We start from the raw sequence: 1,153,433 nt of genomic DNA on the forward strand, positions 1-1,153,433 counted from the left end.
TGATCATAGTACTGAATGCCCGATTGGTATGTAGGCTGACCTCCCTACCACGGTCATTTTTGCCTGGTACTCCAGTTATCACTGTGTAGATCTACATTGTAGTTTGTTATTATTCTGTACTTCCGCACTTGCGCTTTGTTTACCGTTCTTTTGCACCTTGAGATTTGCATCTTTGCACCTGCATCTTACACCTTGCGCTTTAAGACCGAGCACTTGCGCACTTTGTTTATTGCACTTGTTGGTTTCTAAACCTGCTTTTTCTTCCCTCTGTGCCCTGATTAAACTAGTAGTGACCCACAAAATCACCCTTCGTACACAAGGTAAACCCGAAAACCGAAGGAGAATAGGCAAACGCGTGTGCGCCGAAATGAAACAACAGGCTCCTCCCAAGTCAAAAACTAAAGCCCAACCGACTATAGATAGGATGTTATAAAAAGGCAAGGCAATAGTAGCGGTGGTAACTGAAATAGAGTGGACAGAGAGACGATTATCACTAACCCCTAATCTGGAATTCCCTCCGGTAGATTTAGATACCTCGCAAATTTCAGGAACCCTCCCATTGGACACCTCCAGGGGCCAAATATCCATAGCTGAAGCCACTAATTTAGAGCAATCCAGGGTGGAACTATCCACACAGCCCGCCAACTCAAGTGAAAACAAAGGCAAGAAGGAAGAAGGTTATGGTAGAGAAGACAGACGATAGGAACACTGGGTTGGGAGGTATAGTAAGTAGCCTTGAAACAGTTATTGAACAGTCAGTTTGGGTCACAAAGTTAGTGGTGGATCTGCAAATCCAAGTAAGGGCATAGTAAAGGGCGAGCTTAAAATACTTATAGAAAGGGTTGACAATCTAACCTCGCTGCTCAATGACCGGACAAGTGATAGGGAGGCAGTTGTTGAGAACGCTGGACTCGACACTGGACCCAATGATCTGGCTGCTCCCAACTTCATCATCCCAACCTTTACACACAATGATCACCTGGCTATCCACGCACCAAACTTAGAGAGACAACAACCTACAGCCCCAAATAGAACTAACATAGATAGACAACCCCCCTAACCGAGAGCAGAGCAAACCCAACGCCTCCACACCAATATTCAATTAGGCAATGGCAGCCAAACAAGCAACGGGCGGGGGTAGTATCTAACTACAGCATAGAAGCTAACAAAGAAAATTCTCCCCTTCCAGTTATCAATCTCACACCCGCCTCAACCCCATACGTTCTTGTTCTCGCAGGTATCCCTGAGCTTGGAGCAGGCCAAAATGAACTACACCAAGATTTAAAAAACAAATGCATGTACTGTTAGCTAATCATAGACACTCCAGGTATGACAATGCAGGAGAAATCCTTACAACATATGGAGTTGTTTGGATAGGATAGAGACCCAAGGATAAGCAAGAAGACTGTATAGTGATACATTTTAGAAATCCTTGCGTTGTCCAAGGAATTTTAAGTAGAGATGATGGGAGACAGACGGGGGCTATCAGAGTTCTTCCACTGGGCTATTTTTACCCGCCAGAGACAATTCATCAAGATAGAAGCCAACTCAGGCGGGATTGGATACCAGAAAACCAAAGTTGCAACCCAGCCACTCTGGACCACCACTGGTCGAGACACCCAATCTAAAATATACCCACAGTAAATAGATTTTAGCAGTTTAGAAGGAGGGGGTTGACTCGAGACCCATGCCACAGGCCCGAGGTGCAGCTGGGTAAGTCCTAGGCAGTATTGGTTCAAACCAAAGGGAACGCATGGTTCTGCCCGGCACGAGGGGATGGAGAAACCTGTGGGAGCATGAGTGGCTCCCCAGGAAATAATCATGAGATGTATAATATGACCCTGAATAGCAACCATCCGCCACTATCAAATAGCGGGCCTGCCAAAAGAGCTGATTCTGGGTTCTGTGGAACTTTTCCCCCAATCACCCCTCTAGTTGCCACCAAAACCCATAACCTGGATCGTCCAAAGCTGCGAGTCCTTTCCTGGAACATAGCTGGCTTAAACTCTAAGATAGATACCCCTGAATGGGGTTACTTCATTGACCAACACAAGATATGTATGTTTCAGGAGACATGGGCAAAAGGAGACATCCAAAATGTGGGTTTTGCCAGCTTTAACATTCCTGCAGTATCAGGTGGAAAAGAGAGACCCTCGGGTGGACTGAGTACATGGGTGGGAGTTCACCTAGGCTGTTCAGCCAAACAGATAGGAACATCTTCAAACAGAATTCTGTGTGTCCTCCTTCACTTCTCGCCTATGACCACTATAGCCCTAATAAATGTGTACTCCCGACCAGTCAGCCAGGGACTGGAGTCAAAAACACTTGAGGAACTAATGTCCTTCCTAGCCCCACCTCAGATAAGATATGGTGATCATAGGAGGAGACTTTAATTGTCAGTTTGAGCCATTAGAAGGTATGCCCAAGGATAGTCCCTGTGAAGAAGACAAGTATTGGCCCATCCCGGAGACTGCCTGCCCATTAGTAAAAATCTGGTCTCCTCTGGTGATCCAGATGAATTGCCTTGCTTTAAAACACGCTATAAGGGCATGCAATGGAAGAACAAAGTCTGACACATCCATCAACTTTACTTTCATTAGAAATGGGAGAGGTTCTCCACTGGATTAAATTTTAATTGACTCAAAATCCTGGCATAGGGTATCCGACTTCAAGGTCATGACACAGCACGATAGCTACCATAACGCCCTTGTACAAGAAATACACAAGTTAAACCCTGCGAGTGCCACAGGGGCACACTCCCTAACTGACGACAGGCTGTCTCTCACAAACTTCAGGAAGAGGGTACGTCGGGCGTACATAATCCTGGCACAAGATAAGCTAGGTTTCCTGTATGAAGCCATTATTCCAGTCCTCCTGACTGCAATCAAATCTGTCCCCACTGAAGGCACCAGAATTCACCACCAGTTGGTTACCCTGAACAACACTAGGTTAATGTCAATTACGGGTGACTTCTTCTTTCCCACAAAGACCATCAGGCCAAACAGGAAACCCCCTTCACCCCTAGTACAATGGCCAATGCCAAAAGGCTAAAACAGCCTTGATTATATCCATCAAGGCCAATGATCGTCCTCTAATCAAAATACCTAGAGCGGCCTACAAGGCCAGTGTTATTGAAGCAAAAAAAGGGTGGGAAAGCGATTGGTGGGACACTTTGATAAGCTCCCTGGGTGCCCGTAACATGAGGACTTTTTGGAAGGTGGTCAATACCGGCAGCTCTGAGGCTAAATTACCTATAGAACCAAACCTAGAGGCAGACGTGTGGAGAGACCACTTCGCGTCACTGTACTCAAGGGCTGAGAAACTAGCCGACCTATCAGCTGAAGGCCACTCTCAACCGTTCAACTGCCCGATTGCTCCTACGATCAACCCCGGGACTCTTAAAGAGATAACGGGTGCCCTCTCCAAAAAAGCCCCAGGTAAAGTGCCAGGATTAGACAAAATCCCAGGGTACCTATTCCGTAGTGAACCCACTGTTTGGGCCATACCGCTGGGTTTTATTCAACGCCGTTTTACAAGGCATGAAGATTCCTGCCAGCTGGTCCGGAGCCGAAATAATCCTTGTATACAAAAAGGGCTCCCCGCTGCTACCCACAAATTGCAGGCCGATAAGCCTTATAGATATTAGCCAAAAAATCTATCTTTGAGCAGGTGCTGTTGCTTCGGTTGCAGAGTTGGATGGAGGAGCATGAGATACTTTGTCCTCTCTAGGCAGGATTCAGAGAAAAACACGCTGGACCAAATCTTCAGGCTGCAGATACTACACTGGAAGATCGTGTGATTGGAGGGTGGCAGCCTCTACTTAATATTCGTAGATCTGAAATCAGCGTTCGACCTGGTCCCAAGAGACAAGCTGTGGTCAGTCCTCCATGAGATGTGGGTTCTGCCATACCTGTGCCAAATCATGAAGCGGTTGCATGAGGGAAACTATACGCAAATCAGATTTGGCAAGAACGGAAAGCTCACTGCCCCCATCCCTGTAAGTGGAGGAGTTCGCCAGGTATGTGTTCTTGCCCCAACTCTTTTCAGCCTATTTATAAATGGGCTAGTTCATTTTTTACTTAGTGAGAATGATTTGGATGTCCCTAAGTTGGCATCACGTAAAATTCCAGCCATGATGTTTGCCGATGACACGCTATTATTGTCAAAATCACCTGTGGGGATACCGAGGGTACTAAATAGATTTGAGGCATTTTGTGTGTTGGTGCATTAGGATGGTATAATACATGCTGCACCCCTTAGGGACCCTCCTTAGTATCCATGACGTGGGTACCAGGGGTACCATTTATCAAGGACTTACAGGGGTGCTTAAGTCCTGGCTAACTAGGGTACAATTAATATGTCAGTTCAGGAGAAAGAACACTGGCACTGTCTGGAGCCTGGTCAGCAGGCCTCAGTGCACTGTCAGAGTCAGAAGCCAGCATCCAGTAGTTCAAATGGGGTCAAGAATTAGCAGGACATCTGCAAAGAAAAGTCCATTTTCCTACAATACTAAAATAAATGTAAAAATGTATATGTTCTGGCATATGAACAAAACCATCATTCCTAGTGCTATGAACTAGCGCCTAAATAAGTACCACAAAGTCTTTCTCCCTAGTTTGAAGAGCACAAAAAAGATTAAACATTATTTCAATATTTTTAAACATATATAAAGTAAAAAAGTATGCCATAATTAAAAAAAGCAAAACAACAGTTCCACTAAAGGAACTTTATTAAAAAAATATATATACAAGAAAACAAAAAACGAAATAAAAATGCAAGACGGTAGTCCGCCTATTGTGGGTTTGGTGCAGGGTCTGTCCTCCCAGTGAGCAAGGCAAGCACCTCTACTATGACATCACCGTTCTCAGTGGTGATGTCATCAGTGTGACCCACCTTTATTGTCACGAATGATGTCATGTGTGATGTCATAAGCTGTGCTAAGGGTGACGCTGAGTTGACATAGAATAACTTGATCGATACACAACTAGTTGACATAGAATAACTTGATAGATACATAACTATGTTGGAAGTGTCAGGAGATTTCCTAACAGGCCACTTGCTTGGGGCAAAGTCATTTATGCTTGCAGGAGATGTCAGCTGCTGACAGGCAATGCTGAATTAAACCTCTGTGCATCAAGGCTGTAGAGCAATTACACATCTCATCTAATGTCTTTGCTTTCCCTACAAATCCTCTGACTCATAGTGGTGAAGCCCACAACATGGTGACTGGTAGAATCTGCAAGGGGCAATGGTCCGGTTTATCGAGGGAGGCACTCTAGGATATCATTACCGCATTCGAGTCTCATACCTCCAAAACCGTATTTTGAGCATTTTTCTGTTTTCTTTAAAAATCGATCGCTCTGAAAGTACTTAAGTTATTTCAAAGATCTTTTGGTCTAAATTCATATAAAAATCAACTTTATTTTTATAAAATTGTCTCGGATTTCCTGTTGAGTGCGTGAACCATTCATTGAATGTGCGTGTACAACAAATGCTAACACTCCACTCTGATAAGCCTAAGCTCCTCGACCATACCAGCACAAATAGAGCCCTTGGAATTATTAAAGTAACCCCGGTAAACCACATGAGGGTCCTCCGGACTTTTTGCATAGTATGCCCTTACATTGGCGACACTACATAAAAAGCCAGCTTCCTACAAACATGTTGAGCATATCCACAACGTCAGGTATTCTTCCTCCTCTGCAGCTTGAAGTACTTCCGGTTGCATTGTTTACTCTTCGCCCTCTTCCCTTTGCTTCCTTTCCTTTCCTGCTTGGGAATATCCTTTTAAGTGCAGGGCGGGTAGGTGCTTGATCATTCCACATGTGCTAAATGACTGCATATCGGGATGAACAAACTGAATGCCAGTACTGTGCAATCAATGTAGTAAATAACAAAGAAATTGAGGTCCGAATCACTCAATTCAAAAACCACTTTTTCAGTCACAAGTTTCTTTGATCAAATCTGTTTATTTTTATTTTTATTTTTTCCTTTCATAATGTGGAAATTATAATGATCAAGCTTACACAAGATAACATTTTTTGAGTAGCTTTGAAATTGGACTCAACTTATGTGATTGACATTGGGGGGGTGGATGTAAGTGTTGGGGGCTTTTAAGAACGTGGGGGGTACTTAGTACAAACTAATCAAACACGAATTGACTAACACTTTCAGACAGACATTGGTGAACATATATTGACGACAGACAACCATGAATGGAAAAAGGAGGGAGAAGGGGAGTGATTAGAGGGAAAAAGAGTTTTTTTGGGTACAGGCCCTGCACTAGTTCTATTTTTAAATGCAGGTACAACCTAATACACTAGATGAAAAGATACACAACATTTTTATGATATTCATAAAAAATAGACCATCGAACAATTTTTTAATTGAAACACAATTTTGGGATCGATTAGTCTATACACTCAAGAATGACAAGGCCAAGGGTAACAGGGTCGACGCGTTTCGAATCCCTTTGTGGTTAAAAGGATTCTCTTCAGGACCACACACAAAAATCTGCAAAACATAAATTGAATAACATACTGTCAGTCGTAAAACTTGAACAACTCTCAACTCACATTCAAATCAGCATACACTCAGGTCATACCTGTGTTCTGTTTTGTAGTATTCTCCTTTATTGAGTGCTGAAAAAAGGGAGAAGTCAGGTCTGAGTAAAACGGTCTGAGTAAAAAAGAATCAGGCGGGGTCTTATTTGTCAGGGTGAGGTGTCCTATAAGTTGTACTCACTTGAATGAGGGTGATCAACTATTTAACAGAATCCTCATGTATTCAAATGTCGGAGAGCCAACAAATCCATTGCTTGTTTTTTGAAATTCAATGTCCGTGTCGTTTCTGAAAAAGAAGTGTTTTGGAGGTTACCAGACTTGTGATGTATATGTGTCTAAATAGAAAGATAAAATGACTGTGCACGGAGTCCTTGCAAGTTGCTGGCAATGTCTCCTTTGAGACGGTACTTTAGGCATCACATTTACAATTACAAATTGCCGCGGGTGCGTATTTGCCAGAGCCAAGCTGCTGTGGGCATCATTCTAAGACAGGCTGCTTGAAACGCGCCAAAGCGTTCGTGGTCTTTTAAACGAAAATCAATATCGTATTGTTGAATGCATAAATCGCGATTCGGATACGAAAGCTTGAAAACGGCTTGTGGGTGGACAGCAATGTTCTTACCTCGGTTAAACACCGGTATCTTCCACCATGGGTCGCTTCCGTGAATGTAAGCGATGGAAGTTAGTTCCGGGTTGGTCGCCATAAATTGGGTCTCTGTTCCGGGTTGGAAACTCGGTGGTCTTGGGAATTGTAGTTTTTAGGGGAATTGTAGTTTGTTTTTCCATATATCAGTGCCCGATTTGCCGTGTGAATTGAAACAGGATTATGACGGCACGCCATACACAATGAACTACAGTTGGGAGATAATATGAACCCCCGTTAGTGATTACAAAAAGGTGAGCTTCACCTAAAATTGGCCAAAGTGGATTGCATTTTCATTGCGAGTTTGATAGTGATGGGGATTGTACTACTTATTTCACAGCGGATATATTGGGAGTCTAGGGTGAAAATACTCCGAAAGTTGTGATCCTGAAAAAACCTTCATCAATGCGATTTTTAAAAAAATATCTGTAGGACAAAGAATCATAGATAAAAACAAGTTGGCATTTGTTTTGAGGATAAATCTGTTAATTCATATGAAGGCATCCATTTATTAAAAGATCGGACTCTTGATCATACATTATATAGTTCTGACATCTCATTCAGACCCCGAATGGTGGCATTAAATTTGAGAATCAGCATTGCTTCTCGCTGTCTCAGTTTGGCCTCTACATCTCCGCCTCTCCGGTCATGCTCGATCTTAGAAATGATTGTCCATCTTATATCGTTTTCCACGTGTGAATGGTCGATCCAGTGTTGAACAAGAGGAGCTGTCAGGACATTTTTCTTTATCCGGGATTTATGTTGCGACATCCTTTGCCCAGCTTCCTGGTTTGTCTTACCGATATACAATTTATTGCATGGGCAGAGTATTCCATAGACAATGTTGTACGTCTAACCCTAGAATTTCGATCCACATATCTAACATGTCAGAAGATCAAACATTCGCATATAGCGAAGATCACATAAAAAAACTTTTGAGCGACCCTCCTCTGTTTGGCTCAGCCACGCTTAGTAGCAGTGCTCAGAGCAATAACGAATCAGACAAACTCATCCGCTTGAAGAAATAGCAAATTCGAACTGATTTACATGGCCACTACTTACTCCAACATCTCAGGTCAGGCACTATACCATCAGGATTGATAGTAAAGAATATACCAGAATATACCAGTGATCTTTACTGAGGACAACATCTACAGAAAAGGCTTTAGTTTCATTGAAACTAAATGTAGCCGAGACCTGATGGTCTTGACTATTGAAACTGCGCAACGTTTATCAAAATTACAACTAGAAGAGATCGAGACATTGGAGGCTGAAATTAAATCTAATCCTTTGATTCAAGATTCTAAGAATTTACTTGAAAAAGTTGAAAAGGATATTCTTGAATTTAAAGATTACACTGTCCAACAAAAGGATAGTAATTTTGAAAGAGATAAACGTAACTTTACTTTTGAAAAAGCCTATCCATATCTCCAACAGGACTTCTACTCTCGCCCAGAAGCGCGACGCTTTCTACCGGATAACCAGGGTAGATCGCGTACCAAATATCTGACTTTCTCAGATACTTCATCATCAGGAGGAAGTGACTCAGATCAAGGCATGTCTCGTCCTCAATTTACACGAAGAGGAGGTTACCAAAATAACTTTCAACAACAGTACCAACAGAACTTCCAACAAGGTAACCAACAGCAACAACAACAATCTTTTTTAGCACAGGGCCAACAGAAAGCCAGAGGCAAAACGAGATTTCAACAACCTTGGGAGATGTCTACAAGGAGACAAAACTACAAAAACTAGAGAAATCTTCTATCTATATTCTCTCTAATAAACTCCTCACCTCAACGGAAATAAGTGTCTTGGAAAAAGGACTCACTTTCGTCCCGTCGAAACCAACTGACTTTGTCCGACTTAAACTTGAATTCATCGAATTTTGCAGAAAAATCAGATTGATCACTTTCTTTTCTGGGAAAGAAATCCTGCAACAAATAGAAACCACAGGATTAAGAAGGAAATCTAGCTTCTGTCCACCCACGCATAAAGTTCCTAAGGAAGTCATTTATTTTGAAATAACAGTTTTATCCGCCATGGCCGCACAAGAGAAGAAGGGCAGTGGCTTTGTAAAATCCAATCTGTCTAGACCTCAAAAACAAGCGCTAGTATCTATCAAAAATGATGAAAATATCATTGTGAAACAAGCCGATAAAGGCGGTGCTATTGTCATCTGGGGCACAAATGAATATGTAGCCGAAGCAACCAGGCAACTATCAGATTCAGAATGCTATCGTAAAATCAATGCAGATCCAACTATTGAACTCAAAAATGAACTATCTACTATCTTGACGAGAGGCTTAGAACAAGGAATCCTTGAAAAAATTAATTCGCCTATTTGTGTAATAAACACCAGCGAACACCACTATTTTATGTACTTCCCAAAGTACATAAAAATTAGCAAACACCTCCAGGAAGACCCATCATTTCTGGGTGTGACTCATTATTTGAACCTGTGTCTAAATTTATTGATTTTTTTCTAAAGCCCTTCATACCTGAAGTAAAATCTTTCCTCCAGGACACCACGGATTTTTTAAACAAGTTACATCAATTACCATTCCTTGAAAACCATGATCTTCTAGTCAGCATGGACATTGTCTCTTTATATACCCAAATCCCTCAAGACCAAGCATTGGAAGTGTTGGAACTCTATCTGAACAAACGGACACGTCCAACTAAAATACCAACGGAATTCATCTTGGAACTAGCCAGAATGGCACTGACAAAAAACTATTTCAGGTTTAAAGATGACTTCTACTTCTAAATAAAAGGAGTAGCCATGGGCTGTCCTTTTGCCCCGGAACTGGCAATTCTATTCATGTGTCAATACGAGGATAGATACATCCACAACAACAACCCGTTCCATCAATGGCTTGGTGGATGGGTCAGATTTATTGATGATGTTTTTTTCACATGGTCTGGAACTCCTGAACAGCTCTCGACATTCCACCAATGGCTCAATAACAGAATGAAAGATATCCAGTTCAGTCTTCAAACATCTAAGACTCGCCTGTCTTTTTTGGACGTTGAAGTATATTGTTCCAACGGACAGTTGGTAACGACTCTTTTTAAGAAGAAATCGGACCCAAACAAAGCACTGGACTACTCGAGTAACCATCCAAGGAGCCTGTAAATGTAATGTAAATGTAAATGTATAGGCATTTATATAGCGCACTACTTACCCGTAGGGTCCCAAGGCGCTTCGACCGCTGCGAAACCCTTCCTGGCTTCCCTGAGAGATGGTCCCTTAATGGGTATCTCCAGGGTGAGACCAGGCATCCCCGGCAGTCTGGTGGGGCCGTTAGTGAAGATGAGGCAAGCTAATGCCCAGAGTTGCCGAGTGTGATCGCTAATCAGAGTGGGCACCGAGACGAGAGAATTATCGAGTTGCTGACCCTGGTCCAGAAACCTGCCGCGCCGGGAATCGAACCCTGGTCCCGGGCCGTTCTCTGCTCTCGGGTCTGCCGCCTCTAACCAGTGAGCCACACTACTTCCTAAGCCTAAAACAGAACCTACCGGTAGGACAGTTCCTCCGTATTCGGAGGAACTGTACCTTCAAGGATGAATACATGAACCACGCGAATGCTCTAAAAGAAAGATTACTTGTGCGAGGCTATCCTGTGAGATTATTAAAACAGGCAATCAAACAAGCGTGGTGGACCCCACGCAAAGAACTTCTGCAAAAGAAAGAGAAAAAACAACAACAAGGCACAGTTTGCGTTTCTACTTATTGCCCATCGTCCAATTTCTTCAAAAAAATCATCCACCAAAATTGGCATCTATTAAAGGACCTTGATGTCCAATTTTCCGAAGTACCACTCTTCACATTCAAAAAGGATAAAAGTTTAGCCAATCAAATTGTTAGAGCAGCTGTACCTCGAACCAAAGCTCCGACATTACGGGACTATGTGAATCTTCCCCCCATAATTGGACATCGAAAATGCGGCACATGTTTATGCTGCACATCTACCATTGAAGGCAATCTGTTCCAACATGAAGGGATATCGTGGAAACATGACCAATTTACTAATTGCAAGACACGAAACATCGTCTATGGAATACTCTGCCCATGCAATAAATTGTATATCGGTAAGACAAACCAGGAAGCTAGGCAAAGGATGTCGCAACATAAATCCCGGATAAAGAAAAATGTCCTGACAGCTCCTCTTGTTCAACACTGGATCGACCATTCACACGTGGAAAACGATATAAGATGGACAATCATTTCTAAGATCGAGCATGACCCGAGAGGCGGAGTTGTAGAGGCCAAACTGAGACAGCGAGAAGCAATGCTGATTCTCAAATTTAATACCACCATTCGGGGTCTGAATGAGATGTCAGAACTATATAATGTATGATCAAGAGTCCGATCTTTTAATAAATGGATGCCTTCATATGAATTAACAGATTTATCCTCAAAACAAATGGCAACTTGTTTTTATCTATGATTCTTTGTCCTACAGATATTTTTTTTTAAATCGCATTGATGAAGGTTTTTTCAGCATCACAACTTTCGGAGTATTTTCACCCTCGACTCCCAATATATCTGCTGTGAAATAAGAAGTACAATCCCCATCACTATCAAACTCGCAATGAAAATGCAATCCACTTTGACCAACTTGTAATTTTAGGTGAAGCTCACCTTTTTGTAATCACTAACGGGGGTTCATATTATCTCCCAAATGTAGTTCATTGGGTATGGCGTGCCGTCATAATTCTGTTTCAATTCACACGGCAAATCGGGCACTGTTATATGGAAAAACAAACTACAATTCCCCTAAAAACTACAATTCCCAAGACCACCGAGTTTCCAACCAGGAACAGAGACCCAATTTATGGCGACCGACCCAGAACTAACTTCCATCGCTCACATTCACGGAAGCGACCCATGGTGGAAGATACAGGTGTTTAACCGAGGTAAGAACATTGCTGTCCGCCCACAAGCCGTTTTCAAGCTTTCGTATCCGAATCGCGATTTATGCATTCAACAATACGATATTGATTTTCGTTTAAAAGACCACGAACGCTTTAGCGCGTTTCAAGCAGCCTGTCTTAGAATGATGCCCACAGCAGCTTGGCTCTGGCAAATACGCACCCGCGGCAATTTGTAATTGTAAATGTGATGCCTAAAGTACCGTCTCAAAGGAGACATTGCCAGCAACTTGCAAGGACTCCGTGCTCAGTAATTTTATCTTTCTATTTAGACACATATACATCTCAAGTCTGGTAACCTCCAAAACACTTCTTTTTCAGAAAAGACACAGACATTGAATTTGAAAAAACAAGCAATGGATTTGTTGGCTCTCCGACATTTGAATACATGAGGATTCTGTTAAATAGTTGATCACCCTCATTCAAGTGAGTACAATTTATAGGACACCTCACCCTGACAAATAAGACCCCGCCTGATTCTTTTTTACTCAGACCGTTTTACTCAGACCTGACTTCTCCCTTTTTTCAGCACTCAATAAAGGAGAATACTACAAAACAGAACACAGGTATGACCTGAGTGTGTGCTGTTTTGAATGTGAGTTGAGAGTTGTTCAAGTTTTACGACTGACAGTATGTTATTCAATTTATGTTTTGCAGATTTTTGTGTGTGGTCCTGAAGAGAATCCTTTTAACCACAAAGGGATTCGAAACACGTCGACCCTGTTACCCTTGGCCTTGTCATTCTTGAGTGTATAGACTAATCGATCCCAAAATTGTGTTTCAATTAAAAAATTGTTCGATGGTCTATTTTTTATGAATATCATAAAAAAATTGTGTATCTTTTCATCTAGTGTATTAGGTTTTACCTGCATTTAAAAATAGAACTAGTGCAAGGCCTGTACCCAAAAAAACTCTTTTTCCCTCTAATCACTCCCCTTCTCCCTCCTTTTTTCCATTCATGGTTGTCTGTCGTCAATATATGTTCACCAATGTCTGTCTGAAAGTGTTAGTCAATTCGTGTTTGATTAGTTTGTACTAAGTACCTCCCACGTTCTTAAAAGCCCCCTTAACACTTATGTCCACCCCCCCAATGTCAATCACATAAGTTGAGTCCAATTTCAAAGCTACTCAAATTTTTTTATCTTGTGTAAGCTTGATCATTATAATTTCCACATTATGAAAGGAAAAAATAAAAATAAAAATAAACAGATTTGATCAAAGAAACTTGTGACTGAAAAAGTGGTTTTTGAATTGAGTGATTCGGACCTCAATTTCTTTGTTATTTACTAAATTGGTTGCACAGTACTGGCATTCAGTTTGTTCATTCTTATCTTGGCGCAGCCTTACTGTGCTTTTTGCCAAAACCCTTGTTGTTTTCTTGCTGCATTTCGGGATGGTCATGATACAGGAGCTGTTGCCCAAATTATCACCTTGCATGCTCATGGCGAGCTGAGCTCGTCATGACCGATGGAACGCTCGCATGCTGGGCTAATTCCCCTGCTGTGCGAGCGTTCCACAAAAACGGGTGTGGCATGACGAGCTCAGCTCGTCATGAGCACACTAGCACAGTGCCTCATGATGAGCTGATCTCGTCATGAGCATGGGGGCGCTGTGCGTGCCCCCCTCCCACCAGCACAGCAGGGGAATATGCCCCGCACGGAAGCGGTTAAAAGTCATCTTTCACTTTCTTCTCTCCTTTGGGGTGTGTGAAAAATGTCCACACTAAGTGCTCTTGTCCGTAATGATCTGGTCTAGCACCCAGTAAAGTTGTTTCCTCTTCTAAGACATAATCTTCTTGCTGTACCACAGCCAATGACAGCCCTTAATTCTTCTCTTTGCTGGCTGTATACAAAAAATTGTGCAGATTTTTTTACTAGAGCAGAAACTTGCCTCAGTCTTTGGCAGGTCCACTTGCTTTATGCGATTTTGGGGTTGTGGTGCTTTCTGCATGATTATCGCCTTTCTACTGTTGTCACATAATCCATCATTTACTGTATTATCTGCAGATTTTAACAACAACAAAATTTCGAGCATGAATGGATCAAAAGTTACTAAAAGGTTGCAACACGTGTTGCTGCGCATTGGAAGGCCCTTTGCGAAGATTGACTGGTCATTTTTCTCCTGCTTGTTGAAGTGTTTGGGTGTTAGACTGGCACTAATGAGCTGAACTATTTTCCCAGTTATTATTAACATGTGAAAAATGACAAAATAATGAGGTAATACTATCACAAAATGTGCTGCATTATGCCACATAATTTACTTTTTTTCTTGCCACATAATTAAGTAAACCCTGCCACATAATTTGGTCTTCCCCACCAAATGAATCGAGTGGAAATAGACCAAAAGCAACGGTGGACACTCCAAACTGCACCTCCCACACAGTTCCATAGGCAGGAATATGGTGCGCCCCTGTCTCAGTACCAGCCGTTGATTGGTACTGCTGCTGCTGCAACAGAAAACACGTAAATACACTAAATTTGGAATAGTGCACCCAACAGTTAAAAAGTCCATGATCCAAAATATCTTGAAGTTTTATTTTATTGAATTCCTTTATTCCATCAAAACAGCCAAACAACAGCCAACGCGTTTCGTTCACTAGACTGGAACGTTCTCAGGGCTTTTTGTGATAAATCTTAAGTATCAACCAATTATCACGTAAGTCATGGCCAGGTGAGGTAGGCTTCTCAAATTCCCAAGTAGTGGATTCTACCCCAATATAGACACCGGAATCTGTGCTGATCACCACCAATGTAGTGTCTGATTTTAGAAAAGGGCACAGATTCTGTAGTCTATATTGGGGTAGAATCCTCTCCTTCTGAATTTGGGAAGACTATCCCACCTGCGCATGACTTACGTGATAATTGGTCCGTTTGAATAGATCACTGCATGTAATTACTTACAAATTATCACAAAAAAGCACGGTGGAAGTTCGTCAGGGCTCGCTTTAGCATTGGTGGCGTCCACTGCGACAATGTTTGTTGGCATCCCCAATAACCACCTCCAACACGGATTCCCTGACTACCACCCTTTAACAGTGCCCCCCAAGTCTTCATAACCGCTCTCTCTCAGATGTATTTAATTAGTTTTATAGCACCATCGCCACTCATACCAGTGTACAGTGTCAGAGCACGTTTCATCACACACACTACACAGAGACAATCAATAATAGGTGTGTAAATCAGTGTATAGGAAATGTTACATAAAGCAGAGAACTACAAGGTGTAGGAGTCGGATTGGTGTCAGTACAACGCAGATTTTTACATCGCATTCCGTTACAACGGAATTTTTACAACGCAGGATCCATTACATCGGATGCCATTACAACGCACGGCATTACATAGCAGATGCTGTTACAGCGCATGGCATTACATCGTAAGTATAGGTAAGTATACCTTTTTTTAAAAAATGTAATTAAGTTAATTTAATTAATTTAATTAAATTAAATTAATTAAAATACATTTTAAAATAGCCATTAATTTTATTTAATAAAATAATATCTAATTAATAAATGTAATTGTAATAAAAAATGGGAATAATTTAATTTAATTAAAATAATGAAAATAATTTAATGTACATATTTTTATAAATGAAATTAAATTAAATTAATTGAAATAATTTAATTAATTTAATTAATTTAATTTAAAAATGTAATTAATGTAATAAAATTAATTTAATTTATTAAATATATTTTAATTAATTTAAAAATGGTAAATATAATTTAATTATCCCTAAACACAAACCTACCCCTGAACCCTACAATACCCCTGTACCCCAAAACCCAAACCCTGCCCTAAAACCTAAAAACACCCCTGTACCCCAAAACCCAAACCCTGCCCTAAAACCTAAAAACACCCTGTACCCCAAAACCCAAACCCTGCCCTAAAACCTAAAAACACCCCTGTACCCCAAAACCCAAACCCTACCCTAAAACCTAAAAACACCCCTGTACCCCAAAACCCAAACCCTGCCCTGAAACCTAAAAACACCCCTGTACCCCAAAACCCAAACCCTGCCCTAAAACCTAAAAACACCCCTGTACCCCAAAACCCAAACCCTGCCCTAAAACCTAAAAACACCCCTGTACCCCAAAACCCAAACCCTGCCCTAAAACCTAAAAACACCCCTGTAACCCAAAACTCAAACCCTACCCTAAAACCTAAAAACACCCCTGTACCCCAAAACCCAAACCCTGCCCTAAAACCTAAAAACACCCCTGTACCCCAAAACCCAAACCCTGCCCTAAAACCTAAAACACCCCTGTACCCCAAAACCCAAACCCTGCCCTAAAACCTAAAAACACCCCTGTCCCCCAAAACCCAAACCCTGCCCTAAAACCTAAAAACACCCCTGTACCCCAAAACCCAAACCCTGCCCTAAAACCTAAAAACACCCCTGTACCCCAAAACCCAAACCCTGCCCTAAAACCTAAAAACACCCCTGTACCCCAAAACCCAAACCCTGCCCTAAAACCTAAAAATACCCAAACACCCCAAAACATATACCTCAGTACCCCAAAACATATACTCCTATACTCATACTTATTTAAAAAATTACTTAAATTAATATATTTAATTTATATTATTTAAAAACATAAATAAATATTTTTATTTATAATTAATAATAATAAAATCAATTATATAATATTAAATAAAATTAAAAAAATTATATACTTACCAATACTTACGATGTAATGGTATGCGTTGTAATAGCATCTGCTATGTAATGCCATGCGTTGTAATGGCATCCGATGTAATGGATCCTGCGTTGTAATAGCTGCGTTGTAACAGCATTACGACGTAAAAGTTGCGTTGTAAGTGTTACATACCGTAGGAGTCACATGTCATCCATACCGGTAGGCAGGATAGTTTCAGAGTGCTTGGCATGTACATGCACAAACTAAGAATTTAAAACATAACACCATGGTTAGGGGTTCTCTTTAATAATCAGAATTGATTTATATCCAGATGAACCCTTTTCCAACATTAGCTCTACTCACAATGCTCTAATCTATACCTTGCAGTTTTTTATGCAGCTCTTTAATGACAGTTAATAGCTCGCTATTCCATGTTAGAATTATAACTTATGAACTGCAAGTAGCAAAGGATCTCTCAGACAAAAGCAGCAACCCACTGTCCTATTTACATTAAATGCACCTTGTGATATGAATGGGACACATTCTTTGCAGCAGGCATATTAACCCTGAGCACTGAGCAGGACACCCCTAAAACCTTCGGAGTCCATTCTCCCAGGTTGTAAGTGAATCAGCCATTACGATATGTAGAGTGGCCATGCATCATTATGCGATGGTTAATTCTGGCTGTAACGAACCCTGTCATGTTTGGTATCAAACATGTTGGAATCATACCTCCCACACTGTGAACAGTGTGGGAGGTATGATTCCATGTACTGTAAAACTCCTAAGAGAGGCCCTCAATGCTCCGGGTAACAGTCTTCCAGAACCGGACAGCAAGCTAGGGCTGCTGCTGACCAGAGATGCATTTCTGCCCTCCTGCTGCTGAGCCAAGCTCTAGTAGGGGAAGGTAGAACAGGTAGATATCCTGGCACAGGGAGGTGTGACCACCTCCCAGACAGATTTTAGTATATTGGGGCAGGCTGGTGGCGCTTGCCAGTGCTACTGAGACCGCTTGCAGGGCACATTTGGTGCCCTCCTTGCATAGTCCAGTTCAAACCAGCTCAGGGAGTCGTTGGCTCCTGCTCTGGTGCGAAACTGGGCAAAGGACATGGGAGTATCCTCCCCACAGTTCAACCCCTTCCCTAGGAGGGAACCTCGAATCGTCCCAATCCTTTCCTTACGGTATGTAAGGGCTTACTTGAGGGTGGGTCCCTGGATTCGTTGTGGGACAAGATTCATATCAAGACACCGCCTCATCTTCGGCTTTCTCGGCTCTCTGGACTTCGCTGGACCTTCCGAGACTGCAACTGGGAAGACTACTCCTGGTCCTGCTCTTGTCGCCCTGGTCGTCTGCTGCAACATCTGTGCCCATGCTCCATACAGGAACCTTCCAAGGTCTGTGGACATCCAAGACACCTGAAGACATCTCCCTTGAAGTTCTGGAGTCGTTCCCTGCATCTGCAGGCACCGCAATGAAGCGGACAGGTCTGCTGATTCTGGGCTCCCATGGACTCTGAAAGAAGGCTCAGCAACACAGGTGGTGGCTTTTTACATCCCTTGAGGCCTGCCCTGTCCTCTCACCAGGTTTGAGGCCAGTATCCCTCATAAGAGCCACAGGAACCAAACCCCTGTGCACCGTGACAACTTGCTGTTGCAAAGACTTGTTGGCTTCCTTCCTCCAAGATCTTCAGGCTCCAAGTAGCCCCAGCCTCAAGCATCTCCTTTGACCGAGATCTTCATCCTCACCACATCGCTTGCATTATGGGTCTGCATCTTTGGTAAGCTGCTCGAGGTCCTCTTGCGACCCCAGTGCCTCTGGCCTGTGGGACCTCTTGAGGATCTTCTTTGATTCCAGTGGGCTCCTCTGATTTATCAGGGCCTACTCTGACTCCCCTGTTTGTGGGGAGTCACTTGGACCTTGCTGGTCCTGACTCTGCACCTTGTTCTCTTTCCATGTTGTTTGCAGTGGCCAAGGTGTGTTGGTGCTCCTGACGGACCGCTCAACTCTCGACATCGGGCATGGTGTGGTATGCTTGTGAATGGCTCCTCATCTTCCACAACATCACCTGGCCTGCACAGCTGCAGCTCCAAGGTCACCGTCAGCTCTCCTGCAACACCAAACATCAGTGGGCACTCATCTGCCATACTCCTGTTCACTCCTGAGAGGCGTAGGCTCCGTCCCCTCCTCCTGAATCCACCTCTGGGTTCCACCGGACACTTTTACCTTCTCCAGCAGCGGCATCTTCCTGAAGTCCTCCATTGAGTTTGATGGCGGTTTCGGATGCCACTTCACACCTATGCACCTGGATTCCCTGGTGTAGGTATCCTGGTTCCTAGGGTATCCACGAGTGAGGTGGATCTCCAAGCTTCTGACTTCCATGGGGTTTCTTCAGGGTTCACTGGGATGGGTCCTTCTTCTTTAAAATTGCAACCGCGACTTACCCATAGACTTGAATTGAGCGTGCAGTCGTTTTCCCACTCTGCACGCGGCCTCCATGGGGGCCCTGGGTACTTACCTCAGGTGGTTCCTTGGGTCCCCAGCAGTTCTTCGTCTTCTGGGTCCAGTCTTCACTTGAGTCATGGTTTCCATGCCACTATTTTAGTATATGATTTGGTCTCCCCCTGGTGACAATTGTGTATTTGTGCTACTTACCTGTTTTCTTGGCAAAGTATTTTGTGCATTGTGTATATCTCGGGGTAGGAGACATTTGTTTGTGTTAGTGCATGTCTTATAATAAATACATATTTTTATGAATACACTGTGTGGTTCTTTTTCACGTAATCTATACCAATAGGATTACGCTCTGGTAAAACAAGCTGTCTTACACTCCTTCTGGGCGAACCCTGAAGGCTGCGTTCTACAGCTCCAACTTAGAGAGCCTTTTAAGGTTGTCTAAGACCACTAAAATAACCATAATTGTTGTCTGAATTAGTGCAGGGTGCACACTTACATAAGTGTGCAAGATATACTAAGCCAGCTTCTCACAGCTACCTTCCCATGAATCAAAACTTCCACTAGAAAAAACTCTGATCCATCTCCAGGAAGAACATTAATCACTGGAGTTATCTTGACATTTTTATTGTTGACTGAAAATAACTGCTGGCCAGGAACACAGCAGTAGGTGATTGTATATCACAATATACTTCAAACACGACCCCCTCCCCCCCAACCCAGTCAGTGCCCGGTGCGGTCACACCAGTCACACTGCCCTAAAGCTAGCCCTGGTTCAAGTCTATTGAACAAAACGCATTGCCTGTTGTTTGGCTGTTTTGATGGAATAAAGGAATTCAATAAAATGAAAATAAAACGTCAAGCTATTTTGGATCATGGACTTTTTAATGGTTGGGTGTACCATTCCAATTTGTGTGTGTTTTTATGATTCTAGTGGTCCTAGTCTTTGTGGAAAAAGTGAAAATGGCGTTGTCCAAAATGTGTGCCTCTTTATTATGCAGTATTATACATACTATGGGCTTGTATTTATCTAGTGTGAAGTGAAAAGCCAATCAGATGACCCCTCTCCCATGTTTTTTCATGACTTTTTCGGGGTTCATGGTTCCTCCACCACCCCTCCAATATGAACATTGCTACAGTGCTTGGAGTCATTTTCCAGGTCTGTGACTCCTGTGCGATCATAAAGGCGGAACATGCTTGCCGAGTAAAGAAAATCCAAAAATGAGTACCAGGAACTCCATATATTTTTGAAAATATGTACTTCTGTGAAAACATTTTGAGATATATTGTTTGAGAGGGTGCAACTTTAACACATCTTTGGTAGCACATTTCAATTTTTCCACTTTTTTAGCCTTCATGCGGTCACATTACCAGAACCGGAACTGCGGTTCCATGGAATGCAGCATCCATCCATACCTATTTTCCTGGAACCGTGGTACTTTACAGACCATTGAAGATCTTTGATTGGTTCCTGAGAATATATTGTTTCACATGCAATAGGATGAACAAAAGAAGGGAAATTCAAGGGAAACAAATGTAGAACTGGAAGATGTTCAGATGGAGGTTTCAAAGTCGCCACCAGAATCCAGTTTCTGGAAATTTTTCATCATTCCACTTGGAGAAAATTTCTAAACACGTGGCTTGGGTTTTGTGCAACAAGAAGTTTATCAGAGGGAGCCAATGAAAATACAGCTGCAGAGCAATCTCCATGGACAAGCACCTTGATGATTGGCATGAACCACAGTTCAATGATGAAAAAGGAGACGGGCCCGGAAGAGTCAACCCCATCTTCAGCAATGCAACCCACCATTGCTTATGGAGAGATGTTGCTGAAAGATATCCTACAGGAATAGCACAAACAGATTAATTCTTGCTTTGCCATTGTAGGCCTGCATTGTGTGCTGGGCCACAAGGTGATCTCCCGTGGAGAGCAACGTGCAGGAGCACAGATAAATTGAGTGTTTTTTCAACAGAGAACATATAAAAAAATATATACATTTATATTTAACCCTGTTCTTTTCCCATTGTTCAAATTGTATGTTTATTTTGTTTTCCACTAAAAAACTTTTCAAAAAAGGTCCTTTCTAGATTTGAAGGACGTGTATACTAGACTCATTGCAAAATAGCTTGAGAAAATAATTCACTTGGGTATCTGCATACGTGCCTTACCTCTGATTGGTCTGTTATGTGGGAGTCGTGTAAATGCATCTAAATGTTAGAATTGTATGGATTAAGCTAATGCAATGTAGACGAAGATTCAGATGCCTTTAGAACAGTTTCTCCTTCACCTGCTTTTAAAGCAGATGCTTTCCAGATGCCTTTACGGCTGAACACTTCTTTTCTGAAGTATTAGCAGCACCTTTCTCGACTTAGCATAGTAGGGTACTCCCTTATGGAAGAACTTACTTTACCTGACAATTCTTTTGAGACAACTTTATAACAGTTTGTCATTGCTTATATGAATGACTTTGAATTGCAATGGGCTATACATTGACTACTCCATTCATATATGGAGTATTGATTATTGATTGATGACTAATTTGATCATTTGAATTTGTAACTGCTAATCCTTAAGCCCTTTCTGGCATCCCTGTGAAGCCTGATGTGCTTCATATAATAGAAATGTATTGAAATTTGATGTTAGCCTCTGTCAGAATTAAAGATTCATCGGGGGGCCCCACGTTTGAGCCTCAGAATTTGCACAAAGCAAAGCGCTTTATCATTCTATATCTAGACAACATGCTAGTGTTGTCGCAAGTCAAGAGAAGACTTAAGTTTCAGATAAAGAGATACGATCATGTTACAAAGTTAGGGGTTTGTCATAAACCTGAAGTCTTTTTTAGTTTCCTTGCAGACAATTCAAATTGTTGGTTTACTTTCTACATCCACTCAGACCATCTTTCCAGCCTCACTTCATTACAGACCTCTTCAGTGTTTGAAAGTGCTGCATTTGAGAAAGGGTCTCCTATATTCAATGTTGGTTTCCCTATTAGAAAATGTAATGTAGCAGTTGGGTAGTTGGCTCTCTGAGATGGAGGCATGGAACAAAAGATCTATCTTTGGCCCAGTTCCCGATATCATATCAGAATCAGATGCCAGTAAGTTGGGATGGGGGGGGGGGGCATGGTGTGGGTAGGTCCTCACAGGAAGAAAGTGGTGGCCCAAATAAAATTCATGTTATATAAACTACTGCGCAATAGTTCTTTTGCCATCTACAGTTGTGTCCAGAAAAGTTTAAGTTGTTGCATACTTTTAAATATGGACAACACTTCCTCCACAGGTTTAGCAGACCTGACCAAGGAGTTTTGTCTTTACTATCTGGACTGAAATGTCATGTTGCTGGCAGATTATCTTCCAGGGTTAGCGTAGACTGAAGCAGATTAGGAGGTCTCCATCTTTGCAGGACAAGCGTGACAGGGGTCTTCACCTGTTAGTGTTTCATCAGATCAACCTTCTTTGGTGGACTTGTGTGCCACGGAACAGAATCGCAAACTTCAGCAGTTCTTCATTTGGAGATCGGGTCCAAAAGCAGACCTTCAAGGTTATGCTTTGCCACCTTTCACCATGATTTTAATAGCTCTCGTACAGATAAAAGAGAGAGTATCCATGATTCATTCTCTTGCTGACACCTCTTTGGGCAAGCCAGCTTTGCTAACCACAGTTGTTGGAGCCCTCTGCAGATTTTCCCAGACCATTTCCATTGTTCCCTCGCATCCTCTCTGATTCATTAGGCGAGGCATTGGGATTTTACATGGCCATCCTCACATGATGGTGTGGAAGATTTCATGGGATCTTGGAATGTCCCAGGCCTTTCGCAAGAAGCTTGGTCGATCATCAGAGACCCTTGGGCTCTGTTCAGTAAATATAGTTATGAATATGCATGGTCCGTCTGGGTTAACGGGTATGTGGAACAAGAAACTGATACCATATCTGCCCCTCCAATAATAGTTGTGATTTTTTTGTAAATCTTTTTACTGAGAGTGAAGCTTACAGAGGGCCTTATCTGAGCAAAAGAAGAGCCCATAGATACCAGTGACCTACTATGTAGGACAATATTCGACATAAAATTGCTCCTAGACCCCAGTATTCATCTTTATGGGACGTCAAGGTAGTTTTGGATTTTCTTTTACAAAGGCCTGATAGTAAAAATCTATCTTTAAAGAAATTATCTGTCAAACTTACAATGGTATAACGGGAGTAGGGATGCACACCGGTAATGTTCATAATGTTCTTTTCTCCATGTTCCAAAAACAAAGCGTGCTATTAGGCAAGGTGCCATGCCCAAACTGCACCACGTAATGACATAATGAATATGGGAGCGAAAATTCGCCCCAGCCTAATGCACAGTTGCGATCACCGGATAGGCTGTCATTCTTTTAAGCCAGTAAATCAAGTTATTACAATGTAATCCATCTTTTCAACAATTTGAATCTCGTTGTTTTTGGAGGTGGGTGTGTGTGACTGAGGGAACGGGGTGAATGAGGTGAGTTGTGGGTTGAATGTTGTTATGCAGGGGTTTCTGGTGGTTGTGGATAGAGAGTGCATTGATCAACGTGTGAGCCAAATTGCGAGTTTAGGGTTGACGTATGTCAAGTCAAGTCAAAAGAAGTCTGTATTCGATATTTCATCATAAAAGACATACTGCACAAATCATCATAAAAACAATTCAGACTATAAGTTCACCAATTAGAGTGGGTGCATTACCCTGCAGTACAAATACACGAAAACCGTTTAAAATGTGTAGAATAGTTTAAAACAATAAATTACTATATTTTAAGAACAGACTAAAAATAGCATTAAATCACAATAAGCAGGACTTCATTTACAGTAAAAGACCTGTATAAACAAAACATCTACAATACAAATTGTCATTCCTATGCACCTCAGGCCTGGACTCAATAAGGCGTATTATAGGGCAGTTTAAAAAAAATTAATCAGCCTTAACCGAAGGATTCAGGCCCATCCAATAAATTTTGCAACCCCTATTACCACCAGTAAGGAGGTGTCGGACCTTAAAATTCTGCTCGCACTCTTCGCTGAGCGTGTACCCAGCGACCTACAGACTGGGCGTAACCACTTATTTCTAGGGGCATGGTACAAAGGGCAGACAAAGAGGAAGTGGTCAACTGTTTCTTCCGACTCTGTACACAGTGGACAATGTCCATTACCACTGTTGGCCCAAGTCTTTGTTAGGCCCCTGAGAGGTAGTGTCCCTACTCTAAGCTGGTGAAATAGCTTACGATCTAGGGGCCTAGTAATGACATTCCAATAGTCTTCAAGGAGACAGACATCCTTCACCATCACAAAGGATGCCGTCAATGAGCCGTCTATCAGTGATGCATGTCTTTTAGAGACGGCCCATCCCCAATATAGAGATCTCTAAGCAGCTTTTTTCGGAGGAAAGGTAGCTGTGTCCGGGTTACACCAAAGTTCTCCCAACCCCATATCAAACAATGTGGTTCTTAAGTCTCTCAACCAGGCTATCCTGTGGGAGCCCTGAAGATCCCTAACTTCTAACAGTGCTTGCGTGTATAGAGAGAGTTCTGGCGTGGTCCACATACGCCGCCAAAACGCTAGAGGTCTATATCGCGCAACATCCTCGACTGGTTGGCACCCTAAATCATATAAAAGCGGAATGCGGGGTGTAAATTGAGGGAGGCCTATTACTGCCCTAAGGAATTTGTTCTGGGCCACTTTGAGGGGATCCAAGTTGCTATAACCCCAAAGCTCAGCGCCGTATAGCACCGCTGGGAAGATTTTAGAGCCATAGATCTTCATAAGTGGTGACATGGGTTTTGTTTGGAAACATTTATGTTCTTTAAGGAGGGCTCCACCTAATTGAGCATGCTTTAAAGCAAGAAGGTCTATCTGGGGGTTCCAGCTAAGATTGTCACTAAATGTGACACCAAGATATGTAAAGACCGACGTCTGTTCAAGGGTAGCCCCACCCATTGATACCCTGGCAGTAATTGGGCATTTCCTCCGTAAAACCATAAACTTGGTCTTAGACACGTTAACCTCTAGCTCATGTTCGCGGCAAAACAGTTCAAACCTAGACAGGGCAAACTGTAGTCCCTGTCTCGTTTTAGATAGTAGAAGCGTGTCGTCCGTGAACATGAGCAGGGGGATTTTCATACCAGCCAAGGAAGGAGCATCTTTAGGGTGGTTTGTAAAGTAGTTTAGGACCCCGTTATTGAATAAAGAAAATAGGGTAGGGGCCAAAACACACCCTTGTCTAACACCCTTGGCGACATCAAATCTATCAGTAACCTCACCAGGCTTGCCCCAGCGGACCTGTGAATACGTGTGGGCATGTAGGTTTACCAAGAGCCTCACTAATTCTACTGGCATGCCCAGTTTTATTAAACATTCCCATAGCTTGGCCCTGGGTACAAGGTCAAATGCAGACCTTAGATCCACAAAGGCTGCACATAGTTTGCCACCCCCAATAAGGACAACCTTCCAGTAAAGCAACACAAACCTGAATGCCTGGTCAAGGGTACCTACATGGGTTTGAAAACCCGCTTGTTATGGTGTTAGTATATCAGACTCAAGCATCCAGGGGCGTGGCTAAGGCGCCGATGTAGGTGGAAGCGGGACTCCGGAGCTCCTCCGCGCCCGCCTCGCACCACCACATATCCTGGGTCCCGACTCGGACCCCGAGCCCACAGCAGTGTCCAGGAGTATACCGAGGACGAGTAGGAGGAATACGGAGGTCTGGGGGCCCCTGGATGAGCCCCCGCTGAACGGCTGGCGGTGACTGAAGCACCCGGAGCTGCGAGCGCCCAAAATGGCGGCCGCCGTCCTGCTCTGACACGCCTGGCGCCGGAGCCCCGGGCAGAGCTGGGGAGCCCTGGAAAATAGCGGAGCTTGGGCGTTTACTGCTGGAGGCCTCTTGCGCCCAGCGGAGGTGAGAAGCAGCGGCGGGTGCCTCAGGACACGCGGGGCTAAAGGACGAGAGACGACCAGCCTGCCTGACCCTAAAATGGCGCCGCCTGAATGCCGCTCTCTGCCGTGAATGCCGCCCGGGGAGACCCTGGGACCTCGTGGGGTGCAGTGAACACCCTCCGGACGAGGAGATAGTCCGGTGGCCCCCCCCCTGCCTAGGGAAGTGCAGTGCCCACACAGCCGGCAGGCTAGCGCCGAGCGGACACGGATGTTGGGGTGAGTGAAGGCGGCAGTGCTGGCCACCCCTTGCTGAGAGGCCTGTGGGCGGGAAAAGGAGACTCAAGTGCCAGGGGCGCCCACACGCCAGGAACCACCCTGGGGTTGACGCTAGCGGGCGCGAACTCGGGCTGGCGCACCCCGGAGGGAGAGCCTTCATCCAGTGACCAGGTGGGGTGCACTGTTGGCCGGCAGCCCTGGTGGAGCGGCGCCTGCTCACTGCATTGCTCTGTGGTCCGGAGACCCGCCGGACGGGGGTCCAGAGGCGCGAAAGGAGCGAGACTTTGAGGCGGACCTGGCAAGGAGTGCAGGAGTATTCTGTACCGCTAACGACCGCCGCGGAGCCAAGTGAGGCTAGCTACCCAGCAGAATGGTGCGGGGGGGCAGGAAGGAGGGCTTTGAGGCCCTGAAGCTAGACGACCCGGGCCACCCCGTGGAAGAGGACCCGCTGGGACTTGGAGAGGGGAGCTCGACCCGCCCGCGAGATCCATCTCTGGGGGACATCATGCAGGCGATAATGGCGTCGCGGGAAGCCCTCGAGAAGCGCATGGATACCATCGGATCGGACCTGACCCTGCTAAAGGACGACCATAGGAAGCTAAAAGAGCGTGTGTCGACTGCAGAGGTAACCCTGAATAGCATGCCTGGGGAAGTGACTGAGTTAAAGGCATCACTGGCGGAGATGGCGCAGAGGGTTCGAGTGCTGGAGGTCAGAGCTGAGGACAGTGAAGGGCGCTCGCGACGCAACAACCTCCGCCTCGTAGGGGTCCCCGAAAAAGTGGAGGGGCAGGATGCGGTCTCCTACTTGGAGGGCTGGCTGCGTACTGAAGTGGCCCCAGAAGGACTTTCCCCGTTCTTTGCCATCGAGCGGGCGCACAGAGTCCCTGCGCGCCCCCCCAAGCCGGGGGGACCGCCGCGTCCGATTGTGCTGCGCCTCCTACACTTCAGGGACAGGGACCATATCCTGAGGAGGGTAAGAGACCTCCCGGACCTGAGGATCGACAATAGCAGGGTCATGGTCTTCCCGGACTTTACTAGGGAGGTGCAGAAACAGCGAACCTCCTTCCTGGCGGTCAAGCGAAAACTGAGATCACTGCAGATGCCCTACGCTATGCTGTTCCCGGCGCGGCTGCGGGTGATTGCTGGGGAGCGCACCCACTTTTTCCTAACGCCACAGGAGGCTTGGAGCTGGTTGGATGCTAGGGGGGAGCCGGACGCGGATCCCCTGCAGCGGACCCCACCCAGGAGGCGTTCCACGGAAACGACGCCGACACGTCGATCTAGTTCCCCATCGGGATGGCAGCGGGAGCGAGCCAAGGCGGTGCAGGCAGTGGCGGCCATCAGCCAGGGAGACGCCAGCCCTTCCAGTAGTGCATCGGAGCAGTCGAAGGTCAGCGCTCCCAGCTCTGGCTCCAGCAGCGGGCACGAACTATCGGAGATGGACCTGCCGGTGGTGACTCCCCAAACAGCAGATGGTATCCTTGGCTGATCTGGACCGAGGGACGCTGGCCGAATATGTAAGGTACTGGGAGTGCAAATGGGGGGCCGCTTCTGGACGCTATGCAGTGGGATGCGGATACTCCCCCGGGACCTATAACTGGTGCTGTGGGGGAAGGGGAGAGTCGGGAGACTTCTCCTGAGTATTGTTGGGGGAGGTGGGGTGGGGGCGGGGGGCTTCTGGCCTGTCTGGAGTAGGCGTTGCGGCCACTCCAGCCCTATTATGCAGTGATACACTTTTGATACTTTAGTTTGGATGGGGTTTCCATGGTGGTTGTCTGTCCTGGGGTGTGGGAGTTGGGGTAGTGCGCTTGCACAAGTTGGGGAGGATTGGGGGGGGGGAACTGGGCGTGCTGGGGGGGTCGCTGAGAGCGCAGATAGGATGCGAAGGGCTTTGCCATGGGATCCGACATAGGCTACAAATGTCTCACATGGAACGTACGGGGGATGCATTCGATGCATAGGCGACACAAGATACACTCCTACTTAATCAGACGGGGCATTCACATCGCCTTCCTTCAGGAAACGCATCTGTTAGCTAAGGAGGGGAAGGCGCTGCAGCGTCGCTGGAGGGGACAGGTCTTTCACACTGGCTATTCTGCTTACGCTAGGGGGGTGGCCATCTGGGTACGAGCGGGGGTGCCTTTTCAGTGCACACACCAGGTGATTGACCCGGAGGGGAGATACATAATGCTGCGAGGCAAACTGGATGGGAGGGACCTTAATCTGGGTTGTCTGTACGCCCCGAATGTGGACCAGCCTGCATTTCTCTCTCTACTCTCCAACAAGCTGGCCCCGTTTTTAGTGGAACCCTTGCTTTTGGGCGGCGACTTTAACAGCGTGACTGACACTGCCCTGGACAGATCACCCCCCCCCCCCCCCCCCCCTGCTGAATGCACCGGCTGGCAAACTTGCTCTTGCGCGTTCGACCTGGCAGCGCCAATGGGGACTGGTCGACTCCTGGAGGGCTAACCACCCATCGGACAGGGACTATTCATTCTTTTCCGCTCTCCATGAGCTGCACGTGCGAATAGATGCCTTCCTGTGTTCGCAGGACGTGCACGCGGAGGTGTGCCACAGTGAGTACCTTACGCGCTCGATCTCTGACCACAATCCGCTCCTCGTGCGGATGCGCTGGTCGCAAATCCGCCCGAGGATCCCGGCCTGGAAACTCCGCCCTGAGGTACTAGACGACCGGCTCTTCCGAGCTGCAATAGCCTTGGGCATCGAGGCGTACTTCCAGGTGAATGCGGGCACGGCGGGCTCAGCCGCGATAGAATGGGAAGTATTTAAATCTGTGATGCGAGGCCAGTGCATCGCAGCGTCGTCGGGGGTGCGGAAAACACTGCTGGAGGAAATCGCAAAGGAGGACGAGGCGCTGCGTGTGCTGGAGAGGGCGAGGCCTGAACGACCGGACACGCACGAGGCCCTGCTGGAGGCACGAGAGGCAGTGGCGGCGTCGGTAGAGCGCCTCCGGTGTTTTGACTACAAGGCCTACCTTACGCGGGCGCACTCTGAACGGGACAAGTCAGGGGCCCTTCTGGCATGGCTGGCCAATCCGGCGCGCCGGAGCTCGGTCATACTTGAGCTCCGCGACCACGCCGGGACGGAGCGATTTGACCAACAAGGGATCAACGCCCTGTTCTATGACTATTACACGGAGCTCTACCGAGCAGGGTCCTCCCATCGCTGGAGGACTTCCAGGCCTTTACGGAAGATCTTGACCTGCCGGTATTGGGGGAGGAGGACGAGAAACGGCTCGGAGGCAAGATCGAGGAGAGGGAGGTCCGTGTCGCCATCAAGAGCATGGCCAGAAACAAGACGCCGGGCACTGACGGATTCCCAACGGAATTTTATCTCACCTATGCGGATCTCCTCGCGCCTCGGCTGACGTGGCTATACAAAGAGTCAAGGCGGCTGGGCCGCCTTCCTGCGACCACGAGGGAGGCGTTGATCGTCCCCTTACTGAAGCCGGGCAAGCAACCATGGGATAGAACGGCATACCGCCCACTGTCCATGCTCAACCTAGACTACAAGATCTTGAGCAAGATCTTAGCGACACGCTTACTCCCCCACATGCCCATGCTGGTCCACGCTGACCAGTCAGGCTTCATCCCGACCCGCAACACGGCGCTTAATGTGCGGCGACTCCTACATGTACTGGAGGCTGACACCTATGACACCGAGGAGGCAGTGGTGTTTGCTGTAGATATGGAGAAGGCCTTTGACAGCCTGGAGTGGCCCTATCTCTTCCACGTTCTGCGCACGCTGGGCCTCGGCGAGGGCTTTGTAAACTGGACGAAGCTGCTCTACCAGGACGCGACGGCGAGGGTCAGGACTGGGAGAATTATTTCGGAGATGTGCCTGGTGGGCAGGGGCACCCGCCAAGGATGTCCTCTCTCCCCCCTGCTATTTGCCCTGGCTGTAGAGCCCCTTGCGGCGCGAGCCCGGCTGGGCCGGGCCTATCAGGGCCTCGACGTCTATGGACAGGTACACCACATTGCATTGTACGCGGATGATCTGCTGATGTTCCTGGCGGACTCGGCGGACTCCCTGCGTGGAGCTCAGAACCTCCTACACTCGCTGAGTAGAGTGTCGGGCCTCCGAGTGAACTGGACGAAGTCCCATCTGTTCCCAGCCCGCCATCGGTGCATATGCCCGCAAACCACGGAGGGCGTGACGTGGGAGGAGAGGAGCCTGCGTTATCTTGGCACCTCAATTTTCCACGACAGAGCGGATATCCTTGAGGGGAATATAGGGACGGCAATCAGGCACACCAAAGGTAACTTCGACTTTTGGGGCACGCTCCCGTTATCACTCATGGGGAGAGTGGCGCTACTCAAGATGGTGACTTTGCCGCGATTGCTTTATCTCTTCGGGACCCTCCCGATCTGGATCCCGGCGAGCTACTTTCGGCGGCTGCGATCGATGGTTATCGGCTTTCTGTGGGGGGTGGGCAGGTGCAGGGTGGCGCATACCACGCTTCTCCGACCTCGGGCGGATGGAGGACTGGCGGTGCCGGATTACGAGCGCTACTACCTGGTGGCGCAGCTGCAATGGCTGACACAGTGGGTGGCAAGAGCCAGAAAGGGGGAAGACGGCTCGGGGGAACCGGCAGGCCAAGTCCAGGTGTTGTCCCGGATTGTCCTGGGACTTCCGATGAGAAATTTCCACCTCACTCAAGAGTTTGCGACGGCCCGGAAATGCTGGAACAGGTATCGCCGACGGGGCGGTATTGCGGTTCCGTACGCACCTGAGATCCCACTTAAACTCTGCGGGGCACTCCCGCATGGAGGTTCGTGGCGCGGGCTGGATGTATGGGACCAGCGAGGGCTGTCATCCGTGGGCGACCTGTACGAGAACGGGGCACTGCTGCCGTTTGACCTACTGAGGGACCGCTTTGAGTTATCGGGTGGGGACTTCCTCCTTCACGCGGCACTGACGGCGGCGATCCGTAAGCACTGGAAGACGGGAATGCTAGAACCGCCGTTGTGTCTGGGCTGCCAGTACGTTGTAATGATGGCGGGGACGGTCAAGGCTGTCACGTGCCTGTATCGACGCATGGTCTCGGAATCGGTCACCCCACTGTTGGCCTTGAAGGCGAAATGGGAGGCTGACCTGGAGACGGATATCCCCGAAGAGGCGTGGAATGGCATACTCGAACGGGCCCGTAATGGGACGCGCAATGCCAGGTTCCAGCTGGTGCACTTCTATGTCCTACACAGGGCCTACTTGACCCCCGACAAACTACACAAATACTTCCCGACCCACCCGGCTTCCTGCCCGCGTTGCCCGGCAGATCTTGCCGACTTCCAACACATGTTCTGGTCTTGCCCTGAGCTGAGTTCCTTTTGGGGAGAGGTTCTGAGGGAGGTTACGGAGAGGGACCTGCACCTGACCATGGCACACTGCATCCTACATTGGTTCCCCCACACTTCAAAAAACAAGGCTACTAGCAAATTTCTAGATTTGGGGCTCCTCCTGGCGAAGCGGGCCATCACTTCTCAATGGAAGGCATCCGGGGGCCCCACGGTGGAGCGCTGGAAGACTGAGCTGCATAAATGGGCACGGTGTGAGGGTGAGCTTCGTCTGCAGGCAGCGCTCAGGGCGGGCAATGACATGGCGCTGGAGAGGGCCAGGGTGTGGGAGGGGCTGGTCCTGGACCTCACGCTCCTGGACATGGAAGAGGATGACACCCCGGTGCATAGCCCGGCTCCGGAAGAGCGCCCGCCTGATGCGGACATGGGTTAGGCCCCCTGTGCTGCTCCCTTAGTTACGTCCCAATGTGAAGACTTGCGCATAATTGCTGATAAATCCTGATGCTCTGTTTCGGATCTGATCTAGCGGGGAGGGTTGAGGGCTCGAATCGGTGGTACTCTAGCACGCCTGGGGGGGTGGGGGGTTCGGGAAAGAGCGGGGGCGGTTTTGGGAGCGTTCTGGGCGAAAGGGGGGGGGGGGGCAGTTGGGGTTGGGAGAGTTGAGGGAGGGGGCGGGGGGAGGACTGTCCAGCAGGGGGGGAGAGAGATCCTTGGGTCAACTGGCTGGGGGCCACAGGAGAAGGAGCGCGAGAACGGAAAAGCAGCACTGCCAATTCCCGAACACTTGGTTACTGTGCCTTAACACAGTATACCTTGGCGCGGATTGTCCCCTCATGATGTCGCCGCTCAACCTCCGGGATGTGAGCTGAATGGCTGTGTGACACGGATGTGGGGAAGTTGCGCATTCCTACAGTGATGGGGGAAATGGCTCGTATATACTGTCTGTATATATAACCTTGCTGCAATAAAAAGATACTTACAAAAAAAAATCAGACTCAAGCATCCAGGACTGGATGTGTCCCAGAACTATGTGTATGAGGGCATTTGGGCGTTGGAGTATGTGAGGGGTGAAAATGTATGGGGATACATAGGTGTGCAGGTTATCACAGAGCGTGACAGGTGTGTTGAGTAACATGGAAACACACAGCGAATGAATTGAAAGTCGAACGGTGACCCTGTTAATTTTGAGAGATGAGAGAGTGGGGCGCAGGTGTTGCGTTGTTAAAAGTAAGAATACAACAGGCAAAAGGTCAGGATTCTCTTTAGTTCTCAGCTGTTTGGTCTACGGATGTTTACCGTTTATGTACGAACCTCAAGGAAGAATGTCAAATTATTGTAATTATGCGAAAAATTGAAAGCATTTATATTAACGAGATTTAATGTGTAAATATGTCAATGGTAATACTGTTTTTTTTCTACTTGTTATTATAGTGTCCCCTGATGAAGGGCACCCAGCTGCCCGAAATGCATTGGGCTTGTTCTAAATAAACAACACTGCCTACAGACGAATTTGCTTCTCTCGTATTTTTGCTGGAGGTTCGGATGGCTCAGCACAAACATTAGAAACTTTGAAAATTGGCAAGCATCACTCCGCCTGCGGAGGGAGATACATTGTGGTGAAAAAGTTGAAGCACAGAGTTGAAAAGATGGATTACATTGTAATAACTTGATGTACAGGCTTAAAAGAATGACAGCCTATCGGGCGATCGCCACTGTGCATTTGGCTGGGGCGAATTTTTGCTCCAATATTCATTATAAACTTACAATGATGTCATGCTTGATTTTTTTTCAGGACAGTGTCTGATATCAATTCTTTTGATGTGAATAATACATCTTTTCCTCCACAGAGTGTGACCTTCAATATCACCAGGAAGATGGAAACATTTATCCTGCTTTTTTTGTTTGTGATTATGAAAGTGTTATATATCAGTCTCTATAATCTACCTTCAAAACTTATTATTTTAAACCAATTGCTCATGTTTTTTGATGCATGGTGAACAGGCGCGGCCCGTGCAGGTAAGAGTGGCGGGGCCGGGTTGAGGGGGGATTTCGATAGACGACGACGAGGGAAACGGGCTGCAACTGATGGTGAATACGCTTTGAACATGTCATAACTGAGTTCCCGGTCTGTTAAAGAATGTTAAATCTCTACAACTAACATGACAGGAGGTTTGAATTCTATTTAAGACACAGAGTAGAAGAAAATGCAGCATTGCCACTGCCTTAATTCCTTCTTTGTGTTTGAAATAGAATTCTGGTGTGTATATCCTGGGTGTGCATGCGTTTCACCAGGGATTTTCGTTGGACATCTGGGGACAGTTCAAAGGCTATTTATACTAGACTATATACACTGAAGTAATTATGTGATAGGGCACTCTATGATGTCATGTTATGGGAAGGGCTGGAAAGTCAACCTTTACGGAAGTATTGATCTGTCTTACTGCTATGTTGTTTTGTTTCATGAAGTATGTTCGATATATGTTGATATTGGTATTTGAGATACCGGCAAAGGAGAAAGTCATCATCATTGTGTCTGTGATTTTAATCCAAACTTCCTGTCACATTAGTGGGGGAAGTGTAACACTTATCTTCAATATTGGCCAACACATCTAAAAAGATTTTGCTTCTGATGTTTTTTTAAATGCCACTGCTAACGTAGAGAACCCAGTAAGTGGTGGCACTATGGTGCTAACATTGAAGACTGTGGAATTTGCTACTGCTCAATTAAATTACCACTACACCTTTTACCACCAACAAATTCAAATACCACAAACTAAAAAGTATTCCTGTGATAAGTACAACCCCACTGAAAAAATTAAAATGCCGCAAACACAGCTGATTATGAGACACTCTTCGCTGTCTTTTGACTGATGCAGTTTGCATTGTAGTGTAATATTTTTATCGCACTTTCTAACCCTGATAACGAAACTGCTAGCAGTATACAAGGACTAAAGAAAGAAGCTTTTCATACTTAAACTAATGCCAGATGCTGTGTCAATTTTGGGAAGGGGGGTAGCTGAGGAGCAGCAGCAGTCTCCCCTTTAGCAGTTCTAAAAAGTGATAGAGACCATCCTTAATTTGAGCTGGTGTTTGCCAGCGCTTGGCACTGCCACTTATGTCAGTTCACCGTATGGTTGCACTGCTAATCTATTTTTGAGTTAAGCGCATCCAAGTGCTTAATAATTCAATATACATTAAAATTGATAATGCCGGTCGTCCAGGCCATTGTTATAGCTTCGGGGGCCTAGAATAATCAAAATTATTACACTTGAGTAATTGAGTTGGTACTGACATTGGCAGCTCTGCCAGGACGATGGTTGGTACAAACCGCACTGGCCTTCTGAGAAGGGCCCTGGCACTAACTGTTTCTACAAATGAAGAATGGATGCAGGATTTACTCGTGCCACAAGCGAGCAACAGGGACACAAAATAATACTTGTACATAACATCTAGCTGCTAAAGGTTTGTTCATTGCAGAAACACACAAACCCCCCTTCCGCATCACTAAGGGTTCCAAAACGATTTTGTTCGCAGTCCAACAACGGTGAACCACATTTTGCTGAAAATGTACATTTAAGATATGCAGACACTAGAGGGCAGCATGAGACCAGTTTATAGGACAATAGACTCAAAGCTAGACCAGTTAGAGTTGACACACTATAAAATGTTCTGCCAGGAGTGAAACTTTATTTATGTACCGGAAATGTCCTAGGAGCGACATGTCTCGTGTAGCATTGGAGCCTGAAATCCAGGAGGCTTCGTGCGTCGAACGAAGGTTTTTTAAGGGACCCTTTGCGATATTGCGCGGGAACCAGTGAAACGTCGTCAAAGCAGGTGTTACTTGTAGTAAAGGAAGATCAGGAGTCCACTTGATAGGTTAAGATCCTTTATTCAGGTTCCTTCCAGGTTAGACAGATAGATTACTTTGTAATGTAGATAGATAGGAAAACCCCACCAGGAGCTCGCTGTTGGTAGCTCAGCCTCAGGTGACCAACTGCCACAACAGGGAATAGAGAGGTACAATCAACTAGAGAGGCACCCTGGCATTCTATGATGTCATAAGTATGTAGTATTGTCTAGCCAGAGAGGAACAGTGAAGATCATGTTTACTACATTACTCATACTAACAATTAAGACCTGGGTAAATCGGGCTAAAGCCCAGAGCAGCAGTGTTTCAGGAGCCCCCTACATAGGTTTTTTTGCAGTTTTTATATATAGCTCGAATATGAACCAAAGATACTGACTGGGTCGGGTCGCTTTACATCAGCACCAGTTGCTTTAAGTCATAAGAGAATGTCTTTTTAAATTGTTTTCATTTCTAACTCATGAGACGCACCCGACAGAACCATCCGCGTGTTTCAGGTGCAGATATGAGGATTTGACCAGGCTTCATGTGATACACACCTGCCCCATCTGGCTAAATTTTGGGAAGACATTTCCTTAGAAGACTTCACAGCAGAGGCGTGGAGAGCAACCACACGCCAACGAGGAGACGCCGGGAATTGAATGACCCCGAATCCGTCCCGCGACGGCAACGCTGAGGCGTGTCAAAAGACCTTCTCAGACTCCAACAGTATTGAAAGACTGCGGACATTTAGCCACATTGGCTAAAGAGAAACTTTGCCTCCTGAGATCCACCAGCACCCAAAGCTTGCTGAACTGATTCTTCCATACCCGGGTGTGACACGACGATCCCCTACACCTTTTTCCAAGCCCTGATGAAGACCTGCCTTAAAACGCACATCCTGTCAAGATTCCATCCAGGTCGAAACGCGTAGGCTCAACATGATTGCCAGGAGAAATATTAGCCATATGATCTAACGAGACACTTGGGACATATAGTGAGAGACGTATCTCACAACCAGGCATTTAATAACTTTGAAGATATGATTGTCCCTGGCACAATACAGGATAACTAAAGTTGCCCCTGAGGGACTAAGTAATAATATTCCCCCGGGACACCAGTACAATTTCCTTTAGATTTATGAAAAGTAGGACCCTGCAATTTCACTTGCAAATAGGATTTTGCTGTCACATTAATGTATCTGTTGTTTTTGTTAATTGTTGAATTTACTTTCTCACTTCAATTGTTTTTTCTCATGTTTGTGTAAACCATGAATGCACTTTATGTTAATGAGGAGATAATCCAAGCTGAGTTGTTCACACCCTATGTGTACCTGTTTTTGAACTTTTAAAATAACGTGCTAAGATAAATAGCGTTCATAGTCAATAAACAGGACTTGAACAAAAATTAACCGGTGTAATCTATGGTGTCAGAGGCCTTGTATATTTAATAATATTTCCTTAGAAGTGAGCACGAAATGACAGGTAAACGTAATCCCGGATGCCAGCGGTACTCGCTATGGCCTTGAGTCTCCACAGCTCCCATGCCCCATCTGGCTAAATTTTGGGAAGACATTTCCTTAGAAGTGAGCACGAAATGACAGGTAAACGTAATCCCGGATGCCAGCGGTACTCGCTATGGCCTTGAGTCTCCACAGCTCCCAATGCCAAGTGCCCAAATCACTTAGGGGCATATCAACAATAGACGGCGATGAATATCGCAAAGCGTGCTTAGCGCTTTTTTATTTATCGCCGTCTATCGCTGGAATTTATCGCCCGGTTAGCGCGTTATTAACAACGCGTTTCTCCAGGGCGATAAAATTCCAGCGATAGGGGGGAAATGGCAAAACATCGCTGGAAAACCAGCGTTGATCTCCTGAATACGGCGATAACCTTTCTGATACGACGCTGTAGTTGTATCACCATAATCCACCCCCATTGTAAAACATACATAACTCATGTTTTTTCAGACGTCTGGAAGCAGCGTTAAGGGCGAGTCAGCGCTGAAAAGAATATCGCTACGCCGGACGGGGCTGCGTTGTAAATATCGCGAAGCCCCTTTAGCGATATTTCACAATGCAGTTTCACGAGGCACGCCCCCCTTGCATCTCATTAGGAATGCGAGGTAATGTGGCAAGAAAGCGGGTGCTAATGCGAGGAAACACGCGCTAGCGTGCCCTTGTAGATAAAGCGATAATATTAGTGACCCGTTCAGCTTTGGGTGTGTGCTCAAGGGGCGGAGGTTTCAGGATAATTTTATTTTACTATTGATGGGTAGGTATTTAGTAAGTCGAGATAACAATCAATCAATCATTTGTAAAGCGCACTACATACCAAAGAGGATCTCAAGGCGCTGGGGGTGGGATGGGGGGGCGCTATATATCGAACAGCCAGGTCTTGAGGATCCTCTTGAAGGTCAGCAGGTCTTGGGTCTGTCGTAGGCTCAGTGCGAGGGTGTTCCATGTCTTGGCGGCGAGGTGGGAGAAGGATCTCCCACCGGTGGTTGTTCTTCGGATGCATGGGACGGTGGCGAGTGAGAGGTCAGCGTAGCGTAGCTGGAGGTTGGGGATGTAGAAGGAGAGACGTCTGTTGTGGTAGGCTGGGCCGGTCATGTGGAGTGCCTTGTGTGCGTAGGTGAGGAGCTTGAAGGATATCCTCTTGTTGAAGGGGAGCCAGTGCAGGTTTCTTAGGTGGGGGTGATGTGGCCGTGGCGTGGGACGTCGAGGATCAGTCGTGCCCAGGCGTTTTGGATGCGTTGTAGTGGTTTGATGAGCTTGGTCGGGGCTCCCGTGTAGAGGACATTTCCGTAGTGGAGTCTGCTGCTGACGAGGGCCTAGGTGACTGTCTTTCTTGTATCTGTCGGGATCCATCTGTAGATCTTGCAGAGCATGTGGGGGCTGTTGAAGCAGGAGGAGGAGACGGCTTTGACTTGCTTGGTCATTGAGAGCGTTGAGTCGAGGATGATTCCCAGGTTGCGTGCGTGGTCGGTGGGCGTCGGGCTGCCCCCAGTGCCGTCGGCCACCAGGAGTCATCCCAGGCTGAAGGGTTGGAGCCGAGGATGAGGACCTCCATCCTGTCCGAGTTCAGCTTCAGACGGCTGGTCTTCATCCACTCGGCGACAGCCTTCATTCCTTCGTGGAGGTTGGCTTTGGCGGTGATGGGTCCTTGGTGAGGGAGAGGATCAGCTGAGTGTCGTCGGCGTAGGAGATTATGTTGAGGTCGTGCTGTCGGGCTACGTGTGCGAGCGGGGGTACTCCGCAGATGATATCGAAGGCTTTGGAACGGAATGGTGGGGAGGCGGACGCTCTGGGTTCTGCCGGAGAGGAAGGAGGTGGTGCAATCCAGAGCCTTGTCTCGGATCCCTGCGGCGTGGAGGCATGTGTGTAGTGTGCGGTGGCAGACGGTGTCGAAGGCGGCAGAGAGGTCTAGAAGGATGAGTGCTGCGGTCTCGCCGTTGTCCAGCAGGGACCTTATGTCGTCGGTGGCAGCGATGAGGGCAGTCTCGGTGCTGTGGTTGCTGCGGAACCCTGACTGGGAAGGGTCCAGGATTCTGTTTTCTTCTAGGTATCGTGTTAGCTGTCTGTTGATGGTTTTCTCGATGACCTTGGCTGGGAAGGCGAGCAGAGAGATGGGCCTGAAGTTCTTGAGGTCTCTTGGGCCTGCCTTAGGTGTTTTGAGTAGGGGTTGATCGCGGCGTGTTTCCAGATCTCTGGGAAGGTCGCAGTCTCGAGTGAGAGATTGATGATGTTGCGCAGGTGGGGTGCGATGGAGCTGCTTGCTCTGTTGAAGACGTGGTGCAGGAATGGGTCCGACGGAGAGCGGGAGTGGATTGTGCGCATGGTCTTGATGGTGTCATCAATGCTCACGCTGGCCCAGGCTAGCAGGGGGTCGTGGTCGATGGTGTCCGGAGGGTCTGTTGTGTTGCTGTCTGTTGGGGTTATCTGGGTGTTGAAGCTGTCGTGGATGGCTGCTATCTTGCGGTGGAAGAAGGTGGCGAGGGAGTTGCACGGGGCTTGGGACGTCAGGATGTCGTTGATGTTGGAGCTGGGGTTGGAGAGTTCCTTCACGATGTTGAAGAGCTCCTTGCTATTGTGTGCGTTGTTGTCAAGGCGGTCTTTGAAGGAGGTCCTCTTGGACGCCCTGATGAGGTGATGGTGGTTGCGGATGGCGTCCTTGTGTGCTGCGTGGCTGCCCGGAGTTTGTTCACTGTGCCATTTCTTCTCTAGTTTCCGGCAGGCTTGCTTGGAGGCTAGAAGTTCTGGGGTGAACCAGCTGGCCTTCTTGCTGGTGTCTCTGTGGGGGGGTTTCTTCAGTAGGGCGAGGGTGTTGGTGCAGTCCTCGATCCAGCATGTGGGCAGTATCGTCGGTGTTGGAGGGTTTGGTGGGTGGGCTGAGAGCGAGGTTTGCGTGTAGCTGGTCTTCGGTGATTTTGCTCCAGCAGCGGCGGGGGATCTGTTGGGTGCGGTGGTGTGTGGTGGGTTTCTGGCAGGCGAAGTGGATGCAGCCATGGTCGGTCCAGAGAAGTTCAGTGGTGTGGCTGATGGAGATGTGCAGGCTTGAGGAGAAGACGGTGTTGACGGAGTGGGTGGGCGTTGTGACAAGTTACTTAAGCCCGAGGTTGGCGAGGTTATCGATCAGGGTTGGAGTTGTTGTCGTTGTTGTTCTCAAGGTGAAAGTTCAGGTCTCCGAGGAGGATGTAGTCGGTGGAGGTCAGGGCGTGCTGATCAAGTCGGCGATGGAGTCGCTGAACTGGGGACAGGGTCCGGGGGGTTGGCAGACGAAGGTGCCTCTGAGGGTGGAGTAAGGGTCTATGTTCTTCTGGAAATGCATGTGTTCGGCGGTGCTGAGCACGTCGTCGGTGCTAGTCGAGACCCTGATGCTGTTCTTGTGGACGATGGTGATTACTCCTCCGACTCCGTTGGTGCGGTCTCTGCGGGTGATCTTGTAGCCGTCTGGGATGGCTATGGCGATGGCGGGTGCGGAGGAGTCATTAAACCAGGTCTCTGTCAGGAAGGCGACATCCGTGCAGGTCCCAGAGCTTGAAGGCATACTTGCGTGCGGAGCGGGTGTTTAGTAGTATGCATCAGAGGTGGTTGGGGTCTTTCTTGGCGGTTGCTTCATCGGCTCTGAGGCTGGTGTAGCTGCAGTTCCGGCAGGTGAAGCGGCTGTGTGTGCGTTTCGGGGCGGCCTTGAAGCAGGTGTGGCTCCGTCCGGAGTGGAGAGCGTGCAGAGTGCTGGCATTGTAGTGGCGGTGGTCGTCGTGGCTGGTGCGGGGGCCAGGGGTTCTGGCGCTGGGCGCGGTCCAGGCACGGACGGGCGCAGACGGGCTTGCCGTAGGCGCGCCTTCGGCATGCCGGCAGCGCGAACGCACAGCGGCCGGCATATATTGGGAGGTGGGAGGGAGGAGCAGCTCGGAGGCGGGGACAGCGAATGGGCAGTGGGCAGTCAGGGTGGGCGGGGACGCAACGGTGAGGGACAACAAAGGTAACAGAAGGAAAAAGGGGCACAGAAACAAGGGAAATCGAGTGGCACAGAGGGCAGAAAAGCACAGAAAACAAGGGAAAAACGAGTGGCACAGATGGCAGAAGGACCCAAAAAAACGAGTGGAACAGGGGGCAGAAGGGCACAAAAACAAGTGGAACAGAAGGCAAAAGGGGCACAAAAAACAAGGGGAAAACGAGAGGCACAGAGGGCAGAAGGGCACAGAAATAACGAGTGGCACAGAGGCAAAATACAGAATACAGAAATACAGGGGCAGCTGAGAACAGAAGGCAGAGCGGGCAGATAGGCACGGGGGCAGCTGAGAACAGAAGGCAGAGCGGGCAGATAGGCACGGGGGCAGCGAGGGGAACAGAATGGAAAACCGGGCAGGGACACGGGGGCAGTGAAGGGTACAGAAGGAAAGACCGGGCAGAGAGAGCACGGGGACAGCGAGGGGAACAGAGGGAAGAAAAAGGGGCACGGATCACGTACAGTCAGCGGGGGAAGACAGACAACAGCAGTCACAGACACAACAATAAAAATACAGGCAATACAATAAAAGCAATAAAGTGGAGGATGAACAAACCTACCTACAGCCTACCACTGGCCACCATGGATGAGGCGCAGGTGGTTGCCTGAGGGTGGTGGAGGGCCTCGAACGTCCTCAGCAGCGGCAGCTGGGGCAGGGGCAGGGAGGCACAGGCGGTGCTGTGCGGAGGGGGAGCAACCTACCTGGTGGGGTCAAGTGCGTTAACAAATGTTTTTTTCCTTTTCTCATTCTTGTATATATATATATATATATATACACAGTGTCCCCAAGTAAGTTATAAAAGCTGCCACGGCCGCAACGGACCTCTAGTGCCACGGTGACGGCCCAGTTTGAAAATACAAACAAACTTAAATTACCAACAGTCGGTCCCGCGTTTGTAGGTGCTTAATTGTTGTTGGTCTGAACCAGCCTCCAGGGCCGTCAATCTTGTAGTGCGCAAGCGCTACCAATGACGGCCTTGGGGTGACATTTTGGCCAGTCCTCCCATTGAGAACGTAGCAGTGACGCGTCACGCGCTTCACCGCAACGCTCTTGTGAGGAGTCTGGCTGCTGCAGAAGTGATTAATTGAAGTTTGACCCAACCACCCCTCCTGCCATAGAGACCCCGGAGCGACGAGTGAGATAAGAGGAGAGCTGGAGTAGCAGGTTTATTTTATTTATTTTATTTATTTATGCGTTTTTATATAGCGCAACCTGTAGTTACAAGAGGCAAAAGTGACAATTGTGCATGTATCAAGAGCAAACAAAATACAAGAGATAGGAAACGGAGCATTACAGGAGGAAAAAGTGACATGTGTGCAGGTTACAAAAGCGTACCAAGTACAATTAGAGGTATAATACTGCAATATATGGAGGCTATTCAAACACAAGAACAATCGTTACTTAGGCAATGGTGGCACTGGTGCAAGTATTGAAAGCAAACAAAATGTTAGAGGTAGTAAACAGTGTGTTACAAGAGAAAAGTGACGTGTGCATGCTACAAAAGAGTACCAAACACAGGTACAAGGATACTACTGCAATGAATGGCAAACACTCCAACCACAAGAACACACTGGGAAGGCACTTCCATAGTCATGGAAAATAGAATTTTCAGTAAAGGGAGGTCTTCCTTCAGATGATAGAGAGGGCATGAATTAATTTGGGAGGTGTCTTTGGAGGAGGAGAACTTTGAGGTCGGTTTTGAAGGCCTGGGTGAAGGTTGTGGAATGGGAGGAGAACTCCAATGGTTCTGTACCCACAATTTCCAGACACCTGCTCTCGGTCGGGGCATCAGAAGTGGGCACCCCGTGAGTAAGGGAAGCAACAGCAAGACTTGGCTCCATTGCTGAGGAGGGCTGTCACTCACAGGCTCGGCAGCCCGTGTCTCTCTCGGCAGTGGCTCCCTTCCTGTGCCCTGGGTAGACTTGGGGGTAGGTTACAGGCTCAGCCCACAGGACAGGCGGCTCTCAGCTCCCCACCATTGGCTGCACCTCCAGCCTTTGGGCCACCAGAGTGGGATTTGTATCTGCTCTGTGTTGGCAAGGTGGAGCTGACTGACCACATGTGGTTTTTCTGAGTCCCCAGATAGATCATGCAGTCTGTGTGTTCTCTTTTGTACTGCCAGTCACCGGTGTAGCTTTGTATGTGCATGTAACTTACATGATCGAGGTAACGATTGTCTCCAGCGTTATCAAAATGGATGTTCAGATCTCCTAGGATCATAAAGTTGGATGAGGTACTGGACAGGGCTAAAGAGGTTTCCAGGAGGGAACTGCAGAACTGCCCCGCAGAGCCTGGAGGACGGTAGATAAGGATCCCAGAGAGTGAGTTACAGAGGGAGAATTGAATGGAAAAATGAACGTTTTCGCAGTCTAATATGGGGCTGCCGTGGAGGGGGCAGGAGAAGTGATCTTTATAAATTATTGATATCCCCCCTCCTTTTCCCTTTGATCGGTCAAGATGTTGAATAAGGAAGCCCGGTGGCAAAGCCTGAACGATATCTGGGTCCGAATCTGGAGAAAGCTAGGTTTCTGTTAAAAACAGAACCTCAAGCTGATGGGTTTCTAGGAGTATGAATATTTCAATAGCATGTTTAGGTAGGGACCTGCAATTCAACAGGGCCATTTTAATAACAGTGTCCCTAGCCTGGCAAGGCTTGTGAGTGGATACCGTGTACGAACAGTAAATGCAGTGACTGCGAGATTCCCCCATTGAGATAGAATGGGAGCAGGAAGGCAAGGTGGGCTGTCTCAATTGAAGCAAGAAGTCCCTGGAATAAAATGGAGACGCCAGAGGGTTGAGGGATAGAGTGCTGGGCCCTATGCTCGGACTAGCGTGGACGGGCGCAGACGGGCTTACCTCTGCCGCGCCAGCGGCGTGCCTGCTGCGCGCGCCCACTGTGCAGTCGGGACATGGCGCTTAAATACTGCTCCGCCTGCCGCCTAGCTCCAGCGTCGGGTGTGCCAGGGGGATCGTCAGGCCGTGTGTGTCCGCCCTCCACTCAAGCAGCGTCAGCTGTGGTGGACCGGGGTCGGAGCACACGAGCTTGAAGCCTGGGGGCAAGTGCCTAGTGCAAGACTTCGTGCAAAATAGGCAGCGTAAATTTTAAAAAGGTCAACAGTACAAGACAAGGTAATTTTTAAAAACAAACAAACAATTGCGGTTAGCAGCACTCACACTAGGCTGCGCGCTCTCTGTTTGCCGGCTAAATACTGCTCCGCCTGCCGCCTAGCCCCCTCTTCCCTCAATCAACAATGGTAATAAATAAAATACTATACTCTGCACATAGCTGATTACGCTTTGTGCATATTGTTTATTCCATTCTGTTATTCATGATCATTAGTCATAAAAGCTGGTATTTAAGCAAACCCACAGTACAGTTTTAATTCAAAGACCGACTGTGTGAAGCAGTGAAGATCAAAGTTACGAGGACTCTGAAGAAACTCCTCAGCTAGGGGAATAGTAGAGTCGATCTTTGCACTGAAGCAATACATGTCTGAATCTGGGATGATCACTACACTTGCATCAAATAACGTATTAGTAGGCCACATTAGTGGTCAGTGCCATGCCATGAAATATATATTGTGGTTGGAAATGTTTGATGTAAATTCGAGGACAACAGAAGTATGATCTGAAATTGCATAAAAGGTAACAGAGAATTGTAACAATTGTTTATACCAGTGCTTCCCAAACTTTCCAGAAGCAATACCCAATTTCTTAGAATAATTCAACTTTCATGACCCACCCAGCTTTAATGGGCATGAGGCGGGAGATTTTTTTTTAATAAAAAGCATTGTGTGGTAGCGCATTGTCATTTACAGACAGCACTTTTTCAACTGAAATGGCCACTACATTTGCAAAGAAACAATCTTAATGACAGAAGTATACGGCACACAAATGATAATGTGTGGAAATTATGCTTCAATGAATATTTACCATTTGTGCATCACCAAGTATAATGTCTTGATTTGTTTTGATACTATTAAAATATTTGTTTCTATTAAACTTCTGAATGACAATACAAATGTGCTTCATTTTTGCTTTCCTAAATGCTGAATGTGTACAGTTCATTTACAGTAATTTAAAGAGAAAGAGGTTTTCAGCTCTAGATCCCTCCAGCCCCTCAGTGACACCAAGCAGGACATTCAATGGGTTAAGAGGGACCTCCCAGCCTAGAACCTCAGTGAGTTCATATTTCAGATCTTATAACCACCATAATAGTTATGACACCAGAAATGTAACTGCACTCCATGACGTTCATCTCAGGTTAGACAGACACAATTAATAACAAATTGCATGTCATATACTAGGAGGTATGTCCTGCCAGTCCTGCCTCCACCCAGCCAATCACAACGCCAGTATTCAAAAGTTACATAAGCCCCTCCCACCTACCACCATGCCTGTTATCAACAAGACTCCGACACAAACACAGCGGGAGGGCGGGAGGGTACAGGACTGGGACGGGGAGGACCCCAATCGGGGTAATGAAGATTACCGGTAAGTAATAAGACATTACCCCCTCATGGGTCCTCCCCGTCCCAGTCCTAACAACGTGAGGAACTCACAAGCAGAGAACCAACAAAAAACGCAGGACACCAGGGATCCATGCAGAGTACAAATCAGTAAAGATCAATGAACAGCAACGTCCAAGACGCCAACAGAAAAACAGCCAGCAGAGGCATGCAAAACAAAAAGCCAAGAAGGTAGCACAAATACAAGACGGGACAGCGGGAGGCCGCCCAACAAATTCCCGGATAGAAAACTCCTGCCGCCCCAGCCCAGGAAGCAGGCACAGAACGTGTCTAACGACCCAGCACCAGAGACGGAGGAGGCAGACCCGAAGGACCGAAAAGGCAGGCAGACGCCAAACGCACCCACTGACCAACCCCAGAACCGGAAAACCGTATCCCCCAAGCCACACCTCCACAGGAGACAAACAGGGCAGGAGAAAATGGAAAAACACCAGGGAACGAAGGTGGGAAAAACTGGAGAGTCCAGCGAACCACCAAGGAAGGGGGAACAAGGGACCCCCCCAGCAGGTAAAACAGGAAAAACACCTCCAGCTGCCAAAGGAAACGGGAAGAACCCCCAGGCAGAAAGACCGGAACAAGCCACAAACCAACCCAATCCGACAGGAACTCCCAACAGGGAAAAGAAACGAGCAGAGCACCCAAAGCACCCAACCGACAAGCAGAGGTGATGGCCAGCAAAAAAGGCACAGTAGCTGACAACCAGAACAAGACAGCCACCAGCAAGAGCTCAAAAGGGGGCAACAGCAGACCCCCCCAAACAGCAGGCAAAAACCCAAGAAGGCACGAGTACAGGAGAGACCGGCCAACGAAGCCGAAAGCCTAGAAGAAACCGACTCTCCAAAGGGGCAAAACCACCAAGGAGGCTCCAGGACCCCGACAAGCACGAACCGCCGCCCACTGAGAAGACAAAGCGGAAGGGGCAAGGCCCTGTAAAAAAATAGTCCTGAGAAAATCCAACACAGAGGTAGGATCCCCCAGCACAGGAACGACCCAATGGGAAGAACACAAAGAGAAAAAAGAACCCCAAAGACGACCACAGCACCCAAGGGCCGAAGGCCGACGTGACAACGGGATGCCACGAGCCACCACAGAGGAACAGCCCAAAGACGCCAACCACAGCCGCACAAGAGCCAGGCCGTCAGAAGCAAGTGACATCAGGGCAAAAACCAGCTGTGGACCAAAAAGCGGAGCCGGAGTCAATGAAGTCCGGCCAAACCCGACCCCCGCCAGCAGCAGCAGGAGCAGAAATCAAAGACAGAGAGGCCAACGATACAGACACCTACACACACACCCTTACATCCCCAGACTATGCAGGAGGAGAAATAGGAGGGAAGGCACACAGAAAGCCCGAAGGCCAAGGAAATGTACAGGGGCCATGCAAATCCACACCAAATTGAACCAAACAAAGAAAATGCGCCGCTGAAGCAAGCACAGAGGGCACAAAACAGAGGACAGGAGGAAACGGCCCAAGCAGCGTCTACAAACGAAAACGCAGACAGTCCTGAACACAAACTCAAAGCCCACAGAGGAGACAAGGCCCAGAGAGAGCTGCGGGAGCCCGAACCACCAGAGGCACAAGACACACCAATGAGCCATAGTGTCGTGGGAACAACACATGGAAGCCAGCAGGAACAGAGACATGCAACTGGTCCCCCCAAGAAGGCCCAAGCAGCAAATAGCCACAGGAAGGCCAGCACAAATCAAAAAACTCGGCCGCCACCAAGGACCCCAACGTGGCACCCAACCCCAAGGACAGGCGTCCAAGGACAACAAGAGGAGAGAAGGGAGCTGAAAACGCACCCCAAACACCAGGTCGGGAGAGCAAAGCCACCAGGCCAAAGTAGGAACCAGAACAGGGGAGAGAGGAACCAGAGCCATGTAACCTGCACGGAAAAGGACCCAAAGAGCCAATCATATGAAACACCAAGGACAGGAGGAACAGGCAAACCCAAGGAACCACAGCTGTGGAGGCAGCCACCACCTCCTGGAACCGCAACCAACCCCAAAGGGCAGAAGGGTGACCCAGCAGGACCCACAAAAGAGCCAACAGGGAAGAGAACCGAGCCGGAGGGTGAAAACAACCCCCTGCAAAGTGACGAACAGGCCCGAGAAACTTTCTTGTGTCTCAGCCTCCGTTGAATCAGTAGGCTCGTTGGTCTAGGGGTATGATTCTCGCTTGGGGTGCGAGAGGTCCCGGGTTCAGATCCCGGACGAGCCCCCACTAAGTCAAGTGATATTCATGCTATTTGGTTGTTATAATTAGTGGTGATATTTCCTACTGATTCAACGGAGGCTGAGACACAAGAAAGTGCGCCATTCACGCGCAAGTCTTAAAGTGGCCATCCGATGAATGATCTCCCAATAGACATCGAAGCCCTAGCTGACGTCATCAAACAAGACACCATTACTTCTGCGCAGACGCAGTTTCTTTCAACATGGAGTTCAGTGATAGGTGTCAGGCCCAAAATATTTTACATGTAAGAATAGAAAAGAAACAGTTTGAGAACACGGAATAAATGAATGGACTGTATACCAATTATCTCTACTCTATTCTCATTACTTTATTTTTAACTATAGCGTTAATGTTAGGCAGAACGAACAGCTTAGCAAAAGCAGCAGTGCAAGCTTCTTCAATGTGAGGACATAGAGCAGCCTTCTTAGTACTAGTGCGCAGAAGCAAAGAATTCCCTCCAAAGCATAGATACGTCATGTCACGTGAGCGTGACAGACATATGCGCAATAGAAAACCCCACGTAGCAGCAGCCATCTTAATGTAAGCGGATTACAGTTAGTAAAACACATAAACAAGCTTCCCTCGGACACCCATTTGTGTCGTGTAATGCAATATTAATAAGACAAACATGTTGAATAATGTATTAACATTATGTTGAGAGGACTGAATACAAGCAAGTCGCAATATGTGCCAATCCTTGCTCCATCAATCCCCTCTTTGATGATATTTTATATCATCACCAATTAATGAATGCTAAAGATTGCTAAAATAACATGCAATTTAAAATCACATGTGGCCTTGACATCTGATAAAGGAAGTTGAATTAATCTGATTGTATTACTTTCTACATCACAAGTAGATAATGAGGGGTTCATGTTGCCAAGGGGTTGACAGTCAGAAGCAGATAGGTTTTCACTGCTTGTTGAAAGGGATGAGCCTCACTTGATGAGATGATTTCTTTGGTACAGAATCCCAAGCCAGCTGCTGTCTGCTCTTACAGCCTCATTTGTTCAGCCAATTCAGGGCCATGTATTGATGTAAACTCTGCATCCATGTCTCATTGAAGCCTGAAGATATAATGATACTAGTTTCATTTTCTTTAACAAGCCTGCTCAATATTAGGTCGATTTCTTATTTGGACAAACATAAATTGTGGAACGCTTACCAAAGAAATGTTGCCCTGAGTACCCGCAGTCCAGCAATAACATATTTGAGTGGGTTTTCCATGGGAACATAGTCTTCACTAATTATGAAATATTTGTCAGGTTAGAAATTGTGGAAGAATTTGGGTTTATATTACAATAATCATTTGATGACAGATATCAAACTCAACACTATATGGAAAGTATAAAATCTCTATTTTTTTATTCTGTATTACCTGAGGAATTAAGTGATGCAAGCCAGAGCTCCCTTGCCGTAACTGGCTGGCCTGTAGAATGAACTCAACTTGGAATCTGTCAGATTCTGAGCAATTTATTTCCAAAACATGTAGTTCCCTCCAGCGTCCCTCTCACCAGAACGTAGCCAAGGATTCTTCATCATTTGTTTTCCGCTGGTTCTCCTGAGAGTGGGAGTACCGGAAGGAAGTACCAGACATATATCATTGTATTATGGGGTTGGGGTACCCACAGGTGATAAACTGGGCGCAGTGCATTTGGGAAATTTGGAAAGCAACAGAAAAGGAAAGGCCATATATTGGTACCTTTATGCGGTTTCAGGCATCGCCCACAGGCCAAATAGTAACATACAACAAATATATATTTTAAACATCTACTAAACCTCAAATTTCTATTGCTGGGAGAAGAGAACATTCACCCTGATTGGCTGGCCACAAGAATGAGTTGAATGTGACATTTGTCAAATGTTTAGCAATTGGTTCAAAAGCAAGATAATTCCCTCCAAGCATCCTCATGCGGTAACACATCCCTACCAAAGCAAGACATACATATCTTTCCCTTGGGTCTCTTAATGGGTTTCTTAAAGATGAGGGTACCAGACATGTATTAGGTTTATGTTGGCCGTGGATTCCCATAGACAATAAACTGGGTTTATTGTCTGGTGTGTTTGGGAAATTTTTAAAGTGATAGTGAAATGATGGTTAATGGTAGGTCTCTTTTAGTGACAGATATTACCCCGGGGCAATATGGAAACCTGCTGCAACCATATATTTTTAAGATCTACACATTATAAGCTAGTGCTGCTTTCACCCCATGTTCCTCTAGCCGCTGTTTCCCCTGCGGCCCCTCCCCCCTGCCGGTTCCTGCCTCCCAGCTCCACGTCCCTCCCCCTTCCATATTTATGGCGGCCCCTGCACGGGTACAAAGGTAAGCCCGTCTGCTCCCGTCCACGACCAGTGCCAGGGACTCTGGCTCTCGACCCATCCACCGCTACGACACACCACCCTCCTCGCAGTCAACCCCGGACGAAACAACTGTCAGCAGGCCACGTCGAACACAACCCATGGCCAATTCTCCTGCCACAACTGTTGCCAATCCCTCACCACCGCCCCAGCCACCAACACCACCAACACCCTAAGGTGCATCCTCCTCAATGTGTGTTCCATGCACAGACACGCCATGGAGATCTGGAACCTCCTGGACTCACTCTCACCCGACGTCGCCCTCTTCACAGAAACCTGGACCAGCGCCTCCTCGGCCCCTGACATCGTCATCCCGGATGGATACAAGATCCAGAGGAAGGACCGCCCCAACCACCCGGTAGGAAGCCGCGCTATTGCACACAAAAACACCCTCCTACTCACTACCTACAGCAAAACCTTCCCCTCTGCCAAACACCTGCACTTCCAGGTCCAGACCAGACCCAACTCCACACTCCGCGGCACCTCGCCTACTGACACCCCAGCCCCCGGGCCCTCTTCGCCGACACTATCACCGACCACATCGCACCCCACTCCATCGCCACCTTTGACTACATACCCATTGGAGACCTGAACTCCCACTTCGATAACCCCAGTGACCGCAACTCTGCCATCCTCCGCGACAACCTCGCCAATATCGAACTAAAACAACTCATCACCACACCGATCCACAAGGCAGGACACACCCTTGACTCCATCTTCGCTGGAGGCAGCAGCATCCACTTCAGTCACACCACAAAACCCCCTTTGACCATCCACCACTGCGTATACTTCCTCGTCAACAAACCCAAGCAGCCCAAACTCGGTCTGCGCTCCCCACGAAGAAACTGGAGCAGAGTCACAAAGGAACAATTCAACTCTACCCTCAACCAAAACACCCCTACCACTGCAACCGACGCCAACCTCGCAGCCGGGGACTTTTGCATGTGGACCTCCAACTGCGCAGAAAATTTCGCCTGCTACGCCACCACGACAAACAGCGTCCCAGGAAAGCTGCCTGGTTCACAACCAACCCCCAAGAAGCCAGACGCACCTGCAGACGCCTAGAAAAGAACTGGAGAAACAGAAAGACACCTGAAAGCTACATTACCTATAACAACATCATGACGGAATACCATCAAGAAATCAGAACCACCAACAGAACCTTCATTCACAACAATCCATGCCAACTCCAGCAACCCCAAGGAACTCTTCAGCGTCATCCAAGAATTCACCAGGCCCCGCGAAGCAACGGACATCACCCCCTCCCAGGACATCTGCGACAAACTCGGATCCTACCTCCACTCCGAACCCATGGAAATCAACTGTGGAGTTCCACAGGGGTCATCGCTTTGCCCAATCCTCTTCAACATCTACCTGGCCCCCCTTGCCACCATTGTCCGACAGCACAGCCTCAACCTAGCGTTCTACGCCGCCGATAGCCAACTCATCCTCTCCCTCACCAAGGACCCCACCACCACCAGACACAACTTCTAGAAAGGAATGTAAGACGTTGCAGCCTGGATGAGCAACAGCTGCTTGAAGCTCAACTCGGAGAAGACAGAAGTCCTCATCCTCGGAACCATTCCATCGGCATAGAACAACTCCTGGTGGCCCAACGCTCTCAGCACCCCCACGGACCTCGCCAGAAACCTAGGCATCATACTCAACTCTTCTCTCTCCATGAACAGACAGGTCAACGCCGTCGCTTCCAGCTGCTTCAACACCCTCCACATCCTCCGCAAAACCTTCAAGTGGATCCCCCCGAGGCAAGGAAGACAGTCACCCATGCCCTCATCATCTGCAGGTTGGACTACGGAAACGCCCTCTACGCTGGCATAAACAAGTACCTACTCCACAAGCTCCAGATGATAAAGAACACCGCTGCCAGACTCGTCCTCGGCATCCCACGACACAACCACAACAGCCAACACCTACGGAAGCTCCACTGGCTCCCCATCAAGAAGAGTCACTTTCAAGATACTCATCCACACCTACAAATGCCTACATAACACCGGACCCCAATACCTCAAAGACAGAATCAACCTCCACGTACCCAAAAGAAACCTCCGATCCACTAAACTCTTCCTTGCCGAAACCCCACGCATCCGCAGAGCCAGAGCGGGGGCAAGATCCTTCTACATTACGGCCAAGGCCTGGAACGAGCTTCCGACCGACATCAGACGCGCCCCCTCCCTGACCACCTTCAGGAAGGCACTGATGACCTGGCTGTTCGGTTGAAAGAAACCTCTGATCCTACCCCTGCCCCTCCCCAGTGCCTTGATACCGCCACAGGTGAGTAGCACACTTTAAAACAAAACCTTGATTGATTACTTGATTGAATGATATAAGGTTTCTGCTGCTTCATGCTAGATTTATCTCACACTGACAGGACAGGACAATGCACTGAACAGGACATTTGTCAGATTTGTAGCACGCTTTCCCAAAACATGCTGATTCCCTCCACTCTCTCTCATACCAAAAGACATCCTTCTGAACATTGTAGTGCCCGGCATGAATCAGTTTTCTATTGTTTTCGGGTGTCTGCATGCGTTAAACTGCGTTCAGTGCATTTGGGAATTTTAGAAAGCAAATGAGTGAATGAAATGCTGATTTAAGGTACCTGTGTTTTTGTCACTGGTATAATCCTTGGGCAGTGTAGAGATCTATCGCAACAATACATTTTCAACATCTACACATCCGAAGGTTTATGTTGCTGGGTCTGAGACATCCCTCGCCCTAATTTCTTAGGTCCGAAAACTTTTTTACATGATATTTGTCAGACTTCCAGCAATTTTTCCAATTGTAATTTTCTTCAGTTGCCTTCAGTCAGTAAACTACTCCTGAAATTACCCTGAATCTGTTTTCTCTTGGATCCTCTGCATTTGAGGGTATCAGACATGTTTTCATTTTCAAAGATTTCGAGTAGGGATCTACACATTAGGTAACAGGAAATTATTTGTTAGGGGGATCTTCTATGGCTGGCGTCTACAAATTGAAACCATTTTAACTTCACACGGTCACAGTTCTGGGCTTTTTCCTGTCCATTGCAAGCATCCCACCCATACCTGCGAGGTCCTTTTTCTATTGGTAGAAGGGTGGCAACGCTAGGTAGTGGGAATTTTGCTATTCCCACAAATTCCAAAGCTTTCCATCTGAGTAATGTTAGTAAATTCTGTTTTTTTAACCAAAGTTTTACTTTTACATGGCATTCTGGGTAAGTAAAAAGTGGTGACATCCATAGAAGCCACACCTGCTCTGGCACTCATATTAGCTAAGCACACCATTAAAATGAGATGGAATCCTTCATCTGCCCCACCGTAGAAACATGGAATCAAAAGATTAATTATTGGGTGGATGCAGAGAGTGAGGCGCTCTTCATAGAGGAAAAGAGAGGGCTGCGTAAGCAATTGATAGAAGCACAATGATAGAAGCACAACTACTACATGCTCTGAAGGAACATGGAAAAGATGATGAATGGCCATCTTGACTCCTTTGGCAGCACAATTGGGTTCTACGTAACTTGCGGGTGGGTGGCATTCCTGGTTTCTTGATCTGGGCTGCTAACCCACTGGACCCACATCATGCCCTACACTGAGCTGTCCTCAATGAAAGGTTGAGCTACCCAAAACAGACCTAGATAATCATAGGGGGCAGGCCCAAAAACAAACTGCCACACCCCCTCCCGCAGAGGAGACCCCACAGACGCAGCAGACATAACGGATTTCCCTTGCATTAGAGTGCACACGTTAGAGATTGGTACTTCCGATACGGTACTGGTGTAGTTGGATTGAAGAACAGGATGTTCTCTGTAGGAATGATTGTACTGTGATGTCAATTTTTTTAATATTAGTTTAATTATTGTCAATTGTTTCTTAAGTTGGTGACTTTTTTGGGAATTAATATTCAAGATGATCTTGGTCCTATTTTCTTTCGTTATTTATTGTTTATAGCAAAACACAGAGAATGTGGCTGACCACGGTTAAGCACTTCAGTCTCTTGAGTTGGCTTGTCAGTAATGAGTTTGTGCACAAGACATCCGGAGCTAGCCACACGGAGGCTCCACTGTTGCGACAGATACCAAAATATTGAAGATAAGAATGATGCACCAAAAAAATAGAAGTCCAAAAATTCACAGTTATGTGAAAAAATCCTTTCTTGGTTCAATCTTTAAAAGGCCTCAGCTGACTTCTATTTTTTTGGTGCACCATCCTTATCTTCAATTTATTGTTTATAGATTTGTCTTATTATTATGAATGTGTCTGTATTGTCTTATTTAAATGGGTAAAATAAAATAATAATAGATAATCATAGGGAGAATGGTGCATAGCCATAAGAACCCGTCACAGCAAACTGTAATTTTTCAATTGATAGCATTCACCAATTAATAAATAGATTGTCTTATAGGAAAAAGCAAAGTTGAATAGTCTTTAGGGGGTAGTGTCCCAGGTTGGAGGGTTCTGCCACTTTGCTCTGGATATTACTAGTTTGGATCAGACGGAAAATGTGCTCATCTGGCTGGACTCTAAAATGAAGTTGGCATATTGTCTATTTCAAATTACTCAAAGGTATATTCTGCAGTTGTCTTACAAGATTGCACACTAACTCTTTGTATTGTTACATGAATAGGCACTATAGCTTGATAGATCTACTTTGTGAATTATATACATAGAAAATAATAATACGATTTTTTAAAAATCCATACACGAAGCACCAACCAGGACTTCAATAAATATCTAATTTTCATAAATGGCTGTGGTTGCCTTGTTTCCTAAGCGACAGGCATCCCAATGCCCAAATACCACAGCTAACCGCCTCCTAAACATTAAGCAAGGTCCAAGTTCCTTTCTTATGATCTTCAAAGCTGCCTTCTTGGGACTTTTGTGCTCTTAGCAATAGGGTCACCCATGCTGGAGGGGCAGGGGTAGGGGGTCCTGTTTTGATTTAAAGAAGTGTTGGCATGCACAATAGTAAAGCATTTGCTTATGATCTGAATTTCTCCCAATTTTTGGCTTCCTATTGTAAGTCCTCAAAAATTTGGAAACATTTTGAGAATCACCTTATGAGTAATTCATCATTCGGAATGCTACAGAGGTTTCCTATTCCTAAACTCAGAATCTCAGGTCCATATCAAGAAAGCATATTTTTCATTCACTCTTAATTTCCATTCCTAGGATTTTTCATTATCGAAGGATACCTTATTGGCTCGTAACATAAAAAAAATGTAAATCATGGCTCTGTTGCGAAGTCTGGGTATTTTGGGCTTTTCAACACAATACAAACACAACCCAGTCTATGCTATATTATTTTTGTGACTATGCCTTTTCTAAAACAAATTACATGCAAAAAGCCTTGTGATCCATTTCTTTTTTCCCCACTCACTGTTTTTTTGTTCAACAGTGTCTTTCTTCTGGAAATCCTTCGGAAAGCTAATCAAACGACCCCTTGCTGAATTTAGACGATGGGTGCAATCTATATTTTTCCCAGATGTCCCAAGGGTTTGCCACATTTCCTCAAGCCCCAGCATATTGCAGGTAGGATAAGAAAAGATCCAAACAGCATCTGGTTCCTTGCAGAGGTACAGACGCACAGTTCCATCTTCTTGAATTGTGTGAAGATGGTGCTGTGTATCTGTGCCAAAGAAAGCTGCTGTTTGGATTTTTTCTCAGCTGTTTGTCTGTGTCCCAGTAAATCCAAAACAATGTTTAGATTTTGCCTAAGAAAACATCCAAACAGCGGCTCTTACTCCTTACAAGGATTCTCATGGAGAGAGAAGCCTTGTGAGAGGAAGGAATTGCGTATCTTTGCCCCAGCAAAGAGCCCAACACTGGTTGAGTTTTCTTTGGTGAAACAAAAATCTGCCCAGCATCTGGCTCCATCCTGGGGCATAAACATACATGTTTGTACCCCAAAAACGAGCTAGCAAAAGACATACAAAACGAGCTAGACACTTTTTGTATTTTTTTATAGCTACAGAAAAAAATATCAAAGCCTGGCTTATTGCTGGGGTGCAAAACCTTGTCTCTGTCCTCACAATTTGAAATTCTTCTAATGCTAAGACAAAATCCAAATGGTGCCTGGCTGTTTTCGGGGCACAGGGACACAGTTCCTACCTTTCATAAAAATGTTCTTGAACAGAGAAGCTTTGTGACATGAAGGCTCTTGGTGAAATTGAATCAAAAGATTATAAGGGGCCAGGGTTGGAACTAGAAACAATCCAAGCACCCCCATTCATAATTCCCAACCCCTTGTTCAATTCTTCTGTTGGCGTGATGGGAAAATGGAGGAGAGGGAGGAGCTGGGCTGCTCCTACCACTACTTCCCTCCCCCCCAACAGAAAGAAAGTGTATCAAATCAGTAGACATGGCTATGGAGGAGCAGAGGCAGTGACAGCTATTTATGTGTATATATATATATCATGTGACCAAGGCCTCTGTGTAGGCCGAAACGTTATGCTGACGAGGTGTGATCAATAAGAAAAACTCACCTGCATCCTTGGTCTTCCGTTCCTTCTTTCTGTCGCGTTCCGGAGCTGAGGGACGTGTTGTTGGTTTGGAACAAGCAGGTATATATATATAGATATATATATATATATCAGGTGAACAAGGGCTCGTGAGCCCGAAACGCGTCATTGCTGATTTTACCTGAGAACCGAAAATAAAACATCTTCACCAGATCCTGTGGTCCGTCTCCTGCTTCGCCGGTCCGTGTGATTGGAAGTGGCTGTGGAGTTTTTTTCCGGATATATATATATACAAAACAGTATATTAGACTATTGCTCAGGCAGGGCAGTTGGTAGCTCAGAGCAAAAATGATATTCAAGAAGGAGAACTCACTTTTTATACCACTTCATAAACAAATTTATTTGCATCTAGCCAATACAGCATCAGTACAGTGCTAGGTGGCAGGCTGGCTTGGTGCAGTGTAGTGTGTAATACATTGGTAGCAGACAGGGTGAGGGCGTTGATATGTTTCAACTGTCCCAGAAGAGATGCAGCAGCCACTACCTCAATGACAGTTGCCAGAGAACAGGGGAGAGACACTTTGGAGTCATAACTTGTATTTGGACTAACAAAAGAGTGGTTCTGTCGGAGATAGAAGACATCTGTAATAGCGATTTGCACATATGTATCTCAATGACAAACTGTGTGGTGTACAACATATTTTGAATATATATTAATGATTAATGCTAACTTATTTAATTTGTTGCAGTTTGGTTCTGTAAGACCTCTCGGGACTGAAAGAGAGAGATGGGTGTATAGGATGAGATACAATGAAATTGCCTATTAAACCTGGAAGCCTTTGACGCAGAGTTTACGACAGTCTTCGACTAAGAGGGAGACGCTTCGCAGGTGAAAGGAACAACAACGAACAACTGTAGTAACTTAAGCAACTGTGGATAGTTGAGGGCCAAGTTGTACTCTAGGTTAAGTAAGGTTTTAACTGGAAGTGGCCAACAGCAGTAGACGTCCTGTCAGACATCAGCCCACCCATCAACCAACAACACCTGGGTTCGGTTTGAGTTTAGCTTGAGTCCATCCATTCACAGGTGTTTTTAATGCCTCATTAGAACCGTGTTGATGATGACCGGTCTCACCCAAATTAATAATTAGCTGGTTGCCGTGAGCATATATCACAAACCAAAACCTTCTGATTGGATAAATCTCACCAGATGCCCAATGTAGATGCTGAAGCGCTGAGATGAAAAGGCGGATCCCTGATGGAACCCACAGTCCAAGGAGATTGCGAAGCCAGAATTACTGATTGAAAGTAGATGGAGCAAAGGGATTTGTACCAGGAGTGCACTGAGCCGGGACTCCTGGTGGTTCCTATCTGCTCCAGTAGGATTCCAACATCAATGTGACTAATAGACTAAGGGCCATATGTATCAAGCTATTTAGCATTCGCAAAGGCCGAAATTCTGCGAATTTCGGCCTTTGCGAATGCTAAATACCTAAATGGTATGTATCAAACATTTTTGCATCAAAATAAGGAATCGCAAAATTTGCTATTCCTTATTTTGCGATTGCACTTAAGGAATCGCAAATATTGCGATTCCTTAAATGCAATGTATCAAAGAAAAAAAATGCAAAAAATGGCATTAAGGAATCGCAAATTACCACCAACTTCTAGTTGGTGGTAAGTTGCGAATTCTTTTATTTCTGCATTTTTCAAAAAAAACAAAGGTGCCATATGACGCCATACATGCCCTTAGGGAATGTATGTGCGCCATATGCCTCTAAATGTCTTTTTCAGGGGTGCAGCAGGGTGTTCTTGAGACACCCCTGCACCCTTGAAAAAATTCCTAATTTGCGATTAGCAAATTGCTAATCGCAAATTGCCCCTTCATTCCTATGGGCCTCCTGGCCCATAGAAATGAATGGGTAATTTGCGATTAGCAATTTGCTAATCGCAAATTAGGAATGGTAAGGAATCGCTATAAAAAAGCGATTTTGTACATACATACCGTTTTGCGAATTCCAAATAGCGATTCCTTAAAATTCGCTATTTGGAATTCGCAAAACGGTACTATGATACATATGGCCCTAGGATAAGTAAATGCATCGACACCATTGGCATCATTATCTATCTTAAAATTGTCCAAAACCGCTAGGAGAACCAACTCAGTGCTGGGGCCCGGGTGATGAAACCCGTCGGCGGAGGCTCTAGCATCAAGAAATTACACAGCTGTTTTACTCTGTGGCCCTCAACAACTGAATCTCCTTGTGCAAATCAATGTAGTCTATAATAAGTGGGTCCCCTAATTTCTGAGTGCAAGAGGTGCGTGGGTACATGAAAGACATAGTACAGTATTTTGGGGTCCTCCTGTATGAATGGAGCCCTGAGGATTGCAGGTTGATCATATTGTTTAATGGGAGTAAGAGCTGAATCGTCCTTTTTCCTCCGTGCCCCAATGTATTGCTCTGCCTCACTCCTCCTGCAGAAGCCCTTGCAAAGCTCAGTGTAAGTGTCTGCCGTGCAATCACATAAACTTAAATGCAGAATGGAGGACTCTTTGGACATCCTCCCGGGACCAAACCAGTTCCAAGAGAACAGCATGTGAACTGAGAGGTTCAATGACAGAAGAGAGAACTGTGTTATGCAAAATGTAAGGGACCCCCTTTAAAAATACATACAAGGTAAGGGAGAAGAGGAGAAATTAGGACACAACAAGAAAGTCTCCCTCTCGACCTATATTCCTTTTTCCCTTAATTTGACACAGATACAAAGCGTGAGCTCAAAAATCCATAATAACCAAATACTCTATAAAATATATTATTTTATTTCATTTCTTTTATCAAAAATGTTTTCATCATAATACTGTATTTAAAAGTTTTTTTAGCTATATATAAACAACTCAACACAAAATCTTTCAAATAATAATATAATCATATCTCAGTGGAAAATTCAATAAAACAATAAATAAAGAATATCCCCAGGTAGAGAAACACAAACCAAATTCACACACTTCCATTCATACCAAACTCTTACACTCCCAAAACAACCTCCACGCTAATTACATATATCTGGGGAGCTTAACTACAGAGTAACATTGTAGTTTAGGTGACCAAATACAACAGCTGCATATAGCAGGATCCAACAAGTTAGTGGTCGATGCATTTCGGTGGCTGCAGAGCGATGAAATGCCACCTTCCTCAGGACCTGCCAGATATAGAACCTTAAAAAAGCTGCTCAACCCGGGGAAAAAAAGACACAACTAGTGATGTAATTCCATTGTCATCTATTAAAGTAAACTTGGATGTTTCAATTATCCAGATATTCAGAATCCTGCAATGACTGAGGACAGTAATCTGCCACTTCTCATGAGGATTGCCACAATATAAAGCTTGACTCTCCTGAAACGACTGAAGACAATATAATGCCGCTTCTCGTGAAGATTGCCACAAAAACAAGCTCTGCTCTCCTTTCTGAAGGCGAAAATGCACCGGAAGTTCACTTCTCAAATTCGTATATGAAGGGCACCACAGTTCTCGAGCAATCGCAATACGACGTCACTTGTGGGACGCGAAATTGCTGTTCAAAACATCTTCTATATCTCCATGTACATATTGGGTCCTTTAACAATAAGGGTCCGCTATAATTGTATATATTACACCATCCATGCTAAATCCTGCTTCCAACACTCTAGGCCACAGCTTTCCAAACTGTGTGGCGCGACACATTACTGTGTCGTGCCCCATATGTAGGTGTGTCGCACGATGCAATGATCTGAAGTCTGCCGGCAATCGGCAGAGCCGGGCTGCAGGGGCTCTTAGAAGGGGTGAAACAACAACAAAGCCCTATTAACATGCCCAGGGTCTTTAAAGACATGTGAAGTGCTCGGGTGCGGCTGTGAGCGGTCCCGGGATGCCACACACAACGGGGGGATGAAGCCCTTTAGGATGCAGGAGTATCCACAGGTGGACAGCTCTGAAGCTGAATAGAATGAGGATTGCTCTGCTCTCTGGAGTTTCTTTGGCAGAGTGCTGTAGGTGATGTAATGCTTGTCCACTGGAACAATGATCTGTTATGCCTTCCCACCTTCTTCAATCAGCCACATTTTTTTGGGTGGAGCGCAGCCTTAAACTTCTGCGTAGAATATGAAAGGACACTACTTTTCGCCTTACAAATATATTTTAAATGCAAAGCAATATAGGAGAATTACCAGACCATTTAGTTAATCAGTGGCGACTGCAGTGAGTTTCCAACGAGCGTGCCTTTAACGGGGGTAATCCGTTGTGCCTGGTGTATTTTCAGCACCACAAGCCGTCGCGAATAAGCCCCACCTATTGTAAAAATAGTCCAATTGTACTTTTCCGAAAGTCACAAACGCTGAACAGCTCTTACCCTTGAAAATCGAGCATGCAGCATCATTAAACGAAGTTAATTGTATTTGTTTTCTCTTGTTCAAGGTGAAGGTGATATACAGCCATTTTTTTTGCTTAGCTCTCTCATTTTAAACAAATCCCCTGGTAAATTTAGCAAGGACATATGTCTTTAAGTTGTGTGGTACCTTTTCATCGCCCAAGCCTTTTGTCAAATTGACCAAAATGTAAAAATTACAGCATTCCAGAGATGGGTCTGTCTAATCTTATTACTCATTCATCAACATGCGGTCAGCAGCTGAATCAAGATTGAACAGTGCCAAAAAAGAGCAGCGAAAAGCTTTCTCCACCGCAGCGACGCTAGGCTTAGCATATTTTACCTGCTATTGTAGTTTCTTTTTGACAGGTGCAAATATTTTCTTAGCCTCCTGGATTACCAATATAAAATCTGGTTACATGGAGATGTTCAGATCTTGAGGCGTCAGTGCTCCATTTTCTCTGGTCATATTCAGGTGACAGTCCAGAAGTATTGGTTGTTGCTTTACCTTGGCACAGGAGTTTGTGCTAACATTCTGTGGACTTTTTCAGTAATGAAAATAACGGAGAAATTCCTTCCAAACAAGTTGAGTAGGTGAATTTCAACACGTTTCAACCTCCCACATATTGGTAGACTCTGGCAGCCCTAAAAGGGGAATATATTTCACCTGGAGCATAACGACCATAGGGAATATAGTAACCCGAGTACTAGGGTGTGGGGTGTGTGTGGGGAGTGGGGGGTGTGTGTGTGTGTTGGATGTGTGTACGTGGGGTGTGTGTGGGGTTGTGTGTGGGGGGGTTGTGTGTGCATGTGGGGTCTTTGTGTGTGTGGGTTGGTGTGTCTGTGGGGTGGTGTGTCTGTGGGGTGGTGTGTGTGGGGTTGTGTATTGGGCCCGAACCCACCATAGGTGGTTCGGGCTCGCTCGCTGCGCTTCCTCGCGTTACCGTGTCCCTGACATTTCTTTTTACAAAAAGGTGTGTCACCAACATGAAAAGTTTGGAAAGCTGTGCTCTAGGCAGTGAGCGTCATTCTGTATAATTTTCGAAGCTCTGATATGAATTGTAACCCGCATACACGTAGTCAACACGTCCTCCAGTCGGCCCGGACGAACATAGGTCGAAAGGGAGACTTTCTTCTAGAAGAGAGAACTGTGGCAAGAGGTATGGCCAGATCCAAACACCTACACACAAGTGATGGATTGCCTGCCCATCGCGCACATCCCACGGGAAATCTTACAGCAGCTCCTGGCTGGCCAGAGAATTGCCTGGGTCGAATATACATATCACAGTGGACTATATGGAATTCCTGTTATGGCCAAGGAAACCAGTGTCAGTACTGCCTTGATAATTAGTTGCCATTGAACTACAGCACCTACAGGAAAATTGACTTTCTCATTATTGATTGACTCTAAAATCTTGGAAAGCGCATCCTATTTGAGTGCTCGATTGGCCAAATGCTAATTAACACTGTTTCTGGATATTGACTGATCCCTTTGGCTTATTCAGAGTTTAACTTTTTTTTGGAAGAAGTATTAATCAGTTTGCAAAGACTGAGACCACGGGCAAGATAACAAAGTTGTCTTCCATTAAGTAGTAAGGAATATACTCCCAGACTAAGGAAAAGATTTTGGAACTGCTGCTATCTGAAAAAGAAAAGGAGATAGATTTCCAGATGTGTGGAACTAATATATCTTTATTACTTAAGCCTAGAATCTGAGTCCAGTTTCTCAGCCTACTGCAGTAAACATTGTTCAACGACAAGTTCAACCAGCTGCTAAGTCCGCTGCAGGAAGCATTGTTCAACGACAAGTTCAACCAGTTGCTTAGTCCGCTGCAAGAAGCATTGTTCAATGCAACAGCTGCTCAGCCTTAAAAAGACTATGACCAAGGGGCAGACTTACTAATATTTCACACAACACAATACAGCAAGGCAACTTAGGTCCTGCTCCTATTCACACCCTTTTAGAGATGTCCTTGGTTTGTTATGCTCCTTATTTCTTGTTTTATGTGGAGTAATAAAGTACTTTTTTTATGAACCAAAATACAGGCTGGACACTGATTTCTGGATGGCTGTTTTTTGTTTATACAATGCTGAGCTTCTAACCAGACTTCTCACTGAGTAGCCCTTAGAATGCTTGATTTTGCTTTTCTGAGAGTTCAAATGCTAAATGGGTGTTCTTAGTGATCAATTTTGGGTCCAATAATACGTTTAAGCTGCAGAACGCCAGAGGAAACAGCTATGATTCACACAAAGTCCAGTAACCCAGAGTGTTCCAGTGCTTCTGAAAAAGTGTCCACAGTTGGCGGCAAGTGTTGAAGATCACTAGATTCTATCCTCAATAAGTTGCTGTTAATAAGTCAATTATTTTGACACACAGCTTGCCTATAATGGAAGAAGGCCATTGGGAAGAAGAAAGCCGGGCAATCCCGTCTGTAGATGAATTGAACAGGATATGTTGTAGCAGGGGTTGTCAGGCTCCCAGGTCCAAGGATAGGGAGCTAATTATAGATTTCATGATGAACCAATGGGAGAGACAAGCTGTGAGAGAGAAAATAGGGTTCTGTTGCCGTATCCCCCACTTTTTGTCTTGCTCTTAATGCAAATTTGACTGTAAAGTCCTGGGCCCCTGCTGTCCAGGTTCCCAGTACCAGTGTTCTTTCCCTAAAACTATAGCACAACATAATTGGCCCTTCATCTCCCCTGTAAGTTTCTAGTAAATGGTACCGGGGTACCTAGGGCATTGGAACTGAAGAGGGTCCACTAGAGACCCCTCACCTAGGCAATGCAGACTAGACTGCCACCGTAGCCTGCATGACCTGGTGCGGACAATAACAACAAAGTCGACATGGAACACTGCTTGTGTGCCATGCCAACTAAATGTAAATGTATGTAAATGTATATGTAAATGTATAGGCATTTATATAGCGCACTACTTACCCGTAGGGTCCCAAGGCGCTTCGACCGCTGCGAAACCCTTCCTGGCTTCCCTGAGAGATGGTCCCTTAATGGGTATCTCCAGGGTGAGACCAGGCATCCCCGGCGGTCTGGTGGGGCCGTTAGTGAGGATGAGGCAAGCTAATGCCCAGAGTTGCCGAGTGTGATCGCTGATCAGGGTGGGCACCGAGGCGAGAGAATTATCGAGTCTGCTGACCCTGGTCCAGAAACCTGCCGCTCCGGGAATCGAAACTTTCTCTCGGGGGCCAAATTTACAGTGTGGTTTGTGGCCGAGGGCCGCACCGGTGGAGGCGGGGTCAGTGGGGGAGGGGCGGGGCTCGAGCAACAAAAAAAACTGGTACCATGAGGTTGATCACTGGTCCCTGCAGAGGACGCTTTCGTCCACTGAGCCACCAGACCCGACATACACACATCTCTCTCTCTCGTTCTTTCTCAGTCTCTCTCTCTCTCTCTCTGTCTCTCTCTCGCTCTGTCTCCCTCCCTCTCTCCCTCTTCCTCCCTCTCTCTACCTCTCTCTCCCTCTGTCTCTCTGTCTCCGCCTGTCTCACTCACTCTGACTGTCTCACTCCCTCACTCCCGCTCTTCCTCTGTCTCACTCACTCTGACTGTCTCACTCCCTCTGTCTCACTCACTCTGTCTCACTCTCTCTGTCTCCTCTCTGTTTCCCTCTCTCTGTTACCCTCTCCCTCTCGGTTTCCCTCTCCTCACTCTATTTCCCTCTCCTCACTCTATTTCCCTCTCCCTCTCTCTCCTTCCCTCTCTCTCCTTCCCTCCTCTCCTTCCCTCTGTCTCCCTCTGTCTCCTTCCCTCTCCCTCCTTCCCTCTGTCTCCCTCTCTCTCCTTCCCTCTCCCTCACTCTGAGGTCTCCCTCCCTCACTCTGTCTCCCTCTCTCGCTCTGTCTCCCTCTCTCGCTCTGTCTCCCTCTCTCGCTCTGTCTCCCTCTCTCGCTCTGTCTCCCTCTCTCGCTCTGTCTCCCTCCCTCGGTCGGTCTCCCTCCCTCGCTCTGCCTCTCTCCTTCGGTCTTCCTCCCTCGCTCTGCCCCCCTCCCTTGCTCTCCCTCTGTATGCCTCTGCCTCCCTCCCTCGCTATCCTCTGTCTGCCTCTGTCTCCCTCCCTTACTCTCCCTTGCTCTCTCTCACTCTCCCTCTGTCTCCCTACCTCGCTCTCCCTCTGTCTGCCTCTCCCTCGCTCTCCTTCGCTCTCCCTCTGGCTGGCTCTCCCTCGCTCTCCCTCCCTTGCTCTCCCTCTGTCTGCCTCTGTCTCCCTCCCTCGCTATTCATCACTCTCCCTCGCTCTCCCTCTGTCTGCCTCTCCCTCGCTCTCCCTCTGTCTGCCTCTCCCTCGCTCTAACTCTGTCTGCCTCTGTCTCCCTCCCTTGGCCTCTGTCTCCCTTCCTCGCGCTCCCTTGCGCTCTCTCTCTCTGTCTGCTTCTCCCTCGCTCTCCCTCTGTCTTGCTCTCCCTCGCTCTCCCTCAGGGAGGGAGATGTGTGTCTGTCCCAAGCCCCCCAACACTCACCCCAGTGTATGTCAGGGGAAAGGAGATGTGTATCTGTCCTAAGCCCCAGCCCAATGGTTTGGTGCCCAACCCATCAAACCTTAACTGAGACCCTTAATTAAAACTCATTAGCCCCATCTAGACTAAGGATCAAACTCAAATTCCTCTCCATATATAGACATTTTAATATAACATATCTTTGCTTTTGTCTTCCCTTAAAAACGTGTGCCATTTCTTGGAACACTTTTTCCTTTTTTAAATAGTGTTTCATTTTCCATTTTCTTCCAGATACAAAAGAATGAAAAACCCTTTTATGCCAACCTAATAACATGACGTGACTGACTCCGCCCGCCTCATTTGATTTCCAGATAGGACCTAAACTGAGAAAATAGTCTGTGCATGTCTATAACAAAAACAGTGCGGTTGAGTTGTAATTTATCAGTAAAAACCGAGAAGGTGTTAAAGGTGAGACAATAGATATAATGTTGCTGCATACATCTGCCTTTCTGCACTTTTAAAATGCAGTAACTGTTGCAGACCCCCCCAAGTAAGACACCGGAGTCGGAGCATTTGGAAATATGTCTTTATTCTTTGATTGCCAAACTCACTCTAACCTGTTCCCAGCTTCGTATTTCCCTTTCCGGTCCCCGCCCCTCACTGCTTGCCTGCCCTGTCCCTGGACAGAGGTCAGGCGTAACGACACGACATCTCCCCCTTTGTTAGCGAATAAATTTAGCGTCCACCATATCTATAGTTCCTCAATCAATCACACGGGTCTGCAGGCCACCCGTTGAAGCTATGAAGACACATATCCAGTTCCATGGTGTGACTTTCCCTCGCCTTGACAAAAGTCTCCTTGACTACAAAAGTGCATCTTTGAAATTGCGGAATGTCTCGTGTGGTCGTCTTGTTCCCAGATTCATGGTGGTTTCCGGTAGGCTTCTGGGTTATCCGCTCTTCCTCAGTCTCCGAGGCGATCATGATTTCCCCTTGTGAGGTGACAGGGAAGGGCTCAGCGTGATGGCGGCATTCTGTCTTCTTTTGTGGCTCTCGTTCGATTGACGCTTGGTTCCTTTCATGAGAGGATGTTGTTCTGGTTCTCTTTCGAGCGCCGGCATACAATTTTACTTCCTTTCGTCTTGTCCAGTCGAGGGCAGCACTGTCCTCTTGTTCAGCGTCATGCATACCAGAGGGTGATGCACCGTTTGGAGAAATCATTCTAGTTTGGTTCGGGGACTCATTTGCTGCTGCTGGTTGTCTCACCCACTCACACTCGCATTTGGGGCTGATGAACCCTTTGACTATCTGAGCACGTGCATGTTTCCCTCTTATTTGATGATGATTTGTCTCCGTTGGCACGTCAGGATTTCCTTGCGGGGTGACTGGATGGTCCTTTCCCATCCAGGGTGTAATGTCCTTTGTATCTGTTTTCATTCGGTAAGTCCTTTGAGTCAGTCTCGCTGACCCCATCAGGGGTGACGGTATACTTTTTTTGTCTTGACATACCTGCGACTGACATGGCAGGTTGTCTTGTGGGGTGATTGGGTGTTCATAGACAGCGACGTGAGATGGGTTGCTCTTATTTGGACGAATGTCCTTTGGTTCAATGGTGTGTTCGGGTGATTGATGCCAAGAATGTTGTCGGAACCATGACTCAGTCGACCCGAGGGATCGAGCAGATATGCTTTCTGAATCGGAGGAGTCTCTTGCTGATTTCCTTCGAGGACGTTCCTTTGGGTGTGTCTTGGATGGTGGATTTATGACACAGGTGGGCCGTGGCGGGCTGCTTCTAGAGTCGGAGTTCTCTTTAGGATATTTCTCCGGGTATCTTTCTCTAAGTGGCTTCGGTGCCATCTCACTGGGGAGGTTGTTTGACAACCAAATGTTTATTTCTTGTGTTTGATCCCAGGGTACTTCATCTCTGCCTCTCTCGTGTAATGGTAATGGCCTCTTTTCAGTTTCTTTGTTGTCTCGGATGTCGTGGATGTGTTTGTCTTCCCTTTTCCGGTATCTGAGTGAGTCAGTACGTCTTGTGCAGCTTGCTTCTTCCTCCCGCTTGTCTTGTGCGTTGACATCTGTGTTACGTGTGTGACCGTGTATCGATTTCCAGTGTTGGCGTGACTGGTCCAGTCCTCTATGGTTTGTCATTCTTGCATCTTTGTTGGGCAGGCTGTCATCTGGTCCATTGGTGCGGTATGTCCCACTTGACACGTCCTCTGCTTCAGAATCGTTTTCACCATATGTTGAATGACTCCTTGAGGTTGAATCACTCCTTGAGGTTGTGTCAGTGACGCTGTCGTAATCCTGGGTCATCTCAGTCTTTTGTGTTGACTCAGAGTATTTCATGTCACTTTGTCTCTTAGAGTATTTCATGTCACTTTGTCTCTCCCGTTGTCTTGAGAAACTGTCGCAATCCTGGGTCATCTCAGTCTGTTGTGTTGTTGACTCAGAGTATTTCATGTCACTTTGTCTCTCCCGCTGTCTGGTCTCTGGTCTGTCTTCATCCTCCCTGTTTCTGGGTTTGTTTGCTTCTTGGGTTTTATTTACAGACATGAGAGATATCTCTTTCCTGGTATCTTTGTGTCTTGCACTCGGGTGCACTTCTTTTGATAATTCTCTTGCTTTGACCCGCACTCCAACTTCGGCCTTCCTGACGATTTCCTCTAGCGACCACTGCCCTCGAAGAATCTTGCGCTTTGTGTTAGTATTTGAGCAGCCTTCAATTACCCTGAGTCTAATTGCTTCCTCATTTGAGAATGTGTTGAAATGGCAGCATTGTACCAGGCTTTTCAGCCTTGTGATGAAGTTTGGCAGAGATTCTCCTGGTTCCTGCTGGGCTGCATTGAAAACCATGCGTTCATGATCTACGTTTCCTTGTGTGTTGAAGTGAGTGCGTAGCGTCTCTTTGAGGTGTCTGTATGTCTCTGTGTCCTTTGCTGAGAACGTCCTGACTAGGCGTCGGCCTTCGTGACCCAACAGCTGACGTAGTAATAATAGACAGTTGCTATCTCTTTGCTCACCGGTTGTTTCGAGAAATGCATCTAGTGATTCTAGCCACCGGTTCCATCTGGGACCCAAACTCCGGCCACTGGACTGTGTCACTGGGGGTGGTATTCCAATGCAGGGTTTAGATTTACGTGCCTCCTTTTGCACTGACATGATGGGGGCAAGTCCTCGTACGCCACTGTCAGGTGTGTCCACCGGTTTCACCTTCCCTTTTCACTACCAACCTGGCTCGGTGTCCACCCTCAGCGTGACCAGCTCAGTAGATCTCAGTGAGTTCCATATGGCTGATATTCAGCTGCAGCATGCGCGGCTCGTGTCTCAGGGATTTCTGCTTTCTGTAATGTAGCGTGCTGGCTGCAAGTATTTTGTGTTTCCTCAGCGCCGGTACGTGGTGATGTCGCTATCTTGTTCTCGTATACCTTTATATGACTAGTGCAGGTTACCAGTCACTTAATTGACGAACGGAAGCTTCCTCGATTCTTGTTTATTTGTGTTTCCAGGTCATTCATTTTCTTGATTTCCTTTGATTTCAGTTGCTTACGTTCACGTGGTGTTGGAGGTTTACCTTGGGACTTGTACTTGCTCAGGCTTTGTTGCGTTTGACACTTTCATGGGCTGAGGCTTGTTGTATTCCCAATTGACGTTTGCTTGTGTGTGTGGCATTCAGGACTTGCGGTTGCCGGTGGTTGTTTACATGTGAAACTTGCATTTGCTGGTATTCGTTCACATTTGGAATTTGCATTTGATTGCGCTTGTTTCTATTTTCGATTTCACCCGTGCCGGTATTTGTTGTGTATCACTGTTGCTTTGGCTCGTGATTGTTGTCGGAATACCTTTGATTCATTGCATCCTTTGTTACTTGTGCTCATGTTTGTTTTAGTTCAAGTCTTGCATTTGCTAATGCTTGTTATGTTTGTCATCGCTTCGCACTTGTCAAAGTTTGTTTACTATGGCTCTTGCACTAGCCTGTGCTTACTATTCAACTCAGCCTGTGGAATACCTTTGATTCATTGCATCCTTTGTTACTTGTGCTCATGTTTGTTTTAGTTCAAGTCTTGCATTTGCTAATGCTTGTTATGTTTGTCATCGCTTCGCACTTGTCTCTTGCACTAGCCTGTGCTTACTATTCAGCTCAGCCTGTCTGACTTCGGGATGGCTGCTTAATGTACTTAGTAGGGGATGGGAGCAACTCTGCCTGACCCCAAGATGGCCGCCATTGTGAGAATCTCGTTTTCGAGATTTATGGGTCTCTTCCACTTTCAATTTCTCATTACCGGTGCTCACTCACCATACCGGCTGCCAGGCGGCGGGGCTCCCACGGAGGTCAGGGCCGCTGCACCTTTCTGCTGGATCAGGTAGGACTGGGGTGGGCTCCCAGCGTCCTTTGACTTCTCGCCGCGTTACTTTCCGCGGCCTTGCGCACCCTCACGCATCGGGGTTGAGCACTTGCAATGTTGGCGCGCGCAGCACCTACAGTCTCGCGCTTATCGGCGCTCCCAGGCAGGCACTCCTTCAGGTTCTCTGGGCTCCAGAGATGCGTGGCTGGGTCATCAGATCATCTGCTTTGCCTCCACTGTGGTCCTCGGTTCTGTGACACCTTTCATGCGAGCTCGCACGCTCTCGGCAGCTCCCGACTCGCAGAGTGCTTTTGTTTTCACGCTCTTCCGCGCGGTCGGGTGATCGGCTGCAGACTCGCCGGTTAACGGCCGTGCACGGACGGCTGGGGCTGCGTTAGATTGCGGTGGGTATACAGGAATCCCACCCTCGTCGCCAGTGTCGCAGACCCCCCCAAGTAAGACACCGGAGTCGGAGCATTTGGAAGTATGTCTTTATTCTTTGATTGCCAAGCTCACTCTAACCTGTTCCCAGCTTCGTATTTCCCTTTCCGGTCCCTGCCCCTCACTGCTTGCCTGCCCTGTCCCTGGACAGGGGTCAGGCGTAACGACACGACAGTAACCAGCCTAGTAGTCTTTCTTCATCGTTTAGCTGCACAAGTGTGGCTGACGCTGGCCCAGCCCTGTCGGCCTTACAGGGTCTCACTCGTCCAAAGCCCCCATTCCCTTACAGATGCAAGGCTGACCTGTGACTGGTTCTACCCTAGCTCCCCCTGACTTTTAAATGGCGCCATTTGGTAAGTTGGCAGAAGGGGATGAATTGTACCTCTTTAAGACCAGGTAGCCTTTCTTCCTCCCCCTGGTGCCGGTTTGCTCAAAAATACCAAATATATATGTTTTTAGATTCAGAAGCCAGACTATAGTTGGTATAGCTAGCATCAATCTCAACTAGATTTCCCCTTGTTTAAAGCACAAAGCCTACCCGATTTATACACACCTTTGTCTTCAAATCCTGCCTGTGTGTGCCTGGGCTGAGAAAGCTTCTGGGCACACACACACACAGCCGCACCCGGGCAATTAACAGGTCTTTAAAAGACCATTCCCGTGTTAATGAGGCTTTGTTCACCTCGGTGGCCCCTGCAGCTCCACGGAATCGCCCGGCCCGGCCCCCACAAAGCAGCAGTCTCTTGACTCGCGCTACCGCAGGGGTGTTTGCTGACACTATTAAAAGAAATATATATATTAAAACACGGATACGATGTTTGGACGGTCTGCGGGCCGCCAGCGAAGGCTTGCCGGGCCGTACAATGAGTACCGCTGGCCTAAGGTATAGGTAAGCCACCCCTCCACCAGGCGCTACAGCCCTAAGACAGAGTGCACTATACCTCAGGTGTGGGCATATCTGCATTAGCAGATATGCCCCTACAATATATAAGTCCATTCTTAGATATTGTAAGCGCCAGGGAATCCATAGAGAGTACATGAGCTTGAAACTCAACAACTCATGTTCCCCAGAACCATGATGGCTTCTCAGAACCCAGAAGTGTTTGGTACCAAACTACCCCTATCAATAAACCCACACTGATGCCAGTGTGGGATTTATTGAAACATATACTCAGAGGGCACCTCAGAGGTGCCCCCTGAAAACCTACCAACCCTGGTGTGGTCACAGACTGGCTTTAGGCTGCCTGCCACCACCAGACATGTTTCTGTACCCCTGGGCCGAGAGCCCCCGCTCTCTGGGACCAGAAACAAAAGACATCCTGGGCAGAGGTGTCACACCTCCTCCCCCAGGATGGGCCAGTGCTCGAGAGGGAAGCTTCAAAGGGCCTGCTGCCTATGTAATGCAACCCCCAGCCTCTGCTGCTAGCAGCAGATGGCAGCCCCTGGTTTAGACCTCCACTTTGGGTGGGGAAAAACTAGGAAGAATAGGAGGTGTGCCCACCGCTGCCAACTCCACCCCTAAGGTGAAGGAGGCGAGGTGAAGCACCTCTTTCAGTCCCTGCCATCTTGAAGATGGGGGACTCTTCCAATCAGGATTAGGACTATGCCCCCTCCCATAGGAAGGTGGCATAATTAAGGGTGTAGACAGCCCAGGTAAGGTGCCTATTGGCCCTACCTGTCATTCCCTTAAAACGCCCCTAAATCTAGGCTCCCTCATACCCTCAAACTAAATCTACGATGACCTAAGAGGCTCGGACACTGATGAGCAGCACTAGCATGAGAGAAGAAGGGCCAGTGACTGACTCTGCACTAGCCCCGCTGGGCCTGTCTGCTTCCTTTCGCCTCTCCTACAAAAAGACGACTCGTCCTGCAGTCCCAGCAACCTATAAAGCCCTGGGAGGACTGCAAAAGAAACCAGCTACAAAGAAAAAAGTACTCTGCCTGAGGAACCGCAAACTCACCTCCAGGTCCACCTCCGCACCTGACACCCACAGCCAAAGTCCAAGTGGCCCACCGACCCTACAAAGGTTCCCCCGCGCTTCTGAGCTTGAGTCCACAGTGGGTCAACCCCTGACGGACCCCACCTCGACACCTGCAGCCTTAATCTGAAGACACACCTGACCGTGACCTGCCCAGTAAGAAGATTTCTGACACTTAAGGACACTCCTCCACCCAAAGCCCCTGGGCCTTGGAGATCCTGACCGGCGGTGTCCCTACGTCCCCTAGCATCTTTACTTACCTACAAAGCTGTAGGTTTTCTTTATCTGGCCTCCTGGCTTGAGCCTACATTGTTTTTTCAACCTCAATCTCTTCCATTGAATTGCATTGGGCGCCCAACGCTGTGTTGGCACTCTGCACCCTGCTGCCCCTGTGCCGCTGAAATTGTAAGCTTGGTGCTGCCTTGTGGCCCCCCTTGTCCTAACCTTAACCCCAGGAGATCGAACCCTTACATAGCTTCACTCATCTGTGAGCAGCGCGTCTTCGAGGACCCCAGTCTCCATTGATCTGGCTCTGATCCCGAATCTGACCTCTGCACCCGGCCGCCTCTTTGCGGCTGGTGGTGCAGTTTTGGTGCCCACCTGAACCTTACCTGGTGTTGATCTAAAACCCAGACAACTGGAGCAGTAAGTTGTGTGCTTACCTGTAAAACCGCATTAGTGCTTTGCTCCATAAGCTAACATTGCAAAGGTTGAAAATTGCATTGTGTCCACCTTTCTAAAGTGAAAAGTATTTTTTCTTGAAAAACATACTTACCTTAGAACATATATCTTGGTCTTAAGATAATACTTGAACAAAGCGTATTTTTCTAAAATTGGTGTGGATCTCCTTTTTGAGGCGTGGGTCATTTATTGGCCATTGTGTGCACAACCAATGTCTTATACTCCTCTGTGTTAGGCCCAAGACTGCCTGCCCACACTACCACAAATAGAACACCTTGGGTTTGAATTGAGCCTTCAGAGATTCAATTGAGTCCAGAGATTCTGGGGGAATCTCTGGACTCTGTGCACAGTTTAACCACCTAGTGGTATACTATATACAGAGCCAGCTTCCCACAGCAGGACAAACAAAATCTTTCAGCCTGTGGCAGTTGTTGACTTGTATACCAAGAAATGGGCTTAGAAATTGAAAGCCTGTGGTGTATTGGGGAGAGGATGGGGCATTACGGCCAGAGGTATTGACTTTGGAACTGGGGACCCAAGTTAGGATCTCGCCGTCAGTCAACATCTTGGGATTCTGGGTAAATAACTTAATCTTCACATGCCTGAAAAATATGAATGTGATCCTGTGCAACGTAGCTGGTACTGATGTAAAGCGCACCAATATTTTTGCGTCCATTTTGCTCAAAATAAAACTGCAAAAAAAAGATATGTGCTCCTTGAAACAGTTTGCTATTCTCCTTATTGAGTAAACAATGCTGTGCACAATTCCCCTCCCCACCCAGTGTTTCTCATTTCAACTAGTTGAATACTAATTTAGTTGTAGTTTAGAAAAAGTGATTTACTTTTGTTTATTTTATGAATGTATCACTGCCATTCATAGGACAGATTTTGGCTGTTCAGCAGGATCCCTGACTCAATATTGTGGTATACAATATCTTTGACAAAAATATTGTGTAAAAGTAAGATTTACCACAATATTGTGCTCCTACACTTGCAACGGTAAGTACAAAAATATTGGGAACAAATATCTTTGACACTAATACAGTCCAAAAATACATAATTTTTAAACATATTTTATTATATAAATGTAATATATCTCTATGTAGGGGTATTTATAAAGCGCGTAGGTTACTCCAAGGAGTGTCCTGGCACTGCTGCCGAAAGAGCCTCAACGGGGAATAGAAGGGAGAGTACTATATTCCACTAACAATTAAAACTATATATAAATATATTCTTATATAAACATAAAAATACATATATATGTGTGTTTGTGATTATATAAAAATATGAATATAATATAACTTGATTAATAGAATATTTAATTTACAATATATTAATTTTTTATATTTTATCTGTAGTAATATGTAAATTTGTTTATATATATTCGTTTTACATTTAAAATAATAAAAAAATGAATTTAATGTAAATTAAATATTTTATGAATTATATTACACTGCATATGCATGAACGATTACATTTTAAATCCAAAAAACACATTTACAAAACATATTATAACCACTAAAAGGAATTTTAAACAAGTTAAAAATTAACATAAAATAAAAAATAAACCACTAAATACTATAAAATCAAGTGAACTAATATTATGAAAACTATTAAATGAATGAGTGAATGTATTGTACACTTGTATAGTGCATTGCCACTCACGAGGAGCATCCTGGCACTGTTCGTTTAGAGCTGATAATCCAGAATCACTGACTAGATGAGGGAGTGGCAGAGTGTATCGGGGCCAGAAAAAGCCAGGTCTTTAACTGCTTTTTAAAGAGGGCTTCAAATTCTATAAACTGAAAAGGCCAGGGGAGCTGATTCCATGTGTTAGACCACAGCATTGAAAAGGATTTGCCACCTCGGTTTTCAAGTCTGAATGATGGGGGCTTGAGAAGGCTCATATCGAGGACTTGTGGTTCTTGGGGTTATGTGATACAAGGACATGGCCGTCAAGTATATGGGACCGGTGGCTTTGAAAGCTCTGAAGACCAGTACGAGGATCTTAAAGAGAATTATTTTGTGTACTGGAAGCCAATGTAGAGGTTTCAGAGCTGTGGAAGCCCAACTACTTCTGGGGAGTTATAGCACGAGTCTGGCCACGCACCACGTGTTGCACCATCTGAAGTTTGTGGAGTATGTATTTTGAGGACCCTCCATAAAGACTATTGCAGTAATTCATTCTGGAAGTAGTGAGGACAAAAGCAACAGTTTTCCTGGCGGCTAATGGGAGGAAGTAAAAAAACATCCTTAAAGATTTGATTAAATTGAAAAAAGTCCCGGCCATAGTGAGAGCTTGTAGGCGGAAGGAGAGTGAGGTGTCCAATTTTACCCCAAGATTTCTTGCTACTTCCGCTGTGGTGAGCGGGAGTGGGGTACTGAGTTTGGCCACCACTGATATGATGAAAAGCAGTTGGACTTGCCAAATAGCAAGATCTCCGTTTTGTCTGTATTGTATTTTAGATGGTTCAGTTGAATCCACAAGACAACTTCGATCAAACAGTTTCAAAAGTTTAGTTCTGATCCAAAAAAACCTTTGTCCAATGAAAGAATAAGCTGGGTATTATCAGCATATGCTGTTGTAGCAATTCCAAAGGGTGCTATTAAGGAAATAAGAGGGTCCATATATATGTTGAATAATGCAGGGCTGAGAGATGAGCCCTCTGGAACTCCTGATGTTACTGGTCTTTCTGCAGATGAGATGGTCCTATAGAGACTATGTGTCTCATACCTGTTAGAAAGAATTTTATCTACGCCAGGGCTTTGTGGGAGATCCCAGAGCCCTTAAGAAGTTGGGAAGTATGTGGTGTGAGATGGTATCAAACTCGGCAGCGAGATCCAGTAGGATCAACACCACATTGTTTGCCGCGTCTAGGGTCCAGAGACTTCCACTAGTACTGATTCCGTAGAATGTATGGGGTGGAAACCCAACTGTTGAGGATGAAGTACATTAAAATTCTCGAGAAAGGAAGTTAATTGCCTGTTGACCAATTTTTCAGTGGTCATGGTGAGTGTCGGAAGCAGTGAGCTGGGGCGCAGATTGGACAAAGTGGCCGGATCCCCAAAGGATGGTTTTGCAGGGGTTTTACCACTGCTAGTTTCCAGTCTGAGTGAAGGTCAGTGGTAGATAATGAGGATATGAGGATTATATTGATAAATGGGTTTACTGTATCAACAGCCTTGTGAAGAATGGCTGGGGGAAGGGTCATTGGGGGAGCCTGATTTACAAGAGAGGATCGACTGCCACGATTGTGAAAGTGAAATTTCTTGAAAAGCTGTCAGGGTTGTGGTCCCTTCTTTTGAGGTGACATCTAGGGAGGTGTAGTCTTGGGGAAGCATTGTTGAATGTGCAGTATTTTATCTTCAAATAAAGAGGAGATCTGATCACAGAGGGTTTGAGAGGGGGGTTATCCCTAACAAGTGCCCTAGGTCGAAGGAAGGTTTGAAAATGTTATAGTTTTTGGATCATACTGGGCCTCTTTGATCTGAGCAGTAAAGTAAGCTCTTTTTGCTGCTTTGATCTGAACCTGATAAACTTTCTGCGACTTTTTAAAGTGCTGCAAGTCCTCAGAACTGTATGCCTCTCGCCACTTTTCGTTCCAGTTGTTTACAGCGCTATTGTGCTATGGTTTAGGAGAACCACGGAGCTGAAGGATGGGATCTGCAATTATTGGAAAATGTTGCAGGGGCCATCTCAATAACTGTATCTATCATCCGGTATTAAATGAACTGAGGTCTTCTGCTAAGATTCCTGTGAAGGTCGGAGTAGAGGAAGATAGATAGGGGGTTACGTTTGAGTCAATCATCAGCTTACCCATTTACATAAGTTATTGGGGCACTTAATTGTGGTGGTCTTGGGAGGCCCATATGAGTTAATTAGGGTTCTGAATTAACTTATGTTCTGACCAGTCCTGCTGGATAAGAATTTCTGCTACCAAACTGGGGTTGCTGGAACAGACCGCATCCAGGGTGTGACCTGCGATATGTGTAGGGAAGGTTACAAGTTGCTTAAGGCCAATGATACTTAGGGTGTCAAGGACATTGGATACACCAGGGTCCTTGCTGATCTCCAGATACAAATTGAAGTCTCCCAAGATGCTGAAGCTGGCATATTGGAGTAGAAAAGGTGCCAGCACTTCTCCCAAGGAGGCCAAGATATTGTATCCTGGGGCTGGTGTCCGGTAAATTATGGCACCCGCAAACGATTTGGTGGGGTTAATCTGAAAACACAAGCAAACCTTTCAAAGGTGCAGCATTGGAGTGAGTACATCCTGAGAATGTTTGCTCTAAGAATGAGCATTAATCAGCCCACCTGACAAAGACTTGGTGTTATGGCCGTGGGCATTTGTGGTGACAGGGGGGCGGTTTGACTGACAGATTAAACATGCCTTTGCACATGATGCAGGATAAATGACTCTTAATACGGGCTAGATTGGAGTGTAAGATTATTAAATATACCATTCCCACTCTAGTTTATGCAACTGTAGGGAAAGTGTTGGATTTCCTAGAGGGTTTGATTTACTATTCCTACTCCAGTTACCACAATAACAGGGAAAGTGTTCAACTTCGGAAGAGTTAGATTTACTATTCCTACTCCAGTGTGTAATTCCAAAGAAAGGGAGACCACAATTCTGGAAGCAAGTAAATAAAAGATTTATTTTAATACAACAAAATGATAATCTCTAGAGATTGAAGAGTGTCCGAGACCCACGGATTGCGTAGGTGTCGGTAGACTGTTCAACGTGTCCTTGGCATGCAGCATCTTTTATAGGATGTAGACCCTCCCCTCTGGTGCGGGGGGACCACAGAAATGTCAGTTGGTATGCAGGAATTTAGGTGTGTGCAGCAGGATTTCAGGTGTTGGGGCCAACGGAAAGTCCATGGAATGTGGAAGTTCAGGAGTGCAATGGACATTTTCCTGTTTGGAGGCAGCGTTCATGCCTTGCAGGTGAGGAGGGTTTCGTGACCTGGCCAGGTGTTAGGCCGTTGGCAGAGACAGACCAGTTAGGGACAGACCTGTTCTGTTGTCTATACAGGTTCCAGAGATAAATGCGTGGGTGCAGTAGAAACCGGCCCAGTGCATCAACACGGGGTCACGTATAGAAGACAATTTGTGAAAGGTCAAGAAAGGGTTTTGTGAGCAAGATGGAGTTCATACACAACAACATTAAGAAATACAGTTATTACAGTCCCTCCTCTTTCCGTGTGCAACATCATTAGTAAATGTCAATATTACAGAGTTCTTCAAATGTCTGATGATATAGTATTTTGTTGGTTTCAGCCTGATGTGTCATAGGGGTGGATCTGCAAATGGAACAGAAGTGCTGGGCCACAATGAATGCATAGACAGCAAAAGAAGACGGTACCCAAGGGGATCATGAGGAACACCAGTATCTTCCATCCCCAAGTGATTAGAATGTTCCAAAAACTAATTGTCCAGGTCCAAGGGGTCCCATTGTCTGGGTGTATTTTGGTGGGAATCCGGTGTAGTTTGGAGATTGCCTCGTAGACAGAGGGTAATGAATCAGGAATATAAACACAGCAGCTGGCCCTAATGATGCGACAGGCTCCTCCTTGATCTGCCAGGATGACGTCGAGCACCATACGATTCTGAAGGGAAACCATTCGTGTAGCATCAATCTCAGCTGTGTGTTGGGTCAGTATTCCTGCAGTGTTATTAGCAGTAGCTTCCAGGACCCTGGTGAGTCATCTGGTGTTGAAACTGTTGGACATGGGACCCCAAAAACGTAGAAGGCCTTTCAGGGCATCACCGAATTGCTGGTTGCTGGTGTCGGTCTGGTCTATATCTGGTACTCGTCTTCTCTGTCTGTGGTACAAGTTGTTCCTGTTGAATGTAGGTGGCATCAGGAATGTGATATAGCAGGTGCCACTCCAATCAGAAGGCAGCCAGGTGTAAGCTTTGTTTCCACATACAAAGTGTAGTCCTGACGGAAGACTGAGGTATGGGGTGAAGTTATTGTAGGTTATGGTAGTATTGCATAGACTGGTTCCTATAGCTATTTTTCCTTGACCTTGCAGACACAATGTACCAGGACGTGGTGTGACTGAGATGGCGACTTCTTTCTCTTGGGTGGGAAAGAAAGTGTAACCCCGGGTGTCCTGCATAGGGGTGGACATAATAGCACGCATTTGTGGTGGGTCAGAGACATTACAGATAGTATTGTTTTTTGCATGGAGAGTCCAAAGAAAGGGTTGGAATGTTGTAAGGTTGCCTTTGTCATAACGTGGTGGAAAAACGTTCGTCAAATTATACATCAGAGCACAAGTGTAGGTGGGAGTGGCAGGGAACACTAAGAATGAGATAGTGTGCTGGACGGCGCGAGGCAGGAGTCCGCAAACATAACAGTCTGTGGCATTGGAGACCTGATTAAATTGGTGTAGCATTTGAATAAATGTATTATTATGAAACTCCAAGTGTCTGTCGAGATGTGTGTACATGAGAATGTTCAGGTGGCGTTGGTGGAACTGTTGCTTGGGGTAGTATAGTATGTTTGGCGGGGCCATTTCTTCGAGGGTCCAGAATACTATACTGAACAGGACACAAATTGTAGTCAAGATAAACAATACTGCTGTCCGGTGCTACAAGTTCTCATTCTAGCTTTCTTCAGCCTTGGAGCTGGACTTGTTCTTTAGCTTAGCCTTGGACCGGAGATAGTATCCGTCTGTTCCTTTGTCACAAAGTTCCAATTCAGTGTCCGACTCAAGGTGTGGTGATGCTGATTTCTCGTGCCTTAAGACTTCTTTTTGGGCTTGTAGCTGTTTTTTGGTGACCGGGTCCATTTTCCTGCAGTGGGAAGCATGCACCCACGATTTTCTTCCTTCCACTCTGACGGCTGTCCTAGTGGCCAGGAGCACCTGCAGAGGCCCCTTCCAGCGTGGTTGTAGAGATTGTGTGCGGGTGAAGTTTTTCACCAGGACAAAGTCGCCAGGGAGGATGTGGTGGCCTGGACCCTGGGATCTGTCCTCAGTAGTGGCCCGCACCTGTTCATGAATTAAAGACAGGGTTTCAGTAAGTTCATACAAATTATCAGTCAATATCTCCTGCGGTAGTTGTGAAATGGACTTTGGAGAGGGTGCATTCCAAATTTTCATGGGCCTACCAAAAACTACCACGAATGGGGTAAGATGAGATTTGAAATGTGGGACTGATCTAATAGATAGTAGTGCCAATGGGAGAACATTGACCCAATTCAGTCCTGTTTCTGTTGTTATTTTAGCCAGTTTTTCTTTAAGTATCTGTGAAGCGACCCGGCTTTCTCCCCCCGCCCGGACTGGACCCTCCTAGAAACTTACCCCTACCGGGCGCAACCATTGCAAGTCCCTTCGAACAAACTCCTCTGCCTCCAAACAGTCCCGGAACAGTAACCGTGACAAGGAGACCCCGCCCCTCTCTGTATTGCAGAAGCCAATCAACGGACACCATCGACAGGAAGTACTTCCCGCCGACCCCGGAAGCACCGCCCCTGAGGCAGCGGCAGAACAAGTGAAAAACGGACACGAAGCCCAGAACGCCGTCGGAGCATCGTGGCAGGACACTCGGACTGGCGCAGGAGACGGAGAAGAGGAGAAACCCGAAGAAGATGTGTGGTCGGAGGATTGGTGGAGTCACTAAGGAGGTGGCTGAAGAGCGGCCGTAGCTCACTGGAGAGCTACGGCGGACCGTGTGAGTACTTGTAAACTCACCTCATGCTGCATGACATTTTTGTTTGACCCCAAGCTCTCCCAAGATGTTCTTAACTGTCTGTCCAATGAAATGGGACCCTCTGTCACTTTGCAATAATCTACAAAGGCCATATCTAGGCAAAAATTATTTCAATAAGACTTTAGCTGTAGTGATGGCAGTGTTATCCTTTGTGGGGTATGCCTCAACCCATTTGCTAAAGGCACAGGCTACCACCAATGCATATTTGTAGTTATTGACTCTGTTCAACTGTATGTAGTCCATCTGAAGGACTTAAATGGTGCAGTAGGCAGGGCGAATCCTGCCATTGGGACTTTAGTTCCCTGACCTATGTTGTGTCGGAGACATGTGAGGCACTGTTTGACAAACTGCTCTGCTGTTGGGCGGAGTCGGTGGTAATCCCATACTTCCTTGAGCATGGTACACATGGCCTGGGAACCAATATGTGTGGGTAAGTGAGTCATAGTGAGCAAGGGGATTACGTAAGCCTTCCATTTCAGCATATCTTGGGACCTCCAGCACCCCTCTTCATCTATCATCCCATCTGTTTCCCACTGGGCCCTTTCTTCAGCAGTGGCTGAACGCTGTATGTCAATTATCTGCTGTTTAGCGATGTGTCATTTCTCGGCTTGTGACTTGAGGACGTATTCTCGGGCTGGTACTTCCCCCAATGCTGTTTGTCTCGCTGTCTTGTCTGCTAAGGCATTTCCTTTCCCTACTTCATCTGTCACCCTTTTGTGAGCTGCACATTTGATTACTGCCAATTTGGTTGGTAAAGTGATTGCTTCTAAAAGGGCATTGATGAGTTCGCCATGCTGAATAGGGGTGCCATGGGAAGTAAGGAAACCTCGTTCTTCCCATAGCAGTTGAAAATTATGTACCACGCCAAAGGCATATTGACTGTCGGTATATATATTGACTGACATATTGGTACTAAGGATGCATGCTCATGTGAGGGCTGTTATTTCTGCTGCCTGTGCTGATTTCTGGAGAATTCTAGCTGTTTCTATCTGTAAGGGCTGTAGTGACTGCATAGGCAGCGGAAGTAGTACCGACCGGTATTTTTAGACAAGACCCATCCACCCATAAGTGGCCTTCTGCCTCAGGGAAAGCTGTATCTTTCAGATCCACCCGACTTTTTGTTTCAGCTTCAGTATGGAAAACGCAGTCATGGTGGGGTGGCTGTGTGAGGGGATCAGTAGTTGGTAAGGGTAAGAGTGTGGCTGGGTTAAGGGTGGTACAACGTTGTATTGTGATATGAGGGTTAAGAAATGTGAGTTCATATCCATGTAATCGGGCACTGGTGAGATGTTGTGTGTTGGTTTTGTTGAGCAATATGTCCACTGAGTGTGGGACAAAAACCGTCAGGGGGGGATCCCAAAACAATGCCCTCCGTTTGGCGCACTGCCACTGCAGTGGCCGCTACCGTGCGTAGACAGGTGGGAAAAGCAGAAGCAACAGGGTCCAGGACTGCGAAAAGTACGCACATGGTCGCTTGTGTGTGCCATGTGTCTGACAAAGGAGTGAAAGGCTGCATCCAGATTGTTTGTATACAAAAAGAAAATATTGTTTGTGGTAGTCCGGGGTACCTAGTACAGGAGCAGAGCACAGGGCCTGGCGTAGTGTTGTGAATGCTTCTGTGTGTTGGGTGGTCCAGGGGACGGGGTCAGATACATCTTTGGTGACTAGAGAAAGGAGTGGTTTAATGATGAGGGAGAAATTAGGGACCCATTTTTACAAAAGGAAGTCAGTCCTATGAGTGCTCTGACATCTCGTTGGGTCCCTCCTCAGACAATAAGTGACCCAAGTAGGTCACTTGTTGTTTACAATACTGTAGTTTGTCTTTAGAGACCTTGTGTCCCTTAGTAGCAAGAAACTGGAGTGTGATCATGGATGCTTTGCGGGCAAGTTGTGTTGTGTCTGCTGCTAAAAGAATGTCGTCAACGTATTGAATTAATGCTACTCCTTGTGGAAGCTGAATCTGATCCAGTTGTGTTTTTAAAGCCTGGACATAGATGCTGGGACTTTCAGTGTAGCCTTGAGGTGCTCTACAGAATCTATATGAGAAATTCAACAATGTAAATCCAAAGAGAAAACGGGAATCCTTGTGTATAGGAATAGAGAAAAATGCATTTTTAAGGTCTATAACTGTGAATACTCTAGCTGTTGGTGGGATCATGGTGAGAATGGTGGTAATGTCAGAAACTACAGGAAATTGAGGCTGCACTATTTTGTTAATAGCTCGAAGATCAATCACAAATCTATATATCTTTTGTCCTGTAGGGGAACGTTTATGAACTGGGAGAATAGGACTGTTACAGACATTTCCTGATACCTGTTCCACTACACCAGCGAGTATGAGGTCCTGAACAATGGTTTGGAGGGCGACCTCTCCCTCTTTAGATATTTTATACTGTGTAATCCTTGGCAGAGTTGCTCCTGGTTTTACAGTGATATGCACTGGAGGCATTTGGATAGACCCAATGTCTGTGTCAGAGGTCGCCCATAGACAGGGGGAAACAGTCGCTAAATCATCTTGTGTGTGTGATAATTGTAAAAGCTGGGCAGAGGCAGAAGGTGTAATGTTATCGTACAGTATTAGCCAAACGTTATTTGGTGAACACCGAATGGTAGCTCTATAGTGTTTCAACAGATCCAAGCCTAGCAAGTTCTCTGGGCATTGGGAAGAGTAAAAAGGTAGCTGAAGTCTGTTCACCCTGCATTGAGAATGGGGTTGGGTAGGACAGGGAATTGACAGAGGGCTGACCATCGAATCCAGTCGATGTAATGAGTTTGCCGGATGGAGGAGCCCTCAGGATCAGTGGTGTGGTTAGAGTGCTATGGGATGCTCCTGTGTCTATTAGAAAAGGTCCCGCTGAACCTGCAACTGATGCTGTAACATATGGTCCCTGTTGATCTACAGGTACTTCCACTGGTTCCTTCCCCCATCCTAGACTGTCCTATGCTGCCCAATACATGGATGACAATTCAGGATCATCCTCGGTATATTCCTGAAGGGTAGCTTGAAGTTCCTGCTGTCTTGGGCCTCTATCAAATCTATTCTCCCTGTAAAGTGGTGTAGCTCGCGTCGGGGTATTATGTGTTCTGGGTTGAGTTTTCCTCTAAGCGATGTTGGCTGCTAGAATCCTACAATCACCTTTCTAGTGTCCTGGTTTTTTATAATAAGCGCAGATGTCAGTAGGTTGAGGGCCTAGTCTGGGTAGTTGGCGTGGGATATCTGAGGTATATGTTCTGGGTTGGGGGTATAAGACAGTTGGTCTGGGCATATTGCTGTTTGTGCGACGCGTATCTATTTGACTAAGCAACACTTGTTCTTTTAATTTCTTCTTTTTGTTCTCTTTCTCATCCTCCTCTGTTTTATTCTGTGTCTCGTAATATTGAGCCATAGTCAGAATAGTGGCCGGAGTGGCCGCTGGCCAACTACTTTCACTGGATGTTAGTTTGTTCCCTACTGAAGGTAACAGACCCTTTACAAAGATTTGGATTAAGAGATGTCTGCCAGTTTCAGTAGTCACATCTTGACCACTGAAGTCAGCATATACTTTTCCCAGCCTTGTGAAATAGTCAGAGACTGATTCATCCTGGTTCTGTTTACAGGCAGCAAGTAATGTCCAGTCTATTTTCCTCTCAGGTGCCACTGTTTTCAATTTTGTCAACAATCTTTGGGGCAATTTTAAAATATTGTTGTGTGGTTTTTCGCCCGGTTTCCTATTTGTATATTTGAGTGCTAGTTCTTCCCAGGTTTCCCCAAGGGCTGTCTGGTCATCTGTGAACCGTAGGGGTTTCCACAGTTCGGCCGGATGTATAAGTCCAAAAAACTGCATTATGTCTTTTAAAGTCAGGGTATATGAACTTAGAACCTGTTGGACGCTTTCATAGAATCCTGTGGGATTCTTTCGGATATCAGGGATGTCCTTCCGTAGTTCCAACATTTCTGCTTTGGTCCAGGGGTGTATACAAAATTAAACAGCCATCTAGAACACGCATTGGGGTCATTAGGGTTAGTAACATTAAACCCATCACCCCGAAGTGGGACAAAGACGGGAGTTGCTTCTTTAACAGGCATTTGCTGTATTTTTTCAATAGGTTCTACCTCGTTGGAAAGACTTTCTTTATGTAAAGCTGTTTTAATCATTGTCAATAAGGTATTTCTTTCATCTTTTGTTGACCCACCACTTTCTACCGAACGATAGAGTTTGCGAAACGCTGTAGGTGTATCTACATATGTATCATCATTTTTAGCCATTAGGTGATAAGCCATCCTCTCTATTAGATAGTTTTTTCCTGCTACTTGGATCTGCTCATCGGTTGCACTGCGTATGTCTTCTGGGGTGGCACCTTTGTATATTAGCAGCTGGGCTCTGTGATTTATTTTTTTCCTGTTGTGGCCTCTTAATCGTGGGGGATGGTTTTGTCTATATTCACTAGTATCAGATTCATGACCTAGTACCAGGGATTCTGACTCAGAGTTTGAATCTGTAGTAGACGGGGCTCGCTTCTTTTGTTTTTTTATTTTTAATCTTACCACTGGTTCGGTAGTGGTAAGAGGCACGGAATCTGATTTGCTAACCGGGGGAATCGGGGCAGTTGCTTCAGATGCCTGAATAGGTTGATTTTGTGCTTTTGGGAGTACATTAGGAATGACGGACGGAGGCTGCAGCGGGGGCATTAACAATTGTGGTTGATAAGCAGGGGGTGTTTAGTTGGTAGTACCGGATATTGGCCTGTTCTATTTAACACATATTCTCTGTCATGTCTCTCTTTATTTTGCTCTATTTCCTTCCCTTTAAGGGCTGCTATGTCTGATTGGAGTGTTCTCTTTTTCTGGTTATTCTCTTTAGCCTGGGCCTTCCTAATTCTCTCATGTATTTCTTTCTTCCAAAGGCCGAAGGAATCGCACATACTTGCTCTGACCTTCCGCCGGTGAAGTTGTTCTTCTAGGTACGTTATTTGTGGAACTTCAAATGATCCAAACTCTGGCCATTGTAATTCTATATTTGATTTTGTGTATTTCCGCCACGATTTTGTGTAAATAATGCCGGAATTACCATACTTTATGTACATTTCCTTATTAGAAGTTCCTTCCGGAGGAGCCGGCTGACTGTCTTTGAGAGTACTTTGGCCATAGAAACAGCAACATAATTTCCTTAATCTGTTAGAGGCAGGCATGTCTAAGATATAGGTATTAACAAGAATATTCTCTTATGACTGCAGTTTGCTCAAAATTGAGAACACATTACCTGCCCTTTGGTGTTTGCAAAGACCGAATAATTTAATCTAGAATCAGAATAGCCAATGGCATGTCTAGTATGACTTTCAGAATAGAAAAAAAAATAAACATGTCGCTCAAGACGACCGTACCAGAATACTGATGTGTCCTGTTTCCAGCGGGTTCTCCTCTTTTTCCCAAAAAACAAATCAGGTGGATCAAAAAAGTATCCCCAGTCAGGACCAGGGCACTGTTGTAGAGGACACCGTTGAGGGAAGGAGATATTGGCGACGTCGGCTACGAGGACTTGAATCTGCTTTTCCTTAGGTGCGCTCCTAAGTTACCGATATTTCCCACCTCTCCGGGTCGTCAAGCCTGGGCCACCGAGTCTCTGAAAGGTCCCACGTTGATGCGCCAATTTTGTAATTCCAAAGAAAGGGAGACCACAATTCTGGAAGCAAGGAAACAAAAGATTTATTTTAATACAACAAAATGATAATCTCTAGAGATGGAAGAGTGTCCGAGACCCATGGATTGCGTAGGTGTCAGGAGACTGTTCAACGTGTCCTTGGCATGCAGCATCTTTTATAGGATGTAGACCCTCCCCTCTGGTGTGGGGGGACAACAGAAATGTCAGTTGGTATGCAGGAATTTAGGTCTGTGCAGCAGGATTTCAGGTGTTGGGGCCAACGGAAAGTCCATGGAATGTGGAAGTTCAGGAGTGCACTGGACATTTTCCTGTTTGGAGGCAGCTTTTATGCCTTGCCGGTGAGGAGGGTTTCGTGACCTGGCAAGGTGTTAGGCCGTTGGCAGAGACAGACCGGTTAGGGACAGACCTGTTCTGTTGTCTATACAGGTTCCAGAGATAAATGCGTGGGTCCAGTAGAAACCGGCCCAGGGCATCAACACGGGGTCACGTAGAAGACAATTTTGTGAAAGGTCAAGAAAGGGTTTTGTGAGCAAGATGGAGTTCATACACGGCAACATTAAGAAATACAGTTATTACAAGTCTTAGCAACAATAGGGAAAGCATTGGACTTCCAAGGGGTGAAATTTACTATCCTCACCCCAGTGCACACAGCAGTAGGGAAAGTATCAGATTATGGAGGGGTTACTTTTACAATCTGCACTCCATACATTGCGAAAATAGGGAGAGCATTTGATTTCGAAGTGGTCAAATTTACTATTAACAGTAGGGAAAGATTTGGACTTTGGAGGGGCAACATTTACTATTACCACTCCAGGATGTGCAACCGTAGGGAAAGTGTTGGAGTGAAATTTACTATTCTCACTCCAAACAGGGCAAAAGTAGGGAAAACATTGAATTTTGGACGAATAAAATTGATTATTCCCATTCCAGACATTGCGGCAGTAGGGAAAGCGGTTGATTTTGGAGGGGTCAAATTTACTATTCTCACTCCAGTCTGCGCAACATTAGGGAAAGCGTTGGATTTTGTAGGGGTAAAATGTACTAATCCCACTCCAGTATGTACAACCGTAGGGAAAGTGCTGGATTTCAGAGGAGTGAAATTTACTATTCTCAGTCCGAACAGGGCAAAAGTAGGGAAATCATTGGATTTTCGACGAGTAAAATTGATTATTCCCATTCTAAACACTGCAACAGTAGGGAAAGTGTTTGATTTTGGAGGGGTAAAACGTACCATTCCCACCCCAGTCAGTGCTACAGTAGGGAAAGCGTTGTATTTTGGAGGGGTGAAATTTACTATTTCCATTTCAGTCAGCACAACAGTAGAGAAAGTGTTAAACTCTGGATGGGTAAAATGTATCACTCTCACTCTAGCCTCTGCAACAGTAGGGAGAGTGTTAGATTTTGGAGGGGTGAAATTTACTAATCCCACACAAAATAGCGCATCAGTAGAGAAAGTGTTGCGCTGCAGAGGTTAATTTTACTCTTCCTACTGCAGTTTAAGCACAAGTAGGGAAATACTTCACTTCAAACATATTCATATATGAGTAACTCCATGAATGTTGAAAAAATATTGCACTCTAAATAAATAAAAAACAATTAACATAAAATATATATGTATTAAAAAACAAAAAAATTATATAATTGTTATTCACTAACAAAATTATTAATTAATACAGATTTGTTATTCAATTATTAATTAATTAACTTGACACCCTGTACACATTCCAGTTGAGCAGTCTGTACCTAAAAATGGCTATAAGGATAGCTATTCCATAACTTTTTTATTTTATTTATTGCCATTTTCAATCAAAAAGTCTCTGCACATGGTACAGGATTCAGTAATTTTCCTATTCATGCGATGGTCCAACAAACACATCTTTTTATATTGACATGTAGTAGATGTGTTTGCAAATTGCACAATGTGGTGAGAGCCATAAAGGAGCGTAAAATAATAGGGGGTAAGAACAGGATAGGATCCCAAACATTAAATCTCAAAGAGAAGTAGACAATTTTTCAGCACAACATAGAAAAAACCCAAAAATCAATAAGTTCTAAAACTGTTTGGCGCTGCCGAATGTAGCTAACAGGAACTATTGTACTGTATTGTAATTGCATTTACATAGCGCTTACTACCCCTGATGAGGCTTCGAAACGCTTTTTCTGTGAGTAGCACGCTACTCCAGAACCCATAGAGGATTAGTGGTGACGGTATGGTGACATATGAAAGTAATTTGTGTGGTGGATATGTTAGTCAGTTATTTGGACTGAGAAGGACAGTGGAGGGATATAGAAGAAGGAAAAGTGATGTGAATGGTATGAGCATGTCATAACATGAGAGATGTAGATTAACAAGTGCCTCTAGGGGAACAAAGGAGCAAAAGGAACCTTATGAACTTCTGCCCAGGGAAACGCCTGGTCATCCCTTGAGTTTGTGAAACATGTGCATGTGGGCAGTTAGGCCATCTAATGTGTCAAGCTAGTCAGTCATCTGGCTTTCGGAGTTGGGGTCTACATCCAGGGATATAACTATTCCATAACTTACATATTTAAAATATATTGAATTTTTTTTTTATAATTCAATGTTAATTCATTATACTTCCCACCCTACACCCTTACAAACCTAACATCCCACAACTAAAATGTAAGTAAAATACATTTCGTATTTTACATAATTAAATATCATTTAAATTATTAATTAACTATTATTAATAAATTGTTAATAAATTATTACTTAATTAACCTCCCACCCCACACCCTTCAAATCTAGCACCCCACAACTAAAACATAAGTAAAATAAATAAGTATTCCATAAATTACATAAATAAAAATCTATTAAATAATTAACAATTAATATTTAATTGCTAGTTATTATTTAACTTCGCAGCATATACCCCAACAATCCTCAGTCGACAAATAACATATAACGAAAATAATTCTGAATAACAATAGTAACACATTAAATTAATTTATCAACTAAAACGCATTCAAATCATTAAAAATATTTTTTAACTACTATATTAATGAAAACGATATTATTTACATTACGTACCTAAAAAACAATATGCCTGTCAACGATATTTGTGCATCACGATATTTTTTTGTCACTGCATTTGTTTTCTAATTTTTCTGTCTCCCGATGTTTTTAGAACGATATTTTGTCCACACACCGTTCAGTAGCACCAACATATTCTGTCATTATAATTAAAACATTATCACTACAGGTGCAAAGTAAGACCTGAATTTGGAAATAATTAGCCGGTCCTCGGATAAATTAGTTATGTGAAACCGAGCATCCCAAAGGTATAGGCATTTAGCAAATCTCACAAGCAGCGCGTGCCTCGTTATGTCAAACAGGAGCTGTACCTGGCCCACTTAAACGCGCTCAGACTTTTCCTTGTCGCCTTGTGTTGAGCTACTGCTCTTATTCTGCCATGACCACAGGAGGGGTGGGATGTCACATGACACACACCCCGCGAGACTCTCAGGGGCTGATTCACCGAACTAACTTAAGACAAAATCCTAAACTTACTACTTTTGGGGCCAGATGTAGGTCGCCAATTACCGGTCGGTAACGGCCGAATTCGGCCGTTACCGACCGGTAATTGGTGATTGAGATGTAGGGGCCATTATTTTACAGAATCTGTAAATTTACTGAATCAGTAAATTTACCGATTCTGTAAAATACCAAATCGGTAATTTACCGAATTCGGTAAATCAAGATGTAGGTGGCACTCCACAGAGTGCCACAGGCCCTTAAGAGTCGGTATTTTACCACCCAATCCTATTGGGTGGTAAAATACCGAATTCAGGTGTGCATGCACATCTGTGCATCTGTGTGTCACCTGTGCCATGTGACACACAGACAGCCCCCTTAGGGCATGTATGTGTGCCACAGTCCCCTATAAGTCTGTGTGGGGTCCTCCTTCAATTTGACAACACTGTGTGCCACATGGCACACAAGCCTGCACTTGGGGTGCTAGAGGGTGTCAAAGTGACACCACGTACACCCTTACTGCATTCGGTATTTACCGATTCAGTAAATACCGAATCGGTATTTCCCATTGATTCCTATGGGCTCCCCCATAGGAATCAATGGGAAATACCGATTCGGTATTTACCGAATCGGTAAATACCAAATCTTACAGATTCGGTAATTCAAAATAAGAAATGACCTACATCTCCCTCCTTCTAATTTACTGATTCATAAATACTGATTCGGTATGATTCGGTATTTATGAGTCGGTAAATTAGATTTACCTACATCTGGCCCTTGGTATTCACAGAAGGCATTTGGTAGTAGTAAAGTTATGATTTTGTCTTAAGTTTGACTTAAGACAAACTTAAGACAGACTTAAGACAAAATCCTAACTTTACTACTACTAAATGCCTTCTGTGAATACCAAAAGTGGTAAGTTTAGGATTTTGTCTTAAGTTAGTTCTGTGAATCGGGCCCTCAGTCATGGGAAGTGTGGTTTTTAGCAGCCCTCGCTCCTTTATATCAGCGTGGATGTAATCCTATTTAGCACTGTGATTCACCCTGAAGCAACTCCCCATTCTGCAGAGTGAATCTGTAAGCGATTCCCCTTAATAAATCACTGCGCTATCAATGTGCAGGTAGGTACAAGGTGAAATTATTGCAACATATACTTTTAATGCGTAATCAGTAAAGAATATGTATTAAAAAATATCATTAAGGCTGCTCACAATGCATTAAATAGGCAGGTGTTGTCAGGTACCGAGTTCCCGCACTTCCTTCTTTAGGAGGGAGAGTACCAGAAATTCAGATGCAACTGCCATTCTCATTGAAAAGGGGTTGAACAAGTGCAAACTTTGTGCCACATCAGCAGAGAGAAGACGGTGAGTGTTAGAGGGTGAAGGGAGCAAAGAAGGCAGTGTTTGCTCAGAGGGAGCAAGAGCAGAGATGTGATCCTGGCTCTAGGGCGTATGACCGGTGCAGCTGCACCTGATGCTGATCTCGGGGTCCTCGTGTATAGAAATAACACTGGTTTAAAAAAGCACATGATGCAGCGTTCCTTGTGTGTCTAGCAGTTTACAGGCAAGATAAAAAATGTCAAGATAACTCTGGTGATTAATGTTACTGCTGTAGAGAGATCTGAGTTTTGTCTAGTGGTAGTTTCCTTGTGCTAAAGTAGCCCAGAAGGTTAATATGCCTGCTGCAAAGAAAGTGTATCATGCAGATCACTGAACTGTATTTTATGCGTATCCCTCAGTAGGTCACTGCTTTTGTCACAGAGATACTTTTCTTACTTGTGGTTTAGTTACAGCCCTAATATAGCATAGTGAGCTATAAACTTTCTGCAAAGATCTGCATGCAAACTACATGGTATAGGTAACAATGTTATGCTTTCCCCAGAGTCTTCAATGTTTTAAATGTTGCTAAAAAGAGTTCAATTGGGTAATGATACATTCTTATTAGTAAACCCAACTAATGTGGTACATTTTACATCCTGAGTTTGTGCTTCTCCAGACCAATCACTCTTAAAATATACTGGCTACTAGTATCGATGACATGACTCCTACACCTTGTAATCCTTCGTGTCTTGTGTAGCATTTCCTATAGACTGATGTACGCATGCTCATTGGCTTTGCATAACGTGTGTGTGTGATGTAAAGTGCTCTGATGCCATGCACTGGCATGAATAGCACTATAAAAAAAATGAAATGCATGTGAGATAGGGGCTATGGCGAGATTAGGGGCATTGGTGGAGCATGGTAGTGAGGGAATTCATGGAGAAGGAGGTTTTTTTTGGGCGGGGGGTTACAAACAAAGACTGATGCATTGGGTACAACCTGTGCTAAACCAGGCCCTGGATGTGACAATGAACTAAACAGAACATCCAAACTTGAAAATTGAAAAAATTGCATGCATATCACAATTGGATAAGTCCACCATCAATTCTTCCAGTTAAAGCAAATTAGTTTACAAATCACAAGCACTGAGTCTTGTGTAGTGCTGTGTCTTTGCACTATACTACTATCAATCAATCAATCATATCATTTGTAAAGCGCACTACTCACCCGTGAGGGTCTCAAGGCGCTGGGGTGGGGAATGCTGCTGCTGCTCGAAAAGTCAGGTCTTGAGGAGTTTTCTGAAGGTCAGCAGGTCTTGGGTCTGCCGTAGGTGGATGGGGAGGGTGTTCCAGGTCTTTGCCGCGAGGTGGGAGAACGATCTGCCGCCTGAGGTCGCTCTTCGGAAGCGGGGGACTGTAGCTAGGGCGAGGTCGGCGGAGCAGAGCTGGCGGGTGGGGGTGTAGAAGCTGAGTCGTCTGTTGAGGTACGTTGGTCCGGTGTTGAGGAGTGCCTTGTGTGCGTGGGTGAGGAGCTTGAAGGTTATCCTCTTGTTGACCGGGAGCCAGTGCAGGTCTCTCAGGTGGGATGTGATATGGCTGCGGCGAGGGATGTCGAGGATCAGGCGCGCAGAGGCGTTCTGGATGCGTTGGAGCCATCTCATGAGTTTGGCCGAGGCTCCTGCATAGAGGGCGTTTCCATAGTCCAACCTACTGCTGACAAGGGCCTGGGTGCCTGTACTTCTTGTTTCAGTGGGGATCCACTTGTAGATCCTACGGAGAATGTGAAGGGTGTTGAAGCAGGAGGAGGAGACAAAGTTGACCTGTTTAGTCATGGAGAGGGTGGAATTGAGGATGACCCCTATGTTGCGTGCGTGGTCGGTGGGTGTTGGAGCAGTTCCCAGTGCGGTCGGCCACCAGGAGTTGTCCCAGGCCGAAGGGTTGGATCCGAGGATGAGGACCTCCGTCTTGTCCGAGTTCAGCTTCAGTCGACTGTTTCTCATCCCTTCAGCAACGTCCTTCATTCCTTCGTGAAGGTTTGTTTTGGTGGTGTGGGGGTCCTTGGTGAGGGAGAGTATCAGCTGGGTGTCATCGGCGTAGGAGAGGATGTTGAGGTCATGCCGATGGGCGACATGGGTGAGCGGTGCCATGTAGATGTTAAACAGAGTTGGGCTGAGGGATGGGCCCTGGGGTACGCCGCAGATGATCTTGGTGGCTTTGGAGCGGAAGGGAGGAAGGCGGCCGCTCTGTGTTCTGCCGGAGAGGAAGGAGGTGGTCCAGTCTCTTGGACCCCAGCGTTGTGGAGGCGTGTTCGTAATGTGTGGTGACAGACCGTGTCGAAGGCGGCTGACAGGTCCAGGAGGATGAGGGCCGCCATTTCTCCGTTGTCCAGCAGGGACTTGATGTCATCTGTGGCGTCGATGAGGGCAGTCTCGGTGCTGTGGTTGCTGCGGAACTCGGACTGGGAAGGGTCCAGGATGTTGTTCTCCTCGAGGTAGTGGGTCAGTTGTTCGTTGATGGTTCGTTGGCGGTCTTCTCGATGACCTTTGCCGGGAACGGGAGCAGGGAGATGGGCCGGAAGTTCTTGAGTTCCTTGGGGTCCGCCTTGGGTTTCTTGAGTAAGGCGTTGATTTCGGCGTGCTTCCAGCTCTCCGGGAAGGTTGCTGTCTCGAAGGAGGTGTTGATGACTTTCCGGAGATGGGGTGCGATGGATGTGCTGGCTTTGTTGAAGATGTGGTGTGGGCATGGATCTGACGGAGATCCAGAGTGGATGGTGTTCATGATTTTGATGGTGTCATCGTCGTTGATGTTGGTCCAGTAGAGCTGGCAGTTGGTGCGGATGGTGGTCGTGGGGGCGGAGGTCTCAGTAGTTGTTGGGGCGGTCGTGGCGTTGAAACTGTCGTGGATGTCTGTGATCTTGCGGTGGAAGAAGGTGGCCAGCGAGTCGCACAGGTCTTGCGAGGGTGAGACGTCGTTGGTGTTGGAGCTGGGGTTGGAGAGTTCCTTCACGATCTTGAAGAACTCTTTGCAGTTGTGAGCGTTATTGTCTAGGCGGTCTTTGAAGGAGGCCCTTTTGGCAGATCTGATGAGGTGATGGTGTCTGCAGGTGGCATTCTTGTGGGCGGCGTGGCTGTCCGGTGTTCGTTCACGGAGCCAGATCTTCTCCAGCTTTCGGCTGGTTTGCTTGGAGACCCGGAGGTCTTCAGTGAACCAGCTTGCTTTTTTGTTGGTATGAATGTTGGAGGGTTTCTTGATCGGGGCAAGGGTGTTGGCGCAGTCGTTGATCTACTGTCTGAGGTTGCGGGCGGCGGTGTCAGGGTGGTCGGCGGGTGGGCTCTGGGCGAGGGTGGTGGTTAGCTGGTCTTCGATGACTTTGCTCCAGCAGCGGTTAGGCATCTGTTGGGTTCGGTGGTGCATGGTGGGTTTCTTGAAGATGAAGTGGATGCAGCGGTGGTCGGTCCAGTGGAGTTCGGTGGTATGGTTGAAGGAGACGTGGGGGCTTGCGGAGAAGATGGGGTCAAGCCTGTGATTGGTGGAGTGGGTTGGTGTTGTGACGAGTTGGCTGAGTCCGAGGTTGGCTAGGTTGTCGATCAGGGTGGTGGAGTTGGTGTCGTCATTGTTCTCGAGGTGGAAGTTCAGGTCCCCGAGGAGGATGTAGTCCGTGGAGGCGAGGGCGTGTGTGCTGACGAAGTCGGCGATGGAGTTGCTGAACTGTGGTCGGGGTCCGGGTGGTCTGTAGATGAGAGTTCCTCTGAGGGTGGTGTTGGGGTCGGTGTGGATCTGGAAGTGCAGGTGTTCGGCGGTGCTGAGGGTGTCGTCGGTGTTGGTCGAGACTCTGAGAGTGTTCCTGTGGACGATGGCGATTCCTCCTCCCGCTCTGTTGGTACGGTCCTTGCGGGTGATCTTGTAGCCTTCCGGGATGACTATAGCTATGTCGGGTGACGAGGCGGGGTTCAGCCAGGTCTCCGTCAGGAAGGCGACGTCTGGAGAGGTTGGGTCGAGTAGGTCCCAGAGTTCAACGGCATGTTTTCGGGCGGAGCGGGTGTTGAGAAGGATGCATCTGAGGTGGTTGGGTTCTTTCCTGGTCGGCAGCATGGAGGGGCAGATGCTTGTGAAGCTGCAGTTCTGGCAGGTGAAAGCTCCGTGGGTGCGCTTCGGGCGGCCAGGAAGCAGGTGTGTGATCGTCCGGTGTTGAGTGCGTGGAGGGTTCTGGCATCGTAGCAGTGTTGGGCGTCGTGGCGTTCGTGGTGTCCAGGGGTCCTGGTGCTGGGCGCAGTCCAGGCACAGACGGGCTTGCCTTAGGTGCGCCAGTGGCACGCCAGCGGTGCGCCCGCTCACCGCAGCCACACAGCCGTGTAGTGGCCTCCATATGAGGGGATGTGGGAGGGAGGAGCAGCTGGGAGGCGAGAGCGGGGCGGCGAATGGGGTTGCAGGTGGGCGGGCCCGCAGGGACGCAGCGGTGGGAAAAATAGGCAGGGGCCGCGGGAGAACTGGGCACAGGAAGGAAAAACAAGTTTAGGCAAGAAAACAAGTACAGGCACGGAGGAATAAAAACAAGTCAGGGCAAGAAAGCAAGTTAGGCACAAGGGAATAAAAACAAGTCTGGGCAAGAAAGCAAGTACAGGCACCGAGGAATAAAAACAAGTCTGGACAAGAAAGCAAGTACAGGCACAGGGGAATAAAAACAGTTCTGGGCAAGAAAGCAAGTACAGGCACAGGGGAATAAAAACAAGTCTGGGCAAGAAAGCAAGTTAGGCACAGGGGAAAAATACAAGATTAGGCAAAAACAATGCAGGCAGAGCCGTGCAGCAGCGTGGGGAGCGACCTGCCTGCGAGCAGGGTCATAGGTCACCTGTATGAACCTTTGAACATCATGACATGGATATTAGGGCTCAGGTAGGGTTGCAGACAACATTAACTCTGCTTTATCAATGTGCTCTCTACACAATGGGAACTCAGGTCGCTGTTCGCCCGAGAGTGTTTTCATTGTCTCAGGTGACCCCCTTCCAATGCTTGACTCAAGAGTGTGAGAACCTCCTTATAGTGTACACAGCAGCTTCAACATATAGTAGTGAGCCATTAAAATATATTCTGAGCTAATGGCATTTTCAGGTGATCTGACACACCCAGTGACACCACTGATATAACATTTAAGATGTAGTTCAAGCACTCTAGGTGTGGCCACATTTTAATTAGTGGCACAGACCATCTCACCACATGACATCTCCTATTGAGCAGTGCATAGAAAATGTTGTGTGGTTTGGTGTTTTCAACAAAGTCAGTTACAAAGGACATATCCCATTTATTAATAAATCAACACATGCATTTTTGCCAAATAACTGCTGCCACACCTTTTCAAGGCAAAGCCCGCTAGACAGCACAACTGTCTAGTTGTGTAAGACTTATTGGGGATATGTCAATAGCTCACGTGCATTGCTTCCCATTGACTTTTGTTCTGTCACTCTTATTTTCTTGCTTTCTATTCTATGATTTTGTTTGTTTTAGCCTATCCATTTAGACATTGTCCCTTATGTGGAGCATAGAGTGTTTACCATCTCTCTGACTGGTTCTTGCTATGCTTGCACATGGGTATGCTTGTCTTGAACTTGTATTTTATTTAAGCCCTAAATGAAAGGGCATGCATTTGTCCCATTCGCTGTGTTTTTCCACCACATTTATCTTCATAGCATTATAAAAATTAGATTTTCCAAAACGTTGTCATTTGAGACACTCTTACTTATGCTTTCACTTTGGTACAGCTTTGCCCTTTGACCCATTCTAACGTTTGCTTCATCTTGTTATTTTGCTTCCACCTCCCTTCCACTTTGCTCTGACTCCTTTTGCTTCCCTCTCTGTGCTATGCGTGTTGCTTCCCGCTACCATGCACTTTGTGTTGCTTCCCCCATACGTAGTGGCTGCCACGGATTGGGGGTGGCGGGGCGGATGAGAGTAAAGATTAAAAAAAGAAAATGTACCTCCTAGTGTCTCTACGCGTCATCCCTCGTCGTCCTCATCCCTCCACTCCAGCCGGAAGAGGAAGCATCCAGGCTCCCCTGACAAATCAAAATGCTGCAATGCATCGTTGTGATTGGTGTGAGCAACATGGTTCGGCGCTCAGATGGGTAATGGGGGCCTGGACATGTTCTCCAATGTATTTATAATGTAACCTGCATGGAGAACATACAAAGTGCGCATGACTGTTTGCTGGCCCGAGAGGGCAGGTCAAACATTCATGCACACTTTACAGATTGCCTTCACTCCTTCCCCAGCTCTGAGAGCAGAGCAGCCCCACCCCGCAAAGAAGCAGGAACAAATAAAATTATAATAACATTCAGTTATTGTAATTTTATTTTTCCTTCATTTCTACTGATGAAAGTAGGGGGGCAACACTTCTCTGCTTCAGGGGAGGAGCCGCCACTGTCCCCCACGCACCCTCTGTGTTGCTTCTGCCCACCCTCTGTGATGCTTACACCTGCCATCCTGCTGCTTCCCCACCTTCTGTGATTCCGCTGTCCATGTTGGTCCCCCCACCTGGGTGCGATACCCCCACCCGCTTGCTTTACTTTTTTCTTTACAAACAAAAAATGCTTGTGTCATTTTTCAGGCAGGTGCATTCTTGGTGCATGCACCTGCAAAACGATGGAGCAGTCTTTTTTCCCTGTTTATTAGCCATGCTGCTCAGCATTAACAATGCTATGCAGCATGGCTAAAACTATTGTCAAAGTCAATAGGATCCATGGCAAGACAATTGGCTTTGCCAATGCTTGTTTTAAATGTGTCTGCAAGTCTTCTACAAATGGGCATTTCGCCCATCCATGTGGGACATGGATGTTGTTTGTGCAGACGTGTCTACGTGAGAGCAACGAGCCCATTGAAGTGTGTGTGGTGCACACAATGGCTTCCACTTTGTACTGTACTGTATTTTAACTATAATTGTAATTTACATGGCACTTACTACCCCTGATGAGTCGTTAAAGCACTTTATGTCAGGTAGCTCCCTACTTTAGAAACCCAAGGTTAGTGGTTAATCAAGGGGCTATTGTTTATTTTGGGTTATTGGGATTACTCTTGTGCTCTCAACGAAACAATTAAGTGCAGTGGTTAACAGTAGTTCATTGGTGGAGTGTATGTGAGTTCATACAGATGGCTGGTGGATAAGTTGAGCTAGAGGAAATATAGTATTATTTAATTGCAGTGCTATGAGTTACAAGGAGAGATTTTGATCTTGAAATGAGGTGTGAGTAGGTGTAATAGAAATTAAGGCAAACATGCATGTGGTGCAGAGTAGGGTGTGTGAAAGGAAGGAGAGAGCCATTGAAAGAAAAAGGAAAATCGACAATCGGAAGTTTTTAGTCTTCAGGTTTTAAGTCAAGGTCAGTTTTTCATGCCAGGTTTTTCGGAATATTGTGGAGGTTTTTTAAGATAGTGTGCAATCTGAGGATACAAAACTGTAGAAAGAAACAACATTATTTCCATGTGAGATAGTGTTAAATTAGATATTTTTCATAGGCACTAGAATGAGGCAAACAATCAATTCGCCCCTAGGCTTTTGCTAGACTACCATGTTAGCAAGAACAGCTGATCTGCTCAGGGGTTGGAAGTGTAATATAATGAATCGCTGTATATATAGGAAATTACAGAGAGCTTTAGGCTGCACTCAAAGGAAGCAGTAAGCTCATGATCATATCAATAGGAGATTATTTGTCAGATAATAATGCAGCATTGAAAAGGAGGATGTGCAGATGCTGGAGTGGGTGTTTTATGACATGTACCTTAATTTTCGGGTCAGAGAATTAATTAGGAAAGAATACCGTTGATTTAGCAAAGCACAGGCACACCTTCTCCAGACAGAGGAAGTTTATTGTCTGCATTCTTGTAGCTTAAGGGTGGAGACCATACACTGATGTGAGGGAGGATGGAGATAGGGCTGCCTTTAAAAATTCACTGAAGGTCTTGTTAAGAATGCTGATTTGGTATAGGTCTCGCAATGGTGTAAAAGAGAAGTGCTGGTGAGTGAACGAATATGGGCTAAAGGGGTTAGAAATTCCCTTAGTACGGTTGGCAAACTGCTAAGTCTTGATGTAAATTCTGTGTCTCTGCAAATGGAGATCATGGGAAAGGCCTTGAGGGAAGTAGGATATGAGGTATCTCGAGCCGAGGACCTAGCTTATCTGGCGTCGAAAAAGTTGGTTCAGTTTATGGCCCAGGCCTGGCAAAAAGATATACACTTCCCTTTTATGGATAGATTACCGAATATATGGCTGAGGAGAGAAGTTCTAAGACTAAGATCTGGATTGAACCCCTATTATTGCAATATTAGAGCAAAATCAGAGATGATAGATAGCACTGGAAACTGTAAGTGTATAGTGGGAACCTCGTGTGATATGATGCATATTTTATTAGACTGTTCAAAGCTCTTAGAACTTCGAAAGGAGATTTTATGTCCAATTTTTAAAAAATATGGTGTCCATAATAGTCTTGCTGCAAATATGCTCCTCACAGAAATGTTTTCTTTGGATATCGCTTGTGCTCTGGGGAGCTTTATGCAAAAAGTTAAATGAACTATGAACTGCGATTAGTCTAAGCCCTGTGCGATGAATTTTAATGAGTTATAGGTGTATATGGTTTTAAAGTTTTTATCTGACAATGAATTGTTTTTAGAATGTTTTATCTGTTTAAGGACAATGGTCCAAATAAACGTGATATTTTTTTCATTTGGTATAGGGTAGGTGAGAGAGGAGGGACTGCAGTTTCTAATTGTTCAAGGGAGGGAGGTTTCTAGTCAGGACCTGTCCTTTCGTGTCTATGATGACTGCTACAGGATAGCTGATGACGTCCAGATGCATGGATCTCACACTTCATTGTGCATGTTCTGTGGGTGCTCTAGATTCCAGATAGCCTCAGTGCTACCTACTGTGGAAGCATTACTTCACACAAATGCTGTGCTTGGAAAGGAACCTGAAAAGGGCGGGTGCAGCTTGCTGTCACTAAAGTGGCCCCCCCTTAGCACTCCCTTATTCATTCACTGTTTCAAAGGGAGTGACTTGCTTTTCCCTAGTCCTGGAGTACTGTTAATGACAAGCATGGTGTTAACATAGAGTAAGTGTCTAAATGGGACCCCCTGCTATTGGTACTTGATCCTAGGGCAGGGAAAATACATTTGAGAAAAAAGAACCCTAGGCAAATATTAGGCCATACCCTATATATAGACCTACATAAAGTAAGTTGACACTGCCATAGACTTAGTGTACTGCATGTTTAAGTTAAAAACTTCATTTATTTGATACAAATTCATACTAAAAAATGATTTGTGTCAGACATAAAAAATATGAGGCCTATAAGACAAATAAAACATATCAAAACAACATAGAAAAATATACAATGAACAAACAAATGTATAACAATTCATAAGAAGTGTTTCAAAGGTCAATACAAAAACCAGACGCATATAAAAGTTGGTTTTATATTGAAACATCGTGGCTCAGTGGTGGAAGTTTCTTATTTCCTATGCGCGTTTCGGCGTGTTAGGCGCCTTCTTCAGGACAGCCAAAAAGATTACCAAAATCCCAACATTTCTATACAGCAATCTCCGGAATTATAGAATGCGATCCCTATACGATCGTTGATTCTTCACTTTCATGTGCCTTGGGCTCAAGTGCCAGCAAATTATCGACCGGTGATCTCAACGATTTCATACTCAACAGAACATCTATAAGAAGCAAGTTCCTACCTTTTCAAGCTCTACACTTGTACAGTGTGAGCCACCTTTTTTCTAGTGGAGGTTATCTATTTACCTTACCTGCTTTGGCTCCAAACATTCATTTTGGTCCAATATATAGTATAGTTTGGGAATCTTTGTGGCTGTCCTGAAGAAGGCGCCTAACACACTGAAACACACATAGAAAATAGGAAACTTCCACCATTGAGCCACGATGTTTCAATATGAAACCTACTTTTATATACATGTCAGGTTTTTGTATTGATCTTTGAAATACTTCTTATTAATTGTTGTATATTTGTTTGTTCATTGTATATTTGTCTATGTTGATCTGTACAGTATGTTTTATTTGTCTTATAGGCCTCATGTTTTTATGTCTTACACAAATAATTTTTAGTATGAATTTCTATCAATAAAAGGACGTTTTTTACTTAAACATGCAGTACACTGAGTCTATGGCAGTATCAACTTACTTTATGTAGGTCTATACATAGTATATGACCTAATATTTGCCTAGGGTTGTTTTTTCTGAAATGTTACACAAAGTAAATCATTGACCTGACTCGGTTGTCCTGTCTTCAGTGATTCCCCCTTCACTACGATGCAAACGTTTGACCTGCAGGTTACAAGTTTGTCTCAGCGGCATGTGTATTAACCTGAGGTATCACACCTAATAATCAACAATGCTGGAATGAAGGCGTGGAAAAGCATGCTCCTCAGTCCATACCTCAGCGGAAATGCATATGTTGCCTTGTTGAAAAAACATTGCTCCCAGTTCTACTGGAACGTTTTACTGTGTAAAGAAGGAATGCACCGTGCAAGGTACATGGATTCCCTCATGTTTATTTGAATTTCCCCCTCCCTACTTATATATATGTGCAGTATTATTTTTTTCTTCCATAAGGATTTACACAGGACTGTTTTCACAAGACAAGGGTATGCTACTCCCAAAAAAATATAAACAACAAACCAAATAGACATAGGCAGATTGGCACAGCAACATTTCAACCCATAACTCTGTGTTGTACAGAAAGAAGGCTAGGGGAATACAAAGCAGGAGCATGCGAAAGTAGATAGTGGGTGGGGTGCAATAACTGCCCTGTGAAATGGCAGAGCAGGTATGAAAGGAAATGTCAGGAACTGCTGGCAAAAGAGGGTGAGAGACACTAGAATCCACCTGCCCCTTGTGATAGAAGAAAACAAGGTCAGAGAGAGGAGAAAAGGAGGTGGTGACAAGGCTGTTGGAGAGGGCAGTGTGGGTAGGTGGGGTGTATTTGGTCATTGGCTTCTTAAAAGTGAGGCAGGTGCATATAAGTGGCAACAAAAAGGTGCTGGGGCTGCTGTGGGGACAGGATCTCATAGAGATTTTCCCTACCACCAATATCATTCCAACACTGCCATAAGTAAACTCAGATGTCCGTTTTTAATGAACACTATATACTTAGCCAATACCGTGGTATGTAGAGCAACATTGCCATACACAGCAACATTTTAGAAGAGCAATGTGGGAGATTTAAAAAAAATCTGGAGAATGTATTGCCCGATTGACTACTGTTGATAGAGAGGCAATTGCAGGCTGGAGACATTTTTGGCTGAAATAATCTGGTGTCTCCTGCCTGAATCTGGTCTATCAGCATGTATTTCTGTCTATTAAACCATATGTAAGTGATGTTTTCATATAGCGCACATCCTAAATTGAATTTCTTCTAGATGATGCTAGGCCTGACACTTCTATGTAAATAATACAGACTGAAGAAACTTGATGTGCATATTAGCACACAATTCAGTCAAGTGGGGTAGCTTTGATTGCATCTTTTTTCAGGATACATATTGTGCTATTCAGGCATTGTATGAATATCTCCTTCTACACCCCTTTTATTTCTTGGCAGCCTTTGAGAGGAATCTGCAATGGGAGAAAAAATGCTAAAAGTTGAATGCAACTTTTGAAAGATTACTTCATGTGAAGTCATTGAGTCAGATGTCACATGTCGTTACTTGGAGCCATGTGATGTCATCAATTATGCTAATTGGTACTCACTCATAAGAATTTCGAAAAAGTGAATTCTGCTGCCCCAGCAACTCAAATTTCAGTTTATTACAACTTTCACAATTTGTGTGAAATGCTCAAAGAACAGACGAAAATGATTTTAATAAAAGAGATAATAAAGTGGTTCTCAGACCAACATCACCATAAGCTCAAACCTTAACTATTGAAGTACATAAAAAGCCTTTCAATTCTTCTTTGAAAACCTTACAACATATTTTTAGCGCCTTCTCTGTTTGTGCAAAGGTAGCTCATGCAAGATGAAAAATCAATAACATGGTCTGACCGGCAGCACCACAGCCACAGCTGGCAAATTGTGAAAAGCACTTAGGAACCATAGCTCTTGAATACACCTTTTTGGGAGTTAACCCGGCTAAGATGGCCGCCAGCGCGCAGCATCACAGTAGTATTGCTGATAGTCCCATTTCTATGTCTCTGCCTGCCTCAGCCGTCTCCCTGTGTGCCTGCCACGGCCCGGGAGGCTTGCAGCGAGCTCGGGGAGGAAGGGAGAAGAGTTGCTGCCCCGGGAGGTGTGCTGCAGACGTGGGAGAAAGAAGTGCTGGCCCCGCCGTATTTAGTTTGGGAAAGGCTGGTGCGACTTCCCAACGCTCTCCTCATCCTTGGTGTCTGCAGCACAGCAGTCCTTGTTTAACAAGAGGGAGCCCGCTTGGGCTGTATCGGGTGATTTATGTGAAGGAGTCCGGCGTTGGGGTCCGCCTCCTGGAGCCTGTGGGAGCCCAGAAAGTGGAGTTTTGTTGAACAGTCTGGAGTTTGGCTGCATTGGGCCGATGCTGTTAAGACTGGGGGATCTTGGCCCAGTGCTCTCTCTGTACTACTTGCAGCATCCGAGCCCAGCCGGCTACTGGAGCATCGTGCACAGGAGGCAGTGAGCATCACCCCTCCCTTCCCGTGTGATACAGGCTGCTGCGAAAACAGACCCGGTGACCAGAGGCAGCGCTCCACAGCTGCTTTATTGTGGTAAGCATCTTTCACCGACGTCTCATTCGTTGATTTGTGTCCCTAGTGTTTTTTTGTGGGCCCCATCTCCAGCTTTCACGAGACACTTCGAAATAAAGCAATAACACGAGTTTGAAGAGCAGACTGGAGTCAGACAACAGCCTATTGTGATTGGGCCCTACATCACCCTTTGGAAACTTTCTGCAGCCACTGGTCTACTTAGCTTATCTTCATTTATGAAGTTGTATATAGCGCTAGTCTGGGGGGGGGGGGGGGGTAATGAGAGCGCTTTACATACACAAAGGAAAAGAAGTTGTTGCACTACATAGTAGGACATGAGGAAGCATAAAATATATAAGCAAAAACATTACACTTAATTATACATTGATGGAGTGAAAAACGCAGGTGGTTGAAACATTCAGATGACCCCCCCCATCCTTGAAATGTGAGATGGGAGACCATTAGCTTAAACAAGGTACAGTTCTCCCCTAAATGTGGGAACGAGGGTAGAAGTGCCCTGGTCCTGATAGTTACAGTTTTATTATGGCGGGCCAACAAATACTGCTTTGTTGTTTTACAGCCCTCCTGTAGTGGTATTCTGTACTTTCTGGAACGTTAACGCTTGACTTGCTGTGACATCATATGTTATAATGTAATGTGTTGCTAGGTTGTGATGTAGAAAGTTGGGGGTTCCAGTTCAGTTATCAGTTGGTTCCGCTGTGGCTGGCTGGGGTCTCTGATAGCTATGACTTATTAAACCACATACCTTAATCCATGAGTCTCCGGAGTCTTCTTCAAGTAGAACTTAACATTGGCAACAAGCGGAGAAACTGACATTAATCTTTTAGGATATTTACTGTGGTTACTGGCTCCTAACCTGGTGAAGCCTCTCGGAGACCTCAATTCTGCAGGTGACTGATGCACAAGTTATTAGCATGAAACCTGTGCAATTACATAATTTGAGTGTTTACTGTTACCTGCATAATGCAAAATGTTACAGCACCCCTATTTTTATGTCTTCCGATGAACCTCCTATACAATGGCAAAAATGACGTAAAGTTTTTAGTCACTATGCAAAGGTATGTGGCACCTCCCTTAGTGCAGAACGTACAATGTCTTTTCTAATACACTGTCTTGGACAGGGAGGTCAAAAGGTATTTGAACATTTCCCCAGTTTATCTGTGACCGTGACGCTGCTAACTTAAATGAGTATGAAATCTGCCTAAAGAATCTTGACTTGCACTACCTTCCCAAAGTGTCCAGTTTTAGAACGTTATCATTTTGGGATGAGAATTGCCAAAACACACAAACACTTAAATGCATGTGTGGGTGTCATTAGGAAAGAGCCCTCTTTATCAAACTAAACTGAGCCGTCCGAGGTTAATTGGTTCAAGCTAAAAATCCCTGTAAGAAGTTTTAATGAAGCAATTTTTATTTAACAATGTTTAACAATGTGAAAACCTTCCTTGGTAAGGGCTTCTGATGTGGCAATCCAGGCCAAATTGCTAACAACAAAGATTGTTCTGCCTGGAAGGTTTGTGCAAAAATTGTGATAGTAAGGGTGACTTTTCCAAATGTAAAACAAAGATGATAGAAAAATAAGTAGAATACGAGTTTGAGGACGGTAATATTTAAGAAGTAAGCATTCTTCAAGTAAAAAAAAGTTTCTCAGAAAGTCCCTTGGAGGTGGTTTTAGTTAATAATAAACCTGTATGAACTTTGTTTGACTCAGGAACTAAGATGATACATATTCCCAAGAGCTTTTATGGTCAGCATCTTAAAGGACAGGTATAGTTGAGAAGACCTGACATAAAACCCAAGGGCTATGGCGTGACCCATAAAGTTACTTGGGTATTTTGGGGCACCGTTGAGTTAAAGGGCAGAATCATTCCTTGGAAAATGTATGTCTCCGTGAAGGGAAATTCTCTCATCAGTTGATTTCACCAGCGTGACTTGTATGTCTTTTTAGATACCAACAAAAATCCATTGGTGTGTATTAAGGAAATACCCACCTTCGGAGCTATCTCTGGGAGTGGAAGAGAGTGGTTGAAAGAATTTCCTGAGGTGTTTTCGGACAACCTGGGTTGTCTTAAAAATTATTTGCATTTGATAAAGTTGAAATCAGATGCAAAACCTAAGGTAGCTAAGGTAAGGAATGTTCCTTTGCTTATGAGGAATAACTTGATGGCTGAATTGGATAAGTTGGTTGACGATGGCATACTAGTGGAGGTGGATGCTACTGAGTGGCTCGCTCCGGTTGTTCTGGCCAGAAAAGCCAATGGTAAAGCCAGGCTTTGCATTGATTTGAGAGAGCTCAACTAGGCAGTGATTGTTGATCACTATTCCCTACCCTACATCAGTGAGATGTTGTGCTCTGTCAATGGTGTTAAGCATTTCTCTTCACTTGACCTGATGTCAGCCTGTCATCAGGTTCAGCTCCATCCTTCTTCCCAAGAATTTACTACTTTCATAACGCCCTTTGGTACCTTTACATTTTTGAATATGCCTTTTGGTAGGGTGACCAGACATCCTGGATTTGCCTGGACAGTCCCGGTTTTTGAAGGACTGTCCTGGCGTCCCTACACTTTGGTATAAAACAAAAAAAGGTCCCGGTTTTTATGGGTGGGTCGGGAGAACCTGCACATTAATCACCGTGTCGTGCAGGCTCACATTTCAACCGGTCCTCTCAGAAACCGGGAACAGGAGTTTACTTGTTTAGATTCTCCTAATGTGCTGCTTCGCCTCTTTCAAACTGCACAGCAGGATTTACCGAGGTATGAATCAGGGCTGCAGAGCCTGTACAACAAGACCGGGCCCACCAGCAGCCGAACCAGGTACGGACCACAGACGTAGAGAATCAATTCTTCTTTATTCAATGCAGATTAAAGTGCAAGTGCAGTGTCATTTGAAAGCAAGTGACCAGCCTGACGCGTTTCGACTGCCAAATGTCAGTCTTGATCAAATGACACGCTGGACCTGTCAGTGTGTATATATAGTGAATGTTTAAAAGCACATGATAACATTTCTCCAATTAGTTTAAAGACACAGTGCAAATATTAAAAGAGGCCCGTTGACTCGATCTTAATACATCAAAATTGAACACCTCATGTATACACATTTGTGATACATGGCTCATAAATAACAGCACAGTGCTCCTTTACTTGGTGTCAAGTTAAAAGATTGTCAATATATGGATTACAATTGATCCGCAACAAACTTGTAGCACAGTGCTGAAATATGAATTCTGTTGACTTAGGCAACCCATATAAACACATATATACAGCACTCATAAATAACAGCATAGTGCTCCTTTACTTGGTGTCAAGTTAAAAGATTGTCAATATATGGATTACAATTGATCCGCAACAAACTTGTAGCATAGTGCTGAAATATGAATTCTGTTGACTTAGGCAACCCATATAAACACATATATACAGCAAACCATATCTGGCCTCATCATATGTTTAGACTAGCACTCTAAAATTTCCTCTTCTACATCACTAAATGATAAATAAAAATGTGCAAAAATGTACATAAAAGTGCTACGGTGAAAGTGCAAAATTGCAAAATATAATATATATATATATATAGCAGCCTTTTCTTCTGACATCCCCTAAATCATTTCTTAGAAAAACTTTATTGTCAGGAGTGCAAGATATATATTCACATTAACATAAGCATTTCGCAGTCGTGTATCAAGTGTGTAACATTTAGGAGTAATGAGGAAAATACACCGTATTCCAACAAAGAGTATTCAGTACCTCGATTTTTGCATTAATCATCCAGGAGTAACTACTATATATCTAGTTTTTCTCATCTCTATTCCATACCCGTATGTTATCGTATGAGCAGCTTACTCTAGGTACATGTTTCATTTCCTAACAACTTCAATGTGTAGAAACATCAAAAACTATAAAACCCAACTAAAGTCATCACTTTGCAATGGATCATAGTTGTTCACAGTCAGTGGTTGGCCATTTCACACGTTCAGCACTATCTCCAAGGTAATATTACATCCCCGCATCTTCCCAGCACACCCCAGTTTACAAGACATGTACCCTTTCCGCCTAGTCCTCTTCCTCCTCCAATTCCGAATCCTCACCCTCCGGCAGGGGTTCACACGGTTCCCCCCTATATTTGTTCCATGGCAACCACACCTTATTCCATTTACGTGGGCAAGCCCGCAGCACATAGACTGCCCTCTCTTTTACCATTAGGAGGTCCATATTTCTGATCCATCCAGCCACTGTAGGTAGGTCCGGGGCACCCCATTTTTGTGCGATGTCCCTTTTAGCCACAGTCACAGCCAAGGTAACCCACAACTGTCCATACCTGTCCAGATCGTTAGGGTCCCAAATGTTCAGCAGGCACTTACGGGGCTCAGGCAGGACCGACACTTCAATGGCCTGGGAGACTGTGCGCATGATTTGCTTCCAAATGTCTCGGATTTGGGGGCAGTCCCATAGCGTGTGGAGCAGAGTACCCTCTTCCCCGCATCCCCTGAGGCAATATGGGTGTGGTGCCCTCTGTATTCTGTGGAGGAGTGTTCTGGTGTAATAGGTGCGGTGTAAAATCTTGAGTTGCACTAAACGGAACCTGGCCGATATGCCTACCTCCCGTGGTGATGCAAGTGCCTCGTTCCACTCTGTATCGTCCATCTCACCTAGTTCCCCCACCCACCTCTCTTTAAGCTTCCGTGTGGGTTCTGGTAGGTTGTTAATTAGTTTTTTATACGTGAGAGAGGTCGCTTTTTGTTCCATAAATTCTGTTAGTAGCCTGTCCTCTAGAGGTGACGAGTCAGGGAGTGTGGTTTCGGGTGGAATTGCTTGTAATAGAGCGTGTCTGATCTGCACATACCGAAATGTTTCATTGGGGCCTAAACCATATTGTTGTTGGAGTTGTGAGAATGCAATCACCGTGCCCTTGTCCCAGAGGTCTCCCACCACCGAGATCCCAATGTGGTCCCATTGCGTGAAACCCTTACACGACCTCAAGTTTCCCAGCGCTTTACTGTCCCACAGTGGCGTCAACCTGGTGATTTTCCCCTTCCAACCCAGAGGAGATTGTGCTGTGTGCCATAGTGTCGCCGTATGAAATGTTGGACCTAGTAGGGTCTTAACACGCGAGCGATTGTACAACACTGCGAGCATGTCTTCTGTTCCCAGTTGTGCCCAGTCGGCCTTATATGCGGGGTCCCCCCGAGGGATGTGGAGCCAGTGATTGATTATTTTAAGTTGGGATGCCCAATAATATAATTGGAGATTTGGTAGTGCAATCCCTCCTTCGTACCAGCCCTTCACCAGTTTTTCATGCGCTATTCGTGCTGGGCCATTGCTCCACAGCAAGCTGGATGTCAGTGCAGCGATTTGTTTGAAGTATCGTGGGTTCACCATACAAGGGGAGTTTTCAAGCACATAGAGAAACCTTGGGAGAGCCATCAATTTAAATAATGCCGCCCGTCCAAGGAGGGTTAACGGCAATGTAGCCCAGTATTTAACGTCTGCACGCAGGCGCGCAAGAGGTGGCTGCAAGTTCTTGGTATAGGACTCCGTAGCATCAGTAGTAATGAAAATTCCCAAATATTTAAAGGAGGTGGTAGTTACCTTTAGGGGGCAATCATCTTGTAGTATTGGGTCCGGGCCCTTGAGTACGTACAGTATGGATTTGGACCAATTCAGGGTATACCCCGACGCCCTGCCGTGTTCATCACACAGTGCCAGTAGGGCCGGGACCCCCTCGTTCGGATTGACCATGTAGATTAGCATATCGTCAGCATATAGCAAGACTTTATCCTCCCACCCAGGTGATGCCTCGGAACAGTGGCGTTGCTCTAAGCAGGATTGCTAATGGTTCTAACACCAATGCAAAGAGAAGGGGTGACAGCGGGCACCCTTGTCGAGTTCCGCGCCCCAATGGGAATGGAGGCGAAATATGGCCATTCGCAACCACTTGCGCGACCGGTGATGTGTATAGTAACCGCACCCACGCAAGATACTTTGGGCCGAAGCCCATTCGGGTCAGGACAGCGAATAAATATTCCCATTCTACCAAGTCGAATGCCATTTTGGCGTCTAGGGATAGTATCACAGCTGGGTCTGAGAGTCGATGCGCCCGTGCCAGCACCCCATGCACTCTCCGTAGGTTCAGTGCTGTACTCCTGTGAGGCATGAAACCCGATTGATCGGGATGTATCGGGGTATGCAGGTGCTGGGTCAGACGACTGGCCAGGAGTTTCGCCAAAATCTTCGCTTCAATGTTGAGCAAAGAAATGGGTCGATAGGAGGTGCATTCGGTGGGTGGTTTGTCTGGTTTCGGAATGGCCACTATCATGGCCGTGCGCTGATCGAGTGGGAGCATTGCCTTCTCTACGCTTTCAGTGTACATATCCAGCAGGGGTCCGGCCACTGTCGAGGCTGCCGTTTTATACCACTCTACAGGTATCCCGTTGGGCCCCAGCGCCTTGCCGGATTGCAATGCCTGTATCGCCAATTGGATCTCGTCCTTCGTCAAGTCCGTGTCAAGTTCCTGCTGTGCGTCTTGTGAAAGCACAGGGATAGTGATGTGTCTGAGCGAGGCCATTGCCTCCTGTTCTGTTACGAATCGTGCCGGGGGTGTATATTTCCCGAAAGTGGCGTGCTAGTGTGCGAACTATGTGTTCCGGGTGTGTCTGTAGCTGGCCCTCTCGATTGTATAGTCTTTGTATCCCTCTGTTACTGCCTCCCCGTTTGTCCAGCCATGCCAGCATCTTCCCAGCCTTATCCCCTACGTCATATATTCGGTGCGCTGTGTTCGTTAAATGACCTTTAGTGATCGTTGTGAGGTGTGCCTGGTATTGCTCTTGTCGTAGGTGTAACGTGTGAGTGGTGTCAGGGGTGGGGTCCGCCATGTGGGCAGTGTTCGCTGCGTGGAGTGCCAGTTCTAGGCGTATAAGTTCAGCTCTGGAGTCTCTCTTATGCCCAGTGATTGCCGCTATTGCTGCGCCGCGCAAGACCGTTTTGTATGCCTCCCAGAGCATCGAGGGTGAGGAGACCGTTCCTACATTTTCGTTAAAGTAGTGTGTTGTGGCCAGTTTGAGTTTCTTCCTAACTCCAGGGACCTGTAAATAATTAGGATATATTGGATAAATTCTGGCGCGCTTCCTTTCTCTGGTAGTAAGGTGGAGGGACACTGGGGAGTGATCAGAGATGCCCCTGGGTAGGATTTCCAGGTTCTCTATGGATCCCAGTCCCACCCCCAGAAAGAAGAAATAGTCAATACGTGAGAGGCTGTTATGTGTGGAGGAGTAATGCGTATACTGAGTTGCCGTGGGGTTCAGTTGACGCCACACATCCGTAAGGCCCAGTGCGCCCAGGAAACCAGGCAGCGCGGCTGCCCCTCTCGGGCGATCTCTCATGGGAAAAGTGTCTAGCAAGGGGTCTGCGATAGCATTAAAGTCCCCTCCAACAATTATATCACCCTCCGGGAGACCAATAAGAAATTGCCCAAGTGCCGGCAGTGCTGTAGAGTGTAGTGCGGGGGGGATGTATACGGAAACCACATTGAGGGTTTTCCCCTCCCATTGGCCAGAGAGCGCCGCAAAACGTCTCTGATCGTCCGTCTTGTGGCTATTAACCAGAAAGGATGAGTTTTTCTTAAGGAGTATCCCAGTGCCCCTGGAGCCCGTAGTGAACTCAGCGTGTACTGCCATGGTGTACCCGCGTCTATCAAGTGCCTTGCATGTAGACCCGGCCAAGTGTGTCTCTTGAAGCAAAACTAACTCAGGCCCATGGCGTTTGATAGTTTGCATCACCAAACCCCTTTTAATTTTATCCCCCAGCCCTCTGACGTTCCACGTAAGCAGTTTCAATGAGGGTACCGCTGTCATCGCAGGGGCGCCTTCAGGCGGTGCAACTTGTGCTTGTTGAGCCATCTGAATTCGTGACCAGCGGTGCTAAGGTGTAGCAGTATGATGTTGCCTTCAGGTACTGTTGTGTTTCGATGTGCCAGGTGTGGAAGGCCTGCAGTTTGACTGTGTTCCTTATAGAAGTAGTGATGACCAATAACAAGAACCGTAACTTTACAACTGTCCCCCCCCCCCCCCTCCCCCTCCCTGCTCCCCTGCTCCACGGACGAATTCCCGCCCGCAACCCCAACTTGGCAGAGTGCTTAGTCCCATCCCTATCTATCTTACTTGCTTGTGGGGTTGGTGAGTCCCCTACAGGCACCGGCCAATGCCCGCCCTACTCAGCTCCATCAGTCTCGAAGTCCCAAGCGGTCCAAGCGTGCCGTCTTGTACACAGCACATTCAATCAACCTCTGACCGGTTGGCCTGAGTCGAGAGGGTCCCTCTCAAGGTCAGAGTCTAGTCCTGCAGCTCCTTCTTCAGTCGTAGGGCTATTAGATTGGTGTTCCGTCGTCCTCCCGTTGCGTTGGTTCTGGCGGTCTCTGTGCGCGCGCTAGGGTTGACCCACCTGCCTCCACCCATCCCCGTGCCACTTCAGGTGTATCAAAGAACCACGTTTTTCCCTCGGCCACAATCTGCAATTTGGCGGGGAAAAGCATTGAGTAGGGCAAGCCCTTGTCACGTAGCGTCTTTTTCACTTCAGTGAAGGCCTTCCGGCGCCTGGTGACCTCAGCTGTATAGTCCGGAAAGAAGGCCAGAGTCGAGTTCAGAATCTTAACAGGCGGCGCGACCCTTGCTGCTTGCAAAATGGCGTCCCTGTCTCTAAAGTTAAATAGTCTAGCCAGCACTGGCCGTGGCGTCGCTCCCGGTTTGGCTGCACCTCCAGGGACCCGGTGCGCCCTTTCAACCGAGAAAAAGTTTGACAGGCCTTTAGGTTGCAGCTTGGTTCTGATAAGGTCCTCGACGTACAGGTCCATGGCACCCTTCCCCTCCGATTCCGGAAGGCCTAGGATGCGGACGTTGTTTCTTCGGGAACGTCCCTCCTAGTCGTCCAGCTTGTCCTGCTGTTGCTTAGTGACTTTTTCCATTCGCTCCATCGCCACCTGTAGGTCTGAAGTGTCTTCAATGAGCGATTTTGTTACCACCTCCACCTGGGACACCCTTTCCGACATCTTCTTAAAGTCTGCCCTTAGCAGATTAACTTCGGATGAAATAGTGCCCAATGTTGCCTGGACCTCCGTGAGGGTTTTCATAATGTCCTCTAGGGTTACTTTCCTTGCTCCGTCTGTGTCTGGAGTTGCCCCAGTGGAGTGGCGGCCGCCCCCCTGAGATTGTCCATGCTGACCAAATGCAAATTTATCAAGTTTTGCTTGCGCTGTCGCTCCTCTTGTGCCCTTGCCCGCCATGGCGCCATGCCTGTTGATGTAGATCTTGATCGGAACAACCTGAACCGCTAGTCAGAGTAACCCAGGATATCTCAGCCGGGGGGCCGTACCCTCCAGGAGGCCAGCGCCTTTGTCCCGGGGCCCACCACGTGCGCACTCCGTCCCTTCGTGGTTTTGTGTAGCGCGCCTATTTCCGAGCTGTATTGGTAGCGGTCTTCGGGCAGGGGGAGCCCCGCAGCCAGTGTCCGTAGCCCGCCGCGATCCTGAGCAGCAGCGTCAGGGCGGAATTTCTTAATCGTCCACGGTTCCACCCACAGCACCCCAGTATCTCTCGGCCGTAGGGTCGTACCTGCTAGGAGGCCGGTCTCAGTACTGTTGTCTTGTGGCCCACCACGTGTGCTCTCCGCTCCACTGCGGTCGTTGTAGCACGCCTAGCACCAGCGCTGTATTGCGTTGCCGGCGTTCTCTGGGCAGGGAGCACCCCGTATATAGCGTCAGATTCCCGCTGCGTTTCTGTGCCGCAGCGCCGGGGTGGATTCCCAAGGAGGCTGCAGCTCAGTCCAGCAGCACGGAGCGCGCAACAGACGCCCCCTCAGGACAGGTTCTGTGTGCCACGGGACAAGGAGCGGCGCCCCCCCCCGGTAGTCTTGTGCAAAGGTCCGTTGTACGGATCTGCGGGTGCGTTGCTGGGTCCCCGGCGCACTCGGGCTCACCTCGCAATGGGAGCGGTACTTCCAATCTTCATCTCATCCCCAAAATTGCGTCGCCGGTATTCAGGGACGTCCCCGCTTGCGGGGGTGTTCACTCCGTGTGTGGACGACAGGCGCAGCCGGTCCGGGGTGAAGAAGCCGATTTCGCTCCCTCAGGGGCTCACTCCAGTGTCACGGAGCGGCAAAGCACTTCTTTCTGTGGACTGCTGCAGGTGCCGGCTGGTGTCAGCGCGCCACAGCCGGGCAGGGTGCACTTCCGCCCGGGTCCGCCAGGCACGCCAGGCCGGTGCTGCCGGGCAGTTAGAGGCCCCAGCAGTCCGTCTTAGAACGGAGCACTTCCCGGCATCGGACGTTCACCGGGAGCGGATCAGTGAATGCCGCTTGCGTTCCGAAGCCGATGTCGCTCCTTCGAGCGGGCGATGTCACGGATATTAGTACGGATGTGTGCACAGGCCGTTATGCCTTGCGGAGCTCCCTCTTCAAGCTGCCGCCATGCTCGGCAGTTGGCCACGCCCCCCCCCTAAATCATTTCTTAGATTTAATTTCATAATCAGTTTTTATGGTTGCATATAATCTTGTCCCAATCTCCGGACTTAAGTTAGATGTATATAATGAAAAAAAAAGATATACGCATATTGTCCATCATGGCAACTCATAACATACATAGGAGCATCAACCTTATACATATCTGATCCCTATAATTTAATATACCAGATGTAGGGACATATCCTGATTCGCTAATGTCAACTTGGTATTGTATTGCAATGGAAACAATCGTCAAGAGTTCCGTTACGCCCAATAAAACCGAGGAAACCTCAGGTAAAATCGAAATTCCACCAGTTAAAAACCATTAACCTACCCGTTCACATTGGGTATACAAAAATACAGCATACATATAGCAGTTATTGATTTTAAAAATGTCTAATTTCATATAAATATTCATTATTAAGATAAAATGAAATCCTATTAAAAACTAGCAGTTTTGTGCTACCCACATACAGTGGGTGGCAAGTGCATTCTAAAATGTATATAGCATAATCTGTTCTGCAAGTATAATGTCCTTGGATTTTGACAGGTTCTGGACTAAAAGCAGTGACATATTCTGTTTTTTTCTCCAAATTTACATGTACGGCATGAACTGCATTTAAAGAACCCTGATCTTGGGGGGGGGGGGGGGGGGGGGGGTGTGGTGTGTGTGTGTGTGTGTGTGTGTGTGTGTGTGTGTGTGTGTGTACACACGCCTCTCCCATGATGATTTTCCGAAACAGGGTGTGGACCTAATCTTATATACAATACGCAAATGGGTGGTGTATGTTCCGGGTGGCAGTAATTGACTGGCAGATTGTTTTTCCAGGTTAGGTAGGCTCTGATAATTCACATAAAAGTTTGGAAGATAATGATTTCTTTGATAGTGAGGAATTTGATCAGGAAGCAAAGTTGTGTCTCATCACTGATCGCATCATACAAGAAGAGGAGTGGAGAAAGGCAACGGAAGGTGATTTAACTCTATAGATGGTCACACAGATGATTTGAGATGCTTGGTGTGGAAAGGACAATTGTGATTACAAAATTAAAGGATTTTGGCAACTTAAAGAAAAGTTGTCTGTAGTTGGTTGCCTATTGATGAGGGGAAGCAAACTGGTGACGCATGCGAATTAAGGGCAAACTTGGTTGAGAATACTCATGACAGCCACATGGGAATAGCCAAATTCAAGGAAAGAGTGGTGGAAGAGTTTCTTAAACCACAGGGTGTGAGACATAAGAAAACCGCACTCTATCATCCCGGAAGTAACAGTGTTGTGTACCGCTTCATAAAAGTGCTAAAAGAATGTCTGGAAAAGGCAGTTGTAAATGGCATCAACTGGGAGTGTGAATTTAGGAAAAAGGTCCGTGAGTATTATTTGACTATGCACTCGTCTACTGGGATTACTCCTTTTCAGAGGCAGGATTTCCATAATATGGTGAGTCCTGTGTGGGTAAATGAAAAGAGGTTGGTGGTTGATGATGGTTTGGGAATGGTAGGAGACTGGTGTGAAAGAGAAATGGAGAAAATGATGAAGAGGAAGTCTCTATATGATGATGCAAAGTGGTGAAGAGTACCTCTGTCCCGTTGGGTGATTGGGTAAAAGTGAAATCTCCCAGAAAGTGCAGTTGAATTTCCAGGTTCAGCCTTCCTTTGAAGGTTATCAAGGTGTTCAGAAAAGCAGTGAGGGCAAAATGACCATAAATTCAGGAATTTCAACAGAGTGGCTACATTTAATCCCTTGGATGATGCCCCAGTTACTGCAGGTTCTAGTGGTACAGTTAGACAACATGTAACCAAAAGACTGTTCAGGAGAGAGACCACAACGAAGCAAAAAAAAAAGGGCTCCTTTGCATTTCAAAGACAATGTTTAGTATGAGGTGGAAGTGCCTTTTCATTGTATTTATCCATTGCTTTCTTTTAATTTTACCTATATTTCCTGTTTTGTTACTGTGGGTTAACGCTTCTTTGGTTGTAAAGAGAAGGGAGATGTGTGGTGTTCTGTAATTCCTATAACTTTAATACGTAACTTGCTGTGGCTTCATATGTAAGAATGTAATGTGTTGCTAGGTTGTGATTTAGAAGGTTTGGCATTCCAGTCCAGTTACCAGTGGGTTTTGCTGTGGCTGGCGGGGGATGGGGGGATCTCTGATCTCTGTGATTTATTAAACCATTTACCTTAATCCATGAGCCTCCGGAGTCTTCTTCAAGTGGAACTTAACACCTACTCTGTTGTCCCCATCCTCTTATTGAAGTTAGGAAATTTTGTGTTGATGCTATGACCACCCAGCGTGATAGCATGCTGTTTCATGTCAAGAAGACCCTCAGTGATTACAGGAAGCCTTATTGTGCAGTGACACATTTGAATTTTAATGTCCTCAATTATGTCAGTCTTTCTGATATTTCATGAATAGTTTTTTGATCGCATTAAGCAGTAATCAAGTATAGAAACCTTATTTTGATGGAATGGAGTGGTCTCGTGCTGTAATGAGTCCTGCTGGCATATGATAAAGCCCTACGGTGATGTCAGAGCGCTCTGTTTTCATAACAGGGCATTTTATTGTGATAACAGGACGCCATATTGGGAGATGATTTTACTGTCAGAACGTCTGATTTTGATCCCACCTCCCCCCCCAAAAATCCCTCTTTGATGCGGGGAATTTTTTAATGAATTTTTTTATACTAGTGATATCTAAGTCGTATTGTGAAGTCAGAAAACCAAATTGTGATGTCTGTTTTGGTGTCTATTGTTATGGTCCCATAATTATTACAGCAAAGCGTATTTAAAAACTGTTAGCAAAACAGGCATTTGAGGTTAGCAGATTCAGAGTGTCTGGTGTTGTAGGGTGCTCCATATAAAGGAGCTGCAGGCCAGATATACTTGGGAACAGTCCAGGGTTCTCTGCTTCGTTTTTAGATAATTTAAGCCGCACTCTAAGCCTGAAAGGATATTGTCTTGATTTATACTAGGTGCTTCTTTGCATCTGGATAAAGCTATAGCTCTCTGATGAGCTCTAATTAGAGTGGTACACATGTCAGGGACGGCTTTTATTCATGCCAGGTTGGCCTCCTGTATGTATGTAATTTTTTACAATTATAATCCAAAACTGTAATACTGTGCCTGGAGTGGTTAAAAGTTTTTGTCATTTTTCAGCTGGATAACACTGCTAATCCAATGCTTAAAGACTTTGTTGTAAAAATGACAAAAGGCTTTGTCACTTTCTATGTTGACGTGGACGGCACTACTAGACACCAGGGAATTAAAAATATATATATATGTAGCCATCGAGGCTGCCCATCAAGGGCATGGCCCCGTCCCCAACCCAACAAGAATCCAAACAGTCTTTCTGCTTCTCCAGAAGGGATGATGAGGGTAATTATCACCCATCTGCCTCACCGGGGGAGGGGGGATGCAGAACAATGTGTCCTAGGCATCGGGCCATAGGAATTCTACATCCCTGCTGTCTAGAGCGAATACAGCTTTAAGATCACAAATAGAATTATGGGAAACTCGCAACCTCTCTGTTGCAGGTAAGGTAGCGCTTATTAAAATGGTGATGCTGCCTTGACTGCTATATTATTTCGCTAAACTTCCGATATATTTACCAGCGTCATTTTTTCGCCCGTGGAGGGGATAATGAGAGACCTCTTATGGAGCAATGTACGCTGTAGGGTGGCGCTTGCTAAATTATACTTACCCCAGACACAAGGTGAGCTGGCTTTGCCCAACATGGACCATTATTACTTGGCGTCCCAAATACAATGGGTGGCAGAACTACACTTCACTTTATTTTATTTTTAGGTCAAGCAGACCTACCTTCAATTGATGGTGTCAGCTTCAGACCTATTGTGACCCGTATTTAGGAATGAGGACACGAGTCAGACCCGCTCTTTTCTTAGTCAGTTTTGACCTCGGGAGCGCTCGTCTGAGCTTGCGCAGACTAACTCGCTTCCCTCGCAACGGCGCACACACACAGACACAGCCAGCCCCCACCCCTCTGCACGCACACACACACAGGCGCGCGCACACATACACACGCTGCCGCCTCCCACCCCCCTGCACACACACAGACACGCACGCATACACATGCCGCTGCCGCCTTCTACCCTCCCCCCCCCCCCCCCCCACACACACACACACACCGCCCCCCTTACAACTAAGGCTTACTCACCGCATCGCCGCCACTCCGTCCTGACTTCTGCAGCCACCGCGGGGCATCAACTCCGTGGGCGCGGGCTTCGCGGAAAACGGAAGTCCTGCCCCACAACAGGCGTGACGCTCCCGAACTTCCGTTTTCAGGATGCACACGCTCGCAGCTTATTAGACCCAGGGGCGGGTGTGCCTTGAGCGAGTGCAGGCGCTACTTTCTTCTCCGTTACTCTGCTGGTAGCTCCTGTCCACATGGAAAGCCCTCGGTCAGTCATAGCAATGGGAATGTCGAGGCGTGGCGCAATGAATGGGACGCACGGCATGAAGGACCGTAAGGCGCTTGCACGAAGCTCTCTTTGGACTGCGTGCGCACGGCTTCTGCACGTGAGCTCGACCAAAGAGCTGGGCGTGCCGTAGGGGAGAGAGGGTGGGGCGGCGGATGCTGTGGAGCTGTGGAGGCTCCTCAGCTGATATCACCGAGGCGGAGGCGCTGCGGGCCCGGCCTGTGGTCTGCACACCCTGGAGCCGGCGCACCATGAGCTGTCCCTCGGAGGCACCCCGCGCCCGGCGCGGAGACTACCCGGGAGAAGATAATGGAGGCAGGTGGAGGAGCAGCCACAACTTGATCATTACAGATAACAGAGGTGAGGCGACAGCCTCAGAATGATTGGGAGCCTAGTACAGGGGGCATCTGAGGGGGAACAGACAGTAAGTTGGACGTGCCCCAAAGTAGAGGACCATACACACGTTCTTTCTGAACCTTCGTGTCCGCTCGTTTCGGGGCTTTGTGCAGCGTTTGATATCTGCAATGTTTACAAATATTTAATGTTTATTAATGTTAGGGTGGCCTCAGCGCTGTCTCGTTCTGGGTCCTTCACGTATTGGTATTCCGACACATCTGCCCACTCCTTTACTGCACAACCATGGGTAGCCGCCTTCATCACAACGAATCTTTAATATTTAACAGCGTTTGCCCTCTGTCGCTTAAACTCTTGCCACCCCCACCACTGGACAGGCTCCGATCTCTCACGTCCTACTTTCAGCGCCCTCCGTGCATGTCCATCAAATGATAGGTCAGCTTCTTTCAACCTTTGCCCGATCCATCATAGGGCAGTTTATACCGCTAGTTATTTATAAGGCTTTATACAGCGCAGACTAGACCAGATGAGGGTATCGGAGCGCTTTACATAAGTTACATCAAAAGAAAAGTTTAGCGCTAGTCACATATAAATGAGTATCTAAGATGAGATCATGTAATTTGTAAGTTCTCGTTGAAGGTCAGGATTGTGTTAGTCATTCTCGTTTAGAGATCATCATGTATCTTGGTAGATGAGCAGCTTCTGGTTGGTATCAACTTGCCTCAGGGCTGTGATCAGGAGAGAGTTTTATTAATTAGAAATAGTTTGACTTCTTTTTTGAAGGAGGTGATGGGGGGGTTCATTCTGATTGCTTGGGGCAGGGCGTTCCATATCCTCGGTGCTAGGCCAGAGAAGGTGCATGTGTGGGTGTTCTTTTGTTTGTGGTTCAATAGCAGTGTGTTAATGTTTCTCAAAGTTCTGCTATTGCATTATAATTCAAGTTTATTGGCTAGATACTTTGGTGTATTGAGGTGCAGGGCTTTGTGCATTATGCACACAGTTTTTAGCTGTGCTCTTGCCTCATAAGGGAGCCAATTCAGTTCCTTTAGATCCGGGGTGATGTGGTTGTTCTTTCTGGAGCCAGTGACAAGTCTTGCACCCGCGTTGAGTGAGGCTCTTAGAGGAGCCAGACTGATCTTGGTAAGCCAGGTAAGGTTGTATTCCCATAGTCTATCTTGATTAGAACTATTGATTGAACAACTGTTTAGGTCGAGCTCCCGCTCTCAATGCGCACATGCGCATTGAGAGCGGGAGCTCGATATAAAGGGGCTTAAACAGATGTTTAACTAGCTGGCGATTTGGTGCTGTGCCCGTGAAATGCTCGTGCACAGCATCAAATCGCCAGCCATCTGCCATCTGTTCCCCAGCAGCTCCGCCCCACAAGCTTCCCCCAGCGTGCGCTCTGGCTCAGTCGAGCCGCACTCCTCCCACACCTCTCACACACAAGTGAAGCTTCACTTCAAAGGCCCCCGCATTTACATTTCACTCGTCTCTTGTATTCTCTCACTCGCACGCTCAACCACACACACATTTACTCTTAGCCTCCGTGGCACTCTCGTTCTCCCTTTTGCATGCACATTTTTTGCTCTCAGCTTTCATTACTCTCTCTGCTGTTCCCCTTCTTTTACTCTTTTTCTTTCAGTCACTCTTTCCGCAGCCTGTCTTCATGACTGTCTTCAACCCTGAAAATGTCCATGAAGTATAAAACATCTTAATGTAAATTGTCCGGCAAATTCCCACGCTTAAAATGTCTCTGTAAAGAGCAACAATTTGAAAGTAAAAACCTGAAAAGAGCATTTTTTCTAGGCGAGTTTCGCAAATGTTTGAACAGTAGCAAAAACATCTGCAGCTAAACCCTGCGTGTAATACGTTTGCTGTGTGGGGAGTGCACATTTTTTTAACACCACCAACAACGTTCTGCTTTAACTGCATTTGCACCCTAGCATAGTTTAGTTTTTCCAGCGCATTGCCTATATTTCCCACGGATGGTGTTAGTTGGTGCTGAAAATTGTCCAGTTTTCTTACATCTTTAAAACTGTTTAGAATGCTGTTGGCCTGTATTTTTGGCCTCACAACCAACAACTCAGAAATGTGAAAGTCCCAACTTTCACCTGAAGAACTCACATGGTGGTTTTGTCTACCTAAATCCTATTAATTGCAGTGCTTGCATCAATTGTGGCAACTTCGTGAGATAGAAAGTTTGCACACCCCTAGTTGTGTCCTGGCGGCTGTCGAATCAGCTAGCACCAAAGACTAGCTTACATTTTTTGGGGTTTCAAATGTTTACCATAGTTAAATGTACTAGGCGGATTTTTGCATACGGGTGGAAATACTTACAAATGTACATTTCTCCAGTGGTCGAACACTTCAGTTTTCACATGAAATGTGTTCTGAATAAATTAAATGTATGAACTCAAAACTTTTTCCCTGAGATGCTAAGTCTCATTGCCCAACCTTTTAAGGGCCTAACTTTGAGTTGGGGGAAATGTGTGACTACACCAGGTGGCTGAAATTAATGATTCCTGCCAGTGCCTCAGCACATATTTCTTCATATTAACAGTTAAAACCCACAGATGGATGGCTGCACAAAACGGGCTTCTGCAGCAATCGGTGCAAATGTGTTTGCATTGCTCATTCTGTGCAGATTTTGGTGCAAGCATTGCAGTGCACGAGTGCCATGGTACTATGTTGGTTGTTCAAGGGTAGATGGGTTCAGATCTTCGTTTCGGTCTGCCCTTTAGTTTTCACAACAAAGCAAAGACAACCCTGAAAATGTCCATGAAGTATTAAACATCTTAATGTAAATTGTCCGGCAAATTCCCACTGAACACCACCACATCCACCACCACCACCGCATCCACCACCACCACCGCATCCACCACCACCACCGCATCCACCACCACCGCATCCACCACCACCGCATCCACCACAACCACATCCAACGCATCCACCACCACATCCACCACCACATCCACATCCACCATCACCTCCACATCCACCATGACATCCACCACCACTGCATCCACCACCACCACTGCATCCACCACCACATCCACCGCATCCACCACCACATCCACCATCACCACCACATCCACCATCACCTCCACATCCACCGCCACATCCACCACACCCACCACCACCACATCCACCACACCCACCACCACCACATCCACCACACCCACCACCACCACATCCACCACACCCACCACCACTACCACATCCACCACACCCACATCCACCACACCCACATCCACCACACCCACCACACCACCACATCCAACACCACATCCAACACAACCACCACCGCATCCACCACCACATCCACCATCACCTCCACATCCACCATGACATCCACCACATGCACCACCACATCCACCACCGCATCCACCACCGCATCCACCACCACCACCGCATCCACCACCACATCCACCACCACATCCACCATCACCTCCACATCCACCATGACATCCACATCCACCACCACCACCGCATCCACCACCACATCCACCATCACCTCCACATCCATCATGACATCCACCGCCACATCCACCACCACCACATCTACCACATGCACCACCACCGCATCCACCACCGCATCCACCACCGCATCCACCACCGCATCCACCACCGCATCCACCACACCCACCACCACCACATCCACCACCAGGTGCAAATGCAATGTTCTTGGATTTTCGTCACAATAAAATACACTGAACATAATCTTCACAAAATTAAATTACAAACGTTTAAGCTATTGCCATTTATAAATTACAATACATTTTATTTAAGTATTAATTATTTACAAAATTAAAAGCCATTGTTATTTGCAATATCAATACATCTAAGTCACGTAAAGACAACACACATTGCATTACAAATGCTATAGGTGTCACATTTGCGAAAGTTAAAACTATTGACATTGTAACTGACAAAGCTATTACTTTTGCTATTTTCAAAACCAACACATAAATAAAAAAAGTGTCATTTACAATACCAATTGCTCAAACTTTCCTAATGCGAGACCTATTGCATTTCCAATGCTTGTTTTAGGTCGTTGTCGTTGAGGAAGGGTTTTAGTTTTCTGAGAATGCGCATGTGAAAGTTAGCTCCTCTGGTGGCTGTGCTTCTGTGTTCCCTTATGTTGATATTCTTATCCAGTATTATTCCCAGTAAACTTGTGGAATCGATAATGTGAGGTTTGCATTTGAGGGCTGTTAGGTGTTTCATCCAGTTTACTATGTCACCTTGTCCTTGTCGTGGGGAGATTAGGAGGAAGTCCGTTTTGAGCACAATGAGTTTGAGGTAGTTTTTTGTTAGCCAGATGTGGGTTTTTTCTAAAGCTGTGTTGAGTAGGCGGCTGTCATCCGGCGATTATATTTTTAGGTAAAGTTGGGTTTCATCCACGTACATGTGGTAGTGGATATTGCAGAGTTTCAGAATTTTGGTTAAGGGTTCCATGAATAGATTGAAGAGGGTAGGAAATAGGGCGGAACCTTACGGGAGTCCGAGGGTCACCGGTGTGTTTGAGGATAGCGATTGGTTAATCTTGATTCTTTGAGTTCGGTTGTCTTGGAAGGAGGCAAACCACTTCAGGACAGCTCCTGATAAACCCATTCTGTGTTCAAGTACGTCTAGGAGACGGATATGTTTGACCATATCAATGGCTGATGATAGGTCTTGGAGGATTAAGAGGCAGGATTCGTTTTGATCTAGTATTCTGAGAGCGTCATCGACGATGTAGGTCATGACCGTTTCTGTGATGTGATTTTGGCTGAAGCCTGATTGGAACTGGTCAATGAGGTGCAATTGGGCAATATGGTTGCATGGTTGGGAGTGGACGCACTTCTCCAGTAGTTTTGCTAGTGTAGGAATAGTGGATATTGGACGTTTGTTATCTGGAATTGTGTGGTCAGCAGTGGGTTTTTTAAGAATAGGGGTTACCTGTCCTTCTTTTAAGCAGTTTGGAAGGGTTCCCTGCGATAGAGATGCATTCACTATCTTTGTCCAGATGGGTATAAGAGCAGTTTTGATCTCGCTGAAGATGTTGGTTGGAAGCGGATCGCAGAAGTGGTTTGAGTGTTGTCATAAACTTGAGGATGTAATTTTTTTCAAATATTTTAAGTGATCCAGGATGCATTGTTTTTTAGGGTAGGATCATGCTGGATATGTGTTTGTGCCATTTCAACAGTCTGGAACACAATTCTGACGGCGCTTCAAGTAGCAATAACTCCGGACGACCCCCCCCCAGACATTCCTAATACCAACTAATCTAGCCTACACGTAGGTTGTAATGTGACCTGACAACAATGTGGTCTGGAACTCGCCACACTCATCACGCACACTCATCCAGCATGTAGTATTAGGATATTGAGGTTGACACATTTAAACTTGTGAGGACCTCGGGCGGCTTTACAAAACAACAGGTAACGGAGCACACGGTGTGGTGTGGTTGAAGATCTTTGCAGGAGAAGTTGCCAGAGGTTGGGGCTACTTGTAGCCCAATGTACTTGCTGCAGAATTGCCAACAATCATTTGCAAAAGTACGTGGTGCACAGGGGTTCGGGTATTGCGGCTCCGACGAGGGATTCTGATCTCAAACTGGGTGAGAAGGCAGCTCTGGCCTTGAGGGACGTAGAAATCCACCTCCTGTGTTGTTGAACCCTTCGGAATCCGTAGGAGCTCGGGATCAGCAGACAATGTGTTGCGGTGCCTGCAAATGCAGGGGAGTGACTCCTTCACTCCAAGGGAGATATCTTCTGGTGTCTTGGATGCTCCACAGGCCCTACAAGGATCCTGTATGGTGCACAGGCACAGATGAGGCAGCAGACTGAGAGGGAGACTAAGTCACGCCCAAACGAAGTCCAGAGTGCCCAGACGGTCGAAGTGCAGTGGTGTCAGTTCTGAATCTTGTCCACGACGAATCTAGGGACCTACACTCAGGTAAGCCCTTAAATACCCTAAGGAAAGGGTTTGGAAGATTCAGGGGACCCTCCCAGGGACAAGGGGGAGGTTACTCCCATGTCCTTTGACCAGTTCCGCACCAGAGGTTTGAACTGGTTTATGCACAGGGACACCAAATGTGCCCTTCATGCAGACTTTCAGGTGCTGGCAAGTGCACCCACCCAGCCCTAATATACTAAATCCTGTCTGGGAGGTGGTCATACCTCCCGGTGACAGGATGCCTGTTGTACTGCCTTCCCCTGCTAGAACTTGGCTCAGCAACAAGAGGGCAGAAATGTGTCTGGTTGGCAGCAACCATTTTGTGCTGTCCAGGACTAGAAGGCTGGTACCGGGAACACTGAGAGCCTAACAGAGGGCTCTCCCGGTGGGTGGAATCATACCTTCCACACCTGTAACAGTGTGGGGGTATGATTCCAACATGTTTGACACCAAACACGATAAAGTTCGTTGCAGCCGTTTTCGAGATGGTCATCGCGCGGTCACATTATGCCCCTCTTCATTAGTATATGGCTGCTTCACTGACAACCCGGGACAATGGACTCAATAGGCTGCATGGGTGTCCTGCTCATGCAGGGGCATCCTCTCACTTAGAACCAAGCACCCGTCCCTCAGAATTGTAAAGGCCTGCTATAGGGGGGACTTATAGGTTTTAAGTGCGGTGACCCTCAGATATAGTAAACCTATATCTTTCGTAAGTGGTGCATGCACCAACGTACACAGGCTGCAATGGCAGGCCTGTGGTTCTATTTTGAATGGTCTCTCATGGGTGAAATAGTACATGCTGCAGCCCGTGGGAGACCTATGGGGTACCTATCCCCTGGGTACATGGGTACCATATACTAGGACCTGACAAGGGTATTCCCATCCAATCTGGGGTGTACCTAAGTACATACACAAGAGTTTTAGTAGAAAGCAGGATCCCAGTAAGACTAGTCAAAAACAGCATCACATCTCTTTCTATCATGTTTGTGCTTGATTTTGTACAGCGCATCCCATGTTTGTCCCAACCTTTTTTGCCTCAATCCACTCTAATATAGTACTGGGGTCCGCAGCCTCCTTCCCAATCAGCTGGATAATTGCATTCACCCCTGAGAACCACCGCCTCATGAGCTCCCATTCTTAAGATCTGTGCCCCGCTCAACACTGTTCCACTCCAAATCGGTGTGGATTGCAATCCATATGTCTCCTAGGAAACTTGTCTTTTAATGCTTAAGGATTTAGTTTCCATGTGGAGACACAAGTGTGCACTTGGCCTCGCCATAAGTCGTCAACATGGGGAGGGGATCTTAAATTAATCTGGTCAGATATTGTGCCTCCTGAAGCCTATGTTGAAGCTGTTGTGATAACAGTAGGCAGCCTACTCCACTATAAGTGTTGTGTGAACCTTAGTGGCCTAAATATTCCCTTACAGTGGAGTGGAGGGCCTTCTATGTATATTTCAGACTAGCCTACGCTAATCATGATTTCTGCTACCTCAGTCACCATCCCCAGTTCAATGTACTACTTTAGGATGGGAGGCGGAAGTCTGTCTGGACTGCCGTCAAAAATGCAATTGAATTCCCTAGCCCGGATCACTGAACAGCAAGGAAAGGTGTCCCCAGCTCCAATATTGCACTAATATTGTTCCAGCTGTATCTACTGAGTTCATGTACATTTGTTTGCATAGCTTGGATTCTTGTGTGACTGTCCAGTATGTCTCTTGTAAGAGTGCAACATTTACCCTGTGTCTTTTAAGATAAGCGAGAACCCTATGCCTTTTTTTGAAGCCATTAAGGCCTTGTGCATTCCAATGTGAGTATTTAAAGATGCCCCCCATTTTTAGGTCGAACCTACTAGACTGCATGTGCTGTCAGTTGCGAGGCTCACTGTGGTTTACTAAGAACTTGGAGCCGGCACATTGCTTACCATTGGTTCGGTTTCCTTGTCATTCTGATTTGCCTGCTTCTTATTTGTGTCCCAACTTTTCAATCTTGTGTTTGTCCCTCAAGTGGAGCATTGCTTCTTTACAATCTTTGTAGGCTGGCCTTTTTTGCTTCCACTGTTTACTTTTTCAAGCACTAGGTTTTAGGTCGCACCTGTGATCGCGCATGGGCTCTTGCTTGTGGGAGATATTGTATACAGCAGGGGCTTGCAGCCTGCCCATTGCTTAATATTCGTTGGTTCCATTGTCACTCTTGTTTGCCACCTTCTGATTGCCCATCGCATGCTGGCTTCGCGTCCTGTATTTTTATCTGGATCACGGACCACATACTGATTGCTTCAGCTTGATTGCTGTGCTTCCGCTGATCGCTCTGTGATTTAGGTGATATTTTTTTTCTCAACTACCCTATTATCCTTGTTGAACCTTTTACCTTTTGTAGCTATGTTTTACTATGACACACACTTCAAAGAAGACTTTTTTTCTCCTTTGAAATGGATGTTTATTGTGACAACAGATGTTTTCAACTTTTATTGGGGCGAAAGATGTTATCGGCTTCCAAATGTACTTTCACTAAGACATGGACATGAGCGAAATTGCTTTCCTTATGTGATGAGATTTTTTGACGGATGTAATTTTTTTCTTTTTCATACATAGAGAGATTAAATGTTTTACTCCGAATCACAGGGGTGTTGGGTCGAGACCTAAGAAGCATTGGCAGAGCCAATGGGTCTTGCCTTTAAGTCTTATTGGCTCTGCCATTGTCTTTTCTTCATGCTCTACAGCATAGGTATTGCCGACTTGGGCAATGACATGTAGCATGCTGTATACCAGAATGACTGATGTGCAGCATGGCTAGTAATAATAATAAAAAAGACTATTATGCATCCAGTGCTAATGCACTTTAAAAAAGTGCATTAGCTCTGGCTGCGTGTCAGCGCTTTCTTAAATTAGTTTAAGCTGCACTGAAAAGCATCCGCGCTGCTGTACGGAATGGCTACAAACATAGGTGACCCCTATTGGCTTTGCCTATGCTTGTTTCTTTTGTATTAAGCCCTCTGAGAGTGTGTGTATTTATGAGCATTCTCCATCATGTACATCTCTACCCCTGCACTCTGTGTTGCTCTCTGTCGTCCAAGTGGTTCTCCCCACCCCATCCCTGTTGCTCTTGCCTGTGGGTAATTCTTTCCATTGCTTCCTCCATCCTTGCCCACTGTGTTGCTTTCCCCATCCCGGAGGACTTCCCCTGTGTTGCTTTTGCATCCCTTCTCTTGCTTCGTATCCCCTCTCTTGTGTTTCTGCAATGATTTATTTTGGAAAATGTTGCTTGCAGTTTTGTTGCTTCACAACTTCAGGGGTGTTCATGTTACGGTGCACCAAGTGTCTGCTAAGGCGTCACCGGTTCCTAACAAGGACCGGATGGGGTCTTGCCTACTCTATCATTCCATCACTTATCCAAGGACCTAACTGCGATCTGCTCCATCGTGTCTCCTAGGATCTCGTCTGCATCCCTTGCAGCTGTCCTACCTGCCTCCCAGAGGACCTCACTGGTCAGTGGGCGCTGCTCAGTGGCCTAACTGGGTATCCCTGTGGTCTGTCCAAGTGTCCTGCACTGTCTAATGGACTCAGGCAGGCTGTGACCACTGCCCCGCCTGCCTGTGGTCCATCTGAAGTCTTCCTCCTGCTCCAGCGCCACAGCCACCCATGTGTGCGCTGCACAAACATGTGAAGTACAAGCATTTGCAATGCAATAGGTCTCGCATTTACGTGAGTTTAAGCTATTGGCATTGTAAATGACAATGCCTTATATTTTATGCTTTAAAACCAAAACATAAATAAAAGGCATTGTCATTTACAATGCCAATAGCTCAAACTCACGTAAATGCGAGACCTATTGCATTGCAAATGCTTGTTAAGCTTTTTGCTGTTGTCTCCAAGCACATTTAACCCCTTAAGTGCTGCTGACGGCGAATGGTCGTCAGCAGCGCTTCCTCTCCAGTGCTGCGCACGACCATTGAACGTCCATTCAGCACTAGTTCTAATGGACAGCGCAGCACTGGGGAGAAATGTTTACACGCAGCTAAGGTGTTAAGCAGGTTCATGGTGGCATAAGCACTGTATTAGAACATCAAAGCAGATACACCTGCCTAAACCGTTTCTTTGCTCCAACATACTCGTAATTTTCTATAATAAGCCACTCCAAGTTTGACATCGTTTATTTTTCTCCAATTTATATTTGCTCCCAATTAATAGGTCACATTTTTTTGGTCTGGCATTATCCAAGACCTTTTATCATGTTACTAAAATCGTATGTGTTCGACTGCATAGAGGGAATCGGTCTGTTCTAATGTGACAGGAAAGTCTCCAATGTAAGGACACACCCAGTTCACCAGTTGAATATAGCCTGTCCAATACCTGGCTTGAGATAAGTTTCCATCAGCCCACCCATTTGGCGGAACTTCGTCATCTGGAAAGCAGAGAGAAAGGTTACATGTAGCTGATGTTACTCCAAGGCTTACATGCATGGGTACAGGGCCACATACTCTCTGAGCTTCTCAGCCATAGTAATTTGTCCAAGAGATATGGAAACTGGTTGAGTGCAGTGCAAACAAAAAGGTGTGTGAATTAAAAATGACTAAAAGGACAAAAAATATGTTTATTAGGGATTGTCCTAGTGTCATATGATAAAAACCGCCTGATAGAATGGAAAAATAAATCTATCTGATGGCAACGAGTGGTGTCAACATGTTTCAGCCGTATAGCTACCTTGCTCGGCTTTCTATAGGACCTAGTAAACGTAATATGCTACTGCAAAAAGAATATTGTAAATAGTGGTGAAAAATTATCTGATTAAATTATCAGTAGAAAGTAGATCCGTGGTATATTACCACCCTACCAGACATGTATCCCGTGTATATGTCGATGATAAACTAAATCTTCATTCCTAGAAGAAAGGGGTATATGCCAAAACCACAGCACAAGCTTATACTGATAAACATAACTGTAGTCCCAAGCATAGAGAAAAACAAGTCACTAAAGCGATAATACACTGTATCCGCTTTATCGCCCATTATATTCGGGCTTCTTTAAAAATTTAAACATTAGATGAGTACTCACCTAGCTTTATGTGGGAGTAAGCCTCACCTCACCCGGCGCACTGCTCTATTGATGGAAGAGAAAAAGAGGGACAAGGGGTGATCACATCCAACTCATGTACCTTTATAATATTTCTCTAATTGCAATAATAAAACCTAAGTCAACATAAATCAATAACCAAGTGATTCTAGCCTATGTGCAGAACAGCAGGCCAGCATTGACAGATATGAAAGTCCCACATATCTAAAATTGTATGTACAATATATATAACTCTTTGGGCTTTCAGTCAGCCCTCTTCGTTCATTGTGTCTGTTATTGTGACATTGTTGTTCCACACACTACAGTTCATAAGGGACAGTGAGTCAGCCCACTTCAGCCGTTGTACACCTTCACTGTGAGTGACTGCGTTCTTCCCGTCTAGAATAACCGCAAAGACACACAAATTAGCTCCCTTCAGAGCCAAGAGAACTATGGCAATGCTTCCTTCTTGTGACCAAAAAATAGCTTTTCTTTCAGCCTTCTTTTTTATTTTATTGCTGGGGCCCAGTAGCTTTCCCAACTATAGTTTTGCTAAAACATGCCAAAACAATTATTGATCAAGCGAAACGTGTTGGTAGCCAGCACTCGACTTATTGACTTTGTTTCCAGGTGGTTTTACGTGTTTTCTCACGTTTGCTTTCAGAAATCATTGAAATAGTAACCAATATGCCTGTGATTTTGCTGCAACGTTGCTAATTAACGACATCTTGGATATGCTTAACTGAGAGCAGAAAGCACTGATTTGTTTGTCTTGCAGTATTTGCCACCAAGTTTCCCCATGGCACGTTGCACACAATCAACCAGTCCTACCTTTTTAGGCAAAGCACCTGTCATCCTGTGGTGATTCCATACGTATTGTGTTAAACACTGCACTGCACATCTCTGAATACAGCATGCTGCAGGCTTACAGACTGCAGGTGTCGTTTGGAGTGGCTCGTTGTCCTGTCGACATGCATGGAAGGGACCCCAATCGGCTCCCGTCTGCCAGGTCCTATGCTACTCTGGGTCCGTCCTTGGCGTCCTCCGCAAGCAGGACCCATGTCTGTGCTTCTCTGACAGGTCCGAATGGGCATTTCGAAGAGTGCGGCCTTCCTGAAAGGTTTGGAGACCGGTTGGTTACCCATGCCGAAAGTAGTCTAAAGAAAAGGGACTATATTTATATCTATACTAATAATATAATAAAGAGAGAGCCCAAACATTTGAGGCGTAATCTCAGGAACCACAGCACCAATCATAACACCCAATACAGCGTTGGAAAGTGCTGTTGCTGCAGAAGGACATAGGCTATGCAAACGCCCACCATATACATTTAAAAGGTAAAAGAACTGTGCCAGCAAAGTTTTCCCTTGTAGGCGTGTTTGCGTTGTGCTGTGGGCGTGTGCTGGGGGCATGACAAAAGCTGGGGGCGTGTGGTATCTTCCGCCTTTCATGCCATGTCTCATATTGTGTGCTAATCCCACCCTGCTCCCTTTAAATACCCCTGCACCCCATAATCATAACCCACCCGTACTCCCTAAAATACCCCAACACCCTTAAACACTAACCGATCTTAACCCTATAAATATACTCTGTACCCCAAAACCCAAACCTATCCCTAAACCCTAAAAATACCCCGGTACCCCAATCCCACCCCGGAACCCTAAAAATACCACTGTACCCCAAAATGCAAACCTACCCCTGAACCCTAAAATACCCCTGTACCCCAAAACCCAAACGTAGCCCTGAACCCTAAAAATACCCCTGTACCCCAAAACCCAAACCTAGCCCTGAATCCCTTAAAATACCCCTATACCCCAAAACCCAAACCTAGCCCTGAACCCTAAAAATACCCCTATACCCCAAAACCCAAACCTAGCCCTGAACCCTAAAAATACCCCTGTACCCCAAAACCCATACCTATCCATAAACCCTAAAACTACCCCTGTACCCCATAACCCAAAACTATATCTGAACCCTTAAAATACCCAAACACCCCAAAACATATATCTCAGTACCCCAAAACATATACCCCTATACCCATACTTACCTTATCCAAACATTTAAAAAAAAAAAAAAACAAGCTTTTACCATTCATGCATTTACAACTAATTTCGTTGTAAATGTATGCATGGTAAAAGCATATAAAATGTAATGCCATGCGTTATAATGGCATTGCGGAGTCATGGTATTTCGTAATGAAAGTATGCGGAGTGTTGGTATGCGGAAAGAAAGTTGCGGAATAATGGGTGTTTACCCTCCCCGGTAAGTACATTGGTGGCACGGCGGCCCACATCTCCAGCAACATACTCATATTTTTTCACCACCCATTTGAAAAATGCACAGGTCTCATTGATGGCCAGCACCGACATACACTTTTAGACACACCTCCCGCCACAAGTTCTATCTAGAATTGCGAACTTTAGAGCTGGGGAGCTACGTTCAAATCTCGGCATCAGCTCAACCAACATCCTGTGATTCCAGGCAAATCGCTTTGTCTCCCCTTGCCTACCACAAATGAATGTGTTCTTCTGTAATGTAAATGGTGCTCATGCCATGTTGTCGAGTTTGCGCTATATAATAGCGCAAGGAAAAATAAAGTAGGGAAATTCAAGTTCACACACTACTGAACGCGCACTCTTAAGTGCCTCACGAGTGCACTGTGAATCGGAGCATTTCACAGGCCTGTCACAGATAAGAAATGCTATCAAAACGAGATCCTACAAAACAATATACTACTGGCCGGCAGCAATTCATACCCGGACAACGTCGGGATGGGCTGCTAGTTGAGGTATAAAGTACAATACAACGCAGGAGTGACATGTAAGATTTGTAGAATAAAAAAACAAAAACCTTGTGGCCACCCATGATTGAAGCTGAGTGCAAGAATGCTCTGCACACACCCCAATAGGAAGACGATTGTCAAACGATGGGGCCCTGGCTCTGTTGTGTTCTGTTCTTTATGTAGATCACAGGTTCTTACTGCTCAGGAGTGCAGCCCTTCATGTACAACCCACACTAGACTAGTGCGCTAACCCGACCTTTTTCATTCAAGTTGTTATCACGTTTCTGCAGCAGAGGGATCCGGCTCGACCACCCATGCATTAACTGTGCCTGTGCAGGAGCACAGTGACTGCCGGCAAAAAGCCAGAGTGTTTCAGCAGAGGAAAGATAACCCGCTTGAGCTCTGATGCAGAAGGAAAAGTTATCAGGCACTGCCAGGCTGCATACAGCCGCGGATGGTGAGAGCTCTGCAGGCGTCTTGCTGCTCCATGTCAACCCCTTAGCTCTTCAATTTAGATCTTCCCCACCGACTACCAGAGTTAACGAACCAGAGGGAAAAAGAATTGAACATCTTAGATTAATCTCATAGTGCACAGAAGCAGCTGTAGGGCACGTATTCGCGCTACATAGAACACTTAACAAACGATGCCTCCACGATTGCCACCCTTATTGGCAGCCTCATCAGAGGCCAGATTTTATATGAAGACGATTGGTGCACCCTGGGTCTTCATGTAAGAAAACCCGCCGCAGGTGGTTGTGTACTCTCACCTGACAGAAAGGACGAGGGCTGACATAATAACACAAGTATATTATCCCAACTCACACCGTTCGCAACAGCCACATACTCTAAAAAGAGCACAGAATCGAAAGCAGTGGTGCGTGTGCACCACAAAGGAGTGGGGGCGAGGGAGTACGGCAGCAAAGCAAACGTGCGCTTATTATAAACACATGTTTATAATTAAAACCAGATGCCGCTGCTGCGCGTAACAGAAACCAATAGGCAATGGGCGGTTACATTTCTAAAGGAAGCTGGGACACACACCAGCCTTTCACCAATTGCGTGCCTTCTTTTTTTAAAAAGACGCACACAAAAGCCAATTGCAGCCGCCGAAAACAAAAGCACACCACACGCACAAGCGTGTGGTCAGTTTTCAGAAGCCTCTACATGAAGTCTCGCAGAGCAGCACATGCGCGCTGCTACAGGCTGGACCTAAAAAAGGGCCCACTCCTCGCCTGCATGTGCACTGCATGCACTCAGGAAATGCGCTTCCTGCACTAAATGGATGTGCTCTGTATGGCTCAGTAAAGGCACACTTCATCCACTTATTTAGTGAGGATCACCGAACAAAAGCTACTCATGCAGTTAATGCCAAAGGTCACTCTCTGAGTACGCACTTCATGCACTCACTCGATACGCATGTGCACTGCCAAAGAGGGAAGTCATTGTAGTGCAGTGTACTGTCTGCAATTATCGGATGTGTATGTGCACTGTGCAAAGAGCAACTCCGTGCAATGCAAAGGATCTGTTTCCTGCCTCGCGTGAACTGCATAATGTAGTAACTGTGTGCAGTGTAAGGGTTCACCGCCTGCATCTGTATTGGTGTATGCACGGAATGTAGGCTGTGCCTGTGTTCACATGTACTCTGCCTAGATGTGCAGAGTAGAAAGTGTTGGTTCTGTCTGGTACAGAATTGTTTCTTGGTTTACTGAATAATAACAAATAGAAAACAGTGCTCAAACTTGTTAGTACTAATCAATTACTAAACGCTCTAAAATTAACAAAGATGTGTCTTCCCATGTACAATATGAGCTCGCCTAACTATTAGGCAAGGTAGGCCAGCGAACTCTTTTGTTTCCCTTACTCTTTCAAACCTTAACAACGATGGTCACATGCACCACGGTGCAAGAAATTACTTAAATTGAACTTTAAGTTGGTTAGTGTACTACATAATGTGCAGGAGGGTTTCATCTCCAACTGTGCTGCCCCTTTCAACATAAAGTCTCCAGGGCCTTACATAGGCTTAGGGACATAGCCACCCTGTGGGCGAGTGGTCATTATCAATCAATCACATTCACCTCATGTAGTCTATGTGTCCCCCTCTATCGTTTTTTAACACCTCTGGTTATTTATTTAATGTTCATTTACAAACAGACAATTGTAGTAATCAACTGTGGCACTCAAATACAGCAGTTTGGCATTATCCCGTGAAAGCATAGTGTTGCAAACACATAACCAATATGATGACCAAAAATATATCATATTAGCTAGAACATTTCAGTTGTCTATATCTCTCGAAATCCAAGTGCCCCATATCCTTTGGTGTTTGCTTGTGCACACTCTCCACTTAAAAATCCCTATCTTTGCATTACTGCAATAAGTCATGCCTTGAGACCAAGTTGTAAACGATGGCGGCTCAGGGCTCTCCAATATATGGTAATGCCTCATTTGGCCGCAAGAAAGCCTATGTCCACCAGGGTCCATGAAATTGGGTAAGTTTATTATATTGGCTAGGACATCGTGTACTCTCCTCCAGAAGAGATGGTGTCAGGACATAGCCTGATCAGATGGTAGAATGCTCCTTTGGAATCACTGCAGCATGTATATGTCGATCTATTGGTTCCCCTTTTCCTCATAGCCTATCAGGGCTTAGTATGTCTTGTGGAAATAATTGAACAGAATCACCCATAGGTTGGAGTAATAGTGAGTGACGGAGCCACCATCTTGGTCTTCCGCCACTTGTCATCTTTCAATCCCCCCCCCATCGCCTTTCCAAGCTGTCCCCACACCTTGGAGCGGGTCTGGTATATTAATTAGGAGAGCCCTGTAAAGTCTTGATATTCTTATACGGCCCAGTGAGCCAAGTACCAGTTCGGCCTCCATCGAGTTCTAGTTAGGCACCGCCTTTAGGTCACCTTTGTCTATATGTAGTGTGTGACAAATCTGAAAATATCTAAACCAAAATGTGACTTTTGTAACTGATGGTAAGTGTTCAAAGGACAGCATGTGGTCATAATCCCAAATATTTCCCAGTCTGGAGATCTCAATCGAGTTCCACGCATGGAAACCCTCTAGCTCGGACAACCAGCTTCAGCCTGGTTCCAGCCCAGAGAGACATCTGCACACCGAGTCTATCACACCATTTGATGTAGGACAGGCCTGGTCACCAGCAAAGAAGTGGTATCTTTGTGACCTGTGTAAGTGAATCAGGGCGTTGCGCCTACTTTTTCAAATGTGATCAACTCTTGTCTCAAAGGAGAGTCATGTTGGTTACAGAAAAGCCAGTTTCCAATTGGAACCATCTGTGCTGCCCAATAGTAAAGACTAAGGTGTGGGGCACAAAGGCCACCTTAGTACATTTGGAGGGGGCATTTGGTGTGAGATACCTTAGGGAGTTTGCTTTCCCAGAGAAATCTTGAGACCAATGTCTGGATATCTTGAAAGAAGGCATGTGGGAGGACATACAGCTAGTTCTGTAAAAATGGAGGAAGCGGTGTAGGATTAGTTACTCCCGTGATACGCTTTTAGCACTAGGCAATTCTTTCAACTGCAATGAAACCTCTTACTAGAAAGGCTTCCCTGGCCACCTAGAAGGCTTGTTTTCTTGGTTAAACTGTAAATGGGTGGGTTGGCCAGTGAAGGAGCCACCAGCTTACTTATCAATCAATAATACTGATTTAACTCTGAAATGCTTGCATTTTAATGCAAGGTCCCTAACTAAACACTGTTTAGAGATTTGAGACATTTTTTTCAGAGGCTAAGCCGGACCAAAACCTGGATTAAGGATTCTACTATACCTGAAATATCGCTGGCCATACCATTAGTCTGTAAGATTTTAAAGTGTTATAAAGATGGCTGCACTGGAGGAGGCATATCAATTATTATTTATGAAGATAATTTTACTTGCTCCACCTATCCTAGCTCCCCCAACAGAGTTTGAAATCTTAGATTTCCAGCTATTCTGCAAAGAACGAAACCTTCTTGGAGGTGCGCTCCTTTACAGACCTCCAGGCTAACAGCGCCAAATGAACATCAACCTCCTTGCACTGCTAACCCCACTAGGTATTAGGCACGATCAATACCTAGTCATGGGGGGTTTTAATTGACACTTTGAGAACACTGAAGACCCCTTTTCAGACAATTTGAGAATGACATGAAAATACTCCAACTCAAACAATGGATCACTGGTCCCACTCATAGATCTGACCATACTTAATTTGACCGCCTCTTTTCAAATATTGATGCCACAAAATTTCTGGACATTGCCCCTTTAACTTGGACTGACTATTTCCTTGTCACTTTCACCCTCATGCTACTAGATGATCAAAAAACACCTCCAGATACATCCGTAGCACTCAAAAAACTCTGGAGTCATATTAATGCTGAAAACTTTCTTCAAACCTTTTACTCCACCGCTTAACGACCAACTAAAATCTCTTGATGATTATGTTGAAAACCTTAATAAAGCCATCTTAGATTCTTTAGAAAGCTGCGCCCCCTCCGATAGTTCGTAAACGAGCTAGATGCTCGCTCTCAGGAAAAAAAAAATTGTATTCTAATGATCTTAGACTAGCAAAAAGGAAATGTAAAACTCTTGAACATGTCTGGAGGCGCTCAAAAAACGCAATAGACCGCCTAATCTATAAAGAGGAATTGAAAAAAAATCACAAAACATTAAGGAGAACCAAGAAGGATTACTTTATTAGGAGAATTGAAGAGAATAGCAGTTCTTCAAAAGAACTGTTTAAGATTTTAAAAGAGCTCGTCCAGCCAACATACCTCTCCCAAGCAATCACTCCCACAGAAGCACACTGTGAGGAAATCGGAAAGTTTTGTAACGACAACATTGAGAAGATCTATTCGTCATTTGACTCTCAACTTTCTCTAGACAAGCTCTCATGGAAACTATTAGGTTCACATCCGGAAGATGAAGCCCATTTGAGTTCTTTTGAAAGAATCACAGAGGCAAAACTAATGTCAGAGGTCAAGTCGAGATCCCCTCTTGACCCTTGCCCTCATTTAATGTATTCTTTAAAAAATACTATATTCCCTTTTTTGCCCTCATTTTTATCCAATCCTTGGCAGAGGCAACATACCCAGATACTTGGAAGCATGATTTAATATCACCCCTAGCCAAGAATATATGCTTCTTGCTTGCCAATTACCACCTTATATCTTTGATTCCATTCATGTCCAAGATACTGAAAAAATTCGTGAATGGACAATTAACTAACTTTTTAGAAAATAACATTCTGCTGTTCCCTTCACAAACGGGTTTTTGAGCCAAAAATAGTACCGAGTCCAACCTTTTGGCCATACTGGACGATATAATGTGCATAATCAGATATAAGAAGAGATCGTCTGCCACTTAAAACTGAGCTTTTGGGGAGAGTGGGGTGGCGTGTTTGTCAGTTGTACAAATGTTGTTTTCCCGTCAGTCAGGATGCTTTGCTGTATATTTGCTACAACGGCATCAAGCCGAGTACGGAATCCTGTGGCCGCGGAAGGTATAAAAGCATAATGCCAGCATAAAGGGCCAGTCTCAATTAAAAACTGTATATCTGTGCATCTCTCCTGATCCATTCCGCCTAAGGCGTGTACAGAGGTTTTAGGGTAATTTATATATTGCGGTACTGCAGCCGAATGAATTAACTATTTCTTTCAATAATTTAAATATGGCACATTTTGGTGAAGACTTCAATGTCAGATAATTAGTAATGTTATTTTATGTAGATCATTTTTTGTTAGAAATCCCATAGTTGAAAAGCCGCCAATAAGGATCATACTGCCTGATTACCTAACCACAAATTTCAAAATGTAATTTGCGAAATGTTCTCTCTTTTGGCACCACGACTGACAATAGCATATACTTTTTTGAACTTTTTTTATATACCCTATCCTTTAGCTCCTTGGAGTGGTGGCGCTGACTCCCGGTTTTCCAATGACTGCTGGTGCATCTACCGAGGGCTGGGGCGCTGTCTGTTATATTTCATGTACGCTGGATATTTTCATAACAAGGTAAATCATTTGTTGATGCTAAAATGTTTGCCAAAAAACACGACCCAGGGTAGTTCTTTTGATGTTAGTATTTGATGAGTTACTTCGAGTAACTGACTCAAACAAGGATCATTAGAACACTTACTCGTTTAACACATCTCATATGAGTGCATGCTTCAGGCCTGCCCTCCGGCTATACTGTGTTGTGATGATGTAAGAGCATAGATTTGCCTGCTTTACACTCTTGTATTAGTTCACATTGTTGTACTTTTGTATACTTTTCAGTGCTAAGTCTATGTTCGCTTACCTATTTGTTTTGTTTGTGCTTCTCATATGGCACGCGCGATCAACGGTCCTTCGTGTCACTCTTTATCTGACCCTGTAACCTCTTTAGCACACTTGGGGCCCGATTAGGAGTCTGGCAGCCTGAAGACCGCCAGACTCCTGTTGGCACGCGGGTGGCGGTCTTGTGACTGCCACATTACGGCCCTTGTGGTTATGCTGCCCTGGCACCGCCGACCCCACCAGGGAATCTCCATTTTGAGGCGGGGGTCCCAAAGTATTTGTATGATTGGCAGGGTCGCGCTGCCCTGCGAAGCATATAACAACTTCCATCACCGCCACTGATTTCATGGAATTCTTTCCTCCATGAAAACAGTGGCGGTGAGGAAAGAAAGGGGGCTGTGCCTCACACCTTGTAGATGTACACGGGGCAGAACATGTGCGCCCCCCTCCCACTTTCGAGTCCATGCTGTGCTGAAACTTCCTTTGACATTCCCAATGCGGTGCCTATTTTATATGCACTGCTGTGGTAATGACCAAGGAAATGCCCGCCAATGACAAAAAAAGCCATTATAGGGCGGCCGGTCCTCATGCGGGTTTGGCGGTGCGGCAGACCATCATACTTGTAATCTGGCCCTTTGAGAGTTATGGCCATACAAGAGGGCCTTCTCTTTGCCAACCTTGCTAGTCATATGAACTTTTCCCATATTTCCATTAAGACCAGTATTATATTTCCTCTCTCCAGACTTGCATAGCCCTGATTTACACGTCTCCTGATGTATGATGTCCACAGGGGTTCTGCTATGGTTTCTTCAAGGGAGTGTGACCTTTGCTTGAAGAAATGACTAGATTAAGACTGAGGTGTGATTACACCTTGACCTGTTAAGTAGGTAGCAGGACACGTCTTCAGGTAATTAAGATATATTTATTAAGTTAGACAGCAGAGCAATAAAACCCCACAGCTGACCAGACCAACTGCCAGGGCTGGAATCCTCCACACCACAGATAGAACACACAAAGGTACTATGGGAGATAGAGAAGAAAGGAACACTAAGAAAGGACTACAGAAACCAGGTAGTCATATTGATGCAAGTATAAATATACAACATGTTACAAGCTGTTCTCTGTTTAACAACAGTCGTCATGATGCTTTGACCACTTTCCTTGGTTTCTGCAAATAGCATGATCTCACAGATGGAGGACACAAGGTCTGTGGGATCACTTAGGTGTCCAAATAGGCTCCCAGCTCGCAGAGCAATTTGTAGACATAGATCTAAAAACCACTCTGGTGGACTATCGCACCACTTCATGGAATATGTAAAAGAGCAGCAGTCAGAGGGACCTTACGGAGTCAAGTCCTGGCTGCTGAGATCAGTATGCAACATGTACGTTACGAGTTTGAATCTGGACTAAGTCAATTCAGCCCTTCATCCTTCAGAGGGTGATATACACCCAAGTTGAGTAATAGTATTAGCTGGCCTTGAAAGCGATATGAAATGTCAAGAATGAGATAATGAGTGATATGAAGAAAAAATGTTGAATAGTGCGGACAATACATGGCCTCAACAGTGCCCAAAAACTGATAGCTGTAGCACTGAGCTCAGAGGAAGACATTGCATGCACGAGTGCAAGATTGACTGCTGTATCAAGGGACCTTCAAAGGAATGCCAAGCAAAGGAATACCACTTGTGATTCAATGCATGTGGGGGCAGGCAGGTGAGCAAATGGAAGGTGAGCGAAACATGTGCACTCCCTCTTCCAAATAAGAGTGAAAGCAGGTGGCAAAGAACCCTCTCCTCTCCCGGAGAATACATTTTAAACCAGCATTGGCAAAGTCTGGATTTTTGATTGGTGATGTGATGCTAGTAGTTGATTTTCTTTGCATGTTTTTCTCCCATATGTGTTGTTAAAAAGAAAATGATTAATGAAATGGTACATGGTATTTGTGTTGCCAAAAGGACCTCCAGCTATAACAATACGGAGGCTGAAAGTTGGGCTCTTTTAAGTCTTGAGAAAGGTTTTTCAAATATAATCCAGTAGCCAGTCTAGCAGAGAAGGGCATCTTCTTTATATACATCTTAGGCTCTGATGTATATATGTGTGGGCATATATATGTTTGGGCAGGACTTTCTCCTCCCATAAACTGAAACTAAAAACACAGACAACACACATGCACACCTCTTTCTACTCTCTCCCTACTGTGTCTCTGTTTTCTCTCTATTCTGTTTATCTCTCGTTGACTCTCTATCACCCTTCACTGTTGAGCATTCCAGACTCCGGCTCTACATTCCGGATTCCGGCTCTGCATTCCGGATTCCGGCTCTGCATTCCAGACACCAGTCTTCTCCCTGATTGACTCAGACTCATCCTTTTTAAACCTTCCTCAATACTTAATAAATAGATGACAGGATTTTGCAAGACCTATGTGGTGATGCTGGAAGGCTCTGGAGGAAGGATGGAGCCATTCCTGGGAGAAAAAGAGAGATGCTTCGAGATTGAGGAAGGCCACCAGGCCAGGAAATTGTGATTTGGGGCCACCTATTCTCAAATTCTTAGAATAGCCTCGGCCTGCACTGCTGGGCAGGAAGATCCCAATGAAGAGGGTAGATGGAGTATTGAAAGGCTCCCACTGACTTATTAAAGATTGTGCAGGATGCGTCACGAGCGGCACATATTTACTGAACATTTTAACCCCTTCGATGCGGATGACAAAGCCAGCTCGTCATGGGCGTTACCTGCGCTACGCGGATGACAAGCTGGCTTTGTCACGTTACCCGCGATTTTCAAATTTCAGCGCACAGCGGGAAAACCCGCTAGCGCACATGCGTGTAAAGAACAGTGGAGGCAGTTATTGTATTGAAAAAAGTTGAGCAGTGCATGAGGTGTGGTTCTTGAAGGAGAGGAAGAACTCTGCATACGATGGTCCTGGACGTGTACGGAGATTTTTAGTGCATTTCAGAGCCCATACCCGTGGTGACTGGCCAACTGGAGTTAAAGGTACTGTCGTCTGTTTAGGAAAATAGACCATTTTCTGGGCTCCTTGGATGTCTGCCAGTTCTCAGCAGTGTTGAATGCGAATTTCTTTCAATATCTTCCAGTTTAGAACACAGCTTTCCCTGCTCGAGAAGTCAGGACAGTATGATGTGAGCAGCAGGCATTTTTCTGCGCTTTAATGAGAGTGGAGCATCCGCATTGTGGATAGATGCTTAGAGCTCTTGGCCAGGTACAGGACGACAGGGCAGTCACTGTTGAGGTCTGTGATGTGTCATCACCCATCGGTCTGTGCGAGTTTGTGTTTGTTCACTGTTACTTGGCAGTGCTGACCAGGAAGCATGTCAGGCCATTGCATCATTTGCAGCACCTGATAAATTCCTGCCCTAGATCTTTTCAGTGCCTGTAAGAGGGCAAATATGCCAAATGCGAGGGAGGACGAGCAGGGGCAGGCACACCTAAGTGAACAAGAACTGCACTGAGCGAGTCCATGTGAATTTTAGTTACTGAAGACAGTAGGACACTCAATTTTCCTGAGACTGGATGCTGGCTGTGTGCACAATAGTGCAAGTGTAGAACTGTGCCATTGATTGAGCAATGAGTTGTCTAGAGGCAATGAAGCTGTTTGAAGAAAAGAAGAAATCTTAACCCAAGGGATATACCTGTTCTGGGTTGCTTGATATTGTTGTTCAGTTTATAAGCGAATGAAGAGTGCATAACTTTAGGTGTAAAGTGTATATTTTGCTTTGGATGCTAATTCATGTATTTGATAGTTACATGTATGGATTGGGTTAGGATACATAGTGTTAGTGTAGAGTTTCCTAGGGCATTTACGTGATTCATGGTAGATTGGTAATGCCGTACAGGACCGTCTGGATGGTGTGGAACCTGTAGGGTGATTGAACATGTCTGCGGCATGCTGTGTTGCAGGTTCTGTTGTATGTGTTAATAGTCTGCGGTCATGCTTGTTTGTGATTCGTACCTGTTTCAGATCTGTGTGGCAGTTTGGGAAGTAAGTCTGGTACTTCCTGCAGGATGGGGGTACCTAAGGAGGTAATGCACGAGTCCAGACTAGTGTGATTGATGCTAACTTGCTGATCTGTCAGGATTTTCATGAGTTCATTATGTTACATGTGATGTACTTATCGAGGTCGCATACAATATGTCCGACCTTTGTGCTTATGAATATTGCATAACGGTTCGGATTTGTTCTGTATGTATGGGGTTGTGTACAGGAGGAGATTTGTGTTGTTTTGTGTGTATGAAGAGTCCATGTAAGTGTTTGTTTTACCTTTGCAAATTAGTTGTATGTGGATTCTAGGTGGTGGTTTATAGGTGTGTTGCTGTAGTGGTGATAGCTTTGGTGCATAAGTTTGATCATGAATTTTGAATTTGAGGACTGAGAGTTCCATTTCCTGATGATTGACTGGTAGGGTTACGCGACTATATGTCCAGCAAGTATGAAGGTTGTATGGCATAATTTTGAGTGTGTATATATGTGGTGGTATGGCCTTCTGTCCTAGGAGGTTGCAGGGCTTGTGCCCCTTGGATCGTTGCACAGGGTTAGCCGCCTCGTTTTCATTGTGTGCTGTCTTATTCTTGCTGTTGCCTCTTACCGTCAGTTGTCTTACGGATTCCCATGACATCATCGTGGTGACTGAGGTTAATAAAAGGGTTTCCAGCACTTCTCATCCAGCTTGTGGCTTGGTTACTATCATGTGTTGTCAGGGTTGGGCAGCTTTGTCTAGCTGGGTTACTAACGTGGTGTGTGCCTACATGCTTATTTATTCACTGTCACTTTAATTCAGTATTTTCCAGCAGACCACTCTCATTCTTGAATGTGTTGTGGAATTTCAAAATGTAGCTCATTGTGAAGGAGGCATTGAAGATCCGCAGTCTCTAATAAAGGCTTCAACCTTAATTATGTATGTATGTAGATTCACTACACAATTTTGGTGATTATCTAGGCAGCAACTGGATAAGGAGAATAAAGACAATATAAAATATGCCACTTATTCAGGTTTGAAAATTTAGATCTTCTACAGGCACAGCAGAGCGGCCATGAAGTAGGGATTCCAGTAAATATCTTTGAAAAAGCAATTTGCGTGGACTGAGTAAGCATTAAGAGTTATCCTCCTTTTACTATTGAAGACGCCCATCAGCACTCGCCCAACCGTGCAACAGATGAGGAGTGCAAATACCTTCAGTGCAGCCGGCGCACTCCGCCCTTAGATGCATCAGTGGAATGTGACACTTCTCTAAGCGGCAAGGGAGTGCAGAGCAAGCCAGGATTGCACACAGAATCAAGACATAACCCTAGGCAGAGGCCAGTTTTCTGGTAGCTGCATGTCTGAAAATTGAATCAGCTAGTTGGGCGGCACTTACTATGTCATATTTAATTTGTTAGTATGGCAATTCATTGAATATAATGATGATATATGCCTGGATATGGAAATTGCATTATAAAGTGATTGGGAAAGCAGCTTAACTAGATTAAGGCCAGTATTGTAACTAGACATTAATTTCCCTGGGAAGAAGTTTACCGTATGCTCCTTAAATGAATTATTAACTCTAGAAGAAATTTGGCTGATTTGTACTCCATTGAATGGGCAAAGTTTTTATTTCCAGTGAAACAAAGTTATGTTTCCAAAGTACATTTTGTTGAGTTTATATTAATTTCAGGGATCAGTGGAGAAGACTGGCCTAAAGACTCGTCCAATATTTCTATTAGGAGAAGTGAGTACTTAGAGCTAGCCCATTCAGAGAATCTCATCGCCATAAATCCTCCCAGGGAATTTCTTGTCACAGCACGAGAACCACATTTACAGTGGTCAGAGTGGATAGAATACTTTCTTAACTACATAACTGCCATTGATGAAACCAACAATTTAACACCCTAAAGTAAAAGTATACTGTTTAATCCTTGGGGCCTGTGTGTGTAGGAGGAGAGGGGTTAGAGACAGGAATGTAGAAAATGGTTTATTGACTGATTCAGATGCTTATTTTACTTACAACGTGTGTATAGGTGTGACGAGGTGTATACATTTTTCCATAGAAATCAACAGAAGAATGAGACCGGCAAATATTATGTTACAGCTTTGAAAACAATAGCAGTGGAGTAGAGCACATTTGGAGTGTAAAACACAACATTCAACCCTGGCATACAAGACAAGTTGTGGCTAAGTAAAGACACTCGCAGTTAAGATATTGCAATTGATATGAAGGAGTTATCGGATCGATGCACTAAAGCCATGAAAATGGAAGTAACTAGTGGTGTAATTGCTAAGTTAAGCAATGAGTTACCAAAATTTGGGTTAAACAGTAGAAAGGGAAAGGAGATATAAAACAAAAATGTTACAGGCAAGGTACTGCTCATTGTTACTGGTGCAACCATTTCAGTCATTAAGTCTATAGCAAAAGCTGTCCTGCACATAAGCAGAAATGCAGTTTGGGTGGTAAGATGGGGCATTTATTTGCTCGTGTCTGCAGATGAAAGCAGTGTGGAGCAAGAATAGGATGCATAGCTGCTTTGGATGATGAATTGTTTATCGAGGATATGAACAATGGTGAGGCCTTGGACATGAAAGAAAGGGTTATCTTGAGTATTTTGAATAACAATTAAAAAAAAAATCCCACATGCTTTATAATGATTGGGAGAATACACATACAGCTAATTGCAGACTCCTGTTCACCCTATACCTTAGTGAACAAGAGTGTTTTGAAGACTACGTGCAAAAAAAGCACGCATCAAGTTTAAAGGAATTTGACATAAGCCCAGAAGGATATCTTGTGAAGAGTATATAGAGATGTTGTGATTCAGAAGATTAATTTTTATGTTCAAGAACAGGACAACGACAGGGAAACTCCAAGCAGCCAAGAAGGGTCCCTCTGTACTTGGTTGGCTAGACCAAAAGAACGTGCACATTGTTTGGGATCCTAACAACAATGAGCATGCTTTAATAGTGGATAGAGGGGAAGGAACCTAGAAAATCATGTTAAACAAGTATCCGTAATGAATCAGAAAATAGGCAAACTGCATGGGGTTCAGCAAAAGATGGTTCTCAGATAAGGTGCTGTACCAATTCTACATAAAGCCAAAATATACTCCAAGAGTAGGCAGTAGGTATGTAAAGAAATTAGTAGAGCCTGAAACTATTGTGCCCATAGCGTCCTTCTAATGGTTATCCCCCACCCTGTGATCACACCTGGGTTAAAGTAAAAATCAGCCCTGTGTAGACTTTTGAGACTCTAATAATAGCATTTTTGTGGGTAGATTTCCAGTTCCTAGGATCAACAAATACTTGCATTGGTGAGAGGCATCAAGTTGTTTCCAAAAGTAGATGCATCCGCAGCATATCTCCAAGCTCCTTTGCATGTGGATTGCAAAAATGCTGTTAAGATGCCAGTTTACTCTATGCCAGTTTACTCTACACCGCGCCACTTTACTCTACACCGCGCCACTTTACTCTACACCGCGCCACTTTACTCTACACCCCGCCACTCTACACCCCGCCGCTCTACACCCCGCCGCTCTACACCCCGCCGCTCTACACCCCGCCGCTCTACACCCCGCCGCTCTACACCCCGCCGCTCTACACCCCGCCGCTCTACACCCCGCCACTCTACACCCCGCCACTCTACACCCCGCCACTCTACACCCCGCCACTCTACACCCCGCCACTCTACACCCCGCCACTCTTCTCCCCGCCACTCTTCTCCCCGCCACTCTACTCCCCGCCACTACAGGATTGTAAAGTAGCATAGAGTGCATTCTATGCCAATGCATTCTACAATTCATCACTCCACTCTACGCCAGTGCACTCTGCAGCACTCTACGCCACTGCACTATATATCACTGCGCTATATGGCAATGTCCTCTACTCTGTACCACTGTACACCACTCTACTATGCACGGGTATATGCCAGTGCATTGCGTAACACTGCACTCTACACTTCACCACTCCATACTGCACCACTGCACTCTACTATGCAACACTCTCATCTACACCACTGTAATCTACGATGCTGCACTCTATGCCACTGCATTCTACAACGCTGCACTCTGTGCCACCACACTCTATGCCACTACACTCTGCCTCTATACTCTGTCGCATTGTATGCTAATGCATTCTACACCAATCCACTCTGCACTACTCCACAGTACACCACTCCAATACACAACACTCTCTGCCCCTCCACTCTACACCATTCCACTCTACAGCACTCCACACCACTTTCCTTTAAGCCATTAACTTTTTGCCATGCTGAAGCCATGCTGGTGTACAACATGGCTAAAATATGTCGGCAAAGCCAATAGCTCTCTCATTGGAGATACCTAATTGCTTTGCCAATGCTTGTTCTCACAAGCTATCCCAGCTCGGAAAGGGATCAAAATTAACCTACAAACTGGGTGTTCTCCCCTTTCAGCAGATCACATGTAGGATTTGAGTTATTTTGACACAAAACTTCCATTAGTGGATGGCACCTCCAGGAACCCTTCATTGGATTCCCACATCTTTTAGCATCTGATAGGCCTGATCTTCAGGACTGAGACTCCAGTAAGACCCACACTAGTCCTATGTTGGATGCATAGTTCCCCTATGGCCAGACCAGTATAATTTCTTGCTCCTGATCACACAACTCTCATGTCCTACAGCAAATACTTGAACTTGCCAGGCCTCCATGGCAAGGGCCCTGCTCTTTAGCAGTGGTGGTATCCGATCTGACTGGGGCCAGACCTGTAAAAATGGTTACTGCAGAGTAAGCACCCTCAGTAAGGCCTATGAACCTCCTCTAGGAGGGCACTCGGACACTTGCAGCTTTCTCAAGGCTGTCCAGCCATTAGTCAGACTCTGTAAACACAACACCCACCACTGGGGAATCTCACTTCATACTGGGCTTACGTCGTATTTACAGTTCCTGTGGCATTTGTGATTACTGCCTGCTTTGTGAATATGTTTTTTCCACTACAAAAATATGATTGGCCTCTTTAAGATCTCACACCCTCAACCCTTTGTGAATGTCGGGTTAATTGCTGCTGCACTGCTCTTGGACTTTAGAATGTGTAGAAAGGGGTCATTGTGTAGACCCCTCAACGTTTTCTCAAAGAAACTGTGTGGTGCATGCATTGAAATAAAATGTGTATGTCACTGGATACATTTTGCCAACGTGTTATTGCGGCCCTTTCATGTATTAACGATTTAGATAATTACTTTATGTAAAAAGTAGTTCCTAACGTTTTTATAAATACAGTCACTGACAGATTTTTATATTCGTACTCAACCCTTTGAAAGGCGGCCATGCTGTTTAAAAACACCCCAGCCCCAGCATAATGAAAGAAGCTGACTCACTTCTAGTGGCATTTCTATTTCTGTAGTCTTGTAAAAGCTCACAATCTTCCCATTCCAGGTGGGCACACATCCGCCCAGTAGTCTGTTTGCAGTTTGTAATAAGTGGTCTTCTGTTACGCCACCTCTTGGAAGGGCTGGCCTAGAGATAGCTGTCCCTTGCACTGTCAGTGATGCCACTTGACTTGATCACGGTGCATATCCGCTGACATGGAAGTGAACTTCCTTACCAAATACTTTCATTTGCCAGTGTATTTTTAGGTTTCGCTTGGCTGTAGCACTGCGAAGCAGTGCTCCGCCCAGGCGAAATCTTATGATCCTACAGTATGGGGCTTTGTCCCGCCTCTGTCTTCCATTGGCTAGCTCCATAAATGGAGGCTAGCCATTGGAAGAGATTGGCTGTCAATCACTATTTCCCCGTCGGAACGCGATTCGGGGGCATTTCCGTGTCTCTTTTAAGTCCCGCCCTCTCCTCTTCCCATTGGCTGGAGTTTTACCTTCCAGCCAATGGGAAGGGGAGAGCACAGGCCCTTTCCGTGTGTTCGTTATTTATTATTTTACTAGGATATATATCCCAAAGGATGCGGCGCTATTTGAACATAACAGCTGCCGCCTTTAGAAGTGGACTACTAGGATTGGTCAAAATCCAGCGTTCCTGAAAAAAATCGCCCCCCCTCCAACCCCGTGCATCAAAAAGGAATGTGACCATGAGTCATGTAAAACAGCAAAACAGACGTGGTAATTTTATGTACGAGAATGTGGCAATACTGAACGATTTACCCTGTACGTAGTTTGTTATGAAAAGGCATATTTAAGCAAATGTCTGTACTCTTAAAGTTAACCGGACTCTAGTAGATTGGCTAACCATTGAGTTCAGACTGTGGGAAAACGTGGAAGCTCTGTGCTTGTTAGCTGGACGAGGTCCCTCCCAAATATGGCCGCCATGTAAAGGAGGCTTCCTTAGGCCTCTCTCCATTATGAACATCCCGCCCTCGCTCTGCGTCCTCGGCAGCAGCAACGAACGTCCAACACTGGTTGTTGCTGTGGCGTTAGCAGGTGAGAGAAGAGGGTTGTAAGTTAATGCAAGCATGGGATGTATGTAGCGTCGGCCTGCTATTCGTTTGAGATCGTGTTGCTGACAAAGTGGTTCTGTTTGTGTCCAAAGAGCTGCTCTGCTCCTCCTTGGCAGCTGGATGCAAGAGACCCTACTGTTAGACACTCGGAGTTCTTAGAGGGTTGATAACAATAATAATATTTTTGAAGACCCCACACCTCCCCTGTTTAATATGGGAAGAGAACTCCATTGCTAGTTAACCCCACCCGCGTTATGGACAGCCGAGGATGCGGGTTTACTTCACTCCAGAAGTTAAAGTGATGCGAGCAAATGTGTTTATTTATGCGTTTTTATTTAGCGCGAATTTTACCCAAAGGTGTCAGTGCGCTTTACAATAGAATGTTACATAAGGACTTCAGAGTACATGAATCACATAAAAATAGAGTTGGTAGTGTGCAGATAAAACTCATTGTTATCCTCCTAACCTCAGTTTCTTGTCCCAAAAACCTTACATGAGAAGTGTATGCATCCATATTGAGAGCTAAGGTTTGATATTGTAATTGCATATATAGATATATCCCAAATGTACTTTGCAGCAACTCGGAGAGGGGGAGGTCACTGCTTATTGTACACAGCTAATCCTCTGTTACAATGGATAGTGCTCTGCAGTTTCAAGATTCTATGCGTGAATGGGTAAGGTAGCCAGTTTTGAGGTCTCACCTGACCGCGCACATGATCGTTGCTGCAAGGGATGTTGCTTACAGTAAAGGGCTTGGAGCCCGCCCATTGCTTATTATTTGTTTCCTTTTTTGTCAGTCTTATTTGCTGATTCCTAATTGCTCAGTGTGGATCTGGCATCACTTCCTTTTCAATGTGTGGAGCACAGATTGATTCATTTTAATTAGTTTCCGACCACTGCTTGTTATAACACTCCGTTCCCATTAAGCAGCAAAAATACTAATGCAGCATGCCTCCCTTTTATGCAGCATCCATATATAATAAAAAATTAAAATTACCCGTCACAATCTATAATTTCGGCAATTTAAACAAAGAATTGAATGGCAAGTTTTTGTTGCACTCTTTATTTAATTAGTATTTATAAAACGTGTATTTATTGGGTATATAAAACATATGTAATTCTCACAGCAGTACTCATTGTGTTAACCTTAGTTGGACAACAGGCTTATTCATCCTTTTGAAATTTAAGTTATTAATGTGGTCCACCACATAAGTATGAAAGGCTAGAGTTCACATAACCGGATTTGTACCTGTGACTGTAAGATGAAACACAGGCCCATATTGTCGAGGCATTACTCCACTAAGCCAGTACACTTTACGGTTGAGGGTTGTAAAAATATAACAATATGCTTTGTTGTCAAAAGTTCCATATTTGAGAATAATTTATACAAAAAACCCAATGTGAAATTTTTATATTTTCATTATACAACACAATAGCAGATTATATTGTTATTTACTTTCATATTTTTCCTTTTGTGCTCCTTATTACTTATTATTATTATCACGTAGCCCTCTTCCGTGCGGATGTTATTCGCATGAACAAAGGATCACGTGTGAACACAGCTGTGAGGCTGTAAGTGGAATCTGTTGTTTTTATTCTGACTTTACTTGAAACTATCCCCGGATGATTATTTTATTTTAAAAGTGCCTGCCGTTATAAGGAATACCATCAATGACCAGTAATTGTTTACGGTAATATGCTCACATTTTGTTCCGTAAGTATGCAACGTTTAAAGTGATAGAGCTCTTCGGTTCTATCATTTTAGCTCATCACTATCATTTCAGAAAGAACCTATCACTTGGGCATTTGTGACAGATTAAGTAAGCTATTGGCATTGTAAATGACAATGCCATTTATTTATCTGTTTTCAAAACCAACACATAAATACAAAATTTGTCATTTACAATGCCAATAGCTCTAACTTTTACAAAGGCGAATCCGTTGCATTGTAATGCTTGTTTTCTATTCTTTATCCATTTTCAATTTTCATTCAAATTTGTGTTTTTAAGCTGTATTTTCAGGCTACAGTTATTCAAAGCACAAGGTAGCGTTTCGTCGTGCCATTAACAGCTACATTTTCCTGTGTTGTGTATTAAATCTAAAATTGGTTTGTTTTCCTGTTCTGTGTACCCCTGTCTACTATAAAGCACCTGTGCTAATCTATTAAAATGATATGCACTTGTCTTCAATGACATATTTGTATTGCAAGCACCTAGCCTCCATTCATGGGCAGTGGCGTTTTTTTACTTTCGTCTATTTATTTTTCTGGTCTATTCTTGCCATTTAAAAAGGAAAGAAAGATAACGATAGCACCAGCTTGCCAAGGCTAGACCTATTGGATTTGCCATGCTTATTTATTTATTTTATTTTATTTTATCTTGACTTTTTTTCTGTCCCTTATAAACAAGACTATTGACAAAACCCTTCCATGCATCCCCCCCCCCCCGCCCCCCCCCCCCATTTTGGCTATTGTGTAAATCAATTGTAGATTATTAACATTGTATATTCTGTTCACAGTATTGCATTTTTTTATCGTCCACACCACCTGACATTATATACAATCCCACTTCTACACATTTCATCACTTTCTTGTAGGTCTTTCTCACCCCCTCTGCTCTTCTCTTTGCAGTTCTGCTCCTTCTGCCTTCCCCTATCACACTACTTCATTGTACCAGTCTGACAGTTTGGGTGGTCTGGATGCCTTCCACCTCATGGTTATGTTTCTTTTCGCCAGTATCATTGCCATATTCACAAACCTTCTCTCAGGGTTTCTCTTCTTCCCTTTGCGGCTTAAACCTAAGATACAACAGTCCAAGGACCTGGTGTTCTCTGTCGGTGCCACACGGTTGACCATTTCCTGCACAGTTGACCAATAGGTCAGTAGCCTAGGGCAGTCCCATAACATGTGTAATAAGCCTGCATTGGGAGAACAGCTGCAGGACAATCACCCGACGTCTCTGGCAACATTGTGTTAAATTTGTGTGGGTTTAAATACGCACGATGTATTATCATTAGCTGGATAAACTTAAATCTCGGGTTTCGGGAGACTCTACTCGCCAATGCTTATTTAAGAAAAGGATACGCGTGCACAGTAGTTCACAGGCAGCCAACACTTGCTCGGAGTAAAAACACCACATTGACCAGTTTACTGCATTTCACAATTCCACAGCACAGCGTTCGTCACTGCTCTTAACAATAAAAAGTCCCTGCTGCCAAGGTAGTGATCTGATGGATTCCAAGCAGCTCTGTTATTGAATAACTTTGGATGTGCATGGAAACTATTCAGATCAAAGAACAGTCTGTTTTAAATTTGCTTGAGATTCAATAATAATTTACTGGAGGAGCGATGCAGCCAATCTTCCCTACCACGCACATCTCTCCCTGGCCACTGCCAACATATTTTAATGTTGAAAATGCTGTTTGTTTTAAGTTTAAATTGCATCGCGTTATTTGTTAGCCTTTTAACATTTGTAGCTTGTTTAATGTAGTTTTTTTCCAATACTCCCATCCCAGTATTTCGGCGGACTTTTTTTTTAGATTGCATTGTACACAGCCGTGTGATGTCTTTGTAGCAACTTGTACTATTTTTATGTGCGTTTGCACTTCGTCTTTTTAGCTTTGGTTAGAACCGCTCTCTCTCACCTTAGTGATAAAAAGTGCTTTCAGTGGTACTCCAGAGAGGAGCTTTGGCCCCGCCCACATGTTGGTAGACAGTCGTGCATGCTTTGATTGGGTAAAAGTTGTATGCTTCCTCAGAAAAAAGTGCTTCCTGTCCATGCAGCTGTGGTTATTTTGTTTGTCCGTCCAGCTGCCTGAGCCTGGAGCAGTGTGTCTACATAGAGAAGTATCACTAACCTGCACAAGGTGTGATAGAACCAGGGGATGGGATAGGGTGATTAACAAAGACGTGGCTCAGTATCTAGGATAAGAAGATAATTTACGGTGTTTGTTTTTCCCTGCCAGCAGCACAGATAGGAGGAGGGCATTCAGGGGGACTGTATTGCTATTTTGCAGTCTCGGCACTCTCCCCTTCTCTTTCCATCGTTAATTTTTTACTTCGAAGTGAAGTTTTGCGTTTGAAAGTGGTATGTGATGCTCAGGGCTACAAGCATTTTTAAATACTTTAACACGACACTTTAAAGAGTTGGGTGTTTTCTTTTTAATTCCTGCAATGCCTTTATTGGATTTGAAGACTAGAATGCAGAGCAATTTCTCTCGCTGCAGTGTTGAGAAATGCATATGGTGTTTGGTACATGTACTAATGTTTATGAAATGTGTGCATTATAACCACAATCTCTTTGAAACTATCTACAAAACTATGGATAGCTGAATAGATTTCTGATATTGACATAATAGCTGCATTTGATGTTAAACCTTGTGAAAATGTTCTCTCTGATTGCACTTTTTCAAAGGTGCTCATTACTGCCCAGAGTATGTTCCTGGTGTCTGCTTACATCACATGCGGACAACAGTTTTAGTGTGTTTTTTTTAAAGACGGGCCTTGCATGCAAATGCAAAAAGACTGTCTACAAAGCATAGTTCAGGATCATCCTAAACCTCTCCAATGGAACTAGCAGATGGGTAAACTGCAGAAAATGAATAATGTTCTCTTTCCGGATGCCAGATAGATGGAATTTAAAAAAAATTACTCTTATTAAGGCTGTGAAATAAACATGCATTTTTGTTTACTATTGAGAGCATAACCAGTATCAGAAAATAGATACTATTTGGAGTGTGATGGTGCTAGATAGGCGTGAAGATGTTATTTGCCAGGCAGCTGTGCAGTGCTTAATTTGTGTCGGTGGTTGCCGGTGCTTAGTTGTCAACACCACACTTAGATCAAACAGCGCCACCATGTGGCAGACTGCCCTAATTTAGAGATCAGCGCAACAACATTTGTTTATTAATTCAATATACGTTAAAAATGTCTAAAACATGTGGCACAGGCCATTGATATCGCTACGGGGGCATCGAATAGTCTGAATTGTAACACTGCTAGGTGTGTGGTGGTTAGTAGGTGTGTTGGTACTGTTATTGGCAGCGCTGGTAGGAGCAGCAGTGATCTCCTGAGGGGTCCCTGGCACTTATTATTGTACAAATGAAGCACTGCAGCCGTGTAAAAGAGGATGGTATTTAATCACCTTCTGTGTGTGAGGAGCAGCGGGCTAGCTGGCAGTGTGTGGGTGTTAGCACTGAATTAGCAGATGCTGCTGCAAGATTGATGGCCCAAGGCTGAATTATGCATGAGTCTAAGCATTGTGATAGCTGGCACAGTTGCAGGATAGAGATACACTGGGCACACTGTGTACGTGTCCAAACACAGGACTCTGGAGCCCCACCAGAGCCACCACAGGGATTACGCACTGTGAAATAAAGCTGTTGCTGCAGACTTGAGGAGCATCAGCTGAGTTTCACTGGTGGATCTTTGTGTTGCAATAAGAGTGAGATACATTATCAAAGGTGTGGGTAGGCATGCGTCCAAGCACTGCAGTAGCAGCGGTGATGGCATTGTTTGACATCAACCTAAAACTAAGTTGATCTTAAAATTTATTGCCTAACCTGTTGCGTCCAATTCAAGGCGGGAGGGAGTGAGGCGGCTTGGGTGGCTTCTGAGAGCTCAAGTAAAAGATGTCCGGCTGTGTTACACATTCACTACATTCTGCAGCCTTTAAGGTCGAGATTGGGCAGCGCATGCGGTGCTGCGAGGCATGCATTATTGGAACATGGCTTTGAAGCCCCGCCCACTCCACCCATATTTTTACTTGCCTTGTGTCATTGTCCTTTGTAAACGCTAGCTTCTGAGTCGTTATTAGGCCTGTTAGTCCCTCCTTGGTAATGCCTTGTCTGCATTTGTTACCTTCCATGACGACTGGACCTTTTACTTGTCTTGTTACACAGTTTACTTTATCTTGGCTGGGAGCACTATTTTATTTAATGATTTGCCCCATACCACCCACTAAGTCGCAGCACACCGCCTGCTTTTTTAGATCGAGCCTAGAGTCAGCGTGCATGCGCTGCTCTAGGGGAGACTTGTTGCGGAGTATGTAATGGAAGCTCTGCCCACTCTTTGCCCATATTTGCCATTGGCTTGTGTCAGTGTCCTTCGTAAATACTGGTGTCTGATTTGAAACAGGCATGTTAGTCCTTCCTTAGTACCGCCTTGTCTCCATTTGTACCCTCCCATGGAGACGGGCCCTTTTACTTCGGATGTTACACAGTCCGTCTTCTTTAATCTCTGAGCACTATTTACTTTAATGAGTTTCTCCTGTAGGCACGACGTGCTCTGCTTACATTGAGCATGCCATGCGCGGACAATAGCGGCATAGGTCTCGCATTTAAAGACCTATTCCCTGGCAAATATCTTTTTTTCCTACCTGCAGCGCTCTCCCCCACCGCTTTTTATTCATTTATTTAACTAGCACGGCAAACCTCTGTTGGATTACTGGTAGCCATGCCTTTCGTTTCTTATTTGTAGAAAGGCATTCTGAGGGTGCCTGTTCCGTGCACTTCTCCCTCCTCTCACACTTGTTTATAAGATGCAGAGGAGCGCCTGAGACCTGGGGCACTATTTGACAAGTGAACTTTCTTTTAGGTGAGCAAAATTTAAGAGGGGAGTCGCCTATTATGTCACCTGCTCGGCCTGGGGACAATGTGGTCCCGGAGCAGGCGAGGTGCGAGCTCCCCGGCCTGCAGGTTTTGATCGGGTCCGGCCTGTCCGGAGGGTGCTGGCGGAGCTGCCAGACTCCTGTCGCCATGTAGCAATACGCATTTCCAATGCCATAGGTCCTGCATTTACGCGAGTTTGAGCTATTGCCTTTTATTTATGTTTTGGTTTTTAAAACATAAATAAAGGCATTGTTATTACAATGCCAATAGCTTAAACTTGCGTAAATGTGATTGCATTGAAAATGCTTGTTTTTATTTACTAATGGAGGTCTGCTTTAACAATAGCAGTCTTTCTTTCTTTATTTTAGCAGCTCCGTCCACTTTAAGTATAGCACCGCGCTTACTACATTTTATTTTTTACTTGCGCCCATGTGGCGCTTTCACATTCATGGAGGCCGCGCCCCTTTCTTTAGACAAGCCGCGTCTAAACAAATGTGCATGGCCGCTATTAAAGTGAAAGTGCGGCATGGGCGCTTTTAGAAAAAAAAATGTGTTTGTCAACTTGACAAACAGATGCTTTTTTTTGTCAAAGCGCCCCATTCCGTGGTTTCACTTTAATGATAGCTATGCCCCTTTCTTTAGACACAGCTTGTCTAAAGAAAGGGACGCAGCAACCATGAATGTGAAAGCGCCGCTGGGAGCTAGTAATTTGCAATGCAATAGGTCTTGCATTTGCCAGAGTTTAGGCTATTGCTTTGCCAATAGCTCAAACTTTCGTAAATGCGAGACCTATTGCACTGCAAATGCTTGTTTATTCACTTGTTTCGTTTTTGGACAGAAAACCTCAACTCGTACTAGGGTTTCAGAGAGTTTTCCCTAAGATAGAGCTACATTATCCTGGGAACTAGTGAGCCATATAAAATATGGTCGTTACGTCAAAAATGATGCTTAACATATGCAGGTAGGACGAAATTGATGTAAGTCTTTAAAATTCGATACGTTTCTAGATAAAGCATGCTAGCAACTAGACTAAAATACAAAATTTATTTGTAAAAATCCGCGTGAAACTGAAATCCCTGCAATCAGTCCTTTTCGCTTCTTTTACATTCCAGCCAGTATTCTAAAGTGGTCTGCCCACAGGAGCTGAGAAACAACCCTGTTCCAACACCAGATGTGCACTTTTGTTACAGCAAGAGTGATGCCATGTTGAATGGAAAAGGGTCTTAGATGGATTGCAACACATAAGCGGACCATTTGAAACACTTTCCTTCCGTGGGAGTTTGTGTGAGCAAGTTGTGTGAGCAAGAGTGCAAGGTGCACCCTACAATGCTAATCTGTATATAACAGTATTTATCAAAGCCGACATGGGCTGTGCAGGAAGGACTCTTTACACCCTGTGCTGTTTGAACTGATAAATGAGGGTCACACAGCATACACTGATGTTCCACAACGAGGCTTGGGAGTGTTACGTTGGCTTGAGGTCGCCTGTAGTGTAGACCTTTGATATGGAAGCCTCTGCCAGAGATGGCAAGTTAATTGGGGCTGGCCTATCTCTAGTGCAGGAGGCAGAGAACTCAAGCAGTAGTGAGTGTTATAAAAATGCAATTAAAATAAAATTCAGTGTACCTATGCAGCTCCTCAGAGAATTAAAGACAAAGCATTAACCTTTGATATAAAATAGGATAAAGAGATACCCATCGAGTGGCTAAACTGTGGAACCAGGTGAAAAATCGGTTAAACCCACTTACTGGGTCTCGGCGGCGGGGGAACCACCCAAGTCTTCCATACCTTCCATACTTAGTAAAACGAGACACAGGAGCCTTCGTCTGCAGGAGGAACCCAGATTTTTTCAATAGCCCGGGCTATGGAACAGAGTCCCAAGCTAGTCCGAGACAAGACAGAGGTGGCTGCTGCTTCACTCTGCAGCTTACAAGCCTTTTATACTTTTTCATCCCAGTCTTTTGGCTGTTAGTTCATTGTTTAATCAGGGCAGTGTTTGCAGTTGATAACCAGATCCAGACGATGTTTTTGTAGATGGTGACCTGGTCAAGGCTTGGTACACAAATCATTGTTCACTCAGCTTTGATCAAGGATCAGTCTTTCAGGTCATTGTTCAGTTGCCTTGATCAAAGCCTGGTCTTTCAAGTAATTGTTTATTCACCCTGATCAAGGGCCAGCAGTCAGACCATTGTCCAGATAACCTGATCACAGTGTCAAGGATGTTTACCAGGCTGGGAGCAGGAGATGGAAAACAAATCATCTACTCAGAGTGTCTCGTGGCTTTCAGTTGAACTGCAAAGAACAGGGGGGGGGGGGTGTGTGCGACAGTTCCTGGGCAGAAATGCAGGCTGCAAGATGGTTTTTGTCGTGTCAGTTAGAATTACCTCTGGCATCAGCAGAAATGACCAGGTGGGCCGTGTGGAAGTGTTTGACACGAGATGGCAATGAAAAAGCAATGGAGTCCCGGTACAAATGATGCCGATCAGAAGAACACTTTCCCTCAGACCCTCCTTTTGCCATTGAGTGGCAAATACTTTAAGAAATGTCAATGTTCATAAAGCCATCGGTTTCTTGTTGGAGCATCATCATCATATTGGTGTTGTGAATTTTAGAGGATGGAGGCTTGATGGTCTGGACACACATTGTACAGAGCACTGGCAGACACTGAAAGCACAACAGCAGGAGACAGACAGTTACTCCGAAGGCAAGGAAGATGAGGATCTTCCACACCCACTGGGAAAAGAGGCCCCAGATCCAGCCTGGGAGGGACCAGTTGCCTTCATCCAGATGAATTTCGAAAGAAAGGTGATGCAGACGTTGGATGGCATTGTACACTGTAGGTGCGTTGTCTGGGATGTACACACAGCAGCTGGAACCGATCAATTTACACACACCACCAAGATCAGCAAGGATGATGTCTAGGACCATTCTGTTCTGAAGCGTTATGAGGCGGTCCGCCTGTAGCTCTGCAGTGATGTTGGAGAGGGCACCAGCTGCTACTGTGATGGTGGCTTCAAGGACCCTGGTCAGTCCTCGTACAGTCCGACTGTTGGCCATGGGGCCCCAGAAAGGAAGAAAACCTTTAAAGAAGTCCCTGGTTTCCTGGCCTGCGGTATCCTCGGCTGATATGACGCCCCTACGTGAGCGGTGCATAGCGCCCTTCATTGGCCGGTGGTAACCTCCACGGGTGGAATAAGTTGGTGGAAGGAGGAAGGCCAGATAGCAGGTACCAGACCAGTTACGGAGGAGCCAAGTGTAGGCGGCAGTGCCACAGATGAAATAGGTATTGGGGGATGCCACCAGCTTCGCAGGAGATGTAGAGTTGAAAGTTTTTGTGATATCATACGTACTGGTACCAACTTTTTTATTCCCTAGGCCATGAATGCAGACACAGCCTTGCACATTTGACATTCACAGTGTCTCGTTCATCAGGCAGTATCTTTCTTCTGCTGAATCTGGAAAATGTTTGTCGATTAGTTGAGTTGAATACTACCATCTCACCGAGTTCATCTGGTGATAGTAGCGTTGTGGATGAGCTGGTCGGGCAAAAAGGAGCATGGACTTGCCAGACCTGTTCTGCCAGAAGTCATCCCAAAATGTTCCAAGGGCAGAATTGGCAGTAACATTGACAGTGTAGGCCTCCTGTATCAACATCCACCATGCAAGACAAGATCCAGAGATGAAAAAGTGGTAGGGAAAGAATGGGACAGGGTGTATCATGGAATGCGGCATCAGTCCACAAACCCAATAGTTGGAAGTGTTCAAGATCGGCTGGTGATGATGCAACAATTGGATGAAGGTGTTGTTGAAGAATTCTGCACAGCGGGGTAACTTGTGGGCTGGTAACGTGTAATACTGGTGTTCTGCAGGAGTCGGGGTAGGAGTTGGTGAGGTAACAGGATGGTAGATTAGTAACAGCCAAACAAGGATAGACAAGATGAGGGAGACAAACAGCCTAACCACGGTGACCATGAAGCATTTACTATGTTGGAGGCTGACATCTTGTTTCTGGATTCTGGTGTTTTGGACGGCGGCCATTGTGCTAAGCCAGGGACCTCTAGTGGCTGCCTGTGATTGGTAGTTGCTTCACTGGGCGCAGGTGCCAAGGGCCCTTATGGCTTACCTTAGTCTGACACACCAGCACTACTCTCAGCCGGGGAAGATCAGTCTTACAGCCTATATGTACTTGTCGAAGTCAAGGGCAAGCCTTCCCTCGGGGGCGCAAGTTGTATCGGTCGGAAGTAGGGACAGTATGGTCGGGAAACAATTGTTCTTGGTTTTGAGCAGAGTTAAGGGAGGGTTCCACCCTTCCTTTCAGTATGCTGTCGCTCTCTGCTTCCGTAGATGTAGAATGCAGTCTGGCATCGCTGAATGGGACAAACGTCGGGACTGTTTCTGTTTCTGAGTCTCCTAGTCCTTCCCTCACCTACTGATCATAGGGGAGAGGCAGAGGCAGAGGCACACGCCTGCAGTGCGATGAATGCACCCAATTCTTCCGACCTTCTACTTTCACAGCGGTGCGGGTGGCTAGGAACACCTGACTGGGTTGTGTCCAGCGGGGCTCGAGGCTCTTAGTCCGTTGAAAATTCTGGATCCGGACCAGTCACCAGGTTGGATAACATGTCCTGGGCCCTCGCTTTTGTCTGGTATGGCCTCATGCATCTGGTGATAACTAGTACGAAAGGTATTAGTCAGACTGTACAGATAATCAGTTAATACAGGGTATTCAACATCAGACAGTTTATTAGGCCGCAGGACACCCCATACATTGGCAGGTCTCCCGAACACAATCTCATGGGAAGATAGCTCTATCCTGGTGTGGGCCGTTGTTCTTGTGGACAGTAGGGCTAAGGGCAGAGCATCAACCCAAGTGACACCTGTCTCTGCTACTATTTTTGCCATTTTCGTTTTTAGGCTGCCATTGTACATGTTGGCCTTGGCCCTTCTGGCAGGTTCACCCCTGAACTTTTTTCTTTTTATTTGTGAATTGGTGGTAGTGATTTTTGGTTTCTGCACACTTTCACTGTGTCCCAGTGGAAAGTGTGTGCGCACTCCGAGTGCGTGGAGTAAGGTTGGCCTGCCCTCCCATAGGAATGCATGGGGAATGTCGGTGTCCCTGGTAGTTCCTGATGCGTGAGGTGTGCAGGCTCGAGTTTGGTTTGTGCGGACACGTGTGATTGAATGCTGCGCAATGATATGTGCGGCGTGAATGTGTCTAGTGTGGAAGTGCCGCTTCTAGACATGGGTGTACGTGTGCATTGAGTGTGCTGGCACGTGATTGGCTGGAGCTGACTGGTGAGCCTGGCTCCAGGAGTCTGGATGGGTCTGCCCGGTGTTGAGTGTGGAAATTAGCATGCTGATGGCTGGGGAGGAGTGCACCTAGGTCCTGAATAGGGCTTGGCTTTCCCCACTCAATGCTGGCTCCGCCCCCTGTGGTGCGACTAATGTCCCTAGCCCTGCCAGTGAATAGAGTGAGGGGCTGAGCACATCAAGAGTACTCACAAACCAGCTGCGACTGGTTTTTCCCCTCACCCTGAAGCCAGACAAAAGATTTTCTAGTATAAGAAGGGGCTGTGTCCCCTCAAAAGTTGTTCTGTTCCTGATCCTACTGAGGGGCCACTTGGGACTGCCTTCCTGCCTGGAGGGCCCAGTGAGCTGGCCCAGACTTGCCCCCCCACCTTGCTCTGCTGAGGGACCTTTTGCTGGACTTTTTGTTCCCTATAGCGCTTGGGAGCGCTCTACCATGTCCCTAGCGCCTGGAAGCGCTTTATCTTGCCCTAACGCTCAGAGCGGTTTATTTTTACTCTAGCGGCTACCCACGCCGCATATTGCCATGTCTTTTTGCCCTTGTGTGACCCCTGGCGGGTGCCCACCCCGCCAGGGACCGAGTGCTGATTTGTGCCTCTTCACGGGAGTCCACCCCGTGTTATTTCATCACTGAATCCCGGGAGCCTACCCCGGATATTGCCCAGAAGAAGTCACCACCGCCGGCCCGGGAGATTTCGGGCCGAGGGCTGCGCCCGCCCCGTTCATGCTGGGATTGGTCCCTGGGCCGCGAGGACTCCCGCATCGTCATACCTGGGCAGCGCAGGGATTGGATCAGCCTCAAGGGCTTCCCCGCGCGCACCCAGGAAGCCAGGCACAAGCCGAGGACATGGGCGAAGCCGGCAATCAGGCCGGAAAAGAGGAGACCGGCCGACTCCTTCCTCCGCTTCCCCCGGTCTGGGGAAGCCAAGCAGAGTCCCCACCCGGGAGAGCAAGGAGAGCTGCCGCAAGACGAAGGAGCCCATCGGAGACGCCGCCCCACTACTGACGATGAGTGCGGGCGTCTCGTCAGGGCTCACAGTGCAGAGCGGCCCCGAAAGGAGCGGGCCGCTCCCCCTCCTCGCCAGTCTATTTCAAGCCGCGAGGGCTCCGGGGGCCATTGTGTCACGAGTCCCCAGGACGGGACTCCAACGAGGGGGGCATTGTTGTTACAGAGCCCCGAGGCTCAAGGCGGCATTTTGGTGATTTGGAGCCCCGAGGCTCCTGGGGGCAATTGCGAGTTAGAGTCCCCCGAGCGGGACTCCAACGACGCTGCATTCCTTAACTATGAGCCCAGAGAGGCTCTTGGGGGAATTTTGTATTTAGAGCCCAAAGAGGCTCAGGGGCATTGCATTGGTCAGAGCCTGCGAGGCTCCAACGTTGGCCCCATCATTGTTTCCACAGCTGCCCAGCACGTAGTGGGCAGCTGCTCCGTTTAGGACCCTGACTTTGGGACACAGGGCATCCTAGCCCTAGAGAGGCCAGTTGGCCTAGGGACTGCCACAGGTGGTGGCTCATGTGAGTTGCGCAATTGTTTTCCTTCCCTACACCTCTGAATGTGTTGTGATGCATCATGTGTAATGTGCTTATACCCCTACAGGTATTGTGATACTTAGGTGGTTGTTCTGGCTAGTACAGGTGTTGCTAGTGAGGTCCTGGTTCCCTGCGTGACATTTTCCTAAGGTGGTTAGGGTTGCATACGTGGTACTTACCTGTTACCAGTAGTTACTGGTTGTGTGCTCTATTTTTATATTTTGTGCTACAGTGATCTATATTCTATGTGCTAGTTCTAAAAGTGTCTATTCCTGACAGTGGTCCATGTGGCCCTGTCTTGTACATATCCCCTGTAAATTCTGCCCGTGCCTGTTGGCACGTTGTAAAGTGTGTGTTTTTATCTAATGTGTTTTGGTGTAATACAAAGGCTATTTTTATATAACCTTGTGTGGAGTTTCCTTTGTGGTGGGCCTTGGGTCTTGTTACTGGGTGCACGCGCAAACACTTAACCTACATAGCCTCCAAGTTTAGCCTTGCTGCTGCGTCACGTTACCTAGAGGGTGAGCAGGGGTTATCTTGGCGTGTAACTCCCTTGCCCTGACTTAGGAATGGTGGTCTCTGACTGACTTTGGCGCGAGTCCTGGCCAGCCAGGGATCCCATTTCTAACAGTACACCTCCACTAGACCTGCTGACAGGGTGGGGGTGGTTAGCTGCATGTAATTTTTGTTTTATACCCAATGCTGTACAGACATATTCCATAATTTGGGCTGTAAAGTGTGTCCCATTGTCATTCCAGACCAAGCGGGGCAAACCGAATCGTAGGAGGTACTCCTTTAATAGTAATTTGGCGGTCGTGATAGCGGTGCAGCCTTTGACGGGGTGGGCCTCAACCCATCGGCTGAATGTACAGCCCACCACTAGGACATATTTCAAATTGTTACATCGGTCCATCTGGATGTAATCCATTTGGAGGACTTCAAAGGGGAAGGCAGGCGGAGAGAATCCTCCCTTAGGAGTAACTGTGCCTTTTCCTGGGTTATACATCAGGCAAATCATGCATGTTTTAACCAGTTTGTCAGCATATGCTGGTATCTTAGAGTTGTACCATGTAGGTTCCAACAGTTTACATAACCCTTTTGCACTGATGTGAGCAGGACCATGGGCCATTGTAACTACTGGTGGCACTTGACTGTCAGGTAACATCCATTGGCTTTCCATAGTCGTACGGACCCAACAACCATCAATTCCCTCCTTTGCTATTTGCTCCTTCCACACCCTTAGTTCCTCAGGAGTAGTATGGGACTGAATATCAATCACACTCTGTACTGTGTTTTCAACCATGCCCTCTTCTGCCACCCACCTAGCGGGACCTCCTACATACATTCCTTCCCTTTTTCTAAGAGCTGTTTGTTTGGCTTTCTGGTCAGCCAGGGCATTGCCTTTCCCAACATCATCTGTCACTTTCTTATGGGCCTTAGATTTTATAATGGCCACCTTTCTGCGGACCGTCAGGGAGTCTACCGGTCCGTAAATTAGGGGGCCATGTTGAATTTTGGTCCCATGGGAAGTAAGGAAATTCCTTTCTTTCCACAACCTCCCGAAGTTGTGGGCCACCCCGAAGGAATATTGGCTGTCAGTATAAATATTTACCGTCATCCCTTTGCTTAACTCACAAGCTCTAGTGAGGGCCCCTAATTCTGCTGCTTGAGGAGAGCACTGCGGAATCTGAGCTGTTTCTACTTCTCGCCCTAATGTCGTGAGAGCGTAGGCAGCTGAGGTGTTACCATCTGGCCCTCTGAGACATGATCTGTCTACATACAGTGTACCTGCTGGTTCTGCTATCCGGGTGTCCTGTAAGTCAACCCGTCCCTTTGTCTCCTCTTCTGTCCTTAATATGCAGTCATGTGGGTCTAAGTGGGCATCCTGAGTATCCAGTGGGAGTAATGTGGCGGGGTTTAGTACAGTGCATCTTTTGATGTTAATGTGGCTGGCAAAGAGTGTCAGTTCATATCCTGTGAGTCGTGCGCTAGTGAGGTACTGTGTCTTGGTGTTATTAAGGAGGGTATCTACAGAATGGGGGACCATCAGAATCGGGGGAGTTCACTGCGATCCCCACACTCTGACGAACAGCGAGGGCGGCCGCAGCGGTCGCCCGTAGTCATCCTGGGAGAGCCCTTGTGTAGGAAGGGGGAGGCTCTAGTTGGCGCAGTGGCGACACTAGCGACAAGCAGGGACTCTCTCTTCCTCGTCAGGGCTGAGGGTTACCTTCCAGACAACCTCTGCTTACCCTCTAGGTAGTGTGGCTTAAGCAGTCGTAGGCTAATCTTTGGGGCACATAGGGTTAAACACTTGCAATATTACACCGTCACAACCAACCCACCACACAATGAGACCAAACTGTATTTCGTTGAAAATATATCTCTTTATATAAATTTCAAGCAGGCTTGTGAATACAGTTATCGGACTTTCAAATAGCGATTTCAAGTTACTTAGTTCAAGTTGCCACAGTTCTTTCTAGCAATAAGAGTTCTTAGGGCCTTCCGGCCGGTTCAACAAAGTTCTTGTAGAGCGGGCGGCTTCCAGGGGAGCTGTCCCACGTCGCGTGGCCTTCCCGGGGTCGCTGTTCGTTGCGGCTCTCAGCCGAGCAGGTCACGGGTCATCCGGGGCAGCGGTGTTCTGTGGCGGCAGGGTCCTTTCCTCGTCGTTCGCTCCGACCCTGGAGGCGGCGGCTGTGCGGTGGCGGCAAGTGGCAGTACGGTCCCCAAGTGCAGGACGAACCCAGCCAAGTGCCGGTGCAGCTGTGCGCTCACAGCTGCGCTGTCGGGCAGGATACCGACCCAGAGGACTCTCACAGGGCGACTGTCCGTCTTTGCAAGTGGATTGGCTGCTCGTGGCGCAGCCAACTCGAGAGCTCGGACCGGACGGGTCCTCCTTCGCTTTGCTCTCGGGCTCCCGGTGCAGTTGCGGTCACGGTGTTCGGGCCAGCGGCGGCTGGACCTCACTTTGCTTTCGCTGTTGCTTTGGGCCCCGGTCACGGTGGTCAGGTGGATGTCGTTGCCTTGGAGGAGATTCCTCCGTCGGTACTGCAGGGATAGGCAGCACACACAGTCGCTTTCGTCAGGGTGTAGCGCCCACTGGTCCTGGGGCGCTGGTCAGGGGGCAAGTTCACAGCAAGCCCTTGGAGATCTCTCAGCAGAGTTTGGCACAAAGTCTTGTAAAGCAAAAGTCTTCTCGCAGTCTTTCCTTTCTCCTCTCCTTCGGCAGCAAGGCACCAGACACAGGCAAGAGACAGCACCCTTCCTTGTCCTTCACGGTCCTTCTCGTCGGGCAGAGTTCCTTCTGTAGCCCAAACTGGATCTAACTTTCAAGGAGCAGGGCTCCTTCTTTTATAGGGCATTTCTTTTGTTCTCGCAGGCCAGGGGGGCCTTTGCATAGCCACTTTCAGTCTTTGAGTACCCCGGTGGGTGTACTCCGGCTTCTGCTTTCAGTGTGAGGGGCAGGCGCATCAGACGCTCCACAGGAGGTGGAGCCAGCATTGTGCGGACAGGGGCCGCCAGAGTACCTTGTTGATGGGGGCTTCGCCCTTCCTGGGCCAGGTGTCGGCTGAGTCATCAGTCGCTCCCCAGGAGGGTGGAGCCGGCATTGTGGTGGTAGAGCACAGCAAGATCCAGAGTCAAGAGCCACTCCTACCTCCCACTAAGGTGTAATCTGCGCATTCACCACCTGTCATCCCCCCAGCCCTGTCACTCACACATCCCAGACAGTCAGATACACATACCAGCAGAGGCGGCTGAAATGGTTAGGCAAGCAAATGCTAACTTTCTAAAAGTAGCATTTGCAAACCCAGGATACTAAAATAAACTTGACTACAAGAAATATTTTATCATCCTGAGTTCAGGCATACTAAACACGACTCGCTACCATGCTCCTTGAGCCTGCTGGGATTATAGGGTGTAATAATTCCGGCAGCTCAGTCTGGCCTAATGGAGCAGGTACCCTTCAATAGTGAAATACGGTCTTGGTTGTAAGTCACTACCAGGACAGGCCACACACATCAGGGCTTGTCCTGCCTTACACCTACAACGCACCCTGCCCACAGGCCTACCATAGGGGTGACTAATATGTAGTCAAGGGAAGGTTCGGGGGCTGGCAAGTGGGTGCACTTGCCCAGCTAGCGTGACAGTACGAGACCGCACGCGGGTTCTGCGGTCGCAGTTCCCAGACACATCTTTACGGCTGCTTCGGTGGGTGGCGCAACCAGCGCTGCAGGCCCACCAGCAGTATCGGCATCTACAAGTCCCGGCACTCCTAGTGCACTTTACTAGGGACTGACAGTAAATCCAATGAACCAATCATGGATACCAATCGCATGTACAATTTACAGTAGGGAGCACTTGCACTGCGGCACGGGTCAGCCGTGGCGCAGTGCCCTGAGTATCGGAAAACCAGCAAAACATCGGAGGCACATCAGCAAAAAGTGGAAGGGAGACTCACGCCAAGGTGCCAGGTCTAACACCTTGCAACAGGATCTAAGGTGCCTGAAAAATAGGCACATGGCCGATGGTGACCTCCGAACATCTGGGTCAAGACAGCGCATGGACAGCCATCTGTCTCTTGTACAAAAAGAAAAAATTGTTTGTTATAATCAGGAGTACCGAGGACTGGAGCAGTACACAGTGCCCTCTTTAAATCTTGGAAGGCCTGCGCATGCTCTCTAGTCTTAGGAAAGGAACTGTCTGATATGTCTTTAGTGGTGAGGGCAAGAAGAGGTTTGACCATGGCCGAAAAATTGAAAATCCACTGTCTACAGTATGATGTTAGGCCTGTGAAGGCTCGCACCTGCTTTTGTGTTCGTGGGGCCGTCATAGCATTGTTAATGGTTACAAGATCAGCGGTGAGCTGCCTTCCCTCCTTCGAGAGGAAATTACCTAAATAGGTCACCTTCTCTTGACAAAACTGAAGCTTTTTCAAAGAGACTTTGTGATTATGGAGGGCAAGGTGGCGTAACAAACAGAGAGTAGCTTCTTTACATGCTGGGGCAGAATTTGCAGCAATGAGGAGGTCATCTACATATTGTAATAGTGTGGAATTATCAGGGAGTTCCAAGGAATCTAGTTGACTTTTTAGGGCTTGACTATAGATACTGGGGCTCTCAGTGATACCTGGAGGGGCGCAGCAGAATCTAAAGCTCCGCCCACCAAGGGAGAAACCAAAAAAATGTCTGCTGTCAGGATGTATAGGAATGCTGAAAAAAGCATTCTTCAGGTCTATGACAGAGAAGTGTGTTGCATCAGAAGGGGCCATCGTTAAGAGGGCTATAATGTCGGGGACAACAGGATATTGGGAGATTTTTGATTTGTTAAGGGCTCTCAGGTCAATCACAAATCTGTATATTTTAGGGGAGAGAGCATCTTTATTGTTTTTTTTAAGAACAGGAATAATGGGACTGTTCCAGATATTGCCACGTGTCTCCTCCGCTTTGCCCTTGTCCTGTAATTCAGATATTATTGTTAAAAGGGCCATTTCTCCTTCCGCGGGCAGTCGATACTGCCAGAGGCGGATGAGAAGTGCACCTGGCTGGATGCGTACCACATGAGGGGATATATCTTGAGACACCCTACATCAGTGTCTGATGATGGCCAGAGGGAGGAAGGTAAAGACTGCAACTCTGGTGGGAGGGGACCAGACAGATACATATAGGAAGCTGCGGTGGGGGAAATGGTTAGGGATACACCTTGGGGGCTATATGATATGGTCGCATACAGAGCTTTCAGTAAATCCATGCCTAACAGGTTTTCACTAGAACCTGTAGTAAGGACCAAGGGAGCGTCAACATGTGCAGGGCCAATATTGAGAGGGAGGGGTTCAGAGACAGGGCTGGTCACAGGTGTTGTGCAGAGTGAATCTTTCTGGATTCACTATGCTGTGCATTATTCCGCGGTCTAGTGGTTGGGTCCGGAATCATAGTCTTTTCTTTTTTTTTTGTAGCCCAGGTGGGCGTTGACGTCCCACCTTTTGGTGTCCTTCCGTGACGTTGGCACGCTTCCTGCGGATGCTCCCACCCTTGGGCGCCATCTTCAGATTCTTTTTTCCCGCCGTTGGGTCTGGATCGTTCCCGAGAGGCTCCAGAGTTTTGGACGGGAAAAGACACAGAAGAGTCGAATTTTGCAGGAAAAGACTGAGGAGACGACGAAGAAGAACATATATAAGCCGGGACGACGAAGAAGGAGAACTTTGAGAACTTCGCCGTCCAACGGAGAATGCGCATACAGGGGGCCCCCTGAGCACGGGAAATGGACAACACCCCTTTCAAATTCAGCCGTAACTGCCATCACAAGTACGCGCAGAAGGACCAGCACCCGATTTGCAACCTCTGCTCACTGGTCGACCACGAGAGCAAGGACTGCAACGCTTGCTCGGCCTTCACACCGAAGACTCTCCGCGTCAGAGAGCGACAGAGAAGGGCCAACTACACCATGCAGGGGAAGGGCCAACCACTGTCCCTTCGAGACCTGGGACTCTTCACCGACGAAGAAGACCACGTCGCCGGAGAAGACAGCAGGGACACTAAAAACAAAACTGGCACAACCAGCAAAGGGGCCACTCCTTTCGCGGGAGAGGAAACGGACGTGGCCAGAACAAAAGAGGAGGCCATCAAGCACCTCTAAGTGACGCGTCACACAGTATGTACCCACCCGCACAACGCCTCCCAGGGTGGAGCACACAAGGACCAACATAGGGTTACACTGACCAAATACCATTCCTGATTAAAAAGGTTGTGTCGTATCATCTTCATTATTTTGAGAGGTCTTGTATAAACAAAACTCACCTTGACTATGTATGCAACCATGGTGGAGCGTACAATACAGGTTCAGCTAAGCTTGGCTACACAGCACTTTAGAAACAGTGCATAGGGATTTACAAGCAGCCCGCTCTCTATACCAGCTGCTGGTGAAAACCCCTACCTACTTTCTTCTGGACATGGCCATTTTAAAGGAGATAGTGAACGAGGCGACAAGCGGAAGTAACACCATCCTAAACCATTCACATCTCTCTGGGACCAGCTGCTGTGGCGACTCCGTAGTGCCCCCATCTGGGCTCACTCACTAACTCCCAACCAGGCTCTTTCCTCCTGTCCTAGTTCAGAAGCAGTTCGTAGGGCAAGGTTCTTCACCATTGCCTCCCACCTCCAGCAGCACAGTGGCCACCATGACCGAGGCCAAAAGCAAGCAGCAGGCCAATGGTCATGAGGAAGAAGCAATCAATCACAAAAATTGGCTGGACACCCTTTTTTGATGTATGGGATCATTTTACTGGTATCACTGTAGTTATTATCAATGATACCACCTACTGCTACACTCCCTCCAGGTAAAACATACCAATTCCAAGAATTGGATGAGGTAGGCTTGCTCACGTAATATGACATGTTATATCATTTGCCACCATGTCCCACCCTAGTAAGGTGGGACTACCAGGGTGGACTCAACCTCAGGGGCGGGCTGACCTGAAGGAGTTCCTAGAAATTACGTATTTTTTCTGGATAAAATTAGGATCCGGTTCAAAGAGGAAAAAAGCCTTAGGATAAAGATGAGGAAGAAGCAAATTGGGTAAGAAGAACGTGGATGCTACGTCACCATCCGGTTTGGTGCCGCCTGTCTACTCGGATATAATGCGCAGTAAGCCTGTTAAAATGCGGGGTACCTTATAGTTCAGTTGCATTAGTTTGCAGCTCCGTAACTTTAGTCTAGACTAGAACAAAATAACTGTGATTCTTTGCATTTACAGCACCCTTCCAGTGCTACAAAAGTCTCCCCACCTGTGATGGCTCTCTCAAGAGCAAGAATTTAAGAAATACTTTCTCGCTAAACAATTTTTCCAAGGCTCCCTAAAATGATGAGGGCTCTTTTCAAAAGTAAGCTGGCTTTCCTGCATTCTCCTTCCTCTTTACTTCCTTATATAGCATAGCCACGATTTATTAGCACCTCTTCTCTGCGACATTGCCTCAGCAACTTTCCACTTGTCAATATCCATCATTGTAACAGCCAGAGAAACTCTTCACAAGGCCACTGAGGCCCCACAGTGAGGTAGCTTAGTGTTAGAATTGTGCAAAATGTGATAGAAACATGAAACTTTAAACATGGTTTAATAATAAGGTAAAAAATGAGTGATGATATAGACCTGAAAAATTGTATGGCTACTTTGCTCGTATAACGTCGTAAAAGAAAATTGCTGCCACTATTATTTGTATAGCTGATTAGCAAACCAGCAGACACAGGACCAGCTCCCAACATTGACATCTTAATGGTGGATCCACCTTTCTGGTCATTGATGTATATATACTGGAAACATACCTTGAAGTCCAGCAGAGTCTCTTATAACAACACCACAGACAATATACATGTAGCAGCCCTAGAGAAGGATTACTGGTATTCTATGCTAGGCAACTGTTTTATTGAAGTTTCCGAACAAGCTCCGAATAACAGTATATTCAGAAGCTACGGTAGTGTGTTCCCTTAATGGGTTGCATGTATTCCAGTGTCCAGGGACAGTGCGGTTTTAGAATACCATCCATACTAAAATTGCGCCTGCTAAAGCGCAAAAGTGAAAATGATCATTTTTCGGGACTTGTGCTGTAATTCGCTTTATGGAAGTGCCATCAATGGCAATAGCAGCCATTTTTGAGAAGCTCCAATCCTTTTGGTGTCAGTCTGCAGCAAGTTATGCTGTTCAACAAGAACCAAATAGGATTCCTACCCAGGTTTTATCCTTATTTAGTCTTCCTTATAGGGCCACTGGGCCGAATCTGTTAACATACTGGTCAAACTGAGAACGATAAAAATTATTCTGTTTTCAGCCAACATAAAAAAGTAAATATTTATCTCTTTTATCCATCTGTTTTCCTTCTCAATCGAAATAACTGACTGATATCCACCACTCGAACTACTTTCATATTTCACTATACTAATTCACCACTAATCCTTTATGGGTTCCGGAGTAGCGCTCTGCTTTTCAAAAAAGCGCTTCATCAACCCATCCGGGGCAACACGCGCTATATAAATGCAAACCTTTTTTTTCCATCTTTTATCCGTCCGCTATCCTTCTCAATCCAAATAACTGACTAACTAATATCCACCACTCTAATTACTTTCATATTTCACTATACTAATTCACCACTAATCCTACATGGGTTCCGGAGTAGCATGCTACTCGCCAAAAAAGCGCCTCAACAACCCATTAGGGGTAACAAGCGCTATATAAATGCAAACCTTTTTCCCTTTTCTACTCCTCCGCTATCCTTCTGAATCCAAATAACTGACTAACCTATCCACCACTCAAATTACTTTCATATTTCACTATACTAATTCAACACTAATCCTTTATGGGTTCCGGAGTAGCGTGCTACTCGCTGAAAACCACATTGACGCCTCATCAGGGGTAGTAAACGCTATATAAATGCAAATGCAATACAATACTTCCGAAGAGGCAGGCAGAGCTGGATGTTGGGTCACATGGGTCTGCTGGTAATCCTGGTGTCATTGGCCTCAAGTAAGGATGGCACTTGGTTACCCATGACACAGCCTTGAATCCCCCAGTCAACACTCCTGGTGAATTGGCAGCACCAGGCATTTAAGTCTTCATGTTCATACATCTGGACTAGTCCATTCACTGGAGCACCACAGGGGTAGCCTCAGCCCTTGCACTCTTGTACCACCAACAAACACTCCTACGGTGCCCCCGCCCCACCAGGCCTTCGCACCCTTGCCGAGATCATTGGGCATTTTATTAAACAAAGCTTTATGTTAAACTCATGTTCCTTAAGGGGAGAGGAGTAGCATGTTCTAAACACCACTTTGATTAAGACAAACGCTCGAAAGAGTATATTGACATTTGAGGGATGTGCTCAGAACTTGTGCAAGGATTTTAAGCACCACGGGAAAATTGCATTTTGCTTTCGAAGCGCTCCCTGCTAAACCCCCACCCCCCCATCCTCCCCCGGGTGGCTTTCATGTGATAAATAGAATTTTATGTGTGCAGTGTGTGTCAACCGCATGCTCGAATGCCTGTGTTCTTATGCTTTAGCACATTTCATCCAGACCGTTTCCTTTTGTTTGCCAAAGTTTGGAATTTTTAATCTACCAAACACAAGTGATTTAATCCGAATTTTCATGCATGAGAAAGTTAGGGAAGGTATTATTACAAACCTGATCCCTGCTTGAGTTTCTGAGGTAGGATGATGGATGTGAATTCCTTGCCTCGAGGCTCTAGTAATAGTGTGCACAAATTCAGATGAGTGATCGAGCTGCCCTGTTTCTTTCATTTTCAAAATATGATCCCAAGACTGTTTATTAACTCGAGACTGTCACATTCTTCACTGTCTGTGATCAAAAGTTAAATGAAAATGCCAGGGCTCAGCAGACTGAAGCTCATCTCCAAACCCCTGTCGGCCCCCAGGGAAGAGGCAACGGGCACTTGGCGTCCGTCTGCTTTGGATACTGTGAAGTAACACCCCCCTGTGGCATTCGCTGCATTCCAGCGCGAGCCTGGGCACTGCCCACGTCTGGCGCAGGGCGGCCATTCATTTGTCTCCATCTGCCTTCTGTGAAGTTGTCCAGGTCTGCCTGGGAGCCGAGGGCGGCAGGAAAAGGATCGACTGAGGTTCAAATCTAGCTCCCCCTGCCTGCCTGTGGGTTTGTGTGCACCTCCTATGCGGAGCTGAAGGGGCTTTGCTTGAGTTTGGTAGAGCGGCAGGTCAGAAGTTTACCCACATGTGAGTGCACAGTCCATCTCTGGTGTATGTCAATGCCTTTGTGGATTGAAGCACAACAGATTTATTTTCAACACACACTATTTATCTCCGTTAGGTTTCACAACACTGACTTTAATTACTTCCAAGAACTAGAACCAGATTCACAGAATTATTGGTGGGACTCTGGACAGGTGTTCTAGTTCTTAAATGTGTGAAAGAACTGTAGGTGGGACGCAATGAGATTGGCATCTATCTATCTATCTATCTATCTATCTATCTATCTATCTATCTATCTATCTATCTATCTATCTATCTATCTATCTATCTATCTATCTATCTATCTATCTATCTATCTATCTATCTATCTATCTATCTATCTATCTATCTATCTATCTATCTATCTATCTATCTATCTATCTATCTCCCTGGCCTCTTCCACATTCTGCCCAGACACTTCTCCCTCTACTCATTGACCCTTGTGCTCACACACTGCCCCCCCTTTGCTCACACGTCCATTCTGTTCTTATATTGCCCCCCTCTTCTTGCTCCGCCACTGTCCTTTCTGCTGATGCACTGTCCCCTTTGTCCACTCCCAGACTCCCTTGTCCCCAAACCCTTTCTGCTCACAAAATGTTACTTTTGCTCCCTGTCTCTACTACTCATGCAGTGCCCTTGGCTTCTTCTGGTCACACACTGCCCCTTTGCTCACAAACTAGACCAGCTGTCTCTATCCCTTTTGCTTACACACCGCCACTTCTGTTCCCTGGTGCACACTTGCTCGCACTATGGTCACACACTGCCCTTCTGCTCTCTGCCCCTTCTGCTTACATACTGTCCCTCTGCTTCCGCCTCTGCTCTGCCCGCACACTTCCTGTCTGTCTCTGTACATTCTGCTCGCAGTCTACCCACTTTGCTCATACTCTGCCCCATGTGCTGCCTGCCCCTTTCGCTCAAGCTGCCTCTTTTACTGCCACTTCAGCTCTCACTTCCCCATCTTCTCCATGTCCTAGCAGATCCTCCTACATCAGTACTACCCACTCCATGTCAGTACACACATAAACATACTGAACACATTCATGTGGTCTTCAGAAACGAAGGCAATCCGATTAAAGGTCTGTTCTTCAAAGGTGCTCGAACCTTGCAGCCTGCCCACTTTGCCAGGGTAGTTAGATCACTTCCCAGTGGTTATTGCTTTAGGCCTGTTTGATAAGGTGAGGAATCAGTAGAAATCAGTTTCATTCAGAAGAAAAGTTGCTTGTCCTCGGTAAGAGTATTTCTGGTGGATGCTGTCTCTAACCGATGCCCCATCTCCCTCCCTTCTCCCTTGATGAGTTACTGTCCTTGCTAATAAGACAAGATATGCAAATGCATCATCTGCTATGATTTGGCTCTGCTGTTTAGCTCTCTGTTAACTGGGCCGGGCTGGCTGTACCGGGCACCAGGCGTTTCCCAAATGGGCTGGAAGTTTGGGGGCCTGTTTTGGACTGGTGGGGGCCATTTTTTAGGTCTCGCCTGAGCCAGCGCATGTGCTGCTCGGCGAGAATTTTTGTAAACGGGCTTTTAAAAGTCCTACCAAAAGCTGTCTGGCCTAGAGTGTGCTGTTACGCGTACAATGACGAGCAGAGGCACCATATGGCTTTCCTCTCTCATCATGGTGCGCGCACACCATTCGCCAGCCTACTTTAACTTTTCCCATCGCTCGCACGCACCACTCGCATCCACTTTTTGCATGCGCTTCTTGTTTACCATTGAAAGCACTAACTCCTCCTAGCCATTAGCATCTGGTGTGTTAACATCCTTGCATGCCAAGTTAATGTCCCGATTCCTGCATGCCAGCACCTTTTTTTTTTTTTAAAGAAAAAAGCTCCATTCTGCGCCTCCCCACTTCCTGTGCATGCTAACTGCTCTACGTGCACTTCTCTGTCTGCTGCTTGCAAGCTTCTTCCTTATGTACCACCACCTCTCACTCTGAATGGCATCTTCTTTTGCTTGATATACTAAACTTCTATATTAGATTCTTGGTATTCGTTGCCATTGCATGGTAGCCTGTTTCTACTCCTGCCTCCCTGCATGCCAGTTTCTGTCCGTCTACCCCCACATTATGTGCAGATCACTGTTATGTGTCAGCCAGCCTGCGTGTGAAGCAGCATGTCAGGCAAATTCCATTTGTGTTAGACCAACTGGCGTTTCCCCTGCCGATCTTTAAGCTAAGGTGAAGTTACTGGATCATTGGCGCACATTACGTGGAAACTGTACCTCTTTTCCCTGTTGTACCTTTTCTTTTAAAACTGTAGGTACAGGAACCAACAAAAGCTCCTGCCCTGCGTGCACCAAATGTCTCCAGGTCTGCTGAGGAATTTCAGAGTTGAGCCCAATATCTTGGGTACTGCCCATGTTCTCTGCTGCTTAATATTGTTTAGCGAAAATATAAGATCAGGTTAAAGGATGTCTGGCTGACTGACCAGTATATTGCAAGTGGGTATAAATACAGTCGGAGTGGAATGCTTTTCCATTAATTTATCACCTCAAGTTGCACTTTAAATATACGCAAGCATGTGTAGGTAGATTTACAGACTATAGATTATTTTTGCAGATATGTACCATTGAAAGCTTGGGACCGTATGGCATTGTTTTGTTCTTCTGAAATAGTTTTCTTTCAGTGCGAGGAAGACACTTATGTTATTAAAGTATACCTTGAGTGCTCTGTCTTGCTTATACTTACATTTATATTCTGGAAAGCTGCTCAGGTGCATATGAAATTAGTACGGTTTGGTGGATCAGTTCATACAGTACAATATGCAATCTGTTTTGATGTCTTGCCCTATGAAAGACTGTATCGTAGATGATTTACCTAGCTTGTATCTGGAAATATTTTTTTTAATATATTGTCAGATTGGGTTAGCATGTGATATGTGTACTTTGCAACACTGTACACTAATATAGATCTCAGAGTGAAACTTAGTTTAGCGGAAAGCCGATCGTGCAAAGGAAGGAAGTACACAGTTCATTTCAAGATCAATCTTACGCTATGGCCATTTACCCTACCTCCCTTTGCACACCTCTGGGTTCCAGGATGACCCCAACATCTAGTTTGTTAGCTCAGTTCCCTTTACTGTTACTCCTGACTTATTGGCACCATAAGTTAGATGGCCTTTCCTTGCCATCCCATCTACCTGTGAGGAATAAATGCACGCGCTTCCAAGTGTACAACTTCCTTTAGTCTCAACTCTACGTTGTGGCCGGTCAGCATGGAAAAAGCAACTTTTTATGAGCTCAGCCAGCTTTAAAAGCGTTCCTTCTAAGCACTTCTGGTGAGCACTCACTCATCTTGCACTATCCTTCCGCCCCAGGTTCTCTTTGGTGAATAGCTCCCTACTCCGCATCAGCACAAAAGGACTGTACCCAGAGAGAGAAGGTGTCCATCTGTATGTCCACAACATTTTCTTCAACACTACCTCCCATCCCTTCTTATTTTCACAAGCTGTTTGGCTGGTGCCTTTCATTACCCGACTAAATCGCTCCACTGCCCCTTTCCCTGCTGGGTGATATACAGAAGGATGGACATGCTTCACCCCATTTCTTTTATAAAACAATTCTCCCACTCACTTTTTGACAGCTCTCTAATGGGTAACGGCATTTGGCCTAAACAATCAACAACTTTGTTCTGTACACCTGGCACATATTTGATAATTATAATCTTGTAACTGCATAGAAACCCTGCCAATTCTTGCAGACGCCTTCACAAACCCTTCTGTTGTAAGCAAATTTACCATTGTTTTGTGGTCCATTCTACATCAAACTCCGTACCCAAGTGCCTGAAAAGACTCCTTATCCTACACACAAGCTAGTGTCTCTCTCTCTCTCTCTCTCTCTCTCTTACAGAATGCGCCTCTTCTGTGGGTGTAATGCTTCTTGATGCTAACTCAATTACATACTCTTTCTCCACCCTTCCTCTGCATGCGCACTGCACCCAAACGATTTCCACTGGCATCCACAGTAAGAATGAGGCATAGTTCGGGAGCAAAACCCTGAATGGGTGCTGAACTACATATGTCATTCTTTGTTCTATCTACCTCTCTCTCGCTCTCTCTCGCTTCTCTCTCTCTCTCTCTCTCTCTCTCTCTCTCTCTCTCTCTCTCTCTCTCTCTCTCTCTCTCTCTCTCTCTCTCTCTCTCTACCTCTCTCTACCTCTCTCTACCTCTCTCTACCTCTCTCTACCTCTCTACCTCTACCTCTCTACCTCTACCTCTCTCCCTCTACGTCTCTCCCCACCTCTACCTCTCTCCACCTCTCTCCCTCTCTCTCTCTGCCTCTCTATCTCTGCCTCTCTCTATGCCTTTCTCTCTCTACCTCTACTTCTGTCTACCTCTCTCCCTCTACATTCCTACCTCTCTTTCCCTCTACCTCTCTCCCTCTACCTTTCTACCTCTCTACCTCTCTCTACCTCGTTACCTCTACCTCGTTACCTCTACCTCTCTACCTTGTTACCTCTACCTCTCCACCTCAGTCTACCTCAGTCTACCTCAGTCTACCTCAGTCTACCTCAGTCTACCTCAGTCTACCTCAGTCTACCTCAGTCTACCTCAGTCTACCTCAGTCTACCTCTCTTTACCTCTCTTTACCTCTCTTTACCTCTCTACCCCTCTCTTTACCTCTCTTTACCTCTCTACCCCTCTCTACCCCTCTCTACCCCTCTCTACCCCTCTCTCTCTCTACCTCTCTCTGCCTCTCTACCAGTTGAATACCGGGAAGCCCACACCATCAGTATTTCAAATCTGCGTGTGAAATGTGGGTAGGATGAGCCGTGCTACTCATAAAGGGATGTTCTTTTTGCATAATTTGTATTAAGTAGAATTGGGAAGCAGGAGAGCAGTCTCACAGTTGAAATAGGGATTCACATACACTGGCGACTGCTTTTGAATCAGCTTTAAAACCATCCAAAGGTGGCTGCAGCGTCTACATGGAGAAGTGTGGCTCAGGGGTTAGAGGCGGCAGACCTGGAAGCTGAGATCGGCCCTGGACCAGGGTTCAATTCCCTGCCTCGGCGGGTCTTGGGCTAAAAATTCCACAGACTCGATAATTCTCGCTCCGGTGCCTTCTCGACTCACGGGTTCACACTCTGCGACTCTGGGCAATAGCTTGCTTAATCTCCACAACGGCCCCTCGCGGCGGGATGCCTGGCTTTCACCTTGTGGATACCCTGCCGGGGTTATCTCACAGGGGAATACCAGGACGGGTTCCCTAAGCAAGCGCTTAGATACCGACCTCGGTCAGTGATTTGCGCTATATAAATACATGTACATTTACATTTACATGGGATGCGGTGGACTAAGTGGCAGCCGGAGCCTGATAGCGCTGTTTGTCCTTTTAAAACAAAAAAAACAAGCATTGGCATAGCCAATAGATCTCCCCTTTGGGACCTTATAAGTGTATAGTTTTCCAGTACAATATCGTCGGTGCAATAACATCAAGTGTTGCATGGCTAAACACTTATAAGGTCCCAAAGGCAAGACCTATTGGTGTTTAGCCATGCAACCGTTGCATAACTAAATACTTATAAGGTGCCAAAAGCGAGACCTATTGGCTATGCCAATGCTTGTTGTTACTTGGGGACGGTTATGCAGCAAACAAAATCCTCCCCGTGTAACATAAATACACGCAATAGCAGTGTTCTCGCCAGCCGTACTCCCCCCCCCCCCCCCGCCCCCACCCACACACACACAGGCCCGTCAGACTCTGAGCTTGAAAGTGACAAAGGTTTTGCCATTTTTACATCAAAAGCCACAAATGAGACCCTTTATTGCTCATGTCTTTAACCTTGCTGCTAGAGATGCACTCCTGCGGACAGCCCAGAGAGCAAAACATTTTCAATGTGGCTCTGCAAAAGACATGTTCTTCCCACAATACACACGTTCACAGAGGAGAAACAGAAACTGAAAATTATTCAAGCATAGTACGTGCTTCTATTCATGGCAAAATTAAAGGCCATATATAAAGATAAGACCTACTTTTTGGACAGGTCGGACAGCTTGGGTTTGGGTGAAATGAAGGCGAGCCCAGAAACGGAACCAGCTCCCAGCCGCGGGCTCATAGAAGAACACAGAGACAGAAGAATGGGAACCGCATAAACGCAGGTGCCAGAGAAACAGGAAAAGACCTTGATCAGAAGACCCTGAAGCTAGAAATCCAACGCTACATAAGTTATTTCGCTCACTCTCAGTGGAAGATGACGCAGCTGAAGCTTCTGAACTGGCCTGGTTGCACGCGTGAGTGTCCTTCGGCGTTGCACTGCATCTGTGCCCGAATACAAACTGTAAGCGATTGGGGTGCCAACCAAAGTCTCTTCCTTGGACCCAAGTTTGATCTACACTGGTTACCTTTTACCTTATTTCTGGTTTCACTTGTATTCCTTTACCTTTGGGAATTAGCAGTGGGAGACACATGCATCTTGGGGTGAAGCATATGGTGAGGGATCTGGTGGGTGTAGACTTATGTTTGGGAGTTTGTTGTAAGTTGAGGGACCACAGACAATCCACAGCACACAAATGCATTGGGCATAGGACACAAATCACATGGCGGGTCTCTGGTATAGGATAGACCGTGGGGGATATAAGGTCTTATTCTGGAGTGTTAGCTGCCGGACTAACCGCATTAAAAGGGCAGCAATCATACAATTCGGCAAAAGGCACTCCTTATGGATGCCAATTGTGTAGATACATTTGTCACAGGGTGTATCATGACGGTTTCACCTCTTGTTCCAGAGGGGCAGCCATCCTCCTTCAGACATCCTTCCCCAAGGTGCAGAGGCAGAAGTGGTCTGTTTCTCGGTGTATGTCCTCCCCGCTACTTCTTGAAAAACATCCTCTGGCAACATACCTCCCTCTTGTTGCATACAGTTTCAGGCAAGCTCATGATAGGAAGGAACTTCAATGAGAATATGGATGCACAATAAGACACATTGCACCCACGCAGATCACCTACACTGAGATCCCACAAGCTGTCTCAGTGAGTTTCCTCCCTAGGTTTGTAAGATGCCTGGTGCATCTGGCACAGGGGACATGTCCTTCGCTTACTTCTCCAGAGCACACAGCTCTCTCTCACGCATTGATAATGATATCCTCTGCACAACAAACAAACGAGATGTAGCAGGAGTGGCTAAACTGCCCAGAGGGATCTCGGATTGCTCTCCAGTTTTGCTCAGCTTCTACTATCCATCTGACCCACCGTAGGGCTTGTGGCGGGTAAGTGCCTGGTGGCTTGTAGATAACGACTTAACGTCAGCATTGAGATAGGATGCACCGGAATATTTTGTCCCCAAACTCTCATGGTGCAATCGGCGATCACCTTTTGGGGGGCATTTAAATTGGTGGTGTTGGGGGGGAGCAAGCCTATGGTAAAAGAAAGGGAAGAAAGAGGGGTGCTGACATTTTCGCCCTCGAGACACAACTGACACAGCTGGGGAACACAGACTGTTAAACAGAGAAGCCTTGTCTTCTTCAGGAGGTGGAGTTGGTTAAGTTGCAACTAAACTGCCACGTTACGGATACAGCTAACATTTATTCCACGGTTTCCATTACAAAAAAGTAATATGCAGGTCAAAGAGAACATGACTAATTGGTGCATTTTTTTGCAAACTGAGAAATGGCCTTCAAAAATAAATGTTGTTATATCATTAATTTGTAGTCGTCTGCATTGGAAAATGTGAACAAAGCACTAACCGTTGGAAGAAAGGGAATAGGGACACAAAAAAGGGTGGTTCAATCATAAATGTACACTGGCCTATAAAAGTTTAAAAAGAGCACTATCTAACACAGTCAGAAATCAGGAGGAAATAAAGACGCTAAGAAGGTCCTATAACTTAGCCCGCAAGGAAAGAAAATCTGAATTAAAACAAGCCTTATAGGACCAACTACATGAAAGTTCCTTGAACAAAAATAGTGAGGCATTTTGGAAAGTGGTGAGAACCCCGTTTCTTGTAGATAACAAAAATCAACCATCAGTAGAGGTGGCTATCGAGGAACCAGCATGTGTAAATCATTTCTAAAAAATCTTTGGGGAAAGTCCAGAAGTAGATCTGGCAGGGGGGAGCGATAGCAATACCCAACAGATAAATCCCCTTCCAATCCCATTAGTTTGTGCATTAACTGAGGTTATTGATGCAGTAAATCCAAGTAAAAGTGGGAAAGCCCCTGGCCCAGACCGGGTACCAGTGGACTTTTTTTAAATACAAATTAGATTTGTGGGCCCCAATTTTAAAAAGGGTATTCGACTCTGCTATGAAGTGTGGGTTGCCTAAATCTTGGACCCAATCTACTATGGTCCCTACCTTTAAGAAAGGTGAAAGACAGGACGTATCCTGTTATCGTCCAATCTCGCTCCTGGATTCGCTGGGGAAAGTCCTGGGCAGAGTGGTTCTCCAGCGTCTACAGGAGTGGGCCGAAGACGGTGAGATTCTTTCCGAATTCAGTTTGACTTTCGAGAGGGCTTTGGGACAACGGAGCAAGCCCTGAATTTGGCGTTAATGATGGGGAAATACGTCTCAGCAAAGCGGGGTAGGTTGTACATGGTCTATGTTGACCTGTCCCCAGCTTTTGACTGTGTTTCTCATTCGAAACTATGGTCTGTTCTCACCAAGATGGGTATAGATCCGGCCCTCGTAACCTTTCTGAGAGAGCTTTATTCAAACGCCTCTGCTAGAGTACGTTTTGGAGTGAATGGCGAACTATCTGATTCGTTTGCGGTGGAGCGTGGTGTCAGGCAGGGCTATGTCCTGGCTCCCTTTCTTTTTTCCCTCTATACAAATGGGCTTGAGGTGGAGATGTTGAGGGGGGGTCAGGACCTTCCCCGAGTAAGAAATCGACCGGTTCCCACTCTTTTATACGCGGACGATGCCGTGATACTGGCACGTACTCCGCGTGAACTGCAGAAGGCATTAGATAGGTATGCGAGGTTTATGGGCAGCCTGGACCTGCGTATAAACATAAAAAAGAAATACGTTATGGTGGCAGGAACAAGAAAAAAGGGGGGAAAAGGCATCTTCCTTGATAGCGAAAGGATTGAAGTGACTGCCCAATATCCATACCTTGGTATTATGATGGATGAAAAGATAAATTGGAAACCAGCCATAGAAGCCCGAAAGCACCAGTTGTTGCGAGCAATCGCTGCCCTTAAAAAATTTTCTCAGAAGTTAGGAAAGAGGCCCCCAGTAGAATTGCTCCGTATTTATAGAGCGAAGTTTCAATCTACCGCACTTTATGGGGCAGGACTGTGGGGACACAAAAACACTAATTCCCTACAGGTTGCAGAGAATACCTTTCTAAGATTTCTTTTGCCGGTCCCCAAACGTGTATCTACTTTTGCTTGCCATATGGAGCTAGGAATTTCACATATAGAGGACCTGGCAAAAATACCACCACTCCTGCTTTGGCGACGTATCTGGACCACGACAAAGAATTCTTTTTCTAAACAGATAGTGACAGACTGCATGTCACTGGATTATGCCGGAAAAATCGAGTGGCTAATGTATGTGAAGAATTTCCTCACTGATCTAGGGTTTGGTAAATATTTCTCTGCTCCGGAATTAATTGGTGAAATATCCAGAAAAGATTTTTAAAAAAGGGCATTGAGCCATGTAGAAGAGTTACGGATTTGTACTGAGGCAAGGAAACCCTCGGTCCAACACTCCATGGTGGTTATGACCACTTGAGTCGTATTTGACATATGTCCTGTCACAATTTGAGCGCTTTCTACTGACAAGATTTAGAATGAATATTTTCCACAGACTGGTGGCATTCCCGATGAAAAATAGCCGGGAAGATTGTTTAACAGCGTGCCCATGTGATGATACATCAGAACAAACCACCATGCACACCAATTTTTTTTGCAAATTTTATTCTGTACACCGTAAACTCTGGTTGATTCCACTGCTAAGTTTGCAATTTGTAGAATCAGAAATGGCTTGCAAATGTATTGCGACCTTTTTAAAATGTATTTTTAAGCATAGAGTAAATCTTTGACAAAGCCTCGTCGTACATGTTAGGAAAATCGAGATAAACCTAAAAACGCTTGATATGTTTAAACTTTTTTTTTAAGTCTTAATGTATTATAAATGTTAATGAGGGGTAAATCATCCTTTTTATAATGTAAAAGTAATAGTTGGCGGTTGTATATGATAAGATATGTATTGTTGAAACTCCTTTTATGGTTTTTTATGTACTTTGAAAACCGAATAAAGATTTACTTACTTACTAGTCGTCTGCACTAGGATACTTTCTTCTGATACCGCGCCTGCTGGCTAAAGATTAGTGTTCCATTGGTTCCTCTGCCTTCTCTACGACTTGTTCAGCTGGTTGTGCAACCTTTTTTTGTGGCCTTTCTTCAAGGCCTTCCAGGAATATGGCTACATCATCATCATCATCATCATCATCATAGATTGTAAATTCCATGTCTTTACCAACGATGCCAACGGAAACATTCTTTGTGGTCAGGTCCTGTTCTGCTGGGAGGGTTTCTCTTCAAACACGCAAACCATGCTTTACCAATTCATGCAGATTGCATTCAGCTAATTCCATCATGTGTCTCTCCAAATAAGTGTGAGTGGACTGGGAGCAAGCTCCTATAGACATGGCTTTGCAGTCAAAATAGTTAGAAGAGGGGCATGTTTGGAAAGTATGTGGTCCCATGTTGTCAAAACCAGCTATCAATCCCACATCAAATGGTCTTCTTCCATTGGTATTTGTATTTGTATTTTGCTTCTAATGATCGACACTAGACGAGATGCTGGTTAGAAATAAAGTGTGAATCCAGACACTCTTGGCGCATGAAGTTGCATAAGACCCTGTCATCTGCAGTCAGACACAGCAATCGAGATGCCAATGTGGTTGTTCGAATTGAGAATATTCTTCTGATGAGCGGCAAGTTCAGACTGTGCTCGCTTTAGGGCTACCAGAACAGCATGGGTTTTAGATTTCAGTCCTACAGTCGCAGAAATGGCATATTCGATTTGATGAATTTGGCCCTGATGGCCCAAGACAGTCACATTGTTGTCATACTGGTTGTGAAACATGCTGCCGATCACTCCTGTAGAGACCTGCCCTCTGGGGCCGGCCAAACATTCATGCGTATTTTGCATGTTCTCCATGCAGGCTGCATTGCAGCCTGCATGGAGAACATGCCCAGCCTCCCATTTCCTGGCTGAACACCGTGCTTTGCAGCGTTGTGATTGGTCAGGGGAGCCTGGTAGCTTGGTGCTTCCTTTGCAGAGAAGAAGCCAAGAAGAGTACAGAAGAGAGGCGGTGGCAGTAGGCCGGCCGGCAGGTAAGTGTTTTTTTTTTTAACCTCTCCCCCTGCCCCACTGCCGCTTCCCGGGAGCAGCCGGGCCTGCCCTTGTCTCAACTGCTGCTTATGGCACTGGTGTGCATGTTGGCCGGTTGTTGGAATCTCATGCTAGAACAGCAATGGGGCTGTCGTCCCTATGTGGGTGTGTGTGGTTGTGTGAACGGACTTCACAAAATATGTAGCACGAGAGCCAGAGGCCTAGCTCCTAGTTTGTTGTAGGAGTCCTGCAAACCACTTGCCTGCAACAGAATGTCAAACCATGTGATGTGATCTTCACAACAAATTCTTACATTTATTCCATTTAATGTGTTAAATATTTCACCGATTCCAGGCATGCTTGCGGTTTTAGTAGGGGGGATGTCCTTTTGAATCACACAAAGAAATCAACAGATTTGTTGCATATGAGGCGCATAACCACAGGTTTCCTTCTTACAGTACATTTCTCAGTGAAGCAAAGATTGACCATTTCCTGTGTGGTTCACAAAATGTCGTTCAGTGTAGCTCTTTGCATGTATGTTATTATCATTATAATGGTGCACGTGGCAGCTTCAAATCTTACATTTAATGTGAAACATGATTCTATTATTTTTCTCTACTGGAGAGCAGCAGGAATACTGAAGGAATATTTCGAGTTCCTGTAAGCACTAGGGCCATCAGCCATCAAAGATTCCGCATCTTTTGTCTCTTCTCTTGATTGACAGGCGAGCTGCCCTCGGTCATCCACGCTGTTAATGTGAGATCAATCATTGTAAATAATTGTCCGAAAAGACTATGGCCATGTGCAGCTCTGTGCAAATTTTTTCACCGCCTTTCATGTAAAAACAAAGAGCGCAAAAAATTATTTATTGCCAGCATTATTTTTTCTAAGGCTCTGTAATGTGGCTGTTGATGTGTTCTAGAACTAGTGCAACAACCAAGTCGATAGTACTTAGTTTGACCTAAAATTTTATCCCTCTGAGCTATCCTGCAAACTTCGAGCAAAGATGCAAGCTTGTTCACGTTTATTACGTGGAGGTACGTTCTCAACACTATAGGTTTTCGTGTATGAAGTCTCTCGGCAGTGCTTAATTTAAGCCCCTGGTTTCCGGTACTCGGCCGAGGTACTTAATTTTTAACACCAGCGCTTTTCACAGTCCGCCACAAGGTGGTGCTGTCTGACACATTTAGAAATAACTTCAAGAACAGTCCATTACTAATTCAATATACATTAAAAATAACTATTACCTTATGTCCAAGACATTCTTATAGCTTTCAAGGCCTGAAATAGTCTTAATTTTCACACTTGTAGGAGCTTGATGGCTACTAGTTGTGTTATTTCTTCCGTTGACAGCATAGCAAGGGCTATGTGTAGTGCAAGCTGCAGTGCCCTTCTGACGAAAGCCCTGGCACTCATTATTTTTTATTTTTGTACTAATTAAGCACTGCCTCTCGAGCATCAGCGAAGCATGCGGCGTTTTGATTGAGAATGAAGGCAAAAAGAGGCGAGGTTCTGGAAAACAGTAGCATGTGTACCAACTATTTACAAACGGCATTTTCTCTCATTTAGACGACCCATTAATTATTGTGTGCACAGTTGTTGCGGTTCAGATCCCTTCAGACGTGACAAGAAAGTGTTGAGTACATCGCTGTATCCCACGCTCACAGTTTGCCCTGCACCCAGGGGGCAAAGCGGGGAGACATTTGTTTTCTGTTAGGGATGAGGCACATTCCTGTGAGAAGGATCAGGCCGTTCCTGGCTGCTGGGCAGAAGGGCTTACAGCCTGTTTGACGTCTATTGTGCAACACTTGTCTTGCTTTCACTTTTTTTTAATTTGGACTTCGAAGAAAATTTGAAAAAGCTCACTTCCGTTCTGGATAGCCTTTGTACGATTAGGAAATACATTCCTGCCTCAAAAGGATACATTTTTCCTAGTATTTTAAGATATTCAGGGCAAAAGGCCAGTGGATGAAGGGATGTATGAAGGATTCCCACCGCTCTTCTTTCTGTTGAAAGATAGAAGTGATGGGCGGGCAGGATTTAGTTTCGACCCTTTCTCACATGAAAAATGTTCTCCACCCTGGTTCTGGCAGTACTCACCAAGTTTTCAGGGAAAGGCCAAGATCATTGATAATGTGGCTGACATAGTACAGATGATTTTTTTTGTGTTCGCACATATGAATAAAGCCTGGATTCCTGCTGTTTTCTCGATCTTGAGTGCCCTGGTAAGTTTAGTCGAATGGATCGTGGCTGCTGAACTGGGGGACCTTTGCTTTTACTTGAAGGAGTGAGGAAAGCTGCTCTATTATGTGGACAATAAGCTAAATATGCAGAAGTACATCAGCGTAGCAACTAAAGGAGCACATTTCCAATTGAACACCTAAAGAAGACTAGAACCCTTCATACCCGCAAATGACTTTAAACGGGCAGTCCAAGCTCTAGTAATCCACAGAGTGGAATATGGGAGTGCCGCTCTCTGTGGCCTTCCCAGATCAATGACAGCCCCTCTAAGAGCGACAATCAACGCAGCCGCCAGATTAATCACAGGCTCCAAAGGAAGGTGTCACATCTCCCCAGACCTGCGTGCCCATAACTGGCTACCCTTTGAAGCCAGAATATACTTGAAAATCGCCTGTATAACCTACAAGGCACTGCATCACGAAACCCCACGATACCTTGCGGAGAAATTAGTACACCGGCCCAGCATACCTCAACAGACGAGTCAGCTTCTACACCCCCACCCACCAGCTCTGATCCGCCGGCCTCGCCACAGTCCCCCGCATCTGAAGAACGACCGCCGGCAGCAGATCCTTCTCCCACCTCGCCGCCAAGACCTGGAACACCCTCCCCACCAACCTACGGCAGACCTAAGACCTACCGGCTTTTAGAAGACTCCTCAAGACCTTGCTCTTCGATCAGTAGCAGCACCCCCCCCCCCCCACCCCTGAGCCTTGAGACCCTAACAGGTATGTAGTGCGCTCTATAAGTGCCTTGATTGATTGATTGATTGATTGAATAACAGAACCACCAGGAGTTCTTATAACCTGCTACTGAAACCACAACGATTTTCCAAGAAGAAAACTCATAACCGCACCGTCTCAGGAATGGCCCCTAGGATTTGGAATGCTTTGCCCCAAAAACCAAGACCGAACCCTAACACAGCTTCAAAAAAGAAGTGAAATTGATTCTCTTGGTCAAATTCACTTGAACTATTGGATCCAGTCATGTAAATGTTTGTTATGCTATAATAGTCAACACTGTTGGACTAAAATGTATATTAGTATTTTGTAGGTATATATCTATTTACTATATTTGTTGTAAAGCGCTCTGATACCCGCAAGTGTCTTGTTCGCGCTGTATGAAACCTTCAAAATAAATACATTATTGCTCTACACATTTTCCTTTAAAAATCTGGTAACTGTGAGGTATGTGTGTTCAGTATAAGACACCAAAAGTTTCATTATCTCGGAATGGTTCCACAAAGCTACTTTTTGCCTTCTTCATGACACAAACTATATCATCTTTATGTTCACTGCATGGACCACTGAGGGACAGGCCTCTTGGAAGGCTGGGTATGTATTGACCTTTGGTGAAAAGCCTTTTTATTTTTGGAGTTTGGATTTAGAAAACCTGGTGTGCAGTCATGGTAATGAGATGCAATAAATAAGAATTTGAAAAGGTTGTGCTGGATTTTCCCCTAAGATGCAGGTATCTCCCCCATTGAACTACATGTGGGAGTGTTTTAGCTGCTCTGAAAAAGGTGAAGTATATCAAAAGGAGGCGTGGACGAAGAAGCATAGCTAAGAAATGTTTAGAAGGGAAGTGGTGTCTCTAGCTAAAAGCACGTCTTAATAGTGTGGCTTTGTGGAAGCCTAAGTATAATCAAAGGAAAAAGCCATCTGATCATGCAAAGAAATAAAGGTTTATTTTAACGTGGCACAGGAGCAATCTGACTGTCAACCAAATGTCCAAAAACAGAAGTTACTTGGAATATTTTATTGGCCTAAACTACAAAAGGCGTAACCAGGCATTTCATTAAATATCCACGAAATTATCAAGTACGTGATGCTTTCTCGAAAATTGTGGATTAGTACATCACATGTCCAGTAATCGTCAATCAAGATTTCGCTATATATAAATATATATCCAATCAGAAGAAGTGTATGATAAGCAAATACATAATGGCGACTCACGTGCCTCAACTGTACAGTTGGGTATTTCTAAAATTGTGAACTACAGAACCAATCCGCAATATGTCATCCATAAATGAAATATAGGACCAAATCATGCCCGCCACCCCATCACTGATGAAATGCATCCACACGGGATCCCCCGACGACCCCTGCCCACACCGAATATTCAGCCTCGGAAACAGCAAAATTAGCCCTCAGCTCACCACCATACTGAATCCTGTGATCAACACCAGCACCTTCCTAGAAGCATGGGAGCACGCAGAGATCAGATCCTGCTCAAGAAGCAGTCAGCAGACCCACCGACCTCCAGAACTACTGTCCCATCTCCCCCTACACTTTCCAGCAAAAGTCCTGGAAAAAGCCATAAACACTCAACTGACCAGCCACCTGGAAAAACAGAACCTACTTGATGTATCTCAATCGGACTTATGAGCCAATCACAGCATTAAAACAGACTTGATCGTAGCCACAGACGACCTACGAACACTACTCGACAGAGGCAAGACGACTGCCCTCATCCTCCAAGACCTCTCCCCAGCCTTAGACACTGTCTCCCACCACACTCTCATCCAAAGACTCTGCCAGATCAGAATCACAAACGACACACAATTGATGTACAGAATGCAGAAAAAATCAAAACATTCACCTCCAGTCAAGAGATCTGGGTTAAATCCATCATTCTTTTGCTCACCATGCTACCCCAGTTTAGATCTGGCCATTTGCAAATCAGTCTTGACCCTGTGCCTCGTGGGAACAGTCCTGCCTGAACTGCCAAGCCAGGTCATCCCTGGACCGGAAACAAGCATCCTAGGACCGGTTTCAGGGTTTCACATTTCTTCAGCCAGGATAGCTTGATTCCAGTGGCATAGTGAGCCTAGGACCCATGTCTGGGTCAGAACCACAGCAACACACTCAAGTGGAAAGTTATTCCTGCCAGGACGTACCCAGAAAGTTCAACCCCCCCCCCCATATTCACCTTGCCCTCCAAACACATCATCTGCGGAGTACCACATGGATGTTCCTTGAGCCCACCCTCTTCAACATCTACATGACTCCACTTGCAGACATCTTCAGAACACACCACATCAACGTAGTCTCCTATGCCAAAGATACCTAACTCATCCTCTCTCATTCAGCGAACCCACTCCGACGAAAGACAACTTACATGAATGCATGCGAAATGTCACAACATGGATGAGAGACAGCTGCCTCAAATTAATCGCTGACGAGACTGAAGTTCTGGTCTTCGGCAGAGACACCACCATCTGGAACGACTCCCGGTGGCCCTCTAAACTTAGACCCAGCCCCTACCCAAAGACCACGCATGCAACCTAGGTTTCATACCGGACAACAAACTCACATTGAAACGCCATATAAACACAGGCACCTCTGCCTGCTTCCACACTACCTGCCCACTCCGTAAGATTTTCAGATGGCTCCCCACTAGCACAACGAAAACAGTCACACAAGCCCTAATCACCAGCCAACTAGACTACGGCAACACACTCTATGCAGGCACCTCGACTGAACTCCAACAAAGACTCCAAACCATCCAGAACACAACGGCCAGACTCATCCTTGGCCTTCCCAAAAAGTCACACATTTCCACCCATCTGAAGGACCTCTACTGGCTCCCCATACAGAAGAGATGCCACTTCTAACTCCTCACCCACGTTTATAAGCCACTCCACAACATCAGCCCCACTACTTAAACCTCTGTCTGACCTTCCACCAACCCATGAGAAACTTCGCTCCGCACACCCGGACCGAAGGACACTCATTCTCTTATCTCACCGCCAGATTCTCAAACTCCCTCCCTCTCCCCTTACAACCTGCCCCATTGCTGACCACCTTCAGGAAGGTGCTTCAGAATTGGCTCTTAGACTAACACAGCTTACCAGCCCAGGGATACACCCACGTGCGATTGGTAGCGCTCTATAAGTACTGATTGGTTGATTGATCGAAATAACATTGTTTGCTGAGTTAGAATTCTTTTGAAAATCACAAGTGCTGTCTATTGAGCAAAGCTTGCATCATACTGGGTTTCAAGCTAGGTGACTGTAAAAAGAATAGTTCACAAAATGTAATGTATTTAATTTTTAAGGTCGCACTTTAACTGGGTTTCATAGAACTGAGTAAAACAAAATGGATTCCATGTACAATAGAAAAACACATTTCCACAGCTTGTACTTATTTCTGGTCAACGTCCTGTGAGGTAGTCATTTCCTCATGCGCAATCTGGTGGGCTTGTTCTTTAAGTCCTCTGGTTTCCTTCCCTAAGGCCTGGTGGCCATAGAATATCCTTCATGTGGTGGGGCTACTTGTCCTCCTGGTCTTGGCCTCTTTGGTCTTGGATTTCCTGTTCCTCCTGGTTTTCTGATTTCAGTTTTCCTTGGAGTCCTGGTTCTTGTGATCCTGGTTCTCATGATCCTAGTCCTTGTCTTATCCTCCTTGGTCTTGATCAACCGGTCATTAATCCTTTTGGTCTTCTTCTAATCTTCTTTGTGGTCATCTTCAGGTTCTCCTAGTCTCCTTTGTGGTTTTCCATTCCTAGTCCTTCTTGTTGTCACTCTGGTCCTCTTACTGGTCATCCTCCTACTTCTCCTAGTTGTGTTGGTTTATCTGGTCCACTGGGATTCTTGTTCTTGTATATATGGTCTTCATCTTGGTCTTCCTATTCTATGCCCTTGTTTTGGTCCGACCGTTTTTTTCCTTCCTATTGGTCCTGTTTCTAGTGTTCATGGTCCTTCTGGGGGTCCTGACCATCCGGCTTATCTAGAGCCTCCTCATCCTCCTTCAGGTTTTTTATCCAGTTACTTCTTTGTGCTTTTCTGTAAGGTTCTCCTCCTAATCCTTGATCAGTTTTGTCTTCCTCCTGGTCGTCTTGGAGGCCCTCATCCTCCATATTCTCCCAGTTATCATTGTTCTTCAAAGGGTTCTCATGTTCGCCTTGTTCCTACTGTTCATGGTCCGTCTACTCTTGATACTCCTAGTGATCCTGGTCCCCCTGGTGGTCTTGGCTCTGCCAGTTCTACTGCTTCAGATGACCTTCCTCATCCTCTTTGATCTCCTGGTCTTGCCTTTTACCCTCACTGTACTCTCAGTGGCCCTCCTCTGCCTCACAGGCTGCTCCTTCTACTCCTACTCCCATGGTCCTCACACTTCTGGTCCTTTTGGCCTTCCTGGTCTTTGCCCTCCCGTTTTCCCTCGTCTTCCTCCTGTTTCTTCTATTCATATTCCTAGTAATCATTCTCATGGTCTCTGTCCTCGTAGCGTTGGTCCTCTGGTAAGAGGATCGCATAATGATAGCTTCACTAGAACCCTAGCAGGTCTGGTTGTCTCCTAATCCCCAGCTTCCGACTTAAGAATCTGTCTGTTTTCATTAGGACTTGGTTTTCCATTCCTGGACTTTCCTTCCATCTTTGCAGAGAATACTAACCACCACTCTCCAGATTTGGGTATAGTTTTGCTGTATTTCTTGGTTTCAGACTAAATGTTTGATGTGCCAAGCTAAAAGATGCACTATAAGTTTCAACACAGAGACAAAGACTAGTCAGCAAATATGAAGACATATATTAAGTTAATTTGAAGCAACATTTCTAAGTCTATGTAGCCATTTGTTTTTTGCAGTTGCAATAAGTCTATTTTTCTAGTGGAATGATCTAACATTTCTAGGATGACGTCAGTGCTAGGCCGTTGCACAGAATACTTTTTTGTGAGCTAAGGTTGAAAAGGAAAGCTTTGGGCCTAGTCACTGCACACAGGGTAAAGTATAGTTGCTTGGCGCAAATTTTTGAAAAACTCACAATTATAAATGAAGCATTTCTAAATATCTTTCACTTCAAGATTAGTTATAATGTGATACATTTTTGTTTTATTTATTTATTTGTTCTAGAAAGGTGCATTCACACATTTTTGTGAGTCTATTCTAAAGTGAGCATTTCAATAGCGTTTAATCGTGTTCTAAAATGCAATTCTAACATAATAAAATATGTTGATTTCTAAATATGTGGCCATACGCCCTAAATTGTGCGTGTTCTGTAGCTGCCCTGCTCCTCGCAGTACACTAACATGTTACTGAAAAGTGAATTCAAGTCTTACAGGGTACTACAAATTAAAAATCTTCTAGTCATGAGTCTGAATGTACTATTGCTAATAGTTTATAATAACTCGGGTGAGGGGGACGTTAGCTCAGACCCCATGATCATTCAATCCATCTGCCTAAAATGTTACGTTTTTCCTCTACATTAGCTACGCCCAGGTAGGTGCAGGCTTCCTAGATATTGGATGTAGAGGTTGGGTGCGCCAATCCCACAGGAGATATTAGATCTTGTCCTTAAGAGGAATGTGGAGAGGGGGGGGGGCATTGCCATTGGATCCACTGCAAAGAGCCTTTCAGCTGGTAAGGTAGAAAGGTACACTATTTGCTGGTGTTCTTCACTTGCATTTTCATTAAACATATGCTTTCTGCCTGTATCTAGAGTTTTGAACTTTTGTCAACTTTGCTTAAGTTAATTTGGGTGATGGGTTAATTAAAGTTCGCAAATAAAATTTATTAAATTACAATTTTAAAAGCAAATATCCATGGTTAACTTTGTTTTGAGCAGCCATATAGCATGTATATAGGGCAGTGACTTGTGTCTGTAAGGAAAGTGAGTATAGCCACAGAGGGCTAACGATGCATTGGCTACGATACTACTTTGCTGCGCTTTCAGCCTCCTCCTTAAGACAGCGTGGTCGGGTTCACTGATCCTGTAGTCTAGGATAACAGTCTGTGTCTCCGTCTACAGCTGCTGGGTCATGGTTGTCAGGTAGGAGCGGATAGGTGTAATGCTGGTGAGTTGCTCTGGGGGACCTGTGGCTGTGTGCATCCAGTCTTGAATTGTATCCCCCCGTGACCGGGTGCAGTGATCTCGGAGCCAGAGGCACGTGGACGGCCGATCCGGTCAGGCCCAGGAGAGGCTGGCCGTCTGATGTTTGCGCCTCTGCCCTTTCCAGATTTCGGGGCGCCCTGGTCGACTGTTGTACCAGTCTCGTCCGGCCAGCAGCAGAGCTCTAATGACTTCCGCCTGAAGATGGGGTTGGGGAGCGCGAGAACTCTTTCACCTCATCAGTTGAAATGTTGTGCTTGATAACCATGTCGAGTTTTGGGCAAGTGAAAGCACGAATTTGATGAATTACTTACTGTTGTCATTGGGGCCTTGCTGCCCAGCTGTGCGCGAAATGTTTAATATTTTTCACGTGACGTACGCAAGTACGAGTCTAATCGCTTTCCGCTGTTGTCATGTTTGTCTCCGCGGACACCACGTTATATGCCGGGTCCGCTTCCACATTTCTGGAATCCACCGGGTCTGCTCGGCCCTCGGAGCTGGCAGCCTGCCCAAAAGCAACTGATACCGCCACTTAAAGAGCTTCCCAGCAAAGTTGCACATTAACTTAAAAATACTCGGAGATCAACCATTAAAATGTTTTCGTTTCGGTTGCACGACTAACACAACCCAGATGTCCGAGTGCGCTGGAGCGGGCCTAATGCTGCAGAGATCGAGCTTGAAAGCAAACGTCTGGATTCGTCCCCGGTTTCAAATCTGAGTGTTTGTAATGATGCACTTTTACAGAATGAAAAAAAAACGCAGGGCGCCAACTCCAAAGCCCTTTGTGGACGTTTGGAGATTGCAAATACCAAGTATTATGCCAGGAAAAACACATGTCGTCACCAGAAGCGCAATCTGATGGTCCCTGGCAGGCTGTGAACTGAGTGTCCTGTGCTGGCATCGGCGCGCGCGGGCCTGGCTTCGGTTTACGCACACGCGCTCAGTGTGGCACATGGCAGCACATTCAAAATGGCAGCTCCCGGGCCCCTTGGAATCCGACACCGTGTCTCCGTGTTGAGGGCGCGCGCCCCATTGACGCACGTCACTACTCATTTTCCACTTACATCATTGCACTGAGACTGCAGCATGGAGAAGCCGTGTGTGTTTACATTGCGTGCCCATATTACTGTGCTCATTTGAGTAGCAGCCCACCGACGCTGCCACGCGTGTAGTCGTAATGAATCGCAAGATTAACTACTATGTTCCACTTCGTGGGTGTCCAGCATAGGTCCACGAGGCGACGAAGAGGATTCGTGTTAGATTTTCAGGGTAATCATTGGCTTTGTAAATGAGTGACGATTCTATTCATTGCTTGTAAATTTGCCTTATGGGAAAATCCTGAATATCTGGAGTTGGCCTTCTTGGACTACAGGACACTCACTTTGTTTAGATTTTATGATTTACATCTTCGTAATTTATGTGCTTCCAAAAGAGTAATGATATTTTATGAACATTCGCGTAAAGGCGGTAGAGTTTTTAAAGGATTTACATTTTGACAGTCTGTATAAGTTTACACCGACCAGTAAGCTAGTTGATTTTTTTTTGGGGGGGCGAAAGACTAATTAGGTTGCATTTCTATTCTTGGTGCGTTCTACCTGTTAATCCATTTTACGAGGTGACCATGATCGAAAGGAGGGCTGCCTCCTTTTATGTGGCTAGTATAGTTAGCCATAAGGACCTCAAGACGTTGCAATGAGTACCCCAAAGGCAATCTGGCTTTCGACCACAAGGTGAACAGAGAGTTGCATCTCCGGGGCCCATCCTTTGCATGCAGGGTTGTGCCCATTTATCCTGGCTTGATGGCAGGATTGGCTGATTTATGAGAGGCAGATCAGTGCCTTGGGAACCTAGAATCCATTATCAGGTTGCACAGCAACAAGAACCTCAACCCACCCCAAATCCTGCAATATTCTTGTGGTACTGTTTTGTATCATACGTTCTAAAACCTGCTGCTTCATGACCAAGATGTCTGCAACAGCAGATTTCAGCATAAAGAAACATCTGCTCCCCACAGTCCATGCAACAAACCTGTGCGTTCTAACAGCAATGGCTAGAAATCCTGTACTTAGACCAGCATTCAGAATCAATCAATCAATCAAAGAATTTGTAAAGCGCACTACATACCCATGAGTGTCTCAAGGCGCTGGGAAGGGGGGCACGCCACTACTGATCGAAGCGCCAGGTCTTGAGAAGTCTTATGAAGGTCAGCAGGTCTTGGGTTTGTTGGAGGTTGGTTGGGAGGGTGTTCCAGGTTTTGGCGGCGAGGTGGGAGAAGGATCTGCCGCCGGCCGTCGTTTTCCGGATGCGTGGGACAGTGGCGAGGGCGAGACTGGCTGAGCGGAGGCTGCAGGTGGGGGTATAGAAGCGGAGTCGTTCGTTGAGGTATGATGGTCCGGCGTTGTGTAGGGCTTTGTGTGCGTGGATGAGGAGCTTGAAGGTTATCCTCTTGTTGATGGGGAGCCAGTGTAGGTTTCTCAGGTGGGGGGTGATGTGGCTGTGTCAGGGGGTGTCAAGGACCAGTCACGCCGAGGCGTTCTGGATGCGTTGCAGCCGTCTCAGGAGCTTGGTGGTTGTTCCTGCGTAGAGGGCGTTTCCGTAGTCCAGCCTGCTGGTGACGAGGGCCTGGGTGACGGTTTTTCTAGTTTCGGAGGGGATCCACTTGAAGATCCTGTGGAGCATTCGGAGGGTGTAGAAGCAGGATGAGGAGACTGCGTTGACCTGCTTGGTCATGGAGAGGGTGGAGTCGAGGATGACCCCTAGGTTGCATGCGTGGTCGGTGGGTGCTGTGGCTGTTCCCAGTGAGGTGGGCCACCAGGAGTCGTCCCAGGCTGAGGGGGTGGAACCGAGGATGAGGACATTTGTCTTGTCAGAGTTCAGCTTCAGCCTGCTGTCCTTCATCCTTTCTGCGACGGCCTTCATTCCCCTATGGAGGTTGGCTTTGGCGGTGAGAGGGTCTTCGGTGAGGGAGATGATCAGTTGGGTGTTGTCGGCGTAGGAGATGATGTTGAGGCTGTGCTGACGGGCGACGTTGGCAAGAGGGGCCATGTAGATATTGAACAGCGTTGGGCTGAGAGCGGATGCTTGCGGAACACCGCAGATGATCTTGGTTGTCTTGGAGCGGAAGGGTGGGAGGCAGACGCTCTGTGTTCTGCCGGAGAGGAAGGATGTTGTCCAGGCCAGGGCCTCCTGTTGGATTCCGGCGTCGTGGAGGCGCGCTGTTGAGGTGCGGTGGCAGACCGTGTCGAAGGCGGCTGAGAGGTCCAGGAGGATGAGGGCGGCTGTTTCTCCTTTGTCCATAAGGGTTCTGATGTAGTCCGTGGTGGCGATGAGGGCGGTTTCGGTGCTGTGATTGCTGCGGAAGCCTGACTGGGATGGGTCCAGAATGTTGTTGTCTTCGAGGTATCGGGTCAGTTGTCTGTTGACTATTTTCTCTATGACTTTCGCCGGGAACGGGAGCAGGGAGATGGGCCGGAAATTCTTGAGGTCCTTGGGGTCTGCCTTGGGTTTCTTCAATAAGGCGTTGATCTAGGCGTGCTTCCAGCTTTCCGGGAAGGTTGCTGTCTCGAAGGAGATGTTGATCGTCTTCTGGAGATGGGGGGCGCTGGCTGTGCTGGCTTTGTTGAAAATGTGATGTGGGCTTGGGTCAGATGGGGATCCGGAGTTGATGGAGTTCATGGTCTTGATGATGTCTTCGTCGCTGACGTTGGACCAGGCGATCAGGCGGCTGATGCGCATGGTGGTCGTAGGGTTGGTGGGCTCGGCGGTGGATGTGGGGGTCGTGGTGTTGAAGCTGTTGAGGATGTCGGCGATCCTGCGGTGGAAGAAATTGGCCTGTGAGTCGCACAGGTCTTGAGGGGAGGGGATGTCGTTAGTGTTGGAGCCGGGGTTGGAGAGTTCTTTCACGATGTTGAAGAGCTCTTTGCTGTTGTGTGCGTTGTTGTCTAGGCGGCCCTTGAAAGTGGTCTTCTTGGTGGTTCTGATGAGCTGGTGGTGTCTGCGGGTGGCGTTCTTGTGGGCTGTGTAGCTGTTTGGAGTTTGTTCGCAGAGCCAGTTCTTTTCCAGTTTTCGGCAGGTGCGCTTGGAGGCTTGGAGGTCTTTGGTGAACCATGTCGCTTCTTGCTGGAGTGGTTGGTGGCGGGGGTCCTGAGTGGAGCGAGGGTGTCGGCGCAGTCGTTGATCCATTGTTTGAGGTTGAAGGCGGCGGTGTCGGGGTCGGTGGGGTCAGGGAGGGTTTCAGGGCGAGGGTGGTGGTCAGTTGTTGTTCGGTTACCTTGCCCCAGCAGCTGTTCAGAAGCCTCCAGCATCCTGTCTCTGAATGTTTCCACCTTAAATGCTATGCTGCACCTGAAAGGGAAGAACAAAGTGATAGCACTGTTCGTCAAACGATATGAAAGGTAACATTTTAAAGCAAACAATGAGAAAAGAATCACCTGGTCAGTAACTCCAAATAGAGATAGCTTTGGACGATATACCTAAAGACAAAGAATGAAAAACCCAGGCAAAATAAGTGAAGTTATGTACAGGAACTTTTAAAAATATTTTTTATCTGCAGGCACAAAAACAAAGCTTGCTCTTTCACAGTAATATAGGTTGCACTCTTCTAACCCTAATCTGCAAAAAATAAACATGAAAGGCTGTATCCCCACTCCCACAGCTTGGTAAATTCATACTTTGATTTACTGGTTGGTGCTAGAGAAGGATCTACGGGTCCGGAGTCTGATATCCACATCTATGGTGTGACCACAGCCTACTGATACTGTGGTTTTATAAACCCCCTTGCTTCCTCTTTGGGTTGCTTCAGGGTGCTGTCCTTTTAGTAACAGGGTTCCCATGACAACAGGAAGCACAGGGAGTTTGAGTCCATTCATATTTATGTGATCCCAATTTGTTCCTCGCACCATCCTCCTGCTGGGTCAGTTAAAGGCTGGTCTGGGAGCTATTCGGCTCCTCCTAAACTGTAAAGTTCAATACCCTGGGTCCCTTGACGACCAGGGATTCACCGCTATGGAGCCACTGTCAAGCATCCATTGCTATGGGTCCACTGTTGACAGTGCACCACCCCAATGCACTAATGGGCTTGCTCTCGCCTCCGCGTGGCTCTCACTTGAGTCCTGGAGCTCAAACGCGTTGCTGATTGAATGATGAACTTCATATGTTGCGTCCTGCTTAATTTTGGTCTTGTTTAATGCTTTATTTTCAACAGAACAGGGACTTCTACTTTATGCCTCTAGTCAGTGTTTCTTACACCAAATGTCCAAAGAGGTCAGATTTGTCTATTTCTAAAACACTGTCTCAACAAACCCTTCATAAACGTGATGTTTTTTGCTCTTGTCCAGTAGGGCATCTGTTACGAAGTACATTTCTTTCGAAATCAATAACATGTTTGGCTTTTTCATCTGGGAAAATAAAATCAAAAACTTCTGTTTTCTTCAGTTGTGAGCTTCAAAGGGCGGTCGTTCCTGTTATCAGTTAGGATGAAAAACTCATCTTTTTCTTCTTAGCTTTGTTTTACAACAAAGCAACAGTGTTAGGAGGTATTTCACCAATAAGCTGCACAGACAAGAAAGACAGAAATAATATCTCTGCCACCCACATAGAGTTTGATAAAATTGCCTTCATGTGATCTGGTGAGAGTTTGACGTACTTTCTAATGCTAGGCGCCATTGCAATTTGGAAAATACTGCGTGGCGCAAATGTCTGTCGTCAGAAAAACGGACTCTCGCATAGGTAAGCCTTGTTAATGCCAAGCGAAGTGCTCCTGGTCCTTCTGTTTGTTAAGGGACAATTAATGAAATGAAATCAATTTGATTTATAATGTTTAGCTTGTTTTTCAAGTTTGTTTTCGAAATACATACCTTTATGTGTTCACTTGTAAAGAGAAATGAACCATGAACCTCAGTTTTGAGCGATGGGTTTATTAGGTACAGAAAACAACTAAAAGCAAATAAAGTTAATAGAAAAAAACCACAACTGTCCCTTGTATTCTCTGCTTCCACGAAGGGCATATGTATCATGATTGGGCGTCAGTGCTGTGGTCTTTCTGGTGTGCCAATGTGCAACCTTTCACCCCTGTGCTTGTGTACCTTGCTCAGGGAGCTATCGGGAGAGAGAGTTTGGGTTAACAGCAGTTATTCTCAACACACTGTTACAAACAACGTTAATCAACATATGAACGTTTCTGTAGTAGCATGGTCAATTTGAGACTACTGTGCACAGGATTTTCACTGCAGGGAATTTTGTGAGTCTTTGAATTTTGTGAATCTTTTGCAAGATGTCATAGGAGGATGTTCCCATTCTTAAAACTGGGTAGAACAAACTTTACCCGTTACTTATATAATTTGCTGTGTTTTTCATAAATATGTAGGTCCTTTGATGGATCAGGCCTTAGAACACAACTGAACGGCTCATCTTTAACATAAATGACTCGTAGCTTAACTGTGTGTGTGTCTGTGGCAAGAAGGGGCAGTTGTGCACCGCGTCAAAGGACACAGTGGCTCATGAAGTTCCCTTCTTAAGTTAATGGTAGCAACATAGAGGCCCTACTTTCGGGTCCTATACTTTGTTCTAAACAAAATGCCCCCGACCCTAGCTTGTTATGGAGAAGAGGCATCCATCAAGAGGTTAGTTCTTTCTGGACGTCCTATGGGATGTGGCTCTTTCACCAAAAACTCCCTTTTCACCGTTTATTAGTATCCTGACAGTCGCCCCCTTTGAGAATTCTGCAATGGTAGTTGAAGTTCTGTTATTTTTGGTTCATGGACGTTTCTGATGTTTGGATTAGGTGGGTGGCTTGGTGGGAGCTTGGACGCCAGAACAGCAAGTATGAATCCATCGTACCACAGCTGGTGTCCTAGCTTTTTTCCTAAAAAAATGTAATTTGTGCCATTTTATCTGTTGCTCTTTATGTACTGTCCTCTTTTATGCTTGCTTTGCAATTTCAATTCTTTAGTAGTTTACAAATGTTTAAATAGTACTGACTGCTCCTCTTCATGTGCACAAATAGCCAACCGGCCCAATCTTAATTAGAGAGATGACAATTTGTTGAGTGTGTCTTGATCTAGATTTGTAGGAAGAGGAAACAGATGTGTTTGTGATGGTTCTGAGAATGTGGAACTGCATGTCCCTCTAAATAGGAGACACTACATTACATCTCTGGTGAAATGTTGTGCTCTGTTAAAAACTTTCTACTTTAAGTGAGATGTGTTGAACTAATTTCACCTATTAAAGTATTTTGGTGCATCTTTAAAGGGCAAGAGAAAAATTAGTTAGTGGAGAGTGCTATGTAGGTGACTGAAACAAAATATATTTTTACGAGCCTAAGCCATACTTTGGTACCTCATCTCTGTAGGCTGACATACCTATCTTAATCTCTGCATTTGAGAGGTTGATCTGTTTTCTTATAAATGTGCTCTTTCTGCCCATGGTGATGTTTTAAATTTTCAAATGTACATAGGAAGGATAGTCGAGAATGCCCCCACCCACCTTATTATTTTAGACTCCTTGCACAGAGGCTTTAGTTTTGTTGCTGGTCAGTTTGGTATTCAAATTTACCGAGAATATCAATAGGTACTAATCTGTTAGATACATGTACCCTAGAGTAGTTGTCCTCTCAGTGAGAACCTGTTCTGACAATTGATCCACTGTTTTCCCAATGGGGACCTTCTTCCGGCCAACCTTCACAACTTCTCTTGAAGATCCCTCTGACCACCCTCTGTGATCATATCTTCTTTGACTAGTGAGTTTGGCTGCCGTCGCTAATACGTTTTCTGATGTATGGTCTGGATCCCAAGAACTTGACTGTATTCATCCTCTGGTGTTCACCTTCTAATGCACTTAACTAGTGCGCCTTTTGAATAGTCAGGTTTTATGGCATTGGTATTTATTCATGAGTACAGCTCATAACATTTACAGTCTCTGAAACATTTCTAAAATACGCCAAAATATGCCTTGGAGATCAGAGAAAAAAATGTGGGACGTACAACTGAGCTTATTCACATAATTTTACTCCATTGATAATGTCACTGTCAGCTGCCACCTATTATTTTTGAATGTGCTACAAATGCTGGCGTGGATTCGACTTCATTTGGCAATATAGAAAAGGTGTCTTTAAAGGGGAACTAACTTTGACCAACCTTAGTGTCGGTACAGTCGAATCCTTGGCAGACTAAATGTCATCATGCAAAGTATGCTGAAACAAGAACATGTCTAACAAACTATCGCTCCTCTTGGTTCAAACTAGGTTTATGTTGTGATAATATTTCAAAAGGTTATCAAGGTCCCAGCTCCAACATATATGGAAAACTGAGTAAGGGTGCAAGAGTAGTGGGCACATACTAAAATGATAAACCACACTATATTTTGCAAGGGTAAAATCTAAAGGATTGCTAAGTGTTGAAGAAATATATTTTCTCAAACAGATTTAAAATGCTGAAATTTCATAAAATAAAGATTTGATCAGTTTGTATAGCTCACATTTCTTTTCCCGTCAATAAGAGGATCACTTTCCGACTGCTTACCCACGCACACAAATCACTCTACGACATCGGACCAGATTGCCTCAACTCTCGACTGTCCTTCTACACCCCCTCCCGCCAACTACGTTCTTCCAGCCAAGCCTTCGCCACTGTACCTCGCATCAACAAGACCACCATGGGAGGCAGATCCTTTTCATACCTGGCTGCTAAAACATGGAACTCACTCCCCGCTTACCTTCGCCTCACCCAGAACCACCTAGCGTTCAGAAAGCAGCTTAAAACGTGGATATTTGACAAATAATCCTCCTCCCCTTCCTAAGCGCCTTGAAACCCTCTGGGTATGTAGTGCGCTATACAAATTTTATGACTTGACTGACTTGACTTGACTTTTCAACCTCTCCTTCTTCGGAAGTAGTGAATACATTCATCATGCATATGATTTATATTCAAAGAGGGGGTGCTTCAGGGTGAAATGAAAAAAAGAACAATGTGGTGTGATCCAGGCAAGCCTGCAACGTGTGGAGGGATCAATACAGTATGCGTTTAATAACGGGACCCGTCTTGGCCATAAATCAAAGCTTGTTTCAAACAACACAACATGCACACCAATCAAGTGTTTTTCTCGAACTTATCAAATTATTATTTTTGAAAAAAGGTAATTGCAAACATGGTACCTGATTTCTGGAGAAAAACAACAACTCATCTTTCCAAAGACACAATTGGACACAACAGTGTACGAAAATATCACAATATTAATTCAACACAGACATCAAAAACAATATTAACGGTCCAGAAGTTTTTTTTTAAATATATGAGCTAGGTACAACAAGTCCAAATTAATGCTCTGAACTTCAATATGTTTCCCCAATTATACTATGAGGATGTGTAAACAATTTTACATGGCCATTTCTGCTTATCTGATTAAAAACCCATAATATAGTTCATTTGAGGATTTCCAAATAAAATAGCCATCTTTTGACTCTATATGCGGAAAAGGCTCCTCATCATTCCTCCAGTTGCTGCCAATGTGATTGGACCTCTGGTAGTCATGAGAGGTACAAATGCTTTTTAGCAGCTTAATACCAATCATTGAATCTGGATGCACAGTAGACTGTCAAATGTCACTTTATGGCCCAGTGGGGCCCCGTTATTAAATGTATCAATGTAAAATGAGGCTGAACTAATAATAAGGCAATTGAGTTATACAAATGCAAAATAGACAGGCAATGCCCAAAATAATATTATTGATTCGCCTGTAGTTGCATTACTTATGAAATGTCTGGCCTTAGAAAAATAGCAAAACATTCAGTGGGTTATACAAAAACAGCTAACAGAAGTAAGATGCAGTTTTAAAGTGTTTTGAGGCGTTAATACAAAAGCAGTTGCTGAGTAGGGAGGTTTCTCAAAGAAATTGTGAAACGCTTATTAATTCAGTGGAGAAAACCAAAGTGGCCTATATCAAATCAAATCAAGCTTTATTCAGATCATACCAAAATGTCCACAAAAGCATACCATACAATACAATAAAATCCATTTATAATCAAAAAGAAAATATATCAAAATTATATATCAGAAGACACAACATCTTAACATGATTAAAATAAGCGCGATCATTATACAAATATGCTTACATTAATTCATAATTTTTATTTTTCCAAGTAAACAAGATTATTCCTTTGTTTCATTGCCAGCATTATATAACAAATTACTCCATTGCAGACTGGAATTTTTTCCAAATTTGGTAGATAATTAGAAGCTGTTTTATAGGAGAACAGGCTGTTAAACTTAAAAATTGGACGGAGATACATTTTCCTAATATCTGTATAAAAATTACAAAATAATAAAAAATGAAGGGTGCTTTGTTTGGATCTACTGTTACACGGACAGTTTGGAAGTTTGGAGCACCACTTGCCCCTTTTGGGGAAAGCAAATAGATAATGTAATGTGCTCAAGGTTAGGTTAGGTAGAATCTATGTTGTACGTTAGTTATAAAAACGAGGTATGGTTGTAAGCCCATAGCAATTGGTCCCTCATGATAAGAATTGACCGTTTTCTTAGAACTTGAAACCTCATCTCTTAGGGCTGCCCTCACACTCAAGAATCTCCTTTTTAATTCAACCTTACTAATACATTGTGCATCTTCTGGTTGAATATCATTCATAGTTGGATTGCATTCTTCTAGAAGACCGGTAATATAACTTATCCAGGGTATTTTCCGTCATTGGTTTTGGGACAAACAGTCTAAAATAATATCCCTCGTAAAGTGAGTTTCTTCCCTAGTCCAAACACGGTGCCACAAATTTAAAGCGGCCATACTAATCAAGTCGTGTATGTACGGGGTCCCAGTTTCTCTATGCAAGATGATTGAAGGGGTAGCAACAAGGACGGCTAGCAAGCATCTTAAAAAGTTGTTTTCAAGGATTTGTAATGATGAAGAACAATTGTTACTTACCTGTAACCAGGTGGTTCTCCAGTATTGGTGTCTTTCATAGATAGGTGCCGTCCTGTCGATGTAAAGTTTCAGGCATTGTTTAACGTCCAGTGAATGCAAACGTTGCTCCGGTGGAGACTGAAGATTAGGAAAGAAAGTCTTTAAGAAAACAGATTCATTGAGGTGAAAGTCTGTGGGCACCTTGGGCATGAAAGCCGGGTTGGTGCGAAGCACAACACAGTCCGATTTAAATTGGATGAAAGGAGGTCTAATGGTAAAGGCGTGAATATCGCTGACGCGACGTGAAGATGTTAAAGCAAGGAAAAGAGCCACCTTCCAAGTCAAAAACTTTAAATCTGCTTTGTGGATAGGCTTGAATGGCGCCTTCATCAATTGCGCCAAAACAATATTGAGATGCCAGGTATAAGGAGGACACCGAATGGGCGGGAACTTCCTGAACAGTCCATTGAAAAATTGACAAATGATTCTGGAGGAACAGAGGGAGGAGGAGCCATCCTGCCGGAAGCGAGAGATTGCCGCCAATAAAACCTTCAAAGTGGAGTGGGAAAGTCCTGATTGGGCCAGTTGTAGAAAGAACAGCAGTAACTGAGCCAGAGTGGAATGAACGGGATGGATGTTGGCAGCTGCGCACCAGTGACAGAATCTTTTCCACCTTAGCTTGTAGGTTTTTATTGTGGACGGAGCCCTGGCATTGGCAAGAATGTCACTACATGCTGGCGAAATGTTCAAATGGGCAAATTCAAAGTGCTCAGGTTCCAGGCCGCTAATTTGAGAGAGGAGGTGTCCGGATGACAGATCTGACCCTCGTCCATCTTGAGGAGATCCGCTTGAGGATGAAGGAGAATGGGTTTGCACTGTGAGAGAAGCAGCAGTTCCGAGAACCACGCTTGGCGAGTCCTTCTGAGAGCGATCAGGAGAATGTGGCACAGCTGTCTCTGCATCTTCCATAACACTTGAGGAACTAGTGGAATCGGCGGAAATACGTAGGCCATTAACTCGCACCAGTCCATCAAAAGGGCATTCTGGATGGGGAAGCCGGTTTGCAAAGGACGGGCATTTCCGGTGCACAGGGCTCTCAAAGAGATCCATGTGCGGATGACCCCAATGCCGAAAGATGAAGTCCAGAGTCGGCTGATGCAGCTCCCACTCGTGAGTCGAGGATGTGGACCTGCTGAGGGAATCCGCTGGGATGTTGGAGACGCCTGGTAGGTGAACTGCTGTCAGGGTAATGTAGTGCCCAATCCCAAATACTCTGTGCCAGACGAGACAAGAGAGGAGATTTGGTGCCGCCCTGCTTGTTCACATAAGTCATACTGGTGGTATTGTCGTTTTGGATGAGCACCGATTCTCCTTGAATCAGAAGATGGAATGATTTGAACGCCAGGAATATGGCCATTAACTCCAGCCTGTTGATGTTTCAGGAGTGTTGAGACAGAGTCCACTTGCCCTTTATGAACATCCCTTGAAGGTGTGCGCCCCGCCCCATCCTTCCAAGGAGGCGTTCGTCGTCAGAATGAGGTCCGGAGAGGTGGTGAGGAAAGAAGTCCCAGCGGCAACGTTGGGCGGTTGCGCCTACCACTGGAGAGCCGACCTCATCCGGGCGGTCACTGGGACCAGATCGTTGAAAGAGCCGGTGACCTGTCTGTCCAATTCTTCCTGAATGGGGCGACTCTTGAGCCGGCAATTTGGGATCAGAGAGATGCAGGAGGACGCCATCTCCAGAAATGACTTCAATAGACGAACTGAAACTGACTCTTTTGAACAGATAAGAGCCACCAAGTGTAGAATCCGCTGCTGACGCTCGTGCGATACGAAGGCCTTGGCTAGTGACGTATCCAGAGTGGCGCCTAGAAACGTTCTGCAAGGAGCTGGGTCGACCTGAGACTTCTCTGTGTTGATGGTAAGACCGAGGGAGCGAAATAAGGTCTGACAGAGTTGAGTGTCCTGGGACAGATGATGTTATGTTATGTTATGTTATTTTTACTTATACAGTGCACAGCTGCCCCAGCAAAGGGGCGTCCTGGCGCTTTGACAAGGCAAACACAACACTAAAGAAACTGAGAAGAATAGACCACAGAAAAAGAGCTAAACAAATAAAAAGGTCTTGATGGCCCGTCTGAACTGGAGAAGCTCATCGATGAGCCGGATCTGCATGGGGAGAGAGTTCCACCAACTTGCTGTCAGAACTAGAAAGGAGCGGCCACCAGCTATACTCAGTCTAAAGCGCGTGACCACTGCTAAATTCTGACCCAGGGATCTAAGGGTACGCGGAGGAGTGTATGGTGTAAGCAGATTCTCCAAGATTTGAGGAGACGTACCTTTGAGAATTTTAAACGCAAGGCAAAGGACCTTGAATTTAATACTCTGGTGCACAGGGAGCCAATGTAGGGAGCGCAAGGATTTAGACACCGAGCAGCGCCTTGGCAGGCCTATCACCACTCGGGCTGCAGCATTTTGGACTTTCTGTAACCGAGAGAGTTCTGCTTGATTGATCCCAGCCAGTAGAGAGCTGGCGTAGTCCAACCTAGACAACACTGATGCTTGAACCACCAGTTGTCTAGTGGATGCATCAAAGAATTTGAGGATTGGTCTAAGTCCTCTAATAATGCCATAGCAAGAAGCCGCCACCTTCTTGGCATGACAGACAAAACTGAGGGACGGATCGAGCCATGCCCCCAGATTTGTTATCTCTGATGCTGGGGAAGGAGTCATACCCAATTCAGAAGGCCACCACTTGTCACCCCACAATTCCACCTGCTTACCAACTACCATAATCTCAGTCTTCTTGGTGTTTAACTGGAGACAGTTGGAATTCATCCAGATAGCCATTGCCCGTAAACCGTCACAGAATCTGGGAGCCTCTATATCTGAGTCCCCACTCAGTGTGACCGCCAGCTGCGTGTCGTCTGTATATGAGACCATCGTCAGGCCCCACTGCTTGACGACCGCAGCCAGCGGTCTCACGTAAAGATTGAAAAGAGTGGGACTCAACGATGACCCTTGTGGGACCCCCAGATCTAGCGAATGATATTTCGATTTACCGGGCGGGATCGCCACCTGGAATGACCTATCAGCAAGAAAAGATCGAAACCAGCATAAGGCGGAGCCCGAGACACCCACTTCCTCAAGTCGCTGAAGCAAGATCCTGTGCGAGACCGTGTAGAACGCGGCACTAAGATCTAATAGCAGTAGTGCCGCCGTCCGACCCGCATCAAGCACAGAACGCAGATGTTCGACCATAGAAAGAAGGGCCGTCTCCGTGCTGTGGCCCGCACGGAACCCATTCTGAGTAGGGTCAAGAATGTTAGCCCTAGATAGATGGTCTGAAAGAATGGCGTTTACATGGGCCTCCGCAACTTTCGTGGCCCAAGGAAGTAAAGAGATGGGGCGATAGTTTTCAGGTTTAAGGGGGTCAAGGGTCGCCTTCTTTAAAATCGGTGTGACTACAGCCTGCTTCCATCTGACGGGAACTACCCAGGAGGAAAGAGACAGGTTAATCAAGGAAGGCACCGGAGTGCGGCAGAGTGGCGCCAGATTCTTAAGTTCGGCCGGTTTCAGCGGGTCTGCCGGGGATCCTGATTTGATTTTGAGGCTAAGAGAGTCAAAGGCCTCCATAGATAAGGGGGGCAAGGTGGTAAGACACTCACTGTCTTCCAAAGGAATGAGCTCCCTCTCTCCCTCCGCAAAGCCAACAGCCTCCTAGCTTTCAGGAAGGAGCTTAAGACCACGCTCTTCTCCGTGTAATCCTGAGACTGTAGCGTTTTTTAGCCTTTGTGTTTCTGGGTTTTCAGGCCTCTTTGTCAAAGCGCCGGAACACCCCCTGGGGTAGCCGTGCGCTCTAAAAGAATGGTGTAACATAACATAACAAAGTGCGGCTGACCCGCTCCAGGGTTGAAGAACCCATTGGAAAAGTTCGATAAATGGCTTGCACTTTCTCGCGGAAAAAGAAGGCCAGTCCCTCACAGTGGGAATCCGAACATATATATCGGCCGCAGATGCCCTCTTAGCCATCAGATCCTTTAGCACCTTAAAGATGAGTTTTGAAGGGTTCGAATTATTCTGAAACTCATGGGCATAAAAGGCTGCTCGTGTTTTACATACCGCCCTATGGTAGATTTTAATCTTAGCAAGATAGCAAGCCTTCAATTCAGGAGCGAACGATTTCCTCCATGATCTCTCGGCCTGTCTACAGGCTCTTTTGAGGGATGCTAAGGCACTATCATACCATTGGCTAGGCTCCTTCCGACGGCACTTTGACCAACCCAAGGGGATCAAAGAATCGAGGGCCCCAGAGATCCACTCACAGAAGGTGTCATATCCACAATCAACCTCAGTAAAAGGAGCTAGGGGAGCCTCCTCAAGCAGATGATAAAAGTCCTCCAGTCTTAGTTTGTTCCAATGTCGCTTGAGAACCAGTCTATCCTGAGGTATGAAAGGGGAATCAGACATAGGACATGATATTTTTACCAGCATATGGTCTGTCCAGACCAGCTGGGTAGAACCAAGAGCTCTAACTCCCTCTAAGTTCGTAAAAAAAGGGTCAAGAATGTGACCATCTCTGTGTGGGGGTGGCGATCAGCTGTGAGAGCTGTAAGGCCTCAAGATCGACCAGAAAGCTCCTAATAGAGGGCAAAGACCTACAATCAAGATGCAGGTTGAGGTCTCCGATGACATTGCATGATTGCAAGATTGCGACTTGATTAGAGAAACGTCCAGGTATGGAAAAATGTGCACTCCTTGTAGACGGAGGTAAGCCACCACTGGAGCCAAGACCTATGTCAAGACGCTAGGAGCGGAGCGCAGGCCGAAAGGCAGCACTCTGAACTGAAAGTCTCACCGCCCTACCCGGAAGCGCAAGTACTTCCGCTGCCGTGGAAGAATTGGCACCTGAAAATAAGCGCCCTGGAGGTCGTTGGTAGTCAGGAAGTCGTCCTTGGAGAGAAGACGTAGGAACTGCACGAGCGTGAGCATTTGGAAGGATTGGCGCTTTAGATATTTGTTCAGTGCCCGTAAATCGAGGATTGGACGCCAGTCGCCTGTCTTTTTGAGGATGAGGAAAAATCGGGAAAAGAATCCCATCCCTTTCTGAGACTTGGGAACCACTTTGATGGCACCTTTTTGGATCATGATGCGATTCTGTTGGAAAAGTTCTTTGAGGTGCGCTGGAGGCGGACCAGTCGGAGGAGTGTGAGGAGGAATCTTGACGAACTCCAGGGCATGGCCCCTTGATACAATGTTCAGCACCCTACAGTCTGAGGTGATTGAGGACCATTAAGAAAAGAACAGGGAGATTCGACCTCCAACTTTCAGCTGGGAAGGCAAGTCATTGTCTCTTGGAAGCGGAGCCTCTATAGGAAGACTTTCCTTGGTACGATCTGGAAGACTGCTGGCGAGAGGACTGTTGCGACTGTGAGGAGTACCGCTGATTTCCTTGACCGTATGAACGGTACTGATTGGATCCGCCGCGAAAAGAGGAAGAGGTGGTGCCGCGTCCGCGGGCACCACAAAAAGGCTGTTTGCGGAACCGTAAAGTGCCTAAGGAACGAGCTGTTTCTGTATCCTTATTTATCGTCGGCAATGCTTCATCGACGTGCTGATCGAAGAGCGATTCGCCGTCATACGGCATGTTCAGGATTTTTGCCTGAACCTCCTGGCAAAAAGAGGTAGAACGAAGCCAGCTCTGACGCCACAGAACAGCTGCCCATGCGAGCTGACGGAAGCCAGTGCAGACGATATCCATCGAGCAGTCAATGTTCTCTTTTGATGCTCTCTCCCCCTCCTGAAGAATTTTAGAGCCTCTGCTCTAGAGGACTCAGGAATGAGAGCAACAAAGGCAGACATGTCAGACCACATCTGGCGGTCGTAGCGTCCTATTATGGCCAGAGAATTTGCAGCCCTCACAGTAGTGGAAGCCATTTTCACCCAATGGCATCAAGGCGACGACCTTCGCGATCAGGAGGAGGCGTAATTGGAGAAGAGGGGTTTCTGGAACGGCGCTGGGCAGCCTGTGTGACCACGAAATCTGGTTTAGGCTGCGCAACCAGGCAAGCTGGAGAACCATGGGGCGCCTTCTACTTCTCCAAACAAGGTAACTGTGCAGGGATGGAATTTGGCGTTTGCATCAACTTGACACCCTCGTTCTAAATAAAATCGATGATGGGGACTGTCTGGACCGGTTTGAAAGGTTGACTTTTAAAGTCGTAAAGAAAACTTCGTCCTTTTGGACCATAGGACGTTTAAAGCGGAGCGCCGCTCTATCCATCAGCTGGTGAAAACTTGCAATGTCAACAGGAGGGGAATCTCCTGGAGACGCAGGAGGCGGAGACGGTGTTTGGATCTGGTAATCGTCCCAATCTGCCATATTGCCATCATTATCATAGTCATCCTGAACCTCGCCGTCCTCTCGCTCTGGACGAGAATCATCATCATCATCCTCATACACTGTAGCGTGGACCTGAATAGAGGTCACAACCGGAACAGATGGCGCTGCTGGTGGTGGCTGCGGAGAGCCATGGCGAGATTGCGGAAAACGCCTGTTGTAATCTTCCAACATATATTGGAGATTGGAAATGAGGGAAAGTTGTAGTTTCGCTGTAGGAACCTGAGTAGAAGCTTCCTCCCTCTTGTAAATACGAACCATCCTGATCATCCCCACATTCTTGACATTTTATGACAAGTTCAGAAGGGCTTCGTGCTGCCCGGAAGTGTTAGTCCTCGTCCTCCTCAGAACTCAGTGTTCGTCCTCGTCCTCCTCAGAACTAGAGTCCTGTGCAGAACCTGTGGCAAACAGGGGTGATGGAGGCTGTGTGTCACTTGGAATATTGAGCTGGTCCAAAGGCACCTGGCAACGTTGATGCAGAGGGTCAACAGTGGAAGAACCAGACCCAGATGAAGAAAGTGGTACCAAAGGCAAAGATGCGAAGGATGATGGCACCACAGTCGACGGGGTTGTTGTCGAAGTCGTCGGCGACAACAGTACAGACGCGACGGAGCTGCCGTAGACGGAGCCGCCGTCGACGGAGCCATTGTCGATGAAGCCGTCATCGATGAAGCCGCCATCGATGAAGCCGTCGTCGATGAAGCAGTCTTCGACGGACCACCGACGACGAGGAGGCACTCTTCACAACCTTTGTCGACGAAGATCCTGACAACGACGATAGACTATTCTTCGACGTCGAGGCGATAGGAATCGCCGACGAGACAGTTTTAAAACTGAGGCAAACCTTCGTCAATGCAGACGACGTCGACGAGCTAATAGCAGAAGTCGTCGTCACTGTCGTCGTCGACGAGCCCGAGACGGCAGATCTTGTCATCTGGACGATCGTCGACGCTCCCGTCGATGATTTTGCAAGTTTTTTGACAGAAACATGCTTTGAAGAAGCCGAAGACGCCTCTGAGTCAGATTTCGGGGGGCTTAGGCGTAGCAGGAGGAGGTAGAGACACCGCAGGAGCCTTCATGAGAGAAAGTTTCTTTTTCTTCAAGAAAGGGGAAGGCAGATCCTGCACACTGCTACGCTTAGAAGCGGTTTTAGAAGTACCGGACGCCAGGCTTTCTGTGTCAGAAAGAGCTGATTCCTTGTCTTTCAAACTTTGCAACCAAAGAAGGAGACAACCTCCCTATCTTTAAGGGTTTTTGTGGGAAAAGTCCTGTAGATTTTACATTTGCCTACCTCATGGTCAGGATAGAGGCAGTATATACACTTCTTGTGGCGGTCCTCTGAGTAGAGCCGCAACTTCCCACAAGAAGAACAAGGTCTGAACAAAGACTTCTTACTTGAAGACATAGTTGAAACACTGGAAAACCAGAAGAAAGTAGAAAACTGAGCAGAACTCAGGGAGACTCCCTTCACACGAAAATCTGAGGGCCTGAGCCTCTGAGGAGAAGGTTCTGGAGGGGTGCTTGCGCCTGATTGGCCGTAGTTTGGACTAACATAATGACATGGATATGTTATACAGGTTTTTTCTTTTCTCCATGTATTTCTATGTGGTTATGCTAACCAGGTACATATAAGTATTTCTGGTGTTGCAATTTATGTGATATGTTTTTATATACATACTTTATTGGGATTCTTTTTTTATTGCTATTTTATTTACTGTGGGACTCCCACTTCGACGATGGGGAATATTCAAGCATGTGAATCTATGAAAGACACCCTAATACTGGAGAAGTATCCGTCTGACCCCATAGGGCCCTCCCCCCCCATAACAACTCCCTGTAATACACTTGGCTCAGTATAATTTAAGAATCACCCGAACAGGGTTATTACCAATTTTGTGGGAGAATCTAAAAATAGCTTCCACTATTTTCACAAATTTCAGCTTGCATAGGGTTAAGTGTGTATTCCAATTACCCTTACTATTAAAAAGAATCCCTAAGTAAGATAATGTGAATGTTCTCTCTAATGTCCTGTTAATTAAATGTGATTTTGTTTTAATATTTCTTTTACCACAGGACATAACCAAAGTCTTACTCAGGTTAATTTTTAAATGTTTTGCTCTCATAAAACTTGTAAAATTATCCATCAGAGTCTGTAGGCCGTATGCCGTCCTAGAAATTAGGACAGCGTCATCGGCGTACAGTAATCTGGGTGTGGCCCGCTTACCAATCATTGGGACATCTACCCATGAATTCTGTAATAAAATATCAACACCATTTATATAAAGTGAAAACAAAAGGGGGGCAAGAGTACAGCCTTGTCTTATTCCGCAAGTAATTTTAAAGTGCTTCGTGCATTCCCTGTGTATTCCATAACGTGTCTTTGCGGATAGTTGAGCATAGATCTGAGATAAGAAACTAATAATGTCCTCCGGGGCACCCATCCCTCCCAGTGTCTCCCATAACTTTGAATGATTCACCAAGTTAAATGCGCTTGACAAATCTACAAAGCAAAGTTGGAGGGAGCCCTCCCTTGCAAAGGTATATTTTCCTATTATTAGTTCTAAGTTCAGGCACTGTTCAACTATCCCAACGCCACGTCAGAAGCCATACTGAGCTACAGATAGAATGTCCTTTTATTTACCCATTGCTCTAGCCTGGCCAACAACATTCGGCCCATGACTTAAGATGTTGAGTCAAGCAAAGATATTGGGCGATCGCAACTAGCACTACGTCTATCCCCCTTTTTAAAAATGGGGACTATCAAAATCTCCGTCCATGTGGCAGGTATCACCCCATCAATTGTTGCATTAAAAAATTTAAACATAACGGGTACCCAAAGATCCATGTTATATTTAAATACATCAATTGGGATTCCATTGGGGCCTGTCACTTACCTCTGGCGCTATTATTAAGGGCTGTTCTAATTTCATCTTGACTTATGCTCCCTACTTTGGTTTTATTTAAGGTTATGACAATGTTATCCTCATTGTTTAAAATACCCTGATTGGATTCATTAAAAATTGCCTCAAAATGGAGTAACTATTCCGCAGGGGTCACTACTGTGTCAATCTTTACTGATTGAACATCTTTGCAGAAGGGTTGATCCAAAGTTTTCCAAAAAAGAACTGAGTCTTTAAGGCCAGCGGGTTTAATCAAGTTCTCCCACGCATTCTCCCTAATCTCCGATTTTCTCTGGGTGAGGGCTTCTTTGTATGATTTCCGTAGTATACTAATCTCCTCCCTATTGAGCGGGATAGTTTTTTTTTTTTTTTTTTAATTTTATTTTTGTTGTTGCTGTCACATGGTACACAGTAACGGACAATAGGCCTTCAGTGCAGCGTCAACATTCAGCTGCCCATAATCAATAGAGCAACTTTTTATATTTTACCCCCCCAACTTCAACTTGCTACTTTTAGGGTTAAAATCCACGATTCATAACATTGGTCTATATCAACATAGGTGTGTCCAAATGCAACTATCAGGTCTTTGCTCAGATACACATTTCAGTATGCTCATCTACTTGTAGGTTCCCAGGGCCCTGTAACATGCACTGTCTCCACATTCCACTCCCCCCTCCCTCCCATCAATCTAGATCTTCGTCATCCCCTGAGCTGTCCCCATCCTCCTCTTCGGGCAGAGGCTCACAGATGTCTCCCCTATATGTGTTCCAGGGTGACCAAATCCCGTTCCATTTTCGAGGATTATGTCTCTGCTGATATACTGCCCGCTCAGTCACCATGAGCACATCCATATTTCTGCACCATTGCGCCAGTGTCGGTGTTTCCTGTGCCCCCCAGTTTTTCGCGATATCACGCTTTGCCAGCATTTGACCACCCACCTTTTCGCTTGTAGTGATAGATCTGTTGGGCCCCACACATTCAGGAGACAAACCCTAGGGTCCGGTGCAAATGGGTTCTGGAGGGTCTGACCAATCGTGCGTGTAACACGCCGCCAGTAGTCCTGTATATGTGGACATGTCCATATAGTGTGGTATAGTGTACCCTCCTCCCCGCAATTCCTCAGGCAATGTGGGTGGTCTGCTCTGTGTATTTTATACAGTGTCGTGCGGGTGTAGTAGACCCTGTGTAGTACTTTGAACTGGATCAGTCTGAATCGAGTGGAAATACCTGCCTCCCTGGGCGATGCCAGGGCTGCGTTCCAGTCTGCTTCATCTAGGTCCCCTATCTCGTCCTCCCAGTACTCCTTTAGCTTCCCCAGGGGGTCCGGCAGGTTATTCATGAGTTTGCGGTAAGTGAGGGAGGTTGCACCGGCCTCCATGTAGTCTGTAAGCAATCGGTCCTCTAACGGAGCCGACTCCGGAAGCGTCACACCAGTCTCCAACACCGACAGGAGTGCGTGCCTGATTTGTATGTATCTGTATGTTTCGGTCTCCGCAAGGCTGTATTGCTCCCTTAGGGTCGTGAAGGAGAGCACACCCTCTCTGGTCCATAGGTCGCCCACCGTGGAGATCCCAATGTTGTCCCATTGGTCGAACCCTTTGGAACTGCGCAGGTTACCGAGGGCCTTGGTGTCCCATAGTGGCGTGAGTCTGGTGATCACTCCCTCCCATCCCAACCGTCTCTGAGCTTTGTGCCATAAGGCTACAGTGTGTTTGGTAGGCCCCTCTAACTTTCTCACCATCCCTTTGTTATAGAGTGGGGCTAGCAGGGTGGACATGCCCAATTGGTGTCTATCTGCCATGAACGCCGGGCCGTCTTGCGCTGCGTGGATCCATTGGTTAATCACCTTAAGGTGAGCTGCCCAGTAATATAGTTCAAGGTTGGGGAGGGCTATTCCCCCACTATACCAGTCTCTGGTTAGTTTCAACTGTGCGACCCGGGCCGGTTTGTCTCCCCACAGAAGGCTGGACAATTGCGCCGAGACGTGGCGGAAGAACGATACGGGAACCATTGCCGGCGTGTTTTCCAGAACATAAAGGAAGCGAGGGAGCGCCAGCATCTTAAAGAGCGCCGCCCTACCTAGCAGTGTTAAGGGGAGATTTTTCCAAAGGCGCACGTCAGTCTTCAATTTGTCCAGCTGGGGCTTAAGATTCAGGTCAAGGAAGGTCGAGTGCTCCCTCGTAATCCGTATCCCTAGGTATTTAAAGGCGACGTGTTCTACAAGTAATTGGCAATCCTCAGGCAAGGCTGGAAGGTCGCCCTTTATCATATAGATAACGGATTTGGACCAATTGAGTTTATAGCCCGAGGCCGTACCGTGGCTTTCACATAGTGCCAGTAAGACCGGGATACTGTTCGTGAGGTCCATGAGGTAGACGAGCATGTCGTCGGCATATAGGGATATCCTATCCTCGCCTCCACCTTCCCATTGTATACCTTTCAGCAGCTGGGTGGTTCTGAGGATCGTGGCCAGGGGTTCTAGCACTAAGGCGAACAGTAGTGGCGAGAGTGGGCACCCCTGTCTCGTGCCCCTTGCCAACGGAAACTCCCTTGATATGTGTCCGTTTGCGGTTACTCTTGCCATGGGTTCGGTGTATAGCAGTCTGACCCACGATATGAACTTTGGGCCGATACCGATGTGTTCCAGTACCGCGAAGAGATAGCGCCACTCCACCATATCAAATGCCATTTTGGCCTCTAGCGACAGTACCGCTGCCGATTCCTCCAACTGCGGGGCTCGGGCTAATACCCCGTGTAGCCGTCGCAAGTTCAGTGCCGTACTCCGGTGTGGCATAAAGCCCGATTGGTCCGGGTGTATAAGGTGCGCCAGATGGGGCAGTAGCCTGGTGGCCAACAGTTTCGCCAGGATTTTACTCTCGGCGTTAAGGAGGGAGATCGGGCGGTAAGATTCGCACTCCTCAGGGGGTTTGCCGGGCTTAGGTATTGCGACTATTGTGGCCGTGCGCTGATCAGGAGGCAGTCGCCCCTGTTCCCGACACTCCTGAAACATATCGAGCAATGGCGCTAACAGTGTCTCGGACATGAGTTTGTACCATTCTATTGGCACACCATTGGGGCCCAGTGCTTTCCCGGGGTGTATTGCTGCTATGGCTGTCTGTATTTCTTCCTCCGTCAGATCGGAGTCAAGCTCGTCCCGTTGGTCTGGGGAGAGAGTGCGGGTCGGCACTCCCACAAGGGAGCTTTCTGCCATTTCCCGTGTGACCTCATAGTCAGGGGAGTATACGGAGTAGAAATGGTCTGCTAGGAGTTCCACTATGTGTGCCGGACTGGTTTGTACCTCACCCTTAGAGTCCCTCAATTGCAATATCGCCAGCTGGCCTCCCTGCGCCCTCTCCAACCACGCCAGGAGCTTCCCTGCCTTATCGCCTATGTCGTACACCCTGCTCGCCGTTGCGGACATATTGTCCCGCACTCTGCGGCGCAGAAAGTCGGTGTGACTCTGCTGGGCCAGTCGGAGTGCGTGCTGGGTGTCTCCAGTCGGGTTCCCCTCGTGTTCCTGTGTTGCCTTATCAAGTTGTTCCTCTAGGTCTGTCAGCTCCTGACGTTGTGTGTGCCTGTGCTGTGCGATCACCGAAATCGCCTGCCCGCGGAGGACTGTCTTGTAAGCCTCCCACAGAATAGTAGGTGACTCTACCGAACCCATGTTCTCTGCAAGGTAGGACCGTGTACTTTTCTTCAAGGCCTTGGCTACGCCCGGTTCTCTAAGGTAACCCGGGTAAATAGGGTAAACTCGTCTGCGGGTTCTTCCCTGACTGGACAGAGACAGTGTAAGCGGGGAGTGGTCAGAGATCCCTCTCGGCCTAATTTGGGAATCAGTGAAAGTGAGGAGACCCCCCCCAACGTCAGGAAGTAGTCTATCCGCGACAGGCTGTCGTGGACTGCCGAGTGGTATGTGTATTGCCGGACATCTGGGTGTAGCCGCCTCCATACATCCACTAAACCCTGTGCTTCCATGAAGTCATGCAACTTGGAGGGCCCTGGTGTTCGTGTGCGCGTCGGGTGGCGGTCTAGGGAGTCTTGTGCCACTGCATTGAAATCACCCCCCACGACAAGATCCCCTTCAGGAAGATCTAACAAGAATTTCCCTAGTTCCGGGAAAGCTATGGTGTGTAGTGCTGGCGGGATGTACACCGAGACCACATTCAGCGGTTTCCCCTCCCACTGTCCGTGTATCGCTGCAAAGCGCCCCTGTGTGTCTGTTGCAGTTGATTGGGCTATGAACCTGGACGAGCGATGAATTAATATCCCGGTGCCCCGGGACCCCTTTGTAAATCCAGAGTGAACCACCATGCTATATCCCTTCCTGTCTAGGGCCTTCGTAGCTGTGCCGGTGAGGTGCGTCTCTTGTAGTAGGACCAGGGCGGGGTTCAGCCTCTTTATACTTTGCAGGACCAGCCCACGTTTAATCTTGTCGCCTAGGCCCCTTACATTCCAGGACATGAGGTGTAGCGGGGACGTCTGCCCTACATTAGTGTCCTCCCTCATCCTGTTTGGGTGTACGGTCTGTGGATTTGCGCTCGTGGACGACCAGGAGGTCTGTGCAGTGACCCTGTGTGTTGCATTGTGACAATACCATCCTATACTCGTGTGCCCCATCGTAGCTACCCTGCCCCTGTGTAGAAACTAAAAACCAAAACCCCCTCCTACCCCCAACTCCCCCCCTCCCTGCCCCCCTGCTCAACGGACTCAGAACTGCCCGCCCCCCCAACTCAGCAGAGTGCCTGATCCCACCCCATAACATAGTACTTGCTCGCTGGGGTGAAGGTTTCTCCGTGGTCAGCGGCCCCCTTCTTCAGCTGCGGAGGCCCTTCCGCCCAGTGTCCAAGGCGGCGTTGCCTGCTTATATCATTTTCCGTTCAGCCGGACCATGGCTGTGACTTATTGATCCCCGTCTGCACTGTCCTCCTGACGGTCGGATAAAGGGGAATGTAGCTCTGCATCTTCGTCGTTGGCTTGTGAGCCCTGTCGGGAGCCAGCTGTACGGTGTTTGTTCTGTCTATTGGAGCGACGAGGGCCCGCCGCTCTCCATCCCTCCAGCCAATCCTGCGCCACCTCTGGGGAGTCAAAAAACCAAGTTTTGTTGTCCGCTACGACCCGAAGCTTGGCCGGGAAAAGCATTGAGTATGGGATTTCTCTGGCTCTGAGTTCTTTTTTGACCTCAAAAAAGGTTTGTCTCCTCCGTGCTACCTCGGCCGTGTAATCAGGAAAGAATGCCAGCGTCGCATTCTGGATCTTAATGGGGGGCGAGTTCCTTGCCGCTTGTAGGATGGCGTCCCGGTCCCTGAAATTGAAGAGCCTCGCTATGATCGGTCTGGGGTTAGCTCCTGTCTTGTGGCGTCCCCCCGGTACCCGGTGCGCCCTTTCCACTGTGAAAAATGCGGAGAGTCCTTTGGGCTTCAGGGTGTCTTTGATTAGACTCTCCACATATAGGTCCATCGCCCTCGTGTCTTCCGATTCTGGCACACCAATAATACGGATGTTGTTCCGCCTCGAGCGCCCTTCCTGGTCATCGAGCTTGTCGCGTAGTTCTTTGTTCTCCTTTGAGATGCGTTCCATACTAATCTGGAGTTCCGAGACGTCTTCGACCAGGGACTTGGTCACGACCTCCATATTGTTCACCTTTTCTGTCATTTTATGGAAGTCCGCCCTTATTAGTGTGATCTCGGCCGAGATCGACCCCACCGTGGCCTGTACTTGCGTGAGGGCCCGCATGACGTCATCAATGGTCGCTTTCTTGCCTCCGGTCACTTCGGTTGTCTTGCTCGCTTGTGCTTTGGCGTCCTGCGAGGGAGAGGTAGAGCCGGGTTTGTCATAGGCAAAGCGGTCCAGGCGTGATTGTGTCGCCCCGTTTTTAGGCCCCTTGCCAGCCATCTTGGTGTCGCCTAGGCCGGGCTATCTCCTTCAGACGGCTACCGGGGGTCGTCCCTGGGCCCACGCTGTGTTTAGGGGGGTAAGAGTGGCCCCTGTGAGGTGCACCGGCTCCTGCGTCCCGGGATGTTTGCAGATCTGAACGGGCCTCCGGTGTGCGGTGGCCGGCCGAGTCCCGGACTAATTAGCGGGGCGCGCAACCGACTGTCGCCGCCCTGGAGGAGTCCCTCTGTCCCCCTCCGGCACCGCGTGTACCGCCCCTGACTCGTGTCGGCCGGAGCTACGTGCTTGGGTCCCCTGATGGCGATGGGGGGCCCGAGTTGTTTCCAGACAGGTCCTACCGCTGTGAGGACGAGTGCCCTGCGCAGATGCTCAGCTGGTTTCTGGGCGGGGGTGTCCTCGGGTCCGTTCCGCCTTGTCAGGCACTCCGGTCGGCGAGGGGGAGCCGCAGTGCAGTCAATGAGGCAGCGCGGTTCCTTTGCCGCCAGACTCTGCGCTCCGGCCGCCGCTGCTTAAGATGGCGGTGTCAGGTCCCCACGTCGTCGCTCTGGGCGCCGGACTCCGTCCTCGCCGGGCGTCCCCCTCACCTCAGACAGGCCTCCCGTCAGGCAGATCGGCCCCCCGCAGTCCGGTGACGGAGGCTGGAAGGCTCGGTCTCCGTTCACCCCGTCGCTCTCTGTGGTGTTTCCGGTGGATTGCTGCCCGACACGGGCCACTTCCTGCCAGTACGCCGCTCACTGTGCCTCCCGGTCCGGATGTCGCATACAGGCCCGCTCGGGGCGCTGGCAATAACTGTGTTTCCCGACCTCGGATTGAGGTCCAGCTAATCCGAACTGTCGCCGCCTGGTCCTGGGCTTCGCTGCCCTCCCGCCTGGGAAGTTTTGTCAGCGGATAAATGTGCGGATTTAACTGGGAGCCGCTTCAATCACGGAGCTCTCCTTCTAGGCTGCCGCCATCGTCGGCTGCTAGCCACGCCCCCCGAGCGGGATAGTTTTTAATGCAGACTTTAATTCTCTATTTAATCTAGAGCATTGGTTGTCGAACCATCTTGGGGAATGTGATACAGTTGTCTTACAATTCCTTTGCAGATTATCGGAAATTACAGTAGAAATACCTAAGAAAGCCATAACTATATCCATACTGTTTGTAGATTCATCAAGACCGGTTCAAATATAATCATTCTTTTTTAATAGGATTCTGTTTGTAAAAACGTCTGGGTCCACGCCTGCCCATTTAATTGAAATCCCATTCTCCCCCTGTGTTTTTATATCCACTTCGTGGATGTCTAATTGGGATTGTTTTCTAATGGGGGTTCTCAAAGTTATTAACACAGGATGATGATCACTCAATAAACTTGGGGAGACAAAACATTCAGATATAAGGGGCCTAAGGTTTATTGAAGTAATGAAGTGGTCAATACATGAGGACGATCTTACTCCTTCAAAGGTGTAGATGTTACCTCTATACTCACGTCCACTCCCTTTTAAAACCTTCTCTGTAATTTCTAAATTATACTTGGACATGACAAAGTTTATATTTTCACCATAGTTATTATGTGGGAAATGTACAGGGGCACTACCTAGTTTCTCTTCATATCCACATTGAATTCCCGCTATGAGATTACATGGTTTTTAAGTTAAAGTCTCCCGCCCAAATTAGAGAGCATTCCTCATCTGCAATCTTCATAAAATCCGTCCGCTCTTTATCCAAAGATATAATGACCTTGTGTCTCGAAACATTAAAAATATTATTGCAAAAATGAATAACTATAATATCCTGTAATCCTTCTGCTGAAAAAAATAAAAACTGGAAATTTGGCACCTTTTGTGTAGGATTTTTTTAAGATCAGCCTAGAACAACAATGAGATAAGTACTGCTAAACCACCACCAGCCCTGCCTGCCTTTGATGGAATAGCATTTGTTGCAATCGTCTTGAACCCGTTTACGAAGAAATCATCTGTAATCTATGTCTCCTGTATTAAAACCATATCGCAGTGTTCAATACTGTTAAACCAGTTTACATCCCGCAATTCGTTCCTTGCCCCAGCTACATTCCATGTCATTATATATAGACATTCATACTGTGGTTGACTAGGACAATTTATCTCGGCTTCTGTAATAAGCCCTCTCTTACGTCCAACTATACTAGCCTCACTGAGTTCGATATTCTGACTCGAGCTCCTCCCTGTATCCTCTGATATGTCTAACTGGATGGACAAGTTAGTCACGGGAGACAGGGGAGATTGACTGATGAAGTTCTCCAACGGAGTGGGACTTAAAAGATGTAGTCAATCGCAACAGTCTAAACCAGACAATGGAGCAAATCTATTAACTAAATTTAGAAAAGGTGGTCTCTAGGTAAATCCCTGTAATGTTTTCTCGTTATTTGGTGCCCTAGGCGTCCGCCATCCATTCTGAATAAAGTGGGGTCTATAAAAGAACCCCAGTAACAAGAGACAAATTTTGCTGGAACAAAACTCTAAATTTATGCTCCCTAAACGGTTAAGCAAAAGTCCCACAACTCACTCATTATTACAGTTTGCAACTATACAGTCCCCTCTTCCTTCCTTCCTAGAGTGTCCAATCTAAGCACAACGTCTAGCCATGATCATCTGATTACAGATGTCCAAATCCCACACCTCGACATCCTTCAGGTGAGTGGAAAACCAATGCATGTTTTTCACCATCAGTTGATCAGTAGTTTCTATCTGACCTTCCTGTAAAATTGGGACGTTCCGCAGAACCACTACCAACGGAGCAGCAGCTGGGGGGAGGTGTAAGACCTGGGAGCCCTCTAAGGCTAAACTGCAATCCATTCCCCTAAGCATCTGTTGCAATTCTTGATGCAGAGGCCCCGATATCGAACTAGGTATTTTATCACCCCTAGACCTCGCACGTGATCCACATACCTTCCCTCCCTGAACACAAGAGCTGGCCTGGGTGGGTCTGCCAGAGTTAACCCCTGGGTCACCCACTTCATCACCCACATATACTATACCAACATCGTGATTACCCACAACATCCACATTCCTACCATGCGCCTTTGATGTAAAAGGTATTTGCCTTACTACGAGGGAATTGGAGGAAGGGGGTTTCCAGATACCACATTGCTAGATTTGTTAGATCTATTAGCCATTGCCCTTTTACTAGATGCTAATGAATCCTCCAGATTGCCAAAATTCTGCATAACCTTTGATTCAAAAACGGTTAGTCTTTCCTCTATTTTGGACAACCTATACAAAATTGGGGACAAAGACGATGTAATTAAAATTTCCAATCTAGACAACATAACATCGTTATTTTTTACAGAGGAATCGCCTCAAACATCTAATTCAAGTCACCGGATAAATTTGGCAGACTTGACTGTGGATCCACCGTTACTGGGGATAGCGGTGCTGCAGTTCCTCCGTTTTTATTTGTCCTTTTAATTTTTGCCGGTTTCTGTCTCTGTGGGCCTCCTCCCCGCTTCCTCTTTTGCGAAGGATCTGAAATTACAGCTGGGGGAATAATTTTACCATGGGGGGCAGATCTTGTGGCAATAAGTGGGGGTGGAGTACTTCGGATATTTTCAATGACCATCTCAACCGATTCGACAGTTGTTGCCAACGCGATTGGACCTCAGGTAGTCATGAGAGGTACAAATGCTTTTTAGCAGCTTAATACCAATCATTGAATCTGGATACACAGTAGACTGTCAAATGTCACTTTATGGCCAAGTGGGGCCCCGATATTAAATGTATCAATGTAAAATGAGGCTGAACTAATGTTAGCCAATTGATTTATACAAATGCAAAATAGACAGGCAATTCCAAATATAATGTTAATGATTCGCCTGTAGTTTCATTACAGGTGAAATGTCTGGCCTTAGAAAAATAGCAAAACATTCAATGGGTTATACACAAAACAGATAACAGAAGTAAGATGCAGTTTTAAAGTGTTTTGAGGCGTTAATACAGAAACCGTTGCTGAGTAGGGAGGTTTCTCAAAGAAATTGTGAAACATTTATTAATTCAGTAGAGAAAACCAAACTGGCCTATATCATGCTTGCTGGCTATAACGATTTATACAATTAAAAATATTCTGCATTTTTTAACCCAGTTTGCAGTGGTCTAATTTGGAAGTCTGAACTCTGAGAAGAGGCAAATACATTTTATTAGATCAGAATGTTTGGAAAATTACAGCCACAGGTATACAAGTAATGAGAGCCCTGAGCAGGGCTGAAAGGGTCGGGCAGTGGATGCCCCATCTAATGGTCAGCATCAACAGTTTAATCGAAAAATGCTCTAGAATTAAAAAATCCACGTTTATTGGGATATTGATGGCGAAAAGCTTAAGCGGAGAGAACATGAAAGGGGAAAAACCTCTGTTTTAATAGCCATGAAAAAAAAACAATCAAATGATTTAAAGTTGATGTAATCCATGATTGAAGATAGCGTGTCCTAAGAATTGGCTAGACTGATCAAGCCATTATCAAGGTTACGGGTGACTCTCACCTTAGAAAGGGAGTTTACATGGATGCTTATACGGTTGACTCGCTTCAAACTCTGCTTGGAAAAGATTTTATTTTCCAAAACGGACTTAAAACGGTATTTAGTTTTAATTTTTGAAGCTCGACTAAAGTAGCCAGTCCCAGACATCTCCGCCCTGCACTGGTTACAGCAAGTTGCAAAATATGTTGGGTGTCATTGCAGCCAAGACAGCCATCTTGTCTTTGTACTTGAAATAGTAATTTAATTGCGGAAGAGGAGTCCAAAATGCAAAGACTAAGTAGGAGTGCACAATCTGTTTTTTTTCTGGGTGGAAGAGGTCTTTTTGTCTAGGAGTTTGTTTGACTCCTTTTAAAGTGACATTGTCTTTGAAATTATTGAATATGCAAACTAGAGATCTCCTCACCTGGAATGTTTTAGAAACATTTTTACAGTTGTAGGTTGTTGGGGGTCTAAGCAGGCATTGTATTGAGAGTATTTTCTTTGCACCAATGGTTTGTGCTAAAAGATTACGTTAAAAAAGCAGCTTCCTAACCATTTAAAAAGAAATCGGTTGCAATAATGAGTTGTAGCCGTAAGTAAGGAGCAGGACGACACGACCTATTAAAAAAGCAAATGTACAGTTATACTGTACACGGTTTGAAATTTTCTTTGCTAAACCACAAGATCTTTAAAAAAATATATAGATACGTTATGATTGATAAAGAACCTCTATGATTTCCTCCAAGCTTTCACCCAATTCTAAATTATGATGTTGGGCAAATTCTTTGCAATGCGAACTTTGGAAAGGAGCCCCGTGGATATTAGTGTTGTAACAAACTGTGCAACATATGTGTTACACTCCGTTGTCCAGTGGAAGAGCGGCAAAGATTGATGTTTTATGCTGCTGTCACATTTTTCATCGCATGCTGTGACAACTATATTGCCTTGCTAGCCATATTTTAGCAGTAGAACTAATCTAGAACACCTGCGTCCTGCAGGCATTCACATTTCTTTCAGTAATGCAAGCAGTGACAGCTGCTTTCGTTTGTAAGACATATGGGGGAAAGTATTGGCCAAATATTGACTGTTGCGCAACACTACAAGCTGGGCTAATGCTTCATGTGAAGTATATAGTATATCAGTTGTCTGGAATGTGTTCACCTAAATTTGCTCCTGAGCGGAATTCGAGGACTTTGGGATGGGAATATACAAGCAAAAATATTCTCTTGACTCTTTAGGAGGGATGAATCTGAGTTTTTGGGACATATCTGCAAGTTCTAAGCGAACGTAGTTTGGGATGTATCTCCTGAGTTCTGCTATTTCTACATGCATGCCCAAGCTACACAACTCCTCGACCTCTCTGTAAAAGCAGTGCTCCGCGCTTGAGAATTATCCGACGAAGCCTACTGGTGCAGGTCAGACTAGTATCTTGTTTATAGCTGAGTGGTCATTTGTCCTGTTGCCATACAATACTTAATTTAGCCTTAAAATAAAAAAGACTAAACTTCTAGTCCTTTCCACTCCAACCCACATTGAGGAATATTGCCTCATGTAGCTCTCAGCTTTTAATTAGTCCCTCCTTTGTATCTGATGGCGCCTATATTAGTGCTGTAATACCTGCACACTTACTGTTCTTCTCCATTAACCCTTTCGATGCTCATGACGAGCTCAGCTCGTCATGATGCTCAGTTGAGCTGTGCTGATGACGAGCTGAGCTCGTCATGACGCCAGCAAAATGGCAATTTTCAGCACAGGGGGGGGGGACGCCTAGCAGCCAAGGTGTTAAGGAGACAAGCCATTTAGGAAAATAGAACTGTTAGAAAGGGTTGGTTTACTTGCCTTGAAGATAAGTTGTTTTTTTTGTAGTAATTTATGTACTTCTCTGCAAAGATTTCTGTAAACTGCCCAGGGCTTTAAGTGGGATGAGAAAACTGGGAGGGGTGTCTCAAAGGGGCGTGGCCAATGTAATATAAATGTAAAAACACGTAAGCGAAAAATATGTACTTAGCATAGTGTGCCGCCCCACTTGTATTATGCTATTTCTGTCATTGCATCCAAATATGATACAACAAGTAACATCACACCTACATAAAGTCACGGCTATTGGCTTTGTCAGTTGCATAAGATAAATAGGCAGCATCTATGACTTGTATATAATATTGAAAAGGCTTCTTCTTAAAGCCCTGGTGACTCCACAATGTTGCTGCTCCTGCGTTTCAAAAAGAGAAGGGGAATCCAGAAAGAAAATGACTCTCTTTAAAGGATTTCCCTTCTCCTACAACCTCACCTGGCATGACTTCATGCCGTAACTTTTACTCTAGTGAGAAGTGAGCAGTGTAAGCACGCGCACATGATGTGCCTACTGTGTTGAAACTGGTCTCTATCGGGCTCTGTTTTGTGCCCTGACACAGGCAGTCCGTTTTTTTCCGGACTGCAGTGACAGTAGTTTGCTGTCACTGCAGCCCAGAAAAAAGTGCCAGGGCACAAAACAGAGCCCGGTAGAGACCCGTTTCGAGGCCCTCTTTAAAAAAAAAAAACTGCCGGTGCTCAGACCCGGTGAGACCTGGTCCACTTAAAGCCATGAAACTGCCTCCTTCTGTAGGGAAGGCAGCAATGCTAATGCAGATAGCTGGTTTGTCCCACAAAGAGGTTCTACCACGATTAAGGGGACCATGAAGGACCCCGCTGCCCTGCTATAGTTTAACTGTGACCGTAGGTGTCTAGAAAGGCAGAGCCCTAGTTTTCACTCCTTCATTTCTTACTTAACCAGTGCTACAGAGTACTGTGAAATAACACTGGGGTATTTGGACTGTATACGTCAGGATCAGGGCTGCTGAAGTGAGGTGTTTCAGGGAAACTTCAAGAGTATCAAATATGCAATGCAGGTAGTTCACTTCACTAGTACAGATGTAACACATTTATGGTGCCACTCGTTCTAATGGAATTTGTTGACACTTGCGATAATTCTCGGTTGGAATTTAGGTAGCTCAACTTCCAGTCTTGATGCGTTCCAACTGAAAAGGCAGATTCCTTGATTGTCACCGTGCATGCAAGAACGTAAACTACATAAATGAGGCAATAAAGCTGTGATCCTGCAGGTGTCATTTGTGCTCTCCTTGGCCTCCACAAAGCCTGGCAGTTTGGGCTGCACTGTCTCTTACTTCGAAGCCAAGACTGAAGTTTGATTTGACCTCCTCTGTAATGCCAGAGAAAGCATCAAAATAGTGGTATGGACTGCTATCCAGAGTAAGCGGAACAGTTTTATACAAGTTTTTACTTCTCTCTAGTTGGCAGAGGTAAGTACCTTTGTCCAAATAGGGACCCTTACTTCTAGTAGGGGTAAGGGGGATACGCACTGTTGATAACCCCTGCTCACCCCCTTGGTAGCTGGGCACGAGCAGACAGGCTTATCCCCACGGCAATGTGTAAAGTATTTGTACCAACACGCACAGTAATATAGTGCTACACCACAACTTGGGCACTACACAAGTTGCTTTTAAAAATATAAATCACTTTATATAGATTAGGCAGATCAAAACGACATAAAAATCACATACACAATGAATTTCACCTTAGTGTGGCTGTGAGCCCTGGTTGCTAGCGTGGGGAAATTACTTGAGAAAAAATCAGGTGCCCCTCATCAAGGATTGCCCCGTTGTACTCAATTCCCTTCAGAAAATCACCCGTAGCAAATGCGCAAGAGTGCGCCAGTCACCAAAAGGACGCTGTCCTTTTATACTGCCCGCGCTGTCTTTCAAATCACTGCAAGAATGGTGTCCTTAAATCTTGCTCCCGCTGTTAGCACAGGATGTGCTACACTTGAAATCACTCCCTTTGTTTCATGTGCTGGCCGCCAGCAGCGTGTTAAAGGACAATTCCCCCTATGCCGGCTCCGGTCCAAGATCAGATACCTTTCAGATGCGGAGGGGGACTTTGCTGTCCGTGCAGGTCCCTGGTGTGGCAGCTTCTTTCTTGGCGGCGCTCCCTGGCTCCAGGCACAGCTTCGTCATCGTTGAGTAGTGCGGGGCCTGGTTGCTAGGTGACGCCTTGCTCTTCCTCCAGTTACGGCGTGGCTCCGTCCAGATGAGCGAGCCCCTTTGTTGCTAGGCGATACCCAGGGCTGAGTCCAATCTCAGCGTGGCTTTTCCCTGACGTCGGCAATGAATAGACACTGCTTGCGAGGTTTCCGGGCCGGCGGCTGTGATTTTTCTGCAAGCAGCGCTTCTTCGTACCGGGCCGGCGGCGGTGATCTCGGCCCCTTGTTTACGGCCTCGGGTAGTTCACTGGCACACACTCTCGAGCACCGAGACAGTTGTTCAGGAGGCACGGCAGACCTCCCGCAGAGCCCCGCTGTGTGCCGACAAGCACACCGAGTCAATCACATGCGGGCAGGCAGGGCAAAGTTCACAAGGCCACAGTCTGTGCGCAGCCACACGCACTCAGCGCTGATAAGGTAGTTTCTTCTGTAAACTTTTGTGTCCCTGAGTTGACAACAGGAGGCCTGCTCTTCTCAGGCCTTTGGAGACAGGTAGACTTCAGAGGGGGGGTAAAGCACATAGCACAGCTCCTCTTGAAGCTAGGGGGACACAGCACACAGCAGAGAGTCCCTTAGTCCTTCTCCTCAGTAATAACAGCAACTGCAGGTCAGCTTCAGCAAACTCAGCAATGGCAGCACTTTTCCTTAGTCTTCCTGGCTGTTCTTTTTGGCAGGGATTCCTTCTTGATCATAAAGTTTTTCCTAATCTAATTTTACAGGGGTCTGTCTCAGCTCTACTTTTATCACCCAAAAGTCTTTGTTCTTCATGTGTGAGGGGTCCTGGACCCAGTTCAAACCAGTTCCGGGTGCACTCTGCCAGTGCACATGTTCTTCCTTTGTGAGTGTGGGCCAGGGACATCAGCAGGAGGTGGAGCCAGCATTGTGGAAGGCAGACCCAGGTGCTACTCCTCCCACCACATTACATGCAGATAGGTCTATTCAGCCTATTTCTGACTCACCCAGGCTCCTGGAGCCACGCCGGCCCCTGTCACTCACAAACCAGATAGTCAATCCACAACCAGGCAGAGGCACACAGAAAGGCTGAACAAGAAAATAGCCACTTACTAAAAGTGATATTTCCAAACTTAGAATTTAAAAACCATCTTAACTAAAAGATGTTGTTAGAAATGGTGTAGCGTGGTGCAGAGCGGACGGGCCAAACTCCAGAGGAAATGTGCAAAACATCCACGCATTACACACAGGTGACAAACAAGGCACACTCCAAAAATAGACACTACACAGGGTTGTGTAAGAAGAACTTTTGTATTGTGTAAAACACAAGATAATAATCACTGTGATCTCTACACTGCACCAAGGCAATATTTGCAGGGGGATTATATACATGGCAGGGCCAATCGGGCCGCTGCAAGAACCATTGCAAAGGACAAAGAATAAATGTAAGTCCATCAGCCTCAATCCTGCAATAAAAACATCAGGGCGTGACATTAGGCATTAGGCCGGAACACCTGCAACGGAAACATCATGGCATCACCATAAGTATAAAAGCAGTAACCTCGGAGAGCAGGCGTAATGTAAAGCATCCTGTTGGGCCTCTCAATATGCATAAACAACACGAATAACCCCTGAGACAGGAAAGCTTTAAGGGGAAAACATTAGGCCTCCACCTGTGGGCATGAACATAGTAGGCATCAAGCATTAGGCATAAACCGAAAGGTCATCGCATTAGAAGGAGGCATGTAAATACATTAACATGCGGCATCTCAATAGCATCAACCACTAGGCAGGCAAACATTATTGCATGACAGTAGTATTCAGCATAAGACCCTGTAGGCATAATCTCCTGATATTAGGCAGGCTTGCCAGAAGACACGTTATGCAGAACCCCCCTACTGGGAGCGTTAGGAGAAACATTTGGCATCAATCCGAGCATAAGTGCATCCCACATAAAACATAGGCTCATCATGCATGAACATATTGCACTTTAGGGGGAGTTAACACCACCTTAGGCCTCAATTAGGGCGTAAATACCACATCCTGCATTAGGCAACCTCAGTGACGGAGACGCATTAATCATCGACATAGAGCATCCACATGGGCATAACAACAACAGTAGTGGCCCAACCTGGCATTCAAAAATAAAACTGCCCAACGTCGCCGCAGCTGCCCACTGTGACTTCAAGCCAGTACAGGGAACAGGGGAGCCCCTCCTCGGGGACTCAACGTGAAGTTAGGCCCCCCAAATGTTGCAAGTAGGAGCCCCTCTTCTGGGGCTCTCGAGTTGAAGAAAGGCCTTAACAGTGCAGTGCTGGGGCAATGAGGCCAGCACTACACAGGCCCCAACACTTCCCCACTTGAGCCTCAACACCGGGGCGGGCACCAGCAGTGTGCCCGACACATTCCCCTGAAACCACCACGTAGCGGAGCCCCACTCACTGGCAGTCCGGGGCCTCTGGCTGCAATCGGCACACCACTTCCGCTGCTTCTCTGGACGGGGGGACCTCGAGCAGGCGGGTGGGCTCCCGCTCCAAAGTACTAAAGTGGCTAAGCTCTCCTCTGGCTCCGGGCTTCCTGTTCGGCGCAACTCCTCTTCACCCGGGTCCTGCTCCTTGGGGCCCAGGACTCCTCAGACTGCATGCGGGGCTATCCCTTCCACCTGGGAGCCCTGCAAGTCACTTGCGGTGCTTCTCCCCTGGCAGAGGCGGGGTAGGCTCCCGCTCTCGGTTAACTCACCAGGATTTCCTTGGCTGCCTCCTCAGTTCTCCTCTTGCGGGTCCTCAGGCACCGATCCTGTTCCTCGAACGGACCCACATCTTGGACTTCCCTCGACTCTCGGGCCGACACGCGGGGCTCCCACCTGCACATGGGGCCCCGCCTTCCTTCCAGTGCCGGGCCAGTGCGGGGTAGGCTCCTGCTTGGCTGCTTGGTAGACACGGGGCTCCCTCGGCACCACGGGGAGCCCCTTTCCTCACTTTCGGCCGGCATCCCTGATGCGAGGCGGAGCTTTCCTCCGGCGCTCCCGCCAGCTCCAATCACAGTGTGACTCCCCTGACGTCACGGGAAAGCCCGCGTGGCGCTCCCGGGCTGGCGGCGTCGATTCCTGTCGGCAGTATGCGGGGTGGTCACCCGCTTATTAAATATGCACGAAGCGGGTAGGCACCCACGAAAAAGCTCTAAAACGCGGGGTAGGCTCCCGCGGCGCCTCAAAATAACACAGTTCTTCTTGGCCACACAGCGCTGCTGGATCTCCGCTTCATCTTCTTGGGGGAATTGGAGTAGGCGCTAGGAAGCGGCACAGGCTAGGCCCAATCACCATATAGCGCTGCAGACACTGGCTCCTACCTCTTCTCTTCGAAGGGGGTTGCAATACAGCGCTCACCAAGCGCTAGTCAGCAGGCAGGGAAGCACAGACCAGTCCAGTTTAGCACTCCTTTACTCTCCTGGGCAGCACAGACCCAGCGCTCTTCTTTTCCAGGCGCTAGGTGGCAGGGCAGCAGGCACTAGTGGGCAAGGTCAGCAGTCAGTGGGCACTCATTAGGACAGGGCTGTAGGTACTAGGATCCATCCTCCTCTGTAACGCGGCACTCCTCCTGATACAGCAGCCTTTACTCCGGCAGTGGGGCTCTCACTAGTCCTGTGGACAGCAGAGGGGTTACAGTTGGGCACAGGGGCCAGCATACAGGCCCATGTGGCGGTACCTCCTGGCAGTAGGCCCCCTCATATTCAGGTCCACGCTCTGACTAAGCACATGGTGGCACAGCCCCCCTATTTAAACGCCCCTCACCACACCTACCAGACAGTGCCAGAAGTTTCTAGAATGTTTTAAAGGAGTGGGAACCCAATATACCCTTGCAGGTATGGGCAATGAAGTTTTCAAAAAAGAAAAGGATTACCTACAAGGGATTTTGTTTGTCTGAGGATATAACAATTTTCGGTGACAATTTTTATCTCACCCTAAACAGTGGTGAAAAATAGAATAAATCAAAATGAAAATACAAGACGATCACAATTTATCTAATAAATCATACACGGGGCAACAAAGTATATTTCAAAAAGACATTCATATATTTAATATGTGTTTAAAAAATCATGAGGGAAAGCAACAAAACATAGTCTGTAAGGTGACGTCAGAAAACCTATACAAAAAACTATGTTGACACCTTCTCTATGTCATTGAAACACTGAATGTAATACAGAGATAGATGTTGTAGTCGACGTTTCGGTCAGTCAAAGGAATAAAACCATCAGACCATCTTCAGGACAGAGTGTTGACTCTAACTCCACATAGGTATACAGATGACCTGTAACCTGTTTTGATTTGACTGGTGTAATGGTATAGTGATTTTTGTTTGAAGACTAAAAATAAGAAACTGTCGCATATCATCAACCGGGATGTATAGGTCAAACCGTCAATTGGCGGCACCACTCTTTTTTATTTAAATTGCCGGTTTACTTGTGGCGATGGACCATATTTCAAGGCGACAGTTCTGAAAACAACCCGGAACAAAACCTCGTGTTGTTAGGTAACAATGTATCTCAGAGCGACAATTTGCATAAGTCTCTGTGCACGGCTGTAGTCCTGTCTTGACACAATATCGAAGACGTTTCTAGAAGCATCTGGGGAAACTGGTCCTGACTGGCTATGGGGGAGGAGTAGAGCACCTTGGGTGTCAGGTTTCCCTCCAAAAGCTGGCATGGCTGCGAAACAACAACTAGACTGGTAACCCACCTCAGTCAGGCGGCACAACACACAGCCATGGCATCCATTTTAAAAGTAGCATTTTACCAAGGTGCAGTCTTACAACGGGGGGAATTACAGGTGCGTACACCATTGCATCACATTTAACATTTGTATTTCACATTCCTCAAATGACATGTTGATTTCCAAAATAAAGCGAAAAAATTCAGGGGAAAGAAGGCCAAGTCCAACAGATGTGTTATTAAATTCTGAGTTCAGGGATACCAGATTTAATATGTCCATCTTGCTGCTATGGGAAGATAAGCAGGTCAACATGTTACACAGCATTCCCTATGTTATCCTATGGGCAAGATAGCCTTTCAATAGAGAAAAACTAAATTGGCAGTATTTCACTATCGGGACATGTTACCCACACTACGTGTCCTACCTTTCACATACACTGCACCCTACCCAGGGGGGTACCTTGGAACTACCATAGGGGTGTCTAATGTGTAGGAAAAGGGAAGGGTCAGGCCTGGCAGTGTGTACACTAGCCAGGACAACATTGCAGTTAACAAACTGTGCACAGGCACTGCAGTGGCAGGCCTGAGACACCATTTTAGGGCTACTCATATGGGTGGCACAATCAGTGCTGCAGGCCCACTAATAGCGCTTGAATCACCAGCCCTGGTACACTCAGTGCACTTTATTAGGGACCTACTGGTAAAACAAATATGCCAATCATGGATAACCAGTCACAATAATAATTTAACCAGGGAGCACTTGCACTTTGGCACTGATCAGCAGTGCAAAACCCACAGTTGATGCACAGAATGCAGAACAATGTCATACATTCACCCCAGTACAGAGATCTGGGCCTAAATCCATCATTTTTTTGCACTCCACACCACCCCAGTTCAGACATGGCCATGTGCAAATCAGCCTTGACCCTGTGCCTCATGGGAAGAGTCCAGCCCGAACTGCCAAGCCATGTCTTTCCTGGACTGGAATCAAGCTTCCTAGGACCGGTTTCTGGCTATCAGCCGTCTTCAGCCAGGATAGCTTGACTCCAGTGATGTGGAGAGCCTGGGACTCACGTCTGAGCATACCCGTCCCACTCGGGGTGACAAAAGCAAAAACAACAATATTGCACATGGCCATGTCTGAACTGGGGTGGTGTGGAGTGCAAAAAAACGATGGATTTAGGCCGAAACTCTGTACTGGGGTGAATGTATGACATTGTTCTGCATTCTGTCCATCAACTGTGGTTTTTGCATTTGCCAATTTAGTTTAAGTTTGCGAGTTTGAACGAAATCTCATTCAATATCTCGCTCCATCACAACAAACCCTCGAAATACATGCCTCCGTTTGCTGAAGCCAAGCTGCAGCTGTTTTTGCTAACAAGTCTCGTAGGCTGTTCTAAAACGTACTACAGGTCTCTTAAAAAACGTACTACAGGTCTCTACAGGCCTCTGTGTCCAACACAGGCTCGTCTCATAGGTGCCTAAAAAGATGCACGCTTTGGACATTTAAAATGGCTCCACTGGACTTACAAAGGTACCTACGTCTGTAAGAGCCTTCTGTTTAGTGTCCCGTGACCTAGTGACCGTATTTCCTTGCTTTTCAGCAGCACTTTCCTAAACCCTTTGGATGCTGCTGAATGTACATTTTGTTTCAGTGATTGTCTTGGCTCAGCAACTTCCTAGAAAGATGACTGCTGGCCACAAGCCCACCCCATGGACAGTGTTGCTGTTATGCGTTTCCTTGGAGGCCTAGGCAGCCGTTCTGAAAGCCAATTCGAATAAGTGCTTGCCTTCTTTCTATGAGCAGCAAGAATTGTAACTATGCAGCAGGGTTCAGTAGCTCTCTTTCAGAGAGGGCCTATTTCATTCTGCTCTTCTTTCTGCTCTTCATTTCTTTATTTGGAAAGTACTAGATGTGGCAGTTTTTCTCTGTTAATTTGAAGGAGTGACTCTCCAGCCCCTTGAAGTATTTATGCAAAAAGCCTTTTGAATTGCCTGACTACCAAGCATTTTAACCTGATTTTCATTATGAAGAGCTATAGTTAAAGTGATATTAACCTGTAAATTAGGCTCTGAGAGACTTTAATCTTTCTCATTTAGCTGGAGTGTTTCAGTGATGGAACCGAAATCCAAGGCATGCTGGGTTACCCCAATAGAACATCCGTCAAAGAAGCTATGTGTGTGCTGGGACTCGTTAATAGGGAAAACATGGCAATGATGAGATCACTGTGATGCAGTGGCAAGTGCCCTGCCCTTATGATCAGCTTTCTGCCAAAAAGTGTATACATCAGAGTTGGCACAGCTGGTGGAATGTTACCAGGTGTATTAAAAAGCAGAGGTATTGAAAGTGCATCAGAGCCTAATCCTAGGAAGTAAGTGGTTATACTTCCACAAAGGTACTAAAATGGTGTGGTTGAAGTAAATACAAGATATGATGATAAAAGTAATTAGAGTTGGTGGAGCTAATGTCGAGATAAAAAGGCATTAATAGAAGCCAAAAGTATTAGTTAAGAACCCACAATTGGAAGAGAAGTAGAATTGAATTGTAAGAGAGAAGGGATATGTTCACTTTGGTGATGAACACTGAGTTTTCCACAATGAAAGCCATTCCTGTATGGCAATAATATGAAAGGAAGAGTGGTAATGTAGGGCCATATGTAGGTGTGCTAGAACAAGTAAGATTAGTATGCCTAAGGCCGCGTTACCAAATTGGATACATCCTAGGGCACTTAAAAGAGAGGGGCATTAGCTAACTCCTCTGACTACCTTTTATTTAATTTCAGACACTTGGACATGTTTACCAGTTTGCCAACCCCAGGCCTCACTGCCAAGATTAAAACATAGGTATTCTTTTAAAAGGTAGAATGGGGCAATATGCATGAGCCAGAGTTACAGCCCCACAGCGGACCTTTTCTAATGGTCACCCAAATTAGGAACTCTCTAAGTAATAGGTGGCAAGGTATACTTGTAACTGGAGTTCCTACCGGTCAGAGAGGAAAGACTAGGAGTTCTGGTGCCTCGAATACCCAGAGAAAATGCTACACGTGTATTGCATTCAATAGAAATATTGCCTTCTTTCTGGAAGAACAGCCATGGCTCTTTTCAGGTAACACTAGGATCTGCAAAAGAATTGGTGTTACAATTTGCAAGGGAAAAAAATCAGAAGGTTTTTAGGATTAGAGGACTCATTATGCATCACCATTCACCATTAAGTACAACCTGCAGTAGGATATCGCGGGGTATACCGCATAGTATTGGTCACACCACACTAGTGTGCTCCAGACCTCTTGGGTTCTGAGACCCTTTCACGCCTTGGACATTGTTAGTCACACAGAGCATCATGTTTCCAAACTAAGATATTTTATATTGGAATAAATAGCTATTTAATCCTTTCAGTCACCTATTAACTTGGTCATTTTTTGTTGTCATAGCATATGTTGCCCATACAGGGGTTAACATGCCTGATAAACTCCAGTTTGGTCAAACTTATAGTTAATAAAAAAGTGGAACCAGCAAATGGGATTCAGGAGCCATAGAAGCTAAAGTGTTTCTTACATGACCAGAAAAGGCATCATAACAATCTTATAGACCAGTGTTTCCCAAACTCTGGTTCGCAAGCCAACATTTGGTGGTTCGCTAAAGTCTAAGTAAATACATATTTCTTTAAATTCAATGTTTGTTTTCAAATTTGCTGCACTTCAAAGACAGAGGTCAAATGTCAGGCTATGTGTTCTAACCAATTAGTGCTTATTTTATATGGGGATTTAGTGTTTCCGAACTTCTATCAAATTGCAGTCAGAGAAAGAAAAGTAATGTGAACTATGTGACAATCTTGCTAGGATACAGGGAATGTGAAAGGTAAGGCTGTAGTATGCAATTATTTTGTAACACAGATATTTTTTTAAATACCTGTAAATGAACTGTACACATTCAGCATTTAGGAAAGCAAAAATGAAGCACATTTTTATTGCCATTCCGAAGTTTAATATAAACAAAGATTTTAATAGTATCAAAACAAATCAAGACATTATACTTGGTGATGCACAAATGTTAAATATTCATTGAAGCATGGTTTCCACACATTATCATTTGTGTGCCGTATAGTTCCATCATTAAGATTGTTTCTTTGCAAATTTAGTGGCCATTTCAGTTGAAAAAGTGCTGTCTGTAAATGACACACAATGCTTTTTATTTAAAAAAATCTCCCGCCTCATGCCCATTAAAGCTGGGTGGGTCACGAAAGTTTAATTATTCTAAGAAATTGGGTATTGCTTCTAGAAAGTTTGGGAAGCACCTGGTAAACAATTGTTACAATTCTCTGTTACCTTAATGTAATTTCAGATCATACTTCTGTTGTCCTCGAATTTACATCAAACATTTCCAACCACAATATATATTTCATGGCATGGCACTGACCACCAATGTGGCCTACTAATACGTTATTTGATGCAAGTGTAGTGATCATCCCAGATTCAGACATGTATTGCTTCAGTGCAAAGATCGACTCTACTATTCCCATAGCTGAGGAGTTTCTTCAGGGTCCTCGTACCTTTGATCTTCACCGCTTCACACAGTCGGTCTTTGAATTAAAACTGTACTGTGGGTTTGCTTAAATACCAACTTTTATGACTAATGATCATGAATAACAGAATGGAATAAACAATATGGACAAAGCGTAATAAGCTATGTGCAGAGTATAGTATTCTATTTATTACCATTGTTGATTGAGGGAAGAGGGATCATAACTCAATCGACGCTGGGCCTCCTGTATCATGCCGGTTTGCTTCTCGCAGCCTTACTATGGAGATCATGATCGCAGAAGCGTACAGAGGATAGCATGCCAAGTTTGGACGGCTAGTTTGATGGTGAAGGGACTGGCTGGTCAAAAGTGAACAGTGAGAAAGGCCTCCCGAGCAGGATAGCCGCCGGTGGAGGCTGCGGGGCCTGCCATTAGTTTAAGGAAGTGGCTGGTGCGGCTTGCGGCTGTTGGCTCTCCTACTCGCCCCTGATGCTTTCTGTTACCATTCTCACCCCCTTCACCATTTTGCCTCATTTGCCCCTCGTTACCTCCTGGCCCCAGCGAGAGTGACTAGAGTGATTTTAATGTATTGTGTATTGCATTAGAGCTCCTTCTCCTTATATTGTCCTTGCAAGTTATGTTATGCTATATTGTCTCTTGTGACCCTGTAACATTGTTTTCTATGGGTTGTTATTCTATGCTGTAGTAACACATGTTTTGCCATGTAACCTTGTTTTACTTTTCTCATGTTTTAATATGTTCTTGAAACTGATGTAATTTGTTATCTCATTGGTCCTCATGTAAAGCTCTCTGATACCTCCGGGTCTAGCCAGCGCTATATAAAACTCTTCAAATAAATTTTAAAAAAGAGGCTGTTATTAGAGTTCTCCTATAATGAGATTGTAGCCATAATTTGCCACCGCACTTAGTGGCACTAAAGGGACAAGTGGATTTTTTTTTACAGGTCATTTAGATTCATGAAGCCTCCGGTCCTATGGACAAGTAGATATTTTTGTACATTTCACACCCCATGACAGCGAAGCCAGCCACTGGTTAGGTTTTAAGCACGTTGTTCGCTAACAATATGTCTCATAACAGACATTGCATCTGCTGTTTTAGGCGAGACCTAAATATGGTGTGTGACCAGAAGTAAAAGGCACATTCAAGTTTGGAGGCTACTTGCTTATTGATCTTCAAATAATTAGAGTAGCCTTGCATAAACAAAATGAAACCACTTGTGTAGTTTATATAGGCTACTTTAGGTAGGTGCGTTGATTTTTGCTTTGAGATGTGTGCAGTTATACCAAGGCTTGGAAATTGTACGGCCTGTCCATGGGATCCTACGCTCGTTCAGACTGAATGACTGCAACATCATTCTCAGTGGTGCTTCCACCGCTATTTTTTCCTAGAAAAGTGCTTGATTTTGACAGCTGCACCAATGCTCACCCACTCAAGGTGCTCTGCTAAGAAGAACCCAGCAAGGCTCTTTATATGTTTCTCATGCTTATATGTGAATTGGTGCATTACCTTAAACAAACTCTATACCACTATACTCTTGGTCAAACATTTCTCTCGCACATCGAACAATTCCTTATTTCTTCCTGTTTTTATTATCTCAGTTTAAGATTGTGGTTCATTGGATGACTCTTTCCCTGAACACCTTCAAAATAACCCTCAAGAACCACCACCTCCTACTGGAAGATGTCTCACCAGCTCTACAGTATGGCTATTAAGGAACACCAGTGCTGTCAGCATGAACATCAGCCGTTGTGTAATATTGTTCATCATTTTGCTAGCCTCTCAGTGGCCGACATGCCCCAACATCACGACTAATAAAATTATACTAATTGTAATGCATATTCACTAAATTAGTAACCCGTGCACAGCTTTTGTGTTTAATTGGTTGGAAATGTATTAAAATACATATTAAAAAAAGAACTACTCACTTCAACTTGAGTATGCCCCAGGAGTGGGTCGTAAGCACAAGTCAGTGTGAGTTGGCCGTGTGACAAGTGCCAAAGTACTGATGTAACGTAGATGCACCATGAGTGTGAGTTTTCATTCTTCATGGAAAGGTTGTGCAAAGAATGAGATCCACCTGCTATTCACAGCACTAACCAAGTTCAGGGATGATTATAGTGAATGGGTGGTCCTATTCTGCTGTTTCGTTATACCATGTTTTCCCAAATATCTAATGCTGATGCTGCCTAAATGACATCCACACATGTACTGTCTATATATCTTTAGCATTGAACTCACAGATGCAGGCCGTTGTCCTTTTTTTGTCTGTACATCCTGATGTCTGACTTTTCTTTTACATGTTTATTTCATGTCATCCTTCTCCTCCAGTCCCCAAGGTACCAGCAACTTTGGTATTTTCCACAGATGCATATCTCATTGTGCCAATATCTGCTGCATATTCGGCTCAGCTCAAAAAGTAATAGTTTATTTTAGTCTGCAGCCGAAGAACATTGCACATGAGAGGTCTGCAGGCACAATACATTCCAAGGAGACGGGAAATCCAATTCTGCCGTGGCTGCCCGCCAAGCCCGCACCGGTAGCAGCTGAGTGTTTCCTGTATTAAGATGCCTGTAGTTTATTTAGCGTGTAGATCCCAACAATCAACAAGTCTCTGCGGCCGCCCTGCGCCTGTCTGATCATTATTGCAGGCTTCCTGTTGTACTGTAATGTCTGACATTTTAATGAGCTGTGCAGCTACTGGCCCTGCTTTCATCTAGTGCCTCAGCGCCCTCCATTCCAAGAGCCATTCTGTCGTAATCTAGCTCGTTGTTTCTTAAGCCCTTTAGGAAGACGGAAATGCTCTCTTAAGATTGGTTTATAATTTCCTCTACTTGGAAGAAAGGGGACTGTTTCGTTAAATAATGAATTCTGTCCAGTAAGAGGTCTCTGGCGCAGGTTTGGGTTCAGTGGACTGTGGGGGAGAGGAAAGTATACATATATATATAAACTCCCTAAGGTCCGGAGTTTTCAGCTAAGAGGTGTGTGCTCATTGTTTTGCATTGACTTGCGTAGCTTTTTAAGTCTCGCCTACAGAAAGCTTTAGCTGTCGGACGATGCTCCTGTAAGCGCGCAAACAGAACAGAAACTTCTACAGAAAGGGGCTCGGGACAGCTCATTTGAACCATCATCTGCTGCGGTTTAGCTGGCTTTACATACAGGTCAACAGGGGTCTTGATAAGAATGCTATCATGCATGACACTTGAAGAATAAAAACATCATGGAAAGTAGTTCCACACAGGTACACTTCCATCAAGTGTGTTTTTTTTACCTAAGGGCCCCTTGTGCTTTCTATCTCCTCACTCCACCCCACTCATTTGTTTGTTGCTTTCTGCCCCTCCCTGCAGTGGTCATGATTTGATCGTTTTAAGGGTGCAGTAGTTGCAAAGTAATACTTGATTGCTCTCTTCTGTTTATCGTGCTCTTGCTCATTTAATTTCTAGTCTAATCCATAAAAAACCTTTACATGGCTGGTACCCCCACGCTCAGTGGAGCCTGGGAAAGAAATTCAGGGGTCAAGTCATGGCTGTTGATTCTCCTGCATGAGGGAGACTAAAGGGAATTACCACGCTTAGTCAAACATATGACAGTTATGTACAGTGGCAAGCCAGTAAGGGCAAGACAGATGTAGCTTGCACCAATAGATTCCTTATTTAATTCAGGAATAGAAAATGCATACGTTAATGCTATCGTCCTCAGTTTGATATCTATTATCAAATGGCCAGTGCACCATAAACGGTGATTCTGCCCCCGTTTTGTGTTCTGAGTAATATTCGATAATCCATTGTGCTGATTGCATTCCATAGCAAACTCACACATATTTGGTATTGCCAGACTCCAGGTATTCATGGCAACATTTCCTTGGTGAGTGTTCTGGGATTTATGTTTGTTCATTTGAGAAATGCAACAAAATACTAAGAAAATTCATTTAAAAAATAAAAATATCTCAGCAAGTCTTTCAAAAGTGGTGTTTATTTGCTGTATCATAATAGCCATTTAATGTGTTTCCTCCGCTCAATACTCCTGTCTAGAGCCAGACTGCCTGTAAAGGCCATGTTAGCAACAGTTACTGTTTTTTCTTAGAGGTAAGCTTACCTCAACATATATTAGGATCCTGTCCGTGTTCGTTTTGCCAAATTTGCCTCTTGATTAGTAATGTTAACCTAACTTTACATGGCAAATCAAACCATGATGGAACATGACTGTGCAGCTGACAAAAAATCTGAAAGTTTTGGATTGCTAAAAAGACAATCTGATATTCCCTAAATTTGGAAACGTTTGTACCTCCTTTTCATCTTCTCCAAGCTTTTTATTTAATCGACTTTTGTTACTCTAAAGAAAGAATTAGAAATGTTCACCGACCTTGCTAGAAAAAGGGAATGGCAAGGGAAGCAGCGATATGATTTTGACAGCAGATGCTTCTGCACCACTTTAATTTCTTCTTCTTCCCTCCTCCCCCATAGCTATATTTTTTTCTGACTTTTGTAGTTAAGTCCTGAATCTTTCTAAACATTTCTCTCAAAATGTTCTACCTTGGTTAAAGACCTGATGGACATGCCATCTTTTTAGTCAGTGTTGAATATTCCTTTATAAGGCCTGGTAATGCTAGAATCAAAATATCATGATTTGCTATAAAATAAAAATAAAAAGATGATAGCATAGTGGCGGAAAGAGAATTCTCCAAAGACATAGTCAATGTGAATTTAATTGCGACTTGCATCTTCCAATAGCCCTAATATAACAAGTAATCTATGCACCTACATTGAGCACCCTTGGCATGTGACGTAGCTCAAATGCTTCAATCAGGAGATGCACACATTGACCATTACCCACTGTCTCCATGACCACGATAATAAATATTGTACTTGGACTGCAACACAACCGCTTATTAATTGTTAACTTGTATTTAAGACCTTTTGTGTGTTCAAGAATCCATCTCCAATTGTCTCATAAATTTGCTAACAGTGCTCTGTGATGTGAAGAAGAGGTGCATATTCTCAAGTCAGCCTTTCTTTCTGAAACCTTGCTATAGCTGGAGAAATAGAGCATTGAATAAACCATGCCAGCCTGGTCATTGAAACCACTATCCATGGTTTTCACTTGAAATTAAAAAGCAATATAAGCTTGTATCAGGAAGGAATCGGCCTCCTGTTTTTCCCGTTGGCAGTTTGTTATTGCTTCATCTGTTGGAGAGGGTACCAGTAAGTAACCCAGCCCCCTCCCTCTTTGGAGAGATAAAAGAGAAGAAAGGGTTCTTTCCAGAAAGTATAGCATCCTAGAACTCTTTGTTGAAACGTTCAGATAGCCTGCCAGGACTCTCTCCCTTTCCTCATGGGAGGGCTTTGACAGTGTAGAAAGTTCTTCATTCTCTGTGTGTTCCCATTTCACTTTGTTTTCCTGTCTTTGTTTTGGCGCCGACAGACATTTTGAAAAGTCATTTCACTCTTCATAGTCGCTGCAGAATGAGTGGAGGATACATTTGCACAAAGCCTTTGAGGTTCTGCAGTGTCCCCTTGACTAGTCTTTGGGTGCAGGAAATGGTTATTGTCTGCACTCTTTTCACTGTGAGAAAATTGTCAATGAGCTTTTACTCGATTGTAACTACCGAAGAAGCTCCTTTCTTGGTCCTATTCTGGGGAGTTGGATATATGTACACCTTAGCAGCAGCTTACATGTGGTACCACCACAGCATATTACCATAAAACGCCCAGTGAACGAGCGATGCTCATTAAAATGTGAGCTCGCCGCTACCACATTGTTGACCTGATCACCATATTTCCAGGAAGGACTGACTGACTGGAATCTGACTATAGATATTAGCCAGAAGTTTTTATTTTGCATTTCCCTTGCTTGTTAATTTATTACACCACATTGCATCAGCCATGATGGAATCACTAGACCTAACTAAAAAGCCTGCATGTGTTTTGCAAGTTGTCGTCAGCGCTAAATGCTCATTTTATCTGTACCTCCTATAAAAGTGTTTTAGAATGACTTAATGGCCAAACCAAGAGGCTTTGATGTACTGTTCTGAATAGAGGTTTTCTAATGAAACAAAGATTGTTTGGTGGAACGCTTCAAAAGCCCTATGTAAGTCACAGTAAAAGGGAACTTGTTTGGTGGAGTAAACAAGCGGTGTGGAAGCTTTGTTCTCCTCCTTGCTGCAGAACAGAAGAAAATGTGGTTGAGAAAAGTAAGTACAAATCTCTTTGCAAACAGTGACTAGCATCTTAAACAAGCAGCACCCACTGCTCTCGCTCATATTTGCCATACCCCACCTGTCCTCCCATTGAGGGCTGTATTCAGCTTTCCCAACAGAAAGGAAGACAGCTTCTGAATGCGTCGTTTGAAGATAAACAGAACAAACAAACATTGGATTCCTATTTCTACCTCATTCCCAGATTCAACTTCAAACCGACCACTTCCTCTTGCAGACGTATTAAAGTGGCTTGAAAGAAACAGATAAAATCAAGTGGGTGCGAGTTAATTAAACGCTAGAAATCCCTTGAAATGAAACAAACATTATTTGGTACCCCCTTTAGAACTTATGCAGATCAAAAAGCCTGTTTTATTATACTTTTGATTACTGCAGGTCCAGTTACAATGCAGCACCCTGTGCAGGCATTCTTGTGCATACTGTACTGAATGCAGAAGTTGTTTGATGTCTGACACCCTCATGAATAAAATGAAAAAAAACTGAAACGAAACGCGGAATCTAGATGGTTAAATAGTTTGCAGATAGTACCAAAGTTTTTTTTTATTTTTTTATTTCACCATATTTTTATTGATTTTTTTTTAAGACCTATAGTCAACAACGCTTTGTCATTACAGGTCTGGCCTTAGACACCACCCTCAGTTACATGTCAGAGCCTTTAACCAGTTGTTATGTGTCTTGGCCCTCAAATCCGCTCTGGCTCAACTTTCAACAGTTCCCTCTTACTTTACACAAGGCTCGGTTACAGCCTGCTGGGGGTCCACCATTGAAGTACATGATGTTAGTAATGCTCACTGAGAACCACAGAGAAGCACTGTCATTCTGCCTGGGATTTCTAAAAGTGGACTTCAGCTGTTCAACATCCCTCCTGGATATTTGAGTGGACCAAGGAAACTTGGCAGATTACTGTACCATCTCCAACATGCTAAATCTCAGCAACGTCAAAGAAAGTGTGATTTCGGTGCAACTTCAGAAATATTTGGAACACTACCTTCTTCATGTTCAACATTCAAGTTTCAATCTGAAAGTAAACGGAACCCTCTGAAGCGGACGTTTGAGAAAAAAGAAAATGTTCCTTTAACAACCAGTTTCAGTTCTGTTAAGGACACACAGGTGAGGATTATGCACCCTTTATTTCTTAACCCAGCAGCCTTAACAGTGCAGCGTTAAATTGTCATGTATACAAACAAAACTTCCCTTTCCAGAAGCTCGAAAATAGGTCAGCAACATCAACTACCATGGCCAAGTCCAACATAAAATGTGCGTCTCCTCTTTGTCACTTGCTCTTTTCTTCATGTGACCAGCCACTGAACGTGTGATTGTCCTTATTTCGTCATACTTGTTTTTTGTCTGCACCTCTTGCAACAAAGAGAGAGCGGTCTCAAAACTGCACACAACCAAACTGAATATCAAAGCGATTAGTCAATGCGATTTCAAACAATGCAATCGAGAATTCAAAAGAAGTACTTACTTCCTATGAATCGACATTCTTCTAGAGGCAAGAACACCACTACATGGATAGAAGCCAGAAGATGTAATCCTCTTCATGTCCTAGTAGAACTGAAGCTTTCTATTTCGATATTGATGTAGCATTGGTGTGCTGAGCCTTTCTTTGTGTCAATAATTTGACTATTTTATTCTTATCTAATGTTACCCTGTGCTACCTGTCAAACCTCCCTGGTCCTCCCATGGATCTTGTTCTGTGCTGAAAGGGACTAGAATACTCGGAGGATACGCAATTATCGAATGAGGACCAGGAATAAGATAATTGTTACATATAATTCTATACTCCTATCTCCCAGGAAACCCACATTTATAAACAAGAAATTAAACTAGTCAAATGAAATTACACACAAGTAAATGAGTCGGAATTAACAATTTCCTGGTAAGGTTGCTGATGAATATCACAAAAATGAAACCGATAAATCTAAAGGGGGGCGTTGTGGGGGAGAGCAGGGGCCCATGTCTCTGCAATATAAGGTTATTACTGTAATTTCCTCTGATCCCTGTTCTTTAAAACTATTTCCTGGTAAGGTTGCCAATGGATGTCACTAAAAACGAAACAGATACATCGAGCTCATCTCTTCTTATCAGATCAGTACAATATCCTACGCTGACGATACGCAGCTTATCCTGGTACTCGACAGGGAGCTGGCCGGAGCTGAAGAAAACCTTAAAAAATGCCTGACTGCCACATTTGAGTGGATGAAGACCAACCATCTCAAATGCAACTCTGGGAAAACGGAAATCTTACCGTTTGTCCCCCAAAATCTGTTCTCCTCTAAGCAGTGGTGGCCTGAAGATGCCGAAGCTCCCCCAAATACCATCTCTTCTGCCCGTAACTTAGGTGTTAAGTTTGATTACTCATTGTCATTTAAGCAACAAGCAACTGGTGTGGCCAGCACATGCTTCTATATCATCAGAATGCTCCGGAATTTTTTTGACCTCCTCCCACTGTCAACAAGGAAAACGTTAGCGGTGGCACTTATCACCACAAGACTGGACTACTGCAACAGCCTGTATGCGGGAGCAATAAGTCCGTGCTCCACAGGCTGCAGATGGTCCAGCATGCCACCGCTCGCCTGGTTCTTGGTTGGCCCAGGAAATCATCCGCTTCAGCTGCACTTAACGCCCTTCACTAGCTTCCAATCCATAAACGCATCTTATTTAAAATTTTGGTTATCACTTTTAGAGCTTATCACTCACAAGGACCCAGGTATCTCTCTAAAAATTTCAAACACCACCTCCCCATTCGGAGTCTGAGATCCTCTAACCAGAATCTTTTAGTTGTCCCAAAATTCAGACTGGCCACCAAAAGTGGAAAATCCCTTGCTGTTCTGGGCTCTAGAGCATGGAATAAACTGCCACCTCCGCTCTGGCAAATTTAATCAGAATCCCTATTTAGGAAAGCCCTGAAGACCTGGGTTTTCACGCTTACCGATGCTGCCTGTAGAGCCTTAGTGTAAAGGATGTAAGTTCTTGGGAATTGCTTCAGCTAACCACCCTTTCCACTCTGGGTTGGTATTAAGCGCCAAGATGCTCCTTGGAGTGATAGAAAGGGCTATAGAAATACTTCTTTACATTACATTACATTACATTACATCTAATTATATTGTCACTTACAGAGAGGGACAAGTGTGTTTTTAAGCCAAGAATCTCTTAAACTCATTGCTTTGTGTTAGTTATTAAATATACATCTCTTACCATGGACATATCAGTGTGCTTAATGATGATTTGTACAGATGCACAAATCTGTTGTAGATGATATATATATATGAGGAACGTATGTGCTAGCATACAAGAGTACTTATGTTTGTATGGGGAGCACGAGCCCCTGGTGTCTAGAGGGTGGATTTCTGCTTGGGGATTGCTCTCCTGTGGCGATCTCCAGGCAGGTCCACTGGGGCGAGGTACTTTTGTTTTGGGGCAGTTTTGAAATCCTTGGTGTTCAGTGGGCTTTCTGCCTTCCCGGGGGCAGATTGGAGGTGAAAATCCCTATCCGCCACCCTCATCCCACACGGGGGGGGGGGGCAGAAAGTTTAAAGGGAGCGTGGTGGGGAAGAGCACAGACACTCCTGGAAGGGGTGCATCCCCTCCCCCAAACAAATACTGAATAAAAGCAGTGCCTGGTGTTTAGTGGACTTTCTGACAACCCCACCCTCCTCCAGTCCTGGCAGATTAGGGATAATCCTCCCCATCCGCCTGCCGCGGGAGGGGGAGCAGAAAGTCTGGCAGCACATTTGTTTTTTGGGGTGGGGGAAGGGCTATACCCATGATGGGCAGCTCCCACATTTATATTTTATTTTTATATTTCCCTGGTGTGGGGGTAGATGTGTGAGGGGATAATAACCTCCATCTGCCACTCTGGGCAGAAAGACTGACAGTATAGTTTTTTTGGTGGGGTGGATGTGTCATTGGCTTGTGTCATTGTCCTTTGTAAATGCTGGCTTCTGATTCCTTAATAGGCTTCTTAGTCCTTGGTACTGCCTTGTCTTCCTTCGTAACCTCCCATGAAGCCTGGTCCTTTTACTTGGTTGAAACACTGCAAGTCTTTTTTAGTGTGTACACACTATTTTCTCTAAATAGTTTGTCCTACTACAGGCACGACATGCTTTCCTGCAACATTCAGCGCACCATGCATACTTTTACTTTCTAAGCAGCCCAGGACAATGGCGGCCGCTTCTTCGAATAGGTCTCGTATTTACAAGAGTTTGAGCTATTGGCATTATATATGACTACGCCTTTTATTTATGTGTTAATTATCAAAACACATAAATGAAAGGCATTGACATTTACAATGTCAATAGCTTAAACTCTCATAAATGTGAGACCTATTGCGTTGCAAATGCTTGTTTATAAAGCTATTCTTAGCAGGAAAGATGCAAAGTTGAGCAGCTCAATGTTTGTTTGGCAGGTAAGTTATCCGATTGATTTTAAACTTTGAGGTTAGGTGTTTATACACGGAGGTCCTTTTGGCTTGGTGATTGAAGATGGAATTGGAGGGGAATCAGAGATGTTGAGGGTAAGGCGGATGGGTAAGATAATAACTTAAACAAGCGGTTAAAGATACTGTGGAAGGAGAGGTCTTCTGTCTCTGGACTCTAGTACCCAGTAAAGTGTCAGCCTCATTTCCTACCACCAAGAAAAAGTTGAGCGAATTCATATTTCATTGCCAATTGTGAAATCACTCTGAAAAGGTGTTTTTGTGAACGTTTCACTCTGTGGTCCAGCCTGCCCAGAACTTTGACTTAAATGCTTTATTACTTACCCCATGAGCTGTTGTATTCTTTTCACCTACAGTTCCAGTCATGGTAAGCAGCACTCCTGGTAGGGATTATGCCATCTAGATTAATCATAATCAATCCATTAACTTTTATTAGAGTTTGACTTTTGTGACACTGCATTCGTTTGACAAGACTGTTCATATATACAGCGATGGGCAATGTAGTGCTAATATCCTGTACACGCAGAACAAAGAATCTGCACCTGCCTAAGTGTTTCTGGGCTTTTGGAGACATAAGAAGGGCCAGTTAGTTATGACTCAAGGCATTGCTAGATAAACGGTGGACTAAGTCAAATGCTACTGCACACTGGCAAACAGGGCACTAGCCAACTCACTCTGCTGGAGCTGAATCAGCCACAGATGCCTTATTTGTGGTGCAGTTGCAACCAATGTTTGTTAGGCTCCTCTACATATACGCAGGACAATTGCCAAGGAGTCTGTTCTTCTATCAGGTGAACAGGCAGATAGACTTCATTACCATTATTCCTTGTTCACAGCAGCATGACCCCACTGCACAGAGTGGGGAGATATAGGGTACTCTGTTGTCTGGAATGGTGCGAGGCTGGTTAGGGATAATGCAGGCTTTGCTGCTGATGTACAGGTCCTTCACCATTAGTCACCATTGGGCAAACCAATGCTTCCTGGGTCGATTCTGGCCAGCCAGTCTTCAATCCCCTAGGTGCTTCACCCTTTCGGACGACTTCCATGAAGGCTTCAGTGAGCTGGGTTGTACCATTTGTTCTTTTCATTAAGAGCCTTGTACATTTCCTTACTCTGGGCAGAACTGCTACTTTTCTGAGCAGGTTTCAGCAGCAGGACTCTACCAGAGCATAGGCCTAGTACTGGCTTGTAGAAGATCTGCAACCAGATGGGTCTTATTCCAGGTAGATGACTCTAACGACTTGGAGGAGACTCTGCTCCAGCCCAATGTACTCATTAGAAATTGCACTCTTTGTCCTTCTTTGTAAGCACTTGTGTCAATGCATGACCAATCAAGATGAGCTACCTTTCAAATGTGAACACTGCCCCATTCAGAGTTGAATGCATCATCCCAGGCTGTTGCAGAGCAGCTAGTATCAAAATATTGTGTATCGCCTCTGACCAAGATCAGCCAGCTATAGCCCAAAGTATTTAGTGTTGCTAACCAGTGATATTTTGTTATTTGTCTAGATAGAACTGACAAAACTGGCCATAAAGTAGTAGTCCTGCACAAAGACTCAGTAAAATGCAAACAAGAATAGTTCTTGACTTGTCAAAGTGTATCAGTTGCACCCAAAAAACAAGCATTGGCAAAGCCTATAGGTGTTGCCTATGCGAGCGCTGTTGGCTTTGGTAATGTGTTTTAGCCATGTTGCACACCAGTGTGACTGCTGTTCAGCATCACTAAAAGTTAGTGATGTGGAGTGGTGTAGGGTAGATAAAGGGTAGAGTGAAATGGGGTAGATTAGAGTGGAATGTAGTGGGGTTGATACGCATAGAGAATGGTGGGGTAAATTGGTGTGGAGTGGGGCAGAATGAGCTGGATTGTAATGAGTTAGATTGGGGTTGAGTGGGGTCAACTGGAGTGGGGTGGGGTAGGGTGAAGTGGGGTTGTTTGGGGTAGCGTGAACCGGAGTTGTTTGGGTAGGGTAAAGTGGGGTTGATTGGGGTAGCGTGAACTGGAGTTGTTTGGGGTAGGGTGAAGTGGGGTTGATTGGGGTAGGATGAAGTGGGGTTGCTCGGAGTGAAGTAGATTGGGTGCATTAGATTAGGATAGATTGGCTTAGAGTGGAGTGGGTTAGATGGCCGGCTGGGTAGATTGGAGTGTGGTAGATTGGAGTAGAATGGAGTAGTGTGGGGTGGGCTGGAGTGGGGAAGTGGTGTGCATTGGGGTAGATTGGAGTGGAGTGGCTAGAGTGGAATTTAATGAAACTCCAGCTTTGAAGATGTATGAAATACTGAAACTGTGCTTCTCTGGAAATGCACTTAGTGGAACTCCAATCCAGCATTATGTGGGGTAGATTAAAGCGGAGTAACATGGGGTAGATTGGAGTTTAGTGTGGTGGGGTAGGATGGAGTGAGTAGACTGGAGTGGGGTAAATTAAAGAGGGTAGACTGGAGTGGGGTAGATTGGCGGGGTGAATTGGAGTGGGCAGACTGTAGTGGGGTAGATTGGTGGGATAAATTGGAGTGGGCTAGATTGACTTGGTGCACATTGGGGTGAAGTGGAGTAGAAGGAAGTTGGATAGATTGGGGTAGGTTGGAGTGGGGTAAGGTAGATTGGAGTGCGTAGATTGGGGTAAAGTTCAGTGGGGTAGATTGTGGTTGAGTGTGGTAGATTGGAGTGGAGTGGGGTAGACTGATGTGGGGTAGATTGGAGTGGGGTGGAGTAGATTGGAGTACAGCAGGTAGATTGAAGTGGCGTCTAGCTGGCTGGACCGGAACTTCATGAAACACCAGCTTTGAAGAAGAATGAAATACTTAAACTGTCCTTCTCGTAAAGTGCACTCCGTGGAACTCCAATCCAGCATGTTGTGTCTCTACTTTAAAAGGAAATTGAAATCACGTCATTGCCGCTCCTCTAGCACCTAAGAATGTAGTGCATCTCATGGTTGTGTTGAGGGGATGATTTATTAGGGACAGGAGGGGCCAGGGGGGCTCAGTGCACAGCTTTCAGAAGCCGCGCTGACGAGACCGTGAGTGAGAACTAAGGGGAATAGGGTGGCTTAAGGTGCACCGGGGCTGTCCTGGACCTCTTGCTCTAAAACAGGAAAAAACATACATATGAGCTTTTGGAGACTGAAGCTTGGGGCTGTACAATTTATTTGAAGACACAGCTTCTAGAAATAATCAGTGATAACATAAAAATCATATAGTACTTGGTCCTGTACCCAGCATTCTCTTGAAAGTCACATGGACCAGATTAATTTTACAACGTACAGTTTAACATTTGCTATGGCTAAGAGAGAGAGAGAGATTTTGCTTGGAGTGCACCTATGAGTACTGAGGCAGATTAAAAACGGTTGTGCTTGTTCACATAGATGAATACTCACATTTGCTCATAAGTGTAATCCTGCAAGATACATTAGAATGCAGAGTACATGTTATTTATCATTAGGTACACTCAAAATGCTATATCAGTGAGTTGTCCTAAGACCACAGTATAAATGCTTAAATGTAGAGAACAAGTTAAAAAGTACATATGCAGATATAAAATGACTTTATCTAAAAAGCAGTTTAAAACATAACATAAGTAAAATATTTACATGCACAAAAGTATGAACATTTGATCAAGGGCCCTTGGAGACAACTCTCGGTCTGAATACCTACAAACAGACGAGGAGTTGCCCGCTGATGTTCTTGCGGGGCTCCTTCTTATACTGTCTAAAACACGTGAGACGATAATTACGTCATCCCACGCCACCACGTATCACATACCCGTCCATTGTCCATTGTCATTTACTGGACTGCTCTCTACCTTTCCCACCCATAGGGTTAGGTATGGCCTTTTTCCTGTAATTGTGGTACATACTTCAGTCTAGACTGAGAACTGCCACTTGACTGGAAGTCCAATAATAAACTATCAATGGACGACAGAAATGTGTTAGTATTGCTTCGAGGGGTCCTATTCATGTGTCAATCAGTCAATCTGCGATACTATTTCGCCACCCTTAGCCTCAGTTTATCGGATATCTGGCTTGACGTAGCTGTGGTGGGAACTTCCCTTATTCCATTCATGGCTTAGGTGGGGGACGTGGGGTATGTTGCAAGATTTATAGAGGAACTTGACTTCTGCTGTTTGTGAGAAATATACAATGAGGTGGGGGCCTGGTAGGAGTGCTGAGCCTTGCAGACAGGAGCAGCTGGGTGAATCTTGGGTCAGACTTGCTTTCTGCTTCTGTTTAAGCTAAGAGAAAATGGCAGTGCCCAAGGCAATGTAACTGAGGCCTGTAACCTCTAAACAGCAGGGCCTACACAGGGGTTATGTTGTGCAGGTGACAGGTGTGTCCCTGGATAGCTGTGCAGGTAAAAATTCTTACTCCAACATTCCCCCCTCAAGTTCGAAATTTCGAACTTAATCAAACATCTTTAAACACCATTCGAACTGCATACTTAGCTGGAGATGGGGGAAGAGGCCAGGGCGAGTCGCAAAGAGGCTGTTCCTCTGAATCTTTGTCCTGCACTTTTCCTGAATCTGCATCTGTCTTCCCTAAGTTATCACACATTGTCTCATAGGGACGCATCAAGTCCCCCTGTGGTGAACGTGATGGGACTCTATGCACCTGGGCCTGATATTGACTAATTACAGGAATGTCTGGCAATGGGCGGGAGTCAGGAATGGTCAACTCCACTATGCTCATCATTGTCGTCTCTCCATCATCTCCCTTAGCCCTACGAATTCCAGTATATGAACCTGAGCCTGCATAATTCATCCCTATCATTTTAGAACTAAATTTCTTTACACAGTATATCAGTATCTGTGATCCAAAACACAACAATAACAGTACACAGAAAATTGGCATTAAAAATTTAAGCACTGCAGACAGCCATGAAGGCATCCAGTTCAAATTGAACCAGCCATTTAAGAGATCTGCTTCAGCACCTCCTTCCTCATGCATCTCTTTCCCCAAGTTGTCCAAATCCTCGATGGCCTTTGTGAGTGTTCCGTTGTCAGCGTCGTTCGCTAAAATGAACGTGCAGCAGGATTTTCCCACCTTGGCGCACACACCACCATTCATTGCTGTTAGCTGGTCTAGAACATATCTGTGCTCTAGAACCATAAGTCGTAGAGGTCGAAGTTCTTCTTTCACGGCGTTGAACCCATCCCGGGTGTTGTTGATAAGCTGCATTAGTTCATATCTGGTCACTTGCAGCCAGCGAGCATTGGCTTTAGTCTGGAATATGGGGATAACTCCCCCAAAGAAAAGTTCGGCATCATTGAAGAGTCTGTAATCCTGAGGTATTTTCTGAAAAGGGCCATCTGAGAAGTATTTCATTATTTCTCTCTTCCCATGATGAAGCAGGGTAACGTCATCTGCCATTGGGTGTGTGTGGATGTGGGAAATGTTCGCTGCAGGGACAACAAGATGTAGTTCATGCATTGTCACAATGGAACATAGTCCTTGCCAGTGGGGGGGCAGCTGCAGGTAGATGTGCTCACCGCATGCCCAGTAGATGTCCATGAGACTAGAGGTACCGTGCTGGAGGTCAAAATTAAACACTGTGTGACTGCAATTTGTGTTTCGGCCCACAGGCACTGTTCCGGTACCTAGGAAGCAAAGGAGAGGAGACTTAAGTTTGTATGCTCTTTTAGGTTTGTACTTTGTACCCTCATTGAGGGTATATCTTCTAGTTTCCTGTGCCCATATCTCAGCACATTCCCTCCCAATAGTCTCATTTGTATAATGCTTATGCTCCTGACCTTCAACCGGGCTACCTAAGGATGCTGCCTTGCATATTAAATCATGTGGCCCATTCCATCTGTTATTAAAATATATATTGGCCCTCAGGCGCAGAATGGGTCTCCACTGACAAGGGCATGCGTTATGGGTATGGTTAGTCTGTTGGTATTCGGGTGAGTGGCATTTTGATGGGGGTGTTGGGAAGGTGAAGTATCCTAATTTTCTAAGCTGATATTCCCAGACCTGTATCATATTAGCAGGTGCTCCCATTTCATGGTAAACTTCCATTCTTCTCTCAAATTCTACTGGGTCAGAAACAACAGTGAATGTAACATACTTGTTGTCCCAGTCTGAGACGTTTACAAATGCTGTATTAATTTTTGCTGACTGGAGCTGTATCTGACCATGTATGCGGCAAAGGAACAGGTGTAGGAGACATTTGGCAGTGGCCGGTGGAATCTCTTTGGGAATGAGCAATTTGTCTGCACCTACAGCATGTGGAATGTATGAGCACACAAAGCAGGAATCATTCGTGGCTTTCCTCCCCACCTCCCTCATGTCTCTGTACCACATATTATCTAACAATGCATTATGAGTACCATCATTCTGTACTGACATACCAGGGCGCTGGGAGAAAAAATCAGGCATAGAGTGTTGTTCGAATGTGTACACAACTGTGTCCTGGAGATCACTAACCCAGTTTGATATTTGTTCTGTGTCTTTCTCTTTACGTTGTGTGCGAGGGGTATATCTCCTTGGTGTTTTATTGCGACCCATTTTATACCTGACACTCCTTTTATGCTGACGGAAACGTCTAGGGACACCTTTCCCAGGGGCATTCACAGTGATATCAAGTACCCTGTCCCACTCGGTGTGGTCTACAGAGGGTGTGGAAGGTGTCGTGGGTACAGGGGTGGTGCAGCCATTGCTGGTGTATTCCTCATCTAGTATGTTACCAGGACTTGTTTTAGGCATGTGATATCCTACTGAGATGGTAGGCCTAACTTGACTTGATATAGCCTTCTCTCTCTCTGCTTGTAATGCAAGCCAATGTAATATAGCCATTGAAGCAACGAACATAACAAATAATATAAGAGTGACTGTACATATCTTTTTAACTGAAATCTTGGTAAGAGGCGTTGGTCTGTTACTGTCTCTTATTCCATAGACCCTCATTCGATTTCCATATTCACGGTCTTGGATCGTCATAGGAAATAAGATGCCCTCCTTCCTGTTGAAGTTCAAGTCTCTGTTGGTGCCGGGTGGATCCTCACGTGGTTCAAATGAACCCATGCTTTGCGTTCGGCAATTCGGACCGCAGTGGGTGAAGAGTCAATGACCAGGTATGGTCCCTCGTACTTAGGGTCTCTCCACTTCCGTACTTGCTTCTTTATGAAGATCTGTGTTCCAGGGCGGATAGGCAAAAGTTCATCGGAAATTGTGCCGTCCTTTTTCCTTGTCTTGGATGTCTGAATGGAAAGAAACCTAGCAGCACGGGTTAGGGCACACAAATAATCAAATAATTCAGCTTTCACAATCTCAGAAGACGTTTCATTGTCTACTTTAGGTCTGGTGGAAGGAACAACCATATTCATTGATCTGCCAGTGACAAGCTGGTGAGGTGTGAGGTGATGATCAGAGCTAGGGCTGTTCCTGAGTGCAAACAAAGCAATTGGGAGGCAATAGAGCCATTTCTTTTCAATAGTGGCACTTATCTTGCTGATCTTGGCTTTGAGCAATCCGTTGAGGCGCTCACAAATACCATTGCTCTGTGGGTGATAGGCTGAAGTAAGTTTATGTTTTAGTCCTAACATGGTGGCTATCGTCTCAAAGATGGAGTTTGAAAAATGGCCGCCATTGTCACTGCGGATAGATTCTGGTAATCCCCAGCGACATATGACCTCACGAAGTAGGAAGGTAGCTGCGGCCTTTGCGTCACAATGGACACAAGGTCCAGCCTCAATCCATCGTGAGAAGGGACATACTACCACGATGAGGTATCGGTAGTTGTTACATCTGTCAAGCATGTCCACATAGTCAATGTGGAGTTCCCTGAAGGGACCCTTAGGCCTTGGGATTGTTGAAGCAACTGTTTTCATAGCTGGGTTGGGTGAATACTGCTGACAGATAAGGCACTGATGGACAAAGAGTTGTATTTGCTCATGTGCATTGGGGATGAACCATTCTGCCTGCAGGTTAGAGGACATGATATCACGAGGGACATGTGTAGGAAGGTGCAGCTGGGTAAGTGCTATTTGCAAAAGAGCCCGTGGCATGACAGGCTTCCCTGTCATTGTCTGTCTGTAAATAAAATCTGAGGCGTCCTGTTGTACTCCCCTCTTCTTCCATAACTCTTTTTCTTCAGCTTGGGCACTTTCTTGTATCTCTCTGAGGTGCAACTGTGCAATGATGTCAAACTGCTGTGTGTCATCAATTGTATATGGAAGTGTTGGGTCGTGTGTATCTGGGAGTGGTGACTTACTGGTGTCCTCATCTGTGTTTTGCATATCTTCCTGCGCTATTGGGGGCGTATTTTTGGCAAGCAAGATGGGGGTGCAGTCAGTTTGTGTCGGGGATGGTTGTTGTGTACAACTTTGGCCTTTTGCTGCTGCTTTAGCAGCCCAATCTGCCATTGCATTTCCTCTGGAAACAAAATCTTGGCCGTTCGTGTGTGCTGCACATTTCACTACTGCTACTTCTGCTGGCAGTGTCAAGGAGTCAATTAGTTCTGCAAGTAACTGTTTGTGCATTACGGGCGTGCCATCTGTTTTAAGAAACCCGCGCCTTTTCCATCTCAATATGCTGGAATGCGTTGTTGTGGTGACATATGCTGAATCAGAGTACACAGTAATTCTTTCATTAGCTCCATGCTTCAAGGCTGCTATTAATGCCACCAACTCAGCTGCCTGGGCTGAGTAATGGGGTGGTAATGTTATCTGCTGTACAATGTCCAGAGTGTCTGAGGAGTTATTCTGTTGCGCTCTGACTACAGCTGCCCCTGTATGCCTGATCCCTGTCTCTTGATCAATCGTAGAAGAACCATCAACAAAGTAAATTACACTGTCTGGTAATGGGTCTTCCTTTGCTGTGCCTGACTCATCTGGGCAGTATGTGGCACAATCATGGGTGTCATCGTCAGCTGTCGCAATCGGATGTGCAAAGAACGTGGCTGGATTCACAGTGTGGCATTTTACAACCTTCAACGAAGGCAATGACAGTATGACTTCATATCCTGATACTCTCTGTGTGGTAAGAGTTGTTTTAGCTTTCTGTATTATTGCAAAGACAGCGTGCTCAGTGTACAGCGTCAGAGGGGAGCCCATGACTATGGGGGTGCTTTTCTCAACGGCGAATGCTGCTGTTGAAAGAGCCTGTTCACAAGGATAGTGGCCTTTCATCACTGAGTCTAATATGCCACTGAAGTATCCAATTGGTTTGGGACCCAAGGGGTATTTCTGGGTGAGGACTGCTGTCATGACCTGTCCATTACAATGTGTGAACAGATAGAATTCCTTTGTATAATCAGGAGATCCCAACACTGGTGCATTTGTAATCTCATCTTTTAATTTTACAAAGGCTGATGTCATTTCAGGTGTCCAGTCAATCTTGTTATGCCTGTCCTTAGCCATTTTGACAGCTTTCAAGAGTGGTCCAGTTATAGTAGCATAATCAAAGATCCACTGTCTGACATAGTTCACTAGTCCCAGGAACTTTTGCATGTCCTTAACTGTCTGTGGTTCTGGAGTATTCCTTATTGCTTCTACTCTTCCTGGTGTAACTCTTCTTCCTGATGCTGAAATCAGTTGACCTAAATACTGTACTTCTTCCTGACAGTATTGTAGTTTTTGCTTGTCTATTTTGTATCCTCTATGTGCTAATGTTGTAAGGAGAGCAATTGTATCTTTTCTGCACTCTTGCTCTGTCGCACTGCAGAGGAGTATGTCATCGACATATTGCAGCAAGGTGCTGTCACATTGGAAATTTGATAAGTCATCCTTGACAACTCTGTTAAACACACTGGGGGACTCACAATAGCCTTGAGGGAGCCTTTTGTACGAAAATTGCCTATGCCTGAATGAAAATGCGAATAGGTACTGGCTTTCAGGATGCAGTGGGACACTGAAAAAAGCATTTTTCAGGTCAATGACGGAAAAGTACTTTGCATTTTGTGGGATGTTAGTAAGGATCACTGAAGGGTCAGGGACGATGGGAAACTCAGGTATCACTATGCTGTTAATCGAGCGAAGATCATGTACTAGCCTCCATTGATTTGTTTGTTGCTTCCTCACAGGAAAAAGACAGGTGTTGCAAGGTGAGATACAAGGATATATCACACCTTGATCCAGTAATGCTTGAATTGTGGGGGCTATTCCTTCTTCGGCTTCTTTGGACAAAGGGTACTGGCGCACTCTGGGAAGAATGGCGTCAGGTTTCAGTGTCACTTTGAATGGTTCTGCTGATCGAATGAGCCCCACATCATTGGGACCTGTAGTCCAAAGGATGTTGGGCACCTGAGCTAGGTCTGAGTCACGTGCTTCATCAATTACTGTGGGTTGTGTTGGCGTTCTGATTTCAACTGTCACTGACACGGGGACTGGAATCTGGTATACAATGTCTTCTCTATCACCAAATAATTCCTGATCTGTAATGTCTCTTACCCGATGTCCAGGCTCAATAAAAATGACACAGGCCCATGACTGGCCATAGTCATCACATGCTATAAAGACACCATATGTTGGTGTCATGTTAAAACATTGTATTCCTAGGATCATATTTTTGTCTGGACCTGGCATGTCCTGTAATTGAGGACGGAAAAGAAATTCTTTGGGTAGCTGTACAGTGCGCCCCGCCATCTCTGGTGAGTTGGCAATGACCATTTGCACAGCTGTGGAGAATGCTAGTTCATCCACTGGGCGAGCTCTAATTTGGTCTCTCATGGAAGAGTCCACAGTGACAGCCATCATTCTTGCCAGTGATGTGCCAGGGATGGAGCAAGTCATTGTGCCTTTTTCATCAAAATGAATTGTCATGTTTAATTTGGCCATAAGATCACGGCCCAATAAATTTACGGGTGATTCTGTCGAGTAAAGCAGTCGTTGCTGAATGCTTTTGCCTCCTATTTTCATTGGTACTGGCTTGGTGAAAGGGACCCTTGTAATTGCCCCAGAGAAACCCTGTGTGTCTACACTTTGATTGGAAATAGGCAGTGCTCCCTCTGTTATACAGGAAAATGTTGCACCTGTGTCAATCAGAAATTTATACGTTTTGTTGTTTATCGTGACATACACAACTGGGTCCTCTCTAATATTTGTGAGGCACGACAACAAGGGACACACTAGGGTCTTCTGTGGGCTATCCTAGCTGGTGTACCTTCCAGCCTGATGTTGCTGGATTGTACCCTGCAGAACCGTATTGGCGGGCTGCAGTACTGTGGCTCACTGAGGTACAAGAACCTGTGTCTGTGGCACCATTTGGTACACAGGCCCCTGTTGTTGAACCAGTTGTGGCTGTATCTGTTGGACTGGTGTCTGTAATTGTACTTGCTGCAACATTGGCTGTTGCTGTCCTGCAGACGGGTAGGTGTACACTACGTTGGGCTGCAGTGGCTGTGTCTGCTGCTGAACGTATTGCACTGGTACCTGGACTTGCTGTGGTTGGCATTCCCTTATCATGTGTCCTGGTCGCTGACAGTGGTAGCACAGTGGGGGTCCTGGCTGCTGTGTGGGTCTTTGATAGCCCATCCCCCTACCTCTTCCTCGCATTCCTGATGACCTTGTTTGTTTATTATCATAATACTGTTGTTGCCTCTGATTGTTTCTTGGGTGCTGTGCCTGTGTCTGCTGGACTGCTGCCTGTGTGTCTCCTTGTAATGCGTTCTGGGCATTTTGTGGAAATTGGGTGACAGTAGTCATTTGACTCACTGGTGTGGCTACCATTATTGTGTCCACAGCCTCCTTTTTCTTTAATTTCTGTTGCACCAATTTAGCTGCCGCATTTTCAATTGCCACCTGCCTCTTCTTCTCCTGCTCTTGCTCCTTTTTACAGTAGTGAATGATATGGTGTTGTATTTCTGCCCATGGTTTGCATTCCATTGCTACTATTCCATCTAATTTTTCTTGCACAGCAGTTGGCAGTCCCTTCTTAATTGTATGGTAGAAGAACCTACAATTGCCTCCTGTTATATCCCATTTCTCTCCTAACTCCTGTTGCCACTTTTCCTTCATTCTAGTAATGTACTGTGCAGGATCTTCATTGCTTTGCATTGTCTGGGACATTAGGGACCCGATGTCTGGGATATCAGGGAACTTTCTACGCAGCTCACTCCACAGGGCAGACCTTATTGTATTGAAAGGATTGCCATCCAATTCCAAATTTGTGATGGAAAGTCTGTGGTCAATGCGTGTGAACATTTCCTCTGCATCCTCTCCAATCAGGGAAACAAGCAGACTTTTCACGTCTCCAGCAGCTAATGGCACCCCTGCAGTGTTTTTCTCAAAGGCTTGTATCCACTTCCCAGCACCCTCTGTGAGGGGCGGAAGTTGCTTTTTTAAATTGTCCTTGTCCATAAGGGACCAAGGGGTGTAGATGGGACGGTCCTCGATATTTTTATATAGCAGTGGCAGCTGGCGCAGCACCCCTCTTGGCCTTGTGCTGTCATACCTGCGTGCGTATTTCTGCCATATTCTCAAGCCTCTGCGCATGTAATTGTAATCCCAGTCTTCATGTCCCTCCCCCCTCAAGATACAGTCTTCAGCTGTTGCCATGTCCTCAGGGTGGAAAGACCCTTCTCGAGGCCACACCATCATTTGGGGATCTTTACTTTCTGTCCATTCTGCCAAGTCATCTGTGAATTTGTCGGCATAATAGTTACTCCCTTCTCCTAGCACCACTATCTCATATGGTGTCAGATCTTCAGGTGACACCCGTCCCGGCCTACTAACGGCCATCTTGTACAGTGCTCCAGATCTGGTGGTGCGCAGGCGTGCTTTACCTGTTACATCATATTCTTCTGGGATGTCGTCAGGTCTCCCATGGTTACCTAACACTGCGAGATTCTCTACCTCTGTCCTTCTTTGCCTGTACCTCCTTTCTGCCCGTTCAAGCACATTGGACAGTCCGAAGTTATCAATGTCTACCTCTCTGAGTTGGGCCCTGCGTGGTGCGGCTACAGGAGGTGATGCCTGACGCACAGGTGTCTGTGGCAGTGACCTCTGGGGGTTGTAGTTAGGGAATGCGCGAGGGGCTTGTGTTATGTTAGCTGCTGTGTTACTCTGTGGTGGGGCCTCACTCTGGGCCTCATTGTCTAATTGTATCCATGGCCTTTGCTGTGGCCTTGTTGTTAGGATCCCACCACTGTGTTGCCTTGCATCATTTGCACCTCTTGCCAATTCATTGAGTGTCGGTGGTTGTTGCTTTTCACTCAGCTGGCCCAACCCATCCATCAGTTCTGTCATTCTTTCATTTCTTCGATCATTTTGTAAGGGCCTCTGCTGATAAGTTAGTGCATTGTCAGTGGTATTTCCTAAGCAATGCTCGAGTGGCATGTCCCCAACTGTTCTGCCTGCTCCATGGTATAAATCCTGTTCTGTCCTCCACCTAACGATATCTCTTTCATTCATTATGCCAGGGATACGTTGTTCGCCATCCCTGTTCTCTTCAAGAAACTGTATCTGGCGCGCTTCCTGTCTGTTGGGACCAGTATTAAGGGGTCGCCACTCCTCTTGGAGTGTTTGTGCTTCGCTATTCTGCTGAATGGGGGTCAGAAACGGGCCATAATGTCTAATTCTGGCCTCAGATGTGCTGTGTTCCCTTCCAATGGACATCGGGGCTGGGCCGTGGGGTCTGGGGAGATGCATGTGAGAGCTGTGCTGTGAACCACCTGAGACCCTATCACTCTCTCCATCTTCATCTAGCTGGGGGCCTGGGGTACTGGATGCAGGAGTCATCTTTATAGTAAACTGTGCATCAATCTGTCCTGCAATCTGACCTGATGTTCCAGATGTGGCACCCTGCATCACTTGGGCTTGGGGTCTCAGTGTTTGGTGCATTTGCGCACTATCTTGTCTACTTCCTTGCAGACCATTTAAAAAGTCTGGGGAGAAGGCATCACGGTCTGGGACAGAGATATCTTCATAGCCTACGGCTGCCCTATCATTTGTAGTTTGTTCTAGGTCTGTTTTAAGAACCAGTTCGGGATAAATTCGAGATTCAGAGTAGGCAGGTGGGGGTGCTGTGGGTGTTTCGGGTGTTTGGGCTGTGGGTGCTTGGGCTGTGGGTTCTTGGGCTGTGGGTACTTCAGGTGTTCGGGTACTTGTGTCATTTTCCCTAAAGACAGCCCACATAGCGAGGGTGTCCTTACGCTTTTTGAGTCTATTACCAGAGTATTTACCTTCCAAGAAAGTTCTCGCATGGTCTAGCACTATCTTGTCAAAAGTCCCTTCTCTGGGCCAGGAATGTGGCGCATTTCGTGTAAGTTCATGCAATTCATTACAATGTTTTTTAATGCGCTTTTCCTGGTCTGTAAAGTTTTTTATCACGTGTTCCAGGGGCGTTGTCATTGTTACTCAGCGTGGGGTGGGAAAGTGATAAAAGGTGTACCTCCACTGGGGGCTAAAGTCAGAGTCACCGTCTGTAAATCTGTTGTGTCTATTCCCAGAGTAGATATTAGTGCCAATATAACTGTACCCACTAGGGGTGGGACCTGGGCTGAGGATACTGAAGGATCCTCAGTAATGGTAGTAACGCGCCCGTTCTCTAAATGTATTGTGATGTCAAATCTATTGTTTTGTGCGGGCTGTTTGTTCATATCCTAGAGTTATCTTGGGGGGCGGGCAAGTGGTGGCGGAGAAGTCTGACAACTGTGCTCACTGCTTACTATGCGGTTTTGTAAATATGCCCACAATAAGGGGCAATGTGTTGTGAAGGGGTGTCTCTGCAGTTGCTCAACAATGCTGGGTGAAGGCTGCTGCCCCAGCTGCACGTGCAACTCTTGGGCGTGTTGCTCACAGGCCAGGGGCAAGTCGGGAATGGACAGTCCCTGTAGGAGCAATGTGTAGAATTCGCAGTCTGATGAGGTACGGAAAACGTGTGGGTCTTCCTGTCTTCCCTGGCAGCTTGAGCTCAGGGACGATGAGGTCACCAAGGGAGGGACGGTGAGGTCAATAGTTCTGCAACCCACTAAACTCTCCACTGAATGACTTAATTCTATGGAGTTTTCCTCAACAGTATGTGGTACTGGTGGGGACACTTGTGACACTTGCAAGGGTATGTGTGGTGTCTCTACTAATGAAGTGGAATTCTGTGACACTTCACGTACGAGTTGACTATTGTCAACGAGGGGTGTGTGAGTCTGCACTGGGAGGCACAGTCGCGTCAAATGTAGTGTAGATGTAGATATTTTTATCTCTGTGCCTTGCGTGAGTGGGAGTCCCAGCAGTGTCCACGCCTTAGCTACCAAGGGGATCTGGCGTCTGTCAAGTTTAGTTATTGTTCGTGCGTCAGTGTTCTGTATTGCCACTATCTTATCGTCCAATATGTGCAGGACCACCTCAATCTGATTCTGCCCACCCTGGCTCATCTGTACTTCCTTTTGTTTATATGTATGTATATGTACTAGAAATAGGTTGACCTCCTGTCAGTTGTTTTCGGGGTCGGGCAGTTTACCACAAGCACAACGCTTCTATGATGACTGGATACCTTTTATACTCATGTATCCTATTCCTAGCGTGGAATGCAGTTAAAAAAAGAAAACATTTCTCATTTATTTTAAACGATCTGTAGTTTAAAAATAACGCAGAGCACTTCCCTGAGACTTCCCTCGTGAGCCTGCAGTGCTTGTAGAGGGAAGGGGAAATCCTGAATGCCAGATGCACACAGTTTAATAGCAGCAAGAAAAAAAGGAAAACAATAAATATGTATATATGTGACAACCGTGGGGCTCGAAATGCCGTAGCTTATAGACTCTCTTCAGTTAGTCAGTGGCAGATCAACATACATGGGAAACACAGAAATGCATTTACAATCTCCCTAGTTATTGAATCTCGCTAGAAGAACAGTTCTCAAGTGATGGTCACAAAATATACTAGCAGAAAGCAGAACCACATATATCCTTTTATGCCGTTGCAATGATAGCCTTTTTAGGTCTCGGGCCTAGTGTACACTGCGCAGCAGTGTCGCTCAGCCAGAGTCCTTTTCTCTGGGTTTTTGAAAATGGACCTGGAAATTCCACGGAGCTCGTGCATGTTTTTTCCTAGGTCATTTTCATTGGCCTTTGCATGCGTGTACTTTTAAAACAGAACACGCAATAGGCCATGGGCGGTCGCGTAGCTCCGCCTATGGCCTATTGGTGTCTGTTACTTGCACCAAAGGCCATGTGTCTTCAATAATGGAAGACATATGCTCGCAGTGGCGTGCGCGCGCACACCACTTGCGTTTTTTTTTTTTTACAATTCACGATCGATTTTACTGCTGAACACTGCGTTCACAACTCCGCTCGCAACGTGCCTTCAAAACACTAGAATGCTAACTGGCACATCGTGGTAGCTTGTAACTTTCAATCATGAACTTTATAAGTTTTTGTCTGACGAGCAAACTGGTGTAAGTATTGCTTGTAAGTGCCTTAATCCCTCAAATATGACCAGCCTTTCTTTTGCAGGGTAATACACGTTTCGCCTCACGTCTTAAAGTCATGTTCTCCAACCCAGCAGGCTACGCTTGTTCCGTGCCGCAGCGCCCGGTGGGGGCGCTCCGCCCTCCCGCCGGATGGAGGCAGGCTAACAACAGACAGCGTCACACACAGGCACCGGCGGCAGCAGCAGAAAGTGATCCTCGGCGCGGGCAGGCAGGGACGGCCGGGCAAGGGAGAGGCAAGCCTGACCCCAGTGTGAGCACAGGGCAGCGAGGCGGCCATCACAGCCAGGCCTCCGGGATGTGCGGGGAAGCACTGCCAGCCGTACCCGTTCCGGCACCCGGGCACTGGTCGGCTGGGACAGAGAGGCTGCTGCTGCTCCACCGTGACTGGCTGCAGTCACTGTCAATTGGGCTTTTGGTAGCTGCCTGTGTGCGGCTTCCTCTTATGTTTACATCTGGTTCCTCTGACTCGGTAGCGTGGACGTCAGTGATCCGGAAATTCTGCGAGCATGGAGAGCTTCAACCACGGTGAGTGTGGGCTACACTGATGCGTGTGTGTGTATGGGGGGCGCTAATTCCAGGCCATGCGGGCTTTACGCTGTGTTGCTCCTGGGCGCAGAAGTGGGGGCTTTTACTTTCGCACACATGGCTGCTGTGCAGGCGGAGGTATTGCTCTCTCCCAACTGAACAATTGCGCCAGTAAAAATTCATTTGAGCGTTTTGGTGGCGTTCACGCACACTCCATTCGATTTTCCTGACCCTTATTTATTTATTTATTTTTTATATTTGCGTTTTTATATATCGCGGACTTTACCCGAAGGTGTCAGAGCGCTTCATAACAGGAACAGTAATGATACATGAGGAGAAAATTACAAGTGAACAAATTACTAAAGCAAACGTTAAATTACATGAGGCAAAAGTGACAATTGTGAGCAAAGAAAATACAAGAGATAGCAAACGGTGCATGACCGTCGTGAAGAGTCCGGGAAACTGATGTCTGTCTATACGTTGAGCTAGTGGTCCATACAGTTTTGTTTTCCACGTATAAAGGATTCTGACGTTTTAGGTAGGAGAGAGCTTTGCAGTGTGGGACTAGTAGTTTCAGGTTTTAGCATTACAAAAAGGGCATATATGTCTCGCTAGACAATCTCCTGTTCTTTATGTTCTATTAGAACATTGGAATGTTGGGAGCTCCATTGCAGACAATGGAGTGCTCCTTGCTTCTACGGGCCAGTAAAGGCCCGCAGAGCAACATTCCAATGTTCTACAACCGCTTCAGCCTGACTTAGCTGTATTTGTTTCAAACTGTAATTTATATTCTAGAAGGGCCTGACCTATAGCATTGCAAATGCTTTTTTTACATTTCAGATCTGAATTTGATCTTCTAATATTTGGCTGCAAAAGTGACTTATGCACGCCTGTCAGTTACTCTGAAATGGCTAAAAAGACTGTGCAAGGCACTCACTTTGTGACTATGTGAATGTCTTAAAACGTTGCTTGCCTCAAAAAGTAGACCAGAGCCTTCACAAACGAAAAGTATTACACACAAAATTGCCTCTTGTACTAAGATAGTGATTCTTTAAGTGACACACTTGGATTTACATTGTTAAAAAATAACAATTCCTGCTTTTTCTTATAATTTAAAAAATAAAGTGTGTGATTATCAGGATCTGATTGTTTGTTTTGTTCTTGTGAGGGTTCTCTTGACTTCAGCTCTTGATCCTACTACCCTGATTGATTTCTAGGTCTCGGGCCTAGCGTACACTGCGTAGCGGTGTCGCACAGCCAGAGTCCTTTTCTCGGGGTGTTTGAAAATGGACCTGGAAATTTCATGTAGCTCGTGCGTACTATTTCCTAGGTCAATTTTCATTGGCCTTTGCGTGCATGTACTTTTAAAACAGAACACGCAATAGGTCATGGGCGGTCGCGTAGCTCCGCCCATGGCCTATTGGTGTCTGTTACTTCTAGTTGGTTAGGTTTGTGTTGCATTCGAAATGTTCATGTATGTATTATGTTAGACGGAGACCCGGAGGGTCAGCCGAGCACAGGGGAGAGGCATCCGGTGAGGGCCGTCTCCAGCGATCGTACAGACAAGTAACTTCCCCCCCCCCCCACAGATGGACACCACACCAGGATGAGTTCAACACACTTTATATACGAATCTTGAAGCAAGGTGATACGGTACAGTGGGGTCAGGACACGAGGGTCCTCTCAATTCTAGTCTCTGTAGGGGAGAGGGGTAGCGGGTCAGTCTTGGTACCGGTCCGGTACAGGTGCGGCAAGAAGGAAGCTCACAATCCTCGAGCTTGGGGATCCGCAAAGATGGGCCGCGGCAGCGCCAGCAGGCTTAGGTCGATGGTTCACAGCAAGGAGGGTCGCGGCAGCGCCAGCAGGCTAGGACGATGGTTCACAGCAATGAGAGCCGCGGCAGCGCCAGCAGGCTAGGACGATGGTTCACAACGAGGAGGGCCGCGGCAGCGCCAGCAGGCTACGAAGATGGTGCACGACGAGAAAGGCCGCGGCAGCGCCAGCAGGTCAAGACGATGGTTCACGTTGCAGAGGGCCGCGGCAGCGCCAGCAGGCTTCGGAGATGGTTCACAAGAAAGGGCCGCGGCAGCGCCAGCAGGCCTTCAAGGATGAGTTCCTCACGGTGTCTCTCGACTCCAAGATACAACTGCCTTCCTGCTCTGGAGCTGCCCTAGTTATAGGTCTGGTCTCCTTTGATGTCCGGACCCTCGCACTTGGAGGTCGGGAGGTCCGGTATGAGAGAGTCCAGACACCCAGCAGGGGGGTGGAGCCAGCGCCCGGGGAGGCCGGGGGCGATCGACACCTGGCGGAGGGGAGCCATTGACACTCCTTCTCCCATTGACCCGCCAAGTGGTCTCTTCACCCCCTGGGTGGATGGTGGTGCCTCGATGTCGGGGCCAGGCCCAGGGTTGGGGTCGAGCCGAGGCCACGCGGCCTTGTCAGGTAGTGTCCAAAGATGGCGGCTGGGCCGGGGCAGTGGTGCTGACGGGGGCCTGGGCCAGCCGGTACTGGGGTGTTCGGGGCTGAAGCTCCGTTGTGGACGGGTCGTGGGTTGCCCCAGCGGGTTGCCGGAATGGTTCTTGTCGGGGATACAGGGAGAGCAGGGGTTCGGTCCTCGCCATGCGGGGAGGGAGCGGGCCTTCCACGAGGCCTGTCCAACATATTGACTGGGTACATTTTGAATAGCAGAGTGGCAGACCTCTAGCTGTTGGCAGGGCCGGACTGGCTATTTATTCCTTTGGGCCTATCCCGGATGGCGGGGTAAATTGAAGGGCGGTTTCTGGCGGCCTATGGTTTCTACTGGTCTCTTTTTCACTTGCTACAGCTCATTGACACAAATGTGGGGTGAGCAGTGTGTGAGTGTGCAGTGTGTGGGTGTCCAGGGACAGCAGTATATGGGTGTCCAGGGACAGCAGTGTGTGTGTGTGCAGGGTGAGCAGTGTGTGGGTGTGCAGGGTGAACATTGTGTGAGTGTGCAGGGTGAGCAGTGTGTGAGTATGCAGGGTGAGCAGAGTGTGGGTGTCCAGGGCTAGCAGTGTGTAAGTGTACAGGGTGAGCAGTGTGTGGGTGTCCAGGGCTAGCAGTGTGTAAGTGTGCAGGGTGAGCAGTGTGCGAGTGTGTAGGGTGAGCAGTGTGTGACTGTGCAGGGTGAGCAGTGTGGGAGTGTGTAGGGTAAGCAGTGTGTGAGTGTGTAGGGTAAGCAGTGTGTGAGTGTGTAGGGTAAGCAGTGTGTGAGTGTGTAGGGCAAGCAGTGTGTGAGTGTGTAGGGCCAGCAGTGTGTGAGTGTGTAGGGCCAGCAGTGTGTGAGTGTGTAGGGCCAGCAGTGTGTGAGTGTGTAGGGCCAGCAGTGTGTGAGTGTGTAGGGCCAGCAGTGTGTGTGTGTGTGTGTGCAGGGTGAGCAGTGTGTGAGTGTGCAGGGTGAACATTGTGTGAGTGTGCAGGGTGAACATTGTGTGAGTGTGCAGGGTGAGTAGTGTGTGAGTGTGCAGTGTGTGAGCATGCAGGGTGAGCAGTGTGTGAGTATGCAGGGTGATCATTTTGTGAGTGTCCAGGGCTAGCAGTGTGTACGTGTGCAGGGTGAGCAGTGTGTGGGTGTCCAGGGCTAGCAGTGTGTGAGTGTGCAGGGTGAGCAGTGTGTGGGTGTCCAGGGCTAGCAGTGTGTAAGTGTGCAGGGTGAGCAGTGTGTGAATGTGCAGGGTGAACATTGTGTGAGTGTGCAGGGTGAACATTGTGTGAGTGTGCAGGGTGAACATTGTGTGAGTGTGCAGGGTGAGTAGTGTGTGAGTGTGCAGTGTGTGAGCATGCAGGGTGAGCAGTGTGTGAGTATGCAGGGTGATCATTTTGTGAGTGTCCAGGGCTAGCAGTGTGTACGTGTGCAGGGTGAGCAGTGTGTGGGTGTCCAGGGCTAGCAGTGTGTGAGTGTGCAGGGTGAGCAGTGTGTGGGTGTCCAGGGCTAGCAGTGTGTAAGTGTGCAGGGTGAGCAGTGTGTGAATGTGCAGGGTGAACATTGTGTGAGTGTGCAGGGTGAACATTGTGTGAGTGTGCAGGGTGAACATTGTGTGAGTGTGCAGGGTGAACATTGTGTGAGTGTGCAGGGTGAACATTGTGTGAGTGTGCAGGGTGAACATTGTGTGAGTGTGCAGGGTGAACATTGTGCGAGTGTGCAGGGTGAACATTGTGTGAGTGTGCAGGGTGAGCAGTGTGTGAGTATGCAGGGTCAGCAGCGTGTGACTGTGCAGGGTCAGCAGTGTGGGAGTGTGTTGGGTAAGCAGTGTGTAGGGCCAGCAGTGTGTGAGTGTGTAGGGCCAGCGGTGTGTGTGAGTGTGTAGGGCCAGCAGTGTGTGTGTGTGTGTAGGGCCAGCAGTGTGTGTGTGTGTGGCCGGGTGAACATTCTGTGAGTGTGCAGGGTGAACATTCTGTGAGTGTGCAGGGTGAACATTGTGTGAGTGTGCAGGGTGAGTAGTGTGTGAGTGTGCAGTGTGTGAGCATGCAGGGTGAGCAGTGTGTTAGTATGCAGGGTGAGCATTTTGTGGGTGTCCAGGGCTAGCAGTGTGTACGTGTGCAGGGTGAGCAGTGTGTGGGTGTCCAGGGCTAGCAGTGTGTGAGTGTGCAGGGTGAGCAGTGTGTGGGTGTCCAGGGCTAGCAGTGTGTGAGTGTGCAGGGTGAACATTGTGTGAGTGTGCAGGGTGAACATTGTGTGAGTGTGCAGGGTGAACATAGTGTGAGTGTGCAGGATGAACATAGTGTGAGTGTGCAGGGTGAACATAGTGTGAGTGTGCAGGGTGAACATAGTGTGAGTGTGCAGGGTGAACATTGTGTGAGTGTGCAGGGTGAACATTGTGTGGGTGTGCAGGGTGAACATTGTGTGAGTGTGCAGGGTGAACATTGTGTGAGTGTGCAGGGTGAGTAGTGTGTGAGTGTGCAGTGTGTGAGCATGCAGGGTGAGCAGTGTGTGAGTATGCAGGGTGAGCAGTGTGTGGCTGTCCAGAGCTAGCAGTGTGTAAGTGTGCATGGTGAGCAGAGTGTGGGTGTCCAGGGCTAGCAGTGTGTAAGTGTGCAGGGTGAGCAGTTTGTGCGTGTGTAGGGTGAGCAGTGTGTGTCTGCAGGGTGAGCAGTGTGTTAGTATGCAGGGTTAACAGTGTGTGAGCGTGCAGGGTCGGCAGTGTGTGAGCATGCAGGGTGAGCAGTGTGTGAGCGTGCTGGGTGAGCAAGCGTGTTAGTGTGCTGGGTGAGTAGTGTGTTAGTGTGCTGGGTGAGCAGTGTGTGAGTATGCAGGGTGAGCAGTGTGTGGGTGTCCAGGGCTAGTAGTGAGTGAGTGTCCAGGGCTAGCAGTGTGTGAGTGTGCAGGGTGAGCAGTGTGTGGGTGTCCAGGGCTAGCAGTGTGTGAGTGTGCAGGGTGAACATTGTGTGAGTGTGCAGGGTGAACATTGTGTGAGTGTGCAGGATGAACATTGTGTGAGTGTGCAGGGTGAACATTGTGTGAGTGTGCAGGGTGAACATTGTGTGAGTGTGCAGGGTGAACATTGTGTGAGTGTGCAGGGTGAGCAGTGTGTGAGTATGCAGGGTCAGCAGTGTGTGAGTATGCAGGGTCAGCAGTGTGTGAGTATGCAGGGTCAGCAGTGTGTGAGTATGCAGGGTCAGCAGTGTGTGAGTATGCAGGGGGAGCAGTGTGTGGGTATCCAGAGCTAGCAGTGTGTAAGTGTACATGGTGAGCAGAGTGTGGGTGTCCAGGGCTAGCAGTGTGCAAATGTGCAGGGTGAGCAGTTTGTGCGTGTGTAGGGTGAGCAGTGTGTGTCTGCAGGGTGAGCAGTGTGTTAGTATGCAGGGTTAACAGTGTGTGAGCGTGCAGGGTCGGCATTGTGTGAGCATGCAGGGTGAGCAGTGTGTGAGCGTGCAGGGTGAGCAGTGTGTGAGCGTGCCGGGTGAGCAGCGTGTTAGTGTGCTGGGTGCGTAGTGTGTTAGTGTGCTGGGTGAGCAGTGTGTGAGTGTTAGACGGACCGGGAGGGTCGGCCGAGAATAAGGGGAGAGGTCTCCGGGGAGAGCCGTCTCCAGCGATCGTACAGACGAGTAACTTCCCCCCCCCACAGATGTACACCACACAAGGATAATGTTTAACGTTCTTTATAAGGAATTCTTTAAGTACGGTGAAATGGTACAAGGAGGTCTGGACTCAGGGGTCCCCTCGGTTCTAGTCTCTTGATTGGGAAAAGGGTAGCGGGACAGTCTTGTTACCAATCTGGTAGATGAAATAGCTCACAATCCTCGAGCTCGGCGTGCTAGATGATCGGGCCGCGGCGGAGCCAGCAGGTCCCGGGATGGTTGAAGGTAGCGACGGTCCACGGCGGAGCCAGCAGGTCCCGATGAAGGTGGTGGTTACAAACGGTCCGCGGCCACGCCAGCAGGTCCCGACGACGATGAAGGTTTCAGAAGGTTGCGGCAGCGTTCAGCAGGCAGGACGATAATTCGCAAGGCAGGACTACGGCAGCGCCAGTAGTCCGTCAAGGATGAGTTCTTCACTGCGTCTCTCGACTCCAGGATACAACTGCCTTCCTGCTCTGGAGCTGCCCCAGTTATAGGTCTGGCCCCCTTTGATGTCCGGACCCTCGCACTTGGAGGTCGGGAGGTCCTGGATGAGGGAGTCCAGACACCCAGCAGGGGGGTGGAGCCAGTGCCCGGGGGAGCCGGGGGCGATCGGCACCTGGCGGGGGAGAGCCATCGACACCTCTTTCTCCCATTGACCTGCCAAGTAGTCCGCTCACCTCCTGGGTGGATGGTGGTGCCGGGATGTCGGGGCCTGGCCAGGCCCAGGGTTAGGGTCGATCGGAGGCCACGTGGCCTCGTGGTGCTGTGTCCAAGATGGCGCCCAAGCCGGGCGAGGGGGCCGGTAGTGATTCGGGTCCATGATGTGGAGATGTCCAGGGGCAGGGGTCCCATATGAGACGGGAAACGGGTGGTTGTTGCGTGTCACACCTGAAGAGCCGGGCTCGGGCCCGGTCGTGCGGGGAGGGAGCAAGCCCTTCACGTGGCCTGTCCAACAGTGAGTATGCAGGGTGAGCAGTGTGTGGGTGTCCAGGGCTAGTAGTGAGTGAGTGTGCAGGGTGAGCAGTGTGTGGGTGTCCAGGGCTAGCAGTGTGTAAGTGTGGAGGGTGAGCAGTATGTGAGCATGCGGGGTGAGCAGTGTGTGAGCATGCAAGGTGAGCAGTGGGTGAGCATGCAGGGTGAGCAGTGTGTGAGCATGCAGGGTGAGCAGTGTGTGAGCATGCAGGGTGAGCAGTGTGTTGGTGTCCAGGGCCAGCAGTGTGTGAGTGTGCAGGGTGTGAGCATGCAGGGTGAGCAGTGTGTGAGCGTGCAGGGTGAGCAGTGTGTGAGCGTGCAGGGTGAGCAGTGTGTGAGCATGCAGGGTGAGCATTGTGTTGGTGTCCAGGGTCAGCAGTGTGCGAGTGTGCAGGGTGAACATTGTGTGTGAGTGTGCAGGGTGAGCAGTGTGTGAGCATGCAGGGTGAACATGCAGGGTGAGCAGTGTGTGAGCATGCAGGGTGAGCAGTGAGTTGGTGTCCAGGGCCAGCAGTGTGTGAGTGTGCAGGGTGAACATTGTGTGTGAGTGTGCAGGGTGAACATTGTGTGTGAGTGTGCAGGGTGAGCAGTGTGTGAGCATGCAGGGTGAGCAGTGTGTTGGTGTCCAGGGCCAGCAGTGTGTGAGTGTGCAGGGTGAACATTGTGTGTGTGTGTGCAGGGTGAGCAGTGTGTGAGTATGCAGGGCCAGCAGTGTGTGAGTGTGCAGGGCCAGCAGTGTGTGAGTGTGCAGGGTGAACATTGTGTGTGAGTGTGTAGGGTGAGCAGTGTGTGTGTGTGCAGGGGGAGCAGTGTGTGAGTGTACATAACAAAACACAACAAAGCTTAGCATAGCATAACAAAACATAGCATAGCATAACAAAACATAGCAAAGCATAACCAAACACTACGAAACATAGCATAACAAAACATAGCACAACATAATACATAGCATAAAACACAACACAGCACAGCATAACAAAATGTAGCATAGCATAAAAAAACACAACCCAACATAGCATAACAAAATATAGCATAGCATAACATAGCAAAACACAGCAAAACATAGCATAACAAAACAAAAACACAGCATAGCATAACAAAACATAGCATAGCATAACAAAACACAACAAAGCATAGCATAGCATAACAAAACATAGCATAATAAAACATAGCATAACAAAACATAACAAAACATAGCATAGCATAACAAAGTACAGCATAACAAAACAAAACATAGCACAACATAATACATAGCATAGCATAAAATACAACAAAACATAGCATAGCAAAACAAAACATAGCATACACACACAACACCCACAACCACACCCACAACCACACAGCCACACACACACAACCACACTCACAACCACCAGCACACACACAACCACACGCACAACTACAACCACAACCACACACACAACTACAACCACACACACAACCACACACACAACCACACACACAACCACACACACAACCACACACACAACCACACACACAACCACACACACAACCACACACACAACCACACACACAACCACACACACAACCACACACACAACCACACACATACCACCACACATACTACTCACACACTACCACACACACAACCACACACACACAAACTAACAATTCCAATCCAACCCACATAATTCCACTACACACCACATGCATAAACTCCATAACACATGACTAAAAGAAATTGCCATTTACAATGCCATTAGCTCTAACTCAAATAAATCTGAGACATATTGCATTTCCAATGCTTGTTTGTATTGGTTTACCTCAAAATGGGCATGGGGACATTTTCGCAGAACCTTTTGATGTCCTCCCTCCTCGTCGAAATGTATTGACTATAATTTGTTTTGATTTGCTGAAACTGTTCCTGTGTAATGCACTCTGTCTCCTGTGTGTTTTAACCGCTATAAAATTACCGAACGATAAATAAAATGTCGGTCATAAAAATGTGATGAAATGCGCAGATAAGCGGCCCTTAACTTGTCTACACATCTAATAATGTCCGGGAGTGATTCAGCCGTCCACGTCATCGCCGGAGCAGGGTGTGGTACGAACTTAGTCAGTGGCAGTCCTGTCAAGTATCACGCATCAGACGTGACACTAACGCATTTCATTGTGGTAATCCGCATTACCGCACTGAAATGCATTGTCACGCATGATATGCTGTGTGTCGGCTGTCACAGAAAGCACTGAATAAAGCTTAAGAATATGTGGCTTGCCCGTGACTCGTTTTCGCTTGCTTGCGCTGCTCCAGCAGGCTTGAGGCTCCCAGCTCAACTAAGGCTGCTTGCAGCCTCACTCAGCTGTTACAATGTATCATGATAGTGATCCAATCCCGTGGATGTCAGCCTGACGTCGTCGCGGGGGACGTCACATTCTGATACTGGAGCGCGGGGCGTTTAAGAGAGCTAAAAAAAGGCGGCTGGCTAGTTTTCATGGCCGAAGGGAAGACCGCGCCATAATACCGTGGCGGGAGAGCTAATCACGGCTACCCGGAGAGCTACAATTAATCACGGCAGCCCGGAGCGCTACAGATATCATCGCACCTGGCTGGATGCTGTTCCTGCAGCAGCTCGCATATCCCTGGGCCGCAGTGTGTGCTCAGCTGCTATTTTACCCCTAGCTAATATTCAATATTTTAAGACTGGACGGCCCCGCCCGGGGCTCGTAGGAGTCAGGGCACTACAGCTGCCTGGATGGCTATCACTTGAGGCAGGCCTGGGGGCTAACTTGAATTACCACGGCCCGTAGCTCAGGCCTGAGCCTGCCTTCAGCCAGCTGTAGACCGGAGACAGCGGCTTGGAGGCCAACTTGACGGACTGTGGTGGCTACCGCCTGCCCCTTCAGCCAGCTGTAGACCAGAGTCTATAAAAAATAAGGTACATCTGTGTTATAGATATTTGTATGTATTTAAAGGCTTTTAAATATATATATATATATAGGGTTTTCTTCATTTAGAAAATAGAAACAAATTATAAAATCGCGTTCCCACGTGTGAAACAAATGAGGGTGAAAATAATATTAATGACTAAAACAATGAGGGTATAAAAATAATGCTATAAATATGCTGATTTCGGACTCCGAGTGTTATATCTTCGCTCCTCCGGTTATTTTTGTTGGTGTTATCGGTTCCCGGCCCTCCCTCCCCCCGCCAGTGCTTTCCTGTTCTCTGTTGTTCTAGCTGTCGGCGGTCCCGTTGCAGGCTCCAGGCTGCTCGGGTCGCTGCTCTGCCACCGCAGGAGCCACCTCCCTCCGACCGACCAGAACCTACCTGCAATTATGGAGCGCGCAAGTCCAGAATTAGTTTAAGAACAGGAGTTATAAGAGCCCGGAACCAATCTACTTCTTCTGAAGGTGTACAGTGGACTCTTGAGAAGGCATTTGACATGCATTCCTGGATGATAAGATAATTTTTTCTTAAGTTAATATTGTGATGTAAATAGTGAGATGTGCTGACTTCGAGCTTTGCAACGGAAAGGTTGGTGTTTTTTCATGAATAGAGGTACTGAGTACAGTGACTGTTTCTTAAATTCGTTTAAAGCAAGATCTGTATTATATTTTATTAGCTCTTCGGCTTTTGCATTCACAATCCTGAAGCACTGTTGCACTGAAAATCGTAACCTGCATTAGATTCATTTGGAAATATAACTTGAAAGGTAATTCTTACTAAATACATGCACAAGAACCTATTTAAAACAGTGCACATAATATGTTATCGCCCAGCATCAGTCCACAGACCTGCAGGTACCTAAACTCACTTTCTCTCGAGTGCTGCTCTCTTTGATTCTCTCTCCGTGATTGACGGTCATGCTGACAGCTCTTACCAGTTTATGTGCTATAGTACATGTATGATATGATTCCCTCGTCTTCATTGCTCAATTTTGTTTGTGATAAAGTGTCACTCATAGTTGTTGAAATGTCACTCATAATGACACTGAAATTATGAAAATGTCACACATGCCAATCTGTAACCTTGGCAGCTATGCAGTGGCTTTACAGGTCCAGTCAGGCCCGGACTGGCCGTTGAGGGCACCGGTTAATTCCCCGGTGGGCCGCATGGTTGGGGGCCGGTTTTGGGCCCCTGGGGCCGTTTTTGTTACAGGGCCGTTATGCTGCAAAAACGTCCCTGTAACAAAAACGGCCGAAAACCGGCCCTGTCACAGAGCGCGGTCGGACCTCTCCCCCCTCCCCTCTCCTCCCGGAGGTGGGGAGGGGGGCCGGCCGAGCACTTTGCCAGGGCCGGTTCTGGTTCCCATTCCGGCCCTGGGTCCAGTATTTTATAAGTAAGTAGTGGAGCCTGCTCAAGTCTGTATTACTTATGGAAGTATTATCTGTAAAATAAGTGTAACCCACCATCGTGGATGAATGTAAAACTGACTGCATAAATGATGATCTATCGGAGAGGTGTGGTGCAGGGCATCTGATCTCTGAGCACAGGGCTCACGGTTTGATCCCAGGCTCCGGCGGCAGTTCAGCTCAGCACCATGTGACTCTGGGCAATAGCTCACTTAATTTCCACAGCGGCCCCCAGCGCCTTGAGACCCGTAATGGTGAGTAGTTCGCGCTTTACAAATACGGATTTACATTTAATATTTGAGCTACATTTTCTTAAAGGGCTTTTTCCTGTGTCCCATTCCTCCTCCGCCCCTCCCATTCCCTCGCTCCACCCGACGGCCAGGCAAAGAGTCCCAACGTCACTGTTACGGATCGTTACGCTGATGTGCGTCGACGTGCTGGAAAGCCTGTGCCTTTGAGGGATGATCTTATTAACCGTATGGGTCATGGGGGCAATTTGAGGGAAAGCAGTAGGGGTGCTCAAGACCTTTAACCTCAAAGGTTAAACGTGTGAAATCCACAGCAGCCATTAAACAAATATTCCTTGAAGGTTTTGTAAAAACAGGAAATGGGTCTGTTTTTCCTTAAACAACTTTCCTCAGCCTTAATTGGTACCCCCACCCCTTCCCATGTAAGACGCTCATGGATTGGCGGGGTTCCAGGAATGGGGGAACTGATTTAATGCCTATTACGTTCCAGTGAATGGCACCTTCCTTGTGATATGCTCTTGTTTCTGTTGGCTGGTGGGTTTCTGCAAATTACTCAGCATTGGCAGCGCCTCACCACCAGGCAGTCAATTTCATAATTACATTTAAATGAGAGCAAGTCAGACTTTTCCTACACCTGCTTTGCATCGTGTTCATCATCGCTGAACTTGCTGTAGAAAATTGAAAATAACATCTGATTAGTACTAGAGTCAAAACATTTCCTTCAGAGACTTGGTTTGGCCTTTAAGGATATTTTAACATTTACTGATATTTTATCATTTAAAATGCTACAATCAAAATCTGCCCTCTTATCTTTTTGACTGTGGGGACTTTGCATACTAAGAGTGCTCTCTTGGCTAGTTTGGAAAGGGGGGCTGAGGTGGTCAAACTAGTACACTGCTCAGTTGAATGCCCGGTTACAGTGGCTACAGAAGTGGAATGTCTTCATACTATACCAAACTTCTGAACAAGTTCTATATTACTTTTCTAATCCTGTTCTTAAAGCTGCATTATATAGGGAGTTATTTTCATTCTTAGTATAGTAACTGGGACCAGAGGAACTATTCATGTGGCTCTGCTTTGTTACCAGGTCAGTATATAGTGTGTTTCATGTTTAAAATGGTAGATTGTCGGCTTATCACGCATGGTTTGACCTGCTTTCTTCAATACATGTATGAGCAAACCTTCACAAAAGTTCACTTACGAGCTGTGTGCAACATGTGGTTCCCAGGTGACTTGCATGCCAACAGCTGATTTTAAGAATAATTGCTGAGCCCTGCATACCCTCGGGCAGCACCCCAAGTAACCTGTTCCTTGTAATCTAGACTTTCTCATTTGATCTAAGTATTGCACCTCCCTTGAAAACAAACCAGGCTCCAGTTTTCTGGTCTTGACGCCTAAGCATACTCCTTAGTATCTCGGCGATGGCATTTACTGCCTTGAAGTTTTAAGGAAGAAACCTTTTGGACCAGATGTAGATCCTATGCCATTACATAAATAATGTGCCTGATTTTCCGACACTACCTGTGTGGGGTGATTGATATTCTGAGTTTGTATGAGAGCTTAATGCTGTGTGTTTGTATGAAGATTGAATGAATGGATGATACAACTTCTAAAGCACACGAATACCGGAGGCGTCTTGGCACTATATAGAGCAAAGAAGAGCAAACGAGAACCAAATAGTATTAGCGAGGATCATTGAATAAATAGCCAGGTTTTGAGACTCTTCCAAAAAACCCAGAGCGAAGGCGCTGTTTTCAGTTCAAGTGGCAAACAGTTCCAGTGAAGATCCGTAATTCTGGAAAAAACTCCCCCCACCAGATGGCGTGTTTGAAGGAAGCAACCTTCAAGAGACTAGCTGAAGATGAGCGCAAAGTCTACCTGGAATGTACCACACAAAGTTTTTCTTGAAGTAGGCTGGGGCTTTCCCGTAGATTACTTTATAGGCTAAGCAAAGAGCCTGAAAGGTAAGACGGTGGCAAACCGGAAGCCAATGCAGTTGACTAATGGAAGACCTGACTGAATGAAATTTAGGAATTTCAGATTAAATCGTGCGGCCGCATTTTGAATGGCCTGCAGTTTAAGTGAACCTTTTAGAAGTCTGATATAAAGACTATTAGAACAATCCAGTCATGATAGAACTAAGGAGCTAACCACCGCCTTCAGCAGATCACCCGGAAGAAATATTTCAATTTGATTTACAATTCTAAGCCAGTAGAAGGAGGAGGAAGTAATCTAGTTGACTTGTTCTTTGTATTTTAACTCCCTATCCAACAGCAACACCAAGTTTTTTTACTTTGGATATTGGCGTAGGTGCCGTACCCAAGTCAGGGGGCCACCAGTTAAGAGACCAGGTGGCTGGATTATTGCTGAACTGATTGACCTCTATTTTTGAAGAATTAAGCTTCAGGCAATTGCTGACCATCCATCTACTCACTGCACTCGTACAGTTGTTAACTGTACCACCAGAATAATTATCGCTTTTTGCCAGTGAGACCATTATTTGTGTGTCTTCGGCGTAAGACACCAAGGACAGGCCAAAGGATTTGATCAGAGAAGCAAGTGGTGTAACATAAAGTTTAAACAAGATAGGGGGCAGTGAAGACCCCTGAGGAATATGGCTCTGAAGTAAAAGCACCAAATAATACCACTTCTGAGCGTCCCGAAAGAAAGGATTTAAATAACACAGTGCTGAGTCACCAATCCCTAAATCCTGCAGGCGGTCAACCAGTATCTCATGGTTGGCCGGATCAAAAGCAGCTGAGAGATCCAGCAGAATCAGGACTGCATTACTCCTCCTGTCAAGTGATGATCTAATTTACTCTGTAGCTGTTAGCAGAGCAGTTTCAGTACTGTGATTTTCTCTGAAACCGAACTGAGTATCATCTAACAGATGATTAGCCTCAATGAACGAAGAGAGTTGGAGATTCATGATTTTTTCTGCTAGTTTAGCTGGATGGGGAAGTCGTTCAATGGGTCAGTTATTGTTGTGATCCAAAATGTTAAGAGTAGGTTTCTTTATGAGAAGAAGTACTGAAGCTGCTTTCCAGGTGGTGGGGGAATCCCAGTGTTGAACATGGTGGTGAAGATAACAGAAAGATGATGTGCTATGACCTCTGAGACCAGGTGAACAATCTTAGGGGAGCACGGGTCATCGGGAGATCCTGCTTTAATCTTTGGAATAAGTTCAGAAATCTGTGCCACTGAGGAGGTCATAAAGTGTCTGAAGCTAACTGACTTATGATTTGAATTTGTGGATATATTTAAAGAGCAGCTGCTGTTAAAATTGTTAAAGATATTCCTAACTTTTACCTGGAAGGTACAGGCTAGGGAGTTACAAAATTGTTGATTATTGATTGGCATGTCCAATCCCACATGAGTAGTCAGTTTTTTAATAGTAATTTATTTGAAAGTTGTAGTTGTTCTCGGTGTTGGGACGAGAATTTCTCCTGCATATTAGATAGACATGTTTATCTGCCGCGAGTGCCTGACTGAATATATCTGGTATCTTGTTTTTTATTTTTTTATTTCAGCCTTGATGTTGTACTAATCTAGCATGTGCGCAGTGGCCCAGGCCTGTCTAGTGATAGGAGTGAGGTACTGGACTTGCCTTGTGACCTTGAGGGGTGCACTATCATTGACAGACAGTGGTCTACAATTCCCGTCATAGGTTTAGCACTTAGAGGAATGTGGTGGCAGCCTACCATGTTTTTTTAATCCAAAGTTGTGACCTTACCTTTTTGTCGGTTACTGGAATGGAGGCCTACTAATGTGAAGTTCAGCTTTTGTGCACTTACCCGACTCATAGCATTAATCTTTTTTTGTATAGACTGCGTGGTACATGCGTGGTATGTGTGAGAGAACCAGAGTAAAGGAAGCTATTGGGATCCATTTTGGATATCTCTGGCCTGGCCTTTTACACAAGATGGAGGTGAGTTTGTTTTCCAGATAATGGAAGTGTATTACTGTAAAGTTTTTAAAACTTCTTGCGTGTGTGGTTATTACGAAGTATAGACAAAATTATAAATGTATATGGTATTGGTGTTCTGCCTGAAAACTTTAAACATAGCTCCTGATTAATTAAAAAATTACTGATAGAGCGCGCAGGTCACCCGATCCTTATTTACCAAATTATATACGTTACTGGGCCCGCCAGTAAATTTATCATAGATCAGGTAACCTTCACAGCGCTATCAATAATTCGGGGTTCTTACTTTCCATATATTTCACGTGTACCGGACTTACCAATCCTCGAGAAACAGGTACCTATGACCACGATGAATCAGGAGCTATGTTTAAAGTTTTCAGGCAGATAGCACCAATACCATATACATTTATAATTTTGTCTATACTTTGTAATACCCACAAACGCAAGAAGTTTTAAAAACCTTTATCTAGTATGCCATGAGAATAAAATTCACACAGATCAAAACATCTATGTAAATGTAAATGTATTGGCATTTATATAGCGCACTACTTACCCGTAGGGTCCCAAGGCGCTTCGACCGCTGCTAAACCCTTCCTGGCTTCCCTGAGAGATGGTCCCTTAATGGGTATCTCCAGGGTGAGACCAGGCATCCCCGGCGGTCTGGTGGGGCCGTTAGTGAAGATGAGGCAAGCTAATGCCCAGAGTTGCCGAGTGTGATCGCTGATCAGAGTGGGCACCGAGGCGAGAGAATTATCGAGTCCGCTGACCCTGGTCCAGAAACCTGCCGCGCCGGGAATCGAACCCTGGTCCCGGGCCGTCCTCTGCTCTCGGGTCTGCCGCCTCTAACCAGTGAGCCACACTACTTCACATGACCAAGATTAGAAAAATGGTATAACTATGAATCAATGTAAGGATCATCTAACATTTGAAAATATAAAGGCGAGGGAAAAGGGAACACGCTGGTTTAATCTATCAGGTTTGCATTTATGTTACTAAAGGATAGGTAAGAACAAGGGAACATACTACTAAATGCTAATATACTAAGGAATTTTTGGAAACAAGTGCTTCAGAATAAATGCAATTTCTATAGGAAGGGTAACAGTGGAACATACTAAATATGTAAACAATTCAGCGTTTAAGTAAGGGTAAGGGAAAAATAAGGAACATGCTAGTAAAATACTTTCATAAGAGTTCAAGTGTCAAAGGTAAATCACAGGCAAGATTTGCTTTATTAGGAAAAATAGGAAAGAAAGATTCAGATGGACGAACACCCACATATATTGTATATTTACCTAGGACAGAATGAGGACTAACCCTGGCCACGGGTCAGTTTTATTATTAAAAACCTTTATCTAGTATGCCATGAGAATAAAATTCACACAGATCAAAACATCTATGACCAAGATTAGAAAAATGGTATAACTATGAATCAATGTAAGGATCATCTGACATTCCTGAAGCTGTAGGGGAAGACCATGTTTCTCTACACATTCATGTAGGGTTTTTGCTGAGCCAAATGCTGCTGATTAGCCGTTCCATTTCTTACATTAAGGGAACCACGTTTTTCCTTTTTTTTCTTCCTTTAGGCACTTGAGGAGCACTGGATGAGAATGTGTGTGTATACTTGCTCTCCATATCTTGTGTTGCTTCCCCCCTGCACACTTATTTTTTACATTTATGGGACTGTCATCCGGCATTTTGAATCTATAAAAAAATAAATAGCGCACATACATTTGTCACCCATGCATTCCTACTGAATGATGTGGACTGCCAGCAGTTTCATAAGTCATATGTGCTCATGCGAGCATCATGTTATCCTCCTTATATGAGGGCAGAAGCTGCAGTGCATTGCCAAAGGCATTGTTAAAGCCAATATCTCATAAAGGCACGACCTATTGGCTTTGACAGTGTTTTTTTCCTCTCACAAGTACTCTCTGAGTTCTCAAGTCTGTTGATTCAAGCATAAGCACTTCATCCAGTCCAACTTTGCATTCTTGTGGTATTGTTTGTCTTATTGCAAGACATGGACCACTTGTGCCAGAATGTAAATAAAAACTTTGCATGGATAAGCTATTCTGGACTGAAATGTCGGAATAACAAAGTCGACTGATTTACCTTGTTAACTAAGCAGTAAACATTGTTGAGGTAGAATATTGACATGGTGCAACTCTTTGGAACTGTGTCCCTTTTTCTCTTAGGTCTGTATGGAACTTCATGGGATAGTTCCCTTAAGTCAACTGGGATGAAAAAAATAGACAAGACTAAGGGTGTTCTTGGAATAAAAGTATTCTTAGAGATGGAAGTAATCTTATTGAAGACTGTGAACCATAGGTGTAGTCTCGGTTGCGTCCTGGAATGTTGAATAATGTAGTAATCAATTAAATGGAATGAGCCTCCATGTGGGATTTAATTGTGATGATTTCATCAGAACTGTAGTCCACTCGATATTTTCCCATAGGAAGAATCCCGCGCTATTTTTGGTTTTCCTAGCTCTGTTCTTGATTTAAAATGTTGTGGGTACCAGCTCACCAGGATTCCATGGCTGTCTGAGAAACAGGTTTTTGTGATAAACCCAGTGAGGTTCAGATTCTTTAAGACTGAGTTCGGAGATAAGTGCCTGTTTATTGAAGCAGAAATATGTTGCCCTTCTTGATCATCTATGGTGGGCAGGTTGCAATTTTTTTATGACCTTGAAAGTGATGGCTGGGATTTTAGTAGCATCCAGCTAGGTCAATGAGGTCTTGCCAATAAAAGTTCTGAAGCTGAGTAATGGTGACCATTTTTAGCAGGGATGGGCATTTTGAACTGGATAGCATTTGGGGAATTGTCTCGTCGTTAGAAGGCTTTTGTAGCAAAGCAAACAATTCTGGTAAAGGGGATTTAGGTAGAAAGTTTATATGAGCACGCACACATGCACTCCCTTCCCCACACCCATGTGCTTTCACATATACATACTTACAGTACCACACATATGTATACATGTGTTGTAGAGACACACAAACACCCCCACCCCTCTGCATATCCAGTCGCATGTCCGCTCTCAATCGTATACACATTCTTGTCCAGTAAAGACTCTCAGGCAGGAATGCCAAGTCGGTGCCACTAATAAACTGTTTAGTGACCCCCACATCTCCTTGTGATGCAGTGCAGAGTACAGGTAGGGTGCTTCATGCCACTTGCTTCGTTGTGAGGAGGTGCTCACTAGAAATGGACACAATGCCATACCCTTTATTTGTGGGGACTGGAAGTGCTGACAAAGATGGGCTATAAGAACTTTCTGCACTGTTGCATGTGTTTTATCGGGGCATGAAGCGCATACTGAAAGGGATCCCTATTGAGTGCATAAGCCTCTGGATTCCAGATTGAGTATTTAAGTCATTGGCTACTCATTACACTGAACTATTTGTTCACATTATTCGTACTTTCCATAATATTGTTTGGCAATAGCTGTGTCTTATGCTTCATTGCTGATAAAGCATGGCACCTACTTGAGTGTTGAGTCCTGAAAGGGGTTAAGCGCATCTGCATCTGCGATTGTTGAACAGTTTTTAGAGGTGCCTACCTTTTATTTACAGTGGTACTTGATGTTTCACTGCTTGATCTAATCTTTTACTTCAAATGAGACTAAATGGTGATTGTTAATAATTGTGTATTTGCTTACGCACAGTTTGCTTTTATCCAGTTTGATGACAACTCCTAATAGGGTCGGGTGTGTATGGTTACCAGGGAATAGGGTCCGCGCCATCTGGGGACGAGCTGAGTATATGCTGCTTGTCGCATTAACAGCAATAGACCTTCAGCGTGGAGGGGCCCTATTGCATATCCAGAACGTGCATAATCGCTCCGCATTTAGTATTCACGCCCATTGGAATCTTTCCTTTATCTCTGAAACATAAGGAATACAGTGTAAGTGTCCATAAAATTAGAGTTGCCTCTTCCCTTCTAGCCAAGTGTATTCACCCACCTCGGTGTCTTAGATTTTCTGACATGAAGTAGTAATGCTCTCATTGAAATCTCCCCCATAGGATTCATTCCACTTTTTACCCTTGAGCTTGACGGCCCTACACAGGAACTCCGTGTTGGGGACCACTTGTTGTTAAAGAAGACCACCCCAGATACGCTAAGGGTCACCGTTGGTCCACAAATAGATGTAGTAGTGGACGTGTTTGTGCACTGACTTGCGGGATTTGCTACCTCCAAAAATCTCTTTTGTGGGAAGTCTCGGGGGCCAAACAATATCCTCTCAATGATGCCCTTTCTACGCATCCTGTCCAACTCGGTTTGGATAGCATCAGGTTCAGTGAAGAGGTATAACGCAGTTGTGTTAGTTTCGTATTGGGTCAAATTTACTACTACCCTGTTTGGTTCTGCCTTGCTGGGTTGGATCTTGGCCCTTACTTTGTGTAGATATAGGTGAAAATGCATTTTGCTTTCTCGGGGGCTACCTCTTGGTATAAGTACAGTCTGTCTGCACCTTCTGCATGCGGAATTAAAAAACAGACGTAACGGGGGGAGGAGCTTCGCGGAGAACCAAGATGGCCGCGTGAGCTCGGAGCTCCGAAGACCCTCCGATCCTCCGCATTGATCCTGCTATCTATCCTGTCCCACGACGGTGGGAATCAACGGCAAAGTCGATGCTGATGCGGCGCCTGGTCTCAGGCTGAAGATCCGAGCTTCCTGGACCGAGTTATGCCGTCGTGAAGTTGGCGGGCGCTGCCAACGTAATTGCCTGGCATTGTTGTGACTGAAAGAGGCCTGCCTCGAAGCACTCCGTGCGGACCCTCCACACTCGTCGGACCCGTTGGCCCGGGTGGTCTCCTTTGTAACTTTCCCTTTGACGGACTGGAGGCGCTTTGCGCTGTGTGTCTATCGCCGAGTGGAGGTGTTATTATTGACCCGCCCCCCTCTTGGACCATACTGTTCTCGCTACCCTAAAATGGCGGGCAGAGGGGATCCGGACAAAGGGAAACCTCTGAGGGTCAGCAGGAAACCTACCCAGTCCCAATCTACCATCCCGGAACGGTTTTCCCACTCTAGGGGATCGCCGGACACAACGGGCCATGCCAAAGACCCACGCCGAGATGGGTCCCCTGAAGATTCTGAATGCACTCTCCGGGACGTGATGGGAGCCATCGCTGGTGTGAAGGCTGAGATGCATAGCCAGCACGAAGCGCTGTCCAGCAAAGTGGATACACTTAAGATCGAACTTAATCTCATTAGAGCCGACCTCGGCAAAAACGAATGATAGAGTCAAGTCGCTCGATATTAAAACGTCGAGTCTGACTAACGACATGTCGGATGTGCAGGCCGAGGTACGGGACCTGAAGGCGGCTAATGGGGCGCTTGCTCGCCGGCTTGACGATTTCGAGGGACGGGCCCGGCGCCAGAACGTCCGCATTACGGGTGTGCCGGAGGGAGCCGAGGAAGGGTCAGTGGACTTGTTTGTGGAAGAATTGGTGGTTAAGAACTTGGCAACGGGAGGTTTGAGCAAGTTCTTTTCGGTTGAGAGGGCACACAGACTGCCGGGTGGCCAACCGAAGTCGGGTGCATCCCCGCGCCCCATCATTGCGAGACTTTTTAACTACCGGGACCGGGACGCCATTTTGCAGGCGTCGCGAAGCGGTGGTCCGCTGCGATTTCAGAATGCTGATGTTAACTTTTTCCCAGACTTTACCCAGGCTGTCCAGAAACGCCGGCAGAGTTTTATGGGGGTGAAGCGAAGGCTGAGAGAGATGGGGATGCGGTACTCGATGCTCTACCCTGCTAAACTACGCATCGAACATGGCGACCGGACACTGTTTTTCGATCTCTTGGATGCAGCAGGGGATTGGTTGGATACTTTGCCTCAACGTAGGACCGCTTCGGAGGACCAGTCGGAGGAGGCGGCAGGAGGTCCAGGTTCTCAGGAATAAACTGTCTGTATGAGACTTTCTATCTGGGAGGGTTGCTGCGGATGGCATCGAACTTGAACATTGATTCTTTTTCTTTTACTACTTCTGATTTTCTTAAGAAGGAGGGTAACGGGGGGGATAGGATGTCTCCTTTCTCCTCTGGGGGCTTCTTGTAGAGTAGTTTTTAGGGGCGACAGGCACACTGCTAGTTGGGGTGGCTTTTAGTCTAATGCAGGGGTGCAGGGTGGGGGGTAGTTGGGGTGTGTGCTCTCTTTTTGTTCTTTTCTACCTCTTTTCTTCATGGCTAAGGTACTATTGTGTTGCATGTATCGGTGTGCTGGCTGCATTCCGGGGGGGGATGGCTGGAGTGGGACATCTTTGATGATGGGTGGTAAATCTTTGAATGTATTGAGTTGGAACGTAAATGGGTTGGGGGACCGTATCAAACGTGGAGTTGTGATTCAAATGCTCAAACGTTGTGCTCCAGATGTTGTTCTCTTGCAGGAAACTCATCTTGTTGGCAATACATGTAAGGCTTTGAACAGGAGAGGGTTTAAAATGGTGGCCCACTCCGGGTTCTCTACGGGGTCCCGAGGGGTGGGTATCATGGTGCGCATGTCCCTTCCCCTGGAGGTGGAGTCTACGTTGGAGGATGGTAGGGGCCGCTATGTGGCCGTGGTGTGCAGGTGGGAGGGGCGTACTCTGGTATTGGTTTCGGTTTATGTCCCCCCGGGACTGCAGGCGGCCACCTTTCAAGACCTGAGTGGCGCCATTTTGGGCCTCCCGGAGGGGCTGCTGATACTGGGTGGGGACTTTAACTCTGTGGTTTCGGGCACTTTGGATCGTTTCCCGTCCAGAGATCTTCGTAGTGCACAATCATGGCTCCCGGATTTCATGAACACTATGGGCTTCGTTGATTGCTGGCGACTTCTGCATCCTGCTCAGCTACAGTACACCTTCCACTCCGGGGCTCACGGCAGTCTCTCTCGTATCGATTATATACTGACTCCATCGGCTCAAGCGCAGTCGGTCTCTAGTGCTCGTCTTATGGCCATGGGTATCTCGGACCATTCTCCGGTCTGGGTGTCTTTTGACTTCGGCATCGTGGTGGCGGCCAGGGTGGTGCCGATCAACCCCTGGTATTTTCGGAACCCTAAGACTCGTGACCTCCTTGCTAAGTCTATTGAGCTGTATTTTACTGAAAATACGGGTTCGGTGACTTCGGCCGTCTCTCTTGGGGAGGCCTTCAAGACTGTCCTTAGAGGAGAGGCCTTCTCCTTGATAGCCCAAGCTCGTCGACGACGGGATGAGGACTTGGTGCGGCTGGAGTCGGATATTGCGGACCTGAATTCCCAGTTAGCACTGGGGCCGACGCCGGAATTGCTCCATGCACTCTCCCTGAAGCAGTCGGAGTATGGCGCCACTGCTACCGACGCGGCCAAGGCGATGGGCAGGGAACAGCAAGGTAGGATTTACGATGCCGATGACAAGGCGGGTAAGCTTCTTGCCTGGTTGGACAAGAAGGAACTGGCTTCCCGAGTGGCGCATGAGATCCTGGGCGACGACGGCCTGGTCGTCACTGACCCTACTGCCATTGCCGTGGCGTTTGCGGACTAATTTGAGACGGTCTACACATCTGTCTCCGTGCTGTCCGAATCGGACTCGGCATCCTTTTTGGAGGAGATTGAGCTTCCTTGTCTGTCGGATGTTGAGCGCGAGGACATGGACCGCGGCATAACGGTGGACGAAGTGGTGTTGGCGATAAGGTCGCTGCGCTCCGGGAAGGCCCCGGGACCCAATGGTATCCCAGTGGAGCTGTACAAACTCAAGGCGGACACTGTCGCTGCACCCCTGAGGAATATGTTTCTGGCAGATCGGGACGCCGGTGAACTCCCGCTAGATCAACGTTTGGCCACCATTGTGGTCATCCACAAGGAGGGGAAGCCTCGAGACCTATGTAGGTCGTACCGTCCTATTTCCCTGCTAAATGCCGAGCCCAAAATCCTGGCGAAGTTACTAGCCAATCGGCTCGTGGGTGTGATTGCGGACCTGGTTCATCCTGACCAGTCTGGTTTCATCCCCCACCGGAACACGGCCCTTAACCTGCGCAGGCTTCACGCGGTCATGGCGCGAGCTCACATGCTCACTGAACCGACTGTGCTTGCCTCGCTTGACGCGACTATGGCTTTTGACTCGCTTGAGTGGAACTATCTTTGGGTGGTGCTTGCTAAATTCGGGTTTGGACCTGACTGCATTAGTTGGGTTCGGCTCCTTTACTCTTCCCCGATGGCCAACGTGACGGTGAACGGTCGTTTGTCAGCCTCCTTCGCTTTGCGAAGAGGTACTAGGCAGGGTTGCCCACTGTCGCCGCTCCTTTTTGCTTTGGCGCTTGAGCCGTTGGCCGCATGGATCTGCGCACATCCTGATATTGACGGTATCAAATGGTCGCCGGGCTTTGAGGATCGCGTCTCGCTTTATGCGGACGATATTCTTCTCTACCTCACCTCTCCCTGTCGGTCCTTGATTGTGGCATTTGACGTGCTGGGTACTTTTGGTGGTTACTCGGGCCTGGTCATCAATTGGTCTAAGTCCTACCTATACGTGCTGTGTGGGGACACTCCGCGTCTCCCTAGAGGCTGCGCTATACAGGTCTCGCAACAGGGATTCAAGTACCTGGGCATCTACATTTCACTGGATGCCCGTACACGGTATGTGAACAACTTGCTCCCCCCTCTGGCTCGCCTGCGGCGCGATGTGGAGGGTTGGAAGAGACTGCCACTGTCCCTGTTGGGCCGCGCGGCGTTGTTTAAAATGATGTCCCTGCCGAGGTTCCTTTATGCGCTCCAGAACACACAAGACCCAGTGCCGTCCAAGTACTTTGGGGAGATTGAGAGCTTGCAGCGCACCTTGCTGTGGGATGGTAGACCGCGGATCTCTATTGCTAAATTGACTATACCGTGGTACGACGGGGGCATTGCCTTGCCGGACATACGCCGCTATTATTGGGCGTCTCAGCTGGCGGCCATTAACCACGGCTTCTACGGACCGGCAGTCAACCCGGGTTACGCCATGGATCGCTGGCTCATGAATGACGGGATGTACTATAGGGCGCTGTATTCTAGATCTCTGGACCGGAAACTGACTGGACCCACTAAGACTGCGGTGCATTTGTGGAGGGCGGTGACCAAAACATTGGGCTGGCAGAATAGGCTCACCATGGCTACTCCCCTTTATGATTCCGACTTGCTGGGGAAACTGTGGCACTCCAAGGGGTTTGACCGGTGGGACCTTATTGGCATTTCCAAGGTTGCAGATATGCTATCAAGGGGGGAAATCAAATCATTCACGGCCCTACAGACCGAGTTCCAATTGGGAGACACGGAGCACTTTCGATACACACAGCTACGACACGCACTCTCATCTTCATTGCCTGTAGGAGAGAAGGTTCCGGAATCATCCCCGTTGGAGGACAGGGTGTTGGACGGCTATATGCCTGACAGTGCCATTTCCCTGACCTATAAAAAACTTATCAATGTGCGAATGGACCTATTGGTGAAACTGCGTGACCTCTGGGTGAATGACGGGATTGAGATGGATGACGAGGAATGGCAGTCAGCGGTCTCCTCCCCTAAGGAGGTGGCCATTTCTGCCAGATTGAGGCTGGTCCAGTTGAAAGTGCTCCACAGGATCCATGTCACGGGCCCCAGACTAATTCACATGGGACTCTCCCAGGATGGCCTTTGCAGGAGAGGGTGTGGCGCAACGGCCACCTTTATGAATATCATCTGGGAGTGTCACGTCATTGCTTCGTACTGGGAGCGTGTGCATGCGATAATGAGAGTTGTGACTGGAGTGACTCTGCATGCTGAAGCTCGGCGCTGCCTGTTGAACGTGTGGGGTCCGACTGACTACAATACGGCTCAGACCCGATGGGTCACCCTGGGGAATATGATAGCCAAGAGGGACATCGCCCAGAGGTGGGGTGCTCCGACCCCCCCCACTGTTAGTCTTTGGAAAACCAATATGGATTGGTGCATGCTCCGGGAGAAAACTGTTTATATGGCCCGGGGTAAGCCCAAGATGTGGGGATTGATCTGGAGTGCCTGGAACTCATACAGGGGAGACATCTGTGTACCCCCGGAGACGATTCAGCCGGAGGTCCGCCTCTCTCCGTAGCTCACCCCCCCCCCAAGTTCCACGTGTTTAATCCTGAATTTCTGCTCCCCATTCATATGATTGCTTCGTGTCCTGATACTTACAAGCTGTGTCGACCCCGCCTTTCCCCCGAGACATGTGCCTTACCATTTTTATGCTCCTTAGCCTGGCTGTTCTTCTTCTCTCTCTTTTTTCTTCCTTTTCCTCTCCTCTTTTTCTCTTTTTCTGGCTTTGCTGGTTTCTCTCGTTATCTTAGAATTCTTTCATATTATAAAATTAAACCTGACTACTCCTGTATTGCTGTTTTGTACATGTTTCCGACTTGGCTCATAATGCTGCCTGGCCTCCGGGATGTACGGCTGAATAGCGGTGTACTTTGTTTTGGTAAATAAAGGTTTTCAAAATTTTTTTTTTAAAAAAACAGACGTAACATGACCTGGGTGATATTTGGAAGCCCACAGAGGTCATGTGCTTGCACCATGTGTTGTGCACAAGGGCGCTGTGTAGTGCTTGTGGGATGCTAGTGTTCGGCTTAGTGTAATTGTAGGTTAGATGGGAGAGATCCCTAAGCAAGTGCTGTGCGAACCTTTGGGTAGACTCCATTTTACCCGGCTGTTCCTAGGCAGAGAAGAAGTGTGGTATCACCCATAGTAGACAGATTGTACATAACAGTGCAATCATACATAACTTTTCAATTGACATTGCAGATCTTGGTGTGGGTCCCCAAGGAGGCGTCTGAGGTCCTCCGGTGTCTGTGGTTTCCATTATGAATTAAAACAAAAAGCTTGCAGTGTTAGTTCAAAGTCTCGACTGTATGCTACTTGTCTGGGCTGGGGTGTTTGTTATGGCAGCTAGGTGGTGGTGACCTTAAAGGTTCTGTGGTTGACCTGTTTGAATAAGAACTTGGGTAATTTGTTTACTCTGAAATAGTACACGTGCGCCATAATCAATGGGTTTTGGAGTTCCTGTATTTTCCCCTAGAGGTGTGTCCTCCGCACTCCACTAGTCCTGATTTTAGTGAGGCACTGGAAGGTGGCCCCTGTCTGGTATCTAAAATTAGTGTGTGGGGGGAAGAGGGTGATTCTTGGTTATGCAGATAGAATAATCTCTTTTATGAGCCGTTGAGAACCTCCATTCACAACTGGATGGTTAAATTAATGCCAAATATATTCGTGGGGTGGTCCCATGTGAATAGGGATGGATATCGTCTTATTTTAGCAGGGGTTTAATGGGCGTCTTTAGCTTTCCAAGAATGTGTCTCGGGTGGTGTGTGCATGTAGGCGACGGTGGTGTGAGTTGCATCTTTCAGCCTACATGTGCGCAGGAGTATGTAATGAGGAGGATGTCGCAATTGAGTGTTGGTGGTTTGTAACATGCCCCAAGGTCACCTGTGTCTGTGTTCCTGGCATGTGGCGTGCCAGGTGACTCTCTGTTGTCGCACCAGGTTTCTCAACCCCTTCCTTTGCTCTGGAAACATCTTTTTGGGCTGGTTTTCTTTTGTTTTGGGCATTTCCCGAAGTCTTGCATGATCTACTGCCTCATTTGACATTCAGAGGAGGGGGTCGGAGATTACTCAGTGGCCCCCTTTACCCCTATCTACGCCATCTTGTGGTGTCCAAGGTCGGACCGACTGCTTTCCCTGGATCGTGCATTCAAGATTTGGAGCGTTTGTTAGTTGCTATGCTTGATATATGGGTGAGCACTTCCGGTGTCCTACCTTCATCTGGAGCTGCAGTGGACATAGGGGATCCCCGTTCCCAGGCACCCCCTCTCCCTCAGACCACACCTTGCTTCCTCTCAGCGCACTTTGGCCTGCTATCCTTAGCTTATGGCTAGGTTCTCCTAATGAACTGGTATGCCTTTTGCCACTATTTGGAAGGTTATGGCACGGTGGCCAGACTTAGGAAATCATAAAATCGGAAAAAACAGGTTAGAACATTCCAAAAACGTGAAAACCCCGGAACCTTGACCAAAAACTTTTGCCGAAGTCTGCCTGGTGATGATGAAGAACTGGGACTCCTTCAGCAATTCTGGATGCCTAGTCACTCTGCTGAACCCCCCATCTGGAGGCTTGGACTGGACATAATGTGGATGCCTCTCCGCTTATTGACTCTTCATGCATACGCTATTGATTTTGTAGCATTTATATCACCCCAGGCACAGGGTATCCTGGCTCCCACCACTGAGACAAGCATTGGTTTTTGAAACTGAAAAGGGGGCCTCCATTGAGGAGAGGCTTCTAGTTCTTTGGAGGCACTGTTGGGACTACACGCCATGAAGGAAACATTGGTCCGGGCCGAGTGCCCAAGAATGTGGACCCTTTGACTTGTTGATTGGAACCCTTCCCTATTGACTTTGGATGCGGGGACCTGGGTGGCTCCTTTTTTAAATACATTCTCTGGGTGCTGTCCCGCTCTCTTGTCAGACTGCTGTCCCCCTGGGGTGCGGCCAGCCAACCCCACCCGGGGGAATCCGCAGCAGAGTGAGGCCTTGGCTCCCAGAGGCAGCCTAGGTAACCTGACTAATCCACACTCCTGTGTGGTCACCATTGATGTAGAACTTTAGTGAGGTTACCTAGTCGACACAGCTCTCCGTCGCTGTGAATCTCTGGACGCAAGTAAGAATTTGAATTGTCTTAGTTGTCCTTCTTTTGGTTTGGTACAGTTTTTGGGGTAAGAGTAAGTGGGTGCCAGTTATTCCTACTTATGCTAGGGGTTTTTATCTTTCTGAACAGTTTAGCTCTGTAATTGTGTGAAGGTGATACCTCCCCATAGTTACCCCTCCCTGCCATGATGGTGACACTTGGCCCTGTTGGGCTGAATTTCCTGTCTGTGGTTGCTACTGCCACATGCTCGTCCAACTACCTGATCTCTAATGCGGGTGTGTGGCAGATGGCATACCTCCCTTCAGCTGAGTGTAGGGTGCATTCGGATTCCCCTGTGCTTGGTTTTGTGGATGGACATTCGTGGGGTTTTGAGGTAGCTGGCCCTGGCTCATCAATCTCTGCTCATGGTATGCATTTAACCTCCATCTGTCAGCCACGTGGCCCATCCTGTGGCAATAGTAGCTCTCCATAGGGTCTGGTTGCTGCCAACCTTCCTGGCCTCTATCTCCATAGCTGGGTTGGAACCCTCTGCGGTTTTGAAGTGGAGCTCCGCTTGGGACTGGTGACGTTTGCACTGTCGCGGCCAGCGTGGCCCCTCGAAGATGGTCTTTTTCAATTTGTGTTGGACCAATTTAGCTGTGTCTCTCTGAACTTGCCCCTTCTCGGTGACCGTCCCTGTGGGTCGCTGTATAGAGACTACGGGTGTCTGCACAACCGTTCCGCAAGCGGCCTTCTTCCCCCTACGGTTGGCGGGGGCATTTCCTTGTGACCGGTTTTTACCACCAGTATCTGCTGCACACTTTACTACCACTACGCATTCAGATAAGTAATGAGCAGCTCAAAGAGATCTTTAGGCATGGCAAGTGTACCATCTTTGCCACCTTCTGAGGCTCGGGGATACAGCGGTGGTGACATAGTTTGAGTTCCAGTAACTTGTGATCTGCAGCGTTTCCAAGGGTGAATGGCTTCTAACTGTCCCTGTGTGTCTTACTCCTGTTTCCTGATTTATCACCGGGGACCCATTGGACACGTGTGTAGCGCAGCCATAACTCTCTTCCCCCTCAAGTACTTCATTGGCTATAAAGGCTTTTGCCCTTTTAATAACCTCGAGTAAGGGATTGTGTGCATGACGCACCCACCGCCTAGTGAATTTGCAAAGGTCCAAGACTTTTTGCATGCTCTTTAAAAATACTTTAGTGAAGGCAGTCCGGTCGGTAGGGGAGGACCTCATTGGTCTACCTGTGCTGTGGGCGCGTTTTAATAACATGGGTCTCGGAGAAGGAACCCCAGGGGAAGAGCAGGCCATAGTCCCGTCGTCAGAGAACTGGATGGTAATGTTTAGTTTGGTTTGGCCATCAAATCTCATCCCAATAGATTAGTTGGGGGCGAGGGAGAGTATAATAGCTGTCCTCTTACGCACTCGCCTACCTCCTGTCCAGTTCGAGGGGTTACGTGATGGGTTTCCTTGTCACTTTACCCTAAAACCCTTACATAACTGTAGTGTCCTTTGATAAATGGACAACCCCTCCCCTAGTCATGACCTTCTTGCCCTGTGTCTGTTAGGAAGTTGTATGGAGTATCATTTACGAGTACCGTGACTATGGGTTCCTCTTCTGGTCGGTGCTTGAGTGACAGTATGAGGCGGGAATGGTTGTGTGCTTTTTCTTTCCAGTCCTGCTTTTCCTCCTCGACAAACTTGGCTGCCTCTGGCCCCACCCTCGTCCTCAGTTCCGGGGGGAGTGGAATTTCCTTAATTACCCCCACTTGCTGAATCGCTATATAGAACCACCACAAACCTTCTGACACTCGTGTAAGTCCCAGTGGGAGTGTGAGCTCGGTTTGCAGTTGAGGTCCTCTACGTTGTGCATGGTAGACGGGGTGTGTGCTTTTGGGGACCTTTCCAAGGGACTTGGGCTGCATCGGAACCGTCTGGGCTCACTGGCCTTTTGGTTCCTCGTGCTTGGGCCTACCTGTTCGTCTTTCGGTGTGGGTCCTATTGGCTCCTACTATTGGCTGGTTGGAATATCCAAATGCCGGGGGAGCTGGTGTGAGCATATCCATGCCTGCATATGGTGGGGGAGGCGCGGACTCCTTACTTGCTGTCTGTATTGTAGGGCTTTCTCTCTGGGCCTTTTCAAAGATGACCCATAGTTCTAGTAATGCCTCTCTTGTCTCTCTTTTGACATGTATATTTCGTTTTTATGTGTATTTTAGTATGTTCTATTACGTAACCTTAGACCTTCGTGTGCTTTTTTAGGACCAATCCCTCTTGACCATTTCACTGTTGCTGCGCCTATCTGTGATATTGATCTAAGGTTTCCTGTTTGTGCGTTTGTCTGCCCGCTACGTTCAACCCACTTGTGACTTATCAATTAGTGACCTAGGGCATAGGTCTGAGCGCTTGCCTGACTACATATTTGCAGGTCGGGCTTGATTGGGAGTTCACAACGTGGAAATTTGTGAATATAGACGCGATTACGTTCTCATAAATCGATGTATTGTTTTTCATATTAACATCGATTTTTTTCTCGGATTACCACTTGCTTTTTAATAAACTGAACCCAGTGTAACAGCACTTGTAACAATCCAACAAAGGAGTTACAATAGTCAAGCTTAGCCACTACAATGATCTCACTACTATTACCGATTTGTTTCGGCCAGAAAAGGCTTTTTCTGCCTTAACCGCGTGCGTACTAGCGCAATTCCGCTCCTGTGCTGAGTTTTTTAAAACCGCACTTTACGTGACGAGCTGGGCTTGTCATCAGCGTGCGAGGAGGCTACGCCATGACGAGCCCAGCTCGTCATGAGCGTGGAAGGGGTTAAAGGCTTAAGATGGAGATGGTATAACTAACCACCAAGTTAACTAAAGCTAGCAGAGACCTACTGGAGTCCATTAGGCCATTTTATTTTTACTTTTGAAACTCTAAGATTACATTATTGTGAATATGCATGGATAGATTGCAGTTCTAATGGGTAGACCGTATCAGAAGGGTGACACGTAGCAATAACTAATTATTAAGGTCAGTCAAGCAACGACTGGTTTAGATGAAAATGGGAAAAGTCAGAAGCAAGGATATGTGCCAGTTTATGAATAGGCTCATTAGAATAAGCTTGAAACCTAGCCACACAAATTTAAATCATGCAAAGAGCTAAAGTAGATTTTAAACCATGATTGACAGAGACTATAACTTCAGGGTTACTCAGCGTGTGAGTAGAGACGAGCCTCAAACCATCCTTCTGAGCTCTCACATCTCAAACAGCCGATCCAAGAGACTCTTGTGGTGGAAGGTGTGGGAGACGACAAAGACCCAGCAGAAACAGCATATCTCTTGCTGGTCAGTGCCCGTAGCAGTCCGTCTTGCACAGCCAGTAATGCTGTGTCTCCGCCTCTGTAGCTGAAAGATGCACTGATAGTCCCCAAAAATTCCACTTTGTTGGAAGTAGACTTGAAATTGCATGGTAGCATCTCTTTCAATACCTGTAAGCTTGAAATGAATTTTGCTTATTGATTCATAGTTAACGAGCTGGGTAAGAAGTCAAGAACATTCTTTGAGCAATGGCATACTCCAAGATTTCTTAGTAGATCTGGGGTGCTGGCCTGAATAAAGGTGCTCCTTCCCAACGTTTGACACACAAGACCAAGGAGTCCAACAGGCCCCTAAAAACGGAGTTAGGACGCATGTTTTTTTATTTAAAAGCTGTACTAGGCATTTCCTCTAAGGAATCCTATACAAATTTAGACTTTGATTTGGAATTGCAAGCCAATCTTACCTTAGAGCAGGGATACTCAAAGTACGGCCCTCCTGACCTTAAACTGCGGCCCCCTGATGAACAGCAGCACTGGGCTGCTGTATACTTGACGGAGCAGGAGGATTCAAAAATCTGTGAAACAAGCGGGCACACTTCATTTACACCTTCACCAAAGTAACGGGAGAGAAGAAAAGAAGGTGTCTTAGAGAACTTATCTTTAGTTTTAAAGACAATTTGCACTAAACAGGCAAAAACTTGATGAACTCTTTGCAAAATTCAAAAAAGTGTATTTTATTAACATGCATGAGTTTTTTTTATCCTAGTAGATCAGGTTATATCACTGCATTGAGAGGCATTTATTAGCAGTGATAGTTTTCAAACATGATCTTGGAAACATTCCATCCACCCCATTCTGAAAACAATCGACAAATTCAAAATCGGACCCAGCGAAAATCTAAATCGGCCTTTCTGATAACCTGTGGTATTTGGGCAATCACTATCCCTAATAACAACATGAAAATATTTTGGAATTATCTTTGACAAATGACATGTCTTTTGGTCAAGCAATAAATACAGTTCTCAAAACTCTAATTTACAGAGTTGCCTTAAACTCTAATTTACAGAGTTGCCTTAAACTTGCCTCCTGGCTCCCAGGCATAGCCTAGTTAAAGACTGAACTGAGATCCTCCTAGTTCTTCACTTCTGCCATTCACTTCATCATCTTTAATGATCACGTATTCCTATTGTGTTTGTTTTTTTCCTGTCCCTAAAGAACCTCCTTCTGTTACCTCGCCTCCTTTCATAGTGCTCTGAAGTTGCCGTTAGGTGGCAGGCAAGCGCTTTATAAAAATCCTAAGATAAAAGTAGTAAAAAAATATACCAATTCATGTCAGAGCACGGAAAAGTACTTACATTTCGTACACAATCCAAAGCATTAAAATAGTTATGCTTTGCTGAAGGAACGTGAACGTTAAGAGAGATGTTATATTTTTATTCTTGTTTGTTTATTACTCCAGCAGATTTCCATTCCCCGAATGAAGTGGAATGCCCTCTGTGTTCATGTGGCAAACGAAGCTCTAATTTGGTATTAAAAGAAAATAATTTGGAGGTAAGTGGTCTGTCTTTTTTTCTCTCCAAAAATGTTCAAAGTTCGATTCAAATGTGAAAGAAAACATGAAACATGACCTTACTTACTCATTGTGTCCTCTTTTGAGTATTTATTCTTACGATATCTGAATGATGCAGATAATATATTCTCCATATTGCATGCTGCTGATATCAAATAATTACTCTTCAAAGAGAATCTGTGGTATGAGAAGAGCATTCGTGAAGGCATGTGAAGTAACGAACACTCTAAACATCAAATTGTGAAGAACATATAAGACAGCCGGAAGTTAGAAGAAAGCATCGTTGGTGCTGTATGGCTGTTATTTTGCGTTTGTAGAGCCCCTCCTACCATTGTCATAGCATAGCAACACATTCTCTGCCTGTGTGCCCTTTTATGCAGTTTTTGAGAGCCCATCCATTGATGTTGAGGAACCATCGTTTGATAGTGTATGTTTTGCGGTTTAGTGTATTGAGCCAAGAGTTTTTTCTTTTAAGTTCTGAAATGGTTTGTGTAAGCAAGTGTAAAAGTAAAGATCCTTGTGGTGTTTTATGGGCATTGGTGTGGTGTGCTGAAAGACTTTTGTAGAGTTTTTCTCTTGATTTTGCATTGATTGGCAAATTCTAGGCCTGAGCCTTGTGTTTTCTATATATGCATCGCAATCCACGTCTCCTGAGTCAATGTTGTTCATATGACGATAGGATGCTAGTTTTAACTGCACGTTTCTAGAGAACATGCTGGTGTTTGCTTTACAGTGCCATTTTGCTGTATTTAGGCATAGAGATAAGACGTTCTGTCTGAGTTATGCCAATTTGTAGGTAAGATTTGAACGATAGTATGCGGTGGTAGTGTATCTGATAAAGCTCAAATAAGTTATGAGGAACATGTGGTGAAGCATCTCAATGTACTGAGTGATACTTTGTATGGTGAGTATGCATTGAGTGGTATGTCCACCCAGAAATAGTTATGATATTTCTTATGCTCTACAAATACGACAGCCAACACGTTTCACCCACATTAACTTTTTCTTTGTTCTTGTATTGTGTTTGCCTCATGGAAGTAACCAAACAAGATGTAACTTAATCACATTGGAGTCCTTTATTTCAGTGTCTATATGTTTAAGGATAGGCTTGGCTAGTTGACAGGAGCTATGTGTAGATGCTTGATAGTATGCCCATAAAATTAACTATTTCTTCAGGCGCAGTGGGCAAGTCTTTGCATGAAAATCCAATATTCGTTGTCGACATGGTCCTTCAATTCTGTTAAAGTGTAGTTAAATCCACAGTAGATTCCAGTGCATGTCAAAACTATGTCCACGCTTTCTGCTGCTCAAGAGTAGTCACAGCAAAATATAAATGTCATTGGTTCAAAGTATCAAACAATGAAGGATCTCAAAATTATCCACAGTTGAGCAAAGTTGTTTTGGAAAGCAAACAAAAGTATATTAAGAGCCAAACCAGTTAAATGGACGGCCACTAAAGCCTTGTATTAAGAGAGAGACCACAGAGGGGGCAATGAAACCTCCTGTGCCAGTACATTTTTGGTAGTCTCGTTGCTGTGATTCTTAGGTTCCTGTGGCCAGACCCAAGAAATCACTTTGAAGCTAGTTTCGCCTCGACTGCAGTATTATGCTGCTGCTTCTCAGTGATTATTTTTTTTGTTTGTTTGAGATCTATCCCCTTGGCCTCACAACAGAAGGGTTTGTGAGAATTGGATATTAGCAAGCCTGAAAGTAAGCTCTTAATGGCCAACCACTCATAGTCGACTCTGCGAAATCTCTAGGGGTAACGCTGGACAGCAACCGAAAGATGCAGAAACACATCAGCGCCTCAACAAAAAGAACTAACTTCCACCTAAGGACCCTGCGAAAACTTAAACCCTTCCTGCCCGTTTACGATTTCAAACAAGCAGTTCAAGCCCTTGTAATCCCCCGTGCGGAATATGGGGCAGTAACCTTATGCGGCGTCCCAAGGTCTTCGACAGCCCCTCTAAGAGCTACGATCAACTCAGCTGCGAGACTCATCACAGGTTCTAAGAGAAACTCCCATATATCCCCAGACTTGAAAGCCCTCAACTAGCTACCGTTTGAATCCAGAATCCATCTAAAAATCGCTTGTATGACGCACAAAGCCCCCTACCACAACGCCCCACACTTCCTAGCTCAGAAACTGGTGCTCTCTGCGGGCAGCAGAGATTCCAGGAGTGTCAAGACTCTTCTACAACCTCCACGTTTTGCCAAGAAAAAAACGTATAACCGGTCCTTTTCTGGTATGGTACCGAGGATATGGAACGCTTTGCCCAGTGTAACAAGAATGATCCCTTCCACTGCCTCCTTCAAAAGAGAAGTGAAAGCGATCTTTGTGGCTAATTTCACATGAACACTATGACTATTTTCCGTATTTTATTAGTTGATGTGTTCCTGCGCATCATATTCGTCCTTTTTTTTGCGCTAGCTTAGTACTGTTTTTCTTTTGATTATGCTCACACAGATCTCTGTATATTATATCCTGCATTCTACTTATGACTTGTAAAGCGCTCCGATACTCGCAAGAGTCTTGTTCACGCTATATTAAACCTTCAAAATAAAATAAATAAATAACCTGCTAGAAGGGGATGCTGCTACTTTAAAAAACATGTCTCTGCTTCTAATGGAGGTTAGGGTAATAACAGATTGGGAGGATAGCTGGTCTCATATGGAGCAGAATGCACAATGCTTATGCTGCAACATCTCTTGTTAATCTCGCTCATGATCAGAGACAGTAACATGCATGGTGAGCATGTGAAGTCCACTGGCAGACAAAATTGATTGTTCTGGCGGGTTGTTCTTATTCTTATGCATGTCACAAAGTGCAACATTTCCTTCTTCATATTCAATCTTGCTGGTCTCACCTCCCTCATCTCTGCTCTGGAGGCAGGCAGTGTATGAAACTGTGAAAGTAAGTTTGTTGTCCGCTACAAAAGTCACAATGATGCTGGACTCCATAAGACATCATATCTTTTTATTGTAACTATGTACAGGATAGCTGTAAGCTGAAGTAGGAGGATCTTGTATTTCCAGAAACTAATATGCTGCCCAAGTGTGTCTTGTAACTCAGTCATCATTAATCTGCCCAACCCTGGTTTTCATCTTCTGACCCTAGTTGCCTCTAGATCACATGCAGTGGAAATGGATTGGTGCACAAAGTGCAACTTGCACATCTCTCAGCATCACACTTCATTGTACCCTATCTGAACTGCTCATTCTCTTTAGCTATTCTGTTATCCTGTGACAGTAATGACTCTCTGAGGGAATTGGTTCTGACCATCGGGGTGAATTGGTTGTGCCTCAGATACAGAAGCACTTGTACAAGAGATTTTAGATTGCAGCGATACTCGGGGAGAATGGTCTGGATTTCAGGTAGACATGGGATCCTCCTGACAAGGAAGCATTATGATCAGAATTGTGTGTGCCACATATTCTTCCTCAGGCATTTGTGATGATGAAACACACCATGCATCACAGTTGAGAGCTCAGAAGTACAAACTGTTCAGTGTCATGGTGTTACCATTTTGTAAGCATCGACCCCTTCACATAAAGTATAAAGTACAGGTAAGGTTCAAATGAAAGGCCATCCTTGTGAGAGTCCTTGAAATTGGTTAGCAGAAAGTCCCCTAGACAAAGAGAGATGGCTTTGCATTTCTACTGTGATGTGCATATGCCTTCATACAAATGTTTTAGTCTCATTAACACTCAATATTTCCTCCTGGCCAGGATTGCAGCAGGCTGAGCTTGTGGAATGTGAATGCATAGTGTCCATCAGAACGACAAGTTAGCTAAGGACCTTACTGTGGTGCCGTGAGGCATAGCCCAGTAATTTCTCACAGTCTGACAGTAGTTCAGAACCAGCAGTTTTTTTACGTCTTCGCAATCTGTGTGGGGTAAGATTTTAACAACACCACCCATGCTGGATACAGGAAAAACGTAAGGAAATATAGGACGTTTGTCCATTACCACACGGAGATCCTGGCCTGAAGCAGTGGGTCCATAAAATGTGAAGTAACATAGTCCCTTTTTTCCTTCACTATTGACCTCTTCTGAAGAGGCTCAGGAGGACTGTCCTTTCTAAGGCTTTGACATTCTTGCCTGTCAACAATAATTTTCTCCACTATACATTTTCATGCAGCATCCTCCTGGGAGCTACAGTGTCCCAATATTGTATTGTAATTGTATTTATATATCGCTTACTACCCCTGATGAGCCATTAAAACGCTTTTCAGCTAGTAGCACGCTACTCCGGAACCCAAAAAGGATTAGTGGTGGATTACTATAGTGCCATTTGAGTTAATTTTAGCAGCAAACATATGATTCTGTTAGTTGGATTAAAAAGGGTAATGGGGGGATAGAAAAGGGAAGAGTAGCGAAAGTGTTTATTGTGAGATCATAGTAGTAAGATCACACAGCCGTTCCCTGGAGCGGTGGGTGCGCGAGGGCCTCCGGGACCTAAGACGCCACTTCGGCCAGTTGACATGAAAGATCTGAGGCCGGGCCCGAGGTCCTGCCTGTAGGTCAGGTGGTGCCACTACGGGTGGGGGGGGGGGAGGGGGAGTACTGGACACTCTTGGCAATCAGTGCTGGATCACGTGGAGGGACTTGTATGCTGGGTCCCACATGGGTCGTGGATGAGCGCATGAGGGGGATACAGGTGGTGCGTGTGAGGCCTTAACTTGGCTGGAGGCAACTGTCTAACTCGCAGCATCTGATCATAAGCAGTTGGAGTGAGTGACAGCACTGGCTGGGACGCACAAGCGGGTGTCCGCCTTTCTGGGTGCAAGGACATTATACATAGCAGGTCGGTGCTCCCATACGTGAGCGCCACGTGGTGCAGCGTGCGTACTGAGTACTGGTGGAGGGATGCCGGAGCTGGGGACCGGTGGACACACCAAGCTGTATACCTAGCAATTGGCATGGATCGCCTACCGAGGGATGCCCAGCAAATGAAGATGGACCAATTCACGGCTCAGAGTGTCCCCCCAAAGACTGCTGCAGTGCCTGGGATGTCGACGGGGGAGGTGTGACACAGCCCGAACCCACAGGTTCTCAGATCTTGGCTGCAAAGGTGCAGGCAAAGATAGATGTGGTCTCCCAGGATGTGGGACTGCTGAGGGCAGGTCTTTGTACTGTCGCAGAATGGTCACTGGCCACGGAACAAACAGTTATTGAGCTGCGGGAGGCGATCTCGGCCCTGAAGGGGACGCTAACTGAGCTCTCACAAAATACAATGTCCCTGGAGCGCCGAGTGGAGGATGCGGAAGGAATGTCCCGCAGATATAACCTGCGTTTTGTTGGTGTCCCGGAGAGGGCCGAGGGGAGGGAACCAGAACTCTTCCTCGAAAAATGGATCAGGGAGGCACTGGCTAATGCCGAGCTTTTCTCCGTCTTCATATTAGACCACGCACACCGGGTGCTCGTTGAACCCCGATTGCCACAGGTCCCGCCCAGGACCCTCATTCCCAGCATCCTAAATTATAGGGATAGGGACAGTATCCTTAGGGCAGCTCAATGAGAGGGGGATCCGGCATACGAGAGCCAGAAAATTTGCATCTTTCCGGATTACACCTGCATAGTTCTTGCCAATTTCTTCCATGAAAAGACTAGAACTATTGAGCTAGACATCCAATCAAAGTCCCCCCCCCCCCAACCTAGGGTACTAGATCCCAAATTTGGCGCTTTATCCGAAGCTCATTTTAATAACCCAAGGGAAGTCACAAAAAAGAATGCCTCTTGGCACACCTTCTCGCCAATCTCTCAACAAACTATCCACAACACTCTCCAAGCAATCAACCTCTCCAATCATTTCTCGGAGCCCTTGCCACCTGCCCTTTTCAAGATTTTAAAAACCTCTATACTACCATTAAGGTCTAAAATTGTAAACGCCTCCCTGAGTCAAGGTGTCATTCCGGACTGTCTTAAAATAGGACAGGTCACTTCTATACTAAAGAAGGCTGTCACCTCTCCATCTTATCCTAACAACTACAGTCCTATAACCAATATCCCCACCTTTGCTAAATTATTGGAGAAATGTGTTCAAATACAATTATGTAATCACATTGAGAACTTCAACCTCTTAGACAGTCACCAATCGGGCATCCGAAGTGGACACAGCACAGAATCTGCACTCACGCACACCATGGGTGATATACTAATCATGCTTGACCGAAATGAATCTTGCCTTTTGATACTGCTTGATCTGTCTTCCGCCTTCGATACGGTCAAGCACGATAACCTCCTGTCCCTATTGGAAAGAAGGATGGGCCTCCCTGGCACTGTGCTGCAATGGTTCTCCTCCTTTCTGAATAACGGACCTCAAAGATTCAAGATGAAGAATTCACTCTCGCAACCATCCATGGTCACTCTTGGTGTGCCTCAGGGATCTGCCCTCTCATTCATTCTCTTCAATCTGATAATGGAGCCTCTGGCGAATGCAATGAAATCTGCGAACATTCTATATCACCTCTATGCAGATGACACCTAGTTACACCTTAAAATCACCTCGCCAGATGCCTTCACTGCTCTTAACACTATGCTTCTGAACACGCAAAGCTGGCTCACTAGCAACCACCTGATGCTGAACACCAAAAAACAGAATTCATTCTCATCTCCCCTCCAAACCACACCCCAAAGATAGACCTCTGGTTAAAACACCTAACCTCCTCTGACTGTGTCTCCCTCATCATAGACTTGGCAAAATCCCTAGGTGTGACAAACATCTGAATATGCAGTCGCACATCTCTATTGCCACCAAGGGAGCTAATCACAAGATGAGTTTCTTAAGGAGACTCAAACCCTTCCTCCCTCAGGCTGATCTAAAAATTGCTGTACAAGCTGTAGTACTACCAAGACTAGACTACGGAAGCCCCTCCCTCTCTGGTCTCCCTAAATACAGACTTGCACCTCTGAGAGCAGCTCTGAATGCTGCGGCTAGACTGGTCTCAGGAACCAAAAGAAACAGTCACATCTAACCAACCTTGAAAGCAATGAACTAGTTGCCTTATGAAGCAAGAATACACCTTAAAGTGGCATGCATGACGCACAAAGCAATTCACAACAATACACCCAGTTACTTGGCGCTAAAGTTGGAAAACTCTGGAGGTTGTACACAACTACGAAGTGCGAGAACTTTACTTCTGAAACCCCAATCCTTCCGGAAGAAGAGAACCGGCTGCAGAGCTTTCTCAGGGATTGCACCAAAGATTTGGAACTCTCTACCACCACTAGTGTGTGGAATCAGCTCCTTTACTGTTTTCAAAAAGGAAGTAAAAAGTCTACTAATGAACAAATTCATGTACTAAGTTTAAGTATGGGTTGTATTTGAGTGTAAGACTTTTCATCACACCCCCTGTTGCTCTACAATGTTTGTAGATTAATGTTTAGCTGGATGTAGATCTGCTTGATCATATATACTTTTATATATCTACTTTTAATTGATCTAGGAATAGTATGTTTGTCTGATAGCACAATGTCCTAACGTTCAGTAACTTTCTAATGCACAACGTTCTGCAGATTCTATTGCTGGTTCTCTACTTTTTTATGTATATACTTTTCATTTATATTTCTATTATGACAAACTGGCAATTTTGTTTGTGTTGACTACCTCATCCATGGTTATTCTTCTATTATAAAGCGCTCTGATACCCTCGTGGGTCAAGTTCGCGCTATATGAAACTCTATAAATATATAGTTCAACAACAGAGGGCATCCTTCAACGGAGTCGAGCAAAAATTGTGAGCCATGAACCTTCAGTACACGCTTCTCTACCCAGCAAAGTTGAAAGTCCTGCATGCTGATCACGCTCATTTTTTTACAACAGCGGAGGAGGTGTGGGACAGGAAGGGTGCTGAGAGGGGGTCGAGTGGTGGTAAGATCCTCGGTGCACCCTCATGGTGGAACTGGCAGAGGCCGCGCTAGAAGACTTGGAAAAAGGTCCAGATCAACGCAGAGAGTGGTGGTGCAATGGGTGGGTCCTTGGAGCTGGAGGGGGCTGACTCAGGAGGCGAGGGCAGGAGATTCCCCAGGATAGACCTGGAGACCCAACAGGCTGAACAGGACACTGCCAGAGCTCTGGTCGAGGTGGTGACAGCCACAGGTTCGGACACAACCATGTGTGAGGTTGTTGTAGACACTCGCAGCAAACAGATCCTGCATAAACTCTTGAACTGAGGACACAATGGTAAACAGAGTAGCCCAGATAAGGGTATTGTTGGGACACAATTTGTGCCTTCATCCTCTTGAGGGTGCGTGGGTCTGAAATTTGGAGGGGTCACTTTCTTTCCCCTCGCCCCCCTTCTGTCTTTCCACTCTCCTTATGCTAGTGTGGGGTATCTGGATCGTCCATGCATATGGTGTGGGTGGACGTCATCTCTTGTCCCACCCCTTCTGTACCCTCTCTTCTTTCTCTTCCCCTCTCTCCCTACTCTGTATCTCTCCTACTCTCTAAATATTTTATCTCACGTTCTAAATACTTTCTCTCTGGGGTAAATATTGTCTGACTGGGGATGTGACCATCGAGGTGCTTGGCTATGAGTGACTGAGGTATGCATGGGAGTAATTGTCGATTGGGCTTGGGTGGGCTCGGCTGACGGACGCCCCGGTGGTCCGGGCGGGGCATAGCCCTTTTGTCCCAATAGTGGAGACAGCAGGAATGTTCATGGGTATTGGATGTGATAGTGCGAGTGGCTTGATGTCTGAGTATAGTGTGCATGTATTTTTGTTGTTGACATTCGCTTTTGTACTGGTGGGAACTGTGCTATGGGTACAAAGATGTATAATTGGGGTGGGAGTGTTATGTTTGGGGATCATATGGGGATGCACGTTAGTTTAAAACAGTGTCTACCGGGGCGATTGGGGGTTTCTGATGTTCTGGATAGGGGGGGTGTTTGGCAGCGATAGCGGCGGAAGGCAGGTCGGTAGCATACAGGTTGAGGCTGGTGGTTGCTGTTGGTCATGGGGACTATAGAACTATAACATGGAATGTGAGGGGGCTAAACTCATTTGTAAAGAATTATCGAGTGCAGAAATATTTACGGCGGCAGGGTACACAGGTGGCTGTTACAGGAGACTCACCTGCTGGACACTGAAATGCAAAAACTCCACAAAAGATGGAGGGGGACAACTGTTTGCATCTATGTTCTCTCCCTATGCTAGGGTGGTGGACATATGGAACGCTCCACACGTCCCGGTTAAGCTCCGCAGCTACAAAGCTGATCTAGTGGGTAGATACGTAATAGTGCATGGTGATATGGATGGTATGGAGGTGTGTTTGGTGAATGTTTATGCCCCAACCCTAGAATTTTTTTTTTTAACCGTTTTTATTGCAGGAAAAAGGTGCAGTTCACATATGTACAATGTTTCTTCCCCACGGGCACCGCCTCGCCCCCCCCTCCTTCAGTGTCAAAGTATACACAGCCATTAAGCCCACAACCCGGGGGTCGTGCGGCGTCAGTCAGTGGGTCGACCTGCTTGCCATCTTGCACATATGACTGCTGTTGTATTCGGAGTAGTCGAACCTGCTTTTAACATTTTCGCCCCGCACTCCTCCAATCACCCCAGACCCCCCCTCCCTTCCACCCAACTCCCCACCTACCCCAACTAACCCCTCCCCCCCCTGAGTGCTCGACCCTGCGCCTAAGCTCTGCCATGAAGTACATGTGTGTGTGCAATCAGGAGTGGCTATGTCGTGTTGGGAATGTGCAACTGGTTAGTGATGGGGTACTAAATTCACTCGACTCAGAGAGGCTGTCCTCTTCTTCTAGCGTGCTGTCCCTGAGAGCCTGCACTAGCATCTCCCATTCCATGGCCGCTTCCAGTGCCCTGGACCTGCACGTGCTTTCGCTCGCTGCCCACTTAAGCATTTCATTGGTCCACCTTCGTAGCGTTGGGCATCGTTTCGACTTACAGTTCCTCGTCAGTTCTCTTTTAGCTAAAATCAGACCCATATCCACAAACCTGCTCGAGATCCTGTTTTTGGGTGTATGTGGGAACCAGTGTAGCAAGCCCACAGCCTTGGAGATATGTAATTCCCTTTCGGTAACTGTATTCAAGGTCTCAAGAACCTCCCCCCAGTAGTCCCGCAAGTGTGTGCAATCCCAGAGCATATGGCCCAGGTCTGCCCCCACTGTGTTGCATCTGGGGCACGCCACATCTGCCACTCCAAAGTACTTTTCAATCCTCCTGGGTGTGATATAGGCCCTATGCAGTATATAGAAGTGAATCAGCTGAAAACTGGTTTTTCTTGTACTCTTTCTCGCCCGCCGCACTATCTGTGCCCATGTGGTATCCGGGATCTCAGTCCCCAGTTCCAGCTCCCAAGCCTCTTTCAGCGTGGTTAGGGGTTGCAACGTTTCGCGTGACATTCGCGAATAGAGGCATGTCACTGCTTTATACGTACCGGCCGCCATCATTGTATATTGACAAGCCATTGATGTCGGGGGGCTCTTGAGTCCCCTCCCCCCAGTGTGCTTGCATTGCGCGTGTTACAGCTGCATGCATTAAAAAGTCCCCCCTCGGGAGGTCGAAGCGGTCCTGCAGCGTTTGATAGGGGAACAGTTCCCTGTTCTCATATAGGTCCCCCAGTATCTGCAGTCCCGCCTCTTCCCATCCCTGTAGCCTCGACCAGTCGCCCCCCTGCGGGAGTGCCGTTATCATACCAAGGGGTATCTCAGGCGCATACATGCGTCGGACCCCAGCCCGTTTCTGCGCTCGGTTCCAGCAGAGTCTGTATGTCTGCTCTTCCAGCGACAGATCCCTAAGTAACAGCTTCTGTTGTAAAGTGATGAATGCCAGCACATGGCGGGGGGTGCCCGTTTCTCTGTCCTGCTCTGTTCCTCGGTACGCCCGCGCCACCTCCTGTGTGAAGGTCTGCAGCTGCTCCGCCAGATAATATAACTCAAAATCAGGGACCCCCAGGCCCCCCTCATCCTTCGGTCGGAGCAGTGTTGCTAAAGCGATTCTGCGCCTGCCCGTACCCCAGAGGAAGGAGATCAATAAAGATCTCAGCTGCCGGAAGATCGACCTGGGTATCCAGATAGGCAGCATGCGGAAGTAATAGAGGAGGCGCGGCAAGGCTATTATTTTCACCAGGGATATACGTCCCGTGACTGACAGCGGGAGAGTAGACCAGAAGGTCATATTACCACGTAGCGCCCGTATACAGCGACCCACGTTGCCCTCCAGCAGGTCCGTAGCCTTGTGGTATATATACACTCCCAGATACTTCAGGCAGTCCGGCGCCCAGGCAAGCTGCGTTCGGATAGTAGGTCCCGGTTCGCCGTGACGTAACAGGAACAGGCATGATTTAGGCCAATTCACCTGCAGCCCAGACAATCTGCCAAAGGCCACCAGGAGTCTCTACGCTCCCTCCAGTGCTTCCCTCGGGTTTTCCAGATATAACAGGAGGTCGTCTGCGTACAGTGAGATAAGTTGTGGATGTCCCCGATAAGTCAAGCCCGTGAAAGAAAGCCCCTTCCTGACTTCCGCCGAGAAAGTTCGATCGCTAAAGCGAACAGCAGGGGGGATAGGGAGCATCCCTGCCTGGTGCCTCGACTAACTGGGTACGGGTTCGACACAAGGGGACCCACCCGCACCCGTGCCACCGCCGAGGCGTATAAGACTCTCGTCCAACGTATGTACCCGTCCCCAACGCCGAAGTGTTGCATAACCTTGTATAGGTATTCCCACTCAAGGCTGGCGAATGCTTTTTCTATGTCGATCGACAGAACTACCGGCGTGTGCGTGGCAGGCCATGGTTCCCCCAGCAGGCGAATCAATCGACGTATGTTAGCAGTCGTGTTGCGGGCGGGAATAAAGCCAGACTGGTCACTGTGGACCAACATCGTCATGTGTTGCAGTAACCTGGTTGCCAAGATGGTGCTCAGGATTTTGTAGTCCACTGTCAGCATGGACAGTGGCCTGTAGGAAGCTGGGTGTTTGCTCTCTCTACCCTGCTTCAAAAGCGGAATCATGAGCGCCTCGCACATGGATGCAGGCAGCCCCCCCCCCCAAGCCTTAGCTTCGTTGTACACCGCCTGCAGCCGCGGGGCTAGTTGGTCAATATACTTGCTATAGAATTCAATAGGAAGCCCATCCAGGCCCGGAGTTTTGTTTCGGGCCATTTTTCACTGCGCTCCTTATCTCGCCCAGTTCTATGCCCCTGCCCAGAGCCTCCGCCTGTTCTGGTTCCAAGCGCGGCAGCTGCAGGCCCTCCAGGAAAGCAGTTATCTCAGTCTCCCACCCTTCGAGCGCGCTCTCATAGAGCGTCTCGTAGTACAAGCGGAAGCGCTCCAATATCTCCGCCTGTGTGTGGCGAACTAGGCCGTCCTCCCCTTCAATTGCTAAAATAGGGTGGCTCCGTCTTGTGGGGTTGGCCAACCAGGCTAGCAGCATCCCCGCCTTATCCCCCTCTGCGTGCGCCCTTGACAAGTAGGATTTATGGTCGAAACAGCGGAGCCGTTCCATCTCCACAGCCACCGCCTCCTTGGCAGCACTCACCGTCCCTTGTAACTCTGGGCGTTTGGGGCGCTCTTTCTCAGCGGCGCGCAAAGTTGTTTCTGCCCTCTCCAGATCGTCCAACAAAGATCTGCGAGCCCCTGTGTATTTCCCTATACAATGGCCCCTGACAACTGTCTTAAAGGCGTCCCACTCGTATGCTCTAAACGATGCCTTGCCCTCGTTCTCCTCGAAGTAGCACGTGATCCGGTCACCCAGCGCCTCTCTGAACACCAAGTCATCCAGTGTGTCCGGCCTCAGTTGCCACGTCGAGACCCGCGGTGTCTCAGTCATCCAATTGAGGGTCAACAGTAGGGGATTGTGGTCGGAGATCTTGCGTGCAAGGTATTCCGAGTTGGACACCGCCGGTAGCACCTGTGAGGAGCACAAGAAAGTGTCCAAGCGGACATGGAGGTCGTGCAGCCCAGAGTAGAAGGAATAATCTCTCGCCGTTGGGTGATGCACCTGCCAGGCGTCTTGGAGTTCCCAACTCTCCTGCCAATGCAACCTACGCTTCGCTATGCGGTGCATGGGAGACGTCCCTAGTGGAGGATGAGATCTATCCAGCTCCACATCAGTCAACGAGTTAAAATCCCCTCCCATTATGATGGGGCCAGCTAAGAACCCTGCCAGCGCACCCAAAAGTTTGGTGAAGAAGGACGCTGGTCAATGTTAGGCGCATACACACTGCACAGCGCTATGTCCTTGCCTTTCAGTTTCCCTTCCACTGCTACAAACCTGCCCTCCGGGTCTATGATGTGCTTATTGACTTGAAAAGGAGTCCCCGCCCGCACCCAAATCAGCACCCCCCTGGCGAATGCGGAATAAGTGGTGTGAAACAGTTGTCCCCTCCATCTCCTCTGTAGCGCTATACCCTCCTGCTTCGTAAGATGCGTCTCTTGCAGCAGCGCTATCTGCACCCCTCTCCGGACCAAATATGCATGTATTTTATGCCTCCGTGCCATCGTGTGCAGACCCCTCACATTCCAGGTTAGGCACTTCACATGTCCATTATTAGCCATAATCCCATGATGCACTGCAAAGTCCAGTAACGGTGTACAGCCTGGCACACAGGGTCACACTCACCCCCCCCAGTCCCAAGGAAACAGAGCCCCCTCCCCGCCCACCCCGTCTCGAGCGCCCCCAACTACTCTAAGCGCCCTCCCCCCAGAACAGGGCCCAGCCTAGCAAGTGCAGCTCCCTGCCAAACTTGTTGAGGACCTAGAGTCCTACCCCCTGCAACTCGACTATTCCGCAGTCGGCACTACGGTGGCCTTATGGGCCCGAAAGGCGTTGCTCGGCTCCGAAGGTGGTCAACCTAGTCCCATTCCCCCAACCCGTGATCCCCCCCATGCGAGTCCAGAGTTCCATCCCACTTTCAGTGTTTGTCGCCATCTGCCAGCTGAGGTACACCCCGGGCACCTTACCATCCCGGCGTGGGGCATCTCCAGAATCATTCGTCCATAAGGCCTCCCGACGTCTGTGGAGTGACGTCCGGGCCCTTAACACTGTTCAAGTCCGATTGTTCTGCTTCTGAGCAAGTAACTAGGCCCTCCGCCTCCGAGCTGTCGCACGATCTGGATCTCGCAGTTCCTGACAGTTCCATTACCGCTTGCAGCGCGGCCTTCATCTCGCCTTCAGTTTGCGAATCCGTCGTTTTTTTGGATCTCTGTCGACGCTTCCGGATTTTCTGCGATTTCCGAGTCGGCTGCTGGGTCCGTTCGTCCTCGGCTCTATACTTCGCACCATCGGTGCCGGCTTTGTACGTGTCCCACCAAGCCCAGGCGTCTGCCGAGTTATGGAAGAAGATCGCCTTGTCGTCCACCACCACCCTGAGTTTGGCCGGGAACAGAAGTGAATACGCCAGACCCTCCGCTCGAAGTTCTTTTTAGAGCCACAAGAAAGAGGCCCGCAGTTTCTGAGTTTCATACGTGTAATCTGGGAAAAGCGTCACCCTGCTGTTGTCTACCTGGAAAGGACCCACGTCCCTTGCTCTCTGTAGCAGCCAGTCCCGGTCCTTGTGATGCAGCAATTTTATCACTACCGGGCGGGGCAATTGGCCCGGTTTAGGAGGTCGAGCAGGGACCCTGTGCGCCCGTTCCAGCGTGAAGAAGGGTGAAAGGCCTTCCGGCGCCACCTCCGTCCTCAGCCATTGTTCAAGATATCCTACCATATCGTCCCCTTCTTTCTGTTCCGGAAGGCCCACCAAGCGCACGTTGCGCCTGCTACGATTTTCGGCATCCTCCGCCCTCCTCTCCAAGGCCTGAATGCGGTCGAGCTAGTCTCCCCTCCATAGATTTGTGCTTGGGCAGTATCTCCTTGAGGGTATGTTCTGCAGCTTTGACCCTGTCCTTCAGTTTATCATGGTCGGCTCGCAACAGCCCCAGGCCCGTCGCCACTTGGGCAATATCCTGCTGTAGCGCTTCCTTGGTGGCTTGAATGGCTTCCAAGGTGCAATTTTGCAGCTGCTGTAGGTCCGTCGGGGGTTGTGGCGGGCCTTCCGCCGCTCCCGAGCTCGCAGCCTCCTCCACTTTTCCCCTAGGTTTCCCCATTCCGTTCACTGGAGAAAATGAGGGGGGGGAGAAACCACAGATCCCTCTCTGTCCGGTCAGTGGAGGGCACCTTCAATGTCCGCTCGGCCGTGACTCTCCAGTGTCTAATATCGGCAGGGAGCGCCGCAACTCGATCAGCGTGGCACGTAGGCCCTTGCTCCGTCACCAACAGGATCAAGCCAGCTCTGACCCTAGGCCGCCGGACCCCTCAGGGAGAGTGAAACTCAGTTCGCCGGTGCCATCTCCGTTGGCTCCAGTCAATGAGTAGTCTTCCCGGAGTCACTCGGTCTTCCGAGCATTGATCATTCCCGCTGGTGTCGCTCCAGTGATCAGGCCCGCACCTTGACCCCTCCGTGGGGCGACAACTTGGGGTGGCGCTTCCCACTCTGCTGTCGTGGAGTCAGGGGTCCCTCTCAGGATGTTTCCTGATGCGTGCCCAGTAGGCCTCTGGGCCAGGTCGTTCTCGCCTCCCTGCTCTACTGCCAGGCGCTGAGCTCTCCACGGCCATCAGGTGCCAGGGCAGCCGCCATCTTGCGCACCTCAGCCTTTGTTCGTAGGAGATCCGGTCTACTCGAGCTACAGGACCAGCAAACTCCCCCGCTCACAGCGCGGTGGGAGAATCAAGCGAGCTCAGGCAACAACCCCTCCGTCTCAGGCCGTCCCCCAAAGGGGCGCTATGGGGACTCCGCCATCTGGGGTCTCGAGCGCCAGCTCCGGTCGCCATCTTGTTCCATCGGACCCTTGGCCCTTCTTCGTTCTTCTCTCGAGCCGATTAGCGCCGTGGGCACCTTGAGTCCGTCGCTTGGGGGTCCTTTGCTGTTCAGGTGTCCTTTAGTGATCGAATGAAGCATTTAAGGGTGGATTTCGTGCAGTTTTTCAGGATAAAAGCGGGGATCGGGAGCGGAGCTCCGGGCTCACGCCGCCAGTCCGCTCGGCATCCAAGCCACGCCCCCCTGCCCCAACCCTGGATGGCGCGGACTTCTTTAGTGAGCTGGAGAATCGGTTCCTGCCATTTATTGGGATTCCAGTGGTGTGGGTGGGCGACTTTAATGGCGTCCTAGATGGTGCATTGGACAGACACCCCTCCAAACACCACACTAAGCCGAATATGTCAGTGGCCCTGAGAGGGGTGATGGACAGGCTTCAGTGTGTGGACACGTGGCATGAAACTCACCCTGAAGAACAACAGTATACGTGTTACACACCGGCCAGTGCGGTATATAGCAGACTCGAAAGGTTTCTGGGGGAGACCTGGGATAGAATGGATTGCTTGACCCACAGGGAATACTGACAGCTGCTGCATAGGGAAGGGGATGGATCGAGTAGATTGCTTGCGTGGTTATTGAAATGTAACTCTCACCCCCGAAGATTCTTACACTGCATCACCCCAAGGGAGGCAAGCAAATATGCAGGTTGCTGTTAATGCAGTTTTATTCGCTCACCTGGTGGATACATACCACGGGAGCACGGGTTACGATAGCTCAGACGAGTGTGACTTCCTCCAAAGGGGTTCCACTGCTGCGGCTTTCGGGCGACAAGCAGGAGGAACTGGAGGTCATTCAGGAACCCCTAAGGGGGATGGCCAGATGCAAGGCACTGGCCCAGATGGTCTCCCAGTTGAATTTTGTCAGGCGTATGCCGATGTAATTGTTCGGCGTCTGTTGGATACGCTGCAGGAGGCTAAGCAGGCTGGAATCCTTCCCCACTCCATGCGTGAGGCGCAGATGGTCATACTCCCGAAACCTGACAGAGACCCCGAGGACCCCACCGCATACAGGCCCTTGTGCATGTTGGGGAGTGGATGCAAAATTACTGGCCAAAGTTCTGGCTCTAAGACTACGGAGAGTAGTGAACTTGTTAGTGCATGAGGACCAATGCGGGTTCATGCGTGGAAGAGGAACACACAGGAACTTAAGTAGACTATCACATGTCCTCCACTTGGTAGCAGACACGAACCTCAGGGCGGCAGTAGGATATTGAAAAAGCCTTTGATACTCTCCGGTGGGACAACCTCTGGGAGATACTGCAGAGAATGGGGTTTGGAAGCGAGTACATAGCCTGGGTAAAACTGCTATACCACAAACCGATGGCCAGAGTGAGGGCTGGGAGCCACGTGTTGAACACTATAGAGGTTGGTAGGGGCACACGACAGGGGTGCCATTATTCCCGCTGCTGTTCGCTCTGGCCATGGAGGCTTTGGCGGTACGCTTCCGCAGGGATATGGCTCCTTTGGGGTATAGAGGTAGACGGTCATGCTCATGTGGTCACCATGTATGCCAATGAGGCTCTTCTCTACCCGTGTGAGCCGGAAGGGGTGCTTCCAGCGGCACGGGAAATACTGAATTCATTTGGGTCTTCTTCTGGCCTCCGTATTAACTGCCAGAAAACAATCGCTGCATGGACGTGAGGGGCAGCTCACAATCTCCCCGTAGTTGCCATGGATTGGAAGTGCGATCGCTACCGTTACCTCGGAATGCAGATTGCCCATCGACCGAAGTCCCAGTATGATTTGAACATGGGGAGGGTCCTCGATGGACTGTGGGCGTCGATAATATTTTGGAACAAATGTTAAATATTCTTGTATAGCCCGCAACTCACCGTGAGGTCTCATGGTGCTAGCAGCAAAAGAAACAGTAGATCAGACAGCAATCCGAGACTAATAGGCTACTGAGGGAAAAGCCAGGTTTTAAGTTTTTTACAGAAACATTTGTGATCAATTGTAGATGAAATATGTTCGGGTAATTTATTCCATAACAAGGGGGCGAGATATGAGAATGCGCGACCTCCATTGCGTGAGGTTCGAAGACGGGGCTGAACAAGATCTGAATTAGAGCCCTTACCTTAATGATCTACCAGGTAGGTGCCATTTAAGTTTGTTATTTAGGTAGTATGGGCCTGCACCATACATTGTCTTGTGGACAAGACCTAGGATTTTAAATTGACATCTTTGTCGAATCGGGAGCCAATGGAGGGTTTAAAGATTAGGGGTGGATGGGCTCTCCGTGGAAGATTAAGGACCAGCCTAGCTGCAGTATTCTGGAGAATCTGGAGCTTGGAAAGCAGATCTTCATTTAGGACTTTAAGCAGGGCATTTCCATAATCTAAACGGCTAATGACGAGATCCTGCACCATCTGTTTCCTTGCTTCAATGGGTAGCCATTTGATAATCTTGCTGAGATTACGCAAGATCCCGTAACAGACCCCCAAAACCTGATTGACATGGAGTTTGATAGACAAGGAATTGTCAATGGTGATCCCCAGATTTCGTACTGATGGCTTGGAAGGGGACAAGTACCTAGTTCCGGGGGCCACAAATTAGGCGACCAGAATTCCTCGCCCTTCCAAACAAGATAATTTCTGATTTGCTGCTTTTTTAATTTTAGCTTGTTTGTACTATCCATTTGTTGATTTGGACTATACAGCTCCTAAAGCAAGATCGGGTGCCGACGTGGTCAGAGTCACAAGTGACCAACAATTGGGTATCGTCCGCATAGGACACGGTCTGAAAGCTGTGTGCTCTAATGATCCCAGCTAAGGGAGTTGGGTAAAGGTTAAACAACATAGGGCGGAGTATTGAACCCTGAGAAACCCCAACAGTTACAGGATACTTACAAGAGGTTATTGCATCAGCAACCACGGTGGGGAACCGGTCGGCCAGATAGCTCTGAAACTAGGCAAAGGCTTTCCCTCTGATACCCACCTCTCGCAGTCGATGTTTCAAAATGCTGTGGGAGATAGTATCGAAGGCGGCAGACAGATCTAAGAGAACCAGGACTGCCGATTCCTTTTTTTCCAGGGTAAGCCTTATGTTCTCCGTACTGTGGGAGGCCCGAAAGCCAGATTGTGAGGGGTCAAGTAGACCGCGTCTCTCCAGATGTACAGTTAGCCGTTTGTTGATAAGGTGGTCGAGCACCTTTCCAAAGTAAGGTAGGAGGGAGATAGGGCGATAGTTGGCCTGAAGGTTAGGGTCAGCTGAAGGTTTCTTAAGGATGAGCTTGATTTGAGCCTGTTTCCATCTCAGAGGGACCTTGGCTTGCTTTAGCGACATGTTAAAGATTTGAGTTAGGACATTGGCAATTAGAGGCATGAGCTTGGTACAGGCTCGAGGGGGGAAAGGATCAGCTGGGGAACCTGATTTAATCTTTGTCAGGCCTTCTAATACTTCGGAAATGATTATGGGTTCAAATTCCTTCAGCACAGGGACATTTGTTACTTCCAGAGATATGGCCGACATGGACAAGTCATTGACTGAATAATGAGGATCTGTGTCGTGATGGGGGAAAGAAGAGTAAATAGTTTTAATTTTATTGTCAAAGAAAAATGAAATGGAATCTACCCACTCTTGGGTGGGAGAAAACGAAGACTGTTCCACTGATGGAGAGGTGAATTCTTTTAGTATTTTGTAGAGTTCCTTGCTTGAGTATGCAGCATTATTTATTCGTTGGGTTAAGTTGGACTTTACCCTCCCTATAACTGACAAGTTACCACTGTCAGTTATAGGGAGGGTGGCGGTATCAAAAATTGTACTATTGCCTCTCTACCTCTACGTACTCCAGAACTCCTTCTGCAAAATTCCTAAGTCGACGTTGGACACACTGAACAGTCTCCTTACTTTTCTAGTCTGGGCTGGAAAGCAGAGCAAAGCCAAATTGGACACACTAAAGCCAGACACGGATGGGGCGGCCTAGGGTTGCCAGACTTAAGTCTCTACTATATGGCTGGCCTGCTGCAATACACCGCTCAATGGTGCATGGGGAAGCGCACGGTTGAGACAGACCTACTAGGAAGATGGAACGAGGGGACGCAACTGCAGCAGTTCCTGATGATGGGCTCTAGGGTCCCTAAAGCATGCCCACATACAATCCGGCGGGTTACGGAGGTCTGGGAAGCAGCAGTGACCTTGGTGGTCAGGAAGGCCCCATATGCTAGTGCACTACCTCTGCTTGGGTTGAAGGATTTTCAGAATATCCAAGAGGTCCTGGATCTCTCGAAGTGGTACGAGGGGGGTTGTGGGACAGCGGGAGATCTATACCAGAACGGCATGTCCATGACCTTTCAGGAAGCTCAGGACTGGTTTCTGGTGCCACCGCGGCAATTTTTGCAGTACGCCAAAATATCAGGCACTGTACGATGTGGACAACATTTCCTGATGAACCTGGAGAGTCCTGCACGTTGGTTACATTACTAGAACCAGGTTTTAGACTAGGGCCCATCTCCCGCATATATAAGGCATTAAAGGAGGACCAGGGGGTCGAATCTAGACATCAGGGTGAAATGGGACGGCTACCTGCCCGTCCCATTGACAGACGGTGAGTGGAGGAGAGCACTGGCACAGGTAGCAGAAGCTACAAGTAATGCACGTTTCAAGTTAATCCAATTCTATTACCTGCACCGTACATACCTGACCCCACAGCGGCGAGCGCGGTTCACCCCAGGGTTGTCTTCTGCCTGTCCGCGATGTGACACGGACCCTGCCACTTTCCTGCACATGGGCTGGAATTGTCCGCGCCTACAACGGTTCTGGCGCCAGGTGGTGCTGTCCCTTAGCACAGCAATGGCAGTGTGAATCGACACCTCCATAAAAACGCTGTATCCTGGGCGTGCTTCCGACGCCCAAAAAAGGGACTAGGGTGCGCTATAAGTTTGGCTATTCGGACTGGTCCCGGCTAAACGGCGGATAGCGATCCACGGTATACACCCAGCACCACCTAAGTGGAATAAATCGAGGGATAACCTGTGGGTGTAGCTGAGGAATGCCGCCTCAGAGCAGTATGGATCGATGAGAATGATGAGAGCGGTCTCTTGGAATGGGGACAAATGTTGGCTGAAGTGTCCACAGCAACGAATGAAGTGAGAATGAGAGCACACATAGTTCACCAAGCACTGGACCCACTCCCAACACCTGCCAATGCAACACCGGCACATGCGCCCTCTCACACCATGAACCATAAACAATTCACAAGTGCACTGCTAGTTTTTTCCTATATCAGAGGTACTTTTGCGTCCTGTCTGTCGCTGCCACGAGGTTGGAGGGAAGGGGGTGGGAGTTGGATAAGGGGGAATCTAGATTCCCTATTATGGTTATTGTTGTTCCTATGTTGTTTTAGGATGCAGGTCCTATCGTTAACAAAAATTGTACTGCGGCGAAAAATGAGAGTAACTCGACTCACGGGTAGTGAGATCGAGCAAAAAAATGGGATGTCCTATTCAAAGCATTGGTTGTATAATGGCTATAGATATTGAAAAAGTACATTCATGTCCTTGTTATGGATAAGCTAGAAGCAGTGATTAATAAGAACAAGTTAAAAAACCCAAAACATTATGACCCGCACGCCACATGGTCTGATGATCTGGGACCAACGCCTAAAATTTCGTAGACAGTAAGAAACCTCGAATTATCTTGGATTCCAAGCTATTGATGAATGCCCAAGTGGACAAACTAGGAAGATCAACATTTGTTACTATAAAAACTCTGTGACTGTGACTAATCTTCCCCCATTTGGGATTTCCACACAAGGTCCACGCTAACGTATCCCTTGTTTTGTCCAAATTCGATTATGCCAATAGCCTCTACCACGGATCACTGTTAACGGCCTTAAAAAGACTACAATGGATTCAGAACTCGGCTGCCAGAATACTCTTACATATAAAACCTCTAAACCATGTCTCCCCTGCCTTGAAAGCCCAACATTGGTTACAGGTTGCCAGAAGATTACGTTCAAGCTGCTTTGTATCACCCACACAGCAATAAATGGAATGGGAACGCAATTCATCCGGAATAAAATCACCTAACACAGTCAACAAATGAAACTCCGCTCTAGAGTGGCACCTCACCTCAAAATCCCAAGATATGAGGAAAAAACAATGGGTGGCACATCATTCTCTGTTCAAGCAGCCAAACTATGGAACTCTATACCCCCTAACATAAGATCCACGGATAACCACCTTATCTTCAAGAAACTATTCATGAATTGGCTCTTCCCCACATAACCACCACACGCAAACAGATAGCAATATACAGCATATCTCTCTTTATATAAGCATGTTTTTGTTCCATAGATATGTACCTATATATGTGTATTGCTTTGTATATAATTGTAGAATAATTGTTTTAAAAAATATATATTTATATATATACATATCAATATATATAGATATATGTATGTATATATTACTGTTAGTTACATTATTCTGTTTTAACATGTATATAAGTGACTGCATACATAAGTACATGTTTTTATCCTATCTACAATTGTTTCATTATTGATCTACAAAACAAATATATAAATAAATAAAAGTAATTTAAAGTACAACACTTGAAAGCTAGAGTTTATTTAATGCATCTTTAATCTACATATACTACCTTCCTGTATGCATCTATATACCTTCCTATACCTTCCATGTACTTATGGATCTATATCTTTATTACTTTTGGATCTGTATATTTATTACTTTTACTTATTTATTACTTTTCTTCTAATTCAGCATATCCAATGAACTACCTTATTTTTCACCCTATACCGCTCTCAATATATCCTCTACCTCAACTGACTCATCTCGAACCTCTTTCTACTACTATTTCCAAAGCACTACCCTATTTCTCACCCTATACCTCGATCAATATATCCACTATCCACTCTCTCATTCCTCCCAAACCCCATACCACTACTATGATCCCAAAATAATCCTTTTCGAGACTCTTTCCTTCTCCACCCCTCCTTGCATCATCTCATACCTCTTTTTACTATTCCGATCCCCCAAAACAAGCCTTTCTAAACCCTCCCTCTGACTTATCCCCCTCAAACTCCCTTTTACTCATCCCCAGCTGCCTCCTACTGCTATGAGCTCCAAAACAAACAAACAAAAAAATCTAAATCCTTTCCTCCTATCTGTCCACTATCCTTTTTAATCCAAATAACAGAGTAACATGTTCACCACTCAAATTAATTTCATTTTTCACTATGCCTATTCACCACTAATCCTTTATGGGTTCCGGAGCAGCTTGCTACTCGCCGAAAAAGCACTTCTACACCACATCAGGGGTAGCAAGTGTTCATACATATCCACCACTCAAATTACTTTCATATTTTCACTATACTAATTCACCACTAATCATTTATGGGTTGGTAAGCGCATATATAAATGCAATTACAATACAATAACTCCCGAACAGGTGAGACCCATTGGTTCTGCTAATGCTTGTTATAATTTAACTCTAGGGTTCTCTTGTATTACTGCAAGAGCATCTGCCATTTTTAATTTACTCTTGTCAATGTGTCATCTCGTTCGCCCGTGTGTGGAAAGTTATGGAGATGATTAAAAGTGTGCCTTCCAATTTTGAACCAGTCACCATGAACATTAACAAAAACAGTTCCTTGAGGTCCCAGTGATTGTCGGTTCCCTAATGTGTTTCAGGTATGTATGTTGCAGGTTCTTGTAGAGTTCATTGATGGCTGTGATGAAAGGTGGCTAGTTCTAGTGGCATGTACAATGTCGCTCCCGCTCATGGTATTAGGTATTGTATGCTTGGCAGCGAATCTCATGTTTTTTTCTGCACACGTTTTTTCAGTGACAAATTCTTTAGCAGAAAATGTTAGAAGTAGTCAGCCCCATTGTGTTCTTTCCTGGGGTTGCGAATTATTCTGAAGCAATAGGTTAGTAATCAATAAACTCTACCTCTCAATTCTGGATAACATTTTTGCCTTGAGTTTTCATAAAATAGAACTGTGGGCCTGATGGTTGCTAACTACAGTAAATGTCTTTCCATACATGCAGAAGTAGTAGAAATACTTACACAACCATACAACTGCCAAACATTCCTGTTCTGCTCTCAAGTAAGCAGACTCACGTTTGCCCAGGCTGCGGAATGCTGTGATTTTGGTTGGAGTTTCAAGTTTGTGATCTTGTTGAGTGAGGATGGCACCAAGCTCTACTGGGCTGGTCTCATCTGCAGTTTGTGTGTTGAGTAAAAGTGAGCCATGTTGCTGCCATTTGAAACTTTGGCTAAAATAACTACAACACTAACATAACTATTTGAACTCTGTTCCTCTCTTGGTAAGTGGCATACTGACAGATGCAAAGTTCTATACCTTGCACAATATGTGGCCATGTCAAGGAATGAGGTCAGTGCTGAAATGATATGTTAAGCTGGTACTGTTATGGTGGCATCCATATTATCATGCTTAGGCCTCCTTCTCTCCAAGTAAAAAATAGGTCCATAAAGCTTCGTAGCCCATCTGCCAAAACACTCGCTTGTCGTTCTTCAATGTCAGGTTGGTGTCCCCTGGGCCTGAAAGACGTTCACAAGTGCCTTGTCATATTCCTAATCTCCCAATGACCTAAATGTTGGTGCTTTAATTTACACATTAGGGAAAACCTTTGATAATCTTACTTATTTCAGGCAATCCCTCCGCTGCAGACATTATGCCAAATGTTGCAAAGGTGATAATGTATTTTGACGACCTTTCCATCACTAACTGATAATAACCCTTATTCATATCTTGGTTTGAAAGTACTTTAGTGCGAATTAAGTTAAGAATCATGTTCATGATTCTCGGCACCAAATGTCTTATCTTTTGAAGGGCTTGGTCGGATTGTTTTCATGCCCATGCAGGTGTGAATCAAGCCACTCAACTGGCCTTTTGGAACCGGGGCAAACTGTGAGCTCCAATGTGATGGCCCCACAACAGGGTGAATTACATTTTGTTGGATGCCTGATTGAGTCTCAGCCTCTGCTTACTTTGGTAGATTAGAGATCCTCTGAAGCGTGATGCCCAAAATTATTTCTTCATCAATATGAACACATTCTCAACGTTTGTTGGCTTTCACTGGCCCTCGAACAGCTTTGGAAACATATTCACTAAGTCTCTGCTTTCCAATGTCTTGATTCTTGCTTTTGGAGCAACTACAACATTTCAAGTTTCACTGCTTGCCAAAAACTCAACATATATCTGATGCCTGCAGAAGCTTCCCCCATATGCACGTCAGTCACCTCAGCACCTTTCATGAGAAGGAGTCCCACTTAAGCATCTTCTGCTGAGTAGGTGCATTTTTGAGCAACACACGTGAATCTTGACATCAGCTGGTTTGAACAAAATCAAAATCAGCATCTTGTATGACATTAATTGCACTGTGAATGGGATCCTAGTGCCATTGAGGTTAATATTATGCAGTTCTGTAACGTCATGAACCTCCTTGAGGGTTGGGCGAGCGATCAACACTGAAGAATGACACTCCGGTTTTCTTTGTTGGCCTTCTCTAGGATCATATGCTGTGACATGCAGGCACTGCCTCTGAATGTTACATGAGAAGAATGGGTGTTTAGTGTAGTTCTGAGTTTTCAACTTTTCTGACATTATCCTTTGCGTGCATTGCAGTCACTTGTGCGTTAAGGACAGTCCTCACAACGCAAGAGGCAGACTCCGCGGTGGTTGCACTCATTCCCCTCCGATCGCTTGAGACAAACTGTGTCTTCCCTTTATGCTCCCTTTTTTGAGATGCGCCCAATCATAGTGCTTGCAAAGTCTCACGATTTTTGCTGGCATGTCCGCTGAGTTCATTGCACGTGCCATGACAAGGTTATATGGTAGTTCACTGGTTCCTGTAACAGTTTGTTACAGATTCTGTGTTGTGGTCTGCACCAGTGCAGCAGGAAACATCTTATGTGCTTATTATCCTTGATACCCAGTAATGTGAATGCAAAAAAGGCATATTCTTCTGGGCTCATTGAGGATCCAAGCGCCTTCCAAGCAAGGTGACAGGACCAACCCTATGACATTGAACACTTGGAAGAACTGGGGATGCCCCATGCCTACTGCTGATGCTTACTGACACATGATCCATTTTGGGACTGGGACCTCCTACAAACCCATCAGTCAACTAAATCTTTCACATACACAGCCTTGGCTCTTGTTGAAATGACACTCACAGTGTACCAGCAAAATTGATGTGCTCATGAGTACTGTCACCTCCTTGATGTGAATATATCATCTAGGGCAAAGGTAACGCTGAAAATGACCTTCAGTAGCCAACTCTTCACTTGATAGAAACTGGGTGGAGAGGCAAACTGTTTGAGTGTCTGCTTTGTTGTTCAATATGAATGAATTTAACCAAGCCCCATCCCTCAGATTCCAACCTTTTCTCCTCCCAAGTACGTGTTCCGGAAAATGTGTGTGGGCCCAACCTGATGTCCCTCCCTGCAGTACTACAGGGGTCTTCCTGTGCAGCCTGATAGCAGATAGCATATCAATTTCTCAAGGCATACACAGCTGATCACATTGGAGCCATAGAAGTTGCATCTGTCCTGGCTGTATGTGGCTCTGCCCCTCTGCAGCGCTAGGTTTTCAGGCAGTAACACTAAACATTCTGAGACTTTTAATCCATACTTAAAATGGTTAGTGATGTTGCGGCTAGAGCCTCCAACCTTGGAACATGGGGATGCAGGTCTGAATCCTGGCTTTGATGCAACTTCCTGTGACTCCGGGCATATCCATTAATCTTTCTGTGCCCAAAAAAGGGAAAAACAGTGTAATGCAGTCTGGTTCTGTTGCAAAGCGTGATCATGCCTTAGGGTCATGCTCACACTGTGAAAAAAATACAAAAAACTAAATTGTCATATGATATGGTGACTTGGATATCTTCAGGTTGATACTGGAAGGAAACTAAATTAACCATGAAGTTGTGTTGGGTGGAGCTCTCCAGTTTAGATCGAATGCCTGTGCTTATTCTCTTGATAGGTTGTGCTGGTCGGTACATGTCCATAGCTTTTGAGCGTGCTAATCTTGGTAAAAGGATTATCATGGGGTATTCTGTCCCAGGGTCAGTGGTTAAAGTAATACTTTAGGGAACAGCAATGTCTTCACCTGTGTGTGCCAATTCTTGCTGGACAATTAGTTTTTGTGGCTTGTACAGGAAAGGCATAGCCTTCAAATTGATTTGTAAGGTGGCGTGAGGATCTGTGGTTTTAGCCTGTAGCACAGTATCTGGTTTTGTTTGTATTTGTTAAATGTAATTTGTAGGTATAGTGTCCTTTTACTTTGGAGGCTCTGTGGGCAATGCAGATGGCTTTGAGCACTGGACTTCTAGTTACAGGTAGCCAGTGAAGTGTTTGCAGGACTAGTGGTGTGCTCTCTGAAGTAAAAGAGGAGGAGGAGTCTTGTTGCAACGTTTTGGTTTAATTGAATTTTGCAGATTGTGAAGGGCAGCATGGGCGCCAAAGTATAAGGTATTGCCACAGTTGAACTTGAAGGTCACAAGCTCGAAAAAGCAATCGTTTTGGGTATCTGAGTTAATTGAAGATGTGTCATAATGTGTTAATTCTGTGGAAGGTGCTTCTTGAGATCTCACTGAAATGTGGCACTAGGGTCAAATCTAAGCCCATGTTTTTGTCCTAGGTTTCTAACTTCTCTTGAAATAGCTTGCAAGGCATATGGAAGCTGCTGTTTGTACTATTGCCCGCAGGTCATGATCTCTGACTTTGAAGTGTACAACAATTGGTGGTAAGTCTGCATTAAAGCATCTAAGGCACGGAAACTGTCACTGATCTCGACTCGTAGAGGTCTTCCGGGCCATCTATTTTTTTTAGAATGTTTTGCGTATCATCAGCATAGTTGTAAAATGTAAGGCTGAATAATATGATCAAGCTTGGAAAGGGTTAGATAGATGTTCTGTAGGAGAGGAGAGATAACTGACCCTTGAGAAATGCCTCACTGTTGGCCATCAGAGCCACATATGAAAGGTGGCATGAGAGCCAAGCTTTGTCTGACATTGGCAATTCATTTCCTTTCAGGTATTTTTGTATATTCTGTAATGACGGAGTCTGTGCCACAGCGTTTGGTGGTGAACAGTGTCAAACACTGCAGATACTTCCTGAAGCAGTAAGCCACTTTTGGGTTTAGGGCATCCTATGTAGACATGAAAGCTGACTTTGCCTCTACCTTTTCTCAGTGCAGATTGTTGATCAACATCAAGCTGTTCCTTAGTTAAACAGGTAAGTTGAGAAACAAAACTACTCTTTCGTATAGTTTACCTAGGAATGGGGCTGGTCTGTAGTTTGATTAATCAGATGGGTTTACATTCATCTTCTTAAAGAGTATTCTATTGAAAAAGGGTTTTTATCTTGGGTAGAAAAGATCCTAGGGCCAAGGACTTGTTAAGTAAGTTTCTAGTTATTTCCCCCACACCGGTTGCACAAAGGATATCTCTGAATATGTTTTGGGAGAGGGGAGGGGGGCTGGATCTGAAGCTGAGCCTGATAGACTGCTTTGATAATATTGTACATTTTGATGTTGTCCATCATTACAGTGGTACAGTCATGCTTAAGAGGAATGTTAACTTTTTTTTCTCATGGTATTTTTCTCTGTTTTCAATTTTTGAGATCATTTCCATTGAGTTTTTTGACACAGAAGGCTTGTGTCTCTTCGTTTGGCACTCCAGCTTGCTGAATTTTGCTAGAATCTCGTGGCGATCTTGATGGGCAGACTGCTTCAATTATGCATGTGGAATAGTGTTGTCTTGTTATGGTTCTAATGGTTGCTTTGTGTGCTCTTCTAGTGTTGCAGTAAGAGTATACTTTTCACCCCTTGCTTTCTTCCACTTGCCTTACAGGATGTTAAGTTGCAAATTATTTTTTCTGATCTTATTTATGCTTGTGCGCTTCGTCTTGGGATTGACTTTGGTAGTGGTCTTTATTGGTTCTGGTTTGCTAGATCCAGTTTTAGAGGGTGAGTGCGTCCTGAGGTCAGATATGGATTGGTATTTTTTCGCTGAGGGACGTATGTGTTGGAGGTTCCGTTTTTTCCAGGTTCTGTATGCGGATTTGTTGCTTATGGTAGTTGCTGTCTTAGGCTTGTTATAGGTTGGTATGTTGATCTTGAAGTTAATGATGTTTCCGTCCCTCCAGATGTCTGGGAAGTCGTCGCTCACCGAGGCTTGCCCTGTGGAGGTGAATATTACGTCCAGTGTGCCTGGAGGGCTTGTTGGTTGTTGAAGGTTTCAACATTGGGTATGCTGGTTGCTTGCGGTGCCATCTCTCAAACTGCTCCTGGTCGAGCCCCCAAAATAAAGCTGGCGATGTTTAGCAGGTTTTGGAGACGTGAAGCTTAAGGGGTCTGTTTTAAATTGTACATGGATGATGAACACATGCTTCACACCATATAAGTAAATGTTAGTAAAAGACTTCAGCTTCATACATTCCTTTAAATCGCTTTTTCTGTGGTCCTGCGCCATGAAAACAACAGGGATCGGAGAGCCGGAAATAACCTTGTGGTGAGACGGAGTTTTCGAGTAGGAGCTCCCTTTGATCAGCTACTATTGTAAAATGAATTCAGCACCTGGGGCAGCACGTAATTTTGGGACGTTATGAAAGCAGTCATGCCTAAGTATTTACAGACTTTGCCCTCAGCGCTTTGTCAGCCGAGTGCATGCCAAGACCTTTTCAGAAGGAAAGAAGCAGAGATGTTTGTTCTACCTTCGCTTGTCAAAACATGTTTGAAGAGCCAGAGAACACCTTGAAAACGTTTGTCTCGCCCTTAGAACTGGGAACAAGTGTGCATCTGCAGTGCATATTTTGTAGCTCGTGCTCAGGTTACCCTGGTGGATTCCTCTGCACACAGGTTTCCCCCAGTTATAATAAAGCGCATTTTGTCACACACATCAGTGGGGTAAGAAGCGATAGCTCGAATATCCTCGCTGGCTCTGATATACCCCAGTGTTTCTTTAAGTAATGGGATCTCCTGCATTGCACTGGGGCGTTTTAGTTTGTCTTGTGTATGGAGTGTACCCCGAGACAGCCGCGCGGTGGGGGCACCGCACTGCTGTGCACTGTTGCTTTTACTGCAATAAATCGCCTTAATTGTCATCCGATGGTGAGAGCTCGCCAGCTTCTTCCTCTGGCGCCATTTGGAACAGCTGCTCTGGAACATGAACAACCCTTATTTACCTCATAGTTCCCAGAAGTGCCACCTTGGTCCCTCAGTGCACACTGGACTTGAGGCCTCCCAGGCTCTCAATAGCACATGGGTGGAAGAGTAACAGGGGGTCTCATCCCAGTACCTGTGGGCCTCTGCTTCGGGGGTCTCACAGCAGGAACTGTGGGCCTCTGCTTCAAGGGGTCTCATTACAGGACCTGTGGGCCTCTGCTTCGGGAGTCTCATCGCAGGACCTGTGGGCCTCTGCTTCGGGGGTCTCGTTGCAGGACCCTCTGCTTCGAGGGTTCTCGTTGCAGGACCTGTGGGCCCCTGCTTCGGGGGGTCTCATCCCAGTACCTGTGGGCCTCTGCTTCGGGGGTCTCACAGCAGGACCTGTGGGCCTCTGCTTCAAGGGGTCTCATTGCAGGACCTGTGGGCCTCTGCTTCAAAGGGTCTCATTACAGAACCTGTGGGCCTCTGCTTCGGGGGTCTCGTTGCAGGACCCTCTGCTTCGAGGGCTCTCGTTGCAGGACCTGTGGGCCCCTGCTTCGGGGGGTCTCATTGCAGGACCTGTGGGCCCCTGCTTCGGGGGGTCTCATTGCAGGACCTGTGGGCCCCTGCTTCGGGGGGTCTCATCGCAGGACCTGTGGGCCTCTGCTTCTGGGGGTCTCATCGTAGGACCTGTGGGCCTCTGCTTCGGGGGGTCTCATCGCAGGACCTGTGGGCCTCTGCTTCTGGGGGTCTCATCGCAGGACCTGTGGGCCTCTGCTTCTGGGGGTCTCATCGCAGGACCTGTGGGCCTCTGCTTCTTGGGGTCTCATCGCAGGACCTGTGGGCTTCTGCTTCGGGAGTCTCGTCGCAGGACCTGTGGGCCTCTGCTTCGGGAGTCTCATTGCAGGACCTGTGGGCCTCTGCTTCAGAGCCTTGCTTGCTTGCATTGCCACTTTCCTATTGTTAGTCCTTTTCCTCTGAATTTGTCAGATTTATAAGATGTAATCTCGGTGCCTTCCAAACAAGAAGATGCTTTCATCTTCTCCGTTTTCATTAGAGATAACATTTTGCACTATCAATCAATCAGGGCAGTTGTAAGCGCGCTACTCACCTGTGAGGGTCTCATGGCGCTGGGCGGGGGAGGGAGGGGTGTTGCACCGCTCCCTATCAGTCGAAAAGCCAGGTCTTGAGTGTCTTCCTGAAGATGATCAGGGAGGGGGTGCTTCTGATGTTGAGCAGGAGTTCGTTCCAGGTGTTGGCTGCAATGTAGGAGAAGGTTCTTCCACCTGTTATTTCTCTGCGGAAGAACAGGGTTTTGGCGAGGTCGGTGGATCTGAGGTTTCTCTTAGGTACGTGGAAGGAGATCCTCTCATTGAGGTATTGGGGTACGGTGTTGTGGAGGCATTTGTAGGTGTGGGTGAGTATCTTGAAAGTGACTCTCTTCTCAACTGGGAGCCAGTGGGGGTTCTGTGGGTGTTGGGTGGTGAGTTCATGCCGAGGACGAGTCTGGCTGCGGTGTTCTGTATGGTCTGGGGCTTGCGGAGTAGAAACTTGTTGATCCCGGCATAAAGGGCGTTTCCGTAGTCCCTTCTGCTGGTTATGAGTGCGTGGGTGTCGGCCTTTTCTTGAAGCTTTGTATTGAGCAGCGTACACACTGCAAGTGCTGAAGAGGCGTGTAACACAAAACACTTACATTTACATACCCCACTACCCCTTTTCATAAGAGTACCTCTGGTTAATCCACAAAGGAAAAGTAGTGCTAGGCCCTCACCCTCACTCTGAGTTGTTGCGCCTTTCCATGTCAATCACTATTGAGTTACCATCTGTTTCCCCCCAAACCACAGTCTGTCGCTGAAAGGACTTTGCACACTTTAGATGGGCTGTTATGTACTGTGTAGATTGTCTCGTACCAGCAGGAAAACCAAGCAAACTCTGTGTTGCCTTTGCTCAGCCACACCTTGGCAACCCCATCTACAAAGCTCCCGTATTTGGATAGATTGTCTGGTGCATTTATTTATGTTATGCCAAAACTAAATATACATTCCACGGTACAGTTTGAGCACATTCGAAACACAAAAAAAAGCCACAATGGCTTTCCTAAGAAGCATACCATTAGCAGACATATGTAAAGCTGGTACTTGTTTTTCTATTCGCAGCTTTACCAAGCATTACTGTGGATATTCGAACTTGCCAGGGAGCACAGGCTGGACAAACAGTACTTTTAAAACCTTTTTTTTCCAGGCATCTTCTGCCTCTTCTTGCAGACCACCATTTTTGAGGTCAGGGTACTGCTTTTCACTCTATGCACAGCATGGGCTCCACAGTCCATGTTACGTATCTGTACCAAGCAGCTTGCAGCATGTTTTGTGGTAGATTCACACACATCTACCAAACAAATACTCATGCCATCCTCACAGAACATAGACCCAACCTCAAACACATCCGAGTAACCACTACACTCACAAACTATAAAACACACACTCGATCTCATGCTCATCAACAAATGCTCTGCAGGACTCGGTAGATCTAGTCATTGCAGCCCTCATCACATCACAACCTTAACACGCTTCCACATCACATCTGACCTGGTTCCATGAGTCCACCTGGCCCTGAACCACAAACAATCAAGTTAGATGTAATTCCATGAAGCCCCTTACATGCACGTACCACTCTCCAACTCCGTTTTCCACCTACCACATCAATTACATGCCCCCTGGACAGAATAAGGACTTCATAAATGAATTATTGTTTCTCCATCTGACACTCACACCACCCTTGGTGACCTCATCCTCACAGACAACTCAAGCGCACAACAAACAAGACACCCTACTCAGTGCAGTGTCACCCAACCAACATGCTGAAAATAGGCCACATCCTCAACCTCTTTTTTAGGTCGAGCCTTTACCATTCCGCAGGAATGGGAAATGGGGAGAATTCAAGTCGGCTATTTTCTCTTCAAACCAAAGGGCTTTCAGCCCGCGGTTTTCATGCAGTGCCCGTCAACATGCACGCGCATCGCATGCAAGCCCAGCCCAGTCCTCCCCTCATTCACGCCCACCCACCAGGCTCTCCCGCCCCCATCAGGCTTCTCTCCCAATCCGCATGCAAGCCCAGCCCAGTCCTCCCCTCATTCACGCCCACCCACCAGGCTCTCCCGCCCCCATCAGGCTTCTCTCCCAATCCGCATGCAAGCCCAGCCCAGTCCTCCCCTCATTCACGCCCACCCACCAGGCTCTCCCGCCCCCATCAGGCTTCTCTCCCAATCCGCCTGCCTCCCCTCGCGCATTCACGCCTCCCACCAGGCTTTCCCGCCCCCATCCGGCGTTTCATTTTTTTGTTTCTGGTGCACGTCTCGTTTCTCCTGTCCGAGTGCTCGCACCGCTTCCACCGCCTGGCTGGCTGCTCGCTGGCTCCCTCTCCCTCCATTCATGGTTTTTCATGCATGGCAAAAATCAATCGTGTTTATCAACATCGTGAAAGGCGTCTGCTTTCGTTTTGCACGCGCGCCCTTTTCTCGCGTGCACCTGGGTCAGAAAAGGACGCCATGCTTCTTCTGTCGATTGCTTTGGAGGGGTGGGCTGTGCGCTGCAGCCCCCCACCCCCTTGTTTTGCAGCGCACATGCCGCCATTTGCAGCAAACGGTTCGGGTTGGCCCGACAGATGGTCGTGTCCGTTGTGGTGGTGGTTCAGTCCCCATGTTCCGTTTTCTACTCCCATGTTGGGATCTATAGACGAGCATTTTCTGTACGCATCTGCAGAATACGCGACTGAGGTCCACGAAAATGCTAGGAAGTGCCACGCTGTATCTCAGCGCTCAGCGTTGGTATCTCCTTTTCAAAAGGAACAAGGCAACGCGGGCAGAATATTCAAGTAGAATTTCAGCCTCTCGTTAGTTGTGCTTTTATCGTTTGGCTCTCTGTGGCCGCTTCTTAGTCGTCTGGAGCAGAAATGCCAGTCTGTGTCCCAATTAGGTCCTGGGTCCTCCCCCTCACCCTCACTCACTCACCCTCACTCACCCTCACTCACCCTCACTCACCCTCAACCCCTCACTCACCCTCACTCACCCTCACTCACCCTCACTCACCCTCACTCGCCCTCACTCGCCCTCACTCACCCTCACTCACCCTCACTCATCCTCACTCACCCTCAACCCCTCACCCTCGCCCACCCTCAACCCCTCACCCTAACTCACACTCACTCCTCACTCACCCTCACTCATCCTCACTCACCCTCAACGCCTCACCCACCCTCAACACCTCACCCAAACTCACACTCACCCTCACTCACCCTCACGCTCACTCACTCTCACTCACCCTCAACCCCTCAATCACCCTCAACACCTCACTCATCCTCAACACCTCACTCACCCTCAACACCTCACTCACCCTCAACTCCACAGTCACCCTCACACGCACTCACCCTCAACTCCTCACCCTCACACTCACACACTCACACCCCCTCACTCACACTCACACACACTCAATGACAATAACTCACACTCAGACTCACACACCCTCACGCTCACACACCCTCACCATCACCCCCATCACCCTCACACCCCCTCACTCACACTCACTCACACTCAATGACAATACCTCACACTCACCCTCACTCACACTCAACGCCTCCACCTCAACTCCTCACCCGCACTCACCCTCAACACCTCAATCACCCTCAACACCTCACCCTCAACACCTCACCATCACTCACCCTCAACACCTCACTCACCCTCAACACCTCACTCACCCTCAACTCCTCACTCACCCTCAACACCTCACTCACCCTCACTCTCACTCATCCTTACTCACCCTCAACACCTCACCCTCATCTACGCAACGCCACTCATCTACTAAAAGACACTCAACTACGCAACGCCACTCAACTACGCAATGCCACTCAACTATGCAACGCCACTCAACTATGCAACGCCACTCAACTATGCAACGCCACTCAACTATGCAACGCCACTCAACTATGCAACGCCACTCAACTATGCAACGCCACTCAACTATGCAACGACACTCAACTATGCAACGACACTCAACTACGCAACGCCACTCACACATGCAACACCACTCACACATGCAACGCCACTAAACAACGCAACACCACTCAACTACGCAACGACACTCAACTACGCAACGACACTCAACTACGCAACGACACTCACACATGCAACGCCACTCACACATGCAACGCCACTCACACATGCAACACCACTCACACATGCAACGCCACTAAACAACGCAACACCACTCAACTATGCAACGCCACTCAACTACGCACACATGCAACGCCACTGCCACATGCAACGCCACTCACACTGCCAACGCCACTCACACTGCCAACGCCACTCACACAGGCAACGCCACTCACACAGGCAACACAAATCACACAGCCAACGCCTCACACACAGGCAACGCCTCTCACACACGCAATGCCACTCACACACGCAACGCCACTCACACACGCAACGCCACTCACACACGCAACGCCACTCACACACGCAACGCCACACACGCAACGCCACTCACACACGCAACGCCACTCACACACACAACGCCACTCACACACGAACAACACTCACGTTGCCAATAGATCGCGCAGTACGACAGGTGGAACTATTACAATGGCAAATAACAATGCCTTTCACTGTTGTTATCATTTAGAATACATAAAGGGCTTTGTCATTTACACAACCAATAGCTCAAACTTTCCTACTGCGAGACCTATTGGCAACGCCAGTGCTTGTTTCGACATTGACAACCATCTAGTGGATGAACTAATACTACTAGACTAGATCGACAACTGCACCATCCTTATCATCCTGCTTAGGTTCAGCAACAACAGGAAAGTCAACCCAAAAGAAAACCACAATCTTTCAGATCCATGAAAGACTTCTCCATTGGCAACCTAAAGTTTGAACTCCTCTCCTGCCCTGCCAACTATGCATCTGATGTTAACACCCTTCTATCCGACTCCAGTACATTTCTGGAAAAGGATGGGATATTTACGCACCAACTAAAACTCAAATCCTTGAGTGTTCTGGTACTCCAAAAACCTTTCTAATAACACATGCTCCATTCAAAGACAGTAAGGAAAATGGAAGAAAAGCAAAGTGGCAAACCCTCATCCTACTGACTCCTCTCCATATAGCTTGCATTCAGAGTGCATCATTCAGTGGGTGGGAATCCTATTATAAATGAGTGAATCCCGCAATTCATTGTAGTTACTCCAACAACGTAGAGATTATACTCATTGCAAGACACACAAACAAGTCTGACAAGGGTTTCGCTGATGTTGTGTGCGCTATAAAAAACCTTCAAAATAAATAAATAAATTAACCAGATTCCCTACAATTATCAGTATATCGTTATATACAAAATGCGAATGACGCAGTGCTCTTGTGAGTGTGTAAATGTATGCTCACCTGGCCTCCGTACTGACCCTGCACTCCCCGCTCCCCCTTGCCCAAGTCATGTTCGTTGTCCCAGAAGGATCCCTGCTCCTCAGTCTGTGTGCTGATTTGCACAAACAGATCTTTTCCTGGCTCTCTCTCGACAGTGCAGGCTGGGCTTTAGGTGGGCTGGGTTTCTCAATCAGGCCTGGTAGTTATTCACAGTGGACATTGCAAAGGGATCCTATTGAGCCCTATATTCATCTCCTTAACTTTACTGACATAAAAAAATAGATCCCATTTCTTACAAGGAGTGTAAAACCTGTTAGGCTAATCCATCAGCGATTTAATTCCTGCTTATATTTCGCATATTTTACTGAATCTTGCCTTCTCTAAAAGTGTCCGCTATTTCCAGGATGTTATGTTTTTGTACTTCTTTGCGTGTAGCCTATTACTCTTGTATTGTGCATATTTTGAACTTACCTGCCTCCAGGTGTTTATAACGGACCACGATGGAGAGCTCTGGGGGTGAGGCTGAAGGCAGTGTGGGTTTCTCACAGTGACTGACAGTGGGTCAGAAAGGTGTTCGGAATACATGGTCATCCGATCCTTGGCCTCTCTCCATAGTTAGCAGAGCAATGGCCATATATTCCAGCTGAAATTGTGATGGTTTGAAAATGCAGAGCTTACAGGCTGCATTGGGAGTTTGGGGTGTTAAAATGAAAGAGATGAGGAAGTGCATTCAAGAGACCATGAGCAGGGGGGAGGAGCTACGCTCACAAACAAGATGGCTGCTTAGGGTCCCGGCTCCGTCGACCTCTGTCCCCCGCCAGATGATCCTGATGAAAATCCTGATTTCGCGCCCGACCTCAAGGTGTTCGAACTTATGTATGCTCCGATGGTGCTATCCCGGAAACTTAATTCGCTGATTTGACTAAGTTATGTCGAGTTGAAGTTTGAGGCCTAGTTCAGCTGGAGAGCCGGGGTCTCGAGTTTTGGTCTGGCCGGGCTACAGTTGAACAACATCGGCCGCCAGCCCCGACCAGGGTCTGGTCTACAGCGGTGGAAGTATTGTAAGCCCAATTTCAACAGCAATCACTTTGGAATGTTCAACTTTGGTGAGAGGAGTGCAGCGGCAATACTGAGGCTGTGGGCGGAGGTCCTCGTCCGGTGGACCCGGATTGGCCCCCGCCGGGGCTCGGTGGTCGGGGTCTCCGCCTGCGGCAGCGGGGTACTGTTTGCAGCCGTAGGAAGTGTGCGGCCACCCTCTAAAGCCGTCCGCACCGCCATTGCCCGCTCCCCCCGGAGAGCCAGGGGTCTCTGGAGGGTACGTAAATGTTCGTATCTGTGAGTGGAGTGATGAACCGGACGGGACGTGGACGTGCATCATTGCACATCAATACTTGAGTAAACTATTTCCCTGTGGCCAGATTGATAAACCTTCCCAAGGCTGACAATGCCTCAGTTGGCTTGCCTTAGGGATGGTGTGGGGGAAAGCGTGGCCAGAGGGATGGCGTGTGAAGATGTTTTCATCACGTGGGCCTTCCCTTATTATCAGGTAGCTAGTCTTAGGAGCCATTGAGCCGGTGAGGGCTGCAGCGAACAATATCTTCAGCAGTGGCGGGTGGTAATTAAAGCATAAGGGAATGGGCCACACATACACACTCACACATTCTCACACACACTCACCCATTCACATCACACACTCACATATACACATTCATACATACACAGGCATGCATCAAATGTTAAATAAAATCATAACGTTTACCTTCTGCAGCGTTTCTGGAGGGAAGCCTCAGGTTCCAGAAGGGTTGGGACTGCCGCCTTCTCTCATTGGCCGACCTTGAGTCAGCCAGTGAGAGGAGACAGTAGTCCCTCACTCATCACGGAGTGGGATGGGGTCGGTGAGACTGCTGACTCCACCCCATCCCATCCTACCACACTGAATTACTGAAGATCAGCAATGGCCTGTCTGTGACAAGGTCCTTGATAGACAGTTGGCCCTGGGCCTTAAAACTGAAACGCTCATGTCCGAGGTTATCAGTGATGCTCCCCTTCGTCTTGAGGGGAAGGTTCTCAAGGCGCTTTGCCAAACTGAAGGGGTCATACACAGGAGCTATGTCAGACCGGCAAGTTTGTCTCAGGCAACCATGTGCTTGCATTTTAGCACATGTCTAACTCCTGGTTGCCTGACCTAAAAATAAAGAGTGTCTCTCGGGCTAATCTTTGCTCAGCCTGACAGAAGATTTGTTGGCCAAAAGGTGGGGGGACGTGGCCCATCCGCCCTTAAGGACAGGCCATTGCTGACCTTCAGTAATTACGTTACTGCTAGCTTCAGTTACTTTTAAGAGCGGGTAAGAACTGCTCTGTTATTGAGGAAAGAACCGACCATGCGGTCATTGCCTTCCTTCACCTGCAAGAACGCTTCAGGCACACCAGTGTCATCTTAAAGATTTTGGGACCCAGGGCAAAACATATTTTGAGGGCCCCTGTAAAGATCAAATTTGAATTGTATTATCAATTTCCTGCTAACAATATTATGTTATATATTAAACTTTAACAGGATCACAAAATACAGCATAAAAATTTCCTACCTGGGACCCCTAAAATCCTTAAGATGACAGAGGGTCGTGAGCCAGAGGTAGTGGTAAATAGAGATTTAGAGCAGACAGAGGTCAAGTAGTGAGAAAGTTCACATTTCTAAGGGGCCCCCTTGGAAGGTGGGGATACTGGGCAATCGCCCACTTTGCCCTTGCCTTAAACTGTCTGTGATGCACACATCGAAGTGTGAACAAGCAGCAAGGGCTCCAGTGTTCAATGCCTTCGTTATTTCCCTCCTTGTGTTAGCATCTCTGAAAACTGTTATTTTTCTATTTTTGAAACAAACTGTTATAAGTTGAAACCTGTGTAATATTCGGTGTTCGTTTTCTTTCTTGAATTATCACTTGTTGGCCGAACTGGACGTCCAGAGGTGGACTAGAGCACTGGGAAAACAGGCTGAGTTTTCTGCTTTGGCTTTTCTCCATTGCTTAGAAATATGAGAATGTAATTGCATTTTTTTGGTTTAACTTTATTTTGATGTTTGATTTAAAGACTGTTGATGATCCTTGCGTTGTTGCATGCTGGCGTTCATTTGGCGTGTGTATGAATAAAAAATAGTTTAGGAGTGCTTGTGTTAACTTTTTAGGTCTCGTAGAGAGACCTATTACTGTGAAACTAAAAAGTTTAACTAAAGCGGATTTCGACGAGTGCATGAGTTCTCGTGACCGCGCTTTTATCCGAGCCGCCTGCCTCCGAGAGCTTTAAATTAAAGCCATCTGTTGCTTCCCCAGCGCACTCGGCCTCACTTCTCCTCCCCCCAATTAACACACACTTCTAGCACGGCCACGAGGCCGTGCTTCAAAGGGATTCGCTCCCCCGCCCCTAAAAGCTTCTGTCCGCAATGTTCTTTCATTCACATTTTGTTGGGTCTGTGCCTTAAACCGGACTGCGTGCTGTATTTTCTTTAATCAACATGACGCACATCTGCTGGGTGCTACCATGGAGCCTGCCGTGCCCATCACTAACCTCTAAGTAACACATCTGGTGAAGCTTGCCTTCCCGCTGCCTGTATTTCACAGCACCTCCTAAGAGGTTGCGGGGAAGAAATGCTGTGTAACATGCTGGCCGCTTCAGCAGTCTTGTGCCATATTTGTTTTAATCAACACAGCGCCCACTTATCTGCTGGGTGCTACCATCGAGCCTGCCGTGCCCATCACTAACCTCTAACTAACAATTCAGTGGCATGCTTTATGCTCTGTTCGTGTTTTTTTAGCTTGGCGCCCCTTCTCTGTCATGACTCCCCCCCCCCCCCCACCACCAACCTGTGGTTGCTGCGCTTCCTCTACTTTTCTCCCCTTCCTCGGCAGAGCGTGTGCGAGCCTTATTTTTAAAAGGAAATTGTATGGTTTTGTTTTTACAGTTACGGAGTGTGTGTGTGTTTACAGGGCAGTGGGTAGCCCCTGACACAGTCTATGCTGAGGGTCCCACTTCTCTGGTGGTAGGACAGCATTGGTAGCGCAGGAGACTCACCCTGGCAGGCTCCATAAGTGCTGCAGCGGCTGCGCTGACACGGCCTCCTTCCTGGCTACCTGCTGGGTTGGGGCTTTGCTCTCTCTGGCTGTAGCTACCATGAAGCCTGCTGCGCCCATTACTCAGCTCTAAGTAACACTTCAGTAACTAATTGGTGCCAATCATTTGTCGCTATTGCCTCCCCTCACGTTCTCCATGTTCCTATTACTTTCTACTGCCCCTCTCAATTTTGCTTTAATATTAATCCCCACCCAATCCCATATTGCTATGAAGCAGCGCATGTGGCACTGGTTTCAGGAAAGTGCAAATCAATTCTATTAAACAATATTCAGCTATAGTTGTTCCCTTACAGAAGGACACATTCATTTTTGTAGCCTCATGAGATAACGTGATTTGCACAGAATCTCAGGGCGTTGAGCCAACGCCAAGACCTGAATGTGGTTCCCCAATTACAATTTCGGCAGAGTGGGCAGCTCTGGGGTTGCCACACTCTGTCCCCCAATGGAATGTGCCTTCCTCGGCTGCCACATGTGAAGTATTTCAAGTGCGGAATGGAGGGTTTGGTAGCGAGGTGCTGAATTTTCCCTTCTCCCTCAGCCTAATCCTGTCCAGCCTCCACCCCCCTTTGTGTCCAGCAGCTGCTTGGTTATTCACTTCACACGTCTATTGTCCCCTCCAGCTCCTCCAGGCAGCGAAGGCCTCTTCCTTACCATTTGCTCCTGCCTCCCCGCCCACTGCTTCACACTTCATGGCCGCCAGGCCGTGACTTGCATTTCTGCCCAGTCATCTGTTCCCCAGCTCCAGCACCTCCCCTGCATTGTAAATGCTTGTTCACACCTGCAAGCTGTCTGTTTAGATACATGTTGGCCAGCAAATCTTGCTCAGATAGCTGTAAAGCCAGCAGGTTTAGTTTGGCATAGTGGAATTGTATCTGAATTCATAAATGGTAGTGTTTCCTGCCATGCGTGTTCTCGCGGAATACATTTTTTTTTTGTGTTGAAATTTTTTATTAGAAATTTGAGGATAAAAGTACAGATGCAAATAATGATACAAAGTAGAATCTTTGGTAAGTAAAAAATAGTACAGATGAAGAAAAGTAATACACTAAATATAATAAATATGAGAATATAAAAATAATGTATATTCCATAATCCTAAATGCAATGATAACGAAAAGATTATAAAATAAGTACAAGACAGAAGAAGAATGAAGGAAAGGAAAAAAGAATGGAAAAAAGAAAATAATAAGAGAAGAAATAAGAGAAAAAATACAAGAAATAGACAAAAATCCCATAGCAACACAACACAAAGGTACATAAAAAGAGGGAAGGAAAGAAAATATAAAGCTGCGCAATACAAAAGGAAGAGTTCAAGAGAATAGGATTAAGAAGGAGGAACAATCAAAGGAGAAGGAGGAGTAAGACCAGGATCCTCATGCACAGTGGCTTCCAGGAAAGGAGACCATACCTGGAGAAAAATGGAAGCTTGATCCTGCAAATTATAAATGGTACGTTCATGTAGAGCTGTTTGCATCATCACCACCAACCACTCTTCTTGTGAAGGAGGGAGAGGAGATTTCCAGTGCCTTAGTATGCAGATTTTTGCTGTGGCCAGAGCGGTATGGAGAAGACGAGTTTGTGGTCTAGAAAGATTCAGAAGGCCACGAAAATCATGAAAGATCCTATTCAGAGAGGTAAGGGGTAGAGGGAGTGACATAGTGGGGGCCAACGTCTTCCACACAAAAAGCCAAAAAGGTGTCGTATAAGGGCATTCACAAACAATATGCGTAATATCACTACCAGAGGCTGAACACCTCCAACACAAATTATGTGATATTAACTTAGCATGGTGCAACTGGACTGGAGACCAGTGCCATTCGTGTAGAATTTTGAAAACACAAAATTTAAGACGGGCTTCACGAACTCCCTTATGCAACCCTTCCAATATTTGATCCCATTGAGTATTGGAATATGCAACCGAGAGGCGGGACTGCCATTTCAACTGGAGAGCTTGTGAGAGAGTGTGAAAATAGAGGATGCAAGAAAGTTTTATAAAGACCAGAAGTCACACCTTTAAGATTCCCCCACAACTGTAGATAAGACAAAAGAGGAGATACAGATAGCAAGTCAGGCGGGGGACCCAAATGTTTCGTGAGAGCTTGTTGGAGCTGGGTGTATTTGTAAGATTGAGTGGATGGTAGATGGAATTCCTCACATAGTTGAGAAAAAGATTTAAGAGTATCATTGCGAAACAACTGATCTACTGTCTGAATACCAGCTTCCTGCCAAATAGGCCAGGACAGAATGCGACCTCCAACCCGAACGGCAGAATTACTCCATAAAGGAGCTGTAATATGGATGCGTGAGTTAGATTTAAGTATACGATGACTCCTCTGCCAAGATTTGGACATTACAGATAGGATAGGGTTTTTGGGATCAGAAGAACTAACCCCTTTACCATAGAGAAGGGACAAAGCTAGCAAGTGTCGTTCAAGAGGGACCCATTGAGGTATATCTTTGGATTTGGGTAGGAAAAAGACAAGTTGCGAAAGATGAAGAGCAAGTGAGTAATGCTCGATAGAAGGGAGGCCCAATCCACCTTGCAGCTGATGAGATTTTAATTTTGCAAAGGCAAGACGCGGTTTAGCCGTGCCCCAGACAAAAAGTTTAATTTTGGAGTCAATGGATCTCAGAGTGGTTAAGGGGATGTGAAAAGGAAACATACCCAAGACATAAAGGAAGCGAGGAAGAGTAACCATCTTGACCGCCTGAACTCGCCCCCACAAGGACAAACTGAGAGCCTTCCACTTATCAAAGTCTCTTTGCATTTGCACGATTAAAGGAGTCAAATTGTCCGTGACTATATTATCCAATCCTCTGTTTATTAGAATTCCTAAGTACTTAAGCCGGGATTGTTGCCAATGAAAAGGGAAACCAGAAATTACATCCTTTGTTGTACCAATAGTCATGGGTAATGCTTCACTCTTATCCCAATTTATCTTGTAACCAGAAATAGAAGAAAAATCATTAATGATGCGGAGGAGAGCAGGAAGGGAACGGGGAAGATCAGTGAGCGAACGGAGAACATCATCTGCATATAAATAAATTTTTGAGTGACCAATTGGAAGGGGAACACCTATTACCTCAGTGGATTGTCGTATCGCAGCAGCTAAGGGTTCTATTGCGAGAAGAAAAAGAAGAGGGGAAAGTGGGCAACCTTGACGAGTACCTCGTCTGATTGGGAATGGAGTGGATAGGAAACCGCCGCAATTGACCTGAGCTGAGGGGTCATCGTAAAGCAGCCGCACTTTATCTATAAACTGAGCACCTAACCCAAACCTTTGCATGACAGAAAAAAGGTATTCCCACTCAATACGATCAAATGCTTTTTCAGCATCTAGAGAAAGAAGTAACGCATTGTCAGTAAGATGTTTAGCTGACCACAAAGTATGAGACAGAGTACGTTAATGGTTACGAGATGACCTACCCGGAACAAAACCTACCTGCGAATTATGGATTAAAGAAGGTAGGACTTTACGAAGGCGTGAAGCAAGAATGCTGGCAAGTATCTTAACATCAGAATTTAAAAGAGATATGGGCCCATAACTACTGCACAACAAAGGATCTTTGCCAGGTTTCGGTAAGACAGCTATGATGGCCGTGTTGAAAATAGGACCAAGAGAAGATTCCTCTACTGCCTCCCCAAATGCCGCATGTAAAGTGTCGATCATATTCTGGCCGATCCATTAAAAAAATTCAGGAGGAAAACCATAGTCTCCCGGAGCTTTATGATACGGCAATGCCGCTATCGCTGAAGATATTTCATCCTCTGTAATAACACCCTCCAGTAGTGCTCTACCCTCATCGGAGAGTTTTGGGAGATGGACTGTATCTAAAAAATTAGACATCGCAAGTGTATCTATATGAGTGGTTGGAGAGTAAAGAGAGCTGTAGAATGAAGCAAATTCATCAACAATCTCTTGTGGTCGAGTGAGCACGTTACCATTACTTGATTTAGTAGCTGGGATAGCCATATTGGCCTCCCTCTGTCTCAATTGCGCAGCCAATAGCCGACCAGCCTTTTCCCCCTGTTCATAATGACGTCCTTTCATTCTTTGTAAAGCGTATTCAGCTTTAGAAATTAAGAGACTATTAAGGGACATTCGTGCCTTCTCCAGAGATTTCCGAATCTGGAGGGTTGGATTTAAAATATATGATTGAGAAAGTTGGCGAATGTCCTCTTCCAAGGCAATCTGTTTATCTGCATTTTCCTTATTGCGAAAAGCAGCGTCCCGCATGAGTTGACCTCTAAGCGTTGCCTTGGCCGCCGCCCAAACCATTCTCTTAGAAGGGACTGATGCATCATTGAGGATAAGATAATCTTGGAGTTGTGATTGCAAAAGGAGCTTACCCGCTGGCGTTTTATACTTAGCTATATTCAGACGCCATGGTTTACGTCCTGGTTTGGAAATACCCAAGTCAAGAGATAGGAGAACAGGGGAATGATCGGAGATGGCTGCTTCCAGGATCTGGACTGTGTAACCAATTGGACTGCCCGTTGTGAAAGAAGAAAATAATCGAGACGTGAGAATGTACCATGCGAAGGAGAGAAAAACGTATATTCTTTGTCCTGAGGATGACTCAATCTCCAATGATCAACTAGACCAATATCAGCAAGAATGTCCCGGAAAATGGCTCGATCTGGAGCATTAACAGTGTCAAAACAACCTGTTCTGTCCAGAGCCGGATCTGGCGCCAGATTCAAGTCTCCTCCAATAAGAAACTGGGAGGCATCGATTTCCGTGAAAAGACGGTTCAGTTTGGAGCCTAATGGGGCATAAATGGAACCAAGACAGATGAAAGAGTTTCCAATCTTCAACTTGGCAAATATATACCGACCTTCTGGATCAGACCTCGTGTTGAGAATTGTGAAGGGAAGCGACTTACGAAGAAGTATGGCTACCTCACACTTACGAACAGGGTTAGGGTTGGTGGGATCATGTTTGGAGACACTACTATGAATCACCTTACCGACCCAATCTCTGCTGAGTTTACTAGATTCAATGTCATCTAAGTGCGTTTCCTACAATAAAGCAACGTCCACATGTTTAGATCGTAAGTATGTTAGTACTTTTGTACGCTTAATATAATGAGTGAGACCATTAACATTCCAGGAAATCACTGACAACGAATCAGAAGAGGACATGGTAGGGGAGGTCAAGAGGTAAAAAGAAAAGAAAGGAAGCAAGTGGACAAAGATTAGAGAAGAAAAATGTTGCACTGGGAAGTAATAGACAAAGTGAGTCGAGAAAAGGGAAAAAAAGAAAAGAAAGAAAGGAAGAGAAGAGGAAAAGAAAATACAGAAGTAGGTTAAAGAGGCAAAGTAAGTATCCAAGATAAACAAATCAGGAAAAAACCAACAAAAGAAAAAAAAACACAAAAAAAACCAATAGAATAGAAAAAAGAAAAGAGAACCTAGGCTGTTATCTGCGGGTCTGGGCGCACTGAAAGCAGCGCCAAGGGGTAATCTGACCCCTCCGAGGTAAGAAAACTGGGGATCTAGAGAGCAAAGGATAACATGGAATATACGAGACCAAATAGAGCAAAGTTACATCATCAAAAACGTGTGAAAACTTTAAGTATCATCATAAAAACCAGCCAATGAATAAAGAGAATGGTTAAATGCACAATATAAATATCATGCAGTCAATAATAACTTCGAGAAGATAAGAAAAGAAGACTAAAGGAAGCGAAGGAAGTGAAGGAGTCCCCATAGCAAACAGTAAAAAGAGAAGAAATAAGGTATAGAATGGAAACATGAGAAATAATGTATGAAACAGAACAAAGTAAAGAATGCCATAGGAAGAGAGAAAGAAAGAATTAGTGTAGGAAAGAAGGAAAGCACTTATGGGGAAACATGAGAGCAAGATTAGAGACAAGATATATATATAAGTGAATAAGACAATATAATAAAAGTGTATCATGTCAAAACCCAAAGTATCTGATAAAACAGATGAACAATGCGTATCTAATCACAATAACCAGAACATGGAAAAAGGGCATAAATGGGGAATATGTCCCATGTGTAATAAGTAATGCATATACAATATATAATGAGCGAGACCTACAGTGCATAAATACTTCAATTTGTTGGAAACTCACAGTAGAACAATAAGATAAATATCACAAAATAAAACAATGCGCATATTACATAATACTATATATCCACTGGTGAAGAAGTAATCAGTTAAAGCATCAGATAAGAGGAATTAACCTAATCCAAAAAAGAGCAAAAATACAATAAAGCAAAAATATCAGTCAGCATCTAATAATATCGAATAGAAAGAACAGTAGAACATGAAGCAACATAGAAAAACACGAAGTAGTGCCATGCATTAAAGTCGCAATAAGCGAAATAAGTAGCGAAAACATGATAAACAACAAACACTGCTATAGGTCTTCAATCAGCATCAGAAGGCGTCTTAAGAGGCGATCTGGACTTGTTTCTTTGCTGCGTGTTAGTAAGAGAGGATACAGAGTGTAGAGCTGATTCCCTGTCCTCTTGAGAGCGAGGCAGGCGAGTAGGATCTCCTCCGCGTTGTCTAGATTCAGGGGAGGTATACAAATGAGACGTTGACATATTCGCAGATGGAGACTTGGACTGAGAAGGGTGGAAATCTGAAGAAGACTGGGTTTCCATATCATCGGACTTGATAGCGTCCAGAAACTGTTGTAGAAGTGCAGGATCATAAAAGTCTCTGGATATTCCATTCCTGGTAATTCGAAAATGTGCAGGTTCAAATAAGCCATACTTGATGTCCAATTGACGTAGTTGTGGTCGCATGGAAAAACGCCTTCCGCCGTTCATTCGTTTCTTTAGAGAAGTCTGCAGCCATATGGATGGTATGACCTTGAAATATAAAGGGGCCACGTGTACGGGCCAGTGATAAAATCTGTCTGGTTTGTTCATGCCGAAGAAAACAAGCAATGATTGGTCTGGGCCTGACAGAGGGTCCAGAACGTGGTGGACCCAGTCGATGAGCACGTTGAAGTTCAAGAGGAGGAGTGAAAGAAATACCAGTCAAAGTAGAGAGAGTATTACAAAGAAAGGACTTCATATATTGTTTTTCAATGGTTTCTGGAAAACCAAAAAAAAGGGATGTTGTCTCTGCGACTGCGATCTTCCAAATCAACGATCTTACTGTGAAGAAAGAGGAGGTCCTGATCCGAACCCTGAACAGAGTCCAGCCGGCCCTCCATTGCCATTATTTTGGAGTCAATGACGTCAATCCGTGTGTGAAAAGTAGTGAGTTCTGCCCTAATAGACTTAGTTTCCGTAGTCAATGAACTCATGGCAACGGAATACATTTTTAAATATGAATGGTTTCATTTCATCCTTTATTATGCAGAATCCAGTCTACCAGATGAGTCGTTCTTGGATACATGTTCCTGAAAACGCCACTTTGACAACAGGATTGTAAAAGAAAGAAGGAAACGTGGTGTGGTGTTTCAGTACTTTTTGATAAAACAATGAACTTCGACCCTGCCACTTAAGAGCTCCGCACGTTGCTTACTCCCGTGAAGCAGCTTGTATCCCCCCCCCCCCTTACCTCCCCCCCCCCCACCCACTCACTTAGGAAGAACACTTGACACTTCTGCCCCTGCTTAGTGATGTAGGTTTTACTAGGAATACATTTCCCATGTGATTTTTACCAGCACATACTTTTCTAGGACAGTCTGTTAGAAGAGCTGCTTTGATGCTTTTTCTAATTATGTTCTTTGATTCAGTGACTTGCCTTCAGGACTATTAAACTGTAAAGGAATGTGGCCATTGACAGAAGATGCCATACAGATTCATCTCAGTCATAATAGCAGTAGTCACGTGTTCCTGTATAGTCCATTTCATATGAAGCAGCCATACTGCTCATGCTCCCTCCCAGAAGAAAACCGAGATCGAGGCTTGCTTTGATCTCTCTCCCCTACATCAACCGCTAGTGAAAGTCAGTGTTTTTGTAATTAATCATGGCATCATAATAACTACATGAGCCCAATGTCTTCTTGCCACAACTATATAACCAGACTGATAAGACTGGTAATGATTCTTGCTGCCTTTATTTGGGAAAAAATGTGATCATCCTCAGCCTTTCTTTGTAATACTTTGGATTGATGTTACAGTTTAAATCGCTTTATTGGCATTTTCATATGAAGATGGCAACAGGTAGAGCGCAGCACTGCTGAGTCCCGGCCTCGGTCTCATCTCGGACCCCGACCATCGCCGGAGACTTGACCTCCGGCGCACTCACCCGCCTGTCACCTCTGTGTCAGAGCGCACTCTGCTGTCACCGTCCCTGCACTCTCGTCTCAGTGTCAGACCTCTCTCACTCTCGTCTCAGTGTGTGTCAGACCTCCCCCCTTACTCTCCTCTCTCATCTCAGTGTCAAACCTCTCTCCCCTCTCACTCTCCGCTCTCTCTTCCCTCTCTCTGCTCTCTCTCCCCTCTCACTCTCCACTCTCTCTCCCCTCTCACTCTCCACTCTCTCTCCCTCCCCTCTCACTCTCCACTCTCTCCTCCCCTCTCTCTCCTCTCTCACTCTCTGCTCTCTCCCCTCTCACTCTCCACTCTCTCTTCCCTGTCTAGGCTGCTCTCTGACTGTCTCCAGTGGCCTCTGTCTGTCTCTGGTCACCCCTCCTCACCATCACACACCCTCACATCCACTCACCCTCACCCCTCACCCTCACTCACTCCTTCATCCTTACACACCCTCACCCTCACACCCTCACCCCCCTCACAACCCTCTCACCCTCACACACCCTCACACACACAACCACTCACCTCACACATACACACACTCACCTCACACACCCACTCACCCTGACACACCCCCTCACTCTCACACCCCCTCACTCTCACACCCCCTCACCCTCACACCCCCTCACTCTCACACCCCCTCACCCTCACCCTCACTCCCCCTCACCCACACACACACCCTCATCCTCACCCCCTTCACCCTCACACACCCCCTCAACCTCACACACCCCTCACCCTCACACCCTTCACCCTCACACACCCACTCACCCTCACACCCCCTCACTCACCCTCACCCTCACACCCCCTCACCCTCACACCCCCTCACCCTCACACCCCCTCACTCTCACACCTCCTCACCCTCACACCCTCACACATCCTCACTCTCACACCCCCTCACCCTCACACCCTCACCCTCACACCCCCTCACCCTCACTCACCCTCACACCCCCTCACCCTCACTCACCCTCACACCCCCTCACCCACCCTCACACCCCCTCACCCTCACTCACCCTCACACCCCTCTTACCCTCACTCACCCTCACACCCTTCTTACCCTCACACACTTGCACACCCTCACCCTCACCCTCTCCCTCACACACCCTCACCAGCACAGTATAACAAAACATAGCATAGCATAACAAAACACAGCGTAGCATAGCATAACAAAAAAGCATAGGATAGCAAAACATAGCATAGCATAACAAAACAAAACAAAGCATAGGATAGCAAAACATAACAAAACAAAATATAGCAAAACAAAGCATAGCATAGCATAACAAAACACAACAAAACATACCATAGTATAACAAAGCATAGCATAACAAAACAAAATATAGCATAACATACAAAGCATAGCAAATCAAAACATAGCATAGTATAACAAAACATAGCACAGCATAACAAAACACAACAAAACATAGAACACAACATAACATAAGATAACAATACATAGCATAGCATAACAAAACACAGCATTGTATAGCATAACAAAACAAAGCGTAGCATAACAAAACAAAGCATAGCATAGCATAACAAAACACAGCATAGCAAAACAAAGCATAGCATAATAAAACACAACAAAAAAAGCATAGCATAACAAAACACAGCATAGCATAGCATAACAAAACAAAACATAGGATAGCAAAACAAAACACAGCATACAGCATCACTCAGCACCTCCACAGCATCACTCAGGGGCAGCACAACCTCACTATTTGCTACCACAGCATCACTGAACGCCACAGCACCACTCGTTCGCCAGCACATCACTCAGTGCCACCACAGCATAAATCTGTGCAACCATTCAACAACTGGTTCAAATATGTTCTGTTAATGTTTCAAACTTTATTACAAATGTAACAAAAAAAATTTAATATTTCACTTATGTTCTTGGATTTTCGTCACAATAAAATACACTGAACATAATCCTCACAAAAGTTATTTACAAACTTTTAAGCTATTGCCATTATAAATTACAATAACTTTTATTTAAGTATTCATTATTAAAAAATAATAAAAGCCATTGTTATTTGTAATAGCAATACATGTAAGTCACGTAAATACAACACATATTGCTTTACAAATGCTATAGGTGTCACATTTGCGAACGTTATAACTATTGGCATTGTAAATGACAAAACTATTAATTTAGCTATTTTCAAAAACAAAACATAAATAAAAAAATTGCCATTTACAATACCAATAGCTCAAACTTTCCTAATGTGAGACCTATTGCATTGCAAATGCTTGATTTGTGATTTTGGTGTAGAGAAGTTTTATGACCACTTGGCTAAAACTACTGGACTTCAGACAGTGCTTAGCTGGAAGTAGCTGGATTCGTGGCATCCCCACTCTGGCATGGGAAGCTGCCATTGCTCGGCACCCTATTGTTGATGACATGTTCTGGTTGTGGTAACTGGGGCAGTGGCTTGGATGCCAGCTGGAGAGGCCTGCGTTTATACCATGCAGATGGCTGGTTTGGGTCCTGGCATGTCTGCCTTTCTGTGGTTAATGCAGGGAGGCTGACATTAAGATTAAGCACACCTATTGTATAGTGTGTGTGCACTGTATGAATTCTCATCATTTTAATGTGTTTTCCTTGTAGAGTGGGACCGCTCTGTTGGCGACCAGTACTTGCTAAGGAGTGGTCGTTCGTCATGAGACTGGTTACCTGTTTCTGGGCTGACTGGTGTGTTGCAATCACCCCACCTTTCCAGGGCATAAGAAAATGGCTTTGAAAGTGGCTCGTCTGAAGTAGATTTCTCATTGCCACAACACACGTTTCACTTGTGGACTTTTGGAAGCAAGCACCGATGCTATCTGTGTTATTTGTACCTGCTTTCGGTGTGCTGCACTCTGGTGCTATCTGTATTACACCTGCTTTCTGTGTGCTTTGCACTGATGCTGTCTGTATTACACCTGCTTTGTGTGTGCTCAGCACCGATGGTGTCTGTTATACCTGCTTTGTGTGTGCTACACGCTGGTGCTATCTGTATAATACCTGCTTTCTGTGTGCTGTGCACTGATGATATCGGTATTATACCTACTTTCTGTGTGCTCAGCACTAATGGTATTTGTATTATACCTGCTTTCTGTGCGCTGAGCACTGATACTGTCTGTATTGCATCTGCTTTCTGTGTGCTGTGCGCTGATGATATCTGTATTATACCTGCTTTGTGTGTGCTATCTGTATTATACCTGCTTTCTCTGTGCTTTGCACTGATGCGGTCTTTATTACACCTACTTTCTGTGTGCTGAGCACGGATACTGTCTGTATTATACCTGCTTTCTGTGTACTGCAGCACGCTGGTGATATCTGTATTACACCTGCTTTCTTTGTGCTTTGCACTGATGCTGTCTGTACTATACCTTTTTTCAGTGTGCTGAGCACTGATGCTGTCTGTATTATACCTGCTTTGTGTGTGCTGTGCACTGATGATATCTGTATCATACCTGATTTTTGTGTGCTGCACGCTGGTGCTATTTTTATTATACCTGATTTCTGTGTGCTGAGCACTGATGATATCTGTATTATACCTGCTTTGTGTGTGCTGAGCACTGATGATATCTGTATTATACCTGCTGTGTGTGTGCTGAGCACTGATGATATCTGTATTATACCTGCTTTGTGTGTGCTGCACGCTGGTGATATCTGTATTAAACCTGCTTTCTTTGTGCTTTGCACTGATGCTGTCTGTACTATACCTTCTTTCTGTGTGCTGAGCACTGATGCTGTCTGTATTGCACCTGCTTTCTGTGTGCTGTGTACTGATGATATCTGTATCATACCTGATTTCTGTGTGCTGCACGCTGGTGCTATTTGTATTATACCTGATTTCTGTGTGCTGCACGCTGGTGCTATTTGTATTATACCTGATTTCTGTGCGCTGCACACAGGAGCAATGAATTCCTCGCCATCGGCTTTTTGTACAATTCACTCTCCAAGCCCGTCGAGGTGCTGTAAATAGAGAGATCCAGGAACGGGAGTCTGTCTTTACTCATTTCCATCGTGAAACGTAGATAGTTATTCTTGCTGTTCAGCCATTCGTGAAATTGTACAGCCGATTCATTAGTCCCTCTCCACACCATCAGAATGTCATCGATATATCTTTTCCACCAAATAATGGATGGAAAGAAGGGATTGGTGGGATGTAAAACTGTCGACTGTTCGAATTGGTGGACATAAAGATTCGCCAGCGAAGGGGCAAAAATACTGCCCATGCTGGTCCCAGAGACTTGATGGTATATCTGGTCCTCGTACATAAAAAAGTTCTCCTTCATGGCTATAGTTGCTAAAGCCATAATGAACGATACAGGAGTGATGGAGTTCAGTTCCGATTCCCCCAGGATGGACCTGATGGTATCTAGGGTCGCATCCTGGGGGTTTTGAAGAGTAGAGGACTACGGTTGAATCCTCAATTTAGACCCCTAAGTTTGTTGTTGCTATTTGTATTATACCTGATTTCTGTGCGCTGCACACTGGTGTTATCTCTATTACATCTGCTTTATCTGTGCAGCACTGATGCTGTCTGTATTACACCTGCTTTCTGTGTGCTGTGCACTGATGATAACTGTATTATACCTGCTTTCTGTGTGCTGAGCACTGATCCTGTCTGTATTACACCTGCTTTGTGTGTGCTGCATGCTGGTGCTATCTGTATTATACCTGCTTTCTCTGTGCTTTGCACTGATGCTGTCTTTACTATACCTTCTTTCTGTGTGCTGAGCACTGATGCTGTCTGTATTACGAAATAATCAATTGTGGGAATGGACACTGGTATCTACAATAACCATTGGTTATTCTTTGACAACCCTCACACCTGCTTTCTGTGTGCTGTGCACTGATGATATCTGTATTATACCTGCGTTGTGTGTGCTGCACGCTGGTGCTATTTGTATTATACCTGATTTCTGTGTGCTGCACACTGGTGCTATCTGTATTAAATCTACTTTCTCTGTGCTGTGCACTGATGCTGTCTGTATTACATCTGCTTTCTGTTTGCTCATACTGTGATGCTGTCTGTATTACACCTGCTTTCTGTGTGCTTTGCACTGATGCAGTCTGTATTATACCTGCTTTTAGTGTGCTCACACACTGATGCTATCTGTATTACACCTGCTTCCTGTGTGCTGCACGCTGCTGCTATCTGTATTACACCTGCTTCCTGTGTGCTGCACACTGGTGCTATCTGTATTACGCAAACACAAGGAGATGATGGACGGAGCACTGAAACTTTTCAGACGCTCACCCCCAGTCACAGATCTGGGTTGATTCCATCATCATTCTGTAGCTCACTTAGCCACCTCAGTTCAGACCCAGGTATATGCAATTCAGTCTTGACCCTGTGCCTCATGGGAACAGTCCAGCCCGAACTGCCAAGTCAGGTCTTCCCTGGGCTGGAAACAAGCATCCTGGGACCGGTTTCGGGCTTGCAGCCCTCATTAGCCAGGCTAACTTGTATCCAGTGGCAAAGTGAGTAAGAGCTCCACGTCTGGGCATACCCTGCCAACTTAGGGAGAACAAAGCAAACACAAGGAGATGATGGACGGAGCACTGAAACTTTTCAAACACTCACCCCTCAGTCACAGATCTGGGCTGAATCCATCATCATTCTTGAGCTCACTTCGCCACCTCAGTTCAGACCCAGCTATATGCAAATCATTCTTGACTCTGTGCCTCATGGGAACAGTCCAGCCCGAACTTCCAAGCCAAGTCTTCCCTGAACCAGAAACAAGCATCCAGGGACCTGTTTCTGGGTAACACACTTCATCAGCCAGGCTAGCTTAAATCCAGTTGCAAAGTGAGCAAGGGACCCGCGTTGGGCATACACCTGCTTTCTGTGTGGAGCATGCTGGTGCTATCTGTATTACACCTGCTTTCTGTGTGCTGTGCACCGTTGCCATCTGTATTATAACTGCTTTCTGTGTGCTATGCATTGATGTCCTCGTTATTACACCTGCTTTCTATGTGCTGTGCACTGATGCTACCTGTATTACACCTTTTTAGGTCTCGTAGAGAGACCTATTGCCGTCAAACTAAAACCAGGCTGATTTTGCCGAGTGCATGTGTGTCCGTGCAAGCACTTTCCAGTTGCTTCGCGAGCCGCCTGCCTGCTTCACACATTAAAGCCATCAGCCTCCCTCCTCCCCCCTAATTGATTTCACTTTCACGGCCGCGAGGCCATGAGCTACTTCAAAGGGATCTGCTCCCCACCCCCCCCCGCCGCTTGCATTTCCCGTGCTTGTTTCCCCTTTCGGCTGCTTTGATGTTCTCAGTTAGCCATGCACTCTCAGCCTCTTCTCTGCCTTTTACCTCCATATTTCTTTCTTGTCTCTCATCCCTCCCACCCTCTCCCCGTTCCCTCTCCTTTGACCTTTCTCATTCCCACTTCAATTCTTTATCTTCCTCTCATTCGCTCTCTTTCCTTCTGTGTTTACATTCTCCAGTTCCCCTCACTGTGCTTGATTGTTTGTGTGCTGTATATCTCACTGCCTTATTTTGCGCCCATGTTTCTCTCCCTCTTTCCCTGATTCCTGTGTGTGCCTTCTCTCCTTTCTGTAGCCCATTACTTCTATCATGGTTTTGCTATGGGTTGTGTTACGTTGACAGCGTTTGTTTAGCATCCTCTTCTTGTGATTTGTATTCTTAGCACTTCCTTGGTCTTGCGCCCTTTTCACTAAGTTACGGCATTACCGTTGATGGGTTATGAACAGTTGCTTGGGTCGTAGAGATTGGATGAATTCCTAGTTTTCTAGTGGTTCATAATGGTCCATGTGAGTTGTGAAATCCATCCAATGGCGTTCCTTATTTTGTAGTGCGCTGTGTGTTTGTCTGGCTGTGCTGAAGACGTTTCCTCTCAGCAGAGTGGTTGGGTGTCCATCACCGGTCTGTATAGATGCATCACTTGGGGGAAAAGTTGTAGTGCAGTGATGTGCACGCGTGATGTGCACGCGTGTGGTGTGCTTGGGGTCACCTGTAACTTTATCAAAAGGCTTTCAAGATGTATGTCGATGTGGTGAGGGGAGAGTGCAGCTGCATTGGCCGTGCTGTGACAACTGGAGGGCTCTGGTGATGTGTGCACAAGAGTGGGCCTTACGTCCACCGATCTTTTCACCAAAGGGCTCGATGGTTCTCTGTCTCTCTCTGACTCTCTCCGTCTCTCTCTGACTCTCTCTCGCCCACATTCCCATACACACACATTCACTCTATCGCACCCGACATCTGTCACGTTGCTCTCTGACTCTTGCTGTCCCTCTCACCCGTCTCCTTATCCTGTGTCTCTTTCCATCTGCCTGTCACTCCTCTAACAATCACACCATCTCCCTGTCTCTGTGCTCCTTGTCCCCTTCTTCCTCCACCTTTCGCGCTCTCTCTTTCTTTTTTTTCGATCACCTCCATTCTCTCTCTACCCCGCTGTATTGCCCCTCTTTTCCCCCTCCCCATCTCACCCTCCTCATTACAACCCACCACCCCACATGGGAGTTTCTCCCTCTTTGCTTTTATTCATCCACATTTTCGTCCGTGCATGGTTCTATCCCCCTTTTCAGTTATTGTATCTTTCCTTGTCGGTCAGTGTCTCTCTCGGCCTCTCTCCTCCTCTCCATCTGTTCATCTGCCTGATTGTGTACTCATTCTTGCCATCTCTCTCTCCTGCATGCATCTGTATGTGCACTGCTGTCACACCCCCTCGCTCCTCCTGTGTGTCTGTCTCTCACTATCTCTGCACCTCCTCTCTCTGCTCTTCTTCTCCCCTGTGTCGTTGCGTCACTTCAGCACATCTCTCTGCCTGTTTACTGCTTCATCTCTTCATAGCTCTTTCTCTGTCTTTACATGTCTCTGTTTCATGTGCGTGTGTGTGTTTTGTCTCTGTCCTTTTCTTCTCCCTCTGTGTTTGTTGGTCCATTCCCGATTTCCAGTCTGGCTGTTGCTGTCTCTCTTCAGTTACTGTGCCTTCCTTCACCTCACCCTTTGGTCTCTCTGTCCCACATATGTCTGTGTTGTCTTGTATGCATTTATGTACCTCGTTCGACTTCCTCTGAGTGTCTCTGTCCTACTTCTGATAGACCAGCCATCCTTCTCATATATTTCTGTCTTTGTAAATTAATTCCTCTCTAACCCTCTCGCAAACATAACTATGTGTGTGCATCTCTCTCACAAATATGTGTGTGAAATGCTGCCTGCATTCCTCTAATTTATTTGTGTGTGTGTGTGCATATCTCTTATGTTGTGGGTGTACGCAATGAAGGGAAATTCAACCCCCGCCGAGACATGGTTCCAACTACAGTCTTCGTTATTGTTTTAATAACTGCATATTCATTAATGATTTTCTAAAATCTGCATTTGGCTTCCTGAAGAACAGGTGGGACAACGTGGGACACAAAGGTATTCTTCTCCATCCTCTCCTGAAAGTTAAACACCCAAAACTAACTAGCTAGGTTTTATGCAGGCCTACGGCACACAGCTCACTGGGTTGATGTGCTGGCTGTAGAGATCTGTATGTCAGTGTAGATCACGTATAGGACAACTCGGCAAATTTGTGCACTCGCAACAGGTGTGTGCGCTTGTGTGTAATCCACAGGTTACAGGTTACAAAACCAATAATAGCTCAGTGAGTTTGCGCACCTGCTGCACGTTGTGTGTTTGTGATAGTAATTATAGCTCATTTAGTTTGGCGCACCTTCTAAAAACATAACATTTGTTTCTTTCTGTACATGTGCTATTGGTTCTTTTTCACTTTTATATTATCAGATGTATTAATGCTTATTAATAGCTCCATCAACAAATGCTAAATTGACTGCCTTATCAGAATTCGAACATGTAGGCAAAAGGTCATCCACTGATCCCGTCAAGTCATGGAATTCATTCAGAAGTGAGCGAACCGTTAATGTTAATCTTATAGCGCCTGATATGGTGCACCAACACTAAGGCGTTTATATCACCTTTTTGCAGCGTGAATCTTTCTGGATTCACTATGCTGTGCATATTCCACAATCTGGTGGTGGGGTCCGGAATCGTAGTCTTTTTTCTCTCTTTTTTTTTTTCGTAGCCCAGGTGGGCGTTGACGTCCCACCTTCTGGTGTACCTTCGGGGACGTCTAAATCGTTTTTGGCCACTATAGGTGTGGCAGGGTATACTCAGACATGAGTCCCTTTCTCACTGCTCCATCAGGATTCAAGCAAGCCGGGCCGAAGAAGGCTGAAATGCCAGAAACCGGTCCCCGGTAGCTTGTCTCCTTTCTGGTGAAGAATTGGCTTGGTAGTTTAGTCTGCCCTGTTCCCATGATGCACTGGGCCAGGGACAGACTGATTTGCATATAGCCAGGTTCTGAGCTGGGATGGGGCAGTGAGATAAATAACGGTGATGGATCAAGCCCTGATCTTTGGACTGGGTAAGAGTGGTCTGTTTAACTCAGACACTCTGTTCATCACCACCCCCTTTTCTAAATCCTTCGGGGACGTCGGCATGCTTCCGGCGGAAGCTACCACCCTTGGGCGCCATCTTCGGATTCTTTTTTTCTGTCTCTTTTGTCTTTTCTGCTTGTAGTGAATCCATGGCTATGTAAGTTAATCCTCTTTTTTTTTTTTTTTTGTAACGTAATTCTTTTCACGTATCTTGAAAGCTTCCGTTTTCTTTCCTTTTCTATGCATTTCCACGTTCTTTTCCAGCCTCATCTTTCTGGCGGAGGCGGGTGGGTTCGCTAGTGAATCCAGAAAGATCTTCAAGCTGCAGTATACTTGTCTATAGCTATGTATTGACCTGTCGGCCTATTTCATGGAAATCAATATGTGAATGTTGAGAAGGATGCAGCTGTGAGAGCTCACTGGGAAGATTCATATTAGCATAAAATTCATTTGTCTACAGATTGATTGCTGTGCAGTGGGAATATGAAAACGTAGTGTTCATTGCAGTACATGGTATGCTTTTAATGGAGCGACTGATGAACAGAGTCAACCCTGCTTCGAAGACTGGTTGTGTGTCGTTTACTTCCTCTTCTTGTGTATCTCCCTCCACTGAAGGCTGTCCTCTTTACGTGCGTCTTTCCAGTGCGTCTTTCCAATGCTTACTTTTCAGGCAGTCTTTTTTTGGGGGGGTTAAGTACTCCATGAGTGCATATACCTTCCTCGCCTCTCCTTCAAGTACTTCTCTTCGCATCTCCACTGTGATCCAAGTTGCTCTTATGTGTGTGCTTCTCTCTTAACCAGGGCCGTCTTAACATCATTATAGGCCCCCAGGCAAAGTAGGGCACTGGGCCCTGCCTAAACAACCACACTCACAGGAATTAAAATGTTTAATGCAAAATGAGTGCATGGTGCCCTTATGCTCACCAGCCCCCCGGCCAACTGCCCAGGGTGCCCATGCGTTAAGATGGCACTGTCTCCACCCCTTCGGTTTTGTGCTTGTCCTTGTGTGTCTTTTCTATCCCCTACATTGCTTTCTTGCCGGTTTGCTTCTCCCCATTCCACGGTGTGCTCTCTCTTTTGTCCATGTGCGTGTTCACCCACAATCAATGTTGCTCCCTCACTCTATCTATCTATCGCCCTCCCTCCCTCTATCTGTCTATCGCCCTCCCTCTATCTGTCTATCGCCGTCCCTCTATCTATCGCCCTCACTCTACCGCCCTCACTCTACCGCCCTCACCCTACCACTCTACCGCCCTCTCTCACTCTACCGCCCTCACTCACTCTACCGCCCTCACTCACTCTACCGCCCTCACTCACTCTACCGCCCTCACTCACTCTACCGCCCTCTCTCACTCTACCGCCCTCTCTCACTCTACCGCACTCACTCACTCTACCGCCCTCACTCACTCTGCCGCCCTGACTCACTCTGCCGCCCTGACTCACTCTACCGCCCTGACTCACTCTACCACCCTGACTCACTCTACCACCCTGACTCACTCTACCGCCCTGACTCACTCTACCGCCCTGACTCACTCTACCGCCCTGACTCACTCTACCGCCCTGACTCACTCTACCGCCCTGACTCACTCTACCGCCCTGACTCACTCTACCGCCCTGACTCACTCTACCGCCCTGACTCACTCTACCGCCCTGACTCACTCTACCGCCCTGACTCGCTCTACCACTCTACCGCCCTCACTCTACCTCTCTCACTCACTCTACCGCCCTGACTCTCTACCGCCCTGACTCTCTCTACCGCCCTGACTCTCTCTACCGCCCTGACTCTCTCTACCGCCCTGACTCGCTCTACCGCCCTGACTCGCTCTACCGCCCTGACTCGCTCTACCGCCCTGACTCGCTCTACCGCCCTGACTCGCTCTACCGCCCTGACTCGCTCTACCGCCCTGACTCGCTCTACCGCCCTGACTCGCTCTACCGCCCTGACTCGCTCTACCGCCCTGACTCGCTCTACCACTCTACCGCCCTCACTCTACCTCTCTCACTCACTCTACCGCCCTGACTCTCTACCGCCCTGACTCTCTCTACCGCCCTGACTCTCTCTACCGCCCTGACTCTCTCTACCGCCCTGACTCTCTCTACCGCCCTGACTCGCTCTACCGCCCTGACTCGCTCTACCGCCCTGACTCGCTCTACCGCCCTGACTCGCTCTACCGCCCTGACTCGCTCTACCGCCCTGACTCGCTCTACCGCCCTGACTCGCTCTACCGCCCTGACTCGCTCTACCGCCCTACCGCCCTCACTCACTCTACCGCCCTGACTCACTCTACCGCCCTCACTCACTCTACCGCCCTCACTCACTCTACCGCCCTCACTCACTCTACCGCCCTCACTCACTCTACCGCCCTCACTCGATCTATCGCCCTCACTCTATCGCCTTCCCTCTATCTATCTATCGCCCTCACTCTATCGCCTTCCCTCTATCTATCTATCGCCCTCACTCTATCGCCTTCCCTCTATCTATCTATCGCCCTCACTCTATCGCCTTCCCTCTATCTATCGATCGCCCTCACCCTATCGCCCTCCCTCTATCTATCGCCCTCCCTCCCTCTATCTATCGCCCTCCCTCCCTCTATCTATCGCCCTCCCTCCCTCTATCTATCGCCCTCACTCTATCGCCCTCCCTCCCTCTATCGCCCTCCCTCCCTCTATCTATCGCCCTCACTCTATTGCCTTCCCTTCCTCTATATATTGGCCTCCTTCTCTTCCACCCACATCCTTTTCAAACTCCCTGTTCTCTTCTCTTCTCCTGTGCTGATCTGCTGTTCTCTTCCATCCGCCTCCTTCTCTAACTCCCTGTTCTCTTCTCTTCTGCTAATCTGCTGCTCTCTTCCATCTCACCTCCTTCTCTAACTCACTGTTCTCTTCTGCTAATCTGCTGCTCTCTTCCATCTCACCTCCTTCTCTAACTCACTGTTCTCTTCTCTTCTTCTGTGCTGATCTGTTGCTCTCTTTCACCTCACCTCCTTCTCTAACTCCCTGTTTTCTTCTCTTCTCCTGTGCTGATCTGCTGCTCTCTTCCACCCCACCTCCTTCTTTAACTCCCTGTTCTCTTCTGCTGTGCTGATCTGTTCCTCTCTTCCACCCACCTCCTTCTCTAACTCCATGTTCTCTTCTCTTCTCTTCTCCTGTGCTGATCTGCTGCTCTCTTCCACCCTGCTTCCTTTCTAACTCCCTGTTTTCTTCTCCTGCGCTAATCTGCTGTTCTCTTCCACTCACCTCTTTCTCTAACTCCCTGTTCTCTTCTCCTGTGCTGGTCTGCTGCTCTCTTCCACCCGCCTCCTTCTTTAACTCCATGTTCTCTTCTGCTGTGCTGTTATGCTGCTCTCTTCCACCCACCTTCTTCTCCAACTCCCTGTTCACTTCTCTTCCCCCGAGCTGATCTGCTGCTCTCTTCACCCGCCTTCTTCTCTAGCTCCCTGTTCTCTTCTCCTGTGCTGATCTGCTGCTCTCTTCCACCCGCCTCCTTCTTTAACTCCCTGTTCTCTTTTGCTGTGCTGCTCTGCTGCTCTCTTCCACGCTGCCTCCTTCTTTAACTCCCTGTTCTCTTCTCCTGTGCTAATCTGCTGCTCTCTTCCACCCGCCTCCTTCTTTAACTCCCTGTTCTCTTTTGCTGTGCTGATCTGCTGCTCTCATCCACCCCACCTCCTTCTTTAACTCCCTGGTCTCTTCCCTTCTCTTGTGCTGAACTGCTGTTCTCTTCCAACCGCCTCCTTCTTTAACTCCCTGTTATCTTCTCCTGTGCTGATCTGCTGCTCTCGTCCACCCCAACTCTTTCTTTAACTCCCTGTTCACTTCTCTTCTCCTGTGCTGATCTGCTGTTCTCTTTCACCCTGCCTCCTTCTCTAACTCCCTGTTCTCTTCTCCTGTGCTAATATGTTGTTCTCTTCCACCCGCTTCCATCCTTAACTCCCTGTTCTCTTCACCTGTGCTGATCTGCAGTTGTCTTCCTCCCGCCTCATTGTCTAACTCCCTGTTCTCTTCTCCTGTGATGATGTTTCTGCTATCTTCCATCCACCTCCTTCTCTAACTCCCTGTTCTCTTCTCCTGTGCTGATCTGCTGTTCTCTTCCACCCCACCTCCTTCTTTAACTCCCTGTTCTCTTCTCCTGCGCTAATCTGCTGTTCTCTTCCATCCGCCTCTTTCTCTTACTCCCTGTTCTCTTCTCCTGCGCCGATCTGCTGCTCTCTTCCACCCGCCTTCTTCTTTAACTCCCTGTTCTCTTCTCCTGTGATGATCTTTCTGCTATCTTCCATCCACCTCCTTCTCTAACTCCCTGTTCTCTTCTCCTGTGCTGATCTGCTGCTCTCTTCCACCCCACCTCATTCTCTAACTCCCTGTTCTCTTCTCCTTTGATGATCTTTCTGCTATCTTCCATCCACCTCCTTCTCTAACTCCCTGTTCTCTTCTCCTGCGCCGATCTGCTGCTCTCTTCCACCCCGCCTCCTTCTTTAACTCCATGTTCTTTTCTCGTGTGCTGATCTGCTGCTCTCTTCCACCCGCCTCCTTCTTTAACTCGTCTCTTCTCCTGTGCTGATCTGCTGCTCTCTTCCACCCCACCACCTTCTTTAACTCCCTGTTCTCATCTCTTATCCTGTGCTGATCTGCCTCTCTCTTCCACCGCCTCCTTCTTTAACTCCCTGTTCTGTTCTCCCATGCTGATCTGCTGCTCTCTTCCACGCCGCCCCCTTCTCCAACTCCCTGTTCTCTTCTCCTGTGCTGATGTGCTGCTCTCTTACACATACATCCTTCTGTAACCGCACACACACAACTACACACACACAACCACACACACACAACCACACACATACAACCACAATCACACAACCACACACATACAACCACACAAATACAACCACACACATACAACCACACACATACAACCACACACATACAACCACACACACACAACCACACACACACAACCACACACACAACCACACACACAACCACACACACAACCACACACACACACACACACACACACACACACACACACACAAACACACACACACACACACACACAAACACAAACACACACACACACACAAACACACACAGACACAACCACAGACACAACCACAGACACACACACACACACACACACACAACCACACACACACACACACACACACACACACAACCACACACACAACCACACACTCAACCACACACTCAACCACAAACACACACACACACACACACACACAACCACACCCAACCACACACACAACCACACCCAACCACACACACAACCACACATATACAACCACATACAACCTCACACACACACAACCATACACACATCCAACCACACATCCAACCACACATCCAACCACACATCCAACCACACATCCAACCACACATCCAACCACACACCCAACCACACACCCAACCACACACCCAACCACACACCCAACCAAACACCCAACCACACACCCAACCACACACCCAACCACACACCCAACCACACACCCAACCACACACCCAACCACACACCCACAACCACACACCCAACCACACACACCCAACCACACACACACAACCACACACACAACCACACACACACAACCACACACATCTATCTATCGCCCTCACTCTATCTATCTATTGCCCTCACTCTATCGATCTATTGCCCTCACTCTATCTATCTATTGCCCTCACTCTATCTATCTATTGCCCTCACTCTATCTATCTATTGCCCTCACTCTATCTATTGCCCTCACTCTATCTATCGCCCTCACTCTATCTATCGCCCTCACTCTATCTATCGCCCTCACTCTATCTATCGCCCTCACTCTATCTATCGCCCTCACTCTATCTATCGCCCTCGCTCTATCTATCTATCGCCCTCGCTCTATCTATCTATCGCCCTCGCTCTATCTATCTATCGCCCTCTATCTATCTATCGCCCTCACTCTATCTATCTATTGCCCTCACTCTATCTATCTATTGCCCTCACTCTATCTATCTATTGCCCTCACTCTATCTATGGCACCACCACAGCATCACTATGCGCTACCACAGCATCACTGAATGCCACAACATCACACCACAACATCACTCAGCGCCACCACAGTATCAATCTGTGAAACCATTCAGCAACTGGTTCAAATATGTTCTCTCAATGTTTCAAGCTTTATTACAAATGTCACAAAAAGATGTTAATATTTCACTTCTGTTCTTGGATTTTCGTCACAATAAAATACACTGAACATAATCTTCACAAAAGTTATTGACAAAAGTTTAAGCTATTGCCATTATAAATTACAATAACTTTTATTTAAGTATTAATTATTTTAAAAAATTAAAAGCCATTGTTATTTGTAATATCAATACATCTAAGTCACGTAAATATAAAACATGTTGCATTACAAATGCTATAGGTGTCACATTTGCAAAAGATAAAAGTATTGGCATTGTAAATGACAAAGCTATTCATTTCGCTACTTTCAAAACCAACACATAAATAAAAAATGTGTCATTTACAAGACCAATAGCTCAAACTTTCCTAATGCGAGACCTATTGCATTGCAAATGCTTGTTCTCTGTGCTCCGCACTGATGCTATCTGTACTACACCTGCTTTCTGTGTGCTCACACGCTAAGGCTAACTGTATAACACCTGCTTTCTGTGTGCTCACACGCTGATGCCGTCTGTATTATACCTGCTTTCTGTGTGCTGTTGCTATCTGTATTATACCTGCTTTCTCTGTGCTGTGCACTGGTGCTATCTCTATTATACCTGCTTTCTCTGTGCTATGGACTGGTGCTATATGTATTATACCTGCTATCTGTGGGCTTCGCACCGGTGCTATCTGTATTACACTTGCTTTCTCTGTGCTGTGCACTGGTGATATCTGTATTATACCTGCTTTCTGAGTGCTGCACACCACTGCTTTCTGTATTAAACCTGCTTTCTCTGTGCTGTGCACCAGTGCTATCTGTATTATACCAGCTGTCTCGGTGCTGCACACTGGTGCCTTCTGTACTGATGCTGTTGCCGCCTATCTTTTCCATATTCTTTGTTATGGGACATTGCACTGCTGCTTTGACCCGTCTTGTGCCTGATCTTTGTGATTAGGAACCTTGCACTAGGTCTGTCCAGTAACCAGGCCTCCAACTACTCTGATTTTGTAGTTCAGCCTTCCAAGTTGATCAAACGAGTCCCTTTTAACTTAATAATTGCAGCACCTGCTGTTTACAGCGCATCGAGGGAGCAGAAGTGCGGTATGAAGCAGTGTGCAAACAAAAGTTCACTTTATTGTGTTTAGGGGCGCCAAAGCGATTACCATTGCCTATGCTGGCACAACACTTGTATAAAGGAAAACAAATGCACATGATTTATGTGAAATGAGAGGGTGGCTTCCTTTTGATGTTCATAAAATGGTTCAGAATGGTTAGGTCTCGCCTGCGTTGCAGCGCATGCGCTGCTCGCCTTGGCGAGATCTATTGTCGTTGATTTTGTGTTGGGCTTCTTTGGAAGTGGGGTTGATGTCCGCCCTGTCTCCCTTAGGCCCCGCCCACCCTGACTGGATATTTTGCTTGCGCTCATGGGAAAACACTCTCGGCGTTGTGTGCATTTTTGGGACAAATAAACAGTGGTGCGATCTTTTATCAGCGATGTTTTATAACACAGCACTCGTTTTTTAGAAAAGGCAGTCTCGGCGTTGTTTCAATCAGGAAATACGGCACTTATGGCGTCGCTGCACTTAGTGCCTTTTTTGGCTCCACAGTAGTTCTATGTTTTATAATGCAGCACTCATGGCGTGTTTTCAAAATTAAGTTTTACATTGGTAGTGCTATGGTTTAAATCCGGCACTCGCGGCGTTGTTGCAATCAGGAAATACAGCACTCATGGCACCTAATGGGGTGGCGGCTTTGAAACATGACTAAAACCCATATCAGACTCAGGATCATAGAACCTCTCTCACATCCTCCGCTCACCTCTATCCTTTCTTTCCTTTCTTTCTTTCTTTCTATCAACCTTTTGCCTAATTTCCCAGCAAGTCTATGTAAGAGGGGTTTACCTAAAACAGATATCTTACCGTAATAGTACATGTAACCACTGTAATCATTGTATACAGTCTATTTTGGCTTACCCCGTGACAAGAATGCTATTGTATTTGTTTGTATAAAAATCAAATAAAATACTTTGAAATAAATGAAAAAAATACTTTCGAAACAGCAGGGCGTTTTTTTTGTTTATTTGCTTGCTGCTGTTTGGCTTTTGTGTAGTGTCTTTATTGGTATCCTGCTTACAGCTCCCTCTGTGATCTACATCACTATATATAAGCTGCTCTTTCTTTATTTAAGCTAATTCTAATTCCATGTTGGGGCAGGGCTGTATACAAAATCCTCGTCCTCTCTTAAACCACTGCTACATAAATGTGTAATAAAAAATAAATAATTAAAACACAACAATTGTGCAGGAGATATTTATGCAACACTCATTCCTACAATGCTCAAAAACATATACTACACTACATACTAATTTACACAAGCACATCCCTACTTCTTACAACACAACACTATCTGCAACTGATACTATAACACAACTACCAATCCATATTATTGCTACACTAGCTAATGCTACAAATACTATTATACTACAACAACTATTCATTGCAATAATCAACCCTACATACACTGCTACATACAGTTACTGCCACCAACACTAATTGCACTGAAGGTATAATACACATACTTACTCCACACATACATGTAAATCTTTAGCTGGCAAATACATTCAGTACACATCAAACAAGCAAATTCAGCAAAATATAAAACTATGCCAAAAAACTCTAACTCTAACTGATGCGAGACTTGTTGCATTGCAAATGCTTGTTTTTTGAATGAGACACTGGCAGAGGTTAAAAGTCACCAGCTCTGGAGCGAACTTTATGTCCACAGGCCTGCTTTTTGAGAGAGCTTTTGTGCGTGTAAACGAATCTATGAACCAGTATTAGTCGCTCTGCACTTAATTCACACATGTGTATTGACATGGAGCTAATGCTATTGAAAGGAAATCATTACTATGTGTTAAGGTGAGTTTTCTGGGTTAGACTAACCAGACCTCAGTTAGGCCTCAACGCCATCTTGTTCAAAATGGATGCCATATCATGTTTATTCTCAGTGGCGGCTGGTGACATTTGAAAGTAGTGGGCCGTAAAAGTTCAGAATGAGTGTCACCAATTTTGTATTGTGTCTCTATCAATAAGCTGGTGTCTGATGCACACTGAAGCAGCTTTACGCTTGCCCGACCTGCTATCCCACTCATAACTGCCCCCGTGGGTCACGCTGCTTGAGGGTTGGACCACAACAGGCACGGGTCTCTGGGGGGAGGAAGGCTGGCGCAAAGCTGAAAACCCCCAACCTTCCCATGCTCAGTCCACCTGGCATCTCGCTTTACAGATGGCGAGGGTGGAGCTAATGAAGACGTGGTTGGGGGCCACCCCAGGACAAGTTTCTTATCGCGGGAGAAAAAAGATGAGGCCGAGCCCCCCGTGCCACGGTCCCCGGGTGTCTCACATATGTAGAAGTTGAGCGTGGAGTTGTACAAGACGTCCATCTTGGGGGCCTTGGGGCGCAGGGAGCGGCTCGCTGGCTCCTCGGCGGGCACCTGGGGGAGCAGGAAGAGGCGCGGCCGGGATTAATAATTCACAGGCCGCCGTGTCCATTGCGCCGGTCCCCCACCGGGGTCCACGCGAGGGTGGACTTTGTACACGCCATGTGGAGGCCGGGGAAGCCAGTGTGGAGTCACGGCATGCGTACACTCTGTGTAACGCACAGGAACACCCAGTGTGAGGACCAGCTGCACAGCACTTGATACATGTACCGGGTACACGGAGCATGTATCAGAGCACTTTACATGCGACGTCGACGATAAATATATGTTGTAAGCTTTGGCATTTTTAAAGCGCAACCGCTGCTGAATAGTACAGGCTGATGATTGTCTTCGAGGCACGGATATATTGAGTTGAGAACAGTAAATATATACGTATCAATACATATTTATCCACACTATTGTGGTAGCTCTATATTTTTGAGGTCGATATCCCGACGCACATCCTTTCTGTGAGGCGCGCCTTATGCAGAACGAAGGGTGCACCTTCTGTTAACTTGTCACCTGTGCTAAATCCACCCAGATCTACACAATAATGACTCGTATTAGTGCAATAAAAAAAATGCATCACGTGCCAACGGTGGCATCTTCGGACCCTAACCTCACTTCCTGTGTTAAATGCTAAGAACACGGACACAGGCGGAATCTATCCCTAGATATGCAATAACACTGTACCCAGCCGATTGCACCCCGTCAGATCCGCCCTGGACCTCACCTTCCCCGACTCTCCCCGCGCTGCCGCTGCACAGCACTTGATGATACATGTACCGGGTACACGGAGTAAGAGCACTTTACATGCGACGTCGACGATAAATAATAAAATAGAATAAAAGAAACTTACCTTGGCTTCAGTTCCCGCTTTTCTCCCGAGACTGCAGACTCCCGACTCCCGCCGTCCTGGTTTTTTAATTCCTCTGACGTCTGGTCTGGGCTCTCGTCAACAGGATTAGGAAGGCTGCAGGCAGCCTCCCTCCCCTCCACCGCAGCCAGCACTGTGATTGGTTCGGCCGGCTGCCCCAACCACGTCATTTCTCTCTGTATGCTGGAGCATACAGAGAGACAGGGAGAGTGGGAGGTGTTACTCGAGGGCATGGGGGAGCGGCTTGCCCACTGTTCTTAATACTGTCTGTTTGGCAGCCTCTCAGGCTGCCCAAACAGACAGTATTAACAACAGTGAGCAAGCCGCTCCCCCCTGCCCTCGAGTAACACCACCCACTCTAACTTCTGCTTTCTCGCCGTGCGAGAAGGCAGAAACAAATGGTAGGTATTACGGTAACAACTACCATTTGTTTCTGCCTTCTCGCACGGCGAGAAAGCAGTAAGGCGGCGCCACACGCCCCCATGGACGAGCCGCCACTGTTTATGCTGTGTTTTTCTTGACTGACTACTTGCTGCAAGATGTGCAATATCCATGACTTTCCTGCCTACCGGCTGTATTGCATTCATTTATAATGGTTCACTGTTTATGTAACTAGTTTGTTCTAACACTGCCAGACAATATTAGGTTAGATGGGGCCAATCTGTACTTGCGTAGTGTCTAAGGAAGAAGCAAGCCTTCTCTCCTGGGACACTGCTCATGAAGGAAATGTTGATGTCTGCAAAGATTAATCAGAAAAATCTAAAGGCTACTTGGCAGCCAGTTTGTTTTAATTGATCGAATCTGGAATTTGTCCTTTTAATGGACAGCTATAAAAAAAGATTTGCACTAGGTTCAGTCAGTGTATTACTAAAAACATGACTTGTGAAAGCACTGTAAATATTTTAACAATCTTTATGCAACAGCCCATTTATACAGTGCGCAATCTTTGTTAAACTTTGTGTAATACATTTTTAAATTAAGGACTTACATATAGACAGTGCTTTCTGTCACGGGCTTTGACCTCTTAGCACTATAAATGAATGTCACTATTTCCCCAGTACACAAACCACAATTCAAATCATTGACCATCTGGTTACACCCACAGACATCTGAACTGATCGCATTAACGAACTGAGCTTTCCTACCAGTAAAATGCATTTCCCACCAAAACATTTGTTACATTTATTTTTCGTTTAAAGTGTGTACATTTTATTGTATATGTAGTTAACTGTAGGAAAAGGGCTATTAAACTGTTATAGAATATTTTCTTTTTAGTTGTGTGACTGACCCCTCCTTCACTCACTGACCCGGCCCTCAGACCTCATTGTGCTCAGGGTGACAGTTCCCAAACTTTTCTTTATACACTTTGACTGCTGCTGGGAACCCATTGCCTCATAGACTTTGAGGTCAGCACCGTCCTGATGCACTCAATATTTGGGCGCTCCACTGTAATGCATATTTCTTAAGGCCCTGTGCGCCCACCTACTGAAGGAATAGATTAACAGGAAATCAATCCTTTCAGGTCTTGATGTAGATCGTTGGTAACCAAAATGCTGACTGCTATGACAGTACCCCCACTCAGCTTTGCCAATTGGTGGAACTGGTATCCAAACAAATATGGCAAAGTAACGTACTCTAGTAAAAACGAAAATGAACTCGACAGTTAAGTTTAAAAATGTAAAATATTTCAGTACGTGTGCTCTGTTCATTGAATTTTCTACTGATCAGCTTAGGTTGGGATTGTTTTATTACACTACGTTAACCTAAAACATCAAATGGCATTGGCCTAGTTAAGAAAATTGGGTGCCTTGTTATGGCATCTAACATAATAGTACATGAAATTTGGGGATCCAGTGAATCAGCTGCCATTTTAAGGTTGATGGGCATATGACTAGAATCCACATTTATCTCTATTTTAGGCAATATGTTTTTTTTTAAATCTTTTTATTGATGACGGGGCAAAATTTCAAGCGGGTACAAGTTGAAGCATGATAAACATCTCAAGTCTCTTCTCACATTGACATAAGCATGACCACATTACATTCAATACAGTAAGTTTGGTAGCAAGTTATGAGCAACCATTTCCCACCCACCTCCCTCAGTCAAAAGCCGTATCAGACACGGTCCGAGGCGGAGTACAGATATTCCCTCTATATGTGTTCCAGGCTCCCCATGCTCTCTCCTGCTTTTTGAGGCAACCGCGGCGTACATACGCCGCCTTCTCTGCCACCATGGCCCCCTCGATGTCTTTGCACCAGTCGTGGAGTGTTGGAGAGGATTGTGACCCCCGGAATTGCGCTATATTTCGTTTGGCGAAGATCATCCCAAGAGTCGCCCAGTCCTGTGATGCGTGATTGAGATCAGTGGGCTCCCAAATGTTTAGGAGACATCTCTTGGGCTCTGGTAGAACTAAGATTCCACCCACTTAAGTAATAGTTTGCAGAACTGCTGCCCAGTAGGGCACTATTTGTGGGCACTTCCATATTGTGTGGTCAAACGTACCCTCTGCCCCACAGTTCCGGAGACAAAGCGAATTCTCGGTCCCCCCTATTCTGTGTAGGGTCACTCTGGTATAGTACGTATGATGTAGTATTTTCAGTTGCACCAGTCTTAGTCTGGAGGATATCGCTACTTTGCGCGGTGATGAGAGCGCCTCCAGCAGGTCTGTACCATCTAATTCCCCAAGTTCAATGGACCATTTTTCATGGAGGGGCGTCCTAGTATCTGGTAAATTGTTAGTGAGTTTGCGGTAGGTGAGGGAAGTGGCCTTCTTATCTATGTAATCTATCAATAACCTATCCTCCAGGGGGAGGCCTCCGGAAGCATGGTGCCAGCTGGTATAGCTACCCTGAGTGCATGCCTGATCTGTTTGTATCTAAATATTTCAGAGGGCGCCAGTTCATACTGTTCTTGGAGGTGGGCGAAGGTAGCCACCTCAAGGCAATATGTTTTAGTAGACGTGGAAACCAAAAACATATTTGAGTTGTTATTTTGTTGAAAGTGAAAGTATGAGATATTTGTCTACTCTTTAATTAAAAAGTGTAATAAAAAAGAAACATAAAATAGCTGAAGACCCTAATTTTCTGAGAACACGTTCATTAGATATTGACTCCTGCTTGAGTGCTGACTGCCAAGCAAGCATATTCTGCACAAGTTCTCAGTGATTCATCATTGCTGCTAAACTGTCTAGTAAAATGTCTTCTTGGCAGACTACATGTTGTACACTGAACCTCACATTTACTTGGTTAAATCTTCTCACAAGTTCCAATTTTATCTTTTTAATCCACCAACTTCAGCTCGAATAACTCTGGTTTATTGTAATAAAGTGAGTCCTTTAGCTGCCGTCTAACACAGCAAATTGAGTAAAGTTGATTTAAAAGAAAAAAAAGCCACTCCATATTGCAACATTCAGAGCAACACTGACATGGCGTAGGGCTTCAGTATAAATATTGGACGTTTTAGTACCTTTGTTTATGGGGAAGCTTTCTGAAGTATGCTAGATAATGTGAGGGATGAGTAGGAAAAAAAAAAAAAATTGAAGATATGACATTTTACCATTGGTTTCCAGCTGTTGTGTGTGCACATTACTACATTTATCCAAGTTATTCCTGTTACTGAAGCAGTTTCACCTCTTTAGGTAGGCTTGTGCTGCATCTCCAGGCACACCAACTCCCAGAATTATTCTGCCACGGTTGTCTATTGAGTTTGACCTGCCTGAATTCTGAGTCCCTGGTCGTAGTTGGGAGTGCAGGAATCCCTTAAGTTGTCTCAGTCTCTTCAGCTTGGGGGAAAGGCAGCCCTATCTTGCAAAGTTGGCGTAGCTGCGTGAGTTGGGTATGGCTGAGCTGACCCAACAGATCCTTGAAAACTTCTTGCTGCACCTACCAGTAAATCATGACTACATCATCGAAGGCTGATGCATGATTTTACCACAACATGAATAGCAGCTTGTGCCAGCCATGAGTAGCCTGACCGCTGGAGTGTAACCAGTTCCTCTATCCCAGTGGTGAGGCTACTGTGGTTCCCCCACACTAGATAGGGATAATGTAGATGCTATTAGTGGAAATTCTGTTAGGGGCGGATGTGATAGTAGACTGGGGAGGCTGAGTGCAGCACAAGACCCTGGCGTACGCTTGGAGGAGATAAGTGGGGCATGACTTTGGAAAAGCTTTATTCACACAGAACTGCAGTGCTGAATTTATGCTGAGCAGGAGTGTCTGGAGGAGAAGATCTAAGGAGAAGGTCCTCCCTCTGAGCTGCAAGCAGGCCTCCCAGCGACATACTGGCTGGGAGTATTGCATTCAGCTGCCCCATTGGGCCTACGCTCTGTGGGCAGCCCCTTGAGCTCTCCACACCAATCAATCAATCAATCAATCAAAGACATTTATAGAGCGCACTACCTACCCGTAGGGTCTCAAGGCGCTTGGGGGGGGGGGGGGTGCCGTTACTGCTCGAACAGCCAGGTCTTGAGCTTCTTCATGAAGGAGAGGTGGTCTTGGGTCAGGCGCAGGTCGGCCGGGAGGGAGTTCCAGGTCTTGGCGGCCAGGTAGGAGAAGGACCTTCCTCCTGTAGTGGCTCTACGGATGCGTGGGACGGCGGCGAGGGCGTGGCTGGCAGATCGGAGGTGGCGTTTGGGAGCGTAGAAGTTGATTCGGTTGTTGAGGTAGCTCGGGCCTTGATCGTGTAGGGCTTTGTGTGCGTGGGTGAGGAGCCGGAAGGTGATTCTTTTGTTGACTGGGAGCCAGTGCAGGTCTCTCAGGTGACCGGAGATGTGGCTGTTCCGTGGGATGTCGAGGATGAGTCTGGCTGAGGCGTTCTGGATCCGCTGGAGTCTCTTCTGGATCTTGGCGGTGGTTCCGGCGTAGAGTGCGTTGCCGTAGTCCAGTTGGCTGGTGACTAGGGCCTGGGTGACGGTCTTCCTGGTCTCCGTGGGGATCCACCAGAAGATCTTCCGAAGCATGCGCAGGATGTTGAAGCACGACGAGGAGACGGCGTTGACTTGCCTGGTCATGGAGAGGGAGGAGTCCAGGATGAAGCCCAGGTTGCGTGCGTGGTTCGTCGGTTTGGGTGCGGTGCCCAGGGCGGGGGGCCACCAGGAGTCGTCCCAGGCGGAGGGCGAGGAGCCCAGGATGAGGACCTCCGTCTTGTCTGAGTTCAGTTTCAGGCGGCTCGTCGTCATCCACCCGGCTACCTCTTTCATCCCTTCGTGCAGGTTGGCTCTGGCGGCGGCGGGGTCGTTGGTCAGGGAGAGGATCAGCTGGGTGTCGTCGGCATAGGAGATTATGTTGAGGTTGTGTTGGCGTGCGATGGCCGCGAGGGGGCTCATGTAGACGTTGAAGAGTGTAGGGCTCAGCGAGGATCCTTGAGGGACGCCGCAGATGACTTCGGTGGCCTCTGACTTGTACGGTGGTAGACGGACTCTCTGTGTTCTTCCGTCGAGGAAGGAGACGATCCATTCCAGTGCCTTCTCCTGGATTCCGGCGTTGCTGAGGCGCTGCACTAGGGTGCGGTGGCAGACCGTGTCGAAAGCCGCGGAGAGGTCTAGGAGGATGAGGGCCGCTGTTTCTCCGTTGTCCATCAGGGCTCGGATGTCGTCGGTGGCGGCGATGAGGGCGGTCTCGGTGCTGTGGTTGGCACGGAATCCGGACTGCGATGGGTCGAGGGATCCATTTGTCTCGAGGAAGGCGGCCAGCTGTTTGTTGACGGTCTTCTCGATGACTTTGGCTGGAAACGGGAGTAGAGAGATGGGGCGGTAATTCTTGAGTTCGGTGGGGTCTGCTGTAGGTTTCTTGAGTAGAGCGCTGAGTTCGGCGTGCTTCCAGCTCTCTGGGAAGGTGGCGGTGTCGAGCGAGGTGTTGATAATGTCCCGCAGGTGGGGTGCGATGACAGCGTCGGCTTTGTTGAAGACGTGGTGAGGGCAGGGGTCGGTCGGAGATCCGGAGTGGACGGAGTTCATCGTGCGGACGGTGTCTTCGGTGTTGACTGGAGTCCAGGCGCGGAGGGTGGTGGTGGGTGGCGTTGCTGCGGTCGTGGCGTGCGTTGGTTGAGTGCTGAAGCTGTTGTGTATGTCTGCGATCTTGTTGTGGAAGTAGGAGGCGAGGGAGTTGCAGAGGTCTTGCGATGGGGTGATGTCGTTGTTTCCGGCGTTGGGGTTAGAGAGCTCTTTCACGATGTTGAAGAGTTCCTTGCAGTTGTGTGCGTTGTTGTCCAGTCGGTTCTTGAAAGCCGTTTTCTTGGCGGTGCGGATCAGTTGGTGGTGTTTCCGGGTGGCGAGCTTGAGGGTGGTCCTGTTGTCCGGTGTGGGCTCCTTTCTCCAGGCTTTCTCGAGGGCTCGGCAGTTCTTCTTGGAGCTCTTGAGTTCGTCGGTGAACCATGGGGCTCTCTTACTGCCGGGTTGGCTGGGCGGGATCCTCAGAGGGGTGAGTTCGTCTGCGCATTTGCTGATCCACTTCGAGAGGTTGTCGGCGGCCTGGCTGGGGTTCGCTGAGCTGGCCGGAGGGTGCTGGCTCAGGGAAGCGGCGAGCTGGTCGGCTGTGATCTTGTTCCAGCTCCTTCGGGCGACCTGTTGCTGGTGGTGGTGGGTCGTCGTTCTTCTGAAGGTGAAGTGGATGCATCTGTGGTCCGTCCAGTGGAGTTCTGTGGCGTGGCTGAAGGCGATGTCTTTGCTGGATGAGAAGATGGCGTCGAGTGTGTGTCCGGCGAGGTGGGTGGGGGTGGACACCAGCTGCTTGAGTCCAAGGTTGGCGAGGTTGTCGAGCAGGGTGCTGGTGTTGCAGTCGTTGTTGTTCTCCAGGTGGAAGTTGAAGTCCCCCAGGAGGATGTAGTCAGCGGAGGGGAGGGCATGCGGGCTGACGAAGTCGGCGATGTCCTCGCTGAATTGTGTGCGTGGTCCTGGGGGTCGGTAGATCAGGGTGCCTCTGAGGGTGGTCTTCGGGTCGGTGTGGATCTGGAAATGCAGGTGTTCGGCGGAGGGTGGGGTGTTGTCGGTGCTGGTCGTGATGCGGATGGTGTTCCTGTGGATGATGGCGATGCCTCCTCCCACCTGGTTGGCGTTGCGGTCCCTCCGGGTGATCTTGTAGCCTTCTGGGATGGCGATGGCGATGTCGGGCGCTGAGGAGGCGTTCATCCAGGTCTCCGTGATGAAGGCAACGTCAGGGGCTGTGGCGTCTAGGAGGTTCCAGAGTTCGATGGCGTGTCTGTGGACGTGTCTGTGGAATGTATAGCTACCTGAAAACGCTTGATGAATCTTAGGCTCAGCGAAATAGAAAAGCTGCCATTTGGAGAGGCAGTATCGAAGAAGGTGGCGCCCGTGGGCAAATCCAAGCTTTGTTTTTTCCTGACTTGAGTGCTCGAAAGAGAACTGCTTGATGGCAAAATTGCCATGAATGTACGCAAACTCGTGGGTTAATTTTATTTCTTTGTTAGTTTCAGAGTTGAATGCTTCAGAGTTGAATGCCTGGGAAAGACCTACATCTTCTCACAGGAAGAGTTGGCCTGGACTTTCCTAAATAATTTGCATTTAGAGGTGCAAGGATTTTACCATGTTCAGATGTGTTTTGTGTTGGCTAGCCTGGTGTTCGGGGTGGGATTAAATCTGGGATGGAGGTTGTGGCAGGGGGTACTCTGGGAAAGACGTGCGTCGGGGAGCTAGTATTTTTTATTTCTGGATAGTCCTTCCTTTTTTTTCTTTCTCTTTTAGTGGTCTCACCACTTTTTCATTTTAATCCTAAGGGTCCTTAGGGAGTTACAGTATACTATGCTGTTGAGTTTCAAAGTGTAGGGTGCTGATATTTGTTCTATTAATTTTGCTGTGTATGCTGCCCAAATGCATTATCTAACACTGGAGCTGCAAGTGGTTTTTGTTCTTTTGTTAGCTAATCGCCATAGCTGTATTTTCTCAACAAAAAGAATAAAACCTAAAATCTTAATAATGTATGCACGTCTCAAAGGGATATCTTAAAAAATATAAGCTAAAGCACTGACCATATTCCACCAAAAATGTCCTAGTGGTTAAGTCTATACTGCATTAAGATTTTAAGACCAAGATTAAAACAATCCAATCAATCTGCTTCTGAAGCTAAAATCCCCTGTTAAACCCTTCAACTTCATAAACCCACTAAACACCTAGCTTCGTTATATTCCTTTTACTGGCCTGAACCTACAACATATCCTCAGAGCCGCTGAGAAAATAGACTGGAACAACACCTTCGCCCCTGACATCAGAGAGGGACCAAAGTCATCTGGCATTCGTTACTTATAAACCACCTAGTCTGAATCAGCAAAGCCACGCTCTGAACCAAATCTATTTCATGTGGAGATTTTAAGGGTACTGCTGTTTCACTGCTACTGTTCACAATGCTTATGCAACGTTTAGTTACAATTTCAAATGTGCTCTGATGACACTCAAAATTACACTTGACTCAAGCTAACAAGACCATTATGATGATCTGACTTGGTCTTAGTCATGTACACATGTGATGGATACATCTGAAAGAGACTATTCGTTATAGATTCCTTAACTTAGAATTACCCCCAAGCGTCTGACTGGATCCAGAGATTTTTTCTTTAGCAGAACCCTTGCGCGTCGGTAGGTGGCGTTGGTCGACTCCGCATCTGTCGTTGGCGTCGTGGTTGCCGGAATGACGTTGCGGTGTCTACTTAGAAGCTGCCCCTGCGCGCCAACATCAGTTCTTTATTTTTCTGCGGCAGCCAGTTCGGATCCGGAGAGAGCGGTACCTTTAGTCATTTTTTGACTAGTGATTTTTTTTCAACTTTTGTCGACCTCTTTTTCGAGTCATTCGACTCCTGGTGCACATAGGGATGTCCCATCTTTGGACTGGCTTCATGCCTTGTGACTCTTGTCACAAGTTGATGTCAGTCACGGACCTGCACAGTGTGTGCCTTTGGTGCCTGGAGCGCGACCACGACCGGAAGTCGTGCTCCGACTGTCGAGCCACGAACCCAAAGTCTTTGCGGGAACCGTCCCGAAAGCTTCTGGAGGCCCGGCAGTCATCTCTGCGCCGCTCGAGATCCCGGTCAGGAGGAAGGTCAAGGGACCGGTTGCAGAGTCCCCACCATCACTCCTCAACGAAGTGTTCGTCTTTGGGTAAGTCGAAGCACAAGAAGAAGGCAAAGAAGCACCGTCACTCTTTGCCTTCTCCCCGTCCGTCGGCCGACGCGACACGGGATGCTGAAGGCAGTCCTCCATCGGCTCCGCCCGCAGAGCCTACTGGGATGGCTTAGAGCTTCCCTCCCTTCCCGGGAGCCAGAGCATTCCCTGCCTAGCTTTGTGCATGTCACAAAGCTCTCCACTCCATCTTTGGGCAGCCTGACTCCGCCGGTGCACCTTAGGGCCCGTGTACTCGGCTGGGGGCTCTAGGCCTTAGATGCTGGCGGCTCTGTCCCCGACAGTGCAGGGCCCCCAGGGATCCAGGCCTGGATCCGGATTGGTGCTGGTCAGCCTTACTACACCACCTCCGGCACCGATACCTCTGACGATGCCTCCGCCACTTCTGACGCCAGTTGTCCCCAGCCGGCGTCGACCCCAGCCTCCCCCTCCCCCTCGACTTGGACGCGGAGCCGGACCCGCGTCGACCGGTACATTTGTATCACTGTTCTGCCCTGGCATTCCCTATCGCCCTGAGTGGCAGCCAGAGGAAGGTGAAGAGGACTGGGTGGGGTCTGTTGACCCTTTGGCAGACCAGCTTGAGGAGCTGGACTGGAGAGAGGAGTTGAGTGAAGCCAATGGTCTGGATACCTCCCCAGACCTTGGCATGCTTTCTCCCCCTACTTTGGCCATGGAGGAGGGAGCCTCCTATGCTGTGGTGAAGCGTAGGGCGGCTGAGGCCTTGGGCCTTGAGCCTCCTACGGTGGCAGTCACAATGAATCTCCTGACTGAAGTGCTTCAGCTGGCAGCTGCCTCTTTGGAGTCCCTGCTGCCATTCAATGAGGCCCTCATAGACATCCTTCTAGGCACTTGGTCCTATCCTGTGGATAGGATGATTGCCCGAGGCCAGCCCCGGCTGACCCCATTCTCCTCTCCCAACGCCCTGTCCCCGAGAGCTTGGTTGTCCGCAGCTAAACGTCCAAAGGCGCATTCCCTTCTGCTCCCCCAGATAGGGAATCCAAGAAGCTGGACCATCTTGGGAAGAAGATGTTTTCTTCCACCCGCTTAGGACTGCGGTCGGTGAACATGGCATGTCTCTTGGGCCATTACACCCACTCTGTGTGGGATGCAGTTGCGCAGCTGCTGCCACAGTGTCTGGAGGAGTCCCGGATAAACTCTCCCATGCAGTTGCAGAGGGGAGAGTTGTAGCAAAGTTCACCATCCGATGTGGGCTGGACACTGCTGACTCTCCAGGTTGAACAATGTCTACGTCAGTAGCCCAAAGACGCTACACCTGGCTGAGAACTACTGGCTTTTCTGGGGATGTCCAATCAACTCTTTTGGACATGCCCTTTGATGGCCATCGCCTGTTTGGCGACAAGGCGGACAGTGCCCTCATGTGCTTCAAGGAATCTAGAGCTACGGCCAGATCCTTGGGCCTGGCTGCTGCCTCTCGTCCTGTGCAGTCTGACTTTCGCCCCTTTCGTGGCTACAGAAGGGGTGCCCCACCACGTTCCACCCAGGGCTACAGGCTACTGCAAGCTGCCGGGGACGTGGACGGAACACCGTGAGTCTGGGTGCCACAGGGCGGGCCAGTCCACCAGTGGCCCCTCTGCAGCAGCCTCTAAGCCTTCCTAGTCCAGCCTTTCAAGGTCACCAGTTGCCCATGGGCGGCAGGATCTGCCATCACCTCCCACACTGGCACAACATCACGTCAGACAGGTGGGTTTTGCAGATACTCCTAAGGTGCTATTCCCTCCCCTTCGAGACTACCCCTCCCTTCATGCCACCTACACTCCATTGCATGTCGGAGGATCACTTGGCCCTTCTCCTGCAGGAAGTTACACCTTTCTTGGCCAAGGGAGTTATCAAGCGAGTCCCTGTCCCAGAAGTAGGTCGTGGTTGTTACTCCCGCTACTTCCTGGTGCCCAAGAAGGACAAAGGCCTGGGTCCTCGCTTGGATCTCAGGGACGTCAAATGCTTCCTCCAGAAGGAGAAGTTCAAAATGTTGACATTAACTCAGGTCCTGTCTGCCCTCGACCATGGACACTGGATGTAGCGTTGGACTTGCAGGGCGCTTACTTCCACATTCCCGTCCTGCCAGCCCACAGGCGTTACTTACGTTTCACGATAGGCCACGAGAATTTTCAGTTTACTGTGCTCCCCTTTGGCCTTACCAGTGCCCCTCTGAAGTTCATGAAAGAGATGGCGGTGGTTGCAGCTCATCTGCGCAGATCAGGGATTCCAGTCTTCCCCTATCTCGACGACTGGCTGTTAAAGGCGGGCTCCTACATTTGCTGGGGTTCACTATCAACGTGCCGAAGTCACACCTGATTCCCTCTCAGAAGCTTTTCATCAGAGCAGTTCTGGATACAGCGCAGTTTCGGGCTTATCCTCCCGAGCTGCGAGTCCGGGATATTCTGGCTATGATACCGATGTTTCAGCCTCTATCCAGGGTTTTGGTGAGATTGACCTTGAGGCAGCTGGGCCTCATGGCCTCCTGCATCCTGCTTGTGGACCATGCCAGGTAGCATATGCGGGCTCGGCAGTGGGACCTGAAGTTTCAGTGGGCGCAGCATCAGGGAAATCTTTCCAATGTCGTCCAGATCTCGGAGGGCACTGCACACGAATTGCAATGGTGGCTAACTAACCAGGATTGGGTCAACGGCAGATCCCTCTCCCTTCCCCAACCAGACTTCACGGTGGTGACAGATATGTCACTTCTGGGATGGGGCAGCCACATGGGAGAGGTGGAGATCAGAAGCCTCTGGTCTCCCGCACAGTCCGGTCTCCACATCAACCTTCTGGAGCTTTGGGCAATTCGTCTTGCACTGAAAGCATTCCTTTCTTCTGTCAAGGGAAGAGTAGTGCAGGTATTCACGGACAACACCACCGCCATGTGGTACTGCAACAAACAGGGTGGGGTGGGGTTGTGGACCCTATGTCAAGAGGCCCTTCGCCTCCAGACATGGCTGGAACATCAGGGACTGTCAATGGTGGTTCAACACCCGGCAGGTTAACTGAACTCTAAGGCGGACAAACTCAGCCGCCGGTGCATGATGGATCACCAATAGCGTCTTCACTCAGAGGTGGTGAAAGGTCTCTTTCAGCAGTGGTGGAGAGCCTTGGTTAGATCTGTTCGCCACCGAAGAGAATGCGCAATGTCAGCAGTTCTATGCGTTGGAATTTCCAAGGTGGCACTTGCCCTTCGTCTCTTTTCGTCACAAGTAGAATTGCGTCTTTTATACGCCTTTCCGTCTATACCACTTCTGCCCAGAGTGCTGAAGAAAATCAAGCGTGACCGGGCCTAAGTCATTCTTGTGGCTCCGGATTGGGCATGAAGAGCCTGGTATCCTGAGCTCTTGAACATGCCCATCGATCCTCGGATCAGACTGCCTCTTCGGGAGGATCTTCTGTTGCAGCAACAGGGGACGGTCCTTCACCCAAACCTGTCCAGCCTCCACCTCCTTTCATGGTGATTGAGCGGCGACAGTTGACCGCTTTTGTCCTTCCTCCCGAAATCTGTAATGTCATCTTGGCCGCCAGACGTCACTCCACAAAAATGGTATAAGTCTGTAGATGGAACACATTTGTGGCATGGTGCACAGCAAAGGCTGTGGATCCCCTCTATGCCCCTCTTTTAGAGGTTCTCCTCTTCATTCTTTCTTTGGCCCAGCAGGGCTCTGCTCTGGGCACCCTTAAAGGCCATCTTTTGGCCATTTCGGCCTTTCTACGCCTTCCTGATCAGTCTTCTCTTTTCAAGTCCCTTATTGTAAATAGATTTCTTAAGGGCATTACTCACCTCTTTCCTCATATTCCTTTGGTAATGCCCCAGTGGGACTTGAATCTGGTCTTAACTTAGTTATGTGTGCTCCTTTTGAGCCACTACATAATTATCCTTTCAGACTCTTGACCTTAAAGACTAATTTTCTGATTGCCATCACCTCTGCTTGCAGGCTCTTTCTTCTAACCCACCTTTCTTTACTGTTCATCCGGACAAGGTTGTCCTTCGAACTAGACCTTCTTTTCTTTCCAAAGTGGTTACCTCTTTCCACATTGGACAGATCATCACTTTGCCCACCATCTTCACGCCCCCGCACCCTTCCAAGGAGGAAGAGAGACTCCACTGTCTGGTTCCAAAATGTGCATTATCCTTTTATTTAGATCGCACAAAACGACTAAGGGTGGACGATCAACTCTTTGTTGGCTATGTGGGCGCCAAGAACGGTTGGGCTGTGCAAAGACACCATTTCTCGATGGGTCGTCCTTTGCATTAAGGTCTGTTACTCCTTGGCGATAAAGGAGCCTCCGATAGGAATGCGCACCCATTCCACCAGGATGACGGCAGCCACTACTACTTTGGGACGTGGGGTCCCCCTCGGTGACATCTGCCAGGCAGCCACGTGAGCCGCCCTGCACACGTTCACAAAACATTACAGCCCGGGTGGCCGGGTCCGGAAATACGGCTTCTTTGGCCGTTCAGTTCTCCAGGGTTTTCTGTTGTGAACTTGGTTCTCTGGCCCACCTCCAGGGTTGGTATTGCTTGGGTATCTATTCTAAGGTAAGGAATCAATAACTAATAGTCTCTTTCAGATGAACAAGTTACTTACCTTCGGTAACGATATATCTGTAAGAGACATATAATAGATATAGATTCCTTACTTCCCCACCTATTCTCCCCGTTCTGCGAACTGACTTCTAGAGTAAGAGACTCCCTTTCAGGGCCCTAGTTTTGTGCACCAGTGGTCAGTGTCTTTCATGGGTCTGCGCTTCTGTCGTGCAATGTTGTGTAAAGAACTGACATCAGTGTGGAGTGGCGGCATCTAAGTAGACACTGCGACATCATTCTGGCGACCATGATGCCAACGGTGTACGCGGAGTGGACCGACGCCACCTACTGACGCGCAGGGGTACTGCTAAAAGACAAAAAAAAATCTGGATCCAGTCTGACGCCTGGGGGTAATTCTAAGGTAAGCAATCTATAACTAATATATGTCTCGTACAGATATATCGTTACCGAAGGTAAGTAACTTGTTCTTCTATGTGAAGATTTCACATGACTTCTCTATCCTAGGTGCCAGACTGGATTTGGAAACTTTCAGTAGCGCTTCCACTAAGGAAGGGGGTGCTATCTCCATGCCGGCACTGGAAATTACACCAAACTGATATCACTGTAGCCGAAAAGCAACCCCTCACAGTCCATGGCTCCCTGATGTCAGTCCATTTGTGTCTGCATTGTTTGACCTGCTTCCAGAACTCGCTCTCTTGTTTGAAAGTTTTGTTCTAAAAATGTTTAGTTCATTCCACGTGTTTCATGTTTAAACCCTGAAGAGATTGCGACCACCATTTGTCAATTATGTTCCCTCATGACATTTGTTTGTGGTGCCTAGGTTAAGAGCATGACACGAGGCAGTGTGACTCCTGTCTCAGTATGCATCTAAAGGCACTAGGGTAGAGTGAGGCCAATCTTTTTAATGGCCATACCTGGGAAGAGCCGTCCTGGCCAAGGTGTCAGTCTCCTTCTTTAGGGTCATCCAGTAAGTAGTGCCACAAGTGTAAGAAGAAGAAAGACCCTCATTCTTCTTTCAAGGGTAAGTCCCCGACACATACGGATTCCTAGTCTGACCTGGAGTTGGTGATCATGCAACCTCCAGAGGACATGGTGCAGACCGTGCAATTAGCCCAAGTGGCACCACCAGAGCCTCTACTTAGCCCTCAACGGCCTTTCCTGTGTCATCCTATTGCCCTTGCCCGTCAGGCCAACCCAGAGCTCCTGGCTTCAGCTGCAGATCATGGCTTTTTTTCTCTCATCAATGTTTGACATGTTCAGACAGGCATCAGCCCCCTCTGGATCAACTCAGGGTCCCATGAGACCCTTTGGGACCCTGTGTATAGTTCCAAATGGAAATCCCAGTTCCTAATAGAGGAGCAACAAATATGGAAACAGTATAGGAAAAACCATGTATGGCATGTTTGGGTCAATCTAATCCTATTGACAGTTCGGACATTGCGCAACATGACACAGATGACACTAACAAGGCTGCTAACCTCCTAGCTCCCCTCTCCACTGATATGGCTGACTAGCGAGTTTACCTTGCAACCCAGAAGACCTGAGACATTCAAGCTATGAATCCAATGTTTCAGGAATAGGGTTGGATGACAGACTAATGGCTCTATACCTGCTAGCTTCTTTCATCTCCATATCATAAATGCATGCTAGCACATGAGGACTCTCCAGTGGGTTCAGCACGGGATGGGGTCGAACAGTCGGACATGGTAGTAATCTACATCAACACTGCAGAAGATTTGACTTGGTGGTCGGTGAACAAGGACCTGTCCCAAAGGGATGTCCTTCTCCCCTCCACCAGCCATGGCCATAGTAGTGATAAGTGTGTCAACCCTCGGATGGTGTGCTTATGTGGAAGAGCTGCAGATCAGAGAAAGAGCAGTTATTCCACAGCACCCTGCATGAGCTGAAGAAAATTGGCCTGCTCCTCAACTCCTCCCTGCCCTCACTTTATGGTCAGTCTGTCCAGATCTTAACGGACTATATGATTGCAACGTGGTATGTCCGCAAGCAAGGAGAAATAGGGCCTCCCCTTCCCTGACAGGTTACATAGAGGAACTGGTTTGGTCACAAGAGCAAGGGATTTGGCTAGCTGCCAATCACCAGACTGGCTCTGTGAATATCAGGCCTGACAGCCTGAATCAGTGTGCTCTTGCCCACCATGAGTGGCTTCCCTATCCATAGGAGGTTTGACATCTTTGCCTTGTGGAGCACCTCTCAGGTGGATCTCTTTGCCACACGCACCAATCCAATGCCAGTTGGCACCAGTTCTGTGTCCTCCAGTTATCTGTTGCAGGGAGCCTTGCTTTACACATTTTATTTTATGTGGAACTTTCTTATTCATTGCTCATTTCCTTCATACCCTTCTTTCTTCTGATGTTGAGGAATATTCATTAGAACCAGGCCCAAGGCATTCTTATTGCCCCAGACTGGCCAAGAAATGTGTTATACACACCTTCTAAACCTCTCCCTGTGTCCCGCCTCTTGGAGTGGACCTCCTCTCAGTCAGAGAGGCAGGTTCTACATCCCGAGCACCAGAGCCTCCACCTTCATCCCTGGACATTGTTTAGGAATATCTAATATCGTTTCAGCTGCCACCAGAAGTCATTTTGTCTGTGCATCGCCCTTCGATTAAGTGGGTCTACTCTGAAGGTGGTATAGATTTGTTGCTGGTGTGCTGAAAACAACGCAGATCCCTTGAAGACTTGCTTTTCAGTTGTTCTCTGTTTTGCACTCTTGTTGGCTCAGCAGGTGGGCACAGTCACAAGATAAATTGTAGGCTTGTCGGAGTCTCTCTGCCTTCCAGATGAACCTTCCCTCTTTCAATCTCCTGTTATAACAAGATTTTTGAAGGGCCTAACTAACTTGTTCCCTCCTTCCCTGTTGACGGTGTTACGGTGGAATATGAACTCATTGTTAACATTCCCACTTTGAATATTTTCATAGTTGCCAGTTAATGATTTTGACATTTAATTCTGTTTTTCATGTAGCACATGCGTCCGCAAGACATGTCAGTGAGTTGCAAGGAACCATCCCTAATTCAAAAGTTCTTTTCCCATACAAGCTGTTGCTTTGGACCAGATCTGCCTCCTCCCCTAGAGTGGTGCCCCTCTAGGACAATCTATTACTGTGCTGTCCTTTTTCACCCTGCCACATCCTACCAAGAAAAAGGAGAGGTTACTCAGGCTGGACCTAGAATGGCGGTTAGCTATTAGATCGACTGCGCTAAGGAGATCAAGTCTCATGACAGCAGAAAGGGTAAGGTGGTGGTAAGGCGGTCCGGAGGAGGACATTATCCCCCTTGATTCTTTTATTCATCAAGATGACTTTGCTAAAAAAATAATCCCCCTGAACAATTCATGCCGATTGCACCGGGGCAAAAACTTCTCTGTCAGTCTTGGCCAGGGGTGTCCGTGTACTCACCAAATATTATTGTTTGTATTCAGAAATTAGAAAGAACATTCATTTTGCATGTTCACTACTGCAGGAATTTTTCATATAATCATTCCTTCAAACCTGCTGGCTTGAATGCAGCAGAGGTACTGCTTTGTGAGGAATCTGCAAGTAGAAATATCTATCAAAACAAAAAACGTACCTTCAGTAACGATCTTAGTGGTGGATACCTTACCTACCCCCACTTCCCTGTTCTGAAGGTTGGTTATAGACAGAATTTGTTAACAAAATTCCCAATGTGGTTGTTACACTGTACCATCTCAATTTTTTTAAATAATCTTTTTATTAATTTTTGCTCTAATTTGAATTCTTTGTACAGTGTACACATCAAGCAGAGTACATAAGAACAATTGTTACTTACCTGTAAACAGGTGGTTCTCCAGTATTGGTGTCTTTCATAGATTCACATGCTTGAATATTCCCCGTCGTCAAAGTGGGAGTCCCACGGTACATAAAAATAGCAATAATGCTAATATATATATGTAATAACATAATACATAATAAAAATAGAGATAATACACACTGAAAACCTCAACAATGGTTCCTACATAGGAATGCATTATAGAGAGAAAAACTCATATGTAACATATCAGTGTCATTATGTTAGTCCAAACTGCAGCCAATCAGGCTCAAGCACCCTCTAGACCTTCTCCTCAGAAGCTCAAGCCCTCAGATTTTCGTAGCACAAGTAATAAGAGCGTATGAGGAGAAAGAGCCTCTGAGGGGAGGAGGGAAGGTCGCATGTGAATCTATGAAAGACACCAATACTGGAGAACCACCTGTTTACAGGTAAGTAACAATTGTTCTTCTCCAGTATTAGGGGTGTCTCTCATAGTTTCACATGCTTGAATAGAATAGATAGCAGTAACCTCCTAAGAAGCTGAGATTGCAATACATTCTCAAAAACTTGAAAACAATAACATATAGCTTAAAAGCATATAGCAATCTCGGAAAGAAATGGAGGAGGGAACAGAGGCTCACCTTATTTGAAAAGATGACGAAGCACTGCTTGCCCCACTGCGGTATCCGCTTAGTTGATGGCTTCCAAACAGTAATGTCTGGTAAAGGTGTGCCTGCTGGACCATGTCGCCGCTCGACAAATCTGGTGTAGAGGCACCCCAGCAAACAAAGCGGTGGATGATGCCATCGCTCTCGTTGAATGTGCCTTCACTGGACGTGGTAAAGGCTTGCCAGCTTGCTGGTGACAAAAGGATATGGCTGCTGAAAGCCATCTTGCAACTGTCTGTTTTGTCACTGAATGACCCTTCCGCATCCGTCCATATGCTACAAACAGTTGATCGGATTTACGGAAATGGGTGGTCCTTGAAATGTAAAATTTTAGGCATTGTTTGATGTCTAAAGAATGTAGACGTTGTTCTGCCGGAGATTTTGGATCCGGGAAAAAAGTCTTTAAGAAGACAGGTTCGTTCAAATGGAAATCAGTAGGTACTTTCGGCAAAAAAGGGGGATTGGTACGAAGTGACACTCCATCTGGCTTAAATTGCAACTACGGAGGCTTGATCGTGAAAGCGTGCAGATCACTTACACAACGAGAAGATGTTAGAGCCAAAAGTAATGCCACCTTCCAGGTAAGATACTTGATGTCTGCTCTGTGGATCGGTTCAAAAGGAGGTTTCATAAGTTGTGACAATACCACGTTGAGGTGCCATGCCGGAGAAGGGCGCCTAATTGGAGGAAACTTCCTGAAGAGACCTTTAAAGAACTGTCGGATGATTCTGGATGAACAGAGAGACGTTGAGCCATCGTGCCGAAAACGTGAAATAGCTGCTAGAAAAACTCTCAAGGTGGCATGAGAGAGACCCGACTGAGCGAGGCTCAGAAAGAAAGGCAAGAGCTGCTCCGGAGTTGAATTGATAGGGTGGATATTGGATACAGCGCACCAATGACAGAATCGCTTCCATTTCAGCTTATATGTCTTGATTGTTGATGGAGCTAGAATATCTCTGCATTCTTGGGGCATATTTAAGTTCGCAAATTCAACGTATTCAGGTTCCATGCTGATAATTGAAGCGTGGATGGGTCTGGATGGCAAATTTGACCATCGTCAGGAGGTCTGGATGTGGATGCAGATGAATAGGTGTGCATTGTGATAGCAGAAGCAGTTCTGAGAACCATGCCTGTCTGGGCCAACAAGGGGCGATCAGTATCAAGTGGCAGGGTTGCCTGCGCATCTTCCATAACGTCCTCGGCACCAATGGGATCGGTGGAAAAGCATAAGCAAACAGTCCGCTCCAATCCATGAGCAGGGCATTTCCGCTGGACTCTGGATGGGGTTGCCAGCTTGCGAAAGATTGGCACTTCCGATTCACTGGGGTTGCAAAGAGGTCTATCATGGGACGACCCCAACGACGAAACACCAGGTCCAGAGTTGGCTGATGTATCTCCCACTCGTGAGTGGATGATGCGGACCTGCTCAGGGAATCCGCAAGGATGTTGGATACCCCCGGCAGATGGACTGCCGTCAAAGAAATTTGGTGACGAAGAGCCCAATCCCAAATCTTTTGAGCCAGACGAGACAGTGGCTGAGATCTTGTGCCGCCCTGTTTGTTCATGTAGTGCATGCTGGTGGTGTTGTCTGTCTGAACCAGCACCGACTCCCCCTGCACTACGGGCAAGAACGATTTGAGCGCTAGGAAGATTGCCATCAACTCCAGCCGATTGATATGCCAGGTTCGTTGTGTTGCCGTCCATTTGCCTTTGATGGAAAGGTCCAGGAGATGAGCGCCCCAACCCTCCATGGACGCATCTGTAGTCCGCGTCAGATCCGGAGACTGGGCTGGAAACGAACTCCCTTCGTCCAGATTGGCTGGTTGTTCCCACCAGAGCAAACTGTTCTTCATGCGGGACGTTACCGTCACCTGGTCGTTGAACGACCCCGACACTTGACGCCATTGCAGGTCCAATTCCTCCTGTATAGGACGAGTGCGTAACCTGCAATTTGGGATCAGTGCGATACAAGATGATGCCATCCCCAGAAACGATTTTAACGTTCGCACAGAAACTGACTGCTTTGATCTGATGAGTGAGACCAGACGAATTATCTTCTGATGGCGTTCGGGGGAGATGAAGGCTTTTGACAGGTTTGTGTCTAGAATCGCTCCCAGGAAGTTTCTCTTTTGCAGCGGTGTAAAGTGTGACTTCTCCAAATTGATGGTCAACCCTAGTGCCTTGAACATTTGCTGGCATAGACGTGTGTCGTGAGCCAGCTGTTGAGGAGATTGGGATTTTAGAAGACAATCGTCCAGATAAGGAAAAATCTGAACTCCCTGAAGACGCAGATGAGCCATGACCGGAGCCAGAACCTTCGTGAAGACACGAGGTGCTGATCGTAGGCCAAAAGGTAGGACTCTGAACTGATAGTGAACGCGACCCACCTTGACCTCAAGTATTGCCGATGTCGATGGATTATAGGCACATGAAAATAGGCGTCTTGCAGGTCTATTGTTGTTAGGAAATCTCCGCTGCAGAGAAGCCGTAAGACTTCCGATAGCGTTAGCATGCGGAAAGATTGTTGTTTGAGGAACACATTGAGAGCTCTCAAATCCATAATGGGCCGCCACTCCCCCGTCTTTTTGAGAATGAGGAAAAACCTTGAGTAGAAACCTTTTCCTCGCTGAGATACAGGTACCCCTTCGACTGCACCCTTTTTTATCAGAAGATGAACTTGATGTTGTAGTTCCTCGCGATGAGGAGGTGGCGGGCCTGAGGGTGGAGAATGTGGAGGAATCTCTGTGAACTCCAAGGCATGACCCTTGTGTACAATGTCCAAAACCCATTGGTCCGATGTTATCAGAGACCGCTGGGAACAAAACTGCGAGATTCGACCTCCAACTCTCTGCGGAACTGGAAAGTCATTGACGTTTGTTGTTGTTGGAGCCCCTATAGTTAGATTTTCCTCTATAGGGCTTGGACTGCTGTTGACGAGGAGATTGCTGGTTGACGTAACGCTGGTTCCCTTGATTGTACTGGCGGTACTGGGACTGCCCTCCTCGAGAGGTGCCTCGTCCACGCGCACCACGAAAAAGCTGCTTCTTGAATTGCAAGGAACCAAGCGACTTTCCCGTATCGGTATCTTTCTTTATCGATTCCAACGCCTCATCGATGTGAGAGCCGAAGAGAGACTCTCCGTCATACGGCATGTCGAGTATCTTCAACTGGATCTCTTGCCGGAACAAAGTGGATTTTAGCCAACCCTGGCGCCGGAGGGCCGCAGCACTGGCAAGGATACGGAAAGCAGTACCCGCAACGTCCACAGCACAGTCACTTATTTCTTTTGATGCCCTCTTGCCATATTGAAGGATCTGATGTGCTTCCGCTCTGGATGTCTCCGGAATTAACGAGACCAGCGCAGAAATGTCTGACCACATTTGTCGGTCGAAACTACCTAAAATGGCCAAAGCATTAGCGGCACGGACTGAAGTAGATGCCATGGACGAAAACTTCTTCCTAATCGCATCCAAACGTCGACCCTCTCTATCAGGAGGAGAAGTGATAGGAGTTGCAGGGTTACGCGCCTGTCGTTACGCTGCCTGGGTCACCACGGAATCTGGCTTAGGATGCGAGAGCAAGCAAGCGGGCGAGCCAGTCGGGGCCTTGAATTTCTTCTCCAAACGAGGGAGTTGAGCAGGTAAGGAGTTAGGAGCCTGCATGATCTTCATTCCCTCCTTCCACACAAAGTCGATAATTGGTATGGTGTGGACCTGTTTATAAGGCTGGTTTTTAAAGTCATAGAGAAAGCAGTCTTCCTCTCGCTGCACTCTTGGCAATTTGAAACGGTCTGCCGCCTTATCCATCAAATTATGGAAGCTAGCGATGTCAACCGGAGGTGAATCACCGGAATCGCCCTGTTGTGGAGAGGGCGTTTGTATTGATAGTCATCGAATTGGTCATCATCCGTATCCTGGGGAACTTCTCCTTCCTCTCTTTCCGGCTCTGACTCATCATACACATCTTGAGAATTAGTGGGGATAGCCGGACGTGGCCCTTCTGGAGGCGCAGTCTGCTTTGGAGGAAGCTGCTGAGGTTGAGTAGGCTCTGTGGTCTCTGCGGTGGTATGGCCCGGGGTACCTTGAGGCGTAGGAGGAAATCTCCTATTGTAATCATCCAACATATGTTGGAGGTTGGAAAACAGCGATACCGGAAAAGTCGCCATAGGAACTTGCACATATTTTTCCTCCTGTTGGTCCTCAACCTCCTCCTCGTCATCTTCAGAACTAGTGTCCTGACACTTGATAATCAAATCTGATGGACTGTGAGCATCACCAAAAACATTGACGTCTGCAATGGATTCCGTTTCATGGTCAGTAACCAACAATGGTGTGGGTGGCTGAAGAGTAGGAGGTGGCAACTCGAGTGCAGAGTCCTGGATATTGCCCAAAGAAGACTCTGTAACGACTGTAGGAGTTGAAGTATCCAAAGGCAATAAGTGGCGAAAGACATGGATCCTGAAGTGGATGCTGCGTCTTCTTGCTGTTGTCCAGAAGGTAACGGCAAAGCTGTCGTCGACTCAGCCGCCGACGTAGATGTTTTCACTGGAGCAGCCGTCGACGATGATGATTTAGACACCGCTGTCGGAGACGGTGATTTTTTGGATGTATTCGTCGACGACGAGTGTTTTGGCATAGCCGTCGACGGAGTCTTCGTCGACGGGAGCTTCGTCGACGAATCCTTGGATGTTAACTTCGTCGTCGACGAAGCCTTCGTCGACGGGATATTAGTCGTCGACGAGCTGGTCGACGGTGCTTTCAGCGTCGACGGGATCTTCGACGTCGACGGGACATGTGACGTCGACGATGACTTCCTCGTCGACGGAAGCTTCTTCGTCGACGATATAATCGGAATCGTCTACGAGACTGAGGAAATTGAAGCTTTCGTAGTCGTGAAAGCCGCCGCCGAAACCCTCGACGACGACGAAGCAGACGTCGTCGTCATAGTGATCGTTGACGAAGCCACAGCAGCCAATCTCGTCGATGGAATGGTCGTCGACGAGCCTGTCGACGACCGCGGTGTCAGAAGTGTAACAACACTTATAGAGGCTGGAAAAGACGCCTGAGAGCCAGGTCTCGTGGGTGTAGTCACAGAAGTGACAGTAGCAGTAGGTTTCACTGGGGCTACTGTTAAGGCCAGCTTTTTCTTCTTCAAGAAAGGAGAAGGCAACTCCTGAACACTGCCACGCTTTGAAGGGGCAGTAGAAGGACCTGACTTGAAACTCTCCGCATCCGACAAGACAGCTTCTTTGTCCTGAAGGCGCTTCAACCACAAAAGAAGACAACCTTCCCTGTCCCTGAGTGTCTTAGCAGGAAAGTTCTACAGAACTTGCAGTCAGCCACCTTCTGTTCAGGATAAAGACAGTAAATACATTTTTGGTGGGGGTCCTTCTCAAACAGACCCAGTTTCCCACAGGAAGAGCAAGGCCTAAACAAAGACTTCTTACTTGACATCCTGAGAACAACTGAAGTAGAAGACAAGAATGGAGAAAACTGAGCAGAGCTCAGGGAGACTCCCTTCACACGACGTGCGGTAGAAAATCTGAGGGATTGAGCTTCTGAGGAGAAGGTTCTAGAGGGTGCTTGAGCCTTGATTGGCTGCAGTTTGGACTAACATAATGACACTGATATGTTACATATGAGTTTTTCTCTCTATAATGCATTCCTATGTAGGAACCATTGTTGAGGTTTTCAGTGTGTATTATCTCTATTTTTACTATATATTATGTTATTACATATATATATATATATTCGCATTATTGCTATTTTTATGTACCGTGGGACTCCCACTTCGACGACGGGGAATATTCAAGCATGTGAATCTATGAAAGACACCCCTAATACTGGAGAACAGTATGATCTCAAGAATGTCAGCGTCATTTTGGGTGGAGACATCATGCAAAGGAGAGACCTAAACCCCCAGTGCGTGGAGCCTAGTAGTGCCTGATTTCTCCCCCCTTCCTGCTTCTACCCCTGGCAGTTTCAGTAACCTTGATAGTTATGTCAAATATATTTTCTCCCATTTCTGCAGGCAACCCTTGCTGACCGTTTTCCAATCTGTAATCTGGGGGTTGTCACTGCGCCCCATGTTTGCCCGATATAACATTTAGCCACCCCTACGCCAACCACCATCCAGAGTTTCTGATCTCTAGGCCACGTCATCTCATCTTCGATGTTTAATTGTAGCTATTTCGGATCTTGGAGAACCTCCAAAGCGTGTACCCCGGCCATGATGTGCATCTCTCCTGCCCAGTAGTGCTGGATGATCTAGCAGTCTCATAGTATGTTTAAACAGGTGTCTACCTGCCTGCAGCCCCTCAAAGCATAGAATCACTGCTTCCCATCCTGTGTAAATGCACTCTAAAATATTATGATCTATGTCAGATCTGCAATTGTACCAATCTAAAGCGGGCCCGTATCTGCACCTCCCTTGGGCTCTGCCAGCCTCCTTATCTTCTTCTGTTTCCCGATGTCCCTTTCCCAGGCTTCTCGTAAAGATTTCAAGGGGTCTGCAGAGTTATTCATTATCTTTTTTTAAATCAGTGAAATGGCCTTGTCGGTCAGCAGGTCCAGGAGGAGACGGCCCTCCAACTGCGCCGCCTTAGGTAATTGCTCCCCATCCAATATGTGACACCTAAGGGCGTGCTCTAAATTGCTCAGTCGCCGCTATCTAATATTCCTGTTGAAGGACCTCAAACGTCCACAGCGTTTGTCCACTCCATAATTCGCCCAGATGTTTTATGACGATCAGGGCTCATCGTGAAAAACCTCCCAGGCTTCCCACCTCCTTAAGTAGGTCACTATCCCAAAGAGGAGTCTGGTTTGTTAGTTTGTCATCCCAACCTAGTTACCGCAAGGCCTCTTGCCACACCCTCACCACTGTCTGGGTATGGGTTGGCATGTCACTCTCCAGCCTTTGTCTGTAGAGAGTTGCTTGATAGCCCCTGGCCCACATTGCCTCTCTGTCAACCTGGTGTGCTGGTTTGGGTCAGTCTGGAAAAACCCAGTCATTCACTGCAACTAGTTGTGTGGCCCAATAGTATTTAAATATGTTGAGGACTGCCAGCCCTCCGTAATAGACAATCCCCTGCAGTTTGTGAAGAGCTATCCGGGATCTACCCCTACTCAAAGAAACAGTCGTACCTAATGATCAAAGTTTTAAAAACAAATCCAGAGGGACCCTTTAAGGTTTATTTTAGAGAGCGTATAAGAGGCAGGGTCATCATTTTGTATCGGGCAGCTCTGCCCATCAAAGAAAGACTGAGAGTTTTCCCGCGCCCAACATTTTGGCAAAGCCTGTTCAGTTTAGGAGACCGATTGCTGTAAAGGAATTCCCCAGGATCCCGGGTAATATAAATACTGAGGTATTGAAAGCCCTCCAGCGCCAGCAGCATCGTACAGTGCGTGGGAAGTCACAGGACATCACGCTCCAGAGGGTGAATCGAGAATTAGTCCCAGTTGATGTGGTATACAGAATGGTACCTAAAGATTTGGAAAATCTGCAGTATTTGGTCTATGGACAGAACTGGCTGGCTGGCATATAAGAGTATGTATTAAGCGTGTAAAGATATCTGCTGGTCCCATTCCCACCTACTTTCTCAAATGTATGATGTTCTCCTTTTGATAGTTGCGTCGAAGGGCACAAATGGACGGGGAACTGACATTATGGTGCTGTGTGGAACATATGGCAGCCATGGCATCGTATCTGGCACCAACATAGAATAGGTGTGCAATGCCAATGTCCACGAGCTTTTGAATGTTTCTAGATTCATTCTGACACCTGGGATATTCAAGAGGTACAGAATCTGTAAGCAGTAACCACCAGATAGATTGTTGCCGAAGCAAAGTAACTTTTCATTTGGGTGATCGAAAACCTTATATGCATGAGCAGTTCTGTTGGATTATAGGAAACCCTGACAGATTCATATGCAATATTTGCCTGGTCAGTTGAACTAAGAACACCCCCAACACCACTACGATCAATAAAACAAACTGAGGCCCTGAGCTATTTTTCAGTTAAAAAATGATAGTAGCAGCTAAGAATACTAAGGATCTTCCCTCTTCTGCATTTGAATCACACATTTGAATTTGCAGGGGCCCTGGTCGTCCTGCAACATGATTATTGCTATATAGTCTGTCTACGTGGATACCCCAAGAAAGGCACAACATAAAACTGAAATGAATACAAAACCAATTGGAAAGGTTTTATTGATCTGAGCAAACATGACCATATTGTGGTAAGCTGAACAGGTCCACGTTGAGTAGATGGGAAAATGTCAAGGAAATGGACCAGAAGTTTAATGTTTTTTTAAGCATATTCAGTTGGAGGGTCTCAATAGCTCCCAAATTCCCTACTCACACTTCTTATATTCCTGGCACTTGGTGGTCTCTACACTTATAATTTCTGTACTGCGTACTTGCTCTGACAGATTTTTAACATTTGTATTTGACACTTTTTGTGTGAAAAGATCTAAACAACTGAAAAATTAATAAGAGGTAAAGTTAAAAAACAAAGTACGCCACCCCTTAAAACCTTCATTGGCTCCTGATGGATTAAAGGTAGCATCCATAATTCTTTTTACTATCTTAAAATCGTATCGGGGAGAAGGTCCCAGATATTTTCATAATATTACCCTCACTACTTTCCCAGTAGTGGGTTCCAAATTACAAGTAAAATAAAAGTGGCTGGGAAAACATCAATGCTTAGAGGGCTCAACTTTAGGACTTGTCGAATCCTTATTTAAGAGATAAGCCCACAGTAGCATCATGCAAAAAAGCAGTGAACATTGACCTCTTCAAGAGACTTTTAGCTCATGATTAGACTGTTGTGGACCTACCACTGACTTTAATGCGAACATTTGAGTGCCTATATTAGCACTACCATTCTCTCTTGCTGATTTAACAGTTGCACTAGTATCTTCTCTTATAGCGCTGTGGCAATACTCTTAGTCTGATGCATCTCATTAGTATATATGCCTCTTGCCACACCCTCACCACTGTCTGGGTATGGGTTGGCATGTCACTCTCCAGCCTTTGTCTGTAGAGAGTTGCTTGATAGCCCCTGGCCCACATTGCCTCTCTGTCAACCTGGTGTGCTGGTTTGGGTCAGTCTGGAAAAACCCAGTCATTCACTGCAACTAGTTGTGTGGCCCAATAGTATTTAAATATGTTGAGGACTGCCAGCCCTCCGTAATAGACAATCCCCTGCAGTTTGTGAAGAGCTATCCGGGATCTACCCCTACTCAAAGAAACAGTCGTACCTAATGATCAAAGTTTTAAAAACAAATCCAGAGGGACCCTTTAAGGTTTATTTTAGAGAGCGTATAAGAGGCAGGGTCATCATTTTGTATCGGGCAGCTCTGCCCATCAAAGAAAGACTGAGAGTTTTCCCGCGCCCAACATTTTGGCAAAGCCTGTTCAGTTTAGGAGACCGATTGCTGTAAAGGAATTCCCCAGGATCCCGGGTAATATAAATACTGAGGTATTGAAAGCCCTCCAGCGCCAGCAGCATCGTACAGTGCGTGGGAAGTCACAGGACATCACGCTCCAGAGGGTGAATCGAGAATTAGTCCCAGTTGATGTGGTATACAGAATGGTACCTAAAGATTTGGAAAATCTGCAGTATTTGGTCTATGGACAGAACTGGCTGGCTGGCATATAAGAGTATGTATTAAGCGTGTAAAGATATCTGCTGGTCCCATTCCCACCTACTTTCTCAAATGTATGATGTTCTCCTTTTGATAGTTGCGTCGAAGGGCACAAATGGACGGGGAACTGACATTATGGTGCTGTGTGGAACATATGGCAGCCATGGCATCGTATCTGGCACCAACATAGAATAGGTGTGCAATGCCAATGTCCACGAGCTTTTGAATGTTTCTAGATTCATTCTGACACCTGGGATATTCAAGAGGTACAGAATCTGTAAGCAGTAACCACCAGATAGATTGTTGCCGAAGCAAAGTAACTTTTCATTTGGGTGATCGAAAACCTTATATGCATGAGCAGTTCTGTTGGATTATAGGAAACCCTGACAGATTCATATGCAATATTTGCCTGGTCAGTTGAACTAAGAACACCCCCAACACCACTACGATCAATAAAACAAACTGAGGCCCTGAGCTATTTTTCAGTTAAAAAATGATAGTAGCAGCTAAGAATACTAAGGATCTTCCCTCTTCTGCATTTGAATCACACATTTGAATTTGCAGGGGCCCTGGTCGTCCTGCAACATGATTATTGCTATATAGTCTGTCTACGTGGATACCCCAAGAAAGGCACAACATAAAACTGAAATGAATACAAAACCAATTGGAAAGGTTTTATTGATCTGAGCAAACATGACCATATTGTGGTAAGCTGAACAGGTCCACGTTGAGTAGATGGGAAAATGTCAAGGAAATGGACCAGAAGTTTAATGTTTTTTTAAGCATATTCAGTTGGAGGGTCTCAATAGCTCCCAAATTCCCTACTCACACTTCTTATATTCCTGGCACTTGGTGGTCTCTACACTTATAATTTCTGTACTGCGTACTTGCTCTGACAGATTTTTAACATTTGTATTTGACACTTTTTGTGTGAAAAGATCTAAACAACTGAAAAATTAATAAGAGGTAAAGTTAAAAAACAAAGTACGCCACCCCTTAAAACCTTCATTGGCTCCTGATGGATTAAAGGTAGCATCCATAATTCTTTTTACTATCTTAAAATCGTATCGGGGAGAAGGTCCCAGATATTTTCATAATATTACCCTCACTACTTTCCCAGTAGTGGGTTCCAAATTACAAGTAAAATAAAAGTGGCTGGGAAAACATCAATGCTTAGAGGGCTCAACTTTAGGACTTGTCGAATCCTTATTTAAGAGATAAGCCCACAGTAGCATCATGCAAAAAAGCAGTGAACATTGACCTCTTCAAGAGACTTTTAGCTCATGATTAGACTGTTGTGGACCTACCACTGACTTTAATGCGAACATTTGAGTGCCTATATTAGCACTACCATTCTCTCTTGCTGATTTAACAGTTGCACTAGTATCTTCTCTTATAGCGCTGTGGCAATACTCTTAGTCTGATGCATCTCATTAGTATATATTTACCTGGTATTTGTACAGAGCAAACTCGCTCAAATGTCAGCAGAAGGTATTGAAGCATTGAAGGCAGAGATACAATCAGACAGTGAATTTAGGCAAGAATGCAGACTGTTTGGGAGCTATAGGGGGTGTGGCTTCGGCGCAGATTGTGATGGTCGCAATTCTTTGAGGCTCTGTGGCTCCCTAGGCTTCCGCCTGTAAACAATCTGATTGATAAAATGCAACCCATGTTGGAGAAGAACAAATAAACGTCGAAGGATGCAAGGAAGTCGACATCGGAAAGAAATCATGCCGAGAGGGTAAAATGTGCCCGGACCAGGAATCAAGGCCTAGGTGAGAGCCTGGACCCCGGGCTAAATTTGCGGCTGTGCCTGGCTGAGGGCATAAGTCAAACTGTTGTGGGTCACGAAAGACCCGAAAACAAAAAGGCAGCAGCCTCCGACCGCGAAAACAAGACATTGAATAATAAGCCCCGGGTCCCCGAGCGACGACCGAAACACCAAAAACAGAAGAGTGATGCAGGCGGACCTAGGGAGGCTGCAGCGCAGAGTACGAAAGGCAGCACCAAGGGAGAACGCAGTCGGAACTGCAGACCGACCAGCAGCCCCCGGTGAGTAAGTGAGGAGACATCGGACCGGGCAATAGTGAGCTCAGCTAGTGAATATAGAACACCGGAAGGCACCAGCGCGGGGGAGACCAAAGCGACCAGGCTGAATATTCAAAATGGCGCCAGCATAGAAAAAGCGCTGGTGGCCGAAACCAGAGAAGAAGAACCCGGGGCAAGGGTATTGATTACAGCGTGAGGGAGCAGGTGGGCAGGAACCACACTCACATATTGATCACCACACAAAGGAACTGAACATCTGAAAAGTAACGGCAGCCACTGAAGTATACAGAGAAGAGGGCATACACTGCGGAAGATAGCAAGAAGGCAGCGAAGGAGGGTCAGGGCACATACCGCGTAGCGGCTAAGAAGAGGAAGAGGGGTGTTCTTAATAGTCCTAGTGTCATTGGAGGCAAGCCAATCGAATACCGTCACCAAGGGTGAGCCTAGAGATGGTCCTCGCAAAGGGGGCAAGACAAGCTAAGGTTGAGCAACAAGAAAAGGGCATACAAGGGAACACCGAAACAAACCCAGTTGAATTGACCAGAACGGAGGTGCCAGATTAAGTAACAAGCAGACAGCGCAAAAGCATAGGAAGTTGAAAGTAGTGTTGACGAGTGGGCAGAGAGTGCAAGATACAAGAAGGAGATCACAAGCTCAGGAGGGTGAAACACCCGTTTGGACCCCAGCGGGTCACCAACTAACTAGCCAAAATGTCGGGGGCAAAGGTAAACCCTCCAGACCAAACTGGACAAGTTTACGATGCAGAAACGGTCTGAATTGGACACTCTCGGCAAGGGAGGAGAGGAAGTAGAACTGGGACTGAACAGCGGACAACCGTCACTGAAGGACATCATGGAGGCCATAGTGGGAGTTTACATCCTTGGAAAACAGAATGGATACGATAACGAAGGAGATGACGCTGCTGAGGGCAGACATGCATTATATAAGTGCTGAAGTCAAAAGCTTGAAAGTGATCACCACAGAATTAAGCAGAGAGTCTAAGCAGATGAAACACGAAATCAAGGAACTCCAAGTTGCCAGTAAGAAAATGGAGAGACTATTGGACGGTTATGAAGGCCGTTCATGAAGAAATAATGTCAGGATACTTGGGGTCCCCGAGAAGGCGAAAGGGCCTTTTTGTAGGAACTTTAATTTGCGACTATTTGAAACTAAAGACCTTGTCATCCTTTTTCACAGTCGAAAGAGCGCACAGGGTTCCAGGGGGTAGGCTAAAACTAAGTTCCCCTCCTAGGCCCCTGCTGGCTAGACTCCTAAATTTCCGGGACCGAGACAGTATATTACAAACTGCCCGCACGACCCCACTGATAAAATACAAAAACAGCGAAATCACCTTTTACCCGGACTTCACGTCGCTGTGCAGAAACAAAGTAGAACTTTTCTGGAGATTAAGAAGCAACTAAGAGATAAAGGGCTCAGATACTAAATGCTGTTTCCAGCGAAGCTCCCCGTCAAAGCAGAGGGAAGGGCCTGGTTCTTTGATGTGCCAGAAACAGTGGCAGAGTGGCAGGAGGGATGGAGGCCGGCAAGAGAGCACAATCCCTGAAAAGGAAAAGAACACCTCTCACATTCTAAAACTACACAGCAAGGAGGACGGCATGATCCTTCGACAAAGTAGATGGAAGGGAATGGCGCACATGGATAAAAGACTGTCGGACTGGGTGTCCCCGCTGGACTGAGTTGAGCAGAGAACGATAAGTGCCTCCAGTGAAACTTAATATTGACAGATAGGGACATGAGGATGTATTGAACAGAGGGGCGGGAGCGGGGGAGTCAGGAGTTGGCTCCCCTAAAAGCATTACCTTTAGTTAGCTATATATGGGACGACAGGGACTCTGCATAGTTGGGGTCATGGGCAGTTCAGAGACCAGAGTGCAGGGGAGCAGGCAGGGGGTAAAGGGGGGTTTGAAATTGTAGCTTTGTTATGCTGTTACAGATTCACACTCAACGGAATAGACATGATGGGGACATTGGGAGGGGGTATAAGATCAGTGGGATTACTGATCACAATCAGCCCCTTGGTTGGACCTTCAAGACTCTAGATGAAGGATGGGATGCCAGATTTGGCCATGACTGATGAGCTAAAGCATAGGCATATCAGGTGATAAAAGTGTCAAACTCCTGTCGTGGAATGTGAACGGATTAAGAGACAAACTCAAAAGAGGAATTGTATTGCAATTCATTAAAAGTCACGCCCCCTGAGGGGATACTCCTCCAGGAAATGCACTTAATAGGGAATATGTGCAAGGCGCTGGCTAGATGGGGCTATTAACTGGTGGTACACCCAGGGTTTACTACGGGCTCGCAAGGAGTGGGTATCATGAAGAAACTGCTTTTCCAATGACAATAGAACAAACATACACTGACAGGTAGATATACAGCAGCATCTGGAATGTGGGAGGGCGAAACACTGACTATAGTATCAATGTGCTCACCACCAGACCTGCAAGAGGCTGCATTAAGAGATCTAGGGAAAATAATGCTAGCATTCCCAATGGGGAAACTGGTTATAGGGGGAGATTTTAATTCTGTGATGTCAGGAAGATTAGACCGACATCCTACCGAGACTTAGTGCCATTGCAGATGATACTCCCGCACGTCCTAGCCGCAATGCGGCTAGTAGATGCATGGAGAGCTCGTCATTTCATAGAGACCCAGTTCTCATTTCACTCAGGGGCCCGTAATAGTCTCTCTCGCATTGATTATATCCTGACCCCGGCAGACCAGGTGCGAAACGTTAAGGAAAATCAACACTCAGCGAGGGGCATTTCAGACCACTTCCCAGTATGGGTACAAGTGGAGATTGAAAAAGGAAGCAGGACCAGAATAGCACCAATAAACACCTGGCACCTCTGAAATCCGAAGATCAAGCAGAAGATCACTCAGGAAATAGACTATTTAAAGAAAATGAGGGCTCAGTAGAATCGGCTCAGATCCTCTTGGAGGCCTTCAAAACAGTAATACGAGGACATGCAGTGTCACAGATAGCTGGAGTTAAAAAAGAAGAAAATGCAGGATTAATTAGAATAGAAGAAGAGATACTAAAATTAGAGGGTGAACTTACTACAACAGAAGAGCGAGACAGGGCACAGATTCTCAACTTAAAAAAAGAAGAGTATTGGAGTGAGGAAAGGGACATGGCAAAAACATTAAATAGACCTATATATATAGAATATACGAGCAAGGAGATATAGCTGGGAAACTGTTGGCCTGGCTGGACAGGAGGGAACTAGCGAGCCGGCTAGCCATAGAACTACTAGGGGAATTGGGGGGGGAAAGCAAACGGATACGCAAGAAATAGCTGATGAATTCTGCAAACACTATAAGCGAATATATGCGTCTAAGTCCTCTAGGAAGGAAAGATAAGTGAAGGCGTTGCTCTCTGAAATGCACCTACCAAAGATAGCGAAAGTAGAGAGAACTCAGCTAGATAATGACCACACGCAGGAAGAAATAGCATAGGTCATACTAACTCTTCAACCCGGGAAAGCAATGGGCCCAAACGGCCTCCTGATAGAACTCTACAAATTAATGCCTGATAGAATAGCCCCCCCATCGTCAGAAAATGTATGAGGAAAGCCTTCAGAAAGGATGCCTCCCACAAGAAAAGAGGATAGAGACTTTGGTAGAGATACACAAAGACGGTAAACCCAAAAATCAATGCTCGTCCTACCACCCTATATCATTGTTGAATGCAGTGGCCAAACTGCTGGCCACCCAGCTGGTCCGGGTTATTTCAGGACTGGTCCACCCTGACCAGTCGGGCTTTATGCCATTAAGAAGTACATCATTGAACCTGCGTCGTTTGCATGGGGTCGTGGGACGGATAGACACCATAAGGGAAGAGGCGATGGCCGCGTCCTTGGACGCTGCCAATGTGTTTGATACCATGGAATGGACATACCTCTTTGACGTCCTAGAAAAACTCGGGTGTGGTCCAAAATTTATCAGCTGGATAAGACTCCTTTATACTGACCCTCTTTCACAAGTAGTGGTTAATAATAAAATGTCAGCCATCTTCACTCTTCAAAGAGGGATGCGGCACGGTTGCCTCCTTTCCCCACTTTTATTCATGTTAACGCTAGGGCCCCTTACCTACTGGATCCACAAAAACCCTATAATTAGGGTATTACGATGGACGGAGGAATCTGAAGACGTATGTCACTCTACGCAGATGATATTTTGTTATACCTGGCCTCGCCAGAGAGATCTTTCCACAGGGTACTGAATATATTTACTAATTTTGGTGCCTACTCTGGCTACAATATGAACTGGTCAAAATCGCTTATATTTGTATTATACCGAAACCCACCTGCCCTACCCAAGGACTGTAAGGTGGCGATAGCCACAGATGGATTCAAATATCATGGACTGTTTATCATGAAAGATCCCAAATTGTACTATACGTCCAATCTGCTCCCGACGCTACAGTGGCTAAGACAGGATGTGGAGCATTGGAAGACTCTTCCGTTGTCAATACTAGGCAGAGCGGCGCTCTTCAAGATGATGTTGTTGCCTTGTTTCTTTTTTTTTTAAAGATCTTTTTATTGGATAAACAAAACAATACAAAAGTAAACAAATAACAGATCGGGTGATCTCACACAGTCTGCAACACAGGGGTCATTATGGCAGGGTACAGAATCTCAAGCAACAATACACAATGCTAGAATCAGGGGGATTCTTGTGCTTCCAGTCCCGGATTTGGCAGTGGTGGTTCACAAATCTCACCTCAATGGGTATTCCATGCTCCCCACACCTTCCCGCACTTCTTCGGGCATCCTCTAGCTACAAACACAGACCTCTCCCTGAACATGCACCAGTCAAGGTCCTCCTCCCATTTAGTTACTCGGGCGGTTGACCCGCACCCCAAAGCTGGGCAATGTTCCGCTTGGCCACCATGTAAGCCAGGGTGAGCCACTGCTTCTGATATACATTCAGATCCGTGGGCTCCCACACATTCAACAAACTCCTTCGGGCTTCCGGTAGCAACTCCGTCCCCAGAACATCTCTTAATACATCGTGAATCTTTGTCCAGAAAGGCTGTATCACCACACAATGCCACAGAATATGAATGACGGCGATGTAATTTTTTTAAAAACTTGTTAAAAATAACCAGTAGGATTTTAAAGTCTGTCTTTCAGTAGAAGCCGATGCCCACAGCATTGTTGGTTCATTTAAAAAAATCTCTGTGGGTATCAAACATTTATTGACCAAAGCCCCTCGTAACCCATCTAAGGGATCCTATGGCTGGTTTAATGGGAACTGTACTGAAAAAGCCCTCCACTCTAGCCCAAAATCCAAAGAAGAGATCCAGCTAGCTAGATGTGTTTATCGGAGAGTCCCAAATAGTAGGAAAAGGGAATTAAAAACTCAGGCGTGGTCTGATCTTCGCGCAGCAGCTGACCGGAATGACAATATTGCCTTCTGGAAGGCCGTTAACGCTCCGTTCCTCCTAGACCACCAGGGTGCACAAATTGATCAAGCTATTACAGTTCAAAGCTGGGTCAAACACTTTGAAGGCCTCTACAACAGAGCTGAACCCTCTAGACCGTCTTCCGATAATCGGAGGGCACTCCTGCCAGATACAGATAGTACCTCCTTCCCATTGGGCATTTCATTTTGCTTGGATGAGGTGAGTAAGGCAATCCGAGAAAGCCCGGCAGGGAAGGCCCCAGGGCCGGACTGTGTTCCTGTGGACGTTTTCAAAAGCGTTCCAGATCTTTGGGCACCTCTACTGACCCGCGTGCTCAATTCCGCAAACAACATTGGGTTTATCCCTACCTGGGCGGAAGCAATAGTAGTCCCGATTTATAAAAAGGGCGATTGGAATGATCCTGCCTGCTATCGGCCAATTTCATTACTTGATGGCTTAATGAAGCTCGCAGGCAGGATCATTCTTAACCGCATGCAGGAGTGGTTGGAGGAACATGAAATTGTGTCCGACCTGCAATATGGGTTCAGGACAGGTAAAGGGACCATCGAGCAGGGACTTAATCTGGCTATAATTACAGTCAAGTACATCCATGCGAAAAGGAGAAACCTGTTTGTTACTTATGTGGATCTAAGTTCCGCATTAGATTGTGTTGACCATGGAATGCTTTCAACCAAATACTTAATTTCATCAAGGAAATGTACCATGGGGCTGGTGCCTGTGTGAGATTTGGTAGAAAGGGCGAGTGCTCCGATATGTTTAAAATCCATGTAGGAGTTAGACAGGGGTGCATTCTTGCCCCCCCTGCTCTTTACGCTCTATATAAACAAGGTTAACACAATTTTGAGCGAGGTTTATCATGACTATCCCACAGCAAATGGAACTCCCATCCCCATACTGCTCTACGCGGACGATGCAGCGATCATGTCCCAGACGAGGGTAGGCCTACAAAAGGCGGTGTCCAAATTCTCGGACTACATGAAAAGTAAGGGCCTACACGTGAATGTTTCTAAAACCTATACAATGCCGTGTGGACCTAAGACCCGAAGATTACCTTGTCCAATAACCTTGGATGGTAGAGCGGTCGAACTCACTGACAGATTCTGTTACCTTGGAGTTCACTTTGAGAGGAAGGGTTCTTGGCAACCTGCTGTGGCTGCTCGGGCTCTAGCTTTCACAAAAGCCACCGGAGCTCTGGTGAACTTTGCTAAGAGATTGGGTGGGAGGCCAGTTAAAGAACTACTCCAGATTTTTAAGGCTAAATGCATTTCTACAGGGACATATGGGGCTGGGCTCTGGGGGATTGAGCAGGTGGAAACCATCCAACGCGTTGAGAATCGTTTCTTACACTATCTACTGGCAACCCCCAGGAGCACGGCAACATATGTGATACACATGGAAGTAGCTATGCCATATGTCACTGATATTATCAAGCTATTACCAGTATTGCTATGGCACAATGTATGGGTAAATCAAGAGACCCCTCTGAATAGAAAGATCTTATTGGACTGCCTAGCGATGGAGCCACTAATATTAAATGGCTCTCATATGTTAAAGCCTTGCTGGAAGAAACTGGTCTCCCAATTTTTTACTAACCCAGAAAGCATGGTAAACATCTCAAGGTCTGCCCTTAAAAAACACCTATTAGCTACCCGGCCCGCCTGCGTGTGGTCTTCCAGTCCCGGACTCAATTCTTTAATACTCTGGAAGAAGTCTTTGCCTGGACAGACGAGACGGTCCGGATCAGAGTACATACCCCACCGGGTCGAGGCTCAGATTCATCATCCACGGCGGGGCCCCCGAGGACCCCCCGGCGATCGCGGAGCAGGAGCAACTGGAGGTCACGTACCAAGAAGAATCCTCCTCCCAATGATGGTGCGGCGGAGGCGTCCGAAACTAAAGACTCTCAGAATCCGGATGCATGAGACCCAAAGACACTTGGCAGACTCGAGACACAAGTCCTTGGGAGTGGTCGGAGGCCGGCGCTCTTCTCTTGGGCGATGAAAACTCTTGCAATCTATCGACTATAACTCCTGAGGCATAAGTAATTGGGTAGCCATGGGACGTGGGTTGGGGGACGAAAAAGGGAGGGCGGTCATAACCCCTCAGTTTAGAGGAGTTTGTTCAGTTGGGGGTGAGTTGGGATTGTGTGGGTAGTTCATGGGGATCCATTGGGATAGTGGGTCTCTGACCTGTTGGGGGCCGGAGATAATCTATACTGCGACAGGTACTTCAATGTTACTGAGGTATGGGGTGGGGGGTGGTGGGGAAGTTGAAAGGGTGACTGGGAACAGGGTGGGGGTTGGGGGGTTTGTTGGGTGTGAGTTGAAGGGGGTAGGAGAGGGTGGGATGCGTTAATCTGCACAGTGTTCTTTCGAGTCCTATTGGGGCAAGATGTGTGTGTGTGGCCTCAGACACTCGGACTGTTCATTTTTCTGCCCATGAATGGCGGTTGACACTCTCGAATCAGGCCTACAGAGGGCGTCGATGCGTGTTGTGAGTTGGAATGTACGGGGGATGCTGGACAGGATAAAGAGAGGGGCAGTTTTGCGGCAGGGGACGACAGACAAAGCTGATGTGTTGCTGTTGCAGGAGACTCACCTTATGGGCACCAAGACCCGCAGTCTACAGCGCTATGGATTTCAGCAGGTTTATCATGCTGGGTTTGTGAGGGGATCTCGAGGGGTGGCTATCTTGGTGCACCGTAGGTTGTCCTATACTCATGAGACTCAGTGGGTCGACGCACAGGGCTGATGTGTTTATCCGGGGCGAGATAGGCACTGAGCCGGTAGTCTTCGGGAGTGTATACGCCCCACCTCCGCTGCAAGGTGCCCTTATAGAAAAGTTGTTTGGTGTGTGGACCGAGATACTAGATGTTATGGCGGTGGTGGGCGGGGACTGGAATGATGTGATGAATGCACGGATGGATCGACACAGGCTGGGGGGTGAGGTGCCATCGGACACACCTACTAAAGTGAATGGCATGGTGAGAGGGATGGGATGGGTAGATGCATGGCGACACCAACACACCCAACACCGTGAATACACATATGTCTCAGCAGTACATATGTCCTTCTCCAGAATTGATTACTTATTTGTCCCCCATGCCTGGGTTGGGAGGGTGGATTCCACGTCCATACTGCCACGCGGTCTGTCGGATCACTCCCAGATTGTGCTTGACTTACTTCTCGATAGGAGACGGCAGCCGTTCAGATGGCGCCTCTCCACGTGGCACATGAGGGAGGCTATTGCTCACTACTGGAGTGATAATGATAACTCTCACACGGAGGACATGACCCTCTGGGAGGCTCTGAAGCCCATGCTTCCCGGGGTGGACATTGCTTGGTGTGCGGCTGCCCGCAAGACACGTAGGGAGGATATAGTGAGGGCTGCGGACCGAGTTAGTGACCAAGAAAAAAGATGCCACACTGGCGGGAGTGAGGAAGATGTGGTACAACTACTACTGACGCAGCAGTTGTATGCCTCCTTACTGTTAGATGAAGCTAGACAACTGTGGCTAGCGACGCAGAGTAGGATCTACCAGTGGGGCGACAAATCCAGCTCGATGCTATATAGGCTCTGCCAGAGCACTTTTCACGCACAGTCCCTACCAAATCTTCGGGATGAGGCGGGAACGCCCATGACTGCCCCGACGCACCTAGCAGCCAGCTTTGCACGGTATTATGAGGCCCTAGAGCTTCTCTCGGCAGACAACATTGACAAATTCCTAGCTGACCTCCCGCCACGATCAATCTCGGATGAAGGGCGGGCTCGCCTTGAACTCCCTTTGTCGGCGGAGGAGCTGGATACAGCCCTCGGAGAATTAAATGTGGGTAAGGCCCCCGGACCCAATGGGTTCCCTTGCAAATTTTTTAAGAAATTTCACCTCCAACTAGATACATACTATGGCAGGGCGCTAGAGGCAGCCAGAGAATGTGGCCGACTCCCGAGGGACTGGCGACACGTTGAAATAGTGGTCTTCTGCAAACCAGGGAGGCCCCCTGACCAACCCGAGTCCTATAGGCCAATATCGTTATTGAATACCGAAGCGAAAATATTGGCGAAAGCGCTGGCCAATCGCCTTCTCCCTTACATTACTGATCTTGTCCACCTGGACCAGGCCGGGTTTATGCCCCATAGAGCAACAAGGCACAGTATTAGACGCGCGCAGGTGCCAGTGGAGGCGGCCCGAGCGGCAGGGATTCCGGCGGCCCTTCTACTGGCCGACATAGATAGGGCCTTCGACTCCGTGAGTTGAGTCTACCTTCGTGCACTTCTGTCCCGCCTAAATCTTGGGCCCTACTTTTTGTCATATCTGCAGCTATTATACACGGATTTAACGGCGTCGGTGAGAGTGGCTGGGGCAGTGTCCGACCCCTTCTCCATAGGTCGGGGCACCAGGCAGGGATGCCCCCTATCGCCATATCTATTTGACCTGGCTATGGAACCGTTGGCGGCGTGGGTCCGAGTGTACGCACAGATGCAGGGCATTAAGTGGTAAGAGGGACCCTCTGATAGGATTGCACTCTATGCGGATGATGTCTTATTTTTCCTCACAGATCTGAACAGATCCGGGCCGCGGGTCCTCGACATCATGTGGATATTTGGAGAGGTGTCGGGCCTTCGCTTGAACCTGCGAAAGTCAGTGCTGTGGGTAATGGGGGAGCGTCGTGGCCTGGGGTCCTGGGCGGCGGCATTGCAGGAAGCGACGGGAGGCATTAAATATTTGGGAGTGTTCCTGACGGACTTGCGTGGGATCTCCTGGACGCGCAATGTTGTGCCCGTTTGGGAGCGTATCCGCTCAGACATGACTACATGGTCCCGCATGCCCCTGAATGTGTACGGCCTATCTGCCATATTTAAAATGGTCGCCCTCCCGCATCTTTTATACCAACTACAAAACCACCCGTATCCCATTTCACCGCAGTGGTTCAAGCAAGTGAATTCGACACTCAGTCAATTTCTTTGGGCCGGGGGAGTAGCGAGAGTAGCGCTCTGCACATGTTTCCTTTCCACGTATTGTGGGGGTCTAGCAACGTCAGACATCCTGTCCTATTATCAAGCTTCTCACCTATTGATACTGAATGAGTGGTGGTATGGGGACCGGGGTGATCCGGCCTATGCCCTGGAGAGGTACCTGATGGACCCTGACACGTTCATATATGGCGCGGGGCACTCCGCCGCATGGGGTGGTGGAATAGGCTAACGAGGGCTACTGCCGGCATTGACGTCCCTACAGGGGTTCCGTGGCTGGTACGCGATTGGCATTTCGGCCATAGGCCACGTTGTCAAGGGCATGACCCTTAAGTCGTTCCCGGAGATACGGGAGGAGTATGACATGCCCCAGACCCAGTTCTTTAGATATTTGCAATTCCGCCATGCTATCACACCCACCCTGAAAGGCCTGGACTCCTTGCCTGAGTTTAGCCCCCTGGAGGCTAAGGTATTTATGGAGGAATTGGAAAATAAAAAGATATCCACTATCTACCAAACACTAGTTACACACTGTTCATCTTCCCTAGACACTCCGCGGGCTAAATGGGAGACTGATCTGGGTGCATTTGAAGAGGAAGACTGGAGAGAGGCGCGACCCCGCCTCCCACTGACTGCATAGCCTGGCCCCCACCCTCAGAAGCGCTGTGACCGTCCTGATGCTCTCAGAAGCGGTCGCTCTCCACGCTCCCTGCTCCAGTGGTATCGTTGGCTGCACTCGCTGCTTTGCTCTGTGCTACTCGTGTCTGCTAGCTGCTGCTTGTCATAGCGCTGGACTGCTAGAAGCATCCTTTGAGTGTTTTTTAATTATTAATCGCGCTTTCCAGACTTTAGCACTGTTATGATTTATATGCGCAAGCCCAGTTGTTGTGTTTGCTAGCTGCTGCTTGTCATAGCGCTGGACTGCTAGAAGCATTATCGAGTGTTTTTTTAATTAATATTACCGATTTCCAGACTTAAGCACTGTTTAGATTCATATGTGCAGGCCCAGTTGTAACGCTCGCTGTGTAGCTTTGACCCTAATTAGCATCGTTTGTACATCGATATCTGTAGCGCTTACTTCTCAGAGTGTTTAAAATCATCAATTACTCGGTGTGCCCCATCCTGTTCCCAGTTTCACTTTTGCTGCCATTTTGTTGTTGTTGTGCCTCGGAGCCCGTCCTCTCCGCCTGATCCCGCTTCCCAGCTGATCCTCCCTCGCCCCTCCCCCCCACCACTGTCCGCATATGACAGATGCTTTTGCGCGCAGTGGTCGCGCCCCATGTGCGCCGAAGATGCGCCAAAGGTAAGCCCGTCTACGCCCGTCCGGACCTGGACCGTGCCCAGCGCCAGACCCCCTGGCCCCCGCAAACCCCTCCCCTCCCGCATAACGTATGACGCCGGTACCCTCTTTGCCCTCAACCCCGGTTGCACACCTCAATGCTGCAAAGCTACCCCCGGACTCACCCATGGACCATTCGCCTGCCACTCCTGCAAGTTCACTTGCATCAGGACCCACACCAAACCCACTTCCCCCCAAAACATCTCCGACTCTAACCACCTGAAGTGCATCCTGCTGAACACCCGCTCGGTCCACAGACACGCCACTGAACTCTGGGACTTACTCGACACTACATCGCCGGACGTCGCCTTCCTCACAGAAACCTGGATGAACGCCTCATCAGCGCCCGACATCGCCATAGCCATCCCAGACGCTTACAAGATCATCCGAAAAGACCGCACCAACCAAACAGGAGGAGGCATCGCCATCGTCCATAAGAACACCATCCAAATTACGACCAGCTTAGACGATAACCTCGCGACCGCCGAACACCTTCACTTCCAGATCCACACCGACCCCAGGACCACACTTAGAGGCACCCTCATCTACAGACCACCAGGAACCCGCACACAATTCAGCGAAGACATCACTGACTTCATCAGACCACATGCCCTCACATCTGAGAATTACATTCTACTGGGAGGCCTCAACTTCCACCTGGAAAAGAAAAACAACAGCAACACCACCACCCTTCTGGACAACATGGCAAATCTCGGACTCAAACAACTTGACACCCTCACCCACTTAGCCGGACACACACTCGACCCTATCTTCACCTCCAGCAAACACATCTCCTTCGATGACGCCACAGCTCTCCCTTGGACGGACCACAGCTGCGTTCACTTCAACTACAAAAAGTCCACGACCCACAACCTATTCCTCGAAGAAACTGGAATAAAATTACCACTGACCAACTCTTCACATCGCTTAACCAAAACCTTCCTGCCATATCATTGGACCCAAACCAAGCTGCCACCAAACTCACACAATGGATCACCCACAGCGCTGACGAATTAGCACCCCTGAAAAACCACCAGATCAAACAAGGTAGCAAAAAGGCCCCCTGGTTCAACGATGACCTTAAAAAATCCAAAAAGTTATGTTGTACCGTCGAGAAAACCTGGAGAAAAGACCCAACCACTGACAACCTGACCACCTTCAAGAACGCCACCCGCAAACACCACCAATTGATCCGATCCACCAAAAAATCAGCATTCAAGGATCGACTCGACAACAACACCCACAACAGCAAAGAACTATTCAACATCGTCAAAGAATTTACCAACCCCACCGCCGGCACCAACGACATCACTCCCTCCCAAGACCTCTGCGACTCCTTATCCTCTTTCTTCCACAACAAAATCGCCGACATACATAACAGCTTTGAAAACCAGTCTGAAGAACAGACCACTTCACCCACCCCGACCCAAAACAGCACTCTCACAACCTTTGCACCTGGAACCCAATCACTACTGAAGACACCATCCGCCTGATGAACTCCATCCACTCAGGTTCACCAACCGACCCATGTCCCCACCACATCTTCAACAAAGCAGAATCCATCATCGCACCACATCTCCGCGATGTCATCAACTGTTCCCTCAACTCCGCTACCTTCCCGGAAAGCTGGAAACACGCCGAACTCAGCGCCCTTCTGAAGAAACCCACAGCAGACCCCTCTGAACTTAAGAACTACCGCCCCATCTCACTCCTCCCATTCCCTGCTAAAGTCATTGAGAAAGCCGTCAACAGTCAGCTCGCCGCCTTCCTCGAATCCAACAAATCCCTCGACCCCTCACAGTCCGGCTTCCGAGCCAAACACAGCACCGAAACCGCCCTCATCGCTGCTACAGACGACATCCGAACGCTACTGGACAACGGAGAAACAGTTGCCCTCATCCTACATGACCTCTTCACCGCCTTCGACACAGTCTGTCATAGCACCCTCATACAACGCCTCAGCAACGTCGGAATACAAGGAAAAGCTTTGGACTGGATCATCTCGTTCCTCGCCGGAAGAACCCATCTCACTCCTCCCATTCCCTGCTAAAGTCATTGAGAAAGCCGTCAACAGTCAGCTTGCCGCCTTCCTCAAATCCAACAAATCCCTCGACCCCCCACAGTCCGGCTTCCGAGCCAAACACAGCACCGAAACCGCCCTCATTGCTGCTACAGACGACATCCAAACGCTACTGGACAACGGAGAAACAGTTGCCCTCATTCTACTTGACCTCTCCGCCGCCTTCGACACAGTCTGTCATAACACCCTCATACAACGCCTCAGCAACGTCGGAATACAAGGAAAAGCTTTGGACTGGATCATCTCGTTCCTCGCCGGAAGAACCCAGAGAGTCCGCCTCCCCCCATTTAAATCAGAGGCCACCGAAGTCATCTGCGGCGTACCACAAGGATCATCACTGTCCCTCTTCAACGTTTACATGAGACCCCTTCGCATCCATCGCGCGACAACACAACCTCAACATCATCTCCTACGCAGACGACACCCAGCTGATCCTCTCCCTCACCAAAGACCCAAACACCGCCAAAACCAATCTACACGAAGGAATGAAAGAAGTAGCCGAATGGATGAAAAACAGCGGTTTAAAACTAAACTCGGACAAAACAGAAGTCCTCATCTTAGGATCATCCCCCTCTGCCTGGGACAACTCATGGTGGCCACCGGCCCTGGGTACAGCACCCATACCTACAGATCACGCATGTAACCTAGGCTTCATCCTGGACTCCTCCCTCTCGATGACCAGACAAGTTAAGCCGTCTCATCTTCATGCTTCAACATCCTACGCATGCTCAAAAAAATCTTCAGTTGGATCCCCACCGAAATAAGAAAGACAGTCACCCATGCACTGGTCACTAGCCGACTGGATTATGGAAATACCCTTTACGCCGGAACCACAGCCAAACTACAGAAAAAACTTCAACGCATCCAAAACGCCTCAGCCAGACTCATACTGGACATCCCCCGTCAAGCTCACATTTCCGGGCACCTGAAAGACCTCCACTGGCTCCCCGTCAACAAGAGAATATCGTTCCGTCTCTTCACCCACGCACACAAAGCCCTCTACGACCTAGGACCCGAATGCCTCAACACACGACTGTCCTTCTACACACCCGCCCGACAACTACGATCATCCAATCAAGCCCTCGCCGCAATCCCGCGCATCCATAGATCCACCATGGGAGGAAGATCCTTCTCCTACTTAGCGGCCAAAACTTGGAATTCTCTCCCCACTCACCTCCGCCTTACACAGAACCACCTCTCCTTCAGAAAACAGCTAAAAACCTGGCTTTTCGATAAGTAATGCACCCACCCTCCCTCAAGCGCCTTGAGACCCTCTGGGTGAGTAGTGCGCTATACAAATACTTGAACTTGAACTTGAGGCTCCAAGAGGAGCGGCCATTGCGGTACGCATGCGATTCATTCAGTTCAAATCCCTACATAGGGTCTATTATACCAGGGAATGACTGTGGAGGGCGGGCATGATTGCATCCCCTGATTGTTTGAGATGTGGCAGAGAGGTGGGCTCCTTTCTACATACAGTATGGTCGTGTGACGGACTACGAAGGTTTTGGTCGGGAGTGTGGGATTGCCTGTCTGAGGTGTTGGGCTGGGAACTCCTCCGCACCCCACAATTGGGTCTCCTCCATATACTGGAACAAGTGGGGGGAAATATCTATAAACGGCATTTGCTGTTGTTGGGCCTCACTGTGGCCAAGCGAGACGTGGCCCGAGCCTGGAAAGACCGAAGGGCCCCTCTAGTGGGAGTGTGGAAAAAGGGACTAGACTTCTATATGGGACTGGAGCGCCTGATTTTCGAAGCCAGGGGCTGTCCCCGTAAACATTAGAAGATTTGGAAGAGATGGGCAGATTATAGAGGACTGTGGCTGGAACCGCCAACACATGATGAACCTGAGGAAAGATATGTGGACACTGAACCCGGGTGATGAGGAGTACACACTGAATGTTTCTTGACATGCTTTTTGTTTATGGACTACCTAGTCGCTGTGCAGGGGGCGGGAGGGGGGCTTCGGCTGGGGGGAATGGGGGGGAGAGGAGAGGAGAGAAGAGGAGAGGGGAGGGGTGGACGTAGGATAGCTATTTTCATGTAAACGGTTGTTTGAATTGCCTACAATGTGATTATTACTTTAATGCTCACAGCTTCTCCGGTTCCCGGGGCGCTGTGCTTCTCATGCAACTTTTCAACAACACAATAAAATCTTGCTCTGAAAAAAAAAAAAAAAAACACATTAGGAAACTTGGAAAGCAAAAGATGGCGGGAAGAGAGGCACAAGAAGACGGTCATGGCTCACGATTTGGTCACTCCTAACAAGGGCGTTCAGTTGTACCTCCTGATAGAACAACCCCCCTTCTCTCATATGCTTCTGACTCGTTTTAGGCTGGAAACCTTTTATAGGTTAATAACCTTCCCACAGTGTAATGACTGGTATAAAGTAAAGCGACTTTGCCCTTGTGACAACGTCTCCTACCAGTCTAATATTCACTGTACTTTCTTTTGTACCTTTTATAGTGTTCCGAGGCAAAAAATCTTGAAACCTCTACTTGTATTCTGGGGTTTGAGGTCATGTAGTGGGGCTTACGACAAACTAAGATCACTAGATAATGAACGTACCATCTTTGTTGTATCCTCCCTACTGAGAGCTGTTATCAGGTACAGAAACACGATGCAAGCCTAAAACGGTGCCCGAAAATGTTTTATTCTGTGGGCTTTTACTGGCTCAATCTAAATCATTTTATATGGTCATGATAACAAATCATGAAACTTCTTGTTTTTAATTCTTGTACCTTAATGATGAAATGACAATGTAGCATTTTAATTAACTTTAAAACTGTAAAATTTTAACTGTGACTTTTTATCTGTATCCTTTTATGAACTTTTTTTTACAATTCGAATAAATTGAATGAGGGTGCCAGATTCTCTACACTCACCACTCCCTCCTTGACCAATTCGTAGCAGTCGAGGCCCGGTGATATATGACCTATGCAGTATCTTCAGTTGCACTAGTCAAAGCCTCAACCTTGGGAGAGGAAACTGCAGCCACCCAATCTTCATCGTCTAATTCCAACCCATCCATATTCTACTGATCTCTGATTCTCCCCAATGGGTCCTCCATGTTATTGATAAGCTTCCTATATATCAGAGAGATAGTCTTTTCTGGAATATGTCCGTCGAGCACCCGATCCTCAAGGGGCTACGACTCAGGGAGTGCCAAGTCTTTAGGGACATGCGTGGCGAGGGCGTGCCGAACCTGCAAATATCGGAAATATTCGTTCTTGTGCAAACTATATATGTTTTGTAGCGAATCAAACATATGCACCGCGCACTTCCCCCAAACATCTTTCACATGAGTGATGCCAATCGTGTCCCACTTATCAAATCCCTTAGTTTTCCAACAGTGGAGTGGCCAATGTAAGCTTACCTTCCCACCCCAGACACCTATTGGCCACATGTCACACCTGCACCGCATGTGCGGTCGGGCCCGTTATTGCTCTGTATGCCAAGCCGGGAAAGTTTGCACTATCAATCATACCACCCGGTGCCTGACCTTGGTCCATAGCATTTCCCGGGTCTCCGGGCGTTCCGTAAACAATGTGATTCACAGCAGCCAATTGGGAGTCCCAATAATACTTCCTTAGGTCAGGAAGACCGATCCCTCCATCATACCATGGGAGAGTCTACTTGACGAACGTGATTCGGGGTTTGCCTTGTTTCTTGATGTTCTTCACAATTCACCAGACCCGGTTCTCTCGTTCTATTTTGCAGAGGTGGAAAGCGGTCAGAGCGTTGCTTTGGGGAAGTAGGCCACTGCAAATATCATTCTCAAAATTAGTAAAAGGCTGGTATGATGGGGGAATTGGATTACCCAACATTAAAAAGTACTATTGGGCGGCGCAACTAGCCGCTATCAACCATGTCGTGTCGATTTCCGAATGATCTGGGATTTGCTATGGACAGGCGGCTCCTATCTGGGAGTAACCACACCCGTCCACTCTATTCGAAGCCCATGAAATTGCATCTGACAGGTCCCACGAAGCACTCGATTCAGGTGTGGCACACAGCACATAAGAGTATGGGTTGGGCGAAGGAAATAACACTGGCCACCCCACTGTGAGATACGGAACAACTAGGCTCTCTCTGGAGGACGAGGGGTTTCGATGAATGGGATACCATTGGGATAACAAAAGTGGGCGACCTTTAAAAAAAAAAAAAGGGAGAGGTAGTGCCCTTTATGATGCTTCAACACGAATACGAAATGGCAGATCCTGAGAGATTCCGGTAGACACAGCTACGACATGCCTTGCCGACAGTGATCCAGAGGGAGGATACCCCTCCTGAAGCCTCGCCTCTCAAGGATAGACTTCTTGATGGGTATATGCCCAAAAAAGCAATCTCTCTGACTTACTCAAAATTGAACAACCACTCACCAGATCCACTACCGCAGCTCTGTGAAAAATGGGAGAGTGGCTTGTTGGAGCGGGAGGAGGAGGACTGGCTAGAATTACTGGCATCACCAAAAGAGGTTGCAATTTCATCTAAACTAAAACTGGTGCAGTTGAAAATATTGCATCGAATTATGTCACTGGGCCAACGTTGGTCAAGATGGGGTATAGGGAAGACCCTGTTTGCCAAAGGCATTGCGGCCAGGAAGTCACGTTCTTACATACCATTTGGGACTGCCCACACATTGGTAGGTATTGGATGGATGTAGTTATATGCATATGGGAGGTGCTGGGGGAGTGACTTGTACCCGAAGCCAAAAGATGTCTGCTAAACATTTGGGAATCAACGGATTTGGGTAGTAAAGAGAGAACATGGGTATTTCTGGGTCAGATGTTCGCCAAACGAACCGTAGCGAGAAAGTGGGGGGCAAGAGAACCTTTGACAGTGATGAACTGGAAGCAAGACATGGATTGATGCATGTTTAGTGAGAAAACAGTATGTGTCCAGGCGGTGCCCGAGGAAGTGGATGCATATATGGGGCAAATGGAACGAATATAGAGGGGATAAATGTGTGCCGCCTAGCTTACCATCGCAATTGTCCCAAGATGAATCGGAAACGTGAAATGCAGGAGTGTCCTAACCAAAGGGAACCTATTGAGATTAGCTCATGTGTCCCACATCATTATTAATATGATTCAAAGAATGTACTACGAGATATCTGTACTGTTTATGGTTTACAATGAAAAGATTTTTTTTTAAATGTAGACTGTTTATTGTAATGCATTGTTATTTAAAGAGGCGTGTCAGCTCTTTCATTAATTGTTGTAGATCCTGTGTTAGCAGGTAAAGAGGGCCTGTTAAGTAAATAAATGTACAAAATGTGTGGCTGTAGATACACATGCTCTGCGTATTCCTGAAATCTAGGGTTGGGCCGGATGTGTGCAAGTTGTTTTTGTTCAAAGAACTCTTTTAAGTCAAGAGGTACTGTAACTCCACCTCTTGCTTGCAATGCATATGGTCATCGGCTCCAATGTTTGATAGTTTTCTTTCCACCGCCACGTTTGCACGTGTGCTCCCGTGCTCTGAATTGACTCAGCCGCTGTATTCTTTTCGTTCTTCGCGTATTCTCTTCCTGAGTCGGTATTGTACTTGATCGTGTTTCAACTTCTCGAAGATCTGGTTGATGCCCACACTCTCGTCAGGTTGGTTCTCCGGTCAACTCCAGCCCTCGGTGTGATCTCGCCGGTCAGGGCCTCTTTCTTTTCCTCTCAGGTACGTTCTTGCATGCCTCTCTTATGATGGAATGGATGCATTTTCAATATTACCCTCTATGTCATGTGAAATAACCGTGGGCCAACTTCCACCAGGTCTGCAATCTTTGCCTCTCACCCGAGCGTGAAAGGTCTTTGCGATGCGTGCTGTTCCTTTCGGTTTCAAAGACTTTTAAAGACCACTGGGCCTGTCAGCTAAAGGTGTCATGCAGGAGCAGCGAAGATACCCCAGACCTTTTGAACACCCAGGACTTCGACGAAGAGCATCATCCGGAGCATCATCTAGAGCATTCAGCCGTGGATGAGGAGGCTTTCTCCCCAAATGAAATTTCCGGCTACGAGCTTGAGATGGTAAACCCCCCACCAGCTCAACAGGTCGTGAATACAGCTCCTGCTCTCCCTCAACACTGATCCGAGCTTCCACCCCACAAGGTGGATTCAGCTGCTCTGGATCCACAGAGGCATGCTTCTTGGCCTCTTCTGCCTTCAGGTCATGGTCAGCACCAACTGTCTACTTCAGACACTATGCCCAGCTCCAGTGCCAAAGAAAATAATGAAGTCGATGTCCTCAGTGCCTCACGCTCCCAGCTCAGTGCCAACCTGACCGCCGAAGGCTTCGAAACCCCAGTCGGCACAGATGCTGGAGCTGAAACATTCGGTGCTGACCGGGAAATCATCCTTCGAACCTGTTGAATCTGTCCCCCAGAAATTGAAGGATGAACTCAATAAACACCAGAGGCAGATTGTTATTCACCCCAAATCCTCATGCAACTTCTGCCACCAGGCACTCTGTTTTCAAATAGGCTGCTTTGCTTTGAGGAAGCCCTGGAACCCCCTCCACAACCAAAGCAGTCGAAGAATCTAAACAAAGGCACCAGTTCTCTTCCTGACCAGTGCTGCCGCAGCTCTTCTCCAGCCCACCCAGACATCTGCCAACACCACCCTGACATCCCTCTCTGCCTCACCCACATTTGTACATACCACAGGGGTTGCCACACTCTGATATAGGTGATCATGGCAGGGGGGCACATACAACATGCCCACACAAGGAGACCCATGGGATACTAAAGACATGGATCCACCAAGGGATACAGATCCAGACCTTTACCCTGCCTGTCCCTCCCCACCAGATGACACCACAGCGTACTATAAAGTATTGGGTAGGACTGCTGCTTACCATGATGGGTAAATGCATAAGGACCCTGTCAAAGAAGATTTTCTCCTTGGAACTCTCGCTTCTGCCCATTGCTCTATACAGTACCTACCAATGCTAAAAGGGATGCTCAAGCCAGTTAAGACTTGTTATCACACCATGATGGATACAAAATTCAAAGCTTCCTCCTTAGATCCTATCTACATTAGGGGTCAACTCCCTCTGAATCTCTGGTGGGGCATACTGCTCACAAGCTGGCAAACACAGGGCACCAGCAACTCCCCTCCACCAAACAAAGAGAGCAAACTAGTAGATGCTGCTTACAAGTGTGTCACAGCGCAGTCTGCCAGTCAGTGGTGTATTGCCAACTCCAGTCTGCTCTCCAGGTATGGGCTGGTCCACTGGGATGGAGGAGCTCCTCCAACATCTCCCAGAGGAGCACAATAAAAGAGTATGTGAATAGGTGTCGGATGGAAAACTAATCTCTGACCTCACTATTAGATTTATTTATTTATTTGAAGTTTTATATAGCGCTGGCTAGACCCGGGGGTATCAGAGCGCTTTACATGAGGACCAATGAGATAACAAGTTACAAGTTACATCAGTGTCAAGAGCATATTAAAACATGGGAAAAGAAAAACAAGGTTACATGGCAAAACATGTGTTACTATAGCATAGAATAACAACCCATAGAAAACAATGTTACACTGTACATTATGATACGCTGTGCTGATACAGCTGCTTGGGGCATCAACTCTAGCATCCTCATTTGCCGACATGACTGGCTCTGTGTCTCTGGCTTTCAGTTGGACGTTCAACAGCATTTCCTCAACCTGCATTTTGACTAGGAACATCTTTTTGGGCCCCAGATTGATGAAATGCTGGAAAAAACAAAAAAGACATAGATATTTTAGTAACCTCCCCGCTAATACCTGAGGTGGAGGTTTTGGTGCTGATGTGCTGTGGCATTTTTTAATTGTTCTGACTTCTTTTAAAATAATCGTATCCTGCGCTGACTGCTAGCGCTTCTTAAAGCTTTTTCCTTGTGTGTTGCACTGTCTGATGTCGCGCTGATTGTTAGCGCCTAAACAGCTGATTGTGAGCGCCGGTGGCATTTGGCAACTAGTGCTGCATGGACTTGCTATTGCGCTGATTGCAAGCACATTTACTATCTTCCATGCTGTGTTATAATACCTGACTGTGCACTCCTCTCTTTATCCTTTTATTTTTCTACACCTGAGGCGGAAAGCCGGGTGTATTCTTGCTCTCTGCCTTTCCTTCCCGAATTCTGTTTTCTCCGCTTTACTGGGTGGCAACGATTCAGAAAAGGGGGTGGTGATGGACAGAGTATCTGAATTAAACAGAACACTCTTACCCAGTCAACAGATCAGGGCTTGATCCATCACCATTTTTTTAGCTCACTGCACCATCCCAGCTCAGAACCTGGCTACATGCAAATTAGTCTGTCCCTGGCCCAGTGCATCATGGGAACAGGGCAGACCAAACTACCAAGCCAATTCTTATACTGGGAAGGAAACAAGCTTCCGGGGACCGGTTTCTGGCATTACAGCCGTCTTCGGCCCGGCTTGCTTGAATCCTGATGGTGCAATGAGCAAGGGACTCACATCTGAGTATACCCTTCGACGCTTATGGTGGACAAAACGATTCAGAAAAGGGGGTGGTGATGGACAGAGTATCTGAATTAAACAGAACACTCATACCCAGTCAACAGATCAGGGCTTGATCCATGACCGTTTTTTAGCTCACTGCACCATCCCAGCTCAGAACCTGGCTACATGCAAATTAGTCTGTCCCTGGCCCAGTGCATCATGGGAACAGGGCAGACCAAACTAACAAGCCAATTCTTATACTGGGAAGGAAACAAGCTTCCGGGGACCGGTTTCTGGCATTACAGCCGTCTTCGGCCCGGCTTGCTTGAATCCTGATGGTTCAATGAGCAAGGGACTCACATCTGAGTATACCCTTCCACGCTTATGGTGGACAAAACGATTCAGAAAAGGGGGTGGTGATGGACATCGCGGGGGATTCTCTTCCTCTTCCCCATACCCGCACGGCTGACGAGGTGCCGCAGGGTATCTTGGGACTCGTAGGCTGCCTACTTTGATAGCGGCCATCTTGGGAGGAGTCTGGCAGCTGGTCGGCGGACCAGCGGTGCGGTCTTCATCACTCCGCCTGCTCTTCTATAAAATGGCGCCGAAGGAGCGCCTAAGGTAAGCCCGTCTGCGCCAGTCAGCGTCCCGGAGGCGGACGGGTGCGGGCGGGGCCACTACCTTTTCCAGGCTTTCCCTTGATTTTAGTCAGTTTGCGCACTTATACCCCCGCGGAGCTCATCTCCTTAAGGGGTGATGTGGGCAACTACAGTAGTATTTTCCCAGGCAGACAGGCCTTTAAAAAGTGCTGCCCTGGTTGTGGTTGGCGTATGGCTAGTTCCGATATAGCACCTTCTTGTAATCTGCCCACCTATAATCCTTGCTTACTCCTTAACACCAGATCCCTAAGGAGGCACTCACTGGACATCTATAACCTCCTGACAGAGTCAATCCTCTGTGTCTCTTTCTTACGGAGACCTGGCTGGGAGAAAGCTCTGGCCCAGACATAGCGACAGCCATTCCTTCTAACTATGTCATCTTTAGGAAAGATAGGCCAATGGGAAGGGGTGGATGTATAGCCTTGGTGGTGGACAAGCGCTTTTCTTTTGCCATCATTCCCACCAATAACATTCTGGGTTGTGAGTCCTTGGGGTTTACCCTGTCCCTGTCCCCTCACCAAGCATGTGTCGGGTTACTAATTTATAGACCACCGGGACCCGTAGGCACTTTCTTTGAGGAGCTTCAGGCCGCGGTCTCATCACTTTGTTTAAAATCGGATCATTGTTTGCTGCTGGGGGATTTCAATATTCACATGGATTCTTGCAGTGACGTCGATGTCATTAATATTTTTGATATTACAGCTCCTTTAGGGCTATTACCTTATGTCACTGCCCCCACGCATAATAAGGGCCATATCCTGGACCAAGTGTTCTTGACCATGTCAGTCGGTATGTCCCCCCCGGTACCGGTACTAAGGTCTGACCATCATTTGATCAATTTTCAGATGCACTCGATGTATAAAACCTTTTCTAGACCTTCTGAACACTCCCGGCAGACGGGTTGAGCCTTTCATCGAGTGTCTCCAGACATGTTGGCGCATGCACTCTCATCCCATCCTTGCCAGCTGTCAGGGAGCTCAGAGGTGGATCTGGACCTCCTGCATCTTTGGCTGGTCGATTTGAAGAGTTAGCTCCAGAGACTGTCTCCTGTAAAGCATGCAAGCGGGCTTCCGCCCCGTGGTTTACTGCTTCCCTAGCTGAGATGCGGCGAAGATGCAAGAAAGCTGAAAGGGCCTGGCGTCGCCATTACGATCTTACCGAAAAAATTGAATATAGAGAATCCATTAGATTTTATCACAGTAACATCATATCAGAGAAAAAGGCCTATTTTGCTAGGAGAATTGAGGATGCGGCAAATACTAGCAAAGAAATTTTCCGCATAGTAAAAGAATTCATCTTACCCACCCCTGTCCTGCCCACACATTCTCATACTGAACCGTGGGTATGTCAACTTGAAAACTATTTTGCTACTAAAATTAAGTCGATTCAAGACGCTTTCCCCCTCAATAGCGAGGTGATTTCACCGGAGACCTGTGTCTCTTTGCTTACATCTTCGGTTCTTGGCGGTCCCACTCTTTCTGATTTTCCTCCCCTGTCTCTCTCTTCCTCACTGGACCTTCTCACTCAATTAAAATCTGGTTCCCCTCATGATCCCTGTCCCACAAAATGTCTCGGAAAAATAGCTCCTGCTATCAACTCCCTGGTAAACCCGGTGCTTAATCTCTTGCTAAGCACTGGAGTGGTTCCCCGGGCCTGGAAGCATGGCCTGATCCTGCCGCTTGTGAAGAAGCCTAATCTGGACCTGCTGGTTCATGCCAACTACAGGCCCATCTCCCTCCTCCCGGCACTGGCTAAGGTGGTGGAGAAGCACGTCCATCTCTCTCTCTCTCCAACTACCTAGAACATAATAACATCTTACATGACACCCAGTCGTGCTTCCGTGCCAACATGAGCACGGAGACCGCGCTGTTAGAAGTCACCGATGCCATAAGAGAGGTATTAGACGCAGGAGGTAAGGCCATGCTTGTAATGTTGGACTTGTCGGCGGCCTTCGACACCGTTCCCCCCACGGCGGTCTCCTTTTAAGACTCAGAGAGATCGGGTTACAGGGAGCGGTGTTCAGCTGGTTTGAGTCATTTCTGGAAGACCGCCGTCAAACGGTCTGGGCTCCGCCGATATGCCGCCACAGGAGGTGGGGGTACCTCAGGGCTCCATCTTAAGCCTCACCCTCACCTAACATCTATATGGCCCCTTTGACCTCACTGGCGGAGTCGTTTGGTGCCCAGATCATGTCCTGTGCTGATGACACCCAGCTCCTCTTTACTTGCAAGAAGGGTTCCGATTTTGATGGCCTGCGGATCAGAGGCTGTCTGGGTGCGGTTTTCGAATGGTTTAAACATCAAAGCATCAAATGTAACTCCGATAAATCGGAGTTGCTTTTTTTCGGATGCCCACCCGATCCCAGATGGCAGTCTTGGTGGCCCCTAGACATGTATCCCCCGGCGGCTGCGTCCTCCAAGGCCAAGAATCTTGGAGTACAGATCGACGATGGCCTTACTCTGAAGCCCCAGATTCTTGGACTCGCAGGGAAGTGTTTCGGCATCTTGAAAATGCTGAGAAAATTCCTTCCGATCCTCTCCATTGAGCATAGGAAAACTACTGTGCAGGCCCTGATAGGTTCCCGTCTGGATTACGCAAACGTTACCTACCTGGGCCTGCCAGAGTATCTTCTTTCGCGCCTTCAGATAGTGCAGAACTCTGCTGCAAGAGCTATCTATGGTCTCCATCGGAGAACCAGTGCGTCTGAGCTTCTTAAACGACTGCACTGCCTACTTATTAGAAAACTGATTGCTTTTAAGGCGCTCACGCTCGCTTTCAAAGCGCTCCATCTCTCGGGTGCGAAATATATTAGGAAACGTCTGGCTTTCTATTTGCCTACTAGGACACTGAGATCGCCCTCCCTGGCCGTGGCATCTGTTCCATCTATCAGACGGGCGAGAATTGGAGGTCGCTCTTTTCTTCACCTGGCACCTCAACTCTGGAATTCCTTGCCTGTCTCTTTGAGGAAAAACAGCAAATTACTAGCCTTCAGGAAGGAGCTGAAGTCTTGGCTGTTTGCTCAATAACTCTTTTGTCCGTTCATCTGCCCCGGACCTCTGCATCGGGTATGTTAAAGCGCCGGGACACTCCTCGGAGTAGCTGAGCGCTATATAAATCCGATTTTACCATTAACAGATGGTGAATGCCATGGGCGCCCTGCATACGCCTACCCCTCATGAGTCCTTTACCCCCTCACCATATCGTGGATTCTGCAAGACAAGACCACCTCCCCAGAAGCATGCACGTTTCCAGTGCCAGCCAGCACAGCTAACCTTCACACACAAGAGGTTACTTTAGGGGTGCTGTTAGAACTGGCTATTTCTGGTAGGCTAAGGCTGACGCCAAAGCCAGGCAGAAACCACCATTCTAGTCAGGGCAAGGAAGTCACACGCCAAGATAACCTCTGCTCATCCCCTTGGTAGCTTGGCTCAAGCAGTAAGGCTAAACTCGGAGGCAATGTGTAAAGCATTTGCGCCAGCGCACAGCAGCAACAACATCCTAGGCACACCACAAAAGAGACTCCACACAAGGTTATTATAAAAATAGCTTTTGTATTGTAAAAACATATCAGATAAAATCACACATATACATTGTGCCAACTGTCACGGGCAATATTCACAGGGATTATGTACACCAGACAGGGCCACATGGGCGCCTGTCTGAATCAGATATAGTACTTCTAGATAAAATGTAGAATATAAAATCACTTCTAGAATAAAGAATAAATGTAACATAAAATAATAATCAAAGATAACAACCAGTAACCACTGGTAACAGGAACCAGGACCTTACTAGGACCACCTGTACTAAGAAAGAAGAACCACCTAAGTATCACACAGCATTTAGGGGTCTAAGAAAGAATACATTACTCATGATGCAATAAACCTACATTCAGAGGAGTAGAAAAGGCAACCACCTAAGTATCACTCAGCATTTAGGGGTCTAGGAAAAGAACACATTACCCATGATGCAATAACCTACATTCAGAGGAGTAATAAAGAGAAACACATGATGCCTAAAACATTCAGAGGTGTTAAGAATAAAGCACATGATGCAATAAAATTACATTCAGGGGTGCAGCGCAAGAAGACACATGATGACTAAACATTCAGAGGTGCAGCGCAAGAAGACACATGATGACTAAACATTCAGCGGTGCCAGAACAACACAATAGCGCAAAAACACACAGTAGGCAATCACTATTAAAAACATAGGAATCACGTTGCGCATAACTTACATAGGCCACCACCTGTGGCAGTCCCTAGGCCAACTGGCCTTGTTGGGGCTCAGATGCCCTGTGTCCAATGTCGGGGCGCGCTGCCATGCAGCGCCAGTCACAGAGTACAAAAAGCCTAAACGTGGCAGCTGCCCACAAAGTGTTGGGCAACTGTGTACTAACAAGCTGTGGCAGGGCTCTCAGTAGCCCCTAGAACAATCTGCGCCACCTGAGCCACACAGGCTCTGTCACTAACACTGTGGCCAAACGTTGGAGCCCTCAGGCTCTGCAGACAATGCCCCCTCGAGCCTTCTCATGGTTCTGGACAACGTTGGGGCGACGCACTGCCAACCGGGGCCGCCCTGACTCTGTGCCTTTGCAACAAAAGGGCCCTTGAGCCTTGCGGGGCTCGTAAATCAAAAGAAATGGCCCCCTCGAGCTTCTCTGGGCTCATACACGTTGGGGCGACCCACTGCCAACCGGGGCCGCCCTTGAAGCCCTCGTGGCTTCACTCGCGTTGGGGCGACCCACTGCCAACCGGGGCCGCCCTTGAAGCCCTCGTGGCTTCCCACATCGGGCGCGAGCTCGCGCTACTGCGGGGGGGAGGGGTGGACACCGACAATGTGTCCCGGCGCCCCTCCCCTGCTCTGCCCCACTCACCGGTCGCTCTCCTTCTCTCGTGGCAGGGCTCCCTCGACACACGGGAGCCCTGTTCACCGCCCATCTTCTTCCTCGCGCCACGCTTCCTCCAGGGCTCCCTCAGCATTGGGAGCCCTGCACCGACGCCACCAGCCGCCATCTCCTGGGCGCCTTCTCACCCGGCAGCTTCTCTTCTCCCCGGGCCCGGTGGTGATCACTTCTCGGCACCCGGGCTGCGGGGGCGGGACTTCCGGTCGGCCGCGCTGGGATTGGCCGGCCGGCCAGGTACTTCCGGGTCGCCGCGGGCAGCGCGGCGGCCCTCGCTAGACAGGCAGGCGGGCAATAAAAATATCGGCGTGGGCAGCCGAAGAGTAATAAAGTTAGGAGTAAGCGAGGTGGGCACTCGCCAGTGAATAATCAAATAAGCGGGGTGGCACCCGCCAATCCTCACGCAAAATGCGTGCAACGAAAACGCTCGAAATGCAGCCAGGAGCGCTCTCAAGCGCTAGGATCACAGCACAGTGCTCCCAGGCGCCAAAGGTCCCCAGAGCAGACTCCTTACAGCAAGAAGGGTCCACAGAAAGCTCAAGAAGTCCAGCAAAAGTCCTTAAAGATGCAGCCAGGCAGGGGGACAGCCAGGAAGAGTCCCCCAGCAGTCCATCAGATGTCCAGGAGCTGGGCAGGGCCCAGGGATTCCCCTGAGCCCTAGCAGCAGCATGCCCCTGGCAGATTCAAGTTAGAAACAAGAACCTTTTGGAAGGGGACACAGCCCCTTCTTATACAGTGAAAAGTCTTTGAAGCCTTTGAAGTCTCAGTGTGAGAACCAGCTGGACTGGTTTAGAGGGAAGTCCCCTTCAGTATCAGGGACAGAGGTGGCAGTCGCCCAGCGGGAGGTGGAGCCAGCTTTGTAGTTAGGCAGTGTTTAGCCCTTCACTATCAGGTGCCATCTCCTCCCACTTCCCTGGCAGCAGATGCTGCCTTTCATCCATGGGCTGACTCAAGACAACCTCCCGGGCTCTCCAGCCCCTGTCATCCTCAAACCAGACAGTCAATCCACAAGCAGGCCCAGGCACTCTGGGCCAGGCTCACCAGCCAATCACACGCTAGCACCAACTTACACAAATATGCCAACTTCCAAAAGTAGTACTTCTAGACTAGACACAGTCATGCCGCATACATCATTTTGCAGCATTCACTCTCACGAGTTCATACATACCAAACTCGCCCCTGCACTCCCCATACATCAGGAACTACCATGGGCATACATATTCCCCATTCATTCCTATGGGAGGGCAGGTCACTCACCACACATACAGAGAGCTCAAGCACTTAACACTGTACCACAGTGAAAAAGTGCGCAGAGGCCTAAAATCACCAACACCAGGTTCCATAAACAGGCTAGGAAAAAGCAAAAAGTCTAGGGGTGAACCTGCCCAACGGGCCGGGTCCAACAGGTGCCTACCATGTCAACAGTACCAAGAGTTTTGGCTAGCTCCCCCAAAGGAGCTGCCTAAGCCAAGCAATGACTTGCCACTCGCCACCCCAAGGAGCTGCCTCAGCCAAGCAATAACTTACCACAAACCCACCACCGTGCAACACGTCACCTCAGACCAGTGGGTATTAGACCGCAGTCAACATGTGCACACTCAAGCCACTATAGACCTTATTCACAATGTGAGCTATATCATCAACGCTGTAAAGTCCCGTTTCAAAACCCTTCAAATTCAACCCCATCTGGTAACCATCCTCAATGCAGAGGTCTGCAAAGCCTAGCCCAATCTGGCATGAGTCCAGTCCATCCATGCATTGCTGTCTTTTTTCAGCCAAATCAACAGGTCACAGTTCGGCATTCCTGTGCCTCCTAGGCATGATGGTCTCCTGCGTCGCCATAGTACCTCACGCAAGATTGCACATGTGCCCACTGCAAGAATGCTTGTCACATCAATGGTCTCAGGTGGATGGTCATTGGGAAGATCTATTGTTGGTCAGCCACCGCACTCACCGATCTCTGCAGTGGTGGGACACCAACAGTTTTTTTGCAGTGGCAGTCTTTTCTCGACCCAATTCTGCATGTTACCATTACAACAGGGTGAGAGGGCAGGGGGGCGCATCTCCAAACCTGTCTGTCCAAGATCAGTGGGATCCTCTTCTCAGAGACCTCCTCATCAACTATCTGGAGTTGCAAGCTGTCTGTTCTACTCATGCTGATGGGCAATATGACAGCCATGTACTACATACAGTAGCAGGGAGTTACTCATTTTCCCTATCTTTCTCACCTAGCTCGGTCCATGTGGTGCTGGGCTCTCCACCACAGGATCCACCTGCTAGCGGAGTACCTCCCAGAAGTGAAGAACAACTTTCCTGACCTCCACAGCAGGATGCGGCAACAAGTCCATGACTGGGAACTCCACCCAGGTGTCCTCCTCTAGTTACTTCCAATGTTGGGGGTCTCAGGGCGTGGACCTCTTTGACACACCAGAAAACGCAAAATGCTCAAACTTTTCCTCTAGATTCCCACACCCAGAGTCCGTGATGAATGTACTGTGGATGAAGTAGTCAAGGATATTTGCCTATTCTTTTCCACCTCTCCCCCCTCCTTCCGTTTGTGGTTCAGAGGCTGTGGCAGACCTCCCTCACTCACATCCTGATGACTTCTTGTGGGCCAGACAAACCTGGCTCATCACTCTCATTGAGCTTTCGGAGGTTCCGTACAAGAGGCTTCCCAACAGGTGGACCTTCTTACACAGAACCATGAAGAAATCAGGCACCCTGATCCCGGAAGTCTCGAACTTGCTATCTGGCTCCTGAGTTCTTACAGTTTGGGTACCTCAATTCGACTCCTAAATGCATGAATATCCCTAAAGAGGCACGTAGGCTCACCCCTGGTGCCTGCTATGCTGACAAATGGAAAAGGTTTGCCTGCTACCGCCTTTCAAACCAGATTGAACCATTAGCAGCCAGAATTCATAACATTGTCTTATTTACTACATCTTCAAGCATGTGGACTAGCCTTCATCTCCATTCAGCTACACTTGTCTGCTGTTGCTGCTTGAGTCCAAAATAGGCAACAAGCCTCTCTCTTTTAGATTTCAATCATTAAAGCTTTTATTGAGGAACTCAAGTCATTCCTCCTAGGTGCCCCTGGCGTGAAATATCAACATTGTCCAAACAATACTTATGGGTCAGTCATATCTATTACAATTTCTCTATTGGAAACTAACTTTCCTGGTTAATTAATGCGTGTCAGTAAGCTCCAGGCTTGAAATTTGCAAGAGCCTTTCTTCAGGTTCATAGAGTTAGGATTGTCCTTGGCTCTAATCCTAAATTTCTCCATAAGGTGGTCGCTCCTTTCCACATTAACCAGTCTATAGAACTCCCATTTTTCTTTCCTCGACCTGACTCATTTGCAGAAAGGGCTCTTCATACATTAGATGTCAAACAAGCCTTCATTTACTATGTGAACAGAACAAATCCTTTTTGGAAACCTCAAACAACTGTTTGTTGCTTTTTCTGAATCGTAAAAAGGGGAAGGCCTGCTCCTACTAGGGCCCACTCCACTAGGAAGAAAGGGGCATCTATGGCCTTTCTCTGGAACACCCCTATAGTGGACATTTGGAAAGCAATTACTTGGTCTACAGTACATACTTTCACTAAGCACTACTGTGTAGACGTATTAGCCCCTCAACAAGCCAGTGTTGGTTAGGCTGTACTCTGTACCCTTTTACATTTCTCTGTAACATCCACAGGCTAGCCACAACTTAGAAGAGGACTGCTTCACAGCCTATGCACAACATGTGGATCTACAGCCACACATACCTTGAGCAGAAAATGTTACCATGTAGGCATCTGTTCGTGACATGTAATTTTGTGGAGTCACATGTGCTCACCCTCATCCTCTGGCTGTTGCAGTTATCATTCCTTATTAGTTCTCTTGCATGGTCATATCTCTCTCTCCTGTATCGCTTTGCTACAGCCTCATCCTTACCTGCTGTGCAGAAAACAATGGAGCCTATAACCATGCTCATTGCAAGCAAGAGGTGGAGTCACAGTACCTCGTCACTCGAGAGAAATTCTTCAAACAAAAACAACTTGCATGTATTCGTGCCCTACACTAGATAACAGTAGAATGCACAGCATGTGAATCTACAGCACTACGTGCCACTATAAGATGCTTACTGGTATAGTAGTATGAAGATGCTTTTGGGAAGCGACGGGTGGGATTATTCTGTTTAAAATACTGTAGTTCTTCTCATTTATTGACTTTCAGATTGATGCCCCACCCCCAAGAATGCAGCCTCCCAGAAGGGAAACGCTTAGTGTCTGTCAGAACCCATTTATTGGCAGTAGAGGGAATCGTTGGGCAATACAGGTTCCAAGTTAGCTAATTTGTCTAATGTTCCTTCCATCGTAAAACAAGCATTAGAAATGCAATAGGTCTCGCAGCATTAGAGTTAGTGCTTTTAGAATTGTTTATGGGTTTTTTTGTAAATCTTTAGCATGAGGTTGAGGGTGAGTGAGGGTGAGTGAGGGTGAGGGGTTGAGGGTGAGTGAGGGTGAGGCTGAGGGGTTGAGGGTGAGGCTGAGGGGTTGAGGGTGAGGGTGAGTGAGGGGTTGAGGGTGAGTGAGGGGTTGAGGGTGAGTGAGGGTGAGGGGTTGAGGGTGAGTGAGGGTGAGGGTGAGTGAGGGTGAGGGTGAGTGAGGGTGAGTGAGGGTGAGGGTGAGTGAGGGTGAGTGAGGGTGAGTGAGGGTGAGTGAGGGTGGGTGAGTGAGGGTGAGGGTGAGTGTGAGGGTGAGTGGGGGTGAGTGTGGGTGAGTGTGGGTGAGGGATTGAGGGTGAGGGGTTGAGGGTGAGGGGTTGAGGGTGAGTGAGGGTGAGGGGTTGAGGGTGAGTGAGGGTGAGGGAGGGTGAGGGTGAGGGGTTGAGGGTGAGTGGGGGTGAGTGAGGGTGAGGGGTTGAGGGTGAGTGAGGGTGAAGGTGAGTGAGGGTGAGTGTGAGTGAGGGTGAGTGAGTGAGGGTGAGTGTGGGTGAGGGTGAGTGAGTGAGGGTGAGTGTGGGTGAGTGTGAGTGAGTGAGGGTGAGGGGTTGAGGGTGAGGGGTTGAGGGTGAGGGGTTGAGGGTGAGGGGTTGAGGGTGAGGGGTTGAGGGTGAGGGGGTGAGGGTGAGGGGGTGAGGGGTTGAGGGTGAGGGGTTGAGGGTGAGGGGTTGAGGGTGAGGGATTGAGGGTGAGGGATTGAGGGTGAGGGGTTGAGGGTGAGGGGTTGAGGGTGAGGGGTTGAGGGTGAGGGGTTGAGGGTGAGGGGTTGAGGGTGGGTGAGGGGGTGAGGGTGAGTGAGGGTGAGGGTGAGTGAGGGTGAGGGTGAGTGAGGGTGAGGGTGAGTGAGGGTGAGGGTGAGTGAGGGTGAGGGGTTGAGGGTGAGGGGTTGAGGGTGAGGGGTTGAGGGTGAGGGGTTGAGGGTGAGGGGTTGAGGGTGAGGGGTTGAGGGTGAGTGGGGGTGAGTGAGGGTGAGGGGTTGAGGGTGAGTGAGGGTGAGGGGTTGAGGGTGAGTGAGGATGAGGGGTTGAGGGTGGGTGAGGGTGAGTGAGGGTGAGTGAGGATGAGGGGTTGAGGGTGGGTGAGGGTGAGTGAGGGTGAGTGAGGGTGAGTGAGGGTGAGTGAGGGTGAGTGAGGGTGAGGGTGAGTGAGGGTGAGTGAAGGTGGGTGAGGGTGAGGGGTTGAGGGTGATTGAGGGTGAGGCGTTGAGGGTGAGTGAGGGTGAGGGGTTGAGGGTGAGTGAGGGTGAGGGGTTGGTGTCCAATGTGGGAAAACAAAAGTCTCTATTCTATAATGTAGAAAGTGCAGGGCGCCTTTAAAGACTCCCTGGTATCTAAATAGCAGAGAATCGAGGATGAAATGAGGAAGTTTACCGTAAATATTAGTCGTAAGTCCTGAATAAGCAATCACCCAAAGGTACAGACAGATTGCAGGAAAACGATAAAATAGCAGCTATACACAGTGAGGCTTAAGAATCGGGACCTGAGGGGCACCAGGGGTCAATGCGAAATCCGGACCTAGAGGGAGAAAAATACGGGCAAATCTGAAGACGATAAACAAAGCAATGTGAAACAAAGTATTCTGACCGGTAAAGGAGCAATGACACACATAAGAGAACTATCGAAAAAAGGCAATCAGGCTCAATAACAAAGGAGTCCGAAGGAGGCATCCCAAAAAGCATGGTGTGTATATGGGTACACACACAAAATATATTTACCATGTTAATTCAGTGTACCGGAAATATAAACAGCGTAACTATCGGGAGTCGGAAGCTTATGATTCAGGACATCATGTAGTAATGGGTAGCCTGAAAAAAAGCAAAGAACGTATTGCTAGTAGGCGAATCAGGCCAGAGATAATAAAGTGATAGACTCGAACCCCCACAGTGGGTGCTTACCTCACACAAAGCGGATGTCCAGCCCGATCGGAAAGCCAGCCGCTACGCCCCTCGAACGTGCAGGCCGGAAACGGTAGAGGCGAGGTCTGGAGCAGGGTTTAAATACAAAACGCCTTGCGTACAAGTGTGTACACCTGGTAATAACGATTCACCGGAATGCTAGAACGTAAACCAGCACGTTCTAGAGAGGAAAGATGGCGGCCGTAGATCATAAATCACAGGTAAAGCTGGGGAGGGGAGTGGAAAAAGGGGAGCCGACGGAAGGAAGAGAGGGGAGGGGGAGGAGAAATGCGACACGGCGGGAGGGGGCGGAGCGGGGAGCCGGTCGACAAAGTTGAATACCAGGAAGTGGTGTGTCACGAGGGGTGTGATGTGGTAGCAAGGGGCCAAGATGGGAGAGAGGGTGAGTACAAGACGGAGGGGAGGGGGAGGAGAAATGCGACACGGCGGGAGGGGGCGGAGCGGGTAAACAAACACGGACGTGCACGCGCCCGTGACTTTTAAGGTCAATGCGCATGCGCATAAGCTTAATGCGCATGCGCATTGACCTTAAAAGTCACGGGCACTGCAAGGAATCGCCACGATTCCTTGCAAGTTAGATAAAGAGTCGATGAGCCCCTATAGTCTCGCTTGCTCGATGCGCATGCGCATCGACAGGCGAGACCTAAAAACTGATAAGGCGAAGCTTTAATTTTCTTGGATTTCCTTATTGCTTTCAAGTCTTTATTGCTTTGGTACTTTCACGTCTGGGTTATGCTGATTGCCTTTACTTTGGGACAGCATGAATAACTCCTGTCTAGGTTTAGTGATCATAATTTACCTGCTAGTATACCTGCCCATTTTGAACCATGTGACTGTATCACCTCAGTGCTGTACACTCTGTACTGGCTTCCTGTAACCAGAAATGACTCATTCAAGTTTTTCTACATTGTCCATCAAACCCTACATGACTTTGGAGTGAGTTTTTTCCAAAGAAGCCTTCTTTTACACCAGTGTGTACATAGCCTTTGCTTTAGGAGCCAGAAGGAAACCGCATAAGCCAGCAAATCTCTTCTCTTGGGCTTAAAGTTTATTTTTATTTTTGATGAAGTATGCAAACACCCAGTAATGAGGAGAACAAGATAGCTGAGGAATGCTGAGGAATACTAAGCCTGAGGTCAGAAGAAAAGTCAAGTTTTGAGGCTATTCCTGAAGACAGGAAGCTCAGAAGTATTCTTGAGTGCGGTTGTCATACTGTTCCAAAGTTTGGCTGACGTCAAGGAAAAAACTTGGCCTCCTAGCATAAGCTTTTTTTTTTTAATTGGCGGTATTGTGACTAGCCAGGCCTAAGATTATCTGAGGGAGCAGACTGGGGCATACTTTGTGAATATAGTCTTCGTTCGATGGGCCCAGTCATTATTAGCAAATGTGAAAAGCATAGGTCTTTGAGCTGGCATTGTTTGGCTACAGCGAACCAATGCAGAGCTCTCAGGTGAAGTAAGATGAATGTGCACGGAGGGAGATCAATAACCTCCCTGGCAGCAGAGTTCTGAAGTGAACGATGCAGAAGAAAATCTTGAACGCATGGAGACATTGAATTACTGATGTCGAGGTGAGATGTGACCAATGCAGGGCGATGGTTTTACGCCTATGAAGTGTAAGAGGAATTATTTTCCTTATTACACGCAGCAAATTAAAGCAGGAATCTGCTAATCAGGATATTTGTTTTTACAAAAGACCGATTCCTGTCAGAGATAAATCTCAGATTATCGGCCTCAGAGGTGGGGCTGTTTGGAGTACACATATTGACCTGGCAGCAAGCAGAAAACCAGGTGCATGTCTGTCTGCCGCAAAGAAGTATCTCCAACTTGGAGCTGTTTAATATTAGACACTTGTCAGTAATCCAGCAAGCGACATTACTCAGGCATTCCTGAATTTAGCACAAGTGATGAGTTGGGGCATCAGAGATGGACACAATCATCTGCATATTATCAGTGTATGAAATGAACTGAAACCCAAAAGAATGAATTACTAAGGCAAGAGGAGTGATGCTGATATTCATTAAGTTACGGCTCAAAGATGAGACCTGGTGCACCCCGAAAGTATGGGAGCAAGACGGAAATTTATATGGAAGCAAATTATAGATTGAGCTGTGTTGCTCAGGAAATCCCCAAACCCACTGAGAGTGTAATTGCAGATGCCAGCCTGATAAATCCTTTTAATGGGGTGAGAGTCTCACCGTGAGATAGTATCGAATGCTGACGGCAAGCCCAGGCGGATGAGGGCAGCTGATTGTCTCTTGTCGAGAGCTTCCGGCTGGGAGCATAGCAGAGCTTGTGGAGAGAGTACAAAGAGTAGTGTGAGTGGAGGCTGGTGATTTTTTTGTTTCGCCTGCCAGCACTGGCACTGTGCTTGTGAAATCTCATGTGAATAAAATAAAATATCTTAAAATAGGCTTACACCCTGTTCATTACTTACCATTAGTTGGCTTATTTGTCACTCTCATTTCTGTGCTTTGTTTTTTTTTACGAATATCTATAGGTTTCAGGTCTCCTCTCATTTAAAAAAAAATATCTTTATGGCATTTTTATCACTTCCTCAATATAAACAAATCAAGCATAGATCTATATTGCACTTACATACAAAATCAATATCGCTGTATCATTACATATATGGTTCTAGATGTTACCACAAGGTAAGTACAGTGCAATTTACCTCTGTTTCGCAAAAGGTAACGTGCATTAGCAGTTTGGTGTGGGTATATAACTCCCACGTATACCGTCACCTCCAATCGAGGGGCAGGACAGGTCTATCATATATATCTTCTCCTTACAGTAATTAGTCAAATGTGGACATGTCTATTAGCACAATTACGTTTAACTTGCTTGCAATACAATAGTTGAATAACAGTAGATAATAAAGCACGGGTGATAGGAAATGAGCAACATCTGACTGTAAGATATCTTCATTTTTTAACATCGGAATCATAACTAATAAACTTAAAACAAATTTAAAAGTAAAGGAGATATCAAGTACACAAAGGAACATGTATCTAGTGCATTGTGTGCCTTTGAGTAAGGTCATGCCGAGAGTCGTGCACTTTTTAACAGATTTGGGTTGCTTTACCTGGTCAATTTGTGATTGTGCGGATGCCAAGGTGTCATACGTCTACGGTTGCGTCCATGTAGTGATATGAAGGAATGTGGGGTCATTGCCTAACCTAACAGTCATGTCCAAGAGTGTCTTGTGTACACGGCCTATGCGCGCCACCCAGACAGCACTTCAGGCATTATTTCCTACTCGCTGTACGGGGAGGGGGGGCACACAACGCCACACTAGTTTGTAAGAGAGCCTTCAGAATGTCATCCCAGGCCTGTGCGATGAGAAAGCCGTTTCTTCCCTATGAAGAATGGTGCTCTCCGCCTGTGCCCAATTTTCTAGGGATTTTAGCCAGTGTGGTGTCTCCGGAGGGTCTTTTTGTTCCCATTTCTTAGTTATTAATCGTTTCGCAGTGATGAAACCTAATTCACAAAATCTAGAGCTTACTTTGCTAGCTTTTGTACGCCTGTGAAAAACCCCAGGATGCAAACCTCCCAGGTGTGTGGCACTTCCTCCATGTTGGTGCTGCTGGTGAGAGTTGTCGTTATTGTGTGCCAATAGGAGTGAAGTAGGGGGCAGGACCTCAGCTTGTTGTAGGTCAGCGTCTAATAGATGGCATCTTGGGCAAGTAAAGGTAGCGATGTTAAAGCATTTATTAATCTTGTCCGGCAAGAGATACGCTCTGTGCAATATATACGATTGTATGAGTTTGAAATGTGAATTACTTGGTATGTGTGTGGCACTTGCCAGGACACCCTCCCAGTCCCTATCTGTCCAGGGTTGTCCTCTGTCCTCAGCCCATCTCGCCCAAAGTTTCTGTGGTGGCTTTAACACATGCGTTAGTAGGGCCTGCACTAGCCAATGGATCACATGTGTTCCCTCCCCCATCACATGCAGATACTGCAACAACTGGTGTGTTTGCGGCTCTATTACCAAATCCCCCCTATGTTAGTGTCAATGTCCGCATGATTGCGCATGTAGGAGGAACTGACCCACTGGCAAGCCAGTGTCTGCTGTCCGGGTTGCAAAAGATAACAAGGCACCATCCGTGTACAGATCCCCCAGTTTCTTCTCTCCTGCCTCAGTCCAGGGCGTCAGCGCTACGTCCGTTACAAAGTCCCTGCCACGAGGCGTACCAACCAGAGGCAGTATTGGGGCATAGGGAATAGTGTCTTTTGTCAGTTGGAGGCATCTTCGGTAGCATCTATGGGTTAACTCAATATGTAGCTGTGTCGGGAGGGGAAGTTTCGCCAGAGGGTGAAATAAGCCGTAGATTTGTGTTTGTGACCACAAATGAGACTCAGTGGCGGTATCTTCCAGGTTGTTTCCACTTAGCCACTTTGCGACCCACTGTAGCTGCACAGCTAAGTAATACAATTCTAGGTGAGGAACTGCCAAACCCCAACATTCCGGTGGTGCATACAATTTCTGCAGCCCTATTCTGGGCCTCCCCGTATTCCATATTAGACCTCTGATTAACCCTTCCAGCTCCAGAAACAGTTGCACCGGGACATATACCGGAAGATTTGCAAAATAATACAATAGCCTGGGTAATACTATCATCTTAGTTAGGGTGACGCGACTCATCACGTTAAGGGGCAGTATCTTCCAAAATTGTATCTGCGCCTGTATGGAGGAGATGGCACGCACCAAGTTGCCCTCCAGTATATCCGCAGGGGATCTATAGATGTATATGCCCAGATATCTAAACATTGTCGGGTACCAGGCAAACGTCGTACCATTTATCGTTATATCAGTCGCGTTCACATACTCGCAGAAAGAATAAGTGCCCGATTTGGCCCAATTTACCTTAAGGCCTGAGATTTCCTCAAACCTACGGAATATGTCGGATATAGCTGGCGGTATATCATGTAAGTCTCTCATGTACAGCAACAGGTCATCAGCATATAGTGGAGACCATATTCCAGGGGTATGCCCCAGTCTGCTCCACGTTCTCGCAGCTGAGCCGCCAGCGCTCCATGGCAAGGGAAAAAAGCAATGGGACAAAGGGCATCCCTGTCTAGTTCCACGTCTGACTCTGATTGCAACAGACATGAGCTTACCTGTGTGGGCCCGAACCATAGGTGGCTGGTACAATAGCTGCACCATTTGTAAGTACCCGTCCCCCAGCTCGTATTTACGCAGCACTGCTGCGAGATAGGGCCACACCACTTTGAAGCTAGTTTCGCCTCTACTGCAGTATAATGCTACTGCTTCTCAGTGATTAACTTTTTTTTTTTGTTTGTTTGAGATCTATCCCCTTGGCCTTAGAACAGAAGGGTTCGGCTTTGTGAGAATTGGATATTAGCAAGCCTGAAAGTAAGCTCTTAATGGCAAAACACTCATAGTGGACTCTGCGAAATCTCTAGGGGTAACGCTGGACAACAACCTAAAGATGCAGAAACACATCAGCGCCTCAACAAAAGGAACCAACTTCCACCTAAGGACCCTGCGAAAACTGAAACCCTTCTTGCCCTCTTACGATTTCAAACAAGCAGTTCAAGCCCTTGTAATCCCCCACGTGGAATATGGGGCAATAACCTTATGCGGCCTCCCAAGGTCTTCGACAGCCCCTCTAAGAGCCACGATCAACTCAGCTGCGAGACTCTTCACAGGTTCTAAGAGAAACTCCCATATATCCCCAGACTTGAGAGCACTCAACAAGCTATCATTTGAAGCCAGAATCCATCAAAAAATCGCTTGTATGACGCACAAGGCCCTCTACCACAATGCCCCACATTACCTAGCTCAGAAACTGGTGCTCTCTGCGGGCAGCAAAGCCTCCAGGAGTGCCAAGACTCTTCTCCTACAACCTCCACGTTTTGCCAAGAAAAAAACATATAACCGGTCCTTTTCCGGTATGGCACCGAGGATATGGAACGCTTTGCCCAGTGAAACAAGAATGATCCCTTCCACTGCCTCCTTCAAAAGAGAAGTGAAAGCGATCCTCATGGCTAAATTCACGTGAACACTGACTATTTTCCGTATTTTATTAGTTGGTGCGTTCCTGCGCATCATATTCGTCCTTTTTTGTGCGCTAGCTTAGTACTGTTTTCTTTTGATTATTCTCCATAACATACTCACACAGATCTCTGTATATTATATCCTGAATTCTACTTATGACTTGTAAAGCGATCTGATACTCGCAAGAGTCTTGTTCGCGCTATATAAAACCTTCAAAATAAATAAATAAAAATAAAATAAATAGTGCTCTACAAAGGAGTCGTGTATGTCTCTCTGGGTATGAACCGTGTCGCCATGTGTGTTTTGTATAGACGTTACAGGTGTGGTAACCATGTCCTGTCTTATTAGCCACAACAACAGCTTGCCAGGCTTGTCTCCCATATGGTGGGTGCGCGCCGAATGTGTTGCATAATTCAAATTGCGGAGTCGGTCAAGTAATCTGAAATGCTCCCCCCTATTTCGCGCCATTATTCCATCATCACTTCCTACAGCCTCTCCCTCCCTCTGGAGCAGGTCATTTTCAAGACATGTAATTTCAGTCTCTAGCTGTATACCCATACCCGCCTGCATAAAGACATTCACCTCTAACCACTACTTTAAACGCATCACATTCTACTTGGGGTGTTGGGGTGTCGTGGCGGTGCCAGTATTCTCTTCAAAGTAATATGTTATATGTGTGGCAAGCAGGCTCTGGTAGGGTGCATCTAGTAATATGTCTGACTGCATCCGCCAGGTTGGGATCGGCGGCCAGGGGCGCTCCCACAATACCTCCAATATGTGCGGGTTAAGATCTGAATGTGTCCTGCCTAAATAATAGACAGTGGACACATGTGGAAGTAGTTCCTCCGAAAGCATGTACCGGTCTAATCGTACATGCAAACCGTGTGCACCGGAATAGTAAGAATACACCCCGTCATGGGGGTTACGGTGTCTCCAGATATCCCTGAGTCGCCACTGCCCCGCCAGGTTAGTCAGCGCCTTCATGGCATTATGTGTAGTTGTGCCCGGAAGGGGTGAAAGGATCGGTCTAGTGTGGCGTCTAGTACGCTATTGTAATTTCCCCCCAGAAGCATAGGTATCTCATGCCACAGCGCTAGGACGCATGACATATCATCAAAAAAGTTTGCCTGGTCAGTGTTGTGGGCATTCAGTGACGCAATCACAAAGTGCCTGCCATCCAGCGTACCCCTCACCACCACGTATCTGCCATCTGCGTCTGTCTGCGCTTGTGTAATTTTAAATGGAATCCCAGACTACACTCTAATCAGCGCACCTCGTGCATATGCTGAATACCACGTGGCGTATAATTGACCTCGCCAGCGGCGGTGTAAGCGTTGATTTCTGATATGGCCAAATGCGTCTCTTGCAAGAGAGATATTTGTATGCGATGTCTCTTGAGGTATGAGTATATCTGATACGTGACTGTGTGTTCATGTCCTGCACATTCCGTGTACCAATTTTAACTGCTGACATATATTCTAAAGTACACAAACCTACCATGTGTCCCTAGCAGTGGAGAAGCGTGGCTCAGTGGTTAGAGGCGGCAGACCCGGAAGCTGAGATCGGCCGTGGACCAGGGTTCGATTCCCCGCCTCGGCGGGTCTCGGGCTCAAAAATTCCACGGAGTCGACAATTCTCGCTCCGGTGCCTACTTGACTCACGCTCTGCGACTCTGGGCAATAGCTTGCTTAATCTCCACTACGGCCCCTCGTGGCGGGATGCCTGGCTTTCGCCTTGTGGATACCCGGCCGGGATATCTCACAGGGGAATACCAGGACGGGTTCCCTAAGCAAGCGCCTTGGGACCCCTGGGTTAAAGTGCGCTATATAAATCGAAACACATTTACATTTACATTTAGCAACCCATCGGATTCACACAGTATATATGACCTTGCAGTGCACAACTTCCCCCATATGATAACTCGCAGCATTTTTTGTCGGGTGAGAAAGGTGTACAATAAAGGATATCTTATAACAAACCAATACAATGACATAAACATAAAAAATTCCAAAAGGGCGATGATGCAACCAGCAATCGTCCAAACCCTCAACAGAGGCAACAGTCAAAACGACCTGGGAGGGTGCGCTGCGTATTCTGCACAGGTGATTAACAATATATGTGTCTCATATACCAGAGGCTCCCTGTCTACAGGCATGGTGCAATGTAATGTGAGCAAACTGTGCGCCCCATCCCGGGGGTCCCCGCTAGGCCAACAGTTCACACTGATGTCCATGCAGTTGTGACAAAGCATGAGAGCAAACCCTTCCCTCCCTTCCAATAACATGATTGAACTGCGGCCTCCGCATATATACACATCAGTAACGACTGGATACTTCTACATATATATCACAATACCTCGGTTTGTAGTTCAATCAAGGATAAAGTCTCGCAACGTTCATATGATGGTATCAGCTGTCGAGTCCTGCGAGTTTTGCAGACCATACTCCTGCTCATCATCCCTGGACAGGTCGCGTTGGCTCGAATTTGATGCGTCCTCAGGTCCCAAAGAACAGCTGATCTCCGCCACCGCCTGCAGGTCATCCTGTTGGCCACTGAAAATCAAGTCCGTGTGTGGTCCCAGCAGAGGCGAGGGCAGCGTCCGGGCTCCCGTCGATCTTCTCTCCCGGCGGCGGTGAAAGGGGCCCTTCAATTTTGGCAAGGTGACTGACACAGAGGCTTCTCGAGGTCCCGCAGCGGTGAAGGTGTCCAGCCAATCCTCTGCCTCCCACGGTGTAGCGAAGAAATGCATTTTGTTGCTCGCCACTACCCGCAAGCGCGCCGGGAACAGCAGAGAATATTTCAGGCTGTGTTGTCGAAGACACTTCTTCACTGCCATAAAGGAGTGTCTCTGCCTCTGCACCTGGATTGTATAGTCCGGATAGAACATTATTTTATGATTGTCTATCTGGATGTCTTGCAGTTTCCTGTAGGATGGAGTCACAATCTCGGTAGTTGAGAAGTCGAAGGAGCATGGGCAGAGGGTTTGACCCCTGGGGGGTTGAGGGGGGTCTTGCAGGGACTCTGTGTGTGCGCACTATGACAAAGTGAGGCGTGAGGGTTCCCTCCGGTAGGAGGCCTTTGAGTCAATTCTCCATGTGTAGCACGGGCTCCCTTCCTTCCCATCGTTCCGGCACTCCCACTATGCGTACGTTGTTTCTTTGCGCCCGCCCTTCAGCGTCCTCCGCCCTATCCTCCAAAAACTCCACCCGGTTCAGCAAGTCTTGTACATGCTTGTCTGTCTGGATCACCTGCGGTTTGATGTAAGCAAGTGCGGTTTCCAGAACAGTAGTGCGGTCTGTTAGCTTACGGTGATCTGCATGCAGATCAGTTAGGTCAATCGCCACCTTATCGATCTTAGATTCCAGAGAAGTGCGAGTCTGATTGATGTTTTCTTGCAGCCGTTCCATCGCGGCAAGCACTGCATCTAATTTATTTTCCATTTGATCTGCGGTTCCGTGCTTTGCCATCTGTCCGTTTTAAGCTTAGGAGGTAGCTGTGGGGTCTGTGTCTCTCCTGTCCCAGTCTGCGCCTGGGTACCACCCGACATGGGTCAACTGTGTCGCACTCCTGCGCCGCTCCATGTATTACATGATTTTAAAGCAACGTCTCCTGGGTGTGTGCTTCACGGCAGAGCTCACCCCGATTGTAGGAAATTGTGAGCGTGTAGCTGCAACTGACTCACCGTCCAAGTTCGTAGTGGCAGGGCATCACCACTTCTCCCAGATGTACACGCCTCAGCCCAGGCGCCAACCGCAGGTCGCAGCCTTTTTTTACTTACTTGTAGTGGTGGATTTGTTGCATGTCCCAGGAAGGGACAGGTATGGTGTGCGCCTCTGGCGTGATGTTACGCAAGTACCAGCTAGGCTTCCCCTCGGTTGCCGTCCGGGCGTCTCGCGTGGAAACTTGTGGGTGCAGCTCAGCAGTGCGGAGTCGTCTCCGCGTCTATAGTCCATTGATCACGAGGGCAGCAGTGGGTGCCTTTGCGACGGCGCAGATTCCAAAACGCTGTGTGCCAGTCACCCCCACGGACCCCTGCAGCGGCAGCATGGTAGGCCCGCAAGCGCCGTTGTCCCCAGATATTAGGTGGGGCAGGTGCAAGCCGTCATCACTAACCATCACACAGTTCTCACATTGGTCTCAGCAGGTCTCCTTACTGTACACAGCCCCACAAGTGGTCCGATACACCTGCGCCTTGATTCACAGTCCCCTAATTGGTGTCTTCGAGGGCACAGCCGGTGTCAAAACAGCTCCACTTATTACAGCAGGTAGCCTTACAGTGGGGGCACACTTCTTGGATTTGAGTTATGGGGTTGAGTGTGCTGATTACAGTCCGGGCAGTCCTTTCGACCACCACTATCCTCCACTCCCAGCATTAGGTGCTGATCCGCCCAGGAGATTCCTGCAGTGACCACCTACTAGCAAACCCGTGGGGGCCCCATCCATGGCGCAGCTCACCAAACATGCAAAGCGCTCAGGACAGCAGCAGGGCAGACGGCCTATAGTTCTCCTCTGTCTGTGGGGCCCCCCGCAGTAGAGCAGGCGCCAAGGCAGTGTCAATAATATAATTGTGATCCCTTCAATCGCTCCGCCTCGCACTCCTTATGGAAGCACAGCCAATGTGGCGTGCTGCAAAATGCACAGGTTCAGTATGGTCTCCAGGCCTTCCACATCGCTCGTCGGTAGCTCTGTTTTCCACAGGGGGGCATATAATCTCTGGTGCTCCTAGGCAGCAGGAGCACGCAAAGCACCACCACGCCGTGAGGGCAACGGCCGTGTAAGCAGTCCGGGTGGCTCCTCCACACACTGCGCGTTCTCGCCAGATACAGCTGCCAGCAGATGTCCCAGGAGCCGCGTCAGATGACGGTAGGCGCGGGACACAGCAGGAGGTCCGGTCAGCCGTGCCCCTCACCCGCAATCACTCCGTCAGGCGGCAGCAGTGCAAACGGTCATGGCTCACAGGCATCCGTTCATTCCGCCTGCACCATTTCCTGCAGCCCTGTGGGTGGAGCTAATCCCCGGACTTACCCGAGTCCTGCCTGCCCAGGGGATTGCGCCTCAGCCTGCTCTCCATGGCGGTGTCTGCGGGGCAGGTCCTGATTCAGGTAAAAACACCAGCGAGGGTCTGGGCCACTTTTCCGCTGTTATTGCGCCCGACAGAAGCCCCTGAGGGACACTTCATGAGGAGCACAGGGCCTGCTTGGGTGAGCCTCCGGCGGAGCTCCATTCTGGCACATCCTGCTCCATCTTGCCGTAGCCACGCCCCCTTCAGGTCTCCTCTCATGCGTTTGTATTTTTTTGGAACATGGACCAAGTACCTCTTCCTTACAAGGTCTTCATTGACTTCGTTTGTGGCTTGAGCTACTTTTTTCTTTATATACATCTTTTTGCTACAGTATGTTTTTTTGTTTATTTATATTCCCCTCTGTTTTTAACAAACCTCCCACCCTCTGTTGCTTTTAAATCTCCCTTGTTTCAACCACCACCCCCTCCCCCGCTCTGTTGTTTCACCCACCCCCTACTCAGTTTGAGCCACCTCAACTATCCTACATGTTGTTTTTAACCCCCCCCTTTGTTGCTTTTAAACCCATCATTGTTTTTAAACCCCCTCTGTTTTTAAAATCAACCCACACATGCTCTCTGCCATTGTTGGGATGGCACTTGTACTCTGAGTGTCTGGCAAGCAAATGCCACTGCTGCTAAACATGCATGTGTAGCTAAGAGGTTTAGAATAGCATTTTTTAGGTCGAGGACCTAAAGGCTGCACTTGCGCAGTCTCCGGTCGGAGATTTAATGATTTGGAGTATGGGGGCTTGAACCCGCCTCTCTCCTCCTCTGGCTGGCTTCCTAAATGGAGGCCAGCCATTGGAGGAGACAGGCGTCACTCCAATAAAGCCCTGTCTCTTTCGGATTCGGGGCGTGTTTTTGGCGTTCTTTCCACCTGTGACGTCATCTGTCACTCAGAATGCCAAAACACGCCCCCGATTCCAAAAATTTCGGAAGCTTGCAGCTGCCATTTTTTTTATGCCGTTTTTCTTTTTTTCTCTCACTTTGTGGACACGTTACCTGCCATCTAATGGAAACAGAAGTGAAATATGAGGAGCTTTTGGAAACTTTAACATGCTTATTACCCTCGAGGTATGCAGCTCTCAGCTAACTCTGAGAGCGCGCGGGCATGTGCCAGGGGGCAGGAACCTTCTCTTGTTTACTAAGCACTTCAGGAATGGATGGGAGTGATTTTAGCGAGGAGGCGGGAAGTTGTGATACTTTATTGGATTTGCCGTGAACTCCTCGTGAAACAGTGATTCGGGAGTTATCGAACCTGCGTGAATGTAACCTGATCTTTACGCGGCATTGGGCGCTTACTGCTCTTTCCTGGTGCTCTTATGCTCGCGAGTAGTTGGCGCTCCCTCCCACCTCCAGTTTTTCTCCAGTGAAACTAAGTTCGGGATCTGTGCGATGGGCTGAGGTAAAAATAGCCCCGAGACAGGCCGCCAGGCGACACTTCATCTTCTATCAACAACACCCAGGCGGGGGAGTGTGCGCGGCGCGCGCACTAGTCAGCATTCGAAAGGAGAAAGGCGGAGCGCAGATTAAAAGGGAGTGATTTTAGCCGTGAAAACAGAGAGACCATGGAGCGCTGGGTTTCCCTCCTCGGGTGGACGCCCCCTCCCTCCTGTACCCTCTTCCCCCCCCCCCCTCCTCCTTGCTGCCCAACTCTCACTTTTCACTGGCCGCGTGTCCCTGTTCCTACCCTGCAGACTCCTCCCGGGTGTGTCCCGCCTCTGCTGTGTTTTTTTTATTCTTCCCTGTACCTTTCGTCTGCCTGTCTATTCCCTCCGCCCCTTGCCTGTCACCTCCCTCTCTGCCTGCCCTGTCAGATCCCCTGCCCATGTTCCTCGTTACTCACCTACAATCTCCTGCGCCCTCTCTCCTAACCCCTACTACGTATATTCCACCCAGACAGGCAAAGGCTTCCTCCGCGACGAGCCAGGTGTCTGAAAAGTTTCAGCCCTTTGGAAGGATGCCCGCTCTGACCTCAACAATGTCCCAGGTGTGGGTGTCATGTTTTGGAGAGCGTCACATCTGCGTTGGAGACAACTTTCGCGGCGCACATGACTGAAAGTATTGTGTTCTGCTCACGAGCGTCAAATCCAGTGTACTTTTAAAATAGCGAATTTTATAGAGGCGATGATGCGGTTTATTCCTGACAGAATGGTTTGGTGGGTTAATGCGCCTGCTGCATCTTCTCAGGACATCGGCATACAGTATGGCTAGGGCTTTAAGTTGGCCGGGTCCTGCTGGTCCTCAGCACCGGCAGTTCTTAAAAGCAGGTGCTGAGACGGGTTCCTATCAGGCCCTTCCTTTTTGCCATCACCCTCAGGATGAAAAAGAAATTCTTAACTGCAGCAGTGTCACTCCTCATCCTCTGGCTGGGCTCTGATCGGCTGGGCTGGGAGCTGAGAGGAGGAGCTACCTGATAGCATGCAGGAGCAGTTGTGAAAGCAGCCACTAGCACCTTAGTGGAAGGCAGGGGCAGCCGAAGCAGCCGCCCAAGGCTGGGAGATAACAGACGAGCGTGCCTGCGGCTTTCCGAGGGACATTCCGTTCTGCCACAGTTCTTTCAGAGTGCTGCTACCTCTGGGGTGTACGGATCCCTGCGAGGTCCCCTCCTACATAGGAACGGCCCCTCCTGTTCTCTACTATGTGGCACGACTGTGAGCATGGCGTGATGGCTTGAGGGAAAGAAACCGTGGTCCAGGGACCCAGCCGAGCCTTTGGGAAAAAGTTGAATATTTAGTTGCTGCTCTGCCTGTCACTGCACGTTCTCTTAAAGATGACCGCAGCATGACCGCAGCATGACACCAGGAGTGCTAACCTGGGGGGGGGGACAACGCTGCCTCCAAGACGTGGAAATGTGGACTCAGCTCACTGGTCCTTATACTAGCGCCAAGAAGCACACACTACTTGGGTTGACCGGCGCCACACCAAAGTGCGCTCTAATGAGGTAAGGAATATCTTTAGCTGTCATTTCCCGCAAGTAATGATCTACAGTTGCATATAGTAACAAGTATAAATAGCTATTAAACCATGTGGAGGATTAGAGCAATGACGAGTTGGTTGATTCCACATGCGTATATTCAACAGAGAACTTGTCTGCATTAAGCATTTATAATTCTAGTTTTTAAGGCAACGGACATGGTTCTTGCTTCAGGACGCCCTCTAGCGGCTGCAGTCTAGATCTTTTACTATATGCCGCTACTACCTTCACACGTAACATGACCAGCGGCTATAAACAAGAACGTGGAAATGATGACTCCATATTTCTAATACGCAGAGAGTTGGGGGTGATCAAGAGCGCAGATGAGAGAGTAACTCCATGGATAAGAGATGTACTTCAGTACTCCCTAAAGAGAGCAGGTAACGTGAGAGCGAGCCATGCTCTTCACGTGTAGCGTCCAGGGTCGGACCGGAACAGTAAATAGGCCCGGACATCAAAGTAAATGTGGCCCACGTTACAGAATCAGATAGCTAAAGATTGGCCCACATAGGTTTGAACCTGTGAAGTCACGCTCTGTAGGTATTTTACAACGTATGGTAGACTGTCAGCATTTGTGCTTGCTACAGGCAACGTTTGCGGTAATATCAGGCAAATCTACAGTAAAAAAAAAAATCGCCAAACTACAACACAGAACAGGCCTACAAACAGTCAAACAACCGACCCACACACACACTGATCTGTCAGACCACCCCATCTGGCATTGCATGATTTCCCCATGGGTTAGTCCGACCCTGTAGTGGGCCAGGGCTGTGGCAACTTTATTAGCAAAATATTGATGTTGTTGCAAAGCAAGGATTGTACTTAACAGACAGTCACATAGGACCCTGTTAATGCCATATCCATTATATGCTTGTATGTTGGTTGTACGTGTTGTTTTCAATACGACTGCTCTGTTAATAATATATCTGTTTTATCCCTGTATTGTGTTTGTTTCTGTTGTTTCCAAGAGGATTATAAAGGCAGCAAGCAAACAGACTCCATTGTCTTGTAGGGGTCGACGTGATTAAAAGAAAAGTCACCCAATGTCTCTCTAATCTGCATAGAATAGGGCTCTGTGTGTGTGTGGGGCTCTGTGTGTGTGTATGTGGGGCTCTGTGTGTGTGTGTGTGTGGGACTTGCTGTGTGTGTGTGAAGGGCTGTGTGTGTGTGTGTGGGGCTCTGTGAGTGGGGCTCTGTGAGTGGGGCTCTGTGTGTGGGGCTCTGTGTGTGGGGCTCTGTGTGTGGGGCTCTCTGTGTTTTGGGGGGGGCTGTCTGTGTGTGTGGCTCTGTGTGTGGGGGGCTCTGTGTGTGTGTGTAGGGCTCTATGTGTGTGTTTGGGCCTCTGTGTGTGTGTGTGTGGGGGGGGCTCTGCGTGTGTGTGGGGGGGGGGCTCTGCGTGTGTGTGGGGGGGGCTCTGCGTGTGTGTGGGGAGCTCTGCGTGTGTGTGGGGAGCTCTTTGTGTGTGTGTGTGTGTGTGTGTGGTTCTGTGTAAGTGGCTCTGCCTATGTGGCTCTGTGTCCGCGAATACTTTCTACTACTCAATAATGCTCACCTATTGCCATTGTAAATGACAATACCATTTATTTATGTTTTTTAAAAAAAAAATGAATTAAAAAAATGTCATGAGCAATGCCAATAGCTCTACCTTTAATAATGCCGAGACCATTGCATTGTAAATGCTTGTTCTTTTTTTGGTTGCGCTCCTTCATTGTTTTTTTTACCCTAGCCAGGCCCTCTTTTGCTTTTAGTCCACCCTCCTGCTTTCCATTGTTTCAACCACTGCCTCCCTCCTTCCACTCTTCGTTGTTTCACCCACCCACTCTTTCAGCCACCTCCCCAGCCCTCCCCGTTGTTGTGATGGCACTCGTGCTCTGAGTGCTTTACCAAAGATATTCCACTGCCTTTGAACTTGCGACCGTAGCAAAGCGGTTTTGAGCGCTAAGAGAAGGGTGTGATTGGATAGTGTCTTAAGAGCAAACATTTCTGATTGGTGGTCTGAGATCTGCTTCTGTCATATCACTGTGTTTTTTTAATATGTATTGATTTGAAGTCTTTAGACAATACAACCTCCTCCCGCCTGTGCTTCACCGTTTTGTAAACCCCCCTCCCCCTCGCCAGTGTTTCACCAGCCCCCCTCTGGCCTACTCCCGCACTCCCTTATGTTTCCCACCCTCCTCCCTTAAGTTGCTTGACCTCCCCCCTCAAGTTATTTGACCTCCCTCCAAGTTCCTTATGTTTCCCACCCTCCTCCCTTCAGTTGCTTGACCTCCCCCCTCAAGTTATTTGACCTCCCTCAAAGCCCCCTGCGCTGTTTTTAGACATATTGCATAACAGTGTAGGCTGCTGTGCAACATAGCTTAAAGGAATATGATGCGGTAAATGCTGGATGAGTCATAGTGCCTTTTTTAAAGAACTTTAAGCCATATTGCACAACAGCTTGCGCTGCTTTACAAAACGTTAAAAAACATTTTGGAAGCTAATAGATTTTCATAGGCAAAACTTATTGGCTTTGCCAATGCTTGTTGAAACTAGAGGCTCCAACTCCTTTTCTAGCTGACAGTTGAACTGTGCATGCGCTTAATGCACTGCAGGAACCGAGCTGCTGCTCGTTTTTAATATTGCCTCGTTTTTCATTTATTTTTATTCCTCATTTATTATCCCCTGTTTTTAATAGCGCTCGCTGCACCTGGCCCTTACTTGCATTTAACTTGGGACACCCACCGCTGTTTGGCGGGTCCGCTTCCCGGCGCAGGCCCGTTTTCAGCGCCATCTTGGATGGGGATGGCTTAACACTAACGCTGATTGGCTGGTATCGCGCTCTAGTCGCCAGGAGGACGCTAGGCGGATACTTAAGAGAGGTAAACCCTCTGCTCTCTCTTTCTAGCTGACAGTTGAACTGTGCATGCGCTTAATGCACTGCAGGAACCGAGCTGCTGCTCGTTTTTAATATTGCCTCGTTTTTCATTTATTTTTATTCCTCATTTATTATCCCCTGTTTTTAATAGCGCTCGCTGCACCTGGCCCTTACTTGCATTTAACTTGGGACACCCACCGCTGTTTGGCGGGTCCGCTTCCCGGCGCAGGCCCGTTTTCAGCGCCATCTTGGATGGGGATGGCTTAACACTAACGCTGATTGGCTGGTATCGCGCTCTAGTCGCCAGGAGGACGCTAGGCGGATACTTAAGAGAGTCATGCAGACGCGCAGCGGATACGCGCTGCGGGGACGCCAGACTGACGCCGGAGTTACGCCAGAGTTCAGCCCGTCTGCGCCCGTCCGCGCTGAGGACGGGCTGGACCCTGGGCTCTCCGTCGCTCATTCTCCCCCTCCACCAGAGAATCTCTACAATACCCTTTGCTCTCTGAGACCTCGTGCACTTTGCTGCCATCACCGGCTCAGACCTGAAGTTCTGAGCCGGGCTCGTTTTTGTCCCTCGTGCAACAGCTCTTTTACTTGTCCTAGTCAATCCTCTATTCGTACCACCCCTCCTCAGTCCACCAGCCATATTTCTCAACCCAAACAGGGTTTTTTGGTCAATGCTCGTTCTCTGATTAAACATGGGATCGAATTTCATGACTTCGTTAGCTTGAGAAATCCAGATTGGGTTTTTGTTACAGAAACTTGGGCTTCTGAGTCCGCTGGTCATGATCTTCTCCTGGCTATACCTGAAGGTTACTCCTTTCTAAGGTTAGACAGAGAACGTTGTAGAGGAGGTGGAATAGCCATTCTTTTTAAATCTACTCTCTCCTGCACAATAAAACCTTTATCAGTCTCCACAGATCCTTTCGAAGCACTCTATTTTTGTATTACGCATACTCCGGTGAGCTCTTTCTCCGGCATACTGCTTTATAGACCCCCCGGGTCCAGAGTTAATTTTTGCCCAGAACTTTTTAGAATTTTAGAACCTTATTTTGGTAGGCCTCATTTTACCATTTTGGGTGACATTAATTTCCATTTAGAGGATTCTGCATCAAAAGATACCTCCTCCCTGCTTAATTCCTTGGAGGCTTGTGATCTTGTCCAACTTGTTCTCCACCCGACCCATCAGGCGGGGCACATCCTTGATGGGATCTTCTCCAACGATTCCAGACTTGAAGTCGGTTTACCGGTACCAATTACATGGTCAGATCACCTAGCAGTCCCGCTTTCTCTAGACATTCCTTGTCCTGATGTCACGGCTGACACTGGTAAAAAACAATCTAAAAGGAGCTTCAAAAATTTTACTAAGGAAGCACTTGCACCTTTTTTCTGCAACATCAGTATTTCAACTAACCAGAAGGTTGATGACTCGGCTCAAGATTTAACTGATGTCATTATCAAAGCTGCTGATGAGCTAGCCCCCCCTTCCCTGAAATTTGCAGCTAGACAGAAGCCATCTGCCCCTTGGTTTTCTGCCGATTTGAGGCTGCTCAGACAACAATGTAGACAGAAGGAACGTGGCTGGCGTAAATCTTGGGATTTAAAAGATAGAGAAGGTTACAAGAGTCTACTACGGGAGTATAGAAAGCGAATCATCAAGGAAAAACAGGACTATTTTTCCAACTTAACCTGTTCGTTAACATCCTCCAAAGAGCTTTTTAAAATTGTAGACTCCCTTTGCTCTCTTCAGGTTCCTGATCCAGTCGTTGCTTCCCAGGAGCTATGTGATGATATATCGAACTTTTTCTATAAAAAGATAGACGATATTTACATAGCCCTAAAGGCGCAGAGGAACTTACTCAGCTCGGAGGATTCCGTGCAAATCACACGATTGGAAGCTTGGAATGTAGACTCCCCTCCATCCCTTGAACACTTCCCGGCTCTTACGCTAGAAGATCTCAGTTGCTTGTTGGATAAAACTAAATCTTCATCCCCTCTTGACCCTCTGCCCCTCAAGGTACTTAAAAACTGCAGAGAGATAATTCTTCCCTCTATGCTTGAGGTAATGAATGGAGCGTTGGAACAGGGCATTTTTCCATCACTCTGGAAGAGAGCCATTGTAAAGCCGCTTCTGAAAAAGACCACTTTAGACCCTGGAGTGCTGAAAAATTTTAGACCCATCTCTCTGCTGCCAGCCCCTGCTAAGATGTTGGAGACCCACTTGAATCTCCATCTTTCGAACTTCCTCGACGCCTCTGGCTTCCTGGATGGGTCCCAACATGGCTTTAGAAAGCTACATAGCACGGAGTCTGCCTTGACAAAAGTCATGGATAACATCCGCAGAAAAGTAGATTTGGGCCTTACCACCGTACTGGTGCTGCTTGATCTTTCAGCAGCTTTCGACACCCTGTCTCCCTTGACTTTAACATCTAGGTTAAGGGAGGCAGGGGTAGTCGGACCAGCGCTCAGTCTCCTGAGCTCCTTTCTACAACATCGAGAGCAGCGTGTCATGCTAGGTGAATACCTCTCCCCTGCCAAGTCTTTGCAGTGTGGGGTGCCACAGGGGTCGGCATTGAGTCCGACCCTGTTCAACATCTATGTGGCCCCCCTTGCAAGACTTGTAAGATCTCAGGGGATGGAGGTAGTGTCGTATGCTGACGACACGCAGATTATGGTATCCCTGACCCACTCTGTCAGTGAAACTGCTTCTAACTTCAGGGCCTGCATGCAACTTGTTGCAGAGTGGATGGTCTCCAACTCCCTGAAGTTGAACGGGGACAAGACAGAGGTCCTGGTCTTTGGCAAGGACCAGGACATATGGTCAGATGACTGGTGGCCTCCCTCTCTAGGTAGCTGCCCCATACCTACCAAATCTGCTAGAAACCTAGGGGTCATCTTTGACACCCAGCTCTCCATGGAGCTACAGGTGAATAGAACGGTGGCGACCTGTTGGGGTGTCATCAAGACCCTGAAAAGGATTGTGCACTATCTGTCCCCACAGGCGCGGAAACAGGTGGTGATTGCCCTTGTTGGCTCAAGGCTCGATTACTGTAACGCAGTGTACGCCGGGGCCAACAAGGGCTTGCTCCAGCGTCTACAGGTCATACAGAACGCGGCAGCGCGGTTTGCTCTCGCTTTGCCCTGGTTATCTTCTATGACCCTAGCGAGGAAGAACCTCCACTGGCTCCCCATCCCGTCAAGGATCATTTTCAAACTCCTTTGCCTTACCTATAAGGCTCTAACTGCAGGCTCGGCTGATGCCCTTGGTTCATTACTTACCAGATATGTTCCGAGTAGATGTTTACGATCCAGCGAGCAACACCAACTGGTAATCCCCAGAGCCAAGAAGGCTAGATGGGGGTCCAAAGCTTTTTCCATATTGGCACCTCTTACGTGGAACTCACTCCCCCTCGAAATCAAACGACTTCCTTCCCTTGACCTCTTTAGGAAGTCATTGAAAACCTGGCTCTTTATTAAGGCATACCAGTAGGTTCTGTTTCTGTCTGCTATCAGCTTTATATTTTGGTTTAGGCGCCTTGACGCCCACTGGGCATAGCTGCGCGTTATAAATAATATTTCATTCATTCATTCAACTGTGATGGGTAAGCATCAGAGGTTGAGTCTGATTTAGTGGCCCAAAGAGCCTGAATAACCTCCTCCTGAGTGAGCGTATTAAAGTTGGAGAGAGCAATACTTTTAGTGGACTGAGAGTGCAAGATCTTGGCCTGTTTGGCCTGGATGGAATGTTGAGGAAGAAAGTTGGACTGGGTGGAGGCAATTTTTTGATGGAAGAAGTTTCGAAGTTCCAGACAAAGCTCTCGGGAGGCCTTGAGCTTATTGTCAGAGACAGATGGATGAATTAGCTCACTAGCAATCTTAAAGATCTCACACGAAGCACACAGAGCTGCCTAAATATTATTACCATAAAAGGAATCCTGAGTAATGCACATCAGATGGTGACATTTTTGATGGCTGCTTTGTAGGTGGATTTGACTTGGAGGTCAAAAGCAACCCGACAACCATATTTGAGTTTTTGCACTCTTTTTCTTTTTTTTTTTAGTGCGCAACTCTTTGGAGTACCAGGGTCCTGAAGGCCAGGTTCTGTGGTTAACAATCATTTAAGGCGGGGCAAGGTTAGTGAGAGTGGTGTTAAGCCGCTGATTGAAGGAGCATCCACCAATATAACATGAGTGATTAGAGTGAGGGTAAAGCTCTGTAGAATAGGAGAGAGATTGCTGGAGTGGATCTCTTCCCATGGCCCGGTGTCTTAGGCTCAGACTTTTCCTTAGATACGAGGGGTATGGATACTAAGAAAGGAACAGCAGAATGATGCACATAGAGGAGAGAGGGAGGAATATCAATTCTGATCTGGTGAGTATTAGAAAAAATCGAATCATGAAGATCCCGTCCATCTGAATAGGGGCCCTTAGAAAATAAATGTTGGTCAAAGGACTCGCTGGAATCACAGAAGGAGCTCATCTCCATGTTGACCGTGGTGTTCAGGCGAATATTCAGGTCTAACAAAATGAAAGATGTAGATTTAAAGATCAAGGAAAGCAGCAAGATCAATAGCTCCTGTTCAAAGGTCCCCTTGGGGCCATTCGGGTGGTATACGAAAGCTCCAGAAAGAGTGAGTGAAAACAGCATAAGGGCAGATTAGAAAGAGTGGTACATGCGATGGAATTGCAGACTGTAATAGCGAGGCCTCTGCTTCGCTTACTTTCGCAAATCTGTCCTATGAATCAGTAGCTTACTGGGATGGCAGACATAAAATCAAGGGCGGATGCATCATGAAATCACGTTTCGGTAAGGAACAATGTGCCTATGTGTGAGGAAGAAACAAAGCTTCTAATATCTGTGTAGTGTTTGGGAAGGAACTGACAATGGTAAAAGATGCAAGAAAAGGACCCTATAGGTTATTAGATACCAAAGTGATGGGACACAACTTATCTCTGGGCCAGAACTGAAGCACTTCCGCCCTTGAGTAGGAAATTTGCTCAGCCTGGGGTCCTGCTGAGCAGCATGTGTGGCACAGACAGGTACTCCTTTGGCATGACGGCTGCACAGTCACACGCTGGATATTTAAGAAGACCACTTGTATGGAGATGGGGGCATGGCCTGAAATGCGCTGAACCGCAGTGTTGAAGCAATAGGAAAAACAAATCTTTACTGAAGCACAGCTGCTTCTGTAATTAAAATAATCCTGATGAACTATCAAGCCATAAAAAGGTTTCTTGTCCAAAAGGTAAAAATGTAGAACTCTATCACAGCCAAAACTTGGGAATATTAAGGTCTAACTTCCCTTCTGCGGGAGGGATAAAGACATGTTTTATTCCAATCAGATAACTTTTATCATTACTGTGATTCACTCTAACTTTTGGAAATGGCTAACTGCCCAGTCTGTGACACAATCTTACATGGATGTATTTTAAGGGTCGCAGCTTCAAACCCCTGGCACAGTCTTTGCTACCCCCTGAACTCATAGGTGGCAAATTTAGTGCCAAGAACACATGGGCGGCTTGCCAGAATGGTCATCCGGGCTCTCCCCTCTTATTTTCTGCCCATTATTTTATTACACTAATAGTGAATATTACTCTATTGTCACTGTTAGTGTAGTAAACAATGGAGAATAGCTAGCGGGGACTTGGCTTTAACTGGCAGCTGAGTTAAGTAAAACATGCTTATGACGCACAAAGCCCTCTACCACAATGCCCCACACTACCTAGCTCAGAAACTGGTGCTCTCTGCGGGCAGCAGAGCCTCCAGGAGTGCCAAGACTCTTCTCCTACAACCTCAACGTTTTGCCAAGAAAAAAACGTATAACCGGTCCTTTTCCAGTATAGCACCAAGGATATGGACCGCTTTGCCCAGTGAAACAAGAATGATGCCTTCCACTGCCTCCTTCAAAAGAGAAGTGAAAGCGATCCTCATGGCTAAATTCACGTGAACACTATGACTATTTTCCGTATTTTATTAGTTGATGTGTTCCTGCGCATCATATTCGTCCTTTTTTTTGCGCAAGCTTAGTACTGTTTTTCTTTTGATTATGCTCACACAGATCTCTGTATATTATATCCTGCATTCTACTTATGACTTGTAAAGCGCTCTGATACTCGCAAGAGTCTTGTTCGCGCTATTTAAAACCTATAAAATAAAATAAATGTATATTGTCTGAGTGCTTGCAGCTGAGAAGGTGTTCATGTGGAAGAGCCTGTGTATATGTGTGAGTTTGTGTAAGCATATGTGGGTGAGCAGAAGTGTGTGTGTCTGGAACAGCTAGTGGGTAAGATTGGTAATGAATCAGATCGAGTGAGTAAGAGTGACTGCAAATGAGTATGAATGTGTAAGAATGAGTGTGAGGGAGTGTCAGTGGATGAAAGTGAGAATGGGTAACAGTGAGTATGAAATGAGTTAGTGTTTGAGATTAAATGGGAACAAGTAAAGCGGAGTGTAAATAAGTCTGAACAAGTATGAGCAAATGTGAATGAGTATGAATGATGACTGAGTGAATGAGAATAAGTGAGTGAGAATGATGGAGTAAGAGTAAGATTGAGTACAAGGGAGTGAGAATGAATGAATTAGTGTGAGTGAATGTAAGTGAGCCCTGGCATACTGAAGGTAATTCTGGTCTTATAGAAGGACACATGGTAAAATACTGGCTCTGGAATTTGAAGGCTATACTTATCATGACAAGCACCTATGACAAAATGCTGACCTTGACGTTCTGTGTTAATTTTTAACATAAGCGTCACTACTGGTACATTGACTTCATTAATGACAAAATTCCAGCGCTAACATATTGTATGCATTTTGGGGAAAAATTAGGACACCGTTGTCATATGGGACACTGATGACAAAATGCTGTCCCTGACACACTTGCAGGTAATTTTTGTCATATGGGGTACCCTTAGTACATTTTGAAAAAAATGAGGTCTGCTCACAGTGAGAGTCTGGTTTCTTTAATTTGGCACACCATGAAAGGGCTTGAATATTTAATAGGTGCTCTTTCAGATCCTATGTCTCGTGTAAAAATTGTGCTTTAAAATGTGCCATTTTACAACATTTACTCAGGGGGAGAACTCCCACTCTATGAATCCACCTCATAGAGATCTGGCTCACTCGCTTCGTTCACTACAATGCAGGGCACGTATTACACCCCAACAATTTCAAGGACCGGATCTGCATCATAATATATGCACTCCCTAAAATGGACGGTTGTCTGTGTTGTTAAATTAATTATGCAGTTTTTATGGATCTTCAGCAATGCCAGTTATTGTGATATCCGGTCATTTAACATGATTTTCCGGGATAATTCAGTGTCAAGTATTCATATGATGCCACTTCTTGTGATGTCATTGAGGTCAAAGGGTGTGTGTCACTTAGCTACCCCTTGCATTTTGGTGAATTCATGTCCATGCCATCTTGCAACTAACATCTTAGCTGTGCCGTGAATGCAGCACAGCTCTTGTCCACATGTACAACACATGCACATACACATATCCCCTATCTCCACGCTCTGCGGACCTTGATTTTGCGTCAAATTCCCTTCTTTGCCTTCTTCCTTTAGTCTTTCCTTTCAAGTTAATATTTCCTGGAGCACATCTCTCGTCCTCACACATCACCTAACACTTCCGATGTGTGTCGCACCTGCCAAATTTCTTACTATCTATAAATGCATGCCCTTGCATACTGCGAGTTTAAGTTGGCAGTGCTTTGGGACCATATTTTTCTCAAAAGCGACTGTATCTAGGACATACTTCATAAATGACTGTACCTAGGACTTTCTTGATAATAGCCGACTCGGTCAAGGTGGCAGTGTCATCCTTAGTATTGGCTACATTACAGTATTACAGTGTACTTTGTGTGTCATTGTATTTTGTGCAAACCATTTTCAATAAGTATACAAGCTGCTACTAACACTGTACGCCTGATAAATTATAATCAGTCAATGTGTTGTTAATTTAAAAACATACCAATCTGTGAAGCAAGACCTCCCCATCATTTTCTGAACACATGTAGCTGTTGCCATCTGCTTTTATGTCTTCTCGGCAAACCACCAAAGCCACACTTCCTAATGTATCCTGCTGCATCTGCAGACAAAGTCCTCTTGTCGATGCTGCCAAATTGTTAAAATTGAAACCAAGATAAAGAGTAAACAGACATAACAAGAGATCCATTGATCTTAAAGACATGGAAGGAGGGAAGGCTTGCAAATGTGCACTTGTTACGATTAAATTGACTCCATTATTTTGTACATTGTCGGCTTTATTGCAAGTATTTGCGATGGGTAATCCCTTCTAAACAATGTCAATGTTGTTTCCTTTTCAGAGCTTTGTCCATAACGTTGTCTGAGAGAGAAGACTATCTCAAATTTTCTGAACTTCAAATGCCGCTTCTACGACTTTCTCACAGCCCCAACCGTGCCTTCCGAGATCCTTTGTCTATATGGTAGGTTCTTTTATGCTGGTCATAAGTACCTCTTCACCTTCAGCCACAGAATGGTTTTCGCTACATAACCAAGTCTGAATCAGTTCTGTACCAAGTAAATTGATATCTTGGTGTATCCTTCAAGACATTCTCCCAAATATTTGCCTGGGGATATGGCCTTGTATATTGTCATTGAGAAGGGAGGAATCTGGTCTCCAGTGAACATGCTTTTTTCATACTATTCTTCCAGGTTGGGGTTTCACCACTAATTTGTGTGTGCTCTTAGATGTGGAGATTGGTAGAAAGGCATCAGGAATGATTTTTGCAGGGCTATACATTGTATAAGCTATCTGAGACTCCAGGCCCAGAAAAATGAATGCATGCCTTAGAACATCGATATGGTAACTAGGAAAAGACCGACCGTAGACCTTTTAATGGTCAGAGCTGTGATTTGATAAGTCCCAAACTACTCAGTGCCCCAAGTCACATGTACCCCATTCAAGCAATTAACAAAACTTGTCATCTTAATATTTGAAGAGGCATATATAAAATGTTGAGGGATTGGATAGGACGGGAATAAGTGTGACTTCCCCTCAATGCAAAATGATGCTTCTAAGAAGTCATGACATAGAGTAACGTTGCAGCTATGTACTTTGCAGCATCTGTCAGTACCCCCTCCCCTCTCTGAAGGTGGCCATTATTTATTCATTTCGATTCAATAAGCTTTATTCGGTTCAGATAAAACAACCATAAAAGCACAATAAAAATACAATTATTAAAATTCGGTTACAGCACGTCAAATAAAAGGAATACAGTCATGGTTAATAATACAGCTTAAAACAACATACTTTTCCTTGCATAAATTGATCTCAGAATAAATGTTGCAGTGTAAAAACAAACATCAGGCTCTCGCATTGTAAACAACAAACTCACGGCAGCTTCCGTAGTCAAAGTGCAGTATTTTTTTGAACAGGGGTTTCAAGAAAACAATACGGAGGTTCAGATACAAATCACATATGAGGAGAAAGTGCAAAGTGCTTTGTTTTGTACGTCCGTCACAGGGACAAGGGGAGACAGGATGCGGTTTTACTCAAGGGAATGCTACCAGGTGGTGAACAAGGCCTAGTCTCATTCTTGTAAGAACAAAACGGTGCGAGGATCTGGTTACCTGGCTCAAATAGGTTTGGAAACCCTCAGAGTCTAGATAAGAGTAATAAAACTGGCAAGTTGTTTGCTGCCCTACGTTTCTCATGCGCGCCTTCTTTCTATGCCACTGAAACGTATTCATCATTTCTACTTTGTGCAGGGCAACACTTTATTAGGGTTATCCAGGATACTTGATTTAAATAAATCCTTAAAGGTATGTGCTATATAATTAAGCCAGGGGATCTTAAGACAGTTATCTAGTCGGAGACAAGACAATCTTTAATAATCATTCTGTTAAATAAAGTCTCTTCCTTCAACCATATTGATCTCCAGATCATTAACGGTCTGAGCGCAATTAAGTCCGTCAAATAATCAATCCCCACTTCACTGTGGATTAGTTCGGTAGACGCCGAGGTAGGTAGACAGAGCAGCTTTTTAAGAAACATAATTTACTCTTTTTGCAATTCACCATTAAAATACCCCCATACCATATAGTGCAATAGAGGTACATCTAGATTGGTAGATATGCGTTATATCTTTAATTCGACGGTCCCCTAATTTCAATGCAAACCTAAAAACCCCATGTACACTTTTTGACATCTTGGCCCGGACGTTCGTCATCTCTTGCGACCATTTACCATCACCAGAGAAAGTTATCCCTAGATAACAGAACTTGTCCACAGTTTGTATTTTGTGCCCCTCTATAAAAAAGGATTTAGTTCTCCCTGGCCTCGGACCACAGACCATAGTGTAAGTTTTTGTCTTATTGATCTGCAACTTCCTACCCTTGATAAAATCAGCAAACATATCTATTAGCCGCTGTAGGCCTACTGGCGTTCTGGATAAAAGTACAGCATCGTCTGCGTAAAGCAGAACGGGCACGTCCTGGCCCTCCGCCTGAGGTGCATCCGACTTTACAAGTTTAAGTGCTGCGTCAACTTCATTTATAAAAAGTGTAAAAAGCAATGGTGCGAGGACGCAGCCTTGTCGGATGCCACATTTAACATTGAATTTAGGGGTACACTCGCCCCTTTGGCCATACCGTACTGATGTTAGTAATTTTTCATAAAGCCTTGCCAAGAAGTAAATAATGGATTCTGGGGCTCCAAGATCAAGTAAAATCGGCCAAAGTATGGCATGATCCACTAGATCAAATGCGCTGCTGAGGTCAGCGAAACATAGGTAGAGGGACCCTTGCTTAGCACATGTATATTTTCAGACTAACAATTCTAAATGAATGAACTGTTCAAGGGTTCCCGCCCTTTCCTAAAACCATATTGGGTCTGTGTTAAAATCCCATTGTCCTCAGCCCACTCCACGAGCCTGACCAGTAGAACCCTACTCATAACTTTAATTGATGAATCTAAGAGAGAGATTGGCCGGTAGTTTTTGGCTTCAGATTTATTCCCCTTCTTATATATGGGGATAATGATAGATTCGCCCCAGGTAGGGGGAGCGCCCTCTGTTACAGCAGCATTAAAAACTCTATTTAGTATGGGTCACCAAAGAGCAGGTATGGCTTTATAAACATCTACTGGAACTCCGTCCGGGCCAGGGGCTTTCCCTCCCTTACTGATGTTAATTCCTTGTTCTACCTCAGCTAGTGTAATATTTAGAGGCATAATCGGCCAGATACTTGGGTTAATAAAATCCTTTGTAGTTATATCACCTGGGTTAAAAATGCTAGAAAAGTGTACCATCCCATGCCTCGCTACTAACATGGGATATCAATTCAGGGACTACCTCATCTTTCAAAAAAGGAGAATTGACTGTTTCTCAGAACAACTGGCTATTTGATGTATTTGCAGCCAGAGCTAGTTTGTCCCAGGCCCCCTGTTGGAGCTCTCTCCTCTTCTGTTTTAATTTTAATTTATAATCCACTCTTAAATTTTTTACAAGTGCCATATCCCTGTTGCTGCAAGACAGTGCTTGTTTTAATTGGTTCAATGAGAGGGTACAAGCGTGATTGAACCAACCTCTGTTCTGAGTGAGTTTCTTATTTGATGTCTTAGTCAAAATAGTATCAATAATTCCATTAATTTTGCAAAAGTCCGTTAAAATCTGTGCTGGTTCAGTATTAACATCCATGTTCTCAAATATCTCAGTATTACATTCAGAGACAATATTTTTTAGTAACTTATCTGGGTTGACACCTTTCCATTTATTCTGGTTCCATTTGGTCTACACGGGGCAATATTGCCCACTATAGTTTGTATTGCTGGGGATCTATTGACCCACACAGCTAATGGCATGATAATGCAGTTGTTGTCACTAAGTAGTAATTCTTCAATCCATGGAGTGGTGCAAAAGGGGACAATATTTGCGTAAACCAATACATGATCGATTATAGTGTTTGCATTTCTATCTGTGAAGGTTGGGATCAGTTTCCCAAACCCGTCTCTTGCACACTGCATTATATCCAGGTCAAGTTTAGCCAGAACGGTGTTTAATGTATCTCCATAGGGGTTATGTGGGAAGTGCACACAATCGTCGCCTATATCATTCCTGAACCCACAAACCTTGGTCATAGATAAAGGGCATGTTGGCGTATTAAAATCTCCGACCCATTTTATATGAAAGTCGACATCTTCTTCGGTGCTCAATTTACCAATTACAGTCTCCAATTCTGTGACTAATTTATAGCGTGTACAATCAAACAAATTATTATAGAAGTTAATAACCAAAACAACCCAGGCATTTCTTTTGGTGTAGCCAAAGTACCTGTGAATGACACCCAACATTTAAAAACTTTTTAACTTCTAACGGCAGATTGTTTGACATAAGTATTAACAGCCCGCCCTTTGCTCTACCGGCTATCGAGTGCAATGCAGGTAAATCGTAGGAAACGAACCCCTCGAAGTTGACATGATCTGTACACCAAGTTTCCTGGAGACGTATAATATCATTATTACAGAGAAAGTCCGTCCAGCCTAACATATCCCTTTTTTTTGCCAGTCCGGCTATATTCCAAGAGGCTATAGTGAACCCGTTAGCTATGGGCCTAACTATATTATCAACTAGCGAGGCATATGCGAGGCTGAAGGACTCGGCAAGAGAGACTATACAGGAATAATTGAGAGCCAGGCTGGATCACTGCAGGAAGGTCAGCACCTGCGCCAAATCAAACGGTGAGGCGCTTTGATGTACCCAGAGGAAATGAGTGGTTTTGTGTAACTGACTGGTCGCAAGTGGGATAGCTGTAGGGATTATTTGTTATTGTGCTTTTTGTAGTCACACCCTGTTTGTGATTTGTATGGGAAGTGCAGCCACCATTTTGCGAGTCTGTTTAGAGGCTTTGTTGGTGCTAGACTCTGGCTCTGGTCTATGGGAGCAGTAAGGAAATAGAGAAAATACTATAATTCCCTTAACTCAGCAGAGGTATAATAGTGCACAGAGGACTACAACAAGGAGAAGGGGTCCTAAAAACAGTCAAAGGACTAAGATACTCTAAACTGGTTCCATAAACAGAGACATAGGACTACACAGCAGTTTAATACTACATGGTAGCCATCTTGGAAGGGGCAAAACCTCTACAAAAAAAAATGTAATCTGTTTTTATCATACTAGGGAAGCTGAAAAGTGTGGCTCAACTCTGACTACTAGTTGATTAAAAGGAAACCTCTTATTCGAGAGTTAGTGTCACTTTTTACAGCTACGTATAGGATAGCTTGATCCTAACACCTGTAGTCCTCCACAATGCCAGGTCAACCCCTAAAACCGGAAGGTACAAACTCATACTAGATAATTTACCCTCCCACTATCTCTAAAAATGCCTCCAAAACCTTCAAACACAACCTTCTCAGATCTAACCCTGAAGAACAAGTTACTTACCTTCGGTAACGCTTTTTCTGGTAGATACTATATCTGCCTGTGGATTCCTCACCTTGTGAATATCCCCCTTGCGCCAGCAACATTCGGAAATTCTTTTTCGTAGCCTCGCGCCGACGTGGGTTGGACGTCACAGAGACACGGCTCCGCTCGCGACTCCGCTGACGTCACCGACGCCTATAATAGGCCCACGCCGGCGTGATGACATCAGTTCCGCCTTTTTTCCGTGCCATCGAGGCACACGGACGGACCAATGACAGTAGATATATACACAGTATACACAGTATACAATAGTCAAGGCAAAACACACAGTGCAAAGTAAATGCAGGAAAGCAAATGAAACATTTCCTTGACATCAAAATAAATATACATTACAGTACAATAACTCTGGCATAGAAGAGTGGACAACGGGGAGGCGGGTGGGTCAGTGAGGAATCCACAGGCTGATATAGTATCTACCAGAAAAAGCGTTACCGAAGGTAAGTAACTTGTTCTTCTGATAGATACATCTGCCGTGTGGATTCCTCACCTTGTGAATAGAGTCCCACAGCAGTCCCCACTCCCGGAGGAGGGTGTCCACTCTTCTAAACCAGGAAATCCTGAAGGACAGAGCGCCCAAAGTGGCCGTCCCTCCTGACTTCGGTATCCAAGCAGTAATGCTTCGCGAAAGTGTGGAGGGAAGACCAGGTTGCCGCCCTACAAATGTCCTCCACAGGAACACCTCTAGCTAAAGCAGAGGATGTCGACCTAGCTCTAGTGGAATGAGCCCTAATACCCTCTGGAGGTTCCTTACCGGCCAAAGAGTAGCAGATCTTTATACACAGAACGATCCATCTTGATAAAGTTCTTTAATGGACCGCTCTTCCCTTCTTGCAGCCAGCAAAGCCAATGAAGAGTTGATCATCCAAGCGACAGTCTTTAGTTCTGTCCAAATAAAAAGACACCGCCCTCTTAGGGTCCAGACGGTGCAACCTCTCCTCTTCCTTGGAAGGGTGCGGGGGAGGATAAAAGGTAGGGAGGGTAATGGATTGACCAAGATGGAAAGGAGTCACCACCTTAGGAAGAAAAGCAGCCCTGGTCCTTAGAACCATCCGATCAGCATATATGGTCAGGAACGGGGGCTTGGAACTTAGAGCTTGAAGCTCACTCACCCTCCTTGCCGAGGTAATAGCAACTAGGAAAACTGCCTTAAAGGTTAAAAGCCTCATAGGGCATTTATGAAGAGGCTCAAAGGGAGAGCCCATCAGAAAAGTCAGAACAAGATTCAAGTCCCACTGAGGTACAATAAAAGGAGTAGGAGGAAACTTGTTTACACGACCCTTCAAAAACCTCAAGACTACAGGAGACTTAAAAAGAGAGGGCTGATCAGGCAAACAAATAAATGCCGACAGCGCCGAAAGATAGCCCTTAACTGTGGCAACTGCCAGCCCCTGTTGCGCCAAAGAAAGAGCAAACCGGAGCACATCTGATAAGCGGGCTCTTAACGGGTCAATATCATTCTCACCACACCAAATAACAAACCTAGACCATCTATAAGAATAGACAGTCTTAGTGGAGTCACGTCTGGCAGACAAAATGACATCCACCACATCAGGTGTGAGAGAATAGGAAATCAGGTTCAATCTCCAGGCATGAAGGTGCAATGTCTGGAGGTGGGGGTGTAGAACCTGCCCCTCCATCTGAGAGAGGAGGTCTGCCCTGAGAGGGAGACGGAGCGGCGGGTGAGAGGAGAGGTGGAGTAGATCTGTATACCACACCCTTCTTGGCCAATCCGGGGCGACCAATATAACTTGGGCCCGGTCTTGGCGAATTTTCCTCAGAACCCGAGGAATCATGGGTATGGGAGGAAACGCGTAAAGGAGTTGATTTCCCCAACTCAACTGAAACGCGTCCCCCAAGGCTCCTTGCATCGGATACTGTATACTGCAGAATGACTGGCAGTGAGCATTCTCGCGAGTGGCAAACAGGTCCACCCGAGGAGTCCCCCACGTCCGAAAGACGTGACGAACCACCTCCGGATGAAGCCTCCACTCGTGGTCGGCAGAGAACTGCCGGCTGAGACTGTCTGCACGCACGTTCAGAACCCCGGCCAGATGATTTGCCATCAGAAAAATCTGGTGGTCCTGAACCCAGGACCAGAGACGCAGAGCCTCTCTGCAGAGACACTGCGACCCCACTCCTCCCTGCTTGTTGATGTACCACATCGCGGTCGTCTTGTCCGTCAGGACTTGGATCGACTGACCGCGAAGGGAAGGGAGGAAGGCCTTGAGCGCCAAACGTATCGCCCGCAACTCTAGAAGGTTGATGTGAAGCAACCTTTCCTCTGGAGACCAAAGACCCTTGACCTCCAGATCCCCCAGATGAGCACCCCACCCTAGAGTGGATGCATCCGTTATCACCGTGGCCACCTATGGAGGTAGATGGAAAGGCTTCCCTTGCGACAGGTTGCCTTCCACGCTCCACCAAGACAGATCCGCTGCAGTTTCTCTGGAGATCTTCACCGACTCCCCGAGATCTCCGTTGTGCTGATACCACTGCTGCGGAGACACCACTGGAGTGCCCTCATGTGCCAGCGTGCATGGTTGACCAGGAGAATGCAAGAAGCCATCAGACCGAGCAGGCGAAGGACCTTCAGGACTGGAACGACCGCTCCAGGGAAAAACAAAGGAATCATTTCCTGTATGTCGCGAATCCTTTGAGGTGGAGGGAATGCACGACAAACAGTAGTGTCCAGTACGGCACCTATGAACAGGTTGCGCTGGGAGGGCACCAGGTGAGACTTGGGTACATTTATCGAAAAACCCAACCTGAACAACAACTGAGTTGTCTCTTGCAGATGATGGAGCACCTTCTCTGACGACTCCGCCTTGATGAGCCAGTCGTCCAAATAAGGGAACACAGGTATCCCCGACCTCCTGAGATGAGCTGCCACCACCGCCATCACCTTGGTGAAGACTCGAGGCGCAGTAGTAAGACCAAACGGAAGGACCGCAAACTGGTAGTGCTGCGACCCAACCGTGAAACGGAGATACTTCCTGTGCGACTTCAGGATGGGTATATGGAAATATGCGTCCTGCAAGTCGAGCAACACCATCCAGTCTCCTTCCATCAACGCTTGAAGAACCTGAACAAGGGTGAGCATCTTGAATTTCTCCTGCTTCAGATAGAGATTCAAGATCCTGAGATCCAGGATTGGACGAAGCCTGCCATCCTTTTTGGGGATCAGGAAATACCGGGAGTAGCATCCCTGACCCCTTTCCTGCTCTGGGACCACCTCTATCTCACCCTTTCGTAACAGAGTTAGAACCTCCTCCTGCAGAAGAGACAGATGTTCCTCGGAGCAAAAACCTTGACAAGGAGGGTAAACAGGGGGAAATTCCCGAAAGGGAAGGGCATACCCATTTTCTACAAGATTGAGAACCCAAAGATCTGTCGTAACCGATTCCCAATCCTGTAGAAAATGGGTAAGCCGACCCCCAACCGGACCCACATGATCCTGTATGGCGGATCTAGGGCTGCTTTTCTGCGGCAGGGGGGTTGGAAGAGGTGGAGGAAGAGGAGGGGTGACGTCCACGAGGACGCGCTCTTTGCTTTCCCCTGTACGATCTGTACACTGAATTCTGCTGCTGCTGCTGTTGCTGCTGCTGCTGTTGGCCTTGCCGGAAATTCCGAAAGGAGCGACCAAAGCCCCTGAACCTTCTGCTGGAAGAAGCGCCCCTGATCTGGAGGCCCAAAGACTTCGCTGTTGCTCTGCAATCCTTGAATCTCTCAAGAGCCGCATCCGCCTTCTTCCCAAAGAGACCTGAGCCATCAAAAGGAAGATCAAGCAGAGTCGCCTGAACATCAGCCGAAAAGTCCGATGACTTCAACCAGGCTGACCTCCTAGTGGCAACAGCGGTGCCCATAATACGAGCCACAGAGTCAGCAGTGTCCAGACCACTTTGAATTACCTGGCGGGCTGCCGCCTGAGTGTCAGAAATCACCTCCTCAAAATCCTTCCGGTTGGCGTCAGGAATTTTTGGAGCCAGTATACGCAAGGAGTCCATTAAAGCATGCACATACCTTCCCATTAGACATGTGGCATTAGTTGACTTCAAGGCCATACTAGCCGATGAAAAGGTCTTTTTTGCCACCTGGTCCTGTTTCTTTGCTTCCTTCTCACAAGGAACCTGAACAAAGGCACTAAGACTCTTCTTTGAACAGGCAGCCTGAATGACCAGGCTCTCTGGCGAAGGATGTGAAGACAGAAAAGCCGGGTCCTCAGGAGCGGCCCTGTACCTCCTCGCAACACTCTTTGAAACCGGAGGAGCCGACAAAGGTTTCTTCCACACTTCCATAATAGGATCAGTCAAGGCATCATTGAATGGAAGTAAAGGCTCAACCACAGAATTCGGCGAATGCAAGACTTCTGTGAGGATATTAGACTTGAACTCCACTGTAGGCAGAGTCAATTGAAGAAGCGCAGCAGCCTTCCTCATAATCAGATGGTAAGGCTGGATATCCTTAGAGGGAGCACCTGAGCCTGAGGGCAACTCCCACTCTGGAGAGAAATCAAGGGTCCCTGAATCCGCCAATTCCTCAAAACAGCTGTCCTCTAGTTCACCTTCTTCAACATCAGACTGTGAGTCCATGTATCTCTGCTCCTCCAAAAGGCGTTGTGCTTCCCTTCTTGACCTCTCCTTTACACGCCTCGCAGCCGGATCCACCTGCGGCTTCGACGGATTCGGGGCCGGCGCCGGTATCGAATCCGACGGCACAGAAGAATGCCCTCGAGGATGATCAGGAGCAGGCGACGCCGGAATCGGCGTCGACGACTTAGGCGGAGCCGGGAACTGCCAATGCGGTGTCGGAGCCGGCATGTAAGGCATAGCCGGAGGATAGGAGTGAGGAACTCCCAGGCTGAATGCCAACGGACCCATGGGACCCGAAGGTGCACCAGAGGGGTACCACGCCCTTGAGAAGACACCATACATTGCGTTAAGAAACGCTGAAGGGTCCTGGCCTGGAGCAGGAAAGGGCGGCTGAAAACCATCAGGCCGGTCCTGAGGAGGGATCGAATTCGGCTCTTCGACAAGCGCAGAATCCACATCCTCCCGGGCCTCTTCCTCTTCTCGGGCCGGGGACGGCGCCGGAGACGGATTCGGAACCGGTGAAGCATTCGGAGCCGGAGATGGAGACCGCCCACGCGACTCAGATGGCGAGGCCTCAACCTTCATGCTCAGAGACTTCGAGGGTAACCACCTTCGAACATACCTTCTTCGGTGACCTCGACCTCGAGCCCGACTCCTTACCAGACCGACGTCGGGACTCATGTCTCCTCTTCTTGTGCTTCTTCTTCGATTTCGAAACATGATCCGACGCCGACTTCGAAGACGACCTCTCTCGAGAAGCAGATCTCGACCTCGCCCTGGACTTCGACCTCGCCCTTCGAGAACGAGACCTCAACGACTTCTCCTTTCCAGCCTTCACCTTAGCAACCAGAAGTTTGGCTTCTCTCTCCCTCAGGGCCTCCGGATTCATCTTCCGACATGAAGAACAATCCTCCACATCATGGTCGGAACTTAAACACCAGATGCAGTCTTCATGGGGGTCGGTAATGGACATCATTTTACCGCACTCCCTGCAGGGCTTGAAGCCAGTCTTCTTGGATGACATCTTCGAAGAGACAGGATACAGAGAAGCAGAATTAAGTAACAAAACGGCAACAATGTACCAGTAGGCTACAGAGATTCCCGATAACCGTTAGCGTCGACGACGCAGAAAAAAGGGAACTGATGTCATCACACCGGCGTGGGCCTATTATAGGCGTCGGTGACGTCAGCGGAGTCGCGAGCGGAGCCGTGTCTCTGTGACGTCCAATCCACGTCGGCGCGAGGCTACGAAAAAGAATTTCCGAATGTTGCTGGCGCAAGGGGGATATTCACAAGGTGAGGAATCCACACGGCAGATGTATCTATCAGAAACACTGATACTTGACCCTTCCTTTAACCAAAAAAATGGCACGTTTATAAACGACTTTATATTCTTTTCTACGAAAACAGCCAGATGGAGGGGCGCAATAAATAACCTACTGAAAATTCAAGAAACAAAAAACATTCCCTATGGAACGAAGTTGGTCATTACCCCGTCTAGGAAATGTAGGGCTACTCTAAATATTACGGGTTATAAAAATGGCACGTTTCTCATCCAAGCTGCCAATAAAGATCTGGAACTCTTTGACGAAATTTTCTTAACACTAAAAAACTACGTCCTCAGCAGCACCACTCTAAAAAGAATCCAGCCTAACACCAAGCCCCAAGCTAGCACTGTGCCACCTGTGAACATACCGACTATGGCCACAGTTGAAATTGACAGAGAGATGGGATCTAATCACCCAATCCAAACTACAGCGACAGTCTGCTACAATTCTAGCGATGAAACTCAAATTCCTCTTCAGGAAAACAGTAACTCACAGGTTAATACCAATGGTAGCGCCCTTGCGCTTGTCAGCAGAAACACCAACATGGATGAAAATCAAATGTTACTGCAGATAATCAGGAATTCACAGTCTAATGCTAATGCCCTCACGTCGATCAGCAGTAACACCAATACCGAACCGCAATAAGTTCGTCAGGATGACAACTTCTTGAACGTTAAGGACTCTGAAGCTGACATGGCGATAGAATCACAACAGACTGATCTCGCTGTGACGCTTAAAATCTTGCCCCCCAATGTAGTACATAGTCTTTGTCATGGTGCCAACCGAGAAGTAGACAGGGACAATAACTCTCAACTAGAAACAATGCCCCCGACTCTTGAATTGAGCTCCCAGCCTATCTCGAACACTGATACCGACCCACCAGTGGGAACTGTCAACATGATGGAAGCCAGCGAAAATGGAGCACTGGGGAACCTCAAAGGAAAGCGAGGAACTATCCCTATACTTAATAGAATATGCTCAGATCCTACGGGGATAACCAAAGTTAAACTCCCTAAAGAGACACTCTGCTCTTAACCAACTAGCACCCCTGATAGTTTAGATTCGGTTAGGATCAGAATCCATCCATCAAATAATGATCTTTTAAACATCAACGCGCAATCTTGTAAAACTTACAAAGCCATGCTCACAGCCATTAAGGATATAAGAAAATCTGCTGTGCTTATCTGAAAAATGGCTGGCAAAAATGGAGGTTTTTCAATCTTCCCCCCCTGAAATGCATGTTAAACATAGCTCCACCTCATTGGCATTATCGAATAGAATTTACCGCCCTCGCACGCAACTCAACTATCTGTCTGATAGTATTGTATTGTATTGTCATTTATATAGCGCGGTTGCTGCCCGATGGGCGTCCAAGCGCTGAAGCATAAGACAGAGCTGAGTCTAACGGAAGGAATTTAGAGTACGGTGGACCTCGCAAACAGGTAGGTTTTCAATTGTTTGCGGAAGGAGAGTAGGTTTGAGTTAGTCCGGAGCTGTAAGGGGAGTGAGTTCCACATCTTAGAGGCGTTTAAGGAGAACATCCTACCTCCGGACCTAGCTCTCCTTACTCTGGGTACTACGGCCAGGAAGGCCTCCGTAGATCTGAGGTTTCTCTTAGGGTGGTATTGCGTGACTAGTTTGTCAATGATAACTGGGCCCGATTTCCAGAAGGCCCGGTGGGCAATACATAGTGCCTTAAATGCCACTCTCTGTCTCACTGGAAGCCAGTGTAGGCTGTTCAATGCGGGTTTAGCCGACTGAGTCCGTGGGATCTGTAACAGGGTGCGGGCTGCACAGTTCTGCACCACCTGTAGCTTTCGCAGGGTCATCTCTGGAGCTCCAACATACAGGGCGTTGTTCGAGTCTAACCGAGACTGAATCAGGCCCTGTATTGCCACTTGTTTGGCTTCCATAGGTAGAAGGGGGAGAACTTTCCTTAGTGTTCTTAGTAGGCCAAAACATGTGGCGGAAAGTTTGGTGGCCTGAGTGGAGAAGGAGAGGTTTTTGTCAAGCCAGACTCCTAGACTTTTTACGCTGTCCTTGGGAGTTGGAGGGGTGCCTAGGCACGGAGGCCAAAGGGGGGTGAGAGATACTGGAGATACTGAGCCCAGGAGCATGAGCTCAGTCTTGTCTTCGTTAAGTTTTAAGGAGGAGCATGTCATCCACTCCTTGACGTCCTCAAGGCATTTCATCAGACCTGCTGAAGTGTGTCTGGTACCCTCTTGAGCCAGTGAGACCAGTAGCTGGGTATCGTCGGCATACGAAACAATTTTTATTCCGTATGGTTCGACAATCCCAGCCAGTGGTCTCATATATACGTTGAACAGCGCAGGGCTCAGTGAGGAGCCCTGCGGCACCCCACAGTTCAGGGATTTACTGGCTGATACTGTGTCCCCGTCAAAGATCTGGAAAGATCTGTTGTTGAGGAATGAGTTAAACCACCTTAGAGCATCGCCTGTGACGCCGATGTTGCATAGACGGTTCAGCAAGGTGGCATAGCTGACCGTTTCAAAGGCCGCACTTAGATCAAGGAGGATCACTGCCACTGGTCCTCCCTGATCTAGTATCCTTCGTGACTCTTCGGTGATCGCAAGCAGGGCAGTTTCAGTGCCGTGCTTGGGCCTAAATCCTGTCTGGGTTGGGTCCAGGAGCAAGTTATTTTCCAGGAATTGTACTAGCTGGGTATTTATGTACTTCTCCAGCACCTTACTTACCCAGGGAAGTAATGAGATTGGGCGGTAGCTGTAGTGGTCTTCTGGGTTGAGAGTGGTTTTTTTTAGTAGTGCCCGAACCATAGCTCTCTTCCATCCAGTGGGTACTGTACACGAGGAGATGGAGGAGTTGAGTAGGTCCAGTACCACAGGGAGGATGGCTTGGCTAGCCTGGAGCAGTATCTCCGGAGGGGCAGGGTCGCGGGGGGAGCCGGATTTAACTTGCTGTGCCAGTTTATGAAGGGTGTCCAGGTCTAGTGGAGGGAAGCGTTCCAGAGTAGGCTGGTCTGGGGGGGGGGGGGAAGTGGTCTGAGGAGAATGATTGGGTGTTCCTGAGTTGTTGGCTGCTATCGGGAAAGAAGAGTATATTTGAGAGACTTTGTTATGAAAAAAGTCTGCTAGCTCGTTACATTGTTCCAGCGTTTTTGTCAAGGGGGGGGCAGTGTTCACTTTGATGCAGTTTTTTACTAAGTGGAAAATCTCCTTAGGTTTTGAGTTAGCTGCCATAATTTTGTCTGCGAAGTAAGAGGCCTGTGCCATCCTGACCCCGTTTCTATAGGCTTTGATTGCCTCTTTATATTGGGATTTTTTGTCAGGGTGAAAATCAAGTCGCCAAGCTCTCCCTTTTTTTCTGCAGAGGCGTTTTTGGTCTCTCAAGGTGTCTGAGAACCAAGGTGCGGTTTTGTGTAGCCTCTTTGGTATGGATTTCCGTAGAGGGAGGATAGTGTCTAGTGAGTCCCTGACCCAACTCTCATAGTTTTCATTTGCTTGGTTGGGGTCTATGCAGGATGGTGGGCAAGAGCGCTCAAGGTTGGTTACCCAAGGCTCTATAGGGAGTTTTTTCCAGTTACGCTTGGTTACGGGTTGGGGGGGTGGGTAGGGAGGACTTGTCGGTGAGCCAGGTAAGTGGGACTAGGAAGTGGGCCGACCAAGGAAGACGGAAGGTTGCCCCACTATTAGCTCAGTGCAATTACTAAATATTGGGTCTAGGAGATTACCCTTTTCATGGGTGGTGGCTGTGACCAGCTGGGTCAACTGTAGGGCTGCAAGATCGTCTATCAATTCCCTGGCGGTGAGATCTGTGGGGGAGTTAAAATGGAAATTAAGATCTCCTAGAACCGTGTAGTTGGCGGAAGTTAAAATTCGGTTGGCTATGATATCTGGTAGGGATTTTTGAAACAGCTTGGCTGGTTCTGGGGGCCGGTAAATCAGAGTACCAGAGAAGGAAATGTTTGCAGTGAAATTTATGCTGAATGCTAGACTTTGCACTCAGGAATAGCTTCGGTAGTGGTGCGGCAGCAGTGCTTGTCTTTTAGGATGATAGCCAGGCCTCCAGCTCTTCCCTTAGTCCGGTCTAGTCTGTGGATTTGGAACCCGGGGGGTAGGGCAGAGACTATATCTGGCTCTGAGTGAGACGTGAGCCATGTCTCCGTCAGGAAGATGGCGTCTGGGTTGTACTCCTCTAATAATAAAGAAGGGTAAAGGTGCCTTCAAGGGACTTTGTTCAATCTACGTTTGTTGGTTGAAATTAATATGAGAAGGACCAATTTATCGTCCTTACAGTGAATTAATCAAAATTAATCAAATCGTGTTATCAACATAAAACATATAAACAAAGACACAGGGTGTATACGAAAGAAGTATTTTTATCAAATAAATCATTAAGAAAAATCAGCTTCATATACAGACAATTAAACAAATAAGATTTTAGGACTGTGGGTACACATAAAAATAAATTACTAAGTGACTCAACAGAACCTAAAAAACACCTATCCCAAAACACATTGAGTAAAACAAAGCAAGGGATGAAGCGTACATTACATTGACTTAATCATTCTAACGGAAACATGACTTTCTGACTCGTCGACGCCCTGCCTAGACCTACTTGTCCCCCCGAACTACCAGATACTGACACAGGACAGAATTATCAGAAAGGGTGGTGGCATTGCTTGTATACATAAATCTGACATTTCCATCACAAAAATACAGGCTGAGCCTTTAGAATCTTTTATTTTTATTTTTATTTATTGAGAGTTCAAATAAAACAATATAGGAAACAAGACACAATTGAAATCCAATTAATACAGTACGAGGCAAAATAATATTAGAAACATCTACACAAATTATCATTTTAACACTTAAGTTATAAAGTGCAAAGTTCGTGAAAAAGCAATCAATCAGGCTGACAGTGATACTCAAAAGATTTTGTTAGAATTAAAACAGTAGGTACCATTTCAATACAATAAGCGTCTTCTCAGTTAATATTTCGTAGCTAGGTTGTAAAGTGCAACGTGCGGAGTTAAGACAGTCTTAATAGACAAATAAATATTTTCAGGGTAGTATAGGTCGGGTTGAGTGATAACAGGGAAGCTAAGAATCAAACACACTCCAATATTTGTCATATTTTTTGAGAGCCCCTGATCTTAAAGCATATTTTCTTGCCCTACCCTGGATTCGAAGCAATTTTGCCTTCCATGCCTGAAAGGATGGCACAAGGTCTGTTTTCCAGGACTGTAGTATAAGGGATTTAGCTATTAAAGAAGCTATAAAAAGGGACTCCTCATGTGGGGTGTGGCTGGGGGAGCAACCTAAGATGGGGATTAGGTCGTCAAATACTATATTGGTTTTAAGCACAATTGAGAGATATTTTTCTATTTCCTTCCAAAATACCTGGATTTTTGAATACTCCAGACAATGTGTTTCCAAGTGCCTTTTTCTTCACACCGGAAGCATTTATCGGCTACTTGGGGGAAAATATTATGTAAAAAGGACGGGGTTCTATATATTAACCATTTATTGTAAAATTGCATATGTTTAAAATTTGCTCCTCGAAAAATGGTTTTGCTGAATTTATTTATTTTATCCCATACCTGTTGGTTGATTGTAATATCTTCCCTCTTTTTCCATCTCTCAATAATCTTGCTGGAAAAGTCCTGGTCTTTACTTTCTTTTAATATTTTAATCCAGATACTCATTTTATTTGTATTTTGTTATTAAGGGTAGTAGAAATATTTTCTTTATTAAATAAATTTCCTATATCGAGTTCTCTAAGTTTTTGATTTATCATGATGAATGACCAGTTCAGAGGTAAGTGCGAGTGGATTAACTGGCTGGAAATTTCATCCCAAGATTTCCACCTATTTCCCAACAGGAAGTCTTCAATTTTCTCGAAGCCATTCTCCTTTCAAAGAGTTAATGTATTTTTGTCCATGCAACCAACATCTCCCAAACTAAAATTTATTAAATTCGTCTTATTACTTAAATTAGGTAAGTCATAAAATTAAAAAAACTGAGTTTTCAACTTAAAAATCCACTGTAGGGATTTATATCGTACTTTCTTTGGATCTTTCGTGATTCTAACCTGGTCGGAAATTTTTAATTCCAACAACATCCTTTTCATAAAGAAATTATCTGCCTCATGAGAATCTAGAAAGAAAAATCTGTAACTATAATGTGCAAAAGACGCAAAATAATATTCTCTGATATTTGGAAGGGACAGCCCTCCTTGTGTGGATGGTAAATATAAAGTGCTCAGTGCAAATCTGCGGGATTTTTTTGCCCATAAGAAAGAGGAGATCAAAGCTTCTACTTTTTTAAAATAAGAGGCCTGAATTGTGCAGGGAATTGCACTAAAAAGGAAATTTAAAAGGGGTAATACCGACATTCGAATTAGCGATGCCCGTCCCATAAGAGACAACGGTAGTAAATTCCAGCGATCTAAAAGTGAGCCTACCTTTTTTAATAGAGGTAAAAAATTAAGTGAAAAAAGGTCATCTAGACTATCCGATATAAATATTCCAAGATATCTCTTTGGATCCGTATTGTATGTCCGCCTGAATTCTGGTGCTAAAGTGTCTACAGTGCAGTTAGCTAAAATAATTTCTCTTTTGTTTACATTAATTTTATAACCCCTTAGCTTTTGAAAGTCAGAGAAGATTTTTAAAATCTTCTGTTGACTTGAGGGTTTGGAGTCTATGAAAAGGGCGATATCATCCACATATAATTTTATATTTGTCATTCCTAATACTGGGGCTGTATCGGTCTTAATATTCCTGATGGCGATCGCCAGAGGTTCAATAAATAGTGCGAATAAAATTGGCGACAAGGGACATCCTTGTCGCATGCCTCTAGTAACCTGACAGAACCCAATATTAGTATTATTGACGATAATCTGTGCCCTAGAATTCATATACAGTTGTCGTAAAAGAGAAATGAAAACATTCGGGAAATTAAAACTACGTAGAATTGCAAACAGGCAGTCCCAAAACACTAGATCGAAGGCTTTCTCCGCATCTAAAAAACAAATTTGAGCCTTCGCCTTATTAGTTTTAAAATAATCTAGTGCCCCCAATAAAAATGTGGTGTTGGAATGGAGATGCCTGCCTGCTATAAAACCACACTGATCGTGGGCTACCAGTAATCCTACTATTTTGTTTAATCGGTTTGCTAAAAGTTTTGTAAAAATTTTATAATCTGTATTCAGGAGGCTAATCGATCGGTATGAATTTATATTTTCCTTGTCCTTTCCTTTTTTAAAATACTAACCACCACCGCTGTATGAAAAGAATCCGGTGGGGGACTTCCTTGCAGTAAATAATTAACTAATATCAAAAGTTCTTTACGCAAAGTTCCCCCAAATGTTTTTAAAAATTCAATAGGAAGGCTATCCTCACCATTGGCCTTGCCATTGGGGAAGGACTCTATCACTTCATCTAGTTCTAGTAGTGTGAAATCCTGTATGAGATAGTTCTTACCCTCAGCATCTATTTTAGGTATTTCAAGTAGCTGTAGGAATTCCATGATAGGGTCAGGTGTAGCCCCCTCAGTCGCTTGATATATCCCTTGTAATGTTTAAGAAACAGCTCACCGATGGAAGTGGTGGTCTTAGCTTGTATTTTAGTGATGGGGTCTATTAACTGGTCTATTCTATTACGGACCTGCTTTTCTTTAGTTTGCCAGGCCAGGAGCTTTCCTGTATACTCACTCTCCTCGTATATCTTTTGTGCATAAAGGTTACTATTTATCTCGCCTAGATCATAATAAAAATCCTTCATCTTGCGCTTCGCCTCGGAGAGTTTATGCCCAGAGATCGTAGATCTGACCCTATAGTGCTCTTGGGTTGCCTGAGAGAGTTCAGTTTGGAGTTTGGTTTTCTCCCCCCTTCTTGCCTTCTGCTTGGGAATTTCTTTAGATGTAATTATTCCACGTAGAGTGGCTTTAAATGCATCCCAGATTATATTTAATGGGGCTGTACCTCTATTCTGTGTGAAAAACTGCTCTATCTTTTCATCAATATCTGTGCACCATTGTTGATCAAGGAGGTTAAGTTTATTAAAAAAACATCTTCTTGGAGGTCTTGCTTCGTAATTCCCCAAGTTGACCTCCATGCAAAGAGCTGCATGGTCTGAAAAAGCGTTAGGTAGATGGGCGTAGTTGTACAGCTCTAGATCGTGGGATGATAAAAAAAATCTAGCCTTGATGCAGAATTATATTTTGCTGAGTGGCATGTGTAATCACGCTTAATAGGATTTAAAATTCGCCAATGATCAATAACATCAAGGTCTGTTTTACAACTTTGGACAGCCAAGACAACTTGGGGTTTGTTCTGTCGGCGGTCTTTCTTGGAAGAGTCCAATCGAGGGTTTTGTAATAGATTAAAATCTCCCCCCCAAATTATTGGCCCAGAGAGACCAGTTATTGCCTGCTTTACCTGTAGAATTGGTAGAGGGTCGTTCAAAATTGGTCCATAAATTGTGGCAAGAATGACATTAACATGGTTTAATTTACCATGTACAACTGCCCATCTACCTCTGGGGTCTATGAACGTCCCTTCAAGGAAAAAACCTACATGTCTCCCTATTAATATGGAAACACCTCTCTGAGCCGTCCCGGCATAAGCAGATATATTATAGCCCGCCCAGCCTTTAGAATCTTGTGAATATCTAGCATGTCCTTTAGAGCAGCAAATAACCAGAACTGTAAACTCCATGCATTATACCGCCCCCTGGGTACTAAGACCAAATTCATAGACCAACTGATAGAAATCATTACTACTAACTTTAATCTGCAGACGAGCGATATATTCTTAGGAGACTTCAACATGCATTGGGAAGATGACTATGACAATCAAATCACCCAGTTAAAATCCTTCCTGGATAGCCAATCCTTAGTCCAAGGATGTCACCTCCCCACCCACAATAAAGGATCTATACTTGATTGGATCTTAGCTAAAGACAAATCTATTGAGAACATTGTAATCACACCTTGCGACTGGTCGGATCACCACATAATTACCTTCGAAATTCCATTCAGAAAATCTAAATCATCCTCACAAGCTATCAAACACAAAAAGTGGACACTAGAGGAATTAATATGGAAATCTTAGCGTCTTGCTGCAATATTGATCTGCAGCCACCCATGAGCATTGTTGACGTCAACGACCTCAAGATACATTACAACAAAAAAATGTCCAGCATCATAGATGACATAGCCCCTCTAAAACTGAAAAGGTTCTCAGACAAAGACAAAAATCCATGGTTCAATGGTGCCCTAAATGAAGAAAGACGGTCACTGAGATTAGCGGAACGTGAATGGCGTCAACACCCCTCCTCTCCACATCTAACCTTACTGAGAAAATCCAGGAAAGCGTATAATAAAAGCATTATTAAATCAAAAAAAGAATTCTTCAGGAAAGAACTGGATAACGCAGTAAATAGACCAAGGAAACTCTTCGATCTACTTAAAGATCAATCAAACAAGGCGGCCAAAATGGCTCCAGTCATTTCCAAAACTAACTTAAACAGCGAAGACTTTTCGATCTTCTTTACAAACAAAGCCAACTCTTTGGAGAGGAAACTAAAAAAGGCTGCGGATTACATTGAAATGGAGAAGGGCCAGGGAGATAAGGTGCTGGATGATCTACAATCCGCTGAACTCAAAAACAATGCCAGATGGTCAGATTTTACACAGGTTAGTGAATTATACATTTCAAAGATCATGGCGACCTCGAAACCTAACAATCATTACAACGATCCCCTACCGGCAAAATGCTGGTCTTCCATAAATCACCTGCTAATCCCGGCTTGGGCTAAGATCATTAATGCCTCGTTGTCACTAGGTCAAATACCGGCCTGCTTAAAAACAGGACAAGTCATCCCGCTACTAAAAAAACGTCTGAGAACCCCTTAGATGCGAACAATTTTAGACCGGTAACCAATATTCCCATGTTGGCCAAAATTATGGAAAAATGTGTCCAACAACAATTGAGCCTACACATCTATGACTTCAAGCTTCTAAACGATTGCCAATCCGGTTTCCGTCCAAACCACAGTACAGAAACTGCACATAGTAGATGACGCTTTACTGTCTCTTGATCATAATGAAACATGCCTACTAATCTTACTGGACTTGTCATCAGCTTTCGCCACGGTGAACCATGCCTATATACTCGATCGACTTAAAAACAGGATGGGATTTGGGGGTACAGTGCTATCCTGGTTCAGCTCCTTTCTGGAGAATAGATCACAAAAATTCACTGTCAACCAGACCCTTTCAAGCGCAAACGACAATACTATACGAGTTCCACAAGGTTCAACGCTATCTCCATCACTCTTTAATCTATACGTAGAACCTCTTACGGAAATACTTCGAAAAGCTAACATTGCTTTTCATATGTATGCTGATGACACTCAGCTATACATTAAGATTGCCTCGACTGATGCTATAAAGACAATGAACCTAGCTTTAACCCCTTCCATGCTCATGACGAGCTCAGCTTGTCATGCAGTACACTGGTTGGGTGCTTATGACGAGCTGAGCTCGTCATGAACAATGGAAATCTGAAAAGAGCAGCACTAAGGGGGATTTGCTGCAGCAGTCAAGGTGTTAACAAGAACACTTCAATGGCTAACCAAAAACCACCTAAAACTAAATGCTCAAAAAACTGAATTCCTTCTGATTACCCCTAAAAAAAGCAAAACATTGATGGCAGGATGGTCCAACCTTGTCACTGCACTAAAGTGCACTCCGAAGATTGTGGAGTCAATCTCTGGGTATCATTCTGGACAAAAACCTTAATATGTCTGCACATATCAACACAATGGCAAAAAACGCCAGATTTCACTTGAGTTACTTACGAAAACTAAAACCTTTTTTAAATAAAGCAGACCTCAAGAGAGCAGTTCAATCATTGGTCATCTCAAGGATTGAATATGGTTGCACAACCTTAGCTGGACTCCCTAAGATCTCAACAGCCCCGTTGAAAGAATGTCTTAATGCAGCCACAAGACTCATAACGGGATCCAAAAAAGTCGACCATATCTCCCCCACTTGAAAGCTCTCAACTGGCTTCCTTTCGAAGCACAAATTCAGTTCAAACTGGCATGCATCACCAACAAAGCAATACACAACAATACTCCAGTCTACCTCGCCCAGAAACTTACGCTGTCGGGAGGGTCACGTTCCTCCAGGAGCAAGGCTGATCTACTACTGAAACCTGCGCGCTTCCATAAGAAAAGAACGTATGACCGAGCATTCTCAGGGTCCGCACTGAGAATTTGGAACGCCCTCCCCCCCGACTTGAGAAGAATTCTACCCATCGCAAAATTCAACAAGCATTTACAATGCAATAGAAGTTTGAGTTATTGGCATTGTGTATGACAATGCCATTAGTTATAACTTTTGCAAATGTGACACTGTTAGACCTGTCTCTGCCCTTTGGGTAGTCCCTCCTAATTAATTATTTATTTTGTCCCCTTTTTGCCCCTCAAACCTTTTTATCTTTTTATGTCCACTGGATTCTTGTGGTATTGACCTAGGGGTTAGATGCTCTTTTGAGTATAACAATCTTTCTGAATACTCCCTCGGGAGACACCACACTTGCCGCTGTTTAGTTTAAACTGTAAAGTGAATGTTTAGAACTTTTAAATTGGGAAAATAAGTATTTCACTCAGTAAAAGGGAACTGTTGTGTTGGTGCAAAGGAATTGTTAGAAATACTTGTACAGCAACTAAACTGTCAGAAGAGATACCTAAAAGAGAACAGTTATTTTTATAAAACAGCCCATATTTTCCTAAGAACATTGGTGTACTGTCGTTTTTGAATGGATGGATGCTGAGTTACTGTGAGGGTGTGACGCAAACTTAACCTTGAGGCTTTTGGAATAGACCTTCCTGCTCTGGGTCAGGCTACCCTATGTGACTTGGAGACCCCAGGTCCAACATAATTGGTGTCCAGCGGTGGGATGAGAACTGTGTTTGCGTCCACTCTACAGTAACCTAGTGTACTCCATAGGCTACACCTGGAGTTTTCTCCTGGTGGACTTCCCAATTACTTCTTTTGCTTTTTCTAAATTTACTCCTGGTGGTGGGTGGAGGTAGCTTCAAATTGCCCCTTTTGAACCAATTCTTCCCGAGTTGTTGTCCCTACGTCTCTCTTAAGCAAAATGGAATTTGCTCTGGAGGAACTGGAAACCTATTCTGCAACCCAGCTTAGAGACTTTTGCCAGAAGATGGGAGTGTTTATTAAGCGTGGTGCCAAGAAGGGGGAACTCCAGACCAGTTTGAGGGCTTGGGTGGCAGCACATGGAGAGGGAAAGGAGGAGGAAGAGGGGACGGACCCGGACACAGTCATAGGGGTAGAGGGATTGTTCCATCCGGAGATGGAAAACCTACTCCCAGGACCTTCTCAACGGGGGCAGCAGTATCTCCGGAAGAAGCTTAACCGAAGCTGAACTAGCTGACAGGAGGGAAAAAAGACAGCTAAAGTGGGAGTTTGCCAGGTTGGAACAGGAGAGGGAGGAACAGAGGATGGCTCACGTGTTGAAACTAAGGGAGCTAGAACTCAAGGCCCTACAGATAGAACCCTCCAATTCTCCAAATGGTGGCAGCGAAACAAAAGAACTGACCAGGGAATCCAGACCCTACCTACCTAAAGATATAGTTGCCAGCTACAGCCCAGTGGATGACATTGCCAAGTGGCTGGCTGCCTATGAGGTCTCCTTAAGAGCCCATGGGATCCAGGAAAAACACTGGGGGGGTGGTTTATACAAATACATGCCTCCTACTGGACGGGACACATTATTGGCCCTGGAACAGGAAGAGCAGACCCACTACCCCACCATGAAAGTGGTGCTAATTAAGAAGTTTGGGCTGACCCCAGAGAAGTATCTGCAAAAGTTCAGGGGAAGTCACAAATTAGGCACCCAAAATTGGGTGGATTTCCTGGATTATACAAGGAAGGCACTAGAGAGTTGGATACAAGGCAGCGAGGTGAAGACTATGAGGGATTATATGACCTTATTCTCCAAGAGCACCTACTCGAGAAATGTTTTCCCGAGCTGCGTCAACACCTGGTGGACAGCAAGCTGACCAACCCCCGGAAGCTTGCGGAGGAGGCGGACATCTGGGCAAGTACCCGGGTGTCCTCAAAGGGGACAGGAGGGGATTCCCAACGGGCCGGACAGGGCGCCCCCCAGAAGAAGGAGGGGGGAGATAAAAAGCGGGAGTTCTCAAAAGGTCCCCAGAACAGTTTCCAGGGAAAGGGAACAGGATTCACCCCTAAGGCTAACCCGCCCAGGAACCCTCATCCTGGCCAAAGCCAGCAGGCAAGGGTTGCCCACTGCTTTGAGTGTGGTGGTGGTGGACAGTATAAGGGAGATGTCAAGTGTCCAAAGAGACCAACCCCTCCCACCTGAGGAAAAGCCCCGGGAGTAGCTAGTGTAGTGCTCGGGAGGAGTTGCCCTAAGGGGGGTGAGTGGGCGGGTGTCACCTTAGTGTCCCTGGGAGATCAGGAGATGGTTCCTAAGATCCAGGTGCCCCCAAATACTACCAAGTATAGGCAATGGATCACCATCAATGGCCAAAGAGGGGAGGCTCTGAGAGACACAGGAGCCAGTATGACTATGGTAAGGAGTCAACTGGTGTCTCCAGAGCAGGTGATTCCACATGTACTCCACCCTGCCACGATGGCTGACGGCAGATTGGGCCACTACCCTGTGGCCGAGGTTCCCTTTAAGTGGGAAGGGGTTGCAGGTTCACTTCGAGTTGCCGTAAGCCCTGCCGTGCCAGTCGATTGTCTGCTGGGAAATGACATGGAGCACAATGCTTGGAGGGAGGTGGAATACCGGACTCATTTGGAGATGCTGGGTACACCTGACTGGGCCTGTGCAAGCACAAGGTCTGCGACTGCCCAAAGAGGGAGGCTCGCCTGGGCTGGAGCCTGGAACAATGGCCCAGCCCGCTGCCAAAAAGGGAAAGACCCGAAGACAGGAGAAGCCTGCTTCGGCTTCCACGCCCCATGAGACAGATCGGCCACCTGCGGTGGTGGGCCAGGAGTCCGTGGAGGGGGAAGTAGTCTCCCTGGAGGACTTACCTATCCCTGCCGAGTGGCATGTGGAGGGAGGGCCTACCAGGGAGGAGTTTTGTAAGGGCCAGAAGGAGTGCCCTACCCTTGAAGTTCTGAGGCGACAGGCCGAAGCCCAGGCAGCAGGGAACGTTGCAGGACACTACCACATTTACTGGGAGGACGGACTCCTCTACAGTGAACCCAAGGTACCTTTGCCTGGCTCATCACGGGCCTTGGTAGTCCCTCAACGATACTGAGCCTTTCTTCTAGAATTGGCTCATGAGATTCCCTTGGCAGGACACTTAGGTCAGGACAAGACCTTTGCCCGGCTTGTCCCCCACTTTTACTGGCCTCAGATGAAAGTGGCATCTGACGCCTACTGTCGGACGTGTGTATCCTGTCAAGCCAGTGGTAAGACAGGGGTGAAGCTGAAAGCTCCCCTGGAACCACTTCCTGTCGTTAGCACCCCCTTTGAAGGGGTGGGCATCGACATTGTGGGGCCATTGGATCCACCAACTACAGCTGGTCACAGGTTTATCCTGGTTCTGGTGGATCACGCCACGCGGTACCCAGAGGCAATTCCTCTGAGGACTGTCACTGCACCTGTTGTGGCTAGGGCCCTGATGGGGATCTTTACCCGAGTGGGTTTCCCCAAGGAGGTTGTGTCCGACAGGGGGACCAACTTCATGTCAGCATATATGCGGGCAATGTGGAAGGAGTGTGGAGTGACCTATCGGTTCACCACTCCATACCACCCCCAGTCCAATGGACTGGTAGAAAGGTTCAACAAGACCTTGAAAGGCATGATAAGAAGTCTGCCTGAGAGCCTGCGGAGGAAATGGGACGTCCTCCTACCCTGTTTGCTATTCTCCTACAGGGAAGTGCCGCAGAAGGGAGTGGGCTTTAGCCCCTTCGAGCTTTTGTATGGGCACCCTGTTTGTGGACCTCTCAGCCTGGTGAAGGATGGATGTGAAAAGTCTCCCAGAAAGCCTCCCCAGGATGTGGTGAGCTACATGCTGGCCTTCCGGAGCCAAATGGCAAAGTTGTGGAAGCAAGCTTCTGACAACTTGAAAGCCAGTCAAGCAGTAATGAAAGAGTGGTATGACCACAACGCTCACCCGGTGGAGTTGGAGCCTGGCCAGAAAGTGTGGGTGATGGAACCTGGAGAGTTAAGCGCTCTCCAGGATTGCTGGACAGGCCCCTTTGAGGTGTTAGAGAAGAAGGGTAAGGCCACCTACCTGGTGGATCTTAAGACCCCTCGACAGCCCCTACGGGTGCTGCATGCTAATCGCCTCAAACCCCACCATGAGAGGCCCGAGGTCATCTTGATGATGGTGACTGATGGAGGAGAGGAAGTCCTTCCCGAGCCCTCAGATCCGCGACCTCCCACCTGACATCTGTACCCCGTATCAGAAGAGCCAGATGTGGAGGCCGCTTGCTTGCCTACAACCTAGCCAGGATCTGGAATTGTCTTCCCCTTGCAATTAGGTCAGAATCCAACCTGCTTACTTTTCGAAAACTTTTAAAGACTTGGCTCTTCAATAAATCCTTCACTTAACCTGTTCCTCTGCCTCCTGCACTCCCACCCCTATAGCACAACCCTTCAGTCTGTTAACAGCGCTGGGACGCCTTCGGGTAGCCATCGCGCTGTATAAATCCTCATTCCATTCCAGGAAGCGGAAAGCGAACCTCTCCCTGACCTTTTTTTGTCTCAGGAAAAGGACGGGTCGTGGAGGGAGTGATTCTCTCCCCATCCCTAACTCCTGAGCAGTGGGAGGACTGCCGCCAGATATTGGAGCAGTACTCTTCATTGTTCTCCCTTGTCCCTGGAAGGACCCACCTGTGTACCCATGATGTGGACACAGGAGACAGCCCACCAGTGAAGTCAAAGACCTACCGGCTGTCAGACAAGGTGAAGGCCAGCATCCACGGTGAGGTTACCAAGATGCTGGAGCTAGGAGTCATTGAACCTTCCAGTAGCCCCTGGTCCAGTCCGGTGGTTTTAGTACCAAAAGCTGCCCCACCGGGCACCACTCCAGAACTGAGGTTCTGTGAGGATTACCGGGGACTGAACTCAGTGACCAAGACTGATGCTCATCCGATCCCTAGGGCGGATGAATTGATTGACCGGCTGGGAGCTGCCCAATATCTGAGTACCTTTGACCTTACTTCAGGGTACTGGCAGATCTCCCTGACAGATGGAGCCAAGGAAAGGTCAGCTTTCTCCACGCCTGAGGGACACTACCAGTTCTGTGTGATGCCCTTTGGACTCAAGAACGCCCCTGCCACTTTTCAGCGGCTGGTGAACCAGGTCCTCTCTGGAATGGAGGCTTTCTCCGCTGCTTACCTGGATGACATTGCCATCTTCAGCAGCAGTTGAGAGGACCATTTGCGTCACTTGCAAGCTGTTCTCCAGGCCCTGAAACAGGCTGGCTTGACAATCAAGGCCAGTAAATGTCAGATTGGGCAGGGGTCGGTTGTGTACCTAGGCCACTTGGTGGGTAGGGGAACAGTGCAGCCCCTCCAGGCAAAGATTGAGGCAATCATGGCCTGGGAACCCCCCAAGACCCAGACTGAGGTCCGAGCTTTCCTGGGCCTCACAGGTTACTACCATTGCTTTGTGAAGGGGTATGGCACTATTGTAGCGCCCCTCACAGAGCTCACATCCAAGAAACAACCTCGACGGGTAGTCTGGACAGAGGCTTGTCAGCAAGCCTTTGTGAAATTGAAACAGGCAATGTGTGCAGCACCGGTCCTGAGGGCCCCAGACTTCTCCAAGGAGTTCATTGTCCAGACAGACGCATCAGAGCATGGCATTGGGGCAGTGTTATCGCAACTCAATGAAGAGGGTCTGGATCAGCCAGTAGCCTTCCTGTCCAGGAGACTGCTTCCCTGGGAACAGAAGTGGAGTGCAATTGAGCGGGAAGCTTTTGCGGTGGTATGGGCTCTGAAGAAGTTGCGGCCATACCTGTTTGGCTCGCACTTCCTGGTTCAGACTGACCATCGACCTCTTCGTTGGCTGATGCAAATGAAGGGGGAACATCCCAAGTTGTTGAGATGGCCCATCTCCCTACAGGGAATGGACTTCCAGGTGGAACATCGGCCTGGAGTGGACCACGCCAATGCAGACGGTCTCTCTAGGTATTTCCGCCTTAGTGATGAGGACTCCCAAGGGGTTGGGTAGCTCTCCCCACTTTCAGCTGGGGGGAGACGCGTGTTAGACCTGTCTGCCCTTTGGGTAGTCCCTCCTAATTAATTATTTATTTTGTCCCCTTTTTGCCCCTCAAACCTTTTTATCTTTTAATGTCCACTGGATTTTTGTGGTATTGACCTAGGGGTTAGATGCTCTTTTGCCCTCATAGTCCTTTTTCCTGAGGCCTAGGTGCCTTTTCTGACTAAAAAGTATGGGACACACAAAATGGTTGCCATTAACTGCCATAACGGTCACCTCAGGACAGGACCCATAGGTTAGAATAGGGATCTTCCAGAACCTTCTGGTCCCTTCTGGACCTTTTGAGGCCAGCCTATAAAAGGTCAGCTGCAGAGCAGCCATTTTGTCTTACAGAGAGAGTCAGCTGGAGTACAGGCTGTAGTATAAGGCGGGGGTAGGATACCCAGAGGGTTGACCTCCCAGTGTAGGGTTGCTTCCTTACTGCTTCACCACCCCTCTCTCCTTGTAGCTACTGACCTGGCCCTGCCACGTTGGATTCCTGATGACCCTGGACACAAGCCCTCCCAAAAACCTGGAAAATCGACCTCCAGCCTGGGGAAGGGAATGGGAGTGAACTTGGGGGACTGAACTGAGAGATCGTTCTGCCCTGTGGTCCAGTGGGTAAGCTTTTTAGAAACCTTGAGGGCATTACCCCGAAAGAAGAGAATCAATGCTGTGGATTTGAACCCTCCCTTCCCTCCTTGTTCTCCTCTTGTTTATGGCCATACGTGCTCCACGCTCTCCCCTTTTCACCCCCTCTCACCTGATCTAGAAACTGCCAAAACGGGAATAGAATTCCTCACGAGTGAGATCAGCAGGGAACTAGAGTGCCTGGTGGAGGAGACGGGGCAGTGTCTTCCGGTGGCGTGGCTGTGAGGAGAGAGTCGCTGCGGAATTGCGCAGGCTCAGGGAGGAGAACGTTAGACCCTGTGAAGGAGGGGCGCATCTGAGAGAACCGGGCCTCCGCGGGATCGCGCAGGTTCCGTGAGGAGAACGCTAGTCCCAGGGTAGGGGCGGAGCGGCGACAGGAGGATTGCCGCGACCGAGCAGGCTCGGTGGAAAGAACACTGGTCGCTGGCGCTTGTGCAGTGGTGCCGCTTTCCCGGAGGTCAGCAGAGGCGGCGCACTGTGAGGAGAAGTGAGAGGCGCGGCCGCCGCTTCCCTTCAGGCCGCGTAGCTTTTCCCGAGTGCCAACTCCGTGAGCAAGTGGAACGACCTGTGGGAGAGGCACAGCGGGGAGTGAACCGAGGCCTGGTGGTACTGCTGGCTTTACCCTGCTACACAGGACTTTGGCAATAGATGCCCAGCGTTTGTAGTAAGGAGCGATCTGGGGGAAAACGAGTGGACCGGGACCTCCCCACAGAGGGTCCCGTAGGTTAGACTCTTCCTCTCTTTCTTGACTGGAAGTATCGAGGTGGCAGGACAGGGAGAATTGAGCTTCAGAAAGTCAGTGATTCCTTTATAAGTGGGGAGAAAGGCCTCTGAGTTTATTTAAAGGCCATTACTGTCTGTGAGATTGCTTAACCCTTTCATTACAGAGGTGGGGGAGAAAGCTTTCTGCAAATTCGATGTGGTAAATCTCTGATGTCCTTTAGCGAAGCAGGTTGTGTAACTTATTTTCCTTCCATCTGAAATGACACAGTGAAACCTAGTACCTTTGTAAAGGACAGCTTCCTTTTCGTATTGTGCCAATATCATTTTATTAAAGTTATCAACGGTGCTAAACCTATATAACATTCTAGCTGAAAAGTCAAAGAGCTTTTGAGTATAACAATCTTTCTGAATACTCCCTCGGGAGACACCACACTTGCCGCTGTTTAGTTTAAACTGTAAAGTGAATGTTTAGAACTTTTTAAATTGGGAAAATAAGTATTTCACTCAGTAAAAGGGAACTGTTGTGTTGATGCAAAGGAATTGTTAGAAATACTTGTACAGCAACTAAACTGTCAGAAGAGATACCTAAAAGAGAACAGAGTTATTTTTATAAAACAGCCCATATTTTCCTAAGAACATGGTGTAGTGTCGTTTTTGAATGGATGGATGCTGAGTTACTGTGAGGGTGTGACGCAAACTTAACCTTGAGGCTTTTGGAATAGACCTTCCTGCTCTGGGTCAGGCTACCCTATGTGACTTGGAGACCCCAGGTCCAACAGACACCTATAGCATTTGTAATGCAATATGAGTTGTATTTACGTGACTTAGATGTATTGATATTACAAATAACAATGGCTTTTCATTTTTTTAATAGTTAATACTTAAATAAAAGTTACTGTAATTGAGTCGGTGGAAGGGTGAAGTGGGTCGTATCCCCGAGTGATGTGGTGGTGTCCCGAGTAATGTGGTGGTGTCCCCGAGTGGTGCCCCGAGTGATGTGGTGGTGTCCCCGAGTGACGAGTGGTGCCCTGGAGTGATGTGGTGGTGACCCCGAGTGATGTGGTGGTGACCCTGAGTGATGTGGTGGTGTCCCTGAGTGATGTGGTGGTGTCCCTGAGTGATGTGGTGGTGTCCCTGAGTGATGTGGTGGTGTCCCCGAGTGATAGTGGTGGCGTCCCCGAGTGAAGTGGTGACGTCCCCGAGTGAAGTGGTGACGTCCCCGAGTGAAGTGGTGACGTCCCCGAGTGAAGTGGTGACGTCCCCGAGTGAAGTGGTGACGTCCCCGAGTGAAGTGGTGACGTCCCCGAGTGAAGTGGTGACGTCCCCGAGTGAAGTGGTGACGTCCCAGAGTGAAGTGGTGACGTCCCTGAGTGAAGTGGTGACGTCCCCGAGTGAAGTGGTGGCGTCCCCGAGTGATGTGGTGGCGTCCCCAGAGGGATGTGGTGGTGTCCCTGAGTGATGTGGTGGTGTCCCTGAGTGATGTGGTGGTGTCCCTGAGTGATGTGGTGGTGCCCCTGAGTGATGTGGTGGTGCCCCTGAGTGATGTGGTGGTGCCCCTGAGTGATGTGGTGGTGACCCTGAGTGATGTGGTGGTGACCCTGAGTGATGTGGTGGTGACCCCGAGTGATGTGGTGGTGACCCCGAGTGATGTGGTGGTGACCCCGAGTGATGTGGTGGTGTCCCCGAGTGATGTGGTGGTGTCCCCGAGTGATGTGGTGGTGTCCCCAGAGTGATGTGGTGGTGGTCCTGAGTGATGTGGTGGTGTTCCTGAGTGATGTGGTGGGGATCCTGAGTGATGTGGTGGTGTTCCTGAGTGATGTGGTGGTGTTCCTGAGTGATGTGGTGGTGTTCCTGAGTGATGTGGTGGTGTTCCCGAGTGATGTGGTGGTGCCCCCTGAGTGATGTGGTGGTGTTCCCGAGTGATGTGGTGGTGCCCCCTGAGTGATGTGGTGGTGCCCCCTGAGTGATGTGGTGGTGCCCCCTGAGTGATGTGGTGGTGCCCCCTGAGTGATGTGGTGGTGCCCCCTGAGTGATGTGGTGGTGCCCCCTGAGTGATGTGACTGTGCCCCTGAGTGATGTGACTGTGCCCCTGAGTGATGTGACATTGCCCCTGAATGATGTGACGTTGCCCGAGTGATGTGACTTTGCCCCTGAATGATGTGACGTTGCCCCTGAATGATGTGACGTTACCCCTGAGTGATGTGACTTTGCCCCTAAGAGATGTGACTGTGCCCCTGAGTGATGTGACTGTGCCCCTGAGTGATGTGACTGTGCCCCTGAGTGATGTGACATTGCCCCTGAATGATGTGACATTGCCCCTGAATGATGTGACTTTGCCCCTGAATGATGTGACTTTGCCCCTGAGTGATGTGACTGTGCCCCTGAGTGATGTGACTGTGCCCCTGAGTGATGTGACTGTGCCCCTGAGTGATGTGACATTGCCCCTGAATGATGTGACGTTGCCCGAGTGATGTGACTTAGCCCCTGAATGATGTGACTTTGCCCCTGAATGATGTGACGTTGCCCCTGAGTGATGTGACGTTGCCCCTGAGAGATGTGGCGGTGCCCCTGAGAAATGTGGCAGTGCCCCTGAGAGATGTGGCGGTGCCCCTGAGAGATGTGGCGGTGCCCCTGAGTGAGCCCCAGGCACTCAAATTATATGAAAAGGGAGTTTATGGCTAGAGTACAAAAATAAATGGCACATGCCTCAGTGATCACCTGATGAACACACTGCCCGCGTGTCAGCCGACTACAGAGAACCTCCGGAATAAAGACTGTCCGTTATCAATTAGTAAGACCCCTTGTACAGCCTGAACACTCTAACTACATTGTATGGCATGTTGAAAAGCGTCCTCACTAGGATCTGCAAATAAAGTCTGTAAAGCTCTTAAACCTCTTACAGAACCTTAATCTGCGCCCATAAAGTTTGACACCTTCTGCGATGTTGTCCCTTTTGCCATTATAAATCCTCCAGAGCTGGCTGCCGTTTTATAGTCCTGATGCCCTCTCTTCAAACAGACTGCAATTCAAGAGACCTGGTGTTATCTTCTCACGTTGCTATTGTTGGCTCCTTATCACATGGATTAGTTGTTTCCCTTTAAACAGCTGATGGGAGCTCCTGTCCTAGTTGCTTTTAAGACAGTTCTTCAAATACACACGCTGCTCATGCAGATTTCCTGTTCATACTGTTGCGTCGGCAGCGCGCATTTAGAAAATTACAAACCTGCATCTTGTAATCCTGCACCTTTCCTAACACACACCCTTCTTATTCATGGAGGTTAAACTGCACAAGTTCATGGTTCTGTCCTCTCTTCTCCCATCCCTTAAAACGGTAGGTATTTTACACATACATCTCTTTTGAGGGGTGTATCTGAGTTAAAGGTAGACAAAATGCTCTCACCTGCTTTGGCCCCTCTGCACAGACCAGACAGGAACCTCAGCCCACTCATGTGGCTGGCCACTGCAGAACTGCAGTTGCGGCCGCGGTGCGGCATGCAGTAACTCTGCACATGCGCCATCCCCGCCTCCCACCTCACCAATACAACAAACTGCCTGCCCAGCGCCACAGACTTTAAGCTTTAACGTGACATTGGACAATGAAACGAAACGACTATGCTCGTGGTGGCCATGTTTGAAAAGGTTCAGACCTGTAAATGTCCTACATACGGACACACAAAAAAACTATTAAAGATCATAAAAACATACAAATGATAGTTAAAGTGGTACTTCTATGTATTATTGTACCGTTCTCTCTTACAAATGCTTAATTTAATATGTTCGTACCATTCGGGAGGTCGAAATACGTGTATTCTCCATCCTCTGTTTCTATTCGACATAGCTCTTAGCGAGAGGAAGCTGTGCATGACTGTTAAGGTTAAACATTATTTTTTTTTTTTTTAAACCTTTATTTTAGCATTCAGTAAAAATACAAGCATGGGCCTACAACCACGGGGGCCGGCCGCTAGACAATTCAAAAGTCGTTAATATCACAATACGATACAGCTCATCAGTCGACAACCCAAAGGTCCGGCAGCGATTCAAAGTAAAGCTTGTATTGGAATGCATAGTCAAAGTTTAGGATAACAGAGGTTTCATTTTGTACTATACAAGAGAGGATCAGGTGCCATACAATCCAACAGAAGAAGCAGGGGGCAGGGTAAAAACAGGATATATATGTAATGACCACTATAATGGAAATTTGGTGCCAGAGCATCTAGGTCTATACAAAGAACATACAATATGCATTTCCATGTTGCGCCAATACTCAAGGCCTGCCCACCCACAAATCAAGATATCATGAAAGCGAAAGAACTAAGTACAAGCATACAATAAGAATCCAAATGATTCGTAGTTATACTGACCCTACAAAGAGAAAAAGAAAGAAGAAAGGCCATAGAAAATAAAAAAGCAAAATAAAAAAAAAACTTCCGCCCCCCTCCCTGCACCCCTGCAAATGGCTACAGCCTAAACCCACTAGCAGCGTGCCTGTCGCCCCTAACAACTAAAACCCCAAAGGTAGGAAAAAGAAGAGTGAAGGAGGGCCTATCCATGTGAGCTCCCAGCCCCTATAGACCCCCGCCTGAAACAGCCACCCCCTATCAGCAAAAGATAACCTCATGACAGCAATGTAGAGAAATTAGAAGGTAACGCGAGTCACCGCCCAGCCTCGTAGAGCAAACAGTTGCAGGTCCAACACTTGTAAAAGCCATGCCAACCCATCCCGATCCAGCCGAACTTAACCTTGGCCCTTATGAACAAAAGCACGAACAACCCCTTCCAGCGAGACCCAGAGGCAGACAAAGGAGCAATAAAGAAGAGAGGAGTCAGCAAAAATCAGCCCATGGCTACCAGCAGGAAATGAGTCCTCAAGGACCGTAGATGCAGACGAACTCTCCCTCCGAGATGAACAGTCCCAATGTGTCCTGACCAGGAGTCGTAGCGTCGCCAGGAAAGGAGAAGATGACCACAAAAGAGATGGAAAGTCACAGACAAAAGTCTCCGGAAGGGGAACGCCTGACGATATCTCCAAAGCAGGCAATAATGAAAAGTTCAGCAATACCATACCATCCTCGGGAACACTGTCCACCAGGGCACCATCCGATGATTCCATTACTCATTTCTTCACGGGGTCCTCGCACGAAGTCAAAATGGCCGCGTTTTGAATGGCTGTAGAATCCTGTTTCAACAATAAGGCCGGGCCCGGTTCCACCAGGAGAATTTCAGATAGGCGCGAATCCAACCTGCTCAGCAAAGTATCCACATGTGAGCGGAATGCCCAAAGTTCTGTCAGTATTAGCCGCAGAGATGGTTCATGCACCGTTCGATCCATAGTATCGTATTCGGTATCGATCACTATCACCTCCCCGGGTGATTCCGGCACCCACGGGGGGGATAGACAGGATCTCGAACGTGCAATTGCGAAGGGTGACAAGTCTTTGTTCACAACCACGGTCAACCCAGTTAAGGCCGCAGGCCAGTGACCCCGAACCACCGAACCCCGGCGGGAGCAAACCGGGGCTGCGGGGCGGGGGCCCGCAGCCAGCAGCACGCAGTCTCACTTCTCCGTCGATACTGAGCAATGAAGACGATCGCCACCAAATCCGGGCTGAAACAAAGCCTCCACTCCGGTCGACCGGGCCCAGCCTGAGTCTCCTGGCCGACGTTGTTGCACTACAGCCCGGCTGTGAAAGTACTCCAGGCCCCGGCTTCACCGCTGGAGCAGGCCGCAAACTTACACTCGATGTAACTCCGTCAAACAAGATGATAAAAGGTTCCGGATTTCACCATCAGAGTGCGGGATTGTTCATGCACACAGAGGATAGGCGTTAAATCAGGATAACAAGCAGGATATTGCGGCGGGGTACGAGGGTCGACTGAGCCGGGAGCCTAAGCAGCCATCTTGCTTGCTGACGTAGCTCCTCCCCTCGTTAAACATTATTTTGACTCTATCCAAAGGCGCAATGACACCTAATACACGTTCTGCACGTAAAACAAGTTGTACTCAATACTTTGAGAGTGTTTTTCTTAGCAAGTACAACAAGAGGGGGGCAGCGAAGAATTACGACGCGCGCCTTGGGATTGGGTCTCGCGCGTGAGTTGTCAACGTTACAAGCTCACGCGCGCGACCAAATCCGAAGGCGCACGTCGGAATCCGACGCTGCCATAGACAATGCTGTGCGCGGGGCCAGCTCCTGTCTCCCCTCGTTGTCGGCTGAGCCGACAGCTATAGTGCTCTCAGCGAGAGCGCGCTTTCACGCGCTTTTCGCAGCGAGCCCTAAAAAAGAAGCAAAATCGTTCTATATGAGGACATTTCTCCCTTAATTCCTTAAGGAATTTATTTATTTCATCCTGCCTGGTGGGCACAATTTTCATACTACCAGATTCACTGTACAATGTTGGTCTTTTATACCCGTTTTTATCTCATTGTTTTAAAAAAAAATGTCTAAGACTTTATGGTAATCTATCAGTGAACTTTTTAGCCCTTTGGAATTGCAATTACTGCAAACACCTATGTCTAGTAATATGTAAAGTTATGATTGTTGTTTAAATGCTATTGTAAAGCGCTCTGACACCCTTTGCTGGGTCATGTTCGCGCTATAGAAAATGTACACTAAAAATAAAATAAATAAATAAAATAAATATATGCTGACCAACCCCAGCCTCATCAATTATGGGGATCATAACCTGGGGAGCGGGATCTTCTTCTAGAGGTTGACCTATATTTCCCTCAGGGATCACCACTTGCTCTTCAATTAAATCACTTTTTACAGTTATATATGTGGCCCCCAGTGCACTTGGCACCTGTTCTGCTGACACCTGTCCTGCTGGCCTCTCTGCCCATTGTTGACCAGTACCCCTAGGGCCCGCCTTTCCTATGGTATGGCGGGCAAAACATTGTCAATCGTTTTCCTCAAGCGTACTGAGTGATTGATATCTATTATATGTGAGAAGGGCAAAGTGCAAATGAGGTGGCATTGCCCAATTGGCTCTACGATATTCCTGATCTACTCCCGTAGATAGTAATTGTTTTAAATGGCTGTAGAAAAAAACAAGCGGGACTAGTAAAGTACTAGAATCATTATCTAGTAGAGCTGCAGCTCTGTCCAAGGAAATCATGGCATAGTGTGGGTTCTTAAAATTAATTATAACAGTCACCCTTTGTTGATTTCCTTAGAGGGCCATTCCAGTTAACTCTTCTAGTCTTAAGGATCTTGTCTGCATGATTAACAGGATAGCCACAATTTCGATTCAGGCAGGGCACCATTTTATTTTTAAGGGATGCATGTGTTTCCATTTGACACGGACAAAGAGGGTGGACATTCACCAATGCTGCCACATACGGAGAGCATTCCAGGGGTAAATTAATTGATCTATTGCTTCTTCCCTCCTCTGGTTCTTTCTCTGACCAATTTTTGGGAACCTGTATAGTCTCCTTATTTCCAGTTCCTTCACTTCTTGCACAGCAGGGATAGTTACTCCTAGTCAATTGCTTTCTTTGGCCTAAGGGGGCTGTATTAACTCCTGTGTCATGTACACTCGAATTGGTACTTGTCACTAGTCCTCCCATTCCTCGTAGTATCAGATGCAACACCTAAAACTGATAGTGTTCCTATATTTTGGGCTGCTTGTGGTCCTTCCTGCTGCCTATTTGTATTTTCTTTCGGTGGCTCATTGGGGTGATTAAATACCCCGTTAAGTCTAACAATTTTTCCATTTAATTTATCTATTTTGTCATGGAGTGGTTTGAAATATGTTTCTAGTTTAAGAGTTAGGGCAGCTATAATATAATTGACCTGCACATCACACAGATGCTCCACAGTGGAGTTAGAGGATGGGACTTTTCCACCTTTATTAATTGTTCCTTGTTTTTGCTGGGTTTTTCTACAACTCCTTTTCCTTTTTGGAGTAGGTGACCCATTGGTTGACGGTAAACAAGGAACTTCTAGGAGTTCAGGGGAATCCAGGACAAGATCTGGGCTTACAGAGTTCATAGTAGGGACAATGTCTTGGTCTTTGCTTGCATTTGACTCTACTAGCGAACCTGTTGCATTTACAGGACCAGATACAATACCTAATCCTAGCGAAAGGCGGCGTTCTGCCCTATTTATTTCGACACTGATGGAGCTGACCGCCTTCACGAGATGAGAATCAATGGTGAACCCTGGGGGCTCAACTACTGTTTTATTTCCTTTTTGAAGTTAACGTTTCGACATATTGATAATGTCGTGTTTATTAATGATAAGATGTAACAGCAACCAGAGAACCACCAGTGGCCAAATGCTAACCTTATAGTTTGCTAGGTGATGTTATGCAAGGTACCTGTTATACAGAATATATAAAATGCTACTAATATCAGTGATAGCGTATAGGGAAAATGAACACAAATACCCCTATACCAAAAAATTGATGTAGATGTTACAGTAGCCAGCACCGTACTGATATGAATGTTAAATATTCATCCTATACAGTCATACTTTTGAATCCAGTTAAAATTATATAAAACAGTACAATAATGAGATATAATAACAAGCATATATATCCTTATCACTTTATAGATCCTACATATATCTTAGAATATTAAAAGCTTATTGATCACCTAAATTTCAGAATATAACAAATTAATATCACAGCCACTGAAACTCTAGGGTAACATGTGTAAATGACAAGGTTGCATAGTAATTGGAAGTAAATTATGCAATTATGATCGTATCCGGCTACTCACAGTTTCTATAGTAGTCCCCAGTGGTTGAATTGCAAAACCAAGGGGTATGGCCCAGCCCAGCCTCACACAGTCTCGGACGGGCTCAGACGGGCCGCCCTTGGCCCGGGCTTCGCCTGGCGCACGTCCGCGCGCTTTCCGCGAAGTTTTCAAACAGCCGGTGGTGGGAGGGGCTGATAACAGTCAGCTGGCATGGCCCCGTGGACTCCTGGACCTTCGAGTCCCTGTTCACGGCAAAAACGCCCCACAAAGCTCCAAGTACGAAGCATCACCCGCGAAGCGGGTGGCACGAGGAGTTTTCAAACAGCTGGTGGTGCGAGGGGCTGATGACAGTCAGCTGGCGTGGCCACGTGGACTCCTGAACCTTTTGTGCCCTCATGCACGAAATTGGGGGCAGGACATCCTTAAGCCAAATAAAAGTGCACGTGACGGCTCCCCATCTGACTCTGGTAAGAGGAACTTTGCCTTCCAGCTTATAGTGCGCTCATGTGATTTGCAAAGCTCAGCACTTCTAGGCGGTGGAAAGTGCAGCGTAGTGCTTTCATCACAGAAATGTTAAGATACAATACAAGGTGTCCGGGGCAAAGGGGGGTATTTACTCGCTTCCCCCGAAGGCAGGTATGACAGCTTCCCTCTTTCTTCCCTGCAGGGTCGGTCATTGCGCGGACAGTGGGGTCGAGGAGACGCTTGCCGCTCGTCTCTAACTCCACTCATTTCACTTTTTTATAAAGTACAATACTACGTAAGAGACTCTCCAGTCCGCTTTACATAAGCAACAATAGGTAAAGTTTTGGATCTCCAATGTTGCAGTGACGAAAATCACTTTACAATAAAATGTGTGACAAAGAACAGTACATTACAACTTCCATTATACTCAACATTGAAGTAAGCATGGAAGTCCTTTTAGAGGGAAGAACTAGGAAAGAAACCAGTGTGGTGCAGGTATGGTGTAAAGAGCCAGTGCTTGGGGCCAAGTAAAATAGAGTAGGTGAATAGTGGGGAACAGGATGAAATGTAGGTAGGGAAAGAGGATTACATGTCAAGATAAAGTTTAAAAATTTAGATTTTTAGTTTATTGTGAAATTGAAGGTGGCCTTCAAGCGACTGTGGTCTTAGGATAGGGTGTTCCAGAAAGAAGGAGCTGAACCAAAGAAGGCCTGGGTGGCTTCTGAGTGGAATTTAAACCACTTGGTTTCAAGTCTGATGATCTCCTTACTCCTGAGGATTTTCGGTCTTTTGCTGCCCACCCCTCCCCCTTCAGATTTTTACAGTACCTGTCAAGCAGGCTGCTTTTTGCACGTGAATAGATTTGAATGTCATACAGATAAGTTTGGATTTAATAAAAATGTAAGTCACAATAAATAGGCATGATGTGATTGAATTTCTTAACTTTTGAAGACTTATTGAACGTCTTTAGGTTGGAGCAAGCAGTGCTTAATTTGAGCCTGTGGTATCCGGTGCTCTGCACTGGCACTTGTTTGTCAACATCGACACTTATAACAGTTGCCACATAGTGGTGCTATTTGTAAAATTTTGAGATGAGCAGAACAATAGTTCTCCAGTATTAGGGGTGTCTTTCATAGATTCACATGCTTGAATATTCCCCGTCGTCGAAGTGGGAGTCCCACGGTACATAAATAGCAGTAATATATATGCATGTATACATGAGAAATATCATAAATAAAAAATACATACATATAATGCAATAGAAATGTAAACTTGAAAAAGTACCATAGAACAGAATAGGCCCATTGAAAAGCCCAAGGGAGAATTCACTTTAGTAACATATTAGAGTCATTATGTGTTGGTCCACATTCCAGCCAATCAGGCTGTAGCCTCCTCTAGAACCTTCTCCTCAGTAGCCCAAGTCATCAGATTTTCTACCGCACGTCATGTGAAGGGAGTCTCCCTGAGCTCTGCTCAGTTTTTTCCAGTTTCTACCTATTTTCTTCAGAAATGTCTTCTTCAAAGAAAACTTTGTTCAAGGCTTGTCCATCCTGTGGAAAATTGCGCCTTTTTCATGAGGATCCACACAGTAAGTGTATTTACTGTCTTTATCCGGACCACATTGCTTCTACCTGCAGGCTCTGTCTCACTTTTCCCCCTAAGACATTGAGGGACAGAGAGGCTCGTCTCCTTCTGTGGCTACAGAAGTTGAAAACATCTGAGAATGTGGTTTCCGATGCTGAGAGTATGTCATCTGGTTTTTCAAGATCCTCTCAGAAGCGTGGGTCTGAGACTGAAGTTCCCTCTCCTTTTCTTAAAAAGAGTAAAAAGTTGGGATCTTTCAAGGATGTCTCCTCACAAGACTTGCTTCAGGGCGCGCCTACGGGACCTGGCTCTGTGGCGTCTCGGCCCAAGACTATGCCCTCCTCTTCAAAAACGGGCATTGGCTCGTCAACGCGTCCGTCGATGTCTTCAGCGTCTACGAAGTCCGTTTTGGCAATTTCGACGTCGACGACTACTTCTTCCATGTCGACCAGCTCTGCAACGACGACGACCATCTCGTCGACGAGCAGCCAAGAGGTGAGACCCATCTCGTCCATTATTATGATCTCGTCGATCAAACCGTCGACGAAGAAATCATCGTCGACACGCCCAGCGTCGACGGTTCCTCCGTCGACGAAGAGCAAGCCATCGTCGTCGACGCCTGTTCCGACGGCTGGATCTTCCTCGTCGACGACTATCCCGTCGACGATTACATCTCCGTCGACAGCGAACCCCCCGTCGACGGCTGCTCCGTTGACGGCTACTATCTCGTCGTCGACGACCAAAAAATCATCGTCGACCAAGACTAAACTGTTACTTCCTACGCCGGATTCTGCGGCGACAACGAAAAAACAACCAGGAGGTGCTAAGGCTTTAGAACTTTCGTCGACGGGCTCGTTGACGACGCACCAACCCCTACAGACTACTACCACCTTCAAAGTGGTTACTGCCTCGTCTCTCAAGACTTTACCACTTATACAGTTAAGTCCAATTAGGAGTGGATCTCAGCCTCCGGAAAAATTGTTCCAGTCTGGAGAAGAGGAATCTGGAAATGATTCTGAAATGGATCAAATTTATCAACCAGCATCCAGTCCTTCAGAGTTACACATTAAGTGTCAGGACTACAGTGACGAGGATGAGGATGCGGATAATACCGTCGAAGATGGGAATGTACTTTTTCCAATAGATAGATCACAACAACCAACTTACGAACAGTTTACGCAAATTCCTCTGTCTATGGTGAAAAACCTGCAACATATGCTGGATGACTACAATCGTAGGTTTCCACCATCGTTGCCTCCTTCCCCAGCACCTCAAGTACAGCGGTCTCAGCCTCCAGCTCCTCGCCCTCCGTCTCCAGTACCTTGACCACAGTCTCCAGCACCTAGGCTTCAAGCTCAGGCGCCTGTTGCACCTACGTCTCCTTTGGGTGCTGCTCATGATACAGATAATGAGACTCAAACTCCTCATAACACTGGGGATAATGACACTGATGATGAAATGCAGGAATGGGACAATTATAGGGCACAGACACCCTCTACTCCACCGGCATCACCAAGAACTTCGCCACCAGTGGATATCGCGAGTTTCCATAACCTTATGGTTCGCGCAGCGAAGAGGTTCCACTTAACTTTAGAGGCACAACAAACGGAATGCTTTTTGTATGATTTTAAGGACTTACCGCAACGGCAAACTCATACTATCCCTATCATAGACCACATATGGGAAGAGGGTCTAAAGTTAATGGAACGTCCTAATTCCATTCCGGCCGTTCTTCCTAGATTGGACAAAAAATATAAAGCGCCACCTACTTCTCCGGCCTGCTTGGTTTCACAACCTAAGGCAGATTCAGTTATCACTCAGGCGGCACAAAAAAGGTCTCGAAATCCAGCCATACCCCTGACATCCCCGCCTGATCAGGATGGCCGTAAATTGGACTCAATTGGAAAGAAATTTACCACAATGGCAGCGACAACGGTGAGAGCTTCCAACGCCTTAGCCATTCTAGGTCGCTACGACCGTCAAATGTGGTCCGAGATCGCTGGTCTAATCCCTCAAATGCCCGACTCCATCCGGGATGAAGCGCAGGCCATCATTCTCGAGGGAGAAAAGATTTCAGCGGAAATAATCGACTGTGCCGTCGATATATCCTCTACTGGTTTCCGACAACTGGCGGGTGCTGCAGTCTTGCGCCGTCAAGTCTGGCTGAAGTCAACAACCTTCCGTCCGGAAGTTCAATCCAGAGTGTTAGATTTACCCTACGATGGTGAGTCTCTGTTCGGTAAGCACGTTGATGATGCTTTGGAACTTATAAAAAAGGACACAGATACAGCAAAGTCCTTAACAACTCTTCAATATCGGAAGAGGCCATTTCGTGGGGCACGCGGTAGAGGAGGAGGAACCTCTACTTTTCGCGGCACAGGCCAATATCGAGGATACACTTACAACGACAACAGACAAAGAGGATCCTATCAGTCCCAAAATCGTTCATCCACCTCCAGACCTTACCAACGTAAGTCCAACTACAGAGGTGGTGCGAACACCAACAAACAAGCATTTGCAATGCACTAGGTCTCGCATTTACGCAAGTTTGAGCTATTGGCATTGTAAATGACAATGCCTTTTATTTCGGTTTTGGGTTTTAACACCTAAATAAAAGACATTGTCATTTACAATGCCAATAGCTTCAACTCGCATAAATGAGAGACCTATTGCATTGCAAATGCTTGTTTCATCCCAGCTACTTGGCGATGCCCTGCATGGGAATTCCTACCTGGAGAATGACAATGCTGTCCTGAACTGCCCATTCCTTCCTGACTTCAGTGACCTTTCATGGTCTCCACTTTTACCCTTACTATATCAGTACCACAGAATCAGTACTTTGAGGTTATTTTTTGCCCAAATATTCTTCTGGGGGACAGTTCCATGGATTTACAACACAGTCAGTAAATCAAGGCCATTATACTACAAGTCCTTGCTCATAGGCAGGACCACTGGAATAACGCAATTTTGTGGCTTTTGCGTTTTCGGAGTATTTACATATTTTCCACACTTGCCGCATGATTCAGATCTTCTGTATCAGTTGCAAACATTGATTCTAGCTCAGATGGATCAAATGAGGCTTTCAAAAGCATCAGCAGTGGTCCCCCGGAGGGCAGACACTTTTCAAAGGTGAACTGTCACCAGTTCATGACGGCTGTATTCAGGTTTTAGAGTGCTGCTGACCTGGGTCTCAGGATCTACAACGGCTCGGCTGACCTGGTTCTCTGGCTCTACAGCAGCTCTGCTGGACTGGTTCTCAGGCTCTAGAGCAGCTCTGCTGACCTGGTTCTCTGACTCTACAGCAGCTCTGCTGACCTAGTTCTCAGGCTCTAGAGCACCTCTCTTGATGTGGTTTTCTGGCTCTACAGCAGCTCTGCTGACCTGGTTCTTTGGCTCTAGAGCGGCTCTGCTGGAACAAACCTAATACTTGCCACTGGTTTCGGTGAGGAATTATCCCTATAACTCAGGGCAACGGCTTCCTAGAGGGAGCTCAGGAGGGAGGCTTTATTGTCAACCTTTCATCAGAGTTATTCCCTTCTATGAACCTGTTTCCTCCATTAGCTCCCCGGCTTGCAGTATTAGGCTTGTATATACCAAAAAGTGGGAGAGTGGTCATCCACACCAAAGGGACAGGACACAATACTGATACCAAGTCAAAGAAAATTCCCTTTGGTACACCTCAATAGCATACAACGGTACTCAAACCTCAATCACACCTCACTCATATATGAACTGTTGAAAATGCCAAAGAGTAGCATATCAATGTTTTATTCACCAAGTGAATGCATAAAAAAGCTCTATTTTATATCTAGCAAGATATATTAAACTAACATATAAACAACAAAAAAAATGGCACAAAATATTAAGAATTACTTGTTAAACGCATCAAGAGGATGACTGTTTCACAGTTCAACATTAAAAACAATCAACATTAAATTCACAATTAAAAACATATCATATATATGTGAACATTTCATATAAAAGCATCACAAGAAAAACATGACAAATGAATACAAAATGACCAGAGGCAACACGTTTCGGTGGAAGTAACTGGTCCAAACCACCTTCTTCAGGCTGTCTTATAAAAATGTGTCCAAGGATCCTAACATCGTTATGTAAGAATGTGGATTCAATGACAGGAGACTTCACTCTTTATCTCCTCCTGCTAGTACCAACCAGACCTTTTGGTAGTAGATTTGTTACCAATACAGGAATCTCACACGTTAATACTGAACAGTTTGAACACTTGGTGGTCACAAAAATAATCCTACTCAAGTATCCTTCCAGGGGGAATGTTCAATTTTAATATGTAAAGTGGGTAAAAGACACCACCACGGGTTGTCCTTAGTTGTTGTTATTTGAAGCCACAATATTCTTCATGTACTAAAAAGGCAGCCAGGCACCTCTTCCCTTCAGTTTTCCACTATATCTTAGTACTGAGAAATGGGAATCGGGTTATAAAAATCTCCAAAAATATGTGCACGTAGCATCACCTTTTCCAAATGCGGGTTACACTTGATAAAAGATACAAAACCTGAGTGGCTTGACTCACAGGGCATTGGCAAACAAAAGGGTTGCTTGTATTAAAAAAGGCTACTCAAGAATAGCCAGAAACAAGCAGTTTGGTGAACTATAAATCAAGGTGCGTGCGCATACACACTCTAATTGTAGGATGCAGAACACACAAGATGACTACTTTTAAGTTTGCCTTAGGGGACTTGATTTGCCTCTGTACTAAGCTTGGTTTTAGGACTAAAACACTGGCTATACTATGAGTTTGGTTCAGGCAAAGGGGGCATAGCTGTGCTTAGCATAGTGTCTCTTGTCTTTGAACTATTTTGGACCCTTCAAAGTGAATCTACTTTATACCCTCGGCCAACTATTCTCACTGCAGCATCCCAACAAAGAGAAAGAACCCCAAGGATGGTGGAGAAGCCCTGCCACGCAGGGTTAAGAGCTCCGATACCCCAGCTACACCACAACAAAAACCATAATCACGGAGTGTCTTTGCTCATTGAGACCCATACGACAGGGTCTATGTGCCATCTCCTTCATCATAAGAGGCCTCAATCACTAAAATGGACTCTGTGATCAAATCAGTGTGGAGATTTCTGCGTGTTGAGAATACTGGCACTATGCATGGACAACCTCACAAATGGATTTAACAGATCATGGGTGGGAGGGGGGTGGGAGGGGGGGAGGGGTTACCTAATGCCACCACCTACACGAAATGGTGCTGAGGCATGTACTGTCCGTGTAGCCTGTGGGTCAAGCTGCAGAACTAGGTGTTCCTGTCACAACCAGTTATTTAAGAGGAATTTTCCAGGAGCTCCCAACATCAAGGTAATGATATCAAGATGCCCCACATTAACACATATGTGCCTGGTCATCAACTATTTTCTCAAGCTGCAATTGATGCTGAGCTCTGCATCCACTTCCACAAAAATACATCACATGAGTTCACAGGGAGGCACAAAAAGAACCCCTGAAAACCGATGCAAGTACCCCCCATTCCTACAATTTTTTCAAAAAAAATGATAATGGCTGCGGTATGGAGTTTATAGAATGCCTCCCGTCCGACAAGTTTAAAGAGAATGTTTTGTGAAAGGATTCTCGCCAAAAAAAGTAACTTAATTCGAAGGATGGATCACAGTTTCAATATTTCCCGCTTAAACATGAAGTTATCTGCAGTTCGCAATTTCGAATCCCAGAAAGTCTGGCTCGGAATTCCATCTTTCTGAGATATTTAATTTCAGCACTATTAAAGTGGATAATAGTAATTCTGATTGTTCACACAGCTTTAGAGCACAAGTGCACTATAAAACGCCAATTAAAAACAAAGTGTTAATTTAAATAATCTTTTGTTGCCTCTGACACTACGTCAGTGGCAAGAAGAGATTATTTAACAACGTCGAAGACATAGCGAGCATGCTCCAGACTCCACTGGTTTACGGTTCTTTTTTTAAACAAATACCCCAGCAAAAGTCACCCACATGGATCTCGGACACCACCACCGCCCTTGTGAATACCTGATCCTGTTTCCGTGTGAAAAAAGGTCACCGCTGGATTTTTAAGACTCACAGTTTGCTGTTTCTATGTAAAAACTGATGCGCACTGCTGCTCGACACCCGAAGTCCGCCCTACTGTCTGATCAACACATCCGGCAGGCATCTGAAATCCCAGACCGATGCCCGCTGGCCCTCACGGGGTACTGCAGAGGGACATCTACGGCCCTGTGTAACAAGCCTTTGGCTGCGCACCAATGACACGTGCTCTGCTTGTGTTATTTGTACAATGGTATAAACCAGCCTGACTGTCAGTTCTGTCTCAGGGCTGCGCAGGGAGGAATGCGGGCGAGCGGCATTCCACCCGCAGCGCCTACCCACCCACTCACTACCCATACACGCCATGGCGGCAGCGCCTAGAAGGACAGACTCAAGGGATTAAAGAACCCTGACCGACCCGACCATGTCCCAGGCTAGAGACAGGGCGGCTGTGCCAGCCTCCATCTGTACCGCAGACCCTATGTCCGTGACAGACGCGCCACTGTCCACAGGGAGCCGGGCGAGCGAGAAACTGGGAGACACACACTGATCTTAGCGGGTCCGATGCCAGTTTAACAGCCGTTAGGCTGGCATCAGATGCCAACCGTCCCGCCTCAGATCAACTTCTGAACGTGGCACTTACCTCTAGTATTCCAGTGGAGGTCAGTATTGTCAGTTCAGAAGTGAAAACAAGCCCGGAACACCACAACAGCAGCGCAAGTGACTGGCCGTTGTGTTGCCATGCAGTGGTCTGGGGCACTTCCGCTGTGCAGCCAATTTGCATTCACTACACGAGCTTGGTGTCAAGACCAGTCTCCTCCCGCAGCGCTGCCTGCCTGGAGTCTTGAATCTCCGCTAGCAGCCCCACAAACACAACGACGATATAACTGTTCAGTGCCATATTCACTTACCAAGGTTTCCAATGTGCCTGGGTGTTTCATTGTGAATATCAGAGGCAGGAGGTTGTGCTTTACAAAGTGGACATTGGATGTTTAGGGGAGAAGTCTGTCTGCTATAGGAGGACTGTTATGTTCATTTTGAAAGGGGCTGTCGGGAGCAATCATGCTCTTTCGGACCACTGGGCTTTACTATAAGTGCGGGAGGGTGCATGTGATAATGTTAGCAATGAGTATTCCGTAATGCTTGTTTCCTCAGAATGCGAACTTCACGGCGCTGTAAAGAGCCGGGACCCTTGTTGCACGGTGTGGGCTCTGGAGGTTTGGCGTCCGAATGGGCGAGGATGAGTCCCTAGGTGGCACAAGAGTAGAGTGCCCACTGGAAGTCAGCGCGTGGCACCTGGAGGGACTGCCAGGGCAGAGAGCTGGTTGGTGGCAGACTAGTCTGGCACGACAGAGCCCATAAAGTATCCCCTCTTTAAACCCTTGCGTACTGCATGCTACAACCGTGCCCTCGCCCACAAAACCACCAGACACACTAGGGCAAAAGGTAAGATTTACCGGGATCCCTCTCCTGCCCACTCCCAAGACACGACCTCAGCCTCTTTCTGACCTCCCCCTGCAGGCACAGACCCATCAAGCGGATCCTCACGCGTTCTATCAATCCCATGTTTCAAATTAATTACTCTGCAGGGGTGCACAGAGTGAAGCTGCATCAAAATCTCACTTCCCATCGATGCTGGTATAGTAGTTTGGGATGGTTGTATAGCGCAACATGTCAAGCACTGGCAGAGGATGCGGCGCTTATAAACGTAAATCGATACGCCCAGGATCACACAGTGCTGTCCAATTGCGGAGCCAGGATTAGAGCCCGGTCCTACGGTGGTAGGCTAATAGCAAGCAGCACACCTCCCGCCACATTCAAAGTGCAGCTAGTGCAGTTAAAACAAAAACAGAGTCCGCAAAAATGACTAAACAATGATCAGGTGTCTTCTCTTCTGCTTTTCTCCCAGCCCTGGCGCGGGACTCCGATTTAATGAACTATTCTTTACTCAAAGCTCGGCAATTGTCAGGCCGTGAGTTATTCCTTGGAAAAAAAACTTGTAGTTCACTCTTGCTGGCCCAAGCAGAAAACTAGTCGTTGTCTGATTTCTTCCTGCGTACTCCAGCATTAATCATCAACACAGAAGAAGGACCAGTGGTGCGCACGCACCAGAGGAGCGGGGGTAAGGGAGCACGAAGACGCCGAGACGAGGTAGGGGATGTGTGTGTAAGCGCCGGGGGGGTTCTCTGTGTATGTGTGTATGTATGTGTATGTGTGCGCGTGCGTGGGGGTCTGTATGGGTGTTGTATGTGTGTTGTGCATGTGTTGTGAAAAGCCTGCCGGAATCGGAGCGCGTGTTGACGCGCGTGACCCTATCCCGGCAGGCTGCTGCTGCGTGCGCGTGACAGTCTGTTGTCCTCTCCCTTTCAGTCCTTGAAAGCCGGAATGATAACAATAGTCTCGCTCTGCGACAGCAGGCCTTTGGCCTGCGATTCGCAGGGCGAGACCTAAAAACAGTGAGATGACGGTGCATCTTGGAGGTCGAATCTCGAAATTCTTCTGCAATTGGTCGCACATTACCAACGACCAATGGGTCTTGGACGTTGTTTCAAAAGGACACACCCTGGAATTCACGAAATTTCCCCCCGCTCGCCCGCCTTCGGGCCCACCTTCTCCCCATTTCAAGGAACTGTTGGCCCAGGTGCAGCTTATGATCTGGAAAGGAGCCATAGAATTGGTACCGCAATGTCAACACGGCAGGGGGTTTTACTCCCGTTTCTTTCTAGTGAAGAAAAAAATCAGGAGAGTGGCGCCCCATCTTAGATTTGAGAGCTCTAAACAAGTTCATCGCATCAAAGACTTTTCAGATGCTTACCCTGCTTCAAATCTTGAATTTCCTCATTCCAGGAGAGTACTTTTCAACAATAGACCTTCAAGATGCATATTTCCATGTGCCTATTCATCCCAGGCACAGGAAATACCTTCGTTTTACAGTCGGCCAATTTCATTATCAATTCAAGGTCCTTCCATTCGGCCTTCGATCGGCACCGAGGGTATTAACCAAGATCCTGGCCCCGGTGGCCGCTTACCTGCGCTTACAGGGCATCCAGTTTTATCCGTATCTGGACGACTGCCTGATAAAGGCCAGGACTTTCCAACTAACGCAAGAGCACACACAAGTCTGCATATCCCTGTTCGAAACGTTAGGCTTCTCCATCAATTGCCTAAAGTCACACTTTCACCCTTCTCAACAGCGAGATTTTCTAGGAGCCTCGCTCGATTCTCGGCTAGGGCAAGTGTTCGTTTCACAGGAACGTCAGAGCCGAATGTTACAGAAAGTTCAGTTCCTGCAGTCAAGGCAGTACGTTTCTGTCCGGATGTACAAATCATTCCTCGGCATGGCTTCCTCGTGCATTCAACTGATTCCCAACTGCAGACTGCACATGAGAGTCCTTCAAGAAGAACTAGTCAGCCAGTGGAAGCAGGTATCGGGGTTGTTCGAAGACAAAATCCATTGAACGCCCCGCATTCAAAGAGCTTTGGAGTGGTGGGCTCATCCTCCAAACATAGCAACAGGTCGCTCATTCAAGGACGAACCACCAACACTTACACTGACGACAGATGCTTCCCTGGAAGGTTGGGGGGCTCATCTCGACGGGATGTCCGTGAAGGGAAAGTGGACGGCGTCTCAGCGCACTTGGCACATAAATCGCTTGGAACTACTGGCGATTTTCTTGGCCTTGAAGTCCTTTCAGAGAGTAGTGCAGGGACAGGCATTGCTGGTGAGGACGGACAATACCACCAGCATGCACTACATCAACAAACAGGGCGGCACAAGATCTCTCGTGCTGTCACAACTGGCGCAGGAAATATGGGATTGGGCTCTCCAACATCAAATAAATCTCCAAGCTGTCCATGTCCCAGGTGTGGCCAATGTGCTGGCGGACTCGCTCAGCAGAGCCCTCTCGGACAACCACGAATGGGAACTCAACCAACCAACGTTGGATTACATCTTCCGACAGTGGGGCCGACCACAGTTGGATCTCTTTGCAACTGTTCTCAACAGGAAGTGTCAACGGTTTGCGAGCCGGCATCCACACAAGGAGTCGAGCGGGAATGCCTTTTCAATAGACTGGTCGAACGACTTCAGCTATGCATTCCCTCCACTGCCGCTCATTCCTCGTCTGTTACACAGAATGAGATTCCAACCATGTCGGATAATCCTGATTGCACCCAAATGGCCGAGATGTCCTTGGTTCTCAGATCTTCTTCTGTTCTCTCTGACACACCCGATACAGTTGCATCCTCTGCCACATCTTCTCACAATGCAACAAGGTCAAATATGTCATCCGGATCCAGCATACCTCCAACTTCATGCCTGGAACCTGAGTACAATGAATTTGCACACATGAATATCGACAAAGATTGTAGGGCAGTGCTAGCAAGTGCTCGAGCCCAGTCTACCATCAAAACTTACCAGTTGAAGTGGAAGCGTTTCTGTGCTTGGTGCTCCACTAGATCACTAAATCCCATGTGTGCTCAGCCAGAACAAATCTTGCCATTCTTTTTGTCGCTAGCAAAATCAGGACTATCACACTCCACTCTAAAGGTTTTTCTAGCTGCTATCTCTCGTTTTCGCCATGATGGCGTAACATCTTTGTACTCCTCCAGGATAATAAGACAGTTCTTCAAGGGCCTTTTTCGGATGTTCCCACCAATCCGTCGGCCCCCACCTTCATGGCGACTCAACCTAGTTTTGTCTCAGCTGCTTTTGCCTCCATTCGAGCCCATCCATTCTTCCTATCTAAAATTCCTCACTTGGAAAGTGGCTCTGTTGCTTGCTCTGACCTCTTCCAGGCGCGTCAGCGACATTCAAGCCTTTACTATACAGCCACCGTTTCTACAATTTTCCAACGAGGCTGTTACCTTGAGAACAAATCCCAGTTTTATTCCTAAGGTTCCCAGTGACTTCCATCTCAATGAACCTATTGTCCTTAAGACTTTCTTCCATGCACCTCAATCTGCAGCGGAGCGCTCTTTGCACACTCTGGATGTGAAACGCTGCCTTAAATTTTACATGCAACGCACAGCTACATTTAGAAAGACTGATCAATTGTTTGTAGCATATGGCCCAGTGTGCAAAGGACAACCTGTAACTAAACAGACTATCACCAGATGGATATCGTCTGCCATATCCTACTGTCATCAACGGGCTGGCAAGCACCTTCCTGCTCCGGCTCGAGCTCATTCCACGAGAGCTGTGTCGACTTCTGCTGCCCTCTTTGCGGGGGTACCTCTGAGACACATCTGCAGAGCTGCTACTTGGTCTAGCAGCCATACTTTTACGAAGCACTACTGCCTGCAATCAACAGATGCCGCGGATGCGGCAGTTGGTCAAGCGGTGCTGCAGAATCTTTTCCGATAAAGGTGAGCCTCTGTTGCTACCCGCCTCCAGTCATAAAGGTTTTGTCATGTTTTGGTTTTTTATTGCTTATTAAGTGATATTTTTCGCCAAGACTTAATTTGTATATTCCTTTATGACTAATGTATGATTTACTGCTTTCTATTCTTATTCAAGCATGTGAATCTATGAAAGACACCCCTAATACTGGAGAAGAACAAAAGTTACTTACCTGTAAACTGTGGTTCTCCAGTATTGGTGTCTTTCATAGATTCATATGCGACCCTCCCATCCTCCCCTCAGAGGCTCTCTTCTCCTCAAGCATTTATACTTACTTGTGCTACGAAAATCTGAGGACTTGGGCTTCTGAGGAGAAGGTTCTAGAGGAGGCTACAGCCTGATTGGCTGGAATGTGGACCAACACATAATGACTCTAATATGTTACTAAAGTGAATTCTCCCTTGGGCTTTTCAATGGGCCTATTCTGTTCTATGGTACTTTTTCAAGATTACATTTCTATTGCATTATATGTATGTATTTTTTATTTATGATATTTCTCATGTATACATGCATATATATTACTGCTATTTATGTACCGTGGGACTCCCACTTCGACGACGGGGAATATTCAAGCATGTGAATCTATGAAAGACACCAATACTGGAGAACCACAGTTTACAGGTAAGTAACTTTTGTTCTTCTTTATTAATTCAATGTACACTAAATCCAACTAACTCAAGCCACCCAAGCCATTTTTATTGCTTTGGAGGCGTCAAATAGTATGAATTGTCACACTTGTGGTGGTTTGAAGTTGTGCAGGTACTGTCATTGTAGCGCTGGCACGGCCAATGGGTATTGAAAGCTGCAGTGGTCACCCGACTAAGGCCCTAGGACATACATTTTCAAAACTAAGAACTGGAAGCAAATGTATTAAGGAAAGGATAGTTTCTCTTGCTGATTTATTTGTTTAATGAGATGACATGGAGAAGTGGGGGTCTAGGCAGATGCTCAGAGATGTCAGGGGCAAGAGGTAGGGAGAGGTAAGCAAAAGGTCTTAAGTGAAGCCATCTCAGTCAGCAAGGCGATTTGAGGTTTCTCTGTGCCATGACAGAATGTTTTGATCCCTCAGGCTGGTCTGAAAATAGAACCACTGCAGTGGTTACTTTAGAGTCTGTTGAACCAAAATCATGAGCAGTTTGAGGATCATATCTACCTCACTCCTTTATTTGTAAGATCTCTACTCTTTAGGACTTTTACCTGCAATCTGTTGAAAGGGTAATCTTTTGGTTGGATAATCTGTCGAAAGAGTAAGGCCTCTTAGACCTCACTTAACAAGGATTATGGATCTCTGAGAGTTTGCTGTGCTCATGTAGGAAACATTATGTTCAGTTCGTTTGGATCTACGAAGGAACCTGTTTGTAATGCTATGTTAGCATAGCTAATAATGTGAGCTTGCAATGTCGCATGAACTACATGCAGCTTGACGAATTACATCTTGCCACCAATGATTTACCAGCAGAGGTGTATGATTCTCTTTTATCTGCTTTTTGGACTTCTGTGGCAATGGTGCAGATTCTTTATTTGCTTCTCATTGAACTGTAAAAGGCCTCAGTGCTGGCACAGTAAACAGACATTTCCTTCTCTGATAGCATTATTGTTCTCTCTGGACTAATACTGTTTTTTTCAATTTGCTGATTGTTGCTAGATTTTTTAGAGGTTTGCAAGAAAGGAACCCCCAATTTTATTCTATGTTCCTTAGAGGGATTCAATCTAGTCCTGCCTTTGATGGAGCAGCTCTTCGGATCGCTGCAATCTTGTCCCTTGAAATGCTTTTCTTCTTGCCATACCTTTGAGTGCCATTCAAGCTCTTTCAACTTCTCCCACGTTACCATTTTCCAAGTACAAAGTAGTTATCAAGGTGACTTCATAGTTTTCTTTAAAGGGGTTGACGGAATTTCATGTTTCAAAGATTATTTCCATGCCTTTCTTTCCGCCTATTCATTTTTCAAAATGGAAGGAAAGACTTCACAAGCTAACCCTTAAGAGGAGGCTTAGTCATTACACACGCAGGACGCAAACCTTTAGGGAGGGTGATGACCTTTTTGTGAGATTTGAAGAGTCCTATTTTGTTTATGTAACCAAACTGCATAATATTTTGAGGTGATGTTCCCTTACTGTCAATAGTTGTTAAGAGCTGTTGGAAAGGCCATAGTGGTAGGATTTCTATCCCACTAGAGCAATGGTTACTACTTAGGCTGTCTTGCAGAAGAGCCGATTCAGACTATTTGCAATTCAGCCACCTCATATTTTGATTGATTCTTTGGCAAAGATTACTGCACTGTCTCAGAGGATCAATCCAAGTCACAATTTGGCAGTGCAGTACTCTAATCACTTCTCCTGTACGATTTTGCAATTCAAATCCTCAGCACAACTCCTTCAGTGATGCTTGGGGAAAAGTTCATTTACAGACTGCGACTAGGTAACCATGAGAAACATTGCTTATCCTTTCTGATGGACATAATCGCATCTATTCATTCCTCACCCCTCGAAGGAGAGACTACCTCTGGTTTGACCCAAAAGTGCAGTGAGTTGTTACCTCACTCACTCAAAGAGGCAAGGTGGACTATCAGCTCTATGTGGGGTTGTCTGGGATGAAGAAAGGTAAGGCAGTGCAGAGGGGACTTTCTCCAGGTGTAAAGTCCTCTGCATAACGATTTGCTATTCACTGGCCAAGAAGCAGACTTCAGCTGGACTGAGAGCCCATTTCAGTCGGACATTTCAGTCGGACTGATGCAGCTACCACTGTGTTGGCATGCAGAGTGCCTGCCCTGGATATTTGTCAGGCCGCAATGTGAGTTTCAGTGCACACGAAAATGAAGCACTATTACCTTGACAGGCAGGAAATGGAAGGGTATTTTGGCTGCTCGATCCTGTAGCACTTTTTGGACTGAACCTGTGCTTAATTTGTGCAGGTAGTTCCTAGTGGGGGGACATTGGCCCTCATTTTGGGGACTGTCACTTACTTATAATAATCAGACATTTACCAAATGCAACGGAGGGGAAAAACACACAAAGGGGAAAGACTGTAAAACCGTCCCAGAGGGGGAGAAAGCAGGAGCTTGCATGAGTGTGATGAAGGGACATGGAGTGTCTTGCAGGGATTAAAGACGTTTGAGTTGGATCCAAGGCTACACAGTCTTGATATTCAGCACACTGACATTTAATGGCGCGGGCCACAGGCTTCTGAGCAGAGATTTGGACACCGGCTCAATATCTGTTCCAAAGTAAGCAGTGGTATGAGCCATTCCACAAACCCACCACATGGAGAGGTACTACTTTGATATCTGTTGTAAAGGTGAAAAATCTGCAGTTAGAAATTTACATCAGAAAAGCAAGTTACACTCTTTTTGGTGAATACTCTAACTGCAAATTTTATATTTTTTGATTGTTTTTCCAACGTTTACAAATTTCCATCGTATTCATTTATAGACTCCTTCTCGAAATAGGTGCCCAGGATGTTTGCATTGCTCTATTTTGAGCAATGAGGACTGGCTGCTGATTAACCAGTTTGCTAACTGGATCCCAGGATTCGTGTCATAAGTAAACAGCTGGCCTGCTGCCTGAGAAGAACAATGTAAACCTGCACATGGATATCTTTTACTTCACGTGTCCTGTATGACTAGCTGCTTCTCTGAGGTTATATTTTAAGCTGTGCTCAATCGTGCTGAGCTACTTCATTCTGAGACTCATCTTTCAAACTTGCTGAGCTGTCTGGCAGCTCAAATGTATTTGGGATGGAACACATTCTCCCATTTCTAGTTATAAAGATATCTGTCCTCCCTAACGGTAAAGGAAGGGAAATAGCCTTTTTCATCTTTACCACGCATCCTTAACATTGACATATATCTACATATATATATATGTACACCCTCCCCCCACCCCCAGGTTAAAATGTGTTATAGTTGTGTGATAAAACATCTGGGTTTTTTTTGTGTTTTTTAAAAATGAATTCACTGAAAAGATTCAAATTTGTCAGTGACAACATTAACGCCGGCAGCAATAACTGTAACTTAACTGTAACTTAAACTCCCACCATAACGTGGAAAAGATGAATGAAAATATAAGCAAGCACTCAAAATGTATCATTCAATGATTTTTGCAAGCAAATCTGTCTATTTCCCAGAGGAAATTGAATTAGCTGAAGACTCCACCAAGACTCCACCAAGGAACTGTTTAGAACGGTTAAAGCCTTTTCAAATACATCTCAAAACAAGCCGACCAACGTTAGTCAACTCTTTTGTAATGAGCTGGCAAAGACTTTTCATTCGAAAGTACTCCATGTTTTCTCCACTTCTACCACTAACGTTCTCAAATTATCTAACTGGCAAAAGCTCCACCCAGAAACCATCACTGAATGTTGTTTTCCTAACTTCTAACCTAAGATAAATGAAAATATAAGCAAGCACTCAAAATGTATCATTCAATGATTTTTGCAAGCAAATCTGTCTATTTCGCAGAGGAAATTGAATTAGCTGAAGACTCCACCAAGCAACTGTTTAGAACGGCTAAAGCCTTTTCAAATACATCTCAAAACAAACCGACCAACGTTAGTCAACTCTTTTGTAATGAGCTGGCAAAGACTTTTCAATCGAAAGTACTCCATGTTTTCTCCACTTCTACCACTAACGTTCTCAAATTATCTAACTGGCAAAATCTCCACCCAGAAACCATCACTGAATGTTGTTTTCCTAACTTCTAACCCAAGAACAAGTTAGGACCCTCCTTGCTAACACAAATCAGGGTCTCTGGAAGATCCATGTCCACCTAAAGTGCTACATCTTTCTACATACATAATCTCTAGACATCTCACAATCTTTTTTAATGAAATCATACACACAGGTACTTTCCCCAAACTTTGGAAGAGTAGCAATACTCTCCTCATAAAGAAGGCAAATCTCCCAGCATCAGATTTCTCAAACTACTGTCCCATAGCACGACTACCTTTGCCAGCCAAAATACTAGACAAACTTCTTAATCAGCAATTATCCGCCTTCATAAAGGAAAACAACCTATTAGACGACTCACAATTTGGATTCCGGAGCCAACACAGCACCAAATCGTCTCTTAACATTGCTGCAGAAAGCATCAGATCTATAGTAAACAGAGGAGAAAACGCGGCACTGATACAGTTGGATCTCTCCGAGGCATTTAACACTGTCAATCATGGCATTCTGCTAAAGCGCCTTTTTGAGATTGGCATTAGGGATAAAGACCTCTCCCTATTATCATCATTCTTAGCGGATAGAGAACAATCTCATCCACCATTTGGAATTTTTCCTGCGGAGTTCCTCAAGGGGCATCAATGAGCCCTACTTTATTTAATCTTCATATTGCCTCTTTGGTAAAACTCATCAAGATCTTTCATTTCTCTATTGTCTCCTACGCAGACGACATGCAAATCGTGTCAGTCACAGGAAATCCTGCACACACGTCCACACAATTCCACCTCTGTATGGAAAAGATCGGAATCTGGATGGCAGGTAACTGCTTGAGATTAAACTCTGGCAAGACCGAGATATTACTCTTTGAAGAAAATATTGATTTCTGGTCCCCGGCATGGTGACCACCAGATATGGGCTCTATTCCATCCTCCATGGAAAAGGTTAAGAATCTGAGTGGCATCTTTAACAAAAAACTTACTTTAGAAAACTGCACCTTTAATTTTCTTTCTTTTTAAAACTTTGAGAGAAATCCTACCTTATATTCCCCCTAATTTACAAAAATCGGTCACGTCTGTTTTACTTCTGACCAAACTAGATTATTGTAATAGTCCATATATTGGCCTGCAACAAAAAATGCTATTCAAACTCCAGACCCTTTAAAATTCCGCAGCCCGCATCTTTTTCAACCTCCCCAAATTTCAACTGGCCTCCGTAGCACTGAAAAACGTACACTGGCTGCCTATGAAAAAATAATTATTTCCAACGCCTTAAGCACTGCCTTTAAGGCACTTCACAATACTAGTCCAATGGCTCTTAGACAGTATTTCTGCTGGAACATACCTTCTAGATCATTACACTCTTTGGAGCAATGAATGGCGAAGTGCCCAAGTTCAAACTGGCTCGATTCAGTGGCAAAAGTATTCCGACCTGTACAATTCCCAGTCAATTTTAACCTTTAGGAAAACACTGAAAACATGGCTCTTCTAACATCAAGGGGTCACACCTGTACCTAGCCCACCTTCCTGATCTTCCCTTGCAGCGCCAAGGCAACTTTGGGTACACAAGCACTATAAAAAACTCCATAACATGTATGTATGTATGTATGTGTGTTCTTATATAGCGCTCGACTTACCCTAGGGCATCTCGGCGCTTGCATTGGGAACCCGTCCTGGCTTTTTCCCTGTGAGATAACCCGTACTGGGTATCCCCAAGGTGAAAGCCAGGCATCCCGCCGCGGGGGGGCTGTTGTGGAGATTAAGCAAGCTATTGCCCAGAGTTGCAGAGTGTGAGCCCGTGATTCGAGCAGGCACCGAAGCGAGAATTATCGAGTCCGTGGGCAATTGGGCTCAGGACCCTGCCGCGTCGGGAATTGAACCCTGGTCCCGGGTCTGACCTCTGCTTCAGGGTATGCCTCCTCTAACCAGTGAGCCACACTTCTCCATAACATAACCTAACCATTAACTGCTTATGACCTCAGATATGACATCACTCATGACATGTTCTAAGACATCATTTATAACACCACTGATGACATCTCAAATGACCTAATTGATGACATCACTGATAACATCACAGATTATTTTTTTGTAAACAGATTTTATTGGTTTTGTCCAATCTACCTTATGTAATTGTCATTATTCGCTCAGGCTGGAGAAACATGTGTTTGATCTTCACATGTACAAAGCTAAACATTACAATAATACAGTCACAAGACCAAGTCAAAATAAGAACTGTTTCTCCCCTCCCCCCTTTGAGTCAGTAGTGTCTCTTCAGAGAAAGCCACGTTCCTAAATGTAGTGAATGTTGGTTCCAAAACAAATGGCCTACTACGGCCAGCTTTTATCTGTATCAAACCCCTGACACTCACCAAACCTACATTGAGAAATGAAGGTGATATATCAGTAGAGAACTAGGTACTGTAAACTGTGTTGACTCTATGCAGAGAGTTCATTCTTTACCACAGTTTGCAAACATTGAAACTCTCATAAGAAATACACCACAGGGTATTAGAAGGAATCTACTAAGAACACTGTACACTCTATGCAACAGTTGTAAAATAAAAAAACACTATTTGCTAGGTAACTTCTGAAGGTGCTAAAGATCATACTACCTACAGCCTTCATACTGTGGTGAAAACTATACAGGTAGCCCACCTTTCGAAGTAAGACAAGAACATGTACATAGATCAGTACCTGGTGCACACAGTCTTCTATGTTAAGTAGAAAATGTCATGCCAACGCAATTCTCTCTAGTAAGTAAAGGCTGCTTACATAGTTGGTATCATAGCATTTTTCTCCTGTTGGAAACTTTATCTACAGAACCAAAAACTTGTGTGGAACTTATTGCAACCCCGGGAATCCAATCCCCTAGGGCTCTGCACAATAAAAGGTGGGTGTCCTGGTGCCCATGCAGGGCTCCCATCATAGTCTTTTTGGGGGCCGCATGGGGAGCCCCAAGGACCTCTCGGCACCAGCCTGCATACAGCATTAGTAGCTGCTCCCAGTGGGCGAGAGCAATATTTTGACCTGTTTGCTTGCAGGGAGACAGATCAAAAGTCTGCTCCCAGCAGGTGGGGGCATGTTTTAACCTTTCGCCCGCTAGGAATGGACTTGGTGTTAGCTCCCTCTTGGCAGGAGTTTTCAAAATGCTCCCAACAAGCGAGAGCAAACACATGTTTCCTTGCCCGCACCGCTACAGGCAGGGAGGAAACCTCTATGTCTAACGAGATCTAGGCATTTTTCGCAGTTTTACCCTTTTTCTTGCCCCTGTGGGGTGGGGTGGTCCCTCTGTATCCTCTCAATGGAGCCTAGGGGAGGCGTGGGGTCGGCATTCAAGGTGCAAAATAAGTGTATGATTTATTGCAAGTCTCCAATCATCATGCAGGAGTGCAAAGAAAAAAAAAGGTGCATAAAGCGGCGACATGTGTATAAGCATATTTTTGTATATTACAAAATTAAAGGGTTAAAGGGGTAACTTTAGAATTATGGGGTGGCTATACATGAAGGCTGATTTTAGGGTGTTGGGCTGGGTAGAGATAATTGGAGGTAAGTGTAATTTTAGCGTTTAGGGGTGGATAGAGGTAAAGGAATGTGTGAGCATGTTTAGGGTTAAGGGTTGGGTAGAGGCAAATGGTAGTAGAGATTCTAAGGGTTTGCCGGAAGGAAGATGTAAAGGAAGGTTAGGAGTAAAAACAAAATGGGGGGGGGGGGTTGAGTGGTAACCCGCCCACCCCCAAATAAAAAATATCACATAAATGCGTGGTAAAGACCCACAATGTAATGCATTGCGCACCGGTAAAGGTCAACGTATTACGCCAATCAACCACAGAGGAGGCATTAGCAATCCATTACTTGAGTTTTCACTGTCAGTCGGGTAAATATTTTACTAGACAAAAAATTAACAGTGTAGCAGTGATAGATTTAGATTTGTCTAATTAACTTGGCCTGTCGGTATTTAATTAAGAGCAATACACGTTTATTCACTTTGACAATACATTTTCTAAAGATCGGTTTACTGAAGTATGTTACAAACCATTTAAGTTCAAGGCCCCCTCTATGAACACCGAAAACAACTGTATACTTGCCTTTTTTTTATGAAATCTTGTCCTCAATCTGTCATTTTATGTCACACTGTATAATTGTAAAATACAGATTTTCAATATTTTTTTATTTAAAAAAAAGTACAAATTATTCATTGCGTTAGAACATAGCTGATTCGAAATTGGAGTGAAGCATAGTGCTACATACATTTAATTCAACCATGTTTCAGATGGTGATTGGCAGCAAGTTTAAAAGCATTAGCACTTACATTTGTGTTTTTAGTAAAACCTTTGTATTCAGTATTGTATGCCATTCACTTCAAGGACTCGTGCCAGAGCCAAGTGTAAGGTCACCAAATTGACTTCTCGGGTACAATTTACAACAAGCATTTCCAATGCAATAGGTCTCGCATTAGGAAAGTTTGAGCTATTGGTATTGTAAATGACAAATATTTTATTCATGTGTTGGTTTTGAAAATAGCTAAATTAATAGCTTTGTCATTTACAATGCCAATAGTTTTAACTTTCGCAAATGTGACACCTATAGCATTTGTAATGCAATATGTGTTGCATTTACGTGACTTAGATGTATTGCTATTACAAATAACAATGGCTTTTCATTTTTTTAATAATTAATACTTAAATAAAAGTTATTGTAATTTATAATGGCAATAGTTTTAACTTTTGTAAATAACTTTTGTGAATATTATGTTCAGTGTATTTTATTGTGACGAAAATCCAAGAATAGAAGTGAAATATTAACATCTTTTTGTGACAATTTGTAATAAAGCTTGAAACATTGAGAGAACATATTTGAACCAGTTTTGTTGAATGGTTGCACAGATTGATGCTGTGGTGGCGCTGAGTGATGATGTGATGGCGAGTGATGCTATGGCGTTCAGTGATGCTGTGGTAGCTCATAGTGATTCTGTGGTGGTGCTGAGGGATGCTGTGGTAATGCGATAGATAGAGTGAGGGTGATAGAGGGAGGGCGATAGATAGAGGGATGGGGATAGATAGATAGAGGGAGGGCGATAGATAGATAGAGTGAGGCTGATAGATAGAGGGAGGGCGATAGATATAGGGATGGGGATAGATAGAGGGAGGGCGAGAAACTGACTTATTAGGAATAGGTATTTTTGCACAAGCCATTGAGACGGGTTGCTTAAATACTATAAGAATTAAAGGCTACGTTAATTCTGCCAAGCTTCAAACCTTTGATCTCGAAGTGAGATACGGATGTTTGCAGCAGGCACGAAACTGACTGAGCTACCTTTAAAGTGCTGTAAAACCATAGTTGGAAAATTACGCAGAGCCACAGACTGGTAAATAGGCAGGCAAATCAAGCCAAGATATGAGGCAGCTGCATTAATTCAGACTTTCTGGTATAACTGCCGCTTTAAATATGTATTTATGTATCATCTGGTAAGTAATACAAAAGGAGAAAACCTCCCACTTTAGAATGCAGCAGAAAATATAAATTTTCCACTCACCTATACAGTTTTATGAATATCTAGTATTATTTCTTCAAATTATCCTGCCTTTATAGCCAGACTGAATCCGAGTCCCAGTTTGAGCTTCCTGAACATGGCAGGCTTCGCGACCCCGCGGAATCGCTGCAGTCAGCGGCAGAGCCCCGTGCCCCCACCTCTCTCTCCGACAGCCAAGGATGAGGAAAATCATGAGGATAATAAACCCAAAAGCCAGCGGAGATTAAAAAGGGAGATAACGGGGCAAGGGGGCTGCATGGACCGGGACGTTTAGGGCAAGCAGCTAGCTGGCTACCTACGAGGACATCACTCAAAACTGGCCCACAGGGTCACCAGAAGAGACTGCAGTCCCTGCCTCCGTACATTCTTCATGGAACATATCAATAGGTCTGAACACACGCTCAGGAGCATTGTATGCACTCCTGTGAATAGCCTAATGTAGCCACGGATTGGTGGCAGCCAGGACACCTGCTCTTGCTGCGCCCACGTCGACTGTTGGGGGGGGGGCGTCACTCACCACGCAACTGCCCTAGCTGACCAGACCCGAGGAACCTCTACTCACTGTAGCGCTTCCAAAACCTACGCACACCTGCCGCCCAGGAGAACACATCCCCACCCCCTGGAGGAACTCCGGCTCAGTGTGCAACTGCAAGAGCTAGGAACCGCTAGCCTCCAATCACACCTGCATCGGACGCCCAGGAGCACACATCCTCACTGCACGGAGTACGCTGTGCTACCTCACTGGCCACGGGGATGCTAATATACACTGGCTGCCCTGGAGGGCAAGGGCTCATCTGCCACGCACCTTCATCGGATTCCTTTTAGCTGCAACACATACTCCACGTGCACCAGCACAGGCCCTCATCGGCGGAAGGGATCCTACTCCAGCTCACCGCACAGGGACGACGGGACTCAGATGCTTTAACTGACCTACTGCATTCTCACCTGCACTGGCTGCCAGTGGAAATGGGCCCAGGTGGATTGTAACGGACTGCACTCGCACGCACATGCTTAGGAGGACGGCTGTGGATCACACTCCAAGCGCACCTGCATCAGACGCCCAGGGGGCTACACACCCGCCCCCACAGACTTCAGTGAATCATACGCCCCTTCACCTGGGACGCCCCAGACTTGGTCTGCTTTAACATTACTTCATGCGCACCTGCATTATTGGCCCACGAGAACGGGCCCTTGTCACCCGCAGAGCCCCCTACTCCACGCCCACCCGCATTGGACGCCCCTCGTTAAGGCAGTAGTCAATCGCATCATCTTCACAACTGCACCCGCTACTCGCCAAGGGCTCACAGGCTATCAGGCATGCCCCTCCATCGCGGACAGACACGGAAGACAGCGAAACCGAAAGCAGCCTGGGCTGAGAGTGAGAGGGCGGGGGCTGCCCACGCATGCGCGCTCTTTGTTATGGAGAAGGAAGTGCGGCAGCTGAAGTCCCGGTGCCAGGAGGGGGCCGGGTGAAGACCAGCGCTGTGGATCTCCCATGCCGAGACTGACCCACTGGCTGACGAGAGAGACAGGGACACGGAACACGCTGAAAGAGCCCGGTGAGTGGAGGGTTGTGGGGATGTGTACGAGTGTGTCTGTGTGGCGTGTTGTGTGCGCATGAGCCCGTGAGTGGTGGGGGGGTGCATGCGTGGCTGTGTGTGTGCGCGCGTAAGCCCGTGGGGGGGGTGCGTGTGTGTGTGTGTGTGTGTGTGCGTGCGTGTGCTTGTATGTGTCTGTGTGTGTGCCTGCGTGTTTAGGTCGGAATCTTAGGCAGGGGATGTGCACGGACTCCGGCCTGGACGTGCGCGTCCACAGACACCAATCGCCGCGAGTGCCCGACCCCTGTCTCAGATTCCCAGGAGATGGGCGACATTAGTTGTCGAGCTGGACAATGCGTCGCATTGTTCTCCAGCTCGACCTAAAAAGGCCCCTTCTGACTGACTCGGATGAAAATCCTGACATGGACAGGAATTTTGTATCTGGTACTGAAACACATGTGGTGAAATGCATGTTTTAAGATCAAGCTGCAAGGTCTTGAGGAAGACTCCAACAGGCATCTCCGCTGACTTTGCTGCCCTAAATGGCACAGCATGCGAATCCTCTGTACTCTACCTTGCCTGAAAGGCATTCAGGCTAGGTCATGAATAAGGTCTTGTAGGGGTACCTCTGACTAAATCAGGGGCAGAACCTCAATGATTTCTTTGTGTTGAGAAACCTGGTGGATAGCTCTCAAGTCATCAGTGGAACCCCAGGGTAAAGTACAACGGGCACCTCAGGTCTTTAAGACATGGCAAAGCAAAACATGTGACTGTCACTGCACACTTTATTCTGCTAAGATGGGAAAGGGGTTCCACAACAGCAAAAATATCGTGAAAAACTGAAAACCCAACTAGAGGTACAAAGACCACCACTAGTGACCTCCTGGAGTCAGTCACAGAGGGTCTGGAAATCGGTGGTGGGAGGCGCAGATACTGCTTTTTATAACCTAGTTTGTGCTGTGCAGAAAGTAGCTAGATGATATTGTGTTCCAGCTATGCTATTGTGAAAGTGGTGCGCTTTCTACTTAGCGGGCGTTTTTAAGTGTACGCCACCTGTTGAATCCTGTATCTACCGTTTTAACAATTTCTACGTGTTGCTACAGAATTATTTTAAAAGTACTCTTTGATCTACTTTCTTTTAACTGTTCTAGCCATTCTGATGCACTTTATTGCTTGTTTTGCACTGGGAGCTGTGTCCTAGCTTGGGGGAGCGGGGCTGGGATTTTGATCCAAGTATCACGAAGTGAAGAATATTAATTTTAGTTGGCACTCTAGTCTTTTCAGGACCACAGGCATGGTTGGCCTCATAAGGAGCCGATGACGCGACCGCGCAGCGGCGCGCTTTCTACTTAGCGAGCGTTTTTAAGTGTACGCCACCTGTTGAATCCTGTATCTACTGTTTTAACTATTTCTACGTGTTGCTACAGAATTCTTTTAAACATACTCTTTGATCTACTTTCTTTTAACTGTTCTAGCCACTCTGATGCACTTTATTGCTAGTTTTGCACTGGAAGCTGTGTTATAGCTCCGGGGGGGGATTGATCCGTGTATCAGGAAGTGAGGAATATTAATTTTAATTGGCGCTCTAGTCTTTTCAGGACCACGCGCACGGTCAGCCTCACAAGGAGCTGATGACCCGTCCGCACAGAGGGGACGCCGCTGGCGCGCCTAAGGCAAGCCCGCCTGCATCTGGCCGGGGCCAGGGGCCAGAGCCCCTGTTAAATTAATTACAGATAAGTGTGTCTATAGCGCCGAACAACTCAAGCACTACAGAACGACGCTCAGAGGTAAGTGCGTCCACTCTATGCTTCCTGATAGCCCCATTAGTCAGTGTCCTAGTTGCTCTATCAAGCACCTCTCTGCCTGTGAAGCCCCTATAACTCTCCCTAGCAAGAAGGCTCTTAATATGCTTTTGCTCAACTGCCGCTTCCTCCCTAAGCACGCCTTAGAGATTCATCTTCTTTTAGAAGTAGAAAATCCGGATGTGTTATTTGTAACCAAGACCTGGTGAATAAGGATGGTGACCCTTCTATTGTCCAAGCGCTCCCATCTGGCTATGTCAATCAGAGGCGGAATCGGAGGTCGGGACGCGGAGGTGGAATTGCTATAATTCATAAAACTGATTTTAAGTGTCGCGTTACCTATGATCCCTTACCTGATTGTGAAAGCATGTTATTTATAATCAGTATTTCCCATGTAAGCACTTTTTCAGGGATTTTAGTGTATCGTCCCCCAGGCCTTCTAGGCCTTTTTGGTCAGGATTTTCCTAACATTGTAGCCAATTTGGCCAGCGCTCTCTCCAATTTCACACTAATGGGATATTTTAATTTACATTTTGATGTGACACTACCCGCATCCACCTTATATTTGGTTGATGGACTGTGGACGTTCCAATTGAACCAAAAAGTGAGTGGTCCCACCCACTCTAAAGATCATTTACTGGACCCCATATTTTCTAATATCCTGAATATTCTGGTTATTGACTCCATTCTAATACCTTGGTCAGATCATCTTCTTATCCCTTTCTCGTGGGTTTCACAGTATATCACTATTCCAGCTGTAAAGACTAAAAAACATAATCTCGCCTGATCGTTTTTCCTTTGAAATCCTGGGCAACTATCCTTGAAGATAACACACCCATATTGGGCCCTAACCCCGTCAGGGCGAATTATATTCTTAATAATTGGTTCAAATCATCACTCAATTCTATCCTCCCCCAAAAATCTATTTATAAAAAAGGTAGGAATCAATAAAAACACCTGGTACTCCCCTAAGCTCCGGGAGCTCAAACAATCTTGTAAGAGATTGGAAAGGAGCTGGAGAAAGGATTACCTTGTCTCCAAAAAAACTGAATCTAGAGCAGCAATAAAACTCTATAAAACCGAAATAAAGGACGCCCAAACTCGATACTACCAAGGTAGAATTACATCTGCTGCAAACTCCCCCGTGAAATTTTGTATACAAGATGATACAATGTCAAAGCTGATGCCCCTAACCTGTGGGGTACCTCAGGGATCGTCACTAAGCCCCACCCTATTCAATATCTTTTTGGCCCTTTGGCCGAAATAGTATTGCCATTTGGGGTACAAATAGTTACTTATACTGACGATACCCAGTCGGTTGTTTCCATCAATCAGCATGATAGCTCTGCACCAGGTCTAGCCTCATGTCTTGGAGCGGTATCCAAATTGATGGACAACTCATATTTAAAACTCAATGGGGCAAATACTTAGTTAATGCTCCTGGGCAACTTATCCCCCTGAATAGAGATCATCTCTGGCCCAGCTGTCTGGGTCCAGCTCCTATCCCCATAGAACATATTAAGAGTCTGGGTGTGTGGTTGGACCGCAACCTAGACCTTAAAGAACAGGCACGAAAGGTCGCAGCCAGTTGATATGGAATGCTGAGGTTGATCGGAAAGATCTTCCCCTTGCTACCTTTTGTCACCAAAAGGCTGTTGGTTCAAGCACTAATTCTGTCGCGGCTTGACTATTCCAACGGTCTATATCTTGGAGCTCCACCTCCCACGATCAGAAGACTGCAGACTGTACAGAACTGTACATCCCGCCTGCTGCTGAACATTCCCAGGCGTATGTTGGCCAAACCTGCTCTCGCCACCCTCCACTGGCTCCCTATTAAAGAACGATTTCAATTTAAGGCCTTGTGCATCGCTCATAAACACTCCTATGATGCGTTCTTTCATCCAGCTCTACCGCCCAAACAGAGACCTGAGATCTGAAAATAAGCAACTGGTCACAGTCTCGCAAAGTAGAAGAGTTCGAAGTGGGGGCCGCCTCTTCTCTTCTTATAACGTGGCAAAGCTATGGAACCTTCTTCCTTCATACATACGTTTAGAGTCTGATTATCTGATCTTTCGAAAGACAGTGAAAACCTATCTCTTCCCTTGAATTCTGCCACGTGCTAAGCTAAGCTGCCGCTATCGCTGGGATACCAACCGGTAACCACACGCTTTATAAATGCTACTTTCATTTCATTAATTTCATTTCATTCATAAGGTCTTGAGGATTTAGGGACAGCAGCACCAAGAACTAACCAACTCCAAAGTGAAAGTATTGTGCTATATGCAAAATGAACACGTTGAAAACTGCCTTCAGATTCCTTTCCTTTTGAATATCCCCAGGTAGCAGGCTGGATCAGAAAATGTTGAGATTTTCTATGCCAGTAGGCGGCACTGGCTCCATCGCAGCACTGGATTAGACCCAGGTGTAACGTAATAGCACTGGAGCCATATAGTGCCACCCTGGCGCCCTGACATAAGTTTCCTTTTTTTCCTCATGCTTCAATGTGGTTCTGTCGCTGCTCACCATGATTTTTCAGTTACCAGCTAAAAAAAATTCTTCAAAATTCTTCTTCTGTGCAGTGCTTCGGATGTCTCACCTTAAGAAATCAGGCCTTCCTGCTACTGTAATAGTCTGGTGTTGATGTAGGTGCTTCTCCTGACCTATGCCCATGGTGCTCGGAGTTAAAGCACGACGTGAAGTTGGGCAAGAATGCCCTTATGCACACCAAGGTAATCAAGGAGTAGGAGGGAAACTCTTTGTGGTGCATATTGTATTGTATTGTAATTGCATTTATATAGCGCTTACTACCCCAGACGAGGCGTAGAAGCGCTTTTTCGGCGAGTAGCACACCACTGAACCCATAAAGGATTCGTTTTAAATTAGTATAGTGAAATATGAAAGAAATTTGAGTGGTGAATTGTTGTAAATAAAGTTAGCGTAGTCCTTGTAAGTACTTTATTCTAGTAAGATGGTGAGTTAAGAAGAAAATAGGAAAACCCCACCAGGAGCAGCCTCCTGGTGGGGTTCGGGCCCCGGTGTGTGGCCCGAACCTGTGCCCCCGATCAACTTCGCACTAACAAATGACTCCCAGACTCAGTATGTGTTGCAAAGCAACACAAGAAAGAGTGAGAATCCCCAGAGTGGCACGCACACTTCAAACCAGGATGCGATCCTAATAGCAGTCATTTAATTAGGTTTTGCTTGTGCCGCATGTTGCTTGCTGCGCGCTGCTCTCTCTCCATGGGGCCAGACAACACAGCAATCACCGATATCCCCTCAGGCAGAACAAAAAAACTGTTGACATAGGTGTCTTTCCCGATAAATAAAACACTCGTTCATGTAAACTCCTCTAGGGTGTCAAGCTCACCAGGGATATCGATATTCCCACAAAAACTGCTCAAATTCCTCTCATGTGCCAGAGGGTCTCCAATTCAGACCGCTTGACTCAAAAGTGTTTTTAAACACAGGGTTCACAATTGGGTGAACTCGTAGCTTCACGTAACTGGTGTGAAATACTACTTTAAAGGTCAAAATCTCTCATTACATAACGCCAGTAATCTTTTTAACTTGAGCTTGATCTGGCACTTTTAGTTTTAGGGTGACCGATTACGGGGTCACTGGTGAGGTCTTGTAGTGCCAGTTAGGTGAAACACATGCTGTAAAATGTAGAAAGTCTTTTACCTTGTTTTGCACAGTCCACTGTTTCAATTCTGTTCTCTTTTCCAAGTAGTTTCTCAAGTAAATTCAGCTTCTTTTAGGAGGTAAAGGTAGGTTCAAAGCGTCGCCAAAATGTAAATAAAGTTAGCGTAGTCCTTGTAGTTCCTTGTCAGTACTTTATTCAAGTAAGATGGTAAGTTAAGAAGAAGATAAGAAAACCCCACCAGGAGCAGCCTCCTGCCGCTCAACCCTTCATCCAACTGACAGTCTTACACAATCAACATTCTAACAGGCTCTCACACCAAACATTCTAGGCTGAGCAGCAGGAATAAGTACAACATGAATACATTATTTAGTTATTTGGATAGTGAAGGGTAGTGGAGGAATAGAAGTGGGGGAAAAGGTTTGCATTTATATAGTGCTTGTGCTTGCTACTCCTGCTGAGGTGTTGAAGTGCTTTTTCAGTGAGTAGCACCCTGCTCTGGAACCCATAAAGGATGAGTAGTGAATTAGTGAAGTGAAATATGAAATTTGAGAAGTGGACATGTTAGTCTGTTATTTTGATTGAAAAGGATAGTGGAGTGATAGAAGAGTGAAGGATTTAGAGTTTTTTTTGTTTTGTACACTGGACGAGCATCTAGCTTGACGGTGGTCATGGTTGAGATCAAATTCACGCACTTCTCCATCTTCCAAGTCATCAACATAGAGGAGAAAGAAGTACAAAAAGAAGAGAAGGTTTGAGTCAGCACCTCAAAGTTACGCTCATAGAGTAGGTAACCTTGTTAATCTCCACCTCAAGCAGAGTCATCTTCAGAGCCACAGTTAGTGGACTGCATTTCACTTGAGGAGCCTCCTCTGGCAGCGCCGCTGCCTCACCCCGGGCCTACCAAATGTGTGCCCCAACTCCTTCGCCAACCCCTGTGCCAATTTATCTCCCATCACTGGCCCTTGTGCTACTCCCTGTCACATCTTGTATTGTTGCCTTCCGGAGTTTTCGGAGCAGGGCATCAACCCAGCACAGCTCCTACACGCAATTTTCAGTAACTGAGCGGTCTCCTTTGGTGTGCCTGTGGGCCCCATGGAACCTTTTGGGGCTCTCATTAGGTACCAGGTACCATTCGACCCAGATGTCTACTTGAGTACACTGCACTGGTGCTACCCTTATTCCAAGCCCTTTGCTAGTGGTTACTCCACCAGCACTTTTCCGCCGCCACCAGCACCTGAGCAGTGTACTCCGCCAGAAACAGCCCGTGGAAAAAAGGCCATTCTGATGAGCTACAAGAAGGAAGCCCAAAGACTTGGGTAAGAGGCAGGTGCTAGGAAAAATCCCAGCCTGGGCCTACATTGCACCTACGCTATAACTATGTACACTATGACAACATCTTTGAGTCAGACCATTTCCAGATACTGAAGTTAATTTCCCACAACATTGATGACAGCAGTGAGGCTGCGAATTGGCTGCCTCCTGCACCCTTTGACACAGCAGGTTTCTTGGCGCTACAAGATTCCAGTGGCCTTAATACGTCCCTGGAAATGGAGATAGTGTCCTTCTGGGATGGAACCTGCTGAATGAGTCCCCTTACGGAGCTGCCTCTGCCTGCAAAAGAACATTCTCACTGAACTACTGCAACTCGCATCAGCGGCATTGGAGCCACTTCTTCCTTTAACCAAGGCCCTGCTTGACCCCCACCAAAGGGGGCTGGGATAAACCAACTCCTGCCCCAACCAGGAAAAGGCTAATACCCCACCGGCCCAAATGGCTACAGTGGACCCTACCTTCCTTTCATCACATTCCTTGCCAGAACTCCTTCTGCACCAAGCAGAATCCTGGAGCCTTTCTCATTTCTATCTCAGATTGGTAGTCTAAGAAATTGGAAGCAGGGAGGGAAAAGGTATTGTCGGCAGGTAGAATGAACATACGAACCATGAATGCAAAGTGATGCTGGCTAGATAGACCCACATGTTGTGAGGAATGGTAAGTTTGGTGGAGCAAAGCTTACCAGATCATCTGAAGGAACAGTGCACAGAGGTGGTGAGAGATGGCCAGAATGCCTCTAGGGAAATCATGGTAGACCTGGAGGCATTGACTTGAGCCATGGACATGTCCATAGCCATAAGAAGGCACATTTGGCTGAAGTCTACTGGCTTTTCCTAAGATATGCAGGAGAGCCTAATGAACATGCCATTTAATGGTCCTTGGCCACTTGGTGTCAAAGCGGAATCAGTTTTGGAGAGGTTCAAAGTGGGCAGGGCAATAGCCTGATACTTGGGTTTGGCATCTGTAGCTCAGAACTACCGGCTAAGAAAGTTTTGGGGCTTTTAAAACGTTTTTATCTTTTCACATTATCAACCCTCCCAGCCCAATAAACGTTCAAACCAACTCCTGCAGCCATACAAGGGCAGCGGCAAAGGGAAATGTCAGGTAGACTCAGCATCGCTCCTCCTCTTATTAGTACTGCCCCACACCACCTGGAACGCCACTTTACTTTCCTCTTAAGGGAACACACAGATTAGATGGAATGTATCAGCCTTTCTGCAGGCCTGAAAAGCCATAACAATGGACCAATGGGTCTGAAAATTATAAGAAGGGGATATCTCCTACCCTCCCAAAAGCCCTTCCCCATAGCCGCCCTCCTCATTTACGTCAGTTGAGACATCACCTTCAGATTCTGCAGCAGGATGTAGCAGCCCTGTTACTTAAAGGAGCAGTGGGGTTAGTACCAGAGCAGAAAGCTGGGCAGGGATGCTAATCCTGGAACGTCTGGTTCCCTAGAATGACAGTAGCCTGTTTCCGATCCTAGACCTTTGTCTTTTGAAATGTTACCTTTACAATGAGAAGTTTAAGATGCCGACCTTGGCTCAGGTCCTTTTGATGCTGGAAGCAGAAGACTGAATGGTGTCCCGCTACCTGCAGGATCTATATTTTCCATACCAATCCTGCAGTCGCTCAGGATGTTCTTTGACTTTGGTGCGGAAGTTTGGGAGGGATGTGGGGAAAACATTCTCCCAGGTTAACTGTATTTGTGGACCGTAAAACTCTTGTGTACTTTACCCCTGTTTACCAGGGGTAAAGTGACTGATCTCCTCCTTTCATCATGATGACATTGGTATACTGCTTATTGGCATAGTTAACTTGCCTTTAGTCCCTAGTATATGTTACAAAGTGTACCCAGGGCCTGAAAGTTAAATGCCTCTATTGGACTGTAGCACCTATTGTGCTATCAACTACAGTGCCAGTACCAACATGGTGTCAGGCTTGCCCTTGTAGAAGTGTAAAAAAACTGCAATTCGACCTGTCAAAATAAACACTTATGGCAGGTTAAAAATATCCTTTTAAATAGTAATAAGTAGCCCCTATATAGTCCTTGTATCCCACAAGACAGGGTGCATTGTATTTAAAAGTAGGACATGTTGAAATGTAATGTTAACATGTCCTTAAAGTGACTAGCATCCAAAAGCTATTCTCACTGTGGGCGGCCTAGCTATTCTATGTTGAAAACTAGAGTACAGATTAAAATGCCAATACGGTATCTCAGGAGTGGGGATTGCTAAAACAAATAAATTAACATCCATTTTTAATTGTTTTTAAAAATACATTTTAGAAGTTACTTTTCCCCTGCATGAAGATGCTGGGGGCTAATTTGCATTTGCCTTCCAACTTCTCCCATCCAGGGATTAGCATTTGAATAAGTGGGGAAAAAGGTGTGTAATGCCGTCCCCTAGCTACACAATAGGTCAATGTGATTGACAGGTCAACCTGAATGGACAGGGATGACTCCTTTAAGCTCAGCAGAAGGGTGGGGGTTAGGAGAATTCCATTAGACATTACAGTGTCAAATCCTGATGGAGTGTAAAATCGAGCTTGAGAGGTATCACTAGGTTTACAAAGGGTGCAGGAAACCGGATGACAAAACAATTCTTGTGTATTCACTGTCTGGTTGCTCAAAAAATCCTGCTTTTGTCCTACCACTCTTAAGTCTCTGGTGCCCAGGAGTCATCCCACCCACTAGCTCATGCCAAGCATGAATGTAGCATCTCCAGGCAGCTAGTTCAGAACACTTAATTTGTTTCTACCTAGACAAGCTGGTCCTGAGAATATAAAGGCTTTACCTTCCAAAGGTAGTTAGCATGTTATGTATAAGGCAGCCCACTGTCCTTCCCAGGTTTTCTCCTCCGTTGCCTTGTGCCAGAGAGAAGGATAGGCTACAAGATTGTAGAGTGGTCAGATATTATGTCAACAGGCTTAGGGCTTTGATCAATAAACAACTTTTTGTCAGATATGTAGGCAACAAGTATGGCAACACAGTCCAAACGAGGACCCTGCCCCATTTGGTTGGACTTTGCATTAAAATCATTTATGCTCTTCTTAAAAAGGAACCGTCTAAAGGAATCTGAGATCATGTTATGTTATGTTATGTTATGTCATTTGACTACAGCGAATGTATCTTCTTTGGCATTAGGAACTGGTGTTAAAAAATGCTGTGTGGCAACATGGACTTCACTTCACACATTCCCCAAACAGTTTTTCTTGGACTATGAAGTGAGAAGGGATGACCATTTTGCTTACTGGTCTGACCTTTCTTTCAGAGCCACCACCTGGGAGGGGTATTGATGTGGTAGCTATTCAAAAGGTGAGAAATCTGCGCGTAAAAGTATCAGACAAAAACAATTACTTACCTTAAGTAACTATGTTTGTGGTGGATACCTGCAGATTCCGCCTACCTTCCTATTCTGAGGAATGGTTGCAGTCATCTGGAAAATAAAGTTCCCATTTAGTTTGTTGCACTGCGAATCCTCATTCAAATAAATGCTGGCCTCGTCTCTACCTCTAAGGGACCGAACATAATTGACGAGAAGTTGACATCAGGGCACTGGGGTGAGCGTTAAATGGCTCCTGTGAAGTCATGTCTGGGTGGTAAACAATGGAGAGACAGAGCTGACACCACCTACAGGTGCAAGAGAGGTATTACAACATTTCCGGACCGAGTCTAGCGCTTGTGGATATCCAAAAGGTGCAGAAAGATTGTTGCTATCAGCGAGTACATTTTTCTTTACAATTGATCCCCTCATACTTTATTATAATAAACTATAGCTGACTCACATTGGTCCTGCAGTACGGTTGGGCCAATGAAAGAAGGATACGCAGCAGACAGAAAATGTGCTGTAGGATAGGTATGTTACTTATTTCTCTCCTTCCGACCATGAACGTCACCGTCTGTTTACCCTCCAACTGTGATGACTGAGTTTGCCTGCATGCGCCATCACAGCCGGAAGATAAGAAAGACTGTGTCAGAGTCCGGGACTGGGAGGGTATGTGAACTGCCAGACCTCATTTGGCAGCTTTTTAAGCCTACCTCTGCCTCCACCCCACCACCCCACTCCCTTTCTCACCCTGCCCAACACTGCGTGGAAAGTGCCTACTGCATCTGATAAGAACTATAGTAGAGGGCTGCATAGATCTGAAAGTCCCCCCATAAACCATGTATTAATAGCTAAGACATTGAAATCTGCATTCTCCTTGACTCTAGGCACCCCCCTTTGCAGCTTCCGCCTTATGTGAGGTGCATTGCATGGTAAATGCTCAGATCAAGCTTGGAAGCAATCCGTGGACCGTCCGCCCAGCACCAGCCCACAGACCAGGCCTGGTCCTCACTACACAGGGCCAGACTAGTCTGTACCACAGAACTGTCTGCTTGCCTCATGCTGCCAGCATAAATTACAGCATTATTTACTGGTTCCGAAGCACATAAATTATTACTGCCTGTGGCAAAATAAATCTGGAATTTTTCCTTTTTAGTGCAAATGTTGTTTGCTTAATGCCACAAAATCTTGGCAGTCTAGGCCACAATACCCGGAGGTTCTGATTAGTCCTTTGAACCACTGTCCTCTAGTGATTGAACTGCTGACGTAGAAGACTGCTTAATTGTGATCAGGAAAAACAGCAAAAAGCATTCTGCTTTCTGACACACTATACAGTGAGTTGCATATGGACACAATTTTAGATTTTTCGGTGTATCAGAAGTTTTCCATTCTGCTACTTCGGTAAATATTTGGACGGTGATACCACCTTTAAAGGCTGGTTGTAGAGAAGACACTAAGGTTCTACCTGAATTGCTAGTGCTCTGATACTACCACTTGTGATTGCTCCTAAAAGCTGTATTTGTTGGTCTGTTAATTATTGTACACACACGCACATTATATAGCCCCCCACAACCACCCCCTCCAATCTGTCCCAAATCTAGTTTAGTCCAGTCATAGTATAACATCTCTGACCCGAATGTAGGGGTATTCTAGTTTGAGCATCTTGAACCAAGATCCAGAATTGGGTTATGGAACTGTAAGGTTATTGTCTTATTCAGGTTCAAGAAAGTAAAAGGGGCTGAATTTTTGTACTTACATTCTTACTTCCGCTACCACTGCTCCATATTTGGGATCTACGGTAGATGTATGGCGAAGGGATTTTGCTAAGGTAATTGGTGGTTGTGTTGCGGGACCTGGTCTAGTCATAGGAAGGGGAGCTCAAGCATCCGAAAGCCCAAATTGCATTTTAATTTGTGCTCTAAAACTTTCTTGAACTAAGGATGCCCAATAAATATGTGTGAAGTGAGGCTTTAGGACCAACAATACAACGATCACTGCAACATTATTTTTGAGATCATCATTACTGTATGAATGTTAACCCTGTTCAGAAAAGTTGGATGAACCTAAATGTGATTGATACTTTCTGGTGGAAGTGGGACAATGTCAAGTTTATTTTGGGCATGTATTGTTTTTGTTATCAGTAATTGACCCTTACATATAGTATTTTTAAGTGCAAAGCTAGCCAAAAGGCAGTGGAGCACTGTACACTTTCAAAGAGTATATAGCACAGTCTGCCATTAGAATGGTTTCTTAGAAATTTTCTGTAGTCATGAGTATGACTTTCAAAAAGTTTTAATCTAAGGCTGAAATATGATTAGGTTTTATGGAGCCGAGTTGCATATTTTTTGATTGGTGGACGAGACCAGAGAGCTGGTCCAAATTGCTTCCTTTCCCAGGAAATGTATCAGTAGACTATATTGGTAATGATACCTGGTGCTGCTAGGTGCTTTATAGCCATTTAACTGAATATCCAGGAAGTTTGGGGCTTATATGTTTGGAGTTCTATCTCAGTATATGACGATATAGAATATGCCCCTTCACTCCGCATACCATTATCCCGCATGCTGTCACAACGCGGTCGTAACAACGACAGCGTTGTGACAAAGCATACCATTACTCGGCAAGTCATTACAACGACTTACTATGTGAATTTACTATTCCAACTCCAGTCTGTGCGGACTTTAGGGAAGGTGTTGGATTTTAAATCCAACATCTTCTCCCCCCTCAGCAAGTCGTTGTAACGACTTGCGGAGTAATGGTATGCGTTATCCGTTGGGACAGCATGCGGGTTCACGGATTCGGGGTGAAGGTGCTTTACCGACTATAGAAGATAGTATCTTTTCTATACAGTGTTGTTGCGGACACATTGGGGCTCTGAATAGAAATGATCAAATAATTGCAGCTAGAATCCTCTTCCATGGTATGGATAGGTACTACTCTAACAGCTCTTGTATGGAAATGTTACTTGTGTCCATCTCTCTGTTCTGCATGCACTGATACACTTGCTTCTCTATATTGGATATGGAATGCTTGTTAACAAAACTTCTCAGTGATCTGTCTTGATTCTTCCCTTAAATAATGGCTCTTCTGTGGTGGCGACTGGTTCGCCTTGAAGTGTAGCTCTGGTGCTAGGTTTCTTTATTTGATTATTTGTGTGCTGACTTTAAATTCAACAGTCTGTATATTTCTAATTATAAATATAACTGTTAGTTACAGCTCATGATCATGTTCTTTAAGTGCCTCAACTGTCTTTTTGTTGTGAAATTCAGAGGTTTCAAACTGGTCTTAAACTATTTTTCAGCTCGATGTAATCCTAATTTTTTAACCCTTGTTGCAATGTAAAGTGCCCTTTTAGCGACTAGACAGGGTGTGCAATATACCTGTCAAGGAAACTGAAAGCCTCAGACGCCAACAGAGATTCAAGAAACCCTCAATTGCTTCACCACAAGCGATTAATGGAACCTTACTTCTCTGGCAGCGCCACAAGAATCTGAAACGTACTCCCGCCGAGCCTCCGCCGGACCACGTCACATCACCTTTAAACAAGACCTCAAAGCTCTTCTCTTTGGCCGGCGCCAGGCCAGGCCTAAAACTCATCTCCCTCCTCGCACTCTCGCCCGATGCATACCGACCAGCGCTTGCTTGCCTTGGGCACTGTTTCTTCCTCTTTTAATGGCTGGTCGCTATAGGCCGCATCACTCTAAAGGCCAGATCGTCCGACTTTGAAACTGGACAACCAGGTTGGAGTCCAGGCGGTAGACTCAAGCAGGACTGGCTTTAGGGCACTGTGACTGGGGCTGCCACACTGGGCACTGACCTGTGGAGGGGTGGCGCTGACCTCATGGAATGCTGTGTTTAGCAATATCTTATGATTGGAGAGATGAGGGGCACTTTTGCCTGGTGGCAGTGAGAGAATTTGAGGAGGCAGTCATGGGTTGTGGGGGCATCAAAAGTGATTGTTGCACTGGGCGCCACCAGCACTAAAGCCAGCCCTGAGCTCAAGCATCCTGTGATTCTGGGCAAATCACTTTATCTCCCATGCCTGAAAAATAAATGTGTCCGTCTGTAATGCAACTGGTGTTCATGCAAAGCTCTCGGATACCGTACGGTCGAGTTCGCGCAATTTATTATTTTTTTTTGTGGCAGATTTATATAACGCGAACTCGAATTGAAGGTATTGGAGTGCTTCACATGAGCACCAGTTACGTTGCACAAGGACACATTCATGTTTTTATTTTTTTGCTAGGCACGGGGAGATTAAGTGATTTGCCCACAATCACAGAATGTGGAGTCGACCCCGAGGCTCGAACCTTTGTTTCCCAGCTCCAAAGTCGACAGTCTAGCCGTGAGACCACATCCTCTCACCAATATATATAAAACTATATAAAACTGCACAACCCCCCCCCCCCAACCCCCCCCCCCCCCCCCCCAGACCTCCCACCCCTCAAAACTGGCCTTTGCTTTCAAAGGCCGCAGTGATTTGCATGCCCTGCCTTGTAACTCGCTCTGTCCAAAACAAACGTGCCGAGAGCCTGAACTTTCAGTTTAGCAGATACAAACAGTTTTGTCACACCACCTTGTCAACAGAGCAGTCGATCCATGCCCCCCCCCCTCCCTCCCACGGCGTGAGAATGTGCCGACGCTATCAGGGGCCGGCACCATCGTCTGCACTACAAAGGGAACGCCTTGCTCGTCAGTAATCTGCAAAAGGTCAATATTTAGCAGCCTACATCTCAGCACTAGGCTGAGGAAATGAAAGTTTGGTGGGATCTCGTGCTGAGAGACGCGCGGCTTTGTGTAGGCAAGAAAGGAGTTGATGTTCACTGATGTCATGTTAGATAATGTTAGATTTGCCTTTCATGCATCTGAAACAAATTCTCACTCTAAAGCCTAATGGCAAATTAGCAGTTGTGCTCTTAAGTGCCACAATGTTTCGTTTCTTCGTTTGCTGTTGTGTCTTAACTTCTTTTTCTTTGACATCTTCTGTTAAATTGCTTCTTTTGTGTGATACTCATTTCGTCAACTATTTTTTGCATCCTCCTTAGCTGAGAGGTGGGTGGGTATTGATGCCTTAATTTTTAACATAAGAAAAGCAATTTAAACACGACTCCATCGGTGAAGAAATTCTTCTGTTATGGGTATTCTTCATAGTAGTTTATTATTTAGAGTTTTCAACCAGCTCCGGAAATTATATGCAAAAGGAAGCGTTGTTTTGTGTTTCTAATTATGATTCCATCCCGGAAATCAGATTGCCACACCCAGTGCAGAAATAGTCCACAAGCCTGTACAATTTTGTTTGTAAAAGTCTCCAGAGCATAGCCAAATAAACACCTTTACCAGGAGAAAAAAGGCAACAGAGTCCGCTACCTCGAAACCATTGCCACAGAGAAATACTAATTCTGGTGTAACATTGGGAGAAAGGGGGCACCAGCATCCACGTAAATCATTCGCTGGGGGTAGCTACTACAAAGGATGCCATCATAGGGCATGGAGTGTGGGAGACCCATCCCAATGTGTTCTCTTGGCTCCATGATACCAGATAGGCTTATGTTCTCTCTTCTGGCCCTTGGGCAGAATTGTGAGCCCCTTGAAATTCCTTATTCTTCTTCCTGATACATATCTACCGTTTTCTTATCTCCCCCGCTGTCCCCAGATGACCCTTACCCACCTGTCAGGTGAAAGCTTGTGCCTTGGAGCTGTGTCTCTTAATACTTTCAATGCCTGTCTCCAAGGAGTTCTGCCTGTGGAGTTTGAAACGTCTTTCGGATTTGAAATGTTGAGTTTTTCCTGCACTTAGGACTTTTGAATTTAGGTTCCTCGAGAAGGTATTTATTACTTTTCGATATTGGCAAACAACTCTGCGTCAGACCTTAATCAAGGACATGGAAGAGAAGCTGCTCGGGGTGGTCACACAGGTCTTGGTGAATGAAGGGAGTACATGACTTGGTGTTACTTGATCTTGTAGCTGAAATAATGAACCATTCTACACTGCTTTCAAAGTTATCAGAGATTCCCACACAAGGATGTGGAATTTCTATCACACGACTCCCTGGATGCATCGTTTGGTTAAGGACAACAAGTTTTCGTGTTTGTTTTCCTCTTGACCCATCCCTGTGCAGCACAAACCCTTCGACCACTAATGTATAGCTCTGTGAAAGGATTGTCTCCAACAGAGGCAAAATGTATCCCTTTACAGAAGTTGTTTGTACTTGCATGTATGATTCACTACTGTAAATGTCTTTACAATTTGGCAGAGCTGTGAGCTCAGCTTACTTCACTGCCAGTGGCTCTAGTGTTGCAAAATATAGCATTTTAAGGCTACTTGCGATGCTCCCAGAATGCTTCCTAATTATGTGCAAATACATCAAGAAGACTGGTGTTTTTTTGCTTTCAAAATACAATGTACACAGGAACATTTTACACCTTGGAAAAAAAAAGTTTTGCTAAACTATGATGCAATTTTTGATACAATTTCTCTGAGTCTTGTTCTCAGTAAAACGTGTTTGAAACGTGTAAATACTTGGGAAAAAATCAATATTAAAGAATCAGTATAAAAACGATCTTGGGTAGCATTGTGTACAACACCATGAAAATAAACTAGGGGGCCGATTTTTAAATAAAATCACAAAAGAGCACACACAGGTATGTTTTTGCAGAGGTGCAGATTTACGACTTTCAGTTCAAAAGCTTACAGATGTATGCCTGAAAACCATACTCTTAGCAAACTTTTATGAATTTAATTTACGCCTGAGCAAATATACATATGTATAGTTGCTCATGCAAAGATCTGCTGAGTGACTGTATATACTATTTCCCTCAACCCCATTTTACCCTCTCAGGAAAACATTTAACACCTCTCCTTGTCTGAAATAAATTTACAGCCTTTTCCAGTGTGAGACAAAATTGGATTAGAGTTGGTTGAATACCTGTACGTATGAATCTTGGTGGGTGTACAGAGATTCTCTGTCCATTCCAGCCCTGGAAATACAGTATAAAAAAAAATATATATATATCACGTAATAAAAGCAAACACAAGAAGATAATGGACGGAGTGCTGAAACCTTTCAGACATTCACCCCCCAGTCACAGATCTGGGTTAAATCCATCATCGTTCTTTTGCTCACCATGCCACCCCAGTTTAGACCCAGCCATATGCAAATCAGTCTTGACCATGTGCCTCATGGGAACAGTCCAGACCGAACTGCTAAGCCAGGTCTTCCCTGGACCGGAAACAAGCATACTGGGACCGGTTTCTGGGTAACACCCTTCATCAATCAGGCTAGCTGGAATCCAGTGGCAAAGTGAGCAAGGGACCCATGTCTGGGCATACTCTGCCAACTTAGGGCAAATAAAGCAAACACAAGGAGATGATGGACGGAGTGCTGAAACTTTTCAGACACTCACCAAGTGAGGTGAGTTTTCAGCGCTCCGTCCATCATCTCCTTGTGTTTGCTATCTCTTACGTGATTTCATAAATGATGTCATAGAACATGTCATGAGTGATGTAATATGAGAGGTCAAGTCCAAAACCTTAATGTTGTGACTAACATACCCATCTAATTATAACGTCACTTTAACCTTTGGTTTTTGAGTGAATTTCTAAAAATTTTATTTTTTAAACAAAAACAGATATTTTTATCCCACCTAACTATAACATTACTTTAACCTTTGTTTTTATATATAAATATATATATTTGCTCAAACCACCTTTGCCTGTGCGCTCACGGGCGGGTGCCGTTTTGTCGCGGGGATGTACCCCCGTTTTCACATAGCAGCTCTGTTGCCCCGTCTATTTAAACAAGGGAAGGCACTCGTGGGGGTTAGTTCTTAAAATGTATTATGAACTCTGCAGAATCAGAAACAGGCGCGTTTCGACAGTTATCCTTCTCAATGTCATCAGGCGCGCACAATACTTATGATGAAAATACATAAACATAATTAAAGGACTTCTGAATGCATACCATAATACAAATTGTCGCCATCTTGGCGTGGTATGTGTCTTGCCTTACCACAGGGTAAAACATTATTTAGTTGTGTAATACAAGCATCAAATTTCAAAACATCTTCGCATGTTATCAATATAATTCATTATGCGTATTTTGGCATAGTACACAAACGAGCAGTTGTGCTTGTACCTTCACATTAGATGTGTCATAGCACCCTGAATGGGCTCACATAAATGATTAGTGCATATGTGGCAGTTAGTTGTGTGTGAAACATAGCCTCATACTATCTGCATCGAGATGTCGAATAATATCATACATACTTCCTAGAAAATGTAAGATTCCATGTTAATCGATGCTGTTATCTTGCCCTGTATGGGCCCCTTACTGCCCGTAGGTGTGAATTCTAATAGGAATGCATCTTTGAAAATTATATAAAGAATGTTTATGTGTGTCCTTTACAATATAAGGTGAAAGATTAAGAAAATGGAGAATGAAAGCCAAATAAAATCAAGAGAATCTGTCAGTCCATGAAGGTGCAGTTCTTTGCCCAAACACATTATGGCCAATATATTAATCCCCCAGGTGAACTGATAATTCCTCACTTCTTTTCATGCCTTACTGGGCCTTAGTTTGTAAGTCAATTATGTAGCAGGATTCCAGCCTTCTAAGTTTTAGGGATCTATCCCCTGCCCTAGAGTTGTTGGGTACATAATCTACGCAGAAGAACCTTAGTAGATCTCTATTGCTTTGGTTTTTTATACTGAAATGTCTAGCCACTGGGTATGTTGCATCCTCTTTGGCAATAGCTCACATGTGCTCTAAGATGTGTAGGGTGAATGGTGCTTCCGTTATACTTTAACCCACATGGGCACTGTAAACAGTACACTGTATATGGTGTGCTGCAAGTCATAAACCTCTTTGAGTCTGGGTTCTTTTAGTCCTGGAACTATGTAAGATAGTGTTCTGTTGCTGCTTTGGCATGCCTTGCACTTCCCACATGGAAAGAAGTCGGTGACCTGGCTTTTCTAAAAATCAACAGTGGGCTCGAAGGTATGTCTGAACCTATGACTGGGTCAGTTTTTAAAGTGCACCAATGTTTACATAGAATGTTCCTTAATTCATTAGTATTTTCTGAAAAGGTTGTAATCAATCTGAACTTTCGTGTTTCTCTCTTTTCCCTTGATGTTTCCTTTAATAATTCTTTAGGGATGGAATTAGCTTTTTTTAGGGCTTGTTCCAATACTTGTTTTATTGTAGCCACATAAGTTGAACCTGGCTCTGCTCTCTTGAGCTGCTCTCTGGAAATCAACATCTCTTGTATTGGGTCTTTTTATTCTCAAAAGTTCGCCGTAAGGAATACTAGTGAAAAGCTTGTGTGGATGACTGCTGGTGGCGTGCAATATTGAGTTCCCAGCAGTAGGTTTTCTATACAACGAGGTACATAATTTCCTTTCAGACACAAAGCCTTTCAGATCTAAGAAATTCACTGATGTAGAGCTTACTTCACCAGTGAATTTCAGGTTTACATTGTTTGTGTTTAGAACCTCAATATATGCCATTGACTGAGGACCCCTTCCAAATTATGAAGAGGTCATCGATGTATCGGAGCCATGCCATTACATTGGATGTCCAATGCTCATTGGCATCCAACCAGGCCACCTGCTCCTCCCACCAGCCCACGAATAAATATATGTAGCGCCTGATGACATTGAGAAAGGCGACTGCCCAAACGCATATATAAATATATATATATATATATATATATATATGTGTGTGTGTGTGTGCTAAAGGATGTTTCCCCTCGCTGTGATTGTTTTTAGGTTTCGCCTGGCGTCCGCTGCGCAGCAGCGTTCGCGCAGGCGAAATCTTATGTTAGAACAGTATGTGGCTTTGTCCCGCCTCTCTCTTCCATTGGCTAGCTCCATAAATGGTGGCTAGCCATTGGAAGAGAGATCTGTCCGTCATTGTCCGAGGCGATTCGTGGGCGTTCCGGTGATTTTTTTTCCCTCTCAGCCCCTTGTAGAACGTGATTGCGGCAGTGGGCGGATGCTTTTTTTTTCTGCAAGGCGTGTTTTTGTCATTCCTCCGAAGATGGCGGCCGGGCAGTAGTTTTCATGGCGTGGTCCGCTTGTTTTCAGAGGTAATCAATGCTACATCCCTTGTCTATTAGTAATCTATGAGAATCCACGTAACGCAAGCCAGAACTAAAAACCATTTGTTGTAAATGGGTTACACGTGTACATTTCCGCGTTGCGCTGTAGGTCTGCTGGGGGTTTTTGCCTGACTCGGTGTTTGCTGCTCTGCCGGGAGCTGGGGGTGTATCTCGGAAGCGGTCACGAGGTGGCGGGGGCATTACTCATGCAGTCTCCCACGGACGGGCGCAGTGTGTGCCAAGTCACTGCCCCTCCTCCCCGCAGAAGTGAGGAGAGGCGGCGGCCGTCCTGCTCTCGCACCGCAGTCTCCTCGGCCTCCTCCCTCGCCCACCTCTGTGCCCCCACCCCCACTTTCCGTCACCCCCTCTCGCTTCTGCCCAGCCCTGCTTCAGTGGCCTGGCGTTGGCATCTCTGTCTCGAGTAGTCAGCGCTCCACACGTGAGACGCACTTCATCTAGAAATCCCCCCAGAAGCGGGACACCCCCACCACCCCCGCCTGCGTGGCTCCCGCCTTCACTCTCAAGAACAGGCAGAGGAATCCCCCGCTGCACTCCCGCTTACACTACGGCACGGATGCATGTCTTTTCTTTGACTGATAGATTTTTCGGCAGTGCTTGTGGACTGGTGTGAGCTCGGCGGTGGGGGCCACCCTGAGTGAGGCATTTCAGACTGTACGCGACTCGGGGGCCCCCAAGAGCGCAGTTGCGCCCCCCTGCTTCCCGGGTGCATTATAGTAAATAAATGCAGTAGGGATGGTAGTCACACGAATGCCTCTTCCTGACCCTGTCTGCGCGTGCCTCTTTCTCCTGGTATCCTTCACGTTGTGTTTTCACTGTAAGCCCGTCCTTTTCGGATTGAGGGGCGTGTTTTTGTTAGTTTCTTTAAAAACACACGCCCCCCAGTCTGAAAAGGACGGGGCTACAGCGAAAACACAACGTCATGGCGAGTGCTTGCTCCGTTCCTCTCCAGCTTCACACTATGATGTCAGATCAGCCCTCTGGCACTATCTGATTCCCCCACAGGCCTGCCCGACCCGGTCTCACTTGGGGGCATAGTGTTCCTAGTGTAGGAAAAGCATACCTCTCTTGAGGCTTCGATGACCCCGTGTCCGAGAGATGCACCTCTCTAGCATAAGAGCATTCCAGATGTGAGGGTGGCATCCCGTCACAAGGAACTAACCCACCTCACATGAGGGTGGAGGCACTCTGAGGCATAAAAGCAGCAGAGGCCTGATTGTGAACTACGTGTTCCAAGGGCACCCTGACTTCACAGGAGGTGAACTACGTGTTCCAAGGGCACCCTGACTTCACAGGAGGTATCGGCAAACACAGCCTCGTTAGCCCTGATTTCACCTGGGCCAGTGTCTCCTTGGTATAGATTCTTTACTAATAATATCCCTGATTTCAACTGGGCCAGTTGCTCCTTGGTATAGGTTCATTACTAATCGGGTGCTTGGCTTTTTTTTGCGCAAACTGGACCCAAAGGTATTGGAGCGCTTTACATGAGTACCAGTTACGTTACACAAGTACAAATTTACTTTTGGTAGGCACATGGAGATTAAGTGATGTGCCCAAAACAACAGGATGTTGATACAACTCTGAGGCTCGAACGTGGTTCTCCAGCTCCCAAGTTGGCAGCTCTGACCGTTAGGTCACATCCTCCCAGTCAGTGCTTCAAAAGCAGTGAATGCAAGCTCGCACTACTTCAGAAAGCAATTCCATCACAAAGGAAGTCCTCCTACCAAACTCTTCGGTTCACAGGAGGAGCTGGTTAAGAAATATCAGAGTGCCATTCCTCTACTTTGGAAGCCACAAGTCTACTTTACTGAAATTTGCTGTTACTGCACCTATTATCTCCTCAAATGGTTACAGTAATATGTGCTTTGTGGGGCTCGCAGTGTGTGTGGGGGGGGGGTCCCAGTGTGTGGGGGGGCTCGGTGTGGGTGTGTGGGAGGGGGCGCTTGCAGTGTGAGGGGGGCTCGCAGTGTGTGGGGGGGCTGTGTGTGTGGGGGGTTCTGTGTGGGTGTGTGGGGGGGGGCTCTGTGGGTGTGTGGGGGGGCTCTGTGTGGGTGTGTGGGGGGGGCTCTGTGTGGTTGTGTGTGGGGGGGGCTCTGTGTGTGTGGGGGGCTCTCTGTGGGTGTGGGTGTGTGGCATTTGCAAGAGATTAAGCTATTGGCATTGTAAATGACAATGCCATTTATTTATCTGTTTTTAAAACCAACACATAAATAAAAATGTTGTCATTTACAATGCCAATAGCTCTAACTTTTGCAATGGCGAAACCGTTGCATTGTAAATGCTTGTTAAAATGGCAGGCAGTGGTGACAAGGGGTCGCGACTTCAGGCACACTGGCAGTCTTATGCAGGGAGGCAGGCTAATGCATTCAAGGGCCCTAAAAGTGTCAACCCTGTCCAGGGTGGCGGCCCTTTGCACTGCCAAGGACTTGTGTGTGCAGCTGTCTCCCTGGGTGTGTCATGAGCTCTCCGAGACTCCTATCCTCTGGGGCGCTTCCCCTCACAGCTTGTGTCGAAGACCCGCTCCCTGAGGAGCAGGCTCCACTGAGCCTCAACATGATGCGACAAGGTGCTGCTGGGTTTCATGAAACGGAAATGCTGGTAGCTCCCAAGAATGTAGACGCTTTTGGGTCCCAGAAATGGATATATTTTGGTACACAGATCTGTGGGGATGGAGCTACTTCTAATGTTTGGCGCCCCTGTAGGCTGTCTGACCATATAATGCAGAGCATGTTATACAGTTTTCTCTGTCTGCTGTTGACGTTCTCCTTCTCTTGCTCACTCCACCAGCCTCCATCCCCCTCTGACCTGGCTCACAATCCATCTAAATATTTTCAGAGGAAAGGGCCTAGAGAATTATGAGCAGTTGGCATAGGATGTTGACATTTATTTTGCCAGTGGTTCTGTTACAAAATAATCTAGGGAGGCAGGAGTTACACCCCTCCTAAAGTTACCGCAATGTTCAGAAATGTGCTGATAATTATGCTGATACTGATTAACCGATTTTTGACTATTAAATAGCTAGTGCAAGGAAAACCCAAACCAAGCACTAATGCGCTTATTAGTTGCTTTTTATTTTCAGTATTCAAAAAGATTTTTCTTTTTTTTAAAAAACATGTAGGGGATATACATACAAGAAATGCAACACAAATGAATGTTAACTACATACTGTTACTTTCAGTCATAACCCATTCAAATGTGCAACCACACAATCACAAATACTCATACTCCACTCAAACACTCACCACACTTACAAACAACACAAAGTCCTAAGACAGCCAATCTTAGTTTTTAACGAAAGGCCGTACCACTACACAAACAAAGTACTGTTAAGGAAATTAAAAGGATGTGCACTAGTTTTTCAAAAATACAACAGTTTTGTACAGTGCACCCACAGTCTTAGTCAAAATACATGATCAATTGTTTGATAGTGGAAAAAACAGAATGGTCTACGCATTTCAAACCCCACACACTTGGGGGGGGGGGGGGGGTTTCTCATCAGGACCAGAAACCCCAATTTATGCTGCTATGCCACCGCCGTGGACTTTCTAGACTCTTGTATACTGATGTGAATTTCCTCAGAAGCACCTATTACTGTAACCATTTGAGGAGATAATAGGTACAGTAACAGCAAATTTCAGTAAAGTAGACTTGTGGCTTCCAAAAGTAGAGGAATGGCACTCTGATATTTCTTAACCAGCTCCTCCTGTGAACTGAAGAGTTTGGTAGAAGGACTTCGTTTGTGATGGAATTCCCTTCTGAAGTAGTGTGAGCTTGCATTCACTGCTTTTGAAGCACTGACTGGGAGGATGTGACCTAACGGTAGAGCTGCCAACTTTGGTTTAGTGGACTCAGCCTTACTGATTAGAGTCAGGCACTGTTTTGTTACATAAAGATAATTATGCTGTTCATTTTTGGTTCTTGAAATGTTTTACAGCATATCCAAAGCCTCGGGGACTATGCTGCCTTCTGAAGTTGATTAAACTAGTACCATCATGTTATTATTCCCAACCCTTGGAAGCTACAGAAGTATACCATTGAGCTCTATTTTAAAACAAATTGTTGTCAATAGTGCAGTAGGTGCATTTGCGCCGGTGCTGAGAGAACCCTAAGGCTTGATGCAATCCAGTTAATGCTGTTTTAGTTCTAAAATTAAGGGATAATGTGCCCCGTTCCCTTGATTTCATTTGAAGCTGGAACAGCCTTGCCTCGCTACTCATTGTTGTGTTTTGACCCTTGAGTTCCTTAAAGCGCAGAGCAATCTTGCTGCGCTACTCATGGTTAGGTTTGAATGCTTACAGACTTTCTCTTAGGCGTCCTGATTGCAAGAAGGCCGAAGCAGGATGACTCTGAGTGTGCAATCGGCCCATCCTCCAAATCTAGATCTGTCTATCCCACTTACTTTTTCCTCGTGTAGAGGCTAGACCAAGGGTGCACCAGGCTTGGCAGTCACTCTACTTATCACCTAGGTACTAGCCCTGGCTTCTACTAAGCCTGTCAGTGTGTCCTCACTCCCGAGGATACTCTTCATAGGTGCCCCCAGCCTGTAAACCCCACCTGTCTTTCTGTGCGTGCTGCTCTTGGGAAAACCGCATGCCTGTTGATGCCGCACATCGTCCCGTAGTATCAGACTTTCACTGTTCTATAGTGCTGGGACAGAACCAGTCACATGCAGGCAAGCAACTCTAGCTTGAAACCCATCTGTTCGTTTGCCATGCCTCGTGAACTAAATAATGCCTGTAGGTAGTTGATTGACCTTTATCGATGTTAAAAAAAGACGAAAGCCATGCAGGTGTTGGTGGGCTGCATTGAAATAGGGAAGGTAACAGCAGATTAAAGAAGAAAGACAGAGGAGACCCACAAACCAAGGGCACGGAACACCGTTTTAAACTGTAAAATAAAATCTCCCCTTGAGAGGTCAATGATCCACACTCATAACTACTTCACTAATTGCTCAATCAACCATCAAACTTACAGCTCAACTCAACTTTCAGTCAAAACCAGTACTACTTGAGTATTAGAAATGCACAGAGCTTTAATGACGTGTTTGCCAACAAAGAGTCTTCTTTGCCGTTCAAACATATAAAATATATGTCAACATTGAATTAGTGATCCTATTGACATAAACAGGTTTAAGACTTTGTATCAGTTAAAGAACATAAAAATCTTTCCCTACAATACGGCACAAAGAATATAGAAAGATAAACAAGCATTGGAAATTCAATAGGTCTCGCAATAGAAAAGTTTGAGTTTTTGGTGTTGAAAATGTAAACATTTTTTAATTTTTGTTTGTTTTTCAAAATATAAAAGTATTAATTTTGTTATTAGAAATGGCAATAGTTATAAAATTAGCAAATGTTACATCTATAGCATTAGTAATGGTACATGTTTAGTTTTCCCCTGTAAGTAAGCGTTGCCTAATCTGTTCCATTCTGTTCCTAAAGTCAGTGTCCCTCGCATAGAATTGAGCCAAACGACTTTGTCTACTTTGCAAGTTCACTGCCGAGCCGGCTTATCATGTTGAAGGCACAAGAGAACAAATGTTTGGAGTCTAATTTACTAAGCGAGAGTGGCAGTTCCCAGTTCAGAATCTTAAATCATGCCGGCTACAATGCTGCAATTTTACATCAAAGCTCATACGTTACATTTTCATAACCAGAAATGCAGTACCCAGAATAGATGAAACAGATATTGCACCGCGGCTTGTTTCTGACCACTCCTGCATTTCACTCACTCTGTCAAATGTCAAACCAACAACTCGCCAATCAATGTGGCGCCTTAATGATGCCATTTTGAATGACGAGAAACACAGAGAAACTATAGAAGGCACCCTAAAAGACTACTTAATAATTAATAAAAAAGGTGACACCTCAGACTTAACTAGATGGGAAGCACTGAAAGCCGCAATAAGAGGGTTGATCATAAAGATATCATCAGCAATGAACAATGATCATAATGCCGCCCTCTTAACCCTGGAAAAAGATATATCTGTGCTACAACGCGAATACCTGCACAACAGAAACCCCAAATTACTATCTGAATTATCCAATCGAAAATATACCTATAACAAACTAGTGAGTGAAAGAGCGGGAGTCTGGCTAGACAAGAGGAAACGCTTTAGAATTTGTGACTCTAATAAGACGGGGAAGGGTTTAGCAGCCTACCTTAAATTTAAAATTCAAAAGAACGCGATAGACTCACTAATGGATGACCAAGGCAACCCCACTTCGGACCCCAATAAAATTGCAAATTTATTCAAAGACTTCTACGAGAAGCTGTATGCTAAAAACAAAAAGGTAAATAAGGAAAAGGTGGTGGACTTCCTCGCCAAGTGCACACTTCCAAAACTTACCCCATCAGAACAAGAGCCCATAAACGAACCGATATCTGAAGCTGAGGTTACAAATGCGATCAAGTCCCTTAAGAGTGGGAAGGCTCCTGGCCCCGATGGGTTCACGGCAAAATTCTATAAATCCTTCTCGCACACGCTTACAGAACCACTTCTGAACACACTTAGTGAGATTAGTGATACGGGCGAGGTAAAGGGAACGATGGCTGAAGCGGTGATAGCCGTGATACCTAAAGAAGGGAAGGATTCCAAATTGGCAAAGAACTACAGACCCATTTTACTGATAAACCTAGACTGTAAGCTATATGCATCAATCCTTGCAAAACGCATTCAAAGAGTCCTGCCCTCCCTAATCCATCCCTCACAAGCGGGTTTTTTGAAAAATAGATTGTCTAGTGACAACACCAGAATCCTAAGCCATGACATAGAAAAGGCTAAGCTCCTCCCCACGCCAACTGTGGCGATAACACTCGACGCAGAGAAAGCGTTTGACAAGGTGGACTGGTCATACCTGGAAGCGGTATTACAGAAATTCGACCTGGGCCCACTTTTTACTAAAATGATAATGTCATTATATACCTGTCCCACCGCTAGAGTGAGGGCTGGTGGAGCCTTCTCGTCACCTTTCAAACTAGAACAAGGAACCAGACAAGGCTGCCCCCTGTCCCCATCCCTATTCCTCCTGGCAATCGAACCCTTTCTGTACCGTATCCGAGAAAATCATAACATACAGGGAATCCCATTCAATGAATGTGTTATAAAACTCACGGCATACGCAGATGATGTTTTAGTACTTAGTGAACAGGCTGACAAAGCTGTACCCGCGTTAATTTCCACGATTGAAGAGTTCTCCGGTGTATCAGGGTACTCCCTGAATAAGGACAAAACTGAGGTAAAATTACTAAATAATTTGGGTGATAGTACCATCTTGGGTGACTCTGGGCTCACTTGGCAGCCTAAGACCTTCAAATACCTTGGGCTGGAATTCGAGAAGGACCTGATTATGACGCTGAAAATCAATGAGGACATACTCTTCAAAAAAGTAAGTAAACTCCTAGAAGGGTGGTCCCCGAAATTCCTCTCGTGGTAGGGTAGGGCAGAAACGTTAAAGATGATGATCACCCCCTTGATCAATTATATGGCAAGCATGCTCCCAATGACCTTCACGGAGGACTTTCTGAAAAAAATAACCAAATTAATTAGTAATTTCCTATGGAAAGACAAAAAACCGAGAATCTCTATGAAAAAACTGCAGCTACCCAAGCAAAAAGGTGGACTAGGACTGCCAAACTTTCTGAATTACCAAACGGCCTTTTTATGTAAACAAGGAATCTCCTGGTTCCATGAAACTCCCGGCTACACGCCGCTATGGGTAAACATAGAGAAAGCTATCTTTGGTAATGAAATGAAATGAAATGAAATGAAATGAATGAGACTTATATAGCGCACGACTTACCCTGGGGCATCTCAGCGCTTGCTTAGGGAACCCGTCCTGGTATTCCCCTGTGAGATAACCCTGGCAGGGTATCCACAAGGTGAAAGCCAGGCATCCCACCGCGAGGGGCCGTTGTGGAGATTAAGCAAGCTATTGCCCAGAGTCGCAGAGTGTGAACCCGTGAGTCGAGGAGGCACCGGAGCGAGAATTAACGAGTCCATGGAATTTTTGAGCCCAAGACCCGCCGAGGCGGGGAATTGAACCCTGGTCCAGGGCCGAACTCAGGCTCCAGGTCTGCCGCCTCTAACCCCTGAGCCACACTTCTCTGATAGAGGGGTAAGGCCCCTCTATCAGCAATTTTAACCATGGACCTGTCCCACCTCATACACTCCAAATACATCATGCTTAATACAAAAAGGGCTCTTCTCAGACTTGACCGAACACATAAATCTGGCCTACAGTTAGGAAAGTTGACGTCCTCATCTCTATGATGTAACCCACTCATTAAGGTTAATGGCTCGTCCCCTCTTTGGAAGCATTGGTCAGACAAAGGACTCAATGTTATCTCAGATCTCTACGACAACCATGTGCCGCTGCCCTTCTCTTCAATTCAGTCTAAACACTCCCTTGAACCAATTGACTTCTATGTTTCCTTAAAATAAAGTCAGCTATATCTACACGCACATTCATACACGCAACGCCGTGGTTAGAAAAGATGCTCCCTCTCCTGCAATCTTCAGGTCATTTTGTATCTAAAGTCTACAAGCTGCTCACGCCGAACTTGAGTAAAACACTAAGACGTAACGAAATTAAATGGGAATCAGAGCCTAATGACACCGGTATAATTATTGACTGGGATAAGATACACGCCTCAGCCCTCACACACAAAATATCACCAATCCTCTCGCAGGCCAAGTACATGATACTCAATAAGGTGTTCTGGACTCCCCAGAAATTGTTTAAACTGAAACTGAGAGACTCCCCCACTTGTTGGAATTGCTCCCTGGCGGATGGAGATCTTCCGCACATGCTGTTTCACTGTACCTTGTTGAAGAAATACTGGTCTGATGTATTCGACTATATTGAGCGCATATTTCACATCAAACCTGAGAGGGAATTTATTTACATTATTCTGGGGGCCATCGACCCATTGGTTGTTAAAGACCACGACCGACAACTCCTGGACTTGTTCCTCACCTTGGCCTGTAAGGTCGTCCTCTGCCACTGGAAGACTGCTTCTGAGGTCTCTTTCAATGCCTGGAGGGAGTGGTTGGCTTGTATTAGAGGGGTGGATAATCCGGCCCTAAACTCATCCCCATGGCGCGCTACAAGCAAGAGACTCTGGTCTTCACTGGACGCGACCTCTCTCTTTCAAACCACCATGAGGTCCCTTCAATTATGTATGCGCATCATATTGCGATAGGCAGCCCTGGCACACGCATTGTTTGTTGAACCCATTCTGGTTGCATAACTAGGCTCGTAAGCTTTATAGGCGCTTAAGCATAACGTCGACATGAGGCCTCTATAGTTTATAGAATTGATTATCAATCTAAGCCCACAATGTTATCATAAACACGCTGTTTTGTATTATTGCTTTGCTGAAGCTCGGCAATGTTTCCCATGACCAAACATTTGACACTTTACTTATAGACCCATATCTTATTTTTCATATTTCATATTTCATATTTTCTTATGTTCTTTTCACTCACTGATTACCGTAATGTAACCACATGACTGTATCGTATCAAAGCCTGTACATTTGCTTTCTGTTTTATTGAATAAAAATGATTTGAACAAAAAAAAAAAAAGCTCATACGTGAGCTGGCTATTTTCAGAAAGAGAATGCCAGGGAAGCATTGTGTATTGGAAACTCACTGCATGCCCCCATACAAATGACGGAATGCTACAATGTTTAAAAGCTCATACGCGAGCAGATTGTTCAAACAACCCATGGAAGCATTTGTGTTTTCTAACTCGCTGAAATGTGCACACTCCTAGCTCTGACTGAAGAAAAGTAAAAAAGAAAATCCTCGTTTTGTTTATTTGACAGATCCAAATAAGTGTCCGTGAAAATGTCACTGATGTGATGTAATTATCTATGTACCATAGGTGTGCACCCACCTGTAGGCCTGAAAAGCGGTTAATGCAGCGTTGAACATTAACGCCCAAAATGAATACTCCCACGACATGTCGGTGAAAATACAGCGGTAGAGGTATAGAGGTAAACGCAGGTAAACGCAGTAGAACTGCTGTTTACCCGAGTAAAAAAACAGTAGACACATTCTCCAGTGTATATGTTAAAAGAGGCAGTTATTGTGTTAGAGTGAGGACTAGGTGGCCGCTCCTCGCGCGCAAACTAACTACAAGTCGACACAGGAAGGACACTCGTGCCGCTGGTTGCAGGTGCACTTGTAAGACGACGTGTTTGGTTGCTCATTAATAAATTTCATTTTAAAACATAAAAATGATTTCTTCCGGCACAGGTTTACCACCAATGACCAAAAAAACGTGGAGAAGATTTAGAACAGCGTGAACCACATCATTTACCTGTAATGCCTTGAAAGACTTCCAACTGCTCTTGAACCAGTGTGTGGATTATAGGCTGCATTTGCACAAGATCACGCGTGTGAGCTATGAGGTGCGGTGTTGTGCAAGTCAAGCCCGCTACAGCACCCCGTTTTTCAGCGTTGGCAAGTTGACAGTGCACCTGCATTTAGTGCAAAATACTGGAATGAATGAAAACACGTCTAAAGCGCATAGCTAGCACATGAGTGTCCATTCCCAGAACACCAGAAGCGCGTGAGCACAACTTAAGTTCCATGCTACCTTATGCAACCCAGGAAAAGGGTAACACTTGTCCACCATGTGGGTACTAAAAGGCAGCAAGGACGGGGCTGCAGCGGGAGTTGCTAACCACTCGGCGTCGGTGCCACTGCACCTGCTGCACTAGTGATAGCAACAACACTCGCTGCTGGGCTTCAAAGGGAAGGATTGTGATTCGGGTATGAGAAACGAGCAGTAACTTCAAACACAGATGCTGGCCAAGAACCCTCGGAATCGGTCCTTTCATACGCGAACTGAGAATTTGGCATTTTTAGCGCACTTGCAGTCTTATTAAGAAGCAATAATTGAGCTGGTGCCCCATCCTGTGACTGTGATTAAAAAGGGGACCGGGACATAAAACGGGTGTGCTCTTTTAAGGCCAAAGCAGGTGTATTAAGGGTCTCTTCTACGTCAGCGAGATGATTAATTTTACTTGCAGGCACAAGTGCGTGGGATGTTAGGACACAATGACAGAGCAGAGGAAACTGCAGTATGTTCACCTTATATCGTTTTTTTTTTTATTCCAGTTCCTAAAAACGGTATACTTAAAAAGGGGATCGGGTAAAAGATTGTAAGAAAAAGGTAAACGGTGAGATGCTGAAAGATAGGAGGGCCAGAAGAAAATGAGAACGGGAGACAATAATAATAGAAGAAAAAGTAAATCAGCGGATAGATAATAGAAACGGATGATAATCAAAAATATACATATTAAAAGGATAATGAGAGAGTAACATGGCTAACAGAAAACTCGGGGAAAATCGCTTAATGAATAAGGAGAACAGAAAGGGAAAGACTGGAAGAAATGTGTTGAAAACAAAAAAAATAGGTAAAGTAGGGTATAAGAAACCACGGACATGTCAAAGACATACCAGCAAGAGCAGGGAGGGTGGGAGGAGGGTGTAGGAGTCCATGAAGAAGTAAAAAAAAACGAGACACGGCCTCCCGGCCGTGAAAGTGAAAGTACGGCCGGACGACCGTAAATAATTAGGGGAGGAGAAATCCTTTGAAGAGCTGCTGGGGAGACATGGCCTGGCGGCCGTGAAACGGAAAGGTAAGGAAAAATGGCTGAGTCAGAGTGCACGCTTTGATGCAGCAGGGGGCGGAGCGGAGCGGGAAGAGCTGCTGGCGGCACCAAGCTGGGCAACAGATGGCTGGCGATTTGGAGAGGGTGTGTTAAAGGAAACTGTAGCTCTGACTCAGAAATACCTCATTCCACCCCAACGCACCTATTACAATGACTATGAACCAGCACCGCCGGTGAGCGTGGGCGCGCTGCAAAAATCACATGAAACATGCCTAAGAAAAAGATATACTAAACGCAGTGTTTTAACAGTTATCCTTTAAATCCAAAGTGGTCAAATGAGGGACCATAGACCTTTCATTCGATGGGTTGTTACTACACTAGAAGCCAGAAAGGTGGGCGGGCGTTGCATTGCCATTTTTTTAGCCGCAATTTACAGTACCGATCTGCCAAATTTAGAGCGGTCTGTAAAGTGCCAAAATCCGTTCAACAGCTGGCCAAAGTCCCACTCAAAGAGAAGCCTGGCTAAAACAGTAAAAGTACTTCCGCTACTTAATTTGAATTTTGTAACCATAATATAGTAGGAGAAAATCTATATTTTCAAAAGATACCCTTTCTAACAAAATACGTGACACTGCCTGGTGTTCGCTGCTGGCACAAACGTCCTCCTCCCAGCCCCCATGTTCCGGCCCACTACTGTACTCTCCCAGCCTTGGGCTCTGTCTCCATGGAATTCGTTGGTGGGGGGAGGGCTAGGAATTAGGATTCTCAGCTTGTTGGGTTTAAAGACCCTTGGTGGTGGGGATGAGCATGCATCCTTCAAATAACAAGCAGTGGGGAAGGAAGAGGCAGACGATAAAAGGAGCAAATGGCAGATGAGCGCGAGTGCTGCTCGAGTGTTGTTAAAAGGTGCGTTCCTCACAAGGCGCCTTTGTGCACTTACTCCTCGCGCTAAAGACATGCACCCAGGCAAACTTCGGCACTACGGTGGGTCGCACGCATACATACGTGTGCATTTGTAGTGGATTAATTAAATAACAGAACAAAAGAAAAGCACCTGAAATGTAAGCATCAATAACATGATTACTTTATGGCACTCCAATCGGGCCAGCAGAGCAAGAATAAGACACTGATACATGCAAAGCATGCTGCGTTAATATGCGGAAACAAACAAAAGTGGGCAGCCTCCATATTCTTGCTTAAGTAAAGCATGTGAAATGTAAGCAGGAACAACATGGTTACCTTAACACTTTCCGACCGGGCCAGTACTGCAAGAATCCGATGCTGATACATGTAAACCTAAAACGCGGCGTACCGCGCTGATATGCCGAACCAAACAAAAGTGGGCCACTGCCATATTCATGCAAGGACAGGGTATATGCCGAACCAAACAAAAAAGGGCCACTGCCATATTCTTGCAAGGACGGGGTGGAGGTGGGGCAATAATGAGGCCAGCATTGTAGTGTGTCTGTAGCCCTCTGGGTCCGCGTGGACTGCTTAAGGTAAAGCATGTGAAATGTAAGCAGGAACAACATGTTTACCATAACACTTTCCGACCGGGTCAGCAGTGCAAGAATCCGATGCCGATACATGTAAACATAAAATGCGGTGTGCCGCGCTGATATGCAGAACCAAACAAAAGTGTGCAGCTGCCATATTCATGCAAGGACAGGGTAAGGGATTGGGCGATAATGAGCTAAGAATTGTAGCATGTCTGAAGCCCTCAGTTGCCGCACGGACTGCTGTGTTAACAAGAGAAACAAGAGGAAGAGGACGAGAGAGTAAACAAGTAGGGGAAAAAAGTAAAAAAAACAGGAGACCCGGCCTGGCGGCCGTGAAACTGAAAGGGGAGGAGAAATGGCTGAGTCAGAGCGCACGCTTTGATGCAGCAGGGGGCAGAGCGGAGCGGGAAGAGCTGCTGGCGGCACCAAGCTGGGGAACAGATGGCTGGCGATTTGATGCTGTGCACGTGCATTTTAACTCATTGCGCTTGCGCATTGACCTAAAAGCGCACGTGCACTGCATCAAATCGCCACTTTGGTTAAACTCTGGATAAGCCCCTATATATCTCGCCAGCTCGCATGCGCAAGCGCATCGGCAGGCGAGACCTAAAAACTCAAAAAATATGAGCGAAACAAGTAAGATAACATACATAAGACTATTCAAATTATATTAATTTCTTATGGTGTTTTAAGTAAGATACATGATGTTTTAGAATAATAATAATCATCTATTTGATTGCATTGGACAGCTTTAGTACACAGCATACATTGGCGCATTTCGGTGGAATGTGTAAATTGTTGCCATCTTCTTCAGGACTAAACATAAAATACTGCTTCCCACAATTATTCAGATTAGAAATCGTTAGAAACCTATATAAAGAATAACAATAATTATTACAATGATCTATAATCACAACAAGGTTTCAAAACCATTTGTATGTACTGGCGCTTGTGGCCTGGATTGCATGTCCTCGTGGAGGTGCCGGGCTCGGCGGCGGCCTGGGGTGTCTATGGCCTGTTAAGCTACCTTGCCCGATTGATAGCTGCATCCTGGGCGATCATCAGCCTTCCCGCTACATTCCCGCCCTATGCCGTCATGAGAGGTAGCTGCCTGATCTACAGTGTGAGAGGTGAGGGGGTCGGCTGCAACCTGGACCGTGGTGTTGCTGCTGCCCGTTGTGCCGCTTAACCTTCGGGACTGCTGCTGTTTGTGCGGACATCGGGATTAATGCTGCCCGACCCGGTACCTGCCCGGAACATTACCACATTGCCTGCAGCAGATGGGAGGAGGGGATTTGCGGCGTTCTGGAGCGCGGAGCTCCAGTTGACTTATTGTTGCCTGAACCTGTGGTTATGGTCACGCTCTGTGACTTTCGTGCTTCAGCTGCTTCGAGTGTCCGCCCTAGCCATTGCCGCCTTGCCTACAGTTTGTGTCGCGTGCTTGGTACAGCTTGATCGGCTAGGGTGAAGATGCTCCAGGTGCAGAGAAAGTGGGGAACCTCGTACACCGATGGCGACAGCAGAATCAATCCCGATCAGGCAGTGCCTGACCTTAAAATGGCAGCGGTCAGGCACCTGCATTGCAGCCTTGTGAAGGGGGCCTGGCTAAAGGCTTTTGCTCATTGAGGTGTGGCAAAGCCATTAGACCCTTTTACAGGGAGTGCCTTTCTCCACCTGCTTGTTTCCCTTAAATGGCCCCCAAAACTATGCCCTTGTCCAAAGCACTCCTATTCCCCTCGTTGGGGATGGATCCAGCATCTATGATGCCCTGGAGTGTCAGAGACCCCTCTGTGAGAGTCCGCAGTGATAAGGGTGTCACACATAGTGGAGGACTGAGACTGATCCCCTTACCACTGGGAGCCGTCGCCGACCCTGTCGGATGTCGGACACTGTGCTCCTGCTGGGTTTCCTACCACTCCCCCACCTTTTTCCTCCTTCATTCCTCAGAGTGTGCCTCTGACCAAAGCACTCCTCTCCCCTTGTTCGGGAGGGATCCATGCCTTGGAGTCTCAGCGAACCCGCTGAGAGAGTCCACCTTGAAAATGGGAATCACACAAAACTGAGGACTAAGAATGATCACTGTCCCAACCAGCCGGACGTCAGACACAGTTACTTCCCCGTCTCCATGCTATGTCCCCTACCCCCTCCACCTCTGCTTCCCTCCTTCATTCTTTGGCTACCCCCCTTTTCCCTTCCTCTCTGCCCTGAATTCCTCTCCACCTGCCTGCTTTGTCTATCCTTATGCTAAGCTGAGCTTAATTCTTCCTCCCCTCTCCCTTTTACACCACCCTCTTACCCCTCTACATGCCATTAACCTAAGAATGTAACTTGTAACTGTTGTACCTTTCTGTAACAATGTGTAATTTGTAACCTATGTATCTCTCCTCATGTAAAGTGCTCTGAGACCTTCGGGTCGAGCTAGCGCTATATAAAACTCTAGTAACTAAATAAAATAAATAATATCTATGTTTAGCCACATGGGCATGATCTTAGAGTAAAAAGCAGCTGCTGTTCAGCCATCCTCATATACCGGTCTTCTATGTGCGCATTAAATCATTGTAAAGCCACATGGGCACAATATTCGAATAAAAACCGCTGCCTTTCGGCCATACGAATATGACGGTCTTCTGTATGCGCATTATGTCGTTGTATAGCCAAATAGGCACAATGTTGGTTGGGTCTCTCACAGGAGCCTCTCATGAGGGCTGTTACAATGACAATGCAGCCCAGTTTGTGTTAAACCACAGATAATGCCTTCCTGCTAAGGCGGAATTGATGCATTGTAAACTAAGTCCCTACCATTCCTGACACCACCTATTTATATGGGCGTAGCAAATAACATACCAGTCAGAAAAGCGCTCCTCAATTAGTCTTACCTTCCTGCTCAATGCCGCATGGATCCTAATGTGTGTTCTGTGAGCAAATGATCCCTCATCTCACTAAGGTGCTTAAATACTTGTTCATAAGTTCATCTGGGTCATATGGAAAACCCACTAGGCTAGAACCGTACATATCTCCTGTTTAAGCGCCATGTTGGACTATATTGTAACCAGCATAGTTCCTCCATAACATTTAAAACTATGGGTAAAATACTATTACTGTAAGTACTGCAAGTTGCTTACAAAGGACAATTATAAACTGCAGAAGAAATGTGCATGTGATGTCACCTGCCTATGACGAGCATGCAAGAACATTATTACAATCGTCATAATAAATCCCAATATTGCTGTTTGGATAAAACAGAATTCAATTGTCCCTCGAGGAATTATTTGTTCTTAGTGTAATGAATTATATCAATGTCACAACCGTGATCAATATTTGACTTTTTTAGCAGGAAATAGTCACTCAATATCAATGACCATTTATATCAAAAACAGTTTTATTGTTCTTGTATCAAAATATTTTTCATATATTTTCTTTTAACCAGGCAACATACACAAAACTGAAAAGATATACTTGATTCGCAGTCGTGTAGAAACACCATTCGCTAGGATCATGGATTTACAAAATACCACAATATGTGTCATAAATTCACAGTAATACATATATTTATATACATCTGTTATGTTATGTTATGTTACATACATTTGTAATGCGCACTGCTGCCCCAGCTAAGGGGCGTCCAGGCGCATGGCAGGTAAAAATGCAACACCACAGGAAACAGAACAGAAGGGAGAAAAGTGAATTTATTAAAACAAAACGGTTTTCAAGGCTTTACGAAAGACCAGCAGATCATCTAACAGTCGCAACTCTACAGGAAGGGAGTTCCAGAGCTCGGCTGCTCTGACCCGGAAGGAACGGCCACCAACCCGACACAGCCTGTATCGGGGAACCACAGTAAGTGCATGACCCAAGGATCTCAGGGGCCGAGTAGGCACATACCATGACAGAAGGTCCGCAAGAATGGGGGGACCTACTCCCCTCAAAATCTTGAACGCCATACACAGCACTTTAAACTGAATTCTGGCCTTGATAGGCAACCAGTGCAGTGATCTCAGAGTGCTGGAGGCAGAGCAAGTACGGGGAAGGCCAACAATGGCTCTCGCCCCAGCGTTCTGGACGCGTTGGAGGCGGGTAACCTCAGCCACGTTGGACCCTACCAGAAGAGAGCTGGCATAGTCCAGGCGGGATAACACTGTAGCCTGGACTATCAGCTGCCTGGTGCGATGGTCAAAGAACTTCAAAACCGGGCGAAGCGACCGTATGATACCAAAGCAACAGGCCGCAATTTTCTTCGTATGGCCAACGTAGCTGAGGGAAGGATCCATCCATACTCCTAAGTTCTTTAATTCCGTGACCGGGAGGGGGGCCGGCCCCAGCTCCGTAGGCCACCATCTGTCCCCCCAAAGCTCCGATCTCTTGCCTACGATCATGATCTCTGTTTTCTTAGCGTTGAGCTGGAGACAGTTGTTCTTCATCCAGCTCGCCACCGCCCTAAGTCCGCTCTGAAACCTGGGGGCATCCCGGTCCGCATCCCCGCTGATCGTAACCGCTAGCTGAGTGTCGTCAGCATATGAGACCATAGTCATGCCCCATTGCTTGACGACCTCAGCCAGCGGTCTCACGTAGATATTAAACAACGTGGGACTCAGCGAGGATCCTTGCGGCACCCCCTGTTTCAAAGGATGGAATTGGGACTGGAACGGTGGGACAGCAACGCTAAAGAAACGATCGTCTAGAAAAGACCGGAACCACTGGAGGGCAGGTCCACCCAGCCCAATCTCCTCCAGGCGATGCAACAGGATAGGATGCGAGACAGTATCAAACGCAGCGCTCAAGTCCAATAAGACGAGCGCTGCTGTCTGGCCCGCATCCATCACCGTGCGAAGGTGTTCAGCCATGGAGAGGAGGGCGGTCTCCGTGCTGTGTCCAGCACGGAACCCATTCTGGGTGGGATCCAAGATGTTAGCATGGATAAGGTGAGCCGAAAGAACTTTGTTGACATGGGCCTCCAACACTTTGGTCGGCCACGGGAGTAAGGAGATGGGCCGATAGTTTTCAGGCTTATCTGGATCCAGAGACGGCTTCTTCAAAATGGGAGAGACCACTGCCCGCTTCCAGCTAGCAGGTACCGTGCCTGATTCCAAAGAGATGTTAATCAGGGAGTGAACCACGGCCCGTCCCACAAACGACGGCTCCCTAAAGAGAGTCGCAGTAAGTGGATCAGCGGGGGACCCTGATTTGACCTGCAGAGCCAGGAGGTCAAACCCCTCAGATGTCAGCGGGGGCAGCACGTGCAGGGTGGAATCACCATAGATGTTGATCGGGGGCTCAACTGGAGGCTCTGTACAAGGGAACGTCCGATAGATGTTTTGGACCTTTTCCAAAAAGAAACAAGCAAGAGCCTCACAGTGAGTGGTGGAGCCAGTCGTAGTAGTACAGGCACGCTTTGCCAGGAGATCCTTCATCACTTTAAAGATGGTTTTAGAGGGGTTAGAGCTGTTGCCGAATTCAGTAGCATAGTAAGCTGCCCGAGCTTGGCAAACAGCCCGATGGTAAACTTTGACGGAGGCGAGATAAATAGCCTTTTTCCCGGTATCGTACGCCTTCCGCCAAGCCCTCTCTGCACGCCTACAACTACCCTTGAGTGAACGTAGGGCGCCATCGTACCACGGGCTGGAGTCCCTGGAGCTGACTTTACAAGCGGTAAGTGGAATAAGGGTGTCAAGCGCCTTGGAAATCCAGGAGCAGAACTTCTCGTAACCTGAGTCCACCAGCAGCGGAAGATCTAAAGGCTCCTCGGCGAGGGCACGGTGTAAGTCCTCCAGCCGTAGTTTACTCCATTGCCGCCTAATGACCAGCTTTGCCGGGGGAACAACAATCATTCCCGGCAAAGGGGTACAGATGGAAACCAAAGAGTGGTCCGTCCAGTCAAGAGGTGTGACGGCGGAGACAGCAGCGTCTGCCAAATTAGTGAAAAAAGGATCTAAGGTATGGCCGCCTGTATGAGTAGGCTGTCGGACCAATTGCACCAGTTGAAGGGCCTCCAGGTCAGCGAGAATACCGCTAACCGAGGGGGAGGTGAGGTTCTCAAAGTGTAAGTTGAGGTCTCCCAAGATCGAAAAATTGGGGCAGCCTACTGCCAAGGAGCTAACCATGTCGGGGAGGGCCGCTCTAAACGCCACATCACTCCCAGGGGGGCGATAAACCACCATCCCCGAGAGTGTGAAATGTGGGGTGACCGAGATTTTAAACACCGCACTTTCACATCCCGCAATGGTCAGACCAGACCAACTACCAGTAAGGCCAGGTCGCAAGGCCAACGCAATACCCCCTCCCCTGGTAGATCGATTAAGGGTAAAAACCGAAAAATCAGAGGGAAAAGCCAAGTTGATAATGGCCACATCGTCATCCTTCAACCACGTCTCGGTGATGGCTACGATGTCCGGGGCCTCTTCCTGTATCAGGTCAAACACGGCCTGATAATGCAGCACCAGAGACCTGGCGTTCAGGCTGAAGATGCGAAGGGAGTGCTCGGCGAGGTTTCTACTAAGGGAAACCGCAGGATTTTCGTGTGAGCTCAGGGTAGGGGGATCCAAAGACCACCTTCCACACGCACAGTGAAAGGGGCCCGCTAGTGGGTGTATTGGGGGAAGGGTACAACTCACAATTGAACGTCCTATACCCCGCAGAGTGTCGCCAGAGTACACCAGCATGGTAACGAGAGCCGAGACCAACTCTCCAGGACCCCAACTGCCCGCAACGCCCAGCGCGTCCAAGCGCGGACGGGCGCAGACGGGCAGGACTCAGGCACGACTCCGGCATGCGACGGCGTCTTAATTGAATCATATAAGCAAAAATGATGATGCAGTGTCGACGTTTCGGTCCTTTTACGGTCTAAATGATCCTTAGAACCATCATCAGGACGATGTAGTTGCTCATGTATATATCTAATAAGAAACAAACTCGACTTTAGTGATTTTCCTGCATACTATGTTCATGTTGCTTCGCACAGCTGGACAACAAATAAACCACAACCAATCAGTGAGAGAGACAAATCTAATATTCCACACCAAAGACCCAGTGAAAACAATTAAGTGTAGAGTTTAAAAAGATTTAGTGAATGTCAAATGGACTGGATGTAGCAAGTGTTCACCTTATTAAGAACAGCCAAAACGTAAACGATAAAGCCGGGAACTACTACCACGGCTAAACTCCAAGGATATAAATCTGTAATACAATGTATATAAAAGGCAGATCAATATGCTGATCATAAAGACAACCTGTGCATATCTCAACCTCCTAATTCCAGACGGTACTTACTTCCATGAATCACAACAACACTAATGACCTGTTTGGGACAAAAGAAACGGACCTTATTAGTACCCAAATACCTATGCCAACGAGCGTAACAAAAACGCAGTCACCGTGTATAGACACCTCATAGTGTTTAAAAGAGATGTACTCACTGCGTATGACTACAGGTAGGCGTTTTACCTAAATGAAGAAGTGAAAAGTCACTAATCAGTCCGGTCGCCTAGTGTACACGCATCATAATTTCCTAGCGTTTTAAATAAACTTACTTTTATGGTCGGCTAGGTGCGTCCTAATAGATCACTCCATACGCTCAGCTCGCTCGAGTCCGAGTGATTCAAATCACGGCGCCGCCATATTTCAAAGGATGTTTCATCCTGTGTTGCATGACGTCAAACGGGTGTAAACTGTGGTGGCCATTTTGTAGTGGATAAAAATCCATTATGTTCAACCGCATGTTAGTTATAAAAGACTTCTAAATCTCCTAAGGGGTCTGCACGTTATTTATTATCATCATGTGCAGCCGAAGGGAATTGTATATCGCTGAAAAACTTACTCATAGGCATCGTTTGGAAGTATTTAAACTACAGAAGTGAACATCAAAGATGGAGACAACCCATAGCGCTGTCGTTAACCATACAAACAGGGTTGGATACAAAAGTTAAAAGCATGAAGGTTTTTTAAAATTATATCCATATCAGACAACCAACACTTCTGTCTAATTCTCAGGGGTGCTTATATGTTTTGTGCTAAACTAACACAGCGGAAAGGCCCTCGCTCATTGTAGGGTTGCCAAAGTATGCCATTCAATTAGGGAATTCAGTCCCTTCTCCACTGTTCTGCACGTCCAGATAAATTTGTTCTCCCTCTGTGTGAGCACACGATCTACATTGGTACATCGCCTATTACCTTTCACAACATCTATAACAAACCACTTCATTTGTGTAGGAGAGTGTGAAAAAGCTTGATAATGTTCGACCAATGGTGCAGTCTGTACATTACATCGAATCCGAGATTGGTGCTGTAGAATTCGTTTTTTTACTGCTTGGGTCGTTTTACCAATGTAGGTTAAATCACACGGGCATTGTACACAGTAGATGACATTTTTCGTTAAACAATTAGAATGGTCACGCAGCACAATTTCTTTACCATTAAGATTACATGTCTTCACAGTCATAGTGGTGGCACAAGCAATACAATTTCCACATGCAAAATGGCCCACCACAGGTGGCAATCTCCATAAATTCTGTATTGTAGTGGGCGTAGGGTCTTTATATGCTTTTACCAAACAATCTCGTAAATTCCTTCCTCTTTTGAACGAAAAACGAGGTATTGGTAGAAGTGGCTCCACTTTTTTTATCAAATGCCAATTGTGTTTGATTATTTTTACTATGGCATTTGACTCAGTGCCAAATGTGGTTACACATGTGATAGGTTGTAAAACCTGTGACTCACCACTCTCACCTCTTTCTTTATGCAGTAATGACTCTCTGTCATAAAACCATGCGCGTTTCATAGCATTTTTTGTTAGCCTATATGGATAGGATCTTGTGACAAGTTTTGTCATCAGTATTTTTGCCTCTCTAAAATAATCCTCCCTCCTGGTACAATTCTGTCGTAACCTCAGGAATTGACCAAAAGGGAGGTTATCACGCAGGTTTCTGGGGTGATAGCTGTTATACTTCAGTAATGTATTCCGAGCTGTCGACTTCGTGTAGAGACTCATTGAAAGACGACCTGATACATCTGTAATTCTTAAATCTAGAAAACTGATTGAATGAGAATCACTCTCCAGTGTGAATTGTAGATGTTCGTTCTGTTCATTCAACCAAGTGTGAAAATTATTTAACTCAGTTTGTGAACCTTCCCATACAACACATACGTATGTGTTGTATGGGAAGGTTCACAAACTGAGTATTACAACACATATACGTATGTGTTGTATGGGAAGGTTCACAAACTGAGTTAAATAATTTTCACACTTGGTTGAATGAACAGAAAGAACATCTACAATTCACACTGGAGAGTGATTCTCATTCAATCAGTTTTCTAGATTTAAGAATTACAGATGTATCAGGTCGTGTTTCAATGAGTCTCTACACGAAGTCGACAGCTCGGAATACATTACTGAAGTATAACAGCTATCACCCCAGAAACCTGCGTGATAACCTCCCTTTTGGTCAATTCCTGAGGTTACGACAGAATTGTACCAGGAGGGAGGATTATTTTAGAGAGGCAAAAATACTGATGACAAAACTTGTCACAAGATCCTATCCATATAGGCTAACAAAAAATGCTATGAAACGCGCATGGTTTTATGACAGAGAGTCATTACTGCATAAAGAAAGAGGTGACAGTGGTGAGTCACAGGTTTTACAACCTAACACATGTGTAACCACATTTGGCACCGAGTCAAATGCCATAGTAAAAATAATCAAACACAATTGGCATTTGATAAAAAAAGTGGAGCCACTTCTACCAATACCTCGTTTTGCGTTCAAAAGAGGAAGGAATTTACAAGATTGTTTGGTAAAAGCATATAAAGACCCTACGCCCACTACAATACAGAATTTATGGAGATTGCCACCTGTTGTGGGCCATTTTGCATGTGGAAATTGTATTGCTTGTGCCACCACTATGACTGTAAAGACATGTAATCTTAATGGTAAAGAAATTGTGCTGCGTGACCATTCTAATTGTTTAACGAAAAATGTCATCTACTGTGTACAATGCCCGTGTGATTTAACCTACATTGGTAAAACGACCCAAGCAGTAAAAAAACGAATTCTACAGCACCAATCTCGGATTCGATGTAATGTACAGACTGCACCATTGGTCGAACATTATCAAGCTTTTTCACACTCTCCTACACAAATGAAGTGGTTTGTTATAGATGTTGTGAAAGGTAATAGGCGATGTACCAATGTAGATCGTGTGCTCACACAGAGGGAGAACAAATTTATCTGGACGTGCAGAACAGTGGAGAAGGGACTGAATTCCCTAATTGAATGGCATACTTTGGCAACCCTACAATGAGCGAGGGCCTTTCCGCTGTGTTAGTTTAGCACAAAACATATAAGCACCCCTGAGAATTAGACAGAAGTGTTGGTTGTCTGATATGGATATAATTTTAAAAAACCTTCATGCTTTTAACTTTTGTATCCAACCCTGTTTGTATGGTTAACGACAGCGCTATGGGTTGTCTCCATCTTTGATGTTCACTTCTGTAGTTTAAATACTTCCAAACGATGCCTATGAGTAAGTTTTTCAGCGATATACAATTCCCTTCGGCTGCACATGATGATAATAAATAACGTGCAGACCCCTTAAAAGATTTAGAAGTCTTTTGTAACTAACATGCGGTTGAACATAATGGATTTTTATCCACTACAAAATGGCCGCCACAGTTTACACCTGTTTGACGTCATGCAACACAGGATGAAACATCCTTTGAAATATGGCGCCGCCGTGATTTGAATCACTCGGACTCGAGCGAGCTGAGCGTATGGAGTGATCTATTAGGACGCACCTAGCCGACCATAAAAGTAAGTTTATTTAAAACGCTAGGAAATTATGATGCGTGTACACTAGGCGACCGGACTGATTAGTGACTTTTCACTTCTTCATTTAGGTAAAACGCCTACCTGTAGTCATACGCAGTGAGTACATCTCTTTTAAACACTATGAGGTGTCTATACACGGTGACTGCGTTTTTGTTACGCTCGTTGGCATAGGTATTTGGGTACTAATAAGGTCCGTTTCTTTTGTCCCAAACAGGTCATTAGTGTTGTTGTGATTCATGGAAGTAAGTACCGTCTGGAATTAGGAGGTTGAGATATGCACAGGTTGTCTTTATGATCAGCATATTGATCTGCCTTTTATATACATTGTATTACAGATTTATATCCTTGGAGTTTAGCCGTGGTAGTTGTTCCTGGCTTTATCGCTTACGTTTTGGCTGTTCTTAATAAGGTGAACACTTGCTACATCCAGTCCATTTGACATTCACTAAATCTTTTTAAACTCTACACTTAATTGTTTTCACTGGGTCTTTGGTGTGGAATATTAGATTTGTCTCTCTCACTGATTGGTTGTGGTTTATTTGTTGTCCAGCTGTGTGAAGCAACATGAACATAGTATGCAGGAAAATCACTAAAGTCGAGTTTGTTTCTTATTAGATATATACATGAGCAACTACATCGTCCTGATGATGGTTCTAAGGATCATTTAGACCGTAAAAGGACCGAAACGTCGACACTGCATCACCATTTTTGCTTATATGATTCAATTAAGATGCATATAAATATATGTATTACTGTGATTTTATGACACATATTGTGGTATTTTGTAAATCCATGATCCTAGCGAATGGTGTTTCTACACGACTGCGAATCAAGTATATCTTTTCAGTTTTGTGTATGTTGCCTGGTTAAAAGAAAATATATGAAAAATATTTTGATACAAGAACAATAAAACTGTTTTTGATATAAATGGTCATTGATATTGAGTGACTATTTCCTGCTAAAAAAGTCAAATATTGATCACGGTTGTGACATTGATATAATTCATTACACTAAGAACGAATAATTCCTCGAGGGACAATTGAATTCTGTTATTGAATATACCCAGTCCCGAGGGGACTATTGGGTGGCTCTCTATTATTTACTTTGGATAAAACGGCGCCATCTTGGACCACGTAGGGTATATTGCCAGTATTATTGGGAATTGGCCCATCAAATTTCCCATGCGCCAGTCAAAAAAACAAATCTTTATGCCACTCTCCATATGCAACAGCGGTACACCACACAATAAACCATGAGGTTCTCATCTAGAGTATTCAGCTTAAAGGAAATAGATAGGCCATGTATGAAACATACTACTACGCTAGGAGTTGTCTCCAAGCACTGGCTACTGGAAATTGTTGCCTGGCGTAAAGAAGCTAGGAACAGCAAATTGTAAGTTTAACTTTTAATTAGACAACATGACATGAGTAATGATATGTGAGGTCATAAGCAGTGCACGGCAGGGGTGCAAGTTATAGCTGGCTCAGTAAACTGTAACTTGGTGAGTCTCAGTGTTTTCTGAGTATTTTTTTGTTTTGTAAACATCTGTGTTATCTTATTTCATCACCTAAATATAACATCACTTTAACCGTTGCTTTTTTCAGTAAATTTCGATTTTTTTTTTATTTGTATAACTTGAATTAAGATCTTATTGCCAAACCTAATTATAACATCGCTTTAAACCTTTGTTATTTTTCCAATGAAGTTCTGTTTTTTTCCCTTATCATATTCAACCCACCCCTCCAGTGTGCACAGGCTGACCGACCCCTGCTTCACACAGATGCCAGCCTTATGCAGTGTGGGGTTGAGCCCACTTTTGTTTTTGTTTTACTTTTTATTTAAAAAAAATTCAGGGACTGGGTACCCATGTTATCTTCCACTTGAGCTTTATCCCCAAGGTGCCGGGTTACCATGCAAGCTTCTCTACCCCAAGCCTATTTTTAAAACTTTTTCAGGACCCAGTGAACTACGTAGAAGAGTTAGGAATGGCAACTTTTAAGTTTCACTTTAAATTTGACAACATTTCACGAGTGATGTAATTTGTGAGGTTACAAGCTGTGCTTGGTGGGGGTGTAATTTATAGTTGGCTAAACTATAACTGCCATATTTCAGTGGTTTGGGGTTTTTCTTAAACCTTAGTTCTTACCTCATTTCAACACCTACCTATAACGTCACTTTAACTTTGTTTTTTTCTGTAAATTTCTAGTTTTTCTTTTAAACGTAAGTTACGGTCTTAGCGCTGAGTATAAATATAACTATAACGTGATTTAATCTTTTGTGAATTTCTGAGCTTTTACAAAAAATCATTTTTAATTGGGCCAGTGCCCAACTCTACATAGGCAGCAAACCCCACTACACACAGTTTGTCTGCCAAAATGTTACTATTAAAAAATTAGGGACCTGGTAAGCGATAGAGAAGATGTTCAGGGCTAGGAAACAGATATGGAAAGGTGATGCTGTATATATGCAACTATTAAAGAGAACAAGGGTCCTAAGGAAAATTCGATTGAATAAACAATAAAATTATAGACCACAATCAGTACTATAATCAAGTTTCCTACACCCAGCCATGTGAGGAAATATTTAATTTAAGATCAAAGAGAATTCAGTTGACCTGGGGGAGGTCACATACAAACATTTAGATAGGGCACAGTCCTGTACCTATCCCAAAGTCAGAAAACATATAGTGAGAAAAGTAAACAAGTCAAGAAAGGAGTTTTTACAGGCAAAAAACTTTTGAGCCAACTGTCGCTTGCAAATTATTACACAGTTTCAGCAAGTTTCGACATACAGTGTCTACAGAACAATATACAAATGAATTTCCTGCAAAACTGTTTAAGCGTCAACGTTTCGATCCCCTGGCTCCTAATGAACCGGGATCATCATCAGGACTATTTTAATCATTGCCTGTTTTCATTACGAACGCCTGTGGGAGTAAAGGGGGGAAAAAAATAAGAGAACAACATAAGGCATCCATCCTCCTAGAATAATAGAAACTTTTACAGTAGCGCGGTCCATATGCACAGCTACATGGCAACTGGTGATTGAAACAGGTGACCCTTGTTCGCGGTTACGTGGCGTGTGCGTGGCACATTCATGCAAGTGGGGGCCACCTGGTGAGCCGCAGCCCGATGCGAATGAAGGCCAAACCACGAATTGAAGGGCAATTCATTACTGTCACTGTGAGTGGGCGGGTGTTTTAAGTTATGAAGGCCAAGGTGGTCTAACCATACCTTGTGCCATTGAAATCCCGGACTATTGGCCAGTACGGGCATCAAGACAGTGGTGACAGTGATGGTGGGTTAAAAAGTACTGGACGGCGCAGCGAGTGTTCAGGTGCCAGGATGCTAAGTTAGCCGAGCTGGTTTGACCACGATGAACATATAAACGACGCGGCGAACAATAAGGTGAATCAAGTTGTAAATTAATGGCTAATAAACGGCGCAGTGAGTGGACAGGTGACAAGATAATACAGCTCTCCTTGGTGGTGTAAACAGGATGCATAGATGGCCGACGCAATGTTTAGACCGCGATACTGGTGGAAAAAGTGATAAAGTACAAAAGGATTACAAATTACTCCATGAAACCACGGCGCAGTGTTTGGATCGGTGCTGACCTGCCGAGTCAGTGGCCTCCACGGACGTTTCATCGGCCTTCATTATATATGCATGATACTTAGTGCTTGTTTTTATGTAATCTCACCCATAGCAACGATCACGTGCTATACTGCCGGGCAAACCACCTCCGGAAGTTTACCATCTCAGCACCGATCCCAACACTGCGCCGTGCTTTCATGGAGTAATCTGTAATCCTTTTGTACTTTATCACTTTTTCCACCAGTATCGCGGTCTAAACATTGCGTCGGCCATCTATGCATCCTGTTTACACCACCAAGGGGAGCTGTATTATCTTGTCACCTGCCCACTCACTGCGCCGTTTATTAGCCATTAATTTACAACTCGATTCACCTTATTGTTCGCCCCGTCGTTTATATGTTCATCGTGGTCAAACCAGCTCGGTTAACTTAGCATCCTGGCACCTGCACACTCGCTGCGCCGTCCAGTACTTTTTAACCCACCACCACTGTCGCCACTGTCTTGATCCCCGTACTGGCCAATAGTCCGGGATTTCAATGGCACCAAGGTATGGTTAGACCACCTTGGCCTTCATAACTTAAAACACCCGCCCACTCACAGTGACGGTAATGAATTGCCCTTCAATTCGTGGTTTGGCCTTCATTCGCATCGGGATGCGGCTCACCAGGTGGCCCCCACTTGCATGAATGTGCCACGCACACGCCACGTAACCGTGAACCAGGGTCACCTGTTTTAATCACCTGTTGCCATGTAGCTGTGCATATGGACCTCGCTACTGTAAAAGTTTCTATTATTCTAGGCAGATGCCTAATGTTGTTCTCTTATTTCCCCCCCCCCCCCCCCCTTTACTCCCACAGGCGTTCGTAATGAAAACAGGCAATGATTAATATAGTCCTGATGATCCCGGTTCATTAGGAGCCAGGGGATCGAAACGTTGACGCTTAAACAGTTTTGCAGGAAATTCATTTGTATATTGTTCTGTAGACACTGTCCGTCGAAACTTGCTGAAACTGTGTGATAATTTGCAAGCGACAGTTGGCTCCAAAGTTTTTTGCCTGTAAAAACTCCTTTCTTGACTTGTTTACTTTTCTCACTATATGTTTTCTGATTTTGGGATAGGTACAGGACTGTGCCCTATCTAAATGTTTGTATGTAACCTCCCCCAGGTCAACTGAATTCTCTTTGATCTTAAATTAAATATTTCCTCACCCGGCTGGGTGTAGGAAATTTGATTATAGTACTGATTGTGGTCTATAATTTTATTGTTTATTCAATCGAATTTTCCTTAGGACCCTTGTTCTCTTTAATAGTTGATTACCCGTGGTCCAAGGTATCTATTGGGTTCCCTTGTTTACATGAAAAAGCTGTATATATATAGCAAGATGGCGTCAGCGGGAGCAGTCGCTGAATGAGCCCTCTCCCACCCCTGGAAGCTGAGCGTGAGAGCCTAGGGAGAATCAAGGGAGAATGAAGTGATTTGACCTGCTGCTCCTTTCAACTGGCAGGCTAATTCATGGATGATCGTGATCTTGCTGGAGAATATTAACGGGAGCTAAATAAGAATAATATACCTCGGGCATTAAGAGTCAGCAGCAGCAGATATGGTGCGAAGCCGAGTTTGAAGCCGAGAAACATGGAAAAACTGGAGACTGGAAACACACTACTTTTTTGATCTGAAGACTCGACCGGCAGCGTCAATTAACTAGCATTGACACTGAGCAATTGAGGCCTCTTTGCTAGAGGTTTGTGAATCCTTTTTTTTTTTGCTCGAGAGGCTGTTACTTTTCACCTGATATTTGACATCTGGTTAAATTGGAACGACGTGGCTATCAACAATTCACTGGCAGCTTATGAAAAAAAAAGAGATTAAGGATTTTCAACAGCTGCTTTTGTTGCATCAGCGTCTTCTCTTGCCCTGCTCCCTCCTCCTTGTTCCCTGTCCCTACTGTAATTGCTAACTAGCTGCTTGATTACCGGCTCGATTGCACAGACTCTGAAGTTGAAAGGTGAGGAGCGGGCACAGGGTGGCAGTAGCGTTCAAGGAATTCAAGAATTTTTGGAATGATTACAGACGAGTTAGGAGCGAAAATGACTCTGTGATAGCACAAGTTTACAGCTACTCCTTAAGGTACTGTTCGTACGAGAGGGAGGGTGTGCTTCTGTTAGGTGACGTGAGTTAGGCAGAGTTAATATACTTAAGGGAAACTCAGAGGAGAATACCAAAATACAAGTAACAAAGCCCTTGACAAGAAATACAGGGCGCTACAACAACAAAAAGATTTACCTTTGTCTTTTGTTTCTCCATCTGGAGCAGCTCCGCTTTGCTTTGCTGGCCGGAAAAGGGTCTGATCCCTGACCCGGTTTCATCTACCAATCACTTGGTCGGAAGCCGACAGTGGCTATTTATACCTAGGAAGCAAGGGGAAAAGGAGGCCCTGCTCTTAAAGTCACACACCCACAATAGCGAATAATGCGAGAAGAGCTTCGATGGAAATTTCAGGGGCAGCATTATAGGCACTTAGACAGTGTTTCACGAAAGAGGCTGTGTGGGAGAAAGACTAAATTCGACCTATTATGTAATTTATTGTGTGGTAACAAAATCATAGAGGTTGTAGTGACAGCAGCTATAGCTATAGCTGCCCAGGAACTTGCCAAGGGCCCACAAAGTAATAGGCAACGCCCGCAATGCCCACAAATAAAATGGAATAGTCGAAAATCTGAAGATGGTGAAAGTAGATCTGACCTTCAGTGGCCTTTGTGTCCTTTGTGTCAACTCAACTGCCAAGTAAAGGGATGTGATCGTAGGGGTATTTCAAACACCCCAAAACTGAGAAACTCAGGGCAGGAAGCAATCTCTACATACTCTACCCAGATAAAGCCAGCAGATCAAAGCGACGAAACCAGGAATATTGAGGGGACTATAAAGCACGAAGAGATAGGTAAGATGAGCAAGATGGACACAGAAAAGATGGAGAATATCCAAGAGCGCGTTCAGAAGGAGATATGTGAACTACTTGATCAAAGCTCGGTCAATGATCTAACTGTGCTTCAATTAAATACCCCGGGTGTACAATGGAATGAGGAGCTTGAACCTAATAAACATAATGATTCTAACGAGAAAGTACAAGATGCAGACAGCGACCATACCCTGAAGACATTGCCACAAAGACGAGAAACTAGAGGGACCAAAGCAAAAGATGTAAAAAATAAGGAACGAGAACAAGATGGAGGGAAAGAGAGAGCCAAAGGCAATGAGAAAGAGAAACAGAAGGGGAAGGAGGACGACAGAGGTAATAGAAGGGGTCTAGAAAAAGATAAAGAAGAAGGCAAGGACAAGGACAAGGACAAGGACAAAGACAAAGCTAAAAGCATCAACTATAGAGAACAACATGGAGCTAATGAAAAATTAAAAAAGGAAAAAAAAAGTGACAGACAGGCAGCAAAAGGCAATGGCGGAGAATCAGATAAAATGAAGGAAAAAACTAAAGAGAAACACAAGGAGAAGGAGAAAGACCATGAAGATACTGAAGAGATGGAATTAATGTTAAAGAAAGCTAAACGCTTGCAGACTATCAAAGAATTAAAAGCAAATGCAAAGATGACGGGAGAACCAACTGCATTGCAGCCTAGTATATTAAATATCTTCAGTCCAGTGCCCAAAATTGGGGCAAATAAGGGGTTGAGTCATGCGGTAATAACCCAGGCGTCAGCAAAACCGGACAGGGAAAGCGAAAGACTCAATTTAGCGACCAATGGACAAGTAAATCTAAATCCCCTACCTGATAAGCTACTTTTGCTAGGAAATGATACAAACTCTGAGGAGTCTGATGTAGACATGTATGAGACTGGGATTTCGACTGCTAGCGAGACGAGTGGTGTCAAAAAAAGTCGAGACCAAGAAACATCGTCCCAGGAAAATCCAGGTCACTCTGGAACAAGGAAAGAGAGTGATCCTGGACAAGGAAGCACACCCAGGAAAAAACTGGAGAAAAGAAGAATAAGGAATAAAAGACTAAATAGATCTACCTACGATGAAACCACCGATCAAGGAAGTAATACAGAATTGACTAATCCTCGGAAAAACTTAAAACCTGAAAAACCAAGAAAAGCAACGGTGAATCAGGAAAGTGGGGAGGAATCTATTGTGGACATCTCTGAATACGATGAGGCAGAAGAAGCAACGGATCCATCTCTGAAAGATATATTGACTTCAATAAAGAAACTCCACAAAGATGTTAAAACAGACACACAAAAGAACCACCTCGCTATTCAAAAGCTCCAAGGGGCAGTGAATAAAGTGGGCAGCACCTGTCTGGCGATTTCTGAAAGGATGATATCAGTAGAGACACGAACTGACCATCTGGAAAAAGATGTCACGTATCTGCAAAAGCAAGAAAAAAGACAAGAAGGCATTATACAGGACTTGATGATAAAGGCGGAGGAACAGGAAAATAGAGCCAGGCGGAATAATCTGCGATTCCTGGGGCTCCCAGAAGGTGTTGAAGACAACGACCCAAGAGGGTACATTATTAAACTTCTTAAATCATCTATGCCCGAATTGCAAACCTGGGAACTAGAGAGAGAAGTTCAAAGAGCCCATCGTTTTCCTCTTACTCAGTCTTAAAAAAAAAGGAATCAATCTAAATTTCCAAGGGCAATGCTGGTGTTTTTTGGAAATTTTTTACTTCGGGACTCCATATATGATTTAGCTCGCCCCACAAGTAAGAAAGAGTACAATGGTAGTACATATTTTGTTAGACCAGATTTTGCCCACGCGACCGTGGAAAGGAGATGGAGGCTGAGACAGCTATTTAACCCTTTTGAACAGATTGGTGCTAAAGTGTATTTACAAAACCCGGCAAGACTGAAAATAATATTCAGAGGCTCAACTCGGGTCTTCACTAGTGAAATACAGGCTGAAAACTATCTTAAAGAAATTTCTGAGACTGTGAAAAAATAGACCGAAGATACGAGCAAGAACTCATTTCTTTCCTATGTGAAACAAAAAATAAGTGTCATATTAAGAATCTCTCGCTGGTGAAAAAATAACGGGAGAACAATAATAAGTGCTATTCACATATGAAATAATATACAAAAAACTTTACTAGAGGAGCAAAAGAAAAGAACCCTTGATTGTAAAAACCTTTTTTGTATGGAAATGATACAGTCACGCAAGGTTGGGGGGAGGGCACTGAGGTGCACTGACCAACGAGCGCCCACACCTGGTTCCGGCTGGACCCAGGATGCTTCAAGGGGAGGAAAGGGGAGGGGGGGGTGGGGGGGCCTTTGGGGGAGTAAAGGGGGGGAAAAATCATCATCAGATAAGGAAAGGTGTCATAATAAAGGGGGAGAAAGGAAGGGGGGAAAGGAAAAAAAGAAAAAAGAAAAATGATACGCATAGTCACAATTAATGTATGTGGATTAAACGATGCAAGAAAAAGAAGGGAATTGAAAGAATATTTTAAAACACTGCAAGCTGATTTAATTTGTGTTCAGGAGACACATATAGAGATTTCTCAGAAAACTTTACTGGAACAATTGGGGTATAAAGTACTGACATGTACGACTCAGGGTACGAGAACACGGGGGGTTGCAATATTAGCTCGGGGAAATGGAACTGCAGTAAAAAAACAACAGGTAGATAGACACGGGCGGTGGGTCTTAACGGAGTGCCAAATTCAAAGTTTTAATTTTACTTTATGTTCTATTTATGCACCAACAGAGGACGACCCAGAAACTCTAATCCATATAAATTCTCAACTATCCAACTGGCCTCTCCCCATTATACTATGTGGCGATTTAAATATAAATGGCCTTAATGGGTTGTGGAAAGATGATCCTGCAAGGTTTACTGGTAAAAAGAAAAAAACTCATAGAGCTCTGATTCAACTCATGCAGGACAATGGGTTGATCGATATTTGGGAACATACAAATGGAGGGGGAGGCAGCACATACTATTCTGCCCCCCATAAAACTTTAGCTCGGTTAGATTACTTCATGATCTCCCCCTCGTTGATACCGATGGTGAAAGTTAAAAAAATGCCCAGATTGATGTCGGATCATAATCCGCTCTCTTTAGAGATCTCTATACCAAATTTTCAGAAAAATATAACTAGCTGGACTTTTGAGAGAGAATTGTTACAGGATACAAATTATATTACCTACATGGAAACTTGGTTAAAAGAATTCCTGGAAAACAATAGAGGTACAGCGTCACCCCAAATAGTATGGGATGCTATGAAGGCAGGTATTAGGGGAGAAACGCTAAGCTACTCTCTTAGACGGAATAAGCAGGAAAAAGAAGATCTTGAGAAGAAGATAAGCTTAGTAGCAAAGTTAGAGGAAGAATTGATAAGAAATATAAGAGAGAAAGAGGAGGTGACAAAAGTAATGCAAAAATTAGCAATGGCTAAAGCTAGAGTGGGGGAAGCATATGCCGCAAAATCAGCTGGTAAATATCTAGCAAGGAGGGAAGAGCAACATGAATACAGCGAACAGGTAGGACGAATCCTAGCGATCAGAACTCGGCAGGCGGCTACTCAGGGGCAGATAACAGAAATGACTACGGAGGCAGGGGTGATAGTGAAAACACCCAAAGAAATCTGCTCTGTATTCCAGAAGTTTTATAAAAAATTATATAGTCAGGATAATGGGGAAGCAGATACAGCAGAAATTGAGCAATATTTAGAGTCTGCCTCACTAGATAAGCTAACAAAAGAGGACAACGAATCCCTTGAGAATAACTTTACCTCAGAAGAAGTACAAAGGGCCTTTAAAGATCTTCCGTCAGGGAAAGCAGTTGGACCTGATTTAATACCCCTAGAGTTTTACAAGAAGTTCTTTCTGATCTTAGAAGCAGACATTAATAGACTTATGGTTCTTATACAAAACGGTGCTGCCCCTCCGGGGTCTTGGGGAGAAGCTTCAATGGTGGTGTTTCTGAAAAAGAATAAAAGCTCTACGGATCCTGGGTCATACAGACCAATCAGCTTAATGAATAGTGATTGTAAAGCCTATTCTAAAATGTTGTCAAATAGGCTGAGCTTGATAATTGGGAAGATAGTTTCACCATGGCAGCATGGGTTTATACCGGGGAGGAGTACCGCCGATCATATTAGAAGGGTGTTTGCGCTGCTGGATGGTACAACTGCCTCACGAGACCCTATGTCTTTAATATTGCTGGACGCCGAAAAGGCTTTTGATAGGGTCTCGTGGGGTTTCCTGTGGGCAACAATGATTAAGTGCAATTTCGGGAAAAAATGCATAGGAGCATTAAAAGCCCTTTATAAAAATCCGAGTATCAGACTGAGAGTAGGGGGAGAACTGAGCGAGGTAATAAAAATCGAACGTGGGACCAGGCAAGGATGCCCATGTTCCCCTCTACTCTTCGCCTGTTATATTGATTCATTTATTAGATATATAGAAAAAAATAAAAATATCAACCCAATTATGCTGAATGGATACGAGACCAAAATATTGGGATACGCGGACGATTTAGCAATCACATCATCAACACCAGTAATAGCAATTAGAGAGATCGAGGATGAAGCTAAAAAATATGGTCTTCTATCAGGGTATAAATTGAACCAAGGGAAAACGCAAATAGTTGTTAATCAATTTGTTAATATTCAGGACGAAAGAGTTATAGAGTCTGCGGTTTATTTGGGCGTTAATATAACATCCGACTTATCGAAGGTTGTGGAGAAAAATCTGACCCCTGTAATTAAAAAGGCAAAATTAGACCTAGACAGGATGGACAATTTACATTTAACGATTATAGGTCGCTGTAATGTTATAAAAATGCTGTTCCTGCCCAAAATTTTATATTTATTCCGCACGATTCCTTTATTGTTTACTAATAAGTGGTTTAAAGAAATAGAGGGGATTTGTAATCGCTTTATATGGGCAAAGGGCAGAACCCGAAGATCCATTAAGATGTTGGCACTATCTAAAGAACGGGGGGGGCCTTGCAGCACCGGACTTTAAGACATATTATTTTGCTTCAGTCCTTCAGTATTGTAAAGGACTTCTCGGAGGAAATACGAAAGATATCTGGAGGGGTAATGCTGGCATTCCGGATATATATGAACTGCTGGTTTTGGATTCTAATAAGGGACTCCTTACTTTCAGGGAGTTAAACTATTATAAAAGAACGAAGTTCAAGGTGTTGGGTGCGGCTATCTCAGCTTGGTCAATTATCCGGAAGAAAATTAAATTAGGGCGAATGAATTTTTATACTCCTTTATATATGAATGAACTTCTCCCAGATGTATTCCATGATCAAGTGATGAGGCGGTGGGATAATCTTGGGGTCAGCATAATTGGAGACATCACAGATCAATCAGGGTTAATAACATTTGAAAGGGCGCAACAGCTATACAATTTGGATCAGAGAGACTTTTTCAAATACTTACAGATAAGGTCAGTCCTGCAGAGAAAACAAGCAGGCAATTGTAAATTTATTAGGGTAGACCTGATGGAATTTGTTCGAGATGAGGATGGATGCACAATCTCTCAACTATATGGTGCATTATGCCAGTATAATGAGGATGACAGAGGAAAGGTATTTGATAAATGGAGAAATAAATTAAATCTATCAGGAAATGAGGCTGAAAAATCGCTCAGGTTAGGAAACACTACTTTAAAGGTTGCAAATCTGCAGGCACAATATTTTAAGACTCTATATGAATTATATTATACACCGCATAGAATAGCCAGTTGGGGGGGCACGAGTGGGATCTTCTGCCCAAGATGTCAGAGTATGGAGGCTGACACAATACATATGTTTGCAGCTTGTCCTAAACTAGATCCCCTTAAAGAAGCTATGGAGGAATTCTTTAAAGAGGAATTGAAAATCTCGATTAAATTAACTAATGAGATTATGGTTCTTGGGGTGGCAAAGGAGGGGCAGGAGGTACCCCATCAAGAATTTTTATTTATTGCAATGACGCTGATCCGGCTTTGTATTGCAACGGTATGGAAAGACTCTAATCCTCCTTCGTTTCAACAATGGCTTTCAAAATTATTAGCTATTTATACTCTAGAGAAAGCTTTATATGAAAAAAAAGGCGCGAAGGCAAAGCAGCTTGGGAAGCGGATATGGGCCCCAGTTGAAAAATGGAAAATTAAATTAGACGGTTAACTAAAAAGAGGGATAGACTCATGCTTATTCTTACAAGATTATAGTCGGTGGGGTCAAAAACTGCTTAGCACTCTTTGTAATTTTTCATTTTTTTTCTCTTTTTTTTGTTGTTTTTTTGTTTTTGCTTTCGTTTAAACTTTGCCTTTTAAGAATATGTTGTACAATTCGTTTGATTCTTTAAGTGACAAAGCACTAATTGAATGACTTCTGTTATAACTGATATATATGTTAAAATAATCAATTGTTTACACTTTGTTTTTCTGATGATGAAATAAAAAAAAAAAAAAAAAAAAGAAAAAGCTGTATATATGCAGACATCTATCTCTAACTGTTTCTAGCCCCTAAAACATAATGGGTCAAATTACTAGAAATCCATACCTCATCTCAAATTGTTATATCCGCTGGTTTCATACCTACATTAACACCTCACTGCTCATTTATTTCTGCCTGCTCCTCATGAAATACTTTAAATTCCACAACTCCTATTTCCAAAAAACTGGCATTCAGGACTACCTCATTTTTGTCTTGAAAATAAAATGTTATCACTCTAGTTGTTTGAGTACTCTCTGGTGAAGTGCAGTTTCACTAGGGAGTTAACTGACAGACTGCTGCTGGTGTTAGAAGCACATTTCACTCTGTATGTCAGAATGTTGAGAAATCATAGAAAATGTGTCCTGATTTTAGCTTTCTAGAGCACGAGCCATAATTTATATGGCAAAAAAATACCCCTCATGTTGTTCCTTTATTGCAGTATCCGTCGTAGGAAATGCTTTCAGTTTTGCATCTTTTATTCCAACAAGTTTGTTCTGAGTGACATCAAATAGACCACATGAGCAAAATGAACATTACTCTGGTGGCAATAGCGCCAGAGTTGTTATGGTTAGTTCACAGGTTCCACAAGAAAGGCATTTTTGATTTCTTAATGTATATTTAGTTATAAGTACAGTTGGAGCTCCTCTTCCTCCCCCAAAAAAAACCACTGCAAAAAAACTCTCTCTCACTTAAATTGTTCGTAGTGTCTTATTTGTTGCAGTTACTTAACATCCTCACTTTATAAAATGTACAGCCCTCGTTGCTTGCAGGTGGGATTTTTTATTTATTTAATGCGATTTTATATAGTGCGAACATTACCCGAAGGTGTCAGAGGTGATTGGTTCTAGCGCCATAAGCAATGAGCAGCAACCGTCCAACAGTTGCTGCAATTGGCACAAATCAAATTTTAAAAGTTGGGCCTAGCACTTTTATTTTATTTAAATAAATGTCATAGTGCCCTTAAGATTCTAAGGTTGTTGGATGGCATACGCTGTTTTCTTTGTGATTAGGATCTAGCAAATGACCCAGTAGGCTTTTAGAAATGCATCCCTTGAATTTGTAACCATTCAAGTTATGAGGGGGGGCAGTGACATTGTATTTTCTGTTGTCAATGATAGATTGACTGACACATGGAATGCTACAGGCTGGTGTTACATGAGGGTGGAGCCCAAACACCTGAATGATACATTACCACATTTGATATCTGAGATGAGTGCTTGCACCTTAGCATGGAAATTTGTAGGTTTTCAACTTCATCTGAGCAGTTGAAAGCTGCAAAGATTGTTGGTGAAGATTGGGTTGTGACAGATCCACGTTTCGGTTGACAGTATTTCTTTGGAGAATAAAACATTAATGTACATTAGTGGTGGTGACTGATCGTGGGCTAAAAACTTTATATGACCAGGTTGCCAAAATTTGTTTTTATTAGAGAACAAAGCCCGAGATGAATTATGTGTATCCATTGTTTCTTTCAGTATGATTTTGATGTGGCCTTCAGGGAGATTCTCAAAAATGGGCCTTACTAGGCTTTCAACGGTCACACTGCATCACAGTGGTCTGCTCTGAGTTTGGTTGATTGGTCAAACCATGGCATCTTCTGAGAAGAAAATATATAAACCTTCTAGAGCCATATGTGCTCTGCCTAGCACAGATTATCCTTCTTCCATATGGTCATCAAACATATTTCTTCTTCTATGGTTGTTGGCTAAGAAGATATTTGGATCACATGTCCCTTGGCAATCTTCTGGATGAGAACATGCGCTGGCGGCAGACTCAACAAACGCTATTGTCCTGCATCATGGAGAATTCTCTCTTCTGTGGTGTGCTTCATCATTTTTATATTATGTTGGTTTTATGAAGCACCGTGAGGACACAAGGGTATGTTCCAGAGATTTGTTGTACTTTCTTCCTTGTATTCTAGGTGGGTAACCGGGAGATAAGCTTCCAAGTTGTCACTGACACAAATGTTTTAAAGTTGTATTTCCCTCACTGTAATGATTGTTTTAGTTCATTACTTGCTTGGCGTCAAAATCACATTCTGCAATTTAACCCTTTCGATGCTGATGACGAGCTCAGCTCGTCATCACCCACGGGTGTCGTGTGCTGATGACGAGCTGAGCTCGTCATGGAAACAGCAAAATGGTAATTCCCAGCACAGGAGGGGGAAAACGCCTAGCAGCCAAGGTGTTAACCACAAGTCCGGCACTTTGCGTACCGTATTTGCTCATTATTCATTTTAGAGTCAACCTTTAGGCCTGAGAGCATACTGCTTGTAATTGTAAAGAATGGGTATAGTGCATTAAACCAAGAGGCATCAAACGCTAAGCTAGATAAGAACTGAGTTGGGGAAAGGAAGGGAAGAGAAAACTAAACAACCATGCTGATTTGATGGAGGGCTATTTCAAGAATAACCACGTTTTAAGCTGCCTACGGAAGATCAGGTACGAGTTTAAACTCCTAATATTTTCCGGGAGGGAGTTTCTCAGCCTGGCGGCTGCCACTGTGGCCATTCGCCCCTCCCACCTTACTTTCCTATGCCCAGGGACTGTCACCTCGCTACGACCAGCCTATCTCAGAGGTCTACTGGGGACATACCAATTAAATGCAGTCCTCAGATAGCTCGATCCCTGACAATGGAGAGGCTTGTGAACCAAGCAAAAGACTTTGACTTACACCCGCTGTCCTGGTGCCCTGACTACAAACCGCTCATCGCGGATGTCTATGGGCCCAAAATTTCCAGTGCTGCATCGAATTGCCATGTACCACTGGAGACATCTAATGAGTAGAGAAAGAAGCAAATCGTCTCTTCTCTTGTAGGGAATTTCCATGTATAATCATAAGCACTTAGTCCCGCCCACGTGCTGGGGCTCCAAAGCATTTCATTGGATATATCGTCTTAAGTGCATATTTTTCGCCTTTCCTAAGGAAGGCCTGCAAAGACACATAGGAGCTAAAACAACAATAATGCAGCCTACATAAATAGGCTACACTGGCCCTATCTTCGTCTTGTAGTGAAAAAAGAGTGCCAGTATACAACATTTTGTACCATTTTTGTGGTGTTTGACCCACAGAAAACTCCCTTTCACAAAACTCCTTTTTTCATGATCGAGATGAGAGGAGAGAAAGCCCCATAGGCTTCCATTATATGTCTAAAAATTAGAAGCTGTGCCTTCAAGAATCCAGAGACCACCAGTATCCCATCATGCACAGCCAGTGGCAGTTACTTCAGTTCCTTTTTCCGGCTCCTGCTATTAGGACCCTGGAGCATTGAGCTCTACCAAATTTGTTTTTTTTCTTCCAAAATTACTTTAGAATTCAACTACTGAGTGTTTAACTCGACGTCTTTGGTCTTTCTCTTCCTTTTTCTGTCTTTTATTTACAGGAATTTTAACAGTTTTCACTCAAAAATGCCATCTTTTTTGATAAGTGTCCAGACTGTGGTAGGAAGAAGGCCAAAACTGATCCTCACAGAGTGTGCATTATTTTCCTGTCTGCTATTAATTTACCTGAATCCTGTTCCATCTGTAAAACCGTGTCCAGGTGCACCCTGCATGACAGGGAGAAGATTTGACTTAAAGGAGCAGAAGAGCGGAGATAACAACAAGCCCAGTCATCAGGTGGAACTTCAGGATGAGGAGAGGGTCAATCCTCTACCAGCCCCCCAGCCTCTGGGGGGCTCCCCAGCAAATGAAGTGCCGGTCCTGGTCGACGTCGAAGACTACGACGTCGAGAGGAGCTACAGCACCAACCTGTTCGCTGTCGCCTCAGGGTCAAAACGACATAGACGTTTGACATCGAGAAGAAGATCTTCGATGGCTGGGGCTAAGCCAATGGTGAAAACGCCTCGTTCTGCTTCGAAAAGCCCACCACAGACGGTAACACCTAGGAGGTTGCCGCTGAGAACCTTGTCGCACCACTCGACGTAGACACATCACCGTTGTCATCACCGTCGATAGACGTCGAAACATATCTGTCGATAGATGTCGAAACATCACCGTCGATAGACGTCGAAACATCACCGTCGATAGACGTCGAAACATCACCATCGATCATGGACGCAGTCGACTTCAAGAACTCAACGATCAACTTCGAGACGACGCCGAAGGTCGCAGTCGACGAGTAGGTCGACTTCAAGGGGGGCAGGTGTGTCTTCTTCTGAATCAATGGCGCCTTCCTCAAGACTCCAGAAGACTTTAAGAAAGAGAAGTCTAATCTACTCTTCCGATTCGGAATATTCCCGAACATACTCTCCATCTAGGATCATATCACCAACTTGGTCTCCTCATCGACAAGATGAGCACCCAAGATTAACTCTGCTGCCTCCTCCTCCACCTCTTTACTTCCTCCACCTACACCACGAAGGCCAAGGTCGAGGTCTCACACAAGGGATTGTTCTCGTAGCCATAGACGTTCCTCTACTTGGTCCCATTGTCTTCATCAAGGTGGAATATCTCGGTCCAAGACACACAAGGGACACTTCCTCTTGGAGTACAGAGAGATATTCTCCTACGTTATCTGACTATCCTCCTCCAAGGATTTCACCAATTGATGACATCTCTACGTTTGAGGAAGTTTTGGTGCGAGGGGCTTCCAAATTGGACATACCAATGTCCACCCCGGCCCCATCAACTTCTGTGATATTTGAAACTCTTCAATAGAGACATGCATCTCGTCCTTTGCTTCCTCTGGTGCCGGGCTTCTTAGAACCGGCATTGGAGCTTTTTCTAACACCCTCTTCAGTTAAGCCAGATCCATCCAGGCTACAAAAGAAGTATCCTGCAGAGCAGGACCCTACAGTCCTACGGGCGGACCCTGCTCCGGGTTCGGTCATTGTGGAGGCAGCGAAAAAACAACACACTACAACTCCAACATCTACAGTTCCACCTGATAAAGAGACCCGTAAGATAGATTCAGTGGGAAGGAAGGTGTGCAACACAGCAGCCACTTCCATGAAAGCTGCTAGTGCCACAGCCCTGCTTGGTAGGTATGACCGGGCACTGTGGGAGTCTCTCCAACAGTTTGCTGATCACCGGCCTAGGGATAAAAGACAGGACTTAAATGAAGTTTTAATAGAGGGTATCATGACCTCTAATCAAGTATTCTAGCTGCACATGGATACTTCCACGGCCTGGCACTTAGGCAGTATTCATGGCTTTGCTTGACTTCATTCAAACCTGAAGCGTAGTAGCGCATACTGAATCTCCCGTTTTCAGGTACAACACTTTTCGGGTCTCATGCAGATGAGGAGATGGGCCGAATGAAAGCGGAGATGGAAACACTAAAGGCTGTCTGCCTTGAAAGACCCAAAGAGCAACGTAAATCTTCTCGCCCTTTCTCCCACCGATATTCTACACAGAGGTTTCAAACCCCTCGGCGGTATCAAAGCCAACAGTCAAGTACTCCACAATCGTACCAACGATCTTACCAGCCTTGTTCCAATTACAATTGGAAGTTAACATTCTCTTACATAAACAGACGGTGGAACCCGTTCCTCCTTTACAAAGAGGCAAAGGACTATAATCAAGATTCTTTCTTGTCAAAAAGAAAGACCAGAAAAAGTTCAGACCCATTCTCGATCGAAGGAAGGCCAACAAGTGGATTCGGAGAGAGAGATTCCGGATGTTAGCATTACACCAGATCTACCGTCGGCTACATAGATGGAATTGGTTATGTGCAATCGACTTGAAAGACGCATACTTCCACATTCCCATCATAAGGAAGCAATCCAAGTTCTTGAGGTTTGCAGTGGGGACAACCACTACCAATACTGTGTCCTTCCGTTCGGCCTGAAGTCAGCACCCAGGACCTTCTCTAAGTGCATGGCGGTGGTAGCTGCCCATCTGAGGAAACACAAGGTGTTAGTCTACCCCGATCTAAACAATTGACTAATCAAGTCATCTACATATCAGGAGGCTCAGCTTCACTTCCAGTGGACCTCCAACCTTCTCCGTCGATTGAGTTTTCATGTCAACCAAACAAAGTCCACCTCGACTTCTGTACAGTGCCTACAATATCTGGGAGCTTCCATCAATACTCGTACGGCAAACGTGTGTCCTTCAGAGAAGAGATGCTTATCGATCCTTTAGAAGGCTCAAGATCTCATGATGTCGTGTAGTTCCTATTTCCCTGATGCGTTCTGCGCATTGGAATAACATACACTATAGGCTTAGCATAGGACTGAGGTCAGTATGCACCTATCGCGTATATTAAACTTAATTACTGTGTACCAGCTAGCTCAGAGGCCACTAGAAACTTCTTGACAACAAGAAGGGAATAGCTTCTGGCAACCACATAACTTAAAACCCTGATCCCTCAGGATCGTGGAAACGATATAATGCTCATTCAGTCACTCATCTCAGAGAAGTACATAGAAACAGTCGGTGTGTTTACCATAACATTTATTGCACAGTTGTTATTCTAGTACTGATATATATGTGCTGCGACAACTGTTGGACAGTAGCAGAGAAATATAGCCAGCAGTGCAGTTAAATAAAAACGCATTGTATAGTTCTACTATTTTACAATAGTAATGAACACATACATGAAATACAGAATGCATTAAGATAAAGCCTATACCTCTACGATGCCTAACTAGATGTACCTAAGTGTACCTAGCATGTGTGTAGGTCTTAGAGAGCCAAGAATCCCCCTAGGATTTAGTCTAACCCCATTACCTTAGTGGGACTTTATCCTGATCTCGAGCAGGACCTTCCAGGATGGGTGGATGGACGTCTGCCAGTTGGAGCTGTGCCACGACGCAGGTTGCAGAGTCTCAGGTCAGAGTGTCGGCATGGAAGTCTTGGTCTTCTCTGGTTTGCTTGGGCAAAGGGAGGTATATTTATACCTGATAGGTGCCTTGGAATGTTGGTATTGACGTAAAGTCGGTCAGAGGAAGACGTCAGGAATGAACCCTTAGGGAATAGTAGTTCATGCATATTTAATGAGTTCTTGGTGAAATCAATAATCCTGTGCTAGGGAAAATCCCAAGAGCTTAAGGGGTCTGTTTCTAAGAATTTGTTGTGACATAGGTTAGTCACTGTTGGACATGGAGATTACGTATTTAGGATGGACCGTCTTCTGCACCAAGAGCACACGTCAGGTAAGGGACAGCCTCTGTTGCTCGTTATTGTGAAGGGAGGGCTAATGTAGGTGAAAGGGCATTTAGTGGGTGAAAGGGCCTGCCTGTCTTTGCGGCACGAAGGATTTGTGGCTCTGAAACAGTGCACCTATGTTAGGGCCTCAATCCAGCACATAACAATGACAGTGCCTCACCCGACTTTGAGGAAGGTCTCCTCTCTTCTGGGCTCAGCGGCATCTTGCATATTCCTCACCCCGAATGCCCGTCTCTACATGAGACCCCTGCAGGAATGTCTGGAAGACCAATTGGACCAGCGAACAGGAGATTGGAAGGACCAGATTCAACTGTCTCAACGCACCCTCCGGTCTATCAAATGATGGTGTTCGCCCACCAATCTCCTACGAGGGTTTCCTTTTCACAAGGAGATACTTATTCAAACCATAGTCACAGATGCCTCTCTCCTGGGATGGGAGCCCATACAGATCATCTTCAAATTCAGGGCAAATGGTCACATAAGGAATCCACTTACCACATCAATCTGCTAGAACTACAAGCAGTTCATATGTCTCTGAAAGCTTTTCAGCCATCATTCCGTGCCAGCTCCCTGCTTGTCTAGACAGACAATACAACAACAATGTTCTACCACAACAAGCAGGGAGGCTCGAGATATAGACCATTATTTCGGGAATCCCAAACGATCTGGAAGTGGCTTCTAGCCAGAAACCTGACCATTACAGCAACTCACCTCCCAGGTGTTCAAAATGCTCAGGCCAACTCTCTCAGCAGGCTCTTTCAGGAAAATCACGAGTGGGTCTTAAACGATGATGTGGTCCAAGATATATTCGGAAAATGGGGTATTCAGGAGGTCGATTTGTTGCCATCGCAGAAAACAGCAATTAACAAAGCTTCGCGTAGAGATTCTACCAACCGGGAACCCTGGAGAATGCCTTATGGATCAACTGGTCAGGCAGATTTCTCTACGCCTTTTCTCCAGTTTCCTTGATCCTGGCAGTCCTCATTAAGCTCAGTCACGGGCCAAAATGATACTCATAGCCCCGGAGTGGCCATGTCAGTGGTGGTTCACAGACCTCCTACACCGGTTTTTTTGTCCACATCTCAATCTTCCATGCAAATCGGACCTACTCACAAAATCGGAGGATAGATGGTGCACCCTAACCTCTCCTCTTTGAATTTGGCAGCATGGCCCCTGAGATAGTGCAGTATGGACACTTGAACTTAACTCAGAACTGCATGGACATTCTTAAGGAAGCTAAGCGGCCATCCACACATTCTGCTTATGCTCATAAATGGAAGAGATTCTGTACTTGGTGCTCATCGAAGAATGAGGATCCTACCTCTTGCCAGGAACAATCTGGCCTTCAATTTTCTTCCATTAAGGTTCACTTGGCAGTCCTCACTGACTACAGGAAATGCCCTTCACAAACTTCCTTATTCAGAACTCCTGTCATCTACGATTTCTTATAGGGTTTGAAGTAGATCCCCCCCCCCCCCCCCCCCCCCCATTAAAAGTCCTTCTCCTCCTTGGGGAGCTTAATGTGGTCCTCTGAAATAGTTGTTGCAAACAGATATTAGAAACTGTTCAGTTCAAGTAAGAATGCAGAAAAATTCTATCTTTTCTCTTTTATCTAAGGAGTGCAAAAAATAAACATGTCCTCTCTGCTTGTCATTTGCAAACTAGAAAATAGAGCAAAATAAAATAAAGCAATGTTCAGTTGTCTTTGCTAAACAGGTTCTTCAATTATGCTCCGTGACCTGTCCTGCCTTTCACCTCAGCTGCTGGCTGTGGCAGCAGGCATTTTAACATCAGAACTCAACGGTAATAACTTTTATAATGGTTGAGTTCTGGCGTATTTTCTTTATAATTATCGACGGGTACGTCACATGCCGCCGAATATAAAGAAATTAGAGTCTGCCATTTATACAGGGATTACAGAATCACATGTTTTAGAACTTCTTTCTCTTGTAAGATACTGAGTTTTCCATTCAGTGAAACTTTGAAAGGAGGCTACATGAGGTAATCTTCTCCCTATCCATAGAGGTTTCTAATCGGTCAGTCTGCCATCCCATCTAATTGAATGTAGTGATTCTTTCTATAGGTGGGTATCAATTTATCAATTGAGTGACCAAGGCAAGGCCCATTGGGTGATCAGTAATGAGAGGTGAACGGTCCACCATGAGCCACTTTAAGTTATGGTAAGCTGCATCTGATTGCACGCTAAACAGACAGTTGTTTATAACTAGATGGCAATAAGCATGAAAGTAAAAGATTATATGCAGCATGCCAAGCCCACCATCCTGTGTAGATTTGCAGCACTTGGCATTGGAAAATCATGGTGCTCCACTCTTTCATGGAAAACATCAAACCAAACCATTGTGAGTGGTAAAATAAAAGGTGGAAGGAAGGTGGTGCGAGTAGCTCTGGAGCGTATATAATAGTTTTGTTAGGGAAACCAATTTGCAATAATAGTGCACCCAGGGATAATGGAATTGCGAACCAGCATTCCTTAAACTTTACAAAGAAAATTGTTTAGAGAGATGATATTCCCCGACCAACACCGATTAGCTGAACTTGCTATGCTGATGCTTGAATAAGTAAAATCCTCAGATTTCACCCTGAGTTTAGGGTCCCATACGAAGATCTATAGGGTGCCACAGAATCTGAGAATGATTGATTTGGATAAATTGACTTGTGGTCCTTAAATCAAGCTAAAGTTATTTGAACATGCCAGGACTTGATTCAGAAGGGTAACCCAAGAATATAAGCAGATAGTCGGCATATAATGCAACTCAGTCCTCGACCCTTGCCTCCTATTGATAACCTTGGATTTCCTCATCCTCTCCGTACTGGGGCTAGATACTCAAAAGCAAATAATAACAAGAAGAGGAGAGAGCTGTGGCTGGTGCTTCTCTTGATGGGAAATGGGGAAGATAAAGTACTGTGCATTTGTACCTCAGCAGTTGGTTATGTGTAAGGAATACCAAACATATTACAAGAATCAAAACCCATCCTTATGAGCACTGTAAAGATATGTTCCCAGTTTACTAATCAAAAGCATTCTCAAAATCAATTAGCAGAAGTACCAGTAACCCTGTCCGACAAGATGAGGGTGCAAGTGCATTTTGGAGACACATGTTATGGTGAGTGAAGGGACCTAACATGAACCCACCCTAATCTAAACAGAGGATTGAACACCTGAGAGAAGGAGCTTTGTGATGATCTTGACCTCAAAATTAGTTAAGGATCTAGGCCTATAGGAGGCACATTGATTTGTTGGTTTACCTTGTTTTAGGACAACTGCCGCCCTCAGATAGAAGGGTAACTTCAACTCTTGCATAATCTCCCCTGAGGCGGAAGCCGGGGGTTCTCCACACTATCCCTCCATCACTGTATGTATGTAATACTTGCTGGTAAAACTTGCTTTTAAAAACTGTAAATATCTTGAACTTTATTTTTATTTACCAAGCATATTCGATTCTCGCGTGCGAGATTCACGTCGCAAGAGGCTCCCCACACTTGATTTCCCTTTCACGGCGCAGCCGAGTAAGGTGCTGACGCCGTGACTCGGACGATTACAGCCGCCATATTACGGGGTGGAAAGGGTTGCGGTCTAGCTGCTGGACGCCTCCCACCCTCCCTGGATACTTAAGGGACCAACTTTGCTAACGCGACAACTCTTTAATAATCTCCCCTGAGGCGGAAGCCGGGGGTTCTCCACACTATCCCTCCATCACTGTATGTATGTAATACTTGCTGGTAAAACTTGCTTTTAAAAACTGTAAATATCTTAAACTTTATTTTTATTTACCAAGCATATTCGACTCTCGCGTGCGAGATTCACGTCGCACAGAGGTTCCCCACACTCTATTTCCCTTTCACGGTGCAGCTGAGTAAGGTGCAGATGCCGTGACTCGGACGTTTACAGCCGCCATATTACAGGGAGGAAAGGGTTGCGGTCCAGCTGCTGGACGCCTCACGCCCTCCTCTACCTTGTATAAAGGGACCATGTTTTCCCATCCGCGCAGCGGGCGGGCGCAGCCGGCGCGCCAAAGGAAAGCCCGTATGCGCCCGTCCGCGCCGGGACCAGGGCCGTAACCCCTGGTTCAAATAGTACTGCCCCTATTCTTCAATACACGAATACCATGTTGCATAAACTGTGTTTACCATATGCCAGTAATTGCTGCAGGTTTGACCCGGCCCTTTCCCCACTGTCGTCCTCGTACTCTTGCGCCTACTGTAAGGCCGTTATTCCTTTGGTGAACAAAACACCCATTTACAGGAACAATAAAAGCCCAAAGACCATGTCGATTGCACTCACTAATGTCCGCTCACTTGGAAAACACAGACAAGATATAGCCGACCTGGTAAAGGATAGAAACATAGATATTCTGTTTCTGACCGAGACTTGGATGGACAATACATCAGACCCAGACCGTGGTCCCTAGTGGCTTTAAGGTCTATAGACAAGACCGGCAGCGCAAAAAAGGGGGCGGGATTGCTATTATTGCCCGTGACATTTACGCCGTCAGGACTTCTCAGATCTCCTCATCCACCTGCGAAGCCATGCAATTTGCTATTAAAATTTCCCCCTCTGACAATTTCAGAGGAATACTTATATATAGACCACCTGGAGCACAGTCAGAATTCCTCCCAGATCTTAGTATCATCTTAGAACCCTTAGTTATCGAAAAGTCCCTAGCGGTACTGGGCGATTTTAATTTCCATTTGGAGAAATCAGAAGATAGGGATACCTTCACTCTTCTATCTGGCATGAACACCTTAGGGCTTCCTCAATTGGTTAATTCCCCTACGCACGACGGCGGTCACACTCTGGATGGCATTTTTTCTAACCTTGAGGGTTTTTCATATAACGGATAGCCTGCCACTCATATGGTCGGACCATCATGCTATTCTGGGCACTATAACCGTCAACGAAGCCACAACAGCTAACATACCCATGTCCATTCGCAAATCTTTCAAAGCTTGGAAAGATATAGACAGTTCTATCTTAAAAGCTCGCCTCTCCAATTCTCAGCCTATACTATCCACTGACCCCAATACAGCCACCAAGCAATTTCAGGATTGGCTGGGTCTTGCCACTAACTCACTTGTACCCCTTAAACAGGCAACAAGAAACAGATTGATTCCCTCTGCTCCTTGGTTTACCGATGAGCTAAGGGATCAGGAACAACTCTGTAGGAACAGGGAGAGGCATTGGCGAAAGTCGTATAACGAAGAAAGCAAAATCCGTTATAAAGAGATGCTCGCCAAATAAAGTCATGATCACCGAGGCCAAGAGGAAGTATTTCAGCGAATGTATAGAGCAAGCCAAGAACTCTACAAAACAGCTTTACGACACTACCAAGCATTTAGCTGGATACTCCCCTGATTTAAATCCTCCCCCTTCTCAATCCCTCTGTGACGCACTGGGTACCTTCTTCTTTACTAAGGTTAACGATATCTACACTACATTCTCCACCAAAAATAACATTAACAACTTTTCAACAACTACTTACTCCACACCTCCTGTTTTCTTATTTACACAGTTTAAAGACATCAGAGAGCTTCAAACAGCGGATATCATCTCCTCGATCAAAACCGAATCAGCCTTAGATCCATGCCCTTTTAAAATTCTTCCTCCAGTAATGGATATCTTATTACCTGCCTTCACTCAAATCTGTAACCACATGTTTAGATCTGGGATTTATCCGGAAATCTTGAAAAAAAAAATCCTCAAACCACTCCTAAAAAAGCCACATCTTGATAAGGCTGACCTGAAAAATTACCGACCGATAGCCAGTCTTCCATTCCTGGCAAAAGTAGCAGAAAAAGCGATGAATTCACAGCTATCCAAATTCATCGAGGAACACCACTTATTGGATAATACCCAATTTGGGTTCCGTAAGTTTCATGGCACCGAAACCGCCTTGATCAAAGCGGCGGATGACATCAGAGTCATCCGAGATCAGGGTGGAACAGCAGTGTTGGTGCTACTTGACTTATCTGCAGCCTTCGACACGTTCGGCCATTCTATCTTGGTCGACTGTGTTGAAAAAATGGGCATCCAACAGGGAGCTAAAGATCTACTGGCCACCTTTCTTTCAGGCAGGACTCAGGCTGTCACTTTGGGATCCATCCAATTGACTAATCTGTCTCTGCCATGTGGGGTACCTCAAGGCTCATCGCTGAGTCCGACACTTTTTAATATCTATGTGTCGGACCTAGCTAATATTATTCGAGCACATGGGATGAGCCTTACCTCATATGCAGATGATACACAGTTAGTCTTGTCCATTAAAAACAACGGACATAAGATGGCCGAAAGTTTCAAAGAATATATGTTGGCAATTGGAGACTGGATGGCCTCCAATTGTTTAAAGCTCAATTCTGATAAGACGGAGGTGGTCATTTTTGGACAACTCACACCAAGCTGGGTCCCCGATTGGTGACCCGCATCCTTTGGAACTGTGTCTAAGCCCACCTCCAAGGTAAGGAATCTGGGAGTTGTTTTTGATGACCAACTCAACTTTGTCGCCCATGCCAACCAAGTAGCTTCCTCTGTGTTTCATAAACTACACTTAATAAGGAAAATAACCCCTTTCCTACCTGAAATTGCCGTGAAAACTTTGGTAAGCTCCCTAGTGCTGTCCACTCTGGACTATTGTAATGGTCTTTTCGCCAATGCCCAGATTAGGGTGTTTGATAAAATGCAAACAATACAAAACGTGGCAGCAGGACTACTTGCCAGAATTCCCAAATATATGTCTGCCACAGACACCATCAGAAAACTTCACTAGCTTCCAATTAGAAGCAGGGTCAAGTTTAAGACGCTCTGTATTGTATATAAAGCTCTGTATGGACAAAGACCTCAGTTCCTCAAAGATCAACTGGTCCTCTACTGTCCCCCTAGGGTACTGCGATCCTCTACTCTCAATGACTTACTTAGTGGTGCCTCGTACCAAGACGGCCTCCTAGGGAGACCGTCTGGTCGTGGCCTCGGCCCCAAAACTATGGAATACCCTACCTCAGTCAATTCGATCCTGCACCACTCTTTGGTCCTTTCGTAAACAGCTAAAAACCTGGCTGTTTAACCAGTAATTTTCCTTCTTTTGATCATACATACCCAGTGGAGAATCTGATGCAGATGTTGCAGCGCCGAGACGCCTACGGGCATTTGTTCGCGCTTTATCAAATTTCATAAATAAATAAATAAGATCTGGTATTCAGCCATACCCAATCACACAGAAACTGAACCACCCTAGAAGTTAGGAATTTGATGGGCAAACTGTTTGGTCCAGAGGTTTTATGTGGATGCAAGTTGGAAGATGGCATGACCAATCACCCCAATAGAGCTCAGCTGATCAATGCGATCAGATTCTGTGGTTGGACAGGGAGGTTAGGGGAAGGTCTTTGAGAACATACTATAGATCGGTATGATTATGCATGGTTTGCTGATTCAAAGCAAACAAAAATGAAGGCAGACTCTTCAGCTTACCTCATACAGGCTGACAGGAGAGCCCTGTTTTGGGAGAGAATCTCTCCCACATGATGGGTAGGGCCCTCACATTGACCTGGCCAGTGGAAGAGCCTACTTGCCTTATATTAGCAGTTATAAATAAAGATGAGGCTGAAAACCATGGGTGCTTGGCCTCATGTGCCAAATACTGTTGTAACGAGATCAAAACCCCCTCAAGATAAATTAGTGTTCCTGGTCACCAGTTCGTCTAAACCTATGTTCTGATTTAAGAAGACACATCTCGAAGGCTGCAGTAGCCTCCTTCTTTTTTTTTCATAACACATTGCTCTTTCATTGACTACTGGTATCTGATAGAGACTGTTAGTTGTAGATTCCTTAGCTTAGAATTTCCCCCATGCATTAGTCTGGATCCAGAGATTTTTCTTCAGCAGTACCCCTGTGTGTTGTTAGGTGGCATCAGTCGGCTCTGTGTCCGTCGTTGGCATCGTGGGCGCTGGGATCACGTTGCGGGACCTACATGGACATCGCCCATGCGGGCTGACGTCGGTTCTTTCTTTTTCCCTGCCAGTTTAAGTGCGGATCCGGAGAGGGCTACCCCTTAGCTGTTTTTTGGCTAGTCTTTTTCGACTTTTGTCAACATATTTTTTGAGTTCTTGAACTCCTGGTGCCTCAAGGGATGTCCCAATGTTGGACCGGCTTCAAGCCTTGTGGCTTCTGTCAACCTGCGATGTCCGTGACTGATCCTCACTTGGTGTGCCTTTGGTGTCTGGGGTGCGACCGCAACCTGAAGTTGTTCTCCGAGTGCCGGGCCATGAACCTGAAGGCTTTGCTGGAGCGGTCTTGAAAGCTGCTGGTGGCCCTGCGCTCGGCTGCGTGTCACTCTCGTTCTTGTTCCAGGGCAAGGTCTCGAACGGTCGTGGAGCCCACACTCCTTGCACTCTAAGTCGTCAGAGAGCTCTTCAGATAAGTGCAGAAAACACAAAAAATCGTCGAGGAAGCAAAAGCGTTCTTCAAGTTCTTCTCGTTGGTCGACCGACTTTAGGAAGGATACCGAGCGTTGTCACTTGAAGGCTACATCTCCACGCCTCCCTGCCTTTAAGGGACTGGAGCGTCTCCTGCCCAAATTCAGGAGTTTTATGAGGCCCTGTACCTCGTCTTTGGGCAGTCCTGCTCCGGCCCATGAGTTCCTGTGGATCCAGGCATGGATCTGGATTGACTCAATTCGCTCACTCTGCCTTCCCCAACGTCGATCACGCCGCTGACGCTCCCGCACTATCAATGTGCCGAAGTCACACCTGACTCCCTCTCAGACGCTCCCTTTCATCGGGGCGGTTCTGAACACAGTGCAGTTTCGGGCCTATCCTTCCGAGCAGCGAGTCCGGGATATCGGGCTGTGATATCAATCTTTCAGCCTCTATCCCGGATTTTGGTGAGAATGACTCTGAGACTGCTGGTCCTCATGGCCTGCTGCATCCTGCTGGTGGATCATGCCAGATGGTATATGCGGGCTCTTCACTGAGAACTGAAGTTCCAGTGGGTGCAGCATCAGGGGAATGTTTCCCACTATGTCTAGATCTCTGAGGGAACTGCGCACCAATGGCAGTGGTGGCTAACATACCAAGTTTTTTTGAGAGGCAGATCCCTCTCCCTTTCTCAACCAGATCTAACGGTGGTGACAGATGCTTCACTTCTGGGATGGGACGACCACCTGGGCTGGGTGGAGATAAGAGGCGTCTGTTCTCTGGCGGAGTTTGATCTCCATATCAACCTTTTGGAGCTCCTGGCGATCAGATTGGCACTGAACGCATTCCTTCCCTCTCTCAAGGGGCAAGTGGTGCAGGGGTTCACCCACAACACCACCGCCATGTGGTACTGCAACAAACATTGCCGGGTGGGGTTGTGGACCATTTGTGAAGAGGCTCTCCGCCTCTGGACATGGCAGAACATCAGGACATAACCCTGGTGGTTCAACACCAGGGGGCTCCCTGAACACCAGGGCGGATGAATGCAGCCGTCGGTGCCTAGTCGATCACGGAATGGCGTCTCCATCCGGAGGTGACAAATGGTCTATTTCAGCAGTGGAGAGAGCCTTGGTTAGATCTATTCGCCACCGAAGAGAACGTGCAATATCAGCAATATTGCGCCTGGAGTTTGCAAGGCTCCCTCGACCTGTGACACTTTTCATCACTAGTGGAGCTTCGGCCTCCTTTCTTCCTGTACCACTTCTGCACAGAGTGCTCAAGAAGATCAAGCATGACCAAGTCATTCTTGTAGCTCTGGTTTGTGCACGAAGAGTCGGGTACCTGACCTTCTGAGCATGGTCATTGATCCTCTAATCAGACTTCCCCTTCGGGAGGATCTTCTGTCGCAGCAACAGGGGAGAGTCTTCCACCCGAACCTGTCCAGTCTCCACCTCCCTGCGTGGAGATTGAGCGGCAGCAGTTGACCGCTCTTGACCTTCCACCTGAAGTCTGTGAAATTATCTTGCCAGCAAGCGTCTCTTCACTAAAATGGTATATGCCTGTAGGTGGAACAAATTTCTGGCATGGTGCACAGCAAAGGCAGTTGACACCCTTTCTGCTTATCTTTCTGAGGTCCTTTTGTACATTCTTTCTTTGGCCCGGCAGGGATCTGCCTTGGTCACTTTTAAAGGCTATCCTGCAGCTATCTCTGCTTTTCTTCAGCTACCACATCAGCCTTCTTTATTCAAATCTATTATTAACAGATTATTTAAGAGCCTTTCTCATTCTCATCTGTTCCCTTAATGTCCTTTTGTAATGCCTCAATAGGACTTAAATCTGGTTCTCACTTTTCTTATGTTTGCTCCCTTCGAGCCTCTTCATAACTGTCCCCTCAGGTTGCTGACTCTCAAAACTGCCTTTCTTGTTGCCATCACTTCTGCTCGCAGGGTGAGCGAGCTGCAGGCTTTATCTTCTAAGCCCCCTTTTCTATATGTGTAGCTGGATAAAGTGGTGCTTTGTACCAAACCTTCATTCCTTCCTAAGGTCGTCATGCCTTTACATGTGGGAATCTATCGCTCTGCCCATCTTTTACCCACCCCCGCATCCCTTCAAGAAGGAGGAGAGACTCCACCGTCTGGACCCAAAACATGCATTGTCTTTTTATCTTGATCGCACAAAAGACTTCCGGATGGATGATCAAACTTTTGTTGGCTATGTAGGTGCCAAGAAAGGTCGGGTTGTTCAAAACTAGACTGTTAGACCTGTCAGCCTTAGGGTGGTCTTTCCCTTTTTTACCTCTTTTGCCTCATTTTTCCCACCTTCTTTTTTTGTTGGCCTTAGGTCTCTGGGCACCTTCCCATTGCTAATCAATGCTAAGGTGCAGGTGCTCTTCCCCCAACAAGGCTGCCACTGACCCCTGCTACTGCAGTGTGGTCTTTTTAGATGCACTCTAGTAGCCAGGAGCTGGCTGGAACCTCTAAACATTGTTGCAATACCAGCTTGCTTGCCTGCCCATAGCTAGAGTGAGGAAGCTCCTGGAACCTTCCAGAATAGTGGAGTGGTCACCAACTGCCCACTGCCAACTGCCAACTGCCACTATAAAGGAAAAGGGAGGGAAACTTTCTAGTCAGTTGGGGCATCACTGACCTGGGGGACCCTACGCAGGAGACTTAGGCGGTAGGGCCTAGTCAGGAACCTATACCACTGGGGGTGACAGGTTTTAAGCTGAGTAAGGACCACTGAACTAGCCAACTGATCTGGCCCTGCGGGAGGGGAACCAAGGGACCACCTGAAGGGACCTGCTGAGGAAAGCCTTCAACTCACACCCCCCCCCCCACTCCTCCAGAAACCAGAACTTAACCTCAGAAGGGCGCTGGACTCAACTGGCGTCGAAAAGACCCCCTTTCTGTGCCCCCAAGGACTACTGGGGATTAACCAGGTATTGGGCCTTGCCACCTCTGCGCCCCACGTATTAACCTGTGCCCCCAGAGCTGTCCTTCCTGAAGTGATAACCTGCCTGCTAAGCGCTGCAACCCCCCCCTGAGCGCTGTAACCTGCCAAGAACTGCTGTCATTGCTCCTGACGCGCCGGTGTCGAGTGAGCGCGGTGACCCCCTGAGGCGCTAAAGGTGCTACGCGCCATTCTGCCCCATTGCGCTTCGCCCAGAGAGAGAAGCAGCACTGAACGGCCCCCAAAGCGCTGAGGTAAAGAAGTGCGGTAGCGGGGCGAAACTCACCGCCGAGGCCCGGCGGTGTTTGCATCATCCCCGCTGTGTCTGGAGGCCGGTCCTCACGACCGCGGCCCCAGAGCCCTCTTCGCGAGATCCTTGCGCCTCATCGCCTCACCCCGGCGGCCCTCAGAGCCAGGGGAGAGCCGCCCCAGGCCTCAGTAGGCCGAAGAAGCCCGACACCAGCCTCACGTGACGGGGCGCGTCGTGGACTCCCCCCCGCCGCGCCCTCATTGGCCCGTTGGGACGCGCCCTTGCAAATGTTTTGCATGACCGGTCCCCCGGCCTCTGACGACAGCCCAAGGCCCGGGGACGATTTCATCGCGGCGCGGGGGCTCCTCAGGAGTCGCGAGCCTCCCCGATCCGTCACCACACCGGGCCAAGTGAGACCCCGGTGGAGCGCAGCCCTCCTCTGCCTGCCCAGATCACCGCAAGGAGCCCTGGGAAGGCCCGAAGACTACAGGTAAAGCCCCGGGGGAGGGCGGAGAATCCACAAACGCGGGACCTCCCAGGAGCGAGGGGGAGGCCTGTGACCGCCCAACCCCCTGGAGAACTTGAGACTGGCCCCGTTGGCCCTAATTGACCCTGAAAACATCGCAACTGGGCCGGATCCGGCAATCCTCCTTTCACAACCATTGGGGAGAACTAGTTGCTTCCACTCACCCTAGGCCAGCCCAGAGGTTAGGTATATGGGCTGAGGGATTGTTTATTGTTGCTTGATGCAGGGTTTAACTTGGCTTGATGAAAAACATTACCTACGCTCAATGAAATGTTTACCTTCATTTGATGACCTGCTAATTCCTGCAGCTAGGGAATGTCATTGCTGAGTAATGAAACGTTAATCCTTGGATGAAATGTTTATTCCTGCATAAGGAAAGGTTGACTAGATGCCAGCAGGAGTATAAGGAAATGTTTTATTCCTGCGAAACGAAATTCAGGTGCATGTAGCCTTAACGAAATCCTTGCAGATGCTCACTGGAAGATTTTACCAACGCTCCATGAAATGTTTATGTCCAGTCTAAAGGCAGTATTTTCTGATGGGCCTACAGTTATTCATTATTTAATATTTATTTATTTATGTATTTATGGCCAAGTACTGAAAAATATGTGTTGTAAGGAAAGGTAATTAGTTACTACTACTGTGATTTTTGATTGCCATTGATTTTGATCTTAGATAAAACTTATTTATTTGAATGAAACCCACTGGTGTGGTCTCAGTCTCTGCGTGCACTTATTGTCTCAGTGGATGCGTGTGTTGTGCAGTCACTTAACACCTAAGCTTCGGGTGCCTGCCGGCTCGGTCCCCCGAGGATCTGAAGCCCTAGTCCTTCACATCTGTCAGGCAGCAACCTGGGCAACCTTGCACATGTATACCAGACACTACTGCCTGGACAGACAAGTCAGGAGTGACAGGTACTTTGCCTAATCGGTCCTCAGGGATTGTCTCGTATGACCTTGGTTCGCCAGTCCTCCTCCTGGGATGGTATTGCTGGGGTATCTATTCTAAGGTAAGGAATCTACTACTAACAGTCTATCAGATGAGCAAGTTACTTAAATTTGATAACGATGTATCTGGTAAAGACATATGTTAGTTGTAGATTCCTTACTACCCCATCCATCCTCCCCCGCTCTGCGAACTGATTTCTAGGGATAAGGATGCCCCTAAAGGGCCCTAGTTTTGACGCACCAGTGGGGAGTGTCTTTCATGGCTCTGCGCTTCTGGTGTGAAAAGTCGTGTTAAGAACCAACGTCTGCGTGCATGGGCGTTCATCTATGTAGACTCCCACAATACCGACGACTGACCCGGAGATGACCAACCCCACCTAACGACGCACAAGGCACTGCTGAAGAAAAATCTTCGGATCCAGACTGACACCTGGGGGAAATTCTAAGGTAAGTAATCTACAACTAACATATGTCTCTACCAGATACATAGTTACCAATGGTAAGTAACTTGCTCTTTATGCTCTCAATAGGGCGACCTGAAAATGTGCATTAGCCTAGAAGTGAGAATCTGTTTCTTCACGGATAGAGGAAGCAAAGGCTTCATCTGTAAACCATCTTTCAGATTGCGCTAATCTTGTGACCTGGACATAATCGAAGCAATTTTTTTCCATTGTCATTGTCCCCACCTGTGACCACATATGCTGTAATATGAAGATCACTAGTAGAAGGGGAAAGGAGACTGGGATTAGAAGAAAAGATACCTAGGATTCCACAATCTGGCTTGTTATTTCTGGGGTCACGAAGGCCTTCAGGTTTTAGTGAATCTCCACAAGATAAAGAACTTTTGTAAGTAACTTGTAATTGTAATACTAAATGTAACTATAATTGTGAATCGATGTACCATAGCAATACCTTTGTCTAACCAACTCTCGATAGTTCGATAGGTAACTAGGTATTAATAAAAGCTAAATATCTTGCAATATACTTTTATACTCAACTTCTCGCTATAGTTAGAGTAACAGTCTCAAGCTGTGTTACTCTATGCTCTTTTAGCAAATATAAGTAGTTTCTAATTGACTTGGAGAAATTAAACATCCGAAACACCATCAACATCACAAGGATCCCTACTCTTATCAATATATGTATATGTATATATGTGTGTATATATATATATGTATTTGAACCTCACTGAAGACCTTTATACATGTCTGCATTAGAATGGTTTATAACCTAGTTAGTGATCGGGTAACAAAATACTGAGGAAAACACATGAGATTTTACATATTGTATATAAATGAATTTATAATGTTTTTTGTATTGTCATATAATGAAAAATGTATTTTGGTATATTTTAGTATATTTATGGTTTTAAGATCTGAAAACTGTTTATAAATGTATATTTCACAGTATTATAGCCCGAGCTGATAACCAAAGTAGATTGTATGCAATAATAAGGGTCTGTAAAAATTAATAACTTTCGAACGTGACATGAAGGTCATAACCATATCCCTGTGTAATGAATTGAAATACTAAGGCTCAGAACACTCCATCATAAATGATAAAACCTTGATCAAATCAAGCCCATTAGTAAATAATAGCAAGGGAAGCTCAAAGATAAAATAATTAAATGTATTGTATAATAAGAGAGTAAGGGGACAATGTGAGCAGTAACAGAACTGAAGAAATGAAAGGATTTGAAATAAGCTCAGTCCTACTCTGACAAACTATAAATTTATTAAATATTTATTAGCACACAAAAGCACTTTACACGTATTGGGGAATGGGGTTAATTCACAGGGGAAGACCATAAATTTAACATTTGTGCAATACTTACAACTAAGGGATTTATCCCACAATTTTGAAAATGTGTAAATGAGTTGTAAATATGATCAGGGATTTAACCCAAGATTGTTTATCACAAATGTGCATATTTTTATTTTAAAGGCGGAACTAAGTACTGGCAAAGTTCTTATGTACTAGTTATTTCGAACCTGGATGTATAGGTACGATGTGCCTGTAACAAAGAGTCTTTCCTTTATATTCATGTTTAAGATTAGACCAATCACGAAACAGCACTGTGCACTTTAAAAACTCACGTAAAATGTGGTTACGCTGTCATGTGATCAAGGCTTTGTGCCGAAACGTTATGGCGACAGCTGAATAAAATCTAACCAGCATCTGAAATTCTGGTCCGTGTCTGTGTCCACAGCGTGATCGTTGTGAGAGCGATTGCGGGAGGAGACGGAGGTTGTTATATATATATATATATATATATATATATATATACACATACACACACACACACACACACACACATCGGAGAAACTGCAAGTCCCAAGAAGCCTTTAATATCAAGGCCCACTAGAGGGCGATATATGGCAAATCAGACACTTGTTCTTACCGTATATGCCCATTTGTAAGCCCATGATCAAGGAGAGAAGAGCCTCAGAAACGCGTTGGGCTGGTGTGTTGAAATACCTGGCTGGTTTGCCCAATAAAGCATCCTACTCGTAGAAGAAATCGCCTGATGCTGGGTGCATTTTCATTTGTGGACGTTTTTGGATGAATATATATGTGTATATGTATATATATGTGTCTATATATGTGATCAAGACCTTTTTTAGGTCGAAACCCAGAGATTTATGAATTGAATAAACCCCAATTATAATTTGGATCGTTGGCTTGTGCGTTCTTGACATGAGAGCGCGCAAAAATTGGAAACTTTGGCAGATATTAATTGCCGGTCTACTCCGCCGGTCTGCGCGCCACTCCCTCCAAGGGCAGTGATTTCCGGAAGATATATTAGAAGTCTAATAGCTGATATACAACATCATTCATATATACTTGTGCAGTGTCCTCTAAGGATTCCCTTGTGTTCCTGCACAGGAACTCTTAACAAAATAGACAATGCCAGTATTAAGAGTGCAGCTAATTAAATCCCAGTCTTTACAGTTCATAATAAATGTGCAAGAAATGGCTCAAATGTTTTTTCAATTGCACACAACTTCAGGATACTTCTTTGTAATCCACAATGTATATTGTACAATAGTTTAGGAAACAAGAGGGCTTGATATTGAAATCCAAAATCTATGTATTATAGGCAGTAGAACAACAGCACAGGTGTTATTGCATGTAGTCAGCAAGTACAGCGCTCAACCTCTCTATGTCCTTACTGCATACATAATAAATCCTGTACAAAAAGGAGGTGATTAAGTAGTCAGGAAAAGTTTGGGTGTAATCTTCAAGAAGTTGATATTGAAGTGTTTTCTTGAGAACCTTGTCCCATGTAAAATATAGTCCTTCAAACATCCAATAAAGTAGGAGCCATGAAATTGTGTTTCCATCCAAAGTTTTATTTTATTGAATCATTCAGTAATACTCCAACATCAGCCCAGCCAACGCGTTTTGTCCCCAAAATGGGCCTTCATCTGGGTTTTATACAGTTCATTTGGATGAATCAACGTTAAAAGTATATATCATGCTGTGGTCAAGTTTCCTGTTCCTGAGTGGGCCCTCTCGTGTCAATGTATGATTGGATATACCATGGGTGATCAAGTCCACCTTCGTGACAAGGAGAGTATCTGATATGGGTATGAAGAGAAAGTCAAGTCTCAAAAAGGATTTGTGAGCGCATGAGATAAAGATATAGGCTTTAGATGAGGGATAGAGCATGTGCCATGTGTCCATGAGACCAGTGGAGTTAGAAAAGTCCTGCAGTTGGGTTCACCCCACTCAAACTGAACCTATTAGAGTATTTATTAAGGTCCCAGCGTATGCCGCTGCTACCAAGAGACTGCCTTGCGGAGCTTCAAGTTATACTTGGCAAAGGACGGAAAGAAAGGATATGGTCCCCTAGGCCCTATTGCGGATTTCTCAACTAAGCTGGTTGAACTTATAGTGCTGCTTGTTATAGCTACTAAAAACTTTCTCCTACTTGGAGATTTTAATGTACACAGTGAGTGCGCAGACAATGTGTAAGCAGTGGCTTTCCTTGCCGACCTCGCAGCTTTAGATATAACCCAGATCAATGATGGTCCCACTTATATAGCCGGCCACACTCTGGATATCATTCTCACAAATTCATCCCGCATTACTTGTGAATCTCCTCGACCAGTTAGCTGGTCAGATCACGCCTTCATTGATTTTAGGATTTGGGGACCCAGAGGCCAGGAAAAGGCGGGCTCTAATTCTAATTACTCATTCAGACAATGGCATAAAATCACCCCTAAAGCTTTTTCAGCAGTCTTTCCTGCACCATGGGATTGGGAACATGAAAAGGTAAAGGAGGGGTTAGCTTGCTTTAATGCTCTAGCAAAAGCTGCAATTGACCAACTTGCATCTCTGAAAACATCTATGGGTAAGTCCAGACAGGTTCAAGCAGCTTGGTTTACTGCTGAATTATGCATAGAGAAAGGACACTGCAAAAATCTTGAAAGGCGGTGGAGACGGTCCCACGATACTAGAGATAAAGAAAAATATAGGACTCTCCTCGCCCAATACCATAAAAACATCAAAATTGCCTGGAAGACTCATCGCTCTGCAGTTAACCAAGGCAGGGAGCGCCCCAAAGGTACTATAGCAGATCCTTAAAACCTTCACGAACCCTAAAGCGCGTGATCTGGAACAACTCCCCTCCCAAGCCTTATGTGACACTATTGGGGAATACTTTGAGCAGAAAATAGAGGTTATCTGTGACCAGATCCTTACAGCTGGTAACAAGAGTTCTGCCCCAACATATGAACACCTCCCTGATATAAAGTGGACACCTTTGATGAGTCACTCCCCCCCCACCCCCCCGACTTGTGAAGAGGTGGAAACCTTATTATATACTGTTAGATCAGGCTCCCCTCTAGATGCTGTACCAGTCAAAATATCGGTGAGCCTCACAAAACAACTGTCTGCTCCTATCCGCTCCCTTTTGAATGCATCATTAAAGGAAAGCCATTTACCTTCTGAATCGAAGGCAGCACAGGTCATCCCACTACGCAAAAACACCAAGGCCTCTATGAAAGATTTATCAAATTTGTGACCTATATCCCTCCCACCGCTCCTGAGCAAAATGCTGGAAAAACATACCAACAAGCATTTATCAGCTCATGTCGAAGCGTCAGATTGCCTGGATGTGTCACAATCAGGCTTTAGACTGTAATATAGTACAGAGACAGCCCTAGTGGCAGTCACGGACAATATCAGGCTAGCAGTAGGATAGAGGCCAATCCACTCTACTGGTGCTATTAGATCACTCGGCGGCGTTCAACACTGTCATCCACCAAATTCTGCTCAGGGGATTAGAGGAATCCGGGATAGAAGGAGAGGCCCTGCAGTGGATGACCAGCTTCCTCTCTGACCGCTCCCAGACAGTTAATCTGGGTCCTTACAGGTCTAAGTCCAAGGAAGTCCCGCAGGGATCCTGTCTAAGCCCTACCTTATTTAACAACTATATCGCTCCCTTGGCCAATCTTATGAGGACATATGGATTTGTACCAATATCCTACGCGGATGACACCCAGCTTACCTTCTCCTTTGATAAATACTCCACAATAGCCCAGACCACCTTCTCAACCGGCATGCTAGCAATATCTCAGTGGGTGTGTACTAACTATCTCCAAGTAAATGCCGGGAAAACAGACATGATGCTTTTTGGAGAGGCCACCCTGCTGTGGACACCAGAGTGGTGGCCTGGGGAGTTGGGTGCCCCTCCCACCTCGAAGGCATCGGTAAAGAATCTAGGGGTGCGCATTGAGCAGAGTTTAAACATGAAGGAGCAGGTGTCTCAAACGGTAGGTTCATGCTTTCATGTATTAAGTCTGCTGAGATGAGTATTTCTGTTTCTCCCAGACCACACACGGAAGACTCTCATTCAGACATTAGTCCCGAGTCCTTTGACTACTGCAATGCTTTACTGATATCGGCCAATGAGGCCTTGTTAGACCGCTTGCAGGTAGTTCAAAACACAGCAGCGCGTTTGGTACTGAATGCCCCTTATAGATCTCTGTCGAACCTGCTATTGCGGCAGTTACACTGGCTTCCGGTGCGCAAGCTAATGAAATTCAAGGTTTGCTGCATCATCCATAAGGCAGTGCATGGCAACAGGCCAACATATCTGGCGGAGAAGTTTAGTCAATACACTTCCTCTTAGAGACCTGCGATCCAGCTCTAAATCCCCTCTTAAAGTCCCTCGTACTAACAAGGCCAGGACCGGGGGGTGCCTTTTCTTTCCTTGCCCCACTGAACTGGAATTCGCTCCTGCTTACACTGGGGCAGTGTACGGATCATTTCCATTTTAGAATGTCCTTGAAAACATTCCTGTTCTAGACGTTTCATACAGTATCAGCACTCTCTTATTCGTCCACAAGCGCAGAGATACCCCTGCGAGGGTGATTCAGGCGCTATATAAATAAGTAAAATAAATGGTCATAGTAGCAAGGGGGTCAGGGCAGCAGAGCACATATGTTCTGACATGTAATGGTATGGCCCTCTAGGGATCCAGAGTCCATGAGATATCACAAGTGCATAATTCAGCTAGAGGTGTTACAGTCCTCTTTGACAAGTGAGTCACCCCATTTGACTTGTTTCACGTGCAGAACAAGCATTTGTAATGCAATAGGTCTCGTATTTGTGAGGGTTTCAGCTATTGGTATTGTAAACGGCAATACCTTTCATTTGTGTTGGATTTTTTAAACAGATAAATTAAAGGCATTGTTTACAATGCTAATAGCTTAAACTCTCACAAATTTGAGACCTATTAAGCAAGGTGTAACGTATTTGCTCCCCGTGTGCCTGCAGACTGCGATGTTGTCACGACCATGGACAGTATTGAACATCTTAATTATAGCAGTGCATGATTATAGTTTTCTTTTCTCATAACTTTCACAATGCATGCAGCCTTCAAATACCAAGCAGTGTCGGGGGGGTGCGGGGGCAGCTGCCCCACTGGTATGCAGAGTTGTACATTGACAGATTAATACAGGAATACAAGTACCACAGAGCAAAGTTTACAATCTGACCTTGTAAGCGGCAGTATGTGCACAAAAATGGTGCAAAATCATGTGTTCATTAATGCTGGTTAGCTCTTATGTCTTTTTTGGCCCCACAGTCCTACAGCGCGGGGACACGCCGGGATGGCGCAGCCATAGCGCTCTACAAACTTCTTTATTATTACCCCTCTCTCTCACATGCTGCAATGCCAAATATCTGTCTGAAGAGGACTGAGTCAATGGGTGAGGTTCCTGAGGGGCTGCAGAATTGCTCTATGCCCAGATGTCTTTTAGAATTACATGACATTCCTTTTTAAATTCACATTCCTTACCTGGGACATCAGGCCAGTGGGTAGTGCCCAGGAAATTGTCTGATTTTCTAAATTGTCTTTCTTCAAAATCTTTCTACAGAAAATTAATTTAAATCAAGTACATCTAGGTAGCCAGAGCAGTCTTGTCCTGGTTAGTGGTAAACTAGATTGGGACGAGGTTCTTGAGATGTCAGGAATCCTTTGCATGTATGGCCAGGAATATAGGGAGATTTAAGTGTCTATGATGTGGGTTTAGTTAGCTCATCCCACTTATTCACCAGTGGTACAAGATACTAGAATGCTGCATGATTGTTTACCGAGAATAGGAGACTTTTGGAGACTGTGCTGTCCATGTGAGACTAGATGTTTTTGGCATGCTGCACCTGCACACCCTAATTGAGTGAGCAGGCTAAACTTTGGGGTGGTTGATCATAGTCCCCTATTGATTGTAATTCGATGAGGGAAAACCAGAACGGCTATCCCTACTTGGAAATTACAGGCTAGTGATTTCCATGATCCAGTCGTTAGAAGGTCGCTCAAGGCCAATACCTTTCTGCACTCTTTGTGACGGTCTCCTTTTCTTGTGTCTCCGGGTCTGTTTCATGTGGACTGTCACCCACCCTATATCCCCAATTGATCCCTCAATCCACAATCTGTCTCATTAGCCTGAAGAAAGTTTTTAGGTCGAGCCTAGAAGTGAATGCGCTGCTCTGCAAGGCATGCTGTATCGTGGCGGGGCGCTTAGGCCTCACCCACCAATTGCCATTTGTACCAGTTTGTCTGCGTTTCTGAATTCCTCTTGTCTTATTGGTAAAAGGTGGCTCTTTGGCCTGCCTTCAGGTGTGTTTCACTGCCCCTTGTATGTGTCCCCTTACATTCTCATAAATTTTTTGTGTGGCTCTGTTTTTTGCATAGAATTTGCCCTGTGCCGTGAATGCAGCTTCAACATGGCTACGCTATATATTTCACGCCTAATTGGTAACGGCTGGTTGGTCAGTACCCGGCAGGCATTGGAGGCGTGTCGGGGGAACAGGGCAGCTTTAGTAGCGCACACTGGCTGACTTCGGTTCCGCTGCTGTCTTCAGCAGAAGCTTGGCCCATCTCCCCTCACACACCGGCCTCCTCCTCTGCTCTGCTGTGATTACTGGGAGCAGCTTGTTTAGGTCGAGCTGGAGAAAGCAATGCGAAGCATTGCGTCCAGCGAAGTATCTAATGTTGTCCGCTTCCTGGGAATCTGAGACAGGGGTCGGGCATGCGTGGCGATTGGTGTCTGTGGACGCGCACGTCCAGGCCGGCGCCGTGCACATCTCCTGCCTCACATTCCCTGAAGTGCGCAAACACACACACACACGCAGGCAGGCACACACACACACACGCGGAGGGAGGGTGGAGTCTGCGTCTATGGAACTGGGAAGCGCTGCAGGGAAAGCGCTGTACATAATAAGATCACCACTGCTGGCCCGAGGTTCTTATAGTGTGTGAACTTACCCCCCAACTTCACCGCCGTGTGAGAGTGCATCAAGATCGCCATTAGAAGCACCGTCACCGGCCCGGGAACCTCGGGAGGCCGTTACCTGCTCCACCTACGTCACCTCCGTGCCGCGCTGTGGTTGGCTCAAAGTTTCAGTGATTCCTGCCGCGTCATCAGAGGGCTGTGCCGGGATTGGCTACAGCTCTCCAGGACTTCAGTGACATCACCTGTGTGCCGCGCTCCCATTGGCTTTACCCAATCACATAGGGCTTGCTCTTGCCGCCACGGTCTTAGAACTTCGTAGCCCTGCAGACAACAGGCGTTAGGGCTGGATAGTACTTAGCTCATCTGTCTCAGAAGGATGAAAGTCTAATAAAGCCCCGGCTCCATTGGATCCGGTCACCTGTTGAGATCTTGCCTTTGCTGACATCAGACCAGGCGTGGATGCAACACCTGAGCAAAGATGTATGCGAGCGCTGCATTAGCCCACCGAGCTACCTGCCCGGTTTGTATTGATGCGTGCCTTGTGCATTCCTCGCGTACTTCTGGTCCCCAAGATACTCACTTGCTCCTTTGTTGCTGTCATAGACTTGTTGATTGATTTATGTGTTCCAGTTTGAGGCGGGGCCGCACCTCCCCGTCGCAGACTGGAGTGTGAGGGACAACTGTAAGGCCAGAGGGACCCCCGCTGCGACAAGGGACACTCAGGGCTGGGGACACCGCAGCCGCTTGTTGGAAAGGTGGCAGCCCGCGGCAGCAGGGGGGGCGGACCCCACCGGAGCGGAGGTAAGGCCGGTGCCCCTACATGCCCTCTGCTGCCCTGAAGCTCAGCTCTCCAGTCCACTCACCGGCAGTGAACTGTGTGCCAGTCACCCCAAGCCTCTAGTCTAGGAGCTTTCTCGAGCTACATCCGGCTAGATTCCTGTCGAACAACCTAGCAAAGTCTGTGCGAGGATTTTATTATAGTGTATGTACCACAGTATTTACTTGCTGAAGATGCCAGTGAGAGCTGTGCGTCCTTTGCACCCAGGGCATTAAGTGGGACGAAAAAACGAGGGGGGGGGGGGTTGAAAGGTGGGTGACGCTCTGAGTGCAGCTCCTGCTATTGCGATTGATGCTGGATGCTACACGGTGTGTCTGAGTCGCAGGGGCCGTCACGTGTCATTCTTATTGCTCTCAGCCTCTCTGCCTGGGATTAATGCATCGCACATGCGTTCTACACTTTAAGTGCTGTTTCAATGCACTCTGCTTGTTAAAATGTCTTTCCTCTTTATAATGAGTAGGGTGTAGGCTCCATAGTGCACTGCGAGGGGCTACTATTCTCCGTAGAACACCAGGGTGTCTCAGTTAGGGCTGCGGTGCCAATTTGGTTTCAGTTCGGCTCCAGGGCCCCACACACTGGATCTTGATGTTTGTGCAAGATTTCCTTCTTCGTTAGCGGCGTCCGAATATTCTCACCTTTTCCGATGGCCGATTATGCGATTTATTGACTTGTGTGGACTGCCATTCCTCTTTTATTCAATGATGTTGTGCCACTAGGTGTGGAACCGGAGAACTACACTGCCACCTTCTCCTAGTAACCCTCACACCATCACACCCTCTCACCCTCACACACCCCCTCACCCTCACACACCCTCCCTCACCCTCGCACACCCTCCCTCACTCAGCCTCACACTCTCACCCACCCTCACCCACCCTCACCCTCCCTCACCCACCCTCACCCCCTCATCCTCACTCACCCTCACAACCCCCTCACCCCCCTCTCACCCCCTCATCCTCACTCACCCTCACAACCCCCTCACCCCCCTCTCACCCACCCTCACACAGCCATCCCCCCACCCTCACACATCTTCAAACCCTCACAAACTCACCCTCACACCATCAAACCCTCACTCACCCTCAAACCTCCTCTCCCACACACCCTCACTCACCCTCTCACCCCCTCACCCACCCTCTCACCCCCTCACTCACCCTCTCACCCCCCCACACACCCCCACACCCTCACACACACCCTTACCCTCACACACCCCCTCACACTCACCCTCACACACCCCCTCACACACCCCCTCACACACCCCCTCACACACCCCCTCACACTCACCCTCACACACCCTCTCACCCACCCTCACACACCCTCTCACCCACCCTCTCACTCTCACCCCCCTCACTCACCCTCACACCCCCACACCCTCACCCACCCTCACACCCCCTCACCCCGCATCACTTGTTCGCCACCACAGCTTCAATCTGTGCAACCATTCAACAACTAGTTCAAATATGTTCTCTCAATTTTTCAAGCTTTATTACAAATGTAACAATATTTCACTTCTGTTATAGGATTTTTGTCACAATAAAAGACACTGAACATAATCTTCACAAGTTATTTACAAAAGTTTAAGCTATTGCCATTATAAATTACAATACCTTTTATTTAAGTATTAATTTAAAAAAAAAAAGCCATTGTTATTTGTAATATCAATACATGTAAGTCACGTAAATACAACACATATTGCATTACAAGTGCTATATTTTTTTTTTTTTTGCATTACAAGTGCTATATGTGTCACATTTGCGAAAGTTATAACTATTGGCATTGTAAATGACAAAGCTATTAATTTCGCTATTTTCAAAAACAAAACATAACTAAAAAATGTGTCATTTACAATACCAATAGCTCAAACTATTCTAATGCGAGACCTATTGCATTGCAAATGCTTGTCATAGATAATGATTCTGTGAGAAGGCCGTGTATCGGAAGAAAGGTACCTATGCAGTAATCTGGTTAGAATGTTAATGCAGGGTGCAATGGCCTATTGAGACCAGTTTTAGGTCTTGCCTACTAGACAGCATATGAACTATTGTGGACTTGGAAGAACATGCAGGGGGGCTTGGAGCCTGTTCGTTGATAACCATTTGTTGGTTCTCCTGTCACTCTCATTGGTCTGTTTCTTATTCATGTCCAAGCTTACCAATCCTGTGCTTGCCGCTTCCATTGAGCATAGCTTCTTACCATCGCTTTTGATTGACTGGTTTCCAAACTTCCACTGCTTGCTTTGCAAGCACTGCTTTTTTTTTCTTTTTTGTGTTAAGCACTCCATGGGAGTGCATGTTTTTTCCAGCTGCCTCCCTTATGTACTTCTTCCCCCTGCATTCAGTGGTGCTCTCTGCGCCTGTGCGCTTCTCCCCCCTAGTAAATTCTGTACCCTCGAGAACCGTAAAATGTATTTCCACCTTCAGATCGATGGCTGATCACTGTTCGGATAAATACATTCTTTGATGTCCACCATCCACTAAAAACCTTGCACAGACTATACAGGAAGATGTAAAAAAAATATATATTTATGCTATAACTCATCTAACACCTCTGTTTAGAACACGAGATATTCTGAGACTGTCCCAGAACATACCTTTAAATGAAAAAGAGTAAAATTCAGTTGTTCTGCACCGTAACTCTATGGAATGATGGATTGAGCAATATTTGAAAGAGATTGTAGTTGCACAGCGGTTGTTGTCAAATACCTTTGAAAAAAGTGAACATAATAATCCACAATAATTCGGCGAACAGGTGGAGAACTTGCCGTTGGACATAGTTATTACACCAAGTGTGCTTGTTGCACATACTCCGCTACTTGTGGGAACAATATTCGGATCCACGAGCCACGGATGAATACTCTTAAAAGCAGTTTTTTCTTCGCGGGCACAGCATCGATTGAGTGTGAAATCCGAGGTTCCTGGAGAATTTTGACATCTCCGTCCAAGGTTGGCGCTGAAAATCCGGCTCCCTGACGGATCTGGAGGCCGGAGAAGTTCCCAGGCCCCGTCTGTTTGCCGAGGGACGGGGAGCGGTGTGACTCCTCGCCGCAGAAGCTCGGGCAGCGCCTCAAAGGAGAGCAGTCTAGGGAAGAAATGTTAGATTTGTGCTCAAATAGTCTCTTGCCTCTTGCGCCTCCAGCCTGCATCGGGCCTTTCAGCACAGTCCAGATCAAATATAACCTCCTGTGCGCGCTGGACCAGCGCCCCTTTGCCCAAAATAGTCGGAGGGCTTTTGAGAATGAGAAAGTAGTCTAAGCAAGAGCGGTGGGGTGCACGCCATACAAAACCGGAAAGTGCTTTCATGAGCCATTACTGAAAGATTTGAACAGTACTTCTGCAAATCCCTTGCAAAAACAGAGAAGTGCATCGGGTTATGCGCTCTTAACACTCCCTGTCTGCCCCCTACAGCCTCCCCAGACCTGATCTAAGCAGCAAGTGCCCTGTGAAGTATGAACTGTTCTATCAGTCAAGTGTGTTTGCCAGGTCCCCAGTTAACTGTGCATGTGAAACTTTAATCATACCTGTATTTACCAGCTTTTGAGAGTGCCAGATCTAGATGTATAAGGAAAAAGGCATCAGTAGCTTAACCTCCTACCTAGGTAAGGATTTCTTTATTAACCAGGCACAAATACTATGGCAAAGGCAGATTTTGTTTCGTAAAGGTATCCTTTCACCCTTAAAATCACGAAGTACCTCCTCTTTCAAACTTCTCTCTCCAGTGTGCAGTGTTTGTACATAGGGAGCACAGAGGCAGACAACAAAGCCTTTATGGGTCTTCTAAAACGGAGGTGGTTTAGTCCACTAAAACGTTCCACATCATTACTTTTGCACAGAGATTCTCTGATATCTGCAGGAACCTTCAGTCACCTGCTCTTTCCATTTTCAAATGTTGAATCTGCAGTTGCAGAGCCTTAATAAGGAAATGATTGATTGGGCAAAATGTTCACAAAGGCTCTAAAGCGTATCTCACCATGGGCTTGTGACCGGACGCTAAACTGAGCGCTCTTGCAAAGTTTGGCATCTGTGGGGATCCTGGGATTTCTGGCTGTCGTCGGAGATGTGAAACCGGGTCCAGTGCCAATCAGCCTAGGGCTGGAGTTCCTTAATGGAGACTCCAGTATGGTGAGAAAGTTCTCAGATTTGCTAGGATTCAGTTTTAAAAACCATTTGCTGTCCAGTAACAAACCACAGCCAGTCATGCGGTCTCATCATGTGCATCCAGTCCCGCTAGCTTCACATTCCAAGAGTGTTGAGTCATCTGCACATGGAATCAACCGAACCTTGAAAGAATAACATACATTTTCTTAATTCTAGAGAGGGCAACAAGACAAGTGTTGCCTGGTGATTCCAGAAGCTTTTGGGACTGCTGCCATTCTTAGGGTTGTCACCCCCAGCCAGACTCCTCAAGACAAGCTACTGGATCACGAGTAAGAGAAAATCCCAGTTCGGCCTTACATGGTCATAACTTTCTGGCATTGGTCACATATTTCTGACCTTTGAATGGGATGTGGTGGAACAAGTCAGATCCGTCCATGAACACAGACTTTCTAGAACTCAAAATATTCCTTCTACTATGGGCAGGTTTCTAGGATACTATAGTAGACCGGGTGTGGGAGTATCTGCATACTTTTCCTCTGACCCCGAAACTGGTGGCATTACGGAAGATCAGAGAAGGCCTGGGATGCTTGGTCATTTTAATGGCACTTTCTTGGCTTGGTCAAGTCTAGTTCCCAGAGCTGCTCTCTCTCTCTTTAGATGAAACACACACACACACCTTTACAGAGAAGAGACCCCCATCTGTGGAGGGAGGGAGAGTCCTTTACCACTCGCTACCATTGCTCTTTTTAAGTGCATAGCTTGTGAAAAGCTAACCTTTGCACACCTCTCGACAGAGATTTTTAGGATTCTATAAGCTGCTAGGATGTCTTCCACCTGAACGAAGTACAAAGCTTATGCCTGAGGTTCTGCCACTTGGCACTAGTGACGTATATATGAAGCTGCTCATCTAATGTCATGCTATTTTTCACATAGGCTGGCTGATGTAGGGCCAGGTGGTCACCTGCAAGACTTAACTAGTAGCCATTGAGGCATGCATTAACAGACCTAGATAGTATTTCTTTATTCCCATCATGTTTTTCAAAAGACATCTGACGGTCCTAATGCTTTTGTGGGCTCTTCTGTGGAGTTCAATGACATTCTGGAACCTCATTCTGGTGAGGCTAGGTTGCTGAAAAAAGGTGTGAGCTGATAAGTTTGATGTGACATTCAGCTTTTTTTCCAAGGAAGACTTCCTTCTGGGTGACTATCATCAACTGTGGCATACGTGAGCTACATACAGTTTATACAGTCTTTCACAGAGATGGGGTGGTTCTCAGAACTCAGCTTTCCCAAGTGAAGAGATTATGATGACGATATTCTTTCCAAACCCCCAAGCATGACTCGGGAAACATTGCACAGTCTGAAAATTAAGCATGCCTTATGTTTCTCTCTTGACTGGAACCAGCACCATGCCTTCATCAGGCAAGTCTTTTATGACCTTTGGAAGCACCAGCATTGGCCGAATAGCTGCCAAGGTCGCCACTGCAAGACATAACGTCATGAGTTGTCTTTTGTTACATATTACATTGAGTCAAACATCAATCCACAGTTTTGGCACACTTCACAAGGACTAAGAAGGCGTTAGCGGCTCTTTCCATGCACATGCATGTCAGAGATGTTCTGGACAAATATGTGACCTATCCTACATGATTTCTGACCTAACTACTCTTTTCAGACTTCTTGGTCAATAAAGCTAGCGGCCCGGAAATTCTCAACCTGTTTGTCTACAACTATTAGCATAATGCTGCCTTTCTCCTCCTTCCAACTCCGGAATCTCCTTTCTGCAGAATCTACCAAAAAGTTGAAAATAGGAAAGAGACAGGATGTACACTTGGGATATAAAGTCATCTTTAGGGTGGCAGTTACTATTAGTGCATAGTTTCTTTCCCATTATCAATGGCATTTGCCATTTCAGTCGGACAGCAGCCAAGATACAATGCACCTGGTTCTTTTTTTTGAGACCGAGTACTGATATGGAAGCTCATACATCGTGTATTCAGCATTTATTAATCTCTGTTGGACTGCACTTGTGTGCACAGCTCTATTTTTCTAACTGCAGATGTATTTTCTGAACTTGCCTCTAGGTTTCAGGATACTCCTTAATAATAGAAAAAAACCTACAGACTAAGGCTCTGATGACAGGTGGGTGTGATGGTGGGGAAGGTATTACAAGATATGCAGTGAATATATCATGCGCCACAGTTTTATCAGGATGAACTTCAGCAGCTTAAGCCTCCTTACATTTATTAGGGGAAAACATGCAGTGTACTCCAGTACAAGCCGAATTCATTGGGGAAAGCAACCATTGTGCACATACTTACTCATTTTCCAGAGGACAACTTGTAATAGGTTTTTTTTTTAACACATTTGGTATAATCTGCGGGCTGCAGTATCAGCACTTACTGGATACGATTTATTACTCACTCTTTTCCATCCCCCTTGCAATCGGGGTCTAAAAGTAGCGAAGTCACCGTATAGGTAACTTTTTCCTTTTGTGGGATCTTTGTTCATGTTGAAATGCCTTTTTGTGTCTGACCATTAGCATTTTTCTCAATGACATTCTAACCCCTGCTCAAGGAGTGTAGTTAACTTATAAGGCAATCAATAAAAACATTTATTTTTTATTTTTTCAATTTTCAAAAGACTATTCGGTTTTAAAATAAAAACCATAAAAGTTATACAGCACCACTAAAAATATAAAAACATACAATTCATGGTATAAATTATAATAAACACTCCAATAAAAGGCTGTAAGTGATTGACCATACAAATTGACAGCTAGTAAATAAGAGGTTGCCTACTGGTGGAGTTATTAATTTTCCATACAGTTTCTAGATCTCAGCGAAGATTTCAAGAAGCCTACTACAAATGACTGCAAGAGAATAGCATGCAATTGGCTTTGTGGTAGCAATTATATCAGGTGTGGGAATAATTTTGGCTTGATATAGGGCATACAATAACTAATGGTCAAGTTATATTTTGGGGCAAGAGTCACCATAACGTGCTTTTGCAGTCACTGTTTTCTTTGGGTAAATTAAGATTAGCAGCAGCAAGTCAGGTGGGGTTCTTTAGGATAATAGATGAATGGGGTTATCAAACTTGGTATAGGACAAAGGACATTAAATGTTAACAATACATCTGGTGAATTTGTTGTTGAATTTCCATTTGGGGAGCTGAAACGAACTTCAGGTATTATATCACTGATAAAAATTACGTTTACGGCCCACACTGTAGGGAAAGCTCTAGGATCTTGGCACCGTAGTTCCCTGACCACTAACATAATAATTGGTCCACCCACCCTATTTAACTACTTGCCTTTAACTGCTCCATCTTCTCCATGGTCAAACTTTTCTGACCGAGTAAGGAGCATCAGAGAGTTGGTTTTTTGTACGCCCAGATACTTTAGATGGGCAGACAGATAGCCGTTTTTCAGTACCCGCCATCGCCAGGAAAAACTACCATCCACTAAATGGCATCCCTCAAACCTTTAGTCAGGAATCCCATGCTGAAAGGACCTTAAATAATTTCTAAAGGTAGGCTTGTCTTCATCCTTCCTCACTTTTGTATCTGGGTCACCACCCTCCAGTCACAGGAATGAAGACAATACATTTCCACTGTCTGGGGAAGCTGTATCCACTGCCCATCTTGCACCAAATCTAAATCTGGGGCAATTCAATTATGGAACCCAGAGGTCCCAGCAACATAGTTACATCATGAGCAGTAGCGCTCTCATGTAAGTGCCACACATACACAATGTACGCACACACAATAGATGTCAGCGCAATGATCTGGGTGTCGCATTAAAACAAAACTTATACCCGAATGGGGTCAGTAGGCTGCACTCCTCTCTGACACAGAAAAAAGGTCTGTTCAGGACAAGTTACATAATTCTGTATGTACTTGTGGCGTGCCCCGCCAGGTCACAGAACCAGCTCTTGACCTTGGCATTGCCAGGGACAGACCTAGACTGGAGCGTACACGCTAGACTACAGTGGGCCGGTAAAAAGTCAGGATACCAGTTTCGCATGTGGCTATGTCACTTGGGTAGGGGTGCATGCTCGTATTCTATGTCGGGGAGGTTCCAGTCCCAATACATACACTGCTAAGCCTCTTACATCAATTGCTGTATATTGTTTGCTTTGTGGACATCCCCCGTTTGACATTGTTTCCATAGGTAGACTTAAGTGAATTCATGTTTTCTGCTGGGCATCACTGTTTAAAATAAGTACAACAACCTGGGTGTTAGAGTAAAACCCGGGTGCTGCATCGAAAGATGTCAAAACAAGAAATACTCTCTTTTTGTCAACACTGATCCCTTTTTTCTGGATCTGTTTTGATTGGTTTTTTTTTAAATCAATTCATTAATATATGTTCATATTTTGATAGCTATGTTCATGCTTTTCTAAAAGTTCACACCTCATTCGTTTGTTTTTGAAGGTGTATGATACATTAATTTCTTAAACGTTTCTGGATATGGGCGCTCATTTCTCATTGGCGTCTGCAGTAATTTTTTCAGGGGAGGGGGCATAAGTAAAATGAATTAAAAGCCCCCCCCCCCCCCCCGCCCACCGTTTGTTGACGCCCTAATTGGCGCTCACGTTTTTTGCAGAGGATATGACCAGAATATATAAAATTTTTATCTGTAATGTTTCCAAACAAAACTTGCCAACTTTGAGAAACCCCTTTTCTCTTGAGCTCATGCCTGCCTGCATTTATGGAACCTGTTCCGTAGTGCTGCTGATTTTCCGGCTTAATTATGTGGTGACACAGCATACCCTTCGTATTTGGGTTGGCTCACTTACATGGTGTTGCCAGTCAGTAAAATGGCTGCGAAGCCAGATGCCAGGCGTGCAGGGGGGCTGCTGCTGGAAGGCTCTGTTTGTATTTCAATGTCTTAGCAGGTGCAACATTGGCAAAATACTTTGAATAATGTCTCAAATGAGTAGGGCAAAACGAAGGAATAACAGATGCCTGGACTTTAATGAAAGCTATTTATTTTCCCAGCTGCTGTGTTTTTACAAAGGAGCATGAGACTCCCTCCGAGCTTCATGTGCACTAATTAAAAATCATGTTTATGTACAGCAGCATTGCTGGTATAAACCATTTTTCCAACAGCTTACTCAACATTTAGGCCAAACCAAAACAGTGACACTCGCTTTCCTCCAGAGGTGTTTTTAATTCTGAAAAAAGTTATATTTTCACTGTTTCCCGCCATATGTTGTGCACCTACAGTTCTTGGTCCTGTCTGTAAGTGAATCCCAGGTCTTTGTTGGGGGTACTTCAGAGATAGCTGAATTAAACGGGTATGGCAGGCACTGGCACGTTTTTGACTTGGGTATGGTACTATCCCCACGTTTAGCCTTTTTTTTTTTATCCTAATATCTTCCTCGTCCGAAACCAGCACTGGAAGAGGCACACATTCTGTGACTAGGGGTGTATTGTGGTCTCTGCAGCAGTCCAGGTTGTCACTTCTTGTTACAAGAACTTTTTATGACTTTTGTAACGGGGAGGACCCGGGTCCGCCAGGCTTACCTGTCTCACCTCTTTCTAACCAGCACACAGGGGCCTGGAGAAACACGGATATCCTCGGCGACACAGAACCAGAAGAGAGTGGTGAGCCCTGTTTCTTTAATTGGGCGGAGTTGGAACAGGACAACGTCACCTAGCACGCCCCCTCATCCCAGGTAAAGGCAGCCCCAGAAAGCACACAGGTGTGTGTTACACCCGGAGGCGACGGAGGTGAGAGCGACGGAAGGCGAGGCGGAGAAGAGGAAGAGTGCAGAGTAGAGCGGAGATTGGAGACGAAGGCGGAGGAGAGGCGGGAGCTGAGGAGAGGAGACGAAAGCGGAGCAGAGTCAGGAGGCGGAGTGGAGACCGGAGGAGAGAGAACATCGGAGGACGGAGGCGGAGAGGAGACCGGAGGAGAGAGAACATCGGAGGACGGAGGCGGAGAGGAGACCGGAGGAGAGAGAACATCGGAGGACGGAGGCGGAGAGGAGACCGGAGGAGTGAGACCATCGGAGGAAGGAGGTGACGGTCGGAGAAGGGGACGGAGAGAGGAGCGCTGAAGTCGGAAGGTCCAGAGGAGAAGAACCCAACAAGCCAGGAGGCCAACCGGAAGGCGCTTCGCCCAGCCACACTTCAAGGGAAGTGTGGCTACCAGAGGTACGATCAAGGCTTTCGGGTTGGGCGGGTTTTAAGTGGGCTAAACCCCCATAAAGGCTTCTTGTACGCATCCCGTGGACTACCCATCCCTCACTACCCCGGCACTGTGGACCATAGTTGACTATTTGTGCACGTGTGTTCCCTCACACCCTTCCCGGTGCTGTTTGGCAGGACAGCAATCTAAAACGATACTATCTTTTCTTCCCTTCACGGAAGAGACGCAGCGACATCGTGGAGGAAGAGGCCCGGACCACAAGTCCCAGAAGACACCGGGACGAACGACGGACAGCTATAGAGAAACGCCAGCATAGACAGTCTGAGGATTCGGAAAGCCCCCTGCCCACCGGAAAAGGACATTTAAGCTAATAAAACCTGCGTTACCCAAAGTACCTGTGTCAGTAAGTCTATTCGAGGGGAACGTAACTTCGCATACACCGACCCCAGCTAGTAGGGGCAAACCCCAAGCGCCACAACTTTCTTCCAACTTGACAAAATGAGCACTGGGTGCTGATTGTAAAGAAGAAAAACAAAACAGTGTGTAGGTGGATACCTCTACCTTCTTCCCAAATTTAGCTAACTGGAGAGAGCAAGTGAAAACTGCAATTCACTGCATAGCGCAAATGAAAAGTGCCCATGCTTCGGTTTTTTGTGGCTGTTCAAGCTGCCACAGCCAAACCGGTTGCAATATCTGCTTTCCACCCTAATCGAGGATTAGGAATATATTTTTTCAACGGGGTAAAGCGCAGAACCCCATGTCCGTAGCATGTGTAGCTGTAGATGCTCTTTGTACTCCTGCCACCTAGTGTGGAGCTGCCCACTCATACACTGTCCGCAATCAGCTTATAATAAGGTCTGATTGAGTGACCGTGATGGGGCCTTGCGGTGAAAACTAGCAAATGACCCCCGATGAAAGTACAGTTGGTGTAGTCCTCATCACAGAGTGCCATAAGTAATGCTGGCGTGCTCCCTCTGTATGATGTGGGGAGTATTATCGTGGGATCACCTTCAGGGCTCCAGGGGAAGGGGAAGCTTTACACTGGAAAATTGTATCCACAGCGTGCATCTGGCTGAAGTTGGAAGTTTCCAAACCACTGATAACAGAACCACCAGTATAGCTTCCACGCAGGGCGCCATGTACAGGCTGACATATTCTTTTGCTACTGAGTAGGACGTAATGGCAGAGTGCTGTGATTGATTATTCTGATGTAAATTAGTGTCCCATTCGTTGCAAAGGTGCACAAGCTAGGAGGCAGAATGATACACTTAACAACCAATCACATGAGATAAGACAAACATGCTCCTCTGGGCTGGGCCAAGATGTTATTAACAAGATCTCATGCTAGTGGCTGAGGGGCCGACCCAGATAACCCATCGGCGGATGGGGGCTGATCCAAACCACAATCTATGTACATTTGAACCATTAGGTATTTCAAACAGCAGCACTGTCAACTGAGACCTAAAAAGAGCAATACTTTGTTTTACTGACACTTTAATCTGCGAGTTCCTGATGCTTTGTGGGCGAGATGAAGTATCATCATCTATTGATTGGCAATGATACCCATTTTCTGGATCTTTCCAACCCTATTTAAAAACCTCTGTACAAGGAAGGGAGAGACTTTGCGAAGCACTAGGTTAGTGAGGACCACAAGAATGGATGGACCTCCTGTCTGAAGTGGTTTGACATTTTGGACTTGTACCGACTTGGACTAAGTGGATCTGTCTCTATGGGGTCAGTCTCACTGGCTGCCCCGCTCCTTCTGCGAACAGTAGAGTGTTGGGCTTGCTGGGGGACACTGAAGGAGAGGGTATACCTGGAAGTTCTGTGGGCTGGTCCTGTAGATGGACGATCCCTAAAGGTGGACTTCATGGTCCTGCTAGATACAAAAGTGGAAAGAATGCCATGGAGCCTGAGGAGTGCCTGCAGAGAGCGTAACCTGCCGTGAAGTCTGCGGGACGTTGCTGAAGAAGACCAGAGGTCAAGCAGAAGTACCAGGAGCCCAGACAGAGAAACAGGCTCAGCGTTTGAGGGGCAGATGGGCGGGAGGGGAGTAACTGGGCTCCCTCACATCACAGGGAGAGCAGAGGCAAAATCGGCTCTAGGAAGTTTTCAAGATTTTAGAGGCCATAAATCAACATTCCTAGAGCCCGCCACCATGAGCAAAAACATAGAAAATCCAATCCAGGTAAAGCAACATATCGGAGAAGGTAGCAAATAACTTTCTCCTCCATTTTGCTTAAATACCCCAGAAGGCCCCCTGTGGTGATGGGCTCACCAATCCCGTTGCTGTCTTTGTGGATCACTGTGGAGCGGCTCGGGACCTGCACTCCTTTACTCTTGCTAATGGGACCAGTGCCCATGGGGTCAATGACAACCTGAGAGCCTATCGCTCTCCTCATCCTCAGATTGCCCCCAGAAAACCAGTGCCAAAATGGTACTGTGGTTTGCTGCATTCTCCTTCGCCTGTAGCTCATGGGCATGGCAAGGAGCGTGGGTGCATGGTGATTCTATGCCTACCCCGCTCCTGTGTCCTGGGAAAGCGGTGCACAGAGAAATGCAGCTGTGAGGAGAAGGAAAGACTACTGGCTCCCATGTAGACACAGGAATTAGTGGTGGCCTGGCAGAGAGCTGGCTCGCCAGGTCGCACAAGCTGAGCTCCGGCTCAGGCCATGGAGTTCTTTGATCCCTTGTACCCCACTGAAGGGACTTTGGTACCTGGATTTCAAAAATAGGCATTGCTCCAAAAAGTGCATTTCATTTAAAAAAATAATTCTGAGCGGACTATATGAAAGAGATCCTGAGGCCAAAAGAGCACCCCAGAAACGTCTCGGTGCGCCGAGAAATTAGTATATTTTGGTTATGGAGTGCCCCAAGAAGGGCAAGGGCAATACCAGCCTGTTCGATTGCCTCTGGGAACTGCCTGAAGAGCGATACGGGAGTCCCCCCTTAGTAATTTAGGATGTCGCCCAAAGTCTTCCATTTACCCAGAGGAGTGACGTGGTGAGGCTTACTTTTAGAAAGTAGTTTCTGAGATGGGTCTTGGTTTTATGGCTGTGGAGTGCATTGGGCTTTTTTTATGATGTGCAGCAGCTGTAAAGATAGAAGAAAGACTTGTTCAAACTGCACATTAATGAACATGGAATGCTTTGTTGGCAATAATAGTAGTAGCACTAAATCATTCCACATATTGTTTAATGTTATCAGACGATTGTGCTTTCTTGAAATGTTTTACTATTCTTTGCTTTGGGTTTTGACCGTATAATTCTGCTTTCTACTGTTCTGACACCCAGACAAAGCTAGTAGGCCTGACTTGCACACACTAAATTGCGTTAAGCACATTGATAGTGTGATAGCTTTTTACATTTTGGAGGACAAATTATTACTGAATACTTATGATTTTTATGATAAGAATACAGTCGTAAACTATGAAGGATTAATGTTGCCCTTGAAACCAGTTTCATTAAGTTCTTAGTGTGTTCATTATTATAGTTTAGGTATGGCATATTTTTTTATTGCAGATACACTATTTAATTGATATGGATGCGGTTTTGGTGTTTTGCTCATCTTGCTCCTGCTCATTACCCCAGCCAATCAACATCCCACTACACATCTCTCCTCTCCCCACAGTCTTTGCAGAGCACAGGACACTGTGACACACCTGGTAATTTTCTTAGCGGGCATATATTGTGAATGAATCTTTCTTTGTGGACTGAATGCATCAAACTGAAGGATAATTTAGCTGGAAGTTACGATTGTAGGCTGGATACCTTACATTAGTGCATGAGTCTGCTTGAAAACGTTTTATATTCTGTTGTACAATTCCAGAGTGCGCTGTTGCTGTGAAAGCTTATGGACTTTCTTTTGTTTCCTAAGAAATGGGTTAGGGCTATGTTGTTGCTTTTGACGATCTATAATTTGATTTTCTCAATATTCACTAGTCATGCCATGCTGACTTTGCAGTTCTTGCTTGTTACCTATTCAAAAATGTGCATAAACCCCTGGTTTTGGGGGTGGGACAGAGACTTTTTATTTTCCTCACTGGACTCAGTCAGTTTATTGAAAGGTTTTCTTTAACATCTATTAGCTAGTGATACAGTACATTCCACTTAGGTTTTTTTTTTTGCCTATTGTCACTTAGAAATTGGAATTATTCTGACCATGTACTCTGGATCTGAGCCTTCATGGCATTTTGCATATCTCTGTAATGCCCTTTTTGAGATTTGCAATAAAACCCTTTTAATTTTTCCTATGGTATAGAATTCAGTTAATGAGTGGTCCCAGTCGCTATTGTTACTACTCTTCTAATTCGAGGGACCTGATGTCAAGGAGGTTGGTGACTCCTATAGCAAGAACAAGGGTGAAGGAGCTGAGCCGCTAGTTACATTTTGGGGTGATCAAAATATTGGGGCCCAGTAAGATATTGGGGTTTGGCTCCCACAAAAGGGTATTGTTATTTTAGAGCAGAATGCTTACTAATGTGCAGGCCATGAGCGGTGCATCCAATGGTTCTGTTAGGGACACAATTACATTGAAAAATGTACTGAATACATACAAAAAAACAATATATCCAATGGAGGATATATCAGAAACGGACACTGACCACAATGGAAGAAAAGGTAAATTTTTAGTATTCAACCTTAAGATAGATTCAATTAAAAAATGGCTTAGACAAGCTGTCCAAAAACAACCAAACCATGGGGCACATGCATCAACCTATTTAGGAAGTGCAAACGGTGCGAATCGGTAAATTCGGCCGTTTGCACTTCCTAAATACGTTTTTGGGATGCATGAAACATTTTTTCAAAATTCGTTTTTTTTTGCATTTCCTAAAAATGCGAATGCATTAAAGGAATCGCATTAGTGCGATTCCTTAAATGCAATGCATCATTTTTTTTTAAAAGTGAGAATTTTGAAATAGGAAGTGCAAATTAACACGAGGTTGACCCTCGTGTTAATTTGCGAAATTGTTTCAAAAAGCACAAAAATGCATTTTGAAAAGTGTCATGTTACAGACACACATGTCCTTAAGACATGTGTGTGTGAAACATGCACTTTAAAATACATTTCAGGGGTGCAGGGAGGGGGTCCTTTGGACCCCCCTCTGCACCTTTGCAATGCATCAACAAATTGCGATTTCCTAAAAAAAAATGCAAAACGGCATTGATTCCCATGGGCCTCTAGGCCCATAGGAATCAATGTAATGCCATTCCTTAGTGCGATTCGCAATTAAGGAATCACAAATTCCGAAATATAAGAAATCCTAAAAAAAATTTGGATTTCTTGATGCATAGGATTTTGCAATTCCTAAATAGTGATTCCTTAATTTTCGCTATTTAGGAAATGCAAATTCCTTCAATGATGCATGTGCCCCCATGAACTAAAGATACATAAAGTGAGTGAGTTGTGACTGGTGACTGAGTGTTCTAAATGGTTAAACAAATATACAGTGAATTATAAATATAGACAAAACAATACATCAAAAATATCCACTGTAAATCACAATAGTCTCAGGATAAGAAATTATTTCTTTAGTTCGTTGGGACTCTGTGCAGACGGATATATAGACAGAACGTCGACGTTTCGACCCTATGTAGGATGCACTGATTATGTGCATCAAAGGTGGGTTTCATCAGGACTGGAATATACTAGGACAGCTTATGAATGTAAATGAGACATGGTCAGGGCCTCGTGTGTGTCAGTGTTAAATTAAAGGAGGTATGAATGCCCTTGGTTCGCTCACCTCGATCAACGTAGGTGTCATTCGTCCGTTTTTAGACTTGAGGAGGAGATTGTCAGCCGACAACCTCAAGCGGCGTGATTTGCGCAGTCTTTCTAAAAACAATAATACGGTAAAACTCAGGCCTCAACTACATTGGGGTGATGGATCTAGCTGTTGTGTACAGGACCAAGCATACCTTGTTTCTTTGTTTCTATCTCCAACACCAGCCGGCGGGGAGATCTTGGGGGGCGAAGCCGCCTTGGCGATCGCCTAAGGGAGTAAGGGATCAAGTCTCAGTGCAACAAGCCTTTTTACAAAGCAGTATGACTGTCAAAGTGGCGCATCAGATGTGATGGGTGTTTAGTTTAAAATGGCTATTGTGAATCTAATGTCATGCGGAGCAAATTATACGTTGTGGTCTTTAGATGGCTACAAGGGGGTGCAGTGTCTATTATTACGAGTGGTGAGCTAGGGGCATGCATGGCAAGAATCTGCGTGTGCGTCGTTCATATAGTCACGAGCCGGATATATGTTGGCTTTCGGTGGTATGGTGCGCCACAGTGATTGTTTCAAGGAAACACAGACTTTGAGCATTATGTGCCGCGTGTCTTGCGAAAATAAACTGCTCGTATGCAGGAAGGTATATCTATACTAAGGGCGCGTGAATGATTCGGAAACATCGCGCAGTGCCACATATGCGAGGACGGTACTATACCAAACTCGGTATATCGTGAACTATAAGACATAGTCCATCAGTGCTGCGTGTCTTAAAGGATTAAAGCGAGTGAATGTTTCAGTTCTTAAATTAAACATAAATGAAATATAACATAGAGCCACATATGCGAGGGCAGTGCTATCCCCAACGAGGTGTATCGTGAATTATAGGACTCAGTCAGGGTGGAGGTTAAGGGCGGGGGCTGTGTACTTACTCGAGTGGCAGCCCGGGACGTCTGATTCAGTCTGTTCGATTTCTGGAATTTACGATCCCGGCTCTCATGCGGGCCCTATTTGACATGGGCTGGATGGCATGCGTGTCAGACGTGCATGTTGAAGGATTCTTCTATTAAGCTGCCTACAAGTACTCGAAGCGGTACATAGGATGACTGCGCGAGTGATTAGAATAGGGAAAACCATCCTGTTTTTCTAAAATATGGGTATATTCTTTTGACTAAGTTGTGCGAGCGCAGCTACTCTATTATGAAGTTGGAATAAATCCCAGTATCCGTTACAGCGCAGGCACCCGCGCTTGTTTTGAATACAGCTCCTGGGTGGGCCAGGTACTATAGGCATTTACATTTTTTTTTTTTTTTTAAAGAAGGGTGGCGCTCAAGGCCATTGAGCCCCGGGGGTCCACTACCTCCCCAGGGCTAAATAACATCCACAAGTAAGTTCCTCTCATCTGAGGCCCCACCCCCTATCTAGACTCTGAAAAGGGCTTCCTGGTGCACTTCTGGATGGGGGATGAGGTCCCCTTGGCTGCTGAGGGTCGTTGGGGGCTAAGAACCCCAATTGGTGCCACAGGTAAGTCCCCCACTATGGGATTGCTGAGACCTCATCGTAGGCCCCACCCCCTTTCTCAACCACCCTGCAAAGTGGCCTCCTGGTGTACTACTCGTTGGGGGAAGAAGTCCCCTTGGCTGCTGAGGGTCGTTGGGGGCCAAGAATCCATATTGTTGCCACAATTGCTTGGACCTCTTTGGAGGCACCAAACACTCTTGAAAAGTGCCTCCTGGCGCACTGCTGGTTGGGGGATGTAGTCTAGGGGTGAGCGCTGGGGTAAACTCTGCTCCACCGAGGGTTGGCGGTGTTTTTGCCAAAATCCACGATCTAAATGGAGTGCGGAGTGGCAAATATCCACAAACTCATCCGGCAGAGCAGAGTTTACCACCCACCCGTTTTAGAGACTCAAAACTCTCACTCACAGACTCACTCGGACTCTCATATACCCACTTACAGCCTCACTCATGGTCTTTCACACCCACTTACAAACCTACTCAGACACTCGTACACCCACTGAGACACTCATGCACTCACTCACACACTTGGTGTCAAAGGTTAGTGGTTACAGTTAGCAAATTAAATTAATAAAACCTTACTAATTCACTTAAAAGAAACAAAGGTTAGAGTTGTTATAGTTAGAAAATAGAATTTTTAAAAATGTAGAAATTCAATGGAAAAACAAAGATTACAGGGAAGTATTAGTTGGGCTCAGATTTCACTTGTACAAAACCAGTCAGCAGCTATAAATACCAGCATTTGTAAAGCGCATAGCTAACTACGGAGAGGTGTCCCGGCGCTGGGGGGCATCGGGAAGATTAATTGCGCTATTGCCCAGAGTCACAAGGTGCTGGGCTAACCTGCCACCAGCGCCGGGAATCGAACCATGACCCCCCCGTGTTACAGAGTCAGCCGCCCTGACCGCTGCACTACACCTCTTCCCTATAGTTACCTGAGCTCTTACTTAAACCACCGCAATGCACTGCTAATGACCTCACATAATACATCACTCATGACATGGTCCGTGACATTACTGATAACATCTCAAATGACATCACTGATTACATCATCAACAGAACCACTCACACCTCAATACAACCTCTCATACATCCTCTCACATACCCTCACAACCACTCACATACCCATTCATAGACCCATACAAGTACTCACACAACTACTCACTTATTCATAGAGCCATTCACACACCTATCCACTCATAGAGCCTGATCATACAACCACTCACCGAACCATACAGCCACTCACCCATACAGCTACTGACACACCCAGTTATTAACCTTTACATCCACTCACACTCCCACTCACTCATAGTAGAGTGTGTCCTCCTTTGGATTTCACTTCCTACACTCATACAACCGCTCACACTCACTCACACATCCATACAATCACTCAAATGGCCACTCACTCACCTATACAGCCAATCCCACACACTCACTCTTCCATACAGCCACTCACACCCCAACTCACTTAACCCAACAGCCAATCAATTATACTCACTCACTCATACAGCCAGACATGCACCCACCCACACACCCATAGTAACAGACACACCCACCCTCTCACCCATACAACCACTTACACACCCACCCTTACAGCCACTCACACACCCACCCCTTCCGCCACTCACTCACCAGTACAGTCACTCATGCAGCCCCTTGCGTCACCCACACAGCTACTCAGACACCCACTCACACACCTGTACAGTCACTCAGACATCCACTCACACACACATACACAGTCACGCAGCGACTCACTTAAACTATTTTTAAAAAGGAACCACTCAGTAGTACAGACAGTATACTAATTTAACTTGTTTGGTACCTTAGTATAAAGTTTTACACAGACCTTACGAAAACACTTACAATCATTGGGTGCTGTCATTCCGTAAAAATTGAGTACCATTAAATTGTTTTAAATGAATACCTGTGATTTTCATCGCTGTAGAGAGAGCGCTATTAAACAACTAATTAATAAAAGTACCCTTTATCATTGTGTTCTAGGCAGCAAATTGTGTTTGTTTTCTTGATATAAATAGAGGCCTGTTTGAAAGTGCACCCAATGATGTTATGACCTGGCATGTTTATTTCAAAGTGCATGGAATTGTGTTTTGACTCGCTGCCGTATTACGAGTGCGTCTGTCCTTTGGATCCGGGCAGGGCTGAGTAAACCTAGTTTAAATTAGGTTAATTTGTGTTGGTTGTACAGCAGCATCCCCCCTCCACACACACACACACAAAGCTAGTATATCTTGTCCCTCTTTTCGGGGTCAATGAGCATGTTTAAAAATACCCCGGCACGTCCATTTGGGGCTCCCCCACAGCTATCTGAATCTCCTGCCTTGAAAGTGAGCTTTGGGCCCCGGGGCTGCGCGCATAGCCGGCGTGACATCGAGCCGGGCCTGCCCGCCGTGCCTTGTAAAACCTGGAATGCGCGACGCCCTATCTGCGGCCTGCGGCCTTTGAAGCCGCTTCTGGCCGTGTGTGTCTCGGCCCCCGCTCCCAAAAAAAAGTCAACAGTTGGTTTATGGGATCCGCCGTGGCCACACCCCGCGTGCACCGACCTTACACTCTTCATACTGACCTTACACTCCGCCGGCCCGTGAAATCCCACCTCTGGGAAGCCTCGGCTTCCATGAAAGTTCTCCAAAAAGGAACCTGTTTGGGCGGCAGCAACTGGGTGAGGGGAATCGCGTTGCATATAAAGATCCCCGGGTTTTTTGATTCCCCTTGAGTCCCTCGCCATTAGAGGCGCGTGCTTCCAGGTGACAGTTTGCGCGCTCACACGTCCTGCGATGACGTCCCTTCGTCGGTGCGTGAGGCCGTTGGCTGCTTTAGGAATGCGTGCGTTTCTGTGGAGTGGCGCGCGGCAGCAGGTCAGTGCCTGCCGCGGGTAGGTCACCCCGGCGCTATACTGTTCTGAAAGGCTTCTGTTTCAGGGCGCTGCAGGATTTCCAGGTATTATCGTGGCATTGGGTCGAGCCTGGCCTCATTCCGTTGGTTAGCCGTTGCACTGGAGTCAAGGATGTGCCCCCCCCCCACCTCCCTAGAGGGTACAATCAGGGTTTTAAGTGGGCCGGCTCTCGCGCAGCACGGACAGTTCCATAAAGAAGGCGCTGAGATGGGTCCTTATCGGGCTCCCAATATTTCCCCTCACCCTCAGGATGACAACATTTGAATCTCAACTCTGCAACCGTATTTCCCTTAACTGCCTTTGATGTAACTTCACAGAGACTCGACATGGGAATCCCACAGTCTCACCATTTCAGAACTAAAGCATTTTCAATGTGGTATACTACGATGCCATGTTTGTGGCTTATTTATGTTATGCAACTAACCACCTTTGCCAAAGCCAATAGTACCGGCTTGATGTAAGTGTTATGTTACTTGCTGCATTTTATATCTGGGCGTAATGACAGAAGTAGCAAAATGCCAGGCGGGTGGCACACTAAGATAAGCATAGATTTTCAGTTTATGTGCTTTTAAGCCACGCCCTTGATTGCATTTGTCACTCCCCTTTGAGAGACCCCCTAGTTTTTTCATCCCACTTAAAGCCCTGGGTACCGTACAGTATAACTCAGAAGAGGGCGTTCGGGAGGAGAAACGTAAGTGCCACTGATGCCCATCAGTACATCAAGCCTGACCTACTTCTCAAATATGGGGGAAGCCTGGCCCCTGCCAGAAGTGGGAGCCTGTTTGTGCTTTTGTTGTCGAAACAAACAGGCTTTGAGGAATCTGCAGATGCCTGCTGGTGAGAATCGTATGTGTCAAGCATTTCATGCCCACAGGCCCCGCCCCCTCCCATTGAGTTAGTAGGCCACAAGTTTAAACAGAAAAAAACGGCAAAAAAATGCACATCTTTATGCATTCTCCAGTGAAGCTAATGCAAAATGATAGGGCTCCTTTTACGAGGCATGTTTGTGTTCCAGTAATATTCTGTTTCCCAAACTCCAATAATGGCCCCACGGTTCTACGACTCCCACTGTGCTTTCCACAGGCGGCCTCATGTCCGTTCCCAGAATTCCTATAATGTTTCACACCAGAACCTAATATCCATTTGACCTCCTGCATGGAGTGACGTCAAGTTCCACTGCAATAAGAGCGGCGGCAAATGTTCAAGTACCCTGTGCATTTCTTCTCTGCGATCAGCTTTTACAAGGATGGCCATATTTTAAGAGCAGCTGTCGCCTTACTTTTGTAAGTGGGGTTATGTCTCTGTTAGGGACTAGGCAGCTGCTCTCTCCATAACATTTTTGCATGAAGCTCAACCCATGCCAGTTCTAGTACTCGTTCTTGAACACTGTTTCACTCTAGAGACAACCCAAATGCTGATAAGTGCTTTGGGATTTTTCGTAACAGGATGTATTTTGAAGGGGGAGACAGAAAAGACAAGGATTAAAAAAAATGGGCAGTTTCAGCTGGCTCAGATACGATAGTACCTATATTTAGATATTGCTTTCTTTGTGTTCCTGGGAGGGCTAACCATTCTCCTGAATGTGTGTGGGGGAATATCATCGGAGGCCTCCTTTTCACACTCCGAGGTTCAGAGAGTTAGACCTCTGAGGCACACTACAAACTCCACAACCTTTTTCTACAAACCGAGCCTGTGCGCAGCCAACCATTGAACGTTCTTAGATACCTAGACAATGGAACAGCCCCTCTTCCATGTGTTACCCATTTGCCTTCAAAGGCGTCTTCTACTTTGAAGCTCACCTTTTGGGCCAACGCCTGTGTGGCTTCTTGCAGGAGGGAGGTAAAACCCAGGGGTGGCTCCTCTGCAATGGCGGAGGAGCATTGCCCCACTGGTTCAGAGCCAGCAGCTGAGAAAAAAAACCTATATTTTATCATCATTTTATTTTAAACATGGCTGAGCCAGCATGTTTAGGGAGGGGCAGGGTCAGGCCATGGGAGGTGGAGGAGGACCGGTTGGAGCACTTCTAAGTGCACATGTGTGTTTGGCCGGTTGGCTGGACAAACACACATGTGCACTTGGGTTTCTTGTATTGAACAGCAGTGTTGGAGAATCAACACAGACTCCTTGTGCCTGAGTGGGACGTCAACCCAGCCCACTGAGGCCAATCCCCGTGCTGCTCTCATAGCATGGTCTGCTGGGACCAGGAAGAACAACACTGAGGTGGAAGGCGGCCAGCAGCTTCAGGCAAATCTTCCTTTTTTCCCCAAAAATATAAAATCGCCCCACACTCCACCTCCCGCGTAATTGAGAGGTTCATTTACAAATGCACTTAGTAGACAGAATCGGGATTGACTAGGATGTATTGAATAACCTTTCTGAGAGGACCGGTAACAAAATATTTTTTGCCACGTTGACTTGGGGAATCATTCACTGTCAAGGAAAACCCCAAATTTTTTTATTTTGTTAACTGGTGTAATCTATGGATATAGAGGCTTTGTACTCTAACATACCCCAATCTGGAGCTATTACAGCAGTCTCTTGGTTCATTGATACCTTTGAGATAGACTCCTCAAAAACATTTATTTTGGACTGTCTCAACATAGTGTTATCTGAAAATACCTTTGATTTTAATGGCTCATTATATCAGCAGACAAAAGGCGTCTGCATGGGGGCTTCCTGTGCCCCGACGGTGGCCAATATATATATGGCCGAATATGAGTCAAAATTCATCTACAATGACATCGCCCCTTTTAGTGAGTCCGTCTCATCATGGTCTCGCTTCATAGATGACGTTTTCTTCATCTGGACTTCAGAAACAGAAGCTCTCTCAACTTTTGTATCATGGCTAAACTTATGTGACCAGAACATCCACTTTACTGCAACATCCAGCCAAACTAAAGTAGAATTCCTAGACAACATAATAAGCAAGGACCTCAGTTTAAATGTAGATTTGTATGTTAAACCAACAGCCCGTAACACACTTCTACATTACACAAGTTACCACCCGAAGACTCAAAAATCCAGCATCCCTTTTGGCCAGTTCCTACGAGTTCGCAGGAACTGTTCCACAGTAGCAGACTTTGACAAAAGAGCTGAAGATATGAAAACCAAATTCATATCCCGAGGCTACCCAAAACGCCTAGTTCGTGATTCTTACAAAAGAGCCAGGTTCTTTGATAGGCAACATCTGCTAACACTGCAAGTAAAAGAATCAAATTCTAAAATGGTATTTGTAACAAGGCATTCAACCATGAATGCCAAACTTCAACAAATAGTCCATGCAAATTGGCATATTCTGAATGCCACAAAACCTAAGGAACAACAGCTACCCAAACCAGTATTTGCCTACAGGAAGAATAAAAATCTCAAAGACCTAGTCGTGCGGTCAAGAATGCAAACAAAGACCACTGATCTAGCACAAAGATCCCTGACTGAAATGACCCCGGTTATAGGCAATTACAAATGCCTTTCCTGCACTGCATGCGATTTTGCTATTGAAACTAAAAAGTGGTCCATACAATCCAAAACTCTGACGAATTGTAAAACCACTAATGTGGTATACCTACTGTTATGCCCATGCAACCTAGGGTATGTAGGCGAAACCGCGTGGATGATGTCCACACGACTGTCCGAACATAGGTCCGCTATTCGAACAGGGAAAATCCAAGCACCACTAGTCAAACACTATGTGGAAGCTAAGCACAATTCCATTGAAATTCGTTGGCATATTCTTGAGAATATCCGAAAAACATCAGGCACACTAAGTACCCAGGTACGTAAATGCTAAGAAGTCTATTGGATTTTCACTTTGAATACCTATGCTACAGGACTGAATAACGAAATACCTTGGGAGCAGGTTTTAAAATATAACTATGGCTAACTAACACATGCATCACTATTAAGCCATCTCCCCATTATGGTAGTGAAACTCTGCACTAAAACTGAAACATACTGATTGTACACCTAAACACCCTGGGAGCAGGTCTCAAGATCTTAAAAATCTTAAAATATAAAATATAACTATGGCTTATCACCATATGTCCCTCCATTAATCCATGGTTCCAATATAGCCGTGAGTACCCTCGCCGAAAGTCACATATTCTGACATCTTTCCTTATTATTCCCATTCTAGCTACACAGCTTAAACGCCTCGATTATCAAATACATAGCACTAGATTCCATAAAATATCACCCCCAATACTTTTCTGGCATCGCATATACTAGATTAAAGTCAAACACCGACGTACCAACCTTGACCAGCAGACACATTATAAGATTCCAGCTATGATTGTTTTAACTATGTAACTAGCGTATCTTACATAATGAAAGGGTAACATCCTCTTGCAATTTACCGCCTTCTTATACATCTTAAGATGGCTGCCAGACATGCCCATATTATCCAGTGATACTTCAAGGAGACTATGAGACTTCCGGGTCATAGCATATTCATGTCCGGTTCAATGCCCTTCCAAAACGCGTGCGAGTCCAAAACTTAAATAGAGCTCTCGTCCACTGGCATATCTAGCCACATCCGACATCCGGTCGAGGTACCGGAGAACCTGAACCCCCCATCGTAGGACGCCACTATCCTTTCCATCAGGTAATTACTTACCCCCGCCAGACTAGACAAATACTGCAGGGCTTTGTAATAATTCTCCGTTCTAAACCGCGCTCTCACACTTCTCTACACCTCCGTTTAATTCTTGCAGAGACGCTTTGCTCCCGCTGACTACCCGCAGTGAGGATTGCCAACTACTGGCCCTTTAAGAAATCAGGTAATTCCATATATTAAGGGGCATGGGAGCTACATGATATCAGTTTCCGACATCTCCAAAGACTCAGTACCATCCGTCCTCATTTGCATCATACCTTTATTGCCCCCTCCGTAGTTTTTAAACAAGATGTCCAGCATTCGCTGATACCTTCCGGATCACTCTCGGTTGTCTGCTATCACCACTTTACCAAGGTACTTCGGATTCTTTTCATCATTCTAATATGGACAAACATATTAAGCCACCATCCATACCCCTGACCATCATCCATCCCCCCCCCGCCACCTCTTTTCCCTCCCCCCATTAACTACGAGATGTTTTCCTTCTTACTCACTGTGAATAACAACTTCCCATTGTCTTACCTGTCTCGTATCCTTTATAGTTTTCAACACCAGCGACAACCACAAGGTAGCATTGCATTAATCTCTTCATGATCAACAACTCTATAGCAGGTACCAAATTACCTATTCATGTCATTTCTCCCCAAAAAAAAAAAAATTCTACCAGCATTGCAGTTACTTACCTCTTACCCTTGTTATGTTTCCCCTATAGCGAAGAATTAACTCCTGCTATCTCAAATTGTGTTTCATCATTGATCCTAGCTCAACCCCAAGTGTGCATCTAGAGTCCAACCCCTGTATTGCAGCGACCACTCTGGTAAGAAACCATCCGAGTAGGCTAATAACGCTAACTACCTTCCTTCTATACACCACCCACCTCATTTCTTGTCACTTCTCCCCTCACCCTCCGATCCTCATTCTTCCCTCTCTTAACACTACACTACCAGCTTAACTAACTTTTAGTGATCTCTTTCCCTTTTGCACCCCTTTCCTAGCTGCTATCCCATGTTCCTTTAACCTCTTAACCTACAGATCAGATATTGACTAGTTGGAGTATCCACACACAGCTACCAAGCAGCATATACTCCGGATTTTCTATAAATCACTGTCTCAGGAAATAGGAGCCTTTTTGCTAGCCTTCCAACTAACCATAGATTAGAGAAAATGGTAACAATCATCAATTGATATTCATGCATCATTTGTTTATGCTAGTGTATGTAACTGTGTGTATATGTATATAGTAAGACTTTTCCTCCCCTTGTTTTTAACTATAGTTTTGTAAATAATAAACCTAAAGCACTGAATGCACTTGTAACTTTATTAGTAGGACGTTGCACTGACACTGATATGGATTTTTTTTATGTATTTTGTATTTGTATAGGTACATTTGGAATATACATCATGGCTTCCTGATGAAGGCTAATAGCCGAAACGCGCGTAGCAATTACAATTTACTTTTAGCCATGTTTTCAGATTAATATTTAGCTATTTTGTATTTTTGTATCTCTTTGATTTACTTATGAATTGTATAATTATATTGAAATGTACTGTGACCCAGAAAAAAATTATAAAGTGCACAGCATGAGATTCCTAGTTGGACCTAAACTAATGAATGTTAAAAAGTCTTATTCTCAACAATATTATTAAATAAAGTATCTTTTTCTACTATGTACATTGTTAATCCATAGTCAGTAATTTTTGTCGTCAGTTTATGTCCATTTGAAATCTATGTTCCTAATTTCCTGTTTTTTTAAATAACTGGTGTAATCTGCAGGTCAAGGAATACTCAATGTGTTCTAGCTTTTGGAAGGTTTTCCAATCCATCTTTTGGCCCAAGGAGCATTCTCCCCAGCTAGTGAGTGTCATAGTTAGGCAGTGGCTGGCAGTACCCCACCGTTCTGCCTGAGGCCTCATCAGGCCTTCGCTTCCGGACTGTGTGAACCATGGAAAACAACTTCAGGCCTTGGTGCGACTAGCCAGTACGGACTAGATGATGTTGTGGAACCCTGGGAGAGAGTGGTTTGTGCCCTACAGAGGGGGTGTGGTCCGATTCTAGTTTATTTATTTTGTCTGCTCTTCTCTTGACTTCCAGAGATTGTAGCACGTGGGCGCTGCTCCCAATAAATGTGTGGCCTAACCAGCAAGTTATCTAGTTGCTTTAGACGTGCCCCTATTGGCCTACTTAAGAATAGCATAATCTTTTCTTTTTTCTATCCCCACTTTTGGTCCTATGAAGGAGTGGACTAGTTAGATGCGGTAGTAGCACTCTAATATGCCTTTTTGATTTTGAATATTGCAATTCATAGTTATTTGTAGATTACTAACTAACATACTTTCCCAGGTGTGGGCTGTGGTGTTTGCACCGTCCTTTTAGGGTGGGAGGATAGGGCACTCACTACTAGACTCTTTGACAGCGACTATTAGACTATTGCAGTCGGGCGACGGTGGGGTGGGTGGGGGCTGGATAGACACATAGATAGTCACAGAGAGAGAGAGAAGGGTATATAAATACATAAAAATACAGGTTGGATGTATAGATACATACCCTGCATCACCTCCCCCCATTTCTAAAGAGCTACTAAAATCGTGACGCTTCTCTTGGTTCATATGCTCTTATATTCCTGCTTCTAATCTGACACAATTTGAAAGCCTGACCACGTCTTCTATCCTGGACTAGTTACCTAATATTAGGGCGACCAAGCATCCCGTGTTTGCCGGTACAGTCCCGGCTTTTCAACAGCTGTCCTGGCAGATATTGGTAAACTTGGCTAATGTCCCGGTTTTTTTAAGAGGGTAAACTGAAAACAATGAGAGGCACTTTTTTTAGGTGTTCCAAAGCAGGGCTAGTTAGCTGTTATGAGTAAGCAATTTAATTAGGAGGTTGGATGCTGGTTTTAAAAATTACATTTTCTTTTCTTAGTGCCTCTTCTGTGTTTCTATGCTGATGAGCGCTGTCATTCTTTGCCACTTTGTTGATGAAGTGGGGTGCGGGCCGCCCTGCATGTCATCACGGAGGGGTGACAAAATGGCAAAAATGTGTTTTTAACACATATTTTTGCCATTTTCCGCACTGGGTACCACCTGACCTTGCTACACACACCACTGTGTTGATGTAAAATTGTAGTCCTTACTCTGGTTTTGCGAAATGTCTTGCTTTTTGGGTCGGACGATCTGGTCATCCTACCCATTATTCTTGGGAGTTGGGGGCTTTTCATTTTTACTTAGAAGATCCTGTTGAAATCGGTTGTTAGTATCTTTTTAACCCTCTTTCTGAAATGTCTGTATGCTCTAGTCCTGGTTATTTAGCAGGGCACACACCCTGGGCCTTGTTCAGTCTCTAAATAATAAAGTATTTTCCTTCAGGGTGAACCTATGTTCTGATCACTCCCTGAACCATTCCCTGTGGCAAGCTCACACACCATTCTCTTATCAGTATAATTGTGGGCAGATGAATAAAGTCACTTTTGACTGCTTTGAAGCCGCTCTTGCTATCTCCCTTTCTATTTCTGTCCCTCTTACCAGTTACAATACTTTTCCCCCCTGGATTAAATCAGCAGATCAGATTGCAACCTAAAACGTCGCTAAGTCTACATTTTAACCAAAGAGCCTCTTTGGTTTTCCACTCGGTTACAGGAACTTAAAAGAAGAGCTAGATCAGCAGAACACAAAGGGCATCTAATTGTAGCCCTGAAATGAAAAGTCTATTAAAATGCCAGCCGGCAGATTATAAAATGGCCATCAGAAAAGTTAAAAAAACTTTTATATGATTGAATTCTCTCTCTACATAATAAACACAATTATTTTTTAAACGGTGGAACGTACGAATTGTCTGCTCTATCACCCATTATTAAATCATCAAAGTCTTTATGTGATGAACTCTTGCAATTCTTACTAGACGAGGATTATCAGATAATTTCCAAAGTACAAGCTGAACATTCATTACTTATCCTATCACTTTCTGGAGATGTTCCCAGTGGCTTTGCCTAGTTCGCTTTTCAGTCAGTCTTGTGCTTCAGAAATGTAGTTCTAAATGTATATCAGGCTTGCCTGCTGATCCTCTGCCCTTGGCCATGCTACAGGTGTTTGCCCATCTCTTCCAAAAGTTCAAGTTCAAGTTCAGAGATTTGTATAGCGCACTACTCACCCAGAGGGTCTCAAGGCGCTTGATGGGGGGTGGGTGCTTTACTTATCGAATAACCAGGTTTTTAGCTGCTTTCTGAAGGAGAGGTGGTTCTGTGTAAGGCGGAGGTGGGTGGGGAGAGAATTCCAGGTTTTGGCTGCTAAGTAGGAGAAGGATCTTCCCCCCCATAGTGGATCTGTGGATGCGCAGTATTGCGGCGAGGGCTTGATTGGATGAACGTAATAGGCGGGTGGGGGTGTAGAAGGATAGTCGTGTGTTGAGGCATTCGGGTCCTAGGTCGTAGAGGGCCTTGTGTGCGTGGGTGAGGAGATGGAACATTATTCTCTTGTTGACGGGGAGCCAGTGGAGGTCTTTCAGGTGACCGGAAATGTGAGCTTGACGGGGGATGTCTAGTATGAGTCTGGCTGAGGCGTTTTGGATGCATTGGAGTTTTTTCTGTAGTTTGGCTGTGGTTCAGGCGTAGAGGGTATTTCCGTAATCCAGTCGGCTTGTGACCAGTGTGTGAGTGACTGTCTTTCTTGTTTCGGTGGGAATCCAACTGAAGATTTTTTTGAGCATACGTAGGATGTTGAAGCATGAAGATGAGGCGGCGTTGACTTGTCTGGTCTTCGAGAGGGAGGAGTCCAGGATGAAGCCCAGGTTGCGTGCGTGATCTGTAGGTATGGGTGCTGTACCCAGGGTCGGTGGCCACCATGAGTCGTCCCAGGCAGAGGGGGATGGTCCTAGGATGAGGAATTCAGTTTTAAACGGCTGTTCTTCATCCATTCGGCTACTTCTTTCATTCCTTCATGTAGATTTTTTTTGGCGGTGTTCGGGTCTTTGGTAAGGGAGAGGATCAGCTGGGTATCGTCTGCGTAGGAGATGATGTTGAGGTTGTGTTGTCGCGCGATGGATGCGAGGGGACTCATGTAAATGTTGAAGAGGGTGGGACTGAGTGATGATCCTTGTGGTACGCCACAGATGACTTCGGTGGCCTTTGATTTGAATGGGGGGAGGCGGACTCTCTGGGTTCTTCCAGCGAGAAATGAGATGATCCAGTTCAAGGCTTTTCCTTGTATTCCAGCGATGCTGAGGCGTTGTATGAGGGTGTTATGACAGACAGGGTCGAAGGCGGCGGAGAGGTCAAGTAGGATGAGGGCGGCTGTTTATCCGTTGTCCAGAAGTGTTCGGATGTCGTCTGTAGCTGCGATGAGGGCGGTTTCGGTGCTGTGTTTGAATCGGAAGCCGGACTGTGAGGGGTCGAGGGATTTGTTGCATTCAAGGAAGGCGGCGAGCTGATTGTTGACGGCTTTCTCGATGACTTTGGCAGGGAATGGGAGGAGCGAGATGGGGCGGTAGTTCTTAAGTTCAGAGGGGTCCGCTGTGGGTTTCTTCAGAAGGGCGCTGAGTTCGTCGTGTTTCCAGATTTCCGGGAAGGTAGCGGAGTTGAAGGAACAGTTGATGACATCGCGGAGATTGGGGGCGATGATGGAGTCTGCTTTGTTGAAGATGTGGTGGGGGCATGGGTCGGTTGGCGATCCTGAGTGGATGGAGTTCATCAGGCGGATGGTGTCTTCAGTAGTGATTAGGTTCCATGTGCAGAGGTTGTTAGAGTTCTGTTTGGGTTCGGGGGTGGGTGGAGGTGACTGGTCATCTGATTGTTTTTCAAAGCTGTTATGTATGTCGGCGATTTTGTTGTGGAAGAATGAGGATAATGAGTCGCAGAGGTGTTGGGAGGGAGTGATGCCGTTGGTGCCGGCGGTGGGGTTGGTAAAGTCTTTTACGATGTTGAATAGTTCCTTGCTGTTTTGGGCGTTGTTGTCAAGTCGATCTTTGAGTGCTGATTTCTTGGTGATATTGCCAGTGTATCTCTGTAGTCTGGCTTATTCCTCACTAAACTGAGGGAAGAGCACCTTAAATTATTTCCCCCCAAAACTAATTTGAACCCAAAGTCCTTGCTGGTTATAGGCCAGTCACGCTGTTGCTAGTGGTAGCGAAACTAATGAAACAGCATGTGGTAAGCCAACTTCACTCTTCCTCCCCCCCCCCCAAAAAAAGTTGTCAGAATCTCTTGCAGTTGGAGACATTGATGCCCTTCACTGGGCAGCCCATGAGTTGTCTGTGACATTTGACACCGAGGTACACAATTACATGGTCCTGACGAATGCCCAGTAATATCCATACACCTAAAGGGCAGAAACATGTTGACCCCGTTGTAATTTAAAAGGGGAAAACACCCAACACATTAGTTGGTATATTTCCCTGCACATACGTTTTAACCAATACCCAGCTAAACACGGAATAACGTTTTTTGTTTGGTAAAGCTGTTTGGTATTTCTTAAACCCACTTTTTCATACACTTTGTCACAAAAAATCCCGCTCCGCAGTAACCTGGCGTTGCAGCACACCAGGGAGGCATTCGGCTTCTCCTGGTGGGCCCGATGATGAAGCATGTCACCACCCAGGGTGGTGAGTGAGGACTTCCAAGAAATCCCTGGGAAATTCCTATTCAGGTTGATTTGACTTTTCTTCTCTGTGCTGGACACTACTACCCCTGTGTGGGCACTCTTCTGTTGATTGTAACTACGACCCGGGGGACCGAGAGTGCCCCTTCCCTCTCTCTCTAGTTGTTGTTATTGACATTTGACATTATTCACTGTGGTCTCCTCCTAAATTGAGTAAAAGAATGGGCATATGTAATTGCATTTATATAGTGCTCACTACCCCTGTTGAGGCATTGAAGTGCATTCCGCCAGGTAGCAAGCTGCTCTGGAACCCAAGGTTAGTGGTTAATCCAGTGTCATTGGTTATAAGGATTAGTCTTGTGTGTTCAAGCAAACCATTCCACGCATTCACTCCAGTTTCTTTGTGGTAGATTAAATTAATAGACATTAGGCTTGATCACTGGGGGGGTTATGATAGTTCATATAGATGGTTGATGGGGTTCAGGGTCCGAATGGGAAGGTGGGCAGTCTGGCATTGGCCGATGGGACGGCCCCTAAATGTCACCTGCAAGACGTTTTTTTAAGCCCTGTGTCACCCGGCCCGCAGTGCCTTGAAATCTTTGGCAGCCCCCAGCCTGGCCGCTCTATTGTAAGGCAGGCTGACTATCAGGGCAGGGACTTGCGACACTAGGCCTGCTGTTGCGGACTTCAGCTTAGCCCCTGGGGGGCTGCACACACAACCAAATGCAGTGCTCCTTTTCCCCTGCTGGGCTGTTAAACAGAGGCGGGGTGGGATAAGTAAAGGAGCCTTGCAGGGTGTTCAGTGGGCTCCCTGGGGGGCAGTTGTTCCTCTGGCTGTAGGGTCATTTTAACTTCACCCCCTTAGGTTCGACCCAGCACAAAATCACTGTCTTTCCCCTGGCCCCTCCCCCACTGGTCCATCACAGCACATTCAGGCCTTGGTGGACGGGGAGGGAAATAGTATTCAGGGGCTTTGCTGGGGGCCAGGTGTCATCTCAGCCCCAGTGTCTTTCAGCGCTGATTGTAAGGTGTTGTGTGTGTCTGGGAGGGAGGGGGGGCATGGGTGTTTGCATAGGCCTAGTTGTGAGGGTACCTTGACCAGACCTGTCCACTCTGGAACTATGTTGGAATCCCGGCTTTAGCTCAACATTGTCCTGAGGCTGAAAAATACAAATGAATATGATCTCCTCTAGCACAGCTGGTGCTCCTTGAACTAGATCCAAATCCCTTGGGACCAGTTCAAACTATATAAAACTACAAAAAACATATATATATATTTTTTTAAATGACTGACCATTGTTCATGTTTTCTAATGTTGCAAATACCAGCGCATGATAATTAACCCGTTCCGTGCTCCCGTCGGGCACGCCCTTCTGGGTGCTGCGAACGACCGTTGGCTGTCGCAGCCCCGCCCACCCTTCAGAACGCCCGCACTGCGCCGAAATAACAGCTGCAGTAAACGGGTTAAAGACAAATCTTTATATAGAATAAAAACCTTATTTTTTTTAACATGGCTTTTCTGCCTTTGTTAATTTGACGATCAGTCATTGGTGCTTAACGCAGCTTTATAAATAAACATAAAGTGCATTTGCCTTAAGTTTACTGCTTAAAATTACAAATCATTTCTATAAACATGTGCCCAATGAGACTAATCAGTTGGCGTTTAATGAAAAGGCACGATCTGGGAATGTGAGCCACTTTTTTAGGGCTAAATTGTGATCCCAATCTGACCCTGGTGGGGTTAATAGATGTGCTACCGGAGATTAGGTATTGTTAGGTTGCAGGAGCATGACTTTCAAGGAACGAGAGCGGAAATTGGGAGATTTTTGTTAAATGTCTTCTTTTCTTACAGACTGGAAGCAGTCTGTCACTCTCGGCCATTTCACCTCTCATGCCACCATTATTACGTGTGTGGTTTCCTTACCTGTTCATTATTAATGTCCAGCCACTAGCCTGTTTTATTTGATCTACAGGTCTGCAGTTTTACATCTGCGCTCGGGGCACCCAGTTTATCTGGCATCTAGTATTTCGAACCAGATGTAATGGCTTTTGTAGGTCAGTGACTGGATATGCAAAAATTGTATAAGGATTAACCCAGGCAAAACTGAGTTTTTTAATAACAGGTGGGTATACAAACACTTAGTCGCCACAGCTTTGGCCCGGACACCTTGCCTGGCTACTCTTCCTAATGCTAAATGTCTGGGTGTCAGTTAACTTGAAGTGTAAGATGGACGCCCAAGTTGCGGCTATGGCTTCTTCCTGCACATTTCTGTTCTCCCCTGAGACCGCGTATGCGCTGCTGCTTGCAAGACTTTTTGTTACATAACAGAGGACTTAGAACCTGCCCATTGCTTACCATTGTTTGGCTTTATTGTCTCTTGTTAGCTTGCTTATCATTTGTTAAAGTGTGCGTCCTTCATGTCCTCTTCTTGGGTTTGACTCTCCCCTGGTGAATGGCCAAAGTATCCGTGTCCTTCCACTGTTAGCTTTTTGGGAGCTACTTTATGCATTTTGTGGACGTTATGTAAGAGTGCATGTGTTTGAGAACTCTCTGCATTTCTTTCACCACCCCTTGTCCATGTTGTTAATCCCTTCCCAATGACAGTTTGTGGCCAGTTCCCTCCCGTTATCTGTGTTCTTGCTAGCTCTTTCCGCTGTTGTATTGTTACTTGCCACCACTCGCAGTCCGTGTTGTTGCATGCCCCTGCCCGCTGTCGTTGTTTTCTCCCGCTGTCCGTGCTGCTGTACTACATGGCTAAAACAAAGTCAGTAGCTTTTGTAGGTCAGACCATTGTGTTATTGGTGCTTATTTTTATGTACAGAAACCTCTTTCTATTCAGCCTGTATTGACTCCTGTAAAGCCATTTAGCTAGTAAATAACAAATCTGCCCTAGCCACATCCCTGCGGCGGCTATTCCGCCGCAGCGCTAAACGGGCGGGGCGGCCGCACGGCAGCCGCATGCTGGTGACAGAACCGCTCCGTCACCAGCCGCGGTTGCGCTGTGCTCGTGAAGGAGCGGTTCCGTCATGGCCCCGTCCGCCTAATAGAACACGCCGCGCAGGCGCGAAATCAGCGCCGCACAGGTGCGGCGGCCGGGCCATGACGGAACCGCTCCGTCATCAGCACAGCGCACCCGCAGCTGATGACGGAGCGGTTCTGTCATCAGCATCGAACCGGCTAAACAGACTTCCATGCCTCCCAAATCAGGATGCCAGTTTTTCCACTCCTTGCTTTGCATAGGCTTCATTCACCACCTCTGAACCCATACCCTGGCTATGTTTTAATGCCAGCATTATGTCTTGTGTACTATACACAGCGCCACTGGAATTACGCGATTGTGCTGCTGCTGCTTTTTTTGCTTAGATAGAGATTTGCCACACAATCCATCATCTGCTGCATAATCTTAAGATTTTACCCAAAAAAAAGTTGTTTTGTAGCTCAAATGGTTCAAAGGTTACTAAAAACACAGCAGCACTTGTTGCTGCAAGGTGGTAGGTCCTTTGAAAAGGTTCACTGGCAATCTTTCTGTTGCTTATTGCTATGTTTGGGTGTTGAACTGTTACGAATGAGGTGGAACCAAAGCCCAGACAGTGTCAACAACCATTAAAATGTCTAAATAATTTAGTGACATCACAAAATGTGCTGCATTATGCCGCATAATTTACTTTCCCATGCCGCATAATGTGGGCATCTCCTGCCGCATCATTCCAGTGGCCCAGAGTCTACACCTCACACCCTGCCACGCTGACGTTGTCTGCCTTTCCCCTGATTTCTCTCGGACTTTCCCCGTCTCCCTACTCTGCGGTGCCCATGATTTCTTGGAGGAGCTGCAAGTGCTGCTGTGATCGCTCTGCTTTATGCGAGCTGGAAAACGTCATCTCAGATGCTGTGAGTAGCCTGGGCCCTAGAACTGCGGCGTTATGGTACGCTTGGCCTTGACGGCTCCTACTGATGCGTGTCTGTTTTACTAACGTGTCAAGAGCTGACACGTTCGTTTATCTTCTACCAGAACAGTCATATTCACACCCAAGAATTAGTTAACGCACGTGGCCAGAAAGCTGTTTGAAAAGCACATTTTTGAAGGGCAGAGATGGTGATTTACCTTTCGCAAACTGGGAGGAGGGTGATTCAAATTAAGCGCTCATAATGTGACGATCCCAGTCATTAGCGCTGTTTTCATTGACGTGACAGCGGCGCGGACCAGTGCGGCCACGCGCAGGTCCCGGACCGTCCTTTCATGTTCCTGCTGGCTTAGTGCTCGCCCGAGATCAAAGCCGCTGATAAGTGCACGCAGCATCCACTGACAGGCTTCCTGCGGGAGCAGGAAAGGGCTGGGAGGGACATGTCACCTTAATATCCTGGCGGCCTGACCTCGCGCTCGCGCCCGCCGAGGACCTCAGCCCCAGCTGTTGCCGCCGAGGGCCCGGCCCCCGTGGTGCGCGCTGGAGGCGTGGCCTCGGGACTCCGCCCCGCTAGCGCGCGCTCACTGGAGCCCGGGCGCCCGGCGCGCGCTGTCACTCCAGACCTGCCACTGAAGCGCTGCCGGCCGCTCCCGGGCACAACTTGTTGCCGCGTCTGTGCATCGGGCAGGAGGGCGCCGGGGCAGCTGCGCGTCCACCGCTACGGCCGGGATCCGCTCTGAAGGTATGGCGCCCCCGTGTCTGTCCGATGGTGTGCTTCTGCTTCTCCGCCTATCACAGCAAGCTTCAACCACGCAACCCTCTTTTTATGTAAACAATTTGTTCTGATGCAGAAAATGCTCACGCCGATCCGAAAACACGTTTTTGGGGATGTTTCTTTTAGTTTTGATTTTTGTAAAGCAGCCGAGCGCGGTGCATTTAACGCCGTTGTTGAATGAGGTCCATGCTTTTTATTTTACAGTATCTGATGACTTGGATCCTGAGACGAGAATGGGATTTATTATTGGGGTGTATTTTCATGCAGGGCCTAAGTCAGGCACAATCGATTTTAAGGACTACGACGTTGTTTGTGCTGTGTTTTCCTTCTTGTATTTTGCGTTCGGTGCCTTAGATCCATACAGTGCGGAATCAACTGTTGCGTGTCTTATTCTGCACTCTTTCTGCCTGCAGTAATTGTCAGTGTCGACTTTTTTCCAGCGTTGCCATCTTGACCCTACTCGGTCAGAATTGCATTTGGACCTGCGATTGCGCAATGTGAAATTGCCCTGTAAGTCCATGTTTTGCCTAGCAGTGTACTTTTGTTTAAAGATGAGTTTGCATGTTATAGAGACTGCGTGTGACTCTCCTGATGGATGGCCGACATAAACTGCCAGTCACTCCTATAAAATGAGTGCAGCTCCTGTGATGTGTGATTTGTCACACCCTAGATGGTTTTCTCACCCCTTGGATACATATGCGCATTTTGAAACCGTCTGCATTTGTGTTACCAACAGGCTCCGCAGACGGAAAACTAATGAAGAGGTGCGAGAGTTTGGCCAAGTGGTTGGGATGCCCGGGTTTCAGCAGCATTGTGTCGCGAGCTCACAGGCATGTTGGAAAACAAACACACTTGGGGTGGAATTCGTTAAGTACATGTGCTTACTTCCCAGGCAGCGGTTTGTCTCTGGCCTCAGAATGTCATGTTACATGTGTTTGTTTGCATAATCCGGAGGTAGCAGCTGTGCCTTCTTCCGAGGCAGGCTGCCTCCCGGGTTCTAATTCTACCCTGTGCATAAAACGAGCAGTTTTAATGCCAGGTTGTATCCTCGCCAGGCTTAGTGCGCGTGCACCACAAACCCCGACGTCTGCCCATGATGCCTTACTTGCACCCCTCGTTTGTGGTGGCCTCCTGTGTGGGGGATGAGGGAGGGTCGGTTTACATACTCGTGGCAGCATCTAATAGCTGTTATTTTTCCACCACACGTACTTTCTCTACGTGCCACAGGCTTATAAAGCTGCACGTGGGCCGCTATGTGGTTTAGATTTTTTTGTGTGTTGCTGCAGTGTAACTTGGAAGTGAGACCAGAGCCGTGCTTAAGGGGTTAAAAACCTCAGTATGGTACTGTGCCCGACACTAGACTTATTGAGGCTGCTACATATGTGCTAACGAGCAAAAACTCCTTACAGGGGGCAGGCTTAGTTGGCGGCAGCAAAAACTGTGGTCACACAGAGACTTTTTTTAGCTGCGTTAAAACAGATGCTGCTCGAGTTTCGTATGTGTTTTTTTCAAGCCCAAGTATTTCCTTTTATATTGTTCATCATATTCCTTTTTTCTCTCTAATTTCGTCTTTGGGCGTTCCTCCGTGCACATTAATGATTTTAGTTTTCGACTTGCTTGTGTAGCTACTTGGAACATACAGCGCTCCGAAGTCCAAATATAGTGCCTGTGTGCTGCACGCTGCTCCGAAGCAGCCCCCTAATCCTGCCGCCTGTACCCTGCTACCTCATAGAGAGGCGTCTACGGGTCTTAAAAGCACGGAAGACGTGGCCGCAGGCATAGAGAAGCGCACAGGTATACACAGGCGCCGTAGCAGGGGGTATTATGTCCGTTCGGTCCGGTGAAGGTACCCAGTGCCGGAGTGTCCGGGGCCCTCCCGGTGGTATGGACAGACAGAATGCATCTACCTGCAGACCGTCTACAGCGCCCGTTCCTGGCGCACAATACACCCACCGCCTCGGAAATGACGAGGTTTCTTTTCTACGCGTTTTTTTGGGACATGGCATCTTGGTCCGGAGCCTGTCGGCGGCAGTTCGTTCAACTGTAAACACGGGCGCGGAGCACTACCCTTTCCGGGTACTTCGGCGTGCTTCGTGTGCTCTGTCCTTGTGGTGTGCACGCCCGAGTGTGCTGTGCAGCGTGCATGCACGCTCTCCCTCCCGGACACCCGCAGGGGTAGTAAAGGCCATCGGTAGGCAGAGCTTAGAATTCGTGCACATACATGGATTAGGGAGGTCTTTGTAGCGGGCCATGAGGTGGGGTTCGCAGGTGTGTAGAGACGCCCTCGGGAGGCGGCGATCAGTTTGAGTCAGTCATTCTGCAACGAAGGTTGGGAAAGACCTGCCTGATGCCGAAGGGAGTGCCATTCTTTGGGTCAAACCCTGGCAAGGAGTGGGTATCTATGGATGCTGGTGGTTTCCAAGCAGAGCTTGTTGGCGTTGCCAAGGTGGCTTCATTTTTTCTTTACTTTGTATTTCTGTAGTCGGGTGTGTTTGAAATTTGAAAGCACATCCTGCTGAACTCTGTTGGACATGTACGTTCTTTAAATGTAATCTTTAAGTGTTGCTCTTGGGCCTTTGCTAATGCAGGAAGAATACCTCTTTCCCCGCATCCATAAGGCTATGTTCTGGTTTTTACACCACTGTCCCCTTCCTGTACCTACAAGAAGTCCTGCTTCTTCTTCCTCACGCCCTCATTTCCCACACTGGCGGCCTTTGGCTATTAGGTCTGGTGTTCACTGCCAGCAATTTGACTTTGTCCATTCTTGTTTGGTATTGTCATGAGTTTTGCAAAACATTATTGTTGGGAAAGCTGTTGGGCCCTGTCAGTCTAAAAGGAAAACAGGCTAAAGGCAATAATATATTTTTCCGGTCTCAAAAAGCATTCAACCAAAAGATCTTTTTTCGGTTAAAAACCATAAAAGAAGACATACAATTCATAATAACAATTTCATTAAAATCGCAATTAGGAATTTGCATATGTTAAAATCTCCATAAGTCATCATAAGTAACAGTACTCTGTAAAGACAACTTGACATTAAACCATGTGCAAATGTCCAAAAAGCAACTGCAGCTGTCACCGTCCTATTTCAGCAAAGATCTCTCAATAATGTACAGAATTTACAGGAGCAGCTGACACTAGCTGCACGAACACTCACTTTTTAACTTAACTTGTATTGTGTGCATAATGCAACTCCCAGTATGCACCACCAAATCTGAAGTAACCCATATATAATCGAACATAGGAAAATACAGAACGGGACAACTTGATTTTTATGTGCCGCCACTACAGTTACTTTCCCACACATTTACGCAATCTTACTGCAGCTGTCATAAATCTGATCTTTCCTTTTTTCGGCACCAGGCCATAAAAATACATAGGAACACATGATGAATTCAGTCGATACAAAACTTGGATAATTAGGCGAAAAAGATCAGCCTGAGCAACAATGTACACACAATGTGTGCAAGTCAAACTACAGTGGAACCAGGATCACTGGACTTCAGATGGTAGGTCATACTGGGAGCTGCATTATACACCCAATACAAGTCATGTTCCGTAATGAGACTGTTCAATCTGCTAGTGTTAGCTGCTTCTGTAAATCATCTATATCATTGAGATGTCCTTGCTACAGTCTCAAAAAGCAGCCATTGTGAAAGTAGTCCCTGGCACCGAAGAGAAATACTTTGTGTTTTCATGAACTCCTTGTGAAAAGGCCATCCCTCACAGTGAAGTTAGCCGATGGCTGAATTGGGCTGACCTATTATCCCATGGTGTTTGCAGTAGTGTGAGGAAGAAAAACTCGAATGATACAACAGACCTAATGGAAGAAGCGGGCTGGCTGGAAGTCCCTATTGGGAACAATATTATGCATCTCATTTTTGTAAAATCAAAAGCTCTTTTGACAAATGTAGAAGTGGTGTGTTGGGTATCAACCCCCTGCTACGGTACCTTGGGGTACATCTGGTCCAGACAGTATCCCGTGGTTGACCCTACTGATCAACACTGACCAAAATCTGCCAGGAACTGAGCGTCTCAATGTGAGCCTGAATTTACAGGCCGGGCGCACTTGCATCTGGAAACAAGACGTCACAGCAAATTACGCTGTGTGATCCAGCTGCCAGGGCAGGAAATGAAATCATACCTTCTCCAGCGTGGGGCCGGCTGGCACGGTACCCTTCAAGCTGTCAGTTTTCATACTGGGGAGAAGGCTGGCACTGTTAGCCCAAAAATACTTCTCAAATGTGTACGTTTGTACAGGATTAATGGAACCCAGGCCCTTCCTGGCTTGACTTTCCAGCCTCCTCCCCTCATAAAAAAGAAAGCTTTGTATTGTCAAAATGGAAAATACAGGAAAAGCAGACGTTTGGTCAGTCGTGGGACAGCTCCCTCCCTTTTTATTAATCTGTAAAATATATATTTCTGAATGCTTGAACACGCTTTTGATTGCATCAAATTATAGCCGGCACGAGAGGTTTTCTTGAAGGTGTGCTAATATTCACTGAAATCTAGTGGTGTGCAAAGATTTTAGTAAGAAGGGAACTGCCATTTGGATGTCAATTACTGGCCAGCCCACGCAGTTTCTGCTTTCCGTACATTTATGTCCTAGTATAGGTTTTTCCTCACAAACTGGGAATATTTCCTGCGGGTGCCGCTGGACGCTGAAACGGGCATGCCATTTTCCGGCAAGTAACCCTTTACACTGCTTTTCCCCTCTACTTTGAGACTGAATAAATGTTGGTGATATTTTTTGGCGAGTTCCAACGGCGCAGACGCCCTGATTTTAACAAGACAAACATGCAGGAAACAGAACTACATATAAGTTCTGCGAGAATTACCGGCGGTTAGTGAGAGGAGAGCTTCGCACACCCATCCCTACACAAAAGAGCAACAGAGGAATTTCTCAGCTGGAGGGAACCCTCTTCCTCGAGTACCAGGGTCACTCTCACCCCTCCCCCCCCTTCTACCTGGTTCTTCATAATTACCTACAGGCGCACCTTACTCCTCCCCTCGAACTGGAAATAGAACCACCAAGAAACCACAAGTGACAGCACGTTAAAGAATCCTCCTGGCTGTAAATCCAGTACAACTTCCGGTCTGCAAACCCAAGCATCCTCACACAGTCATTTCAGAGTTCTTTTTACTTGTTATTGTTGATGCAGGAGTCTCCACCTAGATTCTGCCTTCCTTGCTTGGAATGCCCTCTTAGGGTGCTTCACGTGACGTGGGCTGGGTGGAAATTGTACCTATAAAAACACACCAGCAGTTTTGAAGCGGTTTTTTATAAAATTGTGTGCGTTTTTGTTTGTTTAACATTTAGGTTCCTGCATACGTTTTGAACATTGTCGCAACCAGGCTATTTCCTGTGAACAAATATCCATGCCTCCAGGATTCATGCAGCTGACCGGGCTTTGTAGCAGAAATGTCCGAGCCCCGCTGGAGGCAGTTTCTGTCCCCGTGTCTCATCGCCTTGTTGACTTGGAGAGGTTTTGCATTAGAATGCAACCTGCTGGACTTCCTGTGCCCTAATGGGATCCGCACTTTGGGCCCAATTCACACCGAAGCGGCCACTTAGAGCGCTGGGAGGTGGGAAACATTTGCTAAAAAGATTAGCCCATGTTGCTTAACAAAGGGAGAAATGTTTCCGCCAGAGAAAATGTTCTCACCCATAGCTGGCGTCTGTGTTAGCATGCGTAGTGTGCCCCGTTACCAGGTCCCCGCTCTAAAAGTGAAAATAAAGCGCTTTAAAGTGAGAACAATCGCCCTAAGCTGGCGCGCTTGGCTCCACTTTCGCCCCTTGGGTTTCACCGTTGCCAGATGTATTTACTCTGCTGAAGGACATTTCGACTTTTCCCCACTGTTCACACGAAGTTCACAGAAAGAGGCGGGGCCTCGTGAGACATTGGCTCTTGTGGGAGCCAATGTCAAACGCCCCGAGGCAGATTTTTTTTGTGGGAGACAGAAACTGCTTGTAAATACATACATTTGCGAGAGATCAGTGTCTGTCAGGTCTGTAGGCAGAATACGTTTACATTTCTCCAAGATCCTCTTATGTGAGGTGGACGTAATGCAGCACAAATGCACATATTCCACAGTGCTATGGTGACTGTAGCTTCTTAAAGCGCTTTTCCTGCCCTTAGGTGAATTGTGGCTGACGCACTTAGGAAGGATGCGTACATGTCCTATATATATTATTTGGCGATATACTTTAGGGACAGTAAAGCTTGTTTGCAGTCTAAAGCCTGGGTCCATGGTGTTCCAAAGAGGTGTGTGTTGACAGAACCTGCTGTCTTGATCCATATCGAGAAAGGTGTCGCTGTGCGGGGCACCTGGTGCCGGAGTCCGCCTGGTTTTATTGATCTGCAAGTAGATCCACTTGATAGGCTCCTCTTCCATGGGCCAGTGGGTTTCTTGCTCCAAGGGATCCTGCCTATGAGAGGTGTTCCCATCTGCAAGTGTTTACCTCTTTCTTGTATTCCTAGTAGTTCACTTGGTCCTTGAGTGGTTGGTCAGTGCACCTTGTCCAACGCTATTTAATCTTCATGTGCCCTCCTCCTTTTGTTATGAAGGCTTGTTTTGATTTTAAATGATTTTCTTCACCTTAAGTCCTTTGCATGGGGGTTAGTGAAGTGCTAAGAACTGTAATATATAACTATATTTGTAATTTAGAAGTTTAATGCACCATGGTTCAATGAAGAGCCTTGTGTGCTTGGCCCAGTTTTCTGAGGTTGGGTGCCATGTTCTGTATCCTCTGGAACTTCGAAATGTACTTATTAGAAAAACAGTTTAGATGGGTTTGCTTTAATGTATATGAAGAAAGGTTAGGACCCTATCCATGCCCTTAAGGTGATTTTAGATAATAAAGGGACTTTTAAGAGATTTCAATTGAAACTGCTGCTTTTTTTTTTTAACTAAATTGACTTGAATATCAGAATGAGAGCTATTCTATTTGCGATGGCCTCTGGGGAAGAAGGTCTGTCAGTATGCTAGCTGAAGTCAAGTGAACAGTCTCTGGATCGAAGTTCACACAACCTGTGTTAAAATTAACACATAGCGTGCATTCAGTGTGCAGAAGTTCTCTCAAGTAGTAGATTAACTAGAAAGTCTTCAAAAGTTGACAGCGCTTTTTAAGTATAAAAGAAACTTCTGTAGCAACAATAAATCTTTGAATCGTGAATGAAAACTGTAACAAAGATCTTAAAGGAATTACTCCTGAGGTTTCCTTCAGACTGATGAGTGCCATCACCCAGCAGCGGTAAGCGTTGGTGAGCAGTGGTAGTGAGAGAGGATGTGGCTTTGGAATTAGTGATGCAGCTCATACTCGTAGCAGTAACTGGATCATGGATATTAAGCGCATCACTGGATCCATGTGGTTGAGTTGTAAATCATTGGCAGCGCTTGTCTGTGTGTTCTGTAGGATTGCATTATAATATTTTGGCAATGGTTTGTAGTGTTTTTGATGGTACTATTTTTCATTTGTGTATTCTATGGAATGATCCTCCAGTTGTCATTTATTTAGCTAGTTGTGGGGTTCATGAGTCTTAGTAGTTGGGTGGAAGTCTTCTCTTAATATAAGTAGATGTTGAAGTTGAGCTGTTGAGTAGAACATTTAACATGATTAAATTTACGCTTCAAGAGTTAGCTAGATGTAACATGAAAGAGCACTGCTGATACTAATCAATCAATCAATCAATCAAAGCATTTATATAGCGCACTACTCACCCAGAGGGTCTCAAGGCGCTAGGGGAGGGGGGTCTGCTACTGCTCGAACAGCCAGGTCTTGAGTTGCTTCCTGAAGGCGAGGTGGTCCTGGGCCAGGCGGAGGTGGGTCGGGAGGGAGTTCCAAGTCTTGGCGGCGAGGTAGGAGAAGGACCGTCCCCCTGTGGTGGCTCTTCGGATGCGGGGGACGGAGGCGAGGGTGAGGCCGGTCGATCGAAGCTGGCGTTTGGGAGCGTAGAAGTTGAGGCGGCTGTTGAGGTATCCTGGGCCTTGGTTGTGTAGGGCTTTGTATGCGTGGGTGAGGAGACGGAAGGTGATTCTCTTGTTGACCGGGAGCCAGTGCAGGTCTCTCCGGTGTCCGGAGATGTGGCTGCGACGGGGGATGTCCAGGATGAGTCGTGCTGAGGCGTTCTGGATCCGCTGGAGTCTCTTCTGGAGTTTGGCAGTGGTTCCGGCGTAGAGGGAGTTGCCGTAGTCCAGACGGCTGGTGACGAGGGCCTACATGCTCTTGCTTCTGTTGACTGAGCTGCACGGTTTACCAAATTTTGACTCAATTGTTGAGTGCCCCTGTATATCTGCCCTGACCTGTTTGCGTTCTACATTAGCTGGTATGCAGCTTTTCCAACTGACCTTTTTCTCTTACCTAGTACTGGATGCGTCCATGGCAGCACGCATCCTCCCATTATCAAAGACCCCAAGGTAAAAGAGGCCAACAGCTGTGCAGCTATATCCTGCGGGCCTGTTTGGATATCAGACTGCACAGTGCTTTGAAACCTGCTTGGGTGAAGTCTGCACTATAGAATACCATACATGAATAAAAACGAGGCATACTTGTAAACAGTGGATCTTAAGCTGTATCGACAATAATGGTGCAGTGCTTGCACACCTCAGTGGGCCATTACAAAGGGAGACCCAGTGGCTCTCGCAATTATTGCTATCCCTAGCACTGGAGATACTGCTCTGCCCTCCCAATCACCCTCTTTGTATGTCAAACTGGGTCCAGTATGGGAAACTGCATGTGAAAATGTTAATGTTCCTTCCATGGTAGAATCACAATGGCAATCCTGTAACAGCTTAGATCATGTTGTTGAAGCAGACTTCTTATCACTATGCCTGTTCCATTGTTGCTGCTGTACCATCTAACCCAGGACCACACTCCGTCCCTGCTACTACCCAGGACATGGCCCTCACAGGCTGTTCCTGCTGAACTCTCACCAAAGCCACCAGGTCCTGACTTTTATCAGGTGAGCTGAAGCATTCTGAAGGTTGAGCCTGTTTGCGTCCATTGACCACCACTTTTGTGTATGACTTGAAACATAGTGTCCTGCAGAGATCGAGGAAGGTAGCAGCCCTAGCACAACCCCTGCCGTCTCCTACGGTTCCTTGAACCTACCTCTTCATCTGCGGTCACCCACTACATCGGACCCCTGCTTGTTTTTTCTGACCCATGCTGCTTCCGAGCTGTCTCAAAGTGCTGCAATGTGTTTGTATCTATGTGTGTTTTTTCTGTCTGAAGTTTGTGGTAAACATGTTATCAGCACTCCCAATGGGGTCCCAGTGTAATGCCCCCTACTGCCCTCGGCATCTTCACATAGTGATGATGGACTGTATTGTCATGTTTATTTGCACAGTCTTGAGGTGTGTATTTGTGCGTACAAAGTACATTGTGATTTGGAGATCAGTCTACAAACCAGGTTAATTTCTCCATTTACCTGAACCATGTATTTCACGGGAAGGAGGAGAACTTCCTTTGTTCGAAATAAAGACCTTTGTTTTGGGCAGAACAGAAATCAAGGCTTCCAGCCTAGGAGTGCCACCGCCCACAGTATTGAAAATACGGAACTAGAGTGGCATTTTTGATGCAGATCTGCCATTTATGCAAGAACTAAAGCATTGGTCCAGGTACTCAACCTGCAACTCTTACTCAAAAAAATCTTCCTGCTCATCCAACTAGGCCCTGTGGGGAGTTGACAAGAGCCCCGACAATAGCAAAACTAGACTCTTTCAATATAAAATAATTGTTCCGGGTCAAGACGCTAAGCACTCAAACTAATTTCTCTGCCTGCATGACCAAAGCCACCAGATAGATAAAAAACATCTGCATCAAGCTCAACGCACACAAGATGTAAGTTGTTATCTTTGGCAAAGAAACTTCGCTCTGGGAGTTCACCTGGTAGGCTTCTGAACTTGGACCAACACCTGTCCCGGCAGTCCACATAAAGAACCTCTAAATGGTAATCAACAACCAATTCACCATGACCAGCCAGGTGAATGCAGTCTCAGGTCTCCTGCTTCCAAACGCTCAAGAAGATTTTCAAATAACTTCCCACCAACACTCGATGTTCTCTATGCTGGAATCTCCGATCAACTCTTCAGAAGACTTCAGACCATAGTAAACTCTGCAGCCAGGCTCACCCTCAACCCCCACACCTCGCTCTCACATCTCCCTGCTCCTCAAAGAGCAGCACCGACTCCTAATCCACAAACAAGCACTCTTCAAACTCCTCCCGTACAAATACAAAGCTTTATTGGCCCCAGGTACCTTAACCACATAAACATCTGCAATCTACCAGCCACCTCCGTTCAGCGACACTCTGATTTGCGCACACACAGAACCAGATCCTGTGGTCGGGACTTCTATTATCTTGCTCATAAAGCCTGGAACGACCTGCCCCTGCAAACTAGAACCTCCTCCCTTGATATTTGAATTCTGAAAGGAACTGAAGACCTGGCTCTTTGCTGAGCTCCGACCCTGGCTCAGCCCCTACAGTTCCTGCTTCAGCACCAGGATAGTCTTCTGGGTGAGTTGTAAGCAATCCCTTCCTTTCCCAATAACCTAAAGTCTGCATTTAAAGGCTCTAAAACCATGGAGCCAGACTATGCTCAACATGAAGGGAGGAACCCCTATAAAGTCTACCTTGAAAGTTCTGCACTGGCTCTCAGTAGGAGGATTCATGATTTATAGAGTTTTATATAGCGCGAACTTGACCCACTAGGGTATCAGTGCTTTCCAATAGAAGAATAACAATGGATGAGGTAGACAACACAAACAAAATTGCCAGTTTGTCATAATAGAAATATAAATGAAAAGTATATACATAAAAAAGGTAGAGGACCCGCAATAGAATCTGCAGAACGTTGTCCATTAGACAGTTACTGAACGTTAGGACATTGTGCTATCAGACAAACATACTGTTCCTAGATTGATTAAAAGTAGATATATAAAAGTATATATGATCAAGCAGGTCTACACCCGCTAAACATTAATCTGCAAACAATTGTAGAGCAACAGCGGTTGTGATGAAAAGTCTTACACTCAAATACAACCCATACTTAAACTTAGGACATGAATTTGTTCATTAGTACACTTTTGACTTCCTTTTTGAAAACAGTAAAGGAGCTGATTCCACACACTAGTGGTGGTAGAGAGTTCCAAATCTTTGGTGCAATCCCTGAGAAAGCTCTGTAGCCGGTTCTCTTCTTCCGGATGGATTGGGGTTTCAGAAGTAAAGTGCTCGCACTTCGTAGTTGTGTGCAACCTCCAGATTTTTCCAACTTTAGTGCCAAGTAACTGGGTGTATTGTTGTGAATTGCTTTGTGAGTCATGCATGCCACTTTAAGGTGTATTCTTGCTTCATAAGGCAACTAGTTCAGTGCTTTCAAGGTTGGTGAGATGTGACTTTTTCTTTTGGTTCCTGATACCAGTCTAGCCACAGCATTCAGAGCTGCTCTCAGAGGTGCAAGCCTGTGTTTAGAGAGACCAGCGAGGGAGGTGCTTCTGTAGTCTAGTCTTGGTAGTACTAGAGCGCCTACAGCAATTTTTAGATCAGCCTGAGGAAGGAAGGGTTTGAGTCTCCTTAATATACTCATCTTGTGATTAGCTCCCTTGGTGGCAATATAGATGTGCGACTGCATATTCAGATGTTTGTAACACCTAGGGATCTTGCAGAGTCCATGATGAGGGAGACACAGTCGAAGGAGGTTAGGCGTTTTAACCAGAGGTCTATCTTTGGGGTGTGGTTTGGAGGTGTGATGAGAATGAATTCTGTTTTTTGGGTGTTCAGCATCAGGTGGTTGCTAGTGAGCCAGCTTTGCGTGTTCAGAAGCGTAGTGTTAAGAGCAGTGAAGTCATCTGGTGAGGAGATTTTAAGGTGTAACTACGTATCATCTGCATAGAGGGGATATAGAATGTTCGCAGATTTCATTGCATTTGTAGAAAGCACTGTCTAGGGACGCAATGCCTCCTGGTGCTAAGTGCCAAACTAGTACCAAAACAACACCCCCTACACGCCTTGTGGTCTGCAGCTGCACATCTAATGTACCTAAAAAGCTTACACCTGGATAAAACACCAAGGGACCCTGGCAGTTCAGACCTTCGATTTTGGAACACACTGAGCTCAAGTCACTAGGCCTAGTCGAACTGCAGGCATTCCAGGAAGACTTGAAATTTGGACTGGTAAAACTTGCTTTCATCAGAACCTCCTGTTCGAGAGTGCTGTGTTTAATATTAGATTTGGCACTAAACTGCCCTACATTCCTACTATGCTACCCCTAATAGGATTCGGGACTAGCTAAAAGGTGACACGCTGCGCTCTTTAAAACCACACCATAAATACATAACTAAAGCTTACGCTACAAGATTTTAAGGTTACAGAACCCGAACATTCGCAAGTTTATGTACTTAAGCAGTCACTTGTGGTGGATATTTATGTTGGACTGGAGCAAGGGGTGGGCAGGAGCCAGTTTCCTCTTTACCACAGCCAGCAAATTGTGAAACTTTTATTTACAAATACGTCTACAAGTGTTGGCAAAAAAATATTTTTATTTTTTATTTTTATGGGCAGCTAATTGATTATTCTTTTTATTTAATATGATGTAGTTTCTGTTGACAGAATGTGACTATTCGGACAACACGTTTCTGTATTAAGTCAACCACTATTTGCCTTCTAAATGTAGTAAACGTAGGTGATACGATGCACTAGCCAATTTATATGTCCTTATGAAGGTTTTAATAGAAAAACACGCTTCTAGAGTCTCCCTTCAGCTTTGATAGTCTTCTTCAGGGATGTGGCATTCCAATCTCCCAACGCACTAGACATTTTGTTTGAGGTCAGGGCTAACAGGTCTGTCATGTTTATATTGTCCTCTAGAATTAGGCCCAACTTCCCACAGAACAAACCCTTTGGCTGCCAATTTACAGTACCACAGTATGCGTCTGTGAAAGAGGTTTGTTAGCCATTAAGCCAAGACTTGTCTGTATGCACAAGTTGCTCAAATTTGTGTACATGATCCTGTAATGCAAAAGCCTTTACAATTAGGGCATCTGTTCTAAGGAAATTCTGTGAGTTCACCTCATGTTTAAAAATTTGAGACTACTTAGAATGCTCCCAGATTATTTGCAAATACACGAAGCTTGGAAGCAAGATTGGTGTTTGTTTTCTTTCAAAGTAAAATGTGTACAATAAATATACACCATTAAAAAAAGCTTTTTATAAATTACTGTGCAGTTTTAAAATCCATTTTGAGTCCTGAGTTGAGTAAAATGTTTTTTATGCAAAATAATGCTTGTAAAATAAATTAATAATGGGGAATCCATGTAAAACCATCAGAGCAATATTATGAGCACAGTGAAAATACTTTAGGGGCAAAAGTGCACCCATAGGTATATGTTATTGCATAGGTACAGATTTACACTTTTGTATGGTAAAAAAGAGTTTACAGACTTAGGCATGTACATTTGCCCATGTGAAAAGCTGCTGAGTGATTGTAAATTCTTTAACTACACCCCTTTTTTCTACCAAGGATTTTTTTTTACTCCTGCTCTTGTCTGAAGTACATTTCAAACCTTTTATAGTGTGGGATCAGATTGGAAAGAAGTTGTTGAATACTTGTAAGTTTGTGGGAGTGCAGAGCCTCGCAGTGTATTCTAAACTTGGGTGTACTGCTTCTCACCCTTTACATTAGTTTTCAGAAAGATAGGAAATTTAGCAACATGCTAAAATCCAAGCCCTAATAGAATATGAGCCCTGGCACATTCGAAAAAATTGTTGTCAGAGCTCTTATAAATTGAGAACGCCACCATAACTTGACACCTCGCTGTATAGCACCAAAAGGCAGTCTTAAATTTTTGAACAGGACCAGTAGGTTTCCTAAGCACCCTGTCCCTTGTACAAGTAGATAGTTCATAAAATTCCACACCCCTGACTCCTTCGATACGAAGAAAGAACAGTTAAGAATCCTTTATAACTGCCCTCTTCCTGGGGAAGTGGGGCTTTCATTTTCACTATAGAATGTTCTTGACCATGGCCATTGTTGGTTAGTTATAAGTCAGTCTAAAGGTTTTAAGGTAATTCATGTGCTTTTCTACAACTTGCATCTGAAATTGAGATAGCGCATTGACTGCTGACAAGAGCGTGTATTGTTAATGCATGGAGTTCTTAAGGTTGGTTAGCTGGGATTCATTAATGCATTTTATCTCACTTATTAACCTAGCTTTCGGTGCTGCTAACCAATATTAGCATATTAGCATATTGGTATGTTGCTAACCATTTTAAGAAATAGTTTGGCAGGTGGTAAATAAAAACTGTCTAGGCCTTGCTTATGTTCTATAATTCAAATGTTTCTTTTTCTGTTTCTCCATGCTTAATTACAAGAGTTCTGAGTCAGTGGATAAACTGTTCTAATACCTATATATCTGTTCTGGCTCATTGATTGTTAAATGTCCTCTCTACTTCTGTATGCCCTCACTCATGCCGCATACTGATAACTAAGGCAAGGTCCAGTTGATGGCTGCTATGTCTCTCCACAGCAGCCTGTAATGCTTTATTAGGACGGTTTCTAACATAACCTTTGTTTATAAATGTTCCACTGACAATTGCTAAATTTGTGTTCCCAACTGATGAAAAACTGATGTTTCTTTCTCTTAGAACCAACCCCGGCTGTCTGATAACTTGGAGCATGGCCGCAAGTGAGTGTGTGGTCCTTGGCAATGGCAGCATCCCATCCAATGGCACCGGCCTCTCCTTCCCAGCCACCGGCGACGGAGAAGCAGCGGTCCACCCACTCACCGCCAAGGACGCACCAAGGGCAAAAGTGAGTCCAAATGGACGCCTGCAACTTAATGGCACAATAAAGCCATCCTCCCTGCCTCTAGACAACCAAAGAACTGCCACCATGAGCTCCCCGTGCTTCCACCATTGTCCTCACCATCATTCCTTAAGCAGCCATAATAGTCCGCAAGATTGTCATTCATTGGCTGGCAGCATGGCTCCCTCTCCTATGACTTCCTGTTGCCTACAGACACACACCGAGTACACAGCAGCATCCGTTTGCCAGAATCATTCCCCCATGTACCAGACTGCCTGCTGTTTTCAGCACCCCCCCTCATTTTGTCTTCATCATCAGTGGCCTGACCATTTTCAGCATCAGCCTGTGCAGCAGCACCTTGCCAATATACGGTGAGTCAACTGCATTGCGGATTTGTTGACCCGACTGAACAAAAATCTGCGGGGGGCATGTTCTGTAGAGTTGCGTAATATCTGTAAGTGAAGAAGACGTCACTTTAACTCAAAGTAGTTTTGCTGACTTGATAGGAGCGGCTTAACTGCAGAGCAACGCTCATTGCTTGATGTAATTGTATATTTTTGCATGATTCGAACATGGGCTTTGTTTGTTCTTATGTTTTTCCATCTTCAAGCTAAATTGCATAATTCAATTGTATCCCAGTACTTTTCCCATCTCCCCTTAATTCCGGCCATGGCTGCTGTCCTATCCCGAACTGTTTCTGAAGGCGTGGGTGTTTTACATTAGGATTGCAGCTAATAACAAACCACGTGTTTTATGGAGTTTGCTAATGTGTATTAAGTGGGAAGTATCTGGGTTCCAGCAGCTATTTTTATACTAGAAACTCATTCTGCCTAATAGTGGCATGCCATCTCTAGGTTACTACATTCACCCTGTGCTTTGCTGTCCAAAGCAACCACCTTCTTGGGGAAGGCAGATTGAAGGGAGCAGCAGCAGATTGACAGTTGCGCTGCCCCGCCCACCCTCCACCCATCATGTCACACCCACCAGCGCAGCAGGCCTAGCCCATAATTCATTTGGCCCAATATTTTTCCGCCCTAGGAGTCTTTAGTCAATGTTCAAAGGTTGAACAGCTAGAACTTCCATTCCTGGTCTCCAGACTGAGCGGATGCAGAGAGACGCTCTGCAAGCTGCTTAGAAGTGTCCTAGACATCAACCAAGATCTTAAAGCAGTGTTGTACGAACAGCTTAGACCTCCATTTCTGGTCACCCGAGTGAGCGGCCTTCAGCGAAAGCAGAGATGCACTACGCGCGTCACTTCAATGCTTCCAAGAGATAAACCAAGATTTGAAAGCAATTTACTTTCTGATGCTCTCCACATAACCAGACCTCTGGATGTATTGACTCTAATAACGGCCTTTTCTTTAACCCCTTAAGTGCTGCCTCGGTGCATTGGCCGACGGCAGCACTACCTCCCCAGTGCTGCGCACGACCATTGAACGTCCATTCAGCACTAGTTCTAATGGACAGCGCAGCACTGGGGAGGAATGTTTAATAGCAGCTATGAGGTTAACACTCAGTGGAAACAAAATGATTTTTTTGGCCTTAACCAAAGGGGTTGTTATCCATCTTGGTGATACTGACTTTGTTAACTTTAGTCGTCCAAAACATTGAGTTAAAACCTTCCAAGAATTCAAGTTCGTATCTTGCAAGTTCCATGGAGGGGATTACTGTAAACCCATATCCTGGAGAGTTTACAACAAAAGCATTAACACCCTAGGCTATCTTGCTGTGAGCTCCACATCACGTGCGCTCATCTGCAACAATAACATCATCCAGCACAAGTACTTCAGGTGATATGACCCCGTGACCAAATATTCTAGCTCTCAGCAGCAAGTGCCTTAACCACCTCTTCTGCCACTTTTATATAGTTGATGAATGCAGAAAGGCGCCCGTAGTAAGTGCCTTATTTCCGAATGTTACTGTAAAATGTGCTCCATCTGTTACCAATAAGCCACAATATTTTACTCGGGGCTTCATTTGTGAAAAAGTAAGTGCTGGAGACCTTGCTAGGAGGCCACTGCAGCTTGTACCACCCATTGCCCTGCCAATGATAGTACCAGCATAACTACTAAGCATCTCACTTTTCCAAGTGTGTCAATTCAGTCTATTTTAGGCCACCAAAGCTATTTCAATGGCTTTAGAGGCAGGTATTAATCAATTTTAAGGTATATTGCATTAACAAACAACTGTTGTTATGCTTATCTCTAAATTAGACGAGCAGCACCACCATGTCTCAAACTACCTTAAGTGCCAGTGTTGACAATTAAGTGCTGGTGCCAAGCACTGGAACCCACTGGCTCAAAATAAGCACTGCTTTTACTCTCTCATGCACATTGAAAGGAGCGTTTGCATAAATATTGCATAGGAAATGATAGACCATAGGCTGACTGTCATTAGCTGGGATGTACGTTGTTACAACGCATGCTTTTACCATGTATGCTGTTACAACGCAAGTTTTACAACGCAAGCCATCACAACGCATTGCTTTGGGGGGTGCTGGATAGTGAATAGTTTAATTTACTATTCCAACTCCAGTCCCCGTGGATAGTAGAGAAGGTGTTGGATAGTAAATTAAACTATTACTAATCCTAGAGCGCCCCCCAGTGCAATGCGTTGTAATGGTTTTCGTTGTAAAACCTGCGTTGTAAAAGCACTGTGTGGTAAAAGTTGCGTGGTAAAGGATGTTTCCCCATTAGCTGTGTTCCTTGTGACTCCACCCCTTATGCCTTAGTGCTTCCTGACTGCTACACCCTTGCTCCACGGGTTGTGGGTTGCCAGCATAAATTTTTTGCATTTACATTACTTCATTGTTCATCTAATATTTTGGAGGTGAATTTATTCTAGCTGGTCTCTTCTTTTTTTTTTATTGGCACTGCCCTGTTGCTCATCCAGTGTACTGCTTGTGAAACAAATCTGTTCATGGGGCGCGCAGACGTTGTAAAGTCAGTCAGACTGACAATTGTCATTGTTTTCCACTGGCTTGCTATTTTAGTGTCATGAAGTCATCTGTAAAATATCTGTATGCCTGTTCATTTTTGGAGGACTAACTTAAAAAGAACATTTGAATAATTTCCATTGTTTAAAGGTCAGCTCCTGAGGGATTATGCTATATTTGCCAAAAAATCGTTTTTCTTCTACAGTAATGGGCCATTTTCAGATGTAAACAAGTCTAAACTGCGCTACACGTCCTGCCACCAGACTATGCTCTCTTTCTGCCTTGAGCTGCACGTGCATGGTTTTAGAGGTAGTTGGGACTTCATGAACCTAATTCTGGAATTGCAATTTTGTAGCACATACTATGCCTGACGAGGCCTTGAAGCACAGACTACAAACCTGCTACCTTTCCTATCACTCACTGCCTTTATTCTTGTCTTTTACCGTGTACGGCACTCCGCTGCCTACATTCACGCTATAGAAATACCAATTAATACTTTGTGGCAAGTAGCATGGTTATTCCAGCATTATTGATTTTTTGGGTATAATAAATGAATGGGAGTTAGGTGTGATCAATAGTGAAGGCACATGTGAGGAGACTTGATAGGTTAGAGAAGATTTATTATTGTTGAGTTTCAGAGATGGCCTCAAAGAAGTTGTGATCTATGAAGTGAGGTGGGTATTTTGTAGAAATACAATAATAGAGAGTAAGGCAGACAGTAATACCATTTAAAGTAGGTTATGCTCAGGGAGAGAAGGTATGCAGAAGATCAAAGATACAGATAGGGTCATTTGGTAGAAAAGAAAATGTTTTTATGTCGAGCACAATTTTTCGTGCAGGGTTTTAGAAATTGGATATTTTGAAATAGCTTGCAAATTAAGGATGTACAACTGTATAAAGAAACATTCTTTGCATGTGTGACAGCGTCTTGCAAGTTTTATGTAGTGCTTACACCCCATGGGGCACTGAAGCGCTTATCCACACTCCTAGCACATTTCACTTTTCGGGGGAGGGGGGTGTTTGGAAGTAAACAATGTTTACAATGTGCCTGAACATGTATTTAAGAAGGTTTAGTTTTCACGTGTGTTGCATTGTGAATGACCTTGCATGACTGACGTGTTGGGTTCATTGTCCATCTTCTATCCCGTAATTGCAGTCCAAGAAGGCGTGCATCCAGCTCTCTCCTCCTTGGCAGAATCTATTTCTCAGATGTATGTTAACTAGAGATCTGTAGAATTTCAGTTCCGCCAAACAATTTGTGCAAGGTTTACACTTTTGAAACTTAATGGTGATACATTTGCGGACATTATATTATTTCGTATGCAAAAAGTCTTATGAGAATTTTCCTGCTAAAACGTGTTTTTTTTGTTGGAGAATTCTCCCACAAAAACACCTACTATAGAAGTATTCTCTTGCTAATAGGTGGAACTGTGGATTTTTTTTTATTCTTCCAAAACAAACTTTTTGTGGCTAGTTTTACCCATTATTGTTTTACCCTTTTGAATGTTCTAGAAGTTTGCAACGTTATAACATAATAATAAATAATGAATTGGGCAAAGCGAGGTTTGTTAAACCTTGCTCAGCCACAGTCTTTTGCTATAAGGAGCAAAGAATTGAAATATGCAGTTTCATAGAGGGTCACAAGAGTTACTTAAGTGCATTTTTTGGCATAAGCTTGTTTTCAGGCTATTTGCATGTCATTCTCCATCATTTATTAAAAAAAAAATAACTATGATGTCTGTGTTCCTGCATGTGTGCCCAAGCAGCTATGCTTCAGAAATTGTGAGGCAGTAATTGCATCCAGAGAACATGTTGTAACAGCTAATGGAAGCATTTACCTGCCCGTTTAAATGAAGTAACACAAATGAAAGCTGTTGGAATTGCAATTTTGAGGCCTTTCTTTTGTTGAAATGAATACGCATTTTCCAACTGAGGCCTAAGTGACATATCCTGTGTGGTTCTGGCCAAATTTGACTTCACGTGTGTGGTACTGACAATTCACGCTTGATAAAACCATGCATGACAGCACTATCGATGAAGGCCTCCCCAAAAGCGCGTTCTTTCCGAAGATACCCTATCCTGTTTTACGAGGGCGACACAGTTTATCTCCATAGCCATTTAAAACCAGTTTCCCGTGTTTTCCCCAAAAGTTCACATCCCTCATTTTACCTGTCCTCTATCCTCCAGTTCAAAACCACCCTCAACCCACTCCCTACACTTTTCTTACAGCTGCAACATGTTTTTTTTATGAAGGAGGTGGATGCCTCGGTATTGCCCTCACCTTGATCATCCAGACACGTATGAAAGTCAAAGGGGCACAGGCAGTGAGCACAGAACATCTCCCTTCTGAAAGCTCATCCGTATCCACAGAGGTTCTCCAGACCGGCTTCAGGCTTTTCAATCATTTTTTGTGAGTAATCAAAAGCTCATGAGCCTCATTTTGTTTTCCCTTAAAGATTACCCCCGTACAGTTTGGAAGACTTTCAGAGTTTGTATTTACAGCATTTGTAGAGCGTGTTAGACCAAAGGCCATCAAATCGCTATGCAAGGGAGAGAACTGAGAGGGCGGTGACTTCTCAGACCAGCAAGATCAGCACAAACCCCTCCACCCCAATAAAGGAGGGCTAATCCGCAAAAAGCCAAGTTTTAAATTGCTTACGGAACATCAGGTGCGAACTAAGGCTCCTGATCTGTTCAGGAAGGAAATTCCAAATCCTGGCAGCTGCCACAGTAAAGCCACGTCTCCCCACCACCTAGCTTTCTTACGCTGAGAAACCACCACCACCTTATTTCGTCCAGCAGATCTCATAGCTCTTTTAGGGACATACCAATTCAGGGCCTCCATGAGCTAACGCGACCCCTGAGATTGGCGAGCTTTGTGTCAAGCAGAGCTTTAAATGACACATGCTTCTTTACTGACAGCCCATTGAAGGGATCTCAGTTCTTTTCCCACCAAGGAGAATTTGGATATTCCCAGGACCTGGCGTGCAGCAGCATTGTGGATGATTTGGCGCTTCTTTACAGTATTGGTTTACATTTAAATGTGGGGCCTTACAGTAGTCTAAGCGGGAGGTGATCAGTGCAATCAATGACCACTGACACCCTGAGCTCTTGAGGAAGAAAAGGCAATATTGTTTTCAAGATCCCAATCATCCAAAAGCAGGAACTTCACCATTCTATTAACCTGGGTCTCGAAAGACAAGGTGTTATCAAAATCACGGCCAGGGTTTTGGCCGCCACCACGGGGGTGGCTAAGATTCCACATGTTTCAGGCCATTAGCGATTTGTCCAGATTGAGAGTTGTGTGAATCCTTTGTTTATTTTCGGTTTACAATTTTTTACCTCCTTTCACTCCAATTATATTATGTTGATCATTGTGGTCTTTTATACATTGCTTCAAAATATATACTGGGGGGCCATAATTGAGTTGGAAAAGCGAAATCAATCACTCCTATAAACCCTTAACTGTGGCCTTACAAATACTTATACACCATAGCGTTTTGTCTGAAAAGAATAGGGTGTCTCGTGTATGGTTTTCCTGAAAGGTGTACAAGTTAAGAAAGGCCTATGGCGAATGGGAGGAGCTGAATTTATGAGGAAGCCCAGACGTGGAGTGGAGGCCGCCTGTAAATGGCAGCCTGACCAGCGGGGGCCACCTTTGATCCTGGGAGCTTCTCAACAAAGTTTAGAGTTCTGGATGGAAGGTGCGGTAGATGGGGCCTTGTTGGTTGGGCCCAACCATCTTTTATCAGGTGGAGGCTAGGGGTCAGGCAGCATCTTTTGCCATCAGCCCACAGGCGCCTCCCTGCTTAACTGACGCCAGCTGCCTTGCTTTTTCCCTTCCATCCCGCCCATTGGGAGCTATGGGGGTGGGTGCTGTATTATTTGTCAGTATAATGGCTAAGTTCCAGTTGCTTATTTCTTTTTGCTTTCTTATTTAGTAAGTGTGAGCTCCTAGTTGGCAGTGGATTTTTCAGGTCATCTTCGCATCTCACAACAAAAATAATTTCACATTGTCTAGTTTTGCTTGGGCCTCAAAGGGTGTAGTAGGGAATCCTACTTAAATATTGCAAGGTTGAGGATGTACGCTTCTGCTGCTCTTTCTGTCCTCTGGCGTGCCATGGTTTAGGGCTGTTTGGGGTGGTGATAGAGGCAGTCTGCACCAGGGGAACACGTGTTGGCTGGTTGTCCAGTGATCTCTTTATGAGGTGCCAGGGTGACCTCTAGGCATGGCTATTTTAGATTTATATCTGAGTGCATTTATCCCCTTTTATTGGGCGCAGAGGAATCCAAATTTGAAGAGCCATCACATCACAGGCGAGGGCTCTGATTCTTCATTGCAAAGAGAACCAGGAGAGGAATCGGACCATGAGCTCACAAAAGATTGTGCACCAGGATGGTTGGGACTGCTGGGATTTGATCTGTTTGGGGACCAATAAAGATGTCAAGAATTTCTTCCTTATTGCTTGAATACTTTTCAGTTCTTTCTTTGATTCATAAATATGGCCTGAGATGTTTATCTCCAACTGAAGACCTTTTCTCTCGGGTCAGTTTTGCACTGGTTGGTATGCTGCGTGCGGCCCCTCACCGTGTTCCTGTGGTCCCCTCCTTAATGTGGGTTTATTTGCATGGTTAAGTGTTGTCATCGCATCATAGCAGTGATGTATCAAGTGTCCTAAACAAGAATGGTGCTTTCCTGCACGCATCTTGTTTTTGTCTGTCAGATTCCTTCTGACAGTGGTGAGTTTTTTGGATACTGATGCAGTAGCCTCATTACTCCACATTCATTTTGAATTTTTTTAGTCGCTGTCCAGGTTGTCTTATTGATGTATGACGCTTTGTCACAGTTGAGGTTGTATCACAAGGTCAGCTCAGTGATGGGCCGCGGGTAGCGGTCAATTGAGTTTGCAGAATTGTCAGCATGTTTCCTCAGAGAGTCTCGTCTTTGTCTATCTAGTACCTTCTGATAGTGTTGAGTTTTGGGTGCCTGCCGCGGCGATTATGCCATCAGACAGTGAAAGGGATTTGGTTGCTTGCCGAGGCGATTATGCCGTCAGGCAGCGGTGAGTTTTGCGTACCTGACAGGGGTTTGCCTTCAGGCAGTGATGAGTTTTGGATGCTGTGCTGCTGTTTCAGTTTCACAAGGTTAGTGCTTTGATGGGCCGTGGGTAGTGGTCAAATGGGTTCCAGAGATGTTGGCAAGTTTGCTGATCAGTGGGTTTTCATTTTGATCCAGTCCTTTGTAGAAATTCCTGTTGAGTTTAAGATGGTCGTCCAACATCTCAACGCCCAGGACTCTGTGGAGGTCCCCATTCTTGTGAAGTTAGAAGCCCCTGCTGCAATACTTAAGGCCTTGCTCTGTACTTTCTGCAAGTCTTGTCGATACCTCGGATGGCAGCCACTCCAAACTGGTGATGCATACGTCATTGTTGGTCGTATTATTGCGTTGATTGCTCGCACCTTGCTCTGTATGGGCATCGACTTGGTCTTCAGTACTGGGTACAATGCAGCCAGTTTGGTTGCTGCTTTCTGGCAGGTTTTCTCAACGTGGTTTCTCCAGCTGAGTTTGGAGTCCAGAGTCACCCCTACGTAGGAGCTGCTTGTTTCCCATTTGATCTCATCCCCATTGAGGAGGATCTGTGTGTGTTTCCTGTTTAGCTTTCTGGTGAAAAGTGTTGCTGTGGTTTTGCTTGTGTTCAGGGTGATCTGCCAGTCGCTGTACCATTCAGAGAGTCTGCAGAGTGATGCCTCGAGGTTCTTAGCCACTTCTATTTCGCTGAAGGATTGGGAGATGACTGCAACATCATCAGCGTAAAGAGCAAGATCAGTCTTTTTTAAGTCCGTGGGGATATCATTGGTAAATATATTAAAGAGAAAAGGTCCAAGGATTGATCCCTGAGGTACTCCAGCGAGGATGGGCGTGTTGTTGAGCATTCCTCCCGTACCGCCACGTGGAAGATCCACTCTAACAAGTAGCTAGACAGCAGCTTAACCAGGTAGCTTGGAGGGTGCTTTCCTAGCAGTGTGTCTCCTCCTTAGACCAAGATTGACAGGTTGATTGTCCTATCACATTACAGCTCTCCCAGGATGACTTATTTCACTTTGCAGTTATGTGATAGAATGAACAAATCCTGCTATAAAACCTTACGGAGCCTATGCCACAGTAGGCTTTACAAGTCTTGCAGTGTGTTGTTAATGCGGTCCTAATCCCGTTGTGGGCTGCTGTAGTTGTGTGATGGCGCTTACGTGTGCTGTCTTAAAACAAATCTGGAGGTGCGTGTGAACTCCATTTTACAGTGTTATGTGATTGATGCTGCAGTGGGCCCGTGGTTAGAGTTCTAAGGCTGTGGCACATGACGTCTCGTGAAAGGAGCACTGGATCTTAGCGTGAGAGGTCTAAGCTGTTACCGGGGATGCATCTGTCCTCCAGGAGAGAGCCCTGCCCTAGACTGGAGATCACTACACTCTTCATGTATCTGATTAGAAAAAAAAAATGTTTAAATACCCTACTACTTCTGCCTTTCAGAGTGGAACCTACTGCTTCAATATCCTTCCTAGGCCGAGGAGGGTATGCTTGTGGCTCAATTCACTTCTTTTCTGTTTCAAAACTAAAGGCTGTATGTGCATTTTGGTTCAATTAGCTAAGTAACAGGCACAGGAGGGAGCATGAAAAAACACCGAATAGAGTTATTGTGTAGCACATTGCAGGCAATATTACATGACGCGTAGGATCATGGCCAGATCATTCTTGGAGGAGATCCTCTGTAATCCGAGTGCATGAGTGACACGAGAACACATTACAATAGTGTTTGAGAAATGAGAAGGTATAAAGCAGTGGATGGTCCTCTGCGCTTGGTGAGGAACCACCATTGCAACTGTTTAGAGAATTCAAGTAATAATGTCATCAATGTTTGTAGGTCTAATGTACGTTGGTTGTTGAGAGGTAACCCAGTAGAGGCATGCTCCTATATGCAAGCAAACTCAAGTGATGCTTTTAATTGTAAACGGTAATTATGTAGCGCATACTACACCTAACTAGGTGTTGAAGTGTGGTCAGAAGCATGGTACATCGGAACATAAGATTAACAGTTGTGCACCACTCTAGCATGCGCAGTGCTATATGATTTGCAATGTTATAAGTGTTATGAGCACTATGATTTCAGATGGTTTAAGTCCTGTAATATGAAAGTGTAGAAGCAGTGCATAGAGAAGGCTCAAGTTATAGATAATTTAGTGTGGCTACTGAGTTCACTACACTGTGTAACGAGATGAGCAAGTTATAATAATTCAAAGGTGATGCGTAAGTTAGACATTTAAGGTAGAACTATAACTTTAGAATTTCTAATTTTTGTGTAGTTTAATTGTGGTTTATATTCGAAATAATAACGTTTTCATAACTATAACTGAGGTTTAACCTTTGGTTTTTTTCTCCATTGAATCTCAATTAAAAAAAAATGTTTTAAATCCTAGAGTCCAGTGTTGAGTGCAGTATCTTTAAATGGAATGTCGTACTGTGGAGGAGAGTGTTGTACAGTGTTGTGGAGTGGAGTGGCGCAGCGCACAGTGGTGTGAAGTGGCATGAAAAGGCTTGTCGTAGAGTATACTGGCGTGGGGTACAGTAGAGTTGCGTAGAGGGATGTAAACTGTTAGAGTGGACTGGAGTGTCGTAGAGTGTCAAACTGTCATAGAGTGGAGTGCCACAGAGTGGATTAGAGTGTTGTGGAGTAGCATAGAGTAGAATGCAGTTCCATGTGACAGAATGTAGTGGTATAGTGTTGTACAGTTGAGAGGCATAGTGTAGAGTGGAGTAGTGCATCATGGAGTAGAGTGTCATACGGAGGCACATAGTAAAGTAGAGTGCCATATGCTCTCATTGACTGGAGTCTAGCATGCCACGGAGGAGCGTAGACTGGAGTGGTGTATAGTCAAGTAGCGTTTCATAGATGGAGTGCTGTGCAATGGAATAGCATAGAGTTGGGTGGCATGGAGTACAGTGGAGGGACGTGTTCTAGAGTACAGTAGCGTGTGGTACAGTGGAGTGGCGTAGAGTGGAGCAGTGTGTGCGGTAAAGTCTCTTCAAGAGTGGAAGGTCTTAGAGTGGATTGGTATGGAGCGGCGTGTCGTGGAGGGGAATGGCGTGTCGTAGAGCCTAGTTTAAACAGACGTAGTGTGGGAACAGCTGTAGATGAAGTTTGGCAGGAATGTAGATTTTGACGTGGAAAATAATTGTAGCAGGTCTAACATGTTTAATTCGAGTTAAAGTTATAAGGCACAAAACACATGGGGGCAGATTTATTGAAATGTCATGTAACGCAGCAACACACCTTGCTGTGTTGTGTGACTGGGCGAGGTCAGGAATGTGCCATATCTATCCAACTATGGTGCATTCCTGCTCTCTCTGATCGCTGGCGCCAACATAGACACCTTTGTGCCATGGTGCAAGGGTACCAGTGCGGCAGGCAGGATTGATTTTGTGCTGGAAGGACATTTTCCTGCACAAAAACAATACTTGGAGGCTTTTTTCTCTTTTCAACTTTCCAAGTGTCCTACAGAATCACTAAGTTAAAATCCCTTATGACTTAAAAAATAGCATATTTACCTTCCTATGAATACCCATATGTGCATCGAACCAGTAATATTTACATGGTCAGATGTGCACATTTATCTTGTGGTGAAATATACACTTTTTTCATGGCATTACTCAAAGTTTGGTAGCAGGCATAAGCTTATATATATATATATATATATATATACCTAAATGTACATAGAAGCAGCAGTTAAGACATTATCTTATATACACATGTATCTTGTTGTGTAATATAAATGTTTTCTCTTATGTAACTGTACCTGCTTATAACAGAAAGCAGAGTTCAATGACCAATGTATAACAGCAGCTTCATCTCTGTGCCGTGGTACACTGTGTGGTGAGTATAGTTGTCAAGTGGGGAAGAGCCAGCTCTTGACTAATCATCTCAAGTTAAGATGGTTGTCAGTAGATCTTATGCTGTGGGTAGTAGATTCCATAGTTTGACTGCATAAACAGAAAAAGATGTTCAACACGTTTTTTTCTTGTATGTAGGAATGTTGATGCGAGGAGCCATTCTCAAGCATAGTTTCCTTTGCTTGTATTTGTTGATTTTCTTCCTGGTGAAGAGTGGTCCTTTGTGTGTGATACAAAGTTTCTTGAAGGTGGCTCTTCTGGTAACCATTGTAGGGCCGTAAAGGCAGGGGAGATGTGTGCTTGTGGCTTTGTATGTGGGAGTTGTCTAGCAGCAGCATTCTGAATTCTCTGTAATCTTCTCATAGTTGACAAACGGTGAGCCGTGGTACAGACAACTAGCGCAATCTAGTTTTAGTAGGACAAGAGAGGTGGCCTGCACCTTGTCAGGGAATCCTAGGAGCAAACAGATGGATTGCAGTGTTTTCATTGTGAGAAAGCTTGATATGGCAACCATATCAATTTGTGCATTCATTGGCATCTTGGCATCCATGGTAATCTCAAGATTTCTAACCTCTTTAGATATTTTTGGTGGTGGTCCTAGATCATCACTCCAGGCGTAGAATGGGTCAAAGGTTTTCCAGTTGCCACAAGTGAGTATTTTGGTGTCATTCATTTTGAGGTGGCTTCATGTCCTCTATTGGTCAATGGCCCGGGGCATCTGGTCAGATATTGTGGGGAAGACGCCTTGCGGCATGAATAGAGAATGTATTATGCTAAGCCATTCTTAGAGTGGCTTGTGGGAGGATAGTTATCACAAGGGGATAGAAAGACGGGTCTTGCACAATGGCAGCTTCCGTTGTGCAGGACTGGTGAGTGAACATTCCGTTTATCAACAATAGAAATAGGCAAGGTAAGGGCAGCACTTTAGCTCTACCAGACCAAAAAAATGTTCACCAGTAAACTGAGTAGAACCACTGTATCACAGTTTTGGGGTCGGAAGCAACAGTTTCTTTACAAGGAACGTGACTGGCTGAGATTTTTGTACTCTTTGTAAGTAGTCCCCTGCTTTTACAAATAGCAGCAGCATATCACTGATCCACAGTTGGCACATTGTGAGCAGAGAAACATTGCGACACTCACACACAGTGTTACATTTTAGACCTGCTTATGTTTTTAGGTCGATCCTAGAGACAGCACACGCATGCGCTACGAGGCATGTTGTATTGGAGTACGCATTTGAAGCTCTGCACTCTCTCCGCCCATATTTTTCATTGGCTTGTGTCATTGCCCTTTGTAAATGCTGGATTCTGATTCGTAAATAGGCTTGTTAGTCCCTCCTTAGCAGCACCTTGTCTTCATTTGTAACCTCTCATGGCGACTGGCTCTTTTACTTGGCTTGTTACACTGTGTGCGTTATAAGTAGGTGTGCACTATTTCGTTTATTGCTGACTAATGGGGACAATGGCGACTGCTTTTTGTTGTATGTGCAGCGCCCACGCACAGGACAATTGCAGCCACTTTCGTATTGAGCACTATGCCACTCTAACTTTAAATTTGCCTGCCCCTAACTCCACAGTACAATGGCTGCACTTTTTTTTGTAATTACTTTTAAGAAGAACGTAGCATTCGCTTCAGGAACACTGCACTTTCTTTTACCTTTCTGTTTAATTTTTTTATAAATAAACTTGCATGCTGAGTGCGGCGCTCGCTTCAGAGACACCGCGCTCAGTTTCATTAAAAAAAACTTTACTAGTGAGTGTGGAGCTTGCTTTAGGGACACTGCGCTCTGCAATACAATAGGTTTCGCTTTGGGCGAAGTTTGACCTATTGGTATTGTAAATGACAATGCCTTTTAATATTATAAAAAGGCATTGCCATTTACAATGCTAGTAGTTCAAAATCTCGCAATTGTGAGACCTATTGCTTTGTCATTAGAATAGACCTCAAATTCTAGGAGGTCTCACTCGGGCACACCTGAAGAGGCCCCACTCCACTTTGATGTGGTGGTCCACGCATTCAGCTCCATGTACTGCAACAAATTAAGAGGTACTTTCTAGCCCTGGGTGTATTCTAATGCAGGTTGTCAAGCTCACCTCGATTACTTCTACGTGCATATCCACCCCTATGGTGTTGGATCGTACGGCAGCCAGTACGTTTAACGTGCAGAATATTTACTTAGGACTTGCAGAAATGCATGTCACGGTCCAACAATGAAGAGAAAAGCAAGGAAAAGCAAAGTTCTCTCAGTATGGAACTTAGAATTCTGACCTATAGATAGATGAACTTATAACACACCACTGCCACTCACAAAGCACTGTTAGGCTTCATTGAAGCCCTGTTTGAAAAGTTTGGTTTTCAGAGTTCCCTGAATTGGAGGTAAGACTCTTACTGACGGCATCCTGGCAGTCTGATCAACTACACGGATGGCACAGTGCAAAGAATAAGGAAGAGTAGGATAATTGCCCTTTTTGGTCATTTAAATACGCTTAATCATATGTTTACTCTTCATTAATAGCACCCTGCTCCAATTCTCCACCCCTTTCTTCCTTCCAAATGTCCGACTTAGTTTTCTCTCTACTTATAGACCAGAATTGGTATATGGGGAAAAACTTGACTATACAGGATAACGCGCAAGGAACCTGTATTAACATGTGGTGTTTTTTTAAATTTTTGAATTAAACCTGTTTCGGTCGTGCCTACTTTTGGTGGCTGCTTCCACTTGTTAGCTATGTGAAGGACCATGTATGCTAAGAACACCACAGTCACTATGAGGTGTATTCCTGCCTCTAAAGGTCGAGCTGTTTGGAACCTTTAGTCACTTCTTGATCCCTTGAGGAGATGAAACCCGCTCCTAAAATTAGTGGGGAGCTGCTACTCACGGACCTCTTACTTAAGTCTTTCTCAGGCACACAGGAGTGACATATGTTGCGCTGTTGCACTGCACTGATCCAACAGGTGATGAGGGCTCAGTCTGGTCTCCTTGCAGAATATCTTTCTATCACTAGAATTAGCTAGGGGGCGGAAACTTTTCTACCATTTTCAAAGGATTTCGCACCTTGAGACCTGCAAACAGAGTAGTTTGTGCATCAAGGGTTAGCAGTGGGGAAGAAGAGATTTGTTTTAATATTGCTATAGGTGAGGGGATTTCTGTTTTAACATTGCTTTAGCTGAGGTCTCCCTTCTTAAATTAAGATCAGGGCGTTCTGGATTCTCCATAGCCTTGGGTCACAAAATCATCTCTCTGCTCTTTAAAGAAGTCCTCTTAATTCATCTGTGTTTTTGTTAGACAAGGGCGGGAGTGCTATGTCCTTGAACCCCAGGATATTAGTCCTATTACCCAAGATGCTGAGTGCACTGCAAGTCCCCTCCACAATTTTTTTTCCAGTTAAAAATTGTAAAATGAGTTTGTGGTCCTGTAATCCCGGCAGACGGCCGCTGCGAATGTTTGGAAGCTCTTTGGCTGTGGCTGGCAGTTCATTATTAACGAGTAGTAAGTAATTCACTGTTTGTGTAACCTGTTTACTAATGGTTTTTCCATCTGCCTACATCTGGGAAAGTCCTCAGTGGAGGGGGCCGTTGTCCCGCGCAGAGAGCCAACGCTTGTCAATTGAAAGTAAATGGCCCGGCCCTCTGGCAGGGCTAGAATCGGGCTCTCAGGCCTTTGATTTATTGTTGGGCCTGATTAAAACATACGGTGCTCTGTGCTAGCTGCGCTCCACACATTCACACAGCCCGGGCTTCTAAAATGCTGCAGTGCATCGAACCGCCTCGCTAAAATGGCCACCTTGAAAGAGATACGAATTGCAGCCTGTAAAAGTTGCGAACTGAAAAGGAAAATCTTTAGCTGCCTTTTATCTTTTTCGGCAGTGTACTCTTAGCCACTTGGCAGGCGTTTCTGAAGCAGTTACAAATAAGAAGCTCTTGTTTAAGAAAAGCCAGAGAAATGTGAACTTGGTTGCCAAGTCCTGAGCCTTCTAAATTAGACGTTGTTCTGGAATAGCTCTGTCCCCTTCCAGGAAGCGGGTAATTATCTGCTGCTTTCTCAAAAGGTTGCATGCAATTTTGAATGGAAAAAAAGCTATGAAAATTCACTTTTTGAGAGGATCTTGTCTACTGCTGTCTGGTAAATGCTCATTACGAAACCGAGTTGGTTTATCTTTTTAAATTATGGAGATTAAACAATATCTCTAAATAGCACGGAGGAATGTTTCTCAATATTTGTTATATTTTGTAATGCTGCTGGACAGCATGGCTAGAATAAAAAAATAAGTGATGATGCGGCTGCAGCTTAATTTTATATACAGTACACACACCCAAGCATCAAATATGTATGTGCACACTACCAAAGGACACTTAAAAAAATGCTAATCCAAGATGAATCAGTAAATTAAGGGGGGATAAAAAAGCAATGCATCGCGCAAAAGCATTAAAAAAATAAAATTATGTATGAGTGAGGGGCGAAGCAGCAAGGATGAGGCAACATGAGCGAAAGAGCGTCTTGGAGCGGAGGGGGTTAGAAGCAGAAGGGCGAGAGCAGCACAACTGCGGGTGAGGGTAAGAAAAGTACATGAAGGGAGAATAGCACACGAGGGAGACAGTGGGAAAACAATATATACTCCCATGAAGTACTTAAAAAGAAAAACGTTGTTCCCTAAAAGCTATCAGTGGAAGCACAGAAACCAGCTAACCAAAAAGATGGCTAAAGAGGCCATCCTTTATAGGTTGAAAAAAGCTGCCAAATGTAAAGCAGCCAAATGAGTGACACGAAAGCCAACCAGTGAAACAATCGGCGGGCTTGAAGTACTTGTATGTTATTTGAAAGCCTGCTTAATGTCTTGCGCAAACAGAGCTCGCGCTCCCTGGTAGGACCTAAAAAACTGTGACTTTCATTGATTTCACACCGGCCTTTAACCCTGTGCTGAGACAGATTAGTCAACAAATTGGCAAGCCTAGGTTCAGCCAAGTAAGCCCTCATAAAACGCTAAAGGCTAAATCAACATTCATTTGCAATACAATTGGTCTCGCATTAGGAAAGTGCGAGCTATTGGTATTGTAAATGAAACATTTTTTTAATGTGTTGGCTTTGAAAATATAAAAATGAATAGCTTTGTTATTCACAAAGCCAATAGCTTACACTTTCCTAATGCGAGTCCTATTGGCTATGGCAATGCTTATTGGTAGCAAGCAAGGACAGTGCTGTTGTGGTGCTGAGTGATGATGTGGTGGTGTCCCAGAGTGATGTGGTGGTGTCCCAGAGTGCTGTGGTGGTGTCCCAGAGTGCTGTGGTGGTGTCCCAGAGTGCTGTGGTGGTGTCCCAGAGTGCTGTGGTGGTGTCCCAGAGTGCTGTGGTGGTGTCCCAGAGTGCTGTGGTGGTGTCCCAGAGTGCTGTGGTGGTGTCCCAGAGTGCTGTGGTAGTGTCCCCGAGTGGTGTGGTGGTGGCCCCGAGTGGTGTGGTGGTGTCCCGGGGAGTGGTGTGGTGGTGTCCCGGGGAGTGATGTGGTGGTGTCCCGGGGAGTGATGTGGTGGTGTCCCGGGGAGTGATGTGGTGGTGTCCCGGGGAGTGATGTGGTGGTGTCCCGGAGTGAAATGGTGGTGTCCCGGAGTGAAATGGTGGTGTCCCGGAGTGATGTGGTGGTGTCCCGGAGTGATGTGGTGGTGCCCCCGAGTGTTGTGGTGGTGCCCCCGAGTGTTGTGGTGGTGCCCCCGAGTGTTGTGGTGGTGCCCCCGAGTGTTGTGGTGGTGCCCCCGAGTGTTGTGGTGGTGCCCCCGAGTGTTGTGGTGGTGCCCCCGAGTGATGTGGTGATGTCCCTGAGTGATGTAACAACCTCAAAGCCCACGAGACCGGAAACAGAACTGTAGCCTCAGAGAAGGTGATGAAAGGCGCGTGCTGGGAGGAAAGCATGGCCCCCCTCATACCCCGGCTCGGTGGTGAGGCTCGTGTCCACCTGCACGCAGGCAGGTAACAGCCCGAGGTGTTGAGAGAGGGCTGAAGTGTGACTGTCTCACCTGTGTCTCGGCGGAAACATCTCTGCCAGCTGTGCCCAGCTGTCGGCGGTGCCCAGCTGCCCCTGCACAGGCCTCACTTCTAATGGCAAGAATTACTAGTGTCAGGAAGGAGTGTTAATGTGGGCCCCAGGGAAGGGGCCAGGGCAGGCAGGCCTCTGTGGCCCCTGGGGAGGTGGGGGGGGCAATGAGAGAGCCGGAGGAGAGATGTCCAGGAGAGACCTTAAAAGAGAACGCCAGGAGCACAGGTGGAGAAACCTAGGGGCAGGGAGAGAAGAGGAGGGGAGGGGGTGTGCGGTGAGAGGAAGGGGAGAGCGGATAACTCGGGAGAAAGAAGATATACAGAGGTAAGGGAGAGGGAGAAGAAGGGGACAGAAAACGGAGGAAAGAAAAGGGAGAAAGAGCAGTGAGACGGGAAAAAATTGAGTCAGGGAAGAGGAGGAGAAAAGGGGAATCGAGAGAGAAAGAAGAGATGGCGAGTCAGAGTGAAGGGGAGGGATATAAGGGGGAGAGGGTGAGACAAATGGAAGACAGACTGCAGCAAAAAAGACGGCCAAGAAGAGAGAGGTTCAGCTATGGAGGCCGTGGCATCCCGGGAGGTATTATAAGTTTGAGTATTTAATAAAAAAGCGAGTGAGGGAAGGGGCGAGTGAAGCAAGGAAGAGAAGAGAGTGAGAAGTGGGGGAAAAAGGGACAGCGGAAAGAGAGGCAGAGCAAAGAGGAAAACCAGAAAGCAAGGGGGGATATTTAGGGAAGACAGAAAGAGAGCGATTGGAGGGACAGTAGTCTCAGAGGGTAGAGAGACACAACAATGAACAAGTAAATAAAGGCTCACGAGAGCGAGGCCAGCAAGTTCGGGAGCGCATTGCTTTGAAGTTTGATGGGGGGGCGGGGGAGCGGCTTCCTTTGAAGTCTAATGCCGAGGCTCAGACAAATGGTGGTATGCGAGCGGCTTCCTTTCAAGTCTGGTGGGGGAGCAAATGGTGAGCGCACGCCCGGCGCACATGCACTGGCCATAATCCGCATTCCAAAGTCCTCTTGTTAGGCTTTCCTGAAGCCCCTACATAATTCTCGCCGAAGCAATGCGCAAGCACATTGGCTCAGTGAGACCTAAAAAGGGCTCTTGAGCAGTCGGTTCTCGATGCTGGTGGAGTCAAACACTGTACTATTATTGCTATATATGAACAACATCTACCAGAAAGTTATAAAAGCTTACCAAGATCTGCCATCCAATGGCAGTTTCTAGATACCAGCTTTAATTTATGCTATGCAGACTACTCCTTTTGTCTGCATCCTAAAAGGACTGGGGCCCAGCTAACTGCTATGGAAAAAATATTACAAGAAAGATGGCCTGAAGATAAATGGGCAAATATTGTGCATTTTAATGTATTGATAAGTTGTACATACACTGTAAGCTTCATGGGACAAAAAAACATGAAAAAGATAAAAGACTAAAACAAGAAATATTGTGATTTAAACGGGTATGATTTCAGGATTTTAAGAAACCTTAGTAGATCTGGAACATTACGAATGGTGTCAGGTTTGTTGCTACAGTCCTTTACTGCCATCACTAAAAAAAAGGTCTTCAAAAATGGTTGTTTTGGTTCTGGGAACAAGGAGCTCACTCCTCTGGAGCCTCCAAGACCTTGAAGATACATAGGACTGTGACTTGACTTTAAAAAAAAAATAGTCGGTCCAGTGCCTTTTGACATCCTATGTACAAACGTAAATAACGTGAAGAAAACTGTTGCCCTAATTGGTAGCCAACGCAGACTGCAGAATGCTAGAGAAATAAGTTCTGTAAGTGGAATGCTTGAAAGTAAGTGGACATCAGTGTTCTGGACTATTTGAGATGTCTAAGCCGCTTATCTAGAAGGACCAAAAAGCAGGCGTTTCCATAGTTCAACCATGAAAGAATTATTGCATTAAACTACTGATATATGGAAGATCTTGTAAATGAAAGTCAACAAGTACTTTAACAGTTTAAGATGTCAAACAATTGGCAGCTAGCTTTGCCACTCGAAAGTCCATCTTAAGTTCCATGTCCATTATTATGCCCAAATTGCAATCAGATTCTGAGGGTGGCGGACATGTACCCATCCACTGAATCAGTCCAGAAGGTTGGCTGTAGTGTGGTCAGTGAGTGTTTAATGATTAAGTATTCCATCTTAGAGGCATTAAGCTTTAAGTCTTCCCTGCCATCCACTGCTGAATGGTAGAGAGAATAAGGGTCCACGCTGGGATCGAATTCGATGTATTTGGAGTTGTATCCCAAGTCTGATGAAGATCAAAAATGATCTGCATATCACCCTCCTACATGTTAAAGTTGACTACATTGTCTTTAAGCAGTTTTGCTAATGGTGCCACATGCATGTTGTACAAAAGAAGGGGTACAATGCAGCCCTGATGGACATGGTATTTAATGGTTTTGGTCTTAGACTGAAGGTCACAGACTGGGTCACGTTTGCCAAGGATGAATTTAACCATTTTAATGATTGATGATCACTACCTAACCCTTCAAGGCGAGATACTGTTGACCATATCCTTTTGCTATCAAATGCGGCAAACAGATCTGAATGGACAAGGAATGCAGCCTCTCCCCGATTTACCTTCCGCCTAAGTTTATCCAGCACTGAAACTGTTACCATCTCTGTGCTGGCATACGTTCTAAAACCTGCTTGCTGAGAATGGAGGATAGCTTGCGATCCAGGAAAGGGTAAAATAGTTTAAAAACCAAATTGTACAAAAAGTTTGAGGAAGAATTGGAGTTCGAATAAAGTTTTCAGAGTTGGAGATAGAAACGTTGAGGTAGTCAACACCGCCACATACCTGGGACTGAATAGAACGAACACCCTAAGGTGGGCCACACACATACAAAAGGAAATGGAAAAATCAGAGGCCTCATTACATAGCATTCTTAGGCGTGCCCGCTCACACAGTAATAATTATTATTATTGATTTGTTTTGCAACACATTGAGAAAGTGATGCCAGCCAATGTCGGAAGCCAAATTGCTTACGGAACAGAATTTTTGTGGCAAGTTAATACCGCACCATAATGGGCATCTACGGAAGAAAAAAATTAGAAGACACTATTTTTTACCAGCAGACTTTTTCAATATTTCCTTGGAATTGGAGATCCGATGCAGCTCCATCCTAAATAGATGTCGAAAGTCGCCATCAAAATACGAGCTGAATTGGACAGTGCATTGAAGGCACTTATCTCCCTGCATCCCAAATCTAAGTATGTCCTGTCTTTGGAGAATCGAATTCGATGTAAAATAATCTATACAATATAAAAAGATTATTTCTAAAACTTCCTTTTTAATCAAAGCTGAGCATTAAACACTCTGTATCCAGCAGGACAGTCCGACCTCGTTGATATCTCTCAGCATGGTCCTACTCCTCTAATGAAATTAACTACAAAGGAGAGGAGACTATGGGAAATGACCAGAAGCAGAGCTCTGCCTCTGAGGACCCAGCGAAAGACAATGAATCGAGTGGCCTTCGTCGGCGGCCAGACCGAGGACCCGCCTCCTTTTTTGCTGAAATGTTCATTAAGAAGCAATCAAAGTAAACACAACTGAACACATCCTAACTAAAGACAGCTAGAAACTGATACGACCTCCATATTCCATTTACTCAGTGACATTCCTGAAACAACAGTGACACTTAGGGGGTGATACCTAGTCAAACTGGGCCATGAGAGATAAGACTCCAGAAGACAGGCATCAGACATGAAATAATCCGCAACAAAAAGGAAAAGGAATTGGTAGAATGGTATAATGAATCCTTTTCTGTTTTTTTTTTCTCTTTTTATTTGTTTATGTTGGTGTTTTGTGTAAAAGGCATTTCTGCCAAAAACACCGGTTAATTAAATGTAAACTCTTAATTGTGAGTCCATTCACATATTACTCATACTTTGCCTCAATTATTGGTGTATCCTGATTTCTGCAAATACTGGGCAGTGTGTGTATCATTCTTACATAGCAGGAGTTGAGGGAAAGGTTTTGCATACCAGTATTTGGGGGTGAGGAGGAGGGGGAAGTATCTTCAGTTGTATAAACATATTAAAAATGTTATTACAAAAATAATTTTATATTATCACATGCTTTAAGAGGATAGCCCAGACGCATACGAGACAGACATTTGAGGTGCGTGCCTAAAGCACACTGTTGAAAGGGATAAAAGGCAGCTGATATTTTAAAGTTCATCCCTATTTAGCCCTATTTACGTGCTACAGTGCATCCTAATGTGTAGGATGGCGTTGTCCTTACCGCAATCGAAAATCATTCAACCCTTCCCTAAGCATACTGTTTTTGTAAGGAGGATGATATTACATCGTTATATAAAAACATGTTTGGTGCAGTTATACAGACCTTAACGAAACACATTGACCCTATTGTTTCAATATAATTTATTGCCGAAAATCTACCTCGTGACAGACATCCTCTTAAAAGATTTGTGACTCCCATCAAAAGCAAGTTTATGTTCAAGCAAATAATTGGATTGCCGGATCAGAATCCCCCATCTTGACATAGTAAATCCAGAAATAAGGCTCCATGGTACCATCTCATTATATTTGTTTAATATGACTCATCGAATGAAGACCAAGACATCTTCAATACTGGCTCTATAAGGCAAAAAACGTACCTCATTGTAAAATCTTACAGAAGTGTTAAACAAACCTTTGACTCTTCTTTGATAACTAACTTGTGTTTGGTGGCACTCCCTGCCTCATGTTCCTTCTCACCCTGTTTGTCCCTGCTGAGGCTCGGAAACTTGTCGCAGGAGTATTCCTCAGTAGTGGAGTCATGTCTCCTGTGGTAGAAGTGTTGGGAATGCAGGGCTAAACAAGGTGCCTTCTTTGCTTCTGGTGGAACCTTTAAGTCTCACCCTACATGTAACTGGAACTGCGCATATTAAAGTCCAGCCGATTTTAGTCTCCACCATCTGCCATGCTCTCCACCGTTCCTCAGCTTACTGTCTAAAAGAGATGGTGGATTATCAAAGAGGTGTGTCGGTGCCAGAACCTTTTATGGCTTTTTATAAACCTGTCCATCAGTTTTTTAGATCCGCAGGATCTTACCTTGCACGCAGACTTTGATCTTCAGAGGCCCCACTCCAGCCTAAATAGTATGAAGGTGAACAATAGATGACCAGAAATTCTTGTGATTGTTCTTTCATAATCAGACTGGTGGTTTCAGATGCTTCCCTACTAAGGAAGAATGAACACCTTCCCAAGCAATGATAAAATACGTGTTGCATGAGTGTAATGTGCAGTGCAAGGTACATCTTCTTGAATACATATATTCCTGTAGCCACCCTAACAACTAGTGCTCTTGAACCAGCCAAGGAAGGAGAGGCTTACCTTGCCAGGAGCGAGAGCGGAAAAGACATTTCACACAGGAGTTCTCCCTGGGCTAAGCACCGCCAGTTCACCAGCACCGCCAGCCGCGTCGCCGCACCGGGACTACGGTTCCCGTGAGCCTTTGCGGTGGCGCGTTCCCTGACGCGGTATACGCGTCAGGAGGGGCTTCAAAAGAAGCGAGCCCTCGGCGGAGCGGGGGTCCTAACCAGCCAAGGAAGGAGAGGCTTACCTTGCCAGGAGCGAGAGCGGAAAAGACATTTCACACAGGAGTTCTCCCTGGGCTAAGCACCGCCAGTTCACCAGCACCGCCAGCCGCGTCGCCGCACCGGGACTACGGTTCCCGTGAGCCTTTGCGGCGGCGCGTTCCCTGACGCGGTATACGCGTCAGGAGGGGCTTCAAAAGAAGCGAGCCCTCGGCGGAGCGGGGGGTCCTAACCAGCCAAGGAAGGAGAGGCTTACCTTGCCAGGAGCGAGAGCGGAAAAGACATTTCACACAGGAGTTCTCCCTGGGCTAAGCACCGCCAGTTCACCAGCACCGCCAGCCGCGTCGCCGCACCGGGACTACGGTTCCTGTGAGCCTTTGCGGCGGCGCGTTCCCTGACGCGGTATACGCGTCAGGAGGGGCTTCAAAAGAAGCGAGCCCTTCGCGTCGCGGGACGCCAGCGGGACGCCCGGGGCGAAGCCCGGGCAAAGGGCGGGCCCTCTGTGGCCCTCAGAGGCCCGAGAAGGCCAGGCGAGGCCACCCCCCTGACGTCCATTGTCTGGTATTAGTAAGGATTTATTCTAGGCTGCCTATAACTCACTGCCCAGTTGTCATTTGCCCGGTGCCCCTGACCTCTACCCTGTGATATTGCTCACCCACCTTAACTTCTCGATACAGGCAGTAGGCAACATGGGGAGGAAGAAATTGGCACCCGTTGCTACTGAGCCACTCAATACTATGTACTCCTATGTCGTACAAAAGGTCAGTAAGATCAATAATGAGAGGAGGCAATCTTTAGGCCTGAGCCAATCCCCAGTCTTGCCCTCAGAAAGCCCGTCTTCAAGTGCATCATCCATAGTGACGTCGGTTACACCGCTAGAGATTCCCCCAATAAATAGATCAGATCATATCCTACAAGACCAGGGTAGCGACGAAGAAGATCCCGACGTCTTGGTAAATTTGTCTACTAATATTGACTCTGATTCCAACCATCAGTTAATTACAGTGGAAGAAGCATTATCTCCGGAGCAGCCCGCACCAAGGGCTGTGAGAGCCTGTAGAAAATCTCACTCAAAGCGAGGGGGGAAACAACAAGGTAAGAAAAAGTTGGCTACACCACCACCAAGACGTGAAGTGCAATATGTTAAGCTTGACGTTGAAGCAGAGTCAAGACGTATCATTGATGACGATTTATTTAATCGGATACAAGAAATGATTGATATTAAAATCAGGACAATCATTAAGCCCCTGATTGGGAAATTGGACAAATTAACATCGGAGGTTAAAAAGGCGGGCGTAGTACATAATAAGTTGGTTGATGAGGTGGAGAATTTATCCTCCCTTGTAACAAAATTGGTGACTGGAGATGCGGAGGTCATACCCACTGAGAACGCATCACAGTCCACCCTACCAGAGCAGCTACTACCATCATCTTCACTACCGGCACCTAGTCAGGAAGCAGCAGTAGGAGTTTTTTTGTCCTCCACAACTGGCGATACAAGAGGATCAAAACATGAGGATGTCTCAGCCCAATTCATATTGGAAGCCTCCCCAGTAGTGCTCGTACTTGCAAATGTTCCTGTCTTACCGCAAGATAAAACAGAATCTAAACAGGACTTGAAAGATAAAGCGCTACATTGGCTCACCACTAATATGCATATGGCACATCAAGGGTTGGATAGTTTAGCAAGGGACATTGTTATGACCAGGAGGATATCTTGGATCGGGACTAAGCCTAAAAAATTTAAGGGGGACTGCGTGATTATAAACTTTGCTAATGCGGATGTCCTCCCAAACATTTTGACCAATATCTTTCCACCCCAACGGCGTAGTGGTTCCATAATCCCCCTCACCCTAAAATTTTTCTTTAGCGAGGTCCAGCTTGCCACCTTCTCTAATACCCCTAGAGCCAAGAGAGTGAACCATGCTAATAGCTGGGAAGGGGGTACTAGACCGCGACATCCTAACGACCGTTTCTGGCCCATGTCTAACTTTGAGCCTGGAAGATTTAATTACCCACAAGAATTAATTTCAGGCCTGCCATGCCATTTGACCCAGCCATTAATGGATGGGGACCTGGCTTTCCGGGTCTAGACTTTGTTGGCCGGAGCAACAGGTTCATACCACGGATGAGAAATGAACAGTTCCTGTTACGCCCAAATACGCCACAACCTATGTGGAATACCTCAGTTATTGGACAAGGTCAGGTAGCTACTCCCTTTGATTGGGGATGTGGAATGGGGAACAGGTATGGCCCTTTATCCGACCTAAACAACTGTGATTGACTTAAATCTGGAATTGCCCTAGAAAGCGAGTCTAGAAACATGCCTCTATTAAGTAGTGGCCAACGCTTTATCGGTGAAGACCCTAGCAAGCCCACTTTTAACGAAGCATCAGAGAGAAATGAGTTGCGAGAGTGCGACCACCCCCGGCCACCTCATCAGGGGGTGGCCCATGAAAAGCAGATCTTGAACACCGTCCTAATACCGAGCCTTTCTGAAGTGGTATTAAATGAGGGGGTCATATCCTCACGCATAGCTGAAAGGTGTTTGGTGGGGGTAAAAGAGCATAGGATACCAACTGACTCCTGTAAAATTATAAGCTGGAACATTGCAGGTTCAAATGCAAAACGACAGGATAACGCCTGTTTGAGCTTTATCTCTAATTACCATATAATCGCTTTGCAAGAAACGTGGGATACATCTGACAACTTTTGGTGGGATGGATTCACTAGTTTCACCAAACCTGCCGTCCCCAGTCGCATGGGTAGAGCCAAAGGTGGCCTGGTAATTGTTTTCCTTAGACTTGAAGGGAAGCTATAGGCAGATTAATACGGACTCCGTCAACATCCTAATGGTTGAAAGGGTGATTAATAATAATAGTAGGACCATTTATGTTAACTTTTATAATTCTGGGAACAGCGAACATAGAGGTAGTAATGTAGCTAACCTAGACAGTATTTTAAATACAGTGTCTCAGAATATCAAGTTTGCTTATGAGTTTATTTTATTAGGCGATTTTAATATTCATTTATGTAATTTAGCCTGTAAGGGAAGTAGTGACAATGTCAATGAGGACGACGAGGAGGCCCCACTGGGACCCCACTTTGAATATTCCATAGAGGGGTACGAGTTAGAAGAATTTCTTGCTAATCATGATTTGTATGAACCTGACAGGGGCCTGAGGGCGCCGACCTTTACTGGCACCCATCACGGATCAGTGATAGACTACATTTTCGTCTCACAAGGCATCCTAATCCGGACTATGGATTATCGAACAGTCATAACACCTTATAGCGATCACAACCCTGTACTACTTGAAGTGGCCTGGGGAGGCCAGATGGGAGCATCACCAATAGTGCTAAAACCGGTACATCCCTTGAGGCCCCACGACCAAGATAGACGATTGAAATGGGCTAAAGTTATCCCGGAAAATTTTTATGAAAAAAACTTCCCTAAAATAAAAGATAAGGTGGACATTTGTCAAAAAACCGGTGCCCAAGGTAAAGAAGTAATAGCGGCGTATGAGGCAATTTGTAGCCAGGTGGCTAAGGACCTTCTAGCCAAACCAAAAAAGGGATTCCCTGGATCTAAGCGCTGGTTTGATTCTGCATGTTCAAAAGCCCACAGAGCATTGATGGCAGCCTTAAAAATCTCCCCTAGGGTCGGAGAAGACATTGTCAGACTAAGGAAAAATTATAAGGCAGCCATGAAGAATCGCAAGGATATTATCAAACGCGAATCATGGGAAAATCTCCTCTCAGCGGCAGTGTTGAAGGACAGTAGGAGATTCTGGGAGATTATAAAACAGCCTTTATTTTCCGATGACAAAAATGTTCCCATGGACTGCGTGATTACTGATGAAAAATGGCTGAATCATTTTAAAAATGTCTATGAGGGTGAGGACGAAGGATTTAAAAATGCCTTATTGCCTGTGGTAGCTACACACCCTATTGTCTTTAACCCCGAAGAAGTGGAAAAAGCATTACTGGCTACAACAAGACACAAGGCACCTGGTCCTGACGGTGTCCCTGCTGACTTCTTTATGTATTCACCTAAATTGTGGGCGGAGGTTTTGTCAAAAGTGTTTAATGCAGCCAACGATAATCAAGCCCCTAGTTCCTGGGCCACATCCACCATTGTCCCCATTTATAAAAACAAAGGCCAGCGGGACGATCCCGCCTCCTATAGGCCTATATCTCTTTTGGACTCAACCATAAAAATCTTAGGTAGAGTACTTTTGGTCAGACTTAGGGAGAATGTTGAGAGCTGTGGTGGGCTGTCTGAATTACAATATGGATTCAGAGAAAGAAAAGGGACCATCGAACAATGCATAAATCTGCACCTATTGATCTCTAAATATACAGTGGCTAAGGAGAGTTCCGTGTTTCTTGCATTCATGGACCTCTCCTCGGCCTTCGATCTGGTGAATAGGACGAAATTGTGGCTGATATTGTTAGAGATGGGTATCGATGAGTCGCTGGTTGTGTTCATGGCCTCCCTGCATCAGGAGCTTTTTGCAGCTGTCCGAGTTACAAATGATGGTAGACGCACCCCTTTGTTTAAATCCTTAAAGGGGGTGCGGCAAGGCTGCATTTTAGCCCCTTTACTATTTACCATTTATATCAATGGGTTGGGCGGTCATCTGCGGGGTCAGGTAGCCGACGTTCCGCATGCAGGTGGTGTTAAAATACCGGCACTCCTGTATGCGGACGACGCAGTGTTGATAGCCCGTACTGGTGTAGGCCTACAGCATCTCCTGGACGCCTTTGGTTCTTTTATGGAGAGCCTGGACCTCAAGGTTAACGCCTCTAAATCACACACGATGGTGATGGGACGTGAGTGTAACAAAAAAAAACATAAAACATTTTTTTGTAGGGGAGTTCCCGTCACCAATGTAACCACATTTCCCTATTTGGGGGTAACGTTTGACCAGAAAGGAACTTGGGGCCCTCAGATAAGAGTAAAAAGGTTGGCAGTAATAAGGTCGTCTTCAGCAGTATTGGGCTTTGCTGGTAAGTTAGGGGCCAGGCCCATGGAAGCCCTTTTGAAAATCTATACGAGTAAACCGGTGGCCATAGCGTCTTATGGTGCCCCTTTGTGGGGGTACGTAAATCTTGATCCAATTCAGAGAGCAGAGAACAGATTTATCAGATCTCTGCTCTCAGTTTCACAATCAACCCCAACGTATTCCATCCACAAAGAGGTGGGCTTGCCCTATCTGTCTGATACCCTGAGCCTTGCACCGCTGACTTTGTGGTTGAAAATGTGGACGAATGAAGATCTCCCTTTGAACCACACAATTCTGCGCAACGTCTTATCCCTGGACAAACAAAATAGTATCCCATGGTTGGCCTATATAGCAAAAATATTTACAGATCTAGGTCGCCCGGAACTCTTTTTATCCCCGGAAAAAATTAGGGGACAGGATATAGTTATCATCAAAAAGTTATTCAGGGATAGGCAGAATGCACGGCGGGAGGAATACGAATTGCTGAAACCAGCCGTAAGGGCCCATAGCCTTCTGGTTAGCTCATCCTCACTCGCCCCTTACCTGAGCTTTGTCACATTTCCCTATCACAGGTTTTTATTAACAAAGTTTAGATTTAATTGCTACATTTTTACTTGGGTTCTTTTAAGAGCTGGCAGAAGCCTGAGTTGGCCCCACCGTGCAGCTGCGATAATTTTTCGGTGCAGGACACTTTGCACTTTGTCATGTTTTGTAGTTTGTATCACGAGCAGAGAAAGAAATATTTGCTTCCTATCCTGAAAGAAGCAGGCTTCTTTCAGGATAGGAAGCAGCTTAGCTCTTTTTACAACTTTTACCTAATCTACGTATTACTTTTTGCATGGCAAATTTTTTGGTAGCTGCCGCAAGGGCAAAATCTGTTGGCCAAATTTCACCTTAAAATTAGTGGCTTTTTATTATGTATTTTTGGCATGAAATGTAAAGCTTTTTTTAACCATGTATATAACCTTTTTTAAATGTTTAGTTGGTTCTTCTCTTGGATAATGTAGATAGAAGTATTGTATGTATTGTAATTGTTTTTATTTGTTTGTTCTTTGTATGACTTGCAAAAAGTCGAATAAAGATATTCTGACTGACTTGACTGACTGACTGACTGACTAGTGCTCTTGAATGACACCATGTCTTCATTGAAGCACGGCTTGTTTCTACAGCAACCCAACTTTCTCATGCATTGTGGTTATTTGTGAAAGGGTTGTTTTGACCTAAGTGTCGCCTTGGTTACAAGGCTGGTGCAATATGGGTATGATCATAGTACTGACAGTTCAGCCTGGATATTGAGCATGCCTGGTGTGTGTGTGCTGTGAGAATGTTTCCCATTGGCTCTGATGCCAGAGTGGAGTGCTCTGCGTGGTGACTGTGAAAGCAAGTCCTACGCACACGCTATGGTATTGTACGAAAGTTCGATTGTCTACTGATGAAAGGATGATGGCAAATTGTCTTTTAGGATGTTCTCCTTGTTTTAATTCAATGAAACAACACAGGGTCCAGCCAACACGTGTTTCGTCCTAAGGGTAGTAACCCTAGACTTCTTCAGGGCTGTCGAGTCAAAACAATGTCTCAGACCTATAAGCCAGTGATAATTCCAACCCGGCAGGTCATAAGGAAATCCAGAGTTTCTCTTCTGATATAAAAGTTTTGGGATCCTTATTATAAAAGCTCTCAGCTAACTAGATATGAGCCAATGTGGTCGATGTTCTATTAAGGCAAGCAACGGTACAAAAGGCCGGAATATGCCTTGTAAGTCTTAAAGCGAGTACGCTGTTGAATTCATCCAAGCACTCTCCCTGAAACGCGTTCGGAACCGGATGGTGACTGACCAGGAAGGTTGTCAATGGAGTGATGGAATTGTTAGCTGTTGGTGTGGGAACCTGAAAGAGTGAAGGTGGTCAGTTAGTGAGAATGGACCAGACGCAGCCAGTAGATGTTAAGTGATGGTTACACTTAAGCAGAGAAGATTGTGCAGCACTCGAGAAGACCAGCTTCAGGGTAGCTTCTGTCTGTTTCATCTCAGAGCAGACAATACAATGGCATAAACTCAATAGTCCACACTTTTTTCTGAGGGTCCCAACTTGCTATTGAGAGGGGTCCCAAGCACTGCCATTGAGAGAAGGATGTGTTACTTGATTTAGGACTGATTAAAGGCAGACCCCAAAATAACAGTCCTTTTGATGACCTTGAGGACTCGCCTGCCTCACGCTCTAATGTAGCCGTAGAGTGAGTCTCTTCCATGGTCAAATGAGGTTGTTTGCAACGTAGTGCATGCTCAGTTTGAGAGAAAGAAATACAAATATGTGTGAATTCTTGAAGTCATACTCTTTTGTGGGTCAATCATGGTGCCCTGGAGTATGAGGATGTGTTCTTTCGCATGTACTGAAATCCTTGCAAGGAGCTTTACAATCTGCAGACGTTCTCCTTTTCTCACCATGTTGGGGGTACTTTGGCCACAGACTCCTGTATCTTGGTGTTCTCTAGCATCAATCAGCCTTAAGAACCGGTGACTCAAAGGTGCTGGTTTCTTCGGCCATTATACAGAGAAAAGGTCCCTGTGACTGACACAATCTTAGCTGCAGCCTATCGAAAACATGTTTTCAAATCCTCACTTTCTGTTATGTTGTTCACAGACTAACATAACATAGCACATGTATTTGTAAAGCGCACGTTCACCCAGAAGGGTATCTTGGCCCTGAATAACAGATGCTTATTGTTACGTAACTCCATGGTACTCATTTTATGAGTTGACCCACTGGGATTTGAACCTGTGACCATGAGGTCAAACACGGGCCCCTACAGTGAATGAATTAGTCCAATAGGCATTCAGAAAAGCCTGCCTGTTTCTTAAGTTTTCCTTTTGAGGTGGTTTTGATTAATCTGTGATAACCATATAGCAAGCTTTTTGAGGGCGCCTATCTTTCACCACTGTTCTACTGCAGAAAATGCCAGGTTTTTTGTATTATCTCTGTCGATTATCTCCAGAGAAAGCAGTACTGAAAGCGCAGCAAGTAATTATACGCTGGTGTCAAATCCAATTTGAATCCTGCAAGCACAGAACAAACCCTGCCTTAATTTGAATCCCGCCTGCTGTTCCAGTGCCTCGGTCCTGCCAGGTATTCGAGGCCTGTCCATTTGGACAGCGCTCATTCGGAACAGAAACCTTCTGTTTAGCGTGCGCCTGGTTTACTCGGAGGCTTTCCAGAGTTTCTTTCGTGGCGCTCTGCACCACATCTGACGAAGGAAAGATAACACGAGCAGAGCCGTGCCGCCCCCGCCCCCGCCCCCGCTGCAGGCCCGCGGCCTCCTTTAAACAACCTCTGGAGCTGCCAGGCCTGTCTGTGGAACATACCACTCCTGTGGAACGTGCCCCTCTGCCATTTCTGTGGAACATCCCACTTCTGTGTGCAGGCATTTGTGTACATCCGTGCCCTCTCCCTGATGCATTTTACATAGGAAGGTTGGCCAGTTGGAATGCCCTCAATATTTGGAGGGAGAAATCTTTGATGTGGCCCTTTTCAAACCTGCACCTTTCAGATTGATTCTTACAACTTTTGCATTGACCATATGTAATATCCACATTAAGGTAAAAACTGTAGCCATATAGAAACTAAAATGCAGACCTTCTCAGTCGTAGTAGTAGAAAGCTTTATTCGATGTTTCAAGAAAATGACGAAAGCATACACAATAAAAAAAAACAGTACAAATGAAGAAATATAAAAAGGTCTAAAACACAGCCACTACAATTTACAATAGGCATGTTGCAAACACCTTCTCATTGTTTAGGCAGTCTAATGATGGTTTAAGTAATTACCAGCACTTTGGGACCGTGTAACATATGTATTACACGAATATGCAACATAATTAGCTTTGTCCCTTGAGGGTCTGTCGTGGAGTAAGGTTTGGATGCCTGTGGTACTGTCCAACCTTGGAATCCCTGACCCGCAGCTGACTGTACTCTATAAGTATGCCCCATCCTCTGTAACAACCCAAGCAAGACTTGAACAAGCAGTTTGATCAGGTTATGGCATGCTCACTTACGAAGGTTGATAGCTTTCTGCCAATTCCTACCAGTGTCCTTACATCATAAACATTTGCTGGGCAAAATAGTAATGGTCAGAATTCTAGACAGTCAGTGGTTAGACATATTGCAAGCATTCTCCCTTCACGGTTTGTGCGTTTGATACACCCACATGCATCAGGATGGTATGGTGGCCCAGTGTGATGATATATTGTCACCATAGAGTGGTCCCTATGGAGCACCCGTTAGGGGCATCTTGTATATGCTATACTGTTTGAATTGATTTATATATTTCTAAATGAGATATGTATAAATAAATGCACTAAACGCATAATTAGAACATACACATTTCAGAGGTTTTCTTCTATCCCTAGTATAACACTATTGCTGTGAGAGTCAAGGGATAAACTTCCCCCAGAGGGACCACTCTATTATTGCATAACTGTCCAGCCTAGGTCCCCGGGCTACCGGGTTGCTCCCTTTTTTTTGGATGTATATTGTCACCAAGCATGTACAGGTATACAACTTGAAAGGACCACCATTTCATTATTTTTGTATTTACTGTTGCAAGGCGGGGGGTCCTTACCTTGCAGCCATACATTTAAAGCCAAAAATAATTTAAACCTGCACAAAATCACAGTTGAAAGAAGGAGCACCGTGACGTGATCAGTGTTGGCAGTCTTCATTGAGAGCGTGGTTTACAAAAATTAAGGGAAGACTTTTTTAGACTGGCCTAAACGGGGACTCTGTCATTGTAAAACTTCAAGGATATATCCGCAGCGGAGTTCATGCATTCCATTATACATACTAGCTTTCTATTCATGCAACCACTAATCTATTCCCTCTCGCACAATCTCGAAAAAGTTTCCAAATACAACCCCAAAGTTGTGCAGATGTTTGGTGGCTGTCATCTGATAAATTGTATCCCCAGGGAGTCCTCTCCTTGGGCCATTGTTTGTTAATTTATGGTCCCAGGACAGATATTGTTTCCTGTTCTTTAAAAGTAGACTCACGTCCTCATTCAGCTGCCTTCCTTATGGTGAATCAAAAAAATAAAAGATTTCCTATTTATGTGCCGGCCACAGTACTGAGTCCGCTGTGATTAAAGCAAGGCAACAGAGGAAATCAGAGAAGTACTGGATCTCGGAGGCAGAGCGGCTATGGTCCTATTGGACTTATCCGCTGCCTTCGATGCGGTACATCATGGGATTCTGATGGACCGGCTGAAGAAATGTGGGGTACATGGGAAAACATGGGATATCTTGAAATCTTTCTTAACCAATAGAGAGCAGTGCGTGGCAATGGGTGACTATGTATCAAAACCGTTTGTGTTGCCCTGCGGTGTCCTGCAGGGCTCTTCCCTAAGCCCCACTCTGTTTAATATATACGTTACCTCGCTGGCTCCTATTGTCAGGTCATTTGGTTTTGATTTAACATCCTATGCAGATGACACACAAATTGTGGTGTCTCTGCTACCTGGAAAGGAAGAAGGAATAGCCATGCAATTTCAGGAATGTATGTTGGCAGTAGGCAGATGGATGGCTGATAACTGCCTTAAATTAAATACAGCAAAAACTGAAGTCATTATATTTGGCGCAAAGGAGGACTTCTGGAGTCCTTGCTGGTGGCCGGAGGAGATGGCTTCCCCGCCCCTACCGGTTGCCAAGTTGAAGAATCTGGGTGTCTTAATTGACGATCATCTTACCGTTAGGCCCCAGGTCAACGCCGTAGCATCATCAGTATATTTTAAACTTAAAATGATTCGGATGATCCTCCCTTTCCTTCTGGAGAGCAGTAAAAAAACGGTTATTACTCCATTAGTGCTGTCCCGCCTAGACTATTGCAACAGCCTGCTTCTGAATGCCCAACAAGGGCTGCTTAATAAATTGCAGGTGTTGCAAAATGCAGCAGCTAGACTTTTGACTGGCATACCGAAGTATGCCTCCATCTCATCAGAAATCACAAAATTACACTGGCTGCCAGTGCGGAAGCAGATTTCTTTTAAGGCCTTGTGTTTGGTCTTTAAGGCCTTACAAGGCCTGGGGCCTGCTTGCCTGAAGGAGTACTTTCAATGGTACACTCCTCCCAGACATCTAAGATCATCTGGGCTGCGGTTGGTTAAAGTCCCTCGTATAAAGAAAGCTTGCTGGGGAGGTAGGAGCTTTGTGTTGGGGGCAACAAAGGCATGGAATGCCCTGCTCCTCCCCTTGAGGAATATGACCGATTTGATGGCTTTCAGGAGAGGCATTAAAACATGGTTGTTTACACAATAATTTCTAGTCTGGCCTGAATCTTTAAGAGTATTCATCTAGCGCCAGGACACCTTCGGGTAACGGCGCGCTGTATAAATGCCAAAAATAAATAAATGTATGCTTTCCCTGCCTTTCCATCTGCTCAGTCTTTCCTCCTTATGTCGATTTGTGTTTTGATTGCTCCATCTGGTTGTCTTATGTGCCCAGAGTTCAGACCTGAATATTTCTAGTCTCTCACACCATTGCCTGTCCTCCTGTTCTATTTGGTTTGTTTGCATTCTTTTTTTTGTACCAATGATCTTTCTTTCCCATAAGATTTCCCTGACTTTCAATTCACTGTTAATGTATATGAACATATACCGTATTTTCCGGCGTATAGGACGACCCGGCGTATAAGACGACCCCCTACTTTTCATGATGAAATGTAGGTTTCGTCCTATACTCGCCGTATAAGACGACCCCCACTTCCGCCGGCTGGAACCTTCTGAAGTCCCCTTTCCATGTTCATGAACTCAGTAGATGACGTGCGCTAGTGACGCTCCTCTGCTTCCGATGAACGTGAGGATTATGGCGCCGGATCAGCGCATATACCGCTGTGTCTCTAGGCTCAAGACGCAGGAAGAAAATAACGAAATGCCCCGTGAGACCCTCTCCCAGCACTACGGGACTGTAAGTAACTTTGCGCTATTTTGAAATCATGTGCAATTTTTGATTACGGTACGTAATGTAGCGGTAAACGTGTACTTCTCTTCATGTACGTGTCATTGCCGGTCCTATTGTGAAGCGGGCAGACACCTTCGGATAAAGTCCTCATACGGCACAGAGAGTGTGAACGCGCGAGTAAGGGCCCAGGTCATATTGGAGGGTTCGTGGGGGCAAATTCATAGTCGGTAGAGCGTTGCTTGCACTCTGAAAATTTGGTATCCGGCGTATAAGACGACCCCCGACTTTTGAAAACATTTTAAGGGGTTAAAAAGTCGTCTTATACGCCGGAAAATACGGTATGTATATTTACTTTCTTTATTTTTCATGATGCTATCCAAAAGGCAGACACAAAATGTAAATTAGAAAAACCTGAATCAGTCCATATACAAACGGTTTACAGTTCCACAGTTTCTGATGCAAAGTCTAAATACATTTGTATAGAATGTGTTTCACTTTCAGAGGTGAGAATTAGTCTACTAGTTGGATGGCCACTGTAATTCTGCGGCATTGTAATTTTCTATATAATTATCAATTTCCCACATAATCCATCATCTACTGCGTAGCCAGCAGAACACGTTTCTAGTTCAAACGAATCAAAAGTTACAAAAAAGGCTACAATACATGTTGCTGCAGAGTGGAAGGTGCCTCGCAAAGATTGACTTGATTATCTGTTGCTTATTGCTTTATTTGGATGTTAGACTGGTACTAATGAGTTGAAACCTTTGCCCAGACAGTGTTAATGCATGTAAAATGGAAGAAATTGAGGAATACTATCACAATATTTGCCTTTGACACACTTTGCCACTCCCCTGCCACATAATTTGCCACATAATTTGCCACTCCCCTGCCGCGTAATTTGCCACTCCCCTGCCGCGTAATTTGCCACTCCCCTGCCGCGTAATTTGCCACTCCCCTGCCGCATAATTTGCCACTCCCCTGCCGCGTAATTTGCCACTCCCCTGCCACATAATTTGCCACTCCCCTGCCACATAATTTGCCACTCCCCTGCCACATAATTTGCCACTCCCCTGCCACATAATTTGCCACTCCCCTGCCACATAATTTGCCACTCCCCTGCCACATAATTCGCCACTCCCCTGCCACATAATTCACCACTCCCCTGCCACATAATTCGCCACTCCCCTGCCACCTAATCCCAGTTGCCCTGACTGTCTTCCACTTGGATAAAACATTTTTTTTCTGGTGTCATTTTGGTGTGTGGAAAGATGTGACTTTAGTGTATTCTTTTTTTGGTTGGACAAACGTCTCATTTTTGGCCTTAATTTTCTTTTCCTTTCGCAGTTGGGTGTTAATGGTAGTTAGCCTTGTTCATGGATCCCACTTTTCGGCTGAAAACATTCTTTCTGCCTCGTGCACGCGAGCCTCCTTTGTAGTTATTCACCTGGCGAGGATGATAGGGCTGGGCTGCAGGTGTCATGCCTCTGTACATAATCTATTTCTTTGAAAGCCATTGTTCCATTCTGTGCCAGTGAAACTGGTCCAGCTCCGGAACAGATGTGCTTAGCCCGCAGGTGCGTGTATAATGATCTTTGTCTAGCATCAAACAGTATGTCTGAGATCACAAGAAGCGGCTCAGTTACAAGCCCAGCGCTGTTACGTTGAATGCATGACATACAGGTTATGGCAGTATTCCCAAAGCACCTTTGGCGATTTCACCCCTGTATTTGTATCCGAATAGGAACCCAGAAGAAATATGTGAGAAGTTTTGCTGTTGGGCGTGTGCTAGGTGATTGAATAAAGTATGTCACTACGTGTAGGTGCTTGGAGACTACTTGAATACCTACTTCTCCCTCTTGGTTTCAGAAACATGGGACACTAGTTTAGTGCTGATCCTAAAACATTCCCTCACTATTTTGATAATCGCTGTGAATTCACTGCTGTGATTTGCAGTGCCACTTGATGAATGATCAGCCATGCCTAATTTACAGATAGACGGCTTAGTGAGTAGAGGCTGAGGAGCTGTAAGATCCCCAGGTCAAGGTCAGAATCATGGCCTTACCAGGACTATTCACCTTAAACATAAGACCGTGATAACTACGACACGTGTTTCGGCAGAACCTTACACTACCTTAGTGGGTGCGAGATGGCATTTCAGGAGGTGCAACAGAGGGAAAGTATGTACCGTATGCATAATAGCTCCTTCGACGCTCATGACGAGCTCAGCTCGTCATGAACAATGGGAATAAACGAGTGCCAGCACAGGAGGAAAATAACACTAGCATCGATGGTGATAGGAATAGGGTGAGACTTTTGTAGGGGGGGGGGGAGGGCAAACATTCATCAAACATTTCCAAGGGTACAGGCATTGAGAAGGTTGGGAATCCTTGGAGAAGACTTGGGTGTTTCTTCACTTCCATTTTTTCAACTTTCTCCTTGCATATTCTTTTGCTCATTCTACTTTGTACTTGTATACAGTCACGTTTTACTGTTGCCATGGTTGCACAAATCCTGCTTTTAAGGTTGCCGCTCAGGAGTGACTAAATGCATAATGCTAGCTTCCTGTCTTGCCACAAAATGACATTCTCACAGCCCATCTATTCATTGGCCTCTCCTTATGAACTGAACTTTTCATGTCTGCTGTGTTGTAGTATCATATCCTGCCTGTCATCTTGTCTCCTTTCCCACCACTCCGTTTGCAGGTCGTGTTTTTCTATGTAGAATCAATATATCCGAATAGTTACCAACACAAATGAACATGAATGTATGCTGGGATCCCTATGTCCCACCCCAGAAACAAATTATTGGTTTCTGATCTACTTTCACATCCCACAAAATCCTGTAAAATTGTTCCTTTTCCTGGACCCTCAGTTTTCAACACCATGCATCTAGTTTGTCCCTGTGGGGCATCTGTAGTAAAAGCCACTTGGAGAGTCATTATACCTCCCCCCCCCAAAAAATAAAACTTCCTCTTTTCAGGCAGTATGTCAGATTCACAAGCCAATATTTCCAAAAGTCTCGGCCTCCCTGTGATCACTACTTAACTAAAGCCCCTGCCTTAAGTAGCATCTCCCATATTTACACCTGTAGCTGAGCTGGAGCAGATCAGATAAGCGGTGATTCGGAGATTGCAAAACACGTAGAGTTTAAAGGGAGTTGTATGAAACAACTGCCTGTCTTTTACATGCCATTTATTCAATTAAAAAAAGCAATGCATGAGGCGTTGTTTGTTTTTTTGTGTGGCTAAAAGGTGACTTAAAATCCGTCTGTTTGTATGCTCTGTAGTACATGGACAGTTGCCAGTGCCCCCTCTTTTCCTGCTTTTCATCCCATCTAACCCCACAGCTTAATTATTTTAAATGACCAGTTCTTGAAAGGATGTCCAAAATGGCTGCAGCTGTGCCTGGAAGACTGCTGGAGGCTCCTGGTCTTTTGACCTTTTCATTACAAGTGTCAAAGGAGATGTGTGATTGACAATGCTTTTCCCATGCCCTGCTCCTCGCCTTGGGATGAGAGTGGCAGACTAGAAGTGGCCCAACCCCTTGAACGGAGCTCTTTGGGAGAGATAATTACTAGATACGTCGAAGGAAGCCGAATGCCCCTGGGCACCTTACCTTTTTGGCCTACCTACGGCACTGAAAAGGTATTGTTGACTGTGCCTGGCTTCCTCGCAAAGAGCCTGTCTCTGTTATTTCTCCCCACACTTGACAACCTTCATTCAAAGCTGGAAGTGTTCAGTATGAATGACGTGTTTAGGCCCCAACTGGTTTTGGCTGAGCTGTCGTTTTGTTTACTTTTGATGTTGACTGAACAGAGGCCCGTTTACATCCTGCCTCATAGCCTGCCCTAATTTAGATCACTGTCACATGCTTGAAAATTATTACATTACACGTTGTATATAGTACTTATATATTCTTGCAATTCTTAGCCTCTTAGGACTTTTGGGGTCTCGGTGTAAAACTATCATCCGTGAGTTGAAGCTTGAGGCAGGAACAACATAATGGGTCTGGCGTTAGCCAGCACCGTTTGCTTTTACTGAAGTGATATATAGAAAGTACTTGCATATAGAGGCTTCGAGCGAGCCATCTGCCTTTATTCATTGGTTTTATGTTGTCATGTGTTTTTCTCTGCCCATTACAGCATATGGCTCCTTCAGCCATTGCTAACTTCAGCGTGAGTGATGGCTTCTACTATTTCAAAAGGAGGACGTGCGCACACCAAGTAGTTCCCTTAATACCAGACAGAGGCTACTGTGGCAATGTGTGCTTTTTGTGACAAAAGCATATTTTTGCTTTAGGAAATATGTTTTAGCTTTATTTATTAAAAAAACTAAAAGTGTTACAAAATCCGTCCTAAAACGGACAACGCCAGACCTATTGGCTTTGCATTTGCTTGTTTCTAGATATTTGTTTTTAGATATTTACCCCCGAAGTTGACTTTCATTTTGTTCTTTGTAAAACGCAATCACATTCAAATGCAAGACGTCTCTGTACGTGAGCAAGAACTTTCATCAGATGTAGAGGTGGAATAAGAAGCAAAGAATGTTTAATTTTGTCGCAAATCTAATGAAATTATGGAAATGCATTCAATGATACATTTTGCCAAAAAAAGTGCCAGCAGATTTAAATTTGCGCTGTTGCTTTGTTCTCCGATAATACAAGTAAATGACAAAGAAATGTGATTTCCTTTTTTCTGCGAACCAGTGTGAGCACACACAATGTTTGTGCTTTATAGTGGGGATTGTTTGAAGTCCTACAGCCGTGGTAGCTGATGGGCAGACTCTAAAGACGGAGATTACCTCCAGGCACAGCAGTCACTCGTGTTCCCAGTGATACCTGCGCCTGGGTCAAAGGTTATCAACATTTGACATCCCTTGGTAACTATCCAGCCAGGCTTTGTCTTGCATTTTTATGTGTTGGAAAGGATCGGTATTTGAAGCATTTCTTTCCTCCCCTGCGGCTGCTTCCTTGTGTTGCATCCGCGGGCAGCGATCCGTATCTACACATCCAGACTCCCAGATGAGCCATCTGTCGGCCCCAGCCCTGAGTGTCGGGGCTGCGGGCCGCACCAGAAGAAGCTGCAGCGCCGAGGCGTGCGTCCCAGCATCATTTGTTATTGCCAGGGCCGCTGCAATTATGCGGCAGGGGAGGGCCAAATTATGTGGCAGGAAAAGCAAATGATGTGGCATAATGGGACATATTTTGTGATAGTATTACTTCATTATTAAGACATTTTCAAACTTGTTAACATTGTCTGGGTATTGGTTGCACCCCATTAGTACCAGTTTAAAACTCAAATATAGCAATAAGCGACAAAGATGTAACTAGTCGACCTTTTCAAAGATTCTGAAACGGAGGCGCCCCTTGTTCAGGGATCAGTGGTGGATACATGAAGGTGATGCTCTACAGTCTACACAATACTTCTGTTTCCGGTGTTCACTTATGTGACTGAGGTTGAACAGCTCCCGCCGCGAGAGAGTTTTGTCTGCTGAACGGAGGAGAATATTAGTGCAGAGCAATGTGGGATCAGTGGTGGATGGATCTGCGCAGCCGGGGTCTACAAAGAAGACTTTGAGTCTGATCAGTGGTTGTTTCTCGTCCCAGTTAAGACTATTCCAAGGTCGGGGTTTATGGATTGGGGACCTGGCAGACCTATCTGCAACTATCATGAAACGGAGGCGCACCTTGTTCAAAGCGTGTTGGGACCTGTTTCCCTGCTATTGCTCTTAATGTAGCAGCCAACATGGGAGGTGTTGAAGTCCTTAACTGCTCTCACGCCTGCTACTTTTCCAGCACGGTTTTGGTTAATACTTCAGTTGGCCACATAGCTACTTTGTGGACTGTAGAGCTACACACAGGCATCCAGTCAAACGCCGTTTTCAAATGAGATCGCGACAACGGCCTGCTAAACCGAGACACCGGATTGCAGTGCTCTTTATACAAATGCTTTCTTACCCAGGTACTAACTTGAGTTGATATAGCTTAGAGTTCATCATTGGAGTGGGACAGAAATTCTGTCCGAACATCGGGGGCATGATCGAACCCCTTATCGCAAGCTAGTCTCGGGTCCGAATGACCTTTTGAAAGCATGTTAGAAATATTTTAGTAAACAAATTAATACATATTTTAGCTATATTATTTAGTAGCAATTGAGAAGCTTTCAGTAATCAGATTGAGTAGCAATTATGTAGTGTTATTTTAGTTCTACTAAGTGTAGAACATTAAGCAGGGTAGATCAGTAGAAGGTGAGGTTTTGGTGGAACTTAGCCCAGTATGTGACGTCAGTATATAGCTGTGCCGGTGGGTGTCGTTCTAGAGAGATTCCTACTTCCGAGCCTGATAATGTTAGGTTTAGTTAATGTAGTAATAAGTAGCAGGTCTTGCATAAAGGATATACGTGTGGATAAGCAAACCCTTACTATGAAAGCAGCTACAACAACAAGGATACCATCTTGAGAAGGTACTGATGATTGGTTCGTTGAATAAGTGAAGCCATTATGGCGCTCTGCGCATCACTCGCGTTAAGAGAGCAGGTTTATAGAAGAGCAGTTGGCTGTTTGGATGGGCAGCGTTTGAAGGCAGTGCCTACTGTATCTAGAGTGCGAGCAGAGCTGGAGTTTATCACTTGGGAGAAGGCTCCGGGCTGTGGTCAGTAGACCCTTGGTATGTGTGTGGCCCTACATGAGTAAGACTAGTTGTTTATCTTGCAGTTTAAAAAAAATGATACATTAAAGTCTGCCTTTTAAACTCTGGAAGGCCACCAGTGCATAGGATTCTTGTAATTTCTATTGTTTTTATTGTTTAATGTGCACTCTTTCCTGGAGTGCTTGCAGAGGTGCAAGCAAAGGTTCAGGGTTTAACAACATGATGATCCTCGCTTTTTTTCTGGCTAATGATGCCTGTATTTAATAATAGAGGTATTTCTCAGCATATTGTGGGCAAGCATCCGTTCATGCTCACACTTGCCCAACCACGGATGCATTCTCACATTCACCCACACAGACTGGACAGTCCATGCAGGTACACTTCAACTTATTAATGAACGCCAGATCCAGTGGCCATGTCAGTGCTTGTTTTTGGATGTGTTTACATGTCCGCTGTATGTGTGGACTTGGGAGTATGGAAGAGGCACTTGGTAAGAAATACAGCCCTCTGTTCCCGAGGAGTTCTTGACAACAGCCTACCTGAGCTCATGTGTTTAAGGGGTGGTCAGGAGAGGTATGGACAAACACCTGGACCCGTATACAGATAGGGCGCACTTTCCATTTTTCCGCAACGGCGCACCTTAAAACAGGTGCGCCTGGTGCAAACATGGAAAGTGCACCCTATCAAGAAGAATGCGCTGCTCACAGGGCAGCCACAAACTCGCACTGCCCCCAGGGCAGCGCATTCAAGAGCAATACAAAGCAGCTGTTTTGAAGCGGATTAGAGATTCCCTTGCAGGTGGATGCAGTGAGTAACTTCACCCCTCTAAAAGGGGATGTCTGGCCCCTTTGAACCCTATAGAGGGCTGCATATAGGAGATGCTCTGAAAATGTGTTGCCTTTTTGTGGCACACTTTCATTGCGCCTTCCAAAGGCATGTTTGACTCTACGTTCACGTCAGTAATACAGTATAGCCGCTAGGCAAATACCCTCATTTGCATGGGGGCCCTGTAATGATAGCACTGGTGCTATATGTGCACCAGCACTATCTTTATTACGGAAGGGACCGCAGAAGCATTTACAGCCCTTTCTGTAATACTAAAGGGCCACAGGGGTGCGTAAAGTGGGCACAAACACCTGTTGTGCCTCCGGGGCACTTGTGTAATGTGAGTGTCAGAGGAACGATGGGCTCCATGGTTTGCGGATTATCTCCCTTTGGCCAGTCAGAAGAATCAGAAACCAACGATAGGGAATAGACTGCTTTCAACAGTGCATGGTTTGTAGTAAACTACGGCACATAGCAGGATTGGGGCTCTGTCTGCGATCTACCGTGGAAATGTTGAACGCGCTGGAAGAAAGTGAAAATTGCAGCATACATTTACTAACAAAGGAAGAATAAAGATATTTGACTCGGCCAGTGTCCTATGTGGTTCCAGAATCATTTGCTTCAAAGGATTCTGCATCTGCCCAGCCGAGTGGTTTAACAAATGTGTGGTCCTTGGTGCCATGCAAAGCATGTCCATGCATTGCAATGTTAAATGCACAGACATGTAAAATTACATGCCGGAATCTTTATAATTACTATTTTCAATCGTTTTTCCAGTAGCTGCGATTTCACTTGTGAAATAGTCCAATTATAGATTCTGTAGCTTGTAGCCTTTCCCTAAAACGGCGCAGTGAGAAGCAGGTTGTACAGTTTCCCTGCCTTGTGAGACCGTCAACAAGCAGCTGGCCGCCTTCCTCGAGACGAATGGATCCCTCGACCCCTCACAGTCTGACTTCCGAGCCAACCACAGCACCGAGACCGTCCTCATCGCTGCCACCGATGACATCCGAGCCCTGATGGACAACGGAGAAACAGCGGCCCTCATCCTCCTAGACCTCTCCGCGGCATTCAACACTGTCTGCCACCGCACCCTAGTGCAGCGCCTCAGCAACGTCGGAATCCAGGAGAAGGCACTGGAATGGATCATCTCCTTCCTCGACGGAAGAACACAGAGAGTCCGTCTACCACCGTACAAGTCAGAGGCCACCGAAGTCATCTGCGGCGTCCCTCAAGGATCCTCGCTGAGCCCCACCCTCTTCAACGTCTACATGAGCCCCCTCGCGGCCATCGCACGCCAACACAACCTCAACATCATCTCCTACGCTGACGACACCCAGCTGATCCTCTCCCTGACCAACGACCCCGCCGCCGCCAGAGCCAACCTTCACGAAGGGATGAAAGACGTAGCCGAGTGGATGACGACCAGCCGCCTGAAACTGAACTCAGACAAGACGGAAGTCCTCATCCTGGGTTCCTCGCCCTCCGCCTGGGACGACTCCTGGTGGCCCCCCGCCCTGGGCAACGCACCCAAACCGACAGACCACGCACGCAACCTGGGCTTCATCTTGGACTCCTTCCTCACCATGACCAAACAAGTCAACGCCGTCTCCTCGTCATACTTCAACATCCTGCGCATGCTACGGAAGATCTTCCGGTGGATCCCCACCGAGACCAGGAAGACGGTCACCCAGGCCCTCATCACCAGCTGACTGGACTACGGCAACGCCCTCTACGCCGGAACCACCGCCAAGCTCCAGAAGAGACTCCAGCGGATCCAGAACGCCTCAGCCAGACTCATCCTCGACATCCCACGACACAGCCACATCTCCGGACATCTGAGAGACCTGCATTGGCTCCCCGTCAACAAAAGAATCACCTTCCGCCTCCTCACCCACGCCCACAAAGCCCTACACGATCAAGGCCCGAGCTACCTCAACAACCGCATCAACTTCCATGCTCCCAAACGACATCTCCGATCAGCCAGCCACGCCCTCGCCGCCGTCCCCCGCATCCGAAGAACGACAACAGGAGGAAGGTCCTTCTCCTACCTGGCCGCCAAGACCTGGAACTCCCTCCCTCCCGACCTGCGCCTGACCCAAGACCACCTCCCCCCCGCCCCCGCCCCCCCCCCAGCGCCTTGAGACCCTCCGGGTAAGTAGTGCGCTCTATAAATGTCTGTGATTGATTGATTGATTGACCCACATTGGTAGGGTGGCGGCTTCTAATTGAAATCTTTGTTAGCCTTAAATGATGTTTCTTGAAAGCGATTTAGTTTTGCGCTTCCTTTTCATTGGTGTAGTTGCTGGCCTGGGCCTGTTGCTCCAGTGGCAGCGTCGTGCCTGAGTTTGGAGCCGCGGGAGATCCGCGGAGTGAGTCACCCAGGTGTTAGCACCTCTGCTGGGACCTACGATCCGTGCACACCCAGGGGTATCCTGCAGGCACGCAGGGGATGCTTGAGTGCAGTCGATGACACAAAGCAACGTTTTATCACCACTTAAAGCAAACTCTATCAGCAGAAGAGGCTGCCTCCCCAGGGCACAGCGGAGGAGTGTTCGAGGTAAATGCGTCCTAACCCTGAGAGCTGATCATCCAGTGAATGCGGTAACATGTTAGTGTAACGAGGCAGTCAGTGGGCAGGAATTATGAGGTGCACAGGTATAGTGGACTGCGCGAGGCTGAGGAAACGGGGAATGGTTTCATTGGTGATCTTAGGGGCTAGGGATGCTGTTCCGCCGGCACAGAGTTTCCGTGCTTTTCCAATTGAGATTCTGTGCGTGTGTTAAAATGTATGTTAATATATTCGTTTTTGTGTGAATTCTGAGTATCTTTCATATTGTGTACGAAAGGGTGGAAAGGTGCATGCTGGTCTCACAACTTACTTACTGTACTTAAGTCGTGAGATAGTGCTGCTCTCTTGACATTCTCGCCATATTTAGCAACAGATAATCAATAAGTCTTTTTATGGGATGTCTAAAGTGCTCCCCAAAAGAGTGCTGTATGCGCCAGGAGTTTACAGTGGGGTGTCTGATGAGGCAGCAGGATGAGCGTGAAGGGCCAATGACACGTTACAAGAGATGCAGCCTGGGTTATAAGTAGCTCATGTAAAGCCGAGGCTCTATCTAAGGTGACACCACTGTGAGCGACCCAACCACCCCAGGGCTGGGAGGGATGTCAAGCGGCAGCCCCTCGGCTGCTCGGGTGGATTCTGTTGGGCAGCAGGGACTTCTCCTTTCTTGGTCTTGGATGTACTCCAAAAGAGCGCCTTCCACACCAAGGCTAATGCATTGACTCCATGTCCTGAATGTAGATACAACAGGATTCCCAGCAGAACTTCTGCTCCCAGTGACTCCTAGGAGTGGAATTCTGAGGCGTATTCGAACTATATATGTTCTGATCATACGCTATAGCTCCTTCTCTAGTGCCCATCCTTGTGTGCTTTCTTATGGGTTGATCCCTCCTGCTGCTCTGGATTGAATCCTGTTGAATGCTCCTCTTCTGTCCCGAGTGGACCCGCATACTATGGCTGGTGGTCTTATGCCTGTTGCAGTGGGTTTGTTGTTACCACCACAGAATGTACTTTTCATAATAGAAACCATGATTGGATGTATAATTTCTCCTTCCTATGGGGTCGCGCTTATTGTTACTAGCTGTGAAAGCCTTTAACTCATACTGGAGGGGGTGTATACTTACAGTATACTTTGCGTTCATCACTGCCTTCCTGGGAGGGATTTCTTGGTTACTCCTGTGATTGTCGTGTAACGACTGTGCCTCACCTGATTTATGCTTGTCCCCTCAAACCATTTACTGGCCAAATGCAGATATTTTAACAACTATTCATGACACATGTTTTATATTGTTCGCATGTTCACCATTGTAATGATTTTTAATAATCAAACAATAAAGTTTCTACCTGCCATTTACTGGCTGGCTGTAAAACACTCATTGCCCCAGGTTACTCACTCCTATTCATGAATAGCTCATTAGACTCTTCACTCACTCATCACCGCAGTCTACATAATGCTTAGTCCTATAGATTGCACCTGTCAACCTGCTGGTGTGCCACAGGTCACATGCTTTAATTGAGATTAGATTCCATCTGCTAAGGTAATAACCATATACCCTTGGACCTTTTCCTGTGCTCCGTACTCTGTGTGGTTGAACCATATGATGCAGGCTGCTCCAAGATGGTAAGTAGCAACATGCTTGATGACATTTATTGTCTCAATTGTCTACTATTTCAAGGAATTTCCACAGCAACACGCTTGTTGCAACATATTTTGAGTCTCTGCTGCAAATATGAAGCACCAGAATATTTGCCATATTGGTCACACTACACCTACAAACCCCCTTCCATCAGTACACTAGTGTTCTTAGTATGCTTAATTGTACTATCTCTTGCTCACGCTTTACCGCTGATAGAAGACAAGTAGCATGCAGCGATTAAAATGAGCCCATGCTGGTCCTCATGCTTGACATTGAAACACTACCCATATAGGCCACAACATAGACCTATTATTTTCCACAAACATGCATTTCCACAGAGTAGTGGGGTATGGAAAACGGTATAAATGCAACTACAGTACAGTACAATAATGAGGCCGTCGGAAGATGATGGCAGAGGGAAGCATTCCTAGTTGGGTGGGTGGAGTGTGGTTAAAACTGTGATGCTTTTAGTTACTAAATCAGGAGTGGGGAATAACAGAAATGTAGTTGGATCGTAGGAGAGGTGGAGAAGAGGAGATTGCAGGTCTGAGGAAGGTAGTTGGGGTAGAGAATAACTTCTAGGCCAGAAACAAGTTGGTTATACTGTGACATGGTGTTGATAAATGAGAGAAGTCCTCGGCTATTTCCAATGGAGCATACATAACCATATAAAATTATCTTTTTACTATCCTAGGAGTCTACATCAGCAACTATTATATTGAATGTATAATATAGAATGTATAATAGTGAATAAAATAAAGAATGTCATTTGTTTTGCAATTATTTTGTGCTTCTGGGCCCCGATTTTAATTATTCCCACAGTTAAGAAGTGTATTTCCCTAGAATTAACAGCAGTTGCAATATACCATCCCTTAAATGCGTTCCATGTGGCTCCACGCCCTGTTAATGCATGCCCTACCAATGGAAGGGGAATAGAAGGCTTCACCCCTCCCTCCAGATCTCACAGCATGCAATAGTGGTTTACATTTATTCAAGTGGTTCATTCTGGGAATTGTAATTTCATTTGATTAACTTTTATCATTCTGTCATGGAAGGACATGGAGATCCTCCCTTAATTGGCTCGTATGCTACCCCGAAGCACTTTTATTTTCATTATTCTGTGAAGAAGAATGAGGATCAGGTCAGGCCAGTGTCTCTTCAAGGACTGTGGGTCGCAAGAGAGCATTGAGGAATCATGCCAGAAGGCTAATCTTTATCACTAAGTAATCTGCTTCTCTCTCTCTCTCAATATAGTGTCATGGTTTACTATTCTCTCCATTTTTTTTAAATAAACAGCAATTTAATTGTATTTTATTGCTGACAAAGCATATAACGAAGCATACAACGAAGCAATAGCACTTTCATGAACAATAAAACCTCTATTATGCAATACTTTTCAATTTACAGTAGAAGTCATTGGACAGATAATGGTAATGAATTGAATATGAGGACAGTGATTACATTATCGAGTCAAAGACATCCTGTTACAGTATTTGTTCTCCCCTTATTTTCTGATGTTTCTGAAAGCAAAGCTTCCATCTGGTGAGGTTTGCTCTCTATTCCACTCTAGAATTTAGGGAAATGGTCCTGCATGGCCTCTCTGAATTGCAATACAATAAAGACCTGCCCACACTTAATAATATATTAATATCCAAGTCTCGCCAATATAGTCAGGAGAGCTATCTAGAGATTAAGTGCACGAGATTTGCCTAGCTAATGCTCGTCGGAGGACCGCTCAGAAGATCTATGTGCCCCTCAGCAGCTCCTCTATGGGGGCGTTTGGGCACCGCCCCCCTGCTTTCTCGCCGTGCGAGAAAGCAGAAACAAATGGTAGTTATTGCCGTAATAACTACCATTTATTTCTGCCTTCTCGCACGGCGAGAAAGCAGAAGTTCCTGGTTGGGGTGGGCGGTGTTACTCGAGGGCAGGGGGGAGTGGCTTGCCCACTGTTGTTAATACTACTGTCTGTTTGGGCAGCCTGAGGCCACCCAAACAGACAGTATTAACAACAGTGGGCAAGCCACTCCCCCCTGCCCTCGAGTAACACCGCCCACTCTCCCTGTTCTCTCTGTATGCTGCAGCATACAGAGAGAAAATGACGCGAGGGGGGCAGCGGCCGCACCAATCGGCAACGTTGCGGCGAAGGGGAGGGAGGCTGCCTGCAGCCTCCCTGATGACGTGCACAGTGCTGCAGGAATTGAAAAACAGGACGTCGGGAGTCTCGGGAGGTAAGTTTACTTATATATTTGTTTCCATTAAACCCCTTCCGCCTCCCCCCTCATCCCCTCCGGTCGTCGCAACCCCATTTCCACCCCCCACCCCCCTGTAATGCCGGCCGCGACTGAAACAAAATGAGAGCTTGAATGACGGATATGACGCTACTGTTGGCACTGTTTCATTGGGTGTGCTTGCACAATCAAGCTGTGAGTAAAAGACCGCTTTAATGTTAAGCCTTTAAAACTATCCACCTGGCTTTCCATGCTACAGACAGACCTAAGGCCTCACATATATATTAATTAACCTGACCCCCACCCCCTCCCCAGACCCTTAAGATCTCTTGCGCTGGCTCTTGAAGTCACCCACCCGCTTTCTGACTTACATGGGGGCGTAGCTGCCACACGCTCCCTTTCTGGCTCAGTGGTCCCCCTTTATTAAATGTGCTGTGGTTCCTAGATCTCCTCAGTCCTCCGTCTAATTTCAGATTTGAATATTTATTGTTCTAGAAACGTTTTTAAACGTGCAAGTACTTGCTAAGGTGTCCTGGGACAGTGCTGGACATGGCTAGCAGCGAGAGAAGGGTGATTTGAACGAAAGCCAGGCTGTCGCTGCCTTTATTTTCAATTTTTTCTTTATTTTAGAAGTTCTGCTTAGGAGGACGTTTTAATTGATCTAATATGTAACGTTAGGATGTTAGGGGATTGTAACAACTTTGTTGGCTTTATTTTCGGTAACTTACAATTCCCCGTTCCTTTACACATTAACAGCTAGATTAATCAAAGTCCCGTTTTGCGAGTCAGTAATAGCGATTATTAAGGAATCGCTATTACAGACTCGCAAAACTGGATTCATGTAGGAATCGCAATAGAAATTGCGATTCCCACTGATTCCTTATTTGTGATTAGCTAATTGCTAATCGCAAATAAGGAATGACTCCCCATTCATTCCTATGGGGAGTCATTCCTTATTTGCGATTAGCAATTAGCTAATCGCAAATAAGGAAGCGATTTCAAGGGTGCAAGGGGTGTCCAAAGAACACCCTGTAGCACCCCTGATATGTAATCTACATTGGTGTTGCGCATCCACATGTCTGAAAGACGTGTGTGTGTGTAACATGCAACTTGGAAAAATGCATTTAAATGCATTTTTCTAAGTTTTCGCTGTTTACCACGAGGTTTGACCTCGCGGTAAATAGCGGCCCAAAATTGCGATTTCGCAATTTTAAAATGGTTCATGAATTGCATTTGAGGAATCTCAAATAGAGATTCCTTAAATGCAATTCCTGGCAAATGTGCTAATTCTTTAATAGCGAATTTTGCATTTGGGATGATGCAAAAATTGCACTCGCAAAGGGCCAGATTCTCAGGATCTGGCCCTTTGCGAGCGCAGTTAAGCTTGATGAATCTGGCCGATAGTCGTCTGTTTTCCGACACTCACGCATGTCATCAGAATTGAAGTTCCTTGCATAAACTTTCGTTCGGTTTATTTCAACTCAGTGCTCTTCGAGTTGTTTTTTTCTACAAGACAACACAACCATGGACGGGTGGATGAATGGATGAGTGCTTGAGCAATTGGATGATGGACGGACGGGCGTACGAAAGGACGGACAGACGCAGCGGCAAACGAGTAGATGGATGGATGATGACAGGCAGACCCGCGAATAGACAGATATATGGATATTTGTGTACTGTATGTATGCCTATTAACAGAGAAGTACCTGGACACACAATATCATCCGTCCTCACGTGCAGTCTGTGCAAATGACCGCACCTCCTGCCTGTTTAATTTCAAATAAGTACACACCGATCGTCAGATGCCCATTGGCGTAACTGAGCTGTGACACTGAGGTCGGGAGGGTAGGGGGTGACGCACTGGAATGCCATAAAGTGAAATATTGGTCTCCCGTAATTACTTTACTATGTTTGGTGGTAAGACCCAGTAGGTGACTCGTAGGCGGCAGTGGAAGAATATTGCTTTTAATTCTTGTGTCAGTCGAGATGTCTAAAGGGGCTATAAATGTATAATCCCCTTGAAGGGTAAATCGCTTTTGGCTTGGTAGAAGTTCTTACAGGCCGTTATCACTTTACCTTCACATATTTCAACTGCCATGTCGCCAGGGGTAGCACTTTGGTAAGCTTAAGCCCCATTTCTTTTGAGTCAGTGCAGTACGATAATAATGTTACGCTGCACCACTTTCAAATGTCACCAGCCACCACTGCCCTCAGCCCCAATATTTTACTCATGTCTTAATAATCTTTAACATAATCCCAGACAAGTCCCAGTAAAATAGGAAGATACAAATAAAAGTCTTCCTTGGCAGAGAGATTTTTCAACATTGCCTATCCAAATTGAATCTGCACTCCAGAGTGGGTATCCGAGACACTAGGGCGTTCGTGCTGGAAGTGTGAAATTATGGTCAGATAGCAACTCTTCATATTATATGTACAATATAAACACTTTTCAAGAATTCACTTCAATAATTCAGCTGCCATATCCCACACAGAACCAGTCGCTAGCCATGACCACTTTAGGGCTGATATTGCAGGACCAATTAAAACATTTATTGGCACAGTTAGCCAGCCAATATTAACAATAGTCGTCTTGAGCTCTTTCTGTAACCTTGGCTACAGATAAACTAAATGTGAAAACATTTCTGGGTTACTTTGATTTCTACATTCATGGTTTACAAGACGTTAGTGAAATAACGCTTTGGAATGTTGTGTTATAATGTTTATGATTTGACAAGTTTTAAGACTCCAAATGGTGAACTGGTATGTTCTGATAAACTGGCAAACTCCAAGATCATGTGGCTCTTTTATTCTGCTCGTTAATTTAATGCCTAAAAGATAGATATTATTCTTCATTACTATGTACTTAGTCTGCTGGGTAAACCAGGTCCAAATCAACCAAAAGGCATGACAAGACTCCAGGCAATGAGCACTTGGCTCTCCTAAGCTGATTGGAGTATCAGTTGACACTTTCAGTGAAAGTGATAACCAATCTATGACTCCGACCACGGGGAGTTAGACTGAAGAACCCCTTCTTAGATTTGAGGCAGTTAAGTCAATCCATGCCTTCCCCTCTCCGCAAGTGTTCAAAACAGTGCTGAATGGATGCATTTTGTAACATGAATACAAATAAATATTCTCATATTTTGCTGTACATGTTCACTTCATACCGCGCCAAGACGTCTTTGGGCATTGGCTGCATGTTACAAAGCTTAATTACATTACATACCCTTCTAGCCCACTCGTAGAGGTATAGCTTTAATGCAGTGTCTAACCATCTAATGTAAAGAAATCCATACAGCTGTTACTTAAACTAAGCTGTCGCTCGCCTCACCCTCACTGTTCTGTGTGCACGGTCACCATTCCTCTATGAACATTTTCTGATTGAAATGTTATTGCACTTAATAAATACATAATTTTAAAAACACCCTATTAAGCAAAACATTGCACTGACCTTATTTTGGAATAAACTGATGACATTTCATTGCTGCTTCTGTGCATCCAGGTTAGCTTTCTGTCACCCCTGAATGGTGCCTATATAAGTTATTGTTTGTTGGCCCCTGATCCAAATAAATGGTGTTTCTACCTTGTTCTAGGTCTGTCCAAAGATGGTTTGTATCTGCTTGTGAAACTGCTTTTATTTACACACACTCTGTAACACTTAATGCTTAACACCTTGGCTGCTAGGCGTTTTCCCCCCGTGTGCTGGAAAATGCTTTAGTACTGGATTCATGACGAGCTCAGCTCGTCATCAGCACAGCTCAACTGTGCATCATGACTCGTCATCACCACCTCTGGATGAGGGACAACATCTGTGAGCCGCCAGAAAAGATCTAGGAATATTTTTTGCGAAGCTAGAAGGGCCTTGGCTTGTGAGCAGTGCTTCTGGTAGTTCTTTTCAAATGTCGCTGAATAGAGCTTGACTGTAGACTCGCATGTCAACACTGAGCCTTCTATTCCTTTGAAAGAATACTATGACATAAGGAGCTTGTCAGTAAATCTTTTAGCTATTAACTAGCAAAAAAACAGCCTATGCATCCTGTGGTTGGTGACCAAAGAACTGATGGCTTTAAAACAATCACTTCGAGCGATAGAATGCCATTGAGAAAAGACTATGACTCCTAGTGAAAGCGTAATGGAATAAATCCAACCACACACACAAACTAGCAAATAGGAAGCAAAATCGTCAGTATATTTTTAACCGTAATTTATTTCTAAGATAACATCTCTTATAAATGTATTTCAAAGCACACAAACGCCATATTTATAACAATATACAACAACCTAGTTCAGATCCCAAACACCCAACAGCATTGGGGTTCCTTATGGGCTTCCACCCTGGGCGTAGTACTGAACTGGCTATTTTGTCAGCCTTAGACGGCCTTCGCTACTTTGCTAATTCTTCCATCTCTGTGGCTTTGATTATATTACACTTCTCAGTGGTTTTTGACACCATCGGTCATCAGACTCCTTATTATAGATCAGGCTTCTCTAACGATTAGCTTATGTGCTACTGGTAGCTATCCAGCTTGAGCAGCTCGCCTGCCTGCAGCCAAGCCTACTAAAGAAGCTTTTGCTTGGTTTAATTCATATTTGTTTCCCTAAATTGAAAAGCATGTATTTGACACAGAAATGTGTATTTTCTCAGAACTGGTAGGCGGGGTTGCTCCATGTAAGCCGGCAAGTAGCGAAAGAATTTACCTCTCAAGACATGAGAACGCCGAGCTAAGGCAGCTAAAAAACAATATCAACAGGGTACTGTGCAGTCTCCGTCTACACGGCCCAGTTGATAACGTCCAGTCCGAATTAAGGCGGCTTAAGGCACACAGAAAAAAAATCTGGCTTGCTAAAAAAGAAAGTGCTGAATCAACATTGGCAAAACTGACATATGACGCAAAAAACAACGACAGCGCTAGGTTTTGGCAGACTGTCAGAATCTTAGAGAACCCATCAGCTCCAGGAATTAACTCGCATATAACAGAGGATATTTGGGCAAAGCACCTACAGAGCCACTTTAATACAGAAGTCAGCGAAATAGCAGAAGACTCATTGGTGTGCCAAAGCGACCAACAGCATTCCAGATTCAAAGGATCGGATCTTCCCATCTTCTTTTCAACCAAGCAGCTCGCGGATAGAATTCTGAAAAGTCGGTAAGACGGAGCTCCTAGGCCCAACGGTCTTCTGCCAATTCTATATAAGCAGGACCGAACTACTGGGTTGAAGCACTATTACCCCTCTATAACAACATCCTGGAGCTTGTGAGAATCCCCGACTCCTGGAAAGGGTCAATCATTTCACCGATCCACAAAAAGGGCAGTATGACTGACTCAAAAAACTAGAGGCTCATTGCTTTAATAGATATTGAAGCCAAATTCTACGCAGGGCTTTTATTAAATGAACTTACGGTCTGGGCTCAGGAAAAAGCCCTAATTCCCATCAACCAAACCGGCTTTCAGGAAGGCCTGGGGACCACAGCAAACATTCTCGCTCTTTCTCTCCTGATATACGCTCCCAAAAACATCAAGCTAATTTTGCTCCACTCTGAAACGTGAATTCAAATCAAAGTTGGAGCGGGAGACACCTTGTCTAGGAGAATACCAACCACCAAGGGGCTGAAGCAGGATTGCGTACTGGCCCAACCCTGTTCAACCTTTCCATCTCAGACCTCACCACCGAGCTAGAGATGTGCAACCATCATGCCCCGAACCAGGGGGGCCCTAACCCTATCCAACCTCCTGTACGCAGACGACCTGCTTCTAATCAGCCGTACTCCAGTCGGCCTCCAGCATTTGATAAATACCACCAGTAACTCCGCCGACAAGAACGGGCTGAGTATAAATCTGGAAAAATCCAAAGTTATGGTAATAAATAAACGGACCAACAAACGCCATCCACGATGGACAATGGGGGACCGGCTGCTGGAGACAGCAAAGGAGTACAAGTATCTGGGAGTAATATTTGAGAGAAACGTCTTGTTCACCAAACAGAAAGCAACCATCAAAGGCAGAGGGATCGCACTGGCAGTTGCATTAAAAAACATCAAGCAAAAAATAACTGGCCCTAGTCTTCCACTATTAGAAGTGCTTCGAGCGGGACTTCTACCTTCGATCACTTATGGCAGTGAACCAAAGAGAGGAAGAGACGAGGTTACCTTGGAGAATGTGGTTGCCAAGGTGTTAAGAATAATATTCAATCTTCCGCAATTCACTTCACCAGCCCAAATAAGGCGTCTGATAGAGCACCACTTTTTATCGTTTGTAGGGTGGATAGAAATAACTCTGTGGTGATCTCGGAAAAAGTTAGTAACCGTGGGGCCTCGGGGGGGGGGGGTAGCTGGGATTTGAAAGGAGTTGGGGCCAGGAAGAGAAATAAGAATTTTGTTGATTTTCGACGAGAAGAACTCAGCAAGCTGGTTGCATCTATTTCCTGATAAGTCGGGTGCGGGTGGGGGGTCAGGAGTTTTTGTGAGTAGGCGTACGATGCGGTATGTTACTTTCACCGAATTGGCAGCTGCTGATATTTTTTCCTCAAAGAAGGCAGCCTGTGTTTTTTTTATGCTGTTTTTATATTGCCTGATGGCGGCCCTGTATTCGTTATTGCCTTCCGTTGTCCAGTTTCTTCGCCACAGGCGCTCGAGTTTTTTGCAAGTCTTCCTGAGATTGCGTAGTTCTTGGGTGAACCATGGGGATTTGGCAGATTTCTTCCTGCTGGGGAGGGATTTGATAGGCAGGGTAGCGTCGAGGGAATGGTTGAGCCACTCGTGTATTTGGACATCTGCTCTGGAGGGGTCTGGGTCCAGTGCTGGTGTGGTGGATGTGAGTACTTGAGTCCAGAAGTTAATGGCCAGATTTTTCCACGGGCGGGAGGGTGCTTGGGGGGGAGGTCTCTCCGGTGGCTCATCCGAGAGTTTCAGCTTAAAGGGGACTAAGAAGTGGTCTGACCACCGGACAGGGATGGGGGGGTTTACTACCAATCTTGTAAGGTTGGTGAATATGGGGTCCAACAGATGGCCCTTGTTATGGGTGGGTTGGTTGTTTTGTAGTTGAAGACTTATAGAGTCGAGGTCTGCTTTAAGGTCTGTGGCAGTTTTGTTAGAGAGGTCATCAAAGTGAAAATTCAAGTCTCCCAAGACCGTGAAGTTCGGCGTTAGGCAAATGAGGGAGGAGATGGAGTCCATTAGGGAGTCACAGAAACGTCGTTGCGGTCCTGGTGGATGATAAACTAGTGTCCCTGATATGGTAGTCGAGGGGGGCCGATGGATAGAGAAGAGTACGTTTTCACAGTCCAAAATGGGGCTTTCTTTGAACTGACAGGACAGGTAGTCTTGATATATAATCGCTATCCCACCTCCGGTCTATTCTGATGTTTTATAAGGTAGCCAGGTGGGAGCGATTGGATGATATCTGGGTCGGAATCTGAGGTGAGCCAAGTTTCTGTGAGGAAGAGTACCTCAATTTCAGAGTCCTGCAGGAGTAGGTTGATTTCTATCTGGTGCTTCGGGAGAGATCTGCAATTGAGCAGGGCCATACCTAGGCAGGGTGTTTTTGAGGGGAAGTGAGGGTTGAACCTAAAGGTACATTTAGGACAACGGGAGTGTCCTTCCTCTAAGGCAATCGTCCCACAGCGGGAGGTGGCTGCGAGGTCCCTTAACCTATGCAAAGTTTCCTGGGTGTATCTTATGGGTAATGGAGGGGGTGAGGCAGGGGATATGGGCTCTGGGCTCGGTCTGGCGCGGAAGGGCGCAGACGGGCTTGCCCTAGGCGCTCCCGCTGCGCTCGTCCGCTGTGCTTCCGGCCGAGGCACATTATATAAGCGGTTGCTGAGGGGGAGGTCAGGGGGCGTGGCCTAAAAAGGGGCGTGGGCTGAGTCCTCGCGCTGGTAGCGTCTGTGACAAATAGAAAGTTTTTTTTAAATCGCTATATGCTCTCCCGGCTTCCGCCTCAGGAGTGTGGTCAATGGACTATCTGGCGCTTGTATTCAGCGTTTTGTAGTCGTCGCAAGGGAGCGTGGCATAAAAAGGGGCGTGGCCTGAGTCCTCGCGCTGGTAGCGTCTGAAGGATTATTCAGTTAGAGGCCAGCCGGCAGCGTTAGGATCCGCTACCTGTGCTGACTAAGCTGCTCGATTGCCCTGCAGCGTGGTGAGTTGTGAATTTAAAAGCTAGCACACAAGAATTAGTGACAAATAGATAGTTTTTTAAAAATCGCTATATGCTCTCCCGGCTTCCGCCTCAGGAGTGTGGTCAATGGCTGCATACATCAGACGACTAGGAATACATGTGTACCCCATACCTAGACGACTGGGTAGTAAGGGCAAACTCATACAAAACCTGCAAACTTATGCAACAAGTAATAGAGATACTAAACATGCTAGGATTCCCGATTCACTTTTAGAAGTCATCCCTGGAACCAGAACCACGAAAAGTGGTCTTGGGGTCAAATAGATTCAATTCAAGGGAAGTTTGTTCCCGGCGAGAATAGAAGAGCAGCACTGCTGAAGGAAACATAGCTATACTAGAAGGGGCAAGCTCTGACAGTGGGGGAAGCTGCTAGGAATTATGGCTTCGTGCATCCATTTTGTACCACACACAGGAAGTACAACGGTCCCAAAGCAACAGGGAGTTGGAAAGATCTAGTGGTTGTCATTCAGAGGATATTGGAAGCAATAGAATGATGGAACAGAGCAAACATAACTCAAGGAAGACAATTTGCACAACCATCTCCAACTGTAACCATAACACATGCCTCCCATATGGGATGGGGAGCACACATGAACAACCTCAAAATAAGGGGAGTGTTGAAAGAGCCCGATGCAATACAGCAAATCAACATCCTGGAATTAAAGACCGTGTCCCTAGCCTTAAACGCCTTTCAGAAAGAGCTCTTTGGGAAAACGGTACTGAGGCAGACAAACAACACAACCACCATGTTCAAAATAAACAGGGTGGAACATAATCAATACCACTCTTAACATTATCTTAGCAATTGTGGATTTGGGCAATTCCAGGGAAAATGAACATAATATCAATGTGTCTACCGGGAAAAGACAATGTTTAGGCAGACAGACTAAGTAGGTAAGCTTCATGGTCTCACGAATGGGAACTGAATCAGCCGGAACTCGATACGATTTTTCAGAAATGGGGAACTCCAGAGTTTGATCTCTTTGCAACACCCCAGAGCGCAAAATGCCAACTCTTTGCCTCCAAATAACACTGCCAACACTCCATAGAGAATGCACTATGGATAAATTGGTCAGGGATATTAGCATAGGCTTTTGTCCCAATACCACTGCTTCACAAGGTGATCAGGAAATGCAGAACCAGCAGCGTGACGTTGATACTAATTGCTCCACAATGGGAAGACAACCTGGTTCCTAGAAATAATAGAGATATCGCAGAAAAGAATAAACAAATTGCCAAAAAGACTAGATTTGTTAACAAGCAAGAAATAAGGGTGCTTCACCCAGAACCAGAGTGCTTAAGCCTGGCAGCATGGCTCCTGACGATTTAGAGTTTAGACACCTAAAGTTGCCGGAAAACACAAAGCAATCCTAAGAGAGGCAAGAAGGCCTGCCACTAAAAAAATGTATATGGCAAAATGGAAATGATACTTAATATGGTGCCTTAAGGAAGGGCTACTCAAAAAGAACACAAAGGATAAAACTGTGCTAGAGTACTTAACCCCTTCGATGCTTGTGACAGAACTATTCCATCATCAGTCACGGTTGAGCTGTGCTGATGACGGAATGGTTCCGTTACGACCGCACCCTGTTCTGGAATGTCCAGCACAGGGGGGGAATAGGCGCCGCACGGAAGCGGTTAACACATTTACTGGATTGTAAGCTAACCTATGCATCACTGAAGGCTCACATAGCAGCAATAGTAGCATATACAAGGGGCCACGTAGGAAGAAGCTTTTTCTCTTCACCAGTGGTCGAGGTTCTTAGAGGGAGCAAAAAGAATCGCACCCCCAAAGAAGGTACCTGCACAAACTTGGAATTTAAATGTGGTGCTCTCTCAACTAATGAAGGCACCATTTGAACCATTACAAAAACCTACACTACAAAGGCTCACAGTAAACACAGCCTTTTTGGTAGCGATAACATCACTACATAGAGTTAGTGAGTTACAGGCACTAAAGTTACAGGACCTTATTTCCAAATACATAAGGACAGAATGGTCATGAAAACGTATCCACAGTTCATGCCGAAGGTGACAGCTCCGTTCCATATAAATCAAACCATACAAATAACAAGTTTCTTCCAAAAACCAAAGACACAAGCAGAAAGAACATTACACACCCTAGATGCCAGAAGGGCAGTATTATATTGACAGAACAAAGGAGTACAGGAAAACAAAACTCTTTGTTTCATTTGCAAACAGTTTTCAAGGGAGACCAGTGACCTAGTACACAATTGGAAGATGGATAGCACTGAGAATACAATTGTGCCACAAAAATGCAAGAGAAACGTAACAAAGGGCTTCAGGGGCACATTCTGCAAGGAAGAAAGCAGCAGTTATCACCTTTCTAGTAAACACACCACTTTTAGACATTTGCATGGCAGCAACATGGTCTTCAGTGCACAAAACACTACTGTGTGGCTATTCAAATGAACAAGGAAGCTCAAGTAGGACAAAAGGTCTTACAACATCTATTCTCAAATCAGCACACATCTTCAACCCAGTCGTCACTGTAGTAACAAACGGCTACAAAATCAATGCACAGCATGTGAATCCAGAAAAGGTTCACGCTGCAAAACGTATATTTTCCAACCTGTTGGTGCAGTTTTGCAGCTTGAAGAATATTCTGGATTCACAAGCAACTCCACCCTTCTCCACCAATGAAGATGAGAGTAGGACAAAGTTCAACAATTCTGTACCAGACTACTAGATGGCGGAATAATGCACAGCATGTGAATCCAGAAAATTCTTCAAGCTGCAAAACTACACCGGTAGGTAAGAAACTATATGTTTTAATCTTATCTTTATCATTAAGGAAGTCTCCTTATTGAACTTAAACGAGAAAAAGTACAGGTAGCAGCTAATGTTGGGCTAATCTTTAGGGTTTAAACGTACTCAGAATGCACCAGGATTGGATCTTTTATAGATTGACATGCTATTAAAATACTCCCTCGTGTTAAGCTGGGAATGGATAAAGAAAAAAAAAGGAACCTGTTATGTCATTTAGCAAAGCCCCGTAAATGGGCCTTTTTTAGGTCTCGGCTAGTAACGCGCTGAATGCGCGTTCACGCCAGAGAACTATAGTCGGCGTCTCAGCAGTCTGAGAACGCCGAAGTGGGACAAGACCTGGCCGCTCGCAGCGTTCCCCCTAGGATAACTTTGTGCACGCGTCCAGGTCTTGTCTCCACAGCATTGCATGGTAGACCGGATCGCGTCGCGCGCCTCTCTGGAATGCAGGGGGAGTCTGCAGAGGGGCGCACGGCACTGTTCACAAGGCGCGCGGCGCTCATAAACAAGCTGGCTGCCTCTTCTCTCACCCGCCCTCCCACCTTCAGCCTCTCCCTCTTCAGTTGTTAACTCCTCCTTGTTTTCGTAGCTTTGAAAACACGCCCTCATGGTATCACGTTAACCCCTCTCCGCCAATGCAGTGTTTTCTGAATTTCACATTTTGCATGATCCAGAAATGCTGCCAATAATCTGCTTGCAATGTGAAATTATTCACAACAGCACTTAATTCTAATTTCACAACCAGCCAATGTTTCTATTTTAGGACATTGCAAAACATATATCCCCGGATAACTAACAAGCCCACCTGCCAAGTACTTACACGAAGCGTCCGTCTCCTTGGTCTCACCAAACTGCTAGCGGCCGCCTGTACTCTCTTGGGGATAAAAACATTCTCTACCAATGGAGCGAGGCGCAGCAACTCCATGCAGCGCTTTGGGGTGGCGAAGCCATCCGCTGATGTCAGAGGCCTACGGCAGTAGCGGTTCAGAGCAGCAGCTGGAGGTGCCACGGCCGGTACAGGGCAGGAGCGGAGCTCCCATCAGCACTTTCCCCGGGGGCTGGGATCCCGGGGCCCGTTGGTGGCAGCGGAGGAAGGTGCACATCTGGCCGCACCAGCATAGCCAGCTTGGGTACTGCCAGATAGGTCCGCTGAGTGAAGACCGGGTCTGCACAAAACGCTCTGGGGTGAAGCAGGGCTTGAACCGGGAACTAGAGCTTCCTCATTGTGCAGTGCATTCTGGGCATAGCAGGGGCAAGTGGTGCTTCTAGTTCCTCGCTGCTCTGTGCACCCGGGGTGATGCAGGGATGGATGTCCTGAGCTCATCGGTACCGTGCAGTGCTTTCAGGTGGAGCAGGGGGCGGTCACCTGGATCTTGTTTGCTGTTCATCGTGAAGTTCTGCGCTAATGCTGGGAGCTGCAGCCGCTGCCTCCGAGTGCAGGGCTCTCGGATTGAGGCACAGTGCTTTTTCCTCTGCATTGAGTGTGCAGGGTTGATAATTGAATGCCAGTGCCTTCCTGCTGAGCTGTGCCAGGGCTGCCAGTTGGATATAGTGCCAGGGACATCACATGCCCTGAGTTTCGTTGCCTCTAGGAATCCTCTCATTGTGCATCACGAACAGCGCATGGGTGATATGGGCATGGGTGATATGCGCAGAGTGCCGCCTACTATGCATAGTGTAGGGCACCAGGACTTCCTGGGCTGCCATGCGATGGATAGGAAAAGGGCCCTGCTGCACCTGCGCTGTGTGCCATGGCTGCCCTGCGCCCTATCGGCGCCGCGCTCTCCCAAGGTAGTTTGAGCTATTGGCATTGCTAAATAATGCAACACCAATAGCTTTTGTTGCAGTTTGTGTTGCAATATTTAGCAATGCCAATAGCTCAAACTTAATTACCCGAGACCTATTGCATTGCAAATGCTTGTTTTTTAAGAGTCTGTTATGCTCACTTTTTCCAATAGCTCCTTTCCTCTCAATGATCCATCCCGCTTAGTGTTTTTATTACTTCATAAGGTAATACATAGAGTGTTCGCCCATGACTCTTCCTTTTTTCATCCGCTTTATCTGGTCTAGTTGATTTTCTTGACTGCATCTTTGAGGCTGGAGATTCACCGTGCCAGGTAGTGTGCTTTTTTTCATTTTCAAATGGACGTAGGAGAAAGGTTTTTCTTTTGTTTAATAATAAAGCTTGTGGCCGGTGTGGTGAGAGGTACATCTTTGAGGACGACACTTGCACACACTTTGAAGTGGACGATTATCCAGCAACATGTACTGGAATCGAATCTGCATATGTATGCCTACTGGCGCCAAAAGGATTCTGGTAGGCGAAAAATTGAGCCGACCTCCCATTCATGACCAGAGCCCTGCAAGCAAAGCAAGAACTAGTCGAATTGAAGTGATATGATCTGGTGGGTGGTACAACTGAAAAGTGTTTCAGGCTCCTCCTGGACATCTGTAGTTCCTTTAGTGCATGTCCTAGTGCTCTCTGGTGTCAGTGTCCCCGAGTGTACTGGTGCCGCTGCTACTGAGATCTCAGGGTATTAATTCACAATCCTATCACAAGTGTGAATGCACTTAAGATTCAGGTACTTAGCTGTTGCCTTTCGCCTCCTATCAGCACTGGTTTGAGGAACACTTCCGGGTCAGCACCCCAGATGAAAGGAAGCTGTTGTGTGGTGGCGCAGTGATTCCTCGTAGTGCAACGTCTTGTAGCGGACGTGGGCGCGCGCACAGGCCCTCAGGTACATTATGGGAGGTTTTAAGCAGTGTTGTCTTCAGGTGCTAGAGGACAGTAAGTTTAAGGGCATTTGTTTCTTATTTAAAAATACTATTAAGCAGAATCCAATTTAAAAAAGGCAAGGAACCATATTTTACTTTGAAAACATCGAGCAGTATAATCATTTACCTTGTGGCGCTGATCCAATCCTGTTATTATCCCTTCAGTTTTTAGTTCCATTGTATGTCCTCCGCTGGCGCCAGTTCAGCAACACACTTTCACCATCATATCATGAACTATTTTAAAGTTGAAACAACCCACATGTAAAACAAATGTTGTGTGGTTTGGATAAGCCTCCACGACTCTAAGGATACTGTGTACTTTTGGTTGCATTTGAAATATTTCCATTTCCTCGATTTATTGCTGAGAATAAAACATAGAAGCTTGTATTATATGTTGGGAGGATATGTTTACTTGTGCAGCTTGATTCAGCAGATGGACTGTTGGAACACTGCTTGTTAGATTTACGTCCTCCTCCTCCTCCCTTTCATTCCCTTTAAGAACCGTACAATCGGGTGTTCTTGTTTATTTTCGCTTCCAATCTTTTGGTGTCAAGTGAGGCGTGATTCTACATTGAACTTGAATACTTTTTTCACTGTCCCAATGCACGGTGCATTCCAAGTTTCAGGCACATGCAGGCTCCACATAGTTACTGGTTTGGTGGTTTTCAATGAGTTTTCTTGTTTGTAGTAGGATATTTCACCATGTTAGTTGCCTTTCTTCTGTTTCAGGTCCTTTACCTTATGTGATCTCTCAATGCTGTCACTGATTTCTACCTGTCTGATGCTTAGGGGCCTGTATTTTAGGGTTTTGTGAATGTACTGCAGTGTTGTGGCAATGGAATGTCTCAGTTGCATCCATCTAGATATGTCTGCTGCTTTGGGTTTTCTGAGTTAGCCGAGAGTGCTGAGGCATCCCTGAGGATAACAGTGGAGCACAGAACGGCAGACGTTGTTATGTTATGTTATAGGGGGATTTCTATAGCGCTCGGCTACTCCGAGGAGTGTCCCGGCGCTTAGGATTCTCATCGGCAAGGGAATAGAGCGAGAGAAAGGCACCTACTGATCAAAAAGCAAAGTTTTAAGATTTTTCCTAAAAGCCAGCAAATTGCCGTTGGTTCTGAGTGAAAGCGGAAGAGCGTTCCATAACTGCAGTGCGAGGCGTTTAAAAGAGCGTCCACCGCGCCGGGCACGTCGAATCGCTGGAACAATGGCCAGGGCCTGAGTAGAAGATCTGAGTGATCTGGAAGGAAGATAAAATGACATCCGTTTCTGGAGATACCTGGCGCCCATGCCATGCAATGCTTTGAAAGCCATTGTTAGCGTTTTGAACACAATACGCTTTCGAATAGGGAGCCAGTGAAGGGTTTTGAGCAGGTCACTGGCGCTGGCTCTCCTATTAAGGCCGAAGATGGCACGAGCAGCAGAGTTCTGGATGACATGTAAGCAAGCCAGGAGGAACTCGGGCAGGCCCAGATACAACACGTTAGAATAGTCGAGACGCGAACCTATCAGGGCCTGAACTGTTACTCTTCTATGGTCCATAGACAGAAGGGGCAGAAATTTCCTAATCATCTTTAGGATGGCAAAACATTTACCCGCCAATCCTAGGACCTGGGTTTTAAGCGAGAGGCAGTTGTCAATCTGTATTCCCAGGTTTTTAGCGGCCTCAGAGTCGCTTACGGGGGAAACATGGCAGCAGGCCACCAGTCTTTCCACCTGGGGTCCGAGGGGCCTCCAAAAAAGAGCATTTCCGACTTGTCGGAGTTGCATTTAAGGCTGTTCTGGCCAAATCAGTTAAAAACCCCCTCAAGGCAACTCCTGATATTCATACCATCAAAGTCGGAGTCTCTGTCGCACGTGAACAGAAGTTGCGTGTCGTCAGCGTACGACACGATCTGAGCCCCGTGAGCCTCTGCCAGTGCCGCCAAAGGGGTCATATAGATGTTAAAGAGAGTTGGGCTCAAAATAGAGCCCTGAGGGACTCCCACCTCCAATGGCGGCATGGTAGCAGAGAATGGAGGAGCCCAGATCGTTTGTCGGTTGGCTAGAAAGGACTTAAAACAGCTGAACACCGGCCCCCGTAGACCTATCTCCCAGAGTCTGGCCAGGAGACGGTCATGAGGGACGGTGTCAAAAGCCGCCGAGAGATCAAGCATTACCAACATGGCTTTCCCTCCCTGGTCCAGTGTTTCCTTGATGGCCTCGGTGACTTTCAGCAGAGCGGTTTCAGTGCTCAAATTGGAGCGGAAGCCGGACTACGACTGGTGGAGAATGTCATGTGTCTCGAGAAAATTAGCGAGGGTGTGATGGACATGCTTCTCCACAACTTTTGCCAGTGCTGGAAGGAGGGAAATAGGTCTGTAATTTGCGTGGATCTTTGGATCTAAGTTGGCTTTTTTTAGGAGAGTCAGAATTAGGGCCTGTTTCCACGGCTGAGGAACCGCCCCTGTTCTGAGGGAGAGGTTCAGGAGCGGATTAATTAGAGGGTTAAGCACAGGAGCCAACTGAGCGAGGAATTTAGCGGGACAGGGGTCTAATGGGGAGCCTGATTTTAATTTGGAAAGCAATTCCAGGGAGGTTTGGGGAGAGAGCGCTGGAAAGTCCCAAAGAGCGGGACCTACAGGATTCAGGGGCAAGAAGGGCACGGGCTTTTCCTGAGCTCCGACCACAATGACTGCAGTAAAGGAAGCCTGGATGGTCTTTATTTTATTGGCAAAAAAGTTGGCAAGCTCGGTGATCCAGAGCTCAGAGTGCAGCGTCCTGGGAGTACACCAGGAAGGAGAGATGAAATCCTTTACTACCCTGAAAATTTCTTTGCAGGAGTTGGTGGCTGCATCTATTCTTACCGCCAGATAAGATTTTTTCCCTGCATTAATGGCGTCATTGTATTCTCTGAGCTCCTTGTTGGCTTCTTTAGAACTGGAATCCTAGTGCCTGCGCCAAGCTCTTTCGGCTTTTTTGCATTGTCGTTGCATCGCAGCAAGCGAAGAGGAAAACCAAGGGGCGGAAGCTGTCGTGGAATTGGTCCGATTGGCCCGGGGAGGAGCCAATTCAGTGAATCGTTGAAAAATGTTAATATTTCACTTCTGTTCTTGGATTTTCGTCACAATAAAATACACTGAACATAATCTTCACAAAAGTTATTTACAAAAGTTTAAGCTATTGCCATTATAAATTTCAAGAACTTTTATTCAAGTATTAGTTATTAAAAAATTAAAAGCCATTGTTATTTGTAATATCAATACATCAAAGTCACGTAAATACAACACATATTGCATTACAAATGCTATAGGTGTCACATTTGCGAAAGTTATAACTATTGGCATTGTAATGACAAAGCTATTAATTTCGCTATTTTCAAAACCAACACATAAATAAAAATATTGTCATTTACAATACCAATAGCTCAAACTTTCCTAATGCGAAACCTTTTGCATTGCAAATGCTTGTTTGTTGGGCCAGTTCCTGTTTCCAAAGCCACCACTTCCTGCTGAATTCTTACTTGTAAAGGTCGCTAAACTTTAGTCAAATCATTTTTTTTAATTCTGCTCATCCGGTGGCAGCTTTGAGCTTCCAGATTTTATAGCTGTCATGGAACCAAAGGTCACTCTGACATTAATTGGATTGAGTTTGATGTCTGTCCAGCAAGAGCGATGCATGAGTCTTAGAAATGAGTTGAGTGGGGTTAATACCAATAGTTGTCGTGACATAATAAAACTGTGGTTTTTTTTTTTTAGAATACCAAAGCCCTCACGTGTAATCCTAAAGTATGATGTAGGTTTCTTCTGATCCTCCTTGAAGTTTCTCTTGCAACTGTCTAAACCTAACTCTCTAGGGAGCCCACTGCGTACTGATTCCCATTGCACAGCAAAGGTGGTCTGGTCTTGTGCATTTGCCTAGTCTGCTTGTCTTTTCTTGACACAAAATTACTTCTTGATTGCCGTTGCTGGCACCCACTGGGTGTGATCTCTCAGTGGCCATTGTTGTGTCCTTCCTTATCCCAGGCCTGTGGTGAAAGAGAGGGGGTGCAGGTGCTGCTGTTCAGACACATGGGTACTGCTACCTTGAAGTGTTCACTGTTTCTTCAGGCATCAGTGTGAACAGTTGCACAAGGGATGCTCCAGCAAATCCGAGAAGGAATTTCATGCCCAAACGGCATAGGTGAGATAGATGCAAGGATAATACATGTGAGACAGAGCACCCCAGCAAATATGAAAGTGCCTGCCTTGAGATAAAGGGCATGAGTGTGGCACTCACTGTGACCCAACCGCCCCTTTTGGTCTCTCCAAGCAAGAAGTTAATCTTTAGCGTGGCGGACACACGGCAAATGGTGTGTGCTGCCTCTTATAACTGAAAGCATTCCAAATGGCCACCGTTTAAGTTTTTACATAGTCCATGGACCAGACGTTGGGCACCCTATTCCCCCAAATTAAAATATTCAGATGACACTTACTCATGGATGTACATTTTTTTATATTGCAGTACTTGTAAAATTTTAAATTATGTACTGAAAACACAATATCATAATTTAAAGGTAAAATAGAGATTTCACCAAAAACAGAGCAGGAAACCACCTCATAATATCTGTTGGGAGGGTATTGTCAACTTCATGGTCTTTGGTTGTGTACATCTGCCCTGAGTGCCTGAATGTATGTGAAACTGGTATTCTGGCTTTTATTTTGCCCCTGGCTTCACACTAAACTAGGTTGTGCCCAGAGGCCTAGGCCTGACCCCGGTAATGGGCAGTCTAGAACCTTTTCTGTACCCTGAGGGGGCACACAAAGTGCGTCCTCAGAGAGGCCATTGTATTACTGTCCATCCCCTGGGTGTGTCACTTATAGTGGTGATGGCTGCTTATTATGTACTTTTGATCTAATATTTGACCAGACCTTTTTCTCTGTTAAGGAGAGGTTAGCCTACTGCTTCTTTCGTTTAAAGTATTGCTGATACAAGGAGCCCAGAACCAGGTCTTGGCGTCCAAAATGTGTGTATGTGCAGTGATTCTGTAGCGCGTGTGGTTGTAGACCTCTGCATTGTATAAGTTGTTGTACTAGGGCTGTTGGAATCTTATACGCTCTTGGTCTGGCATTGCACAAGAAGGTGTACGAGGACAGCTTCCCCCAGAGAGTGGAAGTCTGTAGACTGCATTCCTGTAGCTGGTGGGTGGAGACCCAGGCGCTGAAGTGAGGGAGGATGGAGACCGGGAGGCCTGTGGAAGTTCAATGAAGGCCTTGTTAGCAACGGGCTGCTGGTTAATTCTTCCTGATCACTGTTAATTGGTAGATGGTAGGGATGAGGCAGTTTATTTGATTTGAGGAAGTTTCTAGGCAGGACGGCTCCTGTGTCTGTCCCTGATTCCTGTTTCAGGAAGGCTGATGAAAGCCCCGTCGGAGATCTCACACTTCTTTGTGTCCTGTTTTGGATACTAATGCTTGTAGTCTGTCTCAATGCCACCTGCTCTAAGAGCCATCTTGATTCACAAAGGCTACATAGAGTAGTCTGAGTGCAAATGAGATTTGAAAGAAAACCAACTCAAATCTGTTCTGAAAGCTTAGTGGGTTCAAATCTCTTCTCTGGAAAATGTTTAGAAATGTGGGATCCAAACATCCCAATTTATTGCAGTCCCAAGTTCTTTTTGAGCAAGGAAGGGAGTGTTCCACAGGGTTGTTAAAGAGCTGCAGTGCTGGGGCTGGTTTCTGCCTGGCAGACAGTCTGAGGTGAGGGGACATCACCTGAAGTCTGTACTTTCAGCTGGAGAAGCTAAGGCTCTGCTTGAAGTACCTAGAAGTCTACCTGACGGTTTTAGGGCTGCCCGTGCTCGCCTCTGCTGTTTGCACTTTATATTGATATTTTTTTAAACAAACTGAATCAGACAGAAGATATAACACAGGTGCACTGGTAACGTATGAACTATAGAGCCCTTGCCTACACTGATGATATTGTAGTGGTGACAACAGATATTCAGAAGGCATTGCCAAAAATCGAAGACCTAGCGTCTTATTTCGGCTCTTTTTCTGGCTATAAGCTGAATATTTCTAAGACGCAAATATTATACATCGGACAGAACCTGCCGACCCAAATCAAAACTGTGTCAGAAACTACATACCTGGGCATTATAATCACATCTCCGGTTTCGGCCATTCCTGAATTAAATTTAAATACAGTGTTAAAGAAAGCAAACTCATTGCTTGAGCGAATAGATCATCTTCATCTTTCTTTAGTGGGTAGAGCGAATGTCCTTAAAATGCTGATACTCCCCAAGTTTTTATATATGTTCCGGGCTATCCCTCTCTAATTCCCTTCTAGCTGCTTCAAACAATTGGAGAGGATGTCAGCTAGGTTTTTGTGGGGCTATAAACGCCAGAGAAGAGCTTATAAAAGAATGCTCTTGCCAAAGGATAGGGGAGGGTGGGGTATACCGCATTTTTTTTTATTATCATTTGGCATCGGTTATACAGTTTATTTCTCCACTGGTAATTGGTGAAAAGGCACGAATACCATTGAGTCACTCTCCATCAATATACGAGTTCGCATTGGGGGAAGAGTGTCGGGGATGTCTGATCAGGATCGTAGAGCCTAGCTATTTAAAAAAAAAAAGCAAATTTAAGACAGTGCACGCAGCTTTTGCAGTTTGGAGAATAATAAAGCGCCAATAAGGTATTCTCAAGATTTCACTGTATACACCTCTTTTAGCATCTGGTACCCTCCCATCAATATTTCAAGACTCAGTTATGAATAGGTGGCGTAATTGCGGAATTCAGTATGTGGGCGATCTATGGCAAAATGATCATCTGATCTCCTTTAGTGAATTGCAATATAAGTTTCATGTACCAGCAAATGATTTCTTCAAATATCTACAGATTCATAGCTTTTTCAACTCTTGGTACACAAATGCGGCTTCATTTACGGAGAATCTCGATTATCGATAGTATATTTAGTAAAAAACCGATTGGACATTCTGATAAATTGATGCTTTCCTCTTGTCCAGATGATATTGAAATAATTCCAAATAAACGGGCTGTAAAGTTGGCAAAGGACACAATTTATATTGAGGAATCAATTGCTTTAGCAAATAGAATTTTGATTACTGGTAGATCACGCTCTCAACATTATATGGCTTTATTTGACCTATGTTACACGCCTTCTAAGATCTCGAAATGGGGGACAACCGTGGGTACCTCCTGTAGTAGGTGTGGGGAATATGCAGCAGGTTGTCCACATTTATCTAAATTTTTGTCATCAATTCAAAACTTTTTGGCAGTTTTGTTTGACTCGACTGTTATTTTGACAGATGAATTCATTTTGATAGGAGTAAACTCGGATACTTCATCAGAAGAGAAGAAATATTTAGTATTTATTTTCATGGCATTAATTCGGGCTTGTATCACGCAAGACTGGATTAGCCCAGACCCCCCACCCCCCATCTTTCTAAACATGGAGAGCCCGTCTTTTTGCCACAATATTGAAATTGCTATATATAGAACAAAGGGTCATAAAAAAGAACCTTAGGTATGAAGATCTGGGCTCCGGTAACGCAATGGATTCAAGGGGTGCTGGACTAATTTATTATTGGAATGATGTGAGCTCAATTTTGTCTCTTTTGTTAATTTTGCTATGTTACGCCTGCTATATTCTTTTGTTTTTTTCTAGTGATCTAATACAAGGAATGAATTTATCTTCTGAAATTTTTGTTAAACTGTTTTGATTGGTTCTAAACTATTTCTCTTCTTATGGCCAATTTATTTTTTAACTGCTATGTTCTGTTATACTTGCATAAAATTATGGGTAAAAAAAAGTCTCAATGAAGATATTAAAAAAAAAAAGTCTACCTGACGGTTTAGAGGAGGAGGAAGTGTCCCTGACGCTGCAGGAGGAAAAGCCCGGCAACTTACAGGCTAGAGGTGAGCTCAGAGAAAGCGGTCTTGTCCATTGAGGGAAGCCTTTGTCACTAAGGCCTCCCTCCAGCACCTCCACCCTCCTCTGTTCGCTTTGTCCTGTTTCCTTGTGAACTGCAACAGACTATACCATAACAAGTATCTTATGTGGACTGGTTGTTTGTTGTGGTCTTAAGTATCTCATGCTGTGAGTGGAGGCAGTGTCTCCATTAATAGAGTAAGCCCTGAACTGCTCAGAGACGGCAACTGCCAAAAAGGCCCCTCTATAAGGGATTCTGCTTGGAGGTCCTCACTGCCCAGAGGAACACTGGCGGCAGCCAGCCTGGAGGGCTGCCACCAAAAAAATAGTGCTACTACAACCATCTGCCTCCACGATCGTCCTCGAGAAGTTCATCGCGAGTGAGGCTGCTTGCGCCACCCCCTTAGGAGGTGAACCGCTGCCACGAGGGGTGGAGCCCAGAACATACCTGTTGCATGGCCTGAACTGCTACAATAATCAGCAGGTAAAACATGGGGCTTATCCTGCACCTTGGACAAGAGACTATCTGTGCAGACGAGTTTGCTGTGCATGCTAAGACTATTCCACAGGTATAAAGAAGTTTTGAACTGAGTTGCACATTGGCCCTCAGAGAATATTTGAGCCATCTGCTCCTGCATCAGCCCTTAGTGTGTGGGGGCTGGAGCTAAAGGATCTCGGCCATAGTGGGGGGAATACCAGAAAGAGAGTTCTGCGCCTCACTCTTTTACACAACCTAGTTTCAACCCTGTATATCATTTCCATTGAACTGCGTTGTATATAATCCTGCTGTCTGCCTATTGGTTGGCTGTTGAGTTCTGTGCTCTTTCACCTCCTCCCTGAGAAGCCTGTCATTAATCACCATTGCCAACATGGCAATCCACCACAGAAAGGGATACACTTGGCGCAGTTTGCAGAGCCACAGTAGAACGGACCCCAGGATACAAGTGGTAGCCCTCCTTCGCCTGCACTGTTGGGGGCCAGTGTCTCCTGTCTGCCCTCTGCCCCCCTGGACGGGGTTTAACTATATTGAAGACCAGGACTGCATTAAGAGTGCCTGTGCTCAAGTGTGCAGTCTGTCTGCAAGCGCTCGTCTGGGGGACGATCCGGGCACCTGTCCAGTCCCAAACGCACTGGCCCATCCCCAACCCCCGCCTGTCACTTGGGCCATAGAGGTCAGCTTCAAAGAGTCCTGGACAGACCCCCAGCTGCGCTCCTGCCCCCTACACCAGCATGGTAATAATCATAACAATTATAAATTACTGTGTTCAAAACCTGCAAAGCTAACCAATCTACCCCTTAAAGTAACCAAACAATGGGGACAGGAGGGGGCAAAGGACACAATACTGTTCTGTTTCTAGGTAGAGGTAAAATCACACACCTTACTAGCTGGCTAAACTAAGACTGGGTGGGTGGTAAGCGCTTGCTTACAGTGGGATTCTGACGGGCAGAGAAGGATAAGCGCGAACGTGGAGACGTATAGACCCTCTTTTACATTGTGATGGAATTGGCACAAATACATCGAAATAAACCACGACACTCCAGATGAGACCTTCAGCATCAGACGCTTTATTAACAAAAGGACATTTAGACTTTGGGACAGGCCGTGCCAGAGATGGCCTCCAACAGAAAGAGCAGTAATGGAGTTGGCTACAGTACCCCAGAAAATACCTTCAGAGCCGGGCACAATACTCCGGATGTAAACAGTACTCCTGATGTAAAGAATACTCCTGATGTAACCTTCAGATTAGGACCCAGTATGCCAGAGGCAGCCTTCACCGTAGGAGCATTAATGGAGTTGGATACAGTACCCCAGAAGATACCGTCAGAGCCGGACACAATCCTCCTGATGTAAACAATCCTCCTGATGTAACCTTCAGATTTGGACACCGCTTTCCAGATTCGGCCTATAATCTATAATCCATGCTGCTTCAGTGAGACAATGACATTTAGACCTAGTATTCCAGTGTTAGCCTAGGTGAGGTCTTTTTGGAGCTGTGGACTGTTGTAATGCAGTTTACCGTTCTGTTATCTATTGGATCGTTTTTTCTCCCTCAGCACCAGAACTTTCCGTTTACTTTCACGCGGCCTTGTCATTTCGTTTATGCTCTTAGAGGTCACCCCTTTGGTACCTCGAAAATATACTTGGACAACGGAAGCTTGCACCTGTGAGTTTGCTGACCCCCCCCCCCCCCCCCCCCCGAACAGACTGCTTTGAAGAAGGGGTTCCGTCCCACTGCCTGTGTAAGAATGACATGTATTGCGCTTGTGTGTATGCATGTACATGTGTGCAGGACCTGTTCTTTGCGCCGGGGAAGCTTGGACTTCCAGGCGAATGCTTTTCCTCGGTAGTGTATGGCACTGAAGCTCGCCTTTCTCCGTGACGTGTTCACGTCGGGCTTAAGGAGCAAAAAATCAAGGCGCTGTAGAACAGCCCTCCACGAGCGTCGGCCTTAATGTTTTCCATACAATTAAAGCAGAATAAATCTTACTGTCCACGGGGTGTAAGCCGGTAAATGTTTAACCATCACTGCTCCAATAAATCACCCCCACCTTTAGGCTTTGAAGTGCTGAATGTTTTAGCAGCCTCAGACATGGAATGTCCCTGCGCGCTCCCGTCGAGCGGGCTGGTGTGACTAATGCATGTGCATTCGAGCCGTAATGCTGAAATTACAGCCCGCCAAGGGGGAAATTGATGAGTATTTTCCTTGTAACCGCTCCTTGAAAGTTAAGTGGCACAGCAGGTAAATACTGTTTTGCAGTAAAGACCCGCGAACTAAAGGCAGGCGAGGCCGGGCTCACGTGGAGGGAGCCCGGGAAGACCCGGCTGGCTTCGATGCGCTTCACGAGGGGCAGAACGAACGGATTTTTGGGAGCCGTTTTCAGGGGGATAGCGTTGCCCATTAGGCGGAATAAAGAAGTCCTCGTTATAACAGCTGCGCGGTGTTGGTTACAGCGTCGGCATTCCTTTGGTAGGCCCGCATTTGTGTGCATGCTTTTTGAAGCACAACATTTAATGATAGCAGGTGTGACCTTTCACCCCTCCCAACTGGAGAACCTTATTGTCAGAAAGCCCGTCTCCAAATATGTAAGCAGAACACGACAATTATGTGCTGTTATGTCTCGGAGCGGAGTGCAGCTTATGCGGGGTAGGTGGGGGCAGGGGGCGCACACCTATGATTGTGGTGCCTTTGCTTGGGGGGGATCAGAGTTTAGCGATATAGATTGACAGCCGTGAATAACCGTGCTATTAGGCCTCAAGGAACGGCACAGGGAAAGTGGAGTGATTTCTGGCGTCACCAGAGCTTAAAGACCAGCAGCACTGCGTTAAATGTGAGCATTATTGCGAATACATCTTTTGGAACAGATAAAACGTCTGCAAGTGCAGGACTGGGCCCCGGTTTGCACTGGTTTGTTAGTTTGGGTCCTTGTGCCACTTACTGTACAAGAGTCAACAAAGCCTACTGTCGCCTTTTATGATGAGGCATAGAGGAGTTGTTTTTGTCAGCATTTGTTTCCAAACTTGCAACATGGCCGGTAGAGGTAAGCAAGCATGCACGCAATTAGGAATGTTTTTTCTTGAGTTTATGATAGACATTCCAAGATGGCTGCCCGTTAATGCGTATTCATTCTTAGGCACCCATCTTGGATTGTTTTTCTTGAAAGCATTCCAAGATGGCCACTCATGCATGTGCATGCTTACTGAAGCACTGGTTAGCATTTTGGATTTTTTGTAACTCTAATTTACTATTGTAAGACGGTCACCGTTCATTTCGGAATTGTAAATTAAAAAATGAAGCTTGCATGGATTGTCGCACAAACTGAAAGAAGACTGGTAGCACTGTGCAGCTAAACAACGATAGGTACACAGTTCCCCAAAGAAGGCTAAAAAGTGAGGGATGGGGATGGACCACGAAGTGGGTGAAGGCACAATTAAGGGGGGAGGAGGGATCCTCCCTTTCGGAACTAAAACCCTCACACACCCAGCAAGCTAGGTGTCATGCTTCATCATATGGGTTTGCTCTTCGTCGGGTCGGTGGTGCAATACTCGACGGGCACCCAGAGAGGGGCTCTTTGCCGGAGATCTTTTGTTCCTGCCGTAAGGTGCCGTGAGTGTGAAGGCACCAGGACAAAGGTGTAGATGTGGATGGGTGGTGGATTAAAAAAGGTCAGATAGTCCACTAGGTGAGTTTAATAATGTGGTAATCTACCTTATTAAAAATCGTGAAGAGAGGCTGCTCGCTGGTACAATGATCCAGGTGAGCAATGCTCTACTCTGTGTTACTGGTCAACGTTTTTCATGCTAGGTGTTCAATAGGATACAGTGCAATTCATAAGGACCTTAAAAGTAGCTATCTACACTCTATGGTAAGGGGAAGGTATTCTTTTTTTTTTTTCAATTCAAAAAATCTTTATTTCGATCGTTGAGATCATAAAAGATATGCAAGTATACAACATTAAATCATTAAAAAGATTTTAAAATGGATTCAGAAATTTTAAAATTCGAGAAATCAAAGTTCATGGTTACACAATACATTTTTAGATTAGATTAAGAACTTATGGATCGTGTCGCGTTGGAGTCCCTTATAATTCTTGCACGTGATCTCCACATTGCCGTCAAGAATTTCGCCATTACGAACACAGTTTGGGCTGCAAGGTCAGTTTTGAGCACTCTATAGGCTGGGGCGTAAGTCCGAAAGCCCAAGTTCCTTAAATAGGGGACCAGCCAATAGCTCCTGATTTTGCTATAAGCTTTGCAAAACAAGACCACATGTAGGTCACTTTCCAGCTTGTAATTGCACGCAGGACAATTGCTTGAGTCTAGATTACCGTTCCAGGCTTTAGTGAAGGACCTCAAAGGGAGAGAGCCGTATCTCCACTGCAGGAAGATCTTCCTTACGTGCACTGGGGACATAGCGTCTAAGACATATTCAGGTCTGTAAGAGTCGTTTACTTTGGTAAAACTGTCAGTTAGAGAGCCTTCCCAGATTAGACTCAAAGATCTTTGTAGCATGAAGCTATAGAACAATTTGGAGACTTCTTTCCTCGGGAGCCTTGCGGACATTAGTTCTGGATTGCACCATAGCTCTGGAACTTCAAGGGTCGTACACATGTCCCTGATATACTTGAGCCATGAAATTTTAGACACTTGGATTAATCTAAGGAGCTCCTGTAGTTCGCTTCTGTAATGGCCCAAATCCTGGCTGCTCCACAACCGCCTCCAATAAGTCAGAGGTTTGATGCTCAGTTCTTCGGTCATTGGGCGGAAAGCCAAGTCCATTCTCAAGGGGAGTAAGGGGGTACTCAGAGGAAGGGCCGCCAATTGTCTCATAAAATTGTTCTCTGCGACCTGTATAGACTGTAGCGGTGTATGTCCCCATAGCTCAGCCCCATAGGTGATGCCTCCTCGTGCTTGGGCTTTATAGATGTTTATTGCAGGTGCCAGTGGACGAAGGGAGGATTTTTTTGCAATTCTTGTGATAGCACCAGCCCTCTGGATTAGTTTTGTGGTTGCCTTTGTTTTGTGTGGCAACCAGGTTAAATTTTGACTGAGGGTTATGCCTAGGTACTCGATCACTTGAACTCTCTCTAGGGGTGTAGATCCCAGGCGGGGATTTGGGCTATTTTTGGGCTTTTGGCTGAGGATCATGAATTTAGTCTTCGAGGGGTTTATTTCTAATCCCCTTTCATTACAAAACTCCGTCCAGAATCCTCTGTAGCCCCATAGGTGTTTTTGACAACAGCAGGGTGTCGTCTGCGAACATAATCGCTGGCACCCTGCTGCTGTTCAATTGCGGGGCATCAATGTTAGGGATTCTACACAGGTGTTCTATCACCCCGTTCGTGAATAGACAGAACAGGGTCGGCGCCAACACACAGCCCTGCCTTACCCCACGTTGGACAGGAAACCTATCTGTCAGCCTACCGCCCTTTCCATATCTTACACAGGCGTAATTGTCTGTGTGTAGCCTGATAAGAATCTGGAGAATATCTCCAGGGACGCCCATGTCCCCCAGTACCACCCACAACTTGGCCCGAGGGACCAAGTTGAAGGCGGCACAGAGGTCCACGAAGACAGCATACAGTGACCCCCCCCCCCCCCCCCCCCTTCTAGAAGTGCTGTCTTCCAGTATAAGATATTTAGTCTAAGTATTTGATCCACGGTTGACACTCCCTTCCTAAAGCCTGCCTGGAGAGGGCTTAAAATATCAGTTTCGTCCATCCAGCGTTGGAGCCTATCCAGGATTAGTCTTCCAAACAACTTTTGGGTTACATCAATGAGGCTGATTGGGCGATAGTTGGTGGGGAGCAGGGGCGGCCCCTTTTTATATATCGGGACCACCTCTGCTCCCAGCCAAGTATCCGGAATTTTCATTCCCCCCAGCACTGCATTGAATAAAACCATCAAGTAGGGTGCCCAAATCCCAGGTTCTTGCCTAAAAAGATCACCCGGCACCCCATCCAATCCCGGGGCCTTTCTGGAAGCAAGACCCGTTATAGCCACCTTAACATCTTTTAGAGTTAAAGGGGGAGATGTGTATGTGGTGAGGCTATTGGATGTTGGTGTTACTAACTCATCATGTACAGGGGCATATAGTTGTTGAAAATGATCCTGCCAAACATTGGCCGCTATGTTGGGTTCTATTGCAGAGGGGAGATCCCCGCTCCCATGGTTGATTATTCTCCAGAATCTACGGGAGTCTCTTTTAGCTAGGGACTCCGATAGATTCTCCCAGTGCTGTAAGTCCCACTCTATTCTAGCGTTAGCTATGAGTGATTTGTACGCACTTCTTTTAGAGCGGATCTCCTCCCTAGCACCTCCTTCTTTTATGGTGAATAGGAGGTCTCGTTTTGCCAGGCGACAGGTACTGTTATACCAGGTGCTCTTGGTTTGTCCCTGTGCTCTAGGTCGGCCTGTGCTAAAAAAGATCAGCTTCGAGCTTCTTAATTAAATGAGCATGTACTTGCGCTATGTCCTCACTTCTGTCTGTTGGAGAATCTGGATTCCACAGGTCAAAAGCCTCTTCAAGGATGGGAATAATCCCAGCATAGAGAGAGGCAAGCTTTTCCCCACTGGAGGCAAGTTTTTCCCATTTTATCCGCCTCCTGTTATTCTCCAATAGATGTCCTCCTTTCAAGTTCTCCTCGCCTGTCACAGTCACCCAAGGGATGGTATACTCTAGTTCCAGGGCGTTGTGGTGACTATCTTGCCTGGGTATTATTTTAAAATCCACCACCCTTTTCCATGCCTGCAATTGTACCAGGAAGTAATCTGTTCTGGATTGCCTCCCTGCTTTGTTAAATGTACATTTGGACGGGATGTCGGACCTAGTGCGGCCGTTACAGGCTCTCAAACCATAGGTAAGGTTTAGAGTGTTTATCTGTACGGCAAGGGGTGTCCATACTCTGGGAGGGGGTGCTTCAGTCTGAGGAACCTGCCAACTTGAATCCTCCTCTAGGGAGGGTCCATCAAGTAGTCCAGGTAGTGGCTCAAAGTGTGAATTGAAGTCCCCCCCTATTAGGTAAGACATATCCGCAGGGATGGTATCCAGAAGGGTTGACAGAGTTTCTATAGTTTTGGAGGTGGACGCTATTTTGGCCGGCCTGGAATAGATGTTTATAACCAAAAGTTTAATAGGACCCGGCCATTCAAGTAAGACTGCCAGTATATCTACCGAGTCTACTGGATATCTTGAAGTTCGGCATCCTAAATCCAAAGCCACCCAGATTGCTAAGCCTCCGGAGGGTCTGCCTTTCCCACTCCAGACAGCTGGGATAGAATATGTCTGGAAGCCCCCAAAGGAAGTCTCTTCTCTTGTCCAGGTCTCTTGGAAGAGACAGACGCTTGTTGGTTGCGTTAGATCGGCCCATGTGTCCGAGTATATTTTGTTAGTTAGGCCAGCCACATTCCAGGAAAGAATTTTTAAGGTTTGTGGGGTATTTTGGGTGTCAAATTGTTTGGCCGTGGGTCTTATGTTTTCAAGCTGAGGGGCACTATCCATTTGCCCCTCATCCAGTGGTGGGCCATCTAGGCCAATTTCCCTTTTATGTAGCGCCTGTGACAGGTCTAGAGACCCAGTAGTGGATTTCTCCTGCCTACAGGTCGGGGGTGCATAGTAACCACTTTCATACCCTGCAGGTTGCGCTTGGGCCCCTTTTATGGAGGCCAATTGTCAGTCCACCATTTCTAGACACTCATAATGATTAAACAGTGGTAGAAATGGTGGCTGATAAAATCTCGGGGGCCATGGTTCCTCTCTATCAAATCCACCCCTTCCCATCCCTCTTCTCTGAACAGTTTCCCATCCCTGGGAATCGCCATATGTGTTTGGGCGGAAGGGGGGTATTCGTGATTGGTTGAAGGGAATTCTCCTCCTTCCCGGGTTGCCCTCCCAGTTATCATGCGAGTTCTGATAATGTCCTCTGCTCTGGGCATTTGTTGCATGGTCATTAGGTGGATAGAAGAACGAGAGGGGGACAGGATGAATAGTGCTCCCTTCATCTTCCAGAGCTCGACTGCATATGAAAGAGACAGTTCTTGGTTCTCTAAAACTCACCAATAGACAATCGCCACTGATTGTTTTGGGTCTCTTGCCTACCCACGAGACTCTTCTTACCATGCGAATATCGCTGGTCATGCCTCTGGGGAGGGGTCTATGTGTTGAGAGCCAATTAATGACTTTATTTTTCAGAGACTCCCCTGTTTCATACGAGTCTGATTTTAATTCGGGTACCCCAATTAAGATAACAGTATATGGAGCCACCTCAGGTGGAAGATTGACTGTGACTGTTCTTGGTGGTTTTGCCTTTGAATGATTCGAATCGCGTGTATCTTGGTTGGTGATCAAGGGGGGTATAGGGGAACTCATATGTTGTGAATTCAACTGCACGTTATCATTAATTAAAGTTGATCGCTGCTGCGTGATGGGGAGTTGTTTGGTGAGGCCAGAAGTAGCTGGCGTTGCTGAGTTGGGTTTTGATTTTGGTGGTTGATTACTGTGTGATTTGATATTTTTGTCACCCGCTGTATTTGTTATCACTACCTCTTTAGCTTTTACGGGTTTTGAAGAAACCGAGTTACAGTTATGTTTTGGTTCAATGTTGGGTAGCGTGGGGCGGGAAGCCCCCAGTTTCCAACAGTCCATAATCTGTAGGGCGGTTTTCTCGATTTTGATTAATCTCGCCTCCATTTTCATCAGGCGTGCTTCTAGAGGGCTTATAATCGACTTCAAAAGGTGGCCTATGTCAGCTAATGATATGTCCTCTTCTGCTATCTCAGGATTGTGTTCCATGTTGGGAGGTGGCTGGTCAGTGAGGGTATCACTGGGCAGTTGCTGGGAGGGATCAATTGCTATCACCGCTGTCACCGGTGGGGTTCCTTCCTGGTTAGTATGGTCAGAGCTAGCTGTGTTGTGTGTTTTCCCTGTTTTTTCCCTTTGCTTTTTTTGGTCTTCCTTTCCTTAGTGCTCTTTTTCACCGCTATCCTTTTTTGAATAGCACCCTCCCTTATCCCCCGATTGGCACTAGGTGACCCTACTAAATTTGGGGTATCAATTGTTGTGGCCAATTCTTCCCTAAGTAAGATGGGGCATTGGATGGTTAAATCAGTATCATCCCCCGTATTTGTTAGGTTAGGTGGTTGGGTGATTTGGGTTAGAGGCAGTGGGAGAAGACTCATGTCGTCTTAATCACTAATTGTTCCCTCAGAGAGATCTATACTAGTAGGTCGTTGAACCCCACCACAGGCACCCAGTTGTGAGCTATCTATGACCCGCCGATCTTCAGGCGTTTTTGCCATCGCTATTACACCCATCGATGACCTCCTGACCCACTCTATTTCCTGCGAGATTCGTCTTTCTAGAAGGGTGATATCGTCTATCAAGAGGGAACCTGCTTTCAAAAAATAGTTGTCTATTTTGCCTTGGTTTGGGGTAGTTGTTGTGGGGCCATTGGCTAACAGGTTGGCTTTGCTCCTGGTCTCCATTTTGCTCATAGTGGGCAATATGGCTCAGGGGCGACTGAATAGAGGGCGGTGATATGAGTTTTGCCAAGAGATGGGTCTAGGCGGTAATACCTGATGTAAATAGGGTGGCCCAGTCCAGTCTCTAACGTTCTCGAACGGCCTCAAACGGCCCGCTCTTTGCCCGGTCTTAGCCCCGGCCTTAGTCCCGCGCGCGTCCCGCGTGCACGTTCACGAATACGTGTATGTAGGAGAGTTGGGGGCGGGAAGAGACTCCAGGAGCGCTCAGGTGTTAAAGCGCTAGGCACCCTGGTTCTCGCAGTCCCGGCCCCGGCAGCATCCACGTGGGTTCCAAGGTCCTTGTGGTTCAGGATACGGCACTCAGTGGATTCAAGGGTTGGCAGAGTTCAGCAAAGTTCAGCAAGGTTATCCCGCAGGCTGCGAGCGGCCCCCGCGGAGCGGGGGCCGCGAGCCTTAAGTAGCTGGCAAGAGGCGGAGAGCTGGGGGCGGGAAGAGACTCCAGGAGCGCTCGGGTGTTAAAGCGCTAGGCACCCTGGTTGTCGCAGTCCCGGCCCCGGCTGCATCCACGTGGGTTCCAAGGTCCTTGTGGTTCAGGATACGGCACTCAGTGGATTCAAGGGTTGGCAGAGTTCAGCAAGGTTATCCCGCAGGCTGAGAGCGGCACCCGCGGAGCGGGGGCCGCGAGCCTTAAGTAGCTGGCAAGAGGCGGAGAGCTGGGGGCGGGAAGAGACTCCAGGAGCGCTCAGGTGTTAAAGCGCTAGGCACCCTGGTTCTCGCAGTCCCGGCCCCGGCAGCATCCACGTGGGTTCCAAGGTCCTTGTGGTTCAGGATACGGCACTCAGTGGATTCAAGGGTTGGCAGAGTTCAGCAAGGTTATCCCGCAGGCTGCGAGCGGCACACCTCACAGGATTTTTGGAGCCGGACAGAGTGTCCCGCCACTTGTAGTGAAGCCTGCACAGGGACTACAAAAAGGACAACAAGAAGGTAGCAGTGAGTAATGTCATTAGCCTGGTCCAACTAGTCATGGTTCATCTGGCTAGAGCAAGCCAGTGCTTGAATTAGATATAAAACTAGCGAAGGCCAAGGGAGGTGGGGGTAGGGGATGGTGTATTAAAAACAACATAGACATTGACTGATTCTAGTAATAACGCGATTAATAGTGGAAAATAGTATGGTTGTGAAATAAGGTATAATAGTTTCACCCTACTAATGTGAAGCGTGGGCTTCAACGGTCTTCTCTTGTAAAAAGCACCTCAAATGTAGGTACCCTATGTAAGGGAGGCAAAGTAAAGGTAAAAATTGGAACATAATGTAGAAGCCAACCGCTCTCAATAATGGCAAGACTTCCCATGAGTGGGCGATTTGGTCAGGAGTGTTTGAATAGCCCAAACTGTCTGCCATCTCCTTAATAGGATGATCAGCCTATCAACCAATGGGCCGGTTACCGTGGCTCATGATGCCAGCACGGTGCACCAGGGGACTTGTGGAGCAGGACAGTGCTCGCAAATACCCATGGGCCCCCAGTGACCCCCGCGCAAACAAACACGCCCCGGAGCACACCGGGCATTGTGGTTGAAAATGCCAAGAAGCCTCACCGAGTAGGAAGCCGGTCTAGTGTTGGTTACCCAAAAGCACCCCCACCCAGTGGCACATAGAATGGTGACTTACCCACCTGGGAGTCCTTCTGTACCTGGGTGAGACACTAACATCCCCTTCTTTGACCTGAGGATTTGGCTCACTTACACGGGCTTGAACACCAATCTTCATAGGAAGGCAACAGACAGGAACAGTCTCCTCCTCTATGACAGCCACCCCCCCAAATCGCTTAGGGATAACCTCCCTTTTGGACAGTTCCTCCACATTAGGGGTAAATACTCTACCATGTCTGACTACAAAGTAGAAGCCCAACAACTCCAACATAAGCTTCTGGAAAGAGATTACCCTTCTAGGCAAATCTGGCACTGCTACAAGAGGGCAATGAATAACCCCAGAGAGGTGTTACTGCATACCACTGTCAAGGAACCCACTGACGTACTCACCTGTGTCACTTCATTCATAAAAAACTCAGCCTTCATTAAGAAGACAATCTATAAACTTGAGGGGATAGTGAACTCAGGGGATTTGGCTATCCCACGCCCTAAGTTCGCTTTCAGACGTACCCCCAACTTGAAGGACACCCTGGTACACACAAGACCTAGAAGGAAGGAACCAGGTTCCCAACAAACACTCTGGGATATGCCACCTGTTACCGGCCACTACCCATGTGGGGGGTGCGCTGTGTGCAACCAGACCAGTGCATGTAAAGAAATTAGACTGAGACTTTTATATGGCATCTCAAACGACTCACGAACTGCAATACTCCTAGGTGCATTAACCTCCTCACATGTCCATGCAACAAGAGATACGTTGGGATGACGATGAGACAAATCACATTACGTATCACTGAACATAAGAGTAACGTGAGATGCCTAAAGACCCACACTAAGCTATACACCCACTGCAAGGATTTGCACCACAGCGCAGACAGCCCGGAATGGACGGTGCTTGAGGCACACCCCTATATCACACACCAGGCCCTATTCAGAATTGAACAAAGGTGGGTGCACCGTTTGGCGACTAACACAGACTGTCTTAATGACAGCATTCCATGGGTAGCCTTAGCGAAAACATCTTGATTTAGGCATGCATTAACATCCATTAGTTACCAGACATCATAACTAGGATCTGCCTTATATTAGATTCACTGTATAGCTGTAGACTTAGACTCACTCTGCAGTGATACCTGGGCATCTTATAAGTAGTTGCAGGTATCATGTGATAAACACTATTCACCCTGTGCGGGCTACGACACGCCCACGCCACTTAGCCAACACACCTACGGTCACCACTATTGAGAGTGGACTGCCCACCCCGTGCGAGCTAACAGGGCTTGGTTTTCTTCGACCCACAGGGTGTGAACATTCACTAGCAATAGGGGTGTATGTATAGAAAATAAATTGTACATGCCCCCCCCCTTACCTCCCCCTTGACCATACTGTCGATGGTCTCCCTCCTTATCGAATTCAGACTTGCCAGTAATTCCTGACACACTGTTGTGGCCGTTTTTTCAACTCTAAAATACGGGTTAATACCTCAAGCCCGTTAGGAAATGACTACCGTCTTCCGCTAATCAGCCCTTTACCCTTCGTGGTAGCGGGCGGTCATTGTTGTGTGTGGTTTATAACCACCTTTACACATTCCAATATGGCCACGGCTTAGTACCTAGCTACTATACTGCACTGGCAGGTACGGCCACTCTGCGCTGCCTGTGACGCATACGTGGCACACTCCCCCTCCCCCTGCACGTGATCGGGACCAACAAGGAAGCACGGATGAATAAAAACACAGAGGAATCACTGGGATCCCGCTCCGACTTCTCTTTCGCAGCGTGCGGGTAGGTTTGGAGAGTGCGTCCTCCAGTGGACAGGTGAGTGCTGGGTGGGGGCATTTGGATGTAGTATTATTGTTCTATAGGTTACCCGTACCTGACCATGGCCACCCGACCATTCTATGTGCCACTGGGTGTGGGTGCTTTTGGATGACCAACACTAGACCGGCTTCCTACTCTGTGAAGCTTCTTGGCATTTTCAACCACAGTGCCCGGTGTGCTGCGGGGGCGTGTTTGTTAGCGTGGGGGTCACTGGGAGCCCATGGGTATTAGCGAGCACTGTCCTGCTCCACAAGTCCTCTGGTGCACCGCGCTGGCATCATGAGCCACGGTAACCGGACCATTGGTTGATAGTCTGATGATCCTATTAAGGAGATGGCACACAGTTTGGGCTATTCAAACACTCCCGACCAGATGGCCCACTCATGGGAAGTCTTGCGATCATTGAGAGCAGTTGGCTTCTACATTATGTTCCAATTTTTACCTTTACTTTGCCTCCCTTACACAGGGTACCTACATTTGAGGTGCTTTTTCAAGACAAGACCGTTGAAGCCCACGCTTCACATTAGTAGGGTGAGACTATTATACCTTAATTCTCAACCATACTATTTTCCACTATTAATCGCGTTATTACTAGAATCAGTCAATGTCTATGTTGTTTTTAATACACCATCCCCTACCCCCACCTCCCTTGACCTTGGCTAGTTTTATATCTAATTAAAGCACAGACTTGCTCTAGCCAGATGAACTATGACTAGTTGGACCAGGCTGATGACATTACTCACTGCTACCTTCTTGTTGTCCATTTTGTCATCCCTGTGCAGGCTTCACTACAAGTGGCGGGACTCTCTGTCCGCCTCCAAAAATCCCCTTACCACAGAGTGTAGATAGCTACTTATTAGGTCCTTATGAATTGCACTGTATCCTATTGAACACCTAGCATGAAACACGTTGATCAGTAACACAGAGTAGAGCTTTGCTCCCCTGGATCATTGTACCCGCGAGCAGCCTCTCTTCACAATTTTTAATAAGGTAGATTACCACATTATTAAACTCACCCAGTGGACTATCTGACCTTTTTTAATCCACCATCCATCCACATCTACACCTTTGTCCTAGGGCCCTCACACCCACGGCACCATACGGCAGGAACAAAAGATCTCCGGCAAAGAGCCCTTCTATGGGTGCCCGTCGGGTATTGCACCACCGACCCGACGAGGAGCAAACCCATATGATGAAGCATGACACCTAGCTTGCTGGGTGTGTGAGGGTTTTAGTTCCGAAAGGGAGGACCCCCTTCTCCCTTTAATTGTGCCTTCACCCTCTTCGTGGTTCATCCCCTTCCCTCACTTTTTAGCCTTCTTTCCTTCTTTGGGGAACTGCGTACCTATCGCAGTGGCGGCTGGTGACATTTGAAAGTGGTGGGGCGGAAAGTGGTAATCACACTGCACCGTAGCACCTCAGGACCTCACACTCTGCTGCCTGCTGTCTCCAGGCCTCTGGGCTCAAGCCCTCAAACCCAAGACCTCAGGCCCACTCATCCTGTAACACAGACCCCCACACTCTCTCTGTAGCCCTCTCACCCCGGACCTCAGACCCTCCCACCCTCGGACCTCAGTCAGCCCCTCTCACCCTCTCAGACCTTAGACCCTCACACCCTGGCTGCAGCCCTCTCACCCCCGGACCTCAGACCTTCACACTCTCGGACCTCAGCCCCTCTCCGACCTTAAACCCTCAGGCTCACACCCTGCAGGCAGCCCTCTCACCCCCGGACCTCAGACCCTCACACTCTCGGACCTCAGCCCCTCCCACCCTCTCGGGCCTTAGACACTCACACTCTGCAGCGCTCTCACCCTGGACCCCAGCCCCTCTCACCCAAGACATCGGGCTCTCACACTCTGCAGCCCTCTAACCCCCGGACATCAGGCCTTCAAGTTCTCACCCTCGGACCTCAGGCAGGCCCACGGACCCTGCCGTGCTTGGCTGAGTGAGAAGCGATCACGGTGGCGCGTCCGACTTTGTGTTAAGACCAGTCACGGCACTGACATTGCTGACAGCATAGTAAAGGCACTAAGGCAGGCATGTTTGATCTTTACAAAAGGTAACTACAAACAGTAAGGAAGGACTGGACCATTCACATATTGTTCCTATTAAAGTGGCAGAGGCTCAATGGTTGCAGAGTTATTGTCACATACAATGCATAAAGACAGTGCATCTTCTCGCCATTCTTATCATGCAGTTAAGTCTTTAGTAGTTACATGACTTCCCAAATTTCATTTCAGCACTGTCTTAATTTAGCGTCTTTTATTCATTTCACAATACTCGAGACGGACCACAGTAGCCACAACGACGATTTGTTCTTATATTATCAGATCCCAGACCTTACCCGTTTCATCTTTGGTTTACTGTTTCATTCCATCAGTGTCTCTTCAAAGCCATTAAAGAATTCTTTTCCACACATGGCAAAGACATTTGGTTTCAGTTGATGTCACGGAGATGTTGCCCACATTCCCAACATACTTGTCACATAATTCGTTCGTAACTTGCCTTTCTTCCATGTCCTTCAAATCGCACGTCGTGCTAGGGTAAAATACCCCTACTACAAACCCTGGCCGGTCCATTAAGTTTTTAAAAATAGAGGCGGCCCTTACAATCATACTCTGTCCGTGTCCTGTTGTTCTTATTTTCATATCAGAACCCTAGGTCTGGATCTATATATCCATTGTGTCTGTCCTGCAACCAAACCCAGCTACATCCACCTCTCGGGCTGGTACAAATCATCGGATACGGGTCCCATAGTACACTCATAGCAGTCATGGACAGGCAGTTGCTATGAATGCCGTCAGCTGGTACCTGCAGATTAAGGACGACCGACGAGAATACATTTTATGCAAGAAATTCACAATTGCACCCAAGCATTCCAGTGTTAATAGCAAATAAATTTGCTTTCAGTCGCTAAAATGGAGAAGCTCTGATAGTAATTTGAGGCAGTGGGAAACAGTACTACCCACTATGCGCATTCTGCCCCCAGTGCATCATCGCCGGCGCCGCCAGTTAAACGCAGACAGTAACTCTGTACATGTAAGCATAGTAAAATATGCGATAACATAAACCAACCAATGGTAATAACGCACCACCTGATGATTGCGGGGATGTTACCACATCGAGGTATTACCAATGTGGTAATACCTCGATGTGGTAACATCCCCGCAATCATCAGGTGGTGGAATGAGTTTACTGACGACGCCCTCTAAGAGCGGTATTGAAGCATGATTCTTAACTAATGCAACGAGGTGCAGTAAAACATTCAGAGTCCAATCAGGGCTTTTACCTGAAAAGAAAAATAACTTTAATCATTCACTACTACATTATGTTAGCGCACGTGTACATAAACAGTATCACAATCACGTACAATAGGCCTAAAAATACCATTTGCCATAATGTAGGACAACAAACAATACTCACCCCACCCCACAGACCTAAAAAGTTCTTTGTTGTGGAGCAAGGAGTAAACAAGAATGCCAGGAATACTTCCAGACTGTTTATTCTGAGAGCCTCTAAGCCTGCAGGCAGGGAGAACGCGTAAAGCTATACTGCAGGCTTTCTAACTTGGCATCTCAGAACTGGCGCAAGGGCATTGTCTGGCATACACTCGAACCGGAGTGGGTGGTAGCGTAGCAGGCAGGCGCAGAGGCGCGGGAGCCATCCTGTGGGTATTTATTTGAAGAACACAAGTTTTTTGCACTTGTGGCGCCTCCGAGCCTGTGGGTCAAATGCGACTCTCACTCTTCATTCTGGTCACAAGACAGTCCCACCCCACAGTTCACACCAGTTTTCAGCCTTCTAGTAGAGTTCTCAGTACAGAGAGTTCTGGACTGGTATGCGGTCATCAGATTCAGCAGGGTAGGTTAAGTTTAAATTAGGGTCACACAGGCCGAGTGCAGCCGACTACTCACCTGCGGCAAGTTACAGTAAGTAACACTAACGCATTTCATTCACATTATGCTAACTGTAGCAGCAGCCTACAGGCAAAAGCGCGGGGGGCGTCTGTAACATGCAGGTACAGGTGAAACAGTACTCGTGAAACAGTGGTGTGGTGTGCGCTGCTACTGTCTGTGCTGTGCACAGTAAAAGACTTACGTCGTAGACGGTGGACGAGGTGCCGTGTCACGGTGGTCGTGAGGTCCGGTCCGGGTCCGTAGGGGCACACTGGGCACACACACTCTCAGTCTCTCACTACTCTGTAACCAGGCCAGGGCAGGACGACGACGACGGACGGACTCCTTGTGAGTTGTGAGTGACTCTAGATTAGAAGACACACTCTCTCTGACGATGACGAGTCTACTTCTACTTTCACTTAGTAGACTTGTTGTTAGTTTCGTATTCTGGTTGTTGTTTTGGTGCGCCACGCGTGGTAATGGCCAATCACCTCTACTTTGCTGGATAATAGCCACAGGTGATTGGCCATGCAGTGCGGGCCGCAGCAGAGCAGCCAACACCCACGCCGCGAGGTACCATCCTGCTGCAGCAGCCAATCCTGGCGCAGCGTTAAGAGCGCCACAGCGCCAGGATTGGTTTACGAGCAGACTGCTATTTGCCCCTAATGAGACCGGGGCCCGGGTCCCATGCCTGTCTAGTCTCTGAGTGATATGGGGGGTGGGGGGTGGATGGACCACAGTACGCATGCGCAGGTCAGTCAAAATATCGAGGCCTCCTGGATTTCACTTGCGCGGTGTGTACAGTTACTGTAGTACACACTGCGCATGTGAAACCCACGAGTCCTCAATATTTTGACTGGCCCGCGCGCAGTTACTGCCAGTGCCAACGCAATTCTGCTTGCGCCGCCCCCCGCACGGCCCACTCCCTTATGCGCTGCCCGATTCTGTCGGGCTTCTCCCGGCCGGGGACGGTAGCACGCTGCTCAGATTAATCCCGTTCTGAGAACGTTCTGACTTAGTTTTTAAATTATGCATGTTGTTGTTGTTGGCAGGTGCGTCCATGGCTAGTGGGGCAACGCCCCAACGCCCCCAATGGACGCACCGCCACTGACCTATCGTTGTTTAACTGTATCTGGGCATGTGCGCTGGACCTTGTTAAAAATAGCCCTAATCGTCCCTCTTTGTTTTTTAGCACTGTGCAGCTGCCAGACCCTTGCAAAATGAATTAGAAAAATGTTCTTTAACTTTTTTTCATACATATGTAAAACAGGAGTGTGTGGTGAGGAGAGCAGTGGATGAGAGGGCCAAATGAGCAACCTGGTGGCATTGTCGCGGCTGCCGGGCCGTGATATAAACACTGTTAACAAAACAATAATGAAAAAATAAATGATGTGAGGTGGGTTAACAATGGGCGGGTGGGAGGTCATGGTAAACAGGAAAAGAGCTTAAAAAAAGCCATGTGCTCCATGGGGAATTACAAGAAAAATGGAAAACGTGGTATCCTCATTGCAGCAGAAGGGTACAACACATCTAATCAAAAGGATGGTTAAGCAGATAATCCCCAGGGTCGGGATAAAAACAAAAAAACAGGGTGACCTGGTACCTATCTTTTGTGACCGAATCTTTCCTTAGACGGGAGTGGTCCCTAGCACTAAAATGCCTTCTCACAGGGTCACACATGATTGAAAAGAGTACAAAGTGTACTACAAGAGACGCACAAAGTGTATTTTAATGCTGTCTTAATAGCTGAAAAAGCTTGCTTTACAAATCAGTAAATACAAGGCTGTGACGAGGACTGGGGACTGCAGCAGAGATAGGAGGCTGAAATAGGTGTGGGTAGCTGTGATATAATCACAGGTACTGGTTACCCCAGCCCCTTGCGTGAATATTAATTAGTCTTCACCCTATTTTATGTTGTGTTGTGGAGACTGTGATAGGACAGGGAACTAGTACATGAATGTCCCATGTTGATGATCAAGGGTCTGTGCCCGGACAGATTGACATACTAAACACGGACTGGGCAAATTACTCCCATTAAGATGTATTGTTTGTAGCTGCATCATTTTGATGTTTTGTAATTTTGCCCGGGGTCCACCCATGAGGTCCAGTGTTAGACGCATCTGTTGTTTAGGGTGTAGGAATCTAGTAGGTTTAGTATACATTCCCAAGGACCTACAAAGAGCAACACAGCTCCATCAGCAACCAACTCTTTGCGTTGTGTGTGGAAAGCAAAAGGCTGACCGCTATCTTCCAGAGACACCGCTGTTCCCCTTTGGTGGTTCTATCAATCGCACTCTTTTACAAGAGCGAGAATAAAGAAGCAGCACAGGAATGGAGATTACCAGTCAACAATGACAACATAACCTACTTACTGCACATAATTGAAGTCCGAATGAACCATAAAGGCACATCCTTCAAAAAATAATTCAAACTGTTTTTAATGAACAAAATTGCAGTTCACCAACCAGGGTCTGCACTCGCCCCTACGTACTGATGTTGAACTCACTCCTTCTCCTGTCCAGACAGCATTTATGTTTCTTGGTTGTCTTGTTTTCTATTTACATTTATGTTTCTAGGTTATCCTGCTTTCTACTTGTTGTAACATTTGTAAATCGCTCTGATACCCTTCCAGGGTCTAGTTTGCGCTATATAAAACATCATAAATAAATAAATTGGTGCCCACATGCTTTATAGAATTGGCAATGTTGCCGCTTCAGAGGTTCTCCATTTACAGTGCGGCGCTCTTAACCCAACATCAACTCACTGAATAATCCATTTACTTTGAACATGCAAAGCCTAGGGTTACCATGTACTTCACTTTCTCTACTGTCCTAGCCCTCCGAAGGCTAGACAGCACCTATTCTAAGGTTAAAATCGCTATATATAATAATTCATACCTCCTCCCCCGCAGTTCAGGCTCTTCGAGATGCACAACCAGGTCTTATAACTTTTGTCAAGTTGATTGAACCATCTGTTGATTGTAGCCCTGTGTTAAACTCATGAATACTAAATATTTTGACCAGTGCCATTGGTTTCAACATGACGAAGTATATTTTCATTGTTAGCTGGTATCCAAAGAAGACTGTAATGCTGCTAAGAGAAAGTGTTTTGGTATAAAGGAACCAATGGCGCTCTGCAAAGTATACGGAGGTCAAATGGACATAGAACCAGGCGCGGTTCGTCCATGGGGCGTGGGGGCATAGCCCCCCCCCCCTGCCCGAAGTCGCCCGCAGCTCCCTCGGCGTCAATCATGTCCATGAATCAACATGACGTCAGACCGCCCTGCCCTTTCAGAGTCTGAATGGGTGGGCGGTCTTGCGTCATGTTGATTGATTGACATTATTGTACAGGCGGCAACACAAGTGCGCATGCATGGGGACGGAGGGTGAATTTTTACCCGTGCCCACGCATGCGCACTTGTGTTTTTTGCGACGTTGCGCATGCCCATTAGGAGCCCTAATGGGCGTGCTACGGGCGAGAAGGTACCTGTGCCCCTGGCGCCAGGATTGGCCAGGGGCGCTGTGAGCCTGTGACGTGTGGGGAGCAGAGCCCAGAGGTGGCGCGGACCGGGACCTGCAGCAAGGTAAGAGTGTGTGTTTTTCTTTTATTTTAAAGTCTTTGGTGGGAGCGTTCGTGTTTGCGTGAATGTTTGGTGGAGAGTGTTGTGAATTGATGTGTTTGTGTGTATGCGTGTAGGAATACATTTCTTTGAGTGTTGTGTATGGGGGGGTTTGGGGGGTCACCGCCGGCCTGAGTGACCTGGGGCCCGCACTCGCAAATCAGTTTGCGCCTCACCACTTGAAAATTTCACCAGCCGCCCCTGCATAGAACTAATTACTATGGTGCTGACAGGAAAGGGGCGACCCTACTAACACCTTACTTAGTGTTTGGAACACCAACCGCATATGACAGTTGCAACAGACCTGTGCACACATAAAATCAAAACAGAGTATGTTTGTATTCTGCACATAAACAAAATAATCGCTGTGAGTTCTTTTAATAATTGTTGGCACAAAGAACGGCCAACCAACACATGTTTCGTCAGAGAAACAGTGAACTCCGACTCTTCAGGGCCAAGTCGTAATAGAAGGTATGTGCAATCCCTGTACCAGTGATAATTCCAACCGGGTCGGGGTCAAGGATAATGAGGAGAGGGTCACAAGTAATTTACAGGCCAAGTGTACCAACCTGATCATAGATGTGTATTGACGAAACACGTGTTGGCTGGCTGTTCTTTGTGCCAACAAGTATTAAGAGAAGCAAGAAAACTCACAGCGATTATTTTGTTTATGTGCAGAATACAAACATACTCTGTTTTGATTTTATGTGTGCACAGGTCTGTTGCAACGAAGAAGACTGTGTTCAAGCATAGTAAGCAGAAGATTTTCTGAGGTTCCTTGAATGTTCGAAGGCCCCATCTTTTCATTTACAATGAGAGAGCGAGAGAAGAGGAATCCTAGTTGCGTTCTCCCAAATATAATCACAAACACAAAAGCCTAGCTGCCTTTTTGTGCTTGTGAAGCCCCCACCTTTCATTGCCTGATATCTCTCCATAATGAAGCGTACCGCTCTGCAGGTCTTCGGAAAAAGACCAAAAGCAACCTATTCCAAAAACGTTGGCCACTGCAAGCCTTTACTTCTATGTCCCATTCCAAGCATTCTTTTTTTTTTTTTTTTTTGGCACATAAATGTAAATGGCACCAGTGGGCCTAGGCAACATGTGGAAATTTAATAAACAGGGTCATCTCAATACTGTCACGTACAGCCACTTTGCTACCACTGCTGCTTCTGATGTGATGCATTGAATGCTAGCAACTCACAGTTTAAAGATCTAAATTAGCAAGAACGCTAAGTGGCGGTGACAAATGCATATCTTTCATTATAGTATTTGTACCTTAGCTAACTTCGACTTTTGTTTTGTCTTTTAGGCCAGTAAAACCATTCAAGCTGCCAAAAAGGTAAGTGTGCCAGTCTCCTCGAAGTGTTAAACAAATGTCATAAAGTAGAAGCACATTGCAACCCCATCCCCGGGATATCATTTTAGGCTGAGATAAGTGCAGTAAGACTGCAATCTAAAAATATAGCTTCATGATTAATACAGTCTGCGAAGCACTCCTGCTTTTCCCGAGACAACTTCAGAAGTGTCTAAACTGGGCTTCAGATACGATTTTGATTTGAGTAATTTACTCCACAATTATGAATGTTGTTAGATTGTTATGATTAAGAAAGCACAAATCTGCAGCAGCGGCTGCCATTGAGCTGTGGAGCATTGTGATGCGAAAGCAAAGCAGAATTCCATGTATGTCTTACTCCCTAGTTGTATTTTTTGTTTTAGAATTTTGGCAGTGTTGGCCTGATAAAAAATAAAAAAAATGATGGCTACTACACAGTGGATCAGCAGTCGTGACTGTACTTCAAACAGCTGTTACTTCCAGAGCCGAATGGCTTCTCTGTTAGATTATTTGTATTACTTATCAGATACTTTACAGAATCTGTTTAGAAGATCAACAAAATAACGTTAGGGGATATAAACATACCTTTTTTGTATATCACAGGTAATTTTTTTTGTAGTGGGATTATTTTTTATTAAATGTTTTCTAAATTGGGGTGGAGTGGCACTCGCCGGTGCCCGCTTATTCCCCATTCTTTTTTGTTGTTGCTATATTGGTATACGTTGCAGGTCAGCCGCCATTTATTACCTCTTCCTCTTTTTTTGCCTTTTAATACAACCTCATAACAGTTCATTTTGAGAAATGCTGTTTTGGTTTTTAACTGCCAAAATAATGGTGTAGGCTGGGAATATCGAATCCTAAATATAGACGTGACAGCATATTGTTAATACAATATCGAGGGCCAAAATATCGAAAGGTACGTTTCTATGCATTTTGTATACCTAACTCCACATCTACGTACCTTGGTGATGTGTATGTACATATCTCTAGATATGTATTCACACAAAAAAACAATGGTTAATGTAACTTCGTAGTTAAGTGTATGTGTCTTAGACCACATTAAAGTTTTGAACTAAACAAGCACCCCCATAATGCACTGCTTATGACCTCACATGTGACATCACTCATGACATGTTAAATGACATCACTGATGACATGTCAAATTACATTATTGATGACAACCAGTCGCATTGCTCGCTCTCGTGGGAGTCTGACTCCTGCAGGAGGGAGAGGGCGAAAGCGAAATAAAGCTCAGTTGGCCAGTCAGGATGCTCTATTTTTAAATTGGCTCGCAAGACTCTTGCGGACCCAACCATACAAATATACAATTACTTTCAACCTTAATTTCTCAGAAACTACTGAACCGATTTACACCAAATCACAGAAAACACAATCCGCGGTCCAAGAGCTAGCTTCCTGCCATATTTGGTGTAGTGCTGTATAGCAGTGTTTGCTGTAGCCTTCTATAAAAAAGTCTATGGGAAATTCATGTGGATTATGTGTTTTTGGACCCCTCTTTTTTCGGTCTCCGCTTGACCGCTCAGCCCAAATCTTTTCAGGAAGGAGCTGAGGTGGATGAACTTCTTGTTTGGAAAGTTTTGTGAAGATTTGTCAAACGGGCCCAAAGTTATTAGCAAACCAAGAAATGCAATAGAAAAAGCAGGCCTAACTAGAACTTCCAGTGGTGACTGCCACTAGGTTATTGTAGGACGCTAGTTCTCTATATAGTGCAATAAAATGAAGTTCACTTTGTAGGGAGTCCTGTGAGAAACAGATTGGTATACAGAGGAAAAAGAAGATATTTTTAGTTATGATGTTTTATATAGCGCAAACTAGACCCTGGAAGGCAGGTCCCAGCACACTACAGTCAGTTTAATCAAAAACAGGCAAAAAGTGGGGGAGTACTGCAACAAGAACCCATTTCCCCCAAATTATATGTAAATTCTTTTCAAGGTACGTCTGTGGATTTTAGAATTGTAAATTCTTTCCTCTCCTGTGCACTTACTTTTTAATGTGTGTCCCTCAGTATTGTGGTAACAATATTCTGCCCCGTCAATACTTAGGTTTCGATATTCCCTAATATAATCCATAATAATGTTTTAGATGTAGAAATAAAAAGCAGAAAGTAAACCGGATTAGAGAAGTGGCTGGAAAGCTTTTACTTTCTGAATTTTATTTTTTGTATTTGCACAGCATCTCTAATTTTCACATCTTCTCTTCTGTTTGGGTGCACTTTGGGAAGCTTAATTTCCAAAAATGGAGAGGGAAGACCCAATAGCAATCCAACAGTGTCCATTTATTTCCAGTTTTACTCTGCGTTAGTGTCAAGTAGCCTGGACCCACAGCGATCCTAACAGTAGTATGTACTAAATAGCACAGACATTTTTAGACCATAAAGAGTACCTCAAGCATGCCACACCAAAACTCTACTGAACTCCACACATCAGCTCTTTATAATGCAGCTGGGCTGAAGGAAAACGCCCTACCGTCAACCACCAAACAGAAGTAACCACCCACCTGGAAGTTCATTGCAGTAATGTATTTCTCTTTTGCCATGCTGTATTTTTCCAAAGATATCTTAAGTGCATTCATCAACTGTTTCTTCTGAGAATGAGAATCTGCAATGCATTAGGCCATTGCCGGAGATTTCGTCCCTAATGTGACAGTATTCACAGTACGGCAGACTGTTTTCCATAGAACGAATGTCAACTTGAACCTTTGTGGGTGCAGGGATAGTTTTATTGGACGTAAATCAGTAATGCTAACTGCAGTTTACTTGCTTTCTTATATGATTGAGTTTCTTTTCAGACTGCGGCTAACAAAATATGCTAGACATGTAAAGTGAAGTGTTTCAGAATCCTATTTCGGTGTTTTTGTGACATGGCTCTGAAAAGTGTCTTTTCTTCTCATTGTAGTTACTCTGCCCTGATAGCGGATTGGCCGGTGGTAGTTTTGGGCATGTGCACTGTGTTAATAGTGATCTGTGCACTGGTTGGAATTTTAGTGCCAGATCTTCCAGACTTCTCTGACCCATTGCTGGTGAGTTAACATTCTTGTTACTTTCAAGAGCATTGCAAAATTTCCTATTTTGTGCCGCTAAAATCCGAAAAATCTTGTGACAACACAAAATGGTTTTCTGGCTAAAGATATTGGTAGAATATGGTGATAGAGCACAGAAAATGCATTATTAGCAGAACTTGTTAGTCAATTGGTTTCTCGTGGCTTTTATGACATTAGATCGCAAATAGTTGCCCTTTGATAGAACTGGCCACATCACTCTAGTCATGAACCAGAGAATACAATTGTGGTAGCATAGTTAAACAATAAACCTAACCTAGTGAATGATTAATGGTCATCATTATTATCCTTATACTTATTTAGAGAATATTTAAGTCAACAGCAACAATATACCTAAAACTTGCAAATGTGTACATGCGACACAAACAAGAGACTTAGTTTTAAAGTTGGTCAAGACTATTACTTAGTAAAACCTCACCAAGCATGTTCACAAGCATCCTTTTTCCCCATACTTTGATGACTGGTTGACTTGGAAAATCTGAGGCACAGTTTACTAATTCAGTTCAGGCAACCATTACCTCTTCCTCAACTTGAGTTTCACAGGTAATACCGAAGTCTGTTTAGGTATCATCGAGGCAAAACAAGTTCTTTGTGCAATAATAAACACCAGGACAGGAGATGGGGAATGTTCTTTTCTTGGTAAAGCGGCCTTCAAGAGGATGATACCTCATCCAGACAAAGAAGAGAGGCAGCTTATTTCAGGGCATGAAATTATGAAATGGTCATATTTAAAGAGCATTGCACCCTCTGCTCAAAAAGTGGTTTGCAGGCAAGCACAAGAAGTCTAACTTTAATTCCCAGCTCACAAAAAGATTTTTCTCTGAACGGTCATAGACACTGAAAGAGGTGCTGCTTCCCAACTCTTTGTAAACACATCCGTGTTGGGACCTGAAGTAGTTTCTATAACTGTTTAAAATTTTGAGCTTTGAGTGCCAGCATGGCATATACATAATGCTTTTATCCCTACATGTATGTTTCCTTGTCCAAAAACGGTCGGCCAGCACAATGCTCATGCTTGAGAATGTATACCTGTTTTTTTTGTTAGCGTATTTTCACAGCATTGCACTGATGTACTGAGCCATAAATGTCATAATGAATGCCAAAACCAATAAACAAATTTAAACAAAAATAGTATGTTTCCTTGTCACTTCTCTTCTGTTTCACAAAAGGAGCTAATTCGTGTGTATTTTCTGACTAATGATGGAAGTTTCAGCAGAGTGTGTTGATAATAGGATAAAGCCTACAGAGGTAAACACAACAGTTATCATTATACCATTGCTGGGTTTAGGAGCACTATCAAAGTGTGTGCGTGTGTATATATATTTAACTGGTAAATTGATTAAAGAAAAGTTTATTCTGCTCTTAAATCCTGGTTCATTTCCTGCCTCATTGTGTGGCTTAAGCAGAATCTCATGGCCATATTTTGCAATGCTCCAGGGGGAAGACTTAAGAGCATAGTAACAGCAAAATGAGCTAAACCCACATCCGTTGCCAGGTATATGCCTCTGGCATGGACATGGAATATGGCATTGTTACCTTACCCCTTCTATAGCGTGTCCTGATACAACCGAGAGTTAAACTCCATACGGGATGTAGCGTGGGTGATACGTGCCTTTAGCCATTTGGAAATGGTGGTCTTTGCTGCTCGGCCAGCAGCATTGCTCTCAAGGGTCAAAATAAGCTGTTCTGAAAATAAGAAGTCCTGTTTGGTACAAATAAAAGTACACCGTGTGTTTCATGCCCAAGTTAGGAAAGGCCAAGGAGGCATGGGAGGACCCGGAAAAGGTCAGTAGAATAGTACTTCATTTAGGTAGATATCTGACAAAACATTCAGAACTAAACAAGAGTGAGGCAGAAGAAACCACCCAGCCACTGTGCAATTTCATGGTTCATTGCACGGTGGCTAGGGCGTGAAGCACATCTTTGCACCAGGCCTTTGTTATGGCCATTAAGAAGGCATTAGACCACCGGAGCAGCTAAAGACTCCACGATGAGTTTGGCTTGAAAGTTTTATGTACCAACCTGGTAGACACAAATTAAGGTCCCAAATGTGTCTGAATGGCATTCCAGAGGGACATAAATGCATTAGGCCCATTTTTTGATGGCTCGTTGGTCATGGAGAATAATTTCTATGACCTATTCGGGTGGGCCACTTTGGCTGCAAGGTGTTTGCAATCCTGTTTCTGACAATTACATCCTCAACTGAACATGTAGGTGGTATGATCTTCACCAATTCCCAGTGACAGAACCTTAGTCGTGAGAGACAGCCAGTTTGGAAGATCTTTTTCCTGACCATCTCTAGACACTTTACCTCCATGTCCATGATAGAGAATATTACTTTACCAATCTGACCACTACAGACTGACCTGGGTATTCCTGGACACAAAGGCTAGACCAGTGATTTGTAAATCACTTGCTCAGAGTATGGTGCGTTTCTCTTTTTCTAATGACTACTCGATGCTTTAATGTTAGGTTGCGTAGGGGGATTGGGGAACACCATTGCAATCACCTAAGCTTAAGCGCCTTCATTCTCCGATGGTGGTGCCCATCACAGTGGACAGTGTCTCAAACACCCTGGCCATTATGGGAGCAGGTTCTCTTCGTTACCAGTACCTGTTTCTCAGTGATTGTCCATCTCTCTGTCCTCTTCTGGTCCACCAGTGTTGGGACCAGCAGTTGCGGCTGGGACAAAGATTGGGCATGTACCTGGAATGGAGTCAGATGAGTCAAAGAGTCAGTTGCTGAGGACAGTGGGGAAGACGAGCTGTAATGGAATGCGCAGTACCATCACCAAGGTTTTGAGAAGAGCGTCTGCTAGAGTCTCTCTCTTTCAACTTCTGCACTCCGGGCATCCAGGGTGGAGTCTAAGGAAAGAATGGAGGACAACTTGGAGGCAAATCCAGTGGCTTCATCTACAGGCGACAATGTGGGCATCATCTTCTCCAGCTGCTACTGGTATGAATTGAAGGAATTCAAATTGTGCACCACGGAGTTCCAAAACACTGAGTGTTTTCAAAAGAAGGGAGGAAGGCGATCACTTGATCAACGGGCACCGTTTACCACTCAAGGGAGTGGAAGGTCCAGTCACAGTGTGTGCCCGTATCAACGGTTACAACAAGGGGGTTCCTGGACTGTTCCTAAGCGTGACTGAGGGAAAGACTAGCTGGCGTGACCAAAGGTGTAAATGTGACACCCAAGGGCATCCATTGTGTTGGATGGATTTGCCTCACACACCCCGAAGGATGTCATGCTTCATCATCGGCGGTTGCTCCTCGTCGGGGAGGCGGTGCAATCCCCGACGGGCTCACGCATCTACTCGAGCTCGGCGGAGAAGGGTAGGTCAAACAGCCAGGGCGCAAGAGATCAGAGTCTTGACTTTATGACTCATCCTTAATGCCTCATCCCGCCGACCCCTCATGTGGCAGTTAGTTCTTGACAAATAGGCATAGGACAACTCTCACAGAGGTAATACACACACAAACCCACACATGACACCAGCATGTGGTTAATCACCTTTTATAGGTCCTGATGAATCGCGGGCAACTATTACCCACTGCGAGAAACATGTCGACCGTTTGCACCACTAGCCCTATCTAGGTTCACCTGAACTTACTCGTTGACTCCTAGTGAGCTAGCCCCTTGTTTTTAACTGCAGCTAGGGACCCCCAGAATAAAGTTCATTCCGGTACCCTTAGCTACATTTTAATATCCCTTTCTCACTATCACATACCACCTTGCCCACACACCCACACCTCACCATAAGGCAGTTGGAAAAAGATCTCCGCCAAAGAGCCCCTCTTTGAGGTGAGCCCGCCGGGGATTGCACCGCCTCCCCGACGAGGAGCAACCGCCGATGATGAAGCATGACATCCTTCGGGGTGTGTGAGGCAAATCCATCCAACACAATGGATGCCCTTGGGTGTCACATTTACACCTTTGGTCACGCCAGCTAGTCTTTCCCTCAGTCACGCTTAGGAACAGTCCAGGAACCCCCTTGTTGTAACCGAAAACACTGAGTGTGCAATGTGTCCCAGAGAGATAGATGGCTAATGCCGAGTTGCCTCCTAAGACCTTAAGTGATGTGTCCGATATACCAGTGCAAAGTTCCCTTCCTCAAGGAAATGGGCCAGCAGAACTGTTGGTGGCCACATTGCCCCTGGTTTTGTGGGAGACCTCCCAGGAGGATATGAGTGGGACATCCAGTTGCTCGCTTTGACGAGGCTTGCACCTCCCAGTGTTCCTTTCGTGCATCCTGTTCCCTGAAATGAACTCTTTAAATGTATCTGATGCAGTAGGGCAGACCCTGCCTACCTTTTTTTAGGTCTCTAGGTCGGGCCTAGCGTACACTGCGTAAGCAGTGGGCGTAGCGCAAAGTCCTTTTCTCAGGGCTTTTCAAAATGAACCTAGGAATTCCACGCTGCTCGTGCATGTTATTTCCTAGGTGCATTCCTATTGGCCTTTGCGTGCATGTGCTTTAGAAACAGAACACGCAATAGGCCATAGGCGGTCGCGTAGCTCCGCCTATGGCCTATTGGTGTCTGTCACGCGCACCAGAAGGCCATATATCTTCAATTATCTCTGCTGTCACAGCGGAGATAATTGAAGACATATGCTGACAGTGGCGGGCGCGCGTGCACCACTCACAGGCGTTTTTTTGTTTGTTTGTTTGTTTTTGTTTTTTTAACAATAGCGATCGCTTTCAGTGCTGCTTGTGTTTCATGTTACCATCTGCTTTCTTATTCATTGTTTCCACCAGATGGCACTCTATACTCGTTTTAACACTTGCACCTGAAACGGTTTCATTGTAAAAGCAGTTAGTCAACAAACCATTTTTATCTTGAATACACATCACCTGAATGATCGTTTGAAGGAAGCGCTCAATGAGAAATAAGTTGATGTGTAGTACCTCAGTGATTTAAACTTTGTAATTGCTTTCAATGAGACACATTCTAGAAGAGACGGAAAATAGTATTGCGAACAACACTGCGTTCAAGTATAAATCTATATGGGCTTGTGACGGGGTACCCACTTGACAACCAATGACCTATTATTCAACGCCTCGTCGGGGTTAATAAAGGCTATATTTAAGTACTATATACATATATCCCCAGAAGGAAACAATCATCTGAGGGGTTCGCGTTGAAGTGAAAGCGGTAATTATTTGGAATACGCTCTGACCAAGTTAAAATATGTGTGTGATTTTCGGAATGAGTGCTGAAAGTGAAATTGTGTATAATGAACAGCGTCCAATTTGAACTCTGCATTTGCTTTTGAAGAGCACCCTATTAAAATTGAACGAAATATAGACTTGAATTGTTTGTAGCCATCTTTCGAGCGATTCTTCTGGAAAGAAGAGCAAACAATATTATTTGTAAAACACATAGTGGGAGTGAAACGCTGTGCCTACTTTTAGGGGGCACCTGTTGGAAAGGAAACACAACATTATAATTGCAAATATACCCTATCCGAAAGAAAGAGCTCTGTGTGCGCTGCATTTAGATGCAGCCGGAGAGCTGTGGGGCTCAAGCGGGAGTTCTGCACCATGCACTAAACTGTTTTCGGGAATGTTAATACGAATATAATAGGGCATACGTTATCTTGTATGTTAGATTAGCAAACGCACAAGACATACCAAAAGACATGCCTACAAAGACCAGTTAGAATAAAACACAATATAAGTCCATAATACAGACCATATACTCACATGGACGCATTATCCGAGAAGCCTCGAAGTGAAGACCAAACATTAGGTCGCTGGGCGCTCTGAACCATTTAATTTTAATCAAAATATGGACACGGAGTATTCTTGCAAGGTGTGCACCCGCAGTGCATGCCGTGTTCACTCACACTCGAGCAGTGTGCACGCGGGACACGCGACAGCACCTGGGAGCCCTTGGACAGGTAGGAGCAATGTGGCGCAGGTGACCCACCCGAGGCTGGGCAGAGCTGTGCCGCATTATCACCAGCTCTACCCCCTTTACCCTACAGCAAGAGCTGCAATGGGCTGAGAGCCTGACGCCGAGATGGTTGCTGTGCCAGGAATGTCCCGGCTGAGAGTCGGGGTCTTAGGTGCCTTCGTGGTCGCATGGGCTCAGGGGTCCAAGTGGGTGGGATCGGAGGGCCACGACCTGCCCATATATTTTTAATTTATGAGAAAACGTTCCATAACTTTTTACTCTCATCCCTATTAGTCTTGGCTCTCCTGTGTTCCTCTATTCTAAATTTTAAAACCCGCTTTGTACTTCCTATGTAAATTTTGGAACATTCACAATGGAGTGCATACTTCACGCCAGGTGACTGCAGAGTGAGAGTGACTGCAGAGTGCTTTCGAGAGTCTCTTCTGGAAAGAAGAGCGAACATTATTATTTGTAAAACACATAGTGGGAGTGAAACGCTGTGCCTACTTTCAGGGGGCACCTGTTGGAAAGGAAACAAAACATTATAATTGCAAATATACCCTGTCCGAAAGAAAGAGCTCCGTGTGCGCTGCATTAAGATGCACCTGGAGAGCTGTGGGTCTGAAGCGGGAGTTCTGCACCATGCACTAAACTGTTTTCGGGGATGTTAATACGAATATAATAGGGCATACATTATCTTGTATGTTAGATTAGCAAACGCACAAGACATGCCTATAAAGACCAGTTAGAATAAAACACAATACAAATCCATAATACAGACGATATACTCACATGGACGCATTATCTGAGCAGCCTCGAAGTCAAGACCAAATATTAGGTCGCTGGGCGATCTGAACCGTTTAATTTTAATCAAAATATGGACACTGAGTATTCTTGCAAGGTGTGCACCCGCAGTACAGGCCGTGTTCACTCACACTCGAACAGTGTGCACTCGCGACACGCGACAGCACCCGGGAGCCCTTGGACAGGTAGGAGCACTGTGGCTCAGGTGACCCGCCCGAGGCTGGGCAGAGCTGTGCCGCATTATTACCGACTCTACCCCCTTTACCCTACAGCGAGAGCTGCAATGGGCTAAGAGCCTGACGCCGAGATGGTTGCTGTGCCAGGAATGTCCCCGGTGTGAGTGGGGGTCTTAGGGGCCTTTGTGGTCACATGGGCTCAGGGGTCGAAGTGGGTGGGATCAGAGGGCCACGACCTGCCCATATATTTTTAATTTATGAGAAAATGTTCCATTACTTTTACTCTCATCCCTATTAGTCTTGGCTCTCTTGTGTTCCTGTATTCTAACTTTTAAGACCCGCTTTGTACTATCTATGTACATTTTGGAACATCCACAATGGAGTGCATACTTCACGCCAGGTGACTGAAGAGTGAGATTGACTGCAGAGTGAGATTGACTGCAGAGTGAGATTGACTGCAGAGTGAGATTGACTGCAGAGTGAGATTGACTGCAGAGTGAGATTGACTGCAGAGTGAGATTGACTGCAGAGTGAGATTGACTGCAGAGTGAGATTGACTGCAGAGTGAGATTGACTGCAGAGTGAGATTGACTGCAGAGTGAGATTGACTGCAGAGTGAGATTGACTGCAGAGTGAGATTGACTGCAGAGTGAGATTGACTGCAGAGTGAGATTGACTGCAGAGTGAGATTGACTGCAGAGTGAGATTGACTGCAGAGTGAGATTGACTGCAGAGTGAGCGTGACTGCAGAGTGAGCGTGACTGCAGAGTGAGCGTGACTGCAGAGTGAGCGTGACTGCAGAGTGAGCGTGACTGCAGCGTGAGCGTGACTGCAAGGTGATTGCAGCGCGAGTGTTCCAGAGAGAGCAGGGTATGCTTGTGCGCTTACACAGTGCACTGACACACAGGAGCTAAAACAAAGAACAGCGGAACACGTGTCTTGGGAGCTTCATTGAGACAGCCGGCCCTCTGTGAGGGGAGCAGCAAGGAGGGGACGCCCTAACCAATCAAGCGCAACTACTCACAACCTACTGTACGATTACAACACAGGCCAAAGGGCAGAGCTAGGTTTTTTGCATTACGTAGGGTGAGCAGTGTGTAATTGTGTAGGGTGAGCAGTGTGTGTGTGTGCAGGGTGAACAGTGTGTGTGTGCAGGGTGAACAGTGTGTGCGAGTGTGCAGGGTGAACAGTGTGTGTGAGTGAGCAGGGTGAACAGTGTGTGTGAGTGTGCAGTGTGAACAGTGTGTGTGAGTGTGCAGGGTGAACAGTGTGTGTGTGTGCAGGGTGAACAGTGTGTGTGAGTGTGCTGGGTGAACAGTGTGTGTGAGTGTGCAGGGTGAACAGTGTGTGTGAGTGTGCAGGGTGAACAGTGTGTGTGAGTGTGCAGGGTGAACAGTGTGTGTGAGTGTGCAGGGTGAGCGTGAGTGTGCAGGGTGAACAGTGTGTGTGTGTGTGTGAGTGTGCAGGGTGAGCAGTGTGTGAGTGTGCAGGGTGAGCAGTGTGTGTGTGCAGGGTGAGCAGTGTGTGAGTGTGCAGGGTGAACAAAGTGTGTGAGTGTGCAGGGTGAACAAAGTGTGAGTGTGCAGGGTGAACAAAGTGTGAGTGTGCAGGGTGAACATTGTGTGAGTGTAGGGTGAGCAGTGTGTGTATGTGTAGGGGCAGTGTGTGAGTGTACAGGGTACGAACTACGTCCACCACACATAAGACCACACACACTAGACCACACACACTAGACCACACACACAAGACCACACACACAAGACCACACACACAAGACCACACACACAAGACCACACACACAAGACCACACACACAAGACCACACACACAAGACCACACACACAAGACCACACACACAAGACCACACACACAAGACCACACACACAAGACCACACACACAAGACCACACACACAAGACCACACACACAAGACCACACACATAAGACCACACACATAAGACCACACACACCACACACATAAGACCACACACATAAGACCACACACTCGCCACCACACACTCGCCACCACACACTCGCCACCACACACTCGCCACCACACACTCGCCACCCATCAGTGCACGCTTTCACTGGGCACAAACACCACCAGCCATCAGTACAGGCTTCCACCAGGCACGCAACACCAGACGTCGGTGCACACTTTAACCAGACGCACACACCAGCCATCAGTGCGCACTTTCACCAGGCACACACAACACCAGCCGTCCGTGCACGCTTTTACCAGGCACACACAACACCAGCCAGCAGTGCACGCTTCTACCAAGCGCACACACCACCAGCCATCAGTGCACAATTTCTACAGGCACACACACCACCAGCCATCAGTGCACATATCAATTGTTAACACATCCACAATTAACTATTGTAGCAATCGCAGTATGGTGCACTTTACTTTTAAACATTTTCATCTAAAGAGCAGCATGCCACCATTGCTACAATTTCAATCCAACCCACATAATTCTACTACACACCACATGCATACACTCCATAACACATGGCTAAAAGACATTGCCCTTTACAATGCCATTAGCTCTAACTCAAATAAATCCGAGACCTATTGCATTTCCAATGCTTGTTTTCCTAATAGGTGCTCTCCTCGGCAGCTTCCGTCCTAGCGCAAAAATGACGCATACCGCTTTGGGCAGAGCGGGTTTGAGGAGGTTTGTTTATTCTAGATGGGGAGTGCAATAGAGACCACCCACAGATGGAAGGGCTTTTCTCCCCATCACATGTCACTAGAGACTTCGAACCGGGGTCCGTGCTCAGGATGGGAGGAACAGGGGTGGGAGCACACCGCTTCACCTCCCAGCAAGGTTCGCCCCTGGCATTGTGGTAAATGCAGGGGTCGGTGCCCAGGATGGGAGGAACAGGGGTGGGAGCACACCGCTTCACCTCCCAGCAAGGTTCGCCCCTGGCATTGTGGTAAATGCAGTTTCAGTTACTTGCTTGCTTCAAGAGTGTTCCAAGTGTTTCGCCACAGTTAGCGCAGATACTGCTGATCTCTAGACATGTGTTTCTAGTTCTTTAACCATCATCAGTAGAGATTACAGTCTTTCAAAAATGGTGTTTGCTGAGTAGGCTGCCAACATCTTTCTCAGGCCAGGTACCTCTCACAGGCATGCAGGTGCTTCACCCACGGGCTTGTCAGCTCAATGACTCACTGGCTCAGGATGGGAGATGGCCTCGGTGTAGCAAGCGGCTAGCACTTCACCCAGGAGGAGACCCTTCAGTGCACTGAAACCTGGGTCTTCTGCACCTAGATAAGTAGCTGGATTTCATTGAAGCATGCAGCAGACTCTCCATAGTAGGAGGTCTTGTTCTTGAAGGATCCCCCTCTCCTGGTTGCTTCATGTCCTTCACCAAGACTGTGATAGAGGTATCTAACTTGGAAAAAAAAAACCATCCCTGCGCATGCATAGGCGGATGTTTCTGAAATCAAGTTTTAGAAAAATATTCACAGATAGCCAACTTTGTATTCACAATTGTGTGCATGCACACACAGTGGCGGTCACCTGTGAATGTGTTGGAAGGCTACTCACAAAGATTAGGGCTTACGAGTATTGTGTGCGTGGGATGTAGTGCTCTGCAGTTGGTGGGGAGTGCCTTGGAGCTTCCAGCAAAGTTTCAAACAAAAAAAGAAATGTTATAATGTTTTTGTAAAAGCGCGTAACGGCCACAAGTCCTGACACTGAAGGGGACTACTTTCTGTTGGTGCTGACTTTGTGCTTCAGCAGAAGGCTGTCACTCGCACAGAAAGGAACCAATGGCTGAAGTGGGCTTTATGCGGTCAGGGACTGTAACATGTGAATGACAGTACAGCAGACCAATGGAGAAATAGGGCTGCCTGAAAACCCCTCTGAATAAGTATTCTTAGGGCAATCAAGGTCTTTACTAATGCCAGACCTGAAATCCATTAAAAAAGTGTAATAATTTACTGATTGAATAAGATAGCGGAAAGACTGAAAGACTAGGTACATCACTTATGGATCCTCTAATATGCAGAATCTGAATTCTAATATAGGCATTTCTTGATGATATTACATATACAATCTTATTATTCTTAATGAAATAAACAGCCATTACCTTCAGTGAGAGAACAGTGGTTCGTGGTTGCCTTTATGGCAAATAATCCTTTGTACAAAAGTGGCAGAGCTGCACCTCAGAGCTTTGGTCACACTTCCACTACACATTACTGTATTGATGTTAATACAAGAAAAGATTTACAGGTGGACAAGTGGTGCTCAGAACTGCTTTGTTCTCTGGCCTGCCTCCACACTAGGATTGTAATTGCTATTATGTGCCAACCACTGGATAGCAGAAATATGCACAGCATGTGAACCTGTGCAGTCTCGAGCTATACGATGTTTTAATAAGAGTAATTTCTTTGAGCGGTCACGGTGGAGTCCAGCAAGACTGTTCCATATTCAATCTGCTACCACAGCCTCAGTACTCAAGACACCATGGTACATTGAGTAAAAACTGAGTACATTGAGTAACATCTGGGGGATTTTGAAAGTTATTGAACTCCGTGTACTTTGTTTCAGAACCACACTATTTTTTTCTTCTGAGAAAAAGTGGTACTCCATTTGTTCTGGATTTTGACTAGCTTTGAGGCGTGAATCTTTCTGGATTCACTATGCTGTGCATTATCCCGTCATCTAGTGGTTGGGTCCGGAATCATAGTATTTCTTCTTTTATTTTTTCCAGTGGGCGTCAACATGCCACCAATTGGTGTCCTTTGTGACGTCAACGCGCTTCAAGCGGAAGCGCACACCTTTGGTCGCCATCTTCAGATTCTTTTTTCCCCCTTTGGGTCTGGATCATCACCAAAGAGTTTCAGAAACTTTGAAGAAAGAATCAACGAAAATCAGCAAAAACCAGTGAAGGTTGTCGACTTCAGCACACCACCTGCAGGCCGGACAACTGGGACGATGAAGTGGAGAGGAAACACCAAAAACATTGAAGTCCAACGGAGAATGCGCACTCAGGGGGCCCCCTGAGCGTGGAGATGGACAAAATTCCATTCAAATTCTGCAACAATTCCCACCACAAATACGCGCAGAAGGACCAACACCCAGTTTACAACCTCTGCCTCCCGCTAGACCATTGAAGCGAAGACTGCAACGCTTGCTCGGTTATTTACATCTCAACTACAAATTCTCTTCCCTTATCTTCTTTCCCTGGCACTGAGACTTTCATGACAATCAAACGGGTGTGTGGATCTTCAAAGTCATCCTCTGAGGTTCTGTTTATTCCTAGGGGGTATGATCACTTTGGACATATGTCCATTACAAAGCCAGCCCTAATCATCTTCCGCTCAGGATTGTGTCCTGAATTTTCAATAACTTGGACATCCAGCCAAGCTTCGGAGCAGATAGGGGTGTAAATCTGTTGTGCTAGTGACTACTCCACTGGAGAGCAAATACAGTCTCAAAAGTTCTCATTTTGTAATAATTGTATGGCAGCTGGGCAGACTTACTCCTTAATTTTACAAGCACAATCAACCTGAGTCATTCCCCAACTTGGCTACTAGACCTTCCGTCTTGTTCCTAATACTGAACCTAAATATCAGTCTTTCCAGTGTCCACCTTGTCGTTTCATAATAATAATGCTATCTAGGTTTTTTTGCATAGTAATTTTTACTATAATTTGGCGGACTGACAGTTCTAAAGTTGCTGGTTGTGAGTGGCTGCTCAAATGTGTGGAATACTATATTGGTTTCCTACACCTTTGACATGGGAGAAGTTTTAAAACTTACCATATGAACACACTCAATACTTATCACTATGACTAAAATGCTATTGACTCTGAAATTAAATAAGTGACTCACTATTTATTTATTTTTTTGTAGGGTTTTGAACCAAGGGGGACAGCAATAGGCCAGAGATTGGTCACATGGAACAATATGGTGAAAAACACTGGCTACCAGGCCACATTAGCAAATTATCCCTTTAAGTATGCTGATGAACAAGCAAAGAGGTAGGAAGTGTTAACAATGAAAAGTTATTTATTTGAATTTTATATTTTTAAGTACAGTACAAAGGTTTATGTAACAATTTGTGATGATTCATTTCTTCTTAATTAGTATTTTAGCTCCTGCTTTTTCATTTGTCATATGATTGGAGTGGTAACATTTTGTTGAGTCCCATAATCAAGTTGTTGTATTCGCCAAATTTCTTGCACAAAAACTCACCTTGTTTGGTCTTGTCACAGTCCTAACTGCAAGAGGGCGAGTCCTTCCGGGCAAGACAGGTAGAGCTATTGCCCAACCTACACTATGTACATTTTAGATGTATTCTCCTGTAAAGTCTGGGCTTAGTATTCTCTTTCCATTTATGACCCTTGGCTCCTCTCCATTTCTGTTCATAAATCCCCATATTCCTATCTCCGACTAGAGCCAGGCTTCCCTGATCTTACTTACCATTTTATGTTTTATGTGCTGTCCTTTTCATTCATTTTTGTCTGCACAGTAGTGGCCAGCCATTATAGTGAGGCCCCTTCTGACAGCTCTCTCTTGTGAGCTATAGCATCAAGCAATACTTGCAGTAGTGAGATGTCCTCTTGCTGCTTTATGTTCCTTCGTTAATGAGCTTTATTAGCAAGCCTCTAGGTCCCCCTGGAGCGCCTCTGGGCCCCAAGGAACCATGAGGAACTCCAACTGGAACTTTGCTTGCGTCTCCACCCTTGGTGCCAGCTGGAACCGTTGCAGGCACAAAATTGGCTTCGGAACTGACATCTGTTTCGGTACCACAACCTTTTCCAGATCTTGGAGCATCAACGTCGGGCATTAAAGTGTGACTGATAGTGCTGTCTGATTGAGAGCTGACTCCACTTCGACTGAGGCCGCACCACGATTATACTGCAGCTTTCCGACAACTGATCCAACTCTGATAATTTACCACCGCCGCAAGTAAGGGCACAAACTCTGATAATGACCATTATGATGAAGGGGATACATTTGCTCAAGCATATAGGGAGGATAACTGGTATGGGCTACTAGATGCCAGTAGACTGGATACTTTTCAGGTCTCGGATCTGGCCTTTCCACCTAAGCCGGCTTCTGAACAAAGCTCATCGTTGCAATGGTGATTCGAAGGACGGCTGATGTTCTTGACCTCCCGTTACTTAATATAGAGGTGAAAAACCATGTTCTCACTAAGGTCCTCCAACCTTGACAAACTATTACTGAGCCTCTTCTGTCTCACAATGAGACCCTCTCTGACACGATTCTTGGGACATGGGCATAGCCATGTTCCAAGTGGTAAATAGGAAAGTTACAAGGTGCCTGCCTTGCCCCGAGCGACTTCACCTTTCTAACGCAGCCTGGCCTCTCTAACGCAAAATGTTTAAAAAAACGGAAAGCCTGTTGGTGCAAGCATCCATAAGCAGGGTAAACCCCTAAAACATCCTCACCACCCCTCTGGATCAGGAGAGTCCAAACACCTCAAACTTTTGCAAACGTATGTTGTTCTTCACTAGCCTGGCATTGTGGTCCGTCAACTCAAGCTGCCTATTGGGCTGCGAGTCTTATGCCCTTTCGGATTCCGTCGCTCAGGTACTGCCTGCTTTACGAGAGGACTTGTGTCCCTCTATTACACAAGAAATTCGCATTGGCCACGGTATAGCAAAATTCACGATTTGCTGTGGATTGGACAACTGTGTTGGGCAACTGACACCACTTTGACACTTGCGAATCATGTGGATAAAGTCTTCAGAATTCTCCAGAGATGTCCAATCTTCCTTAATGGACACGCCCTTCAGTGGCTCTCGTTGCTGGTGTGAGAAGGCAGACTCAGGCCAAGAGCTCTTTAAAGTCGGCAGTATCGCAGCATGCTCCTTGGCCCTACCTGCTCTAACACATCAGCTTTGCCAGCAGTTTGGCCTGTTCTGTGGCTATGGTAGAAACTTTCAGTATTATCAGCACAGGAGACCAGACAGCCTTGTCATAGCCGAGGCCATGGTACCCAAAATCCTACCCCCACACCCCAACATGCAAAATCTCTTTAGTGTGCCCTTACATGTGCACACCCATCCTGTCAGAGCCAGGATTGAACATTTTCTCCCAGGGTCCGAGCCATCACTTCAGACAAGTGGGTCCCTCAAGTTGTCCAGCAGACATACACCCTTCTCTTTCTTTGAATACCATTGCACCTTCCATCATCTTCAGAGCAGTTGACGGAGGACCATCTGTCCCTCTTGCAGCAGGAAGTGTAGGCCCTTTTGGCGAAAGGGGCTGTTGAGATGGCTTATTCGGGCTCTGCAGTGGAACCTGAAGTCCTAGTGGCTACAGCATTGGGGGTTCTTCCTGATCACGCACAGATTTCGGAGGAGACCGCAAACAACCTGCAGTGGTCAGCAGCAGACCCCTCTCCTTACCTCACCTAGAGTTAACCGTGGCGACCGATGCATCTCTTCTGGGTTCGGGAGGCCACCTGGGAGAGGTGGAGATCATAGTTACTGGTCTCCAGAGGTCCACGTACATTGCTTGTGTGGCATTCCTATGCAAATGAGGAGCTAAATAGCACTATATTCTGCTTAAGCTTGGGGCTGTGATACGGAGTCCTTATTTGGTGCACACAAACGCCTCCAAACCTTTTCAATGCCCCTCCCTCTGTTTCTGCTACTAAATTATAGTACTGACCTTATGTCATTGATCTAGAGAACAAGATTTAGGTGTTAGTTTCTAAGTTTAGATTTTATTTCTCAGTTCTCTTTCAGTTTCTAGCTTTGATCACGGTGTACAGACCTAAAATTCTGTCCTCCGAGTTCTCGTATTCCAGCACCAATTGTGCAGATTTGGAGGTCAACTCCACATACCATTTAGGTGCAGGTGTCTAGACCAGAGACTTTAAGTAACTTCTGCCAACTATCGCTCCGATTTTCAGCTTTTCGCTACTGTGGTACCTAGTAGCGGGATATGAACCTGCCTTTCATAATTGTTATTATGAAGAAATGAATCATACATGGCCATTTCCCTACTTAGGTTCACACTCTCAGAAGTTTCTTTATTGCGCTCTTAGGTATGGAATCTGCTTTTCATGGTTAGCAAATCTTTACTGCCAGGTTTAAATTCTATTAGGACATTGGAATGTTGAGCGCTCCATTAAAGACCGTGGAGAGCTCTGGGCTTCTAATGGCTGTGGAAGCCTGGAGCATCCACATTCCAGTGTTTGTTCACAGCAACAGCTGGAGCGGGCCCTTAATGGTCGGTAGAGCCTGCTACGGCGGACTCTAAGGCTATAGCGGTTTTTAACTTAATCTCTGTCCTTCCGCTCAAGTTGCTTTTGCTGCAGAGCTACATATTTAAACGTGCTGCATCTGTCAAAGTGGGTCTGCTCTCTTGCCATTCACTCCACCATTTTGTGATTCACTCTACCATGTTGTGCTTTAACCTTCATGACTGACTTTCTCTCTGTATCACGAACACTCTGGAGCTCTAATTTTGACCTGTTACATTCCTGCACAGACACTCTGTTCATGCTTTGGCCTGCCTCAAACTGACCAGGCCATGCATTAATCAGTCCGACAGGGGGTTTCCCAGATGTTTATCGTCCTCATTCTGCACACTACAACCTGCAGGCGTCCTTCAACAGGCCTACCAGACTTATCTCTGTTTGCTGTGTAATCATACCTCTCACCTGTGCCCTGCAGTAGTCAAAACAACAAATACTTATGGACTCAATTGTAGAAACATGATTTTTGCCTACACCCTACGGGCCCTCACCGTTAACTGTGCTAATCAGATTAACCTTTGTTTAGCATGTAATCAGGCTATGCCCTGCAGTAACAATTAATCAGAGTGACCTCTGTGTACTATGTAATTATAATGTTTTGCCCATACCCTGCGAAAACCCCCAAAGGCTACTCACCTGCTGATTCTCCAGATTGACTATTTGTTTAGGAATGCAATAAAAGATTATTGATACAACTCCCTTACATGCCTGGGGCAGGATAAAGAGAATATAACATGTGAAGTAAGACCATTCTGCAGACTGCCTCCTCGAACAGCTATGGGTGTCTGTTGTGGATGCCTCTATCTCATGAGATTGTAATAAATATCCTTTCTCTCTGGCTCCAGCGTTGGTCTCAGTTTGTATTCCGGACCCACGTGGAATATAGGGTGACCCTGACACCTTTGTTGGTCTGACAAAAGACCCACAAATCCACAATTGCCGTCCAAACATGGGGCCGATCAGAGACGCGGTTGCCCGGTCGTGGGGTCCGACAAGGAAGTTGAACGGACGGTGGTGGGCCGGCCTACGCGGAAAAGACCCTCGTCTTCGTAGCCACCACCCGACCTTCACTACATCCGAAAAGACCCCCACAAGTGGCTCCGGTCCTGACTCGGGCCCTCAATAGACTTGGACAATCTTTGCAGTAAAGAGACCTCCTGGAGAACGAGACAAAGGATTCTGGTAGGGTCACTGATTTGCGACACCTCTTTGTTTGTACTTGGTTTTGGTTGTCTGGTTTGTTTAATTTCACTCTTTGCAAAGATTGAATATAAAACGGGTAATGTGGACTTTTTGTCCGACCTTTGAAGTTTGTAGAAATATAATTTAAGATAACATAGAAACGCATGCCCGTACTTGGTAAATCTGCTTGATAAGGTTGTTGACACCTCTTTTTGGTATTTAGGTTATCCAGACTTGGTATTTCGATATTTGCAAATAACGAAAGTTAAGCGGGTAAAGTGGCCAATTTGTCCAATTTTCTGAAATTTGTAGAGACGTTCTTTAAGAAACTTGAAAAACATATTCAAGCATAAGTGGGAAGATTTAACGACAAAGGATAGGGATAGAAAACCAGGTGAAAGGCCTGCAGAAGCTATTTTAGAGCTGCCAGGTAAAATAGTAAAAAGATTGAAGGCCACAATTCCAGCTAGTAAGGTAGATTGGACAGCTATCACTGCTTGTGAACAAAAATCTGAGGAAACTACATCTGACTACTTCTCCCCTCTCAGCCAGTGTTTATTGACTATAGTGGACAGGACACAATGACTGAGACAGGTCGACACTTACTAGTTCAGACTTTTGTTAAAGGATTGTTGCCACCCATCTCCACAAAGTTACAGAGTAGCGAAAGCACTTGGCCTGCTGCAACACCCACACAGATCTTGACTATGGCCCAATATTATGAACGTCTGCAGAATAAGATAGAGGAGGAAAAAAATAAGAAAAGAAAAGAACTCGATGAAAAAGTAATGCTCTCCCAAGTAAGCATTAGAGAGGGAGGAAACGGTAGAGGTCCACAGTATAATTATATGCCCGCACCTACTGGAACACACCCACCCCCACGTCATCTGTCCCAGGACATATTTGTGCGTATTGTAAGGAAACAGGCCACTGGCGCGCAGATTGTCCTCTTTTACAGCTAAATACAATGGGTCGGGGAAGGGGATTGAGTAGAGGTAAAGGAAGAGACCCACCCTCCAACGGACAACGCTCCAATGTCTTCGATAACAATAGGCAGGCTTTTGCACACAATTTTTCTGGTGGCCACTTCCCCGACAATGAATTTGCATGAGACAGCCAGGGACAGGGAAAGGACCCAGTGGAACTTCCAGTTGATCAATCAGGCCCCTATGTCACAGCTTCAGTGGTTGGAGCTCAGGGAAAATTCTTGGTCGACACAGGGGCCTCTAGAAGTGCCCTCTTACATAAACTGATTCCTAGGGCGCCCCTGTCTGGCTTATCGGTCACATATGAAGCATTTGACGGCGTGCCCTCCACCAACCCCCTTTCTACTGAGGTGCCCCTGGACATACAGTGATGGCCTCTTTTCTGCTTTCCCCAAACTGCCCAGACAATTTGATGGGCATTGATCTCTTAAAGCATTTCAGAGCCACCATTCGCTGTTCTCCTCAGAATGCCAAAGTCATACTGTTTGATAATGATTGCCCACTTGGTTATGAATCCCACCTTTATTGTCTCACTGATTCCGAACAGCAGGATTTGTCCCAGCTACCTGACACCCTGTGGGCCATCACGGACACCGACATGGGGGAGATTGTGATGGATCCTGTCCGCATAACAGTAAAACAGAATGCACCTCTTCCCGCCTCCCTCAGTATAAAATTTCTGCAGACGGCGAAAAGGCTCTCAGACTATAGTACAGGATATGATTGCAGCTGGGGTAGTTGAGGAAGTTAAGTCTAACATTTGTAATAGTCCAATCCTTCCAGTTTTGAAACGTACGTCCACCTCTGAGAAAATATACCGTTTTGTCATTGACCTCCGCGCAATCAACAAAATAGTGGTCCCACAATATCCTGTGGTCTCTGACATAACAACTATATTGACAATGATCCCCTCAACTGCTACCACCTTTACAGTTATTAACCTCAAAAATGCCTTCTTCTCCATACCAATACATCCTGATTCACACTATCTTTTTGGTTTCACCATAAAAAAGAGATCGTACAGATTCTGTGGTTTCCTAAAGGGTATACTGAAAGCTCTAGTATCTACAGCCAGGCCCTTAAACAACAGCTTGACCAGATACAGTTACCACCCGGCGCTGTTCTCATCCATCCACTCCCGCCCTGGCTCGCACTGCCTCTCTTATTACACTACGCTTTTTGGCATCACAGGGCCATAAGGTATCAAAGAATAAGCTACAGTATTGTAGACAGCAGGTGACCTACCTCGGCCATCTGCTGTCTGAGGGACGTACTCTCACACCTGACCGCATCCAAACAATACTACACCTTTCCTCTCCAACCACCCAAAGAGATGTTCGTGTACTAATTGGACTCACTTCCTTTTGTCGCCAATGGATACCAAATTTTTCCCTCATAGTTAAGCCACTTCTTGCTTTGCTTACAAAAGATACTCCCACACCTCTTCCTTGGACACATGAACATGACCAAGCCTTTCAAGACTTACGCCACGCTCTTTGCTCTGCACCAGTATTGGGCACACCTGACTACTCTAAACCCTTCTGCCTCTACACCTAAAGGCACACCCTATCCTAAATCCTTTTTGTACCTCTTGGCAAAGTTGCCAGTGGTAGTATGCTCAAAAAATAGTGAGCATATGTTGAAAGAAGCAAAAAACTGCCGTGCCAGTTCTAGCCGAGCAGCGGAAGGTAGAAGTAGGTTATTGGCCTCACTCCTCACCGGTAAACTAATATGTCGTACCGCGAGATGAGCCTACCCCCTGCCCGCCGAAGCATTTGAAAGCACTAGAATAAGTTTTTTTGCTTCTTTCAACATATGCTCACTATTTTTTTAGCGTACTACCACTGGCAACTTTGCCAAGAGGTACAAAAAGGATTTAGGATAGGGTGTGCCTTTTATGGGGCCCACACCGTCCATCTCCTTGTTCATGGTCCTGACGAATACCGGGTATTAACCCACATGGTAGAAACATGCTGACCAACTCACCATTACACATATAGAGATACTTAGGTCGTAACTCCCCTTCCAGTATCTCACTCTCTGTTTTTAACATTGTCCAGTTGCTTTTAAATAAAACTCATTTTTTCAAGTTAAACCAGGACAATTTTTAACATTTATTTTTCTGCACCTACATTCACAACCTGCTCCACTGTACTACAGGTGTCGAAGCACACTCTGGTGACGCTAAGCCACCAGGGTGGACCCCGATGATGAAGCATGTCACCACTAGCTGGTGAGTGAGGGGTTTCTTACAAAAGCATGAATCATTCCTTTTTATCATTCTAAGAAACAACCCCCTCCTTTTGGAAAACCTTCAGCTTAACCTTTGGTGGTCTGCCAAAAGACCCCCAAATCCACACATCATATAACTAGCTGTTTACAGCACCTGAACGTCCTACTGTTTGTCTCATGTTTGAGAAATAGTGAGCAGATGCAGGTCTGCTCTGTATGGGGTATCTTTTGGACCAGTTACGTCTGGAATGTTTGCCCCATATACAGAGAAAGGATAACAATAGTCCAATGTAGACATTGAAAGTATTTGGTGTTCAGAGTGGCACCAACTGGGGCCCCGTCAAATTCTTCTTCCTTCTCCCTCAGGGTGCACTGACCTAAGAATTCATTCCTGTCTGGGTTTTTTTCTTGAGTTTTATATAGCGCGAACTTGACCCAAAGGTATCTGAGCACTTTTAAATAAGCACTAGTCGCGTTACATAAGAGCACATTCATTTGTCTTGGGCATGGGGAGATTAAGTGATTTGCCCATAATCACAGGATGTTGAGTGTTGTTGCCGAGACACGAACCCAGTTCTCCAGATTTGGGGTCGACCGCTCTAGCCGTTAGGCTACATCCTCTCCCCTAGTTGTTAAACGTAAACAAACCCTGAGCAACTTAAATTCCTACTTTGATATTTTCTTTACAGGTATTGTGTTTGACACTCACCTGAATATGCTGAGAGTTTGTCTAGAGGTTGGTAGCAGGAAGCATTTTAATTAAGAAGCCCAGGAATTCAAAACTGTGTTGCATGGGTGAAGACAAAGCATTCCCACGAGCAGAAGAGAGTGGGTAGTTTGTATTGCCTCGTGGTAGTCCAGCATGTCCATAATGTGATTGGAATATTTATTTAGCCTACAAACAAGTGCATTCTGGTGCCTACTTCTAACTGCAGATTACTCACATATCTCTAGCACTCTCTTTGAGAGTTTAGAAACAGTTTGAAGACCAACACAGTTGGATGCTTAGTTTCAAATCCATGTTGAAAGAAGCATAAAGAAAGAAACCCGACAGCGCACAGGGATGGCACTTGCATGGCTCTGCTCCATTACTTTCAGGGCGGTGCAGTCACCAAGAAGAGACACAACAATGCCTACAAACATTAAGGTAAACAACAAGAGAGAAATGCCAATGCTGATACTTAATTTCAAAAATAGGGTTGATTAACAATGTAAAGACCACAATTCAATACTTTTATGTGCTAATGAATAGCTATTTATTCTGAAATATTTTGATTGTACACAATTTTATAATTAATGCTGCAGTTCAAAACAATATAGTATAACACCTATATGTCAGGACCCACAAGTGAGGTAAAACCTCATACATACCCTCACTCATAATTCGTCTTGGTGTTTATTTGTTTTGCATCTTGAATTCCGTCTTTACACTTCAATCTTGATTACTATGCCTTCAATTTTTTGATTCAATTGCATTGTTTATAGTGTATTGCTTAGAATATTAGGAACGTTTTTTGATCCCTGTAGCAGACCTAGTACTTCACCAACGTGCAATTCTTCTCCAGATTGGGTGGCGTACATTGCGTGAGTGTTTGAATCAAAGCTGTTTGATTGTGATATATATTTGAAGAATTATGAGTGAGGGTATGTATGAGGTTTTATCTCACTTCTGTGTCCTGACTTATATTGGTGTTATACTATATTGTTTTGAACTGCAGCATTAATTATAAAATTGTGTACAATCAAAATATTTCAGAATAAATAGCTATTCATTAGCACATAAATGTAGTGAATTGTGGTCTTTACATTGTTAATCAACCCTGTTTTTGAAATTAAGTATCAGCATTGGCATTTCTCTCTTGTTTAGTTTATTAGGCTCAGCCTTACTGATTAGAGCCAGCCCAAATTGTTATTAGTACTAACATTAAGGAGCACTGATAAAAAAACTCTCTATCCAGTCTGGCTTCTGAGCATAATCGAAAGATGTAGAAATTGCAGTTAGCGTATCTACTAGAGCGTGGTTACCGAAGATACGCTTCTGGCTCAATAGTCCCCCAAACACACACCATGTTGTATGAGAAGGTAAACAGATAAAATACTGTGTGAAATCATGTGTAGCTTTACCTGAGTAGACTCCGCCTCATATCCATCAGTTGTTTATTAAGCGTGTATGTTTTGAAGTTTAATAATAAAGACATGGGTTATGTACACCTGCAAATTTAAGTAATTAGTGGTGATTAAAAGATTGCATATTTTTATTAGACCTGTGTTTCTCTTTACTGTTTGCAAGTGCTTTTCATGGTTTGTCATTGTATATGAGTTCAGTTTGTACTTGCTCCCACACAGGGATTTACTAAGACAAACCAGACGCAAAACACTTAAGCAATCTTTATAAAAGCAATCTAACAGTACCATTAAACCGCTAACGTAATTGCTGAATATAATGATTATATAATGTTTCTTCAATTTTAGTCACCAAGATGACAGATGGTCAGATGACCGAGAGAAGAGGCAAGCAGACTGGAACTTCCATAAAGATAGCTTCTTCTGTGATGTCCCCAGTAAGTTTAGCAGACACTACTTATTTGTTTCACAACCCCCGCCTATGAGGTATTACCATATAAGTGGAGATTGCAGTCATTGACTCAGGGCTGGACTGACAATGCCGGGCACCGGGCAATCCCCCGGTAGGCTGCCAGGGGTGGGGGCCGGTTTTTAGGCCGAGGGCCGGTTTTGTTGCTGGATGGGGCGGGAGCGATTTTTTGTACTGCACTGTCACTGCTCATTGCTGCGCTGGCTGCAGGCAGTAATGAGCATTCATTATAAGACCTGCTGCTGCGGGCCAGCCGGCACAGCATTTACGTGACATGGTGGGGTCATGTGAATGCAACCAACAATGTATCCATTACTCTCGCTGACGACGCTGAGTGAGCGGGAGTTGGTACCTCGTCGATCATGGGCACCAGAGGTCACTGGACATTGAAATAAGTCGCACAGAGGCAGGATCAGCTAAACATTACGATAGGATCCATCTGACGGCCTCTGGTGCATGCTGCAGTCAGTAAACCTGTATTTTTTAGGGTTGTCTTCTGTACTTTAGTCCATTTTCCATCCAGATTAATTCTGCTGTTAACCACCTGCTCTGACCAGATAACAATTATCAAGTGGGAGGCCCGGGAGGGGAGGGGGAGAGGGGTCAAGTCTGTGGCCCACGTGACGGAGCATTCTGTGCTCACTGTGACGTAGGAGAGGGTGAAGCCGGGGCTGCCTACAGTCTGAGGCCCCGGACCGCGTGATTTAACTTTTTGGATTTTCATCAGGTCTGGGTCTCCTTTTCCCGCACCCAGGACATCTGAGAACTGGAAAACCTGGCCAGTTATGATAAGACAGAGTGATAATGCTCCTTGGAATATCTGTCCGTCAGACTTCTAATCAGGGCCTTACTATAGCTTTATAGCCCGCCGTAGAGGGCTATACCGGCTATTAAAGGCCCTCTCCAGCGTTAAAGGCCCCGAGCCGAAGGCAAGGGCCTTTAACAAGGGAGAGGGACTTTAATAGCCGGTATAGCCCATCTACGAAGGGCTATATGGCTATTAGAACATTCTGTGACTAGAGGACAGAATGTTCTAACAAAAAAAACAAAGCCTTTTGGGAGCGCGAGGGGATTGGAATCCCCTCAGGCTCCCTGAACACTTTGTTCACAGCCAGAGCTGTGAACAAAGAAACATTGGAATGTTGGAGCTCCCGGCTTATACCAGCCATTATAAGCCCAGAGCACTCCATTGTTTTCAATGGAGCTCCCAACATTCCAATGTTCTAATATTAATGTAAGCAAGGTCACAGCAGCAGGAGCAGTGGCACCGGGATTCAGGCGTGTGAGGAGGCTACTGCCTCCTGGTTATGACTGCATCCGTCTGCCTTGCCATGGACTGAAAAATGCACCAGGCTAGTTGGATTTCCTACCATTGTTTATTTATTTATTTATTTTGAAAGTTTTATATAGCGCGAACAAGATCTTCGCAGATATCAGAGCGCTTTATAGAGGAGGGGAGCATATATACACAGATACATCAATAGTGTTAAAAGTACAGTGTAGTGATATCATAAACAATCAAGTAAGTCAATTTCAAAGTCATACAAAAATGCAAAGGGTTCGAACAAGTAGTACAGATCAGTATCGAGTCTTTGAAGTTGATCCCCAGTAGTGGTTCAAGTGTATTTAGCCATGAGGATCGCTTCTACTTCTTTCTTGAAAAGTATGGTAGAGGGGATGAGCCTGGTTTCAGGGGGGAGTGAGTTCCAAATCCTGGGAGCCATTCCTGAGAAAGAGCGTTTATAGGTTTTTTCCTTGCGGAATCTTTTAGGTTTTAGCAAAAGATTGTTTGTGCCTCTAGTGTTTCTGGAGCCTCCAGAAATCGTCAGCTTCTGAGCGAGGTATCTAGGTGAGCTCAGGTGGACAGCCTTGTGCGTCAAACAAGCGATTTTCAGGTGTATTCTGGCTTCAAAAGGCAGCCAGTTCAGGGATTTGAAGTCAGGGGAAATGTGTGAGTGTTTTTTTGATCCAGTGATAAGTCTCGCTGCGGCATTTAAAGAGGCTCTTATGGGTGCCGTAGTAGCTAGGGGGAGACCGCAGAGGGCGGTGCTGCCGTATTCTATTCGAGGTATGACTAGTGATTGTACCGCAGTTTGGAAGTCTTTGGCTGGAAGGAAGGGTTTAAGTTTCCTAAGGGTGTTGATTTGGTAGTTCGCTCCCGTAGTTGCTTTGTTGATGTGTTCCTGCATGCTGAGATTGGTGTCAAGTGTTATGCCCAAAGATTTTGCTGAGTCCACGATGGTGGGTTGAACATTGAGTGCCGTTAGGTGTTTAAGCCACATTTGTGCGGTAGTGATCTTCGCGGGAGGTGAGATCAGAAGGAACTCTGTTTTAAGGGCATTGAGTTTGAGATGATTAGCGGCCAGCCAGGATTGGGTGCTTCTGATCGTTGAGTTCAAGAGCGTGATGTCTTTGGGTGATTGTAGTTTGAGATAAAGTTGGGTGTCATCAGCATACATGTGGAAGTGTACATTGGATTCTTGGAGCAAGGTGGTGAGAGGTTCCATAACTAGGTTGAACAAAGTTGGGGATAGGGAGGATCCTTGTGGTACGCCTAGCGATACAGGTCTTGGCGCGGACATAAAGTTGTTGCTCTTGAATTTCTGCAACCTGTAATGCAGAAAGGACGTGAACCATTTGAGCACAGTTCCAGATAGGCCCATTCTTGTATTTAATAGTTCGAGTAAATTCTCATGTTTGACGGTGTCAAATGCGGAGGAGAGATCAAGGAGGATGAGGAGGCAGGTATCGTTATGATCTAAGATTTGAAGGGCATTGTCAATTATGTGAGTCCAATTTAAAAAAAAACGAACTTCATGACTAGGGATGTGAACTTAAGAGCGGAAACAGCTTTTTGGCGCACTCAAATACCTCTTTGTTACACAAAAAGTTTTTGAGCCAGACCCTGAATGAAAAGATATGTAATTCACCTCTTCATTTCAAGGAAAGAGTTTAAACACAGAACAAAGCTAAACTGGATTATTTTTCATATATCATTATTTAGTATGAGGTATTGACATTTAGAATATTTCTGTAATGTCATACCCCACACTATAGAAGAGAATAGTCCTGCAGGACAGCTGGAGTAATGTGACATAAGCTTTCCTAATGCACTGTGATGCAGATGTGGCGGCCACTTTGTCGAGTGGCAACATGGCATTCTAAGCCAATGATCGTTTGGAAGCATTCTTGTCGATTTCAACTAATGACATTTGAATATCAACTATTCATTAATTATCAGTTTTTGACAACCTTATAATGGCACTTTTTGCCATGACACACAAAAGGAAGGGCGATGCCTTCAGAAAGTAAGAAGAAAAATAGTGACCAGAAGAGCAGGAGAATGATGGCGGACAAAGTCCCCCTATATGAGCGAATCAAAGAGACAGTGGATAATGCCTCATGAGAGTATGAACAATGCTGTGAGGGTTGTCGCTAGACAATAAACGTCAACGACAAAGAACAAAATAGTCACCTCAAACTGCTGGTAAGCTATCTCAGAATCCAGCACCATGGGATTTTGTAAGGGGACATTTAAAGCCTACTTGCCACATGCATAGTAAAGGGTCATATTTCCCTCTGCATTCTGGGACTTGTAGTCCCGATGTCAGACTAGGATAAATGCTAATACAAGTACCAGCATGCACAGGAATGCCTTGGACCTGGAAGGGCCCTCACACACCCACGCTCCTCAGTGGCCCTTGAAGAGGATTCTCATTACACATGGTTTTTTAGTAATAACATCTTTTAGGCATGTGCTTACTGGCCAGTGCCTAAATAGTTGTCTTGCACAGTTTCATAATGAAACATTTCAGTTTAGAATTGGGTGGATTGGGTCAGCTGGAGTTGGTATTGTGCAGGGCTGGGACAGTAGGTGGTGCTGTGAAATTGGGGTCGGTCAGCAGGAGGTGTATTGTGCAGGGCTGGGACAGTAGGTGGTGCTGTGGAATTGGGGTCGGTCAGCAGGAGGTGTATTGTGCAGGGCTCGGACAGTAAGTGGTGTGTGGAATTGGAGTCGGTCAGTGGGAGGTGGTATTGTGCAGGGCTGGGACAGTAGGTGGTGCTGTGGAATTGGGGTCGGTCAGCAGGAGGTGTATTGTGCAGGGCTCGGACAGTAAGTGGTGTGTGGAATTGGAGTCGGTCAGTGGGAGGTGGTATTGTGCAGGGCTGGGACAGTAGGTGGTGCTGTGGAATTGGGGTCGGTCAGTGGGAGGTTGTATTGTGCAGGGCTGGGATCAACAAGTAACTTGCACAAAAGGGAGAGTTTTTACTAGTGATCAAAATGGAAATATAAATCGTAGGTACTCCTCGTCTCAGACTGCCTGTTTGCTGCTGAGATGTGCTGGTACTCTTCCATTAAAAGAATTGAGGGCAGTGCTGAGAAGTGCCTGTACTATTCCTTCATAATTAAAGTGCAGGTAGCGAGTACCTGATAGTCCCTGCACAATTTAGGCACTCTTGTTTAGGTCTAGCTACAGAAAAAGTCCTGGCGCCTTTAGCACATGTAAAATGTTTTTTAGATACATATTGTTCATACTGACTGCTGAGACTAGGTTAGATAAGTCCCTGTTGGCCTCAGATTCCTCCAAATTAAAAACTGGTTTCATCTGCTTTATTACATGAAAAAGGCAATTTGTTTGGCTCTTAGGGCTCAGTGCACTTTACCACCACTAACCAGTGCTAAAGTGCTTGCGCTCTTTCCTTTCAAACATGGTAAAATTGGCTTACACCGAATTGACAATTTTAATTTACTTATAAGTCCCTAGAAATGTGGTTCTACGTGTACCCAGGTACTGTACATTAAATGCTGCTGGTGGGCCTGCAACACTTATTGTGCCACCCACTTAAGTAGGCTATTTAAAGATGTGTCATGTCAAGGCCAGGGCCTTTGTGTTAATTTTTCATGCTTTCTGGCCAGGGTGCCATTTGAGACATTTCCATGCCTTCTGTCAGCCTGGGTGCTAATGTGTGATGTTTCCAGGCTTTCTGGCCTGGGTGCGTAATTATGTATGCTATTTCCATAGTTTCTGGCCTCAAGACCTGGAGCTGGAGACTCATTTGTGACATTTCCATGCTTACTAATCCTGGGTGCTTATGTGTGACATTTGCATGCTTACTGGCCTGGTGGTGTGACCAGTCCTGGGTCAGTGCCTAGTTGCGACATTTCCCAGTATTCTGGCCTCAGTCAGTGGCCTGTGCGCTCATGTGTGACTACATGAGTGACTATTTACTATGCTTTAAAAGTTAATACAATCTAATATGTAATGAAACATGCTTTGTTTTGGCTTTTCTGTCTCTCAAATTTTCTTTGGGGGGGGGGGCAAGTTCAACCCCCTAAACTCCCCCTAGTAGTAGTCTAACTTTTACTTTGTTCTCTCTGATTCACTACTTGTGTCTATTTTGGTGTTCTCTGAAAGAATGTCTATGGGTACATATGACTGGGTGGGTAACCTGGTGCTCTTTGAGGTCAGCATCTACTAGTTACTGTGCCTTGGAAGTTGATACAATTGAATATATAATGAAAAATGTGCTGTAAAATTCACCATTTTGGTCTGTCGTTTTCCAAAATGTTCTGGGGGGGAGGGAGAAACCCCCCACCCTCCCTAGTAGGAGTCAGGCTCGCTACATGCCGGACAGGGACTGGTCAGCAGAAATTTGCCAGGGCTGCTTTCAGTTCCCAGTCCGGCCCTGCATTGACTCCCTATTTGTACTTTTTATACTTTCTCCAGAATCCCCTAGTCTGCTTCCTGGCATGTCGGTGGTTTCCTTGTGATACTTCCCAGCCCTAGCCCTTTCAGGCACACTATGCAGCAACATGTGTACCAAGGAGCTCTTTCATTGCCTATCTAGTTGCAACTATTGCTCATCAGCATTGAACTTAGGAAATGTATAATACAACTACAAATGACACTGTTGGGGCATATCTTGCCTTCCCATTTGCTCACCTAAAATGTTACCTTGATATTATTGCTTACCGGCTAGTGTCCTTTGTGTATGCCCCCTGCCTTTTGGACATCTTTCACTGTTATTGGTTCTCTAACTTATACCTGGAAAGATATCCATGCATCAACTAATTAGTATTTTTAGCACACAATCCCTAAACATTTTTCCTACTTATGCTCGTGTTTTTCATTTTTATTGTCAATCTTTTCATATCCCAAATCTCTCCTTCCACATACCTTTTTCCATTTTTTTGGCTCTCTTATTGTGCATATAATTTTCATAATTGAGAATTTTAGTAGCCGATCTTTAATCAGTCTCCAGTTTCTGCATTCCTGCTTGTGTGTTGTGGAACTGAGCCCAGCATCCCAAATGGAGCCATGCCAGTGATGTGTTCGGTGTTAACACAACCTTCCACCGGAAGCAGGATGGTTGGCTGTTGGGATCTTAAAAAAGTATCCTTGGTACATGTCAGATAGGATTTGTTTTGGAAATGAACGTGGCCAATTGAAATAAGAGGAGAGCTTTCGGAAAAGAAACTGTTTCAAATGGAAACAGGAGAATTCCACTAATACAAGCTAGCCAGTTCTCATACTTGATGTTGTGTTTGTTCCTAAGCTTACTTCTGTAGAAGTTTTAGACTTACAGAGACAGTTTGGTTTTACAACATTGACATTGACATCCTAGTACAAAAACCCTTTGCTTATATAGCATCTCATTATGTGCTTTACAAATGCATACAATTCAGTTCAGCCGACTTTTATTAAAGAAAAATACTTAAAGAAGTCGATTAGCAAATGGTTTACATTTAAAAAAGCATGTTTAAATTGTAAATTAAAAATCCGAATTAATATAAAAATGATTTGTGAAACTCTGATTGAAAAGTGTTCTTACGATGGTAGAAAATTCATCAGAAAGGCACATTTTCCATCCTTTTAACCGTATGGCTATGAGCGGGACTCTTGAGTATTTCATGTAGAGCCACTATTGGAGAGGTACTTAAGTATGTATCCGTTGCCTCTAGCATTTGTTACGCGATGGATTCCCTTTCCAGAAACGCCCATAAATGTACTTGTGTGAAATGCCCAGAGTAAGAGCAGTACTGGGTGGGAAATGGGAGGACTGACACACCATGTGGGTGTAAGACACACCATATGAAGAGAAAAAAGATTTTGCTAAACACAATTGTACATGTTTGGACACAGGATTTTGGACTTTCAGTTTCTCTTTTAGAATTCTGTGTGAATTTTGTAAAATTTGGAAAAGTTTTCCAAATGAAGTAAGTTCTACAAGAGTGTATGTTTACATCTTTAAACCTTGTGTGCGTAAATCACACCCAGAGTCCAAACCAGGGCACTGGCCATTAAATGCATTGAGGATACTTCAATGGACTTATTTCTTAACTTAATTTACATAAACTGCTTTAAATAGCGTCTTCCTTATGCGAGTTAAATGACTCTTTGACTAAAGTGTACTAGCATATAGAGTAATTTAAAAATAAAAAAAATACAGATTTTAAGCCTTTTATAAAACAAACTACTTTAATACATTTCTTTTAATTCGTCCTCTAATTCCCCAGGTTTTTTTCGAAATGACCATAACTTGTAGTTACTATTTTAAACAACCAAGTATTGCTATGATATGTGTTACACAAACACGTAAATAGACTATTGTTCTTAAATTATTTTTTTTACTTTTCCTCAACGTTGCAAAAGTTAATGAGACAAGAAATAAATATACATTTTCCTGGTTCCAGCTTGTTTCAACATTACTGTTCTAGAGTTCATTTGATGTGGTTCCGTTTATTTCATTGTATTAGTGGAATTTATGGAGAGTTTCGGGAAATTTCTTTAACTCGTGGTTCTTAGAAAGTCTCCAAAGCTGAGATGTGTTACTTATTAAAATAATTGGGGTTTTGCCATAAATAGCGGAAGTTCATTTGTCAGTTTCTCAAAAAACACTGCCTCATATGAGATTTATGAACATTCATTTCTTTTACTCCTGTCCCTAGGTGACCACTATTCACGTGTGGTGTTTACATCTGCACATGGGGAGAATTTGTGGACTCTGCAAGCAATCAAATCGATGTGCAATATAGATAATTTAAGGGTAAGTATGCTTATTAAAGCATCCGCTAAAAGAAAGGTTTGCTGGTGATTTCTGAGGCAGTTGTGTGAAAAGAAATGGAAAACCTTTCATTAAATGTATTTTTAAACGTCTGCTCTGGCTGTCCTACAGGTAAAGTCTGGTGGGACTGAAAGGACACAAAATTGTGTCTTCAGCTAAAAGGCACTACTGAAGCAGAGATAACTTGTCTGAATTAGGAGGAATGGGTTTAACAGCTTTTGAAGGGTCTTGTTCTCAATCCCCCCCCCCCCTGCTTGCACTTGCTAAGACCATTTTTTGTTAGTGTACATCTGACTGTACAAGAACACTTCCCCAAACTAAAGCTGACAGAAGTGTTGATTGCATCTTTTGAGCAGTGATTATGGAAGGTTCAATTTGCATTCCTTAGTCTCAAAGATGGAAATATTAATTGACTTCCTGTAATCTTCAGAGTCAAATACAAGTTAGCTATCGTGACATGCAAGGATTTGAAGGGGTACAGAACCGCTGTATTTGCAAACTGCCTTCAGCTCTCAGAGGGTTAAAAGGAACTGCTGAAGATCTGTTTCATCTTATTTTGGGAAACTGCGATTATTCAATGCAGTTTGTTGTTTACTGGCATTTTTCTCCAGCTGTAATTACCGTTTATGACCTAAAGGAAGCGATTTATGTAATAACACGTGCATCTTTTGTCCTTCATTTTGAGGCCAGATTGTTATCCTTTATTTTTGGGCTTAAATGTATGGATATATTCGAATGAACTAGTGTGCTATCCGTTTCTCATTTCAGTAGCCTAAAGAATAAAGCTAAAGTAAACCTTATTACAAACACATTTTTAAAAACAAAGCTCTATGATAATCCTAATATGTAAAACATAATCATCGTAATGTACCAACATCTACATTTAGTCAGCAGATCCATAAGTGTAACATCCTACAACTAAGGGAAAGTCACATTTTCTTAAACTCTACCCAGAAAAAATAGCAAGATGTCGAACATAATCACTTTCCATGACATTCTTTTTCTCTAGGAGACCTGGGCAAAGGAGTCAATCGCTATTAGTTGTGACATGAATTACTTGATTTCCACAACCAGTCTGTAAATGTGATAGAGCACCACGTGTATTGGTTTATTTCATCTAACCTAAACTTAAATACAATTAAAGTTGCTGAAAATTGTTTTTCAAGCGGTGATGGGGGAATGTAGCTAATCTACACTTTTACCATTATGCTAAATATTTGACCCAATTCAACAAGTAGTGCCCTTAAATATCTAGACATGTTTATTGAGAAAGAATCTACAAAGAGTTACTTCTCCATTTGCTCGTGTGATTATATGAAATTAATTATTAGAGGCTTACTTGGAGTTCTTTTGGCTGTCATGGCTCTGCAACCCCATCCCCATATATGCACTGCCCAACCCTCCCTCTACCTAATAATGTGTTGCAGTTAGTGATAACCGTTTCACTGTTCTTGGCTGTGCTTTACTTGCCAAATAATTCATGTATGTGGCCATGAAATGATAGAAGTGTTCTTCCTTTGGCACCTACCAGCTAGTGTAGCAGGCTTCATGCATCACTTGAAGTTGTACAAAAATGATGTTTGGAAATGCTTGAATCGATCTGTTTTTACCACTTATGTGCCATACAGCCAGAGTCGGCCATAAACAAGGCCGTCGCAGTACTGCCACAAAAGGGACAGCCCACCCTACACTTCCGGGCTATGTCTTGACAGAAATTCAACAGACTGCCTCGCCACTGAGGTGCACTGTAAGGTCCTGTCACGGTGCCAGGGCCCTAGGACTAGATGAGACTCCGAACAACCAAGCCTCCCACCGGTAAGGTTCATGATGCCAAGCCTTCATCCCACAATTCCATATGTGTGTGGCTACATTTTGCTCGTAGCAATGAGAGGAAATAGAGACTCTTGCAAAATAGCAACAGTTTGTTGCACCCTCAGACCCCAGCAGCGAATGCAACCTTTATCGAGAGACACATTGAGTAATAGCTGCCTGTGTAGAGGACTCACGCACTGCTGCTCGCCCTTCTCTAAACAAACCTGCAAGTGAGACTGGTACCTCTGGTTGGCTGCACAGAGGTGGTGCACAAGAGCAAACTGGAAATTGGCAATTCCTCGTGGAAACAAGGAATCTGTGGAGAAATGTTGGGTTTGAAAAGCACAAACGTGCAAGGTATCATCATAAACAACATACGTGACCCATTCCGCTGCAAACATAAAAGAAGTCCCTTCCTTGTGAACTTAATCCCCAGAAGGCTGCGCCGGCGAGGGCTGCAGCAGGTTCACATTTGAGCTTGGCAGCTGCTCTTGTCCATGCTTTGAAGGTGAATTCTGCTATTCCAGCTAATGAGCTGCAGATGTGCAAAGGCTGCTAAATTTGGTTTACAAACATTAACAGTCGGAAGTCCGGTTCTTGTGAAATGCAAGGGAGTTCTGAGATTTGACATCTGTGGACATGGGCACGCGCTTTTGGAAAACGTAAGGACTTGATCCCATATAGATCAGCGCATTATCACGTTCAGCGTTCATTTGCATAGTTTCTGAATACGTCCTGAGATGTTTGTTTACATTTCATATGTTTCCCTTCAAGCATATTTTTTATTTCAGTCCTTTTATAATCTTTAATCCATGTAGGTGTGTGAATTGCCTACTTCGCTGCCATGAAAGTGCTTCACCCTTCATTTTTCGCTTCAAATAAAACAGCCATTTTTTATGGTTTGATAGGCTTCTGTTCAACATCTAACAGTGTATCCTCTCTCCGCAGCTGCTATTTCAGTTGTGAATTTTAGATGGTGCTTGCTAGCTTCAGAACTCTGCACTTCTTTTCTGCTTGCAAAAGTGACAGGTCCATAAATTACAACAATTTACATAAAAATTGTAAAAGTCTGCCACCAGAAGCATGACTTTTAATTCAGATAATGTACAGTTGGAATATAAGCTGTCGTTAAGCTTGCATCTGTATTTAAGGTAGTTACCTCCTCATAGATTGTTCTTGTTCATCATAGTAAACGAGTTGATGAAGCTGTTGCCTGGTGACTTGGATCGATCAGTTCTGGGCTGGTAAAGTAGCCTTAAGAGGTTCAAAGTTGATTGCTGCTGCCATTTTGATATATTTGATGTGGACCTAACTGTGGAAAGCCCAATTTAGTTCACTGTAATGGAAGTTTTGTGGGTGGGATAGCCTCTTCCCGCCCAGCCATATAGTCTGGAATCAGCAGCATCCAAGGCAGAAAGGAAAGATTACTTGGAACAAGATGAGATATGGGGTCTATGATGCCTGTATACCTTTTTCCACAAATCTTAAAGAAGAAATTACACATAAATTGCACAACCTGCGTCGAGTAGCAACCCTTTAGCTCCAATACATAGCGGGAGCTGGGACTTCCTCTGAACAAATGGGACTTTTTAAAAGTTTCAAGAAATAAGGCCCAGCAGAGGTCTTGGGAAGGCAAACCCAGGACCCTAATTAGAATCCTGTGCTTACATGCTTGGACGTTTCTATTCCAGGCTTATGGGCACACTTTGACCCAGTGGCAAGATCACCACCCCCTCCACCCCACACGAGCCATGCTAGTTTCCCTTCACATTCTATTTGCCATTAGGTGGTGTGCAATAAGCAGCAATAATGAATGAAGTTTGAATAGAAAACAATAATGGTAAACTATTTGGCAATGCTTTATTGGGCTATCTGGGCCGTCCAGAGAGAAGGAGCATGTGGATGATGTGTTTCGTATCCATAGAAGAGTGGTTAGCCGGAAGTTCATTTTTGCAGTCTGTGGTTATCCACACTCCTTTCTGATGATCATTTCCAGTCTTTATAGCCTTTGTCAGATTCACAGTGACCTGCTCAGCTCAAAGACCCAACTTTTAGAAGTTTATTTTACTTATCTGAGGGTATTTGTAGGGTATGCTTGTTACCTAGGCCTTGAGGTTGACCGGTCATATCAAGAAGTTGTTCGTTGAGCGTCTGTAATGCAAATGTTCTTTTAAGAGCCATGTTTTCAGTGTCTACAAAGCATTTGGTTCTTAAGCTGAAGGCAACAACAGTTTTTCAATATAGATCGCGTAGGCTTCTCTCAGGCGCATGTCGATATTCAGTGGCATATTTTGGCCCATTCTTGTGTTGCGGGCTGTAGACTTGGATCGAAACTTACATCTTGTGTTTTGGACACTGGAAACTGATGTAATCCCAGCACCATTGACTTTAGCCGGTCGCATCTTCCCACTCGTTAGGCAAGCATTGTTCTCACTCTTGAAGATACCCGCATGTCTTCTATACTGAATGATCTGCAAACAAATCGGCGCAGATACATTTGCTAGATTACACTAATATACTTGAAGGAAAGTGAAACAGTTAAATTACATTTGCTAAAATGCAGATCAAGACATTACTAGTGATAGAGCACGCAAGTCACCCAACTATATGTCTCCCAGACGGGCTTTAGGGCCAACAACAGTACCGAGACAACTCTCTTGGCAGTGCTGTATGACATCAGAATACAGGGGGATCAGGGGAAAACGGTCGCCCTGATATTATTAGATCTTTCAACGGCATTTGATACCGTACCCCACAACCTCCTAATAGAAACCCTAGCCGCAAAAGGAATACGGGCAAAAGCATTAGGTTGGCTTGAATCCTTTCTGTCGGATAGAACTCAATCTGTACGTTTGGGCAACTTTTCGTATACTCCTGGAACATCAAATACGGGGTCCCACAAGGGGCCTCGTCAAGTCCGACATTATTCAATGTATATGTATCATCCCTGGCAGCCATAGGGAAAAAGTGGGGTATCCATATCTGCTCTTACGCGGATGATACCCAACCTAACATAACCTAGATAGGAACGAACTTAAAAATTACCGACCGATCGCCAACCTACCTATCTTGGCTAAAATTGTTGAGAAGGCCCTAAATAATCAACTATCAGCCTTTATAGAAACCCATAATCTACTGGATGACTCCCAGTTTGGTTTCCGCCTAAATCATGGGACAGAGACGGCCCTGATCAAGGCTACTGAGGATATCAGAACCATTCGCGACGCGGGTGGTACAGCAGTCTTGATACTGCTGGACTTATCAGCGGCATTCGACACGGTCGATCATGCCATCTTGATCGACCGTGTCGAAGCATTGGGGATTAGACACAGGGCTAGGACTCTCCTGGCTTCCTTCCTTGCCGAGAGAACTCAGGTAGTCGCCATAGGGCCTTTTCAGTCCACCACACTGTCCTTGCCGTGCGGTGTATCTCAAGGCTCATCCCTGAGTCCGACACTCTTTAACATATATGTGTCGGACCTTGCCAAAACCATTCGTGCCCATGGGATGAGCCTTACATCTTACGCCGACGACACTCAGTTGGTTTTGGCCATCAAAAATGACGGCCAAAAAATTGCCGATAACTTCAATCTGGGCATGCAGGCCATAGGGAACTGGATGGCATCCAACTGTCTCAAATTGAACTCGGATAAGTCCGAGGTGCTCTTCTTTGGAAGCTTAACCCCAGAATGGTCCTCTCGCTGGTGGCCACAGTCTATGGGTCCTCCCCCCATCCCTGTCAGCAAAGTGAGGAATCTAGGTGTCATGTTTGACGATCGTCTCACGTTTTTCCCCCATGCAAATCAGATTGCCTCCTGCTTTTTATAAGCTATGAATCATTAAAAAAATTCTCCCCTTCCTTCCTGTCTCTGCTGGTAAAACCCTGATCACGTCCTTGGTCCTGTCCACATTGGACTATTGTAATGCCCTATTTCTGAATTCCCAAGAAAAAGTTCTCAATAAGCTGCAAACCATCCAAAATGCGGCTGCCAGACTGCTGGGTGATATCCCCAAGTTTCAATCAGTCTCAGGAACCATCAGAGAACTTCACTGGCTTTCCATCAGGAACAGATCTAAATTTAAAGCTTTGTGTATTGTTTATAAGGCGTTGCATAACCAGGGACCAGCCTTTCTTACTCAACAACTTGTCCCCTATCGGCCTACCAGATCCCTGAGGTCTGCTGACCTCCTCCAGCTGGAAATACCCCGTACCAAACTGGTTTCATGGGGCGACAGAAGATTTCTCGTTTCAGCACCCAAGCTCTGGAACACTTTGCCACTATCTATAAAGAGCAGCCCCTCTCTGTGGTCTTTCCGAAAGCATCTTAAAACGTGGCTATTTGATCAATAATTACATCCTTCTCTAAGGGAGATTCAGCAAATACTTAGCGCCAAGATGCCCACAGGCCTTTGCTGCGCTTAACAAGTGTTTAAATAAATAAATAAAGGTAGCCCTAGACTGAGAGGAGGACCCGAAAAATAGGCTGCTCAACTGCCTTACCAAACTATCGAACTGGATGTATAGTCATTGTCTAAAACTAAATGCCGACAAATCAGAAATCCTCCTGTTCGGTGGATCGCAACATCTATGAGGTGTCTAACCGCTATCCAAGGGATGTGTTCATGATATTGGGAGACTTCAACCATAAATTGAACCCCAAAATAATGGACTCCTGGCTGAAGGACTTGTTAGATGCATATAAAATAAAGCGGGCGCAATTTCCCTGCTGCGATACTTTAACTAAAGATGATGAGCTTGGGCAACTGTTGAGGGCCATGGGATTTGTATGCTCCAACGGTAGAAAGAAAGCGGACAGGCCTGCGAAGCGTACTTTTTAGGTAGAGCAACAATTGTGCCCCATAGATTACATATTCACACAGGCCTGGCATTTCCATCTTATCAAACAGTTTGAAATTCTGGGGGTGGAGGGTAGTGACCACTATCCACTGCAGGTAGAACTCCAGGTAAATAGCCCCCCGCAAAGACAAAAAGTGCTATTAGTAGATGTAGAATACCCCAAGCGACTAACAACACGAATCACCGATGAACATATACAGAAACTAAGCGCATATCAGTTAACTGTGAATTTGGGTAACCTAGTACCAGAAGAGAGCATAGCCTGGTACGAGGGTATAATAAAGCAACTGGTGGAATGACTCCGGATTAAATTAAAGTGCGGTAATCACAAATTAGTAAATAATGCGACATTACACCCTAATAATACCAAACATTGGTTTGATGCTGAATGCCGGAAACTAAAGGCCGGTATTAAGAAACAAGAAAGATGCCTCAGAGGTAACTATAGCGAGGAAGTGGTATTAGAACTTAGGAAATCAAAGATAAAATATAAGACACTTATCGGAGATAAAAAAAGGAGTTTTAAGGACAAATGTTGGGAGAACTTACTCAAGGTAATTGAAGATAAAAATGTGAAAGGCTTTTGGTGGTTAATACAGGATTGTACGGGAAAAGTACAAGGGACCATGCAGTGCTCAGTGCCAGAGGACAAGTGGCTGATCTACCTAGAGGAAATTTATGGTAAGTGGCCAACGAGGGAGGGAACCATGGCCAATGTTTGGCCAGGAATAAGTGAACAATTAAAAATCCACTTTCCCCCAGACCAAATTAGAGACATAATAACTAGGCTAAACCTAACACGGGCAGCTGGCCCTGATAACTTGCCAGCTGTCATAATAAAAACAAACATAGAATGGTGGGCTGAGTTCTTTTCAAATATGTTTCTAGGGATCCTAAATACTGGTGAATTCCCTGCAAATTGGAAAGGGGCTATTGTTAGGCCAATACATAAAAAAGGAGATGCAAACTCCCCTAAAAATTACTGCTTAATAAACCTTCTGGATATAGGCGAAAAGGTCTTTTCCAAGGTAATTCTAGGGCTACTAAAGGAGTGGGTGGAAGACAAACAGATAATACCTCCAGAGCAGGGGGGGGTTTAAAGAAGGCCACTCAACGATTGACCATTGTTTTGCTCTTTGGTCCATTGCACAGAAGTCAATTGATCAGTGGGGTAATTTATTCTGCTGTTTCGTTGATTTCCGTGCAGCCTTTGATCTTGTGGACAGGGAGCAGCTGTGGTCAACACTAGTAGGGTATGAACTACAGGTTGACCTGCTGGTCCTCATCCAAGCTCTGCATACAGAAAACTGGGCACAGATAATATTGGACACGGATGGAGGACTGACTGGGAGAATCCCAATTGGGAACGGTTTAAGGCAGGGGTGCGTCCTAGCCCCCCTGCTGTTCGCCCTGTTTTTAGCTAACCTACCCCAAGTATTAAGAGTTGTCAGAGGGGCGAACCCGAAATTGGGAGGAAACCACATATTGTGCCTCCTTTATGCCGATGACCTAGTGATTATGGACTAGACGGAGATAGGCCTCCAGAGAAAACTAAATAGGTTTAAAGAATACTGCACAAGTAAAAAATGAGTGGTAAACATGGACAAGACTAAAATTGTATGTTTTGGGAGAAGGAAAGCGAAGTTCTCGTGGTATCTTGGCACAGTCTTGCTTGAGAGGGTGACCGACTACAGATATTTGGGAATGTGGTTCTCAGGTATTTGAAATGGCACGCACACCTGCAAGCACTAAAAATAAGGGCATTGGCGTCAGTTAAAGGCCTAAAAAGATGTAATAATACCTATGGTGAAAGGTCAGATAGGCCGGTCTTAAAAGCCTATCAAGCAATCGTTCCCCCACAATTTCTGTATGGAGCCGAGGTTCTCTATCTTAGTGGCAAGACCTCCTGGGATAGAGAGGAGGGAAATATATTAAAAAGCTTATTTGCGCTGCCTAAATCATCTATGGTGCAGGCAGCACGATTGGAGCTGGGAATCACCTCCTGGGCTATAACTGCTTGTATAAGCCTTGTACGCTTCTGGCAGAGGTTGGGAGCAAGGGAACTTACTAAAATCTCTCAATGGTCTAAGGAGGAAATTGCCATTAGTGAGCTACCCTGGGCAAAAGAGGTGAGAGCTTTAATAAGCAAGGCTTATGGGGTGCTTGAGTTGAAGGTATGCTTGCCGCAAGACCCCATAATATTTGGAAAAAAAGAATTAAAGATTCAAGGGGTCAATATGTCCCGTAGCTATGATCGGGACTACCTTGCACAAAAATCCTCGGTAGCACACATGAAAGTGGCTTGGGAGAGCAACCAACACTTCCCCTATGTGGATCGGCTACCCAGCTATAGTCTGAGGCGGGAAGTCTTGAAAATGCGAATTGGTATAAACCCAGGTTATGCGAATAACGGGGTTCGAGACCTAATGATAGGATGTAATGGGAAATGCACTTGCACTTTAGGAACTACCTGTGATATTTTACATATTTTATTAGATTGTATGAGATTTTTAGACTTTCGAAAGGAGTTTTTATGTCCGATTTTTAAAAAAATATAAGATTACGCACAGAATGCAAGCTGCCACTCTTTTTGTGGAAATGGAGAACTTGGATATAGCCTGTGCGTTGGGGAAATATATGAATTAAAGTCAAGGTGTTCCTCAAATGCTCAGAAGAGCACGTATAGTGCAGCCCCTTACCACTGAATAAAGGTAGAGATGCTAAGGTATAAAAGTAGTATGAGCTACATGCTGGAGGAGTTATGTTTAGGTAGGTTTTAAGCGATTTTAATAAAATAAAGGTTATAATACTCTGTTTTAAAAGGAACAAGAGAAGTCAAACTACACGTATCTTGAGGTGTAATTGTTGTTTTATACTGTCATGTTATGCTGCTGTTCTTTCTCTTTTTTTACAGAATGTGGTAAATGTACTTTTACGTTTTAACAAACCAAATAAAGTTTTGTTTGACTGACTGACAACATCTATGGGACAACACCTGGTGGCCCGAGGCCCTGGGCACACCTCCCAATCCAACACTGACTGCAAGGAACCTAGGAGTCCTCCTTGATAATACCCTGTCCATACAAAACCACGTGTCAACAATCTGCGGCAAAGCTTTGCCTTGTTAAAGATGTTAAAAAGAGTTTTACCATGGATCCCTACTGAATGTAGAAAGATTCTAGTCCAATCACTGCTGATAAGCAGGCTGGACTATGGGAATTCCCTATTTGTAGGCATGGCAGACTTACCTATTTAAAAAACTGCAACTAGTTCAGAATGCTGCATCAAAAGCAATCTGCAACAGGAAAAAGTATGACCCAGCCAAGAGCTGTCTGAGAGACCTACATTGGCTTCCAATGAGGCAAAGAGCCTCTTTCAAAATGTTATGCATATTACATAGGGCACTACATAACACCGGCCCCAACATACTAAAAAACAGGATCAAGTTCTATGCACCCAACCGGAATCTTCGCTCTCAATTCACAGCAAGAACGGCCACCACTCTAGTAAAGAGAGCCCGGATAGGAGGGCGGGCTTTCTCCCATCTGGCCGCAAACAGCTGGAACGATCTGCCCACTGATCTTAGACTCACGGATTGCCACTTCACTTTCAGAAAAAAACTGACAACCATACTTTTTCCAAAACCCGATTAATTCCTTTTGACTCATGTACTAGCCCACCGTCAACTCTAGCAATCCCAGCGTCGTGATATCCTATCTAGGATGAATGTTGCGCTTTAGAAGTATTTCAACATTTAACATTTACCAATACTCACCTGGCTCCATAATTCAATTTCACATTTACTTAATCAGGTAACCCACACTCTACTACCAGTTTATTTTATTCCACTAATTCCTATACCATTGATTTACCAATCCTTGTCACTGGTACCTTAGACCACATGTATCCGAGAGTTATGTAAAGAAAGGCAATCAATCAAAATTACCAGAACATTTGCACTCTTATATTAACCACAGACTCAGGGTAGGTTCAAACTCTTTATCTAATCTTCATCAAAAGTCATGAGCCATAGATTAAAAGCGATTAAACTGTCAATAACCAAGATTAGGAACAGTGTATAACTATGCAAAAAATAAATTATGCCAACCATTTAGCAAACTCAAAATAAGGGAAAGGTAAAACAAGGAACATACTATTTCAGGAAACAGACTTGCGCAACTTGACTAAAGGAGGGTAAAGAAAAGGAACATACTAAAACCAAGAACTTTCGCAATTATTAACAGTTTGTAAAAGAGAACGAAATATGCAATATCGAAACTCTATTTTAGCACATAAATATAGGGAAGGCCAAGATTTGGAACACACTATAAATTCAGATAATCAAGCTTAACTCCTTATAGGGAGGGTAAAGAAAGGAACAATTATGCAATACATTTAGCATTTAATTAAAAGGCGGGTAAGAAAGTGGAACACGCTAATAAACAGCAAAAACACGAATTTATCATTTACCAAGGGAAGGGTAAGAAAAAGAACATATGCAATCAAAAGTTTAACGAACACGAGTTAAAGAGAGAAAAACATATGTAATGACGAACCCACACAGATTTATATTTACCTAGAATGGTGTGAAGACCAACCCTGGCCACGGGTCAGTTGGAAAGGATAGGAGAAACCCCAATGACTTCAGTGCCAGTAGGCGAGCAGGTGCAGATCAGGAAAAATCAGGACCGGATAACCCCAGGATTTAGATCAGGACTGGACCACCAAAGGTTAAGACCAGCACCCGCAGTTTCGGTTGCAACGCCTGCGCTACTCCCTCTCTGCAAGGAATCAGCCAAAACTCCGATTGGGTTACAGCTTTTACCAGCAAAGTGCTTCATCAGCACTTTTACTTCCCAGAACCGCGATTGGGTTCTCGAACCTCCCAACAGAGTGCTCTGCAGCCCTCTGCTCTTAGTCACCTATTAAGTGCGTTGGGTCAGTGACAGGTCAGCTATTCGGACAAGTTGGACAATTTCTCTAACTAAACCTACGCTAGTTATACTGTTTTCCAGGTCGGTGTACCACCCCCCAATGTTGCAGGTGTAAGGATCCCCAATTTCGATTGGACAAAGGAGGAGGACAGGTCTTCACACCACCTAAAGTTTAGACTTTTGCCGTCTCCTTATTCAAATTTATGTCCACGCCCATCAAATTCAGGTTCTCATGCAGATTTCTTCTTCCTAACAATGGATGTTTTATTGACTATTACAATGTATACGCTTTAGAGTTCATTGGGGCAGTTTCTCAGGATCATCTTCTAGTCAGTCAGCTCCTTGGCAATAGTCCCAATTCACTGCTCAGGAGACTTGCGATTCTCGCGTAGTCGCAGTTTCAGCAAAGATGGAGTACAGTGTTACGAGACAGGCCAGTTTTCAAAGTGTAACATGAAATGGAAAAGAAACAGTTTTAGAACACAGAATAAATGAATACACTGTATACCATGAATTTCTACACTATACCCATTACTTTATAATAAACTATAGCATTAGAATTAGGCAGAACGAACAGCTTAGCAAAAGCAGCAGTGCAAGCCTCTCGCATGTGAGAACACAGAACCGCCATATTAACACTAGTGCGCAGATGCGACAGACTTCCCTCCAAAACTGCGAGTACATCATGTCACGTGGGTATGACTGACGCGTGCGCAGTAGAAATTCCCGAGTAGCGGCAGCCATCTTAGATGCAAGCGTATTAGGATTAGGATACACATAAGCAAGCTTCACTCGGATACCCAATATCGAGGGAGAAAAGGTAAATTAATAAGGCAAACCTGTTGATTACATAGTTAGGGTTATTCGAGGTTCATGATTACAAGCAAGTCGCTTCTCGTGCGAATCCTTGCTCTATCACTAGGAAAGACCACACCTACTGAACCTTTGTGATGACACATTTGAGACCTGAAAAAAGAGGCTGGTGTTACCCCAATTGGAGTAGATTGTCTCCTGAAGCCTTATGGCCGCACCACGGAAAGGTGTTCTCTTGCAGAGTAACAGCAAGCTAATTTCCAGACACAGATTTGCTATATTCATTTCACAATCTTAAAGAAAATGTAAGTGCAAACACAACAATGCCGGGCAAGTCATCACTTCTGCCTGCCCTCACTTAAGGCACAGACTTGAGAAATGAGAACCAACGAAAGCTGATTTGAATGCGTGCAGGCAGCCTCTGTGCCATTAATTGTATTTACATACTATGCATTGAAATAGTCCTATTTTGCAGACATGGGTGTTTGGACAATGGAGCTTATGTCTGCATCTGAACAAAGGTGGCTCATGGATTTCCTAGACTCTCTGGCCTAGAATCAGATAATCCCTACATGATCATAGACATTTGATCAAGAATTAGAGGATATATTTAGGTTATGAGCGGTTTTGTTGTGAGAAAGTTCCTGTTGTCGCAGGAGTTCTTTATGTGGCATATGGTCTGTGGAACCTGTTCCTGCTGCTGTGCCTTGTAATCAAGGTCCCAATCGCAGCCCAGCGTTATCGACATACATGTAGAATCAATGAGATTTCCAGCTGTGGAAATCCATGGCTTTTTAGCTCATGGGGTGGAGGCACTTTCCGCAAGATCTTCCAAAATACAGTTGTATAGGAAATTCTCAACCCTTCCCAAAGATGTTTCCTACAGCCACGTCATGTCTTGCAGGTGCCATTTTTCCTTTGTTCTGTGGTTTTGAAAGTAGGTGGCCAGTCTAGTGGCACCAGATGGAACAGGAATCTGAATGATGTCTAATGAATAAGTCTTTCGTAATAGATTGTAAATGCATGCTAGAATGGGCCCCTACATCAGTATATTCTCTGTGATTATCGATGAACCATAGGACTTTGCTCGTCCATTTACATGTTTCCTTCTGCTACATTCTCAATAATGCAGTTAGAAATCGTTCTGCCAAGCCCTTGGATTGGTGTTGGGCAGTCTCTGGAACAGAAGCTCCTATTTTGTTGATTTTAGGCAACAAACTTCTGAAAGTCAATACAGCTTCCAGCCTTGTTATTGACAGATAGAAAAGGCTAATATTCCCAGGGCACAGCTGCTGTAATGGCCTCTGGGGGTTTGATTGCTGCCTGTTCCGTTTTGCATGTTATAAACACATGTTAAGTAGTTTTCGCTGTGTAAAGACCTGTTTTTGCTTTCTCTTACTCGGGTATCTGTTCATCAAATGTGGTCTTCTGTCTATTCCAACTCTTCTTTATCTCACGTTCTTTCTTCCCATGTAGAAGTTATTCCGAGAACCAGCGCCTGCTGGCTCTTTTTAGAAATATTATTTGTTCTCGAAGGGGCTGTTGACCAAGGGTCTAGTGTGTGGGGTGTGATGAGCACAGGATGTAATCCTGCATGGGGAGAGAAGATTCCTCCTCAGATTTCAGTGAAACGGTTTGGTTTAGGGCACATAGGTTTACATGTATGGCTTACTGTTTTGTCCCCTGAGAGTATTCATTATTAAATGAGCTGACTGAGTACAGTGGGTAAATCACTCCTAAGGGAGTATTCCCAAGTTTATGTCCGCTTCACAGATTTCACCCAAAACTGTTGAGTTGTGTTCTGTTGAATTCGGTTAAATTACTTATTTCGCTTTTTGTGATAACAAACGTATAAAAAAATATAGAAAACCATCAAAATGTTAAACAGGGGTGTGTTATAGTAACATGTATTATGTTGTTATAGCTTTAGTTCAGACATGTTACCCTGTCTGTTCCAGCAGTGACGGCACATTCCTGCCTGCACCCACGTTTGTAAACAATTGTGAATTTAAAGGACTATCAGTTAAAATTAAATATAGCATTATATTCATATAGAGATAGAGGGATCTATATAGAGATGTAGTCTATAATCAGAAAGCTCGCACCATGAGCTCCGCCTCTTTTAAAGCCCTTGTGGTTTGCTTTACAGGCTCATGCTCGGCCTGAAGAGCAGGGCTATCAGAAAACCCATCTAGACACAGGATAGTGTTCAATATGTGTTCTTTATTCAGGCTGCGTTTAACGGAGAGCTCGGCCTGCTGCCGTCGTTCCCTTTGAGAAGGAAGTCAGGCCTGCAAAGCAGTTCCACACCCTCCGTAGAATGAGTGCAAGTCCACAATCCAGAGAAGGAGGCGGGAGTTATGAGGAGGCGTCGGAGTTTCATATTCATGGCTGTGTGCTCTGGGCTGACTAGGACAAGCTGGCTTGGAGTGTCTCTGAGCCGCAGAGGCTCGGAGCAGTGCTCCAGGAATGCTTCTGGAGAATGTCACCAGCCCTCCATCTGCCAGGCCGACATCTGTTTAATGCAGTTTCCTTTTCTGATGGGCGTTCGAGGGTCCCAAATGGGTTTACTGTACAAATCTACTCTGACAGGCTCGCAGGCAGCAAATGCTGCTGCCTTTCCATGGCGTCTGAAGGGTTTTTGTGGAAGTTGGGTCGACGCGCCGATCGGGTTCTTCCCTGCTGGCAGCAGTCGCCTCTCTGTGGTGGCACTTGGCGCCTCTGCCATCGGTAGCCCCCTGCTGCCACCTGAGCGCCGAGGATCACCGCCCCCAGCACCTGGAGGGGTCGCCGTGATGTCCTGCCGCAGGACGAGCCCCGGCGTCGGGGCTCCCCCTGGGTGCTTGTGTGCAGCGTTCCTCTGGAAACAATCAGATGTGAATCATCCCCATCTCTGTGGCCAGCCGGGTCATTATTATTTAGAAATACGTTCCCAAATTGATAGAATCCATATGCACGCTTTTATTTTTAACATACTGTCTCCAAGCCCGCCCTGGCCTCTTAAACAGGAATTGTTGACAGCGGAAGCGCCAGGCTCCTCGAGGCCGCGTCATTAGAGCCCTCATTAGTTTCTCAGGCCGGTGCCCTGGTGGGAAGGGATGTTTAAAGGCTAGCTTGCAGTCACTCACGCGATAAAGAGTCGAGCTCCTCGGACACTGCAAGCTGTCTGGTTGCAAAATATTTGTGAGCTTACCACGCACCTATAGGTGCTTGCAGCCCGCCCATGGCCTTCCATTGGCTGGCTTTGCCGCTCATTTGAGTGGCTCTTCTTTCAGGACTCTGTCAACCTTGTCTCTCCTTCTCTCCTCGTCTTTGTGTTTCTTTCCTCTTTCATGGCCTCTCCCCGCCCCCCACACTCCTATGATGCCGTCTCTTTTGTGCCCCTACCCACTTCTTATTGCTTCCCCATCTCACTCGTCCTTTATCCTTCCCCTCCCACCACCACAATTGCTGTTCTGTTTTTTGAATATGTATTTTTTTGCAGGACCATGCAGTAAATACTACCAGTCCTCCACACAGGCACTTTCACACACTTACATTTTTTTTATTGACCAATTTATGTGGCACCCCAAATTTAGATCGGTCAATACACGATTAAATGGTTCTTGCCTCCTTCTCTGGAGGCGTGCATGGGTGGTGACGCATGTGTGCCTTCCAAATGACGCAACTGCTGCTTCATCATTACACTTTTTTTTGCTGATACTACACAGCAGACAAGCGTCTGGCCGGACACCGTTGACAGTCAAGGTCCGGCTCAAAGTCCCACTGTTCTCCTCTGTGTAGTCTAAAGAGAAGAGGAGGAAGCTCAAGAAGAAGAGGAGCAGGAAAGATGCCTCGCCTCAAAGTCTGTACTTATCACAAGTCAAGTTTATTCATGTTTAGACAAATGAAAATGAAATGAAAGAAGTATTTCTAGAGCGCACTGCGGCCAAGCGGCTTCCTGGCGCTAAGGAACACATCCAAATCAGCCAAGGGGTCCGGGGGAAGTTAGTCGGGAAAAGCCTGAAGAAAGAAGAAAGTTTTTAGAGCTTTGCGAAAGTGTGAGAAGATGGGAATGGAGCGAATGGAGAGGGGGAGAGTGTTCCAAATCTGGGGAGCCCGCACCGAGAAGCGGGTGCCGCCGGTGCGGGATTTGCGGAAGCGGGGGACGTGAAGAAGAGAAAGGGAAGACGAACGAAGAGAGCGACAAGGGGCATGAGAAGAGATTAAAGAATTAATGAAGAGAGGAGCGGAGCGGGCATGCGCCCGAAAAGCCAAGCAGGCAAGTTTGAACTGGGATCTAAAGTGAACGGGGAGCCAGTGGAGGGATTTAAGGGCGGGAGTGATGTGGGAAAACTTAGGAAGACGGAAAACAAGACGGGCAGCCTGGTTCTGGATGGCCTGGAGCCGGCGGATTTCGTAGGCCGGGATGCCTACGTACAGGCCATTACCATAATCCAGGCGGGATGTGATGAGGGCAGAAATGATTGCTTTGAGGGCATCAACAGAAAAAAACCGGGAAATTTTTCGAATAAGACGGAGGGAAAGAAAGGAGGAGGAAACGACGGAACTGATGTGCGCATGCATAGAAAGATCATTGCTGATCTTAATACCCAAGGTCCGGACAGTGGGGACTGGGGAGGGGGGAGGACCGAAGGAAAGGGGCCAATGAGCAGAGGACCAGGGATTAGAGGGGCCACCAGTGAGAACAAGCTCTGTCTTGTCAGGGTTGAGCTTCAAATGATTGAAGCTCATCCATTGGGAGATAAAGACAAGAGTAGAGCTGAACTTGGGGAGAGAGTGAGTAGGAGAAGATAGATCAAAGACGAGCTGGAGGTCATCTGCGTAGTTATACACAGAGACCCCCAGACCGAGAAGAGAAGAAATAAGGGGGCGGATGTAAAGATTAAAAAGAAGAGGGGAAAGGGAGGAACCTTGGGGAACCCCACAAGTGACCGGGAGAGGGGGTGCAGCAAAATCAGAGAGGTGAACTGCCTGTGATCTGCCCTGAAGAAAGGACGCGATCCAGGAGAGGGCAGTGCCCTGAATGCCCGCTGCGCTGACACGGTCGAGAAGAATGGCGTGGTCGACCGTATCAAACGCAGCGGACAGATCCAGCAGGACTAGGGCCTGGGGGAGATTGCTGTCGGCCTTCCCCTTCAGTTCATCCAGGACCGCGAGGACCACACTCTCGGTAGAGTGGCCTGGTCGGAAGCCAGCCTGGTGAGAGGCCAGGATGTTATTTTCCTCGATGAAATTGGAGAGACAAGATGTTACGTAGCTCTCAAGAATCTTCCCAAGGTAGGGAAGAAGGGAGATCGGCCTAAAGTTCGATGGGAGGGAGGGGTCCAGGCCAGCTTTCTTCAGGATAGGAAGCACAATGGCAGTTTTGAAGAAGAGGGGGACAGAACCCAGAGCCAAGGAAGAGTTAAGAAGGGTTAAAGGAGGGGTGGGGCAGCAGGTGTATAGGGTTCTGAGGATCCGTGCAGGTGCACAATCCGCCGGAGAGCCGGACTTGACCTTTACAAGAAGGTCACGGAAGAGCTCAGGTGAAATGGGTGTAAAATGATCCAGAACAGAGGATAAAGAGAGGACATGATCCGGTAAGTTGAGTTGAGATACAGTCGGAATGTTAGCCTTGATAGTGATTATTTTATTGATAAAATAATCATTCAGGGAATGACAGAGGGACTGAGAAGGAGCGGGGGACAGACTAGCACGGTCGGAGGTGGCGAGACTGCGCACCAGTGAAAATATCTCGCGTGATTTGTTAGCCGCGAGAGCTACACGCTCCGAAAAGTATTTGGATTTGGCCGCTAAGATGGCCAGTTTATAAGTATTTAAGAGGGCCTTGTAAGTGAGGCGGAGGGTGGGGCAATAGTTACGGCGCCAGCGACGCTCAGAACGCCTGAGGTCTAATTTCAGGGATCTGAGGTCGCTGGAAAACCACTTGTGAGCGTCGTGGGGGCGAGCAGATCGGATCTTTTTGAGTGGAGCAGCCCGATCGCAGGCCGAGGAAAGCCAGATGTTAATAGCATCCGCCTGATTCTCCACAGAGAGGTCGGTCAGGGTGGGAGCCGATGAGGACAGAGAGGAAGAGAGATCGTTAAGATCAATCTTGTTCCAACTCCGGGCCCAGATGTTTTTGGGCAAGGGGGCTTTCTCGGATTGGCCTAGGTCGATAGAAAAGGAGATCAAAAAATGATCAGACCAAACGCAGGGGGAGATCGAATTAAGCGAGGGATTGCAACGCAAGGACCAGATCTGGTCCAGGGTATGGCCATGGGTGTGAGTGGGGGCCGAGACATGAGGGAGGAAATTAAGACAACGAAGGGTGGCAGAGAAGTCTTTAGAAAAGGAGTCCTCCCTCGGGTCACCCGGCCAAAAATTGAAGTCCCCGAGTAGGAGTAGCGAGGAGTTATTTACAGCCAAAGTGGCCAGGAGGTCCTGCAGGGTAGACACAAATGATGGCATGTTTTGCGGGGGGCGATACAGAAGGATCACCGTGAGGGGAACAGGAAGCTTAAGCGAGCGGGCCACCAGGAAGTCAACACCAGGGATGCTAGGATGCGGGAGGAGCTGGAATTGCAAGGAGCGGCGGACTATCATAGCCACTCCACCACCAGTTTTGCCATCAGGGCGGTCAGCGCGGAGAGCATAATAGGTGCTAGGGAGAATAGCCAGAAGGTCAGGGAGGGAATCCGAGGAGAGCCAGGTCTCAGTAAGAAAAAGGAAGTCCGGGGAGTCAGTGACCAAAAGGTTAAAGAGAGCGGTTTGATTTTTTATAGCAGAGCGAGTGTTGAGAAGAAAAGCAGAGGCAGCGGGGAAACCAGGGGAAGCGCGAACAAGGGGAGGTGAGGAAGAGATTAAGGGAGGGGAAATGGGCAAAACTGGGCTAGTGGGGGAGGGGACATGAATACCGTGCAAAGATAAATGTTTGACTGTGGAAGGAGAGAGAGGGGTAGTAGCGGAAAAGGAGGAAAGTTGGACAGAAGAATACATCAGAGGAGGGGCAGAGTCTGTGGCCCCTGGTCCCGGCCCGTCGCGGACGGGCGCAGACGGGCTTGCCTTAGGCGCGCCTTCGGCGCGCAAACGGCGCGCCCGCTGCGCCCGTCCGCTGCGCGAACGGTGGAGGCACATGATTAATAGTGAGGTTTAGGGGGCGTGGCCAAAAGTGGGCGTGGCCGGGGGAGCGTCCGCTGAAGGCGGCAGGCGATAGGAAGTGATGCCGCGGCAGCGTCAAGCTCGGCTGCGCGGGAGGGAGGGACGAGGGCAAGGTCCCTGAGGCAGGTAAGCAAAATGTGGATTAAAAAGCGCGATCAAGCGCTGCAAAGTGAGAGTGGAGGGAGTTAAAAACAAAAATGAGGCTACGAGCTCCCGCGGAAGGCAAGGGAGTGATCCTGTTGAGGGTGAGCTCTTAATCAGCTCCTAAAAAAGCGTCCCAAGGGGGCGTGGCCAGGAAGTGGGCGTGGCCGCGATCAAGCGCTGCAAGGTGGGAGTGCAAGGAATTAAAAACCAAATGAGGCTACGTACTCCCGCGGAAGGCAAGGGAGTGATCCTATTAAAGGCGAGCTTGTAATCAGCTCCTAAAAAGCGTCCCAGGGGGGCGTGGCCAAAAGTGGGCGTGGCCGGGGGAGCGTCCGCTGAAGGCGGCAGGCGATAGGAAGTGATGCCGCGGCAGCGTCAAGCTCGGCTGCGCGGGAGGGAGGGACGAGGGCAAGGTCCCTGAGGCAGGTAAGCAAAATGTGGATTAAAAAGCGCGGTCAAGGTCTTTAAAACATAAATTCATGACATTTTAAAATTCAGAGCAATTTTAAATATTTTCCGTCATCTCAACAGTCTGAGCCTCCAGGGGAGTTGTCTTCCATGCCTGAACTGGTGGATATCACTCCACCCTAGCCATCTCTGCCAGCAGTGCTGCAGCTTTGTGCACCGCCCATCCTGGCTCCTCGGCGGAGCCAGCCTTGAGACCGTTATAGCCCTGGCGCCTATTCTGGCTTACCTGGAATGTTTGGCACATGATGCTGATCCATCATAGTTCCCTCATGCCATTACGTTTCTCTGGAATGCAGTAGATCCCTCTAGTGTCACTATCGAATAATACGTACTCACGTTAACTTCGCTAGAGCGCCTATTGAACCCCTATACTTGAAACCCTCCCTTTTGATCTCAGATCCCTCTAGTGTGTCTGAATGCCCCATTATTCAATTTGGGACTCCATTTGGAAAACCGCTGGCAGTGTCGCCTTTGCACCATTGGACTCCAAAGGCCTTTCTCAAGGAATACCCGCTGATGCCTGCTGAAGCTACACCAGCGCCAAGGCCCATGTAGTCCTTCAGCCACTGATGCCATCTTTGTTGCCGCCACCACCCTAGGAACAGGCTCCAAAAATCAATGCCATTCCGATGAGATCAAAGAGGGTGGCACAAAGATTGGCTGAGGGGAGCCAATACAGGGAGAAATCCAAGTGTTGATCAACATCACATCAACTACTGGCAGACATTTGATATCTTTGAGTCAAATTCTAACCCTGTTCAGATGCTTGATATTGGACAACAGTAAGGGAGCTTACTCCTACCACAAGGATATAGTGGACTGTTTGGAATTGCAGAAAGTCAGCGGTCTTGATACCTTCCTGGAGACCGAGATGGAGTGTCCCTCAGGGCCGGCTCCTCCTCGGGTAGTCTACTCCCAGGCATCTCTGATGGTACAGACTGGTTCCATGAGACTGCCTTATTGTTGACACTTCCCTCCCTAAAAATCTTGGCAATGCAGGCTTCCTCCTTCAGCTAGCAGAATCCTGGGACTTTTCTAACCACTTCCTCAGACAGATCACCCTACAATTTGGAGGGGCAGGTGAAGTGTGTTCTGTGGAAAGTTTAACTCTGTCCTTCATGAATGCCACATTTTTTCTAGCTGGGTACAGGCACACAATGTGGGAATTGACAAACATGGTGGCACCAAGTCAACAGATCATCAAATGGGGCACATTGTAAAAGAGATAGCCAGGTTGCCTCCATGCAAATTATTAGTGCAGGCTGGACTGAGTAGACTGTTTCAGCGCCATAGGCTAACCTGTAGCCCCAACGAGTCATGCATGGCTGAGGTCCACTGGCTATTCTGGAAACATACAGACCGGTCAAATGGATATTCCATCTGATTGCTCTTGCCTATTTTGTCCCTAAGCTTACTCAGCCCATGAGATGTTAAAGGTGAATAGCACAACCACCCAAGGCTGCAGACAATACTGGATGTTTCGGGATTGTTCTCAAGGCTTCCTCTTTTGCAAACGCTGGCCCTCCAAGTGCTGAGAAATGGGCAGACAGGCCCAGCAACTTTCCTCTTCCTCCCACATACCACCTGTAAAGCTGCTTTTGTTCCTTGATTCCTCAGGTGATGAGGTTATTAAGTCAGGACCAGGCCCAAGTCATTCTTCTCTTCACTGGCTGGTAAAGGGGTGGTATCAGTGACGTAACGAAACCTAAGGGGGCCCCCTTGAAAATTTCACAAAGGGGCCCTCCATGCCCTGGACCAAGTCAGTAGCTTTAAGGACAGGGACCTCACTGCCTGTGCACTGTCTAGGAGGGGCACCCGGGGGCCCTCCGCACCATGGGTGCTGTGGGGGCTCTTGTTACACCAATAGCTACACACCAATGATTTAAGTGGCTTGTGGGAAAGGTGATGGTGTTACCATGTATTACATGGAATAAAGTAAGCTGCCTTAAATGATAATGATATCTTAACACTATGGCTGCTAAGGCAATTCCCCTCCTGTGCTGGAAATTGTCATTTTGCTGGTGTCATGACGAGCTCAGCTCGTCATGAGCACAGCTCCAGGCTACCTCATGACGAGCTGAGCTCGTCATGAGCATGGAAGGGGTTAAGTCACCTTCGGCCTCGTTCTGCTATTTCATGTGTACTCACAAACTTTCGGTCGGGCCAAAATTACAGTGCGGTTGTGGCTGAGGGCCGCACCAGTAGGTGTGGCGGGCAGGGTAGAGTATAAAAAATCAAACCTGTTTCAAAACATTAGACAATGCTGATTTTCAAAAGAAGATGTAACTACAAAGAGCGCTTTTTGATAATACATTTTTATTAGCAGACAATAGCAATCTTAAGAGGCATTGCATAGCTTCATGCACACTTTATCCCCGATTCCATCATAGTCTCTCTCTCTCTATCAGTCACTCTCTCTCTCTAAGTCAGTGTCTCTTTCTGTCAGTCATTCAGCCTCTTTTTCTCTCTCGCTCAGTCTCTCTATCTCTCTGTTACTCAATCTCTGTCAGTATTTCTCTGTCTCTCTGTCAGTCTTACTCTCTCTCTAACTGTCAGTCTCTCTATCTGTCAGTCTCTCTATCTGTCAGCCTCTCTGTCAGTCTTAGTATCTCTCTCTCTCTCTGTCAGTCAGTCTCTCTCTCTCTCTTTCTCTCAGTCTCTTTCTTTCTCTGCCAGTCAGTCTCTCTCAGTCTCTCTCTCTGTCAGTCTCTCTCTCTCTCTCTGTCAGTCTCTCTCTCTGTCAGTCTCTCTCTCTCTCTCTCTCTCTGTCAGTCTCTCTCTCTTTCTCTCAGTCTCTTTCTTTCTCTGCCAGTCAGTCTCTCCTAGTCAGTCTCTCTGTCAGTCAGTCTCTCTCTGTCAGCCTCTCTCTGTCAGTCAGTCAGTCTTTCTCTCTCAATCAGTCAGTTTCTCTCTGTGAGTCTCTCGCTCTCTGTCAGTCTCTCACTCTGTCAGTGAGTCTCTCTCAGTCAATCTCTCTCTGTCAGTCAGTCTCTCTGTCTTAGTCTCCCTCTCTGTGTGTCAGGCTCTCTCTCTTTCAGTCCGTCTCTCTCTCTTTCAGTCCGTCTCTCTCTCTCCGTCAGTCAGTCTCTCTCCCGGTCAGTCAGTCTCTCTCCCGGTCGGTCAGTCTCTCTCCCGGTCGGTCAGTCTCTCTCCCGGTCGGTCAGTCTCTCTCCCGGTCGGTCAGTCTCTCCCGGTCGGTCAGTCTCTCTCCCGGTCGGTCAGTCTCTCTCCCGGTCGGTCAGTCTCTCTCCCGGTCGGTCAGTCTCTCTCCTGGTCGGTCAGTCTCTCTCCTGGTCGGTCAGTCTCTCTCCTGGTCGGTCAGTCTCTCTCCTGGTCGGTCAGTCTCTCTCCTGGTCGGTCAGTCTCTCTCCTGGTCGGGCAGTCTCTCTCCTGGTCGGGCAGTCTCTCTCCTGGTCGGGCAGTCTCTCTCCTGGTCGGGCAGTCTCGGTCAGTCTCTCTCTCCTGGTCGGTCAGTTTCTCTCTCCGTCAGTCAGTTTCTCTCTCCGTCAGTCAGTTTCTCTCTCCGTCAGTCAGTTTCTCTCTCCGTCAGTCAGTCTCTCTCTCCGTCAGTCAGTCTCTCTCTCTCCGTCAGTCAGTCTCTCTCTCTGTCAGTCAGTCTCTCTCTCTGTCAGTCAGTCTCTCTCTGTCAGTCAGTCTCTCTCTCCGTCAGTCAGTCAGTCTCTCTCTCCCAGTCAGTCAGTCTCTCTCCCAGTCAGTCAGTCTCTCTCCCAGTCAGTCAGTCTCTCTCCCAGTCAGTCAGTCTCTCTCCCAGTCAGTCAGTCTCTCTCCCAGTCAGTCAGTCTCTCTCTCTGTCAGTCTCTCTCTCTCTCTCTCTCTCTCTGTCAGTCTCTCTCTCTCTGTCAGTCTCTCTCTCTCTGTCAGTCTCTCTCTCTCTGTCAGTCTCTCTCTCTCTGTCAGTTAGTGTCTCTCTCTGTCTGTGTCAGTCAGTCAGTTTCTCACTGTCAGTCTCTCTCTGTCTCTCTCTCTCTCGCTCAGTCAGTCTCTCTTAGTCTCTCTACCAGAGTCAGCCAGTCTCTCTCTGTCAGCCAGTCTCTCTCTGTCAGCCAGTCTCTCTCTGTCAGCCAGTCTCTCTCTGTCAGCCAGTCTCTCTCTGTCAGCCAGTCTCTCTCTGTCAGCCAGTCTCTCTCTGTCAGCCAGTCTCTCTCTGTCAGCCAGTCTCTCTCTGTCAGCCAGTCTCTCTCTGTCAGCCAGTCTCTCTCTGTCAGCCAGTCTCTCTCTGTCAGCCAGTCTCTCTCTGTCAGCCAGTCTCTCTCTGTCAGCCAGTCTCTCTCTGTCAGCCAGTCTCTCTCTGTCACCAATGTCTCTCTCTGTCACCAATGTCTCTCTCTGTCACCAATGTCTCTCTCTGTCACCAATGTCTCTCTCTGTCACCAATGTCTCTCTCTGTCACCAATGTCTCTCTCTGTCACCAAGTCTCTCTCTGTCAGCCAGTCTCTCTCTGTCAGCCAGTCTCTCTCTGTCAGTCAGTCTCTCTCTGTCAGTCAGTCAGTCTCTCTCTGTCAGTCAGTCTTTCTCTGTCAGTCAGTCTTTCTCTGTCAGTCAGTCTTTCTCTGTCAGTCAGTCTTTCTCTGTCAGTCAGGCTCTCTCTGTCAGTCAGGCTCTCTCTGTCAGTCAGGCTCTCTCTGTCAGTCAGGCTCTCTCTGTCAGCCAGGCTCTCTCTGTCAGTCTGGCTCTCTCTGTCAGCCAGGCTCTCTCTGTCAGTCTGGCTCTCTCTGTCAGTCTGGCTCTCTCTGTCAGTCTGGCTCTCTCTGTCAGTCTGGCTCTCTCTGTCAGTCTGGCTCTCTCTGGCAGTCTCTCTCTCTCTCTCTCTGGCAGTCTCTCTCTCTCTCTCTGGCAGTCTCTCTCTCTCTCTGTCTGGCAGTCTCTCTCTCTCTCTCTCTCTGTCTGGCAGTCTCTCTCTCTCTCTCTCTGTCTGGCAGTCTCTCTCTCTCTCTCTGTCTGGCAGTCTCTCTCTCTGTCAGTTAGTCTCTGTTAGTCAGTCTCTGTCTCTCTCTGTCAGTCTCAGTCAGTCAGTATCTCAGTCTCTGTCAGTCTGTCAGTCAGCATCTCAGTCTCTGTCACACTCTCTCTCTACTCTCTCCACTCTGTCTTCTCTCTCTCTCTATTCTCTCTACTCTCTCTCTCTTTCTCCACTCTCTCTCTCTCCACTCTCTCTCTCGCCACACTCTCTCTCTCTCCACACTCTGTCTCTCTCCACACTCTGTCTCCACTCTCACTCTCTCTCCACTGTCTCTCTCTTTCTCCAATTTCTCTCTGGATGTCATGGGTACATTACTTGCACGGTCTGTGGGCCGCTAAGGAAGACCTGCCGGGCCGCTGGCGGCTCGCGAGCCGTACTTTGAGTACCACGGCGCTATATGGTCATGAACTCCTCAGTGAGTTGCAATATCCTTATAATGTATGGCAGGGGCTACTTTATCTTATAAAGTACAGCCACCAGTTTAACTATGGACTAATGTATGCACCCCTACAATTTGCTTCTAAGGACACTACAGATAGTTCCACTAGTGATATTCTAGACAATGCAAACAATTAAAAACGCATAGAGAAAATAGTGCTGATGTCTGATAGTCCACGCAGGCATGGGTAATTGCTGATTTGGGTAGTACATTTAAAATACTTGTAATTGAATTACCTTTTCAATTTACCTGCTTGGATTGAAATATATTACACAACCAGTGCTTTATTTGAGCCCGTGGTGTCCGGTGCTCAACATTGGATCCTAATTTGTTTCGTCGCTCTGTACCGCCACTTACTTGTTAACACCACACTTAGAACAGTCTGCCACATGGTGGTGCTGCTCATCTAATTTAGAAAATGAGAAGAACAAAAGTTGTTTATCAATACAATATCATTAAAAATAACTAATATCTGCCGCCATAGTCATTCCTTTAGCTTTGGGGACCTTGAATAATCTGAACTGTAGCACTTGCTGGCGAGAGAGATGGCTATTAGTTGTTTTGGCAGCGATGACAGGAGCCATGGTTGCTGCAAGCTGCAGTGGGCTCCTGGTCAGTGTCCTGGCACTTAATATTTTACAAATTACGCACTGCGCACAAAAACTCCTCCTGGGTTCAGAGGACACCATGCCCACATTTAACTATTTAAAAAAATGCCATCCCTGTCCCCTAACATCAGACCATTAACAAAACAAGATGCCTGTGCAAGGCACAACTGTGCTTATCATTGTGAAAAACAAGGCTGGTGTTGTAGGAGATTGGGGGAGGGGGAGGGGCGCTCACCTGCCACAATCACTCATTTGCAATCACCCCTCCACATCCTACACCACTCATTTAACATTCCAGCTATATTTTGTCCCTCCATTGCCCCTAAGTAGAGTCCTGGTTATGTTTCTGCAGTTGCACACATCCTCTTCCTATGGTTGCCACCTAACTGGTTTTATATGGGCATGACCTGTATTTTAATGTTCCAACCAGTACAATAATTAGAAAAATCAGATTGGTATTTTTTCCCCTTATTAGTTCATAGTTTAAACAGGCAATGTAAGAAGAATACACTGTGTGCTCTACAGCTGCCCCGGTGACCCCTGACTGACAGACAGAAAGAAATGAGGCCATATTCAAATAAATAACAATCATTTTTTTATAAAGTTCTATTTCAGAACCATATTGGGGCCTCTTTGGAATGTTAAATGGTGAACAGGTGGCTATATATGTCTGGTGCAAATAAAGGTAGCACCTTATCTCTGCCCTAATAAGGTCTGTGCAGCCTCTTCCCCTCTCAGACAAGCAGTGGAAGATGCTTTCTGTGAGGGGGAGTGGAAGGGGGGGATCTGCTCTTATAAGGGGCCTGGCAGGCTCGGAGTGAAAGGGAAACATAAGTTGTTATTTTGTTTCTCTTCACTTCTGAGTCAGCCCGTGTCAGTGCAGAGCAGCTCAATGCAGGCTGCAAACTTCATCTGCATTACAGGAGACACTATGTCTGACACACCCTGGATGAACAAACTGAGGGGGCCCCCATTCATATATAGAAGAGTGGGGGCCCCTGGCACTGTGTCTGTTCTCTTCCAGGGGATCCTCATCAGTAGTCATAAGCACTGAATATTCCCGCCCATGTGCGGGACCCCGGAAACAATATAAAAATATATATGTAAAAAACACATATCTCGCTCCACATATATGTATGTACATATATTATTTTTCTCACACCAACGCAGCTCCATAACTGAGGGTAAAACAATGTAAACATATATACATGCACTGCAATTATTTAGGAAGCAAAAGGAAAGAAAACACATTAGGTCAAATAACCTTTGAACTTTGTGTTTTAATGAGTAAACCACTCATAAATCCTGAAAATTGCTTGTAAATAGACATTGTTAGCCCTCAGGCTGCATTGTAAAAACAATAGCATAGAAAATGAAACCATTTTCAACAAAAACTGGCACCATGCCTTTAAAGGCAGCCATGACCCCAGGCTTCCCATCATGCCTCAGGGGTGACAGTTAGGTCAGTTGTTCTTTCCGGCTCCTTCAGTCAGGACCCTGGTGAAACAGCTCCTTTCTTTTTGACTTTCTGTCAAAAAATATTCCAAGTAATCCACAAATTTTGCTTTCACTCGACGTCTTTTAGACATAGGGTGTTACTGAAACCTTTTTTAGGCTTAAAAAAGGTGATTTTTCTGTCAAAGATGCCTTCTCTCTTTGACAAATGTCCTTCGTGTGGAAGGAAGATGGCCAAGACTGACACTCATTCAGTGTGTATCCTGTGCCTACCAGAATCTCATTCCTCTAAAACCTGTGAACACTGCCAGGTTTTAACTTCCAGGACTCTTAAAGAACGTGAGAGAATTCGAGTTTATGGGCTTTCTGAGAGAGGAAGATCTCCCAAGAAGCATAAAAGTCGGAAGGCGCGGTCGACGTCGAGAGAAGCCCCGACTGGTTCACATTCGACGTCGGGATCGGCGTTGGAGAAGCAGTCGACGGCGACGAAGAAGATGTCTTCAGCGTCTACATCTAAGGTACCTCCGCTACAGACAGCGTCGAGGGATAGGTCACCGTCGAAGCAGAAGAGCTCGACGGCGAGCCACCTGACGTCGAAGCAGCATCGTCATGCTATGACGTCGAGGCATTCTCCGTCGACGCAGTGCCATCGGCGTTCGGCGTCAAGACATCCTCCGTCGACGACTAGCCATGGTCGTTCGGCGTCGAGGGAGCCTCTGTCGACACATCATCGGTCGACGTCGAAGCAGCCAACGTCGACGCCTGGTCAAGAGCGTTCGACGTCGAAGCGGCATTCAGACTCGAGGCACGCCCAGTCGCCGACAAAACAACGGCGATCGGCGTCAAAACAGCCTCCGTCGACGTCGAGCAGACAACCTTCGACGGCGAGATGCTCCACGTCAAAGGACAGTCATCGCCACCCGAGGTCGACGTTGGAGAAATCGCGGTCGACGTAGAGGGAGCGTTTATCTGCTCGGCGTCGATACGACCACCGTTGATGGATCAGCAAAAATCCAGGGAACGGAGCGCTTCGCAGCCAGAGAACATCTCTCCTGCAGGATCAAAGGAGAGGTCACCTTTGAAACAGGTGATTCAGGACAAGGAAAGTGACTCATTGGGCCAGGCTCCCGTCCTAGGACCGCAGTTGGGTTCTCCAGGTTCAGCATCGGCTGCGGAGGTGGAACAATCTCCAGTGCAGGATCCTCCTGCCAAGAGAAGGAGGATTGCAGAAGAGAGATCTCGGTCGGGGTCTTCCTCTAGATCTCTAGTGAGTCTTTCCTCATCTTCCTCATCATCTCGGAGTGGCAGATACTCGGATGGACAAAGCTGCGCATCGGATAGGGAAAGGTCCAAATCCCCTGCAAGATCGCAACAGGATCAAACGGATCAACCTCCACGGTCACGTTCACCAGTGAAGGATCCCATCCACAAATCTCCTACAATTCATCTTTCCCCAAGGTGGAATAAACCTCTTCACCACTGGGCAAAGGACAAGGAGACGGCAGATCGGCTAAGACGGTATCGAGACCAACCTCTCCCCCGCAAGGAACGGTCTCGTTCTAGGCACTCAAGTAAGAGAAAATCTCGTCACAGAGAGCGATCTCGGTCTAGAACGCGTTCAAGTAGAAAATCTAGGTCCAGGAGGACCCGTAGCTCTTCAAGTTCTTCGAGAACCCGATCTCACAGAGCGTACTCTCGACCCTAACAAGCAGTCCACGCTCGAGGATATCTCCAACGGAAGATATTTTCTCGTTCCAAGATATCTTAGGCAGGGGAGCCCTGAAGCTGGGAGTGCCTATGACAGCTCTGCAGATCAAGACGACTGTCATATTTGAAACCCTGCAACACAGAACGGCACCCAAACCTTTGTTGCCGTTGGTCCCGGGTATAATGGAACCAGTAAATGAAGTCTTCCTCACTTCGGCAACGGTGAAGTCCGTTCCAGCGAGGATTCTCAAGAAGTATCGTCCTCCGGAGGAGGATCCTCTGTTCCTCAAAGCTGATCCCCCGCCAGATTCAGTAATCATTGCGACGGCTAGAAAATCCAATGTGGTAGCTTCCTCATCCACGGTACCTCCGGATATTGATAGCAAGGTGCAAGACTCATGGGGGAGAAGAGTTTGTAACACCTCAGCTTCTTTCCTCAAAGTCTCCAATGCGGAAGCGCTGCTCGGCAGGTATGATAGAGCTCTGTGGGACTCACTTCAGAGGTTTTCTGCAAAACTTCCTCAGGAAGATAGAAAGGACTTTGAGGAGGTTCTGATGGAGGGCGGTCAAGTCTCCAATCAGATTATAGGAGCGGCGGCAGATGGGGCAACGCTGGCTGTGCATGGCTATGTGCATGGAATCACAGCGAGGAGATCCTCATGGTTACTCCTCACAGCATTGAAACCAGAGGCTCAAGCCAGAATCCTAAACCTTCCTTTTTCAGGCATGTCTCTTTTTGGAGCGAGTGCTGATGAGGAGATGCAACGGATGAAGACCGAGTTAGACACCCTCAAAGCCGTGGGGCTTGAGAAGAAAAAGGAATTCCGGAGGAAGTTCCGTTCGAACAACAAGGGTTCTTCGAAGCAGAGGGTTCAAACCCCTCAATGGCAGAAAGGCCAGAGCCAGCAGGGCCAACAAAAGTCACAATACAAAGGCAAGGGCAATTCCAAAGGAAATGGAAATCAGCGCCAAGGCAACAACTTCAATAAATCTCAGCAGAAGCAATGAGTCTTCACTTCCCCCAGCGCCGTTACCCACTCCAGTGGGGGGAAGCATTGCGCATCACAGGACAGAGTGGCAGGCCATTACAAAAGATCAATGGGTGTTGTCTACGCTGCAGAATGGGTACTGTCTTCGTTTCCATCGTCTACCTCCACCCGTTCCCCCAATGTCAACATCAAGCCACCAGCTACAAAGGTTAAAGAAAGAAGTAGCGACACTCCTCGAAAAAGAAGCCATCGAGAGAGTTCCGGTGGCCCAAAGGGGGAAAGGGGTGTGCTCGAGGTATTTTCTGGTCAGAAAAAAGGGCCAAAAGGAGGAATACAGGCCCATTCTGGACTTGAGAACACTCAATCTGCATGTACGAAAAGAAAAGTTTCGCATGTTGGCGCTTCACCAAATATATCCACATCTCAGGAAGGGGGATTGGATGTGTTCGATGGACCTTCAAGATGCGTACTTCCATATACCAATACGGCCTGATCACAGGAGATTCCTTCGATTCCGGGTGGGGACCTCCCACTACCAGTTCAAAGTCCTTCCATTTGGGTTGAAGTCGGCCCCCAGGGTGTTCACGAAGTGCGTCGCAGTGGTGGCGGCAGCTCTACGCCGCAGGGGAGTCTTCGTATACCCATACTTAGACGATTGGCTGTTAAAAGGTCCAACTCCGGGAAATGTACGGAATCAATTCCAGACATGCATAGAACTTTGTCAGCGTCTAGGCCTGCATGTCAACTACAGCAAGTCTGTCTCTCAGCCCACTCAGAAGATCCACTTCCTAGGAGCTCTGCTAGACTCCGAAGTAGGAAAAGTGTTTCCTTCGGAGGAGAGACAGTTTTCGATAGCGCTCAAGTGCCAGCAAATTCTTCACCACAGGTCTCAGAAAGTGCGGAAGATAGCCTCACTCTTAGGGTCGATGGCTTCCTGCATCTTCCTAGTACCGAACGCCAGACTTCAGATGCGTCCTCTTCGGCAGGATCTGGAGGACAAATGGGACCAACACTCAGATCAATGGGACGATCAGATCACTTTGTCGGAGGTAGCTCAATCTTCCCTCCAGTGGTGGACAAAGAGACAGAACATGCAGGTGGGAGTTCTCCTCCATCAACCTCCTCCTACACAAACGATCATCACAGACGCATCGTTGCAAGGATGGGGGGCGCACATGGGTCCTCTACAAGTACAGGGTCTGTGGTCTTCCAAAGAAAGCACTTATCACATCAACTTGCTGGAATTGAGAGCGGTCCACCTGGCTCTCAAAGCGTTCCTTCCCTCGCTTCAGGAGGAAATGGTTCTAGTACAGACGGACAACACCACCACGATGTACTATTTGAACAGCAGGGAGGAACACGCTCAAGGACGCTGTCTCTGGAAGCTCAGCGCATCTGGCATTGGCTTCTGGCTCGCAAGTTGTCTGTTCAGGCAGTCCACCTCCCAGGAGAGCAGAACGTGAGGGCGGACGCACTAAGTCGGCACTTCGAAGACAAAGAAGACTGGGTTCTCAACGACAAAGTGCTAGAAGACATTTTCCAGTCATGGGGTCGTCCTTCCATAGATCTCTTCACGGACGACGTAAACAGCAAATGCCCAAGCTTCGCCTCCAGGTTCTATCGACCAGGAACAAGAGGGAATGCTCTTTTAATCGACTGGTCAGGGCAGTTTGTGTACGCCTTTCCACACCTTCCGCTGATCCCGAAGGTGGTGAGCAAGCTGAACCACTCGTGCACAACAATGATCCTGATTGCCCCCGACTGGCCAAGGCAATGGTGGTACACGGACCTACTTCACCTGTCAGTGTCTCCTCACAAGAGGCTTCCATGCAGGCAGGACCTGTTATCGAAGATGAACGGGAGGATTCACCATCCCAACCTTCCGTCACTGAACTTGGCAGCATGGCTCCTGAGGTCATTCAGTACGGCCATCGAGGACTGCCACAGGACTGCATGTCCATTCTGAGAGAAGCACGACATCCTTCCACAAGACATTCTTATGCATGCAAGTGGAAGAGGTTCTATATGTGGTGCATGCAGAATGGTCATAATCCGGTAAAGAGTCAGGAAGAAGCAGTTCTTCCATACTTGTTGTACCTGACTAAGGCAGGTTTGAAGTTTAACTCCATTAAGGTGCATTTAGCCGCTATAACAGCTTATAGGCGATCACCTTCACAGACTTCTTTTTTTCAGCTTCCAGCAGTAAAAGATTTCCTGCAAGGTCTGAAAAAGGTGTACCCTCCTGTACGGCCTCCTTCTCCGCCCTGGGAGCTGAACCTAGTACTATCAAAATTGATGGGCCCACCTTTTGATCCCATTCATAAAGCTACTTTACAGCATATTTCCTGGAAAGCGGCACCCGTAGGGTGAGCGAAATTCCGGCCCTCTGTACTAAAGAACTGTACACAGTGTTTCATTTAAACAGAGTGGTGCTCAGAACGCACCCTTCTTTCCTGCCGAAAGTGGTATCAGATTTTCATGTCAATCAGTCTATCTCTTTACCCACTTTCTTTCCTAATCCCTCTACTCCAGCTGAGAGGGTGTTACACTCTTTGGACCTGAAAAGGGTTTTAAAGTTCTATCTGGACAGGTCCAAGTCTATTCGACATTCTGATCAATTGTTTGTTAACTACGGATCGATCAGAACTGGTCATGCAGCGTCGAAACGTTCCATTTCCAGGTGGATCGTTTCGTGTATTAAGCTTGCTTACCAATTGGCGCAGAAGCCTCTGGGGGGTACTCCTAAGGCGCATTCCACTAGAGGTAGAGCAGCCACGGCAGCTTACCTGCATGATGTGCCCATGTCTGAGATTTGTAAAGCGGCGACCTGGAGGTCTGTCCATACATTTACCAGACATTACGGTCTAGATTCTGACACGAGAGCAGATACCCTGGTGGGCCAGGCCTCCCTGAGGAATCTGTTTAACAGCTGAGGATTTGGCTGTTATGATTTGGTTGGGTCATGTACTTCTCATTTACCTGCAGGTGGTTGATGGGCTTGCTATTCTATTCAGTGCTTATGACTATTGATGAGGATCCCCTGGAAGAGAAGGATAAGTTACTTACCTGTAATCCTAGTTCTCTTCCAGGGGTATCCTCATCAAAGTCATAAGCAACCCACCCGCCTCCCCAGGTAAATGAGATCTGGTACTATTTCAATCTTGTCGTTGAGCCCTGTCTTCAGGGTTATGCAAAGAACAACTGACCTAACTGTCACCCCTGAGGCATGATGGGAAGCCTGGGGTCATGGCTGCCTTAAAGACACGGTGCCAGTTTTTGTTGAAAATGGTTTCATTTTCTATGCTATTGTTTTTACAATGCAGCCTGAGGGCTAACAATGTCTATTTACAAGCAATTTTCAGAATTTATGAGTGGTTTACTCATTAAAACACAAAGTTCAAAGGTTATTTGACCTAATGTGTTTTCTTTCCTTTTGCTTCCTAAATAATTGCAGTGCATGTATATGTGTTTACATTGTTTTACCCTCAGTTATGGAGCTGCATTGGTGTGAGAAAAATAATATATGTACATACATATATGTGGAGCGAGATATGTGTTTTTTACATATATATTTTTATATTGTTTCCGGGGTCCCGCACATGATCGAGAATATTCAGTGCTTATGACTTTGATGAGGATACCCCTGGAAGAGAACCAGGATTACAGGTAAGTAACTTATCCTTACACCACTGGGTGGTATGCAACAGCTCCCTGTGTCTTTTGCTTCAACTGAGTCTCAGAGCGGACTCCTCTCCAAGTCCAGTGTAGGTTCTGCACCCCAACTTACACCTGAGGTTCTTTCACCTGCTGTGATGATGTTATCCTTTCAACTTTCTGCCCCTCCACGAAGTTGGTATACACCTGGATGGTGATACCACTTTCTTGCCTGGTGTGCAAACGAGAACATAGATTCCTTGAAGGCATACCTCTCAAATGTTTTGCAGTTTTAGTTTTTTTTTTTTAACCCAGCAAGGTTCTACAGTGGGCACAGTAAAAAGTTATAATTCAGGCCTTTCAGTATTACTTTGCCTTTTTGATCAACCATCCTTGTTTAGGTCCGATATTGTTTTAAGATTTTTGATGGAGCTTACATATATGTTTCCCCCAAAAACCTCTGCGCATGCCTTAGTGAGACCTAAATTTGGTCTCGACATTCATGAGACCGCGTTTGAATACTTACACAGTTGCCAATTGAGGCTGTTGACTCTTAAAACTGGATTTTGGTGGCAATCACTTCAGCGCAGTGAGTCAGCGAGCTGCAAGCGCTGTGTGTTTATCTACTCTTCACCCATTTCTGCCAGGGCAAACTGATTCTGAGGACTAATGCGGCTTTGCCACCAAAGGTGGTGACCACACTGAGTATGGGGCAGGCATTTACTCTTCCAAAACCGTTTTCCCTCTCTCCTATCTCACCGAAGAAGAGGAGAGGTTACATCCGCTTGATCTGCTTAGGGTGGTCAGTGATTACATAGACCATTCAAAAGAGACCAGATTGGACATCCAGCTCTTTGTACAATATGCTTCAGCAACATGGGCAAGGCGGTCTATAAGAGGACCATTTCACTGTGGACTGTCCTCTGCATTAACATTTATTATGCTTTTGTTAAGTCAATCCTTTTCTTGATTTTGATTTGTATATAATAAGTTTATGTGCAAAATGAATTGGATCTCCCAAACGCTGTGCACACCAGCATTTGGATTTTCATTTTGGTTTGAGTTCTAGGCCTGGCCTTTGGCCAATCCCTGTGACCAATCGCAGGGGTTGGGCAGTCTGCACCTTGTTTGCTGTAAGACATGACTGTAGGGTGGGCCCCGCTTCCAACCCCTGTACAGAATGTGTTGATAGTAAAGTCAATTGTAAATAAACAACTTAGAAATGAATTGAAAAATCACAGTTAACAGTAGTAAGTAATGAGTCAAACCAATTCTTTTCAAAATTTAACGCTCGATCCATAGATATTGCAATGAAGTTAATTACGCGCTTGGAAAATTCAGATACCTGCTTTGCTGTTGCTATGTATATAATGAAATGTATTGATGCTAGGAAATCTATTATTGTTTGAGTTGGAAATCAGTACATAGTTAAATATATGAACTATGCATTAATCCTGTTGGAATATCTTTCCTTTTAATAGTCATAATATTTATATTTCTATATAGTTGACTGTTTTTAATATTTCTATCAAAACGCATCTAGGCCTTATACCCCCGAATTATATCTAGCACTTTTGCACTTTATAGACTCATTTATTGCACACGTAACCTAAGCAATTTGTGGGGAGGGATTCGGCTTGTATATAAGTATCATACGTAAGTGAAATGTATTGGCTACCCTGTGTACAATTGTTTTATAATTTTTTGTCAGCCATAATATGTTGTTGTGATTAATAATTATGTAACTTGCTGTTTTGTGTTTGTGCTTACATGGATTGTTATGGCAACCCGAATAAAAGCTTTTAAATGAATGAATGAATGAATGAATGAATGAGTCAAGAGTGTAAGGGAATAGCATGAAGGGATGAAAGTTTGAAAAGCAAGAGCCATCTTGTGACTTGATAATTGCCAAATGATATCCTAGTCAAGAAGAGCAAGAGGGAAAAAAAGACAATGCAGTATTGTACCATGCCTTTGAGATTAAAGTGTAATGTAATAAGTTTATGTTGAAACAGAAAATCAATAAGAACACTGGGTTATGATTCTGACTCAAACGTGCAGAAACACTGAAATTCTCTAGTTGTATTTAGCAATGCACGCTAAAACTCATGCCACCTGCCTTGCTGAATACATCGCTTTCACAACAGGCCAGGAACAAAAGACTGACCACTAAAGCAAAATATGGTGTGTGTTGTAATTTCTGGCGTGTACTAGTGGCCATAACTGGCGAAATTTTCTGGTGCTGCACGTTGAGCAAAAACAGCAACTCTGTTTTTAGCGGAGGGTTTTCCAGTGAATTAGTAACTGTGTTTAGTTTTCTTTGCGCTCTTTACGATCTTGTATAGGAGTTTTTACTTATGCATTCCCAGTTTTTTATCTGCGGCAGTATTTATTTTCACTCTTTAGGTTCATTTTCTAGATCCTTCACTGATATCTGCCTCTTATTGAAGGTGGGATCTCAGTAAAAGGAATTCCCTTAAATTCTCCTAAAAAGAGTCGTCTTGGATTTCTTTATTGACATCCTCTTCAGGTTCACTGTTAACACTTCATTCCTGTCTCGACAACTGATGTTATACTATTGCTTGCTTCTGCGTTAGATCTCACATTCGATAAGAATTCTGATTTTTTTTTTGCATACATGAAAACATAAGCAAGCAACTTTATAAATCTCTCTCAGCCCTTCTGAACTTTGATATTCGTGATCCCATCTAGTACCTCGTATTCTTTTATCCTTCCTCCAATTTAAGTTTGCTAATTTATGCAATAACTTCAGTGATAATTACGCATATTGGTCTGATGTTCTGCTTATTCGGTTAACATTAACATAACATATCTTTGTGTTTCCTTAAATTCTCTCTCCCAGCTTTCCACTAATACTCTCAAATCTTTTACTATAACGAATATCTCGATTCAGGCAACTACCGATCACCTTTTTAGTGTGCTTTATGTAGTCAAATGCACAGTGACAACTGGAGTTGCTTTCATGGCAGGGAATCACCACCATTACTGGGACGTGCAGAACCACAAAATACGTTATGAGTTTAAATAATCCTCCATAACTGCCTTCAGCCCACATAGATTAACTGTGTGATGATCCCTGAGAAGGTGGCCTGAACATACGAGCTGTGACTTCCATCGTAATGTGAAGGTTTTTTCTTCATTCTTAGGGTAGCCTCGTTGTTGAGGAGCTTCATGTCCTTCATATTTTGAACCTGCGCTGGAACATTCATTGTTGATTCTTTACTACCCTCATACCCTGTTTATCAAAGTTGACCAAGTGACTCTCCCTTACTTTGGTGCCTGTTGGTACCAAATACATTAAGAATGGGATTGAGTCCAAGTGGATAATTTCCTCACCCTTCCTGCTTTAATGTTTAATCCTTAGTATCACATTCACCCAAAACTGCTTATTTTGTGGTGCACTGGGTAACTAGTGAAGAAACTTTATTAGCTGCTACTATTTCTAGGTCTTTGGCCGTGCAAAGAAGCCTGGCTTAGTTTTACCTTATAGAAATGAAGGAGATTTCGGTCTTTCAAAACTATACAAGGTATTTGGGGGGAAAGCTTGAAGTGTGAGGAAAGAGATTCACATGCAACTCGAGCTTTTGTTTTCTGCCCATGCGATGATCAGCAGGCACATTCCATGATCTACTATCCAAAGTCAGATCTGGATCTCCCATGGACCACTACCCCCCACATGTCCTAAAAGCTGCTTTCACCGCCTTTCCGGACCCTGTTCTCGCCCTCCTGAACAACTCCTTATCCCAGGGCAATGTCCCTAGAACCTTCAAAGAGGCAATAGTGGTCCCCCTCTTAAATTTGGCCCAGATCTCTGTACTGGGGTGAATGTAAGACATTGTTCTGCATTCTGTCCATCAACTGTGTTTTTTACAATTTTCACCTCGAGTGTGCTGGGTATACTCAGACGTGAGTCCCAGGCTCTCCACATCACTGGAGTCAAGGTATCCAGGCTGAAGAAGGCTGATAGCCAGAAACCGGTCCTTGGATGCTTGATTCCGGTCTGGGAAAGACATGGCTTGGTAGTTCGGGCTGGACTGTTCCCTTGAGGCTCAGGGTCAAGGCTAATTTGCATATAGCCATTGTCTGACCTAGGGTGGTGTGGAGTGCAAAAAAACGATGGATTTAGGCCCAGATCTCTATCTTGGGGTGAATGTAAGACATTGTTCTGCACTCTGTCCATCAACTGTGTTTTTTGCAATTTTCACCCCGAGTGGGCTGGGTATGCTCAGACGTGAGTCCCAGGCTCTCCACATCACTGGAGTCAAGCTATCCAGGCTGAAGAAGGCTGATAGCCAGAAACCGGTCCTTGGATGCTTGATTCCGGTCTAGTAAAGACATGGCTTGATAGTTCAGGCTGGACTGTTCCCATGAGGCATAGGGTCACGGCTGATTTGCATATAGCCATTGTCTGACCTAGGGTGGTGTGGAGTGCAAAAAAAACGATGAATTTAGGCCCAGATCTCTGTACTGGGGTGAATGTAAGACATTGTTCTGCATTCTGTCCATCAACTGTGTTTTTTGCAACCCCCTCTTAAAGAAACCTGGGGCTGACCCCCAGACGATGTCAAACTACCACCCCATCTCCTTGCTCCAGTTCCTAGCTAATGTGCTGGAAGCCTATGTGGCGAAATGCCTGTCCAAGTTTATGGAAAAAACAAATGTTCTCGACCCACACCAAGCTGGATGCCGTCCAGCTCACTCCACGGGCACTGTGATAATATCGGTACTGCACTCCCTACGGGAAAAGGCTGATAGAGGCACTCCCCAGGCCCTGGTACTGTTAGACCTTTCGGCCGCCTTCGACACGGTCGACCATGGTATATTGGAGGATCATGGTATATTGGAGGACCATGTCAAAGAGGCAGGCCTCCAGGGCCCAGCCCTTAGCTGGATCAACTCCTTCCTGAAAAACGACTCCCAGGCAGTATTGGCCAGATCATGGCCCCCAAATTAATAACTATGTGCAGGGTCTCACAGGGATCTTCGCTCTCCCCGCACCTGTTTAACCTTTATCTGTTCCCTCTGATCAGGCTTCTGAAGGAAAGGAAAGTGGTCGCCTTCAATTATGCTGATGACCTTCAATTATTGTTTACAATAGACAACCCTCCCCCCCCCCCCCCCCCCCCCCCCTCCAGTCAATATCTGGCTTCTATGCAATTCATTCGGCACTGGATGGACCACAACCACCTAAAACTAAATCCAGGCAAGACTGAACTAGTCCTGACAGGTGGCGGCCGCAACCAGTGGGGCCCACACTATTGGCCAAACGAACTAGGACCCCCTATTCCTGCCTCCTCAGTAAAAAGCCTTGGGGTAACTACAAACAATAGCCTTTCCCTAAAAACTCATGTAGGCTCTGTGATCTCCACCTGTTTTTTTCAGCTGTATAAAATCAGAAACATAAGCAGACTACTTACCCAAGCAGCATTGATTCAGGTCTTGATAGCTATGGTACTATCCTGTCTAGACTACGCCAACGCAATCTATTTTGGTATACCACTCTGCCTTACAAAACGGTTACAGATGGTACAGAACAAAGCGGATTGATCAACAAGCAACCCAGGTGCCCCCCCCCCCCCCCCTCCTCCTAAGGAAGCTGCACTGGCTTCCTATTCCCCAACACTGCACATAAGAAATGGCTGCCTGATGTTCAAGTCCCTGAATGGCTGGAGCCCTAAATTCATAGACCGCCTCATATCACGTTACACTCCCTCCCATAATCTCCACTCGGCTCATCTCCATCTCTTGACTGTCCCGACCTTCAAACTGAAGCTCCAAGTGGGTTGTAAGTTTGCAACTCTGGCCCCCAAAATGTAAAATTCCATCCCCCTGGAAATCAGGTCAAGCACTGATCTACTGAGATTCAGAAAATCCCTCAAACCATGGCTGTACATACAGACCTACAAATAAACTGTTCCGGTTCGGCACTACCTAGTATGAGCGCCATGAAACCAATCTGTGTACGAGCGCTTTATAAAACCCTTTTAACATGAACATTGTGCTGATGTCACGCAGAATGAAAGGGAAAGCAGTTCGCCATAGATCCAACCCTTAAAATAGCAACAGTCTTTCTGTACCCAGGGGTACAACTGTCCCAATCAACCCCTATTTCCCTCGTGGGCATGCAGTGTGTTGGAGAGCTCACGGGGCCCTCCATCTTTCTAGCTTGGGAAAGAAAGGGGGGGGGTAAGAGTGAGGTTTTTAGCCCCAATAGATGGCAGACATAGCTTTAAAAAAAAAAAAATAGAAAAATTGTTGGCGGCCAACCCATCCTGAAGTTGGGGCTTAATATTCTGCCTTCCCTCCCCGCCCCAAGGTCCAAGAGTTGAAGTATTGCAGCCATTCCATGGCAAAGTAGAGGAAATGTGGATTCATATGGGTATAATTTTGGGCAGTCTATCCCCTCTGCCAGCCTATAAGTCAAACTACTCTCGAAGAAATCCCAATTTCCACTTACTTTCTATGATAGATGGCTGCATTATTTGAGCTGTGGTATGGCCAACAGCAATGGAATCCTACCAACTCTGGGATTAAATGAAACGTATATACTGTGGGGAATACAGGGTGGTGTTGCTTCCATAGATCCCAGCATATCTTATTATCCAGTTTCTGGAACACTATTAGCAATCTACATGACCATATGCTGAATTTCAAGTGTTGTCTACTTTTCAGAAATGTATAGAATGTCTTGTTCACCCATGATTATCACTTCTGTTATCACAAACTTCATGAAGGTATGATTATCACTTCTGTTATCACAAACTTCATGGAGGTAGAGATGACAAAAAAAATATGAAAGGTCAACTACCAGATAGAAAGTTGAAAAAAATTGGCGTAAAAATTATTTTACTTCTAGGTTTGTATCTTCGAGCTTAGAAAAGGTGATCTTAGCATACAGTTTGTTGATGTCAACGTTCAGGAAAAAAATACACTCTTTCCACAGTACCTCACAAAGTTGTTTAAAAAAAATCCCCCATTTTTCAACATTTTAAAAATGTTATTGCTCCCCAAGGGAACTAAAACACACCTGGTACTTTTAGTATCCCAGCATGTGCAACAAAAGGAGGCAAATTCCGCCCGGATATCTTTTGTGGGGGTATAAAGTTATGAAGGCTTAAGCTCAAACTAACCCAAACTTAAAAAAAAAAAGGCTCCAGATTGAAAGAAAAACCTCAGCACCTGAGAGTTTTTATGTAAACATTTCTTTATTAGGTTTTTGTGTTATGTGTAACAACCGTAACAGTAAGGCATCGAATCTCCACAAATATCTGCATTCATTTTAACAATCACAGTTTGTAAGTATAAGTTCAAAAACCCCTATGAGTCTACCCACTTACACAATCCCATTACAAATGCAAAGCGAGACAAATTGTTGGAGTTTTGGTCGTCGACCAAGATCGGTGTCCTATGCATGACTAAGGTGTTAAGTAGATTATAGTATTCAGAAAGTGTTTATACACTCACTCACACTCTCGCAATCACACACACTCACACTCTCACAGGCTAGGAAAGTTCCTTATTTGTACCACAAATTGGAAGATTGGTAAATTACTACACATTGAGATGTACCACTCTGCTGGTAGTAAATCTGTCATAAGAGGAAATGTATTATCAATAATTCACTACACAGAAATATAAAGTTCAAATGGGGAGATAGTTAACATAGAAATGAGACCAGCTCTGTGATGGTTCTAATAAATGCCAAAGTCCTAATTCGCTCTTGCTGCTTTGACCCGCTATGCTACATGTGACCACAAATCAAGTTAGTTGTACACCTTTCGTGGTAGGTAGCCTTGTTATACATGAAATTATGTTGAGTTTGTTGAAATGTGTTTCACCAACTATATTGTTAGTGGCTGCTGTCTTTTCCGCTAGATCTAGAATAATGTCATACCGCAGATCAAAGTGCATTATTGCAACTATCTGGTAATCTAGACCAATAGTATTTCTACTTTAATAGGGCACGTCTAAGGTGGGTCCCTATGCTTCTTAAATCTTCATGTCTTATGCATAAATCAATGTTATGATCTTTGCCCAATCCTTTGTCTGGTAGATATGTTTTTCACAAACAATATTGGGCACTGAGATCGGAAAATCAATATGTGCTTAACATTCAGGGTCGGACTGGCTGTAGCGGGCATCAGGCCTTTCCCAGGGAGGCTGAAAGATTAGGGGCGATTTTTCAGCAGAGGAGGACGTTTTTGTTAATGGGGGATGGTTTTTGCAGTGGTGCCCCTATATCTGCCTCCATTAACAAAAGTAGAAGGGGGGGCTGGTCCGTCAAAATTGCCAGGGCTGCTCTAGGTTCCCATTCCGGCCCAGTTAACATCCCAGGATTCAAGCAAACTCTGCTGGGAGGTCGAGCCTCTTCCATTTCAGAGCCAAAGCTTTGGAATGAGATGTCTCTGCAACTGAAGAAGTAACCCCTTCTTTAAAGGTTTATAAAATGACTGAAGATCTGATGGTTTGGCATGATGTGTAAACAAATAGTGATGAACAGTACCTGCAACAATGTTCTTGTATCCGAGTTACTGTCCTCAGTCTTGAAAAGCCTCAGGATGGAACAAAACATGTGTTGGCTGAAAAAAGGCGGGACTGCTTGTCTTCTAACTAATATTTTCACCGCATGAATAAATATATAGTAACCTATTCCCTAGGTTTAACTGTATGCTTTTTCTGTCATGACTTCCAGTAAATTCAAGAATTGTATTTTAAGTATGTTTGTGACAATTAATTTGTCTTTGTTTATTTGGTTGTTTTATCTCATTCCTGTAAACTTTGAACCCACTGGGAAAGAGTGCCTTACCCAGAACAGATGCACACATAAACCATACTTAAATTTCAGTCTTGCAATAGCCCACGGCAATAAAGTGGTTGAGCAGGGGTTGAGGGCCCTTTATATATGCACTCTCTGGTTTCCCATACAGTCATTGTCATTTGAAGGGTTTAATACATTTTATTTTTGGGTATGTTTTACTATTCAGGGCTACTCAGTGCCAGGATACCTTCGAGTTTTTTCCAGCACGTCACAGATACCAATTACATAAATAAAAAGCACCATGGGCCTTATTTTAGATATATCTCCCTTTTCCTGTTTGCGCCATGACGCACCATTAAGTAGGTGCACTGGGTGCAAAAGGAAAAGCACGCCCTATCATGTAGAATGCGCTGCAAACTTCTGCTACCGCCAGGGCAGCGCATTCAAGAGAAATACGGACAAACTATTTGAAAGCTGCTACATGTTTCTCTGTGCAGGCGGCAACCTACCTACACTTTAACAGGGATTTGAGATCCCCTTGCAGGTGGGTGCTGTGAGGGGCTGCACCCGCCTGCAAGGGGATCTGCGGCCCTTATGTAATACAAACGTGCCCCGTGGACGCACAAAGCAGGAGCATATGCCTGTTGCGACCCTGAGGCATGTTCTGTAATACAGCCCCAGATATTGTCCTGGTTTAAAGTGAGGGGCTGCACCCGCCTGCAAGGGGATCTGTGGCCCTTCTGTAATACAAATGTGCCCCATGGACGCACAAAGTGGGCGCATATGCCTGTTGCGCCCCTGGGGCATGTTCTGCAATGCAGCCCCAGATATTGTCCTGGTTTGTCGTTTCTTGTATTTTAAAATGTTTTTTAAATTATGTACAGTTTTTACTTAAAATTTGATGTGTCACTAAGTTTTCTCAGTCAATTTGTAAATTAGCACATACTTGGAACGTTTAACTGAAATCAAATATTATATTTTTCCCTTATCACAGATAAGATCCCATCCTCAGTTTGGTGATCTGTGCCAGCGAGCTACTCCTGATTCGTGCTGCCCGAGCTGGACACTCGGAAACTATATTGCCATTCTAAATAACAGATCATCCTGTGAGAACATTGTAGAACGTGATGTTTCCCATACTGTGAAGCTACTTCGTACATGTGCCAAATACTACTACAATGGAACCTTGGGGTCAGACTGCTGGGATATGGCGGCCAAGCGAAAAGACCAGCTGAAGTGTACAAACGTGCCTCGTAAATGTACTAAGTACAACGCTGTTTACCAGGTTCTTCACTATTTGGTGGACAAAGACTTCCTAAGCCCAAAGACAGCCGACTATGTTGTACCAGCTTTAAAGTATAGCATGCTTTTCTCACCAACAGAAAAGGGGGAGAGCATGATGAACATTTACTTGGACAATTTCGAGAACTGGAATTGTTCGGATGGAATTACCACCATCACAGGAATTGAATTTGGGATCAAACATAGTTTATTTCAGGATTATCTTTTAATGGATACTGTGTATCCTGCTATCGCCATTGCAATTGTTCTTATTGTCATGTGTGTATATACTAGGTCTATGTTTATCACGCTAATGACCATGTTTGCAATAATTAGCTCTCTAATTGTGTCTTACTTTCTGTATCGTGTAGTATTTAACTTTGAGTTTTTTCCTTTCATGAACCTTACTGCACTAATTATTCTTGTTGGAATAGGAGCAGATGATGCGTTTGTCCTGTGCGATGTGTGGAACTACACAAAATTTGACAAACCCCATGCTGAAACATCTGAAACGGTTAACATCACCCTGCAACATGCTGCTCTTTCTATGTTTGTTACCAGTTTTACAACCGCAGCTGCCTTTTATGCCAACTATGTGAGCAATATCACTGCAATACGGTGTTTTGGTATTTATGCTGGCACAGCCATATTGGTGAATTATGTGTTAATGGTAACATGGCTACCTGCAGTAGTCGTGCTCCATGAACGGTATCTTCTCAATGTATTTGACTGCTTTCGAAAACCTCAGCAGCATGTATACAACCACAAAAATTGTTGGACACTTTTGTGCCAAAAGTTCCAAGACCTCCTCTTTGCAGTCTCAGAAGCATCTCGGATATTTTTTGAAAAAGTTCTCCCATGCATTGTTATCAAATTTCGCTACGTCTGGTTATTTTGGTTTCTTGCCTTAACTGTTGGTGGTGCATATATTGTGTGTATTAATCCAAAGATGAAGCTGCCTTCACTAGAGCTTTCAGAGTTTCAAGTTTTTAGGTCATCTCATCCTTTTGAACGTTATGATGCAGAATACAAAAAACTTTTCATGTTTGAACGTGTCCACCATGGAGAAGAACTTCATATGCCCATCACCATCATTTGGGGTGTGTCGCCAGAAGACAACGGAGATCCCTTGAACCCCAAAAGCAAAGGAAAGCTGAAATTGGACAGTAGCTTTAATATAGCAAGCCAAGAATCACAGGTCTGGATTTATAATTTTTGTCAAAAGTTGAGGAACCAAACCTTTTTTCACCAACCAGATGAGCAAGACTTCACCAGCTGCTTCATCGAGACTTTTAAACAGTGGATGGAAAATGACTGTGATGAGCCTTCTCATTACCCCTGCTGCAGCCAGACAAAATTTCCCTTTAAACAAGAAGTGTTTGAGCTTTGCATTAAGAGGGCAATAATGGAAATTGAAAGAAGTACCGGATACCATTTAGACAGCAAGACTCCAGGTCCTAGGTTTGATACAAACGATACCATCAGAGCTGTTGTTTTGGAGTTTCAAAGTACCTACCTTTTCACCCTGGCCTATGAGAAAATGCATCGATTTTACAAAGAAGTGGATTTGTGGATTTCAACTGAGCTAGCAACTGCTCCTGCTGGCCTCAGTCATGGTTGGTTTGTGAGCAACCTAGAATTCTACGATCTGCAGGACAGCCTTTCCGATGGTACTTTAATTGCAATGGGGCTATCAGTGGCCGTTGCTTTCAGCGTAATGTTAGTTACGACATGGAATGTCATTATAAGTTTGTATGCAATCATTTCAATCGCTGGAACCATATTTGTTACAGTAGGTTCCTTGGTACTGCTCGGTTGGGAGCTAAATGTGTTAGAATCTGTGACCATTTCTGTAGCTGTTGGCTTATCCGTGGATTTTGCTGTCCATTACGGGGTTGCCTATCGCTTAGCTCCTGACCCAGACAGAGAGGGAAAAGTGGTCTTCTCTCTGAGCCGCATGGGATCTGCGATTGCAATGGCTGCCTTGACCACTTTTGTTGCTGGAGCTATGATGATGCCCTCCACAGTATTGGCATACACCCAGCTAGGTACCTTCATGATGCTAATAATGTGCATCAGCTGGGCATTTGCAACCTTCTTTTTCCAGTGCATGTGCCGTTGTCTGGGGCCCCAGGGAACCTGCGGGCAAATTCCTCTCCCCAAAAAATTACAGTTTAAAGCCTTTTCACAGGCTCTGGCTTCGGGCACTGAAGAACAGATTCAAAGCAAATTGCAATCTGGGCACAAATATCAGCTGGATGCAAGAGTGCCAAAATCAGAAGGCGACCATGAGCATTATGAGCTCGAGCCTTTGGCAACTCATAATTGCACTGCTTTGGAGAAGACAACATATGAAGATTCACATCCATGTTCAGAGATACCCAATGGCAGACCCCAGAATGCGAGCGTTCCCGTGCAGACACAGTATAAGAAAGTAGAAGTAAATTCAGACCACAAAGCAGATTCTTGTTCAGCTATGTTGCAGACATCTGTTGATGAGCACACCATGTGCCAACTCTTACCACAAAACAGGGAGTGCAGTTGCCCAGGTGAATACGCTGAAAGGCGAATGAAGTGGAACCCCCATTCATGTCAGCTGTTGGGTGATGGTTTTTGCTATCAATGTGTGCCGACATCTAGAAGTCTTCTGCAAATTAAACATTCTAGGAGTCCTGTTTTACAAGACCTCCCTGAGCTCCTTGTGCACCCAGTTCAGCATTGTAGCTGTCCGGCAGGGATCATCAAAAGGCCCATCATGCCGAATTCTCTTCCCAGAAATTTCTTTCTCCATTCAGTGCATCAGCTTCAGGCCAATGAAAGTTTAAACAAGATGGATGGACAGTCCCTTCACTGTGCAGAGGAGAATGTTAGAACTTTAACAAATGCAACACACTCTTCGCCTTTTATATGCAGAAGCGATGGTTCATTCATAACACCTTGCTCTTTTCTAATTGGTTCAGAGCGCACTCTGCAGCTGGCAAACCAAAGGGGACTCTACAAAAATGGATCAAAGTGTGAGTTCAGTGATAGGCTGGAAAATGTGAATGACTCCATAGACACAAGTGTATCTAAAATCAAGCAAAAGGGTATGACTGACCAGAGCGCAACACAGACGGACTCCCTTGTGATTGCCAAGTACATAAACCAAAATGACCAGAAACTAACTCTGAACTTTACTGCCAGAAAGTCTGGCTTTGAGCCTTGTCATGAAAGTTCACAATGCTGTGACAGACGTGTAACAGTTAAGTGCAATTCTGCTGACTGTCAAATGCCAAACATTGAAGCCAATGTGCCTGCTGTGTTAACGCATTCAGAGCTTTCCCGTGAAAGTTTATGTTAATAAAATATATATTCAAACTCATTTTCATAGCTACGACTTTATTTATTTATTCACTGAAATAGAAGTGCTAAAGGCTCAAGTGACTGTCCTAATTCCCTTTTTTGCTACTGCCTTTGTTCCCTAGCGTTCATCAGTTTATTCCATTCATTTTTAAGTGGTTCTAGTCATGGTTTATTCCAGTTTTGTAATATGCCTGTAAAGCACTTTGGTGGAAGTGCTGTATAAATCTATTCTTTTGTATGGTGGCTGTGAAAGGCAGTTTTACACAAGGTCAGATTTCCTAAAATGGCTTCCACTGTAAACCCCTAACTTAAACCTTAGTGCAGTTAGTGTAATCTGATGTCATCTGTGTAATTGTGGCGAAAAAGCAGGTCGAACCCAGTACTTTCATTGTTTTGTAAAGTGATAGAGATTCAATGATTTTTGCTGGATTGAATAGTTTAGTTAACAGAAGACACCAAACTCAACTTGCCTCCAGTTTTTTTTTAAATATCTGGACAGTTATCTAATGAGGATACCAATTAAATTAATGCAGCTGATTACAATTCCCGACCCTCTTGTTCTGCAGAGGAAAGGAAGACACCTGTCCTGATGAACTCTGATGTTTTCAGGTAAAGTGCTCTATCCATCTCTCTTACCTCTCATAACTGAGTAGAAAACAATGAAAAAGAGAATTTCAAGCATTGGAAAAGCCAGTAGGTCTCGCCTATACAAGATCTGTTGGCTTTGTCTATATTTTTTACCATGTTGCACAGCAGTGCGGTCGCTGTGCAACACAGACATTATTTTTTTTTGCAAAGCCAATAGATCTGATATAGGCGTGTTGTATTGGCTTTGCAAATGCTTGGTTTTAATGGTGGGGCTAGGAGCAGTGCAGCCAGTGGGCTGCTGTGTCCCCCTCCCTCTGCTCTTCCTCCTCCGCTCCTCAGAGCATTGGAAACAGGAGATGGGGAATAGGGGATGCTAAATTATTTGCCTAATCTGCATTTATTGCAGGGAACACATCAACCAGGGCCCGTTTGTAATGTTCAGGGCATGGATAGCCATCGAGATAGCAGATATATTGATTGGGAGAGGCTGTGACGTTATTACCAGGGCTGCTGACTTGGGAACCAGGTTCAAGTCTCTGCGTTGGCTCAACATCTTGTGATTCTGGACTAATCACTTCTTGTGCCCATGCAAACAAACAGGAATGTGACCTTCTGCAATGTAACTGGTGCTCATGTAAAGAGCTGCAATACCTACCAGTCAAGTGCTCGCTATACAAGACTGTACTTTTTTTTTTTAATGTGCAATACTCAGTTGCACAATCAGTGCTTGTATGACCTCTTGACCAGTTCTCAAGTAAAGCTACAATTCCTGTGGGCAAGTTTTAAAAACAAGCGAAGATGGGCAAGCACCAAGAAAATAAAATAGTGCCCCAATCATGTCGGGAGCAGCGGATGGGCACAGGTTTTTAACCAGCTTGATGTATGCAGTGCATTCTGGGTAAGAAAAAGTAGTGGCATCTGCAAAAGCCACGTTACCCAGGAGTTCTGCAGGTGAGTAGTTTTTAGAAATGTCTGGCATACATGATTCCCTAAATTCTGGCTGGCCAGGGGCCCAAATACTGTATGTGTGTATACATGTATATATATATATATATATATATATATCTTCATGCAAAGTGATCCTCAGGCCATATGAGAGCGCTCAGCAGTGTGTGCTCCACCCAGGAGTCGGATCCTGACCCAGGAAAATTTTTTCAAACAAAAGAGGCGGCACAATCAGGATATTTTCTTAAGCCTTTTTAATCAAGACTTCACCCCACCAACGTGTTTCAGCCACAACTGGCCTTGCTCACGGTTGGTTAGTCCCTCTATTGTGTTGTTATTTATACCAACCCATAGTTAGCCATTTAGGAGGCATTATGGGATATGTAGTTGCATTACTTTCAGTGAAAAATAAAAGAAAGAAAGACTTTGCGTGCTTTTAAATTACTGCTCTTCGGTGACTAGTAGTTCACTGTGGCTACTTAACATGTTATAAATCAACTCTGGGTATAGTACCCTATTCTTTCATTATTGTCTCTTATTTCTTCAAAATTGTTTTCAAATTACGGGTGTAGTACCCAATGTCATTTCAAGAACATTTATTCCAGATGGATATGCAGATCCTCTCCAAAATTCATCCCTTTCGGGTGTTTTGTTCTGAGTCTGATTATCATGCGTGACTCCATTTGTCGCAGTTTTCGAACCACATCTCCACCTCTCTCCATTTTATCCAGTACTTTTGCCCCATAGAAATGCATTTGTCTCCAATCTCCATTTTGGCATGTGCTCATGTGTTTTGCGGTAGCATATTGCATATTGGAGTTTTTTACCGCCCGGATGTGTTCTAAGATTCGTTTTTTCAACATACAAGTTGTGCACCCCACATACTTCATTCCACATTTACATTCTATAACGTATACAACGTTTTTTGAGGTGCATGAGATTTGTTGCTCGATTCTCATTGATTTCCCATCCGGTTCTTCAATCACTTTCATGCTTTTGCCAATCTTACAAGCTTTGCAAGAATTACATGGTTGAAACCCTTTTCGTTGAATTTGCAGCCAATTTTGTTTCGGTTTTTCTTGAAAGTAGCTTTTAACCAACAAATCTTTGAGAGATGTGTTCTTTTTGTATGTTATTGATGGTGCTTCACCGAGGGTTGTTCCAATGTCAGGGTCCCCTGACAGTAAATGCCAATATTTTTTCATTATACGGGCAATATTTCCACTCTCTTTGCTGAAAGTTGTTATGAATCTTGGAGGTGTGTGGGTTTCCGTTTTTTTGGGCTGTTCCAATAATGTTTGAGTCCGTGTTTTCAAATCAATTTTTCTTTTGCACTTTGTTAACACTCTTTCATCATAGCCTCTTGCTCTGAATCTGCGTTTACTCTCTTGTATTACTTTTTCTGCATCCTCAGGTACCGAACAATTTCTCTTGAGGCGTGTGAATTCTCCATACGGTATGCTTCGTAGAAGGGGTGTGGGATGAAAACTCGTTCCATGGAGCACACTGTCGCTGTTTTTTTACGAAATAGAGTGGATTCAAGCTTGTCATTAGACACATATATTTTAGTGTCCAAAAAGTCTATTTCCTGTGTGCTCGTATTGCATGTGAACTGTAGGCCCACTTCATTCTCATTCAGTTTGTTAAAATAGGTTTGAAATTGACCATCCGTGCCATGCCAAAAAATAAACAGGTCGTCGATATAGCGAACCCATAATATTATCCGTTCCAGATCTTGTTGGTTTTCCTCATTCCACGCTATGGTCTTCTCCCACCACCCCATTGTGATATTAGCATAGTTGGGAGATAGAGAAATGCCCATGGCAGTACCACAGATTTGTTTGAATAATTGTTTGTCAAAAAGAAATACATTATTCCTCAAGCACAGATCAATCATTTTGATTAGCATTTTCGAGTGGTCCAGATATATGATGTTGCGCTGTTTGAGATAATACTCACATGCTTGCATTCCGATCTCATGACGGATTGAAGTGTAGAGTGAGACTACATCAATGGTGACTAGTAGATATTCCGAATTCCAATTTACATTCATCAATATTCTTAAAAAGTCACCGGTATCTTTAATATACGAGGGAAGACTCTGGGCAATAGGGGCTAAAAATTTGTCGACATAGTTGGAGATGTTTTCATATAGTGATCCACATGAAGAGACAATTGGTCTTCCTGGAGGGTGATTCAAAGTCTTGTGAATCTTTGGGAGAAAATATATACAAGGTGTTATTGGATGGTCAATGGTTAGATATTTTTTTTCCTCCTCGTCTATTAAACCTCGTGTGTACCAGTTTTCTAGGTGCTCTTGTAGTTCTCTCTTCATATTCACGTATGGATTAATTTCCAATTTTTGGTAATTATTTTCTTGATTTAGTTGTCTCATCGCCTCACATATGTAATCTGATGTCCTCATTAGCACAATGTTGCCCCCCTTGTCCGCTGGTTTTATGGTAACTTTGTCATTATTCATCAGTGTTTTAATGGCTGCACGTTCAGTCTTTGAAAGATTCTCACGTGTCTTGTTTCTCACTTTAGAAAGATTGTCAAGTTCCTTTATTATTGCTTCTGAGAAAAGATCTATTTTGTTGCCCGGTGACAGTATCGGGTAATACCTTGATTTTCTTTTTAACCCGGTAGCTGGTCTTTCATCTGTTGGGATATTTAGGTCTTCCAGCAATTCCGCATCTGATATGGATGTGCCATCCAGGTCAAATAGTGATTCAAAACTATTTCTCAAGTCTGGTATATCTGCAATGGTGTTAAACAGAACATTATCTGAGTTTTCTTCCACAGCATTAGCAGGCTCAATTTGTTTTCCAGCATGTACCTTTGCTAATTTCAACTTTCTGATATACTTGTAAAAGTCGATTCGTGTTTCTGTATAATCAAAGTGAGCTTCAGGACAGAATGACAATCCTTTATTTAAAACACATTTTTCTGTTTCTGTTAGTTGATGGTCTGAAAGATTTACTATTAGGTTGGTCTCGGATTGCGATTGCGGAGGGGGTACTGTCGTTTTTCTCCGTTTGGCCCTGCGGATTTTGAAGAAATAAGAGACAATAATGAAAGAATAGGGTACTATACCCAGAATTGATTTATAACATGTTAAGTAGCCACAGTGAACTACTAGTCACCGAAGTGCAGTAATTTAAAAGCACGCAAAGTCTTTCTTTCTTTTATTTTGATTTTTCACTGAAAGTAATGCAACTACATATCCCATAATGCCTCCTAAATGGCTAACTATGGGTTGGTATAAATAACAACACAATAGAGGGACTAACCAACCGTGAGCAAGGCCAGTTGTGGCTGAAACGCGTTGGTGGGGTGAAGTCTTGATTAAAAAGGCTTAAGAAAATATCCTGATTGTGCCGCCTCTTTTGTTTGAAAATATATATATATATATATATATATATATATACACACACTTTGACTCCGTCTCGTCAAAAGAACGGCAAGCACACAGGTATCCGGTTTTTCGATGATTTATTACAAACCCCTCACCCCTGACCGACACGTTTCGCTATTCCAGCTTCATCAGTGTCAGTTTGTGTTTGACTAAGATCGCCATTTTAAACCTCACCGGTCATTTCTCAGTTCATCAACATAAAAGAAGGTGACTGTTAAAACGATAGTATACATGGTGGCCATCTTTGAATGTCTACATTAACAAGCATTAAAGTTGTTTGTCATGGCGAATAATAAAGTGCTTAAGTGCTCAAAATTTAAAAACAATTACAGCATCAAACAGTTATCAATTCATGTACATATTTTGTGGCAAGACAAATGGAATACCGACATGGCTGTATCTACCAAGGTTTTAATGCAGTTGTATTTTTGGGTGTCTATTTCTTTGGGTATATCCCTTGTTATAAAACTCCCATTATTGAAGCCAATCGGGTCGATGACCCATTTCTTCGTGTTCGTTGTGTAGCCCTGAATGGGCTAAGGAATTTTTTTCTTTTTTTACTATTATCCAATGAACCATAATGTCTACTGGGGGATTAATGGGTGATCAAAAAATACATATCTGAGTGTGTGTGATACCCATTGTTTTTTACATATCTCATATCCAAGTAACTGAACTGGTATACTCATGATCCCATGTGTAATTCAGAGGTGTACCCACATCTCTTCGTCATTGTTAAGACCCCATGGTGTCATTGTTTTTAGGTCAATGATGTACCTGGATTCTAAAACACGGAGTGCCTTTTCTCTGTCACCTCCTCTTTCTAGATGATTAACTTGGTCTATGCAATAAAAACTTAGGCGATCCCTGTCACTTTGATGACATTCTGCAAAACGTCGTGCAACCGGATAGGATTTATTCTTTTTAGCTATTGCACGCATATGCTCAAGGATTCTAAGTTTAGTGGCATTTATTGTACTCCCTATGTAACGTTTGTTACATGGGCATACTAGTCAGTTGATTGTGTACTCCGATTTACAATTCAGAAGTTTTTTTATCGTTCTGTTGGGTTTTCCCTCACCAGTTCTGCCTGGATATTCAGAGACCTTTTTGCTACTTTTGCAAGCCTTACAGCGTAGACAGGGGAAGAACCCCTTGATGTTGGTCAAATTTGGGGGCGATTTACTGGAGGTGAAATGGCTGTGGACTAGAGGGTCTGACATTGATTGAGAGCATCTGTAGGTAATTAGTGGCCTCTCAGGGAGATGTTTTCTCAGGACATTATCTGTGGTAAGAATGTGCCAATTTCTCTTGAAAATGTGGACCAGTTCACCTGATTTGGTGCTGTAATTGGTGGTCATTCTTACTGAGTCCTCACCTTTCTGTACATTCTTTACCACCAGGAGATCCCTCCTGTTTACTGTTGAGGCTTTCTCTGCAGCCTCTTTTAACATATTGCCTGAGTACCCCCTACTCTGAAATCTTCCACTGGCGTCTGCTTTGCCCTGTTGGAAATCTCCTTCCGTTGAGCAGTTCCACTTCAAACGTAAGATTTCTCCATAGGGAACATTCTTTATTAGGCTCTTTGGGTGGTGGCTCGCCACGTGTAACACAGCGTTTCCCACTGTTGGTTTTCTATAGAGTCTTGTTTGGAGAGTGTTAAGTATAAATACCTCCAAATCTAAAGACCAGACGCTCGTGGCACTTATTGTGCTAGTGAATCTCAGGTTCCAGGCGTTATTGTTGAGGACAGCGATGTATTCCTCCGCCGAGGTTTGGTCGCCGTGCCACACAATAAAGAGGTCATCTATGTACCTCGTCCACATAAGTATCTTATCATTCTAAACTTCATTGGCTTCCCCCCATGCCTCGTGCTTCTCCCACCAGCCCACAAACAAGTTCGCGTAACTTTGGGAGAAGCACAAGCCCATCAAAGTACCCCTTGTCTGTTTGTACAATTGGCCCGAGAAAAGGAAGATGTTGTTGTATAGACAGAACCGCATCATGTCTAGTAGCATAGTGTTGTGTATGATATTTCTCCGGTTTCCTATCTAGGAACCATTTAGTTGCCTCTAGGCCTTGTTCGCGAGCTATACAGGTGTATAAATTAACAACATCTAATGTTATTAGAAGCATGTCTGGCTCCCAGGATAGACTATCTATCATGCGGAGGAAGTCTTGTCTGTCCCTCACATATGAGGGTAAGTCCTTCACGATTTGTGCCAGATAAGAGTCAATGAAGCGGAAAGTGTTCTCCAGTAGACTTCCGATCGAGGACTCGATCGGTCGCCCTGGTGGTCTTTTGGCATTTTTGTGGACTTTCGGGAGATGATAAAAGGTCGGTAATATTGGTGATTCACATTGCAGAAACAAAAATTCGTCCATGTTTAGCATGCTATCTTCTTTCCATTTAACCAACATAGATTGATAATCAGTTGTGCTTTTGACATACTCTGTTCTCTTTATGATAGTGTAGCACTCTGTGTCTCTTAATTGTCTTAGTGCTTCCTGTTCATAATTTTCCTTAGTGAAAATCACAATGTTACCTCCCTTATCGGAGGGTTTGATCTCAATGTTTTTATCATTTTGTAGTGATTTAATTGCATCCCGTTCTCTCCGTGTGATATTTGAAAGTCTCATATCCATTTAATTTCTTGCCAATTTCTCCAAGTCTAAAAGTACCGCTTCATTAAAATGGCGTCATGAGGCGCGTTGGGCAATTTCTTAGATTTATTTTTCAAATTGCTCGGATCTCGCACTTGCTCTCTGGGTGCACGATCACTCTGTTGGCTTAGGGTCCCCACTTCTTGATCACCCTGTGTCGGAGCCAATAAAATATCAAGGAGAGTGTTCGAATGTTCTTCTATGTGTTCTTCCGTGCTTTCACAGAGGGTCTCCGAACTTTCATCCACTTTTGTGTTGTTTGGGTGTAAAAGAAAAATCTTCGGGAACTTTAGTTTTCAAATGTACCTGAATAAGTCTATTCTTGTGTTAACCAAGTCAAACTCACTTGAAGGACAAAAACAAAACTTAATCCTTTCTTCAGGACCCTGATTTCATCACATGTTAATGTCCTCTTTGACAGGTTGAGGATGTTATCATCCGAATTCCTGATCGTTTCCTGCGCCTTGATACACTCCGTGTTACCACCGGTGAGGCATTTGACAGCATAGCTCCACTTGCCCCGCCTAGTCCTCCTCTTTGGCTTGGTTGGGGGGGTGGTTTTGTTGTTGTGGTTGCTGTCTAGTTTCCTTGATCACTTGGAACTCGTCGAAAAAAGGTTTAGCACCTGCCTTTTCTTTCACACTTAGAACCGCTGTTTGTTCTCCGTCTGACACTTCTACCTCTGACTCTGAGGTTTCTATATTGTTGGTCACTGTAGTTCCCTGGGCAAGTCGTTTCCTCGTGGCGTCAAATTTCCGTGCAAAAGTTAGAATTCTGCCCGACAGATAATCCTGCTCGTCTCTTTGAAACTTTGTTTGTTTTTTCTTCCTGATTCCCAGCTCATACTCTTGTATTCACTTATTTAGGGCAATCCTTAGTTCATCGCTTGTCTTGGTGTCTGTTTTTTTTGCAATTGAATCCTCTAGGTCTGCTATTTCTTTGACGCATTTCTCTCTGTCGCTCTATGCATACTTTATTAGTAGGCGTATAATTCCCTTTGATGATTCCGCTGTTTATTCAGCCCAGCCTCTTAATAGTGCAGGGTCAGGATTTTCATAGGATGGTACTGTGAAAATGAGGAATCCCCTAGGGATTCTATTGCAATCTATGTAGCGTTGAAGAGAGGTGGCCTCCCACCATTGCCTAACCTCTTTCTTTTCATTTTTCAAGTCTCTGGAATAATATTTTTAGGTTACTGCTCGTTACAGGCACTGTTCCGACTTCTTCCGCTCTTGTGGGTTTGTCTTTAGTGGACCTGAACATCACATCTGCAGCTAACTCCCTTTCACCTGTTATATCCTCCATATTCGACATTTTGGTTCTGCAGAATATGTACTTTGTGTTCAACTCGGGTGGTGCAGACTCGCTCTTTTGGGGTTTATAATCTCGTTCGGTACCTTACGGGACAGAGGCTGAGCAAAGAATTTAATTACTATACAGGAACGTGCCACTCACCATGTCCGGAGCCGGCGCTCGGTTGAAGTCAGCCGACTTCTTCCTTACAACCGCTCCGAAGCGACGTGCGAGCAGTTCGTGTCCTCAAATTTCTTTTGCGTGGAGTCCGACGTTCGTTTCTCCAATCTCTTCGACTCTGTGTTCGCTCACTTTGCCTCGGGGCTAACGGCCATATAAACTTGTTACACAGGCTTCTCACCGCTGTCGCTCCTCCCAATCCCGGGTGCTTCAAGCCAGCGTTGGTGAGACGCTTACGAATTGCAACAAACTTTGACTCCGTCTCGTCAAAAGAACGGCAAGCACACAGGTATCTGGTTTTTCGATGATTTATTACAAACCCCTCACCCCCGACAGACGTGTCTCGCTATTCCAGCTTCGTCAGTGTCAGTTTGTGTTTGACGAAGATCACCATTTTAAACCTCACCGGTCATTTCTGAGTTCATCAACATAAAAGAAGGTGACTGTTAAAAGATAGTATACATGGTGGCCATCTTTGAATGTCTACATTAACAAGCATTAAAGTTGTTTGTCATGGCAAATAATAAAGTGCTTAAGTGCTCAAAATTTTAAAAAAATTACAGCATCAAACAGTTATCAATTGATGTACATATTCTGTGACAAGACAAATGGAATACCGACATGGCTGTATCTACCAAGGTTTTAATGTAGTTGTATTTTCGGGTGTCTATTTCATTGGGTATATCCCTTGTTATAAAAACTCCCATTATTGAAGCCAATCTGGTCAATGAACCATTTGTTTGTGTTAAAAAAAATATATATATATGTAAATATATATTCATTGAAAAAACCATAGGTGTCACACCAGTTATAGTTAGCTGGTCATTTTACTCATGTCATCAGTGATGTCATTTGAGTTGTCATCAGTGATGTCACTGACCATGACATGAGTGATGTAATATGTGGCGTCCTCAGCAGTGCATTGCGGGCGCGCGAGTTATAGTTAGCTGAACTAACTATAACGGGGGAATTTCAAAGGTTTTGTATGAGTAAAATGACCAGCTAACTATAACTGGTGTGAAACCTATGTTTTTTTTCAGTGAATTTCAAAGGTTTTTAAAATGCTAATTCCTAACTATAACGTTGCTGAAACATATGCTTTTTTGAGTGAATTTCAATGGTTTTGTAAATGATAATTTTTATATTTTTTATACTGATTTACTACATTATTTTAAATTATTTATTTTTAGATATTTTATTTTTTAAAGTACATTACATATTTTTAATATAAATAGAAAAATGTTTATACCTATCTGCAACGCAGCCGCCTGGCGCGTTTGCAGAGGGGGAACTAATTCTCCTTGCATACTGGGGGTCCCTGGGGGCCAACTAGCCCACCTGGAACCTCCAGTATGCGCCGGGGGGCTGCATTGCAGAGAGCTGTAATGAGGCCACACCCTTTTTTACACCTCTGCAACGCAGCCCCCGGCGCGTTTGCAGGGGGGAACTAATTCCCCTTGCATACTGGGGGCCAACTAGCCCACCAAGAGCCTCCAGTATGCACCAGGGGGCTGTGTTGCTTTAATCCGGGGGGCGGCAGTCCCCGGGGCAGTGGGGGGCGATTGCCCCCCCCCACACTTCTTTATCACTATGCCTCCCCCGATTTGGTCCCCCCCGGGGGGGTAATTTGAAAAAAAAACAGACCAGGTTTTTAAAATACAATTTTTGGGCCTTGTGGGACCCCCTGGGCAGGCCTTGGGGGTCTGGGTGTTTCTACACTGCCCCCTTTTTGTGTTCTACAAGTTTGGTTTTCAGCTTTCTTGTGACTCAGTCTACCGAGGCACAATATGGCTGCCAACAATTTCTGGTTTGGAGTGTTGACAGACAGTTGACAGCCAATCAGCATGTAACTCGTGCACGGGAAGGACCGTGTACCGTGCGCGTACCGTACGCATACAGTACGCGTTCGGTACGCGCTTATAGATAAATATATTTTTTTCTTTTGATTTTCTCAGGAACTACTGGAGGGATTGACACCATTTAAGCAAAAGCGTGATCTGCGAATTAGACTACCATTTTGCCAAATTTTTTGTAATTCCGTTCAGCAGTTTGGGCTGTAGCCGTGTCTAATCATCCTATGGAAAATAACATGGGGAAAATACGTTTTGGGACCCCCCCTTTTTTCTCAGCCCCCACTTGACGAATCCCCCTAAAACTTTCAGGGAAGGAGCGGGCCATCTTCTTTGAGAAATTAGCGAAGATTCATCAACCGGCGCCAAAGTTATTCCCAATAGAATGTTGCGGATTTCCTATGGAAACTAGGTCCTAACTATAACTACCTACTGGCGACTGCCAGTAGATAATCTATATATACATATACATATATTTATTTAATTTTGTTACCTACTGGTGGTTGCCAGTAGGCAGTTGTAGTTAGGACCTACTTTCCATAGGATAAGCATTTTTTACTTGCTTATAACTTTAGTGTCGTCAATCTCCATGAAATCTTCCCAAAAAAGTGTCAAAGTAGGTTCTGTGTGCTATGAAAGTTTGGGGGTGATCCGTGCAATGGGGCCTGAGAAAAAGGGGTGCAAAATAAGGTTGCGTTTATAATGTTAATTCCCTTAGGAACGCTTTGTCGAAACTACAGCCAGAACCGCTAGACAAAATGACACTAAATTTGCAGGAAAGGTAGATGTTGTTACGCAGATTGCTCATTTTGTTATTTGTTGCAAATCCGTTCAGTCAGTAGCTTTAGTGAAATTAAAACTGTACAATATAGTGTTATCTCTGGTCGCAAAATAACGATGGATTAAACCCAGATCTGTGATGGGGGTGAATGTTTTGCCATGTGCAACATTCCGTCCATCATTTTGTGTGTTTCGCGGATATTTTACGGCGTTTTCGCAGTGACCGTGGTAAAATCGGAACGTATTCAAGGTAAACCACGAAAGCGTGCCAGCAGGAATGCTGTAATTGGCTTGACACAACCTGAAAAAGTTGCAGCTGCCATGTTATCCATCGGGAACGGTTTCCGGGGCTGAAAATTTGTGAAAGCTAAGATAAGGGGTCAGGGTGCAGATACTCTGACCCCATGTTTGAGAAATGCGGGTATTAGTGACACAAGTTGTGTCCGAAATTGATTTTTCTGATCGTGGGCGATATTTGCAAAGACAACTAGATCGCCCCTCATCTACGGTCCCTCCCGACAAGGAGAGCCGTCAAATGGATTCTGCAGGGAGGAAGGTCTGCAGTACAGCTACCACCTCGATGAAAGCAGCAAGTGCATCAGCGCTTTTGGGTCGGTATGACCGCTCCTTGTGGGAGTCCCTGCAACAGTTCATTGAGCTCCTCCTGAGGGATAGGAGGGAAGATTTCCAGGAGGTTTTGAACGAGGGCATGATGGTCTCTAATCAGGTCATCAGTTCGGCGGCAGACGCCTCTCTCTTGGCGGCTCATGGGTACTTTCAAAGTGCGGCACTCCCTCAGGAGTGTCGTCTCCTCGGCGCACTCCGAATACAATTTCACGTTGGTGGAACAATAAACGTCTTAAATGGTATTTGTGGAAATTTCAATTTATTTTCTTAAATTCATTTTATTCCTTCATAAAATGTTTCAAAAGCATACGTTTTGCCCAATGCATTTCGGGCATTAGCCCTTCATCAGGGGACTTAAGGTCCTGCAAAATAATACAAAAGCATGTGGTTCCAAGTTTTCAATGTAAACATACAACTAAATTTATCAAGTCATAAGGTAATGCAGATCTGTTTTAGGTAACAACCAGTGCATTCAGGGAGTGATTTTAGAAAGACAGTGGGTTTAATGAAAAATGACTCGTGAATAACGCGGTTCGTGTCAAGTGAGTTGGTGAGTTAATAAAATACAGCTCGAAGTACAAACATGTGTGGGTTTTTTATCGTGACTACGTAACTAAAGTGAATCGGTGTGCAGTGCATTTGGGTGAGTTACCGCTTCTCTAAAAAAGTGCAACATGCGAGGGTAAAATGGTAAATGACGGTGGTTTCTAACCTAGAAATGCCGAACCCGCGAATCGGGTGTCACGACACTTACATTAGCAGACACGTGATTAACTTTGCACAAATCCGTAACACATATACACAGGCCCCGCAGGAAGGGCTAATGCCCGAAATGCATTGGGCAAAACGTATGCTTTTGAAACATTTTATGAAGGAATAAAATGAATTTAAGAAAATAAATCGAAATTTCCACAAATACCATTAAAGACGTTTATTGTTCCACCAACGTGAAATTGTATTCGGAGTGCGCCGAGGAGACGACACTCCTGAGGGAAGTGCCGCACTTTGAACGTTACTAAGCTCAGAGCACAGAGAGCTTTACCTCGACTGCACCACTCACCTGAATGAATTGTGTTTAACCAAATTACACACTGTGTGCGATTGCGACCATCACAACCAAGATAGGCTCATGGGTACTGCCATGGCATAAATTTGAGACGCCACTCCTGGTTGCGCCTTACCTCTCTTAAGCCAGAGGCGCAACAGCAGATGTTTATTTGCCCTTCTGGGGATCTACCCTCTTCGGGACTCGTGCGGATGAGGAGATTGCCTGCATGAAGGCGGAAGTGGAAATGCTAAAAGCGGTAGGTTTGTAGAAACCTAAGGAACAAGGGAAATCCTCTGCCTCTTCCAGAGGCGTTACTCTTCCCAGAGATTTCAGCGAGGGCAAGGTCGCCAAACTGGCCAACAGCAGTCACAACAGCAATACCAGCGACAACCCTTCCAGAAGCGTCAGAGGGGCAGAGGCGGCCAGCAGGCCTCCTCTGTGAATAAGGTGCCTGCCGGGTCTAAGCCCTGAGGAGTTACTTTCCCTCGTCCGTTACCCGCTCCGGTGAGGGGGAAACATACAGAATTACTTGGCAGAGTGGAGAAAAATTACTCCGAACAAGTGGGTGCTGAATATTGTTTGCAATGCATACAGTTTTCGGTTTGTCAGCCCTCCTCCAGCTATTCCACCGGTGCGTTCGCAATTCCAGCTGCGTGAACTTCAAGCGGAGGCCGATACCCTGTTAAGAAAAAGGGCGATAGAAGACAGCCCTCTGTCTCAAAGGGTCTATACTCAAGGTTCTTTCTGATACGCAAAAAGGACAAAAGCGGGTTCAGGCCCAGTCTGGATTTGCGACAAGCAAACAAATGGATTCGCAGGGAGAAATTTTGCATGCTGTCCGTGCACCAGATTTATCCTCAGCTGCAAAGAGGAGACTGGCTTTGCGCAATAGACCTGCAGGATGCGTTCTTCCATGTGCCCATTGCACGGAAGTTCCTGCGCTTCCTGGTTGCCACCAATCACTATCAATACAACGTACGACCGTTTGGACTGAAGTCTGCACCCAGGACTTTTTCAAAATGCATGGCAGTGGTGACAGCGCACCTGAGAAAGAACAAGGTGTTTGTCTATCCGTACCTGGACGACTGGTTGATCAAAGCATCCGCCTTCCAGGAAGCGCAACTACACTTCAACAGGTCGGCCGTTCTGTTGAAACAGCTGGGTTTGTACATCAACATGTCCAAGTCCGTCAAGACTCCAGTTCAGCGCCTGCAGTACTTTGGAGCCTCCATCAATACTCTCAGAGCAAGTGTGTGTCCTTCGGAGGAACAACACTTATCGATCCTTCGGAAGGCTCAGGCTCTCATATCCGTTCCATCAACGACAGTGAGGACGGTGTCTTCTCTTTTGGGATTGATTGCCTCTTGCATCTTCCTCACAGCACATGCACGCCTCCACATGAGACCACTGCAGTAATGTCTGGAGGATCAATGGAACCAGAAACGAGGGAGCTGGGCCGACAGGATCCAACTGTCTCTACATGTTCAACAGTCTATGAGATGGTGGTGTTCAGCAGAGAATCTTCTCAAGGGGGTTCGGTTCCACAAGAACATTCCCACAAAGACTATTGTGACGGATGCTTCTCCACGGCTGGGGAGCGCATTCAGAGCATCTACAGATCCAAGGAACGTGGTCCCAGGCGGAAGCCACATACCACATCAATGTTCTGGAACTCAGAGCTGTTCATTTGGCCCTGAAAGCCTTTCATCCGTCCTTCCAGACCGACTCCCTGCTTGTACAGACGGACAATATGACCACAATGTATTACCTCAACAAGCAGAGGGGCTCGAGATCGCGCACACAGTTCCAAGAAGCGGTAGGCGATTTGGCACTGGCTGCTAGCCAGAGGACTGACGATAACGGCTACCCTACTACCAGGTGTGCAGAATGCTCAGGTGGACGCACTTAGCAGGCTGGTCCAGGAAAACCACGAGTGGGTTCTAAACAACGAGGTGCTAGAAAACATCTATGAAAGATAGAGCACTCCAGAAATAGATCTGTTCGCCACCACCGAAAACAGAAAATGCAGAGACTTCACCTCCAGGTTTTACCAACCGGGGACTCTGGGGAACGCGCTATGGATCAGCTGGTCGAACAGCTTTCTGTACGCTTTTCCACCCATTCCCCTGATTCCGGCACTCCTCATCAAGCTGTCTCATTCCAGAGCACGAATGATCCTCATTGCTCCGGAGTGGCCTCGACAGTGATGGTTCACGGACTTGCTCCACTGGTCTCTCCAACCCCATCTGTGCCTTCCATGTCGGCCGGACCTTCTCAAGAATTTCGGGGGGCAAATGGTGCACCCCAACCTCTCATTGTTGAGTTTCTTGGCATGGCTCCTGAGATAGTGCAGTATGGACACTTGAACTTGCCTGACAATTGCATGGAAATACTCAAGGCGGCTAAGAGACCTTCCACAAGGACGTCCTACGCCTACAAGTGGAAGAGGTTCTGCATCTGGTGCACGTCCAAGAACTATGATCCTACCTCCTGCAAAGAAGATGTCATTCTTCCATTCCTCTTGCATTTGGCTCAATCTTGCCTTAATTTCCATTCTATTAAGGTTCACCTTGCAGCATTAACTGCATATAGGAAATGCCCATCACAAACATCCTTCTTCCACATTCCTGTTATTAAAGATTTTTTGGAAGGATTGAAGAAAGTATTTCCCCCTGTTCGGCGTCCTTCACCTTCATGGGAACTGAATGTGGTGCTGTCACGGTTGAAGAAGGAGCCATTTGAACCTATTCATAAGCATTTATCCTGGAAGGCGGCCTTCCTTGTGACGATATCGGCCCACAGGGTCAGTGAGATTCAGGCTCTGTGTTGTCAAGAGCCCTATACAGTGTTTCATGCTTCCAAAGTTGTCATGAGGACTCACCCTAAGTTCCTTCCGAAAGTAATTTCTAATTTCCATGTTAATCAGAAGATAACTTTACCTACGTTTTTCCAACATCTTTCCTCTCCAGCGGAGAGGTCTCTTCATTCCCTGGATGTAAGAAGGGTGTTGAAATTCTACTTGGATAAAACCAAGGATATTCGTAGGTCAGACCAATAATATTCAATTATGGTTCAGTCAAGACTGGTCTTGCCACTTCTAAACAGTCCATCTCTCGATGGATTGTGTTCTGTATTCAGTTATGTTACCAAAAGGCGAACAAGACCTTGGGGGGTAAGCCTAAGGCTCATTCCACCAGGGGCAAAGCGGCTACAACGGCTTTGCTGCATAATGTTCCCATTGCAGATATCCTTAGGGCTGCCACTTGGAAGTCGGTCCATACCTTTGCCAAACACTACTGCCTGGACTCTGATGCCAGGGCAGACGCTCAGGTTGGGCAGGCTTCATTGTAGAGATCCCCTAGTACAGAAGGAGTAGTTTTTTACCTGTAACTCCAGTTCTGTAGTAGGGGTATCTCTGTTAGTCATACGCACCCGCCCTCCTCCCCATGGATGAAAAGATACTGTACTGTATGCTACAGGCCTGGCTTTATACACCTTCAAAAAGAACTGAAAGTAAAAGGCCTTTGGCTGTGCATCCTGGGATACCGAGGGTCTCTGGAGAGTTCCTTAAAGGCACGGTATCCATTTTCCAGACACATAATGGCAGCCTATGGGGCTTGTCTGTCCAACCCTTCCTCTCTATCATTACAAAGGATTGTTGTGAAGGGGAGTTTCTCTGAGTGTGAAACCATACAAAGTGTGTTAAATTTAATATTATTTGGCTATCCTTTTCACTTCAAGATGAAGTGCTGGCCAATGTAGCCTTGTAGTTTTAGACTGCTTTATTTGTCTTTGATTTTCTCTTAAGTGTCTATGCAGGACTGCAGAAGATGACTACTTAAGAGACTATTTAGATTGCTCCGGGGTCCACGCACATGGGCGGGACTATTCACAAGATTATGACTTTAACAGAGATACCCCTACTACAGAACTGGAGTTACAGGTTAGAAACCACTCCATCTAGAGACCTCTCCCCAGCTCTTCGATGGTGTTACAGTCCATGCTGAAGGTAGCAAAATGTTTTAGTTCTGGTGACATTTCACTGCATCTTCTCTCCACTTCAGCTGGAACTTTGTCACCAGGAGGAGGGATTGGAGGTCTGGAGGCTGATGATCCCTCTTTTCTCTCTGCAATTTTAAGTTGCTTCCTTTGGTATGTTTCCTAAGTGGTACAAAATACTTGTTGTACCACATAAATAGTTTTTTTGCTGTGCCTCCAGATAATGTCTTCTCATACAAGCTGAACCTCACCAATTTAGCTGTGGTCTTCGATTCACCAGATGGAATAGTGAAATAAATCCCACGCTATGCTTTGTTTCTTCATTAGTGGTTCTTCATCTGAAGACTCTTCTTGTGCAGCTGGGACCTCCTGCTCCTGAACAACTTCAACCAGTTGTAGGTCTTCCTGTGGTGGTTGCGATGCCATTTTATTTTTGCAAAACAGTTTTCAAAAACAATGCAATGTAGAAAATCAGTTTAGGACATCTCCTATAATAAACTAAATGGTACCTGGAAAGTTCAAGAAGGGATGAATGGGTGTTATCCAGTATTGGGGTATCTTTCATAGATTCACATGCTTAGAATCATCCTCGCCGACGAGGTGGGAGTCTCGCGGAATAATAAAACATATACATTATAGTCATAACACTATTGCACAATAGGCTACTATGGACAGCAAAGTCACTACATTAGCCTATCTTAGTCCTTTTGTAAAACGAACCAAACTTGGAACCCAGCCAATCAGGCTGCAGCACCGTCTTAGAACCTTCCACAGAGAGGCAAACCTTCAGATTTTATACTGCACCTCGTGTGACTGAGCAGAGCTTAGGGAAACTCCCTATTTTCTTTACCTTAGCTACCTTTGTTAATAGATAAATCTGACTCTTCAAAGAAAAGCTTATTTTTGCCTTGCTTTTCATATGGGAACAAAAGATTACATTTTGAGGATCCACATAAAGAATGTATATATTGTCTTTATCCATCACACAAAGTTAAAGACTGCAGGATTTGTAGAACCTTCCCTGAAAAGACTCTGAATGACAGAGAAGGGAGACTTTTGGTTTGGCTGGAAAAATTGAAAGCTACGTCTGATGTTGTTTCTGGAGATGATGGCAGTGTAAGTCCTCAGGCGTCCACCCCTCAGGCCACAAAGAAGAATAGATCTGGAGATCCCCCTGAGCGACAGAGTAAGACCCTGAAGAAATCTCACTCCAAGACTGGTCACTCTTCCTCTAAAAAAGAGAAGCTTTCATTCTCTTCAGAGGTGAAAACTGGAGAAAAATCGAAGATTTCACTACAACCTGCCTCAAAACAACAGAAATCCCTTTTTGAGCTCCCGTCAGCGTCGAAAAGAGCTCAGTCGACGATGAAATCTCCTCAGAAGGTGAGTGATTCGTCGACGAAGAAAATCCCATTGTCGAAGGCACCGTCGTCGACGACGTCTGTGATGATTTCATCGCCGTCTATGATGCTGTTAGACCCGGCTTCCTGGGCACCAGGGCACACAGGGGTAACTGCTCTCCAATCGCATCAACTGGAGTGTTCCCTCACTGGTGTCCTGGGGCCTCACTACTAAGGGACCCCAAACTGGATAACCAAGTACTCCTCTCCAGCACTTGACTCTCTCAGGGTAGCGAGACAGAGCAGTCCAAGGCTTACTCAAGGAGGTGAGGTGAGGTTAGACATTCAGAATACAGTGTAAACCGTACCACCAGCTGATAAACTCAATGTCCAGTCAGTGCTTTGCTTTTTATAAAAGAAAAGTACTTTAATACACATAAGATAATTATACTACACATAAAACTAGGATAAACAGTGAAATCCAGAAGTCTCTACAACCCTCTGGGACAGAGTCCTGACCCCAAACAGTATTATAGCGTCAAGACGCCAAGCACTATAAAAACACAGTTAACATGAAAACACACAGTAAGCATTGCATATTACAGATCATGTTACACGGGGCTGCTCTCATTCACTAGAGCCTTGATACCAAACTTTGTATTGAAAGGATATAGTTTCAGCATATGATGTGAAGTCAAATGTTCTTGATCAGCCCCATAACCCCCCACCCAAAGCAACAGAAGTGCCCTCCCGTTGTGAGTGAGGACACCGCTCTAGTGGTGTCAGGGATCTGATCATAGGTGCCTGATATCTTGGCAAAGTTTACTGGAGTCCCACTAGTCCAGTAGCCACTGGCTAGCTGTAGGAGGGTAGTGGCTGGGCAGAGTGCCAGTTCACCCTGATACCCTCAGAGATCACAAAAAGAAAGGTGGGGGCCTGCTTCACTGGCCTCTATTCCCAGTTACTGATTGTAAAGGCTCCCACAGCGCAAGGGAGGAGCCTAGAGGGGATTTGATCTCACCTTCAAAGACTAGAATCAAGCTTCCTCCTCTCTGGTTCTCATCATGTGCTGCAAGCTTCTTTCCACCAGCCTCTGTGATGTAAGCTTCCTTTCCACACCTTGGGTGATGTGCCGCAAGCTTCCTTTCCACACCTTGAGCAGCTGTCTGTAATTTCCTTGGTCCAAAGCGAACGCTCCTCCAAGCCTCACAGAAACAGCTGGTCCTTAATGTTGCTGAAGCCTTCCTTTCAGACGCAGTGAACAGAGTCTTCTCTTCTGTCTTCACACTGCGGGGTCACGGCTGACTAACTTCAGAGGGCTCTGGTGTGGCCGCTCGTCAGTCATAGACCAGTCTTCAACAACAGCTGACCACTCAGGCCAGACTTTTATCACCTCTGATTGTTAGGCTCATCCAATCAGAGGTTCTGCTACTTTTGCATCCTGAATACACCTCCAATCACAAACCATTCACCATGTGTTTAATGCATGGGTAAAGCATGTACCAGGTCCCTTTCTGTATCAGGCTGTGCAACTCCCTAGAGAGGAATTTTAATTAACTCCTGCCCAGGAGGCCCTGACCAGTGGGGGAGGGTCCTCTCCACAAAGTTAGTTAAGCTAAAACCAGATAAGAGCAGAGTGTCTACCCCAGCCCACCAGGCCTTTCCAAGGAAATAGGGAGGGGCACGGGGGAGCTGGGATGTCCAGCAGAACAGCTCGCATTCCTCACACTGGCTCAAATGCCCATTCTTCCCTTGTACACCCACAGGCTCTCAAACACACATCAGTCAGACAAAGGCAACAGGCCCACAGGCATGGCAAACTGCACAGACTTGGTCAGGAGGGTGCCTAGGGACTCACCCCTCCTGACTATAGATTTATTGCTTCCACCACTGTCAGTCTACCACAGCCTTAATAGAGAGGGCAGTAGCCACTCTCTGAAAAATAGGGGTGCACTAGGCATGCCCCCTCGATCTCCGAGCCAAGCTCTAGGGTCTCAATCCATGTAAACAGGGAGACCCTCAGTGGACATGTATGATTGTCATGCTCACTGAGGTAGGGATCTAGAAACTATACAGTAGCTTTTGAGTGACTTGCCTGGAGATTAGCATAAGGCAGGGGAAGCACTCTCTCCAGAGACATGCAGGAGACTTCCCGTCCCAACAGATGCCAATCTCGTCGTCTCCTACTTCGTCAATTACATCCATGCCGGTAATGATAGCGCCGTCGACGATGATACAGCTCCAGTCCATGAGCCCACAGTCGACAATGATGCAACTCCCGTCGACGTGTCCTCCGTCAACGGCGATACTACTTTGGCCGACGAGCCCACCGTGGATGACGGCAGCGGCGTCGACCACAACATAGTTGACGATGGTTTTTCCGTCGACTACCTCAATGATTACAACGTCAACGGTTTCTTCTGTGATGGCTATTTCCACTAATACTGGCTCACCGTCTACGTATATTTTGTCGACGCTGAAGCGTAAAAGACCTACATCTTTGCAGATTACACCAGTTTTAACATCAAAATTGTCATCATCATTCCCATCTTCAAGGCATTTTTGCCAGGACGTTTCTCATATCTCGTCATTACCTCCTAGCCTCTATCTGGAGGAGGAATACTATGAGCCTTGTGAATCTCTACGAGGCCCTCAGAAGTCATTTCAACAGGAACCTACGGTACAAATGCCTATGGCTTTGATGCAAGATTTGACTGCTATGTTGAGAGATTATAATACACGCTTCCCTCCAGCGCCAGTTCTAGAACAACCTCTACTATGCCTACGGTTTTGCAGGCTGCTGGTCCTTCTGCTCCTATCACGGTGCCTCAGGAGGTAGTGCCCACTCATTTAACTCAAGATGATGATGGCGACACTGTGGCCGAAGATGGAGGGATACCAAACTCACCCACAACTGTGGATGAATGGGATGAGTACTTAATTCCTACGCCATGCTCGCCAGTCCCTCAGGCGGTTGATTCCCCTCCTGAGGATATTGGAGGTTTTCACGCAATTATGGAAAGGGCAGCAACCAAGTTTCATCTTCCCGTCCCTTTGAAGAAAACAGAGTTTTTTCTTTATGATTTTAAGGACCAAAGTAGGAAATCGGTTTGTTCAATCCCTATAATCGAGCATATTTGGGAAGAAGGAACGAAAATAATGAAAACTCCATTTTCGATACCTGCGATTTCCCCCTAGAATTGCTAAAAAGTATAAAGCACCAGATGATGCTCCTGCTTGCCTATCTGGACACCCAAGACCAGATTCTGTTATTTCACAGGCGGCTCAGCGGAAGTCACGAAATCCATCCAATCCTGTAACGTCGCCACCAGATAAGGATGGGAAACGCCTGGATAAAATTGGTAAGCGCTTTACCACCATGGTGGGTGCGTCAGTTCGTGCCACAAACTCTTTGGCGATTCTAGGCAGGTACAACCGCCAATTATGGTCGGACATTTCCCCTTATCTCGAATACCTACCAGATGACAAGAAACAGGAAGCAAAGTAAATTATTTTTGAAGGTGCAAGGGCTGCTTCAGAGATTACTGACATCTCTATGATCTAGCTTCCATGGGCTTTCGTCAACTTGCCGGAGCAGCAACTCTTACACGACAGGGTTGGTTGAAATCCACCACCTTTCGCCCAGAGGTCCAAACGAAGATTTTAGACATGCCATTTGATGGTGATTTGTTATTCGGAAAACATATTGATTAGGCGTTACAAGAAATCAAGAAGGAAACTGACACTGCCAGAGCTCTTGGTACTTTACAATATAGAAAGACTCCTTTTCAAGGAACTAGAGGCAGAGGATCATATTCCTTTCGTGGTGGATATCAAAGATACCAAAACCAGGGCAATCAAGGATGATCTGGTTACCAACAGCAGCAACAGCAGCAGACGTATAGAAATCCCCCAGCTGCCGCTTATAGACGACAGAACAGAAGACGCCAACCTCAAGGCAAGGACTCTGCTAGAAAACTGACAATCTTTTAGCACCTGCAGCAGAACTGCCACACATGGTTTACAGGATTCTGAATGTAGCCCGATATCTCAAAAACTGGAAAATAATAACCACAGACAAATGGGTTTTTATATATTCTCACATTTGGGCACACCCTGGAATTTGTCAATCCCTCCCCCCCTTCTCATCCACATTTGAAGAAGTATCCTCTGCATCTTGCTCTTCTCAGAAAGGAAGTAAAAACCATGCTTTCAAAAGGAGCAATAGAAAGAGTGTCTTGCTCTCATGTGGGGAAATGATTTTATCAAAAAATTGGGGTGCAAGTGTTTGATTTTTGGAAGGGGTGGAATAAGGCTCTTCCTCAGATTGGTGAGATGAAGGCACTATGTGCTTTTAAAATACCCCTCACACACTAAGAATCCCATAGTGTCATGCTTCATCATGGGGGTCTTCCCGTCCCTCTATGGGGCGGGGCGTGCTGTGACCTACGAGCTACGTGGGAGCACTATTTTAGTGATTAACGTACACATCAACTGTATGTTTTACTTTTATCTTTATTTTTCTCTTTTTCTTTACAGAGACCATTGTGTCTTTTTTGACAATATTTTTGAAAAACATTTTGAAAATATTTTTCTGCTTCACCCTGGGCCAACTCATGCCCCGAAGCACAAGTTGATAGCTTATTTTTGCTATCAATTTGTAGGACTCTAGGCAAACGCTAGAACTGAGTATCCTATAGTAGGGACCATCAGAGGTCCTGATTAGAAGACAGTAGGGGACTGTCTGTGAAACATGTCGACCTGGTAGGTGCCAACAGCCTTACCTCACAAACCCCTTTTTAACATTCCCAGCCAGGGAAGCGAATAAAATTATTTTTTCCACTAGCCAGGGAATTTTTAATTTTTCATTTTCACATCACAAGGTCCCTACACTTCACAAATCCTATTCACAATGCACTAACACATAGTCTTTAATCACTAAAATAGTGCTCCCTCGTAGGTCGCAGCACGCCCCGCCCCGTAGAGGGACGGGAAGACCCCCATGATGAAGCATGACACTGTGGGATTCTTAGTGTGTGAGGGGTAATTTAAAAGCACATAGTGCCTTCATCTCACCAATCTGAGGAAGAGCCTTATTCCACCCCTTCCCAAAATTTTTTAATATATATATAAAAAAACAAAAATCAAACACTTGCACCCCAATTTTTTGATAGAATCTTTTTGTTTATGTGGATCTACAAGGAGGGTGATTCTATCAATTCCTCTACACTTCCTCTATTGTTTTGGAAATTATTTTATTCCCGCTTTTTTCTAATAAAGAAGTAGTCAGGGGAATTGAGACCTATCCTGGATTTAAGAAAGCTAAACAAATATCTCTAAAAGATATCTTTTCTCATGGTCACACTTCAAGAATCCTTCAGCTTCTGGACCATGCAGATTTCATGACATCATTGGATCTCCAGGATGCATACTTCCACATCCGAATTCATCCCAAGCATCAGAAATTCCTTTGATTCACTGTGGCAGGTGTACATTTTCAATTCAAAGTCCTTCCATTCGGCTTACGCTCAGCCCAAGAGTCTTTACAAAATTCCTAGCTCCAGTGGCAGCTCATCTCAGACTTCAGGGCATACAATTATTCCCTTACCTGGACGATTGGCTAATAAAGGCTCCTTCCTTTCGACAGGATTCTCACACAATGTCCACATGCCTATAAGTTATTCAATCCCTAGGACTGTCACTGAACACTCAAAAATCAGTCCTTTGTCCTTCTCAAAGATTTAAATTTCTAGGGGCAATGTTGGATTCTATCCGAGACAGAGCATTCTTGTCCAAAGAAAGACAATCTTGCCTCACTTCTCTGGCGTCAGACCTAAAAAGAAAGTTTGCTTCTGTGAGGATTATCAAATCTTTTCTGGAAATACTATCCTCAGCAATTCTGCTAGTACCTCATACCCGTCTAAGGATGCGGCCGATTCAGGAGGAACTGGACAGTCAGTGGCTGCAAATCTCGGGGTCATTCGACGACCTAGTGCAAATAACTCCAGTTATGCAAGAAGCACTTACCTGGTGGATGCGCTCCAAGAATGCCTCAATCGGGCTCACTTTTCAGACTTCTGTGCCGGACTTCATCCTCACGACGATGCCTCCCTAGAAGGGTGGGGTGCTTACCTTCAAGATCTTTGCATAAGAGGGAGATGGTCCGCTGCTATGGCGCAGATGCATATCAACTTTCTGGAGCTTCGAGCCATTTTCCTAGCATTGCAGTGTTTTCTCCCAAGGCTTCAAGGGTCAACTGTTCTGATCTGAAACGACAACACCACTTGCATGCATTATCTAAACAAGCAAGAAGGTACCTGGTCTCACATTCTATCTCAGGAAGCTCAAAGCATTTGGGAATCGCTGCTTCCTCACGATATCAAAATCAATGTGGAACATCTACCAGGGATCCACAACACTTTAGAAGACACTCTGAGCAGGACCTCAAAGTCCTGTCACGAATGGGAACTGGATCAAGCAGTTGTGGAGAATATATTTCTGAAGTGTGGCAATCCAAATCTGGATCTCTTTGCCTCCAGGAACAAAAGTGCCCATTCTTTGCAATTTGGTAACAGGAGAAGGGCTCGTGGGGGAACGCCTTCATGATGGGATGGACGGGGATCTTTGCGTACGCATTTCCCCCTTTTCCGTTGATCTCAAGACTTCTTCGCAAGCTCAAGATGAAACCATGCTGCATGATTCTCATTGAACCACGTCAACATTGGTTTACAGAGCTTGTATCGTCCAAACGCAGACCGTACCATCTTCCAGCAGTTCCGACCCTATTATCAATGAGCAAGGGCCAGATTCTTCATTCTCGTCCAGTTCAATTGCACCTTCATGCATGGTTTCTGGATTCAAGGAATTTAAGGAGATACATTTACCTCAAGACTGCAGAGACATTCTTGCTAGAGCAAGAGCTCCTTCTACCTTAAAAACCTATGCTCTAAAATGAAAATGATTCTGTTCTTGGTGTACTAACAAGAATATACATCCTTGAAGATGTTCTCCAGACAAGATTCTGCCTTATCTTCTATCGTTATCTAAATCTGGTCTCATGTTTGCTTCGGTTAAGTTGCATCTAGCGGCCATCTCTACCTACAGGCGCGCTACAGGAGCGGAATCCCTTTGTTCTAACCGTTTGATTAAACGGTTTCTAAAGGGGCTTTTCAGAACTTTTCCACCTATCCGATCCTCCTCCAGAATGGAGGCTTAATTTGGTGCTGCAACAGCTCATGAAGCATCCATTTGAGCCTGTTCACAAAGCTGACTTAAAGTACCTCTCCTGGAAAACAGCGCTTCTAGTAGCACTCACCTCTGCTCGGAGAGTCAGTGAAATCCAGGCTTTTACTATCCAACAACCTTATTTGAAATTAATTCACCAGTGTCTATGTCCTTCTCAGAACTAATCCTACGTTTATTCTTAAAGTTGCCTCACATTCCATCTTAACAAGCCTGTTATATTGCGCTCTTTCTTTCCCAATCAGTCTTCTGCTGAGAAATCTTTGCATACCTTGGATGTCAAAAGGTGTCTAAAATTCTACATTTCATGTACTGTGTCCATCAGAAAATCCGATCATTTATTTATTTCCTATGGTGGTCAAAAGCCAGGAACAGCTGTGACGAAGTCCACTATCGCAAGGTGGATTGCATCTGCTATTCAATTCTGCCATTTTAAAGCTGGACATCCTTTATCAATGAAACCCAAGGCTCACTCTACAAGGGCAATGTCCTCCTCTACTGCTCTTTTTGCTGGAGTAACTTTTGAGAAGATTTGCCGTGCTGCAACCTGGAAGAATGTGCACACATTTACAAAGCATCACTGCCTTGATCTAGCAACAGAGGCTGAATCAGCAGTCGGCCAAGCAGTGTTACGAAACCTTTTTAAGTAAGGTAAGCCTCTGTAAGAAAGTGGTTATATCTTTACAGAAAAGTGTTTAATTTATAGATATGTTATTCTGGTGCATATGCATATGATATTTCTCTTATTAGGGTTCAAATATGTACTGCATTACTATATTGGTTTTACGAGGTATCTAATGTTTCACCATCCACTATACGACTAAGTATTATTTACTGTTAGCTATTCTGATTCTAAGCATGTGAATCTACGAAAGAAACCTCAATACTGGATAAGAAAACGAGTTACTTACCTGTAACTTCAGTTATCCAGTATTGGCATCTTTCATAGATTCACATGCTACCCACCCTCCTCCCCGGACAGGGGTTTCAAAGATGTACTTGGTTAGTTCCCCCTCTTGGGAGGTGCCTCTCTTTGGGGAGACAAGGTCTTTGTAGTTTGAAACTGCCCTCTCCTCGCAGGGCATAAATACTTCCATATTCACCTTGTCTATCACACTATCTTGTGGAATGGGATTTACATTGAGGCTGGGGGTATCGCTAGTAAGTCAATCGACCGCTTCTAGGCTTGAAAGTAGATCAAACCGGGTAAATGTTGGAATATTATAACCATTTAAACCAGGACCTACAGTACTCCCAAAATAGGTGTTTCCTATTTGGCGTCTTTCAAAGGTGATGTGTGGTGGTCTGGGATAGAAATGGCCTAGTTCCCATGTGACTATTCCTCCATCTCCTATTTGAGGTTGCCAACTTTTGGGATAGGGACTCACACGTTTGTCCCTGAAATTCACTATAACCAGATCTCCCTCTATATCCTCAGTCATATGTCCTAACCACCCCACCCTTCTGACGTGTAGAATTTTCCCGTCAATATTAGATGGAAGCGGTCTATTTTTACTTAGCCAAGAGGCTACTTTGTTTTTTAATTCCTGATACCCTTCAATTTTCCCAATTGCAAGCTCAGGCACCCCTGACAGGATGCTCACGAAGGGTGCCGCCTCTGGTGGTAAATAAATACGAGTGGTAGTTCTATTTAATCTGCCCAGGTAAGTGCCTTGCCTGTCTAAGGTTATCTGTTTATTAATCTTCCCTTATTTAATTGCAGCAGTATTTGGTAGGGTAGGTCTAGGGGTTATTGTTGGATCCTGCGCATTAGGAAATGGTGCTATCAACGGGGCAGGTTGACTTGGAATAATAGTTTTCACCGCCCCGTTTGTTTTACCCAGGTTAGTTTGAGTAGAGTTCTGGGTTTGCGGGTTATCCGCCAATTTCTTAATAAGTACAGCATTTGACTTTATTACCTCCTCTATGGTCCCCACCTTCTCCCCTATTCTCCTGACTCTTTCGACTAGCGGTAAGATCAGGGATTTCACTAATAGTCCGATTTGTACCAGTAGATCTGAGGGTAGGGTTTGTGCGGGCATTTGTGGTCCTAAGTAATCCTTCATATTTCTGGGGGCACAGCTGCTAGCCTTCGGGGAACTATGCAGTTTTGCTGATTTCGCTAATCTCCCCCTATGCTTAACTCTCCCCAGCTTCCTTTTAGATGATGAGCCCTGTCCAAGTGCAATAGATTGCAAATTATCTTTAACTATTGGAATAGGCGGAGAGCCTAGAAGACTGTCATCCGCTATAATTTGCATACAGGTCTCAATACTTAGATTTCCCATGATCGAGTCGCAGCTTGCGGCCTAATAGATCTGCAGTCCAACTCGACCGGGGTACCAGTAATGTTGCTTGGGTCATTTACAACCCCTGATGTTGGTGGCGTTCGAGATGAATCGGTTAGTCCCAGGGAAGAGCGTTTATTACATATCGTTTCTAAGGATAAGCGTTGCTCAGCCTTCACAATTTCACGTTCTACGGCTGTTGTTGACCGCATTAAGAATATGATCCAAAGTCCCCTTAAGGGATCCTCCTTGCGAAATAATCGTTTCAGGGACCCTTTTTGCAGCCATCTAATATACAGTGTGAATATGTTTAACAGGTTAGCAATAGGTACAGAGAAACACCAACAGGAAATTAAAAAGTCCTTTAGCCAAGTCTATAGAGTACAGTACTATGTCCATGTATCAAGAACTTACTTTCTTATTTCTTAGTCCAAGGGCAAGGGGGGTGGCCCAGCCCAGCCTCCTCCGGCCAACGACGGCCACAGACGGCCCGCCCTTTGCCCAGGCTTCTCCCGGCGAGTCTCACGCGCGTCGACGAGGGACCTGACGCGGCTTTATGTGCCTCCTGGCACGGTCACTCGTCAGGTCAGCGTTGCCCCAATGGATCCTGGGGGTTGTAGGCAGGAGGTGAGTGGTGGACCGGCGGAGCGAAGCCCGGCCGGTCGTTCACAGTGCAGGGGAGGCGGAGCCAAGCCCGGCGGTGAGGGAAGGAAAAGCGAGCACAGCAAACAGGTAGAGCTCCAAATTCTGCGTCAAGAGAACACCAGGGGACTCTGCCCCTGACGCGGCTTTATGCGCCTCCTGGCGTGGTCACTCATCAGGTCAGCGTTGCCCCAAGAGATCCTGGGGGTTGTAGGCAGGAGGTTAGTGGTGGACCGGCGGAGCGAAGCCCGGCCGGTCGTTCACAGTGCAGGGGGGGCAGATCCAAGCCCGACCATGAGGGAAGGAACAGCGGGCACAGCAAACAACAGGTAGAGCCCCAAATTCTGCGTCAAGAGAGCACCAGGGGCATCGGCCTCTGACGCAGCTTTATGTGCCTCCTGGCGCTGTCACTCGTCAGGTCAGCGTTGCCCCAAGGGATCCTGGGGGTTGTAGGCAGGAGGTGAGGGGTGGACCGGCGGAGCGAAGCCCGGACGATCGTTCACAGTGCAGTGGGGGCAGAGCCAAGCCCGGCCGTGAGGGAAGGAACAGTGGGCACAGCTAACAGGCAGAGCCCCAAATTCTGCGCCAAGAGAGCACCAGGGGACTCGGCCCCTGACGCGGCTTTATGCGCCTCCTGTCGCGGTCACTCGTCAGGTCGGCGTTGCCCCAAGGGATCCTGGGGGTTGTAGGCAGGAGGTGAGTGGTGGAGCGAAGCCCGGCGGGTCGTTCACAGTGCAGGGGGGGCGGAGCCAAGCCCGGCCATGAGGGAAGGAACAGCGGGCACAGCAAACAACAGGTAGAGCCCCAAATTCTGAGTCAAGAGAGCACCTAATTATAACTACTGAATTTCTCTGGTTGTGTGCAAGTGAAATGTAAGCCTAACTATAACGTCTCTGTAACCTTTGTTTTTTTTTTCAGTGAATATATATATGTGTGTATATATATATATATATATATATCCAACCAATACTTCTCCGGTCAGGAAAAAGGAAATCGGGCCACTTTGAAGTGCAAAGCGTGTTTATTTAGATGGCTTTCTCGACGCGTTTCGCAGTAACTACTGCTTTTTCACGAGACCGAACCAACCAAGAAATTCAAGTTAAATACAATCACATGGTACAGTCACATGGTATTACAATCATACCCATGGAAAACAGACTACCAATCAATTCTCGGGCTATGTCCAATGTAAACACTCGTTGTGCAAATGAATGTACATAATAAATTATAAATAAAGTGCACAATGCAGTTCAATGATTACTCATAGAGCCCCTTGTAATTCTAGAGGTAATTCAGTGTTTGAGTACCTGAAGGTCTCTTGGCGCCCCAAAATACGGTCGCTACGTGACATACAGCCCAAGTGGGCGTGATGAAATTCATGCGTGGTGACTGCAAGAGAGGTGGTTTTCAAGCAATTGGCACGAGGCAGCCGTGAATTCATTCATTTGAGTACCTGAAGGTCTCTTGGCGCCCCAAAATACGGTCGCTACGTGAAATACAGCCCAAGTGGGCGTGGTGAAATTCATGCGTGGTGACTGCAAGAGGAGGTGGTTTTCAGGCAATTGGCACGAGGCAGCCGTGAATTCATTCATTCATACGGTCCAATATGGGATTGCGCCCAAGTGGGCAAAATGATAGTCCCTTATACAATATCACAGTGAAGTCCATTCATACATTTCATGCTCATCCGAGGTTTAAATTCTGGACAGATTCCCAGGCAATTCTGTAAACAAAGTGAGAGACATGCAGTGAGTGAAAGTACGTGAAGTGACAAATTAAAAACACAGAATTGGTTTAAAAACGGCAGACATATACACAAGCAAGTATCGCATGTTAACCTAAATGAACATTCAATTCCTCATGAAGATTATGGCCATTCGGTTGGGTTGTCCTATACTTAATGATCAGTCTGGATTCCAGCCTTCTCATCTCTTTTATACGGTCTCCCCCTCGTTCTCTTACAGGGACTGTTTCGAGGACACAGAACGAAAGTAAATTGGCATTACTTTTGTGGTGTGTGGCGAAATCCCTAGCAATGGGATATTGCTTATCCCCATTGGTTATGGCTCGCATGTGTTCAAGCACTCTTTTCTTTGCTTGATGTTTGGAACTGCCAATGTAATGCAGCTGACAGGGGCATTTCAGTGCATATATCACATGGTCAGTTAAACACGTCACATGTTTGGTAATTTTAAACCTGTTGGTGTCTTTTGACAGTTGAATGTCCTTGTTTTTACTGTTGCGACAGGCTTTACACCTGCCGCAAACGTAAAAACCTTGTACTGGATTTCTCTGTTTGATCGTCTTGGGTAACAGAGTCGAACAGAGAAGATCTTTCAAGGATTTAGGTCTTCTAAATGTAAGTTGGGGATGCTCAGCAATTCCTGGAGCTAAATCCTTATCGAGTTTTAAAATGTTCCAGTATTTGCTGAGAGCTTTCCTCACCATCTTGGAATCACAATTGTAGTCGGTGATAAATCTACTGACTGTATCCTTATTGGACTGGCTCTCAGAGGTATTCGGGCTGAGGATGCCAGTTCTGTCTCTCTCTTTGACTGTGGCCAGGGCCCTGGATATGCATTTTTGGCCATATCCTCGCTCTCTAAACCTTTTACTCATAATGATAACTTCATTGTTGAAGTCTTGTTCATCAGAGCAGTTCCTTTTCGCCCTGAGGAATTCCCCTACTGGGATGGAGTTGATGAGATTGGTGGGGTGACAGCTATCAGCGTGTAACAGGCTGTTTCCAGCCGTGGTTTTACGAAATAGGGTCGTGGTAAGGGTATTGTTCCTATTCTCAACCCTGACGTCAAGGAATTCAATGGTGGTCGGGTCAGTGCTGCAGGTGAAACTAAGATTAAACTCATTAGAGTTCAAAACCTTGACGAAATCAATTGCCTCCTGCTGGCTGCCCTTCCACACGACGAAAATATCGTCTATGTAACGCAGCCAGCAGGCGACTTTGTGAGAAACGCTGGGGACTGATATACCACCATTTCTTCCCAAAGTCCCAGGTACAGACAGGCAAAGCTCGGCGCAAAACAAGTCCCCATCGCCGTGCCAAGCAGCTGATGGTAGACTGTTTCATTGAATAAGAAGAAGTTTTTTGTCAGGCAAGTAAGTGCCATGTCGAGAATCATCTCGGTGTGGAGGAGGTATGAAATGGACCGAGCCTTGAGGAAATGTCTGCATGCCTCAATCCCTTGGTGGTGGGGTATACAGGTGTAAAGGCTGTTTACATCAAGTGTCATAAACAACCATTCGGGGTTCCAGGGCATATTATTGATTTTTTGCAGGAAATGGCCAGAGTCTCTGATATAGGATGGTAAGTTCAGCACTAGAGGTTGGAGGAAGAAATCCACATATCTACAGGTGTTCTCCCAACAACTACCCCTGGAAGATACGATCGGTCTGCCAGGGGGGTTGGATATGTTTTTGTGGACTTTAGGTAGGAGGTACAGGGCGGGCAGTTTGGGGTGTCTATTGAGGATAAAGTTAAATTCCTCTTTACTGATAAGCTTTTTTTCTTTCCATTCATTGAGCTGTTCAGTATATTTAGCAGCGCAGGTCATGTATGTTGCCCTGTTGCTTTTTTCATATTTTGTACAATCACTTAGCTGGGACAGACCCTCATTGACATACATATCACGTGGTAACACCACCATGTTGCCCCCTTTATCGGACTTCTTGATGACAATAGATTTGTCATCACTCAACGATTTGATAGCCTCAAATTGCAATTTAGATAGGTTTTGCCTGACATGGTTATTAGACCTAGATAATTTATCAAACTCCTTGACCATGGCTTTTTCAAAGATATCTATGGACTCATTGGTGATTTGCGGCATAAACACGGATTTAGGTCTAAAGCCAGTTTTAGCATGCAAACCAACATCAACATCATCGGGAATTACATTAAATAATGGATTTTCGAGCATGTCCAAGTCCCCTCCCAGTTCATGTAGCAGATGTAGCGTTTCCACATCATGGCCTGTGATACTGGTGGGTACTTGTGCAGTCTCGTGAGCCTCAGAGGAAAGTTTTGTAGCGTGCCACTTCTTAAGGCGCAACTTACGTGTGAAGTAAAAGAGGTCAATGCGACTTTGGGTATAGTCAAAGGAGGATGTGGGGCAGAAAGATAATCCTAAAGAAAGTACCTCTTTCTCAGCCGTGTTCAGCTCCCGGGTGGACAGGTTAATGATGGTATTGGACTCCATTATTTTCCTCTTCTCTGGCCCCTTGTCCTGGATCCCACCGGGCTCGATATGTTGCTGTTGTTCATGTTTAGATTGGTTCTTCCGGCGCCTTTCCCGCCTTGACCTCGTCCTTTTCCTCCTCCGGATGGCTTGTTTTACCCAGTGAGTCTTCCCTGGGCCACCATGTTGAACTCCATTAAAATTTTCTCTTTTGGGCTCATAAGCTCGGGATTGCGTGTTGGTAAAGTGCTCGCCCCAGTTGAAGTTGTAGCTGGTTCCCTTGTATCTCCATGATCTTTGTTTGTTATGGCAATTGCTTCGTTGGGAGCAGAGGAAGGTGTACACTCCTGTGTAGTTTTAGATCGCAAGTGATCGTATCTTTTTGCAAAAGTCCACACTTGGCCGCGCTCATAATCATTGCGGTCACGTATGAATTTACTTTCTTTTTTGTCACGAATTTCTTTTTCCAGTTTTTCAAGTTTGGATTCAAATTTCGCCATTTCACTCTCAAAATCCCTCTCGTTTTCGTAGAGGCTTTTTAGCTGGTTTGAAATGGTCTCTATCTCTGAGGCCAACTTTTCGCAGTGTTTGTTCGCGTATTTCACCAAAATTTTGAGCATTCTCAGAGAGCATTCGTGACTGTTCCCCGCCCATTCTTCCACCATATCCGGGTCTGGGTCTGCAAGGGTGGGCGTAGTATAGATTCTCAGCCCCCTCGGTACTCTGTCTACTTCGATATACTTTTGTAATGTGGTTGCTTCCCACCACTTACTTTGTTCTGCCACCAATAGTTTCCATAAAGTGTTCCATAAGTTCTGTTTGTTTGGGCCAATACCTCTCTGATTTACGTTCTCAGCGGTATCTCTGGAGGTTGATGAATCCAGATCGGTGAACATGCGGCTTGCTGCTTCATTCCGCCGCTGGTTCCTGCCAGAAGCCATTGTAGGTACAGTTCAGGTGTATGCGGGAAATGTGACCTTCCGCCCGTTTTGCATTCGAGACACACTCGCGTCCAGGTATGCGCAATGTGTGTCTAGCCTTAAGCCCCTTCAGAACAGCGCTGTGATAACGTAGCTCGCGATTAAATGTTTCTTAAACAAACATCAGCTGTGCGTTGGTGCATCCGAGCCCACAGGAACTCACCGATATCGCTGGTGAGTGTCGCTGGGTAGGCGTTTCTGTAGTTCACCTCCGTTGCTGATTAGGGAAAGACGATCCCAAAGTGATTCTCCGTTGTTTGTTGGTCGCTCAGCGTTTGACACAATGTAGCCGTGTCAGAGTTCAAAGAAGGGGCGGGCGGGGTTTCTTTTCAAACAAATCCAACCACATGAGTCGCTGTAAAACCCTGCCGCTTTTCAAAGGCGGGCCTCGAATGGGATAGCGAATCCCAGAAACATCCAACCAATACTTCTCCGGTCAGGAAAAAGGAAATCGGGCCACTTTGAAGTGCAAAGCGTGTTTATTTAGATGGCTTTCTCGACGCGTTTCGCAGTAACTACTGCTTTTTCACGAGACCGAACCAACCAAGAAATTCAAGTTAAATACAATCACATGGTACAGTCACATGATATTACAATCATACCCATGGAAAACAGACTACCAATCAATTCTCGGGCTATGTCCAATGTAAACACTCGTTGTGCAAATGAATGTACATAATAAATTATAAATAAAGTGCACAATGCAGTTCAATGATTACTCATAGAGCCCCTTGTAATTCTAGAGGTAATTCAGTGTTTGAGTACCTGAAGGTCTCTTGGCGCCCCAAAATACGGTCGCTACGTGACATACAGCCCAAGTGGGCGTGATGAAATTCATGCGTGGTGACTGCAAGAGAGGTGGTTTTCAAGCAATTGGCACGAGGCAGCCGTGAATTCATTCATTTGAGTACCTGAAGGTCTCTTGGCGCCCCAAAATACGGTCGCTACGTGAAATACAGCCCAAGTGGGCGTGGTGAAATTCATGCGTGGTGACTGCAAGAGGAGGTGGTTTTCAGGCAATTGGCACGAGGCAGCCGTGAATTCATTCATTCATACGGTCCAATATGGGATTGCGCCCAAGTGGGCAAAATGATAGTCCCTTATACAATATCACAGTGAAGTCCATTCATACATTTCATGCTCATCCGAGGTTTAAATTCTGGACAGATTCCCAGGCAATTCTGTAAACAAAGTGAGAGACATGCAGTGAGTGAAAGTACGTGAAGTGACAAATTAAAAACACAGAATTGGTTTAAAAACGGCAGACATATACACAAGCAAGTATCGCATGTTAACCTAAATGAACATTCAATTCCTCATGAAGATTATGGCCATTCGGTTGGGTTGTCCTATACTTAATGATCAGTCTGGATTCCAGCCTTCTCATCTCTTTTATACGGTCTCCCCCTCGTTCTCTTACAGGGACTGTTTCGAGGACACAGAACGAAAGTAAATTGGCATTATTTTTGTGGTGTGTGGCGAAATGCCTAGCAATGGGATATTGCTTATCCCCATTGGTTATGGCTCGCATGTGTTCAAGCACTCTTTTCTTTGCTTGATGTTTGGAACTGCCAATGTAATGCAGCTGAAAGGGGCATTTCAGTGCATATATCACATGGTCAGTTAAACACGTCACATGTTTGGTATTTTTAAACCTGTTGGTGTCTTTTGACAGTTGAATTTCCTTTATGTTTTTACTGTTGCGACAGGCTTTACACCTGCCTCGTGCCAATTGCTTGAAAACCACCTCTCTTGCAGTCACCACGCATGAATTTCATCACGCCCACTTGGGCTGTATGTCACGTAGCGACCGTATTTTGGGGCGCCAAGAGACCTTCAGGTACTCAAACACTGAATTACCTCTAGAATTACAAGGGGCTCTATGAGTAATCATTGAACTGCATTGTGCACTTTATTTATAATTTATTATGTACATTCATTTGCACAACGAGTGTTTACATTGGACATAGCCCGAGAATTGATTGGTAGTCTGTTTTCCATGGGTATGATTGTAATACCATGTGACTGTACCATGTGATTGTATTTAACTTGAATTTCTTGGTTGGTTCGGTCTCGTGAAAAAGCAGTAGTTACTGCGAAACGCGTCGAGAAAGCCATCTAAATAAACACGCTTTGCACTTCAAAGTGGCCCGATTTCCTTTTTCCTGACCGGAGAAGTATTGGTTGGATGTTTCTGGGATTCGCTATCCCATTCGAGGCCCGCCTTTGAAAAGCGGCAGGGTTTTACAGCGACTCATGTGGTTGGATATATATATATATATATATATATATATATATATATATATATATATATATATATATATATATGTGTGTGTGTGTGTATATATATATATGACTGACTGATTTATTTGTAGAGCGCAATATTGCCGAGGCGTCTTGGCGCTAAGTTGTGTGCAGGGACGGCAACAAACCGGTTCAGGGATGGATGAAGAGCCAGGTTTTTATTTCCTTGCTAAACACCAACCTACTGGGCTGGTCTCAAATGTAGAGGAAGGGAGTTCCATAATTTAGCCGCTAAAAAAGAGAAGCGTTTACCTCCACATCTTGCTTTTTTGATCTTTGGAAGCTATACCAGTCCAAGAGAAGAAGGTCTTAAAAGACGCGACGGCGCATATGGAAGAAACAAGGATTGCACATCCTTAGCCCCACCTCCAAATAGGTCTTTGTGTATTAGGCAGAGTGCCTTAAAGTCAACCCGTTGTCTCACTGGGAGCCAGTGAAGTTGCTTTATGCTAGGGGATGTGGGATGGTGTTTGGGTAGTTTGAGCAATACTCGTGCTGCCGCATTTTGAATTGATTGGAGTTTAAAGAAGTGGGCTGCACCTTTTCCCAAAGAAAGAGCATTACAATAATCTATTCTCGAATAGACCATGGCTCCTACCACAGTTTTCCTCAAAGAAAAAGGGATAAACGGGAGAATCTTCCTTAAGCCTTTTAGCGTAACAAAGTAGGCTTATGAGACTTTGTTAATCTGTGGTGCCAAGGTGAGGTCTTTGTCGATCGGAAAGCCAAGTTTCCTTGTCTTGTTTACCAGTACCGGACAGATGGCCACCATAATTGGCTCCAAACCGATGATTTCTGTCCAAACTCTACCACCTCAGTTTTTCCTGCAGTCAGTTTTAAGAAGTTGGAATTCATCCAGGATATCAATGCAGAAAGACATTTGCAAAACTAGGCAGCGGTTACGTCCACGGATTGTGCTACATACACTACAAGCTGTGTGTCATCAGTGTATGACACCAGTGTAAAACCATAGCTTGTTATGAGTCGAGCCAAGGGTGCAACATATATGTTAAACAACGTCTGGGATAAGGCCGAGCCCTGTGGAACTCCACCAGGGAGAGTGAACTCTTCAGACTGAAAGCCGTCCCAGAGGATCAGTTGTTCCCTGGATGATAGAAAAGAGGTAAGGGCTAGTGCTTCACCACTGATACCGACATCCTGCAGCCTTCAAACTAGTACTGCATGGTTTACGGTATCGAAGGCTGCTGTCAGATCAAGCAAGATTAAAGCAGCCCTTCCTCCACCATCCATCACCTTCCCACTGGTGCCATAATCAAGGCCGACTCAGTAGAATGCAGCGATCTAAAACCGTGTTGGGTAGAGTCAAGGATGTTATTTAGCTCTAGACATGTTGTCAATTCTGAGTTCATAGCCTTCTCCAGAATTTTGGCAGGTAGAGGCAGGCAGGAGATATGTTGGTAGTTTTTCTCCTCCTCTAAGGGATCCAACATAGGTTTTTTTTTTTTTTAGAGGAGGAATACAGGCCTTTTTCCAAGTCAGCGGAAAGATCCCTGAGGTTACAATTTGGTTTAATATTGGAGGCAACGAAGCGCTAATCTCCTCCGGGACCAGTTGTAGAATGTGCGATGGGCAGGGATCTAAGGGGGACCCTGATTTGGTTTTCAGCAAGAGATCAGCCCCTTTTTCCTCTCCCAACAGTGGAAATTGCATTAGGCTGCAGTGACAGACCTTGTCCTCACGCTTTACTAGATGGTTACTCCCAGCCACCTCTGCTGTTTTCAAAAGTTCATTATATACAGACTCAACCTTATTTTGAAAAAATCCGGACAGTTTGTCCACAAACTTTTGATCTGGAGTGAACGTGGTGTCACGTGGACACCACGTCAGAGCAGAAACAGTTTTAAATATTTATTTTGGGGAGTTTGTGGCCTCCTGACTTTTGGCGGTAAAATTATCTGTTTTGGCCTGGTTATAGCAATTTTATATTCTTCTAAGCCTACACAGTAGTCTTACCTGTGTGCCAAGCTGTATTCAGATCTCCAAATGCGTTCTTTTTTCCTGCATTTGATTTTAACTTGTTTAAGTTCCGCTGAATACCAGGGGGACGAGGCTAGCTTTCTTCGAGAGTGCTTTGTGACTTCCAGTGCCACTGTATTCGCTGTCCTGTTGTGCCAGCTATCAAAAATAATTGCAGCCTGGTTAGGGTCAGTTGTAATTAAAGGCCTTTCACTCTGTGCTAATGACAGGTCATTTTTGCAGACTGATTTCCAAGCACGAGACTTGAGCACAGAAGGTCTGTTCTTGCAACAACCATTGGCTGTTGTAAGATTGATGGTGCAGTGTACCGCCGAATGGTCAGACTAGGGTATTGGACACAGTCTTAACTTCTATAAGAGCGTTATTAGTGAAAATGCCATCTAGTGTATGGCCTGCTTGGTGCATTTGCTCACTAATAATCTGATTCAGCTTAAAACCAGCTAGCTTATCTATTAGGCAGTACGTATAAGAATTGTTATTGGCTTCCAAGTGAAAATTAAAATCGCCTAATACCGTGAAAGATTTGGTATCTAGGCATGATTCCAAGGAAGTCTGGAGGGATGTAATGAAAGAGCATCTAGGGTCTGGAGACCTATAGACCAGAAGGCCCGGGAACAGTTGTCGATTATTATATTTTATACTGAAAGACATTGCCTCTGGTGTAATTCTCACCATGTAGTGGGATCGAGAAATTATAGTGATTCCACCACCCTTTGCCCCATTTCTATCATAATTAGCAACAAAGTAGCCAGCTGGGATTGCAGCATTCCAGTCCAGCTCATTTGTTTCATTTTCCCTATGTTTCTGTGAGAAAAACGAGGTCTGCATTTCTACTTGGACCAGGCACTCTAAGTGAAGCTTGTGCTTGATCATTGACCTTGTGTTGAGTAAAATGAAGCTAATAGCTCAAGGGTTCTTGTTAATAAGATCAGAAGTCTGAGCGGCTAATTGGGAGCCCTTGCTATCTCGTGAGGAGTTAATGACCCTGTTGTTGACCGGCTTGTGTCCACCCAAGTCCTTGGTCATATAAATTGTAGACGGATTTAGGGCCATCCAGCCACAGATGTTACAACGACTATGGCAGGGAGGTAGATTATTCAACTGTATTTTATGGAGCACGCTTTTTCCAGGATTGTAACTCATAAGTTCGCTACGTGAGTAAGCATACCTTGAAAAACGGGGGGTCCTGGTGCTGGCCGCGTTCCGGGCGCAGACGGGCTTGCCTTTGGCACACCTGCTGCACGGCCGCAGCATCCGGATTTAAATAGTAAGTCCTGGACCGAGCAGAGAACTAGAGCGCTGACCTCTGTGCGGGTCCGCTCTTACAGGCGGGCACCGCGATCAACATTGCAACAATTGTAAGGTAAGGTAAACCCAATCCAACAGTTTTACATTCCGCAATGTTTTAAAAACGATAGTGATACATTCCAAAACGGCTCAGGTACACATAAGAAGCAACCCTCCCAGCGCACTGTGAGTGCTATACCCAAAGCACAAGCCAAACAAACGTCACAGCATCCGCGTTTAAATAGGAAGTGCTAGACCGAGCAGAGAACTAGAGCGCTGACCTCTGTGCGGGTACGCTCTTACAGGCTGGCACCGCGATCAGCGTTGCAACAATTGTAATCGAGCCCAAACCAACAGTTTTACATTCCGCAATGTTTTTAAAAACGATTGTGATAAATTTAAAAACAGCTCAGGTACACATAAGAAGCAACCCTCCCAGCGCACTGTAAGCGCTATACCGAAAGCATGAACGATATATACTTGTGTGTGTGTGTGTGTGTATATATATATTACCTACTGGCGGTCGCCAGTAGGTATATATAGTTAGGATTTTTTCTCTATGGAACTTTTGAAAATTCTATGTCTAATAACTTTGGCGTTTGTGGACGGAATCAGCTGAAATTTTCAGAAAAATGGCACATTTTGTTTCTGATCAGCCCCTGAAAATTTGGAGTTTCGTCAAGGGGGGGCCGAGAAAAAAGGGGGGTCCCAAAACGCGTTTTTCCCATTCATTTTTCCATAGGGCCTTTGGCCTCACTTTTAGCTCGAACGGCTGAATGGATTTACACGAAACTTGGCAAAATTATAGGGACTGTTAGCCCGATGTGCCTTTGCTGGGTCTCAATATATGTGTTCCAGTGGATTTTGAGAAATTAACGTTTAAAAAAACAGATATATCTGTGACAGCGTCCTAGATAGCGTACCAGATCGCGTACTTTTCGCGTAACGGAGATTTGCGTAGCGAAGCTGATTGGCTCTCCGGTGTCTGTCAACGTTCTAAACAGTCCGGTGCGGCCGCCATCTTGTCTCTCGGTAGGATCGAGAGACAAGAGGAGGAGAAAAACGAAGGGGGAATTTAATGAAAGGGGGCAAGGTAGACTCCTCTTGACCCCCTAGGAATGATGTTGGGGTTATTAAAGGGTCCCGTGGGGCAAATAATTAAAATTTTATTTTTCACGGTAGAAGCGCTTCTCGGTTCGCGAACCGGGCCGCAAACTGGTAGCGAAACGGGAATTCGCCATTTTGTGTTTCGATTTAATTAAATTACTAGGTATAAGGGGATACGGGAGACGTATCCTGACTCCTTATGTTTTCTGAGGGTGGCTGAGGAGGCTCATATATGTTGATACATGTCTTCCAGCGGCTGTGCGTGAGCTTTTTTTTTTTTTTGCTGCGTGACGTCTGTTAACGTTCGATTCGATGGAAATCAGGAACTGTTGTCCGCCATTTTGTCACTGCGAGTTAATATTTTGTTAAAAATAATTGTTATAAATGATTCCTTATTGATAAACATTGTTTGCGCCATCTTGCCTTTTTTGCAATGCCACACTTTTGTTGAGCACGGCAGCCATTTTAGATGCCTTGACCAGACCTACTCTCTGCACGCAGCTGATCCTCAGCATGGCTCCCCACCCTCGCAAGCATCTCCCCCACGCTCTGGTCACCCCCGCTCTCTCTCTCTCATGCATGGGCCAGAAACCTCCTCCCATCTGCGCTGTTCGTGAGCGTTTTTTTTTTTTTGCTGCGTGTACCCCCGCTCTCTCTCTCATGCATGGGCCAGAAACCTCCTCCCATCTGCGCTGTTCGTGAGCGTTTTTTTTTTTTTGCTGCGTGACGTCTGTTAACGTTCGATTCGATGGAAATCAGGAACTGTTGACCGCTATTTTGTCACTGCGATTAAATATTTTGTTAAAAATAATTGTTATAAATTAATCCTTATTGATAAACATTGTCTGCGCCATCTTGCCTTTTTTTGCAATGCCACACTTTTGTTGAGCACGGCAGCCATTTTAGATGCCTTGACCAGACCCACTCTCTGCACGTCGCTGATCCTCAGCATGGCTTCCCTCCCTCGCAAGCATCTCCCCCACGCACTGGTCACCCCCGCTCTCCCTCTCATGCATGGCCCAGAAACCTCCTCCCATCTGCGCTGTTCTTCTCTGAGAATCACACCCTGTGCCCGCCCGACACCTCCCTTTCACCCTATTCACTACCGCACCCTCTGACACTCCTCTTCCTCTGTGTCCGATTGTCCAGGCCGGTCCCAGGCTATCACCTAGTCCTGCAGGTGTAGTTTATGGCCCCAGCTGTAGAGAATCACCCCTCTTCAAAGGAGTTACAGTAGATCAAGGCCCCCACCTCATGAGATCCGTCACACCACATGCGTTCCTACTATCTGATAACGATCCTGTATTGTGCTTGGGGAGGGGATTCTCACTGTGAGGATGTGTGGGTCCGAGCCTGAAGCGGAAGATTCCAGGGATGCCTTTTTGTACATCAAAGTCTTCACAATTATGTGTCACATTAAAAATATATAGCACTCCAACAAAGTTGTAGGATTATAACACTTTAATAACTTATAAATATATACAACTCAACAAAAACAGTAAATACATTTAAACATTTTTTAAAAAAAGAAGCAACAATGGTCAGTAGCTGTGTTTTGTGCGAATAGTCCCAAGGCAGCACAACGTGCTGAGTTCTGGGCGGCACCCAGGTGATGTTACCTGGGTGCCACACTGGTTAATGGTATCCTACAATGCAGCTCCGAAAAACGGCGTGGGGCGTCCCGGGTGGTGCGGGGGGAGGCCTCGTCAGTAGCGGTCTGTTGTGCGAATAGTCCCAAGGCAGCAGAACGCGCTGAGATGTGGATGGCAACCAGGTGATGTCCAGTAAGTTGCTGCACTGGTTTTGGCATCCTACAATGCTGCTCGGAAAAACGGCGTGGGGCGCCCCTGGGGGGGGGAGAGAGAGAGGCGGCGTGAACGGGCCTCCCCAGGTGGAGGCTCGTCTGCTGTACTGGGGCGCTACTTTACCGTTTCAGTTGCCATTCCGCCCGCTTTTGCTACACTGTGCCTCATCCTCCATTCAGCTGGTTATCGCCCGCTCTTGCGGCTACAGCGTCTCGCTCACCATGTAGTCGAGTTGCGCCCACTCTTGCGGTGCAGCGATAGGCGGCTGCTACAGGACTCTTAAAATGGCGGACGGCTCTTCGGATTTGGGCCTGGTCCACTAAAATGGCCCTGGGACACCTTGGAACTCGGATGTCCCCTGAGCCTTGAAGATTTTACAAAAGTCTTGAGGGCCCCCGACTCCTGCAGGCTTCCGGTGGGGAGCGGCTGCCATGATTGCTCGCGGAATGACCACGACTGAGCCACGAGATGGTGGTGCTCTCATGCTGACGCCAGCTTCAGTCTGAAACATCCAGAAACAAGGTGGGGCTTTCATCGTTTGGGGAAAAAAAAATGTTTTAATCCAATGAAAAGTGTTATTTTTAGGTCATATGATCAAGCCTTCTATCATTAGGAAACCAAAAGTAAAATGAACCAATGAAAAGTTTTATAAACAAGTCACATGACCTGTTATGCTTACGTTACGCGCTGGTATAAAAAGCGTAGAAAATCCGTTGGCACGTGAGGCGGCGTCAGTAGCGGACCGATGTGCGAATAGGCCGAACAACGCGCCAAGATCCGGATGGCACCGAGGTGGTGTTCAGCAAGTTGCCGCACTTGTGTGGCCATCCTACAATGCTGCGCCAAAAGTCGGCGTGGGGCGCCCCGTTGGCTTATGAGGTGGTGTCAGTAGCGGACCGATGTGTGAATAGGTCGGAACCAGCACAAGGCGCCAAGATCCGGATGGCAAGTCCTGGATGTTGGGTGCCATAGTTGAGAGCCAAGATCCGGATGGCAAGTCCTGGATGTTGGGTGTCATAGTTGAGAGTTCTGAGCAGTGCTTATAACACTGTCTGAAGCTTATTTGCACCTGCTGCAGCTTCACTATTGCCTGGTGTGGCCAAAGATCGCCCATGACATAGGCGGCCGGCTCCCATGGTCCGGCGGAACTTTTTTCCTTTTCTTTTCTGCATCTTGTCCCACAATCCGTTTGACCTTTAGACACGACCAGGTCCCTGAATGTGTGCAGGGGGACGCTATTGATTGAATCAAAATGGCGGCTTCACACAAAGCTGACTCAAGCGTTGCTGGTGATGCTATACAGACAAAAAATGGTTTTCAGTTTGTACATTCTTCAGGATTTTTCCATCCAAGTCTGCTTGAGAGTTTGTAGAACAATGGCTTTAGATCTTGCCCTCCCCTCTTTTGACTGTTGGTTCTTGTTGCCTATCTCTTCTGTTGTCATTTAACTGAACCTTTTTTGACTGCCGAAAGGGGTTCTGGTCCGACCGCTGGTTGGTGGAGACATTTTGACTATATCCTGGACCTGCCCGGCCTCGCCCAAAATGGCGCCGGTATAAATGGGACTCGTAACTCCTTGTTGTGTACTAGTTGAACAACCTTGATATCACGAGATACGTATGCAGTTTTGAAGCACATGGCGGGCGGGGACGAGTACTGATTGAACATTTGGACATCCCTATTGATATTAAGTTCTGATGTGTTAAAGAATACTGTACTATTGTAAGTTTGAATTAACGTCACTCATGGTACTTGCCCGCAAATGTATATCTTGAAAATTTTATTGTAAGTGGCCCTGTCGTATTTTAATTACAAAATGTACGTCCACCGATTCCGCAACTGTTAGACACCTTAGTTCTTGCAACCTAATGGCCCGCTCGTTACGTTCCTCTACAGTGTAAATGTTTCCTCATCATATACGATTCCAGTTTGCTCCGTGGCCGGCCCACGTGGTTATAGGCCCGTATTTGTATACTGACATTTTCACAATAAAGGTTTTTAAAACAAAACATGGTAGTAGTATTTACATTGGTAAAGTTTTTAATTTTAGTCACTGTTTTCGAATTAGTAAAAGGCAAGTGAAATAAAGCAGTCCAATTATATGACGGATAAAAGGTATAATACGCAGGAACGAAGTTAAGATAAATGGTCAAGGGCTGTTGTGTTTTTTACTCCTGCAACATAAAGTGATCGATAAGAATCTGATATTCAGGCGTATCGGCGACTAAGACAGCAGGCCGAGCATCTTTTGCTCAACGGCTCCGTCATGGGACGAAGAAACGCCCTTTTGCTAAAAAAGGAATATATTTTACTTGCAGGACAGTTGTAAATTTTCCGGGAAAGTACATTAGCCTGGAACATTATAACATATATGTTTAAGAAAAAATAATGTTCGAAAGCAATGAAAAGCGTAATTTTTAGGTCATATGACCTAGCCTTTCATCATTAGAATAACAAAAGTAAAATGAACCAATGAAAAGTTTTATAAACAAGTCACATAACCTGTTATGCTTACGTTACGCGCCGCGCCCCGGATCGCTTCCGGGAAGCTGCGCTTCGCGCACCGGAGCACTTCCGGGTGCGCTAACGCGGCGTGTCATATAACGCATTACGCGACAACGTAGGTTCAGAATACAGTCAAAATGTCTCCACCAATCAGCGGTCGGAACACAACCCCTTTCAGTAGTCTAAAAAGTTCTGTTAAATGACAACAGAAGGGACAGGCAACAAGAACCATCAGTCAAAGAGGGGAGGGAAAGTTCTTCCCTACCGGGTCACGTTGGGGCGCTACCGGAACTGATCGAATTGGTAGTCTACAGTGTTTCTGGATGTTTCAGACTGAAGCTGGCGTCAGCATGAGAGCACCACCATCTCGTAGCTTAGTCGTGGCCATTCCACGAGTAATCATGGCAGCCGCTCCCCACCAGAAGCCTGCGGGAGTCGGGGGGCCCCCAAGACTTTTGTAGAATCTTCAAGGCTCAGGGGACGCTTTCGAGAAGGGGGCCCAAGCCCTAGCAGACAAGCGTCCGAGTTCCAAGGTGTCCCAGGGCCATTTTAGTGGATCACGCCCAAATCTGAAGAGCCGGGCGCCATTTTGAGAGTCTTGTGGCAGCCGCCTATCGCTGCACCGCAAGAGTGGGCGCAACTCAACCACATGGTGAGCGAGACGCTGTAGTCGCAAAAGCGGGCGGTAAACAGCTGAATGGCGGAAGAGGCACAGTGTAGCAAAAGCGGGCGGAATGGCAACTGAAACGGTAAAGGGGCGCCCCACTACAGCGTGTCTTCAGGTCAAACGGATTGTGGGACAAGGTCCAGAATGGATGAGTCATCAAAAGGCAAAAAGTTCCGCCGGACCCCGGGAGCCGGCCGCCTATGTCGGGGCGATCTTAGGCCACATCAGGGCAACACGACTTAGGGAGGGGGCAGGATCCAAGCGCCCCCTCCCAGTCCGCGCCACCACACCGTATGTTGAAAATCTGAAGCTATCGTTCTACAAACTCTCAACCAGCCTTGGATGGAAAAATCTTGATGAATGTACAAACTGAAAACCAGTTTTTGTCTGCTTAGCATCAGCAGCAACGCTTGCTATCAGAGTTTATGAGTTTCATACTCGATCGATTGAGCTAGCCGGATCAGACAACAAAAAGTATAAAATAGTTATGTAAATAGTTATTTAATAAAATGTTTTACCCTGTTACTTTGCTGGTGTGTTGTATATATTTATAATATTTGCATAGAGTTTATCGTTATTTTGGGCGGGGTGGGTGGCGGAGCCGCGTTGTCTTGCAGTTCTCATGGTGTGGAGCTCAGTTCATCTCACTATTTTCGTATTTCTCAAGAAGGGTTGTTCCTAATGTTTCTATTTTAGCGAGGTCAAAAAGAGATTCCATTAGTGGCCTACTGATTTTGCTCGATTACTTTTATTTTTTTACACGATTTTTCACAATCTGCAAAGACTAAACAGAGTATTGCGACTTTGTGCTTGTTTGTAAATAGAGAATTAACCAAAGAGAACCAATTGTAAAACAGTAAATGCTTGGATAACAATCAATCAAATGGAGAGACAAGCAGGCACGACGGATTACAACGGGGGTAAAGGCCTGCGTTAACTACCCTTCACTATCTGCAAAGAGAGAGTACTACTAAGAGAAAAGAGGGGAGGGGGGGCAGCGTTCAAAGCACATCAGCATGCATAAACACGAAAAAGTTTTTACCTATCACGTACTTGACATTTTACAGCTTTTGATATTTGCTATTAAAAAACCATTGAAATTCACTGAAAAAACCATAGGTTTTAGCCCATATATAGTTAGGGATTAGCATTTTCAAAACCTTAATTTACTCTCACAAAACCATAGAAATTCGCATATATAGTTAGATGCAATAACTATATATCGCGCACCCGCAACCCACTGCTGATGATGTCACATATTACATCATTCATGACATGGTCAGTGACATCACTGATGACATCACTGATGACATCTCAAATGACATCATTCATGACATGGTCAGTGACATCACTGATGACATCTCTAATGACATCACTGATAACATTTCATTTGTCATTACTGATCACATCACTGATGATATCATTCATGTGATAATACGATCAACCTCTTCAGACTCTAATATAACCTTAGATACAATCAGTGTAAACAGACAGTCACAGACTGTCACTCATCCATGGAGTTACTCACACACCTAGTCAGTCATGCAAAGAATCAATCACACCTCTATTTCCTCAACTATACAGTTATACACACCTTACTTAATCAAACATATACTAACACATATTTACTCTCTTATACAATCCCTGGTACAAGTTCAGAATGATCCATACAGCCACTCACACATTCAGTGGCTCTTATGCACAGTTATTTATATATGTCAACTCTTACATGTACTGTGTTTTACATATGTACTTACTTTGACATATAGCACTGATAAATCCAATTACTCACCAATGCACTCATGCTGATAGTCAACCGCCCATACAGCTGTTTTCACATGCACTTTTGAACCCATACATCTAGTGAATCAACTGCTCACACATCTATGCACAGAGTCACACACCTCCCAGCCACCCCCACTCACACACTCACTCTCCCATACAAATATTTGGGCAACCATTCAATAACCCATATAGATACTCATATAGCTACTGATCAACACATGCAGCAGTTTACAGAACAACAGACATAATGATGCACAAATTTAGACAGTTTAGTCACTAACCCATGCACTCAGTGAGACACATTTAATCACTCACTCATACAGTCAGTCATGCACCTACTAAATCCTTCATCCAAACACTTATACATCCACTCATTCTTCAATATCTAAGACATATTTTAACTTTACAGAAACTTACAGTCACTGGATGTTGTCATCAGTGATGTCATCAGTGATGCCTTTAGAGATGTCATCAGTGATGTCATCAGTGATGTCACTGACCATGTCATGAATGATGTAATATGTGACATCATCAGCAGTGGGTTGCGGGTGCGCGATATATAGTTATTGCATCTAACTATATATGCGAATTTCTATGGTTTTGTGCGAGTAAATTAAGGTTTTGAAAATGCTAATCCCTAACTATATATGGGCTAAAACCTATGTTTTTTTCAGTGAATATATATATATATATATATATATATATATATATATATATATATTTGAAAAAGGACGCTGCACTCTGGAACTTTGTCTTTACGTTTTATTATACAGAGCCCAGTCTGACACACCAACGCGTTTCAGCCTAACGGCCTTCATCACGGTAGGTGGCACTACTTTTTGCAACTATTATTATTTCATTTCCTGTCAATACGTCACTCCCATGAATTCTGGGACATGTAGTTTTCAGTATTACAAACAGATCACCTTGTGACAGACTTCATCTTAATTCAAATGATATTACGCAAGGATGCTTTCATTTCACAGCTAAAACTTCAATGTTATCAACTTGACCTCCCAAACGCTTGTATAATTCCATTTTGAAAGTTTAAAAAAAACAGAACATATTATCAATTTCATTGCCTAGATTACGTAACTTATGCAAATGAAACATTCACATTTTGATGGTTTGACGTCATTTCTAATTGTAACAATGCCTACTATATGTATATTTCATTTATGTATAGTACATGATGATAAATATAATTTATAAGACTTTTGGAATTTGTCACAACAATGGTCAGTTAGATAATCAAGGGTTTATTGCCCTTAAGCTGAATAGTAAAGTAACACCAATTTGTACAGTTTTTATGTGTTTTATGCTCAAGATGACATTCGGCATATGCTTCTCTCAGCGTTGGTCAGGGGTTATAGTTCCTCTTATTATATGTTGTTTTATTCTAGGTGGACATAAAGTTCCTCATCAAAATTCATGCCTCTTGGGCTCTTGGTCCGTAATCTGATTATATATTTGGACTCCATCTGTCGCAGTTTCCTCTTTTGATCTTCCATCCTTTCATGTTGTTCCACTGTGTCAATAGCAAAGTAGCTCATGTTGCGCCAATCTCCACCTTGGCATGCCAATATATGTTTGGCCGTTGCATATGTGAGATCTTTGTTCTTTACTGCCCTAATATGTTCAAAAATTTGCTTCTTCAACATGCAGATGGTACTGTCTATGTAAAGCATTACGCAATTGCATTGAATGGTGTAGATCACATATTTTGTTGAACAAGTGATGTTTTGCTCAATTTAGATCAGTCTCCCCTCCGGATCTCTTATGTTCTTTTTATTTACACCGATCTTACAGGCCTTACAAACGTTACATTTTTTGAAACCATTCTGTTGTTTTTCCAGCCAATTCTGTGTTTTTTCTTTCGGATTGAAATGGCTTTGAACTATTATGTCTTTAACCCCTTCGCTGCGGCGGCAACTCTGCCGCAGCGCTAGGGGGTAGGAGGGGCCGCGCGGCGCTCGCCTGCTGGTGACGGAACCGCTCCGTCATCAGCCTCTGTAGCGCTGTGCTTATGACAGAGCGGTTCCGTCATGGCCCCGCCCGCTCAATAGAATGCCAAGCGCAGGCGCGGAATCCGCACTGCGCAGGCGAGGCGAGCGGGCAATGACGGAACCGCTCCGTCATCAGCACAGCGCTACCGAAGCTGATGACGGAGCGGTTCCGTCATCAGCGCAGAACGGGTAAATAGATGGTGCCTTTCTAAAGGTGCGTCTCGTGCCAATAACATTAGCCAGATCTTGATCTTGTTGTAACAAGGGCCAATATTTTTGCACACTGTGACGTATTTTCTGAGACTCTTTACTATATGATAGTATTAGTCTGGGAGCTGATTGTTCTATCTCGCTATTATTTTCTTTATATTGTTTTGACTTTTTTAATCAGAATTTCAGTTTGTGTTAAATTATGGATTTTCTTCATGCTTTTGTTTAGTTCCCTCTCACGGTATCCTCTTTTCCTTAGTCTGTTAGGACTTTTTTCTATTTCTTTTGCTGCGTCTTCATCTTGTGAGCAATTGCACTCTTGAATTTGGCACTAGCTCAAGTCACTTTGTCATAAGGTTTACATGATAAGTGTTCATATCATGTTGTACTTTATCTTGTATATTTATTGATTGGAGAGTCACGAATATACAAACGGGTAAAATTGCATAAGCACATATTGGTATTTATACCTGGACGTCCATATTTAACCATATTGGTTATGACATATGTGCAAGCACACACACCAAAAACTGGAGGGGTCTTATAAAAATAAGTACTCTTTTATCAGTACTGTATTGATTTTATTATTGCTTTTTATGATATTGGTGTATAAGTTTTAACATGAAAGTATTTATACTTTTATTAATTAATGTTTCTATTTTCTTGTTCTTACCTTATGGCACCATGCACTTTAAGAAAACTGTTTACGTTTGTGCTGGGATATGTGGTCCATTTCATTCAGTGTTATATCTCTTGTAGACACTGCGCTGCAACACTGAATATGCATTTTAAAATTACCCTCCAGTGGGCCTCCAAATTTTAAATGCTCAATAATTTGTGCTGATCTACTGTCCCTACCAGCTCCGGATTTCCAGGCTTTCATGGCCCCAACTTGGGGTGGTGCAGTCTTCATGCCCGGACTGCCGCTTTGTTACATGTCCATCAATGTGTCCCTACTTCAAAGACGCACTCCACAGCAGATCTAGTAAAAGCCAAAGGCAGTTTTAATTCAGAGTTCTATGTTTGCGTTTCGGAGCACAGCTCCTTTATCACAGGTTGCCGGGATGCACGCAGACCTACACAATTAAATTTTAATTCAGAGTTCTTTGTTTACAGCGCAGAGTCTACAAGAGAGAACACTGTCTGAAATGGACCACATATCCCAGCACGAACACAAGTTAACTCACCTGTGAAACCTTCTAAAGGTCAATTGAAAGGTGCTGATTAGTTTTGCCTTTGGGTATGTCTTTATGCACACTGGCAGCCTGTGATCAAGGAGCTGTGCTCTGAAATGCGCAAGGCAAACAAAGAACTCTGAATTAAAAATGCCTTTTGCTTTTACTAGATCTGCTGTGGAGTGCCGGGAATGTCATGTTGCAGGGTCCTGGGCCCTCAGGCCTGCATCAACGCCACACGGATACACCCAGAGAGAGGTTGGAAATGGCGTTGAGCATGTGCGCCCAGCCCATTTTATTGACAGGGTCACATGTCCTGTGACTTGTGTGCTGGATGGGTGTGGTGTGGGTGTACACCAGCCATGAGGGAGGGGCTGTAGCCTGCTGACAACTAGAACTGTTATCATCATATCACTACAGGGTAGACCTGGGACATGTAGCATTGCCGTCCCCCCTGTGAACGTAAGCTGAGTGGGCTGGCCTAGCGTATGTCAGTCCAGCGTAAGGGTGTTAACAATGTCCTAGGGGCTCTGGGTATGGTTCCGTACGGGGCTGGACAAGGAAGTAACTAATGTGTGTGTCTGTTGTGTCTGCGCCACCTGGACCGCATTTGGCAATGTATCACCCTGTGACCCAAGTCCAACGACCTGAGCCACATGGACGTAAGAGGAATTCACTGAGCCTACATTCATCCATACTTCCACACTTGAAAGACCATAGACATGTCACATCTGTGTGAATATGAATATTTAATTCACATTCAGTGGAGTGTCGTAGCTGGAGCACAACAGAGCCGTGCAAACACCACATGACGATGTTGGCCCTGAGTCCTTCAGGGAATGACAAGTTCAAAGGAAGGGGAAGAGATCCGTCCGCAGTCTTATTGCTGTGTCATTGGCGATCAAACAGAATATGGAAGTCCATGTCGAAGTCCAAGGTGAGTGTGGCAGAGTGCATCGGGGACAGTGGAAGGTGATGATGCAGAGGTCAGGACCAAGCAGAAACAGGCCCTATGGCGGAGAAGCATGCTACTGCGACCTACGTACCAAGAAGGCAGATTCATCCGCATCTTCGTCCTCTGCTGTTTCATGTGCCTCACATGTGGGTGGTGGTGTTCTGTCTCCTGCACGGTGTGGCAGTGACACCTTAGGGGCCTGAGGTGGAATGTCTGCCGCATTGTGTGGCACTGACACTTCAGGGTGCGGAGATGTGGATGTAGTGGTAGCAGCAGCATGCATCAGCACCACGCCTTGTGGCAGCAATGCCATGAGGATGGTTTTGAGGTCATTGAGGAACCCAGCTACCACTCGCTTGTGTGGAGCCGTGGCAGCTGCTCTTTCCGCATTCGCCTGCTCCATGGTCTCCATTAACCCCCGCATGTTTCCCAACTCCTGTGTGACATCGCTAGAGCCACTCTGACTGGACAGTTGTTCGAGTCTCTGAGTCAGGGCTCCAGCTATGTCAGCCATGGTCAGTTGGAGAGCATGGAGCTGACTGTTGGTGTTCGTTTGGAACTGTGAGTGGTCCCTGATGGGACTTAGGCACCCACATATGGCATCTAGTTTGTCTGCCATGTGGTCGAAGCCCACCTGCACCTGTTTAGCCCGCTGCTCCTGGCACCCAAAAAAACGGCGTTGGAAGGCCATGTGTTCTTCGTGGGGGTCCTAAGAGGCAGCTGTGGTGGTGGGTGCTGCCTGCTGTGTGGTCTGTGCAGGTGGCGGGGTCTCCTTGTAGCTGCTGTGCTACCCAGTTCCTGGAAGTGGGCTGCGTAGGCTCTCCACGAGCTGTTGGAGGGCGTCGGAGTCGAAGCTGTGGTGGTCCTCTTAGTCATCAGAGAAGAGAGGGTCGGGCTGCTCTGCAGGAGGTGTTGATTCTCCCTCTGCAGTGCGAAGGGGAGATGCAGTTTAACAATGTGTCCTCATGTTTGTTGTCACATTGTACATGTTTTCATACAGACTGCATGACTGTGTACATTGTGGTGTAGTGAGGGCTGGGCCTTGTTGCGCACATTTCTATGTTAGCATTGGCTTATTAGAAGTTTAAACGCCATTTTACCTATTGCTGCTTTTGCACACAACACTGCATATAGCTGTTGTTGTAAGTTAGGCTGCGTAAATTACTTCACATGAGAAAGGCTTGTTTTCCGCATCCCTAGACTTATATCGAGACCCTAGTCTGCACAGTGAGTGCTAAAGCCTCCAAGGTTATCATAACAAGGTAGCAATTGTTCAGGCTGATCGGCTCACGTTTTAGACATAACATAGATGCAGCTGCAAGCCAACAGAGATTCTGGCGCCTTTAATATTACACTGTAGGGATGATTTGGGGGGACTTGGAAGAATCCCGTTTTTCCAGAGAGACAGAGAGCTTTTGCAGATCCTGATGTGATTCGCTCCTGCTGATCTTAGAGGTATGGGTTCCCACACACAAGCCTAAGAGACATTCTATATTTTATAAAACATAGTTCCTACCTAGTGAGGGTGATATACTCGGCGCTATAGGACCTGTTTTCACGATCATTGTAATATGATTTCTCCTTTTGTGTTTTATGGAATTGTAACAATGCTGATCATATTATTTCTAATCATATGTATGTGTGTGTTAGCAAAGATACTGCATCTTAGAGCACGTCGTTAAAATAAATATTTTAACCATTCTCGTGTCTCTTTTCACTCCTGTTGTGGTCTGGTATGAGAGTATAATGAAAGAGTGTTCTTGCTTCACACCATTCCTGAGAATAACCTAAGTCGCATGTTCTGGGCTGTCTAATCATTGGTTCCTTTCCTATAGGACGAAGAGCTAATGTGACACTGATGCTAGCTGGTTAGGATTTCTAGGTACTGAGGTGAGCTTTTTGGTACACCACAATTCACTGAGGTCCTGGGTCTCAGTGCAAAGTTCTGTGTAGGAGTAGAATCCATGCAACATGGCGCACCCAACTTAGTGGTCTTATTTTGAGACTCTCGAGTAGTGGTTATATCAGTCCACGAACCCCTCACTATTGTTTCCGGTTGACAGTGGTGACGGATAAACCTACATATAGTTGAATAGGTCTATTCAAGCTTGATAATTGAAAACGTTTTTTCGTGAATTACTACCCAGTTGTGCTACATTTCTTTGCATTGTTCTTGTTCTTTTCCGTGTCCTTATGGCTGGCGTTGACATCCCGCAACATAGTTGGGTGGCCGTCCGCAATCATTTGCTGTCGTTTTGCGTCACAGTAGATGGCTTAGCTGTTGTTTTTGTGGTGAGTGCTGAGGCAGTATACCCATTTGAGCTTTTTTACTCATGGTGACCTTTCCTGGGGCGTGGCTAAGGAGCCGATGGGGCAGGCAGCGTGAGCTCGGAGCTCCGCGCCCGATCTCCCGCAATTATCCTGTGTTGGGAGCCTCCCGATCCCCCTTGAGGCTGGCTGGCTGTGGTGGAAGGCATCTCAAAGTGCGGGGGCACCATGGCGACACTGCAGAGAGGAGTGCACTAGCGAAACGAGCGACCGGAGGACTCTGAGGCGCTGCTGGCCGGGGAGTCAAAATGGCGCCGGCCCTGAGGCTCGTAGTGGCTGGGCCCCGCTAGAGATGGCCGCGTTCGGAGAAGCGCTGGGCCTGCGGAGACTAGGGCGGAGGCTGAATTGCCCAGATTGTGGGCCCAGGGGAGCCCTGATTCATGAAGTGCGGACTGCCGCTCGGCTGCTTTGTGAGGGCGAGGACGCGGCGGCCAGCCCCTCAGCGGTGCTGCCGCGTTTGAAGTGCGAGACCGAGCTGAGGAGCGAGCCGGGAGCGGACGAGGGCACTGGACGTGGCCCCCCCTGATCTGCCCGCACTTGGCGCTTGAACACCTAAGAGACGCTGCGGGGGTCCCGCTGATACTGCGCTGGGACCCCGGCGTGGGTGTTGGGGGAGAGCCAGTGTGTTCCGGGCTTGCGCGGTGGCTTGCTGCTTGGAGCCCCTGGCCATGCCCGTAAAGCCTGCGATGAGCACCCTGGGCTTGCTCTGTGGAGCACTGTAGCGGGCTGGGAGCTGTGAGCCTGTCGTGGACTGCTGGTGGTCCCTGCACTGCCACGCGGCACTTGGGCGAGGTGGCAGAGTGGTGTTGACCAGCGGATGCTATTGGATGGACAGGGCTGTGCGCGGGGGAGTGAGCTAGCGGAGGAACCCCCCCTGGCCCCAACGACCCGGTGGTCACGCGCTGCGGAGCGGCAAGTGGGGGTGACTGGAAGCTTTGTTATTCTGCCTCCGCCCCGAGTGGAGCTTGCACCAAGTGGCGCTGTGTTGGTGGAGAGGTGTGGGATGAACTGGGGATGCCCCTGAGCTGGCCTCTGCCGGGACAGGCTGGGCGGCTGCTGTGGCGGGGCGTAGGGGCGAAGGAGACAGCGACGACCCCGAGAAGTGGCTTGAGGCTGCCTGGTGGAAGAGGAGTTCCCAGGTGGCGGCGGACTGGCATATGCCGCCCCTTGGAGACGCTGAGTGCACACCTGGGCTGGCTGCTGAGTGCGTGGCCTGCGGCGGACGTACGGCGGAGAGGACACCCTGCAGTCCTGGATCTGGATCGCCTGTCTACGACGCATGGGAGGTGAGGGCTGCCACGGCTGAATAGAGGGGGCAAGAGAGTGGCGGAACGGATTTAGAGTGCGTCACTAGCTGTGGCCATGGGCAAGCCTTGGGGTCAGCGGGAGGGTGATCAGGTCCTGTCGGATGCTGAGTCCCCGCCCCAGGAGACCAAGGTGGAGCAGGAACTGCCGCTGAGCTCTGGACTTCAGCTGCAGTTGGATAAAATACTGGCGGCCATCACAGACACTCGCGCTGCCCTTCAGCAGGACATTGCGCAGGTCACCACAGGACTGGGCCTATTGAGGGCGGACCACTCGAAACTGGCGGACCGCGTGAAGCAGACTGAAGCCACGCTTCAGGAAGTAGGCCCTGCAGAGACTGCGCTGACCTTAGCTTGGGTCTTGGATCGTGTCGCGGTGCTGGAACGGTGAGCTGAAGAGGCGGAAGGCAGGAACAGACGCAATAACATCCGCGTGGTAGGGCTGCCATAGAAAATTGAGGGATCGGATATGGTGGCGTATCTGGAGGATTGGCTTCGCACGGATTTCGGCCCTGAAGGCCTTTCGAATTTCTACACCTCGGAGAGGGCGCACCGGGTCCGGGCTAGGCGCCATTGCAGGGCCGCCCTCCGCGTCCGGTGGTGGTGGGATTACTGCACTTTCGGGATCCAGACTTGCTTTTACAGAAGGCCCGCAGCGTTGGTCCCTTCCAAGTGGACAATAGCAACGTCACTTTGTTCCTAGACTATTCATTTGAGATGCAGCGGCGTCGCATGTCCTTCCAAGCTGTGAAGAAGGAACTGAGCTCGGAGGGGGTCCAGTATTCCCTATTCTTCCCGGCTAAGCTCTGCATTGTACTGGATGGCAAGTCCCATTTTCGATATACGCCGGATGAGGCCTGGGAGTGGTTGGATTCCTACAGAGCGGGGAAGGATGGTCAGGAGGCGGAGGCGCGTGAACTGGCTGGGGATTCGCAGCCTCTCAGATCGCAGCGCCGCAAGCGCGGTTTGCGGAACCCATCGACCTCACAGACAGCCATGGAACGTAGGGGTGCCCTGGATGCAGTGGTGACGATCTCTGGTGAACTGTTACAGGCCACGTCGGAGGCGTCCGAGCAAGGTAGTGGAAAGGGCCAGTCAGAGGGGGAATCCTCGATCTCGGATGATCAGAGACTGCCACCGGCCACCCCTGCGACAGCTGATGGACTGCTGGATGAGTAACTGCGGGACTGATTATGGGGATGGGATATCGGCATTAGTTGGTGGCGTTGATATGCCTGGCTTGCTTGATGGCGGGCGGCTGCGAGATAACGTGGATGAGTGGGGGGAGTGTTGGATGCCTGGTTTGTGAGTGCCTGGGGCTGCAGCGGAAGCGGGGAGTTGTGCGGGGATTCGGGGGGACCTGGGAGGTGGGATGACTTGGGGGATTCGGGGGGCGGGCATTTGTAGTGCATTTGGATTTGTTGCAGGTTGCGCCTTAGGCCCTAGCCAACCCCCACCGATGGTATTGTTTAGTTTGCCTTGACTTTGCATGGTGTGTGCAGTTGGGGTGGTTTGGATGGGTTTCACTCTGTTAGTGCCTGTTCTTGAGGGGGGTGGGTAGTGCAAGGGGTGGAGGGGGGCGATTTGGGGTTGGGGCTAGTTTGTTTTGGGGATGTTGCCTGCTGTTGCGCCGCTGTACTATACCAGTGCTACCAAATGTTGCCTTTTTGATTGTGGACGACCCTGTTTGGCAGCTAGGGGAGGTGGGCTGCTTTGAGTGGGATTTTGCAAAGTTGTTATGGGTCTGGCTCCTGACGTGAAATGTATAACCTGGAATGTTCGGGATTGCACTCTATGCAGCGTAGGTATAAGATCCACTCCTATCTGGTTCGCAGGGGGATACAGGTTGCTTTCCTGCAGGAGACACATGTTACTAAAACTGAGGGGTGGGCTCTGCAGCATAGGTGGCATGGGCAGCTGTATTATACCCCGTATTCGGCCTTCGCGCGGGGGGTGCTGATTTGGGTTAGGGCCGGGGTCCCGTTCCAAATGATGGATCTCTTAGTAGATCCAGGAGGCCGGTATGTAGCGGTACGTGGCCGCTTGCATGGCCGTTAGGTGACCCTCTGTAGTGTCTATGCTCCTAACGTGGAGCAAGCATCCTTTTTGGAATCTTTGTCCTCCGCCCTTGCCGATTATTTCACAGTGCCGGTCCTGATGGGGGGAGACTTCAACTCTATCGCTGATGTGACCATAGATAGATCGCACCCTCCGTTGCCCTCGGCCCCGATTATTAAACTGGCTGCGGTTCGCACCTATTGGCAGGATAATTGGGGGCTTGTCGATGTTTGGCGTGCCCAGCACCCGACGGATAGGGATTATTCCTTTATTCTGCCCTACACGACCTCCAAGTCTGGCTTGATGTTGTCTTTTGTAGTGCTAGCCTGACCTCGCTGGCGATCAGCAGTGAGTATTTGACACACACCATATAGGACCACAACCCCCTTTTGGTGAATTTCTGTTGGGTGGGGGAGTGACCAAGCATTCCTCACTGGAGATTGCGCCCCGAGATGTTCTGTGTGGAACTTGGCGAGGGGGTAGAACGCTACTTTGCCGAAAACGCGGGCACTGCCTCGACGACGGCTATGGAGTGGGATGCTTTCAAGGTGGTGGTCCGTGACGTTTGTATCGCCAAATGGGTGGGGGTTCGGAAGCTGCTCCTACAGGAGATTGAACGGGCTGAGTTGGCTCTGCGTGAGGCTGAGAAGGCTCACTCTGATGGCACTGGGACGCGTGATGACGTGCTGGTTCAAAAGGAGGTGGTGGCTGGGGGAGTGGAGCAGCTCCGTTGCTTTGATTATAAGGCGTTAGTAACTCGAGCGCATGCGGAGCGGGACAAGGTGGGAACTTTGTTGGCTTGGCTTGCGGACCCTGCCCCTCGGTGCGTGCCTATCCTGGCGCTGGCATCCCCCGCTGACCGGCTGGAGCATGATTAGCGGCAGATCAATGAGGTTTTCCGCTCTTTCTATGTGGACCTTTACACCAGTCGCCTCCGGGCTGATGAGACGGGACCCTAGGCATTTTTGGAGGGTCTGGAGTTACCTGCGCTAGAGGAGGAAGAGGCGGCAGCCTTGGGGCAGGATGTTACACTAGCTGAGATCCGCTGCGCAATTAAGCAATTGTCGCGCAATAAAACACCTGGGAGCGATGGCTTGCCTATTGAATTTTACTCGACATATGTGGACCTATTGGCACCAAGACTATTGATGGTGTACCGGGAGGCTCGGAAAACGGGGAGGTTACCGGGTCGACTAGGAAGGCCATCATTATACCACTTCTTAAGCCTGGGAAAACGCCGACTGATCCTGCTGCGTATAGGCCTCTTTCCATGCTCACTACAGATTATAAAATATTGAGCTGGGTGCTCGCCACTAGGCTCCTCCCATTGATGACACGGCTGGTGCATGCAGACCAGGCGGGCTTCATCCCGACGCGCAATACTGCCAGTAGCGTTCGTAGACTGCTCGGGTACCCTTGATGAGGGGAGCGGGGGGGCGATGAAGAATTGGTGCTGTCGGTCGATATCGCTAAGGTGTTTGATAGCCTGGAATGGCCCTACCTGTTCTCGGCGATGGCGTCGTTCGGGCTTGGGGCCGGGTATATTGGTTGGACTAAAATATTGTATTCGTCGGCCACTGCTAGAGTCCTAGTGGGGAGGGTCGTTTCTTCCTCCTATCCGGTGGGATGGGGCACTAGACAGGACTGCCCGCTCTCTCCGCTGTTGTTCGCTCTTGCCATAGAGCGGTTAGCTGCGCGCGCGCGTGAGATTAGGAGATGCGTACCGGGGCCTTCAGATCCGAGGCCGAGACCACCATATTTCGCTGTATGCGGATGACCTCCTTATGTTTTTGGAGGATGCCGGGGACGCCCTGAGCGGAGAAAGGAATCTTCTTGATCGTTTCGGGGACATTTCGGGCCTGCGGGTTAACTGGGCCAAGACCTGTGTTTTCCCAGTGTCTAGTGGGTGCACCCCGCCGACGTTACCGCCCGGCCTGACGTGGGAACCAAGGTGCCTTCCTTGTTTGGGAACGCGGGTGTATCACACACAGGCGGATCTCCTCGAGGGTAATATTGAAAGAGCTATGAGGGGCTTGAGAGGTAGCATGCGGTTCTGGGGCTCCCTGCCTTTGTCGGTGATGGGACGAGTCGCGCTCCTGAAAATGGTGGCGCTTCCTCGCCTATTATATTTTTTTCAGGACTTTACTGATACGGATACCGGCCGCGTGTTTTCGACAACTCCGCTCGGCAGTGAGGAGCTTTACATGGGGAACAGGTCGGCGTAGAGTGGCCTTGGAAACATTGATGACATCGCGAGAGGAGGGGGGTCTTGCCTCTCCAGACTTTGAATTATACTATCTGGCCGCGCAAATCCAGGTCCTCACCCAGGCGGTGGCGCTGGAGTTCCGGGGTCCGGTGGGGGAGACCATGCCGCGGCACGTCTTGTCATTTGTAATATTGCAGCAAAAACTGAGACTGGCTGATTTGTCCATGGCGGAAAGTACCCTGCGGTATTGTTGGAAGCGGTACCACAGCAGGATTGGGGTGCTGCAACCATATGCGCCCGAAATACCATTGAGCATGTGCACGGCGTTGCCGCACAGTGGCGACTGGTCTGGCCTGGCAGACTGGGAGGAGTTGGGTCTGCAGATGGTGGGTGACCTGTATGCCGACAGTTTTTTAAGGAAACAAGGAGGACCCACTTGGTAGCTATGGACCATGGGTATCAGTTATTAAGAGAAACAAAGGTCCTAAGCTAAAAGGAATGACAAGCTAGTACTATATAGACCACAATAGGCTGCTATATATGTTTTTCCTTGCCCAGCCGGACAGGGTATTTATTATAGATCAATTCAAGTGTTTAAGAATTTAAATACATTTAGCAACAAACAATTTTTGCAGTAAGGCACAGTCCTGCACCGTACTGGAGAGGTAAGAATAGAAAGGAAAGGAAATGAAAAGAAAGGTTCTTCAGGCAAAAAGAGTGAGCGATCTGGGCACTGTTAGAATCAATATTATCAGTGTTTCCCTGAGTAGCACTTACAAACAATAATGTACAATGGTCAGCAGTATGTCTACTAAAAGGAGTCGACGTTTCGATCCCGTGCTCAAATTAAAATGGGATCATCTTCAGGACTTAACAGTATAATTGCCTAGTTAAACAATATATACGGCTGTTAGGGAATAAAACAGGGAAAAGAACAAAAAGACAATGCGGTTTAAGTTTCGAGAGGTCAGCTAAGCCGCGTTTTTCAACATTCGGATTCGCAGTGATGAGGTGCCAATGAGGGCGTGCTGCTTATTTTAGAACCAGTGGTGCTTGGTGTATTTATTAATGCCGGGGTTAAGTGTGGGAGTGGGTTGGATACTAGCTAGGGCCTCCGTGGTTGTGAGGAGGGAGCCAGCGTGACCAAATGCTAGATATGGCAATGGTTGATTTAAGCCAGCAAGCATTGGAACTTCACGGGGAGCTCAGCGTGGCGTTTAATTCGGCCTCAGATGCTGAATAACGGAAGGCAGTGAGTTGGTTGCCATCCGGCGCGTGATTTCTATGGCTGGTGCATACCGAAAACAAATTGTGAACACCGGCAAAAACGGCAGTGAAATTGTGAGCAATGAAGAGGGTGGATAGCGGCGAGCAGGCAGTGAATTTGTGATCAGCGGGTGAAGGTTTACCTCTGTGGGGGTTGAGTAAGGCCTCAGGGCGTGCGTGAACACAGTGAGTTTTGAAGGGGCTGGAGAGCTCATGCGGCAGTGCTCCTGGATGGGCAGGGCGTATAATAACGCTGGTGGCGCTGCAATGGGAGGGAAAGGTTAACGATACTGCGAGGGTCGAGACCTAACACGTAATGTGGGTAAATGAGCAAAACATACCAAGGGCTCAACGGGGGTAAGGGCTGTCTGTGTGTCCAGAATGGACAGTTGTTCTGGCAACGCGGGCTGGGATGCCTTCTTGCTTTTACAGCGGTCGAATTAGTCAAACCGATCCGCTGGGGAGAAAGGCAGCGTGTGTTCACGCACGCCCTAAGGCCTTACTCGACCCCCACAGAGGTAAACCTTCACCCGCTGATCACAAACTCACTGCCTGCTTGCCGCTATCCACCATCTTCATTGCTCACAATTTCACTGCGGTTTTTGCCGGTATTCACCGTTTTGGTCCGAATTTACATGCTACCATTAGCTACTTGGAAAACCCTTGCCCTAATTGGCACATGTTCACAATTTGTTTCCGGTATGCACCAGCCATAGAAATCACGCGCCCAATGGCAACCAACTCACTGCCTCCCGTTATTCAGCATCTGAGGCCGAATTGACACGCCACGCTGAGCTCCCCGTGAAGTTCCAATGCTTGCTGGCTTAAATCAACCATTGCCATATCTAGCATATGGTCACGCTGGCTCCCTCCTCACAACCACGGAGGCCCTAGCTAGTATCCAACCCACTCCCACACTTAACCCCGGCATTAATAAATACACCAAGCACCACTGGTTTTAAAATAAACAGCACGCCCTCGTTGGCACCTCATCACTGCAAATCCGAATGTTGAAAAACGCGGCTTAGCTGACCTCTCGAAACTTAAACCGCATTGTCTTTTTGTTCTTTTCCCTGTTTTCTTCCCTAACAGGCGTATATATTGTTTAACCAGGCAATTATACTGTTAAGTCCTGAAGATGATCCCATTTTAATTTGAGCACAGGATCGAAACGTCGACTCCTTTTAGTAGACATACTGCTGACCATTGTACATTATTGTTTGTATGTGCTACTCTGGGAAACGCTGATAATATTGATTCTAACAGTGCCCAGATCGCTCACTCTTTTTGCCTGAAGAACCTTTCCTTTAATTTCCTTTCCTTTCTATTCTTACCTCTCCAGTATGGTGCAGGACTGTGCCTTACTGCAAAAATTGTTTGTTGCTAAATGTATTTAAATTCTTAAACACTTGAATTGATCTATAATACATTCCCTGTCCGGCTGGGCAAGGAAAAACATATATAGCAGCCTATTGTGGTCTATACTGTATGCCGACGGAGCACTGTTGCCGTATAGCGCACTACATGAGTCATTTGGGCTCCCGCGAGGACATTTCCTATTGCATGCAGCTTGAGTGCAAATATTGGGGTGTGGGCTTATCTGAACCCCCAGTCAGCGGAACATGCCAAAACGTGGTGATGGCGGCGGGCACGCATAAGGCGATTACATGCTTATACAAAAGAATGTCAGGTGATGGACTTGCTCCGCTGCAAAGATTGCGGGAGCAGTGGACGGCGGACTTAGGGAAGGATATCCAGATGTGGCCTGGTCACAAATACTTCGAAGGGCATGGTAGGGCACTCGGAATGCCAGGTTCCAGCTGATTCAATTCTTCGTGTTACATAACATAACATAACATAACATAACATGTGTATTTGTAAAGCGCACGTTCACCCTTGGGTATCTTGGCGCTGAATAACAGATGTTTATTGTTACCCAACTCAATGGTACTCATTTTATCGACCTCAGTTGGATGAAAGGCTGAGTGAACCCCCGGGATTTGAACCTGTGACCATGAGGTCGAACACAGGCCCTTGCAATGGACGCATTAGTCCACTGAGCCACCAGACCCGGCGTAGGGCGTATCTTACCACGGCAAAAATGATTCAATATTTCCGTGGTACTGCAGCGGTCTGCCCTCGATGCCGGGCTGAGGGAGCGGACCTGGTCCACATGCTATGAAATTTCCCGCAGTTAGGCGCATACTGGGAGGAGGTGACGGGGACACTCGGTAGAATAACGGAGCGGCAGATCGATATGGACAAGGGGGTGTGCCTATTACACTGGTTCCCACATACTAGTAAAAATAAGATAACTAGCAAATTCCTGGACTTAGTCCTCATCTTGGCCCATTGGAAGGCAGTGGCCGGCCCTAGTTATGTAAGGTGGAAGGCTGCGCTGCTATTGTGGGCGGGAAGCGAGAGCTTGCTCAGGATGCAACAGGCGCATAAATCCCACAATGATAGAGCGTTAGAAGCGGCGAGGGAGTGGGAGGCCCTGGTGGCGGATCTCCGGATGGCAGATGGGGAGGCAGAGTCAGATTCCGGTACATCAACGGGGGAGGAGCAGGCGTAAATGGCACTTTCGGGGTTGGGAGGAATTAGCGTGAGGGGAGATCCCCGCAACATGACAGGTTATGGGACTTTGAGTGTAGACAATCTGCCGACCCAGTTCAATATGACACGAGAGTAGTATGCACGTGACACTTTTTCCTGAGGTAGTAGCACCAGCAGCAGGGGTGGGGGGAGGGGAGTTGTGGGTCATTCAAGGGGACATGAAGGGTGATTCACTGGTACTCAGAGTTAATCACTGATCAGATTACCAAGGTTGGTGGGTATAGTCGGCATGATGTCAAGATGATGAGGGAACCTGTATTGTACTATTGGATGCATACTTGTCGAAGGTTCATTGACACGAACTGTGGAATACTCTGTATTTGTACGAGTACCTTGAGTGTTGTTTGTGTTTTAAAACAATAAACAGATAATAAAAAATAAAAAAATGGGTGACCTTTCCTGCTCTTGACGCTAATTCTGGTCTGTTTCACACTTATACTCCCACTGCAGTGCCTCTACACTACACCCCATATAGGACTCTGGAGATCCCTATTAATGCTTGGCAGCATCGCGTTTGGTTTGATGCCGCCCTTCCCCAATCTTTAACAGAGGTTCGGTTGGGCCCTTTGTCCATTCCAGGGGCCAAGTGGCTGGTTTTGGCTGGTTACACGCCGCATCCGCGTTATAACCTACTCACTATTGAAGAGTTGTGTGTGCTCTATACCTCTTTGGTTAGAGTGCACCGGGCTCTAGTTCAATATGTGACACGCAACATCCAGGGCGGGGCACCTGGTGCTGCGGCACGTACAGTTGGACCGGTCGGGATCAAGATTAATCCCGTCGTGGTTAGTTCGGTTATGGGCAAGCGCCCCCAGGAAAAGAATGATATGCCTTTTTGGATTGCTGAGAAATTTGACCAACTGGAAGCAGTATTTCCTAACTCTATTCCTGTTGAAAAGCACAGGATTCTTACTATTAGTTAGTGACTGATTGTGATACTTGGGGTATGATCTTTGCGGAAGTTCATGCTAAGTGCTTCGGCACTACGTCCATGGCTGTCCTTCCCTCCGTCGTTAAGCGTATTCAGCACGAACACGGACCGGAGGCGGCGGTTGAGTTGGGAATGAGACTCGTTGGAGTGTTTGATGTAGTTTCCGATCTCGTCCTTGCGAATGTCAAGGGAGATGCGGTAAGCTTCCAGGTGTCTAATGCTTTGCGCGATGTCCCCGATAAACCCAGTCAGTTGCAGAAAATTATTACAGCGGCATATAAGACCATAGGCCGTAATAGTTTGGGTGTTAAGCCTTTTGCCAGAGCAGCACAGAAGCAGACTCAGGCGGCGAAATCTGATAAGGATTAACGCCCCAATTTTCCAAAGCAGAATTGGAAAAAAATAAGAAACAGGGGAAACAGAAACAGGGGTCCCGTCTCTCTGCCCCAATACCTGTGTCTACTGAGCACGCATATGAATTGCGCGACCCTGCTACTATTAAGTCACCTGATCGTTTTCAGGTTCCTGATCAACGTTCTCCTCGCTCTTTTCAGGAAACATCGGTCTCGCTCACTGGTAGAGGAGACGGCAGAGGACGGAGTGCAAAACAAGAGCAACCCCGCAAGACGGACGGTAAAGGCAAGCAGGATGACTCTACACGTCAAAGACCCCAGTTTCAGAAAAAGAAAGTTGCAGCTTTAACAGCGAGATATGCCACGGATAGTAAGAACACAGCTTCGGAACCTGACGTGGGTGCTGACGCTGCTCGACAGTGCGGCGGAAATGTCCATAGTGCGGGAGGTGCTGCGTCCACTTCTGAAGGTGACAGCAACTGACACGTTCGTTGTTGTTGAGACAGCTGACACTAGAGTGGCTCCCCCTGAAAGACCTTTTGAAATCATTCTTTTGATTCAAGGTGACATACAACGTACTGTAAAAGGGGTATTTTGGGATAATCGAACTACTACCTATGACACCCTTCCCACCAACATTAGACTAGCGAATAATGAGTCTTCTTTTAGAAAACTGCTGAAAACCTACCTATTCGCCCTATAGTTCCCCCCCATCCTCTCTTCCCTTGACTCTTTCTCCACAGCGCGGGGACACGCCGGGAGGCGTCACCAGGCGCTTTACAAACCCCTTTAATAATAATAATGACATTTTGTTGGCGGAGGTCGACTGGCCCCCACCTTTCGTATTAGCCGCTCCGCAAGGGGAGGAGGTAATCCTCCCTAGTTTCGCGCACAGTGTGCCAAAGGAGCAGGCCCTGCATTTTGCAGAAGAGTGGGATAAGGTGCTTGCACCAGCTTTATACCGTACTCACTATGGCTGGGTCAAATATTCCCCCCAGCATGATACCATTGCAGTCTCAACCCCAATACCCCATGCGGCGTAAAGCAAAAGCTCCAGTGGCAGAAATCCTTGAACAATTGGAGTATCAAGGTGTGATTGAAATGTGTGTCTCTCTGATGAATAACCCTCTTTTTACTGTGACCAAGCCTGATGGCTCGTACCATTTGGTATTGGATTACCGGCACTTAAACTCACATTGTCGTACATGCGTGATGCAAAACACTCACAGTTCTTCCCTTGTGGATAGTGTTGTGCGTAAAAGGTTTAAGAACACTTGACATATCCAATGGCTTTTTCGACCATAATCTGTCCTCTATTAGTAGTCAATGGACAGCTTTTACCTGCGGTGGTAAAAAACGCCAGTTCAGAAGGTTGGCTATGGGCTATAAGAACAGTCCAGGTGTCTTTGCCGTCCGCATAGTCTCTCTTATAGAGAGGCTCGACCCAGATGCATGTTCGTATGTGGATGACATTTATCTTACAGACGACAAATTATGGCCACATCTGTGTAGCGTTGACCGCGTAATTTGTCAGTTTGCGGACTTTGGTTACAATTTCAACTTTGCAAAATCACACATTGCAGAGTACACAGTGTTGTTCCTTGGCTTTGAGCTCAACAATGAAGGTCGAGGTTTAGCACCTCACTTCTTGGAGAAATGTGCACAGCTGCGCGCTTCTACAACGCTGAAGAAACTACAATCTTTACTTGGCTTTTTGAATTTCGGGCGTACTTACATTTCCGAATATGCCCAGCGTATCAAGCCTCTTTACGCTTTGGTACAACCAATTTTCAACAAATCGTTCTGGCTGCCTGCTCATTCAGCCGTCTTGCAATCTTTGCAGGCTGATCTTCTTGAATCTAAATTCTTATTGACTCATGATAACCACACCAACCTGGTGATCAGAATCGTGCCTGGGGCGGTGGGTTTCACATACCTGACTTTTAATGAGGGTGACACAGTCCCTATCGCTTACTAGTCTCACTTGTACACTTCGGCTGAGTTACGGTTTTCCACTGTGGAAAAAGTTTTGACCGCAGTGCAAATAGCGATTCTGAAAGAATGTGCACTGTCACAGGGAAAACGCATTTGGGTTGTTACTCCAGATCCTGCCCTGGAGGCAGTGACGAAAGCCAGTGTACCGAATTCAAAAGCTTTGCACCCGCGGTGGATACAATGGGCTACGTCCTTGACATCTCCGGATGTCACGTTCATTTTCGACTCCTCTTTGCAGACTCCAGAGTATTTGCAGTATGAATTTGTTCATCCGGCTCCTCTGACCATGTGCCCGCTGGAGGCTTTCCATTGTATCATTTACACAGACGGTTCGGCACAACCGGTGACGATTTCAAAGCACGCATATTCTTCGGCCTGCGCAATAGTGGTTGGTACCATGGTGAATGGAGAATTCAAGTCCGATGTCGTGCATACACAGACATTAGGGGACTGTACCGCCAAATTGGCAGAGCTTCGTGCTCTTCTGCTTGCATTGGAGTACGCTGATCCTAGTGTGACTAATCTTATCGTAAGTGACTCTTACTACTGTGTACAGTCTTACAATGACAATTTGTTCTTTTGGACTCAAAATGACTATCGTGATTCCAAAGGTAGCACAATAAAACATAAAATGATTTGGGTTTGAGTGGCTGAGCTTAAAGAACGGCTGCCACTCGTGTTTGTGATTCATACTCTTAGTCACCAGAGTGTTGGAGTTCACGCTGTTGGCAATAGTCTTGCTGATGAAGCGGCAAAGACAGCAGTAGCGACATATATGGTTGCAGCAGTTACACATTCCAAAAGTAAGATTGATGATTACATCTTGGCAGCTATTGCTGCAACAGAAAAGGGAAGTAATTACACTAGAGGTTTCCCTTCCAAATACTCTTATCACTTAAGTCCTGATAAAGTTATGTGAGAATTAACGACGTTGGTGACAGATTGATTCCCAACGCAGACCGCAGGTCCACACTGATTACAGACGCTCACGAGGGTATGGCATCTGCTCATGCCGGCGTCTCTGCGACTGTATCACTTTTACAACAGCGTTACTGGTGGTGCGGATTGAACAAACGCTTGATTATGTCCTTCATTGTGACATTTGCCAGCAGATTAAACCTTCAACCGCTACACGCCCGCCCCAGCTACAGTTGTATATATCTAATAAACCACTTGGTTGTATTTACTTTGATCACTGCGGTCTTTTGTCCTCTGATACTGCGTACAAGTTCATCTTAGTTGCAGTTAATTCTTGCACGCGCTTTGTGTGGGTGTGGCCCCAAAGGAGTGCTGATTCTCGAACTGTCGAAAGGGATTTGCGTGTCTTTGTGGGAATTTTTTCATGTGGTACCTTCCACTCAGACCAGGGTCCAGTGTTGGCCTCTAAGGCGTACAAGGATGCCATGCATTCATTGGGGGTCCAAGTCAAATTTTCGTCTCCATACCGGCCTGAGGGCAATTGTGTTGTGGAGCAGGTGAACCGTGACTTAAAGCAATCCTTGCCAGCTAGGGTTTTAGGTACAGGTCGGAACTGGCTAGTCCACCTCAATAGCGTTCAGCGTGCACTTAATAATCTCCCTTGAAGGTATCTGGGTAGGGGGATCACATATAAAATGATCTTTGATATCAAAATGTTTGTTCCGGACCTTGAGGGTCTAGACCAGGCGGCGTCAGCAGCTCCCTTTGACGTAGATGAACATTGTGCTGTTTTCCAGAATCTACAAAAGACCCGAGACAGTCTTGCAAAGGAACATTTGCCCTCCACATCTGATGCTGTGCTGCAGATTTCGGTAGTTGGCTAGCTACCCCGAGTTGGTGAACTGGTCCGGGAGAAGGTCGAGAACAAGAAGGAGTTTGACCCCTCATATCCTGCTCCAGTTCCTGTACTTGGCATGCAGGGCACAAGAACAGTCATTTTACCTCCACTTCCTGGTCGTAAGGAAAACAGATTCATCTCCAGTGACAATGTCAAACTACACAGAGTGGCCGATTCATCTTAGTATGACAACTGCGGTCTCTTGTCCAGTGATGCTGCGAAACTCTGTTTTGGCTCCGATACCTACCACCAGGCCTGATGTTGCCATTGAGATGAATACAGTTACGAATCCTTTATTGAATCCACCTGCTGGTGATCCTCTTGATGACAGAGTACACTTATCCCACACTTATCTATGCCCGATTTAGAGACCTGTGTCGCTAATCAATCACGTTTTTCATTTGACACTGACCCTACCACGTCAAAGTCTCCCTCAAAAGTTTCGATTTTTGCTGTTTAGTTTAAAAAACAATTTTTAAATCCCCCTTGAACTTACATTTGGCTGGTACTTTTTTCAATTTTTTTATTCATGTCCATTGGATTTGTGGTGTATTTTTTCCATCTTGTGAATGGACACTATGTTAAAGAAAGATATACAATTAGAATGATTGATGGAACTTTGGCACCCCACTACTCATCACACATCATGAAGAGGGACCAGACTTTTGTGAATATCACTGCTTGACCTGTCTTAGATGGGATTGTATGGGATGCTGTAAAATTTCAGATACATGGTCCCACAGAGGTTATTAATGACCCCAATGTACTACGTGTTTCGATGGGGGGTGTGGTTAAACAGAATATACGCTCTGATGATTGAGATGTCCAAGCCGTAGAGGCTCTGTTTTCAGATTTGAAATATTATGCTGCCTTTGATGCTGAAGATTTATATTTGGAATCTGCCAATTATGCTGACTTGTTTTGTTACCAACACTATGGCAATCATTTTCTGCACAAAGCAAACACATTTAGGAATGTGGTAATTACACACAATGGGAACATTGTCCCACTCCTGTTGAAGGCAGCTCCAAAACTCTTTTGAAAAGGTTTCCTTACTTTACTGATTTTAATCAATCCAACCCTGATGCATTTTATTTTAAGATGACTGGGAAGTTCTCTTCCAAAGTTAGACTTACCCACACTAAATTATTATATTCTAAGTCCTTTATCAACCAACTGGCTATCGGAGGCTATGAGCTGTGGAAAGATACGAGTGATCTTAAATCTGTTTGGGTTCTAAAAGTTGGCAATTGCAAGGCACTGAGGCTTTGCATAGTGCATGTCTCATCCCGAACCATATGTTGTTTCTGAACTCGACTATTTCACAAACCACCTGCTTTGGATTGGCAACATCTAAAAAATGTAATGCACCTTCTATTCCTGATTTGGGAGAATACTCCAGATGGAATAATCACACCAATAGGTCACTTAGTGATGTACAGACTCTGTTACAAACTTCGTCCTTAAACAGTTCCAGTTTGAATCCCCAAGGCTGGTTATTATGGCAAAAAGTGCAGATTCACGCCAGCATTGTTTTCTGGGTTTGGCCTCTGGCTATACACGAGTTGGGGTGGATCCCCGTTTTGAGAGTGACCATTCTGTCATTACCTATTCTGTAGGCAAGCTATGTCAGAACTGGCTTAAACACTCCACCTTAGCGTCAGTTAACTGCATTTGTCTAAATTGTCTGACGATGTTGATTAGAATGACTTTGTGAAAGGTCCTGCAGCAGGCAGGTCCTAAAGATGGATTCATGCTGTTTACAACAAAGTTTGAAAACTATCCCAAATTGAAGCTGCTTCTAGGTTAAGGGATATTGATCAAGCTAATTTAGAAAAAGTGCTTGCAGTTGTAGATAATAGCATTAACACACTTTCTTCCAGAATTTACACATTAGATAATATTGTTTCTTCTGTTGTTGATATTGTGCAAGATGATGTCTCAGTTTTGTACCATGGTCAAAATCAATTGCGTTCTATTTAGCAGTTTGCGTGGACTTAACAAACGTTAAAGGCTGGGAAGGTGCCTTGAGACTATCTGAACACTTCTTCGCTATTTCTGCCTTTTAATTTGACTGTTAAACAACAATTTATGTCAATGAAAGATGCTACATTTTCTCTATTGCATATTGAGAAGTTAGAACCTTTACCGTTTTCTGTGGCCGAAACAAATTCTGCAGTTTGGCTTATTCATGGGTTGATAACGCTACCTTTTCCACTGTTTCAATTCAAAGCGTGTATGAAGCACTATGCCATAGATAGATATGAACCATTGGGTAGCGCATATCTCCATGAGGTTTGGTCTCTTCCGTTCACCTATAGGTGCTTGAGGGAGGGTAAAGAAGTTTGTTTGAAAGGTGAAGATTGCACTTCCACACCTGATCACTCATTGGTCTGTTGGAATATACAATTGCACAGCTCGTGTAATTAAAGAGCCCCAAATGTGGCCTGTATTTTAAAAGGTACACCCGCCCCGGCTATTACACCTACTTTCACGTTGTTAGCGAACTGTAGTTCTTTATTATTAAATAATGAAGATTGCTGTGGTTTGCTGGCAGGGATACCGTACATAGTGACTGTCTCCCAACGTGTTGTCTGTTGTAAGAATGTGCAGTTTCGTCCTCCGCATGGGAAGCTCGATACATCCATCTGGCCTTGCATTCTGACCTTGAAAGCAGAGTTCAACAAGATGAGTTGAATAAGGGCTCTTTTGTCTCAAAAAGAAGTCGCCCTCACATCTGCACGTGAAACATTCATACTTCACGTGGCTAATACTCGTACCGAGGTACATGCTTGACTAAATACTGATCTCCCCCTGCATTTTGGGGCGTTGATTCACACTATATTCAATGCCTCGTCAACCTCGGGCTTGGCGCTCTTCTTTAAAGTAGTAAATTCTGGCCTCGTGACTTCATTCCAAACTATATTTGGTGTGATACCAGCATTTTTTTCAACCTCTTTGGCGGTTTCCTGTTAATTCTCGCCTTGGCTGCCGGTGTACTGCTGTTAATTTGCTTGCCCCAAAACGGTTGCAAATTCCGTGCCCCACGACGACCTGCCCCGGCTGCTCCAACTTCGACCGGATGCTTAAATACTATGGATCGCTGCCTCTGGATACTTTGAGTGTGGCATATGGTTTATCTTTCCGGTTTTCGTACTTTACATGGGTGCAGCCAGTTTTCCACTGCCTGGATTGCAGTTTTGAATTGGCTCTGGATTTGTGTCTCTGCAATACGGTGTCTCCAAACCCGGATTACGATCTACTAATGAGTATCTTAGTTGCTCATGAACTAGACTGTTCTCGTGTCGGGATTATGGCCTGCGCAGCAGCTCATGGAGTCCTAGGTAATTGGAATATATGGTCTGCAGCCCATGACTTTCTGGCACACAGTTATCTCGAAGAACACCCGAGTTGTCCTCTGATGGTGCTAGAGGCTCCGGCTGTTGAAGAACACGTGTGTTCTTTTCCATTACTAAATTGGATGGCTGAAATGTTCACTGATGAGAACAACGCCTTCCTATTGGAGGTGGTTGCAACGTACTGTGCCTATACGCTGGTGGGTTGAAGTGACAACTTTTTTTCTGCTTCATAGACACGTACTTTTTTCCTTCATTTTTGTTCTCTACGCATTACATGTGTTTGACACTATACACCCCTGTTGGGATTGTACTCCCAATTATCCAGTTTGGCGAAATTTTGAACTTGGTTCTGTCTCATTCGAACTTGAACTCCGCGTTCCAAAATTGCCTCCACTTCTTGTGCGTTCTCCGAACAAGAGAGGGTGTAGTGAGGGCTGGGCCTTGTTGCGCACATTGCTATGTTAGCATAGGCTTATTAGAAGTTTAAGCACCATTTTACCTTTTGCTGCTTTTGCACACAACACTGCATATAGCAGCTGTTGTAAGTTAGGCTGCGTGAATTACTTCACATGAGAAAGGCTTGTTTTCGGCATCCCTAGACTTACATCGCGACCCTAGTCTGCACAGTGAGTGCTAAAGCCTCCAAGGTCATCATAACAAGGTAGCTGTTCGAGCTGATCGACTCACATTTTAGACATAACATACATGCAGCTGCAAACCAACCGAGATTCTGGTGCCTTTAATATTGCACTGTAGGCATGATTTCAGGTACTTGGAAGAATCAAGTTTTTCCAGAGAGACAGAGAGCTTTTGCAGATCCTGATGTGATTCACTCCTGCTGATCTTAGAGGTATGGGGCCCCCAACACAAGCCTACGAGACCTTCTATATTTTATAAATCATAGTTCCTACCTAGGGAGGGTGATATACTAGGCGCTGTAGGACCTGTTTTTCCATCATTGTAATATGATTTCTCCTTTTGCGTTTTATGGAATTGTAACAATGCTGATCATATTATTTCTAATCATATGTCTGCTTGTGTTAGCAAAGATACTGCATCTTGGAGCACGTTGTTAAAATAAATATTTTAACCTTTCCTGTGTCTCTTTTTACTCCTGTTATGGACTGGTATGAGAGTATAACGAAAGAGTGTTCTTGCTTCCCACCATTTCTGAGTATAACCTAAGTCGCATGTTCTGGGTTGTCTAATCATTGGTTCCTTTGCTAAAGGACGAAGAGCTAATAAGACACTGATGCTAGCTGGTTAGGGTTTCTAGGTACTGAGGTGAGTTTTTTGGTGCACCACAATTCACTGAGGTCCTGGGTCTATGTGCACAGTTCTGTGTAGGAGCAGAATCCCTGCAACAGTGGCTGTTTGGGAGGAGCTGTCTCTTTGATGGGGGACAGTGGACATTTCGACAACAGACGTGTGTGTGCTTGTACTTGTACATTATCAACTCACATTTCCCAGCAATGTCAAATGTGATTAGCCAGTGTCTACAACCAAGCGGCACAAGTTGTGTCCTGTGTTCTGTTGTGGATGGGTTGCGGTTTGTACCACATTGTTGTCAGTGTTGGTGTGCTCTGCATGTTACGTGTGTGTGTGCTGCATTTTGAGGGAGTTGCCCCTGCAGCTCTGATTTTGCTGCCCCTTATCCCTTTCACGCGGTGTGCCTTTGACTTCTGTGCTTGTACAATGCTGAGATGTTGCATACTTGGGTACATTGGTCTCTTGGTGGGAGTTGGGGGCCTGGGGCATGGTTGTCCGCAGATGTGCTCTACTTAATTGTGTAGTTACTCACCCTGGTGCTGTTGTGTCCGGTCATATTAAGCAATGTCCGGTCCCCCAACTCCTGCCACTGTCTTCCCACTGATGACTGTGGACACCATTTCTTCCATTTCGTCAAGCTCCTCCTGTGGCGCTGGACCCCCACCTCCAGTCTGCATTGCTGCCTTCCGGTTGTTGGCGAGTTTCAGCTTGGTTTTGTGCTTGACATCATTCCAGCGCCTCTTGACCTCTTTCATTGTCCTTTTCAGCACTCCCACTGCATTCACCTTGTCCACGATGGACTGCCATAGTTCATTTTTGGTTGCCAATGACACAATGGAGATGACGAGCAGTTGTTGATGCTGTTCTACCACCTCCATTATCAGGATCCTGTTTTCCTGCAGACTGAATCGCTTCTTCCTACTCTTCTTCTCCTTGGCCTTCCCTGACCCTGAGGTCCCAGGCAGGTCCTCCGGGGGCTTGTGGGGTTCTCGTTCTCCTCCGTACTTGTTCCGGCAACATCCATGTTTGGCATTTGTCTTTTTTTTCTCTACTTTTATGGTGATTTTTTCAGTCTGACACGTGTGAATTGCAGGCTTGTCGCTGGTTTTCGCTGATTTTTGTATCGCGATTAGCCTCATTTCAGCTTTTTTTGCGTTCGTGTTTCGCATTTCTGCGGCGTGGCGTTGATTTTAAGGCAGTCATTTGACGCGTTATCTGTAGTAAATACTTGGTTAACACGGCATAATTTTCCAGTGACAGACTGCGGTGTTGAGAGTTGCATTAGGTTACTTTTGCGATGGTTATCACACGTTCTTGAGAATATGCCCCTCAGTGTTAAAGTCTCAGTAACAACTCTCTATCATTATTCACAAATTTTGAGAAGTGCATCTTTCAGACATGCAAATACCATATTTTTCATGTGTGTTTGTGACATTTTGAGCAATGAGTCTGTTATACTTCCAATATCAAGCCATCATTGATTTAAAATATGAACGGGAACTGTGAAAAAAATTAACTTTATTATTTTTAAAATAGGATAACAGCGTATAAATAGACAACCACCATATAAACTTAAAAAGCTCCATAGGAGGATGCCAGCATACAATTATAAGGCTCAACAGAAACAAAAGCCAGAACTTCTGGACGAATTCATAGACTGAAATATCTAATGTACCTAGACAAACGCTAGCGGGAGCATCAATCAACCTATTGCCTTGGTTGTCACAAGGTACAAGGGCAGGGATGTAGATGGCGAAGAGGGAGGGGGCCGAAGGGGGTGGATGCCTTTTAGCAGGAAAGAAAGGGAAGGGGTATTTAGGGAGAAGGTCAATATCACATAAGAAAAACAACAGTGGACAAAGATAAGGATCACTCTGGCAACATGTCAATGATACAACAGTAAAACAGTGGCTGTGCTGCCCCCTCCCCTTTTTTGTTATGTTTTGTCCTGGGGTATGGGTTTCCCAGAGCCTAATAATGCTTATGGAGAAGGGCTATACACCCTGCCTCGCTTTAGATGTTGGCCCCAGGGATGGGGCCTCTGGAACCCAAGGTGGCTTGGTAGAGGGGTGCCACCCGGCCCTCCTCCCCTGTTTAATTGTATTTGGGTCGGGGAGGGAAAGTGGGGGATCTGGGCCTTCAAAGGCTTTGGGAGGGGTGCCATTTGGCCCCTTCTTTCCTTTACATTGGACCTGGCCTCGGAGGATGGGGTCCCTGGGGTCGATTAAGGGTCAGCGAAAAGGGTTGCACGTCCCCCTCCCCATAATATATCTGTATTGGCCCAAGGGATGAGGTCCCCAGGGCCCAAAGGCCAACCCTACACTGCGCATGCCACAGGCTGTGTGGTGTGGGGTTGGCAGCTTTCTGGGGGTTTGGCCACAGGACCTGGCAGCAGGCCAAGCTCTGTGACCAACCCCCATTGTACACAGAGCAAAAGGCTGTGCGCAGTGTGGGGTTGGCTGCCTGCAGGGAGTTGGATGCAGGGCCTGGCTGCAAGCCAGGCTCTGCAGCTAACCCCACGCCACGCATGACCTGTTAAAAGCAAAACGACAATCATAAACATTACCTGCGCCATCTTGAATGATGGAAGTTCCTACGTGCACATAAACTGCAGTCATTATGACCAACCGCAGCCATTTTGTATTCCGTTGGTCAACTTTTGTTTCACCCGGCCCTTACTTGCATCCCTCTGACCAACCTGGTATGTGAGCTGGGGGCTCTAAACTATTGCCACGACAAACATCAACTTGCTGCCACAAACTTGTTTTTCCTCTCATCTCGGTTTACAGGCAAACCCATGGACATCCTTACACAAACAGGTTCCAAATACCAAACAGACTCTTGCAAACATGGTTTATTGCACTGCACACAGTAAGACTTGTTTTTGCCAACAATGGGACCTGTTTTTATCAACAGAATGGACTCTTAGATCTGGCCAGTCTCACATGTTTTAGACCTTGAAGCAAGGTCCAGCTGCAATATTAGATTGTCTGTTTTGACCTGGGTGGGAGGAGAATTAATATCGGGCTTGTGTAACCATGTTGATGGAACAATGTTGGGCTTGTGTGACAAACCTGCCCGGGGCGGAGACTCCAAACTTGTAACCAGGATAAATAAAACAAATGCATTGTGTCAAACCTGTATAAAAGGAAGAGCCAGAAGGAGTTGCCAGCAGAACACCTCCCTCAGACATCCCGGTGTCTGCAGTTGACATGGTCTCCTCTTAAGAGTAATAAACCTTTTTCTTGTCTTCCAGTTACCAGCGCTTGCCTCATTATTTTGGTAACAAACCCAAGGTGAATTAGAGGTGGGACCCTGCCACCGGGCAGCATTGGGGGTCTTAAAAGACTTGCTGCTTTTCACAAATTGGCGACCCAACGTTGGGGCCCATCAACAACACGTGGGTCCGGTAGAAAGGTCCTAAAGACGGAGTGAACGACTAAATGATTGGAGTGCACCTGCCTGAAAGAGACTCTCGTCTGGCTGCCGATCGACTGAACTTCACCGGTTCTGAACGGACCTCTCTTGAGTGACCTGCGGTTCTGACTGGGACCTTACAGGAACGCCGCATTGATTGTTGGAGTAAGAGGCCAACCAGACACTGGAAGGGGAAGACGAAGAACTGTCCATAGCAGCAGCATTTCTCACCTGCCTCCTGCTAATGGTCACACTCTGGATCATTGAAGAGAATGCACCTGCATACAGAACAATGTCACCCACCATGCAACCAACCACCAAGAAAGAACATTATCTGCTATAACTGTCGCCACATCTCCGAGAACGACGCAAAGAATTCTGGAATAATTCTTTCGTGCAGATGCTGCACCAGCACAATCTTGCCACCAATGCCACTAACTGTTGGGTCTGTGGGCTGCTACCACATGCCACTGAACATTCCATCCCTTTCATCCCTTCACCCTTTTCTGTTCACGGATCTTGCCTTGCCTGGATGATACTCCTACAAGAAAGTTACAAAGACAATGCCACTTCCGATGGGACAATCGCTCAGTTCTACAATGAGTTCTGGCTAAAAGAAACAGGAAGAACAGCCGCTCCCTTTTGCCCTCACACCTCCAATGCGACATTCCCAATGAATGTCCCCTCCAAAGAACGAGTGGAAATACAAGTGTTCAATAATCCTGTCAGAGCCACATTTTCCTACCTGAAGAAAAGAACTGCTGCAACACTGACTTTGGCCTTATCTGTGGTGAACGTCTCTGGCCTTGTATGCATTGAAGGCCGTGGGACTAAGAATGTGGGTCACAGCACTTGTAACATTGTAAGGACTTTGAACACTGCCAACCCTCCAGCATTTGTTGCATCACCCTATATGTACTGTGTCTGTGGAACCAAAGCCTACACCTGGCTCCCAAGAAACTGGGGGGGGGGCACGTGCTACATTGCCTTTGTTTTGCCAACAACCTGCACAGCCCCTGCAGAGCCTCAGCGAGAAAAGTGTTCTAAAGACACTGATCATGCAGAATCTGCCACATCACAGTTCCTCGACGCAGCAAAAGGGCTCGTCCCGCTATGGGGTCCGATGGCAAACAGTCGAGCCATCATACATCTGTCTCAAGCGGTAGAAACCGCCCTGAACGTCACAGCTGGCATCCTCACCAACAACACTGCTGAGCTTCAAGCGGTCCTTCTGGTGGCCCTACAAAACAGCATGGTCCTGGACGTGGTACTAGCGGACCGTGGAGGAGCATGTCGCATCATCGGTGCCAGTTGCTGCATATACATCCCTGATAATTCACCCTCTGTCTATGAAGCAATCGAACATCTCCACAGACTGTCTTCAGAAATGTATCAAGGATCAGAGACTTGGACAATTGGAAGTTGGCTTTGGGGCATCTTGAAGGACTGATGTTGGAAAATATCAATGTTTCTCTTGGTCCCAGTATTGGCAATATGTGGTTGTTGTTTGGGTGTACACTGTATACCACATTTGTGTTCTCTTTGCATAAGTACCTTGCGCCCTAAGGCTATGGACACTCAGCTAACAAAAATGAGAGTAATGTATGAACAAGAGATTCAGGACATTATGGAGATCGAAATAGACTGACAAGCTGGTTAGTTATGTTCAAAGGGGCGACTGTTAAAAGCAAAATGACAATCATAAACATTACCTGCGCCATCTTGTCTGATGGAAGTTCCTACGTGCACATAAACTGCAGTCATTCTGACCAACCTCAGCCATTTTGTATTCCGTTGGTCACCTTTTGTATCACCCTGCCCTTACTAGCATCCATCTGGCCAACCTGGTATGTGAGTTGGGGGCTATAAACTATTGCCACGACAAACATCAACTTGCTGCCACAAGCTAGTTTTTCCTCTCATCTCTGTTTACAGGCAAACCCATGGGCACCCTTACACAAACAGGTTCCAAATACCAAACAGACTCTTTCAAACATGGTTTATTGCACTGCACACAGTAACACTTGTTTTTGCCAACAATGGGTCCTGTTTTTATCAACAGAACGGACTCTTAGATCTGGCTGGTCTCACATGTTTAAACCCTGAAGCAAGGTCCAGCTGCAAAATTAGATTGTATGTTTTGACCTGAGTGGGAGGAGAAATAATGTTGGGCTTGTGTAACCATGTTGATAGAACAATGTTGGGCTTGTGTGACAAACCTGCCCGGGGCAGAGACTCCAAGCTTGTAACCAGGATAAATAAAACAAATGAATTGTGTCAAACCTGTATAAAAGGAAGAGCCAAAAGGAGTTGCCAGCGGAACACCTCCCTCAGACATCCCGGTGTCTGCAGTTGACGTGGTCTCCTTTTAAGAGTAATAAACCTTGTTCATGTCTTCCAGTTTCCAGCACTTGCCTCATTATTTTGGTAACAAACCCAAGGTGAATTAGAGGTGGGACCCTACCACCGGGCAGCGTTGGGGGTCTTAGAAGACTTGCTGCTTTTCACAGACCAACAGGCATGCATAGCATAGCATGGTGTTGGCTGCCTCCCAGTGGCTGTCTGCAGGGAATTGGACGCAGGGCTTAGCTACAAGCTAGGCCCAGCAGCCAACCCCACCCCGCACACAATGAAAGGCAATGTGAAGTGTGGGGTTGACTGCCAGTGGAGTGTTTGCTACCTCTGGGTAGGTTGGCCACAGGGCCTGGCCCTGCTGTGCATGGTTGAAGGCCATGCACAACGTGGGTTTGACTGCATGTGGGGCAATTTGCTGCAGGGCCTGTCCGCAGGCAGCCGTGCACGGCAGGGTGTTGGCTTTATGTATGGTAATAAAATATTACTTCATGTAAAAAAAAAAAAAACGAGATAAATACTGAAAAAGTCAAGGGTTAAAGTAATGTTATAATTGGGTGTGATAAAAAGATCTCTGTTTTCATTCTTTTTATTAACTTAGAAATTCCCAGAAAAACCCAAAGGTTAAAAAAATTGTTACAGTTAGGTGAATATGTCAGTGACAACATTGTGATCATCTGTGATGTCATAAATGATATCATAGAACATGTCATGAGTGATTTAATATTTGAGGTCATATATAGGGGTGGGTGGAACTCACTGAGTTATACATAAAAAGTCTGCGAGATTCCATTGAGTTCGCCCACCTCTAAAAAAAAAGTTGCATTGCTCCATGCAGGTCTAAGCTTGTGCCGGACTGTGGGCATCACAGGATTTAAAGTCAGCATCAGAATGAGAGAGATGCCCAGTATCAGGCGCAGTGTCCGATCATTATACCAACTGTGCGAAGATGCCTTTAGGAACCATAAAGGACCATAATAACTCGTTTAAACATGTGCCCACATCTGCATCACATGAGGTGGTGCAGATAGAAAGATGGGCCCTCTTTTGCATAGAACAAATATCCTACTCAAATGCAGGGACACCAACATGATTGTGAGTGGTACAAAATTGCACATAATCAATATTTCAGAAGGGGCAGAGCAAGCGTGCCATGTTCATTCCACAAAGCGGAAGTACTCTGGGGGCACAAAAAGCTGGTTCCAATGTCCATTTGCCTCTGGGTCACTTCCTGTATTCTGGTTGCCTAGCTTGCCCTTCTAAAACAGTTTCACAGAGCACTAGTAAATCTCCTGAAATCTAAATGCAGCATTTAGGAGGAGGTTGATATATCAGCGGCTTTTTAATAGATGAGTTCATGAATCCCATACAAAAACGTACACGTGCTCCTAAGTCCTGCTTTAATGCCTCCCCTGCGTCTGTGCTACTGGTCTCACATTGTGCCGGAGCTCTGTGCTAAAGAAGACTCAGCGCTAAACTGTACCTACTGCCTGAAGAGACATCAGGTTACTCACCTTGTGCTCAGTGCTCTACAGAGAACAGTTACCTTGTCATTCCTCTCAACATTTGGAACTTAGGCACTGAGCAAATGTTCTCTACTTACCGCATTGGAGAGGGTCTTGCCGCACTATGCTAGTCTCTTTGTCGATCCTGCACAGAGAATCTTCGAGCGCCACACTCCCTACTGCTCCTGCGTCGAGGAGACCTGAGCACTGAACTCTGTGATCTTCCTGCCGTTCCTGTGCTAAGGAGTATAGACCTCCGCTCTTCATTGCCTTTTCCCTGAGCGCACTTCCTCTGATCACAACTGAAGCGGAGCGCATTGTAGTATTTGTCAAATCTTGTAATCAGTGTTTCTGGAACAGGCATGCCCCTATACGTAATAAAAAAAGACTGTTCAGCAAACAGAGTGTATGACTGCTCACTCAGGGGTGGGTGCCGGGCAGTAAACTCCACTACGAGGTGGTGACTGAGTTAAAACAGCATCACTGTCATATTCACCTAACTATATATATATATATATATATATATATATATATATATATATATATATATATATATATATATATTCATATCGTTAGTGAGATAATTTGCGCTAAGTGATTTTATGTGTACACATATCAATTGTCCGAGCATAGAAATTAATAGGCTGCTGTGAAATAGCTATATGCAATATTTTATTGTGCATTGATAGCGTTTTACATGTACTCTTACAAAATGGTGCCCATTTTCGTTACAATACAGACTTGGGTAAGGTGTGAGTCCTACTTCTATTTCTATGAAATAGCTATATGCAATGTTTTATTGTGCATTGACAGCGTTTTACTTGTACTCTTACAAAATGGCGCCCATTTTCGTTAAAATATAGGCTTAGGCAATGTGTGAGTCCTACTTCTATTTCTATAAACATGTTTTCGAATTGAGCGCGCTATGCACAATGTATGCTATATATACTAACGGTGGTTCACACTCCCGCCAACAGTGAGCAAGGACGCTTTGTCCGAAACGCGTCTGTTCGGCATTTTCACCCTGCACTTTATAATTTAATAAAGCAGTGAATAACCAAAGACTGGCTCTGGCGTGTGATATATATATATATATATATATATATATATATATATATATATATATATATATATATATATATATATATATATATATATATATATATATCCAAAGAAACTCCTCCACAAGAAAGAGCGAAGGTCACAACTGGGGACAAAGTTGGAGACATTTATTTTCACAGGTTACAGGCGAATACATTTCGGCAATTGATTGCCTTCCTCAGCGCCACAAGTGTCTTGGAACCTTCCATCTTGCGCCAAATTATAATTCTGCTGCCTTCTATAGCCTGTTGGCAGAAGCTCCGCCCCCGATGTTGCTGGCCCCACCTGTTGTCGATCCAGGCGTAGTCCAGAACGGCAAATCCCAGAATGCACAGCTTTGCATCCAGGTAAGTGGTGGAGTGAAGTGCAGACCCAAGGGTCGGACGGAGAAGCAGAATTGCGCAGATTGTATCCAGTCTTACTTGTAGTGAAAACAACAGTGACTCCCTGTGCCCCCAAACCGCTTCAACCACGATGTCCAAGTCAATACCAGTCCTGCCAAAAAGACACGCAGCACTCACGGGATCAAGAAAGCTTCGAACGCCAAACTTTATTCAAACAAACGCGTTTCGGGAAGGACTCCCTTCGTCAGTGTCATAGAGAATGCATTTGGTGGCACCATTTTTAAAGTGCGAGAGTTGTCGGGAATTGACATAAACAAGGGACCAAACCTCGTATTCTCATATGGGCGCCATCTTAGAGCATGTTTGTCTAACACAGTTACATAATGCACTGTTAAAAATACATAGGGCATGTGACAGCAATATTACACATATTTCCCAAATATTAAAATCTCGCCGTGGATCGGCAATTGCAACACCCAATCGTGTTGCCTTCTGTCCCAGTTCATAAACGTGTCTTTCAGATCACATGGTATTGCATAGTATATTAGAGTGGTAATGCTGCAATAAATACACAAACTTTATATTAAGTGTGTCAAGTAATTATGTTCGATCACCTTCACATTTGTGTATCGAATTAGACCATTTTCTTTGATTTAAAGGTTATGGTTCAGTATAATTTCAAACTTATCGTAATCTAGCCGTGGATCGGCAATGGCAACCCAATGGTTGCCCACATATAAAACCACTCCAATAATATTTGCTATGTCTTATACAACTCGATTCTTCCCGCACAGTAAAATAACATTTTTCAAGAATCACCTCATCACAACCAATTTACACGTTCATATAGTACATTTTTCAAAAGAGAGAAAGAAAAAGAAAAGAGAAAGGAAAAGAGAGAGAAAACATTGTACGCAGATTCATATCAGCAACCCATACCAATAATTCCCTAATGTTACATATTAATAGACTTCGACTGTAACATTCTATCTTATCCCAAATGTGCAGACATTTCTTCCCCAATATTAAAACCTCCCGGGGCCTTAGTTTCTAAGTCAACAATATAGCGTGACTCTAGTCTCCTAAGTTTAAGGAGTCGATTTCCCCCCCTGATGTGTTCCAGCACATGGTCAAAACAGAAATATTGTAGGAGATCTCTGTTGCTCTGATGTTTTATGGCAAAATGACGAGCAACGGGGTAAGAAAAGTCTTTGTTTGCAATCGCCCTCATATGCTCCAAAATTCGTAATTTGACTGGATTGATTGTACTGCCTACGTATCTTATTTTACATGGGCAGCTTAAACAATATACTGCATATCCAGTATGGCACGACATGAATTTAGTCCATTTTTTGCCTCCCTTGACACCTCGAACATCATACGTCAAGACACGTTTGCTGAAAGCACATGCCTTGCAGCGCCCACAAGGAACGAGGAACGAGATGATCCACTCCAGTGCTTTCTCTCGGATTCCGATGTTGCTGAGGCGCTTCACTAGGGTGCGGTGGCAGACAGTGTCGAACGCCGCAGAGAGGTCCAGGAGGATGAGGGCCGCTGTTTCCCCGTTGTCGATCAGGGTTCTGATGTCGTCAGTGGCTGCGATTAGGGTGGTCTTGGTGCTGTGGTTGGATCGAAACCTAGACTGCGAGCGGTCGAGGGATCTGTTTGTCTCAAGGAAGGCGGCAAGCTGTCTGTTGACGGTCTTCTCGATGACTTTGGCCGGAAAAGGAAGGAGCGAGATGGGAAGGTTGTTCTTGAGGTCGGTGGGGTCCGCCGTTGGTTTCTTCAGGAGGGGGGTAAGCTCGGCGTGCTTCTAGCTCTCCGGGAAGGTGGCGGTGTGGAAGGAGGAGTTGATGATGTCCCGGAGATGGGGTGCGATGATGGCGTCGGCTTTGTTGAAGACCTGGTGTGGGCAGGGGTTGGTTGAAGATCCGGAGTGGATGGAGTTCATCGTGCGGGTGGTGTCTTCGGTGCTGATCGGGGTCCAGTTGCAGAGGGTGGTGGTGGCGGGCGTTGGTTCGGTGGTAAGGTGCGTGGTCTGTGCGTCGAAGCTATTGTGTATGTCGGCGATCTTGCGGTGGAACAACGAGGCGAGTGAGTTGCAGAGGTCTTGCGAGGGAGTGATGTCGTTGTTTCCGGCCCTTGGGTTGGAGAACTCTCTGACGATGCTGAAGAGTACCTTGCTGTCGTGGGTGTTGTTGTCCAGTCGTTCTTTGAGTGCCGACTTCTTGGTGGCGCGGATCAGCTGATGGTGTTTACGGGTGGCGTGCTTGAGGGCAGTCCTATTGTCTGGTCGAGCCGCCAGGCTTTCTCGAGGGTGCGGCAGTTCTTCTTGGATTCCTTGAGTTCGTCGGTGAACCAGGGGGTTTTCTTGCTGCTGGGTCTGCTGGGAGGGTTCTTTAGTGGTGCGAGGTCATCGGCGCAGGCGGTCAGCCACTTGGTGAGGTTGCTGGCTGCTTCGTTGGGGTCCGTTGTGCTGGTGGGAGTGTTCTGGTTGAGGGAGGCGGTGAGCTGCTCGGCGGTGATCTTGCTCCAGCTCCGGCGGGGAACCTGTTGCGGGTGGTGGTGGGTCGTAGTTCTTCTGAAGCTGAAGTGAATGCAGCTGTAGTCGGTCCAGTGGAGTCCGGTGGAGTGGCTGAAGGAGATGTGTTTGCTGGATGAGAAGACGGGGTCAAGCGTGTGGGCGGCGTAGTGGGTGGGGGTGTTCACCAGTTGCTTGAGTCCGAGGTTGGCGAGGTTGTCCAGCAGGGCGGTGGTGTTTCTGTCATTGTTGTTCTCCATGTGGAAGTTGAGGTCTCCTAGGAGGATGTAGTCGGCGGAGGGAAGGGCATATGGGTTGATGAAGTCTGCGATGTCTTCGCTGAATTGTGTGCGTGGTCCCGGGGGTCTGTAGATGAGGGTGCCTCGGAGGTTTGGTCCCTTGTTTATGTCAATTCCCGACAACTCTCGCACTTTAAAAATGGTGCCGCTAAATGCATTCTCTATGACACTGACGAAGGGAGTCTTTCCCGAAACGTGTTGGTTTGAATAAAGTTTGGCGTTCGAAGCTATCTTGATCCCGTGAGTGCTGCGTGTCTTTTTGGCAGGACTGGGGAGACACGGTTTGGAGCTTCAATATTGCTGCGGTACACTGCTGCGCAGCAGCACCCGCCTTTGGAGTGACTCGCTATCGGTGTAACATTTGGAGCAGGATATATATATATATATAAATATATATATATATCAGCTAGGACCGCTTTTCCCCATGCATTTTTCATAGACTTTTTAGGCAGCACTACCGCAAAAACTACTGAATGTAATTACACCAAATTTGGCAGGAAACTAGATCTTGGTAAGGAAAGAGTGCTTTTTTGTGATTTGGTGTTATCCGTTCAGTAGTTTTTGAGAAATTGAGGTGCAAAAATAGTTGTGTATCGTGACGCAAGAGTCCCTTGAACCCAGTTTCCAAAAATAGAGTTCTGATTAGCCCAGGGAGCTTTTTTAACCTTTGGCCAATTGAATTCACTCCCAAGAGGGAGATGCTACAGTGGGAGTGAGCGCTCTGTTTGGCTGCCAGTAACATAAAGAAAAATGTTGCTGACAGCCATTACAGAACTTCGGGACCTTGTCACCCTGTTCTGAAAATGTTTGAGAAAATATATATAAGGGGCAGGGTAGAGATACCTGTGCCCCCAGCTGTTGTGTAGGGGTTCTGGAGGGACCCAGCTAGCCCCAAAATAGAAAAAATGTTTGCGTTTTTGCCATGCTCTTTAGAGACTCGTGCAAAAAAATTTAGAAATTAGTAGCCTACCATTTTGGAAAAAAAGTATATGGGGTGGGGTCTTGAGTGGGGCCCCTCTTACTGAGCCCATTTTGGGCCCCATTGCCGACTCTCCTGAGCCCAAAGGGGCCCCAGGGTCCCCTTCAAACAATAAGCTAAGGGCCCTAGACCCCTAGACTTACAAGGCCCATGGGGCCGGCTCTCAGATTGTGTCCCGGTGAGCCAAACCCCAGGACGCAGAAGTCGACCCTACCCACAGGAACACAAGCAGGGAAACACGTTTTCTCCCACTTGGTGTAACCATTTTTAAATCTCCCACCAGGGGGTAGCAAACATGCCTTCCCGGCCTGCATGAGTGGGGGCTGAAAAGATATATTTGCTCTTACCTGACAAAAGCTTCAAAAATCCTTGTACTGGGTGGGAGCAGTCTTTCCTTTCCCTACCCGCAAGAGTGCAGGCAGGGAAAGAAAATGTTCACTCCCTCCCGGCGGTAGTTCCAATAATGCTCCCACCATGTGGCAGCATACATATTTTTTCCTGCCCTGGGCTCCAGCCAGCAGGGAAACAGAGATTGCTCCTGCCTGGCGGGGGTGAAGGAAAATGCTTGATCCCGCTGGACAGAAGCAATACCTGCTCCCTTGTTAGGTCCAGGAGATGGGGTCTCTGGGGGCCCGTAAATGCTCAGGGAGGGGGCCACATACCCCTCCCCTTACAAAAAGACTGGGGCCAGTACAGTAGTGGGGACCACATGCCCTTTCTCCATAAATATTAATCTAGCCCCAGGTGGATGAGGCCCCTGAAATTGTAAAGTCTCGGGAGAGGGGCAGCACGCCCCTCCCCAATATTATCAAATTAAAAATAAAATAATTGTCGGCTCCCTCCGTGACCCATGTGTGTGCTGCGTGGATCCCACCAATAAATAAGCATCTAGATGCCCTTGATAGGCACAGGGAAACCCCAAAAATATTTATAGAAAATAGTAATAATAAATGAGCAGCTGGGGTCACCCATTTATTTTTCACTGTAACTAGCAAAAGCCCCCCCATAATGCCCTAAAGCATTTCAATATATATTTTCATGCTTGCGGTGCCCCTAGAAGAGGCACCACCTAACATTGTTTAGTGGAGTGGTTAGTGTGGTTGGGGGCGACAGTAAGTGTTCTGGCTCCATGAATCCATGACTCCAGGAGACCTAATCCTATTTTTTAACCACTCCTAGCTGGAGCTCTATGCTCTTCAGCTGGAGTGCTAAGCCCTCTTATGGTCTGTTCTATGGCTGTACTTTGTAGCATAAAGAGTGTTAAATAAAAAGACTCAAAAACATGCTGGTTTCTTTTTTTAATGAAGCTTTATTACATTGTTGTATGACACACACTTTTATTAAACATTGAACAGTCTGAATTAATGAAATATAAGTTTCATTATAATTATGCCATTTTCTATCAAAAACAATACATATGCTTAATATGCGTTAATATTCTGAACCCACCATAAAGCCAAAAGCCCCTTTTTTATATTTTGGTGTTATGTTCTTACCCATTGACAAAGTCAGTAGCTCTGCCTTACTTAAATGAAAGCCTGTATATTCAGCCACGTGCGCCCGCTGGAGTTTGGGCACCAGGCCCTATGCCCAACCACCATCTGTGCATGGCTTTTGCGCAGCGGGAGATTGGGTACCAGCGGGGGTTGGGTGCAGGTAGCCTGGGCTGCAGCCAACACTATGCTGTGCTCTACAAGACTCCTTTCCCTTTGTGTTATCATGATGGATGGCCCTACACTGGAACTCCCTGTCTGGGGTCCATTTATTATTAAAGAAGACTGCTCCAGATATGCTAAGGCCCACCCTGGGACCACAAATGGAAGCAAGGGTGGACGTGTTCAAGCACTGGTTCAATGATTTAGCTAGTTCCAAAAATCTGTTTTATTTGAAAGCTCTGGGCCAAACAGCATCCTCCCCTATGGTGTCCTTCTTGTGCATCCTATTTAGCTCCATTTCCATGTCACTAGGCTCGGTGAAAAGGTACAGTGTTGTTGGATTGGACTTGTATTCGATCAGATTCACTACTACTATGCGGGGTTCTTCCCTGTTGGGTTGTATTTTGGCCCTAATTCTACATAGTTATAGGTGGAGAAGGCATTATGCTTTTTTTGTGGGGTACCTCTTGGGACATGTAAAGTTTATGGGCCCGATGTAGGTAATCCCAGATTACCGATTCTTAAATACCGAATCATACCGATTCGGTATTTAAGAACTGGCAATCGGGATGTAGGTAATTTTACCGATTTAATTACCGAATCGGTATGATTCGGTAATTACCAAATCGGTATTTACTGATTCGTTAATTGCCATTCATTCCTATGGGCCTGGAGGCCCATAGAAATGAATGTCAATTACCGAATCGGTAAATACTGATTCGGTATTTGGGGGAAACATAGAAGGGTGGCAGGGTGTCACTTTGATACCCTGTTGCACCCTTCAATTGTGCATGGGTGCACATGTTGCAGACATACATGCCCTAGGGCATGTATGTCTGCAACATGGCACTGTTTTAAAAGCAAAAAAAAGGTTTTTTAAAGGGTTTTCATTATTTACCACCAACTTCTAGTTGGTGGTAAATAACGAATTCTTAAACCCCTGTAGCACTGATTACAGTGCTACCTACATGTCAAGATACAGATTCGGTAATTTTCCCGAATCAGTATTTTACCGAATCGGTAAAATTACCGAATCTGTATTTTAACATGCCCCTACATCCCAAACTCCAAATACTGGTCGGTAACGGCCGAAATCGGCCATTACTGACCGGTATTTGCCTTCCTACATCTGGCCCTTAATGTGCCTACTACATGACCTGCAAGCCACGGTGGTCAAGTGCTGATACCGTGTGGTGTGTAAGGGGGCTCTGTGTGGTGCATGTGGGATACTAATGTTGGGTTTGGTGTAATTGTAAGTGATATAGGAGCGGTCCCTTAGTAAGTGCTGTAATAGTTCTTGGGTGGACTAAATTTAACTAGGCAGGTCTTTGGTGATGAATGGAACACCCATAGTAAATAAAGGGTACATAGAAGCGCAACAATACATAATTTATTGAACATTACAGACCGTGGGATGAATCCAGGGGAGGTGTCTGTAGTCTGGTAATTGAGAGTTCCTTTTGTTTAAAAAGTGTAAGACAAAAAGTTCACAGTATAGTTCGTAGTTCTCAAATCGCTCACTGCAAATCCTGTCGGGGTACTGATGTGGCAGCTGAAAAAAGTGGTGCACTTGGATGTTCAATTGCTGACCTGTTGGATAAGAGCTACGTTTATTGGTTAGTTGAGAATAAAGTGCATTATTGCATGTGCCGTCATCAATCATTTTGTTCAGGGTTCCTTGGCTCTTCTTTAGGGTGTGTTCTTACACTCAATTCACACAACTTTAGTGAGGTGCTGGAAGATGATCCCAGTCTATTTTTGATGGTTTACGCTAAAGAGTGGGTAGCGTATCAGCTTTTTATGATTTGTCAGGCCTCCCACCTCTCTGTACCTAACTGGGTGTTAGACTGGTGAAGGATTTTTATGGGGTCTTCTCATGACCATTAGTATATTATCAATGTAGCTAGGGTTCTCTTCTAGTGTGTGCTTGGGGGGTGCTATCGGTGAGGGAGGTGTCTTTTGACCTACATGTGTGTGGGAGGATGTGTAATGAGGGGGCGTGTCGCTATTTGAGTGCTGTTGGTGGTTGCAGCGTGCCCTGAGGTCATGTGTGTACCCTTCTAGTCCCTAACATGTGGCGTACAACTTGACCCCCGTGGTGCTCTTTTTTGAAAGACTTCCTTTTCGGCTAGTTTGGGCTTCTTTTGAATTTTTTTGTCTTTTGGGCGCCTCCCTAGATCTCAAATGATCTGGTATAGTATTGTTCTTGAAACAGAGGTGATCGGAAAGCTGTTCCGTAGCCCCTGTGTACCCCTGCTCGTGTTGTTTTGTTGTTTTGGCTTACCTCTTTCTTCAGATCGTGTATGTAATGCCTTGTGTGTTAGCTGATTTCTTGGCCTGATGTGGGGTGAGCACATTCTGCCTTCTACTCTTGCTCGGAGTTGGGATGGACTTGGTGGACCCCCTTCCTCCAGGCACCCCCTCAATCTCGGACCACGTCTCCCTAATATGTTTGAATCTGTGGTTCCTGGCTTGTGGCTAGGGAACTCGGACTAAAGGGGAAAGAGGATAGAAAGCATTACTAGGATCACAAGGATGCAGAGAGTCTGTGGCTATGGCCACGCACTCCTGCCGAAGTCCTACCTGATGATGATCCTGGACTGTGCCCGGCTTTGGGACACCTGGCTACTCTGCTGAACCTCCCTACTGTCTTGACGCCAATCCAGATGCCTTGCAACGTATTGGTTTTTGTGCATGTGCTGCAGAGTTTGTGGGATCTTCACTATCCCAGCATATGGAAACCTGGCTCTCAACATTTGAGGACCACCTCGTTTTAGAACTAAAAAGGGTTCCTCCATTTGGCTGGAGGCTTCATGATTTTTGGGGACTCTTGGGATCACATCTCATGAAGAAAGTTTGGACCCGAGCTGGATGCCCGAGAATGGGGCCTTTCCATTTGGTGATTGGAACCTGTCCCAACTGGATTTGGCTACGGGGACCTGGGTACATGCTGGGTACAACTGAAGAAAACAGAGGTTTTAATTCCAATTTAAAAAAACCTTCTACTTTCTGCCCTCCTAATGCAATGCTTGGCCCAGAAACCGCAGTGTTTGAAGCTAAAGTCTTGGAAGAAATTAGAGACATAGAAAACAAGAACAAATCTATGGGTTTCAGAAACATGACGAAAGAAAATTGGGACTCCATTAAATCCCTCCAGAATAACGACAAAATAACCATCAAGAGCGCGGACAAGGGCGGCGCAATCGTGATTTTAAATACGTCCGACTATGAAGCGGAGGTACGAAGACTCTTAGATGTCAGAACTAATTATCAACCTCTTGCTAGAGACCCTACCCCTGAATTGAAGGATATCATCACCAAACTTGTCGCTAATGCGAAAGAAAAGAAATGGATAAGTGCTAAAGAGGCGGAGTTCCTCATTAACACCAACCCGAGGACTCCTGCCTTTTATGTTCTCCCAAAAATACATAAGCCTGCCAGGCCCCCCCCTGGCAGGCCTATTGTGTCGGGTATCCAGTCAATTCTGGAACCTTTGTCCCAGTTCGCAGATTATTATCTTCGCGAATCAGTAGTAACCCAAGCCTCGTACGACAAAGACACTGCGGATATTTTAAATGTTCTAGACTCTATGACTTACAACCCAGCTACTGAGTATATTGTGACCATAGACATCGAGTCGTTATACTCGTGTATCCCTCAAGAAGCGGCCCTAGTAGCAACAGCCAAAGCACTCAGAAAACAAGAATGGTTTTATGATGCGCCACAGAGTTTTATCCTACAATGTGTAGAATTGGCCCTTACAAAAAATTTCTTTGGCTACAAAAACGAGCTCTTCCTCCAAGTGACGGGGACATCAATGGGGGCTACGATGGCACCGAGTGTAGCATGTATTTATGTGGGGCAGTTTGAGGAGCACGTCATCGACACAGACAACAATCCTTTCAAAGACCATCTACGTCTGTGGAGACGGTATATCGATGACGTGCTCCTCATCTGGTCAGGAGAAGAAGATTCCCTCCTCCAGTTCCTTAACTGGTTAAACACGCAAGACAGGAGTCTGCGTTTCACTTGGAAATACCATCGGACAAGTGCAGTGTACCTAGATTTGGATATCGAGGCTTCTGAAGGAAAGTTTGCTACTAGTGTACACCAAAAACCTACAGATAGAAATTCGCTACTGGCTTATCAATCTTACCATCCTAGAGCACGTAGGGACAATCTCCCAGTGGGCCAATTTATGAGGTATAGGAGGAATTGCTCCACGACTGAGGTCTATAAGGAACAAGCTAAAGATTTAAGTAGCAGGTTACAAGCCCGGAACTACCCATGTAAAATAATCCGTCAAGCGAATAAGAGAGCGTTGAATACACCAAGGACAGCACTCTTAGAATCACATAAAAAAGAAAAATCAGAGTGTCTACCAGTGGTAATGACCTTTGACCCGCTGGCCTCGAAGATTCGACAAGCTATCAGAAAACATTGGCCGATCCTTAGCACGCAAGATCATAAGATGCCGCCACCCCGTTTTGCTTTCCGAAGGGCCCCCAATCTAAAGGACAAATTGGTTCACACTAGGATGATAGAGAAAAAAACGGCAGAAACATCTACGGTACCAAATGGCCACTATCCCTGTGGAAATTGTTCTGTGTGCCATATCACGAGCAAATGCAACACCATTTTGCTAAAATCCGGAAAGATCTGGACGCTAAACCATTTCAGCAACTGCAACACTACGAATGTAGTCTATAGATTGAGTTGTGAGTGCGGCCTTGAGTACATCGGCCTTACGACACGTAAAATCAAGCTTCGGATCCAAGAACACCTAAGTACGATACGACAGGGCAGACTGACTACAAAGTTAGTGCAACATTGTCATCGTAATAAACACTCCTTCACTTGGGTTTTGCTGGAAAGAGTGGTGGGCGAGGCACAGTCTATGGAAAAGCGCCTGGCAACTAAAGAGGCACGCTGGATATACCAGGAATCTAGCGAACAGCAAGGACTAAATGAATTACTGGAATGAAATAAGTTACGATGATATAGTTGTTCCTTGGCTCAACAATCTAAAGTCCAATGACACACTTATCATATTGTAAATGTTGTAAATATTGAAACTATCCATTCTCATTATTCTATATATTGCAAGGTGTTTCCCGTAAACTATTACCCTAGATACTCACTTCATATTTGATCTGAGGGTTTATAGCTGTTCCTCATGGAAACATTGTAATTGAAATTTTACTATGTAAAGCAGCACCGTCCCAAGATGGCGCCCACCTTATTCTATTGAATCCCCGTCACGTGTTATATATGCCTTTTGTCGTTAGGAGGATGTTTGACTTTAATCATGCTCTTTCCGACTTAGAAAATGCGATTATTGATAACATGAAAATAAAATACGAAGTGTAAATATTAGTAGAAGCCCGCACTCGTTGGCTAGAATAGCCACGTGATCTGTGGGACCAATCAGAGGCGATCTGCACACGTCACAGCTCGGTTCAATCAGAGCCAAGCAGCATTGATGCCGAAAAGGTAAATAGACCGCGCTTCAGACACTCGGCGCTCCGGTACCGAGAAGACGCGGATTGAAGTTCCTCCACTGGTAAACGCGCTGTTCCTGGACCATATAATTTTGACACGGTGAGACTAGAATGGCCGTTTTTAACGTGCGCCCGTACGGCGCCTTCCTCTCTTTGTTTCCCGTCAGATGAAAATAGAAGGGAGGCAAGACCATACTTACCGGTTGGAAGTGGGTCCAGGATTTTATATAGCCATATTGGTAACGGTATGAAAGCTAAAGGTGCCCCCCAGGTAACCAGCATTATTGTCTATTACTGGGTGCAATGCATGGATACAATGTAGTGTTATATATGTTCTTCTTTTTTTTTTTTTGATTTACAGCATTTAAAGCACAGTACCGCTGGCAGTGGCACCCTAATTTTCGTTGGCCCTGAAGAAATTGCCTGATAAAAGACCTAAGGCAATGAAACATGTCGGCTGTGGGTTGAGTACGAATCGATAGGTAGTATTCGTACCCTTCCTTTTTATATTACATGTTTACTGTAAGCAACAAGAAAATATAAATAAAAAGGTAGTTATATCTTGTTGCGCAGTATCTTGTGTGTTATATGTTGAACGTTGTTAGTCCTTGTCACATATATGTTTTGCGTACACTGCACCATTCACTGTCTTTCTCTTTACTTTGGGTTTTTGGACACGTTTACGTTAAGCTATTTGACACCGATGATGAGAACAGGGCCATCCTGGTGAGTACCAACCAGGGGTCCCATTGGTGGTGCGCCCGTGAGGTGTCATCTAGCTATTCACACTCTTTTTCAAATGTTGTCCTTCTAGTGGATGTCTGTACTGTGTTGTTTGGTTATTTGTTTATCAGGGATGGGCTATTTTTATTTATGGCAACAGACTGAAACAGAGCAATAATCTCTATAATTAGAGGTATGATTAGAAGGATCAGTTGACAAACTATAGCTGTTTACAGTTCTACATTAATTTATTGCCTCCAGGACTGGGTCAATTTATGATTAGTGCTACATGCTTTTAAGCACTTGTTGGGGAGCCGCCATGCACCTCTCATCAGACTGCCCTCCCCTTGAGGTATGGCCAGCCAGCCCCGCCATAGGGGATCAGCAGCAGAGTGGGCGCTAGGCTCCTGCAGGCGCCCTGAATGGTGGACTCTAGTGAGGATACTTGTTCGACAAAACACATACAGTACACCTGAATTCCAGAATGCAAGTAGACTTCAATTCCTAATATTGTCTCTATGTTCCTTCGTTTGATTTTTGGTACGGAGAACTTTGAGGTGTGGGTGAAATGGGTGGTATGCATTGGGGGGTCTTAACTTACTGCACATTTGGGTTCTGCATCTGTGTTAAGGCATTATCTCCCCAGACAGTTACCCCTCCTTGCCGCAGTTGCAGCCCCGTGCCTGTTTAGCTGGGATTCTTGTCTGTTGTTGCCACATGTTTGTCCAACTACTAGATTCCTGTTGTGGCAGTGCAGTTGCAGACTGACCTTCCTCTGGCTGAGTGTAGGGTGCATCTGTGTTTCCCTGGGCTTGATTTTGTGGATGGAGATATTATGGGGGCTGGCCCTGCCTAATTGACCACTGCTTTTAGGTGGCACCTGTCTGCCACGTGCCAATTCTGTGAGAATAGTAACATTCCTTAAGATCTGGTTCCTGCCAACCACTCTGGCCTCTGCCATTACAGCATGTTGAAACCCTCTGGGGTTTTGCGGTGGAGCCCCCTTTAAGACTAGTGCCATTTGAAGGGTCGCTGCCAATGTGGCCCCCTTGAGAGTGGTATTTTTCAGTTTGTGTTGGACCAACTTAGCGGTGTTTCTCTGGACTTGATTCTGTTTTTCTCTATTGTTCTCTTGTTTCTTCCTGATAGGGCAATATGTGAGCCTGTATCTCCCACCAGGGTTTGGTATCTAGCCCCACTACGCTGTCAAGTTCACTTTGTATCTCAGTGTGCAGCCCCTTTTTGACGATATTATGAAAGAATGTAATTTGTATCAGTCCATGGCTGTCCTGTCTCTTGTCCCCATCATTACCTCATCCTATCCAGAAAATTAGCTATGGTTTCACAAGGTTTTATAGTCTCCGTCATTAAGTTTCCCATGATTAATAATGAGTTCGGAAAACATCTTGCACCCTAAGACAGAGCTAAATGAGAATACCAATATTGTAAGAGAAAAATATATCACACGTTTTTCCACTAAAGGCGATGTGTTTATTGAGTTTTTTATAAAATTACTAGCAGTATTCCTGGACAGAATAACCTTTCTCTCGTATCTTTCCAGATCTAAAAGAAAACACACTACAGATTGGGTATTGTATTATACATTTATTCTGTCTTGATATCTATTAAGGAGACCACATTTCGAGTTGCTTCTGAATAAGGAGTGGTAACAGGGATCATTTTGTGGTCCTGATGAAAAGCCTTGGGGTAAAGGCTAGAAACATGTAAACCTTGATATACATAAACGTATACCTCTCAAATTCCCCCATTTTAACCATACCAGCAAGAGGTCCCACTAAAACTTTTGTTCCTATTTAGCCAGGTATTTTTAACTCTAGATAAGACCCTCCCACTCTTAAACCTACCACTTTTTAGGTCTCGCAGAGAGACCTATTGCAGTCAAACCAGAAAGCTGAGTTAACGATGCGGATTTGTAGAAGTGCACGTGCTCGTGAACGCGCTTCTATCCCCCTGCCTTGCTCTTCAAAGGCTCCCCTTACCATTTGCTCCTGCCTCCCCGCCCACTGCTTCACACTTCACGGCCTGGCCGCCGTGACTCGCAGTTCTCCTTCCCCCTCCCCACAGCAATGCCAAGAGCTTGTCACAGTTGATGTGTTCGATTTTTTTATATCTCACGGGCGTGATTTCCCTCTTTAACCCTGTCTCCTCTTTCGTTCTTTCTCTTGTGCCCTCACTTGCTATTTTTTCTTTTCCCTAATCCCCAACCTCGTATTCCTATTTTGCTCGTCATCCCGCCCTGGTATTGTTTTCTCCTTCCTCTCACTCTTCACATTTCTGTCTGCTACCTCTTTCATTTGTCTTATTTCTCTTGACATCCCTGTCTGTTCCTTCAACAGACTGTTTTTGTTTTCTCATTTTGCTCTTACCACGTTTTCTCCTCGCTCTGGCACAAGACCGCCTCTTTTTCTCCCTTTCCCTGCCTCACCTTTCTGTTTTCACCCGTATGACTTTCTTTTCTTCCATTTCCATCTTTCTCCCATCTGTTCTTTCCTCCATTCACACACTGTACTCCACCCCCCTTTCTTTAAAATATTTCTTTATTGTTTAAGCCGAATCTTTGTAGGGCACACACAAATATGTAATTCACAAGCCCATGCCCTCCCCACCTCCCATCAGTACATATTAGCACTTAATTAGACTCTTAGGAATAATAGGGGGGGGGCTCCCAGGGGCGGGAGGGAGTGTGCCTGCGTTCACTGTGTGATTCAGTGGTGTGTCCCCGTGACGTGCACAGTGCGCTGTATAGTACACGAGTCACCGCTCCCTGGCCTGCGTGGGGACAAGCGCCTTCCTGCAGTGTATTCTAGCCCTGCGTTAATGTCCCATTGTGTGAAGCGCACGAGTAGAGGGAGGGGGGAGTGAATCTGATGCTGATCAGTGGAGCGCAGCACTGCTGAGTCCCGGCCTCTGTCTCATCTCGGACCCCAACCATCGCCGGAGACTTGACCTCCGGCGCACTCACCCGCCTGTCACCTCTGAGTCAGAGCGCACTCTGCTGTCACGGTCCCTGCACTCTCGTCTCAGTGTCAGACCTCTCTTACTCTCGTCTCAGTGTCAGACCTCTCTCACTCTCGTCTCAGTGTGTGTCAGACCTCCCCCCTTATTCTCCGCTCTCATCTCAGTGTCAGACCTCTCTCCCCTCTCACTCTCTGCTCTCTCTTCCCTCTCACTCTTCGCTCTCTCTCCCCTCTCACTCTCCACTCTCTCTTCCCTCTCACTCTCCGCTCTCTCTTCCCTCTCTCCGCTCTCTCTTCCCTCTCACTCTCCGCTTTCTCTTCCCTCTCACCGCTCTCTCTCCCCTCTTACTCTCCACTCTCTCTCCCCTCTCACTCTCCACTCTCTCCTCCCCTCTCACTCCCCTCTCACTCTCCACTCTCTCCCCTCTCACTCTCCACTCTCTCTCCCTTCTCATTCTCCGCTTTCTCTCCCCTCTCACTCTCTACTCTCTCTCCCCTCTCACTCTCCACTCTCTCTTCCCTCTCACTCTACGCTCTCTCTTCCCTCTCTCCGCTCTCTCTCTCCTCTCACTCCCCTCTCACTCTCTGCTCTCTCTCCCCTCTCACTCTTTGCTCTCATCTCAGTGTCAAACCTCTCGCCTATTTCACTCTTTGCTCTCATTACAGAGCAGACCTCTCTCGTCTCTTAGGCCATTAGGGTTCAGCTGTAATAACATCCATATCTCACCCATTTGAGACATATACACGCATGCACTCTCTCTCCCTCTTTCTTCCCTTCATCCCTTCTACCCATCCTGTCTTCTCCCTCCCTCCTGCCTTATATGAGCCCTCCCCACTCACCTATCACCCCACCAGCGCACACAAAAGGTGTGTTAAATCCAGGGCTGGAGTCGGGGGTACACACATGTACACAGCGACCCCCCACTCTTTTCACAGGGTGGACGCCGTCCCCCCTGCCAAGAAGCTGGACCCCACAGAAATATGCTGACCATGTCCCGGTGTAATTTTCAGAAACCGGGATACGTGCAGCACGTGACGTCATAAGGTAATTTGCATATTGTCAGTCCCCCCACTTCTTTTTATAGGAATTGTGCCCTGGTTAAACCCCACGGAATTGGGACTACCATGTGGAACTCAGCCCTGACATTCCGGGTCCGCTGACCTCTCAAGTTTCCCGGGTCCATATGTGTCCACTTCTTCCAATTCCAGGTTTCATTTTGCATTCATGAATTGTAGGCTAGATTTTATAATGGGATAAACAGAACTACAAGCGGTAGGGAGCAGAGCAAAGACCTGGACTGGATCACCAACTCAGCTATGGACCTAGGCAGGGTCGGACGGGCCTAATCTGGCAGGGCCGGAAGGGCTGGTCTGACAGGTCAATGCGTGGACTGCTTTTTAGGGCTCGCCTGCTAATGCGCTTGCGCATTGCTGGCGAGAGATATTGGGGCTTAACCAGAGCTTAACTATCGGGCGATTTCATGCAGTGCCCGTGAAAAGCGCGTGCACATCAAAGCCATCTGCTTCCCTCCCACAGCTTTCCCCTAGCGTGCGCTCTGCCTCAGGCATTTCTCCTCCCCTAATTATTCACGGCCGGCCAGCCGTACTTTCACTTTTACGGCCGCCAGGCCGTGTCTCATTCTTTCACGGATTCCATACACATCCTTCAAGATTACAGCAAACGTTTTCCAGAGCCCAAAACAGAATGAATCGAGACTGCCACTTTTTCACAACTTTGAGGAATGTGCTAATGTTGCTGGCATAGCTGACATAATCACACTTATAGTGCCATTGCGCCCTTACTTCGTGTAGTCTTCTATTTCCCTTCAGCTCCGGATTAATTATGCAGACCATGTCAGTTACTACACCAGAATCTATTCTGCTTTTCATATACTAAATGTATCGGTATATAGAATGATGTTAACTCTACAGATTGAAAAAATGCATAAATATTTCTCTGTGCTAAACCATCCAGTAACGTTGAAATTGTTCTCTTTCTGCAAAATTCTCACTCTATCTTTCTGGTCTATCTCTGTCTCTGCTCTCCTCCCCCTGTTCGCCTCCCTGTCGTCTGTCCTCTGTCTCTGCATCTCCCGCTCTCTCTCTGCTGCCCTCTGTCCTTGCAATCCTCCATCCCTCTCGCTGCCCCTGCTGTTGTTTCCCTTTCTCTGCATCTCGCCTGCTCTCTGGCTGTCTCCAGTGACGTGACCCGGTCTCTCTCTCTGCCACACTTAGGCTGCTCTCTGACTGTCTTCAGTGACCTCTCTCTGTCACTGCTCGCCCCTCTCTCAGCCGCCCTCTGTCTAGGCTGCTCTCTGACTGTCTCCAGTGGCCTCTGTCTGTCTCTGGTCACCCCTCCTCACCATCACACACCCTCACATCCACTCGCCCTCACACCCTCACCCTCACTCACCCTCACCCCCTCACCGCCTCATCCTCACACACCCTCACTCACCCTCACACCCTCACCCCCTCACAACCCTCTCACCCTCACTCACCATCACACCCCCTCACCCTCACCCCCCTCACCCTCACACACCCTTACCCTCACCCTGACACACCTCGTCACCCTCACACCATCACCCTCACACTCCCTCACTCACCCTCACACACCCTCACTCACCCTCACACCCCTCACCCACCCTCACACACCTATACACACCCTCACACACCCACTCACCCTCACACACCCTTACCCTCACCCCTCACCCTCACACACCCTCGGTCACCCTCACACCCTCATCCTCACACCCCCTAGCCCTCACCCACTCACCCTAACCCCCTCACACCCCCTCACCCTCACACACCCTCATCCTCACACCCCCTCACTCACCCTCACACCCCCTCACACACCCAGTCATCCTCACCCTCACACCCCTCACACACCTCACCCTCACCCACCCTCACCCTCACACCTCCTCACCATCATATACCCTCACATCCTCTCACCCTCACACACCCACACTCACCCTCACCCACCCTCACACCCCCTCACACCCTCACTCACCCTCACCCCCTCATCCTCACACACCCTCTCTCACCCTCACACCCTCAACCCCTCACACACCCTTACCCTCACAACCTCACCCTCAGTCACCCTCACACCCTCACCCTCACACCCACTCACCCTCACTCACCCTCACCCCCCCCCCACTCACCCTCACACCCCCTCACTCACCCTTGTCATATGGTTACTACGTTTCTATATATTGTGTTAAGTTAGCATGAGTTTATTAAATGTTTAAACACCGTATTTTCCTTAGGCTTCAGTTTGCGCACGACACCTAATTGTTATTGTAGCTTTCAACCTAGACGAAAGATGTGATTTATTTGAGAATAATATGTTATTGCTCCGATATCAGTTGTGCTTGGTACACTTGGTACAAATGTCTGCACACTGAGAACTGCACCCTCTAAGAATAACCTAACACAAGGTTGCTGAAGGCCTGATCCTCGCACCACATTAGACATAACACAAATAATATTGCTGCCAACATTGGGCTCTACTCGGGTTTAAGATAGAGTTACAGGGAATGAATCAACACACTTGATGCTTCGCATGCAGAGAGCTGGTAGCTGTTGATGTGATCTGCTCCTACTGAGATTTAGAGGTATGGGCCCGCCCTGCTAGAACCCAAATGAGACCTTCTTAGATATAATATAATATGCTAAATAGGGTGCGCGAAATATAGGTGATACAGAATTCTATAGATTTTTGCATCATAACATGTTATCACCTTTTGCTTACTATGGATTAGTGACTATGCTGCTAACTCTGATTTTTATAATATGTATGTTGATATTATACAAGATACTGCGTTTGAGAACTTTGCATTGAAAATAAACATTTCAAACGTGCACGTGTGTTCTTTGCCTCCCAGTTTCGGTTTGTAATGATTATATAACGAAAGAGTGTTCATGTGTTCCACGATACCTGAGGTACCCTAAGTTCATGTTCTGGATTGTCTAAGTCATTGGGAAGTTATTACTACCGATGAGACACTGTAGCTAGCTTGGTAAGGGGATTTCTGAAACAAAGGTGAGTTTTGGGTCACCCTAACTCACCCCGGTTCTAGATCTCTGTGCACAGTTCTGTGGGAGAACGGAAACCCTGCTACATGGCGCCCATACGTTGTTGGCCTTATATCATGTCACTCGAGTAGTATATCATTCAAACCTTAACGCCTTCATTCCCGTTTCCGGAAAACGGCAGTGTCGGAAAAACCTACCTATTTTTGAAATAGGTCCTTTTCAAGCTTGAATCTATCTGTAAACGGTTTCTTTGAATTACTACCCAGTCGTGCTACAAAGTAATCTTTGTTTTTTCGCTTTCCTGTGCTGACATGGCACAAGCCGTGGACATCCCGCAGCATAGTCGCATTGCGGTGCGTGACCATTTGCGGGCTTATGAAGTCCCTGTTGAGGGCTTGGCTGTTGTTCTAGTGGTGAGTGCGGAACATGCTTACCCGTACGAACTATTTTATTCGCGGGTGACATTTCCGCCGGTGAACGCTAATTCTGGCGTTTTCCATTCCTACACTGCTACGGCTGTACCGGCTGCGTATGCTCCGTACAGAGCACTGGAGGTTCCTATTGACGCTTGGCAGCATGGAGTTTGGTTTGGTAGCGCCCTACAACACGCTTTAACCGCTCCGAGGTTGGGTCCTTTGTCCATTCCGGGCACTCCTTGGCCCGCTTTGGCTGGATTCACTCCTCACCCTAATCGAGCCACTTGTGGCATAGCTGAGCTGCGGCAACTTCATGAAGTCGCAGTGACAGAGATTAGGGCGCTTGTGCATTACACTAGCCGCAATGTTCAAGATGTAGCCCCTAGGGGCGCACAGCTTCGTGCAGAACAGGCTGGTATGAAAATCAATCCTGTCATGGTGAATTCCGTGATGGGCAAAAAGCCGCAGGACAAGGATGATTTTCCGTTCTGGCTTGCTGAGAAATTCGGCCAGCTTGAAGCTGTGTTTCCTAATACGAATCCTGGTGATAAGCACCGGATTCTTACACTAAGTTTACCGAAAGATTTGGCACCTGAGCTTGTTGACTGTGAGACCTGGGGTAAGACTTTTGCAGCGGTCTATTCGAGGTGCTACGGCACCCCGTCTGTGACCAATCTGGGTGCGGTCCTTAAACGTGTTCAGGACGAACACGGACCAGAGTCCTTTGATGTAGTTTGCGATCTGATCCTTGCAAATGTAAAGGGAGATGCAGTGAACTTTCAGGTTGCTAACGCTTTGGCGTTGATTCCCGAGGCCGAAAGACCCCGTCAGTTGGCAAGGATAATTGTGGCTGCTTATAAGACGGTTGGCCGCAATGCGAAGGGGCTTAAGGCTTTTCCTGATAAAGAGAAAAAGCAGCCCCAGGGTCAGTCTTCGGAAACTAGTGGTCAACCAAAGTCCAAGAAACAGAATTGGCCTAAAAAGCAGAATCAGGGTAAGCAACAACAACAACAAACACAGGTTTCTGCTCCTGCCTCTCCGTTGCCTGCGCAGTCGGATCGTGTTTATGATTTGCGCGACCACGCGATGATTAAATCGCCTGAGAGGTTTCAGGCTTCTGACCAACGCTCTCCTCGTTCCTTTCAGGACTCATCGGCTCCGTCAACCGGTGGTGGAGGGGGCGGCAGGGGCCGGGGTGGCCAGCAAGGACGTGGTCAGCCCCGCCCGCGTACCGGTGGAGAGCAGCAGGAAGGCGCTACGCCCAAGAGACCTCAGTTTGCCACGAAGAAAGTCGCCGCCCTGACAGCGCATCGTTATGCCCAAGATAGTGAGAACGCAGCTTCGGAATCTGACGTGGGCTCTGACCTTGCTGGGCAGCGCGGCAGAGATTACCATAGTGAGAGAGGCCCTCCGTCCACTGTTGAAGGTGACAGCGACTGATACTTTTGTTGTAATTGAAACTGCTGATACGCATGTTGCTCCCCCTGAATGTCTTTTTGAAATTGTCCTGTTAATTGAAGGTGACATGCAGCGAACTGTATAAGGGGTATTTTGGGAAAATCTTTCGTGTACGTATGACATTTTGCTTTCGGAGGCTGACTGGCCCCCACCTTTTGTTCCCGCAGCTCCGCGAGGGGAGGAGGTAATCCTACCCAGTTTCGCGCACACTGTACCGAGAGTGGAAGCGCTGCATTTTGCAGAAGAGTGGGCTCTGGCGCTTGCGCCGGCTGTGTACCGCAATCAGTGTGGCTGGGATAAATTGTCTCCAAGCCACGAGATTCCCTTACGGTCTCAGCCGCAGCCTCAACCTCAATATCCCATACGGTGTGAAGCCAAAGCTTCAGTCGCGGCTATCCTTGAACAATTGGAATATCAAGGTATAATTGAAACGTGTGTGTCACCGATGAATAACCCTCTTTTTACTGTAAACAAGCCGGACGGCTCATATCGTTTGGTTTTGGATTATAGGCATTTGAACTCGCATTGCCGTAACTGCGCAGTACAGAATACTCATGGCTCTGCGTTAGTGAATAGTCTTGAGCGTAAACGGTTCAAAACCACGCTTGACATTTCCAATGGTTTTTATGCCCATAGATTAGACGGTCTAAGTTCCCAATGGACCAGTTTTACATGCGGCGGTGTGCAAAAAATGTTTCGGAGCCAATGGGCTATAAGAACAGTCCTGGAGTATTCTCCGCCCGCATTGTCTCTCTTCTGGAGGGCATCGACCCAGTTGCTTGTTCGTATGTGGATGACATTTATCTCACAGATGACGATCTTTGGGAGCATCTGTGTCGAGTAAATAGCATAATTTGTAACTTTGCTGACATAGGTTACAAGTTTAACTTTGCAAAGTCGCACATTGCAGAGTATGCAGTGTTGTTTCTAGGTTACGAGCTTAACAACGAAGGGAAGGGTTTAGCACCCCATTTCCTGGAGAAGTGCGCACAGTTGCGCTCTCCGACAACACTGAAGAAATTACAATCTCTACTGGGCTTTTTGAATTTCGGGAGGACTTACATTCCGGAATATGCCCAGCGTATCAAGCCTTTGTATGCTTTGATACAACCATCTTTTTCCAAATCATGCTGGCTGCCTGAGCATTCAGCCATTCTGCAGTCTTTGCAGGCTGATTTGCTCGCTTCTGAATACTTACAGACTCGTGATAACCAGACCAACCTGGTGATAAGAATTATCCCTGGGGTGGTGGGTTTCACGTACCTGACTTTTAATGAAGGAGATACAGTACCTATTGCTTACAAGTCACCCTTGTACACTTCGGCTGAACTGCGTTTTTCCACTGTGGAGAAAGTTTTAACGGCCGTGCAGATGGCAATTCTTAAGGAACGTGCCCTGTCACAAGGAAAACGCATGTTGGTTGTTACCCCGTGTCCTGCCTTGGAGGCAGTTACGAAAGCCAGTGTACCGAATTCCAAAGCTTTGCACCCTCGGTGGATTCAATGGGCTGCATCCTTGACGTCCCAGGATGTCACGTTTATTTTTGACGCCACGTTACGGTCGCAGGAGTATTTACAGTATGAATTTGTTCAGCCTGCTCCTTTAGCAATGCGGCCGTTGGAGGATTTCCATTGCATCATTTACACTGATGGTTCGGCGCAGGTTGCGCATGGCTCTAAACATGCCTACGTTTCCGCGTGCGCCATTGTGGTCGGTGCCATGGTGAACGATGAGTTCAAGTCCAGTGTCGTGCACACACAGACGCTTGGGGACTGCACCGCACAATTAGCTGAGCTTCGTGCTCTGATGCTTGCATTGGAGTACGCTGATCCTAGTGTGACGACTTTGATCGTAAGTGATTCTTACTACTGTGTCCAGTCTTACAATGAGAACTTGTTCTTTTGGATTCAGAATGAATTTCGTGATTCCAAAGGTAGCACAATAAAACATAAAATGATCTGGGTCCGAGTGGCGGAACTTAAAGAGAAGTTGCCACTCGTGTTTGTGATTCATACTCTTGGCCATCAGCGTGTGGGGGTCCATGCTGTTGGTAACTCGCTTGCTGATGAAGCAGCGAAGTCAGCGGTATCAAAATACTTAGTTGCAGCAGTCACGAGGTCCAAAAGCAAAATAGATGATGACATCTTGGCAGCTGTTGCTGCAACCAAGAAGGGAAGTAAATATCCTGCGGGGTTCCCTTCTAAATACACATACCACTTAAGTCCCGATAAGGTTCCTTATATGAAAATTCCTGATGTTGGTGAACGTCTAGTTCCCAACTCGGATCGCAGGGCTACTTTGATTACAGCGGCTCATAAAGGTGTAGCGTCTGTGCATGCGGGCGTCTCAGCCACTGTAACTCAGCTACAACAAAGGTTCTGGTGGCGGGGACTGTACAAACAGACGCGCGATTATGTCCTTCAATGTGACATTTGCCAGCAGATTAAACCTTCAACTGCTGCGCGTCCGCCTCAGACACAGTTGTACATCTCGAATAAACCGCTTGGATGCGTTTATTTGGATCACTGCGGTCCATTTTCTTCTGATACTGCATACAAATACATCTTAGTAGCAGTTGATTCATGCACACGCTTTGTGTGGGTATGGCCACATCGGAGCGCTGATTCACGTACTGTCATTAAGGATTTGCGAGTCTTTGTGGGAATTTTTGCCTGTGGTACCTTCCATTCGGATCAGGGTCCGGCTTTCGCCTCTAAGGCGTATAAGGATGCTATGGTTTCGTTGGGGGTCCAAGTCAAGTTTTCGAGTCCCTACAGGCCCGAGGGCAATAGTGTAGTTGAACGAATGAACCGCGACTTAAAGCAATCTTTGACAGCTCGAGTTATAGGCACTGGCAGAAACTGGTTAGCCCACCTCATGGGCGTGCAGCGTGTGCTTAATAATCTCCCTAGAAGGTCTCTCGGTGGGCGGACCCCGTACGAAATGCTCTTTGGTATCAAGATGTATGTCCCTGACCTCGATGGGCTAGACTGCAAGTCCCAGGCCACGGCCTTTGACGTAGATGAACATTGCAATGTTTTACAGAATCTACAAAAGACCAGAGACAGTCTTGCAAAGGAACATTTGCCCTCCACATCGGATGATGCGCAGCAGATCCCGGTAGTTGGCTGGCTACCCCAAGTTGGAGAACTGGTTCGAGAGAAGATCGATAACAAGAAAGAGTTTGGTCCCTCATATCGAACACCGGTTCGAGTTCTTGGAGTGAAGGGCACAAGAACAGTCATTTTACCACCACTTCCAGGTCGTAAGGAAAACAGATTTATTTCTATTGACAATGTCAAGACACACAGGGTGGCCGATTCTTCATAGCATGACACCGGCTGTATCCTGTCCTTCCATGGTGAGGCACTCTGTGCTGGCTATTACATCTGGTGCAGAACAGGAGGTGTCCCTCGAGATGCCTGCCATATCCAGTCCTTTATTAAATACTATTCCTGTTACTAACATTGATGATCTAAACTACACCTATCCTGCTGATTTATCGATGCCTGATTTACAGACTCGTTTGGCCGACCAGTCCAGATTCTCTTTTGACTCTGTTTTGGAACTTTCAAAGAAACCCTCAACTATTGCAAAATATGCCACGTTGTTTAAAAAACATTTTTTAATTCCCCCTTGGACATACATTTGGTTGATCTTATTTTCATTTTACCTTTTTATGTCAATTGGTTTTGTGTTTTATTTTTTCCGCCTGATCGATGGTCACTACGTTAAAGAAAGAACAGGAATTCTGTACCTTAATGGAACATTGGCCCCTCTTTCCTCTTCACATTCAGCGCACAGACTGAAACGAAACCTAAATACAGTCAACATTACAGCTTGGCCTGTCCTTGATGGGATTGTGTGGGATGCGGTTAGATTTCAGATACATGGGCCTACTGAAGTGATTAATGTTCCGAATGTGCTTAGAGTAAACATGGGAGATGTGATTAAACAAAATATACGTTCTGATGATTGGGATATTCAGGCCGTAGAAGCATTATTTTCTGATTTAAAATATTATGCGGCTTTTGATGCTGAAGATTTGTATTCAGATTCTATTAATTATGGTGATTTGTTTTGCTTCCAACATTATGGTAATCATTTTCTCCATAAGACGAACTCCAGGAGGGTTGCTGTGAATTTCACGCAGTGGGAGCACTGCCCAGCTCCTTTCATAGGAAGCTCTAGTACATTTCTGAAAAAATACAGTTATTTTACAGATTTCAATCAATTAAATCCTGAGTCATTTTACTTCAGAATGACAGAAAAATCCATGTCCAAAGTTAGACTTACTGATACAAAGTTGCTGTATTCGAAGTCCTTTCTAGACAAGTTGGCTGTAGATGGCTACGAATTCTGGAAGGGAATAATTGACCTTAAATCGGTTTGGGGTACCAAAGATTGGCAGGTACAAGGCACTGAGGCTTTGCACCGCGCATGTCTCATCCCGAATCACATGTTGTTTCTAAATTCTACTATTTCCCAAACAACATGCTTTGGATTGGCTACTTCTAAAAGATTAAATACACCAACTATCCCCGAATTAGAAGAATATTCAGGTTGGGGTAATTTTTCCGAGTTGTCTATTCATGAGATACAATCTCTACTATGCAATTCGTCCTTTAATGTATCCAGCTTGGATCCTAAAGGTTGGCTGTTGTGGCAAAAGAGTTCTGATTCTTGCCAACGTCGATTTCTAGGGTTGGCTGAAGGGTTCACACAAGTGCGACCAGATCCCCGTTTTGAAACTGATTATACTATCACCACTTACTCTATAGGGAAACTGTGTCAGAATTGGTTACAACATTCCACGTTAGCTGCAGTTAAACTACATCTGTCTCAGTTGACTGAAAATGTGGATTTAAATGATTTTATAAAAGGCCCAGTTAAGGGTAGGTCTAAACGGTGGATTTATGCTGTTTACAATGAAATTTGGAAAGTGTCTCAAGTTGAGGCTGCTAAGCGCCTAAGGACAATTGACCAAGCAAATTTGGAAAAGGTACTTGCAGTGGTCGATAACAGTATTAACATGCTTTCTTCCCGAATTTACACGTTAAACAATATTGTTTCTTCTGTTGTTGACATTGTGCATGATGAAGTGTCCTTATTATATCATGGTCAAAATCAATTGCGTTCTGTTATGCAGTTTGCCTGGACACTACAGACTCTGAAGTCTGGTCGAGTGCCTTGGAGTTATATGAACGTCTCATCATTATTTGCCCCGTTTAATTTGACTGACAAGCAGCGCATGCTTTCCATGCGAGATGCATAATTTTCTATGTTACACATTGAGAAGTTAGAATCTTTGCCTTTCTCTGTGGCTGAGGCAGCTGCTGCTACATGGCTTATCCATGGTATTATTACATTGCCATTTGCTCTGTATAAATTTACAAATTGTATGAGATATATTGCGATAGGGCGATATGAACCCCTAGGTAGTGCTTTCCTACATGAGACATGGTCTTTACCATGTTCATACAGATGTCTGAAAGAGGGAAAGGAGGTGAATCTGAATGGTGAAGAATGCACACAGTCGCCTGACCGTTCACTGATATGCAGGCACATCCAATTACATGGTTCTTGTAATCAAGACAGACCAAATTTAGCCTGTGTTTTGAAAGGCACACCGGTTCCTGCAATAGTTCCCACATTCACTTTGTTGTCTAACAATAGTTATTTGCTTTTGAACAACGAACTGTGTTGTGGGTTAATGGTCGGTATCGCATATGTGGTTACTGTATCAGAACGTGTGGTGTGTTGCAAGAACGTGTTATATCCACCCACGCATGGGAATTCAGATGTTTCCATTTGGCCAAGAATTCCAACCTTGAGAGCGGACTTCAATGGTTTGAGCCGAATAAGAGCACTATTGTCTCAAAAACAGGTGGCACTGAGCTCGGCCCGCGAAACTTATGTCCTTCACATAGCTAACACACGCACAGAGGTGCAGGCACTTTTAAATACTGACTTGCCGTTTCATTTCTGCGAGCTGGTTCATCAAATCTTCAATGCCTCCTCCACGAATGGCCTAGCACGTTTTTTTAAATTAGTTAGCAGTGGTCTCGTGACTACGTTTGAAAAAGTATTTGGTATTATCCCTGCATTCTTTCATTCTATATTCGCAAGCTTGTTTGACGGATTTCCTGTTTTGCTGGCTTTGGCTGCAGGCGTTCTGGTGATATTTTGCTTTATTAAACATGGATGCCCATCCTGCGCAAGGAAACGCTCAGCCCATACTGATGCTGTTTCGCAACCGGATGCTTGATTACTATGGCTCCTTACCGCTTGCGACTTTAAGCACGGCCTTTGGATTATCGTTCCGATTTTCCTTTTTCACATGTGTCCAGCCTGTGTTTCATTGCCTGAGCTGTGATTTCGACTGGGCCATTGATTTGTGTCTCTGCTTACCGACTTCTCCTGACGTCGATTTTGATCAGCTGATGAGCCCCGTAGTTGCTCACGAGTTGGTTTGTTCTGGCGAAAGGGTTATGGCAATGGCAGTGGCAGCGATGCATGGACTAATGGGTCAGTGGGACATATCCGCAGCGGCGCATGACTTTCTGGCACATAGCGTTCTCGAGAACCCACTGAGTTGTCCTCTGATGTTGCTAGAGGATTCGGTGCTGGACGAGCACGTATGTTCTTTCCCATTACTTAATTGGATGGCTGAACTGTTTTCGGATGATGACAGTGATTTCATGTTGGAGGCTGTGGCTACCTATTTTGCCTATTCTATCCACCCATGAGTGGCTTTGGAGACTTTCACTATTATGGCACGTGACTTTTTAGTAATTCTGAATGGTGCCTTTTTTATTCCGAACATTGGACTTTGATATGTTCTGGGCCTATGATTTTATAAATGGCCTAAAGTTCAAGTTTTTTATATTTTTGGTGTGGCCACTATAGGCATTCATATATATTTTATATTAATGATTTTTATATACATTTACATACATTTAGCTTGGCTCAATATTGTTGAAGTCTGCTTTCATGTTTTGCATTTCTTGCAGTATTGGTTTAATTTTTTCCTTTTTTTGACCGTTCTCGGATCATTGGGGGGGTGTCATATGGTTACTGCGTTTCTATATATTGTGTTAAGTTAGCATGAGTTTATTAAATGTTTAAACACCATATTTTCCTTAGGCTTCAGTTTGCGCACGACACCTAATTGTTATTGTAGCTTTCAACCTAGACGAAAGATGTGATTTATTTGAGAATAATATGTTATTGCTCCGATATCAGTTGTGCTTGGTACACTTGGTACAAATGTCTGCACACTGAGAACTGCACCCTCTAAGAATAACCTAACACAAGGTTGCTGAAGGCCTGATCCTCGCACCACATTAGACATAACACAAATAATATTGCTGCCAACATTGGGCTCTACTCGGGTTTAAGATAGAGTTACAGGGAATGAATCAACACACTTGATGCTTCGCATGCAGAGAGCTGGTAGCTGTTGATGTGATCTGCTCCTACTGAGATTTAGAGGTATGGGCCCGCCCTGCTAGAACCCAAATGAGACCTTCTTAGATATAATATAATATGCTAAATAGGGTGCGCGAAATATAGGTGATACAGAATTCTATAGATTTTTGCATCATAACATGTTATCACCTTTTGCTTACTATGGATTAGTGACTATGCTGCTAACTCTGATTTTTATAATATGTATGTTGATATTATACAAGATACTGCGTTTGAGAACTTTGCATTGAAAATAAACATTTCAAACGTGCACGTGTGTTCTTTGCCTCCCAGTTTCGGTTTGTAATGATTATATAACGAAAGAGTGTTCATGTGTTCCACGATACCTGAGGTACCCTAAGTTCATGTTCTGGATTGTCTAAGTCATTGGGAAGTTATTACTACCGATGAGACACTGTAGCTAGCTTGGTAAGGGGATTTCTGAAACAAAGGTGAGTTTTGGGTCACCCTAACTCACCCCGGTTCTAGATCTCTGTGCACAGTTCTGTGGGAGAACGGAAACCCTGCTACACCCTCACACCCCTTCACTCACCCTCACACCCCCTCACACCCCCTCACTCACCCTCACACCCCCTCACACACCTTCACACCCCCTCACACACCCACTCACCCTCACACCCCCTCACCTCACACCCCTCACCCTCACACCCCTCACACCGCACACCCCTCACCCTCACACCCCTCACCCTCACACCCCCTCACCCTCACACCCTCACACCCTCACCCACCCTCACTCACCCTCACGACCCTCTCACCCTCACACACCCTCACCCTCACACCCCCTAACCCTCACACACCCTCACACATCCTCACCAGCATAGCATAACAAAACTTAGCACAGCATAGCAAAACATAGCATAGCATAACAAAACAAAGCATAGGGTAGCAAAACAAAACCTAGCATAACAAAACAAGAAATAGCATAGCAAAACACAACAAAGCATAGCATAGCATAACGAACACAACAAAACATAGCATAACAAAACATAACAAAGCATAGCAAAACAAAACATAGCATAACAATACACAACAAAACATATCATAAGATAAAACATAGCATAAGAAAACAAAGCATTGCATAACAAAACATAGCAAAACACAAAGCACAGTATAACAAAACACAGCATACATAACAAAACATAGCATAACAAAGCATATCAAAACATAACATAATTTAGCATAACAAAACACAACAAAACATAGCATAAGAAAAAACAACATAGCATAGCATAACAAAACAAAGCTTAGCATAGCATAGCATAACATAGAATAGCATAACAAAACATAGCATAACAAAACATAGCATAGCAAAACAAAGCATAGCATAATAAAACACTACAAAACATTGCATAGCATAACAAAACATAGCATAGCATAACAAAGCATAGCATAGCAAAACACAACTAAACATAGCATAACAAAACATAGCATAGCATAACAAAACAAAGCATAGGATAGCAAAACTAAACATAGCATAACATTAAAAACAAAGTATAGGATAGCAAAACAAACCATAGCATAACATAACATAACAAAACATAGCATAACAAAACACAACAACACATAGCATAACAAAACATAGCAAAACACAACAAAACATAGCATAGCTAAACAAAACACAGCCTAGCATAACAAAACAAAGCTTAGCATAGCATAACAAAACATAGCATAACATAGCATAGCATAACAAAACCTAGCATAACAAAACATAGCATAGCAAAACAAAGCATAGCATAATAAAACACAACAAAACTTTGCATAGCATAACAAAATATAGCATAGCATAACAAAGCATAGCATAGCAAAACACAATACCACTCAGTGCCACATAATTATATTCTACATAATGGCACTGCACTCAATGCAACATACTCTCCAAATACCACTCAGTGCCACATAATTACACACCACATAATTACACTCTACTGAATGCAACACACAATACCACTCCGTGCCACATAATTACATGCCACATAATTACACTCCAAATACCACTCAGTGCCACATAATTACACTCTACTGAATGCAAGACACACTCCACACAATACCACTCAGTGCCACATAATTATGTTACATAATTACACTACACTCAATGCAACATACACTCCAAACAATACCACTCAGTGCCACATAATTACACGCTTCACAATTACACTCTACTGAATACCTCAAACACTCCACACAATACCACTCATTGCCACATAATGATATGCTACATAATTACACTGCACTCAATGCAACATACTCTCCAAATACCACTGAGTGCCACATAATTACACACCACATAATTACACTCTACTGAATGCAACACACTGCACACAATACCACTCAGTACCACATAATTACAAGCCACACAATTACACTCTACTGAATACAACATACACTCCTCATAATACCACTCATTGCCACATAATTACATGCAACATAATTACACTCTACTCAATGCAACATACACTCCAAATACAACTCAGTGCCACATAGTTACACGCCACATAATGACACTGCACTCAATGCAACATACACGCCACACAATACCACTCAGTGCCACATAATTATATGCTACATAATTACACTGCACTCAACGCAACATACACTCCAAATACCACTCAATGCCACATAATTACACCCCACATAATTACAGTGCACTCAATGCAACATGCACTCCAAATACCACTCTGTGCTACATAATTACACGCTACATAATTACATGCCACATAATTACACTGCACTCAATGCAACATACAATCTAAATACCACTCAGTGCCACATAGTTATATGCCACATAATTACACTGCACTCAATGCACATACACTCCAAATACCACTCAGTGCCACATAATTACACTGCACTCAATGCAACATGCACTCCAAATACCACTCAGTGCCACATAGTTATATGCCACATAATTACACTGCACTCAATGCAACATACACTCCAAATACCACTCAGTGCCATATAATTACACTCGACTGAATGCAACACACTCCACACAATACCACTCAGTACCACATAATTACAAGCCACACAATTAAACTCTACTGAATACAACATACACTCCTCATAATACCACTCAGTGCCACATAATTACACGCAACATAATTACACTCTACTCAATGCAACATACACTCCAAATACCACTCAGTTCCACATAGTTACACGCCACATTATTACACAGCACTCAATGCAACATACGCTCCATATACCACTCAGTGCCACATAATTACACGCCACATAATTACACTGCACTCAATGCAACATACACTCCAAATACCACTCAGTGACACACAATTACACACCACATAATTACACTTGACTGAATGCAACACACTCCACAAAATACCACTCAGTGCCATATAATTACAAGCCACACAATTAAACTCTACTGAATACAACATACACTCCTCATAATACCACTCAGTGCCACATAATTACACGCAACATAATTACACTCTACTCAATGCAACATACACTCCAAATACCACTCAGTTCCACATAGTTACACGCCACATTATTACAATGCACTCAATGCAACATACGCTCCAAATACCACTCAGTGCCACATACTTACACGCCGCATAATTACACTGCACTCAATGCAACATACAATCCAAATACCACTCAGTGCCACATAATTACACTGCACTCAATGTAACATACACTCCAAATACCACTCAGTGCCACATAATTACATGCCACATAATTACACTTTACTGAATGCAACACACACTCCACACAATACCACTCAGTGCCACATAATTATATGCTACATAATTACACTGCACTCAATGCAACATACACGCCAAACAATACCACTCAGTGCCACATAATTACACGCCACACAATTACACTCTACTGAATACAACATACACTCACACAATTCCAGTCAGTGCCACATTATTATATGCTACATAATTACACTGCGCTCAACGCAACATACACTCTAAATACCACTCAGTGCCACATAATTACACGCCACATAATTACACTGCACTCAATGCAACATACACTCCAAATTCCACTCAGTGCCATATAATTACACTCGACTGAATGCAACACACTCCACACAATACCACTCAGTACCACATAATTACAAGCCACACAATTAAACTCTACTGAATACAACATACACTCCTCATAATACCACTCAGTGCCACATAATTACACGCAACATAATTACACTCTACTCAATGCAACATACACTCCAAATACCACTCAGTTCCACATAGTTACACGCCACATTATTACACTGCACTCAATGCAACATACGCTCCAAATACCACTCAGTGCCACATAGTTATATGCCACATAATTACACTGCACTCAATGCAACATACACTCCAAATACCACTCAGTGCCATATAATTACACTCGACTGAATGCAACACACTCCACACAATACCACTCAGTACCACATAATTACAAGCCACACAATTAAACTCTACTGAATACAACATACACTCCTCATAATACCACTCAGTGCCACATAATTACACGCAACATAATTACACTCTACTCAATGCAACATACACTCCAAATGCCACTCAGTTCCACATAGTTACACGCCACATTATTACACTGCACTCAATGCAACATACGCTCCATATACCACTCAGTGCCACATAATTACACGCCACATAATTACACTGCACTCAATGCAACATACACTCCAAATACCACTCAGTGACACACAATTACACACCACATAATTACACTTGACTGAATGCAACACACTCCACAAAATACCACTCAGTGCCATATAATTACAAGCCACACAATTAAACTCTACTGAATACAACATACACTCCTCATAATACCACTCAGTGCCACATAATTACACGCAACATAATTACACTCTACTCAATGCAACATACACTCCAAATACCACTCAGTTCCACATAGTTACACGCCACATTATTACAATGCACTCAATGCAACATACGCTCCAAATACCACTCAGTGCCACATACTTACACGCCACATAATTACACTGCACTCAATGCAACATACACTCCAAATACCACTCAGTGCCACATAATTACACTGCACTCAATGTAACATACACTCCAAATACCACTCAGTGCCACATAATTACATGCCACATAATTACACTTTACTGAATGCAACACACACTCCACACAATACCACTCAGTGCCACATAATTATATGCTACATAATTACACTGCACTCAATGCAACATACACGCCAAACAATACCACTCAGTGCCACATAATTACACGCCACACAATTACACTCTACTGAATACAACATACACTCACACAATTCCAGTCAGTGCCACATTATTATATGCTACATAATTACACTGCGCTCAACGCAACATACACTCTAAATACCACTCAGTGCCACATAATTACACGCCACATAATTACACTGCACTCAATGCAACATACACTCCAAATTCCACTCAGTGCCACATAGTTTTATGCTACATCTTTACACTGCGCTCAACGCAACATACACTCCAAATGCCACTCAGTGCCACATAATTACATGCCACATAATTACTCTATCTATTGCCCTCACTCTATCTGTCTATCACCCTCACTCTATCTATCTATCACCCTCACTCTATCTATTGCCCTCACTCTATCTATTGCCCTCTATCTATCTATCGCCCTCACTCTATCTATCACCCTCACTCTGTCTATCTATCTATCTATCGCCCTCACTCTATCGCCCTCACTCTCTCTATCTGTCTATCGCCCTCACTCTATCGCCATCATTCTATCTATCTATCGCCCTCCCTCTATCTATCTATCGCCCTCACTCTATCTATCGCCTTCACTCTATCTATCGCACTCACTCTATCTATTGCACTCACTCTATCTATCTATTGCATCACCACAGCATCACTCGTCCCCACCACATCATCAATCTGTGCAACCATTCAACAACTGGTTCAAATATGTTCTCTCAATGTTTCAAGCTTTATTACAAATATCGCAAAAAGATGTTAATATTTCACTTCTGTTCTTGGATTTTCGTCACAATAAAATACACTGAACATAATCTTCACAAAAGTTATTTACAAAAGTTTAAGCTATTGCCATTATAAATTACAATAACTTTTATTTAAGTATTACTTATTTAAAAAAAATAAAAGCCATTGTTATTTGTAATATCAATACATCTAAGTCCGTAAATACAACACATATTGCATTACAAATGCTATAGGTGTCACATTTGCGAAATTTATAGCTATTGGCATTGTAAATGACAAAGCTATTAATTTCGCTATTTTCAAAACCAACACATAAATAGAAAAATTGTCATTTACAATACCAATAGCTCAAACTTTCCTAATGCGAGACCTATTGCATTGCAAATGCTTGTTCTTAGCATTTGAATAACTAAGGGCTCCCACATCTTCGTTTGGTCGCAGCAGGCCCAGTTCTGTAGCGGGACAGGAATACCTGATGAGGAAGCATTCCACCAAGAGAAATCTTGGTGGGTGCGGGTTATTTTAAGAAAACGTTCAGTTTTCTAATGTAAGAGTGGAAAGATAATCCTGAGTAAATACAGGAGGCCGAGTCCTCTGTTCTTTGACCTCTGGCACCTCTTTTCTTGACTTGTACCCAGTTATAATCTATAGCTATCCAGATCTTTCTCTTCTAATGCTGAAATTGGGTTGCTGACATTGAATTGGTGGCTGACAGAATTAAAGTTTAAAAACACCTGGGTGTTTTTAGAGTACTTTGATTTAAAAGTGGGGAGGGACAGACACTACCCTCTTATTTTGAGACAGACAATGTAATATGCTGTGCACATTGCACTTAAAATGACAGTAGTGTTGACATGAACTATGTGTTTTTCTTCCTATGACAGTGTGCCTCTCTTACAACAGGGTAGACCTAATTACAGGTGGACTAGAGAGTGGCCACTACACCATTCCAGTTCAGGCGAGCCTGGGGGGGGTTCCACTTGGAGTCCGGTAAGCTGAGGCCTGTACCGGAAGTGTAGGCCTCTTTCCTGCCACTTTACTGGTTCTGAATTTTAAAAAAATGCAATTTCTCCAAATTCCTTCAGAACAGTGCAAAGACCACGAGCAGGTCCTGGATCGCTCCTTGGCACGGGTACCAGGAAGTGGGTTGAAACCTGAAAATGAAACCAAAGGCAAGAGAATACCTCTCATTTTATCTCATTTCGTTTGTGTTATGGTCACCTCTTCACCACAGTACGCTCATGTTAGATTTGCAATAAAGGACTTCCTGTCAAAATCGGTGCAGTCTACTGTTTTCAGGTTAATGGTCTTGATTATGCCAATTTGACTTGCTATTAGTGGCTCTGAAGAACCAGCGCTGCGATCCAGTGCCGCGTGTCCTCCATCTTCCCATTCTTAGAGGCAGCCTCTGATGCAAATGCATGGCAGGGGGTATGCATGGTCTACTGCAACTCCACAAGCCTCTACAGGTGGGCAGAGTAGGGGAATTAAACCCCCCCCCCATCTGTGAAAGACCTGCATACATTGTGTTTGCCAGTGCCTTCTTTTCTCCTTTATGTGCTTCCACACTTAGAGCATGCACAAATGCCATTCTCTCGTTTTCATTAGACATGCTCCCATGCAAACAATGTTATAATAAAAATTATAAATATGTTAAGAAATAAATATATAAAATGATGATAACTGTAAGTAACCCTTATAAGTCAACAGTGATAAAGAACTGATGATTAGTTAATGCCTGCCCTGTGGTTAACAGGCGCTGTATGATTTTTATTCGTAATTAGTTTAGTTGACTTTTGCCGCCGCGCTTCAATATCACCTTTGCTCAAAAATTAGGGGCATATTTACAAAGTGGCGCAGCACAGAAAGCAAAAATTGCTGTGCTGAATCACCTGGAGAGAGCAGAACTGCTCATTAGCTTAAAGGAAATGGTGCAGTTCTGCTCTCTCCATGAGCTGGCGCACATTGGTCCCCAGTCAGTGCTTAATTTGAACTGGTGGTTTCCGGTGCTCAGCATCTGCACTTAATGTCAGCACTGGCTCTAGTGACAGTCCACCACATGGTGGCACTGTCTGTTTAATTTTGAGATGAGTACAACAACAGAGTTTAATAAGTCAATAAACATTGAAAATGAATAATACCTGTTGCTCATTCCATTAGTATTGCCTTGTGTGGCCTAAAATAGTTTGAATTGTCACACTAATAGGAGTACAATGGCCTTCTGAGAATGGCCCTGGCATTACATTTTTTGCAAATTTTTTCAAGGATGTCTGCCTTCCTGCACAAAATATATCCTTTGCAGAATGCAGCACACATGCAAGGGTGTAGCATTGTGTGTGTGGGGGGTGGAGAGGGCTGAGGGGTGGGGAGGTGGTTGTTTAGGGTGTTAAACCCCCCTAATAAAAATGTATCATTATTTAATAAATAGTTGAGTAGAGGAGCTTTCCGTTGGGTATGGTTCGGCGTCTGTTGGATTTCACCTGGGATTTTAAAATACCGACCCAGACAAAAACAAACACAAACTGTCCTGCCTCTATTTTGAAGGTCTTAAAACATGGTTATGTTACAAAATACTGTGTTCCCCTCACAATCTGTACTCCTTTTACTTTTGATTGGCCCTTAAGCACCTCTCATGCACTCCTACTCATATAATAATTAACATGATATGCCAGTGTAATTGTTGAAAACTCTGAAGCTCCCTCCCCCCCTCAGTCTTACAAACCAAGCTACACACATGCAAAGAGGAAAAACCGCTGATAAATAAAGATATTTCTCCTCGATATGCCAGACTCATGCAAGCGCACGATTTTGGACAAACACAATTTCTACAGCTCTTCGTAAATATGGGTTTGAGTCAAAACCCATTGGTTGATGCACAGGAATGCCCATTCACGACCCGTGGAACGCCTCATTTTAAACCACATACCACTACTATGATCCTCAAAATAACCCTTGCGAGAGTCTTCCCTACTCCACCCTCCTTGCATCATCTCATACCTCTTTTTACTATTCCGATCCCCCAAAACAAGCCTTTATAAACTGCCCTCTGACTCCCCCCACTCCACCTCCCTTTTACTCATCCCCCTCCACCTCCCTTTTACTCATCCCAAGCCTCCTCCTACTGCTATGAGCTCCAAAACAAAAAGAAAAATCAAATCCTTCCCTTCTATCCTGTCACTATCCTTTTCAATCCAAATAACAGACTAACATTTCCTCTACCACTCAATTTTTTTTATATTTCACAATATAAATTCACCACTTACAATGTATGGGTTCCAGAGTAGCGTGCTACTCTCCGAAAATAATACTTCAACGCCCCATCAGGGGTAGCAAACGCTATATAAATGCTATTTTTTTCTCTCTATTCCTACACTATCCTTCTCAATCCAAATAATCTGACTAACATATCCACCACTCAAATTACTTTCATATTTTTCACTATACTAAATCACCCCTAATCCCTTATGGGTTACGAAGTAGCATGCAAAACACTGAAGAAAACACTTCCACCCTCTTATCAAGGGTAGCAAGTGCTATATAAATGCAAACCTTTTTCCCGCTTCTCTCCAGCCGATATCCTTCTCAATCTAGATAATAACTGACTAACATATCCACCACTCAAATTACTTCCATATTTTACTATACTTATTCACCGCTAGTACTTTCTGTGTTCGGAAGTAGCGTGCTACTCGCTGAAAAAGTGATTCGACAGCTCGTCAGGAGTAGTAAGCGCTATATAAATGCAACTACAATACAACACCTAGCGCCAAGTAACGCAAGGCAGCCCAATGCATTATGTTACTATTTCTTAAAAATCCACGCAAACTGAAATATGAGTAACTTTGTAAATACCCAAAAGGATCTTGCATTGGGCCGCAACAACAAAAAAAATTACGCAACCCCAAAGAAACTCTTTCTACAGCTGTGCCTACATTTTCAACTTTCATCGCATATTTTACCAGGAGATTCCTCGCTTCAAGACCTGGATGGTAAATTACTTAGACATTTAAGCGAATTTAAAGAGCTTAAGGAGATTTAAGTGCAACACTTTTTTTTTTTACCACATGGGTTTAAGAAAGGATTATTTTTCAGCTAAACGCTTAGCATTTACAGCTCGAATGCCTGTGCAGCTGATGGGGACAGCAGCTACAGTAGATTGTGGTGCATTTCTAAACCCTGGCCTTGGCTCCAGTTTCACACGGCCAGCCGTAGAATAAAGGCGCGCTGATGGATGGCAGATGTCGCCGCTGGTGTCGAACTCTCTCCCGCGTGCTCCTCTCCAGACTGGCGCTTCCAGAGATTTGGAGCGAAGCCGCCCGTAGGAAGGCCACAGATCAAGGAAGCTACATCATGTTAATGGGTTCGAGCTGCATTCACCTTCCTGCCTCTAAAATCTAATAATATCCTCAACAGAGGCCCAGAAACTTGTGAGCGCGTTGTTTGAGAGAACCCCCTCCAGCAGGTTAGGTTGGCAGAAGGAAGTTTGGATGGCCCGCAATGTGATCTGAGCATGCGCAGTTTGGAAGTGGGGGCCATCATAGGGAAATATTTATTTTAATAGGTTTACCATTACTCTACGAAGACCAGCGGCCTCCTTGAGTTACGTGTTCCCTGTGAGGTCTGAAAGGCGCAGGCGCTGGTTACCACAGGCGATATAGTGAGAGGAAAGAAAGCATTCTTTCTAAAATGCACTCAAATGACAAGTTTGTGCAGATGCAACTTGGAATAAAAAAATATATAAATGCAGACCTTATTCTGGGCCCACTCTGAGCTGTTTCGGTGGCAGGCTTGGGCTTGGGCTTGTTTACTGTAGATTCATTAATTTGCTTCTCGACTGCATGATGACTGGTGGTGCTGGCTGAGTGCTGCTTTGAGAAAAGAAAAAAAACACTAGCAAAGCAAATTGGTCTTGTATAAATGACCCAATGCATGATGCACACAGGGATAGGTTAGTACAGCAAAGCTTTTGTCCCAAATATTAACACGTTTTGAGATCACCAAAGCCCCGACAAATCTGAACTGCCAAGCTAGTACGTGAGCATGCCAGGCCCAAGGCATGTCATGCAGGCGTGGCAGCCAGGGTCGGATTGGGATCATAATTTGACCCGGGCACTGACGAAAAAAGTGGCCCACATTCAAGGGGCGTGGACTACAATTAAGGGGCGTGGCCCACATTCAAGTGGCGTGCCCTTTCATGAAACACCATTTGGTTACACACGTCAATGTCCTTGAATATTAGATGTAAATACATTAGGAACTTGGACAAGTATGGTAGTGCACTGTCCAGTGACCAGCTGACAGTGTCAGGAATCCTCTTACCGCACCTACCTAGTGTTTAGACTGCAACTCCCATGTGCCCTTGCGGCGATGGGGTATTTCCTGACTGCACGTGCTTCTGAGCATGCGCTTTATTCTGTGCTTCCTGTTTGGCTGGTTTCTCCTTTTCTGAATCGTTTTTGGCCACTATAGGTGTGGCAGGGTATACTCAGACATGAGTCCCTTTCTCACTGCACCATCAGGATTCAAGCAAGCCGGGCCGAAGAAGGCTGAAATGCCAGAAACCGGTCCCCGGTAGCTTGTCTCCTTTCTGGTGAAGAATTGGCTTGGTAGTTTAGTCTGCCCTGTTCCCATGATGCACTGGGCCAGGGACAGACTGATTTGCATATAGCCAGGTTCTGAGCTGGGATGGTGCAGTGAGATAAATAACGGTGATGGATCAAGCCCTGATCTTTGGACTGGGTAAGAGTGGTCTGCTTAATTCAGACACTCTGTTCATCACCACCCCCTTTTCTGAATCGTTTTTGGCCACTATAGGTGTGGCAGGGTATACTCAGACATGAGTCCCTTTCTCACTGCACCATCAGGATTCAAGCAAGCCGGGCCGAAGAAGGCTGAAATGCCAGAAACCGGTCCCCGGTAGCTTGTCTCCTTTCTGGTGAAGAATTGGCTTGGTAGTTTAGTCTGCCCTGTTCCCATGATGCACTGGGCCAGGGACAGACTGATTTGCATATAGCCAGGTTCTGAGCTGGGATGGTGCAGTGAGATAAATAACAGGGATGGATCAAGCCCTGATCTTTGGACTGGGTAAGAGTGGTCTGCTTAATTCAGACACTCTGTTCATCACCACCCCCTTTTCTGAATCGTTTTTGGCCACTATAGGTGTGGCAGGGTATACTCAGACATGAGTCCCTTTCTCACTGCACCATCAGGATTCAAGCAAGCCGGGCCGAAGAAGGCTGAAATGCCAGAAACCGGTCCCCGGTAGCTTGTCTCCTTTCTGGTGAAGAATTGGCTTGGTAGTTTAGTCTGCCCTGTTCTCATGATGCACTGGGCCAGGGACAGACTGATTTGCATATAGCCAGGTTCTGAGCTGGGATGGTGCAGTGAGATAAATAACGGTGATGGATCAAGCCCTGATCTTTGGACTGGGTAAGAGTGGTCTGCTTAATTCAGACACTCTGTTCATCACCACCCCCCTTTTCTGAATCGTTTTTGGCCACTATAGGTGTGGCAGGGTATACTCAGACATGAGTCCCTTTCTCACTGCACCATCAGGATTCAAGCAAGCCGGGCCGAAGAAGGCTGAAATGCCAGAAACCGGTCCCCGGTAGCTTGTCTCCTTTCTGGTGAAGAATTGGCTTGGTAGTTTAGTCTGCCCTGTTCCCATGATGCACTGGGCCAGGGACAGACTGATTTGCATATAGCCAGGTTCTGAGCTGGGATGGTGCAGTGAGATAAATAACGGTGATGGATCAAGCCCTGATCTTTGGACTGGGTAAGAGTGGTCTGCTTAATTCAGACACTCTGTTCATCACCACCCCCTTTTCTGAATCGTTTTTGGCCACTATAGGTGTGGCAGGGTATACTCAGACATGAGTCCCTTTCTCACTGCACCATCAGGATTCAAGCAAGCCGGGCCGAAGAAGGCTGAAATGCCAGAAACCGGTCCCCCGTAGCTTGTCTCCTTTCTGGTGAAGAATTGGCTTGGTAGTTTAGTCTGCCCTGTTCCCATGATGCACTGGGCCAGGGACAGACTGATTTGCATATAGCCAGGTTCTGAGCTGGGATGGTGCAGTGAGATAAATAATGGTGATGGATCAAGCCCTGATCTTTGGACTGGGTAAGAGTGGTCTGCTTAATTCAGACACTCTGTTCATCACCACCCCCTTTTCTGAATCGGTTTCTCCTAAGCAAGCGGCTGCTCTTCCTCGATGTTTTGGCGTTGCCCGGAGATCCTGTTTTCTCTCCGTTCAGGTACTGTTTCCGTCGTCTGGTTTCTCGTAGGGGCGGCAGCCCCATCTGCATTAAGCGGAGCGCTGTGGGTCATCCGACCACGCGCTACCATTTCCGCAAGGTGGAGACCGGCTGGTTTTCCTTGTGGTCGGTGTCCCTCCGGCGCGGCTTCGCTAAGATTGCTAAGCGGAACGTAGTGAGTCGACGGACCACACGTTACCGATTTAGCTGCTGTGAACATTTGGATTAGTCGCTGTGCATGGTAGCGGCTGCTACATGCATACGGATGTAAGACTATTATTTATTGACGAAAGACGGAGCGCAGTGTGTAGTCCGCCATGCGCTACTGTTGGTGGATATTCTAAGCAATTCAAGTGGATAATAAGTTGGAACAGTCCCACATGTTTTTGTGCACAGCGGGATACTATGGTATTCCCTCACAGTATATGAAAAGTAATATATTGTGATTGCAAGGAGGAAAACTGTCCAAATGTTGTTCTATTAACCAACTATCCAAGTCTTGACTATAGGAGAGTTCTCCAAGCCCTTTACTTTTGTTTACAAGACAAGAACCTTTCTTCCTGTATTTCGTGGACAAGAGCTTATTCTTTGTTTTGTTTCCTTATCTGCTGGTGATTGCAACTGGGTTCTCAGTTGGAGGTGTGTTTCCATTCTTCTTTATACCTCTTTTCCATAGCGAGAATTAATGAGAGTAGCGTGTATAATCTATGCTTTAATTAATAATGTGTTATATGTTTATGTCTTCAAGAGCCTAACATCCCAGCAGTCCCTTCCCCTTCCCTGTTTTTTCCCTCGCCTAATGGTTTGAATTCCTGTATATATCAGTCAGGGAGTTGGTAACATTGGGAGGTGGACCCCTTTTAGCTACAACCGCATCCTGTGGATCGTATTCCTGACAGAATAACGCGCCCACGAATAGGGCTCCACCCGATACGGTTGTAGTAGGGGTCATGGCCACTATGGACGATGTCCTCCAAGCGTTGGTTGTAGTACAGCAGGAATTGCTTTCCTCAAAAAACGAGACCGCAGCTTTAAAGGACAAAGTGGATAGGTTAACAAGAAATCCTTTTGATGCTTCCTCCACCGCTCCCCAAATTCAGGTCACTGTACCCCCTCCTATTCCCCTAGCTGCCCCTGAAAGGTATTCAGGTGATCCGTTAAAGACACAGTTTTTTTTTAACTCAAGTCATGATGCATTTTTCCTGCAGGCCGTCCTCTTTCCCTACTAATCCTTCTAGGGTGGCTTTTACTATCTCCTATTTAAGTGGTGACGCTGCCAACTGGGCAGTACCTTTGGTACGAAGAGATGATGCCTTCCTGAACGATTGGATGACATTTCCTGCTGAGTTCGAAAAAGTGTTCGATAGGAGAGCCACTACTTACAGTGCTGACAGGGAACTCTTAGAGTTAAAACAAGGGAGGCAGAATTTGGTTTCTTATCTTACAACCTTTAACAGGTTGGTGGCGGAGACAGCATGGCCAGAAGAGAAGAGAATGTCTCTGTACTACCAGGGGTTGAGAGAAGGCCTAAAAGATGTCATTGCTCAGATAGACCCCCAACCCCTCACTTGTACGGATATGATTAACCTTTCCCTCAGGTTGGATGGGAGGCTTACAGAGAGAGGAGGAGAAAGACGTAAGAGTGAGCAGGGTTATTACAGACCAGAGTTTTCCTCACGCAAGAACTGTCTTCCTCCAGAATCAGGCAGCGAACCCATGGAAATCGGGGCAGTAAGGTCACCTTTATCACGAGCAGAAAGGGAGAGCCGTAGAGTCCTGGGTCTGTGTATGTACTGCGGGAAAAAAGGACATTACGTTAAAGAATGTCCTGTGAAACCGAGAAATTCAGGGACCTGAGCAAAGAGTAAAAAGGTGGCGGTTTCTTCTGTAGTTGCTGAAGAACATACCCCTAGCATAAGGGAAGAAACCAACTGGAAAGTCCCTTCACTTACCGCCTCCAATATAAGGGATCATGAGTCACATATCTTGTTCCCCATGACCCTTGAAAGACAGGATCAGATACATCAAGTGATGGTCATGGTGGATTCTGGTGCCACCGGGAATTTTGTGGATAGCGGGCTGGTAACTGCCTTGAAGCTACATAGAGTGCGTAGGGACCACCCTGAGGAAGTGTGGGCGGTGGATGGCAAACACCTTACGTCAGGCCTCATTACAGAACAGACAGAACTCCTGTACCTATCAATACCTGTGAGCGGGGGTACACATAGAGAAGAGATAAGACTGAACATCATTGAAGCGCTACAGTACGAGGTGATTCTGGGAATGCCCTGGCTGAGTTACCACAACCCCTCGGTCCAATGGAGGGAGAAAACACTGCATTCTCTAGATTCGAGATATCAGGAACATATCATAGCAAATCAAGATTCACATGCGGTAGCCCTGTTGAGCTCATATTGTGTAGCGACTGCAGCCGAGCAGGAGGTGGTTTTGCCTTCGTGCTATCATAGTTATCAGGATGTGTTTAGTGAGATAATGGCAGAACATCTCCCTCCGCACAGAGAATACGATTGTCGCATTGATCTGGTGGATGGAGCTGTAGTTCCTACATGTAGGGTTTATGCCCTTTCCGTACCTGAAACCAAGTATCTGAAGGAATACCTAGAACACTATGTACACATAGGTTTCATCCGTCCATCCCCCTCACCCTCAGCCTCCTCTTTGTTCTTCATTTCGAAAGCGAATGGTGATCTGAGGGCATGTGTGGATTATCGTAGATTAAACAAGATCACAATCCGCAATCGGTATCCACTCCCCCTGATTACTGTTTTGCTAGACCAGGTTCGCACTGCTAAGATATATACAAGACTCGATTTGCGAGGAGCTTACCATTTGGTTCGCGTCAGGGCAGGGGATGAGTGGAAAACAGCTTTCAAAACCCACTATGGCTTGTACGAGTATTTGGTGATGCCTTTTGGGCTTTGCGATGCCCCTGCCGCATTTCAGTTTTTTCTGAATGATGTCCTGCAAGAGCTCATTGATGTATGCTCAGTGGTGTTTAGTGATGACATCTTGATTTATGCTGATGAGGTAGATACACACACAAGTCATGTCATTTTAGTGCTTCAAAAATTGAGAGAACACAAGCTTTACTGCAAGTTAAGCAAGTGTGAGTTTGGAGTTACGTCTGTTGAGTTTCAGGGGGTAATGCTCCACCCAGAGGGGTTACGTATGTCTGACCGTAAGGTGTTAGCCGTACAAGAATGGCCTACGCCCAAGAATGTGAAAGAAGTCCAAAGCTTTCAGGGCTTCGCAAATTACTACAGACGCTTTATTGTGGCGTTCTCACAGTTGGCGGTGCACTTGACTCGTATGCTTAGAAAGGGAGTGGTTTTTTGTTGGTCCCCGGAAGGTGATGCTTCCTTTGTGTGTTTGAAGGAGGCATTTACTTCTGCTCCTGTTTTGGCTCACCCCAACCCAGCGCTTGCCTTAATCGTTGAAGCCGACGCTTCAAATGAAGCCATAGGGGCCATACTGTCACAAAGAGATCCAGAGACAAACCAGTTACACCCAGTGGCCTATCTTTCTAAGAAGCTTAACTCTGCCGAAAAGAATTACACTATTTCTGAAAAGGAATTGCTGGCTGTGAAAAGAGCCTTTCAGGAATGGAGGCAATATCTTTGGGGGGCAGAATACCCCGTTACAGTGTACTCAGACCATTGCAATCTTCAGTACATGAAGACAGCTAGACATCTTACCCAAAGACAGATGCGATGGATGTTATTCTTCGCAGAGTACAATTTCGTCATAACCTTCCGCCCCGGAAGTGAGAACCAGAAGGCGGATGCTCTGTCCAGGCAGGAGGAGGGGAACTCTTCAGTAACTACTGCTAAGGAATCTATAGTTGCACCCTCAAAGGTGATATGCGTCCTCAGTGCTGAAACCTTCATAGCAAAAGTGAGGAACACGAAACCGCTGGCCCTCTGGGTTGCATGGGCTGCCAATGATAATTCAAGACGCATAAGACAGGGGTTGCCTTTTGTGAATAATCAGTTGTTTTTGCCCTCCGTTGATTTACGGAAGGAGGCTTTTCAGTGGTGTCCTGTATCTCCATTGGCGGGGCACCAAGGCATACTGAAGACGATAGACCATTTACAGAGACATTTCTGGTGGCCCACTCAGAAGAAGGATGTTACCTTATGGGTATCCCAATGCGAGGTCTGTGCTCGCTCCAAGAACACTAGTGGAAAAAAGAAAGGGAATCTCATGGTCATGCCTACTCTCCGAAAACCCTGGCAAACCCTCAGCCTAGACTTAGTTACAGGACTACCACCTGACCAAGGAAAGACCTCAATTCTGGTAGTGATTGAAAGTTTAACCAAACTAGGCCATTTCATCCCTTGTGTCAATCTTCCAACGGCAGGACAAACAGCGCAGCTGCTTCTCTCTGAAGTCATTCGGTTGCATGGGGTGCCTGAGGTAATTGTATCTGATAGAGGACCCCAGTTTATTGCTCGGTTTTGGAAACACTGGTGTTCAGCTTTGCACATTAAGGCCTCAATGCCCACCAGATTCCATCCACAAACCGATGGACAGACAGAAAGACTGAATCAGACTCTCAAGAAATATCTTCGTTGTTTTGCAACTGATGCCCAAGATTCTTGGGTTTCCTTGTTGTGGATGGCGAAATTGGCCTACAACAATGCTTGACACTGTTCGACTGGGGTGTCTCCTTTCTATGCGACATACGGGATTGACACCAACATCCGCCCGGTGTCCATTCCTGACAGAGTGTCAGAACAACCCTCAGTGTATAGCAGGATGAGAAGGCTGCACGCTGTACGTAAACAGCTCATCAAACATTTGGTCAAGGCCAAGGCCGAGTACAAGCGGTGGGCGGCTAAACATTGTTGTTCAGGACCTGAATAACAGGTGGGAGACAGAGTATGGCTCTCTACTAAGAATATCCGGTTTGAGCTGCGGAGTATATTCCGTCCCCGCTTCATTGGACCGTATGTGATTACCAAGAAGGTGAACGCTGTAGCCTACAGGTTGAAATTGCCTGTGAGACCTCGGATACATCCTGTTTTTCATGTTAGCCTTCTGAAGCCTGCTTTGTCGCCTGTTCGTAGAACAGCCCCTCCGGTCATCATTGATGGTGGTGAGGAGTATGAGATGAAGTGCATACGTGACTCTAAATGGAAGCGGGGTGCATTGTGGTATCTGGTGGCGTGGAAAGGGTACTCGGCGGAGGATGATTCGTGGGAGACCTGTGTCAACGTGCATGTTCCTGCGGCTGTGCGATGCTCCCATGCAAGGTAACCTGCTAAGCCCCATCCTAGGAGGCGCTGAAAAGGGGGGCCTACTGTCAGGAATCCTCTTACTGCGCCTACCTAGTGTTTAGACTACAACTCCCATTTGCCCTTACGGCAATGGGGTATTTCCTGACTGCACGCGCTTCTGAGCATGTGCGTTATTCTGTGTTTCCTGCTTGGCTGGTTTCTCCTAAGCAAGCGGCTGCTCTTCTTCGACGTTTTGGCGTTGCCCGGAGATCCTGTTTTCTCTACGTTCAGGTACTGTTTCTGTCGTCTGGTTTCTTGTAGGAGCGGCTGCCTCAGCTGCATTAAGCGGAGCGCTGTGGGTCATCCGACCACGCGCTACAGTTTCCGCAAGGTGGAGACCGGCTGGTTTTCCTTGTGGTTGGTGTCTCTCCGGCGCGGTGCGCTAAGATTGCTAAGCGGAACGTAGTGAGTCGACGGACCACACGTTACCGATTTAGCTGCTGTGAACATTTGGATTAGTCGCTGTGCATGGTAGCGGCTGCTACATGCATACGGATGTAAGACTTTTATTTGTTGATGAAAGATGGAGCGCAGTGTGTAGTCCGCCACGCGCTACTGTTGGTGGATATTCTAAGCAACTCAAATGGATAATACGTTGGAACAGTCCTACATGTTTTTGTGCACAGCGGGATACTATGGTATTCCTTCACGGTATATGAAAAGTAATATATTGTGATTGCAAGGAGGAAGACTGTCCAAATGTTGTTCTATTAACCAACTATCCAGGTCTTGACTATAGGAGAGTTCTCCAAGCCCTTTACTTTTGTTTACAAGACAAAAACCTTTCTTCCTGTATTTCGTGGACAAGGGCTTATGCTTTGTTTTGTTTCCTGATCTGCTGGTGATTGCAACTGGGCTCTCAGTTGGAGGTGTGTTTCCATTCTTCTTTATACCTCTTTTCCATAGCGACAATTAATGGGAGTAGCGTGTATAATCTATGCTTTAATTAATAATGTGTTATATGTTTATGTCTTCCAGAGCCTAACATCCCAGCAGTCCCTTCCCCTTCCCTGTTTTTTCCCTCGCCTAATGGTTCGAATTCCCTGTATATATCAGTCAGGGAGTTGGTAACATTGGGAGGTGGACCCCTTTTAGCTACAACCGGATCCTGTGGAGCGTATTCCTGACAGAAAGAGGGCATCAAAGATCAGAAATTGGATTATAAATTCAAATCTGTTCCGAACATGGGCCCAAAAATATGTTTGGTCCACGGCCCCAAAAATCCTTAAGATGTTTGGCACAGAAATGAATTAAAGTGAGAGGATACTGTTCTTGCACAGGAGACACGGGGGGGGAGGGGAGAAAGGGGACAATGGCGCCATGCTGAGCAACTAAAAAAACAGCAAGGCCCCTTTCTGTCACAAAATTATTCGAGCCCTTTAGGGAAGGAGCACCTAATAAGCAGCGAAGCCCCTGCTATTAATAACCTACTCAGCCCTCCCCAGACCTTCAGCTCAGGAGCACATGAACAGCAGTGAGGCCCCTGCAATTAGTAAATTATTCAGCCCTCCCGGCCTCAGGGCAATTTCCTGGCAGGGGAGCACGAAACACAGCTGCTGGGTCATCCATGGTTGCAAGGGGGAGGCTGAGGTGAAGATGGTGCAAGTTGCAAAGATCACCTGGCCCCCACAGTGAGACCCATTCTTCCTCGCCCACTATTCCCTCGGCCGTTTTTCCCTGGACCCCGACCCGCCATCTTGTCCATTCCCTCGTCTTGTACCCTTCTCCCTCGTTTCCCCCTTGACGATCCTCAAATGTTTCTTCCCTTTTCTCTTTTGCCTTTTCTCCATACCCTTGTATCCCTCCCACCCTCCCTTGGTGCTGTGACTGCATCCCCCCTCCAACTCCACTTAATGGAATTCTGCCTGAGAAAATCTACTATGTGTGTATATATGTGTATATAGAGAACTCTAATCACTAGTATATGAAGTAGACCATTGTACTCTCTACCATTCCTATGTGAGTCTTAGAGTATATCCATTTGTATCCCTTCCTTAGGTATTTAGAGAACTCTAATCACTAGTATATGCAGTAGACCTTTGTACTCTCTACCATTCCTATGTGAGTATATCCATTTGTTTCTCTTCCTTGAGTGACTTTACTACTTGTACATTTGCAATTTATCTTTCTGTTTGTATCTCTTCCTTGTGTGACTTTACATCGTGTACATTTGCAATTTTTTCTGCTTGTATCTTTTATGTAACGCATGTAATCCTAAGTCCTTAAGTTTCGCAACTGATTCTTATGTAAAGCGCTCTGACACCTTCTGGTAAAGTTTGCGCTGTGTAAAATCGCATTAAATAAAAAAAAATAAAAAAACCGAACACTGTTTATGTGCTGCGTGGGCCCCAGGGGGGCCGAGGTGAAAATGGCTCAAAGGCCTGAGCAACACCTGGGCCCCAGGGAGGCCGATTTTTCCAAACAATCACCCCCTCCCCTGCCACCCTCAGCCTTATTGCTTCGCTGGGCAGGGGGTGAAGGAGAGGCCACAGCGGATAATCAGAGTGAAGCTGCATTAATTTCTCTGTCTCTGTCTCCGTGACCTCTGTGGGCCGTTTTTTTTTCTCCCCTTTCCTAGTCCACAGAGATCACGGAGACAGAGACAGAGAAATTGAAGCAGCTTCACTGTGCGGCTGGGTAAGGGGAGAACAAAAACCGGCCCACAGAGGGCACAGAGATACTGGCCCTTCGGCCGATGCCCGAATGCCCGCATTGCCAATCCGCCCCTGGTGGTAGCCCGCTGTCACTTTGGAATACATTGCATTCTGCTGTTTTGGTGGTGCGAGCCTCACGTCTGGAGTGTTGGGTATGTTATATTTCCTATGTATTCTGGGGAAGATTCACAAGCCCCTTGCGCCGCCAGCGCGTCTCTTTTTGTGACGCACCGGCATCCCATATTTACAAGGACAGGAAAAGCCACCCTGCGTGGATTTTTCCTGTCCTTGTAAATACAGCCCCTCTTTACACGCAGCACTTTGCATAGAAGGGGATTTCCATGGGTGTTCCCAAGCAAAACCCATGGAACCAGACAGATTTACAAAAAATAGTAAATCTGAAAAGGGTATGAATGCTACGCCTCGGAGGCGTAAGGAGGCTCAACGAGGAGAAATTTATTAATTTCTCCTAGTTTTTTTCCCTCTTTCTATGCGTGCTACATTCTGCAGCAGAACGTGTCCCTTCCTGCACATAAACAATCCTTTAACCAATGACGTTTTGCAAGTTCTATGTGTGCGAATGCAGCAGACATAAAAGTTGTAAAACGCCATTTCTGATTGTTTATGTGCAGGAAGGGAACCCTTCCTGCACATAAGCAATCACCCCCGTGTGGCAGGCATCCTTGCACCATGATGCGTGGCAGCAGTTTGTGTGCCTGTGCAGGGTGAAGCACAGAGATGCGACATATTGTAAATATGTTGCATTCCTGTGCTTCCAAACTAACGTGTTTGTTTATTGTAAATCTTCCCCTCTGTCTCTGACAGTGGGCGATCCTCTCCCCAACAGACAGGTCATCTCATATTGGCTCCTTAATAAAGGCCCTTTTTCACATTTGTTCCTTTTGTGCACTGCCAATGAGCAGAGCTAAGCCAGAAGGGAAATCACTGACAAGCCTCACAACCGCCAGCTGGATTTGTGCTTAAAAATGTAAGTTGTTGTGAGACAGGCTAGAGACCTTTGTTCCATGTCGTAGGACAAAAGTTTACTGGACACAGAATTCAGCAGAATGGTGAGGCAGTGACAAGTGTTGGCTTTGTTACAACTCTTTCTGTTCTAATTGACACTGGTAAGTCACAGCTGGTCAAGCCTCATTCTAAACAGCTGCCATCTTGAAAATAAAGGATTTCTAGTTGATTTTACTATTCAAACCTTGACAAGCATTGGCAAAACTAATAGGTATCGCCTATGCAGTATCTATTGGTTTTGTCAATTTTTTTACACATGTTGCACAGCAGCAAAACCTGCTGTGCAACATGGCTTAAAGTCAAAGAAAAAAAGTGCTACGACGCAGCCAGCATTGACATCACAGACGGTGCTTTTTTAGCCATAAAATATAGGAATAACTAGTGCACCTTTTTACTTCTTGCCCAGACCATGTGTGCGTCAGGAGCTCAAATTAGTGTACAGATAGGGTTGCTATATAACTTTGTTTGAACATCATTTAATCAATCGTTTCATTTACAAATAAGTGCATTCTGGGACCTGTAGTTTTTGCTTGCTTCGATTCAACCGCTGAGCTAATAAACTGCATAGAATGATCTGAGGAATGAAAGCACAAACTGGACAGAGTCCTCCATGTCATCCTGACTTGGAGCGACATCTAAACTCTATGAAGGAAAGAGTTCCTAAAGGTTTGTGAGTGCACCAGAATATTGCTTGGTTTATTTTTGTGACTTTTTAAGCGCCCAAATCACCCCCAGAGTGGTATTTCTGCGCTACGGAGGTGCAACAGTTAGGAAGGAAAACGATTTTCAAAAAAGCTCAGTTTTAAAGAGCTTACAGAAAAGTAGGTAATATGAATATGTCCGAAGGTGGCTGGGAAGTTGATTCCAATAGAAGGGGGCTAGGTAGAAGAAGGCTTTCCCTCCTAAGCAGGATTTCTTAACACGAGATACCAGAAGAAGCGACTTAAAGCCTGAACAGAGGTAATGTTAATGTTATCAAGATTTATGGAGCGCACGTTTACCGGAGGTATCTTGGCGCTAAGAACAGTGGGGAGGTGTGCTTGCCTCTACTTCTGAAACAACCAGGTTTTAAGGCCCTTTCTGAAGGAAATGAGGGTCGGGGCACTCCTGAGTTCGAGGGGCAAGGAGTTCCAGAGCTTAGCAGTGTGATAATGGAAGCTACGGCGCCCCATTGTGAGGTGCGGATTTTTGGCACCTGAAGGAGTTTGGTGCCTGAAGATCATAACTGTCTGATGGGCTCATACCAGGTGAGCAGATTCTGTAGAAAAGCCGGGCCACTTTGGTTTAAGGCTTTATAGGTGAGAGATAGAACCTTGAACTTGATTCGCTGCTCCACCGGGAGCCAGTGCAGTTTGCGTATTTCTGCTGAGACCGAGTTGTGCCTGGGGATGTTAGCTAGTAAATGTGCTGCTGAGTTTGAAACATTTTGTAGTTTTTTTAGACATTGTTTCTGTACATTACCCAGAAAACCGTTGCAATAGTCTAGTTTGGACTGTATTAGGGATGTTACTACGTTTTTTTTTTTGTGTGCCGGAAGGTAAGGGAGAATTTTCCTTATTTTCTTTATGAGGAAGTGACTGGCTGAACCGTGGCGTTCGTATGCTGGATGAAGGAGAGTTTATGGTCCAACCAGACCCCCAGATTCTTAGCTTTTGATACAGGACTGGGGGCTCGCTTAATTCTGCGGGCCACCACAGGTTTCCCCAGCTGGGTAATAGGTTGCCAAAAATCAGAACTTCGTTTTTTTCCGAGTTTAATTTGAGGCAGTGTGTGTTCATCCATTGGTTAATGGAGCGCATGCAATTGGAAAATTGTAGAGTGGGGAGTCTCATTTCTGTGGGCTGTTACTACTATCTGGGTGTCATCAGCGTAGAATTTGAATTGAATTTGAATTTAAAAATACTTTTAGAGCGCACGTATACCAGCGGTTTCTTGGCGCTATAGCTAACGGGATCTGAGGTTTAAAGGCAGGGAAGACAAAAGGAGCATTTATTCAAAAGACTTCGTGAAAAGGTGGGTCTTGAGATGTTTACGGAATTGTGGGTAGAGGGTAATGGTGCGGAGTTCAAGGGGAAGGGAGTTCCAGAGGGTAGGGGCAAGAGTGGCAAATTTAGAGCCTCCCCACTTCTTTCTCCGAAAGCGTGGGATGGTGAGAAGGGACTGGGAAGACGAACGAAGATTCCTGATGGGAACGTATGAGACGATCTCGGAGGAGATAAAAGCTGGTGCCAGGCCAAGTCGGGCCAGGAAAGTAATGGATGCGAGCTTGAATTGGATTCTGGCTCGCACGGGGAGCCAGTGAAGAGATTTCAGAAGTGGGGTAGAGTGGTGAAATTTTGGAAGATTGAAGGCCAGGCGGGCCGCCTGGTTTTGTATCTGTTGTAGGCGACGCAAACTGTAAGCAGGAATGCCGGCATACAGGGCGTTCCCATAGTCCAGGCGGGACACCACCATGCCAGGATGATGAGTTTAAGGGCAGAGAAAGTGAAGAAACGGGACACCCTGCAGTGACAGGAAAGAAGAAGATACCACAGAGCTAACCTGGGAGTGAAGGGTGAGTTGAGAATTAAGTTTTATGCCTAGTGTTTTGACTGAGGAGGAGGGAACAGGAGAAGGACCAAGAGAGGGGGGCCAGAAGAGAGGGGACCAGGGGCTGGATGAACCACCCGTCAACACCAGCTCGGTTTTATCGGGGTTGAGTTTGAGGTGGTTGTGGTTCATCCAGTCCCTGATATGGAGCATAACAGATTGAAAGTTTAGAACCGCAGAAGGAGAAGAAAGATTGAAGACAAGCTGGAGGTCATCCGCATAGTTGAATACGGCGACCTCCATCTGTTGAAGAGAGAAAATCAGGGGGGCAATATACAGATTAAACAGGAGGGGGGAGAGAGAAGAACCCTGGGGGACCCCGCACTGAACTTTCCGGATGTCCGCCGTGAAGTCACCCAGGCGAACGGCCTGGGTGCGGTCGCTCAGGAAGGAGGATAACCAGACCAGGGCAGTCCCCCCGATCCCCACCGCCTTGATACAGGAAAGTAAAATGGTATGATCCACCGTATCAAAGGCGGCTGAGAGATCAAGGAGCACAAGGGCCTGGTGCTGATCGGTGTCCATACCCTCCCTGAGGGTGTCTAGGACCGACATGACAACGGACTCCGTAGAGTGTGCGGGGCGGAAACCAGCTTGGCGGGGGGCAAGAGCTCCATGCTTCTCCACAAAGGAGCTCAGAGCGCAGGTGACGTGGCGCTCGGGCACCTTGGCCAGAAATGGCAGGAGGGAGATGGGGCGGAAATTGGCAGGGACAGAAGGATCTGCCCCGGGTTTTTTCAAGATGGGCACAATTACCGCGGACTTCAAGGGGTTGGGAACTATGCCTTGAGCAAGAGAGCTGTTGAGGAGGTGAAGGGGAGGGTCTGGGCAAGAGACGAAGATATGGCGGAGAATGTGAGCGGGACAGGGGTCAAGCGGGGAGCCAGATTTGACCAAGGGCACCAAGGAGGTCAGACTATCCCGAGTGATAGGGGGAAGGGTGGTGAGTGCACCCTTAGGGGGGGGACATTGGGGATCAACAAAAGAGGGGGAGGGGGAAGGGATGTTAGCCTTGATGGTGGCAATTTTGTGAATGAAATAATTGTTGAGAGAGAGGCAGAGTTCTTCGGACGGGGCCGGTTTGAGAGTAGTTCTGTCCGAGAACGCCAGGTTGTGGACGATGGTAAGTATCTCCTTGGACTGGTTTTCCGCGGCTAGGATTTTGGAGGAGAAATATGATGTTTTGGCCTCCAAGATGTCTTTTTTATACTGGGTGAGGATGTTGGTGTATTCCAGTTTTAGAGTGGGGCAATAGTTTCTCCTCCATGCCCGCTCCGCGCGGCGTACTGTTAGTTTGGTGGCCTTAAGCTCTTTATTGAACCACCGATTGGCGTCCTTGTCGCGTTTAGAAGTGATGCGCTTGAGCGGGGCAATGGAGTCGCGGCCATAGGAGAGCCACTGATCTATGGCATCAACCTGGGAGGCGGTGGTGAGGCCCTGAAGAGAGGGGAGAGAAGAGGTAAGAAGGGAGGAGAGATTCTCAAGGTTGACACGGCCCCATGATCGGACCCAGGTGTTTTTGGGCCGGGGGGGGTTTAGCTGGGGGGTGGATGGGAAGGATAAATGAAATCAGGTGGTGGTCAGACCAAGAGCAAGGAGAAATAGAAAGTGATTCCACAGGGCAGTTCAGGGACCAGATCTGGTCAAGCACATGACTTTTAGTGTGGGTGGGGGAGTGAACATGGGATATGAAGTTGAGGGAGTGAAGGGTTTCGGAGAATTCCTTCGAGGATGGACATTCGGCGGGGTCGGCGGGCCAGAAATTAAAGTCGCCAAGGAGCAGAATGGAGGAATTGTTGACTGTAATGGTGGCCAGGACCTCCAAGAAGTCGGGGAGAAACTGTAGGGGGGACTGAGGGGGACGGTAGGTGAGAAAGCAGGTCAGGGGGGGAGAGGTGGAGACTGTGCGAATCACCAGAAATTCGGTGGTCGCAATGTCAGGCAGGGATAAAATTTGAAAGGGAAGATCGGTACGAGCGATGACCGCCACGCCCCCCCCGGCTCTGCCTGAAGGGCGGTCCGCCCTGAGGGCATAATAGGTGGCCGGTAAGGTGGATAGAAGGGCAGGGAGGGAGTCATCGCAGAACCAGGTCTCAGTTAAGAAGAGAAGATCAGGGGCATGGAGATCCAGAAGGACCGAGAGTTCATGCGCGTGAGCAACAGCGGACCGGGTGTTGAGGTGAAAGGCCGTAAAGGCTTTAGGGGTTGATAAAGGAACAGTGTTACAGGACGTGAGAGAGGCATCAGCAATAGGGAAGGAACAGAGAGGGGGAGTGGGGGGAGAGAGACCAAGAGAGGAGATGCGTGAGCAGATAGAGGCCGTGATAGGCCAAGGGCCCTGGTAGCTACGAAGTAGGTCCGGGGTATAGGTGGTAAGCGGGGCAGAGTGACGTGCCCCTAGTCCCGGCCAGTCGCGGACGGGCGCAGACGGGCTTGCCTTAGGCGCGCCTTCGGCGCGCAATCGTCGCGCCCGCTGTGCTCGTCCGCTGCGCTTCCTACCAAGACACATGATTTATGGCGATGGGTCAGGGTGTTGGAGGGGGTGTGGCCAACAGAGGGGGCGTGTCTCGTGGCACGCCTCGCCCTCGGAAATGGCGGCCAAAAGAAGGGAGTCGTTGCAGCGTGTAGCGCTGTTTAAGAGAAAGCTAGGATGTAAGGTTGAACCCATAACTTTGAATTAGCGGTGCCAGCTCTGAGACATACACATAAAAAAGTGAAGGGCTCAACGAGGAGCCCTGCGGCACTCCACAGGGGAGGGAGTAGAGAAAGGTGTTGATCGATACTGTAAGCCTGTCTTTCAAAAAGGAGGACAGCAGGGATAGTGCTGAACCCCCTACCCCTAGCTTCTCCAGCCGTTCTTGTAGGAGAGAGTGGTCCACCGTGTCAAAGGCGGCTGACAGATCGAGGAGTATTAGCACCGCTGTGCCACCTTGATCCATCACCGCCCTGATTTCTTCAGTGGCCTTGATAGTTGCAGTCTAGGTACTGTGTTCCCGGCGAAAGCCGAACTGGGAGGCATCAAGCAAGCTGTTTTTGTTAATGAACTTGGTCAATTGGGAGTTCATAATTTTATCAATAATTTTTGCCGGTTGGAAGCCGGGCTATAGGCCGGTAGTTGTTAGGGTCAGAAGCCTCAAGAGAGGTTTTTTTTAAGAGGGGCAAAACGGAGGTGTCTTTCCAGATAGAGGGAAAGGAACCATGGTATTAAATATTTCAGTGAGATTTGGACTGACCAGGTCGGCAAATTCTTTAAGAATTTTAGGTGGACAAGGGTCGGTGGGAGACCCCGATCTGGAGTCAAGGATGAGTTTGGCTAAGGTGTCCGGGGTAACAGGAGAGAAAGAGAGAAGTGTATTGGCATTGGGATCTCTTTTAGTGGGTTTCCTTGGGGAGGGAGAGGTCGAGTCCTGAAATTTTTTGACAATGTCCAATACTTTTGTTTTAAACGCGGCAGCGATGTTATCGCACAGCTTTTGGTCACTCTTGATCCCTGGGATTTTAGCAGAAGTGAGTTTTTTTACCACTGCAAAGAGTTCTTTGGATTAATTTTTTGCTGATTCAATCTGATTCTTGTAATAATCAATTTTTTTACTTATAAGATGATGCTTATACTGTGTTAAGGCAATTTTGTATCTTTCTTTTTCATTCCGACAGTACTTGCCCCGCCAGCATCTTTCTGCTTGTCGGCAGAGCTGCTTTTCCTTCCTCAATTCTTCAGAGAACCAGGGCGCTCATGGGTTCTGCCTGTTACTGAGTTGTTTTTTGTTAAGGGGTATGAAGGTATTGAAGGCGTCACTCAGCCATTTCGTGTAAAGCCGGGCAGTTGTCTCCGGGGACCCGGTAAGGTGCGGGCATGAAGCCACCAGCTGAGAATGGAGAGATTGTCTGTCCATTAATTCCCAGTTTCTTTTTGGTGCGGTCAGGGACTTTACCGTCTCGGTCGGGTTAAGGGGAGTAAAGGGCAGGTTAAATTCAATAATCGAGTGGTCGGACCAGGTGACGGGTAGAGTTTTGGTGGTGGCAAGATTGTAGACGGAAGTAAAAATGCTGTCAAGTGTATGCCCTGCTTCGTGAATGGGGGTCCCACCTTTTTGTGTGAGACCAACTGCTTCCAAGGTTTCTAGGAGTGCTGTTGTCTCTCTATTAAGTTTGTCTTCGAGATAGAAGTTAAAATCACCCAAAATGGTGAATTCATCATTTTGTAAGATAGTCTCAAGTAGGCCATCGAGATTAGATGTGAAATTGCTCCTGTAGCCTGGTGGTCAATAGAGGAGCATCCCCTTGAATGTCTGTTTGGTACTTAGCTCTATTATGAATAATAGGGCCTCATAATACAGTGTGGAGGCCAAGTAGCATCTGACCGGAAAATGCTCTTTTAAGATAATGGCAAACCCCCCTCCTCGTTTTAGAGGCCTATCTACACTCGCGGCCTGGTAACCTGCTGTGGTGGCTGTCACAAAGTCTGGGTCGGAAGCTGTGTCCGCCCAGATTTCGGTCAGACATAGTAGGTCCAGCTCATGGTTGGAAATGAGGTTCGAGATTTCATATTTGTTTGGCTAAAGATCTGACATTCAAGAGGCCGCCTTTTAAGGCGGTTTTCTTGGGCTGGAAATTGCACTGTTCGGGAATTTGGGTGGATTGAAAGGCCCGAGTTTTCTGAGGTTTGGGAAGGGTAAAGCCACAAGGGCAATCAAAGTGATCCTGCTCTAGTGGGTGTTTACAACATTTGTCATCAGACCTGTTAAAACGTTGGAGGTCTGTGGAGTCATAGCAGAGGTTATCAGCTTTTGGGGGAGCAGGGGTCCTGGCTCTCGGCGCGGTCCAGGCGCGGACGGGCGCAGACAGGCTTGCCTTTGGTGCGCCTTTGGCGCGCCACCGTCGAGCGTCCGCTGCGCAAAGCAGCCAGTGTTGAGCTTTATGCTGGCCTCTGCCCTATAGCCCGAAAGTGCACCCGCCTGGCGCTCACTCCACAGCAATCGGGAAAACTCGTGGTGGACCGCGTAGCGAGAGGCACAGAAGGGCGTCAGAGAGCGTTTAAAAATTACTCAACAGATAGCAGTTGCAGGTAAAACAGTCTAAAACATCGTAATTCCCTGTGGTAAATATAGCAGCCTTGAAGCGTTTTAAAAGTAATGTGCAAAATAGCAGTTGCAGGAAAAAAGTGTTAGAACTTCGTTTTGCCTGATTAAGAAAGAGCAGCCTTGGGGGTCAGTAGTAATGCCAGCGCACTCTCCTCACTTGTCAGCAGCGCGAAGCACCCAGCGAAGAGCTTTATGCTGACCTCAGGAGTGTAGTGGAAGGCTGAAAACGGGCGAGTCTATCTGCTAAGCAGGTAAGGTCATTGCCATTTAGTGCCTTTCCCACAATGCAGTAGATCTTAAATCTGATCCGCTTGCGGTTTGATAACCAGTGTAATCCTGGGTACATTGAAGCACAGAGATGCCTCGACTCCTCTCAGTCTGGGTTTCAGCCTAGGTTTAGTACAGAGTCTGTACTAAACCTAGGCTGAAACCCAGACTGAAATATGTTTATTAACGTGTTTTTCCAAGAGTTTATACAGAAACGGTAGCAGAGAGATAGGGCGATAGTTAGATAGATCTTTCCGCGGGGCGATGGATTTCTTCCAGATGGGGATTATTTGGGCGGCCTTCCATTTGGGGAGGGGGGGATAAATGGCCCTTGCTCAAGGAAAGATTGAGAATTGAGCAAATAGCAGGTGACAGCTGTTTATGCAATAATTAAGACATTTTAGCACAGTTACCCTGATACTCCGCTGAGTATGCTTTTTGGATTGTACTCTAAATGTATGTGAGTAATTTGTGAATACTTATAGTGGGATGACAGCTTGCGGATGTACCCTATACATCTATACTCTTGTGATTCACATGTAAGGTATGCAAGGCAAAGCCTACTTTGGCACATGAAAAGGATGGTGATTCAGCCACTTACATTTGCACCTTGATAGAACTGAGATTACACCCTGACGTTTACCCTCCAAGACACCATTCCCAGCGGTATTCAAGCTCTCCTAGGGGAGCCATCCATTGGAGATGCAGTTTTATTTTATTGGGGGCAGTTATAAAGTATTAACCTAACACCAGGAGGCAGTGACCGATCGTACCTACTAACAGCGTATCTAGCCAGCATCTGAGGATACCCAGCTACGCTTACAATGGGAAGCGTGGGCACTGACCGTGTAAAATACCAAAGGAGTCAAAAACAGCAGCACAGAGGAGAGTGTGGAAGGGTGGACAGTCTAGGACAGTAAGAAGATTGTGAAGAGGGGATTTTTAGACCTTTCCTGGGCTGCAGCTCTGAAGACCAAGTGTGAGATGCACAAATGGGTGGCTCTAGAGTATTGGTCCACAGATAAAGCCTGCTGGATTCTAATTGAACATCTGTGATACACCCATTGGGATGTTCACCCTTGGAAGGGTTGACATCTTGGTCCATATCAGTAGGGTGCCGGGTTCCCAGACCAACACTTTCACTTAACAACCTCATCCATTCTGGGAGTTGTAGTCTTGGTTTAGGGAGCATAATGATTTGTATTACAAAAGCCCATGAAGGGGAAAACTGGGATTGGATGCAATGTAGCGAGGGTGGCAACACTGTCTCTTTAGATGACCAAAAGGGGAAAAGTAAACACAAGTTTAAGATAAAAACAGATGCCAAGTCTTTACTATTCTTGTGTTAATAGGGTATGTATCTCTGCCGCTGTCCTTGCAACTTGCAGTTCATACGTTTTTTTGGACGAGGTTAAAGGCACAGTTGTTTGTAAAAGAATAGACTTTATTCTGCTTAAAGTATCAATCCGAATAGAAGAGATATTCACAGAAGGCCATATTGCTGCCTCCATGTCTGGATTGCTGTTTGGATACAATACTTGCATACAACAAATGACCTTGGAAGTGACGCTCACAAGATAGGCTTTTCCTGGCATCATGCCACAACAGCTGTGGTAACTTAATATAACGTAGCTACCATTGGAAAGTTGTCTGAAAAAGGGCTCTATCTGTGTAGCAGGGGTGCCGTGCAGATGACATGAAAGGTTGTTTGATGAACCTTCGCAGGCTCCATGCAAGTTAATACCTTGACACAGAAGTGTACCGCTTAGTGATTTTTTACAATTGTTACCACTAAGAAATACCTTTTTTTTCCCTTCACTATAACATTTATGTGTAAAAGGTAAATTCCAGGTTGATTTGATGTATGCTTTACCCAACCTTTCATACAGGCCTGCTGGTATATATTTTTGGCAGTATTGAAACTGAAAAGTTGGTATCGGGATTGTAATGGTGCCATGTATTATCCATTCAATGACTGGTCTTTCTGACATTGTCAATGGTAATCTTTCTAGTTTTTCAATGCTCAGCACCGTGTAGTCTGCTCCTTTTTGTGCCAACGAGATTTGTCTATCAGTAAGGTTAAAGATAGAAAACAATGACGCTATGTTGATTAGACGCCATGGCACGTGGCCTGAACTGAGGTTTTGTAACGTCCAGCCTAGCTGTACAATAGAACGCAATTGGGATTGACCATGCTGTAACATTAGCATATCCTGTTCTACTATATCAATAGCAGATGATACAATGCTGTCCAGTGAATACATTCTGGAGAATAGAGTCGTTAACCCATTGTCCACCACAGAAAGGGATTTTTCCAAATGAATACGATCAATTTCTCGTATTTTTTCTGCAGTTTCAATCTGTGTTACTTTCCAAGCTTCATTGTAAGCTACGTATATTCCGGCGTATATGAAACGTTTTTGACGCTATTTGCGAGGTTCCAGTAAGAAATCTCGCAAGTCAGCACCTTCTTTAAGTAAAGTTAAGTGTTGCTTAATTTCGGGAAGTGTGGATCTCTGTAGCCGGTTGAGGCATAGTTTTCCTACACTGTATGTTGTAACTATCCCTGATTATTGTCTCTGGAAATATCTTGGGTCTGGCCCGTTTTGTTTGTGTATTTTGTTCAGGAATCTATCTTGACAGTTATTAGTGTCTGTGGGCCAGATCTACCATTTGTTCCAATTAGGAATTGTTCTGTTTAGTTTTAAAATATAGGACACGTCTAACCCCTCATCTGCAGTGGTGTTTCTATCAGGCATAGGCTTTGGTATAGACGGGTTGTTTAAATCTTTTATCTTGGCTAAACCAAGACAGGTTGTTTGTTGAATGGTGTCATTCAGGAACATTATTTGTTCTGGGATCATGCAGGCTCTAAACAATGATTCTAGACCTTGTACCTGCCATTCTTTTGTACCCCAGATGGTTTTTGTCTCAATGTTATTTTTCCAAAATTCAAAACCTAATGTAGACATTTTTTCATAAATGTTTTCAAAATAAATCAGTTTAGTATTTGTCAACATGTTTTTCACTCCTGTCTTATTCAACATCTTGTAATAAAACGTTTCTGGATTGGTGTAATTAAATCCTGAGAAGTATGGGAATGTCTCATAAAATGTTTTTGAACGGCCTTTTGGTAGAGTTGGACAATGTTCCCACTGATTATAACTGAAAACATTTCTAGGATTAGCAGATTTATGCAGGTAATGATGCCCAAAGTGATTGTAACAATACATTTCCTCATAATTCGATGAACCCTGTAAATAATCATGGTTTGTAAATGTTGCTGACATTTCTAAATCTGACATCATATTATTAATATTTTCAAAGTCCCAATCATCAGAGAAGGTACTAGGTGATACAAAGTCACTTAAGGAGATCTTAAACTGGTGTGGATATTTCAAGAGCTCAACCAGGCCATAGATTTCATAGTCAGTTTTGTTCCATGCTATACCACCAGGTATAGGGATGGCTGTGATGTTCACTGATGATAGTTCTCTTTTTTCGATGTGAGAGGATCAGTGTGGTTTCAGGACCAAGTTGATGTTCTGACTTGCTGTGTCCATTGTACTATATTTTCCATCAATAAATCTACCCAAACTTAAAACCAAGATGAGCCACATCGCATTTCCCTCGGGATGGAATGGACTAGAATACCGCAATGCAATGCCCATGCTGGCCATGGCCTCCTTGTAAGCCCGAGAGCTAAACGCAGGACCCTGGTCAGAATGTAGCATGCCAATTGCGTATGTGCCGATAGAGACTCGCAAATCTTTTATAACAGTTCTGGCGTCAGCCGAGCGCTGGGGCCACATCCAAATGAATCTCGTCTTAATATTTATGGGATCACATTCTTCCGTCTGGATGTCTGCCTATAGATAGCCTGATGCTGTCTAATAGAGGTGTCTGTTCAGAAAAGGGGGTGGTGGTGAACAGAGTGTCTGAATTGAGCAGACCACTCTTACCCAGTCCAAAGATCAGGGCTTGATCCATCACCGTTATTTATCTCACTGCCCCATCCCAGCTCAGAACCTGGCTATATGCAAATCAGTCTGTCCCTGGCCCAGTGCATCATGGGAACAGGGCAGACTAAACTACCAAGCCAATTCTTCACCAGAAAGGAAACAAGCTACTGGGGACCGGTTTCTGGCATTTCAGCCGTCTTCGGCCCGGCTTGCTTGAATCCTGATGGAGCAGTGAGAAAGGGACTCATGTCTGAGTATACCCTGCCACACCTATAGTGGCCAAAATCGATTCAGAAAAGGGGGTGGTGATGAACAGAGTGTCTGAATTGAGCAGACCACTCTTACCCAGTCCAAAGATCAGGGCTTGATCCATCACCGTTATTTATCTCACTGCCCCATCCCAGCTCAGAACCTGGCTATATGCAAATCAGTCTGTCCCTGGCCCAGTGCATCATGGGAACAGGGCAGACTAAACTACCAAGCCAATTCTTCACCAGAAAGGAAACAAGCTACCGGGGACCGGTTTCTGGCATTTCAGCCGTCTTCGGCCCGGCTTGCTTGAATCCTGATGGAGCAGTGAGAAAGGGACTCATGTCTGAGTATACCCTGCCACACCTATAGTGGCCAAAATCGATTCAGAAAAGGGGGTGGTGATGAACAGAGTGTCTGAATTGAGCAGACCACTCTTACCCAGTCCAAAGATCAGGGCTTGATCCATCACCGTTATTTATCTCACTGCCCCATCCCAGCTCAGAACCTGGCTATATGCAAATCAGTCTGTCCCTGGCCCAGTGCATCATGGGAACAGGGCAGACTAAACTACCAAGCCAATTCTTCACCAGAAAGGAAACAAGCTACCGGGGACCGGTTTCTGGCATTTCAGCCGTCTTCGGCCCGGCTTGCTTGAATCCTGATGGAGCAGTGAGAAAGGGACTCATGTCTGAGTATACCCTGCCACACCTATAGTGGCCAAAATCGATTCAGAAAAGGGGGTGGTGATGAACAGAGTGTCTGAATTGAGCAGACCACTCTTACCCAGTCCAAAGATCAGGGCTTGATCCATCACCGTTATTTATCTCACTGCCCCATCCCAGCTCAGAACCTGGCTATATGCAAATCAGTCTGTCCCTGGCCCAGTGCATCATGGGAACAGGGCAGACTAAACTACCAAGCCAATTCTTCACCAGAAAGGAAACAAGCTACCGGGGACCGGTTTCTGGCATTTCAGCCGTCTTCGGCCCGGCTTGCTTGAATCCTGATGGAGCAGTGAGAAAGGGACTCATGTCTGAGTATACCCTGCCACACCTATAGTGGCCAAAATCGATTCAGAAAAGGGGGTGGTGATGAACAGAGTGTCTGAATTGAGCAGACCACTCTTACCCAGTCCAAAGATCAGGGCTTGATCCATCACCGTTATTTATCTCACTGCCCCATCCCAGCTCAGAACCTGGCTATATGCAAATCAGTCTGTCCCTGGCCCAGTGCATCATGGGAACAGGGCAGACTAAACTACCAAGCCAATTCTTCACCAGAAAGGAAACAAGCTACCGGGGACCGGTTTCTGGCATTTCAGCCGTCTTCGGCCCGGCTTGCTTGAATCCTGATGGAGCAGTGAGAAAGGGACTCATGTCTGAGTATACCCTGCCACACCTATAGTGGCCAAAATCGATTCAGAAAAGGGGGTGGTGATGAACAGAGTGTCTGAATTGAGCAGACCACTCTTACCCAGTCCAAAGATCAGGGCTTGATCCATCACCGTTACTGTCCCTCACCACCCCTTGTTGTAAATATTTTTGTCCACCCTAAGCGTGGAAGGGTATTCTCAGATGTGAGACCCTTGCTCATTGCACCATCAGGATTCAAGCAAACCGGGCCGAAGACGGCTGTAATGCCAGAAACCGGTCCCCGGGAGCTTGTTTCCTTCCCAGTGTAAGAATTGGCTTTTGTAGTTTGGTTTGCCCTGTTCCCATCATGCACTGGGACAGGAACAGACTAATTTGCATACAGCCAGGTTCTGAAACTGGGATGGTGCAGTGAGCTAAAAAACGGTGTTGGATCTAGCCCTGATCTCTTGACTGGGTGAGAGCTTTCTGCTTAATTCAGAGACTCTGTCCCTCACCACCCCTTGTTGTAAATATTTTTGTCCACCCTAAGCGTGGAAGGGTATTCTCAGATGTGAGACCCTTGCTCATTGCACCATCAGGATTCAAGCAAACCGGGCCGAAGACGGCTGTAATGCCAGAAACCGGTCCCCGGGAGCTTGTTTCCTTCCCAGTGTAAGAAGTGGCTTTTGTAGTTTGGTTTGCCCTGTTCCCATCATGCACTGGGACAGGAACAGACTAATTTGCATACAGCCAGGTTCTGAAACTGGGATGGTGCAGTGAGCTAAAAAACGGTGTTGGATCTAGCCCTGATCTCTTGACTGGGTGAGAGCTTTCTGCTTAATTCAGAGACTCTGTCCCTCACCACCCCTTGTTGTAAATATTTTTGTCCACCCTAAGCGTGGAAGGGTATTCTCAGATGTGAGACCCTTGCTCATTGCACCATCAGGATTCAAGCAAACCGGGCCGAAGACGGCTGTAATGCCAGAAACCGGTCCCCGGGAGCTTGTTTCCTTCCCAGTGTAAGAATTGGCTTTTGTAGTTTGGTTTGCCCTGTTCCCATCATGCACTGGGACAGGAACAAACTAATTTGCATACAGCCAGGTTCTGAAACTGGGATGGTGCAGTGAGCTAAAAAACGGTGTTGGATCTAGCCCTGATCTCTTGACTGGGTGAGAGCTTTCTGCTTAATTCAGAGACTCTGTCCCTCACCACCCCTTGTTGTAAATATTTTTGTCCACCCTAAGCGTGGAAGGGTATTCTCAGATGTGAGACCCTTGCTCATTGCACCATCAGGATTCAAGCAAACCGGGCCGAAGACGGCTGTAATGCCAGAAACCGGTCCCCAAGAGCTTGTTTCCTTCCCAGTGTAAGAATTGGCTTTTGTAGTTTGGTTTGCCCTGTTCCCATCATGCACTGGGACAGGAACAGACTAATTTGCATACAGCCAGGTTCTGAAACTGGGATGGTGCAGTGAGCTAAAAAACGGTGTTGGATCTAGCCCTGATCTCTTGACTGGGTGAGAGCTTTCTGCTTAATTCAGAGACTCTGTCCCTCACCACCCCTTGTTGTAAATATTTTTGTCCACCCTAAGCGTGGAAGGGTATTCTCAGATGTGAGACCCTTGCTCATTGCACCATCAGGATTCAAGCAAACCGGGCCGAAGACGGCTGTAATGCCAGAAACCGGTCCCCGGGAGCTTGTTTCCTTCCCAGTGTAAGAATTGGCTTTTGTAGTTTGGTTTGCCCTGTTCCCATCATGCACTGGGACAGGAACAGACTAATTTGCATACAGCCAGGTTCTGAAACTGGGATGGTGCAGTGAGCTAAAAAACGGTGTTGGATCTAGCCCTGATCTCTTGACTGGGTGAGAGCTTTCTGCTTAATTCAGAGACTCTGTCCCTCACCACCCCTTGTTGTAAATATTTTTGTCCACCCTAAGCGTGGAAGGGTATTCTCAGATGTGAGACCCTTGCTCATTGCACCATCAGGATTCAAGCAAACCGGGCCGAAGACGGCTGTAATGCCAGAAACCGGTCCCCGGGAGCTTGTTTCCTTCCCAGTGTAAGAATTGGCTTTTGTAGTTTGGTTTGCCCTGTTCCCATCATGCACTGGGACAGGAACAGACTAATTTGCATACAGCCAGGTTCTGAAACTGGGATGGTGCAGTGAGCTAAAAAACGGTGTTGGATCTAGCCCTGATCTCTTGACTGGGTGAGAGCTTTCTGCTTAATTCAGAGACTCTGTCCCTCACCACCCCTTGTTGTAAATATTTTTGTCCACCCTAAGCGTGGAAGGGTATTCTCAGATGTGAGACCCTTGCTCATTGCACCATCAGGATTCAAGCAAACCGGGCCGAAGACGGCTGTAATGCCAGAAACCGGTCCCCGGGAGCTTGTTTCCTTCCCAGTGTAAGAATTGGCTTTTGTAGTTTGGTTTGCCCTGTTCCCATCATGCACTGGGACAGGAACAGACTAATTTGCATACAGCCAGGTTCTGAAACTGGGATGGTGCAGTGAGCTAAAAAACGGTGTTGGATCTAGCCCTGATCTCTTGACTGGGTGAGAGCTTTCTGCTTAATTCAGAGACTCTGTCCCTCACCACCCCTTGTTGTAAATATTTTTGTCCACCCTAAGCGTGGAAGGGTATTCTCAGATGTGAGACCCTTGCTCATTGCACCATCAGGATTCAAGCAAACCGGGCCGAAGACGGCTGTAATGCCAGAAACCGGTCCCCGGGAGCTTGTTTCCTTCCCAGTGTAAGAATTGGCTTTTGTAGTTTGGTTTGCCCTGTTCCCATCATGCACTGGGACAGGAACAGACTAATTTGCATACAGCCAGGTTCTGAAACTGGGATGGTGCAGTGAGCTAAAAAACGGTGTTGGATCTAGCCCTGATCTCTTTACTGGGTGAGAGCTTTCTGCTTAATTCAGAGACTCTGTCCCTCACCACCCCTTGTTGTAAATATTTTTGTCCACCCTAAGCGTGGAAGGGTATTCTCAGATGTGAGACCCTTGCTCATTGCACCATCAGGATTCAAGCAAACCGGGCCGAAGACGGCTGTAATGCCAGAAACCGGTCCCCGGGAGCTTGTTTCCTTCCCAGTGTAAGAATTGGCTTTTGTAGTTTGGTTTGCCCTGTTCCCATCATGCACTGGGACAGGAACAGACTAATTTGCATACAGCCAGGTTCTGAAACTGGGATGGTGCAGTGAGCTAAAAAACAGTGTTGGATCTAGCCCTGATCTCTTGACTGGGTGAGAGCTTTCTGCTTAATTCAGAGACTCTGTCCCTCACCACCCCTTGTTGTAAATATTTTTGTCCACCCTAAGCGTGGAAGGGTATTCTCAGATGTGAGACCCTTGCTCATTGCACCATCAGGATTCAAGCAAACCGGGCCGAAGACGGCTGTAATGCCAGAAACCGGTCCCCGGGAGCTTGTGTCCTTCCCAGTGTAAGAATTGGCTTTTGTAGTTTGGTTTGCCCTGTTCCCATCATGCACTGGGACAGGAACAGACTAATTTGCATACAGCCAGGTTCTGAAACTGGGATGGTGCAGTGAGTTAAAAAACGGTGTTGGATCTAGCCCTGATCTCTTGACTGGGTGAGAGCTTTCTGCTTAATTCAGAGACTCTGTCCCTCACCACCCCTTGTTGTAAATATTTTTGTCCACCCTAAGCGTGGAAGGGTATTCTCAGATGTGAGACCCTTGCTCATTGCACCATCAGGATTCAAGCAAACCGGGCCGAAGACGGCTGTAATGCCAGAAACCGGTCCCCGGGAGCTTGTTTCCTTCCCAGTGTAAGAATTGGCTTTTGTAGTTTGGTTTGCCCTGTTCCCATCATGCACTGGGACAGGAACAGACTAATTTGCATACAGCCAGGTTCTGAAACTGGGATGGTGCAGTGAGCTAAAAAACGGTGTTGGATCTAGCCCTGATCTCTTGACTGGGTGAGAGCTTTCTGCTTAATTCAGAGACTCTGTCCCTCACCACCCCTTGTTGTAAATATTTTTGTCCACCCTAAGCGTGGAAGGGTATTCTCAGATGTGAGACCCTTGCTCATTGCACCATCAGGATTCAAGCAAACCGGGCCGAAGACGGCTGTAATGCCAGAAACCGGTCCCCGGGAGCTTGTTTCCTTCCCAGTGTAAGAATTGGCTTTTGTAGTTTGGTTTGCCCTGTTCCCATCATGCACTGGGACAGGAACAGACTAATTTGCATACAGCCAGGTTCTGAAACTGGGATGGTGCAGTGAGCTAAAAAACGGTGTTGGATCTAGCCCTGATCTCTTGACTGGGTGAGAGCTTTCTGCTTAATTCAGAGACTCTGTCCCTCACCACCCCTTGTTGTAAATAATAGAGGTGTCTGGGCAGGTGTCTGGTCCGGTTCACAACTGCGATCTCTGTTGCAGTCCTGACAATTTATTGCAAAGTTATAAATTTGCACGCTCATCCCCGGCCACCGGTGATTGTAATTCTATTAGAGATTTCAGGATCTCTTGGTACCTCAGACCCAATCCCATGTGTGCTTCTTGTATCAAGAAGACCCTCCGGTTCGTGTTTGGAATTACTCTATCCCCCACTCCAGGAATTTGAGCAAACGGAACGGAGTTGAAATCAATTATGTATGTATTTTCGAGTGGATAAATTAGAGGTAACGCCGCATATTACCTTCCATTGAAGCTTTTACTGCAAGCAGCGTTTCGCCATCTATTTGTTTTTTGGTACGCTTTTTTGTAGCTACGGAAGCCGAGTGATCGGCTGCCGCTGTGGCTCTGTCAGCCAATGAATTCCCTGCATCATGAACGCCATCACGTTGAAGACTCTGCGTATGTATCACGTGAGTCTTTTGTAGTTCTTTCTGCAAAAGAACTACTTGTTCCCATAGTTTTTTATGCTTTATTGTTGCACCTGTCTCATCTTTGTTACCGTTTTTAATCCAGGTCTGCATGGAATTATTGTAAGACCGGACGCAGTAATGCGAATCGCACACTATTAGTGTCGGGAATTCGCGTTCGGCATTTTCAAACGCCATCTTTAGAGATCTCATTTCAGCTTGCTGAGCTGTACAGTTTCTGAGTGATTCAGTTTTTGACCATCGATCTGAATTTACCTAAGCGCCAGCGACCTTTAACAATCGCGCAAGCAGCATTGTAAATTTGTTTTTCCACAACGTAGTGTTGTGCAAATCTGTCTGTGTAGATTACACAGGTGTATTGTTCGAGAGGCAGAATTTCTACTGACAGTGGGTATTCATATTTGTATTCCAGATTTTCTAGTTTTTTCATTTTCGGATCAAAAGCGTGTTCCACGTCTTTGCAGTTTTGTTTTAGTTAACATGTCTGTCTGTAATGATCCTAAAATCTCTGTGTGTTTTTGAGTCCAATTAATTGGTTTAAAATCAGGTTTTATTAGTTCGTAGAGAGGTTTAACCCTCTCTGCATAATTTAGAATGTATGTTCTTCCGAAATTCAGGAAACCTAGTATTGATTGTAAGTTTTTCAGCGTTTTTGGAGCTTGGAGTACTGCACACTTCTCTAAGAAGTTGTCTGCTAGGCTTTTGCCTTCACTTGATAATTTATATCCTAAAAATAGGACAGTTAGATGGGCAATTCGTGATTTTTTAAAGTTAAATTTGCACCCTTCAGATGCGAACCCAAGTATTATGGTGTTCACTCTTTTCAAGTGAGTCTCCAGGTCCTCGTCTGTAAGATAGATGTCATCGACATAGGATAATGCCTCATCATCATATATTTGTAGTAACTCAGTTACCCTGGCTGAAAATAATCATGTTCTTGAATCCCTGTGGGAGACGACAAAATTGTATTTGGGTCCCCATGCTGGAGAAAGCGGTCAAATATCTGCTTTCAGGTGCTATGTTTTGACAGAAGAAACCGTTTGAAATATCTAATGTCGTTTTATATTTCTTGCGCACGTTATTATTCATTAGTGCTGCACCTTGTGAGTTTTGTACTGCAAATGTTTTACAGCAGGAGTTTAGTTGTCTGTAGTCCAAAACTAGACGATATGAATCGTCTGGCTTGGAGACAGGAAACAAAGGATTGTTCATTTGTGAGGTGCATGTTTCAATCACCCCTTGATATTCAAGTTGATCTAAAATTTATTTTACTTGTTTTTAGCTTCTTGCTTAACAGGATACTGCCTCTGTGCAATAGGTTGATTTTTTAACTGGATTTTATGTTGAGGAGAATCCTCAACCCACCCTACATGATTTTTATATAATGCAGGGGCTTGGGCCACTACCCATTTTCTTGCAAATGTGTATTTTTAATGAATTGGAATGTGATTTGAGAAGGCAGGCATAATCATTTCTTCCCCATGTGAGCACTCCCTGACAAACTCTGGTGGCCAGTCCCTTTCTGCTAGAAGGATATCATAGCCTTTAGATAGATTCTCCCAAAAGAGACCTCTTATTTTCCTAGTTTTATCTCCCTCTATACGTAATGTTATTTCGTACAGTTTATGGGGCACGCTCACTCGGGTCTCTGCAGTTTCCACTTGAATGTATTCATTCGTGTCGACTGTCTCCAGAAGATTCATCAGGATCTTGCGAGCTATGGTCACTTCTGCTGCGCTGTCTAGCATTGTCTGGGCCCTCTCTCCGTTTTTCAGTTCTGTCTTCAGGATTCTCAGCATGTTTTATTTTAATACTGACTACCTTCTTTCTGGGATATTGTAATTTATTACTTTGATGAGCAGGTTCCTTGTCTTTGGACTTGACGTGTTCTTCTTTATGTTCTGACCGTCCTCTTCTTTCCGATTTCTTTGAGGAAGTCTGAAAAGATCAAGAGGGACGTGTATAAATATCTTGATATCTGTCAGGTTTTTTCAAATTGTCCCTATTTCGAAGGTTGTATCTTTTTCAGAGGGCTCCCGTTGTGGAGACTTGCCCCCCCCCCCCCTTCTGGAGATCTATTTCTTCGTTGGGGAGAACTTCCTCTGGACTGAAATTGTTTTTCTCTGGGAGAGGTTTGTTTATTGCCCTCCCACTTCTTCTTTTGAGTAATTAAATTATTTTTCATGAAAGTCTTTTCAGGATTTTCAATTAGTTGGGGTTTTAGTCAGTATGTTGTACCGTCTAATGTTAATTGAACTAAATCTCTATATGCTTTTGTTAGTTCTTTTATTTTAACTAAGAGTTCTTCGCTTGACATTTTTTCAATGTCGGAATGTGGTGTGTTGCTGGCTAGAACCGGCCATGTGGCTCCTGGTCTACCTAGTGGACCGAGCCTGGTAATGTGATTTTGATGTTTTAGGGTGACATTAAACCAGAGCAGGTGCTCTTGGTATGTTAGTGGAATTTCAACTTCCTCGAAAGGAGAATATTCCTCTGGAGCTTCCGCTATTTTGTAGTAGGGGAACTCATGTGTTACAGCATGTGCTGCTGAAAAATGTATCCAGGAATAGAATACTTCTGTCTGCCGAAATTCATGTCCCTCTACCACAAAACCGACTGTACCACCTCTAGATATTACTCCATTTTCTATAAGTTTTATAGTTATGGTTTTTCTTATATTGACCGGGATGATTATTGCATCTGGGTCGTTATCTCGGACAAGTGTGTCGTCCGCTACGAGTTGAGCTGCTAGTCTAGCTCTGTCCCTTTCTTCCTCACTGTCTGACCTTTTTACTGACAGAAAGTTTGCAGAGCAAGTTTTGAGGAAACAAAGATTAGGTGCACAATATTTTGGAACACTGTATCCTTCAACGTTGACTATAACGAAAACTAATACATAGGAATCTCTTCCTACTAAGTTTCGGCGGATATTAACCTTTCACCCACTCCAGACGTCTATTGGAGTTTTTACGGGAAAAAGCACGACTGAGTTACTCTAGTATCTTGCATTAGATTATCGCCTTACCAAACGTTGGGCGCCATGTAGTGTAGTTCCTATATTCCCAATAGGCTCTGCGCATTGGAATAACATAAACGGCAGTTTAGACGTAGGACTGAGGTCGACTAGGTCTCTAGTGAATATGTTAGACTTAATTAGGTATGCCAGCTAGCTCAGAGGTCACTAGAAACTTTCTCGAATGAACAGGGAGGAGTTAACTTCCCTGATTAGACAAGAAGGGATTAGCTTCTGACAACCGTATAAACATGACAACTTTGCTCCGTCCAGAATAAGGAGTATATCTCCAGAGTCGTGTGAAAACAATAGATAGCTATTTCACTCAGTCAATCATGCATACTTAGTTTGAGTGCAGAGAAATAGAGAGACGGGCGTTTTCAATAAAAGGTGTTATTTATTGAGCAGTCCTCTTTCTCATGCAAGAGAAGTGAATTGCCACAATTGCAATACTTGTCATAAAGTAAAGTGCGTACAGTAAAAGGAGTATTATGAAATAATACTGTAAAAGCATTGGTATGGTTTCTGAGCCATATGATACTTAAAACGGATAAAATATATACAATTACATACAATGATAAAAGTTGACTAAACGTACTCAACTGGTGCTTTTAAATACTCCTACCCCAGTGTACCTAACCTAAGCCTAGTACGTGGGAAGGAGTAAGGGAGTTGCAGTTTAAGTTAAGTTAGTTTTGCCATGAATCTGAATCAAGAATTCTCTAAGGATCTAATCAGCTCCGTACCTTGGTTTTAGAATGAAGGAGTTCTCAGGACTCGATCTCCCAGTTACCCGCAAGGGTGACTGGAAACACTGGAGCTGGATTTTCTCGGCAGGAGAAAAGACAGCGTCTTTATCAGAGCGTCAAATGGGAGGGTCGGCTTCCTTCGGCACTCGCATCAGCTGGGCTTTGGGTAAGTAGATAGCAGCTCTGCTCCAAACCACCGTGTGTTGCTTAAGGCAAATGCTGGTATATTTATACCTGGAAGGTGCCGTGTTTGACGTAAGGTTGGACATAAGACGTCAATAAGAACCGTCACTAGGAACTGGCAGTTCTTTCAGGACTCGCAGGAGTTCTAGGACAAATCAAAACAAAAGCATGGGCAATTCCCAGGTTGCTGGAGGTTTGGTTTGTTTAAAAAACTCGTTGTACTTTCTAGGAGTCTAAGGAAGTAGCCTTGCCGTATTTGGACTGCATTGGCTATTACTAAATATGGATATGATTCTTATGCCTTTATAAGTATATGATTTGTTATAACCACATAAGGGCATAAATCGGGGATATTTAATTAGGGTCCTAGATATGTTTACAACAGCACGAGTGTTGACAAAAGCTACCCTTGTACCCCAAGTGGCAAAAATAGGAAGGAATAACCCTGTAACAACTGTGTCTGCCCCAAAGCATAAGGCGGTTACTAATCCTCCGCTACCCAGCCTGATAGCAATTGACCGCATGCTGCAGAAAACCATCGGGGTGGTGGCTGATGCCATAGAAAGCACAAAACGCCGCCTTTCACTTCCAGCTGGTTCTCTTCCCCCCTTGCCCTCTGTTCACCAATAATTCCCAGGACTCGATATTGGCGCCATCTTTTGTTGCTCTTCCTGGGGCCCATATACTACAACTTTTCAGGATACTGTTCCTATGATGGGCAATGTATCCCCTGAACTTCTTCCCATATCCTCAAGGTTATCACTGACCCCCTCCATTTTCCTAAATGAGTTTACTCTTGACTCACCTCGTCGGGTAGTGGATGCCACAGATAATGGGTGCTGTGACACACCACTAAGTTCAAATTCGGTCTCTGACTCACGGCTGAGTGCAAATAGTGCCAGCCTGCGTGCCACAACCAGAGGGCAGAAGGCTAGACATAAGTCAAAGCATATTAATAGGGAATGCTTAACTATAAAAAATGCCAAGGGGAATGGAGGTGGCAACAAACAGAAGAAAGTGGTTCCTAAACATAATGTAGCAAAGTAGAAGAATTCTAATAATAACGCACCTGACACTGTATCTGCTCCAACTAATGATAGCGGTACACCAGCTGATGCATGCTTTTGGGAAAGAATGGATACTCTCTCCAAAAAATCCCCTAACATCCCAGTAATCAGTGGACCAAATAGTGATGATCCTGCCCCACCACCTACTTCCTATCCAGACCCAATGTGCCCTTCAAGTTCTGTAAAAGAAATTCCCCTTATTGCCCATATTGAGCACATTGTGAAGTCCCTGGTATTGCCGGTACTCAAGAGGGTAAAAGTCTTGGCAGAAAGATTGGATCGCTTTGAACAAGGGACCCTGGATAATTTCTTCTCCTTAAAGGCTTTAATTAAACTACACTCTAAATATAGCCATGAAATAGCTGAACAGAAGCTAATTCCATCGGTGGTCCCCTTACAAATGGGTGAACATATATCTTCAAACCAAAAAGTTAGTTGCTTCAGGGCCACAGAGCTGAACTAATTCCCCAGCGACAGCCCCTCTAATCCATAATGTCAGTAAATCCATAAACCAACTACTGACCAAAGGGGATAAGGGAGCCCGTGATAGAGCACATATCCAGAGCCAGAAAGGCGAATATACCGCCAGTAATGTGGTGAGGCAGGGTAAGGATCAATCCAACCCACCTCACAAGCCTGATCTGGCATGTATTGCTGTTACCAGTTCTACTCATATCAGTCCGCCTTCTGCTTGTATGCTCTATGTAGTTGTCCTGGCGGGAGTTCCACGGCTTGCGCCGGGTAAATCGGAATCATATAGTGATCTTAAAAATAAAACTACATACTGGCTAAATAACAATAGACCTCTACCAAGGCAACTTGATGGCCAGGTCCTCTTTGTAAGAAGAGTTAGTTGGGTGGGCAGCAGGGCTAAGGATATTCCAGGTGATTGCATCCTTGTTCATTTCAGGGATGTGCGAGTTGCAATTTGCAACCAACAGAGTGGGCATGACTGCGGTGGAATTGGCACATATGACTTTGGATATTTCCATTTACAGCCCGGACTTTGGCAACAAAGGCAGAGCAATGGAAACCCAACGGGGGAGGGTTTACAGGTGACTTCCACACTTACCCAACTTCTGTCTTTGGCAGACGCTTAGATTGCCATGGATTATGGGTATTGACGTAGCGACCATTTACTTGCTAATTCTGTGCCTGTCCCTGATGATAGCAAAAGGCCCAGTAGGCAGCTGACCCCAACTAAACTTCAAGGGTTCTCCCTTACCCCCTCTAATCTTGTTCTTCCTGACTTAACCAAACTGAGGAAAAGTCTAGGGGTAGTACTCCCGAACGCTGTGAATAACTGTTGGAGCACTGCAGGGGAGGTATCAGCTAACAAGCTTAAGTCTGGGATTGGTCCGATTAACGATCAGGATACCCAGGCCTCTCCCATAGCTACTAGCGAGACCCCAGGAGATCAACCTATTAACCTGAGCAACGCCCCTTTGTGGCATGCTTCTATTCCGCTGCGTCTAGCAACTGAGACTGTAGGAGAGCAATCCAACCTGTCTAGTGTGCCACCACATTGTTCCCAGGAGCGAGTAGTGGCGGATACAACGATAAGGATCATCAGCTGGAATATAGCAGGCGTTTCAAGGAAATTAGATCTTCCAGATTGGAATACCCTGGTGGAGTCATACATGATCTGTATCTTCCAGGAGACCTGGAGTCTGGAGCAAAACCATAGAGTCGGCTACACTACGTATTTTTTACCTGCGGTACCTCCAGCATCTGGGAAGGGTCGCCCTTCAGCCGGGCTCCTAATTTGGGTGAGCATTTCTCTGGAATGTAGCATTGTACAAAAGCAATGCAATTCACCAGGCATTCCAAGGATCTCACTGCGAGGCCCCCATAGGGGGAGGTCTCTCGATATATTTAATATATATGCCAGGGGTACTAAAGGTGGCTCCTTGTCTCCTACAGTAACAATGCTTGAAAGTGAACTTAGAGATTGCCATGATGACATGTATGTCCTGGTCGCTGGGGACTTTAATTGTACATTCGAACTCCATGCGACCGAGGACATCCTAGATGTTGCTGAGGACGATGCTAGGAGGGGTATACCAACGCTAGCAATTCAGCCAATAAAAAGATGGTCGCAACGGGCCATCCAACTGAATGCCCTGATGATGGAGTTTGGTTTAAGAGCAGCAAACGGTAGAACCATCTCAGACCCTTCTGGCGCTCACACGTACAACAGGGTCAACCACTCATCAAGGATTGACTACATTCTCCTTGACTCGAGGCTCTGGCAATTTGTGCAGGATATGGCAATATTACCAACTGTAGACAGCGATCACAACTCGCTTTCTTTGAGCTTGAACCACCTGTGGCTAAGCGAAAATGGCCCAGCTGTACCAAGTAAAGTAAAATCTACAACAAAAGTTTTCCCATCAAATTGTGGAAGGCGCCTTAAATGGCGCACAGTTGCCCTAGACGCAGAGAAAGTTCAAACTATAGGGGCCTTGTTGGTAGCCTCACAAAGTGAGCTGGATAGGATTTCTTTAGATCACTGTGACCCTTCAAGGGCACTGGCAGTATTTCAGGATACTACTGAAAAGGTGGGGAATTTATTCCTGGTACAAATGCGAGGGGGGCTGAGAGAGGGCTCCAGAAGCCCAAAGGTAAATGAGGGTGGTACACAGCTAAGTGTGGGAAAATGAAGTCTGCTCTAATTAAGGCAGTTAAGGCCAAGTCACAACTTCTGATTCAGCAGGCTAGGAAAGAATATAAGCTGGTGATAACAAATGCCAAAAAGGAGTGGGAGGACCAGTACTGGCAAACACTAAAAGAGGCCAGTGATGGGAGGGATGCAGGTCGCTTTTGGAACACCATAAGAGCTAGGAAAAATCCTGATAGCGAGTTCATCCCGTGCAACATTACTGGCCAAGCATGGTTCGATCACTTCCTAAAACTGTACATGTGCCAGCAAGGAGCTGTTAATGATTTTGCTTCACATAAACCTTATATATCCACAGGAGATAGCACGATATATCCATTTACAATTAAGGAAGTTGAATACGCGATTAGTCGCACTGTGCCTCAAAAAGCAGCTGGCCCGGATAGCATCCCGGGACCTGCTTCGTTTCCATCAGACAAAATGGGGGAAGCTCATCCACACTCTACTCCTTGCCATTGACAAAGGTGCAGCGATTCCCGAATCGTGGAAGGGGGCTGAGGTCGTCCCTATATATTTAAAAAGGGGCGCAAAGACGACCCTTCCAATTATCAGCCAATAAGCCTGATACATTCCACCCAGAAGGTTGTTGGAAAGGTGGTACTTGAGAGAATCCTTCAAAGGGCTAAAGAAAATGAGATCCTCTCAGATTATCAAGTAGGATTCAGGGCTGGTACCGGGACAATAGAGCAGGCATTCAGACTACTGCTAATCTACTGGAAAGTGGTTGTTATAGGCAAAGGCAGTCTTTAACTTGCATTTATTGATCTAAGGACTGCCTTTGAACTCGTACCTCGGGAATGTCTTTGGGGGGTGTTGTCAGATATGGGGATTCCTTCTAATATTTTGTCAATTCTAGTGAGGCTTCACAAAGGAAACTTTGCGCAAGTGAGGTGGGGCTCTGAAGGTGGGAAAACTAACAGAATTGCGGTGGAGAGAGTTGTCCGCCAGGGATGTGTTCTTGCTCCCCCTTTTTTCACTATATGTGAATGGTGTGGTTGAGCACTTGCAGGAAAAACCATTTGATGCGCCATCCCTGGCGGGCGAGCGTATTCCTACCCTCTTATTCGCCGATAATACTCTTTTAATATCTAAGACCCCAGAGGGCCTCCAGAGCCTCCTTGACAATTTTCAGGCCTTCTGTATACAACGAGAGCTCGTAATAAATACGGATAAGACAAAGTATTTGGTGTTGAACCCCCCAAGAAAACTTGGCCGACCCCCAGTATTAAACCTTGTATCCTTGGAAAGGGTCATTGTATTTGATTATCTAGGCATACGTATTTCGGACACCATGCAGTGGACCCCATATCTGTGCAAAATGTTATTAAGCCATAAGAGGGTAACGGGGCGCTCCTTAAAGAACAGCACTCTTCCTCAACTAGACCCATTGCCCCTGTCCTCGATATTTACAAGGCGAAAGGAGTCAGTTTTGCCCTTTATGGGGCAGAACTGTGGGGTTCCTCTAATGTAGACCATCTAGTAAAGTCCGAAAATAAGTTCTTAAGGGACCTTATGTTACTCCCGCAGAGTACCCCAATGATACCCTTGCTACTTGATCTAGGATGTCACTCTATTAGTGATCTGGCAAAAGTTCGGCCGTTGCTGCTATGGGCCCGGCTGTGGCGAGTGCCAGAACTGGCAAAGTATGCAGAAGGGTTAGCAGAGGTAATGTTGATGGCGGGATGGCACAAAATAAAATGGTTAAAAGATGTTAAATTCCTACTTGGCCAATTGGGCCTTAATGAAGCCTGGGCAAGTAGATCTTCTCCCCCGAAGGCAACCCTAAAGACCCTTTACTGGAGATGGGTCGCAAGTAGAACTGGTTCTGACCCAACCCTGGGCAGACTTACGGAAGAGTTACTAAGGTTTAAAGATGTGGCATTTCGGGAACCTTATCTTGATATTGTTTGGAAATCTGTTGATAGGGCTTTGTACTTTGTACTTGTACTTAGGGTCGGCGCTCTTCTAGTACGCGTCTTAACTGCTTGCTGGAAAACACCATCCCAAACAACACCATTTTGCCCTATCTGCATAACAAGAACAGAATCTGTTGCCCATTTGAAAATAAATTGTCATAATTGGGCAACTTTTTTGTATTTACCTGAAAATTAACACATGGATCGCTTCTTTTCCCTCTGCAAAAAACTAAAAAACGAATCTATGTCAAAGAACTTTATGTCACTTTTGTCTTAAATGTCTGTAATGTGTTTAGGTTTTTTGTTAGAATCTATTTACTTGGGACACGATTACACTGTTTTGAAATTGTATAAATGTATATAAGTGTGTAATTTGTTTATATGTATACCCCCTCTCCTTCTTTTTTGGTATTTAATATATTCTTCCTGTGCATATACCACTTACTTGCCTTTCGTCTTCTTTATATCACCCAAATTGCCATTGTGCATTTATAATATTATAACTTGTTCAGTATTTACCCACAGGAGCCATTGTTTTTGTTTAGCTACCTAAGGACTGTCAGGGAATTTCTGAGCAGCTCCTGCAGGATGAGGATCCCTCTGAGTCTTTGTCGATGTTGGAACAACAGTTGCGTTTCATGGCAGATTCATCCTTCGACTGCCTTAGTGCTGCGGCGCGGCTGCTGGCGCCTCGGTTGCTGCTAGGAGGTAGTTGTGGCTTAAGTCATAGAAGCGGAAGCTGCTCAGAAGGCGGCTGTGATGAAGATTCCCTTCACAGGCTCTAAGCTGTTTGGGGAGCCGTTGGAGGCTTTGATAAAGAAGACAGCTGAGACAAGAAATTGTTGGCTCCAGTGCGCTCTTCTCAGAAAGGGAAGTTTGCGGGTTATACGCGGGCTTTTGGGCAGGCGTTTCAATCTAAGAAGGTAGCTCAGCCCTTTCGTTGTCGGGGACGTGGCCAGGATGTCCCTTCCTTCCACAAGTCCCGGGGTCAACAGGGTCCTTCCTCTTCTGCAGCTCCCTCCAAGTCATGACTATGTGATGAGTTCCTTGGAGGTGCCAGTTGGGCGTCGCCTCACCTCTTTTTTTCCAGTTTGGGAGGAGTTCGTTCGGGATCAATGGGTCCTACTGGTGGTCTGGCTGGGCTACAGAATAGAATTTGGGACTCCTCCGGTGGATGTGTTCAGGGCTACCCCTGTTCCCAGGTCTCAGGCAAGATGTTGTGCTCTTTTGGACGGAGTTCAGGACTTGGTGTCAAAAAGGGCTGTGGTGAGGGTGCCTGTGAGTCAACAGGGTCGGGGGGTTTACTCAATCCTGTTTTTGATCCAGAATCCAAATGGGGACTTCCGTCCAGTCCTGGATCTGAAGGTGGGGAACTTGTGTATCCCTCATTGGTCCTTCAAAATGGTGACTCTACAGTTGATTCTTCCCTTCCTGTCAGTGGGGGATTTCCTGACTTCTCCCGATCTCCGGGACGCCTATTTTCATGTGCCAGTGCACGCGGAATAACAGATATTCTTGCATTTCTGTGTAGGGGTGGATCACTACCAGTTCCAGGTATTACCGTTTGGCCTGTCTGCCTCTCCGAGAGTGTTTACTAAAGTGTTGGCACCCTTGGTGGGCTTGTTGCATGCTCAGGGTATACAGGTTTTCCCTTACTTGGACGATTGGTTGATTTCTTCCTCTTCTTTCCTTCAGGCTCAGTCACATTCCCGGGAGGTTTGCAGTCTCCTTCAACGGTTCGGGTGGATTCTGAACTTGGAGAAATCCCATCTTCGCCCCACTCAGGAACTGCTGTTCATTGGGGGGTGTTCAACATCAGGTTGGGGAAGGTCTTCCTGTCGGAGCCCCGCAGACTGACTCTTGTGCACAAACTGAGGGAGGTGTTGGGGGCTCGGTCTTCCACGGCTCGCCAGTGGTTGCGTGTTCAGGGACTGATGTCAGCAACTGTGATGATTGTTCCTTGGGCTCGTTTACCCTTATACCTCCATCTTCTGGAGCATTGGGATCCGGCATCTCTGAATTATGAGCTGTTGATTCCGGGGAGTGTGTCCATCGCCCGGGAGTTGTCCTGGTGGCTGGTGGATCGGAACCTCTTACAGGGCTCGCCCTTTGTGTCCCAGGTGAGGTTGGTCCTGACAACCAATGCCAGCGAACTGGGTTGGGGTGCAGTCTTGGGTCAGGAGTCAGTGCAGGGTCTTTGATCTTTGCCGGAGGCGGAAATGTCCTTGAATTGGCGGGAATTAAAGGTGGTTCAGTTGGCGTTGTCTCATTTTCTGCCTTGGGTCCTCCAGAGCGATGTGATGGTGTGGTGGGACAACACGGTGGTGATGTGTTATATCAACCGCCAGGGGAGCGCGAGGGTGGCTTCCCTCAATTTGTTGGCTCAACGTATCGGCCTGTGGCCAGAGTCTCACTTGTTGTCTCTGAGGGCTTTACATCTGCCAGGGATTTTGAACTCTGAGGCGGATCGCCTGAGCAGGGTGTTTCCCTCCCTATCGGACATGTGCCTGTCTCAGGAAGTGTTTGGTTGTCTGATGGCCCGGTTCGGGGTCCCGTTGGTGGACCTGTTTGTAGCCCCGGGGAACGCCTTGAGGGAGACATTTTGTTCTCTGGTTCGGTCTGCCGCCGTTTGGAGGGTGGATGCCCTATCCTTCCGGTGGGAGGGGGGCCTGATGTATGCTTTCCCCCTTTTGCCCTGCTGCTGTGTGTTCTGCTGAAGGTCAAACTGGATCGTGCTTCGGTGATCCTGGTGGCTCCGGATTGGTCCAGGCATCCTTGGTTCCCTCTGTTATTGAAGTTGTCAGTGGGGCCTTGATGGCGATTGCCTGTGGTCCCTTGTCCCTTGTCGTTTCCCCCTCTGTCTCAGAAGTTTCTGGTCCGCCTGAGACTGGCGGGTTGGCTGTTGAGAGGCTGAACCTTGTGGCGTTGGGGTGTTCTCCTTCTGTGGCGGAATTCATTCAGAGGTCCAGGTGCCCTTCGACTCTCAAGTCCTATGCCAGGCATTGGGTTTCTTTTCAGTCTTGGTGTACGGCGCATGGGTGGTCTGCGTTAGAGGTGGATCCGGTGCTTGTGTTGGACTTTTTGAAGGATGGCTTGGACTTGCGTCTCGCTGTGTCCTCCCTGAGGGCTCAGTGGGCTGCTGTTCAGGCCTTTCGGAGTTCGGTCTGTGAACCAGTGGTTCCCCTGGTGTCTCGTTTCTTACAGAGTTGCTTCCTTCAGAAGCCTGTCATTCGATCCTTTGCTCCTAGTTGGGATCTGCCTCTGGTTTTGGGGGCTTTGCAGGAGGCTTCCTTTGAGCCTCTTCGGGAGGTGTCTTTGAGGTATCTGACGATCAAGGTGCTGTTCCTTGTGGCTATTACGTCGGTTCGACTGATTGGGGAGTTGGGCTCCTTACTTTGTTCGGCCCCTTTTTAAAGTTTTTTTCCTGATCGGGTGGTACTGCGGCCTGATCCTTCCTTTGTTCCCAAGGTCCCTTCCACTTTTCACTGCTCTGCGGATCTGGTTTTGCCTGTTTTCTGTCCTGGTCCTCTTTCTGAGGTTGAGGTGCCGCTGCACTGTTTGGACGTTCAGAGGGCTCTGGAGATCTATTTGATGCGTACTGAGCCGTTTTGTAACGTAGAATCCCTTTTTGTGACCTTTGGACTGGCTGGTCAAGGTCTGAAGCCTTCTGGGGCTACACTCAGTCGTTAGCTACGATGGGCTGTGGGTGCTGCATATGAGGCCTGTGGTGTCTTGGCTCCTGGGTCTGTTCAGGGTATATCGACTCGGGGGGTGGCGTCTTCCTGGGCTTGTTTTTAGGGGGCTTCCATGGCTGAGATCTCTCAGGGCTGCTACCTGGAGTTCTCCACACACCTTTATGTCCCATTATCGTTTGGTGGTTGGGGGGACTGATTCTGCTGGGTTTGGGGACGCTGTGTTCCGTTCTGCTCCGGGGGTGTGACTTTTTATGTGCTTTATTAAAGTCTGCTTTTTGCTACTGAGTGAAGCAGATTATTGCTTTGGTATCTGCTCGTGTAGGTAGGACTGGGACGGGGAGGGCTGATGAGGAGGTAATGACCGGTTACTCACCGGTAATATTCATTACTCCGAGTCGTAGCCCTCCCAGTCCAATCCAGGTTCCCATCCCTCCCTCCCTGTTCGGCTTCTTGTGCTTGTTGGGTACAGGTTGTTGATTGGCAGGTCTCGGGGTTATATGGCTTAGGGCATGGGTGTGGCCTGGAGGGAAGGGATGGGTTTCAAGTTGCTTGGGAGTTTCTGGTGGGAGGAGCTATGCTCTTGTAGTTAGGACTGGGACGGGGAGGGCTACGACTCGGAGTAATGAATATTACCGGTGAGTAACCGGTCATGCTCCACTCCTGGAGCGCCTTCCCAAAACAAGGTAACGCATGTCAGTCCTATGTGCTGCCTTGCGTTTCTTTGTTAACCACTCAAAGTGGCTTGGCATTGTTTAGTATTTACCAACAATGACTTTTGCGTCAGGGCTGTGCCACAAAAGCGAAGCTAACTCGACACAAAATCATAATAAAACTGCCCCCAGGTCTATCAGCGACATGCGTTTAAGAATAAGGGTAACTAGTGAACACAAAGGACAACCACTGCAGTACAGTACATGCTCCATTCCCCAACACAGAAAACAGCAATGACAATGGTCCTTAGGCAGACTAACACAACTGTGTGAATACAATGAACTGGGAAGAGCTGAAACCCCTCTCTGTATACTCCAGGCTCCCTCTCTCTATACTCCAGGCTCCCTATCTCTATACTCCAGGCTCCCTCTCTCTATGCTCCATGTTTAACTTTTTCTTTCTGTACGGGATCGGTAACAGGAGAAGTGGGAGGGAGCGAGTCTGACACTTTAAGTAGAGATTTTAAAGAAGGTTTTATTTTTAGATAAGCTTTTCGTCTTCTACTGGTCAGTCTTATTCGAGCAAATTTGTCCGGCTCCGTCCTTACGCCTTTGGGGAAGGTTGGTAGTTCCAGGGTACTTCTGCCACGTAGTGGGTGAGAGCCCTCCAGACCGGAAGTTCAGAAGTGGTCGTCGGGGCTGAGGTCCTCAATTCAGGTCGTGCGTGCAAAAGAAAGAGAACAAGGAGTCACTCTGACGTTCCTCGTAGGACGTTTAGGGACCGGGGAAGTGAGGGACACCAAGTGAACAAGTGAATAAGTGTATTTCTATGCGGTCGATCCTGTGCCATTTAGTGCTCGTGAGGGTAAGGGTTAAGGAGACTATACACGTATTTACACTAACAGTTCACTCGTTTGAAAGATTACTACGAGCAACCCAGCCCGCCACTTTGCCCCGTACCTTTGTGAGCCACGCTCCTCCCGCGGGAGCGTGGCGGGGCGAATCACCGGATCGATGGCCTCCTGGCTTGCAGTCCACAGTTGGGCTCGTCAGGGATTCTTCTCCGTCGCACTCCGGTTCCGCTCTCGCTCTTCAGCTTCTCACGCCTTCTTCTCCTCGGGAAACGCCGTCCGCAGTCTTCCGGGTCCCACCTCCTTTTGGCTCTGTGACGTCCCAGGGGGGTGGAGTCTCGTCTCTCTCGACGGCAGAGTTAAAGGGGCCGTGTTCCTTCTTGTCTTCGTGTCCCCACCCGTCCTCTGAGGCTGCGCGAGTCCACTCCTCCGGCCAGGGAGAGTTCGGCTGTTTATCAGAAACAGAAAGGGGCGAAAATGGAACAGCTGACCACCAGTCTATATCAAGGTCATCACTGGGGGTGTCAGGGTGGTGTCCCGCCTGTCACACTCCTCCCCCCCTGGAATCTCCCTATCGGGGAGAGGGAAGACTCTTGACAGAAAGTCTGCATTCCCATTTTCCGTGCCCTTTTTATGTTGCACAAAAAAGGAGTAGGGCTGTAGGAAGAGGAACCAGCGGAGCACTCTCGCATTCAATGTTCGATTCTGGTACATCCATTTCAATGGAGCGTGATCTGTCTGTAGGATGAAGGCCCTCCCTTCCAAATAGTAGTGCAATTTGTCAATAGCCCATTTGATAGCCAGGCACTCACGTTCTACAGTGGAATATCTGCACTCCCTGGGGAACAACTTACGGCTAGTATATAAAATGGGATGCTCTACTCCATCGTCGCCCACCTGTGACAGTACAGCCCCTATCCCTACGTCTGAGGCGTCAGTGGCCAGTATGAACGTTTTAGAGAAGTTGGGTGACTCTAAGACTGGGGCTGTAGTTATACTGCTTTTCATGCTCTCAAATGCATCTCGGGCTTCTTTAGAGGGGCTCTGGATTTCCTTATGTCTGATGTCCTTTTTTAGGAGATCCGTAAGGGGCGCGGCAACCTCAGCAAACTTGGGAATTAATCTCCTATAATATCCGATTAGTCCCAAGAAGGCTCTCAATTATCTTTTGTTAGTCGGAAAGCAGGTGTTCTGAATGGCTTTCCCCTTCTCTGCTTGTGGTGCAATCGTGCCCTTCCCTAGGACATATCCCAAGTATTTGACACTGTTGAAAGCGACACGGGATTTCTTTGAGTTGACGTGCAAGCCTGCTTGTTGTAGTGCCGTCAATATGATACGTAGGTGCTGTAGATGTTCCTCCCACGTCTTGCTGTATATGACGATGTCGTCCAAATAGGCCGAACTGAATGAGGGATATGGCTTCAACACCTGGTTCATAAGGCGCTGGAAAGTGGCAGGTGCCCCGTGTAAACCAAACGGAAGAACCGTGAACTCGTACAAACCGTCGTCTGTAATGAAGGCTGTTTTCTTTCTATCTTCTTCACAGAGGGGCACCTGCCAATACCCTTTGGTCAGATCAAGGGTGGTGATAAAAACAGCGTCCCCTAACTTTTCCACCAGTTCGTCCACCCGGGGTATGGGGTATGCATCAAATGCAGAGATGGCATTCAGGGCCCTGAAATCCATACAGAATCTCTTCGATCCATCAGGTTTTGGGACCATCACAATCGGAGAGGCCCAACTGCTTTTAGAGGGCCGAATCACACCCAGTTTTAACATGCCGAGCACCTCTCTCCTGACAGCTTCTTGTCTGGACGCGGGGATCCTATAGGGTCGTTGTTTCACTGTTTTTCCTGCTGGGGTTTCGATACAATGCTCCACCAGAGTTGTCCTCCCAGGAAAATCAGAAAAGACATTGGACAAGGGTTGTAGGATGCCCTGAAGATCCATCTTCTTTTGCTCGGAAAGATCAGGGTTTACGACGAGATGTTCTAAGGTTGAGACCTTTTCTGGCAGAGTAGGGAGCACCAGGTTATTGCTCCTTGGAACTGGACCGAACCACTTCTTTAATAGATTTATGTGGTAACTTTGGGTTTTGTTTGAGGAAAGGCGAAGTCTATACGTGGTGTTCCCGATAGTCTCAATCACCTCATAGGGTCCAACCTATTCTTTCTTGTGGGTAACAGACGGTAAAAGTTGCAATGCCCATTCTCCGACTCCGAGTCTTCTTAGTTTCGTCCCCTTGTCATAATACCTTTTCTGTTTGTGTCTTTGTTGTTCTAGGTTCGTATGTGCAAGACTTCTTAGTTTTCCCAGTTTTGAGCGGAGTTGTAGAGTATACTCCAGGAGGGATTTCTGTTCCTGGGCTTCTTGTGTCTCCCAGGTATCTTTCGTGATTTCTAACAGTGATCTCGGGACACGTCCGTATAGTAGTTCAAATGATGAACATCCAAGGCTGCTCTGTTTCTGAGCCCTGAGCACATATAATGCTAGGGGGAACAGGCGATCCCAGGCCTGGCCTTCTGTGGATAGCATCTTCTTTAATGTTGTTTTCAAGGTCTGGTTGTATCTTTCAACTAGACTGTCGGTCTGGGGATGATAGACCGACGTCTTCAAGTGGTGGATGTTCAGCGACTTGCAGACTTCTCTCATCATACGGGAAGTAAAAGGAGTCCTCTGGTCTGTTAAGACCTCTTTGGGAAAACCGACGTGGACGAACACCTCTACAAATTTCTCTGCCACGTTTGCTGTAGTGGGTGCCCTTGGGGAAACGCCTCTATGAATCTTGTTGCGTAATCCACAATGACGAGCGCATATTGGTGTCCTTTCGACGACTTGGGCAGTGGTCCTATTAAGTCCATCCCTACTCTTTCGAAGGATATACCAACAATAGGCATCGGTTGTAGAGGCGCAGCCGGGGGTCTGTGGGTGTTCATGCGCTGGCAGATTTCGCATTTCTTACAATAGTCCTGTACATCTCTGTAAACGCCTGGCCAATAGAAATGTCGCAGTATGCTTTCAGTCGTTTTCTCTTTACCTGCATGACCAGCCGTTAGATGTGCATGAGCAAAGAAAAGTACCTGCTCACAGAAGGTTAAGGGAACCAAGAGTTGAGGGCTTTTTCCAGTTTCTGCCTCTCTATAGAGGAGGTCGTTTTGTATAACAAACCTGGGAAAGGATGAGGTGGGTGCATCTTGGGCAGCATGAGCGACTTCCCATGCATTGTATAGGGTTCTGTCCTCTGCTTGAGCGAATCTAAAACTGCGATCTAACATCCATGGGTCAGGGGTTATGTATGCTGCCTTGGGACCCTCTACAGTCAAGGGGCGGTCAAACACTGTCTCCCGAAACAGGGCAAGGAACTAAGGATTATCCACCCCCAGAATCATGTCCTCGGGAAGGGAGTCCACTACTCCTACCTTGACTACACATGCCGGTTTGTCTGTGGGCCATATAGTAATTTCAGCTATCGGATAGGGCTTAATGTCCCCATGGACACAACGGACATGCACTAGAGTTTCAGGGACATACTGACTGGGGAGGAAAAGGTGTTTCTGGACTACTGATTGTCTGCAGCCTGAATCTAGAAGGGCTTTCACCATATGGTCGTTTATCCGCATACTCACGTAAAATGAGGTTCCCGTCTCTGCTGAGTATAGAATGATTTTGGGTAGATAGCCCACCTCCATTGGCTCAAGCGGGCTATGTGGCCCCATTCGCCACACTCTAAGCATTGTGGCCCACGAGTCATGGGTGATTCCATCCTAAGCGGTCTGGGTCTTAAGGGTTCCATTAACAATTTTGTCTTTTTCTCTGGTTTGGCCGGTGGCTGGCTCTTGTGGTATTTATAATGGTTCCCAACCCGAACCGCGGGGTTGAGCTCTCGCATAATTGGCTGCCATCTCAATGGCTCGCTCTACTGTGAGACCTGAGTGTTGTCTCCACCATCTCTGAGACCCATACGGGAGGGCTTCCATAAACTGCTCAAGATATATCTTGGCAAGGATATCTTCTTTGGTGCAGGCCTCGGGCTTCAACCACTTGTCTGCCATCATTTTAAGCCTGAAGAAAAGAGTTTTTGGGTTCTCCCCAGGTGTCCCTTTTTCTTTTCTAAAGCAAACTCTATACACCTCAGGGTCTAACCCCAAGTGGTCCAGTATCACGTTTTTGATCAGGGGGTATGGAGCGTTGCCTACAGGGTTGGCCACCTGGTATGCAAATTGCGCCTCGCCGGTCAATAGTGGGGCAAGAAAGAAGGGCCACTTCTCCTCCGGCCACCCTAATGCCCTGGCTGCCCATTCAAAGTTCATGAGGAAGGCATCAGGGTCTTCCCCATGTACGTATTTCTGAAGAGCTATCCCCGATGGATTGGGTACATGGACCCTGCTCTCCACCGCAACTGTGCTTGTGGGGGTCGCCATGTTCTTCTGTAGACTGTCTAGCTGGGCGGATATGGTGTTTGTGAATTCGTCCCGGTCAGCTTGCACCGAAGTGAGCTGACGCTCCACCGCCCATTCTAATTTCTCCTGTCCCTTCACTAGATGTTGTATGAGGGCGTCCATCTCGGTAGTACAGACGGACTGAGATGTTGATCCCACTTCTGACACCAGTTGTACGGAATCGGTAACAGAAGAGGTGGGAGGGAGCGAGTCTGACACTTTAAGTAGAGATTTTAAAGAAGGTTTTCTTTTTAGATACGCTTTTCGTCTTCTACTGGTCCGTCTTATTCGAGCAAATTCGTCCGGCTCCGTCCTTACGCCTTTGGGAAAGGTTGGTAGTTCCAGGGTACTTCTACTACGTAGTGGGTGAGAGCCCTCCAGACCGGAAGTCAAGAAGTGGTCGTCGGGGCCGAGGTCCTCAACTCCGGTCGTGCGTGCAAAAGAAAGAGAACAAGGAGTCACTCTGACGTTCCTCGTAGGACGTTTAGGGACCGGGGAAGTGAGGGACACCAAGTGAACAAGTGAATAAGTGTATTTCTATGCGGTCGATCCTGTGCCTTTAGTGCTCGTGAGGGTAAGGGTTAAGGAGACTAATCACGTAATTACACTAACAGTTCACTCGTTTGAAAGATTACTACGAGCAACCCAGCCCGCCACTTTGCCCCGTACCTTTGTGAGCCACGCTCCTCCCGCAGGAGCGTGGCGGGGCGAATCACTGGATCGATACCCCAGCAGCTCAATGAGCATAGCAGCTGTCCAAGCAGGGACAAATATATATACCTACATAGGACTCCAGTGAAGATCACGTGAAGAGACCTAAACAAAGACGTTACGCATGGGCAGGATCTGAACTCATAGGAGAGTACACAAACAGCCTTTAAAGTGAGACAGAAATATGACCAGTGCTGAGCAAGATATTAAAAACATTTCTGTTTCACGCCCAGGCTTGAGAGCGAGGATTTACACACATCGGTGATGGGCACACACTTGGCAGCACAGGAGAGCGTGGAACAGGAAGATTGCTTCTGCTGTTTCAGGCACGCTAAGGCAATGTTTGAAAGTGCACACACCAACATGGTTTCTATGTGGACCCCATGGATACTCCAGGCTCTTGTGGCTTCTGTTTGGCGGTGAAATTTAGCTTATGGGTTCTCTCGATTCGCCAGGCATTCTTTGAGCAACCTTTTCCATGCACTTATGACATGTCTCCCAAATGAGAACCTCTGTGAGGTTTACAAATAAATTGCACTAAAATGTATTATATGCACAATTTCTTCAGACCTTCTGGACATCCATGACTTTATTTAATAGTAGATGTCCCTGCAAACAAAACGCTAAAAGATATAATACCAATCTATGTGTTTGCTAAACCAGACTAATTATCACATGGAGCTTTAAGGTTTTTGGGGGCCCTGGACCAAAGGTATATTAGGGGCCCCTGTACGGAACAGGTGTGCATTTAGGATCCACTTTCAGCTCTTTCATGCCCTCTTTGTCCAGGTCACTGACATGGCTCAGGCGTACTCCTCTGATTTCTATACGTGTTTAGATCTAATATTCAGGGATAGTGACGTGTTTTCAATGTTATAACACAACTCGCTGATATCGCAGCAAATAATCTCTGTGAGTGGCACCCACCCATGCCTCATATGCGAGGTTCTATTTTGACCTGAAAGAAACTGTTTTTTAATGGATATTGCATGAAATATAAACACATATTTCTCTGCAAAATGTCTGTAATAGACTGTAATATCGCACACATTAAAAATAAATTAAAGAAAACGGTATATAAAACACTCTGAATTATTCAAGCTCATCAGGGCAAGACTCTGCGCAGAACAGAGCTGGCTCTATAAGGGGGCCCCCTAAAAGGCTGGGGCCCTGGGCCAGAGCCCACTTTGCCCATGCCTTAAAATGTCTCTGAATTATAAGTGTTTAAGTTAAGCCCGTGGTTTCGGGTTGTCGGCAACGGTCCAGCACTTAATTGTCAACAGCGGCACTGATGACAGGCTCTCACATGATTAGAAAAACAAAACACCTGCCTATGCTGAGCAGCTATTTTCTAAACAATAATTATTGAAATGTGCATGAAAAGTAAGCATGGACACTTGCTTTAGGAATTGCAACGTTTATTTTAATTCTTTCAAGACTATTTTGCTTTTTAGTCTTTCTTTGTTTTTTAGGGCATGAGAATACAAAAATTGTGAAGAAAAATATTATACATTTATATACAAACAGGCAAAAAACAAGTTTTGGTATGTACATAATTCACCCAAACTCACACTCAACACATTCTTGGCCATCCAATCATACAAAAACACATTCATACTGGTCCCATTGTCATAATACATATGTGAAAATGCAAAGAAAATAACATTTGTAGATTTCAAACGTTAATCAAACTTTTTCACAGTTCTTTGGAAAAAATCGTCTTTCAATTAAATGACATATTCATATAGAAATAAATGACACGGGACCGGGTCAGGTCGACGCGTTTCGAACCCTTTCGTTCCGAGGGTTCTCTTCAGGACCACAGTTTTACTATAAAAGAAGAGGAGAGCAATAGTCACTTAACCGAAACCTGAGAGATCAACGTCTCAACCACTGCACCGCTAAACTCAGCCTACCTCAACAAGTGGGTCAAGGCTCCTCAAGTAGTATAGGGAGACAGGTGTATTCCCAGCGAAGGGGGAGCGAAGAAGTGCTGTAAGAGAGGACAGGTATACTCAATCATACAGAGTCTGATATATCTCACTGTGTCAAGGCTAGTGGAATCACAAGATGGGTCTGCGCGCTCACCTGAAATGCAGCGCGTGTCTGCTCAACAGATGCTTCCCGAATGGGTTGCGCTCGGTCCGCGGAGTGTATGGATCCGGCGTCCCTGTGAGTGGGAGAGTATACGGACAGTATTCGTGAGGATCCAAAGATGCGAGGGAAGGCGCATGGTACGCGGCTAAAGATCGGCGCTTGCTCGTGCCTAGGTCTGCTTACCGTGAAAAGGTATTCCAAAGGTCAAAACGGTAATTCAAAAGTCCTCGCTCCTCACCCTGCAGTCACTGGCAGGTTACTGAAGCCTCCCTGTCGTTTAGCTCAAGAGTATGGTCGCGCCCCAAGGGGTGTAGGGAGTTGTAGTATCATGTAATGTTTACCAAGGAGAATTCTGGGAGATGAAGTCCTGGTGTCAAGGATAAGTTTTGTAAATTTCAGAAATTTCGTTCAAACCATTGACCGCTGTGTCATATTTCATGATCAGTAAGGCCTCTCTTTGATTCAATTTTATTTCCAAATCCCCTCCTCTTGGGTCTTTTTCGATTTTGGACAGGACAGTCCACTTGAAGTTATTTTTATCATGTTTCTTCGTCACCCAATGGTGCACCAAGGGCGCATTCTCAACTTCTCTCCGCAGTCTGGATTTATGCTGCGTGATGCGCTGTCTGACCTCCTGGGTTGTTTTCCCAATGTATAACTTTGGGCAGGGGCATAGAATCGCATAAACCACATTCCTTGTTTTGCAGTTTGTGAAGGCTTCATGCTTCCAGTGAATGTTGTTGAAGGAGAACAATGTTTCTTCCATGGTGTCATGACAACAGATGCAAGTGCCACACTTATGATGTCCTTTAGTCTGGGGAAAGCCGAACAGGCTTCTTAGAGTCGGTAGTTGTTTGCTGGGTAATGCTGCCCTCACAATATGATTGGCCACGCTTTTTTCTTTCTTAAAAGCAAATAAGGGTGGATTCCTAAAGTCCTCATGCAAGTCTTTCACTAGATGCCAATTGAGATTTATCAGCTTCTTGAGTTGATTTGCAGCGGGGCAAAAGGTTGATACACACACCACTCGATTTTGCTCAACCTTAGCTTTTTTATGCAGTAGTGTTTCGCGTGGCGTCCACCATGCTCGCTTAAGGGATAGTTTCAAAAGTTTCCTCGGATATCCTCTTTGGAGAAGCCTCTCCATGAGTAAATTTGCATGGTCGAAATAATCCTCTTTATCTGAACAATTCCTTGGAATCCTCAAGAATTGTCCAAATGGAAGATTCTGTCTCAAACTTCGCGGGTGGTTACTGGTGAACAACAATGCTTTGTTCCTATCGGTTGACTTTCTGAATAAAGTTGTTTCCAGGCTTCCATTACGGGGGACAACTTTAACGTCCAAAAATGTGATGGATTGGTTGGACGATGTACAGTTAAATTTTATATCGCTTGTGCGCCCATTGAGCCATTCAACAAACCCATTAAGGGTTTCTAGAGTCCCAGTCCAGATGAAGAAGACGTCATCTATGTAACGCATATAATGCGAAATCTGATGACTGAAGGGATTATCATTGTAAATGAATTTTTGCTCGTAGAGACCCATGAACATGATCGCTAGTTCCGGGGCAAATGGACACCCCATAGCTACTCCCTTGACCTGAAAGAAGTAGTCGGAGTCAAAAGTAAAAAAATTCTTTTTTAATGCGAAGGATGCCAGCTGAACAATGAATTCTGAAGGGACCTGACAAGGTCTGGCACGTGTGTCCAAGAAACATGAAAGTGTCTCAAGAGCCTGATCTTGAGGAATCTGCGTGTACAACGACACGACGTCTAACGTCACTAGAAGCTGGGAACTTTGTTCAAAAGATACTGTGCTGATTCTTTGGAGGAAGGCTGTGGTATCTTGAAGATGTGCTGGAATCTCTTCAATGAAGGGTTTAAGGAAAAATTCAATATACTTCGCCACTGGTTCTAATAAGGACTCACACCCAGAAACTATGGGGCGTCCTGGCGGGTTTACTTCATCCTTATGGATCTTAGGTAATAAATAAAAAACTGGAGTTCGTGGGTTCTTATTCTGTAGAAAAGTTAGTTCTTTGGGTCCAACAAACCCTAGATCAAATCCTTTCTGGATCGCTGTAAATAGTTCACTTTGAATTTCAAGTGTGGGGTTTTTTGTGATGCGTCTGTAGCATGAGTTGTCATCCAGTTGACGAAGTGCTTCCGTTTTATATTTATTGATGTCCCATATAACCACTGCTCCTCCCTTATCTGCTTGTTTGACTACTATAGTTTTGTCATTTTTCAAGGTTGTCAAAGCCTCCTTTTCAGCTTTGGCAAGATTGAATTTCACGAAGTTCCTCTTTTTTTCAAGGGCTGATATTCCTGATAGAACTGTTCGTTCGAACGTGATGATCTCTTTGGGAATCTTTGAGCCAGCTGGGCAAAAAGTGGATTTCTTCCTTAGTCCCGTTACTTCGGGTTGCTGTTCCTCGCATATATCCGAAAAGAATGTTTTTAGTCTTATCTTGCGACAGAATTCCAATGTTTCTAACTTCATCTTAATGAAGTCTGTGGGTCTCGACGGGACAAATCCAAGGCCCTTCGTCAAGATCGATGTTTCTGCCTCATTTAGAGTCCTGTCAGATAAGTTAAAGATGGATGGGAGATCTAACTCTTGTAGAACCGGGACCGTGTCCTCATTTCCCATGGCTGGACGGGACGTGACCGGCCTCTGGGCTTCTGGGGGCCTGAGACACTTTCATGTTTCTTGGACACACGTGCCAGACCTTGTCAGGTCTCTTCAGAATTCATTGTTCAGCTGGCATCCTTTGCATTAAAAAAGAATTTTTTTACTTTTGACTCCGACTACTTCTTTCAGGTCAAGGGAGTAGCTATGGGGTGTCCATTTGCCCCGGAACTAGCGATCATGTTCATGGGTCTCTACGAGCAAAAATTCATTTACAATGATAATCCCTTCAGTCATCAGATTTCGCATTATATGCGTTACATAGATGACGTCTTCTTCATCTGGACTGGGACTCTAGAAACCCTTAATGGGTTTGTTGAATGGCTCAATGGGCGCACAAGCGATATAAAATTTAACTGTACATCGTCCAACCAATCCATCACATTTTTGGACGTTAAAGTTGTCCCCCGTAATGGAAGCCTGGAAACAACTTTATTCAGAAAGTCAACCGATAGGAACAAAGCATTGTTGTTCACCAGTAACCACCCGCGAAGTTTGAGACAGAATCTTCCATTTGGACAATTCTTGAGGATTCGAAGGAATTGTTCAGATAAAGAGGATTATTTCGACCATGCAAATTTACTCATGGAGAGGCTTCTCCAAAGAGGATATCCGAGGAAACTTTTAAAACTATCCCTTAAGCGAGCATGGTGGACGCCACGCGAAACACTAATGCATAAAAAAGCGAAGGTTGAGCAAAATCGAGTGGTGTGTGTATCAACCTTTTGCCCCGCTGCAAATCAACTCAAGAAGCTGATAAATCTCAATTGGCATCTAGTGAAAGACTTGCATGAGGACTTTAGGAATCCACCCTTATTTGCTTTTAAGAAAGAAAAAAGCGCGGCCAATCATATTGTGAGGGCAGCATTACCCAGCAAACAACTACCGACTCTAAGAAGCCTGTTCGGCTTTCCCCAGACTAAAGGACATCATAAGTGTGGCACTTGCATCTGTTGTCATGACACCATGGAAGAAACATTGTTCTCCTTCAACAACATTCACTGGAAGCATGAAGCCTTCATAAACTGCAAAACAAGGAATGTGGTTTATGCGATTCTATGCCCCTGCCCAAAGTTATACATTGGGAAAACAACCCAGGAGGTCAGACAGCGCATCACGCAGCATAAATCCAGACTGCGGAGAGAAGTTGAGAATGCGCCCTTGGTGCACCATTGGGTGACGAAGAAACATGATAAAAATAACTTCAAGTGGACTGTCCTGTCCAAAATCGAAAAAGACCCAAGAGGAGGGGATTTGGAAATAAAATTTAATCAAAGAGAGGCCTTACTGATCATGAAATATGACACAGCGGTCAATGGTTTGAACGAAATTTCTGAAATTTACAAAACTTATCCTTGACACCAGGACTTCATCTCCCAGAATTCTCCTTGGTAAACATTACATGATACTACAACTCCCTACACCCCTTGGGGCGCGACCATACTCTTGAGCTAAACGACAGGGAGGCTTCAGTAACCTGCCAGTGACTGCAGGGTGAGGAGCGAGGACTTTTGAATTACCGTTTTGACCTTTGGAATACCTTTTCACGGTAAGCAGATCTAGGCACGAGCAAGCGCCGATCTTTAGCCGCGTACCATGCGCCTTCCCTCGCATCTTTGGATCCTCACGAATACTGTCCGTATACTCTCCCACTCACAGGGACGCCGGATCCATACACTCCGCGGACCGAGCGCAACCCATTCGGGAAGCATCTGTTGAGCAGACACGCGCTGCATTTCAGGTGAGCGCGCAGACCCATCTTGTGATTCCACTAGCCTTGACACAGTGAGATATATCAGACTCTGTATGATTGAGTATACCTGTCCTCTCTTACAGCACTTCTTCGCTCCCCCTTCGCTGGGAATACACCTGTCTCCCTATACTACTTGAGGAGCCTTGACCCACTTGTTGAGGTAGGCTGAGTTTAGCGGTGCAGTGGTTGAGACGTTGATCTCTCAGGTTTCGGTTAAGTGACTATTGCTCTCCTCTTCTTTTATAGTAAAACTGTGGTCCTGAAGAGAACCCTCGGAACGAAAGGGTTCGAAACGCGTCGACCTGACCCGGTCCCGTGTCATTTATTTCTATATGAATATGTCATTTAATTGAAAGACGATTTTTTCCAAAGAACTGTGAAAAAGTTTGATTAACGTTTGAAATCTACAAATGTTATTTTCTTTGCATTTTCACATATGTATTATGACAATGGGACCAGTATGAATGTGTTTTTGTATGATTGGATGGCCAAGAATGTGTTGAGTGTGAGTTTGGGTGAATTATGTACATACCAAAACTTGTTTTTTGCCTGTTTGTATGTAAATGTATAATATTTTTCTTCACAATTTTTGTATTCTCATGCCCTAAAAAACAAAGAAAGACTAAAAAGCAAAATAGTCTTGAAAGAATTAAAATAAACGTTGCAATTCCTAAAGCAAGTGTCCATGCTTACTTTTCATGCACATTTCAATAATTATTGTTTAGAAAATAGCTGCTCAGCATAGGCAGGTGTTTTGTTTTTCTAGTTATTGTTGGCTCAGCCTTGCTGAGTTTCGAGTCAAGACCCTCTTCTGTTATTTAAAGGCTCTCACATGATGGCGCTGCTTGTCTAATTTACAGATGAGGACAACAGTTGTTTATTATTCTCTGCTGCTAAAGACATTCTTATAGCTTTGGGGCCTGGAATAGATTTAACTGTCACATTTTACTGAGTGTGATGGTTAGTAGTTGTGCTGGTACTGTCATTTGCAGCACTGGCAGGGGCAAATGGTGATGCAGGCTGCACTGTCCTCCTGACAAGGCCCCTGGATCCTATATTTGTTTACAAATTAAGCACTGCTATATAACCTATAAATGTTGATATGGTGAATAATTGCAATGATCCTTTATCAGTTGATCTGGTGCTACTACTGCGGATGTCATCGCATGACCATGTATACCCTCAGCTACTCCCTCAGCCATGTCAGCAGTGCAGCATGGAAGATGGCTATTAAAATGGCCGTTTACTAGCAAGCATGACTGATGCCACATATACCAGGGACGGTTCTACACCTTCTATTTGACGGAAGGCTTTTTTCCCCATTAAATGGAAGTTCTAGAGATTTCTATATTCTCTCTCTCTCTCTCTCCCTCTCCCCCCCTCTCTCTCTCTCTCTCTCTCTTTCTCTCTCTCTCTCTCTCTCCCTCTCTCTCTCTCTCTCTCTCTCTCTCTCTCTCTCTCTCTCCCCCTCCCCCTCCCTCTCTCTCCTCCCCCTCTGCCTCTCCCTCTCTCTCTCTCTCTCGCTCTCTCTCTCAATAGGGGATTCCAGTCCATTTTTTGGACAGATCTCACCATGGTTTTTTTTTAAACCACTGCCATATTTTGTCCACGGATGCAGAGAAACCAATGCAAGGGTTTTGTGGTTGTGTTAGCAGCCATCTCGACTAAAAAAGTTTTCCGTTAGGCACAGGCAGGAAGAAATCTGGACTAGAAGATATTCATTGGTCCTACCGTCAGCCACTCATATTCCCCCTACCACTACTTCATTTCTGGAAAAATAAGTTCCAGGCCCCTATCAGGAGGCCACTGCAGCTTGCACCACCCATTGCCCCTTTCAGCACTTCCAATGACAGTACCAACACAATTACTAACTATTCCACTCTTTCAAGTGTGACAATTCAGAGTATTCCAAGCCCCCATAGTTATAAGAATGGCTTGGGGGCAGGAATTAGTTATTATGAAGATATATTGAATGACAAACAAATGTTTCTGTGCTCGGCTCTAAATTAAATATACAGTGCCACCATGTGGCTACCCATCATAAGCGCAGGTGTTGACAATTAAGTGCCTGTGTCGACCACCGGAAACCACCGGCTCAAATTAAACACTGCCCACCACACCCACTGTCCATCAGTGTTTGAGTGCCACCTTTCAGCTTCACATACATTTCCATTGTGCTCCAAGTAATTAAAGGTTCCTCCTTGGGTGACCTCATGAAACTGTTATGGCCGTGTCAATCAACACAGCTCTTGTATTCATATCCCCAAAAAAACCCTTCCAGCTAGCATGCAAGAACGGAGCACTGGAAGAAGGTGGGTCCACTCATGCTCAGAGGCAATGTCTGCAATTTCTGCCTCACTGCCTGAAAAAAAGACTTTCCAAAATATAGAAACAACTTGAAAACCAAAATGTTCTATGACCTTCCCGGCAGTGACAGATGAGTTAATCCAAAAAAACTAACACCTCTCGCTGCAAATGTGCTCTTGCGCCAGCCAGTCTCAAATTTAAAAAGAAAAGCAATAAGTTGGCATTTATCATGGGCTTCAGAGCTTCACTGTGTGCACAATTATCTCCCCACCCCAAGCCTTCATGTGGTCTGCTATGCATACAAGTATTTCTCAGATTACTAGTGGGATTCTCATGGTTTCCTCGTTCAAATGTTAAAAACACTTTGGGATTTTTTTTTTCTCTGGTGTCAACTCTAAGTGCCTTAACTGTTACCTGAAAAGATTATGGAGCCAAAGGCATAAAAATTTACAAATGCGATTTCCTAATTGCGATTCTTTTTGAATCGCAATTAAGAAATCACAATTCCAGATAGTGATTCATAGTGTGTCGTAAATCCACCTACCTTATAAATATTAATTAGGTAGGTTGGAGTTTGCAACCCATTGGGAATGATAGGTATCACAAGAATGGTGGCCCGCCATGTCTGGGATTGCTTTTTAGGTTTTGCCTGCAGAGCATTGTGCTGTGCTTTCAAAGTCTTTTGTAAGTAAAAAAATAAAATCTTACAAGGGGCTTAGAACCCGCCCCTTGAATTTACCATTGGTTTATTCCAATGTCGCTCTAATTTGCATGCTTCTGATTAGCCAATGCCTTGTCTCCTCATCATCCACTTTCACTTCCGTTCTTGCTTTGTTGTCCTTGCCTGGCGTGGAGCTTGGACCAAGTACAGCTTCAGGTCACTGGACACTGGCTACTGGCCAGTGTCCTTTCACTGGCTATTTCACAGTGAAGGTATTTCTGAACCAGGGCCGGCTCTAGGGCGGTGCGATCAGTGCCACCGACTGGGCACTGACTTAGGGTGGGGGCGTCATGTTCTTCGTTTTAAAAGCACCTAATACCCCGTACATTGTCCCAGCAATTTTCAGGCATCAGTAAAAATGACAACTCCGGTGATTAATGTTCTTCCTGAAAAGAGACTGGAGCTTTGTCTAGTGAACGTTTTGACTCATCATAGTGCAGAGGGTTAATATGCCTGCTGCAAAGAACTTGTCCCGTTCACAATATTTTGGCGGGCAGCCGTGGTTCCTGCGCACTCATAAGGAGGGGAGGGGGGTGGGGGGGAATCAAGCTTTCCTGTGCATAAGTCTGCCATCATTTTTGTTGCTTTATTTTTTATGAACGTTAAGTAATAACTTCATTTTTACATTATTCAATGTGTATCAATTGGTAGCCCTGTCATGATACAAAACAAAGCCCCTTCTGCGCGGGAAACATCCTTTACAACAAAACTTTTACAACGCAGTGCTATTACAACGCAGGTTTTACAACGAAAACCATTACAACGCATTGCGCTGGGGGGCGCTCTAGGATAGGGAATAGATTTAATTTACTATCCAACACCTTCCCTAGTGTCCACGAGGATTGGAGTTGGAATAGTAAATTAAACTATTCACTATCCAGCATCCCAAAGCGCTATGCGTTGTAAAGGTTTGCGTTGTAAAACTGGCGTTGTAACAGCATGCGTGGTAAAAGCATGCGTTGTAACGTCATACATCCCTTCTGCACAGAATGTGATGAGGGCCCATGAGACACTTATATGCCACAAATAATCATAGCCTTCGGGCTGAATGGGGGCCCCAGAAAGAATGGGCCTCTTCTTGCACCACAGGGAATGTAGGGGCCTGCATTGCGCCCCTGCTTTGTAGCTACACTACGCTTAGGTCCGTTTTGCAGTTGCACTACACTTTGGTCCTGCCAGTTGGCGGACATTTGGAAACTTTTATAGTGTCACAAAGACAAGTAAGTACCATTTAACCAGCTTAACAAATTAGGTATAGTGAAGGCGAAAGTTGGGCAACTTAACATAATTAACAATCATATTGAGTCATTAATATCCTCGTCTGATTTTATCACTCAAAAGTTAAACTATTGAAATGTAGGCTTAACTTTGCATTCAGTCACATCATTACATGCCATTACTATTAGTCAGAATTTATAGGATAAAAAGGGGATGGGTGTGTGAGAATGTAAGACTCAGTACTAAGAGAACACAACGACTAGACTGTGGAAAACGGTGCACATTTGATAGTTATATTATATATATTATATATTATATATAATATAAATAGGTCAATGGGTTACTGCTTTTGTTAGAGATCCTTATGTTACTTGCAGTTTATACATTAAAATCTTAATATAGAGCAGTGAGCTATTAACTGGCATCAAAGAGCTGCATGCAAACTCCAAGGAACATGTTAGAGCTATATAGTTTTTTGCCCAGTCTTTCGCTGTCCTAATATTACAAAAGGGGTTCATTTGGGTAGAAATCAATTCTTCTTATTATTAACGAACACCCTAACAATGGTGTCACATTTGAATTTCTGTATTTGTGCTATTCCAGTTCAAGGACCCTTAAACTATACTGCCTACCAGTATGGATGAAATCTGACTCCTGCTCCTTGTAGGCCTCTGTTTTATGTAACATCTCCTATATTCTGATGTACACACGTATGATTGTGCAATGTGTGTGTGATGTAAAGTGTTCTGACATCTTAAACTGGTATAAGTGGCACTACAAAGCCAAATTAATCTAGGAGATAGTGGTTATGGAGACATGAGGGGCACTGTCAAATGGTGGAGTGAGGGAATCCGTGGCGGAGGTGGTCATTGGGGGAGCGCCAGAAAACATTGTCGCACAGGGCGCCACCAGAGCAAAAGCCGGCCCTGTTCTCAACGAGCAGTCCTTACGAGTGCACCTGCAGGCCGTTTCTCTCAGAAAAGCATTTCATGTGGTTTTAAGAGTGATGGAGCAAGGTGTTGCGTATTTCTCAAGAGCACATCATGCAGTAGTTTTTGGGCCTAGCAGAGATGGCTCTGGTTAACGTAAACAAAATTACGTATTTAGTTATGCAGCTTTTTGTTTGTTTTCAATCACAGCTTTTATTATTAAGCATTTTTTACAAGCATGAATGTAAAGGGTATCGCCGCAACAATGTGCGAGTGGTGGGTCTGCCGGAGGGAATAGAAGGGAGGAACCCTGTTCGTACGTGGAAACCTGGCTGCGTGATCTTCTACCGGAAGGAACTCTCTCCCTACATTTCGTGGTGGAGAGGGCGCACAGGGTGCCGGCTCGTCCTTTACCAACGGGGTCTAACCCCAGGCCTCTACTGATCAGGCTGTTGAACTATAGAGATAGGGACACGATCTTGCAGGAAACCATAAAGTGATGTTCTTTCCAGACTACACCTTTCAAGTGCAAAAGCAGAGATACTCATACAGGCGCCTCAGGCAAAACGATTTGAAATATTCTTTATTATTTCCAGCACGCCTGAGGGTTGTGGCGAATGGGAAAACACACTTCTTTTCCACCTCCAAGGAGGCTGAGGACTGGCTTGACTGGCACTCTCCATCGGGAACCACGTCTGTGACTAGCCAAGAATGCATCAAACTAACCAGAGACGTGCCGCGCCGCCGCCGCCCCAGGGGAAAGAAGTTGAGGAACCCCGCACCTTCTCCAAAGATAAGTCCCGATCTGGAGCAGGTACTGCAGGGACAGCAGGGTGCTCTCCAGGTGGTATCGAGCATCAGCGGGACACAGGTGGAGGACAATGTATCTGTCTCCAGCCTACAGGACCAGGCTAGTGATGCAGATGCTGACGATCAATCGGACGATCCTCTCACCACGCAGGACTCCTACGAACTGCCAGATGTCACCCCTCAGGCAGCCGATAACATTGTTTGATAAACACTGGCGTCTTGAGCTAATTGGACTCATTTATGTCTTGCGCCTATGCACGCAAGTATATATTTACACGCTGTACATGGATGTGGATTGTCAGATGTGAAAGTCACATGTTATTGTTTATTCCCCTACATGGCAGTTAAGTATGATTATTTTATCCTTGTGATTCAAGGTAAAAGCGCTCCTTATATGACATACTGTGGCCCTAAGATTTTTTATTTAAATTTTAAAGATGTTCCTATTTGAGGGATCCTGTGGGAGCGGCTGGAGGCTTTTCCGGGTAGGCTCAGAGTGGTAAACTCCATGACTGGTCGGTAACCGGGGAGCCTCGTTTCTTCCCTTGGTATCTTTAGATTAGAGGGCAGAGCACGCCCCCACTGCTTTAGGCAGGTAGATGCTTCTGCATTTGGTTTGGACGATTGTCTGTTGCATATTCGCCCTTTTGGTATTCTTTCTTAGCTCGCGCATTTGTCAGTTATATGCTGGTCTGTGTGGAATGTTTATTTCATTTTTTATTGTTGTTAAGTATTATGATTTTATGTTGACTCGTCATATTGTAATCCATGGGCTGGGTTGGGATAGTTGTGCTGATGTTGGAGATGGGGGAAGCATTCTGGGGTCCAAAGCATGCGCACTGCACTTCTCCCTTCCGCAGACGAGCCTGGCAAGTCTGTATACATGACTAATCTACCAAAGGTATGGCACCCATCAAGATCATGACTTGGAATGTGATGGGCATCCATAACCTGTCACGTCGATACCTTATTTATTCATACATAAAGAGTCACCATATCCAAATAGCACTGTTACAGGAAACCCACTTGCATAGGTCGGAATTACAGTTGCTGCATAGGCGTTGGAGGGGTCAGCTATATGCAATGGACTACTCGGCATTTGCGCGAGGTGTGTTAGTGTGGGTAAAGCCAAGGACCTCCTTTCAAGTGGTAAACTCCCGCATTGACACAGAAGGCAGATACGTCATAGTCAAGGGTGTTTTGGACGGGAGACAAATACTATTAGCCTCGTTGTACGTGCCCAACACAGAACAGGCAGCTTTCCTGGAACCGATATCCCTTAAACTAGCCGGGTGGCATGATATTCCCTTGATATTGGGTGGCAACTATAACTGCGTATTGGATGTATAGTTGAATAGATCTTCCCCCCCTTACCTGGCACGTCCACTTACACCACTGCAAACAATGGGCTGCGCATTGGCGCTTGACAGATGCATGACGTCAGCACACCCCACATGACAGGGTATATTCTTATTACTCAGTGGCACACAGCCTTCATGTACTCCTTGACCGCTTTATGGTGTCTGGTGATCTTCTTCCGAGCATTTTAAGATCCACCTACATGGGACGAATGCACTCAGATCATAATCCGCATATAGCTGAGATGAGTTGGGAGGACGTGACACCGCCGATCCCCATGTGGCGATTGCAACCAGACGTCCTACTGGATGAGCCATTTCGGGACTCCCTGGCCACCAGCGTTGCTCAATATCTTTATGACAACGCGGGCACCGCCTCGTCACTGCTGGTGGAGTGGGACGCCTTCAAGGTAGTAGTCAGGGGTCATTGCTTGGGTACGCAGGCGGGCATCAAACCCAGTTAGAAAAAGATCTTACTGCATTGGAGAGGCAACTGGCAGATTGAGGAAAAGAAATGATCGATGGATTCCGGAGGCACCTGGATCATTGCAGAGAACAACATGCACAATTGCTAGAGAGGCTACGATGCCTCAATTATGCTGCGCACTCCGCGCAGACGCACCATGTGGGAGATAAAGCTGGAAAGCTGTTAACGTGGCTCATCCGTCAAGAAGAGTCGCTGTCCCCTATCACGTCTGTGCGAACGGCAGTAGGAAACACGGCGTACACACAGCGCGACATTCACGCCGCATTCGTGGCTCATTATCAGGGCCTCTACGAATCTCGGACACGAGCCATGCCCTTGGAGCTACAGACCTACCTAGAGCAGATAGGACTACCGTATCCCACGCCTACGCAAAAAGAAGATCTGAATACTCCACTCACTGGGGAGGAAATACGAGAAGGCATATTCTCATTATCCAATGGGAAGTCACCAGGGCCGGACGGACTACCAGACGAATTTTATAAACCCTATGCGTATATTTTAGTGCCTCAGTTGCTGAAGATGTATAAGACTGCTCAAGATCTATCTACACTCACGGATACGCAAAATGAGTCATTATTGGTCTCTCTCCTGAAACCTGACAAAAACCCTGAATCCTTGGGATCCTATCGGCCACTGGTGCTACTTAACACTGACTATATGGTCTTTGCATCACTATTGGCTAGACAGCACTCACCTTTAGTGAAAACATTGGCACATCCAGATCAGAACGGTTTTGTTCCAACCAGGAACACCTCACTAAACCTTCATCGTTTTTTTCGGATACAGCAATACGCTCTCAGTAGATGGCCTCGTTCTGGTTGCCTGTGCTCGATCTGGAAAAGGCCTTTGACTCTTTGGAATGGCCCTACCTGGCGGCAGTGCTCGATAAGTATGAGCTCGGGGACCACTATCTCAGCATGGTCCAGTTACTATATCAACGGCCTACCATCCAAATCCGAACTGGTAGGCTCCTGTCAGACCCTGTCAGAGGGAGGTGGGGTCCGCATCAGGGCTGCCCGCTTTCCCAGCTGCTCTTTGCTTTAGCCATGGAACTGCTAGTGATGCTACTCCGTAGCGGAGGTGACGACTGGGGCATACCGCTGGGGGACGAGACTCATGCTGTGTCGCTGTATACCGATGATTTATTGTTGTACGTCGGTGATATTGCTGACATCCCCGCGTCCGTATAGGGCGTGTTGAAGACCTTTGAGGCAATGTCGGGCCTTTCGGTCAAATGGGCTAAATCTGGAGTGTACCCCTTCAAAGCGCATGTGGAGGAGACAGTTGTGTACATCAATGGTTCACGCCTCTCGTGTATCACACCACCTTCCGCTACCTAGGACTATTTATTTATCTGACACCTGATGATTTTGCTGGAAGGCAACCTAATAAGGGCAGTCTCAGCAGTGCGAGCCCAAATGCAGTTTTGGAAAACACTCCCGCTGAACGTTATGAGTTGTGTCACCCTACTGAAGATGATAGTTTTTCCCAAGCTCTTATACTACTTCTCGAATGTCCCGGTCTATGTTCCAGCCAAAATCTTCCTGAGACCTGGAGAGTATGTCCCGAGACTTCCTTTGGAATAAGAGCAGGCCATGAGTTGGGCTGTGGAAACTGTATGCTCCTACCAGTCAGGGAGGGTTAGCAATTCCTAACATGGAATTGTACTATATAGCAGCCCAACTGCAATTGGCAACGAAGTGGCTAAGCGGCAGCAATGTGGATGACACGGCAACCTTGCAGCAACCATGGACACACACTCATATATATAATTTGTTTCATCCTACGGCCAAACCCCCAAGACCGTCCCAGCTACACTTAGGGGATCCCCATGAGCCGATTAGCTGGAAGAGATCCCTTGCGAACCGAGCTCAGGCAGAAAGCACTGAGCTGCACAGGAAAGAAACAGCAGGGTTACGCAAATTCCCCACTGCGCAATGCTGGGACACTATACTCTCAGCATTTAACAACAATGGCAGTGAGGATGCGGATGACACCCATCAGGCTGATACATAATGTGCATGCTGGCGGGCCTGGAACGCGGGAATACGTCATTAGTGGAAGGGAATTGCCAAATGTTAGTAATTGTAGCATAGTTGTAATCTGATGTGGAGGACTTCGCACCCCCTTTTGACTGCCAGACCCCTCACTATCATGGAGCTTCCACGAAGAATTTTTGAGAGTTCGAGTACTGCCCTGACACACTCCCCTACTACGAGGGTGACAGCGCACCACCCAGAAAACAGTCCAGCTAGGATTATTACAATTATTATTTAATGACGGCCCTCTTAATATTTTGTTTTAACACCTTGGCTGCTTAAGATATTCCCCTGCTGTGCTGGACCATAATAGAAATGGGTGTGGTCATGACGAGCTGAGCTCGTCATGAGCACCAAAGGGGTTAAGTATGTTGTTAGGAGACGTTTATTAGATGATATATGTCTTATTGGTGCACTCCCATTTTTCTCCTTTCTTTCTATTGTGAAGTACTGCTGTTGGGCACCGAAGCGACAGTACATGGGTTTCCAATACGTCTACTGACGGCGTATAAGTTATGCATAATCACATTGTTAAGAATCAGCCATGCAGATAGCCACAAGATTCAATTGTAAACTGGCAACAGCGCTACAGAACTGTAAGCAAGCGATCACGACGTTGCACGGTTTACCATCTGCTGATGCTGCATGTGAAAACTATGACAGATATTGATTATGCCTCGGCAATGTACAGCACTAATCTGTATGTGGATGACACATGATTGTACCAAGCGAACCTGCATGTTGCTTTGATTATTCTGTATTGTCATGCAAAATGTAATGTGACAGAGAACAATTAGAGTAAGGACAATAACAAAAACAGAAAACCAATAAAGATATTAAAAAAAATGAATGTAAGGGGTAGGGTTTGTTACGGATTACACAGATTACCTAAATGCCCGAGTCCACAGATCTTCTACGACCCCCTTCACTGCTTCCCTTTGCTGCTTGCTTTCCATACCCCATCCCCTGTCGGTATCTTCTCCCTTACACCCACCCACCCTCATTGGTTTCTTCTCCACATATGCTCCCCAGCACTCCCACCCGCTCTCCAACTCATGCACTTCTGTAAGTGTACTGTGTGCTCTTGTGCAATAAGGTATGTTAACCCTTTGCGTGCGTCGGACGTCCCCCGGCCGTCCGATGTCACCGTAGGCGTGTGCGGAGGATGGCCGGGGGCTGCCCTAACCACGCCCAGTCATAAATCACCCCGCTAACCCGTTGAACGCGGCGGAATTCCCGCCGCGTTCAACGGGTTAAAGAAAAAAAAAGCGCTATGACATGGCAAGCATTGACCGCATCATAGTTTTTTTTTTCTTTCAGCCATGTTGCACAGCAGCTCATGCTGCTGTGTGCAGCATGTTAAGAAAAATTGACAAGGCCAATAGATCTCGCATAGGCAAAACCTATTGACTTTTTTAATGCAGCCTGTTTTCATTAAAAGAAAATTAAACTTTGAAGTTTTATCTCTTATGAGTAGGCAGTGGTCCATGGGATAACTGCCTGCTCATAAAACATTTTTTGTTCCATTCTCAAAGGGGAAGGAGTCCCATTGCCGCCGTTTCCCTTTTGCGAATGGTCTACCACTTCCGTCAAGGAGTCGGCAAAGTATTAATGTTATGGATCGGAATTCGGTTGCAAAACTTCAATATATCCTGTTCAGATTCGGTATTTGGAAGGGATGCCCTAAACACGCCCCTTCCGAATAACATGTTAGTGAATCGCAATTTTCACATTGAACATATGTAAAAGCCAGCCGTGGTCCCTCGGAATCCCCCCTTACACAGCCCCACCGATGTTACCTGCACAGACTGCAGCTGGTAAAAGCATTTTTGCAATTGGAAATGGCTCAATTGGGCCATTTCCAACAACAAAAATGCTTTGTACATATGGCCTTATGTTCCATTCCTGAAGTGTCTCTGATCGAAATGGGCCATATGTACAGAATTTAGGGATTGTGATTTCCTAATTGCAATTCTTATGCAATTCCTAATGTAAAAAAATGTATAGGATTTAAACAGCGATTCCTAGTGGCTCTTAAATTAACCTACCACATAAATAATAGCGAGGTAAGTCGCAGTTTGCAACACAGGAATTGCTGCCATCATAGGGATGGTGGCCTGCTGGGGTCAGCAGACCACTGTTTCTGTGATTGCTTTTTGATAAAGCAATTTCTTTTTTTTAATACAGCCTGTTTTCCTTTAAGGAAAACACTATGCAGTTTTAAAAAAAATACATTGAAACGTTTAACTTTCATTTTTAGGTCTCGCCTTTACCATTCCGCAGGAATGGGAAATGGGGAGAATTCAAGTCGGCTATTTTCTCTTCAAACCAAAGGGCTTTCAGCCGCGGTTTTCTTGCAGTTCACGTGAATCACGTGAGCAAACATGCACGAGCATTCACTCCTCTCCTAGCAGCACTCCTCCCACACCAGCAACTCCCCCCTCCCACACCAGCACCTCCCCTCTCTCTCCCCGCAAACACAGCCTTGCCCTTTCCCACACCAGCACCTCCCCCCTCCCACACCAGCACCTCCCCTCTCTCCACGCAATCACAGCCTTGCCGTCTGGTATCTGCCTCATCATCCTTGTCCTCTAGTTCCAACTCTCCATTGAGGTGCGGAGGTTCTTCAAGCAGCGATTGATGCTGTTTCACTGCCGCCATGTTTAAGAGAGAGAGCCTAGGTCTGACCGGAACACTGTGGATCCTAAAACAACTCTGATTCAGGGGACCCGGGTTTCCGCTCTAACATCACTCTATGATTCAGCCATCACCAGTCAAAGGGGATGCCGGGACAGCTGCACACAACATTACGGAGCGCTCATCTGTAAACATACAAAACGGACTTCACCACTTTTTTTCCACCGAGGGCTCCTTATAAAAACACGGTAAAAATAACCAATTAAAAACAAATGACATCATATTTGTAACTGCAGCTCGTGAGAACCCATTTCAAAATGAGCTTTAAGTTTTCACGAGCAGCTGAGCTATACTATTTTCGATATGACAATCACATTGGAATATAGAGATCGTAATAACCATGCACGTATTCTGACGCTTTTAGCTAGTTAGGAATAAATTTTCACAAACACTTGGAAAGCTCAGAGTATTCGGTTCTCGCATTCACGCCCCCCACCAGGCTCTCCCGCCCCATCAGGCTTCCCTCCTAATCTGCCTGCCTCCCCTCGCGCATTCACACCCCCACCAGGCTCTCCCGCCCCCATCCGGCTTCCCTCCTAATCTGCCTGCCTCCCCTCGCTCGCATTCCCGCCCCAGGCTCTCCCGCCGTGGAAAATAAAACCTGAAAACTTTACTTTTTTCTTTGTTAACACTTCATAGACTGGCCCTGCTATTCATTTTGTAATTCATGTTTTTCGGATATGAGAACATTAAGATTTACTTTTCGTCACTTTAAAACCAAAGCTCCCTTTAATCGTTTTGGAATATTGCCATTTAATGCGACACAGTGACAATAATCCCTAGCTGTTCTCCTCCCCTGCACTGCCCCCCCCAGCATCTGCGCTGTAATCTCACATCAACCTCTGCCTACCTCCCCATAGCCACTGAACCTCCGCAGCCCCGTCTCCCGCCGGCTTCCAACTGGCCTCCAATTTGTCCCAAGATCGTATTGGCAGCAGGATCTCGTGTGTGTAAGGAATATCTTAACGCATGGACACGCAGTTGCCCCGGGGCGCGTGGGCCAGACATGCGATGTCGCCCTTCCCTCCTGTTGTTTTGTATCCACAAGCGCTATGGGAGTCTGTGGGCAGCAGTTTGGACTGTGTTGATGCATATTTTGAAAGTCTGTTGCTCCCTGACTTTGCTGCTGTAGGTGAGCAGTCCCAAGTCCATTTAACCCACTATCTGCTATATTCCAGCAACTAAAAGCTACACATTTCCTGTGAGGAACAGAGACCACAGAGCCCCCACATTACGTTGAATTCGGACCGTTTACACCATGTTAATTGCACTCCCGCCCCCATCCGGCTTCCCTTCGGCCTCTCTCCAGGCCATGTTCCCTCCCCTGCCAGAGTCCACCCCGCCCTAATTTATCTCTCACATCAAAGCCCCCAGGACCCCCTCCCCCGCTCCTGATCATCGCAGACTCCCACCAACCCCCCCCCCCCGTCATCCACATCCTCGCGTTGCAGCTCTCTCGTCCCGGGCTGCTCGCCCTCTCCTTCGGTCCTTGCAGACCCCCTTACTGTCCGCCACATCCCCTCATCCCGACCACCACAGAACTCCGCCGTTTCTTCATGGACCCTTCAAAACACCAGATGCCATCGCCCTATAACCCTAGGAAACTACCCAGCTCCCCCTCTAACTACCCAGACTCAGTCATAACCCTTCCCCTCAGCCCTCGCTCACCCCCGCAAGACCTCCAGCTCACGGCGCCCTCCCTGCAGACTCCTGCAGTATCTTAAAACCCCCCTCCGCGCATCAAGGAACACTACGTTTCATTGCCAATACTACACCTGCCGTAGAGCCGATTCATTGTAAATAGAATGTTCCTCCCGCACTGGCGGTGCTCCTAATAACGATGCTATCTTATTTGACAAATCATTAATAAAAACTGTTTTCTTCCCAATACACTAATATTTAGTGTAAATTTAGTCCGCCGGTGAGTCAGCCCGGATCGGCTGCCCTCCCCCCACCTGTGTGTCTCAGGGACACCACCACACTACTCAGGGACACCACCACACCACTCAGGGACACCACCGCACCACTCAGGGACACCACCACACCACTCAGGGACACCACCACACCACTCAGGGACACCACCACACCACTCGGGGACACCACCACACCACTCGGGGACACCACCACAGCCCTCAGGGACACCAACACACCACTCTGGGACACCACCACATCACTCTGGGACACCACCACATCACTCTGGGACACCACCACATCACTCACGGACACCACCACATCACTCTGGGACACCACCACATCACTCTGGGACACCACCACATCACTTTAATACACCACCACATCACTGTACACCACAAAATCAATCAGGGATACCACCACACCACTCAGGGACACCACCACACCACTCTGTGACACCACCTCATCACTCACGGACACCACCTCATCACTCACGGACACCACCTCATCACTCACGGACACCACCTCATCACTCACGGACACCACCTCATCACTCACGGACACCACCTCATCACTCACGGACACCACCTCATCACTCACGGACACCACCACATCACTCACGGACACCACCACATCACTCTGGGACACCACCACATCACTCTGGGACACCACCACATCACTCACGGACACCACCACATCACTCTGGGACACCACCACATCACTCTGGGACACCACCACATCACTTTAATACACCACCACATCACTGAGCACCATAACAGCATCACTCAGCACCACAACAGCACTGTCCTTGCTGGCTAACAACAAGCATTCCCATAGCCAATAGGACTCGCATTAGGAAAGTGTAAGCTATTGGCTTTGTAAATAACAATGCTATTAATTTATATATTTTCAATGCCAACACATATTAAAAAAAAATAATTGTCATTTACAATACCAATAGCTCACACTTTCCTAATGCGAGACCTATTGGCAACGCCAGTGCTTGTTTAAGAGTAGGCAGTGTGACCACTGCCTGCTCTTAAATTGTTTCTTTTCAACATTAACAAACGAGAAGGGGTCTCTTGGAGGACCCCTTCCCATTTGCGAATGGTAAATATGATCGTAATTCGGTTGCAAAACATTTGTATATCAGTGCCGGCTCCCCCGCTCAGGCTGAGAGGCGTCACCGGATGCTTTTAGTAGTGCAAAAAATAAAAAATAAAATGATAACAACTTGATGTTGTTTTCATTTTATTTTTCGCGCTGAAACAAGTTTTGAGGTGGGGTCGGGCTTGGCTGTCTACGCAGCCAGCAGGGGGTGAAGGAAATATGTGCACTAAATGCGCATAACCGTCATGCGCACTTAACATGTTCCCCACCAGGCTGTAATGCACAGCCTGGTTGGGAACATGCACAGGCTCCCACTGCCTGTTTGAGAGCTTAATGACGGCGCTCAGTCCAAGGGGAGCCTGTTTGTGCTTCTTGTTCTGGCCGGACCAAGCAGACGATGACGATGTAGGGGGGTTAGCGGCTTTGTTAGGTAAGTGCTATTTATTTTTTAACCCTTGCAACACTTGTTTATTATCAAAAACATACCGGGAGAATGGGGTCAAAGGGAAGCAGTTTAAAGACCTACTACTGGTTCACTTCCCCAGTAACAGCAAGTGATAGGACTGATCATTTGGTTTGTTTGATGGTCATCCACAACATACACATGTATTGGATTTGGTTTGATCAGTTCTCTAATTGATAATTAGATATCACTGCTCCCCCCTTTTTTCTTCTCTACTTCTTTATACATTGTTACATGGTGACTTGGGCACCAACTGACATAGAGATAATCCTGCCAGTTTTTTGCCAGCGATTTGCTTGGCTTATAGACCTCCTAGGTTCTTGTGTGTTATTCAACACTTGTTTATTTCCAGTCGCAACTGTCGTATATACCACTGCGATTGTGTATTTGGAAGGGATGCCCTGAAAATGACCCATCCTGTTAAAATTGTGATTTTGTTCATTTAGAAAAGCATTTTCGTGGTCGCGAATGGGCCGTTTCCGACCCAAAATATGCTTTGTACACGTGGCCTTAAGGCCCACCCCGACCTTGAATAATAATATTACATCTGCATTGTTTTTGGTGGTGTAGCGTTTTGGAGCCTTTCTCACCACTGTTTGAAATTATGTAACTCATTGTAGAACAGTTTAAAGATTCAGACTGCAGTATCAGGGGCGGCTCTAGGCTCATGGCGGCCCTGGGCAGGGAGCGTAGGTAGTGGGTCCCGGAAGAGGGGGTCCGGAAGAGGGGCGGAGCGCGGAGGCCAGTGAAGAGGGGTGGGTCAGGGTGATTGGAAGTGGAACAGAGCTGGAGGCCGCCAAATCCCTGCCCGGAGCCACCATGCAAATATGTATCCATCCTCAGAGGATTATTATATTAAGGATATATATTGGCGTGGTGGCCCCTGGGGTTTGGTGGCCCTGTGCAGGTGCACAGCTTGCACATGCCTAAGGCCGCCTCTGGCAGCACCCTTTGATGAACCCGATCTGCTTTTTGTCTCTCTTCAGTTCGTTTTATGCTTTGAAGCGTGCAGGTAAAGTCCGCGTGTTTGCTGCAGGTAGGCAGGTGAAAGCCTAGGGCACACGAGATGCACGCGGCGGTGGTGTGTGCGTCCAAGATGCGCTCCTTTCTTTCAGGGATTCTGGGACTGAAACAGATAGAGCCAGTATACAATGCATACAGCGTACACTTTATCCTGTAGATCGCCGACCAGCCTTGCCGGGTTCTTTGCTTATACAGAGCTTCCACAGGCCAGGAATAAAGACACAGGATGACGATAAACAAGTGACATTTCCACCTAAGAGAACTTCTTTGAGACGATTTTTCTGCGGAAATGGGTTTGTCCGACTTGGGTCTGGGGCAGGCGTTGAAGCATTAAGTCCATCAAGGACAGATCTCATTTTATAAGAAACCATAAAGCGCCTTTTGAAGCCCCTTATTTGCAGTTTGTGGCTTTCCCGCTGAGCCCTTTAAGAGCGCACTATGACGCGCGCTTTATTGGAGGACCCGGGCAGGAAATGAGGCCTGCCAAGCCAGACCAAAAACAAACACCACCGCCTCCAGGCTGGCTGGGGAACGGATTGATAATTTGCTATGGACAGTTTATTTCTGTTCGACTCACCCGCGCCAGGGTTGACACATCTTCCTTAGTTTTGTCTCTTTTTCCGGGGAAATAGTTCTGCAGGATGGTTTGACGGAGCTGCCACCTGAGGGCCCCTGATGACCGGCGCGTGGAGGTAAGCAACACGGCCACGTGCTTAGTTTGTGACGCAGCAGCAATCAGGGTGGACTGACTGGAACCAAAAAATCAGCCTGGCAAAAAATTCAAACTAACACTGAATGAAGCTGTCTGTACAATAGGACAAGGAGGCATACTTGAGCCATTGAGGCCTATCCAGCTCTGAAAGGACCCCCCAAAGCCCGCAACCAACCTTGGAAATACCAGAGTGGTCAAACTACCACTCCAACGCTGGCAGCAATCTGATAGTAAGTAGCCACTACACTGTTTCTGAGTCATTCTTTGCAAGCCTTGGGGAGAGGATGTGGTCTGAAGGCTAGATTGCCAACTTTGGAGCTGGGAAACCAAGGTTCGAGCCTCGGGGTCGCGTCCACATCCTGTGATTCTTGGCAAATCACTTAATCTCCCAGTGCCTACCAAAAAAATGAATTTGTCCTTGTGTAACGTAACCGGTGCTCATGTAAAGCGCTCCAATACCTACGGGTCAAGTTTGCACTATATAAATCTGCAAACAAAAAAGCCTCACCCACAGACCCGGCTTGTTTTTAGTTCTGCGAAGATGTCTCTAGGATAAGAGGGTTGCCAGGCGGCTGTATGGTGTGCGGATGTTTTCTGTCCGCTTCAAGGAGGATGAGTGAGTGTCTACGTTAACAATAATGACAAAAGGAGTGGGTGGGCCTCATTATTATTTTTACAGCTCTCATACCACTTTAGAGTGCTAACACATTAAGAGGAAGAAAGGAAACACAGCAAGAGCGTCCAGTGTAACAAGGTGCATTATTCCATATATGATAAGTAGGTCTGCAGACAACACCTAACCGGCAGCAAACACCTACCTAACCGGCAGCAAACATCAACCTAACCGGCAGCAAACACCTACCTAACCGGCAGCAAACATCAACCTAACCGGCAGCAAACATCAACCTAACCGGCAGCGAACACCAACCTAACCTGCAGCAAACACAAACCTAACCGGCAGCAAACACCAACATAACCGGCAGCAAAAACAAACCTAAGTGGCAGCAAACACCAACCTAAACGGCACCAAACATCAACCTAACTGGCAGCAAATACCAACCTAACCAGCAGCAAACACCAACCTAACCGGCAGCAAACACCAACATAACCGGCAGCAAACACAAACCTAAGTGGCAGCAAACACCAACCTAAACGGTAACAAACATCAACCTAACCGGCAGCAAACACCCACCTAACCAGCAGCAAACACCAACCTAACCGGCAGAAAAACACTAACCTAACCGACAGCAAACACCAACCTAACCGACAGCAAACACCAACACTGGAATCTTTCTTACTCAACATTCAGCTCATATAGATTCCGCATGGAATTGTAGAACTTTTGCACATACCCACACAAAGCAAGATCGACCACAGAACAAAGGGGGAGGGGTTGAGAAAATCCAGGGGTAGGGGGTGGGGGTAGGTGATAGGCATCATAGGACTGTTTGGAATAGCTCTCTTTGCACCTCTATATATTATGATGCATGATAACTTGAGACATGAAGTAACTATCTCACACACCTGCTATGCACAATGTTGTAAAAAATAATATAATTTCAGATGCCATGAGTGATGTTATCTACACTGTAATCGAACATGTCATGAGTAATGTAATATCTGAGGGTATAAGCAGTGCATCGTGAGGATGCAAGTTATAACTGTTTCATGGTGTGAGTTATAGTTACTTCCCCTAACTATAACTGGTGAATATCAGTGTTTTTTTTTAGCTTAAAATGTTTTGTTGTTAAGGACATTTCCACCTAACTATGCAGTCACTTTAACCTTTGTGTTTTTTCAGTGACTCTCTAAGGTTTTCTATTTGCAATTCCCAAATATAACTGTCAACTTGTTTTTTTTTATGACATTTTTTTATGTAAAGGCACTTTAATTTATAAAAAGTAGCCTATTGGTATTGTCAGAGTCAGACCATCAATATATAAAAGCAGGCCTATTGGCTTTGTCCAGGAGTCAGAACATCGTTATATATAGAGAGAAGCCTATTTGCTTTATCAAAAGATCACCACCTTAATAAAACAACATTGACATGTTAGAAACCATTTGAAGTCAAAACAATATTAATGAATATTAAACATGTGTTAGACTCTTTCTTTTAAACTCTTCAAGCCACTAATATATGCTGGTGGTGCCCCTGCCCAGATTAGGGCACCACTAATAACCACAATACATTTTAATTCGCCAATGAAGGGCACTATGGGGCGCTCCTCACCAGGAAAAGTGAGTAATAAATTAGCAGCTCCAGACGTTTATTTATTATTCTTTCCTGTATTGTTTCTGTTTTTCATGTTGTTATGTGGGTGTCCCGGTCCTACCTGGGACACCTACAGCATGTTTTTTGTTTGCTCGGGGCTGTGGGAGGCACCCAGGGTCCTTGTGGCCCTGTCTGCTTCTAGCACACAGTCCCTATTGTATAGAGCCCTACAGGAGCTGGCCACACTTTTCCTTTAATGTTTTTGGGATTGGATGCTGAGCACTCACAACTTTTTAAGATGTGGGAGCCATGTGGAGTTGCCGGTGGCCCATGTGGCCCCACCGTAGTAGGACACCCCCGCGCCGCACGGCCACCAGCTGCTGCGTGTGCCCCCTTGCCCTAACTGCCTCGCTGCCTGCCTCGCTGCCGCTGACCACGCCCCCTCCTTCGAGCGGCGTGGTCCGGGCTCGTCTGCCGGTTTCACTTGACTGTTTTTTTTCAGCATTTTGTCTTTTCCTTCCTTTGTGCCTGTTTTTATTTCTTTTGACTCTGTGCCCGTATTTGTGGTTTTCCTTCCTGTTTGCCCGCTGTCTCGCCGCCCTCCGCACTCCCTCCCCGCTTCCCGCCACCGCCGCTAACCCCGCCCCTTTTTTCCCTTCTGTACCCTCCCCGCTCCCGCCTCCCAGCTGCTCCGCCCACCCGCGCACTTGGCCTTATATGGCGACCGTGCGACGCAGGTGAGTGTGACCTACTTGTAGGACACCCCCGCGCCGCACGGCCACCAGCTGCTGCGTGTGCCCCCTTGCCCTAACTGCCTCGCTGCCTGCCTCGCTGCCGCTGACCACGCCCCCTCCTTCGAGCGGCGTGGTCCGGGCTCGTCTGCCGGTTTCACTTGACTGTTTTTTTCAGCATTTTGTCTTTTCCTTCCTTTGTGCCTGTTTTTATTTCTTTTGACTCTGTGCCCGTATTTGTGGTTTTCCTTCCTGTTTGCCCGCTGTCTCGCCGCCCTCCGCACTCCCTCCCCGCTTCCCGCCACCGCCGCTAACCCCGCCCCTTTTTTCCCTTCTGTACCCTCCCCGCTCCCGCCTCCCAGCTGCTCCGCCCACCCGCGCACTTGGCCTTATATGGCGACCGTGCGACGCAGGTGAGTGTGACCTACTTGTAGGACACCCCCGCGCCGCACGGCCACCAGCTGCTGCGTGTGCCCCCTTGCCCTAACTGCCTCGCTGCCTGCCTCGCTGCCGCTGACCACGCCCCCTCCTTCGAGCGGCGTGGTCCGGGCTCGTCTGCCGGTTTCACTTGACTGTTTTTTTCAGCATTTTGTCTTTTCCTTCCTTTGTGCCTGTTTTTATTTCTTTTGACTCTGTGCCCGTATTTGTGGTTTTCCTTCCTGTTTGCCCGCTGTCTCGCCGCCCTCCGCACTCCCTCCCCGCTTCCCGCCACCGCCGCTAACCCCGCCCCTTTTTCCCTTCTGTACCCTCCCCGCTCCCGCCTCCCAGCTGCTCCGCCCACCCGCGCACTTCGCCTTATATGGCGACCGTGCGAACGCGCAGCGGTCACGGGCAGCGGGCGCGCCGATTGTGCGCCGAAGGCGCGCCAAAGGTAAGCCCGTCTACGCCCGTCCGCGCCTGGACCGCGCCCAGTGCCAGGACTCCTGGCCCTCGAGGAGCCCGACCGACTTGCCTGACGTACACCGCCGCCACCCTCATCGCACTCAACACCGGCCGAGTCCCGGGATGCTGCAGAGCCACCCCACGACGCGTCCACGGACCCTTCAGCTGCAACACCTGCAAGTTCACCTGCATCCGGACCTGCCCGACACCAGCACCTGCCATGCCGAACACCAGCAGCAACCACCTCAAGTGCATCCTGCCAACACCCGCTCCGTCCACAGACACGCCATCGAACTCTGGAACCTCCTAGACGCCACAGCCCCTGACGTTGCCTTCATCACGGAGACCTGGATGAACGCCTCCTCAGCGCCCGACATCGCCATCGCCATCCCAGATGGTTACAAGATCACCCGGAGGGACCGCAACGCCAACCAGGTGGGAGGAGGCATCGCCATCATCCACAAGAACACCATCCGCATCACGACCAGCACCAACAACACCCAACCCTCCGCCAAACACCTGCATTTCCAGATCCACACCGACCCGAAGACCACCCTCAGAGGCACCCTGATCTACCGACCTCCGGGACCACGCACTCAATTCAGCGAGGACATCGCCGACTTCGTCAGCCCGCACGCCCTCCCCTCCGCTGACTACATCCTCCTGGGGGACTTCAACTTCCACCTGGAGAACAACAACGACTGCAACACCAGCACCCTGCTCGACAACCTCGCCAACCTTGGACTCAAGCAGCTGGTGTCCACCCCCACCCACCTCGCCGGACACACACTCGACGCCATCTTCTCATCCAGCAAAGACATCGCCTTCAGCCACACCACAGAACTCCACTGGACGGACCACAGATGCATCCACTTCACCTTCAGAAGAACGACGATCCATCACCGCCAGCACCAGGTTGCCTGAAGAAGCTGGAACAAGATCACAGCCGACCAGCTCGCCGCTTCCCTGAGCCAGCACCCTCCGGCCAGCTCAGCGAACCCCAGCCAGGCCGCCGACAACCTCTCAAAGTGGATCAGCAAATGCGCAGACGAACTCGCCCCTCTGAGGATCCCGCCCAGCAGACCCGGCAGTAAGAGAGCCCCATGGTTCACCGACAAACTCAAGAGCTCCAAGAAGAACTGCCGAGCCCTCGAGAAAGCCTGGAGAAAGGAACCCACGCCGGACAACAGGACCACCCTCAAGCTCGCCACCCGGAAACACCACCAACTGATCCGCATCGCCAAGAAAACTGCCTTCAAGGACCGGCTGGACAACAACGCACACAACTGCAAGGAACTCTTCAACATCGTGAAAGAGCTCTCCAACCCCAACGCCGGAAACAACGACATCACCCCATCGCAAGACCTCTGCAACTCCCTCGCCTCCTACTTCCACAACAAGATCGCGGACATACACAACAGCTTCAGCACTCAACCGACGCACACCACGACCGCAGCAACGCCACCCACCACCACCCTCCGCGCCTGGACCCGGGTCAACACCGAAGACACCGTCCACATGATGAACTCCGTCCACTCCGGATCTCCGACCGACCCCTGCCCTCACCACGTCTTCAACAAAGCCGACGCTGTCATCGCACCCCACCTACGGGACATCATCAACACCTCATTCGACACCGCCACCTTCCCCGAGAGCTGGAAGCACGCCGAACTCAGCGCTCTACTTAAGAAACCTACAGCAGACCCCACCGAACTCAAGAATTACCGCCCCATCTCTCTACTCCCGTTTCCAGCCAAAGTCATCGAGAAGACCGTCAACAAACAGCTGGCCACCTTCCTCGAGACGAATGGATCCCTCGACCCATCGCAGTCCGGATTCCGTGCCAACCACAGCACCGAGACCGCCCTCATCGCCGCCACTGACGACATCCGAGCCCTGATGGACAACGGAGAAACAGCGGCCCTCATCCTCCTAGACCTCTCCGCGGCTTTCGACACGGTCTGCCACCGCACCCTAGTGCAGCGCCTCAGCAACGTCGGAATCCAGGAGAAGGCACTGGAATGGATCGTCTCCTTCCTCGACGGAAGAACACAAAGAGTCCGCCTACCACCGTACAAGTCAGAGGCCACCGAAGTCATCTGCGGCGTCCCTCAAGGATCCTCACTGAGCCCGACTCTCTTCAACGTCTACATGAGCCCCCTTGCGGCCATCGCACGCCAACACAACCTGAACATAATCTCCTACGCCGACGACACCCAGCTGATCCTCTCCCTGACCAACGACCCCGCCGCCGCCAGAGCCAACCTGCACGAAGGGATGAGAGAGGTAGCCGAGTGGATGACGACGAGCCGCCTGAAACTGAACTCCGATAAGATGGAGGTCCTCATCCTGGGCTCCTCGCCCTCCGCCTGGGACGACTCCTGGTGGCCCCCCGCCCTGGGCACCGCACCCAAACCGACGGACCACGCACGCAACCTGGGTTTCATCCTGGACTCCTCCCTCTCCATGACCAGGCAAGTCAGCGCCGTCTCCTCGTCGTGCTTCAACATCCTGCGCATGCTTCGGAAGATCTTCTGGTGGATCCCCACAGAGACCAGGAAGACCGTCACCCAGGCCCTCGTCACCAGCCGACTGGACTACAGCAACGCACTCTATGCCGGAACCACCGCCAAGACCCAGAAGAGACTCCAGAGCATCCAGAACGCCTCAGCCAGACTCATCCTCGACATCCCACGACACAGCCACATCTCCGGACACCTAAGAGACCTGCACTGGCTCCCGGTCAACAAGAGAATCACCTTCCGCCTCCTTACCCACGCACACAAAGCTCTCCACGATCAAGGCCTGAGCTACCTCAACAACCGCATCAACTTCTACGCTCCCAAACGCCACCTCCGATCTGCCAGCCACGCCCTCGCCGCCGTCCCACGCATCCGCAGAGCCACTACAGGAGGAAGGTCCTTCTCCTACCTGGCCGCCAAGACCTGGAACTCCCTCCCGGCCGACCTGCGCCTGACCCAAGACCACCTCTCCTTCAGGAAGAAGCTCAAGACCTGGCTGTTCGAGCAGTAGCGGCACCTCCCCCCCCCCAAGCGCCTTGAGACCCTACGGGTAGGTAGTGCGCTCTATAAATGTCTATGATTGATTGATTGATTGACCGGCTCCGCTGCCAGCACCCATCACAGGTGTGGCGGGAGCTGTCCTTCCCTTTTTGTTTGATGAATGCCCCGCTGCCACTGGGGCTCCCACAACATTTTCTTCCATTGAGGGCTGCAGGGGGAGGCCCAGGGCCCGCTCCCCTGCCAGCACCCATCGCCAGATTGTCTAGATTGCTCCCACTCAGCAGAGTTGAAGTGCTCCCGGCCTGCTCTCCCGAAGACAAGTGACAACAGTCCCCTGGGGACCAGATTCCTCAGAACTCTTCCTGTGGGACGCGAAGGATGGGGTCCCCAAGGCCTTTAGATGGTTTGGGGATGGGGTCGCCACGTACCCTTCCCTAAATAAATCTGTGGCAGGTCGCAGGGGATAGAATCCCTAGGGCTATTCACTTGCTCAGCTGCATGCCTTAAAATAAATATAAAAATACAGAAGCCCTGGGAGATGGCGTCCCCGGGACCATTACCTAGCTTTGGACGGGAGGGCTCAACCCCTCCTTAAAAAACGTTGATGGTGGCTCCGGGTGATCTGGACCCCGGGGCCATTGAATGGCTCAGGGAGGGGCCACACGCACCCGTCCCTTTTTTTAAAATAAAAGACTCTTACTTTCCAGGCCCTTGCCCACTACGAGGTTCTTCAAAATGAAAACATTTAAACCATACAACGGATCTGCTGTACCATTAAACATAAAAATTAATTTTTGGCCCCACAGGGTCCCACCAGGCCTTGGTGGGAGGGGTCAAGGTTTATTATCCTACCCCTATATATGTTTTTTAAATATTTTTTTTCGGACACAGGGACTAAGTCCCAGAATCTAAAAAGGGCTGCCACAACATCTTTGTTGATGCTGATGACAGCCAATCATATTTAATCTTTTGGGTTCACGGATCCTCAGTGGCCTGAAATATACATATGTTGTTAACCCTTTTTTCTCAAACACTACCGAATAGATTTACACCAAACCACAAAAGACATGCTTTCTGGGAAAAGATATAGCTTTCTGCCAAATTTGGTGTTATTCCTTTCAGTTGTTTTTTTCTGCATCTGTGATCAGTTTTCCTGAGGAAAACTGAATGGGAAAAATGAGTTTTCGGACTCCCCTTTTTCTTGGTCCCCATTTGTTGGGCTACCCCCAAACTTTCCAGGAAGGAGCTGAGGTGGATGAGACTTTGTTTTTGAAAGTTTTGTGAAGATTTATCAAACAGTGCCAAAAAAATCAATTTCTTATGGAAACGTGCCCCTAACTGTAACAACCTAGTGGCAACTGCCACGAGTTAATATACATCTATATCTATAATTCTCTCTTTCCAAATATATATATGTATGTATTGATATACATAGATATATACACCACACACACACCTTCATATCTATATATGTGTGTGTGTATATATTCACTGAAAAGAAGAAAGGTTAAAGGAATGTAATAGTTTGGCAAAAATGTCAGTTAAAAGTCAAGTAACTATAACTCATGCTCTCACCATGCACTGCTCGGTCCCTCACATATTACATCATTCAGGACATTTTCAGTGACTGCATTGATAACATTCCTAATGACATCTGAAATTCCATAATGGATGACAAAACTCTGCATGACGAGAGCATGAATTATAAATATAACTGATGAATTTCAGTGTTTTTATTAGTTTAAAAAGTTAATTTTAAACTGCCATTTCCAACTAACTATAACGTTCCATTAACCTTTGATTATTACCTCTGCAAGTCAGTGAAATAATGTATCTTTCCCCAGATATAAAGAATATATAAAGTGTACTGCCAGTGACCCAGAACAGGACAAACACACCCGCACTCTGATTGCAGGGCCCAGATTAGCTAAGATACCAAATACTGTACTTTATCTTATTGAAGCTTTGGATACCTCCCTGACAGACACCTAAACATCATGCTTCCCAAATTACAAATGGAATCTCATCATGTGGTAACAAAATATATCTTCAGGCAGCATCAATAAGTGGGCATTACAAGAGTAGTGCAGCTGGGAAGTGGTGGTGTGTCTCTGACAAGGGGCTGCTTTAGATTGGATGCCCGAATTAGAAGACTAAATCAGGAAGGTGTTTACACTGACAATATGAATGATGTAGCGCTCAATTTACCACTCCATTTTGTGGACCTGGCGGACACCATCAACAGGGTACTGGAGGCTTTTAATATTACATGGAGAGTACTCTGGGTCCCTCATTCATTGACCTAATTCAGCGCTGTACCCCTTCACATCCTGGATTTTGAGAACCAACTTTCATTGTCCTTTGAGAACATCAGGATGCATCTTCTGGTACCTGGGGATGTATAACATGAGAGACACCGGGGATTGGTATCAGCACAACCTACAGGAGGCAGAAGAGCATTTTTTTCGGGTTCCAAAGTAGTGTGCTACTCGCCAAAAAGCAATTTGACGCCTCGTCAGGGGTAATAAGCGCTATATAAATGCAATTACAATACAATTTACTTTGAAGAAAGATGTGGCACATTGGCAAAAGCTACTGCTTTTGTGATTAGGTTGCGGAGTGGGCTAAAGAACGGTGATGGATTAAACCCAGATCAGTTGACTGGGGGTGAGTGCTTGTATTGTCATCGCTCCGTCCATCATTTCCTTTGGTTTTTCTTTGTGATTAGGTAAGGCAGCGATGTATAAAATAAGGTCCATGCTGAAATTCCAGTATATACTGGAGGATCTGCCTTTCTTGGTATCGCCTGCCATTTTCACTTAAGTACATTTGAAACTCCGGTACTGGCTATCGCTACCTGGAAAAGTCTTCTGTATCTGTAAACAAGACAACTGGTTTTCCACACACAGCTGGAAAAATGGTGATGGGTTTAGTTAATTGAAAAATCTATAATAGGGTGGAGACACTAAATAGCTAAATTAATTGCAGTGCGAAGAACATTTAATTGTCTAAAACAGTGCTTCTCAAACTTTTTAGAACCACAAGCCAGTTTTCAGAACAACACATGTTCGCGAGCCATCTAGTTTAATGGAGGTGAAGCTGGCGATTTTATACTGTAACTCAAGCATTGTGTGGCAGTGCACTGCCATTTACAGACAGCACATTTTCCATTGAAATGGCCACTAAATGCACAGACACGCAGTTTGACTGATCAAACTATATTGCACACAAATGATAGCATCTGTAATTTTGGGTTCAGTGAGTATTTATCATTTGTGCATCACCAAGAAAAGTGCCTTGATGCTATTAACCGGTTCTGCGCAGCGCACATTTTCGCCCGGTGCAGGCGTTTTATTCAGTGGGCGGAGTTCAGACGGCCCCCGTCCGTCCCCTGCACACGCCCACCACGACGTTGGACGGCCAGGAGCCGTCCGAAGCACACAAGGGGTTAAAATGTTTGTTGCCATCTTTTTTCAGAATTACAAAAAAATGTGCCTTCTTTTTGCTTTCCTATGTTGAACACCTACAGTTAATTTACAGGTATTTACATTTTGTTGTGTGTTAGCAAAAAAATGCCATCCTACAGCCTTTTCTCCCATTCTCCCTCTACCCCAGCAAGATTGTCACATAATTCACTTTACTTTCTCTGACATTGATGGAGCAAGGATTCGCACGAGAAGCGACTTGCTTGAATTCATGAACCTCGAATAACGCTAACTATGTAATCAACATGTTTGTCTTACTAATTTGCCCCTTTTTACATCATTATTGTGTATCCGAGTGAAGCTTGCTTATATGTTTACTAATCCTAATACGCTTGCATTTAAAATGGCGGTTGCTACACGGGAATTTCTACTGCCCATGCGTCTGTCATACGTCTGTCATACTTTCGCTTCTGCGCACTAGAGCTTATATGGCTGCTCTGTGTTCTCACATGCGAGAGGCTTGCACTGCTGCTTTTGCTAAGCTGTTCGTACTGCCTAATTCTAATGCTATAGTTTATTATAAAGTAATGGGTATAGTGTAGAGATTCATGGTGTACAGTGTATTCATTTTATTCTGTGTTCTAAAATTGTTTCCTTTACTTTTCATGTATCGTAATCTTTGGGCCTGGGAGGTGCTTTTTACTCCATCTTGGAAGTCCTTTCTGCGCATGACAGTCTGCAACGAGAAGATGAACCCTTTGGCATTGAAACAGAGCCAGAAGGCAGTCACAGCCAAGATGTGCCTGGGAAACTCACGTCTGACCCTACTAGAAGAAGCCAAATTGCATACAATGTATTTGTCAATAGCACAACCATTGTTAGGTGGAAATGCAGATGTCATGTGAAAGAAATTGATGAGGGCGGGAACGGGAGAAATTAATATTCAACACTGAAGTCTAAATTTTAGGTGGTGTGATGACCTCTCCTCCTTTGTCCAATCAAAATTGGGGATCCTTACTCTTGCAACATTTGTGGGTGGTACACTGACCTGAAAAACAGTATAACTAGCGTAGGCTTAGTTAGTTAATTTGTCCGACTTGTCCGACTAGCTGACCTGTCACTGACCCATCGCACTCAATAGGTGACTAAGAGCAGAGGGTTGCGGAGCACTCTGTCATGAGGTTTGCTGACCCAATCGGGGTTCTGGGAAGCTGAAGTGCTGGTGAAGCACTTTGCTGGTGAAAGCTGTAACCCAATCAGGGTTTTGACTGGTTTCTTGCAGAGAGGGAGTAGCGCAGGCGTTGCAACCGAACTGCAGGTGCTGGTCTTAACTTTTGGTGGTCCGGTCCTGATCCAAAATCTGGGTTTATCGTGTCCTGATTTTCCAATCTGCACCTGCTGGCCTACTGGCACTGAAATCTTTGGGGTTTTTCTGACTTATTCAAACTGACCCGTGGCCAGGGTTGGTCTTCACTCCATTCTAGGTAAATATAAATCTGTGGGGAAATTGTCAATATAATTTGTGTCCTTTTCTCTACCCTCCCTAAATTGCTAATGCTTTGATCGCATATGTTCCTTTTCTTACCCTTCCCTTAGTAAATGATAAATTCATGTTTTGCTGATTAGCGTGTTCCATTTTCTTACCCACCTTTTAGTTGAATGCTGTAACGTTATTTTTATGATTGCATAATTGTTCCTTCTCTTTACCCTCCCTTTAAGGAGTTAAGCTTGATTATCTGAATTTATAGCGTGTTCCATTTTTACCTTCCCTATAGTTATGTGAAAAAATTTAGTTTCGATATTGCATATTGTGTTCTTTTCCCAACCGTTGAGAATTGCGAAAGCTGTTGGTTTAGTATGTTCCTTTTTTTTACCCTCCTTTAGTCAAGTGCTGAAAGTTTGTGTACAAAAATAGCATGTTCCATGTTTTCCTTCCTTTTATTTCATATATCTTTTGCATAGTTGCATACTGTTTCTAATCTTGGTTATTGATAGACTAATTACTTTCAATCTATGGATTATGACTTTTGATGATGATTAGATAAAGAGTTTAAACCTTCCCCAAATCTGTGGTTATTATATAAATGCAAATATTATAGTATTTTAACTGCCTTCTTTACAACTAACTCCCTGATCCATGTGGTCATAGGTACCAGTGACTAGGATTCGTAAGTCAATGGTATAGGAATTAGTGAAAATAAAAAAGACTGGTAGTAGAGTGTGGGTTACCTGATTAAGTAAATGTGGGAAATTAAAATATGGGCCCAGGTGAGTATTGGTAAATTTGTAGTTGGGTGACCTGCGCGCTCCATCAAATGCAAAGTGAGAGAAGCTTGTGAACACCAATCCCCATTTAAAACAACAAGCAAAACCATTTCATAGAAGGCGTCAACTGACAATTGACCTCTGTCGTTAAACCTACAGCAAATGCGATAAGATGAATGCAGACTTTAAAGGCATCTTTGTTTATTGTTTGGACTTTCGTGACCTATCAAAAATGGGCTTGCGACCCAAGACTGAAAAAGGTCTAATATTTCAGAACCTCCATTCTATCCTCCCTCAAAACCCATAGCTTGTTGCAGAACATGGAGTGGAATTCAGTACCACTCAGCTAAGATTTTCCTGGAGATAGCCTCTGAAGTTAACAGTACTTCATTTGTAAGAATGTAAATGCCAAGGCCCAATGTATTTCTGAGGAGGCCACAGCGGTCCACATTACCCACTGTGCCACCAGCACTGCCAAATATTATCACACAAATAAAGTGTGGCATTATGGAGTTTCCCAGGTCACCTTAATCTGTACAAATAACCTGAACCCAGGGGTTGTTTAATGTGTTTTTAAAGTATATTGAACACTTTGTTGATGATCTCTGCTCAAAAAAGTCAGACAGGCCACAATGTGAGGTACTGTCACAAATAAGTGCCAGTGAGTTGAAATAAATACCTATCCAGCACCTGTACAAATTAAGGACTGGAGGTTCATGTGGTCAATGGTTAAGTGGGTGAAAAAAAATGAAGAAACAGTTTAATTTGAAATATCTCAAGTCCAGCGACAGAACTGGAAAGGGCCTGTATGGGCACACTGGTGGAGGTCTTACTTCCAGAGAGAGGGCAAGGCGTTACAGAATTCTTGAGTGATGAGAGGGGGTGATTGCATCTAATGGAACAGCTGCTGCATGTTCTCAAGCACCTCCTAAAATGATGTATTTCTTGGCAGTGTGAAATGCCATCACATTCACCATAAATGCTCAGAAAACATTCATATTTTCCGACACAGGTCTTGCTTCATAAAAACATGGTTTTTAGAAACTGCGTTTTTATTAGGGCAGAACATTTGATTTTGGCAGAAAAGCTATTTTCTGACACCATGTCAATATTGGTATTTATGTAATTGCAGGCTGCAGTGCTAATTGTTGGGCGCGCGCACAGCGCCCATGAATGTCCCCGAGTCTTCCATTCGTCAATTAAAAAGAAAAGGAAATTGCAGAAATAGGCGCTGATTCAGTTTGTGTGGCCGAGTCAGTGAAATAACATCACTCCGGTGACTGCACTGTCCCGTGGGGGTGCACATGCCATCTGCGATTCTGGTTTAGATACAGGGGCGCAAATGGCTTTTTGTAAGTCTAAATGTATTTATTTATTGAATGATTGTGAGTTTCCACGATCTGCAGTTATAAAAAGTGAATTAGTCACCTGCATGGGTTGTACCTTGCACTTTGACTGGGCCACTGCGTTCCTTATAATATTAAACTTGAATGTCCAATGCAACAACAAATCGTGCTGTGATCTTTGTAAACTCTGGGCTTTATTTATGAGGCTTTGCGACACTTTTGCACCGCTGCTGCGTCACTTTTTGTGATTCAGTGGCAGAGATGCTCCATATTGAGCCATATTTACCAAGTGACGCATCTAAGTAGATGCGTCACTTTGTAAACCCCGGCGCCACATTATACCTGCATCAGGTATAATCTGTGCAGGGTGGGCGTTCGGACGCAAGAAAGCCTCGTGGACGTGGCGCAGTGAAATCTATCAGATTTCCCTGCGCCACTTCTAGGACACCACTGCTTCAAATCCCTACGCCTGCCTCATGGCAGGTGTAACGGTAACGCAGTGCTATAATCATAGCCCTCTCCCCTGCATTGCTGGAGGTGCGTCACGCTTCAGACACAACTCCAGCAATGCGTCAGTTTTACCCCGACAGATACGTTAAGATTCCTGACCTATCTGTCATTCCTTTCGACATACAGCATCGTAAATGAAATACGGCGCATCCATGGTGTCGCAAGGAGGGCGCAGTGCAAACTGTTGCATCGCTGTTTTCAGGTAGCGATGCAACAGTTTTCATAAATGAGGCCTGTTTTTGCAACTTTTTGTTGCTGGAAACCAATGTATTTTAGATGTTGCTACAAAAAGGCTACTGCAAGTGATTTCCAATTCAGCCAATCCAAGTGAAAGTTTGGTATGAGCAATATGTTATGTTATGTTAAAATCGGTTTTATATAGCGCTCAGCTACTCCGAGGTGTGTCCCGGCTCTTCAAGAAACCCGATGCAGATGTCAGGAGCAAATGAACAGAGCACAACTATTGAACGAACAACCAGGACTTCAGCTCCTTCCTGAAAGCTAGCAGATGAAAGTTTTTTCTCAGAGAGACTGGCAAAGAGTTCCAAAGTTGAGGTGCCAGGTGACAAAAGGAGCGACCTCCGATCCGGGCTCGTCTGATAGGTGGAACAGATGCCAAGGCCAGAGAAGCTGACCTCAGCGCCCTAGATGGCAGGTAAAAAGCCAGTTGTTTCCTGATATATTTCGCACCTGAGTCATGGAGTGCTTTAAAAGCAAGCGTGAGTGCCTTAAAAGCAATCCATTTTTTCATAGGGAGCCAATGCAATTTTTTTAATAGATCCGTAGCACTGGATCTCCGGTGGAGGCCGTAGATGGCTCTGGCCGCAGAATTCTGCACTACCTGCAAGCGGGATAGGATAGGAGATATGGTATAGTGGGGGCCTGTCACCTCTAATTTCGTCAGCGCCCAGTATCATTTTTGTTAGACTTACTGCATTTTCCAGCAAAGCACAAGAGCAAAACATTGGTAAAGCCAAAAGGCCTTGATTATGTGGGAGCTATTGGTTTTGCCAATATCTTTTATCCATGTTGCACAGGAGCGTGGCTGCTGTTTAGCATTGCTGAATGTTTGTGGCATAGAGAAGAATAGAGTGGAGTGGAGTGGCATGGATATGCTTTGAAATACCCCACGAACGTGAGGACATTGTGTCCACTACACAGCAGTGTAGAACTGAATAGGCAAACAAAGCTGCATCTACCCCTTGATGAAGTAAGTGGTTCTGAAATTTTAACGAGACAGAGGCCAAATATAAGGAAATTATTCTGACAGACATCACACTTTCTGTTTTTTTCATCTGCTCGATCACATCCAACCACAGACCTTTATGCAAGAGGTCACTATACTCATCAGCATCTAATATACGTGGCTTCTGTCCATTTGCCAGATTTATTGTTTGCCCATTGTGACGCTTGTAGGGGTATGCCCAGACGTGGGTCCCTTGCTCACTTTGCCACTGGATTCAAGCTAGCCTATCTGAACAGGGGTGGCGAGTGAGCTAAAGAATGATGATTGATTAAACCCAGATCAGTGGACTGGGGTGAATGCTTGCAATGTTCAACATTCCGTCCATCATCCCCTTTGGTTTTGCTTGTACGTGAACCAAAATATTTGTGTATGTCAACATATGCTTGACATTTTTAGAGCTTGTTACTTTTACCTTGACAAACGCAACAAGTACTTTTCCAAGTCTCACTGCACATAGGGATCTCACGACATGCGCTTCTTCGGAGGTATATTACCCTTTATGTTATTCTAAGTGGCGGCAAATATCTGTATGACTGGTACTTGTGTGCTTATTCAATCACTGGCCCCTGTCTAACTGGTTTCAACAGTAATGCTTCCATTGTGTTTGGCTCTTTAATACTTTTACATGAGTTCTTTACCGTATGCTCAGTACCATGATGCACAGATGTATCCCAGAATAGGATAATTCCCCATTGTGTATGTATGACGGCAATATTTCCACCTGCATGTATATACACTGTTTTTGTCTTACAGTATATGTTCACACAGCAGAATCATGCACCTTTTTTGGGTATTGCTGTGTCCACAAGTGAGTTGAGTATGAGGAAAGAGATATATATGTGTGTCGGGAAAACACGTCACATAAAATAGACTATGACCTGGAATGCATGTTTCTAGTGAGGTCGGTTTTTATATATGTTATTGTACATTTTTGTGCCTACCTACAAGGTTTACTACTGAGTAACAGCAGACGGGTATGAGAGCCACATGCCTCATCTCATACATTTGCATGCTATTTGCGTATTTATTTGTTTGCAGTTTTAGCGCGGACATGGCCCAAAGGCATTAGAGCACTTTACAATAAGCAGGATTAATTGGTTACAGTTATTAAACTAGGACGTTTACATCGATAGATGTGTACAGGAGTTACCACAATAGACAGTTGCAGCATTTGGGCAGAGGACATCCGCAGTTAAGGCATCAGTTTAGATGGTGGGGGTCATATAACGAAGGTACTTCAGATCACAGTGGAGAGAGTACTTACGTCTGGTCGAGGCTGATTAACCAAGATGTCTGTCAAATAGGAGGAGCTTGAGGTCCTTTTGGTAGGTGACTAGGCAGGTGGTTCGCGGAGGGAGGGAGGCAGAGAGTTCCAGATTCTAGTGGCACTACCAGAGAAGGACTGGTTCATATATTGTTCTCGATTGAAGGTGAGGGGTTCAAGGAAAAGGGATTGGGCATTCCTGGAACCCCTTTTTGCTCGGAGATTTTCAATTTCTCGTTTAGATAAGAGGGTGAGGAGGAGTGCAGCGCCCTGTGGGTAATGCAAGTGGTTTTGAATGGGGCCCGCACTTCAATGGGAAGCCAATGGAGGGTTAGCAGGGCAGGGTTAATGTGGTCACATTTCTTGAGACCTAAAATGAAGCGTGCTGTAGCATGTAGTGTTGCTCTCAGTGAGCCAAGGTGAACGTTTGGAAGGCCTGAGATAAGGGAAATTCCATAGTCCAGTCTGGAGATAACAAGAAGTTTTGAGGTCTTGTTCCAGAATGAATTGTCTGATGCTCCACAGCTGCCTAAGATGGTTTTGTGCACTGGTGGCCATGGCTGCAATGTGTCTGTGAAGGTTGAGATGATTATCAAAGGTGCTGCCCAGTAATCTGGCACTCTGAACAGTGGCAGGACGGCCATCCAGAGCGGGGAGGTTAGCCATCCATTCTTGTACTGGGGTTTTAGATTTCCGAGGTGAGATCAAAAGAAATTCTGTTTTCATTGGGTTGAGTTTTAAATGGTGGTAGGCTATCCCGTTTTGAATTTTTTAGAGTGTATTTAAGAGCATGGCAACGTCTTCTTGGGATAAGATTTTCATGATTATTTGGCTGTTGTCGGTGTAGAGGTGGAAGAGAATCCCTGAGTTTGATTCATTCATGATTCATTCAGGGAGTTCTTAAGCCCTGAAGAAGACCCTTGACCAGTATTAGCACACAATTCAGTCGAAATACATTGGCAGTTATATTTGATTTGGTGAAACATTATCCACCATGCATTTTTGTTTTAATACATATCAAGGGTACTTATAAATAAAGATACATTATTTGGGTATACCCTTGGGTATTTTTAACATAGGATCTGGCCCCCCAGTAACTGTCCTGAAAAAAAGAATATCTAAGAACTCTCATGTTTGGTTGAGTCTTCTTTAGTAATATCATCTTATTCTGGTGTGTGGATGAAGTGTGCCATGATAAGTTGTGGTTGAGGCGACCCCTGAAATATCTCTTTTAAGCCCATAGGTTAGGAGTTATTCCACTTGGAAAAAACATTTCACCAAGTTCCTTTGATACTCAAGCACCCTGTGTAATTTCATTGTTTAATTAAAATTAAGAAGATGTGCCTGTGTTTACTTCATCTATCGCTCCTTTTGTGATTGCGTATCTCCTGTGCAACTCAACTATACAAATGGAAACGTAGCTGAACTTTAGCAATAATGTAGGGACAGTCTCAACTGTCACACACAAGGCTCACTCAAAACACAGTCCCTTGGGACATGTATAACTCAGTAGCAACCCAGCTAAAAAAAGGTCAGAGTGGAACACCGAACACCAACTGGCCACACTGGAGGCCAAGCACAAATGGACCACTTCCAGCAAACTAGCGGATGGTGCTGGCGCTAAATTCCCAGGTATGTGCACTAGACTTGAAGTAGAGTACACTCTCCTTAGGACTGAGCAAAAATACTAATCCTCTAGCAATAAGGTTGGCAAACTCTTAGCATCCCAACAGAAGGCAAGAGTCAGGGGGAGATACATCAAAAATGGCCTTGGGGAGACATCTACAGATTAAATGGCAATTGCATGTACCTTTGGGGACTTCTACTAGCATCTCTACAATGAAGAACCAGTTTCCGCCCATGACATGGAGGAGTACCTGTTCACCCAATTAGGCTCGAGGATACCCACAAACCCAGCAGAATCCCACGATAGGCCCATCACACAGACGAAATTAATAAGCACTATAAACAGACTTGAATGGGGGAAGTTCCTGTGCCCATATCGCTGCTCTACCATTTTCTATAAGATGTTTTTCAGATCAATGGCCATATCCTTTCACCGATCCAACTCTCTGACCCACATACAAGCCTATATTAGTCCCCAACATTTACATCAAGATCTTCACCAGCATACTAGCAGCATGACTTGGGTCCCTTTAATTAGTCATAGTGGACCCAGATCAGAAACAAATACTCCATGCCCTGGTGCACATCCAGAGAAAACGTGGTCCTGCGGCTCTCGTTAGGCACCAAAAAGGTATTTGACAGAGTCAATTAGACATTGGTGACCCAAGCAATACACATCCTGGGCTCTGGAGAGCAATGTACAAAGGGGCTCATTATGATCGCGGACGGACTTGAGTCCGTCCGCGACCATCGAGGAGGAGGGAACCTCCGCATGGCCTGCGGAGTTCCCTCCTGTCCAATTAGGATGTGACCGCCACCCTGGCGGTCACATCCTCTATTTTTAACATTGCGGCGGGTGCGGCTTCAAGCTGCACCCGCCGCAATGTTAAAAATGCATACATTGCATTTGTATGCAGAAAGCGGCAGGCACCGCGCGGTGCCTGCCGATTACTGCATACAAATGCAGGGGGGTACCATAGGTACCCCCCATGTACACCCCCACCCCCCCTTCACCCAGGGGGCCCGCAACGGGCCCCCGCAGTGAAGCTCGGTATGCTTTTCCACGGCGGGAAATCCGCCGTGGAAAAGCATTTCTTTTTGGGCATCCTAATATGGCTGGCGGTGTCTGAGAGACACCGCCACCATATTAGGGCTTTTCCGCCGTGGTTGTAAGCCAACCGCGGCGGAAAAGCTGCGGACAGAAACCAGGACCCACCAGCCATCCTAATCTGGCAGTGGGTCTTTGGTGGGTCCGCTGCGGTTTTTCCGTATCCTCCGGGCCGGCGGTGGCTTCCGCTGGCCCGGATGATGCGGAAAAACCGATATCCTAATCTGCCCCTAAATGTCTACTGGAAAACTACCAATACACCACATTAGAGTCGGTAACATAAACTCATCACAAATGAACATCAAGCGTAGAATACATCAAGGCTGCCCCATCTCAGCCCCACTCTTTGCCAGGAACAATAGCAACTGCTGCCAGATCTAGAGAAAGCATTAATGGGGTACAGATAGGCAGACACATTTTTAAGCTGATGATGGTTGGTGATTACATTATGGTGTTTTTAACGGAGCCTCTGACCTCGATGGCCCACTTCTGGACATATATCGAGTGTTCTTGGGTTTCGTAATCAACCCCATTGAACCTGAAGCTCTGCTACTAAATCTACCCTCACCAACAGAGAAAGCTGTATGGAAACTGATTCCTATCCAATAGGACACTAAGATGCGTACCTTCTTGGGCATTTGAATGATGTCCTCCGTGTCTCAGACCGTAACGCTAAAATACTTCCCATTGTTGAAAGAACTGAGATAGGACCTCTGTAAATGGATTGTAAACCTATTCTCCTTGCTGGGACAGACGGCTATTGTTAAGATGAGGGTTTTACCCAAGCTGTTGTACTTGTTAGAGGCAATCCCCCTATCTCTACCGCCATCATTGATCAACCAGTTCCAATCGATAATCAGAAACTTTGCATGGCAGTGAAAGAGTCCGAAACGGGCTAGAACACACCTCTATTGGCTCACTTCACAAGAAGGACTAGCCGCTCTGAACCTCTGATATGCAGAGGAGATGGGTTCTATAGCCCTTGTCCATTACTAAAACAAGACTCACATAGTGGGTCTCGCCTTAGGTCCCCCTTCGTAGCCTCTCCTTTTTCACCTAAATGCTTTAATTCAATCTAGAATTGACCCTGACATTGGACAAAATAAACGTAAATGTTGTAGGAGGGAGGCTAGGTGCGTTTTGAGAACAGTCATATTAAGTGATTTGAGGAGGTCCAGAGGCAGTGTGGCCTTCTGGAAAAGAAGGGCTTTCAATATTTTCAACACTTGGTACTGCAACCATCAATTAGGGGTGGAGCTTCACAGCCGCTCACCAAGTTTGAAGTGGCTAAAGAAAAGATGCCATGTCAAGCATGTTACGCTAGCTCTTTTTAAAGTAATTAAAGGGTCAAGTCTTGCGGGTAGGAGTCTGGGAAAGACAATGGGAGGGTTAGCTGGTAAGGGAGCTGAACAACAAAGAGTAGGAAAGGTTCTATGACTAGTCGTGAACATCCATAGGCAATATTAATTGGAAGGGAAACACTCTACAGACTGTTGGCACACTAGTACCACCACCCCAGAAAAAATGGAACAAGACAACAGTGAACTCCTGCTGTAGGGGATACGGGGCAAAATTTATCCTTCCACACTTACTCTGGCGCTGACCTAAACTAAACAGTTCCTGGTAGCAGGTCCTTTGAGAGGTGGAAGGGGTGTTCAAAGTAGAGATCCCTAGGGAGCCAGGAACAGTCATGCTAGACATGACATTCCCAGTGTAATGACTGTAAATGACTTAAGCGGGCAAAAGGCTGTATCTGACCTTAGTCGTGACCTCCCAATCTAAGCTAGCACTTATGGTAAGTAAACTTTTATTGTTTTAGGTTAATTAAAACCATTACAAAAAATACATTGAAAGCACATATCCTCAGGTAAAATTTAAAAGAAAGAGTTTAAAAACAAGAAAACTTTAGTTATAAAAGTAATAGTGCTAAAAACAGTGTGATATGGGAGGTGAGCGGTGTTCATTGCGTCTGGTCTTGGCCATAGTTCCTTAGGTCTGATCTGGGCCGAATTCATGGCTTGTTAGTTTCAGCTCCACTAGTTTCAGGAATTTCACCAACTTCCCATTTAGTGGCGGAAGACCTGGATCAAAACAAGCGAGAACTGCTTGTCTGCGTGTGCGAATTCTTTGTTCATTAAAGGCTAACACTTATGGGGAATCAAACATTACCAATGATGAGGGGTTGGCAGACCCAATTGTGGGACAAGCGGGCAACAGAAAAAATAATTTCCTCGCTTAAGCACAGACTTAAGTCCTTTGAGGTTGACTGTTCGACTTTACTGACATCTCTCACTTAAGAATTCAGTGAACGAACACATGTGCCCAAGATATCTTAAAGTGTTACACTTCATCCAAGAAACCCTCTCACATCACTTTGACACATAACAAGAACATACCCTGACTCCATTGGGGCAACACTCCATGCAAGCCTAACAAAAAATGGTGGGGATGATGTCTGTTAAAATTATACTAAGATGGCCTCCCTGGGGTGGGAAAGGGGGAAGCAGAGTGGAAAACTGGGTGGTTACAGTGTTAAAGGGCTTCATGCCTTTAGCATGTACCTACTCTTGTAGCTGGCAGGAAGGTTACAGGTGATGGTATGTGTAAAGGAAATACGAATAAAAACATTGTATCTGACTTTAAAAAAAATAAAAGCAAATAACTATTTAGGTAACTTAAATGTTTTAAAGAAATGCTACATGGACATTCACAATTGACACACATTCATTAAATAAACTCACACACAAGCATTATTTAAACACTAAATACTGGGCGTAACTAAACTCAATAATCTGGGTCGGATCCCACAAACTACAGAAAATGCAGAAATTGTGGGGTTGGGCCAGATTTACTATTATTATTCTAACAATACTATCATTGGGAGAAGGATGACATTCATATTTACTATTCTAACTCCAGTCTACATACAGTGATGAAAGCGCATACATTGTAAATACACAGACTAAGGCTTGAGATGTACTATTTTAACTCCATTCCAATAAACAACATGGTAAATGCACAAATTGTAGAGGGGCAAATGTAATATTCCATCTCCAATTCAACAAACATTCAACAAGTGTAAGTGCATACACCGAGGTGAGGAAGGAAGGATTTGTCAAACTCCAATCCTACAAACATTGTTTTAAGTGAATAAATTGAGGGGGGCAAATTTACTATTCTAACTTCAGTCTAACAAATATTAGGGTATGTACATAAATAGTGTGCCCAAGGTGTGAGATTTACTATTCTTAATCCAATCTGATAAACAATGGTGTCTATGCATAAATGAAGGGTTGACACTTTAGTATTAGCACCCAAAAAACAACAAACAACGAATAAAATGCAAAAGGTAGTTTTTCACATTTAGTACTGCAAATGAAGTAGAAAAAGCAAAATACTAATTTCAGGAGTGCATGAAGTACTAAGCCTCACATTCAAAACTTAAGTAAACCTCTCCCAAAGAGGGAAAAGTCAATGATTACACTTTTACCCTTCAATAAAAATAACATGAAAATTATTTAAATGTAATCACTATACAACCTATTCCATAGAAACACCAAATATCATTAACATTATTTATCTTAGAATGCACTCCAAGACATAAGCACCTACAAATATTAACAAACCCCATTATTTAAAAAGATCAGAAAATATTCATGATACATATATTTTAATTAAAAACATTCCCCGCCCAATTCCCATAACAAACCCAAGACCCACTTTAAACATAGAACACATGCAGCCAAATATATATAACCCCAAAATAAGCTTCAATAAACATAAATAATATTCCAGAAAAAATCAATTGAGTCCCAAAACAATATAACAATAAAAATACATTAATTACAATAAAACACCGCCCATCCTATTTCTTAACATAATACACCACACGGAAAATTATTATTTACACCCCAAAATAAAATAACGGTAAAAAATGTTAACCACAAAACAAACTTACATTTGTATTCCATAAACTTTTCTCAAATACCTCTTATTAAAATATTTCCAATGCTATTCCCCAATATAAGCCAGCTATGTAAATTTTTTTATAATCATAACAATCACTTCAGGAAAATTTATGCTCACAGAAAATATTAACAATAAACATAAACTGCGGTATTATTGCAAATTATATTTAACACCTCAATATTTTGTAAACGATATTTTGAACAATATAATTTTTTTTAATCATTTTTTTTATTGATTTTGCGTGGCACAAAACTATGCATGCAATACCTTTGGATAAGCAAACTATCTTGTATGTGGTGGACCTCACTCCCCTTCTGTAGCTATCCCCCATTGTCATGTAGTTCCTAAAAATACATAGGTTCTGCGCGTTTGTAGGTAACATAAACTAAGGGATTGGTGTCTAGACTAATTCCGTACACCCCCATAGGATATGTCCGCATATAGACCAGGTAGCTCACAGTGCCACCTTAAGCCCCCTAACCTTACCAAGGAGCGAATAGTTTCTGGCAACCATCATACATGACAATCCTTGACCCTTCAGGGATCATGGAAACAGTACGGTACTTTTCGCTCAGTCAATCATGCTCACTTAGTCTCGGAGAGATATGCAGAATAAAGGTTGGGGACATTTTCAATAATCATTTATTTAACTGGAGTTATTCTAGTATAAAACATGTTTGCTGTGACAACCATTAGACAGAAACAAATGTAAAAGATTACAAGCACCAACGGAGTATATAGAAGGTAGAATTCTACCATGGTGCTAAAACAGTAAATATCTACAGGCATATAAACATGACAGTAATTAAGAGTACTCCGGTTAGAGGAAGGTCCAGGAGCGTCTACCAGGCTACAGGACATACTTAAAGCCACGGTTAATTGGATGTCTAAAAACTCCCTAAAAATTAACCCGGACAAGACGGAAGTGTTGCCCATCTCCATCACGGGCAACCCCTGGAACGAGAAATTCTGGCCTGTAGAGCTGGGTGTACCACCGAAACCAGCGGTTGCAGTTAAAAGTTTGGGTCTGTACATGGATGGGAAACTATCCATGGAAAAACAGGTCACGACTGTAGTAGGAATCTGCATTGGCTTAATGCGGCAACTGAGAAAAATATCGGCACTGCTATCGTTTTCCACCCTGAAACATGTGGTTTCAGCTACAATCCTGGCCAGACTGGATTATGGAAACTCCCTGTACATAGGGTTACCCCAGCGGCTGCTGGATAAGTTACAGGGGGTTATGAACGACGCTGCCAGGCTGATCTACAAGAAACCCAGGATGACCCACTCATCCCCGCTGATGCAGGAGCTTCATTGGCTCCCAATTCGGCAGAGAGTAGCTTTCAAGGGACTGTGTATAGTGCATAAGACGCTGTACGGGAAAGCACCAAAATACCTAAAGTCCAGAATTTCCCTCTATACGCCGAGCAGGACTTTACGTTCTTCAGATGCTACTCTCCTATCCCAACCCCGGTTTAAATTGGCCACGGTGGGGGGACGTGCTTTTTCTAAAACACTCTGTGGAATAAATTGACCCCAGATCTAAGGAAGGAACGCAATTTGTTAACTTTTAGGAAAAAGCTAAAAACTGTTTTATTTAAACAAGCATGGAGCAGCCACTAGGCGTACTCCAAGATCAAGTAATATGCTGAGCCCTACTAGTTAATTTGGACAATCAGCGCTTAGAGGCCCCGGTGGTTATAACGCGCTATACAAATTAAATAAATAAAAATAAATAAAATATGATGCAGACCCTACTTAAGTGTACCTAAGTGTACATAGCACGTATGTGAATGTAAAACAAGAATCCCCTAGGAAAGAGCTAACCCCATTACCTGATGGAAGAGAATGAAGGACCCCATCTTGGTCACAAGTTGGATACCCCGCAAGGGATTTCAGACCCCTGCATGTTGAAGCTTCAGCAGGCAGGGACCCCAGTGTCTTGTGCCAGCATGTAAGCGTCTCCTCTGTCTATCTAGTAAACGTATGGTTTGTTTATACCATAAGGATAGCATTGGGGTTCCTACCACAATCGATTTGTAAAGGAGCCTAAATCAATACCTGCAGTTATACAAAGTAGTTCTGTCGCCCTAGGATGAAGATGACCATGACTTTTATACAGATTATGTTAATCCTGTTCTGTACGTCATGTGCAGGAGACTTTTCTCATGCACAATAAATTAGCTAGTTTCAAAGAAACCAATCTACATTAATCCAGAACATAACTGGGTAAAAGGTCAGTGCTAGAACCATTATGCAGAGCAAGGTAGGACAAATGTAGGTGAAAGGACTTTTGCTACTTAGGCTTAGGTTGGGGAACATAACACCATCAATCCAGGAACTACGTCATACCTCTCCCTTCTGAGTGTCTCCCTTTTTGTCACTGCTCAGGCTGGTGCTACTCATGGCTTCCACCCCCACTGAGTCACGGGGGGCCATATTCAATCCATAGTGTGCTCTCCACTTCCCCCACATGTTGTTGAATTTCTTAGGACAGCTTCTGCCCTCGTAAACCCCCGTTTCCGCCTCCATGCAAATGTTCATTCCTTCCTTCCGCTTATCCACTGAGGTTAATCTGGGGACTTCCCCAAAGTATGTGCTGGAACGTCCCTTCCTCAGTAATACACGGTAAGCTGTGAGGGGCTGGTGGCCCTTCCCATTTTGAAAAGTTTGCTATTATTAAAATTAATTTGGTGTAGCATTTTCTGCTGTATTCACCTCAGCTGTGCTTTAATTGCCACTTTCCTTTGATGCATCAGGGTTGCCTCTCAATCAATATCTTCCAGGGTCCATATCTCACTCTCCCATCAAGACCGCAAGGGCTGGAGGTTATCGGGCATATTATTAATAATGGCACAGTAGAGTTGCAAGTCCGGCCTCTGACTAATCTTGCTTGTCAATACTAACTTTTCTAGGTGACTGTATTCCTGGATACCTGCCCAGTTCATCCTTTCAGACATAGTGCATGAGTCAGTTGGATGTACATCAGTTGTATGTACTTATACCTCTGGGTGGATGCTAATTGGAACTCCATACAACTTTGAAAGTCTATATCTCACCCCTTCAAACACATCTCCCAGTACTTCTATTCCCACATAGTCCCATTGAGTGAACCCCAATAATGTATTGACTTCTATAAAGACCTGTCATTTCAGCAATGGCGTTGCCAGTGTTATCTTGCATGCTATCCAAGGGTCTTTGTAGCTTTATCCAATGCTTTCAGTGGGAGCTTGGTTGAGTTAGGCAAGTGTTTCCTGTCTGGTCTTTCAAGTATATAATGTAGGTACGTGACTGGGCCATCCTGATTCTTTCTAGTCGGGTTGCTGGTACTCTGCGCAGAGGGAACCGCTATTCATTAATGACCTGAAGTTGTGTGATCCAATAATATGCCCTGCAATCCAAGGGGCCAGTGCCTCAGTTGCAGCTCGACCTATACAAGGTTTGCAATGCTATCCTTTTCCAAAGCAGCCTCCATAGAATTGTATCTACTTTTCCAAAATAGACCTCCGGCACCTCAAAGTGTGAGGCTTGTAGTATGTACAGGAACTTGGGCAGGGAAATCATCTTATAAAACACGGCCCGACCCATAATCATTATGGGTAGTGTGTGTCATCTGCTCATGTCTATTTGGAACGCCTCAAGGACCACGTCAGGATTCTTTCCCTGAAATGTTTCTCTATTAGCAGTGACCTCGATTCCCAGGTACCTGAAGCCCTCCCCTAAGACCATGCATTTCCCTAGTACCACTTCCACTTCCTCTCAGTTCCGCATCTGATACAGGGTTGGCTTGAAACAACAATATTATTGGCCAAATGTAAAAAAAATGATATACGTATCCACAATATTTTGAACTCTGCTATATTTCCACTGTGTTATTCCACCACAATATTTACAACTTGATATCCTGGTTCGATACTGCCCTCGAAGCAAGCTCTATTGGTCTATCGGTAACCGAGTAAGGAAGAGATAGGAAGAGAGACCCTGGATTTCCACTGATCTTCAGATCAGCTCACTTGCAGCATTCTCACAGCGTATGTTAAGGAATGATAAGTATTTCTCTGTTTGCCATTTTGCCTAGAAAATGCTATTTTCTCTCTTACCTCATGCCAGAGAAAAATATATTTGCTGCCCTGACTTAGCAAAGACATATGTAGTTTCCTCCAGGAGGAGTCAGTTTTTGGAGACATTGAAAGCTGTGGGAGTAAGATTAACAGAGTAAATTTCCGCACTATCCACAGAGTTGAAGATCCAGCCATCTCACATAGTTATTTTCCTGGTCATAGTGACACTCATCTACAGACTTTTTTCTTCTTATCCCTGCCATGTGGAGCCAGTTGATTGTGGACTATCTAACTCATGCAAAAAACCTTGCCAGCTCTTCACTGCCTCTGTTCCCAGGTAAGTAGCAGCCTTTCTACTGCTTTCCTTCCTGGCTTGCCAGCTTTCAGTCATATACTTCTTTGCCTCATCACCAGTCGTCTTGCAGGGTGTGGTAGTACACTTACCGCAGCAGAGACAATCGTCTCCATCACACTGAGACCTGATTTAGACCATGGCGAAACTGGTCCGGCCGTCACTTTTTCTGCAGTCTTCCCACCCCCCACCTTGGCGGTCCACCCGCTTAATTTAGATGTTGTCTGGACACTGGAGGGAAGATCACCGCAGTCCCACTGCCTCTGTCAGAATCTTTCTCGTGCGTCAACGGTGTCAGAGGCAGAAGCTACTGTCAAAGGAAGTCTTGCCAAGCTTCACGCCATCCAGATTACAATGTGCATTTCTGTCGAGGCAACTGTGGTGGGAATCCTCCATGCTCGAGTTGGCAGAGTGGAAGAAACAGAGGTAAAAACCCACCTTTTTTAGGGGCCCACCACTGATTCTATCTCGAGCGCCATTTTTCAGGTCCTTCCTGTGCTGCTGCTACTTGACCACAACGCTCAGCCACCCCGTTGTCGTCGGTAGGCTTTTGTGGTGGCAGTGGGTGTACATTCATTAGTATGTGTATGTTGTTGGTGTGCAATGCTATATGTAAAAAACAATAGGGCACTACTCATTACCTACATATACATGTTGTCAAATTCATAACTGATATGTGAATTGAGTAGCACTTACCTGTCTCCAAACCACCGTAGCCATAGCCTCACTCCATCTGGACTCCGCTGCCAGCTCAACGTGAACATCTAAATCTGCTCAGCGTAATCCCGCCAGCATGATGGTGACGGAGTACTGTTAGCCAGCAGAGAAGGCTGCAGAGTAGGTCTCCTGTCTATTGCCGCAACATATCAATACAGAGGGCTGGCCGCTGTCAGCTTGTCAAAGTACTTGGGACCGCTGCTTTTGCGGGATAGCTGTGGTACCACCAAGATCTAAATCGGGCCCTAAATTTTTATTATTATTATTATTAAAGGAAATTTGTATACAAAGAGCGCAACTAAACCCGTAGGCATCAAGGCGCTGAAGATGGTAACCAGAGAGCTCAAATACCACCAGCAGGGGAATTAGAGATAGGCTTCTTGGAATAGCCAGGTCTTGAGTGCCTTACGGAACAGAGTGTGAGAGGAAATCACTTTGAGATCATTAGGGAGCGTATTCCAAAGTCTGGGTGCAAGGAAGCAAAAAGACCTTCCGCCCCACCTGTCCTTGACTATACGGGGGACAGCAAGCAAGTTTTTACTGAAAGAGCGGAGTGTTCTCCCAGGAATGTAATGGGCCACAAGGGCACGAATAGCCTCTGGTCCAGATTCACTGAGGGCATGGTGAGTAAGGCATAAAGCCTTGAAATTAATCCTTGCCTGCATGGGGAGCCAGTGCAGGTCTTTTCTGATGGTGGTGCCCGAGGAACGTTTAGGGGCGCCGACAACAAACCGGGCAGCCGCATTCTGCACAGTCTGGAGGAGCTGGATCAGACCACTGCTAATGCCAAGGTATAAGGCATTGCAATAGTCCAGTCTGGAGGCAATGACCGCTATTGCTACCTGCTTGCGTGCCTCAGGGGAGAGATAGTGAGTGATTTTTCTTAAAATCCTCAGGGCATTGCAACAGGTGGACACAGTCCTACTGACCTGCTTGTCTAGGGAGAGGGAGGTGTCCAATATGACCCCAAGGTTGCGGGCAGAAGAGGTCGGCAGAGGACAGGCCCCAAGGACAGACGGCCACCAGTCCATGGACCAGGTCTCACTTTTATCCCCAAAAATGAGGACCTCCGTTTTCTCCCCATTCAACTTAAGGAAGTTCTTGACCATCCATCCGGCGACCGCCTCCATACAGTTTTTAAAATTATGCGCAGTTATGCTCGCAGATTGAGAGATGGAAGCCATAATCTGCGTGTTGTTGGCGTAGGAGAGAACTTCCAGGCCAAAGGATCTTATAAGCCTGGCGAGAGGGGCGGCGTAGACGTTAAAAAGCGTCGGGCTGAGTGAGGAGCCCAGGGGGACCGCACACTTCACTGCCTTAATGGGTGACATGTACTCGCCTAGCTTAACCCTTTGCTTCCGTTGATCTAGAAAGGAAGCAAGGAGATTGAGTGCAGAGCCCTTGACTCCCAGCTCACTGAGTCAGCTGACTAGAATAGTAGGGGACAGGGTGTCGAAAGCCGCCGTAAGGTCAAGTAAAACCAGTAGGGTGGTCTGTCCGGTGTCGACCTTAGAACGGATGCTATTGACCACCACTGTAAGTGCCGACTCAGTGCTGTGGGTCCTCCGGAAACCGTGCTGTGAGGGGTCAAGAGAGTTGGTACTGTTGAGGAAAGCAATCAAGAGGAGATTAAGGTGAGTTTCCAGAAGTTTAGCAGGGGCAGGGAGAAGAGCAATGGGACGAAAGTTCTTTAATATCCCAGGGTCCAGGGTAGGTTTTTTCAATAGAGGCTTGACAGTGGCCAATTTCCAAGAGAGGGGATAGATCCCCTCTGAAATGGCCAGATTCATAAACTCTATCAAAGGGGGCAGGATAGTCTGTCTACAGTCTTTGAGGACCTTTGAGGGACATGGGTCCAAAGGTGACCCGGACTTAAGCTTGTCCAGCAAAGTGTTCAGAAGAGTAGAGGTGATGGCAGGGAACTTTGAGTTCCAATAGGGGAACTGTGGTGCATATTTACAAGAAATTATCATAGTGCAGCGCTGCAAGGCCTTTCATAAGTGCAGGAATGCTCTGTATTTACAAGATACGGTGTATTCCTGGCCTTACGGCTAGCACCAATGCACATTTTTCAGCAGTGCGCCTACATAGGCACCCTTGCACCATGGTGCAAGGGTATCTGCGCTGTTGGCGGGTTTGTTTTTGTGCTGGAAGAGACACTTTCCTGCACAAAAACAAGCCTAAGAGGAGTTTTCCTCTTTCTATATGTGCTGCAAGATGCAGCACACAAAAAAAACGTGGTCCAATTAAAACTTCTCCTCATAACGCCTGCTCTGGGGAGGTGTTAAGTTTTAACGCATTCCCAGATTCCTGCCATGTTGTAAATCTGGGAATGTGTCAAAACCTATGGGCGATGCATGGGAACACTCAGTGCGACGCTCATGGAACGCCTTTTTGACTCAGCGTAAGGCAAAGTAGCGGCTTGCCCTGGTTTGCCTTACTCCATATCTACGAGACCATGCAAAGCGACCTTCCGGAGGTGCAATTGTGTCGCATGAGACTTGCAAATGCGCCCATGTGTGTTTTTAGTATGAGCACCTTGACATTGCACCACAGCAGGTAGCTTGTCAGAAGGGAGTTATTTTGTAATGTTTCATTATCTTATATTAAAGCTATACGTTTAGCTCTCTTTGGCTACGGGTGTGGCTTCCGGCATTCTTATTTGCAGAGAGGGGAAGCAGCGTTGAGTGCAGCGCATGCACTACAATTATTGTCTGGATTGTGGGAAAAGACTGGTTGTCAGGGATTTTGTGAAATGGAGTGGATCCTGAGTTACTCTCCGGACATACCGAATGTGGTTCAGAGAAGGGTGAATGCGTTTGAGGAGGCACGACCCACGTTAGCGCGTTCTAGACGCGAATTACCTGAAGCAGGTGGGTGTAAAGTGCATGTACGTTGGAGTCCAGCCATCATGCTGACTCTCCTTTACCAGGAGTCATGCACCAAGGCTGTGGTAGGATAATTGCACTTAGCACATGGTTTTGCATTTGGATTGTTGCAATATAAGAAACTGATGTAATGATTTAAGGCCATGGTGACATTGTCTGAGGACCATAGGTGTAGGTGAGAGAAAATGCTGGTTTCTGGACTTTATCCTATAAGAGCGGAATGTAAGCTATGAGTTACTAGCAAAGTATAGTCGGGCAGCAGCAAGGACTTGGCAGTGGGAGTTTTTCGTTGAAGAGCCTCCAAGTCCTTGTGGTACATACACCGAAGAGAAGAGTATGCACCTACTGTCTTCTTCTCTTGGTAGCGTTGAACACAAACGTCTCAATCTTAGAAGGTTTAAATTTGAAGCAGTCCTGCACAACCATTGGTTCATGGTTTGAACTATGGGGCAAGGGGGTAAGTCATGTGTTTGTACGTATCTACAGACCAAGCCCAAACAGCATGGCACCGATTTCAGGGGTCGAGTCGGGGTACCACGAGGGTGGACAGCGTCCCCCCACTTTTTTTTACCGGGGGGACACCGTCCCCCCTGCCAAACAGCTGGACTTCACTCGGACTTCACTCTTAGGCCTCTGGGACGAGATTGGAGCGCACCTTCGTGACGTCACTTCTTGTCGTGACGTCACATCCGGTGACAGCGTTCCCCCCCACTTCTCTTTTTAGGACTCGTGCCCTGACCGATTTAATTATAAAACAGGAACCCCAAAAGTTGGATGCTTGTGGCCAGGACACATAGGTACATGTTGGAGAACAGAGCGGGCAGAGCAGATCCTTTGAGCACCCCGACGACAAGCGTCGTACATGGAGCCCCATGAACTTCCTGTCCAAATATATATTCCACTGTATGTACTTATTGCCTAGCCTCATTTCTCCCATCAGACCACTGAATGTAAATAGTTTATTGGCTGTTTGGCATAGTCATGATTTGGGGATTGTGATCTGCGTTTTATGTTAAGCTGGAATTGAGGTCCTGATATGATGTTTTTACTTCCCAGCTGCCCTGTCCAGCTTCCGGACATGTTACCCAGCGGCCACACAGCCTGAGAAATATTTCAGGCTAGGCTGGGCACTTCTAAACGTCACTGGGTGGCTCTGCACAGTTCTGATGACAAAATCTTTATTTACCATTTTTTTTAAACCAAAATAATAGAAGAGTCATGTGGGCTTTAGGGAAGGTACACCAACCATAGTTTTGTCGTTTATAAAATACTTCGGATTATACCAGCTCTGGCTAACTCGAATGTTTAATGCAGTCCTGGTGATGTTCACTGCTAAATAATGAATGATAGCCTTATATATATATAGTTGAGAAAGAGAGGCGGGGAGGGGATACAGCATTCTGGTGCCATATTTATTTACCTCAGCTCAAATATCGTCATCTGTGGTCTTTGGAGTCGGTGAAGTCTGCACGCCGGCATAGAAGACCATCTTTGTTTGTGGAACGTCAACAGCCAACTGTGCAATTTTGCAAACTATTTTTAATGCTTTGAGCAAATGTTTTAAAACTATTTGTAAATCGAACCATGGAAAGATATTTACAGGTTTGCTAAACACTGAAGTAGCCGTGTCTGTGTTTACAAGTGGACCGCAGGTTTTTTATTCAGTTTGCCATGCCTTTCACAGTATATACCAATGATTAATCAAGTCAGAACTATAAATGAACACTTGTTAGTCCTTGGGAAGAAGAAGGATGCATGCTATTATGGCTCTACATCCTTTTCGTACCACCCATGTGGTGGAAAAAAACGAAAGGTGATGAATGAATTATGGCCACCGGTAAACACTGTGGGGCATATTCACAAGCCCCATGCGCCTCTTTTACGCCGCCGTTGTGTCACTTTTGTGATGCAGCAGCGGCGCAAAGCCAGCGCCATGCTGCAGGGTATTAACAACGTGACGCATCTGGGAGATGGGGGAGGGAGTTGTACCGGCGCAGGAATGCCTCCTAAAAGTGGCTGATTGAAATCTACAAGATTTCCCTCAGTCACTTTTAAGGCCATGCTGCGTCAAAACCCTGCGCCTGCTTGAAGCAGACGTAAGGATTGACGCAGCATGTTAGAGATAGGGCACCCCCGAGCCTTGCTGGAGCTGCGTCCAGCAATGCGCTGCCTTTCCAACGGGGGATGCGACACGCACCTGCCCATCCATGCCCCACGGTGCGGCGCATCAGTGGTGGCGCACAGGTGGGCAGATCCATCGCAACCCTGCTGGTGCATTCCTGCTGATTAGCAGAGATGCGCCAGAAGTAGTAAATCTGCCCCCTGTGTTGATTGATAATGTGCCATTACAGACAGGGACCAGCCTCACCGTATCAATTCAGCCATGCATTACCTGCAAGGTGTCCATTTTGTAGTGAATAACTAATGCATAATTGGTTACCCGACCCATGAGGCTCTAAAAACGACACAGAGAAGATACAGGAATTCATTCAATTGTAAGGCTAAGCAAAGGTTCTGTGGCACTCAGATGATGGGCAGAGAGACAGAATGGCTTCTCCCTAACCTGCTCTAAGTCCCTTTCCATAAGTATTGGCTTAGAATATACAAGGAACTCTTTCATCGGCCTTGTGCTTAGAGGATGCAAGAGAGTGTCATGGTCTGGGATGCTGATCATCACCAAGCAACCTTAAAAGTCCAGCAGCACCCAATCCCATTCATCGAGGAGCAAGAAAAGATCTTCAGTCACTTTTACTAAAGTGTATTTAGCGATGATGTTATAATGTTAGATCTGTGCACTCTTTCAGTAGCTCACATTTCTAAATAATGGCTTGCGGAGGGAGAAACACCCAAAGTTTTATATTTTTTTCCTGCCTCTGCACCTTATTGTCTGTTTCCTACACTCAGTGGTCTGCAAGACCTGAGAAACAGGTGCGACCACATAGACACAATGGCCTGCAATGTGAAGTGAAGAAAAGCCACTCACTGCTGTAGTCGCCTTGCACAAGGCAAGGCCAAAGGAACACACCGGAGATGGCGAGTTCCTCTCTAACTCCTGTTCTGAGATGGGGCAGGTGGTTGCAGCAAAGGCATGCAAACTTTTATTTGCCATGGTAATTTCATATACCCAGTAATAGGGCTGCAAGTGGGTGGAGAAGTGTGGCTCACTGGTTAGAGCAGGCAGACCCTGAAGCAGAGGTCAGACCCGGGACCAGGGTTCAATTCCTGACGCGGCAGGGTGTTGAGCTCAAATGTCCACGGACTCGATAATTCTCGCTTTGGTGCCTGACCTAATCATGGGTTCACACTCTGCAACTCTGGGCATTAAGCTTGCTTAATCTCCACAACGGCCCCCCTGCGGTGGGATGCCTGGCTTTCACCTTGGGGATGCCCTCGAGGGGCTATCTCACAGGGAAAAACCAGGACGGGTTCCCAAGGCAAGTGCGGAGATACCCCTTCGGGGGTCGATTCTGGCGCTATATAAGAAATATAATAATAATAATAATAGAAACAGCCACCATCATATACTGATCTACAAAACAAGGGCAGTGAGATCTGAGGGCCAGGGCCAGTTGAAGGGCCTAATTCATATGTTTGCAGAAAAGTTACTTTGTCGCAACGGAGTACCCTTTCTGCCAACATATTGGTATGCCCACCCGATATAAATGTGGGCGGACTTTTGGTGTAAAGACAGTAGAGACTACTCTGTCTCTGCTATAGCTACACCTCTCCAACAGCGTAACTGTGCTGTACAGCTCTGTCAAACATGATGGAGCGGTACAACACAGTTAGAATTTTTCTTTTTTTTAACTAAAACTTAAAGTGAGATTTTTGAAAAGAAAGGAAGCAATCCTCTCTTGCCCAGGGAGTTATCTTCCATTGGCGTGGAGGGCACTTTGCAGTTTTCACTGCCACTTACTGCCAAGGTTTTCCTGACGGTGACGAACAGTAAAAACTGACCTGCATGTGCACTCATCTAAATTAGGTGGGAATACACAGAGGTCAACCTCCGACGGCCCTTACACCACTGGGCTGTTGGATGGGTGTAACTACAGCAGTAGTCTCTGCTGTCGTTACACCAAAGGTCCACCCACATTTAAATCTGGCGTGCAAACCTATATGTCTGCCTCTACTGTTCTCCCACCGGGCAGGAGCATAAAGCTCTTCCTGCCTGGTGGGGGAATAAAACATTTCCCTGCCCACGTTCTTGGGCAGGAAAATGCTTTGAATTGCTTCTACCTCACAGGAGCATAAGAAAACTGCTCCTCCGGGTTTGGAGCAATGCCGGCTCCCCCGGCACTCGCTATGGGTGCAAGCAGGGTAGCCGACAGGGCGGTGAGAGCCCTAGGCCTCACCCTGCAGCCCCCAATGAGAGCCAAGCTGTGTACATTGTATTGTGAGTATTATTGAAACAGCGCTACGAGGCCTCCGGGTTGTTTGCGCTCTACAAAACCCGATTAATAATAATAATAATAATTTGATTAAAATGATTGGTAATTTTGGGAGAAAGTTGATAGATTTGCTTTATATATAAATATATGATGTTAGGTGGGGTAGGGGAAAAAGGGGGTTGGCCACAGGGCCTGACCAGGCTCTCTTGCCAACCCCCGCCACACAGCCATGCGCAGCGTGGGTTGGCTGATAGCGGGGTGGGAGGTTGGCTGCAGGGACTGACCTTGGCTTTACCTATGGTAATAAAATATTACTTTATGTTAAAAACAAAACTAGAAATTCACATAAAAAAAGCAAAGGTTAAAGTAACATTATAGTTAGGTGAAATGTTCAGTAACAACATAATGTTTTAAATTGTAAAAAACCTAAAATTCCACCAATTATAGTTATCTCGATGGTGTAGAGTAGCTCTGCTCCACTTACAGTTTTTGAGCTCCTATGAAACTTCATACTTTGTGTGTGCCTTCCTGAAAGATGTCATTCGGGTCATAAACACTATTGATGGCTAACTTTCTTGCAATGAACCTCCCTCTGTTAGACGGTGATAGGTTGAGGTGTCTTCTCTTTTATTTTCAGTATCGGTTAGGAGCACATGGCAGACCCCACTTGAGGTTTTTGTTCTCCTCTCTTAATTAAAAACTTTGTGTTTTTTTATCTGGTTATATGATGAATTTGGAAACTTAAAGCACACTGATGTAATCACACTTCTAATTTTTATTAGATTAATGTACATTTGTGTTTATATTATTGTTACACTATGGGTTTGTATCAGATATCATGTGCTTTTATGGTCTATTTTTATTTGCCGAATAAAGAATTTGAATTTAGTTATCTCAAGTAACCATAATTTGTTCGCTAAAGTAACTACAACTTGCACCCTCGCCATGTACTGCTTATTATCCTACATATTATATCGCTCATGACATTTCCTATGACTTCATTGATAATATCACTGCAACATTTCAGTGAAATTATTGGTGAGAATACTGCATGGCAGAGGCGTAGGTTAAAGTTACTTTAGGGCACGAGTTATAGTTACTTGAGATAACTATAACTGGTGAATTTCTATGTTTTTTGTTGTTGTTTTGTTGGCATTATTTTGAGTAAGTGCAACCAAGCACCTAATTGTGTTTCACACCTGAGGTAAATGCTTGCAACCATATGTGATCTTTTGAGTTGATGCTGAAAAATCGTCTGACACTAAAACTGTATGGCTTTTGTATGTTGAGGAAATGAGAGACCCGCGGGGGACATTGATTTGAACAGCTAGAAGGAAAGGCAGAACATTGTGCTTACATAAACAGTATGCAGTGGCAAGCACACCTGATACATGAACAGCAGTAGCACAAAGTACATACTGACTTTGAAATGTTTTAACAACAGCATTTAAATACTAGTTGGTGGCCATGTGTGTGCAAACGTTGAAATTATTTTCCATAGAACTCTGTAAGAATCCAGAAGGGCCCACCTATTTTGTGCACTTTAAAGAATTAGCATTGTCTTCATTCAGAAACCAATAGTGTAAAATGTAACCCCGCTATCTTTCTTACTCATCCAGGTGAACCACCAATGAGATGGAGTAAATGGAACAAGGTGTTCCAAATGTATGCAAGAGTATGTGAGTCAAATTTTGCAACAGAGCGCGCATTGGCATTTTACTATTTTGCATGGGAGCTAAGGGCCAAGAAGTTTGAGACAATGTGCTAGAGGACTTAATGAGTTTTATGTAGCACACAAATGTAATTTGCACTACCTACCAAGAGTCAGAACAATATAAAAAAAAATCCATTTTGGGAAAAGAGTGCAGGCAGAGAGGGAGACAGTGGAGGAGTAAGTAACACGTTTTTAGTAAACTGTGAACCGCTTGCAATGTTGGAGTGTAACTAACAAATATATTAGAGACCAGTTTGTGTTACTTTGTAATAGTGACAAATTGACAGAAAGGTTGTTGATGAAGGACAAGCTGTCTTTGAGTAAGGTGTTCTTATTAGCAAAACAAGCTGGACATGTGATGGTATTTGTGGATCAGATAAGGATAAATAATTAAGGAAAAACTATGGAGTTGAATGCATTAAAAACCAAGAAAAATTAGGATGAGAATGAAACAGATAGGAATTTCAAAGGACCACAGTAATGATTTCAAATGATTGTTCGATAAATATTTATGTTGCTGTTGTTGTCATTAGAAGGACCATGTTACGGATGTGGCATATTAGGCTACTTTGCCAGCAGCAAGGATTGTCCAGCATTTAATGTAAAATGCAACAAAGGTTACATGAAATATTGCAGGAAATAATAGAAATCTCTGAGAAGTGAGGGAGGTGTGTGATGAGATTATTTTGCAGTTAGGCAGTAAAACTGGGGTTTATCCAACAAAGTTATGAATGTGGAGGGAAGGAGAGCTGAGTTGATGTTCAGTTTGTGATTATGCCTCACGGAAATGTCTGATGACACATATACGCATCTTTTTGGTGCACAGATGCTATTGCAGGAAATGAAATGAAAAGAGGATTGTGAGGATATGGAGGCAAGAGTTTGAGATGAATGGATGCTTTGAAGGTTCGTTGCAATTCAAGAACAGACTAACGGTAGGGAAAATATATAGATATAAAAATAGTGACAACTATCCTCATCAGAAATAACTAGGTGTTTCTTTAGAGCCAAATGTTATCCTACAAGTTCAGGATCTCACAATAAAAGATAGTTGTTTGGATTTGGAGTGAACAAAGAAATTGTACAGAGTTCCCCAGTGGGAGCCAATGGATTAGCTCAGGTTAGCTTTTCTCTCACTGATAATGAAAAGGTAAATGTATGGTGTAGACCCTTTTCGGAATATAAGGATACCTCACACAGGTTACCGGCAGGACGACTACTGTCATCCCAACCGATGGCCGTCCAGCGTCATCATTGGTATCCTGCTCCTACGGCAGGCTGGCGGTGCAATGCCCGTCGGGCAGCATGAGGGGCTGCACTTTGGCGGAGTTCTTTTATTCCGAGCCAACGGGTGAATGCGTGTGAGGGGCCTAAAAAAGTGCAATAGTGAGCGTGAGTGTGTGTGTATTAAAAAAAGTCAGTAGAGTCCATTAAGAATTATTTTAATAGTCAGGCTCACTGCTTTATTAAAAGAAAATAAAGGGGTATTAAGGAGTGATGGACAATGGGACCAATCCTTATTCAACCCTTTATGTGAATTCGGTTGACATGTTTCTTGCCATAAGGGCAATTCGTCAGGACCTTAGTGCTCATATGATTGCTGGGATCCTCTCAAGTGAGAGGACTCCGGTATACGACCTGCACAGTGTCGCACAGTAAATGTATCCTTTGATGGACCTCCTGGAAACTAGGGAGAAAATAAACAAAAATTACTAGCATTGTAGTATTTGTGGCCCGAGTACATCATATGGTGCCAGCATGAACAGTGACAGTGATGTGTGCCCGGAGGATAAAAACTGCATGAACCATGTCAGTGTTTGGAGGTTCTGTGAGAGAAAAGGGGTGAGAAACAGAACGGGAAAGGACTACGTTCTGTAAATAGCTGGCATGCTTAAGTCGTAGCATGCATCGTGGTGAGATGCTGGGCTCACGGCGGTGAGACATACTGTATGGGGTGTGCTACTACCACTAACACCAGTCGTAATGTTGAACCCTACAGCAGTCGAGTGACGTGAGGTGCCTGTATCTTAATAAGAATAGGCTAAGGAAAATAGCAAAAAACCGCACAGAAACAATGATCGTGAACCATTTGACACTCTGTCTTTATACTCGGTTGGAGGCCGGCGCTGGCGTGATAAACGTGATCAGCAGGGAGATCACAAATAGAATGCCATGCTCGCCGTGTGAAAGTGAAGGTAAAAAAGACCAAGGATGGACTTACCCGTTAGTCCCGTTTGTAGGTCTCAAGAGCTGTCCAGGTGGGGCCAGCAACGAATGAGGAGTTCCTACAAGGAGAGTGAGGCACCCCGCGAGATCGAAAAGTTAATCAAGCGGCTCAGTTCACCGCGGACTGAAGTACAGCTGAGTGATCGGCTGCAGCGTGTCTAATAGAGCACACGCGGAAGTCAGCGAGGGTCAGGGATTGTCTCCGCACCTTACCTCAAAAGTCGCTGATGGCAGGCATCTAGGCACCTACCCCTCCCACGTAGACGCCGAAGCCAGGACAGCCAGTGGAGTTGTGGAGAAATGGCCGGTGCAGTTAAGAGCGAGTTGAGCACGCACCAAGGGGGCGTGTCCCTCCGGTTGCTAGGCAGCGTCACGCGGGGGTAGAGAGCAAAGAAGGAATTGCTCAAACAGCGAGGCAAGGACAGTACAATGCGGGGGCCATCTTGGAACGGGAGATTGGTCTAGTAAAGCGTGTTTGAAATCGCTTGGAGCTGGACAATGCAGTCCTGATTAAAGACTATCTGGCTAGAGTTGTCCAGGGCACCCCATCATTGAGCCCCAGTTCATCGCTGTGTAGACGATGTACCCATCTTTGTTCGAGTCTGAAGAGGGCTTGTTGATTGATGGTTGGTAAACATTCGAGGACAGTCCACCGAATGTTTTCTGTGGAATGATTGTTTGCTTTGCAGTGTTCATAAAGTTTAGTGTGTGTCTTAAGACACCGGATATTACTGTTGTGTTCCATTATCCGATGTTTGACAGGGCGCATGGTCATCCCAATGTACAACATCTCACATGGGCAAATTAGAACATAGATGCACCTGGAGCTATTACAATTGGTGTGTTTGTTGATTGTCCATGTAAAATCTCTTTGGAGTACAATGGTTTTACCCTGGATGGTCTGAGGGCACACGACGCAGGAACCACAGCGATAGTGTCCAGTGACTGGTGGAAGGTCCCAGAGAGTATTAACAGATTGGGTACTAGTTTTCTTCGGACGGGTGTGAATCAGGGTGTCCTTTAAGTTCGCTGTCCTCTTAAATGCAAAGCGTGGGCGCGGTAGCTCCATCCCTGCAGAATTGAGGATGCCCCAATGTGAATTAACGGTCTTTTTTATGAATGATGAATGTTTGGTAAACGAGGTCACGCAGGTAATCGTGTCGTCTTGCTCTTTGGGATACACCTCGAGTAGGGATTCTCTATTGTTGTTTAGCGCACTTTTAGTGGAAGTTTTCAGAAGTCGTGTGGGATAGCCCCTGTCCCGAAGCTTGTTTTGTAAGGTATGTGCTTCTTGTTTGAAATCATTGGTCGAACTGCAATTTCTCCGAAGGCGGAGAAATTGCCCGAAGGGTAAATTGTCCCTCAAGGCCCTCGTGTGGTGGCTGGTGTAAGGCAGTAGACTGTTTCTGTCGGTGTCCTTTTTAAATAGAGTGGTACTGATCGTGGTCGGCTCCAGGGAGATGGTAAGATCCAAAAAAGGTATGGATTTATCGGAAATTGTGCCTGTGAACTTTAAAAATGGGTCTTGTTGATTGATCCAGACACAGAAAGCCTCACAGGTTTGGATTTGGAGACACGTTTACAGACGTTTTTGAAGAGGAGCTGGAGTGTTTGAAACCAGAGTCCAATTGAAAAAAATGCTATCCCTGTGATGTCTAAGATGAGAAGATTATTGGTGAGTATGTTTGAAGCAGTCAAATGGGAACTGGGGAGGCTCTGTAAGATGGGCGAATGGTATCAATGGAAGTAACAGAATAGTTGGCTCTTATAGTTATGACTAAAAAGTGGTGAAACAAGATGATGCGTAGACCTTAGAGCACTGAATAAAGATGTAGCAGTGGCCATATTCTACCATTCATTTGTAAAATGTCATCAATGTTAGGGGAGGCTAAGATATTTACTGTTACTGGCTTTGCTTCTGCCTATCACCAAATTTGCTTAAATAAAAATGTACAAGACCTAACAGCATTTATAACATCAGGGGGATTCTGATTGGTTTAGGGTCTCAAAGGGCTGTGAAATCTATGTACAGGATTTGTATGATGTGAAATATTTTCAGGGGCGGGTGCTACTATACAGTGAGTTGTTGAGTGAGCATAATGAGTGAGTAAGGAATGTTCTCGACCGATTCAGGGGGTAGGGTTTAACTCTGAGGACTGATACATGCAAATCTAGCCAGAATGAATATATGTAATCTCAGACATCACGTCTGCATCTATAGATCTTATTTAAACTATTAAGAATTTGTCTGCTATGAAGAATAAGGAAGAGGCAATACATTTCCTCTGTATGATTGAACTCTACAACAAATTATTAAGAAAGTAGCAGACAAAACTAATACCATGATAACTTCATTAAGGAGGAGTATGGGGTTTCCTTATTGTGGCAAGACTTTAAGAGAATAAAGGACGATTTGGAGGATATCCCAGACTTACAAGCACTTAAACCTGGAAGGGAAGCCATTGTAGTTTACTGTGTGAGATCAGAGGGGCTAGGAAATCTATGGAGGCTGAAAAACATAGTTTTTACTTTAAGATTTTTAGAAAATGTAGAAATGAACTATTCCTTAATATGAAAAGAGGCTTTAAGTGTTAAATGGACAGTCAATATGGTTTGTGGCAGTAGTGTCTAACACCAGAACTGATCATAAGCCTCTAATGTAATTTTCATGAGATGGGTAAAGGTCTTGATCCAGTATCTATTACAATTAGAAAATGGGCTGTGAGTTTCCAAGAATACACATTTTGCGTTGAATACATTCCAGGAGAACAAAGTAAGCAGATGATTGCCTGCCTAACTCAGTAATGACGAAGGGATTGACATAGAAGATGAGGAAGTGTGTGAAATGAAGAGCATCTGATTAGTTACTGAAGGAGTAATTTTAGAGATGGAGTAGAAGGAAGACATATTTTTTAAAGAAATTTAATAAAATAAATGATGGTTAGGGTGAGAAGAGGAATGTGGTTCATGAAGCTAAACCATTCTGGACAGTAAGAAATTAACTGGTTGAAACAGATGTGTTGTTGTTCAGGGGCACACTTTTTAAGTTATTTTTATTATTCTGTGAAACAAAAGGCAAAAAGGCAGAGTTTTCAGTATAAAGAAATCATCACTAAGTATTGACAACATACCAGAACCTCACTTCTAGGTGCATCCGCAGTGTTTCAATATAAATCATTTTTTTTTTTTAAATAATTTTTATTGTAGACACACTTTACACAGGCCAATAGTTGCACATATTCAGCATTATTCACAGTGCTACAGTCAGATTCATCAGCTTCTCGTGTACACAGCCTGCAGGCCCACATCCCGGGGGCCGGGCGGCGGCAGTAATTTCGCACCCCCATGCCTGGTTGCTCTTCCTCAGGAGTATGGACTCGGATTTGTGTGTGTGCCTACTTTTCCGTCCTCGCCTAATGAAACCCCAAACTCCCCCCCAACTTACCCCCCAGTCCCAAATCCCCCTTATCCCCCCCCCCTGTTCCCTCCTCCCCCCCCATCATCCGCACGGGAGCCTCCCGTTGTGTACCTCTAACCTCGGGCTGTAGGCTTTCACCTCCACCGGTTCTCTTAACACCAGATTATTGTACTGTGCTGACCCCTGCCACGTCTAGGTCCTCCCCGTCATCCACTATTCCACTATCCCTGAGGCCTTGTACCATTACCTCCCAGGCCGTTGCTTGTTCTAGCGCTCTCTCATTGGCTGTTCTACGCGCCATCTGATACCTATGCGTGCTATCGCAGGCCGCCCACTTCAGAAATTCGTTGTACCACCTCCTATACGTCGGGCTCGCCCTTGCCTTCCAGTTTCTGGTTATCTCACTCTTGGCTACCATTAATCCTATATCTATGAACTTGCTCGATAGCTTGTTTTGGGGGGTATGTGGAAACCAATGCAGGATGCACGCCGCTGCATCAAAGTCAACAGTCCGGTCCGTCACCTCGTTCATGGATTCACCCACGGCTCGCCAATAGTCTGATAGGGCCGGGCATGACCAGAGCATATGCACCAGCTCGGCTCCATCTGCCGCGCAGCGGGGGCACCTCGCGTCAGTCGCGCCAAAGTACCTCAGGATTCTCCCAGGGGTCATGTATGCCCTGTGCAGTATGTAAGCGTTCCTTGTGCTGTTACGCGCCCTCCGTACCAGCTGCGCCCACGTCGTGTCCGGGATGGGCTTACCCAGGTCAGCTTCCCACTTGAGCTTCAGTGCATCGAGGGGCGGCAGGTGCTCGTGGAGCATTCTGTTGTATAAGCAAGATACCGCTTTCACCGTTCCCGCCGCCATCATGGTGTATTGGCACGCCATGGCCGTCTCCGGCTCCGCCAGTCCCAGTCCCCAGTGTTTCTGCATTGCTCTCGTCACAGCTGCATGAAGGAGATAGCCCCCGCGTGGGAGGTCAAAGCGTTCCTGGAGGGCCGAGTACGGGAGGAGCTCCCCGTTTTCGAAAAGGTCTCCTACCACCTGTATTCCTACCTCCTCCCACTGCAGCAGGCGGGACCAATCGCCTCCATGGGGCAACGCTGTCAACATGCCCAGTGGCATCTCCGGGGCGTAGGGGTGCTGAATCCCTGCCCGCTTCTGTGCCCTGTTCCAGCAACGCCGAAATGTATCCTGTTCAAGGGACAGATCCCGGGCGGCGAGTTTCTGTCCTAGCGCGATGTAGGCTAGTATGTGTCGTGGCGTACCCCGCAGTCGTTTATCTTCCGGGCCTCGGTAAACCCGAGCCACCTCTTGCGTGAAGATCTGCAACTGTGCAGCGAGATAATAGAGCTCGTAGTCTGGGAACGCCAAGCCGCCCTCATCTTTCGGGCGGGTGAGTGTCGCCAGCGCCACTCTGCATCTGCCCGTCCCCCATAGGAAGGAAGTGAGCTGGGAGCGGAGTCGGCGGAAAAAGGAGCTGGGGATCCAGATCGGAAGCGTTCGGAAGAAATATAGCAGCCGCGGGAGGGCCACCATTTTTAGCAGCGCTATCCTACCAGCTATGGAGAGCGGAAGCGTGGCCCAGAATGCCATGCTACCCTTCAGCCCCCTGACGCATCTCTCCACATTGCCCTCGAACAAAGCCGTCGCTGTGTGATAGACGTATACTCCAAGGTAGTGGAGACAAGTCGGCTCCCAATGAAGCAGCGGTCTGTGTTCTGGGCGGGCCGCGTCTTCCTTTAGTGGAAAGAGGCTCGTCTTCGCCCAGTTAACTCTTAGGCCCGAGAGGTCTCCAAAACGTCCCAGCAACTCCTCCGCCCCCTCGAGCTCAGTCGCGTCGTTGTCCAGGAACAGCAGGAGATCATCGGCGTACAGCGAGATAAACTGTCGCCCGTCACCAGTTTGCACGCCTGCGAAGTATCGCCCCCTGCGGGCTTCCACAGCCAGCGGCTCGATCGCTAAAGCGAACAGTAATGGGGACAGGGAGCAGCCCTGCCGGGTGCCCCTCTCCACTGGGTACTGATGGGACACCAGGGAACCAACTCGCACCCTCGCTACGGCCGCCGTGTAGAGCACTTGTGTCCACCGGATATATCCTGCGCCCAGCCCGAAACGCGCCATGGCTGCATATAGATAATCCCACTCTAGACTATCGAACGCTTTTTCTATATCGACCGAGAGGGCAAGTGGTGTTCCGTTCCCCTCCCGCAGTTCTTCCATGAGTCGGATAAGCCTTCTAATGTTTAATGTCGTGTTCCGGGTAGGGATAAAGCCGTTCTGGTCCTCGTGGACCAGGGTGGTCATGTGCGGTAGGAGTCTCGATGCTAGTATAGAGCTCAAGATTTTATAGTCGGCCGTGAGCATCGAGAGCGGCCTATAGGAGGCCGGACTACTTCCTTCTCTGCCAGGTTTCAGTAGCGGGATGACTATCGCTTCCCACATCGACGGGGGGAGGCGACCCACGGTCCTTGCTTCTTTGTACACAGCCAGAAGCCGCGGCGCTAAGGCGTCGACGTATTTGCCATAAAATTCGATGGGCAGGCCATCTATACCCGGCGTCTTATTACGGGCCATGGACTTAATAGCTGTTCGGATTTCCCCTAAGTCGATGTCCCTTCCCAAATCCGTCGCCTGCTCGTCTTCTAGGCGCGGTAGGGTGAGGTCATCCAGGAATGCCTCCGCCTTCATTTCCCGGTCGCCCGGGGTGCTACTATAAAGTGTCTCGTAGTATCCCTGAAAGCCGTCCACTATGGCCGACTGGGTGTAGGACAGATTACCCCCCTCGCCGGCAAGTTGCAATATAGGGGAGCAGCGTTTCGTGGGGTTGGAGAGCCACGCCAACAAAGTGCCCGACCGGTCGCCTTCTACATGAGATCTCAGCATGTATGCTCGGTAATCGAAAGCCCGTAGCCTTTCCACTTCAGCCGCCACCGCCTCCCTGGCCGAGCTAACCGTGCCCTGCAGTTCCGGCCTGCCTGGTCGGTCCCTCTCCGCTGCCCTCAGTTTGGCGTCTGCCCTCTCTAGGTCGGTCAGCAGCACCCACCTCGTGCCTGCGAACTGTGTGATGCACTGTCCTCTCACTACCACTTTGAAGGCATCCCATTCCACTGCTCTAGAGCCCGTGGAGCCCTCGTTATTGGCGAAGTATTGTGTCAGCCCCTCCTACAGGCCCGCCCCGAATATCGGGTCCTCTAAAGTCTCCGGCCGGAGCCTCCAGGTTGGCACCCTAGGCTTTTCCGTCATCCAGTCTAAGTGGATTAAGAGCGGATTGTGGTCCGACACCGTTCTCGTCAGGTATTCCGACCAGGCAACCTGCGTCAGCACGTCTCGTGTGCACAATATCGCATCCAGCCTAACGTGGAGTTCGTGTACCCCGGAGTAAAACGAGTAATCTCGGTCTGCTGAGTGCTGCGCCCTCCATGCATCAGTTAACCCCCAGCTCTCTTGCCATTCTTGCCTACCCTTAGCTACGCGGTACACCGGGGAATCTCTCAGGGGCGGGTGGGACCTATCCAGTTGCACATCCGCCACGGAGTTAAAGTCCCCTCCCATGAGTATCGGACCCACTAGGAAGTGCGCCAGTGTCCCCGATAAGCTCGCATAAAAGGTTAATTGGTCTATATTCGGGGCATACACACTGCATAGGACTATAGCCTTACCCCGCAACCTGCCCTCCACTACTACAAATCTCCCCTCTGGATCTATCAGCTGTCTAGTCATTTGAAAAGGCGTCCCCGCCCTCACCCAGATCAGAGCGCCCCTTGCGTAGGCCGAGTAAGAGGTGTGGAAAACCTGCCCCCGCCATCTCCTCTGCAGTGCCACCCCTTCCTGCTTCGTGATGTGTGTCTCCTGTAAGAGCGCTATATGTATCCCTCTCCTCTGTAGGTAGGCGTGCACTTTATGCCTGCGCTGCATTGTGTGTAGTCCCCTCACGTTCCAGGTCATGCATTTCAAAACCTTCGAGTTAGCCATTGTCCCATAAGTCTCGGTTCTTCTCCCCCTCCCTATTCACACTCCCGCGGATGATGGTCCCTCCCCGTCCCCAAACAGAACCTCCCAACTGGTCAACCACTAAGAAAGTCAAAATCAGCGTCTGCAGAGTCCCCCCATCACCAAACCCCAACTGTGGTGTTCTCCCTCCCCCCAGAACAGGCCCCAATATCAAGATACCAGACCCCATCCAAACTCCCTTAACTCAGAACCCCCAGGTATTTAGTTCACAGCCGGAGCTGCAATCGCCTTAAGGGCGTGCGGAGCGAGGCCTCGCCCAAGAGGGGGCTGCATGACCCAGGCCCGCCGCTACCCCCCCACTACGGAGAACAGCGCATAGCCAGTCCCCCAGCGCCCATGCCTGGAGCTAACTCTCCCGCTAAGCGGGCGGACCCCCCTCAAGGCCCATTCCCCTTACCCAACAGGTCCAAATCAAATGTTCAGGATTTCTTCTGCTGTCTGCGGCGTTACCACCGGATCCTTGGCATCATGGACCCCCGACAGGTCCGACTCCGAGCCCGAGGCCGATATGATCGTCTCTGTGTCCGTGCCTCGTGTGGATTGAGAGCCACCCCCTTTCCCAATGGTGATCACTGCTTGCAGCGCAGCTTTGCGCTCGGCTTCCGTTTGCGAAGCATTCGGTTTCCCGGCTCCGCGACGTCGCTTGCGCAGTCTCTGCGATTGGCGCGGTCCCGCCGGCGCTCTTTCCCGTTCCCTTTCCTTCTCCTCCCGGACCTTGGCGCCATCCGTGCCCGCTTTGTAGGATTCCCACCAGTCCCAAGCGTCTGCGGCCAGGTTGAAAAACATTGTTTTGTCGTCCACCAGAATTCGGAGTCTGGCAGGGAACAGCAATGAGTATTGGATGCCCTCTGTGCGCAGCTCTTTCTTGATCGACAGGAAGGAGGCCCGCTGCTTCTGCGTTTTGAACGTGAAGTCCGGGAACAGCGTAACCCTACTGTTCGCGATTTGGAACGGGCCATCGTCTCGGGCCCTTTGTAGCAGCAGGTCCCTGTCCCTGTAGTGCAGCAGTTTAGCCACGATAGGCCTCGGTGGCAGGCCTGGTTTGGGTGGTCCAGACGGGACCCGATGGGCTCTCTCCAGTGTAAAGAAGGGCGACAAGCCCTCAGGTGCCACCACAGTTCTTAGCCAGTTGTCGCAGTAGGCCAGTAGGTCCGTCCCCCCTTCGCTCTCCGGCACACCTACAATTCGCACGTTGCTGCGACGGCTTCTGTTTTCCGCATCCTCTGCTCGACGCTCCAATACCTGAATCCGGTCTAGAGCCTCCGTGAGTTTTCCCTCAAGAGTTTTGTGGGCCGGAGCCAGGACTTTCAGGGCCCCCTCAGTCTCCGTCACCCTGTCTTTTAATTTGTCGTGGTCAGCTCGGAGCAGGCCGAGCCCCGACGCCACCTGCGCAATGTCGTTGTGCAGCGCTTCTCTCGTTGCTGTGATGGCCTCCAGGATACGATCCTGCAGCCTCTTCAGGTCTGGGGACTCCCCCACATCTCCTTCCGCCGCTCCCGAAGCCGTCGCCTCCTCTTGCTTGCCTTTTGGCTTCCCCATAATGGCCTGCGCGTGGTCTCGGGGCTCGGTGCAGTACCCTCTCGTCTCACTGCTCCGTCAGCGTGGCGCGAGCACTCACAAAGCTAGGCCACCCTCCCTGTTCAGGCATCCAGCGTTGGTAGTCAGTGTCGCCGGGTAGGGGGCAGACCCCAGGGGGTACGTGCGTGGGGCCCCAGGCCGTGAGTGGTGGGGCTCCGATGTCGCAGCGCCGCCAAGGATAGGATTACTCCCAGCAGTCGTCCGCCTCTATCCGGGGTCAAGGCTCACTAGCTCTCGTGGCCCTCCAGCAGGCAGTCCCAATCGCCCCCTGGCGTGCTTGCCTCCCTCGCGGTCAGTTCAGGGCGCTCCTGGTCGTTGGGATCTCTCCCCCTCCCGTGCCTCTCTCAGCCCCCCCTGCGTGTCGCTCTGCTCTGTGGCTCACCGCATAGTTCAGGGGGGCGTGGGGGGGGAGCGGTCAGGATTCCTCCGGTGCGCTGGGCCCCAGCCGCGTCCGTCAGGCCTCAGGGTGTCCGCAGCGCGCAGCGCTCTCCCCACAGCCCTCCCGGGTCGCTCGCTCGCGGCCGCTCCGCCGCTCCTCGGATTCACCGGGTGAGAACTCCTCAGGGCCCCCGGGGGGGGGGGGGGAAGGGCGTCCCCTCACCGGTTTCGGTCCTCGGCTGGTCCCGGCTGTGTCCCCAGGCGTCGGCCCACAGGTTAGAGAGCCGGGCGTCTCGAGTCCGTCGCTGCGGCCGCCATTTTGGGCATCCCTTCGGCTCGGCTCCGGCGGCTCTGCAGTGCGGCGCAGTCCGGTCCTCTCCGCGGCCCCTTGATCGCACCGCTATCACTCCAGCAATGCCCACGCTCGGCCCGATGATTTCCAGGCACAGCGCCGGGCTCCTCGCAGCAGCAGGCAGGATTAGTACGGGGAATAGGCGCGGAGCTCCGGGCTCACGCCGCCATCACCCTCAGCGTGCAAGCCACGCCCCCGTTTCAATATAAATTATATTATAGTTTACAGCGAATGTAAAAGTGGAGGCCAAAAACCATGGAAGTGTTCCAACCATTTACTCCATACTTTATGTTTTCCAGGACAGCCCTGACTTTTGTAAATGGATTCCTCTGCTAAGGCAGAGTGATCCATGCCTCGAAGCCATTTCAGAATCACAGAGGCAGGCAGTGCAGAGCAGTGCATAGCAGTACAAAGCAGTACAATGCAGTGCATAGTGATATTTCTTTTAGACACTTTCTAACAGATGTAGGTAAATCCGATTTACCGACTTTTAAATACCGAGTCATACCGATTCGGTATTTAAAAGTCGGTAAATTGGAATCTGTATTTCCCATTGATTCCTATGGGCCTTGAAGCCCATAGGAATCAATGGGAAATACAGATTCGGTATTTACAGAATCGGTAAATACCGAATCCTGCAAGGGTGCAGGGGGTGTCACTTTGACACCCTCTAGCACCCCAATTAAGGACTTGTGTGCAATGTGACACACAGACATGCCCTAAGGGCATGTCTGTGTGTCACATTGCACAGGTGTGCATGCACAGATGTGCATGCACACCTGAATTCGGTATTTTACCACCCAATAGGATTGGGTGGTAAAATACCGATTTTTAAGGGCCTGTGGCACTCTTAGGAGTGCCACCTACATATGGTTTTTCCGAATCGGTAAATATACCGATTCGGTATTTTACCGATTCTGTAAATTTACAGATTCGGTAACTTTACAGAATCGGTAAAATATAGGCCCCCTACATCTGGAAACCCTAATACCGGTCGGTAACGGCCGAATTCGGCCGTTACCGACCGGTATTTGGGCTCCTACATCTGGCCCTAAATGGCCGGTTTAAGCAGCAGTTTATCTTCGCTCAACATGTTCCATCATTCCTACATTGGGGTACAGTTTTATTAGAATGCCTATTACTCTTTGTAGAAAGGAATACATTTGCAACCAGAAATTCAGAACCAACATGCAATCTTAGATCTGGTGTTACAATGTTCCAGTCATTGTTATCTTGTACAGATGGAACCAGATCAGTGCTTCTTAACCTGAGGTCCAGGGATCTCTGGTGGTCCCCAACACCTATTCAGGGGCTTTGTGATTGCTTAGAAAATTGAAGAACACTAACTGATTAATAAAGTGCATATAAATAAAGGAGAAAGATATACAATTGAAAATTTTAAATGTTCTGTAAATTTGAAGGCATTTGAGACAACAATTTAACTTGGTATCCCTTGTTGATTTGTGGGAGCAGTGGAAGTGAATCAAATGGACTACGGTATGGGCAATGGGTAGCTTCAATTGAATTTAGACAAGCTGCAACCTTCCATTTCAATCTAATTTTTTATATTTGTTTATGAATTAAATACAATATTTAATCATTTGTGTATTTATTTGATGGTAACATTTTTTAGTATTTTTATGTGTCGTTTTGTGGTTGAAATCATTGAAATTTCTTAGGGCGGGACCCTGGATTCCACAAATGACACAGTGGGGGATCTCGTATTTCATTAAAGATCCAGTGGGGGCCACTGGATTCCAGTAATGCTTAAGTGAGGGTCTACATAAGTCAAAGGTTAGGAACCACTGCACCAGATGATGTCTTCATTCTATATATTCATTCTAGGGTATAGTAGATCCTATGGAAATATTTGCATTGCACTAAATCCAGCCTGGCTGAGATTGCGGATATTCTATCCACCATCTTGCTTCAAGCCAGTCATCATCCTCCAAAATAGGTAGGTCAACAGACCTTCTGTCTGTATTAACCACTAATGCTCTAAAGAGTTGTCAAATCCTCTTTTTCCCAAGACCCTCAGGGACAAAATTAGCTTTTACCAGATTAACCTCATGGCTATGGCCTAGGGTCTTTTTGTAGATGTCAAGAATATGGTGTATCTGCAGGAAACAAAAACATTGAGATTTATGCATTTCAAACTCAACACTTAGGGGCATATTTAGCACACTTTCACACAGCACAGCAACCTTACGGTGCATTCCTGTCCTTTCCTTGCACTGGCGCAATTGAGGCAGCCTAGCACCAACATTTGCACCCTTGCCCCACGGTGCAAGGGTGCCTGCGTTACAAGGAGAATTGTTTCTGTGTAGAAAGCAATGCCTTCCTGCACAAAAACAATCTCTAGAGGCATTTTTCTCTTTCTATGTCTATGGCAGATTGCAGCACACATAGAAAGAGGAAATGACAAGGAGACTCTCTGGGAGATATATACATTTTTACGCAATCCCAGGTGTACAAATGTTTGTAAATCCCGGATTGTGAGAAATCCATGAGTGCATACATGGGAACACCCATGTTCCACCCATTGAATGCCTCCCAGAATAATATGGTAATACCAATCCTGCCCCGAGGTAAGGGCAACAACCCATCCACCCATAAGGGTGTCAGTTTTGTTAACGTCTTCATTCATGCACTCTATTTCAGAGCTTTGAACCCAACCAAAGGGGCAGTCTCAAGACCAGTAGGATACACCCTGAGGGTTTTTTACTCTATTGGAGTGCCATCACTCCCTGTTCTTTCACATATGACAATTAAAGTCTAATTGCTGGGTGGCCTCTCTCCTCAAACAACTCAGTAATGAGTATCATCTGTGCTGACCAATAATAAAGTTGGATATGTGGTACCCCCGTCCCTTCATATGTTGACTAGATGCATTTATTGAAGGTGACATGTGGGGAGCCAGCGAACTGGAAGAAGGAAGTCAAATTAGACTGTAGACCTTTAAAGAAGGAAGGGGGCAAAGGAAATGGATATTTCTGTAATGTGTATAGCAGTTGGGGCAGTGATATAATTCTATGGAAAGCTGCCCTTCCCATAATTGTAATCAGCAGTCTGGCCCACACCGTCATTTGGTGTTTAAGTTTAAGCAATAAACACGTTATATTTAGTGCAATATACATAACCAGTTATTTGAAAGGACAACTTGTGACTTGTAGGATTGGGATAGTAAATGCCCTGATCTCTTCGGATTTTGTCAGTGGGACTAACATCGACTTGTGTCCATTGACATTGAGGCCAGAGGCATCTCCATAAATATATATATATATTTTTTTTCCAAAGACCTTTATTGCACAATTATGTATTAACACAGCATGGAGCCTACAACCCATTAGGGCCAGCCGCGTTATGTTCAGTTACTTTTTACCATTGTCAGAGTAACACAGCCCTTCAGCCGACATCCCGGAGGTCCGGCGGTGTGGTAAAGCAAGGTGTACACAGATTAGCCAGACTCGTGTGTCGGATAGCTTATAGGTCTATGGTTTTTCTTTTTTGTAAAACAGATGTTATTGTTCGAAGCAGAGGAAATATTTGTCAAAACAATCACAGTTATAATCTCGTCATAGAGCACGTACAGTACAGCAGTAACCACAGTCACAATTACTGAGGGATGGTAGGCCTGGTCATTTCCATGTCTGCTGAGGGGGAAGTGCACAATTCGCCTCTATAGGTATTCCATCGACCCCATTTCTTATCCCAAACTTTGGGGCATCCCCTAGTCTTGTAAACTGTTTTTTCAGACAGCATGCACACGTCCATTGCAGCCACCCATCTAATCAGGAGCGGTTTGTGTGGGGAGCCCACTGCATGGCTATTTCACGCTTCAATAAGAGGAAGCTTAGGGCTGCCCATCGTTGTTCTATCGCAGTTAAATCCGTGGGGTCCCACACATTAAGAAGAGCACATTTGGGGTCAAAGGGACCAGTTTCCCCAAAGTATCAGTCATTTTCTGAACGGCGCGGTTCCAAAGGCCTTGGACCGCTGGGCATTCCCACAGAATGTGATAGAAGGTACCTGGTAGGCCACAATTCCGAAGGCAGAGATCAGATGGGCGTCGGCCTATCCTGGCTAGAAGGGGACCGGACATGTATGTTCTGTGCAATATTTTTAGCTGTATTAATCTGAATCTATGATTGATGGCTGATTCGTGTGGGGACATCAATGCCGACTGCCACTCAACTTCATCTAGGACTCCAATGTCAGTTTCCCATTTATCTCGCAGGAGGTGAAAAGTGTTTGGCATATTGTTGCACAATTTACGGTAAGTGTAGGATATCGCTTTGGCCTGAAGGGGTTCTGATAAGAGTCTGTCTTCGAGGGGCGAGGACTGTGGGAGAGAAGCGAGGTCCGGGACACTGGTGAGTATGGTGTGTTTAATTTGGAGGTATCGGAAAGTCTCGGATTGTGCCAGGTCGTATGTATTTTGCAGATCCTTGAATGTCAATAATTTGCCTTTGTGAAGCAAGTTGCTAATGGTGGATATGCCCAGTGTGTCCCATTTATCAAAACCTCTATCATGACATAGGGTGCCGAGTTTGTATGAGGTCCAGAGTGGGGTGGATAGTTTGAGGGTGTTGGCCCATCCGAGTCGTTTGTTTGCGCGGTGCCAAATTGATACCGGGCCGATATATCGGGTACGGGAGTGTTTGCCGTAAAGAGCCTCGAGGTAGCCACCACAGCCTGTCTGGCATTTCTCTAAGTGAAAGGCAGGGTTTGTGGGTGAGCTGTAGATCCATGAGTTGGTGGAGACCAACTGAGTGGCCCAATAATAGAGGCGGATATTGGGGAGGGCAATAGCTCCATCGTACCATCCTTGCGTGAGTGAGATGAGAGCAATGCGGGGAGAACCGCCATCCCATAAAAGGAGGCGGAGGTCTCCTTCGATTAGGTTGAAGTAAGAGTCAGCTATGGGGAATGGGCAATTTTGTATGGCATATAGGAATCGAGGGAGCGCAAGCATCTTAAATAGGCCAGCTCTACCTGGAAGAGAGAGGGGGAGCGTTCTCCAATGTGAGACATCGGTATGGAGTCTCTGGAGTGGGCCTTTTAGGTTACATTCATAGAACAATTGGGGGTCCGGGGTGACAAAGATTCCCAAGTATTTAAAACCGTCTCGGGCGATTTCAATGGAGTAGCCTCGCAGGAGGGGTGGGGGTGGACCATGTAGAACATAGAGCACTGATTTAGACCAATTAATAGAGAAGCCCGAGTATTTGCCAAAGTTGGTGACCATGTGTAGCAGGCTGTTAAGGGAGGACTTGGGGGAGGAGATATAGACAAGGATGTCATCTGCGTACAGTGAAATCTTGTCGACCATGTCAGCATTCCATCGAAGGCCTCGGATGGAATTGTCGGTCCTAATCCAGTGGGCCAGGGGTTCGAGAGTGAGAGTGAACAGCAGGGGGTACAGAGGGCATCCCTGTCTTGTACCTCTGTTCAAGGGAAAGCGCCTGGACGTATGTCCGTTGACATAAACCTGTCCCAGAGATCAGTGTAGTGTAGTCGGATCCACTGTATAAATTTGGGGCCAAAGCCATAACGAAGGAGTGCCTCAAAGAGGTAAGACCATTCGATAGAATCGAAGGCAAGTGTTGCATCAAGGGAAAGGATAGCTGCATCTTCTTGGAGATGTGGTATCCTTCCATAAATATTTTTGATCTGGATAGTTCGAGTATGAAAGAACATTATCTGCATATAAGGCTATACAGTCTTTGAGACCTCCGCCGCTAATCAATGCCACCATAATTGACCATCTCTCCCAACCCATTCCACCATAGGCTCCATGATTAGAGCAAAGTGGAGCCTCATTCCCATCTCTAGTGGGAAGGGTTTAGACAAAGCTCCATTTATACAGACTCTAACTCAAGGAGAGGAATAGAGCAGGAGGATGTATACCATGAATCTGGGGGTGAAATGTATTTCTCCCTGTATTTAGTAAAGCAATAACAATACCATTGAATCAAATATCTTCTTGAAATCAATAGCGACTACGTAGCTATTTGGGATATTTTCTGGAGGGAGGCAATGGCAACCAGAGACAAATTCTGGTTCTCCGAGACTGCATAAAGCCATTCTGGTCCAGACTCACCAGGGATCATATTGCTCTGGACAGTCTGGAGGCACATTCGATAGCTTCCTTTCTGGGCTTGGGAATGACCTGAGATGGTGTGGCCACTCTCTAGTATGTAGGGACTCCTTAACATAGTCTCCAAAGGATTTACCAGACTACTGGTGCATTTTTCAAAAAGATTCTGGAAGGAAACCATTTGGGCCGGGAGTTTTCCCTGATGACATGGGTTTGATTGCTTCCAGTACCTTTACAGATACTGGTAGTTCTAATGCCTCTTTATCTTCCCCTACAATGTGGCCACCTGGAGGCCCTGCTTTACCAGATTATCTTTTTCTGCATCTGGAATGGGTACACTCTGATGCAGCCTTCAATAGTAATCTGAGAACACCTATACGATCCCTGCATAAGTGGTGACCATGGTCCCAGAGGGGTCCCGTATGCCAGCAACTATTCTAAGCTCAGTTTCTTGTTTGGCCAACCAATAAATCAACTTGCCCTTATTAAGTACATTCTGTTTCTCTAGTGTAATGAGCATGCATTTGCGGTTTAAAATAGCCCTCTAAGCATCCTTACTCTGACCGACTCCATATGCAATTATGTTCCTAGTTATCGTTGCCTTCAAAGCTTTCCATAGAATAGTGGCCAAGTGGACATAGGAGTGGTTTAAATTTAAGTAATCTTCAATTCCCTCTTGGACCTTCTTAAAGACATGCCCGACAAACCTCAAAGAGCTTAAGTGCCAGTGGCCATCTCATAACTTTGGAAAACACTTTATTGATATTTCAACTTGGGAGTGATCGGAGAGTCATCTAGAGATTATGGGGAAGCTCAACACCCCCAGAATCTCCACCACAACAGTAAAGAATCAATCTATTCTGGAGTGTGACCCATTTGCGCCGTAATAGAATGTGAAGTTCCTGTCAATTGGGATCAGTTTTAGGACGTGGTTTCTGAGGTAATACAGAATAGGCCCTCTTTCGAATTTTTTTTTCAAGACATTAACTTTCCATGATATGATTTTAAACTAATCTACCTTTGCATATTCGATGGTTAAACCAACTTTGTGTAAGTGACTTAACTTACCTAACTGAAGAGCCATGTACAGTCATCTTCGGATCAACAAAGTAAACCCCTTCAACTCCATACTTCCTAACATGAAGCATCTGTTGCCCTTGAATGCTAACTGTTTTGTCTTTCAGGGTAAGTTTCACAACATATTTAGTACAATCCCTGGAAGATGTCAAAAAATAAAATATCCCTTGGGTAAAATAATCAAAATCCTAGTCATGCATACTGAACTCGCACATTCATACCTCACCCTTTATATATCACTTATATCATACATTTACTCAAAGATCCTACAAGTAATGTCACCCTTCAATTAAGATTATGCACAGACCTGAACAATTCAATATCACAGTGTGTATATTTATTAGTATCAATTAAAAACATTAAAAACAATACAGCAAAAATATTGCTACATCAGCATTTAAACACATTATACAATTCTAAAAAAACAGGAAAGAGACTCAAACTCTATGATGTCATATACAATCATCAGTATGTCAATTCATAGGAATCAGAATAGCAAACACCAGAGTCAAGTAGATCCGTTCTGGCACATTGTTCCTTGAATTTAACAGATGCGTCAACGCGTTTCGGTATGTTGCTTAATGTGCACCACCTTTATCAAGACTAAATGTTCTTTCAGTCTCTTTCGTACCCACAATTTGATAGAACAAATTTTATCTAAACAGAAAATAAAAAGGATAAAAACAAAATTACACATCAGCTATTTATAATTGTTCAGGCTGTGTTATTATACAATAACTCTGCAGGGCTATTCAGGCTGTGTTCACAATTATTTAAACATTATATATTAACAAACACATTATTAGTTGTCCTTGTAATTACAGATGGATTCATAATGACATATGCAACCAAAGATAATTCCTGTTCCCCAGGGCACAGTTTCACCCTACATTTTATTCATATTATATTAAAAAAAACAACTAGGCCCAGCATACCTATGCATCTATATGGGCCCAATTGTGAACATTTTTGAAAACTGTCAAAGGTCTGCATGCAATTTTCCTATAACTATATATGCAAACAACATTTGATGCCCTGTACTCAAAAAGATTTCTCACATCGTATTGTTCATCTTATCTCCCAAAACATATTTACTGTTGCGGATCGCATTCCTAGAGAATCATAATTCTACATGCATCCAATACCGAACTTCCGGCATTCTCTATTTCTAATACACTCCAAATCTACATGCATTCACATACCATAAAACTAGTGAAGTGCCGGATGCCAGTCACTCCATTGGAAGGTTCCTCAGTATTTATTACATCCGCAACCCCACCGGAGCTATTAGATAAATCAAGATTATAATTAGATTCTACTTTCAGGTCCTATTTATATTAAGTACCTGATCTATAGGGCAATTGTTTTTACCTCGATACGATCACACAGTCGATCGCTGCTTACACTCTTCTGATTTGGTGCTATGCTTCGTGTGGTCTATTCTGCAAATATGCATAAGAAAACCTATTTAGTCTTACATGTATTTAGGATTTCTAAAAATATCACTCCGGGTTCCACTTAATATCATACCTGAAAATGGTATCCCGCAGTACGTGATTAATCACTGACAGTTTTTCTTTTGGCTTCGGGGCCTTTTGTGGTAATGGTGTCCCGCAGTATGTGGTTGATCACTCGTAATTTTTCTTTTGGCTTCGGGGCCTATTATGAAGACCGTTTGTGCCTCTAAAGAAACAATCTCAGGTCCCCATGTGGGGCGGATCCTGTAGTAAAAGCATATAACAATGACTCACGAGGTTTCCGTTTTTTAACCTAATACCTAGGGGCACACTTTCCTACCCCACCGCCTAAGGATATGGCAGTATTTAATTCACTAATTACCTCATTGCTGTTTTACACACTGGGGCTTGGCTAATTTTACACCATCCCTTGTTTGCTGTGTGCTATTCTTTTACCAAATATCGGCCAAGTTTGTATTGAGGCCAGTGGTGGAGTAAACTCCCGTTATATAAACCACTTCCTCAAACAAAATGATAGTTTATCACCAGTACCCCTTATCTTCCCCCTCGGGGGTCACTATCTCCGGCGTCCGAACCATGTAGCATCTAACCCACCCCTTACTGCCCATATGTCGGCCTCGGGGATCGGCTCAAATTTCACACTGCAATTTAAATACCTGTATTGTAATCAGGTCGCGTTCTTCTGTGATGGAGAAAGGATTTACAGGACCGGATTGAACTACAGTATGTACCGTAACAAGTGTATGGGCCTGTGTGGTAAAGATCAGCTCACAGGGTGGGATCAAGTAATGACCTAGATGGGAAGGGTATCATTGTGGTTAGCAGATTATTTACTGTAACCTGTGTCCCTCTGTCGAGGTTAGTACGGCATCTCTGTTCCCTGATCCTACCCGGTCGTTCCAGCTGTTGGAGTCTGCGTGATCAAAGTGTCCGTCAGTTCCCCCAACCCGGGGAGCATGGGTCCCTGTCTGTGTATGAGCTTACCGATCCTCTCCCGTCGCGTAATAACCTACATTTCATCCAGTAGCATCCCCCAATTCATGTCCATGCAAACTATATGTAGGTGTCTCTCTTCTGCTACTCCCCATTCCAGCACATCGGACCTCCATTTGGAGAGTCGAGGGGGAGCAGGGTGGGTCCAATGTATCGCAATGTGGCACCTAGCCAACACCAATCACATGCTCGCAAACTTATGCTGCATCTTGGTCCCGACCTTAGGGGCTTGTAAGACCTCGAGGAGACAAAACTTGATTGTTGCCTCAATCTGGGATCCCGTGGCTTCCCGAAGCGTCTCTAACACTCTCAACAGGTAAGACTGGAGATGAGGGCGCCCCCACGTCACATATGTGAATGTCGTTGGCTTGGTTCTCGAATACTAACCTGGTAACTTCTATCTGGATTGGAGAACATTGATGAACACAGTTGTTCAAATCTTCCTATCTTTCAGTAGAGTTTAATGGTTAGCAATAACACCAGTTGATTAGATTCCTCTCCTTCGCCACTAAGCACTTTTCAGGGAGACAGGCCCACCTCTCCTCCATGGCCTCTTCCTCATCCCCAATAGAGTAAGTTGAATCCCCCACTCCATCTGAACCTGTGGTGTTTCAAAGCTAATTGTCGTTGTCTTTGACTTTTTGGCTTAGCGTTCTCTGTATTCCCCACCACACCAGCTCTCCCAACTTCTCCACTCATGTTGTGGATATTTTAAGTGTTTAAACATTCCTCTGCCCATTCCCAGGCACTCTCATAGGGGTTTCAAGAAAATTTAACTTCCCCTGACTTGATGGATCACGTTTAGTTTTTCAGGGTAGAGCAACATATATTTGACATTTAGTGCTTGCATCTTTTGCTTCATTTCTGCGAACGATTCATTGTGTTGCTGTACCTTGGTTGAATAGTCTGGGAAGAATAGGATTTCGGAGGAATTGCAATACACATATTTATGTGCCCTAAGTATTGCATCCCTATCTGCAAAGTTGGTGAACCTTACTATCAAGGGGACAAGGAGAGCCCAATGTGGTGGCTTGGACACCAGTCCATGGTGGACTTGCTTGAGGTTAAAATAAGGGGACAGGTCATTGTCCAGGACCCATGATTTGACCCAGTCCAAGAGAAATTACATAGGGCGGGACCCTCTTAGCACTCAGGAATCCCCACCAACCTGAGGTTGTTCCATTAGGACCTGGCCTCGGCATCCTCCACACCGCAGTCAAGTTGCAGTGTGGTGTTTTTGAGTTTGTGTAAATCTGCAGTTAGGGCTTGAAGGCGGTCCTCCATTGTGGTTATTCGATTGCCTTGGTTTGACTGACCAGATTTAGAAGATCGTGGTGCAACAGGGAGACCTCCACACTGACTCCCCCTATTTTATCCTGTACGATTCTTAGCTTTTTCTGGATTACCTTCAGGATCATCTCGAGGGCACTCGTTCCATTGAGGGAACCACCCTGCAAGGACCTGGTGAATTTATCAATTTGACCGTGTTAACCCAATCCCCATCCTTGACCATATTGGGGCCCCCTCTGCCCTCTGGAAAGTCAAGGCTGCAGCCCAGTTGTGGGTTCTGGTTTACCGTTCAACCGTTTCGGCTCCCTTTGTGTGCACCACTTGCCAGTGTAGAGTGACACATATTCACCTCCGGTCAACAGGAAGGGGAGGTGAGGGAGCAGGAGAAGGAAGAGTTCATGCTGGTACCACCAGTTGGCTGTGTGTCTAAAGCAGAGGCAATGGTTGGGACCATACCCAGCAGCCTGATCATCGTCTTCCTCTGGTGGGTCAGTAGTCAAATGTAGCCCCCAACAGGAGTGGGGGAAGTGCTCCCTCCTATCTCAAACAGAAGAGACCTTGAGGTCTCCATTGGGCCACTGCCAGGCCTAGCCTGGATCAGCCCCAGGCTAGGTGCTCATGGGCCCTCTCATGTGTTCGCCAGGAGCAGACCGCAATGCATAGTGGCTGGATCTTCCTGTGTTCTCCCTTCTCAAGCCACTCTCTACTCATGTTGAGGCCTGTTCACTGTCCTCGCCCCCCAGCTCAGCCTGCCCAGGGCAAGTGAATGAACGGCCGCTTCATGGGCATCAGACAGCAGCCGGCCTGTCTCCACTTGCTGCCCTTGGGTCAAGCATAACAGGTGGAGTGTGCTCTGATGTTCAGGATTGTACAGAAACTGATGCGTTGCCAGGCCAGTCCAAGGTAGGATCCCTCCCGAAACCGCAGTCCCAACCTGTCATTGGCCCAGGAAATGTGGCCTGGTTCACCTGCAGCCTCCTCTCAGTATCGGCCTCTCTGCATAGCACGAATGGCAGAACCCTCCGATAGTGTCTTATGGGCAACAGCAGATTCATCCTTCTCCAGGCCGCTAATTGTGTTAAGTAGGGTAGAGCTAGAAGCACTCGAATGAGGACTGAAGAAGAAGATTTTGTAGCCTGGGTGCAGATGACATGGAGCTCCTCTAACGCATGACTGCCATTGTGTCCTCTGATCCGCAAGTCTAAGGGGCACATACACAGCTGCTATATTTTCAGCTTTCGTATGTGTGACATGTCTATGGTTTCAATAATCATATGATTGACATTCTGTTGTCAACTGTGTGACACTTGGAGAAAATCAAAGCTAGGGCCAGTTTTTAAATGGTTTTCTGTGAGTTTTCTGTTACACTATCTATAGATATTACACAACAATGAACAGGTGCCTAAACAAGCCAGCTCTTGGCGTGGACCTGAAATAGGGTACCACACTTTTTTATGGAGGTGGAGACAATGCTGCCAACTATAATGGTTGGCGTGTGCCCGCTGGATCCTAGGTTGCCCTTTTTGGGTGCGTGAAAGAAATTGAAGCCTCATGCCGGTAATTCATAGCCCTGTCCCTGTTGATGGCTAGGAGATTCGGTGCCAGTAAATGGGGTATAGGAAGAGCCCCCAAATTTAAGGAATGGGTCTGTGACTTGGTCTATTGCACTGAACAGTTAGAACTACATGCAGAGCTACTCTTCTCTTCCCTAACACCCAGAGACATTTAGCAACCCCGAAGGGCATATCTGCTGGACTATCCATTGGATGACAGGCCTGACGAGCAGGATGAGAGGATAGCGGAGGCTCCACTCACAGGAAGTGTTTGCCCCTTGATGGGCCCTTGGGCTTGGACAAAGTCCTCTGACCCGTAAACACACTCCAGAGAGGTACATAATCTGTGGGGCCCGCCCCCTAATTGTGTTGGACAGTACTCTCGATCCAGGCTATGGCGTATTCACTATGCAGAGTAATTACTGCCGATATGTGATCTCACACATCCCCCCTTTACATATTTGGTTAGACCTTCAGAACCGCTAGAGTGAATAATTAATGTGTTCTGTACTCCATGCAATGTGGCGCTGGCTTCATTATAACATGTTATGAGATGTTGAGTTTGAAACAAAAAAACAAGCCAGCTCTACTGATGTTGCCAATACTTGTTAGCAGTATCAGATCATTGAGTAATTGCAATCTTCTTATTGTGAATAAATAGAATTGGAAATATTTCAATTCCGTAAATATCAATCTGAGAATTTAACATCACTAGTTCTGTGGAAGGTGGTCTCCCTTTATATTGCCTAAATAGACTGAGACCAAAGTAAATTAAATATTTGGGTATTTACAGTATTTTATATAGCTAGATGGGTAAGTAGATACAAGTATAATTAATGGATGGCAGATTTGAACCCATGGTCCACAGTTTACACACCAATGCAATAGGTGCATAAACCCACTGGGCTATCTGCTGAGGAGACTTATAGTTGATCTCCTCCCCTCTTTCCCGGTATCCCTGCATACAATAGTGCAGGGATTCGAACCCGTGGTCAGCAGTTTATGCAACCCTCTGCAGATGGTGCACAAACACTGTGGGCTATCGACTGAGGAAGACTTAAGGCCGACTCCTCCTCTCTGCCCCAGAATCCCTGCAGACTGTAGTGCAGAGAGCGGAAGGTTCAGACATCACAGCGCTAGTAATAATACATAGAGGTGCTGTCTGCGCGCCTGGCTCTATCTAGCAAAAGTAGGCGATGCTTCATATGGTGTCTGTTGTCTCCTAGTAAATTTTGATGCCCAATCCCACAGCCAGCCCCAAACCTCCCTGCATCCTCTTCCCTGGACCCTCCAGAATATGTCTCTTCTGCTGCCTCAGATGAGACTCAGGGGTATATTCACAACAACGTGTGCTAAACATCACCAAAAAATGCTAATGCAACTTTACACATCTCAACCTATTGCGGGAAAATATCTTTGTGTCAACGTGGAATTCACTACATGGCGGTACCATGTGATAGGCTGCCAAAAACGCGGCCAATGTCAGCGATACAACCACCGCGACGGAGATAAAAACACAAACCCCAACGCATAAAATGACGCGATGTGCCCAAACGCGATAAGAAAACAGTGACAACCAGAGAGAGGCCAGCAATACCCACGTGTAATGCGGGAAAAAGCACAAGAACAGCATACGGAAAATGCCACTAAAAAACTACATCAACTGCAGAGTCCCACGGATGCACTCTAAACAACTACAAAGCACAACATGAACCCCATAATCACCATGGAGGAACACCCAGGAATATATAGGGCCCGTGCAAGGCCAATGAAAAGAGGAAGCGGAAGACGGGGTACAGTAGACAGGAAAATCTGATTATCGCCACGGCTGAGCCAGAACCCCACCACCAACTGTACGTCACCTCCAACGAGTCATTGGCAACAAAGAGGCAAAGATGGCACACCACCTCGGACTATGTAATGCCGTCGCATGACAGAGGAGGACAATGGAAGAGCACAAGAGGCCCTGGACTGATGTGAATGGCAAAACCAAGCAGAAACTCGCTGCCAACATGAAAGCAGCAATGCACCCCGGAGTAGGGGGACCAACAGAACACCAGGAGCTGAATGACATGGAGATGATGGTGGCCACAACCACCAGTCAGTAGACGGTGACAGGAGTTGGGGATCTGGACTCTGTCCAACATGCCCCGACACCACATCAACAGGGTGCGCACCGACCAGGGAGTGGGTGGATGGGGGAGATGGGTACAATAGCACACATGCACAATTAAGCAGAGCACACTGCACACCCACAATGACTCAGGACCATGTCCCTGATCCCACAGGAACACTTCAGCACACACACAAATACCGAGTAGTCCCACATACACTATATGCCTAAAGGGGCACCCACACATCACATCAACAAGCACACAACCAACACATGCACACTTGCAAAATACAGCAAACAGGCATATAAGTCAGCCACACTGACAATGCAAGAGACACCACATGACTAGTAGCATGGCTGCAGTCTAATCACCATGACAATATGCCAGACACTGAGGTGGCTGAGTGATGACCACAATCGGACCAGAGCAGGTCACACTCGGACACAACCACCTGCACAAACAACCCCTAATGTCAACAACGCATCTGCGAACAAACCATGCCCAAGAGTCACAACTCAAAAAAGAGCACAAGTTAGCCAAGTCTGCAACATCTCAGCACCATGGAAGTAGAGAACTGACAGGCACACCGCATGAAAGGGACCAGTGGCCGACAAATCAGAGCCGCAGGAGCGACTCACCCACCTGCAGGATATGCACATAAGTATAAGTGCACCACAACATTGACAAAATCCCAGCACAAACCTCAACAACTCCACAATAGAACACAGGACACAACTGGTGCCGCAAATGTGCACAACATGGCAAATCACAACTGGCAAAGCAGGAAACTGTGACATGACAATGTACAAGTACAACCTGTAACCTGCAAATATATTTTATTCACATATGCTGTGTTGTTGACATTTTGTACAGTCCCATGATTTCCAGGGACAGCCACAATGTCACATGCTCATGAGAAGTAACTGTCAATGATGGTGTTCCTATGGGCCATTCCTGCCGCAGCTGCAGTGGGATGTGGGCCACCTGCCCCATCGTCCCCATTATCGGCCGGTACTTCTGGAACTGGCATCCATGGGGCATTGGTGCGTACACAGATCTTGTGCAACACACAATATGCAACAATCAGCTTGCACACGATGTCCGGGCTGTACAGGAGCTTCCCATCTGTGCCGTCCAGGCACCTGAAATGTGAGTTCAACACGCCAAATGTGCGTTCAACGATGCCCCTGGTGCATATGTGGGCCGCATTGTACTGCCTCTGGGCGGGTGTGTGCCGGTCTCGGAGGGGTGTCATCATCCAAGGGCAGAGTGCATATCCTTGATCACTTGTGACAGAGCAGGGAGAAACAAGTCAATACTTGGTTCGGCAGGATGTAATGGCAGGCCCACTTATCCAGTGACGTATGTGCTGGCTGTGTGTGGGGTGAGTGTAAGCCAACCCTCAGGGAGTATCTGGTGCTGGCAACAACTCCAACAGTCATCAGGCACTCAGAAATGCAATGTCAGAACAACAAGGGGGGATGACTTGAGTCGCACAGCGTTAGTGGCCCATGATGCACAGCGGCCGACACGGGCCCATCGCCACCGGACGCTGACCTGCGGAAGACAGGGGTAGGGTCATGAGGGTAGAGCAGGGTCTCGTTGTGTCATAGGTGCCTTCCGCAGAGTGTCTCGGGGGAGAATGGGAGGTCTACATGCCAGCTGTGTCTAGCAACACGGCGGATATGAATGCCACAGACTCATGCCAGACACCAAGTCCGTACCTGCCCGTTGCTGATGACAACCCCAAGGCCACAGGCTCAGACACCAACGATGTTCCACCGGAGGCTGACAGCCAGTCACGGCACACAGGGTTAGTGGCACTATGTGTTGCAGGCTTGCGTTGAACAGGATTAGTGGCACCACGTGTTGCCGGTTTGTGTTGAACAGGGTTAGTGGCACCATGTGTCGCCGGCTTGCGTTGAACAGGGCTAGTGGCACCATGTGTCGCTGGCTTGCGACATGGAATTATGCCTCACTGATCGAAGGGAGTCTGGTGCTGTGGCCGCTGCCATGGACTTGGCGTCACTGCCATTCAGGACTCGGGACACAGTTCCACATGTGGGACCTACTGGGATGAAGAGGACGCCGGTGGAGTATGTCAATGAGAAAGGAGTAATGTGGGTCAGCATTGTGGGGGCCAGTGATGGTCTGCGGATGCTGCAGAGGTCGTGGGACTGGGACTTGGAGCTTGCTCCGGCACATGGTGGGCCCTCCTTGACACACAATGGTGAGCAGTGCGGCTTTGGGGCGCTGGGGCTGGCAGGCCTGGTCTGGGTGTCAGCATCCTGGGATCCAGTGACGTTGGCCTTTCCGGGACAGAACCATGTTCTGCGCCACAGGGTTTTTGTCCACACCCCTGGGCAGCCCTGGAGTACTCGGGCCAACCCACTACGCTCACGCACACAGGGAACGCAGCAAGCAACATTTCCGCAATCTAACCCACGCCCTGGGGTCACTTTGTTGCGTCCACTGTTCACTACTCTCCAGTCACCAGCAGTTGTGGTCTGCTTGGACATATCTGTGGTTTGCATACCCATGTCTGTCCTGCACATCCAAGCCTCCCTTGTCATGTACATTCCCATTCACTAGTCACTTGCATCCTTCTCACGTGGCTGCATACCGCATCTACACACATTCAGCTGTTGTGTGGCTGTGGTGCCAGGATATAGCTGTATTGTGTGCAAGGGTAGCCCAGGATCACCATGGAGTAGTGCTGTCGTGTCTGGTAGGTGGGAATGTTGATTGACATGTATGTGGTTTGGTCAGGTGTGCATTCTCACAGTTGTGCGTTGTGTGATGGTGGCTTTGAGGTGTGTGGTGTGTTGATTTGACACTTACCAACGAGCAGTCCAGTTCCATATGTGCCATCCTGGAAGCGCTGGTTGATGATGGACTGTCGAAAGATGTAGGAATCGTGCACACTGCCAGGGTAGTTTGCGACGACATTGGTGAACAGTCCCCGGTGGTCCACTATTGCCTGCACATTGATAGAATGTGTGGGCTTTCTGTTGCGGTCGTGGTGTGCAGTATCCGCAGGGGGCACAAGTGGGACATGTGTCTATTGCCCCCAACACGGCCTGGAAACCAGCTATGGTGTAAAAGCCTTGCTTGGTCTGCTGTTCCTGCGCAGTGTGGGGGAAGTGAAGGTACTGGGGAATGACGCTGCGGATGGCATCCAGGACAGGTGTGATGAACTTTGATAGGGCTGGCTGTGAGACCCCTCCGACTCTGGAACTAGTTGGTTGGAAGGTACCAGAGGCCAACAGGTGCAGCACAGCCAGCAGCTTTGTCTGCGGTGGGATGTTGGCTCTCCACTGGGTTGGTACCGTCAACCTCTGGGCGATGAGGTTCATGATGCGGATGATGGTTGTCCTTTTGAGCCTCTAGTGGGCAATGACTTCCTCTGGCGTTAGGTCTGTGAGACTGGTGCGTTTTCGATAGGTCCGCTGTCTTACTCTGCGCTGCCTCTGTGGTGGTCCGGTAGGGGTGGGGGGGTGGTTTCCAGGTCCTGGGGGTGGTAATGGTCCTTGGGGTGGTGGCGATGGGTGTTGTGGCCCTGATGGGGCTCCGAGTTGCATGATGAGTAGCTCCATGGCATCATTTGTTCTTCGGGTGTGGCTGTGTGCGGGGCTCCGTTGCCTACTGCAGGTAGTCGTCCAGCTTTACACCTGCTGGAGGCAGGTGTTAAATACCTGCTGCTACAGTGGCTTATCTCGTAGTTTTGACTCGCATCGCAGATCTGGCAGTTCGTTGTGAAAGTAATGTTGTGGTTTTTTCGTGTGTTTTTGCACAGGAATGCCTACTCTGCATCTCATTAGGGAGAGTTGGTGGTGTCCACCTTGGAGATACATTTTGGGGCAGTTATTGTCGGAATACTGGTGATGTCTGCAGTTTGCACCAGCTTGTGAATGGGGTGTTAAATATATCTCCACTTTTGATGTGTTAAGGTGGAGATAAATCGGAGATAAGTCCTTGTGAATATCTCCCTCATAGGCTGTACATAAACTTAGCTCATCACGCATAAAGGCATGTGTGACTTTCATTCTGAGTGCTCTGTAGAGAGGCCAATGATTGGATGAGCCCGTGCTCCAAACACCTTTATGAGCCACCCACAGGCAACTCTCACTGCCTTATTCTTCTGATCCAAAGCTCTCATTTGTGCTCTGCCATGAACACCCACACACAACCTTCACTTACCCAGACAGCTCGAGGCGACCTGGTGCACAGTCACAGCTCGAACAATAATAATAATGGTCATTTATAAAGCGCCTGGTTACTACAGGTGAAGTGTCCCAGTGCTAGGAAGCAGAGTACAGAAAAGAATTGAGCACAACAGGAGGAGCCAAACTGGAACCAAAAAGACAGGTTTTCAGTTTTTTTCTGAAATCAATTCAGAGGGAGCCAGATAAAGTTTCACAGATAGTGAATTCCAAATTTTGGGCGCCAAGTAACTGAAGGCGCAACAAGCTCCTCCAATGTGAGCCTCACCACACTTGAAATATGAAAAATCAAATAGACTTCATTGGTCCAGCTGGGAGGAGTGAGACTTTGGCCAGGCCCCATCCAATTTCCATAACAACTACTTACCTCTCCCCGACCTGTACCCGGCTCATAATACCTTCCAGGCTGAACAGAGCAAAGTGTGCTGAAATCTGTTTGCGGAGTCTTACAACGCTGCTGCTCCTCGTCCCACATAAAGGAGCTAGTAATTATGCATAACTCATGCATTTTATTGAGGTGAAGCAGACATCATCACTAAAATGCTTTAGTCTAATTCATGATGCACGGTACATGACAGGACTGCAAATAGCCAATGAAGGGCATATAGGTATAGTTAAAACCAAACAAAGAGTTGTTGGTAACTTTGTGTCACCAGGAGTAGATTTGGAACTAAGAAACTCATCGGGTAGTCCAGAGAATGTTCCAATAGCAGCACAGATTTAAAAACTAGAACAACTTATTACAGTGTTGTAAATTACTCAACTCACTAGGGGAGTAAGTTGCTCTTGACACTGTGCGGCTGTTGTGAGGTGAACATGCAACACCATATCTGTTTGTATTTTTGATCTTTTCTCCAGATGTCCCAATGTATCCTTTGTCTAGGTAAGATAATTTTGAGAGGAGTGATAACATTTTTAGAAGTTCTGCTCGACGTAAGTGGCAGACTTTCTGAAGGTATTCGGCGGAGACGTTTTAAGACATCAGCACAGTGGGTAATTGCCCACGGCCCCCAGCTTCCAAGGGTTCCCCTTGAGTCTCTTTCTCTTTACAAAGTGGCATCTTAAGAACTCTGGGGGCCTAGTAAAGACATATTTTAACTGTTTATGCGTGAACCCGGTTTCTGAAAGTTTATTTGGCATCACATGAGTTTCAATTAGTCGAAAATGGGCAGTAAAATTACAAACACGGGGCCCTAAATATGTCTCAAAAATCCTTGAGAAGACACTGGGCTTAGGTATAGAAAACAAGAAAAAAGCACAATGTATCACCCTGAAAACAATGGAGTAGTAGAAAGATTCAACAAAACTATCAATGAGAGTTATCGGTTGGCAAAGGCTATTTGTATGAGTTGAGTTCAGCTGAGATTAGCACTTTACAGAATGTCACCTGATTTGACTATAGGAAAATATACTTTTGAACTATTCAAGAGCAGCAAGCCTGACAGGGCCTAAAGTGTGAAGTAATTATGTCCCATATTCAGGTTTACACTCCCTAAATGTGGGCATACTCATGGGGAGTTTCACAGGGTGCCAAAACGAAAGAAGGCCAAATCTAGTTGAAAGAGTCATCGAATAAAGGCACAGGACTTTTTTTTAACAGGATGGTATACCTATTTTAATTTGGAACAAATCAGAAATTTTAGCCGGAATAATCGGAGAAAATTATTGCAGATGTTGTTATTTTTCCTCTAAAAGATGGACTACTCCCTCATTTGGAAAAATACAATACAGTTATATGCAAAAAGGGTTTTAGTTATGTCATTGCACTATGCAATGTTTGTTTCCTTCTCCCAACTTTCAGTAGTGCCTGTGGCCTGAATGCATCTTGGTTTTGCGAATCACAAACTGTTGCAAGAGCAATTTGTATCATGTGTAATTTAGAGATATAATCTTAGGACAATGTCTGTATATTTCTCACATGCTTAGATCAAAATTGTACCTGGACTTAGTTACATTTCCTTGAACCTGTGAGATTGTACCCATGAAAGCTCACCTTTCTAGCACTGGAGCTTCAATCTTTCAGAATTTTTGACTCCTATCTTCGTAATGGAGCCGATGATTACAGACCATGGTCCTTATCACAAGTGGGGGTATTCTACCTGGAGCAATACATCAGAGAGGAATTCTGCCACTAGCCATTATAATTGGCCCAGTGTCTCGGGGCTCAGAATTTCTGGGTCTGCAAATTCTGCAGTCCACAATGTCACAGATTTATCAGAGTTATCCCATCCACAAACTCTGGAAGGGATAGCTCTGGGCACAGGGGTACCAGATCCAGTTTCACTGAGTGCTAAAGTGGACCAAGTGAAAGCCACTTTGTCCACTGAATCAGGGGAAGCCACAAGGAAAAGGACCCTGCATTCCCTGGTCCATGTGACCATTCCTTATTTTGGGGACAGACCTTGTGATAGCTGGATTTAGTTATGCAGATGCCAGAATCAGAGATTCTCAACCACCCACATGTTTGTCTGCACAACAAATCTGTGAGGAAGGCCCAAGTCCTACATTTGCATTGAAGCCCCTTCATTTGCCACCATGGACTCGATGTGAACAACTAGTTTCGGTTATCAGGAGCATTTGCGCAAATAAATATTACTTGCCTGCAGAAAAAACAATTTGAAAGAGTAAATACTACAATGTGCTTCACGTGATAGTGACTTATGAAATCTTACATGACTTACACTTTCATATCTGGACAGTCTGTCAGAGCGTTGGATTTTGTGCCTTTGCACATGTACACACAGTGGCGGGAATGTGGGATAGGTGGGTGGGGGGCGTATACATGAGTCACTTCTACAAGGCTTTTTGCGGGGGGACGCTCACCCTGCATACATTACACCTGGCCTGAGGTTTCTCTATACGGAAACATATTGGCTCTAAGGAATAAACAATACAGGTGAACAAATGCAAATTTCCGCTACATTGATTGGGCTACTCCTATACACTTACGACACAGAAGTGATTTACGGCTTTAGAAGCTTGGACTTTGTGAATCGAGCCCCCTGTCACTAGCAGCACGTGCACATTATTACCAATCACTATTATCAAAGTGCAGCGCTTTAAAAAAAAATATATATGACTCCTCGAAGCGAGCCTAAAGCAGCCCCATTAACTCTGCCAAGTCCAGTTTCCTGAATTCATTAGGGCGTCGGAGAAGCCCTCTGGGGAAGCACAGAAGCACACCCACACTAGAAACAGCCCCCGCCCTTCTAGGCACCCGCGTCATTAAACATGAGTTATGCCCTCAGCACGCCCTCTCTGAACGGTTTGATGCAAAACTATTTTGATGCCAATTACTATGAAATATTGGTTCATTAGTGCTTGGGGAGGGGGGGAAGTGCGGGGTAATAAAGTGCCATTCAGGTCTACTGCCGTTTAAACTGGAAGGAAACCCAATTATTCTGTCTGACAAAGCTGTATGTATTTAACTAATAAAATAAGAACGGTGCTAATCAAAACCATCATCTTTATATACAACACACGACATGAATTATAATTATTAATTATTTTTAGAGGAAACGATTTTGAGGAGTGTTTACACATACGAAGAATAGTGATTTAAGTGCTGGATCGGTTTTATGTCTCCATTCTACATTAAACTCTTGAAATCGATGCAGGGCTCGGAGTTACGTCAGCAAGGAGTGGGTTCGCCAGTTCAGAGCATGGTCAGTGCTGAATTAAACCCTGTGGAGACCCCTATGCAGCACCAACTGGCAGCTGGCATAAGATGAGCTTTTAAGCAACAAACTCTTATGTGAATCTGATGTCTCTGGTGTGTGTACTTCCAAGTTGTTTATGGGTACATTACATTATTACAGTATTTTCTCTACAGAGTCTTTAATGTAATGTTTTCGTTTCTATGAGTTTATTTATTTTCTATCTTTTGGAAACAATATTTAAGAAAGCTTGGTTGTAATTTTCTTTCAAGATCAAATCAATATTATTTTGATCCGTTGTCGCGGGGGCCCTAAAAAGAGTGGGGCCCATAAGCCGCTGCCTACTTTGCCTATTTGGTCATCCGGAACTGCTCAGACAGTACTCCCTATTGATGGTGAAGATTCCAATGAACTTTTTTCCTGTTCGGTACCTGGAGGGAAAGTCTGGCAGCTGTGAACAGGACAACAAAGAAACGACCCGCACATGCTCTGGAGAAGGCTACCAGCATGTGAGGGCCAATTGTTTTTTTTGTTTTTTTAAGATCACATTTCTGCTTTGAAGTAAAGAGAGGGTGTTGTGGCTGGTAGGAGCCATGTTTTCCCCCAATTTTGCCAGGAGGAAAGGTAAATGAAGAAGGTGAATGAGATGTATGACACCAGGCCCATATTTAAATGGCTTTGGGCCTGTGCAAAGCAAAGCGATGAGGCGCATGGAATCACACAAGGGCGCCTTCAGAGAGCACCATCACAGGGGATACAAGAGCAGCAGGCCATTTATAGTAGTTAAGGCTATGTGCTGTACTTTTCCTCTTCAAACACATTTAGTTGCTGCTTCACATGATAAATTAGCAAATTTGGACCCAAGTTTTTGGCGGGTCAGATAGCTTATATGCAGAAGGTGTGAAGGTAGGGGCTGGGCACCTAGGCCCAGATTCACTAATATTTTGCATTATGGTTGCGCCACTTTTCTGTTGCGACCACAAAGCAAAATATTAGTTGAGATTTTACAAAGCTATGTAAATCTTTATTTGCATGGCTTTGTGTCACATTTCCCCAAAAAAAGCCAATTCAAATTTATTAAGATTAGGGAACCTGGATTTGCACCAAAATGATGTGCTTCAATATACTTTATTTCGTTTAAAAAACCCATAAAAGATACAAAATAAAGACACTTCATACATATTAATAGGCACAATTTAAATAGAAGCCATTCCCTGATTACATCTTTGGACAATTGCAGAAATATAACACTTTTTACATATATGATAAAATTATAAAAATACCAGCCAATGGATGAATCAGATAAAATACAATAAAAATGCTAAGGTTACTGTTCAGTGCATTTAGAACATAGAGGGAAATATACATTTATTTGAGCTTTCTTCATAGATTCTAGTCGACAATAAAATGCAAGTGCTTTAGTAGTGCATATAGGTACTTGAGGCAGCACATAGCTTGTACTAGAAAATTGCATATAAGTATCAGAGGCTTTCTACTTGAATTCTAGGCAAGTATAAAGTACAAGTGTAAGAAAGTACATATGAATATTTAAAGCAACACATATAAAAGATTTTAAAATTCCATGCCTTTTTTCCCCTAATAAATTGACAGCAAACAGGTATCTACTAACACTAAAAACAATGTTCTGTGAAGTAGCAGTTTTTGGTATTCTTGTTGCATCAGAACAAGACCTAATTCCCAAGTTGCGACAGATGGGTTTAATCCATTTTCACCTTAGGATGACAAATGCTGGGCAGAAGAATAGTAAATGGGAATCGTTTTCTTGTACATTGGATTGACACGAAAGGCCGTGATCGTCATTATCATCACCATTTTTCCGACCCCTTTTTAGGTCTCGCCTGCCGATGCGCATGCGCATCGAGCTTGCGAGACTATGGGGGCTTAAACAGTCTTTAACCAACTTGCAAGGAATCGTGGCGATTCCTTGCAGTGCCCGTGACATTCAAGCTCAATGCGCATGCGCATTGAGCTTAAAAGCGCGTGCACATGCCCCCAGCCGCCTGCCTTGCATGTATTTTCCCTCAGGCGCACTCCGCCCACACCCCCGCTCCGCCCCCTCCCCTGCCTGCCGTGTCGCATTTCTTCAGTTCCCTCAGCCGCACTCCAGGCCCCTGCTGCTTTCACACCCTCTCCCCGCTCCGCCCCCTCCCCTGCCCGCCGTGTCGCATTTCTCCTCCCCCCTCCCCTTCTCTGCCTTCCCTCCGTCTTGTTTTTTTTTTTTACCCGCTCCCCCCTCCCCTGCCCGCCATGTCGCATTTCTCCTCCCCCCTCCCCACAGCAATGCCCTCCTAACAACACACAGTGCTCCCTGATGCAATGTACTTATCTTTACTGAACACTGATTGGTGAAAGACTGAGACATACATGTCTGGTTCAGGCCTGCGGGATACACACAGGCCTGAAGCCGACTCTTTCGCCCACAGTGCTGCTAAAAGAATGGTTATCACACTTAAATGGATACCGACCTGCGCACGTATCCTTTTGGTATCAGAACCCTTCCCACAGTTACTTCTTACGCTATTCGACCTAATTATTTTACGGTGCTATAGCCCTGTACTTCACACAATGACAACTCTGAACTGAACTCCCTCGGTCTTTACTTCGACTTGTATGCCTGAATTGGCGAGACAATGCATGGGTTTTTCAGCTCACCCCGTTTTCGCTGTGTCATGTGATGCCGGCTTTTCCATAGATGACGGTGTGGGAAAAAAAATCGCTTGCGATACATAGAGATGCTGTGGTTATGTCTGTACTCCTATGTAAATACCAGGATAAGTTGTTTTGACTGCATGTGTTTTTAGAGCCAGTCCATAGATACCTGCCCATTTTTTCGAACAGGAAAGTGGGCGGTTTTAAAACCAAATAGGGGGAATGTCTTTTTACCTTTGACTTCTAATGAAGCAGAGGCAATTTTAGGTGAGAACAGCTAAAATGAAACCATGCTTCCGGCATTTTAGACTTCAAAAATCGTGAGTCTCCTGCCTGAACATCCACCATCAACACCACTACCACATCCACCACCACATCCACCACCACCATATCCCCCAGATACACCACATCTATATGTGTGTGTGTGTGTGTGTGTGGCTCTGTGTGTGTAGGTGCACCCACCACCATCACATCCACCACCACATCCACCACCACATCCACCATCACCTCCACATCCACCATGACATCCACCACCACCCCATCCACCACCACCACCGCATCCACCACCACCACCGCATCCACCATCACATCCACCATCACCTCCACATCCACCACCACATCCACCACACCCACCACCACCACATCCACCACCACCCCATCCACCACTACCACCACCACCGCATCCACCACCACTGCATCCACCACCACCACATCCACCACCACCACATCCACCACCACCACATCCACCACCACATCCACCACCACCTCCACCATGACATCCACCGCCACATCCACCACCAAATCCACCACCGCTACATCCACCACCACATCCACCACCACATCCACCACCACTACCACATCCACCACCACCACCACATCCACCACCACTTCCACCACATCCACCACCACCACATCCACCACCACCACATACACCACCACCTCATCCACCACCACCACATCCACCACCACCACCACATCCACCATCACCACCACATCCACCACCACATCCACCATGACCTCCACCACCACCACCACATCCACCACCACCACCACATCCACCACCACCACCACATCCACCACCGCATCCACCACCGCATCCACCACCACCACATCCACCACCACATCCACCACCTCATCCACCACCTCATCCACCACCTCATCCACCACCTCATCCACCACCGCATCCACCACCACCACATCCACCACACCCACCACCATCACTTCCACCACATCCACCACCACTTTCACCACAACCACCACATCCACCACCCCCACATTCACCACATCCACCACCTCCACATCCACCACCACATCCACCCCCTCATCCACCACCATCACCACCACATCCACCATCAGCACCACTACCACATCCACCACCACCATATCCCCCAGATCCACCACTACCACATCTATATGTGTGTGTGTGTGTGTGTGGCTCTGTGTGTGTGTAGGTGCACCCACCACCATCACATCCACCACCACATCCACCACCACATCCACCACCACATCCACCACCACATCCACCATCACCTCCACATCCACCATGACAACCACCACAACCACCACCCCATCCACCACCACCACCGCATCCACCACCACATCCACCGCATCCACCACCACCGTATCCACCACATCCACCATCACCACCACATCCACCATCGCATCCACCACCACATCCACCATCACATCCACCATCACCTCCACATCCACCATGACATCCACCGCCACATCTGAGGAAATAGAAATTTTTAGGTAAACCTATGTGTCCCCCACTCGCACCCTATCCAAACACACGTGTCCCCTGTATGTCATGTAATTCCTTTTCCGTGCCTGCTAGAAAGACGCAAATACATTTGCGTCCAACGTTAACATGTCAGTTATACAGTTCTCCAAGAAAATCACGTTAATTAGGCTTCTAGGCCTATGGTGCCAACGTCTTTACATGGTGCACTTTTGAATCTCGCACACGTTTTCCTCTATGTTTTCTGGCCCAGTCGAGCCAGACCCTTAATCGAGGCTCCGAGTTCTTTTCTGCCTCTGAAAGCTGCCGTTTAGGTATGCATCCCTGACCTCTGCCTTACTTCCTGCTCAGACGAGCGGTGCCCGGCTCGGCCTGGTCTGCTTGCCAAAACGATGTTTTACCTACAAGTTATCTGCTCAGCCTCCTCGAAAACACATTCCAGTCTAGTGAAATAGGTAAACATATTCCCGGCTGCAGAGCAAAGGGCCCTGCCTTCCTGTCTCCATGCAAGTAATTTACTGCTCCCGTTACCATGGTAGGCCCATGGCCCCCGCACCCTACATGAAGATCCATATGCACGCACTAGCATTCAGTGATGAACGGCCCCTGCCCGAGAGACCTTTTACTCCAGACACTACATCCTCAAAACATACGATATCAGATATGCTGTATGTGCAGGTCGTTCTGACATCCCAGACATTAGTCTCCTCTACTAGTGCTAAAGTCAAAGCCCCCAGCTCCCCCAGTCATGCTCAGTTGCGCACGCATCCGTAATAACAAATTTCTGCTGATTCTGCAAATCTACCCTGAAGCATCCACCCACATGTGACGTTTCTTGTGCCGATTCTCTGACATGTCTAGTGCACGCCCATGTGTACGCCTTCTTACACGCCTCCTGTTACGCACATGTGTTCTTATCTCTCTCTTTTCACCTGTTACGCCTACTGTATTCACTTCAAGTATCCTGTTTTACTATATATAATGTGTGATGTTAATAAAATGTTGAATGTCCCTTCCTGAACCTTAGTGGTGATGGAACCCGATGTCCCATGCTTCGAAGCATTTCATTAAAGCCCGTATGACTCAGATACCACGACTCTGCCTCTCATTTGATTGAGCTATCCTTTATGTAATTTAATGTACTCAAAAATTGTACGGTAAAATATTTACCACATAATTTGGTGCCCGAATAGGGACCCCCCCCTTCCCCACTCGCCGGCGATGTAACGCAGGCCCCTGACCCCTTCTACAGCTGCGACGGAACCAGTGCACTCCTGCGGGTTTTCCTCCTATCTCCCTCTGGCCTACGGAGGAGACGGAGACTGCGACCCGGCATCCAGACGAGGCGGTGAGGAATGCGGAGGATCCCGACCAGAGCCCCAAGTCGAGAGAGCAAGGTCCGTGGTATCCGGAGGCCCACCTGTTCCGAGGCGCATGCGTAGTAGCAGCCAGATGTCGTAGCAGACCAGTCCAGTCCAGTCCAGTTTCAGAGGCCTTCAGTTTTTGCTTCCCGGTGAGTACCGTTGTTGGGAACGCATCTAGACGGGTTCATTAATTTGTGCCCGGTCAAGACAGGTCTGGGTACACAGACCTGGTCCAGACGTGTTTCAATTAGGTGGACACGGTATGACGTGTCTCTTTATGGGACCGGTATTGTCTGTACTGTTTTAGCAGTGCATCTAGAAATTCAGTGATTCAGTGATTCCGTATTCTAGTATTGTATCTCGAGATTTCAGTATTCATGTGTCTTCTATGTACCAGGTAATATCCGTCTGAAATGTTTTAATGTGGTTTAATGTCGTGGTATGAATGACTGTTTTTGCTATTCATTACTGTGTTTATTGTGTTCACGTTTAAAGCAATCCGAAAATGCCACTGTTCTCGAAATTACGTCAGTTAGGAACTAGGAAAGGGATACTTGAAGAAGCAGTTCCTGTTCCGCCTAGGGACACTCCTGGACATTTTATGTACCACAAACATGGCTTAGATGCCATACTGTACCTAGATTTGTGGGTGGACTATACAAAAGACCTGGAAGAGAAGTATAGATGGCCTGTCTCAAGGACATGGGATGCTGATTGCATCATGAGAGTAGAAGAAGCATTATGGAAAAAGAAAGCCAGGCAATCCCAGAAAGATGCCATAGAATTATGGCGTAAAGAAGCGCATAGAAGAACAGAGAAAGAACTCAGGAAAGCAGAGAGAAGTAGAGAAGAATCCGAAAGAGCTAGAGAAAGAGTTACTAGAAGAAGGAGAACGAGTCAGAATAGAACAACAAGACAGACAAAGAAATGCCCTTATTACAGGCATGTATCCTGTTCTCGCCGAGGGCCTGCCCAAGGCGACCCCGGAAGTACCCCGTAACTTGCCACCACCATTGGTCCCGACTAGATTACGTCATAAACAGACCACAGCAGACATTTTCCTTTCCTCTTATTTAGATGATGTAGCTCCAGAATATACCAATGTACGTGTACCACCTGCACCTGCTAATAATGCTCCTACTAATAATGTTCCTCAACAGTCTGTTCAGGATGACACGACCCCTCCCACTGTCCCACTTGCTACTGTTCCTCCTGCCACTGGTCCTAGTAATCCTTTTGGCCACCTTGCGTTGCCACAAACATTGCCTGCTCCTATTACTACTTCACCTACCCGACCAGTTCCAACATTTCCACCAGTGACACAGCCAGTTCATGCTTTTGCTTCCGCTTCAGGAGGCGCAACAGGAGGTCTCCCTGTCACCCCGCCTCAAGTAAAACGAACGACGCTTAGAGACCTAGCATTACAACGTACACCCAGGGCAGCGACATACGCGGCCCTTAAAGAGTATGTTACAGACTGCAGATATGACCCAGTACCAGGCGAAGACAGGATGGTACTATACTCACTACGTTTACGGCGAGTCGCAAACTATTTGGTTCTTCTGCCACATATGAAAACAAATCTAGATAACATATATCATTTCATTAGAACAGGGGAGAGACCAGAATGCATTCAAGAGGCCATGGCACACAATAAGGTTGAGACACAAAGCATGATTTTACAGTTTTTGATAAATTGTTTGATCAGGGAACGAGATCGGCCAGATAAAAGCAAAGAAGAAATGGATACTCTGATTAAGTGGAGTAACAATATAGCTGACGGTAAACATAATACACAAGGTTGTATAGAAGCCATGTACAGAAAAATCCGTAAAGAAATTGTAATGATACACAAAAGGGAAAACGCAGCTAGGGAAGCTGAGAGAGATGACACCACAGAGGAAGAGGACGATTTATTGGATACAGGGGAAACTCCAGGAACAATAGCGTATGTAGGTAGAGCAAGACCTTTTGACAGACCCATTCGCCTAGAAAGCAAGAAACGTTTTCTTTCTCCCATACCAGTACAATGTTCTCTTGAACATTTATTTCAAGACACTGATAAAGTACTGAAACAACGAATAGGTTACAGCGAACTTAGTACTATGCGTGAACAAGAATTAGCCCGATCAGCAGTACAATGGGTTGGAAATAACTGTGTATATAAAGATGATTCAGTAGCGCAAACATTTTTGACTCTTTCCCCAGACGAACAGAGACTAGCTGGTATGTACATGATCCAGCATCTCATTACACTATATGAGAGTCAGCATTCTGATCCAGGTCCCCTATATAATATATTAGAAGAATTACTGCTAAAAAGATGGAGAGGCCTAGGTACCGATTTAATTAATATCATTCTAGAACAACGACACCGATACAGAACTTTTCTGACTCCACATTTTGTTCCTGTCCCACCTCCGGTTAGACAACCCTTTTACATAGACAGACAGAATCCCTTACGAGAAGTTCACCCCGTCCAGGCCCCAGGGGGTGTGCTTCAACGAGTATTCGTATACACACCCGTAAGCAAAATTGAACTATTGGAAATGAAGAAAATAGTGCCTTGTCATGATAAAGATCCAGCAGGGTTTCACCGTGAATTAAAAGACATGTTACTCATGGGGGATTATACATATTCCGATATTCTTAAAATGTTAAAAGTATTGTTGCCCGCTGGTATTTACGAAAAGCTTAAAGAAAAAGAATGGGAGGTGGGAGATAAGAAGATTAATTGGACTGAATTAGAAGACGAAGAAAATACACGAACCCCAGGTACGGGTCTTGGGGACAAAGCTAAAGCATTACCAGGATTATTAGTACAGGTCTTACCGAGGTTATTGGCAATTAAAAAGGAAGACTGGGATGCAATCTCAGCCTGCAAACAGAAACAAGACGAAGACACTAGTGATTTTTATTCCAGATTTGAGAAATGTTTTATTATTAATAGCGGTTTGAAAACAAGTAGTGAATCATATCCACATCTTTTTGTAACCAAATTAGTCGAGAATTCCTTACCACAAGTTAAAAATAGAGTACTGAAAGTCGAGAGCACATGGCAAGCAAATACCCCTTCTCAAATGTTACAAATGTTACAGTACCACCAGAACCGAATTAGAGAGGAACATGATCATGAACAGAGACGTATGAAAGACACGAAAATGAAAGTACTAGTTGCTCAGTCTGTTCCAGCTGAGGGTCAGAAAAAGGGTACAGCACCGCCAGGTCATTCTGCAGCTCCCGTTAAAGGGAATTGCAACTACTGTAAACAGCCAGGTCACTATATAAACGAATGTACTGTTCTGAAATATAATATTGCTACAGGCAGGATGAAAGAAAGACCGCGTCCTCCCAGACCAGAACATGTTCCACAGAATATTTCACAGAATACGCAACCTCCACAGCAAGCACAGCAAACAGTAGCAGTACCCCAACCCCAACCTATTGCTGCCACGCAACATGTTACACAGCAAATGTACCAGTATGCACAGTCAGATTACCCCGATTATAAGCAGTACTCATGAAACAGCCTAGAGAGGGAGGTTGGCTTGCCTCTTATCGAGGTTCCTGTAGACCAAGAGGGTCCCTATGTACATAGTCAGGTATTAGGGAAAGACAGAAAAGTTTTGATTGACACAGGGGCGAGCAGAACTACCATCAGTCATGACGAGGTTCCAGGGGCACCGCTCTCAGGCTCACAGAATGTTTCCCTGGGTTTTTCAGGAAAGCCTATTGTTAACGAAGTGTCAAAGCCAGTTTCTCTAGAAGTTGGTCCATTGTCCCGTACTACAGACTTGTTACTTACAAAAGCATGTCCTGAAAATCTGCTTGGTATTAAAACATTGAAAGCTCTAGGAGCAGTGATATGTTGTTCTCCGGAAGGAGTGAGATTATTTTTACGTGATTTCAAAGGTCATTATGTGTTGAGAGATTTTGATCCAAGATTGCAGAATGTACCACAGCATTTATGGGCACAAGGTCTGACTGATGTAGGTTGTATGCACATTACACCTTATCGTGTTACACTCAGGCAAGGAGTTGTATTACCCAGAATCCGACAATATAAATTGCCACCCGAGGCTGTAACAGCCTTACTGAAAATTATTGACGAACTGATTACCCAAGGAGTAGTTATAGAAACTGACTCCAATGTATGTAATTCTCCAATCATTCCAATTCTTAAACGAACTGACCCAAATGCACCACCAGTCTACTGATTGGTGATTGACCTTCGAGAACTGAATAAATGCATCATTCCTCAGTACCCAGTAGTGCCAGACATTTCCTCCTTATTGACTGCCATTGATTCTGAAGCAGTGTTCTTTACTGTAATCGACCTCAAGAACGCCTTCTTTAGTGTCCCCATTCATCTGGAAAGTCAATATCTTTTCGGATTCTCTTTAAATGGCCGTAGCTTCAAATTTGCACGTGCACCTCAAGGGTTCACGGAAAGTCCTAGTATTTACAGTCAGGCCCTGAAACGACAACTAGACAGTATCCACATGCCTACTGACACTGCTCTGCTGCAATACGTTGATGACTTGTTAATAACAGCACGGACCGAACGTGACTGCGAGCGCGCATCACTGACTGTCTTGTATTTCTTGGCCGAAAAGGGGCATAAAGTGTCCCCTTCGAAGCTACAATTCTGTGCCCAGCAAGTAGTATACCTTGGGCACTTGCTGTCCAAGTGGGGGAGACAGTTGACACCCGAACGCATCCAGTTAATTGCACATCTACCACAACCCAAGACACGAAAAGAGGTACGGGCCTTCATTGGCCTCACTTCTTACTGCAGACAATGGATTCCCCAGTATGCATATCTAGCCAAGCCACTCATACAGTTGACAACACAGGAGGCAGCGACTTCAACTGTCCTTCCTTGGACTCAGGAACACACACAAGCTTTTGACGAGTTAAAGAAAGCCTTATGTCAAGCACCAGTTTTAGCGACACCATGTTACAGCAAACCTTTTACACTTTTTGTTACTGAACGCGATGGCACAGCATTATCTGTACTCACACAAGATCAAGCAGGACACAATAGGCCTTGTGCTTATTTTTCTAGTACATTGGATCCAGTGGCCCAGGCTCTGCCTGCGTGCCTCAAATCAGTTGCAGCAACAGCTTTAGCAATCAGACAAAGCGACTCAATAGTGTTAGGACATTCCCTGACAGTACAAGTTCCACACTCAGTGGAAGTTCTTCTGAACCGTACCCAGACATAGCACTTGACTATAGCAAGACTGACAGGATATGAATTGACATTGTTTCAACCACACATAGAGATCAGACGTTGCAATACATTAAACCCTGCCACCTTGTTACCCTCGAGCACAATTGACCCGACACCGCATGACTGCGTAGAAGTCATCAATACTGTAACGAAACCCAGACAAGACTTGACAGACATTGCATTACCCGGCCCTGACCTGACACTTTACGTGGATGGTTCATGCATGAGAACAAGCACAGGAGAGTTAGTGGCCGCCTATGCAGTGACCACTGAGACTGAAGTCATAGAAACACATCGTATTGACACATTGTCTGCTCAAGCAGCAGAACTCATTGCTCTGACTCAAGCCTGCATCCGAGCCAAGAACCTGAAAGTAAACATATATACAGATTCACAGTATGCATTTGGAGTTGTTCACGACTTCGGTATCCTCTGGCAAGAAAGAGGTTTTTTAACTTCTCATGGCGCCAAGATACAGCATGGTCCCCTCATTCAAGCTCTGTTAGAAGCAATACACTTACCTGCATCCATTGCTATCATGAAGTGCAAAGCACATACGAAAGTCACAGATACCATTTCCCAGGGTAACGACCTGGCAGATCGAACAGCTAAACTCACAGCTCAGACTCAAACAGACATTCCAACGGACATGACAAAGACTGAAGTAACATCACAGACACATTGTATGACAGTGAAGGATCCTACTCTAGATGTACTCGACATACAGACACATGCCACTCCAGACGAAATCAAGAAATGGACTGAACAAGGAGGGATCCAGACAGATCAGGGATGGATGACGAAGGGTAGAGCCACATGGTTCCTCCCCGACTCTATGGTTCAGATTATCATTAATACAGCACATAGTCCAGCACATTTAGGAGAAAAAGCTATGTTAGACAGCATTCAGAACCTCTGGTTCAACAAACATTTACGTGCAGCAGCAAAACAGAAAGTGCGTACCTGCATGATCTGTTGTCAGTTCAATCCAGGCAAAGGCATACCAGTGGAACAAGGTGGATTCCATCCTCCTGACCATCCTTTTGAAGTCCTCCAGATGGATTATATTCAGATGGACAGATGTCGAGGATTCAAGTATGTCCTCGTAGTCGTATGTGCCCTTTCCAGATGGACAGAAGCGTATCCAGTCCCAGATTACACTGCGGCGACCACTGCCAAGCAGTTGGTTCGTGAATTCTTCCCGCGATACGGTTTGCCCCGTGTTGTGTACTCAGATAATGGACAGCCATTCTCGTCCGAGCTTATGAAACAGGTATCACTCCTGTTAGGTTACCAGTGGAAATTTCACTGTGTACGACACCCCGAAGCAGCAGGTCTCGTTGAGCGTCACAACCAAACTCTGAAAACACGATTAGCCAAGGTCTGTGCAGAAAAAGGTGTAGATTGGATAGTAGCCTTGCCAGTTGCCCTCTTCTATATGCGCATGGTAGCTCATTCTAGAACCGGACTATCTCCTTATGAGGTAGTCTTCGGCCGACCTCCCAATATGTGGGGAACGCCTATGCCTCGTAGAATTACCGATGTCGACAGTACTATGCTGACAGATTACCTAGCTTCCTTGATGTCTGCACTACTATCTTGTCGTTCACAGGTCGCGGCTGCCTTCCCGGACAACACCCAAGTAAAACCGGATGAAATCGTTCCTGGGAATCTTGTCTACGTACGCAATTTTGACCGCACAAGCCCTCTGGAGCCGAGGTGGAAGCAGCCAAAGTTGGTGTTGATGACGACGAGGACCGCAGTGAAGCTAGAAGGTCGCAAGGGGTGGTTAAACTCGAGCCACGTTAAACGGTGTTACGGACTGTGTCCAGGAACTGAAATCAAAGACTGCCCCCTTTCGGACACTGACTCTAAACTCCCCCTGTTAGAGAAAACTCCCCAACAGGAATACCGAGCAAAGTTGAGGTCTAGTAAGTCAGACAGCGTTTAATTGTTTAAGTCCCCCTCGGGTGAAGCGGTTAGACAGGTTTCTGACATGAATAAGATAGACCCAAATAGTCAGAGAGATAGACGTATCAAGAAGAGAGAACAATATTGCAAAAACTTGCACAGCCGATGTATCATAACGTTAATTTTCATGTTTATTCTGAGCATTTCGATTATCTGTATAAGCTTCATGTTACATGATTTATTTCCTTCTTCTGGTTCTAGCGCACATAATTCCTCTAATGACTCTGTAGAGCACACTTTCAGTGACCTGCCCCCTCATGAATTATCCTATCGACTAGCAATGCGCAACAATACATTCATTCGTATGTTACACCACACTCACCAGACCAGCAATGCCACCAATTGCTGGGTATGTGGCCGACTCCCACCTTATCAGAAATACAAGGGAGCTCTGCCCCTCTTCCCATACCCGTTTACACATAATGGTTCATGTGGAGCATGGTTTGCTTTAATGTCTTCCTTAGACAGTAAGTCCAAAGTTTCCCAAGGCAATTGGATATGGGGGAACCTGAATACAGTCATGAATAAAGCATGTTTCCCAGACGCAGACGGTCTTCCCCAAAGGAGAGGGACCGACCTAGAAAATGAAGTGTATGAATTAGGTAACTTTTCCCTCAATCTCATGATCCTGAACGTCCAGTCCGAGACTAATTCGAACTTGCCGTTTATAACAGTTCTGCCAGTGAAAGGCGAACTATGTGTTAGAAAGAATGGTTCAGTACATCTAGGACACAGTGATTGTAATACTGTGGTCGAATTCAGTGACAAAGGAAAGTCTACTTTCAAAGCCTCTCGCCATTCTTATTTCATTTGTGGTCACACCGCTTATGTACATCTGCCCCCTGATTGGGATGGGACGTGTTACATTGCGTTCCTATTACCACCTGTTTTCCTAGCCCCACCTGATTATCATCGAAATACACGCCTTATGCATGTCAGACACCGAAGAGACCTTCCTCCTGTTATTGATGATTCCGAATCAGCATGGGACCAGTATAAGGATTATGTTAAAGGATACTTCTGGTTTATAGGTCCTGTCCAGAACAGTAAAATAATACGCAGGTTAACAAGAACCCTTGAAGTAGTAGTGAACGAAACTACTTTTGCTTTAGGTAACCTGACCGAAGAGCAATCTGCTATGAGAATCGTTGTTCTTCAAAATCGCCTTGTCCTTGACGTCATCCTGGCCGATCGGGGCGAGCTTGTAGAGTGATCGGATCTAGTTGTTGCGTGTTTATTCCTAATAACGCGCCATCCGAGTATAAGGCCATAACACGGCTCCATGAAATTGCTCACCTGATACACCAGAATCCAGGCACCTGGACTTGGTCCGGTTGGCTCTGGAGTGTAATGGCTGCCTGGGGATGGAAATTGCTATCATTCCTAGGATTAATACTACTCCTCCTATTCAGTTGTTGTCTCTGTCTGCAATGTGGGCCAGCGATTTGCGGCTTGTGCGCCACAGCTTGTATTCCAGGTCCAAGTTTCCGTTCCCGAATGATAAAAGATGAACAAATGATGTTATATGAACAGATAGATGGTCTCATGAAAATAGATATATCCTAATGGGTGTAGTAGGGGCCAAGGAGGGAATGAGGAAATAGAAATTTTTAGGTAAACCTATGTGTCCCCCACTCGCACCCTATCCAAACACACGTGTCCCCTGTATGTCATGTAATTCCTTTTCCGTGCCTGCTAGAAAGACGCAAATACATTTGCGTCCAACGTTAACATGTCAGTTAAACAGTTCTCCAAGAAAATCACGTTAATTAGGCTTCTAGGCCTATGGTGCCAACGTCGTTACATGGTGCACTTTTGAATCTCGCACACGTTTTCCTCCATGTTTTCTGGCCCAGTCGAGCCAGACCCTTAATCGAGGCTCCGAGTTCTTTTCTGCCTCTGAAAGCTGCCGTTTAGGTATGCATCCCTGACCTCTGCCTTACTTCCTGCTCAGACGAGCGGTGCCCGGCTCGGCCTGGTCTGCTTGCCAAAACGATGTTTTACCTACAAGTTATCTGCTCAGCCTCCTCGAAAACACATTCCAGTCTAGTGAAATAGGTAAACATATTCCCGGCTGCAGAGCAAAGGGCCCTGCCTTCCTGTCTCCATGCAAGTAATTTACTGCTCCCGTTACCATGGTAGGCCCATGGCCCCCGCACCCTACATGAAGATCCATATGCACGCACTAGCATTCAGTGATGAACGGCCCCTGCCCGAGAGACCTTTTACTCCAGACACTACATCCTCAAAACATACGATATCAGATATGCTGTATGTGCAGGTCGTTCTGACATCCCAGACATTAGTCTCCTCTACTAGTGCTAAAGTCAAAGCCCCCAGCTCCCCCAGTCATGCTCAGTTGCGCACGCATCTGTAATAACAAATTTCTGCTGATTCTGCAAATCTACCCTGAAGCATCCACCCACATGTGACGTTTCTTGTGACGATTCTCTGACATGTCTAGTGCACGCCCATGTGTACGCCTTCTTACACGCCTCCTGTTACGCACATGTGTTCTTATCTCTCTCTTTTCACCTGTTACGCCTACTGTATTCACTTCAAGTATCCTGTTTACTATATATAATGTGTGATGTTAATAAAATGTTGAATGTCCCTTCCTGAACCTTAGTGGTGATGGAACCCGATGTCCCATGCTTCGAAGCATTTCATTAAAACCCGTATGACTCAGATACCACGGACTCTGCCTCTCATTTGATTGAGCTATCCTTTATGTAATTTAATGTACTCAAAAATTGTACGGTAAAATATTTACCACACATCCACCACCACCACATCCACCGCATCCACCACCACCGTATCCACCACATCCACCATCACCACCACATCCACCATCACATCCACCACCACATCCACCATCACATCCACCATCACCTCCACATCCACCATGACATCCACCGCCACATCCACCACCACCACATCCACCGCATCCACCACCACCGCAACCACCACCGCCGCATCCACCACCACTACATCCACCACCACATCCACTACAACCACCACCCCATCCACCACTACCACCACCGACGCATCCACCACCACCACAGCATCCACCATCACCACATCCACCGCATTCACCACCACCACATCCACCACCACATCCACCATCACCACCACATCCACCATCACCACCACATCCACCACCACATCCACCATGACCTCCACCACCACCACCACATCCACCACCACCACCACATCCACCACCGCCACATCCACCACCGCCACATCCACCACCACATCCACCACCACGACCACCACATCCACCACTTCCTCCACCACCTCATCCACTACCACCACATCCACCACCACCACCACATCCACCACGGCATCCACCACCACCTCATCCACCACCGCATCCACCACCACCACATCCACCACACCCACCACCATCACTTCCACCACCATATCCACCACCACTTTCACCACATCCACAACCACCACATCCACATCCACAACCTCCACATCCACCACATCCACCACCTCCACCACCACCACCACCACATCCACCACCACATCCACCCCCTCATCCACCACCATCACCACCACATCCACCATCACCACCACCACCACACCCACCACCACCATATCCCCCAGATCCACCACTACCAAATCTATATGTGTGTGTGTGTGGCTATGTGTGTGTGTAGGTGCAAATGCAATGCTCTTGGATTTTCGTCACAAAAAAAAAATACACTGAACATAATCTTCACAAAAGTTATTTACAAACGTTTAAGCTATTGCCATTATAAATTTCAATAACTTTTATTTAAGTATTAATTATTTACAAAATTAAAAGCCATTGTTATTTGTAATGTCAAGACATCTAAGTTACGTAAATACAACACACATTGCTTTACAAATGCTATAGGTGTCACATTTGCAAAAGTTAACACTATTGACATTGTAACTGACAAAGCTATTAATTTTGCTACTTTCAAAACCAACACATAAATAAAAAAAGTGTAATTTACAATACCAATAGCTCAAACTTTCCTAATGCGAGACCTATTGCATTTCCAATGCTTGTTGCTGTATTGAAATTGACTTGCAGGACACCATAGCGAAACTTAATGTACAGTGATTTTGCCAACTGAGGTTGATGTCATCCAGAAATTGCTCAAAGGACGGGAGGGATTTTGGAAAAAGGAACTGAGACGTCAATTTACCAATATCTGAGCTGTAGGAGACACTGTTTTGCATATATGCCCAATATGTAGTTTTCAGTATTTTTTTAGAGGGCGGTGTCAATGCGGCGGGCGCTTCCTGATAATGGTTCAACCCGCCCGGCACAAAAAGAATCCTGACCACAATTCAGGTACCCAACCACCATGGCACAAGGGTGCCTAGGCTGGCGCTAGGCTGCAACAAGTATGCCATGGCAAGAAGAGAGCAAAAGTGTGCCATATATTATCAAATATGCCACATTTGTGCTCTCTCCTCTTTTCTTCAACGCAGCACACCTAGTTTCCTTGCTCTGTTGCGTTGCATAAAAGGTTAGTAAATCTCAGCACTGGTGTGTGTGTTTTAGTATTTAGAAAGTGAACTGGAGGCTAATGCAGCGGGTCATTTGGAAGTGTGGCAAGATGGTAGGTACCTTTTTTTTTAAATTGGATGGTGGAGGGGAGGGTGGTAGCATTGGGTGGCAAGACACCTGGGGCAGTGGCGGCCACCACAAACAAAGGGTGGGGGGTAGGGGGAGGGAACGTGGGAGGGGTAGCGCGGAGTCAATAATAATTTTTAAAAAAAGGAATCAACCTTAAGCGCCGGCCGCCTAAGGCGTTGTGTCTCTGTGTCCTTCCTGGTCCCAGCAGACACTGTGACAGACTGCACGTGCAATCACAGCCCTGCTCTCATGCTATGAGAGCAGCACGGGTATTGGCCTGAGCGGGCTGAAAAGAAGCTCCGATCAATGCCTGAAGTCTGGGCTGTTTCTCCAGCCCGGCTGTTCAATACAGACGGGTTGGATAAACCTAAGTGACGTTGATTTGGCCTGCCTGAGATGGCCGGCCAAACACACATGTGCACTTAGAAGTGCTCATAGCACTTCCCCTCCCCCTCCCATTGCCCGACCGGCTCCTCCTACACATGCTGGCTCAGAGCGTCAAATGGCAAAAAAACGGTGAAGGAACATTGTTTTATTTTTCACCTACTGGCTTTGAGCCAGTGGGGCGACGCTCCTCGGCCATTGCAGAGAAGCTGCCCCTGACCAGGGGGCTTTTCTACAATAAAATGTCAGAGCATAGCTATGCCAAATTTGGCAGCGCTGCGCTCCAACAATTTCAAAACTCAGGGATGTGCCACCGTATTCACAAGAATATGGTGCACCCCTGTGCTTTCTATAGCACTGGCGCAAAAAAAGCTGCCATGGGCCAGTGCAGGGACGCTGCCACCGTGTGGCAAGGGTGCCAGCGCTGCAGGGTCGATTGTTTAAGTGCAGAAAGGGACACCTTCCTGCACATAGTCAATGAATAATGGCGATTTGCACCAACAATGTGTACTGCAGAATGCACCACACATGGAAAGAGCAAAAAACGAGGAGAAATTAATCATTTCTCCTTGTTACGCCATACTTACACCTGGTATTCCATGGCGTTAGTTTTTGGCGCTGCCACAGCCCTGTAAATCTGAAGCAGTCTCAAAGAGCAATTGTTGGTGTGGTGGAACGCCCATAGCAACACCCATTGCACGCCCCTTTGCTGCAAAGGATGGCGGAAAGGGGTATAGTTACAAGGTGATGTTAATCCATGCAAAGCGGCTTAGCGTCACCTTGTAAATATGGAAAAAGGTGCTGCGCCACCGGAGCGTCAAAAAAGTGACGCTCCAATGGCGATGAGAGCTTGTAAATATTCCCCCAGGTGTAATGGGGTGATTCCTGGGTACAGCTAAGGCCATGCCATGTACAGCTCACCATTTGTGAGAGGAATTGAAGGTGCCATACATAAACTATAATTAAAGATGGCCAACTATCTATAAAAGAAATGTTTTTCAACTTAAGCTTATAAGTGACAAATTAGACAACTTGAGCTTCATTTTTGTTGTCTATTTGAAGTCACTCGGAGGCGCCTGGTGAAAAAACATCCCTGCTATTCAGTTGCACATCTATAATTCCCTCAGGATATTGCTGTGAGGCCCAAAGCAACACTGGCACTGCACGTCTGCACTGGGCCGTAATGCAAGAAAGGAGGGACCGTAGAAGAGCCATGCTTGGGATTTAGTTGGCCATACATACCGCTGGGCCCTGGTGCCACTGCCCCAGCAACACCAATTATACCTATACCCCTGCAAAGCAGGCTGTATGCTCTGCCCACTCGGCTGGGCCATCACTCCTACGCCTGAGGCCCAGAGCACACTTTCTGCCCCTTTGTGTTAAAAAAGACAAATAAAATAAAGAGCAGCAAGCAGACCCCCAGGGATATCGCGATTTGCAAAAAAAAGTTGCGAAATCGGCACTTTTGTAAAGTTCCTGCGATTCTTACAGAAGTGCCCACAAAATGTGTCCCCCCAAAAAAATATGGGATTGACCCACTCTTTACTGGCTCTGTGCTGCACCAGTAATGGAAGTGTGAACCACAGGCTAGCAGGCAGCAGAGGTGTTTACTTCCTATGTTGCCTCCCTTTCAACTGCTCAAAGCCCCCTCCTGTTGCAATAGCCTGCATCCCACCTCACATGGTTGTGTGCCCCCTGTGGACTATGCAGGACATTGAAAGGCTTTCCTGGCCTCCATTGCGCTCCTCCCCCGCGATCCACAGCTTCCAACAGTGTACCACTGGAACCTGATCCAGGCAATTAGCATGCCTCCTGAGATGGTTTTATTAGGCTCTCCCCTCTGCTACCAACATCTAGCCCATGCAGCCCTACACATGGCAAGGATTGCAGGTTGTCTGATGACAGAAAGAAGCAGGTTTCACATTGTAACCTGCTCTCTTTGGTATCGGACACCCTCCAGTTCGAGGTTCGAGACTCTGTGGGGTTACAGATTGTGACACAGCACAGACTCCAGCAGTGACAGCATAGGCCTTGCAATATTTTCGAAGCAGGCACAATTTTTGGTCACCGTAAAAACACTGCAAATTTTGAGGTTTTGGGGAGAAAATGTTTCTTTTTTTGGCCACAAAATCAACCAGAAAACGGTCCCAGGATGCTTGTTTCTGTCCGATCCAGTCCAGGGAAGACATGGCTTGGCAGTTCGGGCTGGACTGTTCCTATGGACAAAGAGTCAAGACTGATTTGCATATAGCTGTGTCTGAACTGGGGTGGCAAAGTGAGCTAAAGAATGATGATGGATTTAACCCAGATCTGTGACTGGGGATGAGTGTCTGAAAAGCTTCAGCGCTCCGTCCATCATCTCCTTGTGTTTGCTTTGTTCGCCCTAAGTGGCAGGGTAACCATTTTTGCCCAGACGTGGGTCCCTTGCTCATGATGGATTCAACCCAGATCTGTGACTGGGGGTGACTGTCTGAAAAGCTTCAGTGCTCCGTCCATCATCTCATTGTTTTTGCTTTGTTCGTCTTAAGTTGGCAGGGTATGCCCAGATGTGGGTCCCTTGCCCACTTAGACACTGGATTCCAGCTAGCCTGGCTAATGATGGCTCTTAGCCAGAAACCGGTCCCAGGATGCTTGTTTCCGGTCCAGGAAAGATATGGCTTGGCAGTTCGGGATGAACTGTTCCCATGAGGCACAGGATCAAGACTGATTTCCATGTATCTGTGTCCGAACTAGGGTGGCAAAGTGAGCTAAAGAACAGTGATGGATTCAACCCAGATCTGTGACTGGGGGTGAGTGTCTGAAAATTTTCAGCGCTCTGTCCATCATCTCCTTGTGTTTGCTTTGTTCGCCCTAAGTTGGCAGGGTATGCCCAGATGTGGGTCCTTGCTCACTTTGCTACTGAATTAAAGCTAGCCTGGCTGATGACGGCTGTTAGCCAGAAACCGGTCGCAGGATTCTTGTTTCCGGTCCAGGAAAGACATTGCTTGGCAGTTCGGGCTGGACTGTTCCCATGAGGCACAGGGTCAAGACTGATTAGCATATAGCTGTGTCTGAACTGGGGTGGCAAAGTGAGCTAAAGAATGATGATGGATTCAACCCAGATCTGTAACTGGGGGTGAGAGTCTGAACAGTTTCAGCGCTCTGTCCATCATCTCCTTGTGTTTGCTTTGTTCACCCTAAGATGGCAGGGTATGCCCAGACGTGGGTCCCTTGCTCCTTTTGCCACTGGATTCAAGCAAGCCTGGCTGATGATGGCTGTTAGCCAGAAACCGGTCCCAGAATGTTTTTTTCCAGTCCAGGTGCGACATGGCTTGACAGTTCTGGCTGGACTGTTCCCATGAGGCACAGGGTCAAGACTGATTTGCATATAGCTGTATCTGAACTGGGGTGGCAAAGTGAGCAAAAGATCGATGATGGAATTAACCCAGATCTGTGACTGGGGGTGAGTGTCTGAAAAGTTTCAGTGCTCTGTCCATTATCTACTTGTGTTTGCTTTGTTCACAAAATTAACCACCCTAAGCTGCAGAATCCTGGAGGTTCTGAGTAAGGGTGACCTGGGCGCTAATGCCAGCAAGAAAAATGCCCCCTAATCTGCTTTTTCATAATAATACACCCATAAGTGAGGTACATTGGCTACTCACACCTCTGGCCCAGTAACTGATCCACTAATGCACTATTGCTAGCTACAGAAGGTTTTGAGGAAAAAAAATATCAAGCCCCCTTATGTTCCCCCTTTCCCGGGAGCCATATCTTTGAGGAAGCTGTTTATTAATTTGTAAACAAAAGTATGAGCCCCCACATAACTCCTCTTCGTCTGAGCTATCACTTTGACATTATGCATACATACATCTCACTCCTGTCCTCTTTTTCCCTGGGCTATCACTCTGAGACCTCAGGGGTCTAGAGGATCAGAGCTCTGCATCTGAATACAACCCTGCTGATTCCTCGCATCATCCCCCTCGACTCACCTTTTGCAAATACAAAACACAACTGTCTCTGTATAGTTATTGTTGATCTTGAGCTGTCTCTACCTTGAAGCGTAGAGGGCATGGGGTAGTTGAGAGACAGCGAGATAAAGAAGAAAGAAGCCTCTTCACCAGTCTTTAATTATTGAAGCCACTTAAAGTTTCATGGCAACAAAGATTTTGGGCCAGATATTCCAACCTTTCATGTATTACAATGCAGGGGGTAACTTGTTGCTCTACGTTGCATGAAAGGGTGGAAGCAGAAATGTGCCATACGTTCAAGGATATGGAGCATTTCTGCTCTTTCATAGCGATGGTGCACTTTAGGCACCATAGTGCAAAGGTGCCTGTGTTACCAGCAGGATTGTTTTGTCTAAGAAGGGATACCTTCCCACACAAAACAATACTTATGCCTCTTTCTATGCGTGCTGCAGAATGCATTACACAAAGAACAAGCATTTACAATGCAACGGTTTCGCCTTTGTAAAAGTTAGAGCTATTGGCATTGTAAATGACAACATTTATATTTATGTGTTGGCTTTGACAGCATAAATAAATGGCATTGTCATTTACAAATCCAATAGCCTAATCTCTCGCAAATGGTAGAATTGGTAGACAATTAAAGTGGGGTTTACGAACAGATATAGCCGTATTCTGAACATGTATGTTTTCTTTGTGTGAATATTTTCAGAATAAATATTTTACCTTTTGGAATGGGTTTTAGCATCCCACACGTAAACAACGATTTTTCAGTATCTATGAACGTAAAGAAAACAACCAGGAAGAAGAAATAGGACTACAAGTTATACATTTTTCTTCATTACATCATCCAGGTTTCTCACTGAATAAAAAGACATAAATATACTTTTAGGAGCTATTATAGATGCAAAGAAACTAGAATATTGCTTAGTCTGGAGACGATGTCCTCATTACAGAAAAACCTCCATCTGAGCCAAACATCACAGTCTCTGATAGCGTTGGATATGATGACCTCCCACATTCATCTACCTCTGAACGTCAGATTGCATATTCTTTATTTATTACAGCATTTGTATAGTGCATCTGTGAAGGTCTAGAACAATAGAGTTGTATTTTTGACACATGGTCTGGCTGCTAATTGTAAGGCAGCTCTGAGCGAGGCCGATTATGTAAATGGGACAGTAGCCAGTATAGCGTTCCTAGAGTCCCCGCCTAAGATGGTAAGTGTATGTACAGCAGTTTTAGGTTGGTCGGGTGAGATGAGTTTACTGCATATGAGATCACTGCAGGAGGGTTGCACAAGAAAGGGCCACGGGCGTGTGAGGTGAGGCCAGGGATCAGTTTCTCGTTTGTTTGCTCTACAGAAATTAGCCAGTTTCCCAGCCCCAAATGGCCACCATGACAGATTCCCTTTTGATAGGTTAGGGAATGTACTTGATAGCGCTGATGGAATAAACAAAAACACACAGGACGTCTGAGATGTGGAGCGGAGATGGGTACATTGCTCCACACGATGTGGTCGTGCTCACAACTAGTTGGCTTTTGGAGGGGTGTATGGAGTTGCCTGTCAGAGGTGTTGGGCTGGACCCTTCCCCGTACCCACCGCCTGGGCCTACTGCACGTCCTGGAAGGGGTGGGTGGTAATGTTTATAAACGTCACTTGCTCCTCCTGGGGCTAATGGTAGCCAAAAGAGACTTGGCCCGTGCGTGGAAGGAGGTGAGGCCCCCCCCCTTGACTGCGTGGAAAGCAGGCTTAGATTTCTGTATGGGTCTGGAGAGGCCAATCTTTGAAGCACGAGGATGCCCTCGTAAACATTTCAAGATATGGAAGAGGTGGGCGGACTACAGAGGTTTGACACTAGATCCCCCAGAGGAACCGGAGGAGGACATATAGCCCAGCATGCTCCGGCGGAGCCCGCTCCCACACACACACTAGATGCGTCATGAGTTTTCGTACATATGATTCCCACACACATGCATGGGGTTAGGGAGGGTTGAGGGAGGGTTCGGGGAGTTGGGTGGATAGATTCTTGAAAAGATGAAGATAGGGTTGATGCTCTTGTATACCATTGATTTTGCTGATTCATTGCTTGGACGCTCAGATTTATTTTGTGATTGTACTCACAATGTCTAGTGGTATCGTCCTGATTGTGGGATGCCACTTTATTTCCTCTGCTCATCTTTATCAATAAAATTGTTGTGAAAAAAAAAAAACACACAGGACATCTTTGAACGAATACAGATGGGTAAATACGCTGTATATGTAACTGGCACATGTAGGCATGCTGTGTACTCCTGGAAATATTCATTCTTGTATGTGTTTAAATATGTGCGCGCGTAGGACCAATGGGTGCTCTGTCAGTGCACGCGCCATTGAAGAAGCATTTTATTTATGAGTGTCTACACACCAGCGTCAGCACAGACTGGTTTTATGTTCATATTTATTCTCCTCTATAAGGCGGACTTTCCCACTCCGTTACTGTGCGCGTGTACGTCTCCCCGTATTGCACTGCGTGCGTGTGCGAGCCCACAGTGTGCCCTGCCATGTGCGTAAAGCCTTCTGTATGACTAACGCATGCACAGCAAATCCCAATAATGAATACTGCTACCCTCTGCCCGCGTCCATATAGGACGAGCTTACGATTGCGCGCCCCTTAGAACCCGCAGAGCGTCGCACCGCAGACGCGGGTCCCTGATGTACCCCACTCCCGAGCGAACCCCTCCCACCTGAAAACGCCCCCTCACCGTATGTAGTCACTAATTCAGACACAGGCCGGGTGTGCCCGACAAGTTGCCCTGCAGGGAGCAAACACACTTTCCAGGGGGTGGGGGGAAGCTTGGATGTACCATAAACATGCAAAGGGGGGGGGGGAATAATCAAAGAGGGGCCACAGGTGAAACTAGGGAGTACCTGAGTACTCATAAACATGCAAAGAGGGGTCCCGGGTGAAGATAGAACGGAGGCCCGCACACGCAAAAAAGTACAATTTGCAACACACTAGATACAATGTGTGTATTTGTTAATAACCGCGAAGGTATAGTGCACATGTAAAAAAAAAAAAAAGAGCATGCATGTGCTTAAAGACAGTATCATGAGCACTTCAGCGCTTAAGAGCGCAATGCACAATTTCCGCCCGTTTATAATTAGATTCAGTGATTTATTATATGCATGCACTAACACTGTAGAACCTTTCTCTACGCCTGTGTGCACACAGGGTACGAAGCGGCACATATGATCTAATTCGCACATATGTGTGCCATTGTTGTATGCAGGTCTATTGGTTTTTGTATTTACTTGTTTTAAAGTAATGTAGAAATATTATTGATATGAAATATAGCATGCATTCCGCTCAGTTGCGTAAGGAAACTTGGGGGGAGATAGAGGATGGGAGGGGCCTGCTCAGTGCTTAATTTGTGCCGGTGCTTTCCGGTGCTTAGTACCGGCACTTAATTGACAGGGCCGGGTCTATGATCTCTCATGTGTGTCACACATGGACATTGATGTTTTTTTAAAATTACAGAGTCTGACCGTAATAATACTCTGTGCTCAGCGTGTTCAATCATGCAGATCATAGCGTGCGGTTAACAATAGCTGCCCTGCTTGCCCTGAGGCTGCCTGCCTGCGGTGCCGTCCATTCGTCCAATAATGTATGTTGCAGTTGCTTTCTTGTGATCATGGCGGCCGCAGTCCTTGGTTACTTCACAGTGAGTGCATGCTTGCCAGCAGCCAGTTGACTGTGCCTGCGCATTGCTTGAAGGTGGGCGGGCACGGGCCGCGGGACCAGTACACACACCGGCGGCAGCAGTAGCACTGTCTGACACACACACACTGATTTATTGGGGCGCCAGGGGCTGGCTGGATTTGGTTTCTCTTTTGTTCTGATAGGGGATAGGGGCTGTACGTGCAGCGCGCGGCGTGCTCCGATTTTTTTTTATTTCACATGACCACGCTAACCAGGACATCATCCGTTGAGTCATCGTGGGCCGCCGGCCCTGCCCGACAGACGATGACGTTGAGGCTGAGCCTGAGGGCAGTGCAGGGCAGCCTGTGTGCAGGACAGGCAGGCATCAATGTGCAGTACTGGTAGCATTGGGAAGCAAACAGCAGCAGCAGTGCTGTGCACCAGGCCGCCTAATGGTAATAAAACAGTTATTCACTGAGCCAGGCCGCCCACCACGAGTAACGGTAAGGATTGAAGTTAAATAAAACAGTAAGTAAAGCTAACTAACCGGCTAAGCCAACTAACTACTAGCCATTCCAATACCGTGCAAAAAAATCGCAGTATTTTTATTTTTGGTAGTGTGAGTGAGGGACTGGTCCGGTTGTAAGATCACTGGTGTGTGTCGTGAACAATTACCCTCCACGTTGCGTGTCCCGTGATTTGCCCAATCGGGATAACTAAAAGCTCTATTAAGTATGTATTTTTTATTTATGATCACAGAAGGATTTAGGGACACTAACGCTATCGCTAGATCATCCCTAAAAAAATGTAACTCTTTGGCTGCGTACAAGCGCCCAATACAAAGTAAGAGCAACTGCACACGCATGGCTGGCAGCATCTTGCTGGACGCTGGGGTGCACTGACACACAGGTTTAACGTGAGCGGCATGCCTCCTGGTAACTGAAATGCTGCTTCTAGAAAAGACATGGGGCAACCCAAGCCAAAGTGACGTTTAGTAGTAGTTTGGTGCACCAATGTTAAATTGCACCGGCCGCAGGCTTCTGAGATGACCTTCAGACCACCGGCACTTATTATTTGACAAATTAAGCACTGGGCCTGCACAGTACACTTCATTTCCTTCCTACAAACACTGTTGTTCTGCTACTTGAAAAGACTAACAAGTGATATAGAAGACTGCAATTCAAGGTGGAAAGAAAGGAAGTTAGGCAGCAGAAATGTAGGGTAAAGGTTGCCTGTATGACTGCCACAGCTTTCGGTTTGTGGCGATAAGCTTGAGGTTCAAGTTTAATGTGACTGTAAATGTAAATGTAAATGTAAATGTAAATGTAGTTGAGCTTATATAGCGCACAGCTACCCGCAGTGGGTGTCCCGGCGCTTGCTTAGGGAACCCGTCCTGATATTCCCCTGTGTGATAGCCCCAGCGGGTATCCACAAGGTGAAAGTCAGGCATCCCGCCGCGAGCTCCGTGTGACAAGTTGCTGTTTCTGGTACGCATACGCGTGGTGGAACGGGGCGATAAAGGCGTTGTGTCATGAATGTTATCAGAGGGAGAGTGATGATGCTTGTGCACGAGGCTATTGGGGCTTAATAGCCAGCTACCCTTAACTCCAGGCTGCGCTTGGGCAATGGTACTCACAGCATGACTGGGGATACATGGATGTCCACGGGTAAGATCCTCTCCTTAAAAACAGTAGTAATGAAGCAGCTGAAGGGGAGGGCGGCATTGATACTTATGGAGAAAGTGAAGTGAAGGTTGGCTCGGCACAGTGCTGTATTCCTGGTGGTAGTAGGAAGAGAGACTCCATCCACAATCCAGAAGCTTAAAACACAGCGAGCCCTTATCGCCCCGTTCCACCACGCGTATGCGTACCAGAAACAGCAACTTGTCACACGGAACTCTAAAGCACTCAACTGTGCAAGTCATGTGAATGATGAATATGATTTGATCCACTTCTGGAGCAAGGAGTTGCATGGTACCTCTCAAATGCTTATTGTCTGCCTTGTGTTTCCAAGTAGAACTTGATGTGCACTATGCCACTGTGACGGTTGTTGTGTATTCCGGTTTCGCCGTGTTGAAAGTATTGTCACTGTAGGCTGAAGGAGGTGATGCAACGAAGGAAAGAACAAATGTTCACTGCACAGAAGAGGTGCATCCGCCATTGTGTAATATTATTTGCGGCGTTCAACGATGAAAATAAAATGTGAATGTTGCCTTGCATGGACATAATGTATTTTGGCTGCTGTGTGCAGCATGCACAAAACAAGCATTTACAAGTGGGACACGGACAGCGGGAGGAGAGCGGGAACGGGCACAAGGACAGGGGGAGGGGAGGGCGGGAAGGCAAAAAAAACAAAGCGGGAAGGCAAGAAAAACAAAGCACTCACCTGTACTTCCTCCGGCGGCCGTGGTCAGCATGGAATGACAAAAACAAACCCAGAAGAAAAAAAAACGAAACTCCGCCCACCGCCGCGATGACGACATCGCAGAGGCGGAGAGGGAAAAAATCGCGGGAACGCCCCCGAATCTGGTCCGGCCTTGACGGACAGATCCGGCTCCCAATGGCTAGCCTCCATTTATGGAGCTAGCCAATGGGAGCCGGGGGACGTTCCTATAGCCCATATAGTAAACATTAGATTTCGCGTGCGCGAACTGCTTGCGCAGTAACGCCAGGCGAAACCTAAAAAGGAAGTGACGAGGCAAAATGAAAATATTTCTCCTCGTAATGCCAGCCTCTGGTAGGCACACCATTTTGGTGCAAACCCAGATATCAAGCCTTTACTAAATCTGGGTTTGAGTCAAATACATGGGTGGGTGCATGGCAATGGCCATGCTCCACCCATTGGACCCTTCCCGAATGTAAAGTAACACAAGGCAGCACTGAGCTGTGTTACTCTTTTTACTATGTCATGAAAAGCCACACAAATTGGCCTTGTAAATTGGCTTAGTAAATCTAGTAATATTTTAGCATTAGGGCTGCATTCAAAAGTGACGCAACCACTACACAAAATGCTAATCAATCTAGGTTTCTTCTTTTTGAGAAGTAATGTTATACACCAAGTACTGGAGTGCGTCCTTTTAATGGACACTTATAAAAATATTTTCACTAGGTACAGTCTGATTCACTTATTACTAAAATATATATTTTGTTATGCCTTAAGCTCTACTGCTTTTTACAGCAGCTAAGTATATGTTGAATATTTTGGGGAAAAAATGACATACATGTTCACAGTGCTTTCTATCACAACGGGGGATCTCGTAGTACTATAAATACACAAGTTACTATTACCCACTGCACCAACTAAGATTCAATTATTTGGTGTGACTGACACACACACACGCACACTCCCTCTCCCTCTCTCTCCCTCTCCCTCTCTTCCCTTCCTCTCTCCGTTTCTTCTCTCTCTCTCTGATTGCATTAGCCAATCGAGTTTTCATAAAGTAAAAGAGTTAATTTCCGACTGATTAGTTTAACTTGTGCAAGTGTTAGTTAGTATGCAATTGCTTGAAGGTGAAAGTTCAACAAAATACTTAAGATAATATGTAGTTTTTCTTAGCCACATCTTTGACCCCGCCACCTCACTCATTGACCCTGTCCCATGGCACTCAGGGGGAGTTTTACTAAGATTTTACGCCATGTTTGCATCACAAAAGTGATGCAAATTGGCACAAATTCTTTTTCTCCCTATTTACTTTCCCGCGCTAAAGATTTAGCGTTGGAAATAACGGAAAAGTAACATATGCACTGCTTCGCATTACTTTGTGCCATAGGGGCATTATGATGCAACCACCCAAGGTTTCTCACTCTAAACCCAATTTACTAAATAAAATAGATAAGGTATAGAGTCAGCAAACCGAGCCCTTTTCAAGAAAGTGCATGGAAGGAGAAATGCTTTCATTTCTCCTTCCTTTTCCGACTTTGCAGCGTGCTGCACTGTGCAGCTTGCATACAAAGTGGGAAAAACTTTGTATTGTGTCTATGCTAGACTAATGCACACACCCCAGCGCTATGGTGTTAAGGTGTGTGCTTGTGGGCTAGGGAGGGATAGTATATGCAGTGAAAGGTGAGAGCAAGTATCAGGACACCATGATATGATTTTTGTTCTTGGGATGAGAAGAGAACGCTATATGAGGTCGAAAGGATGACTAGATACCACATATGCTTTTTTTATGGGGAGGGGGGGGGGGGGGGTGAGTGATGGTCAGAGAGTATTGGAGGTGGATGGAAGGCACCAGGTGTAAAAAGGGCAGGAGGCTGAGCCAAGTGAGCGTGGCTTCCCCTACTCCTTACCTCTGAATACATGTTAAAAATAATGGCATGTGATTTGAATGGGCCATACATAATGTAATATTGTAGTCAACTGTGAATAACAAGAAGTGTCTCATCTCATGATTCTGAGTGATATCACATACTCAGGTTTTGTTCTTGTCTATTTGATTATACCCATTGCTAACTGTTATGTAGTGCTATATGGATTTGTGTTGCACATTAAGACCTGCAAGGGTATCCAGGCACTAGAGCTGTCATGTAGGCATAGGTGTGTGGGTGTTGGGGGTCAGACTCCTCAGAGTTAGTCGAAGGTCCAGGTCTTTAGCTTCTTACTGAATTCAAGAAGTGAGGAGGAGGCCCTGATATTTTGGGGGAGGTTGTTTCAGGTTTTGGGTGTGATGAAGGAGAATGTTTGACCTCCCGTCCTGCTTTTATGGATGTGGGATGTGTGTGTGTGTGAGTGACAGACCAACTGAACCTAGATATCCGTTTGGTCGGTGAAAGTGCAGGCGGTTGTTCAGTTATGCTGGTTTAATGTTGTGTCATGCCTGGAAAGCGTACGTGAGGTATTTGAATTGGCTGCGCTTTTGGATGCAGAGCCCGTGGGGCTTTCTGAGGTGTGATGAGATGTGGGTGAGCTGTTGGAGGCCAAGGGTGAGTCTCGCTGCGGCATTTTGGATGGTCTGGAGACAATATAGGAGATGTTTGGAGAGCCCAGCATACAGTGCATTGCTGTAGTCTAATCTGCTTGTGATGAGGGCTTGCCTGATGGAACGTCTGGTGTTCAGGGTAGCCATTTGAATATCCTCCGAAGAATGTGGAAGCAGGAGGAGCTGGCCGCTTGACCTGTGATGTCATGTTGAGTTATCAATTATCCAGGATGATTCAAAAGTTTCTGGTGTGGTCAATTGGTGGAGGTGTGTGTCCAAGCTTTTATGGCCACTAGGTGGAGTCCCATGGAGAGTATTCATTCTCTAAGATCCGCACTTCGATCTTGTTTAGAGTTTACTTTCAGGCAATTAGATCTCATTCAGTTTGCTTCGCTGATCATGCAGTTGGGGAAGTTGGTTCTGGTGGTGGTGGGCTAATCAGTCAGAGAAAGGATGTGTTGGATATCATTGGCATAGGATATGCTGGTAATGCTTTGGGATCTGATGAACTTGGTGATCGCAGTCAGGTACATGTTGAACAGGGTTAGGCTGAGCAATGAACCCTGAGGGACTCCGCAGATCAGATTCTTGGATTCAGATTTGCAGAATGGTAGTCTGACTCCCTGTGTTCTTCCTGCGAAGAAGAACCCTTTCCATTTGAGGTTGGGTCTTTGGATTCCTATGTTGTGTAGTCCTCTGACAAGGGTGTGGTGGGAGACGGTGGAGCGGTCTAGCAGGATGAGGGCTGTGGTTTCTTTACAATCCAATAAAGTGTGGATGTCATCTGTAGCCGCAGTGAGTGCTGTTTCTGTGCTGTGGTTTCTCTGGAATCCTGATTGGGTGTGGTCCAGTAGGTTGTGGTGTTCGAGGTGGATGGAGAGTTGTCTGTTTATGGCTTTCTCTATCACTTTGGCTGGCTAGGGGAGCAGAGAGATGGGACTGAATGTGCTCATTTTGCTTGGGTCGGCCAATGGTTTTTTGAGGAGGGTGTTGACTGCTGCATGATTCCAGTCTTCTGGGAAGGTGGCTGATTTAATGGAGGTGTTGATGATATGGGTGAGGATGTTGTTGGTTTTCCTCCCATGTTGTAGATGTGGTGGATGTATGGAAGCGTTAGGGCCCTGGAGAGTATTGTCTTCATGATTGCTGCAGTATCTTCTTCGGCGAGTTTTGCATTCAGTCAGAAGTCTGTCTTAGTTGGTGGAGGTCAGATTGGTGATGAGATCTTTGGGGTCTGATTGTTTTTTGAAGTTGCGGTAGACCTTTTCCATTTTCCTGTGGAAGAAATTTGATAAGTTGTCGCAGAGCTCCTGGCACGGGATGAATGTGTTGGCTGTGGCCTCAGGGGTGGTGAATTCTTTGATGATTGAAAGATCTCCTTGTAGCTGTTGGAGTTTGCCTCTATGCGTTTGGTTAGTGCCCTATTTTGGAGTATCTCAGAAGTTGGTGGTATTGTCTGAAAGTGGCCTTATAGGTGGTTTCGGGGTCGGCATTGTGGATTGTTCTCCATTTTCTTTCTTCTCATTTTCTTCTTGCAGAAGCGTTTAGGTTCCTGGAGGTCATCTAAATACAAGTCAACTTGTTTGTTGGTTCTTTTTGTTTGTTACTTTTGGTTGGCATGAGGGAGTCTGCACAGTTCTTGATCCATTCATTGAAGCCGGTTATGTCCTTGTCAAGGTGGTTGGTGGTGTTGAGTTTCTCAGTTTTTAGACCGTTGAGCCAGTCTGTCTCTGTTACTTTGTTCCAACTGGGTAGGTTGGTCATTGTGGGTGTGTTGACTTGTAGTGTGGTGATTTGGATTTGGAATTTGGAATGGTCGGTCCAAGTGAGTGGTTAGGTGGAGTGATCCTGATCCTGGCGGCGAAGATTGGATCAAGGGTGTGTCCTGTGATGTGCAATAGGGACTGTGACGAACTAGGTGAGTCCGATGTTGTCCATGCTTTTGAGCAGGGCTGCAGACCAAGAGTCTGTTGGCTCTTCGAGGTGCAACATGATAGCAGCGGGTGGAGCGATGGCCAAGGTCAATTGAGTGGAGGGTTGTTACAGTGTAGTGGGCTGATTGACCAAAGGCTCATGGCCCTGAGTGTGTTCAAGATGCAGACGGACTTGGTTTTGGCACGCTTTGGTTCACTGCAGCTGCCTTTAAGTAGGTCCTGGGATGGGGCGATGGGTGGGGCTAGAAGCACGGGAAGAAGCAGGGGAAGATACGGGAAGAAGGAGAAATGAGTGCTAGGGATTCACGTGGGGAGAAAAGGTCTGCAAGCAGAACACGAGTATGACAGATGGGAGTGGCAAAAAGAGGGTGAGAAAGGTGGCACATTGAGGCTGAGAACGAAGGAGAAAGGCACAAAGAGTGAGAGGGAATGCGGAAAGAGAGTGTCACAAAGAGGTGAAAAAACGCCACAGCAAAGGCGCATAGAAGGAGGGAGAGCATCAAAAGAAAGTACCACAAGAGACTAAAAACATGGGGGGAGACACAGAGAGTGCAAGAGAGAAGAATGAAAGCGTCACTAAGAGGATGAAAATGCAGGCACAGGGAGTCTAAAAACAAGGGGGGAAAGGCACAAAATTGGGGATGGAGAAGAGAAAAAGTGGCACTAAGAGGATGAAAATCAGAGGACAGAAAGCATACGATTGAGAGAAAAAAGATTTTAAAAAGAGAAGAGAAAAAGGTGAAAGAGGAGAAGAGAGAGCAGCAGCAGAGAGGCGCGGACGCGTCAGGCACAGTAGCCAGGTCCAAATGAGTCTTGAATGGTTGGCGGAGCGGTCCAGGTAAATCTGGAGCTGGGCCTAGGCACCTGCTAGCCTGCTACTCATCTGTGATTCTCTATATTTTTATTTGGTCCCATACTCATCAACTATTGTCAACAGTCTTTTTGTCATTATGTTAAAATGGCCACCTACCAACCGCTGTCCAAAAAAACACCTCCACACATTCCTAAAATGTTTCCTAGCCATGTTGCAACACTCTAGCCAACTGAAAGAAGGAACAGCAGTGTAAGAGTCAGTTTCCAATTAATGCATAGCAGTGACGCATTCATCTAATCGAAGATGGGAAAAAGGCACCAGTACAAAGATCAACATTGGAGCTTTATCTCTACTGTTGTAGGCAACCCACCTCCAGGATACCATTTCAGAAGCCTTGTGCTCAGTACACTGTCAAGCTGGTCCAAAAGCAAGACTCTCCACTCCACTCTCTGCCTCCTCCACTCTGGTTATTTCTATTTTTAAAATAGCAGAATTTGAAAAGACTGTTCATCGTAGCACAGCAGTAGACAAGCAAAGGTAACTACATAAAACATAACATTGTTGATATGTATCTATGACTAAAGAAGATGTTTTTGGCCTTGGAGCTGTAAGTTACATCATATATATATCAGGCCTCACTCTGTTGTCCATTTCATGTCACTGAGAACCCCTCAGTGAAAAACATTCTCATTGTTACAGGGCATTGAAATCCTTCAATGCTAAGCCTTTTTCTGAATTCTTGAAGTGGTTTTCTTTAAAAGGGTGTAATTTATGTAATTGGGATTACAGTATATGGAAACCATATAATTTTGGTCTCAGTACTTTTCCGTTTATCAATTTATATATAAAATGCAGAGCTGTTATACACCGTGGAGTCATAGTATGTAATTTATTTTATGCATGAATGTTGTCCAAAAGTAATTTAATGTAACTCTTTGTAAATATATTATCTTTACAGGTAAAAGAAAGATTTTTATTTTTTTGTTTTCATGTGTTTTTTTACAGGAAGAAAGTTTTCAGTCAAGCACAATTTATTCACGAACTAAAACATATCTCTCAAACAGGGCTGGTTAGACACAAAAGTATATGTTGGCTTTTTTTCAGCCCTTTGTAATTCAAACTGATAGATATGTAATTTGGTCTGTTGTTGTCTTTTACATTAACATCTTAATGTTGTTATTGAAGTATGCTGAACCTTAAAAACACTGTGACATGTGTGGGCAATAATGAAGCACGTTCATGAAATGTTATATGTGCTTCTTGGAATTTATTTTTGAGGTCATGGTATTTAACATTTGAACCTCAATGCCTGCACCTCATACTGTGCTATGGTTGTATTTTCATAACTGTGAAATACTTTTGTTTGAGTGATTTGTCACTGAAGAGGTCACAGTGTGTATTTCCAAGTACCCTGGTCGGATGAAGACCATAATAGTTGACCTTTGATTCTAAATAGGCCACTTTTATGTGGTTAGAGATTTTTTACTCCGAAATGTGGGGTTCAGTTAATAATAAAATGTATTATTATTGAAATCGTCATGATAAGAATGTGCATTTCCTTTTTTTGTTTCACATTTCTTTATCACATTTTTTTCAGAAGTACATAAACATTGAATACCTTCAACAAATCAGCCCGATAGTACTTTTTTTTTTTTTCATAAATAAGATATGTAATACATTAAAAGATGAAGATATGGCACCATATAGCAAGAATTAAGGATTAGTTCCATAATCACTATTTCAAACATTGATAAAGTAAATAATAGAACAAAAATAGAAATATGTATTCTTAGAAAAAATAGAGAAATATTTATTTTGTAAACGATGGACAGGTCTTGCCATTAGATCTTTGACCTTTATTTATACTTTTCACATTGTTTCGTAGTCTTTATGTTGTTATCCTAAGATAATTTTTTTATAATTGTAGTATTACTGCACTAGTTATAAGAAGTAATTGTACCTTGTATTTTCTGTATTCAAATTGGTGCAAAGGCCATGTGATTTGACCTCCAGGGACACATTTTCTAAGTGCCCTACGGTCTTTATTCTAGAACTATTCAATTAGTTGTTATGGGAGAAACATCACTGAAACAGTCATGATAAGCTCTTGCAGTTTAAGTGGTGAAACTGGTGAAAGGTCATGTCATTTGATCGAGGGCTTAAAATGATCTATGTTTTATATGAATAATTTTCATAAAAGGGTCCTTTTTTCCATAAATTCGCTTTTATGTGAAAGGCCCTGACATTCACTCTCTTAGCACTGAGTCAAAGCCATGCCTGGTTGCATGGGACACCCAAGTGCCACCCATGGGATGCCCCTGGTGAGCAAAAGTAGCACATAGGGCTAGATTAGTTACTTTTGGGCTACTTTCCGGAGCAATATAAGTTTAACGTTGGAAGGAAAATACTGAAACGTAAATGTAAATGCACATGTATTTATATAGCGCAAATCACCGACCTGGTATCTAAGCACTTGCTTAGGGAACCCGTCCTGGTATTCCCCTGTGAGATAACCCCGGCAGGGTATCCACAAGGTGAAAGCCAGGCATCCCACCGCGAGGGGCAGTTGTGGAGATTAAGCAAGCTATTGCCCAGAGTCGCAGAGTGTGAACCCATGAATCGAGTAGGCATCGGAGCGAGAATTGTCGAGTCTGTGGACATTTCAGGACTGAAGACCCGCCGAGCTGGGAATTGAACTCTGGTCCCGGGCTGACCTCTGCTTCCAGGTCTGCCTCCTCTAACCAGTGAGCCACACTTCTCCACTCACTTTGCATTGGTTTATATCGCTTTTGTGACACAAACCGGTGCAAAGTGTTAGTAAATCAAAGCCTTCATCCTGACAGGAATGATAAGCAGCACATTTAAGAATATTTGAGAGGTAACATAAGCAAGTTGAGTAAACCCTTTACCCATGCGTTATGATTGATGGGAGTTTCCGCAGAGGTAAGGAACCCCCTTTGCATCCAGAAGAGCCCAAAGTCATGAGCCGCTTTAAAAGTATACTTTGAGTCAATAAATATGATCAAATAAATTCGGGCTGAAAGTAATATGCATAAGTAAGAGCCCTCAATTCACCAACTTGAGCAGAATGCACCTGATGTGAACATGGACTCTCAACAACTTCATCTAATGTACATGCAACAGGGAGGACCTGGCTTGGCAGTTCGGGCTGGACTGTTCCCATGAGAAACAGGGTCAAGACTGATTTGCATATGGCTGGGTCCAAACTGTGGTGGCGAAGGGAGCAAAAGAACGATGGATTAAATGCAGATCTTTGACTTGGTTTAAGTGGTTGAATAGTCTCAACACTCCATCATCTTGTGTTTGGTACATTCAATATAACCTGCCAGAAGTGAGCTACCATCATTACTAAGACATAAACCATTAAACCTGCATATAAGTTCACAATTGGGTAATGGTGAATTGAAGAGATCAATACAGGGCATAGTCAGGTAGGCATCAACTAATCGGCAATCGTGCAAGGGTCCCCGTCTTACGCCATGGGTAACTGGGAAGCCCGGTTCAAAACAGGACAACAGATTATGCAGATGTGAGAGGCAGGCAACAAAAACCTTTCATACTGAGAAAATCTGGTTGTGAATAAATGTTGAGTCTTACTGGCGAGCAGGAGGGCAACAACGGCATGAGATGCAGGCACAATAAGGCTAGAACTGAGGACAATATTCTTAGAGGCATCGACTAGAAAGACAGGGGTTACTACAGCTCACCACAATCAGGACAGACGGGCCCCCGTGATTGATTCATGGGTGGAAGATAGGTTAGGGGGTTTGTCTTGTTTCCGTGACCTTGCACTAATACTAGTATTTTTTCCATGACAGTGCAGGGTGAATGGCTTGGAGAAGACAGAAAACAGTTGGGGCTAAGGAGAGAGCTAGTTTCAGATTTATAAAGATATTTTCTTATTCGCTACTGCACTGCAAAGGTTCTGGAGTGTCTTTCTGTATGGAGATTTAGAGAGGATTAACCAAAGAAGCAAATCCCATAATCCACTGCCTACAATACCCGCCATCTACACTACTATAATAAAGGAAGAACTTTCAGCCTTTGAGGCTGGTAAACTCGGAAACCACAGCGCCAATCCACACACCCGATACACTGTTGGAATCGTCAGGGTGTGTAGATGGTTATAGGCTATATAATTTTTTTTTAAAAACGTTATTTAAAAAATTTATAGTAAAAAAAAAAGTAGTCCCTCTGAAGTAGCGCCGGCCGCGACGTGCGGGCTCACGTCGGGATGCGGGGAGGAGCGGCGTCCAGGAGCGTGACGAGGAGCGGTGACGTGAGGAGCAGCGGACAGGCCAGCGGCGGTACGAGCAGCAGACAGGCTGGAGGAGCGGCAGCTGAGGTAAGGGAGCGGCGGACATGGCGCGGGGGAGGAGCGGTGACGTGAGGAGCAGCGGACAGGCCAGCGGCAATGCAAGCAGGGGACAGGCGGGAGGAGCGGCGGCTGAGGTAAGGCAGGCGAGGAACGGGCTGGGCGGGGGCCGGGCTGCTGGACAATGTCGGGGAAGGCGGGGGTCGGGGAAGCCTGTTGCTCCTGGACAAGGTCGGGCGGGCTGCTAGTTCCCAATAAAGTGCATACTTTCCCAATGATAACAGGTATCTTAAGGGTGGCTTTGATCCGGTCCACAGATATGGACCTCTCCCATTTGGAGATGTTATGATATAGATAGCGAACACGGAGTAGTCAGCTTTGCATTTTCTCTCTTAAAATCCCTGTCCCATATCAGAATTTATATATGTAGTCAACCTCGCATTGGTCTAGTGAATCAGAAGCAATTAACATCTACATATTAAACCTCTACATATTGATCCTTTCGGTAAGGCGAAAGTTCGGATCCTTTTCCAATGCCTACAAGAAGATTGATGGTGATTCAGTAAACCCCTGTGGAAGCAACTCCACGTTAATTGGCTCTCCAAAAATGAGAATGCTAAAAAGTATTGACTGGCCTCATAGATAGGGAATGAGAAAAGGCAGAAAAAACAAAAATCTACAATATTAAACCATTTATCTGTGGCAGGAATACAAGATCATGTGTTTGCAAGGATAGGTGCAACATGAAAAGGGGGTAATACTGTGAAGTTTGACGCGAATCATTTTCCTTCGTGTACTACCAGGCAGTGGCTTGCTATAGACACCAAGGAGCAAATTTACGCTAAACTTACCCAGCGTGTCATGGTAAGGGATCCTGCTGCGCTGAATTTTGTGAAAGGGAGAGAGAAGAAAAGCTCCATATTTACAAAGATATGAATCAATCATGTTCGTTGGTGTACAGACAAAATATCGGCTCCAAAATATCGACTGGACATAATATCGAGTTTTAAATATAGACTGGACAAAATATCGACTGGACATAATATCGACTACAAAAATATCGTTTTTCAGGTAAGTGAAGTAATATCGACTGTATAAAATATAGATAGCAAAAATATCGAATTTTTAATAATATATAATATTTTATAGTGTATTTTTATGTAATAATATGTGTGAATAGTGTGTATTAATGTTATAAAATATTTTATTAAATGAATTTTGTTTTTATAATAATTGTGTAATGTAATTCTGTAGCGGGTTGTGGGTTTATAGGGGAATAGGGTGGGAAGTAATTTAATAATAATTAATTAATTGATATATGTTTGTTAATATTTTTAATTAATAATTAATTGATAATTAATTAATATTAATTAGTTAATTAATTAATATAATTTTGAACATATTTTGTATTAGTAATTAATTGTTAATTAATTAATTGTAATTAGTTAATTACATTAATTAGAGTAAATTTTTAATATATATAATTTTGTGTTATTTTTAAGTAATTAATTTGGAAAAAATAATAGTAATTATTAAAATAATTACAGCTAATGTTCTAATATATTTACTTTATTGTTATTGTTAATTAATAATTAATTGGTAATTAAATAATATTGATGAATTTTGGGTAAAGGAGCATTTTTAGGGTTCAGGGTCAGTTTTCAGTTTTAGGGTAAAGGGGTATTTTTGGGGTTCAGGGTCAGTTTTCAGTTTTTGGGTAAAGGGGCATTTTTAGGGTTCAGGGTCAGTTTTCAGTTTTAGGGTAAAGGGGTATTTTTAGGGTTCAGGGTCAGTTTTCAGTTCATGGGTAAAGGGGTATTTTTAGGGTTCAGGGTCAGTTTTCAGTTCATGGGTAAAGGGGTATTTTTAGGGTTCAGGGTCAGTTTTCAGTTCTTGGGTAAAGGGGTATTTTTAGGGTTCAGGGTCAGTTTTCAGTTTTTGGGTAAAGGGGCATTTTTAGGGTTCAGGGTCAGTTTTCAGTTTTTGGGTAAAGGGGTATTTTTAGGGTTCAGGGTCAGTTTTGGGTTTTTGGGTAAAGGGGTATTTTTAGGGTTCAGGGTCAACAAATAAGATTGTAAAAAATTATTTTTATTATTTTCATTTATTATTTAATTATTATAATTTAATTTAAGTAGTTTTAAGTATATTTTAGTAATTAAAATTTAATATTAATTTAATTTAACACTGTTTTTAATAAAGTCGATATTTTTTACATCTATATTATTGTTAACGATATTTTGTACTCGATATTTTTGTACTTACCTGTTTGTAGATACAAACTCGATATTTTGACTGTCGATATTTTGTCCACGATATTTTGGCAAGTCGATATTTTGTCCCTCGATATTATTTCAGTGATCCATGTTCGTTCTCTCCTTGCACTATCGCCAATGCCAGCGCCTATACACTGAGATGCAAAGGAGCCTGCTTTATGGCAGGATTGTTTTTACGCAGAAAGGTCTAACTTCAGGTACAAAAACAATCCTCAGAGGCATATTCCTGCAGAATGTAGCATACATGGAAAGAGGAGCTAATGAGAAGAAATAAAGATATTTCTCTTTGTTATGCTTCTGTGCGGTAGGCGCACCGTTTTGGTGCAAACTCAGGTTTACAAGTCTTTGCAAATCTGGGTTTGCATCAAAATCCATGGGTTGGTGCATGGGAACACACACTCTCCAACCACGTAACACCTTCCTGATGCAAAGTAATACAAAGCAGCGCTATGAACTGCATTGTGTTATCTTGTATATACTAAACCACACAAAATTTCTTTGTGTGGCTCAGTAAATGGTCAAAAATAATTTTGCATCGGGGCTGTGCAACACAGAGAGACAACTCCAGTGCAAAACCATAGTAAACCTGCGACACAGTCAGCTAATCCCTTAGGGGCATATTACCAACAACTAGCGATAATTTTTGTCTCTAACTTGTTTAGAGACAAACATTATCGCCGCACATCGGCAATTTTTATCGCAGATAAACCTTGCTATTAGCAAGGTTTATCGCAAATGCGATAAAAAACGGCCGCAATGCATGAATATCGCTGAAAAGTCAGCGATATTCATGCATTATCGAGCAAATGCTCTTAGCCATGTTATCCACCTCCCATTGGATAACATGGCTAAGAACTGCTCAGGGCAGGTGTTAGCTTTTGGAGATATTCGCGCTTAGCGCGAATATCTCCAAAAGTTGGTAATAGGAGATAGCGATGTTAGCGACTGTTTCCAGTCGCTAACATCTTGGCACGCCCACTTTGCATGTCATTAGTGATAAATATCACTGACATGCAAAGCGGGGCCCAAGATGGTCGCTATCTCCTATTAGCTGTCGCTAACTGGTGTTAGCGACAGCTTGGTAATAGGGAGATAATTTTATCTCTGCTTTCTTGGCTTTTAAAGCCAAAAAAGCGGAGATAAACCCCCTTGATAATATGCCCCTTAGTTTTTTATCCAATACAGATGCTTCTTTGTAGATGCTCCTGAACATCAGCTAGAACACCCTAACAAAAGCAGCACCTACAACTTCTAGCACATTTTCAGTAGGTTGTGCAAGAATAACTCCCAAACACATCCTTTAGTCGGTATAAGTGGTAAGTAGGGGATTCTCCTTTATTTTGCTTATAATTTGAAATTTTAGTCAAATCAGTTTTCACTGGACATACCTCCATTGCAGCATTCAACAACCCATCCTTCATAGCTGTGACGGCTGTGGATTCATCTGGAGCATGGCCTAGACATCCACCTTTTTCCATAAATCGTTTTCTAACCTCACAAGGTACCACGGGTCGCAACAATTCATTCATATCGACCTAATTAGGTTTATAGCGCCTCCTTCTTCTCTTCTGCAGCATGTGCTACTTTAGCCTTGCTGCTGACCCCATGAGGATTTCTAGTAGTGCCTGAGACACCGCAGTCGGTAGCAAAGGATTGCAGTATCCCAGTCCATTGCTAGGTACTCCCATCAGGGCCGGCTCTAGGCTCATGGTGGCCCTGGGCAGGGAGTGTAAGTAGGGGGCCAGGATGAGGTGGTCCGGGCGGGGCGGAGCGCGCAGGCCAGTAAAGAGGGGAGGGGGTCAGGGAGTTTAGAAGTGGAACAGAACCAGAGGCCGCCAAATCCCTGCAAGGGGCCACCACGCAAATATGTATCCATCCTCAGAGGATTCATATATTAAGGATATATATTGGCATGGTGGCCCCTGGGGTTTGGTGGCCCTGTGCAGGTGCACAGCTTGCACATGCCTAGAGCCGTCCCTGCTCCCATGGAGTCAGCAGCCACAGTGCAGCCCCTCAAGCCATCAGTTGATGTCCCTGTCAAGCTCCCCTTTTAGTAAAGGTAGGTGGTACTGCAATTTCATGTCTTTTCAGGACTAACTTCAACTTTCATTCTTTTCTGCTTTCTAAAATGAGTGCCATTGATTTGGGCAGTGGTTATCAAGTATTGTAAAGTGTGTGAGTTCAATATACATATTATTTTCCTCCTCTATCAAAAACACAGGGTACAGTAATATTTTTCATTCCATCATCTCATTTTCTCTCATTTCTGTCGCCTTCTTGAACGGTTAAAATTTAAATTAAATATTTGCATTCTTTGGTCTACTCTTATAATAATTTTCTAGCAAAGTTTATGAAAATCCTTGATTAAAAATGACAAAATACCTCATTTCTAAACAGAAAGAGCCACTTCACAGACACCCTAAGTGAAGTGCTCTTCACACAGGCAAATGGATGATTCCCATTATACCATGTTGACAATTGAGGTAGGGATTGATACAGTAAACTCCTACTATAACTCCAGTTTCTGGGGAAAAATGATTTCTGTCAATTTAAGACAATTCAACTATACATCCACTATTTGATGGTACACCCCCCAAGAATGGAGTCACATTGTTGCAGTGTCCAGCTGTGTCCCACAAGCAACAACCCCTGATCCTCACAGCCAGGACACAAAGACAATGAGTCACTGGCAACTGCCATGTCTTCCCCACCAGTGTGGTTTTGGGAAAATGACGTGACCAAAGGCCAATCCCTGACCAAGAACATGAGGCACGTGTGTAAACTATGCATCACAACCTGTGGAGCAGGCACATTTAACATGTGCACCATGATATGCACAGTGGGTGTAGATCTTAAGAGCAGGGCATGCGGAATGGAGGTCACTGTCATGTTCGCGGGACCCAAGACGTAGGGATACTGAGCACCAGGCTGGTACAAAAATGTACAGGATACTTCCAAAGGCTTTTCCCAGTGGGCTCTTGGGATGGGGTTGTGGAGTGCATGGCCTGGTAAAAGGTCAAGTTCTTCACCCAGAGCCTGCTGTGCACAGTGGAAGAGAGGTCTGAAAATAGCATCCTGTTATCCTTACCACAAAGTGTGGCCACAGAACAAGGCCTGCGCTTGAGTCTACTGGTGTTGGTGGGAACAATGATTGTAGGCGGTCAGGCCATGTTCTGAAAAAAAATGGCGCCCAGGCCACAGCTTAGTCTTGAAATGGCTAGTGACCTGTGGTCACAGGGCTTGTGAGCGCATGGCCTAAACTCAACAGCCCTACTACCTCTGGCTATGGGATGAGTTTAGGACCTCAGAACATGTTATTTCAGGACCCACTGGACAACACCATCAGTTGGCCCTCTGGTCTCATGATTCAGGTTCTTCACTAAGACAGCAATTGCAAGAACCCACTGAGAAGGTCAATTTACATTGCAATTGTGCGCAGGTTGGAAGCTCTGCTCACAAGGCTGTCCCTCAGCAGCCCTCTTGGTTGGGCACACTTGGCAAGACATTTGGATGTGGCAGTGGCTTTGGGCACAACCCACTGATCAATGCCTTTGGCCATAACTTGTGATCTGTAAGTGCCAGACCTGATCTTCAAAATGTCCCTGCACTAAGCACCCCCACGCTCAGTTTCCAGTTGACTCATCCTATGGCTGTACCACCAGATAATCAGTACAAGGACTCCAGCTTCCACAGCAGCTTCAGTGATAGCATTGATGATGTTAATGGTGATGTAATAGGAGACGTTATGATGTAATAGATGTGATTGTTCAATCCTAATTCAACCACATGAATTGGAATGCAGTCAAACCCCAGCTTTCACCCAGTGCCAAGCCACTTACATTTACCATAGACACCGACCTCACCGGCAGGTAATATATCGACAAGTAAATAGAGACGGTCTGGCACAAGCTCTATCTACTGAAGACGATTGTGAAGATACATCTAGGTAGGTGAGGTAGGAACATGCAGATTATTAGCAAGCCTCTGTGTGATACTGTTCTTTACGTTCTTTACGTCAAACCACTAATGGATAGAGGACTAGGCAGGGAGGTTTGTGACCTTTTCGCTGGTGTGAGAGCTATCACATTGCGTCTCTTGTGGATATTGGGAAACTTCCACTATATCAGGTGTGTTAGTGGCAGCTGTAGAATATGGCTTACCCAACCAGTAGCAGTCTACTGAATCATAGAAGTCAGAAGTATAAGTCTCCACCAGAGGTATACATAATAGAAATGTCAAGTGTCAAATATCTGTCAAACCATGTTTGGCACTGAACAAAAGGTAGGCTGACTAACTTTGAGTGATGGACAGAGATATTCACCATTTGTGGTGCATCTAAGATACCTATAAACGTAATTAAACGTCTGTCTGCCCTTCTGGGCTCTTGTTCCCCATCCCACACCTACTTCAACCCGCATGCACTCATTGCCTTATCTGTCGCTCAATAATGTACATCTCTTTCTAGGTGGTCTTCAGTGGTGATCTTGACTTATCTCTAATGGACATGTGGACTTTCATTGTTTTGTGTGTGTGCCCTAACACCCAATTCCTTTTCACTTCTTCCAGCCTTCATCTTTCGGTTGAGGAGGATATGTCCATGTGCTCCCCAAGATCAGTAGAGGTGTGCTGTGCATCAGCCAGCGTTGAAGATGTATCCAGGTCTGTCCATTCCCAACTATGCAAAATATTTTCCAGCTGGGTTAGATTGTCAAATATTTTGCTGCATCCTTCTCTGTGACCAGAATATTCAAGGGATGAAGCAAGCCATATCCAATATCCAATTTTTTCAATCGTGGTCATGGTGACAAGAATCTTTTCCTTTTCTGCATGGTTTCCTGTGAGAAATCTTGAGTGATGTGGTTTTTGTGCTCATTGTACATGAGGGGGCATTTCTGTACAGCTGCTAGCAATGTTTCATAAGCCCCTTGGTGTCATAAAAAACAGATAATCATTTGGCTTAGCGTATTTCAATCATTCAATCATTCTTTTCGTGGAACATAATCTTATGCTTCCATTGCAACTCCAGCAAAGTTCAGTTTTGCAAGTTTCGGGATAAAGCAAAGCATGAAAGCCATTATATTGTCCTTACCGAAGTCTTTCGGGATTCCAGCGAATTGTAAATTGTCACGCCAGTTTCTGTCTTCCAGCTCAGTAACTTTGGTCTGGATATACCAATGTTATCCCAGTCTGCTGTTGTCACTGTTTCCTGTTCCACCACTGCAATGCAGTCCTCCATTGTGGAGTTCTGGACTTTTTGGTTCCGTCCAGAGGTGTCAGGGATAACACCTGAAGACCCCGGAGTTCTACCTGTCTCGGTGCACAAATAAACAGAAACACGGGCTTCTCGATGGTGGCGTCAAAGACCAAAGGTTTATTACTGCAGGGACACAGAAGTCACAGAAACTACACAAGGGCAGTATCTAGGAGCCTGTTCGATTTGTTCAAAGTGGGTTGCTCCTTATATACTAAATTTTAGGCTTGGGGCAAATTCTTTACATGCTAGTTCATTTCTAAACCTTTGTGTCCTAAACAATAAATATTTGGCGTTGCACAGGAATCGTCAACAATATCTGATGTCAAAACATTACGAACGAGGGGTTCCCACTGTTCCATCATAATCCCATGTCAACTTTCCATTCAAGAGCTGGACCGCCTCATCGTAAATTTCGTTACCTCCCCCTAATAAAGGCCCAGAAGGAAAGGAGCAGAGCCAGGTGTAGAAGATAGAAAAACAGGATAAGAGATGTTTGTGGGTCGTAAATGGGCAAGGCTACCAGCTTCGGCCGCCTAATCATGATCAGGCCAACGAACACGAGAACCAGTATAGCTGGACTGGCCTCAGGCAGAGGAGGCAGTTTGTGTCGAGTCATGCAGCCACAGCGTGTTCTGTCCTAAGGTGCACGTGTCACTAGCAAGGTGAATCTCCGGCTAAAGCTTACGTGTCCTTAAGTGAAAGAGGTCACTGCGTGTCCATTGACTATGTGTGGGCAAGAAAGACAAAATGGCTGCCGTAATCTAAGATGGATGCCATGGGTAGATCAGAAATGTGTTCATAACAGGAGTGCTCTTGCTCGTAGCATAGCGAAAACACCAGGATATGCTAAATGGATCATTTGCGGTTCACTGGTACCAAAATTATGTATTTACGACAATATTGAAAACACGGGTTCAAATCGTCACGGAACCTCAGACCCTCCTTTTGCCCTTACATAGGCAATTACTCAATCTATGTCAGAGTCTAACTCTATGCTCATCCGGTCAGTGACATGTTGTTGTATCATCATCCTTTCTCGCACCTTTTCTCCAAACGCAGGTGGTTTTCTGAAACAGGTTGCAGCACAGAGACTACACAAAGCAGGACCACATTGGATAATAAGGCAGCACGAGAACAGGAATACTAGGATGATACCAATGACCATTAGAACCTTCCATCCCCACGCTGATAACAGAGTCCAAAGCCACTCCATTAAGGACCAGTTTCCCTTGTCTACGTGAATAGACTCGGAAATCTTGTGTAGCTTTGAGATCGCTTCATAGACAGTCGGAGCATTATTGGGAATAAAAACACAGCAGCTCGATTGGATCATTCTGCATACCCCACCTCGATCTGCAAGTATTACGTCTAGAACCATACGGTTCTGCAACGTCATGAGACGATCCGCCTGAAGCTCAGCTGTTAAGTTACTAAGGGCACCAGCAGTTTCTGTAATAGTAGATTCAACTACCCGTGTTAGCTGACGTAGATTTCTACTATTGGCCATAGGCCCCCAGAATGGAAGGAAACCTTTGAAGAAGTCTCCAGCTTCCTGACCAGCGGTGTCTTCCTTGCTGAAAACACCTCTTGCTACTCTGGTCTTGTGATAATCTGAAGAAGCAGTGTACGTTGGAGGCAACAGTCGAGCAATATAACATGATCCTGAAAAGTCAGCAGGCAACCATGTATACGCTCTGTCTTGACAGATGAAGTAGGTACCCCTAGCAGTAAGAAAGGCAGGGGAAGAGTTAGACGGAAACACGTAAGTCTCAACGCACTCACTCTTCCCTAGCCGAGCTCTCGGATTTCTCCCATTTCCTTGCAAACAAACTTGACCTCGGTGAGGTACGACCCAGACTGGAGTGGAGCTTTTACGCTTGCTTTCTCCCAGACTAATGCGATACTCTGTAGAATTCCAACTCAAATATACCCGTAATTCATCTCTAGGGTAAGATGGAGTATTATTGACGTCTTTAATCATGTCAATAATTCCCTGGACCAAAGCTTTGTTGGCAGAGTTGTATTTAGTGGAACGTGGTGGACGCGGAGGATAGGTCTCAAGGGCATAAGCAAAAATGGTCTGAAAGGCCTGAAATGATCCATTATAGCTAAAAGGCAAAACTAGATAGGGAATGCCTTTATCCATAGTGTGGGGTATCAGGCCACACACCCAGCAGTCTGTTGTGTTAACTACCAGTTGGTGTTGATGCAAGAGCTGTACAAAAGTGTTGTTAATGAATTCTGAGCGTCAAGCTTGTTCGTGTTCAGGAAACGAGTGAAAAGAATGCACAGAAGAAACAGTAGAAGAAACAGGATCAAGGGGAGGTACTGTAGTTGCTACCGGTGTAAAAATTAAATGCACACCAAAGACGATTCCACCCACCAACATTATAAAACAATCAAAAACGTAACTGTACATTGTATCAGAAAGCATTTGCTATGAAGGATCTTGTAAAGTCTATTTCTGCGAACATAAATTACATTCTCTCGTTGCAGCTCAGGAAGCTCCATCTTCTACAATCCGCTCGTGACCACTGATGATGTGTACGTAGATGAAAATGCCTCTATCAGCTCTGGGAGTTCCCAGAACTAACAGAAAGATCGACCTTGTGTCTGACCCCCGCAGATTCAACTAGGCACACAGCCACGACCCTACGGCTACCCAGACGGCAAGGCAATTTTAACAAAGTATTAGCAAACTTCCTGGCTGGAGGCAATGTATCAACATTCAAATGTGTAAAATAGGCAGTTTCCTGCTTTATTTGTCCATATTACGAGATCGTAAATTGTATCTCAATTTTGCAGGAGCTGTTTGATCTGGAAACAGTGTATTCTCAGCAGGGGTTGCAATGTTCAAGTTCGCAGATGGCAAATGTTCTTTTGATGCAGAGGGCAAATGCTCAGAGTTCAAAGGAGTAGTTTCAGAAGGGGAGTCAGAGTTCGATGGATCAGTGATTAGTTCTGCATCGCTGAAAGGGATGTACCTGGGGGTTTGTTCAGTTTCAGAGGCACCGACTCCTTTCTTCACCCAGTTATCATAAGGAAGCGGCAGAGGCACACGCTTGACATGCGTTGTATGGATCCAGTTTTTTCGGCCAGCCACACGAATAGCAGTTCTCGTCGCCAATAACACTTGAAATGGGCCAACGTATCTGGGTTGGAGATTTCTCGTCCGTGCAAAATTTCGGATGACCACTTGATCGCCTGGTTTCAGCTGATGACCTGGACTCTCCGGTGGCTTTGGCAATGCATCGAAAACCTGTTGGTGAATAAGACTCAATTTAGCAGTCAAGTCGAAAAGGTAATCAATTAACATTGGGTATTCCAGCTGTTTAAATTCCTTTGGTCTAGGTACCCCCCAAACATTGGCAGGACGGCCAAAAACTATTTCGTACGGACTAAGCCCTACTCTAGAATGCACAGTCGCTCTTGTGGATAACAAAGCCAAAGGTAGTGCATCTGGCCAGGACAAACCCGTGGATGCTTGTATCTTAGCAAGTTTCAGTTTGAGGGTGCCATTGTAACCCTCAACTAAACCAGCTGACTGGGGATGATTCGCACTGTGGAACTTCTGTTTTATCCCTAAGCCGGCACACACACTCTGCATAACTTTCCCTACGAATTCACTTCCATTATCTGACCATACAATCCGTGGCATTCCGAATCTGGGGAAGTATTCTTTGAGAAGGATTTTGGCAGTGGACAAGGCAGTATTGTCCTTCAGTGGGTATGCTTCGATCCATCTGGAAAAAGCACAGACTACCACTAGGACGTACTTTAGATTATTGCAACGATCCATGTGAATGAAGTCTAACTGAATCACTTCAAAGGGGCAAGAAGGAGGAGCGAAATGACCAGCGGGTGTGGGGATTCCTTTGCCAGGATTATGCATCAGACATACCATGCAATTTCTCACTACTCTCTCTGCACATTTACTGATTCCATCATTCTTCCAGACTGGAGCCAACATCTTACAAATCCCTTTAGAACTGATATGCGCTGCTCCATGCGCCATCGTTACTACTGCAAGCACATACGCATCGGGCAACATCCAACGCTGTTGTTCAGACAAATCAATCCAACACCCACTCGAGTCCAATTTACCCGTATTCTCTTTCCATTCAAGTTTTTCCTCCTCAGTCGCCTCTTTCTGAATTTCTTTCACACTTTCCACTGTGTCCTCACACATTCCAGACTCAGAAATCCATCTTGCAGACGTTGCAACATACATTCTACTCATCATATTCCTAGCTGTCTGTTTAGCGGTCTCATCAGCAAAAGCATTCCCACGACCAACATCATCCGTGATTGCTTTATGAGCACTGCACTTCACAATCGCAACTTCAGTCGGCAAGGTTAAAGATTCCAACAAGTCGTTAACTAGCTGACCATGTTCAATCTTAGTCCCATGGGACGTAATGAAACCTCTCTCCTTCCACAAACGGCCAAAACTATGGGCCACGCCGAACGCGTACTGACTATCTGTGAACACATTCACTCTCTTTCCCTTAGCTAAAACACACGCTCTCGTTAGTGCAATCAATTCCGCAGCTTGGGCAGAATTCTGACTCACTCTCGCAGTCTCCACAATCGTACTCAAAGTCGTTACTGCGTAAGCAGCAGTCACATCACCATTCTCCAATTTAAAGCAAGACCCATCAACATACAACGTGCCATCTGGATCTGACAACGGAGTGTCTTTAAGGTCAATTCGTCCTTTTGTCTCTTCCTCGGTTCTGAAGCAACAGTCATGTGGTTCCGAATCACTCGACTCCTGATTAGTCGGCAACAATGTTGCTGGATTCAATACATTGCATCTTTTGATCTGAATATGACTCGCTAGCAGTGTCAGCTCGTAGCTTGATAATCTAGCACTGGTAAGGTGTTGCGTCTTGGTTCGGTTCATGAGTGTATCCACAGCATGAGGAACCATAACCACTAGCATGTTGTTCATCACCAACCCAGCAGATTGTCGAATGGAAGCTGCAGCTGCTGCTGTAGCTCGCAAACAACTAGGCAACGCTCTAGCTACCGGATCTAATGTTGATGAAAAATACGCACAAGGGCGTTGTTTATCACCAAATCTCTGTGTCAGAACACTCAACGCGCAACCTTCTCTCTCGTGGACATAGAGCGTGAATGGCTTGCTGTAGTCAGGTGTACCCAATACAGGAGCTGAACACAGTGCATTTCGTAACTCAGAAAAACTCTGCTGACATTCGGCAGACCATGGCACCGGACTCGGAACATTTTTCCCAGTCAAAGCTACCAATGGTTTTGCCAAAAGAGAAAAATTTGGGATCCACTGCCTACAGTACGAGGTAATACCTAAAAAGGCACGTACTTCTCTCTGTGTGCTAGGAACATTCATCTGAGTAATTGCTTTTATTCTCTCTGGGGTCAGCTTTCTTCCCTCCTTTGACAAGAGATGACCTAGGTAGGTCACTTCTTGGCAACAGTATTGCATTTTTGAAGGTGACACCTTGTGATTCAAACTCGACAAATGATGTAATAAGGAAATTGTAGCTGCTTTGCAAGTTTCCTTGTCATCGGCAGCCACTAGAAGATCATCTACATATTGCACTAAAGCAGAACCAGGAGGAAGTACAAAGGAATCTAACTGACTTTTTAATGCCTGGCTGTAAATGGATGGGCTCTCACAATAGCCTTGTGGAGCACGTTTAAACCTGAAGCTTCGACCTCCTAGAGAGAAGCCGAAAATATCTCTGCTTTCCTCTGCTATCGGAATGCTGAAAAAGGCATTTTTCAAGTCGATAACTGAAAACCATGTGGCCGTAGCAGGAATCAACGTTAACAACGCAGTAATGTCTGGAACCACAGGAAACTGTGGAATCACAATTTTGTTAACCTCCCTAAGATCAATTACAAACCTATAGACTGGAGGCTTTGAAGGATCAGTACGTTTCAGAATTGGCAATACAGGACTGTTACAGACATTTCCTCTAGTTTCTTCTACTACGCCTTTCTTGATCAAATCTTGCACAATCAATAAAAGCGCACGTTCACCTTCACTAGAGATCTTGTATTGTGGGATTCGTGGAAATTTGACATTCGCTTTCAAAGTGACTACATATGGTGGAATTTCTAAAAGACCTACATCGTTAGGACCAGTCGCCCAAAGAGTATCAGGGAGAGAACGCAGCTCTGGTGGGAGCGCATCCATCGACAAGTACATCGGAGAGATGATTCTTTTACCCAATGTAAGCTGTACTCCTGCCGGAGAACAGTATAATGTCGCGTACAGGCGTTTTAACAAGTCTAAACCAAGCAGATTTTCATTACAACCGGTCGTCAAAATCAAGGGTGCTTTCAATTGACGGGGTCCAACAGAAATAGACAAAGGACCAGATACAGGGTTGTAAACAGGGGCGCCTGAAAAACCTACAGAAACATTTGTTAAGCCAGACAAAGGTGCGCCAGGGAGTTTCGCATGAATGATAGAACTTTTTGCTGCACCAGTATCCAACAGAAACGGTTCGACTACACCTGATGTTGCTACTGCGACATAAGGCCCACTCTGATCTACTGGAACTGATACTACTCCCTCTCTTTGTCCATGGCTGTCCTAGTACTCACTTTGCTGAAATTCCTCATTAACTTCACAGTAGTCTTCAACATGATACTGTTGCGATCTATTTTGTTGGGCAGACTGTCCATTTTGCTGATCAAAATGATTAGAAGGGCGATCATTCGTTTGTGGAGGCATAGCACCTCGTCCTCGACCTCTAGAATTTTGCACATAACCACCACGACCTCTCTGAGCTGCTGCAGCATTATTCTGTGCTAACACTGGACACTCATTCTTATAATGACCTTCCTTCTTGCAGTAAGCACACTGATTCCACTGATATTGCGGCCTCTGAGAACCATAATCTGTCCTTTGATATGACCCTTGCTGCGTATTTGTCTGATTCGTGCGAGGCGGATATGCTTGTTGCAAGAGGACTTTAGTTTTTAAATCTTTCGTTTTCTTATCTGACTTTTCCTTCTCCTCTTTATCCCTATTTTCATAGTACTGGGCAGTTGCAAGTATTTCCGCAGTTGTAGAGACAGCCCACGCACTCTCAGAATCTTTCAGTTTATTACTAAGCTCTGGCAACAGATTGTGCACAAATTTATCAACAAATAATCTCTGTCCTCCTTCTGTGCTCATATCCTGACCACTGTGATCTACGAAAGTCTCTTCAAACCTTGTGAAAAAGTCGGAGACACTTTCGTCCTTCTTCTGCCTGCATGCGGACAACTTATCCCAATTAACACGCAATGCTGGCATCAGAGTCTTCATTAATTCTATTATTCTACCGGGTAAATCAGCAATTAGAGGTTCAGGTTTGGAACCACCTATTTGTTGACCATCCGCTGCAATTATAGCTGCCCAATCACCACCTAGAGCAACTGGATGATTCTCTTTACGAATTTTAGCCCAAATTGGTTGCAGAACTACATTCCCAAATAACATGTCAATGTCCGCTAAATTCATCACACAAGCTTCAACTGTCTGCGCTAACTCTTTGTAGTATCCGGCGGGATTCTTACGTGGATCAGGTAAGGCCTGTTTCACTGCTAACACTTCAGCTCGCTTCCACGGAATGTGTATCCACACTCTCTGGAATTGCGCCGGAGCGGCAGCAATACCATTCGGTATGTCAGCTTGCACAGCTTCGCGCCAAATTGGAGGAACCTCCCTCATTGGATATTGGCGATTCTGCTTCGTACTACGTTTCTCTAACTCCCTCGGTGAGCGAAGGGATGGATCATTCCTATAACTTAAAATCAGTTCCATCGCTTCCTTTATACTCTGTCCAACTATCATACCTGCAGCAAATTCTTTCTGAACTTGAATTAATTCTTCTAGATTCGATTCAGAGTCATCCTCTTCCAATTCCTCACGCAAAAGGGAGCACATTTCATCAAACACATATCGTTGTGTCGGTTCATTCCATTGCATAAATGTATCTAATACATCTCTAGTACTATATCTTCCACTTTTCGAAATCCATCTAAGAGCCGTGGAATCTAATATTCCCCGTTCTTCAGTACTGGGAAGCTGACTGCGTCTCTGAACAGAG

General features: G+C 46.1%; 2 protein-coding genes, 1 non-coding gene and 1 pseudogene across 5 annotated transcripts; 2 read left to right on the forward strand and 2 right to left on the reverse strand.

Moving 5' to 3' along the window:
• The first annotated feature begins 47,738 nt into the window (after positions 1 to 47,738).
• On the forward strand, positions 47,739 to 47,810 carry TRNAP-GGG (transfer RNA proline (anticodon GGG)). The gene has a single exon. It is a non-coding gene; the product is annotated as a tRNA-Pro (tRNA).
• A 55,538-nt stretch (positions 47,811 to 103,348) lies between these two features.
• Positions 103,349 to 833,052, forward strand: DISP1 (dispatched RND transporter family member 1). 3 transcript variants are annotated; one of them, XM_086927949.1, is made up of 11 exons: positions 103,363 to 103,852; positions 138,807 to 138,909; positions 298,396 to 298,487; positions 456,446 to 456,565; positions 657,955 to 658,485; positions 751,339 to 751,368; positions 754,278 to 754,401; positions 767,185 to 767,312; positions 777,439 to 777,527; positions 785,511 to 785,608; positions 829,405 to 833,052. In XM_086927949.1, exons 5-11 carry the CDS (start codon positions 657,986 to 657,988, stop codon positions 833,029 to 833,031), a joined length of 4,596 nt encoding a protein of 1,531 aa, XP_086784075.1. In that variant the 5' UTR covers positions 103,363 to 103,852; positions 138,807 to 138,909; positions 298,396 to 298,487; positions 456,446 to 456,565; positions 657,955 to 657,985; the 3' UTR covers positions 833,032 to 833,052. The 3 variants fall into 3 exon arrangements, with proteins under 3 accessions (XP_086784076.1, XP_086784075.1, XP_086784074.1); XM_086927950.1 differs by lacking the exon at positions 138,807 to 138,909 and having other exon boundaries at positions 103,349 to 103,852; XM_086927948.1 differs by lacking the exons at positions 103,363 to 103,852; positions 138,807 to 138,909; positions 298,396 to 298,487; positions 456,446 to 456,565 and adding an exon at positions 643,128 to 643,276.
• On the reverse strand, positions 184,035 to 184,798 carry LOC147709375 (proteasome subunit alpha type-1 pseudogene; annotated as a pseudogene).
• Positions 252,836 to 255,711, reverse strand: LOC147709376 (uncharacterized). Its single transcript, XM_086925470.1, has one exon. It carries the CDS (start codon positions 255,572 to 255,574, stop codon positions 252,959 to 252,961), a length of 2,616 nt encoding a protein of 871 aa, XP_086781596.1. The 5' UTR covers positions 255,575 to 255,711; the 3' UTR covers positions 252,836 to 252,958.
• Positions 833,053 to 1,153,433: the final 320,381 nt, after the last annotated feature.

The sequence above is a fragment of the Lissotriton vulgaris genome, chromosome 6, assembly GCF_964263255.1.
Source record: "Lissotriton vulgaris chromosome 6, aLisVul1.2, whole genome shotgun sequence".
NCBI classification, from domain to species: domain Eukaryota; kingdom Metazoa; phylum Chordata; class Amphibia; order Caudata; family Salamandridae; genus Lissotriton; species Lissotriton vulgaris.

Excerpts from the sequence above, each read along its gene's own strand:
- LOC147709376 (XM_086925470.1), bottom strand. The coding sequence starts at position 255,574 with ATGGGTTCATTTGAACCACGTGAGGATCCACCCGGCACCAACAGAGAC.
- DISP1 (XM_086927950.1), top strand. The coding sequence starts at position 657,986 with ATGGCCGCAAGTGAGTGTGTGGTCCTTGGCAATGGCAGCATCCCATCC. Across the intron at positions 658,486-751,338 it reads CAGCACCTTGCCAATATACG|GCCAGTAAAACCATTCAAGC; the intron begins GTGAGTCAACTG and ends TTTGTCTTTTAG. Across the intron at positions 777,528-785,510 it reads CTTCTTCTGTGATGTCCCCA|GTGACCACTATTCACGTGTG; the intron begins GTAAGTTTAGCA and ends TCCTGTCCCTAG.